This window comes from Rhinolophus ferrumequinum, chromosome 2 (genome assembly GCF_004115265.2).
Source record: "Rhinolophus ferrumequinum isolate MPI-CBG mRhiFer1 chromosome 2, mRhiFer1_v1.p, whole genome shotgun sequence".
Classification (NCBI taxonomy): Eukaryota; Metazoa; Chordata; class Mammalia; order Chiroptera; family Rhinolophidae; genus Rhinolophus; species Rhinolophus ferrumequinum.
In genome coordinates this window covers 1,247,488-2,400,920 of record NC_046285.1, presented here as the reverse complement: position 1 = coordinate 2,400,920, position 1,153,433 = coordinate 1,247,488, and the positions used below count along the sequence as shown (strand labels likewise).

The 1,153,433-nt window shown below is 39.4% G+C and overlaps 12 protein-coding genes, 1 long non-coding RNA gene, 2 other non-coding genes and 3 pseudogenes across 31 annotated transcripts; 11 read left to right on the top strand and 7 right to left on the bottom strand.

Annotated features, from left to right (window-relative positions):
• Nucleotides 1-7,795: 7,795 nt before the first annotated feature.
• CHST2 (carbohydrate sulfotransferase 2) lies at nt 7,796-10,320 on the bottom strand. The gene is made up of 2 exons (XM_033089096.1): nt 10,246-10,320; nt 7,796-10,140 (listed from the first exon to the last, which is right to left on the bottom strand). The coding sequence occupies exon 2, from the start codon at nt 9,956-9,958 to the stop codon at nt 8,366-8,368; it is 1,593 nt and encodes a 530-aa protein (XP_032944987.1). The 5' UTR covers nt 9,959-10,140; nt 10,246-10,320; the 3' UTR covers nt 7,796-8,365.
• Nucleotides 10,321-61,389: 51,069 nt separating this feature from the next.
• Nucleotides 61,390-62,056, bottom strand: LOC117031736 (UPF0690 protein C1orf52-like; annotated as a pseudogene).
• Nucleotides 62,057-75,150: 13,094 nt separating this feature from the next.
• U2SURP (U2 snRNP associated SURP domain containing) lies at nt 75,151-119,395 on the bottom strand. Its single transcript, XM_033129232.1, is given in 29 exon segments — nt 75,151-75,691; nt 76,877-77,053; nt 78,218-78,336; nt 80,642-80,752; nt 82,763-82,922; nt 87,082-87,148; nt 87,846-87,941; nt 88,724-88,880; nt 89,851-89,973; nt 91,542-91,629; nt 92,569-92,648; nt 93,020-93,182; nt 94,507-94,670; nt 94,747-94,813; nt 96,344-96,448; nt 99,562-99,605; nt 100,544-100,755; nt 100,918-101,083; nt 102,078-102,160; nt 102,247-102,282; nt 102,366-102,460; nt 103,016-103,083; nt 105,463-105,596; nt 106,069-106,108; nt 106,110-106,184; nt 108,223-108,321; nt 110,316-110,447; nt 111,716-111,760; nt 119,229-119,395. Coding segments are annotated over 29 exon segments (3,090 nt in total). The 5' UTR covers nt 119,274-119,395; the 3' UTR covers nt 75,151-75,552.
• A 47-nt stretch (nt 119,396-119,442) lies between these two features.
• LOC117035369 (uncharacterized) lies at nt 119,443-134,927 on the top strand. 3 transcript variants are annotated; one of them, XR_004425195.1, is made up of 3 exons: nt 119,443-119,776; nt 123,267-123,439; nt 133,627-134,927. It is a non-coding gene; the product is annotated as an uncharacterized LOC117035369 (long non-coding RNA). The 3 variants fall into 3 exon arrangements; XR_004425196.1 differs by lacking the exon at nt 133,627-134,927 and adding an exon at nt 125,058-127,815; XR_004425194.1 differs by lacking the exon at nt 133,627-134,927 and adding an exon at nt 123,971-124,220 and having other exon boundaries at nt 119,445-119,776.
• A 15,476-nt stretch (nt 134,928-150,403) lies between these two features.
• PAQR9 (progestin and adipoQ receptor family member 9) lies at nt 150,404-154,294 on the top strand. 3 transcript variants are annotated; one of them, XM_033129246.1, is made up of 3 exons: nt 150,404-150,689; nt 150,893-151,157; nt 152,041-154,294. In XM_033129246.1, the coding sequence occupies exons 2-3, from the start codon at nt 151,104-151,106 to the stop codon at nt 153,328-153,330; spliced, it is 1,344 nt and encodes a 447-aa protein (XP_032985137.1). In that variant the 5' UTR covers nt 150,404-150,689; nt 150,893-151,103; the 3' UTR covers nt 153,331-154,294. The 3 variants fall into 3 exon arrangements, with proteins under 3 accessions (XP_032985137.1, XP_032985133.1, XP_032985142.1); XM_033129242.1 differs by having other exon boundaries at nt 150,677-150,813; XM_033129251.1 differs by lacking the exons at nt 150,404-150,689; nt 150,893-151,157 and adding an exon at nt 151,525-151,680.
• Nucleotides 154,295-229,599: 75,305 nt separating this feature from the next.
• On the top strand, nt 229,600-301,690 carry PCOLCE2 (procollagen C-endopeptidase enhancer 2). The gene is made up of 9 exons (XM_033122058.1): nt 229,600-230,021; nt 231,055-231,163; nt 272,968-273,223; nt 277,584-277,708; nt 280,405-280,541; nt 289,005-289,159; nt 293,917-294,000; nt 298,915-299,082; nt 301,120-301,690. The coding sequence occupies exons 1-9, from the start codon at nt 229,936-229,938 to the stop codon at nt 301,248-301,250; spliced, it is 1,251 nt and encodes a 416-aa protein (XP_032977949.1). The 5' UTR covers nt 229,600-229,935; the 3' UTR covers nt 301,251-301,690.
• A 14,256-nt stretch (nt 301,691-315,946) lies between these two features.
• On the bottom strand, nt 315,947-380,810 carry TRPC1 (transient receptor potential cation channel subfamily C member 1). Of its 6 annotated transcripts, none has more exons than XM_033125469.1 (13): nt 380,373-380,810; nt 369,359-369,513; nt 362,662-362,763; nt 358,411-358,613; nt 345,881-346,012; nt 342,792-342,987; nt 340,119-340,455; nt 333,795-334,039; nt 332,332-332,475; nt 320,030-320,205; nt 318,331-318,532; nt 317,848-318,042; nt 315,947-316,889 (listed from the first exon to the last, which is right to left on the bottom strand). In XM_033125469.1, exons 1-13 carry the CDS (start codon nt 380,653-380,655, stop codon nt 316,662-316,664), a joined length of 2,598 nt encoding a protein of 865 aa, XP_032981360.1. In that variant the 5' UTR covers nt 380,656-380,810; the 3' UTR covers nt 315,947-316,661. The 6 variants fall into 6 exon arrangements, with proteins under 6 accessions (XP_032981360.1, XP_032981376.1, XP_032981385.1 ...); XM_033125485.1 differs by having other exon boundaries at nt 333,900-334,039; XM_033125494.1 differs by lacking the exon at nt 345,881-346,012.
• On the bottom strand, nt 340,575-340,681 carry LOC117014843 (U6 spliceosomal RNA). Its single transcript, XR_004421623.1, has one exon. It is a non-coding gene; the product is annotated as a U6 spliceosomal RNA (small nuclear RNA).
• A 4,447-nt stretch (nt 380,811-385,257) lies between the features above and the next one.
• PLS1 (plastin 1) lies at nt 385,258-484,293 on the bottom strand. 3 transcript variants are annotated; one of them, XM_033125535.1, is made up of 16 exons: nt 484,092-484,293; nt 425,049-425,154; nt 420,029-420,192; nt 418,088-418,217; nt 414,023-414,155; nt 412,665-412,746; nt 409,543-409,708; nt 409,320-409,462; nt 407,453-407,548; nt 403,562-403,757; nt 398,832-398,910; nt 395,597-395,711; nt 389,161-389,294; nt 388,576-388,699; nt 385,672-385,796; nt 385,258-385,439 (listed from the first exon to the last, which is right to left on the bottom strand). In XM_033125535.1, exons 2-16 carry the CDS (start codon nt 425,116-425,118, stop codon nt 385,304-385,306), a joined length of 1,893 nt encoding a protein of 630 aa, XP_032981426.1. In that variant the 5' UTR covers nt 425,119-425,154; nt 484,092-484,293; the 3' UTR covers nt 385,258-385,303. The 3 variants fall into 3 exon arrangements, with proteins under 3 accessions (XP_032981426.1, XP_032981436.1, XP_032981417.1); XM_033125545.1 differs by having other exon boundaries at nt 484,096-484,293; XM_033125526.1 differs by lacking the exon at nt 484,092-484,293 and adding an exon at nt 455,851-456,016.
• Nucleotides 484,294-499,210: 14,917 nt separating this feature from the next.
• Nucleotides 499,211-606,907, top strand: ATR (ATR serine/threonine kinase). 3 transcript variants are annotated; one of them, XM_033092241.1, is made up of 47 exons: nt 499,211-499,384; nt 504,193-504,284; nt 505,397-505,546; nt 506,968-507,845; nt 508,667-508,845; nt 509,453-509,644; nt 511,019-511,209; nt 511,693-511,845; nt 512,950-513,142; nt 513,369-513,631; nt 514,525-514,715; nt 514,799-514,899; nt 515,089-515,260; nt 515,900-516,070; nt 524,917-525,111; nt 526,803-526,988; nt 530,996-531,088; nt 532,550-532,680; nt 533,531-533,674; nt 535,654-535,747; nt 536,734-536,859; nt 550,328-550,534; nt 551,570-551,683; nt 557,358-557,473; nt 562,630-562,750; nt 564,936-565,073; nt 566,766-566,976; nt 569,109-569,287; nt 571,782-571,946; nt 572,979-573,070; nt 575,568-575,659; nt 575,888-576,065; nt 577,228-577,407; nt 577,859-578,018; nt 579,904-580,083; nt 583,938-584,080; nt 586,267-586,364; nt 588,777-589,009; nt 590,663-590,797; nt 592,807-593,007; nt 594,213-594,356; nt 596,631-596,781; nt 599,538-599,694; nt 599,806-599,959; nt 601,270-601,421; nt 605,561-605,666; nt 606,538-606,907. In XM_033092241.1, exons 1-47 carry the CDS (start codon nt 499,326-499,328, stop codon nt 606,709-606,711), a joined length of 7,935 nt encoding a protein of 2,644 aa, XP_032948132.1. In that variant the 5' UTR covers nt 499,211-499,325; the 3' UTR covers nt 606,712-606,907. The 3 variants fall into 3 exon arrangements, 2 of the variants coding, with proteins under 2 accessions (XP_032948132.1, XP_032948142.1); XM_033092251.1 differs by lacking the exon at nt 504,193-504,284 and having other exon boundaries at nt 499,277-499,384; nt 606,538-606,844; XR_004421517.1 differs by lacking the exons at nt 599,538-599,694; nt 599,806-599,959; nt 601,270-601,421; nt 605,561-605,666; nt 606,538-606,907 and having other exon boundaries at nt 592,943-593,007; nt 596,631-596,761.
• Nucleotides 523,958-524,031, top strand: TRNAI-GAU (transfer RNA isoleucine (anticodon GAU)). The gene has a single exon. It is a non-coding gene; the product is annotated as a tRNA-Ile (tRNA).
• LOC117014420 (60S ribosomal protein L26-like) lies at nt 586,595-587,076 on the top strand. The gene has a single exon (XM_033092270.1). It carries the CDS (start codon nt 586,624-586,626, stop codon nt 587,059-587,061), a length of 438 nt encoding a protein of 145 aa, XP_032948161.1. The 5' UTR covers nt 586,595-586,623; the 3' UTR covers nt 587,062-587,076.
• Nucleotides 606,908-608,062: 1,155 nt separating the features above from the next.
• On the top strand, nt 608,063-763,277 carry XRN1 (5'-3' exoribonuclease 1). The gene is made up of 41 exons (XM_033092286.1): nt 608,063-608,278; nt 618,529-618,761; nt 622,715-622,812; nt 624,174-624,283; nt 624,390-624,500; nt 625,956-626,038; nt 632,510-632,597; nt 632,681-632,849; nt 634,146-634,213; nt 634,538-634,675; nt 636,347-636,410; nt 636,598-636,703; nt 641,196-641,285; nt 643,005-643,161; nt 644,694-644,813; nt 654,995-655,164; nt 656,124-656,244; nt 656,342-656,440; nt 660,078-660,181; nt 662,752-662,883; nt 670,451-670,613; nt 671,383-671,496; nt 673,673-673,771; nt 675,652-675,767; nt 676,273-676,419; nt 680,822-680,911; nt 681,307-681,442; nt 697,992-698,048; nt 698,184-698,316; nt 700,926-700,995; nt 724,460-724,667; nt 725,770-725,865; nt 731,220-731,328; nt 749,616-749,674; nt 751,200-751,322; nt 751,784-751,943; nt 753,612-753,793; nt 755,422-755,535; nt 755,629-755,731; nt 761,099-761,259; nt 761,751-763,277. Exons 1-41 carry the CDS (start codon nt 608,204-608,206, stop codon nt 762,051-762,053), a joined length of 5,079 nt encoding a protein of 1,692 aa, XP_032948177.1. The 5' UTR covers nt 608,063-608,203; the 3' UTR covers nt 762,054-763,277.
• Nucleotides 763,278-811,911: 48,634 nt separating this feature from the next.
• GK5 (glycerol kinase 5) lies at nt 811,912-897,038 on the top strand. 4 transcript variants are annotated; one of them, XM_033135467.1, is made up of 17 exons: nt 812,054-812,178; nt 817,512-817,617; nt 822,859-822,952; nt 825,486-825,561; nt 842,266-842,359; nt 846,808-846,939; nt 851,561-851,636; nt 858,701-858,762; nt 858,844-858,917; nt 859,126-859,186; nt 860,518-860,644; nt 861,707-861,811; nt 877,599-877,693; nt 885,108-885,211; nt 885,861-885,920; nt 892,963-893,096; nt 896,533-897,038. In XM_033135467.1, exons 4-17 carry the CDS (start codon nt 825,500-825,502, stop codon nt 896,676-896,678), a joined length of 1,332 nt encoding a protein of 443 aa, XP_032991358.1. In that variant the 5' UTR covers nt 812,054-812,178; nt 817,512-817,617; nt 822,859-822,952; nt 825,486-825,499; the 3' UTR covers nt 896,679-897,038. The 4 variants fall into 4 exon arrangements, with proteins under 4 accessions (XP_032991351.1, XP_032991354.1, XP_032991358.1 ...); XM_033135460.1 differs by lacking the exon at nt 817,512-817,617 and having other exon boundaries at nt 811,912-812,178; XM_033135474.1 differs by lacking the exons at nt 812,054-812,178; nt 817,512-817,617 and adding an exon at nt 812,238-812,472.
• On the top strand, nt 816,168-816,428 carry LOC117038522 (cytochrome c oxidase subunit NDUFA4-like). Its single transcript, XM_033135480.1, has one exon. It carries the CDS (start codon nt 816,168-816,170, stop codon nt 816,426-816,428), a length of 261 nt encoding a protein of 86 aa, XP_032991371.1.
• LOC117034392 (60 kDa heat shock protein, mitochondrial-like) lies at nt 882,402-884,120 on the top strand (annotated as a pseudogene).
• Nucleotides 897,039-962,045: 65,007 nt separating the features above from the next.
• LOC117013923 (polyadenylate-binding protein-interacting protein 2-like) lies at nt 962,046-962,418 on the bottom strand (annotated as a pseudogene).
• A 73,499-nt stretch (nt 962,419-1,035,917) lies between these two features.
• Nucleotides 1,035,918-1,097,927, top strand: WNT7A (Wnt family member 7A). The gene is made up of 4 exons (XM_033132915.1): nt 1,035,918-1,036,182; nt 1,040,982-1,041,208; nt 1,059,503-1,059,774; nt 1,096,939-1,097,927. The coding sequence occupies exons 1-4, from the start codon at nt 1,036,112-1,036,114 to the stop codon at nt 1,097,416-1,097,418; spliced, it is 1,050 nt and encodes a 349-aa protein (XP_032988806.1). The 5' UTR covers nt 1,035,918-1,036,111; the 3' UTR covers nt 1,097,419-1,097,927.
• Nucleotides 1,097,928-1,153,433: the final 55,506 nt, after the last annotated feature.

The following is a 1,153,433-nucleotide window of genomic DNA, read 5'->3' as shown; positions in this document are numbered from 1 at the left end:
ACAGAAACCTGCCCCAACCTCAGCCAATGCAACTCTCTCTTCCAGGATTCTGAATTCAAGGAGGGTGAGGGGGGAGGCGAAGAAAAGGAAGAGGGAGAGGGAGGGGAAGGAAGGGAGGGAAGCAGAAGTGTCCAACCTTGCTCTTTAGCTGTTCTTCAATTCTGTGGGCTCCCCACATCTATTCCAGTTAATTTTCCGTTTTGCTCAATTTGGTTGAGTTGGTTTTGCAAACAAAGAATCTTGACTGATGCCGAATACCATCGCGCTTCCAGGCCCCCCAGACACTCAGCTGTCTGCTTTGGTTTCAACCGCACGTCCTACTAAAGACTGACCGCATTCCGAAAGGGCACTCCTCTGACCCCCGGATATTCTATGGAGACATTGAGAAATACTGGAGTGGCCCGAACATTGGCAGGAAGCAAGAATATAAAAAAGTCTTCAGAGGAGAATAGGCCAGAGAGCATGGATTGGGACTCGGAGCTGTGATTTCTAGTTTGTGGTTTTCCTCTAACTAGGGACACACAGGACCTCTTTCAGCCTTTCTGCACCTCAGTTTCCACACTTGTACATAGCTGAGCTGACTCTGTACATCAGCTTTTGTAACCTGCCAATATTTTCTAACTTTCCTAGGTCTCCAGCTGCCCACTGAATCCCTAGCTGCATAGCCTTAGAATTACCACCATCTATCAGCCTCCTGAACACCCCTACTCCCAGAGCTGTAGCCAGGCCATGTCTCCTTTAAAATTTAGGTGTTTGCCTAGAAGCCCCAGCAGTTGGAGAGAAACTTCCCCCCTCCCGAACCCCTCCAGGGACTCCTGGGGAAAGCTAGCCCTTCACAGAGCAGCTCCAGCTCCTGGTTCCTGCTTCCCATCTCTCCTCCTGTGGCCGCATGACACCCTGGTTGCTACAACTCTGATCGCTTCAGCCTGTAAACACCATCCACTCCAGGCGAAGCCGGTAGCAGCTTTTCCTGGAGGTTTAGGGAAACATGACACTCAGTAGGACAAAAAACTCCACGCTGTACCTCATCCTTCCTGTCACTGGCCATTCCCCTCTCTTCTGGGGAGCGTGACTGTGGTGCCGCCTCCTTGGGCTCCAGCACCCTGTCATGTTGCTTGTCCGTTACTCTTTCCTTTACCTCTTCACCTCTCTTTTCAAACTCTCTCCCAACCCCCAAATTTCCTGTCAGGTTTTACACAAAGCTTTTTCCCACCATCAAAATGGCCTAGTATAGGTTTTGCTAAACAAAGGTCATTCTAAGAGGAACTTTGACCAATAGCACTTACACCAATAATTACTTTTTTCTTTCTGCTGCAAAAAACAACAACAACAACAACAAAAAAAAAAAATGCACTTCTAAAGATACTGATAACTCCCTGGCTGGAAGCATAATGCCTCAAACATTCAGGATACATTTCTCAGAAAGCACTTGGCTGGGAAAAATGGATTTGCTATTTTGTCGGTATCCTTTAAGTGGAAACAGTGTGATCTCTGATGTGCCAAGCAAAAAGAAGGTGGCTTTATCACTTACTAGCTGTGTGATCTTAGGAAAATTACCCATCTAAACCTCTATTTACCTTCTGTAAAATGGGGAAAATAATACTTATTCCATCGAATTGTTATGAGAATCAAATAGAATCCTACACATAAAGTGCTTTGCACAGTGACTGGCACATAATGAATGTTCTAGAAAGGGTCAATGATAGTATGCTTATTATAATCACATCATCATTATTGCTACTTAGGGCACTTGAAAGTGAAATTAAAATGGTGATAGAAAGTGACAGAGAGCACAGCACATCGAGAAGTCGCTTGGGAAATGTGAGACTATAAATGAAAAACTATGTGTGCAAAGACTTAACCTAGAAAAACTGCACTCAGGACTCATGTCCTGGGAAGGATGCTGGTCTCACCAGCAAGTAGGCCTGGTTTAATAACAGGGCTAAAAACTATAAATGTGAATGCCGTTAAATATGTTTTATTCCTTTTTTTTTTTTTAAATAACATAATACCCCTTTTCGTCTAAAGGTACTGAGCAACAATATGAGAACATCAAATATTTTAATTCCTCCCAGGAACTAGTTCAGTCCTAGAGAGAATAAGAGTTTACCAGAGTAACTAGGACATCTGAAAATGGATATGTAATATTTAGACCTCCACATTGTTTCTTGAAAATTTTCCAGTCCCTCAAAAGGGTAAAAGAGGATCATAATGGCAGCGAGCTCCACATGTCAAAAACAAATACACATCACAGCCTCTGTTAGAGTAATACATTTTCCTACAGAGCCATTTAAACATTGTAACATTTCTATTTGACTGTAACTCAGTTGTTACCTTCCTTTTGGGGACCCTGATTGTTTCTGTGTTTCAAATATTAACATGGAAAGACCACACCCGAGGCCTTCCTCAGGCATTATTGCTATTCCTTTTCATCCATGTGAATTTGTCTTCTTTCTCAGTTTGTCTGCCACACACTTGAAGTTCAGGTTATGGCAGACTATTGCACACTAACCCTAAAGCCTCTTTGCTGACATGTCTGCTCATCAGTCCCTTCTGCTCTGGCTTCTTGGGCTACATCTCCTATTTAGCACTCAGAGCTACAGACAAGGCACTGCCTCGGTATTGGGGAGATGCACGCAAATAGAACCCAGTCCTTCCCCGCCTGAAGGGCCCAGCCTAAGAGAGGAAGTAGGCTATAAAAAAAGTCCCAGTGTGCAGTGACTGCCATCACTAGATCTATGCATGAGGCAGTAAGGGGAGCAAGGGACCCAAAGACCGTTCTGAGTCTTAGAGCGAGACTGATGCATAAAAGCTTCAAAAAGAGCCAGGATCTTCAATACTGAGTAGGAATTCACAAAGTAGAGAAATGGGAGGCAAGAGAGGGGTAGTGAGGGTGGAGAACTGTTAGCCAGGAGGAAATGGAGCTTATCACACCTATAATAACAATAAACCTAGCCGACTCCACTTAGCATGAAGGGGAGGCATGCTAGTTGGCTTGGCACATGCTGCCCCTTTCTCCCTTGAGTTTACTGTGGCTTGACCTTTTGCTTTTCAATACATAGACGTTTTCTCTATATCACACACAAAGTAAATAGAAAGTCCCACAGTAGCTCCAAAAGGGAGGGAACATTATCATTAGGGAAGCTGCCAGCCCCCACAGACTGAGGACAAGGTCACGCTCTCCATGCTCATGAAAGACGTCCGAGCTGGAAGTATCCCCACAAGCTGTCTATCCCGAACAGGATCAAGACCAACCGATGACTCAGTCACTTGCTGCAATCAGCAAGGGCCCTGGTCATGCGCACACATTTGTCTTCACATCCTTAGAATTCCATCACGCAAAGTGCACTTGTCCCACTAGGGTGTCTGCTTTACTTCCAGTCATACACAGTTACTCATACCTTTGCACCGATTCTCCTGGAACGTGTGGCCACCATCATTTACTCTCTCCTGTAGTTAGGCATTTCAGTCTCTGCATCTGGATGCTGGGCTGTCTTCATGGGGTACAGCCTGCGCAGTTTGTGGGCCCCACGCTCAGAAAGGCCCCCTGCTTGGGTTAATCTCTGCTGTTGCCCAATTGAAATGCTTAATGATTTTTTTAACAAGGGGTTCCACATTTCCATTTTGCACTGAGCCCCACAACTTAGGTAGATGGTTCTGTCTAGAGGACTAACTGCTTTAAGGTGAATTTCTACCAAGCCCTGTCTCTGCACCTGGGATGGGAGCCATTACTGAATGGTTCTGAGTTGCTTTTGGTTACAGGGATCATTTTCACTATCATTTACTTGGCAGGGTGACTGTCACAAACCTGAAAGTTCAAGCAGTCCAAAAACACTTTTGCAATCTGATTACAAACAACTGGTTCAACCAAAAGTTAAGCTGTGGCTTTGGCCACCCTTTGTCCTCCTGATAGGCTCCTGCCCCTTCCAGACTCCTTCAAGTTTATAAACAATACCACCCCAAGCACTGGTTCATAATGTTTCCTGCTCTGCAAACTTAATATTCACAATTTAACCATTTCCTTAGCATTATAGATTAATGGTGTGCAGAACTGCATCAGATGTGATAACAGTCAAGCCCTATCATTTCAATTATTAAAAACTTGTACCCGAGCAGCTCAGTGGCTCTTACCTGACCTGCAAAAGCAGCAGCTGGAGTCTCCAGAAAGGAGGGAAACTATATGAAGAAACTGTGTTCCCGGCCGGCGTATCAAAGAGAGTGACAAAGAGCATCTGTGAACTGTGCATTTACCCATCACATACCTCTAGCATTTCCTCACATTGCATTGCCATTTTCTACCTGTCCACACTGGATCCTGCCACACAACTGTCACAGGTTCTGAAAGAATAATTGGCCACTCACTCTCCGGAGGCCTGAGATCAAAAGTGTCCCTCGCCACGTACCTGTTAGCTGTCATTGACACGTCTCAGAACAACGCAGAAACGCAATTATACTCACATGTGCAGGCGTGTATGTTGTGTGGAGGGAGGGAAGAAAGTTGGGGAAAGTGGTAAAGTGACACCGCTTCCTCAGTCACGACCACAAATAACACATGCCTTTTTATTGCCCTCTTGGTCTTCCTGAAGTCATCTCTAAAGACTGGATTTCAAATATGAGCGTTATTTCATTGCGCAGATCCAGGTATATCAATTTAATGGCTTCTCTCAGATTCACAGTAATGTCACACCAACAGCCTAATCCAGCCACAACTGTCTTACGTGCAACAGAAATCCTGGACACAACTAGCCCCTGGCCAGGCAGGGGCTGCGTGGGAATAGGCAGCCGTTGTCTCCTTCAGCATCCACAAAAAGCACAGCTCCTCGGAGTAACCATTCCTGTGCCCGGGGAACCCACCTCACAGTCCCTCAAACTGTATTCACCACAGTCACTAAGAATCACATGGTTCCTGCAATAATGAACGACTTTCTGGCCCGCCTGCTCTTCAGCACCAGGGTGCCATTCTGATCCCTGCCTGTATCTGGTTAATGTGACAGGAAAAACAAATAATAAAAAGCACACTTCTCATCTGGAAACTTTTACCCCTCCACATTCAGAAATTCTGATCTTTTGTTTTTAATTCATCAGTGGGAAATATTGGTCTAGGCACATTCAGCCTGGAAACCCTGAAGCTATTTCTGTTGCCCACTCCTCACACCTAAAGAGAGCCTAACGCCCACTTCCTTCAGCAGGCTTTGCTGAATGGCCTGGCACTGTCTCCAAAGAGGTACCACATTCTTCCTCTTTCCCTTCTGAGCACTTTCAAAATCTGACAGTTACATATTTCATTCACTCGTTTCATAAATATGTACCAGATACTCTTACGTGGTAGACACTGAAGGGTACAGGATTTGCTGTCCCTGCCTGCCAGGTCCCTGGGGATCAGTCTGAATGGGGCCTTTGAGCACCTCTGAGCTAGCTCCCTGAAACTCGAGCACCTCACTCACCCATGTCGTCGTCTTGTTCCAAACGCGTATTTGTTGACTAAATGCAATGGGTAGGCTTCGTTTTATAAATAGAGCTTTCTAATTAACAAAGGCATTCCAGAGTCAAAGGGGTAGGTCAGGTGGACTATCAGTTGAGCAGAGTTTGAGAATAAAAATCACTCTGATGACCTGCTCTGAAGAATATTTCGTCCTGCTGATGGATATATTGCCAAGTTGGGAAATGTGAAAAGATCTCTTTCACCATTTTGCTGTCTCAGAAATGGTCACAGGCTCTGTTGCAATTTGTTGTGGCACAGGTACAGGTCTGTTTGCACCAAGGGCTGACAGAAGCTTATTAATGCCAAAAAATACTTCTCTCGTTCTCAAACTGTGGAAGCTGACTGTCATTGATATGATTATCTCGGCCATTGGTGGGAACTACACCTGTCTCACTTTCCTAGAATGCAACCAGGTACAAGTCTCCAGAGCAACAATTCACCTTTTCAAATTATGGAGCCCAGGAGTGGCAGAACGGAGAAAATGCAGCTGCTACAAAACAAGGGAATTACAGGCAAAAAGCCCCATTCGAACAAAGCCAGGGAGAACCGTTGGTGTTTAGCTTAAAATTTTACCTGAGCACAGGCCACAGCCGCTCTGCAGGCTGCAAGGTCTGAATGCAGCATCTAATGTATTTCTAAATACAAGGTCCCAAAACATCGTGATTCCATTTGAACGCAATCAAAGTCCTTCAATATACTGAAAAGAAAGCATTCAACTGCTTAAAAACCCTTCACTCAGAAACTAAGCATGGATTTTACTGTGATTAAGTGGTAAGAGCTGAGTCTAATGCCATATGAAATTTGTTTTTAAATGGTTATTTTATTCAGAGTGGCTGCTTCTTAATGATGCTGTCTTAATTTCCTCTTAAACCTGTTTCATCTATAGTCATCCAACATTAATATTTATTTTGTTCATTTAATTTTAAAGTATTCTTAAATTAAAGCTATTACAAATATTCTACTGAAGATAATCAGCATATAGGCGCTACCACAAAAATATCACAGAAAACAGGATCAATATATTATAGCTGTCATCTGGCTTAATACACACAATACTATAAATTATTTTAGTAAATTAAAAATTAACCATTCTAGAATGTGTTATGAAATCGACTGCTAAACACATCTTTGTTTTAACCTCTGTGCTTCTTTATCTTGGAATTCTTAAGTGTAGTTAGGTTTCACACTGTAATGAAAATTTACTTAAGAATCATCTTGTTAAAATATTTCCCATGTACATATTTTATCATACTTTACTTGAAATAAAATCTTCAGCACTTACCCTACAATAGATGGGCCTGAAGAGATCTCACAATATATTATAATAGTCATTATAATATTGAACATGTACCCTCTTCAATGTAATGTTAACTACACTGTCTCTTGTTCCTATTCAGGCTCCATAATTTCTTATTGTAACGTGACATCCTGCAGAATGTCCCCATACAAATGGGCTCCGGACAGCAACAACACCATTACCACTGCAGGAAAATTACAATGGGTTCTTCCCTGGAAAACACCAAATCTCAAAATCCAACACAGTAGCTCATAATTCATATTCATATCTAAAAGAAGCTCTTGGCTAAAGCTGTATACTATCTGCCTCCATGGGCATCACAAATAAATCAGTGTAACTTCACATTCTCTTTTGCACTAATACGGATGGGAAGCAAGGAGCAGAAAAGCCTGTGAGTGCCCTTAGATTTTCAGATCAAACTTCCCTTTTCATATGTCTCCGTATACTGTCAGAAGTAGGAAAACACTCCAGACACATACACTTCTGTCACTTTTCTAACCAAAGAAGTTGCAACCATTGCCAACAATACATTCACACTAATTGTTGAGGTTTGTGTTTAAATCATAAGTATTTTTTAATTACATACTTTTCTTTTTTAAAAAATCTTTTTTCTGAACTAACCTCAGGACCAAAACATTGTTCTCTGCTAAGACAAGGTTCCCCAGTCTTAACTCAGTAATCAAAACTGAATGCCTTCAGATTCTCAAGGGGTTGCCTCTTCCTTTCTGTGTTCCAAGCGGAACAGGAAAGCAGTGGGTGCTTTCTCCTCCACTGCCCGGACTACTTTTGCCTTTAGAATTTGAATATTTGTTCCCATTTTTGGGCACCTGACAGGCTGTGACTTACATGTGAGGAAACAACTCCCAGGTTCTTATCAGGGAGTCAGAAGCTGCTCCCACCCATCTAAGCTGTTCTCTAGGAAACAGACTGGAAAAGGGGGTTGTGGAGGGGAAGCAGATTCTGTCTAAAGCTACACAGATTAACACAGGTAAATCCAAAGTAATGGAGGCAAATATAAAAGAATATTATTTATTATCTTCTTTATTAATACTCACATAGAACCTTTGTTTTTTACAGAAAAGTCTACTTTAGAAGGATGCCTCCTTGGTTTATCACGCCCAATGGGGCTTTTTGCTCTGGGACCACTTCCCCTTTCTCTATTCAAACCCCCACATCCAAAGTACTCTTTTACATGTTCACAGATACCACAAAAAATTTGTAAACAAGATTTGAGTTACTGGATCTTGATTTAATCAACATCCCTGTGGAGGGCAGGTAGTGGAGAGGGTAAGACATGGGAGAAAAGGGAAGAGAGAAAAGGCAGGGGAGGGGACAGGAGGCTTGCTGGTCAGAACTTTCAAGTCTCGCTGTTTCTGAGATGTGTGTGTATTGTGACTGTTCCTTGGAATGCAATGACTCAGAACACTGACAGCAAGTGCCTGTGTGGTTACTTATATTATACCGGTATATCTATAACAGAATTATGTGGGCTTCCTCATTTTGGGTCTGGGCTGTTTTTGTTTGAACACACCACAATCCTCTTACGGGTGTCTCCCACACAGAGTCAAGTCTCCCGGGAAGCCCTCTCAGAGCCGGGGCTTGCGGAGCAGGGTCTTGCTGAGATCTTTGACCTCCTCCGGGCTATTGACGCGCTCATAGCCCAGCACGGCCATGGGTTGGTAGCAAAACTCCTCCACCTGTTTGATCTGCTGGAAGGTGAGGGCGGTCCGCCAGGCATTGGCGGCCTGCGTGGCGTTGCGTGCGGACACCACGAAAGGCTTAGAGGAGGAGCCCGAACCACTGGTCATGTTCAGGGCAAACTGCTCCATTTCGGGGCTCACCAGCAGTCCCACAAAGTCGTACACCCTCCGTAGGGTCTTCACGGGGTCTCCCACCAGGTCCTCGTACCGCACCACCAGGTAGTGACCTTGTAGCCAATCGGGGGGCTGCAGGGCCGTCTGCAGTGTCTTCGCCATGCTGTTGCAGATGACCTCCATAGCGCCAAGCGCGTGGTAGTCTGCAGGGCCACCCACACCCTCCTTCTTGGCGCCGAGCTTGTGGCCAGCGGCCTCCAGAAAGGGCATGCGATGGGCTCGTGGGTCGCGGCTGCGCACGACCTGCAGGCTCTCACGGATGAGACCATGGCGCGAGCGGATGCGTGAGCTGGCCACAGCTCGGGGATCTCGCACCAAGTGGATGACCTTGAGGTCCAAGGCAGGGTCGCGCAGCAGCGGCGCCAGCACGGCCACGTCGAAGACACGCACACCTTTGATGACCAACGTGCGGTACTTGCGGCACTCCTCCTCGAAGCGCGCCAGGCGCTGAGGTGGGCACTTCTTACACACGCGATCGTCCACCAACCCCACGACCTCTTTGCGATAGGCAGGGCAAAGCGGCGACGAGCACACTACCTTATTGGTGGCCGCACCGAAAATGCCCAGCGTGGTGAGGTTGCGCCCCCCGCTGCCAGCGGGGCTGTACAGCTGGAAGACCGAGAGATCGCAGCGATAGAGAGCGCTCAGCATGTCCCTCGCGGCCCCTTGCAGGGAAACGGCATCCCCTGGATACAGTTTTTGCCACACGTGCCACACTGGCTCATAGAGGAAGAATACCTCGGGGTTCTGGTTGAAGAGCTCGCCGAAGAAGGATGAGCCTGAGCGCCAGGTGGTGAACACGTACACCAACTGCCGCTTGTCTTCGCTGGCCCCGCTGCCCCCAGTGCCTCCGGTGCTATTGCGGGAAGGGGCGGCAGCCCCCGCGGCAGCGGCGGGCGCTGCCCCGACGGCTGCAGCGGGAGGACGGTACGGAGTGCGGGGGTCCAAGCGGGTGTGCGCACGGCGCGACACAGCTGGAGGGGGCCCCGGGCGCCCCCAGCTGCCGCCAGCCGCCCCCGCCGCGACACCAAGCGGCCCGTCGGGGCTGCACTGCTGCAGCGGCTCCTTGTGCCACTTGTAGTCCAGGAGGTTGAGCATCGTGAGCACAAGCAGCAGCGCGTACCCTGCGCACAGCACCAGCGCCTTCCTGCGGAACACCTTCATTCCGAGCGGAGACGCAGGCCAGCGGCGGCCCGGGCGCCGGGGCCACGGCGGGAGCAGGGCGCGGGCCGCGGCTGCAGGCGCGGCCGGGAGCAACCGGGGGGGCGCGCCCGGGGGCAGGGCTCGCAGCGGGCTGCGGCTCATCACAGGCACAGCCCCGGCCGGCGGCGCGGCGGAGGCGGCCCTGCAGCCCGGGAGTGGGACGCAGCGGGCCGGCTTCGGGCGCGGGGACTGGGTCCGCGGCTCCGAGGCGGGCGTGGCAGCAGCGGCGGCTGGTCCCCGGCGCCCAGGGCTGGCACTCCCATGGCAGCGGCTCGGAGAAGGACCTGCGAGGGTAAGCGGAGTAAGCCGATGCGCCCCATTCCGGCTCCCAGCCGCCTCCTCCGCCTAAGAAACGCCCACCCTCGGGTCTGCCTGGCTCCCCAGCTCACCTGGAGCCGCCGGCGCGACCCGGGTCAGTCCCGGATCGCGGCCCAGCGGTCTGTCCTGCTGTTACTCCTTCCCCGATTCCTCGCGCGCTGTCTTCTGCTGGGGGTCCCCGTGCCTCCGAGGGGGCCACGGGACTCGGCAGCCCAAGCCCTGAGCAGAGTTTCCGGGCAGCGGGAGCCCTGCGGCTCGGGAAGGGAAACTTTCACAGGGCCCGGAGCTCTGCTCCACGCTCTGCTGAACCCGGTGCGCCCGGCTCTGGCAGCGTCTCCTCCGCCTTCTCGGGATCGCAGCTTCCTTCCTCGCTTCTAGGGGCGAAGCCCGCTTGGGGGAGGGGAGGAGGGGGTTTATACGGGACCCAGCTCCAGGCAAAGCGGCTCCGCCTCTCTCGCTGTCGGCCTCCGCGCCCCGAATCTTCCCATCTCTCTGGCGGCGGTGGATGGGGCGCAGCGCGACCCTGCAGCAGCGGCAGCGGCGACAGCTGCTTCTTCCATCACCCAGAGGATGCCCCGGCGGGCACTGCCGGCAGTCCCCGACGCTCCGCAGCCTCGGACTGGCTCGGAAGGATCCTACACACACAGCTCTCGGCAAAGGAACCGGGGTCTGCAGCGCTCCTTTGCCCGCCTCGCCCCCGACACCAGCTGCTTCTGGCCAGGGAGGAATCCGGGCAGAGAAAGCCCCCGCCGCCGCGCGAAAGCGGCGCCCGGGAAGATGCTGCTACCCGACTCCCCCTACGCCGAGCCGCTGCAACGCGCTCGGGCCGGCCTCTGCGCGGCTCCTGCCAGGCGACGCCGGGTTGGTGCGCGTCGCCGTCTGTCGCTGCGGCTCCTCCCCTTTGCCGCGCTGCCCTCCTCCTCCGCGCGTCCCGCGCCCGCCCCCCTCGCAACGCCCGCTCCCGCCGCCGCTACCGAGGCCGCCGCCTTAGGGGCTGGAGATGCGGCGCTGGATTTACAGCGGCGCTACTTGGGCCGCCATTCGTGCGGCGGAAGGGATAGCAATCCGTGGGCAAAACGCCGGGGCGCGCACGCGGGGCTCGGAGCGCTTGGGCGCCCGGAGGTCTGGGAAACTTGGATTCTGCGTGGGGCTGCCGGGCTCAGCCGCAGATTTCGCTCTCGGAAAGAGTTGGTGATAAAGTTTGGGCAGAAATCCTCCAGCGGCCGCCCACTCCGCTCTTCCCCAGGGGTCAGCACAGCCTGGCTCCTCCGGGAACCGAGGACGCCCCGGCCGCGCCCCGGAGCGCTCCGAGGACGCCAGGCGCCACTCGCAGGCTTTCTACTCCCGGCTCACCCGTTTCAGCTGCCCTGAGGTTTCTCCCACACCGAGGAAGTAATAAATCTTTCTGACCCCAGGGTCAAAGAAGACGCCTCAGTTTTCCGGAGGGCCGTGGCAGCCGGGTGTCTTCTCCCGGCTTTACTCGGTCTATGGATGGGGCAGTTTCGGGCTTATTATGCCCCCAGCAGAAGCTCTCCCCAACTCGGCTCGGAATGTGGCGTCCGCTGTGACTGATGTCCTCAGGGACTGGGGGGGATGGGGAGTGACTCTTTGTTCTAATTTACAGTAAAATTCTTGTCTTCTTGCTTTTAGAGATGAGCTCAAACCATTCGGCCCTAAAGGAAACACCGTTGTTGGAAGTAGAAGGTCATTTTTGAGTTGGTTTAAATGCTTTCTTTAAAGATAATGAGGAAAAGCTTTCTGTCTCCCTATCTCCTGTCTCCTCTGTCGATTAAGTGAGCCAAAGCAGACTAAGCCATAACCTCAATTCCATCCCTAAAATGGGGACAATTATAATAGCCTTCCATAACTGAAGGTGATTGGGTGTTGGATGCCCAGATGATTAAGCCCCAGCGGAGGCCTTGGCTGAATCGCGACGAGTCTGACGCTCGCTAAATACCACTGATCTGGAGCGTTTGGTTTGCCTCTTTGTCCCCAGGGAGTTTTTGGAAGTTTGACAAACATAATGCAAATTTATTTTTGTACTGTTTTAGACAGCCTCTCTCAGCCAGAGGATCCTTCTAAATTTAAAATGTTGCTGTTTCCGTTGTTATTCTTCAGTGAGGCTTATAGAATCTTCTAAATTCTAGGACTCTAGAAAGTGACTTACCTCATGTGGGTTTTCAGGGTAGGAAAATGTTTAAAGAACTTTACTTAACCCCTTTTTCCAGAAAAATCCATAATGCCATGAGTAGAGTTCCTATAATTCCCCCCACCCCACCCCACCCCCACCCCCACCCCCGCGGTTCTGATAAAGTGTAAGGATGAGGCATTTCTAGGAGAGATTTTATGCAAATAGAGGGAGAGTAGCACTCAAATTTTACGTAACATAACTTCTGGGAGCAGGTCAGGACAAACAGACGTTTATAAGCCCTATTTACAAATGAAGGAGATAGAGTTTAACTGAAATAACTCCCATATCTTCATTTCTGGACTCACCTGCCTCCCTTCACATGCTGTCTCCAATGTCCCTTTCGCTTCTTTCCTTTACCCTTTCTCCACAAAAACTAAAGTTACATTGGCATATTAAAAGACTGATGGACAAAGGAGGTAGTTGGGGAGTGGTTGTTACTGTGTGAGGGATATAAATGATAAATGTCTAACTATTACATTGTTTTGTGCACCTGAAACTAATAAAAATAAATGTTAAAAAAAAATCTCGATCTGAGTATTCAGATCAAGTATGATTCCAAGAAAAATAGTATCTAATACTTTTAAGTTAGTCTCTGGCTTTGTGGTTACTCAGAAAGCTGTGAATGGCAGTTATTTGATGTAAGTACCTTTTTTAAACAAATTTTTTCATAGAAACAATTTTGTGGCAATTTTGTAACACTTACTATAGTTAGCAAAATAGTAAATCCATTTGCCAGACGCCCCCACAATGAGTGCTCAGCTGGCATAAATTTACTGTTTCCTGCATCTCCACCCTCTCCTTACTTGCAAATATTTTACCATTTTGCACCCTGTCATGATTAATTCCAAACTTTGTTACAACCAGTGACATCCAAAGACTCCTAATGCCTGCTGCATTTGTTCAGAGACTTCTTTCATTTTAACCCACTTATCCTTTTAGCACAGCAATGACCCAGACATATATATAATAAGTCACATAATAATTTCATTGGCAGGGGAGCCAATCATACCACAGGGCTGTCCTTAATTTCAGCTCTTTTCCTCCTTCAATCTCTCTCTTCTCTGCTGTGTGATATGGAAAGGAAACTGCTGTGGCCTTTACCTAATCCTGGACAAATAGGGGGCCTAACGTTCTGGGGAGCTGTAGACCCAGCCTGTGGAATACCACCAAGAGATCTTCCAGCACCTTCCTTCCACCATAGTCTGAATTGGGAAAAGATGGAAGGCTGGGTTTCCTGGACACTTCCAATCCAGGCTTGTCTGTGTCACTGGGGGCCTCCAAGTCTCCCCTTTGGGGAGAGTGTGCCCTTGAGCACCAAGATAGATTCCAGTCACTCATGTTCAGCAAATGTGCATTTTCAATGGAACTTGAGTACACGGAATTGGATTAATTGTAATCTTTGATTTAAAACACACTGTCATCGTCAGTCCAAGGGTGGCCATTTTATATGATTTTAAGTAATATAAGGAATACTGAACCTATTACAGAGCACAAAAACTCCAGAGGTAACCACTCTACTTAATTTTATTTAAAAATGTAAATGAAATGGTCAAGTTCCAAGAGGAGGAAGAACTTTCCTTAACTGTCAAAGAAAGAAACAGCCTGAATGGTTTTATGATTATTAAGGAAATGAAGCAGTCATTTAAAATCTTCCCATAAGAAAAACAACAGGCCCAGAGGGCTTTAAAGGAGGGATCTACCAGACTTTCAAGGACTAATTTCTATCTTATACAAAGTCTTCCAGACAATAGAAAACAAGGGAGTATTTCCTCAACTCAGAGAAAGAAATAGATCCTTTTCACTGATTAATATATACACAAAACTCCTTATTAAAATAGCAGCAAAACATATGTAATCGAGTATGGGAATACAGACAGTGCACTACAGCCAAGTTGGGTTTATCCCAGGCATATCAGGGTAATTTAATAGTAATAAATAGTTATAGAACACCTACAAGGTGCCAGGTGCTTGTCGGACTCTGTGGGAATCAGAAATGAAACAGACAAGCCTGGTCCCTATTCTCAAGGACTCTACACTCAAGCATAGGAGACATTCAGTGGACACACATTTAAACAGATAAAATTAATTTAGAGAATGATAAGTGCTATGGAAAAAATAGAATAGATCAGTGTTGCAGAGAGTGGCTGGAAGCCGCTACAGTGACTTGGGGAAGGTAACCTTTGCAAAGGGGAGGTGAGCCTTGCAAAGAATGAGGAAGTGGCCCTGTGAAAACTGATGGAGGAGCATTGTGAACAGATGATAACAGCAAGTGCAGAAGCCTTGAGGGGGGAATGAGTTTGATGTGTTCAAAGAGCAGCAAGAGGCCCGTGGGGCTGGAGCCGAGGGAGAGAGGTCTCAGGGGCCCCCTGGTAGGGGAACACCCTGCTTTGCAATACCTGAAGGGGTTTCCTTAACTTTAGACTTTAAAAAGCAGTTTGCTAAGAAGCACAAAAAGGATGTTATGGGAGAAATGTGCTCTGGGAACTGAGCTTCTCCAAGAACAGGAGCAGCTAAGTATTCGGTTGGTGCAAAAGTCATTGCGGTTTAAAAGGTTAAAAATAATTGCAAAAACCGCAATGATTTTTGCACCAACCAAATGCGTCACTCTGGTGTTGTCCTTGTTTGAGTACCACTGTCTCTTCCCCAGGCTCCATCTGGATATGGTCAACCTTTCAGCATCTTTACCTTTTAGACTCAGCCCAGCTGTCTACTTTCTGGGTTTCACCCCAGCCTTGAAGGTTGGCAACGAAGCCGTGGAATTTCTGTCCGCAGTTTTCCTTCCAGACATTAGTAGATAAGGACAAGCTAACTGGACCAGGAGATGTTCCCCTGCCACGACTAGAGACACCACCTTCTCTAGTCTGCCAGCCATATCTCTGCTGCCTGGAGTGGGCACGCTCTTGGGTTCTGCCTGACCCCCATCCATTCTCCCTTCCTTTGATAACAGTGTCTGAACCACCCCACCCTATTGTATGTGGCTTTGGTAGGAACTTTGGCCAAGATACTCCTCCTTTCCCTTCCTCCAAAGGGGCATACTAGCAAATTAGATGTTCTTTCCACGAAAGTTCCCTTCATTCCTCTATTCATTCAGTCCATATGTACTGAGCCCCTACTACATGCCAGGCAATCTGAATCTTCACTGGAGAGACCAAAAGAAGGAAAACAGTTGCTTCCCTCTCATCCCAACAGTACAGCCCTAGAGAGATGTCCCATTACCTCTCAGAAGGGCCCCTGTCCCTCGTAAGCCTGTTACTTGGTTCTTCCTTAGCTTCTGTGAGCTATTCCAAATGCATCCATAAATTCCTGCCTCTTCCCCATTAAGACCGTTAGAATCAGTTTCTGTTATTTACAACCAAAAATTCCTAGTGACATGGTGACTTACCACCCAATTACAGATTTGGTTTCATTCGTGCCTTGTCTTTGTGCCTTAGTCTCCATCTGCCCTTACAGCAGTGCTTTCTCTTTGAGTTCCCACCTTTAAATTCTAGTATCTAGCCAGCCAGTGACCCTAAGAACTCCAGCCCGGCGCACACATCAGCACCAGTGACCTCACCACTCACTCCTTTCCCTGGCCCTATTTATCACCAGCACTGGCTGGGCTGCTCACTTGTAACCCCGGACCCCTTAGCTACACAGCCAGGGCTGCTTGCACACTAATTAGGATTCCTTTTTAGTCAGATTTATTTCCAGAAACCACTCTAATCATCAGTATCTCCTGACTTCTGTTCCCAAGGACATGCTGGGCTCCTTTATTATTTAATTATAGACCCCACTCCATTTAAAAATATACGTACAAAGATGTGAAGTGGCCCACAAAGATAAATACAAGAAAACTAATCAAAGGGAAAATAACATGAAGCCAGGGATATGGTCTGTATAATGATTCATTCCATTAAGTCCAGCGCAGTTGGTAAAGATGCATCCAAAAAAATGGTTCTGAGCCTCCTAGTAGCAACAGTAAAGAAGTAAAGTTGCTCAGGAGATTGACAGCTTTGCCTACCATAGAGAAGTAGGAAAAAATGTTTTCTTCCTTCTATTATAAGGTTCAGTCATGTGATTCCTTTTTTTAACTACTTTATTCCCAATACTAGAATAGTATCTGGCATATGAATGCTTGGTAAATACTTGGCTGACTTACTATGGGTCCTTCTAAAAGAATTAGGTAGTATAGAAAGTGGGCTAGGTCCTTAAATATGTCTCTACCATCTGCAATGAAAATGACTAAAGAGTTGAGGCAGAAGGTGCTGGTTCTTATAAGCCCAGTAACTGCAACCTACTGGCATAATGTCGCTCCTCGGTTCACTAAGCACAGTTTTGTGTGAAGCACATCCACCATGCTGAGGTCCTGGCCTGCTGGTTCATCTCAGCAGGCTGCATGAAGCTATTTGTCATTCCAAAGTGTATAGGGCCGAGCAGGCTTCTTGGAGAAAGCATTGCCTGTAAATAAAAACCCAGCTCTGTCCTCTTTCCACATTTCCATGTGAAACATCTCCCAACGGTAGTAAAAGCTGTGTCTTGCACCATCCACAGCTGGAAAGTGATCTTGAAGTGTTTGAAAATCATTTCACTTCCCCAATCTTCCCCCTTGGTGTCCCAGGACTCATGAATTATAAACACACTAAAATAGGGTTGAAACTGGGAGCGTGCAGTGTGCCTTGCTCTAACCACTGCCCCTTGTCCCCAGTCTGCAGCTCCAGTTTCCAGGAATTCCTCTGTGGAGTAAACCTGTTCTCTCCATGGAGGGCCTGTCTCCTGACAGTCAGGTGCTTAGTGGCCAGCCAGCCCTGGATCTGCTGGGAGACGGCCATCCATCTCACTGTGGACCTTCTGGACCCATCTTGCACCTGGTCCTAAACAGTCATGAGGGATGACTCTCACTGTATTTTGAAACACAGCATTTAAAAATGTGGAGAAACTTTGATGCTGAGGTTTTAGTCCATGATCAGAAATGCTTTAAAAATAATCAACCAGTCACCAAAATCAACTGTCATGAAGAAACAGAGATAATATCACATTAGTAGGAACTCTATGGGACATCCACATGGCTCTGCAGTAATCAAATTCTGTTTAAAATAGATAAAAGATGCCTTCAGTGTGATTTCTACCTCAGTTACCTCAGTATCTGATAAAAGGCTGTAAACTGGAAAACCCTCTCTATATTGACAGCAGGAATTAAGTCCTTGAGATTTAGAAACAAGATGTAGTAGCTCATGTACAGAATTTGGAATCAGCCCTGGATTCAATTTCCTATAAGTTGACTACTGGTTCTATGTTCCTGGATGGGTATGTAATCCCTTGGGCCTCAGTTTTCCATCTGTAAAACAGGGGTCACGATAGCTGTCTCACAGAATGGCTAGGAAAAGCCAGGGAGAGTGCAGAAGTCAAGCACATAGCATGGCATGGAATGGTTAGTAAATAATTCAAAGTGTGATCAAACAATATGGTGAATGTTTAAATTTAAACATTATTATAGTAAAAACACATTGCCATTAATCCCCCTCAAAATACTCCCCCTCACTTCGAACACACTTATCCCATCGTTGTGGCCACTTTCTGAAGCAGTTCTGGAAGTCCTCTTTTGTGAGTGTCTTTAGTTGTGCTGTTGTGGCTGCCTCGATGTCCTGAATCATTTTGACTTTGGGGAAGAGCCAGAAGTCGCACGGTACCAGATCCAGTGAATAAGGTGGATGAGGACACACCATAATGTTTTTATTTGACAGAAATTGCTGTACCAGAAGTGATACGTGACATGGAACGTTGTCATGATGGAAGATGATTTACGGCACACTTTAAAACACACCTTCTCTTAACCATAATCACACCCGACTGACTGCACCAAACAAGTTGAAACTTGTCACACACTGTTACTAAGGTTCAACACTCCACTTCCCATATTGAAGATGCCTGCCTTTCCGTTGGATGGCACTCGGCAGCAGCATTCACCCAATTGTTTCATCACAACGGAAAGGCTCCGTGTCACACATTGCTTCTTGTATGGCAATTTCTGTCAAATAAAAACAGTACTATGTCTTCATCCACTTTATTCCCCGGGTCTGGCACCGTGTGACTTCTGGCTCTTCCCCAAAGTCAAAATGACCATGAAAGGTAAATGTTTTGAATCGATTCAGGACATCAAGGCAGCCACGACAGCCAACTAAAGACACTCATGAAAGGGGACTTCCAGAACTGCTTCAGAAAGTGTCAAGAATAAAGGGATAAGTGTGTTTGAAATGAGGGGGAGTATTTTGAGGGGAATTAATAACAATGTGTCTTTCAATGTAATACATTTTTTTTAACTTAAACATTCACCGTATTTTTCCATCATGCCTCATAATTGCTGCCCCTCTGGTGAAGGACCTCTTCTCCTTTGGGAGGAATGAAGCCAGTTAAAAGAACTCAGGGTTTACAAGAAAGAAGGATGCCCTACCACTTTCTTTACTTTATTGTCAGGGACATTCGGGGATTTGGTTTGGGGAGGGCTGTTTTCAAGGTGAGGAGGGTTCCGGTTGAGGTTTGCAGGAGCAGAAAGACAGAGAGAAGGGGTCATTGGCAGCAAAGAGAATGGGGCTTGTCGCGATGGGAAATTTGTTGGCCTTGACGTCCACTGGGCTTTGCTCCTCAAAATGTGGTCAGTGGATCAGGTGAATCGAGGTCACCTGGGAGCTTGTTAGACCTACAGAATGTCAGGCCCCCCGACCTCTTGCATCAGAATCTGCGTTTTATAAAGATCTAGTTAAATCAGCCACTATCCACACAGCTTTTTCCTTTTGCATAACTAGCCTGGTGTTATAGGAATAACAATAATAAAAGAAATTCAAGCCATAGATCCTGACCTCAGAGTGCTTACTTATGGAGGCAGAGAGAGAGTCGAAAATGATACAATGAAGTTAATCTTTTAACTCAAGACAATGATAGAAATACAACTTCAAGGCAGTACAATATTTACTCTAAAACTGACAAGGTCTTTAATGAAAGATGTAAGTCTACTTCTAAATATCATCTTTCTGCTTTCCAAGTGAGTTTCCAAAGATTGGACACTTGATAAAACAGAATCTATGCAGGAGACATAATGATAACCTAGGCCACTCATTAAAAAATAATAATAATAATGCCCAAGGAAGAATATGCCCCATTTAGAGCATGTGGATTCATTCAAGAAATGTTTACTATACACACACGCATACACACAGAGACATACATGCACCTACACACTCATACACACACGCATACACACAGAGACATACATACACCTACACACACATACACACACACATACACACAGAGACATACATGCACCTACACACACATACACACACACATACACACAGAGACATACATGCACCTACACACACATACACACACACATACACACAGAGACATACATGCACCTACACACACATACACACACACATACACACAGAGACATACATACACTTACACACACATACACACACACATACACACAGAGACATACATGCACCTACACACACATACACACACGCATACACACACGTACACCTGCACACATATATACACACACACAGAGACATACATGCACCTACACACACATACACACACGCATACACAGAGACATACATGCACCTACACACACATACACACACATACACACAGAGACATACATACACCTACACACACATACACACACACATACACACAGAGACATACATGCACCTACACACACATACACACACACATACACACAGAGACATGCATACACCTACACACACATACACACACGCATACACACAGACATACATACACCTACACACACATACACACATGCATACACACAGAGACATACATACACCTACACACACAGACACACACGCATACACACAGAGACATACATACACCTACATACACATACACACACATACACACAGAGACATACATACACCTACACACACCTACACACACATACACACACGCATACACACACGTACACCTACACACATATACACACAGAGACACACACACGTATACACACATACAAACACATACACGTACACACAACATACATACACACACATATACACACAAATACACACACACATACCTGCATTATAACAAGGTCCTTGAGTAGCTGCTCTGCACATTAGATTTAGAAGCACAGTAGCAGCCATTTTGGTGTTTCATGGTGGGTACACACCTACAATAAATAACTCGGGGTCACACAGGTGGGTAGACACTGGTTTTTCCCCACTCCTTTTTGTTGCATAAGGTTACAAGCTGCCTAGTAGAGGCTTCTCCTGGAGCAGCTTCTAGCCTATGCAGTGCAAATTTAAAAGAGTTGCCTCCCTCCCCACCCTTCCCTGCCCCAGCTACAGCACCATGCCAGGGTACACAGCTAGTGAGCAGGTGCTGGAGCTATTGTGCAGTACACAACCTACACGACCATATGAGGGCCTGTTCTTAGCACAAAAATAAGTAAATTCCCAGTACTAGTCCATCACTCTCAACTTTGGTATTTACCAAAAGCGATAGAATTAGCTGTTTGCTTGCATTAAACAGATTGAAAATTATGGCAGCACTTTATCACAGTAGCAATACATTGTGACATCAATTCTTTCTGAAGAAAGACAAGGGCTTAAGGCACATCACAAGTCTTGCAGTACATGTTGCCACACATAAAAGCAAATTCCATTCTAGGCAATGTTATCTCCATTCTTGTAAGTTATAGGAAAACTATATGCAGAAACATTGCAATTTTCCACAAGTGACTACTGTGCTCATGTATTTAATTTTTGCGGTGCATTGGTGAATTAAGTGGAATGGACAATTTTTTACCATGTTGTTTTGGCAGTCACAAGATAGAAAATCCAACAGGGGAAAAAAATTGGAGAAAGAAATTAGCTCTCAACCTAGAGTTTTATTCTGCATCTTCTCAGCTCTATAGTTAGTCTTTTCCTCTCTTTCATCTTCTATGAGTTCTGAATTCCCAAAGTTCTATGTCAACTCTTTATACTTTGGCTCAGATCTTGCCTAGTTACATGCTGAAAACTTGGATGCAATTTTGGCTCAAAATGTAACGCCTCATTAGTTTTCAGATGATATATCCTTGTCCTCTTACAGATTTCTCTTTTCTCAGTCACGACATAACATGTGGTTTTATTTACTTCAAAGAAGCGACCTTTCAGCTCTAGTGCAGCTCTGCCACAGACATTTCTAGAGCACAAAATGTTTTGTTGATTTGTTGAACTGTTTCTTTTTCTCTCCCTTGTTAGCTGTCTATTTTTATGCACGATTTCATTGTTAGGACACAACTTATTATACAGAAAAGTCTCTTCTACAAATCCGTGTTCCACTTACAGTTTTGGGGAATCTACATTTTAATGTCACAGGTCAAATTCCAATCCAATAAATATCTAAATTCCTAGCCTTCATATGAAAATATATTGTTTTCTTCATCTCCAGCCAATGTCCTATTTGTCATTTATTTCAGGATCTAATTGACTTGAAGTTTCAGTACAACATAAGAAATTAGGACTTTATTATACTGAGATATCTGTTTTGATTTTTATGACAAACACCTAGGTTCACCCAGATTTATCTTTACATCACTATTTTAATGATGGATAATTCGTTCCTTTTTCCCAAAAAATATTTTCTGCCCAGAATATAGAAGACTGGTGGGCTTTCGATCTACTGTTTCAGTTCAAGGCTTCATCCTCGTTGTGGAGAAGCAGTCATTGTTCAGTCACTGCCACCACCTGGACTCTGCCCAGAGAATGGAGACATGATGCCACAGCATCGTAGCATGTGGTGTTGTGTCTGACAGAATGGCAGTGTCAACAAAGTGAGAGTACCAGTCACTCATGACAGAAGAAAGCCCTCTCCCTCTGGTTCATATGCATGGCACTGCTCTGGACGCTTTTATATCCCTGGCCCATTTAATTCTGCCTGTTTAATAATGTGGAAGCCACAACATCTTCATGGATTTGCAGCACTTTTGCTGGTGTTACCAGATCAGAGCACCTGGATGTCCATCGCTCAAATTTTGCTCTTCTGCTTGGCCTGCCATATTGGAGAAGAACCCAAGAGCGAGGTGTTATTTGGTATGTTTTGGTTGAATGGCATTGTTTCTGTAAACAGCTGGATTTTTCCAACTATGATGACCATCAGCTGGATGTTCATGGTCCTTATAAAACTTCCATATCACATAGGCAGGCAATTGCTTACTTAGGTTCTGCTGGACACCCTTAGAAATATGTGCACAGTAACTGCAGATGTGCCCACAGTCCCAGCCTGAGTCAGCAATCTTTTATATCTTTTAAAAAACCCACACAGAAGATATGCCCTAACAGACTATTATCCATCTAGGAGTTCCAGGCATAGTGTTCAATATGCACTATGTGAAGTGGAGGCTCACACCTAGCCTAATTCCATGGTCCCACCTGATTCAAAGTATTTATTTACCTACAAGACTGCCCCATATCGCTGCTTCTTGCTGTCAATAGAAGGTAGATAATGTCATCTGCTTTCACAGTCATGGTTCACTTTCAAAACAATTGACCAAACTCATTTTTATACTCTCCCACCAGAGAAGGATAGAGATTTCAGGAAGACTGGAAATGAGGCACTAATTTTGCCCCTGAATAGGTAGGTCCAGTGGGATTTCAGCATCCTTATGTCATGATTTTCCCCAAGGACCACTGACTGCCTAACCCTGCACTAGGCTTATAGAAAGCACATACAGAACTCAGAAAGGAAGTTTTCTTTCCATTCTCCCACATCCAAGCATTCTCCTCCCGATCGCTCCCACAAGAATGCCACCTAACTGAAGCCTAAATGCCTGTCACGCTCATGGGCAATGTGAGAAATACATAAGTGCGCTGAGACTGAACTTAGCCACTGCCTGCAAAGAAGGGCTGAGGAGAGCAGAAGCAGCCGGTTGTACTGCACGTCCATGGTCACCAAAGGAATGCTCAGGGGTCTGACCTCCAGCTCTGTTTGTTCTCTAGATTCACAAGCTTTCTCAAACTGGGGTCTGAGGAACTTCTCAAAGTGAAGTTTAACCACACCCCTCACCCCACTCCCTGAATCATTGTCTCCAACGGTGAGTCCTAGAAAAGTCCTCCAGCTGATTCTAATGCACTTAAATGGGAAAACACTGTCAACTGCAGCACATGCCTTGACACTCAGGCTTTCACAGTCCTGTCTCCAGTTTGCAAGGCCCCTTGCTCCAATGCCAGTCTCTATCCATTGAAAGCCAAGCTAAAAAGCCTCCTCCAGGGGGCCTTCCGTAATTACTACAGGAAAAAGAGGTAACAAAAGAGGTAACAAATCTTTCTGTAGCTCATGCTGGAAACTCTAAGTTTGCAGAGCAGAGCTGTGTGTGCAGCTCTTTCTTCTCCTTGTGCTGAGTTTCTCAAAACTCATTCATTCCTCCACCACTTTCTTGCCATGTGCAGGTACCACTTGTTCTATGTCTATTTAATATTGTCTCTCATCTGACCCACTGTCCAAAACGTAACCTATGTTTATTTTAAATAGAAATTGTATATCACCACCACAAATGAAAAATCATTATCGTGTTTCAAAAATGAAAAGTAACCCAAAAAAAAGTAACAGAACAAAACAAAAAGGAAATTATTAAATTCTAGTTAGATTATAGCATACAACAGGCTTTAACAGGCTTGTTCTTTGTTTAAGAAGGAGCCCCCACAACATCTGGCTGTGAAAAACAGTGGGGATTCCAGCCGCCTGTGTGAGACAGAAGGCTTTGGAAAACCTATACATCCTTTTAAAGGGTCCATGCATGCACTCACCATGGGCTCTGGTGGAGGGATGGTGACTCTGGGGACATCAAGACATATGCGAAAAGACTGAGTTATGTAACTTTGGGGCGAGGACTGGAGGAACAGTCCCTATTTTCCCTGTGTGTGGCCTTCCTGCTGTGCAGCCGGCAGATGGGGACCATCTTTCCTGTGTTGAGCTCACCTTCATGGGATAAATCTGAACCTGATTGGCATGGTGAGCTCCAAAGATCAACCCTGTTGACCCATTGAGACCCTGTTTTTCCCAACGTGTGTACCACAGGAGGTTTTATCAGTGGCTGAATCTTCAGGGAACTGGCAGGCAGCAGCAAGTCTTGGAATGTACTAGCATTTTTCAGAACTACCCCAGACCCAGTACTGGTGGCAGCCATCCTTGGTTCACAGTGTGGCCTCTTCCACACGCCTCCAAGTACAGTACAGACAGGGAAAACAGTGGACCACTTTGTAGCTCCTACCAGGTAGTCCCCAGCTAGTCACAGGTGGTGGCTGACCTGGGTCCACACCAGAACCCCTTTCAAGAGGCCCCAGAACCAACACACTTAGAGATTGGCTTCAGACTACAGCAGAGCATCACCCAATTAGCCCCATAGATGGCACACCCAAAGGGTGGTCTCAGCAGGCACCAGAGTCTACTAGTGCAAATCCCACTCAATTGGGTAAGCCTCCTGCACAGCATCCCATAAGCAGTGGACATGGCCAAACCCCAAAGCCAGTCAGCCTGAGAGTCAGTCCCACCCATTGATATGTCAATAGCAATCAAGGCTCAACTATAACAGGAGGGCACACACAATACACACAAGGGACACTCCTGGAGCACCTTGTGCAGGTGACCAGGGAGACGGTGCCACTAGGCCCACAGGGCACCTACTACATAAAGCCACCAGGCCAAGACTGGGGAACATAGCAGATCTACCCAATACATAGAAACAAACACAGAGAGGCAGTCAAAATAAGAAAACAAAGAAATACATCCCAAATGAAAGAACAGGGAAAAAACTCCAGAAAAAGAGCTACACAAAATGGAGGCAAGAAACCTGCCAGAGACACAGTTCAATATACTGGCTATAAGGATGCTCAAGGAACTTAGTGAGAATTTCAACAGAGAGTGAGCAGTCATAAAAAAGGACATAGAAACCATAAAAAAGAACCAGTCAGAAGTGAAGAATACAATAACTGAAATGGAGAATGCCCTAGAAGGAATCACCAGCCGACTAGATGAAGCAGAAGATCAAATCAGCAATTTGGAAGACCAGGTAGCAGAGAACACCCAGTCAGAACAGCAAAAAGAAAAAAGAATTTAAAAAAAAGAAAATATAAGGATAGTTTAAGAGATCTCTGGGGGCAATATCAAGCATAACATTTGCCTTATAGGAGTACCAGAAGTAAAAGAGAGAAAGCCAGGAATTGAGAAACTATTTGAAGAAAACAATGACTGAAAACTTCCCTGACTTGGTGAAGGAAATAGACATACAAGCCCAGGAAGTGCAGAGAGTCCCAAACAAGATGAACCCAAACAGGCTCTCACACCAAGACACATTATAAATAAAATGGCAAAAGTTAAAGACAAAGAGAGAATCCTAAAAGCAGCAAGAGAAAAACAGTTACCTAGAAAGGAGCTCCCATCAGACTGTCAGCTAAATTCTCAATACAAACTTTGCAGGCCAGAGGGATGGGCACAAAATATTCAACATGATGAAAAGCAAGGACCTACAACCAAGACTACTCAACCCAGCAAAGCTATCATTTGAAATTGAAGGACAAATAAAGAGCTTCCCAGACAAGAAAAAGCTAAAGGAGTTCATCATCACCAAGCCAGTATTACAAGGAATCTTAGAGGGCCTTAAGTCAAAAAAAAAAAAAAAAAAGATCATAAATATGAATAACAAAATGTCAATAACTACATATCTATCAATAATTGCTTCCAATGTAAGTGGATTAAGTGCTCCAGCCAAAAACATAGGGTATCTGAATAGATAAGAAAACAAGGCCCTTAGACATGCTGCCTACAAGACACTCACTTCAGATTGAAAGACATACACAGACTGAAAGTAAAGGGATGGAAAAAGTTATTACATGAAAATGGAAACAAACGAACAAAAAACCTAGGGTAGCAATACTTATACCAGAAAAAGTAGACTTTAAATCAAAGGTATAACAAGAGACAAAGGAGGACCCAGTAATCACACTTCTGGGTATTTATCTGAAGAAGCCCCAAATGTTACTTCGAGGGGATGTGTGCATCCATGTGTTCGTTGCAGCATTGTTTGCAATGGCCAAGATGTGGCTGCAGCCTGGGTATCTGTCAATGGATAAAGTGGAGGTGGTACATATATACAGTGGAACATTGCTCAGCCATGGAAGGGAATGGATCCTTGCCATCTGCAGCAGCATGGCTGGTCCTGGAGGGTGTTGTGCTGAGTGGAGTATGTCAGACAGACAAAGACAGATGCAATGGGATTTGGCTTATATGTGGAATCTAAAGAACAAAATAAACAAACAAAACAGAAACAGACTCATAGATACAGAGAACATAATGATGTTTGTCAGATGAGAGGGGTATTGGGGCGGTGGGTGAAAAAGGGGAAGAGATTAAAAAGTACAAATTGGTTGTTACAAAGTAATCATGGGGATGTAGGATTAGCATAAAGAATATAGTCAATAATATTGTAATAACTATGTGTTGTGTCAGACGGGTACTAGATAGGAGGGGGTTGGGGAAGCAGGGGGATGGGAAAAGGTGAAGGGATTAAGGGATTAAGTACAAATTGGTAGTTGCAAAACAGTCATGGGGAATATGATCACTGATATGGTAATAACTATGTATATTACTAGGCTAGACCCTAGACTAGTCAGAGGGATCACTTCTTAAATTATATAAATGTCTAACCACTATGCTATACACCTGAAATTAATATAAAATAATATTGAATGTCAACTGTAACTGAAAAGTTAAAGGGGGGGGCAGTGAAGGAGAATAAGAGGTTCAAATTTCCAGGTATAAAACAAATATGTCTTGGCGATGTAATGTACAGCACGGGGAATATAGTCAATAATACTGTGATAGCGTGGTACAGTGTCAGATGGTTGCTGGACTTATGGTGATCATTTCTTTACGTATATAAATGTTGAATAACTATGGTGTACCCCTAAAACTAATATAATATTGTATGCTAACTATATTTTTAATTAAAAAAATCTTTAAAAAAAAAAACAAGACGGGAAAGATTAGCAAGAATTAAAAAGTGTTATAGACCAGCCCCAAACTAAAAGTGAAAATCATTCCTCATTCCTCAAAACTGTCTGACATACCATGACATACCATGGGTCCCTAGTCTTTAAGAAACACTGTCCCAGAAATTAAGTTTCTCAAAGACAAGGATATTATTTTATGAGAAATGTATCTATTCAAAGGTAGGTATATTGCCCCTTAGGAAGTCAATCTAAATGTTTTATAATAGCAGCATGTACATCTTTAAAACTGCTTTAGGACTTAGCACAAATGCTTTGCATATGGATTGCACTGAGCAAATATTTGTTGAGTGAATGAACGAAGGAATGTACAAACATCCTGGCCATAAAGCTGATTTTGCAAATTTCCTCAGTTTAACTGCTTCAGTGACGTGTAGTGTTTCCTTCTGTGTCTCCCTAACATAATACAAATTCTACCTTATGAATTTCTTCCTGGTGTGGTGTGTTCCAATTACACAATTCAAGTAAACAGCACTTGATTTGCGTGTGATTAGATTAGGGACAGAACATCCATTAACAGAGGCTGACGTGGGGGCAGGGGTTGTCTGTTTATTACATTTTCCCTTATGTGCCCCTTTCATGTATTGCTAGGTCATGAATCACACAGTTTTGTTATAAGAGCCACTGGTTGATTTTCTATGTTGGAGTTTTGGTTTAGGATTGTATGTCTAGCACTAACCCTCCGGTCACCAGCTTCTCTGTTGTGGAGGTTTATGTGTATGCCTATGAAACCTAAGGCGGTTTTTCTCAACCTGCAGCTCTGGCCCTAACTCACTGAACAGCTTCTTTATGCTCTTTTCTTATTAACATAAAGAGTAAATATTTCTATTCCTGGCTCATGAGTATTGCAAAAGATGTTAGCAAACTCCATGCACCCAAAATCTGATCATTCCTTTGAAATGCTTCTGTAAACTGCATATGTATGTGTATATATATATATATATATATATATATATATATATATATATATATATATATATATATATATACAGCTTGCTTTTCCTGTTAAGGTTTCCTGTTAAGAGCTTTTCAAAACACTCATTTTACTTTTGAGTGTATCTGGGCCCTCTTTTCAGAATTGTATATAATATTTGTTTTCAAATTTCAGGGCTCATAAAATAAAACCGGGTCTTATATTAATTTTTGCTCCAAAACACGCATTAATGCTGATTGTCCGGCTAGGTCTTATTTTCAGGAAAACACTGTAGGTAGCTCCATCACAGACTCATGCAAAAACAGACCTTGAGTTGTAACAGAATTGGCAGTGCAAAGAAGAGCACAGAGACAGTCTTTCAATAAATGATGCTTGGATAATTGGATGTCCATATGGAAAAAAAATGACATTGGACACCAACCTCATACTATACAGAAAGCTCAATTCCAGCTAAATTACAAACCTGAATGTAAAAGATAAAACACTAATACTTTTAGGACATAATAACGAAGAATAACTTAATGATCTTAATAGAAAAAAGAATATTTAACATTACACAAAAGCACTAACCATAAGAGAAAATATATATGTACTTAACTACATTAAAAATAAGAGCTTCTGTTCATCAAAAACAAAACAACAACAACAAACCAAAAGGAAAACAAATCATGGAACAGGAAAAGATATTGCAACACATGTGAGTGACAAAGGACTTCTATCCATATTACACAAAGAATTCCCACAAATCTGTAAGATAAAGACAGGTAACCTAATAAGAAAAAAAATGCAAAAGATTTGAATAGGCTCTTCAGAAAGGAATAAGTTTAAATTGTTAATATACGTTAAAAAGGTGCTCAATCTCGTTAATAATTAGGAGATGCAATTTAAAAACACAATGAGATATTACTATACTCCATCAAATTGCTCAAAACACAAAAACCTAGCAGTACTAGCTGTTGGTGAGGATGGGAATTCTCATTCACTAATTTATGCTATCCAAGGTAGCATAAATTATTGCTATCTTGGAAAAAAAGTTCAGGAATTATCTAGTAAATTTGAAAATGTTCATACCATATGACCCAGAAATTCTATTCATAGCATATATTGGCTAGAGAATTTGTGCACATGTGTACCAGGAGACAGGCAAGAATCTTCAAAACAACATCGTTTATAAAATCCAAAACAGCAAAATAAGTAAATTATGGAGTCGAAGAGTAGAATATAAAATGAGAAGGAATGAGATAGAGTATAAACAACAATATGATGAATCTTACAGACACAATTGAATAGAAGAAGCAAGACATACAGTATTACCTCATCTATATGATGCTCAAGAACAGGTGAAACTGCACAATATTCTTTTGGATTATATACATAGATGATAGAAATATATTTTTATAAGAATCAAGGAAATACTTTTTACAAAAGTTAGACAGTGGTTACCTCCATGGAGGAGAAAAAGATGTTGATTGAGAAGGCATATGAGGGTGCTTTGGGGGTGACTCACAATATTATATTTCTTGACTTAGATAGTGATACATGAGTGTTTACCTTACCACTATTAATTACAATGTACATTTTTATGTGCTTTTCTAATGTGTGGTGTATTTTATAAGATAAAATAAAATAAAAGGAGGAGGCAGGAAGGAAGGAAAGAAAGAGTAAGGGAGGAAATATGAGAAATAGAAGGATATAAAGAAGAAGCCACATCTGTGTGGCTGATAAGAGGGGTGTAGACATGAAACCGGCTGTCTAATAACTGTATGTGGTGGTTAAGAGTCAGGAGGGATAACTCAGCCATGGAGGTACCCCATGAGGGCAAAGGGTCTCAGCCCCACATTGGGCTCACCAGCCCAGGTCAGCAGTGTGGGGAAAAAGGAGTCCCCACAATATCACACTGTGAAAATCAGTGGAGATTCCCAAGGTGTTCCTCTTGCAGGGACCACAACAGGACTGATTCACTGACAGACTCCTCTGAGCTCCAGTGCTAGGGCAGCAGTTCAAAAGGCACCAGAGATATACAGGAAGGAACTGAATTGTCAGGCTTCTGGGCAAGAGCTGGAGGGACAGCTATCTCCCAGACAGAAGTACTGGCAAGAGCCATTGTTCCTTTGCTGAGCCCTCCCCACAGACCACATGCAGGTACAGGCTGGCACCAAATCTGGGTCTCCATCAAACTGACTAATACCACATGCCCCACCTGGGTGATGTCCTAAGACCCTACCCACCAACACACCTCTTTCAGTGGCTGTTCTTCACAAGCTGCCAGTTTCGGCCTGCATTGTGGACTTCCCTAAAATATCTGAAAGGTCTACAAACCATAAGTAAGCAGCAGCTGGCCTAAGCGAACCCTGAACCTCTTGAAAAATGGTCCCCCAGCCCAGCACTAGTGGCAGCTGTCCTCGGTTTAGAGCATAACCTCTCCCAGGCATCTCCAAGACCAGCATGGGGAGCTATCAACTGCAGATCACCTTGTAGCTCCTACCAGGTAGCCTTCGGCTGGGCACAGGCAGTGTCTGACCAGGGCCTACACCAGAGCCCCTACAAGAGGCCTTAGACCAACATACCCAGAGATCAGCCTCAGACCACACCAGAACACTGCCCAATTAGCTTCAAAGAGGATATACCCAAGGGTGGATACCAGAGCCCACTGATACCAGATACCAGAGCCCACTACAGTGAATCCCACTCCATAGGGTCAGCTCACACTCAACAGCTTATCCACTGTAGTCACGGTCAGTCCTCACAGCCAGTCAGCCTGAGGGTCAATTCCATCTACTGATGTGCCAATAGCAATCAACTACAACAGCAGGGCACACACAGCCTACACAAAGGACACCCATGGTGTACACGGCTCTGGTGACCAGAAAGACTGCCACTGGACACCTACTACATAAGCCCACCTGGCCATGACCAAGAGACATAGTAGATCTACCTAATACATAGAAACAAACACAGGGAGTCAACTAAAATGAGGAGACCAAAAAAAAAAAAATGTTCCCAATGAAAATACAGAACAAACTCCAGAAAAAGTACTAAATTACATGGAGGCAAGCAATCTACCAGATACAGATTTCAAAACACTGTAAGGATGCTCAATGAACTTAGGGAAAGAATAGGTGAATTCAATGAGAATGTACACAAAGAGATAGAAACCATTTTTAAAAATTCAGAAATGAAGAATACATTAGATGGAATCAATAGCAGATTAGATGAAGCAGAGAATGGAATCAGCGATTTAAAAGACAAGGTAGCAGAAAACACCCAATCAGAACAACAAAAAGGAAAAAGAATCAATTAAAAACTGAGGACAGGGGCCGGCCTGGTGGCTCAGGCGGTTAGAGCTCCATGCTCCTGACTCTGAAGGCTGCCAGTTCAATTCCCACATGGGCCAGTGGGCTCTGAACCACAAGGTTGCCAGTTCAATTCCTCAATTCCCGCAAGGGATGGTAGGCTCCGGCCCCTGCAACTAAGATTGAACACGGCACCTTGAGCTGAGCTGCCGCTGAGCTCCCGGATGGCTCAGTTGGTTGGAGCGTGCCCTCTCAACCACAAGGTTGCCAGTTTCAACTCCCGCAAGGGATGGTGGGCTATGCCCCCTGCAACTAGCAACAGAAACTGGACCCAGAGCTGAGCTGCACCCTCCACAACTAAGACTGAAAGGACAACTTGAAGCTGAATGGCACCTTCCACAACTAAGGTTGAAAGGACAACAACTTGACTTGGAAAAAAAATAAGTCCTGGAAGTACACACTGTTCCCCAATAAAGTCCTGTTCTCCTTCCCCAATAAAATCTTTAAAAAAAAAAAAAAAGAAAAGGAAAGGAAAAAAAAACAAAAACCTGAGGATAATTTAAGGGGCCTCTGGGACAACATCAAGCATAACAATATTAGCATCATAGGTGTACCAGAAGGAGAAGAGAGAGAGAACAAGGAATTGAAAACCCATTTGAAGAAATGATGACTGAAAAATTTCCAAACCTGGAAAAAGAAATAGACACACAAGTCCAGGAAACATAGAGAGTCCCAAATAAGTTGAACCTAATGAGGCCCACACCAAGACACATCATAATTAAAATGCCAAAAATAGATACAAAATACAAATAATAAAATGGCAATAACTACATACCTATCAATAATTACTTCAAATTTTAATGGATTAAACACTCAAAATCAAAAGACATAGAATGGTTGAATGGAAAAGAAAACAAGACCTATATATATGCTGCCTACAAGAAATCTACTTCAGATTGAAACACAAAAACTGAAAAAAAAGGGATAGAAAAAGATATTTCATTAAATGGAAACCAAAAAAAAAAATCTGGAGTAGCAATACTTATAACAGACAAAATACACTTTAAAACAAATGCTATAACAAGAAATAAAGAAAGACATTTCATAATGATATAGGGACCAATCAAACATTTATGTACCCAACATAGAGCACCTAAGTATGTAAAGCAAATATTGATGGACATAAAGGGAGAAATTGATAGTAATATAGTCATAGTAGGTGAATTTATCACCCTATTGACATCAATGGATAGATCACTGAGACAGAAAATCAACAAGAAAACAGTGGCCTTAAATGACAGATTAAACCAGATGGATTTAATTGGTAATTTTAGAACCTTTCACCCCAAAGCAGCAGAATATACATTCTTTTCAAGTACACATATTACATTTTCCAGGATAGAACACGTGCTAGACCACAAAAGAAATCTCAATATATTTAAGAAGATTTAAATCATATCAAGCATCTTCTTTGATCACAATGACATGAAACTAGAAATCAATTACAAGAAGAAAACTGAAAAACACACAAACATAAAGGCTAAATAACATGCTACTAAACAATAAATAGGTTAACAACGAGAGAAAGGAAGAAATCAAAGATACTTCGAGACAAATGAAAATAGAAAAAAAAAAAAAAAACTCCAAAATTTATGGGAGAAAACCAAAGAAGTTCTAAGAGGGCAATTTATAGCAATACAGGCCTACCTCAAGAAATGAGAAAAACCTCAAATAAACAATCGATACTTAACACCTAAAGGAACGAAGAGAAAAAGAGCCCAAAGTGAGTAAAATGAAGGAAATAACAAAGATCAGAGCAGAAATAAACAAAATTGAGTCTAAAAAAAATAATACAAATGATCAGTAAAACCAATAACTGGTTCTTTCTGAAAATAAACAAATTTTATAAACCTTAACCAGACTCATCAAGAAAAAAAAGAGAGAGGAGCCAAACAAATAAAATCAGAAATAAAAGAGGAGACATGACAACGAACACCCCAGAAATAAAAAAGATTATAAGAAAATACTATGAACAACTTTATGCCACAATTGGACAACTGGAAGAAATGGATAAATTTCTCAAAACATACAATCATCCAAGACTGAATCAAGAAGAAACAGAAAATCTGAACAGACTGGTAACTACTAAAGAAATCGAATCAGTAATCAAAAAATTCCACAAAAAAAAATAATAAATAAATAAATAAATAAATAAAATAATAATTTTTTTAAAAAATCCAAACAAACATAAATCCTGGACCAGATAGCTTCACAGTTGAATTTTACCAAACATTCAAAAAGTAATTAACACCTACCCTTCTCAAACTATTCCCAAAAATTGAAGAGGAGGGAAGTCTCCCAATCTCATTTTATGAGGCTAGCGTTACCTTGATTCCAAAATCAGACAAAAACATTACAAAAGAAAGAAAGAAAGAAAATTATAGGCAAATACCCTGATGAACATAGATGTAAAAATTCTATGTAAAAATTCAACAAATTTTTACATAGATGTAAAAATTCAACAAAATGTTAGCAATTTGGAGTCAGCAATACATTAAAAACATCATACACCACGATCAAGTGGAATTTATTCCTGGTATGCAAGGTTGGTTCAATACGTGCAGATCAATTAATGTGATGCACCACATAAACAAAATGAAAAATAAAAATCATATGGTCATATCAACAGATGCAGAAAAATCATTTCACAAAATCCAACAACGATTTATGATAAAAACTCTCAGCAAAATGAGAATACCTAAGCATAAAAAAGGCCCTATGTGACAAATGTACAGTTAACATCATACTCAATGGGGAAGAACTAAAATTGTTTTCCTTAAGATTAGGAACAAGGAAGGTGTCCACTTTCACAATTCTATTCAATAGTATTGGATGTCTTAGCCATAGCAATCAGACAAGAAAAAGAAATAAAAAGCATCCAAACTGGAAAGGAAGAAGTAAGACTGTCATTTGCAGATGACATATATATGTTGAGAACCTTAAATATCCCACCAAGAAAACTATTTCAACTGATAAATAAATTCAATAAAGTAGCAAGATACAAAATTAATATTCAGAAATCAGTTGCATTTGTATACACCAATAATAAATATCAGAAGGAGAAATCAAGAAAACAATCCCATTTACAATTGCATAAAAATTAAAAAATAAAGTACCTAGGAATAAATTTAACCAAGGAGGTATAAGATTTATACACAGAAAATTATAAGACATTGAAGAAAGAAATTGAAGAAGATACAAATAAATGGAAGCATATACTGTGGTCATTGATAGGATAGGAAGAATTAACATCATTAAAATGTCTATACTACCCAAAGCAATCTATAGATTCAATGCAATCCTATCAAAATATCAATGGCAATTTTCACAGTGCTAGAACAAATAATCTTAAAATTTATTTGAAACCATAAAAGACCTTGAATAGCTGAAGCAATTTTGAGAAAGAAGAACAAAATTAGAGGTATCACACTACCTGATATCAAACTATACCACAAGGTAGTAGTAATCAAAACAGCATGGTACTGGCATAAAAACAGACACATGGATCAATGGAACGTAGTAGAGAACATAGAAATAAGCCCACACCTATATAGTTAAGTAATCTATGAGAAAGGAGGCAAGAATATGCAATGGGGTAAAGACAGTCTCTTCAGTAAGTAGTGTTGGGAAAACTGGACAGACACATGCAAAAAATGCAATGATCACTTTCTTACATGTATACAAGAATAAACTCAAAATGGATTAAAGACTTAAATGTAAAATACAAAACCATAAAACTCCTAAAAGAGAACTTAGGCAGCAAACTCTTTGACATTGCTCTTAGTAATTTTTTTTTTTTTTGGCTTTATCTTCTGGGCAAGGGAAACAAAAGTTAAAAATTTAAAAATGAGACTACATCAAACTAGTTTTTGTACAGCAAGGCAACCATTAACAAAATGAAAAGACCACCTACTGAACGGGAGAAGATTTTCGCCAATGATACATTCAATAAGGGGTTAATATTCAAAATATATAAGGAACTCATACAACTTAACACCAAAAAGACAAACAATCCAATTTAAAAAAATGGGCACAGTTATCAAATATATGGTGATGGAAGGAGAACTGACTCTGGGTGGTGAACACACAGTGGGATTTATAGATGATGTAATACAGAATTGTACACCTGAAATCTATGTAATTTTACTAACAATTGTCACCCCAATAAATTGAAAAAAAAATGGGCAGAGGACCTGAATAAACATTTCTCTAAAGAGTACATACAGCTGGTCAATGGACATATGAAAAGATGCTCAATGTCACTAATCACCAGAAAAATGCAAATTTAGACCACAAGAAGACATGAACTTGCCCCTGTCAAAATGGCCATCATCAATATATCTACAAATAACAAGTGTCGGTAAGGATGTGGAGAAAAGGGAACCCTTGTATGCTTTTGGTGGGATTGCAAATTGGTGCATCCATTATTGAATATGGTTTGAAGATTTCTCAAAAAATTAAAAATAGAACTACCTTATGACCCCACAACGCCACTTGCAGATATTTATCCAAAGAAATCCAAAGCACTAATTTAAAAATACATAATGTATCCCTATGTTCATTGCAGCACCATTTACAATAGCCAAGATAGGGAAGCAACTGAAGTGTACATTGATACACTATTGGATAAAGAAGAGGTAGTACATATATACAATGGTGTATTACTCAGTCATTAAAAAAAAGAATGAAATCTTACCATTTGCGACATCGATGGATGTAGAAGATATTATGCTAAGTGAAATAAGTCAGACAGAGAAAGACAAATACTATGTGATTTCACTTATACGTGGAATCTGAAAACACAAAATAAATGAACAAACAAAACAGAAACAGACTCATAGATACAGAGAACTAACTGATGGTTGCCAGATGTGGGGGTTAGGTGGCTGGGTGAGAAAGGTGAAGGGATTAAGAAGTACAAACTGGCAGTTACAAAACAGAAACAGGGATGTAAAGTGCAACTTAGGGAATATAGTGAATAATATGGTAATCACTGTATGTGGTGTCAGGTGGGTGTAAGACTTATTGGAGGATCTCTTTGTAAGATATATAAATGTCTAACCACTATGCCGTACACCTGAAACTAATAAAACACTGAATGTCAACTGTAACTGACAAAAAAATTATTGTTTCTAATAGCAAATATGGGAAGCAATCTAAAAACCCCAGAATAAGGAAGCAGATAAGTATAGCCATATGATATGGTACGTTTATATTATTGAAGCCTATGTAACTATTATGTTAAAATGATGTTATAGAAATATGTTTATTGACATGATGGATCATATCACGTGGTAGACACAGAGATGCAAGGAAGGGGGTGGGCCTCCTCCAGCTGGCAGCTCCGCTGGGTTGGCCTCAGTTACAGAGAGCCGCTGGAACACATACAGGCCTGTGGCCCAGCTTTGATTATGCAGATAAGGACAACAACTTAAGGGATGACAGAGCAACAAGATGGCGGGAGCCTGGGCCTCTGGGTGACCACGTGGAGCACAGAGGATCCCCGTCCTGCCCTGCCTGGGCCACCCCCTTGGACAAATAAACTTCTATGTTCTTAAAGCCACTATATTTTGAAGTGTATTTGTTACAGCAGCCTTGCCTTTTACCACAACTAATATAGTTGTCTACATTGCAAATTAGATTTTGCATAAAAATTCAAATTTCTGATGAAAAATTTGATAATCTAACAACACTGTATTTTTGTAAGATAATCTTCAGAGGCAAGTGGTGGCTGACTCCTCAGAGGGGCCATGTGATGGGTAGCCCACCATAGCCCCACCTGGTGCATTTCATACTTGCACGGTACCTGCCTAGCTTCTGAGGAATTTGCAAACCCAGAACTAAATGCAATTTCATCAATCCATTCTCCCGATCCAAAGATTTCATTTGCTCCCCAGTGCCAAAAAGATTTTGCCCAACCTCCTCAGGCCAGTGTGAGAAGCAACACGTTGTCACCCCACTGGTGAGTCACCCCTCCACTCCTGTACTCTTAGGGGTCCCACCTCCATGCCTTTGCTCATGCTGGTCCCCCTGCCCAGAAAAACCAGCCCCCTCTCTGCTCAGGTGAAAGTACCCCTGTAAAGTTCCTCAGTGCCCGATGACCTTGCCATTCTCTAAACTGCTAGGACACAAATTAATTGTCTGGCTTCTCAAAGGGTCATAGAATTTCAGAGCTAGAAAGAACCATAAGGAAAGGAGATAGAGATGTAAAGAAAGGGGGGAAGGGGGCGAGAGATGAGGGTAAAAGGAATCAAATATATGGTGATGGAAGAAGAACTGACTCTGGGTGGTGAACACCCAATGGGATTTATAGATGATGTAATACAGAATTGTACACCTGAAATCTATGTAAGTTTACTAACAATTGTCACCCCAATAAACTTTAATTTAAAAAAAAAGAAAAGAAAAAAAAGAAAGTGTTTAAAATGACAAAACTAGTTCATGGTCAATTTCTAAAGGAAAAAACTTAGATTTTTCTAAAGGAAAGCCCTTCTCACTCCATCTTAATCATTAATTTCTCCAAACCAAAGTCTTATAGACTTTTTTTTTATCACAACACACAGTAGAAAGCCAGTTTTATATTACTACTCTGCACACACACACACACACACACACACACACACACACACACATATGCACACTTCACAAAACATGAAATATACTCTGATATTTTCCAGTCTGTTCTATTTATTTGTTGTCCTTGAATTCTTTTTATGACCCATTCATGGTTTACAACCCACAGTTTGAAAAACAGTCTGCTCTCCATGATCCCTCTTTGTCTGGCCAGGGAGCAAGGAGCTCTGCTTGTCTTCAGTCCGGGCTCAGCCACTTAAGGGGCTCTGAGGCCTTGGGGAATTACTTAACCTCTTTGAGTCTCAATGTTCTCGTCTATTATATGGGGCAATAATGTTTACTAGGTTGTTGTAAGGATTCAAGACAAAATATAAAGGATTTCTAGCACAGTGCCTCTTACATAACGAGTCGTCAATAAATGGAGGATTTTTTGTCAGTTTTTCTTTAGATTTTTGTGTCACATTCTTCAAGTGCGTGGCAATTTCTTCAGAATTCCATGGCATCTGGACAGCTGCTGTGCAGCGGCCAGGACCTCAGTATGTGCATCAGGGACTGTGCCCTGTCACCTCTCTTGGATTCCTGCCTAGTGGATTCAACTTCAGGACTCAACTGATGAGTCCAACTGGAGATGGGGGAGGCGGTGAGAGAGTGTGAGAAGGAAGGACAAGAGAGGAGGCCGAGTTTTCCCTCGTCTAAAGACTGTGAGCACCGACCATTCCATCCTTCTGAGGAAAGATTCAGAGGCTGTCAGAATTACCAAGAGTCTTTAGGGTGATCAGACAAAATTCCTAATGTGGGGTCCAAAGGGAGCATTCCACAGCAGCAGCCAGAAGGATGGGTTAGAACAGTGGTACTCAACTTGAAGACTGGTGAGTTTTTGGAGGGCAGCTTTTAAAAATTACACACACATACATACACACACGTGCGTGTGCACAAACACACACATGCACACACACATGCACACACTGGATTGGCTGGTGAGAATAATGGTATGATATGGTGCGACAGCCCCATTTCACAGGTGAGGAAGCTAAAGTCCACTGAATTGCGGGCTGAAGGTCTCAAGTCAACCTAGATCTGGGCCAGGAACCAAGTTCTCTTCCAGTGGGAAGAGATAGATGCCTCTGTCCCTGAGCAATGGCCAGCTGCATACTTCCAAAGTGTTCTCAGATACCCACTCGGCCTCACTCCCCTGGTACAGTCAGGTTGTGTATTAGCTTTGGAAAGCCATAGGCTTGAATGTTCTGTTCCTATTTTTCATAAGAACCAAAGTTGTTTTTAGATTAATTTTTGTTTTTTAAATCTGTGGGGAAAGTAACATTGACTACATGTGATGCTGCAAGTATAACCCGTCTACTGGCCTCTTCACAAGCAGCGCCCAGCCCTCAACAGTAGAGACGTCTCCATCAGTGACCTATTCTGAAGGCATGTCAGGGGCCATGTGAAAACCGTCTCTCTTCCCATCCTCACGTTTGCCTCCTTTGATTCTGGAAATCAGAAAATAAACACTGTGGCCAGCCGGTGGCTCAGGTGGTTGGAGCTCCGTGCTCCTAACTCCGAAGGCTGTAGTTTCGATTCCCACATGGGCCAGTGGGCTCTCAACCACAAGGTTGCCAGCTCAACTCCTAGAGTCCCTCAAGGGATCGTGGACAGCGCCCCCTGCAACTAAGATTGAGCACGGCACCTTGAGCTGAGCTGCCTCCAAGATGGCTCAGTTGGTTGGAGAGCATCCTCCCAACCACAAGGTTGTCAGTTCGATTCCTAGAGTCCTGCAAGGGATGGTGGGCTGCGTCCCCTGCAACTGGCAACGGCAACTGGACCTGGAGCTGAGCTGCACCCTCCACAACTAAGACTGAAAGGACAACAACCTGAAGCTGAACGGCACCCTCCACAGCTAAGACTGAAAGGACAACAACTTGAAGCTGAATGGCACCCTCCACAACTAAGATTGAAAGGACAACAACTTGACTTGGAAAAAAGTCCTGGAAGTACACACCGTTCCCCAATAAAGTCCTGTTCCCCTTCCCCAATTAAAAAAAAAAAAAAATCTAAAAAAAAAAAAAAGAAACTAAACACTGAACCATTAATATATTGTTGAATCACTGATGGATGAGAAACCAAGTAATTTCATTGGCAGCTTGCACTGCTGGCTCCCCATCCAGCCTGAGTAAATGCAGAATGTTAGGCCAAGAAGTGCTGGCCAGGCCCAATCCACAGAACAAAGGAACTTCCCATGTGCAAGAGACCAAAGAACAGCTTGGGCTCTACGTTTCTTAGCTTTGTCAGTTAAGTTAGTACTTTAACGCAATTGTAATAGGGAGTATTTTATTTTGTGTCTAATGAAATCAATGGAGCATGAACGTGGACATCAGAGTTTGGAAGATAATGAGTCTGCGCACTCTGCTGCCAGCACAGCCGAGCAAGGTGCAGTACTTAAGGTAAGAAACATGGACTGCTCCAAAAGAGGCTTTTATTAGCTTCATTAGAGTGGTCATCAAATGAATGATTTCATAGTAGATCTAATTAACCAAGGAATGTGCAGGAGTGCATCCTCTTCCTGCTAATTGGGCGTCTAGAAGCAAGGCATATTAGCTGTCTTCGAAATGTAGCATACAGATAAACTTGATAGATTCTTTTTGGGAAAGTGTTTCATGCAAGGGGATTTTATAGCAGAATTTCGAACAACACAAGAATAAAACTTTCCAGCCTCTGGCTTCTTTCTGATGATGGACCAAGCACATCTATCTATCTCATCTGTTTCCCCGGCACCAGAAAAGGCAGGATCAGAGACAGAAAGTATGAGAAATCTCTGAGAGAAAAAGAGTGGAGGAAAAGGCAGTGCCAAATAATAGACATAAGTGTAGGGTACAGATCTGCCTAAGGGAGCCCCATAGAAGCTGCAAGGTTACCAGAAACAAAGGTCTGGAGCAAATGCTTGGCTTGCAAAGAAGGCCCTGAGGACAGCCAGAGCTCTCGGCAGTGCCCACCAAACAGCCATGGTGAGCAGGTTACACTGAAGCACTCCACCCCAGAATGAAACCTCCTCCTGCTGCCCAATGTGGGTCCCCCAAGGCCACTGCCTGAATTTACTTGTCAGTGCACCTATAAGGTTGGCCTTTCAACATGCCCCACCCACTTACAGGAAAGCTCCAGGCTCCTGCTTCAGGAAAACTCAGATCTGCACCTCCACAAAGGAAACTCATGTCAACTACTGGGTGCTGTGGAAAATGGTCAGTGAGAAAAAAGAAGAGAGATCAATTAAAAATATGATCACCAATAGAAAAAAATAGAAGGGATAGCAGAAAATATTGAAAAACAAGAGGTTGATTTTAGTCAAAATCTCCCAGAATATATAAAGTAAAAATACAAAGAAGTAGAAAATATGACAGAAAAAAAGAAAAAGAAAATACATTCAGGCAGTTTGACATATATCTCATAGTAATTCCAGTAGGAATGTAGAGTCACACGTAAAGAGAAGAAATAATCAAAATGATAATAAAATAAAATGCACTTGAACTGAAGAAATATGTGAATTTTCAAACTGAAAGGGTCACCAAGTTCAAAACAAGATTAAAGAAAAAGACCCTTCTCTAGACACATTCTGCTGACATTTCCTTACTCCAAGGATAAAGAGAAAATCCTAAAAGCTTCCAAGAAAAAAAAAATCATTACTGAAAAGGACAGAAATTGGGCTTCTCTTAAGCAACAATGCATTCTAGAAGACAATCATGCAATATATTTAATAGTCTAATGAAAAGTTATTTTCTACCAAGAATTTTAAGCCCTGGCAAATTGAGTCAAATATCAGAATAAAATAAAAATATTTTCAGTCTAACAAGTACTAAAAATGTATCACCCACATACCCTATATGAAAGAACTAAACAAGCAAAATTTAATGAAACGGGCCGGCCCGGTGGCTCAGGCGGTTAGAGCTCCATGCTCCTGACTCCAAAGGCTGCCGGTTCGATTCCCACATGGGCCAGTGGGCTCTCAACCACAAGGTTGCCAGTTCAATTCCTCGACTCCCGCAAGGGATGGTGGGCTGTGTCCCCTGCAACTAGAAAACGGCAACTGGACCTGAAGCTGAGCTGCGCCCTCCACAACTAAGACTGAAAGGACAACAACTTGACTTGGAAAAAAGTCCTGGAAGTACACACTGTTCCCCAGTAAAGTCCTGTTCTCCTTCCCCAATAAAAGCTTAAAAAAAAAAAATTAATGAAACAAAATAAATCTACATTATGTCATAGAGTGGCCATTGAATATGATTTCAGAGAAGTGAAGAATAGTGGAAGAATTTAAGGGACAATCCATTAGGATGAGAGACTTGAAAAATTCTTTAATGAGCAAAGTGTTTTTAAAAAAAGATTACATTTTCTACTACGTGGCTCAGATCATAGCTGGCTTTACAGTGACCAACACCTCCCTAGTAATAACATTATTGTAAATGCTGCAAACAGGTTTTCAATTTTTGGAATTAACCTGAAGACAAGAGGGACAACTTAGTTATAGTTACTGAACAGAATGTAGTTGTGGAAAAGCGTGACATTGTAACTATAAGAACCATACACTGGGAGGTAGAGGAAGAGATGGAAGAAGAGATGGAAGGAAAACTAAATGGGGACTCTACAGGGATTCTGTCTGCGGTGAAGACAACACTTGAAGAATTAAGGAAAATTACAGGCAACAAGCAACCAGTGTGGAGAGTAAGGAGGGGAAAGTCATAAGAGTGAGCTAGAGGGAAGTTAAAAGATTCCATTTAAAGATGATAACTCAAGAAATAGAGGTACAAGCATATTACATAAAGGTATGAAGGTAAATCAGGACAGAAACTATTGATAGTATTTGTCTCTGGGGATCGGCTCTGATAGTTGAAGAAGGAGATTTTAAATTTCATTTTCCAGTCTTCTATGTGTTTGAAATCTATTATTAGGCATATGTTTTTAATGGAATCTTTAAAATAAAAGATGAATTTTCATATTGAAAACACTGTTGTTTTTCAAAAAACACCAATGTGTTTCAAAACCAGTTAGTAGAAACATACTAATTTAAATAGCTTCAGGGCTTTCAGTAGACTTAAAATCCACTTAACTTTAAAGAACTTTACTTAGCTGGGTGTTAAAGATCAAAATGAAATGCTTAGAAACAATTAGAAATTTTCTTTTTTTCTCTTAAAAGAAAAAATGAGTAGCTGTCTGTATGAGAACTATGAAAACACACACACAAATACACACTTTTAGACTAATTTATAAGTATATGGCTCCAAAACTATTACTGTAGGCCCAAAATACATATGTCATGACAACAGTAAAGAAAACATGTGCAGTTTTCTGAATGGTAAGCTCTTCAGGAGCTCAAAGACGATGATGTTATATATATATATATATATATATATATATATATATATATATATATATATATACACACACACACACACACACACACACACACACACACACACACACACAGAGGATGCCAAAACAATGTATGAACATTTTAAGAAATGAAAAAACTGTATTAATATATACCGACAACAAAAGATGAACACAAGTCACATTTGACTTCTGCAATTGCAAGAGGTGCTCAAAGTGGTTACCATCAATGTCCAGACACTTCTGATTACGGTCAGCTATGGCTTGAGCAACATTGACCAAAGTGTCCACTTGTATACATTTTTTGGCACCCCCGGTATATGGCACTCCCGATGTCTAACAATTAAGTTCGTGAATTCATCCTAGAAAGGTGCTCCATACCTCATTGCTGAATATCACTACGGTCACCTTCGAAGTACTCCCCTTGGGAAGCTATGCACCAACGCCAGTGCCTAGTCTACCCTTCAAAGTAATTTTGGAACTCTCTTTCTGGAATGACCATCAGAGCTGTCATCGTATTACCCTTGATGTCCTGAATGTCATTAAATGTCTCCCTTTCAATATTTCATTTATCTTCGAGTAAAGAAGTCACTCGGGGCCAGATCAGGTGAGTAGGGAGGGTGTTCCCATACAGTTATTTGTTTACTAGCTAAAAATTCCCTCACAGACAGTGCCATGTGAGCTGGTACATTGTCGCGCTGCAAGAGCCATGAATTGTTGGCGAAAATTTCAGGTCGTTTTCGTCTAACTTTTCACGCAGCATTTTCAGCACTTCCAAATAGTAAACTTGGTTAACTGTTTGTCCAGCTGGTACAAATTCATAATGAATAATCCCTCTAATATCAAAAACGGTTAGCAACATGGTTGGGACAAGTTCACGAACTTAATTGTCAGACCTCGCGTGTGTGTTTGTGTGTGTGTGTGTCCTGATTGGGGTTAGATGAAAGAGCTGGAGAGCAAAGAGAAGCCCTAAGGAAATCCTAAACCCCTGTGGATTTTAAGATCTTAGCAAACAATACTGGAAGACCCCTTTCCAGGTTTCTTTTGATGAAATCAGTGAAAACTGTTTCCCTCCTAGTGTCTCCACTACAACCCTAGAATCTTTGCGGAGCAGCAATAACAGCGGATTATCTTGCTATTACAAGCAAGGCTCTTTCTGTTCCTGATGTCAGACAGTCTGAAGGCCTTTAAAATCTCACCTGGAAGGTAACTGCTAGCTGGAAAGCTAAAGGCAACCTATTGCTGCCCACCCCAGATGTCTGGCATCACCAGGTAGCTGTAACTCCTAGTTGGGAAGAAACATTGTAGTTCAGATCATCTGCCTGAGAATTTGTTTAAATCTCAGTAACTCCCTTGATGGTACATATGCATGTGGAGAGAGAACCAATCCAATGCGAGAATTGTTTTAGGAAAATATGGTTTTGTCTTTCAGTTGGGAGTGAGGGAAGACATCTGAGTGTCTGTCCTCTGCAGTCATGGCAACGCAGTGTAATCCCGATGGTGGCTCAATTGTCGAAAACCCGCATGGACACTAAAGGTCTTCACAGGAAAGCCTAACACTTACAGCACATTTGTCCACACGCCGTCCATGAATGCGCGTTACTCAGTCTTCACATGTGCTGTGAAATCGGTGTCATCAGTGTCCCATCTTTTAGAAACGATAACTGAGAAACAAAGGGAAAGTAACTTACTTGAGGTTACACAGCCAGAAAGAAATGGAGTTGAGATCGGAACCAGGTAACTGTCTTCCCCCTTAAGCTATGCTTCCTTGAAAAGCAACGCTTTCATTCTCCCAATATTTTCAGGTGCAGCTGACTTTAAGGACCACAGTTTGTGACAGACGATTTCGCAGATTAGATAGATTTGTACAGTGATGCCCGCCCTCCACCCCGTGACCCACAGCCTCTGGGTCCACACCTCCCTGCAAAGTCAATTCGATTCTCCCATCTAGGGAAGGAGCCGTCTGTCCAATCTGTGTGTGTGGCTGAGCTTGTCTGTTGCTTTAACCAAGAGAGTGCGGTGAAAGTTAAGTGTGACTTCAGAGCAAAGCGTTAAGAGGTCTTGCAGCTTCCAGCACTGTCCTCTCTAAAGACCCTGTGATCAGCATGGCAAGAAGCCCAGGGTGAAAGATCACATGGGGAGGGAGGCTCGTGTCCCAGAGTTCCCAGCTGAGCACAGCCCCGCCCCACACCAGCTGAACGCTGTTCACAAGTGCGTATGGGTGAGATGGGCAAACAATGGCCCCATGAAACTATAGCACTGAGACACTGTCATTGTAGGCCACTGAGGTGTGGGGTGGTTTGTTAGCAGCCATAAATAATGGATATAGAGATCAGATATCACAGCCCTCTAATTTTACAGCTTAAACTAGAGGCAAAGTGATTTACCAGGTCCTTAATGGCAGAATGAAGACAGAGTCCCTATGACTTGCTGGCTGACCCACGGTCTCGCTATAGACAGAATGGTGCCTGTGCTTAGCAAGTCACAGGCGTTGTGGGGTTTGCATCCACCATGCCCTGGGAGGATGAGCAGCCAGCTGGGAGACCAGAACTGTGGGGGCGGAGAGTTCCAGGTTCAGCCTGCTGTGGTCAGACCACCCCCTTCCCTGACTTGGCAAAGTACCAGGAAACCTCAAGATTAGTATGTGGAGGTGGGCGGTGTGGAGGCTGGTGGGTCCCCCACACTGTACATGGAGCCTGAGCTTAAATGTTGGCAAACTGGAGAAACATCAGAAATGATCAAAGGGATCCCCTCCTGATGGCCTGAGCCTCAGCTGGAAAGCTGTCGAATTGGGGTTACACTTCACATTCATCCCCTTGCTGAGGACAAGGTGACCTCAGAAGGCCCATACTCATCACAGTCACTGTCCTGGCTGCTCAGCCAGCAATGCTGGGGTGGAGGTGGTCAGGGGATGCTGGATAGAAGGGGGAGGAAAAAAGAAGAGGAAGAGGGGAAAAGGAGAGAAAGATAAGAAGCCCAGGGAGGGGTCCCGAAAGCGCCCTTGCCCCACCCTGCCACAGTTGGTCCCTCTGCACCTGCAGGACAAAAAAGGGGGTGGGCAAAGGGTCACCTGGGGATCTCAGAGCAGTTCAGCACCTCCTTCCAGCCTGGACCTGGCCATTCTGAGGCATCTCATACTTCTGGCCCCCTTCAGCCTCTCCTCTCTCCAACCTGCCCCCACAGTGGCACAGAGGAAACTCCCTAAAATTCAAATCTGGGTTCCCTTTCCCTCCAAAAATGTGCCAGTCCTCCCTCGCCTCTCCACCAGTTTCACCACCTATTCACACACCACCTTCGACACTTTCTTCCCATAGCCAGAGAAGAAAGTGCTTCTTCTTATAGCACCTGTGATAGAGATGACACCTGTGCTATCATCACTTAGTGCTTTCCTTTAAAATGACTCGCTTTTTGACTTAAATAAATGTATTTTCATTCTAAGCAGTAATGCCATGACATTGCGGGTTTGATGTGCTGTTTATAGGTTTTCCCAATATGTGTTAAAATAATTGCATAACAAAAATTTAAATGCTCCGTATGTCACCTCAAATCATCCTACTGACTGTATTTCACTCTGAAGCCATATTGAGACTATGTTCAAATACTTGGGTTGCAAGAAACAGGAACTGAGTCTGACCCCTATAAATAAAAAGAGATTGTATTAGGAAGTTGGGAGCATGGGGGTGGGGTGGGGCAGTCTCGCAAGATAGAGAGGAAGGCAGAAGTTGCAGGCCCACACAGGACAGGGCCAGTAGGTCTGGTCAGGCGGTGGGGGTGCCCCACCCAGTGGGCTCCAGCCCCACCCAGGTACAGCCATTGCAGTAAATGACAGCCAAGCATTTTCTGACCCTAAGTCACTGTGATTCAAATTCTGAGTAGGAAATTCCCACCTGCTTGCTTGGGTTCCTTTCCTACCTCTGAGCTACCGGCTATGAGGTGCAATTATAGGTTTGATGCCTCAACATCAAAAAAAACCACTGTCCACTCTTGTTTCCTTCTTAACTGAAAACTGCCCTTGATGTTGGAGCTTTTTAGGAGGAAGGGTGGGCAACGAGGAGAATTAATAGCACTATAATTGCCTAGCTTTAAAAAATAAATCCTATTTAAATAGATTAAAAATACTCTAATCATAATAATCTCCTGATTACCTGGGCCCTGGGCTCCTCCTAGTTCAACTAGAAAGCTCAGAGCCCAATTTTGGCCCACTGATAGGAACTGTGTGTGGTTTTTAGCCTTATTCCATTTTCATACATCTATACTTGCTTTCTTTTTCCCATCACTCCTTCCTAAACTCCACCTACTTTCTTTTTTGTGATATTGTTTGTTTGTTTGTATCCTTGAAAGGAATGTTAAATTTGACACATAACTAGTTGGGAGACATAGATGAAGATGGTGACAGTGAAGGTTCACATACATACACACACAACAGGATGTTAAAATGGGCCTCTTTCAGTGTCAGTTCTGGCTAAAGCTCATGGCCAAGAAAAAAATCAATAAGTATCAAGTATCGCACATTTCCAGGTTGGTACTAGATCATTCATGCAAGACTGGCCAAGGAGGGGCTCAAAGATTGCAACCAATAGCCTGATACCACCTCGAGGACTGAGGCTGAGAGGTTCCAGAGAAAGCTATTAGTGAAGCGAGAAAATCCCCTCTTCCTCCGTCATAGGAGAACGTGAGTGTAGGGGATTGGGGACGACAGGGGAGAATAAGTGGTTCCTTATGAGTCCTCAGGACCTCTACTCTTTCAACACGCCAGTTCCACAAACTCACAGTCTTAACACAAACAGTTGAGAGCACAGGAATCAATTCTTCACATGGCATTCATTGGTTTCAGGGTTCTTGGATGCAAGTCCACATGATTGCCAGGAGAAAACCTATCACTGAACCAAATGAAAGCTCTCACTTGAGGTAAGGCCATAGAATTGTTCTAAGTCTAGCAGATGCCCTTCCACCCTGGTGCCTACACTCCACCGAGGGGTCTTTGCAGTTTGTTTTCTTGATCTGTGAGCTTTCCAAGTTTTCCCTCATTTTGCATTTGACCAGCACTGGTCTTTGGCGATTAAGAACGGGACAGCTGCTTCCCCATCCTCAGGAAATGTGCTGACAAGGCCGCTGCCCTGTGGCTGTCAGGGGTGTCAGAGGAGGGGATGGCTAATGCAGCCCCAGAATGGTGGTGGTGGTGGGCTCAGGCAGCAGGGGCCTCCCACGATCTAAACTGTAGGAGAGCCTGTGAAATATCTATCAGATTATCAAACCAGAAATCCAATGGTGAGGCCCTCATCTGGCTCCTCCACAGGATGGGAGGTTAAACAGCCCTGCTCCCTCATGAAATGTAATAGCTAAATGCAGTGCTCTCGAAGGGGACCCACCCACTTCACCTAATTGGTAAACCCTTGAAGATCAGGTCTTTCTATTGGTTGGTGTGAAAGTAATTGCGGTTTAAAAGGTTAAAAATAATTGCAAAACCCGCCATTACTTTTGCACTAACCTAATACGTATCCTTAATAATAGGTTGTATTGAATGTTCAATACACATTAATAGACATGGTAGGAAGAATGGATTGTACAGTTTAAAGCAAGTGGTATGAAATTCTAGCAGATCAATGCACTCTAGGTTAAGTGTTTTATTACAATTACAGAAAAACTTAGACTCAAGTGATGGGCTCAAAATAAATTGTTCCTTAGTTTTCTGAGGTTATGACTTTAGAACATTATCTTTTCTGAAAATCTAGAACACAGCAAATGACATTCTTTTTTCCTTCAATTGTTTATATTTCATTCACTTCTGGGATTGTGCCTGATAGCTAGTAAAATGAGAGATCAAGGCACCGCAGGGCGCCTTACTAATTCTTACCCCAAATATTTCCAAATAACCCTGTATAATACACTGCTGACAATAAATATTTTAGTCTGAGAAACAAATATATTTAATTTTGAATTGTATGGTTTGGGGATAAGCTGGCTCTCGACTTCTTATGCTTTTTATTGTTTCCCAGAAATTTCCCAAAGATAAATGTTGAAGGACTTTTCAGAAACAAATTTTTTAATGAGTTATGAACTCGATAAAGAAATGGGAAAAAGATGTGAACACGCACTTCACCAGCACCAAACCCCTTCCCCGTTTGACAGCATCCCCAACATGAGTCCGTTCCAGTAAAGGAACGGAAGGGGCTGACACTCCCAGTCCCAGACTCGGCATTAAGGGCCTGGCCTGTGACCTCAGCTGGGCTCATCAGCCATGCAGAGGCAGAAGAGACAAAAACCCAGTCTGACAGAGGCAGCTGCGGGTCTGTGGGGTCTGTGCCATCAGCACCTTCCTTCGCACCTGTTCTCTGAGCCTGACTCACCTGCCTTCTTGGTGATTCCGGGAGCTGCCCTGTAACTCTTTTTCTCCTCAATCAGCACTAGTCAGTTTCTGTTGCATTCAACTAAGAGCCCTGATCATTCAGTACTGAATCAGGAATGTGGGACACTGCTCTAACAAGATGTCAGACCTCAAATGTGCCTCTGTTTCCTGCCTGAAACATGGACCTGCTAACATCAGCTTCTGTTTCACTGAATTCTTGAAAAGAATAATTCATAAAAATGCAGAAGTTCTTCGAAATGATTTGACATGGACAAAACAAGTATGTATACCTGTTTCAGGTATTTTACTAAAAGGAATGCAGATTTCAAAGTCAGCAGAGAAGAAAAGACTCTATGCAGAAATGCTCTTCCACACCCACGTTCCAGTTCTTTCCGGCAGTAACTGAAAATCCAGCCCGCACAGCAGCCTGACTGGATTTCAGAATTTATGGAGCCACCTAGGAAAAGAGAAGTTTTTTTCACAGACCCAACAATGCCACCTAAAGCTTTGAAAAGCATTCCACCTAGCCATAATTCCATCTGTGTGTCACAGCTTCTGTGTGTCCCTGCCCTGTATCTTTTTTAAGCTACTGAGATAAGTACAGGACCTTGGTCACTTAAGAATTCATCTGTTCAAGCCTTTTACTTCTCACCAGCTATAAGCCGCAATCATAGCATCCGAGGTCCAGACAAGGGACGTAGTAATTATGTCACAGAGAATGAGCCCAAAAAGAGAAAAAGCAGCAAACATGAGGACACCCTGAATGAAAGAGGCCCCTTCTTAGAAGAAAAGTTCACTTAAAGGGGAACCTTTTTTATTCAAAGGAAATTGAATACAGTGCATCTGGAAAATATTCCTTTATTAAGACTTTCTTTTTAACCCTATAAGGTCCACGTGCCCCAACTTTTAGAGAATAGCACACACTTTCATTTGCAAATCCAGCAGCATGGTGTCCCCTCTTACTGCAAATGTGTTAGAGAAGATGAGCAGTGACACCTCGGGATCAACCCCACTGGGGAAAAACAGAGCCCCCAGAAACTCTGGGCGTTAGACCAGAACAAGATGCTTGGATGAGCTAACATTTTCCTTCCAGTGTCAATGACATGGAAAGTCAATTCCATTCTGCTGAGTCTTTTTCATCAGTTATGACACCCATTTTCTTTTCACACGTGCAGCTTAGAGAAAATCCCATGTATCAGTCTGCCTCCAGCCTGCCTCTGCCGTGTCTTCAGCAAGCACAGACGTGGATGTGGCCAGCCTATCTAAGGCAAACACAGAGATTCCTTTCAGGGGAAGGTGTTACCAAAAGAATGTCAAAGTCTGGGCACATGTAAGGGAAACCTGCAGACCTCCTGCTCTCCATGGAACCCAGAGGCAAGCAAGGACAGCTCTTCCCTGAAGGCTGAGGCCGAATTTTGTCATCTTTCCACATTTTTGGAGGGAGTGCCCAACATACAGACAAACTCACTAAACTTGTAGAATTAAGAGGAAGGAAGACAGAGAGTGAGGAGGGGCTATCCTCTCCCTGCAGCAAAGAAGTGACCAGTCAGATGAGGTTCTCCCAGTTTAGCCACAGGGCTGCACAGGGGGCTAAGTGTCACTGGCCCCAGGGAAGGGGGTATTGGATGCTCCAGGTTTTCCTTCAGCCTGTCTTGTCTCTCACCCAGGGCATAATGAAAAGCCTCCAGAGGTTACTGTCAATATTAAAGAGTAGGTAAACGCCATGCTCATCTCCTCTCATGTCCACATCAAAATTACAACTGAACTACAGAACAACTATCATTGAGAATCGCCTGAAATCTTGATTAACCTAAGTCCTACAAGTAAGAACACACAGAAGAAACCACCTTGAGACTGGTAAGAGGGGCAGAGATGTAGAATGGGCTGGTTCCACACCCGCTGGTGACCATTAAAACTTGGGAGGGATAACTCGCCTGTGGAGGTCTCTCCTAGAGGAGCAAGGGGTTCCAGCGCCACACCAGGCACCCCAACCCAGGATCTCAGTGCCAGAGAGAGAAGTCCCATAACTTCTGGCTGTGAAAACCAGCTAAGATTGTGACTGAGTGAGACATAGGGCAGCTGGAGTCCCAGGCACTCCTCTTAAAGGGACCATGAAAGGACTTACTTGCTGCCAGACTCACTTGCTCTGAGCTCCAGCACTGGGCCAGCAGCTGGAGCAGTAGCAGGGACAGATGGTGGAAAACCAAGTTGTCTGGCTTCAGAATGAGAGCTGGAGGGGCAGCTTTTTCCTGGACAGAGGAGCTGGCAGAAACCATTGTTTCTTTGTTTAACCCCACCCTTCCCTGCATGCAGACACATGCAGCCACCATATCTGAGTCTCCACCAAGATAACTAACGCTGTTCATTCTTCATGCTCTGGTGATTCGAGACCCCACCTCACCAAACTTTGGGGCACACCAAAACCACTTCCAGTGGCTTTTTCATACAAACCACCTGCCTTGGCTCATGCTGCAGACTTTCTTAGCATCTCTCAAAGGTTCCTGGAACCCAGAAAAGCAGCATCTGGCTTGAGTATGTCCTGTACCTCTAGCTGAGCAGCCCTAAGCCCAGCACTAGTGGCAGCCATCCTTGGTTTGTAGTTTGGCCTCTCAAGGCACTTCCAAGCATGTCACAGGCAGCAGCCACCTGCAGATTGCTTTATGGCTCCTGCCAGGTGGCCCTGAGTGGCGCAAGGGCTACAGCTGAACTTGACCTGTAGTAGGTCCCCTCCCAGGTGTTCCTGGGACTGGTACCCCCAATGGCCAGTTTTGAAATGATATGGAGCATCACCCAAGTGTCTCCAAGGATGACACACCAAAGGGGCAGATTGGGCAGGTACCAGAGTCCTGCTGAGGTGACCCTGCTCTGTAGAGTCAGTTCCTGCACCACCACTACTCTACTGTAGTCATGGCCAGTCCTCACAACCAATGAGCTCAAGGGACAATCCCTCCAATTGACATGCAAATAGCAACCAAGGCTCAACTACAAGAGAAGGGCACACACAACCCACACAAGGGACACACCTGGAGTACATGGCTCAGGTAATCAGAAAGACTGCACCACTGAACACCACAGCACACCTACTATGTTAAGGCCACTTTGCTTAGACCAGGAGACATAGCAGCCTTACCTAACACATAGAAACAATCATAAGGAAGCAGCCAAATGGGGACCAAAGAAACATATCTCAAATAAAAGAACAGAACAAAGCTCCAGATAAAGAACTAAACAAAATGGAGACAAGAAACCTGCCAGATGCAGAGTTTCAAACACTGGTTATAAAGATGCTCAATGATCGCAGTGAGAACTTCAACAAAAAGATAGGAAACATAAAAATGGAGATAAGAAACATGAAAAAGAACCAGTCAGTCAGAAATAAAGAATACAATAATGGAAATGAAGAATGCATCACAGGGAATCAACAAATTAGAATCAGAGGATAGAATCAGCAATGTAGAAGACAGGGTAACAGAAAACACCCAATCAGGGGGCCAGCCTGGTGGCTCAGGTGGTTGGAGCTCTGTGCTCCTAATGCCAAAGGCTGCCGGTTCGATTCCCACATGGGCCAATGGGCTCTCAACCACAAGGTTGCCAGCTCAACTCTGTGAGTCCCACAAGGGATGGTGGGCTCCGCCCCCTGCAACTAAGATTGAACACGGCACCTTGAGCTGAGCTGCTGCTGAGCTCCCGGATGGCTCAGTTGGTTGGAGTGCATCCTCTCAACCACAAGGTTTCTGGTTCGACTCCCACAAAGGATGGGAGGCTGCACCCCCTGCAACTAACAACGGCAACTGGACCTGGAACTGAGTTGCGCCCTCCACAACTACGATTGAAAGGACAAAAACTTCACTTGGAAAAAATCCGGGAAGTATACACTGTTCCTCAATAAAGTCCTGTAATAAAAAAATTAAAAAAGAAAAACACCCAATCAGAAGAGAAAAATACAGAAAGAATCCAAAACAACGAGAGTTTAAGGGTCCTCTGGGAAACAACAATGAGAGTTTAAGGGTCCTCTGGGAAACATCAAGCATAAAAACATTTGCATCATAAGGATACCAGAAGGAGAAGAGAGAAAGAGAGCAAGGAATTTAAAACCTATCTGAAGAAATAATGACTAAAAACTTACCTAACCTGGAAAAAGAAATATACAAGCCCAGAAAGCACAGAGAGTCCCAAACAAGATGAACCCAAAGAGGCCAACGCCGACACATCATAATTAAAATGCCAAAGGTTAAAGACAGAGAGAATCTTAAAAGCAGCAAGAGAAAAGCAGTTAGTTATCTACAAGGGAGCTCCCATCAGGCTGTCAGCTGATTTCTCAACATAAACTTAGCAGTCCAGAAGGGATTGGCAGGAAATATTCAAAGTGATGAAAAGTGAGGATCTACAACCAAGATTACTCTACCCAGCAAAACTATCATTTAGAATCAAAGGTGAGATAAAGAGCTTCCCAGACAAGAAAAAGCTAAAGGACTCCATCAACACTAAACCAGTAATACAAGGAATGTTAGAGGGACTACTTTAACATGAAAAAAACTAAAAATAAAAAAGATGAATAATAAAATGGCAGTAGCTACATACCTACCAACAATTACTTTCAATGTAAATAGATTAAATGTTCCGATCAAAACATAGGAGGGATGAATGGATAAGAAAACAAAACCCTATACATGATTTACAAGAGACTCACTTCAGATTGAAGGACACACAGACTGAAAGTAAAGGGATGGAAAAAGATATTTCATGAAAATGGAAACAAACAAAAAGAGTGAAATAGCAATACTTATATCAAACAAAACAGACTTTAAAACAAAGACTATGACAAGAGACAGAGAAGTACCCAGTAATCCCACTTCAGGATATTTATCCAAAAAAACCCAAAATGTTACTTAGAGGAAATATGTGCATCCATGTGTTCATTGCAGCATTGTTTACAATGGCCAAGATGTGGAGGCAGCCTGGGTGTCCCTGAATGAATTAATGGATAAAGAACAGGTGGTACATATATGCAATGGATATTATTCGGCCACAGTAAAAGAATGAAATCCTGCCTTCTGCAATAACAAGGATGGACATAGAGGGTATTGTACTGAGTGTAGTAAGTCAGACATCAAAGGACAAATGTCATATGATTTCACTTATAAATGGAATCTGAAGAACAAAATAAACAGACAAACAAAACAGAAACAAACTCATAGATACAGAGAACATTTTGATAGTTGCCAGATGGGAAGGGGGTTGGGGGGCAGGGTGAAAAATGGGAAGGGATTAAGAAGTACACATTGGTCGTTACACAGTGGTCATGGGGATGTAAGGTATAGCATAAGGAATATAGTCAATAATAATGTAATAACTAGGTATGGTGTCAGATGAATACTAGATTTATGAGGATGATGGATGGGATGGGGCTGTGGGGCAGGCTGAGAAAGGTGAAGGCCTTAAGAAGTGCAAACTGGTGGTTAAAGAATGGTCATGGGGTTGTGAAGCAAAGCATGGGGAATGTAATCAATAATATGGCGGTGGCTGTGTGTACTGCCAGGTGGGTACTAACTATTCAAAGGGATCACTTTGTAAGTTGTATGGATGTCTGACCACTGTGCTGTACACCTGAAATTAATATAAATAATATTGAATGTCAACTGTAATTTAAAAATTAAATGGGGTGGGGGGGAGAGAAGTGAAGGAGATTAAGAAATCCAAATTTCCAGGTATAAAACAAATAAGTCATGGGGATGTAATGTACAGCATGGGGAATATAGTCAATAATATTGTGATAGCGTGGTACGGTGTCAGATGGTTGCTGGAGTTATTATAGTGATTACTTCTTTAGCATAGGGAATTTAATCAATAATGTAGTGATAACTAGGTATAGTGCAAGGTGGGTACTGTTGAATAACTATGATGTACATCTGAAACTAATATAATATTGTATGTTAGCTATATTTTAATAAAAATCTAAAAAAAAAAAAAGAAAAGCCTCCACACAATCGGAGGTGGGCACTTCCTTTGCAGTCTCAAAATGTGTGCAACCCCCTGAGCTTCAGCCCCTGCAAGTCTAAATGGCTTCGCTGTCCCTGGCAGGGGGAGGCGGACCAGAGGCATACAGACCTGGACTCCATCACAGTGCCCAGCATGTCCCTGTGATTTCTGTTCTATACGGGGCGTCCACAACCAGTTCTACAGACCACCGCACAAAGAACTGACTCTTCAGAGAGTTTAAACAATCCGTGTTACCATTTTTCTGTGTTATTCTTAGATGAGATACAACTTTATTACCATCTCTAGCTGCTCTTTCCAATTCTAATATTCTCATATTCTGTGCACCCCAAGAGTTCCCTTTCCTGACAAAGATACTACCTTAGGTATGTGTAACTTCTGGAGTCTAAAATACAATCTTATGATTGTATTAGCAACATGGTGGTTTTGACTTCTCCATAGCAGAACTCACATGATTCATAAGTCTGTTTGGATATTCATTTTGTGTGGCTTTTCTTTGGCCCCTGTGAGGAGGACTTTTATAGGCTATATCTTGGATCCACCAGGGGACCACAGAAATGAGGTCTACATGGCATTTTATTAGCCCAGTAGATTATGTTCACGATGGAGAAGGAGACCGAACAAGGGAATGGGCCTAAGGCTTGGCCAGGGAAGGTTGGAGTCCTGAGGATGAGGACTCCCAGGAAGGCCAGGGGCCTGAGCAGCAGCTGGAGCCGGGCAATGGTCCTCAGGAGACGTGTAATGGTCCACAGCTTTTCCGTCCAACTGAAACAGGAAGGAGAAGCCCCAGCCTGGGCAAGAAAAGGTCAGGCTCCTGGGTGTCCTCTCACAGGCCGCACTTCTGCCCTCGAGATGCCTGAGGTTTGTGCTATTCGGGAAACCTACTCTGAGAGGTCGCCTATGGATTCAAAGTAGGTGTAAGCAGTGGCGCCCATACTTGAGCACTTATCAGAATCACGCGGAGGGCTAGCTGACACATAAATGGCTGGGTCCCACAGAATTTCTGGTCCTGTTGGTCTGGGGTGGGGACTGAAATTCTGCATTTCAAACCAGTTCCTAGGGATGCTGCTGCTGCTGGCCTGGGGACCACACTCTACAACAACTGTTTTAGGACACTCTAAGGGAGCCAGTGAACACAGGCTCTGACGGACACCCGCTCCTGCTCCCGCTCAGGCCCCTGGCCTTCCTGGGAGCCCCCATCCTCAGGACTCCAACCTTCCCTGGCCAAGCCTTAGGCCCATTCCTGCTGACCCCACGCCAAGTGCTGTCCATACAGCGACTCCCATGCCACAAGGTCAAGTGCCCGCTGGCTCTGGCCCTGCTTTTCTCACTGCGAGGATCAGCTACATAATTTGTGGGGCCTCTTGTGCAAAAATCATTAAGAATTTCAATACAGTGACAACAGAGCATTAACCCAAGCATAAACTTTTGTTCCCAGAGCTTGGTCTCTGGGCCCACACCAGTGAGTTCTGATTCTTTCTCTGCCCCACTTTCCTGTCTTCCTCACGTCTTCACACAAGAATCCATCCCCACCCCCTGCACCATGCCCCACTTCTTTGGCTCCACAACTTCTCCCCTCAAAAAGGAGGCCCTAGTATATTTTTGGAGGGAAATTTTAAAAACCATCAAAATTATAAAATGCAAAATTTTTTATTACAAAATTTTTGACACAGCAATTCCACTCCAAGGGACTTATTTGTCCTCCAGTGGGTAGATTCCTTGAAGGGCTCTCACAGTACTCAAAGGGTACCTACTGATACCGTATGCTGTTTGTAATAAGAAAAAAATGGATACAGCTTAAATGTCTGTCAATAGTAGTTAAAGAATGAGGCAGATTTACAGGTAATGACAAGAAAGTATATTCAAGATACAGCAAGTATAAAAGGTAACGTATATAGGTAATGACAAAAGGACTTTGCAGGTATGATTAGGTTAAGAAACTTGAGGTGATTGTCCTGGATTCTGTGGGTAGGCCCAATGTAAGCACAGTGTCCTAGTAAAAGAGAGGCAGGAGGGTCCACGTCAGAGGAAGGGGATGTGAAGATGGAGCAAATTGCAGTGATGGCTGGAAGGTGGAGGAAGGAGCCCAAGCCAAGGAATGCAGAGGCCTCTAGAAGACGAAAACAGCTAGGAAATGGATTCTCCTCAGAAGCCCCTAGAAGGAAGAAAGAAAGCCCTGCCAACACACTTCTGACTTCCAGAACTGTAAGAGAATAAAGTTGTGCTGTTTTAAGCCACTAAGTTTGTGGTGATTTGTTACAGCAGCCACAGTACTAACACGAGTGATCCAGCTATGTGCCAAGGAGGAACAGGCAACAGAATCTGGTAAATAATAGCAACATTTTCCTCGGCAGAGAAATCCATCCCACCCTTTCTGTTGCTGCCATTTCTGTTCAAGTCCCTGTGGCCTTCATCTGGCTGTGGCTTTGGCTGCCGTCCCACTGATTTTACCTCATGCCACTGTCTTTCCTACTCAGAGGCCAGAGGGGTTTCCCTAAATTATAGGTCTGATTGCATTACTTCCTCCTCGAAAACTCCTGTAGTTCCTGCAGAAGAAAGTGCAAAATTCTCAGCCTGGCATTCCAAGTCCTCTGTGCTGTGGCTCCTCTCTGCCTTTCCGTGATCACCCCTCATTAGGTCCTCTCCCGCCAAGTGGAAATGCTGGACAATGAGTGCCCAGGAGCAGAATCGGGAGAAGGGGGTGAGGGAAGCCCAGTTAGGTGCTGGCAGGGGTCTGGGCCTTTCCCTTCCTCAGTCTCCGTGTCCCCTCAGGCACCACTCCTGTCAAAAGAGAAAGCCAGGGAAGGACCTTCCAGATGTGAGGATCTGAGAAAAGATGCCTCACGTACCGATAACTACTACCCAAGGAGCTGGTTCTGAGTCTAAATAATGGAAAAAGCAAGCCCACGCAAATGTCATGGACTCCTCTGGTTACCTGGACACACTGGAGCCAGTCTCCTCAACATGCCGGCTGGAAGGTCATCACGCCATCAGGCCACGTCACTGGAGTCCTTGATGTGAAAACTGAGCCACGCTACTCCAGTGGTGAAACTCCTAAGGTGTGCAGCAGGAGAAAAGGAGACTTAAACACTCCACGCCCACCCTGAGTCTGTTGCTGAACTGCTTCTGAGCACAATGAAGACAAAGCTCAGATAAGCCTGAAGGGGGGTCATGTCCTCTGTCAACCCCACCGGCCCCTATCACCAGGGTGCCCATACCCTTTCCCCATTACTCCCTGGATAATGCCCCAAACTCCAGGCTGGGCCTTATTCTGTGTCCCTTATCCCTAACCCCTGTTGTTTCTAAATGACAAGGGACTGCAAGTCACTTAATCATAGAAGATCACAGACTTGCAGAATTTTAAAATATGTGTTTAAATAATTTCGGGAAAAAAATTTGGAAAAGGGGGAAGATAGAGAGAGATCACCCACAAATCTACTAACATACTGCTATCTTTTTGATATATTTCACTGAAAACATTTTAGTATGCATATCTTAACATAATGTCATAAATGCAATTTTGCATCTGGCTGCATCATCCTCACAGGCATCAGCTAATATTCCTTCCAGTAAATTCTGTGCAATCAACCAAACTGCTTCCCTATTTATGGATGTTTGAGCTATGTTTAATTTTTTACAATTTGCAGACAAAGCTTTGATGCATGCATCTTTTTCTAGTTTTTAAAATTATTTCCTCAGACCAGATTTCTAAAAGTGGGATTTCTGGGTCAAAGTCTATGAAAATATATAGGACATGATACATTTGGTCAAACTGAATTTTAAAAAGTTGTACTAACTTAAAGTGAACAAAGGAAAAGAATATCAGTTATTGAAATATATTTTTATTTCATATAAATATTCAAAATCATTTCAAATATATTTTTGCTACTCTAATTGGCAAGAAAAGAAACAGAATTTTGGAGTTGGAAGGAACGGTGGTTCCCAAACTTGGCTGCACATCAGAATTACCTAAGGAGTCTTTTCATAATTTGAGTTTTACTAGAGCTTGAGAAATGGCTGTTTTAGGTCTGGAGTAAAAAATGTTCAAAATGAGCCTGGAGAATTTGCCATTTCAGAAAAGGAGGAAGCTATGAAAGACCAATTGCATGTGTGCAAAGGCCTCAGGAGCCAACGTGAAGAAGCCCCCACTTGCCAAAGAGAAGAATTCTTTTTTTTTTTTTTTTAATTTCTCCTTTTTATTGTTAAAAATGTTAAAATATTGGCACTGAATTTTGGACTGTAGAAGTCAAATCAAAGATTATCTTCCTGACTGCAATACAACCTTGTTGATTTTTCTTATTATGTGCAAAGGATCTGGGTAGAGAAAACATACAGAAACAGGGTTGTCAGATAAAATACAAGGTGCTCAGGTAAATTTGAATTTCAGATAAACAAATTTTTAATATAAGTATATCCCACATATTTCATATACTCAAACATTATTTGTTATCTAAAATTCAAACTTAACTGTGTGTCCTGTATTTTTATTTGGCAACTCTTTGTAGAAGATCCTTATCTTCAGACAAACTTCTATTTAACAGGGAAATTAATGAATTTTCATAATTTAAGGCATATATGATAAGTGCAGCAATACAAATAATCCAGTGAGAGAGGCTCTCCTCTAAGTACCACAGAAGACTCCCTGGAAGGGATGCCAATTGTAGTGCCTAAATTTTGATTGGTGGATAGGGGTTCAGTGTGATGATTTTAGAGTTCAAGTGTCATGAATTAAATCCCAGATTCACTGCTCACCAGCGATGTAATCTTGGATAAATTAATCTCTTTATTATAAAATGAGGCTCCTAATATCTACTTTACTAGGCTTTCTGAGCATCAGAGATCATGTACGCACAAAGCACCTGGAAAACAGGAGGTGCTCCGTACACGGCAACACCTACTATTAAAACATCACATGGCAAAGAGGGTATTTGTCACAGGCAAATATTCAAATGTTACTGTTATGCTGCTAACAGTAATATTGAGTACGTAATTTTATTTCCATAATCTATTTTCACCGTACAAATACTGTTGAAAAGCACGCTACAAGTTCATAGGACGTTAACATATATTTACTTTAAAAGTATATTCCTTTATAAAAGGTTCATAGAACATTGGCATGTCAACATGTGACAAAATGCATGCCACGAATTCTGTGACAGCAAGAATGCTTCCACGTGTTATCAATTTCACCATCACAAGTCACCATTTGAGTTTTAAATACATACGAGTTTTAAATAAAAAGTGAGTTCTACAGTGGAAAGTTCCTGCAGCAATACTCATTAGTTAATTAACATGTATTTTCATGGAGATGCTGTTTCATAATAATTTACAATATCAACTTATCTGCCAAAAAAACCATTTCAATAAGTTTTGCAGTCCAAAAATTCTTGTGATTTGTTGTTTTCTACTTTTTCTTCTTTGTTGGTTCTCCGGGTTCTACTTCGCGCCTTTTAGAAGGAAGCTCATCGTTTTCATCCTCTGATTCCTCCCCTTCTGGGAGAAGCCTCCTTTCTTAACATTCTGTGGGGCACCGCCACCAGTGTCCTCATATAGTTAGACCACCTTATTGCCATATGCAGTTCTGGAGGGGGAGGTTTCTTCACAGTAGTGTAGGTTTCCGGAGGTGGGACATAGTTGGACTTCCATATTTTGAATTCCTCTGGAGGCTCCTCAGGCGCCTTGACAACGTGCCTCTCCCAGTCTCCCTGTTGGTTGAGCGGATTGTACAGAAAGGCGGGACGAGTCACGGTCCCAAACAGCCCAGCGTGTCCCGGCAGCCATTTCTCCGTCTTGTTCCCACAGCCTCTTCCCCATGTCTCGGGATCCAGAGCCCTGCGACTCCTGTTCTCCAGCTCGCTGTTACTCTCCTCTTCTGAGGACCCTGAGCTGCTGCTCCCCTGTGCTGCGAAACAGCTCAGGGGGTCCTTCTCCTGGGCTGCCATGACGGTTACCCAAAGAGAAGAATGCTAAGGAGAAGAACTGCAGTGGATTAAAGCACATCAAATATGCTACAATCCATGAGGTTATAATGATACTAAACATAATAGTAAAACTTCAGTAGTCATTTTGGAGGATGGTAGTAATCCCAGTCTCAAAATGAGTTTGGAAACTAAAGGTAGCATTTGGGCAGCATGGAATAAGCAAACAGTAGGTGAACGTGGTTTCTCTGTATTACACCAGCTAATAAGTGGAAAAGGAATGATAATTTGGGACAGCCCCACTGGCCATACTGGATTAATGGACACGGGCAGTGATCATCAGTGGCTGCTGAGGTCACAGAGACACAGCCACACGTCCTGTGCCCCTCATAGAAGAGCACACCACCTTTTATGAAGTATTCTTGTCAAAATTTTTGAACCTAAATCAGATCAAACCTCTAGATCAGATTACTGCTTCCCAGAAAACAAACGTGATGCGTGATGAGGTGTGCAGTCAGCAAAACCCAGATGATGGGAAAGTGTCCAGGACAAACAGTCCAATTTCTTCAACAAAAGATTTAAAGGAAAAAAATTAAATTGATGGATAGCAATGGATTAAAAGTTACTTAAGAGCTATATTAACCAATCACAATGCATGATCCTTACTTGGATTTCAATTTAAATTTAAAAAAAATCATTTTTATAAGATAATTGTGGATTTGTGAACACAGACAGGATTTTTTTATGATATTAAGGGATCACTGTTCATTTTTTCTGGTGTATAATGGTATTGTGGATATCTTTAAAGTCTGTATCTAGTAGACAAACATACTAAAATATGTACAATTGATAATGTCGGACTCATGCAGATTAAAGTGGCCATGAAGGGGTACTTGTTGAAGCTGGGTGACATATTTAACAGAGTTCATTGTATGAACTTTTGTATATGTTTGAATTTTCCATGATTAAAGCTAAATTCATATATTTCGTGTCCGAGGCCCCACCCCAGACCTGCTGAATTAAGATCTCAAAGGCGGGGACCTGAAATCTGAGTTCCAAGAGCTCCCATGTGATGTAGCCGGTCTGTGTACTGGGGTCTGGGAAACAGTGATCTGACTTACAAGGAAACTGAGGCACAAGAACAGTCCATTTCTTGCCCAAATTCACAGAGCTATTTCATGAAAGAACCCATGCTGCCTGAGTCTGGCCTGGGTTCTTTTCAAGATAATAGGCAGCTCTTGAATGCCAACGTCCTGGATCATGAATGCATTCCCCTCTTAGGCAATGTGATGCTTTAACCCATTTATATTCATGCGTCCAGAAGGCACCCTGGAAGTTGTCCAGGATCTCCATGTCTCTGAAATCACAGCCCCAAGGGGCTTCCTGATCTGGATACATAGATAACATCTATAGATAACTTTTTGAAGTTGAATTGAATTACAGTAGCAATGTGTAGTATGGCGTTTGCTCATAAGATGGTGTTAATCAAATGAATGCTAGCATCACCATGAGACAGGCAGGACAGTCAAGGAAAATGGCAGAAGCACAGTTATTGTTCGAGGAGCGCAAGACAATTTTGAAGTGGTATTTGAAATTCGAGAATGTTGTGGAAATACAACGACAATGGAGGCATGAATATGCAACAGAACCTCCGACACGCCTAACAATTGCACGCATTCGTGATTCTGGCGGTACTGCGGAAAGAAATTGAAATGGCATGCGCAGCGATTCAAGCGGTGGACACTTTGGTCAATGTTGCTCAAGCAGTAGTTCGCCTTAATCAGAAGTGTCTGGACTCTGATGGTAACCACTTTGAGCACAGCTTGTAATTGCAGAAGTCAAATGTGACTTGTATTCATCTTTTGTTATCGGTAAATATTGAGTATACAAATGTGTATAAATTTTTTTGGCACCTCCTGTAATATGGTAAAGGAGGGGACTTCTGAGCCACACCTGCACACAAGAACTCAAACTTAAGACCTCCAATATTATTTCCAAATGAGATTATATGTGAAGATCACAAACCTTCCCCAGCTATCGTCCCCCAGTATTCACAGTCCAACAGTAACAAAATCCCCTATAGCTTCAAATTCTTTTCTAAATGTTCCTCTTACCTTCTGTTTGAATGGAAAACAGAAGGCAAGAGAAACATTCAGAAAGGAGGTTGAGGACATAGGGGAGTTTGCTTCTGTTGGACTGTGAATCCTGGACAGAATAGGGGATATTCAGCATGTGAGGTATTAGAATGTTGGGGTGAAGGCTGGCATGGGAATCTGACATCACCTGGGGTAGCAGTCTTGGCGGACCAAAGAAAAATAATGGTAGGAGCAACTGTGGGAAGCTGTGAGGAAGAAGAGGGGCGGAGGGAGGGTTGGGTGTCTGTGGTTTTTCTCCTGACCACTGTTTAATGTGAGGACCTCTTCTTGACCTTTGGTGATGGGGTAGAATCTTAAGGGATGACGACTCCTAATCTGACCCCTGTTGTTAAAGGGCCAAACCCACCCCAGATGCACTGACTCCTCCCTGGTCCGGAACCTGGGGCATCTCCTCACCCATGATGAGGAGGGTAGGAAGCTTAGGGCAGGGATGGTCCACTCTCCAACTGTGCTACCACATTTCATGTACAGTATTGCTGTTCTGTAGATTAATCAAACACAAGATAAGATTTGGAGAATAAGAATCTTAAGGCCCAATGTTTTAAAAATTTGTTAATTCATTATTTGGTTCTTTAATATTTTTAAAAATTATGTTTCAGGTGTACATTATAATTTGACATCTGTATACCCTACAAAATGAACACCCCCAAAAGTCTATCATTATCCATCACCAGACACCCCTTTCACCGACGCCCAACCCCCTCCCCTCCAGTAACCACCGATCTGTTCTCTGTATCTGTGAGTTTGCTTTTGTTTGGTTTGTTCATGTTTTAGATTCCACATATAAATGAAATCATACGGTATTTGTCTTTCTCCTTCTGACATTTCACTTAGCATAATCAGGTCCATGTTTTATTAACTCTTAGTAGAGGAGGAACTCACAGTATTCCATCTCAAGAGTCATCCAGGGGGGAAAAGAAGGTTCCCCCAACCATATACCAGGATAGAGTAGAAAAATGGAAATCTGTCTAGTTGGTCCCTTGTCTGGGAAAGAAGACACAGCATTGCTTAGACTGATTTTTTAATGTCCCTCAAATGTCTTCCTTTCTATCTCTCTTAATCCTCATCCTGCAACACACAACCATACTTGTACACTTACACACATGAAAACCTAACCTGACAAAATTAACACATTAAAAACTGAAAACAGCAAAAGTCACCCAAAGACTTACATTTATTATATAATTTCTTTCTTCTGAAAACACTATAAAGTGATTAAAAAAAAAAAAACAACTGAGTTACAACAGATTTACATTGGAAGTCTTTGGCCTTTTGCCTCAGTTGTCAGAGGAAATCCATGTTGGATCCAGGGACACGGCTGCCACTCACCGTGGCTTCTGGAGTGGGGCCACCTTAGAACCACACATTTCTTCAGATAAGTAGACCGGTTACCTCACCCACCTATGTTGCCTGCCAGAATCACCTCTGCTGATAGATTCTAGAACCTTCCCAGCTGGGAGCCAATGGTTTCATCCATTTTGAATTACTTTTTAAAAGAGATTGTCACAGATTCCCAGTGCTGGCAAAAGTGTGGTGAAGTACTCATTCCCCAAGATCACAGTCTAGAATAGCACATTTTTGGAAAGAAAGTTGGCAACACGCATCACATGTGCTTTAAAATGTTTGTATTCTTTGACCCAATAATTCCATATCTAGGAATAATCCAAAACTTTTTAAGAAAATTAAAGCAAAAAATGTTATGCATAGTGATGTTCATAACAGCATTATTTAGAATAAAGTGGAAACAACCCGTTTCTAACAGGGTCTTGGCAAACTATATAAATGATTGTTTGTAGCCAATAAAGTTTTATTTTCTAAAAGCTTGTAACCTGCAAAGCTAGGTCCATCAGGTGCCCTTGTCCTGGAAACCAAACGTCCAGCAGAAGGCCAAAGGCTGAAGGAAGCTAAAGTCCTTCCTGGTCCTTCCTGGGGTCCTGGTCAGATAGCCCAGTGCTGGCCAAGCCTGGCTCCCAACGCCTACTGTCTCACGTCCTCTCGCGTCCTGCTGATTCCCACTCTTGCTTTCCAGGTGCACTGTCAGCTCCTGCGTCTCCATAGGCTTCCACTCAATTCCTTTTTGCTTCATTCAGCTATACATGGTGTCTGTTGTTTGTGCACAGAACCCTGACACACCTACACAATCCGTTAATCAGACAACCAGACTGAAAAGAAAGTTGTCCAATCACAATTTGAAAGAGGTTTCCAAAGTACGTTCAGTGAACGTTAGCCCTGGATCAGGTGAGTTTGGGAACTATGACATCATGACTCCTGCCAGGGGATACATAGTATATATTCAGGGTTCTGAGAAGCATTGGTGTGAAGAAGACTGCCTGTTTAGACCAGTGTTTCCCAACTTACTTGACCACACGACTCCTTTTTCCAAGCAACACCTATTAACAGTGCAGTAGGTAGGAGAGCAGTGGGTAGAAGTGAACTGAAGATACGAAAGAATGCTTATGTAGTTTACACAGTCTATCATTTCCTCAGATACCAGCCCAAGAGCCATAACAGTGTTACGGTGTTTCCCCAAAAATAAGATCTACTCCGAAAATAAGCCCCAGTTAAGATCTTAACCAGATGGACGTATTTAGTACATTATGATGATGTTCCAGAAGATGACATGACTGTATTTGAATAAATGTAGATTGTTGTACATGAAAAAAATAAGACCTCCCCTAAAAATAAGCCCTAATGGAGCAAAAATTAATATAAGACTCAGTCTTATTTTCAGGGAAACATGGTATGTCCCAATCTGGGTACATTTCTTTAAGCACCAAGTGAAGTGAATCTCAGGGTAAATACTTAGCTTCTCAGTGGGGAAGGGAATCCAAAGATCCAAGACCATGAGAGGAGAAGTTGAATCATTTAGGGAGCTGCTTTGTGCTTGGGGAAATGCAAGATACTTTCCTTATAGGATCGCATGTAATCTTCACAACCGAGAGCTTCCTAACTGGTTTCCTGCTTCTCCCTCCTCGCCCGTCCCCTTCTCTCTGCACAGTGGCCGATGATCTGGGAAACGACTCCACCTCCTTGCTTGAAACAGCCCAGTCCTAGCTGAGCGCATCCCATGCTACACCTTCCTCCCCACTCCTCAGCACACCAACTGTCCCCTAAAACACCCCTCCTGTCAGCTCTCTCGTGGAGCACACAAGTCCCTAGACTGCTCCCTCATTACTCGGGTCTCCGCTTAAACGAGACCGGTGTCGGGAGGCCTTGACTATCCTCTCTACAGAGGGAACCTCACCCACTCTCTGTCTCACCATCGTTGGGTGTTTCTGTCATTCTACCCTCGAAAACAGTCTTGTCTGGCTCCTCGGTTAGTACGTTAATTTCACGACAAAGGATCACCAGCTGTCCGAGTCATCGTCCTGGTCCGCAGCTGCTAGAACAGTGCCCAGCGCAGAGATGAACCATGGAAAGCAGGCAGTGCCCGTGTGCTGCCCACAAGGAAATGGGCTCAGCGCCTCCTTTGAGGCAACCTGACCCAGGCCACCCAGCTGGGAAGTGACTGGACTATGCTTTGCAGCAGAGGAAGGCTGAAGGGGGTCTTTGGGCCGTTGGGGTCCTGGTGTCACGTTGGATGGATGGCCAGGTCTGTGGGGCCACAAAATACAAGAGTTGGGGCTTCAGGGGGCTGCTCAGCTTTTGTGAGCTTTCTGCCTATCAAGCCATGTAGGAGCCAATCCAGGTTTATTCAAGACAATCATGGTCAGTTCTTCTTTAAAACTCACATCCCACCCAAAATATCCAAAGCTCTAAGGCACTGAGGTTCAACTGGACTCACTCATGCAGGAGACTGTGGAAGTGATGACAACTGATACTTCATGCCCCGCGCGTCTGTCTTATTGCACTGGGTGGGTGTCTTGGCCAAAGCAAGCTGTTAGAGAAACGTCATTTCAGCCAAGATCAGACAGCTCATCATATTTACCTCGTCTGCAACACATTCTACAAGGAAAGAGAAGCTTCAGAGAAAGTGGGGAGGAAAGAAGTACTGCCATGCCATCAGAAGGGGTAAGTGGGCAAGGCAAGTCCTCTTTTCTCCCAAAGTACATCATCTCCTCCTCCATCTTCATCGAAAAGGTCTGTTTCCAGAACTAAGCCATCTTCCACACAGGCGGAAGGTGCTTGCTCCACAGGTCCTCACAGGCCGCCGGGTCCCCAGGGAGGGCACGGAAGGACACATCAAGGTACACTGACAAAAGGCCAGTGTTTAGGTTACAGGGGGGCAGGTATTAGTCCACTCGCACTAAAACTAGGCTGCAGGCTGTTGGCCTCTCATCTGAATTACATAAGGACATCTGAGGCACAAGGGACACTGAGGAGGCCATCTGTGTAGCCAAGTACTTTGAGTCCCACCGTGATAGGCTGTGGCATCTGAAGACAATCATCAGATCTTTCATGGGGGAGGACAGCACCAGGGCATGCCAAGATCTTAATCATGAAGAATATTATCAAACAAGCTGTTCCAGAAACACTCAACAGATAGAGATGGTTGAATTCTGCAACTTATCATGAATGGTATTATAAACTCTGAAATACACAATAGGCAGAGTACTTCTTTATCTTAGCACCAAACCTTTCTCTCATTCTTCACACACTGTTGTGGTTTTATTACATAATTGTCAAAATAAAGACTACAGTTTCATTACAAAATACATGCAAACAAATCATATTCTGAGAGGCACTGATGAGTTCTATGTCAGTCAGGAGAGTAAACAAGTAAAAAATAATTCTCCACTCAGACTGTCTCTAACATATGCCTGCTGATTGAGATTCAGCATGTTTTTAGGGCAATCAGTCCAGAATGAAACCAGCATTTGTAGACGTGATGCCACTGGGGAGTCCTTAGTAAGTGTCCTCTGCCTTCCCGCACTCACACAGATAGTATTTGGCACAGAGCTGGAGGTGCACGTTTCTAGTGAGGAAACATTTTTTTTTTTGAGGAAACATTCTTAAAATAACAGAGAATGTATCAGAAGTTGAGGATAAGAACCCTAGGAAATAAACATGTGACCTTGAAATTTAGAGTTGAAATTCATGTTAGCTAAATGTTACTGTGACTGGAGGATAAAAAAAAAATCTACTTAGAACATCTGTTGGTTTTGCTGCCAGACACCCCAGTGGGAGGCCTAAATTAGGCCCAGGTATTTTCCCATAAAGAAATGAAGAGTTTGACAAATCCTTTATTAAAATGGTAGCATGGCCAAAAACCAACTGTAAAGCATTTTCCTAAATGTTCTTAATAAACTGCACACACCCAATAGCCATTGCAGTGCAATAAAACAAAATATGCTGAGTAAGAAAAATCATCTAATAGCACTTCACATAAATAGAACTATCTGGCTGCTTAGCTAGTGTCAATGTATAGCAAGGTGCTTATTCAATTTCAATGTTTTAGCTATATGGAGGACCAGTAATGTTTTCAATCAAAGTTTTGTTCTTCCAAATTTACATTGTGCAGTTTCTATGCCAAAGAGCTTTACAAATGTCCTGAAGACACTGCTACAAAGCCATTATTTCTGAATAGAATTTAAAGTGTAATTTCCTTTTCAAATTTTGTATTGTTTCAGCTCTCTGTCCTTACAGTAATTTTAGGGATACAGTTCTTATTTCTGTATAATCTGAAAATACAAACTATAATTTGCAAATACACACACGAGTTCAGTGACACCCTCATTGCCCCTCTTTTTATCTGCTCTCAGGATACCGTTCTGTGTCCATTTTGTGGAAACTACACATTGCTGCTCAGCTCTGGTAATTTGTATAGATTTTTTTTTTTTTTACTTTGAACTTGGACAAGAACTCCAGTGCTTCACTGTATTTCATAATGTTCTCCAGGCTTTCGCATATAACCTATTGCAGTTGTTTCCATTTCGATTTTACTTCAGCAACTTTGGTTAATGGAATCCTATAATGACAAGTAATAGAACGTTTTTAAATCCACTTAATAAAAATGTTTTTTTCTCAAATGAATTTAATGTCATCTAGAAGACTGGGACAGCAGATTATGAAGTGACATTCAGTGTGCAATAAACCAACATATCTAAGTGTGAGTCTGTAAACTCTGTTAACTAAATACAAATCGAGCACAAGAAAGTATCTTTTAAAGTTGTGCTATGGAATTGTAGTGTTACTCTTTTAGTTAAAAGATGTTTGTCTCTCTGGTTTTCAGGAATACTGGATGTTTACTGATTTCCAATACCTCTGTATGACAACTATTAATATGTGCCAGTGACTTATATGTGATTTCATCCTTACAATAAACACACAAGCTCAACACCCCATTTTACAGGCAGAAGAAAATTCTGAAAGATCACAGTGGGGAAGAGCTGGTATTTGAGTCCAAATATGACTCCACAGCAAAATGAGTATCTAATCCAAACACAGAGCTTACTAAATGCCAAAATTTGAGTTTCCTTTTCATGAGGCAATAATTAAAACTAAGCCAGCATCTGTGTATGGTCATTAATAGCACTACAATTTTCAAAATCACATAGGTTGCTTTGAAAGTATATTCTGTACCCCATGCTATTAAGTGTTGAGATTAAATTACACCACATACCCATTACAGAGAATACAGCATAAAAAGTGATAAAAAAAAATGGTAAAGAAAGTGGTGTGGGGTAGTTGGCATATATACTTGGTTATTACTGTGATTTCTTTTGAAGTTTTTACTCAAAATAGTAAATACTACCGTGCCATTTGGGGAAAATCCTTTTCAAATTCTATAAGGAAATACAGAAACTTTAAAGAAAAAGGAGGCTTTAAAGAATCAATGCACATGCCACCACATGGATGAACCTTGAAGACATTATGTTAAGTGAAATAAGCCAGTCACAAAAAGACAAGTACTACGTGATTCAAATAAGTACTAAGTACTTATTTGAGGTATCTGAAGTAGTCAAACTCACAGAAAATAAAATGGTAGTTGCTGGGGGTGGGAGAAAAGAGGAGTTGTTGTTTAATAGATAAAGTTTCAATTTTGTAAGATGAAAAGTTCTGGAGACTGGCTGCACAACAAGGTGAATACACTTAACACTAATGAACTGTACACCTGTTCAAAAATGGTTAAGATGGTACATTTTGTTACGAGTATTCTACCACAATTAACAACACTTTCAAAAGGAACCAATGTATTATTTTTTTTAATATGATGATACTGTGGTTATTACGCTTTAGAAACAAAACAGACACATACTACTAGGTTGATATTTGCAGGTTGATGGGTATTAACGACAATGTGTATTAACGACGAATGTTCATTCTACTATTGTATATGTTTGAAATTTTCCTCAACAAAACAGAACAAAATAACTTCAAAAAAGGGGGGAACCAATAAGGAAACAAAATTTCCTAATCAAGAAATTAATCTACCATGAAAACCTTTTATTGCAGTTTAAACATGTAAAATGTAGTAACATTTTAGCTACAACAGAGAAATGTGACATCACTTATTTCACTTGGGAGAAAGCTGCCCAAAACTAGATACGGTTTACTGGGCTTGCATTAGAAAAACTATATGGAGAAATTACATGAACAGTCTAAAGTTTGCTATGAAAACAACATATTTTATTAAAGAAATTAAAAGTCAAAAAAACAACAACAAAAGGGAAATTCCACAACCTTTGTTTGTAACTATATAATCTTTATGTAGAAAAACTATAAAGTGACAGTCTGGAAAGCAGCTCCACAATAAACTTGATCCTTACACAAAGAGTTAACTAAATTATGGAATCAGTTCACCCAAAGGAAATTGTCTTGCTGTAGAATATTTCAGCTGAGCTGATTTCAACTATATATTTTCATTTCTGAAAAATTTTCTTTCCTGATATTTCAAATCACCAGAGATAAAATGTACAAGAGCCTGTTGAAGTAAAAAGATATATCACAAATACTGCAAGCACAATTCCATGTGAGAGTGAGGACATTTTACCTATAGGTCTACAAAACTGTATAAATAACCGTTATACACACAGTCCATTTACACTGAAGCTCCACAAGGTGGTACTGAGTAAACACGAGGCACTGAATTGTCAACAATGGAACACGGTTCACTCTGCACAGCAGCACGTCCCCACCTCCTCAGCTCTCCTATGACACAGCACTTCCCCTCAGATTTGTATTTGTGCGTTATCTAAGTCCTGGGAAATTGATTAACAACAACAAAGAAAAAAGCCAACAGAATAATGAATTAAACACCCCTAAACACTATTCTGAAACATGCATGTGAAATATGAAGAAACCAAGCTGAATTTTTAGTCACTAGTGCTTTCCTTAGTATCCGCACTGAATTTTCTGTAATTAACTTTTCCATTAAAATATAATAGAAAACAACAAAGGAAAAAGGCTCTTATTTCTTCAATGTGCAGTCTTAGAAAATTTGTAGTATTTTTTTAAAACAACTTTCTCTGCTAAAGAAATCACATTGTGGTCACCTGAATAGGTTAAGTCACGGATTAATTTGCTTTCGTTTATAATAATCAAAATATTATCATGGCCATATAATTTTTCAGAACTTACACCACATGGAGTACATAATATTTCTAATAAACCTAAATTAGATCATGATTGGAATTTTTTACAAATATTTTTAAGTACTTAAGAATATTAAAGTTCAGGGGAAAAATACAGAAGTCATAACCAAGTATGTCCTCCCTGTAAAATTCTTTACTTAGGATAAGTCTCAGGGTAAACCCACAGGAATTGTCTGCAATAAAGAAAAATTAGGTCAGTGTATAATAATTTCTGCAATTTTAGTAGAAAAGCCAAGAACACTCTGAGCCAAATACAAGCATTCTTTTGGGTCAGGGCTTTTCGTTTAATTCTTTCATCTCTAACTTCTCCACACATCATAATTCAGAATGGCCCATACGCTTATTAATCGTCACAAAAAAAAATCACAAGCATGATTCTTTCAATCACAGGTCTCTCTCTCTTTGGTAAGAAACAGACCACCAATTTATTTACTTTCTTTCTCCCACCTACAGAAAAGAGGGAGATTAAATGGTATTAACCTGGTAAGGAATCCTGTTTAGTTTACGTCGTGTGCTGTTAAAAAAAGCAGACAACAGGACGTCCTCTTATACGCAGCTATGACAGAGGACAGTTAGCTGTCTATCACAGAGCTGGAACAGGACAGTTCCTGTAACTAGAATGCTCTGTGAACATTTTAGTCAACCTGCAGAAATTTTGCTATACAATTAAAAGCGTCCTTTAGGATAGGACACAGATGAATAATGTGCTATTTATAAAAATGTGGCAGAATATCTACCCCCTTACTATTCACCAATTTCTGATCTCATTAAACTTGCATAGACTCCATGGAGAATTAAACAGGCTTACTCTAGATATTTTCTCATTAAGTAAAATTTGAAATAACCTATCAAACACTATCATTTGCAATTCCAGGAAAAAAATCCAGTACAATCGAATACACACACTAACTTCCGAGAACATATTCTTCCTTGACACTCTGTCAAGCCTAAGCAATCCTCAGCCATCCACCCAAAAGGAAGCTAGTCTTACCCACCATAAGATAAGTGAAGCTCGCTCTTCCTGGTTCTAGATTAAAAGAACTGTTAAATTCCACAGCAGTAGAAAAAAATACTACAAACAAGCACCGAAAACTGACATTAATTTCTTCTCCGGGATATTTTTTCAAGAGAGAAATAAATATCCCTTGCAACTTTACTGGCAAAATCGTTAGCTGACTAATTATTTCTAAGTCTCGACTAGATACCAAATGAATGATGGAATGCCCAAATCACCAGCAGCTCAATATTATTATTTTTGCAAAGAAAGGTAATTATATAAAATTCCATTCTCCCAGGCAATGAATAGGGGAGAAAAACATGTAACTTTACAAATGGCTATATTTGTAGGTTTTTGAAAACCAGCACCAAATGTTCATGTTTATTCTGAGCAACATTTAGAAATTAACATTTCCTAATACGGACAAATTAGAGTGAACAATAAAATATTAACTTTCAAGCAATACTGCATATTGGTAAGAACCACGAAGTAAAAGAATCTGATTGGCTCATTTCTAAAGCTACTGTAGGTTTGCCCTGTTTGGAAATAGGAGGTCTCACTGCTCAGCTTATTAGCATCCAGATATATTTATCTAACTCCCCATATCATGGGCACAGCTTATTTAATATTTGACTAGGCAAGATCAAGTAAAACAACTCGAAAAGCAAGCTAACTGAAAATAACCTCTTATTAGAATACTCTTCCACTCTCCCTATTGAGGGGGCTAAACCCCGTCAAAGCAGAGTACAGTGCCTAAATGAAACCCTGAGAGCAGATTCACGAATAGCAGTGTCAGTTCAAGTCTCCATAACCTGTATTACATCACGTTTATAGCAATATTATGATACTGCAGCAATTTTTATTCCCACTGCATAAGTGATTTCAACTCTAACGGTTTACATCAACTTTTTCCACCTTAAATTTATAATCCACTGGATGTTAAGTTTCCTGAAAACTATTTTATTTTTAAATTTTAAACTTAAAGCTAAAACTATACTAAATTAAAAAAATAAAAAAAACTAAGGTGCTTTAAACAGAACCTTGTAGAAATACACTAATACCAGTGTTTAAAAGCCCAGAGGGCTATAAAAGGACAATTATCAAACAAAAAAATTGTTAGAAAACTTCTTTTATAAATAAACTTCTTTCATGATACAAGATGAAATCAAAGATGGATATTTAAGTTTTCCCTAATAGTAAGTAGTTGATCAGGACATACGTTGAGTGTATTAAAATCACATTGTTACTTTGAAAAAAGAAACACCATTTTAGCCAGGCATTCCATTAACAAAAGACCATGCTACATCCACCTAGTCTTTTGATCTCTGGGTACCAGTAGGACCCACGAGAACCTTCTCCAGGAAATCGGTTGGCAAACCTACCAAAGGTGAGTCTTGGGGTCCCTTAATTTGACAGTCATCTCACTCAATATAAAACTGCAGCGACTTGAAAAACGAAGCTTGTAAACGCATTAGGTATAGAAACACAACAGAAGTGCTCAACTCAGTAGGATTTTAAGAGACTTGATGTCACCAATAGGGCAAAAAAACAACATTACAGTTTTCTGTTCAGATTTTATTTGAAATCTAATTCAAATTGTCAAAGCTACAAAAGGGAGGAAGACATCTGTATCATTTTTGCTAAGTCACAACATCCTAAAACAAAATACTACTACTGCCAGCAGATCCATTATACACATTTCCGATGAAATTCATTAGCACAATAAAAACTTCATCTTGAGAAACAGCCACAACGAAAGTAATTTATACAATAAAAAACAATGACGGGTCTACAGATGCAGTTACTCATGAGTTTACACATGCATTCACAAACAAATAAACAAAAACCCCAGGAATGCTCTTTCATTTGATTTTTTGTTTTTTTGTTTTTTAAAAAAACAGACCGTTCAGGCACAAAACAAAATCGCATTTCCAATAAGTGACAGCATCTTAAAAATTTATGTCAGTGTTTGTTTTTCTTTGACTTTTTATGAGACCTGTGTGGAGAGCGGGACTGGGATCTGGATTTCTTCCCTGATTTTTTAGGAGATCTAGACCGTGAGCGCCTAGACCGTTTAGGTGTCCTTGAACCAGATGGTGACCTGAGGAAAACAAACAAAAACAATTTATCAAAGGACTCTCATGTGACTAAAACTAGTTATCTAAAATGAGCTTTAAGGGAACACAACAAAAGTCACTGAAATGAAAAAAGGTAGTAAACTTCCCAAATTTATGCTTTGCCTAGGTGTGTGTACATATGTACATATGCGCGCACGCAACACACACACACACACAGAGTCTGTATTTCCTGTGCGTTAGGGTGCACCGGTGGTGCACTTGCTTAAAAACAGTTTCCTGAGTTTTTAACTTGCTTAAAAACACAGTTACCACACTGCTCTACTGAATCAAAATCTCAAGAGGTAGGGACTGGGAATTTGTATTTTTAACAAGTTCCTCAAGTTACTGATAACCCCCAAAGTCTGAACCTCTAAATCTGCAATAGAAAGTTCAAAATCGCATCTAATATCATTCACAAAATTTAAAAACTATGGCAGCTTTTCCAGCCTATCTCCTTGAAAGAAAAAGCACCAACTACAGCAATATCATCCAAGGGAACAGGTTAAGACAGTGTAATTTTGGTAAGTGCTATTCATGAAGGCTACCAAAACAAATAAACACATTTATATATATATATATATATATATATATATATGCAAGTGCCATTTAGAAATGGAGAAAGGTACCGATTTTGTTAAGATTTTACTAAAAATGGATACAACAATAAAGTTTTAGACATAAAGCAGTGTTAGCTCTCAGGAAAATTCCTCTATAAAACATTTCTGAACCACTTTTCTGGAACTCCAAGGAAAAAAAGTACTTAACACACTAAATTATACACTGAAGAAATGGTATTTATTTCCACAAGTTTCTACCCAAGATTGCCGGAGGGTAGGGAGATGGATTTTTTTTTCAGCCTTAACAAAAATCAAAGAATATCCTACAGAAACTAAAGAACAGCATGAAAAGTAAAGCAGCTACTCATAGGAAACACTGGGTCTGAGGTTTCTAATTCTTGGCTAGTCTTACTGCTGGAAGCCTTCTTGGGCTTTAGTCATGAGGAGACTGGTAATGGGGAGGTGCGAAGGCATAATTTAAGATGAAAATATGTCTCTTTGGTTTTCAAAAATCCTTTAAAAAAATGGCTACCAACCAAATTATTTTCAAAAACTCGTGGAATGACAAGGAAATTGGTGTTTGAAATACTGCGAAACATGACTTGCATTTACCTTTTGGCCTTTTTGCTAACATCTCTGGGAGAGTCTTTGTGAGATGACCTGGACCGTGAGCTCTCTTTATGAGACCTTTCTGAACGCTCTGACCGCTCCGATTTTGGTGATGGGGATTTCACTCGTCTCCCACTGCTACTGCGAGACGGGCTGGGGGACGTACTGTGTCGCCTTTTCCTACGGAACAAAGCCCCAAAACATGCCAGAAGTGAGCAAAGGATCAGGTATTCATTTTCCTTCTACTGAATTAGCTATTAATTCCTATCAGTTTAAACAAACTTTATTTTCACTTACATTATTGATGTTATTTTCCAACAACATTCAATGCCCTTTACAAACCAAAACCGATTAAGTCTCAAAGACAGGTTGATCAAGACAAAAACTGAATTCAACTAAACTGGATTTTCTTTTGCTATAAGAGATTACTGGGACAATGAACAAAATTTCATTAAGCTCTCTGACAAGTTTTTTTAATGTTAATTTCCCAGTCTTGAAACTTTTATTGTCGTTATATAAGAAAATGGGGCATTGCGTTAACAAGTTACTCTTAAAATGGTTGGGGAGAGAAGAAGAAAATAAGGCAAAAGTAGAAATATTTTAATATTTGGGAAGGCTATCTGGAAATTCTTTACACTATTCTTGTAAATTCTGTAAATCTGAAATTATAGCCAAATAATATAAAAGCAAAAAAAGTGATAGATCTGTTATTTAACCACTTAGTATAACTATGTTATTTGTCTGTAAAGTGACTAAGCCAGAATTTTATTTGCAGTCACTTGGTTTTTCTTACGAAAACCTCAGTTCTATTAACTGAAGCAATTGTGTCTACTAAATCAGAGATTTGGGGACTGTGAAAGTAGGAAATAAAAGCTAAGCGAAAAGTGATGTTTATTAGAGTGAAGACAAAGTGAGGAGCAAGTCCTTACAGTCTATGCACACAATCTCCCCTCGAGAAAGGGCCGGGAGACTCAAGTTTACAAGCAGCAGGCTCCGCACAGTAAAAACGCTTACACTGGAGTCAACAAGAAAGGTCTAGCCAGCTGCTGAGTTATTTAAGTCTTCAGTGTGATACCTAATACGGTAACTGAATTCAGCTGAACTAAATAAGGCTCAGGTACCACATGAACCACGGAGAGGGGTGATGCCCCAGTTCACTAAGCCGAGTGCCAACTCACTGTCCCATTTCTCAGCTAATTCTACCTCCTGTAGGCAGGAGCCAAACATGTTTATCATGAAAAAATACTTGTCTAGTTTGCTGGAATCGGTGATGAAAACACAGTAAAACTGAACATCATTCTTAATCCTGAAACCAGCATGCGCAGCAAATGAGAAATGTTATACCTTTCTTTCCTTGTTGGAGTGCACTCGTCTTTTTCCTTCTTGTCTTTGGATCGAGATTCCAATTTTTCTTTATCCTTCTTATCTCTTTCTCGTTCTCTTTCTAATTCTTTCTCTTTCTCCTGTTTTGTTTTGTTTTTTTTAAAGAAAGAATATTTAGTCATTAAAATTACCAATCTGGGTTAATCTCATTTATAGACTAGTTTCTCTTCTAGTTAACTACTTTTTAAACCACTACTGAAGGTTTGAGATACCGTTTTTTAAAAAATACCAACTCTTCCGGGAAAGTTAGTCATTTCTTCTACTTATCCTAAACAGTGATACCAAACGACAGCGGCTTAACATTCACTGACTGCCTCCCACAGGCCAAGCAATTACTAAACAGCTTTCCACAGACCGTTTCAGGTAATCCTTCGAAACACCCATAGAATAGTAGTCATCCTCATTCTAGAGGTAACAAATGAAACTCAAAGGTCAGGTGCCATGCCCATGGTACCACAGGACACTGAAATCAGGATCTGATCCCAGCTCTAGAGCCAAGGCTCATACTTACCCTCGGTGCTGTACCCCCACAAAAAAAAAAAAAAAAGGGGGGGGAAAGCTTAAGCTAACAATACACTGACATTGCCATTTCAGACTATAATAGTCAGTAGTGATTTTAATTGCTCAGCAAGTTAGTTCATTTAACCAAAAGAGAGCTATTACCAAAGCAATAGGCTGAAAAGGAGAAATAGCTATTCACAATAATCGTTAAAATAAGAAAATCTTATCAGTGAGAAACAAGTACCAATTGTATTGGAAATTTTAAATCCTAATTTATGACAGTACAGACTGGCTACATGACTATACAATCATATAAACCAGAAAAATAACTTCTTTGCTTATCCCCAAGCTGCGACAATTGCCACTTCTCACTTAAATTATTATTTCTGTTGATTACATAACTAACGAGTGGCTGGGGACAATGAAGCCACAAAGGCAGATTAGCTCTTCACTAACAGGACTTTAATTTCTCTATGAGTTGTATGCATCGGAAAGCTATGACAACTGATAAAAAGCCTGTACTAGATGTTGGCAAACATTTTCTCAAAGGAGCCAGAGAGTAAACCGTTTCTGGTCCATGGGTCACACAGTGTCTGTGAAAAGTATGCCACTCTGCCACCGACTGTCCCCAAGTCCCCACAGACAGTCTGTAAGGGAAGGAGCCTGACTGTGTTCTGTAGATTTATTTACAAAATCGGGGTGATGACCAGTCTGCTGCCCCTGGTGTAGACCTTCAGGAAACACATCCTCCTTTCCCACTGAAATCATGGAAGGCAAGGGAAGTGAAATGGTAATACAAGCATCACTGCCCCCGGGACCCAGTGAGGTACAGCCAAGGGACAGTCTTCCATGAAGATCAAACACCTGCCTCCATCACCAAAGGCATCCATAGGGTACAAATACGAAACACCTTTTTACAAATATCATTTATCTTTTTCCAAAATAAAACATACCGAGTAAAAATTTTTAAAGTGATGCTGAGGAGACTTACTCTGGTGATCTGTAGGGTGTATATTCCTGATTGATAATTTTATAGGAATCAAACTACAGTTAAAATATTTTAAAGATTTTAATAATAAAGTGTAATAGTAGCAATTATCTAACCCCCAGTCCTGCACAATTGGGACTAACTGCCCAGTTTCACAGAGAATAAGCGGTTGCATTGGCCTGCCGTGACGTGCACAGCAGGGATGCCAGGAGTCCCAGGGCTGTGCAGTGACAGCCGCCAGTAAGTGCTGCCCGTCGCCAGCTCGCCACCCTAACAGCCTCCTAGTGATTACAATCTCCCTCTAGCTTTCCTATTTCCCTTTCTATATGATCTTCTATAATGACATTCAAGATACAGCAGTCCCAATAAAATCCTTGGAGTCTTTCAATTATCATGTGGGCCTGCTTGTTCTAAAATTCTCCGCATATACCTGTTTTTTATGTGCAAGAATGTCAGGACCCTCAAAAGCTTAGAATTCACGGACGAGGTATTCTACCACTTACTGTCCTTCCCTAAAAACAATGGAAAAAGAGTCCGAAATGAACTTCCTAACCTTAACTCCATCTTTTTGTCTCTGTGCCACTTCTCATGGTTGCTAGTGTCTCACTGTCACAAATATATAGGGTCTTCCAGATTGAAAGCATACTCTTAGCAGGATTTTCTAGTCCACAGGTAGTATTCAGAATAAAACAGAAAGCTGTGGCCCTAACCATTTTGCAAGTTGAAATAACTGCAAAACATCAAATTTCAAATGTTCTTAATTGTCTACCAGTACCCAGCATTTACACATCAAAGGTTATGATTTGAGGTATACTTTTCCTTCGTACCCCAAAATTCTAGGTAGTCTAACAAGTAACTTCAGAAAATGCATATCACTGAGTGTACTTATCCCTTACTCGTTGAAGAAGTTTATCTCTGTAGTGTTCTACTTGCTCTTGAAAGCTCTGGCCTGGTTTTTTAGGTCTTTTTCCAGATTCCAATTCATCCTGAAACTTCATAACTTTGAGCTGTGAAATAAGACATTTTTATAATAAATATTTTCATAAGACAGTCTTATAATAAATCTTTTCATCACTATAGCTTCTTAAGCAGCGCTGTGCTCCTCTTCTGAAAAATGCTTTTCTTCGAAACGTGTGTAAAAAGGAAAAACATAAATAGCAAAGTAGTAACTGATAAAACCTCAGTCAAAACACATCAACACAATACCCCCTTATCTGCTTGTTGAGCCGCTTGTCAGACAAGCCCAGTGATGCAGAACTCACGTTAGCAGGTGTGGCCCCACATGTTCTCTGCAAAGCCGTAACGCAACTCAAAAACCATGGGCTGTGGTTCATGCCCTTAATACAAATGATAACGAATTATCTAAACACAATGATAACGAATTCCACGTCTGGTTCCCCAGAGACCTACATTTGAAAATTAGAATTTGGTTCATAGCCCAAATCTCAAAAGATGTGAAAGAGGCATAATGAGAAAAAAAGAAACCATCACCGAGTATCTAGCAGAGAAAGGGGGTGCCAGCTCAGCAAAGAGCGCGTGACGTACGGGGATGTGCGTGCAACATGCGTATCACACATATACAGAGTAGAAATAAGAATGCTCATAGACACCACCCAAATTAACAGAAAGTTAAATTACTTCTCTTAGCTTTCTTCTCTTTAAGCCAACAAGGAAATAGAACATTTAAGAACGATTAGTCTGTTCTGGCCTTTTGCGGGTAACTTGAACTATTTTTACTGAGCCCAGTTTTTGTTTCTACTCCAATAGCCCCACTAGGTCAGTGAGGCAGAGCTCAGTAAACTGGAAGAAGTCCTGAGAGAAGGGGCATGAACAGGTGAGTGTCTTCATGACACACCTCACCTTACTTATTCCCCTAAAAACTTTATAAAGAAGAATGTAACAGAATACATTCAAGGAAAAATGAATCAATGTATTAACTCTGAAAATCCTTCCTCCCCCAAGTATAATTAACACCATATTGATTCTGTGTGAGGTTAAAACAAAATGCTTTCCGTTAACTTTTCGGCTTGGTAACGTCTGAGAAAGAAGTAGGCAAGAACTTGTAGTAGCCCAACAGTGAGTAGGTGGAGAAGTGGAAGTAAGGTAATGTGGTAAATATTAACAGTGAACAAGAGGAATAGTGCTAACGCACAGTAGGCATTCCAAAAAACTTACATGAATGGACAGTGTTAAAATTCACTCTCATGTACACTTTTGAGATTTGGGACTGACTGCTACACTACTGCTAACATTTACTGGGAATGTTTCATCATCCTGGGGCAAGAACAGGAAGGTTCCATCATAAAACCCTTCCTTCTCTAACACATCTGAGTACCTCTGGTAATAAAGAGAGGCACTGAGAAAGGAGAGGAGATAGAGGGACAATCTGTTTGAGATACTCTGGACTCTACCCTAAGTTGTTCCCCTTCTTTGTGTTGAGCCCCACTTAATGTCTACTCTGTCCCCATCTATCACTACAGGTGCAGACACTTAAAATTAGCCTATTGTAATAAAATGTACACACAGCCTGAACATGTCAGAAAATACCTCACGTGTCTTAGTTATATACCATGTGCACTCAACATGTAACGGATTGCATAATGCCAGCTACAAGCTACCCATGAGAATCACTGTCTTCAGAGGATCTCCTCTGTGCCGGCAGTAGAGATATAATGACAAACCGTTGATAGACACAGTCCTTTCCCTCCGTGGAAATCAGTCTGGTGGTGAATACAGACATTAAACAAACAAGCAAGCAAGAAAAAGAAAATATAATACACACATGACAATACATGTGTATCACAACAGAGATAAACAAGGAACAAATCCAGGTTAAGGAAATGACACCAGGAGAAAGGATGCTTGCACCACGACGCCTGAAGGAAGGCAGCTGGTGTGATGGTTTCCAGGCACAGAAGGAGCAGGAGGCACCAACCCTGATGTCAAGAGGGAGCCTAGTTCAGTGGGGAAAGTGAAAGGCCAGTCAAGTGTAGTTTCAACTTTTTTACAACACTCACCTCGATTTCACGAAGTTTAGCTCGTTTTTCCTCACTCATTTCAGAGTACTTAGAGAACTTGGACTCAGTCATTTCTTCTTTGATCGGATTAGAGTACAAATGATGTTCTTCGGACTTGGAACTTTGAGTATCTTCTTCATCTTCACTTTCTTCTTCTTGACTTTGGAAATAAGCAGAATATATTGTATGTCAAGGCAGTAAAAAAAAGTTACATTTTACAGTCTGGTTTAAACTGTCTTAAAGTTTAAATGTTAACAAAATGTAAAAGGGTAGTTCATCACTAAAACATTTTTTACAAAATATTTGATCAAGTAATATAGACAATTTTGCTTCCTCCATAGAAAAAGATTGAGTGTCAACACAGTTATACTTTTTCAAATTCTGCTTATGTTAATATCAGGTATGCCTTTCATTTTGCAACAAACTTTCTTTGCAGCAGTTAACTAAAATGAATAATCAATGATTTTTACAAACTTGACAATTCAGAGTAACTTCATGAAGTTTAATGTTTAAAAAGCCATGTTTACCCTTCCTCCAGCAGAACCTACAAACTAGAGAATACATGAACTCAAGGCACACAGAGCTGCTATAAGACAATCAATGCAGCATGTAAAGACCTTATTTGATTAGCACATAACCCTACGAATAAAGCATTGTATACATTTTAAATAGCAGTACACCCTCCTACCATGTTTCCCTGAAAATAAGACCTAGCTGGACCATTACCTCTAATGTGGCTTTTGGAGCAAAAATTAATACAAGACCCGGTATTATATTATATTGTATCGTATTGTGTTGTATTATATTATATTATTATATTATATTATACCCAGTCTTACATAAAACTCGATATTATATTATATATTATTTATATTATATTATATTATATTATATTATATATTATACATGGTCTTGTATTATATTAAAATAAGACCGGGCCTTATGTTAATTTTTGACACAGTAGAGCTAATGGTCCAGCTAGGTCTTATTTTCAGGGAAACTTGGTAGTCCTGTCATAGTTGACTCTGGAAGCTGACTGGTTCTATGTCAGATAAGAAGAAAATGAAAAACTAACTGACTACCACTGGTAGGTATACAAAGAAGAAAATTCCTTCTGCCCTTCCAGAAGCAATCTAGTGGAAACAGAAAGGTAGGCAACTATGTATAAAGCTGGTCATCACTGCTAGAACAGGATTAACAAAATGTTTTTGAAGCACAAAGAATGAAAGTGCTTACAAAGGAAAGCTGTGTGTTCTCAGACTGGGCTTTGTGTGTGTATATGTTGAATGTGGGCAAAACAGTCATCCAACAGTGTACAAACTCAAAATGTTTACATATATAAACAAAATTCCTTATAAACAATATTGATTGTGATACTAATATTACTGGCATGGCCTAGAAAATATGCCATTTCCCTTTAATATTTGAGCCTGATAAGCCCTTCTATGTTAGTATTTGGGTACTACATACCTTCTACCGTAAGTAGTCCTGTTAGTGTGTGTGTGTGTGTGTATATATATATATACACGTATATACGTGTATATATATATATAAAACTATTCATAATATGTAGAAAGTTATAACTTCTTTCCAAATAGAATTTTAGTTATTTTAGAATCTGATGATAAGACTCACACACTGAATGAGAAATATTTAAGCAAGGCAGATAAAAATAAAGTGCCAGCAACACAGAATCAGAAAAGACATAACACTAAGAGAAAACCATGCTACTAGCTTTTTAATTTCTCATCCAAAAACCAGGACATTATTAAAATGTTTTATAAACTTGATACTCTCTGAGCCCACAAATCATTAGTACCACCTTAAGGTACAACTCAATACAACATTTAGGTAAGGAAAAAAAGTCAAAACCAACCATTAAAAACAAGACAAACAAAAAAAAAAACTATCTTCTTTTTGGAAATAAACCTTTCACTTAATATTTCTCATTAATTGTCAGAAACTTCCAAAATGCAGTTTTTAGTAAATTTTTTAAAACACAAGAATTTCTTGTTTTAGGGTGCATGAAATTTTTACAAGTGTTTCAGATGCTTTTAAATGGTTAAAGGTTAAACTATGTGGTGTGTGTATGCATACGTATAAATGCAGATGTTTACTGAAGGATTATTCTGGAAAGGGTTGATGAATAATGACATGACAGTTAATTAAACTGTGGTATCCACGTAATGGAAATCACTTAACCAACTCCAGCCTGTTATTTATATATGTATTTTTTTTTTGCAATTTTCAATATTCCTTGATAAACATCTTTGTACACTTATCTGAATGCTTCCTTTCAACCATAGATGAATACATAACAGATAAATATGTTACATATTTGACTGACATGGAATAATACCCATGACACTAGAGTGAAAAAGGTGGGTCACAGAATAGTATGTATAGTGTTATATAACTTAGTTTACAATAGATACGCATGTGTTTATACATACAGAGAAGAGAGCTAGATGGCTAGATATTAAACTATATTAAGACTTTTTAAATGAGCTGTATTTTCATAACTTAAAATATATACATATTTTACAGTTGCTATTTTAATTATTCAAGGCCCGAGCAGTGTGTTCTAATTGGTTTTGACTTCAGCTCTTAGTTACCAATTCTAGGTTCAGATCTCATCACAGCTTCATCTTGCTCTTCTTTTAAGAAGTGGAAATTCAAGATTCTAAACCCATACAGAATTCATTACAAATGAAGCTAAATTACTATTTGGAACTTTTTCCCAAAGCCTTCATAGTGTTATCTACTTTTCAATCACATTTCTGCCACAAATACAATAATTAACTAGTTTCAAAAAGCAGCTCCTTAACAAAAAGACATTTTGGATTCAGCCACTAGAGAGCATTATTGAGACTCAGGAAAACTTCAAGGTTCAGAACGTTGTATGTGAAAGTATTTTTTCCTTGCTTTGTACTTTCATAAAATTATTTTATTATTATGATTTATTTGGAGCTCCTAGGAAAAATCAAAAATATAACTTACATTTTCAGTGACCCAAGCTTTACTATAGGAACATATTTATTCTACCATCAACACGAAAATGCGTTCACATTGCAAACATTAACACACCTATCAAATTTACGCAAAAAAAAAAAAATTAATACCTAGAAACAAAACCAACCAAACAATACTGGAGTTCTGCAATGGCTTTTTTACCCTTTCTTTCCCCTAAATTAAATATTGTATGAGTACACATACTCATTTTAAAGCAGTGATTCTACAATGGTGAGATGTTATTAGTGATGGGATTATAGATACAAAAAGGGTTCAGAAAACCAGTGTTTTAAAGCAAACTGAACTGCTCACATCCCTGTACTCCTAGCCGGCCTCAGACAGCTATTTCCATCAGCAAAGCAAATCTTTAATTTATTTTGTAAATATTTTGTCATAAACATTGCTGTCTTGTTCTGGTCACACCAATATTTCTGAAAAGGCATTGCTACTGCCAACTTTTCCTCATAGTATCAAATTGTTTCCAGGAGTGCTGATCAATCACATTTCCCTAACAATCTGCTACTAACATCCATTACTGAATCCATACAAATGAACAAACTATGCTGGGTCACAAAGGTCCCTCTGTTCACTCTTCCATTTGAGAACAATAAAAGAACAAAGATTAAAAAGCAAAACAAAACAGGAACCTCTGTGTTCTTGATGCCATCTCTTCTATTTAAAAAATTAACTTCCTTTGCAATGATTTGGAAAAGTATCACATGCTCCTACAAACTGGCAGAATTTGGGAGCAGGGATTCCTGTCATTCCGTTTGGCGTCAAATACAAAAACAATTTTGGTGTGATTACCCAAGCGCAAAATTCAAAATTATAATTTCTTTATATGTGAAAGGAAAGGTTTCTTTTCCTTTTAATCTTAGTTCTAAGGTTTTTACATTTAAAAAACAGAACAGTAATAATGCAATATATATTTTTTTAAGTGTACAATCCAAAAGAAAAAAAGCATAACCTTCCCATTCATATTTAATAATCACGTTTGTGAAGCCAAAACAATATCTGATGACAAAGATTTGGAATAAACGCAGGTGACTGTTTATCAACTACAAAGTAAGAATGTATAACCTAAGCATAGAAAAACAAACTCAAAAGCAAAGTGAAACCAAATGCAGAAAGACCAGAAACCAAAAGCTCTTTATTCACTGGATAAACAATGGAGAACTACAAATGATCCTCTTAAGTTTTTTCAACTGAAGTTTTCCTCTTCCCTATTATTGCAAGCATACCTCTTAATGAAAAAGGGAGCATATATGCAATAAGAAACTGAGTATATTCGAAACTTAGATTCTTACTTTTGATTTTCTTCTTCTTCTGATTCTTCATGCTGGTCAAATAACTCCCATTTAGAAGTTGTTACAGCTGAATGGAAGGAAAAAAGGATGTAATTCCATAAGGTAAATTAACATTTCTGCAGTAGCATAGTAGAAGTCCAGCTTTAGAATTGAAATTTTATATTACAGAAGTTATCTACGTTTATCTCTTCTTTCAATAGCCACTTGTATGTGCTAAATCTATTTCTTTCCTCACACCTACACTAAAATTGTATTCAAATTCATGAAGTGACAAATAATGTTATCCTTATTTCTGTGCTGGACAGTAAGATTTATTTCATTAGAACTTATAAATATTAACTATTACAGATGACAAGCACTAGGATATATGTCCAAGTATGTATAAAAGGCAGGTCTAAACTCCATTTAATGAGTCAAGAATTATGAGAGTCAAATCTTGGTTTCTCTGAAACTGACCTCTAAGTAGATTCCCAAACAGGTACAGTTTCCTGTCTACATTTTCTACTGCAATGCCTTAATCTGAAAGGTTTGTAGTGATTTCTGATTATTCTCAAAGCATCCAAACTAAAAGATCTAAGAAAATTAAATCAGCAACCACAATGAAAACTTAGCCACTAGACATAAAATATGGTTAACACTGGGTCTTAAGGTTGAAATGTTATAAAACATAAAAGGAAAACATACATACAAATACATACACACCAATGATTAATTTTCAGTAGTCAATTTTTTAAAGCTCAGTATTTATGGTACTTTATACTCACCCTGTGCTTCCAATTCAGATTCATCTACAGCTTCCCATTTTGATGGGGCGACTTTAAATATAGGCTCATTCTTCTTTGAGTCTTCAGTCGCATCTACTATTGAGGAAAGATAAGTCATTTAATCTTGACCTTAGGGGTTGACCTAAATTAAACAGTTCATGGGTATTCACTATATTATTAAAAGTAAAATAAAATAAGGCCACACATGGACAAATAATTCTAGTGTCAAGAACAAGGATTATAACTGATCCAATTCTCTGTATCTGAGGTCCGATTTTTAACTAGTGTATAAATCAATTCAGAACATGTAAGTTACTATTATTTCAAGCAAATGGAGAAGTTAAAAAAAATATTTAATACCTTTACTGAATTATTAAACCACAGAATTCATATACTGCTCAATACTTTAACATATAATTCAAATGTACTAAATACTGTGTATAATTCCTATTTCCAAAAATAATTTCAGGCAGCTAGGAAAAGTGAACCTATTAGTTAGGAAGACTAATAATAAAAACAACTGATAAAACTAGGTACCTGGGATTATGAATATACAATTGAGAACAAGATTTTGCCTACAGTTTCCTGATAACTAAGACAAAAAGAGAAACTTATAAAAGGCTGACTGTCCAAAGAAATGTGACCCCCCCCCCCAAAAAAAAAAAAAAAAAAACACCACAAAATAAACCTTTCTTTTGGCACAGTCAAATGTATTACTGGGTATTTGAATTTTGAAAAGGAAAAAAACCCAGAAGAAAGGTTCTGGTAATGACTGGCATCTTAATGAGAAATTGTAACTTTTTTCCACATCAGCTTGTGTGGAAATTCGCTCTGGAATCAAACTTACTAGATCTAATCAGTCTGAAACCTGAACTTACAAGGCACTCCATCGAGATCGTCATCGAAACTCTTAATAGGGACCCCATCGAGGTCGTCGATGGGAGCAGCATCAATAGGAATTCCATCCACGTCTTCTAGAGGTGCTCCGTCCAGCTCCTCCTCGATGGGGGCACCATCGAGGTCTTCTGGTACATCCTGGGGAAACACACACACTAGTCACACTTTCGTTCATTTGCTAAAGTCACACTGCTGAAGATTAATCTGTAACCCAATACAAACTACCCAAATGGATACCCACATTCCCAGGTACAGTGTGAGGACACAAGAAGAAGACATTTCATCATCCAGTCTGATAAAGCAGCGGTCATTCATGCGTCACTTATCAATTATCTACCAAGTGCTTACTGATGCCAGGTACCATGGGAGACACTGACGACGCAATGATGAGCAAAAACAAGCTTGGTCCCGTGGTCCCTTCTGTCACAGAGCTTAGTAAAATTTTACTGGGCCGGGGGGTGTTGAGGAAGGAGCCAGGCACTCAGACAATCAAAACAATTTACATATAACTGCAACTAGGCTGACTGCTACAAGGAGGTAGGTCACACTAGTGGGGTATATAATAAGTAGAAACATATGACAAGCATGGATAGGTAATAGGTAGGTTTCACTCAAAGAGGTCAAAGACTTTATGAAGTTATGCTTAAACTGTGGGCGGAAGGATCCCAGGTAAAGAGGAGACATTCTGGAAAGAGGGAAAAACATGGACAAAGGTCTATAGTACGAGGAAACATTGTACATTTAAGAAACCGAAACAAGGACCTGTGCTTGGAGAAGGGAGGCCAAAAGGGAGGCCCTTGTAACAGTGAAAGTGAAAATGTGATAGCTGGGTTAGGATTACAGAAATAAGGAAGGATTCAAGGACTCCTGAGGAGGTAAGAAGCAACAGAATGAACAGAATCCGTTCTCACATCTTTTTATGAACATGTTTACTTAGGTAGTTATCTTCAGTCCAACAAAATGAAATAATGCTATATATTGCTCTATTACTTGCTTTTAGTGGTAATGAGAAAGTCTTTTCCACAAAGTTACACCTGTAACATCACACCTCCACGGCATTCCCAGAAATAAATTTTAAAATAATCAGACAAATACACTGAGTGCCTACCTCTGTCTCCTTTTCTTCAATAATATTTACAAGTCCTAAGAAAATATTTTGTAGTTTGATCAAAAATGGTTCTGGATAAATTGCCCAATCTTCCCATGCTCTGAAGCAGGTCATTACCCGTTGCTAAATAAATAGCAAAAAAGACAACGAATTATAATTTAGGACAATATGTCTCAAACTTCATCTCATGAGAATGACCATCACAATTTGCTAAATTTTTCTTTAAACCAACATTCTTTCTAAAATGTAAAGAAAATAACTATCATTACCATGTGTTTTTTTTAAAAAAAAAATATCAGTGTTACCTGTTAATTAAAATGAAAAAGTCATATAACTGTATAATGAAAAAGACAGTCAATGTTTGTTCTGACAACCTAAGACCAATGTCCCACACCACTCACATGAGTTTCACGTTCTGGGAAACACTAGCGTAGAAATTTACGAAAGCTGGATATCAAAGTAGCGAAGTACTGACCCAACTTTCTTTATGGTCCAATGAAGAACTTCCTAATTCTTACTAACACTTTTCTCTGCCCTATCCCTAAACTTTTCTACATAAACTCTGACTTGTGGTCAAAACTTAAGGTAAAAAAAATTTTAAGTGTAGTTGTTTGTTTGAATCCCCTAAATTGCAGGGGTCACTGGGCATCTTCCCAAGCTAAAATATTTCTTCACAAAAATCTTCCCATGAAAGCGTATCTGTTTACTCATAAGGTATTTTATTTGGCTTTTCTTAACACTGGTTTAAAGCGTAGGAGGTTATAGAAATTAGTAACTGCTTATGCTTTGTAAACATGAATAACTAAATGTATGTTCCTAATCCAGCCAAATCATATGTCATGAGCTGCTTAACAACTGGGACCCATTCTGAGAAACGAACATCACAGAATGCACTTATATACACCTAGATGGTACAACCCACTGCACACCCAGGCATATAGTGTAGACTACTGCTCCTGGGATACAAGCCTGTACAGCATGGTACTGTACAAAACATGAGATTGAATCACACAAAAGAGATAAAAAATGACGCAATCAAGAGATTTCGGAGGCTGCTGCTATTTTACAGCAAACATTTTTAGTGGTAAGTAGAAAGAGAACACTCTAAAATCACGATAATAGTATAGTAAAACGTAAACCAGTAACATAATTGTTTATCATTATCAAGTACTATAAACTGTATGTAATTGTACGTGCTATACTTTAAGACGATTGGCAGCATAGGTTTGTTTACATATCACCACAGACCCGTGAGAATGTGTTTGTGGTGCAATCCCATGATGGCTGCGATGTTACTAGGCAATAGCATTTTTCAGCTCCATTATAATCTTACAGGACCACCGCCATGTATGCAGTCCATTGTTTACCAAAACGTGATTATGCAGTACATTACAAAACAAGTGATCTTCTGACTATGTTTTGTGAAAAAAGACTAATATTGAAAATATTTAAATAAAACACTTCAAAATAAAACAAACACCTGACAAAATAACACTAGGCAATATGTTGTAAAATTTCAGGAATTTTTTGATACTGAAGATAAAACTGCAGCAAATTTTAGAACAATAATTTATGAAAGATGAAAGTTATGTCTTACACTTGTATTACATACTTTTTTAGCCCTCCAAAGTGCTTCAAACCCCCACGCCTCATATACAACACAAAGGCAAAAGTAACAAAACAAAACATACCTTGAAGTTCTCAGACTGTAAATGGCCTTGAATTGTACGATACGTAGCATTGAGGTCTGAAAATATCTGACATAACTTTGTTTCAAAACTGAAATTCAAATAATATATTCTTTTACAATATAATGTTTAAAAATTACTATCCACTTCAGCATTGAAAACCCCTCCTGAACTTAAAAAAAAGACCTTATAATCAAATAATTCTTTAAAAATCAAGAACTAGGTGTTTAAACTCTAAAACTATAAATGAACTGCTTTAATTCCTATAATTCTGAATTTTTCACCAGCAAAATACCCAAGAGTCTTTAGGAGTTCCCTTGGTTAGCCAGGAACCTCGCATCTAGGATACTCAGCCATTTGGTCTGATCTCTTTGTTTTATGAAACAAGAAATGGAAAAGTTAAGTGACTTGTCCAAGGCAAAGAAAACTAATAGCAGACTAAGACTAGGACCCACACCTCCATATTTTCTTTCAGAGTCAGTTACTAGAGAAAAAGTGCCTTAATTCATAAAACAAACACCAAAAAGGAACTCTGGGGAACTAAGGAAAAGTTATATATTAATTACAGTAGAGCAGCATAATTTCCTATTACCTAGGAAAACATTAGCAATGAACTACAACTAATACAATGATGATTAGACAAGAACATAGATTCTACAGTTAATGCTCTGTCTTCAGTCTCTTCCTTTTTGTCATTATTTTTATTGTTTCAGCTTATTTATTATACAAGGGACAAAATATGCAGTAAAAAGTTATTTTTAACTCTTATTTGTCTTATTACCAAGTTAATCAAGAAACTGATATAAAAACTTTCAAAAAACTGTGATAATTTAGCTTACAGTGGTTTACTTCAACGAATGCAATCCAACTTTTTAAAAAAATTCTACAACTATGAAGAAATTCAAATTATTTCTTATTACTGGATCTCAGGTCAACGTTCACCAATGTTTCGGTAAATAATCCTCTTTTCTGAACTCCCTACCGTTAAATATTTTATTTCAGAAATATCAGTTTACATCATTATACTTACAATTTTCTATAATATGAAGCATTGGCAACTTTGGCTGAAGAGTTGTACAAAACATCAGAAACCAAATATAATCTGGCAATCTGGAATACCAAAAGATAACATAAAACCACTTAAAAGATAAGAACCATCAGCAAACAATGTATCTAGAAAAAATTCCATATTGAATTTGTTTGGAATCAGTTTGGCTATAATTTAATAATCACAACTAATTAAAATAGTTATAAGCAACTCAACATCACCACAATCATAACTTTGGCAGAGATAAAATTTGTAACTCACACTTCAACCTGCTGATAACTTGTGTGTCAATTAACATAGTAAGACTACATGGAAAGATTTCTTCAGTCAAGTTCTTCACGCAAATAGGAAACCAATTTCGATCTAAAAAAAGTCAACTCTCCTCTCTCTTTTACTTCGTTAAATGTTCCATACAGAAAAACCATTCCCATACCTTTTTGGGCAAGGGTGTCTTTAAGATGGACAGTGACTCAGTAATGCAATCCACTATTTCTTCTGCAGCTTCAGCATTATTGAGACAGAAAACCATCGCATCTCCAATATCATTTTTCCTTGGAGTTAAACCTCGCAGAATTTCTTCTAATTTGTCCCTCTGTCTGAATACAAATTTTGTAAACTTATAGATACAAATTTCAAATGCCATTATAGTGTCTGCTCAAAGTCATTTCTTTAAAACTAACTCAGATAAAATAATTCTGAAGACTAAATTGTGTTAAGTCAGATTCGTAATAATTTCCCCAAGTTACATTTTTTTAAGAAGTTATATGAGGAAGAATAATTTTCCTGGCCTGGAACTAATAAATGATTCCAGTAACTTTTAGCTTACAAATTAAGTAAATTTAAAATTATGGGCATTTTTTCAAGCGTCTTTGAGAGGATCCTAGTCCTAGGACCCCATTACGTAGGGAAAAAACCTTCATGTTCTTTACTCTCCTTTGAAGGACATCTGCCTATTATTTTAGCACTTCTCCATAGCATTAGGACAGGCAAAAGCAGGGACTGACAAACTTTTTCAGTAAAGGTTCAGAGTAAATATTTTACTCTTTGCAAGCCATACGGTCTTTGTTGTAGCTACTCGACTGCTATGATAACACCAAAGCAACCATAGACAGCATGTAAAGGAATGGGCATGACTGTATTCCAATAAAACTTTATTTATAAAAACAGAAGGCAGCCAAATTTACCTAGCCTGTGGGCTGAGTCTGTGGATCCTTGGGCAAAAATAATGATGAATACACATCTTCAGAAGCAAATACACTCTCAAATACAATGCATCCATGAATCAATGCATCTTAATCAAATTCTATATTAAGATTTATAGACTATGCAGTGAAGTACATAATCCTGCATGCTAAAAATTCTTTGAGCCAATTATTTCCATGAGGTATATAGAACTTCCTCTGAACATTAAATAGTTAAACTTGTTTCTGATTCTTAAACCAGGCTAACTGCACTGGACCAGTGCTGACTGAGCACCAATAGTAGCATATGCTTCCGTGGTGGCCACACACTGCAAACTGTGGAGAGGATTTGCCTAGTCAACCATCTGACCTCAAAAGCCATAAAATTAACAACTTGTCCTTGTTATGTTGCATTCGGAGGCAAGAATTCTAAGGGACTCAAGATAACTTCTGTAAGAATAAGAATCTGAAGCATTCTACTGCGAAGAGAATCATTGCTTAGTAGATCATCACTAATTTTATCAGTAGGAAGAGGTCAAGGTCAATAGGACACACACTCATCCTTGCTAAGATGTTTAAAATTACAAAGCATATGACAAGATATGTTACTATTTTAAACATTCACAAGTTAAAAAAAAAAGAAAATTTATTTTAAGGTTAACATCTTAATTAAGACTATTAATCAAGCAACCATTAAAGCAACTTTTCTGATGTGTAACAGAAAGGGAAAAAATCTTACTCTTCCTTAAGTGCTCCCTTTTTACTAGTCTCCTCTACAAAAGCTTCTGTTTCTTGCTCTTCTGACATCCCATGCAGGTATGGATTTAATGGGGGTGGCCTCCAAAAAGATCCATTTTTGAACATACGAAAATCTTCCGTCCGCCACTTAGTTGGAGAATCTCCCTAACAAACACCCAGAATGTTATTAGAAAGTTCTGATACCTCAGTCAAAATTAACCAAGTAACTGATTCTACTTGCCTGCAAAATAGAATAAAGCTTCCACCTATAGTAAACATGGGCTGGTGTCTGGTTTTCAAATAAGAATCTAAAGTAAAACAAACAAAAGACATTAAACATTACATTCTTTAACAAAGAACGATACTCAACTAAATATAAACAAATGAAAAATGTTATTTGCCTATTTCTAAATGAAACCAAAAGCAAAGATCCCTGAAGAGAAATCCTCACCCGCTGTCATGTACCACCGATTATCCCCTTCCTCACCCCAACCCCAGACTGCCTCCATGACTGACAGTAATACTCAAAGGTATGTACGCAGTTTGCTGAGCCTTACAATTTTACTGAACACTTGTGTGTCAGATACCTTGTCTGGCAATGAAGAGATTTTCCCCAAGATATAATTTCAAAAGCAGTGGTTTTTAAATTACTTAGTAAGGGCCGGCCCGGTGGCTCAGGTGGTTGGAGCGCCGTGCTCCTAACGCCGAGGTCGCTGGTTCGATTCCCACATGGGCCAGTGAGCTGAGCCCTCTACAGCTAAGATTGTGAACAACAGCTCTCCCTGGAGGTGAGTGGCCGTGTGCTGCCACGAGCGGCTGGTAGCCAAGCGTGAGGGGCTGGCAGCCAGGGTGAGTGGCCAGCAGCCAGCAAGAGCAGCCGGCAGCCATCGTTAGCGGCTGGCAGCTGGCGAGAGCTGCCATGCATGAGCTGCTGCGAGTGGCTGACCGGTGACCAGCAACCGACTGCCTCAGCCGCAGGAGCACAAGGCTCATAATACCAGCATGGGCCAGGGAGCTGTGTCCTACACAACTAGACCGAGAAACAACAGCTTGAACCAGACGGGGGGCGGGAGGGGGAGCGGAAGAAGAGGGTAAATAAATAAATATCTTAGATAAACATGAGTATCTTAGATACCATAGCTACTTAGAAGATAAACAATTTCCTGTAAACCTCATTTATTCTACTCATATATAATGGAAAGAATGCTAAAGAATGCTAAAAACATCTCCTAAAGAATGCTAAAAACAATGCTATTTAATTAACTAAATCAAAATCACATGGAAAATTGACCTAAGCACATTCTAGTCCAATTACTAAAACTGCTTTCTCATCCCATTGCAAAAATAACCTGATACTTTTAGAACTTTATTCTTGGAAATATTTTTAATTCCAAAAATGAATGAGAAGTATTTTTAAAATGCACATCTGATGATAAACGCAATGTGGTCCATATATCCAATGGAACATGTTTTAGCCTTAAAAAGTTAAAGTTCTGACACCTGCTACAACACAGATGAACCCTGAAGACATCAGACTAAGTGAAATAAGCCAGTCTCAAAAGTACAAACACTATGATTCCACTTATGACAGCCCAAGAGTAGTAAAATTCAGAGACAAAGTACAATGGTGGCAGCTGGGGCTGGGAGACCAAGGGAATGGGGAGTTGTGGTTTAAGTGGCACAAAGTTTCAGTTATAGAACATAAGAAAAGTTCTGTGAATGGATGGTGGTGAGGGTTGTACCAACAATGTGAACGTACTTAATGCCACTAAACTGTACACATAAAAATGGTAAATTTTATGTTAGGTGTATATTTTAACACAAAAAGAAAAGCACACCTGAACATGGGATTGTTGATTTCTCTGTTCATAATCATAGCTTCAAACATTGGCCCTTCACGTACAACAAACTCGATCATGCGATGTATCAGGGCGAGCAAATTCCTACAACAACAACACAGTTAAAGAAAATGGATTCAGACCCACCACTACATAAACTACACTTGACCTAAGTTACTACAGTGTGCAGAAAAAGTATTCTGCTGACTAATACAGAATTTTACACCAAACAAGTAACCTGGAGCACGTTAATGCCTTGTGCAGTAGGAGGGAGTGGGGCAGTGAGGATAGGGAAGTGGGAGGGGGAGGCAAAGTGAAGGGAGGGTGGGAAACCACAACACAGCTTCATAGCAATAAAGATTTAATTTTCTAAATGCCACTTAATTTTATTTTCCAAATGCAAAACATTAAATTATGAATTCACAACTAATTGGAAAGCTGCAAATATATAATATCAATAACTTAGAGCTTACATGTTATCATAGCCACCTAAAAACTTACACACTATTTTAGGCTTAAAATATTCCTAAACCAAGCACTTTTGTGGTGGTTTTGAAATGTTATATACATGACTGTAATTTATAAAAATGCAAAACTATTTAACAAATTGAAGGCCTGATTTAATAAAAAAATCCATCCAACTGCTGTGCTTTTCTGGTACACATATAGCAGATGGAGTTTTTATTGAATCTGACCTTTAATGAGGCAACATCCCTTTGGATCACACTTCAAACTAGGTCAAACAGCTCATGACATGTATAATTCTGCCTGTGTATTACGAATCAATGAAGCAATTACATTGCCAAAGCCTTAAATGAATGGAGTCCTCTTTCTAAAATATCCCAAAATAAGGGACATGGTGAGATGCCCTTCCCATTTTTCATAACAATTACTTTCCAATATTTAAGCCAAAAATAAACATATTTAACTTTTTAATATTCATTTTATTGATTGGGCTCAGAGAAAGTCGTCTTTTTTTTTTTTGAATCTGAATCTGAGTCCTAAAAGCATGTAACTTCTTAGACTCCAACAGAATTTTAGACACTGATTATGGTATCAGGCAAAAATGACTCAGCTTATTACAAGATGCTCTTGTGTTCTCATTTCACCAGTCCCCCAGCATATAGACTTGACAAATAACAATTGGGAAAAGCAAAAGGATATTGGCTCTTGGTACAAGGCACACATTAAATTACACCTTTAGCATTCCCAGCTCAAATTAAGTTCATAAAACTGCTAGAATATAAATAAATATATAGTTATAGAATAAGACAGATTATTTTGGCTCTGTAATGCCTGCTTCAGAATACATGAACAGTAAAATAATTAATCTCATGGTGATTATAATTATTTTCTCAGTTTTCAAACAAACCTACTTGAGTGGAAACTAATATCTCTACATAGTGAAAAAAGTGAATTTTTTTGACCTCCTAAAGGGTCCTAAAAGAGGTCAAAAAAATTATATGAAGGTTTAAATCTTTACAAAGGGCAAACTATATATTTAAAACTATTAATTCAACTTCAAATTGTTAAAAAGCCAAAAGCATTAATTTTTAAATCTAAAAATTATTTTTCTTTCACAGTATTGATCACTCTGCAAATTTGCAGTTCTTGATATCCAAATGAGAATGAATATGTTCTCAGATCCATAGTTAAGAACATTATTTTGAAGGAAGGGCGATAACGTGAAGTTATGATTCAGTTCCAAAACTCCTACTGGTATGTGTCAAATTAAGGGAAGGGAAATTTTATGTATCATAATATATGAAAATCAACTACTAGGTGGCAAACACTATATACATCCAGAAACTTGTATGAATTAAGTCAAAAGCAACTTGACTTGAATATCAAAGATAGATGAAAAAGTTTTAACAAGTTTAAAACGAAGAATTCACTGTAATGGTGAGTCAAGACTTTTATCAGCAAAATGTATACTCAAAACTTTACTTAGAAAGCAGCTGAGCCACATGGAAAGCTACTACTTAATATATACTTTTTGAATGCTACAAAAATACTTTCCCGTGAATGCTTTATCAGTGGAAGAAAAAAAACCACTATAGTTTTAAACAGGCTTGTAACTGATAAAATCTATTTTTAGAAAATTTAAAGTTTAAAAGTTTTAAAATGTTGCGTATGATTTAAAATCAAAATCTGACAATTAGCTGTTGCTAACTTAAATTCAAGATTATTAAAGAACTGTAATCACACTTTTTCCTTAAGGATTGTTTCTTATTTTAAAAAGGGTGACTTTTCTATCAGAATACAGCAGTGTAGTACAAAAAGATGATATATTTTAAGTGCATTATTTTATTTTAAAATGGTAATTATCTTATTCCGGGCAACAACAAAAACAAAAAAAAAAATGTTTCTCAGTTATAATAAAACCACATTTATTGGAGTCGATCGTACCAATGTCTGGTCAAAAACTGTATACTTTCCCAATCCATCCCATGATGTTTTCCTGGTCCCCCGCTGCCGCAGACAGTTCAGCTGGTGTTGCTCACCAAGGCCAATGTCAAAGAGAATTTGGTATTCTTTTGTGTTCATTTATTATTCAACCAGTGTTGTGTTCCTGTGTTTGGGAAAAGGCTTAGCTTGACTGAGCAAGAGCATACCTAGAGCATGAATTCTTCTGCTTTAACATTATGTTGGAAAAGAAAAAAAACAAGAAAGGGAAATAAAAGAATTCCAAATACCTTTACCATGAGAAAAAAAAGTTTCTAGTATGGTCAGTGTTCATGAAAATAATAGGAATTCCTTCTTAAAATCAATCAGAAAAAACAAAGCTATGCCTTCAATAAGGAGAACTCCAACTAAGGTTGCATATCAAACACACATATAATTCAGAAATGAAGAAAAAAGTAACAGATTGGGTCAAATTGTAACATCATCTAAAATTCAAGATACATTTAAAACAGCTATTTTCCCATCACAATAGTCTAACATTATTGGACTAACAACTCCAGATTATTAGACATATTCTAAATACTAAAGCTGTAAAATTGCCTACATTGGTAGCAATAAAAACAAGAAAGATAATGACATAAAATTACAAAGTACACTAAAGATAGTTAAATTTCACATATCCCCCCAAAAAGTACTGGGAAGGAACCATTGCTCAGTCAAGATATTACCTTTTCCTCAACACCATTTTTTTTAAAATTCAGAAGGGGATATTGTCTATATTTAGATCAGTAATAATAAAGAAAAACATGTACCTTTCTGTTGGGATAACCACTTTGACTATGGCTTGCGACAGAGTCTGTATATGAAGTCACATCAGATAATAAACATAGAATATGTGAGTATTGTTAACAAGTAACAAGCAAAAATATACATATGCATTGAAAATACTACATATCTAATCTAATCACAAGTTTTGCAGGCAATCACTGCATTTGAAGTAATTATACACTAAGCAATTACATAAAAGCAAATGGATGTGTTCAGTGAACAGTAAATGTTCACCAAATGCAAAGAATCAGAACATCCCTGTCAGAATGCACATCAATGCACTGAAATAGGTACTACACTGAGAATTATCAGATAAAGATTTTAATTTGTGAAATAATTAACCGTTTGTCTCTGACCATAATACAGTTTGCTACTTTGTTCCCAAGCCTTTAAAACCAGCCCTGTCATTTTAAGTGTAATTAATTCATAACAGAACCAACAAATTCTTATAACTTGAAATTAAGTTGGTTTTATGTTTAATAAAAAGAAAATACTCACCCTTCGCTTTTACTAGTAGTTAACTTTTTTTAAGAAAAACCACATATGCTCTCAAATATTCTAATACCTCAAATCTTGAGAACTAAGTTAACCTAGCTGCCATCCAAACAGTTTAACTATTTAGGTCTTTCTAATTGAAAAGTCACTTAACCAAATACAAAGTATAACTTTCTCAAAACAAAGTAAATTTAGATACTGTACTTAAACAAACCTGGGTATAAAAGTGGGCAAAGAGGGGAAAAAACTTAATAAGTGGTCAAAAAGGAATGGTAGCCACAAATAAAAATATGACCTAAGTATTTCAAACAGGGTCTCCTTGGGCTAAGGCAGGGAACACATCTACTTATTTCTTTAAGAGTTGCCAAACAGAATTACACACACATTTTCTATAAAATTGTTGAAAAGAAATACTACCACAGATTCAGTATTTACAAATAGATGCGGCCCTATGTACATTTTTAAAATTACCTTCTCAAAATCCTCCTTGTTTTTAGGTGGTGGTAACATGGGAGCATTGGGGTTTTTTAACCGCTCTCTAGGCTGCGCATTAAAAGGCAGTCCTGATGGAGGTGGGGGAAGCGTGTGTTCCATCATAGAAGGTGGGATGTATATTGGATGTGGAGGAATAGGCACAGCTTTACCCCAACCTAGCTTCATTTCAAAAGACATAATCATCTTTCCTACAAGAAAGAAAAGAAAGGTAGTAACTCTCAAAAGAAAATAAAAGATTTTGGTGATTAGAATTTTTAACTTTTCCATTTCTGGTCTATTTTCTCTCTAAAGTTCTTATACTTTTCAGAACCAATATAAAAGTCTGAATTAATGGACAATAAATACTTTACCATTTAAATTTTTTAAAGCTCTTTCAGCATCTCTTCTATTCATAAAGGCCACAAAGCCACAATTTCTCTCTCTTGCTCTTTCTTCATCAGTTCTAGGCCACATAATTTTTACACTAGCTAATGGTCCAAATCTTCCAAATTCTTGGCACAGCATTTCTTCATTCATCTATTAAAAGGCAGAAGGATTTTTTGGTATGCAGGAAAAAAAAAAGAAAAAAAGAATTCTATGCAACTGAAAGGAAAGTAATTTTTGCAAAATGAACAGAGATATTATTACTGCTACATTTTCCCATCAAGTACTAGGCCCTCCACACAAATCATATCCTGACCTCCTGGGACATTCACAAATCTTCAGACTAGAAACCTACTGTTTTATGTAAGTGCATGGCCAGGGTGAAGAGGCTGGTGGCTGGAGAAATCCAAGGCACACCGTTACCTCCCCTCTTCTTCCTTTGAAGGTCCTGCATCTACACACAAAGCTGTTTTGCAGTGATTGTTAGGCACTAAGAAATAGTTTTCAGGCAGCAGCTATTACCACATTTAAGAAGGAAATATTTGTTGGTGATGAAAGAAAAAAAAGGATCTGATCACTCTTTTTCTAACTACCAGAGGAATCAAGAAAAGAGAAAACAGAAAAAGGTAAGCATGCAGCGAGGTCCAGTATATAACTTTTTGAAAGAGTGCATTATGTGTAACAGTCACTACATTCCCCATAACACAATTAACAATGATGCAGGGAAAAGAATTAAAATATAAAAGACAAAAAGCGCAAATACTAGGTTTGCTATTATGACGATAAAACAAAAAGGAAATCCATAAGGAAGCAAGCTATGCCATCAGAAGGCGACAGACTCAGAAGAATACTGTCCACCACTGGTCATATCCTGATGTGGTAAATAGTAAGATCACCACCTAGTAAAACATTTCGAATTCAGCGTATATACAGTCCAGTTACAGGAAGAGGAGATAAACCCTAAAGAATTACAGCAAGACAATTCAGCCCTTACTAGAGAGATAATTTTAGAGTCTATCCAGTACCATCAAATCTGCCTACCTCATATTCTTGACTTTATCTTTTTTTTTTACTGATTGACACAACAGTTTTCTTCCAAAAGTATAAAGCATATAAGCCAACATTCATCTTACTTTTCTAATATTACCTGTGGATTAATGTTTCCAAGGTATAAATTAGTAGTGCTCGGATCTCCTACGTCATGTGATCCAGGTGCATAATCATCAAGAACTAGGGCAAAGAGAAAAAAATTATAACCTGAAAAATACAAAGTCTGGACAATTTCTGTTAATTAAAAAAGCAAAAAACTGTATTACCACCAGATGATCTATTTCTTCTTGAAGGCGCATCCACTTTAAAAGGGAGAAAAGAAAATAATTCTTAGTTTTTAGAATAGTTAATCACAAATATAAACATTAAAATAAACGTCACTTACTGGAACGACGCTGACCATCAGAATCTGACTGAGGCGGCTCAAATCGACTTAACCTGCCTTTTGTTTTATGCCTCTCATCACGCTCTTCTTGAATTCTGTTGAAAATATTCATAATTACTAATAATGAGCCAAAATTTGCTCAAATTTAATAAAAATAGAGCTTTTCCAAGTATCATCTTCAACTAACTTGAAATATTTATAATTAAATGCCAGTACTGACAACTAAGATTAGACAGTTCCTCAGCTGCAACAGTTATGGCAAAATTTCTGAAACAGCATACAAGCAATGAAATACAAAGCTCACTTCTAAGACGAGAAAGAAATTCAACATTAAAACCAAGAATTTGTTCTTTCTTGGCTAAGTTCAACCATTCCTCACCCCTACTTCAGTAACTGTATTGTTTCCACTGCAAACAGGACTCTGGCCATTAATCAACTGAATTGCACCCACATAATGCAAGCAACCTAGATGCTAGAAATGCTCATTCATTTTCAAACATACCCTACAATATATCACTGTGATATCTAAAACAACCTCATGGTAAGCCAGTTAGAAGTAATTAACTAGTACACTACATTCTTCATACCTGCATCTGTGAGTACCAACTCAATACACCTATGCTAACCATTCTTAGCACTAGAAAACTTACTGTTTCAATTCTTCTTTGAAGAGTTCCAAATTGCTTTTTTTCTTTTCTTTCTCCCCTTTCTTCAGTGGCTATGAAGGATACGACAAGTTATACTTCAACCAAAAGAAGGTTACACAAAACTAATACTTCAATAATCATTTTAAATAATTTATAGTTTAATGCCCACTCTGTTCTAATTATTTAAATTAAAAAGAATGATGTTTCTGTTATCATTGAATTTCCGTTCCTGTTCTCTCAAACTAAGAATTAAACAATTATTAAAACAAAAAACATGACAACCAGCAGTTTTGAAGTATAGGAGCCACTAACTTTATCCCCCAAAAGCCTGAGATACTTAGGCCTGAATACTGTTGGAGGGGAACAGGGGGCAAAATTAATGAGCATCAAGTAACTGAGCTAACATGTAAAGTAACTGCCAAGAACAGCTACCAAAATATGTACTGGACAAAACAATAACCTTAGGAGGATACGAATTACTGAAACAATCAACACATATGTAAAATTCCTTTTAAAATTACTTCCAGAACTGCTTTTGGAATAACTTCTTTAAAAGTACCAAAAGAATTCATGGGGAAAGAATATAGTCTTTTTAACAAATGGTACTAGGACAACTGAATATCCACATGCAAAAAGAATGAAGTTGGATCTCTGCTTCACACTATACACAAAAATTAACTCAAATGGTTCACAGACCTAAATGTTAAGAGCTAAAACTATAAAACTCTTAGAGAAAAACATAGAAGTGAATCTTCATGACCTTGAATTAGCTTAGTTTCTTAGACATAACACAAAAAGCACAAGTGACAAAAGAATAAAAAATTGATAAACTGAACTTCACCAAAATTAAACTTTTGTGCTTCAAAGAACACTATCAAGAAAGTGCAAGATAACCTACAGAATGGGAGAAAACATTTGCAAATCATACAGCTGATAAAAAAACTTAACTCCAGGAGGTGTAAAATATTCTTACAACTCAACAATAAAAAAGACAAATAAGCAAATTAAAAAATGGGCCAAGAATCTGAAAAGAAATTTCCACAGACGACAACAAATGAACAATAAACACATTAAAAAAAATGCTCAATATCATTAGGGAAGTTACAAGTCAAAACCACAATTAGGTACAACTTCACCTTCATTGAGATGACTAAAATAAATTTAAATACAGACAACTTTAACAGATGTTGATGAAGATATGGAAAAACTGGAACCTTCACACACTGCTGATGAGACTGTAACATGGTACAACTACTTTGGAAAACAGTTTGGCAGTTTCTCAAAGTTAAACAAATAGTTACCATATGACCCAGCAATTCCACTCCTAGGCACATAGTATAAAAGAACTGAAAACGTAGTTAAGCTGTTATACGTCAGTGGTTTATAGCAGCATTCTTCTATAATAATGGCCAAAAAGTGCAAAAACCCAAATGTCCACCAAATGATAAATGGATAAACAATGTGGTCTACCCATAATACGGAATTATTATCCACCATAAAAAGGAATGAAGTGCTGATATACACCACAAATGAACCTTAAAACAGTATGCTAAGTAAACAAGCCAGACCCAAATGACCACGTTATATGATTCCATCTGCATGAAATCTCTGGAATCGGCAAGTCCAAAGAGACAGAGAGTATATTAGCAGTTACCACGGATTGGCGATGACTAAAAATAGGTCTAAAGTTTCTTTCTGAAATATTAATAAAAATGTTCTAAAATTAGCAATTAGTGACAGTTACACAACTGTAAATATACTAAAGAAAAACCTACTCAATTGTATCTTTATAAGGATGAACTTTATGGTATGTAAATTATATCTCAATAAAGCTGGGTTTTTTCATTGCTTTCAGAGTTATTTTAAAAGTCACAAGAGAAAAATCAGTCTCACTATTCAATGTAATCATACTTCTTCGCCAAGTCTAATTATAAATGACACAACCCACATCTACCACCTTCCCCCATAAAAAAACCTCACCCTCAAAAATTAAAGTTCTTTAACATTAAGAATATTTAAAAGAAAGTGTTGCTAGTTCTGATAATAATTCTAAATAAACTCCAAAAACGTTCTAAGTAACAGACACATCGTTGGAGTATGTAGTCTTCCAAAGTTAACTGACACTACACACGCTGATATAATTTAAGTACCCCAGTTCAGAATTCTTTCAAAATACAATCCCATTATTTTACATTTACACCTAAAATACAGTCAACTTTTTACTTGCAATATGCTATGAGTATAGCAATAGCAAATGTCCATGGCTCAAAGAGCATAAAAATATTACCTACATGTCCTACTCTCCTAGGAAAATTACTCATCAAAACTCAACATCTACTCCCAAAGTAAATAAAAACAAGAAACCAAAGTCCTGTTTACAGTGCAAGTACTGAAAGTACCACTGGCAGTGTCACTTAACATAAATGCTCACTTACTGAAGTCTGACTTACAGGTTTTTTGGTTTCTATCACAAGAAGAGATGGCGGTCTTTCATTGGATGACTGGCTTGGAGGAGTTTTGGGATCTGCAAATCTTGAAGACGGCTTATAGATTTTGCCTCTTTTTTCATCTGTTTCATGTTCTTCTGAAATTTAAAATACTCAGTTTCAATGCAAACTTCACATCATTTTGATTTCATTTACTTGCTATTTTATTTAAAAATAAACAAAAATAAAATGCTTTTAGCACTAAGATATATCATTATTGACGAAATTCGATGTTAAATTCAAATATTGGTGCCCTCCTCCCCAAAATACTAATTTAATGATTTTATAGTAAAACTATGAAATATATTAAAATCTTTGCAAAGTTCTGTGCTGTCTTAAATCTTGGAAAGTAGTAAATATTTTTAAAACTCATCTGGCTCCAACTTATTAATCTACCTTTGGCCATTTATTTTGCTAATTAATGTCAACACTAGAGGGTGCTGATAGAAAGGAAAAGCAATCAAACTTCTTTCATAATCATCTGCAGTCATTCAACTAAGACTTTTTGGATTTACTATAATATTCACACTTACCTTACCTGCATTAACGAACTATAATATTCACACTTACCTTTAGCTGCATTAACGACACCTCCACGCACAAAGGTTTTTCACTTTATTACCATCACTTCCTTCAAAAGCAGCAAGAAATTCCTCATAAATCTCAGCAGCAGCCTTTTCATCCTCCTAAATACACATGATTATATTAACAGCACTTAATATAAAATTATTATTGTATATAGGGTGAAACTCATCAAGAAATAATGTAAATGAAACCTTTTCCTTCACTGGGGAAAGAAGGTTAAGCAGTCTTAACAGGTAATATCTAATCCATAGTAGATATTAGATGTTAACACTAAAACCAAGAGAGGCTTTGCTCTTCTACTGGCAATCTGTGTAACCAGCAAAGGACCCACTAAAAGTAATTCTGTTCAGAGACAATTCAGGGGTCAAACTGTATGACAACTGACTATATAAAATGTATTATTCTATTAATGTTTATGATGTTTCCAAGGCGTGATGATTTAATTCAGTGGACAAAAGATTTCCTTTACAAACCACCAAAGACATGTTTATTAAAAAGCAGGGGGTGGCCGGTTGGCCCAGTGGTTGGAGCACAGTGCTCATAACACCGAGGTTGCCAGTTCGATTCCCACATGGGTCAGTGAGCTGCACCCTCCACAACTAGATTGAAAACGACTTGACTTGGAACTGAGCTGCGCGCCCCCACAACTAGATGGAAAACAACGACATGACATGGAGTTGATGGGTTCTGGAAAAACACAGTGTTCCCCAACAAAAAACAAACAAAAACAAGGCTGAAGCAGCAGTATCTCCAGAGTTGGTATTTTTTTAAAAAGCTCAAAACCTTGATAATTTCCATTATAACTATTTTAAATGCCTCCAAAATGTATGAATAGGAAGGCCAATAGAGCAGAATAGAAAATACAGAAATAAATCCAATAGCATTTCGAAATTTAGTATTCAATAAAAGGGGCATCTCAAATCAGTGAAGAACAGATGGACTTGAATGGTGTTGGAGTAACTTAATAGCTATTTGAAAAAAAATTAAAATGAACCAATTATTCACATTATATACAAGTAGAAGTTGCAAATTAATCAAAAAAATTTAAAAATAAAACCCTATAAGTATTAGGAGAAAAAAAAATGTGGAAATTTATGAGCTGGGAGTGGGAAAAACTTGACTGAAAACCCAGAAACCATAAGGAAGGACTGATAAATCTGATTACATAATAATAATTTCTGCATGAAAAAAACACCAGAAGTAAAATAAAAGACAGTCAACAACTGGGACAAAACACTGCACCTTGTATTATAGACAAAGTGTTAGTCTACTTAATATACAGTTTCTAAAAATAAAGATAACTTACTTATAGAAAGATTGGTTTAGTTATGAGTAGACAGTTCACAGCAAGAAATTCCTCATAAATCTCAGCAACAGCTGTTCAACCTCTTATAAGCGAAATGCCCATTTACAACCACACTGAGATACTATTTTTCACCTAGCAGATTGGCCAAACTCCTTTGATAACATGCTCTGTCGGCAAGGCTCTGGGGAAACCACTTTTTATACATTACTGATATGAATGCAAAATTGCCCTGCCCTTAGAAGCAATTTGACAATAACTAGCAAAGCTACAGTTATATATTTACCATTCAGCCCTGTAATCCAATTTAGAGGAAGATATCCCAAAGGTACACTAGCAAAACAGCATATGCATAACACTATCAATATGAAATGGCAAAAAATGTCCGTAAGTATTTTAGTTGAATTACGTATTGCATACCTATACAGCAATTTAAAAAAAAGAACAAGGAGTATTTCAAAATACTTGCAGTAATCTGAGATACAATGTTATGAAAAAAGCAAGATGGAGAAAAGTGTACTTTATATAGCATGCTATGTTCCTCTTAGAAAGAAGAGTGGTACAATATATATGTATACACATCTGCTTATTAAAAAAAAATAGACCAGAAAATAACCCAAATTGTTCCACAGTAGAGAGAAAACGGTGAAGGGACAGGGATGGAAACTGAACTGCTCTGAGGATACCCTGGGTTAGATATCTGACTTGGAGTTGGCAGCTAGGATACCCTGGAGGTCAAAAACCTCTGAAAAACATCCCTCTACTGGCCATACACTTACTGCCCCCTGAAATACATTTATTTCCAAGGATAATTCAAAATACATTTTAAACATTACCTTTTTCTTCAATTCTTCTTGCTCCTTCTTACTTAAAGTTCGCTTAGCTGTACTCATTTTTCCAATACTGAATGCTTTAAGTTTGTTTTCTAGAAGAGGCTGTGAAAAGAAATAAAAGAAATAAAAAGGTATACCTTTAGCATTCTTAATGCTATCTATCACTTCAGTGATACTCCTCAACTGATAACCAAATATTCAGAATAGATGACTTTTGAAAAAATAATTCATTGTAAAGAAAAGCTGATAGTACTCTAAGTGTCAGGTGCCTGCCTACCCTAAGCTTAATTCTAAAGTAAATATTCACTGAAAAATATCATTTGCTAGCTGAAGGTCAGCAACATACAAAAGCCACTTAAAAAGAAAGTAAAAATAAAATAGACATGCCAAGGCTTAGAACTCATTCCACTTGCTTGGCAGCAACAAAAGCACCTGAGAAGGGAAAGCACAGATGTTTCTGGGTAAAACAAGCAATACAGAAAACAGACATTCAAATAGGGAGAAGGAGGCATACATTTCCAGGGCTCAATAGCAGGAATCTAAATACCATTTTTCACCGCCATTCCAGGTACTACAAATCGTTATCACTTCCTTTTATAATTCTGTAAATCACCTCATTCTTCATCAACAATACTGTTTATGAACATAACAACTTCATTTTCTTCATTTCAGAATACATCACATACAGTATTCGAAGTTTCCACACAAATAAACATTCATCAATGAATTTTGGATATGAGAAAATCATATTTTAATGAAGTCTTCATTTATGTAACTTAAAAGCAACTTTCTTCTGAAATACGGCTTGAATAAATTGTAGACCTTCAATTGTTCAATTAGTTATTCATCTGAATGTCAGATTTTGATTCATAAACTTGAGAGAAATGTTTATTAAACACAACCTAAAATATTAATCTGAAACTGAAATCTGAAGGTTTCTCTAGCCCCTACCAAAATGAGAAGCTAACCAATTGAAAAATGAAACTTTATCAATTCCCAGTTACTAAAAAGGCTTGTCCTTGAGATGTACAGAATGAAAGAGTAATTGTGCTGCGAACTACCTTAAAGTCACATTAAAATCCTTTGAAAAAATAAAGCAGTTTATAATCCAAAAGTCAGTATTGGGTTTCTGGAACATATTCAAAGTAAATTTTTTTTCTCCTCCAAAACAGAAAAATGTTTTGTATCATTCAACATCACCGGTTTCAACTTCAAAAATTTAAACAAACTAAAATCACATATAAATTCAATGAAAAACAATTATACAAAATGTTTGAGCTCAAATTTTATTTATAAACTAAGAGCTAAGCCCAAGAGGGAAATGGTTAAGGAAATTAAGGAATGTTCCCTAAAATACAATCTTCCATTAAAAAGTTTACTTACAGAACTTTTGCTAAAATAAAAAAAATTAGAACTCAAAACAGAATATTTTAAAATGTGTTCCTGTAAAATGAAGCTCAGCAAAGTAAAAACATATTTATGCTGAGAAATATTAAACAAGAAAAACAAAGAAAGTGTTATCAGTGTTAATACTGGCTGCTGATGACTATCTTCATTATATTTTCCAAATTTAATCACATGAAAACATGATTTAAAATACAAAAAAGAACACGAGAGCACTTTGCAGATACATGCAGTAAAGTGTTCTCTTATTGCCCTGGAAATGTACTCACCAGAGTGAACAGCACCCGCTGTTTGCCTCCCAGGGCAAGACTATAAGCACTCTGAAAGCAAGAGCTATTTTAATCGTCTGTGTATTTCCAGTGACTGGCATTTGGCACTTGGTTCAGTAATGTTTGGTAGAAGGGGGGAACAGTAAGTCCAACCATTAACCAGTTTACATCCAAAACGTTCCTTGTTGTTGTTTTTTTAATAAAATTTAAAATAAAGATATATCTCACATGAGCAAAAAAAAAAAAAAACCATTCCCTTAGATGAATTTGAGTTTATCATTAATCTGAATACAATGAAGAATATTATTTTCAAATAGTACAAGATGAAACAATAAGTACAAAACCAAGATATCCAACCACCAAATTCAATCAAGGACAGATTAAAATCATTAACTATACTTTCTTATCTTTATCAATACTTACTCTTGAAAGATTTTGATGAGGAGAATCACAAAGGCTTTCTCGGGCACTTTCATTCCTATAATTATGTTTCCTTGGGCTCTTAGGTCGTGCCCGACTTGGCATATCACTATCTGAGGGTCCGGATGCATCCATCTTCAGGAAAAGTAAAAAACATGTTTTTAAAAATCACATATATAATATTGAAAACTAGAAATAACCCAAATGTCCAAATTAACTGAATTATATACTATTAAAACTCTCATCTCTTAATATGAACACCTATTTAATTAAAAAAGTTCTTAAGTACAGGGAAAGTTTTCAGTAATTCTAACTTGCACTTGAAAGCTCGAATTTTACATAGGTAACAAATAGTTGTTTTCCTTGAAATAACAGGTTCATTTCCTTCATTTTCAAGAAAACATCTGCCAAACATCCAAGTCTGATTTACCACAGTTTATCTTGTCACTTGCCCCTTCAAATAAAAGTGGTATTCCATGAAAAACAGAAGCCAGTTTCACTTCTCAATTTAAACAATCCCACGAGTACTTTTCCTCACGACAATCATCACACTTTTGGTAAGCGGGAACGCCTTACATGTACTTCCCATTTCATCACACCTATCATTAAAAAGACCTGAACAAATGGACAAGATCAAGTATTGAAAAGTTTTATTGCTTCATCAGGAACATTCTTCAGTGACACTAGCATGTTTTCCTGTGCCCGGGGGGAAACACACTGAGGCCACACTGCCGCGATTCGTGCTCAGGTGCCCAGTTTACCCATCGATTGCTTTCTCACCATCAGTGCCAATGTCAACACAGAGAAAAAGGCAAATGTCTCAGTGTTATTACAAAACAGTCTGTAACTCACAGACCCCGTGCAAGTGACCCTCAGGGGTCTGAAGAGCACACTGAGTACTGCTGAAACAGCCTATGTAAAGGAATGTTTACTGCAGTACACCCAAAATGTCAAAAAGCTTTAAACTCAAGTATATGCCCATCAACAGAGAAACAGCTCACTAAATATTAAAATTAGTAACTGTACCTTCCACAGGGAATATTAGAGTTATCCCTGTTGACTCACAGGGATTTCCAATAGGTGTACTGTGCAGTGAGGAAAAAAATGAGTGTGCATAATGAATGCCATCGTCAATGTGTAAGTACACACTTATGTGTGTATAGGATTTTATACGCATGATTAAAAAAATAAGGAAATACACACACTAGTTTTCTAACATGGTTGAGGGGCCCGATTCATGCAAATAGAAGACAAAGAAAGGGGAGCACCTAACAAAAAAGGTGGAAAAAAAATAGGCACGTACAACCTAATTGTATTTATTTATCAAGTAAAACCATAAGTGTATGGATATAAACAAATTCAATTTCAAAGAAAAAAGACAAAGACTGCCTTTTAATACTCACGTGTGCATCTGAAGATCCAGATGAATGAACATCTGATGATCTGGTCTGCAAGTATTAAAAATAAAAGTTAATATTTAAACGATCAGAAAGTAGTCTTAGTATGCTAACAAAACAAGTGTTTCTCATACAGACTTGATCTTTCCAAACTTGTAGCAATTTCTTCTCAACTAATAAAATCAAACAAGGGCAATCTCTGACTAACAAAAATGTTATGATCCAAAATAAATGTGCAAGTCAATTCTTTAAAATTCAGAACAGCACATTTCCCAAGATTGATACAAATGATAGGATATATCTGAGGCATAGTTACCTTTTTATACTGCAGAGTAGAAACATAACCGCTATTTATACAACAGAAGTTTCAAGCAAAGGTTCTTCCCAAGTCATAAGATACACTGTTTACTGCTTCAACTCTGTCATAGCAGCAACTTCTCACTACACAGAAAAGAAACCTCCCCTCCTTTCTCTAACCGCCCAGTCATAGAAGTAGATTCTAATACCAAGAAAATCCACACATAAACCCTTGACATCTAGCAAAAGGTACAAATTCTACTACAGAAATAGTTCAAGAAAAACAAAATCCTATTATCAAATCTCCAAACGGCCTCTGTTTGCAACTTGTTTTAAGGGGGCTGTTTCTACTTCAGCATGTCACTGTTGCTGACTATTGCACAATGAAGAGTTCAGTCTTCAAATAGCGGCAATTTTCAACAATGTCAACTCTTAAAATGTCATCTTATTTTTCCTTAATTGATCTACATTTCTAGTTACATATAGCATACAATAATGTGCTGGTTTTTCACTACCCATTTAAGGACAAAGATGCCAAAGTGCAAGGCTATTTAAATAATAGGATTCACATGGATCCACACAGTATTGTTTTATTCATCTTTATTCATCTAAACATAAGGCTGGGAACAGCTAGTCAGATTTTCCTACTGAATCAATTTATTCCTCTGACCTCCACTGTACTGGGCCCTAGGTAAAATCAGCCCAAAACCACCAAGCACCGAGATACTGCCCACCTCCATTTTTTCTATCCATCATTTTTCTGTCCCCAACTTTTACTGTGTCCTTCCTCATTCACTTTCTTTTCCCAGCTAACCTTTCTTAAAAGGCAAGATAGTATGGAAGAAGAAATTTTTTGGTATTTAAATTAACTCTGTGAAATACTCTTTGAAACACACTTTGAAATGTGCCTCTTTGCAAAAACTTGGAAGTTAGAATATCCAAGAGAATTCCTCTTAGAAAAGAAAAAAGTTCCATAAAAGACTGAATGGTCTGAAGAAAAAAAAATCTGAAAAAAAAATAAATCAACTGCCTTCCAATATACTAGTATTAACCTGCTAGGTAACAAAAATAATATCCTAAACATAATAGTAATAAAAAATATAAAACATGTAGAAACCAACTAAAGAAATGTACACAACTTGTGTGAAGAAAACACAAACTTAAAGAAAGATTCAGTTATTCAAGTCTCGAGTCACTTTTGAAAAGACTCATCATATTCCTCCAGGGGAAAACTCATTAAGACAATGTCTACTATACCCAAATTTATTTACATATCTAATACAATTTCATTCAATAGCTCAAAATTCCAAAGGTAAATCTTTGCAAAGGGGCAAAGGGGATTACCAGGAATAACTCTCAAGTTCACCCAGAAGCAGCAGCACGCAAGAGTAGCTAAGAATGTGCTAGCCTTTCTTTAATCGTCTATGCCACCACATTCAAACCATCATTTCTAGCATTTAAAAATAACTGCATGGGTTAGGAAGATGCATCAGCTGATTTCAATTAACCTAAGATGGCACTGGTCATAGTTACTGCAAACCAGGCATTTTGCAAAGATATGCAGCTATAGCTGCACAACATCCAGAATGGGATTTTTTTTAGGCTTAAGGACAGTTAGGTATTCAAACAGTGGTTCATAAGATTTTAAAAGAACCAACTTCTAAAGCCAGTGGTCCAGGTAAGCAGTAACTTCAGAAGCTGAGCCTCCCCCTCTTCCCTACCTGGAACTGAACTGTATTATTCGTTTTGGGCTTGGGTTTTTATTTTCTTTAAAACTTAAGAACAAATTAATGATGTTTAAAGATCTTCTGAAGTCTGCAGGAGAATTCCTCATCCGGATGAAAAGACCCAAAAGAAAGAAAAGAAAGGGCAGAATAAAGGAGGTTTGAGGCGATACAGAAGCAGATACAGAGAAATTTCTCTGAGTATAGAGAGAGCAGACAGTACAGACATGGGGAAGGATGGTAAGAAAATCCAAAAGGAACAAGGATCACTCGGATGCTGCTGAGATAAAAGTGCAGCCAATGACACTTATGCCGTATGACCCTGTATCCTGGTGGCTGAGAAGAAAAACTTTTTTTTCCTGGCTGCTCCTACTTTACATCACGTGAAAGGCCTCCACACCTGAGTTTTAAAATGAGCAAGCTACCCACTGACATTCCTCCAACGCTGCCACTCTGCCTAGTCAGCTCTCCATTCCCACTTCCGTCTCCTGAATGTCCTCTTTCTCCTCTCATCCCCTAAAGCATCAACTTACATCTCCACACATTTAACCATTTCTCCCAGGGAAAGCAAATGCACACCTGTTTGCACTACAATGACTCCCAATCCTTGAACTGCAAACCTGGTCCCTGTCCGAGGTTCCAATCTGTTCCTAAACTACCTCCAGGACACCTTCCCTGAATGTCTGCAAGGAACTCAAATCCGAAATGTCTAAAACTCCTCACAAACCAGCCCGTCCTTGCGACCTTATTTCCCACACTGGGTCCTCACACTCTGGAAGCAGTAAATGTTAAGAGCGCCGATCCTGGAATCCGGGGTTAGCACTGAGCAGGGCTGTAACCTTGGGCCGAGCTCCTTCATTTGTAAGGCTGAAAAGCACGCACCTCAGGTACGTGGTGAATGAAGGCCAATACAGAGGAGCACTGAGCACAGAGTTTGTACACAGTGTTACTAAGTGCCAGCCAGCAGCAGCATTACAACAGGCTCGTCCTGGACACCATCCTTAGCCGGTAATCAACTGCGTCAGACTGTTATCCTACCTCTAACACAGCTCTTCTACTGGGAGCCCTTTTCCTTTGCAAAGACTCCATTGTGGTTCAGATCTTCCCTTTATTCAACCATTTACTGAGCACCCATTGGCTGGTATGATACGGTGTCTTGCATTAGAGATATAAAGGAAAATAAGACATAGCTCCTGTCATTAGGAGCTAATAAAAGAGACAAGTGAAAATGTGGCTATGCCACAATGGCACAGAGGGGAAGACATTAAGAAAAGCTTCCCAGAAAGGATCAGGTGAGATTTTTTGAAGCAACCCTCAGTATCAATGAGAAGCACTGCAATAATCTTCAAACTGGTACTCACTTCCAAACCCTTAACTAGGCTCCCAGAATGAATCAAATTTCCAAGGCTCTCTAATTTTATTCTGTAACATTCAAACCCCTCCACAGTTTAGCTAAAACTTACCTTTCCATCTCAGCTCCTCTTAAGTCATATGCAAGTTCCCTATGCACTAGCTAAACCAGAACACTTATCTCTTCTTCACCTCACCCATCTCTTTTTCATACTCCCTCTCTCTATCCTTCAAAGCTCTGCTCATTGTTTAAAAGGACTCAATCAATCAAATTGCTCTATGCTCCTGAAGCTTCCCCGCCTCACTTTCAGATACTTCAGATAGCTCTGCCTTGTACTCTCATGTGTTGACTCTGTTCTGCCAATAGACAGCGTGCTCCCCAAAATGGGTACGGTCTTATTCAATGTTTTCTTCCTCAAATCAGCACAAGATCTGGCAAGCGACAGATCCTCAATATACTTGTTGACTTAACCTGTGGGAACAAGTACCTACACAATGCAATTACTCTCCACACTGTCAATATACCATGCTGTCACTCAGTAACACGTTGCAGCTACCTAGCTTAATACTCTCCAAGCCAAACCAAGGACCACCTCTGAAAAAAATCTTTATACGACCACTGAGACAGGCACTACGTATAATAAAGTTAAATAACAAACCTGAAATGATCTTTAAAATTATACCCAAAACATTACCAATACATGAAAAGTTATAACTATAATACACTTTGAATGTCCTGTAGTTTATCTAAACTGAGGAAGGTCCTAGTGAAAAAACTTTTAACTCCTCAAAGAAGAGACATCAAGCAGTACTAAAAAGCACTGATCAAGAAAAGGGAAGTTCATAATTCCCCTCTCCACCCAAAAACACAACCTTCCACACATAAAACTAACCACTTTACATTTTCAGATAAGGTTACAACCCGTGTCATAATAAATATTCAGTTTAAACTAAAACTGGAAAACTATGAAGAGCCTGATTTTCAAGGTTTGTGTTTTGTTTGGAGTTTTTCATCATATTTAAATCTTATATTTAAATCTTCAGGTACCATAAAAAACATGTACATAGGCAGTAATATATACCTAAGAATCACAAGCCTTGAATGGATCCTCATTTCACTTATTTCTTACAAGTGAATACCTAATCAGCAATCAATCAAAATAGTTCCCAAACCAACTTGTCAAGGAAGCTAGAGGTATTTTCTACCTTATTTACCTATCTAACCCAATTTTTGACAATACGGCAAAAAAATAACCACTGTCAAGAGTAAAATAACAGAGCACACAACTCAGCATTACTATTACCAGCACATGAGATGCAGAAGAAAATACCACATTCTCTATATATCCTCATTTTGCTGAGCAAGCAAAAAAAAAAAAAAAAACTCTTAAAATCAAAATAATAATTAATTTTATAAATCAAATTCTAAGGAAGTATGCTTAACAATTTTCTAAGCAATTACAGTTTCTCTCTTTGTCTCTCCTCCCAAAATCAAAGCTACATCATGGCACCAACACCCTTCTCCCCCAAAGTGATATTTTAGTCTGGTGATAAACAAGAATAATGCATAGAAAAAATTTAGCTCATTCCTAAAACATTAACTAAATTTCTAGTTTGCTGGGCTTTAAAATGAAAAGTATAGCAAAATTACATAGAGAATAAAAGGGCACAGATCTCTGCATTGGAGACAACTATATATAAAAGTAAGTCATTTCACTACTCATGCATAATATGTAATTTTTAAAGCTAGAAGAAACTGTAGAGATTATCTAACTTTAACCTCTTTATTTTCTAATTAAGACATGTCAAATAATTTTGTCATTATCAATGGCAAAAATCCTGTCTATTGAAATTTTCCTCAATGTCTAGAAATGATTAACCAGCATCCCCTACCCATATCCATGGGAATTTAACTGCCAAAGAAGAATGAACATGAAACAGAACAATCTGTTTACTCCACATGTATTGTAGAATGTCACTCATCTGCTGTCCCCAAAGAAAGGAAAATCAAACCAGAGAGATCAAAGGCTAAAAATTCCACATACTGTAGTATTAGCCAAAATGATCTGCTACTCTCTCCAATAATTTCTGGGCTTGTGTTAGAAAAAGAAAGCAACAATCTGGGCAGTCATCATGATAGTTGATGATTTAAATTCTAAATCTCAGAATTAGAATTTATCCTGACATTTTTAAAAGTAAGTACTTTTTATTTCCTCTACAAACAAAAAGAAGAGGAGAAAGGAACTAATTTATTATGAGCTTTATGGACATTATCTCATTTAATCCTTACATCAACCCTGTTGGAAAAAAAAGGATTATATTCATATTACAAAAGAGAAAATTGTGAAGCTCAAGTTTAAGCAGTCTACCTTAATATCACAAATATAATTAATTGCCAAGTCAGTATTTGAATGCAAATCTAGTTTATCAAAATTCAAGATCTTTCCACTATCTCAAGCAGCCTCCATATTAATAGAGAAAATCTTGTCAATATCACCTGAGTCCTGAGATATCCTGACTCCTATTACAGTTGATGATAATCTAAAGCAATATAAACTAAAAAGATTACTGGAGGACCCAACAATTTACTTACAGGTAACACACACAACCATGAGAAGTACTATTATAGAAGGAAAACTGAACACAGATATTAAAATGTTTATAATGTATCCAAGGCCTCAAAATAGGAGATACTTAAAACATTACATGGAAAATAAACAAAAATCGTGACACTTATGCGTGTATGGAGTTGGCTAGCTTTAGTTCCCAAATAGTAAGCAAGGCTGTGTTTGTCATGAGTCTGTGTAGGGTAAGTGAGTAGGGTATGGTACCCAACTAGTCCCCTATTCCCCAAGGGGAAATGTACCTGGGAAGGGAGAAAACGACAAAGAGTAAATGCAGAATGTAAAGCAGCCAAAGCTGGCCCTCTACCATAGTTTCTACACAACTAAACGATGTCTGGTAAAGCCATTACTAATTACGAAGTAATTATGAACATCATTCACCAAATGGCATGAGGATTATGATTTATCAGAAACTGAGAAAGGAAGTACAAAACGGGTTATTATGTTTGTCAGAACAAACTGTGAACGCAAGGCTCGCCCGGGCTGCAGTAAATTTCCTAATAACCGACTTATAATCATACACACTTTAACATGTAGCATTCCCTAGAACACAGCTTCTTACCATCAAAAAGCTTAACAACTACTTCCCGCAGTACCTGGAACTTTTAATATTGTGTCCGAAATGAGAAACTCAAAGCAAAAAACTATGAAATGACCCGCTCAAGATGGCAACTAAGATGTGTGCTAACCACAGCCTAATACTGAACGACTTCCACAGATCAATGGTTTCACAGCGCGCGCACGGTTCCCCGTGAACTCAAAGCAATTTACTCATCTTTGGAGGCTTCCAGATCTACGGAAGTTCCCCTTTCAGTGGAACACACGCAGACACACACAGAGATGCAGGAGACCCCGAGTCCTCGAAAATGAGCCCTCGAACGAAGTGCTCATTTTGTACTTCCTCTTAAAAGAAATAAGACCACGTGCAGAGAGGAGCACTACGCTTGGCGATGCAGCACCGCAAAGGAGAGCGGCTCCCGCCTCTGCACTTCCCCCTCCCCCGCGTCCCTCCACTGTGGGTCCTCCCCTCACAACTTGCGGCCCTAGAGGTTATTTAATTCCCTGGAGGGCACGAAGGAAATTGAGATGCCCGAAGCGTGAGGTCCACAACCGAAGGACCGAGGGAACAGAGGCAGACACTTAAGCACCGGGAGGGATTCCCGCCTCCCCCGGGCGCTGCCCGGCGGCCTCAGAGCGCAACAAGGTGAGATACAGGGCGCGTTTTCACGGCTTCAGACCTCAGTCTCAACTCCCGATTTCACTCCAGTGCCAAACGCGGGCCGAAGTACTCACGCCACCCCACCCGACCCGCGGGCTCGCCGGTCTCGAGCCGAATCCAGGCTGGGGCTAAGGGGAGATACCAGGCCTCTCAACCTGCGCACCACGGTGCGCCCGTACCTCGGCCTACCGTCGCCACCAGTACCTGGCCTCCCACCCCAGGCTACTCCCGCTGGCCAGAAGCGTGTGTGGACCCCAGACGACAGGGATAGACTCACTGACTTACGAAGTCCTCTAAGAAATTACCTTTGAACTGGCCTTCTGAGATCCGCCTGGCGTTTTGTCCGCCATCTTGAGCTTTGCCCCTCCTTCGGCGGCGGCAGCAGCGCGGGCGAGTCGAGCGCCGAAAGAGTGGATCAGCGCGGAGCCCGCCGGAGCGCCTGCAAGGCTGAATACTCGACTGCCGAGATAGGGAATTCGAGCGCCGCCGCACCGCGTGACTTCCGGTGTCACTCAGCTCCCCGGCCCCGCCCACTACGCTGGTTTTGCTGGTTGTCTCGGTTGCTGGTGGTGTGGGACCCGGGAATTTCCAGAATCTTCTTGTCCCGGCTTTCAGAGCCAGCTGACACTTCACTCTTCTCAGCACCAACCCTTGATAGGTGCGAACCGGTTGTATTTCCTGGGCGAGGAGGGAACGGCTCCTTAAAGAAGAAATGCACTGGTCAGCTGGGGAGGAGCTTTTCAAATCAGAAAAGAGTCTGGAGCGGACCGGGAGTCCGCGCTCCGTGGACAAAGACCTGTTCGCGCCGCCTCCAGAGCTCACACCCTAGTGGGAAACTTGCAGTCTGCTCAAGGTACTTCAGTACAGAGTTGTGCCCAGAAAGCGAAGAAGTTGAGCGTTTGACCGACCCAACCTGAGATTCCGGCAATGGGGGTATCCGATAGACTTTGTTTAGAGCGTCTGCAAAATGGGTACCTGCGGAGAGAGGATTAATAAAAGAAAATCATAGTATTCTAAATCTAGCATACATGTAAATTGTGTGTTATTTAAGAATTACGTTTTACAATTTCGTATTGTTATTTTTAATCTCATGTGGAGGGGAACATCATGGCATTTTCTGTACTTAATGCTTTTTTAAAGTTCTTAATAGGATCTGTATTCAAAGAAGGAAAGCTTACTTGACAACGTCATGCCTGAACTGAGCCAGTCAAGGAAAATGGAAAGGGATGCCAGGCAGAGGGAGTAGTTGAAATAAAAGCCTGGTAGCATGAGTCAGTACAGGCCGCTGAGCAGTCACCATAAGCAGTCAAGTCGTGTTAGACCAGGCGAGAGACGGATGTGGCAGGAGAGGTGGACCGGAGCAGGTTCACCCAGGGCCCAGCAGCAGCCAGTGTGCTGAGGAATTAGAATTCTACTCTGAGGAGGAAGAGGGGCCTTTGACAGCAGTAAGTAGGGTTGTGATGTGATCAGATGATCAGTTTTAAAACATGGCTCCAGGGACTGGGGGAAGGGAAGAAGAAGAAGGGTTCATGACTTTCCTTAGTTTATGCAAAATATTTTTGAGGCCCCTTTTGTGTATAAAAGCCTGCCCAAAGTGTTGAGAGGCTTAGAGACACAAAAATACAGTACTTTCATATGATTGAAAACTTAGTGAGGAATGGGGAAGAGAAACAAGGGAACAGCAAACTAACACTATGCAGAATTAAATTGATGCTGCAAGGAAGGATCAATAGCTGTGGGAACTCTGAAAGAAGTAATTAATTCTGAGGGTAGAGGTGGAGTAGAAAAATGCGGGAGGTTTCACAGAGAAGGAAGCATTTGAAACAACTCTGAAGAAGTAGAGTTTTGTCTTTTGGATGGTGTTGGGGAGAGAGGGTGGGAAAGTTGGGGTAGTGGTGAGGGCACTCAGAACAGTATCTGACACATGGCAGACCCTCAGGAAAGGTTAGCAGTCCTGGGCCAGGTACAGAGGAATCAACAGGCCAGGGCTCCTGTTCCATGTGAGGGGATGGGGGTAGAAGAACAGACAATAAATAAGCAAACAAGAAATGAGTGGAAAGTGGCAAGTACTATACATTAAAATAGAATGACGTTTTGCATCCTCCAGTCCAATTGAATTTATTTTTTATCTCAGATCTTATCACACTTTCTCAATTCTGTGCGTCTTCCCCTACCCTCGTCCCAGCCTCTAATTAAAGGCTAATTCATTTTCTACTCTTATTGAAGATATTCCTTCCTCCTGGAAGCCTACAGACCTCCCTCCACCACCAAACCTAAGTTAGAGACTGCTTCTGATCCATAGGAACCTATACTTTCCCACTCAAGATGCTCATCACACTAGATCTTAATTACCTGTCTACAATCCAGGATTAGAAAGTGAAATCATCGGCAGAGATAAAGGGAGGAGTGGGATTGGCTGTGCCTAGTCACGTTCTGGCAATACTGCAGGCTGACTGTCTCCGTAAAGTGAATATTGCATGCTTTTCATTCAAATCCCTAAAGTTCTACTTCTCGTAAAAATAATCTTTACTAAATGTTTACTCTGAAAGAGTTAAAAAAAAAAATAGTTCATGCAGACTTCTTCCCCGTCTCTTCTTTTTCATACAGTAAAAACCCCAATGCAAGTCAGACAAATGTGATCTGACTAGTTATATGTAGGCCTTTACTAAAGCCTACTTACGTACACTTTTAAATAAGACTCACAATCATGGTTAAGAGCAAAGTTCTCCAGAATACATGTAAGTCATGAAATCTTGGCCCTGTTACTGAAACCACAAATTAAGGAGGATGAGATACATACTATTTATGTGAGATACACATAAATAGTAAGGAAGTCATACAATTTACTGCAATTATTACTTTTTCACAATCATGCTGAAACCAGGCCACTGTATACCTCCTGATGTGTTGGTTCTCTAGTCCCACACCTGTCGTCTCTTACACGTTCTCCCTGCAGCTGTGTTCCACAGAGATCACAGAGTAGAGCTAGATGCAGCCCATGGAGGTGTTTTGCTTGGCTCAAGCGGGGAGTTTTGTGATTGAAATTTGAGCTAACAGTTTAAAATTGGGAGATTTTACTTTGTTATACTCAGGATTTCCAGCTTTTCTTGAAAAATGGGAGTCTGGCAACAACCCCGGCGAGGTGCGCCACAGCGATCTCTACAGGAGTATGCACTCCCGTTCTCCTGGTCTTCCCCACACTTGGACAAATGCTCCACACCCGGACCGCCGGAAGGCATTCGAGTTTTCTACTTCTCAAGGACAATTTAAGTCTTAACCAAGGACCATGACCAAAACATTTAACAATCAGTCCCCCAGGCACCAAGGAGAACTGACATCCATTTGGCCAGACCCACAGATCTTTCAAGGGCCTCCCAAAATGTCTCAATTTCATTTAAAATAAGCAAAAAAAAAAGTGGAAAGACTGGGGGGGGAAGCAGCATTTAACAACAATGTACACAATAAATGAGAACTTAAAAGTGATTGTCCCCAAAGCTAAAATCTCCTGTATTGTGTCAATGGACTGCTCCTACTTGGTGGCATTTTCATTCAGAGTATTTTTAAGCAGCTTCTGCCTGCTCTGTAGGCTTCAGGACAGAGGTTGGTGAAAGCAAATCCATTTGTTCATTTGGCAGTTACCGAATTTCTAGCATGTGCCAGGCTCTAAAGAAGATAAAAAGGGAGGGAGGGACAGTTAAAAATGAGACTTAGCTCTATGGCTAAGGGATCCTCACAGCTTCTAGGAATCATGAGGAGGGAGCGGTCTGTGGATGGAAGAGTCTGAGGAGCGGGTTGCCTGCCCCACCTTATCCCACGGAGGTAGCCTGACAAGGTTTCAGTGGCAATAGCAGCTTCTCCCCTTTCTCCCCTCCCCTACCAAAAGAAAATACCCAACTTACTTATATCTAGAATTCCTTTGACAATAGTAATTAGCAGTGGCATTTTTTTTAAACTACAAATGCCTGGGGAATAAGAGATAAGTAAAAATGGTGTCAAAAGGCATATAGCCCAAGATGGGCTGGGGACATGTTGAAGATAATAAAAATTGCTATTTTAGCTATGATCCTGCTGGAAAGATTACCCTTACTGTGTAGTAATTGTATCAATAAGATATAAAGCCTACCATGGTTCAGATGGAATATTGTGGAAATGGGTGTTCCTGAGTGAGTGTGTGGTGTGTATGTGACAAAGGAGGACTGAAGGTGTCCATGGCAAGTCACGACAACTAGCAGAGGGCAACATCTCCTAGGGAGTTCTCACCATGGCCCAGCAGTCCGAAGTGGGGCTTGACTTGGACCCCCAGAGATCGCACCTCACTTAACCTGTGACCTGTCTTCTCCCAGTCAGGAGCCTACGTATCCCCATGAACTAGAACTCCGGAGGCAAGACCAGGTAACATAAAAGGCTAGGTGGAGAATGAAGTTACGAAGAGAAAATGAGCAAGATTTTTTCTCTTGCCAATTCCATTGGTTGCCAGTAACACAAGTCCAGCTGCTGTTTTAACATTCCTATCACGGTAAGTCTTTCTATCAAAGAACAGAGCATACCGTCTTTTTCAAGTTTTGTTTATTTTGTGTATTCTTCATTTTGACTTTGCATATTTCATGTTACCTTTTATCATTTCTGTTGTTACTGCAAATAGGTTAAGTTTGTCCATTATTTATATGTCCTGAGTAATTGTTTGTATACGATTACTATATGTTAATGTTGTGCCCAGCCACTTTGCTGAATTCTTTTATTATCTGTATAATTTTTTAGATTTTTCTCTTGGGCTTTCAGGCATACAGTCATATCATTTGCAAATAACTACAAGTTCACCTCCTCTTGTCCCATTTTTGTCTATCTTCTGTTTTTTTCTATGTAATAACATTAGCCAGTTCCTCCAGAGAAACATTAAGTAAGAGTGGGGCTAATGGATATCCTTGTCTTGTTACTGACTTGAATGAAAATGCTCTTAAGTGTTCATAGGAAAATGAGACTGACTTATAGTATTAGGAGGATGAGCTGGCATTCAGGTTTTAAGTTGAACTATTTGCTAATTTTTTAGCTAACCATGGAAATGAATATGCAGAATTTTAAATTCTCATGGACTCGGGGAACCTGAGGATATGCCAAAGAATGCCAATGGTTAAGACAACCCTATTAGAGAAACACAGTTACAGGCTTGTGTTAAGAAAAACCAGGGGCCGGCCCAGTGGCTCAGGCGGTTGGAGCTCCGTGCTTCTAATGCCGAAGGCTGCCGGTTCGATTCCCACATGGGCCAGTGGGCTCTCAACCACAAGGTTGCCAGTTTGATTCCTCGAGTCCTGCAAGGGATGGTGGGCTCCACCCCCTGCAACTAACAAGCAACTGGACCTGGAGCTGAGCTGTGCCCTCCACAACTAAGACTGAAAGGACAACAACTTGACTTGGAAAAATCCTGGAAGTACACACTGTTCCCCAATAAAGTCCTATTCCCCTTCCCCAATAAAATCTTTAAAAAAAGAAAAAGAAAAGAAAAACCAGGACAACTCCTTGAGTTAGGAAAATAAGGGAAGAGAAGAAATGTCCTGCTCTATGCAGCAGAGAGAATGGGCCGTGGGAGGAAGATTATGGGGGAGGACGGGTAACAGATAACCACCAAGTTAGTGGCTTAGAGCACAATATATCATATATACATAACATTTATGCATATAATATGTAATATATACACTACAAATTGATGATCTCAAAATTCTGGAGGTGCCTGCAGGCTGTTCGTTTTGGAGGCTCTCGAGGAGAATGCATGTCCACCTTCCAGAGTTTGCCTCCATTTCCTGTCTTTTCCTGGCCCCCTTTTTCATCTTCAAAGCCAGCAACGTAGCCTCTTCTCTCCTCTCTGACCTCAGCTTCCATCTTTTATCCGCTCTCTACCTAACTCCACTTCCTCTTTGTAAGGACTCTGATTGCACTGAGCCCACCACAACAACGCAGGTTCATCTCTCCATCTCAGCAGCCTTAACTTTTTCACACCCACAGAGGCCCTTTGCCCTATAAATTAAGATAGTAGAAAGGTTCCAGGCATTAGGATGTGGACATCTTTGGAGGGCTATGATTCACGTACCCCAGGTTCTAAAATTAACTTTCTGCTTCTGTACTTTGTCCCTGGCTGGCAGGTACAGCTTGGATCCCATCAGAAAACTGACATGGGAAGGATCCTAAGAAATAGTCATCTCGAATCAATGAAGTTCTGAAATTGTTACTGAGGAATTCAGTGCATAGCAGGTGTGATTCCAGTGAAGATGGGATGAGACAGATGTCTATTATTAGAGACTCATAGGGCATAAAGCAGACAGATGTGTCACAATAAACATGGATAGTAAGTAATCAGCAAAGACACCAATTTTTGTCCGATTTGTTTACTGCTGTATCTCCAGTAATGGAACAGTAAGCACCATGCAGGCACTCAGTGAATATTTGTCAGTGAATAGTCTACATCAGAGGTGCGTTGGGAGAGCACGGAAGAGTGGCACTGCATCAGAGGAGTCAGGGCAGGCCCGTGAATGCTGTGGCAGAACTTCCAGAGGATGTGTCCTGCTCCCTGAGTTCAGCACCAGGCTAGCTCCTGGGAGTTGTTAGCAGCGCTCAGAGAGCAGGATGGAGACCTCAGCACAATGCTGTCTCATTGTAAGAAAATGCAAATCTTGCTCATTTTAAACAGATTTAGAAGTCTCATGTACAAACTTTGAAAAAAATACGAATCTCATCCCCAATTAAAAATTTTTTTTCAAGAATTGTGTAATTTCGGGAGTGCCCTCTTAATTGCTAGATGGAATGCTGCGCAATTCATGATAAAGCCAAAGAGATCTTCAAATTAGAAAATAATAATTGTAATTTCTATGCAGGCAGACTCGAGGGACTGCACATGTCATTTACTACTCTGCCATGTGGCGGCGCTGCTGCCACTGTAAACAAACACCCACCATCCTTTGTAGGTGTCTGTTGGACACACTCAGAACTCCTGTGAGTGGTCTTGCTGCTCTTGTCAGCTTTGTTGTTACAGTTAAACATCATCCTAACATCCTGTCACTGTCAACCAATTTTTCAGTGTGCAATTGTGTTCGTGCTAGTGTTGAAAAATAACTTAGAAAGGGAAGTTAAACGTGGAAAAACCATAGCATGCTCTTGTTCATTTAAGAAGGAATAGTCCACAAAATACTAGATTAAAAATATTAGGTATAATGTTAGAGATAATACCTTTACAGTCAGGCTTGCTCTGCTTCTCCAGGAGGGCAGGGACAGGGCTAGTACAGTGCCTGGCACACAGTAGACAAACAATAAATATCTGTGAAATAAATAATAAAAGCATGGAAGATGGTGACCTTACAGCTCCCACCCATATATCCTCTCAGTTTTACCTCTACACAGTAACTAACAAAAAGCTCCTGAAACCAAACTCCAAAATCGCAGGGTTGAATTCCTGAGTAGGCCAGCGCAGGTCAGCTGCTCATTCTTGGTATAACCAGCTGTGCCCAGGGAAAAAAATGCCACAAGAGTACAAATGGCTCCCAGAGGCCTAGGTGGGATAAATGAAGGTTTTCAGGGGTGGGGGGAGGGAGGTGTGAGCCAAAACTAACTGGAATGTAAGAATAATACAATACACAATTATTTTTCAAATGTTTAGGGTTGTTGCTGTGATTTATAAGATACAATTTGTTTCATTGTGGTAAAATACACATAACATAAAAATTGCCATCTTAACCATTTTTAAATGTACGGTCTAGTGGCATTAAGTGCCTTCACATTGTTGTGTGAACCATCACCACCATCCAGCTCCAGAACTTTTTCATCTTCCCAAACTGAAACTCTGGACTCATTAAATAATAACTTCCCAATCACCCTTGCCCCCAACCCCAGCAAACCATCATTCTGAGTTTCTGTCTCTATAAATTTGACTATGTATCTCGTAGAAGTGAAATCATACAGTATTATGATTTTTGTGACAGGCTTATTTCACTTAGCATAACGTCCTCAAGGTTCATCTGGAATGTAGCATGTGTGAGATTCCTTCCTTTTCAAGGCTGGCTAATATTCCATTGCATGTCTGTGCCACATTTTATCTGCTCATCCGTGGATGGCATTTGGGCTGCTTCCAGCTCTTGGCGGTTGTAAATAGTGCTGCTATGAATATTGTCAAAGCATTCTTGAATTAAGCATACTCTCCATCAATGGTCCTAAAGGCACTTCTCCTATCATGTCGGGACCACCACTGGTTTCCTCATGCTTGGCACCTTTTTGAATCTTAGAATAGGAGTATGTGCCAAGGATTGAGATCAGTGTGGTGGTACATCTGGAAATAATTCCTGGGAAGAAAGAATGATACAAAATCAAGTTGTCAGCCTGGAGAAGAGCAGACTTGATGAAGCTATGGGAGCTGTTTGCAAGGAGTAAAAACTTGCCTTGTCGCTCCCCAAGGCAGATGAGGAAGCAGTAGATGGAGACACAGAGCAAGATTTTCTGATTTCAACTCAGTGTATAAGTTAATTTTTAACCTCTAGAACTGTTTAACAATGCAACAATCTCATTAAATAAGTATTTCCCTGTTGAAATACACAGACAGAAGCTGACTGATTGTAGGAATTATTCCAGAATTTGGAGGAGAGTTGTAAGAGCTATATTTGGGCTCTAGGATTTCTTTCACCCCGACGTTATTTGTCTTTCTAATGCTTGAAGCATCAGAAAAGACAAAAAACGGCCAGAGCTGTAGTTTCCTAAGTAATTATACAGTGTAAACTTAGTTTACACTGATATTTGTTAGTATTGCGTCCTCTAGATGAAGCTGGAATCTGAGAAGCTGTGGCATGCAGTGGTAAGGAAATGGCTTTCACAGTCACAGTCTTTCCCCCGTAGCCATCAATGCAGATTGCTGGTCCAGGGAACAGTTCTGGGTTCCCATAGACAAGACTGCAGTCTGCACCAGTGTCAACTAGGGCCAAAACCCTCTGCACATTAGAAGGGGACCAATGTATGGACAGTTCCACGTGGGGCCTCTGGTCCCTGCTTGTCCCCTCTGACCGGGTACCTTGGCCCCACCCCTAATCAAGCTGAAAGGAGCCGGCCTCAAGCGGCCGCATGAAGTCCTGGAGGGACACGGGTCGCGCTTTCCCAGACTTCTCCTTTAGGCTTCTCCGGAATTGCTGTTCCGGACGCAACTGTTTCCAAAGTTCCAACAAGAGTGCATTGGGTTGTCGGTCTATTTTTTCCCAATCGATCCCTGCTGCCACAAGATCATGCCACATTTGTACGTGTGTTACTCTCTGAGGCCCGCGACCTTGCCCCTTTACTTTTGATTTGGGCTTCCAGGTCTCAACTGTGCAGACCTCCTGTCTTAACTTCCTTTGCCGCTAGCTTTCAACATCCCCTAGGGTGGCCATGGCAGTTGTAACTTTATGGATCCGCCGCCCACATAGTGCGTAAGAATGGCAACCAAGGATCCAAAAGCACTCGCAGGTGCAGTATCCAAAACCAGATCTCTCATGCTGGCTTAAAAAGCTCATCATCTGGCCCCCTGCATATTAGGGTTGAAAATAGCATGTCTCATACCCATTTCATGGATGATTTGAGTAAGTTCCGTATATGACTGCCATTGACTCACGGTGTCTGGCAGCTCGCCAGCCTGTCCCCATACTGTGCGTACCGCAGCAGTGAGCCACTCCATTAAAAAATGGTTGCCCTGGTCGTGGGCCAACCTATGGCAGTTCTGTAACCTTTGTCGCAGGGACGGATGCACTGTCACAAAGGCTAGCTTTTCCATCTCGCCTGGGGAGCAGTGAATGTTGTCTGCTCCCTCATCCCATAAACGTAGTAGCCAAGCTGAGACTGGCTCTCCAGGGCGCTGTTGGTACCGCCTCCCCAGCTCCTGCAACTCAGTGGGAGTGTATGGGGTGTAGTTTGTGAGCTCAGTCACAGCTGGGTTGCCTGCAGCAACACCCCCGGGGCCCAAAGGTTGCTCAGGTTTTACCCTTTGCATCAAGATTGGCAGGGCTTGGGGGTTGGGAGCTACATTGTCTCCACTCGCTTCCTCCGCCTCTGCCTCCTCAGAGTCTCCACTGTGGGGCCCCTGTTCTAACAGGCGGACCTGAGCTTCCAGCGCTTCCAACTGGGACATCTGGTCCGGCACCTGGGCTCTTTCATTAGGCACATTTTCTGTGTTGAGATTCAACGCCCTGAGAAACATCCAGCCCACGCAGCCAGCTGTAGCCTTCTCCTCCTCCGCCAAATGCTCAGCCAGAGCCTGCAGGGCCCTCTCCACGCTGGCCGGAGAGCCGTCCATGTCCTCCCACCCCTCCTTGGGGGTCCAACTCCTGAGAACAGTGGCCACCGGACACCACACACTGTGTGGGGGCCACACGTCCTCCTGCCCAGAGTCAGACTCCATTCCCACCTGGCCGGGATCCTGCTCGCTGTGCCAGGCGTCCGATTGGGTGGAGGCCTCAGTGCAAGATGTCAGCAACCCTCGGAGCCTACAGCAGCAGCACATCACTAAGAGGAAGGTGACGCCTTCTATGGCCAGGAGGGAGGTGTACCATCTGGGGGCTCGAGTCTCCCAGGCAGACCGCGCCTCCCATTCCCGGCACAACTCCTCTCGGGCCTTCTGAAACTGCACTTTTACACGCACACACTGCTCCACCGGGCTTCGGTAGGGTTTGGCCGGCACCATACCCTGCTCGCTGCGCCATGTGTCGTGCGGGGCGGCCTGCGGGGCCTCTGGTCCCGCTCCCCACATCAGAACGCAGGACATGGCGAGGCCAAAAAGGAACACCCACGGAGCCACAGGTGGGGGAGTCAGACCAGTATATACTCGCTGGCCGCTAGGCGACACACACACAGTAGTAGCCACACGATCCGCAGTCCGCCATTCACTTCTCTGCCTGACAACCAACCAACCAATCAACGCAGCCCCACAGTTACATCAGTAGCCAATGGCCAACTGGTCACAGCTGATGGCCAACCAATCACAGTTGACAGTCATTCACTACTCGAGCCAGCACCTCCCCACATGAGGCCGAGAGCCTGGAAACTGCTCTCTGGGACTCTGTCCCCTCATGGGGCCTTTGGGAGGTGATTAGGTCATGAGAGTGGAGCCCTCATAGATGGGATCACTGCCCTTAGAAAAGAGGCCCCAGAGAATTCTCTCACCACTTCCACCATGGGAGGACACAGCAGGAAGACAGCCATTTATGAACCAGGAAGTGAGTCCTCACCAGACACCAAATCTGCTGGACTTGATCTTAGACTTCCCAGCATCCAGAACTATGAGAAATAAATGTTTGTTGTTTAAGTCACCCAGTCCATGGTGTTTTTGTTATAGCAGCCTGAATTGACTAAAATATCTATTATGTTTATGTTTCTCATGGCTTTTTGTTTTTTACTGAGTTTTCATTCAGATTTTAAAAACACAGAACTCCTTGATTTTTGAGAAAATGGGGGACTTTTGAAAAGAATAGTTTGAGAGTGTTTTCTTTAACCACTAGAGGGCACATTGCATTGGGTGTTTTGGGTGTTTTTCCACTTCTATATAATTTAAATGTATATTTCAAGAAAATGTTAAAGAATAAGAGAACTTTGATTTTTCAATGTAATTTTTTTTAACTTTCATAAACTTAATTGTAAATGGTTTAATTATGGAAAAAGGGGCAAAATGGAGGGAAAATCAAAATCCTTAAAACCCAAAAATTAGTAAATCCAGATACTGTACTTGACAATGAAATAAATAAATACAAAATATTTTCTCTTCACTAAGGGGAAACATGGTAAATAGAAAGAATTGCAGCACCAGGGAAAATATATTATACTGTGAAACGTTGGCAAAAGTAGCTCTATGGAATTGTGATATAGAGGAAACTCTATTTACATAGAAGTCATTAAATGTTCTGTTTAGTTCTATTGGATTGAAAAAATATGCATATCATAAAAATTTTAAAGGTACAAAATAGTGCACAGTGAAAGGTTAAGTCTCCTTTCTCCCACAATACACAGTTCCCCTCCTTGGAGGCCACCACTGTTGCTAATTTCTTATATATCCTTCAAGAAAATTCTATACATTTATAAACATTTAACTGAGCAAATACATTGAGTTTTTTCCCCCCACAGAAATGGCAGTGCTACGTGCACTGTTCTCACTTTGCTTCTTTTTGAAAAAGAAAAATTTAGTGATATATCTTATGTCGTGTCCAGCGCAAGACAGACAGTCAGCGAACGAGAAGGGGCAGCGAAGTGTTAAGAAAGTAAGAAACAGAAATCAAGAAAGTTATGAAACAGGGGCCAAGAGTCTCACAGCCTCAAAGGACTGAGAGCCCCAAAGGACTGAGAGCCCCAAACCGTCCCCCTTGTGGCTTTTATTTATGCACACACAAGAAAGCAACATTGTTTTCTCCAAGGTCTGTGAATTTCACACATTATACTAAGAAACTGATTTGAACTAATTACCCTTGCCTGCAAACAGCTGAACCGTCAATTTCAGGATGTACCTCCCCGAGAGACAAAACCTTTATGCCAAAACTTACTGAAATGGATAGATGGGGAACTAATGTTATTCCACCATTGAAACTCTTCCCAAGCAGGTTGTGCGAAGGAATACAGCCACAGAGGCAGAAGCTCTCCTTAACTGGGGGAAGGTGGGGGGTCTATGCCCACCTCTATCAACCCCGTGGGTTCTCCTGCTGTACCCCACTCGACTGTGCCTGGCTTGAGTTGTCCCCCAGTGGGGAATCTTACTCGTCATTGGCTGACCAGCCATCCTCCGGGGCCAAACAGGGAGACATAAGGTAAGCACAAAGGTGAAGCAAAGTCCCTGAAAGGATTAGTCTCACACTCTCCTTTCTTTATGGGCAGGTACGAGGGGACAGACGGGTAGGCTGCTGCGTGACAACAATCTTAGACAGCCTTCTCAGTATATATAGATCTGCCTTGTTATTTTAGCGACTGCTAGCAGGCGAAGTTACTTCAATAGCAGTTGAAGTTACGTTATCAGCATGTAATTCTATTGAAATTATACCCATCATTTATTTCATTACTCTATTAATGGACATTTAAGTTATTTTCAACTATTTTCTTTTATAAACACTGTTGTGATGAATACCCTTTCACATGTCATTTTGCACTGCGATTATCTGTAGGAAAAATACCAGGATTGAGTCAAAGAATAGACACCATTGAAGTTCTGATAGATACTGTCAGTTTGTCTTCTATAAAGTTTGTACTAACGAAATTCCCACCACCCTGTTTTCCTAAACCTTGCCCACAGTTTCTATATAATTGTTTTTATCTTGGCCAATCTGCCAGGTGAAAAATGGTATCTCCTTGCATTTTGCTTTGTGTTTCTCTAAATATAAATGAGGTGAGCATCTTTTCACATGTTTAAGAGAAGGACTGGTCTTAATCGGGGCAAACTCTACTATAAAAGAGGGGTAGAATATTGAGGTATTATGAGCCAAGTTAAGACCAGAGTGGGGTACATTTCCATGGGGAAAGGAGAATCTGAGGAAGTCCCAAACTGTCCCCATAAACATCTACCCATACTACCCACCATCTCTGCCAACACTACCGCTTTCTATGCTGGCCCCAGCCATAGCAAATCTTGTAGAATGCTCCATCAAACTGAGATAACACCACACATCACCTGAGACCAAAATGAGGCCATCATTTCCAAAACCCCTCAATCCTTAATCCTCAGCTCTGCTCTGACCTGATCCCCTCTCAACATTTCCCCTGTACTTTTCTTTTTTTTTAATTGGGTATCAGTGTGTTTTTTCCAAGACCCATCAGCTCCAAGTCAAGTCATTGTCCTTCAATCTAGTTGTGGAGGGCGAGCTCACTGGCCCATGTGGGAATCGAACTGGCGACCTTTTAGTTAAGAGCACATGCTCTAACCAACTGAGCCACCAGGCCACACCCGCCCCCTGCACTTTTTAGATCAACTCTGTCCAATAGAAATATAATGTAATCTACACATGCAATTTAAAATTTTCTAGGAGTTACATTGAAAAAAGTTGATGCAGTTGTAATTACTTTTAATAATATTTTTATATATCATAACATATCCAAAATACTATCATTTCAACATGCAATCAATACTAAAAATCATGAATAGTTTACTTTCTTCTATTTGAACTGAGTCTTTGGAATCTACTGTGTATTTACACTCATAGCACATCTCAAGCCACATTTCCAGGGCTCAGTAGTAACATGTGGCTAGACCAGCGCTGCCCAGGATAACTTTCTGCCATGATGGAAATGTCAGATCTTGGTTCCCATAAACACCCTCTACTCTCCGATATACCCAATCTTTCCCCAGAGCACCTGAGCAAAGCCAGCCCTCTCCTAAGGTCGCTGTATCGCCCTCAGGCATTTCCAGTGGAGGCCACTCACTCTTCTACAGACCAGAACTTCCAAGTATGTCTATAGGATGAATTTCCAAACAGGAAATTGCACAAATGGTATTTACATTGATAATTTTGATAGATGTAGTCAAATGACCTACGGGTGCTGTACCAATTCATACTTCCATCAGTGCATATCTCAGAGTTTTTAACTGCTTCGTAAGATTCTGAAATACAGATGATAAACACCCTTGTGTACAGGCCCCTCCTGGCACAGGATATTAAGTTGTTTTCAATTGTTGTATTACAAACAGTGCTGCAATAAACATCCTTGTATGTGCTTCCTTGTCCTGTATTTCTCTAGGACAACTAAAGAAAACAAAGAGAGCAAAGGAAGCGGCTGTGCAAAGGCTCCAAGGTGAACGGAGCTCAGGGTGATGAGAAATGGGGAGAGAGCTAGAGTGCCTGGAGCCCACAGGGAAGGCTGGAGACCTCAGGCAGCTGTGGCAAGGTCCCTAAGAGGGCCATGGAGGCCATCAATAAGGTTTTGGATTTGATTCTAAAGATCAAGGTCATCTGATCTGCATTTTAAAAGATCACTCTGCTGCATGGAAAACGCTCCCAGGGTAAGAATGGAAGCAGGACACCAAGAAAAGATGAATGTAAGAATGGACACCAGAAGCCTAGCTGAAATGCAAGGAAAAAGCCCTCAGCAGATGGCACCAAATGGAGAGTAAATGGAGTAGGGAGTACCCTGCTGCCAGCAGAGGACTCTGTGCAGTGCAATGAGGGACATGCACCCACAGGCAGACACAGCCACTGCCTGCAGGGCGCTTACTCTCCAGCAAGGAATACAGTCATGAAGCAAATGATTTCAGGTGTAGACAGCAGTACACACACACACACACACACACACACACGCACACACACACACACACACACACAGTGTGTTAGAGAATAGAGCACAGGCTTTGACACCCGATTTGCTACATTCAAAACTGCTCTTCCACTTACTAGCTGTTACATCAGTCAAATCTCTCTCTCTCTCTCTCTCTCTCTCTCTCTCTCTCTCTCTCTCTCTCTCTGTCTTTCTCTTTCTCACACACACACATTTGTAAGGGTTCATTAGAGGATTAAATTAGATAATTTTTGCAAAGCACCTAACACTGGTAAAAAGGAGCTAATTATATTGGGTGAATAAATGGGAAAAAATTCCCTTTTTCTGCCATTTGTTTTTTTGTGCCTCTGCTGGCCTTTCCAGGTAATCATTTTGCCTTAAATTCCTGCCACCCCCTCCAACTATAGAATGTGTTTGGTTACCCGTGGAGTCAACCCAGCTCATTAGCTCTGCATGTGGTTTTGCCAGAATCGTGTTGCCAAGTAATGCAAATTAATTGTTTACACTCCCTTGGGTCTTTTCTTTTTCCAACGTTATGCTTTTTAAAAATAAATAAAATATTTTTCCCTGTCTCCACCTTTTATTATCAGGGAATTTTAAATATACTAGAAACAGAGGTTTTAATTTATTTGATTAATGGATACCAAATTATTATGGTTCAGTTTATTATTTTAGACCACAGCTTCATGGTGACATTAATAAATGTGATTGCTTTTGCAAGAATATTCGCTAATCCTGTGGTTTAGTGCATTGACAATGGAACATGTTGTTCCACTGACTTTTAATGGGTGTACTCCGCTGACCAGCAGAAAATCAAGGAAAATTCTACAAAAGTATACATGTTAAGAAGACTAAGGTAGCTTGAAAATCTTATGCTCTCAGCATAAGTCACAAAAGTGTTATTAAATGTAATTTCCTTTCCTGTAAGTTTTTCTCTATAGATCTTTGTAATGTTTAAATGGAAATCTGAGGGGCAGTGCTCTTCAATTCTGAAACAATATGAGTTATTCCTAGCTATTGAGATTTTTAAAGACTTTCTCTGGTATGGAGGCCTTCATTAAGATGATTTGTTTTGGCAGTTATGGAACTGTGCCTTCTCTGTGAGTAAATAATTCAAAACTGACAAAGTAGTATGATGATAAAAGATATAGTAACTTGTTGGTTCAGGTCACATCCACAGTTGCAAGGTGAAGTAATGTTATTTACAAAATCACCGGATCTTTCCACTCAAGGACAGTGAATTGCTTAGGTGTCAAATCAAATGTTAACTCTTGTGGGGACCCTTTCATACCTTCCTCTGCCCTCATACAAATAGATAGTATATATAAGTCAATGCATCAATACGCAGGGTAGTTTTTCCCCTATTTCTGTTTAACAGCATGAAATTAAAGGCTTCTGGTTTAAGAGAGTGGACCAAACATACACATTCACCTGCTGCTGCTCCAGAGACCATCATTGTATAGATATTTTTTAAAGGGAAGGGGTGGATAAAATTAAAATACCAAAGGCAACAGGTGAAGACGTCACCAATGGACAACGGACTTCGGAGAGACAAGCCAGATAAAACAGAGCAGAGAAAGCCAAAATCCATAATAGCCCAGGAAGGGGAATGCAGGTGCCATGAGAGAACCCAGCAAGGCAAGGACGTTTAATGATGATATCACATTTAAAGGCTTAGCACGTAGTCAGTGCTCATAAATGTTAGCTATTATGTTATGGCTCAGAAACTTGCTGTTGTTCCTCCAGGTCAATACATATGCATGTAATTTATTCCTCTGTAGAAACACGTTATGTTCCATAACTTGTTCATCCATTTCCTTATTGAACAAACCTTCAGATTATTTTCAGGTTTTTTGTTTGTTTGTTTGTGTGTGTGTGTGTGTTTGTTTGAGGGAGTGGCCTACAATAAAAAAAAATGCTGCAGCAAATTTCCTCAAACACCTATCCTTTAATTATTGGCACTTTTATTTCTATAGTCTACATTTTCAAAAGTGGGATTGCTGGGTCAAAAGGTATGTGCAAGTTTAATTTTAATTGATTAGCCAACTGATTTAACATTTTCAAGAATTGACAGTCTGGCCAACAACGCTGAAGACTGCCCGCTTCTCCATACTCCAGCCAGAGCTGGATGTTACTAGTCTCATAAACTGGTAAATTTACAAACTGATGTCAGTCTGATGGATTAGAAAAAGCAGCTCACCACTATTGGCATTTGTATTTCCCTGGCCTAAGGTAATTGAGCATCTTTTAATACATTTATCAGCTATATGTTCTTCATTTGTGAACTGATTATTCACGTCTTTTGCCCACTTTTCTTTCTCTTTCGTTTTCTATTTTCTTATTAGACTGTAGGAATTCTTTGTTTTTTAAAGAAAATTTCTTGTCTGTCCTATACTGACTTTGAGGCCACTGTCTTCTAGGCAGAAGTTTCTAATTTTTATGTTGTTGAACTCATCAGATTTTTTTTTTTAAGTTTTATTGAGGAATATTGGGTGTTTTTCCAGGACCCATCAGCTCTAAGTCAAGTCGTTTTCAGTCTAGTTATGGAGGCACAGCTCACTGGCCCATGTGGGACTTGAACCGGCGACGTTGGTGTTATGAGCACTGCAGTCTAACCAACTAAGCCAACACACCGCCCCAGAATTTTCTTCTGTAGTTGCTGGGCTTCTTACCTTGCTATAGGCTAAATCTCCCCCAAACTGAGACTATACAAATACTCTCCTATATTTCCTTCTGTTCTTTTTATTGTTTTATGTTTTAAATTTAGCTCTTTAATCCATCTGGGACTAATTTTTATATAATGTGAAGAATTTAATAATAATAACAATAATAGCTAGCATTTGCTGAGCATTTCTATATGCCAGGCACTCTATAAGCACTTTATACACTTGAGGATTAGAGATAAGAAAATTAAGAAGGAGAGAATTTAAGGAACCAGCCAAGTTTACACAGCTAAGACACCAAACTGGGATTTGAACCCAAGTCATTTCCCTCAGGATCTTATCCTTCTAAATATCCAGATGAACAGCTAATTATGCCAAACTCATTGAATAAACATTCTTTCCCATTTAATTAAAATACAAATTTCATGATACACGTTCTTCCATGAAGTCGACCTACCTCTGGACTCTATTGCAGTTGTGTTGCAACTGTATTGTTTTCATTGTAGTAGTTTTATATAAGTTTTGTTCTCTCTCTCTCTCTGGTAAGAGCTTCTTCAGTACTCTTCTAAATTTATCCAATGAATTTGCAAACATTTTTATTCCATACAAACATTTAAATCATTGCCCAATTTCGAAGAAAATATATCTTCACGTTTTGATTTGCATTGTATTAAATGTGCCTATTAATTTGCTAAGAATTGACATTTATATATTAACTCTCTCTATCCATGAATCTGGTGGAGTGCTCCATTTATTTAGGTTCTTCAATAAAATGTTAGAGTTGGGTTTTTTTAGATTTATTGGGGAAGGGGAACAGGACTTTATTGGGGAACAGTGTGTACTTCCAGGGCTTTTTCCAAGTCAAGTTGTTGTCCTTTCAATCTTAGTTGTGGAGGGTGCAGCTCAGCTCCAGGCCCAGTTGCCGTTGTTAGTTGCCATAGTTAGTTGCAGGGGGCGCAGCCCACCATCCCTTGGGGGGAGTCGAACCGGCAACCTTGTGGTTGAGAGCCCATTGGCCCATGTGGGAATCGAACTGGCAGCCTTCGGCATTAGGAGCACAGAGCTCCAACCACCTGAGCCACCAGGCCGACCCTGTTAGAGTTTTTAAAAATATAATTCTTGGGGTGCCCGATTAGCTCAGTTGGTTAGAGTGTGGTGCTAATAATACCAAGACCAAGGTTGCCGGTTTGATCCCCGCATGGGCCACTGTGAGCTGCATTCTCCTTAAAAATATATATATATGATATATATATATATCACATATATACGTGTATATATATATTTTATATATATGTGTATATATACGTATATACATACACATATACGTATATACAAATATAATTCTTTATCATTGAATCTGTTCTAAATTATTTAACATCTTTTGTCACTATTGTGAATGGTGTATTTTTTCCGTATCTAATAGGCAATTGCTAATATAGAAGAAAGCTAATGATTTAGGGGTATTTATCTGGTATTCATCAATTGAGCTAAAATCTCTAATTGTTCTAATTGTTTTTTAATGGAATCTTTTGCATTTTCTAGACATACAGTCACACGACTGCAAAAAATGTTTCTCTTTGTTTTCAATATTTATACCACTTGTTAAATTTATGGAGTAGTCTTATTACATTAGTTAACTTTCAAAAACTATTGAATAGTGGTGACTATAAATATCCCAGTTTTATCACTGATTTTAATAGCAGTTGCTTTAATTTTTCACTGAATAATATGATGTTGCTGACCTTAACTCACAGTCTTTAGCAGCTGTAGGTTGTTTCCTTCTGTTTTTGTTATACTTCAACTTCTATTAGAAAACCTATAACTTTATCAAATTTTTTTCACTTATTGACATAATCACATAGTTTTTTACCTTTGAGTTGATAATATTCTAAATTATGTGGATGTGTTTCCTAATGTTATAAAAGATTACAATTCTGGAATAAGCACTATGTTATTAACCCTATGCTTCTCAAACCATCCCAGACCACGAAGAGGTAGAAAGCACTTTAGTTCACTGGATATGTTGCCTATCCTTAATACTCACACCTGCTATAAAACATATAATACAAAAATTATAAAACATATAACACAAAACATATAATACAACTATAAAACATATACATATAAATACTATACATATAGTATTAATACATATAATAGTATAATACATATAAATACTATAAAACAGTATAATACATATAAATACTATAAAACATAATACAAAAATTATATGTTAATAGCATAATACATATAAATACTATAAAATAATGTTAATAGTATAATACATATAAATACTATAAAATAGTATAATACATATAAATACTATAAAACATATAATACAAAAATTGTAGAAGAATCTGACTTATGAAGATAAACAATTCTAAATAAAATATTAGCAAATTAAATCTAGCAGTGTGTTAAAAGAATGATAGCGAATGATAGGAGAGTACAATTAGAAGACCTAAGATACTTAACAACGACAACAAAATACTAGAGTACAGGAATTTGAAACAATGGCAAGATATCAAAAATCAATAATATCGAAAATCAATAGTTTTTCTATACACTAACAAGAAGTTAGAATTAGAACTGGAAAAAATCCCATTCATATCATAATTTTCTTCTTTAACCAAATTTTTGGGTGAAAAAGTTATTTTCAGTGTTATTTGGGGATTTGTGAAACATAATTTTGAAAATGGAAAGTAAACATGGGTGGGGCCCTGAGTGTTGTCTAATGATTAATTCATGCAAGACCATTTGGAGATATAGCCTGATGCACCGCTGACTCATCAGATCTTCATGCTCTCAGCCAGAACAAGTGCACCAGCCAAATTCAAACAATCTTACAGTTTCCCTGAAAATTACTTATTAAATTGTGTTCACAAAAGAATTTCTGAAATTAATTTCCTTCTGTTTGGGCTGTTCTTTACATCAAGGGCGTGGCTGATGTTCACTTGAAGTCTACTAACTGTTAAAAAAAAAAAAGAGCTCCACATGTAGCTTGGATAGAAAGTCCCATGGAAAGAACTGGGTTGTCTCATTTATTGGAAGTTTCCTATTTCTAGGAATACACCCATTCATTTATGGATTCGACAACTATTTGTCGCACGCCAGTGCTGTACTGGGTGCTGGGGACAGAGCAGGCAGCACGACATGTCGAGTCCCTGCCTTCATGGTGCTCGCACACCGGGGGGCTGAGGATATGCAGAAATTGGGATAGTCTTATCGTGTTCCTTTGGAACAACAACATGGAGAGCACTTGGTGAATGAAGAATTAGTTATGTCCTCTCCTAATTGAATAAATAGAGTCTTTACCATGAAAAGACCTGACAACAGGACTGCAGTCAATTCTAATATTACATGTAGGAAAGCCCTTCTCAGCTCAGTTCTGTCTCCTTCTCCCCTCTACTGCACGAGGCGTGTGTTTCCTAAGCGTAAAGACAAGTAATGTGTCCTCTCTGCCTTCTCTCTGGGGCAAGGGTCAGCCTGCGGCCAAGGCCAGCATGAGTTGGCTTGCCCAGCACGAACTCTCACCTTGGCCTTGAGGCTGGCCTCGCTTAAACCTTGATTACCACATCTAGGGTGTGTATCCAGGATTCAGGACAAAGTGGAGGCACATGCCTGTGGAATATGGGGCATGAGACCTGTGTAGGCTCTGGGTTGACAGGGTAGTAAGGAGAAACATCTCCATTGTTGTTTTCCAAAATGAAATTTTTAAACATAATAGGAACCACCAAACTGTTCATATATTTGATCTCATAATTCCATTTTTGGGAACTTATGGCAAGGAAACAACCTAAAAGAAAAGAATCCAAAGACATTTTCATAAATTGTGCAATTGGTAATCATAATAAATTCTTAACATCTCAAGTACTGCCAGTGGAGAATCTGAATGTAACCTGGATGCAACATTACAGAGGTATTAAAAATGGAAAGGATGTATACTATGTTAATTCATAGAAATAACTACATTTAGAACAGGACTTAAGATGGAACTGACACATGGATTATAACGATATGAAACATCAGTTGGTATGAAGAAAGACTGGAAGAGAATTTAGAATTTTACTAACGGTTTAGAATTTAGTTTTTCCCTACAATTCTCTATTTAAAAAAAAAAACCCTCTTTTATGCAAATTAAAATAAATGGCAACTGTCATTGACATACACAACTTATTAAGGCCAGGCTAAAACGCAAGAGCAGAAGCAGTTGCAGGCATGTTGGGATTGATCAGCAGGCCCTACTCCCCGCTTTCCAGGTCCTGAGCAGAGATCAGGGCTGAGGCCCCACACCTCCTAATAGCCCGCCCTGATGTCAGCTACTCAGGCCCATAAGCATGTATCTCAGCTGCTCTGGGTTTCTGGCTCTGCACGCTGTCCATGGTCAGTCTGACTAGTCATGCTAACGGCTACCCCCTGAGGCTGGCTGCTTGCCTGGAACACCGCCATGTCTGTCTTCATGCCTTTCGTGTCCTCACACACTTCCTCCCAGCGCCTTCAAGTAGAGCTTGTCCCCCTTACACTTGACCCATCCCCACTGCATTTAGCTGAGTTATGCCCACATGTCCTCTCATGACTAAAGTTCATCCCTTTTAGCTCAATGTCTTTCCATTTTTAAGGATCTCTACTAAAAGATAAACATCTTTGAAAGTTGTACCATCTTAAGCCAGTATTTTGCAATATCATGCCTGGGTTTGCTATGCCTTGGGTAAACAGGGAAATAACAGCTACCTTTTATTGATATCTAGTCTGTGTCTAGCACTTTTTATACATCAATATCACAACTTTGCAAGAAAACATTATGGTTCCCCTTTACAGATCAGAGAGGTTAAACAACGTGCCCATAATCACATAGCTGGTATGTGACAAAGTCAGACTTTAAGCCCAGGACTACCTGACTTGAAAGCCAGGGCTCTTTTAATCACCCCACACTGTGTACCCCATGTAGTTTCACAGAAAGCACAGCGCTGGGAGTCAGAAACCCAGCTGTGTGGCCTCGCACACGACTTCACTTTTCTGGGCTCCTGTTTCCTCATCTATAAAGTGAGGGAAATGGACTTAAAAAGCAGTCCACTAGGAAGGAATAGAAGGGTCCAGGGAAATAGCCAAAAGAGTCCCCAGAGATACTTCTTTCCCATTTCACTTTAGGGACCACTGACAGGGCCTGTCATAGGTGCCCACATGGCATGTTATCCACTCACTGCAGAGAAAGAGAACGGGCCAAAGGTGGTCACCACAGTTGAATTTTTCCCAGTTGTCACTTGAAGAAACAAGCACAGGACCTCTTACATGCTTTCAAAGAGAATCCTTTCGGTCAAGGAGCTCTCAGCCGGCTGTTTTAAGCTCTGGAATACAAACACCTTCCCATAGGATGTGGGCAAGTCCTGGTGGAAATTTTACTGGCCGGCCATCATTGTGGGTGCAGGAATAACAGTGAGGAAGTTCTCTCAGAACAGGCTCCGAATTTGCAGAAAAGGCTAGAAGGAGGAAATACATCAGGATGTAGTTTTTGCACCTATGGCTAAGTAATGTCATCATAGGCTCTGTCATCAAAGAAAATATGCTGAACACGTTAAAGGAAGCATTACAATTGGACCAAAAGCCCGTGCAAACGCACCACTGTTCTTTCCGGGAACTAACACCAGGCACACGTTCCTGCGTCCGTCCTCGTGCACATACACAGTCACCGCTCCTAAAAATACAAAACTCCACTTTCCTAAGTTTCCGACTAAGCACACTAGATGAAAGGAAATCCAGCCTCAATCAAGCTGGAAGGCATTTAAAATACAGCTTCAACCCATCAGTTATTGACGCTGAACTCGCGTCTTCTTTCACCTCTAACGAACCCACGTTTCCAGGAGCTGTTTTCCCTCCGGAGTCTGCTGCCAGCGCTGGGCTGAACTCTGCCTTTAGCCTCGCTCTCAGAGGGGGGTTGTCAGGTCACTTGGCACCTGCAGCAGCTGCCATGTCCAGGAGAGGGCACGTGTCAACAAACCTGACAGCAGACCAGAGGCTAGGCTGCTCCTTCAGTTCTTCCCCAAAGGGGCTGGTTCTGGGGCTCTGTGTGTGCCAGCGGGGTGGGCCACCCAAGTGTTAGTGCCCCGCGTGGGGCTGGAGCCTCTTTGTAAACCTGAGCTGCCGCCCGCCCGCAGCTGCAGTCCGGCTGAGCTCTCACCGTTGTGCAGCGCTCTAAAAGCTCAGGACATTTGCAAGACCAAGCATTTTAAAACCAGACTTTAAATTGTAAAGTTCAAACCATAGGCAAAGAGGGTGTACATTTTTTCCACCTGCACGCACTAGATCAGCACTGACATTTGCCTCTCTGGATCTCAGTTAAGGTGAAACCATGGTGAGCCAGAACCCTGAACAGCGTCTGCTGAGCTGCAGGGGTGCTAAATGATGCTATTAATAGAAGAGATTTGAGGAATTCTCTGATACAAACTGTTGTTGTTAGAATTGACCTTTAAAATTCAACTCCAAGTATTGTTAAGTCTTGCCTATCTTAATAGTCCATGTAATACGTTGTTTCTTTCCAGATAAATTACAAGTTCACCGGGGAACATGACGCTTTCCAGCTACTTAGCCAAGAGGGCGTGGGGCAGTGGGCACGCACCATTTGGGGGTCTTGTTTTGTTGTTAGGATCCCCAGGTGATCAATTCTGAAGTACAGAAACCACTTCCCCAGTCACTGAGGTTCACAGCCCACAGCTTTTGTGTTTTCTATTTTTGGTTTATCTTTTCTGGGTTGTAGAGGTCAGGTCAGTTAATTAGAGAAGAGTGCCTAAACAGGGCCAATACAAATATTCTGCCTTGAGCCCAGCTCTAGGCTTAGAAAGCCTTGGAGATGGGTGTTCTTATACGTTTGCCACACCGTCTACTCAGGGCCTGCTGTTCCCGGGCACCAGGCAGGTGCTGGGAAGCCAAGGCCTCACAGAGCTTATATTTCAGCAGGGAAGACAGAATGAATAAACATACTAGTGTATGACACCATATGTTATATAATGTCGGATAGGGACATATGAAGAAAATAAAGCAGGGTGAGGAAGCAGAGAGTGATGCGGGCTATAATTCTAGATAAGGTAGGTAGCCGAGTTTTCAGAGAAGTGGTGATGTTAAGCAGAGAACTGAATGAAAGGAGAATGTCAAGGTAGAAAGCATTTGAGGCAGACGGAGGCAGAGAGAAAGAGCAAGTGCAAGGGCCCAGGGGCCGCTGTCAGCCCGCCAGCGAATCAGGAAAAGGCATGCCTTCCGGGCAGACAGCCCATGCCCGGGCTCATAATGGGCTGCTTATCAGACCTCCCTGCTCACTCAGCCAGGCCATTGTGCAGGGGGTAGCCTGGGCACAGCCACATGAAGTCTCTCCTACTTGGCACTTGCTTGGGACAGAGGAATGGCAGGAAGGCCTGTGCAGGTGGAAAGGAGAGAGGATAGAATGAGGGAGAGTGGTGACCAGCAACCTGAGTCTTAAAAGGTTAGTGATTTAGAATAAAAATTATTTTCTTATGTGAACTAACCACCAACCACATGAGACAGGATTTAGGAGCAGGCCTCCACTGGGCTCCCCTCTGTTCCCCACTGGGGCGATGATTTTCTGCCATCAACCATGAGGCTGAGGTGAAACTTAAGAACCACATCAGCCCTGATGAAAATAGCACTCCAATTTGGAAACTTAAGGTTGGCTATTTCCATGCCCGTCTCACACAGAGAAATTCTCCTCTTCCTCCCTCTTTTTATTCCTTTCTTTATAGTGTTTATACCATGTTTGTCTCTCCTGAGACAAGACATTCTGCACAGCAAAGTCCAAAGAAACTTGGCATAAGTGTAAATGACCAAAAAGAAACCCAAGTAAAATAGACTTTCTACACTCCTTCTTCCATCTCTGATCCCTTTTCTTTATGAGAGACTTTCATTTTCTACTTTATGAATCGTTTAAAATGTTTTGCAAATCTGTTGCTTTGACAAGCCCACATCCAATTACTCAATATTATTTTAATTTTAAAAAATAATCTGAGGAAACAGAGAGTTGTGTTGCCTTGTATTGACATCTACCAGGCCTGGATTAAACTATCTCCCCTCAGTGGTTTTTATAAAGGAGTTTCATGACAGTAGATAAAGTGTATGTACATTGCTGAAGGACCTTTAAAAATGTTAACTGAGGATTTCCAATGCAGTCTGAACCTGGGAATATGAGACAGAATTGTAGCCCAAAGAGCTGTTCCATTCCCACTCCCTTCCCCTCCCAACACAGCCCCAATTAATTCAGGTTAGTATAATCAGGAAGCTTCCAAAATACAGGAGTGGCCATTTGTGCAATTTAAAGTGGAAAACAAAGTTAGGTTCCATTCTTTGGCATTCAAATCTATTTGTTAATCAAAAGTAAGGGAGCGTAAGCCTTGTTATGGTAAAGGAGGAATCAGAGACAGTGAGACACAAGCTAAGGGACAGACAAATAATCCAGAATTGATGGTTCTCTTTGAGATAAACAAGCGTGGCTGACTCATGACCTTTAGTTGTATGTGGTTTGCAGGCCAGATGTCGCTAAATCCTCACCCCAGCCCTGACCTCTATGGGGTGGGGGTCAGGGATGGGGGCAGGTGTCTGACTAGCACATTACTTAGAAGGAAAAACATTGACAGCTTAATGGTGTTGGAAGCAGCATTGAAATGTTCCTTGTTTCAAAATGGCTACATTAAATAAGTAAGCACAAAGTGGTTGCATTAAAACACTGTGGGCCCCTTTCCCCTGAAACTAACCACTGGAATGATTCTGACTTCTCCTTGTACCCCCACTTGCTCCTTTGCCCATCTTTTCCCCAAGTACCTAGTCCAACTTTGTACCTCCGTGGTAGTGTGTATTACTGCTTGTTAAATGGAAAGCTGGGGCTCATCCCTGAATGCCTGCTATAGATTTATTCAATAATCCCTACCCGGGTTGGGAAACATCTCTAAACAGTGAGTTAAGTGTGTACAAGAATGAGGCATCTAGAGTTGAGATTGGTGGGAGGAAAAGAAAGGTTGGAGGAGCAGGGCAGGATCAAGACTAAAACAAAACTAACATATTTTGATTACAAAATTCTCAGAACACAGGCTCAAAGAAAATGTGCTGATGGGTGAAGAATAAGCATGTTCCTAGAAAAAACTGCTCCTTGATCATTGTGTAGAAATGAATTAAGTATGCTGACAAGACTCATTGGTAACCCCAAATTCTTGTGGTTTTTTTTCACTTGAATTGGGCACAAGATGAATGTAAGATCACTGAAATAACACTCTTAAAGTCAATATATATAAGATACCCTTCGATCAGTTTAGTGATTAGCACCTAGATAATTATGTTGATAAATATTTTCAACAAACAGATATTTCACCTCAAAGAAAAAAAGTCATTGCATTAAATAAATTTATAGGCACATGAAAAGATTCTCATCACTAATCATCAGGGAAATGCAAATCAAAACCACACTGAGATGTCACCTTGTACCTGTCAGAATGGCTATCCTCAAAGAGACAAGAAATAACAAGTGTTGGTGAGGATGTGGAAAAAAGGGAGCCCTTGTGCCCTGTTGGTGGGAATGTATATTTTTTCAGCCACTATGGACAACAGAAGGGAGGACCCTCAAAAAATTAATAATAGAACTACCATGTGATATAGCAATTCCACTTCCTGGTTTATTTGAAAAAAATAAAAACACTAATTTGGAAAGCTACATGGATCCCCATGTTCATTGCAGCATAAATTATGATAATAGCCAAGATATGGAAGTGTCTATCAATGGATGAATTGAGCAATCACTGTAATCAACAAAGCTGTGCTAAATGCAAGAATCATCTGTGAAATCTTGGAATCTGCTAGTTGACTCTTTGCAAAGACCTAGGGTATGGCAAGCCCCCCAGGAACAACATATGCAATTTGTTTACAGAAAAATGATTTTTATATGAAATGTACCTTCCAGTCATGCCTAGTTAATATTCAGCTGTCATATATTGCAAGAATACATGCTTTATCTGCCATCATGCTTTTCAGGGACGTTCTAACCAGACACAATTGGGGCCCACATTCAGTAACACTTATGGTTGAACACTGGGCGGAGATACAACAGCAGGTTTTTTTCTCTTCAGTTGTGCTCATTTAATTATTTACAAAGTTTTTGAACAATGACTTAAAAAGCTTAAAATGGAAGGAGAGGCAATGTGAAATAGTAAGTCCCTTTACTGGAGATAGTCAAGGCTGAGCCTCTGTTTTCTTGCCTGAAAATAGGAACAGTAGACTTATCTTGCAAAGAGTATTCTGAGAATTAGAGCTAATAAATGGAAAGTGCCTATCCCAGTACCTGAGTACAGTATTGAACACTAAATTGAAATAATTATCATAAATGGAAAAGAGAGCTGGACTAGATGACTTCAAGGATTAAGTGACATTTCTATTCTAAGATGCCAGGATTCCAAGTTCTAACGTTTTAAAGGCTTACAGTACTGAATAGAATTTCTCCAATCACAAATATGTGTTGCGTGCTTATTATGGGCAAAGCACTGTGTTTCAAGGAAAACTGTTAATAAATAGTGAGCAAGAACCCAGTAATCTAATTTATACACACTTGTACAACTGTTTCTAAAGTTAAATAAATGGAAACTATCTAAAAGGCCCTAACTAAAGCAAGCAACAGCCAGTGACAGTTTCCTCCCCAAAGGGTAACTGAATCAGGATGAATATACCCTGTAATTATGATGCCTTTGTCGTTTGAAGACAACAGACTTTAGCCAGGAAACAGGAAGGGCAGAATTGGAAGAATTCACTCCAGAGTGAAGACTGCCATCCTCACGCGGGGAAGCTGTGGCAGGGGCTGAAGGCTTGGGCATGGCTGCTCAGGGCATAGGGACTGGACTGTTGGCTGACAGATGGTGACCCCAAAACACCCTTTCCAGTGACCTGAGAAGCAGGACAGTGGAATCCATCCTGGATCCAGGAGAGAAGATGGAAGCAGGCTGGACAAACAAGACCAATGGACTGCAGGGCAGAAGTCCACAAAGTTTTGATGGCACATCTTTTATCCGCCAGCGTTTTGACACTCCCCCATGCCACAATATATTATTTATAAGTTACCTCCATGTACAACATATTAAGTGTATTATAAAAGCTTCATAGAGTGTAGACATTTAAAAGGATGAGATCAACTGAAACAGAAGTTTTAACATTGTATTCTTCAGCTTAATCAGTCTTCTGCACCTCACTTTGGAGAGAACAGGTGAACTGGTGGGAGAGAGGGGAGTTTGTTGTCACTCCCTGCATACAACCTCACAAGGCGAAAACATCCTTAATGTCTCCCTTAGCTCTTCTTCAAAAGAGAACCTGTTACCAGTTCAGTAAACACAGGAACAGTGCCAGGTAAGAATTCAATTTCCCACCACTCTCTCCTGCTTCCAGCCCTCTACCTTGCCTTTGGATGGCAGTTTTCCCTAAAGGTTGCCAGAGTTATACCCGGTGCCATGCCAGAAGGTTTTTCACCATTAGGAAGCTCAGACCTTACGATCTGGTAGTGACCACATCTGACCTGGAAGAATTTGAATGATAACATTATGGCTGTTTATAATTTGTGGGGAAGGAAAGCACTTTGTTTAGACTGTACGTTGGGAGGAGATGCACTAAACCTTATAGAGCTCTCTTTGTACAGAGTCTTGGGTGCATTAAAGCACTGGGTCCATAGTGGGTTTTGGTTGTTTAGTTGGTTGGTTGGTTTTGGCTAAAAATTAAACTAGGAAAAAAATTATTTCCTCTGAAAACAGGTGTTTCATCACATAGTACGTATGTTTTTCTTTTCTACAGCTTTTACGAATAGCTCATTGTCCCATTTAAAGAACATCAAATTTGCTGTGGAATTTTTATATATGCTTCATTTTATTACTGTAGAAACACAAATAAACCTATAGTTGGTCTATAAGAACACTGCCAAAGCAAACTATATGGGCAAAAGCATTTGTCCTGTTTGCTGCAGTTCCTACATAGGACTGTACTTGTTAGTCAGGACCCCTCAGCTCCCGAATGTACAGGGCTGCCACGGAACTACCCAACCCACATTTGGGTCTTGGTTTGACAAGCTTTCAATTGGGAGAATTCACTGGTTTCTGCCTCTGAATGCATGCACGGGCTTTCCAATGTAATACACGGTGACTCTTCTCTGCCAAGAACTTGGTAGTCAGTCCTGGTTACCTTAGAGATGCTTTATCTCCCAGTGCACCTTCACCGAATGGCTGCCTGCCTGGGGCTTCTATCTGTTTAGCCAAGCCCAGGGGGTATGAGTGTGGTGCTCACTGACAAGAGGCAGTTTACTGGAGTTAAACTACAAAACGTGCCTGTGTAGGGTTTAGGGTACACATTTTTATATCTCAAAAACTTAAGAAAAATTAATTCTATAGATTGGTAGTAATTAAGAAAAAGTCATATTGCTTTTTTTTTTTTTTTAAATGTTAGGTCAGTCTTTCTGTTTCCTTAGTTCTTTTTCACTTGGATTGTCAAGGAATAGCAAGGACAGCTGTCTGCATTGGCACCAGAGAGCTTTCATGAACACCACTTCATGGCATCAGATGATTTTTTGCCTCATGTAGGGTGGGAGATGTATGAGAAAAGAGAAAAGCAGAAACCACAAAGACTTCCTGAAAGACCTGTAAGAAGGTTACAACAGATTTTATAAATACTGAGTGTTTTAAAGAACACATTTTATTATAGCCCGTCTCACCACTCTTAGTCATAAAGATGTTATTTACATAACTAGAGTTTTTGCACATTCATTTACAGTCAATTCCATTATTTTACTTGATGTGAACTTTCTATTCTATTTCCCCTAATTATGTAAGTGAGCTGAATCTGCAACTAAGAGGTTGGTAAATATGGGAATTATTACAGAATCAACACTTTTTACAGGTCACACACAGCTCAGGCCACTTGTGGAGTAACAGAGAATATGAAAAGATTTCTTCTGGTCTGCCCTAGATTCAGGTTTATCATTCCTAGGCCTCATTTATAAATGGGTGAGTCTTAATCCCTTTTACAAATTAGCCCGGTCTTTAGTTCAGATGTGAAAGTAAATTAGATTTTGCTTTAAAACAACAAGTCTATAGACAATGGAAAAACAGAAAATACTAAAACAAAATACTAGTTCAATAACTACAGCAAAATATCATTAATTTAAAATCCATTAATCAGAAATTTGTGTTAGCTCAGAAAGGCATAAGATACAAGAATACCTTTGGCCTAATTGTGTAAGAGTTTGCTAAGCCAGTTGCTAGTGGAAAACATTTTTTGAGAGTGAAGGTTGAAACTTCTAAAGAGACTGTTTCTATTATTACCTTTTAGTAATTTGAGACATTTACAATACTGAATGATTTCTTAGTTATAAATAATTCTTACCCACAACTTAAGTCCTCCTTGAGAACACTACTCAGTAAATCTTTCTTGATCTACTTGTAAGATTTGCTGGAGTGATGAAGGTAGACTTTCATTTGTAAAATGAAAATGAAAGTCTTTTCCTAAATCAAACTGTCCTTTCTTACTAGTTTTCTTTGAGCAAAGCCGATTGCTGGATGTTCTGGTTTAGGTACATGAGATCTAGAAGCAGCTTGCCTAGGTTCATACCACCCCTTCTAGCAACTGGGCATTTTATTCATGGTTGTGGCGCTTCCGTTTCCTTGTCTGTAAAATGGGAAAAATACTCGTATCTAAAAGTTTTAAAAACTATAAAGCACTTAGAACAGTGCCTGGTCCCTACTAGTTAACGCCTGTTGCCATGACACTGTACTGTAAATAATGTCGATCCCTGATACGAGTTGGACTCAGTCACACCCTCAAGTCATCACTAGGAGAAACTTCTGTGAAATGGTAAACATTTTAGAGCAGACGGGGTTTTTTTAGCCCTCTTACAAGGTTCAAGGGCATATTTTTCAACCCTTTTTCGATTCTTCAGTCTTCTTTCTTCTGGCCTCCAGCCACCCAAGCCTGCCAGGTAGTCTGGTTAATTATGCGTGAGCTTTTTCCAAGCAACCCCTCCCAGTCTCTATGAATTGTCTCCGTTCTCTTTCCAGTTCGTGCTAGAATGCACCTGCTCCCTGAAGTCCTCCCGCATCAACGCCCTCTACTATGATCGGCCCAAGACTGGGCTACAGCTCTGCGTGGGAACCCTTTCTTAATCAATTCCGGAGATGGTCAGAGTCTTTCTGAATCGCCGGGTCCTAAGTTGTCGGCGGACTTTGGGCTCCAAACAAGATTCCTCGTTAAAAACGCAAGAACACGAGGATGGCGGAGCTGCCGCCCCCGAGGGCTACTGAGCGCGACCAGAGGCAAGTTATGGTATGGTTGGTTTGCACTGGTCAAGGACAAGGAGAGGGGAGGTTAGTGACGCACCTGAATAAGTCCGCTACACGAAAGGAGATAATGCTTCATGTGGTGCACACAACGAGAGTCGCGCGCGCTCGCGCGTGCACACACACAAAAAAGAGGGGCAGTCCCAGGTTTCTGACAGAGACACGGCCCTGATCCGGACATGGTCTCAAATCGCACCTCCAAGACCCCGCAGATTTCCGGAGCGTTTCTGCACCCGCCACCTCCAGAGATTACTGTAGGCGCATCTCTCCGCCCTGCCCCGCAGAGGCGCGCCCTCCCCTTCCTTCGCCCTTCCCCCGCCACAGCTCTCCGTCCCCCGCGAACGCGGCTTCCCACCGGCCTCTTGAACGCCCGCGTGGCTGTCGGGTTTCGAACCCCAGCGCCAACCCTCGCCCTCTGCACACGTAGCTGAGTCGCTGGCGCAGCCTTTGCCCCCGCATCAATCATTAACGGGCTAGCTAGGGCTGCTGCGGCCCGAGGAGGGGGGATGGTACGGAACTCGAGACTGGGGACAACTCTATCCCCCAAGGCGGCCGCGAAACACTAGCCGGGGAGGCCCCCGCCCTCCCTCGGTGCGCCCGTCCCTCCCTCCCTCCAGCGCCTCGGCTCCCACGTCCCCGCCTCCCGCGCCGGGGGCGGCGGCGGCTGCTCCCGCACCGCGCAATGCCCAGTCACCGCAGCAGCGCCGCCAACGCCGCAGTCCGCCGCGCCGCCGCCGCTACCGCAGCGCGGGCGGCCGCGAGCCGATAGCAGAAAGCCTGGCGAAGGGGCCGCCGAGTCACGCGCGCTCTTGCCAGTCGCTGCGCTGCTTACCAATTGATTATTTTTATTTTATTTTATTTATTTATAGGAACGGCTGCTCAGAGGCTCAGGTCTTCTCTTGAACCTGCAGCGACGCTCCAGGCGCGTGCACAAAGGCTCCGACGGCGGCCGGCGGGGACTGCAGAGCGCGCGGGGCCCGGCGCCAGAGGTCGCCTGTTCGCGTCCTAGCCAAGCCCCGAGCACCATGCCGCGGCGCCTGCAGCCCCGGGGCGCCGGCACAAAGGGCCTGCCCGCCACGACCGAGGCGGCTTTGGAGACCTCCTCGCGCCCCAAGCCTTCCGCCTCCGGGGACCCCCCTGCATCCGCCAAGCCGCTGCTGCGCTGGGATGAGGTGCCCGACGACTTCGTGGAGTGCTTCATACTGTCGGGCTACCGGCGGCTGCCCTGCACCGCGCAGGAATGCCTCGCCTCGGTGCTGAAGCCTACCAACGAGACGCTCAACTTCTGGACGCACTTCATCCCGCTGCTGCTGTTCCTGAGCAAGTTCTGCCGCCTGTTCTTCCTGAGTGGCCGCGATGTGCCCTTTCACCACCCGTGGCTGCTGCCGCTGTGGTGCTACGCGTCGGGCGTGCTGCTGACCTTCGCTATGAGCTGCACGGCGCACGTGTTCAGCTGCCTGTCACTGCGCCTGCGCGCCGCCTTCTTCTACCTGGACTACGCGTCCATTAGCTACTACGGCTTCGGCAGCACGGTGGCCTACTACTACTACCTGCTGCCGGGCCTGAGTTTGTTGGACGCCCGAGTGATGACCCCTTATGTGCAGCAGCGCCTGGGCTGGCACGTGGACTGCACGCGCCTCATCGCCACCTACCGCGCGCTGGTGCTGCCCGTGGCCTTTGTGCTGGCCGTGGCCTGCACCGTGGCCTGCTGCAAGAGCCGCACTGACTGGTGCTCTTACCCGTTCGCGCTGCGCACCTTTGTCTTCGTCATGCCGCTTAGCATGGCCTGTCCCATCATGCTCGAGAGCTGGCTCTTTGACCTGCGCGGCGAGAACCCCACGCTCTTCGTGCACTTCTACCGGCGCTACTTCTGGCTGGTGGTGGCCGCCTTCTTCAATGTGAGCAAGATCCCCGAGCGCATCCAGCCTGGCCTGTTCGACATTATCGGCCACAGCCACCAGCTGTTCCACATCTTCACTTTCCTCAGCATCTATGACCAGGTGTACTACGTGGAGGAGGGCCTGCGCCAATTCCTCAAGGCGCCGCCTGCCGCTCCCACCTTCTCGGGCACCGTGGGCTACATGCTGCTGTTGGTTGTCTGTCTGGGACTGGTCATCCGTAAGTTCCTAAACAACTCCGAATTCTACAGTAAAAAGTGAGCCCCCGCCTTGGAGGAGTCTGCTGGTTCGCCCACCTGTTTGTTTGGAATTTCTGTTGTTGCTGTTGGTTTGTTTTCAAGTTTTGTTGTATTTCCTTTGCGCAAGGAGGGTGCTGCAGAACCACAGGGAAAAAGTCCAACACGAAAAGGGGGTCTGAGTGCACTTGGGACTTGGAAGAGGGAGGTGGATCGCGCAGGAGGGAGCGGGCCACTGGGTTTTGCCCCCGGACAAAATTCAGCTGGTGTCTGTGACATCCAGGGATTTTTCAGGAGCAGAGAATAAAAATCCCAAATAAAACCCCAAACAGTTCGATTTTCCGATCGTCTTCTGTGCCAGTTGTAGTAACAAGTAGGCCTTTCGAGGTCAGATATGCAGTAAAGAGGGTAAGTAGACAAAATCCCTGAGTACTTCCATTTCAGTCTGAGGAATGCTTGGATTTGTCAAAAGAATGGAGCTTTGTAGGAAACGGGCACCAAGACATAAGCCCAGGGCTTAACCTGCTGGAAAATGCATGGAATGTGAACACAAGTTAATTATTTCAAAATGTTTCTCAGATGTTATTTAAATAGTAATATATACAATGATTTTTCATAATTTATGAAGCCTGTGCTATGCACTGAATTTTCTTTGTCGTGTAGTTTTGAATTTTGCAGCCCTTCTGCACTGCATACACTTGAACTGGACATCAGGGCAAGCAGCTCGAGAGTTCTCAACTACTTTTTTAAACAGTGTTTTCTGAAGGCCTATGTGTGTCATAATACAACTGTGAATTATTCTACCTTAGGGACTCTAGTTAAACTCTTGGTGAGGAGCTTGGTGGTTTGTATAGATCCCAGATTCCTATTTACTTTAATGTATTCCACAGAACCCGCCCTATTTTTTGGTTTATTTTTAATCTTATTATTTACTTCTCTATTTATTTAAATTGCCACTGGAATAAATGTGCCTTTGAAGCAATGCCCAAGCGACTGGTCCTCAAATATAGGGGAGAGCAGTTGGAGTAAGCTTTTCTTACTTTACTGCAAATCAAGGTTTAGCATTCCACCCAGGAGGGGAGGAAGATGGTGTGGGTTGCCAAGTTTTTGGTAGCACCGGAAGTAGCTCACCAGGACCTACAGAGCGTTGGCTTCTCTGCCAGAAGAAGGGGCCAACTCACTAATGTGCCTGTGGTTCCTAACGCAGCTGTCAAGGAAGGTGAGAGGACACTGTTCTAGATTGATGCTATCTATCCTTGCTTAAGATTAAAAATTTAATACTCAGGAATAAATGAGGCAGTTGTATTATAAAGTCAGGAGAATATTACTTGAATTGTAACTGAAATTTTTGAGTTCAATATGATTACCTTTGCCTAGTTAAACACTGAAGTCTCATTTGGATCCAGACTATGGTCATGAATGGCGGTCATCCTAAATCATGGAGAATGAGTGAACACACCTCTGAGATCCTTTCTGACAACCACATTGGCTGGTATTGAAGACACTTCTTATAAACGCTAACCTGTACTTGAGATGGCAACTCTAGATTAACACAAGCCACTGAGGCAGTTTATTTAAATACTTATCACGCTTCCTGATAAGTCTTTCTAGTTAACAGCCAAATAAGTCACTGATGGGAAGTCTTAACTTCATGGTACAATTTACATAAAGCACGTAGGCAGATGAGCACTTACCTCAGCACTGGTAGGCTGATGTTCCTAAAAAGATTGCTGTTTTTGTTGATGCTTTTATTCGATAGTATATTTATAAACAGAGAGGCTGGGCACAGTTCCCTGGAGGAACCAGGATCCTTGTGTGTGAATTTGCACAAACAAGTTTACTTTATATGTGTCTATATTTAATTTAGAGCTTTTTAATGGGATTGTAAATACACTTGCACGTTCACTGATGGATGTCAGTGTCTCATCTTTTGCAAAGTGCAAGGAAATTCCTATTAGGTTACAGGGGCTGAGAATTTGTGCCTACCACGGATGTTATTTCTCACCTGTAACTTAATTCAGTGCATGCATTCAAGGGCAATTGTGGAAATCAGGATATTTCCACATGCAAAATTATTTGCATGTCATTATTGTCTCTTCTAGAGCCCCAAAGAATGTTGGTTTGGAAGCTAGAAAAGCAGATTGATGAGTACTTTGTAGCTTCCTTGTAAAATGAGGCCTCCCCTTTCAGAAGGAACTTTCAAGAGACAGACTTCTAAAAAGGATTGATGAGTTTGACAACAAGAAATAAACCCTGTATTTGTCATTTAATATTTTTGTTGGAGATCTGAGTCTGCAAACAGAATTCTCTTCTTGCCCTATGTCTTTGTCCTTAAGTGCAGGCCACTTAAGTATAAAATTATACCCATATCATTTTCAAGTGATTATGATGCATGAGCCCAGTGAGATGACAGTTTACCCCCCAAAGATTTCAGCACCCACTATGTCCCTGAGAGAATGAGGACGCACTTTCCTCCCCTTTATCTTTCCTTCCTCCACTTTCCCTTTCTTGGTTTTTATACACCACATATGACATTGATAACAGGATATTCTAGTTGAAAACAGTGATTTCACTTTACGTCATGTTTGCAAATAGGTACCAAATACACTACACAAGACCAGGGATGTTTGTGGAACTATGTATGTTATTTGCTAAATGACACCAGATTTCTGTCAAGATAAATGATGACGAATCAGCAAATATTTAGTAAACCTCCACATTTGCATGGAACTATCCAGGTATATTCCATATTTCAGGGGTAATAAGGCCATCAGAATAAAATGGCTTTAAAAATATTTTTTCACACTCTCCATTTTGCCACATCTTCTAAAATTCAGTTTTACTTTATATTGTGTTCAGCTGTTTAAAATGTAGGACAAATGATAAATAAGAGTGCACTCCATTATCTCTGTATAATCTATTTGGCAGTGGAATTTTGCAGCATATTATGTAATGCATTTTATTTTTACCTGCTGGTCATAATCGAGATGACATCTGAAGGAGCAGCATCGTAGTGTCATGCCTGGGAAGTGAGGGTGTTGGACTTGGAGGCCTGTCACCTGTGGGTTGGTCTCTGGGGTGGACGCATGCTGGTTTAGTTGACTCAAGGGGATTCCTTTCTTCCCTGGCCTCCTTCAGCTGCAGAAGATGACCTTCCCAGAGAGAGGAAATGAATTCTTTGGTCATGTCATGACTGGCTTGTAAAAATAAATGTGATCTTTTCCACTGGCTGTACACTTTCTATAAATAGCCCAGGAAGAAAGTATGGGGCTTCAGAGCTGGCCAGAGTGGCTTTCACACATATCCATTCATAAATCCTGCCTGTAAGCACTTGCAGTCAAAAACCAGTTAGCCTCATTCATCATGCTACTTCAGGGGAATCGCTTCTAACAATGCAAAATTTGGGGATGGAGGTGATTTTTATAATTTTTTTCTGATTTGGTGCTGTATCTGAGAACTAACAGCAATAATTACAGGGATTTTTATCTTCAAATTTCTTCACAACTTTAGTTAGCCTGCACAAAGCGATAGCAGAAGACAGCTACAGTAGGAGTTATCTCCATTTTAAGGTTATACCGTTGGTCCAAGGCAACAGAATTAAGTTTTCAAACTGGCATTAGAATGTGGGGACGGTTGTGTGCTCAATTGTGAGTGTTTACGAGTTTGCATGGCTAATATATATACATATGTATATATATATGTGTATATATATATATATATATATCCTTTTAATTGACTGGCTATCTTTGAATTTAGATGATAAAATCTTTTACAAAATGTTATCAGCTACTTCAATAATTTTTATCATCTTGGATTGTTCTTCATGTGTTGAAGTCTGCCACAGCTGATTTCACTGTCAGTGTCCTTTCATTTATGTAATCCCTTTAGTGATCATTGAGCACCTACTGCATGTTAGAGATTGGGTAAGAATCTGTCCACATTATTATAAAGGTTACCTTTTTGTCTGCTGGTGGAACGGGTAGGAGCAGCAGAAAGGCCCTCGGGCCTCAGACCAAACTCTGATCTCAGCCATAAGCAGAATGTCTGAAGCCAGTGACATTGCTTCTTTTCTCTATTCTATTGGCATAAGATAAATTCATATAGAATCTTACTCCAATGAACGTGCTACTTACCTACAATCAATTTCTTTCATTTTTTTTCCCTGTTTGCCCCTAGGTCTTTGTGAATTTTGTGGTTAAAAATAACTAGAAAATTTAATGTGCAATCCGGGTGAAGGGATAGCAGGCATGTGTACATAGAAAGAGCTGAAAATGTTATCACTACTAGTTAACAAAGACACTAATAACAATCACTTTTGGAAGGTTTATAGTATTCATATCATTATGACGTAAGTTCATTCAAAGTGCCTAACCTATGATGTTGTGAAGTGTCTGAATTTCATAGATAGCATAATTAAGCTTGCATAATAAAAAAATGCAAGCTTAAATGGTCACATCTCTAAAGATTAATGTTCTTTAGCCTTTTTCCACTTTTAAGGTCTTTGAGTTGTAAAGACCTATGAAATATGTCTTAGAAAAAAAAATCTGGAGGAAATTATAAAGAAAAATATCAGATGTAAAAAAGATAGGAAGAAAGTATGAGAAGGGGAGAACAAGAAGGATTAGATTCAGTCATCCTGAATGGAACAGCAAGTTCAACTCTGTACAATTTCGCCTGAGTTTTGTCCCTAGAAAAGCACGCGAACTCCCTGGCGTTAGTGCTCAAGTAGGCAGGTGTGGGTCTCTTCGGCAGCCTAACACATCCTAGAGCAGGGGTGCCAAACTTTTTTCAACGGTTTTCACCAAGGGCCATATGCAGTAAAATACACAAACAGCCGGGCCACTTATTCGAGGTGAAGTACGGATTGCCTCACCTGGTTTATTTAAATAAACTAAATGTGTTTTTGGAATTTGCTGCGGGGCAATGAAAAATGGATTGCGGGCTGCAGTTGGCCCGCGGGCCGCAGTTTGGACACCCCTGTCCTAGAGCTTTTGATCTGAGCACTAATGCCCAGTGGTAAACTTACCCCTGGCTTACTGCCCTTAGTTTGTTTCCATCAAATAAGGGCATAAGGCAAAATAGGCAGTAGGGCATATCAGCAGCCAATTGTAAGTCACCTATTGAATCATTTTTTGAAAGATTGACAGTATTCTCTGTCACATATTTCCTGACAAAAAGCGAACAAGTCTAGACAAACTGAAAAAAGAGACATTCATTGGTTGAAGCTAAGAACTGCTGTATTCCTTTGTGAGAGGCCATACACCTTCCTATTGAAGATTTTATTTCTTAAACATTGTCAATAATTATTTCTTAAATGTGAAAATGGATGTCAGTTCTTAGTCATCATTCCAAAAACCGAATACAAACTTTTGTAGTTAAAAAAGGACAACGAAAAAAAAAGACAACGGTATTGCATTTCTGGTTTGCAGATTTCTAACCAGTTTGTAGGCTTTTTCATTTTAGAATAGCTTCTTAAGTGTCTGGGAGCAAGTTGCAGAATTAGAATGTTTATTTATTTATCAGGGACCAAGAATGCTCATTTGGCTGTTCATTTTGGCAAGATGTGACTTTTGAAAACTGAACACACACCTATACGCAACAAAATACTCACTTATTTACTGTTTAAGTCAATGGAAAAACAGCCTTTACTTTGAGCTTTTGAAAATACTCCCCCAGTGTACTGTGCTCTTAAAAGTAATGCAGGAACGTTAATACTTTTGGTCTTGAACAATCTCTGGAAGCCATTCCAAACATGACTTTTCTTAAGGAAAACTTCTTATGTGCTAAATCATTCTCAAATGCGTAAAAGTTGCAGACCACCTTTCTCTTGCCTTGCAGCCCCACCTAAAACCTGCAGTCAGCCCTCAAGCAGAATGGGGGGGTCTTCAGTGGGTTCTTGAACCACGCTGTAGAGACGGCCCTGCTCACGACTCATCACAACACTGAGAAAAGACTGTTTCTAGACGAAGTATGAGGACACATTCATTTCACTCTTCTTTTAGTCCCATCTCTAGTTAGGAAGTATAATCTGTTTTTAATATGCTGGATGCAAAAAAGAAAATAGAAAACATTTTTAAAGAAGTATTCTAATTTTATATTTTAAAAGTTTATAATAGCAATTTGTTTGTAAAAACAGGTCTTAGCACATAGATGAGAAGCAGCGCTTTTTGGAAAGCCTCATCTTTGTCCTGGAAGTTTAATTACCTTGAGCTCTTACCCAAAAGATAAAGACCTACCTAGCAGGTCTTTAAAAATGTAAATAATGTATAGTTTAAAGAAAGATTTAAAAAAAAAATTAAAAAAAAATTTTTAAAGAAAACTGTCAGATATGTTACAGGTGTGTAACAAGGCTACATCTAAAAGTCTTTTTAAAATTCCAGTTAGAAAACTCAGACAGGTTATAGGTGTGTAACTCTCCCAGCAAGGCTCAGCACCGAAGGTCTACTTTTCCACGAGGCTGGCTCTCTGTTACGGAGGCTCTGAGCAAAGTTATTCTAACTCAGCAACTGAATATCAAGGCAATAAGAGGATGAAGTCCAGTTCCCTTTGAGGAGGGTATAACCACGAGGAGGGTATAACCACCAGGAATAACATAGCCACAAAAATACACAGCCCTGGACACTCTGCTCCTTGTTTCCTTGGAGTGGGATGAAGAATAAAGTCCCATACATGGCTGCACAGATCAGGAAAAGGCTGTTGCAGGGCTGGGGGAGGGTCCTGTGGCCGCTCTGGTACTGCATGAACTCTTCATGTCATCCTCCTCCCAGACCATTGCCACCGCCCTTGAAGCCTTCACTTCCCACAAACTCAGCCTTGAAGACAAAAGGTTTCTAAAAGGATTCCACATCTATTTAGGCCTTCTCAAACCATCTGCCTTAGGAGGTTCATCCATTTCTAAACTAAGGTTTTAAAACCGATTACTCACATTGATCAGAATGTCCAACCAGCAGGTCCCCCTCTGCAGTCAAGGGCGTTAGTTGAAGGGCCATACTCATTTTTTTCCCCTCGGGTCAGAGGCAGAGGGCATATTTAACAGTGAGTGACCAAAGAGAGACCTCCTGTGTCAGTATTTTTTTTTTTTTTGGTTCATTTAATGGTGATAATGGAGGGAAAAGAGAGTAAAGGGTAATGCAAGCATGAAGGAAGAAACAATCATATTTTCCCACTACTTGCTAAATTAATTCTTCTGAGGCCACCCTGACTCCAGTCATCACCTACATCCTAAACAGCTTTACTTAGCCAGCCAGGGGGGCTTTCTCAGGATGGGGAACTTCCATACGGGGACTTACAATGTGGTTTTAAAGCATTAGCGTATCCTGCCACGAAGCAGTGTTTACTCATAATTCCACATTACTTGGTAAATTAAGCAAAATAGCCCATAGAAATAGATACCACTTTGTTCAGTTCGGTGCATGTAGCTGAACAAAATTGTGACTCATTTCTGTTGTGTAGTTTGCTATGATTTTGGCTTTCTGAGACATTTGTTCCCTATGGCCTTGAATATAAAATTCTGTATAACTATGCATTCTTTTTGCTGAAAAACAAATGTATGAAATAATAAATTATTTGTAAGCATAGTGTTTAGGACTGTATTTGTATGCCTCTGTGTATGTTTAGAAGATATCCTTCACCAAATAAATTATTCCTAAATTAATATTAAGTATGCATAACACTAATAAACATAAGAAAAACATTATCCTTTTTATAAAAATCAGCAGGCAGAAGAGTGTAAGTCTGTCCTGAAGAAGCACCCTTAGTATATTACTTTGTATTTTTTAGTTAAATGAAATAGAAAATTCATGAGTTACTTTGAAATCATATCTTCAAAGAAAATACTTATAAATCCAGGTTTTTCCTTATACCTCTCTATTTTTCAAGGGCACATGTGGCCCTTCGGTATAGTACAGCCTGTCCCAGAATTCTAGTGATGTGTGTGAATTTGCAGTACCTGTGTCCCAAACAACCCCAGCAAGGGAGATCTGACTTCAGTTCTTAAGCTCTGTGATGATTGCTAAATCTTTGTATCATATTGACTCTTGTTTCAGGCAGGGTGTTTTTGGTTGTTGGGAACAGAAAATCTCCTCTTGGTTAAGCACGAAAAGTTCTGTAGGAAGAATACTGGGGAGTTCACAGAGTGCACACACAGCTGACCCCCGAGCCTCAGGAAGAACAGGAGCAGGGCAGTGCTAGAAATTCCAGCTGGGAAGTCTTCAAGTATGCGGCTCTTCTACAAGAGTGAGCAACTTCAGCTGTTTCCTGGCCCTGTTATGTCTGTCCCCAATTCAGATTCCTGGGAGAGTATCTGATAGGCCTAGTTCAGGTCATATGGATTCTTCTGGCCTCGGTGGGAGCACCTGTGATTTGCAGCCCTTTCCAGAACTAGGCGGAGGGGAGAGGTTAGGTCCCCAAAGAAAGGAAGGATGGGCAGATAAAAGTAACACCTGTCGGGCAGGCCCAGTGGCTCAGGTAGTTGGAGAGCTGTGCTCCTAACAGCGAGCTCACCGGTTTGATTCCCACATCGGCCAGTGAGCTGCGCCCTCTCTCTCTCGAGCTGGGCTGCTATGAGCAGCCGGAGATCGGCGTGGGCTACCGTGGGCTACTGTGGGCTGCCATGCTGGTAGCCACTCATGATGGTAGCCAGCATGAGTGGCCGGCAGTCAGCGTGAGTGGCCGGCAGCCATCGCGAGCGGCCGGCAGCCGGCAAGGGCTGCCGTGAGCTGCTGTGAGCGGCCAACCAACAACCGGTGACCGACTGCCTCAGCCGGGGGAGCGCAAGGCTCATAATACCAGCATGGGCCAGGGAGCTGTGTCCTACACAACTAGACTGAGAAACAACAGCCTGCACTGGAGTGGGGTGGGGGGAGCAGAAGAAGGGGGAAAAGAACAAAAACAGCTGTGTACTCCTCATCCACCGTCTTGGCTGTATGGTACACAGGCCAGACCGCTGTAATCCCAAATCCTCAGAAGTGGGGACAAGGACAGTGAGACACTGAAGGTTTGGGTCCATGGATGCTACGTAAGCACTTGGCCAAACCAAGTGTCTTACCAATGTCGGGGCCCCATCCAAGCCCTGGAGCACCTGCTTACAGAAGGAGGGAGGAATTAAATGCCAGCAGCCCAAAACAATAGTAACCACAACCCAGCACCTGGCTGGCTAGCCCACACCCACATTTCTATATATTGAGGGTGCCAAAAAAATGTATACACAGGACTTGTATTCATCTTTTGTTATCGGTATATATTATTATAATTTTAATACAGTTTTTCCTATCTTAAAATGTGTATACATCTTTTTGGCACCCTCTGTATGTTTTCCTTAATATCATACAACTATTACTTGTGTAACAAGTGTTTTTTGCTGCCCTTTCCAAAGTCCACTGCAAATGCTGACATAGAACTGCAGCCAGCTCCCAGCACCCAGGGTCTCCATGCGATGTGAAGTCCTCCAATTCAGGTCAGAATGCGGCTAAATGAGACATTCAGCCACCTCCAACTCACTGTACAGTGGCAGAGAAGACCTGGGTGGCTGAGAGCCAAACTCCCACTCAGAATAGCATACCGCTTCTAATAGCACACTGCATCATCAATACACAGCAGCCACCTCTTCCTGGGAGAAATTCACTCTCTCCCCACTATGTCACGCTCTAACAACCATCTCCCTCTTTCTTCTTCATCACAGCTGGGCATTTTGCAAAGAGTGGCTTTGTTTTCATACCTCCCACTCACTCTTTCATCCACTGCATTATGGCTTGATTAATCTCACTAGAATGGTTCTTACAAGATTCCCCACACCTCGTTTCTGACTGATGGGCAATTCTTAGATCCTTTTTCCATTCCCTTCTCATGAGACTCTTCCTTTGGCTCATGTGACCCCCATACTTCCCTCCTACCTCTCAGCCTACTTTCTTACAATTTCCTCTGCTGACTCCTCTTCCCCTGTTCATGTCTGAAGTCAGTTTTCTCAAAGTGTGAGGACAGGCCATCCACATTACTACACTTTAAGAACTTAGCACCTTGATTCTGCCACTTCCTGTCAGCTCCCTGACTCACAGCAGAGACATTGTAATTCTTCTCCCAGAAGCTGAGCCTTGAGTCTACTATACTCCTCCAATCCTTCCAGTGGATTTGGAAGCCAACCAATGCTTGCTGATAAATCCCCTTCAGCCCCAACTAGCTTGAGTGGATTCTGTTGTCTGCAACTGAACCCCAATTGATACAACAGCTAAGCAGAAAAAGACGGTGGTTAGGAGCGCTGGAAATGGGAAGCCATAGCTCTTTATTCCCCAAACCAATCATTGGCAAGTAGTTTGCCAGGCTTCTGATTTTTTACCATCAGTTTTCCTCGGAAGGTTTTGGATCAGGCAGCTTCTTCAGAGTTTGGATCTATTTCAAAGTGAAAAACAAACATTAGGAAGAGAATTACTTAGACGTTCTTTTTTCCTTAACGTCGACTTAAAATAGATGAAGGGAGACACAACATGAATACTTGGCGTATATATCAAGTGAATCAATAAGTGGCATTCCCATGTATCACCATAGTTTATATAATTTTCATATAGAGATCTGGCCCAAAAGTGCATTAAATGTAGAGTATACAGAATTATGACATTGGATAGAAATTCCATTACTGTTCAACCTAAAATATCAATTGTGGTCCTCCATCTCAGGGGGAAGCATCAGAAGTGAGGCAGCCCTTCAGCTGCTTGGTTTCCACTTTCCCTGGACAAAGGTGCTGATTCCTGTGATGCAGCCCCTGCTTCTTCTAGGAGGACTCTAAATTTCCTGTAGGATGGGCTCCTCCACTGAACCCTGGTGAGACTGCTCCTCCTGGCTGTGGGTGGACATGTGACCCGTGGTAGGCCTGCAATTGCTGAGCTTCTCTGGTGCGGGGACAGAGTCCCAGAGAGCAGTTTCCAGGCTCTCGGCCTCACGTGGAAAGGTGCTGACTCGGGTAGTAGATGGCCGTCAGCTGTGGCTAATTGACCATCAGCTGTAACCAGTTAGCCAATTAGCCACTGATATAACTGCCATGGCTGCATTGGTTGGTCAGTCGGTGGGTTGGCAGGCAGAGAAGCCGACAGCAGGTTGCAGATGGTGTGGATCCAGCCTCCAGTGAGACTATAGTGCCACCAGCGAGACTATAGTGGTATGACTCCCCTATCTATGGCTCCGTGGGTGTTCCTTTTTGGCCTAGCCATATCCTGCGTTCTTATGTGGGGAGCGGGAGCAGAGACCCCGCAGGCAGCCTCGAATGACAAATGGCGCAGCGAGCAGGGTCTCCCGCACATCTGGATTCTGAATTTTCCATGACTTGCCTGCATATGTCTTCATGAAATTCTGTGAGCCACCCATAGCCTTTAATAAATTATTTTTTTCTTATTATTCCCTACTCCCCTTAAATTAGCCAGAAGTTTTCCATTTCTTGCAACTAAAGAATATAGACTGGGGACTTCCAATTTCTGGTCTGGCATGGAAGGAGCTTTGAAGTTGTCACTACATGCTAACAATTAAAAAGCTGAATAAACTGAAAAATCCACAACTCTTCTTAGATCCAGCAGAGAAGTGAGGTCACAGGGCAAACATCTATCCTCAAAACTGGAGAAACAAACAGGGTACAGAGAATTACAATTTACCACATTAGGAACCTATGAACAGAAACCTCTGCAGGAAACAGTGCTGGGTTCCTTTTGCCTGGTACATCATGCCTGGCTTTCAATAAAAATTACAAGGCTACTAAAAGGCAAAAAACATAGTTTGAAAAGACAAAGCAAGCATCAGAACCAGACTCAGATAAGGCATGGATGTTGGAATTATCAGACTGGGAATTTAAAACAACTATGCTAAGGGCTCTAATGGAAAAAATACACAACCTGAAAGAAAAGATGGTTAATTGTAAGCACAGAGGTGAAAATTCTAAGAAAGAATCAAAATGAATGCTAAAAGTAAAAAACATAACAGAAATAAAAAATGCCTTTAATGGGTTCATTAGACTAGACAGCTGAGGAAAGAATCAGTGAGCTTGAGGATATGTCAATAGAAAGGAGAGAGAGAGAGAGAGAGAGAGAGAGAGAGAGAGAGAGAGAGAGAGAGAGAGAGAGAGAGAGAGAGAGAGAGAGAGAGAGGCGCTGGGGGAAATAAATGAAACAATATCCAAGAACTGTAGGTAAATTACAAAAGGTATAGCATATGCATAATAGGAATACCAGAGGAAAAAAGAAAGGAACAGAGCATATCGACTGACAGAACACTCACTCAAAATTTGCAACTTGAAAGGAAAGGAAATTCTGCATATAGATATGACATGACTTCTGATGTCTGTCTCGGAAGATCACTATCAATTTCCAACCTCCAACTTTTTTTTTCTCAAGAGCCGAAGGAATTCCTAAAAGAAGGTGGAAATGTTTTAAAAATCTGATTACCGTTGCAATTTATAGGTACTTCCTAAAATCACACTATTAATAAAAGAGGTCCCATATTTTGTCTGCTCACATAACTTCCATCCCTCCTACCTTGAACCTAAATAACTGTAAAAATATATGTGAAAAACTGAGAGGTAGGGAGAAGGCATATGAACATTCATCAGTACAAAATATAATTCTCTAAGAGCTACATTATTAATTCAAGATGACTTGAGTGGGTTTTTTTTTTTTTTTGCTTCAGCATTTAATTCAATGGTTCACTGTATTAGTTCATCCTTAGCCACTATAAATCTGTTTTAAAGGTAATCTATAAATATCAATTTCGAGCTCTCTCATGTTCTTATTTTAGTTACACATAAATGTCATAAAATATAGAAAGAAATTAGTTTAAGGAAATAAACATTTTTACAGATAAACACTTATAATACACCAACTGTAAGATAATGATCTAAGGCAAGAAAAAGATGTGTGTCTTCCTTTCCTGTTGTTATTTTGGTATTCTTTTGTGTGTGTGTTTAGTGTTTTCTTTTTGTCTCCTTTAGCTACTAGAGAAAGGGTCAAATATAAAAGATGGCAGATGTGAAATCCTGCCAGAAGCCTCTAATTTTGATCTCTGGTGTTACCTGTATCTTGCCAAATGTCAAGTTTGTTAATTTACAGGTGCTGATCTATCACAGAAACACATAAGGGGATGCAGGGCAAGTGGTATAAAGCATGGCGCCTCCCTTCAATTTTATTATACAGGTGAATCTGGCCAAAGTGAATTTAAAGAGACGAGTTAAAAAGGAAAGGTTTGGGGCGTTTCTTAGCACCAGGTGACAATTCTGCGCTATCTCCCCACCTTACTGCTTCACAGAATGGTTTTAGCCCCAGGGCCATCATTTGCTGGTGTGGCAGAGGGACTGAACTGGAAGGATGAGTCACAGCTGTCCTGTGAGTCAGAGAGTCAGACTCAAGTCTGGTGAAGATGAGGTTCTTCTTTTCTTTCTGAGCAGAACAAACGGGACTCGTCATATGAATACCAGGGTACCTTCAAAAATAAATATTTTTCTCCCCACCCTTGCTGTCTAGTCCCATAAATAGTCCTGACAAGGTATCTGTCAAGCCACTGTGTCATTTGGCCCCCCCACAAGTGCTGATGACTATGAACAACCCCGCCTAGGAAATCCCAAAGAGGAAACAAGGGTGCTTCCGAAAAACGGGAGGCTGCGTCTGGAATGAGCTGCCCAGGTGTTGGGGCATCTTAGCAACCAGCTTGGTTTTTATGTTTGGCGCTTTGTCCCCACTGTCCACCCTGCGGCCACAGAGCTGGATGATTGCACCGCGGCCTTAAGTTCTTTACAACAGGGAACAAAAACCTGGTCCCCAAGTTGGGGGTGTGGGAGTGAGGAATCCTGCCCCTCCAGAGAGTAGTACCTAAAGAGCGGTGGACACACACACCGCGCCCCAAACTCAAACACCCTGCTCCCCACGAAGTGGTGAGATGACCGCCAAGCGGTAAAGGTCCCCAGAAAGGCCTCTTTCAGAATCCTGTTAGAGCGGAAGGGGGGCGGGGGAGAAGGAGGAGGAATATGGCTCTCCTTTGATTCCTGCAGGAATTCGGGCAGGACCCACGCGTGCTCGGGAGTACTTCGTGAGCAGCCACGTGGACGCGGGGTGTTTTCCGGGTGTGGGAGTGGAAGGGGTTAGCAAGGGGCAGGGGCTGGGCGGCAGGTGGGCCGATGTGGCTGCAGCAGTGCGGAGCCCTTTGACGCGGGTGGCGAGGATCCCGTCAGGGCGTGGGCGGCAGGTCGGCCGGAGTCTCGGGAGGTCAGCGACTTGGCCTTGGCCTGCAGAAGAGGCAGGCAGGCCGGCCTGGCCGGGGTGGTGGAGCCGAGGGGACGGGGCCCCTATGTCCCTGGCAGAGGCAAGAGAGAGCACAGAGTGGCCCCGACCCCACCGGTGTAAACCCCTGCCTCTTCCTTCTACTCGCCCCTTTCATCTTGCATCACCAGACATGGACTGGGTTTGACTTCCTGCGCCCTTGTTTCTTAGTCTTGTCATCTTAGGAAGTTACTTGGCCCCTTTGGACTTCCGTTTCTTCATCTGTAAAATGGAGTTGGAAATATTTCCTACTTCATAGTGTGAGGGTTCAGTGAGTGAATGTAAAGTAATTTCCCTCAGTGCCTGGCACCGTTCCATACATTTCAGCGATGTCACATTAGCTTTAACTCTTAAGAAGGAGGATCCGTGAGGATCTGGGGGCATGTATGCACTCTGGAAAAACAATGGGAATCGAATTAACTTTATTTCTACACCAGTGCTGTCAAATAGAAATATAATGCAAACCACATATGTAATTTTCCATTAGCCACATTAAAATGTATCAGATGAAATTAATTTTAGTGATATTATTTCATTTAGCCCACTATATCCAAAATATTATCATTTCAACATGTGACACTAGCTACATTTCAAGACCTCAATCTCCCATGTGCTGGACAGCATGGGCTCAGACTCCTTTTCACCATTTGGGTCTCAGCTCAAATGTCACCACCACCTCTGACTATCTAGGTAACCACTCCTGCCTCCCTTCCCCAGAAACACACGCATTCACCATGGCTTCACCCTGTTTTATTTCCTACGCATCATCTATCCCCCCGTGTGAAATTACCTTGTTTATTGTTTCTCTCTCTTCCCATTAGAATTTAAACTCTAAGACTGAAGAATTGGATCCTCAGCACCTAACACATTGCCCAGCATATTGTAGGCATTCATTTAATACTTGTTGAATATATGAATTAGCAAATGAATAAATGACTGGTGCGGTGGATCTACCTACTCTACAGGTAGAACTACCAAAGTTTGACTAAGAAGATCGATCAACATCGTGGAAGTAATAATATTACATTTGAAGAATTTAAAGGATGCACAATATTCACAGGGTTATGAAAACGTGCTTCTATAAATTTGGCGATTAATGAGTCAATGACAAGTGACTCAGCTACTACCTTTACAAGTAGGTTTACAGACTTACCCAACTGTGATGACATAAGTATCAGATGTTCTTCAACAGCCATTTATTCACTTTATAGATTATCTGAAAAGTATGCCAACTCAAAAGTGTAAGATTTTAGAAATAGTTTTTAAAATAAAAATTAATATATAAAAGTATTAAACTGAGTCCACCGGGTGAAGAGCCAGTTAACTATGGGTGGGTTAACCTTCATTAACAAGAGAATCAGATGACCTAGCACAAGAGTGTGTCTGTGTATATGCTCTGTCGAGACAATGTAAGGCTTTCTTTATAAGACTAAACATTTAGGCTATGGGTCAATAACAATAGTTAAAACTGATTTCTGGGCAGGCTACACAATTAAGGTGATACATGTTTTTGTGGTACCAGTTCTAATGGACTCATTAACTATTATAAAATGGTTAGCAAGATGATGCTTTCCAAACCTGACTGCATAGTAGAATTATCTAGGAAGCTTTACGAGACATTTGATCGCTAGGCTCTAACCTCAGAGCTCAATTCAGGCAATCTGTTGGGATCCTGGAACCTATCATTAGAAAAGCTCTCTTGGTGTCTCCAATAGTCAGCCAAGTCTGGGAACCTCTACAGCAGAATTTTCCAAGTATCACCAGAAGCAGATTGACCAGAAGACCAAAGAGCTCAATTTGCAAGGGCCTCTCATCTGCCTGGGTCCCTCCCAAAGCTCTCTGTCATTTTGTATTTGTAATTTTGTATTCTTTTTTTTTTTCAAAGAAGCCACCCCTCCCCCACCAAAAAAAAAAAAAAAAACACACACAAAAAACTGTAAAGCGTTCTTTCCCCACAAAACCTGGATCTGCTTCTGGCCATAAACTATACTGTAGTCAGAAAACTACAGCCACAGAGCAAATCTGGCCCTCTGCTTGGTTTTGTACAGCCCACAGCTAAGAATGGTTTTTACATTTTTTAATGGTTGAAAAAAATGAAAAGAAGAATAGTACTTTATGACATGTGAAAATTACATGAAATTCAAATTTCAATATCTATAGTTACAGTTACATTGGTTCATAGCCATGCTCCTACACTTATAAATTGTCTGTGACTGCTACAATGGCCGAGCTGAGTAGTTGCAACAGAGATTGTATGGCCTGCAAAGCTTAAAATATTGACTATCTGACCCTTTACAGAAAAGGTTTGCTAATTCTGACCTACCATCAAATGATAACATCATAGACACAACAGAAAATTGATTTGAAAGGGTTACATTATTTAATGTAAAAGGCATGATAGGGAACTGTTTAACATAAACAACTTATAAACACTGTCAATTGTAGAAGTGAGACATTTATTTTATGAAAATCTACAGATGGTTAAATTCAGATGTGAATATCAAAGACTTCATAGAACCATGGCATCTTATTCAATATTATTTGGAGTAAGCTATGCTTTGTGTATAGGTTAGAAGGAATGATTGGTAAGACCAAAGAGTTTGTGAGATGATTCAGGATAGGATGACCTTACCAAGCAGAAAACACAGGAAAAATCTTGGAGGATAGTTGCAAAAGATGTATGCAATTAGGTCAACCATTAAGCATAAAATACGATGTGCTCTACGTAGTGGAAAAGCATAGTACAATGTTGCTAAAGTGACACTCCAAAGTTTAGCTCTGAGGTGAGTTACTAAACTAGTTAACATTTTAAACAAAGCTAAAAACATTTGAAGAATAATGATTGGGCGAATTGGGCAAAGATTGTGAAAGAGCATTGAATTCTGGCAGCAAAGTAGATCCGAAATATTAATTTAGCTGTCCATAGTATGACAGAAACTTATGCAGGGCTGTGAGGGTCACTCTGAAATTCTGAGATGGAGGAGGAAATTCTGTTAAAGGACAGCCAACCTGAGTGGGTGTGAATGCTCCCTGGGCAGGTTATATAGAGAGAGCTGATTTCTCAGTCAGGCCAACAGCAGGTGGAAAATTAGACCAAAGGGCAAATCACCTGGGAAGATTAATCAGTGAAGATATTATTAGGTTGGGAGGTCGATGATCAAGGCAGAAACTTTTTTATTTGTCTGCTAACTTTACAGAACTAATGATTGGATTGTACAAAAGAAAACATTACCTTCTTTAACTGACTCAAGGGACCAGTACTTGGAAGAGCCAAGTGGTCTGCTACTCCAGCTTCTGATGGAGTCTTGGCTGTTTGAAGACAATTTATTGTGTCTTTTAGAGGGAGCACGGTTGTCTGTGTTCTAAAGACGACCTGGAAATATCCCAATCCTAGTCCAACTTTTCGATTTTCATGATAAGAGAAGGGTCTTGAGAGCTGGAAGGTAAGAGAATTGTGGAGTCAACCTTAAGGATGAGCGATGTACCAGGCAGACATAGAGAAAGAGGAAGAAAAGCAACATTTTGGAGCACCTACCATGTGCTAGATGCTTTGCGTATGGTGCTCCATGGCCGCCACCTCCCCCCCAGTATCGTTATCATTGATTCCACCTGACGTTTGAGGAAATGGAGAGGGTAGTTTCATGCTCACTATCATCCAGCCAGTAACTAAGAGGTGAAATATGAACACAGGTCTGTCTGTCTGCCGGGCCCTGTGTCTTTACTCTTCCAGTTCATCCTGCTCCAGGCAGGTCTCCAAGCAGAGAAAGCAACAGGCAGAAAAACACATCATACAGATTTTTTTGATGACTCACTTTTGATGACCAACAAGACATTTCTTTAAGTTTATCAGGGTTATAAAAATAAAACTAAACTAATACCCTTCATTAATTAGTAATACTGTTTCTAAGGTGGAAGGTCACATTACCCATCGTAGTCCTTAAAACAGACTGAGTGTCAAATTCTTAACCTAGGAAATGTCCTCTTTCAGGTCCCTTTGAGAGTTTACACATTTAAACACCAAACATGATTGTCAAAATTGTCTCATAGGCTGATGCAAAGCTTTGCTGACTACGGGTTGCCCCAGACATGCCAGCAGCCCTCCTGGCCCCTTATTCCAGGGGTGACACCATAGTTTCTTTTTCACCACACTCCAATTAGAAATGAGGTTGTGGCTCTAAGTGTCCCACCTCTGCCCCTCACCTAGGGTTTTCTTTATCCAGGCCCTTACAGTAATCAGTCACACGGTCTTCCCTTAGGTGATGGTCAATTGTAAAAACACATTCACTGCATCATTAGAGGAAGTATGATCAGCTTCTTTAAAAAGTGGTTCAAGAACATAGGCTGCCATTTAGAAGTCATTTAGTAAGTGATTTGATCAATTTGTAGATATTTCTATATCCCCCAAAACTGTCTTCAAATTTGTCAGAGCTTAAAGTATTTACATTTGTTCCTGAATCACAAACCACTCAGAAGAGGCTATAGGAAGAAACCACCATCAAGTAATGCTGTCTTAAAGAATCCTTTCCACTCTAAATTTAGATTTCTTTTGTAAACCTAGGCCTAATCTCAGATTAAACATAACAAATGGTAGCTAAATAGATGGCCTCTTTAAATCTGTTTGCTTTACCACAGATGAACAAGCCAAGACTTTCTTAATTTGCAGTTCAGAAAGCTCTCTTCCCAACTTAGAAGCAGAGGGAAAACGATGACCAAGCATCAACCTAAACAGACATTCCGTAATTATAGGATTTTAGGTTTGGAGCCACTTCATTTAATCTTTGCATGACCCAGAATTCAACCCAGAAGATTAAAAGAACAGCATTTCAATTCTATTCATGAAAATTCCTGGCTAGAGGAAAAAAAACATTAAGCTTTTAGTCAAAGCAACATAATTCTTACTCCAATGCAAAGTGAAAAAACAAATCTAGTCTTACATAAGTTCCATTATAACAGGTAATATTTTTGCTTATAGATTTATAAAAGAGGACATAAAAGAGGACATAGTATCCTGAAGGTGAATTGCTCCGTGTGGGAGAACCATACAAAGATTCCACTGTTGGAAGAACCTCAGAAGCTTATCAGATCTAAATAAAAGATTAATGGTGATTCTGAGTTTAAAATTTAATGTCCAGGCTAGCTACTAAATTTACATTACAAGAATCTTGATAGCACTGTAAATCAATAAAATCAATTACACTCTCTTATGGGATGGATTTTATAAGAGAAAAGTTATTACATATTGTTGTGCTTTTTCAGAAGGCATTATTTACTTATTTCACTGTCATTTGTCAAAGTTTTAATTTTGATGGATTTAATGGATAATATTTAATAATGATACATTAGAAATCATATTCTGCTTAAAATGCCTTTTTCCCCCTGTAAATTGCTGATAGACATCATTTCTACCTATAAATATAGTGAGCTGGATTTGCAGAAACAATCTAATAATCTGATATACCCAAATTCAGGAGACAATTCTGAACTTTTAATTGTGTTGAAACTGATCCTCTTCCTGGAAAAAGGAGCTTCAAGATAGCCATACTGTGCTGTGAAGAAACAATACGTATACTAACCATCGCTATGAGTCTTTATAAATGAATGGGAATGTTGTTTTTTCAACACCTTAGTTGCTCTGTAGTCTTTTCCAAAACCAGGTTACCAAGTCACGGGAGCTTTATCTGTGCCTAAGCCCATCTCTCAAGTGAGTTAAAAGCTGTGAGAGAAGGTAAGTGACCTTTTATGAGTTTAAATGGGCTGTGAGATTAAGGCCTGTGAAATGCCATTCAAAGGCAAGAGGTGGCAGCATTCCTCTCCCCCTTCGCTCTGTCCTGAATGTTCCCACTGATCTCCCTTCCCCGATCTCCAGGAGGCAAAAAACCAGCTTACTAAATAATGCAAACGTAAACACTGTAACAATGTATGCCTCCAAACTGTTTTTATGAAATTATGAGATGAAGATTTTTGATCTTTCAGCATGATCAGACACTTGGTTACAATTATAATGAAGCAATGAAAAATGCCAGTGTAGAAAGAAGTCTCAAGCATTGTCATAAATAATCATTTAAAACCTATTTCAAAATAATTTATGATAAGAACTCACTTTATTAACTCAGAATTAGAATTTGAGAAAAACAAATTTCCAGGCCAAAAGTGAAACAATTTATGATTTTGTTTTCTTAACATGGAGGTGTATATTTACTCAATAGGGAGAAATCCTGTTTCCTGTTCCTAAATATTTTGGATTAACGTTATATGTACATCAGTTTATCTAGGAAGAAGGCCATTTTAAAGACCGTTAATCATTTCTACTCAAAGATATAAAGAAAAATAATCAATTATATTTCAGTTCTGAAATCAAGAATTTTCTCAGAAAAGTTTTTCTAGATTTTCATTAGCTAATGTGATTATTTGTTTAAAAGTGTTTTTAGCATCAAATTTAAGTTTATTTTCTTTTCCAGGTATCATTTCCCCCTGTATAAAATCCCATAACTGGAAAAACAAAATATATGACATCTATTTTTAAAAATTTATAGGGTTTTAAAAATGACAAAAGATACACTTATATGCAAGTCAAACATTACAGAGATATATAAAGAAAAGTTACTAAATCCCCTTTACTTCTCTCTTCCAGTCCTATACCCTGAGAAACCCAATATTAACCTTTTAGTGTATACCTCCACACCAAACAAATATGTACATATGCACTTATCCAAACACAAATGGGTAATTATAAAGTCAGATTCAAATCATCCACATTATTCATTAATCAGGACTCTTTGGGTTGCTAGTAACAGAAAAACAAAGTAGTTTAAGTAAAAAAAGAGGTATTGGTTCATGAAACTGAGACGGCTTCAAGCATAGCTGGCTCCAGGGACTTACGTCAGCATCTGCTTTTTCTGTCTTGGCTGTTTTTCTCTACATTGGTCCATTCTTGGGCAAGTCTCCCGTATGGTGGCAAGATGGGTGCCACAGCTCCAGCCTTCCATCTCCACGGTTTCAAATCCAGGAGAAAAGAGAGTGCTTCTCTTTCAACAGATCAACAAAAGTGCTGAGATTTTGCACTCACTGCCTCGGATTGGATCAAATGCCCATCTCTGCATCAATCCCTGTGGCCAGAGGAACGTTCTGATTGTGTCATGGGCACACGTGGACTGAAAACAGGCTCCCTGTCTTAGTTTGGATTGTGGTAACAAAAATACCCTAAACTGTTTGGCTGAGACAACAAACATTTATTCTCACAGTTCTGGAGGCTGGAAAGTCCAGTATCAAGGCACTGGAATATCTGGTGTCTGGTGAAGACACTCTTGCTGGTTTCCAGATGGCTATCAGAAAGACAGGGAACACCAGCATGCGGTCCTGTCTCTTCTTATAAGGGCACCGTTTCTGAGAGCTCCACCCTCAAAGGCCCACCTCCTAATACCATCACATTGGGCATTATAACTTCAACATATGAATTGGGGTGGGACGGGGGGATGCAGACCACACTTCTAATCCATAATACTGTCAGAAGGAAAACTCAGGTTCTGTTTTACCACAAAGGTGAATGAATCCTGGAGCAGCAAAAACAACACGTTGTCTAATACATCCTATATCTTGCTTTCTTCACTTACAAGTATATTATGGACATCCCTCCAAATAAAGTAATCAAAGTAAGTATAATGTCAATAGTGGGGGGACAAACTTCATTTTTGTGAATCTCCACAGAATATACCATTTCATTACTGATGGATAGCTGTCTTCACTCCCCACAACTTTCCACGGAATTTTATACTATACACAGAGCTGCAAGAAACACCCTCAGATTGTCTAGTCCATTAATTCCTGCAATGTAGATTCCTCAAAGTGGGATTGCAAATTCATAAGATGAACATGTTTAATGTTTTAATAGTTGTTGCCTGATTACATTTCAAAATCTGTGTTTGTACTCTGATCAGCAACACGGGATGAGACTGCTGTTTCCTCACATTCTCGACAAAGCTGTTATGTATATTCTGTATATTAAAACCCATGTGTTATTATAACCTCTTCAGTTTTTGCAGATCTCAAGGGTGTAAAATGATATCAAACTCATAAAAAGAATGACAAACCTTTTAAGCTGGATGTCAATAAAAAGACAACTTTTAAAAAGGTGAAAGCCAGAATCAGATGAAAAAAGAACATTTGCTGCAAATATGATAAATGAAGGTTTAAGATTCCTAATTTGTGTTTTCTTGACAATTTAATTTGTCATATAAATATACTGGCCACTTGCTTTTCCTCTTCTGTAATTAACCTCTTCAGATCCTTTGTTTATTTTTTAATTGATTTGTGATTTTTTTCACCAAATTAAAAGTTCTCTATATATTAGGAATAGTTTCTGGATTTTATCAATTCCTCTTTTAGGGGCATATATTTGTTATAACATAGGATTATTTACTTTCAATTAAATTAATATAATATATTTAATGATTTTGATATATTTCCTAACATCCTTGAATGTGGCCACGAGGCATTATTCTCTGAATCCGCTTTTGGTTTATTTTTCAATTATTTTATTTTGAACCTCTATGTAAAAGGAAAGATATATTGTTTTCCTTTGTTTATACATTTTATTTTTAAGTTTTCTACATGTATACATTTACAAAAATTCCTAAATGAAATCATAAATGTGTGCATCATTTTTCTCTGGTTTTGCTTTCCTATTCTCCACCCTCACTCCCACATCACTCTCGCTCCACTCGCCTTTACCTCCATGCCCACGTGCCTGCTAGCGATGTATCGTGCATCCTTCTGTGTTTTTCCTTCAAGTAGACATAATCTTATAAACATAGATATGTGTATGTGCATATGTTTTTTTTTTAATTTGTCCTCCTAGGAATTTTTCTTTTGGGGGCAGGAATGAACGTGGGAGTACAGAAGGCTCTTTGAATCTATGGATTTTTTTTTTATCAGCTTTGGAAAGTCACACACACACACACACACACACACACACACACACACGATTTCCAAGGAACAAACAGCACTCAGGCAAAAACATTAAACATACTAGGAAACAAGGCACCATGAGCAAGATCCAGCAGAAAGAGTAGATATCAGTAAAAGACTCCAAAGACCTCAGATGTTGGGCATATCAGACACAAAATATAAAATAACTATGTTTAACAATTTTAGAGAAATACAAGACAAGCTTGATAATATGGGCAGGCAATAAGAAACCATTTTAAAATATCAAAGATACTTAAAGACTATTTAAAACTCATAAGAATGAAAAATATGATGAAATTTAAAACTCTCTGAAAGATTTTCATTTCTGACAATATGGTTACCAAGATATTTTGGACCACTCTCCCACTGAAAATAACTCAAAATTCTGGCTAATTAAGAAAAAAATATCTTAGAAGCATCAAAGAAATAACAAAATAGTAAAAACTAACCAAGCCAAAATCTAAGTGCAAGTGGAAACACAGAAAAATAAGCATAGTGATGAAGCCAGTATTTATCTATTCAAGACATTTTATATATATATAAATTTATATATATATATATAAACATATATATATATATATATATATATATATATATTTTTTTTTTTTTTTTAAGAAAGGCAGATTGCTACACACAGCACCTCATTTGCATGTGTCTGGAGTCTGGGAGACTTGACCATCTTCAGTTCTCCTACACATGGACTGAGAACTTGTTTAGAGGTTCTAGTGGCGGAGCGTAGCTACTCAAATACCCGTGACCAAAGAAAGTCCTCCTCTATGGAGAATGACATCTTCTCTGACCAAGCGTGCAGCTTCAGGAGGGATACACATGGAGAGGTGAGGAAGGAAGGGGTCACTGACAGATCAGCAGAATCAATCCTTGTTATCAACAGCGTGACAGATGTAGTCAGATCGTTCTCGCATCCCAGGATAATTTCTAAACATACTCTTACCTTGTGTGGGGGCATTGCCTCATAACCTCGCGAGTTGATGACCCTAGGATGGGCCTCAACACTGAATGACTAACCCCCATGCCCTGGGGCTTCTCAACAAGTAGGCTTGTCTAGATAGAGGCCGAATGGGGGCGGGAGGACTTTCCATGTGTCAGAATTCGATCTGTCCCTCGAAAGTCTAGACCACAGACCGCCATCGCTGCTGCACTAGCATAATGAAGTGTTTGCAAACCCTTCCTTACCTAACAACATCAAAGTAGGGTGGGGCTGGGTGAGGAGAGTAACAGTAATGGGAAAGGGTAAACCAGCGCGTCATTCTTCCTACCTGCTTTACCTACAACAAAGAGGGCAGTGGCTGGGAGCCAGGCTACAGAGCTAAGTCCAGACCGGCAGCGCTTTCTGCACGGCGGTCACCATGTGACTGTTCCCTGCCAGAATCTCCTTGCTTGTGCTGAGAAGATGCACGTGGCTGAGCTCACTTATACACATGCCCCGATCGACTAGCAAGCTGCAATTGCTCAGAGCCCTGATAATACTTCTGTCGGTGCTCCTGCATCAGTTAGGGTGCTTCTGGCTTCAAGTAACAGAATGTCCAGCTTATTTTATTGTCTAAATAAAAGGGGGTGTTCAGGCTAGACGGTTTGCAGTTTAAGCGCCAAAAAAATAAAAATAAAAAAGGATTCTGACTAAGGAAATAACAAATTTGTTGAAGGCATATTGGGTAACACAAAGGCTAGGGAGAAAGAACCACAGCAAAGTTAGCTTTCAGAAGCGGTCTAGTAAACACAGTGCCACTGGGAGCCCTACGCCCTGCCCGAGCACGCCAGGTACCACGTGCTACTCCTGAAACTGCGGCCATGGGACAGTGGATGTTGCTGCTGTCACCACAATTGCCACTACCCAAATGAATTCTCCACTGCCCCCGTTTCTGTAATGTCACCAGCTTGGGATTCACAAGCCTGTGCAGATAGATCAGATGACCAAGCGGAAAGAGAAGCCTGTGCCGTAGCCACGAAGCTGCCTGGCGCTGGGTGTCTCACTACTGGGAGCATCTCTGACAGGCATGTGGTGGGGATACCCTAGATGTGACAGCATGTTGGGAAACAGGCCCAGGCTTATTTAAAATTTTTTAAATCAGTTTTTCTGGGAATGACTTTGATTTACCTAATATATAAAAGCTGCCCTTAAAAATCAAGACTCCAGGTTCTGAGAACTGAGACTCTCTACAGTGAGTTCATAGACCTGTATTTCATCTCCCTTCAATGGAATAAAGTAGAAGTTCTTAAACCTTTTTTGGCCCAAAACGTTGTCTTAAAATTATTGAGAACCAAAGAGCTGTTTTTGGTAGGTTACATCTACTGTTATTTACTGTGTTAGAAATTAAAACTCAGAAATCTGAAAAATATTTATTAATTCATATCAAAGTAGCTGTAATAAACCTATTAAATATTAACATAAGTGACATATTTTTATGGAAAATAGCTATATTTTCCAGAACAACATCAACAAAAAAGATGTAGTGAGAAGGAAACACTATTTAACATTTTTACACACCTCTTTAATGGCTGGCCCAATAGGAGACAATCAGATTCACGTATTTGCTTCTGACTTTAATTTGTTGCAATATGTTATTTCGGTGGAGGTATATGAAAAATATTTGACCTCATATAGATATGAAGTTGGAAAATGGAAGAGTATTTTAATAGTCTTTTCAGATGATTGAAGATATTCTTTTGTGGTAGTACAGCAAAAGTTGACACGTGGGACTTACCCGAAGGTTAGTTGCAGTGTGGAAGTTGAAACCATACTGATGAACATTTTGTATTCTGTTACATTAAAACCGATTGGTCCATCCTGCATTTTGAACAGATCTTTTGTGTATGCATGATTATGACCCCATGAGCCTCCTGAAAGGGTCTTGGAAATGCCAGCAGTCTCCAGTCCACACTTTGAGAACAGCAGGGATGAAGTATCAAATATTCTTAGTCTATATTCCACTTCAGGGAACAGCCATCTCTTTGCAAACATGCCTCTCCCATAAAACACAATTGAATAAAGAACAGTAGCTACAGTCTCATTTATTTCATTAACAAGGGCACTACTTATATTTTTTGATCCTTGAACCTTATATAAAGGAAACCGAGGAGCACAATGAATCTTTCTTTCCAACTGTATTTCTGTACAAAACATGCCTACTTCTTATATCACTCTTAACCCCTGTGTGCTGGGCACTGAACTGAGGCTGGATATGTGGAGATAAATAAGACAGACCAGGTCCTGACTCATGATGCAAGTTTATAGTCTTAGAGTGAGGGCCACAGACAATAAACAAGTAAACAAATAAACAATGATGATAATTTCACGTCAGGATTTGCATCATGAAGAATATAAGGCCTCCCACAAAATCCAACTCTGGGGGCAGCCGGATGGCTCAGTTGGTTAGAGTGTGAGCTCTAAACAACAGGGTTGCCTGTTCAATTCCCACATGGGATGGTGGGCTGTGCCCCCTGCAACTAGAGATTGAAAACGGCAACTGGACTTGGAGCTGAGCTGCACCCTCCACAACTAGACTGAAGGACAATGACTTGGAGCTGATGGACCCTGGAGAAACACACTGTTCCCCAATATTCCCCAATAAAATTAAAAAAAAAATCCAACTGTGAGGTTGCCTCTGATGTTGCCTCAGAAGCAAGAGTATGAATCTTCAAACCTATGTAAATCTAGCTAGGAAACACAAGGAACTCTGGGCAGAGAGAAGGAGTGGCCATGACCTGCGGTAGGCAAATGATAGACGAAGCCGAGGAAGTCACTGTTAGGGTATGGTGGGGGCAGAATTGGGGGTTGGTTTCTCTCCACAGTCACTGCTGGCAAATCATTGCCTGGCCCGGTGCCACCATGAGGCAAAGTATCAGCTAGACAGAGGTGGCAGGATAACATCAGGGCAGTACCAGAGTTGGGCCAGGGTGAGCAACACCTATTCCATCCCTTCCACAGACTGAGGGCAGAGGGGATTCCCGACCAGGGAGGGCCAGTCTTGTAGAGGGAGGATACTGGTAGCCATCCCTTGAGGGACGTTTGTATATATATAGCATATGGAGATGGAGTGAGGGGTAGACATGACCCAGCAATCCCTCTCCTGGGTACATATCCAGATCAATTCTTATCAGGTCCATAAAGGGACAAAGTTGAGTACACTCACTGCAGAGCTGTAGATGGGATCCAGGACCTGGCTGCATCCTGAGGGGGAGGAACACTGTCTATAGAATGCCAGCATCAGTGGCCAGCAGTGGACAGAGGGACTCTGAACAAATACAGATGGACCTTTAAAACCTGCTGTTGAATGCAAAACATGAGAAATAGAACAAGATCTATTTCATGACACTATTAATAAAAATTCAAAATATACCAAACAGCAACTGACATTTTATAATATTGCACTTATATCAAAGGATAGATATCTAATGCATTATAGTGGATGCATACGTGAAAGGGGAGGAAGTGGACATGGAAACCAGGGATGAATGAGAGAAACATCTGTGAAAGAAGTGCAATAACTGTACCATGAATTGAGTATATGATTAACTCATTTTTCATCCAACGCATTTAAAAAAAAGTGCAGAAGCGAAGGAGAGGAATAAGATAATTTATTAGACAGTGTCTGGGATGCAAGTGGGGTAATCAACATTAACTAGGATGGTCAGGGAAGGCCTCTCTGGGGAGGTGACATTTGGGCTGAAGACGAAACAGCGTGAAGTCCGCCATCTGATGATCCAGGCAGAAAGCAGAGGGAAGAGTGTGTGCTAAGCCCCTGAAACAGAACTCTGACATATTTGAAGAAGAAGAAAAAAGACAAGCGTGGTTGGAGAACAGTTGGCAAATAGAAGATGAGCATTAATTTTAAAAGACAGTCTGCTGAAGGCCTTTCCTCATAGACTCAGTCTATATATATGGTTTAGGATAATTAGTTTACAGAATTGCTAATTCCTAGGAGGGGGAAGTCCTCACTGGGCTTAGCGTCACCTGGCTTGTGACAGGTAGGTGAGAGGTGAGCACCTGGCCATCCTGGCCACCCGACTGTGGCAGAACCAGACATTGCTCCCACAGGTGTAGAAGGAGCCAATTTCCAGCCCTGGGAAGACAGAAATTTTAGCTGGGGCAAGTCCTAGGGCCTGCGAACTAAGGCCTCCCCACTGAAAGCTGAATGGCCGGTAAGGAGCCTGGCTGGGCAGGGCCTCTGACAGCACTGTCTCTGCTGTGGTCCTGCTTACAGCCCATTCCCCCAACTCTTCACAGGCAATGGTGCCTCCCTGGGACCATGGACAGCACCTGTGCCTTCTGGCATTGCAACTCTAGTCTCCTTTTGTCCTCCTCCCACACCTTCCCAGACACCAGACATTTCTTGGTTTCTTTCAAAAGAGCACTTGGTGTTTCATAAATACAACACTCAGGTTTTCATTCTGTCCTGGGACGTTGGCCTCTTGTCACTGGCCAAGTGCTGAACTTCTTCTGAAACAGCAAATAAAAAAAAATAATAACAAGCTGTTTTTCATGAACAAGAAATCCTTGAGAACAGGGACCTGCTTTACCCTGACTTCCACTTATCCTCATACCTAGAAAACTGCTAGGCCTACGGTAGATGCTTAACGAAATGGGTTAAATGAGTTCACTCACACACACACTTAAGATGATGGTAAGACGCATATGCTGTTTCCATGGCAACATCTCCAAGTGGAAGTCATTTTTCTCAAGATAACAAGCATAAATAGCTTTGTTCAGAGACAATTTTTGCTCACGGAGAATTGATTTTCCTTATTGGAACTGGAATGGGTGATGATAATGTCTATTGAGTACTAGGTGCCAGACACTGAATTACCTCATTTAAAACCCATCTTTATCTAAAAGGCAAGAAAGCTGAAGCTTAAAGAGATGTAGTAACTTTTACATGATGGTTAGATCTGGGTTTTTAATTCTGAGTCACCTGACCCCAGAACTCTTGGGCGAACTTCTAAATCTCTGGTCAATTTTACAAGATAAAATATGTTAAAGTTGTACCTGAAGCAATGGCTACTCTTCTGAATATTGTTTTTTTTTCTAGACTAATCATTGGCAGCATTCATACATTTAAGCCTGCTTTAAGAAACCAAAAGCTTTTCACAATATTGTAATCATTTAAAGTTTAAGGTGTACAGGACAGCTTGCCAGCAAGTAGCAGAGAAAGAATAAAAGTGAAATCTTCTAAATCATGGGCTATTCTTTGCATGGTGAGTCCATGTTTGTTTTAATTTCACTTTCTAGCTTTGAAAATCCCTTTTATCTCTATTTTTCCTTCTTTTTTTTTTGTACTAATGGCTTAATTACTTTTTGTGATCATTAAACAATGTCTGGATATTATGACAATTTTACTGCAGTAAACATTCTTTGTTTGAGTCCAAGTTCCCTAGAAATGATAGCCTCAGGCAAAATTTGCACTCTGAATCTTTTCTGGAAAGATGCAAACCCAAGTAAGCAAAAGTAAAGAGGAACAGGGCAAAGACATGGGAAGGAATAGAGGCAAACAGAGTGGCGTGTTATTGAGCTGGCCTCCGCCTCACTGGAAAGCACCGCTGGTTGCTCGGTCATGTGGGAAATTTCCAGAGAGGCTGCATGGAAACCATCCTCAGAGGAGTCCTCTGGAGAAGAGGAAGAAGAATTTATCCATGGGTTCTCTCCGTCCTCTACCTCTCAGTGGTTAAAATTTGTTTTAACTTCCGGCACTTCCGGCATTGTGTCCCAGCTCCTCTTAGCAGCCATGAGGAAGCAGCAGAGCCTTCTGCCACCCCGTAAGCAGGCACAAGCCAGGAATATGCCCTGCAGCTTCCCGGGCCCTATCAAGCCACTGTGCCCCTAGTGGCCCAGAGTAGAGAGAAGAGGCCTGCAGTATGAGAAACAAAGAAAAGTGATAATTGGGCTGTGCCCTGGGGATCTTGGGGAGGGCACAGCCTTGCAGTGGCCCAGCTGTCTGAGCAGGAGGAATGATACAACAGCACAGCTTCCACAGAAATGGAGTTCCAGCAGCTTCTCTATAGCAACGATGCAAGCCACCTCTCTGTGACCCAATAGGAGGTGATCTTCCCAGTAGCGCTGAGTAACATGGCTGAGCCCAGTAAACTCAGTCTGTCAGAATACTATGAGACTGTCCCCATACATGTCTTCTTGAGCGCACACAGCACATCTCCGCAGGGCGCATATTTAGAAGTGGCATGGTTGGGTCGTTGAGAATGTCCATCTTTAACTCTACTGGATATTGTCATATGCTACTCCTAAACACAGCTTTACGTGGTTGCTTGTCATTGCTTTGGTCTGACCCTTTTCCTTTCCTATAGGTATGTCTGAAACTCATCTATTGGTTCATAAATTCATCTGGGGCTGGGGCGGGGTGGTGTACAATATCAGTGAATATCCCTATCACGATTTCCTGCTTATTAAACTGTTCATAGGCATCTCTTGCAAACTCAAAGAGAAAATGAAACTATGAACTAAATGCTGTCTGTTAGGTATTTTGAACTTCTACTATATCAGAGAGGCCATTTAAATCCACATTCATTTTAAAACCAAAATTTCCCACAGTTTCCAGAAGAGGGCACAACTTCATTTTATGTTTATTCTTAGTGCTCTTTACCACCCTCCCTAACCTCACACCACATGCTTACACGTGCGAGCACACACACACAGACACACCTTTTAACTCCAGTTTTGCACGCACCCAATAGATAATCAGCTTATGCTATCATTTCAGAACCTATGAAAACAGCTTATGCTATCATTTCAGGACCTCCAGCAGGTTCCTTACCTAGATGCAAGGTTCACAGCGTGTGGCCACGCAGCAGCCTACCCGTCTGTTTCCTTGTACTTGCCTATAAAGAAAGGAGAGTCTGTGAGACGGATCCTTTCAGGGACTTTGCTAAACCTTTGTGTTTGCACCTTATGTCTCCCTGTTTGGTCCCAAAAAGATGGCTGGTCAGCCAATGATGAGTAAGATTCCCCATAGGGGTGGGAGGGAAACTCAAGCCAGGTGCAGTCGAGTGGGCACCAGCAGGAGAACCCACGGGGTTCATAGAGGTGGGCACAGCCCCCCACCTTCCCCAGGCTAAGGAAAGCCTCTGCCTCTGTGGCTGCATTCCTTCCCACAACCTGCAAGGGATTCAATGGTGTGCCTCCGTCTATTCATATGCATAAAGGTTTTGTTCCTTGGAGAAGTACAGACATCCTGAGACTTTTGGTTCAGCTGCCTCAGGGAAGGGTGATTGGCTTGAATCAGTTTCCTATTATGATGTGTGGGATTCACAGATCTTGAGATTGACAAGCTTTATCTCCTTTACTTCCGGACCTAACTAATAAAAGCTAGAGTGTAGGCACAATTCAATTTGGGGTCCAGTCCTTGAGGCTGAAGTTCCCTTGGCCTGGCCCCGCTTAAACTCTATTCATAGCTACTGTCTTTTCTTAACCCTGCACCACCCTTCTCGATCCCCACAACCCTCGTCATGCAGGACACGACAACAGTGTCTGTGGGGCTTCATGAGATCCCGTGTAGGGCAGTGTTCACTGGGCCTGGATTGGGGGGAACAGAGGCTCTGACAAATTAAATCCATCTGGCTTTAAGTTATAGTTCCTATATTATTTTTCCTCATTTCCTGTGGCATGAGTGTCCCAAGAGTAGTGATAAGAGTAGTCCCAGGCAATAAGGGAGTGCATTGTATGCGAATAATTTTAAACCGATACTAAAACAGGCTAAAAGTTGATTTGCTTTTCCTATGGTCATACACTGGCAAATCTACACAATGTCAGGTACAATGTAAAAAATACTCTTCCTTCCCCAAGATCTTTTGTTGGTCTAAGCTTCAAAAAATGTTTATGGCTTCTATTCAATTTTGTAATAAATAAAATTAGCACATTTTATTGCTTATCCTTTAATAATCATTGTATTCTACGTGGCAGTTAACTCAGAGAAGCCCTGGCATAAATGGACTTATCTACATGTGTTTGTCTGAGAGTTAACTTCCTAATCGCTCAGAATAATTCCTGCTTGCTTTGGGATGTCTCCAACTCTCGTGGAACTGTCTGCTTCTGCATTTAAACACCAGCTTGGGAAAAAATAATGGCAGTAGTGACTGTCACAGTACTTGTGCTACTTCACCTCTCTTTCACTAAATTTAAATCTTTTATTCCATGTGACCTCTTAGAATTTTATTTATGATTAAAACTTAAAACAGTGAAACAGTGCAAACTGCAAGGTATAATATTTTTGTTTCGTAAGGGCAAGTTTTAGTTCATACATGAAAAATTTTACTGCATTTGGGCCGGCCCGGTGGCTCAGGCGGTTAGAGCTCCATGCTCCTAACTCCGAAGGCTGCCGGTTCGATTCCCACATGGGTCAGTGGGCTCTCAACCACAAGGTTGCCAGTTCAATTCCTCGAGTCCCGCAAGAGATGGTGGGCTCCGCCCCCTGCAACTAAGATTGAACACGGCACCTTGAGCTGAGCTGCCTCCCAGATGGCTCAGTTGGTTGGAGTGCATCCTCTCAACCACAAGATTGCCGGTTCAACCTCCCGCAAGGGATGGTGGGCTGTGCCCCCTGCAACTAGCAACGGCAACTGGACCTGGAGCTGAGCTGCGCCCGACACAACTAAGACTGAAAGGACAACAACTTGAAGCTGAACGGCACCCTCCACAACTAAGATCGAAAGGACAACAACTTGACTTGGAAAACAGGCCTAGAAGTACACACTGTTCCCAATAAAGTCCTGTTCCCCTTCCCCAAAAAAAAAAAAAAAATTTTACTGCATTTGAATAATATCATTAAAAATTGAAATTAATTCCTTTTGTTATTTTTCTTGTTATCTAATTACTATTAGCCTATTATGTTATTATTCATTTCTGTAGCAGACTAATATGTTGGTATATGATTTTTTTCCCTTTCATTTGAAAAAATAATGTAATTATGTATTAATCCATTACTTTTCCCTCTCTTTTGATTCTGTAATTGTTTATTTCATTACTTAGTTATTTTTATTGGCATGATGATATACGCAATGTTCAATAAAAGAAAAATCTATGTTTTTTGCTCTGTTATTATTCATTTCGTTTCATTATAGCTGCTGAAGTAATGTTGCATAGAGGAGCGTTTGTTAGACAATGATGTACTCTGTATGTCAGATACACGAAGTGACTGCTGCTTCCCAGAGTGGATCCACCTTGTAGATCCACAGAGCCTGGAAGGAAGACTGCCCGCTACTTGTTCTGGTGTGAGTCAGCCCTGACGCTTCTGGAGGGAGAGTAACCCTCACTTTACTTTCATCTTCTTTTATTCAGAGATGTATATTTAACTAAAATGTCAACTCTGCAAGGACTAGAATTTTTCGTTGTTCAGCACAGATCCCCAGGAACAGAGGGCAGTCAATACATTTTTGTTGAATGAAAGGAGTGTGGTGTTACTTTGCACATGCTGGAGTGCACACACGTTCATATTTCCGAGTGTTTGTGTGAGGGTTCCCAGCACAAGGAGGGAGGCTCATTAAGAGTGGACATCATGTATTTTGCTTCTTTTGTGCCCCAGCACCTTCACCTGGCCGTACCAGACTCCACAATTGCAGACTGACTAACCAGTTGACTACAGTTCAGGACTCAAAACACTATTCTGAAGAAATTAAGAATGACCAAGAAGTTAAAATTCAATAAAATGAAATAGCAGTTTTAATTATTTTCTTACCATCTTACTGGTTTCTTTGGGGGGGAGGGAAAGAGGGCTATGCATTAGAGAATAAAATACTCAACTATTAAAAGATACTGATCTTGGGGGCCGGCCCGATGGCTCAGGCGGTTGGAGGTCCATGCTCCTAACTCCGAAGGCTGCCGGTTGGATTCCCACATGGGCCAGTGGGCTTTCAACCACAAGGTTGCCGGTTCGATTCCTAGAGTCCCGCAAGAGATGGTGGGCAGCGCCCCCTGCAACTAAGATTGAACACGGCACCTTGAGCTGAGCTGCCTCCCAGATGGCTCAGTTGGTTGGAGCGCATCCTCTCAACCACAAGGTTGCCGGTTCGACTCCTCCGAGGGATGGTGGGCTGCGTCCCCTGCAACTAGCAATGGCAACGGCAATTGGACCTGGAGCTGAGCTGAGCCCTCCACTACTAAGACTGAAAGGACAACAACTTGAAGCTGAATGGCACCCTCCACAACAAAGATCGAAAGGACAACTTGACTTGGAAAACAGGCCTGAAAGTACACACTGTTCCCCAATAAAGTCCTGTTCCCCTTCCCCAATAAAAATCTTTTAAAAAAATAAATAAATAAATAAAATAAAAGATACTGATCATTGCCAAATTTTAATGATTTATTTCTCATTCATGTAACGGCTACCCAGGAATACATCTATGAGTCAAGGTAATATTACTAAAAGTTATACTCAAAGTAGGAAAGGAGGGAGAATGTAACTTTTGAGAGATCTGAGCAGCTCATACAAGATGTTCTTTCAAAGGTATGTAATATAGAAGGTTAGAGACCCTAAAGACTATATATATTATCCAGCCTCAGTCTGTAAAAGAAGCCAGAGCCCAGAGAACATGAGACTTTTGTCGGGCCTCACAGTGAAGGGGTGGAGCCAGGACCGGAAGCCAGCAACCTTGAGTTTTACCCCAGGATCTGTCCTGAACTACAGAACTTCTAAAGTACAAGAAAATGGCTCTACACTTGTTTATTGTACTAAATGGCTTAGGTATTTAAGATAAGCAGTCTGGAGTTACAGCTTTTTATCATGGCCATTGACTAAACAATGAAAAAGAAAGTTATAAAGACTCTGGCAGATAATGTACTTATTAACAAAGATTTGAAGTTACCTTTAATAACCACTTATTATAACATATACATTTATGAAGTAGAATTAGTACATACTAACCATCTATCATGTTCGTGACGTAGTTATTTCCTGTAGAGACTACTGAATGAATAAATAATAGTACATGTTTACATAATACTGACCATATGCCAGTCTCTGTTCTAAATGCTTTACATTCATTTACATGTTAAATCTTCACAACTACCTGCTATTATCATCATCCTCATTTTACAGATGAGGAAAATGAGGCATAGAGAATTTTACCAAGATCAGGCAGCTAATAAGTAGAACTCTTCTAATCTGATCATCCGACTCCATAGGCTGTACAACTATGATCTACTTCTCATTTTAAGGAACATAAACATAAGAAGAGGGGAACGGCAATGCAAATTTAAAGACAATGAAGGAAGACTATACTGTTCACAGATAGTACACAGAGCTGAGTGAATGGTAAGCCAGAGCTCTTTGGGTACAAATGGCAGAAACTAAATTAAAAATAGCTTAGGGTAGTTCAAAAGCTAACTGTTTGCTGTCCGTAGTAGTTGTTATGGGCTAAATTGTGTTCCCTCCAAATTTCGTATCTTGAATTCCTAACAGCCAGTACCTCAGAAGGAGACAGAGGTCTCCTTGCCTTTAAAGAGGTAACTGAGGTAAATTGAGATCTTTAGGGTTGCCCTAATCCAGCCTGACTGGTATTTGCATAAGAGGAGGAGGTCAGGACACAGACAGCACAGAGGCAAGACCATGTGAAGACTCGGGAGAAGAGGTCGTGTACAAACCAAGGCCTCAGAAAAAGCCAACTCTGCGACATCTGGATCTTGACCCTGAACCACGAGGAAATAAGCTTCTGTTGTGTAAGCCACCCAATCTGTGGTACTTTGTTGTGGCAGGCCTAGAAAACTAACACAGAAGTCTACTAGGTAGTTTACAGAATTGAAGGGAGAGTTACAGGAACCAGTCAGAGCCAGTTACTTCAAGGACTAGAGCAAGGGCTTCCACACGTCCAAGATACACACACACACACACACACACACACACACACACACACACCATCAATCTCTCTCTTTCTCTCTCATCTGTGTTTGATTTTATTCTTTTCTGTATCAGATGGGCTTTCTCTGTGTGGAGGGGAAACATGGCTTTCACCTGTGTTTCTCTTTCTCAGCCTCAGAATGTAAGAATGCTAAGGATGGACTCAGCTGGCCCATGTTCAACCCTGGTCCAGTCAGTTAGTCCTCCTCATTCAGTAAAGTGTCTCTGTGACCCGTGCTTGGCCTGTGTCCCTGAGTCTGGAGCCGCTACTGGTTCACTTTCCCCAGAGCATAAACCTGCTTTCTTCTGGGGTAAGAGAAACATAGTCATTTGCCTGCTGAGAGAAGGGGAAGAAACCTGGGAATCTGACTGCTCCTTCAAAAGACTTTCCACAGAACTGTTTGCAGCCCTGCCCCCTTACCGTCTCTTTCAGAAAAACCTGTGCCTCCAATCCCAGGGCTTTTCTGAGATGCTGTGCCATGAACTGGCTTCCTTCTTAACAGTTCTCCATCTGCAGACGCTCAGGTTTCAGTTTTCTTAGCTCTGTTGGGTTAGTCTCCCCTCATCTAGCCCCTGTCCATGTTCCAAAAATAAGTTAACATTGACTCTTCACCCATTCCCTCTGTCCTTGTGGACTTGGCCTTTTGGCTTCTTTGCTATCATTTTAGTGGTGTTTTGGAAGGGATCAAAGAAAAGTGCATGTTTTAAAACTGCAATGTTTAACCAGAAGTCGATTCTGGGCGTTTTTAAATAATCCCCTGTGAACATGCCACATGGCTGCCTTCTGGCTTGGTGGTGGTGATGGTGGAGGTGCAGGGGCTGAGAGAAGACAAGTGGAAGAGAGGTGTGGCAGACTCTGGCCCCTTCCTAATTCAAGCAGAAAATCTCTGTTTTTAAAATATATATGTTTTTTGGGCTTCTAAGATTTCATTTGAGCAAAAAGCCTTTAACTAAAAATAGAAAACCTTAAAAACCACTGCCTAATACCAGGCTGTCTCCTATGTATTTTATAAAGTTGTAATCATAATGTATCTACAATTTTGTATTCTGTTTTGTTTATTTATTTATGTGATCTCGGATTGCATTATAAACATGTTTCCATATTTCTGTAGCTTTTTCATAATCAGTTTCTTAATCCAATGTCTGGTACATGATTTGTCATTAGTAAATAGTGATTGAATGAGTTATAATATTTAATAGCTGTTATTTGTATTTTTTTGTTATTATAGTAATAACTTTTGTTGAATTCATGTATTCATTCACTCAACACATGTTTTTTGAATGGCTACCATGTGCCCCGCACTGGTTCATAGTGCCTGGAAAATGGCAATGAATAAGATAGATATAGTCCTTTCCATACAGAGTTCACAGCTTACATCAAAACAGAATCTGACAAGTGAGTTGACAATCACAATGCATGAGTATAAAAGCTATGGGAAACTAAAGGAGCCATGGAAGCACATCGCAGGGGCCCCTAACCTAGACTTGAAAGTCTGGGAAGGCTCCCTGGAGGAAGAAACCTTAACTGTAAAAAATAAACAGAAAATGGCGAGTGCAGAAGGGAAGACAAATGCTCCACTTAGGGAGAAGCAGGTGTACGGGCTGGGCACAGAAGAGACGCTGGCCCCTTCCAGGACCCAGGAGAGGCTCAGGAAAGTGGCAGGGCAGAGTGCACAGGGGTGAGAGTCCAGGGATGAGCTGGAGAGCAGGTAGCAGCCACGAGGGAAAGGTCTTACAGACCTCACATTTGGCATGTATCTTGAAGGGCAATGGGAAACCATGAAACAAACTTGGAATAAAATTCACTTGCCATTTCAGGGCCAGATCTCCAGATGTTATAGGGCTTGTGAGCTGTGATGAGTGTGACTCATCCCTAAGAGTAATGGAGACCATTGCAGGGTTTACATAAGGGGACAAGTACTTGCATTTCAAAACAAAACAAAACAAAACAAAACAGTCTGATTACAATGTGAACAATAGATGGAGGGAAAAGGCAAGACTGTACGAAGGACCATTTAGGACTAGCAGAAAATGTAAGACAATTCCAATGGGATGAAGAGAAGTAGATGCATTCAAGGAACAGGCAGGTAGAAGCAACAAGCTTTGGTGGCTGGATGTGGGGAGAGAAGGAGAAGAGAGATGGTCTGCTAACACTGGATTTCTGGCTTAGGCCATGTGTGTACTATGAAACCCTTCATTAGAACAGAGACAACAGGATGGGGGAAGCCAGTGAGTTGAGTTGGACTCACTGGTATTAAAGTGCCTGAGGGACCTCAAGGGGAGTTGTCTGTAAAATAAGAGGAAATGTAGTTCAGAAGCACAGGCAAGAAGTTTGGGCTTCGGATGAGGATCTGGGTGTCCTGAGCACAGAAGTGGTAAGTGATGTGGAACTGAAGACGAGTGTAAGATCACTCAGGGACAGATGTGGGAGAGAAGGGAGGAGGCATGCTGTCAGACCCCCAAGGCATACTGATAGTTACAGATGGGCAGAGGGGAATGAGGCTGCTTCCGAGAAGAGAGCTGGTGGATGAAATCCAGAAAAGTGCTGCGTGATGAAAGCCAAGAGAAGACCGTGAAGGAGGAATGGTCAGTGTATCAACGTGACATGCACTGCAAAGAGCAGCCAGAACATCACTTGTGAGCATGATAAGGCAGTTCCAATACTGCTGTCATGCACACAAGCCAGGTTGCAGCGGGTTTAGAAGCATCTGAATTTCACACAAACTATGTAGGCAAGACTTTTAAGAAGTACAGCAGAAAGGGAGTAGAGAGAGACAGGGCCTGACTGGAAGGAAGACAGCACAAGTCTTGAGCGCTTTGAATGCTACCAGTGGCTCCCTGATACCACCCATTTAAAAACAAAATAAAACAGACAAACAAAACTCCCTAGTACTTACAATTTGGGGTTCTCCAAAGTTTGGCTCAACCAGCTTTATTTCCTACTATTCTCCCACCATCACCCTGTGTTTTGGTCAAACAGAGTAGTCATTGTTCCCCAAATAAAACGCATAGCTCGCCACTTCCATTTCTTGGTTTTTATTGTTTCCTCTACCTGAAGTGACTCTGTTACCTCCCTGGGTACAGCCCCACCCATGAGTACTGCCCATCTCCATCGCGAGACGGGAACCCCATGGCCCTCCATCCTGAGACTCTCCAGAGTTCATTGCTTATCCCATTCTCATGTCCTCATCTTCCGTTCCTAAGTTATTTGGATATTTCTCTTATGACTCTACTTGACTGTAAATTCCTTGAAAACATGAGTTGTAGCTACTTCGCACTTTGTAAGTTCTCTTTATGCAGTAAAAGTTAAATAAACATGAATGAATAAAAGTTTCAGTGAACTTCACGGAAGTGATTCTTTATTATACCCAGTTGATGCCTTGTCAAGGGGCAACTGACTCTGATCCTGTTCTGGGCCTCTGTATTTTCATTAAATAGTAGTAACTCCCTGGGCTATGTCCCAGGTATATAATCTGTTTTATGCCTTGATCCCATGAGGTGGCTGCTATCATCATCTCGTTATATAGATGAGGAAATTAAAGCTCAGAGAGATTAAGAAATCCGCACAAGCTCACACAGCTAGTGAATGGCAGAACCAAGACTTTGAATTCAAATGTCTTTCTTGGCCATTAGAGCTTGTGATCTTATCCAGGACACAACCCTGATATTGCTGACTTCTTTCTGCTTTTGTTGCTGACTTGTAGAATGGAGAAAAATAATTGTAAGAAATGCTCTAACAGCGTTCTCAGTTAACAGTCATAGAAAACATTGAAAAATATACTACTTTAGGAAGCCCCTTCATAACAATAGAAAAGTCAATAGAGTCTGTCATTTTTCCTTCTTTAAAGTTCAGTAATGAGGAAACAGCATAAACCATAATGACTTTCAAGAGATAGCCAGTCAGTGAAAAAGTAAGTGTGGTTGAAAAAGGGGTACTGTAATAAATTCTAACTGGGCAGGTCCTGGTGGGTAGTCAGCCCCAGGCCTATCACTTCTTTAGTGAAAGGTTTTTAAGCCAGCACTGTCCATTGTTCTCGTGTATCTAGGTTAACACACCTTTGACATAAGCATAACCATCCTCAGCAGAATACATAATTCTAACTACCCTGTAATCCAATCCTTGCCTTGCTTTCTCCCACCTTCATGTAATCTTCCTTATGTTCCCTCCTTAATTTCAAATGCATAAAAGAAAGTGGAAAACTGTTATTCTCCAGAGCACTGGAGATCTTGCTTCCGGAAATTGTCAGTTTGGGCTCAAATAATCTTTTACAAAAATTCTCTACGGGTTTGGATGTTCTTACCTTGACACAAGGTATTGGAATATGAGAAATGAGAGAAGCAGCTAGATAGAAGAAATATTCACTTTTTATTTGGAAACAATGTTTAATAAATTCTGAACATTCAATTCCCTGGCGTAATTCTAAGAACCAATTTCTTAGAAAAATTATATTTGTCGGTGCGTTTCCTAGGAACATTCTTTCATGATGACACAGAATTAGGTGGCTTTAGTTCTTCAAAGTTGTAAAAATGACTCTTTGCTTACATGATGTAGTAGGGAAACGTCGAGAACATAACAGCTTAGCACTGCCTGGATGAGAAATCTGCAGTCATTCCTAGGAAACTCCGAGAGTTTGACTGCATTTTCTGTTTTCACAAACATGTTGCAGTAGACCTTTTTTCATTCATCTAATAACATTTCTCATTATTTATGGACAATGATTATTTAACAATTCACTTGTTTTTCATTGGGATTCCATTTCTAATTAGATATTCATTATCAAAGTAGAAGATAGCTCAATTTTTGCTAATGGACTGGTATTCTTCATGTTAGGAATAAATCTATCTGGCATTATAAAGACATCTATGTCCAGGAATATTCTGAACAAAGTCAGAAACATTCAGAAATAGCCCTACTTTGGCTGGATTCCCAGTAGTCATTGTGCTTTTTCCTCAAATAGTCTATTTTAGATGCTGGCTTCTCCTCTTTTAAAGATGAGCAGTCCATCTTGTGTGCTGTGAAAGATTTCTCTTTTGGCCTAACTCCCTTTCTTCTCCCTGACCACCTGTCTTCCATCAAAAAGTGCTTAATGAAACAATTTTTAAAATAAAAGTGAAATTAAAATAGCTGTGTTTTGAGGGTTCCCCCACCCATAGAATTCTGGGTCAGGCCTAAGAATCAGTTTCTGTCAGTGTAATTTTATAACCCTTCGCGAATCCTTTTAGATTCACTAGCATCTAAAAGTTTTATAACTGATTTACTATTTATTCCTTTTTACTTAATAAAAAATTCAGAAGTTGGTTAAAACAATTTTCCGAAATAGAGGATTTGGGAGAGGAACCTAGCTTTTTGAGATGCTCAATGTCACACGTTAGCCACGCAGCAGCTGTGCTTTGTCCTTAGTTCCTGGCCCCAGGGTGGTGGGTGGAGTGTATCTGGCCATGGGCTGGGTGGGTCCAAAGCAGGTATGAAGGTGTAAACGTGAAGTGGAACCTTCACGTTTGGAAGTGGAAGCAGCAAGCTTTGACTGAGCTGTGTTATGTAGTACATAGTACACAGCCGAGTCCTGGCCTCAGGGAGGCCTGGGTTCAAATCCCAGAAAACCATCTTGCGACTTTGGGAGATTCCTTAACCAACATGAACCCCTGTTTTTCTTCCACCTTGGAGTGGAAGCAGCAGATTCCTTAACCAACATGAACCCCTGTTTTCCTTCCACCTTGGAGTGGAAGCAGCAAGCTTTGACTGAGCTGTGTTATGTAGTACATAGTACACAGCCGAGTCCTGGCCTCAGGGAGGCCTGGGTTCAAATCCCAGAAAACCATCTTGCGACTTTGGGAGATTCCTTAACCAACATGAACCCTTGTTTTTTTTCCTTTTTAAGATGAAAAAACTGCTGTTATCATTAGGGTCGTGTCAAGAGACAGAAACCATACCAATTATCTGAGCGGTGAGAATTATATATGGGTAACTGTTAACTAGCTATAAAGTGGTTAACTAGGTGACTAAAAAGATAAAAGAGGACACCAAGGAGTTGCTGTGGTAACAACTACATCTTCCTTCCCCCCCAGGTGGGAAAGAGAGGAGGAACCCAGGATCTCTGAGAATTGGGTGCCAGTGGGCCAGTGCTGCTGTCTCTGAGCCGGTGCATGGAGGCTGGTCCTGCAAGTGAGCGGGAAACTGCAAACTAAATTCAGACTCCTCTCGGAAGCAGCTGCTTCTGCCAGGATAAATCAGCGTGGCTGATGTGACACTCACAGGAACAGCTAGTAAATGCAATCCAAAAGGGAGGAACAAGTCCCTTCTCCTCCCTCTAGCCTTGTAGCCTCCCTCTGGTCTACCCATTGGCAGAGCCCAACAGGGACAAGCTGGTAAAGCACAAGTGTATCCTGGAGGGTTCCAGACAGAGCCAGTACAAGAAGGGTGGGTTTAGAACCACAAAGACCTAGTAACTGACACAAATGCCATTTATTGAGCATCCACCCCAGGCTAGACAAAATGCCAAATGTTTTACAAGCATCACTTTATTTAATTATCTTAACTTAATGGAGTATCCCCATTCTATAGATGGGTAAGTAAGGAAGCCAGGTTTATCTGACTTCTTAACTCCTGTGCTATATATAACAAGACGTTGTTTGAATCATTTCTCTGTAAGCAGATGTTGTCCCTCCCACCTTCGCCGTCCCTCCTTGTTCCAACATATTCAATATTCTCAGAGCTTGGTGGTTCCTGAGGAGAGGCAAGGGGAGTGGAGAGTCAGGCAAATTTATAGAGGAGCCAAGAGGCAGAAGTAGACCCATTTTGTGGTTCAAAAGTACATAATATGGCCCTGACCAATAGGCAGATGGGAAGAAAGCTCAAGAGAGCTCCAAGGGAATTCACCTGGCAGGAAGACTGAACTAATGGCTGAGGTACCATTAGTTCCTGGGGGAACACTGGTGCTGGCACTGAAGCCTTGGCAGCTGGCACTACTCAAGAGGGTGACCGGAGTAGAGGGCACACAGGAAGGACTGTCAAGCTGAGGTAGAGCTTCTGAAAGAATCTCCAAGGGAAGGAGCATCCTTCTTTGTGTCTTGAGCCACCACTGTGACCTGGGCAGGGATCTGCACTGGGCACTCAGGCAACAGTACCGTCTCTGGACTTCAAGCCTGAACAAAGAGCTCCAGCGTTAGTGAGTACAACTATGATGTGAAGTGACATCCTCCTGAAATTTCAAGGTTTCAGTGAGGAAAGCAAAGACTTTTGCATCAGGAACAGCACATTTTGGAGCAACCAGTTGCCATGTCACCTCAAACACCTCCAGAGAAAGGACCAATCTATTGACAGAACTGTTAAGGCGAGAGCCCCAAGGCTCAGTGAATGACACAGCCCATCTGCCCTTGGTCAATTCCCTGGAAACAAAGTCTAAGGTGGAGACTTGTATGCAGGTGTTTCATGAGGGTTGTCATCAGTAACAACACCTATAAAAAAGTGAGGAAAGCAAGACTGTACAGAGGGAACAGTCAAACAGCAATACACATGCCACAGAGGCCTTGCCGATTCCATTCTTAGTGGGAACCAGGATGACGCTTCAGGACATTTCTAAGATGGGACTGATGTTTTAACTCCCACACAGACCAGCTACTGGGCACGAGGAGTTGTAACTTTGTCCTGTGGGAAATTCCTTGACGTGCCGGCTGGGAGCAAGACCAACACCCAGCAACTGTCCCAGCAACTGTGATATGGGCCAAATGAAAGGGCTTCTCACTATAGAAACTCTAAGTTTTCTTTTCCCTAGTGTCTTAGCTCCCTAGTTCCTGGTTGCAATCATTTTTCAAATCCGTTTCTTTTTTTATCCCCCCTTCTTCTGCCTTGCCCCCGCCCCATCCGGTTCAAGCCGTTGTTTCTCAGTCTAGTTGTGTAGGACACAGCTCCCTGGCCCATGCTGGTATTATGAGCCTTGCGCTCCCTCCCTACTCCAGGCAGTGGGTCAGTCGCTGGTAGGCCACTCACGGCAGCTCACAGCGGCACACAGCAGCCCGCTACAGCCCGCTGTTCACGATCTTAGCTGTAGAGGGCGCAGCTCACTGGTCCCTGTGCGAATCAACCAGCCGACCTTGGCATTAGGAGCACTGCGCTCCAACCACCTGAGCCACCAGGCTGGCCCCTCAAATCAGTTTCTTAATCACAAATAATAGTGTGTTTTTAAGCTAAATCATAGAAATTTTCTACCCACTGCTTTCGATAATTACCCTAAAGCTTGTGATTAATGTCTGTTGACTACAGTCATTGTGGCTCAGGGTTCTTTCCAGGCCTAGCTTCCGGGTGAACAATAACTGAATGACTGGTTAAACGAGAAGAAAAGCCAGACTCCATGGAGCTGAACAGATTTTTCATCACACAGTCACCCTGTGTCAATGGCTTTGAATCCTGCTTCTTGGGCCAACATTTTTAACTCCATTAACTAAAATCGATCTCTCCTCATCTAGGGGCCATTAGGATACAAGTGATGCTGCAAGAAGACTTCCAGTACATCCCAACCACAGAGGTCATCCTGGTCCTCCAGGCGGATCTCAAGACGCTTTCCCATCATCTAAGGTCAGACAGGTGAGAGTCCCGTGAATCCCCACTAGTCAGGGACAGTGGCCACATTCAGCAGGAAGCAGATAGAGAAAAGGAGATCTCCTGTCCCTCAACTTCCCATAGAGACTTATGGGGATCACGTCTCTCAAGGGGAACATAAGGCAGGCAGTTAGAGACAGGAATGGGGTCTCCAAGACGCCTCGCTATGTCAGATAACATTCCTGCACGTCCAACAGAGTCTATGGGAAATGAGCACCCAAAAGACCTCCACTCTCTGCCAAACTTTCCTTTGTTGACTGTAACCATTAGCCATCATCAATCACAATACCTGTGATTGATAGGCCCACAATTAGAGAGGAGTAGCCCATTCTAGAAGAGAAGGAAATAAAAACTCCAAGTCCTTGCCAGTCTGTGGTTTTTGAGCCACTCTGTGCTCGGGCCTGCTCCTTTTTCTTTGGCGTGTACTTTTGTTTCTAAGAAGCTGCTCTTACATGACTGTATTTCTGTGTCTTGTTCAATTCTTTGCTCAAGAGGCCAAGAACCTGGACAGCACTCTGAGAAGGGTCTGTTCTCCAGTAACAGCTGGGAGAATAATGCTTTGGTCCTGAATGAGAGACCAAAGAGATCCACTATTGCATCCACTGCACATCCATCAATTAAAAAACATTTACTGAATAATTGCTATAAATCAGGCAATGGAAACATATCAGTAATCAAGACAGATGAATTTCTAGCCTCCTGTTAGAGTTACATTTACTAAACCTTTCTTTGCCTCAATGATCTCATCTGTAAACTATGGATAATCGTAGTTCCTAACTCATAGAATTACTGTAAAGAGTGAATGAGGTAGCACATATAATGTCCTTAAAACTGCCTGACACATAGCAAGCTCTCAATTAGTATTAGATGTTGTTATTTATAATGTCCACTTTACAGTGTTTAAGGAATGCATGCAGTACCAGCAGGTCAGTCAGCTCCACTGCTACCATCCTTTCCAGGCATGGATTTGCATGAAGAAAAGAGCTCTAATGAAGAATTGGGACACTGGGCCTGGCCCAAGAGCAATAATAAGCTACTCCTACTGGAAAGACATGGTTCTCAGAAGTCTACTATGTGGATTGATGGCCAGCCCAGCCCCCAGGGACTCCTAGGTCACGCAGACTGCAAGAAAGAGTAAGTGATGACACACAATCTCCATGACCAAGTAAACATAGCTGCTCTCAGAATACCATGTCTGCCCAGCAGCTGCTCTGGAGCAGCAGCTGTGGGATACTCACCAGGCAATCAGTTCAAGCTCCAGTCCATCTCTTCACTTTGGTGCTCCTTAACTATCTTTTCCCCTGCCTCCCTGTGTTACTGGAGAGCAGGCCGATGCCCGGGCTTGGTTCCCACATGGGGTGGGGGGGCGGTCGAACCGGGCCTCCTAGAGGGAAACTGGGAATCCTAGCCACTACATTGCCAGAGGATGGGCCCTTCTCTGCACGATATCCAGGTTCTTGGCATCTCCAGCAAAGAATTGAATGATACACAGAGGTAAAGTGGTGAAAGAGAAGTTTATTAGAAGATATAGTACACTCCAAAGAATTAGGAGTGTACCAAGCACAAAGAAAAATGGCTCGAAAGGCTGCAACTCAAAGGCTCAAAGGCACAGACAGGCAAGGACTTGGAGTTTGTAGGCCTTTTTTCTTTAGAGTGGGCCGCTTCTCTCCGGGTGTGGAACCACTTGATTGACACCTGTGATTGACAAGAGGCTATTACCTCATTTTTTTAGACTGAGCATGTTTCTTTCCATAATCCAGTCTGTTATAATGATATTAATAAACTTCCAGGCATATGTATGATATTATAATGGTGGTATAATGAGGCCCAGGGGAAATGAAGGTCCTTGTGGCCTTTACTGTGCAGGTGCGAGTGACTGATCTAATCTAGTTGGGTATTTTGCACTCATAGGGGTAGATAATTACAATGAAAAGGGAAAGTTTGGGGCAGAGACGGGAGGTCCTTTGGGTGGTTGCATTCTCTGGGTTGTGTTGGAGGTGCAGGAATGCAGAGACCCCATGCCTGTCTCTAACTACCTGCCTTGTTTTCCTCTTGAGAGGCGTGATCCCCATAAAATCTCTATGGGAAGTTAAGGGACAGGAGGTTCTTTTCTTCTGTATCTGCTTCCTGCTGGGCAAGGGTGTAGAGCTATTAGTTACCTATTGGGGATTCACAGAACTCTCTCCCTATCTGATCTCAGATGAGAGGAAGGGGTCTCCAGATCCACCTGGAAGACCATGTTGGCTTCTTTGGTTGGGACTGGTAATCCTGCTGGGGTACCATCTGTATCCCCAAGGCCCCTGAATGAGGAAAAACAGGTTTTATTATGCAGCCTGTGACCATTTAACCGGTCATTCAGGTGGCATTAATTGTCCAGGAGATGGGCCCAGAACATGTTGGAAAGAAGATTAGGCTTCAATGATTACAATCTACAAATCATAAGTATACAATCAACAAAGTATAAATCATAAGTTTTAGAGTAATTATCTAAAGCAGGCGGTAGTAGATTTCTATGATTCAGGTTAAAAACAATCTATTGTTTATGGTTAATGTTAGGCATGGCTGGAGGAATGAGTTGTGGGAGACCAAAATTGGTCTATTAGAATTTATCTGCCGTGTTTGAGCTGCGGGAGGTCAGGCTAGAAAAGACCATAACCTCTCCAAGCAAAAAGGGGTATGGAGTTTTATAGGAGGGGGTAAACAAGGTTGTTTCTACTTCAGTGCTTCAGGGGGTTTTCACTGCATTGTCTCTAGCAACAAAGGGTTTTCGGGGCATGACCAAGCCCTCCAGCTCCACACCCTGGCCCCCAGGCCTATATCTGGACAGCTGAGGCCACCCAGGCCCACTCGGTGATCACAAGCCCCTAGGAGACAAATAAAGTACAAATCAAGACAGGGTAAGATGGTTTCTACATTCCAGGCAGCTCCTCCAGCCCTAAGGCAAACACAAGCCGACAGGTACAAGGTACAAAGCAAGACAAGATGGCTTATAAGACGAAAGTTTCCTGTCCCGGCCAAAATATGGCCTAACAATTAAGAAACCGATTTATAAAATAATTAAGAAGCAGGAGGATAAGAGCTAAGAAACTGAGGAAAAGGAAATTTAAAATCCCTATAAGAAAGAAAACTTAAAGTTTTTCAGTGGGGGAGCTACTCACTTGGCCCGTATCACCTACCCCTGGGCTCTGAACTTGGGCTTGAACAAGGCACTGCGTCCAGGAATTTCCCTTGGCTCCATGGCTCCAGCTCTACAACCACAAATAGTTGTGTCCCAGCCCCAGCCCCTGGCTTACCTGTTGGCTGGGCACTCATCGCCTAACGCCCGTAGGAAGAGACATTTTTTTAAAAGGGTTTGGTCCTTTTATTACCATAGGCAGAAAGAACAGGGCCATGGGAAGAGATGGGAAGAACAGGGAGGAAGGGAGGGAGGAGGTGAGAGGAGACAAAGGAGGGAAGAGATGAGATCAACCTTTAGAAAAAGGCATGCAATTTCATTCCAGTTCCACTTCTCTCCCTTCATTTAATCATTACAACTATGAGATGTAAGCAGGGATGATAGCTTTATTGTCCTATTGAAAAGGTGATAAAAAGTATACCCTTGATACCTAAATGATTGCCTAAGGTCTTCTATCTAATAGATGATAGATAGGGTTGGGAAATAGGAAAAGTGAACAAGATCAGTAACCAAAACAGGATAGTTAATCAGACCTCTTTACTGATATTATCTTGAGGATAGTTTTGGAAAATTATTTGATGTTTCAAACATTTTCTGTTTATATCTGCTAATGTCATTTTATGATATCGGTCATGTTTTACAACTCCACAGAGCTTCTCATATTAATATAGAGAGAAAAGTGCCTGTAAGAAACAAATTCAATTGATATATAAGCTTTCATTAAATGCTTAGAAACTTTTCCATTACATGCCCCCACCTCATTTCCTCAGCTTTTGTGCCCCTGGCTCTCCAGAGCTGCTCACTGGGCTTCCCACCTGAGAGGAGCTGGGCAGGAGCTGCCACAACAAGCCGTGCTGGGTATACGCATAGGTTGCATTTCAATAGCCCTGAATTCCTATTCCAAAGCATGAGTCACTCTCCCGGGTGGGGGGGGGGGGAGTTCCCGTTTTAAATGATGTCCAAGGACATTCAGGTGGACAGATAGACTGACTGACTCACTAAATGACTGACAGACAGATAGATTGCTTCTTTCCATTGTCCATCCCAAATTCTCCACAGCTCTACTCTGTCTACCTGCTGAGATGCAAATATCTCTATTGGAAAACTTGTCCTGTTCATTCTTTCGTTCGTTCATTCATTCATTCATTCATGCAATAAATACTAGTCATGTACCTACTATGCATCAGGCACTAGGCTAGACTCTGAGGATACAAAGGCCACAAATAGAGGGCTCCTGCCCTCAACACCTTCACAGCCTCATAGAAAGAGCCCCACCTATAAGGATAAGGATTCTAAGTAATGTAGGTGCTGTAATGAAAGTTTGCACAGAGTACAGTGGAGAAAATAAAGGAGGTGTCAGTTCCATCAGAGGCAAGGAAGGCAAGAAAAACTCGTAGATGATTGGTGCTCAAAGTGAGTCTTGGAAGAGAAGGAGGTATTTGCTGGTAGGCGGGGGTGGGGTGGGATAATCCCCAGCGGAGGAAACAGCAGCATGTTACAGAAAACCTGACCCCAGCTGGTTTAAGCAAAAAAGGAATTTATTGGGGAACTGAGTGAAAAAACAAAAAGTCCAAGGGTAGACTTGTCAGGCATAGCTGAGTTCAAGGCCTAAGCACTGTCTTTAAGATTTGATTTCTCTCCATCTTTCCCTGATTTCCTCTGAGATGACTCCAGCAGTATCAAGATGGTGACAACAGATGAACCCCGCATCCTCTCAGGTTTCAGCTTCAGAGGAAAAAGTACTAGCACATCCCACTCTTCTCAGAAATGTCTCATTCTCCAAAATTGGCTCTAAAAAGAGAGCAGTCGTGTGCTCATTCCTGAAGACGTCACTATGGCCAAAGGAGTGGGAAGCTCTAAGGATCTGTCCTGTGAGTCATGGCTCTCCCCCAGAGAGCTGGGTGGGGCCGTCCTCGCCAGGACCACTTGGACTCTGAGTGAGAAGGACAATTCAGGCACTATTATCACAGGCAAGGGGAGCTGACAGCAAACGTGCATTCAGCACTAGGCCGGCTGACACAGCTGCTCCATGTCACCTGACCAGGAATCTGGAGCCATGCAGTTCAACACCACAGAGCCCCTGGGGACTAGCACCACGCTGGATTCTCCTAAAGGACGGGATCCCGGTCATCTCACCTGTGAGCAGTCAGCTCCTCTGGAGTCCACACTCTGAGAAAGGTTTTCTCTTCACCTCCATTGCCACGGGAGAGCCCGAGCCTGTGGGGGAGCCAGCGAGCAGGCTGCAGTCAGAGGCGCCGAGAGTCTCTGGGGAGGCCGCCTGGCCCAGCACGGGACTCGGGCCTTCTCACCTGTTCTACCAGCAGCTCCTCTTCTCTCCCTACCCACGGCGACCAACGCCAGGCCACAGGGGGCGCCACCTCAGTTCTCCAGGAATTAGTAGGAGGACCTGGAAGCTTCATCTTGCAGGAGCTGAGCTTCATGTTTGTGCAGTGGCTTCACTCCTTTCAGAACGTATCTCAGAACCTATTTCTCCCTGCTCATTGCATATCAAAGCTAAGAAATATTCTCAGTTTCATCCTTTTCTGGAACTTTTTGACTTATATACAGTTCCTTATATCACCATAACCTATCTCTTATATAGCTGAGGGGAATTTTATATGCATACACACATATATATATATATACTTTATAGGTAAATACGTATTTTTAAAATTGTCTTTATTCACATATAAATTGCATACAATAAAACACATCCATTTTAAGTGTGTAGTTCAAAGGGTGTTGACAAAAACATACACCCATGTAACCACCACCACAATTAATATAGAGAACTTTTCCATCACCCCCAAAATTCCCTCATGCCCCTTTGCAGTCTACTATACTCACCCACCACCCAATTCCATTTCTGGCCCTAAACAACCACTGCTAAGCTTTGTGCCTCTCCGGATTAGATTTTGCCTGCTGTAAAGTTTCATATGAATAAAATCATATAGTACACTGTTATAGGTCTGGCTTCTTTGCTCAACATAATGTTTTTTGAGATTCATCCGTGTTCAGACGTATATCAGTAGTTTGTTCCTTTGGATTTCTGAGTAGTTTTCCATTGTATGCGTATATTACAGTTCACCTACTAGACTGGTTTAGCTTTGAGTTATTGTGAATTAAGCTACAATAAACATTCATGTATAAGTCTTTGTGTGGATTTACATTTTTATTTCTCTTGGACAAATAATTAGGGCTGGGATTGCTGAGACACAAGTGTATGTTTAACTTTATAAGAAACTAGACAAATGGATGTTTAGTAGAAGAATAGAACTCTCACATATTTGTTTTGTTGATGCTCCAGGCCTTAGTTTCCTCGTTAGTAAAATGAGAATACTATCTACCCTAATTCTAGCTACGATTGCCACCAGCAGAATGGATAATACATGTAACACATCATAAAGTGCTGAACTGTGCAGTATGAAAAAAGGGCTATGAGGATTCTGAGGGAAGGGAGAGAAAAGGGGGTTGAAGGAGTCAGAGAGGGCTGAATGGAGAAGGACCCTCACCCTTGGATGCTCAATTAAATCTGCCTAATATGTGGATGGATGGATGTGTAGATGGATGGATAGGATGACATAACTTCAAGGAATAGATAATTATTTAAAGAATGTAAGGAGAACATTAGATTTATTTAATTTGCAATAGAAGAAATCCTGACAATTAAGTTCAAGAACTTGTTGCAACAAAGTTGCTAACTTTTTTTGATATAAGAGGGATTATTCACTATGAATTTGTACCAACTGGACAAACAATTAACCAAGTTTACTGTTTGGAAGTGCTGAAAATGTTGCATGAAAAAGTTAGACGACCTGAACTTTTCGCCAACAATTCATGGCTCTTGCATCACGACAATGCACCAGCTCACAGCACTGTCTGTGGGGGAGTTTTTAGCAAGTAAACAAATAACTGTATTGGGACACCCTCCATACCACCTGATCTGTCCCCCAATGACTTCTTTCTTTACCTGAAGATAAAGGAAATATTGAAAGGAAGACATTTTGATGACATTCAGGACATCAACGGTAATACGACAACGGCTCTGATGGCCATTCCAGAAAAAGAGTTCCAAAATAGCTTTGAAGGGTGGACTAGGTGCTGGCGTCGGTGCATAGCTTCCCAAGGGGGGTACTTCAAAGGTGACCATAGTGATATTCAGCAATGAGATATGTAGCACTTTTTCTAGGATGAGTTTGCGAACTTAATTGTCAGAACTCATACGTTTTAAAATTACGTTGACATAAAGAATGTTCCTGACCACTTTGTCATATGTATTGTCTTGTTTAGAGGCTCAGCTGAGGCAAAAGTAGCAACTGACCGTTGTGGTCCTGCAAGAAAAATGATGCTCCTGCCAAAGAAAAAGGGTTATCTGGCCTCTTGTTTCAAATACTGTTCTATATAAAGCTCCAGACTTTCCTAGTACCATTTGTATTTTCTACTAAAAGCCAAAAATAAACAAGTCATGGCATATAAAATAAAAGAGAAGAAACACACAAGTTTATCAGAGAATTTTCACTCTTGTGTGATAGAAGTCTAAGATAATATTAAAGTTTCTCTTTCCTCAAATGTTCTAGTTGCCCAGCTCCCTCACTGACTGAGGCAGCCTCACACGTTGCTTTGGGTCAGGGATGTGGCACCCCCTTTGCCCGTACGGGAGACATGGAAGCCTTCAGAAGCTAGGAGCCAAGCTCATTGTCACCTTAGAGTCTGTTGTTCCCTTGTTCCTTCCTCAAGGCTGGTTCTTTCTTACTATTCAGCTCTCCGTCTAATTTGATCACAGTGAGGACTCCCTGCCCACCCAGGCCTCTATCACAACACACTGTTTCAGTTCTCTATAGAGCATTTAGCACTGCAAATATTTCTCATGTACTTATTTGTTTGCTTACTTACTGTCCACCTTCCCCACTGGGACATGTGCTTCTCGGGAGCAAAGCCTTCGTCTTATTTACCACCATGTCCTCAATTCCTAGCTCCTGGTACATAAGAGGAGTGCAGCAAATATTTGATGAATGTAATGAATGAATGAGTGAGTGAATGGGATCACCCCTTGGAGAAGGGGAAGAGAAGGGAAGTAATGATCACTGAGTTGCTGGAGTAATTATCCAAAATAAAATGAGAAGAATCTGAAAGTGACTGAGTTTAGAGTCAACAGGCAAGATGAAGCTTTCTGCCATCTAGGGCTTGAGAGACGGTTTCATTTCAGCTATAGAGGAATAAAGAAAGTTCCATTTTTGCGACACCTACTCTAGCACTTTAAGATTCATATATGCTGCAAAATTGATAAAATGAATAAATATTTTCACTCATGTAAAAATCACTCAATTCGAAATGAGCGTCTGGTTTGATGGGCAAGATTTTATTGACGATTTAAGCAATAGGACTAGTGTCCCTAATTGTGTACATGACATTTGACCAAACTAAATGTAAAAGTATTTCTGATTTCTTTAAAACACTGATAAGATTTGTACATATTGTAAAAAAATTTTAAAATATGTCTTTAGAAAATAGTCATTGACTTTTTAAAATCTCCTCTGAAAATATAATTAAGCTGGTTTTCTTAATTTTCAAATATATTTGTCATTTTTTGTAACTCTAAGCTATTTTACCTTTACTTGGATAAATAAAATACAGAATTAAGATAATATAATTTTGTTTAATTAAAAAAAATTAATTTAACCTACTCACAAAACTCATTTATAAAAGGAAGTGTATACATCTCCAATTGGTTGCTATTTTGAAGTTTTATCTTCTCCTTTGGGCTTTAAACACTAGAAGTGGGAGGGACAGGCTAACCCTCTTGAGAATGTTTAGGAGCATAACTCGTTTTCTCACCAGACAACAGAAGAATAAACAAAGGAAAGAAAAAAAGGATGAGGGAGGAAAGAAAGGCAGGAGGGGAGTTCTCACAGCAAAGAGAAGTTATAAGCAAAAAGTCAAATTAGTTATTAGCAAAAGTCAAATACATTTCTTTATTTAATCACTTGCTAGTGAGAGTTATTTGACTATCCTGTATACCAGGCCAATATAATTTAAAGTCTAATCAGTGGTCTAAATAGCTGTGGCTATTAGGTACTGGAAATGTGACTAGTACAATTGAGGTACTGAATTTTTAAACTTTATTTTAATTTAATTAATATAAATTAAATTTAAGTAGTCACATGCGGCTAGTGGCTGCCATACTGGGCAACACAGAGCTAGCTAATTTACTGTTTCTTAGAACAACACTAAAGTGATCATAGCTATGTTTCAAAACTGATTAACAGAATGAAGCCGGTATTTTGGAGACATGGAGATCAAACCCCAAAAGAAAGTTGAGAAGAAGCAACAATTAGAGAGGAGCTGCTGATCACCTTCTTTGCTACTCATTGTGTCTAATGTTCTCATATTTCCTTTTTTGAGAGCCAAGAAGCAAGTTTCTCCTGTTTCTCTAGTGTTTTTTTTGTAGAGACAATAAATTTTAAAAAGTTCAGCCATCTAGACCTTTTTTTCTTTTTTAGGGAGGGCACAGCTCACAGTGACCCATTCAGGGATCGAACCACCAACCTTAGTGTTATTAGCGCACACTTTATCTAACCAGCTGAGCTAACTGCCCTCCCCGACCAGCCCAACGATCAGATTTTGATCTGAAATACTACCTACCTGCACACTTACTGATTTGATTATTTATTTGTCTTTGCCCTGAAGAGTTCAGCTGACTGCTGTTTTGGTATTTCAAAATTTTCTTGGTGGTAATAAGTTTGAAGGTGGAGAGTTATTTAACTGATATGTTGTTGGTTAAAATACTTTAGGCTGCCTAAGCTTTCAGACCCACTAGAGCTATCTGATTAGAGGGTTATCTGGAGAAAGATTCAATCAAAGTGAAGTTGGGTTGTAATCATTCTGGATTGTGTAGTTTTTCTTTTTAATTTATTTTTTTTTTTTGCTTGGTCTTTCTTTTCCTCTGCTACAAGTCTATTGTTGGTGATGGTGACGTGGTCTTGGTTTTGTTTTGTTTTAAAGAGGAAGGGAAATGCAACCCAAAGATGTCCTAGATTTGTAGACCCAGGAAGGATTGTGACATGAGCCAATCTAGAAGAGGTAGGTGATGCTGGATACCTGCTGTGTGTAATTCTATACCTGTCTGCTGGTAGGTATCTGTTGTGGCACGAGAGTGAAAACAAAGGATTTGGAGCCTTGGGCATCCTAAGAAATGCATCATTACAATGTAAGTGGACTTCCAGTACTTTGCCCGCCCAGTGTAGTGACCTCTGATAGAACTGGGAAGTACATAGGTATGCACTCGTTTGAGTGTCACAAAATTAAATTCTTAACATCTGCGGCCTTTACATGGGGACAGCAGTGAAATGTTTCTCCCACTCCTACTCTACTCTCACCTATACCAAGAACTTGACAATAAAGTTGTTTTTGAGGTTAAAACCCCCAAATCCACCCAGGTGTCAGGTGGCATAGAGTGCACCTTATAGATCTCCCTTCAAGTGGGATCCTCTGTAAGGATCTGTAAACGAGATCCTCCTGCTGTCATAACTTCAGGATTTGCTGCTGCAGGATACATGCCAAGACTACCTCTACCCAAGTTGGCTCCCTGCAACGGCTGAGCAAGGCAGGAGTGCTAGAGCTAGGCCAGGCCTCCCCAGTGCAGGGCTCCGGAACAGGCTCCTCACCACAGCTGCTTATTGCCTCTGCCAAGGTTTTACCCAGGGCTGCACTGCGGTGAGGAACTCTTCCGACCCAACCCCCTTCTTTCTTTCACTCCTTTCACAGGTGTCAGGCCTGCATTGCTATCTGAGGCTCCCCACCTGCTCATGCTTCCTCTTCCCTTCATCCTCCAGGTGTTCCCCCCAATATATCTCCTGCACATTTAAGTCTCTGTTGGTGCCTGCCTCTCAGAGAACCCAAACCACACCATGCCAAATGAGAGAGATTAATTATTTGAAGAAATAGCCTTAAAGAGCATTCTTACTTGTGAGGATGCAGACCAGGTCTGTTCTGCTCAACATTGTAATCCAGGGCCCAGGGCAGGACTTGGCATAAAGGAGGCTCTGTAACCTGTGAAGGGGAGGGGGAGGGAAGAAAGATTAGCTGGGATTAAAAATCTAATCAGGCTCTAAGGATTGTTTTTTAAAAAACTGTAGCATTAAAAGGAAAAAAATGTAGACAAGAAGATGGTGAGTGTAGAATTTAGAAAAGGGAATTTCAAAGAGTGAAAACTTGTGAGTGTGTCTGCAGCACTGTCTGGGGAGGACATGTGTACACACAGATGTGTACTTACATTCACACCTGCTTCCACGTCTACATATGAATACCTGATAATATGGAAGAGATTGTATGTGTATTATACATATCTTTATATACCTGTTATTTTCCTCAGAATTCTCACTGTACACAAATAATACCCAAATATACCACACAGGTAAAAAGAAAATGAAAAAATCTCCCCCTAGACATTGCCAATGGAAACATTACCAATTGAGAAAACAGACAACTGCCAGCTCCAAGCACAGAGACAGTGCCTCTGTGGCTGCAGCTTCCCACGTGTGCCATCAGTCCTGCATAGGGGCCAGGACACTCCTGTCAATGGCGTCTGGAAAACGTCCCTCAGTTAGGGCTGGCAACTGTAGTGTCCCTGAGAAAAGGCTCTGGGTGCATCAAGAGCTGTAATCTTATTGAATCCCATCAAACGAGTCTCATGCTAAATTTCAAAATTAATAACCATTTAATACTCACAGTAAACATATGTTCAAGTATTTTGGCTTTATTTAGAATTTACAGACAGGGATGATTTTCCACATATATCTTCTTTTGCATTTACCTTAGTGGGGAAAAAAGTGTACTCAGAATTCTGCTTGTTTCTGGAAAAATGAAGTATTGGTTGGGATTATTTCAAAAGCATTCACAAGATTGTAAAAGGCTTTGAGAATTCTGAGGGCAGAGGACTCAGGGAACATACTTTAAACTAATTTTATTAATATAATAGATTTTGGACTTTGTTCATAGTTATAATTTTATATATATTATATATGTGTATATTTACATACTATATTACATATGCTCATATATAAATTCTTTATATAATTCTATATGTATATAAAAATTTTACATATATATAAGTTCTGAGAGAAATTCTTAAATTTTAATTTAATTTTAATTCTTTTATTCTTACATCTTAAATTCTTTAAATAAATACTTAAAAGAAAACAAACTTTTACATACATTAGTGGATTGTTGGTTTTCTTTTAAGCTCGAACTCTAAAGACTCTCTTAATGACTCAGTCTCATAGTTTTAACACATTTGCTTGCATGTAATTTTATTTGATTAATGCCTTTAAGGTAGTTGTCTTATTTTTTCAATAACTCTTAAGCAATTTTGCAATTCATAGCAAACCTGCCTCAAATTAAAAATTCAAACTCTTTTACTCCAAATGTTTAATGAGCAATGAATGTTAATCTTTTCCTTAAAGAACAAATCAAGGGTTATTTAAATTGAGTAGATTTATTAGCTCTGCCTGTGATTTGGACTGTTTTCTGCAAACAGCAGTTTAGAAGAGCAATGAGTAAACAGGAAGTTACTTATGAATGGAGTTAAAATAGAAAAAGATCCACTATTATTCCTCTCAGAAAGTCATTCTCAGTCAGTTTGTTATTACAGTAATGTTGACACTGTAAAATTGTTATCATTGATTTTCTTTATTAGTAACTTTTCCAAAAGTAAAGAAAGACTTGGAATTAAAACAAAGTCTTCAAATCCCTAAATATAATTTTATTGTAGAAGAGACACATTGGAAAGGAAGGGGAACTAAAGTGACACTAGTGCTGCCTTTGGGTGGAAAAGTTAATGGTGTTTTTCTTCTTTCTCTCTCTCTCTTTCTTTTTCCAGATTTTATATAATCACCATATATTTTCTTTATACTCAGGGAAATTTTTCCTTAAAAAAATAAAAAGAAGAGATGGTGACCAAAAATGGAAAGCTTAAGAGAGAGCTTCAGTTTTCATTCTTTGGTGTGGATGAGAATTCAGGTACTGAGACCAAACTCTTGCCCAGAACTTTGAGAATCAGTGAGGAGGGCACAGGAACCCCAGGGTCATCTGGGGCAGAGGGATTTGGGCTAATACCCTCTGGTACTTGGGCATTTCTTGTTCCAGACTCCTGATGTCTTGTTAGCGGCCAGTCATAGTGGCCTCCCTCTCAACTCTGCAGTCCCAGAACTTAACCAGGTGGCCATATTACATTGCTTTCCTTGCAGATAACTACCAGCTTGACAAGACTAATATTGAACCCTGGTGAGACAGCCAGATGAATTACGACAAAAAGCACCCAGTTGGCTAACTGGGTCAATCTATTAAATGAGGTTATTTAAATATGGGGATTATATCTAACAAATAAAAAGATATTTCTTACCTGCAGTTGATACTAATCATTCTTATAGACAGTGGTTCATCCCCAAAAGTCAACTTAATAATTCTGAGGTGTTTTGGTTTGATTTGGTGTTTTTGTCCATTATACTCCTCAGTTCATGGTCTTCGTGACCTACCATCAACAGCCCACACATTGAGGGTTTGGGGGGATCAAGTTAGTTTTTGATTAATACACTTTCGTATATCTTTTCTCGGCCCAAGTCTCTGTATTATGGGGTAGAATCCTGGGCTGTCAACAGAACCTTTTTCAAATTCTTGGAGGTCCATCTCCATGTGGAAGTCGGGTGTCCTGTTGCTCTGAAGCCTTCACCTCAGGCTTGATGCTCCTTTCCTAGGAAAACATTTGCTTACAAGATGCTTCCAGAGGAGTAAAGAGGGTGCAGAAAACTTTGTCTTTTCTTCATCTGCTTTTTTTTTTTAATTGGGGAATATTGGGGAACAGTGTGTTTCTCCAGGATGTCAAGTCGTTGTTTTTTCAATCTAGTTGTGGAGGGTGCAATTCACTGGCCCATGTGGGAATCAGACATGTGGGAATCTTTTTGTTAAGAGCTCATGCTCTAACCAACTGAGCCATCCGGCCACCCTCATCTGCTTTTTTTAAATAACGTTTTTATTTTTTAATTACAGTTCACATATAATATTATATTAGTTCCAGGTGTACAATATAATGATTAGACATTTGTATAACTTATGAAGTGTTTACCCTGAGAAGCCTACTGTCCTTTTGACACCACACATAGTCGTTACAACATTATTGACTATATTCCCTCTGCTGTACCTTACATACTTGTGACTGTTTTTACGACTGGCAATTTGTATAATTTAATCCTTTTTTCACCTTTTTCACTCATAGCCTAACCCCTCTCCGACCTGGCAACCATCAAACTGTTCTCTCTATCTATGAGTTTGTTTCTGTTTTGTTGTTTGTTTATTTTCTTTTTTCAGATTCCACATATAAGTGAAATCATATGGTATTTGTCTATTTTAATCTGACTTATTTCACTTGGCATAATACTCTTTAGGTCCATCCATGTTCTCACAAAAGGTGAGATTTCATTCTTTTTTATGGCTGAATAATATTCCATTGTATATCTGTACTACTTTTTTATCCATTTGTCTACTGATGAACACTTAGGTTGTTTCCATATCTTAGCTATTGTAAATAATGCTGCACTGAATATAGGGGTGCATATATTTTTTTGAATTAGTGTTTTGGGTTTCTTTGGATGAATGCACAAAAGTAGAATTGCTAGGTCATGTGGTAGTTCCGTTTTTCATTTTTTGATGCACCTCCAATACTGTTTTCCATAGTGGCTGCACCAGTTTGCAATCCCACCAACAGTGTACAAGGGTTTTATTTTCTCTACCTCCTCGCCAACACTTATTTGTTGATTTATTGATGATAGCCATTCTGACAGATGTGAGGTGATATTTGATGTGGTTTTAATCTGCATTTCTATGATGATTAGTGATGTTGAGCATTTTTTCATATATCTATTAGCCATCAGTATGTCCTCTTTGGAGAAATGTCTATGCAGGTCCTCTGCCCATTTTTAATACTATTGTCTGTTTTCTTGGTTAAAATATTTGAGATTTTTATATACTCATATTTTGGATATTAACCTCTTATTGGATGTATCCTTGGTGAATATCTTCTCCCATTCAGGAGGTTGTCTTTTCGTTTTGTTTATGGTTTCCTTCGTTATGCAAAAACACTTTAGTTTGATGTAGTCCCATTTGTTTATTTTTTTCTTTTGTTTCCCTTGCCAAAGAGGACATATCCAAAAATATATAACTAAGAGTGATGTCAAAGAGTTTACTGCCTGTGTTTTCTTCTAGGAGTTTTATGGTTTCTGGTCTTACACTTAAATCTTTAATCCATTTTGAGTTTATTTTTGTATATGTTGCTAGAAAGTGACCCAGTTTCATTCTTTTGCATCTGTGTGTCCAGTTTTTCCAACATCATTTATTGAAGAAACTGTCTTTACCCCATTGTATTTTCTTGCCTCCTTTGTCATAGATTAATTGACCACATAGGTGTGGGTTTATTTCTGGGCTCTCTATTCTGTTCCATTGATCTATGTGTCTATTTTTATGCCAGTACCATAATGTTTTGATTCCTATAGCCTTGTAGTATAGTTTGATATCAGGTAGCGTTATACCTCCAACTTTGTTCTTTCTCAAGACTACTTTGGCTATTCAGGGTCTTTTGTGCTCCCATGTATATTTTGGGATTATTTGTTCTAGTTAGGAGAAAAATGCCATTGGTGTTTGGATAGGGATTGCCTTGAATCTATAATTGCTTTGCGTAGTATGGACATTTTAATGATGTTAATTATTTCTATCCATGAGCATGGTACATGCTTCCATTTATTTGCATCTTCTTCAATTTCTTTCTTGAATGTCTTATAATTTTCCAAGTACAGGTCTTTTACCTGCTTGATTAAATTTATTGCTAGGTATTTTGCCTTTTTTAAATGCAATTGTAAGTGAGATTGTTTTCTTAATTTCTCTTTCTGATAGTTCATTATTGGTGTATAAAAATCAAACTGATTCCTGCACACAAATTTTTTATCCTGCTACTTTACTGAATTCATTTATCAGTTGTAATGGTTTTTTTGGTGGAGTCTTTAGGGTTCTCTCCATGTAGTATCATGTCATCTGTAAACAACAGTTTTACTTCTTCCTTTCTAATTTGGATGCCTTTTATTTCTTTTTTCTTGTTTGATTGCTGTGGCTAGGACTTCCAATACTATGTTAAATAAAAGTGGTGAGAGTGAACATCCTTGTCTTGTTTCTGATTTTAAGGAAAACACTTTTAACTTTTCCCCATTGAATATGATGTTAGCTGTGGGTTTGTCATATATGGCCTTCATTACACTGAGATATGTTTCCTCTATTTCCACATTGCTGAGAGTTTGTATCATAAATGGATGCTACACTTTGTCAAGTGCTTTTTCTGCATATATTGATATGATTTTCAACCTTCATTTTGTTTATGTGGTTTTTCACATTAATTGATTTGCAGGTATTGAACCAATCTTGCATACCAGGAATAAGTCCCACTTGATTATGGGGTATGATCTTTTTAATATATTGCAGAATTTGGTTTGCTAATATTTTGTTGAGGATTTTTTAATCTATGTTCATCAGGAATATTGGCCTATAATTTTCTTTTTTTTTTTTTTTGTAATGTATTTGTCTGGTATTAGACACAGGGTAATGCTGCCCTCATAAATGGGCTTGAGAGCCTTCTCTCCTCTTGAATTTTTTGGAATAGTTTGAGAAGGATAGATGTTGATTCTTATTTGAATGTTTGGCAAATTCACCTGTGAAGCCATCTGGTCCAGGATTTTTGTTTGTTCAGAGTTTTTTTATTACTGACTTGATTTCATTAGCAGTTATTGATTTGTTTGGGTTTTCTATTTCTTCTTAATTCAATACTGGAAGTCTTGATTCATTCCTATGTTTCTAGGAATTTATCTATTTCTTCCAAGTTGTCCAATTTGTTGGCATACAATTTTCATAGTATTTTCTTATAATCCTTTGTATTTCTGTGGTGTCAGTTGTCACTTCTCCTCTTTCATTTCTCATTTTATTTATTTGGGTCCTCTCTCTTTTTTTCTTGAGAAGTCTGGATAAAGGTTTACCAATTTTGTTTACCTTCTCAAAGAACCAGCTATTGGTTTCTTGATCTTTTGTATATTTTTAGACTCAATTTCATTTATTTCCACTTTGATCTTTATTATTCCCTTCCTTCTATTCACTCAGGGTTTTGTTTGCTTGTCTTTTTCTTTTTTTTTTTTATACTGTTTTTCTTGTGATTCTGGTTTTTTTTTAACGTTTATTGGAGTGACAATTGTTAGTAAAATTACATAGATTTCAGGTGTACAATTCTGTAATACATCATCTATAAATCCCATTGTGTGTTCACCACCCAGAGTCAGTTCTCCTTCCATCACCATATATTTGATCCCCCTTACCCTCATCTCCCACCCCCCTCCTCCCTTACCCTCTGGTAACCACTAAACTATTGTCTGTGTCTATGTGTTTTTGTTTCTCATTTGTTTGTCTTGTTCTTTTGTTGTTTTCGGTTTATGTACCACATATCAGTGAAATCATATGGTTCTCTACTTTTTCTGTCTGACATATTTCACTTAGCATGATACTCTCAGGATCCATCCATGTTGTCACAAATGTTCCTATTTCATGTTTTCTTACCGCCAAATAGTATTCCATTGTGTACATATACCACAACTTCTTTATCCATTCATCTATCGAAGGACATTTTGTTGTTTCCATGTTTTCGCCACCGTAAACAAAGCTGCAATGAACATTGGAGCACACGTGTCTTTATGTATAAATGTTTTCAGATTTTTTGGGTAGATACCCAGGAGAGGGATTGCTGGGTCATATGGTAATTCTATTCGTAATTTTTTGAGGAACCTCCACACTGCCTTCCATAACGGCTGCACCAGTCTGCATTCCCATCAACAGTGTATGAGGGTTCCTTTTTCTCCACAGCCTCTCAAGCACTTGTTACTATTTGTCTTGTTGATGATAGCCATTCTGACTGGGGTGAGGTGATATCTCATTGTGGTTTTTATTTGTATTTCTCTGATGATTAGCGATGTTGAGCATTTTTTCATATGTCTATTTGCCATTTGTATGTCCTCTTTGGAGAAATGTCTCTTCAGGTCCTCTGCCCATTTTTCAATTGGGTTGTTTGTTTTTCTGTTGTTGAGTTTCATGAGTTCCTTGCATATTTTGGATATTAGCCCCTTATCGGAGGTACTGTTTGCAAAAATCTTCTCTCATTCAGTTGGTTTCCTCTTTATTTTGTCGATGGTTTCTTTTGCTGTGCAGAAGCTTTTAAGTTTGATATAATCCCATTTGTTTATTTTAGATTTTACTTAAATTGCCTTTGGAGTCAAATTCATAAAATGCTCTTTGAACCCAAGGTCCATAAGTTTAGTACCTGTGTTTTCTTCTATGTAGTCTATTGTGCCAGGTCTTATGCTTAAGTCTTTGATCCATTTTGAATTAATTTTGGTACATGGTGACAGATAGCAGTCCAGTTTCATTCTTTTGCACGTGGCTATCCAATTCTCCCAGCAACATTTATTGAAGAGGCTGTCTTTCCTCCATTGTGTGTTTTTAGCTTCTTTGTCAAAAATTATCTGTCCATATTTATGTGGTTTTCTTTCTGGGTTCTCAATTCTATTCCATTGGTCTATGTGTCTGTTTTTCTGCCAATACCATGCTGTTTTGATTACTGTAGCCCTGTAGTACAAGCTAAAGTCAGGGAGAGTGATACCTCCAGTATTGTTCTTTTTTCTTAAAGTTGCTTTGGCTATTCGGGGTCTTTTGCGGTTCCAAACAAATCTGATGATTTTTTGTTCTATTTCTTTAAAAAATACCATTGGGATTTTGATGGGGATTGCATTAAATCTGTATATTGCTTTGGGTAATATGGCCTTTTTAACTATATCGTTTCTTCCAATCCATGAGCATGGAATGTCTTTCCATTTCTGTGTGTCTTCTTCAATTTCTTTCGAACATGGCTTACAGTTTTCAGCATGTAGGTCCTTCACATCCTTGGTTAAGTTTATTCCTAGGTATTTTATTCTTTTTGCTGCAATTGCAAAAGGAATTGTTTTTTGTATTTCTTTTTCTGAGATTTCATTGTTAGTATATAGGAATGCAATGGACTTTTGTACGTTGATTTTGTAGCCGGCAACTTGACTGTATTCGTTGATTGTTTCTAATAGCTTTTTGGTGGAGTCTTTAGGGTTTTCTATATATAGCATCATGTCATCTGCAAAGAGTGACAATTTAACTTCTTCATTCCCAATTTGGATGCCTTTTATTTCTTTCTCTTTCCTGATTGCTCTGGCAAGGACTTCCAACACTATGTTGAAAAGCAGAGGTGATAGGGGACAGCCCTATCGGGTTCCTGAACGTAGAGCAAAGGGCTTCAGTTTTTCACCATTAATTATGAGATTAGCTGAGGGTTTGTCATATATGGCCTTCATTATGTTAAGGTATTTTCCTTCTATACCTATTTTATTAAGTGTTTTAATCATAAATGGATGTTGTGTCTTGTCAAATGCTTTTTCTGCATCAATTGATATAATCATATTATTTTTGTCCTTTATTTTGTTTATGTGATGTATCACATTGATGGATTTGCATGTGTCGAACCATGCTTGTGTCCCGGGGATGAACCCCACTTGGTCGTGATGAATAATCTTTTTAACGCATTATTATATTGGTTTTGCTAGAATTTTGTTTAGGATTTTTGCATCTGTATTCATCAGAGATATTGTTCTGTAGTTTTCATTTTTTGTGTTGTCCTTACCAGGTTTTGGTATCAGGGTAATGTTGGCCTCATAAAATGAGTTACGACGTACTGTCTCTTCTTCAATTTTTTGGAAAAGTTTGAGCAGGATTGGTATTAGATCCTCTTTGAAGGTTTGGTAGAATTCACTAGTGAAGCCATCTGGTCCAGGACTTTTGCTTTTGGGAAGGTTTTGGATGACTGATTCAATTTCGTTACTGGTGATAGGTCTGTTTAGATTTTCCAGTTCTTCATGGTTCAGCCTAGGAAGGCTATATGTTTCTAAGAACTTGTCCATTTCTTCTAGATTATTGAATTTGGTGGCATATAGTCCTTCATAGTATTCTTGGATGATCCTTTGTATTTCTGTGGTGTCTGTGATAACTTCCCCGTTTTTATTTCTGATTTTGTTAGTGTCTTCTCTCTTTTTATCTTAGTGAGTCTAGCCAAGGGTTTGTCAATTTTGTTAATCTTTTCAAAGAACCACCTCTTTGTCACATTAATTTTTTCTATTGTCTTTTTGTTCTCTATTTCATTTAGTTCTGCTCTGATTTTTGTTATTTCCTTTCTTCTGCTGACCTTGGGTTTCATTTGTTCTTCTTTTAGTTCCTTAAGGTGTAACATGAGGTTATTTATTTGGGATTTTTCTTGTTTCTTGAGATAGGCCTGTAATGATAAAAATTTCTCTCTTAAAACTGCTTTCGCTGCATCCCAAAAATTTTGGGAGGATGTATTTTCATTGTCATTTGTTTCTACATATTTTTTGATCGCTCCTCTAATTTCTTCTTTGACCTGGTCGTTCTTTAAAAGTATGTTGTTTAATCTCCATGTATTTGTGTTTCTTCCTGCTTTCTTCTTGCAGTTGATATCCAATTTCAAAGCCTTGTGATCAGAGAATATGCTTGGTATGATTTCAATCTTCTTAAATTTGCTGAGGCTGATTTTAGGTCCCAATATATGGTCTATCCTTGAAAATGTTCCATGTACACTAGAAAAAAATGTATAGTCTGATGTTTTAGGATGAAGTGCTCTATGTATGTCAATTATGTCCATTTCATCTAATGTGTCATTTAGGGCTGCTATTTCGTTATTTATTTTCTGTTTGGATGATCTATCCATAGCTGTCAATGATGTATTTAAGTCCCCTAGTATAATTGTGTTTTGGTCAATCTCTCCCTTTAGTTCTGTTAGTAGTTGCTTGGTATACTTCGGTGCTCTCTGATTGGGGGCATAAATATTGATGACTGTTATGCCTTCTTGTTATATAGTCCTCTTTACCATTATGAAATGTCCATCTTTGTCTCTTGTTAACTCTTTCACCCTGAAGTCTGTTTCATCTGATATCAGTATGGATACACCTGATTTTCTCTGGATACCATTTGCTTGGAGTGTCAATTTCCACTCTTTCACTTTGAGTCTATGCTTGTCCTTGTAGCTGAGATGTGTCTCTTGGAGACAGCATATGATTGGGTTTAGTTTTTTGATCCAATCTGGTACTCTGTGCCCTTTTATTGGTGAGTTCAGTCCATTTACATTTAGGGTGAGTATTGATATGTGAGGATTTCCTGTCATTCTATCTTTAGTTTTTGTGTCTCCATTGTTTCTTTGTGTTTTTGTTGTTGTGTATTATTTCTGTGTGGTGGTATTCTATGATGTTTCCCTCTGTTTCTTCTTTTATTACAGTATATGTTTCAGTTCTGGATTTTTTTGAGTGGTTACCCTTAAGTTTATGTACAAGAAAGTTTGATATTTAGAGTATTCCATTTTCTTCAGCATGCTTACTTTCTCCATTCCCATATTCCGGTTCAGGCCTTTACTCTCCCCCTTGTTATGTTTTGGTTGCCACAAATTGTCCCTGTTGATGGTGGTTGAATAGCCTCCTTAAATATTTCTTGTACTGTAGGTCGTGTATTAGAAAATTCCCTCAGCTTCTGTATGTCTGGAAAGGTCTTTATTCCTCCTTTGTATCTAAAGGATATCTTTTTGGGTTGATTATTCTTGGCTCATCATTTCTCTCTTTCAATAGTTTGAATATTTGGTTCCACTCCCTCCATGCTTGTAGAGTTTCTGCTGAAAAATCTGATGATATTCTAATGGGCTTTCCTTTGTAGGTTACCGTCTTCTTTTCCCTGGCTGCCTTGAGGATTCTTTCTGTGTCGTTGATTTTAGACAGCTTCAATACAATGTGTCTTGGAGAAGGCCTGTTGGGATTGAGGTAATTAGGTGTTCTATGTGCTTCTTGGATTCGAGGATCCAGTTCTGTCCACAAGTTTGGGTAGTTCTCCTCGACAATTTGTTTGAATATATTCTCTACCCCCTTCTCTCTTTCTTCTCCTTCTGATATGACCATTATTCTTATATTGCTCTTTCTGATGGAGTCAGAAAGTTCTTGTAGAGTTCTTTCATTTCTTTTAAGTTTCAAGTCTCTTTTTTCTTCCATCCGTGTCATTTCCAGGTTTCTATCTTTGATGGCACTGATTCTTTCCTCCTTCTGGTCAATTCTACTACCTAAGCTGGTTATTTCATTCTTCATTTCTTCTATTGAGTTCTTAATCTCCAGAAATTCTATTTGGTTCTTTTTTAAAATTTCAATCTCTTTCGTAAAATGCTCATGTTGTTCCTTGATTGTGTTTCTGAGTTCATTAAACTGCCTTTCTGTGTTTTCTTGCATCTTGTTGAGTTTTTTCAGAACTGCAATCTTGAATTCTCTGTTGTTTAAGTCACATATTTCCATATCTTTAAGTTCCTTTTCTGGAGACTTTTCACATTCTTTCTGAGCTGTCTTGTTGCCTTGGTTATCATGGCAATTACTGATTTATTATTTCTCTTTCTAGACAGCTACAGGAGTGGCTTCCTCAACAGGTTGATAGGAAGAGGTCTTTCTTTTGTTTTCCAGTACTTGTTGGTAGAATATTTTATTTTCTCTACGATTGCAGACTTTTTTTTTCTCTCACACGGTAGTGCTATGTTTTCTCTGCACTATTCCAGCTTCTCACACAATGGGGGGATTCCCTGGGTGACGGGCTTCTCCTCTGTTAATAGTTCGCCTGGGTCACAGGGTGCAGTGTCCATGTGGGTATGCGGAGAGCTTTTGAAGCTCCAAAGCTCTTCCTGCACCAGATTTAGAGCCCGTGTGTTTCAGCAGTTCTGTTTACTCCTGCAGGGATCCACCCAGATAGGTGGGGCCAGGGGCAGGGTGAGTTGTGAGAGGTGGCCCAGAGCAATGGCGGCGACCACCACCACAGCCGGTCCTGCTTCCACAGCTCCCTCCCCTTTGCCGGAACTAGTTGGGCTGCGAATCTGTGTCTGTGGTCCACAGTTCTCAGAACAGCAAATATTCTGTTCTTTTGATCTGACACTGCTACTGTTCCGCTTCTAGCACCAGGTAGGTGGGGGCAGAGCGAGCTCTAGGAGAGTAGGGAGGGGACGGCTAGTCTCAGTGCCTACGGCTTTTATTCTCTGCTCGGTAGTGAGGGCTTAAACCACCGTTTTCAGCCTTCTTCCTTCGGTCTTTGCTCCGAGGTCTCTGCCGTGAGCATTGGGTTCAGCCGTGTTATATGCTGCCCCCTCAGCCCTGTGGGCTATAAGCGGAGCCCTAGCGTCCGAGTTCTTCTCCCACAGCTGTGGTAGCTCCGGAATGCAGCGAGCTCAGAGGACTGAGCTTGGTCTGCATCCTGTGCCCGCATGGCTTCGTCTCCGCACCTCTGCCTTCCCTCCTCCCCAGCTCGCGCGATTCGCCCACCTTTTGGTAAATTCAGTAGTGGGCCTCTTTGTCTTGTCTGTCTGCTGTACAGGGTGTCCTTTGTGGAGTTATAGTTGTTCGATTAGTTGTAAATTCCAGGGAAGATGTACAGAGGATCACCTCATGCCACCATTTTGATGACGTCTCTGCTTGTCTTTTTCCAGTTCCTTTAAGTGTAAAGTTAGATTAAGATTTTTCTCATTTGTTGAGGTAGCCCTGTATTGCTATGAATTTCTGTCTTAGGACTGCTTTTGCTGTGTACCATAGACTTGGGATTGTTGTGTTTTCATTTTCATTTGTCTCAAGGTATCTTTTGATTTCTTTTTCATCTTATTGTCAACCCATTCATTGTTTTGTAGCATGTTACTTAGCCTTCATGTGTTTGTGTTTTTTTTCAGTTTTCTTCTTGTACTAGATTTCTACTTTCATACCATTGTGGTTGAAGAAGATTCTTGACATGATTTCAATCTTCTTAAATTTGTTGAGACTTGTTTTGTGACCTAACATGTGGTCTATCTTTGAAAATGTTCCACGCACATTGAAAAGAATGTATATTTTGCTGCTTTGGGATAAAATGTTCTAAAATATCAATTAAATCCATCTGCTATAACGTGTCATTTATTGATTTCCTTTTTGGATGATGTATCCATTGATGTTAATGGGGTGTAAATTTCCCTACCATTACTGTATTACTGTAGACCTCTTTCTTTATGTCCATCAATATTTGCTTTATATATTTAGGTGCTCCTACATTGGATGTGTAAGGTTTACAAGGGTTATATTCTCTTGTTGGATTGATCTCTATCATTATGAAATGTCCTTCTTTGTCTCTTGTTATATAGCCTTTGTTTCAAAGTTAATTTACCTAATATAAGTATTGCTACTCTAGTTTTGTTTTCATTTATATTTGCATGAAATATCTTTTTCCATCCTTTTGCTTTCAGACTGTGTGTATCTTTCTATCTGAAGTTGTTCTCTTGTAGGCAGCATATGTATGGGTCTTATTTTTGTATTCATTTAGCCACCCTATATCTTTTGATTGGAGCATTTAATCTATTTACGTTAAAAGTAATTATTGGTAGGTATGTTGTTACTTCTTCTTTTTAAAGAAGTCCCTTTCAATTTTCTTGAATGCTGGTTTGGTGGTGATTAACTTCATTAGCTTTTTCTTCTCTGGGAACCTATCTCCCCTTTGAGTCTAAGTGATAGCCTTGCTAGGTACAGTAATCTTGGTTGTAGGTCCTTGCTTTTATCACTTTGAATATTTTGTGCCAATCTCTTCTGGCCTGCAAAACTTCTGTTGAGTATTCAGCTGACAGTCTAATGGGAGCTCCCTTTTAGATAACTAATTGTTTTTCCTCTTGCTGCTTTTTAAGATTTTCTCTTTGTCTTTAAACTTTGGCATTTTAATTATGATGTGTCTAGGTGTGGGCCGATTTGGGTTCGTCTTGTTTGTGATCTCTGTGCTTCCTGGGCTTGTATGTCTATTCCCTTCACCAAGTTAGGGAAATTTTCTGTCATTATTTCTTCAAATACTGTGTTTCCCCGAAAATAAGACCTAACTGGAAAATAAGTACTGGCATGATTTTTCAGGATGACATCCCCTGAACATAAGCCCTAATGCATCTTTTGGAGAAAAAAATAGTCATATAAGAGTAGGTCTTATTTTCGGGAAAACATGGTAGCTATTCAATTTCTTGCTCTCTGTCTTCTCCTTCTGGTACCCCTATGATGCAAATGTTGGTATGTTTGATGTTTTGCCAGAGACCCCTTAAACTATCCTCATTTTTTCGGATTCTTTTTTTCTTTTTGCTATTCTCTTTGGGTGTTTTCTACTGTCTTATCTTCCAACTCACTGATTTGATCATCTGCTTCATCTAATCTATTGTTGATTCCCTCTAATGTATTCTTTTTTTTTCCCCCCCGGAACCTAATGTATTCTTTATTTGTTATTTATTCTTTATTTCTGACTGGTTGTTTTATGTTTTCTTACTCCATTTTTATTTTTCTTTTATGTTTGCTAAAGTTCTCACTGAGTCATCCACTCCTTCCCTAAGCAAATTGAGCATACTTGCAACCAGTATTTTGAACTTTGCATCTGGTAGATTGCTTCTCTCCCTTTTATTTTGTTCTTTTTCTGGAATTTTGTCTTGTTCTTTTATTTGGGACATGTTTGTTTGTCTCTTCATTTTGGCTGCCTCTCTGTGTTTGTTTTTAGGTATTAGGTAGATCTTCAACCCAGCACCCCTTGTTCTCTCAATATAATTTTGTTTACTGATGTACTTTTATTTTTTATTTTTGTCAAGTGGTAGGAGATGACTCCAAGGTCACAGGAAAATTTATGATTTTGTTTTGCAGAAGGAATAAGTGCCTTTAAGAAAGTTGTGACCAGCTGCTGATACCCAAAAATCTAGTTGCACAAAATATTATCTGTGTCTAAAGAAACACAGACTATCCACTTGGTTCCCTGAAACACCCCCTTCTTTACTCCCTAACTGCATAAAAACTCCCTACTTTTGCTTTTTGAGGGAGACAGATTTGAGAGATCTTTCTTTCTCATCCTCTCACTTTGGCCAAGTCAAATAAACCTTTCTCTATCTCCAAGCACACTTTTCTTAGTGTTTGGCTTACTAGCACATCAATCAGGCTAGTAACTCATGAACATGAGTTTTGGGAAATGGTTCTGTAATAGTTCCTCGCTGTATGATCCTGGAGCTTTTTGAGCTGTGACCCAGCTCTAGAGCTGAGTGAGTTAGTCTGTCAGTGAGTATGTATGTACGTGGGCCTTTTAAGAGATATGCCTGGGAGTCCAGCAGCCCTCTATCTCACTCAGTGACGATCCCCACTGGTTTTCACATCCAGACATTATGGAGACTCATTCTTTCTATTCCTGGATCCCTGGGCTGGGGAGCCTGGTGTGCTGCTGGGACCCCTTGCTCTTCAGGGGGTCCTCCACAGCTGAGATATCCCTCCCGTTTATTAATCACCACACAATGGGTGTGGAGCCTGCTCATTCCATGTCTCCATCCATGCCACCAGTCTCAAGGTCTTTCTATCCTTTTTTATATTAATTCTGTTCTCAAAGGTGGTTGTTCTATAATTTAGTTGTAATTTTGATGTGGTCGTGGGAGGCAGCAAGCACAGTATTTACCCACTCTGCCATCTTGACCAAAACTACAGTGGAAGAAACGCTTCCCCAGTATCTCCAGTAGAAAAGTCCTGGGAGAGGTCTCGGAGCAGTCTTTAGTCACATAACCTACCTGGGTGCTAGAGGAACAATGAATGGATTCAGTGATCCTGGGTGGATAAATAGTATATGTCCGTTCACTTCAACTGCCATCTCCATGTGTATTGAGCATTCATGGGTCCCAAGGAGGCCCTGATGGATTGCCACGCGATATTGATTGGGAGCTTTAGCTTTCCATTCATCTTGGGTTCAAATCCCAGTATTTCATTTATGTATTGCAGGTTTTGGATTAGTGAGTAACCTCTATAAATCTGAGAATTTTTCAGCTGTAAAATGGTGATAATTGTTCTCACCTCACAGGTTTTTTGAGAGAATTAAATGAAACATTATTGTAAAGCACTTGTCGCTGTTCCTGGTGTATAATAAGTGCTCAGTAAAAGTTGGGGATAATGATGGTGATGATTCATTATGGAGTTCCTGCATTGCACACATTTTTTTATTCCAAACCAGTCGAAAGCAGCTGACTCCTCTGTACAGCACGGGCAGGTGTGCGCAGCTGGTTTCGTTCAACGTACACAACATTGCCTCAGCACCCTTATACATAAAGACCCGCTTGGGGTTGTTTTCCTCAGCACGAGGATGCAAGGAGACAGGCTAACTGAACTTTGTAGATCCCTGTCATGGACATTAATTTAGGGCAATTTCGACAGTACGTGCCATTATTCCCCACGAGGAGCTGAATTCCTAGTCTCCCTTGCAGCAAACTCAGCCATGTGACACAGACATTACACACTTGCATGAGATTTTGATTCAAGAGATCCACATGAGGAAAGAGGGTCTGTGATGAGCTCTTGTTCTCTAGGTGGCAGCAGAGCTGTCTGGTCTTTGGGGTAGGAGTGTTGCCAGGCTGTGCTTCACAGGGCAGAAATGTATCCGATGAGCCCAGCAGTCACAATTGCAGTCAGTTGGAACACTGGCATTTAGTGCTTACTCTTGGTGACAGCAATGGCAACAGAGTCTCAGTGGACCATTTCTGAAGTGAGGCTTTGGCCATTATTCTAGGGAAATTAGCCTTGAAACACTTTTTCCAATTCTCTTAATAGTAATGTGAACTATGTTTTATTTTTACATGTGTCTCTTTTACTGTTTGAACTAGCCAGAGTGGACTCAGTTGTTTGTACCTAAGCAGCCTACCCAACACGATTCTCCATCACACTTTTATTCCCGGAAGAAAGTGGGGAAAGTCTATATCTTCAAAAAATATTGAACTGTTAATTCTAAAAATCTTGTTCACAAGAGTATCTACTGATGGATCTGTGCATAAATATTCAAATATTACGGGGGGGGGAGGTTCTTAAATGTTGATAGTATCTTAAAAACTGAATTCAGAAAAGGCAGTTCCATCACTAAAATATTACTAATATAACTCTACACTATTATATTTTCCTAGATAAAAGAACCTGGGCAAATTCCAGTTTGGTAGTTCTGCAAGCTACAGATGTTATGGAAATATCATGAACATTGTATTGTCACAAACTTGGGCTGCATATAATAATTTCCACATGACAGTAATTGTTTTCCAGATACTTTCCATTCCTCGTATACACTTGTAGCACTTAGAAATTTAGAGACCCATGTGGTGCAGCTAGACCCGTGTAATGTTCAAGGAAGCATAGACCACACTGGAGGTCCAGATATGGCTCATGCCTCTAAAGAAAAAATGGGAGGGATCCGCAGATAGAGTCCAGCCTCCCCTTATGTCCTCTCCCACCCTTTACTCTCATTCTGATGCACTGCCCTGGCTTGTTTCTCAGACACCTTTCAAGATAATTGAAGATTGTCCATATCTGAGATTGATTTCATTGGAGAAATCCAGTTAAAATGTACTTAAAACAAGCTCCAAATTTTTATGGCAGATATTGTTTAGGATTTTATCTTCAAAAATGAAACTGGAAATTTAAAAATTAAATTTGTATTTAACAAAATATCTTTTATATTTACAACTAAGTGCCAATTCTCATAATGAACAAAGAATGAATCACACATGCATTTTTAAATGTAGTTTTTCTCACAAAAATGCATTCTAGAAAAACACAAACATCCTTCCCTTTACTTTTTACTTTCACAACATTGTAATGTAAAAGATTACTTTTTAAAAAATTATTATAGGTCCTCTTCATTTTTCTCACGGGCTTCTGTTTAATATTTTGGTATTAAAAATCATTATTTTTTTGAAGGGACTTTTGGTCAGCAACCTTCTTTAGTTTCTTTCCTTCAGTTCACTGGAGTAACTCATTTAGGTCTTCATTGGTCAAAAGAACCCACCATTTCCCATTTCTTTCAACATCACTTACATCCATTTTATGAAATTCTGGATCTTTTACAAGATGAGTACTGCACTATGGATTGAATGTGCATAGTATTTACATTGTATTTTCAGATGTTTAGAAGGTTGGTGAATTGACCAGAGACCAACAAACAAAGATGTTGACATATTGGGCCCAGTTAGATGCTAATACTATGCAACAAGGAATGTTTCGGTGAGGTATAATTTTATAAGTCATCAGTTCATTGAAGAATATTTTCAAATTTCATGACTGATACTCGGTGCAACCAGGTTAACTAGAGAGACTGGGTAATATATACTTTGGATGACAAAGGATCATTTTACCTACCACTCTGCTTTTCTTCCGACAATCTACCCACAGGGATTTTGTCCTCTCTACCTCTCCTCTTTCCTACTGCCTGGACTTCTGGGGCTCCCTGCCCATTATATCAATTCTGCTTTGCTAAAGTCCAGAAATGGGTCTCACAGAAGTGGACCTTATACACACCTTCAGAGTCCACTTGGGTCTGTCTCAGTTTTAACACATTAAGCTTCTCAGGACATTTAAGGTTTATAATTTTGGTCAGAACTGTAGTTCCAAGTCAAATATGTGTTTCTAAGACCAAATAATATGGGTTTTAGTAAACTCTTAATATCACATGGTAACATCAATGTCTTTCTGTGTGTCTCAACAACAACAGAAACATCAGTGTTGGAACCCTAACTCTTTAGTGAGGATATGAACTCAGTCATCAAAAAATTAAGAAAAGAAAATACTGTTGCATATTTTTAGTCAAATAGTTTTCTATCCATTTAGGCAAGTTTAATACTTTGTTTTTTAATCTTAAATGATGAAAACTGAGCTTAGTCTTAAGAATGAAGTAGTTTTTGGCTATGATGACTTCAAATCATTACCAGAAAGTGAATTGAGCAACAGTTTTACTTTATTATTTAAAATAGGACTTTTAAATAAAATATCATCTAAAATGCTAATGCTATTGGATAGCATATTCTTGAAGTGTGTGCAAAATAAACAATCATTTATTTTGCTCTTTGCTGTTTTAAAGTAATTTTATTGGGTTGAGGGTGTATGTTTTAGGATATGAAGTAGTTTGCCAAATTCTGTAATCCCTTTTTTTAATGTCATCAAGGGTGTGGTGTCTTTAGAAATTTTTTTTAAAGTTGCAGTTTTATTCCTTCTCTTTTTCAAAAATAGTAAATTAGTATACGAGTACATCCGCCAGGGAAGTTCTGGTTCCTACTATTGGCCCATGGGTTTCCCCACTATTAAAAGTCAGATTATTCCCTGTAGCTAGTTTTCATTTATTTCCTTGCCAGGAATGTTTATGTTCTTAACATTGTAAGCTCATTATTAGCAATGAAGTCTTGATAAGTATTAATTTAATGCTTAAGTATTTTGCTTAGAGAGTTGAACAACCCAAATGAGGCATCTAAATTCACCTATACCCCACTTGCCATGGTGTGGTTGTTGAAAATCTCAATGAATCCATTCTGTTCTTGTTTTTCTTTTATTAATCCCTAGTTATTGGGAAACACTGAGCAAAATAAAAGATTTAAAATCATTTTTCTGTAATGAAATAATGGAAAACCTTGATTCTACAAAGGTAGAATTATCTTAGAAAAACAAATTCTCTGAGTATCTTAACTCATCAATACCACAGAAAGAAATTGTTGGAAAAGATCTTTTAAGAACACAGAGATGCCAACACAGAAATACTGTTTTCAGAACGTAACATGAGATGTGATGATTCTGGTTCTGCCTTCATTATTTGACATAGTTAATGACAATTCATTCACAATTCGCATTGCTAAATCCCTGCACAGAAACCGTCTCGGTTTTCTCACACACCAGAAAAGAATCTCCAGATAGATAGACAGATAGATGATTGATAGATGATAGATAGATAGATAGATAGATAGATAGATAGATAGATAAATGATAGATATTAAAGTAAGAGAATAAGAGCAGGAATTAAAGTATAATAGAATCTCTCTTCTATTTTCCCTTTTCTTGCCTTAGATGTGGGTGTTTTAAGGAAAAAGAAATAAAGAAGAAACCCTACGTTTTCCGGCAACCAGCGAGCCTAACACTTTTTGTTTAAAAGCAACTAGGGACAAACACTCCCCAAAGCAAACCATGACCCCACCCTCACCCCGCAAATCGTCTGTTCACGGAGCCATGTCCTCTTGGGTACCACTTGACAGGGGGTTCCCCTTTCATCCTTCTCCCCACAGGCCCTGCAGGAGGGACGTGACCGGGCTGCAGTTCCCGGGGTGCCGGGGAGGAGACGCCCGCCCTCCCCAGGAAAGGAGGCGGCTCTGGCCCCGGAGCCAACCCCTCCCGCCACTGGAGAACAAACGGGATATTCAGCAGTGGCCTGTGGCTGCCAGGGCAACTCCTCAGGGGAAATTAAGCGTCGAGTCAGGCTGCACCGTAATCGCCTTTAAAAGCGCCCCCACCCTGCCTGCCGTGCACACCCAGATACCTGGGCTGCCCCTCACCCCGCGGTTGAGTGTGAATGTGAGTGTGTGTGTGTGTGTGTGTGAGAGAGAGAGAGAGAGAGAGAGAGAGAGAGAGAGAGAGAGAGAGAGAGAGAGAGAGAGAGAGAGAACCGGGGCGTGCGGGTGCGAGCCGCGTGTGCCGGGTAAGAGCCCAGCGAGTGCGAACCCGCGAGAGTCCGGGCGTGCGCGCCGGGCTGGGGGGCGCCCCCAGCGACCACACCGGCCATGAGGGGCGCAGGCACCTGGGCTGCGCTCTGCCTGCTGCTGGCCACCGCCGCCCAGCTCTCGCGGCAGCAGTCCCCGGAGAGGAGGTAACGCGACCCCCGCGCGGGCTCCCTCCCTCCTCCCTCCTTCTCTCCCTCGATCCCTGCAGCCTCGCCCGCTGCTTTACCCGATCCGCTTCCGGGCGCGGGGGGACCCAGCACGCGAGCCTGCGCTCTACGGGGCGCGGGCGCGGGCCGTTCCCTGCCCCCAGCAACGCGTCTGTCCTCGGACTCCCTGTGACGCCCCAATCCCGCCTGCGGGCTGGCCCCGCAACTGGCCGGGCTACCACGTGGCGGGGACATAATCTGGCCTGCGTCTTCCCTCCTGCAAGTTTATACAGGCGGAGGGAAGCGTCGGGCCCAGATATGTGGACTTTGGTTTACTTCTGTTTTCTTAACCTTGAGTGAGACGTCAGCCTAGGGAAAAACTCGAGTCGCGAAGCCATCAGCGAGCGGCTCCGGGAAAGTTAACTCTTCGCCAACCTCGGGGCTGCCTCACGACCTCAGCACCTGGGCTGCGGGACCGGCCCACGGCCAGTTTAGGCATCTCCTCTTCCACCTCTATCACTGTCAGCCTCCCTTTTCCGCGGGAGGCTCTGCCAATGGCCAACGATTTTCAGAAAAGGGGAGGAGAACTAGGCATCTCAGCAAATCTGGGAAATTAAAATTAGTTTATGTTAACCAATTGCTTGTCTATCTTTTAAACCATGCACTTCACACAGCCTAGTTCTCATCTCTCTCACTCCTGCCCGTTAAATTTTCCATTTACCATTTTTCTCCAAGATTTTACCAACCACGTGGAGCACTTGGTTGTATATGGATTGGATGGATGGATGGATGGATGGATGGATGGATGGATGGATGGATGACACACCAGTCTATGTTGTGTTATGATGGAGACAGATGGCAGCTGGACTGAACTTTGAATTAGTCTACAACTGAAATAATTCTAAGAGCTAGCAAACTTTCAAATCCCTTATGTGGTGCAGGCATTTATTAATCAACATTAACTTCACCCGTATTAATAGAACCTTTCTGAAACTGACATGTTTCAAATTCAATTTCCCCTTTTATTTCCCAGACCTGTTTTCACATGTGGCGGCGTTCTAACTGGAGAGTCTGGATTTATTGGCAGCGAAGGTTTTCCTGGAGTGTACCCTCCAAATAGCAAATGCACTTGGAAAATCACAGTAAGCATTTTTTAAAGGGGTATTCTCATCGAAGTGGGAATGGGAAACAGCGGAAGGCTGCTGCTTTTTCCCTCTGGTGTCAGGATTCGGGTTGGGGCAAATGCCTGAAATAGTGAAATGTTGGGTTTACCTCAACTATTTTGGAGATTTTTCTTAATAGAACCAGTGGTGTCCTGCGTTAGCGATTGGAAAGAGCACACGATAGTGCTTAAAGGAATAAATTCTTAAAGCAGGTGTGTTTCTGAAAACCCAGCCTGACTCAGTTGAGTTTCGTAGATTAAAAATTGAGGCCATTTTCTGTCAAAGGCCCGTTGTAATGATTTTTAAAAGCTATCTGTTGCCTGCTTCTTGCATAAATGATTCCCAGTGGGGAATAGAAGATCACTTACCCCTGACTTTACACCAATTACAAAAAAAGGGCGGGAGGGGTGTGGAAATCTCACTTAATGTTCTGACTTGAAAGCACAGCTCAAGACAATTTAAGAATAAGAATAAGAATAACTGGAGGAGGGGGACTAAATATCACACAAGGGCTAATATGGCATAGATTATGCGGAGTCAAGATAAGAGGTCAGATTTAGAGACAGCCAGCTTAAAAAAGGTCTGGATTTAGAGTCAGCTAGATCAAGTCATCTTTCCAGTCAGTGTAGCAGTGACTGTTTTCTTCTTCAGCCTTTGATTTTTGGGAAGTTGTTTGGTAATTGAAAATGCTGGTTCACTGAGAGCTTCATTCAGTCGGATTGTGCCACCTACACATTATGATTTTTAAAAATAGCTACCTCTTATTGAGTACTTACTGTATGCCAGGCACTGTGCCAAGGAATTAACAAGCGTAATCTCACTGAATCCTCAAAATCACCAAGAAAGTAACTATTATTATACCCATTTTATAGATAGGGAAGCTGAGGCCCAGAACAATTATATAACATGATATGATCAAACATTCGGTGAGTCCAACTTCATGTAAAGTGAAACCTGTTTTGCCGTGAAGCATTCCCACCAAGAAGGTCATTTGACAGGCAGATATGAGGGGTCTCCTCCATAACGTAAACCTTGGCCCTTATATGCACAAATGCCTTACCATAAAATATCAACTATTTGATAAACTGGTATAGATTTCATTATGTTATTGCAGCACATGGGGCCAGGAAAGAATGAGCCATAGAAAATAGCTTTGAAATATTGATATTAGCATAAATGTGAAATAAGGCTTTGAAACAAACATAAAAGTAACCTGGTTTTCATGTTATAGTTGTGTTCCAATTATAATTAAATATCTGTAAGGTAAAAATGATCCAAGAAAATTAACAACTGGAGGCACCATGTGCCTAACAAGGAGAAATTCATAGCTGGCCACTTGTTCTGGGTGTTCTGGGGAATTGTTGGTGTGACATCAAACTTTGATTGGGGACGGGGTGTCCAGGGAAGGTTTTCCTTGGTAAAGAAGTGGTGTGCCCCTGGAGAGGCCTGGATGCCTCATTCTTAAGTGTGGGGGCAAGGGAAGTGTAATGGATGCTCCATCTGGAAGCAATGTAAAGGTAAGTCACGTGGGCTCAGCAGTCACACGTCCCTAGATTCAAATTCTCATTCTGTCACTCAGGATTTATTTTCTTTAAACCTCAGGACTGTTGTGAAGATAAAACGAGACAATACGTGTGAAGCCCTTGGGCTCAGCGCCTGCTATATATAATAAGGGCTCAGTAAATGGTAGCCATCGCTGTTTGACTTTTCATTATCCTCATTATTGCTGGAATTGTGTTGCCCTTCTTTCTGCCCCACAGACAGTATGGCAGATCACTGCTACGCCCTCACCACAATGGCCAAGCTCAGCTTGGCATCAGCTCAAAACAACTCAGACTTTTACGGAACAATCTATATTGTCACGAATATCTAGGAAGACCTTATTTCTGTGCTTGGGTTCTCCTGTAATCTTACTGGAGCGATTCTGTGTGAGTTAGGGCAAAGTCAGCTCCCAGTAACAGAGACCCAAAATAACAATGGCTCAGATAGAAGTTTGGTTCTCTCATATAAAGGAATCTGGAAGCAGGCAATCCAGGCGTGGTGTGGCAGCCTCAAAGTCCTTAGGCACCCAGTATCTTTCTCTCTTCTTGCTCTGCCACCCTTAGCATGCCAGCTCATTGTCCAGAATTACTGATCAAATTCCAGCCATCATGTTCATGTTCCAGCCAACTGAAAGGAAGAGAAGAAGGGCATATGTCCGCCCTTTACATCCATTGTGCAGAATTACATGCAACTTGCTCCTTACATTTCATTGACTGGTTCTTAGTTACATGGCTGTTTCTAGCAGCAAGCAGGCTGAGAAATTCAGGTCTTCTATCACTGTGGATAGAAGGGAAAACAAGCAGACAACAAGCAGTCTCTGTAACATATTTATGTGTGGTTCAGGCTTCCTGAAATAATGTTTGTGAAATTGAGAAACAAATGCCAGGCTTTTTGAACAACAAGTTTTTAGAAATCATTAATGCAGAAGAAAGGACTGCACAATTTGCTTTTCTAGTTAAAAGCTTTATAGTTTTAACTCTTAGCCAATTGAGTTTATTCTGTTTCAAGGGGCTGCCTCTTTTATGTTTGCATATAAGTAGCTCCTGAGAACTTCCAGAGGAGCCCAGCACTTTCTCTTGGTTTTAATTACAGCCACAGCAGAAAGTTCACAAAGGGCCTGGTGCTCTCAAGGTCTCAGTGTGACAACATCTTTATTTCTTTGTATTTCACACGGAATAGCACTAATTCGCTTGTAAAAAAAAAAAAAAAAAAGTATTCATGGTCCTGTGGCTTTTCAGAGTAGCAGAGGGAGCTCCTGAGTTCCTGTAGACCCTGCGGGAGCTAAAAAGGAGAAGAACTGGTAGAGCTGAAGCTGGTAGCCCTGAGATCTTTCATTCATTCAACAAATGTGTGTTGAGTGCTGGATATTGTTGGGGTTAATGCAACACACAGTGCAGCCAAGCTCCTGACCTCATGCAGCTAGTTGGGGGAGACAGGCAAGTGCTGATAAATGCATCATAAGATAGAATAGCTATTACTTCATAGACATTAGGATGGCTATTATAAATAATAATGGTAATAATAAGTGTTGACCAAGATGTGGAGAAATTGGAACCCTTGTACATTGCTTGTGGGAATGTAAAATGGTACAACTCAAACACAGGATGGCAATGTCTTAAGAAATTAAACATAGAATTGCCATATTATATAGCAATTCCATTTCTGGGTATGTTGGGTATGTACCCACAAGAAGGGAAAGTGGTGACTTGAATATTATATATATATATCTCCATGCTCATAGCAACATTATTCACAACAGGTAAAAGGTGGAAGTAACCAAGTGTCTGTCCACAGATGAATGGATAAACAAAATGTAGGATAGACATACAAAGAACATTATTCAGCCTTAAAAAATAAGGAAATTCTAACACATGCTACAACATGAATGAAAACACTCTGCTCAATGAAAAAAGTCAGTCACAAAACAACAAATGTAGGATTCCACTTATATGAAGTCCCTAGAGTAGTCAAATCATAGAGACAGAAAGTAGAATGGTGGGTGCCAGGGGCTGGAAGGGGGACAAAGGGAGTGGTTGTTTAATGGGGACAGAGTTTCAGTTGGGAAGATGATAAAGTTCTAGAGATGGATGGTGGTGTACGACAGTAAGAGTGAACTTAATGCCCCTGAACTGTGCGCTTAAAAATGGTTACAATGATAAGCGTTATGTTGTGTATATTTTACCACAATAAAAATATATTAAAAATACAATAAAACAAAGTGGTGGAATATTGTATAATTCCATTTACATGGGATGTTCAGAAAAGGAAAATCTGTAGAGATGGGAAGTAGATTAGTGGTTGCCTAGGGCAGGGGATACACAGGTATGGGGATTAACAGTAAATGGTCATGAGGAGTTTATTTGAGAGGATGGAAATGTTTTCAAACTGACTTATAGTGATGGTTGTACAACGTGGCATACTTACTAAAAATCATTAAATTGTGCACTTGAAATGGGTGAGTTTTATAATATGTGAAATATGCCTCAAGGAAGTTGTCACACACACACACACACACACACACACACACACACACACACACACACCCCCCATAGTGGTGGGATAGAGAGTGGTTGTGGTGCTGGTTTAGATGTGATCATCAGGGAAGGCCATTCTGAGGAGGTGACATTTAAGCTAGGGCCGGAATGATGAGTCACTCACCATGTGAAAGTCTGGGGAGGAGCATTTTGGGTAGAGAGACTGGCAACTGCAATAGTCCTGAGGTGCACAGAAGCTTCATTTGTCTGAAGAACAGCTAGGAGGTCAGTGTGTCTGGCACAGAAGGAGCAAGGGGGACAGTGGGAGAAGGTAAAGAGGTGAGCAGAGCCCCACAGGCCGTAGTGAGGAGTTTGAATGTTGCTCTGACCAGGCATCCACTGGAGAATCTTAAGCAGAAGAATGAGTTTACAGCAGCCCCCCCTTATCCGTGAGGGACAGGATCCAAGGCCCCCAGTGGATGCCTAAAACCGCGGATAGTACCGAACCCAACATATGCTATGTTTTCTCCTATACATAGCTATGATAGTTTAATTTATAAGTTAGGCACAATAAGAGATTAACAACAATAGCTAACAACAAAATACAGCAATTATAACAATATACTGCAATAAAAGTTCTGTGAATGTGGTATTTCTCAAAATATCTTACTGTACTGTATGTATAGTGCAGTTAACTGGACAAAGGGATGACTCATATCCTGGGTGGAATGGAGTGAGATTTCATGACACTACTCAGAATGGCATGCAATTTAAAACTTATGAATTGTTCATTTCTGGAATTTTCCATTTAATATTTTCAGACCATGGTTGACTGTGGGTAACATGGACCATGGAAAGCATAACCATGGATAAGCAGGGAACTATTGTATCTGATTTTAAAAGATCTCTCTGGCTGCTGTGTGGAGGATGAATTGTAGGGAGTCCAGAATAGAAGCAGGGAGACCAATTCGGAAGCTACTGTGGTATCGGGAGAGAGAAGATGGTGGAGTGGAGGAAGACGTAACAAAAGAGATGAAAAAACATGGAGTCTTCCACCTACAGCAGTTGTCTCCACAGTCGTGAATGCAGTGAGTGTCACCAGCCAGGAGGCCAATGCACCAGGCTCTAGACCCCTGCTTGGCAGCTTCTCCAGACAGCGCTGGGTTCTGGTGTGGCCTCATTCGGGGCAGTCAGTTAAAAGCTTTCCTAAAGCCAGTGCATCCAGTCTGTTTTCCTGCTGCTGCAGTCAGTAAACCAAGAATAGAGTGCCTACTGGACAGTTCAATACCACTTTTATTAATACATCACAGCGACCCCTCCATTGGGCAGGGTCTCAGCGTAGCCCTCAAAGTCGAGTTCCTGTAGCTAGATAGAAATATCCTGCCGCTCACCACTCACCCGCCTCCCTTTCATTTCTTCCAGAGTGGAGATACGTCCCAGCAAGGTGTCTTTCACCACAGATTCTTTTTATTGACTCTATCTTGTTATTTTATTGACTCTATCTTGTCAGTGGGGGAATGGGAAAATCTGATTTTAGCATCTGTATGCTTTGAGAAAGATGAATGCTACTTATCACAACCAAACTTTCTAGCCAATTGTATTGGACTTTCTGGTGTGGAATTACAGGACGCAGATTGAAAATTTAGATTTGTCTTTAAATTATAGTACTTTAAAATTTTCCTAGTGATTTCTTATGTGCTATATAATACTATGTACAACGGGTATTTAAATGTAGATTAATTAAAGTTAAGTTAAAAATTCAGTTCCTTAGTTACACTAGCTACATTTCAAGTGCTCGGTAGCTACCTGTGGGTAATGGTTACCATACAGGATAGTTTATAATATGAATATTTCCATCATCACAAAAACCTTGCTTTGGACAGTGCTGTTCTAGAGAATTTCTGAGGTTAAGTTTTATTCATGTAAACATGTGTTGAAGACGAAGATGCCCCATGCTGCTTAGTTGTACTTCTGCTTTGCAAATGGGGAAGCTGATACTTCTTCATGGTTATTGGAGCCGTGACTGGAATCAAGCCTTTTGACTCAGCTGTATTTTTCTGGCCGCCAACTCTTGGTGACCTCACGTAGTCTTAGGTTTTACTGATTAATTTTGCTGAGTATGTTCTCAAAAATGTATGGCTAGAGATTAAATCAGAGTTTGAGGGTAAAAAACTGTTAAATATTTTGTAATCCATGATGGTGTTGAGGATTTCTTGGTTTCCTGTGGGTGTTTGGGACTGTAAGCCAAGGGGCATCTGCATAAAACACCTAGTCCATATGTGTGGTGGGCGGGGAGGAGGGAAATATGATTTGACAGCTAAGGTATGTATACTCCTTTGGAAAAGGGAGGCGGGTCTTCTCCTGAGCAGCTTGAAAGGATGATAGGATTGGATTGGGGCAAAAGTCACCCTAACTGATTTAAGGATGAGAACTAATAACTCAAGCAACATACCCAGCCCTGCGATATGAAATGAAATGCCAAGTACTGACACACAAACACCTGGATCCCTCTCTTGCAGTGGTTCTCCTGCTGGGTGCACATGCCCAGAGGGGCAAAGCTTTGTGCACTGTGTGCAGGAGACAGTGAGAGATCTCTGAGATCCCTGAAGGAGGCTGGGGAGAGTGGATCACTGTCAGCAGGAACACAGCCAGTGTGAGGTTGTTCACTGCTACACAGGCAAGACACCTTTAGGAAGAGCCCACCAGGCACTGTGCTGGGTGCTGGACACACACAGATGAACACAAAGCCGATGTGAGCTTGGGGGCTGTCCCCAGGGTCTGAGTGGGAAGTGAGATGAAGCCCAGCAGGCTCGCCTTCTGGGCTCCACAGGCGCTCGTGGCACAAAGATTACCATTCCATTAATGGTTTCACTATAAGTTCATGGCAAACTTAGCATATGACCAATATTTCTTCTATTCTTTGGTCTTTTCATCCATAACTTGTTCATTTTATAATCCCACAGTAGAATTAGAGATTCATATTGATAATTTGACAAAATTTTTTTTAAAAAAGGAAAAATAGCCACTAGTAGCAAACAGTAGATTGCAAAAGCAACTCTATTCAGAGTATGACTTGGGCTACAAATGGCGTGGCCCACTGAGGGGGACCAGCGGAACCTTTGTTTATAACAATTATGCAAACTGGAGGAAGCCAGAAGTCTAGAACCTCTGTGAACTCCCCTCCAATAGGTATGTATAAATTGCTGTTTCAAATAGGTCCCCCAAGTTGAAACTAAATATCACTTCTGAATGTGCTATGCACTTGCTGTTATTATCAGACAGAGACAGCAATTGTTACACAGAGATCTATGGAAATGATTTTGTTCTTAGATTTAAAGCTGGGCATAATTTACAAAACAATTTTTAAAATGAGGTAATCTATGTATGGGGTCCTATTGTTACAAATCATTATTGAAATTACAAGGTGTTTATTTATTATTTATATCTCTTTTTTTTCCCAAAAGAAATTTAAGGTACAGAAATTGGAAAGCCAATTATTGAAGGTTTCAGTTATTATTTTCAGCATTAACCGGGCTTGGGAAAAATCAGCAAACATTTGAGCAGTTTAAAATTTGCTATTTATTCAGGTCTTTTAACTCTGAAGTAAATAATGTGGAAGGGTCAGAAAGTCACAGACTTTTGCCAGAAATGGGAGGATAATTATAATAATGAATAGAATCTGCCATTTAAGCTTTTCAGCTTGTGGCAAATTTTTCCTTATTTAGCTAGTTCATGCAGAAGAAAAAAAGCACAAATTATCATATATAGATCTTTGGGTTCCCCAGGTAATGCACGTACTATCATTTTTTTTTTAAATAGATGCTTTTACTTTTTTTTTTTTTTAATATTTTATTGGGGAAGGGGAACAGGACTTTTTATTGGGGAACACTGTGTACTTCCAGAACTTTCTTCCAAGTCAAGTTGTTGTCCTTTCAATCTTAGTTGTTGAGGGTGCCGTTCAGCTTCAAGTTGTTGTCCTTTCAGTCTTAGTTGTGGAGGGTGCAGCTCAGCTCCAGGTCCAGTTGCCATTTTTCTAGTTGCAGCGGGCGGAGCCCACCATCCCTTGCGGGACTCGAGGAATCGAACCAGCAACCTTGTGGTTGAGAGCCCAGTGGCCCATGTGGGAATCGAACCGACAGCCTTCAGAGTTAGGAGCACGGAGCTCCAAACGCTTGAGCCACCAGGCCGGCCCCATGTACTATCATTTTGATGACTACCTATTTTTCCTATTCAGCTGCAATTAAATATACTAGTTAGTCTATAGATCCTGGATCTATATAATAATGTATGGTACCTTCAAATATATTGTATCATTTTATTCATTCACATCCCATTCTGTGAGGTTGGTGGGATACTTATTGCTATGCCTATTTCATAAGTGGGGAAACTGAGGTCTAAAGAACTTGTATTTTGCCAAATATTATCATGCTTGCAAATGGTATGAAAAGACTAGCATAAAATTTCTGAGTAGGTGATACAAATGCACTATTATGCATTTATTTAGCAAATAAATATTCACTCAACACTTATTGAGCACCTACTGTGTACTAAGCGTTATGTTGGGCCCGGGAGGGGGAGGGCAAGGGCAAAAAGACCAGGCATAGTTTCTGTCCTCAGGGAGTTTATAAACTGGTAAGGAGTAGTTAGACAAGCAAATCGGTAGCAGTTATGTGTGTCAATACATAATACACAAAGCTGTACGGAGTTTTAAGTATTGATAATTTGAAATAAAGGCTTATTTACATTTATTTAAATTATTAAAGATCTTAGAGTATTTAAGATGAAAATATTTATTGCCTCATGCAAAGAGTAAATGATGTTATGACCCCCTTTACATCTATGCTACTCTAAAACTTGAGAAATAGTTCCTATGTCCTATGTTTGATTTCACAGAGCTGTTTTACAGCACATACCTTGATATTTCCAAATTTCCCTGGTAAACAATTATGTGACAGCACTCCTGCACCATTCCTTGGGGTAACTTTGTTACTAATGTGTGTTAGAGTCATCATACTGAATCCATGTTCCAGAAGCCTGATGAAATTTAGAATACATGCTGCCAAAGCCAGCACAAGCATGATTAAATATAAATCACATTCACAATTAGTTTAAAGAAATACATTTAAAATATGATTGGGATTTATATTTTCACAATAACCTTCCTATGGCTTCATGAAAAGGAATTCATCAGTGATGTGGCATAGGTTTGTGTGAAAACTGAAACATATAGTGATGTTCTAGTAAGACAGTGCTAGGTATATAATTTGAGAAAATAGTGAATTTAGACAGGAGCTCAATATTTCAGTCACTTAATTATACCTAAGGGTATAGCAAGGGATTCTAAAATCACTGTAACTATTATTTGCTTGGCATAACCACAGCAGGAGAGATAGGGGAATGGAATTTTGGCATTAAATACATATTTCCTGGCTTTAAACTACATGTAGGATTTAGAATTATATAGAGATTTAAATCCCATCTTAACTATGGGTTTTTTTTTGTTAATGTACCTATGCATTGTGGTACGAAGCTGCATTATTTCAGCTGCCAGAATAGTAATTTAACTCAATGCTTGCGTTAATATTATTTACATCTGTTTCCTTAGGAAAGAGGAATATAATTAACAGAGAATGTCTGCATACCCAGGCTTGATGTCAGTAGAATAGGATAGGAGCAATAGAGCTGTTTTTTGTTTGTTTTGTTAATAGAGTATAATTAATAGTATAATTCAGAGACTTTGTGATTCTTATGACACTTAAGCTGTTCCCATTAAGTTTTGGTTAATAAGATACTGGAAGAATGAAACATTTTCCTTGCTGCCTTAAATCTTTCTGAGAATCAGGGATAATATAAATCCTAAATAAATAAACAAGTAGGTGACATTTTCCCACTGGGGCCTCTGTTGCTTGTTTTGTTCTGTTTTTCTTTGCTCTTTCACATGGAACTCAAATATGTTTTTATTGATTAAAAACACGATGTTTTATAAATGTGCTTATTTATACTGCATGTATTTTTAGGGTGATGCCTAAGAAATGGCTTAATGAGTAGAAAAGAAAATGAGAAAACATGAAAATGAAATCTTTATTGGGTATTTCTCTTTTCTGAAAGTCTCTTTAATAATATATTAATGACCAAAAAAGTTATTCTTTCTTGAAACATCACTATAATAATAGAACACAAAGATAACACATCTAAAATCTCTCTATTACTAAGCAACATAAATTAAGAAGGCATTTAACAGAAGTAAAACACCCAGAGATGATTTTTTAAGAATGCATTATTAAAAAGACTGATTTTTACCTTCACATCTCTTGCCCACATAAAGAGTGCAATTTATGATGTGAAATTATGGGCAGAGTTGAATTGTTCCATAAATTTGCAGCTTCCTTAAAATCTATCAGGTATTAACAGTGAGAGAGAGAGAGAGAGAGAGAGAGAGAGAGAGAGAGAGAGAGAGAGAGAGAGAGAGAGAGAAGAGGGGGAGATAGATATCTCATTTGTTGGTCGCTTTAAGCTGGAGGACAGAGAAGCATTTAGGGGATCCCTAATTCTAAGATTTCTCCTTTTTTTCACATTGTTCTGCTTAGAATAAGGAGAGTTTTCCTGTGGGTAGTCGCTGTCCCATATTCCTTGCACTTGGAAGTTTTATAAGTCTGGATTACTGTTCCTTGATCCTATGAAAAATGTAATCACTACTTTCAGCATACAGAGTTGCACCTAATAATTTAGCAGCTTTGTCAACAGTGGCAATAACGCTTTTAGATGCTCTTGAATTTCTTAGGCTAGGAACTTGGGAGAATAGAAGTGCTTTCTTCAGCTATATTATGTGTTAGATAATGAGAGTCAATATGGCAAATTTCTGGAAAATCAATATAAACATCCAAAAATAAATGGAACATACACAGAGAAGTGGGGAGTTGGAATGAAAGCTGTACAAGCGCTACCACTAAATAGCGCCTCTCTTTCACCACCTCACCCCTAGGACACCCCTGAGCACTGCATATAGTAAAATAGTGGTTCCCAAAATGTAGGAGGAGGGAGAAACCAGTCAGTCAAAGATGGGCTGTTCCATAGCCCAGGTGACAAGAAGGGCACAGGGAATCCACTGGTGATTCTGTTGCTACTTAATGCTCCCAGAAATGAATTGATAGGGATCTGACTGCTAGACACAGACTTTCTAAGAGACCTGGGCTACACCTGACCTTCTTTGAAGAAATGATAACTTATTAATTCATTAAAACTATGTTTAAAGTACCTACAAGAGATCAGGTGCTGGTTTGGGCACAGAGACTGCGATGACTGGCAGACCACATCCCTGGGCGGGTGGAGGAGGGCCGGAGGCTCGCAGCAGGCAGGGCGATGTCCCGGAAATGAATACCAATGGTCCAGGTGACAGGTGCATGGTGCAGGACTGTGCACGCGGCATGACTCAGCGACTAGAAGAACCGGCCTTGGAGAGTCATACTGCCATACTGCTCAGCCATGTACTAGTAAAGTGATGCCGTTTCCAAAACGTTCCGTAGTTGGCGTCATGGTCAGATCTGCCTTGTAAGGGTGAGGTGAGGCTTGCAGGAGGTGGTAGATGAAAGGCCCTTTAAGCAAGCACTCGGTAAGTGGTGATGACTTTTCACTTCTCTTCCAGGGCTGTAATAAGGCATAAAAGCATGGTGTTTGTGTACAACTTGTCTACAAGCCGACACATTTCAAGCTGGATGGTAATCCCTTTGGGGTACAGCTAGTTCCCATTGGAAACACCCATTCCTACTTAACAGGTCCTTTTTCATTTACAATATGATTTCATAAGACTTTGTCCACAGAAGTGCTTCAACACCTTCCCTGCTTCTCCTTGAGCCTTGTCCCCTGAACCAGCCACCTCCTACCCTCACACACACCCAATGGTGCCCCTTAACTTTTGAAGCTAAGGTGTTTAGAAGGACAGAAATGATTGCCAGGTAAACTGCAAATAATTTTCTGTCCTTAGAGATGGAATTTAATTCCTCTTTGTCTTTAATTCATTTTTGGAACCCCAAATCACCAGAATAGTCCCCTATAGTTACACAAATTACTGTATTTTACTGTGTATCACGTGCACTTTTTTTGCCCAAATTTGTGAGGGAAAAATAGGGATTCACGTTATACATGGGTAATACTAATTCTGTGTCTACATAAATGTTTTTAATTCTTTTACCTATGCTTATGAATTAAAAGTGTAACTGTAGAAAATCAATAACGATATCTGTACATAAAATAATACTCTGGAATACGATAATCAGTTTTGTTGAACTTGGAAAGAACTTGTAACGACGAAGAGTTCTTGGCCTTCCATGATGTGTAAATATTGTAAATTTGTTACCGGTACATAAAATTTCTTGTACCTTGTGTCTGTTCTTGTGTTTTGTAATTATTTGTTACATAAAATTTCTTGTACCATAATATGTTTAAAAGAATAAATGCTAAAATTCCTTTATAATACAAAAAACAAGTACCTAAATATAAACAAATACAAATTTGAATTAAAAAATTTAAATGAAAGATTTTTTTCCTCCTGAAATTTGGTCCAAAAATGTGGGTGTGCACATTATACATGGCAAAATATAAGTAGTGAATTGATTCATTTATTCCCAATACAGACACGCCCATGGTATAGTGGCTAAGAGTGTAGTTTCAGGAGCCAGGCTGCCTGGGTTCAAATACTAGCTCCACTCCTGTGGTGGTGAGTCTTCAAAAACGACCCTCCAGTAACCATATCGCCTGGTATTCACACCATTTTCTACTACCAAACACTGAATCTGGGCTGGCCCTGTGAAACAAACAGAATGGACACAAGTGACACTATATGATTTCTGGGGCTAGGGCATAAGACATTTTAATGTTTTTGCCTTAGTCTCTTAAAACGTGCACTCTGGGGGAAGCTAGCCCTGATATAAGGACCACTGTGCTGTGAGGAAGCCCGAGCTGCCTGCATAGAAAGGCTTTGTGGAGAGAGACAGAGATGCTCAGGCAGGCTCTAGCTCCCAACTGTTCCATGTTCGTCTTCCCAGATGTGGTATCAGACACGTGAGGGAAGAAGTCACCCTGGAGGACCAGCCCAGTTAAGCCTTCAGACTGGAACTCATAGTAACTGCATGAGAGAATTTAAGCTAGAACCACTCAGCTGAGACCCATGAACCCACAGAACCATAAGAAATAAGAGTACAGTGTTGTTTAAAGCCACTGCATTTTGGGGTGCTTTGTTATACAGCAATAGATTACTAGAACAATTATTTACTAGCGGCGTGACCTTGAGTTTGCTAGGTAAACTCTCTGTGCCCCAGTTTCCTCAAGTATAAAATGTGAATAATACTCCCTACTTCATGGGATCATTTGGGCATTAAATTAATTATTTCATGTGCGGTATTAAGAACAGTGCCTAGCACATGGCAAATACTCCAAAAAATAGTAAGTTTATTCACTTATTGAATACTGTATATTATGTGTCAGCTCCTGTTTATATTCTAGGAATATGACAGGGAGGGTTCCTGCACCAATGCTGTTTACATTCTCTAGGTGAAGAGAGACAATGCAATAGCTCACAAAGAGGCAGGGTGCGGAAAAGGACCGTGAAGACAATAAAACAAGGGGAGATACTGGAGTGACACTGATGATGTGCCATCTAAGCTTGAACATAGATGATGCAAATATCTCCTCCCTGATGGTTCCTGGAGCGATTGTGAGGTGACCACTGCTGTGCGTGGAGATGACTTAGCATGTGTGTTAAGCGAACTCTTTGAGGTTTCCTGCCCATTATTGGATGTTTATGAACAGAAAGGCCTTTTTCGTGGATTAAGGTTAGTTCCTGGATTTGGTTTGCGTATTTGCATCTTTGCGTATTTGGTTTGCATCTTTGCATATTTCTGTTCGGGTTTGACTTTTGAGAGGTCTTTTGGGGATGCAGAAAGGGGAGGAGCTGAAGAGTCTGTTCTTGTGAGTGGTGTTGCCTTGGGTCCCGCTGACGCAGTGTGATGCAGACTTGGGAGGAAGCTGTTTTCATCGTCCCCGCTCACAACTCTGCAGTCTTGCCAGGGAGCAGGATCTTAGGGGCATCAGGAAACGGCACCCCTGAAATAGTAGACACTTCCTCTTCTTGGGCCCCGTTCAGGGAACTTGGAGGGACATCCATCAGCAGGAACATTTCATCTATCTACTCATCTGATTATGGACACTTGGATGGTGGCTATTTTGAGTAAGGCTGCTGTGTCCATGGGCGTACCAGTGTCTGAGTGTCCGCTTTCAATTCCTCTGCGTATACACCGAGGAGCGAGTGGCTGGGCCACATGGGAATTCTGTGTTTAGCTTTCTGAGGAGCCACAACACTGTTCTCCAGGGGTAAGGGAGGAAAGACATGGTGGGGGATTCTGACACAGTCATCAAGCTGATAGGAACTTGAGTCATTGTTCTTTAGTGATTACAATTAAGCATGCATTGTTTGGGGTTACATAAAGCCAGGCAGTAACTCCAAGAGATGCACAAGGTACTTTTTTCAATTATTAGAGTTGTGAGTTATAATTTTCATGAACTTGTTTTATTATTCCTCATATATCTTATACATGCATATATATAATTTATCTCTATAAATCTTAACTATGCGTATATTGTTTCATTACTCTTTATAAGTTTCAGCTATATACATCTGAAAATAATGAAACTACATTTCTTAGAATAGAAATAAATCGTAGATTATTAAGTCAGAAAAGAATGACCACACAGCCTTCCCGTCTGCCTGTCTACCGTCCCATGCAGAATGGGTGTCCGCTTTCTCTGTGTCCCCATACCATCTGGGGAGTATCTGTATTGCAGCAAGCACTGATCACTGATTGTCTATTCACCAATGTCTCCTCTACCAAACTGTATAGCTCTGAGAACAAGGACCTTGTTATAATTGTCTATTCTCCAAGGAGCAAACATAGTGTTTGACACATGCAATAGTATTAATAGTTGAGTGAAGGAAAGAATATATGAATAAATGAATGAATAAACGAAAGAACAAATGAACGAACGAATGGGTCAATTACTCCATCCACCTGCCTTTGGGCAGAACAGCCCAGAAGCTATAGATCACTGCAGAAAAGTATCCATTTACTGCCAATGAGTTCTGGAGAAGGACTTATTCTGCACATTTCTGTGGTCTGTAGAACGCCACAGTTGAAACAGATGTTCTCTTCTGTGTCCTCTCCTTCTGTCTAGTTGTGTTCTGTGTGTGCTGTTTGCCCCATCCCCAGGTTTGTGCATTACCAGCCACCATGTGGTGACCACCAATCAGTCAGCATAACAACGTCAGTGACATAAACAAAGCAACTCACCATTTGGATGTAATGTCAATTTCTGCACATTTACTTTGCAGCGCAGGTGAACCTGCCATATGCTTCATGGAGTGAAGCTCTTCTTATGTGCTTTCTACCTTGACATTCCACTACTTCGTTGAAGTATAAATTATATTTCTTGTATATGCAAGAGTACAAAGCTGCAATATTAATGTTGGCTTGGGAAGCTATTAATTTTATGTATAACACTGCTTTGGATGGGAAATAGATAAACCAGATGAACTAAGAAAGTATATTATAGTAGCTAATTAACTTTAGGAAAAACATTAAATTTTATAGAACCAACAAATACATATAAAAATGTAAGTAATATAAGGCTGAATGATATAGATTAGATTATAATTATAACATTTGCAGAATTGTTTGGTGAACTAGCATTTATAATATAACATCACATTAAATATTATACTTTAGTTTTAGGTATTTCATTCCAGTTAGGCCATAAATCTTTTGAAGAAAAAAAACAGTCATTTTGAGAGGAGTTATTTACGTCTTGTGAGGATGAATTAATAATAAATTGTTATCCTGTTTATGATGACACTTGGCTCTGGCTGAGCAGTGGTTGTCACGCTTACCCAAGGTATGTATGCAGTGACTATGGAGTACATCGATGGGTGAAGCAGATGTGGGGAGAAGCTTGTGTTTTCCTTCCACTCAGTGTAATTTTGTGAGCTGTGATGAAGACAGAAGATGGATGCAACAGGGAAGGGTGCTGGTATGGGAAGTCATGAAATTAATAAGTTGAATTAATTTTATTTGACTTACGCAACAAGCAATACTGAGCACCTACCAGGTACCAGGCACCATTTAGGCACTTGGGGTACATCGGTGAACCAAGCAGACAGAGGCTCTTGCCCTCAAGGAGCTTTACATCCGCCTGTCCTGGGAACAGTGAAGACGTCTCTGGAGTGAGCAGGGGGAAGGCAGTAGAAGCTGAGGTCAGGCAGGGAAGAGGGAGCAGATACATATATACACACGTATACACATAAGTGCATACACACACACACACAAATACACACACACACATACACATATAAAGAGATTTATATATTGGCTTATGTGACCGTGGAGGCTGGCCAGTCCAGAATCTGCAGGGCAGGTCAGCAGGCTGGAATCTGTCCGTCAGGAACCAATGCTGACGTCTTGAGGCAGAACTCCTTCCTCAGGGAGAGCTCAGTTTTGCTCCTAAGACGTTCCGACTGATTGGGGGAGCTTCCCTCCCCCATTCTGGAGGATCATCCCTTTACTCAAGGTCAACGGGTGGGGATGTTAACTCTCCTACAAAATACCTTCCCAGCTGCACCTCGATTAGGGTGCTACAGCCCAGCCAAGGCGACACGTAAAACTCACCATCACAGAGCCACTGTAGGGTTTTGGGCAGAGGAGTGACATAATGTGACTTGTGTTTTTAATGGATCCCCTGCATATTGTGTGAGAATCCAATATGGGGTGCAGAGGAGGAAGCAGGGCGATCAGTAAGGAGGCTGTGACTTAGGTGAGAGGTGAAGATGGCATGGGCACCATGCAGGTGCTGAGGGATGGTCAGTTTCCAGATATTCTGTCAAATAGAGCTAATAAGAGTTATTGGTGGACAAAAATATAGGGTGGAAGAAAAAGAGAGGAGCCAAGGATGACTTCAAAGTGAATGGTCCTAACAAAATGGAAGGAGGATAGAGGTGCAACCGAGTATGACAGGAGAGACAAGAGGAGAAGATTTGGCCAGCAGGGCGTGAGGAGTGGGTGGGAGGGCCAGGGCCAGGGCGGGGTAGTGAGGGGGGCAGGGGTGGGGGGTGAGGTGGGGTGGGGGGCGGAGATCTGGGCTTCCGTTTGGACAGGTAAAGCTGAGGTGCACATCACACCCCACAGCCCAATGCCATTCCAAATACTAATTATCCATCAGAGAGAACAGGCAGCAGCTAACAGTTTGCTTCCTACACATATTTTTAAGTCAGTGTTGCAGAAAGTAACAAAAATTAGAGACGTGATCAAATGGCAGCCTGCGAGCCCATGTCTGTACAGCATGTAATTCAGGGGCCTGGGTGGTGCCCGCTACCGCTTCAGTGTACTGAGTCTTGAAGACAAAAGTGCTCATGCAAGATTTTGAAATGAAGAACGGAATATAGTGAAGACAAACAAAAACATCACCTCCCTTCACTGACAATGTCAATAAAGACATTTCTTCTATTCCAAATGAACTGCTCTGTGTATTACAGTAATAAATTCTAGTTGCTGCCTAGCCTGAACCTATTATTTAGAGCCCAAATGTCATGAATCTACCTTGAACATAAGGTATTGGAATCTTTTGAGGTTGAACTGTGTTGCTGAGAGTTTGAGATATTCCCAACACTTGATCTTTTTCACTTTTCAGAGAAATAAATCCATAACTTATTATGGGGCATACACAAACGCTACAGCAGTCTATGAACAATACTTTCTAGAGCTAAACGTTACCAAAGCCAGAATCAGGAATCCATTCACTGCTACTGCCCGAAGTAAAACAGTCAGCTTTCTAGGTCTTGAGTGTGATGCGTCTGTCAACCTAACATTTTACAGAGCACTGCAGTTCTCTGAGAAATCACTCCCTTGTTCTGGGTCCCAATTTTATTTGACTCTCCAGAATTATCTGATGAAGCCAGCAAACATTGCTGCCATTCTTGACATCTTATTTTTCTTAGTGAGGGTGTTCTAACTTGTAGGGATAAGACTAAAAAATTAAAATGACTGCCTTTGGGACTATCACCAAATGTGCGAGGACAGACAATTAAGTTCACGAACTTGTTGCAAAGATGTTGCTAACCTTTTTTAATGTAACAGGGATTATTCATTATGAATCTGTACCAACTGGACAAACAGTTAACCAAGTTTACTATTTGGAAGTGCTAAAAAGGCTGCGTGACAAAGTTAAGGTGACCTCAACTTTTCTCCAACAATTCATGGTTCTTGCATCACAACAATGCACCAGCTCACAGGGCACTGTCTGTGAGGGAGTTTTTAGCAAGTAAACAAATAACTGTATTGGAACACCCTCCCTAATCACCTAATCTGGCCCCCAATGATTTCTTTCTTTACCTGAAGATAAAGGAAATATTGAAAGGAAGACATTTTGATGACATTCAGGACATCAAGAGTAATGTGACAACAGCTCTGATGGCCATTCCAGAAAAAGAGTTCCAAAATTGCTTTGCAGGGTGGACTAGGTGCTGTCGTCAGTGCATAGCTTCCCAAGGGGAGTGCTTCACAGGTGACCATAGTGATATTCAGCAATGAGGTATGTGGCACTCGTTCTAGGATGAGTTTGTGAACTTAATTGTCCTACCTCGTATTGGCATACATTAGAATCATCCCTGTTGTTTATGTGAAAACTGTTCATTTTAAGGTAGTGAATTAATTTAATTTTAGCCTTTTAAAAATAGGCCTAAAATTTAAAAAGTGTGTATATTCCCAATATCTGTTAAATGGCCATTGGAGGCCAAAAATTTAAGAAACAGTATCTGAGACAATGTTCTTTTTAAGAGCAAAAGCCATACTTACTCTTGTACTTCCCTTAGTGCCCAGCACGTGACCTGACATATTTCTTGCCCCACCCTCTAGGATCTTATATTCTTTTGGGAAGAGTTTACAACTATTTATTTCATTTCTGAGTTTTACTGACAGGTTTTCCTGAACACATATTCTGCTTCAGTTTTCAGGTCTATATCACGAATCCCGGGTACTTTTCTGAGCAGAGAGGTAGAACCATAGTTCACAACTGCCCACAATTCTGCTTTAGCTTCTTTGGGAAACTAGCAAATTAACCACTGATATTGCTACATTTATTTATATCCAGAGTGACTGTTATTTCAAATTAAGGATATAGTTGTGTTAACAAGACAGGATAAATTGAATGTGGCATGTAATCAATTATGGAGTTTTTAATGATAGATCCCAGGTGACGGAATATGAGTGGATTTTACATTAATTTGTTATGCAGATTATTATCAATTTCAAACTTTTCCTAAATAGCAGGTTTCAAGTTTGCACAATGATGTGGTTGGCATTTAACTAGCGGCTTTGTTTTAGCCAACATTGAGCATTGTTCTACGCTCAGTAGACTGACAGATGTATGTTCCTACCAAGTGCATAGGAGTGTTTGCTCCTGCTTGTTTTGGTTTAGTTATTTGTTTTTAGGTATACATGAAATGCACAGATCTTAGATTTACGTCATTGAATGGGACAAACTGCATACACCTCGGTGACTGACACATTCATCAAGATAAACACTTCCAGCACTCAGAACCTTCCCTCTTGGTCCTTCCCAGCCAATTCCCTGGCCTTCCAAGGAGGAAGCACCATAGATTAGTTTTTCTTGTTCTAGAACTTCATAAAAATGGAACAATAATGGAATGTGCTCCTTTTTCTTCATCATTTACTCTGCATAATATTTTTGGATATATCAATGTTGTTGCATGTGTCAGCAGTTTGTTCCTTTTATTGCTAAGTATTCTACTGTCTGAACACACCACCATTTGTTTATCCATTCTCCTGTTGATAGACAGTAGTGCTTTTTCCAGATTCCAGGTATTATGGATACAGCTGCTATGAGCTTTCTTGTGCAAACCTTTTTATGCATATGTTTTCTTTTCTTTTGGGTAGATACCTAGGAGTGAAACTGCTGAGTCATGAGATAGGAATATATTTGAAACTTTTAAGAAACTGCCAGATCAGTTTCCAGAGTGGTTGACGGTTTTACACTCCCACCAGCAATGGTGGAAACTTCTGTTTGCTTCATGTTCTGGCATTCGGTATCACCAGTCTTTCTAATTTTAGCAGTTCTGGAAGGTGTGTAATAATGTTTCATTGTGATTTTAGTTTGCACTTCTCTCATGACTAATGAGGTTGAACTTTTTTCATGGGCATTTCATTTCTTTGTGAAGTATTTATTCAAGTCTTTTGTCCATGTTTCTCATTGTGTTATTTGTCTTTTGTCATTAAGTTGTAAGGGTTCTTTGTTTATTCTGAATATAAATTATTTGTCAGATATACACATTGTAAATATTTTCTTTCTATCTGTAGTTTATCCACTCATTTTATTAACAGTTTCTTTTGATGAGCAGAAATTTAAAAATTTCTGAAGTCCAATTTATCAGTTTTTACTCTAGCAGTCAGTGCTTTTGTGCTACCCAGGACTGTAAAGATATTCTTCTATGTTTTCTTCTAGAAGCTTTATATGTTTAGCTTTCACATTTGTGTCTATGATCCATCTCAAATTAATTTGTGTATGGTAATAGGTGGGGGTCAGTACTCATATTTTTCTCTGTGGATTTCCAGCTTTCCCAACATATTTTCTTGAAAGACGGTCCTTAACCCATTGAAATGTTTTGGCATCTTTGCCCAAAATCGATAGACCATATGACTGTGGGTCTATTTCTGGACTCTCTGTCTGTTCCACTGATCTATTTGCCTATCCTGACTATTTTTCTCTTGCTCACGGGAGTCTTTTAGACATAACTATTATGGGATGTGATACCAAACAACAAATTAAGCGAACCACATTTTTAGAAAGGGAAAAATAAAGCCTTAGATTAAAAGATCATAACGTATCCATATTTCCTTTCTTCCTTCCCAGTCACACAAATTATTCTAAGCTCGCCATACTTTGTTTGATTTTGTTGATGTACTTATGTCATGAGTGAACATATTAATTACCTAATATTTGTATTGTAGTTATCTCTGAAACATTCTTTCATATTGTCCTTGGAAAAGCAGTGAGAGGCCTTCCATCCTTCACGGGTGATTTTTTTTCTTTTTATACTCTGTAGAAATTGTTGCTGATTGAGAAAGTGAGAAACCACTGTTCCTAGCCAATTCATTCCTTAGGAGGTGCTGTTGTCAGCTTACTGTTATTTTGTGTAGAATGACTTCATCATATGAGCTTGTGAGGGCTGCCTGCCTGTCACTCCTGGCATATCACGGATATATGAAACCAGATTTTGCAGTGTGACTCAGATGACCATCTTTATTTCAAATTAAGTAATTTTTTTTACAAATTAAATTTCGATGCTTTTCTTTCTATTTGTATTTCAAAGTGTTTTAGGGTCAATGGTTAAAAAAACAGGCAAAAGATTTGAATAGATTTTCCCCAGAGAAGATATATGAATGGTCAATAAGCTCATGAAGAGATGGTCAGCATCATTAGTCACTAGGAAAATGAACCCCAAAGAACAGTGAGGTAGCACTTTACATTCACTAGGATGACTTCCACAATATATACAAATATCAAATTAGGTCGTACACTTGAAACTAATATAATATTACATATATTGATTATATCTAAATTTAAAAAAGCATAAGTGTTGAAGTTGTGAAGAACTTGGAACTCTCTTACACTCTTGGTAGCAATGTAAAATAGTGTGGCCACTTCAGAAAACATTCTTTTAAAGTTGAGATGTTGCCAGAGGCTACGGGGATGTCCAAGTGAGGACTCAGCCCAGAGCAGCAGTGACTGGGTTCTTGTCTCCAAGAATTCAAGAGTGAGCCAGATTCAGGAAAGTGAAAGTGATTTGTTGAGAATAAAAGTACACACTTGAGAGGAACATGGGGGCAAACTCAGAGAAGAGTGGAGCCCAGTAAGTTCTCACCAGGGGTGTTTATACCTCCTGGGGGCAGGTTTTGGTAACACACCATTATGTGGGTAACACCCACAATGCAAATGAGATTATAATGACATTATAATTAGCTAAAGATTAGGTCCTGGTCATAGGGCTTAGCCTTGCTGGAAGAGACTGGTTCTTGTTGTTCTCCAGCTGCAGCTGCTGGATACATTCAAGTTGTTACTGGTGTAACCAGTGAGGCACCTCACTCCTGAAGGGGTTGTCAATTTCCTAGGCTACATGTCCTGCCTCAAAACATTTACCATAGGACCCAACAATTGTACTCAGGTGTAGGAAAAATGAAAACAAACATCCAAATGAAGGTGTGCAGAAAGATGTTCATAGAAGCATTATTAATAATAGGCAAAAAGTTCATACATCTCAGATATCCATCAGCTGATGAATGGTAAATAGCATGTGGTGTTGGGTGATGTACTAATTCATGTTGTAACATGGATGAACTTCAAAGACACTGTGCTAAGTGAAAGAGGCCAGATGCAAAGACCACATGTTATTTGACTCCACTTAGAAAAAGCAAATCTGTAGAGACAGGAAGTAGATTAGTGGTTGTCTGAGGCCGGGAGTGGGAATGAAGAGTGACTGCCAGTGGACATGATGGATCTTTTGGGAGTGATGGAAGTGTTCTAAAATTGGATTGTGATGATGGGTAACCAACTCTAAAAAAAAATTACTAAAAATCATTTAAATGCAAAGTTAAAACGAGTGAGTTCTATGGTTTGTAAATTTTACCTCAGTGAAGTTTTGTAAAAGTGTTTTACGATTGACAAATGCTGGCCTGAATGAATAGAGTCTGAGATGTCAAGGAAACACTGTGGCCAAGAGGGGGGATTATAAAAGCAACTCCCCTGCACCTGGAATTATAGGAGTCTCAGTTTTAAGAATCATCTTCTCTTTGAACTGAAAACCCACAAGATAAAACTTCCCCTCAACATTAACCATCCCTTCAGGATGCTGAGAGCTCTGAGGAAAGGTGCTTGGTGAAACTTGGATTTTTTTCATTTTACCAATAATCCAAAGATTTGCATTTGAAGAAACAAGAATAGATGGGACACCATGGATGAAGTTCCTGGCATGTTTGAACCTCTGCCCTGCCATAACTTTCAAGCCGTCCATGCCAGTTACGTGAAAGCTGCACTGGTGACTTCATTCTGAGACTCTGACCACTAGTGTCTTCTTATGATTTTTCCTATATGTGTTGTCATGGAACATTTCATTTAAATGTCACATCATTTGAACAAAATGATTCACTGTCTTTTCTCCTGCTGTCTAAGGTCTCCTCTGGGAATCTGACATTTTTCTTAAATAGCATGTTAGTTTATCCACTTTTGTTTTTAATTCCATTTATACTTTTCAAAAATCATTTTCGGAGGAGCCATCTGAGTGGAAGAGAATTTATAAGCAAAGTTGTCAGTAGGCTTAGGAAGACATTCGTGGAAATAACAAGTTGCCTCCTTTGTCTGCCACCATCCCCAAGATGTGGCCTTTGGTGTATGGCTTCTGGTTCTTCTGAGCCCTTCACACACCTCTTTTCTCTCTGACCATCTCCTCATGGCCACACAATTGTGAGACATCTGGCCAGAGTAAGAGCCGTCTGTGCCCTCAGACTATATTTTCTTTTTTTAAAATTGTATTTATTTATTTAAAAAATTATTAAAATATAGCTAACATACAATATTATATTAGTTTCAGGAGTACACCATAGTTATTCAACATTTATATACCTAAAGAAGTGATCACCATATAAGTCCAGCAATCACCTGACACTGTTCCATGCTATCACGATATTATTCACTATATTCCCCGTGCTGTACATTATATCCCCATGACTAATCGGTTTTATACCTGGAATATTTGGACCTTTTAATCCCCTTCATCTTTTTCCTCTCTTTTTAAATTTTTCAATTACTGTTGATAGTCAATACTATTTTATATTAATTTCAGGTGGACAGCACAGTGGTTAGACATTTATATAATTTAAGAAGTGATCCCCCTGACTATTCTAGTACCCACCTGGCACTATACATATTTATTACCATATTATTGACTATATTCCCTATGTTTTACTTTACGTCCCCATGATTATTTTGTAACAATTTGTACTTCTTAATCCTTTCATCTTTTTCACCATGTCCCTCAACCCCCTCCCATCTACCACCCCAACAAATCTAGTACCCATCTGACTCTATACATAGTTATTACAATATTATTGACTATATTCTTTATGCTATACCCTACATCCCATGACTACATTGTAACAACCAATTTGTACTTCTTAATCCCTTTCCTGTTTTCACCCACCCCCAAACCCCCTCCTATCTGGCAACCATCAAAATGTTCTCTGTATCTATGACTTTTTTCCTGTTTTGTTTGTTTATTTTGTTCTTTAGATTCCACATATAAGTGAAATCACATTGCATCTGTCTTTCTCTGTCTGACATACGCCACTCAGCACAATTCCCTCCAAGTCCATTCATGCCACTGCACATGGCAAAAACCTATTCCCTTCCATGGCCAAGCAATATTCCATTGCATATATGTACCACCTCCTCTTTATCCATTCCTTCATCGACAGACACCTAGGCTGCCTCCAATCGTGACCATTGTAAACAACGCTGCAATTAACATATGGATGCACACATCCTCTTAAAGTAGCAATTTGGGTTTCTTTGAATAAATACCCAGAAGTGGGATTACTGGGTCCTTCTTTGTCTCTTGCTATAGTGTTTGTTTTAAAGTCCATTTTGTGTGGTGTAAATATTGCTACCACAGATTTTTTTTTTCCATTTTCCATTTACTTATAGTCTGTATGTGTCCTTCAATCTGAAGTGAATCTAAGGGTCTTTTTTCTTATCCATGCAGCCCTCCTATGTCTTTTGATTGGAACATTTAATCTATTTACACATAAAGTAATTGTTAATAGATAGGTAGCTATTGTTATTTTATTATTCATATTTTTATTTTTTTTCCAACTTAAAGAAGTCGCTAGCATTCTTTGTAATACGGGTTTGGTGGTGATGATTTACTGTGTTTCCCCAAAAATAAGACCTAGCCGGACCATCAGATCTAATGCGTCTTTTGGAGCAAAACTTAATACATAAGACCTGGCCTTATTTTACTATAAGACTGGGTATAATATAATATAATATAATATAATATAATATAATATAATATAATATAACACCGGGTCTTATTTTCAGGGAAACCGGGTAGCTTTTTCTTGTCTAGGAAGCTCTTTATCTGGCCGGCGATTCTAAATGATAGCTTAGTTGGGTAGAGTAATCTTGGTTGTAAGTCTTTGTTTTTCATCACGTTGAATATTTCCTGCCAGTCACTTCTGGCCTGCAAAGTTTGTGTTGAGAAATCAGCTGACAATCTTATGGGAGCTCCCTTGTAAGTAATTAGTTGCCTTTCACTTGTTACTTTTAGGGTTTTCTTTGTATTTAACCTTTGCCATTTTAATTATAATGTGTCTTGGTGTGGGCCTGTTTGGGTTCATCTTGTTTGGGACTCTGCGTTTTCTGGACTTGTACATCTATTTCCTTTGCCAGATTAGGGAAGTTTTCAGTCATTATATCTTCAAATGCATTCTCAATCCCTTGCTTTCTTTGTTCTCCTCCTGGTACTGCTATGATGTGAATGTTGTTACACTTGATGTTGTCTCTTACACTCTTCTCATTTTTTTTTTATTCCTTTTCTTTTTGCTGTTCCAAAAGGGTGTTTTCTGCTACCTTTTCTTCCAAATCACTGATTTAATCCTCTGTTTCATCTAGTCTGCTGGTGATTCCTTCGAATGCATTCTTCATTTCTGTTATTATATTCTTCACTTCTAATTGGCTTCTTTTTTAGGACTTCTGTGTCCTTTTTTATGGTTACTATTGCTTTGTTGAAGTTCTCACTAAGTTTGTTGAGTATCCTTATAACCATTGTTTGAACTCTATCTCTGGTAGGTTGCTTGCCTCCTTTTTGTTTAGTTCTTTTTCTCCTGAACAGAATTTTTCTCCTATTCTTTCATTTGGGACACATTTCTTTGTTTTCTCATTCTGCTTGCCTCTCTTTGTTTGTTTCTATGTATTAGGTAGATCTGCTACATCTCCCAGTCTTGGCCAAGTGACCTTATGTATTAGGTGACCTGTGGGGCCCTGTTACAATCTCCCTGATCACCTGCACCTGGTGCTCTAAGAGTTTCCCTTGCGTGGGTTGTGTGTAACCTCCTGTTATAGTTGAGCCTTGATTGCTACTGGCCCATCAGTGGGTGGGATTGATTGGTTGTGGAGTTTGGCCACGTCCACAGCTTATGGGCTGCTGTACTGGGGGCTTACCCCACTGATTGGGATTTGCTACAGTGGGCTCTGGTGCTGTTGAGACTGCTCTTTGTGTGTGCCACTTGTGGGACCCATTGGGTAGTATTCTGCTGTGGTCTGAAGTTAACCTCCAAGTATGTTAGTTTGGGGACCTCTTGGGAAGGGCTCTGGTGCAGGTCCAGGTCACCCACTGCCTGTGACTGGCTGGGGACTACATGGTAGTATCTACAAAACTATCCACAGTTTGTTCACTGCCTGTGCTAAACCTGGAAGCATGTGGGAGAGCCCATGCTGCAAACCGAGGATAGCTGCCACCAGTACCAGACCTGGAGTAGCTCTGCAAAAAGCCAGGGCACGCTGAGGCCTGCTGCCATCTGTTAACTCCCTTAAGGTTCAGGCGCTGATCAAGGTTCAGCCACTGATAAAGCAGTACACGAGTTGGGTGAGCCAGGGTCTCAGGGAGTCACTAGAGTGGGACGAGTTATATTCACCTGGCTAATCTAGATTCTGGTTTGGTGCCAGTGCTGAGCCTGGAGCTACTCAGCAAAAGTCTCAGAGCACATCAAGACCAGTAGCCACCCACCTGGGGCCCAAGGACCTCGATAGTTTTCAAGAAAGAGTGCAATGTGGGCAGGGCTGGCTGCTCTCTGAGAAAGTGCTTCCAGCATTGAGGGAGTTGGGTAGGGTGGATTCCCAAGGAGTCAGCAGGGTGGAGTGAGCAGAGCTCACCAGACCAATTCAGATTCAGATTTGGCCTGTGGGGGAGGGATCAACACAGGAAATGGTGCCCACCTGCCGGCTGCATGGGAGGAAGATCCCCACACAGGGACAATGGCAACTGTCTCTCTAGTCCTCTCCCTGAAGCCACACAACTAAGTCTCTCCTCCTGTATGTTTCCAGTGCCCCTGAGTCATTGTCCCTCCCCCAGAGCCCAGGGTTAGGGCCTGTGAGTGACTGAATCTATGCACAAGCCCTTTAAGAGGATGTCTGGGTTTCCCATAGCTTTCTGTCTAACCTGGATGGTCAGAATCCCCACTGTTTTTCACAGCCAGATTTTTGTGGGGGCTCCTCTTCCTGGCACCAGTATTCTGGGCTTGTGAACCTGGTATGGGGCTGGGGTAACCTTGCTCCTATGGGGGGAACCTTCATGGCTGAAATATCTCTCCTGATTTTCAACCACCACATGCAGGTGTGGGGCCTGTTCTGCATCTCTGGCCCTCCTACCAGTCTTAACATGGCTCATTCTTTATATCATTAGTTATAAAACTTCTGTTCAGCTAGACTTCAGATGGTTCTCCAGGTTGATTGTTCTAGAATTTAGTTGTAATTTTAATGTGGTCACCAGAGGAGGCAAGCACAGCATTTATCTACTCCACCATCTTAGATCTTTCTTATTTTCTCTTATAAGTTTTTCCATGTCCTCTTTCCTGAGACAATTACACCTTTTAAAATCTTTGTTTCAACATCAAAAGGCAGTTAGAAACCATCATTCTAACTGCCTTTTGATATTGAAACATATGCCTCTAATATCTTTAACTTGACATGTTAAAAATTGTTTATTATACCCCCTATCCTTCCACCTTACTTATCTCTAAAGCAAAACAAAATGAAACTTTTCTCTCTTTCTCCCTGTCTTTGTCATGTGGGTGGTATCTGTGGGCTTAAAACCTTTGAGGTCATCTTTGATGAAATTTCCTTTACCTGCCACCAGCCATCTTATCTCCACCACTTTAAGTGAACCTAGCTTTCCCACGCAAATGCCGACTGTGAAATTAAAATAAATGATGTGTAATTTTTTTGCCTACCTTATTGGTAAATATTGACAGCACTAGTGTAGCTGAGAGTGTGAAAAATAAGAATGTGAATTCAGCTTTTCTTGGGAGTATGCTGTAATAATCCAAAATGCCTATATTCCTTGACTTATCAAATCCATTTCTAGGAATTTATGCTACAAAAATATTCACTTAAACAAAAGAAGATTTATATAATTGTGTTCCTAATAGCATTATTTATATTAATGAAAAAATAGAAACATACTAAATACGGAAAAATATGGGATTGTTTCTATAAATTATGATACTGGCATACATTAGGATAGTATAAAGTCATTATAAATGGTAATATTATAGCTGTCTTCAGGTCTCTTGAGTCCTCCATAGCATCTAACATAATTCTTGGTACTTAATAGGTTCTTGATAGAATCTGGCATTTATTTTGAAATATACTCTTGCATATAATTTTATAATGTTATACATAACATATTTATACATAACCTAAGACTATAATGTCATATCATTCTTACTACTTCTTAAATAAAAATCGCCTTATTCTGGTTAAGCACATGTTCTTATTTCTGCTCCATCTCAAAATCCCACCAAAACTATAGTAAGGAAATTTAAAAGTTTAAACCCACAAGGATAAAGGGAACTGGAATGGAATTAATAGTAGATGAGTGATACCAACAACATTTTGTAAGATAAGAAAGCAGATTATCAGTGGTAACTGAATTAACAAAGTATAGAGAATGAAAATCAGTATGTCTATCAGAGGGGAGGGGACATGCCAATGAGAACCAAGTTGATTTGTGCCACAGAGTGCCTGAAAGGCTCGGGAACTGGAAATGTCAGGTTTCTTGAAAGGCAGCAGGGTAGGTGAAGTTAAAAACTGAAATTATGTTTGAAAGCCTTTTAAGAGCAGTTAACCACTCAGGTTTCCTCCTCTACTCCAAGCAGCAGGTGACTGTCTATCTCCTTTCCATGGTCACCCTCCATGAAGGCAGAGTTTGTTCTCTGGAAACCAGAGGCACTCTGGACTTGGAAACTGCAAGTACAGCAGAAAGACCAGGCTGAGGTGTGACACTGAAAATGGGATAATTAAATTAAAGTCTACAGACCGAATGGTGAGGACCTCCCAACCCCCTTTCCACCTGTTCCTCCTATGAAAACTGCAGTAAGGTCTTTACACCTCCTGCAAGTCATTGAAGGACCTTAGAGAAAATGAACAACCCCAGAGAAAGGACCTCCGGATACTAACATTTGGGAGACCCAGTGAAAAAGCCAGCCTTTTCTGTGTCACACTATGGTGACAAGCCCTGCCACAGAGTTTCCAGTCAGCCTCACCTCAGTTCTGAATATGAGTGGACAGTGGAACGTTACAAGACATTTGAGAAAAGCCTCTTACATGAACCAGTGGAGCTCCAAAGACACAGAAAACAAAAACTATAAGGAAATAGAGATAATGCAGAGAGTGGAATAAAACTTCAAAATGATAATATCCTCAGAGAGATAAGAAAAGATATTGTGCACATAAAATAATAATAGGATGCTAAAAAAATAAACAATAAATACAAAAAACACTCCTGGAAATTAATGACTTGATAGAAATAAAAAAATTATTAGAAGAGCTGGAAGATAAACTTGAAGAAGACACTCAGAAAAGTAGAACAGGAGAAGAGATAAAATATTTGAGAGAAAAGATGAGAAAATTAGAAGATTTATCCAGGAAGTCTTGATATGACTAATAAGAGTTCTAGAAAAAGAACAGAATATGGAGTGAAAGGGATTATTAAAGAAATAATACTCTATACGATGAATGGAAAAAGACAAACACTAAGCTGTATCTTTGTTCAGTTTAGAAGAGAAAATCCTACAAGCTTCTGGAGGTGGGAAGGGGGTGGGGATCGTATGGAAGCTAGAAGACCATGGAACAATGCCTTTAAAATTGTGATGACAATTATTTTAAAGCTACAATTCTGTACCCTGCCAAACTGGCAGACAAATGCGAGCACAGAATAAAGATGTTTTTAGATATGCAATATCTTAAACATTTTATCTCTGTTCACCCTTTTAAAGAAAACTACCAATGGATGAGCTCCAGCAAAATGAGGAAATAAAGCAAGCAAGAAAAACAACAAAGGAGCCCTGGGGGGATTTCCTGAGTTGATGATGAAGCCAGTCCCATCCCAACAGCTATGCAACAGCCTTGAGAGTAGCCAGTCCAGACTAGATAGAGAGAGAATGGGAGGATGGAGGGCTCCAGAATGGATGTTTCCAAGAAGAAAATGGAACTGATAGGATACCAGTGCCTGGTCATTTTTGAGAGGGGTTTTAGTGGCAGGTACTCAGAAAACAAGGCAGCCATGAGCCCTAGGAAAAACAAAAAATGGACCCCCAAAATGTAACAGCTTAGCTCAGCAGAGAGTAATATTTATGCAGTCATAGTAATGGAGATCCTGAATATTGACATAACCAAAAGTTTGATGGAGGAATGGGGCAACAGTAGTAAACAAAGAGATGAATTTTTAAAGGGATAAATCAAGAAATAGCAGCACAAGCATGTTAGTAAGAAACAAGGAGGTAAATTCCAGACAAAAATGTCAAAAGCATAAAACTGGTTGCCTCTGAGGAGTGGGAATCAGGGACAGGAATCAGGGAAGTCTATTTTTTTCCTAACCCGTTCCGGATACAACTACGTAACATCTTTCAAGGATAGTATTCAGGAACCACACTAGTCACAGGGGGGCCAAGGACAGTTATTTTCCATCACAGACTGATAGAGCTATTTTAGATTATAAACTATGGGCATTCATTTTTTTGGTATAAGAATTAGGTTTAAAAACAATTTTAGTTCTCTTGTAGCAACATCATCCTACCACATACACCCTGTTTCTCACTCAGGAGAACATTGGCTGCTCACATTTGCATCTGTTCTCTTTTAAATGTGTTTACTGCCTTATTGTGACTTCTCTCATCCCAGAAGGGAAGGGCTTTTTGTTTCATTCCTAGTGAAATAATATAATTTTGGGTTCCTGATCTATTACAGATTTCCCAGGTGAAATTACAGATTACAGAAGTATTTTCTTGAAAATATCTTCATATTTTTTTCTTAGATCATTGCATAGACATCAGCTCTATCTTATAAAAACTTTCCCCAAAAAATCATACGTGTCATTAAGAAGAAAACATGACACAGAGGGCACTAGCAAAAGTCTCTCCTGGCTTTTATGTCTGTTTTCCTCAAGCCTTGCTATCAGACAGTATGTCCCAGTGGCTTTTTCTCCAAGAATCTCCACCAATTGTGTTTATCCTGTGCTTGATTAACTCATGTTGACAAATCCTGAGAATTGTAGAAATATCCTAAAAGAATTTACGTCCTTTGTTCCAGTTTTTTGAAGGTGTGAAGAAATTGGCTAGCGTTAATTTCCACGACCTATCTGCAGTCTTCTATCATGAAACACAGCTAAGAAAAGGAAATGAATATCCTTACTTTTAAAAAATTATAATTCAATATATGCAGAGTTTACAACAAAGCCAATTGCTTGGGGTGGGGTTTTGTTTGTTTATTTGTTTTTACAAACTTTTAATGCTGTCTCTCACATGTCTTAGTGGGGCCGCAGCTTGTCCCAAGGAGGCGCTGCTGGGTTCTGGGTCATATGGACACTTGGAGTTTATGTTTGATCCTAGCTGGATATGTGCTGCTGTGTCCACAGCTGGTATTTAATGAATATTTGTTAATTTGCAGAACAAATAATCAAATGGCATAGGGAATCCCCAAAGTATTTAGAGATCCGAGACTAAAATATATGAAGTGAAGATAGATAACTTTCCCCCTCTCTATCCTCCCTTTCCTGGCACTTTTTTGATGCCTGGCCCCAGCTCCATGTATGTTCAGTTACTCAGACACAGAGGAACCAGAATGGAACAGTCCTGCCTGTGAAAGGTTCACAGTCCACTGTGAGGCAGAGGATACACCCCAGACCCTGAGACCCTGTGGGGCTCTATAGATGCTAAGAAGTCCACCAAAAGAGAGGGGAGAACAGTGGGCTCTGGCAGTTGAAAGAAGGAACTTAATGCCTCCTAGCGTCTGGTTACTCTCAATGAGATGTGCGAGGGTAGTGGGTTCCTAGAGAAGGTGCATTTGGCCCAGACTTTGAATTTAGGCAGTTGACAGTCTGATATCAGGATAAAGGGTTCCAGGCAGGGAACACGTTACCTCACAGAGGAGGGAAAGGAAAAGGGCTGGGTGTTTTTGAGCATGGGTAGATTGGTACCCTACATATGAAGAGCTGAGGGAAGGTGATACTAGACTGTCATAATGGGGTGGCCTTACATACCATTATTCTAAGGAGCTTGGACTTTATTCTACAGGTAACAGGAAACCATTTTGTTATACTATCATCCTTTGATTCTTTTAGCAGCTATTCATTTAGCCAACATATGGTTTTTAGGATACAGTGGGGCAGCTTCAAACTTCAGAGGAAATGACTACCCGAAGGCCAGGGTAGTCACATGTCCTCATTTTTCCTGGACATTTCCAACATGTGCCTGTCATTCTGGGCATCTCATATGGTTTATCGTTTGTCACGGATTTTTCGTTGTTCTAGAGAAATGTTACTCCTAATAGTTGCTGTAAAATAATCCAGGATGGATTTCGTAGAGCTTCACTTTGTACTTTCATCTTCTGCCATAGTCTTTTCTAGAAGTGTGTCATACATCAATGCAGTGCCGAGTTCTCTGTTCAACACATAGTTAAAAGTGAAAGACAACCAGTGAGAACTGTCTGTTTTTTCTTGACACAACTAACATCTTCCAAGCCTAGCACTCAGGACCCACGCTAGTCACAGAAGCAGCGTGGGCATCAGTCAGTAGGTCCAGTGACTTCTTCCAGTCTCTGGGTGTGAGGGGATGAGTATTTGCTGCTGCTGCTGTCAGACACATGCTACTAGTGCTGTGGTTGGTGCTGTGGCCAGTGAGGGGCACGAAGCCAGCAGGGTGCCAGCTGGCTGGTCCTGTGGGCCACATGGGAAGTGTAGATTCATTTACATGAAGGACACGCTGGGATATAGAGGCTGAGCTGTCCTGCTATAGAACAGTCTGGCTGCTCTTGCCAGAGTGGTTTTGTTATGTATTGCTAGGTATAAATCTACTGCTCTTTGTTTTATAAATCTTTGTTTTATTATTTGGTAGTGCTTTTTTATTTTGCAGTAAACCATTTCAGGAACAAAGAGCTAAAAAGAAAATGTAGCTCTCAAGGAAGTTGATGAAAGAATGACTTACTTAGAGGATTTGTCACCACTCACATCACAGTAGGGTCCTAATGACATTATTAGCCCCAGGGAAACCAGAAGACACACATAGGTGAAAGGGACACTCTCCAATGAAATTTACTTTACCTCCTGCCCAAAGCAAGACCGAGGCCTGCAGCTCTGCAGGATTGCCTGGCCCCTGCCCCGGCTGGAATCACCGCAGCAGAGTTCCTGCGGCTCCGGGTTCTGCTGTGGTGTTCCTTCACTGTTTTTCCACCTGTGCTTTCTCTTGGCAGACTTGAGTTCAGTAACTCCCGCGGTGCTGAATGGCCACCACAGCCATGATCTTCCCCTGACGTTTTCTCCTTCACCTCAGGCAGCATTTGCAAAAGGCAAAGGTCCCGAAGCCCAGCCTATTGTTCACTTCGTAGCCAAGCCGTCAGCAAAAGATCCATCTTCCTCCCAGCTCAAGCCGTACTCACGTACTCACGGCTGATCGCCTTCTCACCTCAGCTGACCAGCCCCAGATGGAAGACTCGGGGTCACAGTAATGGTGCTCGAGGGCCCGTTATACTTTAGCACTGGCCACAGAAGTTCCAGCGCGGACTTCGCGGATGCTGAGTTTTCTCGCTTCTGTGAGAATGTGTCACTACTTCAAATTGTCTGTCGCCTCCCTTGCTATTTACACAGCGTGAGATTGCATCCACTTTTTTGCTGGCCATATTACACTTTTGATTCATATAAAACTTATGAGCACCAAAAACAACGAAGGTGTCTCTACAGCTGCCTGTCACAACTGCTGGGTGACCACCGGTGAATGTCACTGTCCGTTTGTTGATCAGTGTAACTAGCACACAGTGGAAAGCTGCTGTACAGACAACCCCCCACATATCAGTGCCAACACAGAAAACGGTTGTTTCTTGCTCAGGTCCCAGTCCCATGCAGGTGGATGGCTGTCCTGGGCCACTGTCCTTTGGGCCTCAACTCCCGCATAGCGCTGTTGTCTCCTAGGACCTCCAGTTTCCTCCACCAAATCCCCTCCTCAGAGCAAAAAGAGAACTGCACAAGGATTGCATGGGACCTTTTATGGCGAGGCCTGGAGGAGAGTACTCACTTCCACCTACAGTCCACTGACCAGGACTTAGTCACGTGTCCCCAACCTGACTGCAAGGGAGTCTGGGTAAGGTCGACTTGCTGTGTGCCCAGGGAAAGAGGAAAGGAAATTGGTGAGCATTTCCTCAGTCTCTGCCTTAGTCAAGCCATGGAAAACACGGGGGGTTAGGAGTCAGGAGAGGAGAGGAGATGGGCTTTGCCATTATCACCATTCTGAGCCATTTCTAAGCCATTATCACCACTCTGAGTCATTTCTTCCTTCCCAGAGGGGTGCTAATGCTGCTTGTCTTGTACCTGTGAGTTTTTACTGATACACAAATGTATGTGTGGGCAATAGGAGTTGTGGCCTGCATTGTTTTCTAAAATCTAAGATTATAAGGCTCCTAGTCATTTATTCAATAACTAGTTTTTGGACTCTTGTAACAGCCAGGTGCTGGACTAGCTGTGGACAAGCTCTGGTCTTGGGAGCTTACATTCTGGTAGAAAGACAGATGAGAAATGATCTGTAGAGAAATCACATGGTTATGTGATGTAAAACAACGGAAGGGCTCAGGATAGGCCTCTCTCCAAAGGTGACACTTGAGCTGAGACCTAAATGATGAGGGAGAGGCAGACAGGTGAATATCAAGGAGAAGAGTGTGCCAAGCAGAGGGACCAGACTGGACAAAGGCCCTGAGGTGGAAAACCAGGTCAGAGGATTTCTTGAACAGCCAAATTGTTGTATGAGGCAGAAAAATGCGGTTTGACAGATATTCATAGGCCACACCATGCATGGCCTTAAGCTCCGTGTGCCTAGTTTCCTCGCCTATAAACTATAAAACTGGGCCAATAATATTAACTCCATAAGGTTGCTGTAGGGATAAAATGAAATCATATGTGTAAAGTGCTTACAAAAATACCTGGCACCTGATATACACCAACTAAGTGTGTGGCTCTAAGTAAAGTGAGGATTTTATTCCAAGCTCATGGGAGAGCTTTGGACAGTTTTCAGCAAGGGGTATAACCCAGTCTCCACTGGTGGTGCCTCTTGCTGGGCTTGAGGTGGTTGGAGGTTTCCTTCCTCCTTCCAGACATCGAGGGTATAAAGGGCTCTTTTTGGTGAAATCCCCAACCAAAAAAAACTACTCAAAACATAACATGCTATTTCCACTAATAAAAATATGTTTTATTTTCCAAACATTTATAAGCTTCCTTCTTTTGAAACAGGAGTATTTAAATATACACAGAATATACATTAATAAGATCTAACCTTCTGATTTATCCCTCTCTTGAAATATAGCCAAATATTTATACATAAATTTCTCTGGATTACATTTGGGGGGTATATGTGAGATGACACTGCACTGCCACACCCCCTGAACTTTATGTAAATAAAATCTGCCCTGCATTTTAGAGCAAGCTTGCTTTCACACGTATCTCTTTGTGGAAGAGGAAAGTCTTAGAAGATTAAAACAGTGGCTTTGAAAAACAAATCAAACAGGCTGGAACAACAGAGCTTGTCGCTCAAATTAGTAAGGGATGTGTTAGGGGAAGAGACTGCAGACAAAAGGAACGTTACCATTTCTACAGAAATCTACTCCTCCACACAAAAGAAGCTGGCCTCGTGTTTGCATTTTGCTCATAGTATCTTGAAAAGGCAAACGTCAGCTTAAAACACAGTTCTCTCCCCACTCGTTTTCTGGCAGCAGCCGGGCATTGGCACCGGCAACGAGACTTGTCTCGTCAGCCTGTGACAATCAGGACATCCCAGGGGCTGTGGGGTGAGCTAAGGTCAGTGTTGCAGCACTAGGTTTTGGCTCACACAGGACTTGGCTGTTGATAGGAAAAAACACAAATGTAGAATTGTTTTTCTACAGGCAAATAATGAATCCCCTGGTCAATATAATCTCACAAAACAGTCACTTTGTCTAATTGCCACCGAAAAAGCTTCTTGATTGAGTTTCTGCATTAAGTGTTAGCATTTACAGGAGATTTGAAATATAAAGTTTCCCCAAATATCTCCATTTTGTAACAAATGACTTAGAAAGGAGAGCAGCCTTCTGGAGCGCTGTTGCTGGACAGGGTAGCAGCTATGAGAACCACAGGAGGTGGAGCCACCAGGAGGTGCCTCGTCCACACTTTGTGCAAAAAAGCTGGAGCTCCACGTGGCTCCCAATTGACTCTGGCATTTAATAAATCTTGATGCATGTCCGCTTCGGGCCATGCATTGTCCCGAGGCTGGGGATGCAGCAGGGAATGAGGAAGAAGGGATCCCTGTTTTCTAGAGCTCTATCTTTTGGGGAAAACTTACTTGTTGCCGAAAAACAGATTATTGGTGGTCGTTACAGGAAAGAATTCAAGGACCTCACCTAATAAGCCAAGCAAGCAAATTTGTTTAAAAAAGGACAGTACGCTCTCAGGATGGTGAGAACCAGAGAAAAGCAGCTGCCCCGAAGAAAAGTGGGGCTTGGGAATTTATCACAGTTACCATGAAGGCCTGAAATATTCAACACTTAGGGCTGGCGTTGTAGGTGTTCCTAGGCGGGTCCTCGCTGACCACTCCTTCTGTCGGAAGGAGGGATTTTTGTCCTCATTTCGCTCTTATTAACTGCCATGGTAGGCCAGCCTGGTGGCTCAGGTGGTGTGGTTGGAGTGCGTGCTCCTAACGCCGAGGTCACTGGTTTGATTCCCACATGGGCCAGTGAGCTGCGCCCTCTACAGCTAAGATTGTGAACAACAGCTCTCCCTGGAGCTGGGCTGCCGTGAGCAGCCGGAGGAGGTCGGTGTGAGCTGCCCTGTGCTGCCATGAATGGCCCGTGGCCATTGTGAGTGGCCGGCAGCCATTGTGAGCAGCTGGCAGCCGGCGAGAGCTGCCGAGAGCTGCTGCGAGCAGCCGACCGACGACACCAGCATGGGCCAGGGAGCTGTGTCCTACACAACTAGACTGAGAAACAACGGCTAGTACCAGAGCGGGGAGGGAGGGGGAGACGGAAGAAAGGGGACAAAAAAAAGAACTGTCATGGTGACACAGGGGATACAGATTTTCCTAAACTGCAACGCTAATAATATTGTAATCCATATAATTAGTTGAAGTTTACCTAAAGTGAGAAGATGGCATCCTGGGTCCTCTCTTGGCCACTGAAATCATCTCCTCCCTCCTTAGTCTCCTGTCACCTCCTGCATTCCCTTCCTGCCCCTCTCTCCCTGTGGCCCTGTTCTTTCTGCCGACAGTAACAAACTTACCTTGAGTGGGTTGAGCCATCTCATGCTCAGAGCCAGGAGGGGCAGGCTGCTAACTGGGCAGAGCCCATCTTGGGAGGGGAGCTTGGGGGGCCTGGGAGTGCCTTCAGGGAGAGGTGACCTTGAAACTAAGACCCTAAGCATGAGTAGAGAAATGAAGAAGTGGGAAAGTGTTCTAGGCAGAAGGAATAGCTCATGAAGGCCCTGTGTGTTTTTGTTTTAATTTTTATTTCTCCCCTTTTCTACCTCATCCTGAAAATTCAGTGATGCCCAGATTGTACTGTGATGTGTATAGCATTAGCCCATTTTTATTAATTTTTAAAACAGACACAAAAACACAGCAATACATTTTGCATGGATACATATACATGTATATAAAAGTAGTTTGAATGATATAGAAGGAAACCCACTACATTTGGGACAGTGGTTGCTTCTGAGAAAGGAGGGAGAAGTGAGACCTGGAACGAAGACAAAGGAAACCTCATTTTGTGTGAAATTTTTAATTTCTTTTATGAAAGAAGACTTTAAAAAGATGCTGACAAATTGTTGGCAATAATAATTCTAAACAGTTGGCACCCAGGTGTTTGTTATATTTCTCCATGTATCTGTATATCTTTGTGTATTTTAAAAATATTCTTAACAAAGAAAAACCAAGAATACAAACTGTAGATTCTTGAAGTGGAAGGGCCATCTTCAGAGAATATGCTTTCCCAAGTCCGTTAGGATAATACGAGAACTCAGCAAAGTTTGCATCACAGCGCAGTAGACAGTCTTGATTATTTATATAAATATGACAAACAGCTGCTGCGTCACAGTGAAAGGGTTTGCTGCATATGTGTCACATCACATGCCATAGGATTTCTCAGGACAAGATGGTGTTTGTCTCTGGTCACTGTGGACCCACTACTGGTACAGGTTTCCTCTGCTTACTTTCTTCATAGAATTTGTGCCAGGGTTCTTGGGATCAACTTGTGTTCAAACTCGCAATGATGTAACCCAGTTTTTACTGCTGGACATACTGTGTCTCGTTCTCAGAGAAGCTTCAACTTTTCATTGCAATGGGACCCAGTAAAGAACTTTTGTGAAGGAATGATTTATCTCACTGGGGGTGAGTAGCCAAGGCCTGTGTCCATTTCAACAGCCTGACTACAGGAATGAATCAACAGAATTTTCTTAGTGTCAAAGAACTGAGAACTTAATGAAACAGGACCGTGCTGCCCAGTTCTTCCTTTTTGTTGTCATCTAAAAACCTCATTTTTGTAAATTTTAGCCCCTGGCTCCCTGTCACTGTCTTCAACATTCTTCCTTGTCATAATTCATAGTAATTTCAGTATCTTTGTCAATGATCCTTTTGGGTCTCTAACCTCCTCCATTCCAATGAGCTTATCCTCCATCATTCCTCAGCCGCCCCCTTCCATGGTCGTTATGCTTGCCTCCACTACAACCCAGGTTGTTACTGTCCTCACCCCACTGCAGCCTGATTTCTGTCCCTACCCAGCTTGGGGTCTACCATTATGCGCATTCCCTTGCTTACATCCTTAACTCTCTTGGCCCTCTCTTCTTCCATAGTCCTCACTTAGCAAACACCCACCCTCAGCCACCATCCTCCAACCCCCACCCACCACTGCTTAAATCCAACAGTCTGCCTGCTCTGCACCTCCACCCACCCAGGCCGCCTGCTACGTTTCCCTAGTGTAAATGCACACACCTTCCTGTTCTCAAACTACTAAAGCTGCTCTCGTATCAGCTCTTGCTGCTGACCACCTTGTTTCCTATTTCACTAAGAAAAGTAAAGCAATGAGAAGAAAACTTTCATGTGCTCTCACAAGCTCATCTGCTAACCTGCCTGCGTCTGCCTTCCCTCCTCTCACTGGACAGCCATCCACACTCCTATCTAAGGAAGCCTCCTCCATCTGACCCTTCGATCAAATCTCCCCTGGCTTGCTCAATGGCATTTCTCCAGCAATTCTCTCTCTCTCCTACTTCATCAGTTTTGCCCTCTCTGCAGAATTATTCCCATTGACATGCAAACATGGCTTAATGTAGCTCATTTGAAAGTCCTGTCTTGACCTCACATCCCCTTCCAGTAACCCTCATATTACTCTTTTCATCCTTCCAGACAAACTCCTTGAAAGGCTTGTCTATAATCATTATCACCAATTCCTCTCACTCCATTTTCTCTTCAGTTTTTCTCTTATCAGGCTTTGTCCCTACTGCTTCACAAAAACATTTGTCAGAGTCACCACTGACCTCTGGTTGCTACATCCAATGGGGATTTCTCAATCCTCATCTTCCTGTTAACTCAGCTGACCAGTTCTTCCTCCTGGACACACTCTCTTTACTTGGCTTCTGGGCACCACACCCTTCTGGTCGCCTTCTACTTACTGTTTCAGTTTCTATGGTGGTTTGACCTCATCTTGAAGATCTGATGACACTGCAGTGCTCCAGGGCTCTATTGTGAGGGCCTCATCCCTTTTTTTATCCTCACTCTGAAGATTAAGAGTCGTAGAGCTTTGAAGTACTCTCCATAATGTTTGTCAATACATTTACACAAATAGTTATTATTCATGCAAGGACAATCCAAATTAAATTAATTTAGTTCAAAATGTTTTCTTTGGCTGGGAATTATTCAATGATTCATAGAGAGCTTGCTTATATTTAAGATTACAGATGGCATCACATTATAACAATTTTCTGATCATGGATTAATAGAGATTGCATGCAACAAAACAAAACAGAAAACAAGGAAGTTCTATAACAGATATCTCAGTGAGAATGTTTAAAAATCAAATTGCATTTTCTGCTATCAGCTTCTTAGACTGTGGCTTTGGACCTTCTGAAATTCATACCATTAAGATAAGCTCCTAGCAACTAGAAGGCAACCATGGCAAAGCCAAAATATCTCCTTTCTTGTGTCTACTCCATTGGAGATTTTATGTTGGAGTGTGCATGTGTTTGACACAAAAGGCAAGTAGCTCTGAAACACTTCCTCTTATTGTAGGAAAAACAAAATCATGGCACTGAACTCACCAACATGGGGAAGCCATATTGTTAAAATATCTATTGACTCTTTAGTGTGAGATAGTTAATTAAGATGAATATAAACTAACCAGTGTGGCTTGTAGGTTGTTGTTGTTTTTTTAATCACTGACCTTTGTCATCTGTAAGTTTTTACAGAATAAAATTCTTATGCTATTCAGTGGGGACCTCGTGTAGTTGAAAATATGAAATAAATCTGATCGAAACTATATGACTAAGCAACTTGAATGAAGAAATTAAAAGATGCTGTGAACTGAGAAAGAAATGGAGCTTTTGTAAGAATTCTGCCAAATGTTTTTGCAGCCATTTTTTTTTCTAGGAAAAAGGAAACATCATAAGAATTATATGGAGTAAAACATCATAAGAATTATATGGAGGAAATTATGGTGAATAAAGTCTTAGGAGAAAGTGAAAACTCATGATTTTCATCAGTGCGTTGTGTTTCAAGTTTACCTAGTATATAAAGTTTTCACCTAAAAAACAAACAAAATCTCAGTGACTTGGAGAAGAGATGATGCAACAATTTCTCAGTTAATGTAATCAGTATTCATAGCTGATCTGGATTTTTCAGGACCCAAAGTGACTTATCTATAAATTAGCTGCACAACTGCCAGATAATCCCTTTAGTTTGAACTTGTTGGAAACATTCTATTTATTGAGATTGACCCATTGTATTTGTGAGAAATGACATTTCAAATGTTTCTTTGCCAAGCATATCTTTATATACCTTGATATTTTAGAATATGCAAATCTGTGCTAAGGTCCAATCAGGACTAGTATTCTTTGTATGAATAAGACTCACCCAATATTTAGAAGCTTTGTTGAGATGAACTCCCTAGGAATAACACTGTGTACGCTAGAGAATTGTGGATTTGTCAAAAAGAATAAACACTTAGATTTTATTAGGAATATCTTTTCTGGCTTAGTTCAGATTTGAGGGGTGGGGGAAGCATCATCTTGGATATTATACTTTTATCTGCTTACTTCAGTAATTGGTACATGAGAAGGCCTCAGACGTTGTTTTCATGGCAAAGTTTTCCAATTGGCCCTTTCCTCGGCAGGTTCCCAAGGGAAAAGTGGTCGTTCTCAATTTCCGATTCATCGATCTGGAGAGTGACAACCTGTGCCGCTACGATTTTGTGGACGTGTACAGTGGCCACACCAATGGTCAGCGCATTGGGCGCTTCTGTGGCACCTTCCGGCCGGGAGCCCTGGTGTCCAGTGGCAACAAGATGATGGTGCAGATGATTTCTGATGCCAACACAGCTGGGAATGGCTTCATGGCCATGTTCACGGCCGCTGAACCAAATGAAAGAGGTACTGTTTCTAAGGGCAGTAAGGGCGGCTCACAGTTACTGGGTACCCACTGTGTGTCAGGCACTGTTCTAGGTACTTTATATGGATTTACTATTTTCATGTCAAGTTTAAAAGAAGTTCTCCAACAGAGCACTAATAAATGCCACCAAGCTACCAAGAGATCATTAAAAAAATCAGTCTTTTTTTAAAAGCCCATATATATTCTTGTAAAAATTCAAATATAAAAATTCATGGAGTAAAAATGTGAAGTTTGCATACATATATACACATACAGATATAGAAACATACCCCTTCACCCCACTGTAATCCCTTCTTAGAAATAGCCATGTGTATTCTGGTGGTTCCCTTTCTATGTGCACTTAGAAAATGCACTGTGTGTGTGCACTTTTGCAGTAGCTTTTTAAAAATATAAGTAGGATCATGGATTCCTATTGTTTCAAAACTTTCTTTTCAAATAACACTATGTTTTGGGATATTTTCATATCAGTACCTGTGAGCTCCGAAGGATAGAAACCTCTGTCCTTGAAAGATAACGGCAGAGGGCAAGACCTGTTCAATTTGCAGCCTCTTGCCCGAGGGAGTGCTTTATCTGCTCTTGCTTTAGGCTATAGAACAACATTACTGGTTGACATATCAGAGGATAGAATCTGGGCATGATAGAGCAGCCAGAATATTTGGGAGGAAATCCTGGCTGGAAGCTATAGAGGAATTGAAGCACAAAGTCTGTCTATCTATCTATCCATCTATCTATCTATCTATCTATCTATGTATTTATCTATGTATCTATGTATGTATGTATGTATGTATCTATCTATGTATCTATTTATCATTTATCTATCTCGCCATCCATCCTAATCTTTGGCTGACAGCTAAATTCTACATATGTGCGGGAGAGCTTAGATGGCCTCACACCAAAGCCTCAGCTGGAAGATAAAAGAACTAACAGAAACTACAGCTGCTGCCCTCTGCCAGAGAGACATATTTTTGAGCTTGGATCGAGCCAAGTTAAATTCCTGCTAGAACAAAAATCATTCTTCATAGGGACACAACAGAATCTAGAGTCTCTATAATATATCATTCATAATGTCCAGTATCCAATCATATGATGAAACCAGAAAAGTATGTCTATATTCAAGAAAAAAAGCAGTCAATAAAAACCGACCCCAAGACAACTCAGATGTTGCAGTTAGCAGACAAGCTTTTTAAAGCAGGTATTATAAATATGTTTAAGGACTTAAGGGGAAGTATATGTATAATAAACAGATTGAGAATCTCAGAAGAGAAACAGAAACTATAAAAAAAAAAGGATAAAATAGTAATTCTAGAGCTGAAAGATACAGAATTTGAAATTTTTAAATTTACCTGATGGTCTTACAAGCAGATTAGAAATAGTGGAAGAAAGAGTCAGTGAATTTGAATAGAAATGATCTAATCTGAAGAAGCAAAGGGAAAAATATTAAAGAAAAAGAGCCCCCGAGGCCAGTGAGACAATATCAAGTAAGTGGTCTAACACGTGTAATTTGAGTTCCAGAAGAGTAAGAGTGATAATAATCCAGAAAAAAAAATCTGAAAAAAAAAACTGAAGAAATATTTCTGGCTTGAAGCCACCAAAATTTAGTGAGGAGCACCATTTGTAGACCAAGATCAACAAACTCCAAACAGGATAAATAAAAATGAAGCCACACCTAAGCACATCAAAATTAAATTACAAAAATCTAAAGATACAGAGAAAATCTTAAAATCAATCATATAAAAGCCATGTTACATACAAGGATAAGATGCTGTGAATGGCAGCTGTCTTCCCATCAGAAATGATGGAGACCAGAAGGCAGTGGACGGCATTTTTAAAATGCTGGAATAAAACTGTCAACCTAGAATTCTATGGCCAGTCTTCAGAAAGGAAAGTGAAATAAAGACATTTTCAGATAAACACTTGCATCACAAGAAATATTGAAGGAATTTCCTCAAGTTGAAGGGAAATGGCTCCACAGGGTAACACAAAGGTAATGGAAGGATTGAAGGCCACTGGAAGTGGTAAATAATAAAAGACTATGTATTATTTTCTTTTCTTCTCTTAATTTCTTTACATGTGTTTGTTTCAAACAAAACAAACTACATTATATTGTGGAATGTATAATGTATGATATATATATGTATAATATATGACATATGTACAGTATATATATGACATATATGACACACATATATGACATATATATCATATATGTAAATATGTAAATAGAACAAAGGATGGAGAAATAGATGGAACTATAGTGTTGCACATATACATACATATACGATACATGAAGAAATACAACCCTAACTCTAGGTAGATTGTGATAAGTTAAAGATGCATATTGTAATCCCTAGAATAACCACTAAAAATACAAGAATTGGAGCTAAAAGGCAAAAGATTAAAATAGAATACTAAAATTATTCAATTAACCCAAAGATGGCAGGAAAGGAAGAACAGATGGAACAAAAGAAAGGTGAGACAAAAAGAACAAAATAGTAAATGGCACTAAATTGAAGCATATCGATAAAAACATTAAATGCAAAGGATTAAATACTCCAATTAGAAGAGAGTGATTATTAGAATGGGTTAAAAAGCAAAGCCCAACACTGTGGTCTACAAGAAAACACTTGAAATACAAAGTCAAAATAGATTGAACATAAAAGGATGGAAAAATATGCGTGAAACAAACTTCACACAGGAAGATATATGAATAACTAATAAGTACATGAAGAACCACTCAGTATCATTAGTTAACAGCAAAATGCAAATTAAAAGCACATTGAGATACCATTACATACCCACCAGCTTGGCTAAAACATCAAATGGTTGCAAGCATGTAACGCAACCGAAGTGCTCATACCACTAGGGGAAATTTTCTCAGTACTTTTATATGAAGTTTAATATCTACATCTCCTCTTGGCCCAGGAATTGAATTCCTGTATATTTGTGCAAGAGAAATGAAAATACATTCCACAGAGAGATTTGTACAGAAATGTTCCTACCAGTTTTATTCACCCAATAAGGGAAACTGGAGACATCCAAGTGAATATCCACAGGAGAACGAGTACACAAATTATGGTGTTTCCATACACTGGAATACTACTCAGCAATGTAAAGGAACACATCACCAATACACACAGCAGCTTGTAGGAATCTCAGCTATTGTGCTAAGCAGAAGTGTACACACTATATGACTTCATTTTTATGAAGGTCTAGAGTAAAACTAATCTAAAGTGGAATTGTTCAGGAAAGTGGTGTGGAGAGTCAGCAGAATGACTGAGAAGGGATACAGAAATTTTGTGAGAAATGGATTATATATCATCATAGGAGTGTGGCTTACATGGGTATATTCATGTTTCACGATTTTACAGCTAAGATTTGTGCATTTCACAGTATATGAATTTACCTCCTCTAAAACGTGTAAGTCAATAATAATAAAAAAGCGGATGGTGGGGATTGGGTGGGGATTGAGCAATATTGAGAAAAAGAATAGTATATTGATGATAATTGTTGAAACTGGGTGATGGATACATAGAAGTTCATCATATTATTCTATTTACTTTGTATATGTTTGAAATTTTCCATGAATAAAAAGTTTTAGAAATTATGCCAGCCTCAATTTTTAAATGCAGTTTTCTTAAATTTAGAGATTTCTTTTAAGAATAATTATCATCTGTGTCAAAGAACTATTTCATTAAACTGTATTATTTCCTTTAGTTTCGATTAGTTTTTCTTTGTTAAATTCAAGTCAAATTAAATTTAGAACTTTGTATTAAAATATATTTCTAAATTTATTACTGTCAACCTAGCAACACATATGCATAGAAATGTCTGAAATGATATTTGTCAAATATTAACTGTGGTTAGATTTAGGTGGTGGTATTTGGGGTAATCTTTTAATTCTTTATGCTTTTCCGTATTGCTGAAATTTTATAATCATGTATTGTTTTTACAAACAAAAATTCTTAAAAGTTGTTAAAAATGTATGACATACCAAGTTTTCTGGTAATGAGTTTTCTGTACCAACTAATTCAAACTTTGTCCATGAGCATGGATTTTAATCCTATCTATAAGTATCCTTGCCTTGAGGGTTATTACAATCTATGAAATTTGTTGAGCCTGCAGAGAGAGAGAGAGAGAGAGAGAGAGAGAGAGAGAGAGAGAGAGAGAGAGAGAGAGAGAGAGATTAGAGGAGGCTCTGTGACGATTTTTAAGAGAGAATTTAAGAGCTTTTGCTATTGTCTTTATTTACTGTAGTATCACCTAATATTCCAAATTCCTAATCTCCTCATAACTTATTTGAGGGTATAAACTTGGATTTTTTTTCTTATTTAATAACTTCAGGGGATCAGTACTGTGGAGGACGACTTGAAAGACCTTCCGGCTCTTTTAAAACCCCCAACTGGCCAGACCGTGATTACCCTGCAGGAGTCACTTGTGTGTGGCACATTGTAGCCCCCAAGAATCAGGTGAGATTCCTGAAAATATGAAGAAAATATGCATGTGTGAATGGCCTAGAGGGTGTGAGGGGCCTGACTTCCAAGAGCTGCGGGTACCTGGCGAGGAGAGTGCTGCTGGATTCAGGCACGTCTTCCTGTGAAGACCTGGTGAACATTGCTTTGGCTCTATTTGATTGGCAGGGTTATGGATTCAATCTCCTATCATAATTGCAATTTTCACAACAGGCTTTGAAATACAAATGGTAAGCAAATCCCATGTGGAAGATGCTATAAGCAAGAGTGACTAACTGTGGGAAGATAAAAATCCCCAAGTACATACATGTTTCCGGTTACCATTTGCTCCCATAGCAAAGCCATCACGTCCTCATAATTCCCATCCTAGTCACCAAACCAAAACCAGTCTGACCGCTTCAATTTGAGAAAGCCAATGCTAGCAAGCCACAGCTTCTCTTCAAAGAACAAGTGCTCTGGTGTGAAAGCTAGTCTGCTTTGTGGGGTTTCTTTCTTGTTATTTAAAATAAAATTTGTGCAGATTCCCCATTAATGACTTTATTCATTGTTCTAAAACAATCAACAGAAGGTCTAGTTTTCCAGTGTTTATTAGTTGGTGGTTATGTGAATTTTTACCCTTGTTGGGAACCATTCTCAGATATTAATTGCAGGACAGAACTTAATATGGGAATAGACCAAGCCTATTTTGTGGACTTTTGAAAATAACTTTAAAAAATTATTATTACTACAAACACTACAGACTTTACTCAAAATGTGGTGAGCATTATATTACTGTTTTTTAAATTTCTAAACTGACCTTCTGTATCGCTTCCATGAATACTATTTGCCATGTATTCATTTTTTAATGGAAAGTTATTCATACCATGCTAGTTAGTGATCTGAACATACATGCACATGCACACACACACTTTGATCAGAATTCCAGAACTTTTATTTTTAAGAAAAAGAAAATGTCATTTATTTAGTAATGAAAGGTTCTATAAGTCTATTGAATGTTTCATAGTTTAAGATAACATTTAAAAATTACATTTCTCATACATTTAAACCATTCTGTAGTCCTTGAGATTGTATTGGTCTTTTTTTTCTCTGTGATGTTTGTATGTATATTAGACTAAATAATTTCAACTTAATTATACTTGCAGATTACAATTCAGCATCTTTTTTCCATTGTCCTTTTCTTTGATTATTTAGATTTAAATTTGGGTTTTATTTTATTAATGTGATTTTTGGCTTCAGCCAGTTGAGTTGTAGTCGTTGTTGCAGTGTGTGACATGACAGGAAGCCCTGTCCAAAGGAGAAAATATAATGGGAAAAACGTCCTAAATAATTGCTGTGTGAGTCTAAGGGCATTTTCTTCTGCTAAAGACTTACCTCCGTGTTTTTTATCGTAGCTTTCCCCTTTGTCCTCCTATTTACTTACTTATTTTTTATCTCTTCTGCAAAAGTTGTTATGTGACTAATTTCTAAGTAGAGAGAGTGCAACCAATTTTTTAATAATCTGGAAAGCCTTTTATTACTAACTGGTGAGAAATTACTGGATTCAAAGAGGAACTATTTTAATATAATTTAAAGCAATGCTCAGTATGAATAAGCCATTATTCACCCATCACTGGTGTTGACATTTTTAAAATGTGGGTAAACATGTAAGTCTGTGGTAGTTCTCTTCAAAGCCAAAATTTGCCTTTGGTCCTCTGATGCTGTTGCCGTTATCACCTTCACCCAGATTACTGTATCTGAATCTTCTTTAGCTACTAACTGTGTGCTGTCCTAACCGGAATTAGTGCCCATTGTCTTCCCTAAGTGGCAGGAAGGGTTGCCTGCTCGCCTACCACCCAGCTGTCTGGGAGTCATGGGTATTATGAACCCCATGAGATTTCCTTTGATTCACACATTGGCGGTGCTCCTGAAAAATCTGTTTTTAAGGGGAATGATCGTCTATTAAACCCAAACTTCCTATTAACTGAAATAATTTAGGACTCTTTCATTAGTTTTAGTGCAAAAATCATTAAGAAATACTTAGGAAATCTAACACCAACTTTGTGTATCAATGCTTTTATGCAACCTCTTTAAAAATCAATCACATTACTGAGTAGGCTGTGCTCGGTAGACACGTACTTCAAACATAATTCAAGAAGACATCCCAGGCCCTCTTCCCTGAGCCCCTGGTCCCAAGAATTTAGCTCCTTTACATGTGATGGGAACATCAGTCTCCTTCCCTCAAAAGGGCAACAACTCTACCTACCCAAACACACACTAATATAGGGTACATCTTAGATAATACTTCTAATTTCTATTAGTTTTCTTCTAGATACAAATGAACTTGGGATGTAACCCCCCTTTCCACTCCATTGCATACCCAATTACAGCCTTAATGTAGGTTGCTATGGTTACATAGTGTTTGCATACTTTCATAGCTGTAAGTGAACAAAGCTCCTAAGTTTAAGATCTTAACTAGGGCTGATCTGGGGTTGAGATGATTTTTTGGAATGATTTAAAATTAAATAAAAAGAATACCACAAGAAATGTGAATACCACAGAAGAAATATGAAAACAAGAGAAAGTAATTGGAACAGAATGAATACGTTTTACAAGGGAAATCATGGTACCCTACAAATCTGGGGAGAGGAAGAATGCCATTTGAGATTATTCAGCAATGCTATTTTGATACTTCTAATGTTTTGCTTTCACCAAAGCTTATAGAATTAAAGTTTGAGAAGTTTGATGTTGAGCGCGACAACTACTGTCGATATGATTACATGGCTGTATTTAATGGTGGCGAAGTCAACGACGCCAAAAGAATTGGAAAGTATTGTGGCGATAGTCCGCCTGCGTAAGTAGCACATATTTTATTTCATGAATATTTTAGTGAGCCTACGCTTGTTTCTTATTAAATTGCCCAATTACATTTTATTTTCTGGAAGACTTCATGTTCTTGCTGTTTTGTTCACAAATACTTGTGGTCTATGACCATGGAATAGCCAACCCAGAAAGTAAGGTAACATTAACAAATGTAGAGAGGCCTGGACAGCCAAATAGATAAGCAGAAGCAGGAGGGTGATGCCCAGGGACATATTCTGAGCCAGGTACCTGGGTACATCACTGCCCTACAAGGGTGAAGTCAAGCATCAGAGTGGCATTGGGAAAATTCTGAGAACCAAATGGGGTGAGTACTGGGGATGCAGACAAGAAAACCAGGAAGCTCACAAGAGATGCACCTGACTTTACAGGGTCGGAGTTCTGTCCTGGACCTTTTGGAGCCTTGTGGGGCCTCCTCACTCACACTGTTCCTCAGTTTTTTGTGGAGTGAGCCTGAAAGATTCCATGTATTTATCATCAAATGTTTATGGAGCTAAGAGCTCTGCCACTTCCCAGCTGTGTGACATGGGGCATGTTACTTTAATAATTAAGACTTTTTAATACATTTAAATTAGTTATCATTTAACATTACTGTCACCAAACTGGGCTTCAAAGGTGAATGTGTTGGAGAAAGGCTCATTTCTAATGTCCTAAGGATGTCCCTTGTATTCTTTTCCTATTGCTGCTATAAAATGAGTAGCTTAAAACAACATAGTTACTGTCTTATTTCTGCGGAGGTCAGAAGTGTGAAGTCAGTTTCACTGGGCTAATATCAAAGTGTCAGCAGGCCTGTTTCCTTCTGGAAGCTCTGAGGGGAGAATCAGTTTCCTTGCCTTTTCACAGCTTCTAGAGACTTTGTGTTCCTTGGCTGTGGCTCCTTCTTCCATCTCTTAAGAGTATCACTCCCATCTCTGCTTCTGTCATCATATTGCCTTCTCTTCTCTGGTAGTCAACCATTCCTCTTATGAGGACACTTGTGGTTACATGTAGGGCCCACCTAGATAATTCAGGACACTCTCTCCTTCTCAAAATCCTTAACTTAATCATTGCTGCAAGTCCCTTTGCATATAAGGTAAGACATTCATAGGTTCCAGGGATTAAAATATGGACGTTATTCAGCCTACCACACCCTCCTTTATTCAAAGCCAGTATTTTCATCTCTATCCTACTCTGACCTCCTCATTTTGTCTCTTGAAACTTTCCTCTACCCAGTACTCCTTGTTTTCTCCATCTTCAGCTCTGCTTCCTTTTTTAAATTTCTTCCTCATAACCTATAAACTTAAGTTTTCCAAATGAAAAACAAAAAACAACAACAAAAGAAACCACTCTCTCGACTCTCTATCCTGCTCTAGCTTTTTCTGCCATGTCTCTCCATCTCTTTATATCCAAATATTTAAAAAATAATTTCGAGTTTCACTTCCTAGCAATATGGAAAATAAGCTACCCTTTAAAACCATCCCAGAATAAACACCAAACAATGTTTTTAAAGTTAAAAAACAAAACAAAACAACCAAAAAAAAACCAAAAAACAATGCACTACTGAATTGGAAAAAATCATCAGAGGTCAAAAATGATTAGAAACCCAAATCCACAGAGATGAATCTGTACTCGAAGGTGACCTCTTCCTTCAGGACATGTGCCAGTTCTTGATAATCTAGAACTTCATTCTTAACAGACTGTGTTTGGGGACGGGAGACAAAGACCACAGCATAAAGAAGGGACTTATAGAAAGTGACACCAACGTGATTGAATTCTACCCCTCCCCAAGGTAGACAGTAAAGAGGATTGGCTGCTTTGGCCTCGGCTGTCAGTAAAGGGAAGAAGAAGTAGTCTCTGATGAGAATTCCTAACCAAAAGCTAGTCCACATGAGAGTCAGAGGTTACAATTTACACTACCTGACTGTTCTAAAAAACCGTAGTCAATAATTTAGTTTAAAGAGTTTCCAATTTGGTAGCACCCACAGAGGCTGACAAAAGAAAACACAAATTCTCTGGAAGGATGCTCAGGCTTTAAGGATGCCTATAAATAAAGTTGCAAGAAACATAAGTTTCCAATAAAAAAGAAATTGCAAAGGAAAAGCCAACATAAACAAGAGTCTACAGAAACAAACAGTATAATCAGACCCACAGAGGACATATATAGTAAAATAATGAGATACAGAATGTGAAACAAGTATGCTTAAAGAAATTCATGCAAAATATATTAATTGAGAGCCTACAAAATGCAGGCTATTGAAAATATGACTAAGAAACAAGAGACTTTCAGAAATGATCAAACAGATTTAACAAAGAGCCTAATAGAATTTCCAGAACTAGCCATAATAACTTAAACAAAAAACTTAATACATGTGTGAAATAGCTGAAGAGACATAGATCCAGAAAGAATTAGGGAACTGAGAAATAGATGTGAAATAATTGCCTGGAATATAGCACAAAGAGCCAATGGCTGGAAAACACAAAGGCAAGGTTAAAAGTCACAGAGCTAGAGTGAAAGGATGTCATACACATTTCTTCAGAGTTCCCTAATAAACTTTAGGGAATGCAGGAAATTCAATATTTGAAGAAATAATAGCTGAGACTTTTCCAATAGGATGAAAGATATCAATTATCAAATTCAAGAAGTCAATAAATCCTAAGCAACAAATATATTACTATATCCATTCCTACACGTATTATAGTAAAACCACATAACAGCAGAGAGAGGATGTTGAAAACAGCAAGAGAGAAAACATAAATTATCACAATGGAAGTTAGACGATCTTAGAAGAATATCTTCTAAGTGCTGAGGCAAAATAACTCAAGCTTGAATTATTTACCAAAAAAACCTCTCCTTTATGAATGTGGGTAAAATAAAGACCTTTTCAGTTAAACAAGAGCTGAGAGTGTTTACTACCAACAGACTTCATTATGAACTTCAGGCAGCAAGCTAATGATTACAGAATAAAGGATTGAGACGCAGGAAGAAACACTGAGCAAAGATATTGGTGGTAAGAGTTGAAGGATTCCATGGTCCTCATATTATTTGAGAATAGGGTGAAGATATTATAAAACTTGATAATATCAAATATGGATGTTAAACTTGGGGTAATTTCTAGGAAAAGTAGAAATAGAGTCTTTAACTTCCACAACAGTGAAGGAAAAACACAAAATGAGAAAAAAGTTTTATCCAAAAGAAAAGGGAATAAAGAGAAACATAAAAAAAGGCAGGCCAAATAAAAAGCACAAAATAAAATATCTCTGGATGTATCTGTAATCAAAGAAATGCAAGTGAATCATAAATGAATAATCATAAATGAAAAGACAAAGAGTGTTAGGCTGGGTAACAACGTAAAATCTAGTTGTATGCCGTTTATAAGACACATCTCCAAAAAAATAAGAACACAGAGCATTTGAGAATAAAATGATAAAAAAAGGTATTGGAAACAAATGCTGATTGAAAGAAAGCTGGCATAGCTTTATTGATATCAAGAAAAAGTAAATTTTATAGAAAGTATTACTATAAATAATTACTATATAATGATAAAAGGTGCAATTTAGCAGGGAGGTGTAACAATCATAAATTGTATGAACATCAAAAATATATAAATAAAAAAAGAAATGAATAAAAATTAAAAGACCATTATTATAGTAGGAGATTTTAAACACATCTCTTTTAATAACTGACAGATTAACTGTGGATTACAGAAAAAATGGAAAATCAGGATACAGAAGATTTAAAAAACAATTACCAGGCTTGTTCTAGAGGGTACAGAACACTGCATCCAACAACAGGAGAAAATACATTTTTGTCAAGTAGAAAAATGAACACAGGAAAAAGAAAAAGCCAGAATTGGCAAATGATGATTAAAGAAATTTGATCTATAAGTAGAAGTTATCAAGGGGGGAGATAAATAAGCCCAGATTGCTTTTCTCCATGACTTGTAACAAATGTTTGAGAAACAGAATAATTTCAACACTACACAGTTTGTTCCAGAGGAAAATGGACATTGTTCCACAACTAATTTTATAAGGCTTGTAAAAATTGACAGCAAAACAAGGTAAGGAAGTACAAGAAAAGAGTATTAAAGACCAGTTATGAATGTGATGAAAAGTAAATCCTAAAAGAAAAATATTAGCAAGTCAAATCTAACAATGGATAAAAATATACTCGCCGACCAGGAAGTTAAGGCTGGCTTGAATGTATTAAATCTATTCATTGTATACCTTACCAGATTAAAGTGTGACTTGTAGATTTATGTTTTTATTTGTTGAAAACATTAATTTATTCAAAAATATCTTTTCTTAAATTGCTTGAATTTAAAAGTTTGTATTTTTAAAGAGATTATTTTAATAGCAACAAAAATATAAAATAATAATAAATGTAAAAAATCATGTGCAAGGCATTAATAGAGAAAATTATAAAACCTTACTAAAAGATATTTTAAAAGGCCTAAATAAATGGAGCTGTATGCTATTCTCATTAGGAAGAATCAATATTGTTTAAAAAAATCAAAATTGGTTTTCCATTAAACCTGACAGTCTGATTCTAAAGTGTACGTGGAATAGCCAGGGGGTGGGACAGATGATATTCAGTTCTGAAGAAGAACCTGGAGGGAGGATTTGCTTCACCACAATGGAGCCATATCAGAAAACTGTTGTAATTAAGACAGTGTGGTTTCATCAGAGGAATAGACAGATTGAGTAATGAAAACACCAAAGAGAGGCCAGAAACGTCCATGTGTGTCTGAAGATTGGGCACGTCACAGAGACCCACAGGTCTGCAGGTAAAGGATGCCCTATTGCAAAGGAAGGTGAGAACAGTTTTTGTTCATGTGAGAAAAATTGATTGTATTCATATGTAATATCATACAAAAATCAATTATAGATGGATTGGGGACTTAACTGAGAAACTTGAATGAGAATTTCTGCTCATCAAAATACACTTTCAAGAGAGGGAAAAGAGAAGGTACAAAACAGAAGCAGATACTTGCAACAAATTTGTTTGACAAAGATCTAAGTGCCAGAATATATCAAGAAATCCTAAAAATTAATAAGGAAAAGACAACTCAATAGAAAAAAATGGGTAAAAGACATGAAAAGGCATTCCCAAAAGAAGAAAGCTACACAGTGAATAATCTTTGAAAAGAGTATAAATTGGTACAACCACTTTGGAAGTCAGTTTGGCATCATTTAATAAAGGGGAAAACGAGCATATACCTTGTGGCCTGGCATAGAGCACATACCCCACCCTCTTGGTGTGCCCACTACGGATACGTTTGCCCACGTGCACCACAAGACAGACCCAAGAATGTTCTCAGCAATATTGTTTGTAACTGGGCTGGGGGAGTAAATAGCCAGATGTTTATCAACAAGAGAATAGTTCAGTTGTGTTGTAGCACACACTACATAGCCGTGAAAATAGTGGATGACTCTCACCGTTATAATATTGAGGGTAAAAAAAATAACAGAAAACTACACGCGATACCCTTTCATTTATATAAAGTTTAAAAGCATGCAAACCTATAAAATATATTGTTCAGTGATGCATATGTGTTGGTAAATCTATAGATAAAAGAAAGAAAAGATTAAGCACAAAATTCAGAGCAGTGGTTGCCTTCATGCGGGTATGGGTGGGGTAGGTGCCGGAGGGGGTGATAAGCCCACTCACTTCTGAGGAGTTTGTCTGGAATAGCTTGACTGCCTGCCATCAGCTAACACTTTCACCAGAGGAATATTTTCCCATAGTCAGAGTATTTCTGGGGTGGGGCAGTGTAGAAAGTGAGAAAACCTGTTTGGGGAGGGTTCCCCATCAAAGGTATGACTAGAAGGAGGAGTGTCGTTGGGTGGTGGGACATCACCTCACCATCCCCGTGTCTGGTTCAGTGCCGTATCAACATCACTGAATTCAGTTCGCAAACATTTCCGACACCGCTGCCATGTGGTGGGCTGTGTTAGGTACCAGGAACAGAAAGATACATACAGACAAAGGTAAGGAGTGGGAGGGAGTGAAAAGAAACAAAGCAGATTGGTAAATTGGCAAAGGGCTGTCCTGGTTGAATTTCTGATGAGAAGTCCTTTGGGCCAGTCAGGGCAAGTGGTGCAGAGGTCAGAGAAGGTTTGTTGGAAGACACGGTGCTTCTTGAATCTGAGTCTTGAAGGAAGAGTTGGAGTCAGAGGCAGAAGGGAGGAGAGACTTATTCCACTCAAAGGGAGCTCCGTTCATACAGATGCACAGGAGCGATATATGCTATTCCTGAGCCTACACCTTGAGTTAAGGCCTAGAGAGAGAAGAGTCTGGAGGGTTGGGTCTGGTTCCACGTCCTGCAGACATTGGAGCCCTCCAAGAGTATTTAGGCAGGAAGTGACGGGACCAGTGCCCTTAGAACCCCCATCCTAGACACGATGAACGGGGAGGCAGGTTAGGAGGTTGTAGCAGTGGTCCAGGTAAAGTCAAGGAGGTAGGGAAGGGTGCAGAGGTGAAGAGAAGGATGTGGATCAGGACCTATTCAGGAGGCAACGTTGGCAGGACATGGTGGTTGAATGACCTAAGTGATTGAAGAAGAGGAAGAAGGATGACAAAGTAGAGACAGGTGACACTGCTGGCTGTACGATAAGAAACATCCCCAATCCATTCCCGGAACTCACCAGGGTGGAGTGGATCCGACTGAGATTTCCTCTCACCTTTCTAGTGATTTGTAACATTACTTTGTGGTGCCACACTTGGCCCTCAGTACATTATGGCACTGCTATTCTGTCACATTCACACTAAAGCTCAGCAGCAGCATAACAAAAATAGGACTGGGTTACGAAAATACTCTTCCTTGAGAAAATTCAGTTTCCAATATATGCTTCCAAGATTAGTTCATAGAAAAGGCAGTGAATGAACACTATAATTATAGCATCCTGGCTAGAAGGCTGGCCTTCTTGTGTCTTAAGGTTTCCTTTTGGGCTTGTAATAACTGCTTTTTGTAATTTTATCATTTAAACAAGAGTAACATTTTGTTTGTAATTGTAGTTGAAAATTGTGTTTCATGCACACTGTTGGTATTTAAGTATTTAATGGAATGTGTTTTCAAAAGCAAGGCGGACTATTTCTGTTAAAGGCTGGATTCTCAGAAGCATTATTTAAATGACTTTGGTCACTTTTGTGACCAGAATTCTATGTAGGTCACGAAGCTCACTCCGTGGTTTTCCCTATCCCTTGGCTCAGAAGGTAATAACCTTCAGGGCAGAAAACATCTTGCATTTTTCCTTACTGATTGGGTCAAGTACAGATCTGCCTTCCCTTCTACCCACTCCCACTCAAAGTAGCTGATGGGTGGGGAGGGGGAGGTAAGAGTTGCCTCATCATTTGCTGTCGGTGATGCCTAAGATGTGGTTCGGACCAGAGAAGATGCCTCAAAAGAGGGCTTTAGTCAAACCATCAATTAACTCAATTAAATAACTTGTTTAATTTTTCCACTTCTGAATTAGTTTTTAAATAGAATTAGCCAAACAGCATTTTTACCATTGTTTAAATAATAATAGCAAAAGCTTAAATGAAACTCCAGTCTTTAATATAGTTATCCCCTGAGACTTGGAAGAGCTTCTGAGCCTCAGTTATTATTGCCACTAAATTTTTAGTACCCACTAACCAGCAAACCCCTAAAACAGTTTTAACATTAAAATTTTTAATGATTTTGTTCATGACCACCAAAACAAAATAATCGCTTTCTCCTCCATAGCATTCTGCTACCCATATCATAAACAGAAATATTTCCATTTCAGGCATGCATAAAAAACTCTCATTAAAAATGGAATGGAAGTCCCCTTAAACTCTGCATGGCTTTCTTATCCCCGGGGGACCGGCCTGCTAAGATAAACCCATGGGGCTGTCTTCTCAAGGCCTGGGAATTTGCTTCTCAAATTTCTCCATCTGCTTCTGCATGGTCAGCGTCCCTAGCTCCCCAGGCCAGCAACGACCTAGAGTCTTCATTCAAAGAAGCTTATGGTTCCCAAGACTGGCCAAACCCTGAGGTACTTGTGAAGAACCAGCCACGGTTTCCATTTTTACATTGTTTCCAATGTTTGCCACAGTCTCTCTAGTCACTTGGTGCTGGGTTCAAATTCCGATTCTCCTGCATACTAGCTGTAGGGCCTTGAGCAAATCACTTGAACTCTCTGAACTTCAGTTGCCTAGTCCATGAAAAGGGGGTAGGAATAGGGTGGTTATGCAAAATTCGACAGTTTGCATAAAGCACAGTGCCTACCTGAACAAACACTAAGTAATGTTACATATTAGCATTAACATTGAGCAGATTTAGCCTTTCACCTTGTAAAAGTATTTTAGCTCTTAAGTTTAAACAAATAGTAATCTATTGTCAGAAGTTAATAGAAATCTATAAAATTCTACATTTCAGGGAGGTGCTGCTTAAACTTTAAAATGTATTTTTATTTAAACATGTTTTCCTTCTTTTAGGCCAATTTTATCTGAGAGAAATGAACTTCTCATTCAGTTTTTCTCAGACTTAAGTTTAACTGCAGATGGATTTATTGGTCACTACAAATTCAGGCCAAAAAAATTACCTACAACTACAGTACCACCTGTTACTACCACATTCCCTGTAACTACAGGTAAGTGTTTCTGTTTTGAAGTTTGTACACAAACTTAAGGAGTATAACAAAAATTCTTTTGAAGGAAAAAAATAATTAAGAGGAAGATACTTGAAACTAAAATAAGTTAAATAAGACGCAAACATATGTAAGAGAATAATGACTCCATTGAAAGAAAAATATAAGGTGTAAGAATAATAATAAGGTATTAATTTTTAAATGTCATCTAAGAAAATTATGACCACTTAAAAATTACTAGGAACCCTATTAGAGGCACAGATCATTACGAGTCTTATTTTTCTTTTCTGGCACTTATAAAATTAAGCTTTTCTTTTTATTACATAGAATTGTAGTATTTTAGGTCAAAGTTCTAGGACCTTGATACCCACCTGTTTTCACATCTGCCGGTTTGATTTGGGCTTTTTTTTTTTCTTTGCTCCAAAATGTGTCATACAAATATATTATTTTTTCAAATTGGAGTTAATCATACAAAAATATTCGACGTATTACAGAAGCCACTTTAAAAACTCTGATCTGGGGCATGATCTAAGAAATGGAGAGGTTGGAGTGGGTCCCTTTAGATCTAGTCTCTACATCCTGTCAGCTCCACCCACTGGGATTTCAGGCCACAGAGCTCAAAATCTAAATCCAGGGAGGAGAAAACAGATGGGAAGGAAGGAACTAGGGTTAAGATATGAAATAGGCTGAAATAAGCCCAACTTTATGGCCCACCGTTTTCTGTATGCACCAGTGGTAGGGCCGTCCTCAGTACCGGCACTTAAGAGAAGAGCTGATTTTTCTGAGCACTCCCCAAGTGTGCCACCTGGTGGCCTGGAAGTGTACTGCCTCATGCTAGGGCAGTATTTCTCCAGCTCGTCTCAGTGGACCCTGGTTGTCCTTATGCTTTACAGTGAATTATCTGGTCACACCCATGGTACTTACTGGTTCCCCAGCTTTTATCTCCAGTCCTAAACTTTCTCGGAAATTACAAACTTGGGTTTGTAATTATCTCCTAGAGTTTTGCAACTGCTAAACATGTCAATTAAAACACATGAAGCTCAACTTGTTTTTATCACACTATTTTCTGCCTCAAAGCTGCCTCAAACAGGTGGAGACCTGTTTGGCCCACAGCGTCAGTAGCCACACTTCCTCTCTCTTACCTCCCCGCTGCATGCCCCACCACACACACAGAGCAGACCATGTTGTTCTCCCCCGTAATTTCATCGTCTGCACCTGTGCCGTACAATACAGCAGCCACTATTGAACACTTGAAATGTGGCTAGTGGTACACTGGAACTGAAATTTTAATTTAATTTTAAAACCTTCTGTGGCTAGCGATTGCCATATTGGACAACACAGGAGCCTACCTCCTTCACATGGCATAGAAGACCCTTCACACTTCCTCCTTAGCCTCTTCACAGCTTCATCTTTTGTCCCTACCACCTCTCTCTTTATGCTTCAAGTATTTTGGATTTTATCCTAAGTGTGGAGGCAACTGTTGATGGATTTAAACAAAGCTCGGGGTTAGATTCACACTATGAAGATCGCTGTGGCCACTGGGAGGTGAATGGAGTGTAGGGGTCAAAAGGGTCAGCAGGTTCCCGTGGTTGTCCCAGTGACAGAAATACAGAGGCAGTCAAGAGACGCTGACCTCTGTGTAAGCCAAGGGCCTTGGGAGACACTGACAGGGCTTGGTGATGAATTGGACTAGGGAGATGAGGGAGGTATCAGGAATGCCTCCCAGGTGCCTGGCTGGCAAAACCCAGGGGATAATGTTACCACTCACTAAAGTTGAGAACTGGGTTTAGGTGTAGATTCGTAAGTTAAGCCATGACTTTGTTGAGTTTTAAGTGTCTGCGAGACAGAAGTGGAGATGTCGTGTGGAAAGTTGCATCTATGGACCTCCAGACCAGAAGAGGGATTTAATCAAGATATTTAAATCTGAGAGTCATCAACACATACATGGTAGATACCATGATCCAGAATGAGATTGCCTAGAGAGAGGTTAGGTTTAAAAAAAAAAGAGAAGGGCTGGAATTAAATCTTTATAACTACAACATTTTCAAAAGGAGGATATGCTGGCAAAGGAGGGGTAAGGAGGAAGGAAGAAAGCCAGGAGCAGGTGTCATGGAAGCCAGGGAAGAGAATATTTTAAGAAGGAAACGGTCAGTAGAGCCATGTTGATGAGACTTCAAATAGGGAAGGCTTAAATTGTTTCCATTTGATTTCATGACATGGAGGTTACTGGAGTCCCTAGCAACTTAGCATGAGTTGTGTAAGTGGAGTTGTGAAGCCAGATAGAATGGGCTGAAGGGTGTGTGGGAAAAGGTGAAGAAATTGAGACAGTTACTTCCAGCAACTCATTCCATAGGTTTGGCCCTAAAGAGGGAGAGAGGCCTTGAGTGTCTGGAACAAGTTAAAGCTGATGAGAAGTCGCCATCAAAGGAGGAAATATTAGCAGACAGAAGGAATAAACTGAGGAGGAAATTTCTACAAAGATGGAAAGGTGTGACCTCCAGAGGACTCACAGATGGACAGACATTAGACCAGATGTGGGGTATCTTCTTCTTTCAGAGGAGGAAACAAAGAGAGGGGGTACAGAAAAAGACAACTCAGAGATTTGGTGGTGATCTTGGGGACATTTTCTTCTATGATCTCTGTTCTCTCTAGAAAATAGGCAAGGTAATCTGCTAAGAAAAGGAGGATGGGGAACTGGGGGGTTAGAGAAAGAATGTGAAAACGGCTGTGGAAATCGGAGAGTGAGTTGATGCACTAAACAGCTTGTCACTTTGATGAAGTTCTGAGTGCAGGCACAGAGAAAATAAGCTACTACAGGACATAGACAGGGTTGAAGGACAGAGGGGAAAGGAGTGTAAGGTTTTGTCAAGAAAATTACTGAAATAATGGATTGTGGAAACTAAGTGGAATAGCCAAGGAAGTAAAGATGGGTCAGAGTTGATGGATGGGGGAAATGAGAGGGCAGTGTGCTGAACCTCTAAAGATGGGGCTGGGGAAGTAGTCATGGGAGTAAATAGATAAGTACGCTTGAAGGGGAGGAGGCTATACTGGATATGAGGATGTCTAAATGTGAGACATTGGTGACTAATGACTTTAGTAGGAGGACATGTGAGCCGCCCTCTGAGATGGAGCAGAGGGAAAGTCTCTGGGAAGGATGACTTCCCAACACTGAGAAAGATCATCCACAATCAGGGTGGACCCACCAAGATGGTCACAGGAGCATGCAGAGAGGAAGGCTGAGAACCAGATGCCACGCTGCGGAGTACAGGGCGGTAGAGAGATGACATAGGATGAGGAGGGTCAGGGTGGTATAGCTGATGACTGCAGGGCAGGGAGCAGGGATCTACCGCAGGGAGAGAGGGAACAGTGTCAGGCACCCATCCACCTTCCAGAGTGACGTTCTGAGGCTGAGAAGGAGCTGGTTTCCAGTGGTCCATGTAGAAGGGTGCCCTTTCATTGGACACGACAACCACTAATGCCACTACTTTTTGACTCAGTTAATTAGGTAGATTTGGGTTTCCAACTTCTGGTACAATGTTCCCTCTAAATGTTTGCTGAGCTCTTTCTCTTTAAAAAATAGAAAGTGTGTGTGTGTGTGTGTGTGTGTGTGTGTGTGTGTGTGTGTGTGTGTGTGTTTAAGCTATTATATATATATTAACATTAAATTGTATATATTTTAATATTGTAATCCACTTCAGACCATTTTTGGAGTTAAATAGGGGTACAAATTAAGAGTAAATAAATAAATAACAAATTTCCAGAAGAGTCAGTATTAGAAGGGCATATTAGAAGGGCAATATTACAATTGCAAATTCTTACCCAACAAGCACAATTCTGTTACAGTTGTTTTGTTTAGTTTGTCCTAGGATATGACCACATATAAGTGAATAATTAGCCATTATTTTTGAAACATTTTTAATGATGATAATGAGGATTAAATATTTTCATTTTGTTAACCCATGGTTTCTCAACCTTGGCACTGCTAACATTTTGGGCCAGATAATTCGTTGCTGTTGGGCACCGTCCTGTTCATTGTAGGATGTCTGGCAACATCCCTGGAATCTGCCCACTAGATACTCGTAGCACCTCCTCATGTGACAACCAAAACCATTTCCAGACATTGTCAAATGAGAACCACTACATTTATCTGTTTAGCTTTACTTTTCAGTCTGTCTACTTCTCAGTTCTTAATATCCTTATAGGCAGTGACACGCTCAACATAAATGGTTAGTAATTGGTTACATCTAATTACAGATATAGCACACTTTATACATGAGTGGTGTTTTTAAAAAACTACTCACATTTAGGCAACTGCACATTTTAAATGCACCACAAAAGCTCTCTCTATCCTCAGGGGGAACACCATAGGATGCCCTGCGTAAAGTGAAGAATTAACCTATATTTTCTGAGGTCATATTTGTTGTACTGGGTTTTTCTAAACAGGGCACATGGAGACTATGTCTATTTTTAGTTGTAGTGTTAGTTATATGTAAAGAAAGAAGAGAAGAGGGCTAAATTTGGGTTATCTTTGATCTCAGGTTTAAAATTCAGCAGAGGGTATTGAGTTACGCTGAGGAAATTGGAACAGTATTGGTAGTGTGAAGGATTTCTTTTGCATGCTTTTTAATTATTTCATTGCAATGATAGATTAGTGGCGCGGGGAAATAAATAGTAATTTTAAATTGATAGATTTATATCTAAGTATCAATTATACTTGAATTCATTTTCCTCAATCTTATGTCTTTCTTCTTTGAATTAAGGTTTAAAACCCACGGTAGCCCTGTGTCAACAAAAGTGTAGATGGACGGGGACTCTGGAGAGCAATTATTGTTCAAGTAACTTTGGTAAGAAATAAAACCCAGTCTTTTCTCTTTAATAAGAAACTTGAGACCGCATGCTTAGTCTCACAGGAATCGCCACGAATGTGATGGTAAAGGGTCACTTACACGCTTCATTTACCCAAGAAAATATTTTCCTACGCACTGAAGTATGTTGACTTGTACTGTTCAAAGTGTTAGATTTCACAACTGAGAAAAATATGCATACAGAAAATACATTATTTCCCCATACACTTAATTTGAATCCCGGTACTTGATACTGCTACTCTGTATTCTGGATGGTCCAGTATTCCTGAAAAAAACCTGTATACTTTTTTTCCTCACATATTTTTCATGTACTGAGTATTTTTTTACACATCTATAATTCAAGTTAAATAAATTAGGAACATATCCAAGCCTCTCTCACAAGAAATTCGAGTATTTCCTTTTTAGTGTCCTCCCAAGGCATTAAATTAAAACTTGGAAATCTGAAATCCACTTGGAAACTCTTATAAATTAGAACCTGAGGAGATATTACCTAATGACTTAGAATTTCTAAGAGCTTTTTCCCATAAAAATAATTACACTTTGTGTGGAAAGCACTCAAGAGCAAAAGATACCAAATTTAATTATGTTAGTTATTTTCAAAAGGAACATTTAAGAAAGGTTTTATCAGGGGGAGAGATCCAAGATGCTAGAGTAGATAAACTCAGTGCCTGCTTCCTTCCATGAACAAATTAAAATTACAACTAAATTATAGAACAATCAGCTGGGAGAACCATCTGAAGTCTGGCTGAACAGAAGTTTTATAACTAAGGATATAAAGAAGAAGTCACATCGAGACTGATAGGAGGGGCAGAGATGCGAAACAGGCTAGCCCCAAACCTCCATGTGGTGGTTGAGAATCAGGAGGGATATCTCAGCCATGGAAGTTCCCCCTGGAAGAACAAACGGCCCCAGCCTCACACCACGTTCCCCAGCCCAGAGTACTGGTGCGGGAAGAGGAGCCCCCACAACATCTGGCTGTGAAAAACAGTGAAGATTCTTACCATCCAGGTTAGACAGAAGGCTGCAGGAAACCCTCTTAAATGGCCCACGCACAGACTCACTCACTCCCAGGCATTCGTCATGGACTCCAGTGGGTGGGGGGGAATGGTGACTGGGGTGTGTTGGAGACATACGGGGAGCAGACTGAGGTGTGTAACTTTGGGGCAAGGGCTGAGGATGGTCACCATTTTCCCTGTGAGATATCCTCCTCCCAAGCAGCAAGAAGAAAGGCACCGTCTTTCCTGTGTTGACCCTCCTGCCCAGGCCAAATCTGAATCTGAGTTGGTCTGGAGAGCTCCACTGGGACCCCACCCTACCCAACTGCCCCAATGCTGGAGGCACTTTCTCTGCGAGCAGGCAACCCCACCCATGTTGCACTCATTCTCGGAAAACTATCAGAGCCCAGGGCCCCAGGGGGCAGCAACTGACCTCGGTGTGCTCTGAGACTTGCTGAGTTGCTCCAGGCTGAGCACTGGCACCAAACCAGAATCTACATTAACCTGGTGACCACGACTCTTCCCACTCTGGTGACTCCCTGAGATCCTGGCATACCGCACGAAGCTTTATCAGTGGCTGAACTGTAAGGGAGCTGGCAGGTGGCAGCTGGTCTCAGGGTATCTTATCTTTTGGCAGAGCTACCCCAGGCCCGGGATGGGTTGCAGCCATCCTCTGCTCACAGTGTGGCCTGTCCCATGTGTCTCCAACTTTAGCAGAGGCAGTAAACAACCGCGGATCACTCTGTAGCGCCTACCAGCTAGTCCTTGGCCAGTCACAGGCAGTGGGTGACCTGGGCCTGAGTCCCTCCCAAGAGGCCCCAGAACCAACATACTTGGAGGTTGGCTTCAGACAACAGCAGAAACACTGTCCAATTAGTCCCATAAGCGGTATACATAAAGGGTGGTCTCAGCATGCACCAGAGCCTGCTGGGGCAAATCCCACTCAGTGAGGTAAGCCTCCCACACAGCAGCCTATAGCTGTGGATGTGGACAAACCCCACAGCCAGTAAGCCTGAGGGCCAATACCACCCACTGACATGCCATTAGCGATTAAGGCTCAATTATAACAAAAGGGCACACACAACTCTCAGAAGGGACACTCTTGGAGCTCCCAGCACAGGTGGCCAGGGAGATTGTGCCAGGGCCCCACAAGGCACCTACTACATAAGGCCACCTGGCCAATACTGGGAGACATAGCAGATCTACCTCATACATAGAAACAAACACAGAGGCAGCCAAAATGAGGAAACAAAGAAATAGATCCCAAATGAAAGAACAGGAGAAAACTCCAAAAAAAGAACTAAACAAAATGGAAACCTACCAGGGACAGAGTTCGAAACCATGGTTATAAGGTTGCTCAAGGAACTTAGTGAGAACTTCAACAAAGTGATAGCAAGCATAAAAAAGGACATAGAAACCATAAAACAAAAAAAAGTAAGTTTACTTCTTTACAGAAGTAAAGAATATAATAACTGAAATGAAGAATGTACTAGAAGGATCACCAGCAGATTAGATGAAGCAGAGGATTGAATCAGCAATTTGGAAGACAAAGTAGCAGAAAACACCCAACTGGAATAGGAAAAAGAAAAAAGAATCCAAAAATAATGAGGTTAGTTTAAGAGACCTCTGGGACAACATCAAGCGTAACAACATTCACATCATAGGGATACCAGAAGGAGAAAAGAGAAAGCAAGGGATTGAGAACCTATTTAAAAAAATAATGACTGAAAACTTTCCTAACCTGGCAAAGAATATAAATATACAAGCCCAGGATGCTCAGAGAGTCCCAAACAAGATGACTCCAAACAGGCCCACACCAAGACACATGGCAAAGGTTAAAGACAAAGAGAGAATCCTAAAGTAGTAAGAGAAAGGCAACTAGTAACTTATAAGAGGGCTCTTGTAAGAGCCCTTACAATCTTAAAAGACTGTCAGTTGATTTCTCAACAGAAACTTTGCAGGCCAGAAGGGACTAGCAGGAAATATTCAAAGTAATGAAAAGCAAGGACCTAACAAGCAAGATTACTTACCCAGCAGAACTGTCATTCAGAATCAAAGTACAAATAAAGAGCTTCCCAGACAAGAAATGATTGCTGGATTTATCATGGCAGTCACTTCTTTAGGTATATAAATGTTTAATAACTAAATGTTGAATAATTAGTTTCATGTACCCATGAAACTAATATAATATTGTATGTTAGCTATATTTTTAATGAAAATCTTTTTAAAAAATAATCACGGGGATGTAAAGTACAGCATAGAGAATAGTCAGTAATGTTGCAACAACTATGTGTAGTGCCAGGTGGGTATTACAGGGGGACCACTGTATAAATTTTATAAATGTCTAATAAATTATATAAATGTTATACATCTGAAACTATTATAAAATAATACAGAATGTCAGCTATAACTGAAAAAATAATAATTAAAAAAAAAACAGTTTTATCAGGAAAAGAAAGTTACTCTAGTCTAAATAGGTTATCCCAAACCAAAGGGCCTCCCAGAGAGGCTTTGCTTCCTTTTTCTGAGCCTTGAAGTGGATCCTGTCTGCAGCCCAGACGAACTATGTTGCAGTGACATGAAGGCCCCAAATCCTACTGGAGTTTGCATGCTCAAATTCAAGTAACTAGCATAAAAATGAAAACAATAGCACCAGGTGTCATAGCCACCACCTCCAGTTCAGTCTTCTGTAGGAGGTGCTGAAGGAAATCTCCCTCCCTGTCCTTTGGAGCCGCCTGACTCCTCCTGGCTACAGACTGACATTTTGCAGGGAACACTCATCACCAGGAATCAAAGTAAGGTGATAAGAATTCTGATTTTAAGAGCTTTGCACACTACGGAAGCAATGAATTCTCACTTTACCCTGAAAAGGTCATTCAGCCAAGTCCAAAACTTTATTTATTCCACTGTGACTCATGTACATGGCAAAATGACCACATACTATCACCAGTGGCCTGTTGGTTCTCAGCTGGCATTGGTAACACTCGTTGAGAGGCAGTTTTTGGTTGTCACAATAACTAGGGAGAGCTACTTGTTTTTCTGGGCAGGCAGGCTCCTAAAAACGTCATTCAGTGCAAGTCCTGCACCACACAGAACTGTCCCATCAAAGTGCCAAAAGGACGCCTTGGAGAAACACAGCGTCTTTCCTTCTGCAGCTCAGAAATGAGACTCTTTTCTCTGAGTATCACAGTGGAGAAAAGAGAGAGTGACATAATGAAAAGCAATTGCATTTTACTAGAGGTTTTTGTTGTTGTTGTTTAAGCAAGAAAATGTTTTAAGTTATACCTCAGTTCTATTCTTGTTAAATGAGATACACAAGGTAGATAAGAAAGAGAATACCAAAGACCAGAAAAAGACAGATATTTACTGATAATTAGACACAGATAAGGACCCATGGGATGAACCAAAGTTTCAGGAGCGAGGACAGCTCAAGAGAGGGTAGGGGGAGACACAGAAGGCAGGCGCCCACCCACATGAACACAAAGACCCCGTGGCTCAGACCCCTCATGAATCCTCCTAGCATGGGGTTGCCTCTTAAGATTCAAGGTCTTGTTGCATATGTGCAGGTGAGGCTCCTAAGCCTGTACCTTAAGTGGTACTTGATCCGCAGGTTGGGTAAGACGTGATGAAGAAGCCCTGTCTCGGTAACAGGCTGCAATGTGGCAGCTACTTACGTTTCTCACCAAGATGTCAACAACCTGGGCAGCATCACACCTGCATGACTCCTTTGTTTAACCTCAGTTTTGGTGACAGAATCAAATTTGATAGCTCTGTTAGGGCCTTGTCTTTAACATTAAAATGTTTCCTATCTGAAACTTAGAAAAATGTCAAATGATTTTCAGTTCCACATCCATTTGCCTTTACTGTGACACTATTTCCAAAATATTTTCTTCTGCAGTCTTGGCCGGCACTGTCATTACCACCGTCACTCGAGGTGGGAGTCTGCACGCCACGGTCTCACTCATTAACATCTACAAAGAAGGAAATTTGGCGATTCAGCAGGCGGGCAAGAACATGAGTGCCAAGGTCGTCGTGGTCTGCAAGCAGTGCCCTCTCCTCAGAAGAGGTAAGTAGGGAGGGGACCTTTGGTCCTTCTTCTAGGGGAACTCAGGGACAGAGAAAGGAACAAGACAGCCCATCTGAGCAACTCACAGCTCTGTCCACGCCGTGGCTGGTCTGGGGAAGCTCACATATTGCCCATGTCTGGCACAGACTGGAGGCCTTGCGGTCTGGCAGAATTAGGCTCTAATTCCAGGTCTTGTCATTTGTGAAAGAAGATGAGGTAGTGGAAATGCATGAGTCCAAGAAACATTTGCACTTAGACCAGTAGGGAACGGACGTAGAGGAGCAGTCCCAGAGAAAGAGATGTCTAACCTCAGACGCCTTGAAGGTGTCTGAGGAAAATATTAAGCAAGGAAAAGGAAATTCATTCAGAGCTGAAGTTCAGAAGAGAGGACTAGAGGGCTAGAATGAACTATCTGGGGATCGTTTTCAGATATAGGACCATTAAATCCATAGCTGGGAATGAGTTTGTCACGAGAAATTATGGAAAAAGAAAAGTTACTTCAGAGCCAGAGACACATGATTATTGGTAACAAGTTCTCTAACTTATAAAGCAGTGTGTTTTCAAAAAAAAGTAATGTATGTTCTATGATTTTTAAAAAGTTTGAATAAATAGAGAAGGATATAAAATAAAATGTGAAGCCTTTTCCGTTTCAAGCCCAGTGGCACTATGAAAAGCTCTCCAGAAAGTTTGTCTCCACATGAAGCATGTACACACACTCTTACACAAATGGATCACGCTATACATACTCTACGGCAGTTTTCCCACACATGATATGTATGTAGAAGCTTTGCACAAACAGTACCTATGGGTAGGTCTCTCTCTTTGGAATGGTGGTAATGCTGGTACTCCACCGTGTGATGCGCCATGGTTTCCCTATCCAATCCCAGCTCATTCCTTTCCTCAGTCTTGTTACAAACCTCTCCCACAACCAAAACAAACACACACACACACACACACACACACACACACACACACACACACACACACAGAGAGGACTATAGAATATTCACTACAAGAAAGCTTTGAATTCATATTGTTCACAAAAGTCAAAAGCCAGCGGCCTCACGTTGGCTTTTCAGAGGGAACAGCCAAAGCTCTGTAAGAGATAACACTTCTTTCCAGGACTGCCAGGAACTGCCAATAATGCACATCTAGATGCGTATTTCAAGGTCGCATACTGTGCTAGCAGTCCAGCCTTGCGGTGGCATCCTCCTGCCCAGGGCACCAACCTTTCACAGGCTTGAGATCACCACGATGACCGTGTTAGCCCACAGCTGAAGGATTACGCAGGAGGAAAAGAAATACATATCTCTCTCATGACACACCAGGGAAGTGGGAGAACAAAGGAGGTAGTGGGAATATGCGCTTCACTTATGGATTTTTCTGAGGCACCGTGAATCTTCAGAGTTGAACCCAGCGTACCGCAGCTTCTGCCCCAGTCTAGGCCTCTTAGTCAGACACACTGATATATACAAAAATAGTATAACAGATATGAGTACTTTTTAGTACGTGGTTTTTTGCCAGTGACTGTAAGAATGCAAAGAAGCACATGATCCAGCCATGCCCTCCAGAAACTTCCATTGTATAGATACTTGAGATATTGGGGAAAGTTTAAGACGACAGAAGACAGTGGAATTATTAGCGGCCAAATGCCTGGGAAAGCCAGAAGCACTGCGGAACTTTGAGAGGCCATCTGAGGATGGTTTGTCAGGCGCCTCGGGGAAGGAGAGCCTCTCACGTGAACACAGTGCACGGTTCTTGGCAGACAGACACTCAGTAAACAGACCTACAGCACTGCAGAGCTGAGCACAGCGGGACCTAATCTTTCCAGCCAGTTCCCAGTGTTAGCAGAGCTGGACACTTACTCAGTTTCTAGATGTTTTCTGATGAGAGCCTGAAACCAGATCTTGTACTAGAGAGAATAAATGTATAAAATGGTAACATTACAGACCATTTACCTAGAGGTAAGTTATGGCCTAAGTTGTTTCCAACACACGCACACAGAGAAAAACTTAAGTTTATATTCTCTTGCTTTAGGTCAAAATTACATTATTATGGGCCAAGTGGGTGAAGATGGGCGAGGCAAAATCATGCCAAATAGCTTTATCATGATGTTCAAGACCAAGAACCAGAAGTTCCTGAATGCCTTGGAAAACAAGCAATGTTAACAGTGAGCTGTGTCAAGTTAAGCTTTCTTCTGTCATTGCCTCTGAAAGATCTATTTTTCTCAGTAGAAAAACAGTCTTATAAGATTAAATATTGAGCATTCTGAAAGATTTACTCTTCACATGATGTGGGTCGGAGACCTCCGACGTCGCTGGTGGAAGTTCTGTGCCTGCCCCGCAAGAGCAGACACGACGGGAAACCTGCAGACTTAGTGCCATGAGAGGAAACTAAGTGTATCAGAGCGTGACAGTTTGGAAGCAGTTTATTTATACATCTCTGGAAAAGGGTATTTTAAAAATGAGTTTGGTGAAGATGTAAAAAAGATTTTATAAGTGCAATATTTATAGTGGTATTTGTTTTACCTTCAAGCATTTGCTCCAAGGTGGTATATTCTTCTCTTGCATTTTTAAATCGATGCTTAATAAAATATTTTAAATGCTTATATAACAACCATCAAATTTGTTTTTATAGAAAATGGGACACTGTGACGTGAATATTCCCTGCTATGTACATGTAAGGTTGCCCTTGTAACAGTTTACACTTTGCAGAAAGAATTCTCATTCCAAGAACTTTGGGGCTAGATGGATCCAGGAACATACAGACTGTAATTCTCTGCTGCAGAACCAGGAAATGGTGGAGCTCGAATGGTGTCCCTCGGGAATCTAGTTCAGCTCCATTTTATAACAGAAATTGAAGCTCAGGTATATGTAGCAAGTTGTCCAAGCCCACGTGCCCCACGAGACCACAGGCGATCAAGCTTGCAAGTCCTAATTCCCAACCCAGCGCCGTCACCAACACGACAAGAGAGCCTGGCTGCCCCACAGGAAAGCCCTTCTCCTGACTTGGACAGTCCAATCCTTGTTTCCATAGCCTAAATCACGATTGGTCATCTTACAGGACTTAAAATTATAAGTGAACTGGTATACTGTCGCCCCAGGTAACAGGATCAGGCTGTCAGCGAGCATACGCTCTGTCCTCTGCCCTTGCCTTTGAAAAAAATTATTTTCCCTTGTAATGGAAGAACTGTGAAAGGACTCCCATCATTCACACACAGCTGCTTAAAATGCCGATGTTCCTGCCACGGGTGTGGCCACCAGCCCTCGGGAGGTGACGGCCAGGAACTCCAGGGGAGGGCACTACCATCCCTCCGGAGAAGGCAGAAAGAACATTAGGGATGGACAAATGCTTGGGTCCCAAGGCCTCCCATAGTAGAACCAAAGTTTTAGAAATAGGGGAAATATTCTTTGGGGTAAAAATCCAACTATGTGCTCTTTGAAAGAAATATCTAAAACATAAAGACACAGAACAGTTGAAAGAAAAAGGGGTAAAAAGATGAAGTGGACGAACTCCTACCTGGGGGAACTTATGAAGTCAGCCTCAAGTAGAAATAGAATACCTAAATAGTCTTATAACCGTTAAAGAAATTCAGTCAGTATATATTTATTTGAAATTCTTCAAATAAAACTTTAGGCCCAGAGAGTTTTACTTAGAACGTCTACCAAACATCTAAGGAACAAATACTGCCCACATGACATACACTCTTCCAGAGTATAAATGAAGAAGTAACACTCAGCAATACTGTCTATGAGATTCATATAACCTTAATAGCAAAACTTTAACAGACAATAGGATTTAGAAAAACCACCAGTCTGATTTCACTTAGGAATATAGGTGCAAAAACCCTAAGCAATATATTGTCAAACGAAATCCAACAAACAAAGTAGCTCGTGATCATGTTGGGTTTATCCCGGAAACACGATTGATTTAACATTGGAAAGTCAATGATCATACTTCACGGCACAAATAGCTTTGCAGTGCCAAGCAGGGGGTCTTATGTGCAGCTCAACATTCAGTCTCGTGAGGGGACCACAGGCCTCTCGGTACCAGTATCCTCAGAAAGATACGGCACAGGGACCACTGCTCAGCAGGACCGTGCCAAGTATTCTTCCTGGGAGTCTGCAGCACCCGGCAGCAGTTCACAGTCATCCATAAGCTGTCTTCTTTGGCCTCCCTAATGACATCTCAGATGCCAGGAGACAAGATTCATGTCAGGTGGGTGCAAACACTCCAGCTGAAAGTCCACATCTCCTCAGAAACCAGTATCTCTTGCAAGAATTCCATAGGCATAGGTTCCAGACTCTTCATAGACGAGAGGCCTAGTTACGGGTTACACACTCAGAAGAGCCCAACGCTGTGACTCCCCTAGAGCTCTTACAGTTCAATCACAGTCTCTCCAAAACCAGTGAAATTTACCAACCAGGGCTCATTTTCACCATGAGCCCGTTTGCCGAACAACATAGGTGACATGCTGTCTTATCAGATAACTAGGTGAGTTAAACAAAGGTCAACTCTTAATAGAACAGGGAAAGCTTCTGTTAAGCCCTGTTCATAATAGATTAAAGGAGAAAAATCATTTGATCTTTATAATGCATAAAAGCATTTGATATAATTCAACATTTATTCATGACAAAGTAAACCCTGAACAAACGATGAATAGAAGGGAACTTCCTGAAGCTGACAAGAACACCTGCAGCAAATCTCATATTTAATGGTGAAATATTGAAAGCATTTTCTTTAAGATCAGCGATAAGACAATAATGCTTGAAATCAATATTTCTATTAAAATTTGTACTGCAGAGTCTAGTCAGCGTAGCAAGGCAACAAAAACAAATAAATGATACTGAACAGGAAAAAATAAGACTATTATGATGCAAAGATGATACAATTATTCAAATAGAAAACCCAAAGTAGCCTGCAGGTAAGTGATTAGAATTAATAGTTTCACAAGTTTGTCCCTTAGATGTATATATAGCAGGGGTGCCAAAAAAAAAAAAATGTATACACATTTTAAGAAAGGAAAACTATTAAAATTGTAATACTCAATATACACCGATAACAAACGATGAATACAAGTCACATTTGACTTCTGCAATTACTAGAGGTGCTCAAAGTGGTTACCATCACCGTTCAGACACTTCGATTGCGGCGAACTACTGCTTGAGCCATGTTGACCAAAGTGTCCACTTGTATACATTTTTTGGCACCCCTGGTATACACTTGTATAAGCTCTAGCCCAAGGACAAACTATTGAATCTTATTTTGTCTTTTCTAGTTAATTAAGCATTTTGAATTAAATACATGAGGGTCATTATTCACACAGTCGCAACCTCTTCTTAGCACAGGATCTATAGATGTATATGTGTGGGAGTACCTGGATGTACAGAATTGGTGCTCAGACAGAGTAGCTCTGCGACACACACAGAAATGTGTTCTGAGGAATTTTAAAATTGTTATTTAAAATCCTAACTTTTGCTTTTTATCATTTGCTTCTTCCTCTTAAAAACAAAGTCAACAATTAGGTTAAAAAGGCTAAAATTTGATTAGATATAAATTTGAAACATTATTTTTTGCTTGAAGGGTGTCCCTGTGGTGTTTTGATACTAAAATTAGGTTAGATTGAAACAGTGAAGTGGAGCTTATAAGTATAGAAATTTATTAAGAAAATTTACAAGCTTAAAGACTGCATACAGCTAATTAATTTATCTCACAAACAAGAAATTAATATTAGCAGTTACATAATGCAATTAAGAGCTTCCCGGAGAAACACGCGGACTCCTTTGGTGTAGCACTGGGAGGACTTCAGTTCCCTTAACTGCAAAATGATAAATTTGTTTTGGATTCTTTCTGAGATCCCATCTAGGTCTTAAATTGTTTCTACGTCCTTGAATAACCAAACTGATCAGGATATAGTAGTAGAGAAATAAAATTAACCAGTTTCTCCATTCTATTCCCTTGTTTCCCCCATGGCCTGGTTTGTTATTTTTTGAGACTGACTCCTCCTCTATTTATGTTTACTACCCCACTGTTCATCCTTTCCCTCTGACTCTTACTTATCTCACTGGTCTCCATTTCTGTCCTTGGTTATAAATTCAAAGTCTTTAATAAATTAGTCATTTAGAAAAGCAGGGACTAGATGTCTTAAGTTCTGTTCTCCGAGCAAGATGAACTTACAATGAGAAATTGATTCAAAAGAGCAAAGCTTTTGGATATATCTTATCTGAGACAAGCAATAAATTGAGTACAGGATCTCCGACAACCTTGGACAAATTATTGAAAATGTCAGTTTCTTACCTATAAAATTAGAAGTTTGAAGTAGGTGATCTAAGTTTTCTTCTAATCCAATTTGATGAAATTGATTCTAGAGAACGCAATTGTTCAAGGGGGTACCTGATTGAATGTCAGTCCTAGGATATTTACACTAATAGATAAAGGTCAAATTTTCATTCAACAAATTTGTGCCATTCACCATCAGCACTGCCTAAGCTGAGGATACAGAGGAGAATAAGAGTTCCCAACTAGTTAAATAATTTAAAACAATCATTATAGAAAATACAGTGAGTGAGTTTGCTATTTCCACTGAAATAGAAAATGGGACAAATGAATTTTAAAATATTTAAAATATTTTAAAAAGTATAAAATTTGAAATATTTTATAATTACCTCACAGAATTATTTCAATTTTTGGATGAGTTACTGAGGTTGCTAGTATGTTTTCCTCCTCAAAATTCTTTTCAAATAGTACCTGACAAGTTTAATATCTTCCTTTTTTTTTAAATAGTTTTTTTGTTTCTTTGTTTTTTAATTAAAGTTTATTGGGTGACAATTGTTAGTAAAGTTACATAGATTTCAGGTGTACAATTCTGTATTACATCATCTATATATCACATTGTGTGTTCACCACCCAGTCACTTCTCTTTCCATCACCATATATTAGACCCCGTTTACCCTTTTACCCTCTGGTAACCACTAAACTATTGTCTGTGTCTATGAGTTTTTGTTCCTTCATTTGTTTGTCTTGTTCTTTTGTTGTTTTCAGTTTTATATACCACATATCAGTGAAATCATATGGTTCTTGACTTTTTCTGTCTGACTTATTTCGCTTAGCATTATAATCTTAGGATCCATCCATGTTGTCACAAATGGTCCTATTTCATCTTTTCTTACCGCCGAATAGTATTCTATTGTTTATATATACCACAACTTCTTTATCCATTCATCTATCGAAGGACATTTTCGTTGTTTCCATGTCTTGGCCACCGTAAATAAAGCTGCAATGAACATTGGAGCACATATGTCTTTGTGGATAAATGTTTTCAGATTTGGGGGTAGGTACCCAGGAGAGGGACGGCTGGGTAATACAGTAATTCTATTCTTAATTTTTTGAGGAACCTCCACACGCCTTCCATAGCGGCTGCACCAGTCTGCATTCCCACCAACAGTGTATGAGGGTTCCTTTTTCTCCACAGCCTCTCTAACACGTGTTACTATTTATCTTTTTGATGATAGCCATTCTAACAGGGGTAACATGATATCTCATTGTAGTTTTTATTTGCATTTCTCTGATGATTAGCGATGTTGAGCATTTTTTCTTATATCTATTTGCCATTTGTCCTCTTTGGAGAAATCTCTCTTCAGGTTCTCTGCCCATTTTTCAATTGGTTTGTTTGTTTTTTTGTTGTTGAGTTGTATGATTTCCTTGTATATTTTGGATATTAGCCCTTTATCAGAGGCTCTGTTTGCAAAACTCTTCTCCCATTCAGTTGGTTGCCTCTTTATTTTGTTGATGGTTTCTTTTGCTGTGCAGAAGCTTTTAAGTTTGATATAGTCCCATTCATTTATTTTAGCTTTTACTTCCCTTACCTTTGGAGTCAAATTCATACAATGCTCTTTGAACCAAGGTCCATAGTTTAGTACCTATGTTTTCTTCTATGCAATTTATTGTTTCAGGTCTTATGCTTAAGTCTTTGATCCATTTTGAATTAATTTTGGTACATGGTGACAGATAGCAGTCCAGTTTCATTCCTTTGCACTTGGCTTTTCAATCTCCCAGCACCATTTATTAAAGAGGCTGTCTTTTCCCCATTGTATGTTTTTTGCTTCTTTGTGAAAAATTATCTGTCCATATTTATGTGGTTTTATTTCTGGGTTCTCAATTGTATTCCATTGGTCTGTGTGTCTGTTTTTCTGCCAATACCATGCCGTTTTTATTATTGTTACCCTGTATAGTACAGGGAGTCAGGGAGTGTGATACCTTCAGCATTATTCTTTTTTCTTAGAATTGCTTTGGCTATTTGTGGTCTTTTGTGGTTCCATACAAATCTGATGATTGTTTTGTTCTATTTCTTTAAAAAATGCCACTGGGATTTTGATGGGGATTGCATTAAATCTGTAGATTGCTTGGGATAATACGGCCATTTTAACTATGTTGATTCTTCCAATCCATCAGCATGGAATGTCTTTCCATTTCTTTGTGTCTTCTTCAATTTCTCTTAAAAATGGCTTAAAATTTTCAGCATATAGGTCTTTCACATCCTTGGTTAACTTTATATTCCTAGATATTTTATTCTTTTTGTTGCAATTGCAAAAGGAATTTTTTAAAAAAATTTCTTTTTCTGAGATTTCATTGTTACTATATAGGAATGCAATGGGCTTTACACTGATTTTGTAGCCGGCAACTTTACTGTATTCGTTTATTTTTTCTAACAGCTTTTTGGTGGAGTCTTTGGGGTTTTCTATATATAGCATCATGTCATCTGCAGTGACAATTTAACTTCTTCATTCCCAGTTTGGATGCCTTTTATTCCTTTGTCTTGCCTGATTGTTCTGGCGAGGACTTCCAACACTATGTTGAAAAGCAGAGGTGATAGGGACAGCCCTGTCGTTTTCCTGAACGTAGAGCAAAGGGCTCCAGTTTTTCACCGTTAACTATGAGATTAGCTGAGGGCTTGTCATATATGGCCTTTATTATGTTAAGGTATTTTCCTTCTATACCTATTTTATTAAGCGTTTTAATCATAAACGGATGTTGTATCTTGTCAAACACTTTTTCTGCATCGATTGATATAGTAATATGATTCTTGTCCTTTATTTTGTTTATGTGATGTATCATATTGATGCATTTGCGTGTGTTGAACCATCTTTGTGCCCCTGGGATGAGCCCCACTTGGTCATGATGAATAATCTTTTTAATGCATTGTTGCATCGATTTGTTAGAACTTTGTTTAGGATTTTTGCATTTTTATTCATCAGAGATATTGGTGTGTAGTTTTCTTTTTGTGTATTATCCTTACCAGGTTTTGGTATCAGGCCTTATATTGGCCTCGTAAATGAGTTAGGGAGTATTGTCTCTTCTTCAATTTTTTGGAAGAGTTTGAGTAGGACAGGTATTAGGTCTTCTTTGAAGGTTTGGTAGAATTCACTAGTGAGCCATCTGGTCCCGGACTTTTGCTTTTGGGAAGATTTCAGATGACCGATTCAATTTTCTTACTGGTGATCGGTCTATTGATATTTTCCAATTCTTCGTGATTCAGCCTAGGAAGGCCATATGTTTCTAAGAACTTGTGCATTTCTTCTAGGTTATTGAATTTGGTGGCATGTAGTCCTTCATAGTATTCTTGGATGATTCTTTGTGTTTCTTTCGCATCCGTGGTAACTTCCCCTCTTTCATTGCTGATTCTGTTTATTAGTGTCTTTTCTCTTTTTATCTTAGTGAGTCTAGCCAAGGATTTCTCAATTTTATTAATCTTAAAGAACCAGCTCTTTGTCACATTAAATATTTCTATTGTATTTTTGTTCTCTATTTCATTTAGTTCTGCTTTGATTTTTTATTATTTCCTTTCTTTTGCTGACCTTGGGTTCATTAGTTCTTTTTCTAGTTCTTTAAGGTGTAATGTGAGGTTATTTATCTGGGATTTTTCTTGTTTGAGATAGGCCTGTAATGATATAATTTCCCTCTTAAAACTGCTTTTGCTGCATCCCAAAAAATTTTGGTGGGTTGTATTTTCATTCTCATTTGTTTCTATGTATCTTTTGATCTCTCTTTTTATTTCTGCTTTGACCCTTTAAAAGTATGTTCTTTAAAAGTATGTTGTTTAATCTCCACATATTTGTGGTTTTTCCTGCTTTCTTTTTGCAGTTGATATCCAATTTCAAAGCCTTGTGATCAGAGAATATGCTTGGTGTGATTTTAATCTTCTTAAATTTGCTGAGGCTAGTTTTATGTCCCAATATATGGTCTATCCTTGAGAATGTTCCATGTACACTAGAAAAAAAAATATATAGTCTGATGTTCGAGGATGAAGTGCTCTGTAAATGTCAGTTATGCCCATTTCATCTAATGTGTCATTTAGGGCTGCTATTTCATTTATTTTCTGATTGGATTATCTACCCATAGCTGTGAAGGATGTATTTAGGTCCCCTACTAAAATTGTGTTTTAGTCAATTTCTCCCTTTAGTTCTATTAGTAGTTGCTTAGTTCATATTTCAATGCTTCCTGACTGGGGGCATAAATATTGATGACTGTTATGTCTTCTTGTTGTATAGCCCCCTTTATCATTATGAAATGTCCATTTTTGTCTCTCGTTACCTTTCTCACTCTGAAGTCTGTTTCATCTGTTAACAGTATGGTTACACCTGATTTTCTCTGGATACCATTTGCTTGGAGTGTCAATTTCCACCCTTTCACTTTGAGTCTGTGTTTGTCCTTGTAGCTGAGATGTGTCTCCTGGAGGCAGCATATGGTTGAGTTTAGTTTTTTGATCCAATCTGCTACTCTGTGCCTTTTTATTGGTGAGTTCAGTCCATTACATTTAGGGTGATTATTGATATGTGAGGATTTCCTATCATTCTATCTTTGGTTTTCTGGTAAGACAGTGTCTCCACTGTTTCTTCGGCTTTTTGTTGTTGTCTGTTATTTCTGTGTGATGATACTCTGTGATTTTTCCCTCTTCTTTTATTACGTTATATATTTCAGTTCTGGATTTTTTTTTTGAGTGGTTACCATTAAGTTTATGCAAAAGAAAGTTTCATATTTAGAGTATTCCATTTTCTTCAGCATGCTTACTTTCTCCATTCTGGTTCAGGCCTTTACTCTCCCCCCTTTTATGTTTTGGTTGTCACAAATTATCCATTTTTGCAGGTCGAATAGCCTCCTTCAGTATTTCTTGTAGTGCATGTCATGTGTTAGAAAATTCCCTCAGCTTCTGTATATCTGGAAATGTCTTTATTCCTTCTTCATATCTAAAGGATATCTTTGCTGGATATATTATTCTTGGCTCATCATTTCTCTCTTTCAATAGTTTGAATATTTGATTCCACTCCCTCCTGGATTGTAGAGTTTCTGCTGAAAAATCTGATGATAATCTAATGAGCTTTCCTTTGTAGGTTACCGTCTTCTTTTCCCTGGCTGCCTTGAGGATCCTTTGTCATTTCTGACAGCTTCAATACAATGTGCATTGGAGAAGGCCTGTTGGGATTGAGGCAATTAGATGTTCTATTTGCTTCTTGGATTCAAAGATCCAGTTCTTTCTACAAGTTTGGGAAGTTCTCATTGACTATTTGTTTAAATATACTCTCTGTTCTCTTCTCTCTTTCTTCGCCTTCTGGTATGCCCATTGTTCTTATATTGGTCTTTCTGATGGAGTCAGAAAGTTCTTGTAGAGTTCTTTCATTTATTTTAAGTCTCAAGTCTCTTTCTTCTTCCATCTGTGTCATTTCCAGATTTCTATCTTCGATGTCACTGATTCTTTCCTCCATCTGGTCAACTCTACTACTTACGCTGGCTATTTCATTCTTCATTTCTTTTCTTGAGTTCTTAATCTTCAGAAATTCTATTTGGTTCTTTTTTAAAATGTCAATCTGTTTGGTAAAATGTTCGTTTGTTCTTTGATTGTGTTTCTGAGTTCATTAAACTGCCTGTCTGTGTTTTCTTGCATCTCGTTGAGTTTTGTAAGAACTGCAATGTTGAATTCTCTGTCATTTAAGTCAAATATTTCCATGCCTTTAAGTTCATTTTCTGGAGACTTTTCAGTTTTCCTGAGCTGTCTTGTTATCTTAGTTATTCATGGCAATTATTGATTTATTTTTTCTCTTCCTAGACATTTACAGGAGTGGGTTCTGCAACAGGTTGATAGAAAGAGGTCTTTCGTTTTCCAGTAGATGTTGGTAGAATGTTTTATTTTTGCTCCCACTGCAGCCTTTTATGCTCTCTCATACTGTAGTGTTATATTTTCTCTGCACTATTTTGGCTTCTCACACAACGGGGGGATTCCCTGGAAGGTGGGCTTCTCCTCTGTTAACAGTTCGCCTGGGTCATAGGGTGCCGCCTCCATCGGGGGATGTGGAGAGCTTCTGAAGTTCCAAAGCTCTTCCTGCACCAAATTCAGAGACTGCATGTTTCAGCAGCTCTGTTTCCTCCTGCAGGGATCTGCCCACAAGTGGAGACCGGGGAGGGATGGATTGTGAGAGGTGACCCAGCAATGGCGGCAACCACTACCGTAGCCAGTCCTGCTTCCAGCGCTCCCTCCCCTTTGCCAGACCTAGTTGGGCTGAGACTTTTGTGTCTGCAAAGCAGTTTTCACAACTGCAAATATTCTGTTCTTTTGATTTGACACTGCTACTGTTCCACTTCTAGCACTGGGCAGGTGGGGGCGGGGGGAGCTCTAGGAGGGTAGGAAGGGGGCAACTAGGCTCAGTGGCTAAGGCTTCCGTTCTCTGTGGCAGTGAGGACTTAAACCACCGTTTTCAGCCTGCTTCCCTCAGTCTTTGCTGCGAGGTCTCTGCTGTGAGTGTTGGGTTCAGCCATGTTATATGCTGCGCCCTCAGCCCTGTGGGCCGTAAGCGGAGCCCTAGCAGTCTGAGTTCTTCCCTGTCCCGCAGCTGTGGTAGTTCCGGGATGCAGCGAGCTCGGAGCACTGAGCTAGGTCTGCGTCCTGCGCCGGCGCGGCCCCGTCTCCGCACTTCTCCCTTCCCTCCTACTCTGCTTGCACAATTTGCCCACCTTTAGGTGAATCCAGTAGTGAGCTTCTTCATCTTGCCTGTCTGCTGTGCAGGGAGTCCTTTGTGGAGTTATAGCTGTTTAATTTGTTGTAAATTCCAGGGGAGATTTCCAGAGTCTCACCTCACACCGCCATTTTTATCAGTATCTTTCACTAAGAATAATTTTGCCTAAAATTAAAGAATAGATTAAATAGCCTTTTAATGAACAGTGAGTGATACAGAGACACAGAGAAAGAAAGAGGAATCTCCAGATTGCCGATAGCAGGGTGAAAAAAATGGAGCTTATCTGTCATTTATATGATTGGCTGAAACAGTTCTTTTTTTAAACATACATTTACCTCCTACATAAACCTGCTGTTTTTCTTCCTGTATTATTGTAACTTAATTTAATCAGAAATCATGTCTCTTAAAGATAGTTATTTTTAAATCATGTAATTAGCACATACAATTTTTCACTAATCTTGAGTTGCATATCTTATGTATTTATATCAAAATGGGAGCAAGAAAAGAAAAAACAATGTGAAATTATCAAATGAAGGGAAACAGTGTGATTGGCAATTCTTCTAAGTATATCTTCAAAAAGCACATGTTTACAAATGGGGTATCCATGCCAGAAAGCTAACAAATTAACTTACAGTTGAGAAATTCAGAGCAGCCATTATCTCAGGTACCATTAATATTTTCTTAGTGCAATTCTGAATTAGACCCAGCTGCTTTTCTCTCAGGGCCTATAACCTCAGCATATTCAGTATTTTATAAATGTATTTTCTGAAGAAAACAAAAATTTCAATTGCAATACAATTCCAATAAAATCCCAAGGTTTTTTGGTAAAAATTGATAGGCAGATTCCAAAATTTATGTGAGAAAGCAAAGAAGCTAAAATAGCCAAAATAATTTTTAAAAAAAGTAATACGAAATTTTTCACGCAAGCATTTGTTACTGTACTTCAACCCACTATGTTAATGATGGGTATCAGCTTGCATATTCAAGTAGTTTTCTTTTGAAGCGATAAATTACAAGATTCCACTGTTAGTTTCTTATTCCTTTTAGTATGTTGTAGCATTATGTATTTCTGTCAGACTTATTGAAGTGTAATTTCCATACATTAAAATTTACACGTAAGTGTACATTTTGATGAGTTGTGCAAACAATACTTTCCTCCTTGGTTACCAATGATCTAATTTTGGTTTCTATATTTTTGTCTTTTCTAGAATGTCATATGAATGAAATCATAGTTTGGAGCCTTTTGCGAAATCATAGTAGGGAGCTTAAGCTTCCTCACTTAGCATAATACTTTTACGATTCATTTACGTTTTTGCTTGTATCAGTGGTTTGTTCTTGTGTCAACTTGGCTAGGCTGAACTGTTTCCCAGAATTCTCTTCCTGGTAAGCTTCCAGGAAGGGTGGTTCACAATACCCATTTCAACGTGAGGTTTGGAGGGCAGACGGAAAGTAGCCGCCATTTTTTTTTCATGCAGGCAGCTCTGACATGTTGTAACTGACTGGCTGGCTCAACTTGTTGGTGTGGGGCAGCAGTCTGGCTTACAATGTGCCACTTTTCCTTGGATCCTCATTCAGCTTCTCTGATTCCTGGGACAAGGCATCAGAATTTAGAAATCTGGCAAAGGGCAACTTTTCCCCAGGATATCCACATCATCAAGGCTGGAGACTGAGAAGTGACATGGAGGTGTCAGTTCGTCCTACGGGTTCCAGCTTGTTCTTGTTTCTTTCATGTTACATCTGTTTTTGTTTCCCAACTGCAAACCCTGTGAACTCCAAGCTCTAGCACTAGATGCATAAACAAGCCTCACCGAGATGGCTTCACCAATTCCAATTGTGTAATGTCAACTCCCTGTAAACAAATCGCTATACAAACATACACATTGCCTACAGATATCCTAGCTGTTCTGCTTCTCTGATTGAACTCTGACTGACACATTTTTCCCTTTTTATTACTGAACAGATTTCCATTGGATAGAGGTATAATTTGTTTACCCATTCACTAGTTGACAGACATTTTGTTGTTCTCAGTTTGGGATAATGAATAATCATTCACATACAGGTCTTTGTGTCGATATATTATTCCAAAACATGGTATTTATAAATATAAGAAGCAATAGCTAAAAAAAAAAAATGTGATAGCCACTGAAGGTAGGAAAGGGACACAAAGGGCTCTGATGTTGATGGTTTAAGTTTTAGGTTTTTCTTACCATGATTTAAAAAAAAAAACACACAAACCACTTACTTGTATATTTTAAAAGAGTGAATTTTATGACGTGAATTATATCTTAAAAAATGTATAAAAATATACAACACAACAAACTGTCAATTTATAATCTAATTTCAAGTTTTATTCACTTTTTTTTTACAATATGCTATCATTCAAAATATACCTAAGTAATTCATGCATAAAGTAGGCACTCTATAAACATTTTGATTTAATAATTAGGTACTGAGTTTTTAGAATGACTAAAACTCCTGATGTAAAATCCCAACTGGGAAGTGCATAATTCCACTGTAGACAAAATATATAACTTTACAATAAACATTTTATAAGAATTTGCCCCAAAGAGGGAACACCCACAATTTGGAAATTAAAAAGTAAAAAGCAAGATGAAACACAATACTAATATAGTCAGACAATGATCCCTGCATTGGTGAGGCTTACAGACCACGCATGGGCTACCTGCACCCTGGGGGTGGGGGGCCTTAAGACTATCTGACATTCAGTTAAGAAGATAATTATATACCTAATAACCTCTTAACTGGAAATGTTACAGGAATATATAAGCAATAGTTTGTGAAAAATTTTTAAGTACATCTTTTGCACGAACACAGAAAAAAAATTTAATTTATATTCTCCAATTTAAAAAAATCAATACTTTTCATCATAAGCAGCAAGAATGATCCCAAAATAAGCTGAGTCACTTTCATAGAAGCTACGTTAAATTCTGTGAAAAATATAATACTTTGGGAGGCAAGCTTAAGAACCTTAGTCCAAGTGTATAACAAATCCTTGTGTTCAAGGGTCTTTCAGTGTTCACAAAAACAAAACAGGCTATGACCACACATGATAAAGAAATATCTTCTAAATACTTATTTTGTGTTACCTTTATAACTATGAACATTCATTCCAGCTTGAAAAAGAATTATAGCACTATTATGGTAAGGAAAACTAAAAGCTACCAAATGCCTAACCTTAGAGAAATACCTGTGCGAACCTATAAAGATAAATACTCTATAGCTACGAAACAAAAAGTCTACTAACTATATTTCTCAAAAACTATATAATTCTATAAATACTTAAACACATGGACAATATCAATACATGGGAATGTATATATAAATTCTATTAAGTGGAAAAAGCAAAATTCAAAATACAGTGATTACAATCACATAAAAATAAATGCAGAAAGTGCTAAAAAATGTATACACATTTTAAGAAAGGAAAATACTGTATTAAAATTGTAATACTCAATATATACCAATAACAAAAGATTAATACAAGTCACATTTGACTTCTGCAATCACAGGAGGTGCTCAAAGTGGTTACCATCAGTGTCCAGACACTTCTGATTACAGCAAACTACTGCTTGAGTAATGTTGACCAAATGTCCACCACTTGTACCACTGCACATGCTGTTTCAATTTCTTCCCTAATACCACTAGAGTACAACTGTTAGGCGTGTTGGAGGTTCTGTTGCATACTCACGCCTCCATTGTTGTTGTACTTCCACAACATTCTCGAATTTCAAATACCACTTCAAAATGGTCTTGCACTCCTCGAACAACAACTGTGCTTCTGCCATTTTCTTTGACTGTCCTGCCTGTCTCATGGTGATGCTAGCATTCATTTGATTAACGCCATCTTTTGAGCAAACATCATACTACACATTGCTACCACAATTCAATTCAACTTCGAAAAATAATACATAGGTAACATCTTTTAAAATGTGTATACATTTTTTTGGCACCCCCGGTATATTACAATAACAAAACTGAAGTGAATTTAAATTTACAGAGACATGAATAGATTCAAATATCCATTAAGGTTGTTTCTTTGTTGCTTAGGATTATAACAAGATAAGAAAAAAATAGATTATTATTTTAGACAAAACTATACTCCTAAACAATAAATACTGAATTATATGTGAAGTCCTAAAACAGAGATCTAAAAAACTATGACTTCTATGATTTAAAATTATCCTATATGGACAGAGATCAGCCCACATTTGCTGATCTTCATTATCGAACTTTGGCAATCTGTACAATTATAACTGCCCTTTTTAAATATAAAGAGAAAATATTTTAGTTCATTGCTCAAATAAGAAAACCAAGTAGCATGCTTACTCTGTCCTTAACCTGTTTTGCTCCTACAAAAAGCCACTAACAGAGGGTTTTTAAAAAACTAATTCTATATACATATTTTACATAACATATATTTATGCTTTATATTTTAAAGAATGGCTTTTACATAATTGTTTAGTTCAATATATATCTTATTGAATTGCAAGTTATGCAAACACAGTTTTTCATATTCATTATTGATAATTATTTTCTACATGATTTAGAAAATGGTTAATTTCTTGGATAAAACATAGCATATTTAGAAGTCCGAAAGCCAAGTAAATCTCTTATTTCATTTCGGAATTTTGACAGATCTTGGCGCAGTTCATTTAGATTTTCCACAGTTGCCTGATCTGTACTTTGCATCTTCTGCCTCATAGAAGTCAGGTAACGATGCACTAAGCAGCACATCACTTTTTGGTAGTTTTCATCTCTCTTTTGTTTCAAATTTCTCCATTCCTTCAAAACAAGCAATGATATGATACTAACAATGTGCATAAACAGTATTTAAATATGGTGGATTTTTTAAAATAAAATTCACAAATGCAAACACATATCTTCTAATGCTTTAATAGCCTATATCCTTGCCACCATGTTTTACAAAATAACATTCAACAATTGTTTAAAACAAATATAGCCTACATATTCATTTTATTCATTCACCTGTATGCTTATTTAGATTTAAAAAGAGACTTAGGAAGCCTGTTTATAGAAGAGATTAGCAAACTAAGGACCCACAGGCCAAATATGGCCCACTTCCTGTTTTTTATGGCTAGGGAGCTAAGAACGGTTTTTACAGATGAACATTTACAATTAATTTTATAATAGAAAACAGTAATTTTGAACCCCAATTAAACAAAATGGAATTCCATTATTAATAGATCTGTATTATAAAAAATTATTACTCACTTATATTAAACTTCATCAATAAAAATTTAGTGGAAATTTATGTTCTTTCTTGTTATATTACTACTCACATAAATCTTTGATTTTGTCTTGGCCTGCAAAGCCTAAATTATTTACTATCTGGCCCTTTATAGAAAAAGTTTTCCAACTTCTGGTTTATAGCAACATGTATTGAATGATTCATGTATTGAATAACTTTCAAGAAGAATCAGAAAAATATGAGCTGACTCTAATAGTCAATCTTTATCTACGCTGACAGAATAGGTATTCTGAATATTTTCCATGTTTTAAAACTGAGACAAGAATTCATGAAACAATCGCAGCTTTCTCTCTCATTCTCAATAGTTACTGAGTCCTTACTTTATGTTATATCTATGCTGTGCTTCAGGGATACGACAGTGAAAAAAAAAAAATCAGTGTCAGGCCTTAAGAAGCCTGCATGTTTATGTTTTAGGAAACATCTGAGATTAGGAACTGTTAAAATGTCCACGTCGCAGTTCTAATCTCCTACCTTTAAACTGTTTTGCCGTTTAACCTTGCCTTTGGATGTATGAGAGCAAATCCATTTGCTGAGGCTACTGATCATATAGCAAACTGTCTTTGGTGAGGGAACGATGTTGAAAGGGGGCGGTAAAGTACATTTGTCATCAAAGTAGCTAAGCCACAACTTGGCTCGAGCAAACTTCCATTCTTTGTCTTCGTGATTCTGTAAGAAGCAAATGAAAAAGTAGTATAGGATGTGAACACACACACACACACACACACACACACACACACACACACACACACGAGGGTGAGGGAGAAAAAGAAAGATTGTTTTAAACTGTCTAAATGTTTCCATACCTTGTTAAGTATAAATTTGGTTCAAGACTTGCAGTTAACATACATTATTTACATTTAAAAAATCTACTTTTTAAATGATACTAATACTTACAATCTTCTTACACTTGGTATGATCTGCAGAGACCATGCAGTTCTAAACCAATGAACTTACTGCTATCAGCTGAAAGCTTTTGTGCAGCATGGCCACCAGCAGCTTGGTGAGTACAATCACAACCACCACGTTGTAAGTCCCAACGATAACGGCTCCCACAAAGGACTGCAGCTCTTCTCCATAGCTGAATCTCGTGACAAAGATTGCCACGTGTGCTAAGGAGAAAATATACCAGAACAAAGCAAAGCAAGTGCCAATGAACCTGTAAAGACAATTACATTTCTGTTTAAGAGAAAATTAAAGAAATTAATTAGCAAAAATGAAGAATTCATTTATATCAACATCACTTAAAGAAAACATTGATAATCCAAGAGTACTTTATAAAATAAATGAAGTTGAACCCAGCAGTACAGACATGTCTTTACTTTTTTAAACAAAGAAATAGACTCAGAGGAAGATTAATGATCCCCATTTAATCTCTTATTGCCCTTCTGTCCACTCTCAGCACAGCGGCGTCTACAGCCCTATTAATGCCTAATTAGATTCTGTCATTCCTCTGCTCAAAAATTTCAAATGGTATCTCAATAGCCCAAAGTCCTTACAAAGGCCAAGCAGGTCCTGCGGGATCCCCGTCACCTTTCTGACCTCATGCCTTACACTTCTTCCTGGGATTCACTACCTGCCACCCACACCTGCCTTCTGACTCTTCCCTGAATATGCTAGCCATCCTCCATCTCGGGCATCTGCTTTGCTATCCCCTCTCTCTGCCAATGCTCTCCCTCCACTATCTCCTTAATTTCCTGATTCTTCACCAGCTTAATACCTTTACTTGAATGTCGTCTCTGGGGGGCCTTCCCTCATTTCCTATCTAAAACTGTACCCTCTCCCACATATATCCCCCCTGACCCAAGCTGTGTCTACTTCGCCCTTATCACGGTGTAATATATCATATATTTTATTTCTCCTTTTATCACCTATATTGCATCTCCAGAATATAAGCTCCATGATGTAGTTTTGCTTACTGATACTTCATTCAATCAGGTCTTAGAACAGTGTCTGGTATGTAGAAGGTGTTAGATGTATATTTATTAATCATTTAATCTTATTCCTTAAATAAGATGACATGACAGTAACTGAAGAATAGTTGCTACACAATAGGAACACAACAAATGTGTAATTCCACACCCCTTCTCCATTATTTTATTTAAGAATGAGGGGAGGTATTTTGTCTGCCTCAAAACCAGTTGTTCAATTCCTTATTGAACATAATTACAGTACACATGTGTTAGGATTAACAGTAAATTAGAGAAGAAAATTGTTCAAGAAGCTCTACTAATTCTCAGTTTGAATAACCTCCTAGCAAGTGGTCAGAATGTGAGAGTGTTGTAACAATGGTTGGTTGTAACAATGACTGAGAGTTGGAGTTGCTATTGACATTTAATTCTGGAGGAGCAGAGACGTTGAACGTTTTCCAATATATGGGACTGACAAAGGAGCGCCCTTCCCCAAATGTTAGCAGGACACAAAAAGCCAAGGGTCCATCTGTTGAGATGTGCTGTGGGAGGGGAGATGATGAAATAACTCGGGCCTACTAATCACTTAAGATTTTCTATATGAAGATAACTATCCAATGATTCATGAAAAATAAGTACTTATTAAAAAGGAATCTCTTAAAGAAAATTTGAAGTTCTATTTCTGTAGGTACTAATTCATACGTAACAACAGAAAAACAGTAGAAGCCATTGTAGGAGACACTCACGAGTGGAAGGTATCATTGCTTTGCTGTTCACAGAAGATGCCTACACAGTCCTTCTGTTCCTTTGGCGTATAGCCTTTATCATACAGTTGTGTCAATCCAATTGTGAAAGAAAACAAAACAAGAAGGAACATCCCAAGAAACTTTCCAAAATCTTGTAGCATCTGTCCCATTGAAATCTGTGGAATATATTACATAGGTAGTCATTATTAGGAAAACATAAATATTAAATATTAAACGACCAAGTAATAAAAGGAAGACAAACACGTGAGCCACGTCTACTACTTTTACTCCTCTGCTTGAGGTAGTTCAGCACATTTAAAACATCAGAACCCCAGCTGCCTAACAAAAAGCCATTCTGATCACACCAACACCACCTGTTGAATGGGTACATTACTTGTACCTGGACCAAGTCTGCAGAGGGCACTGTTCTATGAAGGTAAGAGGTAGAGACGCAGATTCAAGAAAGAGCCTAATTTGCAAGGGATAAAAGGAAAATGTCTCACTCAAATCTAAAGGAAATTAAATGCTTATATTTATAGTTTCTTAAAATTTATGTATATATAATCATTATGACATGAAGTATTTCATTTATTTGCAACCAATTCTAAGCCAATTCCCAAAGGACAGCATTTCCTCCTCTAGGACTGCCCTAATAGCTTCCGCTCAGGTGACTGAGTTTCCTTCATTTGGGGTCCATTCTAAGAAAATATTATGTGTGCAAGTCAAATGAGGGGTCTAGTATTAATATGACTATCTTTTGCAATGTAGACATCTGTAGTGCACCTGGGAGCTTTATCTAAGCCTAAATTTCATTCTTTTTCCATACTTCTTCAAAATCTGGGGAACAGGTACTTTTCATAAATTCTTGGTGTTTAAACTGGCATACAAATTTGGAGAATAATTTGACATTACCCTTTTGACCTAGCAATTCTCTCCCTACAACTTTAGCCAACAGATAGGAAGAACACAAAGGTGCATGTATATATACAAGGACTTTCATTGCAGTATTGTTACAGACAGCCAAAAATTCAGAACATCCTAAATGTTGTTTAAAAAAATGAAGTTGATCTATAAGTATGTACTGTACTTTCTATGCTGCCATAGAAAGATATCCATAAAATATTAAGTCAAAAAAGCAGGATGTAGAACAGTATTATAACAGCTCCCTTGTCCACTTTTTAAACTGGTATTTAAACATATCAGATACATATTTTCAGATAGATATGATTTAATATGCACAGGAAACTTCTGGAAGTTTACACAAGAAACTTGGGCTAGAGGTAGGGCTAGAGGTTGGAAGGAAGACTTTCTGACTTGGAATTTTCTTTACTATATACATTTATTACTTTTAAGATACAAAAAGTAGTGTTTAAACATAATGCTTCCTCAAATTTAACCAGGTCAAATTTATATAATTAATTAAATCCAGCTTAATATAAAATTCCCTGTTGCCTCAAGCCTGTCAAAATAACCTATGCCAGGCACCACTGATACAAAGTGGCAGCAGCAGGCAAGTGGTCAGGCCCGTGTAGACCGCCAGTGAGCAGCTGATTAAGGGGGAGAGGTACCCTCAAATGTCTTAGGCACGCCACAAGCCAGCAACCCGGCTCTGCAGCAGTGAGGTCCAGCATGCCTGCCCTGCACGTGTGACGAGGCCACATGGTGCTTTCCAAATCTCATGCTTACCTCACTTGGCCCCATGGCAAAATTCTGACAAAACAAACAGGGAGCTTTTAGAATCAGAAAGCTCAAAATGTATGGCTCACCTTGGAAAAGACATCATTTCCTCAGACTGTGAGTGCTTAGAATAAAGCTGTAACATATTAGTAGAAAACTTAGTAAGTTATGACAGTAAGAATATAGTAACTGCAGCAAAATAACTTCGGAAAAGATTGCCTTTGAAGAAAATTTAGATGCTGTAAGCTTATAGATAAATAAGCTTTTCCACAAGTGGCCATATATTTTAGTTTTAATTTTAAAAATTTAGTCCCAAAGTAGAAGCCTTAATTTAACATTACTAAGTTTTAAAGAGTAAGCATAACTCAATTTTAATATCAGGATGAGCAATATTTAGTCAGAAAACCACAAACTTCATGACTTGTTCTTTAAAAGCATGACATTAGTTCTTGTATAAGACGGAATAACCAAAAATAGTTACAGTGGTATCACTGAGGTGAAGATTAGCTCCAAGAGCATACTAACCATTCATATGAAAGGCAAACATTAAAAACACACATTTATTTTACTCTGAGAAAGATTATAAGGCTTAGTTATTTGTAAAAAACATAATGCTTTCTTAAATATTTACTTATTTAAAACCTAGCAGTTTTACTGGAGAAATATGAAGACATGAAAAGAGAAAAGTAATTCAAATGTCAATACTGAAATTTACACAGCAGTTAATACTAATACACAGAAAAAAATCTTTCCTAGTAATCAGAAAGTGGAAATTAAAAACTAGTAAGACAGTATAACAAAAAAAAGGCAGCACCAAATGCTACTGATGTGGTGAAAACAGTGTGCCTTTATACTGTTTATGTGAATGAAAATGAACACACCCTTTTATAAAGAAACAAACACCAAGGCCCTACAAGAATCATATCTTTTAACATGTTAATGCTACTAAAGACGTATCCCTAGGAAACAAATTAACAGAGGTGGAAAAAAAGCCTTCCCTAGCGCTGTATAGAACAGCAAAACCACACTGACAAAAGGAAGCAATAATAATGACCACACTTCTAGTCACTCTTCAAATCTTTCTCCAGAAATCCTGTAATTATCTAAAAATTCTACTGAGCCAAGTCATTCGTGCTCAAAACCAACTTCGCGTGTGTGATAATATTCAAATTCTTGGCACAGAGACCTTCAGGGCCCAGCCCAGTTTATCTCTTTCAGCCTCCTCTCCCCAACTGCAACCCACGGTCCAAGTCCAAGGACATCCCGTCTTCTCTAAGCATGCCATGCTTTTATGGCTCCATGTTTCTGTTCATGGTACTCTGCCTCTGTTCTTTGCCAAGCAAGCTTCTCACCCCTTCAAGGCCCAGATCAAATGCTTTTCTAACTCTCTCCGGCCACCTTCTTAGTCATGCTTCAAAGTACACTGTACATAATCTCTAAAACAGCATTTTTCACTTTATAGTAATATTTGTTTGTCTCTTCGAGTAGTCTATGTGAACTCCAGTACCTGGCATGTTAATTAAAATGATACACACATAACTACTTTTGATATGCCTTTTTATCAAACTGTTATTTTCCACAAGGCATCACATTATTTACCCTGCAAGGTAGGGAAGGCTAGTATGATTATCTCTATTTTTCCAAGTGACAAACTGAGGCTCAGGGAGATTTAGTGAACTACTTAGGGTGGTAACAGATGTAACCAGAAGTACAACTGAATTCTAGCTTTTCTAACTCCTGCAACAGCTTTTCTAAAATCACTTTGTGGTTTTTATCTTAGGTTCCTCATTAAAAATTTGGGGCTAGGTACAATTAAGAAGGATTTAGTCTCACATAACAGTTCCCCTACACAGCAGGGCTTCTTGAATTAATACATGAATAGATATACACAAAAGATGCAATGGTTAATTAACATTTTACACCAAGTCTTTTTTCTAACACTGTGTGAGCTGGACCTTAGTTTTCTGACCTATGAAAGGGATGGCCAAATGCTACATCAAACTCACTTACCTACATGCTGTTAAAGATTTGCCAGATTTAACCACAATCTATTTAATCAGAATCTGCAAGGACAGGACTCGAGAATGCAGGTTTCATTTGCTCCAGGTGATTCTGCAGCCTCACCAGTTTGGGAACCCCTAGACTACATGACCTCTAAATTGTCCTCTAGCTCTAATATTCTATGCTTAAAAGAAAATATCCTCCCCCAAATGCAAAACACCTGAAATCACTCTTTACTCATCACGAATGACAATATGCCGTTTATGTTATACAGGCCACCAAATTAAATCTAACAACTCCAGTAAAGCCAGGTAATCCACTAGGAATAAAGTATGCAGTCGTGTGTCGAAACTAGGTTCCCTCTCCAAGTTTTCTGGCATTATTTTTCAGGTCTGCCATAGTCAGCTCTAACTGTAAACGGAACGGAGGAATGGATCTCACCATTTATGTAAAGCCCATCGTGTGTCAGGCCCTCTGCTATGCATCTTATGTACACGGCCCAATTTAATCCTCACACAGACTCAGAACCCTAGACTCACAGAGATGGAGTCAGTCAGTCATGGGCAAGATTGTGACCCAAGCTGTGTGGTGATGTCTTTCTTTTCTGTCTAATCAGCTAACTACCAGTTTTCAAGGTTGTTTAATTCATTTGAAACACGTTAAATAAACCAGGAAAAAGTTTTAAAATCTATACATTATTAAAAACTGTCCACAGTATTGTACTACTCTAGCATAGAAAACAGAGGCAGCTAGCCGAGCAGTTAAGACCATTTGCTCTGGAGCCAGACCACCTGAGTTGGAATCCCAGTTCTACTACCTACCAGTTGTGTGACCTTGTTCAAGTTACTTAAAATCTCTCTACCTCAGTTTCCTCCTCTGTAAAATGGAAGTAAGAGTCTGCCTCTTAGATTGGTTGTGAGAATTACATGAGGTAATAAATGTAAATAAAGATCTCAGAACAGTAAGGACTCAAATGTTCAGTTATTACTGCCATCATTATTTATAGATTTCATTCCCATGCCTTTACCTGTTTAAATTCATAACTGATCTATACCCAACCACGACTCTACGTGTGCTGAGGTGTACTAGCTTCCTTCATAAAATCAGAGGAGTGCAAACGTCTCAGAGCAGGTTGGCCTCCAGCATCAGACAGACTCCAGTTCCACGCTTGAGTATCCCTTACTAGTTCTGTGAACTATTTGACTTCTCTAACTCCTTAGAGTCCACATTTGCAAAATGGAATTAAAAATAACAAGGGTTGTGCTAAGCTTAAATAAATGGAAAACATTCAACACAGTGCCTGGTCCCCACAAAATGTCCAATGTTAGTTGCTGTTATTATTTTGAATGAGGCAACTACAGCAAAAGCTCTATTTCTCCATCAGCTATTTTTTCCTCACACCATTCAGCACCAGTTTTACTTTCTTGTGTTTTTTAAATTTTTTGCATCGTTTTTATTATTTAATATTTTATTATTTAATATTTATTATAAATATTATTTATTATTATTTAATATTTATTAATTTTATTTTCAATACTTTTATTAAAAATTTTTCAATTACACTTCACATAATATTTTACTAGTTTTATGTGTATAACATAGTGATTAGACATTTATACAACTTACAAAGTGATCACCCCGATAAATCTAGCACCTATCAGACACCACACATAGTTATTACAATATTTATTATGGGCTATATTCCTTATCCTGTACTTTACATCCCCATGACTATTTTTTAACTACCAATTTGTAATTCTTAATGCCTTCCCTTTTTCACCATCTCCCCAAACCCCTCCCATCTGGCAACCATCATGTTCTCTGTATCTATGAGTTTGTTTTGTTTGTTCCTTTATATTGTTTTTTTTTTTTAATTCCACATAGAAATGAAATCATATGGTATTTGTCTTTCTCTGTCTGACTTACTCCACTCAGCATAGTACCCTCTAGGTCCATCTATGTTGTTGCAGATGGCAAGATGGTAATATTCCATTGTAAATATGTACACTTCTTTACCCATTCATCTATTGATGGACACTTAGGTTACTTCCATATCTTGGCTATAGTACATACTGCAGTGAACACATGGATGCACATGTCTTTTTTGAATTAGTGTTTTGGGATTCTTTGGATAATTACACAAAAGTGGAATTACTGGGTCCTTCCTTCCTTGCTTCTTGTTATAGCCTTTGTTTTAAAGTCTATTTTTCCTGGTATAATTATTGTTATCCCAGCTTTTTTTTTCTGTTTCCCTTTTCATGAAATACCTTTTTCCATCCCTTTACTTTCAGTCTGTGTGTTTTCGATCTGAAGTGAGTCTCCTGTAGGCAGCATATGTGAGGGTTTTGTTTTCATATCCATTCAGCCATCCTATGTCTTTTGGAGCATTTAATCCACTTACATTTAAAGTAACTGTTGATTGATATGTAGTTATTGCCATTTTACTACTCATAGTTTTGATCTTTTCTTCTTCTATTTCTTAAAGAAGTCCCTCTAAGATTCCTTGTATACTGGTTTAGTGGTGATTAAACTCCTTTAACTTTTTCATGTCTGGGAAGCTCTTTATCTGTCCTTTTATTCTAAATAATAGCTTTGCTGGGTAATCTTGGTTATAGGTTCTTGCTTTTCATCACTTTGAATATTTTCTGCCAATCCCTTCTGGCCTGCAAAGTTTCTGTTGAGAAATCAGCTGACAAGTCTTATGGGAGCTCCCTTGTAGGTAACTGCTTTTCTCTTGATGCTTTTAAGATTCCTTTTGTCTTTAATCTTTGGCATTTTAATTATGATGTGTATCGGTGTGGGCCTTTTTGGGTTCATCCTGTTTGGGACTCTGCACTTCCTGGGCTTGTATGTCTATTTCCTTCACCAGGTTAGGAAAGTTTTCAGTCATTATTTCTTCATACAGGTTTTCAATTCTTGCTCTCTTTTCTCCTTCTGGTGCCCCTGTGATGTGAATGCTGTTATGCTTGATGTTATCTTAGAGGCCCCTTAAACTATCCTCATTTTTTTAGATTCTTTTCTCTCTTTGCTGTTCTGATTGGGTGTTTCCTGCTATCTTACCTTCCAAATTGTTGATTTGATCCTCTGCTTCATGTAATCCACTGTTTGTTCCCTCAAATGTATTCTTCATTTTAGTTATTGTATTCATTTCTGACTGGTTCTTTTTATGTTTTCTAGTTCCATTTTTATGTTTCCCATCTTTTTGTTGAAGTCTCACTGACATCACTGAGTATCTCTATACAACCTGTGTTTTGAACTCTGCATCTGATAGATTACTTGTCTCCATTTTGTTTAGTTCTCCTTCTGGAGCTTTGTTCTGTTCTTTGATTTGGGACATGTTTCTTTGTCTCCCCATTTTGGCTGTCTCCATGTGTTGGTTTCTATGTATTAGGTAGAGCTATGTCTCCCAGTCTTAGTACAGTGGCCTTATATAGTAGGTGTCCTAGGGGGTCCACTTGAGCCAGGTGCTCCAGGTGTGTCCGTTGTGTGTGCCCTACTGTAATAGTTGAGCCTTAATTGCTGTTGGCACATCAGTGGGAGAGACTGACTCTCTGGCTGATTGGTTTCAGGATTGGCTGTGACTACAGTGGAGGAGCTGTTGTGCAGAAGCTGACTCTACAGAACAGGACTCACTTTAGTGGGGCTTTGGTGCCTGCCAAGTCTGCCCTTTGGGTGTATCTTTTGTGGAGGTGGTTGGGTGGTGCTCTGGTGTGGTATGAAGCTGGCCACTGGGTGTGTTGGTCTCTTGGGAGGGGCGCTGGTGCAGACTGCGGTCAGCCACTGCCTGTGCCCTGCCCAGCGCCACTTGGGAGCTATAAAATGATCTGCAGATGGTTGCCACTTGTGCTGAGTTTGGTGCCAGGCTTGGGGGCTGCTTAGCAAGATGTATGGGGCACACTGAGGCCAGATGCTGCTTGTTCAGGGTTTATGAACCTTTGAGAGGTTTTAGGAAAGTCCACAGCATGAGCCAAAGCAGGATGTTTGTATGGAAAAGCCACTTGAAGTAGCTTGGCTGGGCCCACAAGTTGGGTGGGGCAGAGTCTCAGAGAATCACCAAGGTGGGGTGAACAGCGTTATGTTAGCTAGGTTGACGGAGACTCAGATATGGTGCCTGCCTGTGCAGGCTAGGTGGTGGTGGTGGTGGGGGTGTCAACATAGGGACAATGGCTTCTGTCAGCACTTCTGTCTAGGAGAAAGCTGCCCCTCCAGCCCTTGCTCTGAAGTCAGAAGATTCAGTTCCTCCCTGTATGTCCCTAGTGCCTTTTGAGCTGCTGCCCCAGTGCTGGAGCCCAGAGCGAGTGAGTCTGTCAGAGAATAAGTCAGTATGCAGGCCCTGTAAGAGGATTGCCTGGGACTCCAGCAGCTCTCTGTCTCACTCATCTACAATCTCCACTGGTTTTCACAGCTAGAAGTTATGGGGATGTCTCCCCCAGCATAGGGTTGGGAAGCTTGGGACCCTGAAGTGGGACCCCTCGCTCCTCAGGGGGGACCTCCACAGCCAAGATACTACTAGTTTTTAACTGCCACAGCCCATTCCACATCTCCACCCTTCCTACCAGAATAGAGGTGGCTTCTCCTATATGTCCTTAGTTATAGAACTTTTATTCAGCTAGACTTCAGGCGATTCTCCATGATGGCTGTTCCGTAGTTTAGTTGTAATTTTGATGTAGTCGTGGGACAAGGCCAGCACAGCATTCACCTACTCCACCATCCTGACCAAAACTCAGCACCAGTTTTTCAGTTCAACAAAAATTCACTAAGTAACTACTATGGCAAGACAGTGAGTAAAGCACAAATGAGAAAATTCCCCATCATCAAGGAATTTTTAATTTAGTAGAAACAACATAACTTACAATGTAAGGCAAATTCAAATTAAATAGTCTTTACAATTAAAATAAGCTTTAGGAAGTAGTCATAGAGGTTCAAAGTATTGAGTTCATTGAATGAAGTTATTCATTCCCATGGGAGTAGAAGTGTAGGAATAGATTTTCAAGTGGAGGGGGCACTAAAACTGGCACATGTTCCCTTTCCCTGGAACGTCTAATACCCACTTCCCTGGGAAGCCTTCTCTGATGCCTTAGGCTAAAGTGAGTGTTCTTCCTCTGAGCTCCCTATAACAGCTTTTACCACTCTAAATGTCACTGGTTTGCTCATCACCCTCAGTGAACTATGAGTTCCTTAAAAAGATACTGCAGCTTATCCATTTTAGTATTCTCAGCATCCAGCACCTACCAGGCACTCAATAAATGCAAAAGCTTATGACGTATGTGAGATTAGCGACTGGTCTTGAACCAGATGGAGAACTATTTCAGGAAGAGATAAAGAGATGAGTATAGTGAGAGATGCCGAGAAAGCAAGTAGGGCCATATTGTAGAAGGCCACCTTTCAAAGTCTACCTACAACATAAGTCACAAATGTAATAAATACATTCATCCAATCGTAACAATGACAAGTGCTAGGATAAAGGATCCTGCTGAATGCAGGATCATTTTATATATTCCACCATGATGTGCTTAGGGCAGTACCAGTTTATACTAATTGTCCCAACTTAGTAGTTAATAGCATCCTTTTCATTCCCCAAAGTGTCTCCATTTGGATGACAAAACATGGTCATTCTACACAAAGCAGAGATTTGGTCATTCTACACAAAGCAGGACCCCTACAACAGGTTATATAACCAGTTAAAATAAAAATCTGTCAACTTCTAAATCTGCAAAGATTTGGAAGGAAAAAATGTTAGTACACAGGGATAAATTTGACAAACAACTGTAGCAATTACGTAAAACATTATCTGAAATAACAGGCTATGTACATAAAAGGGAGAAGTTGCACTTTCGCTAAAGTAGTTAACTTACTGTCAATTTTCTTTTCACGTCTTTTAGTTTTATATTTTTAACTGTATTCGTCTATTTTTATTTAGTTCCTTATTTATGATGAACAAAATGTAAAAAAGTATTATAAATTTTATACATAAAACTATTCTATAATACTTTGGCCCTGCTATGTAATACAAATTTATCATGTTAATACTACACTAGAAAACAAATGTCTTTATTTGAAAACGTCTTTAAGTAAAAGCCTGAAAATATGACTCTACAGATTCCTATTCAATGCCTATTTTCTGCCCTCTTCCTTTCAATGTGCTCAATTTAAAGTACTTATCTCCTCAGATTTTCTTGTAGCTACAAATAGCCATGTGACCAAATTCTGACCAATGAGATACAAGTGGAAGTATTTGGAAAATGATTGTTCTCTTGATAAAAAAGAAAGACAACTGGACCATGCTTTCTGCTTTTTGCCCTCTGCTTTTCTCCTTCCTCCTGCTGGATGCAGACTTGATATAATGACTTGCAGCAAAGAGTTTGCAACCACGAGAGCCAGTCACACTTTAAGGATGGCGACAACCTTTCATGAAAAGACTGCTTTGTAACACCATATTAATTCCACTTGTACTTCCAAATCCTTCAATTCTGAGATGAGCCTATACTAGACAATCACACGCAGATAATCAATGGTTGCCTGGGATGAGGTTGGGGTGAATATTAAATGCAAAAAGGTACCAAAAAAACTCTTTTGGGGGGTGCAAATGTTCTATACTTTAATTATGATGGCTTAAACAAGTTTATACATTTGCAAAACTCATCAGACTATATAGTTAAGATGGGTGCATTTCACCGTATGCAAATTATACCTGAAAGATAATTTTTTAAAAATCATTTGCTGCACTAGATCATGATATTTAAACATATATTATGATTAAGCTGCAGACATTTTTAAAAAATAGGAACACAAAAAATATTTGCTGGTCTGAAAAATTGTTAGTTCTATGGCTATTAGAACAATACAAATTATCCTACTGGAGGAGAAATACGCACACAACAGCTGAGATGACAAATGCAGTATCTGAATACACATCTATAGTTCTTTAGGGAAGTGACTAAGTCAGGAAGACCTGATGCAACAGTTTTAAGAAAAAGAAATAGATAATTCACTAATGAATAATAACATGCTTTATCCTTTTTAATTCTTTGTAAAAATTTATAAAGAAATTTACAATCTAGAAACTTAGTGATATCATCAGTTTTTAGCTTAAACACAATCAACATGCATGTAAAAATACTGCTGACTCTTGATTAAAACGTTCATAGAAGATATTAGTGGCAAAGTTAAATCAAAAGAAGAGATAGTCTAAACCAATGTTTCAGATACTGTGTTTCCCCAAAAGTAAGACCTAGCAGGACAATCAGCTCTAATGCATCATTTGGAGCAAAAATTAATATAAGACCTAGTATTTTATATTATATTATATTGTGTTGTGTTGTATTACATATTATATTATAGAATATTATAGTATTTATAGTATATTATATTATACCCGGTCTTATATTATAGTAAAATAAGACTGGGTCTTACATTAATTTTTGTTCCAAAAGACGCATTAGAGCTGATTGTCTGGCTAGGTCTTACTTTTGGGGAAACACCAGGTACTATGTTTTGGAGAAAAAAAGAGACGTGAGCATATGTCATGAAAAATGGGTATGACATTAAATTTACATAATGATAGTTTGAACAAGGTCAAAAAAGTTTCTTTATTTCTTCCTCACAGGCTTTAATGTGAGTGTGTCTTAAACTTATTTCAGTCAGAGCATCTCATAGGACTCGGTTAAGGGGGTCACACTTCAGGAAACACTGTCGCAGGATGACAGCATAAGCCAAATGAAATCAGGTTTTTCCTACATATTTTATTTACACATCTCTGGAGAAGTTAATTATGCCTTTTATTTAAAATATCCCCTTAAAAATATAAGAGAATCTAAATTGTTAGTAAAATTTTACTTATCAAGGAAAAACAAATACTGCTCAGATTTTCAGACTTCTAAGATAACTTAGTGTACATGTAGAGCCAGTCACCTAGCAGAGTTAATCTCACCTTCTAAAAACAACCAACTGCTTAATCTGTGGGGTAAATTCAACCAATTATGAGTCCTTTCTTTAGTGTAAAGAGACCTAAAATTTTGTTGTGCACTCTCATGCATGATAGTCATACTTTGAACAAATAACATACCATCTCAAAAGCTTGATTTCTTTAACTATAAAGTACTATAAAGCATAAAGCTAGACTATATAAACTGAAATTTTTTAGCTCTAAATATGCTATTTTCCAATTCGTTACATTTAATATTTATTAAACAACATGAAAGAGTATTTTTTACAATATAGCTTACATATTTTCGAAATCATCATGAAGTATGAGTTCTGTTTGCACAACACTCCCTTAATTCCCCCTTATATTTATCATTTAAAACTTTAAATGTGAGATTTGTTTTGGTAAAAGGCAGATTTTTACGTCTGAAGTGTAACTATACTTAAAATACATCTATGTCTGTGGACTGGGGGAGAGGGACAATGGACCACAGCTTAGTCAAGTGTGAACACCCGAAAGCAAAGGACTACCATTCAGTCAGATGCAAAGCATGAACACACTAAGTCCTTTCAATTGTTAAGTATTTTCCAAAGCAAAGTTTAGCTTTAACATAATGAGAACAATGTTCCAGTGGACAAGCAGAAAGACATAATAACAATGACATCTAATAAATGTTCTTTAAGAAATTTTAATTATTTACCTGTAATGGACCCAAGATAGAACTTGTTGTATACATAAAAAAAAGACGAAGATAACTCAGAACATTTGCAAATGCAAAAAGCCCTTCTGCCACCAGCGTAGGATGGAATGCATCCCAGTCCTTCCGATCAGCAAAGTCATGAAACTAAGGGTAGGAAGAAAAAGCCAAAAGTAAACAGCTCTCGATTTAGGAAAATAAAAACAAATATTTGATTGTTGAAAAAATTACTTTAATTATGTCTCCTAAGGGATCTCCATTTATGTTTCATAAAGTTCTCTTCTTTAAATACAAATAACATTTTTTTAACTAAATAAAAGATTCCTACATAGGTGAGGCAATATCAGTAACTCTATATGAGGTTTCAGCAGAAACTCTTAGGTTTTTAAAAAAATGTCATTAAATTTTTTATGAATGAAATGTTTACTGGTTTTTTTTAAATCCCATTAGACAAACTTTAAGTACCTTTGCGTGTCAATTACTGTATTGTGCCGTGTATAATGTGCTCCTGTGTATAATGTGCACCCATGTTTTTGGCCCAAACTTTCAGGAGAAAAAAATGTTTCATTTTAATTTTTTTATTTTCTTAGTAATTTTGCAACTCTGGTCATTGAACATACCAAACAACCATGTTCCATACTACCGATTACTTAAAGGAATAGATTTCTTAAATAAAGTAAAATGATGTAAGATAACCAGTTTGCTTTCTCTATAGTCTATACATTTGTCAAAAAGCAGAAAATATTGTATCTTTTATATCCTTGAATGTGACACCTCAGAAGAATTCTAAACTCAAGTTTTCAACAAAGATAGTTAACATAAAATCTATTACATTTTCTAGGCTTGGGGGAGTTTAAATCTTTATAAACGCAAAATTATGTCTGTAAGGCTAGATTTGTGCCCAATTCTAAATTCAAAAATACAGGCATCAGAAAAATAATTACATTTACATCACTTTTTAAGCTATGTAACATCATAATCATGATTTGGAATGTGTAAAACACTAATAATGAATTCCATTCAGATAAACTTGTTTTTGTGGCAGATGTAAGTATCATGAGAATCAATGTAAGTAACTTGGTGTTTCCATTGGAAGTATACACAGGTTAATCAGATACACAAGCCTAGCTCAGATCTAAGGATTCGGCATTTGGGAGAAAGAAAATGCCTAGACTGACCTGGATTTCAATCCAGTCTTGGTTTCTGACTGTGTGGTCTTGGACAAGTTATTTAATATTTCTGAGCTTCGTTTTCCTGATTTGCAAAATGGGGATAAGGACATCTGTCTCAGAGTCTCTTTGAGGATAAAATGAGATAAAGTATAGCAAGTGTCCGGGGGGCCTGGCACATAGTAGGTAACCGACACTGAACGACAGTCAGCTAACACCCTTCACACTACCAGAAGGGAAGGGAGGAAATAGTGTATGGTTCCCTCGTACAGGGACCAGTGGAAACGGAAAACACACCAGATACAGATTTGAGCCAAAACAAGTCTGAGTTCGGTTCCCAAACCTCAGGTTTTTCCTGAATAAACTCCATTTGTGCCTCCAACTGACATAGTTAACAGTCACCTTGTTGTGAGCAACCACTTTGAGGGCAAAGGTCGCCAAATACAGTGAAGTCATGACAAAACTGAGCTGATTACGAGATTCCTCTAGAAAGTTTTCCAGCCCTTCATACCAGAGTCTTTTAATGTCTGACCAAATCATCCCTAAAAAAAAGGAAGAAAAAAAATCAGATAGAGCTCTCTTCATTCAATAATAAACTAAAAAATACTTTAAGGCTCAAAGTATTAAATAAAACCCTTGCATCAGCCATAGGATCATTCAGAAGAAAGAAACAACTTCTTGGTAAAAACAAATTCTCAAAATTTGAAGGAAAATAACCTTAAGTTTCATATGATAGTATATTTCCCAGAGAGGGATTTTAATAAGTGAGGTCAAACGAGCCTAAGAAAACAAATAAATTGATGTCACACACACACACACACACACACACACACACACACCCCCCCAAAGGCTCAGTTCCTGATCCCTTTCTCTATCTACACTCACTCCTATGGTGCCCTCATCCAGTCTAGTCTAATGGCTTTAAGTATCATTAATGTGGCAATCTTTCAAATTAGTATCTCTAACCCTCTCTCTTAAATTCCACTTATGTAGGTACTTGCCACTCCACGTCTCCACGCGATGTCCTCACATGTCCAAGCTGGACTCCTAATCCCTGCCCCACAATTCGCTGCACTGGAAGACTTCCCCATCTCGTTTAATGGCAATGCCATCCTTCCGGTTGCTCAATCCAAACGTCCTTGAATCATCCTCGATTCACATTTCTTTAAAACCACACATTCAATGCAATAGCGAAACCTGTTGGCTCTACTTTCAAAATATATTTAGGAGCTAATCTTTCTCACTACCACTTCAGCTTCAAGCCACCATCCTTTCTTGCCTGGATTATTGAATATCCTACCTGGTCTCCATTCTTCTACCCTGATCTCCCTAAAATCCATCCTCCACACAGCAAGCAGAGTAATCCCTTTAAAATGCAAGTGTTATTGCTCTCCTCAAAACCCTGCAGTAACTCTCAGAGGGGAAAGGATGAACTGCAGGTAAAACCCTTTCTCCATGGGAACATAACCTCATGTTATCTATTACAGTGGTTTCCTTGGAAACACACTATGTTAAGAAAACCATGGAAGGACAGCAGTGTTGAATAGTATGAAAACAAGCACTGATTGGGAAACTGCATCTGGATTGGGCAGACTGGGAGGGAACTCACAGCCCCTGAGGTATGCACAGCTGGACGAGGTAGAAACAGGTTGGGAAACGCAGGCCTCAGCTTCTCTGTGTGATGCCCCTTACGAGTGTGCCTGTGGTGGTAGCTATATACTCTTGGACTTTGTAACACACAGTTCCTGCTACATCTGAGGTTTCTGTAGCTGGGGAAGCCCTCACCCACCCATACGACCTCATCCCATACAACTGAATATGCCCGCAAGGGGGCTGGGAAGTGGCCCCAAACTTCTGTAAGAAGTGCCAATAAAGATACATTTGAAGCTGTCAGGCTGTACTTCCAGTTTGTATCCTTGTGGTGCCAGGTTTGTACCTGGTGCTTCCTGTGAGGGTGGATGTCAGTGAGAACCCGAATCACTGCTGCTGATTGTAGGGGGCGGGCTCTGCACTGTCACATCTACCCCCCGCCCCTGCCTGTCACCCAGTCAAAACCACATGCCTCACAATGGCCTGCAAGGTCCTCCATTAGCTCTCCTCTCTGACCTAGTCTCTCATCAGCCTTTCCTTCAGCTGCTCCAGTCACACTGGCCCTCCTGGATTCCCAGCTGTTCTCGGAACACTCCAGACTCCTGCCTTCAGGCCTTTACACTGGCTCCTCCTCTGGATGGAAGCTCCTCCCAGGTACCCATTTGGCTAACTCGCTCCCTGCACATTGTTACCTGCGGCCTACTCTTACCACCTTTAAAACAGCAAACCCCATGCCCCCACGCCCAATCCCCCAACTCTGCTTCTTTCTTTCTTTTCTCTTAGTACTTATCACTTTCAAACATTCGGTATAGTTTACTTATTATGTCTATTATTAACTGTCTTCCCACCATTTTGGGGAAGCTCTTCAAAGGTAAGATTCTTTGTTTTACTAACCAATGTCCTAAATGTCACGAATAGTGCCTGATACATAATGGGTGTTCAAAAAATTTGCTAAGTGAATAAATATACACAAACAAAAAACAAACAAACAAAAAACCCCTCCCCCATTTTTTGGCCAGAGGTTCCTCCATAGTTATATATTCCTAGGAGTACCAGAGAACAGTAATATAATCCAAGATAGTTTTATGATACACTCCTTCATTAAGATATTTTTAAAAGATGATAAAGTAACAAAAGAATAGAGTATTGCAACATAACATGGATGGAGATCAAGTTAAGTCAATCAGAATCATTCTCTGCTTTACCAGACACAGAGTAATTCCCCTGAGAAACACATGGAGCATTCTTGAAAAACTGTTGATAACATCTTAATTACACAGCATCCACATTTTATGAAGAAAAACATTTAAAAGTATTTGCAGATCTGATAGGGAAAACTTCAAAAGATTCCACTTGGATGAGTTTCTATTTAAAATGAACAGATAAGGAGGGGTACTGGGAGGGGGGGATAAAAAATAATAAAAATAAGATAAACAGATTAAAAACTATCCAAAAATGTTAAACAAAATTGCCTACATTTTATTAACTTAAAACACTGTGACACTAAAACATTAAACCAAAAAAGATGCTTACAGAAATGTGTTTTATTTCTGTAAAACGAAAATTACATCTAAAGGGAACTCGGCAAAAATTACAACATTAATTGGAGAAGATTTCTGATCAAAAAAGGCAGACACACGAAAAGTAAGTTGCAGCATCTGTGCAATATCCCACACCAAAAATAAAGCTAATACAGTTGGCGTATTTCATATTTCTGAATTGCACTGGAAAAACAAAATAATTTGAAACTATTATAAGCAATGCAATCCTTACATAAACATGTACTATACCTTAGGGTCCTTTTTGTTTTTGTTTTTTAGAATTAGTAACTAACATTAGTGAGCCGTAATCCCATCATTTTGGGATTCCTCAAGGCTTGCTCCTAGGTCCTCTCCTCTTCTCATTTTATACTTTCTCAAGTGTCTCATCAATGCCCACAGTTTATTCATACATTGTCAACTCAAGCTTAGACTTCCTCTTGAGCCCCAACTATGATATCCAATTTGCCTGACTGACATCTCCTTCGGGTACCTTGAAGCCTTTTCAATTTCAGCAGATCCATAACCACTCAGGATCTATCCTCTCACAAATCCCCAAACCTATCACTCTTCCAATCTACCTATGTTGTTTAATAATCTCCCTCTCCTTCACCTCCCACATAATATGTATTTCCATGTCCTATGGGCTTTACTTTGTAACTATCTCTCGAATCTGTTCCCTTCTCTTTTTCTGTCACAACCACCCTAAGTCCGAGTCAGCATCACCTTTCTCTGGATTACGGCAACAGCCTCCTACGGCCTCCCTCCATTTACTCTTGCCACAGCCCTCTCTTTCTAACCCATTCTCCACACTATAGCCAGAATGAGCTTTCAAAAGGCAAATCTGATCATGTCACTCACCCAGAAACTTCAATGGTTTCCCACTGTTCTTAGTACAAAGCCAAAATCACTTAACGTAGCCTGCAGGCTGCCCGCCTGTTTTTACAGCTTCATCTTGCTCTCCTCGCTCCAGCCTTCACTCATGCCCCCTGGGTACCATGCTTCCTCTTGCCATGGGATCTCTTTTCTATCAGCTTGGAATCCTTCCCTCTTCCAACTCTGCTAGTTGATTCCTATTTATCCATCAGATCTTAGCTCATTTATCACTTCCTCAAGATAGCCTTTCCAGTCTCCTTGACTAGGTAAAATGACCTTATAAATATGCTTATTCTCCTAACTCCACGGCCTTTACTTACCAGCACTTAACGCATTTGAGATTTTAAACTTTATATGTGTGATTCTCAAGTTATTGTGTTGTTCCTTTTTTTTTTTTTTTTGCCTTAATTAGACCATAAGCTCTGTGAGTGTTGGGCCTTATATGTTTCTTCTTGTATGTGAACAAAGTAGGTATACAACATTTTTTAAAATATGTTTTTATAGTTGTTCTGTTATATTCTAATAGTAAAATATTAAGTCAAAGGATACCGTTAATATTCTGCGCAATTCATCAACACATTGCTTCCTTTTTCCTACCTTGCTTTTTATAATGTAGCCCTACTTTTTTCTGGAGGACTAAGGAAACAAACAAACGTATAGAAGTCAGTCATCATGAGTCAAAAGTCACTGTGCTCACTGCATGAAATAATAAGTTGAAGGAGTGCCTTTAAACAGCAGGCAAATGGTTCCTAAATGTTCACTGAGAGCACATTCAGATCTACACATTGAAGGATGCCAGAGTGATCCAATCACGTAACAGGCTTAGGAGATGTCCTTGGCAAGGATTATTCAGATCTAAGTGGTATAAAGCTGTGCTGAGAAAAGTAAAATTATTCCAGGAATTTTACTGGCTTAACTCACATTGCACTCTTCTACTGAGGCAGACTATGGTTAGAAAATCAATCATATCGTGTGTGTGTGTGTGTGTGTGTGTGTTCAATAATGTTTTTGAAAACACGGCCATCATAATGAAAAGGAATAGCCGTAGTTTTACCATTTTTGTGAAATTCAATGACAGCAGCATATTTATGCTGTCCAAAGAGTGGTTACGACTCTGAGTTCAATGAGTTCTTCCTCACTGCTAAGAAATATAACTTTAATTTGATTTCTATACAGACTTGGGTAAATTGAATTTTATTTGCAAAACAAAGAAAATATTATTTCTTCCTCACTAGCATTTAAACAATAGGTTATAAATAAACAATATAAAATTTCCTTTCTTTGTGACTAAGGTATACACAACAATCTTTCAGAAGTTTAAATAAATAGAGGGAAAGTGCTTCTTAGAGATTCCTTTCAGCCTAATATTTTTTAACCTATTCAAATAATAGTATAAACAATTTTCACATTGGGAACACCTACAACAATGCAATTTGCAACTATCTATGATAAAGTACAAATTATTTCCTAAACTATTAAATTTTAGATAAAATGGCAGAAACACAAGAAATGTTAACAAGAAGAAATTATTTAATTCTCTTTAAACTAGAGTTCAGATGTGTATCATTTTATGTAGATAGAGTTATCTACCTAATTTTAAACATTAATGCATCATGGATTGCAAACAGCTAAAAGTAAAACACATTAAAATCAAGTTACTTGAAATTAACTAATTCCCAAATAAAACTAAAAATCCCAAAATACACAAATTCTTTTTAAAGCTGAAGAACTAAAGGTGAACATTTTATATTAACTCATCTCAAATTATTTAATTGAAACAATCCAGAACATAGTAATCGATCAGTGCCTTATACCACTGAAGACTAAATTTCAATACCTTTTTACCCCATAGCAAATAGAAAGATAAGTGGGAAATGCTCAGGCTAAAAACAAGTTGAAGATCCAGAGGGAAACAAAGGAGCTGTCATTAAAAGCCCATCAAAAGACAATGCGATTATACCTGAACTCCTCACCTTCCCTGCCACCAAAAAAGGGCAAGGGCAGCAGAAGGTCATTTAAAATATTTATTATACAGCATAATACTTATAAAAAGCAATTTTCAGAAAGTAAGATGTCTTATGTATTTTTTAAAAACCTGTAATTTCTCAAGAGATCTAGCTATCATTACGAAGAACTGATTTAGAGTGAGTCACCAGGGAATATGTAGCTACAATAGTTCACTGGTTCTTAAAAGGAAAACTAATGATATAAGAAAGCAAAATAGTTAACTCTTAAAATGCAACTGAATATAAAATATATTACATTTCAAAGTATCTGAGAATAGGTTCAATCTCTTATATCAAAAAAGCATCCATGAGAAAAATTTGTTTTTCTAACAATCATGAACAATTTCAGAGACCGAGAATAAAACCACTGTACTTCCACATAATTAGGTAAAATAATAAATAAGGTCTCTGCTTCCTTATCATCGAGTTCAGGAACATTATCTTTACAAAAATGTTAGTTCAGTCTTCAATGATCATGGAAGTGTTCAAATTCCTGCTGTGTAAACAGTGTAAAATTACAAAGTGAACACAGATATTTATGACGCCACCAAGCAAGGGAGAATGAATAGGCCAAATAAAGGCAAAACCTTTCAAACGAACTTGATACTTACCAATAATCCACAGTATGAGAAGATAGTCTATTCTTTCGAGGGCTGGCCCCATTGTGTTTTTCTTATCCTCATTGTAGACAAGAGAGTATAGGTTTAGTAACAGCAGGAATGTGAAATATGATGCTCCATGGATAATAAATTTCATAAAAGGTGTATGAATGATTCTGCCAAACTGAGACTTGGGAGCTATCAAATAGCACAGTGACAACACTGGCCAAAAGATGCCAACTGTTAAAACAGTTATTATCTTCTTACAGGTGGGCTTCCGTCGGTAACCTGACATCTGTCCAAACCAAACAGTGTTCAGGAACTGCTGGCAGTTAGACTGGGAAACAAACTGAGAAGGAGCACACACAGACAGAGAAATGTAAAATAAAACCTGTGAATAGTATCTGATAATACCATTATTTAACTGATATTCACAGTTTTAATAACACTGTTTCTTTTATTTTTCTAAAAAATAGGGAATGCTTCACGCATTTGCGTATCATCTTCGTGCAGAGGCCAGGCTAATCCTCTCTGTATTGTACCAGTTTTAGCACATGTGCTGCCAAAGTGAGCACAATAATAGTTTAAAATCAATTTTAGACAGTCCACAGAGCTTTTTTTTCTTTCTTACATGTAATAAAGAGTATAAAGGTTAAGAGCATAGACTCTGGAGCTGGATTACCTAGACTCAAATCCAGGCTTTGCCACTAGTTAAATATCCTAAGTAAGTTTTTAAACTTCTCTAAGCCTCGAATTTCCTTTCTGTAAAATGGGAATAATAGTATCTACTTCATAAACTTGTTATAGGATTGAATGTAAAGCTGCTAGAACAGTGCCTGGTTCAGAGCAGGCACTACTGAGTATCAGTGACCATCACGAGCCTACTTTGCCATTTTTCAACATTCAATTTATAAAGACTCATAATAATGTTTGTGAAATTTCAAAGTTAACAAACACAGTCCACAAAAAAAGACTTTAGTCTACAAAACTAACGATCTCAGTTATAAGAAACCAAGATGCCAAGAGAGCAAAGCAATTATAGAAAAGCAATCAAAGTATGAACATCAGACATATTTGTGATGCATAAGAACACTGAGAATTTAAAATGCACTAAAGATACTCTTAAATCTGCTTACAACTGAATTCTGTGTGAGAAGAAAAGGAAAGATATTCCCAGAGAAGAAGGACATTCTAGTTCAAATACATAAATTAATTTACCAAAGTTTACAAAGCTGCTTGGTTTACAAATTCCAAGAAGCAGTATTTTCCCAATACGTATAGATGCTCACGCTGTGAAGTTAATGTAAGGATTCTGATAACTGGACATAATGATGTGATCAGGTATGAAACTGCAAAGTAAAGCGTAAGTGATCACAGTATCATTCAGGTATCTGAATAATATTTGATCACTCTTCTGTTTCCAAATGATTTATCCTGAAATCAATATAATTTGTAGAATGTAATTTGTAGAATACAACACTATAGTAAAAAACTATTGTTGTTTCTGTTGTTGTTTATTGTGCTTATCAAGAAATTTCTTAATATGCTATACTTTTTTCTGGCACTTCATTCTTTATTCTGCTCAAATTCAGGTGTTCTGAGGGAATCTTAATTTGTCCTTCAAGATGAAATAATGGAAAGAGAAATAGCCTTTCCTCCAATCAATTCCCCAGTGTAGTAGCGTCCCAAACTTAGTGGTTTTACCCCTCCCCCAAATATCCAAACAATCTCAGGACAGTTAGCTGTCTTTGCCATCCTTTATATAAAGATGATTCCATTAACATTAATGCTGAATGTGCAATTGGAAAATTTCTAAGTCTGTCGTGGATTTAAAACGTAGACACAATTTTTTGGATACTCTTTAAGAAGTGGACTATCAGTGTGCCCTGTGTTTCCATTCAATAAGCTTATGATTGCTTTAACCAGTAGGTTCTGGAAGAAGTGATGCTATGTAACTTCTAAAGGTCAGTCGTAAAAGGCCGTGCAGCTCCCACTCTGAGGACCACTTGCTGTAGGAGCCCTAGAGTGCCATGTGAGACGTCCTGCTCCCCTGAGGCCGCCTTGCTGTGAGGAAGCCCAGGTTTCATGCAGGCTCGGCTCAGCCTTCAAGGCTTCTCACTCTACAGACTGTATTTAGCTACAATATGATGACGCCAGGAGAGCCAGATTCGACTCCATTATCACGTCATGAGCCTCTCTGACTTGACATTACACAACAAGTGAACAAATAACAACAAGGAAACATAATATCGGATACTCTATTTTTAAACAAAAAGGTACTATTACTATAGACGGAGCTATTATTTCCAGATATAGAAAACAAACTATGATAGACAAAACGCAAGATGGAAACTTCATTATGAAGTTACTGATGACATCAGATCTTATCTGCATAGCCACTATTTTGTAAAAAGATTAAATTAATATCCCTATTACAATATTAATTGTTAAAAATAATAGCAACCACCACTGAACACTTGATGCTAGTACTCATTATACTAAACTCTTTAAATATATGTGTATCCTGATTTAATTCTTAAAATTAAGTCCAGACAAATTCAGTAACTTTCCCAGGGACACAGTTTTCCTGAAGCAGAACTAGAATCTCAAGCTAGATGTGCTGCTCCAAAGACATCAGACTACCGTGGAGGAAATAACTTAAAAATATCACAGAAAACCTCATACCTCCTTTTGGTTATATTTGATAGCAAGCTTGAGACGACTCAAATTCATTCTTTCTTCTAGTAATCCCCGTTTGTCCAGGGGCTCATCACTAGATGTATGGTTTAGAATGACTTCCAATTCACGTGAATTCCGGGCTTGTGCAAGCAAATCTTTAGCAAACATTTTACACTGCCGGGCTAGTTCCTCATAATCACTCCTGCAAAATGCAACGGTGGATTATTAGAAATGTCACTTCCATTTTCTATTTAAGCTATTTGCATTAGAAAATGCCTACTCAGCAATATTTTAGTTCCGACAGTGATACACAAAATCTGAAGTCATCCTGTGCTGACATCAAAAGAACCTACTGGTGCATTAATTCTCCACAGCTTTGGAGAAAACTGTAACACAATTATGTTCTGTGTTCACACCGATAATCTTATACGAGCACAGTATTTCCTTATATATACTGATTTCCTAGAAATTCTGATAATATTTATCAACCAGTTTTTCACTTAACTCCTTTGCCCTTATTCTCTATAAGTTTGGTAGAAAACTTCCTTTTATATTACTTATCTAAGCAATTGATGATAATATCTTAACGCTATCCAATAAATATTATTACATAGTTTTTAACTAAAAGTTTTTTTAATAATAGTCTTCAATATGTTTATGCTACTTCTAATCTTAAAATAGTATTTCGATTCACTTTTAAAGTGTTCATTTGAACAAAATACATCTTAGAAAAAAGATACTGTAACATGCCTAGTAAAGAATTCTCTTTCAGAATCACTGTTCTTTGAAACTTAAGATTTAATTCTTGTTAAAGGCAGGCCTAAATCAATTTGTGAGAAACAAAAAAGTTTTAGTGGATAACTCTTTTCAAAAATATCAATTACATAAAATATATGATTGAATGTAATAACAATAAAGTTAGAAATAATTATCAGTCAATTGGACCTCAGAAAATAATTTTTTATTGAATTTTTTTTAAAGGGAAAATAGGAAGATTTCCCATTAATTAATTTTCCTATACAATGGGGTTTTCCATGAACTGGCTGCATAAAAATATAACTCAAAGAATTAATAGCTCTTTCGTAGACGCTAACATTTTTCTCATCCATTCTTTGGTTTCCTACGTAACCAAAATACCTAAGAATAAATAGCTGTATTTCTTTAACAAATGAAGTGTTACCTGCTTCTTAGTCTAGGAACTAACTGCAGATGGGAACATTCTTCAAAAGTGTATATTATTACAAAGATATTTCATTTTCAGAAGATAAATACTGTAAGACCACTAGATTCAAAGGTAAAATTAATACATTTTATATTTGCTTAATCTCTAATAGATTACTGAAAAACTAATAAATAGCTGTACAGTTTCGATGGAAATGTAGCCGACTAGACACAAGGAATCCTGTGTTCCTTACTTTCTGCTCTTACTTCCTTACTTTCTGCTCTTACTTACTGCTCTTACTTTCAGTGTCCACTCTGTTCCTAGTTAGATGCTGGTGTAAGACATCTAACCTACGCGATCACATCCCTGCCTAAAAACAAGGGGTCCTAGAAATGGATTCTGTGGTAACTTCCAAATCTAACTTTATTATTCTATGATTACGATATAACCATAGCAGTTGCTTCAAATCCTTTTTGAAAGGCTTTGAATGAATTCTATTTTAGATGGTATTCTTGATAGCTGTGTTCTTGATAGCTGTGAGTTCTAGAAACTTTATTTTATATGGTAACTCAGAACTCCAATTATAAGATTATAATAGAAAATTCTTCATATTTAAAGGAATAATTTATTAACAGCCTCGTGTGCTAATAGTTAAAAGTAGCAACAAGTTACATTTTCACCATGTTCATCCAAGACTCTGTCATTTCAAGTTTAAAAAAATTTTAATTTGCCCAAATTAAAATACAGTGATTACAAACTGGAAAACTTATAAGTAGTTTAAAAAAGTTTCTAGAACTCACAGCTATCAAGAACACACTATGTACTGCTATAAAGGCAAAAGAAAATCACGGGCTTCTTTCTGCCCTCCCAGGGAGAAATATGAATTTTCCCAGTCTTAGCAAGGCACTGGAGGAGTGCAACATAAGACATGAGGCTCCCACATCAGCTGGACATGAAAGAAGAGGTAGGATCAGGTGTCCCCCAACCCTGAGACCGCACAGCTGGGACTGGCAGGAAATCTTTTTTTTTTAAGTTAAAGTTTATTGGGGTGATAATTGTTAGCAAAGTTACATAGGTTTCAAGTGTACAATTCTGTAACACATCATCTATATATCACATTGTGTGTTCACCACCCAGAGTCAGTTCTCTTTCCATCTTGATCACTTCCTCCTCCTTTGGAGGGCCCCAGGGTACTTTTATAAGGGAAAGTCTCAAAGCTTTTGCTCAAGTTGACCAAATGTAGTTTTCTAAGGATTTTTAATGTTTAAATCAATAGTTTAATACCTGCTTTTTCTAAAGTCTTTTTTCCCCTCCAGCTTACTTCTTTAAGGGAAGACGATAACAGTGATTCTTTGGGTATACAAAGTGCCAGAATTACACTTAACTGTTAGTTTCAGAAGAAAACTCAGACGCGGTATTCATCCCTCTTGACCAGTAGCATTTTATTCTTATGTCTACACGTTATGTTTCTCCTAATAGAAACTCTCACCGAACAGCGAAAAGGGAATGAGTCTGTGTGTGTGAAAGATCCCTGACATACATAAAGTATTCCATACACTTCTGAAAGTTATGAAGCATCACGCTCCAAGGATGATTATGGAATGTGGGAATGGGAGGGGGGTTGTACAGAGAGCAGTTATAATAAGTCTGCTCTTGCTCTAGGCCATCTCCCCCGCCCCAAACTAATCTTCACACTGCCCCAGCAGGGATTTAAGGGCAGAGGGCAGACAGGAAGGAGTGACCTAAGAAGAACCAGGGTCTATTCCACTGAGGGAGAAGGAAATCCCAAGTAGGTGGCAATAAGGTCTGGTCATCTTGGATCAAATGTAAATAAATATAAATTATAATTTGGCCTGTGAAAAAACTAAAGCTGAAAAGGTTTTATTTTTTTTTTAAAAAAAAGATATAATTCATAATTTCCATTCATTCCCACCTGAATTCCACCTCCACAAGGCTTAGTTCTTTTAAATCAGCACTAAGTTCAAATGCTCTCAGTATGGGATCCTCCTCTGTTAACATTATTAGAGCTGGACTGGCCAAACAACGATATATATCAAGACGAAACCTGTGATAAAATTTGATTCCACAATATGAAATAAAAGTATTATACACATATGATTAGTACTTGTAATCCACAATTTTCATAAATTTAAAATTATAGTATCATGAAATCAGAAGAAAATAAAGCCAATATAATATACTTATTACAAGATAACCTGAATAAAAAGACTTTAAAAATATTTTCAGAAAGCATTTGAGATCTCGCTCCCTGGCACATGTCATCAGTTTGACTCAAATAAACTCTTATAAAAAGTCTAAATAAATAAATAAATAAATAGATAAGAAAACAAATAAATTTGAGATATAAATATTGAAACATTTTATATCTATTGCTTCTGTTTTATTCTTTTCATATTCATAATTCATAACTGTTTTATTTCTTTTCATATTCAAAATTTTGTATTCTTCAATGCAATTTAAAATTTTTCTATTCCTGAATCCAATATTATTTTAAATGAAATATGTTCTTATGATGTGGATGATTATTAAATTTTTCTTCCCCCAGTGATAAGATCACTTTAATATGCTATAATGCCATGTACGTATACACACACACACACACACACACACACACACACACACACATATCACGTGACTCATTCAACCAGGTTATTTTATTTTAAAGATGTTTCAAATCTTAAGAATGAAACCATGCATTTATTCATTATCTCTAGCTACCAGAGTAGTCCCTTTATCTTCTGTAAACTAATTAATGTTCATATTAAATATCTGAACAGAAACCAAACCAGAAAAATTTTGCTATAATGCTTACATTTATAAATATATAATTCTTAATTTCTAAATTTGGTAGATATTACATAACGTATATTTTTCTTTCAAATATAAATTTAACACATGCTTGTTATTAAAAAAGGAAGCAGTTTAGAAACAGATGCTCCCCAATTCTCTTCCTTCCATTAATTCTACTCCTCAAAGATAGTTACATTTCAGAGAACTGTGAATATCCTTCCTGATATCTTCTATTCACACAGAAACATAATCAGACATACTATGTAAAGGGACAACTCTTTGTATGTCACTACATATAGAGTCATCTCATTATTTCTGAAAATTAGATGGTTTTCCATTTTATGGTGGTCCACCGGATCTCCATTAATGGAAATTTAAGCTGCCTCTAATGTTTTACTTCTATAAATAATGCAGCAATGAATATTGTTTAGTTCATATATCCTTTACACACTTAGAATTCCTAGATAAAAATGGCATGTGTATTTTAAATTTTGATGCCTATTTCCAAAGCACTAATAAGGAGAGCTTGCTTCCTCCCACATCTTCATTAACACTTTGCCATGCTAACAGATGAAAAATGGAATTTTAGAGTTATTTTACTTTGAATTTCTTTAGAAGCATAAGCATCCTTTCATGTTTACTATCTATTTATACTTCTTCTGTGAATTGCCTGCTCATTTTCATTAACCTATTTTTCTGGTGATTTTTAAATCTTTTTTAAAAATCAATTTGTAAAATCTTTTTTACATATCAAAGAAATTAGCCCTCTGTCTAGTCAAAAGTATCTTAAATACTTTTTCCCAGTTTATTGTTTGCCTTTTGTACTTTGTTTACAGTGAAGTTTTTCTATATGGAAGTTTAAAATTTTTATTTAAACAAGCTTATTGAAATAGTCCTTATTTACCTTACAAGTTTCATGTCTTACTTAATACAAAAGTAGAGATTATGTAAGCCAAAAAACAAAGAGAAGAACAAAGCGCTCAAAAAAATGAACAGAAATTCAGAGAAGTGGAATACTATTAAGTATAACAATATACTCGTAAGGGGAGTACCAAGAGAGAAGAGAATGGAAAAAAAAAATATTTTTGAAAAATGGCTAAAATCTTACCAAATTTATTGAAAAACAATAAACCTGCACATCCAAGAAACTCAACAAAGTCCAAATAGAGACCCACAAACATGGCAAGTATGCTAAAAGTAAAAGACAAGGAGAAAAACCTTAAAAGCAACAAGAGAAAAAAGATAAGTCACTTACAAGGGAACCTCATAAGACTAACAGCTAAATTCTCAGCAGAAACAATACGGGCCAGAAGGCAATGGGATAATATATTCAGAGCGCTCAAAAAAAAAAAAAAAAGCAAGAAAAAAAACCCAAAACCTGTCAACCCCAAATCCTATATCCAGCAAAGCTACTATTCAAAAATTAAGGCAAAATAAGAAATTTACCTAGTAAACAAAAACTGAAAGAATATGTTGTTAGCAGACCCGTCTTACAAGAAATACTAAAGGAAGTTCCTCAGGCTGAAAGCAAGTGATGGTAATTCAAGTCCACATGAACAAAGAACACAGTAAAATTAATTATGTAATTATAAAGGACACTATAAATGCATATTTTTTCCATTCATCTCTTCACTGATTTAAAAAGCAATTATTAAAAAAGGCAATTATATAATGATATATATCTATAGATATCTATATGTAATGTATTGTTTGGCCTATAACACAGAAAAATGTAATATACTTGCACATTTAATATATTTGCCAATAATAGTATAAAGTAGGTGAGTGGAATTAAAGCTGTAATAGGCTCAGGAAATGATGACAGACAGTAAAGTAATAAGTATAACAATACATTGTTGGGTTTGCAACATTAATAGATGTAATATTATAACAGTTATGTCATTAAAGAAAGGAAAAGAGAATACAGCTAGATGTACAGGAGTAACATTCTATATAATTTTAGAATTAAGCCAGTATAAATCTGAAGCTGATTCTGATAAGATGTATATGGTAAGCCCTGGGACAACCAGAAAAAAAAGAAACCCTAGAAAATTCATTAATGAAATTAAAATGCTACATTAGAAAATATATATTCAATGCGAAAGAAAGCACTAATAAAGGAATAGAGAAACAAGAGACATGAGACATATAGAAAACAAAAAGAAAAATGACATATGTGCATACAATTATATCAATACCATTAAATGTGAATGGCTTAAACAATCCAATCAAAAGGCAGAGGTTGTCAGACTAGATTAAACAAAACATAATCCAACTATATGTTGTCTGTAAGAGACACACTTTGGATTCAAAGACACAAACAGATTGAAAGTAAAAGTCTGGAAAAAGATCTATCACGCAAAGAGCAACCACAGGAAAGCTGGGGTAGCTATAATATCAGATTTAAAACAAAAAAAAGTTACTAGCAATAAAAAGGGACATTTTATAATGCTAAATGGGTCTATCCATCAGGAAAATATAACAATTATAAACATGTATGGAACTAAAAAGAGAGCACCAAAATACACGAAGAAAAATTGACAGAAATGGAGAAATTGATAACTGAACAATGAGAGTTAAAGACCTCAATACCCCACTTTCAATTATGGATAGAACAACTAGACAGAAGATCAACAAGGAAATGGAAGAACTGAACGACACCATTAACCAACCAACTAGGTGTAACAGATATCTATCTATAGGACACTCCATCTTACAAGGACACATTATACATTCTCATACATTCTGAGATCTAATATTCATCTCCAGGAACTGATAGAACACATAGACAGAAAACCAGTAGGGACAAGGATGACTCAAACACTATAAAACAATACACATATGATCAAACTGAAATTTCTGGCATACTCACCTTAAAACAACAGAATACATATTATTTCAAAAGTACATAGAATGTTCTCCACATTAGACCACATGTGAGGCCACAGAACTAGTCTTAATACATTAAAAAAAGAATGAAATCATACAAAGTACATTCTCCAAATAAAGCAATGTTTTCTTAGCTATGATACCAAAAAAGAGATAACTGGACTCCATCAAAATTTAAAACTTTTGTGCTTCAACGTACAATTTTAAAAATTGTTTAAAAACTAATAGGATGGGAAAAAAATATTTGCATATCATATACCTGATGAGAGACTTGTATCCAGAATATATAAATAACACCTACAATTCAGCAAAAAAACACATAACCAATTAAAAACTGCAAAAGAGATTTGAATAGACATTATCTCCAAAGAAGATATACAAATGACCAGTAAGAACCTGAAAGATACTAGTTATATGAAATATCTAGAACAGGCAAATCCGTAAGAACAGAAAGTAAATTTAGTGGATTCCTGGGGCTGGAAGAATGACTGCTAATGGGTATGCGGTTTCTTCATGAAGTGATAAAAATGTTCTGCAATTCATTAATGATGATCAGTGCATAACTTTGTGAATATCATAAAAGGATGAATTTTATGGCATGTGAATTATATCTCAATAAAGCTGTTATTTAAAAAATACAGTATATTCTTCAATCACAACAGAATTAAATTAGAATCACCAGTAGCAAAAAGTCTGGAAAATCCTCAAATGTGTGAAAGTACAACACACTTTAAAGTAAACCACAAATCAAAAAAATTGAGCAGACAAACCACAGGCTAGGAGAAAATGTTTGCAAAATACCTACCTGATAAAGTACTGTTACATAAAAATATACAAAGAACTCTTAAAACTCAACAATAAGAAAACAAACAACCCAGTTAAAAAACAGGCAACAACTATACACAATAGCCAAGACATGGAAACAATCGAAATGCCCATCGGTAGACAATTGGATTAAGAAACTGTGGTACATTTATAAAATGGAATGTTACGCAACCATAAAGAAGAAGGAAATCTTACCACTTGCAAAAATATGGATGGACCTAGAGAACATTATGTTAAGTGAAATACGTCAGACAGAGAAAGACAAATACCATATGATCTCACTTATATGTGGAATCTAAAGAAAAGAATAAGTGAATGAACTAATTAGAAACAGTCTCAGAGACATAGAGGAAAAACTGAGGGTTGCTAGATGGGGGTGGGAGTGGGGATAAGGAGGAATATGAGGGGATTAGAAAGCACAGCCAGTAACCACAAGATTGCCACAGGGATATGAAAGTCAATTTGGGGAATGTAATCAATAATGTTGTAAAGATTTTGCAGGGTATCCGATGGACACTTGTCCCATTAGGGAGACCACCTCAGGGATGATGTAGACGCCTGATCACTGCACTGTACACCTGAAGCTGAAGCTGAACAATAACGAATGTCAACTATAATTTTATACACACACACACACACACACACACACACACACACACACAGTTACAAGAAACAGAGTACAGCATTAGGAATAGAGACAGTGAATATGTAATGGCTGTGTGCGATGCCAGAGGGGTAATGGATGGGGGGAGGGGGTTGTCACAGTGTGAGGGATATAAATGATAAATGTCTAATTATTACGTTGTTTTGTGCACCTGAAACTAATAAAAACAATAAATAAATAAATGGGGGGGGAAACGAAAAAAAAAGAAAAAAATAACAAAAAAATACCTTACAAAGAAAGATATACATACAGCAAATAAGCATATGAAAAAAATGCACATCATATGTCACTGGCAAACTGCAATTAAAACAACGAGATACCACTACATACCTATTAAAGTGTCTAAAATCCAAAACACTTACAATACCAAATGCTGGTGAGGATGTAGAGCAATAGGAACTCTTACTCATTGTTGGTAGAAAAGCAAAATGGTGCAGGCACTTGGGGAGATAGTTTGCTGGTTTCTTACAAAACTAAAAATATTCTTACCATATGATCCAGCAATTACACTGCTTGGCATTTACCCAATGAGTTGAAAACTTATGTCCACACAAAAACCTGTACAAGAATGTTTATAACAGCTTTATTCACAATTACCAAAACTTGGAAGCAACCAAGATGTCTTTCAGTAGGCAAATGGATAAACTGTGGTACATTCATACAATGAAATATTATTCAGTGTTAAAAAGAAGTGAGTTATCAAGCCACAAAAACACTTGAAGGAAACTTAAATACATATTACTAAGTGAAAGATGCCAATGTGAAACGGTTACATATTATGACTCCAATTATAAGACATTATAGAAAAGGCAAAACCATGAGGAGAGTAAAAAAAAAAAAATCAGTGGTTGCCAAGGGCCTGGGGGGAGAGGGATAAGTAGGTACAATGTAGGGGACTTTTAGGACAGTAAAACTATAAATGGTGGCTACATATTCTTACACTTTTGTCAAAACCTTCAGAATGTAGAATACCAAGAGTGAACCCTAATCATTGGGTGATAATAATGTGGCAATGTTTGTTCATCTATTATAACAAACATACCACACTGGTGAGATGTTGATCAGCAGGGTGGCTGTGGGAGGGGGATAGGGAGTATGTGGAAACTCTCAGTACTTTCTGGTCAATTTTGTTGAACTTAAAACTGCTCTAAAAATATAGTCTACTAATAATAAAAATCCATCAAAGAAGAAATCACAAGAGAAATGAGAAAATACCTTGAACATATTTACATTAGAAAGGAAGCAAAATCTAAAATCAATAAGCTCAATTTCTAGCTTAAGAAGTTAGAAACAGAGCAAATCAAACCCCAAATGAATAGAAAGAAATAATAAAGATCCAAGCAGAAGCAATAAAATAGAAAACAGTAAAACATTAGAGAACATGACTAAAATTAATGTTGTGTTTTGGAAAAGGTCAGCAAAACTGACAAGCCTTTAGTTAGACTAGGGATCAGCAAATGTATTCTGCAAAGGCTCAGATAATAAATATGTAAGGCTTTTGAGGGCCCTAATATTTATATTGCAACTACTCAACTCTGCTGTTATGCAGTAATAGTAGCAACAGTTAATATATAAATGAATGGGTATGGCTGTATTTGAATGAAACTTTATTCATAAAAAATGTTGGTGGGCTGGATTTGGCCTGAGAACCATAGTTTGGCAAACTGAGCTAAAATGACCAAGAAAAAAAGAAAAGGCACAAATGTCAAGAATAAAAAGAGTGCAGGCAGGAAAAAGACTATAAAGGATTATGAACAACTTTATTCCAAATTATACAACACAGACAACATAGATGAAATGGAAAAATTCCTAGAACATCACAAATTATCAAAACAGATTCAAGAATAAGCAGCCCTATTATAAGAAAATTAACTTTATATAATAATTAAAAATCATCCTGCAAAGAAAAGTCTAGACGCAGATGACTTCACTGATGAATTCTATCAAACATTTAAGGAATAATGCTAATCCTAAACATGCTCTATTAGAAAACAGGAGGTGAGAACATTTCAAAACTCATTTTATGAGACCAGTATATCCTGATATAAAAGTGAGACAAAAACATCAAAGAAAAGAAAGCCATAGAACAGTATCCCTCATGAACATAGACACAAAAATATTTAATATGTTAGCAAACTGAATTCAGTAACACATAAGATGAATTATATAACACAACCAAGTGGGGTTTATTACAGGAATATACAAAGTTAGTCTGACATTGAAACATCAATTAACACAACATATTAATAAAAAGCAAATACCACATAATCATCTTAATAGATGCAAAAAAGCATTTGACAAAAATCCAAAATCAATTTATAATTAAACAGAAAACTCTCAAAAACTAGAAATAGAAAGGAATTTCCTCATTCTTACAAAGGATATCAATGAAAAACTTACAGCTAACATCATACTTAATGGCAAAAGACTTAATTCTTTCCTACTAAATCCAAAACAAGGCAAGGATATCAACTCTTTCTACTGATATTCAACATCACCCTGGAGGTTCTAGCCAATGCAGTAAAGAAAGAAAAATGAAGGCTTAAAGATTTGAAAAGTACTGTCTTTATTTACAGATAACAATCTTATATGTATAAAATCCTTAGGAATCTATAAAAAGAAACCTATTAGCACTAAAAAGTGAGTTTAGCAAGATCACAGGATACAAAACCAATATACAAAAAATATTTCATTTCTATATACTAGGAATGAATAATCTTCAAATTAAATTGAGAAAGCAATTCATGTCCATTATTATCAAAACAAATAAAATACTTAGGAATAAATTGTAAAAAGGAAATACAAAACCTATACACAGAAGACAATAAAACACTGCTGAGAGTAATTAGAAAGCTCTAATAAAATGGAGAGATATACCACGTTCATGGTTTGAGAGATTCAATACTATTAAAATGGCAGTTCTCCCCAAACTGATTCAATGCAATCCTTCTCAAAATCTAAGCAGGCATTTTTGTAATAATTGATAACTGATTTCTAAACTTTATTTGCAAATGCAAAGGACATAGTATAGCCAAAAGTTTATATATATATATATATATATATATATATATATATATATATATATATATATATATATATAAAATGCAGGGCTTATACTATCTGATTTTAAAGCTTACTATAAAATTATAGTAATCAGGACAGAGTGATATGGGTTTAAGGATAGACTTATAGATCAATGGAACAGAATAGAGTCTAGAAATAACATCACACACATATGCTCAAATAACTTTCAAATAAAGGTATAAAGATAATTCACTGGGGAAAACAACAGTCTTTTCAATAAATGGTGCTGGAACAAATAATTGGATACTGCAAGTAACAGAAAAAGTTTGCCAAACTATAGTCCTCAGGCCAAATCCAGCCCACCAACATTTTTTATGAATAAAGTTTCATTGAAAAACAGCCATACCCATTCATTTATGTATTATCTGTTGTTGCTATTACTGCATAACAGCAGAGTTGAGTAGTTGCAATATAAATATTAGGGCCCTTAAAGCCTAACATTTATTATCTGAGCCTTTGCAGAATACGTTTGCTGATCCCTAGTCTAACTAAAGGCTTGTGAGTTTTATCGACCTTTTCCAAAACACAACATTAATTTTAGTCATGCTCTTTAATGCAAGGCTTATATTATGTGATTTTAAAACTTACTATAAAATTACAGTAATCAGGACAGAGTGATATTGGTGTTAAGGGTAGACTTATAGATCAATGGAACAGAATAGTCTAGAAATAAAATGTTAATCCTTACAAGGATACTTACAAGAATACAACCCACCAATTAAAAGGAACAAACTACTGATATATGCAACAGTATGAATGACCCTCAAAAGATTATGCAAAGTGAAAGAAGCTAGAGACATAAGTCAACATATTGTATGATTCTATTTATATGAAATTTCTGGAAGAGAAAAAAACTACAGACAGGAAAAGATCTGTGGTTGCTTGGCGCTGGGAATGGGAGCAGGCGTTGACCGTAAATAGGAAACTTTTTCCAGTGATGGAAATGTTAGAACATTGGATTTTGGCCATGATATGTAACTATATACATTTAGTACAAGTCATCAATCTTAAATATTTTTTTTTTAAAGCACTGTTTTGAGGCCTGTGGCATTATGTGATTATATTCTACATAACTCTCTGGCGTTTTGGTTTCATCGACACGCAGAATAATACGAAAATGTGTAATTCCATATTGTCCAAAGTCCTTTTAAAACAGTGATTTCTTATGGTTCAACCTAAATATTTGTACAACCATAAGAAATGGAGATGAGGCAAGATCAACAACAGAGCAAAATTAATGAAATAGAAGAAGAAACTTGAATGCAACCTGAATAGGCAGAAATTGGCAGAGGAAATTTCTAACTTCAATATGTAGCTGATAGCCATTGATGAGAGTCAGTTTCCAACCTAACACTGCAGTTCAGAATCACATTTTGTAACCACTGCAGACCATCAAACTGATAATAGTGGGTAGCTCTATAGAGAGGAGGAGAATTAGGATTGCTTAAGGGACTTCCAATCAAAATTAAAATTAGAATTTTTTACAAGGACTTAAGCATTTATTCACACATTACTTGTATAACTAAAATAAATACTTCTTTTTTTTTTTTTTTACCTTTTATTTATTTTTTAAGTGTGTTTTTCTAGGACCCATTAGCTCCAAGTCAAGCAGTTGTTTCAATCTAGTTGTGGAGGGCGCAGCTCACAGTGGCCCATGTGGGGATCGAACCTGCAACCTTGTTAAGAGCACCACGCTCTAACCAACTGAGCTAACCAGCCATCCTAAAATAAATACGTTTTAATAAAAGAATTCCATATTCCTAAGATAACTCTAAGCCTCACAGTTCACTGATTCTCAATGCCAACACCCTAATCTCTTGGTAGATACCTAGCTACTGGGTTTCCCCGAAAATAAGACCTAGCCGGACCATCAGCTCTAATGCGTCTTTTGGAGCAAAAATTAATATAAGACCCGGTCTTATATTACAATAAGACCGGGCCTTATATTATATTACAATAAGACCGGGTCTTATATTATATTACAATAAGACCGGGTCTTGTATTATATTAAATAAGATCAGGTCTTATATTAATTTTTGCTCCAAAAGACGCATTAGAGCTGATGGTCCGGCTAGGTCTTATTTTCAGGGAAACACAGTAAGTTTTACAAATTGAATTGCTCTTAGGGGTGAAGTGGGTAATAATACAAGAGAAAAGGGGAGTGTACATGAAACTTACAGGCAGTCAAATTCAAAATTATAAAATTATGTACATTAAACAAAGCACTTCTGCAAATTAAACTGGCAGTCCTTTGCTCTCTCCCAATTTCAGTGTTTCTCAACTTTTCAAAAACTTTGTCTTCCTTTAATAGATAATAAAGATTCTGAATCTTAAAGTTACTTGAAATTTCACAACACATCTAATTTTTGAGACTAAAACCAATTATATTACTAAAAATGTTTTCCTAAACTCAATGTCCCACTACCTTTCCCTAGCCCATTTAAAATTACTGCCCCTAGACGTCACCATCCCCTGGAACTACACCATCTCTGAAATTGAAAAACCAGTATCTCATAAATACAAATTGCCTCACTTCCTTATTGCCAGTACACCAAAACCTTTACCCATACGTCTTTTTACTCATTTTGTTGGCCTGCTTTCTTTAGTCAGAGGCCTAAGACATTTGTTATAACTGTTTTCTCAAACATCGGTAACAAACTCTCAATCGCTTCTGCAAACATACCAAACCATTGGCAGTTCTGCAAATAGACCACAATCACATTCTGTACTTTCTGCATAAAATGACTTTCACCTTTTAATTCTTATTAAAACTTAAAAGACTGAACTCAAGCCACAACTCCTCCAAAGGCTTTCAAAACAAGTATTCTTCCCACCTCAAACCAAGCCAGGTAAAGAATTCTTTCCAGCCCCAAGCCCAACCCCAGCTGCTTCAACTATAAACGTATTTAACATGCTACTTGGAATATAGCTGGGTATTTGGAAAATATTTATATTTAATATTAATAAAGGATTTTAAAATGAGACGAAGCCTTAAAGATCATTTCTTCTTATCATTTATGAACTAGTCATTTTAAAATTATTAATAAAAGGGCAAGTTATATAGCCCTAGCTATCAACAGATCTTATCACAGAAAAATGCAGATCTCATTGTAAAATAGATCTGAAAATAGAAAAAATTTCCAGTTCAACCTCTGCAAATAAACATTACATTGATTCCCAGGAGATTTTCGACTTTATGGCTTTGTGACTGTCAATCCACCAAATCTTAAGGTGAGGACACCAATCTTAAGATGAGGAAGGAGTGAGGGTAGATGGTTTACAGCTTGAAAGCTAATTCATATATTGTACAACAACCTTTAACTAAGAAATAGGCTGCCTGGGACTTCCAGACCACATTTTCCATAGTAAGTATTATACTTGATACTATTTCAACCATATTTGATTTATATATATGTATATATATATGTGTGTATATGATTTATATATGTATATATGTATATATGTTTGTTTTCATATATATAAAATGACTATATAATATGGAGAGGGAGAACATGAGAGAACGCGATAGAGGAGAGAAAGAGAGAGAGACAGAGAGAGAGAGAGAGAGGAGAGAGAGAGAGAGGCTTCTGCTGAAAATCAGAACCCAAGTCTGCCCAGACCATGCAACTATACACCTTACACAAGGTATGGGGTCTTGTTCAGCCTATCTAAGATGGGGTACTTTCTTGTTTATTCACGCCTCAGATTTCTTACTATTTTCAACTGGGGAGAATAGGAAGAAAAATAGATTTAAATACTGTGTGAGAGAGGAAGTAAGAGGCTTAACAGGTTGAATATTTAGTGAGATAGAAAACAATTTTTATTTTCTTATAAATAGTAAGTGGTATCTCCACTCGTTTCATTATTTGGAAATTCTCTTAGATTAATAAACTCTGCTTCTAAAAAGCAAACAGTGCTCCCACCCCCCACCAGCAGGAGTATGGGATACATTGGAAGGATTTTCCTAATTATTCATCATTTAGTAAATATTTCTAAAAAATACAGGACTCATTGCATATCAAGCAAAAGAGGAAAGGAGGTAGAAGTTTGGCTTTTATAAATCATCCCTGTACCATATTTTTAAAAAGCTACATAGAAAGAACAACAATTAAAAAAAAAAAAAGCTTCACTGACAAATACCTTATACTGCTGCATCCCACATCTATTTATCAAAACCTTAATTTTCGAACCTGGAATGTCGGAGGCTGTCCTTTTTGTTTTTTGCAGAACATAGAGTGCACTCACAGCCAACCGCATGGGGCTTGGGCAGAGACACATCCTGTTTTAACAGCATGGTCAGAATTTCATAGTTGTTCCGGTGAGCAGCTAAAATGACAGGCGCAATGTCCATAGTTGTCGAATACTCAGGATTCTGAATTCGCTCCATTAGTTTCTGAAAAATATTTATACAAACATTCAAAAGTTGTTATTTGTGACTTCAAAAACACATATTTCTCTGAAGAATAAAATGAAAAAAATTAGAAGGCACGAAGACCTTAAGAATTATTTTAAGGAAAATGATAAACATTTTACTGAGATGAAATTTTTTTTGAAACTTCAAAACTTAACTTTAATTAATATATGCAATATAATCATGACAAACAAAATCTTCAATAGGAAACGTTCACACAACTAAAGTGCTATTTTCCTAACAAAGAAGTGAACATAAATTGCACACCTGAAATCTATGTAATTTTACTAACAATTGTCACCCCAATAAATAAATAAATAAATAAATAAATAAAAAAGAAGTGAACATATCCAGAGAAATATTAAACATTAGGAACAAGTGTTTAATATTCACAAGATTATGGAAACATGCATGACAAAGATAAAGAACAAGGATTTTAGAAACAGAATATGATGGAAACAGAAATGTTAAAAATCGGCAGAGCATAAATGTGTGAGAAATACTCTAAATATTCCTCCTCTCTGGCACACCTTGGCACACTGAGAGATATGAAGCTACTTGAAAGGGATAAGTAAGTAGGAAGCACTCATGATTCTGTATAATTAATTCTCTGCATATTCCCAACAGTTACCCATACTACTTTACAAATGCACAAAAACACTAACAATCGTAGCTCCTACTTAACAAAGTGCCTGGACTGTTAGGCACTTTACATTTATCATCTCATTTAATCCACATAATAGTCTGCAAAACAGCATTATGATCCCCATGGAGAAACTGAGGCTCAGAGAGGTTAATGTGCCGCAGTATGGAGCAGAGGGCAAGGTGCACATTGGCACCCCGATCTGTATTACACGGGGGCATGCTCTCGGGTTCCCACAGGGCCTGGTGATGGCCTGACATTGGGAAAACCATAAACAAATAAAGAATCAGGGTTAAATAAAAAGGTGGACTATTTTTTGACTATTGCATATTCTTTCCACTGCTTCTCACTGTTCCAAAGAGGTTTCCCTGTGAGTTGTTTGATTCCATAGGAAAAGCTGATCTAGTTCACAGTAATTTTATTAACATTATAAAAGTAGTGCACAAACATTATAAAATATCTGAAAAATATAGAAAAGCAGAAAGAAGACTAAAAATACCCATCTTCCTACTACCCCAAAACCATTTTACAGTATGTCTTGCCTGTCCTTACTCTATCACACCCCCTTTTAAGGACATCTTTGGCATAAATGATTTGGCACCAATGATCAAAAACAATAGTCCCTAATATTCTGAAGATCAAGGATACTTTTAATGATCTCATAAAGTGATAGTCCAGAATCTTCCCAAAAAAAAAAAATTTCATGTACAGAATTTGGCATGCAACTTAAGGAAGTTCATAGACCGTATGCTCAAGATATTTTATTTTGCTAATTTAAATAACACTACCACAAACATCTTTATGAAAACATCTGTTTTGAAATTTAGTATTATCTCATTAACATAGAATCCCTGAAGTGGAATTATAGATCAAAAGGCCATGAACTGTTTTGCTCTTGATACATAGTATCAAAGTCCTTCAATAGCTTATATTACCAATAATACAAGAATGTACCATCTCGCTCTTCAGGTTTACTCACCAGCACTAGGCATGATCATTCCCAATTTAGGAGTGAAAAAAACTATCATGAAATATTAATTTACTTTCCTTTGAGTACTGGTAAACTTTACTATTTTCAGACATACTTATCTTTTCCCCCCTCTTTTATGAATGGTTTATATACTTCCCATTTATTTATTGGGGATTTCAAATTAATGAATTCATTTTAAAATTACACAGAAATTTAAAAATTTAGAACTTTTCTCCCTTATTACTGGTTATAAATAGGAGAAAATTGTATTCAATTCCTTAAGAGAAAAATGGTCCTCATTTTTCCTATGAAACACACTTAACTGGATGAAAAACACTATTAAAGCTACAAAAAGTTTATAATTTCATTGTTCATACTATAATCTAAGTACTATCAAAAAACAGCCTGTATTTGAAAGTCAAAATTTATCTAAAGATAATTATGATAAGCCAAGAATACAAAATGAATTCACTGAAATGGTTTAAAAAAAAAAGTATATAAAATATCTGACATTGCTTATCTAGAAGTAATAGGGCTATTAATATGTGATCTTGCTGTCACTGGAAGTATGCAAAAGAAGGCTTTTTGTTAGAGATAAAGTCGAAGTGCTTTTTCACTGAGTAGATGAAGACTACTGCAGCCTTACAACCCAAGATTCAATTGGCAGAGATGTTTCAAATGGTGATGAAATATGAGTCAGTTGCTCAAATACCCTAGCCCACCCACCGTCCCTCCAAGGAAGGAAATGGGTTAAAAGGCTAGACGATGGACTAGGCAATACCAAAAATAATAGTAACCGCAGGACAGACGACAAAAAATTGAACAGGATTGTAGATATTTCTGATCATTTGGACAGGGGCTATATTCTTACCCCCTTTTTCTCTGCTCCTGTTGGTCTCTTACCATCACTTAAACTACTAGTTGGTACTATACTCTGAAGAAAGCCACGCTTACACAAACTTTTTCATAGTCTAAATTTGAGTAAAATATTGCAGTTAATTCATGATAAAGTATGCAATTTAGCGAAGTTATTGTCATTCTCAGATAATGGCAGATAATCTGCAATCAATTTATAATTCTTTCTTAAAACAATATTTTTCTTCTGAGTATAGCTGCCAGTTTATACTCCCAGAAATTATTTAAACTGCTTGTTTCACTAATCCTCATCAATAATGTTACAATTTAAAAATTTTTAATATACAAACACTTCATTGTACAATTTGTCTGATTATTGATGACAACCTTCTACTAACAAAAGGAAGAAAGAAAAATAAAAAGAGTAAAAACATATCCTTAATCTGGCAATGATGACTGCTGTTAGGTAACATTTTGCTACATTTCCATACAGTTTTTTTTCTATGCAATATTTTTAAGCTTAGATCATATTATATGTACAGTATACTGTTCTCATTTTTTTCACTTCCTATTATATTCTTCCATGTTCCTAAATACTCTTTAAAAAATACCACTTTAATATATATGTCATTTACATTTCCAATCTTCTATTTGGGGATGTTTAGATTGTTACATGGTTTTTTGCATTGCTACAAATGAGGTTACAATTAACATTTTTATCCACATTTCTGACCATTTCCTTGGTAAGTTCCTAGAGGAGGAAGCATAAGTTAAAGAATATGAACATGTTTCTTGTTTACGCCACATCCTGCCAAAGTGCTTTCCAAATCACCCTCGCAACCAATGGTGTAGGAAACTGTGTTATTCCCTTGCCAATAGTGATTATTATTATTTTTTTAAATCTCTGCTAATTTGATAAGCAAAAATTAGTACATTTGATTTTCAGTAAGGTTTAATAGTTTGTATTTTATTTTTCTGAGATTTTTTTTTCCATATCCTTTTCTGATTTTGGTGTTTTTCATTGGTTTGTCTAATAAAGAGTATGAATTTGTGATATATGCTGAAAATATCTTTTGCCAGTTATCCACCTGCTTTATAAATTTTGCCTGACGTCTGAATTCCAGAAATTTGAATCCTATACAGCCAAAGGCTGTGCCACTATGATTTTTCTCTATTGCTTTTATGCCTGGAAAGTCCTTCTACTCCCAATCAGTTAAAATATTCACCTACATTTTCTTACGGTTTCATTGTTTATATTTAATTCTTATATTAATGTGGGAACTAATTTGTATTTTCAACTTAACCTGCAGAATGTTCCAAACTCAAAATATTGGTCTACACTGACAAAATTATGGAAATACCACTAATTTCAAAAAGGTTTCCTAAAAGCAATATTCATTATTCTTACAAGTATCTACTTCCTTTAAAGCAATGTTTTTACAGATTAAAAAAAAAATTTCTTTAAGACAAAATAAATTTGGGGGGAGAAAAAAATGGCAAATGGGGCAAGAGATCTATTTTGGTTTAGAAATCCAAATTAATAAACATTTAAGAGTACTAACTACTATACTTGGTCTTGATGATCGTTTTGGTCGATGATTAAGTAGTATATCAACAGCTCCCACTACTTCAGAGTCGATTGCCACCAAAAGTGCATCTGTGGACTTCAAAAAAAAAAAAAAAGTTAAAAATGAAAATGGAGGATAAAAAGGTAAACTATTTTTACTAATTCATAAATAAAACTCTTTCTAAGACTGAAACTGTGTTATATATAATAACAGTGAATTTTCACAAATACAGACGCCCAACAGCACATCTGCTCGCCGTCGCAGTTCTGTGTGCACAACACGCATTTCTGAGCCGTCAGTAATGAGTGCTTGACAGAAGGCCTTGTTAATGGAACGCTGTGACCTACCCAATGTTTAAAGGGGAAAATTTTTTTCAAGATCTTTACTCTTGGACTTTGGACCAAAAAATTCTTAACATTCCAAGTCTATAAAAGAAATTGCCAAAAACTGTTACTACAGTAAAGGACTGTGTTCAGTTTCATAAAAAACGATCATCAATGCAAAAGTACCGATAGGGGACAATGGAAAAATCCGTAAGGGCGGCGGGGAGAGAAGGCTCTCTGCTCTCATCCTGAAAACGTACTCGGCTGACTGACATGGCACACGCCTGACATTAACATCAACAATCTTATCAAGTACGAACCACAAAGAACTAGGCTCCCAATGTCGTTCGGACAGGGCAGCAACGTGACTGAAAAGCTTTCCTCCCAAACTACAGCTCATTTTGAAGCTTCAACTTTGACAAAAGGAAAAAGTTCAATAGAAGCCGAGGAAATGGGGACTCTCAACTCTTGGTAACAAAGTCTACATACGGTTCTATTATGATCTTGAGCAACTCTGATATCAGGGTTTGGGGTTTCCTTTTGTTTATTGTTTTTGTTTTGTTTTGTTTTGTTTTTTAAGGAAAACCCTTAAAACAGAAGGGAAGATGGGGAGAAATAACGATTTAATCTAAGAAAATGCCGCAATTATTTTCAATCTGTACATTTTTAACTGTTATAATCTTTATCAACTATTTAAATCAATGTTCTCTCTCTTAAAAATGAAATGACATCGTATCTTTAATATTCTTTGTAGCTAAAAAGAATAAAAGTTTCATCTACTTTATCTGGATATCTAAAAATCGGATTAAGCATCCCCAAAAATGTGTTGGGGGCCACATTCAATCATTAGGAACCACCTATGCATTCTCACCCTTATAGGAAATTTAATTCATTATTTTATCCCTTAAAACTTTTAGGGTTCATTGGACTGCAGCCTATTCTTTAAAATTTAGCATTATTATTCTCTTGGCAAACATTTCTCTTAGGTTTTTACTGTACTTGGTCAGGTGAAGCAAACAAACCAAGAGAACCATGTGTTCATTACTACTTAACATTTCATTTTTTATTTAAAATTTTAACCTATAAAGCTTACTATAGAAATGCCACTGATCTCAAAGTCAATAACCAAGCAACTCCAACAACCTGAAATGTAGCCATGGGTCCAGCTGCAAATTTTTCCCCAAAAACCGTACTGAGCCATCACAAACTAACTTCAAGGGCGTTATCTCCCAGAAGGAACTGCCTCAACCACACAGACTTACAAGTATAGTTGTCTATAAATGTCGGATGTCTGGTTTCCCCAAGTACCCTTCAGGTCTTTACTGAACAAGAGAGCAGCAAGATTAAAACCAACAAAGTAGAGAACAGAATAAATGAGCAAATAAAACAGAAATAGACTCAGAGATGTAGGGGAAAAAAACCTGTTGGTTGCTAGATGGGAGAGAGGAGGGAATGGGGGAGAAGGTGAAGGGATTAGAAAGAATAAATTAGTAGACACAATATAGTCACGGGATGTGAAATACAGTCTGGGGAATATAATCAATGATGTTGTAATGGTCATGTAGGGTGCCAGGTGGGCACTGGACTTATCAGGGGGATCACTTCATAGACTGTGTAGATGCCTGACCATGGTGCTGTACACCTGAACCTGAAGTAGAATAGTACTGTATGTCAACTATAAGAAAGAAAAAAAAACAACACACACACACACGAGTATATATATATATATATATATATATATATATGTGTATATATATATATATATATATATATATATATATATATATATATATATATATACTCATGGGAGGTAGAGTACAGACAGCATAAGGAAGACAATCGTATTGTAACAGCTATATAAGATGTCAGAGGGTTAGCAGATTGGGGGAGGCGGGTTATCACTTTGTGAGGGGTATAAATGTCTAACTATTATGTTGCTTTGTACACCTGAAACTAGTAAAAAAGTTTTTTTAAAAAAACCACAGAGTAGGGAGAAAGGAAAAAAATTGCTAAAAGTTGACCATTGAAAAGAGAAGTACAGCAAAATCATTTATCAATACACAGCAGTCTAAGGCCATTTAATGTAGGAACAGTTTGTTTGTTGACTGTTTGTTAACAGAGTTAAGAGTTTGACTCTATGAAACAAAGTAAAATGATTGCATTCTCAAAGATTCCCACTTACGATGGTTAAGTTAAATTATATTCAGATACACTATTTAGTAAAAAACAAAGAAAGATTCATGTTAAATCTTTCAATTCTTAAAAGGATAAGCTTCAGGTATAAAGATATTTATATAAAAAAGTCAGATCATTTAGGAGTTAGTCTACATAATTGGCATGTTATTTGAGAAATCAAAGGCATTTCTGAAAAGAATGTTTTAAATTATTTAAAAATATCTATCGGTATACAAAATACCATTAGTTTGCTTCCCAATTTCTCAGATATTTGACCATTCCTTATTAAAATCTATTCAATTATATACTTACTATGTATTATTGAGGTTGCTATCTTCCTTCTTACCTCAGAATTTTTGACAATTCCCATGCTCTCTCTTCTAAGCTCAGAGTAAAAGCTACTTACTTCTTTTCTGACACTAAATATTTCACCTTGGTATTCTGTTTAATGCTCCTTTCTTCTATAGGACCTTGGTCCTTCATTTGCAGAGAGCCCAGTCCTAGCCCCCATCTCCCAAAACACGAACTACGTCCTTACCTTTGCTAACTTGACCTGATCCTATCCTTCTCTTACCACTCAAAAGTTTTCTTCCTCTCACTTTGTCAAAGTTCTAAAATCCATGCATATCAATATCATTTTCTCTAATTCTACTGATGTGAGTTTCAATATCCAGTGGCTTTCCGTACCTTCTCATTTTCTTTGATATCTAAGCAACATACTAAAACTGTGTCTGGTTTTTCACAACGCTGCACAATCCTAACTCCTTCAGTGAATTCCTTCCCTTCTGATGCCCTTTATTAATGGATATGCTCCCCAATAAAGAGCTGGCACCAGCCATGTGCTCTCCTCTTTGATTTCTCCCACTCACGATGTTGGTGATCCCCATGTCTGTGACTTGCGTATCTCTCCAGCCCGACCTCTCCCTAGAGATGCAATCTGCATCTGTAACTGTCCACTGGAGACTGCCTGACACCCAAATAGACAAGAAATTCACATTTCTCTGCCCCAAGCTTGACTATTCTTCCTCTTTTTCTTTCATCCTCAAGGTCACCCATGTTTAAAATTTCCAAATCATCCTTTTCAATTCTCCCCTTCAAATTTAAACACTCACTAAATTCTATCAATTCTTCCTTCATAACATCTCTCACACCTGCCACTTTCTTCCTATTCTTACACATTATTCCAGTTCAGGCTTTAACCTCTTCATGTCTGGATTACTATAAAAACTACTCACCCAAGCTACAGTCCTCCCCATTTTCCATTTTTTAATGTATGGTACTCAACACAGCCACTAAACACAACACAACACTACAATACCACTGGACATATCATATCTTCCTCAAAAATCACTTCATGACCCCATTATCTATCATATAAAACCCAACTTCCTTAATCTGCAATCAGATCATTTTCATCAGTTTTGGTTTAGTTATTTTTCCAAATATTTCCCGCTACTATCCAATCCAAATATTTTAATATAAGACTGGGTATAATATAATATAATATAATACTGGGTCTTATATTAATTTTTACTCCAAAAGACACATTAGAGCTGATGGGCCGGCTAGGGAAACACTGGTATAACAGGTTTTCTCAATACTGGCCCTGCTGACATTTGGAGCTAGATAATTCTTTTCTTTGGGGGGCTGTCGGATGTTCAGCAGCACCTGTAGCCTTTACCCACCAGATGCCAGTAGTAACTCACTCCCAGCTGTGAAACCAAGTATGTCTCCAGACATTGTCAAGTGTCCCCCGGGGGGGGGGGCAACACTGTCCAGTTGAGAACCACGAGTGTAACACAGGATAAAATACATGCAAACACTCAAAGCGATATACAAGGGTCAAGTATTAGCACCACTAAGCACTTATCAAATATACTTTTGTACTTTTTAATTGACTTGAAATTCGTATGTACCTTCCTTGTCCAATTAGTTTTAATATCCTTTAGTACAGAACTCATGTTTTACTTATTCATTTCCACAATCACACCCAATGGAAGGCCTTGGACATCTGCTGATTTATAGATAAGATACAGGTAACCTGAGACAGAACATGGGAAGCTGGAAAGAGCAAGGGATTTGCAGTCAGAAGATCAGGTTCAAATTTTAGGTTTACCTTATTTTAGAGCTTTGGGCAGTTCATTAAAGTCTATGAGCCTCAGTTTTCTGACCCATAAAAGGTAACATCTATATAGAATGGCCAAGAGGTTCATATGTAATCAGGTATGTGAAGAACCACGTATGCTGCAGAATTATTATATGCATAATCATATGTGTAAAAAGACAAAAATGGGGCCAGCCTGGTGGCTCAGGTGATTGGAGCGCCGTGCTCCTAAAGATGAGGTCGCTGGTTCTAGTCCACATGGACCAGTGAGCTGCGCCCTCTACAGTTAAGACTGTGAACAGTGGCTCTCCCTGGAGCTGGGCTGCCGTGAGCAGCCGGAAGTTGGCACATCGTGAGTGGCCACCAGCTGGCGAGAGCTGGGGAGAGCTGCCTGAGCTGCTGTTAACTGCCAATCTACAACCGGCTATCAACTGCCTCAGACTCATAACACCAGCATGGGCCAGGGAGCTGTGTGCTACACAGCTAGACTGACAAGCTAAAGACTACACAGCTAAACAACGGCTTGAACCGGGGTGGTGGGGGCAGGCGGAAGAAGGGGGGGAAAAAAAAGACAAAAATGATTATTATACCATAATACCTTTTTGTCCAGAATCATCCGGGACTTCCTTTATAACCTTATTTTCTAGGTAACTGAAGCTTATGCCTTTAAGTGTTTAGTTTAGAAGTTTAAACTATTTTGATGGAAGTTTTCTGCTTTTAGAAGTACTATATATATTCTTCTTTCTTCCAAAGTAGTAGGCACTGAATATAATTTAATTTTTTTTACTGACTCTGGGCCATCGTTATAGACATTAATTACCACTCTACCTTATAGCTCCCTCAGAGATGATCACAGAAGTAGTGCTGTTGACCTCTTTATTAAATAGTCGAGGTACAGTGCCTCATTTTGTTCCACTACAGCCCTCATACCCTTTTGTTGTCCCTCTAATCCTCTATGGATTAAAAAACTAAGTAATGAAGTTTGTTAAAGTGGACTCTAAAATGAGAAAAAAAGAGACCCTAAGGAGGGCCCCAGAAGTACTCCTCTGAATAAAGTTCATAAATAGGAAACGTCACGTCATCTACTCTGGTTGCTCAGGTATTTTGTACTTACTTTCTGCTTCTCACCGGTGCTCTGGATAACTGACATTGCTAGGAAAGCAATTTCTTTTTCTACTCTAAATATGTATATGTAGAGATATTACCATATGTTGCAATACATATATATAATAGAAATGTACATAGAACCAACCTACTTATATTTTTAAGTCTTCTGAGTGCTTCCTGATGTCTCTCTCTATATATATATATACACACACATATATATAATTACATTAAAGCTACAACAGAGCAAACAATAATACTATTTGAAAGAAAGAAAGAAAAAGAGCCAGAATTCATGTGCTAAGTCCCATCACAGGCAACTAAAAAGGAAAAAACATTACTGAATTTCCTTCAGAATCTCCTGACTAAATTCTTTCAAGACTTATACACATGCCTGCTTTTCTGCCAGAACTGATAAAGACAGGAAAGGTTAATATTTTCCAGTTTTAAAAACTTCATTCACCTTTTGTTATAAGCAAACATTACATTTCAGGCAGAAAGTAAAATTTAATAAAACTTAGAAAAAAATCAGCAAATTGAAAATTATTTTGAGTCAGGAGCATTTTGTTCTTAAGCTTGTAAATTATATAGGTCACAGAAAAACCTATTCCCCTGATACTTCCAGAACACTTGTACATTCTTAGATATATAATAATATAATAAAAACAAAATCATCTTTAATAAGTCATAATTCTACCTGTTAGATGTTGTAAAACATATAAGGGAGAAAAGTGAAAGTTGGGAGGAAAAAAATAAATCAAGTCAAAATATTATAGTTTTTAAAAATGACTTTTGGTGTATTTTTAAAACTCTTCGTGGCTCAAAACCAAATAAAAAGTGAAAGAGAAGAAAGAGAGAGAAAAAGGGAGGAATGAAAAGAAAAAAGATAAGGAAGGAGGGAGGGAGAGAGGAAACTAGAAAGAAGAAAACATGGCACATCCAACAGTACTTAGAAGCTACTGGATCAAATTTTCTAGCCTTGTACCTGACAACCGTAGTCCAAAAGAAGCTGCAGTATATCCAAGTTTTCGTTTTCAATAGTAATGGTGACAGCATTTCTCCCAAGCACATCTATGCAATTTATGTTCAAATCACCTGAATTGTTTTCCTCCAAAATCTTTTTAACCATATAATAGTCACCTAAATAACAATACACAAACATAATTTAATATTCATGACATATTAAATGACTATAAAGAAAACTTAGCCTGTTGATTTAAAAGATTAAAAAATATAAATTCATTTTTGTATATGGAAATGTGCAAAGAAAATGTGAACATTTCCTTGCTGAAAACTTATATCCTGATAAAAAAATATTTACAACGGCTGCAAACATAAAAAGTAGAAAAATTTTAATGTGCAGTTTGTATAAGTTATTAGTTTAAAATTCATAACTGAATGATTATAAGGAGGGAAACATTTAGAAGATATTTAAAGTAATAAAGAATTTCCAGAAGCACAGACTGGAAGCTAGAAAATTTAGAAGCTTAAAGGATTTAAGTTTTACATTTCAAAAACAAACATGCATTTACCCCCACATCATAATGGTTTAAAATGAGATCTAGTAAGTGGAGGATATTATGAAGAGGTTTTACATACTTTGGAAAGGCAGTGTGAATGTGTGCATGCTTGAGGAGAGTGCCTGAAATTCCTCCTCTCCTCCCCACTCTACGCGCGCGCGCGCGCGCGCGCACACACACACACACACACGCACGCACGCACGCACGCACGCAAGCACGCCCTATCTCATGAATGAAACTGTTTAAATGACCTAGGGAACATTCAATTCACAAAACTCTAAGCCAGGACTACGATTAATGCTGGTAGAGGCCAAAGTCAGAATATTTCAAAGTAAAATTTTGACCTGTCAGGAACACAGATTTCCTTCTTCCTAACTCTAGCCCACATTGAAACAGTTGACCCCTGGGGTAAAATGAGAATAATTAAGGAGGTAATCATTTTCATGGAGGGTCCACTGTATGTCTGCTGATCAGCTGATGCAGTAATAAGGGGAATAAATTAAAAGGGAAATGTTTAGGGAAAGAACAGCCGGGCTTTACCTTCCTAAAAACAAAATTAGGGCTCTATTGAAGAAAGACTTAACTTTTGTTTATATTAAGTAGTAAATAGATCCAGATTGATGGGAGGCATTTGCCAAATAAAACTAAATGAATAAATATCAATTTACCTCCATCTTTTTCTAATTTTATATTTCTTACGTACTATTTACGATATATGTAAATTGTATTGATTTGTATGTAAAATGCTAATATTGTACCTATCTATCTATGCATTGATACTTTAAAAAGCTTCCAAGATCATATTGTTTTAATTATCACAACAGCTCTGTGAGGACAGTATGGCAAGTTTTATTAACTTCATTTTAAAGATAAGGAAACAAAATAAAGATAAAATAAATATAGTCCTAATCCAAAAAAAAAGGGAAATGCTAATTAACTAGACTAAGTAAGCAAAGTGGGTTTTATTTCATTTTACTTTTGAATAAACTATTTTAAGTGACTTGAAAATATAGTTGTTCCTTAGACATCTATGAATAAGAAACAGGAAAAGAACAGAGTGGAAACCAGAAAGAAATGATTTCATGATAAAGAAAAATTGAATCCTAAAACATGACTAAATGAGTAAGAAGGTAAAAGATTTTTTTGTTAAAATTTCAAATAAATTTGCTATTACTTTAAACCAATGACTTTAAAAGTCACCATATTTTAGAAGGTAATGGTAATTTTTTTGATGGCGTATTTCCTTAGTTCCCTCAAGAAAACTAGTCACAAAAGGAAATATTTTCCTCAGACCAATACTAATTAAGACACTAATGCTCCACAGCAAAAACCTTCCAAATGCTTCACAAAATGAAGCTTAGTCACAAGTTGAACGAATATAGTGAAAATGTATCATTACTACTGGAAAACATTTAAAACCTTATTTCAGATGAATTTCAGTATCTTAGAATATTCTCCATTAAAAATGCTGTATTTTCTTGGATTTCACGATGTGTCTAAGTGAAGATTTTTAATTTATCCTGCTTTGAACTTTCTAAATCTAAGAACTGCCCTTCATTATGTAATATTTTCAACCATTATCACTTCAAATATTGCTTCATCCCCATCTTATTTTTTCTCCTATGAACTTCTATTAGATATTATGTCGGATTGTCTCATTCCAATTTCTGTGTCTCTATTATTTTCCTCTTTTTCCTGCATTCTGGGTTAATTTGTTCAGATGGCTCTTCTAGTCACTTACTCTTCCTTCAATTACCTGCTAATTAACTCATTCATTGATTTTTTAAAAATATTTTTAATGACTTTTTATTTCTGTAAGTTTTATTGTATTCCTTTCCAAATCTTTTGATTTACTTTCTCATGTTTTCCTTTCCTTATTTTAAGCTTTTTGTCATTTTAAACATACTTATTTTATCATCTCTATATGATAATTACCTGAAGGTCTTAGGGATTTAATCCTACTTGTTTTATCCACTGATTTATAATAATGGATGACGGTTTTCTGAATTTTTTAATTGAGTACTGCAAACTCATCTTCATGCAGCTTACCTGTGGGAATCCTGGCAGGCTAGTTTGAAAGCTTGTCCCTCCAAGGGTATTTTGTGTTTGCTTCTTCCAGATGACTTAGAGGTTTGGCTGCCCTGTGAATCTTTTTAATATTGATTTCTCAGTTTAGGTTTCCCCAGACCAAGGAGGCAGAACAGTTATAAATTCTTAGGGGAATCTTACCTACAAGCTTCTTGGTAGTCTTCCTGCGCTGGCAGATGCCTTCTTTTCCTCATGTAACCCTTGCTAAAGGTATAGTCCTTTAAGGATCCTGGTTTTATGCTTGGATGTTGTTCCAGTTCCCCACTTTGTAGAGACTCAAGGCCTTGTAACCAACTTCTATGTGAGCATTAAAAGTCAAATCCCTATGATGTCTGGAACAATAACTCTATCCCCACCCACGGAGCAGCCAAAAATGTCAGCTTAAACACTCCTCTGCTTTTCAATCTTTACTCCATTTTTGGATCCTGAGTGTTTCCCTTACTTTCTTGAAAGCTCAGATGTTCATTTAAATGGATGTTTGTTATATTTTAGCTAGCATTTCTAGGTGATTTGAAGCAGAAGGTGTTTCAGATTATTTAAGTCAGCCATATTGTTAGAGACAGAAAAGTATGAAGAACTGTATAAATATAATTCTTATAAAATTTTATAAATTTCAGGTATCGCAAATGGACAAAAACAACTGCGACCCATTTTAAAAGTGTAGATTGCTGTTTAAAAAGTAATTGTATTGTAAAGGTCAAATATTCCAGCCGTAAGGTTTCAAAGACTATTTCCATTACAGTCAGGATTATACAAGGAAAAAAAGAAAAAAAAAATCAAAAGCTAAATAAATAATTTTAACCTCTACAAATAAAAAGTTCCACCCAGCCACAGCTGACACACTCATGCAAATGAAAAATTACATGTTAGTCACAGGACCCACACGAAATCTAGATTGGTTTCTAAGCATTCCACCAAAGTTTGTATTTGTAAGCCATTTAAAACAATGTACTGTATTTGAAAACCCCAGAACAGTGTTAATATTTAGGATGTGTGTGTATGTAAAAAGAGGTTAGGTAATTTAAAATACATAGCAAGAAGCTAGTTATAGAACAAAGATTACAAAACAAAATGCTTTCTTACATCAGAAAAACAGACAAATGTTTTCCATTTTATACTGAAGTTGCTTTTAAGAGCTATGTACGTACATGTTTGTGTTTTAAAATATATTGAAGGAAATACAACATAATCGGTTTACTTTTTCGGCTAGATGGTTGTCTTTTTTCAAAGAAGGAAAAAGGATTTTTCTCAATAAATTCCACCAGTATACCAATTCCACAGCAAGTCTTCTCAGCCCAGATTACCTCCCACACTCATCCACCACAGCCCAAGCTACCACCGTCTCTCCTGGACTCTGCAGTAGCCTCCTTATTGAGATAGCTGCCTACAATCTAGTACACGGGTCAATAAATGTTCTCTGTAAAGGGCCAGATAGCAAATATTAGGCTTTGTGGGACATACTATCTCAGTCGCAAATGCTCAACTCTGCCCTTTATAGCACAAAAGTGCCCACAGGCTATATGTACACAAATGAGTTTTAAGGTGTTCCAATAAAACTTTATTTATGAGCAGTAAAGTTTACTTTCATATAATTTTCACGTTATAAAATATTCTTCTTCTGATTTATTCCCAACCATAAGAAATGTAAAAACCATTCTTGGCTTGCAGGCCTTACAAAAACAAGTGTTTCCTGGATTGAACTGATCAACATTAATGTGGGCCAGTTTGCCCACCTGGCTCTAGCCCCTCCCCTTCAATCCACTCACCACCCGGCAGCCAAAGTGAGCTTTTTAAATCTCAAATCATATCAAGCTTATAATCCTCAAGATTTTCTATTACAGTTAAAATAAATGCCAAAATCTATGTTGCGACTCACTAATCCCCGTGGGACCTTGGCCTTGCTACCATTCTGAATTTATCTGGAGCCACTCTCCAACTTACCAGTTTTCCAAACTGCCAGTTCTAACCCATTAACAGTCGTGAAACTAATGTAGTGAGTCCTAACCAACAATTAAAAAATGAAATAGTATATAAAATACCAGGGTAATTTCATAGATCCTTAGCAACAAATTCACTCTTGCCAACTGTGATAAACCCTTGAGAAATACAATGGAGAAATGTTACAATATCAATTAAAAACAGATAATTCCATCTTTTCTTCACTGGCATTTTGTTTTATTTTCTGGCATATATGGTAAATTTCAACATCACTGAAATGGGAGCATTAATGTTGATCAGTTTAACTTTATAATAACCAAATTTTCAGTTAGTTGTGAAGTATGGGAGAACTGATCTGTCAAAAAAATCTATAAAGCTTTTCAAACCAAGTTTCTATAACACACTCTTTGAGTTTGGCAACTACAACTTTCTAATTAAACTATTACTATAGACATTTAAAAGAGAAGATTTTATTATTAAGAGGAAAAAGAATGATGAAGTAAAAAAATACAAAAACATGATTAAATTCAATTGCTGGATCTAGAAATATAGTGACAATACTGATTAAAATGTTGACTCTACAGAAAACTTCAAATTAGTTTGAACCAAATTCTAAAAAGAAAAAAAAATATATGCAAGGCTTTTACAGTGGATATGATTTAAAATGTAGTTGTACCAAATGTATACAACCGAATATTTATCATAGGCTCCACTGTATTTGTAATCACATTGCTGTGAATGAAGCCTGCAAAATTAAAGATACTCAGGGTATGCTGAACTGTTCATAGCACTTGGAATATTTTTGAAAAAAGATAATTATTAACATAATTTCTTAGCCATTTATGACTGTTAATGAAGACTATTAATGATAATGAATATCATCTGGCAAAAGACCAAAGATTCACACTGCTGCAGGAAAAATTACACTCACATATATCAGGTACTGCTGATATTTTACAGTAAATCCATTAATAAATTAAAAATTAACAGCATAGTCTTGAATCCATTAGAGCGATTAGAAGCATTGTTTATTTTGTAATTAGAGTCTGACATTTGACTTGAGATTCAATTCATAGTGATGTTGCAAGTTCTATAAAACATTAGTTTATATCAGGGATGTAGTAATAGTTTCATAAAGGATGTACTGTGTTGCTTAAAGTTACCCTCACATACATTTGAATCATATATATTCATAGAACTGAAAAAGTATACTATTGGTCAACATAAACGAAGCTAAAAAAATTTAAAAGAATTACTGATGGAGCAACAAATATGACTAGAAAAGAAACACGAGTTTTTTTTTTAATTAACAGAAACTATTAATAACAGTGTTGATCACCACTTTATATATCACACAGTTCTGGCATCCAAAGAAATTCCACTGAATCTCTTAACTCTGTTGATCTGGTACTGGAATTCTTTTAGTCCTGATAATTCATTTAGGCTCTTACAAGTCACAACTTATCATCTCTTAGTGATAGCTTTTGAGCTGCTCGTTGCATATTAAACTACTAATCCTAGATTTTAAACTTCTCAGTATCACTAAATTTGGTGGAGTCAGTCATGAAGAAGTTACTTATAGAACTGGAAGCAGGGAAAAAGAGGAATTATTCTTGGGTGGCAATGATACCCACACCGTAAAATTTAATCCTTTAACATCTTTCCCCCTAGTCTACAACATACAAGATAAAGGGGCTTGGCTTGGGTTACATTTTTTTTTTAACTGCCTAGATAGAAGACTGAGTACTAAGAATATCTCATCCTCCAAGTCACAAATAGGCCATTTTAGTTAAACTGAACATTTGTTTCTTCCCATCAGACAGATTAGGCACAAACACATTTTTTTCTCTAACAGAGCCTCACAAAAGCACAGGGGAGCATGTCCATTACAAAAGAAGCTCCTAAAGCATAGGGCTGTGGTCAGTTCTTTCTTGATAAAGCACTTTTCCACAGCCTTAACACAATTAAGAACTTGATATATTGGGATGATGATTTATAGAAAAGAGCAGCAAATTAAAAATGAAATAAAGAACACTTGTGGAATCACTGCAAAGAAATGCCAATATTACAGTACTGTGAAGCAGCTAGCCGTTCAATGATTAGTCTGTTATAAACTATCCACCAAGAGTTTGGTGATTAAAGTATTTTTTGTTAAAATAGCAATGAACCATGTACTATATAGCAGCATCGGTGATTTAAAAAACTCTCCTGCACAAAATACTTAAATGCTATGCTTAATGACAGTTTGTGAAATGTTTGTTGAATTTTGTCTACAGTACGTTCCTTATCTCTCCTTTCTGCAAAGTTTTTTTCCCCTTGTCAACATAAAACTTCTTAGTACCCAGGAAGTACTCAACATAAACTACTCAGTACTCTGTATTTTTTATTCCCACTGCCATCTTCTCCAGCCCCTTCCTTCAAAATCTCTTCTCAAACAGCTTAATAAAAAAAATTCCCATTAAATAGTATATTAAGGTGTTATTAAAATAGCAGCTTACTATTACTTCTCCCAGAAATGTTGCCCACTTTAAAAGTATGCTTAATCCAAAAGTATGCCACGTTTATGTAGGAATTCAGGCATCAAAGCCTTAAAAGGTAGCAAATCATCCCACAAAGGTGACACCAGACTCCATAGACTAGACTGAACCCAACGATAAAGATGACATTCAGCTCTCTCCATCTCTTCCCTAACCCCAGGCTGAAATTTCTAAGATCCTCCTGACTCATTAACTGCAAATAACTTTCCTGAGAATACTGTTCATGGAGATTGGGCAAGGCCTGGATCCTGGACTGAATCCTTTCATCAATTCCTTTTGCTACACAGAACTGATTAGTGATTATCAGCAAATTCAGGGGTTTACATAGGTTTAGCTCATAAATACATACATACTGAAAGCTACCATCTCCTCAACAGGTACTTTAAAAGAGATGAATTAGCATGAGTTATACTTAGTTTAGATGTTGCCTAAATAAACATATTAAATAACCCTTTCTCCAGCCAGCACGCCTGAGGCACCACAGACTTCCACAAATAACGGTGGCTCATTACCACACCAACTCTTCATGGGAGAGGAAAAAGACATGGGCGGTAGGAATTACTGCTTAATATTTCAAAAAACCCATTTATGGACATCTCTTGTTTCAATTAACTTTTACCTCTGAATTGCAGCATTCTATGTCTAAAAGTGTGCTTTCTGAGAATTTTACTTGGGGGTGGGTCTAGACTTAACTTTATATCACTGGCACAGGAACTTTCAATTCATCTTTTCTTCCAAATTTTATACAAAGAAAGAAAACAGTGTTGAATTTGAGATGATTCTAACCCATTTTCAAAATCAGTAACAGCCACTACTCAGTCGCCACTTCCTCAATCAGCACTTAACCTAAATCTATTGAACTCACTTACATAAAAGCTATAGAAACTATAAAATGAAACTATAAAATCTTTTTCTTTCCTAGTTTTTTTCTTTATTCCTTAATCTGTACACATCTTTCAAAGGCCCACCCATCCACTAACATACACATAACCACCTCATCTCCACAATTTTTACTTTGGGAATTTTCCCTAAGAGTAATATACTATGAACATTTTGGATATGTAGAGTAAGATTGCTAAAGGAAAAGAATAAGAAACATGAGATTTTCCACAGCAGATTTGCTCTGGTGCTATTAAAGTTTTTACTTTTACTGGATAAATATAATCCACAGGAATCAAGGTTTATAAAACATTCATAGAGCAAGTTTAATCTCTAACTAGTAAGTCCAAGTGTGGATGTGTCTTTTCTAACACACATTATTTCCATTTATTTACCTAAAACTTGATCAATATAACATAGTGGTTAAGAGTGCAGGCTCAAGTTAGATCCGACTTCTACTACTTCCTAACTAATATAAAATGGGGGTAACAACAGAAATGGCACATGGGGTTGTGAGGATTAAATGAAATCATCTATGAAAAGCATATGCACTCTACTCCAAATAGCTGTTTTAGGAAGTATCTGCCATTTGGTTTGATGTAACCTCCAGTGTGTAACAGTGGAAGCTATAGCTACTTCAGGAAACTTTTCACGTTTAGATTTGGTTTAGGTAACACTAAAGAAGGTTTAACAATATTAGTGAATACAAACATGAAAAAATAACACTACTATAACTTATTTTTTCCATGTAAAAATAATTTCCACAAGTGTAAGAAATAAGTCATTTTTCCAAATCTAACCCAAGAGCTCATTTTAACATACCTGAAACAAAAAATACCTACTAATCTCTCATTAAAAATTTATATGGAAGGAAAAGCATGCACATTTACTTTCCACCCCCAAAAGCCAAATCTCTCCAAGGATCTTAATGTTATAAAATGGGAAACTGACAGACAATACCAAGCTATTTCAACTGGTATTAATAGACAGGCTACAAAACTGTCACATATTAAAACTATCTTTTGTTTGAGATACATCATGCAATAACCCTAAACATATCTACCATACAAGCACTTACTCCAACCATATGGCACGCCTGTCCTCCGTTTGACAGGAATGTGCAATTCCCTTTCTTGACATACTCCCTATTGGCTTTAAAATAACCACAGCTCAGTAAGCTGGGACAGTTGCAGCAGCCATTTGCTTATTCTAGTACATCATCTTCTCTCCTCCCCTCTCAGAGAATTTCTGAGGGAAAAGAACTCAGACAACCCAGTAATACTAAATAATTTTACATAATCCATAGACAATGATCTTTGTGAGGTTATAAACATATATTATTTCTTTACATTTTTAAGACTATTTAAAGTTGTGTCCATGGTCGACTTTAACAAATGCTTTATAATTTAATATTACATAAGTACATAAAAAGTGGCTGACAGCAGACATAGGGGGACTTTCCATGTCAAGGTGTTTTCAAAAGGTGTGTAAATAAAATCCTATTTCAAAAGCAGTAAGAGAGGTTAAAGAGGCTGTCATTTATTAAAAACACACTCACACATACAAAAAATCCTCTGTCGCTAATCTTTTCACAGTGTAAGTTGCCCTTTGGGTTTATGTTTTGTAAGTCTGTATAATCCTAAGCAGTTTTCCTAAGTGAGCATGGCCACTGTAAGATGTGAAAATTAAAGGGAAACTTCATTTGAAATGGTGTCAGGACAGAAGGGGGTGCTTACACACAGTACCTGGAGAGGTCAAATTACAGGAAGGACTGAGGGTCAATTACAGACCCCAACAGAAAATAGTGGACAGGAAAGAATTACCAATGGTAGGTCCCAAGGTAAAAGATACATATACATCCCGACTCCTAGAAGAAACCCACTACCTCAGCAACTCAGCCAATGTGAAACCAACATTGGTTTTCTCCAATCAACTTTTGTTCAAAACTACCCTTCCCAACTTCCTCCATTTTCTCCATAAAATAACTTTCCGAATCTCCTTTGTTGGTCTTGCCTATGGCTTTTGCTACAGCTTGCTCCTCTTGAATTGCAATTCTTTGTTTTTCCCAAATAAAACCATTTTTTGCTAGCAAAATAACTGCTTTATTTTTAAGGCAACAAAGGCAAACTGAAGAAATTTAGAATAAGAGCATTTACAGCACTTTTTTACACACAGGAAATAAAAGCCATCTTAAGGCAATCAATTTCCCATTCCTTTTATTATATGCAACAATAGAAAGCATGCTTCAGTGAAAAGACTTTATTATGACCATAAAAGTGATGGATTTCTAGTTGTTTTTTTAAACGAAAAACATTAAATGTATTCCACACTTTTGCCCTGTAATTATTTTGCACTACTTTTATTTCCCAAAGAAGGCTCAGGAGCAACAAACCTTTCTCTTCCATAAAAAGCACGAACAAAGTTGTTTTGTAAATTTGGAGAAAGTCTGGGACTAAGGCTGAATTTCTTCAGTCCTGTCTTTTTATCACCACCTACCATAATGACATACCTAATCCCATTCAACAGCCACAACACCAAGGCACCGGGTGGCTGAATCGAAATACTGTAACACAAGCAAGATTTTAAAGGAAAGGGAAACGAAAAGCCAGGTGAGAGCCCATAAACACGAGGAGCCGTAAGCAAGGTCATACAATTCTCTCACTGGAAGGTCTGAAACTAGAAAAACCCTTTGAGCTTCCAAAAAGGAAGAACCGAAGCCCTGAACGGGAGACCAGATCATTAAGGTGGTCAGCGGCAGAGATGGGGCTCATACCCAGTGGTCCGCGCCCCCACGACGCTACCTAAATACTGGACTCCACCAAAAGAGGCCAGGGCCAGAGCGTCGCCCAGGTGCGGCGCGGGAAGGGCGGCAGCCAGGCTGCTCCCCCGCCCGCCAGCTCCCCACTTGGAGCGCAGCGGGCTCGGCGGGACCGACGCTCGGCGCGAGGAGGGGGGCGCCCCAAATTGAGGCCGCGGAGAGGATGAGGGTATAGAGGGCAGGGGCGCCCAGAAGCGGAGAAAGGGGTCTAGCTCTCACCCTTGTCGCACGCCAGCAAGAAAAGCTTCTCATTTAGGGTGTTCTCCTCCTTCACCTCCCGCACATCCTTTAGCGCCATCACCTCGCTCCGCGGCGAAGACGAGGATGGGGAAGAAGGCAGGGAGGAAGAGGAGGCGCCCGAGAGGTCGCTGCCCGGGTACAAAGCTGCCATCATCGCGCCCCAGGAAAGGGGCAGGCCAGGAGGAGGGGGCGGGGGCCCCACCAGCCCCGACCCCGACCCCAGGCCCGCCCCAGGGCTGGAAAAGGGGTGAGTCGCTCCCATGGCTGCTTCGGCGCGCGGCCCGTTGGCCCCAAAGGGTGTGGCCTCCCCTGGGAGCCAGCACTCGCCCTCCACTGACAGCCCCAGGTTGGTGGCGGCGCACGCGCGGCCCCGGGGCCAGCGCCCCCTGCCCAGCCGCCTGCGCCCAGGCCGAGCCGGTCCGCGCCCGTCCGGGGACGGCAAGGTGGCGCGCGCCAGGGCGGCAGCCGAGCGCGGGGCCGTGCCAGGAGCCGCAGGGGCCGCGCAGGGGGGGCGGCCCGGCCCAGCAGGAGGACGGGAGATCGGCGGGTGAGGAGCTCCGAGAGGCGATTCTCCGTCCGTCGGACTCCAGGGTTGTGGGAACCGCGGCCGAGCTGCGCTGCGATGAGATGCTAGCGGCTCTCCTCACGTCATTTTCCGCTGTGAAAGCGACGACACCGGGGCGGGACCTGCTGCCGCGACCGGCTCGATGGCGGGCGGGGCCTGTCGAGGAGGCGAGGCCTGCGAGCGCCCCGCCCCCTGCTCCCAGCTAGCGGGCCGCCGCCTGGAGGGCTGCTGGCTGCTGGGGCGAGCCGCCGGGCGCACCCGCTCCGCACCGAGGTGGCCGGCTCGAGGTAATTTCCCCGCTGTCTCCTGCTGCGCATAAATAAATATGCAGCGGTATGGTTAATGGCGCCTCTGACGAGTTGGCGTTCTGTTGAAACCCCTTGTGGAATTGTCAGATTATTTCATATTCTTACGTACTCTGCCTAAAGCAGAGAGGGCCGTGCGCCAGACGTGTTTGTGTGTACTAACATTGGGCTAGCTACCCTCATTTCTAAAGACTATTCTTTTAACAACTCGTTTTATGATATAAAATTGGCATAACATTCTTGATGTTATGCATTCATTCGCATGTTAATTCAGATGTACTGACAGGTAACCATTGGATAAGCACATTTTTAGGATCTAGTCTACATCAGCCCTTCCAGTGTTTTCTTGTTCATCTTCACATGTCTAAATATGATTTTAAAAGATGAGTGTTATTTTAGGCAAAAGCTAACTGAAGCACGGTTAAGTGCTACTTGGTTGAATATGTTTTAATCAAGCTTTAAAAGCAGATTCTTGCACTTCAAAACCTGGAATGGGGGAAATTTTCTCTTCTTGAGTAATTATTGCTTCCCACAACCAACCATGAAAAAATCTAAATTGTGCTCTCAAGGCTTTACGTTTTTAAGGCAATACATAAATTTACTTCAAAATATCTTACATTTGAGAGAAGTATGTCCTGTTCTGTTCAGGTTGATTTGTACCATCTATGCTCCTGACACCACCAATTCCCAAGTTTCCTAAATATATCTTTCTCATCCAAGTCCTCTTTAGATCTTCTCTAAGAGGCCTTATTAGACAAGATTGCCCACCTTTCCAAACATTTTCATGTATTTACTTCCCAACAGTTGATTATCTATTGAATCATTTTAGCTTTTTTTTTTTTTAACTTCAGTCAATTATAACACTCCTTCATTCTATGATGTTGAATACAGTTCCAAGTTTGTGTATTTGGTGGAATGTCAAAATTGCTCATTGTAAAACTGTGGCCAGTGAACAGTGGTATATATTTGAGTTTATGTGTGTGTGCTCTTTGTAGCCCCGTAAAATTTTTCTCAGTAGCAGAACCACTCTAACCATGACACATCCAAAAGTTCCAGAGTGTTTGAGGGTAAAATTTCAGATGGCTCAGAACCATACATAACACTTTAAAATCTATTCAAGCTTCTGTGTTTAGGTGATTCCTTATCTGTAGGACTGGCACAGGGGGCTGGATTAATTCTTAGGTTCAGGGGAATTCCAACCTACTTTGGTAGACAATCCTAGGAGGCATTCCAGAGTATCAGAGGGCTTTTCCTCCTTAAAGTAAGCCATTGTTTCAACTGCATACTATCCCTCAGAAGTCTTTTTGAATCATTTCAGGTGCAGTATTCTCTCTTACCTCTCTGGTACATTGTTTATCTAGCATAAAGTGGGATATTTTATCCCCTATATGATCTGTTTATTTTGCATCTGTAATATGGAGACCAATGATGATTTATGATAATGGTATGCAAGATTCAGAAAGAACACATTACTCAAAGCAACTCACCAAACCACAGGTACAAAAGAGAAGAGCTGCCACAACTCAGTTGGGGAGGAGAAAATCAGATTCAGATCTAGTCCTGTAAGTAGAATCAACCCTCTCTACATATCCCTCACTACTCCTAGGTCACATTGGCCTATTTCTTTTCCTTAAATGCCTACAAGACTCTTTCTGCCTTAGAGCCTTTACCCTTGTACCCTCTGCTGAACGCTTATCACCTATATCTTCATAATTCATATCTCAGTCCAAATATCACATCCTTAGAACTTCCCTGGCCACACCAACTAAAAGAATCTTCCTCCCAGTTCCCAAGTCAGTCTCTATCACATTACCCTGTTTCATTTCTCCTACTGCATTTATCACTGTCTAAAATTCCCATCTGTTTATCATCTGTCTCTCTCCACTAGGATATAAGATTCTTGAGATCAGGAAATTTTGTCTGTATTTTTCTCGGCTAAATCTCAAGTGTCTGGCATCATACCTGGATCATAACAGACAAGTTTATGTTATTGAATTGACTGATTCACCAAATTATTTCAGCACAAACTAAATTTGTAGTCATCATACAGACGGTCTTTACTAAAATTCTTCATGTTAAAGGACCATAGAACCACTTTCACTCCCCTAAAAATAATTTAATAAAATTTTTGTTTTAATAATTAGTTTAGGAATTCGTTTTACTAATTAGGAATTAGGAATTTTGTTTTACTAACTATTTTCATTTCACTTTTCATTTTTTGGAAAATAAGCTTACGATAGATTAAGTTTCAAGATTGTTTACTTTTTTTAAAATGAAATTATTACTGACACATTTGTACATACACAGAATTTTTATTAAATATACTTTGTGAGAAAAAAACCCTCTAAAGTGCTAAATTTCATGTAAATCAGATAACTTAGTAAATATATGGTGAAAAAAATCAAAAGGGCAAACATGATTTAAATAATCTCACAAAAGAACAAGAACATATCTTAATCTTCAATAAGAAAACAATCATCAAAATATAAAAGGAAAGGAAATCTCTTTTGTAGAAGAATATATTTCATAGTTCCACCTGTTGATGATTTCAGTTTAAAAATTCTATTCTAAACACATGAACAGTCTCACTCTTACCAACATGTATATTTTAATCAATGGCAGAAGGGGGATTAGACTACTCATTCACACTGGTGTGAAGTGACAGCATTTATGTTCCACACCAGTATTGCTCACTGGCACTAACAGTGGAAGATAGACGAAGTAGATTTCTGAATTCATTTGTTAGCAGAAGAAGTGGTCTACTGCTAAAATTTCAGACAAAAATAGATTTCAGGTTTAGTTATTCCCAAGTAACACAAGCATTAACCAAACATTGCCAACTTGTAGGAGGCTGTGGGAAAAACATGTGAAAATATGTTGAATATTAGCTTTGTGTTATTTTCTACTGAAGATACTCAGTGGGCGTGTTCTAAATTATTTAGGGCTTTATTATAGATCAAAATTAGCATCTGTAGTATGAAGCTAACATTATAGTGTCAACATTTCTTGAGATCCTCTAGCCAATGTTTGACTATAAATATTTGGAAGAAATCAGTCAAAAAATAACTATATGCACATCCCAAATGAGGATTTCTAAAAGAAATCTTCATGTACCAGGTATCTACAAACTAAAAAGTACACACAGTGGGGGTACAACAAATACTTAATGGTTGGTTGACTGACCAATTATACACACTGTTTAAGAAAACTTGGGTAATTCAGATGCAAAATATATGTATATGTATATATATATTTACACATACATATATATATATATACACACACACACACACACATTTCTCTAATAACATCCTACCAACATATATATGCTGCCTGTCATAATTAAAGCTGTATTACCAAACTAGCATATGTAAAGTATAAGTGCAGTTAAAATTAAGTTTTAAGTAAAAAGCTCTGGCTTCTTACATATGAGAATGAACTCTGAGGTTTATTCAAGAGTTAGTTCTCATATATAAAAAAGTTAATGTTAATGGAACAATACTTGTCACTTAAAAATTTTAGACAGTATAGAAATTTACAGAAAAGTTAAAGTTTTAGACCACATAGTTGGAGGAAAAACAAAGGGATTAAACTGGATTATGACTTTGACATTTATGATCAAAATTCACACACACACACACACACACACACACACACAGACACACACACGCACACAAAATCAAAACACATTTCATAGCAGGACCTGCAAAAAATGTTTTGTATTGATCTTTTTTTTTAACTATGAAAAAGAATGAATGTCTTGTTTTAATGAGATTTTCAGGAAACGAAAATAATTTAATCATGAAATATCAGCTTGATGATGAACATATTCTGTTATGAGTATCTACTGGTAAATTAACTGTTATCCAAAAAGGTCGACAAATTCTATCTAGTATGAACAGGAAACTGAACTCATTAATGAATTATATAACTATTTTAAGCATACAAATAATCTGGTTTAATACCCACTGCATTTCAGAATTCTGTAAACTGGGAGGCATTCACTGTGTTTAATGTGGCAGAAAAATTATATTAAATGTTTATTTTAATCTGTTCAGTCCTTTTCCCATCAAGCATGCAAACACCGTCATAACCATCTTTGGTTTCACTTCTACGAGGTCATCAGGTAAGGCATATATCCGGGCACCAATCTTTCGAGCAACTGAAATGGCATATCTTGAAAAGACAAGAAAAATATCTTGGTATTTGTTATCTGCTGTGTTTTCACTTAATATATGTTAACAAAATAATGAAATATTTTGATAACAAAAATTGTTGAGTCTTTAAATCATATTCTCCATACAAGTTGTACTCAAAAATATGAATTTTAAGGACATTGTAACATTACTTGTAAGGATTTAAGAAGTTAAAGAGCCACTGCGTTCTAATATAAACTGTAAAGGCTTACTTAGCATTGTTCAGCTTGTCCTCATCAGAAAACTCTTCTCTCTTGATCATTTCTTGACGAACTGCATTAGGTGCAATGGCATCTATTAAATCTAGGACAGGTAAACTAGTGCTAATAGATTTGTCCTAGAAAATAAAAAGTAGGTGAATATTCATAAACACCTTTTAATTTTCATAAATATCAGACCAGAAGGTCATAACGACATAACTGAAAACAATTTATAAATTTTCTTTATACTTAACATTCAGCTTTTCTGCAACCATCACACATCACCAACCATTAAAAAAACTCTTTTTGTTCCATGTTTACAATGCTCAGTGTAGTGAGTTACCACCATACCTGAGGTCTGTGGATGTGACAATTCCTCAAGTATGCTAACTACAGTATCCATTCTGTGAAAAATAAACAACTTTTGAAAGGGAATAGATGAATTTTAAATTAATCGTTTTATAAATTCTAGCAGTAATGTATTTCTTAGACCATGGATTCCTAAGCCTTTACTTAATATTTTTCAGAAAGAAAAATGAAAATAATAGTGGAAAGGAACTAACATATTCAAAGGCATTATTCTTGTTGCATTTTACATGTTCAGCTTATGTAATCCTTCTAACAGGCTGATATGAAACAAATTATAATCTGTTTTAAAGATGGAGAGCATAAAGTTCATAGAGCGGAAGTGACTGGTTCACACAACCAGTAAGTATTTGAACCCATACTATCCCACTCTAACGCCCACGATGCCGTCCATTTTTGAAGTTACCTCCAAGGCAAACTAAAACTGAACAACTAAACTCTAGTGGATAGAGCATTGCAGTTGAAGTCGGAAATCCTGCTCTGAATTGATTTTACCACTTATCAGCACCTGAACAAATTATCTGTTCTGTCTCTTAGCTTGAATAGTGGCCACTGTGGCTTGCCTACCCAGGATCCACTCATTCCATACTACTTTCTCCATCCTAACAGAACTCGTTTTTGCTCTGTATCCATACCTCCCTCACATGGACATGTGCTTCAAGGAAAGTTGACCTTATCCACAGCCGCCAGGGGTGAACCTAAATTTTGTGAGTTATTTGCAATAGCAAGTAACTATTCATTCTTAACATTCTCAGTGCTCACCCCCAACTCCAGAGCCATATCACTTCATACCTTGAATTCAGCCTCAACTTCTCATGCACTACCCTTGGATCTACACCATTCTTCTTCCAATCCATCCTGCTCACCACATTCAGAATAGAATTACTAAAATACTTTTCTTACGTTACTCCCCTCACCAATATCCTTAAGGCCCGATTTCTCCACAATATTGACCCAGCCTACATCCTGCATGTCTTCCTTAGGAACCACCCTTAAGAGCCACACTACTTCTCCTAACCTTCTTGGATTTGCCTTTATACAAGATGGACCCCTTCTTGCTTGTTACTCCCCTCTTGTTCTCCACCAATTCAAGTCCCTCCTCTATCTATGATGCGCAAATTATTTCCAAATTTCTCCATCCACTCTTCACTGACCATTTAGTTGGAAATGATCAGTTAGGTTTATCCACAATATTAGTTGTATTAATTCTTTGGATTTTATCATTTATTGTGTATTCTTAACCATCTCAGTTACAAAAATTTTGTCTTTCAAATAAATGGTGAACACTCTGAGGGCCAAATTAATTTCTTATATTCTATATCTTTTTCTTTACCTAGAAATGTTACTTAATATTAAGAGCTCAACAAATACTTATTAACTTGTTTCTAAATATTTTCTCATTGTATTTGATTTAATTATACATATGCTTATTATTTTTCATAAATTAATGTACAAATGCATATAATTTCAGTATAACAATTTTAAATGACTGTCAATTATTGAATTGTATATGTCCCTGTTTTACATTTCTAAAATATACAAACACAAATCATGGACTGAAATTCTTTTTTTTTTAATAAGCATCATTAAAAACTCAAGATCATTACTTCCTTCCAAGATGGGGAAAAAAAAACAACCAAACACTTGCACTAGGGCTCAGGCAACATCTCTGCCAACATCCAGCTGTGCTGTTAAAACCACCTGCGGGCTCAGTTTTGGGTAAAGATGAGAAGACTAAATTTATCAATTTCTGACATTTCTTCTGCTCTATACTGTCGTCAAACATACAGAGCCAAGACAAAGAAGAGAATGAAGATGAGTAGATAACTCTTATGAAAATTTAGGGTTTCATCTGTTGACACTTATTTCACTAAAAAAATACAACTAGCTGATTTTCACTTAAAATCACAAACACAAGGCTCACTGAATGAATGTGTACAAGCAGACATGCTTATTGGTAGCTACCATCAGCTTTCATGCAAAAGCAAAACAATAGAAATGCATGAAAATTAGTGGGTATGTATGTACAAATCACATTGAGTGCTTTATGAATCATCCACAAATGCTTAGAAGTGAGTGGTAAGTGCCATTATGAAGCCACATGAGAAGATTATTTTTTCCTACCAGTTTTCTCATTTCCCACTTGAATCGGTTTGGCTGGCTCTGTTAGGCCTTGGAAATGATGTCAATACAATTCTGAGACTGCTGCTAGGGAGTACAAAACAGTACAGGTCCTATGTAAACAATGACTTTTTAGCTTTCTTTTTCATTGACAATTGGATGTTTCGGCTCTACTGTTGTTCTTTTTTAAGATTAGATTACCAGAGCCTGGTAATATTAACTTGCATTTATAGTCAATAGGACAACCAGTCAAAAACATAAGAAGTCAAACTATATTTTTGGTTTACACATGCCAAAAAGTTAGTATGCCTAAGCTCACAAATTGCGTTTCTGAGATATAACATTAATGTAATTCTGAACTTCCAATAAAAATTTCTTCCTAAACTTAATTTCTTACCAAAAGAAATTTGCTTAATGGTTTTTGATTACCTTGAAGCTGGAAATAGAAGTGTTTTTGTTTGCACTTTTAAGAGTCTGATTGACCCATTTAATAATAATTTCATCATTTACTTTTTCACCTTCTCCAAGATCTGATAACACATTCAGTGTGTACCTGTAACAGAAAAAAATGCATATTTGAGACTGAAGGGTGAAATTTGCTCTCCCATCATTTACATCAATATTTAGATAAGTATTTAAGAAATATTTCAGTTCTAATACATCTAATTTTAGTCTGGTATTTGCACTTAATTACACTCCAAAGTTACAAAGCTCAGTAATCAGAAACAAAAACTCCTTTAAAACTCCTTTAAAAAAGGAGATTTAAAAAAATTAAAACTCCTTACAAAGCAGTTTTTAGGAGACATTAGTAAAAGTGATTGTTTCTAGAGACTGACCCACTTTTAAAATATGGGATAATTTACAAAGAATATATTAGCAACAGTAAATCATTTAAAAATTAATATTTTACATTGTATACTTCTTGTTTGTTATTCTTCAAAATGAGCTAAAATTTTAGTTCAAATGATTTGTAAAGGAAACTGACAGTGTTGCTATAAATATGTCAGCCTTTACCTTCTCATCAGCTGCCACACCAATGCCAGAGTAAGCGTTGAATTCCCTTCATTTAGGTCCTGCCCAGCAATGCCAACCAAGGAAAATTTGGCGTCATTCTTCCCCAATTCTACTGCATAGTTACAGTTTTCAATCTATAAATAATGAGTCAAAGTTTTGGTATAAGAACACATTTTAAAAATATATCTCTTGAATATGCCAGCCTAGTTCAGTCATCTGAAAGATAACTATGATGACACCTTAAATTTATGGCAGAATTTCATTACATAATAACCCAGTGAAATTAAGGAAATAATCATTCCTATTTCATAACTGAAGATATCAAAAACATTGAGGGGTTCACCTAGATAAACAACTGGCTAGAAAGTTTTAAATCCTTTCTTACCCTAAAAGTCTTGACTATCCAGGATTACAGAGCTCCATTAGTGGCAAATCTGTAAAACTCTAGGTTTCCTGCATTCTGTTAATAAAGGCGATAAATATTGTCTAAACTTAAAATTGCGAGAAGAAATTATTTCATAGTCTATCTTCATCTCCAATGTTTTTAATGAAGGTCTTCCTCATCCTCTGAAATTCTTTTAGCCCACTTTTTTCAACAAAGGCTGATAACGATCTATCCTTGTTTGAACTCCTAATAATGCTTATTTTGTAATGCATACGCACCAACTTACACTTAACATTTTATGTACTTTCTTTTGCCAACCACAGCATTAACTTCTTTTAAAGACAAAAACTATAGGGGCGGCCAGATGGCTCAGTTGGTTAGAGCATTAGCTCTTAACAACAAGGTTGCCCATTACCTACATACGAGTATATAAATTCTTACGTATTTGAGTTTTTCTCCACTGAAATCGTAAGCTCTCACAATTTTGTAATATCCCCAGCAGTAAAAAGTACTTACTAAACACTAAACATTTAGTTAAGACAAACCGTGTATCAGGTTTCTCCTGATTTTCTTTCCCTAGTTAATTAAGGCCTCATTACAAAACAATTCCACCTAAGATGCTCCCGAGAAACATCTCCCTGCAGCAGGCTCTTTAGCACAGGCACTTTTCTACCCGGAGTGGTGGGAAGCCTCACTTTTGTACCACCTCAGCTCAGCACTCAGTGTCTCATCCAGCTGACTCACTGACCTAATGCTGCACTTGGGATTTCTTCAGGAAGACCTGGACTCAGGTCCCTGAGCAGCTAGACTGGCTGGAGCCACAGGGGTGGCTATGCCCACAATGAAAATGCACTGGTACGGGATTCGTGGGGCTGAAGCGGCCTGCAGTTTTAACTCAGAATCTGGGAAAACCAAGCCCCAAACCAACCTTGTCAGTTCTCACTTGGTAGGAAACTGACATCAGGCTCAACTCCTTGCGTGTTTGGCCTCATCCTATGGGTATTCTTTAAAAAAGAGAATCCAAATTCCCAAAGGTCGGTTTCTTACAAATAAAAATGCAAGATCTTTTGAACCTGCTGTAACATACACCTTGTTCCCTTAATAAGTTAAATAAAATCTTTGATATGTATTCATTTCTTTAAAATACAGGGAAATACATAATATTTCAATATTCTTTCTTTTTCCTAGTAGTCATGCTACATTATAAATTTAGTCTGCCTAACAGACAAATATATCCTATGGAAATGTACAGAATTGAAAAAATGGAATAGATTGCTAATTTATGGGAAACAGCATCAGAGCTCTGATTATATAACAGTGTGAACAGATGTTTTCTAAACATCTGTAGGAGAGAGAAAAAACCAGAATATTCTCCAATGACACTCATTTCATTGAGAGAATTTTCAAAGAAATTAGTATCACTTATGTATAAAATGTGTTTCAATGAAAGGCCACCTATTTTATAATTAGTTTGACCAAAATTCCTGAGGGGAATCATGGTGAGAGGAGCTCAGAGTTACCAGTCTAGAGTCCTAAGATGTGGATGTGACCAGCTATGAAAGGGAAACTGGAAATAGATGCTGGCATAAGGGAAAGGATGTGTTCTATTTTTTTGGTACCATTTGATTCCAAATTTGGCAAAACACTTCTAAGATCTGGAAAGGCACCAAACTAAAGGAAAAATAAGAAATTAGGTTCCTAGAGGAAAGCCATGTTTCTGGCAGTACTTAACACTCTAAAAATGGATCTGCTCCCTGAGGATGTAAGTATAGAATGTTAAGAGCCTAAGTATGGTAGGAACTGGGGCTTGAAAATTCCTAGAATTGACAGGCTAAAAGATGAAGACCCTGTGAAAGGTAAGAATGAACACAAAGCAAGGAAAAATTGGAGAGGGGAGTCTCACAGAATTAATGGAAGAAATGATTACCAAGCACTTCAAATGCTTTGGACAAAAGTGAAGCTTAGATCATTTGAAAAATGAGAAAATCACATAAAGGGACGCAGGTTCCAAGTGAAAAGAAACACTAAAGAAATAATGAAAAGACTATGTAAGTGGTGCGGCTTTACGGACTTGACGAATGAAGTAAAGGGATGTCTGCTGATGAATGTCCAAAGTCTGTCCAGTAAGTCCCTGTGACACTGTGTCATGAAAGTGCTGCTGCTTTGTTTTCTAAACATCTGTATTTATTTCAGGCCTTATGTTTCATTCTATAAACAGCTAGTACTTCTTAAAAGGAAGCACTCTATATATGATTCATTTGTGACATAATTAACATTTAAAAATTCCAGGTACAGGGGCGGCTGAATGGCTCAGTTGGTTAGAATGCAAGCTCTTAAAAAGGTTGCTGGATCAATCCCCGCATGGGATGGTGGGCTGCACCCATTGCAACTAAAGATTGAAAACAGAGACTGGACTTGGAGCTGAGCTGCGCCCTCCACAACTAGACTGAAGCACAACGACTTGGAGCTGATGGACCCTGGAGAGACACACTGTTCCCCAATATTCCCCAATTAAAAAAAAAAAATTCCAGGTACCATGACTGGTTCAATTTCTGTTTTCCTTTCCCCAATGTTCCCCAATAAAAAATTAAAAAAAAAAAATTTCAGGTATAATGACTGTTTTCCTGTTGTTACATTTTGCATCTGAAAATTTTTATTTAACAAATGTGAAATTAGTTAACAAAATTTTCTGAATGCTCGTCCATGGTTAGAATTATAGGCAAATCAAATAAAATCTAAAATGTAAGCAAGCCCAACCACTAGAAATACTGAAAAATATAAATGTAAACCTCTTATAATTACACTACCTATTTAAGTAATTTTAATACTATGATTTATTTCCTTTTTCTTTCTTTTAAAAAATATTTTTTTAAGTTATAGTCTATAAATACATATTCATTCTAGAGATCTGAAGAACAGAAGTTGCTTTTGAATGCATGTCTCTCTGTATGTGTATTTTAAACCAATTAGATTCATATGTATACGAGTATATGTGATTTTGTATCCTGCTCACTTCCATGTCACTACTAATAAAACACTAAAAATGCTATTTTTTAATGGTACATTCTTTTCCTTATGCGTGTATCCTAATTTATTAACCTGTTATAAAACAACTAAATTGTTTTCTTTTTTTTTTTTTTTTTTTGCTCTGTAAACATTGCTATAACTATTTTGGCACACAACTTCATTATTTCATCAGGATACATAAGTGAAAATATCAAGTCAAAGGACTTTTTGAAGACTATTGATATGTATTACCAAATAGAATCTAGAAAGGTTATGCAAATGAACACTTCCTCTAACACTGGATGCAATGCAATCCAATTGTTTCTTATTTTAAATTGCATTTCTTTGTGTGGAAAGAAAATTCATTATGTGTTTATTTCTTTTTCTGTGGATTGTTCATCATGTTGTTTGTTCACTGTTCCGTTTTGCTATTACAATTTTAGTCACAGCAATCATGTTTTAGAAATTGATTTGTATGAAGTATTCATATGTTAAGTGCACACAACCACTTGTCGTATTTGTTGCAAATATGTTTCCAAGTTTATTGTTTTTATAGTTTGCTTTTTAATTTTGCTTATGGTGTTTATTTTTGCATACAGAAGTTTTAAATTTATATGTAATCTATATCAATTTTTTTCTAATTTATCATTCCATCAGTAGATAATCTTCACCTTTTTAAAGTGTTATTTATTATGTTTAACCCTTTAAGTCTTTACCTTTAATCCGTCTGGAATTTATTTTGGTGGATGATATATGGTGAAGATCACTTTTATCCCTAACAAAATAGTTAACCAGTTGTTTTGGCATCATTTTTTGAATGATCCTTCCTTTCCATACTGAATTTAGCAAGCACCTTGTCATGTATTAAGTTCTCCTATTTAGGATAGATTTCTAGGTTACTGCATTCCGTTCTATTCCTTTATATGTATTAAACTACTTCATTACTTTCGCTTTATAATAAATTTTAAAATATTTTCTAACAGCTCCTCCCCTCAATATTCTTTAAAAATCTTAATGATTAGGCCTGTGTCTTCTTCAAATGGAACTTTAGAATCACTTTATAAATCCCATCCTCCAACATACACATATATATGCCCACATACACACAAAAGGAGACTTAGAATTCTAACTGAAATTATTTTCCACCTAAAAGTTAATTTGCCAAAATTTAGTATCTTTATAATATTTAGTCTTTCTATCCAGGAATATGGTTCTATTTCCATTTATTCAACTAGAGATAGTTTTTCAAGCATGAGAATGCATGAGAATGCAGGTCAATTTCATAATAGCCATATTGATAACCTATAGCAATTTGAGTCCATTAATTTGTATTATATATTTGGATTATTCACATCATTTTAAATGAAAGGATAAAGTTAACTGAAAGTATAAACATTTAAAAGTCTTAAAAGCAGGCGTGGCCGGTTAGCTCAGTTGGTAGGAGTGTGGTGCTGGTAGCACCAAGGGTGCTGGTTGGATCCCCATAAAAATTAAAAAAAAAAAAAAAGTGTTAAAAGCAAATGAGCCTAATACAGAGGATAGAAAGGAAAAGCAAAAACAGAACCAAAGCTGAATATTAAAGTGGCAACTTAACAGAACAAACACCAACACCAAGGACACCACAGATCCCCCATCTGAGGAAGAAGACTGGAGACGCGTACTTTTCTTTACCCTTCATCCACCAGATATTCTCCCATTAACTGTCATCAAGTCACTGCGCTGCTCAAAAATGTTTAATGGCTTCCCATTGCTTACAGTTTAAAACCCAAACTCTATTTTTATTAATTTTTATTAAATGTAATGGGGTGATATTTGTTAGTAAAGTTACATAGGTTTCAAGTATACAATTCTGTAATACATCATCTCTATATCATATTGTGTGCTCACCACCCAGAGTCAGTTCTCCTTCCATCACCATATATTTTACCCCTTTACCCTCTTCTGCCACCCCTCCCTCTCCTCCCTTACCCTCTGGTAACCATTAAACTATTGTCTGTGTCTATCAGTTTTGTTTCTTGTTCGTTTGTTGCTTTCAGTTTTATATCCCACATGTGAGTGTAGTCATATAGTTCTCGACTTTTTCTGACTTATTTTGCTTAGTGTGATAATCTCAAGATCCATCCATGTTGTCGCAAATGGCACTATTTCATCTTATGGCAGAGTAGTATTCCATTGTGTATATGTACCACATCTTCTTTGTCGACTAATTCTGCAGTGAACCATTATTAATAACCAATGCAGCATTACTCACGTGGCCAACACATGGAAACAACCAATGTGTCCTTGGACATTCAAGGCTCCCATTATCTAGCTCCAATCCAAACTGTCAGTGTTCAAATCCACTTCTTATCTACCCAAATCCTCTGCTACACACAAACCATTCTCCCCCATTCCCAGAAACACTTTATACTTTCCCATCTCTATCCTTTTTCCTAATCCTCAGCCCTTCTCCAGTCTCCTTCTGACAAAATTCTATCCATTTTTGAAGGACTAACTCAAAAACCTCCTCCTGCATGAACCCTCTCATGTGCAGCCTGTGGCCTTTTCTTCCTTACAAGTCTTAATATTCATGTTAGTGTATGCTGTGCCCTATTGTAGTTGTCTGTACACAAGTCTTGTCTCCCTAACTTCCTTAGGGCTTCCTGAGGACCAGCTCCATGCTTTGTACTATTCTGTTTCTTGCACTGCACTGTACAGGTAGTAGGTAATCAATAATATCAGTTAAAACATTAACGAATAACCAGTAAAGATCTGTCAAGTTCTGGTGATTAGAAAATAGTAGTGCATTAATGATGCATCTCAAAGAATACTAAGTACTACAACTTGCTAACGACCAAAACAGTGATATAAAGCGTCTGACTGGGGAAACTGCCTTCACCTTTCTAAACATTTCTTAAAGTACACTTGTAGACAGGCTAGTAAGCTGAACACATTTTGGGTGGAATCAGAACTGTGGGAACAGAGCACACTTTACTAAGCTTTGTAACTCTAACCCTCTGCTTTTTCTCAGGAAAGTGACACATCCATGGTCATTATTGCATTCACCTTCTTCATGTTCCCTCCAAGAGCAGGATAAGGAGGTTTGTTGACGTGGCTCCAGTTGACAGGCACACGGATCATTTCATAGAGCTGGAAGATCACCAAAGCATCTGCGAGATCACTGAAATAGGACGGAAAGAAGGTGAAGGAGGAGAAAATGCTGATGTGACCTAATTTTATTCAGCAAACTGGAAATGAACTTACGTCTAAAAATACAACAGGGTCATTTAATGACAGGACATATAATCTGACCCAGAACTTCTAAGCTAGGAATTTCTCCAAATTTTTTCATAAATGTTTATAAAGATATATGGACAAAGACATTCGCTGCCACAGTATTTATAAATTTGGAAACTTAATACCACGCAGAAGGCTTCTGAATAAACTGTCCATACCATGGACTCCTCGGCCAGCATAAGACATAACAAGGCACATCTCTATGTACTGACACGAGAAGCTTTACGAGACATATTATGTTAAAAAATGCCACTGGCGTGATACTACATAGAGTTTATTAAATTTACTTTCAAAATTAAGGATATTTAAATACCTGTATGTGCTATGGGCTGGTAATAGTGATTATCATTGGGCAGGTAAAAAAAAGAATATAGGAAGGGTAAGGGACGGATTCGCATGTGTAATTTTATTCTACATATTTACTTCCTGAAATGTGTACAGTAAGAATGGCGTCTAGGTATTGCTTATGTATTATGATTTTTAAAACTTTTAAAAAGTCCTCATAAAAATCACAATAGCTACTCAGTAGGCAGCTGTTCGTGTTAGATAATGAGGGTTAAGAGGAAGGAATTTATGAGCAAACTGAAGTGATTGCAGCAAGAACAGTACTACTTAGGATTCAGAAAACCATGTTCTCCTGAGGCTCAAAGTATACCTGTTGAGTCTGTTTTCAATTCTGTATACTAAGGACACAAGGAAACAGCAGTGGATTTTAAACGTGCTAGCTCTGTGATACATTATGCGGCTTTTTTCTCTTAACAGATTGTTCACTGAGTTATGTTTAGCTAAGAGTCATACGAAAATTCCTTTGCATCTCTGAGCACATACCATATGGCAGTAAAGGGGACCAGGCCTGGCCCTGTGCTGAGCAATGAAGGAAGCAAGTCTATTACCAAAATACTCAAGAGTTGACGAGCTTCTCTGTAAACACATGGAGAACTATGTATTTTAAAAATCATTGAAGTATTTGAATAGCTTCTGGAATCTCATCTATTTCATGTATTTTTCTTTTTACTTTAAATGAATTCATTCTTATTTCTTGTAGTATGGTATTATCATTCATGTTTTGCAAGTAGGGATACTGAGGCTCAGAGAGTTAAAATGATTTCCAGAGAATTCAAGATGCATTCCAGAACAATTTGTCATAGAAAAATCCTAGGACTAATAGTTTTTAAAATATATTTACTACTTATTTAGAGGAAAGAACTTTCGGTTAAAACTGATCTCCATTATCCTAAGGCTTTGGTTTGGTTTGCATTTGGTCGACTGTGGATGGGGAGCTAAAATCACTTAGTGGGTTTAGGAATATGATCCAGACACAAACGCATGGACACATGGTTTTGGTGCCAACTAAACTTCTGGCTACTGTTTTTCTACATACGGTTCTCTGTAAGGTTATGTTACTTTCGAGAATTTTCTAAATTCCCTTTCTGAAGACAAGTTCCATATGCCTAGAAGCCCTGTGCTAGCATTTCAGGATCTATATAACTACAAATAATCTTTAAAAAGTTTGGTCAATTCTCTTCGCCAACGAGAGAGAACTCTAGTGTTCTTCATATTTATGAAGAAGTTACCATGAGTTTCAACAAATCTTAATTCCCTAGTTTTAAATTTACTTTTTAATTAAAAAAGAAATACATGTTCATTGTAAAAAATACATACATATTTAAATTCCTAAGACTAAAAATAAGTCTCCTCACTACCCTTCATTGCTACTACTCAGGTTGTATACAGTTTGGTATTCATCCCTCCAGAATTTAAAAAAAATTCATATACAGATATGTATACACTCAATTTTAAAATAAAAATAGGATCATTTTTATTATTTTAGTATCATTTAGTATTATTTAGTATTATTTTAGTATCATTTTATTATTAGACCTACTATTCTTTTCTTTCAATTATATATTATAGACATTCTTTCAAATTTTTCCATAAAGATCCAATCCTTCCTCACCTCCAGGATCTGAGTCCTTTACTGCCCGGCACAACAATGGCAGTTCCAGTCTAAATGACATGTATCTCTTATATTTAGCTGGAATTTACACACCCTTAAGAGTTTATCAAATATGAGTCTTGATATCATATATCATATCAAAGCCAGTTAGTATAATAAGGCAATACTGGTTTTAGATTTTAAAGAATATTTTTAATATACACCAAGCAGAAATTACTCCATCATAAATCCTCAGTTAGCCAATAAACTTGGTCTTTTGTGGCAGTAATCTTCAGTTCATATTTAAATAATAATTTAGTTAATGCTCATTAAGGAATTTCTTGGGTGTGCAAATTATTAATAGGTTTAGTTAACTGAGCCTTTTTCCTGAAAAATATACAATTAGCTAAAGTTTAGTTCTTTCATATATTTTGAAGGCATGGTAGATCCTATAATAAAGAGAGAAGGCAGGTTTCCTTTTCAACCACACCTAGAAAAACATGTTATTAGTACCACCAGAGAGTACAGGAAATAATTAAGGAAAATATTTTCTTAGTTCTACCAATGTTAATAATGTGTTACCATTTTTAAGCAAGAAAGAATAAGATAAATTGTAACAATGACTCAGGGAAAACAAGTCACTTCTACAAATTAGAAAAAATATACGCAACAAATTATGGCATAATTGAGGGTTTGGGAAAAATAAATAGAATGTGAATTATAATGAAAAATATTGATATAATGATAATAACTATTTATAAAATATTACTATTCTTCTAATATGTTAAATGGAAATAATTTATTATTTTCCTGATCAATAATTATAAAAGAGTAAGATGGATTATCTTTACCAAATTGTTTATATTAACAAAAATTATAACTAATAACATATCATTTTTTAAAATAATACTTTTCTTTTAGAATCCTTTCTATTGCCAATTCCCAGCATTCTGAAACTCTAAATATTGGCTAAAATTCTTGTGATTTTTATAAAATGTTCTCATGAAAACATACCAATAGCTTGAAACTAGAAAAGTTGGATCCTAGCCATGAAGCTGAAATACTTACCTGTACAAATGATTAATGTATGGGTTGACCCCCAAGGAATTCATCCAGTTCCGAAATGTCCTCTCTTCCTTGCTCTCTCCTAGAGTAGACACAATTTTACACTGATGATTCAGGACAAAAGGAATCAACAACTACATTTTAAACCATTCAGGCAGGTAAAAACTGGCCATCATACTTTGACAAGGTTCCTATGATACCAACAAATTTTGGGGGGGAAGGGGAATCTCATTGCCAAAGTCACTTTTGTCCCCTTTTGTCTAGAAAGCTCTATTTGCTCTAAATTTCTCGATCTAGAGCTCCTTACTTGATGTCTGTGAACTACCGAGCCCTGGGTTTCTTTGTCCAGAAAAGTAACAAATAAGCTTATGTGGTTATATCTATATTTAGGATTACATGCCAAGGGCTTGGCTAAAAATGAATAAAAGAAAACCTTTTAGTAGTCAGAGTAACGTTAGCACCTTAATCTGAAATAGAAAGGCTGTACCTTTCCCAAAGCAGTGTTACTAATTCGTACTGACAGGGTTTATACAGGGAAGTTTCAGGGCACATAAACCTACATTTTAATTACACCAAACAGCAATGAAGGGGACAGGGGACTATAGGGAATATAAAAACAAGCAATGAGGGGATACAATTATTTTACAGGACTCTTATTTTAGATTGTCACTACTGAAAATATATAAGGGGCACAGCACCCACACAGGGTATTACAAGACACATTTTATGCTAGTAAGTCCCCAGACCTCAAAGATCACCCCAAGAACTCCTATAGGCGCTACTGTTTAACCTGTAATTACCTAAAGTCCCCAAGCATTCCCTTCACAGCAGTGCTTACATCACGAATAAGGAAAAGGCGGGCTGTGGTGTGACACAAAGTGAGCAGAGACAGATGTACGCTCTCCTTGCCATGTCTGCCTTCTCGTCATCCCCTGGATTGCAAATAGTCCTAAGTGACCATACTATTATAGCAAAGTCAGGGGACAATGAAATGGCCTAGCCTACATCTCTTCTCCAGACTCTGGGAAAAACTAAACATTTACGTACACCTCTTATCACTTGTAAACCACAGACAAGTTTGGGTCACTCTCCAGACTCTGGCTCACGGGAGACTCCCAGGACAGTCTGGCCTGTAAATCTATAAGCATCTGAGCTCCAGGGGTCCATTCCCATACAGGCAGTCCTGCAGTCATCTAAGTGTCACCGATAGCACAAACCTGCACACCCACAAGACAAACCCAAACCTTGTAAGATTCTGCTTTTCTGTGCCAACTGTTCAGGAAATAATCTGCCCACTGTACTTTCATGTGGTTTTCAATACCAACACCTAATAGCTTTCCCAGAATCTGCTTTACTTCTTACTCGATGATGTTATATAACCATGTAATTTCTTGCTTAAATTGTGTCCCCTCTTATTTGCATAAAATGTAACTGGTCAGTCTACTGTACATGCCACTATCACTTTATAATAAATAGCCTATGTGAGAACCTTTTTAAAAAGAACCAAGTGAAATTAAATACTCCTGGAAACCATGCTTGCAGTGCTTTATTCAACACATGCAAATTAAATATCTGAACTTCCCAAAGTGGCATAAATATGTCATATTATGATTACCAGTTTGATGCATGTGACTTGGATTTACCTTTTAGTTGTTTTTTTATTACACTCTGTTATTTGCTGTATATTTAAATTTTTTTCTAGTAATTAGAGAATTTTTACATTATTTCCATCTCTGAAAATCAAAATTATGTTCTAAAATTAGAAACATTGGTAGTGTAACAACAGTTTAATTTTTAATTAAACTAACATCCAAATTCTGCAGAACTTGATGAGATAGTGAATAATACTTTAAAAGACACTAAACTTGTATCTTGACTGAGTTCTGAAAGTATTATAAGCTTCAGAAGCTTGTATCTCGCCCTATTGTTCTCAATTAATTTTATCATTGTTATTTTAATTTTTGGTACCTGGAAAGTAAAATAGATCTTATAAGGGAATATTTATTTATCTAATGCCATTTCAAGTTGTCTTGGTAAATAAATGCTCAAAGCCAGAAGCACTGTGCATTTGTGCAAGAGTCATGGTAAAGCATTCCAAAAACATATGTATTCCAGATTGGAAATGTTGTCTGGATTGTAGACAACTACAGCAATTTTAGAAGTAAAATCTTAATCACTGATAGTTAAAAAAAAAAAAATCAGAAAAACTATAAAACACTCCTTTCATTTTCAGGACCAAACTGATATCTGCAATTGATAAACGTTTCAGGAAAAATAACAAATATATCAAAAATAGGCTACTAAAAGGAAAGAAAAGGACCTAACGTGGATTTAACACTCACTAAATGTGCTAAGGGATGTTTTAAGTGTTTTCCTCTTCTGACCGGACCATTATTGAGCACCTACTGTGTGCTAAACTCTTTCATTCATGAAAGGTCATTTTAACTTGCTCTATAACTCTTCAAAATAAGTATTATTCGTCTTGTTTTATATATGAGAAAACCGAGACTCACAGATGTCACTCAGATATTAAATGCTGGAACCATGATTTGACGAAGATTCTGTGGCCTATGTATTTTCTATCACCACAAATGAATTCTGACCTGGTCTCTCTATTGTAGCCCCCATATTTGGCTCAATTTAATATAAAGGTTTAATATGTAGTTGGGCTTTTAAGTTCTTTAATTCCACATAGATAAAATTCTTTGCCAGTGAGGACATACTAATATATGAATATGGGATGTGATAAGGTCAAGCTTCAAATTTCATAGGATCTATAAAAACAAATTTACAGAGGAAAAAATTCCAATGACAGTCAAAGTCAAATACATTTGTGGCAGATGTATCAGGACATACATATGTTCTAAATAAAGATGATTGATAAATATTTCCCACAGTATCTTCTAATATAAATATAGTAAATACTAATGGAAATATTTAGCAATCTGATTCACACTGAAAAATTCCAAAAGCATGCTGAACACTAGCAAAAGAATTCAAACGTGACAAATGGAGAGCGAGCGAGTTGGAAAAGATAACTAGCAAGAATTCAGTGACTAAAAAAAGCAGATCATTTTTAATATGCCACTCTAAACAATGCCTTCTAATGTAAGACACAGAGGGATTCTGAAATTTTCCAGACTCACAAAAACTTAGCCGTCTTCTTTTTTATTTGTTTTAAAGTTCTAATCTCTAACCCTAAATTTCTGTGCTGAAAAATCTACATTTTAATCTATATCCCCTCTCGGTTACATCTCTAAGTAGAGAAAATAGTCTTTATTTTACTTTACTGGACCTCAGGAAGAGTGAATTAAATTAATCATATTCCTCAAAGAACATATTAGTTAACTCTGAAACATCTTTCATTAATCAAAAAACTAATTATAAAGTGACAAGGACATTGGAACTTTGGTTGTGGCAGTCAAATAGAAAAAGATCCTGAAACTGACTTCTCATTCTGTCTCACTGGGGAAGAAGGGAATAACATGCGTGATGTGAGAAAGTGAATATTGCAGCATGAAATTCTCCCCACTGACAAGAATCCTTCTGTGAGGACCACCTTCTCCAAACCAGGGCACCTAGTGAGAATATTTCAGGATTGGTTCCCACCTTTGACAATTGCCGCCACTGTTTTCACTTTTAGTTCATACTAACATGGTTTTTGGTATGCATGTGAATGAGAATGGCAGAAGAAAAGGAGAGAGGCTGGGAAACAGATAAAGAGAAAGCACTAGATATTAATGTATTTGTCATTATGACAATTCATATATTGTAAACTTCAGTGACATTCAGTAAATGAAACATAGCTAAATAATACAAAATAACATGTTTTAGAACCTAAATAGAACCTTTCAAGGATTATTTGTGATAAAAGATAAATTTGTTTATTTACAAGAGAGGGATAAAGGCTTTACATCAAATCATAAAATCCAATTGTCAAAATTGACTTCTGTGTTTCCAATTACAATATCCCATCATTACAGAAGGCAAATTATATGGATAATTTACATAATCAAGCCTTGCTCTGTTATTCTAATTAAGTTTCATTTGTGTTCTTTGTCATCATTCATTCTTTAGGCATATTAAGACAGAAAAAACACAGCATGAACAATGCAAAAAATAAATATCAACTCAGATAGAAAGAATAAATGATACTAATAAAAAGAACATTCAGAATGAATATATTTATAGGGTATAGAAAAGTACTAAATACAGTACCTACATTAGGAGGGGTCAAATCTGCATTTCATGAAGCAAAATAGGAAAGTATTATAAATTATGAGACAGATAACAATAGCCCACACACAAGACAAGTAATGAATATTGTAAATTTTTTCATGTACACTAAAAACATTAAAAAGAGAACAATACTGGAATCAAACTGTAGCTTTCAAAGAAGAAAAAAAGCTACAAATTATTTTTTCCAATAGATAATTCATTGTCCATATTCGTGGTGGAGTTATGTTATGTGGTCATTTAAGAGTTTATTTTTAATGTATGACAGTTTTCACCAACGTCTTATGGAGAAATGACAGACAAGTAAGATTTACCCCAGCATTCTCTTTTAACCAAAACCAAAAACTACTTTCTTTAATTGGAACTTTTTAATGGATGCACAGACCTATACTCAGTAAACTACTTTCCCAGCACAACCCCCTACCTCCAACAGTGAAGTAGGACAATACCACAAGAAGGCACAAACAGTGAATCAATTAAAGGCAGAAGGAACATACCTTCCAATAAATTCATATCGATGTCGTTATTGTCAGGCTTGTGTAGGCATGGGTATGTGTTAAACAGATTAGCTACAAAAGCTAAATTAAGTTTGGGATTGCCCGAAACCACGTCTGCAGGAGTAACAAACTGCCTGCAGCCTAGTTTATCTGCTTCTTGAAGCATGAGTCCAGCACGCTTCAGGTCATTTTTCTCCTGGAAAATGAATAAATTAAAAATTGTCAAGATTAAACTTTCCATTGGCATAATTTTTATTGATATACATGTTTATAAGGAATTACTTTTCTGGAAATATATCTGATAATAGCTCAAAATAAGGTCAGAATGTGCAAGAATTCCAAATCAACTTCCCCATTTCTTTTAAATCGATAAGAATAAGTCTCTAAGTTTTCTTGCTGGGATCAGAGTAATATTTCACCCCCATTTATGCAGTACTCAACAAAACTCTCAAATATTGTATCTGTAAAGTACTGATCAAATTATAGATAACTTGATCAAGGCCACATATTTGAGTGACTTCTGGCGAAGAGGCTGAGTTGTCTCACCCATTCTACCCTGAATGATATTTCCAGTAGACTCTTTCCTCAATGAAAACAAATTGGAACACATACAAAAAATATTAAAATCAGAAGGAACAGCACTTTTCACAACCCTGGAAACAAACCAAATGATTATCAACAGGAGAGCAGATGGATAAACTATTGTATTCACACAATGACATGTAACAATGTGAATGACTTAGCAATACAATATGTTCAAAATAAGTACTAGAAATTTAAGTACAACATGATACACTTTTATGAAATTAAAAAGTAAAAAAATATTAATTTTGTAAGGAATATATTTGATTGAAAGAAAAATACATAAAAAGAAAAGCAAAAGATAGTAAGAAGCGAAAACTCATAGACACAGAGAGTAAGAAGTGAGGGTTTGGTAGATGAGGGTTAAAGGGATCAAATATACAGTGATGGAAAGAGAACTGACTCTGGGTGGTGAACACACAGTGTGGTAGATAGATGATGTGTTACAGAACTGTACACCTGAAACCTATGTAACTATACTAACCATTGTCACCCCAATAAAATTTAATTAAAAAAAAAAAGCAAAAGAACAATGAACATAAGATTCAAGATGGTTAGATAGGTAAGGCAGAGAAATGGGATACAGAAGAACTGCAGAGCTAAATGTATATCAGTGTCAAGGTCTTAGCTTTCTTGATGGATAGGGGCTTGTTACAATTTCAGAACAACCAACTATGAACAAAAATGAATGAATGAATGAATGAATGAATGAATGAACGAACAAATGAACAAGTGGATATGTATGAACCCATGATAGTATATCATGACCAAGGATAATGACTTATCTAATTCTGTGTGCCAGACTTGCAAAAAAGTAGAAATGTCAATGAAATCAGAGAAAGTGATAGGTTCAATGCTATGAAACAGCAATACAAAGTTATTAAGGTAGATGAGATATGTGGACCTTATTTAGATCTTAATGCAAATAAACTGAAAAAAGAAAATCTGACATTCAGGAGGCAATTGGAAGCATCAATGTTGACTACGTATTTCAATGATATTACAGATTATTGTTAATTTTTTTAGGTAAGATACTGTTATATGTTAAGTGACTATCTTTTAGAAATACATATTGAAATACTTATCGATGAAATGATATGATGTCTAGGATTTGCTTCAAAATAATACAGGAGAGGAAGGAAATAGGCAGGTTATAAGTGAAAAAAGAATGACCATGAGTAGATAGTTGTTGAACCTGGGGGATGAACACATGGTAGTTTACTATACTAAGTCTGTTCACTTTTGAATATGTTTGAAATTTTCCTTGTTTTTTTAAGTTCCTAATTTTTAAAAAGATATTTATTAAAATATAGCTAACATACAATAGAATATTAGTTTCAGGGGTACACCATAGTTATTCAACATTTATAGACCTAAGGAAGTGATCACCATGATAAATCCAGCAATCACCTGACACCGTACCACGCTATCACAATATTATTGACTATATTCCCCGTGCTGCACATTACATCCCTGTGACTTATTTGTTTTATACCTGGAAATTTGGACCTCTTATTGCCCTTTGCTTTTCCCTCCCTTTTTAAAATTTTTCAATTACAGTTGACATTCAATATTATTTGATATTAATTTCAGGTGTATAGCATTGTGGTTAGACATTTATGTAATTTAAGAAGTGATCATCCTGACTAGTCTAGTACCCACCTGGCACTATACATAGTTATTACCATATTATTATTTAAGTTCTTAATTTTTTGATTCAAACTCATTTTCAAATTTGCATAGTTTTGCAATACTAAGTTTCTTAGATGTTTCATTAGTAATGAAATATAAGAAATATAATAAGTAATGACTTGGGTTGTCTTTATCGTTTTTTAATCCTTATTAAATTTCTTGGGGTAACATTGGTTAGTAAAATTATATAGGTTTCAAGTATACATTTCTATAATACATCATCTATACATTGTGTGCTCACCACCGAGTCATTTCTCCTTCCATCACCATATATTTGACCCCCTTTACACTCTTCTAATAACCCTCTCCCCCCTTACCCTCTGGTAACCAATAAACTGCTGTCTGTGTCTATGAGTTTTTGTTTGTATGTTTGTCTTGTTCCTTTGTTACCTTCAGTTTTAAATTCACATATTCATAAAGTCATATGGTTCTCGACTGTTCCTATCTGACTTAGTTCGCTTAGCATAATATTACTCAGCCATAAGAAAAATGAAATACTGCCACTTGCGACAACATGAACAAATCAAGTTGCCTTTAAAATTTAACAGTGTCGGGGGGATAGCCCTGCAGCTCAGGTGGTTGGAGCGCCGTGCTGCTAACACCGAGGTCCCAGGTTCGATTCCCACGTGGGCCAGTGAGCTTTGCCCTCTACAGCTAAGACTGTGAACAACAGCTCTCCCTGGACCTGGGCTGCTGGGGGCTGCCGGGGCCTGCTGTGAGCTGGCCACCGACTGCTGGGGGTAGCGCAAGGCTCATGATACCAGCATGGGCCAGGGAGCTGTGTCCTACACAACTAGACTGAGAAATAACAGCTTAAATAGGAATGGGGGGGAGGCAGAAGAAAGGGGGGAGAACAAAACTTAACAGTGTGGATACCGCACTTTTAATGTTTAGATAGAACCATCCTTGGTATTTACAACGTATGCTAACATAATAGACTTCCTAGGAAATGTATTAAATGGCTCAGGATCTATACAGCCCTTCTAACACGATAAATACTAGGAACTGCCACTTTTATTTCATGTATTTCCGATTCTAAATTAGAGAACTGATCATCAATTGCTTAGCAATCTAATACTGGCTTGTTGCTGCCTTTCCTAGTACACAGTGACAGTCACAAAAACGCCCTGTCATTTCCAGTTATGTAGCACCAGGGAAAAGGAGATGGAGGGTTGATTCCACACATACTCAGGTTTAGAAACCTGCAGTTCCCTTTCTTCAGTCATGACAGCCAGATTACTTAGCATGGAGACCTGGAGCCTGGACCATGAAAAAACTACTGAAGAGCAGAAGGCAGAGCTTTACGGAAGGGCTGGGGATCCGCAAGGGAAGGCTGCCTGTAGAGAACTGCACTCTACATGTGACGGTACTCACTGGTCCAGTTCATAGAGACAGAACGTAGGACAGTGGTTCCCAGGGGCTGGGGCAGGGAGAATGGGGAGTTTGATGGGGACAGATTTCACTATGGGATGATGAAAAAGTTCTAGATATGGATAGTGATGACGGTTGCACATGAAGCGAATATACTTAATGCCACTGAACTGTACACGTAAAGATGGTTAAAATGGTAAATTTTATGTTATGTAAAAATTTTCTTTAATTAAAATTTCTACTCACATTAAATCCTGAAAGGTCAATGGCAATGGCAGGTCCATCATCCCGGTCTCCTTTAGGTGCAATTTGATTAAGCAGATGAAAATAAGCTCTTGAATCCTTCAGGCAAAAAAAAAAATGAAATAGAATTTTAAACATGAATAAAATCATCATTGGATTTAGGAAAAAAGTGCTCAAACTGAAGAAACTACTCTCATCTCAAAGAATGGGATAATAACAGTAACTTATTACTTCTGGACTCCTGAATGCACCATGCTATTTTGCACTTGAGAGTTCTAGCAATACTGCACTGGAATACCCTTCCCCATCTTTTCATTTGTTTACACTGGCAAGCATTAGCATCAGTTAAGGTCAGGGTCAAGTGCTATCTTTTGGAAGGCTTCCCTGATTCTCTAGCATGAATGACGGACCCTCCTCTTTACTGTGCAGCACCCCATGGCCACCTCTATAAATAACCTGTGACCACACTGTAATAAATCACCTACCGAAGTCCCACCCAAAGGTGGCTATCATAATTCTTCCCTGTACATCAAAAGGCACAATCTGTTCCCCTCCCCTTTAACTTACACTGGACTGTCATTTGCTTTGACCAATAAACACAGTTAAAGTGATGTTCTGGGGCTTCTAAGTGCAAGCCTTAAGACCTTCTGCTTCCATCCTCTTGAAATTAGCTTCCACATAAGAAGTCCAATTTTCTGAGACTATCCCGCTGCGTGGATGCCCAAGCTAGTCATGTGGAAAGGCCTCATTGGAGAAGCAGTGTCACCAGACCCTTGCACACATTCCGGACCAGCCCACTGACAGCCGTATGCAAAGAGTTAGTTATCCCAACCAAAACCACCTGAAGCAGAGTCACCCAGCCAAGCGTCATTAAGCCACAGCAGCATGACAAACAGCAAATCGTTACTTTCAGTTTTGAGTGCCTTATTATGCAATAACTGAAATATCCATCTATGGGATGTTTCTCTCCCTGTGCAATCGGGAAGCTTCTCAAGCGCTAGGTCTTTGCATGCCTCTTGCCCGGCATAATGCCCCACGGGAGGGTTTAATACATACCTGACGAACTGAATTTTAAAATAAGAGATTCCCCCAAAGTAAAACTTTAAATGAGCATTTAAATTAACAGACGAAAGCAAAGAAACATTACAATGTTACTTCAAAGAGAGAGATTGTCATCTGGGCCATTATGGCAGAAACATAACCTGACTGAAGGTTAATATCTAAAGAGAAAATATGAATTAATGCCAACACCGATTAGTCTGAAGCAAACAAAAGCACAGAGCAGAAAAAGTCCAGGCCGAGGCCATGAGAGTTATTAGGCAGACTGAATGCTACGGTTTCCCTGACAAGCCTCCCCCAGTAGGTAGGGAAGTGTTTCAGGTTGAGAGACATACCTGAAGACCTCCTTCCATCTATGGACCCCATGTGCCCTCAGATAATTTCGTTTCCCATTAGCTGGTTACTGCTAAAGTGGGAGTAAGAGTGAAGTGGGAGTAAGAGGGGTGAACTGGTCAGGCCCATAAGGGCTCTAGTCCAACGAGCAGGTGTAATTCTGTCCAAATTAACAGACTGACATCCTCATTACAATTTGGTCTATCTGTGGCATATAAAATGGGAATGAATGTTTTAATCTGCTAAAGCTAGCATCTCCTTCCTCTCACAGCAAGCTGTATTTCTTAGTAAAAACCAATAGACTAGTTTTTGTAAAATAACAGATACTGTGATTATAATTCACAGAAATGCAAAATTTCATTTTCTACACTGTGTTCCTGTGAATTAAACTTCGATTCAACTTTAAGTCTGAACGCGTTTTGTTTTTTACATTCTACATCCTTGCTGTATGTCCCAAATGTGAACATTAAAATCCAACCTTAATGTCTTGGCTGAAGTTGTTGATGGGATGCCATCCTGCGTTGGTCAGGTGGTAGTTCACCCATCGCAGCAGCAGCTCCTCTGGAGAAAGCTTCATCAGCTCTTCTAGTTCCTCACCTTCATGCAGCAACGCAATCAGAGCTGAGAGGAAAACACTGAAATATAACTTGTCCTGTAATAAGCGTATCTCAATGAAGAACAAGCCTTTTTGATGGCCTTACCTTCATTCCGGGAAATCTCAATATCAGCAAAAAGACCAACTTTGATGATCTGCCAGAGAAGTCCCAACACCAAGTGAGGTTTCCCTTCTTTCAGATCCTGTGCACCAATGTTGACCACTGTACAACCAATGGCTGAGGCAGAATTCAAGGCCAGGTTTAAATTTTCCTGAATTGCCACAAAGAAAAGCACCCATGAGGAGGGACTTTCTAAAGCTTATCAGCAAGTTGTGCAGGTAAATAAGAAAGAATGGATTGTGAAATTTCAGATCTTTAAACATAAGTAATATTTATACAAGCAGAACACCACTACTCAAAAAAAATCCCAGTTTTAACTATTACCTTTATATGCAGTGACTTTCAAATCCGTATCTCTGGCCCACACTTTCTTCCAGCCCCACTCTGAGCTCTCTGCCTATGAGTATATGCGCACTGGGCTAGGTCCACCGGGTACCCCACAAGAACCTCAAAACCAGCATGTCTAAACCTGCAGCAGTTCTTTCTACGCTTCCTTGGTCTTCCTCTTATGTCATTAAAAATGGCTTTTCTTTACTTATTTCCTGTCTTGGTTGATAGGACCTACCCTCATTCTTGCCCTCTTTCTTCCTAAGTCATAAATCTAAGCAGAATCCTTGTTCTTCCTTGCCTCCCACACCCAATCACCAATATCTGTCAGTTCTACCTTCGAAATACATCCGGAAACTATCAACTCCTTTATTCGGGTTCCTTAATTCCTTCCTGACCTCCATCCTCAGACTCTGTACAAGACGGCTTCCATAATACTCTGCAGTAGGGACCTTACTAAGATAGAGGTCTGAAGGTGTTCTATCAAATTGAGTCTGTCTCTCCCACTATGTCCTCTCACTCACTCTGCTCCAGTTACATAGAGCCTTTGAACGTGCTATTCCGTCTGCCTGGAACACGCTTTCCGAGTTCCTTTAAGATTGCTCAAATGCACTAATGACCCTCTCTGATTATCCTACACAAAAGAGTAAGCAACACTACGACGTCTTCCTGACTGTACCCCTTATCATTCTCAGACATACTATATACCGTGTTTCCCCCAAAATAAGACCTGGCCGGACCATTAGCTCTAATGCATCTTTTGGAGCAAAATTTAACATAAGACACAGTATTATATTATACTATATAACATATTATATAAAGATTATTATTAATCCTTGCTCCAAAAGACGCACTAGAGCATATAAAGTATATACACATATACTTTGGTATGTGAGAATATTAATTGCACTGGATTTTTTTTACATATTATAATGAACAGATTCAATTTCCTATACTCATTCTTATTAGTTTCCTGAATTTAAGATCCCTAAATCAATGATCTGCTTTTTCAGTCTTATATAATTTATTTTTCTTTTGATAATGATAAGTAAGCAAGAATATATAGCTCAGTAGTACACTGAGTAAAAGAAGAGAAATGAGAAAGTCTCCAAGATCAAAAATGATTCCTGCTATTGACTACTTGACCTATTCCTTTCCCCTGCTTTCATAGTTGCTGTATGCTCTCTTCATCCTTTTATAGTTATTTCTCTTCTTTCATACATCATGATACCACATAAACCCATCATCGTAAGGTGAAAAACTATGTTATCACTATCTTTACAATCTGTTACAAATGAATTAGGCTTCTTCAGGATCAAGTTTCATGGGAAACTGGTAGTTTGCTAGATCTATTCCCAGAGCTCTAAAATTACTGAATAAACAAGACAGATTTAATATCCACTGTAACACTTTGCCCCTTCCCAGAGGACTTCCTTTTCTCATTCTACATTAGTACACTCTTTCAAGCATCTTTGAGATGAAGACCGTTACCCCATACTCACATTGGAAGAATGCTATCTCTAAAAATAAAACCGTAAAAGACAGTCCCTCACACCTATCCTGTAGCTATTACAAAATAGTTACAGAATTTTTCTTTATTTTCTTTAATGCACTGCATACAATTATTAAAAGTAAAACCAAATAAATTTATACAATAGTAAAAAATGCTGCATTTCAGATTCAGCGCCATAAAAAAATTATGCAATGTATTCTAGAAATAAGACATATATAAATATTTTAAAGAATCCTAGATACTAGATGAAGCATCCTGACACAAGATGTGAAAAAAAATAATAACCTTCTGCCAATTGCCATTGGAAATGGGCTTCTTCAAGAATGGTAGTTTCTGCTAGGGACATGCAACATTATTGGCTTAATAGAGTGGGGGACAAAAAGCCATGTTAGTCAACATCTAATTCTACAGTTCTCAATGATAACAGGAAATGGGAGCCCCCCTTGGATAGTCCAAAACTAACCACGTGCCACTGCTCGAAGGTCACAGCTTCCTTATAGAAGAGACTTAACAACTTTAGCAAAATCAAGGATTGTACGAAATAGCTTAGCATTGGCTCCCTTTTAATAGCTACAGTTGTGACTAGAACATTAAACAGTTGCTGCCACACACTACCACCACAGAGAGCGGCAGTGTAGCACAGTGATTGAAAGGATGGGTTCTGGGGCTAGACCACTGGGATCCTATTCCGGCTCTGCCTCAGTTTCCTCATCTTTAAAATCACAGTATCTTATTTTAAGGCTGCTAGGATGAGTCAAAAGGGTAATTCACGTGATATGTTTAGAACAATGACTGGTACCTAGCAAGTACTTGGTAAATATTTGTATCTACCCATTGCTCTAGACATTTTGAGGGAAACAGTATGGTGACTATAAATTCCTGGGCTTTAACAAGATGTAAATGGACAGAACTATTTAGTATAAAGAATAGCTAAAAATGTTGTGAAATGGTAAAACTATGCACTATTCTTTTTTTCAACCAGCCCACAAAAACACTGGCATCAAGCTAATATTCATTAATAAAAATAACAATAATTACAATAATAAAACCTGAATACTATTATCTTAAGAAGTTCATCCAAAGCACTTTGGATCTTAATTTTATTCATGACAAAATGCAATTGAACTTTTCTTTAATAAAAACCTAGTTTTCACATGAGGCTGAAATTACATTAAATCAAAGGTTGTGTCTGGGCCTGAACATCCATTACGAAAGGCTACAATTCACAGCACTGTCGCATGAAGACTGGCAAAGGGCACACACTTACGGAAACAGTGAAAGGGGTGAGCTTCTTCTTATTAATGGCTCTTTCGTCAATTGTATCTGGTTCAGATAAGTTGATCATTTTGCTAAAAAGAAAATGGGAATAATTTAGTGCAAGACTCCCAGAACTGTTTTTCTAAGCAATCAGAATAGTTAACTTTTGAAAAGTAATAATAACCTATTTCTTTAAAATATTATACTGTAATTCACAGTAGGGACTTAATTTAAAAAATCTGAGAAATATTCCCTAACCTAAAACAAATCCATCACTCACTTCAACAGTAATCTTAACACTTCCTCCTAATTTTTAAAAACACTCCTGCATTTTCCTTACGTGACTCTGGTTTTTATTTCATTTAATGATCAACATTCAACAGCCTAAAATGTAAACAAAAAATTTCTCAAGAAGCCAAGTTTCATAAAGTGGTATCAACACTGTGAAATTACTGATGTTGCAGAAAAATAAGGAGCCAGAGACTTAGTCTTTCTAAAACTTCAGTAACTCAAACATTTTAAAAGAAATTGACATAAATTTTCTGTCTGTATGTTAGAATATATTTTATGCTTTAAAATAAAGATAGGTAAATACCCATTCAATTCATAACAGAAATTTCCTCTGAAGCAGAGGAAGAGACCAGAATTACAGGTAGAGCTCACAGTATATTTTATATGTAATATCCTAAAAACTATTACCCTGTATTCACGGGTAGGTTTTTCTTTTTCTTTTCAAGTAAAAACACTGAAGGAAATGTGCCAGAATGTTAATAACAGTTAGTTATGGGTGATAAGAATATTTGTGATGGTTAGTTTCTTCTTTGTATGTTTTCTGTATTTTTATAAACAACAAAATGGGGCACTTTCTTTGTACAAAGAAGTATGCTGGGACTATGGTGCATGCAACAAAGATAAGACATGCCCTTGAAGAGTTTACGAGGGAGTGAGCAGTAAGCGACTGCAAAGCGCCAAGGATGTGAGCATGCTAAATCCCAGCATTCGTGTCACTTCAGTCCCCACGTTCCTGTGCTAGTCAATAATCAACGCTCCCGTGCTGAGAAGTGAAAAAAGACACCCTGTGACCATATTCAAATACATTAGAGAAGTAACTCAGAAGTTGCCTGGCATTCTTAAGGAAATAGAGGAGAAAGGCACCAGAAAAATAAGAGATTATATTTGAAGGAAAATTCTAGAAAACATTATTAGTACTTAATTTTCTAGGTGACATAAATTCTTCAAGACTTATGTAGAGCTGCTTGTTAACTAATTCCAAAAGACAATAGATTTGCTGAATGGTAGTTTTCACTGAATGCTCATCAATGGAAACAGTAAAAGAACACAGCTCCCTGAACCCAGTGCTCAGCTCACCAGAGAAGGATGCCATCCGCAAGTGATTTGAAAAGGCTGCCATCGCTGGGGTTCATGGGTATGAGATGCTGGCAGTCAGGGTCATTCTCCAGGGCTTTGTTTATCCAGTTAACAAAGGCCACCTTTTCTTCCTCTGCAGACAGAAAATCTTAGTAGCAAACCCCATTTCACAAAATTCACTGCACTATAAAAATATCATTTTAATTTCTGTTCAAAGATTGCAAATGCCAATTATTAAAACTCTACTAAAACACTAAAGGGTTTAAGAAGAAAGAGGAATTTATTCCACTTTTTGGTCTGATATATTAGGGGAGAACAACGTATGTACTTTAAATGAGCACAATAAATATTCAGTTTGGTTCTAAAATCTTTCCAAATATATACTGCTTCTGAGAGCTAATGAATCAGAAGCCACACTTCAGAGGTCAGTCAGACACACACACACACACACACACACACAATCAGGGGGAAAATACAAGAAAGAAATATCCACAGCAATAAATTCCACTCCACTCCCACCCCTGAAAAATTTACAGACTTGTTATTTGGAGCTTAAACCAGAAATACTGATTTAAATCAGGATTTATTCAAATAAATAAAAGCAGTCCATTTCTGTGGAATTTCTGCTATAAAAAAACTGACACAAATCTAGATACCAGTACTACTCTCAGCCACCTTCATCCTCGGCTTTTCAATACATGGCTTCTAGCGTGGGTACCTTGACCTTCAGGCAGAAAGCGCTGTTGGGCTATGCAGTGGAGAAAATAGGAAGGAACTTAAAGAAAAAGTGTTGTAGTGCTTTATTACTATTATGTAGGTATAGGAATCATTTAACAATAGGAAACCTAAGAGATAATAACTCTCATTTCCATCACTGGGTAACAGACAGTAAACTGACCTCCCCCATTATTGCCGCAGTTCCTAGAATTAGGTGGTTTTCCTAAGGGTATATTTGGCAGATAACCACCTAAATTTAATCTCTCTCTCTCTCTCTCTCTCTCTCTCTCTCGAGAGAGAGAGAGAGAGAGAGAGAGAGAGAGAATCAAAAAGACACAAACATTTACTAAGCTTTCTCTTTTGTACATATCATAATCTGCCTTCTTCTCTCCTTGCCTCAACGTACCTCCTCAGGAACTTAGAATCTAGGGATTCAAAGATCACTAAGATATTGTAGCATAATGACAAAATACATACACACAAAAATGCAACATAAGGAAAAAAACACACCACAAGAGACATAAGCAATGTTTTGAAGAGTTTAAAGAAAGAAATAATCACTTGTGGTTTGGGTGGATCAAAAAACAAAAAAGGCTTTCTGGAGAAGGTACTATTTGAAACACAGATTTCTAACACGTGAAGACGAACAGGGAAAAGGAGGATGCTCCATGTGTAGGAACCAGGAATGAGGCAGGAACCACTTCACAACCACTAGAATGGCTGTAATAAACAAAATGGAAAGTGCTGGTGAGAATGTGAAGAAACTGGAACTTTCATACATTGTTCATGGGAATGTAAAATGGTGCAGATACTTTAGAAAACAGTTTGGCAGGTTTTGTTTTGTTTTAAATGATAAGCATAGAGTTACCATATTCCCTGGCAATTCTGCTCCTAGGTATATGCTTAAGAGAATACAAAGCATATGTCCACAGGGAAATGTGTACACAAATGTTCATACAGCATTATTCATAATAGCCAAAACGTAGAAAGTCAAATGTCTGTCACCTGATGCAAGGATAAACAAAATGTGATACCACACGACGGAGTAGTGTTCAGCAATAAAAAGGAATGAAGTACAAGATATGCTACAACACAGATGATCTCTGAAAATATTATGCCAGATAAGAGTGTCAAGTCATAAGGAGTACTGTATGACTCCTTATGTAAAATTTCCAGAATAGGCAAATCTACAGAAATTGAAGTCGACTCATGGTTGCCAGAGCCTGGGGAAGGGGCGGTGGGGAGTGACTGCTGATGAGGATAGGTTTTCTCCTGGGCAAACGAAAGCTCCAAGATTAGATAGTGGTGATGATTGTACAACTCCGTGAATATACGAAAAACTGCTGCACTGTACATTTTAAAAGGGTGACTTTCATGCCATCTCAATTATACCTCAATAAAGCTGTTCTTTTTTTAAAAAAAGCCATTAAATGTTCTATCTTACTCTAGATAATGGCTACATGGGTGTATTCCTATGTAAAAAAAATCATCAAACCATATACTTTAAAATAGTGCACTTGATGTACTTTAATATGGGTGTACCTTGATAAACAACTGAAAAAAAAAATATATGGTGATAGACATTAGAAAAGTGGTTACCTCTGGAAGGAAGAGTTATTGTTAGAAACCTGAGGGAGCCACTCTGGGTCATCTTGGGCTGGTTGGCAGCTATGTGGATGTAGCTACAGGATGTATACACAGGTAAAAATCCACTGATCTGTACACTCAAGATTACAGGAGTTTGCTAAAGGCATACATTACCTTAATAACAAGGTTTTATTTAAAAAGGAAGAAACCTTTTCATTAGAATGGACAGGCAGAAATGGAGTTAAAGAGTGAATACCTTGCAAAAAATGGATATAGAAATCACTTAACAGTAGTTGCTGTAGACCGTGGCCTTTACTACCCCACTTTCCCAGTGGTGTTGTCACACAACAGCCTACCCGTCTGTCCCCTCGTACCTGCCCCTAAAAAAAGGAGAGTCTGTGAGACTAATCCTTTCAGGGATTTTGCTTCACCTTTGTGCTTACACCTTATGTCTCCCTGTTTGGCCCCAGAGGATGGCTGGTCAGCCAATGACGAGTAAGATTCCCCACGGGGGGGGGGGGGGGACAACTCAAGCCAGGCACAGTCGAGTGGGGTCCAGCAGGAGAACCCACGGGGTTGATAGAGGTGGGCATAGACCCCCCACCTTCCCCCAGTTAAGGAGAGCTTCTGCCTCTGTGGCTGTATTCCTTCGCACAACCTGCTTGGGAAGAGTTTCAATGGTGGAATAACATTAGTTCCCCATCTATCCATTTCAGTAAGTTTTGGCATAAAGGTTTTGTCTCTTGGGGAGGTACATCCTGAAATTGACGGTTCAGCTGTTTGCAGGCAAAAGTAATTAGTTCAAATCAGTTTCTTAGTATAATGTGTGAAATTCACAGATCTTGGAGAAAACAATGTTGCTTTCTTCTGTGTGCATCAATAAAAGCCACAAGGGGGACGGTTTGGGGCTCTCAGTCCTTTGAGGCTGTGAGACTCTTGGCCCCTGTTTCATAACTTTCTTAATTTCTGTTTTACTTTCTTAACCCTTCGCCACCCCTTCTCGCTCGCTCACTGCCTGTGTTGCCCTGGACACGACACAGTGGGAAAAGGTTAGGGAAAAAAGTACAACGGGGAGAAATGCAAGTGCGCAAGGGGGAAAGTTACAGTGAGTTTTTGTGAAAAATCTTAAAAGCATAGTCCTAATTGTGTGATGTTATACAAACAAAAGGAACTTGGCCAAAGATTCTCAGACATTTCAACCCCGAATGCAAGCTTAACGGGAAAAGGCATCTCATCTTAAGAGTTAATGTGACTGGATTTCCCACTGGGCAACAGTCCAGTGCTTCTATCAGATCAAGCAATCAGGTGTGGTGCTCTCCAGTCACTTGGTTACCTGATAAAAGGTGAATCAGGAATCTCAGCTCCCAGAAAATGGAAGGGAAACGTCCTTACAATAAACCCTTCCACAAATTCCTGGATTCCGTCTAAAACTAAACTCACCAGTCAGAATGAAAAATCCATCCAAAGTTAATGGTTAAACCATTCAATGCTGAAAAACTAATTTATCTTTTGTTGTGCACTGTGCCTGACACATAGTAGGAACTCATTGTTTTCGATGATTCTAGGATTTTTCATTCTGACATCTCTGGAATTCAGATGTATTTCAAATCTGATGGAATGTTATCATTTAGTGTGACTTTCCCTCAATGGTACATAAAACAATGGTGTGAATTACAGTGAATGCCATCTTAGATTTGATGAACTATGAGACTTGTTGAATGAATCAATGGCTCAAAGCTCAAATCTGGAGTGGGAGGTTACCTGAATAAGAATGCTGGGTTCCCTCACTGGAAATGGATGAAGTGCCTCCAATAGCAGTAATCCCTTCCCTCTTGTTAATTATTTTTCGGAACGTTTTGCTGACGTCTTTGCTTTTTAACTCTTGCATTAGCTGGAATGGGATAAAAGTAAAATTGAGTCTTGATCAGATAATCATAGAAAAACTTGCAACACGAAGGAAAATTATTTAGACTTCTTTATTTATTTGGAATGACATCAATAAATACTAACCCAGTATTCTTACACTTACTGCTTATGTACACAGATAACTCTAATGTCATTTTACCAATAATACAAAGTGGACAAATGTTTGCACCCCAACCACTGGAAGACATTTTGTTGTAATTAAGCTTAAATTGAACGCATTGAAATGATTTTTCTAGACTTGCCATAATCTTTTTGTACTGAAACTAAAGAATAACTGATTACATGATAAAGAGTTTTCAAGGCCTTAATGAAAGTATTTTCCTGTCTGAATATCTCAAACGTATGCATGATAATGTAAGTAAGTCAGCTCTTGTAGGAATAACACAGGCTTAGAGAAACACCCTCTCCCAAGTACTCAGTGGACTCTTAGAGGTTGACTACACTGAATTCACTTGGTTCTCCAAGCAGCAGCCAGTGTGAGTTTTTAAAAATGCAAATCTGATGATGTCACTTCACATTCTTTTCCTCCCACATCACTGGCTTCCTATTGATCATAGGCTAAAAATGAAAATCCTACAAGACCCTGTATGACCTGACCTCAACTTAGTTCTCTAGCATGTTCCCTTGCCCTTGCATCTCAGCTCCAGCCACATGGACCTTTTCTCCCAAGTGCTTGAGAGTATCTACCATCCCAAGAGCCACAAGGCTCTACTCAGTCGGTCGCCGCTGCCTGCCTCAGACATTATTTCTTTCCCCTATCCACCCCTTTCGTCTGTTTAACATCTTCCTTCAGATGTCAGCTCAGTCTTCATAGCTTCCAGAAACCTTACCTGAGTCCCTGGGTTCTCTAGCCTACCCACCAAGTTCAACTCCATCTACTATAAACTCCCAAGAGGCCTGTACCGTGCTGTCACAGTTATCCTTCACCCATTTTGGGGATGCTGTCTTCCCGACCTCATTGCTCCTCCATGAAAGCAGGGGTCACATTTCTTTTTGTTCAGCAACTTTTTGTTGAGCTCCCGCAAGAATGGAGCTCAAATATTTGCTTATGAGTAAAGAACGCAAAACTAGACAATTTACATCTCATAAATATTTACTGGATTGCACTAATGCTTGTACATTCATACAAAAAATACAGTCACGGTGGTGTTGATGAAAGGAACTAACAGCCCTTGCTCAACCACCAGCTGGCATGGCAACCTAGCCAAGGCATCTCTCTTGGCCTGAGAGGTCTGAAACACATAATATTCAATACTCAGTTCTATAACCCATTTTTCTTTTCTTGGTTGAGTCATGTGTTATTTTCCATCTTGTTCAGTTCCCTGCACCTTGAGATAGTTTAATAAGGAAACAAAGCTATCATATCTGGCATGAAAATTTACCTGATGGCTCTCGCTGAAACTGAAGATACAATTCAGTTCCATATCAGCTTCCATATCTTAGCTGTTTCAGTTCAAAAAATATTCTATTTCTCAAAGCCAACTACGAAGATACTAAAATATTCCCTACACACAGATAGTCACTAAGCATTGAATTCAACTGTAGTGTTACTAGGGCGTGAACTATTATTATTCTCTAAACCAGACTTCCATTCCAACAATGTAAGAATGGTTTTTTCTTCTGTGAATTATTTGTGGACTGTTATTATCATCACCATCGATTTTAAAGTAGTACTTTTTCTGGGCTCTGTAGCCAGATTTAATCAAAGAGAACAGTGACATTAAAATTCTTCTCGAAGCAAAATGATCAGTAGCCATAGAGGATTAGATTACTTACTGACACAAATTCTTCAAAACTGATTTTGCCATCTTTGTTGTTGTCAGCAACGGCTAGAATTTTCTCCACGATCTCGCGTACTTTATAGCCAGGCAGGGGAAGGCTCGCTTCCTTGAACAGGTCCTGAAGCTCGTAGTCACTGACATATCCACTGTTGTCAATATCTGTAGGATAAATTAGGGGTTGTCAAGTGTCCACTGTACTCTGCTGCAGATGGGCGCTCAGAAGGCCATCTGGGAGAGTCACAGGCAAGTAGAAGCTTTCTGGTTTGTTCCACAAGGGGCGGTAACCTTTCCTCCTGCACCTGAACTGTACAAGGGATTGTCTACACTTTATCAAAAAAGTGATATTTAAATGGACTTTCTCCCCATAGGTTTAGGACTACCATGCGTATTTCAAGTGCATAGCAAAACATTCTCACAGATGAAAAACTCAAGTTTAGCACATGACGAGGTTTCAAAGAACTAAGCATGAAGAAGTCTCAGATATAAAAAATACAAATATAAGAAAGATGTAAGAAATACAGCAGCTATGGTCTTTAACTTTTTCATGGAATTTACAAAATGGTCCTGCTAGACACACAGTTCACATAAAATATGTACATGTAAAGTACACAGAAGGCATTTCTGTTCTATATTTCACCTTGCGGCAGTTCTATCTCATTCGTCAATAATTCATTGCTTCTTCATTATGTATTTATGATACCGTTATGTAGGCTGAATCATGTTTGATGTCATTTTGAGATTAAGTGTTCAAGAAATAATTTCACACCTATATTTGGACTTTGGGAAATTGGTTTCTGGGCATTTTCATGTCATCGCTGAGATGCCCTTCCCCGGGTTTTCCCTAGAGACTGGCTATCACTTCTTGACACAGAACAAAGGCGACACAAAACACTTCTGCCCAGAATTGGCAACAGAACTGAGGATTGTTTGGTGAGTTGCCGAGCTCCAGCTGCACAGGCTCGCTGGGCTCACCTGGAGAGTTTCTTTGTTTCCTACAGTTCTTTGTCCTCTCAGTAAAAGCGTTGCCATCACTACAATGGAGTTAATGATAAAGGACAGAAACTTTTCTTTTAAACTCTCATACACAAATTTTAGAATTAATACTGTTCAGAACAATGGAACATTTCTAAACTGGAATCTATAGTAACCAAAATATTACTATCTCAAAAGTCAGTTGGGAAGATAAATTGCTTGATACTGCAATAATTAATATGGCTTTCTTTGAATTTAGAGCAAAATCTCATTATTTAGCATATCACCAGTTCAGAATTGTTTCCTATAATTCTGAAATAGAGAAATAGACGAGGCTGGTTTATTTCTATACCAGCCCTGTGGTGGACAGTATTTAAAAATAAACAAGACTGAGGAAAAGTTATTTACCTGCTAGCCGACATGCTAAACTAATAAGAACAGGTAAGAGTTAGGGCTCTGAAGACAGACAAATCTACGTGCTTATATCCCAGCTCCATCCCTATGACTTCTGTGGTTTAGGTGTGATGTGACAAGAAATAATACCATGTTTCTCCGAAGATGAGACCTAGCCGGACCTTCAGCTCTAATGTGTCTCTTGGAGCAAAAATTAATATAAGTCCCGGTCTTATTTTAACATAAGACCGGGTATAATATATAATATAATATAATAATATAACATAATATAATATAAAATGATGTAATATAACATAATATTGTTATAATATTATAATGTAATATAGTATTATAATGGTATAATATAATATCGGGTCTTATATTAACTTTTGCTCCAAAAGATGCATGAGAGCTGATGGTCCAGCTAGGTCTTATTTTCGGGAAAACACGGTAGATACCATTTTACAAGCACATATTTGTGCCAAGTGATTTGTTAAGAACTTGACTTACCTTATCTCATGAAATCCTAACAGCCTTGACTTAGTTAATAATACTATTCTAATTTTAAAGATGAGGAAATCAAAGGTCAGGTTAAATAACCACAAAGATCATAGTTCAGAAAGAAGCAAGACTTTCCTACAACTAAACAATAAAAAAAAACGACCTGATTATAAAATGGGCAAAGGACTTGAATAGACAGTTCTCTAAAGAAGACATACAAATGGCCAATAAGCACACAGAAAGGTGCTCAAATCACTAATCATCAGGGAAATGCAAATAAAACCACAATGAGATACTACCTCACACTCGTGAGTGTGGCTGTTGTATTAAAACAACAACAACAACAACAACAACAACAACACAACACACAATCACAAATGTTGGCCAGGAATCGAAGAAACTGGATCCCTTGTGCACTGCTGGTGAGCATGTAAAATGGTACAGCCACATGGAAAACACTATGGCAGTTCCTCCTCAAAAACTTAAACATAAAACTACCATATGATCCAGCAATTCCATTTCTGAGTACATATCCAAAACAACTGAAAGCAGAGATCTGAACAGACACTTGCATACCCGTGTTCATAGCAACATTATTCACAGCAGCCAAGAGGCAGAAATGACTCAGTGTCCATCAAGAGACCACTGGATAGACAAAATGTGGTACAGACATACAATGGAATATTATTTAGCCTTAAAAAGTAAGAAAATTCTGACACACGCTACAACATGGGTGAACCTTGAAGACATTATGCCTAGTGAAATAAATAAGCCAGACACAAAAAAACAGATACTATATGATTCCACTTACATGTGGTACGTAGAGTAGCCAAATTCACAGAGACAGAAAGTAGAATGGTGGTAGCAGTGGTGGGGTGCGGGGAGGGGAGCCTGTATTTAATGGGTACAGAGACAGTTTGGGAAGATGAAGGCGTTCTAGAGATGGATGGTGGTGATGGTTGCAAAACAATGTGAATGTACTTAATGCCACTGAACTGTACACTCAAAAATTGTTAAAATGGTAAATTTTATGCCTACCTTACCACAGTTTATAAAAGAAAAAATAAATAAGACAAATATTTTAATCCTCCCTTCTCCCTAGGGACTCCAAAATATTCCATCTAGTAAGGCTGGAGGGCATGTCCCTCTGCCTCTGAGAAAAGCTGTGTGGTACAAATATGCAGAGGGATTACTGAGTTTATGAGTAGCAATTTATCTAGTAAATAAACAAGTACATATTCTGCTACTGTCAGCACTTCACACACAGAGCTAATTATCTTGCTGTCAGAATTGTTCCATCAGTAAATGATTTATTCAGAGCATCATTAAATAAATATTACAGAATTATATGTCCATGAGTCATAAAGGTTCAAGTTGGTGTGCTAAATAAAGAAAACAGATTACTAATTCATTCATTTTACTAAGATCTAGGTAGCACTTTTATTCAAGCTACCAAACTGCACGTAGAAAATAACAGAAATGCCAAACGAAGAGATAAACTTTTATTACTTCTTCTGTTTCAATGCTCAAAATGAGCAGAATATTCTAATACCATGTTTCCCCAAAAATAAGACCTAGCTGGACAATCAGCTCTAATGCATCTTTTGGAGCAAAAATTCATATAAGACCCGATATTTGTTATATTATATTATATTATATATTATATTACATTACATTATATTATATAAGACCCGGTCTTATATTATAGTAAAATAAGACCAGGTCTTGTATTAATTTTTGCTCCAAAAGACACATTAGAGCTGATTGTCCGGCTAGGTCTTATTTTCCGGGAAACACAGTAACTGCCCAATTTCTGTCTTGCAAAGAAGCTGGGCACTACATACAATACCCTACAAAATTTATTAATAACTATAATTTTTTGGAAATCAAACCATATTGCAATGATCGAATGACAAGTGCATCTTTCCCAAAATGAAGACATGACCAAGATTAAGGCATTCACTATGAGCCTAATTCATTCATCATGTAGAGCATGTAGACTGTATTCTGAAGGTCTGACTTACCCTGAAGATGGCCGTACAGTGATTTGAAGACGTCTCCAAAACAATATTATTTTATAGCAATAATTTGTAAGTCATGAGTTTTCTGAGAGATTTCATTGTTTTTTGTTGTTGGTGGTGGGTTTTTCTTTTGAGAACTTTATGTTTTAAACTTAAATCTTTTTCTTTGCATTGGTCTCTAAATTTTATTCTGCATTGCATTTCATCTACATTAACTTTCATCATTATTCACTAGGTTTGTGAGAAATCTAGGCACAAAACCAATAGGATAATTATATCCTCCCTGGTCCACCATCTGACTCTGGTTTTCATGGTCGGCTCTGCTGCGCTCGAGAAGGAGCAGGCTGAGGAAGGGGCTGGGTTGTTGCACCCCGAATGTTGAATGTCGACTGGCTGCGCTCACCTTTCACTCGGTTCATCTTTCACTTATGTGCACTTGCAAACTAGAGCAAAAGGTGGTATTTATTCTCCTGTTTTTCACAGTTTCCTAAGAACAAAATACAAAAGAACCGCGATCCAACAGAGTATAAGGGAATTTTTTTGGAAGAAATATCCAAAGCTGTCAAAATGATGTCGTAAAGACAAAACACTGAATGCCTTTAAAAAGTGACAAAAAAAATAAGACATATGACCTTTAAAAACAACACTAGGATTTTTTTAAATAATGCATGAGGGAAAAGGAAAATAAGACACACACAGCCTTTAAAAACAGTATTAAGGTTTTAAAACATTCTGCATGAAGTCAGAAAGTGTTATCCTTGATGACAAACACACGAAGGTCAGAGTTCAATTTACAGACAAGGAAGTGTTTCTATATTTTTTCTGTCTAATGAGGATATCATGTTAAGCATGTTCAATTACACTGCCGTTCATTAACCTGGATTATTCTCTGCAAAGAAATGATCAAAGCATGCAAAGTCCGTTTCTCCTAGAAATTCAAGCCAGTTTCAGTTTACCTTTCAGAAAGAAAGAAAGAAAGAATCCAGTGAAACCTAGATAGAAAAAGAAAAAGGAATAAATCTCGGGGTGAATGGGTGGTGGCAGAAGCAATAAAAGGAATTGTTCCATTACTGGAAGTCTGACATCAAGCAGAAGAGTAAGATAACATTTAGCTTTTTTCACGCATACCGATTTTATTAAACGCTTCTTGTAGTTCCTCCAGCTCCTCTCGCGAAATGGTTGTGGTGCTGTTTTCCATCTTTGAACAGGAAAGACTACCTTTGGGTCTTTATATCTAAAAAAGAGCAATGATACAGAAAGAGCATTAGCCCTTTAGAAATGTTTATCTAAGCAATCCAGAGTACACAGGCAGTAAAACATCTATTAGAGGTGGCCGGTTAGCTCAGTTGGTTAGAGCACGGTGCTCTTAACAACAACGTTGCCGGTGTAATTCCCACATGGGCCACTGTGAGCTGTGCCCTCCAGAACTAGATTGAAACAACTACACTTGACTTGGAGCTGATGGGTCCTGGAAAAACACACTTAAATAAATATAAGTTAAAAAAATAAAAATAAAAAACACCTAGAAGAAATCACCTGAGAGGTCTGGCTGACAAGGAACAAACAGAAATACATCCTCGGTAACTCTTTTCCAGCACAGGTCAGCCAGACAATAGCTGAGATTCGGTAAGGGGAAGAAACACCTGTTTTTTACACCCTGTGATTTTACAGGGATAGACATTTCTTAGTAGCCTGTGTCATTTTCCTTTGCATTTTACCCTACTATTTCAGTAAAATATGCTCTTGGAGTTTGAGAAAAGTATAGCATTTGTACATGTAAAGAAAGGTCAGAGGGTACAATTTTAAGACATAAACAATGCTCAAAAATAGAACCAAATGCATAGAGTCTGATCATCTAGAGATGGAGGCTGTGGCTTTACTGCCTTGCTTTATAATGTTCAGCCATGGTCATCAACTTTCCCTTTCCTTCTGAGGGGTTTCCCAGGTACGTGGGTCCCCTCATAGTCTGAATAAGCGATACAAACTGAAAGGAAAAACAATATATAAAGCTGGGTTGTAAGAAAGGCAAGCAGGTGGTCTCACTGCAGAAGGTAACTGGCAGCATTTACCCAAAACAGAAAATTAGCACTGGTGGTACAGTGGTGAGCACAGCTGCCGCCCAAAGCAGAAAATTACAATTACCTGTAATCCTACTATCCAGAAATATCAACTAGTACCATTTTGCTATCTACCGTGTTTCCCCGAAAATAAGACCTAGCCAGACCATCAGCTCTAATGCGTCTTTTGGAGCAAAAATTAATATAAGACCTGGTCTTATATAAAACCGTGTATAATATAATAAATATAATAATAATATAATACCGGGTCTTATATTAATTTTTGCTCCAAAAGACGCATTAGAGCTGATGGTCTGGCTAGGTCTTATTTTCAGGGAAACACGGTATATCCGTCTGTTCTACTTTTCAAGTACATGTGTACCTTTGGGGAGTGAAAAATGTGAGTACACTACATTGTAATTTTTTTGGACATACATGATATGCTTCCATGTTCTTTATTAATACAATATTTAATGGCCACATATTACTATGTCATAACTTATTTGGTAAATCCTTTGTTTCAGGGTATTTCCATTGCTTCCAATTTTTCATTATAAACAATGCTGCAATGAAGATGCTTGTAGATAAATATGTGTACATATCCATGTTTATTTCTGTAAGATAAATATCTCAAGGTGGAATTACTTACATTAAGTAGCAGGACAACTCAATTTTAAAATGACTTCAATGTAAAGCTATTCAATGCAAAGCTAAAGATGAATACAAATCATGTTGCATTCCTCTTACATACACCTAATTACACTCTAGAGTTAATATGTTATTTTAGAAAATAAGTGATCATGAGTGTTTCATAAGATAACAAGAACTGTAGCTAAACAGGGAATTCTCCTTTTTTATACGTTTACATTTATATAGTGGTACAACATCAACTCTGAACATTTCTAACTTTTAGGGAGTCGCACCATTTTTGAAATTATTTATTTATTAAAATTTTTCACTCATCATTTTAAAATCATATTAAATTATGTGAAGCCCTCTAAGAGTATAGCTCATTTGTCATTTGTAATCTGTATACCAACTTGTTTAGTGTTTTTGGAGTTCTTTCAAACTGATAGATTTCTATCTCTTACAGTTATTCTGGGGCCTGGCTCTAATTAAATGTGTAATTAAATATTTTGAGATATACATATACTTTTTTTTAATGCTAAAATGTAAGAAACTGCATCTGGGGAGTAAGATGAATTCCATCTATCCCTTTTTCCTACTCCACTGACTGAAGTTTTTCAGATTGTTTTTATAAACTCATCTTACTCCCCAGATGCAGTTTCTTACATTTTAGCATTAAACATCCACATTTTATTGAATTCTCTTTTAGAATGTTTTACTATGTTTAAAACTATTTACAGGCAAACTTATTTTCTGTTGAAAGAGATTAACAGTCCTTTCAGGATTTTTAAGCACAATCCCCCACTTCTGCAAAACGCTAATTCTGTCTTGACTGGCTTTGAATCCCTGTGATTTCTGGTCATCCTGCATACCTTGCCAATATTCAAAATGGTTTCTATCCCTTGCCTCAAGTTTTAAAAATAGTAGTCCAATTTTAGCATTTGCACTCCATAGAAAGACTGCAAATTAAAGGTTCTTGTGTTGACCTTGCATTTGAAGTGCTACATTCTATTCTTTGCTCGGGTTCTATTCTTTGCTCATGTCTACTCAAATTTACATCATTTGTTAATTACATAAAATACTTTTATTCTTCTATAATCAGGGAAAACCAGCATATAAACTCATTGAAAAAGAAAATTACCCATACAATATTATGTTTCTTAATTTTAACATTTTGTTTTTGTAAGTATATTTAAGTTGCTTCAAGTCCTTTGGTATTTAAATGAAATAAATAGAAAACTTAGAATGGTCTTCAAGATATATTCTTAAAAGAACAAAGCAAAGAGCAGAAGACTTAAGTATGGTGGTGAAAGTGAACCATGGAGTTGTATGCTTGTAAAACATTTTTGGAATGATACAAGAAAAAGGTAACACTGATTCACTTTCTAGGGAAAATGGGGGATTGGAGGTAGCATGGAAAAGGGGTTGACTTTTCGTTACATATGCTTTTATTCACTTGGGAATATAAGCCTACCGAAACTAAAACTAACTGAAAAACAATAGAGGCAGTTATGGTAAAACACCGAAAAAAATAAAATTAATACTAGTGGTCTGAAGGTACACATTACTGAATGCTGATAACGATATGCTTAAAATATATAAGTACCTATATATGTTGTAATTTTAAACAAGAGCACCTATATGTTATTACAAAGCAAAGTACTGATTAAAATAGTGAAGGCATGAAGATTTAGCAGTAGAGTAGTTAATGGAAACTATGTTGCCTCTTTTATTAATACAAGTATAGACTCATGTATAAATAAATAGTATCAATATTTTTCCAAGTTTTTATAAAATTATAATAATGTTACGATTCTTCAAAAACTAAGTACTATTTACACTATACCTAACAGACATTTTTACATAGCACAATAAACATACTGCAGCATATACTGTTGGCTAAGAAAATACAGTTATTTGATTTGGTGTACAAAAGACTTGTCTAGTTACGTGATCCCCAAATAAATTGCTTACTATGATATTTTTCAATGAAAAAAATGTTTTTGCTACAATAAAACAGCACTAACTTCTAAAAAATTTATGGAAGAGAATGTATTCCATCCACAAATTTTCAAAATCGGATGTAACATTTTAGAACAAAAGCCCAAAGACCCTAATAGTAACCCAGTATTTACTTTTCTAACTAGACCCACACTTAGATGATTAATGTGTTATGTACTTCCTAACTAAGTACTGTGTGTCCCTTCTCATTTAATCCTCACCACTCAGAGGCAGGTGCTGTTCTCACTTTGGTAACCGAGGAAGGGATGCTGCATGGGATGGAGCAACATTCTCATGGTCTCAAAGTAACTCACGTGATTAAGTCTCCTAGTTAACAGTGTCAGAACCCAACTCTGTCTCATTGCTTCCTCTAGGTCAGTATGGTCTGCAGTTTCTCAAATATATTCTGATATGAAGCCATAGAAACATATAAATATGTATTTGTATAATAATCATACAATAATTTACATAATATATAAGCATATATTATACAATTGTGAAATAAGAATTTGCATTTTAAGAGAAATCAGCCTCTGTAAACTTCTTTGTAAAGTTTTTGGGGAAAAAATTCTAGCTAGACCAACTCATATTTATCAAGCACAATACTTGTCAGTCCTGAAACATTCTAGAAAACAGTTACTAGAATGCATTTTGCAATTTCGGAAATGAAGAACTTACCCTTAACCAGTACACAAACACTGGCTTGGACTGAGGCATACAGCCCTGAATACCTGACACAGACAGATGCCTGAGACAGCTCAGCAGAGCGTAGTTTTCCAAAGTAATTCCTGAAAGATGCAGCCAGAGGCGGCCAGGGTCACTGACCAGAGATCCATCTACCAAAAGGGCAGGTTACGCTGAATTCTGTAAATAGATTTGTCTTCCCAGGGATTTTAACATGCACACTACATTTCTTCAGCAATTCCAACACTGCTTTCCTCCTCCACTTTTTTTTTTAAGCCCATATGATTGATTGTAAGTGAAACCTTTTTTCACCAATCAAAAAAGGTTTAATTCTCAAGTGTACCCTGTCACAACTGAATATATGTATTTGGAAAGTTAAAGAAGTAGATTCTAAAAATGAACTTCTCAATTTAGATGAAATTGGATCTGATCTTTCATCCTCCCTCAAATTTCAAATTTCCTGGAGACTTTAAAAAAAGCTTTCCCAAAATTAGTGTAGGCAATCCTTCGTGACTGGCAGGATCTAAAGCCCTTAGAATAGTTTCAGAGAAAACGGTGTTAGGAAAAGCCCTAAGACCAAGAAGATTTTGATGCCTTGCTACTAACCCTTAGCTCCCAACTGTGAGGGACCACAGCTGTTTTCACTGGCACCTTCTGACTCCTGGCTGTTCTGTTTTCCTTCCTCTCACTGGGGCCCTAGCGCGAGTCTCCTGAGATTCTGAGTTCCAGAGGTAGCCACTGGCCCTGGTCAGGCAGCCTTCCCTCTAGTAGATCCTCCGTATACAGTTATGGTAAATTACAAAAACACAAAATACTATATATGCTTTTATGTTGCCAAACATATACAGCAAAACTTAAAAACACATGGGAACGGCACAACAAATTCATAGTAGTGGCTGTCTATGGAGAGAGGCAAGGGGCACAGCTGGGGACTACAGCAGGATCTATTACTTTTTTAAAAAGATAGATTTATAGCAATCATAGCAAAATTTTAATATCTGTTCAATCTGAGTATAAGTATATGTATATCGGTTATAATTGTTATTGTACTTTTGAGTATCTTTGCCTTAAATAACTTATAATAAAAAATTTTAAACTAAGTAAAATTAATAAGTAAAATAATAAAGATAACACAAGAATAAGTTTTGAACAGGAAAAAAATTCCCAAAGCCCCTCAAGGCTTGGGGGAAATTCTTTGTTCATTACTTCAATCTTGAACAATCAAAACAGTTAATATTATTGTGGCAGAATAATTTACTGAAATATCAAGCTGTGTTTATTCTTTTCTCCTACTCCCCATCAGTTAAAACGGTAACTACCTTTTATCTTAGGAATTCTGGCAGCACAGGAAGAAAACCAGCCTGGCATGGGTCCGTCTGGGTTTGGGTAGAAGCATAAACCTTAGGGCTTACTTAGGCTGGTGTCATGGGAATGAGGTGGCAGGAGGAGGGCATCTCTGCAAAGCCAGAAGATGAGGGAGACAGAGAGAAGGGAGAGAGTATCCCCGTGGGGAGGGAACTCCGTGGATGCCAGCAAGGAAGATCACTGCCCTAGGGATGGCAGAGACAGACACAGACACCAGACAAAGTTAGAGAACCTCCAAGAAATCCACGGACTGAGCCAACGGGCATTTCCCAGGTAGCCACAGAGGACTGAAGACTGAGAATTGGTGACCAAGGCTAGAAGAGCTTTCTTCAAGCTTGGCTCTGTTTAAGATGCCAGGACAACAGACACTGAGGGGCAAATTCCAGGTGCCTGAGAAAGACTTGACAGCACCAGGGCAGAATGAGGCATCCAAGTCAACATAAAGCTGCCTTAAAGAACATAAATGTAAAAAAAAAAAAAAAAGAACCTAAGTACAATACTTCTTTCACACCTGACCTTTACAGAAAAACTTTGATAAGAGTTTCTCTGGAGAACTGACTAGGATCACAGGTTCCAAAGCATTTCAGTATCTTTGTTGAGTAAAGTAGCAGTTCTACCGTTGTCCTACTGTCTTTCCTCGAAAAGAAGACCCAGCCAGACAATCAGTTCTACTGTGTCTTTTGGAGCAAAAATTAATATAAGACCTGGTGTTATATTATATTATACCTGGTATTATATTATATTATACGAAGTATTATATTATATTATACGCAGTATTATATATTACACTCGGTATTATATATATATTATACACAGTATTGTATGTTATATTATATTACATTATATTATATGACATTACATTACATATATAAGACCAGGTCTTATATTAATTTGTGCTCCAAAAGATGCCTTAGAGCTGATTGTCCGGCTAGGTCTTATTTTCTGGGAAACACGGTATATCCTCCTCCCTTTCTTCACAAACTATCTCTCATCTCCCACCACAACCCTTCTCTTTTCCTGTTACGTCCTATTTTCAACTCTCCATTAGAAATTTAAAGGTGACAAGGTCACTGGATTAAATCACTATGTGAAGAAATAAACAAACAGCTAAGAAACATAAATTAATTGAAGAATTTACTTTCTAGTTTAAAGGAAACCTGGAAAGTATTATCCATATTTCCTGCAATCTCCTTTTTCAACCACATTTCACAAAAGGGAACTGCATTACTGATTTTGCAAAAAAGCAAACCTTCCTATTTCATATCAACCCTTTAATTTTTCTTTATTAAAATGTCTACTGATGCTGTAATATAAGTGTGAAGTGGGATGCCACTGGCTTTGTTAAATATTAGTCTCCTACTCTACATAGCAGCCAGGACTGCTCTTTGGACAGAGCAAGCTATTAAACAGCACACACACAATGTAATTCAGATTGCTCCTGAGCGTCCTTCTGCTCTGAAAGAACTGAGCTCCAGTTTTTCATTCACTCTACAAGAGACACCTATGCTAGGTCAACTTTCCTAAAAAATGATCAATTTAATTGCCAACAGCTTGGATTTGCCAAACCCCAATCTACTTTAAAAAGGTAGTTGCTAAAAGACTTTACTATCAAATAAGCAAAATAATTTTCTCAGTGCCTGCACAAGCCCAAAGGTCACAATTATGCACCATTATGAAGAATTAAGTCAGGTATAACATGCCTAGGATGAAGTGACACTTGATTCCAAACTGACTTACTTGTAACCTTTTAAAGGGAGGCCTGGCAATCTCCTACAAAAAAATAAAAATAAAAATAATAATAATAAACAATACAGTTGACCGTTCAACAACAGGAGTTTGAACTGAATGGGTCCACTTACACACTGATTTTTCTTCAATATACTAGGAAAAGCTTTTAAAGACATGCAACAATTTGAAATAAACCCAGAGATGAACTACATAGCCTAGAAATATCAAAAAAATTAAGAAAAAGTTAGGTATGTCATGAATGCATAAAATGTTACCATAAAATATACACAAATCTATTATTAAAAGTTAAAGTTTATCAAAACTTATGCACCCCAACACTTACAGAACATATGGCACCACTGGCAGCCAAGAGAAACGTAAACAAACATAAAGATGCAATATTGTCATTACTACATAAAACTAACTGTAGTACCTACTGAACTACTGTATTAATTCCATAGCTGCCTCCTGTGTGTTACCAAAAGTTATGTGCACATTTTTCTTTGTGAGGGGGTTGGCATCCCAGCCCTTGCGTTGTCCAGGTGTCAACAGTATACTCTCATCTTGCTGCTGGGGTGCTTTTCTGCTTCAGATTTTCCAAGTATGACCCATCTTGTTACTCCTATGCCACCTCACCAACATGCTCTCAATTCCACAGCTTGGACTCCCAGTCTTTGCATGTCCACTGGCCACTTCCTACATCCTTAACTCCTTCCACCGTTGTCAGACATGGTGGCCCCCCAGCAGGTGGCTAATGGATGTGCCATGCCTCCACTGGCACAGCCACAGCTAGCCAGCCTTTCTACAGGGCAAGAAATCTTTGCCCCTTGGTTAGCCAAGCCAAATTAGTAAATTTTTCAGTTGAGAAATAGGAAACCGCATTAAATGTACACATAAAAGATACAGAGTTTATTGATGAGTACTTAGGTGGAGAGCACCGCAGAAGACTCTCAGTGGAACCACTGAGGAGTGCGAGAGAAACAGGACGACTCAGTCCTCAGTACCTTCCTGAAGCCTCATGTTCTCGCTGAATTTTACCTCAAATGAATGTAGCTAATTTGTATAAGCTGAAGAGATGACCATCTATGAAATGGGAGTCAGTTCTTCTCAAGACCTGCTGATCAATGATGACCCATGGCTCTAAGCCCGGTAACACTGCCATTCCACAGCCCATGAAAATTCTCCCTGGTCCCTGAAGGCTTGGAGGAGCAAGGAAGCCTTCACACCTGACTCCCCGCCTTCACCCCTTTCCTGATGTGTCCACAATGCCAGTGGGGTCTCGGAAAGGGGAAGCCATGGCTGAGTTCCAATGGACTGTGGCTAAAGGTGGCCAAATCTTCTGACTTTTAAAGGGAAGTCAGAAATCAATTACTTTTATCTAAAATTTGATTTTTAAAGTTTGGCAAACACTTTGAATTATGATAAAGCTACATGTGTGTCACACTAGAACTCCAGCCTGTTAATTTTGCTTCCACACCTCCCTAATTCTAAACTACTTCACTGGGCCTCCCAAGAGGTCTTGGTGGAAATGCTGTGTGACTCTCTAGAAACACTCCCTTATGTTTGCTCCATCTAAGGGCCACAAGAAAACATTCTGTCTCTGTGTCAAAACGCAGCCTCAGTTATGTGCCACTCACCACATTCCTGATCCCAATTGCAGACATTTCCAAACGTCAGCTCCTCTGAGAGAAGAGGGGCCAGCAGGTCAGGAGCCCGTAATTACAGATTCCTAGCTCAGGTAACTGGATCTTTCCACCATCACAGGATCTTCTTCTTCTAGTTTATTATTTATATCCCATCTACTCTCTCCGACCCTCACTCCCCACTTCAGAACTTTTCTGGCTCTCCGGGAAAATTCAACACAGGAATACTACCCAAGTTCCTATGTTACAATATCATCAACACTTCAAGTATAATTTCCTTAACACGTTTTGTTTTCTTCTCCAGCAACTATTTCTCTTCTTCTACTAACAGCACCAGTTTTAGTTTGGGGGTTCCACTCATTCCCTATATTCCATCCATGCTATTTGAGTGAAGCTCCAGGTCCAAGCCCAGCAGCACATTATACTCTCTGGTCATTGATTTGGTTTAGGGACAGGCATATAACCCAGCTGGAGCCAATAAGATATAAGAAGGCTTTTGTGAAGCTTTCCATATGAGAGTCTCTTGGATCAATATTCCTGAAGAAATAGAGGCCGGAGCAGCTGCAGCCATATTGCGTCCACAGGGAGAGGTCCTGGGGCTGAGGAGGAGCCAAAACCAACACAGCAGGAAGCAGAACAAATGGGGAAGAGAAAACAGGCCCTGGCAGACCTGAGTCCACTGTGCTAAAACCTTTATACTTTTTTGGTTACTTGAAACAGTATTATTTTAAAAGCCAATTAAACTGGGTTTCTACTACTTGCAACAAAGAGTCCAAACTGATATACAAAAAGCAATAAACATATACAATTTACAAAAAGAAAATGGAAGGGGGGGTGTCAATTCCTCAAATAATAGAGAGTATTGGGACACTGCGAATTAGGAAAGAAAATTAACCATAATTATTCAGAGGGTGCCAAAAATATATATACACATTTTAGGAAAGGAAAGCTGTATTAAAATTTGTAATAGTCAATATATACCAATAACAAAAGATGAATACAAGTCACGTTTCATTTCTGCAATTATAAGAGGTGCTTGCTCAAAGTGGTTACCACCAGTGTCCAGATACTTCTGATTACAGCAAACTACTGCTTGAGCAACCTTGATAAAAGTGTCCACCTGTATACATTTTTTTGGCACCCACGGCGTTTCTGAATAAGTTTACATACAGATAAGGATTATTTCTGTCATAATTTGTACTTTACCACCACCACACCGAATCCCAGAAATTCAGTGTATGTTTATAGTTGCCCCCATAGCAATCATCAGGGAAGATTATATTCCTAGCCTAATGGCCTCCAGGCCTGTGGCTTCTTTTGTATCTTTTTTCCCTGTCCTTTATCCAGAAAGACTCTTCCCATTTCTGTGCTAATTCATCTCTAGCTAAAGATGACAAACTGATTGCTAATATACTATGAGAAATGGCAGGCTTCCTGGTGTGAGGTATGGCAGGGCAATCTAGCTACGATAATAAACATTCAAAGTCAACAAATCATCAAAATCAGGAAGTTACTAATACATTGCAGGTAGAGAGGGGGAAAAAGTCATTTACCCAATCCCAGAGAATAAAAATATGTACATCCAAGGTGTTTGCAGGTTTATCCCCAAGCATCACATCTCTGCACACTGGTTCAATTTCCAAAGGCGGACTTGATTCAGACCTCAGCAGGACCCATACCACCGTCACTGCGTGGCACAGCACTGTTCTCCCAAAGCACAAAGGGAACGAGAAAGACGCATGGCAGACAGGAGTTCAGGAATGAATGAGACTGAAAAAAATTAAACTCCAACTATTCTGTAATAGCATTTTTATACATGATCAGATATCTAATGTAGCTATGGCTTCTCAAAGAAATTGGCCTGAAATAAACTTTAAGTAGGAACATTAGAAATAGCAGGCTTCTTTGTCAAATCTATTTGCTGCTGTTTTTGTTGTTACAATAATTTCATGAGCTGTCACTATATCTCTGTTCCAAATTACACAAGCTGCCCAGTTATTCTCTACTTTTTAAATTCTAGAGGAGGAAAACCTTCCAAAAGCTGGCATCTCCCACAACTGAATTTTCTCTTCTCTTTTTTGTTGTTGTTCCTTTAAACTATACTTCAAACAACTTCCTTCATCAGATTTTGGCCTCAACAATTTCAGCTAAACCTATACCTGGAGACTCTAATCTTTCCCTGTTAACAACAGCCTGAGAAAGGCCTTCTCTTTCTCCTAAGGCCTCTTCCTGATGGTCCTGTAACGTTCCTTCTTGTCATTTCCTGACCCTAGAACTCTATTCTCCTGCACCCAAATCTTTACCTGCCCTCAAAGCACAGCTCAAATTTCCCCATAAATTTCTCCTCTGCCCTCATTTCATTTCAGCACAGGTTTACTGAGAACATCTAAGGTGCCAGGTATTGTACCAAGCGTTGAAGGCCATCAAATGGTGACTAACACAGGGACCAGGCTCTCGAAGAATCTGCAGTCTAGTGCCGGAGTCAATGAAGCACATACCAGCCGTGGCAAACACAGGAGGCTCCCTGCCCATGGCAGTTCTTTCCCACTGAGCCTTGAGTCACCTCAGGACCCCTTTCGACTTAGCCTCACCCCTCCCCCCAGCCGATACCTAACCGTCAGCCCTCAAAATGAACTAGTTTTCTACCTCCTGAACCATGCTACAAGCTACAATGGAAGAATCTTCTAAACAGGAAGAACATACCATTGCCCTTGAGAAATTTAAAAAAGTCAAAGTGGAAAAAAAAAAGAAAAAAAAAATCTAAGTGATAAGATGATGCAACATAATACAAATACTTGGCTAAAAACTCTACTTTTGGGGTGGCTGATTAGCTCAGTTGGTTAGAGCATGGTGCCAATAACACCAAGGTTGCTGGTTCGATCCCCACATGGGCCACTGTGAGCTGCGTCCTCCTTTAAAACAAACACACAAACTTTACTTTTAACCTCTTGGTGACAATGATGGTGAGTGATCCTATCAAAAGGTGTCACTCCTTTGAAAGCCTTAAATTTTTCTGTTAGTCTCGTTTTGCCTACTGGTAATTTCCATCTCTGACATGAAAAATAACACCCACTGTCTCCAAAGACTCCTGCATGTTACAACTTGTATTTGGAGCCAACCAGTACTAGCCAGCCAAAAGAGTCTTCCTTTTTCCATTCAACTTGGTAAATAATTCACTTTTTATATGCCACAAAAAACAAGTGATATTCTCACTCCAAGCCACATTTTCTAAGGAGGAGTTTCCTATAACTTCCAAGACTCTTGGGCTAATCTGTGTCCTTTTACCTACTGACAATGGAAACATTTAATCTACCTACTTGGTATTTGTGCCAGTTATTATATTTTGATTGTAAGCAACAAAAACTCACTCTGGCAAAATCTGCCCCCAAAAAGGAACACACAGGAAGGGCCCTGGGGATTGGCTCAGAGTCAAGACAGGACTGAATAAGCAGGTTCTGAAGGGCAGCTGCCAGGCAGCTCTCAGGAGCTCCACAGTGGAAACTGTAACATGTGACTTCACAGCACTGTCTCCAGGTGCCACAACCACCTCCCGTGCATGGCAGTCTACGTCCCAGGACGTTCGTCCGGTTAGCAGAGTTGAGGCCACATGCCCATCCCTGTAGTCCGGGGATACTTGGAGACCAGACCTACAGCTGGAGAGAATCTCTGTCCTGGGTTCAGTTGCCCTGTGCACAGTCTCTAAGTTTGCACAAAGCAAAGACAAAGGGTTACACCTGCCTCCCAGGTAAATGCAAGCATGCTACTCTAAGGCTTCTCCTGACCAAAACGCTTTTCCCTCAATCAAAAACACCTGAAACAAGACTCCTAAAATCTCCCCCAAACTCTCCACCCAAAACCCCACAAAACACAGCACTCATACAGAATGGCAGTCCAAGTGAGGAAAGGGAGATTTCCTCTAACCCTCCCTTTAATTACTGTTCTGTAAACATTTATGGGTGCACACCACAGGCCAAGCATTGTTCTCTATTGTCTCACTTAATCCTCACAGCAATATGAGGACGGTAATATTACAATTCATTTTACAGTTAAAGCAGTTGACGCCAAAAGCCTCAAACAGGTGGTAGTGCAAGTCCAGGGCGCTTGCCTTCATAGTGGTGGTCTCCATACACCCCTGCCATGCCTGTATCTCCAGTCACATACCCTGTGACCATGTCCTGTTAGAACCTGCCCTAGAACCTGAATTTCCAATATAAAACACTTAGGGCAATATGTGGACACAGTGTGATCTGTCTCACCAGAAACTCAAGGAAGGGATGGAAGGATTTAAATGAGCTTTGTGAGAATGATACGAATTATTTTATATCACACTTTTTTTGTTTTTGCCTGTGGAAAAGTACCTGGTTCCTATTTTCTAAGTATTATTTAGTCACAGGATATTATACACTGGGGAGATAATTGCCCAGATTGTAACCAGCTTTAATGTGAAATGCCTCATTCAGAATGAATGCGTCAATGCCAACACCCGAAAGGCTGTCAGGGAACAGGAAGCCGAGAGTCACTTCCAAGTGCTCTGGAATAACCCAGCATTACTTCCTGTTTATAATGTGCTTCCCCCATTTCCAGCCAAGAATTTCTATGTAAATGATTCACAGCAACTCAGACATTCCGGTCCAGCTTCTGTCCAAGTGAGCAGAAGAGTCCTCCACAGGATGTTTCCGTGTCAGGATCTGAAGTTTAACCTCCAAACACACGCTGGTTTCAGCTTGAAGTTTTTCACTTTTTACCCACATAAATTAAAACAGTGCTTTCAGGAGTTGAAACTCTGAAGTGCTTTATTTTACAACCTGCAGAACCCAACTCTGAACCTCTTTATTAATGGCAACAGATGGAATTGTCATATATGTGTGTGTGTTTGCAAGGATCCATAGAAATCCTTCCCCAAATCCTAAATTTCTATAAATTACAGATAAAAATCATTAGCACCAGGGCCGGCCCAGTGGCTCAGGCGGTTGGAGCTCCGTGCTCCTGACTCCGAGGGCTGCCGGTTCGATTCCCACTTGGGCCAGTGGGCTCTCAACCACAAGGTTGCCAGTTCAACTCCTCCAGTCCCGCAAGGGATGGTGGGCTCTGACCCCTGCAACTAAGATTGAACACGGCACCTTGAACTGAGCTGCCGCTGAGCTCCCAGATGGCTCAGTTGGTTGGAGTGCGCCCTCTCAACCACAAGGTTGCCGGTTCAACTCCCTCAAGGGATGGTGGGCTGCACCCCCTGCAACTGGGGGCGGCAACTGGACCTGGAGCTGAGCTGCACCCTCCACAACTAAGACTGAAAGGACAACTTGAAGCTGAATGGCACTCTCCACAACTAGGATTGAAAGGACAACAACTTGACTTGGAAAAAAGTCCTGGAAGTACACACTGTTCCCCAATAAAATCCTGCTTGCCTTCCCCAATAAAAAAAATCTTAAAACAAAACAAAACAAAAAAACTCTAGGGTAGGTAGTCTAGAGTAAATAATAAGAAAGTTTAAAAAAAATCTTAAAAAAAAAATCATTAGCACCAAAAATATTTTCAAACAATTGCAAAGAACGCCATATAACAAAGAATTAACAACTATTAAACGATTACCACAGTTTTCTTAAAGAGTACAGCTACTAGCTAACACAACTATAGTTTTATCATTCTTTTAACAATCTGCATGCTACCAGTGGAAGGATTCTACCAGCCAAACAAACATAACAGGTTGGAGTTTTTTCCTACTAACAAGAGATGGACACCCTCATCCTAACTAGATATTTGCCTAAGAACCTTTAGTTATTAAAGAATGGAAGGAAGCAAACCCACTACCAGCTCTGAGAATTCTCTCTCGCCAGAATCTTGGCATTCGAGAAGTCAATAACAGCACTTTATATTTATCAAACATTTTATACTTTTCAAAGCAGGCCCACATCCAGTACCTCATGATCAGACATAGGTATCCCAACAAGGAAACGGAAACTTAATGAAAATTACTGATTTATAACATTTATGAAATCCAGTCCACACTCTTCACTCCACAGATTAGAGAACTGGCATCTAAACTGAGGAGCAAAATGATGTGCTCAGAGTTCCAGAACAAGTCATTGGCAATGCTGGGTAAGAGTATTTACATCAAACTAGAATGCAAAGTAAAAACCACTAAAGAAAAATACAGTCAACATTAAGACACTAAGGCATCAATGTCTAGATACCATGGTTGTATATAACTTTAGAAATAAAAGAAGAAATTAATGAAAGCACAACCATGATAGGAGGTGTTACCCTGTTTCCCTGAAAATAAGACCTAGCCGGACAATCAGCTCTAATGTGTCTTTTGGAGCAAAAATTAATATAAGACCCAGTATTATATTATATTTATTATATAAGACCCGGTCTTCTAGCAAAATAAGACCGGGTCTTATATTAATTTTTGCTCCAAAAGACACTTTAGAGCTGATTGTCGGGCTAGGTCTTATTTTCAGGGAAAAACGGTAACTGTTGATAGTTTAATTAGTATAAAATAAATAAAGACATAGAAAATTTGAATAATAAAATTGGTAAGTTGTAAAGGTATAAAGTCTTCTACAACTCTCAGACTATATTCTGTATTTTCCTGAATTAAATCAAAGCTAGCACTAAGGCTTACTTTATACGGTCACTTGAGAAGACCAATGCTAGTTGTTGTATAGATCCCTCTCCTTTCTCTGAGCTGTAACAGGACCCTGGCACTTCTATGAGAACAGGAACAATGGGGAAGACCCCTTTTACCATCAGTGAGAAGAGAGACGCTTCCTGTCTGGGCCCTCGTCACCCATCCACAGTCACACTGACAAGCTTGCAAACCATGACTTTTCCTCCCAAGGTCAGTCCCGGTCATCTGGGACATCTCCTGTTCATAGTCTCCCCAGTTGTAAGCCTCGAAGTCATCCTGACTCCATCACCCTCTCACCTCCCAACACCATAACTTACCACCAAATCCTCTGAATTCCGGAATAACCCCCTCTTCTCTGTCGTTATTTGTCACTGCTTTAATCAGGTGTCTTATTAGCGCTACCTCAGGAGGTTCATTCCTGCTCTTCCCAGCTCTCCTCATCAAGTATTTGGCTCTTGCTCTGTGCCCATCAGCTTCAACATATACCCCCAAATAAAGCCAATGAGAAATATTTTACTTAAGATTTTGTGGAGAGGTAGAGAAGAACATCTACATTGCACACCATTGGGCAAAACTCTGCAAAATTGCCTTTAATTACTCCACCTTTCCTCAAATCTTCTCTCTGGGAGAGGGCCTCCTCCCCCGCCCAACTCCTGGGCTTCAGCCTGCCTTCTCTAAGGTCTTTTCTTCCTCAACTCCAGCCCAATCACTTTTCTTATGTTGAGCAATTCAATTCTTTCCTCAGCTTCTATAATACAACTTGCATCCTTTCACCCATCACGCGGTTACCAAACACAACTTCCACCTAAGATCCAACTTCGTTAGAAGGCAATAGGAGAAAAGCAAATAACAATAGGACATGTTAGTAGTCACACAAAGTCCATATGACTGTTTAAGAAAAAAAACTTAAAGTGAAAAACCACTGACCTACTCAAAATATCTTCTTTAAATGGTCATTAAACCAATGGAAATTAAAATCACAATGAAATACCATTGTTTTGCCCAGAAAATTAGCAGCCATATGTTTATAAAGATAAGAATCAGCAGTCATGAGGGTGGCAGGTTGGCTCAGTTGGTTAGAGCGTAGTGCTCATAACACCAACGTTACCGGTTTGAGTCCCACATGGGCCAGTGAGCTGCGCCCTCCACAACTAGACTGAAAGAAAAAAAAGAATCAGCAGTCACAAAATAGTCATGGGGATATAAAGTACAGCTCAGGGAGTATAGTCAATAATACTGTAATAACTATATAGTGTCACATGGGTGCAAGACTTATTGGATCATTTCATAAGTTCTATAAATGTCTAACCATCACGCTGTACACCTGAAACTAATATAATAGCAAACATCAACTGTAATCAAAAACAACAACAAAAAAAACATAAGAATCAGAGAAATGGTTCTAGGAAACATGGAGACCTGCTGTATGGGTTACAAACTGACTACCCCCACTTGTGAGGTGCCAACTGAAAAAAATTTTGTGTGGGATAATTTAGCAACAATATAATCAAAAGTCTCAAAAATGCTGATGAAAGAATTCAACTTGTAGGAATTCTTGTACAGAAACAATGTGAAATGAGCAGAGATATATTGTTATAATTATGTTCATTTCATCATTACAATAATAAAAAAACCAAAACAACCTAGACTTCTAACAACAGATTTGTTTAATAAAAATTGGTATAGTCTTATAAAAGAAGCATCAGTCATTAAAAATCATGTTCTCAAAAATAAGAGAAAAAAATTAACAATATATTATTAGGTTAAAAAAAGGAGATTATCTGTATGTGTAGTATATTCCCAACTTTCTTTAAAGTATATATCTATGCAAAGAAAAAAGAGTGGGTAGTCAAGATGGTAGAGGTAATAAGGTAAATTTACCCTCCTGCTTCAAACATATAGAAATGCTGGATAACATATAAACCTTTCAATTTTTTCAGTAGGTATCTGAACATCAGCAGCAAAAGAAATCTCCTGGTACCAGAAATGAAGATTCTGGTCCAGCAAGCGCAGGTCTACGTTCACATTTCAAAAGACGGAAGTTAAAACCCCAGCCCTAAACACAGCAGAAAGTTGGACGTGGGACAGAAAGCTGGAAACCAGGAAATGCCAGGCCTCTCTGTACGGAGGGATACTCGCCACGGACTCCAGATAGAAAACGGCACCCATGAGAAATCAGAACCCCATATCTGCCCTGGGTGTGAGTGCGGGGCCTGACCTCACATCACCTCACTGCAGAAACCAGTGAACCCACAGGAATCTGGCAGAGGCAGAGGCTTAAGTGCCCACGTCCATCATCTGGTGTATACGCTGAACTCCAGCAGAAGAAAATGCCCTAAAGATGCGCTCGCAGACAAAATGACAAATCCTTTAAGAACACATCACTTCCAAACTGAGAATCATGAAAGAGACTTTGAAACAAGTAGTAAGTCTGAAAGATACAAGAAGAATTTCAGTCACAAGTCACAAAAGGGCATTTTTTAAAGTATATTTTTAAAAATGAATGAGATATTATATATAAAATGGCTACTGGAGCTATTTGGGGGGTGAAGGTGGTGAGATTATGGACAATTTTTTCTATACAGATGTGTATTTCCCACAAAGACTATACGTTACTTTTATAACAGGAGATGAAGAAAAGGTTGGGAAAAAGTGAAGATTAACATTTAACCATTCCTACAAGACAGCTAAAAAGAATTTTGAAAAAAGAGAGACAAACCTTGAAGTCTTACTAGAATAAATCCAAACTGGTGTCTAGTAAGACGCCTTACAATCCTGCCACGTGGTCAGACACCAACACACCCTTTGCCAGATGCCCTTCATCCTTCCCTGCCCTGCCAATTCCTGATTAGCCCAGACCCAGGTTAAAAGCCATTGCCCTGTGGAGTCTTCCTCACCCTCAGACCAAGCAGCTGTGCCGCTGGGTACTGTCAGTCATTCAACACTCCAGTTCATCCCATCTATTCCTACTTTGATGAGAGTTTTTTCATCAGCAAAGTCAATTTTGTTGCATGCTTTTTCTCTGTCTCTGAAATGATTATAATTTTGTTTATTTAGTATGTCAACTTTAATGATTGATTTTCAAATGCTAAGCCAATCTTTATTTTCCTGGAATAAACCCTACTTGATAACGATGCGTTATTCTTTTTATATATTACTGGATTCAATTTGCTAACAATTTGTTTAGAATTTCTGCATTTTTGTTCATGAAAAATAATGATCTGTAGTTTTCTTGTAATTTTTGTATGGCTTTGGCATCAGAATAATTTTGGCCTCATCAGGGAGTTGGGACGCATTCCCTATTTAATTTTATGAAGGAGTTTATAAATAGGTATTATTTGTTCCTTAAATATTCATTAGAAGCCATCTAGATTTGGAGGTGTCTTTGTGGGAAAGTTTCTAACTACAAAGTCAATTTCTTTAATAAACAGAGGGCTATTCATGTTATCTATTTCTTCTTAAGTAAGCTTTGGAATTTCTCAGTTTTATCTAAGTTATCAAATGTATTGGCATAAAGTTGCTCAAAATATTTCCTTATTCTCCTTTTAATATCTGTAGAGTCTGTGGTAATGTCACCTCTCTCATTCCTTATATTGATTTGTTTCTTTTTTTTTTCTTGTTAGTCTGGCTAGATGTTCGTAAGTTTCATTGATCATCTCAAAAACCAGCTTTTGGTTTCATTGATTTTCCTCTATCGTTTTTCTGTTGTCTGTCCTGGGTTTCTGCTATGATCATTATTATTTTCTTTATTCTGCTTTTGGGTTTACTTTGCTCTTATTTTTCTAGTTTCTAGGGGAAGGTGAAGTCACCTTCTTCTTTTCAAACATGGTTGTTTAGTGCAATAAGTTCCCCGAGTATTGCTTTAGTGGCTTCTCACACATTTTGATATGTTGTGCTTTCATCTTCACTCAATTCAAAATACTAATTCCCCTTTTAATTTCTTCATTTATCTCTGGGTTATTAAGAAGTGTGTTAGTTTCCAAATATTTGTGGATTTCCCTAATTTCATTTCTAATTTAATTTCATTGTGGTAAGAACATGTTTTGACTTTTAACTTATATTGACTCTTGTTTTATGGCCCAGCATATGATCTAATTTAGTAAACATTCTGTGTATTTTAAGTGTATTCTGCTGCTATTGGGTGGAGTGTTGTAAAATATCAACAAGGCAAGTTAAATGATATGTTAAGTATTCTATATCCTTACTGAATTTATGTCTACTGCATCTATTCAATTGAAATCTTCAACTATAATTGTGGATCTATTTCTCACTGTAGTTCATCAAGTTTTGCTTCATTTATTTTGAAGGTCTGCTATTAGCTACATAAATATTTGAACTGTTCTTTCCTCTTGATGAATTGACCCGTTTATCATTTTGAAATAAACTTTTTTTATATACCTGGTAATAGTATTCTCTTTAACAATCTACTTTGCCTGATGTTAATATAGCCAGAGTCCAGCTTTCTTTTGATTAGTGCTACCATAATATATCTTTTTCAATCCCATTACTTTTAACCTATCTGTATCTTATATTTAAAGTGTATTTCTTTAAGATAACATATAGCTGGATCTTGAGTTGTTACCCAATCTGACTATCTCTGCTTTTTAACTTGGGTGTTTAGGCCATTAACCTTTAATGTGATTACTGGGTTGCTTCTACTGTGAATAATGCTGCAATGAATATGGATGTACAAATATCTCTTTGAGATCCTGCTTTGAATTCTGTTTGATATATACTCAGAGGTGGGATTGCTGGATTACATGGTATAACTCTATCTTTTTACTTTTTGAGGAATGATACTGTTTTCCATTATGGCTGCACCATTTTACCTTCCCACCAGCAGTGCACAGAGGTTCCAAGCTGCCCACATCTTTTGTCAACACTTGTTATTTTCTGTTCTTTTGAAATCAGCCATCCTAATGAATGTGAGGTGATTTCTTGCTGTGGTTTTAATGTGCATGTCTCTTATGATTAGTAATGTTGACCATCTTTTATATGCTTAGCCATTTGTATATCTTCTATAGAGAACTGCCTATTCAAGTCCTCTGCCCATTTTTTAATCAGGTTACTTGTTTTTGTTATTGTTGAGTTGAAGAACTTTCTTATATATTCTGGATATTAACTTATCAGCTGTATTATTTGCAAACATTTTCTCCCATTCTGTAGGATGTCTTTTCAACCTATGTAAGGCAAATTCTGTTCATTGTTTTCTTTGATGCCCAGAAGTTTTTAAGTTTGATAGAGTCCCATTCATTTACTTTGGCTTTTGTTGCTTGTTCTTTTGGTGGCATATCCATGAAATCATTGGCAAATGCAATATCCTGAAGCTTCCCCTTGTGTTTTCTGCTAAGAGTTTTACAGTTTTAGATCTTACATTTAGGTATTTGACCCATTTTGGGTTAATTTTTGTTTATGGTAAAGGTATGGTATACGGTAAGGGTCTAACTTACTTCTTTTGCATATAAATATCCAATTTTCCTAACACCATTTGTTGAAGAGACTGTCTTTTCCCCACTGTGTAGTCTTGGGACCCCTGTCGAAAATCATTTGGCCATACACACAAGGGTATATTTGTAGGTTCTCTATTCTGTTCCTTTGGTCTATATGCCAGTATCACACCATCTTGATTACTGTTGCTTTGTAGTATGTTTTGAAAAAAGGAAGTATGAAGCCTCCAACTTTGTCCTTCTTTTACAAGATTGTTTTGGCTACTTGGTAATCCTTGAGATTCCATATGCATTTTAAAAAATTTTTTTTCTATTTATGCAAAAAATACCCTATAACTATTCCTGATCTTTGTTCTCATATGTAAATTACTGAGAAAGACTTTGATCTTTCAGGTCTTGCTCTGAAGTTTTGTGAGGCAGGACCATAGCAGAATTTACTCTAGAGCTGTGGTTCCTAACAGGCGATGATTATATGCTCCACAGAGGACATTTGGCAATGTCTAGATACATTTGTGACTGTCACGACTGAGGAGGTATACTGGCATCTGGTATATTGAGGCCAGACCATCCTACAATACACAAGAGATCTCCTTACAACAAAGAATTATCCAGTCAACTTTCTACAATGCTGAGACTGAGAAACGATGCTCTAAGGGCTAAATATTTCCCACTACTGAGGCAAGATGGTTCTCAGTGCTCTACCCAATACCCTGTAAATTTCAGTCTGGCTGATGGGAACAGGTACTATTCTAGCCTGCTGTGAGTGCCAAGCATTCTTTTCAATCCTTTCAGGTGGTTCTTTCCCGGCCTCCAGGTAGTTTCCTCACACACATGCCCTGATCAGAACTCTGCTGCATACCGGAGAGGGACCCTCTGCGATCTGTGGAATTCTCTCTGTGTGGTGCTTTTCTCTAGTAATGTGCACAGTGAACTTTTGATGGCTTTGTCTTGCCACAGTCTCAGCACAGAAGCCCTTCTCTACTCAGTCACCTCCCTGCATTGGAGCCTGAAAACTCTCAAGACTGTAAATGACGCAGTTGGAGGGGTCACCTTGTTTATTTCCTGACTTTCAAAGATCACTGTCCTTGGTTGCCTGATTTCCACAGTTTTCTACAATTTGAAAACCACCATTTCATGTATTTTTTTCCATTTTGTCTTTTGTTTTTTTATTGGTGATTTCAAACATGGGAGTGAATTCAGTCCCTGGCACATCATCTTATCCAGAAGCCAAAGTTTAAGCTGTACATTTAAATTTTTTTGTTTGTAAATTAGAAAGCACTTCATGCTAGTATAAAAATCTAAAACTACTACAAAACTTGGGAGGTATCCTTCTGGACTATTTCAATTTACAAACATTCATGTATATATACATATTTAGATACATGTATAATTTTTTTAAATGGGGTTATGCCATAGATTTTAAACATTAATTTAACAGCTACACAAAATGGAAAAGGTAAATGAAAACAATGACCTAACATCTTACACCCATCAGGCTGCCCAAATTGAAATAGATGGCAACACCAAGAACTGGAAAGGATATAAAAAGCCAGAAGCTCTTGTTGCTCCGTTGGTCTCCAAAGTGGTATGTCTGCAAGAGGTGAAGGCATGCATATTGTATGGCCCACAATTTCACTTCTGGGAATTTATCCCAAAGAAACTCTTACACAAATATGCCAAAATATACTGTTTACAGGATCAAAAATTGTAAACAACCTGAATGTCCATTATCAGAAGACTAGGTAATTACATTCATTTAGTGAAATACTGCACAACAGTTAAAATGAAGTAGATATCTGTATTTACATGAGAAAATTTTGGAAATATATGCTAAATGAGAAAATGTATAGCAGATATCATCTGTGAAAATTGTAAACATTTAAAAGAGTACTCTATCTATACTACGAAAAGTAATCTATAGATTCAAAGCAATCCTTATAAAAATACCAAAGTCATATTTCACAGAACTAAAACAAATAATCCTAAAACTTATATGGAACATAAAAGACCCCGAATAGCCACGGCAACCCCAAGAAAGAACAACAAAACTGGAGGCATCAAGATACCTAATATCAAACTATACTATAGGCTATAGCAATCAAATCAAAACTGGCATAAAAACAGACACAGAGATCAATGGAACAGAATAGAGAGCCCAGGAATAAATCCACACCTATATGATCATTTAATATACACAGTGGAGTAAAGACAGTCTATTCAATAAATGGTGTTGGGAAAACTGGACAGATACATGCAAAAAAATGAAACTGGACCACCTTCTTACTCCACATACAAGTATACAAGTAAATTCAAAATGGATTAAAGACTTAAATATAAGACCCAAAATCATAAAACTCCTAAAAGAAAATATAGGCAGTAAACTCTCAGACATTATCCTTAGTAATATTTTTACTAATATATCTCTTTGAGCCACAAAAAGAAAAGAAAGGATAAACAAATGGGGCTACCTCAAACTAAAAAGTTCTTGTATAGCAAGGGAAACCAACAAAATAAAAAGGCAGCCTACTGAATGGGAGAAGATATTCACCAATAATATATCTGATAAAGGTTTACTATCCAAAATTTATAAAAACCTCATACAACTCAACACCAGAAAAACAGAAAGTCCATTTAACAAAATGGGCAGATGACCTGACTAGACATTTGTCCAAAGAGGACAGGTACTAAAGAGGACATACAGATGGCCAACAGACATATGAAAAGATGCTCAACATCACTAATCATCAAAGAAATGCAAATAAAAACCACAAGTCAACTGTAATTGAAAAAATTAAAAAGAGGGGGAGGTGAAAGAGAGTAAGTGATCCAAATTTCCAGGTATAAAACAAATACGTCTTGGGGATGTAATGTACAGCATGGGGAATATAGTCAATAATATTGTGATAGCGTGGTATGACGTCAGATGGTTGCTGGACTTAATAGTGATCACTTCTTTAGGTGTGTAAATGTGAATAATTATGGTGTACCCCTGGAACTAATATTATATTGTATGTTAGCTATATTTTTAATAAAAATCTTTTTTAAAAGCACAATGAGATGTCACCTCATAACTGTCAGAATGGCTTTCATCAATAAATCAATAAAGTGTTGGCGAGGATGTGGAGAAAAGGAACCCTCGTGCACTGTTGGGATTGTGAATTAATGCAGCCACTATGGAAAACAATATGGAGGTTTCTCAAAAAATTAAAAATAGAACTACCTTATGATGCAGCAATTCCATTTCTGGGTATTTATCCAAAGAAATCCAGAACACTAGTTCGAAAAAATATATGCACCCCTATGTTCATTGCAGCACTATTTACAATAGCCAAGAAGGAGATTCTGGTCCATTTATACAATGGAGTATTACTCTGCCATAAAAAAGAATGAAATCTTACCATTTACAACAACATGGATGGACCTAGAGGGTATTATGCTAAGTGAAGTGAGTCAGACTGAGAAAGACAAATACCATATGATCTCACTCATATGTGGAATCTAAAGAACAAACAAAATAGAAACATACCCAGAGATACAGAGAACAAACTGATGGTTACCAGATGGCAGGGGGGCTGGGAAGCTGGGTGAAAAAGGTGAAGGAATTAAGAAGTCCAAATTGGTAGTTACACAAGAGTCATAGGGATGTAAAGTACAATATGAGGAATATAATCAATAATATTATAAAAACTATGTATAGTGTCAAATGGGTACTAGACTTACCGGGGGCATCACTGCATAAATTATACAAATGTCTAACCACTACACTGTACACCTGAAACTAATATAAAATAATATTAAATGTCAACTATAATTTAAAAAAATAGTCATGGGGATATATAGTACAGCATAGGTAATACAGTCAGTAATATTCTAATAACTATGTAAAGTGTCAGTTGGGTAATAGACTTATTGGGGTTATTTGTGAGGTGTATAAATATCTAATCACTATGTTGTTTTGTACACCTAAAACTAATAAAATAAATAAATAAAACAAAATAGTACTTTATATTATTAATGGAAATGTTAATGGCAAATATAGAAAGCTGGATGAGAAGAATAACATGTGGCAACTTTAGGATTGTTGGCAAGGGGAAGGGATTAAAATGCATGTGGGGGGTGGACCAAAAAAACAAAGAAAAAAGGGGGAAAAAATGGCGGCCCTTCAATCATATCTCCAATGTTTTATTTCTTATAGAAAATAAAAAGCTGATATATAAAATAAATGACAATTGCTGATATTTCTTAAATCTGGGCAGAAAAAATATGAATATATATTATATTATTCTCATTATTCTTTCGCATGTTTCATTACTTTATGATTTAAAATATGACAAAAATTTAAAGAAAATCGTATCACATTAGGGCACATCCTACAACTGCATACAGTGGTCCTTCTTTCCATAATGCATTTTTCTTAACCATCCTCTTCATCTGGTTTTAAGAAAATATAGCAGGAAACCTATTTTTAAAGCAAATTATATAGCAACTCCTCTAAGTTAACATTTCAATTTTCGAATACAGAGGAAAGGCTTATGTGTGTCAGGATTTGTTCTTAGGCTGAAATAGAAAGCATCTGGAATGAAAGGCTAAATGACGAATGGGCCTAAACAGCAGACCTATCTGGACACAGAAATGTACAAACATGGAATTAACAGCATTTTTTTTTACTGTTGATACTATCTACTATATGAAGTGAATCTATGTGCCAGGCACTTTATATAATTACTTCTAATCTTTAAAACAAGCCCCATATGTAGCAGTTAAATCTCAAAAGAAACTCAAGCTCACTAAGGTTAAGGAACTTGTCTAATAACCTCTCAGCTAGGGTAAGCACTGGAGTGATATAATTCAAACGACGGTGTCAGGGTCCATGTTTCCACTACTCCATTATCAGGCTAGGTCTGGGAAGGTACTCTGGACCCGTCACAAGGGTATTTAATCATTCTACTCATAGAGTTAGTCTAACCCTACCCAACTTTTGCAATCTTAGAAAATTTTACTTTAGTTAATTTCAGAATCTTAAAATAACATTAATTGGCTGATCCAATGTTTTTTCTTTGTATGTTTTAACATGATGGATTTTTCCTTTAAGTCTGTTTATTCAGTTACTATAAGTCTCTCAAGGCAAATTCACTACAGATTTTATTCTTAGTTAATAATAACCTAAACTTTGTGAAAGAAAAACAGTTTCAAACTGATTCTTCATGGTAGCCCAAAATCCATGATATCGTAACACATGCCATTATCGAGAGAAGTAAGTGCCACACTTAAGTGCTTTCTAATTTGTAAAGCACTTTCACATATATTATTACACTTGACTCACATCAATTCAGTGCATTAAGCAGAACTGAAAATAAAAATTTTACACATATATAATAGCATTATCTGTTTCCTCATATTATTTTATTCCCATTTTACATATGAAGAGACAGAGGTAGAAAGGTCAATCGACATAGGTAGGTCATTCGCTGGTAAGTGGGAAAGCTGGTACTATTTTCAGTGTGCCTAAGAGTGTGCCCAGAATCTCATGTTCCTTTCGATAAACCACACTGACTCTTGAATGTCCAAGAGCAATGAAGACATGAAATAGGTCGTCAAGGAAACCAAGAAATCATCTTTCCGCACGATATTTGAAGAAAAGATATGAGCCCTTTTATATAGACAGTGAAATTACTGTTTCCCCAGAAATAAGACCCCGCCGGACAATCAGCTGTAATGCGTCTTTTGGAGCAAAAATTTATATAACACCCAGTCTTATTTTACTATAATATAAGAGCGGGTCTTATATAATATAATGTAAAACAGGGTCTTATATAATACAATACAATACAACATAATACAATATAATATAATATAGGATGGGATCTTATATTAATTTTTGCTTCAAAAGATGCATTAGAGCTCATTGTCCGGTAGGTCTTATTTTCAGGGAAACACAGATGACTAAAGGTTCACAAAAACAAGTCTGTACATGGTTTTTAACTTCCTCAATTCTAATTTAACCCCCAATTCTCCCTTTTTCTAAGAAGTAAAATTCTATTTATTTATTTATTACATTCAACAAGAATTATCACTCATAAGCAAGACGATATGAGTACAAAAGTTATTAAGCATAAAGCATGATGTTTTCAGAACACAGTACTAAGTAGTACTAATAATGCTACTGATTTTCATAATAAATAATAAATACTGTAGAAAGTTGAAAACATACAAAAGTGATGCAAATCAGGTTAGAAAGTAAGCATAAATTTAGATGAATAAGTTACATTTGAAATGCCTAGATTATCCCTATGGCATCGATCTTAAAGGTCTTCTGATTTTTTTAGCCTTTCTGATAAAAAGCGACAGGACCTCCACACAGGAAAACGCACCAGAGAGGAATTTTCATATTCAGGGAGCTGTGGATATACATCCCACCCCCAAGCTCACATGTGCCCCCTAGAGTTCTACAGGCTGCAGACTGTGAACTCCAGCCCAGGTTTTCCCAAAATGTTCCCTTGGGAAGAAAACATTTAAAAATGATTTCCTACAAAACAATCGGTTAACCAGCAAGACGAGCTGATGTAAACTGACCAATGAAACACTGCGTCTCAGGAAAGGCAAACATGCACACATACAACCATGAGTTACATCTGAAGAATGTACAAACAATTGTATGGGAGGAAAAAAGAGGAAGCAAATACTTCAACATGCGTCTGACCAAGATTTTTCTTAGGGGGTAATGTTTTAAGCTGGGTAACCCCTGAAGAGTAAGGAGACTTTTAAAGTTGTGGTGTGGGTGTAACAGATATTTCTAAAATCTTGAGTTAAAAAGCATATGCCAATGTCACTCATATTTCTGAAAATTATTCCTCATAGAAACAACTTCCAAGCAGTGAGAGTTACTTACTTATAAGGATGAGTTTATAGGCATGGGCCTGCACTAGTCAAAAACACAGATGGAAAACTAAATGGGGTCAAAATCCAGAAGAAAACCTTCAAGTCATCCACTCCACCCCCTCTATTTACCAACGAGAAAACAGGCCACACCCTTGTGAGGCCACACCTTTAGTCCTCAGAAGACAAAAGTCACCAGGAACTCTGGTGGTTTCCACCTGAGTGCAGGAAACATTAGGAAGAAATACTAGAAAATGAAACTAAATTTACAAACATTTAACATATGTATTTTCACTAGCATCCGTTTGACAGATGAGCCTATGTCACAAACACCTCAAGGCACACCCAGGAGAGGAGAGCACAGGTCACAAAGCCAAGGCTGGATAGTGGGCCGTCACTCCTTTGATCACTTCCAGCATTTCTGGCATCCTGCAGTTTATGCATACCTGGTGAGTAGATTCGTGGATTATATAATCTAGCTGATATCACAACTATCTTCACCAAATGGCCAAGGAGCTTTAAAAGATGCCTACAAAGAAACAGGGTACTGAACATACGCCACAAGCATTAAAAAATGGCAGGGCCGACTCCTCCATTCCTAATATGAGTCTACACCAGCTACATTAGAAAACGCGGCAAATGTGACTACAAGCTGGACAAACAATTCAAAATTATCAAGACTATATAAAATACAGCTTTACACAGTCATTGACAACAAACAGTGCCCTGTGTGCACATTGTCCCATGAGATACTAGTTAACAACAACACACTTTTACTGGTTAATATCAGCATCTCCTCTACCCTGCAAAACTGAGAACTGGGTTGGAAACATTTGGAAGAGAGAGAAAGAACACTAAAACCTCAATTCCAATAGAAGGATGTGGTCAGAAAAGGTTGGTAAACTTTTATAATTCTTAAGGCAATTCAAGCGCAGACACAATGAGCATTAGAGATTAAAATCGTCACTTAGAAGGAAGAACAGGCAGTCAGAAACTCAGTGGAATATATTCAGGAGTTCCAGATGTATGCACTTACAGTGCACACCTAAACCGAAGGCCGCACCATTCTCCACAGGCTCTCATTACTGGGGTCTCGGACAGCAGGGCCAGTTACAGCACGGACTGAAGTCAGCTGAACACGGACTTTTCTAATGGCTAGATAAAGCCATGCCATTAGTAACGTTTGTAGCTACGCAAAGGAACATAATAAGGGTAATCAAATATCATGCTTTGGGTGGTAAGCTGATCCAAACTGGGGATCATAAAGGAATGCTATCCCCCTCCGCAGAAATACAATTGAGCATTTGGCTGGCTGGCTCATTATGAGAAGGCTGGCACAAACAAGGGCACAGCCTTTGTCGGACTCTGAGTTATGCCAGTCCGAAAGGGAATTCTGGTTCCTAAGAAAGTCATAAAGGGTTTTTTAAAGAACTATGTGAGATTTGTCCATGGCACTCACTTTCCAGAGTTAATTGGTCATGATGTGTTCATTCATCCAAGAAGAGCCACAGAGTAATGCATACAAAATTAATTTCAACGGTTGCCTTCTTCACGGAGCTGAGCAGATAAGTCTTAACTTTCTACTTAGGTTTGAGAGCTCAGGTCACTGGAAAGGGGACCATACTTAGCTTTTCAAAAGCTGGCTTCTTTTAAGAAAACTCAATAGTATTTAATTCTTTGGCACTAAGACCTGTGCAAATTGCCAGCAGTATCAGTATCCAAGTTTCCTCGACATGCATCATTCAAGAGCGTCTCAGTTTTACATGGACTGAGAACTGCTCATTTTCTGCTTTACTAAGAAAAGAGCTAAAGTTAGGCAGATATAGCTTACAGCGGAAAGATACAGGTTCTCAGCAACTTCAGAAACCATTAAAAATGCTCCAAGTGAAAGACAGCACACTTATCTGGATACTATTTATAAGGAAACTGTCTTTATGAAAGCCATCAGCTTCTTCCCAAATTCAATAAAACCGTGAAAAAAAGCTTTGAAGCAAGAACACTGTCTCCAAACACATTCTGGACTTAAAAATGTAGAAGAGCAAAAAAAAGAATTATTTAGGCGTTTTCTTCAGAGTCCAGATGCTTGCATTGATTGCATAGTCTTACCACATCTCTAACTCTGATGATATTCTCCACCACCATTTGTTTTATGTGTCTCTGGAATCCCTTTAGAAGAAAGGGTTGTGCTTATCCATTACTAGAAAAGCTGTTTCATCAGGCTGAAAGAATCAGACTTTGAATCAATAATAATACTTGTACATTTGAGATGGCACAGAAAGAATATATTCAGTCACTTCAGCATTTTCCTAAAACTTTATATATATATTTCTAAAGGGAAAGTTAAAGCCAAATCAAAAATTATAAATTCCGGGGCGGCCGGTTAGCTCAGTTGGTTAGAGCGTGGTGCTCTTAACGACAGGGTTGCCCATTTGATCCCTACATGGGCCACTGTGAGCTGCGCCCTCCACAACTAGATTGAAACAACAACTTGACTTGGCGCTGATGGGCCCTGGAAAAACACACTTAAAATAAATAAAAGTTTTTTAAAAAATTACAAATTTAAACTTTTTTAGCCAACCCTGAATAAACGAAAACAGTCCTTTCTTACCTAACAAATACTGTTTAAGGAAGAAGTAGTTTTCAAAACAGAACAATTAAAAGAGAATTAAGAACTATGTGACCCTCACACTATGGTTAGTATTTGCATTGATTAGGCAAAGCCCAATCCCAAAAGCAAGAAATGCACTAAAAAGCAAACAAAAAACACAAAAAACCATGAGGGGCCTTATCTCAATTTACCAATCATATAAAAAGCAAGTCTAGAATCTGAGGCTAGATTACTGCTATTAACATAGGGAAAATTTTGCATACCTGCTTCTGTTGGTCTTGTCACCTGAGATTTGAAGATTTGAATTCAGAAGATTTAAAATTCAGTCTCTCTGATCTGTGTCTATTCTCAAATAATCCTCTGCCAAAATCAGTGTTTGACCAAAGAAAATAAGCAACTCTACACTGAAGTGTTCTGCCTACCACTACAGATTTTAATCTTGTAAGAACTTGGTCTCACGTAGAAAGGCCAATTTGCAACATGGGTGTGGTTTAGAACTATAAAAAAAAAAAAATCAAGAGGCAAAATACAGATGTCATCGCCGTTTCTGGCAGATTATGACTGTGGTGCTTAAAATATACCAGGATATACATTTTACCCTTTAACTTCCATTCAGGCAGGTCTTCTTCCTATGGAATGGGACTGCCCTATGAAGTCTTATGTTATTTTTACAAATATTCCTTTGCCATTTTAATTTTGAAACGGCAATTTGGTTTGCACCATGGGGAAAAAATCATCAAGCAATTAAGTATACATTGAGATTCCTGAAAAGAATTAGGAAATAGTGTTAAACTTATTAAAAAACAAAACACTACACCCTACTGAATTTTTTTTTTTTTACAGTGACTGTAAAATTCAAGCATATGTACAAATTTAACTTTCAATAGTAACTGGAAACATTATGCAGACTTATACAGTGTTAAAGCTAGAAAGTGCCTGGAGGGTTATAGTCCAATTCTACTTTTTAAATGAGGCAAGAACAGGTTCACTTATGAAATCTACAGTTGATGTTCACTGAGTGGTTTACTTGCTGAAGAGGAAGTCTAAAATACCTGTTATGATAGCTCCATAAAAGTAAAGAATGGCTGTTATAAAACTGCTTCACAAAAGTGAAAGAAAAAGTTAAGGGTTTGTATGTCACAAGCCAGTTTAAAAAGGAAAGTACAGGGGGCGGCTGGCTGGTTCAGTTGGTTAGAGTGCAGTGCTCATAACACCCAGGTCGCCAGTTCGATTCCCACATGAGCCAGTGAGCTGCAACCTCCACAAGTACACTGAAGATAACAACTTGACCTGGAGCTGATGGGTCCTGGAAAAACATATTGTTCCCCAATATTCCCCAATAAAAATGTAAAAAATAAAATTAAATTAAAAAGGAAGGTACACAATGTATAATTCCATTTATATGAAATTCTAGAAAATGCAAATTAACGTATGGTGACAGATGGATGGTTGCCTGGAACGGGGTGGGAGGTGGGATAGACTTCAAAGGGACATGAAGAAACTCTGGGAGGTAATGAAAACATTTTGCACCGCACCTTGCAGTGATGATCTTGTGGGTGTATACTCTATCAAAAAATATTGAACCATCCAATTTAAATGGGTACAGTCCATTATACTTAAAATATGCCTCAATGACTGTTCAAAGTACACAGAGATGAATTTAAATATTTAAAAGGCACCTGCACTGAAGAAGGCTTACTGTTGCTCTTTACAGCCACAGCATGGTAAAACTAGCACCATTAAGCAGAAATACCAGGAGAGAGACAAATTCTGTACCAATATAAGGAAACATATTCTGTCCACGTGGTCCAGACCCACACCTGAGTACCTCGAGAACACCGAGGTTCTCTTCACAGGGCCTGCTGCAGCGCAGGCTCAAAGTACATTTTGGGGGTGAAAATAATGTTGCCTTTGGAATTCCGACATAGAAAGTTGGATGGAGTGACCATCAATGTTTTGTGCATCGAAAATTCTATTATTTCAAGGAGAATCACTTAAGGATGTTTGTGACCCTGCTGCTCTGGTATGAAATTCTGCCAGCATCTTGACTAAAACATGTATTTGCCATGTCTTAAATTTCACTTTGTGGGAAAAATCAGTTATCTGCCCAATGCATCCCTTAAAAAAAAAAAAAATGGATCCTGTGTGGTTATTTTATGATTGTTAAAAAAGTAATATATAAAATGAAAACATTTGAAAAATAAGAAAATTTAAATCGATCTTAAGCACATTATTCAGAAACATTATTTTTACAATATGTGACGAATTTCTTATGCACATGTGCATGAATCCACATATTTTGTTTACAAAGTTGGTATCTTTCAATATACAGTCAGGTAAGAAATTTCCCACATCATTAAGCATTTTTTGAAAACGTGCCTTTTGTGCTTCGTAATAGTCCATGTTATGACTATACAGTACTTTATTTAAGTATTCATGCTGGTAAGTAAGGTGATTTACAATGTTTTACATTTAGAAATAATGCTTCAACATCCTTGAACAGAGATAAGCAATAGGGAGTAAGGGAATTTGTAGCCCTGAATCCAGCTTCTCTAATATTTTAACCACTTCATTTTGTCATAAGCAATTTCACTTTCCACTCTGCCAGGAAGAGTGGTACACAGTTAAAATTGCCAGTATGGTGGCTCCCACGTTTGCTGACAATAGTTTTTTTTTGTTGTTGTTTTTTGAGTGCCTACTTTGTTTAAGATGTTGCAGGGGCGTCTTTAACACTGTACAGATTTAGGGAGGAAGACATCATAGAGAAGAACTCAAAAACTGGCAGTTGACACGGATTTTTTCAAAATACTAATACCTCTACTAATCAAAATAAGTAGAGGCCATACTTTTTAACATCTTGGAAAATGTATCCTAGGATGAGTAGGTGTCAAAACTTGTCATGAATATGTATTATCATAGGTAGATGGGCAGAAAGACTTTTTAAAAAGATTTTTAAAAAGGGCAGGCCAGGTGATTGGAAGGGCATGCACAAAGCCACGGAAGAGCAGGAGCACGTGGTGATAGGGACATAAAAGCAGACACCCTGACTGAATGAGTGTGCCTATGTCCCATCATAATCATTTTCTCAGGATCTAAATTACCAGAGAAGCAGGCACAGCGTGAACCAGCTCCTTGGAGACACACAGAAGTAAGTGTTGTGCGGCTCTGCTGGACTACACTGGGTCCTAACATAGCCTTTCCAAAACTACTTGTTTTGGAATCTGGCCCTGAGATGATTTCAATTTAGAAGAATGTCTAGTTCAATCCCATTTTCTCATACACAGCAACATGAATGCCTGGGGCCCCGCTGGCAGTGATAACCACTGCTGTCTTATTTGTCAACAAAGGCAGACAAGGTGTCTGTGGCAGGCGGAAGAATTCCCCCAAATATGCCCGACACCCTAAACCCCAGGACCAGTCAGTATGTTATCTTACCTGGCAAGAGGACTTCGCAGATGTGGTTAAGGGTACGGGCCTTGGCCGGGTGGACCATCTTGGGTTATCTAGACTGGCCCAATCGAATCACATGACTCAAAGAGCAGAGATCCTTTCCTTGATGTGTGAGATGAACTAGGATGGGGAGGAGAGACTCAAACTGTGAAAGGGGCTGGACCCACCCTTACTGGATGTGAAGACAGAGGAACGAGGCCATGAGCCAAGAAATGCAGGTGACCTCTAGAAACTGGGAATGACATTTAGTTTACTTCCAGTAGGAAAATGGAGACCTCAGGCCTACCATCCCAAGAAACTGGATTCTGCCAACAACCCAAATGGGCCGTTAAAAAGGTCCTCCCCCAGAGACCTCCAGAGAGAAGCAGCCCTGCCAACACAATTTGAGCCCAGAGAGACCTGTGTTGGGACTTCTGACCGAAAAAACTGTAAGACAATAAATGTGTTGTTTAAATCACTACATCTGTGGCATTTTGTATGGGATCAAAGAAAACTTATATAGGCTCAGACAGTTTATTTAGAACAGGATGTTCCTATTACTTTGGCCTTGCATTGCCCACAAGTGAGAACAGCTATCATCTAGGAGAAGCAGAGGGGGAGGGAGAGTAGGTTTGGGTGGAGGGGACAATATCGGCTTTACAGCTCTCCGTAAATAAATTTTCCTCCTGATAGGAGATACACACATATTGGAAGTTAATCAAATATTCAGTTCAGCACCCTAAAAAACACACAGGTACTACAAAAATTAAAATATTTATGATTCTGCCAATAATGACGAGCAGGGGTTCCTCTGTCTTGCCCCACCTAACAGACTAGGGCCCAGAGATACAACAGACACTAAATGCTACCCGGCAACCAGGGGCAGTGGTTCTCATTAAGTCATAAGATCACCCTGTGAGCTTACTGTCAATGCAGATTCCTGGGCCTGGTCCCCAAAGATTCTCATTCAGAAGTTTTAGGATGGGACCCAGGAATCTAAATCAGATCAAAATTAAGAATATCTGAATTTTGTCCCTTAATGAACAACTAATATGCTGAAAGCATTCCCCACTTCTCCCACCAAGCACTTGACACCTCTCCCATTTTGATCAAGGCCCAAAATGCAGTTCTTGTCAGGAGTTAGCCTAGAAGATGTTCCATATAAGAGACTACATGGTTAAGGGTATAGATTTGATATAAACAAACTTGGGTTTGATTCCGCTGCTGCCTCTTACCGATGAGGTGTTTGGGCAAGTCACTTAACTTCTCTATTCCTCAGTTTCCTCATCTGTATAACAGGAATGGCAAGACCTACCTACCCAGAGGTTTGTTATTACGGATTCATAAGTTCTTGAAACACAGTAACTATTCATATGCTGTGATTATAAACACTAGCATAATTCCATTTTGGGATGAAGTCAAAGCAAAATATTTATAAGCAGAGGTAGTTTGAATTCTTCAGCATTTTTCATTCCTGTACAGTATCTGGAAAGATTAAATATTTAATAGAAACAAGCTTCCACTCTGGACTGCATGGAATTGAGTGTGTTTACAAGAGGTTGTGTTGTGGAAAATAAATAAAGGGAACCATAATATCCTTATCTCTCTGAGGTTACATATACCCAAGGAGGCCTAATTTTATACCACACCTACAAAAAGGTTGGCTGAAGTAAAAAGACTTTTTTCCCAGGCACAAGATTTAGGAAATATGTCTCTTTTTCCACCTTAGGATATGAAATGCCAAGGAGCTGGACTGCAGTGACTCACCAGGCCTCCATTCTGATTGGAAAACCGCTGAAGGGGAAAGTGAACAACCTGCTCAACATTACAAAGCAAGTTCACTAACCCCCACTGCTGGGGAAAACGAAGGACAAAGAGTCATGTCACTGAACAATATGTGCCATTCAAAACCATGGAAATGAACAGACACAAACAGGACGCACTCAGCACGGAAGTTTGGAGTCCCTGCTAATGACAGATGATCCTGTAGTTGGGTGACAGCAAGAAAAATAAATCAGAGACAACATTTCTAATTAATGAAATATGAAATAAACAATTAATTATAAAGAATGATGTTGGGAGGAATACAATACTTATTGCTATTTTCTATATCCTTTAGTGTTCTTCCTCTCTCTGCTTGCATTCATTCTTTCATCATTCCTTTTTCTCTCATTTATCCTTTTTAGGAAAGGTAGGAAACATTAACAGATGAGAAAAGGGGCATCTGAAGACAGTCTTCGTGTTGGCACCTGCTGATCCTTCACAGAGTGCAATCAGTCCTCTAGGAGGGGATGGTTATCTGTCGGGGGGACCATTCTCCTATCTTTATGTCTCAATGAGGCCTGCTCTGAAGCAGCACTTCGGGCCCCTTTCTCTGCTCCTTTATCACTTTCCCCAAAGACTCGGAACAGATTCATCTCACCAGGGCAACCAGAAGTGTCTGGGATCCGCTGAACCTCATTCCTGTATTGCACTGATTCTCAACCTTTCATTGCAACAGAATCACCAGGAAGGCTTTTAAACCATGGGCTCCTGGACCCCACTCCCAAGAGTATCCCATTGCAGTTTGTCTGGGTTGGAGACCACAGATCTGCATTTCTAACAAGTTTTAAGGCAATGCTGACACTGCCAGTCTGAAGCCCACACGTTGAGAACCACTGCTTTACTCAAAGGGGCGAAAGTGTTCAGGGGCATTATCCTCACATGGCTTGCCCCGTCCCTCTTCAGCAGTAGCTTGTCTTCAGAACACAAGAACTCTCCCTTTCCTCCATATAGTGAGCAATCCAGAGGCACCTGCCCAGCAGGTCTACCTGGGATGTGGTGGGAAGAAGTGAAAATTCCGGGAGGAAAGGTATGAGGAAGACCACTTGACCACACAGGCCCAGGCTGCATTCCCGGTTGGTTCAGCTCCCCCAGGAATAAAGCTGGTATTGTGAACTCTATCGAGAGGCCTCTGTTTCTTAATCAGTTCAGAGAATATAGAGAAGAAAATGAATTATCAGCATGATTGTGGGAATGACACGGCATCTGACTGGGATTCCAAAGGTAGGATTGTTCTGGAGGCACCTTAGATATGACCCTGTCTTATCTAAGCCACAATGCTGAAGCCGCATGTGATCAGCAGACGAACTAATGTCCCTGCTCCTGAACGTGCAGTTCTTTAAGTGGCGAGGAGAGGACATAGGGCCTCCAGGAAGTGCAGCCTAGGTTACCTATGTGGGTCAATCATCAACAACCCTCGGACCAGGTTAGCAGGCTCAGCAGCCCCACCCACCCTACCTCCCAGAGCGATATCAAGCCCTCAGGCAGTTCTTCAGGGCCTCGGGCACCTCCTGACCATCCCTTCCACCCCCACCTTCCATCTTTGGGTCTAGCAGCTCTGCTTCTGTGCCATGGTCTGCCCACCTACCCACATCCTATAATGACGCTTCTGATGGATCTCAGGTGACACCAGGCTTCAAACCCTGCAGCGTCGCCAGGCTTGTCCTCCCTCTGCTCTGCCCATTCAGCTCCTGAAGCCCACAACAGCGTTCAACATCCCAGCCCCAACTCTGGGAGGTTAATCTGGAGAGCAAAAGGTTTTCCTCAAAAAGAGCAGTAAAATTGAAACACAATCTCATCAGCCAAACCGAAAAAAAGTGAAAAGGGTGAAACCCACACCAGCTTTTGCATTCTATAGCCTCCACACTCCTGGGACCCCCATGTCAGGGCTCTTATAACTTCTTTACCACACTAAGAGATTCTCCAGACCGCCAAAGGGACAAAATGGCACCCAGGGCCCAAATCCGGCCTGAACACATAAACTCTGTGGCTCAGGAAGTGTTTTTTTAAATTGTGGAGCTAACGTAAAACTTAGGAGATAAACATAAAATTCAGATTTCTATTTTCACTTTTAGAATCAGAAGGTCTGGCAATACCAAGCCCACATTTCCACATGGTAACATCAGGCTAGGCCAGTGACAGTCACACCCTTTGGATAAGGTACAAACCAGTTTGCCACAATCCTTTGGAACCCTGCCCTCCCCCTTCTCCCACTGCCTTTCCTTCAGAGAGCAAACATGAACAAACAGTAGCTAAGCACAAGTCTACTTCCTGCCACTGTTAATTTCCTGACATACCCCCGAACTCAAATTACAGTATTGTGTGGTAGACAGAAAGAAACATATGTATTTTTCTTCTCCTCAGCTGGTGGTTGCTTCCATTATCAGTTATGAAGCCATAATTGTAGGACTCATGACGAATGGGCAAATGTCTATACCAAAGTGGCCTAGACTCCTGGAGGGTGAGGTGAGAGAGGGTAAAGTGGCTCAAAAGAAAAACCTAATGTTCTTTTCAACATCTCTCATTCCTTCAAAGATTAGGATTCATGAGAGAAAAAAAAAGCCATATCTTGTGTTGTTACAGGACAAAAATTCCATCATCCAAAGTTACCAAATGTGGACTTTTATGGTACACTTAATTTTTTTAATTACAGCACGGTGGCTCAGGTGGTTGGAGTGCTGTGCTCCTAACACCGAGGTCGCCGGTTCAATTCCCACATGGGCCAGTGAGCTGCGCCCTCTTCTGCTAAGATTGTGAACAACGGCTCTCCCTGGAGCTGGGCTGCTGTGAGCAGCCGGAGGTCGGTGTGTGCTGCCATGGGCTACCGTGTGCTGCCAGGAGCGGCTGGTGGCCAGCGTGAGTGGCCGGCAGCCAGCATGAGTGGCTGGCAGCCAGGGTGAGTGGCCGGCAGCCGGCAAGAGCGGCTGGCAGCTGGTGAGAGCTGCCATGAGCTTCTGTGAGCAGCCAAATACCAACATGGGCCAGGGAGCTGTGTCCTACACAACTAGACTGAGAAACAGTGGCTTGAACTGGAGTGGGGGGGGGGGGAGGCGGAAAAAAGGAGGGGAAGATAAAGCAAATAAAACTTTATTGTTTTTGGAAAGACCGTATCACCCGCTAGCACTTTTCTTTTGGCAATAAGTTAGATTATAGAAAAACTTTGAGAATTATTAATTAGAAAATGACCACTGTGCAATAAAATCGTACAAAGATCTTTTCTTGTCTCAAATCATGTTATTGGCATGTACAGTGAACTGGCTGAAAGTACTGCTAGGCCACCATCAAATGACTGCAGAGTCACAACCAGAGACTGGCTCCAGGGTACCTCTTGAATTTCCGGTCTTTGCCCATAAGATTAGATTAGTGAGTCAGTATCAAGGTAAATATATAATTTTCAAAATCCTTCCTTCTCTTTCTCACTTCCCTCTTTCCAAGACCAGCCCTGAAACGGGAAAATAAAATGTATTACATCTTCCCTTTCTTCTCAGAGACTTCCTAGGACAAGAATGGATTCTGTAGTCCTTTTCCTCTGGGTTCAATATAAAAAAACAGGTCCAAAAGTAAATTAGGGGAAATTTTAAATAGTCCACTCGGAATCTTTCACAGGTTGTTTTTACTTGAGATTTAACCTTTTCTACTGAGTCAACTGAAGGAACAATGAAAGTAGGGTGAAGGCTCTGTGTATAGTGAAACAGCCCACTGCAATGACTAACAATTACTTTGCAATATGATTTACAGGTTACAAACTGCTTTAGCATGATGTGTTACATGCAACAGAATACTCTGTAAACTCTATATACAAAGTATCTGTATTGTAATTTTTGAGCTGGACATGATGCATCATTCTTCTGCAAATCCAGCCCTGACCTGATTCTCAGTGTGAATTCAGGTAGTTCAGAAAAGGAAAATCTCAGCACACAGTTTCTCCCAAGCTAGTCTGAATTAATTATCTTTGCTCATAGACAAGATAAAATTAAATAATAAAAACTATTGGAACGCTTACTTCCTAATTGTTTCCTTTCCCAATTACATATTTGCTTCTCAGGAACAATATTCTTAATCTTTATTCACCATTTCTATTTTCCTACATTGCAACAAAAAGAAAACCCCAGTTTAACTGCTTTAATGTACATATTTCAGTACTTAGGAAGATGTAATAAATATATCTTTAGGAGCCCGGACTCTGGAATCAGAATTCTTGGGATCCGCTTCTTGTTAACTTCCTCACCTTGGTCTAGGCATTCAGTGGTTTCCACGGCCAAAAAAATGAAAGTGGTGATGGTAATATACAAATTTACATATTGTATATTATGCAAAATACGTAATTCGCAGAAATGACATTCATCAATAACTGATGGAAGAGTTCTTTATTGAATAAAGAGCTGGGTGAAGTTAATTATGTTTAAACACTGAACTTAAATAATTTAAGTAACCATTAAGGCAGTTCACTATCCATTTGTGAGAATAAAACCAGAGCTGGTTCTAGACCAGGGGTCAGCAAACTCAGCCTGCAAGCCAAATCTGGCCCACTACCTGCTTACTACAACCTGTGAACTAAGATTGGTTTGTGCATTTAAATAGTTGGAAAAAATTTCCAAAGAATGATAGTTGTGACATGCAAAAATTTTAAGAAATTAAAAAGTTAGTGCCCATAACTACAGCTTACTGGAACACAGCATGCCCCTTCACGTGCGTTTTGTCCATGGCAGCTTTCATGCTACAAGAGCAGACTGAGGCAGCTGAGAGAGAGACCGTATCAACCACAAAGCCGATAATACTTCTTACCTGGTCCTTTACAGAAAACGTTTGCCACCCCTTGATCTAGACTGTTGTTTCTCCGAGGGTGGTGACTGCTGGGGCACAGCTCAGGACCTGGCCCAACATCGTGTTCAGGGAATATTTGATCAATGAATATGGCACCCGCATAAAGAGCCTGAGGCAGGGCTCCTCTCATGTGCTAAAGACTATTGTTCTCAAACCACAGAGGGCCTTTTCAAACAGAACGAGAGAGGACTGCTCCAGTCTATGCAGCCCAACTAAGGTCTTTGTTATCCTATAACTCTAATGGAATTTTAGGCCACACTGAAGAGAATGGGGAAGGGCAGATCATAAGGACCAACTAAAGAGGAGTTCTACATTTTCCAGCAGTATTGTTTTAAGGAGAAAGAAATGGCATCACAAAAACACAACTGAAGAGAACTAGTTTGGAAAAAGCATTTATACAAATAAATTATACATACACACACACACACACACACACACACACACAGAGCAAGTGAGAGAGAGAGAGAGAGAGAGAGAGAGAGAGAGAACGCCAAAAAAGAGAGAGAGAGAATGCACATTTTAAGAAAGGAAAACTATATTAAAAGTGTAATATTCAATATACACCATAACAAAAAGTGAATACAAGTCATGTTTCACTTCTGTAATTACAAGAAGTGCTCAAAATAGTTACCATCAGTGTCCAGACCCTTCTGATTACAGCGAACTACTGCTTGAGCAACGTTGACCAAAGTGTCCACTTGTATACATTTTTTGGCACCCCCGGTATATACCCTATGGCTTTAGTTCACCACAAGCTTATTTCAATATATGGCTACTGAAAAAGTTTGCAAAGTCTTAAGTTGCATGTGTGTGTGTGTGTGTGTGTGAATGTGCACATGTGTGTGTGTCCAAATCACAGCAAATATTCAGTAAATATTAGGTCTCATTGTAATAATCTGTGCTAGTTAGACAACATCCAGAGTGTCACCTTCAACCTAATGAGCCTCATCTGTAAGGGAGGACAGTGACAAGCTTGTTTCTAGGAGAGCTATCAGCATGGTGATGGTTCCAACCTAGGCACCGCTTCAAATAAGGCAAATTGACAGAACTGGAGAATATTTCCATGGAAATTAAATCGCAGTCCTCTATCTGAATTAAATTAATTAATCACTAAATATTTAAGTGCACTTTTCTGTCTTTACTGGAGTTGTTTTTAGGTTTTGTTTTTTGAGGGTTTGTTTGTTTTGCAAACTAACCAATTATCTTGCCCCAATAAGGTGAGGCAGAGATTTATTGTTTATTGTTCAGTGAGTAGCCATATGTTCTCCCTCAGATCCAGCAGGGTCATGTGATTAGTTCTAGCCAATGGGCTGTGAGTAGACATGATTTGTGTCCCTCTAGGCCAAAACATTTCAGTATGTGATCCTCTAGCTCCCCATCCCTTGCTAAGACAATTTGTAAACCCTGATAAAATAACAAAATCACAAAACTCACAGCAGCTTATTTCTCTGAGACACTGCCCTGGAGAACAGCCAATACACACTGACATTTGTGTGAACAAGAAATCAATGGAGATTTCGGGTCAATTTGTTACTGCAGCATTGCCTACTCTATCCTGACTTCTACAGAAAGTCTGAGCAGAAAGAAACCTTGTTTCAGTCTGTGATCAACCAACTTGGGCCATTTACAAGGATTAGCTGAATAAACAGGGAAATTTGCCAAACTTTCCTCAGACAGGTATCTGTGCAACTGTATTATTTCATTTCAAGTGCGTTCACAGATTATTACCACACTTAATTCTATTCAAAGAAATATTAAAAACCAAATCCTCTATGCCATCCATGTATCAAAAAAAACTTAAGAGCTGACTGAGATATGCAATGAGTAATGTACACTGAGAGAGGTAAAACCTCTGACAAACCTTAGCTGAATATATTGTTCATCCATATAGTTCCTTTCCTGCTTTATGACCCCTGGGCTTCACTTTCAGGAGAAACACGTGGCAGTGGAGACAGACAGGATGGCACAGTGCCCTGGGCAAAGCTGGCTCAGTTTTCCTTTGTTAGCAGTCAACAAGTATGCTGTTAATTGGATGCCTGATTTTGGTGGGGGCTTCGACTCAGAGAGATGCTCTCTCTTCTGGCTGACAGTAAAAATATACAGTAAGATAAGGATGCAAGCCTGTGTCCTTCAGTACATTCCTGATTTAAAACCACCGGAAACTCTGGAGCCGGTCGGTGAGTAGGCTACAAACTCCCAGAGTCATGGACCTACGTTACATTCTCAGCTCCACTGCTGACAGCTGTGTGAGTCCGGCCACATGGCACAGTTTCTGAGCCTCAGTTCCCTCCCACTTTAGAAGGCATTTGGGAAGACTAATGGGATTGATGCAGGCAAAGTACTCACTACACCACGCTGGAACCATTGCTGCCTCAGAGCCATGGAATTCTTCTTAAAGTTAATCTGAATTTCTATTAACTTTATGTTTTATTACAAGCAAAACAATATTCTCAATTACTTTTAAAGCAGTGAAACATACACCTTTGGCTTTACCCTTAGAGTAGATGCTATGTAACTACAGTCTCAAAAATAAATTGTCGTGTCCAGCACACCACGGGCAGTGAGAGAATGAGAAGGGGCGGTGAAGGGTTAAGAAAGAAACAGAAGTCAAGAGATTTATGCACTAGGGGCCAAGGGTCTCACAGCCTCAAAGGACTGAGAGACCCTAATCGGACCACCTTGTGGCTTTTATTGATGCACACAGAAGAAAGCAACATTGTTTTCTCCAAGGTCTATGAATTTCATACATTATACTAAGAAACTGATTCAACCAATCAGGCTTGCCTGCAAGCAGCAGGACCATAAGTCTCAGGTTGTATGTACCTCCCCAAGGGACAAAACCTTTATGCTGAAACTTACTGAAATGGATAGATGGAGAAATGATATTATCACATCATTGAATATCTTCCCAAGCAGGTTGTGGGAAGGAATGCAGCCACAGAGGCAGCAGCTCTCCTTAGCGGGGGGAAGGTGGGGGTCTATGCCCACCTCTATCAACCCTGTGAGTTCTCCAGATGGCCCCTCTGTGACTGTGCCTGTCTTAGGTTGTTCCTTACTTGAGGACTCTTACCCGTCATTGACTAACCAGCTATCCTTTGGGGCCAAACAGGGAGACATAAGGTGTAAGCACAAAGGTGAAGCAAAGTCCCTGAAAGGATCAGTCTCACAGACTCTCCTTTCTTTAAGGGTAGGTACGAGGGGACAGACGGGTAAGCTGCTGCGTGACAACAAAATTCTACTACTTAATCTGATCATTCCCAATGTGATTAAGTCCTTGCTATGAAAATATATCTTGAGTTAAATTTCTGGTCATCTTCTAGAGGCAAGTGAATTTTTTAAATTCCTAAGAATTTCTTAACCATACTTCTGCTGATTTCCAGTTCTGATTATGTATTTTTATACTTCAAGTAAATTGCTCTGATTTTTTCATACTAAAAACCAATGTCACAACAGTCTGATCATTAAGAAAAGAAAAATGAGACGAATTCCAATAGAGGGGCCTCCTACAATATACCTACAAGAAAGACCACCACACCTCAGAACTCTCAAGGTCATCCATATGAAAAGATGCTCAAGGTCACTAATCATCAGAGAAATGCAAATAAAAACCATAATGAGATATTACCTCACACCTATCAGAATGGCCATCATCAATAAATCAACAAACAACATGTGCGGAGAAAAGGGAACCCTCGTGCACTGTTGGTGGGAATGCAAATTGGTGCAGCGACTACGGAAAACGGCTCAAAGTTTCCTCAAAAAATTAAAAATAGAACGACCATATGACCCAGCAATTCCACGTCTCGGTATTTATGTGAAGAAATCCAAAACACTAATTTGAAAAGATATATGCCCACCTATGTCCACTGCAGCATTATTTACAATACACAAGATGGAAGCAACCTAAGTGCTCATCAATAGACAACTGGATAAAGAATAAGTGATACATATATACAATGGAAAATTATTTGGCCATAAAAAAAATGAACTCTTACCATTTGTGATAACACGGATGGACCTAGAGAGTGTCATTCTAAATGAAATAAGTCATATAAAGACAAATACCATATGATCTCTATTATATGCAGAATCTAAAGAAAAAAATAAATGAACAAATAAAACAGAGAACAACGGATTGTTGCTAGGTGGAAGGAAGGGGTTGAGAGGCTGGGTGAGAAAGGTGAAGGGATTAAGAAGTACAAATTGGTAATTACAAAACAGTCACTGGGATGTAGGGTACAGCACAGAGAATATCATCAATAATGTTGCAAAAACTATTAGGATGCCAGGTGGCTACTAGACTAGTCAGGGAGATCACTGCATAAATTATATAAATATCTAACCACTAAGTTGTACACTTGAAACTAATATAAAATAATATTGAATGTCAACTATAACTGAAATAAATACTCTCAAGGTCATCAAAAAACAAGGAAAGTCTGAGAGCTGTCACTTAACCAAGAGGATCCTAAGGAGAAATGACAAGTAAACATAACGTGATATTGTAGATAGAATCCTCGCACAGAAAAAGGACTTGAGGTAAAATCTAAGAAAACATGAATAAACCATGCACTTTAGTTAGAATACTGTAACAGTACTGGTTCATGAATTCTAACAAATGTACCATACTAATGTAACATGCCAATAATAGGGTAAAATGCATGTTGTTATGGTAGTACAGTCTCTGTACTATCTGCTTAATTTCTCGGTAAATGTAAAACTGTTCTATAATGTAGAGTTTATTACAAAAAGAAATGTCACCGCAATCAGATACCAACTTCACACCCACTAAAATGGCCATAATCAAAAAGACAGGTGATAACAAGTGCTAATCAGGATGTGGAGAAACTGGAACTCGCACACACTGCTGGTGGGAATGTAAAATAGTGCAGCCGCTTTGGAAAACAGTCAGGTACTTCCTCAAAATGTTGGATGTTGACTTCCACATGACCCAGTAATTCCACCTCTAGGTATATGCCCAAGAGAAATGAAAACGTATGCTGCCCCCCCAAAAAACACCTGGTTCACAAATATTCATAGCGGCATTACTCATAATAGCCAAAAAGTGGGAACAACTCAAATGTCCATCAACTGATAAGAAAACTGAAAATAAAATGTGTTAGATCCATTATTCAGCCACAAAGAATGAGGTATTGATGCAATGGCATGAATGAACCTTGAAAACATCATGCTAAGTGAAATAAGCCAGACACAATATCCATATACATGACATTTCAAGAATATGCAAGTTTAGAGACAGAAAGTAAACTTGTCCTTGCCTAGGTGGGCTGGGGGAGGGGAGTGCCGTGAGAAATGAAGATTGAGCGCTAATGGTTACAAGGTTATGACAATATTCTAAAACTGACTGTACACTTCAAATGAATGAATTAGATCTCAATAAGGCTGTTATTTTTAAAAACAATAGAATCATGTGCACCAAGAACACTGATGGAACACCATTTACCACTGTTCAAGGCACAGATTCTGACAATGTCTGGTTGATATGAAACCTTTAATTTCCCTGAGAAGTCTGGCTACTTGACTTTGTAACACCCTTATTGTAGTGTCTAGTATATAACACAATGGAAAGAACCTGTGCACACAGAGGGTTTGAATGAGACATGGTATCCTTTTGAAATTAAAAATGAGCAACATCGGACAACATAAGCCCCCCACCCAAATTGTGCCCAAGATATGCAATATTCCCACTGATATTTAACAATAAATTAACTTGCGAAGAAGATGTGTATCATTGTGTACCCTTTCAGTACACTACCTCAGAATGTAGCCATTTTCTCTGAATTACTAGAAAATTACAATGTTTTCAGTTCTCCCATTATTTACTGTCCTAGTCCTATGAGAAATGTTAATACTAACCTTACAGAAATACTTCAATAAATGCATAGTCTCCCACAGCACAATACACATAAGTGGAATGCATCAGTAAAATTTTAGAAAGTTTAATCTTTTTTATCCTAAGTATTCCAGATGCACAGTAACAGGAAATATAATAATTTTAAAAACCAAACTAGTTTGTTCAAAATGAAAGAGATGAATTTTCCCATGTTAATTAAGTCTAATTTCATGAATCAAAAACTGAATTACTGGGGGGTGGGGGGGTTCCAGAAGAGGGTAAACGGAGTCGAATATATAGTGATGGAAGGAGAACTGACTCTGGGTGGTGAACACATAATGTGAAATATAGATTATGTATCACAGAATTGTACACCTGAAATCTATGTAACTTTACTAACAATTGTCACCCCAATAAACTTTAATTTAAAAAAAAACTGAATTACTGCTGGCATTAAAGAAACTGTAAAACCCAAGGTAAATAAAGTAATTTCCAGTTCTCGTTTATTATTTGCAGGAAAAGCAGGTATCCCCACTTCTAGATTAGTGTATAAATATGCACTTCTCTGAGCATTGCTATAAGTTACTCTCCTATTCACTTCTAAGCAGATTTTTCTTAAAACAATAAAAAATATTTCAAGAGGAATATAACCTCAATTTATATGCATCAGGTTATTTTAGAAGTGAAATCAGTTTTACATACAAGGATTCTCTACATGTAAAGCGTTATTATATATGATTTAATTAATTTCTGGAATTAGTTTAGAATGCATATGAATCTACAAAGATTTTTATACTTGGAACTCAAGCTATACAGCTGCGTTGAGTATCTCTCAAGATTCACTGTCAGTAAAACAAAGAAAGGGGTTAGTAGTCTAATAACAAGGACATTAAGTCTACAAGCAAGTAGAAGCTAGAAAATATTAGGTATGTGGGTGGGGAGGGGATAGGTATAGTTTCATACATTCATTCATCCCTGTTTCTCTTCCATTCATTCAACAACTTACCAAGTGCCTCGTATGCATCAGGCAACGGGGATACAAAGTGAAGAGACCTGACCCTGCCCTGCAGCACCTCACATTCCACATGGCTACAGGTGTGGACACAAGAATTTATAACAGAATAAATCTTAGTATTAGAAGATTTTGATCTAAAATGTGTATGGCATATTTCAATTCAGACATTTTATCTTATTTAACCCACACAGAATAAACAATAACAACTTAGGTTCAGACAGACTTGGAGATTCGCCCACCCACTGAACTTGAGCAAAACGGGTGCAGTTGAGTTGGTCAGCAGTCCCCTCACTCACTGAGCTGCCTCTTCTCTCAGTCAGCTAGCAAATGGCAGCACCAGGGTGACAACTTCTACTTACAAATCTACCTTTTTTGCTTTTCCCACCACAGTGCAGTTCTCAGCACAGAGTATTTTTTGGAGACACACATGGAAGATTCTCAAAATCCCCAATGAGACACAAATGTCTTTTCCACAAATGTCTGTGGACATGCCCCCAAAAGATGAACAGAAGGGCCCACCCTGGCCTTTTTGCCCTCTGATCCCCAGGCAAGGTCTTTCAGTACTACACCAGTAGGTATGTCTCAAGTTATAGCTAAAGCAGTTCTGAAGAGAGACCGCCATGCCATTCGCCCTCACTTTTGGGATCTCTCAGCCCGTGAAGTCAACTCGAGAGGATCTGCTTAGGACCCATATTTATATCCTTAGCTCTAACTTTTGAATCCCCTGCTTTGCAAAACAAGCCAGGACAAGTACAATAATCACTAGATCTAGTGATTCATTTAATTTTGTCTCATTTTTATAATTTGTCTCTCAGAATTTGAATTTGGTTATTCTTCTATATTTTACATATTTTGAAAGACAGAGCAGCCTTTAATGATGGATTCATTTTTGCAAGTCTATAAGATGCTTTAAAAACACATATTAAGATCAGAGCTAGGAAAAAGCATGTCTTTCCAAGACAGCATGAACCGGGATCGATGCGCAGTAAGAAGTGTAGTTCCTCCCCTTCTGGTGTGTTTGGGAGTTAGAAGGGAACTGACGGTCAGTCAAGGTCAGCCAAGATAAGCCCATGACTCAACACTTCCTACAGAGTGAGTCCAAATCCCCCAGACTCATGCTCAAAACGCCTCACACCCTTCCCTAAATGCCTTTCCAGTCTCACCTCCTGTATTTCCCAGACTGAAGCAGCGTACTCACCAGCACGCTGGCCGTTGCACCTGTTCTGGGGTTCAGTTGCCCTTTTGTCTGGAACGCCTCCCCACATGCTCCCTCTGTGTCCACTCTACCTGGGGAGCATCTGCCCATCCTTCAATGCCCAATTCCAACGCCCCCCTCCTCCACTATTTTCTTCACGTAGACATAAGCTTCCTCATTTCAGAGGGCTTACAAAGATGGATAAAACATCAGAAGACAGCATAAATCATCATCTCCTCAACTCTGCCCTAACTGTTACAATGGAAAGTGACCTCCCTTCTCAGGTCTATCACATTTGGTCTCTAGCACCCTTAGTGCACTCAGCACCAGCTGCCCTGTACTGGAGCCATGAATTCGTACCTCCTGCAAGACTACATATTTTCTAAGGGCAAGGAAGGAACGTTCTGCAACTGTGTGAGTTCCACCTCGTAGCTCAAAGATTGCAAACTATTCCAAACATACTTGTTGAAAAAGTTTAACATTATATCCAGATTAACAAAATAAAACCCCAATACAGAGTAAGGAACTTCCAGAGGGCAGCAGGGGGCACAAGGCAGTAACCACTTGGTAAATGAGACTAATAAACAAAATAACAACAACATGAACCCTCAATGTTGTGATAAGAGTCAAGTTTTAAAAGAAAACCATTTTTTTCTAGCTCATCTAACTCACACCCTACACTCCAGCCCAGTGCTTCCCAGATCAGCTTCAGCGTCACCCAGGAACTGAAATGGAATTCTCCGGCCCCCAGACCTAAAGATTGAGAGACTCTGGAGTTGGGACCCAGCAATCCGTGTAACATGCCTTCCCTGTGATTCATAGGGATGCTAAGCTTTTAGAACACAAGAGAGCACCTGCAGGCCAGCTCTCACCTGTCTCCACGCTTTCGCTCATGCTGTCCCTTCCCCCATGGAGTGATTTTCCTCTATCTATTCGCTATCAATTGAACTGGGATATTTTTTCAAGGCTCAGCTCAAAACACTTGACACCTTCCTCAACCCACTGAATATAATTAACTGCTCTCCATTTGTGCTCCCCCGAAGGTCATTCTGTACCCCCCTGGTGTCCACTCACATCATAGGCGAGTACAAGGACCGTGACTCACTCAGAGGCCCTGCCCCCAACCCAGCTCCCTTTATTCAGTTACATCCCTTTGATTTTGCAGAGGAGGAGAGAAGATATTCTTCTGGAACAAGCCTCTGATTAACAAAAGGGACGCTGAGAGACATCAAACCCCTCTCGACATAGCAGAGAATCATAAATATCCTGTCGAGTAAAACCTGAAGTTTAGGGGCAGTTGTTGAAGGCACTTCTGGCAACAGAGACATTACTTAAAGAGCCTTAAAACACATTTAGTATTTTACAAAAACCAGACATAAGTTTCAAAGAGAAATTAGTCCCTCTAGTCAGTAACAGAAAATATGGACTAATTGGAAGAGCAGCAGATTTGGGGCCTGTCATGGAGGGACTCAGCTCCCACTCCCCGCACAAGAACGAAGGACATGGTGAGGCCAAAAAGGAACACCCAAGGAGCCACAGATAGGGAGTCATACCACTATATTCTCGATGGCGGTTGGTCGAGACACAAAAAGCAAACACCCACCAGAACCCCAACCAGGGGTCTTCCTGCACCCCAGTCTCGCTGGCGGCCGGTGAGACACAGGAAGTGGGATCCACAATCCGCCATCCATGCTTGCTAACCCCACTTGCTGGCTGCAATACACTATCCACTTCTCTGCCAACCAACCAACCCCCTTGCCAGTGTAGGCACGGCAGTTATATCAGTGGCTAGTGGCTAACCGGTAACAACTGATGGCCAACTATTCACAGCGGATGGCCATCTGATTACAGCTGACGGCCATCTACCACCCGAGCCAGCAACTTTCCACATGAGGCTGAGAGCCTGGAAACTACTCTCTGGGACTCTGTCCCTACAGGACCATAGCGAAGCTCCATGAGGACACAGGCCCTATATCTGTCTTGGCTATCTCTAAGGTCCCAATGCTGTTCCCTGACGTTCCATTTCTGCCACTTCCAAGCCAAGTAACCTCAAACAGGCAAGTCAATGTCAAAGCCTCGGCCACTTATCAGTGAAAGGCAGCAAAGTCAGAAATTTATTGTAACTATAATAAATACCTTGCCTCCTTACCTTATAGTTTACTAACTGCTTTCACATTCAATGTCTAGTTTAATCATCAAACCTGTTAAATGAAGAAGGCCTCCCTTCTCATGGGGGAAAAAACAGTCATAGACTTTGACTTGCCTTCCACAACCCTGATCATAGGCCAACTGATTTCAACAACCTGAACATTAAATGACCTAAGGTCATTTTGACTGACCATAAACAGTCACAGATTCTCAGGTTACCTTTTTCCACTGACAATGATCCTGGGTTTAAGTTGGGGTGTTTAAGGATAAGAAAGAGGATGGAGCAAATTACTATTATTGTTTTTCCAAAATTAATTCACTTGCATGATAACTTTTGCCAAAAATCATCATTGGGTCTTTGAGAGCTGTTTCATGGCTGGCACCTCACTGATCTGATAATACTTACACTCAGCAAGAACTGGGCCACTCTCGGAAACATCCCCTGGACCAAAAGAGTGTCCCCAAGAACCTAACCCTAAGGAGAGAGGAAGGAAAAGGGAGACTTCACAAGAATGGAATGCTGCCTGAGTTTTCAGGTAAGAGTGCAGGAATCTGAGAGTGGTCGGTCTGTTTGCAAAGATTATAAATACTAACGTGGTATCGAGCTAAAGGTTCAATTATGCACTGATTTGATGTCGTTCCACCAAACTGTCGATGAATAGCATTAAAACCCTAAGAAAAGGCTCATTTATCTAACCTCAAAATTCTAGTTTGCATTCATTTTTATCTATAAAAGTACACAGTGAGGCCAGCCCAGCGGCTCAGGCAGTTAGGGCTCCATGCTCCTAACTCCGAAGGCTGCCGGTTCGATTCCCACATGGGCCAGTGGGCTCTCAACTACAAGGCTGCCAGTTCAATTCCTCGACTCTCACAAGGGATGGTGGGCAGCGCTCCCTGCAACTAAAAAGATTGAACATGGCACCTTGAGCTGAGCTGCCGCTGAGCTCCCAGATGGCTCAGTTGGTTGGAGAGTGTCCTCTCAACCACAAGGTTGCCGGTTCGACTCCCGCAAGAAATGGTGGGCTGCGCCCCCTGCAACTAGCAAGGCAACTGGACCTAGAGCTGAGCTGCGCCCTCCACAACTAAGACTGAAAGGACAACAACTTGAAGCTGAACGGCACCCTCCACAACTAAGATGGAAAGGACAACAACTTGACTTGGAAAAAAGGCCTGGAAGTGCACACTGTTCCCCAATAAAGTCCTGTTCCCCTTCCCCAATAAAATCTTAAAAAAAAAAAAAGTGCACAGTGAGAATATATCACTGAGGGAAAAGAACAAAAAACCCAAAACCCACACAGCTATAAAGGATGGCATTTAAGAGAACAGAGTGAAATGAGATAAAAAGTCCTTGTGCCTTTGATCATTACAATTTGATCATTGTAAATGAGTTGGTTCTGAACCTGCTTCTGTTTTATTTCAACAATTTAGTCTAGATTCTAAGCACCAGCTATGGGAACAAGTGTGAATGCAGCTGGTACTTCCTATCTAAGGCATTCAAATTGCTTGATCAACATCAGTCTTAGGCCACAGATTGTCTGTCATGCATCACTTTGGATTTTACAACCGTGATCCGTGAGGATAGGTTTACTCATTTATTCCCAGAGGACAGAAGGCCCCACAAGGGGATTCACTGTTGGGGAGGTTTAGACAAGCAGACCAGAGCCCAGGGCGTAATTACCATGACTGACCTCCTGTACACATTCACCAATGTTTTAAACTCAAATTCAATCCCAATTCCGTTTTGACAGCACTAGTATAATAAACTCTCTCGTTTTGTGGTTCTCCAACAAACTGAAGGGGTTTTTGTCATATTTTTATTAAAAATGTGTTTTTTCCTGGGACTGAGGCTTTAAACAATTTAATTTATTGAATTTCTCAATAATAAAGTAAATCTAGTTTCCTCTAATATTTTGAGTTGCTACTGTCAACTATTCCCCAAAACCTTTTATTTTTTATCACACAGACGGCCCCCACAAAACTTCTTTCACCTTACAGAGACCTTCATCCACCTTTCTATCAAAAAAGACAGTTCCTCATGTTTTCTTGGTGGTCAGCCTGGATTTTTTAAAGGTGGCATGTCTGTGTGCAGTGAGTCATGCAAATGTTCTTAGAGTCATAGCTCTGGATTGCTCCAAAGAGGAAATCATAAAAATGTAGTTTATTACAAAGTCTAAAGTTCCCTTCACAACTGGACTTTGTGAACAAACTTGCTGTAACTCTACTAGAAAATAAAATACATTCTGATGAAACAAGTTTTAAATAAAAGAAAAACTCTCCGAATCATCCCTCGAACTCTCGCCCGTTCTGTGCCCATAGTATTACTAAAAACAACTTGTTTTTACAGAATCCACTCTGTATGTTTCTCATCAAAAAGGCAAACAGGAACTTTCAGGCACAGCAGTACGGAGGAGAAATAAGATGATCAAAATTAACACAGCCTCACATCTCAAGCGACCTATGTCAGCGAAACTCGCAGCAATCAAGTTGTATAACCATTTCAGAACCAATAAACCTGTCTGCACCACAAAGGCCTCTTTCTCTTGCTCCCCGATTTTCATCATCATTCAGAATAAAATGCTGGTTCAGATCTTTGTTCAGGAAAGAGCTGAGTAATGTGAAGAGTTCCTGGATGTTGAGACAAGCAGTGGGTAGAGGCCAGAAACAGGTGGGCCTTTCCTTTCATCCCCAGCACAGGCCCTGAGAATGCACAGAACCAGCCTGGGAGGCGAAGCAGAAACAGGAAATGGAAAGAAGGCTCAGGCAGCACAGGGAGGGGGCAGAGGCTCTCAGCTGCATTCCATTTTGAAACTCCCATGAGAGAGAAATTAGGTTGACGTTGCAGACAGGGACGTTTTCTCACAGGCAACTCCACTGGTCAAACGTGGGGCCTGCCGGCCCTGCTTCTGTATTACTCGAGTCTGACCTGGAGCCTTCCCTGATGTGTCACACACACCTCCAACTGCAGCAAGTCCATGCTGACTTCAGAACTTCCTGACCTTGAGGACCCCGGGAGAACATGTTCAGATCTGGATTCTCCCTGGGGGTTTGACCACAATCAAAGGCCTGAGATCAGGGTAAGGTCAAGGCCTACAATTATTCCCCGGTGTCCAGCCATGGATCCCATTACCCCATGGGAGAAAATCCTTACCAACCTGGTCATCCTAGAGTCCTTCGCTCACACACAGTGTTCCCCAGCACCACTCCCCAATCCAGAGGCATCACTCCATCACCCCAACTCACCTCCATCACCCAGTTCCTCCTGAAAGAGGGTGGGAGCAAACAGAAATAGCTTTACGGAACAAACAACAAGAGCTGGCGAGGTTGTAGTGAAAAGGGATCCCTGGGGCACTGTTGCTGGGATTGCAGACTGGTGCACCCACTATGGAAATCAGTATGGAGGTATCACAAAAAACTGGAAATGGAACTACCTTATGACCCAGCAATTCCACTCTTAGGTATCTATCCAGAGAAATCCAAGACACTAATTCAAAAAAATATATGCACCCCTATGTTTATTTCAGCGTTATTTACAATAGCCAAGACTTGGAAACAACTGAAATGCTCATCGGTAGACGACTGGATTAAGAAACTGTGGTACATTTGTACAATGGAGTATTACTTGGCCATAAAGAAGAATGAAACATTACCATTTGCAACGGTATGGATGGACCTAGAGAACATTATGCTAAGAGAAATAATTCAGTTGGAGAAATACAAATACCATATGATCTCACGTATATGTGGAACCTAAAGAACTGAATAAATGAGCAAAGTAAATAGAAATAGTCTCAGAGAGATGGAGGAAAAACTGATGGTTGCTAGAAGGGAGTGGGTAAGGATGAAGGAGAAGTGGAGGGGATTAGAAAGCACAAATTGGTAACTACAATATTGCCACAGGGATATGAAAGACAGTTTGGGGAATATAATCAATAATGTTGTAAAGATTTTGTAGGGTGTCAGATGGACACTTGTCTTATTAGGGAGACCACTTCAGGGATGGTATAGATGCCTGATCACTGCGCTGTACACCTGAAGCTATAGCTGAGTAATATTGCATGTCAAATATAATTTAACATATATATGTGTGTGTGTATATATACATATAATATAGTCACGGGATATGGAGTGCAGCATAGGGAATAGAGTCAATGGAATTGCAATAGATATATATATACAATGTCAGAGGGGCAATAAGTTGGAGGAGGGGAGTTATCACTTTGTGAGGGGTGAAATGTCTAACTATTGCATTATTTTGTACACCTGAAACTAACTAAAAGAAAGAAAGAAAGAAAGAAAAAAAGAAAGAAATAGCTTTACAGTACATCCAGAGAAAGAGCTGCTGTCTCTGCCTCCAGGAATGCTTCAAGAATAAAAAGGAGGTGAGGACTGCGTGGAATAATTTAAAAACAAAACAAAAAGCAGAAAGATTTGTCACTGTTGTTTTTTTCTCAGATGAAAGTATGGTTCATAGAATGCTGGGTTTCACCAGCTAAAATCTGAAAGGGTACAGCCTAAGCATCCGTCAGGGTTACCAGAGGTAAAGTTTTGCATTAAAATATTTGATTGTTATGTAAGCTCTTAGTGCCTGAAATCAGGGAGGCTTGGGATCAAAGCTCAGCTCAGCCACTTGTCAACTGTGTGACCTCAGAAATGTGATTTGATCTAAGCCTTAGTTTTCTCATCTGTAAAATGGGAATAACCGCACCAATCTCATAGGACGGTTTGTAAAGATTAAATGACATATTTCTTGTAAAGTACAGTGTCCGGTCCATGGAAAGCATTCTATAATACTAGTTACTAATATTACTGTTATTATTTTGAAAAAGTTACATAATATAGTCATTTTATACAGGGTTGTGGTATATAACTCTAGATTTTAATATTTGGGCTTTTTTTTTCAAGTATATGAGACATTAACTTCAACATACCTCCTGATCTTACATTTGGCTGTCCAATCAATTTTTTTGAGTAATGTCATGATAAAAAAAATAAATAAGTAATCCTGCTATAGTTGGCCAACCCTATCCTTCCCTTCAGGAAGCTGTGTATCTCCGCTCAATTGCTCTCTCTTCTTAATCCTTGTATGAGAACAAGCATTACTGCCAGTTGAAGACAGTGATCAATTTGCATGTGAATGTCAATGGCAGGATGTGCCATCCAACAGCTCCCGCAGTCTGGGTGCAGCTCAATGGGAAGGCTGTGTTTTGATTTGTAAAACAGCTATTTGCAACGTCTGTTCCAAGTAAACAAATATTCCAAACCACCTCCTGAACTGGGATTTGTAGTTCTGACACACTGCCTTCGGTCTTGTTTTGCCAGGTAGAGTCTGATCACAATTCTATCTCTCTCTTAATCCTCTCTCTTAATCCCACTTACCTGGGTCATACCCACCACAGCCATCACTCACCACCTCCTGGTAGTATAGAATGTCTCTCCCAAATACATTCTCAGTCCAAGGACTCTGGGCCTACCTGTTTATGTCCACTGCCCCTGCTAAGCTACTGTGACCTTTCCAGACTCCTCCTCACTCCTTCATGTGCAGATTCCCCAAAACCGCAGCCTCACCCCTGCTCTCTTCCTATACTCAGACTTGAATGGGCCAGTCATCCCATGTCTCATCTTCTCCAGTGACACCGATATGTACATTGACCACCAAGTTCCCCCTTTTAGAGCGCTCTCTGAGGGCTTTAGATCCACAAACATCTTGAACCAGATTGTCTTGCTGCCAATTCAACTTCATCTTGGGACCAGCAGCCTTGAAAAGTAATAAAACCAGCTTGGGGCTAGTAGTGAGGAAACTTGAGTAGAGGCTCTGGCAACACCACTAACTAGCTTAGTTACGCATATCTCAGTTCTTCCTCTCTATAATGAGGGGATGGTCTGGATAAAGTGGTACCTTACAGCTCTAAGTTCTTAAATTCCCACCTTCCCCGTGTCAAAATACACTATTTATTCATGCAATAACTACTGCGTGTCTAATACTGCCAAGCTACAGTGCCTGACATTGGGAGGGGTTAAAAATAATCCCCCAGAGAGCTTATCATCTAGAATGAGAAATAAGACAATCACATCAATAACTGTAAGAAACAGAAAGAGATAATGTCCTCATTGGAGGTAGTTAGAAGATAAAACAACATTACAAGCCCATTACCAACATACCAAGCCTGAAACTAGGGTCATTTTCAACATGCCTTTCCTTCTCTGCATCTAGTCTTTCACTAAATGCTTTTTCCTTTACACCATCTCCTAAATCTGTGCTCTCCACTCTGCACTTATAGTGGCACGCTTAAATCCAGGCCTTGGGCAAAACTCCCCCATTACGATTTTACCCCTGACTCCAGCACTCCCCTAATTGGTGCATGATCGCTCATCAAAATATGAGAATCAGCCCATCAGGCTGGTTTGACTAGACAACTGTCCTGCTATGGCACGAAGGCGACCTCCTCCATAGGACATCCACATCAAAACTATCAAAACTATCCCTGCTTTACTTCCTCCCACACACAGTGACTAAGAACACACTCTGTGCTTCGTGCTGGGTGGGATATCTGAGGCATAGACTTTAACCTCCAAGACATTATACACCAGTCAGGAAGTTGAGACATGTGCTAAAACATAACAGCTCAGGACACTAAAGACGGGGATATTAGCCGCACAGACAGCTGTCATACATGCTAGAGGATTCAGAAGAGGGAGAGCAACTTCCTGCCACAGTGATCAAGGAAAGCTTCTAGGAAGAGGCCACACCTGAGCTACTTCTTGCAGCTCCAGCAGGACTTCAACAGGGAGGGAAGTAAACAGGTATTCTAGCCCAAGGGCCCGATGTGACTGAGCCAAGGAAGGAGGGCAGTTTCCAGACCAGCCAATTGTTAGGTGGTGCTTGAGTGAGAGGGTCATTTTTGAAAGGACTTTACCAGCTTAAGGAGCAGGAATAGCCATCTGCTCAAGCCAGTCTACACAGTATAAAGATGTAAAAGAGAAAACAAAAGTTTAATAATCTAACCAAACTGTGAGGAGAGTATCAGCAGGGGGATGGTAAAAAGAACCCTGGAAATCAGAAAACCTGGGTCCCTGGCGCCGCCTGGTCACGGAGGGGCTCCAGCGGCCACAGCAAGTCATTTAACCTCCTTGGTCTCAGTTTTCTCATTTGTAAACTGAAGCAACTGAACTGGGTGACCTCGAAGGTCTCTACAGTCCTGCACGAAACCAACTGTATATTATTTCTGCCATTAAAACATTCATCATGGGGGTGGAGGGAAAGGCAGGTATCTGTATTCCCTTTCCATATAGGTTTCTGTTCCTGAACTAATCATTTCTTTTTCCTATATTCATTACTTCTATGTATATGACTCCCACACCATAAGTTGAACACTTTACCTAAATAATATTCAGTCTGTGCCCCGTGGCCTAAAATTTTGCTTATGGCTCACAGGTTATCCAAGAAATTTGTGCAGCTCAGCCTTAGGCTCCTAGGACTGTAACCAATACTGCAGCCCCAGGGTAAAATATCTTTGTATGAGCCATGAGATGGGACATGGTAAATAAAGGGAGAAAAGTGAGAACTCTGTTACTCATCGAAAAGACTGCTTCCTTTTAATAGCACCAAATGAGGCCTGAAATAACAGTAATGCAGAAAAGTAAGGGGGGGTAGGTAATCTTAAATTTTAGAAAGTCACTACTTAACAATGCAGTGAAATGCATCAAGTTTTTGGCACTGAAATTCGCTGAAAGTTTACTTTTTAAATGCCGCATCCTGGGGCCCCGTGCTCCAGGAACGGCACCCAAACCAGAAACCACGGATGCGCTTTCACGCCAGCCTTATTGATCCTATGCACCAAAAGGCCAAAGGCAAATAAGCAGTCACAGACCTAAGCGAAACGGGCTGGATCAGACAGCCTCGGCAGCAGTTACCCAAAGTTTAAAAGAGAGGAAAACAGAAAAGTTAACAAAATGCCTAACTTCACGCAAGCAACCATAAAGCAGTTCTCAGGCTGCCTGTGTAAGCTGTGTAAACACACGATGTAACACCAGCCCGCACTCCAGCCTCCCCGCATGGGCAGGAGCGCGCCGGGAGCTCGGCGGGAGCCGCCTGGCCAGCGAGGGAAACCCAAAGAGACTCCCCCCGAGCGGCTCGCTGTGCGCCAGCGACAAAGTGAAGCCTTCTTTTCTGCCTATCTGCCCAGCCCCCCTCTGGGACCCCACTGCCGCGCCCCGGTACCTGCCGAGACTGTCCTGCCAGCGCCAGCAAGTCCGCTCTGCGGCTACCTCACCGTGCCTGCCTATGTGCTGCGCTCACGCCACTACGCATGCTCCGCCGGCACCCGGGCCAGCAAACTCTGAATCCACTGGCCGGGTTTTGGCTTCGGCTCCCAAGGGAAAGGACCCGAGTCCAAGAGCCTGGGTTCTGCGGGTGAGTGGGAGTTTACAGGTGCTGGGAGAGGCGAGGGGGAGAAAGGATGGGCGCTGCGGGAGAAAACACTGGGCGTTTTCCCTACTGCCCAGTTACCTAGGACTTAATGCTCCTCCCAGCCTAAAAGATGACCACATACGCCCATGGAATGAGCTTAGCACAGTGGTCCTCAGACTTGAGGGGGGTCAGAATCACCAGGAGAGCTTGTTAAAACACAGATCCCAGATGCAAAGTTTCAGATTCAGTAGGTCTAGAGCGAGGCCCAACAATTCACATTTCTAACATTTTCTCAGGGGAAACTACTGCTAACTAGTCCCAGTACCACCGTTTGCGAACCGCTGATCAAGAGAAAAGAGGCAAGTTTTCTCTCGCTTTCTCCTTTTGGGATTTCACAAAATATTTCCTCTTCATTTCACAGCCACACCTACTTTAAAAATAAGTAACTACAGCTCACACTCAAAGGTGGGATATTTCCTCCAGCATGTGAGTTAAATAAATGGAATGAAGCCCCAAGAGTTCTCACAGTTTGCAGTAGCAAAATCTGTCATTGTGGTCAGTCCAGCTCTGTCCAGGCAACAAGGAGGGGTCCCTATTTTGCTGTCCCTTTAACTCAAAGTCCTGTGTGTGTCCCCTCAGTGCCTAGCACAGTACTTGGTACAAAATAGATACCCAAGAAATACAGAGATGATATCAATATGATAGGAGAGATGGAGAAGAAAGATGTCAAAATTATTTTAGGAACCCAACGGAGTTGATAAGCAATTAAATATGGAAGCAGGTGGGGGAAAGTTGGGGAGGATAAGGCTTTCTCTCTCCCTTCCACCTAGAGAAATCAATGGATTTAGTATCCTTATCTGAGACCAGGTACACAGAAGGGGGTGAGTATATAAGTTCTCACAAAATGTTTCTTAAAAAGTTAAACACACATCTGCAATACAAGCCAGCCATTCCATTTATGGATTAAAAAGGGGTTCTGTAAAAAAAACTAACAAGTCCAGTGACAGAAACTAACCTCACAGGGTGACCTTATCATAAATTCCTAACTGGGCAGGTCATGGTGGGTAGTCACGCCCCAGGCCTATGACTTCTTTAGTAAAAGGTTTATCTTCACCTTAGGCCAGCCCTGTTTTCTTAGGCATCTAGTTTAACACACTTTTGAAATGCCCGCAAAATCCTCTTTTTGAGACTCCTCAGAGGAGTAACCACTTTCAAGGGAGCACAATCTTGTTAACCATTCTGTACCTTACTTTCTCCCACCTTCATATCATCTTCCTTACATTACCTCCTTAACTCTAAATGCATAAAAGAAATGGCAAAACTGTCACTCTGAAACAATTGAGGCAATTGTCCTTAGTTTGTATAAAACTCTTATAAAAAACTCTTATAAAAAAATTATCTACAGGTTTGGATGTTTCTTACATAAATATTACCCAAAAGAAATTAAAACATGTAGTCAAAAACTTGAACACAAATGTTCATAGCAGCTTTTTTTCAGAATAGCCCCAAACCAGAAGGAACCCAATGTCCACTAACAGATTAATGGATAAACAAATTGTGGTACATCTATGCAATGGAATATGACTCAGCAAAAAAGAAGAAAGAAAATAATTACTCATACAGGCTTCAACATGGATAAATCTCAAAATCATTATGCTGACTGGAAGATGGCAGAGACAAATGTATGATTCCATTTATATAAAGTCCAAAGTAACAGATAGTGACAAAAAGGAGATCAGTAATATTCTGGACGGAGGGATGGGCTGTAAAGGGGCGGTAAAAATATTTTGGGGATGATGGAAATCTTCTGTTGATTGTTGTAGAGATTTTACAGGAGTATACACTGTCAAAACTAAATTGTACACTTTAAATTTACTAAATTTATTTTACATAAATTATTCGCCAATAAAATTGATTTTAAAAATTAATCAAATACTCCTATTAGGTATTGGGGAATACTGACCAAGATAAGTTCATGGGGAAGTGTAGACTCTAAATATGGTTTAATCTGATTTGGAGGGGAGGCAAAAAAAAACTTAAAAAACACCCTCTGTAGAGGAAGCTGAAAATAAACAGTACAAAAAGTCTGGAACAACCCACCTCTAAAAGTAACCAACTCCAAGATGTGATTTATAAATTGCTGATAAAACTAACATATTTCTCAAAAGTACCTCTCAAATATAAAACAGTAATACAGTATATCGTTAGAAATGCACAACCAGTGCTTAACAATTATAAATAAAATTATCTGCTGAACTAATTATATCACTAACAAGAAATAAGACTTTCAAACTGAGTTTCCAGGACCCTGGGGTGTCATGGAGATGATAAATGAGCAGGCTCTGGGTCAAGGACCCCAATCCAGCCAGCACACTGCTACTTCCATACTGCACATCCTCTGAGATTTTATCTGATAAAAGGGTTCCACTGATAACTAAAAGAGCAATAGTTTAAACGCAATGGCATCAGGTGGGAAGAATTCACAGAGAAAATTGCTGTATTTGGTGGGGCACCAGCATTCTGGTCATCAAAAGCATACACTCTACTTATAAGGACCATATGTTCCAGTTTTTCCAGAATAGTCCCAATTTTAAATCTTTCTTTATCATATGAATTTATGTCCTATCATGCTCCAACTGTTGGTTGAAAAAAATAAAATCAACTTAAATTGAAATACAGATAATTTTCTGGCTCTTCTATAGCTTATATAAAATATTAATGATATAATAATAATAATAGTAAATATTAATAACATAACTAATAATTATTGGGCTCTTGCTATGTACAAATAACTGTTTTAAGCACTTTAGAATGTTTTCTCATTAAGTATCCATGGCAACCCTATTAAGTTATCCTCATTTTATAAATAAGTAAAGCGAGGCACAAAATATTATTTTTGTCATAATACAACTAAGTGAAGACTAAAAACTAAATAGAAAACTGTACTTTATATAAATACAATCTTTGCTGATTTCACACTTCCCAAGGAATGATCCTTCTGGATTATGAATTTATCTTCCCAGGCTCATTGAGAGTGGGAAGGGGACCATAAAGAGCAGAACTCCAGTGGTCACCACCATCACCATCTACTCCATCAGCTCTAATGTCTATTCCATATTTCCTGGGTGCTAGCTGCTGCGCCAAGGGCTTCATGTTCTTTATCTTGTTGAATGCTTACAAGGACAAAAGTGGAGATTCAGAAATATTAAGTAACAGAGAAAGTGAATGAATGGTGGAGCCAGGATTCCAACTCAAGTCCAACTCCCAATTTGTGCTATTTATCACATGCAGCCCCTACAAAGTTATGTGTATCCCATACTCGTAACAAACAAATGAAAAAGCATTCTGGGTTATAAAGAGCGTCTCTGTGAATGGTTAGTGATAGTTCCCCAGAGCCTTACAGTTTCTAAAATGCTTATACCACAACTCCCAATTGCCACCCAGCCCTCATCCTTATCCTAATTAGCTGCTACTCACCAAATTTACCTCCCATTTCAGGAAAAGTGGGTAAATTTTGAATGACACTGGGTAACCCAGGAAGTTATGATGGGAATTTATTTACTCTAGCCATTTCTCCAGAATACAGGGAATAGAGAAGGAAATATAGGTGAAAAAGGCTAAGATTTAGTTCAACTCTGACTTTATTTTATTTTATTTACATCATTTGGAAGAGAAAAGAATAATCTGAGAAATGAGAAAACAAAATAAGGCAAAATCTCCGCCTCTCTCTCTGTCTCTGTCTCTGTCTCTCTGTCTCTGTCTCTCGCTCTCTCTCTTTCTCTCTCTCTCTCACACACACACATACACACACACACACACACACACACAATTTAATAGATATTGGATCGAAATAGCTAACCAAGCACATAAACCTATACCCTATCTACCACATAAAATCCCATGAAATGATAGAGAAGATAACTTTTAAAAGTAAAAAAATATCCTAGGAAAACAAGCATAACCACCAACAAACCAGAAATACTGAGAAAAGACAGAATACAGATAGGATCACATCTCAGAAAAACAAAATGGAAGGAAAGTTCAGCTCAAATCACACAGTGGAGGTGGCTAAGGGAAAGGAAGGAGCATTTGGGGAAGGGTGTGCAAACTCACAGTTAACAGACCGAGAAGTGGGCAGCGGGCACTGAGGTGCTGGTCAGAGTACTTGGGGAAAGAGCTTTAGCGTGGCCGGGGCTAGCCAACAACTCTCTCCTTCCCAGCTGGTTCTAAACTGTGGCCCTTTCAAGAATGGCACCTTGAGGATGAGCCTCTAACACACCCTAGACTGTTGGGTGCTGTTACTTACCCCAAAGCGGCAGAGGATGGCTACAGTTAAAACGCAAAGTGAATAGAGATTCTAAAATACAAAATTGAACAGGTAACTAAACATTATCACACATTTGGGGAAAAAAATCACCACAAGAGAGGCACCGTTTCTACAAGTAATGTTAGTAGAGAAAACAGCTAGAGAACAATCAAAAGAAGACATTTAAAAAGTATACGTAATTAATACCTTCAGAGAAACATGGGAAGATATATGTACAGAAAATTTAACTAGATATTTGGGAACTTACAATTTTGATGACTGAGATAAAAAACTAAATGCATGGTCTAGATTTATGTCTGTTCTTAGAGAAAGATGGTGAGCCATTAGGAACTTGCTCACTATTAGGAACTTCATTCCCAGAATGAAGTCAGCCTAACAGGCACTGGGGAGAAAGTGGTCTATAGGGCATTGGAAGGATGATGTGGGGCAACTTACTATATCCTCCACCCTCCCCCTCCCACACCCTTCCCATCCTTATTTAAAAAAAGTAAAATGTGCAACATTAACTGAAACCAATGGGAAGTGGGAAAAGAACTGTAGAGTGAGGCAGAGGCTATTCATTGTCCCTGAATATCTTTTTGTCTATATTATTACAGGTATCCCCCCTTTTGAAAAGTTCACATTATCCCACTTTGCATTTATGGAAGACCTACATTAGTACCTGTTTTCGCTAACTAAAAGAAATCTGAAGAAGAATTTTGTTTTTAGGAAAAAAGATGAAAAGCAAAAGTAGTGTCCAGCGTTTGTTTGGCAGCGAGCCGTTGTACAGGCAATGCTGTTGTACAGGCAATGTACACGCTGAGCAGTGAGGGGCCCTGCCACACTCCTCCCCTGGAAGCACACTCAGCATCTCAGTATCAAGCCGCCAGAGCTCTGAACAACGTCCATGAGCATCTGTGCTTTATCTCAGTTTATTTTCTGCATGATTAGCAAAATTGTTCTAAAGTATCAGAAAAGCCTGAGAGTGTATAAAGGTGTTACATTTAGAGTAAAACTGGATGTAATTCATCATATTTGGTATGATTTGGAAGGTTATTTTTGGGATCTGGGAATGCTCAAAAACATTTTTCCTTATAAACTAGTGGTCTTTGCTTTATGCCATTTTAATTTATGAAAGGTTTCATGGGAAGCCTCTACTTTTGAATAGCAAGGGAAACCTGTATTTATGAAAAATGATGGCATATCCAAATAATGGGAAAATTATGGACTAGTCAGGAACAGATACTACCATGGATGGCCCCATCTCTCTCCTTGGATGCCTTCCTGGAAAGCCAGAAACCGCATTCCTGGATTCACTTGCAGTCATGGTTCCAGATGTGATCTAGGTCCACCAAGTCAGTAAAACTTGGGTGCAAATTGAATTGCATGAGGAAAGAGGCAAGGCATGATCGTCTCTTGGCAGTTTCCTGATTCTTTCAGAGTTAACAATTGCCTTGAGAGAGGTAATTTGGGGAATTCTTGGAAGATCATGATAAAGTCTGTGTCTCCCAATGAGTCTGTATATTATCTGTACCTCTTAAGAAACCTCTTTATTTTTAAACCAGCAAAAGGAACTTTAATCCTGACAAACGCACTATCCATCTGGGAAAGAAATCTCCTTACTCAAAAATGATCAGTAAATAAGAAAATGAATAGTAGCAAACTGCAGTACAAAATTCTTAGTAAAAAGTACAGAAGAACACTTTATTTACTTATTTGTTTTTAGTATGCAAGCATGGTTTATTAGTGATACCCACAGGGAAGAGAATGGGCCTAACCAAGGTGAGGGAGAGAGAGAGAGAGAGAGAGAGAGAGAGAGAGAGAGAGAGAGAGAGAGAGAGAGAGAGAGAGAGAGAGAGAGCCCTTGCCCTGAAGACTTACAGTTTGCTGGCTGGGGTGAGGGAGTTACACATTGATTTGGCAGGAAAAGTGGTGCATGCTCTTCCATGGGATGGTGGGACCTCCTAAGCTGGGTGGAAGTCTGTTGACTCAGATCCTTATCTTGCTCCAGACAACCTCTCAGTTAATCAAAGCTAGTCATGAGATTTTTCTGTAGGCACTATGGGCAACTTCCGGTCCCCCTCCCTCCTATATTTTCTAACTTTTACCTAACATTTTCCCCCTCAAGCATTAGTGAAACCGGGGGCCAAACATGTCTGGGGCCTGTGCTGCCTGCGCAGCTCAGTAAATAGACCGACACAGGAGCCGGGGGGTAGATTAAGTGTTAATTATCAGAGCACCGGTGGTTTGAGCAGGCAGCAGGTTAACACCTCCAATAACTGCCTTCACATTCTCAGACCGGCTTTGTTTTTGTTTTATTTTTTGAGGTTTCTTTCTTTCTTTCTTTTTTTTATTAGTTTCAGGTGTACAAAACAATGTACTAGTTAGACATTTCACCCCTCACAGTGATAACCCCTCTCCCCCAACCTATTGCCCCTCTGACATCGTATACATCTATTCCAAGTCCATTAACTCTATTCCCTATACTATACTCCATATCCTGTGACTATATGTATATTAAATTATAGTTGACATACAATATTATTCAGCTCCAGCTTCAGGTGTACAGCACAGTGGTCAGGCATCTACACCATCCTTGAAGTGATCTCCCTAATAAGATAAGTGCCCATCTGACACCCTACAAAATCTTTACATTATTGATTATATTCCCCAAACTGTCTTTCATATCCCAGGGGCAATCTTGTGATTACCAATTTGTGCTTTCTAATCCCTTCTCCTTCTCCCTCATCCCCACCCACCTCCCTTCTAGCAACCATCAGTTTTTCCTCCATCTCTCTGAGACTATTTCTATTTACTTTGCTCATGTATTCAGTTCTTTAGGTTCCACATATAAGTGAGATCATATGGTATTTGTCTTTCTCCAACTGAATTATTTTTCTTAGCATAACGTTCTCTAGGTCCATCCATACCGTTGCAAATGGTAATATTTCATTCTTCTTTATGGCCAAGTAATACTCCATTGTACAAATGTACCACAGTTTCTTAATCCAGTCGTCTACCGATGAGCATTTCAGTTGTTTCCAAGTCTTGGCTATTGTAAATAGCGCTGAAATAAACATAGGGGCGCATATATTTTTTCAAATTAGCGTCTTGGATTTCTCTGGATAGATACCTAAGAGTGGAATTGCTGGGTCATAAGTTTGGAAGTTCCATTTCCAGTTTTTTGAGATACCTCCATACTGATTTCCATAGTGGCTGCACCAATCTGCAGTCCCACCAACAGTGCACCAGGGATCCCTTTTTCCCACATCCTGGCCAGCACTTGTTGTTTGTTGATTTATTGATGATAGCCATTCTGATTGGGGTGAGGTGGTATCTCCTTGTGGTTTTTATTTGCATTAATCTAATGATTAGTGACAGCCTGGGGATTTTAAGGGAAAATCTGGGTGTTCCTCCGGAGGCTACGTGAGGGTTCCAGGGGTCTTCATGGAGCCTTCTCTGATTGTATGGTGGATTCTATGCCATGTGATTCTATGGAGTCAGCAACCCAGGAACAATGATGGGATTAGCGGTAGACCATTGAGAATATGATCAATAAGCCTAACAGCATTAGTCATAAATTTCAGGGTAATCTTCTAAAACAGGGAACTGGATGGGACGGGACATTTCAAGCTCAAGCCGCAGGGGGATGATCTATTGTTAAGCTATAGGAAGGTCAAGGAAAGATGAGGCCAGGGATGTGGAGAGTCCTCTACTATGGAAGTATCAACCAGGCCCTGTTTCATTAGGAACCCAAATCTTTAGGGATTTTGGGATGATGACCGCTCTGGCTGCTTCCTGCTGTAAAGGGACGTCGAAACATCTCTGGGTTCCATCTGCTTGCTAACTATTGGTTGGAGAAGGCAGAGGGAAGTGTCCATCCATTGGCCCATAAGTGTCTGGAGCTTGGGGTCCCAGGGGTCGATAGTCGTTCTTGACAATCATTTGTAGCTTTGTAGCCTTGTGTTACAAATGGCTGGAGACAAAAAGGGTACAATCCAAGTCATGGCACCAAAATGTTAGGGGAGTCTCGGTTCTTCTTGCGGACACAGTGAAGAATCAAAGGTCAGCAAGCTGATTAGTATGCAAGCAGGGTTTATTAGTGATACATTTTCAGGGAAGAGGTTGGGGAGAGGGAGAAAGAGAGAGAGAAGCCTAGGTCCCCAGTATTAGTGATATGTTCTCAGGGAAGAGAATGGGGACAGCTGAGGTGAGAGAGAGAGAGAGAGAGAAAGAGAGAGAGAGAGAGAGAGCGCGCCAGAAGAACACTTTATTTATTTATTATTAGTAAGCTGTTTTTGTTTTTTAATTGGGGAATAGTGGTGTGTTTTTTCCCAGGACTCTCATCAGCTCCATCCAAATCAAGTTGTTGTCCTTTCAGTCTTAGTTGTGGAGAGCGCAGCTCAGCTCCAGGTGTAGTTGCCGTTGTCAGTTTCAGGAGGCACGGTGGGAGTCGAAACGGCACCCTTAGTGGTTGAGAGTCCGTGCTCCAACCAACTGAGCCATCTGGCCACTCGGGAGCTCAGCGGCAGCTCATTGACTTCATTCTAGTTGCGGAGGGCGCAGCTCACTGGCCCATGTGGGAATCATACAAGCAGCCCTGTTGCCCAGAGCCTGCACTCTAACCAACTGAGCCACCAGTCGGCCCCAAAAGAACACTTTAGACCTTGGGGTTAACTTCCTAAGCAAGACTCAAAACCCAGAAGCCATAAGGAATAGATAGATGGATTTGATATAATAAAAATGAATATTTCTGTGGCACAAGAGCCAAGTGACAGACTAAAGAGAAAATATTCCGAGTATAAATATTCAGAATATAAATTAGAAAATGGTTTCTATCCAAAACATATTAAAATGTCCCTATAATTTAGTAAAAAGATAAAACCAAATTAAAACTGATAGAGTGCTGAATAGGTAGTTTACAGAAAAAGAAATCCAAATGATTAATACACGTATAAGTAGACACTTGAGCTTGTGGGTAAATAGAGAAATGCATATAAATATATATGTGCCTTACCCCCAAATCAATCAAATCAAAATCTCTGGGATTTAAAAGCTTCCCACCCACCTAATTTCAATGTGTAGCTAAGGTTAAGAACCGCTGTTCTAAAACATATTAACTCAAAGTGTGGTCCGTGGACAAGTAACATCAGCATTACTTAGGAACTGGTTAAAAATGCAAATCACTGAGTTCCCTTTCAGACCCATTAAATCAGAATCTCTGGGACAAGAAGCTCAGGAATCTATTTTACTAAGCCCTCCAGGTGATTATGACACACGGTCAAGTTTGAAAACTCAGAACCTCTCTTCCTGACCTTAATTTATATTACAGAGTTACTGGGAGGATAACAGCAGATGAAACAGATAAAAATATTTTCAGGAAAGGAAAAATAGTGATTGCTAATGCAAGTAGTCATTACTATTCAAACAAATTTGATGTACTCCTTGGGCCATATTCAGACCTTAGCAACATAAATGACAATAATTCATTACTGAGATAGATGACATTTCCTGAACATATGGGAAAGTAGTGCATGTCCTTATTTCTGATTCCTCTCCAAATACAGTGCAGTCCTAGTTCTGTAACAGCCTCAGTAGATGTGAAACTGCCCCAGGGATAGGAGGACAAATAGCTTTACTTTTAATTTCCTTAAATATTATGAGAACTAGATGATTTGCAATTTTTTTTTTTTTTTTTTAGTATTTCTACTAAATGGGACAAGTGCATTTGTGCAGTTTGTTTACACAGGATCATTGATTCTGCTTTAAGTTTCAGAATGTTGCCCTGTGGTTGTATTTGTCTCTTATGAGTCTTTATCCAATTGAAACGAACAAAAGATGTGTGCTTTTTTTTACCCATTAATCTGTCTGACAATATTCAATACATAGTCAAGTTACTAAGGCAGGGGAATGGCATAATAATCATATTTGGGTTTTGAAAAGGTCCTGTCTGCTGTATAGAACAATTCCAAAGAACATCAGCATTGCCTAGGAGCAAACTTTTTAAAATTATTAAAAATGCAAAAAAAATAAGTAATAATACTTTTAAAAATTGTTAAAATTATTAAAAATTATTTAAAATGCAAATCATTGAGTGTACCAACGAGGTGTATATTGAAGTCCATTCAAGTCTGGAAATGAACTTGTATGTAATATTGTATTTTTTATCTCATTTTTTAAAGCTATTTTAGTGTATACTTTATGATATTAATTATATAGTAAACTTTTGAAAGAATACCACAAATGGAGTAAGAAAAATCCAGTGCATTATGAAGGAAATTACACAATTAGGCAGCCAAGAGTTTGGGCATCTGAGAACCAGGTGATCTCATTTGAGTTGTAGTGCCACCTCGTGGTCATTCCAACCCTAGTTTAATTAACAGTGGGGACAATTCTATATACAGGCTATATGAAACTTCCAGGAGGACATAGGTTTATGCCCATTTGTCGATTTGATATGGGACACCTCAGTCTCTCTGCTTCCTGCCTCACTCTCCCCCCACACTTCAATCCCTTCCCCCCAAAAGATGAAACGGGGAGGTGAGAGGAAAACAGGAACAAATCAACAGTTGTGTTATGTCCAAATTTACATTATCATGACTTTTATGTTATTAGAATATAGTACTAAATATATGTGGTTAATAAATAAATATGCACATATTAGGGTACATATTTTTAAGATTTCAATATTGTTGAACAATCAAAAAAGTTAGGGGGCTGCCAGATAGCTCAGTTGGTCAGAGCATGAGCTCTGACCAACAGGGTTGCTGGTTCTAGTCCCACATGGGCCAGTGAGCTGCTCCCTCCACAACTAGATTGAAGACAATGAGCTGCCGCTGAGCTTCCGGAGGGGCGGCCGCATGGCTCAGTTGGTTAGAGCGCGAGCTCTCAACGACAGGGTTGCTTGTTCAATTCCAGCATGGGGTGGTGGGCTGCACCCCCTGCAACTAAAGATTGAAAACAGTGACTGGGCTTGGAGCTGAGCTGCACCGTCCGCAACTAGATTGAAGGACAACGACTTGGAGCTGATGGGACCTGGAGAAACACACTGTTCCCCAATAAAAGTTAAAAAAAAAAAAAAGTTGTGAGACTCCCAGTGTAGAGAATGGATTGGAGGGAAAACAAGCCTAAAGGAAGAAAGGCAAGCTAAAACACTACTGAAGTAATTTAGGCAAGAGACAGTGATGGTCTGAAACCAGAAAGATAGTAATGAGATTTGGAGGGAAGTGGATCGGTTTGATATTTAGAAGATAGAATTGAGTCCTTATCTTTAAGAGATACAAACTGAAATAAGTACAGATAAATTGATATGATGTCTGGGATTTTCTTTAAAACAATCCAATTAGGGAGAGGGGAAATGGGGGGGGTTATAGATGAAACAAACACTGGCCATGTGCTGATAACTGCTGAAGTTGGGTGATGGGCATAAGGGGATTCTTTATTCTATTTTCTCTTACTTTTGTGTATATTTGAAACTTTTCATAATAAAAAGTTAAACAAAATTAAAGTGCCTGGGAATAATTCAAGGGCAAAAATTCAATATGAAGGTAGACGTATGAAATATAAAGCTCAGAGAGAAATCTCAGCAAAGAATTTGGGAGTGGTCAGCAGGCAGAAAGTTAACTGAAGCCTTAAGAGTGAACGTGGTCACCTAGGAATAAAAAGAGAAAGGAAGCTAAGTTAGAACCCTGAGGAATACCAACAGTGAATGGGATGGCAAAGGAAGTGTTGCTAATAAGAGAGTAAGTCATGGAGGCCAAAAGAAGAAAGTGTTACAAGAAGCAGGCATTAGTCTATGTTGTCAAATGCTGCTGGGAGGTCAGGAAAAGAAGAGCTGATCAACAGTTTTTTTGGATTCAGCCATATGAAAACCATTGGTGCAACTGGTGAAATTGGTGAGAGGCATTTAAGAGGGCGCGGGCAGGACAAAGAGCATTGTATGTAGGATTGAGACTGAGTGGGAGATGAGGAAATAGAATCAGCTGTATGAAAAACTCAAAAAGTTTGGTGGAGTTGAGAAATATATAGGTACCTGGAGAAAGGATGTCTGCCTGGAATGACATCAACTGCTCCTTTATTGATATATTGCTAACAAGTTTTATTTCTTTAAATGACCTACTACCCCCCTTTTATTCTGTCCTGTACCCTCCTGCTAGATTTGAGTGTAGCTTTGACTGGGTCACTCTTTATATAAGATCTCCCAGTGCCTCTCCATCGCTTACTGAGGTCTTTATCAGTGTCTCAGGCTACTTTTCCTTGACATCAGCCAAAATGAATCACTCATCTCTCCTTCAGTATGCGTTTTGTTCAGATATTTGCCTCTAGCTAGAATATATGCCTCTTCTCCAATCTTTGTCTCTTAAAATCTTGCTCATCTTTCACATCTGGTCTAGCATATGGTGCCACATTCTCCTTGAGCCCTTTCCTGATATACCTCTTCTCCACTGGAGTAGATACGGTCTCTCCCTCCTCTATTTTTCCAATGCATGCTATTTATATCTCCTTATGGCATCCATCGGATTTTGCTTTGCATTTATTTTTCTGGGTTATTACATCGTTTTTACATCCACAGATTGTACATACTTGAAACTGACTTTATTTTCCTCATCTTTATGTCGCAGAAGTACCTAACACAGTATCTTGCACAAAATAACTTTTTGAATTAAATTGGATTCCCAAAGCTCTACTGTTTCTAATGCTTGGGGGTTTACACTGCCTTTTAGAATTACAATGCTATTCAGCTACTGCCTTCCATGTAACGTTGTAATTTTTATAATCTTTCTTCATATGATCCAAAAATAATACCCAACATTTGTTACTTGTTAGTTATAAACTGTTTTTCATATGGGTTATCTCATTTAATCTTTAAAAAGTATATGTATTTCTTTATACATTTTGAGATACAAATAGTTATATAACCTCCATCTAAATATAACAAATGTTTAATTTGTCATGATTAATCAGAACCTATTAAAAGAAAACCCTCAGAGATATGCTGAAGCCTTGTAATTTCATTTCCTTTTTACATTCTCCAGAGGTACAACTCTCCTGGAGTTGATGTATATCCCTCCCAACCATGTTTTTAATCTTTCATCATCTATGTATTTATACTTAACTCACACAAAGTGTTATTTTGTGGTTTAAAAATGGTATGTAAGTGATATAATATTATTATGTATTCCTTTGCGATTGCTTTTATCTCTTGACATCATTTTCGGGATTTATCTTTGTTAGCATGTGTTGCACACTTCATTTTGACTAAGAAATGGTATTCCAGTGAATGACTCTACCACCCCTTACTTAATCTTTACCTTAGTTTTGTGAGGTAGCTATTATTAATCTCATTTTATAGATGAAAAACTGAAGTACAGACAGGTTAAGTAACTTTAGGTAACACAGGTTCTAAAAGATGTAATGAGAACTTGTGCACAGCCTCTTAACTCCTGACACCATCTTCTTTCCACTTTATCATTCAACTATTTAACAAATATTCACAGAATACCAAGTATGTGCCAGGCCCTGTGTTAGGTCCTGGGCATCTAAGCAGTGAATAAAACAGACAGGATTCTGGTCTCAAGGAGCCCACGTTCTAATTGGAGGAGATAGTCAATAAAATAGTATGTAATGTATCGTTTGGTTTTAAGCGTTCTGAAGAAAACTAAAACAGGATGGAGGGGGAAAGAGTGTGAGTTTAAGTGTGTAGTCTATATGATGCTCTCTGGTGACGGTTCAGCAAATACTTGAGGGGTGATGAGAGAAGTGTGGTCCAGGTCAAGGCTAAGGGTACAGCAAATGCAAAATCCCTGAAGCAGGAACATATACGGCTGTCATTCCATCACTTTGATTTTTTAAAAAATACTGTATCAACCATTATCCTTAAGTGCTCAACAACAAATGAAAGCACACTGCATGGCTTTGCCTGATTAAACACCTAATTTTGACATGTTAAGTCTCTTATGATGGCCACCTTTCGAATAAACAAATTAGGTCGAGCCAGAAAATGTCTACAACCAGAATCCACTGATTTAAACATTAAGTCATATGTAGTAGATGCCCATAACAGTGACACACACAGTACTGCTGCTGCTTTGATGAGACACATATAAATACAATTCAGCCCCCTTTTTAAATACGAAAGGTTTAAAGGAAACCTAAGAAGACTTGAAGTTTAAAAAACCTGCTGAAACAGAAAGGAGAGAGAGAAGCCCACCTCTTGCACCGTATTTCTCAGAAAGGATGTCAAGAGTGGTAGGAAAAAGAGGACCTGAGGTCGTTACGCCGTGGGGAGACTTGGGGAGAGCTAGCCTTTACTCGCTGAAGTGCCTCAGTTTTCACATCTGCGATACGAGGCAGTCTGGCCTGGTGCCCTTCAGGCCCCTCTGCTCCTTAGATCCGGCGGTTTTACTTTGCTGAGCCTCCCAGGATAGGAGTAAGAACATGGCCGCTAAGCCCCGAAACTCTCCGCGAGTCTCGCACGGGGCCTTCCGGGCTCAGCGAGAACCCGCCGGGGGCGACTGGGCAGGCGCGGGCCCCGCCTTTTTGTCCCGCCCATTTTGGGCCTCCGGACCTCCCCCAGCCACTGCGCAGAACAGGAAGAAGGCCTAGCGCGCGGGGCAACCGCGGCTTCCGGGAGGAGTTTTGGGCGCCGTGAGGACCCGTCGGGCGCCGCGCGTTTCCAAAACTGTGGAGACGCCGGGAGCCCGCCTCTGCGGCGCCGACGAGCGCAGCGCATTCTCAGCATGGGTGAACATGGTTTGGAGCTGGCGTCTATGATTCCCGCCCTGCGAGAGCTGGGCAGGTAGGGCCAGGCCCGGCCGTCGTGGGCCCCGCGGCCTCCTCCGCTGAGTCCGGCTGGCGTCTCACGTGCTCTCCCCGACCGCACGCGCCCCGGCTTGGATCCCCTGAATCCCGGCCGCGGCTCTTTTGTGGTGGGCTCCGGGCCTGACCAGCGCTTCTCCCTCAGAGGGGCGGTTAGGGCGTCGCTGCAGACCTGAGGGAACAGTCCGAGAGGGAAACGTCTGCCGGCTCCGCTTTACCTCAGCGGTGCCCGGGAGCTCGTCCCCACTGGGTGTTCTCTGCAGCTGGAGGGAAGGGCCACTTCTCGTCACTTTCTTGCACTTATTTGCTTCTCGAAAACCTCTTGCCGTACATGGGAGACTTGACCCATGGACTTTCCCCCCTTTCAATTTATGATCGGTCGTGGACGAATTGGGTTTTTAGCTCCACGTTTTGATCCAGAACAGCTCATGGCAGAAAAATCACTAGTTCTGGTTTTGTGCAAGGAAGGCCAGTTATTAGAAAAGGCAGTTTCTATCTTCGAAGTGAAACCGTAGGCCACTCTGAAGATAGGACCTCTTGCAATCTTCAATCCGTTATTTAGTCAGAAATCCCAGGGATAGGCCACAACGTTCACAAAATATAAATATGCACAGAATGTTGCCAAAACATGAAGATAATATTGTTTTATTTGCAAAAGCTTGTTTTCTGAAAACTCGGGAGTAAAATCATGTAAACCAGTATCCTACCTATGAGAAGGGACAGATGTTGATGGGTGCCTCCTCCCTTCAACACATACGCAACCTTCCCACAACCAGGTCTAAAGACTAGAAGGCAGTGTTTATGTGTGTTTCCTTTTTTAAAAATTGTAACCCACTGCAGACAAGAAGTAAGTGGGCTTGTATACCACTACTGCAGTTGAACTGTCAGAATAATTACCTCCCAATTTCTTAAACTGTTTGACAATTTAGCACACAAAGTCAAAACTAACATTAAGCCCACCAGATATTTAATTTCCTTTTCTTTTTTGCTGTGCAATTGTGTTCATCTCCACTTGTTGGCCATACAAGGATGTTAGTCTTCCTTCATTACATAAATAAGAGGATAAATGAAGGGACCATATTTGTCTTAATCCTATTTTTGTGTGTGTTAATTGTTTTCACTTTGCATTAGGTGCAAACATTTTGTATTAATATTTTGTAAAGTAACATCTACTTTTCTAAAAAGCTGAATACAGGTGCTCATTTCAGGAAGTTGATGTACAGATTTCATCTTTCAGGCTCAGTATGCTTCCCCTATCTTGCTTTAATGGAGAATTAGCTTATTAATACTTTTCTTCCCTCTTTGCTCTTCCTCTATGAGACTTGTTAATAAAAATAGTATCTTAGATTTATTTATAGTCTCTTACATCAACAGAGCTTACTCCTATGTTATCTTTCATTTCATTCATTTGTAATTCTGAGAATGAGTTGAAAAACTGACCCACACAGAATTGTATAATGATAGTTTTTAATTGTCATGACTTTTTCATTGCACTTGCTTCATTCAAGCTTATTCAGTCTTACAGTATCTCTATGATATAGAACATGACAAATATCACTATTAAGAAACTGAGTCACAGAGGTTGAAGAAGCAAAGGCAAAGAGACAGCAGTTATCAGAGCTGTGTTTCAGATGAAGACATCAAGGCATTTTCTCCCATATTTGTTTTTCTTTAATTGTGGCAATTAGATTTGTGAGAAAAAAATGAGATGTCACAGTTCTAATGTGTGGGCTCCCGCTACCTCTATCTCTCAGGGATAAATTTTGTTCCACTTTTTTTTGTCGTTAGCATTCTTTACTTAGCATAGTCTTTCTGGGTGATCTCATTTACTCTCCTGCCTTCAGTTACTGTCTGCTATTTGATGACTCCAGATGTGTTTCACCAAATCGTATTTGTCTCCAATAGAAGTATATGTACTGGATAACAGCAGTTTTACCTGCGTTTCCCATATGCAGTTAAGACTTAACATATCCAATGCAAATTCTCTGCATATTCCAACCTGCTCAAGATTTTTTTTTTAAATTCCTCTCATTCACTGAGGTAGGGATATTTCAGTAAATGATGCCACGTTCACTCATTTTTCCAAACCAGAAATCTGGGAATCATTCCTGGCTCCCTGTGTTTTTGGCTATGTCCTTGGTTCTCTTTTCATCTTCACTCTCTTCCTAAGTTGCTTTATCTAGTCCCATGACTTTACATATTATCTATATGCTGATAACTCCCAAACTTTCTCTAGCGCAGAGATATAAATTAGGTTGCTTACTCAACATCTACACCCAGAAATGAAAATTAACATATCCAAAGCAGACCTTATAATTTACTGTCCTTTAACCTGTTCCTTTTCCAGGTTATTATAAATGTACCAACCAAAAGCCAGGGAGTTTTCCTTGATTTTTTTCCCCTTATCCCTTAATAATCCACCAGCAAGTCCTGTCACGACTGCCTTTGAAATACACTTCTCACCATCTCCACAGCTACCATCACAATTTCTTATCTAGACTATTACAGTAACCTCTCAGTTTATCTCCATTTCCGTTTTTACTCATTTACAATGGATTTCCCACTCAGCACTCAAAGTGACTTTTATAACTACAAATCATACTGTAGATTATATAGCATTACTTCCCTGCTTAAAATCTTCCTTTGGCTTTCTAGCACACTTAGAATAAAATCCAAACTCCTTACCAAGGCCTCTAAATTCCTGCATAATCTGCTCACTGTAGTCCAATAATATTGGTCTATTTTTCGTATACACCAAGGTCCTTCCTGCCTTCAGTCCTTTGCGCTCTTCTCTCTGAACACTGGTTGGTTCCATTAAGATGTCATTTCAGAGGAGCCTTTTCTGACCTTCCTTTTTAGAATTACTTTGTAATCACAAGATATTTTCAGATAGTGACAGTTGTTATTAAAATATTAAACGGGGAGGAAGATAAAGGGTCTGTGGAGCAGCAATAGTCGCCACTAGAGGAGATTTGGATGGTAAGAAGAAGCCAGTCATGTGAAAATGGGAGAAGTGTCTTAGATGGACTAGGATGTACAAAGGCCCCTACGTAGGAGTGATTCTAGTTGTTAAAGAATAGGAAGAAGGCTGGAACATAAGAGAGTAGAGGGGAGTGGTGTTAGTTAAGGATGGAAGAGCAGAAGGGCCAGATCCTTTAGAACCTTATAGGCCAGGATAAGGAGTTGGATTTTATTTTAAATTCAGTGGGAAGCCATTGGAATGTTTTAAACAGAGAATAACACAATTCATGTTTTAAAAACATGTTTAACCTTCATTCCTCTACATATAACACTTCAATGTCTCACTGCCTTCAGTACAAAATCCGAACTCCTTATTTCATCCTTTGACCTTATCTTCCCTCTTCAGCTTCATCTCCAGTTACTGTCTCTCTCTTCTTTAGCCATATAGAGCCTCTTAGAGTTTTTCAAGCAGCTTATGTTCTTGTTCCTGAGCCTTTGTTTCCGCCACTTGGAATACCCTCCTTCTTTCCCTTATTTTATCTGGCAAGCTCCTCAGGGCTCAGCTTTTTGTATCACCTCCTCCAGGGAGCCTTGACTCATAGGCCCTGTTCAGGGCTGAGTTTTTTTGTTTTCAGTCTTGGCTCTATTAATACTTAACCACGGTGTGTTAAAATGATTTGTCCTTTAATTTACAACTACTTTTCTGGCAGGTGCAGGGTATCTTGTTTGCTAAATGGATCAAAGTTTCATGTAATACTTAAATATCCACTCAAATATTACAGTATACTTTTCAAAAAGTACATCCTTTCAGTTCAGTTACAAAACTCAGAGGTTGCAAAATAAGAAATGCTCATTATCCCATGAGTTTATTTTGATAGTACATTCAATGAATGATAATCAATTCACCTTTTTTAAAAACTGATTTTAAAAAATTACACAAATAACACATAAATGCATTATCTTTATACAAAATTAAACTTTATGGGAAACTCTGACTACCACCCACAATCCTGGTTCCTCTCCCCACACACCTCTTCATTCACATTCTTACTGACACTTGCCAAATTACATTTGGTTTATGAAAAACATCTCTTGACTTTGTGTAAAACAATTCATGTTACCTTGTAATTTTAGACTTAAAAAACTTCTGTTTCAAGTTTCAAGTGTGTAATATGTCATCTGTATATTGCATTGTGTGCTCGTCAGCCAAAAGTTTAGTCAAATGAAATATGTGAAATTAATTTTTAATATTTTAACTAAATGATATACCCAGGTAACATTTCAACATGTAATTAACATAAAATAATGAGATACTTTTTGTACTGAATATTCAAAATCCAGTGTGTATTTTATATTTATAGTACTTTGTAATGTGGACTAACCACAGTTCAGGTGCTCAATACTTACTACATGTGGCTACTGGCTACCATATTGGTCAGGGCAGGTCTAGGTTTTGCAGATTGGATGCCTGTAGTATCATTTAGCATGTTCTTTCTTCCCTTTGTAAATTGGTAACACTGGTATTTAGATTTTCTTTTCATTTTTATTTATTTACCTATTTATTTACATTTATTTATTTATGTATTTATTTAAGAAGGGTACAGCTCACAGTAGCCCATGCCCAGATCGAACCGGCGACCTTGGTGCTATCAGCACCAAGCTCCAACCAACTTGAGCTAACCAGCCACCCCCTCTTTTCATGTTTAAGTAGAAAAATACTGTGAATGTTAAAACTAAAAACGTTTGATCATTCAACTTTAGCGAGTTTTTTTACAAATGAAATTGTGACTCCCTTTAAGGGTTAAAAACCTTTTATTTATATTTTAGTGCCAGTCCAGAGGAATATAATATAGTTGTACAGAAGCCAAGACAAATTCTGTGTCAGTTTATTGACCGAATACTTACAGATGTAAATGTTGGTAAGAAATAATTACTTCTTATATAAGCTTTATAAATTAAATTGTTTTCTTTTTCGTATATACCACATTATACAAGCATTTTTCTCCATGTAGTTTTTAGAGTTAGTTTTTATGACAGTTACGTTTTCAAGAAAGTTACTGAAAGTATTATTTGTTACACAATGTGCATTCGGCTTTTAAAGTAATTCTGTTTTCCTATTTGTTATGTAGATTTCTGCTGCTTACTATGAGTTCTTTGATATAAGGTATTATTGTAGATAAAAAATATTTGGCTATTTCCAATGATGTAGACTCTATTTTAGCTAGGTCTTGTGTCAGTGGTTGAGAAAAGGCAAATGCCATAAAAAACTCTTTAAATAAGAGTTGGTGACTTTGTGAGTTGTTGAATCAACTCCTGTTTGTGTTTTCCTTATGTAGCAATCTAAAAGAAATTACAAACTTGGCAAGATGATGTCCCATCTGTCTGGCTAACATATTGTTACCATACCTGTTAAAATTACATTGAAGGAGTAATACAGAGCCATGTGGCTCATGGTTTATAAATTTGATTCCAAATTTGGCACAGATGTTATGACTTGTGATATTTATTTATCCTCTTTTATCATTCAATAAAATTATGAGTTGCTGAAAAATAACAGCTATTGAATACTTGGAAGATGTGTTTTCATACGGTGCTCCTTCTGTTTAGACCGCTAGCCCTTCTCACTGCTTTACCAACTCTTCATCATCTAGGAATCAACTCCTTCACATCTTCCCACACACTTGTTTCCTCTATTCTGGATTAATGTAATTAACATTGTATTATAATTATTACTTTCTTTGTCTGACTCTCTCACCTGTTTGTGAGTTTTTGTTGTTGTTTTTTTTAATCCTCAGATTTAGCACAGTGCCAGGCATACTTTAGGCCTATAGTACATGTGTGGTGCATGTATGCGTAATAGATGAATGAGCATGATTATTAAACATTTAAAATTAGAAAGGTAGGATTGTAGTGTTTAGTCCCATCAATTTAGCATAAGCTAGACATAATTATGGTCACCAAAGTCTAGTTTTTTAACAAAAGAACCGTCTAATTTGGCACAACTCTTTAAAATGAATCTTTTATTTTTAAGTTGCTCTAGAACTTGTAAAGAAAACTGACTCTCAGCCAACCTCTGTGATGCTGCTTGATTTCATCCAGCATATCATGAAGTCCTCCCCACTTATGTTTGTAAATGTGAATGGAAGCCATGGGCAAAATGAAGCCAAAGGTAGTTGTATTGGTAAGTCCTGCTATTTGTACATTCATTTGCAATCTGTTTTATGAAATCTACCGCTTCTGAAATATAACATGTACATTAATAGACATTTTGGTCAAATTTGTTATAAATTGAGGGAGCAAAATGGTAATGGTAGTTTTATTTCATGTATTATTGTTTTCTTGTGTCATGAACTAGATACCCAAAGTGGAACAGAAGTTAATCAGATTTGTTTATTTTCCATTGAATACTTGAGCAACTTTCTTTTTTCTGGTTTTGGTAATCTTTTCCTTCTAGATCAGGCATCAGCAAACTATGGCCCACAGGCTGGCTGCCTGTTTTTGTAAGCAAAGTTTTATTGTAATACAGCTATGGTCATTCATTTACTTATTATTTGTAACCACTGCATAGGAAACATTGAGTAGTTGACGTAGAGACCGGATGGCCCTCAAACCTAAAATATTACCGATCTGGTCTTTTAAGAAGGAGTTCGCTGACTCCTGTTCTAGAGGTTGACTTTTTTCTAGGTTTTATGCTTATTGTTCCCACTACTTTTGTCCCTTTTTTGGCCTCCTCCTAAAGAGATGTAAAGCAAATATCTTTTTCTTCTTTTTATGTACAATTCACAGAGTATTTTGAACTTTTTTGCTTGACTTTCAAGACTCATTTTTGATAACATGTCCCCCAAAGTCTTATCACTACTCCTGACTACATGCCTTAGGACTGGCTTGATTGCTTCTTAATGTTCTGTTAGTACAGAGTGTTCTGCATTTTTTCTATCATAGTGGTTTTTAAACTCTTTTATAAAAAGTACCTGTTGGTCTGTATTCTTTAACACACTGTTTTTTAAACAATAAAATAGTCTAGAAAGTATCATAATACACTGCACATAAGAATAAATACTGTTTCATGAAACTTTTGTTTCGTATATTTGAATAAATATGTATATGTATACTGGGTCATGTTATAAAATATATCCTTAGTTTCTGTCAATAAGTTTAAGAAACTTGAATATAGGATTTATGAGAACAGGACTATGATTTGTTCTTGTGCACTTGGGACAAAGTTGCCACTCAATAAAATACTTGTTGAAGGGGTGGTGATAATAACTACCATTTATTGAGCATTTATTTAACTTCAGGCATTATGCTGACAATTTCACATATATTATCTTACTTGATCATCATGGTAACTGATAAAGTAGATATCATTATTCCCCTTTCATAGTTGAAGTTACAGAGGCTCAGAGAAACAAAAATTCACACAGCTAGTAAGTGGAAAGCTAGGACCTTGTCTGTTTAACTCCAAAATTGGTATTCTAAATTACTATATTTCCATTGTTATAGGGAATGTTTTAGACTATTTTGTTAGTGAACTTTATACTTTAAAAATAGATCATCAAGCATTTAGCAAATTAATTAGTACTTTTTATGTTTATTTCAAAGATTTCAGTAATTGGATCATAACAAGACTTCTGCGGATTGCAGCAACTCCATCCTGTCATATGTTGCACAAGAAAATTTGTGAAGTCATCTGCTCATTATTATTTCTCTTTAAAAGCAAAAGTCCTGCTATTTTTGGAGTACTGACAAAGGAGTTATTACATCTTTTTGAAGACTTGATTTCTTTCCACAGAAGAAATGCAGTGGGACATCTTGTGGAATGGCCCGTGGTAGTTAGCCGATTTTTAAGTCAATTAAATGAACATGTGGGATATTTACAACCAGCTCCTTTGCAGTTCATGAACATGCAAAATTTAGAATATATTGAAGTCACTTTATTAACAGTTCTTATTCGTATTATTGCAGTTGTGTTTTTTAGAAGGCAAGAACTCGTACTTTGGCGAATAGGTTGTGTTTTGTTGGAATATGGTAGTCCAAAAATTAAATCCTTAGCAATTAGCCTTTTAACTGAACTCTTTGAACTCGGAGGACTACCAGCACAACCAGCCAGCCCTTTCTTCAGGTCATTTTTGGAATTAATAGAACACCTTGTAGAAATGGATGCCGATGAACTGAAACTCTATGAAGAGCCATTGTCAAAGCTGATAAAGACACTCTTCCCCTTTGAGGCAGAAGCTTATAGAAATATTGAACCTGTCTATTTAAATATGCTGCTAGAAAAACTCTGTGTCATGTTTGAAGACAGTTTGCTCATGCGGCTTAAGTCTGATTTGCTAAAAGCAGCTTTGTGCCACTTACTGCAGTATTTCCTTAAATACGTGCCAGCTGGGTATGAATCTGCTTTACAAGTCAGGAAGGTTTATGTGAGAAATATTTGTAGAGCTCTTGTGGATGTGCTTGGAGTTCAGGTAAATGCAGAGGTAAGTCATTTTTAAGGTTACTTGTTAAGTATGTAGATTTCCCCCTAATTTAATTGTATGCAAGATGTAACAATGAGAAAATAGAGTATCTTTAATAATACTATACATTCAGAACAGGATGATTTTCATCATCTACTTTGGCTCCCTATAATGGATTTTTACTTTGATTTCAGAAGGATTTGTTCACTAAGGTAATGAACTGCCAATGGAGTAGAATGATTTACAGTAGAATTTGTGAAGTGTAAGCATGTTTGTTGCATTATTAATTAAAAGGGGGCCAGTTATCAACTTAATTGCAAAACCTTTGAACACTCACGTACATTTTATCTTTGACGGGTTATAATCAATCACTTAGAAAACCTATTGGTACATTGTACTAGTCATGCCAGTTATGCTTCTTTTCCTATTTGGACTGTGGGAGATGGGCAGTACAATGAAATAGTCAGATATGCAGCAACTTGATTAAATATTTCATTTTATCTATAAGACTTGCTGGATTTGTAGTGTGAAAGAAGTTAGTAATTCCCTTATAGAATTATTTTGTGGCATTTTGACAGAGGGAAAAACGGGTTATAGGGAGAAGGATTTGTTATATCTTCTAAGACTATAGAACCATAGTTCTAGATATAGAACTATATATATGTCTATAGATAGACTGTGAAATAATATAAATTAACTTAGGTTTTTGTTTTGCCTGATGAGACTCTGAAAATAGTTTACCTTATTAGAAAACTTACAACTAATACCTAATATATTTTTGCTGTCAATGAGTAATAAACATTTTCTAGAGATAGTTTTTGAAATTATTTTTGCTTTCTCAGTATTTGTTGGGCCCACTTTATGCAGCCTTAAAAATGGAAAGTGTGGAAATTATTGAGGAGGTTCAGTGCCAAATTAAACAGGAAAACCTCAGCAGTAATAGTGATGGAATATCACCCAAAAGGCCTCGACTCACCTCATCACTAAACTCTTCCGGAAGAGCACCAAAACAGGCCGATGGGTATGACCTTCATTCAGTTTTTGTTTAGTCATTTAGTAAAAGTTTATTTACTTAAAAAAAAAAAAATCACCTTTAGTTTAGTGCTTTGACTTAAATACACAAAGAACATTTGTTCTTTCTAAAAGTAGACAAAGGAATGCTTAAAATATTTTAATAGTTTTTATGTGAAAGATTTCATGGGTAAATATGGTTATTTAAAAAACTTTTTAAGGTCTTTACTTGCCTGTCTAATTTAACTTTTTAATATATGAAACATCTCAGGCTATATACATCTATCAGCAATTTAAAAAAAATGTGAGCAGGGTGGCAGGTTAGCTCAGTTGGTTAGAGTGTGATGGTAATAACACCAAAGCTGCTGGTTTGATCCCCGCACTGGCCACTGTGAGCTGCATCCTCCTTAAAAGAAAAATGTGAACAAATAAATATTTTTTTGGCATGTGGCCAAAGAATTCCCATATTTCAGTCATCCCTGCGAGTTGTTTTAAATCTTAAGATAAATTTCAGTAGTTGACATTACATGTTGTCTTTTGTTTTAAATACTTTAACATTTGAACCAAAGTTATATTAAGTATGAATATATTTATACTGTGATCGTAATTAATTACAGAATTAAGCATGTGGATATGAACAAAAAGAGCACATTATGGAGTGCACTGAAACAGAAAGCTGAATCCCTTCAGATTTTCCTTGAATACGGTCCTCTAAAGAATACTGTTACTGAGACTTTAGAAGGAGTCGCTGTTGTCCTGCAACTGATGGCTCTGTGTACTGTTCATTGTTCTCACCAAAACATGGACTGGTAAAGCAACTTGTATTTTCTGGGTGGGTTTCTTGCAATACATTTGGATTTATTGTTTAGGAGACCTCATTCAGTTCATTTGTGTGACCTTAGAACGCAAACTTTTTGGTGAAATAGAAATGTTTTTATTGAGCACCTGCTATAAAGGCTAGGAACTGTGATAAGTACTATCCATGACTTATTTAATTTGTACAATAATTCTGTGAGATAAGTGTTATTATGTCCAGTTTACAAATTAGAAATCAAGGATCAGAGAAATTGAGGTTCTTTTTTGTCTGAAACCTAAACTAACTTTCCTGCGCATACGTTTTTAGAAATAGCAGAACACAGCTTTATACAACTCAAAAGCCAATGTTCTTTTAGTTAAACATTTAATTAAAAGAACATTTCCCTTTCATTACAAGAGTAGGAATTTATAGTTTTTACCAGAGGGAACCGGGAGTGGGTAAGGGGGGGATGGAGGTAGAAAAGGGTAAAGGGGGTCAAATATATAGTGACGGACGGAGAACGACTGTGGGTGGTGAACACATCATGTGATGTATAGATGGTGTGTTATAGAATTGTACACTTGAAACCTGTGTAATTTTATTAACCAATATCACCCCAATAAATTTAATAAAAAAATAAAATAAAAAGCATTCTCTGATAAAAAAGATGGAGGAATTTAGTACTTGTTAGAGATATATTTTTGGTTCAGCATTCTTAGTGTAGGTTAAGTATTTTATCAGAAGACCCAAGTAGTGTGAGCACTCTCTAAAGATTTTGTCTTATTTTTAGTGCCACATTATAGACCAACACTCCTTGTTAATTTTTTATGTGAGCATTTGTTCTGTATTTGCTGATTGACTCTTTTAATTAGCCAAAACAAAGTTATGGAGGCGATTTTAAAGAAATTATATTAATTCACATTGCATTAAATTTGGAATTTGAGAAATTTGAAGGAATAACTAATTAGGCTGAGGTCTACCCATGTCCTATTAGTAAGAAAGTGTTTACTAAGCCAGTTAATAATTATGCAGGCATATCTTGTGACATTTTAAAGCCTGGTAATGCCACATTTAAATATTCTAGCTGGAGCATATGGCCAAATCCAACCGTTGATCGCCTGGCTGCAGCCCCAATAAACCTGTTTGCTCTTTGGGGCGACACAAACAAAAAAAATGAGATTAATTTGAATTATCAAGTCCTAAGGGTGATTTAGACAGACATAAAGAGATTTAAAATAATACTGGCATAATAATTTGCATATTTACTTTAAATTGGTTTAAAGTTATAGGTTAGTTTTGTACTCACAATTTCTTTTGCCTTACAATATTAGGTTTGACTAACAAAATTAATTTTAATTCTGTCTTTAAAAATATGTATTGACTGCAGCCATAATTTCAAGGACTGTCAACAGCCATGTAAGAAGAAACCTTCAGTAATGATAACTTGGATGTCTTTGGATTTTTACACAAGAGTGCTTACGAGCTGTAGGAGTTTGTTAGAATCTGTTCAGAAACCTTACCTGGAGGCAATTATTGATAAAGTGATGAAAATATATGATGCTTTGATTTATAGTCAAGGTGAGTATAAATAAGCAGTAGATCAAAATAACCTATAAAGATAGTCAGTATAGAAGTAGGCTTTCTCTTTTGCCTAAGGCCTTAATGAACAAGTGTTTGGAATATACAAAAATTTTCTTGCTTTCAGTTCTCTTATGCTTGTCAGTAATTTCCAAGTTACAAATTCATTTGTGTAACATTTTGATTTATTTTTTTTCAGTCAATAGAAATTATTTATAACTTTAAAATTTTTTGAGTTGAGAATCTAAAGAATGCTGTGATCCTTTTCCTTAAAAATGCATAGATGCATATTTTTATGAAGTAACATTTAAGTTTGGGGGGTTCACAGACCTCAGAACTTCATCTCTATGTTAAGAACACCTGTTATTGAATCTTAGTTCTAATTCCAGTTGATGTTTAGAACATCTGTTTTTATTGAAAAAAAAAAACAGGTAAATATGATTAAGGAAAAGAGAATTAATCGCCTGTTGTGTGTTTCGGTAGTAAAAACATCATTTGAAGATCACATTCTGGAAGATTTATGTGGAATGCTTTCACTTCCATGGATTTATTCCCATTCTGATGATGACTCTTTAAAGTTGACCACGTTTGCCACTAATCTTCTAACATTAAGCCAGAGGATTTCGGATAGCTTCTGTAAGTGGTCACAAAATTCTGTGTGTGTGGTTTGTTTTGTTTTAACACATCTCTAGATGGGACTTGAACACTTGTCATTTCTATTTTTTCAATAATTAGAAGAGGAGGTACATTTCTAATAATTCAAAAAAGAGTTAGACATGTAAAAAAGTTAAAAATTGTAGGATTTGCACATCCTGAACTCTGTTCTGCCACATTATTCTTCAAAAATGTCATTCCAGTTTACATTCCTGTTAGCAGAATATGGGAGTTCCCATTGTTTCACATCCTCACCAACACTTGGCATTGTCATAGTTTAAAAGTTTTGCTATCTAAAAAAACAAAAAGGAATGTCAAGGTAATTATCTAAAAACATTTTTTCTTGTTATCTGATGGGTGTGATTTTCAATTTGCATTTTCCTGATTATGTAATAATGTGCACCGACTTTTTTAAGTGCATATGCTTTATTTTTGAAAAGAGAACTTAAATGAAATATATATATATACAGCCAAAAAAATGTATATGCAGCCAAAAAAATGTATTATAAGAAAGGAAAACTGTATTAAAATTATAATATTCAATATATACCGATAACAAAAGATGAATACAAGTCGTGTTTGACTTCTGCAGTTACAAGAGGGGCTCAAAGTGGTTACCATCAGTGTCCAGACACTTCTGATTACTGCAAAGTATTGCTTGAGCAATGTTGACCAGTGTCCATTTGTAGGGTTTCCAGGCGGGAATTCCCACTTGTTCTCAGGGAAATTTTTTCACTTTCCCCTTCCCGAATCCCAAGTTATAAAGTGTTTTCTGTTCTCCATGATGAATCGTTTTCACAAAGTGATGGCCGATACTACCAACCAGCTGGGTTCAAGGAGCCCATTTTCCCGATTTCCCGACCAACTTTTCTTGGGATTCGGGAACAGGAAAAGGAAAAAAATTCCTGAGAAGGGGCGGGAATTCCCGCCTGGAAACCCTATCCACTTGTATACTTTTTTTTTTGGCACCATTGGTATATTTAGATGTTATTTGACTTTACAGCAAAGAATGAATGTGTGTGTATGTATGTATATGTATATAAAATTAACACTTAGAAACCTTATTTAATAGACTTACTTTTTCAGCACCACAGGCACAGTCACGGTGTGTGTTTCTTCTGACTCTGTTGCCAAGAAGAATATTTCTTGAGTGGAGAACTGCAGTTTACAGCTGGGCCCTGCAGAGTTCCCATGAAGTAATCCGAGCTAGTTGTGTTAATGGATTTTTTATCTTATTGCAGAAGCAGAATTCTTGTCACAGAGTTCCCAAGATTCTTATGTATGTATGACTATTTTAGTTTGAATATATAACCTGATTGGGAAGATCATATTTGTAAATTTTTGTTAAATGCTGGGTATATAGAACAAATATTGCTTTTAGTTTTACAATTTATATTTTTTTCCTCCTAGGCTTTGTCTTACCACTACTTTTGCCCCAAATTAACTAATACTATTAATATTTAGACCACAAAATTAAGCAAATTTTATTACCTTTTTTCCCCCAGAGATAAAGTCAAAGATGATTCTGATATTGTCAAGAAAGAATTTGCCTCTATAATTGGTCAACTTGTCTGTACACTTCATGGCATGTTTTATTTGACAAGTTCTTTAACAGAACCTTTTTCTGAACATGGACATACGGACCTTTTCTGTAAGAGCCTAAAAGTCACTTCTCAATATGAATGTTCATCTTCTCGACTAAAAGCTTCTGTTTGCAAGCCGTTTCTTTTCTTACTGAAAAAAAAAATACCTAGTCCAGTGAAACTTGGTGAGTGATTTATCATTTAATATTTTAAAACTTTCTTAAGCTCTGTTTTAAAAATCAGTGACAGAATTAGCCTGAAGCCTTAAAAAATTAGACTTGCTTGATAGATTCAATGTTCATGTAATTATTGATAAAAAGGAAGTCTGGTATTAGACTGTATCCCAGAACTAATAAGGGAAGTAATTTTTGGGTTTTTAAAATGCTCTTGTGGTTTGACAGCATAATGGGGCACACCTGATTTTTGATTCAATATTCTGAGGTTCAGTATCCTGTCTCGTGAAACCAGGGCCTTCCTAATGTGTCCCCTGTCACTGCCTCAGACCTTCAGAACTTCAAACAGTTAGATACTTGGCCCAGCTGAGTACTATGAATTGTATCTTCTTGACCACTTTCCAGTGGTTCGTTGGGACCATGACATTTTTGCACAATTACAAGGTTGTTTGGGTTCTAAGTTGTAACTTGTTCTCAAGTTTTCAAAACAGTATGTGATAGGTAGTTTCTAGGTCTTCCTAAGTCTTTTAATGTGAGATTAACAGTAAGGCTCAAATTGCCCTTAGTTCTTCGGATTAGTGAAATGTGCTTTTTAAGTCTATCTAGGTAACATACAAAATCTAAATGACTAGTCATTTTATGATTTAAAAATGTCTATAATTTATTTTAGATTTAAATTATTTATAACTTATTAAGTATAAAGTAAATTTAGAATTATAAGTGTTCATTTTAATCCTCCACAATTCTGTGTGCTCTACAAATACTAAATTTTGGAATTAAATACTAAATACTGCATTATAAGGAATCTTAGGATTCTATGTAGTACATTATTTATTGACTATTTTTACAGTAAAACTTTGACATTTAATGTGTTAAAGTGGGTATTATATGCTCTCTCCCTTTAGCTTTCATAGATAATCTATATCATCTTTGTAAGCATCTTGATTTTAGAGAAGATGAATCAGATGTAAAAACAGTTCTTGGAACTTTATTAAATTTAATGGAAGATCCAGACAAGGATGTTAGAGTGGCTTTTAGTGGAAATATCAAGCATATATTGGAATCCTTGGACTCTGAAGATGGATTTATAAAAGAGGTTGAGTTTTTATTTTTAAATATTTGTGTTTTTATAAACCTGGCTCGAAAAATTGAACTAATTAATTAATTTTATTGTTCTAGCTTTTTGTCTTAAGAATGAAGGAGGCGTATACACATGCTCAAATCTCAAGAAATAATGAGTTGAAGGATACTTTGATTCTTACAACAGGGGATATTGGAAGGTATGTTTTGTAGCATTTATATACTTTCTTATTTGTTTTGGCCATTGTCCTTTTTATTTGTCTCGTGTTAGAAATAGTGATATGAGAGATGTGATATTATAGAAAGAAATGTGATATCAGCATGGATTTATTTGTGGATTTCCATTTATTTCTGAGACACTGATGATAAATTTTCTGTTTTAATTTTAGGGCCGCAAAAGGAGATTTAGTACCTTTTGCACTCTTGCACTTACTGCATTGTTTACTATCCAAGTCAGCATCTGTTTCTGGAGCAGCATACACAGAAATTAGGGCTCTGGTTGCAGCTAAAAGTGTTAAGCTGCAAAACTTCTTTAGCCAGTACAAGAAGCCCATCTGTCAGGTGAGTCAGCATTGCCCTTGACTGTGGAAAATAGCAGTACCTTGTAATAGTTAAAAAAAGAACATATGTGTGTTTTATTTTTCTTGCCTTAAAAGATAAGTTTTTAGAAATGATGTATTTAGTTTATTTAAGAGAACCTAAATCTTGCCAGTTTTATATTTTAGCATCTTGGACTAAAGATGTAGATTGTAAATGGGAGATGGGAAAATTATCTTATAATACTATATTGGATAGTCATGCTCTATTGTTAATCTAAAAAGAGATACCTTTCCTTTTCAGCCATTCTTTTAGTGATGATAAACTCCTTTATGCCTTGATATTATGGCTAAGGCACTTTGTTTTAAAAAAGGTTGATTCAATTCATGGCTGAAAAGTTAGGATATACTAAAATACTGGCTTTGCCCTGTGTTGATAAATCCTAAGCAAGATATTCAAGTTTCTTAAGTAAGCCTGGTTAGTTTATCTGTAAAAGGGAGATTATGGATAACGCATTTCATTAAGGTTGTTGTAAAAATTAAATGAATGGTAATTCAGGTAATGTGTTTATAATACTGTCTGATACTGTTGTTTATGTTACCTTAAAAAGTATTAGTTAAATTTTCTTCCTTGTGTGAAAAGTAACAAATCATTTTGCTCCAGTTTTTGGTGGAATCCCTCCACTCCAGTCAGATGACAGCACTTCCTAGTACTCCAAGCCATAGTGCGGAGATGCGAAAACAAGATGTGGCTCACCAGAGAGAAATGGCTTTAAATACCTTGTCTGAAATTGCCAATGTTTTTGATTTTCCTGATCTCAATCGTTTCCTTACTGTAAGTGGCACAGCATAGTCGACTTAATTGAGATTTTTCAATTTAATATTATGTGTGTGTTCTACATTTTTTAAAAGAAAATGTGGCAGGTATATTGAGGAGTGTCTAGACTCTAGATTTTCAAATTCATGTTTTCTTTTGACTGATAGGATAATGTTACCTATGTTATAATATTTAATTTCATGTTGATTTGAGTCATTGCTCTGTATGGTTAGCTATTTTGAAAGGTTAATGCTAATTGGTTAACACTGATTTATTCAGTTGACTGGGCCCTTAAGTCTTTTTTTTTTTTTTTTTGCAGCTCACATTCAATATTATTTTATATTAGTTTTAGTTGTACAGCATAGTAGTTCGACATTTATATAATTTGTGAAGTGATCCCCCCAATAAGTCTACCTACCTGATACTATACATAGTTATTACAATATTATTGACTATATTCCCTTTGCTGTAGTTTACATCCCATGACTGTTTCATAACTACCAATCTGTACTTCTTAATTCCTTCACCTTTTTCACCCAGCTCTCCCACTGGCAACCATCAAAATGTTCTCTGTATCTATGAGTTTGTTTGTTCAGTTATTTTGTTCTTTAGATGCCACATGTAAATGAAATCATATGGTATTTGTGACTTTTTCATTTAATATGATTCCCTCTTTGTCCATCCATGTTATCGCAAATGGTTAAGAGTTCCTCATTTTTTATGGCCAAGTAATATTCCACCATATGTATATGTACCACCTCTTCTTTACCCAGTCTTGTATTGATGGACACTTCGGTTGCTTCCATATCGTGGCTATTACATATATTGCTGCAATGAATATCGGGCTGCATATATCTTTTTGAATTAGTATTTTGGATTTCTTAGCATAAATACCCAAAAGTGGAATTGCTGAGTCATAAGGTTGTTCTATTTTTAATTTTTTGAGGACCCTCCATACTGTTTCCATCGTGGTTGCACTAATTTGCAATCCTACCAACAGTGCACGAGGGATCCCTTTTCTCTACATACTTGCCAATACTTGTTTGTTGCTTTATTGATGATAGCCATTCTGACAGGAGTGAGGTGGTATCTCATTGTGGTTTTTATTTGCATTTCTCTGATGATTAGTGATGTTGAGCATCTATTCATATGTATATTGGCCATTTGTATGTCCTCTTTGGAGAAATGTCTATTCAGGCCCTTTGCCCATTTGTTAATTAGATTTTTTTTTTTTTTTTGGTGTTAAGTTGTATGAGTTCTTCATAAATTTTTCATATTAACCCCTTATCAGATGTATTATTGGTAAATATCTTCTCCCATTAAGTAGGTTATCTTTTTGTTTTGCTGATGGTTTCTTTCATTAGTTTGATTTAGTACTATTAGTACTATTAGTACTATTTAGTACTATTTAGTACTTTCATTAGTTTGATTTAGTAGTCCCATTTGTTTATTTTTTCTTTTGTTTCCCTTGGGTGAGGAGATATATCAGTAAAAATATTACTAAGAGTGATGTAACAGAGTTTACTGCCTATGTTTTCTTCTAGGAGTTTTATGGTTTCAGGTCTTACACTTAAGTCTTTAATTCATTTTGAGTTTATTATTGTATGTGGTATAAAAGGTCGTCTAGTTTCACATTTTTGCATGTATCTGTCCAGGTTTCCCAGCACCATTATTGAATAGACTGTCTTTACCCCATTGTAAATTCTTGCCTCCTTTGTCATAGATTAATTGACCATGTAGGGATGGGTTTATTTCTGGCCTCTCGATTCTATTCCATTGATCTAAGCGTCTGTTTTCAGGCCAGTACTGTGCTATTTTGATTCCTATAGCCTTGTAGTATAGTTTGACATTAGGTACCTTGATACCTCCAACTTTGTTCTTCTTTTCTCAGGATTGTTGTAGCTATTTGGGATCTTCCGTGGTTCCATACAGATTTTAGGGTTATTTATTCTAGTTCTGTGAAAAATGCCATTGGTATTAATCTTTTCATAGGGATTGTTTTGAATCTATAGATTGGGTAGTATGGATATTTTAACGGTGTTATTAATTTCAAATAATGACAGTTTTACTTGCCCTTTCCAGTTCAGATTCCTTTTATTTCTTTTTCTTCCCTGATTGCTGTGGCATGGACTTCCAGTACTATGTTGAATAAAAATGAAAGTAAAAATCCTTGTCTTGTTCCTGATCTTAAAGGAAAAGCTTTCAAGTTTTTACTGTTGAGTGTGATGTTAGCTGTGGGTTTGTCAGATACGGCCTTTATCATGTTGAGGTATGTTACCTCTATTTCCACTTTGCTGAGTTGGTTTTTTTTATTTTTTTTATTTCATTTTTTAAAAATCATAGATGCTAGATTTTGTCAGACATGTTTTCTGCATCTATTAATATGATCAGATGGTTTTTATACTTCATTTTGTTTATGTGGTGTATCACATTAATTAACTTGCAGGTATGGAACCTTGCATCCCAGGAATAAATCCCACTTGATCATGGTGTTTGATGTTTTTAATCTGTTACTGAATTCTGTGTTTCCCCGAAAATAAGACCTACCTGGACAATCAGCTCTAATGTGTCTTTTGGAGCAAAAATTGACATAAGACCCAGTCTTGTTTTACTATAAGACCGGGTCTTGTATAATATAATATAATATGAAACCAGGTCTTATATTAATTTTTGCTCCAAAAGATGCATTAGAGCTGATTGTCCAGCTAGGTCTTATTTTCGGGGAAACAGGGTAGGTTTGCTAAATATTTTATTGAGGATTAATCCCCCCCTTCTGCCGCCTCCCATCCTCCCCCCGACTCTGGTTCAAGCTGTTGTTTCTCAGTCTTGTTGTGTAGGATACAGCTCCCTGGCCCATGCTGGTATTTTGAGCCTTGCACTCCCCTAGCTGAGGCAGTTGGTCACCAGTCATTGGTCGGCCAATCACAGCAGCTCAGGGCAGCTCTCGAGGGCTGCCGGCCGCTCACGCTGGTTGCCAGCCACTCAACACTGGCTGCCTGCCACTCATGCTGGTTGCCGGCTGCTCATGACAGCACACAGTAGCCCATAGAAGCCCACAGCAGCACACTGCAGCCCACGGCAGCTCATGCTGGCTGCTGGCCAGTCATGCTGGCCGCTTATGGTGGCACACAGCAGCACACAGTAGCTATGGCAGCACTCAGCAGCCCACAGCAGCTCATGCCAACCTCCAGCTGCTCACAGCAGCCCAGCTCCAGGGAGAGCTGTTGTTCACAATCTTAGCTGTAGAGGGCGCAGCTCACTGGCCCATGTGGGAATCAAACCGGTGACCTCTGCATTAGCATGGCTCTCCAACCGCCTGAGCTACCAGGCCGGCTCTTGCTGAGGATTTTAGCATCTATGTTCACCTGGTTTTGGAATCGATAATGGTGACCTCATAAAATGAGCTTGGGAGACTTCCTTCCTCTGGAATTTTTTGCAGTAGTTTGAGAAGTATAGGTGTAATTCTTCTTTGAATGTTTGGTAAAATTCATCTGTGAGGCCGTCCAGTCCAGGACTTTTGTTTTTTGGGAGCTTGTTGATTACTGATTTGATTTTATTAGTAGTAATCAATCTGTTTAGATTTTCTGTTTCTTCTTTTTGTAATTTAGTCTTGGAGGATTGTATGTTTTTAGGAGTTTATCCATTTCTTCCAGATTGTCCACTTTTTTGGCATATAATTGTTTGTAGTATTTTATTATAATATTTTGTATTTCTGTGGTGTCATTTGTCACTTCTCTTTCATTTCTGATTTTGTTTATTTGGGTCCTCTTTTTTTTTTTGTTTCTTGATGAGTCTGATTAAAGGTTTACCAATTTTGTTTATCCTTTCAAAGAACCAGCTCTTGTTTTCATTGATCTTTTGTATTGTTATTTTAGACTGTTTCATTTATTTCTGCTCCGATCTTTATTCTTTCCTTCCTTCTACTCACATTGGGCTTTGTTGTCTTTTTCTAGTTCCTTTAGATGTAACATTAGAGTGTTTACTTGAGATTTTTCTTGTTTTTTGAGGTAGGCCTGTATTGCTATAAATTTCCCTCTTAGGACTGCTTTTGCTGTGTCCCATAGATTTTGGGCGTTCTGTTTTCATTTTCATTTGTCTCAGGGTATCTTTTGATTTCTTCCTCGATCTTATTGTTAACCCATTCACAGTTTACTAACTTGTTATAAATAACAAGTTTATAACTTCATGTGTTTATGTGTTTTTCAGTTTTTTTCTTGTAATTGATTTCTAGTTTTTTGCCATTGTGGTTAAAGAAGAATTGATATGATTTCAGTTTTCTTAAATTTGTTGAGACTTAACATATAGTCTTGTGACCTAACATATGGTCTGTCTTGGGAAATGTTCCGTGTGTACTTGAAAAGAGTGTATATTCTGCTGCTTTGGGATGAAATGCTCTAAAAATATCAAATCAATCTGGTCTTAATGTGTAATTTAAGGCTGCTTTTTCTGTGTTGATTTTCTGTCTGGAAGATCTATCCATTGATGTCAATGAGGTATTAAATTCCCCTATGACTGTTTCACTGTTGATCTCCCTTTATGTTCGTCAAAATCTGTTTTATATATTTAGGTGCTCCAATGTTGGGTGCATAAATATTTATAAGGATTATATCCTCTTGTTGGATTGATCTCTTGATCATTATGAAATATCCTAATTTTCTCTTTATTACAGCCTTTGTTTTAAAATTTCTTTTGTCTGATATAAGTATTGCTACCATAACTTTGTTTCCATTTGCATGAAATATCTTTTTCCATCCCTTTACTTGTAGTTTTTGTGTAGATTTGTAGTCTTTCGATCAGAAGTGGGTCTCTTGTAGGTAGCATATGTATGGGTCTTGTTTTCTTATCCATTCAGCCACCCTAAGTCTTTAGATTGGAGCATTTAATCTACGTACATTTAAAGTAGTTATTGATAGGTATGTAGTTATTATCATTTTATTGTTCATACTTTTTACCTTTGTTTTTTTTTCTTTTTAAACAAGTCCCTTTAACATTTCTTGTAATACTGGTTTGGTGGTGATTAACTCCTGTAGCGTGTTTTTTTCTTTTTGTTTGGGAAGCTCTTCATCTCTCCTTCATTTTTAAATGACAGCCTTGCTGGGTAGAGTACCCTTGGTTGTAGGTCCTAACTTTTCATCATGTTGAATATTTTGTGCCAATCCTTTCTGTCTTGCAAAGTTTCTGTTGAGAAATCAGCTGACAATCTTATGGGAGTTCCCTTGTTGGTGACAAACTCCCTTTCTCTTGCTGCTTTTAAGATTCTTTGTCTTTAACCTTTGTCATTATAATTATGATATGTCTTGATGGTGGGCCCCTTTGTTTGTGATTCTCTGTGCTACTTGGGCTTGTATGTCTGTTTCCTTCACTAGTTTAGGGAAGTTTTCAGTCCTTATTTCTTCAAATAGGTTTTCAATTCCTTGCTCTCTCCTCCTTCTAGTAACTCTGTGATGTGAATGTTGTTATGCTTGATGTTGTCTCAGAGGTCCTTTAAAGTATCCTTTTTTTTTCATTCTTTTTTGTTTTTTGTTTTTTTGTTCTGATTGGATGTTTTCTGCTACCTTGATTACTTCTAGTGTATCCCTCATTTCAATTATTGTATTCTTTATTTCTGACTGGTTCTTTTTCATGGTTTCTTTGCCCCTTTTTTTGCTTACTATCTCTTTGTTGAAGTTCTCACTAAGTTCCTTGAGCATCTTTATAATCAGTGTTTTGAACTCTGTATCTGGCAGATTGCTTGCCTGCATTTTGTTTAGCACTTTTCCCAGAGTTTTCTCCTGTTCTTTTCATGTGGGACATGTTTCTTTGTCTCCTCATTTTGACTGCTTCTCTGTGTTTATTTCTATGTATTAGGTAGATCTGATACATGTCCCTGACTTGGCAGGGTGGCCTTATGTAGTATGTGTCTGTGAGGCCCAGTGGTACGTCTTCCTGATCACCTGAGCTGGGTGCTCCAGGAGTGTCTTTTGTGTGGACTGTATGTGCCCTCCTGTTGCAGATGGGCCTTGATTGCTTTTGGTATGTCAGTGGGTGGGATTGACTATAGGCTGACTGGCTGTGAGGATTGGCCATGACGCTGCATATGAGTTGCTGTGTGGGGGCTGACCCCATAGAGCAAGAAAAGCCCCAGAAGGCTCTTGTGCTTGCTGAGACCATCCTTTGGGTGTGCTGCTTGAAGGGCTAGTCGGGTGGTGTTCTTCTGTGTTCTGAAGCTGGCCAGTGGGTATGTTGGTTCTAGGGACTCTTGTAGGGGGTGGTTCTGGTGCAGGCCAACTGCTGCCTATATCCAGCCTGAGACTACCTGGTCGGAGCTAAAAAGTGGTCTGTGTTTGGTAACTGCCTGTGCTGGAACTGGAAGCATATGGGAGAGGCTACACCACGAACCAAATCTGGATGCCACCAGTACCAGGCCTGTGGCAGTTCAGCAAAGGGCACAGGTCACCGTGAAGCCTGCCAATGCTAGCTGCCCATAAGGCTCAGCTGCTGAAAGAACCTTGGGTTGGGTGAGGCTTGGTCTGTCTCTAGGAGTCACCAGAGTGGGGCGAGTGATATTCATGAAGTTAATGCAGATTCAGATACGGTGCCAGTGCTGAGCTGGGTTCCACTCAGCCAAAGGCCCACGGCACACTGAGGACTGCCACCACCTGCCTGGGGCCTAAAGACCTCTGAGAGTTTTTTAAGAAAGACTGCAGCACATGCTAAGGCCTGCTGCCTACTGCTTCAAGTTGGGTGGGGTGGGGTTCCAGGGAGCCATCAGGGTGGAGTGAGCAGATTTCACCAGGCCAGTGCAGATTCAGATTTGGTAATGTCAGGGGAGAGCTCAACACAGTAAAGATGGCACCTGCCTGCTGGCTGCGTGGGAGGAGGGCTCAACACAGAGACAATGGCTACTGTCCCTTTAGCCCTTGTCTTGAAACCATACAACTCAGCTTTTTCCTTTCTGAACTGCTGTTCCTTTGCTGAAGCCCAGGGTGAGTGCCTGGGAGCGAGCGAGTCTGTGTTTGGGCAAGAGGACGCCTGGGCTTCCAGCAGCATTCTATCTCACCCAGTCGGACGGTCTCTCTGCTCATTATCATAACCAGATGTTGAGGCAGCAGCTCTTTTTGGCACTGGTGGTCTGGGTTGGGGAGTCCCTTGTGGGACTGGATCCCTTGCTCCTCGGGGGGTCCTCTGCAGCTGAGATATCACTCCCAATTCTCAAATACCACATGTGCGTGTGGGGCCAGCCTGTTTCACATCTCCACTTCTCTTAACATCCTTGATGTGGCTGCTTCTCTATATCCCTAGTGATAAGACTTCTGTTCAGGTAGTCTTCTGATGGTTCTCCAGGTTGTTACACAGTTTAGTTGTAATTTTGATGTGGTCATAGGAGGAGGCGAGCACAGTGTTTACCTTACTTTGCCATCTTGACTCCGACAGTGCTCGTGTCTTCAGTGCTATGTGCGGTTTTCATTGGTAATGCCAATTCTAATATAATTTCAATCCCTAAGGAGATGGGGTAATATAGTACAAAAGTCGTAGTATAGATAATCTGTAAATTCAAAGGACAGGTGGAAATGTGGAGTCGTTGGGGAAGCCTGTGAAAAGTCATTAGGGCTGAGATTTGAAAGATGATGGAGTAGATTATCTTCTTGTTACCTCTTCCCAAAGTCAAAGTTTATCATTACTCTTAGCTAATAAATTACAATAGTGATTCATACAGAATTTTTCCCTCCACTGTTACTATATTTTAACAAACTTAAACTTCTTGTATAATAAATTGGTCAAACTCTGGAAGGAAATATGACAGTGTATAGTAAGGACCATAAAGATATACTTACCTTTACATTCAGTAATTCCACTCTGGGAACCAAAAAGCAGAGGTGTTTATTGCAGTATTTTCCAAGTAGCAAAACTACACAAAACCGGGGTGGCCGGTTAGCTCAGTTGGTTAGAGCGTGGTGCTGATAACACCAAGGTTGCCGGTTCGATCCCCGCATGGGCCACTGTGAACTGCACCCTCCTTAAAAAAAAAAACACCCAAAAAACTAAACAAAATCTTGAGAAGAAACTAAATGTTTAGGTCATAGAATGTTATGTAAACATTCACATAATAATTACGAATACTTTGTAGAAACTACTTTATGGTGTTATAACAGTGTTATAGGATTAATATTAAACTGAAAGGCATAACACAAGAAGTGTGTAAGTGTCTCTGAGGGCAGGGCCTGAGTCTTGCTCACTGTCACATCTCACTGTCTAAGATAGCGACTGACATGTAGGAGGTGTTTATTAGATACATGTCGAATGAATAAATGAAAGGCAAACAATTTTATGTTGAGAAGTTTGTATACATTATGTGAATATGATCTTAAGGGAAATAGACCAAAATCAAAATAGATTTATTGCCATGGTGGGATGGTGGGTGTATTGAAAAGATTTACTTGAATGCTACAGCATCAACTTTTTAATTTAAAATCTTAAACTATTGTATCTATGATTACTCTTTCTTATTGTCTAAATCCAAGTTGGCTCAAATAATAAATCAGGCTTGGAACTACTGCCTTAGAGCATGAATATATTTTAACAAATACTCATGAAACATTATTTTCTTTACTTATACATTAGCTTATTTCTTGTCTGTCTCTCTCTCTCTACAATGTAAACTCTGTCACTAAAGACCTCGCCTTTTTTCACTACTGTATCTGTAGTGCCTGAATCATAGTAGATGCTCATTAAATATCTGTTGAATGAATAAATGGTAAATCTGAATTCAAGTATGTCATATGTGGGCTTCAGATTTGCGTGTTATTTGAAATTATTTTTGTGCACAGTTTATTTTATCATTTGGACAAATGTACTTTTTGGTAATTGTAGTGTTTCTTTTTCAGAGGACGTTACAAGTTCTGCTACCTGACCTTGCTGCCAAAGCAAGTCCTGCAGCTTCTGCTCTCATTCGGACTTTAGGAAAACAATTAAATGTCAATCGTAGAGAGATCTTAATAAATAACTTCAAATATATTTTTTCTCACTTGGTCTGTTCCTGTTCCAAGGATGAATTACAACGTGCCCTTCATTATCTGAAGGTAATTGAATATTTATATATATTTTTACTCTTGCTTAAATTAGCATTATTGGAAAGCTGTAGTAACATTCTTTAGGAAGAATGGGTAATTTATAGCCTATCCTAGAGTAATATAAGTTCAAATGGTATTATGTAAATAAGCTTTGCCCTGGGCCGAGAGGGATTTATTAAGTAGAATTATTATTTTGTTATTTTCTTGGATCAGTTCACCATAATGCCATGTGATAATCATCCATTCATGGATCAGGTTCTCAGCTAATTTCATTTTAGAATTTTTTAATTGATTAGAACTCTAAGTTGACTAGTGACATGTAAGTAATTATATCTATAGGGAGAGGTGATGTCCTTCAACTGTAGTACAATGTCAGTATTTGGTTTGGGTAATTAGTGCTCTGATTACAATTTGGCCTAGTTTCTCCCTATTTTTTTTTTTTTCTTTTAAGGAGGGCGCAGCTCAACAGTGGCCCATGAGGGGATCGAACTGGCAACTTTGGTGTTAGCACCACGCTCTAACCAACTGAACTAACCGGGCACCCCTCTCGCTAGTTTTTTAATTTTAAATTATAGCCTGCTGCTTCTTTGGTGTCATACTAGCAATATCTTTGAAGAATATGAAACTCTATGGAAACAGGAGACCCTGTCAGATATGCATATGTGACTTTACTATTAGTATTTTCTCTGATGTTAATTTATTTCGTGTGTTTCATGATATGACAGCAATAGATGTCTTTCCATATGAAAGTTACTGAATATTGAACATATTTATTCATTTTGAGAAAAGAAAATCTGTATTGTAGAGGTGGACTGATAATAATACCGTGTGTTTCTCCCAAAATAAGACCTAGCTGGACAATCAGCTCTAATGCATCTTTTGGAGGAATAATTAATATAAGACCCGGTCTTACTTTACTATAATATAAGACCGGGTCTTATATTATTATTATTATAATAATAATAATAATATAATATAATAAGACTGGGTCTTAAATAATACAGTATAAAACCGGGTCTTATATAAGACTGGGTATAATATAATATAATATAATACCAATACCAGGTAATGCAATATAATACTGGGTCTTAATATTAATTTTTGCTCCAAAAGATGCATTAGAGCTGCTTGTCTGGCTAGGTCTTATTTTCAGGGAAATACAGTAAGTTTTTATAGAGTGCTTACATGTCAGAAACTTTATATGGATCATTTCACTCATACTATTATTTTTCCATTTTAAGATGAGAAAACTAAGGCAGCGAGAGGTCAGATTAGATAACTTGTTCATGTCACAACACAACTAACAAGTGACAAAGCTGGAATTTAAATCTCAGCAGTTTGACTAGGAAGACCGTGCTCTAAGCCGCTGTACTATCTTTCTTCTCGGGTTATGGGTATTTGAATAATAAGTTGATGATATTTTAAGACCTCATAGAAAACTAGGACTTCCTTTTTAAATTTTTATTTCACAATAAAATCTAATCATTTCTCTTCGTTATCTATAGCCCATGGGAGACCTATCAGGAGATAACAAGATTAGAATCATTTTCCAATGCCTTTAAAAAATGTCATTAATAAATCTTGTCACCTGATCCAGAGCTTCTGATTTACTATTAGTGTGTCAAAATAAATATACTTATTTCCAGGATGTTGGTATGGAGAAAAAACTTTAATTTTTAAAAAATGTGTCTTTGGATTAGAATGAAACAGAAATTGAACTGGGGAGCCTGTTGAGACAAGATTTCCAAGGACTGCATAATGAGTTATTGCTACGGATTGGAGAACACTATCAACAGGTTTTCAATGGCCTGTCGATCCTTGCCTCGTTTGCATCTAGTGATGATCCATATCAGGGCCCAAGAGATATCATATCACCTGAACTAATGGTAAGGAATATGTTATGTAAGTTTTTTTTCCTTCTTTTTGTAGCTTAATTATGAAATTGGAGAAACAAATGTTTCGTGTATTTTTCAAATGCTAGACATTAGTTTAAATTTTAAATTGGGATTTTTTTTTTGAAAGGTTGATTTAAATTGTGTGGTCACAGCAAGGCATTAACAACGTATTAGCACTGAAAAATACATGTTTTCAAAGGATTTTAGATTTTGTTTTCTCACTGGGTAAAAATGTTTATTTACTTTCCTTCACTACTTTTGAACTGTAGATTGGAATACATTTGTAGGTTGTCACTACTACCCCCCAACTACCCCTTTCTTGGCATAATATACTAACCGTATCAGTTCTAACTATATTTAAATCCATTGTTGGATTTAAGGGAAATTAGAAAATATATTATCCCTTTTGATATTTTCCTATCTTAAATTTGTAATTGAAATCACTTTACTATTTTATTTTTTATCTGAAAAAATAATATAAATCCTCAGGCTTATTACTGTTTTTCCCTTTTGGTTGCCGTCATTCCTTCAAGAAACTCAAAGGACAGTCAGATAAAATATCTCTAGACGTTTCTGTCTTTGCTTTCCCATTTCCCATTCGTTCTTTAGTTTTTTGTACCCTGACTCTGTTCTCACTATTCTACTGAAATTCTTTTTGTCAAGGTCAAAAGTAGTCTTCCTGCTGTAAATCCAGTGGTTACTTCTCTTTCCTGTCTTATTCAACCTTTCAGTAGCGTTCAGTACCACTGACTATCCCGTCCTATTGTGGCTATTGTGGCACCTGTGAGATACCACATTTTTCTCGATTTCCATTTTTGCTTAACTTTGCACTCATTATAGTCTTTATTGGCTCTTTCCTTCTACTTTATCCTCTAAATGTTAGATTGATTTAGGACTATGTAATTGGGTATTTTCCTCTATCATCATTGTCTCCCTAAAGGAAAACAAATCTAGTCCTCTGCTTTAACATGATTTTACAATTTGACAATACACAGTTGAAATTCCAATCCAGACCTCTCCTGAGCTTTGGACTTGTGGCTTTATACAGGTAAGATCCTGGCAGGACCTAACACACAAATGCAGATGGCATACACACAAAAATGTTTAACTAAAAATAGTTTAATAAAGGGGCTATTTTCATTGTCATGGGCAAGGTTAAGAGAATGAGCATGGAATGTTAAGGAACCCAGGGACTAGGAACAGCAAAAAATGTATGCTCCTCTTAGTCCTGGGCAAGGAGGAAAAATGGTGTTACCAGAACCTAGCTGAGAGCTATAATCGTGATGAGGGGGGAGGACTCTCATTGTAAAGGAATGTGGCCATTGCCAGAACCACCTCAAAACCCAGAGGGAGCAGGAAATGTAAATACCATGCTCTTTCCTACTGCCCACTGTTCCCCATCAGTGTTCTCTGTTGACGCAATTCAGTGGGAAGTCAGAGGGTAAGGGCTCTTGAATGATCTCATCTGGTAAGCCCAGGCACAGAGCGGGTCAGAAAAGGGGAGAATGGATCTCAGGGTGAGAGAATGTGGCAGACACAGATCATCCAACTTTCTCTTTGTCATCTCTACTTGCCTGTCTAATAAGCTTCTCAAACAAGTCCAAATATAACATGTTCTTTAGAAATGTTGATTTTCCCTCCCCAACCTATTTACCTCCAAGTCTTCCCTATCTCAGGAAATAGTACCACTACCTACTTAGTTGCACAGATCAAAACCTGGGAGGTATTCATGAGCCCTCCATTTCCTTCATTCTTTATAATTAAGTATCGGTAAGTCCTATCAAATCTGTCTCCCAAATATATCTTTCCATCTCTGCTGCCACTACCATCATACAAATGACCGTCATCTTTCTCCGAGACAACTGCAGAAACCTCCTAACTGTTCTTTCCCTTCACTTTTCCCTCCCTACATCTTTACTCAGTTATTTACACAGCATTCGAAATGCTCTTCTTACAACTTAAACTCAGGTCATCGCTCTGCTGCAGTTCCTTCCATGGTTTTCATTGCTCTCATAATAAAACTTATAAGGCTACATATAACCTGCACACCTTTCCACCCTCATATTGCACAACTCTTTTCTTCGTTTCTCCCTATGTTTCAGCATTGTTTTATTTGTGTTTCTTAAACTTGTGAAACTTTTTCCTGTTTCAGAGCCTTTGCACTAGATAGTCTAGTGCAGGGGTGTCCAAACTTCTTTCAATGGTTTTCACCAAGGGCCATATGCGGTAAAATACACAAACAGCCGGGCCACTCACTCGAGGTGAAGTACGTATTGCCTCACCTGGTTTATTTAAGTAAACTAAACATATTTTTGGAATTTGCTGCAGGCCAAGTAACAATGGATCACTGGCCGCAGTTGGCCCACGGGCCGCAGTTTGGACACCCCTGGTCTAGTGGAATAATAATATTTGGAATAATCTCCTGGATCTTTCTCATTCTTTAGATCTCAAGAGTTTCCTGATTACTCTATGTAAACTCCCTCATCTGTTTTCCTCTATCATGTGATCATGTTTATTTCCTTATGGCACTTATCGCAACCTTATTTGTATATCTACTTATTAAATGTCTTCCACTCATATTAGTCTCCCAAACTAGTAGGGAGAAAGTGACTTTGCTTATCTTGTACACCTGCACCTGGCACAGTATTCTAGGCATAGATAATAAATACTTGGTCAGTGGCAGATGAATGAAATCTTTGTCTAAATGCAAGAGCTTTCAAATTAGGATGTTGACTTAGACTATGTGAATTGCATCTCTATCTGTTTTTATTTAAGAACCGTGGGCTGGAATCATGCAATTAATGAATTACAGATTATTAAACCTAATCTGAAGTTCACAAATGTATTTTTGGGCTAAAAAACACGATTTTCTATGCTCGGCTACGAAAAGTTTATATCAACATCTAATCTGGAGAGACGTGTTGAACACCTATAATAACTTCCTCCGTACGGTGTGTAGTACACACCCTCCTGCCCCACTCAGCCCCCGGCTGTGTGTGTAACCTGGAGATACCAACATCAGGTGCCTCAGCATCAGCAATGCAACTTTCTTCCAGAGTTAGAAAATACTTTAGATTGTTACTCCCCCCAGCTCTTTTTCTTTCGCCTTTCCATGCCTGTACATAAAAATTTTGACAGAGAGGAATATTCTTCATTATTCTTCAATATTCTTCATGCAGATTACTCGCATTCCCAGTGTGTAATGATATTAACAACTTAAATTTATTTAACACTTTATTATATTCTAAGTGCTTGGTGCATCTTATTTAACCTGTACAACAACTCTAGGTAATAGGTGCTTTTGTTGTTCCCATTTTACAGATTCAGAGGAGTTAAGTAATTTGTCCAATATCACACACTAGGAAGTGTCAAAACTGGGGTTCAAACCCAGGTCTGGCTGACTTAAAGCCCATACCTTCTCCTCTAGGACTCTCTTTCAAGAAAGAATTAACCTGAAGTGCCATGGTCAGTGGTACCTAGTCTATGACTGTTGATGTCTGGAGCCTTCCATCCCTCTGTCACTGTTAACTCAGGATGTTGATCCCGTGTCAGACTTTTGTTCTGAGGGTACCTTTTCTTTAATCAAGCGTGTTTTCCCAAGCTTAGCTCTGAATGCTCTAGAATGGCGGTCACTTGTCTTTTTCTATTCTTCTCCTTAATCTCCTTTCCACGCTGGATCCTGACAGGAGTCAGATCCTGAGGACCCCATTGCTGCCCCTTCCATAATCCAAAGCTCATGTTTTCTTATTATACAGGACTGTTTAATCATATTTGTCATAGTGATTAGAAATCAGCTTGACTAGTTTTTTAAAATACTAGATGTGAAAATATATGCATTTGGAGAAATTTAATTCACCACGTGTTTATTTCTGTTATTCTGATAGAGTTAGGTAAAAATAGAAACATTGTTAGTTAAATAATTAAATTGTTGGTTTATGAAATTTGATCTGTGTAAAATTTACGTAACATCTGTTTTATGTGTTTTTGTTTTTCCTTAGGCTGATTATTTGCAACCTAAGTTGTTGGGCATTTTAGCCTTTTTTAACATGCAGTTACTGAGCTCCAGTGTTGGCATTGAAGATAAGAAAATGGTAGGTAGTGATAGTTGAGTTGCAAAGTGCCGGAATAGAATTCGTATAGAATATGCAGATATGATTTCTGCTCCTACCTACAAACATTCAAAGATAAGAAATAATCAAACAGGATATTCTGCATTACTGAACAACTTGTATAAGCTTTTGGGGAGTCAAAAAAGAGAAATTATATCATTTACAGTTCTTTTTTTAGTAAGAAACAGAAAAGCCAACCAAAACTGGTTGAAAGGAATTTGTTGACTCTGTAACTAAAAGTATAACGATAACATAGTTTCAGGCATTGCTTGATTTTGGACACAGTACTCTCCAAATCAATTGCTTAGCTCAGAGTCCCTGGTGATGGTGCTAACAGTTTCAGGCTCACGTCTATCTCAGTGGGAAAAAAAGAGACCAGTAATCCCTGATCGCTCAAAAAAAAAGTTGCATAGTGGAATTCATTGGTCTGATGGGGTCACGGTCCATTGTGTTTTTGAATACCAGAAATGCTAGGTTATACATAGTGAGTAAAGTAACTTCAGTTATTTGTCAGTTTATGTTTAAATATATTTGGCACAGTGAAGTTTCATTATGACTACTGTTGGTCACCGTGGAAATTTTTGTCCATAGATTGGGATAGACGTTTAAATACTAATTTGCTTTCCACCTCTACAGACAGTAAAATTATAGTGAAAATGCATGAGTGGAATTTTATTTCAGTCTGTACTACCCTTCTCTTAATAACCTTAAGGAGCTAAGAAAGATATGATACAATATTAAACTTTACAAACTCATCAACAATACTTGTTGTTTTGGTGTTGACTGTAAATTTAATCCCCCAAACAACTTTTGGTCCATCTACATGGAATCTTTCTTATTGTTGTCCCAAGTGAGAGAATGACTTCAGATCTAAGAAAACTGTAGAGTTTGTCTTAAGTCATAAGGAACTTGCATGTTTTGGCATATAGTTAAAGTTGACTAGAGAGTTTCTTTACCCCTTCATTAGATCTGGAGCTGTTGATACAAGTCTGATTGGGTGTTCCACACACAATAAAATGTGTGTATTATTTCCTGGATATGTCATCAATCACTTGTTTGTTTTACTAAATTCAGAGTACCTTCAGTTTAGTACCATTGGGTTGAAAATGCATGTACTGCTTAGCAGTTTGGATGGATATGAAGAAAATTAAACAATAGATATTATATTCTTAATAAATTTGAAAATCACTGCCCAGAGAACCACCAGTACCAAAATAACAAATCACCTTCAAGGGGGAAAAAATACAAAACAGAACTTGTATTTTTCAAACTCATAATTCTTACGTAAGGTTGGACAAAATGAACTTGCTAGCATGTCTTAGATCTTGTGTTGCCAGAGCATAGATACTACTCTGAGATTCGGGTGGAATGTACTTGTCTTTAGGGCTCACCTCTTGTCAGCTTGCTTATAGGCTTTATTTTAAATCCTGAATTACTTTTTAGGCCTTGAACAGTTTGATGTCCTTGATGAAACTGATGGGACCCAAACATGTCAGTTCTGTGAGGGTGAAGATGATGACCACACTGAGAACAGGCCTTCGATTCAAGGATGAGTTTCCCGAATTGTGTTGCAGGTAAAAGACTGCCTGAGTTATTAGGTTTGTGCATTTCCCAGGAGCACTAACTTGAGTTCTTATCTCTTTGAGGGAAATTGGGTTCTAATGGTAAATAATTAAAATACAAAGCCTATTTGTATTGAAAAGGGATGTTTACTTCTTTCAAAATATTTTACTGTGAAATCTTTTAACAGAATCTTTAAACAGAAATCTTTTAATGGAATAATGTAGTGAACCCCTACATATCCATTTCCTAACCTCAGCAGTTGTCAACATTGCTAATCTTATTTAAATTGTTTGTCTCCACTTTTTTATTTTTTTAATTTTTTTCCCCTTTTCTCCCCCACCGGTACAAGTACAAGCCATTGTTTCTCAGTCTCAGTCTAGTCACCCCGGTTGGCCGCTCACAGGAGCTCACGGGAGCTCTCGGCTGCCGGCCACTCACTGGCTCCTGGCCACCAGCCACAGGCCACTCATGGCAGCGCACGGTAGCCCACAGCAGCACACAGCAGCCTGGCAGCTCATGCCAACCTCCAGCTGCTTCCAGCAGCCCAACTCCAGGGAGAGCTGTTGTTCACAGTCTTAGCTGTAGAAGGCGCAGCTCACTGGCCCATGTAGGAATCGAACCGGCGACCTCAGTGTTAGGAGCACGGCGCTCCAACCACCTGAGCCGGCCCCATTGACCTTGCTTTTTTGACTTAATATATTAAGTCTTTGAGTATACAGTACTGATCTTTATTCCATTTTTACAGCTACCTTGTAATTTTATTGTTTGTGTTATTGTTTATTTACCTAATAACTCATTGATGCGGCTTTACAAATAATAAAAATAATATGACTTTTAACTTTTATTTGTTTTTTCACACAGAGCTTGGGACTGCTTTGTTCGTTGCCTGGATCATGCTTATCTAGGCTCCCTTCTCAGTCACGTAATAGTAGCTTTGCTACCTCTCATACACATCCAACCTAAAGAAACTGCAGCTATATTTCACTACCTCATAATTGAAAACAGGTATTGTAACTGAAATTGAGAATAAAGATAGCAACTTTTTATTACTGTACTTTTATGTCTCAAGATATTAGGCTTACTGTTGGTAATATGGAACTCTTCATGTTCTGTTTAATTTTGAGTCCATCAATAAACAAAAGTAATTGACATGCTTAAATCAATACATATTGAACTGATGCTGTTTTACTTGTGACATGGTTTCCATTATAATTATATTTTAAATTAATTAGTAGGTCAGCAACTCAAAATAATTTTTCATCAGTTTTGAAAGGTTGAGGCTAAATTTGCCTTTCTTTTCACAGTTAAAAGATGGATAGTTGGATAACATGAGAAAGGTTAGGAGGGATATTCACCTACTTTCTATAGCTTACCTTAGTTGAAACATTTATTGTTTCATTAGATTAACCTTTAAACCAGTTTCCCTTTTTTAAAGATTTTATTACGTTTCTTCATACTGTTCATTTTTAAAAGCATTTCTTTAATTTGTATCATTCCAGGATACAGATATTCTGTGGTTGCCTATTTCCTAACTGACCAATTCCAAATATCTTATCTTGGCAAACAAGGCTTTTGAAAATGTAGCCACATCTTAGTTCTTAAAATCCTTTCCTAAGATTTTCCAAAACAGATACCAGGCTGTAACCAATCCAGATTGCTATTGCAAGAACATATATTATTCCTTTCCATTTTTAGTTTTCACTCAGGCTGCTTTTTAGCATGGAATATCTTGCTAGGCATTTTAAATTTTTTTCCATTTTTGCACTTACTGTTGTATTATCATAGTTCATCTGCTTCTCAAAAGTTAGGATTTAAGTACTAATTTATTTCTTGCTCATATGCTATTGCTGTTCCCATTAATTATTTTCAGTAACTTTCTAATCAGGGAGAAAGTATAGAAAAAAGGCTAATGTAGTTTTTTTTCCAATTAAAAAACTTTTATTTTTGATAATTTATACATGAGAGGACAACATAATCACTGATCTAGATCACTTCAAATACTTTTGGATTATCATACAAGTAGATATCTTTGCTGTTTTTTATAAAGCAGTCATTTCTCTACCTTTTTCATATCATTAAAAAATTCTCTTTCACTCTGCTTGAGAAAAGACCTTACGCTCCCTCAGTGAAGGAATTATTTCAGCTTTCTTTATTACATACTCATTGTCTAGCACATAGTAGTTACTTAGTGCATATTTTTTACATGAGTCAATGAAGTCTAGAATTTAGAAGCACTTTATTTGGATCCAGAAATATTACAATATTATATTTGAAGCAAATTAAAAATTGTTGCCTCAATAGGAATTATTTAAATATTTTTCTCTAAAGTACTTTTGAGAATTTGTGTTTTGGGGTTGGGTTGGCTATCTATTGCTGCATTACGTAACACTCCAACACATAGTGTCTTGAAACAATAAGCGTTTTTATTTACTCACAATTTTGCAATCTGGGCTGGGTTCAGCTGGTTGATTCTTTGGCTGGTCTTGCTAATGGTCATTGGTGTTTTTCTGTGTAGTCTCAGAGCCTCTCTTTCCATGTAGCCTGTCCTTGTTGGTGGCCAACCTTCTTATGTGGTGACTCAGGACTCATGAGCACAAATCCAGAAGCTGCCAGACCTTTTTAACAGTTAGGCCCCAAACTGGCTCAGCATCTCTTCTGCCATATTCTGTCTGTTGAAGCAGATCACACAAACTAGCCCAAATTGAAGTGGAAGTGACTGTACGTGGGTGTGTATACCAAGAAGTACACTTTATTCATGACCACCAGTGTAACAGAGTGCCTCAGGGTGATTTTCTTAGTTTTGACTATTTGCCATGTTAATCAGCTGAGCATCCTAGACGGGTAGGAAGAATACTTTGCATGGCAGTAATCACCTGGGACTTTCAGATGTGGATTAAGTTGGCTGTACTTTCAATCTCTGTTTTATATACTTTAAGTATTCGTACTCTTTGCAAATAATTATTTTTTTTCCATCTGACTGTTAGGGATGCTGTACAAGATTTTCTTCATGAAATATATTTTTTACCTGATCATCTAGAATTAAAAAAGATAAAAGCAGTTCTACAGGAATACAGAAAGGTATTTAATTTTTTGTTTATGGTTTAAGAGATCACTGATACAAAATTGTTTCAAAGTTCCAATACATTCAAAGAGATTCTTGAATCCCTACATTCTTCTAGGGATAATATAGTCATATTCTCATGGTTAATCCCTGGTGACTAGATAATCTTATCATGAATCCATGATTTTCAGAGGGAAGTTTTAGCATTTAGATAAAAAATACAATAGCATTTAATAGAACAGAGCAAAAAATACATTTCTTGTGCCTTTACTACCCAGGTCAGTATGCCCCTCAGTATAGTCCCCCCAAAGAAGCTACTATCATAGCTGCATGCCCTGAGTGAAGAAAGAAAAGCTTTGGTAGTATCCTAGTTGTTTTGTGCTACAAACTATGGTAGGGATATTCAGGTCTGACTGAGTCCTGAGCTTTAGAAGGGGAATACTCTGTAGTTCCATCATCTTGAAATCTAATGAACTCTCTGAAATTGTGAAAATATTAATGGTGATTTCATAGAATTTTAGGGCAGAAAGTGAGGTACCCGACCTTGGGTCAGAGTAACAGAGATGTTTACTACAGACCCCAAAATTGGTTCTGAAGACTTTATTTCTCCTTTACTGGGTAAATCATTCTAGTCATAAAAAGTGAATAGTCAAAGTAAGGTGTGAATTATCTGCATAATCTATAGACCTGGTTCAAAGCTGTTATGTAACCCTTTGTAAGTGAAGGGAATCTTGAATTTCTTACCAAGAAGGATTCATTTTAGATAAGTAAATTCTTATTTAGTTGGAAAAAAGTTTTCTCCAGGGCTAAAGATTTTAGAATGAAATCCCTTTCCCTGAGAATTACTAAAAATGACATGCTATATAACAGAAGAAATGGAAATTATTTTTTTAAACTGCTTTTAATAGGGGTCTAGTTTAATAACTCTACAGGGACTCCCAGACTTCCAAAGTGGGTCCTGAAGTGGTTAACTGATAAGTGTCTCTCTGTGCTCTTCACATAGGAAACCTCTGAGAGTACTGACCTTCAGACAACTCTTCAGCTATCCATGAAAGCAGTTCAACATGAAAATGTAGATGTTCGCATTCATGCTCTTACGAGCTTGAAGGAAACCTTGTATAAAAATCAGGTATGCTAAGATATAATTGAAAAGCTATAGAAAGGAGCGTTTGGTAGTTTAAAGAAAAGATGACAGATGACATGTTGACATATTTGCTTGAGATTCAGTAGATTCAATGAAAAAAGTGATTTTTATTTTATCTAGATTATCAGGTCTGCCTCAGAGTTATTAATCCATGACATCCCGTGGAGGCTGAGTATCAGTGATGTGCAGAGTTTTTTGTTGTTGTCTTTGAAGTTATGATTTGACAGTTACATTTTAGGTTACTCCATCTTCCTGAGTAAGGGCGTATGTGTTTGTACAGTAGCAGTTTATGTGAGTCTTATGTAATTTCTTATATATACTTGTCATACAACATTTTGGTAATTCTGTCATTTTACATTTTGACTGAATTTGTTACGATGAAGCTAAATTTTTAAGTTTACTTTTTCATGGGGCCAGTAAACATTATTCTTTACTTTGTTAATATAATGTAGATTGTCCCTAACCTTGATGACAGTGGGAACTGATATTTAAAATACCAGATCAGGGGGCTGGTCCAATGGCTCAGGTGGTTGGAAGCGCTGTGCTCCTAATGCCACGGTCACTGGTTCGATTCCCACATGGGCCAGTGAGCTGCGCCCTCTACAGCTAAGATTGTGAACAACAGCTCTCCCTGGAGCTGGGCTGCCGTGAGCTGCTGGAGTTTGGCTTCCACGTGCTGCTGTGTGCTGCCGTAGGCTTCTGTGTGCTGCCACGGGCTGCCATGGGCTACCGTGTGCTGCTGTGAGCGGCCAGTGTCCAGTGTAAGCTGCCGTGGGCTGCTGTATGCTGCCCTGTGCTGTCGTGAGCGGCCAGCAGCCAGCGAGAGCTGCTGTGAGTGGCCGGCCAACTGGAGACCGACTGCCTCACGGGGGGTGGACGGGTGTGGGGGTGTGCCAGGGAGCTGCGTCCTGCACAACTAGACTGAGAAACAATGGCTTGAACCGGAGTTGTGGGGGGGAGGCGGAAGAAAGGGGGGAAAAGTTTTAAGCCAAATAAAACGGACTAGAGGGGGAAAAACACAGTAATTATAATACATACATTGTTAAAATTAAAAATCAGACAGAATTGAGGCCAGAGAAATCAGTCATATTAGTAAATGTGAAAGACCTTAAAAGAAAAGATTTTACAAAGTGACTTACAAAGCAAGAGACAACTCTATGCTGTATGCAATGCACACATCTAAAAAAAGTGGTATAGAAAGGTTAAAAATAAAGGGATGAACAAATTTATAACAGATAAATTGAAATAATAAGAAAGCAGGAATTCTTATTCTGCCTCTAGACAAAATAGAGTTGAAACCAAAAGCATTAAATATGACCAAAGGGGGCACTTTATAATTAATTCCAAAAGCCATAATTCACAAAGAAGATACATTATGAATATATGTGCTCCTGAATGAGCAAATCCATAGAGACAGAAGGTAGATCAGTGGTTGTCTAGAGCTGGGAGGTTGGAGAAAAAGAGGGGTGACTGCTAATGTGGTATAGTTTCTTTTGGGGGGGTGATAAAAGTGTTCTGGAGTTAAATAGTAGTGGTTGCACTGGTAAATATAGTAAACCTTGCAAATATTCTGAAGATCATTGATTCGCATACTTCAAAAGAGTGAATTTCTAGTATGTGAATTATAATTCAATAAAGCTGTTTAAGGAAAATGGCACAGGAAGAAAGCAGAAAGTGATGTCGAAAACAGAAAAAGAGAACAGATTAATAAATAAAAATTCTGGTTCTCTGAAGAAAATTACCAAACTAGGTGAATCTCAAACCTGAAAAAGAACAAACAGCAGAAAGCACAAATATGCAAATAGAAAATGACAAGCCAGAAATCACCATTGAAACAGAAATTTTTTTTTTTTAATTAGAAACTATTTTGTACTCTTTTGTGCAAACAAATATGTAAACCTGGATATTTTCTCTGGAAAATCAAAATTGACTCCAGTAGAAACAGAAAACTTAAAAGACTAATTTCTGTAAAGAAGTAGAGAGTATTACAAAAGAACTGCCAGTAGAGAAAAGCAACAGGCCCAGTGGCTTGGTAAAGATTTTTACCAAATCTTCAAAAACCAAATAGTCCCAATGTTGTGTAAATTGTTCTGGAGCATAGAAAATGAAGGAAAACTGCCATTTCTTTTTTTTTTTTTTAATTTTATTTTTTATTGGGGAACAGTGTGTACTTCTAGGACTTTCTTCCAAGTCAAGTTGTTGTCCTTTCAGGCTTAGATTTGGAGGGTGCCGTTCAGCTTCAAGTTGTTGTCCTTTCAGTCTTAGTTGTGGAAGGTGCAGCTCTGCTCCAGGTCCAGTTGCCGTTGCAGGGGGCGTAGCCCACCATCCCTTGCGGGACTGGAGGAGTTGAACCGGCAACCTTGTGGTTGAGAGCCCACTGGCCCATTTGGGAATGGAACCGGCAGCTTTCGGAGTTAGGAGCACGGAGCTCCAAACGCCTGAGCCACCAGGCAGGCCCCTGCCAGTTTTTTTAAGGAGTAATATGTAACAGTGTTCACTAAGCTCCATGACGATAATAGCATCAAACAATAAAATTAAGATCATTATTACTTACAGACATCAAAGCAAAATATTTAAGTGAAACATTATCAAACAATTCAGTCTCACATTAAGAAATTAATACCCACAAACAGTTGTGATTTATTCCAGGATTGCATGAATGGTTTATATTTGGCGATCAATAAATGTAATTCACTTATTAATAGATCTAAAGAGAAAAATCATACTGTTATTTCATTATTCCTATTATTCCATAAATGCTGGAACAGCCTTTGACAAACTGTAATATCTACTTCAGATAAAAACACTCGAGAAAGTAGGAATTGATGGACATTGCCTTAATATATTATAAATGTATGTACATACTTAATGGGGAAATACGTGTTTCCACTAAAAGCAAGCTTGCTCATTAACTCCACTACAATTTAACATTCAGTTGGAAGTATTGGCCAATAAATTTAGACGACAGAGGAAAAAGCAGTCAGAAGCATAAGAATTGGAAAACATTTTAAAGTATTTGCAGGTGATATATTAATACATTAAAACTGTAGAGAAGTATCAATAAAACTTACACAACAAACTAAATAAGTAAGGTAGGAGGATATAAAAATCAATAATCATATAACAAGCAATAACCAGGTAGACTTGTTGGAAAATCTAACTTACAATAATAACTGAGAAAGATAATATACTTAGGTTAATTTATAAATTTAATGCCATCACAAAGAAATGCAAAGAAATGTTTCTTTTTTAAACCTTTCTAAAAAGTTCATACTAATGTTCATGTGGAAAAATAAACGTGAAAATAGCTAGGAAAACTCTGGGAAAAAAAAAAGCAACTTTGAGAGCTTAGTAGCCCTTTCAGACATTAACATACTCTATAGCCTCGGTAATTATAACATTGTGATACTAATGTGTGAATAAACAAACAAGTGGGAAAGAATAGAAAGTCCAGAAATAGACCCAAGTGTATATCAACATTTAGGATGATAAAAATAACATTTTCAATAATTGGATTTGTTTTGACAACTTGTTAGGCATTTGGAAAGTGATACAATGGGATCCATAAAAAACCAACTTAAAAAGCCTATTTAAATTGTAGATGCATTGAACATCTACTCACTTAAGTCTGTTGGAATTCAACATTGCTGAAAAATAAAACCCAGTTTAACTAACCCAGTAATGAAGTAAAATGAAAACATTTTTTTTTATTAGTTTCAGGTGCACAAAACAAAGTAATACTTAGACGTTTATCATTTATATCCCTCACACTGTGTCAACCCTCCTCCCCCATCCACTACCCCTCTGACATGGCACAGAGCCATTACATTTCCACTGTCTCTATTCCTAATGCTGTACTCCGCTTCTTGTAAGTGTATACATACATATATATATATGTATGAACTTGTAGTTGACATTCATTATTGTTCAGCTTCAGCTTCAGGTGTACAGTGCAGTGATCAGGCATCAGGCATCTACACCATCCCTGAGGTGGTCTCCCTAATGAGACAAGTGTCCATCGGATACCCTAAAAAATCTTTACAACATTATTGATTACATTCCCCAAATTAACTTTCGTAACCCCATGGCAATCTTGTGGTTACTGACTGTGCTTTCTCATCCCCTCACCCCCCTCCCATCTAGCAACCTTGTTTTTCTTCTTTGTCTCCGAAACTGTTTCTGATTAGTTCATTCACTTATTCTTTTCTTTAGATTCCACATATAAGTGAGATCATATGGTATTTGTCTTTCTCTGTCTGACTTATTTCACTTAACATAATGTTCTCTAGGTCCATCCACGTTGTTGCAAATGGTAAGATTTCATTCTTCTTTATGGCTGCGTAGTACTCCATTGCATAAATGTACCACAGTTTCTTAATCAAGTCGTCTACCGATGGGAATTTCGGTTGTTTCTATGTCTTGGCTATTGTGTATAGTGCTGCAGTAAGTATAGAGGTGCATAAATTTTGAAAACATTTTTAAGCACTCAGGAGGTAAGTATATGTGTATATATATATTTTCCCTCCCCTTTCTCCCACCTCCCCCCACCCCCTGGGTTCAAGCCGTTGTTTCTCAGTCTAGTTGTGTAGGACAAAGCTCCCTGGCCCATTCCAGTATTATGAGCCTTGCTTTCGCCCCGGCTCAGGCAATTGGTAGCCAGTCATGGGCGGCCGGTCACAGCAGCTCACGGCAGCTTTCGCTGGTTGCCAGCCACTCATGCTGGCTGCCAGCTGCTCATGGTGGCACATGGTAGCCCGCGGCAGCACTCAGCAGCCGGAGGCAGCACTCAGCAGCTGATGGCAGCTCACGCCTACCTCCGGCTGCTCATAGCAGCCCAGTTCCAGGGAGAGCTGTTGTTCACAATCTTAGCAGAAGAGGGCGCAGCTCACTGGCCCATGTGGAAATCAAACCTGTGACCTCTTTGTTGGGAGCATGGCGCTCCAATCACCTGAGCCACCAGTCCAGCCTGATAAGTATATTTTTAAATTACCTTTCATTTAGTGTTTTATTATTTGTATTGCCTTGATTTATGACCTACATTTATCTTTGCCAATTAAAGTGTCCTTTTCCTTACTGTTTTATAATTTTAGCAAGTGAATAAGTATGTAATATTTTGTATTAGTTTTGCTATTTATTAGTTACTAGTTTATCCTTTTAGATACTTACATCTGAATTAACCTGTAATTTTATTAAGTGATCGAATATCAAAGATTCTGGATGAGATAAAATGTCTTTATTTTTCTTTTGAAATGTATTACACTACTTTGAATCACAGTTTCTTTTTTTGACAGCATTTTTCCTTTTTTTATTATTTTTTTATTTTTCAATTATAGTTGACATGCAGTTTTTTCTTATATTAGTTTCAGTGTACAGTGTGGTGGTTAGACATTCTTAAACCTTACAATGTGATTACCCCATTAATTCTAGTCTGTAGCTGTAAACTTATCACAATATTATTGACTATATTCCCCTTCTCTTTTTTTAACCCGTCTTCCTACCTCCTCTTTTCTGGTAACCATTTCTTTGGTCTCTGTTTTCGTTTTGTTTTGCTTTTAGATTCCACATATACAGGAAACCATTTGGTATTTGTCTTTCTCTGACTTATTTCACTTAGCCTAATACCCTGTAAATCCATCCATGTTGTCGCAAATGGCAAGATTTCAATCTTTTTTATTGCTGCATAATATTCCATTGTATATACACCAGCCTTTATCCATTCATCTATTGGTGGTCACCTCAGTAAGTTGCTTCCATTATCTTGGCTATTGTAACTAATCCTGCAATGAATAGGAGTGCATATGTCTTTCCAAATTAGTGTTTTCATTTCTTTGCATAAATACCCAGAAGTGGACTTGTTGGCTCATGTTGTATATACATTTTTAGTTTTTTGAGGAACCTCCACGCTGTTTTCCATAGTGGCTGCACCAATTTGCAATCCCAACAGGGTACAAGAGTTCCCTTTTCTCCAACTCCTCACCAACATTTGTTGTTTGTTGATTTATCGATGATAGCCCTTCTGACAGGTGTGAAGTGGTATTTCATTGTGGTTTCAATTTGCAATTCTCTGATAATTAGTTATGTTGAGCATCTTTTCGTATGTGTTTTGGCCATCTGTATATCCTCTTGTGGGAAATGTCTTTTCATGTCCTCTGCCTGGTTTTCAATTGGATTGTTTATTTTTTTGTTACTTAGTTGTAGGAGTTTCTTAGTATTTTGGATATTAATTTCTGATTGCACATGTCATTTGCGGATATCTTCTCCCATTCAGTAGGTTGTCTTTTTGTTTTGTTGAAGGTTTTCTTTGTTGTGCAGAAGCTTTTTCGTTTGATGAAGTCCCATTTGTTTATTTTTGTTTTTGTTTCCCTTGCTTGAGGGAATGGATCCAAAAAGATACTACTCAGACTGATGTCAAATAGCTTACTTCCTGTTTTCTTCTAGGAGTTTTATGGTTTATGGTCTAACATTTAAGTTTTTAAAAACCATTTTGAATTTATTTTTGTATATAGTGTAAGATGGTGGTCCAGTTTAATTTCTTGCATATATCTGTCCAGTTTTCCCAACACCACTTGTTGAAAAGACTGTTGTTGCTCCAGTGTATATTTTTACCTCTTTTTTCATAGATTTGTTGATCATATAACTGAGGGTTTATTTCTGGGCTCTCTGTTCTGTCCCATTGATCTGTGTGTCTGTTTTTGTGGGCGTACCATACTGATTTGATTATTATAACCTTGTAGTATAGTTCAGGGAGCATGATACCTCCAAGTGTGTTGTTCTTTCTCAAGATTGCTTTCGTTGTTCAGGGCCTTTGGTGTTCCATATAAATTTTAGTAATATTTGTCTGGTTCTGAGAAGAGTGACATTGGTATTTTGATAGGAATTGAATTGAATCTGTAAATTGCTTTGGGCAGTATGGTCATTTTAACAATATTAATCCTTCCAATCCATGAGCATGGTATATCCTTCCATTTATTTGTGTCATCTTCAATTTCTTTATTCAGTGTCTTAAAGTTTTCAGAGTACAGGTCTTTCACCTTCTTGGTTAAGTATATTCCTAGGTATTTTATTCTTTTTGATGCAGTTATAAATGGGATTGTTTTCATTTCTCCGCCCAGTTGTTATTAGTGTAATGGAATGTGACATATTTTTGTATATTAATATTGTATCCTGCTACATTACTGAATTCTTTCATTAATTCTGTTAATTTTGGGGTGGATTCTTTAGGAGTTTCTATATATAATATTATGTCATCTGCAAATAGTGACAGTTTTACTTCTTCATTTCCAGCTTGGATGCCTTTTATTTCATTTTCTTGTCTGTTTTCTGTGGCTAGGACTTCCAGTACTGTATTGAATACTAGTGCTGAGAGAGGGCATTCTTGATTGTTCCTTATCTTAGAGGAAAAGCTTTCAGCTTTTCACCATTGTGTAGGATGTTAGCTGTGGTCTTGTCATATATAGCCTCTATCAAGTTGAGGTAGGTTCCTTCTATACCCACTTTATTGTGAGTTTTTATCGTATATCAATGTTGAATTTTGTCAAATGTTTTTTCTGCATCTGTTGAGATAATATGATTTTTACCCTTGGTTTTGTTGATGTGAATCACATTGTTTTGCAGATTTTGAACCATCCTTGGCTTGCATTCTTGGTATAAATTCCAGTTGATCATGGTATATAATTCTTTTAATGTACTGTTGAATTTGGTTTGCTAGTATTTCATTGAGAATTTTGCCATCTATGTTCATCAAGGATATTGGCCTGTAATTCTCTTTTTTTGGAGTGTCTGGTTTTGATATCAGGGTAATGCTAGCCTCATAGAATGAGTTTGGAAGTGTTCCTTATTCTTTTAATTATTTGGAATAGTTAGAGAAGGATAGTTACTACCTGTGAAGCTGTTTAGTCCTAGGCTTTTTGTTTGTTGGAGTCTTTTGATTTCTGCTGCGATTTCATTGCTAGTAATGGTCTGTTCAGATTCTCTGTTTCTATCTGGTTTAGTTTTAGAAGGTTGTATGTTTCTAAAAATTTATCCATTTCTTCTCAGTTATTGAATTTATTGGCATATAAATGTTGATAGTATTCTTTAATGATCTTTTGTATTCCTGTGGTATGGGTTGTAATCTCTCATTTCTGATTTTATTTGTGTTCTGTCTCTTTTCTGCTTGATGAGTCTTGTTAGAGGCTTGTCAGTTTTATTTATCCTTTGAAAGAACCAGCTCTTAGTTTCATTAATCTTTTTTAACTTTTAAAAATTTATTTTCAATTACCATACAATATGGTAGTAGTTTCAGGTGGAAGCTTCACTAATCTTTTCTATTATTTTTCTATTTTCTATTTCACTTATTTCCACTCTTTATTATTTCCTTTTTTCTACTTACTTTGGGGTTTGTTTCTTTGTCTTTTTCTAGTTTGTTAGGTGTAAACTTAGATTGTTTATTTGAGATTTTTCCTACTTCTTCAGATAGGCCTATGTAGCTATAAACTTCCCACTTAACAACTGTTTTTGCTACATCCCATAAATTTTGTAATTTTGAGTGTTTCAATTTTCATTTGTCTGAAGGTAGTTTTTAATGTTCTGTTTCATTTCCTCTATGATCCATTGGTTGTTTAGAAGCATGTTTTTTAATCTCCACAGATTTGTATTTTTTTTCTAGTTGTTTTCCTATAGTTGATTTCTAGTTTCATGTCGTTGTGGTCAGAAAATATGCTTGATATAATTTTAATCTTCTTGAATTTATTGAGGCTTTTTTTGTATGGTCTATCCGGGAAAATGTTCTTGTGCACTTGAGAAAAATGTGTAGCCTGCAGTTTTTGGATGAAATGCTCTTTGTGAAGTCAAACTGGTCAAATAATAGCATTTCAGGCCATTGATTTCCTTACTAAATTTCTGTCTGGGTGATCTATTCATTGAAGTAAGTGGCATATTAAAGTCCCCAATTATTGTAGTAGTATTGTGAATTTCTGCCTTTATGTCCATTAATATTTTGCTTTATACACGTGAGAGCTCTTAATGTTTGGTGTATAGATATTTACAATAGTTATATCCTCTTCTTGGATTGATCCCTTTAAAATTTTGTAATTTCCTTCTTTGTCTCTTTTTACATTCTTTGTTTTGAAGACTATTTTGTCTGATGTGAGTATGCTATTCTAGCTTTCTTTTCATTTCTGTTTCCATGTAATATCTTTTTCTGTCTAATCATTTTCAGTCTGGGTGTGTCTTTCAATCTGAAGTGGTCTCTTGTAAGCAGTTTATAGATGGCTCATGTTTTGTTTAATCGATTCTGCCACCCTGTGTCTTTTGATTGGAGCATTTAACGCATTTACATTTTGAGTAATTATTGGTAGGTATGTGCTCACTGCCATTTTGTTCATTGTTTTTGGTTGTTTTTGTTGTTCTTCTCTGTTCCTTCTCTTGATCTCTTTCCTTTTGGTTATTTGGTTTTCTTTACTGTTTTGATTGAATTCATTTCTCCATTTTTTTGTATATGTTTTGGTTTATGGTTACTATGAGGTTCATATATCCATCTATATCTTTAGTACTATTTTAAGCTGATAGGCATTTAAGTTCAATTTTATTCTAAAAGCACTACATTTTTACTCCTCTCTGTTTATGTCTTTTATATCATGTTTTATATCTTTTTGTTTTGTGTATCTCCTGATTTTTTCTCCCTGTCCCCCTACCTTTCCCTCCCGCGCCCCCAGCTGAGGCAGCTGGTCACCAGTCTTTGGTTGGCGGCTCACAGCAGCTCAGGGCAGCTCTCGTCAGCTGCAGGCCGCTCACAATGGCTGCCAACCACTCATGGCTGCCAGCCAGCGTGGCCAATGGCTGCTCATGGCAGCATACATCAGCACACCGTGGCCCTCGGCAGCACACAGCAGCCCATGGCAGCCCATGCTGACCTCCGGCTGCTCACGGCAGCTCAGCTCTAGGGAGAGCCACTGTTCACAGTCTTCCCTATAGAGGGTGCAGTTCACTGGCCCATGTGGGAATCGAACCGGGGCTTTTGGCTGTGGGAGCACAGCGCTCCAGCCTGAGCCACCGGGCTGGCCCATCTCCTGATTATTGTAGTTATAGATCATTTTGTTAATACTGTCTTTTAACCTTACTGTTGACCTTTTAATTAGTTGATTTACTGTGATTGTTGCATGTATGCTTTTACTAATGAGTTTTTTTTCCCTCTTCCCTTTCCTATTTCTGGTTATGGCCTTTTCTGCATAAAGAAGACCCATTAATATTTCTTATTAGGCTGGTTTAGTGGTGGTTAAGTCCTTTAGTTTTGTTTTAATTTTTATTGGGGAATGTTGGGGAACAGTGTGTTTTTCCCAGAGCCCATCAGCTCAAGTCAAGTCATTGTTCTTCAGTCTAGCTTTGGAGGGCGCAGCTCAGCCCCAAAACCAGTTGCCGTTTCCAATCTTTAGTTGCAGGGGGCACAGCCCACCATCCCATGTGGGAATCGAACTGGCAACCTTGTTGTTAAGAGCTCCCACTCTAACCAACTGAGCCATCCGGCAGCCCTCTTTCTAACATTTAAAAAAAAATTTTTTTTTTTTTCAAGGAGGGCACAGCTCACAGTGGCCCATACGGGGATAGAACCAGCAACCTTGGTGTTATCAGCATCAGGTTCTAACCAACTGTGCTAACCGGCCACCCCTCTTATTGGTTCTTTATTCCATTTTCTGTCTTTGTTGAAGTGTTCTCTGAGTCCTCTAAAGTTTGTTGAGCATCCTTATGACTTTCTTTGAATTCTTTATCAGGCAGATTACTTATCTCAGTTTCATTAGGGTTTTTTTCTCTGGAGTTTTTTCTTACTACTTCATTTGGGGTATAGTCTCTGTCTCCCCACCTTGTTTGACTTGCTGTGTTTATTCCTACCAGTTGGACAGGATAGCTCTCTCCCCTAGTCTTGAAAGAGTGATTTCTGAGTAGGCTGTGTGTTGAATAGTTTTGGCAGGCTTCTTGTAGTAGGAGCTGTGCCTGGTGTGTCACCTGGCCAGGAGTGGGTTCCATGGAGGGTGGCCTCGTGTGTGCGTGCTTCCTTGCACTTCTAGTCTAGGCTACTCTGTGCTTTGGGCTTGCTCTGTTGCTTTAACGCCCTGTGGCCAGAGCTGGGGCTGGGCAGGGTTGCTTTGCATTCTCAGCGCCCCACCTGCTCCTCCCCTTCTCTGTTTGGGGTGGGCCTGTGTGTGGCACCTCAGCACTTTGCTAGTTATGCTCCGGTTCCAGGCAGTACAGGGCCTTGGGCGCTCAGCCTTGCCCCTCCCTACACGCTAGTGCCCCGCTGCAGAAATTATCCTGTCACAGCAGGGTGTGGGCGGCTCCACTCTGCCTGCCTGTTCTCAACGTTCTGTTAGTGCGGCTCTTTCTCTGGTTAGGGCAGCCTTGCGTGCACGTGCACCTCTGTGCTTTGCTATTTCTGCTCCTCTCCCAGTGGAATCGCTCCGCCCCCCCTCCCGCGCCGGTGCCCAATGGAACCCCTCACCCCGGCCTGGCAGCCCTTCCTGTGTGTCCTGCTGCTTTGTCTGCAGTCAGGGTAGGCTCTGAGCGGGGCTCCTCTGTGTGTCTGTCCATCCCCACCCTTTGTGAGGGTGGGCAGCCTCACGTGCGTGCACAGCTGTACTTGGGTAATTCTCAACTCTCCAGGTGGGGCACAGCAGCACCCCATTCACTCCGTACAGGGCAGTCTGGCATGTGGGTGCTGCAGAGTTTTTCTGACTCCGCATTGGCCTTTTTCTGGGCAGCTCCACCTGCGCATGCAGCAGTGCCCCACTATCTCCGCACTTCCTCTGGACCCGCCCGTCCCGTGTGTGGGTACCGCAGTGTTTTGTTAGCTCCCCACTCTTTCTAAGAGGGAGAGTCCCACATGAGCACACAGTAGCACCCCACTGTCTGCACTTCTCTGGACAGGATAGCCCTGCAGGCGGATACTGCGGTGTTTTGTTGGCTCCGCACTCTCTTCAGGTGGCGGAGCCCCATGTGTGCGCAGCCCAGTGGGAGCGGGAAGCAACACCCTGCTGCACCTACTGGATCCGTCTCCAGGTGGAGGGGCCCTGTGTGCACACTCTCCTTTCTGCTGGGTCTGGCTCCAGTAGGGGCAGGTGGAGCAGGCTTCGCGCCCCTGCAGGTGGACCAGAGAACCTGGATGGGGCTCCTGCTCGGGTCCAGGGGCGGGGCAAGTGTAAACAATGGTGCTTACCCATTCCTCCCGTCCTGGGTTGTTCCCTCTGTTCCCGGAGAGCTCTCCTGGTTCCCCAGCCTTCTCTCTATGTGGCCGCTGTCTTGCTTGCTGTGCAGAGGCTGACCAGTTGGCTCAGTTGTCTCTCAGGAGGATTTGCTTTAAGTATAGATGTAGAGTGGATGTATTCTGTGAGGTGCTAGCTCAGCATCACCTGTGCTCCTATATGCTTTACTTTTACTAGAAAGGAAGTTACATAAATGAAGTAGTTCTAAAGTGGTCACACAAGTATAATATCTAAATCTTAACTGGCTTGAGAGTAGTCTTTTTTTTTTTTTTTTTAAAGATTTTATTGGGAAAGGGGAACAGGACTTTATTGGGGAACAGTGTGTACTTCCAGGACTTTTTTCCAAGTCAAGTTGTTGTCCTTTCAGTCTTAGTTGTGGAGGGCGCAGCTCAGCTCCAGGTCCAGTTGCCTTGCTAGTTGCAGGGGACGGAGCCCACCATCCCTTGTGGGAGTCGAACTGGCAACCTTGTGGTTCAGAGCCCACTGGCCCATGTGGGAATGGAAGTGGCAGCTTTCGGAGTTAGGAGCATGGAGCTCTAACTGCCTGAGCCGCCGAGCCAGCCCCAGTAGTCTCTTTCTTAACAGGTTTTCATTACAGCATCCTCAGGAGGCAGATAAAAAAAGATTATTTGAACCACTGTATTTTTCATTAAGGCTACCTCTTTCTTCTTACCTCTTTTATTTTTAAATAATTTCCCTTTCCCCTATCTTTTTCTCCTTCTCTAGTAGTTTTTTATATACTTTTCAGTCTTGTTTTAAGTGATAGCTGTTCCTCCTTGATATATTTACTAAAGTATCTGTTGACTATCCTCAGTTCTTTTTCATCTTCTTCATTGCTTCTTTACCTTGTAAATGTTTTTGTTATTGTACATATTATATGATAATTATTTGTTTACATGTGTATTTTCCCATTAGAATGTGAACTCGTTGGAGTAAGAATTATGTATTACTTCTTTTTGTATGCTGAAGTAATAATACTCTGTACCTGTAGCTGTTTGTTTAAAGAATTAATGATTAAAACTTTCAGACACACTTAAGGATTCTAAGACTATGGAACATTTTGTGAACTCATCAAAAACTAGGTGAACAGAGTGCAGATATGGGAATTTAATTTTGTCATTATTTATGTCAGATATTTCTTAACATTTTTGAGCTTTCTAATTAGGAAAATATACTAGTTTGTAGAAGTTATATATAAACTTTTTCTCTTTTTATTTTAGGAAAAACTGATAAAATATGCAACAGATAGTGAAACAGTGGAACCCATTATCTCACAGTTGGTGACAGTGCTTTTGAAAGGTTGCCAAGATGCAAACTCTCAAGCTCGGCTGCTCTGTGGGGAATGCTTAGGGGAGCTGGGGGCAATAGATCCAGGTCGACTAGATTTCTCAACAACTGAAACCCAAGGAAAAGATTTTACATTTGTGGTAAGTAATGGTAATTTGGAATGACGAGGAGAGTTCTCTGCCCTATTGGGGTTTCTGTTCCATTTATAAAGAGCTATTCAGCTTATCCTTAGTGGAACTTGATCTAAACTAGACAAGATAGGTAATTTCTGAGTTTATTTTTTAATCCTGTTGTAGATATTTTTAGCCTAAAACAGTGAAGTTTGAGCCCAGTCTAGTTTGCTGTGTTCTTTTAAATAAGCTTCCTAACCTATTTTTGACAAATATTTAAAACTTAATTATTTAAATATTACTATTTAAACACTATTGCTAAGTGTTTTCATGGGAAACTAATTTCCCAGGGTGTTTTAATAGTGTGTGTATAAAGTTTCTTTGATCAAATGAGTTTGGAAATCCTGTAAAACAAAATTAAACAGAACTTTTAATGACCGGAGATGCCAAAAAAATGTGTACGCATTTTAAGAGATGTTACTGTATCTATGCTCAAGCAGTAATCAAAAGTGGCTGGATGCTGATGGTAACCACTTGGAGCATCTCTTGTAATTGCAGAAATCAAATGTGACTTGTATTCATCTTTTGTTACCGGTATGCGTTGAGTATTACAATTAATCCAGTTTTTTCCTTTCTTAAAATGTGTATACATTTTTTTTGCATCCTCTGTACTGGTGCACATTATGAATCTCCAAGAGAAGGTTATGTTAAAATTATTTCTCAGAGCTTCTCAAGTGACCAGTGTTCCACAGAATGCTATTTAGGAAATGAGATATATATAATTTTCTAAGAGTTAAAAAACAAAAAATGAAAATTATTGGAGCTATACAAAAGTTGAATGATTCTAATATACTTTATAAATAGCCTTAAAAACCTTAGATTTGGCTTCTTAGCTACAGATTATACTTTAGCCTTGGTACCAAACTTAATTTGAATCTTACTGTCCTTTCCTTTTCTAAGTTAACTTCACTTAGGCAATTAAGTTAAATTCACAATGGAAGGCAGAGTATGGTTTAGAAAAATTTATACAAAGTATCCTTGAATTTTTTTCTTGTTTTTGTTGAGACTGGAGTAGAAGATTCAAGCTTTGCCTATGGATTATTGATGGAACTAACAAGAGCTTACCTTGCATATGCAGATAATAGCCGAGCTCAAGACTCAGCTGCTTATGCCATTCAGGTAAGAGTTCACAGTCATTACTGGCTTTATGTTATCGGGTTCTAGTACGAAAGCTGTAAATTCTATACTTTGGAAACTCTTAGTGTTTTAACTCTCATTTTCATTATCAAAGTAATACAAGTTCATGATAAAAATTTGAGACTTATTATAGGTACTTTGAACATTATTTATGTATATTTAAATATGTATGTTTTCTCCACCAAACAAGGGGATTATATTACTTATGATGTTCTGTAGCTTGATTTTCTTTTGTGTTTCATAGTCTATCTCGGGGAATTTTCCATGTCAGTACAATTCATTTTTTTCAGTAACTTAATATTCAATATAAATATACATTTTATTTAAGAAATTTATTTAACACATTTAGGTTGTGTTTAATTTTCTTTGCTTTTATTAAAAAATGAATTAGAGAACATACTTATATTTCTGAGCACTTGAGTAAATATCAATAGTATAAATACTCAGAAATTAAAATATGTCTCAGAGCACATCAGAGCATACTTTCTTTTTTTTAATTAACATTTATTGGGGTGACGATTGTTAGTAAAGTTACATAGATTTCAGGTGTACAATTCTATATTATGTCATCTATAAATCACATTGTGTGTTCTCCACCCAGAGTCAGTTCTCCTTCCATCACCATATATTTGATCCCCTTTACCCTCATCTCCCACCCCCCACCCCCCATACCCTCTGGTAACCACTGAGCTATTCTCTGTGTCTATGAGTTTTTGTTTCTCATGTTTGTCTTGTTCTTTTGTTGTTTTTGATTTATATACCACATATCAGTGAAATCATATGATTCTCTATTTTTTCTGTCTGGCTTATTTTGCTTAACAGTATAATCTCAAGATCCATCCATGTTGTCACAAATGTTCCTATATCATCTTTTCTTACCGCCGAATAATATTCCATTGTTTATATATACCACAACTTCTTTATCCATTCATCTATCGAAGGACATTTTAGTTGTTTCCATGTCTTGGCCACCGTAAACAAAGCTGCAATGAACATTGGAGCACACGTGTCTTTATCTGTAGATGTTTTCAGATTTTTTGGGTAGATACCCAGGAGAGGGATTGCTGGGTCATATGGTAATTCTATTCGTAATTTTTTGAGGAACCTTCACACTGCCTTCCATAACAGCTGCACCAGTCTGCATTCCCGCCAACAGCGTATGAGGCTTCCTTTTTCTCCACAGTCTCTCCAACACTTGTTACTATTTGTCTTGTTGATGATAGCCATTCTGACTGGGGTGAGGTGATATCTCATTGTGGTTTTTATTTGCATTTCTCTGATGATTAGTGATGTTGAGCATTTTTTCATATGTCTGTTTGCCATTTGTATGTTCTCTTTGGAGAAATGTCTCTTCAGGTTCTCTGCCCATTTTTCAAATGGGTTGCTTTTTTGTTGTTGAGTTGCATGAGTTCCTTGTATATTTTGGATATTAGCCACTTATCGGAGGCGCTGTTTGCAAAACTCTTCTCCCATTCAGTTGGTTGCCTCTTTATTTTGTCGATGGTTTCTTTTGCTGTGCAGAAGCTTTTAAGTTTGATATAGTCCCATTCACTTATTTTAGCTTTTACTTCCCTTGCCTTTGGAGTCAAATTCATAAAATGCTCTTTGAACCCAAGGTCCATAAGTTTAGTACTTATGTTTTCTTCTATGCAGTTTATTGTTTCAGGTCTTCTGCTTAGGTCTTTGATCCATTTTGAATTATTTTTGGTATGTGGTGACAGATAGCAGTCCAGTTTCATTCTTTTGCACGTGGCTTTCCAATTCTGCCAGCACCATTCATTGAAGAGGCTGTCTTTTCTCCATTGTATGTTTTTTGCTTCTTTGTGAAAAATTATCTGTCCATATTTATGTGGTTTTATTTTTGGGTTCTCAATTCTATTCCATTGGTCTATGTGTCTGTTTTTCTGCCAATACCATGCTGTTTTGATTATTGTTGCCCTGTAGTACAAGTAAAAGTCAGGGAGTGTGAAACCACCAGCGTTGTTCTTTTTTCTTAAGATTGCTTTGGCTATTCGGGGTCTTTTGTGGTTCTGTACAAATCTGATGATTTCATGTTCTATTTCTTTAAAAAATGCCGTTGGGATTTTGATGGGGATTGCATTAAATTTGTATATTTCTTTGGGTAATACAGCCATTTTAACTATGTTGATTCTTCCAATGCGTGAGCACGGAATGTCTTTCCATTTCTTTGTGTCTTCAATTTCTTTTAAAAATGTCTTATAGTTTTCAGCATATAGGTCTTTCACATTCTTGGTTAAGTTTATTCCTAGGTATTTTATTCTTTTTGTTGCAATTGCAAAAGGAATTAGTTTTTAAATTTCTTTTTCTGAGATTTCATTGTTAGTATATAGGAATGCAATGGACTTTTGTACGTTGATTTTGTAGCCAGCAACTTTACTGTATTTGTTGATTGTTTCTAATAGTTTTTTAGTGCAGTTTTTAGGGTTTTCTATATATAGCATCATGTCATCTGCAAAGAGTGACAATTTAACTTCTTCATTCCCAATTTGGATTTCTTTGTCTTGCCTGATTGCTCTGGCAAGGACTTCCAACACTATGTTGAAAAGCAGAGGTGATAGGGGACAACCCTGTCGTGTTCCTGAACGTAGAGCAAAGGGCTTCAGTTTTTCACCGTTAATTATGAGATTAGCTGAGGGTTTGTCATATGTGGCCTTTATTATGTTAAGGTATTTTCCTTGTATACCTATTTTATTAAGTGTTTTAATCATAAATGGGTGTTGTATCTTGTCAAACGCCTTTTCTGCATCAATTGATATAATCATATGATTTTTGTCCTTTATTTTGTCTATGTGATGTATCACATTGATGGATTTGCATATGTTGAACCATCCTTGTGCCCCTAGGATGAACCCCACTTGGTCGTGATGAATAATCTTTTTAATGCATTGTTGCATTTGATTTGCTAGAATTTTGTTTAGGATTTTTGCATCTGTATTCATCAGAGATCCACAGCTCCTTCCCCTTTGCTGGAACTAGTTGGGTTGCGAATCTGTGTCTGCAGTCCACAGTTCTCAGAACAGTAAATATTCTGTTCTTTTGATCTGACACTGCAACTGTTCCGCTTCTAGCACCCGGCAGGTGGGGGCGGGGCGAGCTCTGGTAAGGTAGGGAGGGGTCGGCTAGTCTCAGTGCCTAAGGCTTCTTTCTGTTCTCTGCTCTACAGTGAGGGCTTAAATCACTGTTTTCAGCCTTCTTCCCTCAGTCTTTGCTCCGAGGTCTCTGCCGTGAGCGTTGGGTTCAGCCGTGTTATATGCTGTCCCCTCAGCCCTGTGGGCCATAAACAGAGCCCTAGCAGTCCAAGTTCTTCCCTCTCCTGCAGCTGCGGCAGTTCCAGGATGCAGCGAGCTCGGAGCACTGAGCTAGGTTTGTGTCCTGCGCCTGCGCGGGCCCCGTCTTCGCACTTCTCCCTTCACTCCTCCCCCGCTTGTGGAATTTGCCCACCTTTAGGTGAATTCAGTAGTGAACCTCTTCGTCTTGCCTGTCTGCTGCACAGGGAGTCCTTTGTGGAGTTATAGCTGTTCAATTTGTTATAAATTCCAGGGTAGATTTCAAGAGGCTCACCTCACGCCGCCATTGGTGACATCCCAGAGTATACATTTAATAAAAACAAGTTTCACCAGTTTATATGCCCTTAACAAATCTTTCTTTAATCAAAATTTTAAATCTTTGCCAATGTGACAGATGAAAATGGTATTTTATTTTAATGTGCATTTAATTATGAGAGAGGTATAACATCTTTTACATATTTATTGCTTTTTGGTGTGACTTTTCTCTAGATCTTTTCCCATTTTTCTCTTGGTAATGGTCTATTTTTTGTTGCTATTTAAGACCTATTTAGGTATAATGGAAATTAACTCTGTCTATCATGCATGTAATAAATATTTTTCCAGTTTCTCTTTCATCGCTTTCCTTCATGTTGTGGGTTTTTTTTTTGTTTTGTTTTGTTTTTTCATTTAAAAGTTTCTTTGTTTTGTTAGTTGTTCAGGTCTGGCATTCATGGTGATAGGTCTGGGTTACAGATAAATATTTGTAGATTTTTGTTGTTGAGGTGGTGCTTAAAACTTAGTCTGGATGAGACAATCAAGAGAGGGAAGGGAGTATAGGTAAACAGGTTCTAGTAGTTAAGACCTGGACAATGAGCGGTCAGTGGGAAGAGGGAATAAGTAATAAGTATAATAAGTTAAGGGTTGAGAATTGACCATTGGCTGTGGTAATATAAAAGTCCTTGGTGACTTGGACAAGAGCGGTTTCAGTGGCGTATAGGAAGCCTATTAGAATATCTGTAAGAACACATGGGAAGAGAGGAATTAGAAAAATTACAGAAACTCTTGAGGCGTGTTGCCGAAGAATAGAAATGGTAGCTATGGAATAAGGAATAAAGATGGGAAATAAAATGTTGTTTTGGAACAATTCAGCAGAAAGGAGAAAAGTGATGATGTAGGAGAGAAATGATGTAATACTATTTTAAGTTGTAAAGAGATGTAGAATATAGTGTAGAAGTGGAAGGGGTAACCTTAATTAATGGCAAAAAGAATTCATCTGTAGTAACAAGTGAGAAAGCAGAGCATGTGGCCCTGATACCAGTATTGCTGAGCTGGGTAGATAGGAGAATGGAAGCGGTAGAGGTCTCTTCTGATTGCTTCTGTTTTCTCAATGAAATATGAAGCAAGGTCCACATTTGTGAATGTATTAGTGTTTTTAAGAGTGTAAGTGGTCCCGAAACAAAAGTTAGGGAATTGCTGATCAACTGAGTCCGTCTGGAGGTTGATGCAGAGGGCTCCTGTTAAGCGAGAGCAACTTTGCCAAACACCAGACAAGGCTGGCTTCAAGTAACATTTTAATAAGACTTCAAAGTTAATGAGGATGAGTTTGGGATACTTCTGTATTTGAACGTATGATATGCTACCTTACTTTTATTTAAAAATATGAAATACAAGTATGAAGTACATGTTTTGCTAGACAGTGCTTGTATTTTGTAAGTAGGTATCTATTGCATATAGACATTTTCAGTGGAATTGGAAAGAACGATAATAAGTGATGGAATGTGTAACACCCTAACAGGTTATCTTGTTTTGAAAATTAATGTTAAAAACAAACATTTTTTTCTTCATTTATAAAACCCCATTTGTTTTATTTTCAGGAAAGTAAAATAATCATTTAATTCTTGGTCTTGAGTAGTAAATTGGTCTTTAACATTTGCATCTTATTTTCAAAATTTTAAGCTCAGTATCTTATATCTAGAATTGGAGATATCTTGAATTATTGAGCTATTTTGGATTTGTAGTTGCTTTCATTAAAATTCAAAAAAGATCAACTTCTAAGAATTATGCTTCTGCAAATACAGAAAATTTCAATTTTTCTTCCAAATAGCTCTTAATCTTATATTTCGATACATATTACATATAGAACACAAACTGCGTGTTTAGGTACTACGACAGCTTTGTGACCTTGTCACCTAAATGATTCTAAGCATTGAAATAAATGTCCTAAACAAGTTCACAACCCCCAAATTTTAGAATTCTGTTTATTTTTCTATGTATTTTTATAACTATAATGTGTAGAATGTTGATGAATGTTGATGAAAGCTTTACCTACTTCATTGTGGATTTACAAATATGAAATAATGTGTTTGTAGGAATTACTTTCTATTTATGACTGTAGAGAGATGCAGACCGGCAGCCCAGGTCACCAGTTGTGGAGGAGATTCCCTGAGCATGTTCGGGAAATATTGGAACCTCATCTAAATACCAGGTCGGTAGACTTATTAAAACTAGTTTCATAAAATTGTTTTAGCTTTACAAAATTTATTTTATTAAATTTTCTAGCATTCAAAGTATTTTTAGTATGTTCTAATATGTATTTTCCCTGTGATTTATGCTTATAATTTTGTCAAAATGAGAGGTACAGTTTACTCATTGGTTAAATTCTGTAAGTATTTAGACAAATTTATTTGAGGCTAAAAGGATTGACTTTTTTAATTGAACTGTCACTACTTTGAAAGAATCTCCTTTGAGTATGAATTGAAGCTTTTGATAAATGTAATTAACATAGAAATTTAACAATTTCAGGCTAGTTTCAAAGCCTTTAGTAACCCCAGTTGGAGATAAGAGATTTTCAACCTTAGCCAATTTTTCCTCCTGAAGAGATTTTCTTCCTCTACTTCTAAAAAAATATTTTGTAATATTTTTTTCCATTTTGATAACTTAGGACTGATTGAAATACATAAATTATAAAGGATTTCTATTGAGAAACTGTAATTTTAGGTACTCTAGGTCACATGCTGATTAGATATGTGACCTTGGATAAATTTACTTCTTTGAGCCTTAGTACCATGCCTAGACTAGTAGTAACATTCTTTATAAAAGCCCTTAAGTATGCATACTTATTTGTTATCTACCTTTTTATATTTGGAAACCTTTTAAACATCATTTTATTTCTTATGAACAGCATTATTTAAAGACATAATTTATTAATATAAAGTAAAAGTCTATAATTAAAATTTGGTTTTTCTTTTTTGAGGATCCCACTCTTCTTCATTTATTTATATTTTATAGCACCTATGGATTGATGATTAAGAGTTTCTGTGACCTCGTGGAAAGTTCATAGCCTTTGGAGTCACATAGACCTAAATTTGAATCTTGGCTCTGCATTTGCTTGCTCTAAAGACTTGGGCAAGTTACTTAACATTTCCAAGTCTCAAGTTTCTCATCCGGAAAATGTGGATAGCCTTACTTCCCTTGAATGATCATTGTTAGGAATAAAGAAGATAACATTAAAACATACCTAGTAGAGTGCTTACCATTTAATTAATACTCAATAGTAAATAATTATTCAGTTTCAGCTGGTTAAATACATTCTTTGCTTTTTTTTTTTTTATGAGGGGTAGGGTGGCTATTGCCTACTTCATATGAAGTAGAAGCCCACATTTTGGCCTACTTGCTATTCAATTTAACTTTTCATAAGAAGCCAGCATTGTTTGCCTACTTGTTATTCTTTCATAAGAAGCGATATTTAAGTGGTGATTTATTAGAGTAGTCTTAGCAAAGAAATGAGAATTCTTTTTTTTTGTGATTAAAGTTTATTGGGGTGACAGTGGTTAATAAAGTTACATAGGTTTCAGGTGTACAGTTCTGTAATACATCATTTGTATATCACATTGTGTGTTCACCACCCAGAGTCAGTTCTTTCCATCACCATATATTGAATCCTCTTTACTCTCGTCTACCACCCTCCTCCCCTCTTATCCTCTGGTAACCACTGAACTATTGTCTGTGTCTATGAGTTTTTGTTTCTTCATTTTTTTATCTTGTTCTTTTGTTGTTTTCAGTTTTATATACCACATATGAGTGAAATCATATGATTCTCTACTTTTTCTGTCTGACTTATTTCGCTTAGCATTATAATCTCAAGATCCATCCATGTTGTCACAAATGGTACTATTTCATCTTTTGTTATGGCAGAATAGTATTCCATTGTGTATATATACCACAACTTCTTTATCCAGTCGTCTATCGAAGAACACTTTGGTGGTTTCCATGTCTTGGCCACCGTAAATAAAGCTGCAGTGAACATTGGAGCACATACATCTTTATGGATAAATGTTGTCAGATTTTTTTGGTAGATACCCAGAAGAGGGATTGCTGGGTCATAGGTAATTCTATTCGTAATTTTTTGAGGCACCTCCACACTGCCTTCCATAGCGGCTGCACCAATCTGCGTTCCCACCAACAGTGTATGAGGGTTCCTTTTTCTCCACAGCCTCTCCAACACTTGTTACTATTTGTCTTGTTGATGATAGCTTTCCTAACTGGGGTGAGGTGATATGTCACAATGAGAATTCTTATGATTCTTCCACTTTTATATTTGAGAACTTAAAGGAACCTCTCAGATGGTCCCTCAGTGGTGGAAGTTACGAGCTTTATGTGGCTGGGATCTGCTCACTGAAATTGTCGCCTCATAAAAATAAGAGGTCAGGGCCGGTCTGGTGGCTCAGGCGGTTAGAGCTCCGTGCTCCTAACTCCGAAGGCCGCCGGTTCGATCCCCATATGGGCCAGTGGGCTCTCAACCACAAGGTTGCCAGTTGAACTTCTCAAGTCCCACAAGGGATGGTGGGCAGCGCCCCCTGCAACTAGCAATGGCAGCTGGACGTGGAGCTGAGCTGCACCCTCCACAACTAAGACTGAAAGGACAACAACTTGAAGCTGAATGGCACCCTTTACAACTAGGATTGAAAGGACAACAACTTGACTTGGGAAAAAAAAAAAGTCCTGGAAGTACACACTGTTCCCCAGTAAAGTCCTGGTCCCCTTCCCCCCCCCAAAAAAAAACCTTAAAAATAAATAAATAAATAAATAAAAAGAAGAGGTCAATAGATAATATTAATGGAGTTGATGCACTTTTGTTTGAAAGCTTCTGTACGAAACACCAGGATAGCAGGTTAGCCAATAGGTCGGTTTTATAGCTTGGACTGCTTGATATTTGCTTCAGAGGTCCTGGGGGAAATAAAGAATTTTCTAAAAGTATATCTCTGTTTTTGTTGCCTATACTCACCTTTATTTATTTTTTTTCAGTTGGGCTGTTTATATACAATCACAAACTTGGATTAAAGGATGGCTGTGTTTGGGAGATTTGATTTTTAGAACTAGAAAAATTAACTACAATTCAAAGTTGCCATAGAAATAATTTTAGGAAAAAACATTAGGTTGCAGCTAGAAACTGGGTTGTACCATAATATCAACAGTTTTTTAGCTAAGTTCACCATAACACTTGGTAAAATCATCTAGAGAATTATGTTTATAATGATTCAAAAGAGTGATGGTTAGTTGAGAGATTCTTGGGCTTTTCAATTTTTAGAAATTTAGAATGTGGTGAAATACATAATGTTTGCTGAGGTCTCTACTCAGGGCATTTGTTATGTTTGTCATTTTCTAACCTTAATTGGTGATTGACAGGGAACCCACTACCCTCAAAAAAAAAACAACACCGCTACAGACATGTAGTTGTAAAATGAGAGTGATTTGAACATGTTTAAATGTTAGTGCTGAGGAGCAAATGGAAAGGATCATGTTGAAGTTAAGGAAGAGAGAATTGGTGGGTGATGCAGTAGGACCCTGAGGAGCATCCCGAATGGTTGCCATACCCCTAATGGGAGACCCAGAGGGAGTATAGTCCTTTTCTTTGTAGTCGGGGAAGATAAAATGATGAACATAACTCTCAGCTAAGTTTACAGATGTGATTATGGCAAGCAATGGTTTTTGTTTTTTCCCAGGAAATGTGAAATATGGAAAATGAGATTATTGGTGGAAGTGACAATGGAGTTGGGATAGGTGATAGGAGGAAAGTGATGATTTGGAATAGCTGCTGTGGAAACCTGAAGGGAGAAGTAATAAGGAAAGGTCCAGTGGGGTTAAAGACTAAGAATATGTAGTACTGATCTCATAAGCAATTAAGTGATTTTCTGTTGTCAGTGCAATGGCCTGGATATCATTTCAGTGAAGGCAAACTTTTTTTTTTTTTACTTAAAATTTATTGGGGTGACAATTGTTAGTAGTTACATAGATTTCAGGTGTACAATTCTGTATTACATCATCTACATATCACATCGTGTGTTCGCCAGCCAGAGTCAGTTCTCTTTCCATCACCATATATTTATTTATTTATTTATTTATTTATTTATTTATTTATTTATTTATTTATTTATTTATTTTTTACACCAACTTTTTTTGTATTTCAATGTTGTTTATTGAGGAGTGAATGAGACTACTGCCAGACATGCCAACGACATTTCACATTCACATTCACATTCAAGAGACTACTGCCAGACATGCCAACGACATTTCACATTCAAGGGCTGGAAGCTGAAAAGCTTTCCAAACTAAGTCACCACATAAGCCTTCTGGGTAAAAGAACCGAAAGTGACATCAAATATGACATCATGCTTGTATTTTTGTCTTCAGCTTTTTTTCAATTTTTGGATCTACTAGTTTGCTGGGTAGGCTTCCTTCTACCCTACAAAAAAACTCACACTCCAATGGAATTAACACTAGGTCCATCACCATATATTTAGAAGGCAGACTTTTCAGATGAATCCAAGGTGGGGAGGTTGGCACATTGGTACAGCTGGTAAAGACAGTGGCAATGGAATGGGTAGAGGATATCACCAAGAGAGTGATTAAAGTGAAGGACCGTGGAGACCAAGCTGGTTAGGGAAAGAGCTAATGAAAGGAAGGTATTATAAATCGGGAGAGTTTAGCAGGGTCAAAAGATGAGAGAGAACAGATGCGTTAGAGTAACTGGGAGAAAGAAATATAAATTTGGGAAACTACGGATGGCCCTATATAGAGTAAGTTTTCTAAATAGTTCACTTTGGAAGTGACAAAGTTTCTTTGTATTGTCAAGGGGAGTCCTGGTAAAGAAGTAGAAGAGAAAGTCATTGAGAAGTTTTGAATTAGATTAGATGGTCCAGCCAGACATTGAAGTCACTCAAGATGATAAGACTCAGGGAAGAAAGAAAACACTGGGTCATATACTAAAGTTATAAATGAGTTTGGTAATCAGTGAGTTTGATAGATGCCAATAATGAGGAGTAGAGAACACTATACATGGGTGGCTTGAAGCACAAAGGAAAGTTCGAAGAAGGGAGTTTGAAGGATCTGAAAGGAGCGTTGAGGAGGCAGCAGATGCAGATCCTTGGAAGTACTTGGCACGTGTAAGAATGACCTCTCACCCTGCCATTAAGAAGGATATAGGAAAAGTAGTATCTTTAACCAGATTTCAGTAAAGGCAAACCAGTAGTGGGGTAGTCAGTGAAAGAGTTGATACTGTTTCTTAAATTTTCTTTGCTAAAGTTCTTAACAGATAGACATATTTTTATATATTTTTTAATACACACATTTTCAAAATTACAGGTACAAGAGTTCTCAGAAGTCAACAGATTGGTCTGGAGTAAAGAAGCCAATTTACTTAAGTAAATTAGGTAATAACTTTGCAGAATGGTCAGCATCTTGGGCTGGTTATCTTATAACAAAGGTGAGAGAATTCTGTTGAGAATTTGTTAACTGAACAGAAATTCTAAAGGAAATAACATTTATTTGAATGCATAGCACGCTCAGCAGGGATTGAAATATTTGTGCTGATAATGATAGAAATTTTTGTAGAAAATGTTTACTAATAGAGAGTAACAATTCCTCTATTGATACTAGTATGTTTCTTAGTAAGAAGGTAATTGTTTTGTCAAGCAAATTACTATTGTTTTAATGTGTTTGTAAAATGTCCATTACATTATTTCCGTTCGTTTTACGTTTTTAAGTAACACTGTTTAAAAGGAAGTAAATGCTTTATCAGAGTTTATTACATAATAAAAAGATTTATTAAGTAATTAAAAGATATATTATGCTTTAGTAACTACTTCTAAAAAAGGGTACATCATCTGAGCTTACTCTAGAATAAAAATATTTTTTTAAAAATAAAATTTCATGGTAAAATAGAGGTGTATTTCTGATATTTTTCTAATATGAAATTTTTATATGCCTGGCAAACAAAAAGATACTTTGTGTTCCAAGAAAATGTTTAAGGCGTATTTAAAATTCACAGCCTTTGCTTTTAACTCATATTTCTGTTAATTAGTATTTAAAAATAAAATAATTTATATCTGATAATTTTAAGAAAGTTTATCTCAGTTTTTATAAATATATTAAAAATGTATTATGTGAAATGTAGACTGTTAATTACTTCCAGCTCTGGAATTTTTTGTTTGTTTTCTTATTTTTTCAGTTAGTGTGATATAATTGACATATAACATTGTGCAAGTTTCAGTTGTCCAACATAGTGTTTTGATATGTGTATGTATTGCAAAATGATTACCGCAGTAAGTTTGGATAACATCGGTCACCTCACATACATTTTTTCCCTTCTGATGAGAACTTTAAGAACTAATCTTAGCCAGTTTCTTTCTTTTTGTATTTTGAATTTAAGTACAGAAGTATAGGTGGTATACAATCTTACACTGTTTATATTAGTGTCAGGTGTACACTATAGTGATTCAACATTCTGATATGATCACCCCACTAATTCTAGTAATCATCTGTCACTGTAAACTTATCACAATATTATTGACTATATTCATCTTCCCCTTTTCTCCCATCCCTACACCCCCTCCCTTCTGGTAACTGTCTCTTTGGTCTCTGTTTCTGAGTCTGTTTTTGTTTTTTTGCTTTTAGATTCACATATAAGCGAAACCATTCTCTATTTCTCTTTCTCTGTCTGACTTATTTTACTTAGCATAATACCATGTTGTCACAAATGACAAAATTTCATTCTTTTTTTATTGTTGCATAATATTCCATTCTATATACAAAGATGAATGGATAGATCTTTATCCATTCATCTATTGATGGACACCTAGGTTGCTTCCATATCTTGGCTATTGTAACTAATCCTGCAATGAACAAAGGGGTGCATATATCTTTTCGAACTAGTGTTTTCATTTTCTCGGATAACTACCTGGAAGTGGAATTGCTGGGTCATAATGTAGTTCCATTTTTAGTTTTTTGAGGGATCTCCATACTGTTTTCCATAGCGGCTGCACCAGATTGCAGGCCCACCAACAGTGCACGAGGGTTCCCTTTTTTCCACATTCTCACCAACTCGTGTTTGTTGACTTTTTGATAATAACCATTCTGACTGGAGTGAGGTGGTATCTCATTGTGGTTTTTTATTTGCATTTCTCTGATGATTAGTGACACTGACCATCTTTTCATATGTCTATTGGCCATCTGTATGTCCTCTTTGGAGAAATGTCTATTCAGGTCCTCTGCCCATTTTTCAATTGGATTGTTTATTTTTTTTGTATTGAGTTGTTAAAACACTATATTTAATGTTAGCTAAGTAAAATATACTGTAATTAGGGAAATTAATCTGTAACAAAGCATGATGCATTTAAAAATGAACTGCAAGAGAGGAAGCGAATTTAAGCTGAGGTAGTTGGCAGCCCAGGTAACTGTTTTGCCTGTAGAGGTCTCAGCCGTCGAGGAAGCTTGGTGATACTGAGTTACCAGAGAGGCAGCGATCTGAAACCTTCCTGCTGTGTGCACATGCCTCTGTAACAGAGTGCCCACTGCAGCGGTAAATTAGCTCATGTGTTGTTCTTTGGTATTAATCAATAGAATAAAATGTATAAAACTGCTTACTCTCCCTAAACCATTTGAGTTTACAGGTTCGGCATGATCTTGCCAGTAAAATCTTCACCTGCTGTAGCATTATGATGAAGCATGACTTCAAGGTGACCATCTATCTTCTTCCGCATATTCTAGTGTATGTCCTGTTGGGTTGTAATCAGGAAGATCAGCAGGAGGTGAGAAGAGCATTTTACTTGATATTAGTGGGAAATGTGGACCAGTGTATGCTATGTATGTGCATGTCTAAGTGCTTACAATATCCTCTTTAACTTTTTATTTACCAAAAAATGATACAATGCTTAGTGTAGAAAGTTAGAAAACGCGTATTATATATGCCCAAATATGCACTTTTGAGAAAGATATATAAGAACTTTTGAGAAAGATATATAAGTAAGTGTTGATAGGGGTTTTTCCTGGGGAATGGTACTGTGGATTAAGGTAGGAGAATATTTTTATTATTCATTTTATAGTATTTCGTAGGTTTAATTTTGTAACCACATACATATAACACTTTAAAATGATTATTTTAATAGCATAATAGCATATTACTATGTTCTTAATGTAAAAATGCAAATTATACAAGTAAATCAAAGTGTACCCTTTGACTTCCATTTCTAATCTCATATCCTCAGAGGTCATCACTCTTACTAATTTGATGTATATTTTTCCAGACCTTTTTTTAAATGCACTTGGTTCTGTTTTATTCTATGTGATGATATCCTGTTGTAGGTATTGTTCTGCAACTTGCTTTCTTTAATTAATTAATAGAGAGAGAGAGACAGTGTACCACAGTTTTATTAATGCGGCATAATATAATCCTTGCATTTTATAGTTGTACCATATTTTATGTAACTATTGCCATAATAATGATTATTTCCAATGTTTTGCTTTTACAAATCATGGTAAGCATCATGGCAGTTCTTACTTATGATAGTGTGTATGTGTATCTAGAGTAAATTCCAAAAAGCAAAACTGTTGGGTTATATGGTATATAATTTAAAATCAATGACTGCAAAATTGGCTATACTGATTTATAGTCCTACCAGCAGTTCACAAGTGTATCCATTTCCCATACACTTGCCAGCACTTGATATTTTAAAACATTTAAATTTTAGGCAACTTGGTGGATTAAAAAAAAAAAAAAGGACATTTTATTTTTAATTTTCATCTTCATTATTACTAGTAATGTTCATTGGCCATTTTGATTAGTTTTCTGTAAATCATCTGTTCACATCGTCTACTTATTTAGTATGTGTGTGTGTGTGTGTGTGGGGGGGGTGTCCCTTTTAATTATTTGGTAGCATTTCTGCATATATTCTGAATACCAGTTTGTGCCAGTTATATCTTGCAAAAATCTTTCCTAGTTAGTAGTTTTCTTTTTAACTTTTGTTTATGCCTTTTACCATGGAGAGATTCTAAATGTAAATTCCAAATTTATAAATCTTTTATAACTTGGGAATTTTAAGCATTTTTGTTTTGCCTTCTCTTAATCCTATGTCATGAACATACTTCCTACATTTTCTTTTAATCCTTTTGATTTTTCATTTAGCCCTTCAATTATTCTGAAATTGATTTCTTTGGATAGTGTGAGATATTGTTTTAAGTTGTTTTACTAGTAGTTAACAATAGTTTCATTTTCATTTATTGAATAATCGAGAAGAATTTTAAAATATTTTTGTACTTCCTTTTATGACTTTTCTTTTTTAGGGTAACCTTTTATTGGCTTAATAAGAAAGATAATTTATTATTAATCCATTGTGGGTTTTTTCTTTTCAAAATTGTTGCCTAAGAATGGTTAGTCTTATATGTTAGATAGTAGTAAAATGACATTATATAGACATATTACTAACCATAAAATGAATTCTTAGGTTTATGCAGAAATTATGGCAGTTCTAAAGCATGATGATCAACATACCATAAGTACCCAAGACAGTGCATCTGATCTCTGTCAACTCAGCACACAGACTGTGTTCTCCATGCTTGACCATCTCACACAGTGGGCGAGGCACAAATTTCAGGCACTGAATGCTGAGAAATTTCCACAGAGCAAATCAAACAGAGATAAGGTAGACTCATTGGGTGAGTCATAACTTCTCTCTATTTTCTTAATTATTAACCAATTAACTCCTTTCTGTATCAATTCTATAATTTAAGGTTTAGCTTTTAAAAGACCTGTTTTCTTGTATACCATTCTTTTTCTTAAGGTGGCCGTTTCACTGAGAAAAAGCAGTGATTTATAGATAGAAAACCTCTCTAAATTCTCGGTCTCATTCATTGCTTTAGGCAAGACACAACCTAATTTTTCTTCTCTCTTAGAAGATTGAGTATTAAAGAAGATGATGAATATATGAATTGTAAAGTGTGAAATAAATGCGCTGTTACTATTGTTACTAACCTACCCCTAACTGTTGATATTTACTTTGTGTCACCTCAGTGTATTGTGTGCATTTACTCTATGTCCCCTCAGTATGTGTGTGTGTGTGTGTGTACATGTACATACTCATACATATACATGTAGTGAACTGTTCCTTATCCTTTTTCACTTGTGAAATACTCTGCAATCTTTTTCACATTTAAGTTTTAAATTTCAAAGATTTTAATTTCATGGCCTCCTCCTCCTCCCGGCTCCCCACATACATTTTTTATTCATTTTCTGACCTGTTTCGGGTAGTTTTTTTTTATCCAGTAGCTCTCCAGAAAATGCCTAATACGTGTTACTACACTATACCCTGCTGCACCTACTGTTGTGCTCTTTTTCCCTGTGATATCACAATTCCCACTAAGGTGATTAAAAGGGAAATCTTATTAGCCGTTAAAAATGACATCTGCCCCTATGGTATAAGTATTTGGTGAGAAGAATAAAAATAGTAATGGATTCTCTTTAACATTTTTGAAACTTTTTTTTTTTTTTCATTCTTGCAGCAAGTAGATGAAGTATATTATCTGTCTGCTTCTGTATACCTCAGCCATTTTAATGGACATTATATGTTTTCCCCCCAAGGCTTTGAGGTTAATTGAAAAAATTGACTAACAGTTCTTAAAGAGGTCTCCACTTACACAGTTCTCAGTTTCTGAGCATCTCTCTCTTGTTCTTATACCTGTGAAAGCACATACTTTCCTCTTGGTAAGCACAATAGTTTATTTTTCTAAAAAATTTTGAGCTTGCACTAATTATCTGTTTGGGGAATGTTTTTTTTCCTGGAATATGGCTAATATATTTTTCCATTAATTTAACATTTAAATGTTTGTTCCTGTTTCTGCAAGTGAAAATGTTATTATAAAACCAAGTATGAACTCTGTTATCACCATTTCTACTAACATTGCAATGAAAATTCTAGCATTTAAGAATGTTTGCTATGGTTCAAAAGTACAAACCTTTAACATTCCTCAATATAATTTGAAATGGTCTACAAATTTTGATGGAAGTAAGGGACTTATTTTAAATATAATTTATTTTAAATTTACTATCTTGATTGTTTAAATTTTGGAGAAATTTATATTTCCTGTTTGCTACATACTGTTATGAATCATTATTAAAATTAATATGCTTTAAATAAGAATTCACAAATTGGACTGTCCTCATTTAGAAGTTTCCAAATTACGTCTTTTCTTAGACTCTTGAAAAAAATTACCCTTTTAAAATATTTGTGATTTTACCTCAAAGGTACTTTTACTTTCAGTTTCCATTGTAATAGTTGATATTGTATATGTGGCAATGCAGCAAAAACATAGATTGTTAAAGAATTCTAAACTTTAAAATGAAAAAGAAGTCTATTTCCATAATTCTGTTTTTTTTCCTACCAAAAGCTGTACTCTATCGGTGTTTTTTATGGTTATCAATATAATTAACTAATCTTTATATCTATTCTATCATGTTTCTGTCTTTTCAATATTTGCTAAAATTTACATTTAATCCTCACTACAACATTGTAGGGAAGGCCAGGCAGATACTAACACTTCCCTTTTATTTATGAGGAAACAGAAACTCAAATGAATGTCCGAGATAAGTAATAATGGTGAAGTTGGAGCAAGAATCCTCTGATCAAGCAGCTTGTTGATAGCTACATTCTAAATATGATACCCTAAAACGTTTAGATTAATTCAGCTAGTGAAATCAATTGAATTGAAAATAAATATGTTGAAATTAAAACCGACACTTCAAATTTCATCCTCTAAGTCTTTAATTACTGAATTATCTTTTTATAACCTAGTGTCCAGTGTGGATTATGAAGACTATCAGAGTGTAAGCCGTTTTCTAGACCTCATACCTCAAGACACTCTGGCCGTGGCTTCCTTTCGCTCCAAAGCCTACACACGAGCTGTCATGCACTTTGAATCATTTATTACAGAAAAGAGACAAGATATTCAAGAGCACCTCGGATTTTTACAGGTTTGAAATTAATATAGTGAACTTAATAATGGTATTTATCGCCAGTGTAATACGTTTTTATTGTTCATTTTACCAAGTGTTTTAGATGCTGTGCTAGGCACTAGATATTTTTGTAATAGAAGCTTATAGATTGGTGGAGAGAGATAAGCATCAGTTGGGTGTAATGTCTTAAGTACAGGGACGTAGATATGCCCTGAGGAAGGCCAGTTCACTCATCTTATATGTGGGGTGTGGTGAGAGATGGGAGTGGGGAGCAGGGGTCAGTAAGGGCTTCTTGAAGATGCTGTCTGAGCTGGATCTTCAAAAATGAATGAATGATAGGCAGGTAAAAGGAGGATAAAAGGTATCCCACTCAGAGGCATCCCTGTGGATTTGGGAGAGAGTGGATATGTGCTAAAGAGGAAAGTGTTAGTTTTGGAGTGGCAGAGGAAAGATAGAGCTTCCGGCAGAGTATAGGGAAATCACAGAGGACTTTTAAGTTGCCCAAGATTCTTAGAGGATTTGAATCAGGGAAGTGCTTTAGTCAGATGACACTTCAGCTGACTGCCTGTGGCAGTCATGGAGGAAGGGTTTGAAAGGGCTGTGCTTTAAGGCAAGCAGGCCATTACTAGTGTCATGAGAAATGGGGGCCTGCATTTGGGGGTAGGTGAATAGAGGGATGGACTCGTTAGAACAGGAGTCAACCATGACAACGCTGGTGAAGTAACGGTTTAGGTGATAATATTGTGACTGTGGGGAAGACAGGAAACTAGGGGTAGGTGGGGCTAATACACTGGGATTAAATAAGAGGTCAAAATTGGTGGGCTTTTTTCGGGTCAAAAAGCAAAGTGTAGTGGGAAAATGGAAAAATGAGTACTTGTATTCTGGATAAATATTAGCCTTTTCCTGTTTTGGCTTTCCTCCTTATCCAGTTGTGAGTCTGTTTGTTCATTGTTCAATCATTCCCTTTACAAGGACATTCAAGTCCCTTGTCGTTCTCCCTCTGTTGTAACTCACTTTGTAAAACTCGAGCCCTGGCTACACTCACCTTCTTTCTTCCTAGTGTCTGCATGTAAGCAGCTGAACATTCTAGAGAAAAATCACACAATCACAGATGGGGTTTTTAAGTGCTTTTCAGTTCATAATCTCAGACATCAGCAGGACTCTAACATGCCTTCAGTCCTTCTAGGTTTCTCTAGTAAGCCCCTCGCCCACTCTTCAAGATGGCTCTTACCTTACCTTAGAACATTTCTCACCTCCACCTCACTGACTCTCAACTGATGGTCTTACTCCATTGGTCGTTAGGAAAATAGAAGCCAAATGTCTGCCAAATCTGAAAACACACTGGCTTCTACGCCGTATTCTTTTTCTTCTCTTCTGTTGTTCCTAAGGAAGTATCCCTTCCTGTCAAAAAGTCCTACTTGTATATTCAATTTCAAGGATTTCACTCCTTGAAATATTCCTGCTTTCTTTAGTACCATTAATTTCTCTTTCTTAACCAGAGTATACAGAGTACACAGACATGCTCTGGTATCTCTTTTTTAAATTTTTAAAATTTCATTGATCTTAGGTTTTCCTTCGGGTACTTCCCACCTCTCTGTTTCCCTTCACAGCAGTTTTTAAAAGAATTGTCTGTCTTCCCTATTTTCACTTCCCATTTACTCTTCCCATTCCAACAAGCCTTCTTTCTCCATTCCACTGACACTGCTCTTGCCAAAAAAGTCAGCTGCCTCATGTTATCAGATCCACACAGTGTTTCCCAGTCCTTATTTTCTTAACCTCACAGCACCATCTGACCACTCCTTTCTTAGTAAGACATTTGCTTTTCTCCCACGGCTCCTGTGATACCACGTTCTCCAGGTTTCTTCAGACTAGTCTGGTTTCTCCTCTCACTCCTTTGTTAGTTCTTCCTTATCTATAAATACAGAGTAAAAACACTCTGCTTTCCCTCCCTCTCTGGCCTCTCTCTCTCTCTCTCTCTCTCTCCCCCCCCTTCCCCCTTCCCCCCCCCCCGTCCCTCCCTCTTCTCATTTCCTAAATCATGCCAGCCTTTCCCCTGTCATCTTTGAAGTTTTTGTCTTAAGCCTGAATATTTCCTTTGAATCCAAATTTGATGTCTTGGGTTTTTTGAAGGCATCTAAATATCAATATATTAAAATGGTTGTTTAATTTTTTTTTTGTTTTAAAATTTAGTGAAACACTTATAAATTACACTTAACAGAATTTTTTATAAATTGGGTTTGAAGAGAGTTCAGAACCTTGAGATTCTTTATTGCTCTTATTATCAATAACAGTTACTAATGTAGGTTTGTATTTAAGTGGAATAAGTGTTGTGGTAATGGAATGGCTGGGAATAAAGTTGTAATTTTATTGTGAGTCTGCCTTGAAAGAAAAACTTATTATTGCTTTGAGAAAAATATTATCATGTGCCCTTTTCACATAAACTGGTGGTTTTATAGTTTTATTTCAGTTGTATTTTTCCCTTCATGTGATTGTTTTTTAATGGTGAACAAAGAAATTATATGCTGCTATGCATGAACCCGATGGAGTGGCTGGAGTGAGTGCAATTCGAAAAGCAGAACCATCTCTGAAAGAACAGATCCTTGAACATGAAAGCATTGGCTTACTGAGGGATGCCACTGCTTGTTATGACAGGGCTATTCAGCTAGAACCAGACCAGGTAAGATAATAAATAAAGGCAATGTAATGAAGAGCCCTAAACTAGGAACTCTGGAAAACTTCATTTCAATACCGTCTCTCCCAGTGTCCCAGTGTGTCCGGAAAATACTGAACTGTGTCTGAGCTGGAGTTTCCTGATTGATAAAATAAAAGACTTGTGCTAGATGATCTCAAAGATCCTTTCCACTGCCAAATTTCTGTGACCTTAGAAATCCCCCAAGTGAATAAGATTTATTGTGGAGTATGTTTGTAGTAAACTGTGTGTCCAATTACTCTAAACTTTATATAATTTTAGTTTGCTAGTAGAAGTATAAGACATACATGAATTTTTAATAATAATAATGATTCTCTATAGTCTAAGAAACTTCTTCAGATTTCACATGCCTCCTACCAACATATGGGAATATATATCTGAAATAATCCCATAGAATCAGTGAGTTACAGTTACCAGTGGGGTTATGTTACATATCTTATGTTTATTGGGACAGGAAAGGGGCTTAGAATCATCCATTCATAATTGTTGGTTTAGATTCTCTCTAATCTTGGGGTGGTGCTTTTTGTCATATTTGACATGTTCATTTCTCAGAAGCTCAGTGTCCAGGGCCTTTATTTTTCACAATCTTGTTTTCAATTTTAAAGAATACTGCTAAATAATCCTATTTAACTTTTTAGTTTCTAAAGCTCCAAATCCACACTAACATTGTAACCTTGAGTATTCCTTTTTAATGTGACAAATAATCTTTAAATAAAATATATTTGATCTGAACGAAAAATTAGACCAAATCTAGAAAAAAATACAATTAATCTGCGATTTTTAAGGTTGTCTGTATTTAAAAAAAAAAAAAAAAACTCAGATGTGTGGTACGGGTCTCTGTTATCTAGCCAAGGAAATCTATTGGCCAAACTAAGAAGGGCAGGCTCAGTGAGATAAATTGTTTTGGTTTTTTTAAAAATAAATATTGGTTAAGCTGTTACTGGTTCCCAAGATATATTTGAGTGACAATTGTTATTTTAAATATTTTTAAAACTTTAGATCATTCATTATCATGGTGTAGTGAAGTCCATGTTGGGTCTTGGTCAGCTGTCTACTGTAATCACCCAGGTTAATGGAGTTCATGCTAACAGGTAATATTTTTTAAAAGAACGATTTTCTTTTGTTATTGTATCTTAATGGGGAATTTATAAATTAATGAATTGGGTTGACATAATGTTTACTGAAGTAATGAAATTTTTTTTATGTTTTCAAGCATTGGAGATAAGCACCAAAAAATAGTTTTTCCTATTTTCTTGTAAGTTGATCTGACACTTAAAAACTTACCTTCTGTCCAAAGAGTCATCCTTGAATTAGATCTGCTTTAAGACCAAAGCTCACTTACTCTTGATGAGGCTCACAGAGGCACTTCCAAAGGGGATCTAAGCTCTAATGATGCCTAGGTTATCAGCATTAGTTATTTTCTGTTTTGGGGAGGGAGAAACTTTGTGACTCCATATGGAATATCACCAGATTCTGTGTTTTTTATTTTTCCCTAATGAAAGCAGTCTTCCTTTAATAAAGAAAATGGGTTTGTTATAGCAAACCAAATGATACCCCCCGACCCCTGCCCCCAGATAGCACTTACATGTGGCAAATATTAAGGCCACACGTTTCTAATTTGGAAACTGATTGTGGAGGTTGGCTCTGCTCTTGAAATGCCTTGCTCTGAGAACTGAAAGCCGTATTGCTTAATGTATTTACCAGACCCCAACTGACGTTTCTGGCCAGTGAGAGCTGGTCGAAAGGGATGGGATCTTAGTTAACCACAGAGCACACAGGCCACTGTTTTCAGTTAGATGACTCTGAGAAAGCTCTTTTAAGTATAGCTAGTTTCTATCAATTCCAAACTGTGATTTCTAAAGACCACCATTCTGGAATGTCTCAGAGCAGAAGAGCTCACTGTTGGCTAGATGGTTTCGTAGTAGTGGAATTTATGAAACGATGGAGGAAACTTTATAGAAGCAGGGAAAGAATGGTTATATGTTTTAACTATGTTTCTCCAGAACATATTAGTTGAGAGGCCTTATGAATAAAGGGATTGCAGGGAATGGGACTGTTTCTCTTGGCTGAAGCCAAGGTGTCAGATTTCCTGATGATGCTCACTGGACAGTCAGACTCCTCTTGTCTTCCCTTTGCATTTGGGATGCCTACAACCTCCTGATCTGTGTGAAAAGGCAAGTGTCAGTATTCAAGGAATGCCGCTGTACCACATGGGAGCAAATGGTCATTGAGGGGGCATGTTTTCCTTGGGCAGGTATTTGCATTTAAACAAATATTTTCCCAAAATTATTGACTGTGCTTGACCTAGACAGTCATTCTTTTTAATGCTCCCATTTATGGGGCCAAGTCCTCACAGCCTGGTCCCCTTTGCCACTTCGTACTTTTTGGTATAATGCTTGGTATGACACATTCCTCTGGATAGCAAATCCTGCTAATGCTACTCAAAGATTTTTATCCTAAAACCTTGATATTCTGGCATCTGGTGATAAACTTGTAAAGTTATTAAAAATTGTACTTTTGAAAATTATATTTCTATTGAATTTCTTTTAGCCTTGTTCTAAATTGTTTTTAGTGGTATTTCATGTTTAGGAATTAGGTAATATTAAATATTTATGATATTTTAGATTTTTTAAAATAAAAATTGACTAATTTATTACATTGTCTTTATGTATTTTTACTACAGAAGAGCAAGGTGGGCATTTATCCCAGCCTCTCTGAGTCTGTTATTTATAATATGGGGATATGTGTGCCTTTCATTGTTATTAGTTAATTAAATGGCAAAATGTGCCTAGCCCAGGGTGTAGCGTATATAGCAGGTACTCATTGAAATGGTATAATTAATAAAGAGGAAACATGGGGAAAATCTAGCTGCTTTTATGCAGTCATGATCCAAAATGTCACTAGCCATCTTAGTGTCTTAGAAGTAGAATACTTAGGAAAAATAATTACTTATGTCATTTTGGTTTTACAAACCCAAATTTTAAAGTAACTGAAGATGGTTTCAGAGTAGGTATATATTTTAGGTAGCTAATTTTGTATCCTTTGTTATGCCATTGACACATCATTTGTGTTTCTTATGCCCTTATTATTGAGTGTTCTATGCACTCCCTAACTGCCTCTGACCACCCCAACAGCTCTTATATTTTTATCTTACATTTAATTCAAAATCCAAAGTTACTGGAATTGCTTACTTCTGAATGCTTGTATGGTCAGTTCGCTATTTTCCTCCTTTCCCTTTGTTCAAGTTAAGCATAGCGCTGATCTTAACAACTACACTTCGTAATTGTCCAGGCATTAGTTTTGCTCTAATATGTGGCACAATTTAATTCATCAAGGAATGGCATTTTTAAATAGCTCTATCAGAAGTAGTTATTGAAGAAATGTTTTCAGGAAATGCAAAGATTAAAATTTGAGAGGTTCTTTTGGATAGAGATAATTATTTTGTATCTGTGTACAAAATACAATACAAATACAATAAATAGAGCAATAAATAAATACATTAAATAGAGTATTTAAACCAATGAAAAAAATCTTTAAATGCCACTTTAAATAAAAAGAAGATTGCTTGATATGGGTTTCTTTTAATAGGTCTGAATGGACAGATGAATTAAACACATACAGAGTAGAAGCAGCTTGGAAATTGTCACAGTGGGATTTGGTGGAAAACTATTTGGCAGCAGGTAAAATTACTTCTTGAAATATAAGCAGTTTTAATATGCCATATATATTCAGACTTAAGTATCTAAGGAACAGTCATAAACTTAGCCTGTTTTATGATAACCTTGTTTAGTTGTTCCAAGTAGAATGAAACCATCTGTTCACTATTTCTCCTGACCATTTTACCAAATGAAATGAAGCTTGTTCTTGGACCAGCTACCGTGGTCCTTGACTCTTCATTTGTTTTTCAGATGGGAAATCTACAACATGGAGTGTCAGACTGGGTCAGCTATTGCTCTCAGCCAAAAAGAGAGATGTCATAGCTTTTTATGACACACTGAAACTAGTGAGAGCAGAACAAATTGTACCTCTTTCAGCTGCAAGCTTTGAAAGAGGCTCTTACCAACGAGGATATGAGTATATTGTGAGGTATTTTGAAGTTTCTATTTTTATATTTCTGGTCTATAAGTGTCATTTGACAGGCTTAGAATTTTTTGATTTGTGAATAACTGACAGTATGTTTGGTATCATGCATAGCTAGACAAAATGGCTCTCATTCTTTAACTCACAATCACCCTATAGTTTTTTAAAAAATGTTCTAACATATGTCCTGTTAGTTAGAAAGGCAATTATGAGACTTCTAAAAAATAACAAAAAAAGATTTGACTTGGTGTAATCCATAGTTTATTTTCTATACAACTAATCTAAATAATCTAGATATCTATTGTACTCAGCACAGCGGTTCTTGGTGGTGGTGGTTCCTTTCCCTCTTCTCATTTAGAAATACATTACATTACTAGAAAGGAATATTAAATTTTAGGGGTAAGAAAGAACATGATGGAAAACATTTTAGATCTGTTAATTCATTCTCTGAAGAAAATAAACAAATGTTTTAATGAACTATAATAAATTAAAAAGATAAGTATGCAATATTTTTAGAAGAATTTACTATATTTTGTATCAGCTTATTTGGTAACAGCTTAATGAAACCAGAGATTGAACGACAGAGATTAATTCTGTTCTGTAGCTACTCAGCTGCATTCTTGAACATTGAGTGATGTTGGTGATTATACATGGAAAAAGCTAGTATGAATGTATCACGAGTGTTTCCATCACTCTTAGAGAAAAAAGCAATTAAAATTGCATTCAAAAAAAAATTGCATTCATTTCACAATTTTTTACTGGCATCTACTATGCCAGGTCTTCTTACAGTAGTACCAGCAATATATGCAAATATTTATGTTGATTTATAATGGATCCATATTTTTTTATCTTCATATAGGTGGTAAAGTTTGATTTTCATACAATTGAATTTAGTTGTATATACCCTTCTCTAATTTAATTAATACAATTTGGGGGCCATAGCAAAGCACTAAATATTTAAATCAACGTAAATTGGTATTTATACCCAATTTGAAAAGATATAAATGTTACTGTTTATATATACCATGAATATATATTGGTTAAAGGTCTTCCAAAGAAAACTGCACATTTCAGATTGTTCATGGCTAATTTAAAGTACATGCTTTATATGTGAGATTAACAAGGCTAAAAATTATAATATTTTAACATAGTCTCTATCTATCTTCAGACTGCACATGTTATGTGAATTGGAGCACAGCATCAAACCACTTTTTCACCAGTCTCCAGGTGACAGTTTTCAAGAAGATTCTCTAAACTGGGTGGCTCGACTAGAAATGACCCAGAATTCCTACAGAGCCAAAGAGCCTATTCTGGCTCTCAGGAGAGCTTTGTTAAGCCTCAACAAAAGGTTATTCCACTTGTTTTTAAAATGTCAATTATCGTGAATTTTGTATTATATTTACATATTATTTGGGAGCATTTATTTTTCCTGATTTTCTTCCTGAATCTATTTTCCTATTTTCAATTGTCAAGGCTACTCTATATAGTTGAAATGAACTTAGAACTTAAGGATTACGTGTATATGCAGTATATCTTTTCTAAATGTTAAAAAACTATCTGGGGGAGGTACAGATACAAGCCAATAATAAGGTCTTCATAGACTCATAATAAAAATGGAGCACTCTAAGAAAGTTAAAATTAGTTTTGAACAAATTAGTCTTTGATTCCTTTGAACTGGTATATTGAGAGTTCCGTGTTGGGAAGAGATATTTTAATTAATTAATTTTTTTGGAGATAGTTTAATTGTTGTTAAATACACTTAAAATGCTCTTTCGCCCCGTTTTGTCACATTTCTTCAGACCAGATTACAATGAAATGGTTGGAGAATGCTGGCTACAGAGTGCCAGAGTAGCTAGAAAGGCTGGTCATCACCAGACAGCCTACAATGCTCTGCTTAATGCTGGAGACTCACGTCTTGCTGAGCTGTGTGTGGAAAGGGCGAAGTGGCTGTGGTCCAAGGTAAGGGCCAAGGGGAGGTCTCACAGGTATGTACTGTGTTACAGGTGGTGTGCTTCCTACAGAGGCCTGAGTGAGAGACCACTGGTAATCTAAATTCAGAACCTCCCTTTTTCTGTCACCCTTCTCCTTCATTTATCTACCATAACTGGGAAGAAACTGTTCCTTCTATCCTGAAGTTCCCAAATATTTTTCCATTTCAAGATTGAAAGTGTAGTTCATTCAATTTTCATCTGTTTTTCATTTTTTCCTTGAGGGAAGTGATCAATTTTTGCTTTGTTTTTATCTTGTATACATATAAAGGGTTCATGTAGTAAGCAATCAAAAAATATCTGTTAAATGAACACAAAACTATCCTTACCTACATCGTTGGCAATAATTAGTTTTGTGTGAACTTGCCAGTAGAACTGTCAAGATTCACTTCCAATTAATCCAGTCTGCTAGGAAGGGCTTAGTTTTGGAACACAAGTGCCCAGCAATCCTCAGATTAAAGCCACAGTGATGATAAAAGGGCTTTTTAAATATCTAAACTATTTGCAAACCTTATGCCTCAGATTTAAATGGCTGTTACTTTAATATCTCATGCTTGGCATCAGTCTAGAATTGGTAGGCATAGCGTGTTCTGAAATTGACCTTTACCAACTTTATAGGTGGCTGGAAAAGGACAGGAGGAGATGTTTCCTGGACAGGAAGTGAAAGTAATAATTCAGCCTACCTGAGTCACTATCTCCTCCTTTTTTGAGCTCGTACTAATCTATATATTGTAATACATACCTTAAACTCAGTATGTTAAAAATGGAATTCATCATCTAATACTCAATACCTATTTCTCCTCCCATATTCTTTATTTTTCTAAGTAGGGCTCTATTGCCTTCTCTCATCCAAAACAGAAATCTGGGCATCATCCTGAACTTCTTCCTCTCCCTCACTTTCCACATCCAGTTGGAGACTAACTCTACCTTAGAAAAGTCTTTTGACTCTTCACCCTTTATTTATCTCTGCTGCTTTCATTCATGGCCTTAGAATTTACAGCCTATAATAATACTGACAGCCTTTTTGGGGGTCTCACCATTTTTCTGTATACATGACTGCAGTCTGTGGTCTTTCTGGAATGTACGTTAAATCATGTTGTTGCCCTTATTAAAATCCTTCAAAGTATTCTTTATGAGTTTCGGATTAAGTCTGAACTTTAGGAAGTACACAAGGCCCTTTGTGATTGAGTCCCAGTCTGCCTCTTCAGTTTCATTTGTCACTATCTCACAAAACCTTAGGCTTCAACTAAAACTAGATTACTTTCTCCCAATTAAAATAACTTCTTCTACCAAGAATGTCTTTCACTGAATTCTCTGCCACGAAAATTTATACTCCTTCTTTCAGACCTAAGTCAGATTTTTTTCATTTGGTAACTTTCCTGACTGCTGCTCTTCCATTTTCCCATTTTTTTCAGGTAGACATAGGGGACTCTCTTTTCTTTCCCCTTTATACCAATGTGTATTCCTCTATTACTAGCACTTAGCACTTTGTGTTGTTAATTTATATAGTCTATTTTCTCAGTTGACTGTGAGCTTTTTTAAGCCAGAGATTTTGATTTATTCATGTTTGTTTATCCCCAGTCATAACACATATCTTCAGTTCCCTGCACTTTGATTAACTATAAAATGAATGAGTAAATGAATGAATAAATATAAGAGTTCTACAGGAAATGCAGCAATGCTTTCTTTTTAGGATTTTCCTTTCATAGGATTGAAATAAGAGTTAAACATGAAATTACAATTGGACTTATACATAAAATGTCTAATGAACTTTAAATCCTAGCAATTTTATTTGTCTTTCAGAAAATGGTAATATGTTCTTAAATTAAAAAACTTGTTGTTGCTTTTTTTTTCAGGGTGATGTTCACCAGGCACTAATTGTTCTTCAAAAGGGTGTTGAGTTATGTTTTCCTGAAAATAAAACCCCAGCTGAGAGTAAGAACAAGTTAATCCATGGTCGAGCTATGCTACTAGTTGGCCGATTTATGGAAGAAACAGCTAACTTTGAAAGCAATGCCATTATGAAAAAATATAAGGCAAGTGTATATGTGTAATGCAAATTTCAGTTAGAAACTCTTTTTTTTTTTTTGAAAATGGATAAAGTGATTTTAAAGTCCATATGGAAGAATGTATGTATAAAAATAGCCAGGAAACTTTTTTGACTTTTTTGACTTTTTAGTAAGTATATAGCATAAGTATATAGCTGAAGGAATTTTTATAAAGTAAATACATTCATGAAACCACCACCCAGGTCAAGAAGTAGAATATTATTAGTACTTCACAACCCACCCTTCACCCTCACTCCACAAAGTTAACTGCACTCTAGCCTGAAATTTTTTTTTTAGCCTGAAAATTTTTGAACAAACACAATATATATCTTCCTTACTAGTTATTAAGCTTTATATAGATGGTATTATAAGACAGATACTTCTCAGTAACCTTGGGTCAAATTAAAAATTGCAGTGGGAATTTAAAAATACTTTGAACTGAATGATAATAAAAATAAGACAAATCAAAACGTGGAATGCAGCTAAAGCCATTCTTTAAATGAATTTTATTTTCTCTGCATATATTAGAAGAAAATAAAGGCTCCAAAGTTAATGAGCTAAGTATCCACCTCAAAAAGTTAGAAAAGGAACTGAAAAAAAAAAAGAATGTAAAAGATAGGAAATAATAAAGTAAGAGCTGGGGCTAGAATTTGTGAGGCAGATTGATTTAGAGAAATTAAACAGGCCAAAAGTTCTAGATCTGTGTAGGAACCCTCTGAGGCTTTGACATGCTAACTCAACTGAGACCCCACTGCAAACAATTGCTGAGGAAAGAACAGTATTCAGAGGGCAGATAGGTCCATTGATGTGTCCATCAGTGTCAATCTTTTGGGAAAGAGCAGGATAGAAAAAAGTAAAATGTGACAAGTATATCTGGAGCGGCAAACTGAAAATAACAAACATACGTATCAAAATTTATTGTAAAGGTATAGTAATTAAGATGATTTTGTATTTATGTAAGATTAGACAAATAAGCTAATCAAACGGAACAGAGATACTGGAAAAGCATTCCCAATAATACTGTAGAATAGCGAGGAACAGTCTTTTCAATAAATGGTGTTGTGTCATTTGGATATCTTATAGGGGGAAAAGATCAAACTTGAGCCCTTCTTCACTTCGTAAACAAAAATAAACTTCAGGTAGATTGTAGCTCTAATTGTGAAAAACAAAACTATTAAAGCTTCCAAAATACAAAAGAGTATCTTCAAACCTAGAGGTAAGTAAGGACTTCTTCAGCAGACCAAAAAGAACTGTAAAAGAAACAATAAAAGAAACTGTAAAAGAAACAATAAAAGAAACTGTAAAAGAAACAATTAATAAATTTGACTAAATTAAAATTATGAATTTCTGCTCGTCAAAAGATACTATTAAGAATGTATAGGCAAGCCATAGATTACAAGTGTTTATAATACGTGAGTTATAGGGGGCTCATGTCCAGAATATAATAAGAACTCTTAAAAGTCAATAAGAAAAATACAGATAACTCAGTTTTAAAGTAGGATAGAAGACTTCACAGAAATATGTAAATGACCCCCAAAAAGAAAAAAACATGTTGAATGTAGTAGACAGGAATAGATGCAAATGAACAGTTTTATGAGATAATGCTATATACCTACCAGAATGGCTAAAATTTAAAAGATTGACAATTCCAAATGTTAGAAAGGCTATAGAGCATTTAGACTCTCATAAAATGCTGCTGGAAGTATAAATTGGTACAGTCATTTTGGAAAACAGTTTGGCATTTTATACTAAAGGTGATAATCCTATGATCCAGCCACTGTACCAGTACTCAACATGTCTCCATTGGACATGTACAAAAATGTTTTTACTAACATTATTTATAGTTTTAAACTGGAAGTAACTCAAATGTCAACTGGTTATAGAATGGATAAATTAATTGTAGTACATTCTTACACTGTAGTAATATACATATATGGCAATGAAAACCAACAAACCAAAGTTACATGTAACAACGTGGATTGAGCTCACATACATAATGTCGAATGAAAAAAGCCAGATACAAAATACTACATGTAGTATGATTCCATTTTTAAAGTTGGGCAAAACAAAATTATAGTATTAGAAATAGAGACAGTGGTTGTCTTAGTCCACTTGGGCTGTTGTAACAAACATACTGGGTGGCTTAAACAACAAAGATTTATTTCTCACAGTTCTGGAGACTGGGAAGTCCAAGATCAAGGCACTGGTCAGTTTGGTGCCTGGTGAGGGGCTGCTTCCTGAGTCATAGACTACCATCTTCTCATTATAACCTAACATGGCGGAAGGGGCAAGGGAGCTCTCTGGGGCCTCTTTTCTAAGGGCACAGTGGGCCATCACCAGGCTCCACCCTCATGACCTAATCACCTCCCAAAGGCCCCACCTCCTAAGACCATCACATTAGAGATTAAGCGTCAGCATATGAATTGGAACACAACATTCAAATAATAGTGGTTATTTTTGGAGGGAAAAAGGAAAGAGGGAGGGAATGGGGAGACTCATGTTTCTTGAGTTCTTGTATGGGTGTCATCAATTTGTGATAATTGATCCAGTTTACATGTAATATTTATGTGTTTTTCTGTATGTAAATTTTATTTTCCAAAATATAATAAATTTTGAAAACTTAAACCGAAAGAAAGGAGGGAAAGAAGAAGAGAGGAAAGAAGATGGAAAGATGATAAAACTAGATTGAAATATACCTTTTTTGAAGAAATCTTAATTAGTATTTTCCTTCGTTCCCTTTGCTACTCTGTGGCGAAATGGGAGAGGCGCAATGGCTGCCTTGTCTCTGTGGCTAGTTAGGCACCTGAATCCAGCCTCTGTTCCATACATCTGGTCGTGCATTCCTCTCCACAGGCAGCTTTGCATCTGTATGTTTTCATGATTAGAGTCAGGAAACTCAAGATCTCATTTAAGGTTCCTTGTCTAAACTATGTTCCCAAACTTGCTTGGATTAAGAGTGGAAATTGATTTTTAAAAAATTGTTTTTAGTCAGCCATTCTATGTATTTTCCATCATATTTCACATATTACTAAAAAATTAATAAACCCCACAAACATTTAAAGGGCAAGGAAACAGAGAGGAAATGACAAAGGAGACTGAGTAGGAGTGGCCAGTAAAGTAGGAGAAAATTTGGAAGGTTATGACCTCACAGAAGCCCAGGTAATAAAGTATTTCAAAGAGAAAATTGGGGGTAGGTCGGGGTGGGAGAGACAACAGAAACAAGTGCCAAAGAGAGTTCAAATGAGACCAGAATGGGAAAATATCTCTTGGAATTAAGGATCTGCTTTAGTGCAGTGGTGAAAACTAAAGCCCAAAAGAAATAGTTTGAGGAATGAATGTAAGATGGAGAATTCTTTTTAGAAGCCTGATTACGAGGGAGTTAAGAGAGAGCAATAGGTGAGAGATCTTGAAGAAAAGATATGTGATGTTTTTAAAATGACATTTTTATGCTTTTAAAGTCCTATCCTTTTCAGAGGTTTGATATTACCTCTCCTTCCTTTGAGGGTTTTTTTCCTTAACTGTAAATATATACATATACACACATACATAAAATAGTCCACCTGGAAATTATTTTGATATATCATATAAAGTGGCAATGTAAATGGAGTGTTCTTCTCCTGTGTAGCAAATTATCACGAGATATTGCACAGTGGGCCATCACCAGAACCAACCAGCTATCCCGAGAAAACTTTGTAAGAAATTAGCTGTTCCTTCTCCACATCAGAGTCAGCCAGCTTTGACTTTGCTCTGCCGAGATGTGACCCCTAGTCATCTATTCATATTTTCCTTCCCAGCATAGTGTGAGGTTTTCTTAAGTGAGCACCCTATATTCTCTCTTACAGGACGTGACCTTGTTCCTGCCGGAGTGGGAAGATGGGCATTTCTACCTCGCCAAGTACTACGACAAATTGATGCCCATGGTCACAGACAACAAGATGGAAAAGCAAGGTGACCTCATTCGGTACATAGTCCTTCATTTCGGAAGGTGAGTGGGAGTATGCAGGTTTACTGACTCAATGTATCAGGTGACTGTTGATAGGAACTGTTATCACAGACCGTAGCATATTTAGTGTTCTCTGCTTTACCACTGATCCAACCTATCACCTTAGATGAGACGATTTTTTCTTTATACAGTTTTTTTCCCTTTTAAAAATAACTTCTAATGGAATAAGTAATGTGTACATATTTTTAAAAAATTCAGTAGTGTCCAGAATAGACAATGAAAATTAAGTGTCCTTCCCATTTCAGACTCTCATTCCCTGAGCCACCCTCCCTAGAATTCCAGAAGACCCTGAATCTAATATAATTAAGGGTTGTATTTAATTTCTGGTGAAATCTTTCCTTCCAGCCCATTCTGCTAAGTAGTATGTATGAAAATGACTTTAACATTACACTTGTGGAAGGAACTTATCTCTTAAACTAGATAACGGTTGAAATATAACTTAATTTCATATGTTAGTGTATTATCGTCAAATAATATATTGGCTGTGCCTACTGTTAATATTGTCACAAATTATTAATTCCTAAGAAATACTAGTGACATTCCACTCATTCTTATCATACTCACATACTATTGCTTTACATTGAAAAGGAACTTACTTCATCAGTGATGGTAGGATTGCAAGATTTGCCCAAGCCTTTCTTCCTGCAATGGAATTCAAGTTTTACAAAATCCAAACGTAATTTTATTAATTAATGATTGTTAGTTGTTTATTGTTGAGGCAAAATTCCTGGCATGTTGATGTTCTGAAATGGCAGCAGAGGCAGAGAACAGTTATTAAATGCATTTTCTTTTCTAAAACTAGTGATAGCTTTCATTTGCTCTTTAGTGTTAGCATATATCATGTGAGTTAGTATACAGAATTGATTTAATACATTTCTTCTAAAATGGAGTTACTTAGAGTCTTTAACGTACATAGTACTGTTAGGTATAGTGTGAGATTTTTAAAAGTACTGCTTAAAGTGAGACTATTTTAGAACATTTTATCCAGTAGTTAAAGTAAAGCATTTTCATACTTAAAGGAGTAAACTCACCTGGCTAGTAAACTCTCGAGACTTATCTCCTGAGTGATTGAATGACTGTGTTATTACTAATAAAGCATCAGTATTAGCTGTCAAAGACCTACAATCCAATTATTAGGTTGGTGCAAAAGTAATTTCGGTTTTTGCAATTATTTTTAACCTTTTAAACCACAATTAGTTTTGCACCAACCTAATAGAGAAGCCTTAAGCTCATAAAACATTTAAATAATGGTACATAATAGAATGTATGATCAGATATCGAAATAAATGGTATAAATATCAGAAATATCTTTTTGATATTAGCAAGATACTAAAAATGAGCCAAACAAGTCCAGAAGTCAGTGATTTTGGGCAAATCTGAAGTCAAAACGCAAGCCACTGGCTTTATGATTTCCAAAGCATACCTCTTTGCACTGCGTTGCTACAGAAGTCCAGTAGGCCTCATGAAGAAGGTAGGATTTGAAAGATGATTCAATTCAAGAAGGAGAGGACATTACACTAAGTTTTCACAGGTTTGGCAGAGAAACAGGGTTAGACTGGTTTGTTCAGAGGATGGTGAGGAAATTAGCCTTGATGGAGGATGTATACTGGTGAGTAGTGAGTGACTAAAATTGGCAAGTTATAAAGAAACAAGATTGTAAATATTTGAATCCCAGGCAGAGCCATTCATGTAGTCTTAATATATAGGTAGTTGATTCTTATTTTTGAATGGAGGGAGAGCATGATAAAACTAGAATTTAAGGAATATTAGTCTGGAATTTATTGAAGGGAAGTAATGTAGAATTAGGGAGACTAAGTTATTGTAATTTCCCAGAAATTGAGTGATTGGGCCTGACCTAGGCTTATGGTTGTAGAATGCAAATGAAGGCACAGATCCTAAGGGTTATTTGAAAGAAGTATTGACAGGACTTGAATAGGTCATAACTTGTATTAATTTTGGAGCAGGCAATATAGGGCTTAGTGAGGAATATATGTAGTAAGAAAAAAAGAAGAGAGGAGTCAAAGTAAACCTCTGCTAGGAAGAAATACTGATACCATAATTTTTGTCAGAGGGCTATATATTACTCAAGTAGCAGTTTAAATCTTAAAATTTTAATTTATATAACATAAACAAAGAACACTATTAATAATATCTTTGTATAATTGCAGATCTCTACAGTATGGAAATCAATTCATATATCAGTCAATGCCACGGATGTTATCACTATGGCTTGATTTTGGTGCTAAGGCCTATGAATGGGAAAAAGGTATATTAATTTTGTGTGTAAGAATTTAAGGAACTGAGAAGAATTATAATTTTGGTATGAAGTCAGATTTGGCTTGACAGTCTAACTTGTTAAAAGCTAGGAATGAATTTGATAATTAAGATTTTATAAATTTAAAAAAATCAGCTGTAATTGAAAAATAAATTTAAAAGATTTTATATAAGTGAGCCTGAAACTAAATATTAAAAAGGGGAAAGAGCTCTTCCCTTTTGCGGCCATCGCTGAAGCGCCAGCGGCCAAAATGAAGTTCAACCCCTTTGTGAATTCTGACCGGAGCAAGAACTGTAAAAGACATTTCAATGCACCTTCCCACATTCGCAGGAAGATTATGTCTTCTCCTCTTTCCAAAGAGCTGAGACAGAAGTACAATGTTCAATCCATGCCCATCCGAAAGGATGATGAAGTTCAGGTTGTCCGAGGACACTACAAAGGGCAGCAAATTGGCAAAGTAGTCCAGGTTTACAGAAAGAAGTATGTCATCTACATTGAACGAGTGCAGCGGGAGAAGGCTAATGGCACGACAGTTCATGTGGGCATTCACCCCAGCAAGGTGGTTATCACTAGACTAAAGCTGGACAAAGACTGCAAAAAGATCCTTGAACGGAAAGCCAAATCTCGCCAAGTAGGAAAGGAAAAGGGCAAATATGAGGAAGAAACAATTGAGAAGATGCAGGAATAAAGTAATCTTATATGCAGCTTTCATTAAAAACTGTTAAAACGAAAAAATAAATAAATAAATAAAAAGGGGAAAGACTAAACAGACTTTTTAATTAAAGTACAGTTAATGTATATTAGTTTCAGGTGTATTATGTTTAGTTTCAGGTGTACAGCATAGTTATTCAATATTTACATACCTCACAAAGTGATCACAGTAAGTCTAGTAACTGTCACGGTACAAAGTTATTACTATGTTATTGACTATATTCCCCATTCTGTACAGTACATCACCATGACTTATTTATTTTATAATTGGAAATTTGGACCTCTTATTATTCCCTTTCCCCCTTTTCAGCCTTCTTCCACTTCCTTCCCTTCCAGCGGCCATCAGTTTGTTGTCTGTATCTGAGTTGGTTTCTGTGTGGTTTGTTGGTTTATTTTGTTTTTTAGATACCAAACATAGACTTTTTAAGTAGTTGTAGTTCAGGGCCTGCAAATGAAAATCTGCTCATTCCTTGATGAACCTAACACATACTGAGAAATATTAGTTTAAGCCAAATAATTTATTATAAAATTACAAGGTATTGTGGCTTGTTCTGTTTGTTTCTAGTGAAAATTAATGGCCCTTGAATTTTTCAATGGCTCTACATATTTTGTCTTACTTGGACAGAAAAAACTATCTTTTCACAAATTGGCAAGTGATCTGGCTTTGTACACAGGAATAACATACAGTAGTCCCCCCTTGTCCACAGGGGACATGTTGCAAGACCCCCAGTGGATGCCTGAATCTGTAGATAGTTTCAGACCCTAATAAGCTTCTTCAACTCTGATGGAAATGTGGCAGAAGGTTCTTCATCAGCAGGTGTAGCCTCTCCAGTAACATTTATATTTTTTAGTCCAAACCTATTCCTGAATCTGTGTAACTGTTCCCTTACTTGAGTCAATGGCTTGGCGTCACTTGTTTCAGGGGATCCCTTGCTGAAGTCTTCCTATAAGCTCAGTGCTTGCTGGCGCGTTGCTGTCAATTGGAACACGTTTTCTGTTTATGTCTGCCACCCACTAATGTAATGCCTTTTCCATCTTAAATAAGCATACTGTGGCTGTAACTTTTGCAGCTTGAGGTGCAACAGCAAAACTACCACGAATTTCTATTTCCTTCACGGATTTCACGGATAGAAGTCGTTCTTACTGTAGATCTTAGCAACCTCAGCATATGATTTTTTTTCTTTCCATATTGTTGAGAACTTGCACCTTTTCACTGAAAGGAAGCACTTTATCGCTTCTCTTTGGCATATCTGAATTGCCAGCATCACTATTCTAGCATTTTGGGACCATTACTGAATAAAATAAAGGTTACTTGAACACAAACAGTGTGATAACCTCCAAAAGTGGATCTGATAGACAAGGTGGCTACTAAGTGACTAACAGGTGGGGAGCATGTACAGCGTGGAGACACTGGACAAAGGGATGATTCAGCGGGGCCAGCTTGAGGTTTCGTCATGCTACTCAGAATGGCGCGTAATTTAAAACTTATGAATTGTTTATTTCTGAAATTTTTCATGTAATGTTTTCAGACAACAGTTGATTGCAGGTAACTGAAACTGGAAAGCAAAACTGGGGATGGGGAGACTACTCTATATCTTAAAGCTATTTTTAAAACAAAATTTTTCTTCTGTGAAATGAACTGATATACTGTTTTATTCTTTACTATTTTTCTAACTTTGATTTTTCTTCCAGCTGCCCGCTGTGATCGTGTACAAATGAGAAATGATTTAGCTAAAATAAACAAAGTTATCACAGAGCACAAAAATCACTTAGCTCCATATCAGTTTTTGACTGCTTTTTCACAATTGATCTCCCGAATTTGTCATTCTCATGATGAAGTTTTTGTTGTCTTAATGGAAATTATAGCCAAAGTGTTTCTGGCTTATCCTCAGCAAGCAATGTGGATGATGACAGCTGTGTCAAAGGTAATATATTAGTCACAACAGTGTTTTTATCCATTTTATATGGCATTGATTATTTAATGCTGATATGATGATGAAAGTTTTAGGGTTTCTCTCTACAAATCTCATTAGATTTGTAGCAAAACATAAATTTTAAATACTTTAAAAAGAGGTATAGCATTCTGTCTCATTTTAAAATTTAGAAAATTTACCATATCAAATGAAGTGACTACCATGTTTAAGATAAAAAAATTCAACATGCCTTTTCTTTATGAAGTCTGTAAACTGTTAGTGTTTGCTATAAAATGGCAACCTATATTTTTTTCAAGTGTTTTAATCCAAAGTACTTGAATTATTAATACTAGAAAAATTTTGTTGCATTATTAATGGAACTTTACAAGTTTGTAGTACATATTTAATTAATAAATAGTTTTGAGAATTTCAAAAATACACAGATACAATAAAGAAAAAATTCACTCTACTATTCATTAATATTTTGGTGTGTATATATATATATATATATATATATTTAAATTTATTGGGGTGACAATTGTTAGTAAAATTACATAGATTTCAGGTGTACAATTCTGTATTACATCATCTATAAATTACATTGTGTGTTCATCACCCAGAGTCAGTTCTCCTTCCATCACCATATATTTGATCCCCTTTACCCTCATCTCCTACCCCCCACCCCCCTTACCCTCTGGTAACCACTAAACTATTGTCTGTGTCTATGAGTTTTTTTTTGTTTTTTTTTTTACTTAGACGTTTATCATTTATATCCCTCACACTGTGGACCCCCCTCCCCCATCCACTATCTCTCTAACATCACACCGAGCCATCCCATTTCCACTATCTCCACTCCCAATGCTGTACTCTGCCTCTTGTAAATATATACATACCTATATATACGTGTATATATATATATATATATATATATATATATACACATATATATATATAATATTATAGTTGGCATTCATTATTGTTCAGCTTCAGGTGTACAGTGCAGTGATCAGGCATCTACATCTTCCCTGAGATGGTCTCCCAAATGGGACACGTGTCTATTGGATACCCTACAAAATCTTTACAACATTATTGATTACGTTCCCCAGATTAATTTTCAAAACCCCGTGGCCATCTTGTGGTTACTGATTGTTTTCTAATCCCCTCACCTTCCCCCTTATGGTGTATTTTTGTATGTTTATTTTCTATGTGTATTTTAGCCCTAATTGGATCACATAGATATATAATTTCATATTTTTTACTTTAGCTTGTTACTATAAGCATGTTCCCATGTTATTAAATATTCTTTGAAGACACAATTTTAATAACTACATAAAATTCTATAGTAGTTAGCCTTCTATAATTTATATACTGTTGTTAATCATTAAGGTTGTTTACAGTTTTTTTGCTGTTGTAATACATGTAGACACATCTATATTTATTCTCATTTCTAATTATTTCTTCCAGGTAGAGCCTAAGAAGGGAATTCATCAGGTCATAAGATAGCAGCATTTTTATGGCTATTGATAGTGTTGCCAAATTGATTTCTAGAAAATTTGTATCAGTATAAACTCTCATCATAAATACTTTTTAAGTTGATTTTTGTTAAAAGTTCTGTTGTTACCTTTTTAAAATCTTGTATAAAGTTATGTGTTTTTTTTTTGACAGTCTTCTTATCCCATGCGTGTGAACAGATGCAAGGAAATCCTAAATAAAGCTATTCATATGAAAAACTCATTAGAAAAGTTTGTTGGAGATGCGACTCGCCTAACAGATAAGCTTCTAGAATTGTGCAATAAACCGGTATTGTCATAAATCTTACTACTTATAAATCAATGTTGGATAGTCTTGTACAAAACTTCTATATGATTTTAGCTGGTTTTCTTTCATTTAATTAAAATTCTAACACACATGGGTGTATACATATATCAAAAGTTATCACATGGTATACTTTAAATGTGCAGTTTAATAAAGCTCTTTAAAATTTCTAACATGGCCCTCTCTCAGCTATCCTCCAAATTTCTAAAAGTTCCTCTTAATGTAAACTTTTCAGAGAATAAATTATATTTATTAAAAAAATAATTTTAAGTAGAGGATATGAAATAAGACATAAAAATATAAGTATGTAAAATACTCAGTTAATTCAACTTTTCTCTATGATTGTTTTCTGTAATATCTTTAAACTTTCAAAACTTATACACATTAATCTACATTCATGAGAAGAAAGACGATTGGAGTTTTGGTTTTCATTCATTCAGTACACATTTCAGTATCTACCAGGAGACAAGCACTTTGCTAAGGGAAACACAGATGAATAAGATATGTTCTCCTGCCCTTAAGTGCTCATAGTGTCGTAGGAAACTAAGCAGATGGTTATTATCTAGTAAAATAACTACTTTTTTTCAGTAGACTTGTGACTAGAATATGGACATGGTTATTGGAGTGACCCCTATTCTACCTAAGGAATTAGAAGGGGAAAAAAAGCCCTGAAGAATGTCTAGGAAAGGTAAAGGTGGGGCTAGGGTAGGTGTAAGGAGGGAGAGACTCTTTATAAGATAAATAGTTAGATTTCACTTTGCAAATATTCATTCTATTAACTGTTGGTGAGAAAATACAGACCATTCTATTTCTCACTTTTCCTTCATCAGTAAACATCTTGAAAGAGTGATCTGTTTCTTGCTGTCTGCATTACCGTATTTTGCTGTGTATAATGCACACTTTTTTGCCCAAATTTGTGAGGGAAAAATAAAGATGCACATTATACATGGGTAGTACTAATTCTGTATCTATATGCATGTTATTAATTCTTTTATTTATGCTTATATGAGTTAAAAGTGTAACTCTAGAAATCAATAACGGTATCCATATGAAAAATAATACCCTGGAATGTGATGTGGTTTTGTTGACCTTACCACGAACTTGAAACAACGAGTTCTAGGCCTTCTGTGATGTGTAAATATGGTAAATTTGTTACCGGTACATAAACTTTTTTATACCTTGTATCTGTTCTTGTGTTTTATAATTACTTGTTACATAAAATTTCCTGTACCATAATATGTTAGAAAGTAAAAGCTAAAATTCCTTTATAATACAAAAAATAAGTACCTAAATGTAAATAAATATTAAGATTTGAATTAAAAAAATAAAACGAAAGAGTTTTTTCCCCTGAAAGTTTGAGCCAAAAACGTGGGTGCGCATTATACACAGGAGCACATTATACACAGCAAAATACGGTAATTCTATTTGACTTCTAATGCACTTAGCATTGTAAAAAACAATGTTCTGATAATGGTCAACATTTATTAAACACTGGCACTTTTCTAAGTGCTTTACATGACAAGTTTCCAATTCTTTATCTGTTTCCAAAGTTTCCAAAACTTTGTGGTCAGCTACATTTAGGAATTCAGAATTTTGCAGATTTTTAAAGGTAATATAGTACATATACTTTATATTGAGTTTTGTAATCCGATATCTAAGTATTTCTGTAGTGAAACCTATTAATCTTTGCACTGAGAAATTTAGATATCATTTTGCTGCCAAATGAGATGGGGTACCAAACAAAGTTTGATTTACAGAGCTCTTTGGGTTTTGTAATGTCTGATGGATTATAGGTTCTGTTATCTCCTTAGTCATTTAACAATACTATGATGTAGGTATTATTATTGATAAGGTGAAAGACTACCGAGAGGTTAAAATGAGATGGTGTGTAAAAATTACTTAGAAAACTAAGGGTTCTGTAATTCAACATTTGGGTGAAACTAAGGGTTCTATAACAGAAATTAAAATGTACTTTCCTCCCTCCCCTCCCCCAGGTGAACGGAAGTAGTTCCACATTAAGCATGAGCACTCATTTTAAAATGCTTAAAAAGCTGGTAGAAGAAGCAACATTTAGTGAAATCCTCATTCCGTTACAATCAGTCATGATACCTACTCTTCCATCAATTCCAGGTGCCCATGCTAACCATGATCCATTTCCGGGGCATTGGGCCTATATTTCAAGCTTTGATGATACGGTAAACTTCAGTTTTATATAACCGTTGTTTTTTTTTAAATTATTATTAAGTTAAAATTTTCAGATTAAGTTTAGAAGTGTTTTTCTCAGAGACTAAATGAATTTTATTGCAAAGGAAAAAACGATTGTAAGTTCAGAAAAGTAAAACTAGTACTGGTGAAGCAAAATTAAGTGATAAAAAATCCCATGTTGATTTTCATATGCTCATATTTGTTTTAGTCCTAAAAACTTTTTTTCACAATTTTTTCATACTCTTCGTTTGTCTTAAATAGGGAGAACAGAAAGAGAACAAAATACAGTCTTTTCTTGGTATTTTGGAACGAGGTGAAATTCATCTAGAAAGAACTTGATTCTGTTTTTGAAGTATGATATGTAACTATTTTAAAGAAATGGTACTAGAGCACTTCTAAGTAAACACTTTTAAAAACTATATTCTAATACTTCTGTGACTCAAAACATTTGTTTAACTGCTTCAGAGCCAGCTACTAAACCACATAATGAAATCAGTCTTATCACTTAGTCATGCTTTGTTTTTTTTTGTTTTTTTTATTTCATTGGGGTGACAATTGTTAGTAAAATTACATAGATTTCAGGTGTACAATTCTGTATTACATCATCTATAAATCCCATTGTGTGTTCACCACCCAGAGTCAGTTCTCCTTCCATCACCATATATTTGATCCCCCTTACCCTCATTTGATCCCCCTTACCCCCTCATGCTTTGTTTTTAATGTGATATTATTCAGCTTATTTACTCACCTCATTAGGTAGACTTGATTTTAGAGGAATTTCTTTTTTCAAAAATCAAGTTACTTTCAATTGATAAACATTTCTTACTATTAAAGACATTTAAAAATAGTGTCTCAGGCTTTGAAGAAAGGTCCTAAAAATACTTCAAAAATCTCTTTAACATTGTGACTGTTTTAAGAAGTTGCCTGAATTTGGATGTGTACGTACTTACAGTGCTGCTAAAATAATCCTTTTACTTCATAGCCATTCTTTGTGGGTGAAAATGTGTCTCTACTCATGGGCAACTATTATTTTCATAGATCATAGATAATTAAAAGAAATTGTTAAAATAGTAAATTTACTGCATAAGTTATTGTATTCTCCTTTTTATTATATTAGGTAACACAATATTTATAATACATATAGAAATTTAAACAAAGAATTTTGACCTTAATTTATGTATAACTCATCTTTTAGGTGGAAATTCTTGCTTCTCTTCAGAAACCAAAGAAGATCTCTTTAAAAGGATCAGATGGGAAGTTCTACATCATGATGTGTAAGCCAAAAGATGACCTGAGAAAGGACTGTAGACTAATGGAATTCAATTCCTTGATTAATAAGGTTTGGGATAGTTTGCTTTTTAGAATTACCATAATTACTATCAATGTGATATGGGCTTTCCAGGATGCAAATAGATCAGTCTTAGAATGAAATGTACTGCCTTTCATTTTCGATTAATTTTTTTAATTGGGATAAATTCCACATAACAAAATTGAACATCTTAACCATTTTTAACTGTCCAGTCCAGTTTAGTGGCATTAAGGACCTTCACATTGTTGTACAACAGTCACCACCATCTCACTCCAGAAATTTTTTCATCTTCTCAAACTGCAACTCTGTATCCATTAAACACTAACTCCCTATTCCCCTTCCACCCAGGGTCTGGTAATCACCATTCTACTTTCTGTCTCTATGAATTTTAGTACTCTAGATACCTCATATTGGTGGAATCATACAGTATTTGTCCTTTTTTACTGGCTTATTTCACTTAGCATTATGTCTTCAAGGTTCATCCATGGTATAGTATCTGTCAGAATTTCTTTCCTTTATAAAACTGAATAGTATACCACTGTATGTGTAGACCACATTTTGTTTATCTGTTCACCCCAGTGGACACTTGGGTTGCTTCCACCTTTTGGCTATTGTGCATAGTACTGCTATGAACATGGGTGTACAAATATTTGTTTGAGTCCCTGCTTTCAATCTTTTGAGTATGTACCCAGAAGTAGAATTGCTGGTTTTACTTAATTTTTTAAAAATAAAATACTATTATTATATTGAGAAAAATGTATAAGACATATTAATGAGGGAAAATATTTTCTATTTAATGTTTAAATTATCTATAATACATTTTTTTCTATCAGATTTATTTATATTTTATGTTTCAGTGCTAGAAAGATAGTGCTAGGTTCTATTTTAATCAACACATTGTTTTAAGGTGATTATTAGTATTTTTGGGGGTTCTGTTGGTAAGTACTTGATTTCTATCTCGGAAATGATGTAAGAAATCCCATTAAAGGGTTATTATAAATGTGTGGTCTTGGATATTTTGAGTTATTCTGTAGCCAGGTATTTATAAATGCATAGCACCTGTTTTTCTATTTGTAAAAATAAATCATACTGTAAATCATACTGTTAAAAACCTTATTGTTTTTCTGTTAGCTTTTTGTCCCTCCTTTCCATCCCTTCCCTCATTTTACCAGTACCTCTTTTGTTAGCAGGAAAAGCTTTTGACCTTTAACAAAGAAAAGATATAGCAGCAAATGAGTTCATTTTTAAAAACAGACAATTATGGTTTGTGCTTAGTTTAACCAAAAGTAATTAAAAATTAATACCACATTAAAAATCCATTTCAAAGGCATTATGAAGGAAAGGAATATATTTTATTTAAAATGTTGTTTGGTAATTTGGCAACTTAATTTACTGACTATTAAACTATTAGTATGTTGATCCCAAGCTCCCTGAGTGTCTTTCTGGTTGGAAGTATCAAGGGGCCTCGCTTTAGTTTATAAATGTATCTTAATTAGCTTTGTTACTGATTAAATTATTGCATTACTATTCCCCCACATTAGCATGGTCAAATTAAGTAGCCTGATTATGGAAAACCAGAGTCTCTCTATGTTGGTCTAGGAGGCCACATACTGATCTTTACATGTGATTCTCATGCCATACTGTCTTGCTGACATTTGTGTAGTCTACTTATTCTTAAAGTGTAAAGTGTGTTTTTGGATTGGACAGGATACAATTACAGATGTGTGCATAGTATATTTCATGCAGTTAAAGAATTAAACAAAATACTGTTTATTCTTACGTAATATATACCAGGATTAATCAGAAGAGATGTGAAAAGCTTTCTTATGCTAGAAGAGAATTTTTCAAATGAAGCTGTAATATTAAACTGCAAGAGTGAGAAATATATTTTGGGGATATCATAAAATTCATACTTTTTTGTTCATGCATTTTTGAGATAATCAAAATTAATCAGCAGTCTCTGTACCTAAGTACCTAATGTTTGAGTAATATTTTTGAAGGAATAAAATATAAGAGTATTTTGTCATTGTTTAATGTACAGCTATCATATTTTTAAACACAATATTGTTGTCACATTAATAGTTTATAATTAAAAGGAAGGACTTACCCAAGGCATTTTTAATGATTTGGAACTAGATTAGGGATACTGTTTCTAGCCTTTCATTCTGAAGAATTATTCATCTACATTGCATAGTAAGCTTTCATTGACCTTCTTTTGTTATGAAATGAACAATCGTTAGATATATTTGGCATAACATTTAGAAAATTTAAATTTTTAATTTTTTGTGTTTTTTTTCTTAATAGTGCTTAAGAAAAGATGCAGAATCTCGTAGAAGAGAACTTCACATCCGAACATATGCAGTTATTCCACTGAATGATGAATGTGGGATTATTGAATGGGTTAACAACACTGCTGGCTTGAGACCAATTCTGACCAAACTATATAAGGAAAAGGGTACCAAAATTAATTCTTACAATATAAATATAATATGGCAATAATAGCTGCTAACATATAATATGTATATAATTCTTATTAACGTATGTCATTATACATATTTTTGGTATAAGCCATGATGAAATATCCAGTCAAATGAGAACCAATACACAGAAGTACTGAAGTATTTTCTTTCCTTGTATCTTAATTCCTTCTCTATCTTCATCTCAAAAGGATTGAGGTAGTTTACAAAAATGTATATGAAAATTTGTTTTTCACAAACTTACTGGTTAGCCATCCTGAAACTACTTCATGTGCTTACTAGACTTTAGCAAATAAGTAAATATATCATGGCTAAATGAGAGCTGGGTTTTCACTGTCCAAGGAAGAAAAGGAAAGGAAAGACTAGTATGAAGGTGAAAGTATTAGATTAGAAGTAGAGCTGCCCACTGGCCAAACCTGGGATGATTTGAGCACCAGAATAAATAATGATAGTGTTGAATTATAACCCACGGAATAAAATGATAATAATAAATACACATGAGTCCACACTGATGTAAACAAATATGTGAATAAATAAGTAAATAGGGAAGTAGGAGCAGTTCTTCCGTACAGTAAATTGAAATGAATAAATGTAGAAGAAATGATGGAAATAGAATATCAATAGTTAACAAATACCATAGTAATAATTGTTGCAGGCAATGAATATCAGTGGATGCTTAAATTAGTAGGAAAAGTATGATAGGAAACAGGTTATTTACAGAGTCTCAAAATATATCCTTACACAATAACTTATTAATTACAGACAGAAAAAATAGTAACTTTACAATGGAGAAACAAAAACATAACTGCTCAGAACTCTTAAAAAATGTCAGCATAATGAAAGACAAAGACAAATTTCCCAGATTTGAGGACATTATGGAGACATGATAGTTGTATGCAATACGGGATCCTGGATTGGATCCTCACCTTGAAAAAAGGCAATAGTGTGGGACGTTTGGTGAAATTTGGATAAGATCTGAATGTTAGTTAATAATATAACAAAATTTCCTAGTTTAGATAATTACACTACTGTTATAAAAAAGATGAACAGTAAGAAAATCTGGGTGATGAATATATGGGAATTCTTTGTATCATTTATGTAATTTGCAGTACATTACAAATATATGAAGTTATTAGAGTGAAGTAGAAAATAGTGTATTAATTTCCTAGGGCTGCTGTAACAAAAATACCACAAACTGGTTACAAACAATGGAAATGTAATCTCTCACAGTTCTGGAGGCTAGGAGTCCAAAATCATGGTGTCAGTAAGGCCACGGTATCTCTGAAGGCGCCAGGGGAGAATCAGTTCCAGTCTTTTCTTTTTTAAACTTTTTTTTTTTTAATTTATTTTATTTTAAGTGTGTTTTTTCCAGGACCCATCAGTTGCAAGTCAAGTAGTTGTTTCAATCTGGTTGTGGAGGGCGCAGCTCACAGTGACCCATGCGGGGATCGAACCAGCAACCTTGTTGTTAAGAGCATCTTGCTCTAAGCAACTGAGCTAACTGGCCGCCCCAGTTCCAGTCTTTTCTCTTAGCTCTGGTGTTGCCAGCCATCCTTGACATTTCTGGGCTTATAGATGCATCACTCCATTCTCTGTCTCAATCGTCACATAGTATTCTCCCTAAGGCTGTGTCTCTGTTTTCTTAAAAGGACACCAGTCATATTATATGAAGGGCCCACCCTAATGACTTCATCTTAACCTGATTCCTATTTCCAAATAAGGTCACATTCATAGGTACCAGGCAATAGGACTTCAGCAAATTTTTTGCAGGATATAATTCAACTTATAAAACATTAAGTAATATTGATGAATTACTGTATTATGGGTATTGTGGTATTTACATACATTTTTTTATTTATTGTTAACAAGCCTATTTATCCCTATTTTATGAACAGTGCCAAGAGGTTCAGTAACTTGTCCAAGTTCACATAGCTAATGTATTGCAGAGCTGAAACTCAGACACATTAGAATCTGACTGTAAGGAACTTGCTGTTGACTATTTTATTTAGAAAGATGAAATATTATATAAGTTTTAGTCATTGCTATTGGATTTTTAAAAATACATATTTTCTACCTTGTCATGAGCACAGTTGAACTATACAACATTTGAGTCTAAAAATCTCAAATTGCAAACTTGTCCATAAAACTTGCAGCTTGCTTTTGGTCCAAAAAGCACCAAACCAAGGTGGGCCTAAAAGCCACTCTATAGACCGGAGTCATACCAACCATCTAATATGGGATCAGAAATATATCAGAAGGGAAAGTTCTGCTTCTCCAGATGATTTGCATTGTACAGGATTAGTTACAAATCAGATATACTATCAGTCTTCCAGGCTGGCCTTCACACAGAGTAGATTATTTCAGAGTTCTATAGTAGGTTTCTTAGTAATGAATGGTTCAGTGTGGACCATTACTACATGCTAATTAACAGAGAGATCACTGTAATTTCAGTGAGGGCTGCAGCAGTTTTACAATTTCAGGGGCACTATTCGCATTCTGAGTGGTATCTTCTGGTATTATTTGATTCCACAACATTGGTTTTAGTTGACATTAATTATCATCAACAAGAAAATAAATTTACCTATGCGTAGTTGAAAATTTTCCATTCATGCTTTTGAATAACAATTTGAATACGGGTTGATATTCAAAACCCTGTCCTATTTTAACAACAACAACAAAAATGCCCCTTTTCTCGTTTGGCTTATGTGTTAATGGAGATCACTCGACCTTGCAGGAGTTTATATGACGGGGAAGGAACTTCGCCAGTGTATGCTACCGAAAGCAGCAGCTCTGTCTGAGAAACTCAAAGTATTCCGAGAATTTCTCCTTCCCAGGCATCCTCCTGTTTTTCATGAGTGGTTTCTGAGAACATTCCCTGATCCTACATCATGGTAAGTTACCAAGAATATATATTATCATGGCTGGATTTTTAAAACTATTTTAGATTTATGCTGCCTCACATGCCTGAGGAGATTTGGTAGGCATCTGTGTGTTTTCTGTAGGTACAGCAGCAGGTCGGCATATTGCCGCTCCACAGCCGTCATGTCAATGGTTGGGTACATCCTGGGCCTTGGAGACCGTCATGGTGAAAACATTCTCTTTGATTCTCTAACTGGTGAATGTGTCCATGTGGATTTCAACTGTCTCTTTAATAAGGTATGTGATGTGATTTACTCTAGTTAATTGTATGTTTTCTTCTAATTTTCTTTCCTCAACAACTGTTCTTCCTAGACATACTCTTTGGTAGCAGTTACAATCAGCAGTTGAATCACATTGAGAGTTTGTTGACTCGTTTTGATCAGTGAGTCCTGTAGCCCTCAGTAAAGCAACTCAGAATGCAGAGAACTCAAAGGAGTGATGTAATAAAGCTAGCACTGTACCTGAAGTCCAAAAGCATAGTTTCAAGTTCTGACTCAGTTCTTAGTTATATGGACAAGTTCATTTTCCTGAGACTCACTTTTGGAGAAACAGAGTAATTTAATGTTTGGATATTTCCAAACCTGTCAGCATATCAGAATCATCTAAGAGTTTAGTTTGTTTGTTTTAATGTAGACACCTAGGAAATATCCCAGGAGGTTCAGATTCTGTAGGCCCAGAGTGGGGCCTGGGAGTAAATTAAGGTGTTAGACTCTCGCTGAGGCCTCCTCCAATTTTCCAGTGTTATGATCCTGGAAGGCAGACTTGTAGGTAGACCCACTTTTTCTTCATCCCCATTCTCTGTGGGTTGCCTTTTGTTGTCACAGGAAACCAAGAAAGATCACAGACCAAACTGAGAACAAATCAGAGATAAAGTACTTGTATAAGTTCAATCATACCAGAGAGGAATTGAGGGAAGCTGATTGGAGGGATTAAAAAGCCCTAAGAAAGGCAGGTTAGAGAATGACAAAAAATAAATGCATTGGACTTCATTATATTAGTAAGTTGGTGCAAAAGTTATTGCGGTTTAAAAGGTTAAAAATAATTGCAAAAACCGCGATTACTTTTGCACCAACCTAATACATGTTACATTTCCTGTCTGAGGGATATGAGCATCTAACACTTAGCATATCTTTTTCCCTCCTGTTTTAAAGTAAAAGTCTTAAAGAAAAGAAGAAAGATATGAGACTATTTGTATGTACTTTATATTATTCAAGAAGGACATTAAGGAAGTTAATATAAGACTAAATATTGAATGCATAAAAATTTCTGTATGCTATTTATCATAGTAATTCAGCAAAAGGTGAGTACATCATCCATCCTCTAGATTTTATCCATGGGGTTGCATTCAAGTCCCAAAAGGCAAAGGTAGAGCCATATGGATGTTTTATGATATAGCTTCTAATGGTTTTTATTAGTAGTTACAGACATAAGTATTTTGAGGGTATGTTTGCTCTTTGCCAAGAGAGAGTAGATATGAAGTTCTAAATTTTTGGCATTAAGATTTTAAAATTCTAACATTGCTTTTTGATAAAATGCATTTTTTTAAGGGAGAAACCTTTGAAGTTCCAGAAATTGTTCCATTTCGCCTGACACATAATATGGTTAATGGAATGGGTCCTATGGGAACAGAAGGTCTTTTTCGAAGAGCTTGTGAAGTTACAATGAGGCTGATGCGAGATCAGAGAGAGCCTTTAATGAGGTAATCATCTATATTTTGTAAATAATTTAACAGTAACTTTGAATACAATTATTGGTTTCTGAGTATGTTTTCTTTATATAGAATCTACTTTGCGTTGGTTGAAGTAGATTTTTTTAAATAATAGCTTTATTAACATATAATTTACATACCATAAAATTCACTCTTAAAGTATACACTACAGTGGTTTTTAGTATATTCACAAGATTGTGCAACCATCACCGTTGTCTAATTATAAAACATTTTCATCACTCCCAAAAGAAATTAACAGCTACTCCCCATCCCTACTCCCCATGCTTACTCCCCCACCATCCCCTAGTAACCGCTAATCTACTTGATGTCTCTATGGATTTGCCTATTCTGAACATTTCATGTATAGATGGGATCATACAACATGTGGCTGTTTGTGTCTGTCTTCTTTCACTTATTATAATGTTTTTGAGGTTTATCCAGGCTGTAGCATGTATCAATACTTTATTCTTTTTTATTGCCAAATAATATTCCATTGTATGGATACCAAATTTTGTTTATCAATTAATGGACACTTGGATTTTTTCCACCTTTTGGTTATTGTGACTAGTGTGGCTGTGAACTTTGCGTATAAGTTTTATGTGGATACGTGTTTTCAGTTCTTTGGGGGTATACCTAGGAGGAGAATTGCTGGCTCATACCTTAACTCTAAGCTTAACATTTTGAGGAATTTTTAAGCTGTTTTCCAAAGCAGTTGTGATACTTTACAATCCCATTAGTAATGTGTAAGGGCTCCAATTCCTCCACATCCTTATCAACACTTGTGATTGTATATCTTTGTAATTTTACCCATCCTATTGAGTGTCAAGTGGTATCTCGTGGTTTTAATTTGCATTTCCTTAATGACCAATGATGTGAACATCTTTTCATGTGTTTATTGGTCAGTTGTATATCTTCTTTGAACAAATGTCTATTCAAATCCCATTTTTAAATTGGAGTATTTGTCATTTTTGTTGACTTGTAAGAGTTCTTTACATAATCTGGATATTAGACCCTTATGAGATATGATTCGCAAATATTTTTCTCTCATATATGTAGGTTGTCTTTTCCCTTTCTTGATGATGCTCTTTGAAGCACAAAAGTTTTTACTTTTGATAAATTCCAGTTTATCTATTTTTGTTGTTATTTATGCTTTTGGTGTCATTATTTAAAAACTATTGCATAATCCTAAGTCATGAATAGTTACACCTGTGTTTTCTTCTAAGTGTTTTATAGTTTTAACTCCCATATTTAGATCTTTGATCATTTTCAGTTATTTTTTGTATCTAGTGTGAGGTGTAGGGATCCATATTTATTCTTTTGAATATGCATATTCAAATGTCCCAGCACCATTTTTAAAAGGATTATTTTTCTCCATTTAATTGTCGTGGCACTTTTTTTTTTTAAACATTTTTTAAATTAGTTTCAGGTGCACCAAACAATGTAATAGTTAGACATTTATCATTTATATCCTTCACACAGTCACAACCCCTTCCCCCCATCCACTACCCTTCTCACATCGCACACAGCCATTACATTTCCACTGTCACTATTCCTAATTCTGTACTCCACTTCTTGTAACTATGTATATATATATAAACTTGTAGTTGACATTCATTATTGTTTAGCTTCAGCTTCAGGTGTACAGTGCAGTGATCAGGCATCTACATCATCCCTGAGGTGGTCTCCCTAATGAGACAAGTGTCCATCGAATACCCTACAAAATCTTTACAACAGTATTGATTAGATTCCCCAAATTGACTTTCGTATCCCCATGGCAATCTTATGGTTACTGACTGCTTTCTAATCCCCTCATCTACCCCCTTATTCCCCCCCCCCCTCCCATCTAGCAACCCTCAGTTTTTCCTCTATGTCTCCGAGACTGTTTCTGATTAGTTTATTTGTCTTGGCACTTTTGTTGAAATCAATTTACCATATACATAAGGGTTTATTTCTGTGCTCTCAGTTTTATTCCATTGATCTTTATTTCTAACGAATGCCAAGAACACACACTGGATCACTGTAGCTTTGTAGTCAGTTTTTAAATCAGGAAGTGTGAGTGCTCAACATTTTCATCTTTTGCAAGATTGTTTGGCTGTTACGGGTCCCTTGCATTTCCATCTGAATTTTAAGATCAACTTGTCAATCTCTGCAAAAAGACAGCCTGGATTTGATAGGAATGACATTGAATCTAAATCAATTTGAGAAGTATTGCAGTCTTACCAGTATTAAGTCTTGTGATCTGTGCATGTGAGATTGCTTTCTATTTAAGTCTTCTTTAATTTCTTTCAACATTTTGTAGTTTTTGGTTTGCAAGTTTTTAAGTATTTTATTCCTTTTAATGCTATTCTAGTGGGATATTCTTAGTTTCATTTTTGAATTGTTGATTGCTAGTATATAGAAATATAACTGATATTTGTAGATTGATCTTGTATCCTGCAACCTCACTGAACTTGTTTATTACTTCTTATAGTTATTTTTGTAGACACGTTAAATTTTTCTCTCTACAACAGCACATCATCTGCAGATACAGTTTTACTCCTTCCTTTCTAATCTCAATGCCTTTTCTTTTTCTTGCCCAATTGCCCTAGCTAGATCAATGTTAAGTAGACATGGAGAGAATCTACATTCTTGTCTTGTCCTGATTTCAGTGGTAAAGAAGTCCATCTTTCACTATTAAATATTATGTTAGCTGTTGGAGGTACAGTTGACCCTTGAACATTATGGGGATTAGGGGCACTGACCCCCTGCACAGTTGAAAATCTGCATGTAACTCCCCAAAAACATAACTACTAATAGCCTACAGTTGTCTGGAAGTCTTACTCGTAAACAGTTGATTAACACATAATTTGTATGTTTCGTGTTTTTTATGTACTGTATTCTTACAATAAAAAGTAAACCAGAAAAAAGCTAATGTTATTAAGAAAATTGTAATTATAGTACGGTACATATTTATTGAAAAAATCTACATATAAGTGGACCTGCACAGTTCAAACCTGTATCGTTCAAAGCTCAACAGTAGTTTTTTTTAAGGACAGATGAGCAGAGCTAGATTCTGAAAAGTCCACATGAGGCCAGTTTACACATTCAAACTTTGCCCTGAGAACAACCAGAAATCATTGGAGGATACTAAGAAGAAAATAAAAAAAGAAGAGAAAATGAGATCATCAGATTTGTACTGTAGAAAAATTATAGTTCCAGTTTGCACTAGAGTCCAGAAAGCTAGTTAAAGGACTGTTGCATTAACCCAAGAAAAAAATGATGGTGCACTGAATGAGGTAGTGACAGTAAAGATGGAGATAAGTAGAGAGACTCTAAAGAGATTTAGGAGGTAGAATTGAGGAAGCCAGGATGATTCCTAGATTTTTGTTTAGGGCCAATGGGTGAATAATGTCGTTCTTTACTGATTTGAGGAATACAGGAGATATAGTTTGGGAAAGAGTCATGAGTTTTGTTTTGAAAACATTGAATTTGATGTGCCTACAAGATACCCATTTGGTTTTCCCACAGGGAATTGGATTTGACTTTTAGAGCATAGTAGAAGAATCTGGGTAGGTCTGTATCACGGGTGTCCAAACTGCGGCCCGCGGGCCAACTGTGGTCCGCAATCCATTTTTAATTGGCCCGCAGCAAATTCCAAAAATATATTTAGTTTACTTAAATAAACCCGGTGAGGCAGTATGTACTTCACCTCGAGTGAGTGGCCCGGCTGTTTGTGTATTTTACTGCATATGGCCCTTGGTGAAAACCGTTGAAAAAAGTTTGGACACCCCTGGTCTACATGGAAAGCTATAGATGTTTTATGGTCATTGTGGAGACATGGCAGGGGATGAAATTCACTCATTTAATAAATATTCGTTAACCAGTTTACATGATGCATTTAGAGACAGCACACAGAACTCATCTTTCTTTACTCTCTAAGAATACCTCTGACCCTGTCTTTTGTCTTCCCCTTCCCTCCATACCCCAAAAGAATAATTTCATATATTTTACTGAAACAGTAATTGTGTAAGAGCATTACCATTAGCTTTTCATCCTTCACTTATTTTTCACCTAAGTATTGACTTTATCAAGATTTCTTTTTGCAAAGATAACACTGTATTATTACCATAATATTTTTGTTTCCATTTCAGTGTCTTAAAGACTTTTCTACATGATCCTCTTGTGGAATGGAGTAAACCGGTGAAAGGCCATTCCAAAGCGCCACCAAATGAAACTGGGGAAGTCGTCAATGAAAAGGTTTGTAGAAGGTGTAGCTTGATTTGATATTGTGTATCTCTACAAACGCAAGCTGATTCTAAATACTGTCAGTGACTGACCATGGAGTACTCTGAAATCCAGTTCTGTAGTATGTCAATACCCTAAGTTTTCTTTATTGTCATTACTAATGTTAACATTATCTTTGTATAATAAAAGCAGAGTTCAGGTCACACTTGTTTAGCCATAGACAATTCACAATTATGAGATAGAGTGGGAAAAACTTGAAGACAAATTGCGTGGACTTACACAGTAACAGGTCTCAGCTTTAATATGTAGAATTCACTCCTTACTAATATTAGTTGAAGCATCCAAGTTTGCAGATAGTTATTTTTATAAGTTAGAATAGATGGAAGATTGTTTTTCTAACATCATTCTCACTTTTGCATTCTGATATGCTTTTTCGATTGAGAGAAATGTGTAAATTCTAACTAGCTCACTTAGCACTTCTATTTGCATATACTAACATAATCTAAATATTAGGCATTAAAGTATTGTTGTTATTATTAGAATATTCATCCAAATATTTAAGTCCTAAACAGATTCAGGATAGATTTTTTAAAGTTACTATTTTTCTAGAATTATAATGTGGAAGAGATATCCCTGGTTTTCACATACTACAGAAAAATGTCTAAGCAGTTGATGTTGGATCAACATTGCAAGCCTTAAAGTCAGTTATTGTAGGTTGTCGTTCTTGTTTCATTTCTTCTCTCTTTTGTATTTGCTCTTACATAAGGGGTAAAATGGCATTAACATTTGTTAAATAACAGAAAGGTAGTAATTCCAAAATCAACATGCACATGTCATTGAGTTTTTATTTTAGCCTTTATGATTTTCAATTTCTTCCTTTTAGGCCAAGACTCATGTTCTTGACATTGAGCAGAGACTGCAAGGTGTAATCAAGACCCGAAATAGAGTGACTGGGCTGCCATTATCTATTGAAGGACATGTGCATTACCTTATACAAGAAGCTACTGATGAAAATTTACTATGCCAAATGTACCTTGGTTGGACCCCATATATGTGAAATGAAATTACTTCAAAGAATATGTTAATAACCTAAAATTAATGCACTTGGTATTAATTTGTGGTTGTATTTGTTCAATTCCAAAGTTCAACATAAGCTGCTTTATGTTCTCAGAGCAACTGGTATTATTTCTCCTTGATTGTTAATAATATTTAAAATAATATATGTTATTAAGAAATAAATTGCTTTCTTAATATATAGTGTGTATTATAACCAGAGAAATGGAACATCCTATGTTTTGATGCTCTAAAAATATGTATTTGCAAGAAAAAATCTAGCCTAATTTCATTTTACAACTTTTATTTTTAAGTACTCAATAGCATAAGGATTCATTTGAACACAAAAATATGTTAATAAATTCTGTGCACCAAGCACGGTGCTAGATTTGTGCTCAGAGCTTATGTATTCTGCCCTCTAGAAACTGACAGTCTAGTAAATCAGAGATACAAACATAAATAGCACATCACATAAGTTCACTTAATAAACTCTTTTTTGTGTATGGCTGAAAATGTGATAGAGAAAAAAAACAAGCCACGAAGCACGAATATGAAAACTATAGAAACATTCTGTAATTTTGAAGATGCTGCCATACTGAAACACCCAAATACAGAATCCAGTGGTCTTGGAAGGCAGCAACACTTGAAATTTCATGAGATTTTAAAACTACAAAAAAAATTTTTTAATTTTTTCAGGTTTTCCTGCAGAAGACCTAACATAATTCATAATAATTACAAAGCAGTGAGGTTATTACATTAAAATAAATGGAAAACTTTGTAACATGATTTCACGTAAGTTCACTTGAGAGAATTCTGCATTTTTTTGCATGGTTGAAAGTGAGATGGGGAAAACACTATAAGCCAGGAGGTATGAATGTGAAAACTAAACACAGAATTTCGTATCTAAGGCCTAATATTAATAGTTGAGGAGGAAGCTGGGCGGGGATGGGAGGTGGAGGGAGTTAGGACATTTTTTTCCAACAAATAACTTGTTAAAGAATGTTTTTAAAAGAAACTTTGCCGAAAAAAACTCCCCCTCACCAAACAAAACTAAACCAAATAAATCACCAGACCTTTCCAAATCTGTGTTGAAAATACCGAGATGAGCATCACGGGCGACTCAAGCAGCCAGGACAAAAATCAGTGTTCAGTATTCTCTCTCCAGCAATCAGGTGAGTGTTTCGCAGCACTTGCAAATCCCCTTATGGCCTGTAAACAGGCATTTTCAGAACTGAGTTGAACACTCACCTCGCAAACGCCTCGGGCTCTTAGACGTGCCCTGCAGCGAGCACACGCGGTGAGCTGGGGCCGGGATCGGAGCCCCGCCCCGGGGATGTGGCCTCGAAGCCGGCCGCTCTAGGCCCGGCGGCGCTCTCTATGATCCGGCGGGCGGTGTGTTGTCATCGGCGGAGCGACGGCCGGAGGCCCCGGAGTGTAGGCCCCGGCGGGGCGTTTGGTTTCGGTTTGTCCCTGGTGAGTTAGTGTTGACAGTCGAAATGGGAGTCCCCAAGTTCTACCGATGGATCTCGGAGCGGTATCCCTGCCTCAGCGAAGTGGTGAAAGAGCATCAGGTGGGTGAGCGAGGGGCAGCGGCTCCGCAGGCCGAGGACCCGGGGCCCCGCGGCCCGCTCCCCCCGGGGACGGGGGCTCTCCAGTCCCCCTTTCTGCTCGTCGTCTGCCGGCTGGGTGGCGAGGCGAGGGCAGCAGAAGGGCTGCGGACGCCCGGATGACCCGAATGGGGCGACGACAGGCTGCGTTTCTGTGCGCGCAGCCTCGGGGGCGCCGCAGTTCTGACAGCTCCCTGCCTGGCAGGCCCTTCCGCGATTCCGAAAGCGGGTGCTGGGCCAGTGCGCCGTACTGAGCGCCTCTTCCCTGTGCTCCCCGGAGCTGCAGGGTGCGTTTCCCAGCGCAGAGCCGAGGGCGTCCGCCCGGGACCTCCCGGCCCCGCCCAAGGCCACGGACCCACGGACCCACGGACGGGCGATTCCTGCCGCCTCCGCGACGCAATCCCCTTGTTTACTCTCCTCTAGAGGAGGCTGCGTCCCGCCCCACCCGGCGCCGAGGCTCCCCGCATGCCCATTCCCCCCCAAAACAAAACACACTTGGACGGGGAAGGGGCATCATGCGGAGGTGTGTGTGTCAGGGAGAGACACTACTTACAGCAATATTTGGTATATAACGAGCCCAGGGTGACGTTTATGTGTACATTCCAAAAATGAAGTGTATATATCGCAACTGTGAAGGAATAGAAAGCAGTCATTTAGACTGCTAGACTTTCGGTGATACGTGTTTGTCACATTTAATGATTTTAGTAGACCTCTTGTCTGCTTTACAGAAAAAAAATAGTTTTGAAATGTGTATAGGTAATTGAATTGATTGTGATAGGTAGCATTGTATTCGTAGTCGGGGGTGTTCATCCATCCAACACCAACCATCATGCTGTTAAATTATGGTTTAATCTTTTTTAAAAATACACCATAGCATGAAGGTAGGGCTAAATTTCCAGAAAGGATTCCTTGTTGTTGGATCACCATCAGATTTGGTAAATGAGGAAAAGCTTACAAAAAATTCCAAAATGGTAGTCTGCCTTTAATTTGTTTGAAACATGGGTTGAGTTAGATTTAGGCAGACATTTCTTTCCAGAGAAGAGGGTAAAAAAGGTTACCAGTATATTGCAGAAATAGAGACGACAAACTGACTTTTCCTGGTCCTTCATTCAAAAAAGGTTTGAGTATCTGTAATACATCATTCATTTTCTCTCTCTCAAGTGGAAAAAAATGTGATTGTTATTGAAGCTGACTTGATAATACATAGTTTGTTCAGTGATATTTTTGCTCTGTACTCTTTGGCACAGAATTTGGTTTGGAGAGAATAAGTATCCCTTATTCTCTCCATGCTGAGGAGTTTGTTACTGAAGAACAAAAACAGTCTCTTCAAGGCAGTTTTATGACGTGAACACTAAGGGTAGATTTAAACTGGGTTCATCAAAATGATGTGTTTCAAAAATTTTTGATTCTGGTTGTTAACAACAACCACAAAAGCAAATGTTAGAAAGGGTTACCATGCTACTCTCTCAAGCAGTACATAAAAGATGCGAATGCCTGAATCACAATGGTTCAAAAGCTAGTTCTGGGGGGAGGGGGTTGGAAAAAGGTTGGGAGGAGGGGTGGGTTCTGGAAAGAGGATGGGTGGTGGTGGTGATACTAGCATAGGTTTTGGTCTCTGAATCCTTACATAAAAACAGAAAGAGCAATTAGATAGCAAAACTTAAAATCCATAGAACAATTACAACAAAACCACATAACAGGGTATCCCCACGAATATAAGGAGTTGAGGACAAATTACCAATAGCTTCTAGACCCAATCAGTATTGGCATTTCTGCAAGAGAAAGGAAGAAGCAATGGGGAAATATCTGTGGACCTGAGAACAAGAGAACTCCAGAATATTCCCTAAAAGACTCTGAGGGCCAGTTAGATAACTAGCTGTAAATAAGGCGTTTTAAAGGGCAGGAGCAGTCTACCTCCTGTGGACTCTCCAAACTGACTTACCAAGGCCCCATTCTAAGGCAGAGCCCACACTAAGGAGAAACTGCTGGAAGTAAAATGAAATTTTATCAGAAAAGGGACAATAGAGAAAAGAGAAGAGGAAGGTCCAGATAAAAGTGGGGGGAGGTTACAAAGTCAAGAAATCTTAGAAAACAACCACCAACCAAACCACCCAATTTTTAACACTACCCCAAAACAGCAGAAGAGGGAGCTTGTGAAGTTATGGCTTTCCTGAACCCTTCCTCATTCTAAAAGTTCAGGAAAATTAAATTTACATAAAAATGAGCAACAGAAAAGTATCAAGGTGAAAATAACATGCAAAGTTATTACAGGGAAAAAAAGGAACAAAATAGTACACCCCCAGACAATAAAAGCTTGCGATAAAAATATGCACACAAAACAGACCACAACTATAACTTACTATTTCAGAATGAGCTAAAAGACACTAAGAAAATGATATAAGACGTGAAAGAACATTTATCAATTATGGAAATTCAGAAGTAAGGGACAGAACCTAGGGAAAATTAAACATACATGAAAAAATCATTTCAGAAATGGAACCTAAAGTAGTAGCAAGGCAAAAGCAAATGATGCCACGAGGTAAAAAAAAAGGTGAGGAAAAAAAGGTAGAAGAGGAAATTTTAAAAGATAAAGGTTTAAGAGAAAGTAACTAAAAAGATAGGCAAAGAAAACAAATAATGGGTTCCTGAAAAACGAAATCAAAGCAATTAAAACAAATACTAGAATTAAAGAAAATTTTCCTGAAATTAAAAAAATATATATTTGAAATTGCACGTTGAAAGAATATACCATGTACCTAAAAATATTGATTCAGGTGACCAACACCAAGACCTAGTCTAGTAAACTTACCGGACTTCAAAGAAAAAGAAAAAGACAAAAAGCTTTGGTTATTTAGAAGAAAGAACACATGCCTTATAAGGAAAAGAAAATTAGGTTCCCATCACAGTTTTTGATACCAGTGCGTTATGTCAGAAAAAAATGGAGTAACATAAGATACTCAGCAAACTGACTTTTGAGTATAAAGGGTAAACTGATAAACTACTTTTAGTGTACAGGAATTGAGGAAATACTGTTCCTTTCAGCACTTCCTCGAGGAATCACTAGAGAATGAACTTCAGGCAATCGAAATGACTAGGGAGAGAACATTATATATAGTTACCTGTAGAATGAAAACAAAACGAGTTAAGTGAAAGATTAGTGTACAGTGGCTAATCTGGCAATGTATAGATAGCACAACTATAAAATAAATGGGGAGAATTTATTTGTGTTACCAGTACTCAATATTGGTGATAATACTGTTTTTCTGCAATCCATGGGTGTGATGTGATAAATGCCTACCTAATATAGGGTATTTTAATTCTGTCATCTCTTGTATCCTTCAGTACCCAGATTCTTGTTGTGTAAAAAAAGGAGTTACATATGTAATAGAGAAAATGTTCAGTAAAAGCTCTATACTCTTGAATTTGAATTGGAAGTATCAATACAAGCTTATGAGACACACACAGGTCCATAAATTTCCTAGTTATGAAAAAAAAAATTTTTCCTAGCTCTGTCCTTTTCTCCACGAAACAGGCCTAGAAACAATGATCAGTCCAGGAGCAAGATGTATCCTTATTGCCCAGGTTATGGTCTTACTCACTAAAAGAAGTCAGGATTTCTTGGAGAAATGACAAAATACCAGGTTGGTCAGGCAGTATCTAGCCTGGAAACTTCAATCATAACACCATAAACCGTGTTTCCCCGAAAATAATACCTAGCTGAACAGTCAGCTCTAATGTATCTTTTGGAGCAAAAATTAATATAAGATCCAGTATTATATTAAAGACCCGGTCTTATTTTACTGTAAGACTGGGCCTTATATTAATTTTTCCTCCAAAAAACGCATTAGGGCTGATGGTCTGGCTAGGTCTTATTTTCGGGGAAACATGGTAGCAAGGAAACTACTGAAGACTACTAGGGATATGTCAAAGGATTTGAAGAGACATCTGGAAAAGGCTTGCAGTAGCCCCAAATTGGACAGTTTGAGCCTCGGGAATAATATACAGTGGATTCAAACTCATCAAATACGCGTAAGTCCTTGAGTTCATCATGGCACTTAAATAAAGGGTCCCCTTCCAAAGATGGTAGGGATGCTTCCTAATCTTGAAAACTGGTAAGTAAAAGGAAAAAATTAAGCATTTTGTTCTACTTTCTTGTTCCACTGGATAACTAAATGATAAAATGGTCTCTATAAAAGCATTCCAACTGATAAAAAAAGATAAAATATCACCATTTTGCAACCTCACATGAATTCCTAGAAATAGTCTTTGCTGTGTGCAAAAGGATTGTATTGCTGCTGTGGACTTCCCCGTCTGCCTTCCTCACTTTATTGTACCTCAGAACAGGAACTGGCCGTTTCTTGTGTGTTTATTTCTTGCACAGTGTCTGGCACATAGCAGTTGTTCGGTTAATGTTTGCTGACTTAATGAATAAGTAATATAGATAAAGAAAAAGTAGAGATTAAGTTCTAATGAGGACCATGTATCTCTGATGTAAACTTAACCTTTACAAAACAAAGGTCGTATAAGTTCGATTATAAACATTTAGAGCATACTCACTCTTCTTTGTGATTATAATCCAGGACAGTGCCATTGTAATAGCTAAGATTTGTTAAGCACTTGCCATGTACTAAACACTGTTTTAAGTGTTTTATATGCATTCACTTATTTAATCATAGCAGTCCTAGAATTATTTATTGTCTCCCTTTTGTGGCTGAGAAAACTGAGTCACGGAAAGACTGAGTTACTCACCCTAAGTAAAGTAAGTGTTGGAGCTGAATTTGAAACTAAGCAGAATTGCTCTAAGTAGTGTTCCTTAACCTTTCTTTCTTCATTGCCCCTCCTCCAGGTGGCTCTTTAGACTTGCTTTTTTCCAGCACGCTCCTCATGGAAGTTTAATACCACAGCTATAGCTAGCTATCTGTCTGTTTATGTACCGGGCACTTAATTATGTACCCCACCCCACAACAATTTCGGGCCCTCAGGAGCCCTGTTGTCCCTGTTGATAAGGTATATTCTAGAGCCTGCACTTAAAAAAAAACTGTGGCAAAATACACATAACATTTGCCATCCCAGCCTTTTTAAGTGTACAGTTCAGTAGTGACCAGTGCATTCACATTCTGTGCTAGAGCCTGCACTTTTAAAACCAATCTTCTATGCTTTATGCTAAAAATTGCTCCTTGACTCTGCAATCCTAAATTTTCAAGTTATCGGGAACACAAGCTGCAATTTCTATTTTAACGTGTTTGCTCTTGTGTAGGGAGTTATCTGTCTTACCCTTCACTGTATTCACTGTACTGCTGTATTGACTGTATTTTCCAGCTCCTAGCATAATGTGCAGCGCATAGTAGGTCTTCAGTAAATATGTATTGAGTGAATTAATTTGTAAACCATAACATGTTACATAGTCTTTAAAACATGCATAGTATATAAAAATGTATATCAAAATAGTTTATTAATATATGTATAATATATATCGGTATGTTTTAAAACAGAATATTCAAAACTGAATTGGAAAAATAAAACTGGGATTAAGATCTAGAGAAAAATAATTGACAGCTCTCTTAACCAGTCAAATAGATACTGTCTTTATGTAAAAGGCATTTTGCAACAACACTGAGTCGGATACAAAGTTGTACTAACAAAAAGAAACTAGTGTTTTGAGAAAATTAGGTACTAGCATGTCAATACGTAACCACATTTTAAAGCAGTATGAATGGGTATTCCAAGTGAGGGGAGTCGGCTACAGATGCCATTCAACAAAGGGCAAGCTTTATTTGTTCATTAATTTATTTATTAAATGTTTTTGATTTGCTCCTTCGTGTCAGGCAGTGTGCCAAGAGTTCTAAACGTGACCAAAGCAGAGACCTTGCTTTGAAGAGTTTGCAGTTCAGCAGGAAAGAACAGACATTACACTTAAGCATTCAACAAAAATGTGTGGGGCACCTAATATGTGCCTGGCATTCTTGTATTTATTGAGAATACAAAACCAAATAAGATATGCCATAAAAAAAGGAGCATCCTTTCCTCTTGTGTGAGGAAGGGAAAGCTTCCAGACAAGATACCTGAGCTGGATTTTGAAAGCTCAGTCAGAATCTACAAGATCAGTGAAGGGAGGAGCAAGAAGGAAAGAAAAGCATTTCTGAAAGTCGGAACAAGATCTGTCAAGTCACAGAGGTTTGAAATAGTCCAACACATGTAGGGCTCTGTGAGTAATTTACTGTAGTTAGCTTGTAGACATATGTGGAAGCGGGAAGAAAATGGGATTGGTGGGAAAGATAGCAGCCAAATCATACAGTACCTTTTATGGTAGTAAGGGCTTGTAATAGTCTATGGGTTTAAAGAAGGAAGCAACATGGTCACATTGTGTTTTAGAAAATTGCCTGATCCGTGGTGAGAAAGAAACCTGGAAGCCAGCAGTGTAGTCAGAAAACTAAGGTGGGCAATCATGATGGAAAAAAAAGATGAGGTTGCCTAAAACGGTGGGAATGGATAAGATTCTGTAAACATGTTGGATGTTAAATTATAAAAAAAACACCACCACCGCAGTGACTAATTAGATAGGGAGAGGAGGAAGTGTAAGTTAACGTTGAAATTTCTATTCTAATTTCTAGTTGTTGATGAAATAACTCAGTATTATTATACTTCTTTTTGAAGGAACATGATTCTACCGCATGTTCTCATTCTCTACTGCATTGGCTGTTGATTACTTAATCATTCTGTATCTTTCTTACTAATCTGAAATCTAAGAATTTAAAAAACTTTTCTAAAAGGAAAATTGTAGTTTTTCTTCAGGTTATAAAGGTTACATGTGCTCATTATATGAAAATTCATATACAGAAAGATGTAAAAGCTGTTATATAGTCTAGAGGAAAGTAAAAAGCAACTGAAATTCTTTATTTAATTAAATGTATTGGGGTGACAATGGTTAGTAACATTACATAGATTTCAGGTGTACAATTCTGTATCACATCATCTATATATCACATTGTGTGCTCACCACCCAGAGTCAGTTCTCCTTCCATCACCATATATTTGATCCCCCTTACCCTCATCTCCCACCCCCCTCCCCCCTTACCCTCTGGTAACCACTAAACTATTGTCTGTATCTATGAGTTTTTGCTTCTTTTTAAGGTTTGTCTTGTTCCTTTATTGCTTTCAGTTTTATATCCCACATATGAGTGAAATCACATGGTTCTTGACTCTTTCTGTCTGACTTATTTCACTTAGCATAATAATCTCAGGATCCTTCCATGTTGTCGCAAATGGCAGTATTTCATCTTTTCTTATGGCCGAGTAGTATTCCATTGTATATTATACCACAACTTCTTTATCCATTCATCTATTGAAGGACACTTTGGTTGTTTCCATGTCTTGGCCACCGTAAATAATGCTGCAGTGAACATCGGGGTACATACATCTTTACGGATAAATGTTTTCAGATTTTTTGGGTAGATACCCAGGAGAGGGATTGCTGGGTCATATATGGTAATTCTATTCTTAATTTTTTGAGGAACCTCCATACTGTTTTCCATAGCAGCTGCACCAATCTGCATTCCCACCAACAGTGTATGAGGGTTCCTTTTTCTCCACAGCCTCTCCAACACTTGTTATTACTTGTCTTGTTGGTGATAGCCATTCTAACAGCTGTGAGGTGATATCTCCTTGTGGTTTTGATTTGCATTTCCCTAATAGCTAGTGAAGCTTAGCATTTTTTCTTATATCTGTTGGCCGTTTGTATGTCTTCTTAGGAGAAGTGTCTGTTCAGATCTTCTGCCCATTTTTAATTGGATTGTTTTGTCTTTTTGTTGTTGAGTTATACAAGTTAAAAGGCACTGAAATTATATCATCCAGGTTTAACTACTTGTAACATCTTGTTTCTGTATACTCCTGATTTCTCTGTGCAAATGCTATGTAGATAAATATTTTCTACAAATGGGATAATATAGCTGCCATTTTATAACCTACTTTTGTCACTTTACCATATGTATTATACACATTATCCCATACCAAATATGAATGTATATTATAATTGGTAATTCTGGAGTATTCCATTGTATGGATGTACCATGATCAATTTTCTATTAGGCATTTCAATACTTTTCTTTTTTCATCTTTTCTGAATAATACTGCCATGAATATTCTTGTACTTATATCTTTGTGCACATTTACGGTTATTTCCCAGGATAAGTTTCCAACAGTAGAAATCTTGGGTCAAACATGTGCACACTTCAAAATTTTATATATACTTTCATATTAGTTATACCAATTTATTATTCCCATTCCAGACTACTGGGTGTAAATAAATCCCATCTCTCTTTTCTATTTCTGGATTTTCCTCTTCTATAAAATGGGGACTCTAAATGTTTCTCTTTTAATGTTGTTATAATTAAGTGAGAGAATGACTATAAATGTTTAGCCCAATGTTTGGCACCAATAAGTGCTTAATAAGTGGCAGCTATTGTTTTTAATAGCATATGAAATATACATTTCCCTACATTTTGTCATATTCAGGTGAACTTGTTTATAGTACTTTTTTTAACCCTATAGATTTAAAAAATACATTTCTGGTAGCCAACTGCACTGTGTGTTTCCTGTATGATTTATGGCTTTCCTCACCGTAATATTACCAAAACGTTTGTATATGATTTTAAACTCTCATTTCTCACATTAAAATTTCTAATCCTTCTGGAATTGATTTTGTTATAAAATAAGACAGCTTTGGTTTTGTTTCCTGATAGTTAGCTAGATGCCCTATTCCTTTCTTTCACTGATTTGAAATGCCCCTTATATACTAAATTTCTATATCCACTTAGAGTACTTCTGGACTATTTGGTTCAATCAAAGTGTTTTCTAATTTTTAATATGATATAGGGCAGATTTTTCTTCTTTACTCTTCTTTTTATATTCTTTGTATGTTTATTCTCCTAGGGAAACTTTGTAATCATTTTTTTTTTAATTTATTGGGGTGACAATTGTTAGTAAAATTACATAGATTTCAGGTGTACAATTCTGCATTTACTTCGTAATCATTTTGTAAAGTGCCTCCACCTCCTCAAAAAATCACGTTTAGATTTTGATTGAAGTTTTCAGAATTCTTGAAACAGTAAATCTCGAATGTACTTCTAAAACCTCATGATCACAATTGTCATTTCAGTTGAGTTTATTATTCGATAACAGCATTTAAATGTGATACTTAGTACTTATGGGTATTTTATAAAAATGTTTTTATAGTGTTCATTGATTCAGAGGCCAAAACTTTTCACTCCCGAAACTCAAAGACATTCCATTTTCTCAATAATAGGAAAGTATATTATTACCTGTACATTAGGAAGAACTTGAATAATTGTTTCAGAGATGGTTTTCATTAAGTTTATACAAGTATGTTTTTATGTTTAAAAATTCAGAATAATTAGCATATAAGGAAGACTACTCTAAAATTCTTTAATTCACTAGATATTATAGCTAATAAGTTGTGTCCATTTTAGTTCCTTGTTAATGTATATTAGTTTCAGTATTGTTTTCCTTACTTGCTCACAGACATTTAAACAGAAGAAAAATAAATGAGACCCAGAGCCATGAAGGTCTTTTTATAAAAGTACACACCTATTATCCAAGTTTAGAAATTATTTAATTCACATATCAAAAATAAGAAATCAGTTTTCAAAGTTTCCTACATTACTTGGCATAATCTAAGCTTTTAAAATTAACATAACCAAATTAATGACTCTGTTTCAGTGAAACCAAATATACAATAAGGCTTTAAAATCATTTGTAAAACCTTTTAATGACTATGTAAAAACATCCTTTTAATATCAATGGATATTATGTTACCCATTTATAGAGAAAATAGAGGCTTTGAGAGATATTGTCAAATGGTGGGAAGAAAGGAAACTAATATTTTGAGTACCAAATGAAGCAAGCACTTTATTTGGTGTTTTCCTGATTATTTTAAATAAGTAAATAATTTCCTGACCATAAGTTTGATGAAGCTATTGATTGGTACCTCATGTAACCATGTAATACTCGTATGGTCCCATCTTACCAATTTTTCCTGGTTTTTTTCCTTTAATTTCTTTATTCAACTGTGATTGTTCACTCAGTTTTTATATAAGAATGCCCTGACAACCTGCTTTTAATCAGCTGCTTTGCCCAGCTGCTTAGGTATCCATGGTTGATTATAATAATGACCTTAATCATCTCTCTTTGTTTCTTAGATTCCTGAATTTGACAACTTGTACTTGGATATGAATGGGATTATACATCAGTGTTCCCATCCTAATGATGATGATGTTCACTTCAGAATTTCAGATGACAAAATCTTTACTGATATTTTTCACTACTTGGAGGTATTGTTTCGCATTATTAAACCTAGGAAAGTGTTCTTTATGGCTGTGGATGGTGTGGCTCCTCGAGCAAAGATGAACCAGCAGCGTGGAAGGCGGTTTAGGTAATGAAACATTTATGGTTTATTTTAGAATACTATTTAGATGAATAAAACACATTATTTTAACAATAGTTGACTTAATGCAATGCATCTTCTTTCTGTTCATGTTTCTTTTCTGCTTAAATTCCCCCAGAATTAGAACTGTCTCATACTTATAATGTCACATTTTATCAATCAAGTAAACAAATTAGTAATTCAAGTGACATTTCATTTCTCAAAGTATATGTTGGGCTGTGTAAAGTTACTCTGTTGTTCTCTGTGACAAATTTTTCAGTCATCTCATTGGTAATTCGGAAATGGCAGTAATGGAGAGAGCTCCCACAGTAGTCTGCCCTGGCTAAGAAACTGCAGAGTGAACTGAGAGATTGTTTTGATGAGAACATCACTGACGTAATTTAGTTCAGCAAACATTTGTTGAGTGCTCAGACTCTGGGCTAGATGCTGACTCTGGTTGAACATGGACACAGGGCAAGTGAGACAAGGAGGCATCGGTTTGAGGGAGTAGGAGAAGAGAGCTGAGTTAGGATCCTGGATGCGGTTATCAGCCGTGTGAGTTGGGTACTAGAAGTAAGAGGATGAGAAAAGGTTGTACACGGAGAGGGGGTTTTAAATACAAATCCTGGGCATGTGGGGGTATTTCTGAGTAACAGTGAGTGTGCTGTGTCCTTGTTTATGGGTAGCAGAAATAAAGTTAGGAGGGTTGTTGAAGTTGAAGGAAAGAAACCCTGAGTCCAGCATGTTTGAGGGGTCTTTAGCATAATAAACCCTTTCACCACAATGGCAGGTAAAGTAATGGAAAGTACACCAGTGAATCAAACGTGGAAATCATCAAGGAAAGTGGGAGAGAGCCTTGGAGAAGGCTAGCAGTGAGACTGGGAGGAGGGTGGTCTAAAGTACTGATTTAAATATCAAAAGAGAAGAGAGTCTGAAGGTATCGGAACCTCTGTTGGAAATTGGAAATTGGGAATTGGAAATCCTTGAAGACGCAGACCAATCTCTTACTAAAATTTAGATTCTCAAGTACCACCCAAGACTTACTTAACCTGAATCACTAAAAATTGGGCCCTGGAAGCTATTTTTACCAGACTCCCCTAGTATTTGATAAACTGGTTTTTGGGAGCTACTGGGCTAGAAAATCTGGTGTTGAGAAAGGATTATATAAGCCCACTGTGTCAGTATTCAGTTGCAGGTCATATAAACCTAGCTATTTTAAGCAGAAAGGAATATAACAGAGAGAATAGGTGCATGTAAAAATTGTTGTAAGAGCCGAAACAGTGGGAATCTAGGTGAGCCTTCAAAAATGACTTCCAGAACGTACCATTCAACTGATCCACCGGTAGATGGCACTGTTACTACCACATTTAAGAAGTTGGTGGGTTCAGACGCCCCACCAGGACAGGTGGTTCCAGGAATTTACTCCTTTAGCTGTGGTTCAGGGATTAACAAACCACTCCCTGAACTGTTGGCTCCCAGAATACATCCCTTTAGGTAAAATTCAGTCGTCAGGAAGCTACTACTGTGTCTGTCAGCTCTAGAGCTCCTGTGTGCCTGCTCCATCTGTACCAGCAAAAACGATGCCTTGCGCCTTACATCTCAGCATCTAGAAAGCTGCTGAATATTGAGGTCTCCTCTACACACACCCCACAGCCCCAGTGCCTCTACTGTCGTGAAGATTTTACCACACTTCTACCTTCCAAACCTTTTATGGAGGCATCTAACTGACAAAATCGAAGTCATATCCAGAAACCTAGTTGCAGGAAACCTTGAGAATTTTAAGTTTTTTAGCTTTCCAACCTCTCCAGTATCAGAAGACAAACTAGGGGTGGATATCAGGTCCAGTTCACCATAACCATCCCAAGGATTTACTGAGTACTGTGCTCGCCTCGAGTGCCAATCAGCTCATTCTCCACAGCGACTGTTTTCTCCATTCATAATCTTTAATCATTATCTTTCCACATCTCTTACTCATCTTAAAATCTGCCATCTGTCTTTCATCTGCAACATTACACAGAAACTTCCTTACAAGATTCAAATAGACTCCTTATGGCTAAATTTAAAGAATAATTCTGTCTTTATATTACTTCATTTATCTACGGTATTTTAACCATGTTGACCATTCTTTGTTTCTTGAACATTCTTTCCTTGACCTTCATGCAACCACACTCTTACTGCACCTTCTTAGTCTCTTTGTTACCCTGTTTCCCCGAAAATAAGACCTAGCTGGACTATCAGCTCTATGCGTCTTTTGGAGCAAAAATTAATATAAGACCCAGTATTATATTACATTATATTATTATACTATATCCGGTCTTATAGTAAAATTAGACCTGGTCTTATATTAATTTTTGCTCCAAAAGACACATTAGAGCTGCTTGTTGGCTAGGTCTTATTTTCGGGGAAACATGATATCCTCTGCTTTTTCTTAAATATATTGATATTTCTTAAGTTTCTGTCCAGGGTCCTGAGTGATCTTATCCACTGACTTCAATTACTGTATCTTATCTTTCCAGTAGCTTGCTCTCTCTCTCCAGAGCTCCTATATATTTAAATGCCTGCTAAACACCTCTGGGATACCATAAATACATTTCAGATTTAACATGTTCAGAACTGAACTCATCTTTGCCTCAAAATTGCCTTCCTTCTGTTTCCTGTTTCAGTGAATTACAGCACCATGCAAATAGCTGCTCAACCGAAAATCCAAGAATAGTTTGGACTTCTTCCTCTTCCTCATTCCTCACATCTGTGTCCTAGTTATCCAGTCTCTTAAATTTGTCCTATCTACTTACTTCTTTTCATCTTTACTGCTAGTATCGCAGCCGAGGCCACCAGAATCTTTGACCTAGATCACTTTAACAGTCTTAACTTTGTCCGTCCCAAACGTTCTCAACACTGTAGCCACAGTAAACATTATGGCTGTTTCATTTTCTGTCTCCCATTAGAGTTTCTCTTTTGTTATACCCAAGAACTTGTCACATAGTAACATTAATCTTTTGTTCAATCAAAGAAATAGAGGAGAAAAGGAAAGAATGGCTCTCATTGGAAAGATTACAAATGAATTGATATCTTCAGAGTTTTTGTTACATTGAAGAGGTTGGTAAGAGAGAGGGGTTAAATTTGAAGAAAGGTTTGTTTATCACAGAAATAAGAGTTCCACAGGGAGCAGTGGATCGAGCTAGTGACAAGGCTGCAGAAAATGTATGTAAAGCAGAGCTTCCTAACTTGTATGCCATGTGGCATGCTGCTGTGCCAAAGTGAATTACAGGACAAATCGGACAGTACTTAGGGCGCCTGTGTACAAACCTACACCCATCTGACTCTGAAACTTAGGTTCTTCCTAGTAAATCCTATTGCTGCAAAAAAGATGGTTTTACCAATTGATGCCATTAATATCAATAAGCTTTCATTTTGCATTTTTCTGAGGAAACCCAAAGATATATGTTACAATTTTATAATTTAATATTCTTAGAGATCATTTTAATATACTTGTTTGATGTTATTAAGTGTATATATAATGAATGTTTAATGCTATACTTTTAGCTTGTTTCTAGAATCAATTTGCTGTATTGTGATAAGAAAGGAATTACTTTATAATATGTATTTGTAATGTTCTGTCAATTGTATGCTGTGATAATGTTCTATTTCTATAGTCCTTTTCTGAAAAAACTCAATTCTTTAAATAAAAACAAACAATTCTGAGGCTCATCTTTACCAATTATAATTATTTGAAAACTTATATTATGTTTTGAACCTTTGCAACTTTTCTGGAAATTTAAAACTATCCTAAATAAAAAAATGTATTAAAATACCATTTACAGAATATCTCAAAATGTAAAAAAAAGAAAAAATTGATGAATTAGTGTTTTAGTTATAAAAACATCTAAATAACAGTTTAGTTTATGTAAAGATCTCTACTTTTTTCCAGAAACTTTAAGATATTCTTTCCCTTAACATTTAAGGTCAGCAAAGGAGGCAGAAGACAAAATAAAAAAGGCAATAGAAAAAGGAGAAATTCTTCCTACAGAGGCCAGATTTGATTCCAACTGTATTACACCAGGTAAATTCTGAGAGTTTTAAAATGTAAATATTTTAAAATGTATTTTTCTTTTTTAGCCTCTATTTATTTTGTTCCTAGGATTCCATTTGCTTTATTTTTCCAATTGTGTCTCCTCATGAGATGGTTTGGTCATCTTGGTCATAAGTGCTCCTATGAAGACCTGCTGTAGGGATTTACAGATGTTGATGAGAGGAGCCATAGACAGAACTCTCCTACATGCACAGAATTCCAAGCCTGAAATGAGCTTACAAGATCTGTTCTACTCCTGCCACTATTTGTATGAAATCTGACTCAGTGAGCTTGTGGCTCACCCAAATGCATGTAGCTATTATAACTTACTGTATTCTCCTAGTCCACAGTGCTTACTGCTCTACGTCTCAAAGGCAGTTAAGATTCCTGTGACTTTACGGATAAATGGACTTATCAATATTATAAGTTTAATTTTATATGCAGCACATACTTTGTATGTCCTAGAGCTTTATCTAACATTATTATAACATTTGGAAAAAAATGTTAAAATCTGGCTTTTTTTTGAATTCCTTACTAACTTGGATAATTTTCTTTTTCATTAAGTGCCCTGATCACACAGTGCTTGGTTTAATAAGCAGTTTTAGTCTGATTGTGTTCTAAGACTGCATTTCCTTGACTGTTGACCATGTGGGCTTTTCATAAACATAATTAGTTTCCAGATTAGTAATAATTTTTCCAGGTTAACAGTAATAATAATGATAGTTGCCTTTGTTGTTGTTGTTATGGGCAATCTGATTGAAATTGCATGCCTAAAAAAAAAACCTTCAGAATCCAGCAGAGAAAATAGAAAATTGAGGTTTATTAAATAGTTGTAACTCTGCCTTGTATGAAAATATTTGAAGCAGGCGGCTGGTTGGCTCAATTGGTTAGAGTGCGGTGCTCATAAAACCAAGGTTGCCGATTCGATTCCCACATGGCAATGAATGCTGCACCTTCCACAACTAGATTGAAAACAATGACATGACTTGGAGCTAATGGGTCCTGGAAAAACACACTGTTTCCCCAATAAAAAAATGAAAAAAAAAAAAAAAGAAAGAAAGAAAAAAGAAAATATTTGAAGCATAGTCCTGTGGCAATAGTAGTATTCCCTGAATTTCCCTATGTGACATAAATTTCATTTTAGGGTAACCAGTGAAATTAGAAATAGTTGTGATATGTGCTAGGGAAAGGTACAACATTTACCTGCTTTTCTAGAGAAGCACGAGAGCTTCTGACCTGTGATCTTACACCTAGGTAACCCTGGGCACCCAGATCCAATTGCATGTTGTCATTGGGAACTCACTACTTTTATATCTCTCACAGATTAACTTTGTAAAACTTTTTATTTATAGGGACTGAATTCATGGCCAGGTTACATGAACATCTGAAGTATTTTGTAAATATGAAAATTTCTACAGACAAGTCGTGGCAAGGAGTTACCATCTACTTCTCAGGCCATGAGGTTATTATCTTTTTTTATTTAAAGGTTTTTTTAAATTTAGTATTCTGATGCATATCATATTAACGTATATATATATACATATATATATTTTAAACATTGTATTTAGACTCCTGGAGAAGGAGAGCATAAAATCATGGAATTTATCAGATCTGAGAAAGCAAAACCAGATCATGATCCCAACACCAGACACTGTCTTTATGGTTTAGATGCTGATTTGGTAAGTGTAATATTTGTTGTTATTATAACCTTATGCTGTTGTAGTTAAATATTTAAGATAGTTAACTTTGTATAAGAAGCTTTCTGGCTGTGGAAACAAATATTGGAGACGTAATAATGATTGCTACTTCTGCCATTTCCAAAACAATTGGAAAATGAGCTATTTGGCCATATGTTATGATCACTAGGTCTCTGTGATTACTGTTCATACCTGACTGGCCCTAATACTATAAATGATCTGCCGAGGGTAAGGTAGAGGGCCCTTTTTACCCTCATGTTTAATACATGACTTTGAATACCAGTTGATTTAATAACTCCATGACCAAAATAACTTCACTAGATTTGGTTTAATTTTTTATTATGAAAAATTTCAAACATAAACAAAAGTAATGAACCAACTCATGTCCTTCATACACCTTGAATAATTTTCACCTCTATCCCTAACCATCTGTCTCCTTTCTCCTACTTCTCTAGATTCTTGAAACATATCCCAGACATTGTGTCATTTAACCTATAAATATTTTATGTTTTTCTAAAGGAGAGTGTTATTAAAAAAACAAACAAACACAACTCCGTTATTCCACATAAAACGAAAATTAACAGTCACTGTTTAATATATAACCATTTAGTATTCTCATTTCCCTGAATGCTTCATAAATGTTTCAATTTGTTTTGTTTGAATCGGTACTGAAATAAAATAAACAATATACATTGCAATTGGTTGATATATCTTACTAGATTAACTTACTTTGGGTATTAGAATACCAAGTGAGAAGATTAACTGAAAATGCCCTTTTCCAGCTTTTTCTGAGTTTTTACATATTAGAGGTATCCTGGCCTCCAGAAGAGTCCTACTTTCTTCTACCGTGTTTCCCCGAAAATAAGACCTAGCCAAACAATCAGCTCTAATGCATCTTTTGGAGCAAAAATTAATATAAGACCCAGTATTATAGATTATGTGTTATATATTATATTAATATTATATTATATTATACCTGATCTTATAGTAAAGTAAGACCGCGTCTTATATTAATTTTTGCTCCAAAAGACGCATTAGAGCTGGTTATCTGGCTAGGTCTTATTTTCGGGGAAACACGGTATTGGATAAGTTGCTGCCTTTAATTTCTTACCCATTCACCCATGGCAGGTAGAAAGGTGTGAAAACCAAGAGACGGTTTTCTGGAATTTTTTGTTGGGGGGCAGAGTGATGGTTGTAAAAGTTATGTGAGTGTCTAAGGTAAACATTTTTTTTCCTAGCAAAGTGCATCCACTTAACCCCATTCATACGTATAAATGGATCCTATTTTGATATCTGTATATTTACTGTGCCAATAAATTGCTGCCTTTTCCTTAAATAATCATATTCTTAATATAGAAATGAATTTTATTTGATTGCTTTTGTGAACCTGATACTATAAAATGAGAATAGAAACATTTCTTAATCATTTTTCAACAGATTATGCTTGGATTAACAAGTCACGAGGCACATTTCTCTCTTTTAAGAGAAGAGGTTCGGTTTGGTGGCAAAAAGACACAAAGGTAAATCATACTGCATATATGTTGAAGAAAAAACAGAAATTAAATTAAAAATAGTAATCCCTAAACAAATATATGATCTGTAAATATTTTCTTCCATTCTGTGGGTTGCTCTTTCACTGCTGATAATATCATTTCATGCACAAAATTTTTAATTGTGGTGAAGTCCGATCTATTTTTTCTTTTGTTTCCTGTAATTTTAGTGTAATGTTCATGAAATCATTGCCAAATCCACTGTCATAAAGCTTTTTCCCATTTTATTCTAACAGTTTTATAGCTTTAGCTCTTACATTTAAGTGTTTGATCCATGTTGAGTTACTTTTTGTATATAGTATGAGGTAAGGGTCCAACTTCATTCTTTTGCACGTGGATATCCAGTTTTCCCACCATTTGTTGAAAAGATTATCTTTTCTCTATTGAATGGTCTTGACACCCTGGTTGAAAATTAGTTGACCACATATGCAAGGGTTTATTTCTGGGCTCTGTAGTCTATTCTGTTGGTCTGTATGTCTGTCATTATGTAAGTTCCACAGTATTTTCATTATTGTAGCTTTATAGTACAATGTGTGATCAAGCAATATGCTGCGTGTTTAAATTTAAAACAAAATTATAGCCATAAAAGACACATTGCCATTTACTCCCCTCAAAATACTCTCCCTTGCTTCAAACGCACTTATCCCATTGTTCTTCCCACTTTCTGAAGCAGTTCTGGAAGTCCTCTTTCCTGAGTGCCTTTAGTTGCTCTGTCGTGTTTGCCTCAATGTCCTAAATCATTTTGACTTTGGGAAAAAGCCAGAAGTCGCACAGTACCAGGTCCGGTGAATAAGGTGGATGAGGACACACCGTAATGTTTTTATTTGACAGAAATTGCTGTACCAGAAGCAATGTGTGACATGGAGCGTTGTCATGATGGACAATGATTTATGGCACACTTTAAAACACATCTTCTCGCTGCCATAGCTCACACCTGACTGACTGCACCAAACAAGTTGAAACTTGTCACATACTATTACTAAGTTTCGTCACGCCGCTTCCTGTATTAGAGATCCCTGCCTTTCCATTGGATAGCACTAGGCAGCAGCATTCACTGTATTATGTAATCACAACGGAAAAGCTCCGTGTCACACATCGCTTCTGGTATGGCAATTTCTGTCAAATAAAAACATTATGGTGTGTCCTGATCCATCTTACTCACTGCATCTGGCACAGTGCGACTTCTGGCTCTTTTCCAAAGTCAAAATGATTCAAGACATCAAGGCAGCCACAACAGCGTGACTAAAGATACTCATGAAAGAGGACTTCCAGAACTGCTTCAGAAAGTGGCAAGAACGATGGGATAAGTGTACTCAAAGTGAGGAGGAGTATTTTGAAGGGGATTAATGGCAATGTGTCCTTTACTGTAATAATTACTTTTTTTATTTAAACATTCACTGTGTTATTTGATCGTATCTCGTAAGTTTTGAAATCAGGAAGGGCGAGACCTCCTGATTCTTCTTTTTGAGGATTATTTGGCTGTTAAGGGTCTCCTGAGATTAACGTTTTTAGGATAGATTTCTTTTTATTTTTGTAAAAAAATATCCTTGGGATTTTGATAGAGATGACAGATCCCTTTGTATAGTATTTACATTTTGAAATTAAGTCTTCTAATCCATTAACACAGGATGTCTTCTTTAATTCTTTCAACAGTGTTTTATAATTTTAATGTACAAGTCTTTTGCCACCTTTTTTTCTTTCCCTTTTATTTAAAAACTGAAAAAATTGTATAGTCACCATGCTGTTCATTACATCCCCAGGACTTATTTATAACTTATAACTGGAGTTTGTACCTTTTGACCACCTTCACCCATTTTACGGACCCTCTACCCCCACCCCTGGGAACCATCAATCTGTTCTCTCTATATATGAGTTTGGTTTCTTGCCTCTTTTTTATTTTTTTTTGCCTCCTTGGTCAAGTTTATTACTAAGTGTTCTATTCTTTTGGGTGGTATTATAAATAGAATTGTTTCTTCATTTTATCTTTATGTTCTTTGTTGCTAGTGTATAAAACACAATTGATTTTTGTGTGTTGATCTATGGCTATGCTGAATTCATTTTTTTAGCTTTAGTAGCTTTATTGTAGATTCTGTGGAATTATATATATATAATTATATATGTGTGTGTGTGTGTGTGTGTGTGTGTGTGTGTGTGTGTGTGGAATCATGCCATCTGTAAATAGAGATACTTTTACTTCTTTTCCAATTTGGTTGCTTTTTCTTTAAAATAATTTTTTTTTATTTTTCAATTACAGTTGACATGCAATATTATATCAGTTTTAGGTATACAATATAATGATTAGCCATTTATGTAACTAATGAAGTGATCCTCCCCATAAGTCTAGTACCCACCTGACACCATACATATTACAATATTATTGACTATATTCCTAATGCTATACTTCACATCCCCATGACTATTTTGTGACTACCAATTTGTACTTTTTAATCCCTTTCTCTTATTCAACCGTCCCACCAACCCTCCTCCCATCTGGCAATCATCAGTGTGTTCTCTGTATCAATGAGCTTGTTTCTGTTTATTTTGTTCTTCGGTTTCCACAGATAAGTGAAATCACATGGCATTTGTCTTTCTCTGTCTGACTTACTCCAGTCAACACAGTACCTTATAGATCCATCCATGTTGTTGCAGATGGCAAGAGTTCATTCTTTTTATGACTGAATAATATTCCATTGTATATATATGCCACCTCTTCCTGATCCATTCTTCCACTGATGGGCACCCAGGCTGCCTCCATACCTTGGTTATTGTAAACAATGCTACCATGAACATATAGATGCACATGTCCCTCTAAAGTAGTGTATTGGGTTTCTTTGGATAAATACCCAGAAGTGGGATTGTGGGGTCCTTCTTTGTCTCTTGTTATAGCCTTTGTTTTAAAGTTTGTTTTATCTCGTATAAGTATTGCTACCCCATGTGTTTTGTTGTTTTTTTCCATTTTCCTGAAATATCTTTTTCCAGCACTTTACTTTCAGTCTCTGTGTCTTTCGATCTGAAGTGAGTCTCTTGTAGGCAGCATGAATAAGGATTTTTGTTTTCTTATCTTTTAGCCACCTTATGTCTTTTGATTGGAGCATCTAATCCATTTACATTTAAAGTAATTGTTGATAGATATGTAGTTATTGCCATTTAGTTATTCATATTTATTTATTTTTTTCTTCTTCTTAAAGAAGTCCCTTTAACATTTCTTGTAATACTGGTTTGGTTCTTATCTGAGAAGCTCTTTATCTGTCTTTTAATTCTAAATGATAGCTTTGCTGGGTAGAGTAGTCTTGATTGTAGGTCGTCACTTATCCACTTTGAATATTTCAGGCCAATCCCTTCTGGCCTGCAAAGTTTCTGTTGAGAAATCAGCTGATAGTCTTATGGGAGCTCCCTTGTAGGTAATTAACTGCTTTTCTCTTGCTGCTTTTAAGATTCTCTTTGTCTTTAAGCTTTGGTATTTTAATTATAATGTATCTTGTTGTGGGCCTCTTTGAGTTCATCTTGTTTGGACTCTCTTGATTCCTGGACTTGTATGTCTATTTCCTTCACCAGGGTAGGGAAGTTTTCTGTCATCATTTCTTCAAATAGTTTCTCAATCTCTTCCTCTCTCTCTCTTCTTGTACTGGTACGCTTATTATGTGAATGTTGGTATACTTGATGTTGTCCCAGATGCCCCTTAAACTACCCTAATTTTTTTGGATTCTCTTTTCTTTTTGTTGTTCTGTTTGGGTGTCTACTACCTTATCTCCCAAATCACTGATTCAATCCTCTGCATCTTCTGATCTACTGTTGATTCCCTCTAATGTATTCTTCATTTCAGTTATTCTAGTCTTTATTTCTGACTGATTCTTTTTTATGTTTTCTGTCTCCATTTTTATGTTTCCTAACTCTTTGTTGAAGTTCTCCCTGAGATCATTGAGCATCCTTATATCCCGTATTTGGAACTCTGCATCTAGGAGATTGCTTGTCTCTATTTTGTTTTTAGTTCATTTTCTGGAGCTTTGTTCTGTTCTTTCATTTGAGACATGTTTCTTTTTGACCCCATTTTGGCTGCCTCCGTGTATTTGTTTTTATGTATTAAGTGGGGCTGCTAAGTCTTCCAGTCTTAGTAGAGTGACTTTATGTTGTTACTTTATGTTGTTAGTGTCCTGGGGCTCAGTGGCACAGTCTCCCTCATCACCTGAGCCAGGTGCTCCAGGTTTGTCTGTTGTGTGGGTTATGTTTGTCTTCCTGTTGTAATTGAGCCTTGGTTGCTGTTTGCATGTTAATGGGAGGGATTGACCCTCAGGCTGATTGGTTGTGAGGACTGATGTTGACTACAGTGGAGGAGCTGTTGTGCAGGGACTGACGCTAAAGATCTGGATTCACTTTAGCAGGGCTCTGGTGCCTGTTTTGTCTGCCTGTGAGTGTGTTGTTTATAGAGCTGGTTGGGTGGTGCTCTGGTGTGGTCTGAAATTGGCCACTGGATGTGTTGGTTCTGGGGCCTCTTGGGAGGCGCTCTCGTGCAGGCCAAGGTCAGCTACTGCCTGTGCCCTGCCCCAGGCCACTTGGTATGAGCTACAAAGTAATCTGCAGATGGTTGCCACTTGTGCTGGGTTTAGAGGTGCTTGGGAGAGGCTAAGCAGTGAAATTAGGGCAGCTGCTGCTAGTTAGGGCTTGGAGCTGCTGAGCAAGAGGTAAGGGGCACACCAAAGGCCAGATGCTGCTTGTTTGGGTTTTGTGAATCTTTGAGAGATTTTAGGAAAGACCACAACATGACCCAAGACAGGCCGTTTGTATGGAAAAGCCACGGCAAGTGGCTTGCAGGTGAGCCAGCAAGTTGGGTGGGGTGGGGTGGGGTCTCGGAATCATTAGGGCAGGGTGAAGTGGGGGTAGTTAAGAAAATGGAGACTCAGACACGGTGCCCACCTGCACGTGCAGGCTGGGTGCTGGGAGGGCTCAACAAAGGAACAATGGCCTCTGCCAGCATTTCTGTCTGGGAGAAAGCTGTCTCTCCAGCCCTCACTCTGAAGCCAGACTATTCAGTTTCTCCCTGTATGACCCTGGTGCCTTTTGAGCTCTTTTTCCACTGTTGCAGCACAGGGTGAGTGAGTCCACCAGCAAGTAATTCCATACCTGGGTCCTTTAAGAGGACCACCTGAGGTTTCTGCAGCCCTCCATCTCACTCAGCCATAATCTTCCCTGGTTTTCACAGCCAGAAGTTTTAGGGATTTCTCTTCCTGGCACTGGAACCCTGGGCTGGGGAACCTGGTCTGGGGCTAGGACCCTTCACTTCTTAGACAGGACCTCCGCAGCCAAGTTATCCCTCCCTGTTCTCACTTGCCACATATGGGTGTGGGACCAACCCATTCCGGGTCTCTGCCCCTCTAACCAGTCTCGAGGTGGCTTCTCATTATATATCCTTAGCTGTAGGACTTCTGTTTAGCTGCACTTCAGGTGATTCTCGACAATGGTTCTGTAGTTTAGTTGTAATTTTAATGCAGTTATTAGAGGAGGCAAGTACAGTGTTTACCTACTCCACCATCCTGACTGGAAGCACAATTTGGATGCTTTTTATTTGTTTTCTTGTTTAAGTGCCCTGGTTAGGACTTCTGGTATAATGTTGAATAGCTGAAGTGACAGTGGGCATCCTTGTCTTGTTCGCAATCTTAGAAAGCTTTCATTCTTTCACCATTAAGTAAAATGTTTGCTCAGAGTGTTTGATAAATTTCCTTTATCATATTAAGGGAGATCCCCTCTATTCCTACTTTGCTCAGTGTTTTTATCATGAAATGGTGTTGAATTTTGACATGCTTTTTCTGCTAAATAATTGTGATGTTTTTTCCTTTGTTTACTAATTTGGTGTATTACACCAATTTTTTCTTATGTTGAACCATCCTTGTATTCTTGGGATAAATCCCACTTGCTCATGTTGTATAATCCTTTGAATATGCTGTTGTTAGCTTACATTCTTACTTGTAGTTAAACTTGGAGTACAGGCTAACAGCCAGAAATATAAACCCCTCTACCATGCCAGGGAAAGAGAAGAGGAATTAGTGATAGTACCTCACCATTGAAATCTTGGACTATACTGCAGTAGATATAAAAGTGTAGACTCAGTTATCTCTATGCTTTCTGCTAGTGGACAGCCTTAAGTTGGGCCAGATCCCACTGGTTTCTTATATCTGTCATGTATTACTCAGGCTTTTTTACTTCTGAGAATCCTTCCAAAGAAAGCGTGATGCAAACCAATTATTTTTACATTTATGTTATATGAATTATAATTGCAGTTATATTTTTATTTTTACATTACCCTGCAGCTTTCATATAAATTACATGCCTTGATTACAAGAATTAATTATCTCCTAATGATAAGTTTTATTTTAAGCTTTGCTACAGTTTTAAACTTAAACCATAAAAATATAATTAACTCTCTGTTGATCGTCTGACTAATTACAGGGTATGTGCACCAGAAGAAACCACATTTCACCTCCTACACTTATCTTTAATGAGAGAGTATATTGACTATGAGTTTTCAGTATTAAAAGTGAGTATTAATACGGCTGTGGACCAAAGATGTGTATGCAGAAATTTCCACAGGACTTGACTTTTTCCTCCATTTTACTGCAGGACAAGATCACATTTAAATATGATATTGAAAGGATAATAGATGATTGGATTTTGATGGGATTTCTTGTTGGCAATGATTTTATCCCTCATCTACCTCATTTACACATTAACCATGATGCACTGCCTCTTCTTTATGGAACATATATTACCATCCTGCCAGAACTTGGGGGTAAGAAGAGTTTAATATTCATTTGAGGCTACTTTAACTTAGCAGTCAACTAACTCTAAAAATGGCACTCAGTTTATTAGATTATTGCATGCACAACTAAAGTAGGAAAAAACTGGTGGCTTCTTTTAGACTAAGGCAGAAGCTCTGAGGTTATAATTTTCAATAATTCACAAGCAAAGAAAATGACCAGAATTATACAGTCTCATATACTGATAGCTAAATAATCTTTGCCTTTAATTATTTAAAAAAGTCAGTAGAAGTTGTTAGTTTCATTTAGCTCCTTTCATATTTAAGCATAGAAATTTAATTTTTCTGAATGGGTAGTTATTATAGTATTTAACATGAAGGAAATTTTTTTCAATTAAAATAGGAAATTGACAAACAGTGGTGATGCTGAGTAACACAACAGAGTAGGAGCATATTAGTCCTTTTCTTTTCAAGGTAACATATCAAAGGAATGATCCTAATAGATTCTAGAACATATTTAATTTAATTAATTGTTATCAGATGTTGGAAATTGTGGGAGGATTATTATTATGTGAACCTGGAGTTTCTTATATTTTGCTTCAGTTTTTACTTATTGTATGTTATAGTAACATCAAGTTCATAGAAACTAGGGCCAGTTATATAGTCTAACACTGAGTGTTTTTCTTTGATTAGTAGAATGTCAACATTCAACTTTTTTTCCCCCCGTCTTCCGCCTCCCCCTCCCCAACCCTCCAACTCCGGTTCAAGCCGTTGTTTCTCAGTCTAGTTGTGTAGGACACAACTCCCTGGCCCATGCTGGTATTATGAGCCTTGCACTCCCACCGGCTGAGGCAGTTGGTCGCCGGTCATCGGTCAGCTGGTTACAGCAGCTCACAGCAGCTCTTGCAGACTGCTGGCCACTCATGCCGCCTGCCGGCCACTCACTCTGGCCACTGGCCGCTCAGGCGTCACACAATAGCCATGGCAGCACACAGCAGCCCGCGGCTGCTCACGCTGGCAGCCAGCCACTCACGCTGGCCACCAGCCGCTCCTGGCGGCACATGGCAGCACAGCAGCTCACGCCGACCTCCGGCTGCTCTCAGCAGCCCAGCTCTAGGGAGAGCCGTTGTTCACAATCTTAGCTGTAGAGGACGCAGCTCACTGGCCCATGTGGGAATCAAACCAGCGACCTCGGCGTTAGGAGCACGGCGCTCCAACCACCTGAGCCACCGGTCCGGCCTTCAACATTTTATAAAAAGAATTTTGTAGAATTGTTTAGAAAAAAATAATGTCAGCTTTTAGTACAAATGGAGATTTTGTTCCTTTTAGGTTATATTAATGAAAGTGGGCATCTCAACTTACCTCGATTTGAGAGATACCTTGTGAAGTTATCAAATGTAAGTAACCAAAAGTTTGTGTTTTCCTGTCCCAGAGTAGCTATAAATGGTCAGTAACCAATTACATAATACGAGAAGAAAATTTTTTTGTAATTCTAATCCTATTGGTCATTCTGTATAAATAATTTGACCTAAATTTTTATTTTTATTTGCTTTTTATTTTTAATTTTCAGAGTAGTAGATGAGGTCCCCATATGCCTAAAAAGAGTTACGTTCTCTGACTGACTTCCTGTGCCCCAGAAGTAGTCCCTGTTAAAAGTTTGGTTTGTATTCTTTTAGACATACTTAAATTATTTTTAAATGAATTTAAACTTTTCTGTACAGTTTGATCGGGAGCACTTCAGTGAAGTTTTTGTGGACCTAAAGTGGTTTGAAAGCAAAGTTGGTAACAAGTACCTGAATGAAGCAGCAGGTGTTGCAGCAGAAGAGGCCAAGAACTACAGGGAAAAGAAAAAATCAAAGGTGTCCATTTTTTTTGGCGTCCTTTCATTTTTTTTAGCTGTAAAGACAAAACTGATATTCCTTTTTCTCATTTTCTTTCTCATGATTTTGGGGCTGCCTCATTTCATTTTCATTTCTTCTTCTCTATGAACATTTAAAAAGTTGTTTTGGTTTCTTTTTCTCTTTTAGAGCCTATCATTAAAATCTAATCTTTAACAATCAATTTCTTACTTTTACCCTGAAGAAGAACATTGTGGTGTTTTTGCTCTTCCATTCTATTAATAAGCGTAGAAAACATTTCTAAATATGAGTCCAGGAAATTAGTTATCTTTTAAGAATGTGGATATTTATAGCATTTAATGTTATGAGACATTAACTAGAAAAAAATCAGTGATTTTTCTCTAGAAATAATTTGTCTATAAAACCATATATATGTATGTTTATATATTTGTATATAAAACCATATACATATATATGTATATATATAGCAATGATAAGCCAGGTTAAGAGTTGATTAATAGCATCATATCTAGTAAATTTTAAGAGCTCAATAAGTGAATAATAGAACATCTCTAATAAACTCTAAAGAATGTCTTATGTGTGTTACCTTGGAAAGTTAACCTCTTCTGAAATTTTCTTCAGCTTATCTGTAATTATTGGATTCTGATGAAATCCATGAGTTTCCTGTACTGGTTCTATTTAGGACTCTTACTCCAGGAAGGGCGACTATCTTGATTTTCTCTAGTAAGCTCATTTTAATTGCTTAGCTTTTTCTCAGTGGAACTTAGCAGCGATCAGTCTGCATTCCACTCTTAAGAAAACAGCCCCTGCAACTTTTTGGGAACCCATACTCACAAAACTTACATTTCAGTAATTCCTGGCTCTGCTCACCTCACCTCAGTCTTTAAGCTTCACCAGCCTTCCAGGCATATGTGGTTAACATTAGAGACACTGGTAAATCAGAGGAGCTGGACGAATAGCCCAGACACAGGAAGTTGGCAGAGGCCCTAGGTTGGATGATGAAAAGGAAGTAATGGGGATAAAGGAGTAGGAAGAACTAATGAGAGTCACTAGTCTGAAAACAGAGGAGAGAAAAGATGAAATCATAAGGGAGAAAATCATGGGCAGTAGGAAGGATGGATGAAATCGAAGACCTATAGAAGAGGAAATGAGTTACATGGAAGAAAAATTTAGAAATGGAGAGTAGATAGCAGAGTCATAAGAATGATGGGGTTCAGAGTTACAGAAAATACGTAATATTTGTAACCATTGGATTCCATCATAAACAAATATGCTAACAGCAGCCCAGAATTCAATACAGATCATTACAAAAGGAATTGATATTGATTGTGTCCTTTTCTCCAAGTAAATGAAATACTCTTGAAGTGTTGTTTCTTGGAACACGTATATAATTAAATATAATTTGCTTTTATATTGATGAGAATTACTTATTACCTGTTTTTGAGAGGCAAGAATATTAAGTTCTATATATAAAGATTTATAGCTTTAGGAAAAAAGTGATATAAAACCAAAGACATTTACGCATATTGGAGGATTATTCTTAAAGTAAACTTTTACAGTGTGTCACTTAGGATCATTCACTTATTTTTAGTATTTTTAACATCTCCATTAAATGTCTTACTTTGACATGTATCTTGCCATTAATTTTATATTGATTTATAATTTTTATAGGGCCAGGAAAACTCCATATATTGGGCTGCATTAGATAAAAATGTACAAGTGGTAACTTCTAAGGGTGAGTACAAACTGTATTTTAATATGGTGTTTTTTGGATAGAATAGTTCTAATTCAATAACATTGGATGGAACATATTTCTATGATAGCTTATAAGCATCTGCTTTGATATGTATTTATTAAAGCTTTAGGTGGAAAAACAGAATATTCATAATTGTCAGCCACTGTCTTTCTGATTTTTTTTCCAGACAATTTAGAAGATGAAACTGAAGATGATGACCTATTTGAAACCGAGTTTAGACAATATAAAAGAACATACTACATGACGAAGATGGGAGTTGACGTAGTGTCTGAGTATGTTTTTGCCAAAGCTTATACTTTAAATTAGAAAAAATTAGATTTTGCAGTTTTCATAAAATAGCATACTTTTGATAGTTAAGGTGGTGGGAAAGAAGGATTTTTTTTAGTTTCATAAATTATTCTAGATCTTTGAACTACCCTGGTTTTAGAGAAGGCAATATTAGCTGACATATTTTCAATTCCTGTGATAAAAATTGCCAAATAGAACATAGTTAGCTTTTTTCAAATTAAATTTATTGGAGTGCCATTGGTTAGTGACATTATATAGGTTTCAAGTGTACATTTCTACAATATACCAACTATATATCACATTGTCTGCTTACCACCCAGAGTCAGTTCTCCTTCCATTACCATGTATTTGATCCCCTTCCCTTCTTCTACTCTTCCCCACCCCCTTACCCTCTAGTAGCCTCTGAACCGTTTAAACTGTTGTCTGTGTCTATGCATTTTTGTTTCTTTGTTTGTCTTGTTCTTTTGTTGTTTTCGGTTTATATACCACATATCAGTGAAATCATATGATTCTCTACTTTTTCCGTCTGACTTATTTTGCTTATCATGATAATCTCAAGATCCATCCATGTTGTTGCAAATGGCAATATTTCATCTTTTCTTGTGGCAGAATAGCATTCCATTGTGTATATATACCACACCTTCTTTATCCGGTCATCTATTGAAGGACACTTTGGTTGTTTCCGTGTTGTGGTCACTGTGAATAATCCTGCAGTGAACACAGGGGTACATACATCTTTATAGATAAATGTTTTCAGATTTTTTTGGTAGATACTCAGAAGAGGGATTGCTGGGTCATATCGTAATTCTATTAGTAATTTTTTGTTGAGGAACCTCCATACTGTTTCTCCATAGTGGCTGTACCAATTTACATTCCCTCCAGCAGTGTATAAAGGTTCCTTTCTCTCCACAACCTGTCCTATACTTGTCTTTACGTTTTTACTTGTCTTGTTGATGATAGCCATTCTAACAGGTATAAGGTGGTATCTCATTGTGGTTTTGATTTGCATTTCCCTACTGGCTAGTGAAGTTTAGCATTTTTTCATATATCTGTTTGTCTGTATGTCTTTTTGGGGGAAGTTTCTGTTCATGTTCTCTGCACATTTTTTAATTGGATTGTTTTGTTGTTGTTGTTGAGTTGTATGAGTTCCTTATATATTTTGGATATTATTAGCCCCTTATCGGTGGCATTGTTTTCAAAAATCTCTCATTTGGTAGGTTGCTTCTTTGTTTTGCCGATGATTTCTTTTGCTGTGCAGAAGCCTTTTAGTTTAATATAGTCCCATTCATTTATTTTAGCTTTTATTTTCCTTGCCTTTGAGGTCAAATTCATAAAATCCTCTTTGAACCCAAGGTCCATAAGTTTAGAACTTATATTTTCTTCTACTTCTATGCAGTTTATTGTTTCAGGTCTTATGTTTAGATCTTTAATGCATTTTGAGTTAATTTTGGTACACGGTGACAGCAGTCTAGTTTCATTCTTTTGCACGTGGCTTTCCAATTTTTCCAACACCCTTTATTGAAGAGGCTCTTTTCTCTGTTGTATGTTTTTGGCTCCTTTGTCAAAAATTTGAGATATGTATATATGTATCTACCTATCTAGATATAGATTGTTATTATATCTAGATAGATAGATAGATATTTGTTATTAGATAGATATACAATTGTTATTATATCTAGATATATATATATATATATATATATATATATATATATATATTTTTTTTATGGAGGGCACAGCTCACAGTGGCCCATGCAGAGATCGAACTGGCAACCTTGGTGTTACTAGCACTATCCTCTAACCAACTGAGCTAACCGGCCACCCCAATCTTTCAGTATTTATATGGGTTTATTTCTGGGTTTTCAGTTCTACTCCTTTGGTTTGTATGTCTATTTTTCTGCCCATACCATGCTGTTTTGATTATTGTCACTTTGTAGTATAAATTGAAGTCAGGGAGTGTGATATCTCCAGCCTTGTTCTTTTATTCTTAGGAGTGCTTTGGCTATTAGGGATCTTTTGTGATTCCATATAAATCTGATGATTTTTTACTATTTTTCTTTTAAAAATGCTGTTGGTATTTTGATTTGAATTGCACTGAATCTGTGTATTGGTTTGGGTAATATTGCCAAAAATGGTTAGTTTTTTGCTTCTTCTAAAGCTCACATCACACTTACCTCAAAAGCCATGTGGCTCAACCCCAGGCTAATAGCTAGTCCAAAAGTTTCTTAAGAACTGGATCTCTATAATGGTGGCTTTCACACTTTTAAATTGCATCCTACAGTATGAATTATATATGTTTGTATTCTATTTATTTTAATTAACAAACACAAAGTGCTTACCAAGTGCCAAGCACTATTCTAAGCATTTAAAACATATTTATTCATTTAATTCTCACATCAATTCTTTAAGATAAGTACATTTGTTATTATTGTACAATAGAGGAAATTAAAGAATAGAGAGATTTGAGAGATTGGTTCACGGTGACATAGTGAGTGGCAGAGCCAGAATTTGAACACAGGCATTCTGGCTCTAGATCTTATGCTCTTAACCAGTACATGAGGCTGCTTCTCTGTAAGTAAAATAAGCGTTTCGTGAAATTCTATGTACCCTGATTGTATGCAGCCTACTTAGTATTTTCTATGCTATTATTTTTACTTCTTTTTTAAAAATATGATAAAACATGAAGTATTAGATCTTGTCTAGAGTCTGCCTAGGGATAGACCCATGCTTTCAGACATTGCTCTATATACTCTCAGATTGTCTTTTAGTCTAGATATAGTCTTTCTGAAGCGTCTATATTCATATTGACCTCCAGTAACTAGAGGTATAGGCATTCTAGTACAATTCTCTAGCTCATTTGAAGCTTTGTCAGGTGGCATTAGCATGTAGGACTTTTGAGACTTGAGAAATAAAATATTTAAAACAGTTATGCTTTTGCTCCTTTATTCTTTACTTCTTAGATTTCATTGATTACAGTTATATAGAACTATAGCACGAGCAGTTGGCTCTAAATTCTTAATTTGACAGGCAACTAGTCTTCTGTTTTATTTCCCTTCCTTTCATATATTAAAACATAGCCGTATGAAAATGAGATACCATTTGTTTGCCTAAAAAATAAGCAAATCTTTTTCAATTGTTATTATATTCAGTGTCGGTCCAGGGTAGTGGTACAGTTCCTTCCTTAATTACTGGTGGGAATGTAAATTGGTAAAATTATTTTGGAAAGCACATATGCAAAAGCCTTTAAAATATTTATTCCTTTGTCCCAATAATTCTAATTGTTAATCTGTCTTAAAAATATAAACTCAAACACAGAAGGTCCTTAAACACAAGGATTTTTATTACAAAGTTTTTTATAATAGTAAAAACTGACAAATCAAATCGTCTCCGCCGCCTCCTCACAAAGTCACCATGTCTGCCACATGCACCAGAATCTGCAGAACTGCTGAACCTGTACTGACAGAAAGACAATCTGAGAGTATATAGAGCAATGTCTGAAAGCATGGGTCTATCCCTAGGCAGACTCTAGACAAGATCTAATACTTAATGTTTTATCATATTTTTAAAAAAGAAGTAAAAAGAAAGTCTAATACAACTTAGAAAGATACTTATATTATTAAGTACGAGTTTTAAAAGCATGAAACAAAATCATATTTATATATTGTGTACTCTCATTTGAAAAAACCAACCTGGGCAAGTAAAAAAGACTGAAAAGAAACATACCAATATGTAATAGTGATTGCTATAAGGTAACAGAAATGCTTTTCTTCATTATCTAGATTTTCAATAATGAAGAGCTATTTCTTTTAAAATGAAAAAGTAAAACATTTAATTTTCAAAAGTGTGCCTTCCGGAAAGATGACGGTCTGGTCTGGAATATATAAGTGCATCTCTACCTGAATTTTGGTTTATAGCCACTTTTGGCTTTAGCCTTAGGGCTCTTTCCCTCCCTCTTCCTGTCAAGATTTAACAGTTTTTGAGAAAGGCAATTCGAAGGAAAATTGTTGGTGGATATAGCACTTTTCAAAGTGTGTTCAAGCTGCTATAACCAGATTTTAAGATAGTCCTGATTTCCTCCTGTGATTCTCTCAGGCATCCTCCCAGATAAAGAACATCCCATCCCTCCCTGTCTCTCCAAGCACCCGACTGTTTAGGGGAGTGGTAGTGCCGCTTTACAGAAAGCTTCATTGGCCAGAACCTCAAGCAGAGTAGACTTACTGAATGAATATTCATAGCACATTGAAATATTCTGGTAGTTAGTTTAGGAAAACTATAAGGCAAGTCTTTAATCTGACAGGATGGAATTTTTTAAAATAACATTTTGGAGTTTTTCTGATTATAATTATTTAGCTTATTCATTGATTAAAAAAAAACAAATTGAGGCAGAGTGTGGTATCAGCAGATATCATGCTCTAAAGACAGTGGCCTTTCTTCAAAAAATAATCTTATAATGAAAGTATTCTTTTCTGTTTTCAGTGACTTTCTGGCTGATCAAGCTGCATGTTATGTTCAGGCGATACAGTGGATTTTGCACTATTACTATCATGGAGTTCAGTCCTGGAGCTGGTGAGGGAATAAACACAAAAATAAATGTTTTGTTTTTTATAATGGTTCATTCTACTGTAATCTCATTTGAGGATATCTTTTCCTTTTATTTCTATTTTTGGTGGTATTTTTTAAAAAGATACATACAGCCAAGTTTAAATGAAATAGAGGCCATCCGTTCTTATATGAAAAAAGAACTTTGCATAACAAAGACACTTCCAGCCCTAGAAAATGACCCATAATAAAAGCTGTTTGGTAATCTACGGATTTAACATTTTCTATCATGACGAATCAAGTGTGGCAAACTCTTTATAATAATTGGGTCAGAGTGATTGTTATATGGGGTTGTTCATTATATTCTTTTCTACATTTTGTGTGTTTGAAAAAATTTTTCTGTCAGGAGTAATTATTGAAGAATCGGTTATTTGAATGTTAGACTGGGAAGGGTAAAGAAGAAAAGAGAAAGAACTTGTTTGCTTTTCGTGAAAATAGTAATAACTTTTAATTTCTCTCAGGTTTCCTATTCCAGCAAGTTCCGTCTGCGTTTCTAAACCATCCACCAAAATAGAAAAATAACAAACCAAAATACCTCTGCTAGTCTTTATTTTAAAGCATCACACAGCAAAACAAACCAGTGCGAGATAATATGGCAGAATTGTGATTTCACTTACTAATAGCCTTTAAAAAGTCTTTGCAATAACTAACCTGATTCTCAGGACCTCTCTGAAGAGTGTGCTAATAATAAAAATCTTTGATTTGCCACTTTTTTAAGAGGATGAGTGTAAGTTATTCCTATTATACTACCAGACAGTAAGTCCAGGCACTTAAAAAATATGTTTTCATATAATCCTCACAACTATTTAAAGCAGGTCTTCTCTGCCTTTTACAGATGATGCTCAGAGAGGTTAAGTAATATTTCCAAGGTCATATACACTCAAGAATCAAGTCCGAGTCTGTCTGATTGCAGCGTCTCTACATTTTCCATTATTCCACATGTCTTCTACCTCCTAAACTTTTCTATTTTTTTGAAATGTGCCATAATTGTGAAATATGAAAATATTTCTTCATTTTTTTGGCATCCTTAGTCAAACATTAGGAACATTGAAATTTTGTAAAAATTGTATGTATGAACCTTCATAAAAATAAGTAAAAATATTTATACCTGTAGTTAAAGATGGGAAGGTATTAATAACAAAAATAGTGTGTATGATTGAAAAAATGGTTTAATCCTTATCACAAATATAATTTTATATATATATATATTCAAATTCAATTATAAAAGTTATTAGAGCTGACTAGTAAGAGCCATATGAGTTCAGATTCTCTGTTCTCTCTGTCCTCATGGGAGAGGCCCAGGCCCACGTGAGCTTGTGAGTCTTCTGACTACCTCAATACTTCATTCTAAGAATCTATTGATTGGAAGATTCACACTCAACATTTTGAGAACTAAAAGAACCATTATGTTATACCTTCAATTAGAACCATTATGTTACAGCCTTCAATTACATTACCTGTCCCAATTTTGGAAATGTGAAACTACTTTAAAAATTAAGGAAATATAACATCCGTTGCCATCACATGGCTAAATTTTCCAACACTGCTGATTTCTTATATTCAAGTGATGGAAGTATGGGTGATTATTGTTATGTGTTATTAAAACAAAATATGGAAGCATAAATACTAAATATTGACCTGTTTTATGACATTGCCAATTGTTTAAAACTCAGTTTTGTTTTATAGGTATTATCCCTACCATTATGCACCTTTCCTATCTGATATCCGCAACATCAGTACACTCAGAATCCATTTTGAACTAGGAAAACCTTTTAAGCCATTTGAACAGCTTCTTGCTGTACTTCCAGCAGCTAGCAAAAATTTACTTCCTACGTGCTACCAGGTGGGTTTTTGAATTAAATATTTTTATGTTGTTTTTGATATTTGGGTGCTCCTCCTCCAAACCTAGAAATGTAGTACCTAAATTTCTTTAATAGCTGAATATATTTTTTATTTCAAATGCAGTAGTTCTTAAACAAGTCCCTTGAAAAGTAATTCCTTGATTTAAATTAACTTTAAAAATACAAACACACCGGAAACATTCAGAGCATGCTTCATTTTCAACACCTTTATGTACTTCTTCAGTTTGTCTCTACACTGATGAAAGTAAACAGAGACAGGCAAAATCTACTCTGTCCAGACATTTACTGTTCTGTTACCCCCTACCTGTTAGAATAGGGATGGTTCTAATACGTCATTTATCTCAATAGAAGCACTACCTCAGTTTATATTGGGATGTTCAGCATTTCATTTATCAAATTGTAGAATGAAAGCCTTTTCTCTGGTTGACATATTTCGCATAACAGGAAGAAAATATTTCAGGGGTGATTGGGTCACCGAAATCACACTAAGCCTACTAAGCTGATTCTGAGGGTAAAATTCATTTAGTTCTTCTAGAGTATCAATCTGTTCTTCTAATTCCATGATCTGGTCTGAGGAATAGGAACACACACACACACACACACACACCCCATCCCACAACCCCCCTTTGCTGCTTCAACAGTGTCAGGCTCCGTTTGGCATCTTTCTGAAATTTAACCTGACTTCTGTCCTGGTCCCTCTGGATTCCCTTTCTTCTTGTTTCTTCGATGCCTTTTTCCTACCTTCAGATATGTTAAAGACTGGTAATCACTCTGAAGTGATACAACCATGCAGGTGTTTTACAGCCACATCTGTTTTGATCGTTCTGTGCCATACTGGTTATTAAATATTTTGAGTATTACCCTGAGACACATGCTGTATTATTTCTTTAAAAAATTTTTATATTATATATAATCTTTCATACATATTCATTTCTTAGACAACATCCTTATGCTTTCATCATCTACCTCTGTTATAAAATTTCAAATAAAAGCATGTCTTATTGGACTTTTATCTTTGCTATTACTGGTGAAGAGATTCTTGGATGTTAGGTTTTATTTTTAAATATTCTTATATGACAGTTTTTATTATATCTCAATAGACTCAGTTGATTGGGGTATCAAAGTAAATTGTTAAGATTAAAATTGGAGGACTATTAGAAGCCTGTGAAATGATCTGAAGCCTGAGTGGGAAAACACAGAAGTTAGGTGGGCCTTGTAGACTGAAAAAACAATAAAAGAAAAGATGAAATTAAAGTTCAGAGTACAGGTGGTGTTGCTACATAACTAGGTCGGTGGAATGGGAAAGTGATGAGTAGCAGTGAAATTATAAGTGTCATAGTTGAAAATCAACATATAGCAAGTATGTTATAAGATATTTAAGATGTAAACATTTAGGTTTGCTTTGCTTAGAAATTTTAAGCTAACATTTGAGGAAATATTATAAATATATTAGCAAAAAGATATATTAACATTACTTCTTATATTTCTATTACACTATTTTGTATTTTCACAGCATTTGATGACCAGTGAGGACTCACCAATTATAGAATATTATCCACCTGATTTTAAAACTGACCTAAATGGGAAACAACAGGAATGGGAAGCTGTGGTACTAATACCTTTTATTGATGAGGTTAGTGCATGAAATAGTCATATATACATACATATTCTTCATCAGTGGTTATTTCACATAGGTTAATGAGCAATGGGTTTAAATCACCATTTATGTCTTGTTAGTGAGATTTGACTACTCTCTTCTTCATTGTATGCATTAAAACTTCTAAGTATACTAGTTATAAGACAGCTGGAATGGCTTTACTAGTATTAGACCAAGCAGACTTCAGAACAAAGAGTTTTACCAGCGACCAAGAGGGATATTTCATACTGATTGAAAGTCAAGTTAGTTCGTCACGAAGACATTAAACTCCTAAATGTATGTACACCTAATAACAGAGCTTCAAATATACAAAGCAAAAACTGTCAGAAATGAAAGGACAGCTAGGCAAATCAACAATTATAGTTGAAATTTCAACACTTCTCTCTAAAGAATTGATATGGCCAGAAGACAGAAATCAGGGAGGATAAAAACTTAAATAACACTGTAAATCAACTTAATCTTATTAATATTTATAGAACACTACACCCAATAACTGCAGAATGCTCGTACACATTCTTTTTAAGTGAATAAGGAACATTCACCAAGATTATTTGCTGAGGTGTAAAACATGTCTCAGTAAATTTAGAAGTGTGGAAATCATTGAGATAATGATCTCTGACTACATGGAATTAAATTTAAAATCAATAACAAATAGCTGGAAGATCTGCAAACCATTTGAAATTAAATAACACACTTCGAAATAATCCATGAATGAAAAAATGGGCAGAGGACCTGAATAGACACTTCTCCCAAGAAGACAAATGGACAACAGATATATGAAAAAATTCTCAACTTCATTAGCTGTTAGGGAAATGCAAATGAAAACCACAATGAGATATCACCTCACACCTGTTATAATGGCTAGCATCAACCAGACAAGTAAAAACGTAAAGACAAGTGTTGGAGAGTCTGTGGAGAACAAGGAACCCTCATACACTGCTGGAGAGAATGTAAATTGATACAGGTGCTATGGAAAACAGTATGAAGATTCCTCAAAAAGTTAAAGAATAGAATTTCTATATGACCCAGCAATCCCTTTTCTGGGTATCTACCCCCAAAATCTGAAAACATTTATCCATAAAGATATATGTACCCCTGTGTTCATTGCAGCATTATTCACAGTGGCCAAGACATGGAAACAACCAGTGTCCTTCAATAGATAATTGGATAAAGAAGATGTGGTATATATACACAATGGAATACTATTCTGCCATAAGAAAAGATGAAATATTGTCATTTGCGACAACATGGATGGATCTTGAGATTATCATGCTAAGCAAAATAAGTCAGACAGAAAAAATTGAGAACCATATGACTACACTCATATATGTGATATAAAACTGAAAGCAACAAAGAAAGAAAGAAAAACTCATAGACACAGACAATAGGTTAGTGGTTGCCGGAGGGTGAGGGAAAAGGGGATCAAATATATGGTGATGGAAGGAGAACTGACTCTGGCTGGTGAACACACAATGCAATATATAGATGATATATTATAGAATTGTACACTTGAAACCTATATAATTTTACTAATCAGTGTCACCCGTATAAAGTTAATAAATTTTTTTAAATGAAATTAAAAAAATAACCCATGGTTGAAAGAAGAAATTGAAGGGAAATTTGAAAATATTTTGATCTGAATGATAATGAAAACACACCATATCATAATCTATGTGATGAAACTAAAGGAAGACTTAAAGGGAAATTTAAGTTCCAAGTGCTTATCTAAACAATAAAAAATTTTTAAATAAATTATGTAAGTTTCCTACCATAAGAAGCTAGAAAAACAAGATTAAATTAATCTCACACTAAACAGAATGAAGGAAATAATAAAGATCAGAGCAGAAATCCATGGAAAATGAATGAACAACAGAGAAAAATTGAGTCCGAAAGTTGGTTCTTTGAAAAGATTGATAAAATTGATAAATCCTAGCTATAGTGATCAAGAAAGGGGCAAGGAGGAAAGAGAGGGAGAGAGAAAACACATAAATTGCCAATATTAGGAATGAAAGAGGAGACGTCCTATATATTCTTCTGATAGTAAAAAGATAATTAAGGAATATTGTAAACAATTTTATGCCAACAAATTCAACAATGTAGATGAAATGAACACTTTTTGTAAAGACACAAGTAAGCAAAACCAACAGGAAAATGTGTAAAAATGTGAATAGGCCTTTACTGTTTAAAGACATTTAATTCATACTTAAAAATCTTTGCACAGAGAAAATTCTAGGCTCAAGTGTTTTCACTTGTGAATTCTAGCAAACATTTAAGGAAGAAATAATACCAATTTTATACAAACTCAGAAAACCGAAGAGGGAGAATAACTTCCCAATATATTTTATTAAACCAGCATAATCCAGATACTCAAACTAGAAAAGGAAGGCATTTCAAGAAGATTTACCAATATCTTTCCTAAAAATTAGATGCAAAATTCTTAACAAAATAAAACCAGATGGGATACAGTAACATATTAGAAGGATAATACTCATGACCAAATAAGATTTATCTTAGAAATACAAAGTTGTTTACAATGTGATTTATTATCAATATTTAACATCCAATTTTAATAGAACCGTTCAACAAACTGGAAATAAGAAAAAATTTCCCCAGCCAGATAAAGGGCATCTAAAAAAAAACCTGCTAACAACATACTTAATAAAAAACTTGAATGTTTTCTCTCTAAAGTTAAGACTAGGACAAAGATGCGCTTTCTACACATCTCTCTCCCCTGTTGTACTGGAAGTCCAGTGTATGAAGTCCAGGAAAGGAAAGAAAGGCATGCGGATTGGAGAGGAAGAAGTAAAATTGTCTTTATTTGCATGTAACATTATCACATATGTAGAAAATCTTAAGGAATCTTCAAAAAAGATACTATAACCCACAAGTCAATTTACCAAGGTCACAGGATATAAAACCTGTACAAAATTCTATTGTATTTCTATATATTGGCAAAAAAAAATGGGAAAATATAAAATTTTTAAAATAAAAAGTTTTAAATTCTTAACAGCATTAAAAAATATAAACACACAGCTGTAAATTTAACATATGCAAGCCCTCTACACTGAAAATAGTGTTGACATGTAGAAACCTAAGTAAATGGAAGGATACATATATCATGTTCAAGGAATAGAAGACTTAATATTGTTTAGATGTATCTGCTTCCCAATTGATCTTTGGATTCAGCGTGTCCCAGTGAATATTCCAGCAGATTTTTGTGTAGAAATTGGAAACCTGATTCTGAATTTTTAGTGAAATTGCAAAGGATCTGGAATAACCAAAGCAATCTGTAGGAAGAACAGTGTTAGAGGACTTTAATTATCTGATTTCATGACTTGCCATGAAGTTGTAATTAAGGTAGTATGTTACTTGGCATGGCAATAGACAAATAGATCAGTGGAACAGAATAGTGTCTAAACATACTTGCCCAGTTAATTAATTTTTAATTAAGTCACCAAAGCTATTCAATGGGTTAAAAAAAAAAAAAAAAAGCTTTTCAACAGTTGGTGCTGGAATGCTCTCTATGTATGTGGAAAAAAATAAATCTTGATCCATACCTCATACCATACACAAAACTTAATTCAAAATGTATCATAGCTCTAAATGTAGAAGCTACAACTGTAAAATTTCTTGAAGTATATGTAGGAGAAAATTTTACTCAAGACCCAGAACACACTAACCATAAAGAAGAGAAAATAAAATTTCATCAAAATATGAAATTTGCTTTTCAAAAGATACTTTTCAAATTTTGCTTTTCAAAATTTGCTTTTAAAAAATGAATAGGTAAGCCTCTCATTGGGAGAAAGTATTTGCAAAACATGCTTGTGCATGGGACTGGTATCCAAAGTATATAAACAACTCTTCCAATTCGATAGTAAGAAGACAAGCCAATTTTTAAAGTGGGCAAAATATTTGAAGGGCCATTTCACAAGTCAAGATGTACAAGTAGCCAATAAGCACATGAAAAAGTGTTCAGCATCATTAGTAATCAGGGAAATATAAATTAAGGCCACAATGAGATAACGCCACACTACACTTTCAATAGAATGGAGAAAAATTAAAAGATTGAAACACAATACCAAATACTGGCAAGAATGGGGAGCAATTGGAATTTTTATACATTGGTGATGGGAATATAAAATAGTACAAGTAATTTGTATAACTGTCTGGTAGTTTCTCATAAAGTTAGGCATAAAGCTACCCTAGAACTCAGCATTTCCATTCTTAGGTTTTTAACAAGAGGGGAAATGAAAAAAAGAATGTTTACAAAGTCTTGTATAGAATATTCATAGTAACTGAAAACTGGAAAAAACCCAATACCCATTAACAGAACAATGGCAAAGTATGGTGAATCCAAACAATAAAATGCTACTCAGCCGGAAAAGAAGAATGGACTGCTGATACATACAAGACCACGGAAGAACTCAGAAACATGCTGAGCGAAAGAAGTGGAGCTATAGGGAGGATGTCACCTGCCAGCCAAGGAACACCTGAGAGCACCAGAACCTGGGAAACAAGCACAGAACTGATTCTCCCTCACAATCCCTCACAACCCTCTAAAGGAACCAACCCTGAGGGGACCTGAATTTCAGTCTCTAGCCTCTAGAACTCTGAGACAATACATTTCTGTTAAGCAAAAAAAAAAGGGGGGCAGAAGAAGAAGAAGAATCCACCTGCAGACACAAAAGAGTACAAACTATCAAAGAAAGCATAATACTGGTTGCAGTGAGTTGGGGAGGGGGAAAGGATGAACGGGAAAGGGGCATGCTGGATCTTTCTGAGATGACAAAAGTGTTCTATATCTTGATTCACTCGGGAGTATGCAGTTGTCAAAATTCACCAAACTGGAGGCTTTGGATCTGTGTATTTCATTGAATGTAAATTATGCCTCAATAAAATAAGTGCTCTCAAAAAAAAAAAAAAACAACCCAAAAACATCAACAATAAAAAACCCTACATTGTTATAGAGTGGCGGATAAAAATGTTTATTCACCTTATTAATTGTAATCAAGGATGTTTGTTATATGTGAAAAGACACTTCCCAGCCACCAGACAGAGAATTAGGTTGTGAGATAGTCATTATATCCTGCAAGGATGCAAATTTAGTGTCAGGTAGACAGTTGCTACTGTTCATCCAGTTATCACTTTAGTTCATTGTTATTGAATTTTAACTTAGCTTTGGACATCTCAGTGAAATTTTAAATGTTTTCAACAAGGTTGCATAATGATGTACCACTGAAACAAGCCTTGTAACCAGCAGAATTACCACATTCATTCATATATATACATATAGATATAGATAGGTAGGTAGGTAGGTAGGTAGGTAGGTAGTTAGGTAGATTTTTTTTTTTGGAAGGAAAAGCTCAAAACTTAACACAAGAAGATACCAAGAAGATACCAGGATAACAAAGTAAGCATGTAAAATGTGAAAAGAAAAATTCTTGTTACAGGATAATCAATGAAAATAATGGTGGTGGCAATTACCAAACTGGAAGGCATGATAGAATTTTCACAACTAACTGAGAGACTGATTTGTGCCTCAGGGAGGATTATTCCAGACTCTGGTGCTAGGAACAGGAAGTTTACCTGCAGACTGGAGCTGCTTGGCTCACGTGTGAGCGTGTGCACGCGCTCTGTCGCTATCTGTGTCTCTCCCCCCCCCACCCCTTTCACTTCTCTCCCTTTTTATCAGAATGTTCTAGCTGATTTGTATATGTGTGCAGGGCTGGGGGGATTGGAAGGAGTGGGAGGTGGGTGTGGTTCAAAGCCATTTTATTTGCTCACAATTCTGAGTCAACACTCTGAGTTGGACTCAGCCAGGTGTCTCTTGCTGATCACACCCTGAGATCAGTTCAGCATTTTCGTCCCCTTGTGGGTGAAGTGGAGCTTCTTGTCTGAGATAGCCTCTCTCCTAGGATTGGTGGTTGGTGTTAGTTGTGAGCTGAGGCCCTATGTGATCCCACCCTCAAGGATCACACGGACTCAGCTCACAACCCAGGTTGATTCCCACAGTGGTCTTGGGCTCCAGAAAGGCAAGAACAGAAGATACGAGGTCTCTTGAGCTTTGGAATTTGTATATCACTACATTGTTTTGAATAAAGCAAGTTATAAAACCAATCAGATTTAAGAAATGAGGAGATAGACTCCACCTTCTCACATTTAAAGGAGCTTACATATGGGGATAGGAGGAATTACTGTGGCCATCTTTGCAAACCATCTCCTACACCTGCCCTTTAGCCAAAATAATTCATATCCCATCCAAAGACAAAACACACGGAACTCCCACAAAAATCTCGTATCATTACATATGAGGTTCAAAGTCCAGAATCTCATCTCTAAATCAGGTCCATGTGTGGAGGAAGCTCTTCAAATGCATCTCCTCAGGAACAGCTCCCTTGATTCAGAGACCTGTGGATTTAAACACGTGTTATTTACCCTCTCCAACATTCCTAGTTTTGTAATGAAGAGATAAGGACAGGAAAACCATAATAAGGCATCACAAAGGGCAGGAAAAGGAGGCACATGACAGTCACTGGTGCCTAACAATTCTGAAATCCAGCTAAGGAGCAAACAGCCAACTTCCTGTTCTCTGGGACAGAGATTGCTCCTTGATGAGGGCCTAAATCTGGTCTCTGGGAGTGGCTCCGCTGTCTGTTCTCAGGGCTTCCCACTCGGGGTTCTTGTGGCTACCTTAGAAGGTGCTGGGAGGAGAGAAACAGGATTAGCTGGGCTACAGTGCTGTCTCAACAAAGCGTTCGGCTGACCCCACCCGTCACTCTGAAGCTGGAATGGCCCCTAAGAGTTCTTCTAAGTTGCTGTAGGGCCTGAGACTTTACTCTCTCATCTCTCAGTCTTGGATGCAGGCTTCATTTTGGAAAGAATGTGTTACCTTGTGTGAGATGACTTGTCACATAAGGATACTTTCCAGAGAAAGCTGACAGCTGAGGTTGCCAGCACCTGGGCACATAAGACCTTTAGCACTCATGGGAGACCACAGCGGCCCATCACCACATCGTTGCATTGCTATTCCTCAGTCTGATGCTGTCTGTCCTAACGACGCTCAAGTGTTCAAGGTTAAAAGGATGAGATGCTGTGCGTACATTTACAGGCCAAATGTTCTAGAGACTCAAACTTTGAATGTGATATTGGAGAAGAAAATAGGATATAAGTAAATACTACTGTCATTAAAAACTCAATTTAGTGTTTATTTCCTGAAAGATTGTGACTAATTTTATGTATAACTTACAATTAATGGTATTTTAGAATCAAGAAATTATGGTACACTGTTATCTGTTTTACTCCATGATCTTTTCCAGATTTTGCTACATCCTGCCTCTTTCTACAACTTTTTCTGTAAATGCTTTGAAAGTGGCATAGATGATTATTAAAATAAAAATCTAGGACGCCACTCTGAAAAACAGTTCAACAGTTTCTTATAAAGTTAGGTATAGATTTACTATCCAACCCAGCAATCACCCTCCTGCAGTGTGATTTTTAAAATTTATCCTAGAAAGATGGAAAAACGTGTCCACACAAAACCTGCATGTGAATGTTCAGAGCCAGTTTGTAATAGCCCCAAACTGGAAAAAATTCAAGTGTCCTTCAATGAGTAGGAGGACAAGCAAACTAGTACATCCATGTGAGGGAATGCTGCTCAGCAGTAACTATTGATATAAACAACTTGCACGAAAAAAGTTTGCTCAGAAGGTATGTATTATGTGAATCCATTTATGTAATATACTTGAAATGACATAACTATTATAATATAAAACACATTAGCGGTTGTTAGGGGTTCAGGCTGGGGATAGGATGTGATTATAAAGGAATAACATGAGAGATTATAAAGGGATAACATGATAGTGTAATACTTCTGTATTTTAATTTTAGTGGTGGTTACGTGACTCTATGTATACGAGGCCTGACAATTAAGTTCACAAACTTGTTGCAGTGATGTTGCTAACCTTTTTTTGATATCAGAGGGATATTTCATTGTGAATTTGTACCAACTGGACAGTTAACCAAGTTTACTATTTAGAAGTGTTGAAAAGTCTGCATTAAAAAGATGACCTGAACTTTTCGCCAACAATTCATGGTCTTGCAACACGACAATGCACCAGCTCATGCAGCACTGTCTGTGAGGGAGTTTTTAGCCAGTAAATAAATACCTGTACTGGGACACCCTCCGTACTCACCTGACCTGGCCCCAATGACTTCTTTCTTTACCGGAAGATAAAGGAAATATTGAAAGGGAGACATTTTGATGACATTCAGGACATCAAGGATAAAAAATATGACGGCAGCGCTGAAGGCCATTCCAGGGAAACAGTTCCAAAATTGCTTTGAAGGGTGGACTGGATGCTGGCATCAGTGCTTAGCTTCCCAAGGGGAGGACTTGAAAGGTGACCATAATGATACTCAGCAGTGAGGTATTGTGAGGTATGTAGCACTTTTTCTAGGATGAGTTCACTAACTGAATTGACCTCGTATGATAATTCCACAGTACACACACAAAAAAATCACATATGAAAACTAGTGAAATATGAATGTAGTTAATAGCGTCGTACCAATGTTGAATCCCTGGTTTTGCTAATGTACTGTGGCCGTGTGTAAGGTTGAGTAAGATTGTGTAAGATGTGTAAGCCCATATAAGACTGTGTCAGATGTATGAGATGTGTAAGTACGTAAGATTGTGTAAGATGAGTAAGATGTTGTCGTTGGGGAAAGCTGGGTGAGAGGTTAATGGGAATGCGCTGTGTGAATTTTGTAACTTGTGACTCTGTTTTCTACACTGTACACAATGTTGTGATAAAAGTACTGGTGTATTTAGGTATTCTGTTTGTTTATGCATTCTTACATGTTAAAATTTTTATTTTTATAATTAGGTTTCCAAAAGTGGATTGCTTGGTCAATGGGAATATTACAGATTCTTTCTCAAGAAGACTGGTCTAGTTCACACCAGCAATATTTAGCACCCACTTTGGCTCCTCTAGTCCTGGGATTATTGTTCCATTTAATTCTGGCCAATCTGTTGATGAGAATGCCATTTCATTATGATTATTTGAAATTTTTGCCCTGATCCCCAATTTGAATATATTTTTATGTATGTGTGCCCTTTGCATGTTCTATGTTGCATTTTGTATATTGCCTGTTTATTTCCTTTCCCTCATTTTCTGTTTTTGATTTTTAGCAACTCTTTGTATATTAGGAAAACTCTCTTCCAATGTGGCATTCGTCTCTTGTTTGTGACATCTCTGTCACATAAATTTTCTTTTACTTAAAAATGTCTTTTCCCTTAAGGTTGTTAGGATTTTTTCCTGTCTTAAATAAGAGTTTATCACTCCAAATTATGGACACTCTCCTAGATTTTCTTCTAATACTTATATTGTTTTACTACCATGATACTTCTTTTTTTATATGGTATGAAGTTGGGAAGTGTATATACCTTTCCCCCTCCAGCTGGATAGCTAGCTATGACAACACCATTATTTAAATACCTGAATACTATGTTTTTGACCCAGATTTGGATTTGTTTTTGAACACTTTACTTTGTTCTTCTGGACTGTTGGTGTCTTGTGGTATCAATACTAAAATGTTGTGGTTACAGTAGCTTTATGAAAAAATGATAGGCTCTGCTAAGACAAGTCTCCAGTTACTTTTGCAATTTATACCTTCTACCATACGAACATTCACACATTTGGTCCTTTAAAAATATTTTAAACAATTGCAGTTGTGAAGGGAATAATGTTAAAAGTAAGGTAATTTGGAAAGATGAACATTTCTATACCATTGTAGAATTTGTAAAGTAAGAGATTAATGCTTGGTGAATTATGATAAACTATAATAATTATGATAAATTCACACTTAAAATTCAATTCTCTGCTGTTCTTATCTACACTTTAGTGACTACTGCTGGTGTAATAGGTTCAGAAGAATTTGCAGTGGCAAGCAATATTCTAGCAATATTCAAATCCTTTGAAACAATGAATAATAGTATATCAGTTTTTCATATAATAAAGTGGAAAAAAGTTCCATTAGTTAAGATTTTTGTTTTTCAAGAACACAAATAGTTCTGTATACTAAGGGAAAAGATGTACTCTGTATGTTAAAATTACAGAATTTTTATAATTTTAACCCCTCTCTTCAATCTTTACATTCAGAGGCGATTGTTGGAAGCCATGGAGGCATGTAACCACGCGCTTAGAAAAGAAGAAAGGAAAAGAAACCAACACAGTGAGTGCTTAATGTGCTGGTATGATAGAGATACAGAGTTCACCTACCCCTCTCCATGGCCAGAAAAGTTCCCTGCCATAGGACGGTGTTGCACAAGGTAATGTTATTTGGTCATTTTTCAACAACCACAAAGAGTACCGCCCCCCCCCCCCAATCAATAAATAAATAAAAAGCTTTTGAATATCTATTTGGAGAATTCACAAATAATTTATGACAGTTATAGTCAACTTATAATGAGTTACATCCCACTTGCCAAAGACCATAACATCTCTCTTACAATTGTTTCTATAGTTTTCTGCTTTGGTCAGATTCTACCTCTCTCTTTCCATCTTCTGTTAATGTTTTCCTCTTTGATGCATATCTATACCATCCCTTAAAAAGTTGCGTGCCTTTATTTCCATTGCCAGTGTTTGCTCCCAGCATTATTTGACATGCTATAACTTTTTGCCTGTTACACTCCCCAGCCACCCAACTAGAAAGAAGAAAAAAATAATGAAAGAGTTCCTCTATTTTCTTGCCTTAAACCCATTTCTTCTTTATCTTCCTCATTAAAATGTCTTCCATGCTTTTTCTCTTCTCTTGTCTTCCCTGCAAATAATATATTCAGATGGCAACATCTGATCATGACATTTCAGATAAAGTGAACATCTCTCAGTTATTATTTTGCCTTTTGTAAAGCAAAGTTAAAGATAAAATAAGACATTATAAAATGTTTATTTTCCATTCTGGGTTTTGAAACATGGAGGATATGGCGATTTATAATATACTTTATGCATTCCTTTATTTTTAAAATTAATTATGTATATATTTGTCACTCTGTTTTAAATAAATGAGGAAAACTTCCATTCAATAACCTACAGGCATGGTTGTGTCTGGACCAATAAAAACAGAGAATCTGGTTGTTCTGTTCTACATTTTCTTTGTCTTTAAGGATGAATTGTCATTGTCTTGTTTAGAAGCAAAGATGACTCTTGCAAATTATTCAAGAGAATGCTGAAAAACTGTGATTGCTTGTAATGTGTGAATTTTAAATTAAATGCTTGATTTATTTTTCAGGTATAAAATAATATCATTAGATGCTTGGCGTGTAGACATAAGTAAGAACAAGATAACCAGGGTGGATCAGAAGGCATTATATTTCTGTGGATTTCCTACTCTGAAACACATCAAGCACAAAGTCAGTGGCTATTTAGTTCAGAATTTTTTTACTTTATTGATTATGAAGTGATTATGAAGAAAAAAATTAAAGCTAAATGCTCTGAATTCTTTTAAAGTTTTTTTTGAAGAAAAGTGGGGTTCAAGTATTCCAGCAAAGCAGTCGTGGAGAAAACATGATGTTGGAAATCTTAGTGAATACAGAATCAGATGAACTTGTAAGTATTTTCTTTATTATATATTTATTTGGTGCTTCTTATGCATAAAACTGTCCTAGTGCAACCTGTCTACCAAAGAGGTATAACATAAGTCTAAAAGTTCACAGTAAATAAGGATGAAGTAAAGAAACATTTACACAAATTAAAGGACATATATAATTGTGACATAATGAGCAAAAAATGCTCCAGGAATTTTGAAAAGGAAATGAGCTATGTGAGCTAAGTACAGACCTATAGAAGAGAATAAGCTTGAGCTGGATGCCAAAAAAAATAGATTGTCACGAAGAGGAGGAAAGGAGGGAAAGGTATTCTAGTTGAAAGGAATAACATGAGCTGGCAATTGTGGTCAAAAATAAATGTGATTTATTATCTTATTCTTTTTAACCTTTTTGTATGTCTTGAGTTTTTTTTAACACTTTGTTGTTGTTGTTGTTGTTGTTTTTAATAATGTGTTGTATTTCAGAAGGAATAGACAAACCTGATTCAAGCAGAGGGCTAGTGTTGGGAAATAGTGGGAGATAAGGTTGAAAAAAACAGAGGCCAGGTTATGGAGGATCTTCCGTACCAGGCTAAGGAATTTGGACTTTTCTTTTCCATGACTTATTCTGGAGCCTGTATTTTCATAAAGACTAATTTGGTAGCTGTACTAGACTAATAGACTAATAAAAGAAAAATGGAAGAAAATAGAAAAACCTGCCAAGTCCAGAGGTTGTGGTTGTAGAAGCCTTAGGTAATAAGGACCTAAACCGGAAGTGGTAATAGAGCTAGATGAACAGACTAAATATAATTGACATTTCCTCAGTTGTTCAAATCTAGGAGATGAAAAGAAGAAGAAAGTATTAAATATGACTTTCAGGTGTCCAGGCTAATTAGCTAGAACATAATTGCTGTTTCCTGGAATAAAGAAGTTAAAATGGGAGAGTCCCTGGCTTGAGGGGATTCATGATAAATAATGATGGCATTTTAAGTGTTGCTAGGACTTTCAACTGGTACTCCCTGCCAGCCTTTCTCAACAAAGGTTCCACAGAGATTTGGGTCCTAGTGCGCTACGTCATCCATTTGTATATACTGGATTAACTTACCTTCTGTGCGTTTAAATGGTACTTCTTATGTACCAGCATTGGGAGGATTGAGAAAGTAGTCAAATTGTTTTTAGTGTTCTGTGCTTTAGATGAAAAACCTCAGTTGCGATACACTGCTTATATATAATTTAATATCTGGAGCTAGAGCTGAGAGGGAAACAGGTATATACAAGTCATCAGCAAGGAGGTGATAGCTGAGGCCTTGAGGGCTCATTTCCCTGAAGAAAAACAACTCTGAGATTCAAGATCTTAGCATGAAGAAGTACCCACAGTTAGAAAGGGTGGGAAAAGAATAGTAAAGTAACATAGTGTTCAGAGAGGTGAAAGAGAATGATTCCCAAGTTCAGTAGTATCACAGAAGCATGGAGTAGATGCTGCCTACAGTTCAAGAAGAACAAAAACTGAAAGTTTGAGGATTTGTCCTTTAGGCTGCCATCAGTATTGGCCTTTGCCAAGTCCATTCCAATGGGTTGGTGGAGGCTGAAGTCCAATTCCTAAGGATTAGTCTGGGACCATGTGGGTGGAAAGTGGAGGTAGCAGATATTAAGTCACTGGGTAAGAAGCTGATCATTTTAAAGAAGCCTGGTAACAAAACTGTAGGTAGAGAAGAAGCAGCTCATCAAACAAAATCCCTAACGAGGAAGAGAACTAGGGCTACTGGAGAAAGGACGTCTTAAAGGCACTGCCAAGGAAAGGCAGGTTTATGATAACAAGACCCCATGTGACGTAATGAGGGGTTCATCTAGGGCTTAAATGAAAGGATTAATCTGGAAAAAAGGACAACTTTTCCTTTAAAAACTAAAGAAAATATTGGGAGAATGAAATTAGAAATAGATGTATGGATAGAAGGGAAAAGGATAATTAATGAGGCTAGTTCTAATGTTGAAACTTGTTTTATCAGAATAGTCATTGTTTGGTTTTGTATGTTTGCATTAATAAATGTATAAATATAATAAATAAAATAAAATCTAATGCCCCCAAAGTCTAAAAGCAATAATCTCTAATTGTTAAAGAAATATTTGCTAATAATAATTAAACATAATAAACAGAAAAAATGTGAGTGAAAATTTGTATTTAAACTTCAATTTCTACCACAAAGTTGTTGTCTAACTGATAGTAATAAGAATAATGTTTCCTTTTAAAACTAGGATTTTACTTAAATGTTATTTCGTATGAATATTTCTACAGCATTTTATAGTTTACAAAAGCTTTTGTGTATGTTATTTTATTTTATTCTCAAACATTGTGACGTGGATGTTATTCCTTCTTCTCATAAAAGAAAACTGAGACTCAGTGGGATTAAAGGATTTGCCTAAGATTCTGTAGCTGGAAAGGGTAGAACCCAAACTTGGACCCATGATTCTTGACTTTAAAAGCTAGTGTTCCTACATGATTATAGCAACCACAAAGTGAAAAGAAATCAGATTTCTTAGATTCTGTTTTATACTATCTGACTATTTGACATGAAAAGATGAATAATAGCCCTTTTCTAGTCATTTCTGCTGTTCTTTTTACTCAATTTCCGTAAGAAAAATAAGCAAGATAATCATGAGAATAATGGGATCATAGAATTTTACAACTGGGTAGAATTCTGTAAAACAACTAATCCAACTCATTAATTTTACAAATTAAAAAACTTAAATGGAGATTGAAAAAGGGACGTTTACTCAGCTAGTTAGCAGCAGAACTAAGAACTTAAGTTTCTTGCTAAACATTATTTCTGCTAATGTTGGCTGTTGTGGATGGTAACACATTATAGGTCAATGCTCTCTCTTCTGTTTGATTTTATGAAACTTATTTTCTTACCAAGTAATTTCATTCAGAATTAAAATCAATTATTAGTAAATCCTTTACTAATCACTGCCAGTGCTGTTGAATAAAAAGAGAAGACAAGCCTCCTAGTGTCATGATGTTTATACTGCAAAAAAGCACTGTACGTTGGTCATACTGCCTCTCTAATAAGAAGAGCCTGGCAGAGAGGGAGGTAAACTTGGTTAACTTTCACAGATTTGTATTAAATTAAAGGGTGAAGAAAGGCATATAGGTAAAGCAACTGAAAAATATTTTCTTTAAAAAAAGGAAAGGAAAAATATTAAACCTCAAAAAAAAAAAGAAATCCTAGAAAATGTACTAGAAAGAAAAAGAGTAGTTAGCAATTAGGGTACAAGTTAGAGAAGAGAAATTAAGACAACACACTAAACTTGAGTGGGTGGAATGATTAAATTGGAGTAAAGTTGAGAAGAACAGCAGAACTAAAAACTATAGGGAATTATTATAATATTATAGAAAATTATAGAAGTATTATTATAGAAGTATAATTATAGAAGTATATATATGTATATAATTATAGAAGTATAATTATAGAAGTATTATAGAGAATAATTGGCTCGAGTGAGCAAATGATATACCTGTTTTAATTACTAATGTGGCTTTTTTATACATTTTAAACACATAGTTATAAACACAAGCCAGTTTTTAATTATTTAATTTTGCCTCTGAAATTTTCTCTTGGGCCTACCTGAAACATGAATGAACTTGTCTGCTTTTACTTTAAGAGTATAGAACATGTAGCTTCATCAGTGCTTGGAAAGTCTGTCTTTGTTAATTGGCCTCATCTTGAAGAAGCTAGAGTTATTGGTGTATCAGATGGAGAAACCAAGTAAGGTTTGATTTATAATTTTTTAAAATTTATGTTTGCTTTGCTATTTGATGGCTTTGATTGATACCTTTTTAACTGATCTAATTATTGTAAAAATATTTCAACACGATAGTGAAAATGAAAGTCCTCCAATCATACCAGTTGAAGTTCAATCACTATTGACAGTTTATTGTATATATCCTTTGAGATATTTTAGATGCATATATTATTTTTTTCCCTTTTGCCTTCTTTTCATTTAAATAGCTTGGAAATTCTATATCCTAATTCTTTTGTACCAGTTATCATTGTATTATTTAGCAAGCATATTTCTCTTAATGATCAGAATAAATAGCATACATATATAACCTTACCTTTAGCATGCCCTTCCCAGACTTCGTTTGAATAATAAATTAATTTTTAAAACATCCATTTTAAAAATAATTTTTTAACATTTTATTCAAGTTCATAATCAGTGATTTATCAGTGATTATTTAGACAAGTTATTCTTTGTCATCTTTTGTCTTTATTTCATGTAAACTTGGTCAGATTTCTTGTATTTTTATTTTCATGTGTCTAGAATTTTCTAAAGTAATTTTTTTCAGAGAAAATGAGGGGATGTTATATTTTCTGAGTTATTACATGTCCGAAAGATTTTTGTTATGTTTTCCTCACACATGTATTTTGAATTTTAGAGGCCCAATTATTTTTCCTCACAGATCTCTGCAAACATATGTTTTTTAAAAATTATATAATATTTTGAAATATTTATTAAGTGACCAACAAATTGGTTTTATTTTACTGGAGAATTTGTAAATTATTCTATTAAAAATTATTTTAAAAAGTAAAATTCTCTTTTTATTATGTTGACCAGCAATTTATTATATTGACCAGCACTTAAAGTAACATTCTTTTGCTCACTATTCATATTTCCAGTTTCCAAATGCGCATAAGAAAGTCTTTAAGCATTTTTTTTCAGGTTACTTTAGATTTTATTTTTTTATTAACTGTATTAGGGTGACATTGGTTAGTAACATTACATCATAGGTTTCAAGTGTGATATACATCATCTGTATATCACATTGTGTACTCACTACCCAGAGTCAGTCCTCCTTCCGTCACCATATATTTTCAGGGGGTCAAATATCAGCAAATGTATGTTACTTGTGTTCTGTCATGTAATTCTCTTGATAAGAAGTCGATGCCAGCATGAAATTTTTTCCTTTTCATGTGGATATCTGCTTTTCTGTATGAAATCGTCAAGATTCTTTTTTAATCATCAGAATTCAGTCCCTCTATCTTTTTGATGAATTCCATTTTATCAGTTTTTTCTTTTATGAATCATACTTTTGGTCTATGACCTCTTCACCTAGCCCAAGGTCCCTAAGATTTTCTCCTATGTTCTCTTCAAAAAGTTTTATAGTTTTACCTCCTCCTTTTACATTTAAGGCCATGATCCATTGTGAATTAAATTTTGGATGAGTATGAAGTTTAGATCAAGGTTCATATATTTGCCTATGAATATTCAGTTGCTCCAGCACCATTTGTTGAAAAGGTGATCCTTCCTTCCTTAGCTTGCTTTTGCATCTTTGTCAGAAATTGGTTGAGCACGTGTGTGGGTTTACTTCTGAGCTCTGCACTGTGTTCCTTTGATCTGTGTGTCTCTCTTTATGCCAGCACCACACTGTCTTGTTACTATAGCGATGTGGTACGTCTGACGGTTAGGCAGTGATTCCTTCCACCTTACTTTTATTTTTCAAAATTACTTTAGCTATTTTTGGTTCTTTGCCTTTGTATATAAATGTTAGGATAAATTGTTCTGTATCTACAAAAATCATGGACAGATTTTGATAGGAATTGTATTAAACCTGTAGAGTAATTTGTGGAGATTTGACATCTTTACTGTGCTGAATCTTATGATTCAAATGGCTCTATTCATCATTTTGTGTTTTTAGCATACAGATCCTGTACATGTTTTGTTAGGTTTATACCTAAGTATTTAAATTATTTTGGAGCAATTACAGATGGTATAATGTTTTAAATTTCAGTTTCCCCAGCTAGTATATAGAAATACAGTAGATTTCTGCATGTAGATTTTATATCCTAGGTCCTGGCTGAACTTATTTCCCTGCCTGTTTTCTTGAAGCGTCCAAACCAGTTATTTTGTAGAATTCTGGATTTACCTGTGTTATTTAAGCTGCTGTCAGTTTCCTCTTAGTATCATTTAAGTTGGTCCTCCATCCCACGTATTTCCTGGGGTTAGGTATAGTGGCTTGTAGAATCAAGTTAAACTTTTTTAGCAAAAATACTTTATTGCATTTGAGAGTATTTTTTAATCTTTATAGTTATTGTTATGTATTTTGTTATGTATTTAATTTCTTACAAGAGAAAGAATAGTAATTTGTTTTTTAAATTTTGATTGAAATATTTTATAAGATTTCATTTTGAAATTTATATTAGTTTTTAAAAAGGAGGCTTTTTTTTTTTTTTTTTTTTTTTGCTATTATACCATGTAGAAACCTTTTCACTCTGAAGACTTACACTGCTAGAACTCTATATTAAACCACAAATTTGGGGGTAATATAATTTTTAAGGTTTTACTTGGAAGAACCTCCAGGAACACAGAAGCTTTATCTGGGAAGAACGGTTCCGCCAACTAAAGTGGTTCGTCTTGGAGATAAAGAACAATCTAACTGGACAAAAGAAGTACAAGGAATTTCAGAATAGTGAGTGTCATACAAAGTATTTAATATCATAGAACTGAAATGTGATTTAATGTACTTGTCCTCTCTGACTTATTTTCTGCTTAATATAGTAATTTCTCTGAACACTGACTACATCTTCATTTTATGTTCTAAAGAAAGTAATGAGTTCTAGTTTAAAATAATATTCTGGTTAGCAGCAGTTATAGCCTTTCCCAATTTATCGCTAAACTGTTAATACTTAATGATGTACCGAAAAAAAGAAAGAAAAGAAACAACACGATTACTTAATACTGGGAGTAACAGTTAATAGGTTGTTTCCTGAATTTGAGAGTTATTTTTACTAACCATAAAGCCATTGAATTTCTTGGCCACATGTAAGTAATGAAAATAGGAAGAAAGACTGTCCTCTGTTCTTCCCCCTTCTCCTTCCCTTTGTATATCCAAGCCCAAATGCCCCTGAATTAAAAAATGCAAGGTCTATCAACCAAATAACTAAGAAGCTAACCCTCCTTGGAATACTGATTTTCAGGGTCACCAGAGTGCTTTGAGTCCCATGATCCTACCCTAATAGCACCTCTCCTTCTTCATCCAAACGCTAGATTTCCTAAACCAAAACAGAATAATAGAGGCTGGCAGTAGCACATGAAATGGTGTTATAAATGTATATCCATCAAACTTCCTGTTTAAACTGTAATAGCATCCATTGAGAAATGGGAAATTCAAGGAGACACCTCTTCTACAATTTTGAAGCTAATACCAGGCTATAATATCCTTACTCAAACATGAGTAAACAGGGAAAATCTAAAAAGACCATAAAAAACCATCTGCCATCATATAAGGAGGTGAATATACCTCTCAGTAGGTAAAGGCTAGCATATTTTTCCTCCCAACAGTGTAAGTCAGATGCCCCGTTATAGCTCAGATCATTCTGAACTTTCTTCTAAGTACGTTATTAAAACCATCATAATAAATTTATGTGTTTGATTACCTTAATAACTCTTTCCTTAGATAGTGAGCACATCCTTGAGGATAGGGAGCACATCTGTTTTTGTTACCACTCTCTTCTCATTTTTGTCTGGTGCCTCGGCACTGAGCAAATATTTGTTTGAATGAAATAGAAATTGTTTTAGTTAAGACTCTTTTTTTTTTTTTTTTTTTAATATTTTTTTATTTTTTTAATTTATTGGGGTGACAATTGTTAGTAGAATTACATAGATTTCAGTTGTGCAATTCTGAATCACATCATCCATAAATCACACTGTGTGTTCACCACCCAGAGACAGCTCCCCTTCCATCACCGTACATTTGATCCCCCTCACCCTCATCCCCCAAGACTCTTTTAATTGAAAAAAAAAACACGTTCGAAATACTATGAGTTTAGTCGTTTGTACATATATTAAACAATTACTGATACCTGTTAGGTACAGTAGTTGGCACTTAGATACCATAGTGAATAAAAACCCACAGTCCCTCCACTCATGAAACTTACAGCTGGTCGATGGGAGATGAACGTTGATGTCTTGTGTGATTTTTTTTTGGTCAAACTGCAACTATGATAATTGCTCTGAAGGAGTAGTGCTCTGAGACCATATAGTAGAGAAGTTTAACCTAGCTACAGAGGAATTTGCTTTAGTCAGAGAAAACTTGCCTGAGGAAATGTTGACTAACCTGGTACCTGAGTGTGGAATAAAAGTTAGGCAAAGAATAAAAAGGAGGCGTGTTTCAGGATGAGGGAAGAGGTAGTTAAGTACATGCAAAGTCCCGGGGCACGAGTAAAATCAGTGTGTACAGTGCTGATGCGTGGCCACTGGGGGTGGGCTGTTGGAATCCAGAAGAAACCTGTGGAGGAAGATGAGGCAACCAAGGAAAAAGAAAGAGGCAAGCTGAGAGGTAAAAGGAAAGCCGGGAGATTTACATGTTACGTCATGTAAATCAAAGAAAAAGTATTTCGGGAATAAGGGAATGAGTCATATAAAATGTCATGAAGCGGTTAAGCAAGAGCCATTTGAATTGAGCAAAGGGCCTGAAAGCCAGCCAGCATAGTGTGGGCAGAACAGAAATGGAGACACAGTAGGAACAGACTTCTTGAGAAGCTTAGCTGTGAAGGAGGCTGAAAGCTTTTGATCCCATGTCCTGCATGTTCTTTCCCATCTGAATGCGCTTGGTCTGTGATGGCAGCAAAGTGCAGAGAGAATGGTCAAGGCAGCACCCTGTTGGAGCTGATAGCAATGTTTGCTATTCTTACAGAAAATGGTTTCTGGCTCCTGCTATTCAGGGTCCCTTGTTTAATCTTGTCAACCAAGAAGAGTAGACTCATGAGCACTCGGGTTTATTTATTCCATTCACCATTCTCTTTACCACCATATTCCTTCCTTATGCCATCTCACATTTTGTTCCCTCTTCCTACTCCTCCCAAGCTCTTCTGAAATCTGTCTTCCAAGGTGAAATTCACAGGACCTCTGCTGCTCTGCCCTCGAAGATTTACTCACCTGTCTGAGATTTTGCGCATTGTCAGTAGAATGAGGTGACAACCCCATGGCTCTAATGAATAGGAGTAATGCTTGTGCAGACCATTCTCAGGGCTAAGACTTCTACAGCAAGAATGTGGAATCGAGTACTTACCTCATATCCCTGTATCTTATTAACCAGACATGTTCTCCTAAATTCAGTATATGCTTTTGCTGTGAACATAACACATGAAATACGAGTATATGAGTACCAAAACCTCTAACTGTGCACATATGATATGCCTGATATATTTCTGTATTCCTGTGTAACACATTTCCTTTCTGATGAAAACTACCATTAAGAGATAGCTGACTAAGGACATAGAATTGAGTGGAGTTGATTTTTGGTGTATTCAGGGAGATTTAATCTGTGTAAAAACAAATAAGAAAAGGTGCAATATTCTAAAGAGAGAGAACAATACACTTTTAGATGGAATGAGATGGATTCTTAAAGAAGATTAAGGATGGCTCCCCTATTTTAACAGGATGGGATGCAGCTGTAGGCTGACTTATGTTTTTGGCATGGGGAAGATGAGGAGCTCTCATCCAATGCCCTCTGTTTTCTTTCTAAAGTAGTTGTTGAATTAAGCTATTGAGGATGGTGTGGGGGAAAGAGAAGTTGGTCTTCAATTTGAGTAGAGTGGAGGAGCTTTGAAAATAGTCCTTGGGGAAAATGGAAGAGTATCAATTTATCAAAAAAACATGGTAGAATTATAGGCAGTATTGAAGACCCTTTTTGAAGTTGGGGGTGATGAATTTATAATGTAACAAGTGCTCTGTCTTTTGACAGAGCTTAGCTGATCACTCACAGGCCTAGAAAAAAGCAAAAGCAAATAGTCAGACTTAACCAGCACTGGATTTTGCCAGATGGGTACAATGAAAAAACAAAGAGACAAAGAAGTTTAGGAATGTTACTGAAATGATGAACAATGGAATCTAAGTGAGATGGAAAGAGAAGTAATGAATGTAGAGGGTTAAGAGTTTGGGAGAAAGTAGAAAGATCAGTGGACTGGAAATCCCAAATTAAGTTGAATAAGTGTAATAAACAAAGTGATTGGACAAGCAAGTTGGATGGAGAAGTTTTTAGACAGTAAGATGTTTGAGTTAGTGATGTTGGAAGTGAAACCATTATGGGTGATACTCTAGCTGAGGGAATAGGTGACTGAAGTGGAATGGAGAAAAAGGTTATTAGAGATTGGGAGGTTGTGGAACTACTGTGGTCTTGGATAGATCATATATGTAAACTCTGATGTCATCGAAGAGTGTAGTTTACTGTTAGGGGTTTGGATATCACACTGGTGGTAAGGAGAACACCAACACCATTTCAGCCCCAAAGTACACAGTATGAAAACCAAAATGCTAGGTTTCCACAGGTAAGTGGTGGGACCTTCACTGAAGAAGGTGGACTTCGAGGGCACAATAAGGTGAAAAGATTAGCAATTGAAGAACGGAAAACAGGAAGAAGGAAGCAAGGAAATATTTTATCAGATGTTATAGAAAAGATGATGCACTTAAAGGATAATTTGGAGGAGAGTGCCAAACCCTGTACCTCAAACAAGAAAATAAAAAATAGGGTTATCAAAGGATTGGTGATAAACGCTGAAACTATTAAAATATAGAATTAATTTTCAAATACTAATTCTCATTTTAGATATGATAAAGTTACAAGATTGTTTATAATTTAGAAATTCAGAGAAGTATGAGGTGTTTTTAAAAATTTAATTCAAACGTAATCGTTGATAGAAATTGTAAAGGAATATTTCTAACTTACAAATGACTGGCAAGAAAAAAATGAAATGAAAGAAAGAGGATAGAAGATAGAAAAGCTAAATAAAACATAGATTAGGAAGCCTAAAAAGATAAATAAAATAAGATGACAGAAACATGACCAAACTAAGAATTGTGTCATTAAATCTAAGTGGCTATAGCTCCTTAATTAAAATTATAGATTACTTAGATTATATCACTAGCATCATTATCCAGCTGTAGACCAGCTACAAGAAGTACACCAAAAACCAAGGTTAGTGAGGTCTAAAGTACGGTAATCTGTCTCTTTGTAATTTTCAGAAAGTACAGTTTTACGTTTACATTCCAACCATTAAAAAAAATACATGTTTGGTTCTGCTCATTCATTTTCACTAGTGATAGTATTACACTGTATGAATACAGCACAATGTATTCTATTGTAAATGGACATTTGAGTTGTTCCTAATTTGGGGTTTTTGGTGAATATATCCATTTCTGTTAAGTACATATGTAAGAATGGAATTACTGCTTCATAGGATATGCTTAAACTCAGCTTTAGTAGATACCACCAAAAAGATTTGCGAAGTGATCACATCAATTTACATTCTAACAGCAGTTTATAAGAATTATTGTTATCCCTACTCTTATCAATACATAGTATCATTGTCTCTTCCGCTCTTCCATTTTAGCAATTCTGATATAGTGGTATCTCATTTTGGTTTAATTTGCATTTCCCTCATGACTAATGAAGTTGAACATCCTTTCATGTTTGTTGGCCATTTGAATATGCTCTTTTGTGAAATGTGTCTTCAATTGTTTTGCCCTTTTTGATTGAGTTGATTGCCTTTTTCTTATCTGTAACTTTTCTTAGTGATTTGTGGTGTCATTCTCAATTTCAGGAAAAATCCTTGAATGATTCACCATTAAATATCATGATTGATGTAGAGTTTTGTTTGGTTTCTTTTTTTTGTGTTCTTTATTAGATTAAGGAATTTTCCTTCCATTCCTAGTTGGTTAAAAGTTTTAAATCATTAATTGGTGTTGGTTTTAGAAATTTGTTTTTCTGCACCTGTGAAAATGGTCGTATGATTTTCTTCCATTTTTTTGCTGTTAATCTAGTGAATTACATTGATTGAATTTCAAATATTGATCTACCCCTGAATTCCTGGAATAAATCCCATTTGACTGTGATGTATTATCCTTTTTATATATAGTTGGATTCAGTTTATTAAATTTTTTTTAGGATTTTTGCATTGATTTTAATGAGAGAGATTAGCCTGTAATTTCCCTTTTTTTGGAATGTCCTTGTCAGCTATTGATAGCAAGATTACTGACTTAATAACTTTTGAGTGATAGTAGTAGAATCAAATCCCGTTGAATTTTTAGAAAATGGTACCAGAATGCTGCATTTCAAAAATTTGTGGGAAAACTTCTGTTTCTGGCTCAGATAATATGGCTTATTTCAGACCAACCGTATTATCAAGAACTATTCTATATAAGATGTATGAAAAAAATTTATATATATTTGATGTTACTTGATATATACAATATATAACTATAACATACATATATAAAAACACATATACACAAATTAAAATTATGATTGTTACTAAGTGCTCAATATATAGTCTGAATAATAATATGGGCGTACTAAAAATTGAATCAGTGAGCTAAAAGGTCAAGCTGAAGGATTCCTTCAGCACATAAAAGCACAGTGAGATGAAAAGAATACAGCCAGAATTTCTAATATCTATCTGATAAGAGTTCTAGGAAGAAAAAATGGAAAGGAGATAAACTACCCCTCAGATGAAAAATGATTGTATCTTTATCTCAGGGATCAGCAAACTTTTTCTGTAAAGGCCAGACATTAAATATGTTAGGCGTTGCAGATCTTACAGTGTTTGTCACAACTACTCAACTCTTTTGTTGTTACACAGAAGCACCCATAGACAGTAAATAAATGAATGACTGTGTTCCAGTAAAATTTTGTCTATAAGAACAGGAGGCCGTCTGGATTTGGCCCAGGGACACAGTTTGCTGACCCCAACTTTAGATTGAAAGGACCCACTGATTGCCCTGTCAGTATTTTTCTGTCTCTGTGGAACAGAAACAGAATGGATGTTACCTATCCTATCCTGGATGTTTCATATAATATGTGACCTTTAGTGTCTGGCTTCTTTCACTTACCATGTTTTTGAAGTTCATATACATTGTAGTGTGTATCATTACTTATCTCTTTTTTTTGTTTGTTTCAGGTGCACAAAACAAAGTAATACTTAGACGTTTATCATTTATATCCCTCACACTGTGTGAACCCCCTCCCCCATCCACTACCCCTCTGACATCGCACACAGCCATTACATTTCCACTGTCTCTATTCCTAATGCTGTACTCCGCTTCTTGTAAGTGTATACATATGAACTTGTAGTTGACATTCATTATTGTTCAGCTTCAGCTTCAGGTGTACAGTGCAGTGATCAGGCATCTACATCATCCCTGAGGTTGTCTCCCTAATGGGACAAGTGTCCATCGGATACCCTACAAAATCTTTACAACATTATTGATTACATTCCCCAAATTAGCTTTTGTAACCCCGTGGCCATCTTGTGGTTACTGACTGTTTTCTAATCCCCTCACCTTCTCCCCTATCCCCACCCCCCCTTCCCATCTAGCAAACCTCAGTTTTTCCTCTATATCTCCAAAACTGTTTCTGATTAGTTCATTCACTTATTCTCTTCTTATTTCTTTTTATGGCTGGATATTACATTGTATGGATAGACCATCTTTTGTTTATCCATTTGTCTGTTGGTGGACATTTGGGTTGTTTCCACATTTTTGCTATCTGAGTAGTGCTTCTATGACTGTTCATCTATAAATATTTGAGTATCTCTAGTTCTTTGGGTACATACATAGAAAGGGAATTTCTGGACTATGTGGCAATTCTGTGTTTAACTTTTTGAAGAACTGCCAAACTGTTGCCACAGTGGCTGCACCATTTTATGTTACCACCAGCAACGTACAAACGTTCCAATTTCTCCATGTCTTTTCCAACATTGTTATTTTCACTGTTTTGTTATAGCCTTCCTACTGGGTAAGAAACAGGAGTTTCTTATAGCTCTATGAGTTCTTGTTTAATCTCATGGACATTGGGAGCGGTATCCACAGAGTAAAAAAAACTAATGCAAAAAGTCTTAAGTTAGATACTCAGAACTGTTAGCATGTTTACTTACGGTTTGTTTAAGCATTTGATTATGAGTTGGTAGTTTAGAGGATGATTATCATCTTAGAATATATACACACTCATACATATCTACATTTTTTTTAAATTCTTTTAGCTACCTGAGAAGAAAAGGAATAATAATAAATGAAACATCTGTTGTTGTATATGCTCAGTTACTCACAGGTCGTAAATATCAAATAAATCAAAATGGTGAAGTTCGTCTAGAGAAACAGTGGTCAAAACAAGTTCTTCCTTTTGTTTATCAAACTATTGTCAAGGTAAGTATCAGGTCTCAATTCTATCTTAATGAACACTTTTTAAAACTGTAAAGAAAAGACTATATATCATGTTAATATTTATTTATAAAGAGAAGACTAATTCAGCAATGTATAATGGAGATTATTATGTAATATATTTTGCAAAACACTGTAGTCTTTAAAAGTAGTATTACATGCTCAGACACTTACTCTGGGGTTAGGAACTTGTCTTTTTAATTTGTTTTTTTAACCTAGTCTCTAAAAGAAAAATCCCACTATTAACTTGCACCCTTGCATTTTTAGATTTTTATTCTCCAAAAATGTTTGCGTTAAATAAATTAGTGAATACAAAATGCTGTTGTGTTTTTAATCTAGACGTGGTATGAGGACAAAATTTTTAAAGCATGCAGTGATCCTGTAAGTTGGGGAAAACATTATAGTACAGTGATTAAGAGCACAGATGCCTAAGTTGACTTCTTAGCTCTATGACGTAGGGCAAGGTTCACCCCAATTCTGTGCCTTAGTTTCCTCATCTGGAAAGTGGGGCTAATAATGGTCTCTGCCACAGAGGGTTGTCTTCAGGATTAAATGAACTCATAAATGTGTGAAGTACCTGGAAGAGTATCTGGCATATAAAAAGTCAATAAATTTAGGTAGTAGTACTGTTATGTAGAAAATCTTTACATGTGACATTTGCAGATAGCATTCATAATCCCATAGGAAAAAACTTGCTTGCAATCTATAGCAGTTTTGACTATGATGATTGACTTTTATATTTCATTCTATATAGGACATTCGAGCTTTTGACTCCCGTTTCTCCAATATCAAAACATTGGATGACTTGTTTCCTCCTAGAAGTCTGGTCTTTATGCTGGGAACCCCCTATTATGGCTGTACTGGAGAAGTTAGTTCCTGTTACTGTTTCTAATTAAATTTCTATTTGGTTTGAATTTATAATAATATAATTCTTTAACTCCCCTTCATATAGATGCAAAATAAAATGTAATACTAAAAGGGAAAAATAAGAAAAAATCCACTCACTAACTAATGAACGTAGTATTTGGCTATATATCTTTAGTCTTGAGCAGGTTGGGGTCAAGAGGTGAGGGAAAAATAATTGAAATCCTGATCTGTTTTTTAGTAGTTTGTTTATTGTGGTGTGTGGATGAAGCAATTTTATAATTGTTTTAGATGTAGTATTGGGTTGATTAATTTGTAAATGTGTTGATGTTTTGGGGAACTCCAGTTCTTACATAGAAAAAGGTACATTGAAATATGGAATGGGAGAATGCAAGAAAGAACCTGTGGGTTCACATTAGAATTTGCAGGTATTAATGTGAACTCATGATTTCTAAAATGCCCATGTATGTGTGTATATGTATGTATGGGGGGTGTGTATGTGTGTGCGCGTATATATATACGCGCACACACATACATATACGCACACACACACACACACCTGCACACACACACACATATGAATGCATATATGTTGATACATACACGTATTTTCTAGCTGTATTTGTGAAAAGGATAAGAAGCAAAGATGCCCTGCTGGCACTGAACACATGTAGTGCCCAGATCTTGACCTCTAATAGCATACCTCACTAAAGAGAACAGGGCTTCTCAGAGAAATGGCTTATTACAGGGCTGGGGCAAGGTAGGTACCAGATGAGCATGGAACCTCTTGTTATGCCAGAAAGTAAGGAAGTACTCAAAAGAATGATGGGAGCATTTTCCACAAACATAGGAACTGGGATGAAGGGGCTCCTACTGGTCAAATCTGGGACAGTTTGAGTATGAAAATAAGTACAGTAATGAATTATAAACCATTGGGGGGTGAGATAGGAATTTATGATTCTATAGTGATAATAAATAGACAAATAAATAGGGCAGGGGTGGGCTCTTATGGTATTATTTCAAGGGTAAATTTGCAGAGCGCTGCAGGTGGAAAACCCATCATTTTACAACTATTATGATAAAAGATTGACTCAGACTACAATCATCAGTGGAAGCAAATCGAGGGGGAATTTTGGATTAGGAGCAGGATATTTTCATGGTCTTAGAAAATGTTTCCCCACAAGCTGTTTATTAGTTATAAGGGAAACAAATAACTGTAATTGTACAGTGTAGAAATTGAGCAGCATTTTGATGGTATGATCAAAATTAGTATTACAGTGAAGGACAAATGAACACCACACACCTACAGATGTGATGCCCTAAGAAGCACATGTCACCTACGTGCTATTCTGGCTCAGAATATATAACCTTAACCTAATCACAAGCAAACATCAGATAAATCCAAAATGAATAACTCTATTTTTTAAGGCAGGGTGGAGAGGGAAGAATGAACTGTATTCTTAAAAATGTCAATGTTATGAAAGACAAAGAAAAGCTCTGGATAGACTCTAGGTTAAAGGAGGCTAAGGAGACATGACAACTAAATGCAGTGTCTGATCACAGCCTAGGTCCCTTAGTAGAGGGACAGAAGAGTTGGCTATAATGACACTTTTTAGGTCAACTGACAATATGGATAGTAGTTTAGATGAAAGTATTTTATCAATGTAAATTTTGTACTTAACCTGTACTGTGATTATATACTAAAATATCCTTCTTCTTAGGAAATACACATTGAAATATTTAGGGGTAAGGGACATGATATATGTAATATGCCCTCACAGAAAAATTATGTATATGTAAATACACATACAGAGCCCAAATGTTAAAGCAATGGAGTGAAATGTTAACATTTTTACACGCAATTCTGGGTAAATGTTTTTCAAGTGTTCCTTGGCTTGTTTTTAGTTTTAAAACTTTTTTGGTTATTTAAAATTATTTGCAAATAATAGAAAGTTATTATTTTTTTAAAAGGCTGGTTAATAGCTATTAAAGCAAGGTACAATATCTCCAATTTATAATATAATCACATTAACTTACAAATTCCCAGAGAATTTCCACAATCCAACTTTGTCTTACTGTATTTCGGAAATAATAAACAATATTCAAATAATTACAAAAATAAGTAAATAAATGTAGTGAAAGAGATTAAAACATGCTGTGATTTCTTTTTTCCCTCTGAGGTTCAGGATTCAGGGGACGTGATTGCAGAAGGTAGGATCCGTGTGGTTTTCAGCATTCCGTGTGAGCCCAATCTCGACGTTTTAATACAGAACCAGCATGTGAGTACTACAGCCCGTAGCGTTTAACTTAGGATTGATGAACTTTAAGAATATTGGAAGGATATTTTTGCCACCTCCTTTGAATTTATTGCAAATGTTTTATTTAATACTGATTACATTCACTCACAGTTGCATCAAATATTATTTAAAAATAAGTGTGGAATCTGCTCAAAACTTCATGCAGATCTTTGGAGGGGAGAAATCACTGAAATCCCATTATCAGTAATGATTATTATGGGTTATTATGTACAAGCTTACAAGTGGCAGTTGATTACCTTCTGGGAATAGACTTAGATTTTTTTAATCTTTCATAATTAATCAAAGCCTGAATTTTTAGTTACAAGTGACAGATGACCTTCCTGCACAGGTTATATGTCTCTACCCAGCTAAAGATAAACAATTTCTAGAGAAAATTGGGAAACTGCATTTAAGGTCATAGCATTGTTTTTCGGGATGTTTTTCTCCAAAGATGTTCACTGACCACCTTTTATTTTTCCCTGTTAAAATAGGGAGAGGATCCTGATATCTGTTATTTGTTCTTATTGATGGATTGGATAATTAACTTGACTAAAATTAATTCCCAAGCACCCAGCAATTGCTACTTAACACTTTTATTTTTTCTAATGATAAAATCTAAAGGTTTATATCCTGTGAAATGAATTTAAGGCGTTTGGCGTCAGCATACTCATGAGGAAACTTGATGGAAGGCAGACAAGTCCCTAGAATCTTACCATCAGGTTTCTTTTGGAGGAAGAATTCAGAAAGCAGTCGGGAAACCAGGAGAGGGGCCCATTCGATAAAGAGGTTGGAGCTCTGTTCTGGGAGTCAGTGGAGGTAGAAGCACTTGGATTTTTTCTAGATCCCTGGCTTTTTCTAGATCTGAAAGAGCCTGTGTTCTAGTGGACAGTGTTGCTGGGCGTGCCTTCTCCGGGGTACTTATTTTCTCTTTACATACCTTCTTTAACTTTTACTCAAGCCTTCTTTCTTTACCTCAACATTCTCAGCTGTTTATTTTACATTTTCTAGGGTATTTGTGATTTTAATTAACTTTTAATTATACCACAACCCAAGATTTCTCAAAAGGAGTACTCTATAATTTACATAAATATAGTGTATTTATATATTCATTCATATGAAATAGTATATGAAATCCATATAAAATAAGTATGTGTTATTATTAGGTACATTATGTTAGAAGTATATTGTAGTTTACCCTGGTTGGTACTGAATTTGTGAGTAATTTGCTTCCTGGTTAAAAATTATATTTTTAAATAAAAAAAAATTTGACAGTCTTCATAGTTTCTTCCCTTAAGTATACAAATTAAGGTTACATTTCATTGACTGTATTAAATACAAGATTATATGTACTTGTTACTTTCATGTGATAGTAAATATTAGGGGAGACGAGTATTACTTATATCCATATATGAAGGATACTTTTAATTTTCCTCAGAAGCAACTATTTTGATGATATACTCATGTTTTAATTCAATGTAATAATTATCAAGGCCTCCTTTTGTCCCAGGTACTTCACCCTACTTAGAGTATGAAAATTAATTTTAAAAAATATAGTGTTGCCTGCAGAGTTTGCTATTTAGTACTTACAATACAGTTCGTTTCTTAAGACAGTTTCACAAACTGTGTATTTCTTCCTCCCTTCACCCTTCCTTGGGAATTCTGTCCTTTAAGGAGGGGAAGGAACAGAAAAATTCTGCCTACAGAGCCTTTAAAAAAAAAGTGAGAATGGATCACTTACTTTTGAGAATTCTTATATTGCCACAATCCAGTGGTTAGTCATGTTGGTTATCTCCAGATTTTACAGAAATAACATTTAATGCTTCATATTTCCATAATTGATCTTTTTGTTTTTATATTTAAAGAAATATTCTATAAAGTACAACCCAGGATATGTGTTGGCCAGTCGCCTTGGAGTGAGTGGATACCTTGTTTCAAGGTTTACAGGAAGTATTTTTATTGGAAGAGGATCTAGGAGAAAGTAAGTTTATGTTAAAGAAATTTACTTAAAGTGTCGGAAAAAATTAAGTGATACAGATAAAATGGTCAATATTTCAGTATTTATTTGCTCTTATTAATTGCTCTGACTTTTCCTTAAGTATTATGCATAAATTCCTCTGATGGTGATCTGTCATCTAAATGGCATATGTTTTAGGTGGTTGGAAAGACAGTTCTTATTTTTAGCAGCTAACAAATTGAACCTTGAAAAAAGGTATCAAGGTGTGTGTGAATCTCAATAATATATTTCTCTGCATTTTCTTATTTCATTCTCCTGTCTCATTACATAACCTACATTAACTCTGTTAAGCTTCATTAACTTGGGTTTTGAAGCCTTTCCTCTAGTTTCTCAATTACTGCTACTTTGGAAATAACTATGATAACTAAAATAGAAGAACAATCAAAACTAAGCTTTCCTAAGAATTGAAAGCAAACCTTCTTATTCTTTGAACAAAATTTTAAAACTTTTGTGTGTGGTTTAAATTCAGCCCTCATGGAGACCATAAAGCAAATGTGGGTTTGAATCTCAAATTCAACAAAAAAAACGAGGAAGTACCTGGATACACTAAGAAGGTTGGAAGTGAGTGGATGTACTCATCTGCCGCGGAACAGCTTCTTGCAGAGTACCTAGAGAGGTGAGTGTCAAATAAGACCCCGCTGGGCATCCCAAAACTTAGGAATATAACATTAATTCTGCCTTGCTGATCTCTGTGTTAGAGAAAAACAATGTTTCCTTTAGTAAAACATGACCTGTGTTACATATAAACTTAATTTAGTGTCATGGAGCCTCATAGCCATTAGCTCAAAGAGAGTGGAAAAATACTGTCCTCACATTATTTAAAATGAAAAAGGATGATGAGAATTGGCCTCGTTTTAATTAAAATTTTCCTAAGCTTGCTGTCATAAGTTATTCACTACTCTACATGTCTGTGTCAGCAGTAAGAGGATTGGTTTGGGTAAACAAAACAACTGTTGGCACGATAGGTTTTCCTGAGTCTTAAAATTCCAGCCAGATGGTAGATTACTATCCTAGAATTGAATTTTATTGCTGAGATGGTCTGAGAAATCACAAATCTCAACTCCTCATTATGAAAATAAGAAAAGTGAGTACCAAGGGTAACTGAGTTACTCAGTGACCAAGATTTATAGGAAAGATCTTTACTTCTGATTCAGTTGTATATTCTTTCCATTGTTCCACTGATTTCTAACCTTCTCATATTTGAGTATCCCTGTATTAGTTTATTAGGGCTGCCATAACAGAGTACCACAAACTGGGGGCTTAAAAGACAGAAATTTGTTATCTCACAGTTCTGGAAACCAGAAAATCCAAAATCAAGGTGTTGGCAGGGCCATGCTGCCAGTAAAGGTGCTAGGCAGGGAACTGTTACAGCTCTCGTTCCTTGCTTCGTAGAGCCTCCTGCATTCATTCCTTTACTTGTAGATACACCACCCCAGTCCTCCATCTTCACCTGATGTGTGTCTTTCCTCTGTGTGTCTGTCTCCACGTCCAAGTTTCCCCTTTGTATAAAGACTCCAGTCATACTGGATTAGGGCTCACCCTGAATACCTCATTTTAATTTGATTACTTCTATAAAAACCCCTGTTTCCAAATAAAGTCACCTTCTGAGGTACTAGGAGTTAGGACTTCAGTGTGTTTTTGGGAGAGGAACACAATTCAGTCCCATACTACTATCTGAAAATTTAGATTATTTTTTCCATTCACTTCCATATTTCTTTAAAATGCCATATTTAGACTCCTTTTTCTTGATTTTTCAACTTTACGTGTGTATTGATTTCTTACCATGAAAGATGAAGTTTTAGCTCCCTTCTACTACCCCCACTCCCTATTCCTTCACCTCCCTATACACGTATTTCCCCCCACTATAGTTTTATCACAATATGTAATTTTTAATTAAATATGTGTTTAAGAGGTTTACTTGATTAAGATAATGTAAATGGTCACAGGTGGACCTTGTAGGGTATTGTAAGTCCATTTCCTTTCTTGTACACATTTTTGTTTTCCCTCTCTTGTTTATTCATTTGTTCACATAACTAATTCAGCTGTAAACTCTGCCATAGGTGGAAAACTTAATATGGTCAAACAGATCAGGTGATCTCAGTTCCATTTTCTTCTTGTAGACGTCCCCGTGAAACTATATGTTTTCCTGCTTCAGTGTGAACTAATTGCTCTTCAGGGCTGTTGAACAACTCTCATTCTAGAGTTTCCCTTTATTACCATCCCAGGAATTCCCTTCACTATTCTCCTATGTGGGATTCCTTTACTTCCTGGCTTACATGCCTTACTCTCTCTGGTTTATGTCCCTATCTTGATGGAGTATTTAAACTCCAGTAGCTTCCTGAGAAAGCTTGCATGTCTGAAATATTCTTCCCTAATATTTGATTGATAGCTTGTATGGGTGTAGATTGGAGATTATTTTCCTTGCTCTAGTCTCTTGTTTCCTTTCCTGGTGAGAAGTTCTGTGCCATTCTGATTCTGAATTTTGAATGTGATTTACTTTCATTTTCTGAAATGTTTCTAGAATTTTCCCTTTACCAGTGCTGTTTAATAATGTGTGCCTTCGTATGGATCTTTTTCCTTTTGCTCTTCAGCCCTTTCAGACTTGAAACTGATAAACTTTCATTCTGAGAAACTTTCTTGTGTTATTTCTTTGATAATTTCCTCCTCACCATTGTTTCTGTTTCCTTTTTCTGGGATTCTAGATGTTCGATGTTAGACCTTCTGGTTTAATCCTCTTAATTGTCTTACCTCTTCTCATCCACTTTCTATATTGTTATTCTTCTGGTCTCTGTGGGAGATTTCTTCAACTTCATCTTACCGTGTTTCACCGAAAATAAGACCTAGCCGGACAATCAGCTCTAATGCGTCTTTAGGAGCAAAAATTAATATACGACCTGGTCTTATTTTACTATAAGACCCGGTTTTAACTGGGTCTTATATCAATTTTTGCCGCAAAAAACGCATTAGAGTTGATTGTCCGGCTAGGTCTTATTTTCAAGGAAACACGGTACATGACTTTTAAATTTCTATTTAATTTAATCATTTTAATTTAAAAGTGTGTCTTTATTCTCTGGAATTCCTTTTTTATAGCATCTTATTCTTTTAATGAGTGGAATATCTTTTTATTTTTCTGAAGATAGTAATTCTAGATTTTTTTCTTTCTCTATATTTTCTGTTTTCTCCAAATTGTTCTTTTTTATCTGTTTGATTTGCTCTCCCTTTTCATGTTAAGTATTTTTTTTACCTGTTTGGTGATTCTTTTGTGTCCAATCATATTTAAGAGTGAGGCATTAAAAAGCTGATTAGAAATTTAGTGGGGTTTATCAAGTGGGACTTGGCTATTTCTGCAGAGGACCTCCAAATAGCACTACCTGTATGTATATCTTTCCCTTGAGGCTGGCTAATTTTCCAAGAGAGGTATCCTCCAGCTTTTTCTGTGGAGGACAGATGTGGAGAACAAAACTGACTTCCAGTGTTCTGTAAATTAACCAGGTAAAAGGGGTCTCATTACGTGGTGGACACTGTGATACCACCCCCAGATCTCCCTTCGGGCCTGAAGGACCGTGTTCCCTTGGCAGCAGGAATGTTGTCAGGAGTTCAGCTGTGAACTCTCTTCAGGATTTGTCTAGCAGAAGAGAACTGCCTCACTAAAGTTATAGCCCGTCCCACAACAGCCACAGGTCCAATACCTGATCAACAAAGAAGTGCAAAGGCCACCAGCCGACATTGCTCCAGTTCAGGACAAGCCTGAAGGGCCATCCCAGTTTGAGATCTCTATGGGACAGGCCAAGCCGTTCATTAAGAATAAATCACAGCCCAACTTCTCCCTGTGTGCATTTCTGCTTCCTTCCTTTTTCCCTTTCCTTCCACGGGTGTTGATTGCAAAGAACTCACTAACAGACTTCCTGTGTGCTTATCTCCATCTCAGAGTCTTCTTCCTATACTTCCTAGCCTGCTTCCTAGTGGCACATTGTGTAGTTGTTACAATAGTTACAATTGCCTTAATCCCCTGTTTGCAGTATGGCTCCCTCCTCACATTCCACCCACAAACCCAGCTAGCTGTGCCTGCTGTACCCAAGGCTAGAGCATCCCTGTTAACCTGCCCAAAAAAGTAAACTAAAGCTCTTATGCTGGGGGGTAAGATGAGTATTCACATGACTGTCTAACTGCTTATGACACAGAATTTTCAACTGAAAAACCTACTAAACCTCACCCCATGCTATAGCATGAAAATGACCTGGAACCCGTAATTCCTGAGCTTTTGCGGACTTCCACAGTTCAAATCTACTTGCTTCTTGTTAGCTTCCCACACTAGTGGCTTAGGGTGCAGCTTGTTTCTATCTGTCAAATAGTTAATACTTATCCATCCAGTTTCCAGTTTCTAAAATTTTGTTAACAACTCATATATGCTATCAGATTTTCTGTTTCTCTCCTCATCTGTCTTTCTAGGTCTATGCTCTTTTTCATGCTTTACTGTTCTTTTAGTGGGTTGAAAAGGGAATAAAACTAGAAAATATATTCAATCTGCTATGTGTATGTGCAAGTCCTGCTCTATAAAGGAAGCAAGGGAGTTTTGAAGAATATCAGAAGAAACTGTAATTTGCTTTATTGTGGAGTGCTCCAGCTTTGTTGTGAAAATTAGAAAATTAACCTGTAGGTACTATTTTTGTCCATTTATCACCTTTCGTTATGGTCTAAGAGGGATAGAGTCAGTAAATGAAGTTTATAAGTAATTAAAGTTTATTATAGTTTATAAATGGAATCATTTCTCCCTCAGCTACTGAGAGTTTTTTGAGGGCCTGTGAATACTTCCAAGTATTTTAGTCTCTATCCCTTATGAATATTCTGTGTATAATAATCAGTCCTTAATATATTTTATGTTCCCTTAGGATACAAAATTATTTGATAGGAAGTTTATATGAACTTCCTATCATTTATATTTTTTTCCTAATATTTATATTTATATTCCTAACATTTATATTTTTCAAATTAATATTTTTGTTTGTTTGTTTGGCTAGAGCTCCAGAACTATTTTGTTATATAGCCAAAAATAGCCAAGAGGATGTGTTCTATGAAGATGACATTTGGCCTGGAGAAAATGAGAATGGGTAAGAAAAATCTGTGGCATTGGTAGCCTCATAGCTCATCTAGTGGTTCCAATGAAAGGTATAGTAGTTTATCAAGAGTTTATTTTACTTTTTGGGGGAGGGTTTTATATTGTTTTGTTTTTGCTTTAAGACTTTAATACAATTTTTAAATTTCATTTATATTAGTAAAGCTCTTTTAAACTAATTTTTGTGATTTTAAAAAAAATACTGAGAAGAAACATGTACATGTTTATATTAAATTTAGAATTAGTCCCAATTAAGTATAGTGATTAATTATTAATTATATACTTAATGTCTTTTATACTTTGTAGCCCTCAGAAAATTTATATCAGGCCTTTTATATAAGCCCACAGAAAGTTTTAATCAATGTTAAAAAATTATTGTTTTTAATGTAGTGCTGAGAAAGTTCAAGAAATTATTACTTGGCTAAAGGGACATCCTGTCAGTACTTTGTCTCGTTCTTCTTGTGATTTACAAATTCTGGATGCAGCTATTGTTGAGAAAATTGAGGAAGAAGTCGAAAAGTGCAAGGTACTAATTTTTAATAATCAAGATTATAGATGAGATTTAAGTTAAATGAACTGTATATTATTCTACAAATAACTTATTTGTTTCAACCAAATAAAACATATACTCAATGATTTCTAATTTATGTAAAATTATTCTATAATTTAAAAAAATTCCAGCCATTTCCAGTGGCCATTAGTAAGTTTTTCTGAATAAATGTAAATGCACTTCAGTGTACAAAAGCCGTAGCATATAAGTTTTATGTCTTGTAGTGTATCTGCTCTTAAGTCTCTTCTCCCATCTGCATCATCTCTGGATTTCTATTTTCGATACCACTAATTCTTTCCTCCATCTGGTCAGCTCTATTTCCTAAGCTTGCTCATTCATTCATTTCTCTTTGATTTGTATTTAAGTTTCAGTCTCTTTGTAAAGTCCTCCTTTGTTTGTTGCTTTTATTTTTGAGTTCATTAAACTGAGCTTTTTGAGAACTGCAATCTTGAATTCTCTGTCATTTAAATCACATATTTCCATGTCTTTAACTTTATTTTCTGGAGAGTTTTCATTTTTCTTCTGAGCTGCCTTGTTACCTTGGTTATTCGTGATATTTGGTGGATTATTCCTTTGCCTAGGCATTTATGGGAATGAACTCCACTTTTTTTTAGAGTGATATTTCTCTAGTGATTTGAAAAAGGTCTTTCTTTTGTTTTCCAGTAGGTAGCACTAAAGCACAAGTTTTTTGTTTTCTCTTGCACTGCTTTGGCTTCTCAGATCCCTGCGGGGCAGTGAAAAATGCCCTGTATTACTTGAAGAGATGGGCATCTCCTCTGTGACCAGGTCACCTTGGTCTCAGGGCATGATCCTCGTGGGGGAATGTGGTAGACGACGGGGTTCTGAGCCTGTGAAATCCCAGAGATGCTGCCAGTAGCGCTGCACTGCCCCTGAGATCAGCTGGGATGGGTGAGCTGGGTGGCATGCGAGCTGGCTTTTGTGGTTGTGGCTTTGTTCTCCTCTCAGTAATGGTGACTCCCAGACCTCAGCTGTCACTGGGATTAGTCACAGGGGAGAAATGCTACTGCCTCTCCAGTTCACAGAGCTGTAGATAGTGTGCTCTATAAACCCTGCACCCACTGCTACAGCTTCTTTGGGGCACTGCTAGCTCTGGGAGAGTGAGGGAGGCAGCCAGGTGCTGTGGCTTTGTTTTTCTGCTGGCAGTCGTGGCCACCAGAACACCGCTGTCACACCTCTGTGCTCTGTCTCTGCGGCTGGGCTCAGCCACAGTCTGCTGACCGCTAAGGCAGAAACGCTCCTCTGCATCTCTGCTCCTGGGGCTGCAGAGAGCGCTCTTTGCAAGGAGATCCCTCCCCTCCCAAGTCCCGCAGTGAGCTCCAGGCTGTGTCTGCAGCCCCGTCTCCGCATTCCCCCCCTTCCCTACTCTCCCACCTTCACATGTTTCATTGTGTGGATCTCTCAGATGTGTCTGTGTGTTGAGCAGGGAGTCCTTCATTGAATTCTAGCCGTTCAACTTATTGTAACTTCAAGGGGAGAAACCAAGGGACCTCTCACGCTGCCATGCTGCTGACTTCATTCCTTGTAGTGTTACTAATTTTAGGAATTAATATTTTGTGATTCTACTCAAAATAGAAAGTTTTTGATTGAGAAATACGGTTAATCCCTATTCTTTGCTATTCTAAGTTCTTCAGAGACACAGTTCATGTTTTTATAGAACATAAAAATTTTATTAACTTTTACAGAATTACTTCTAAAATGTACTTTCCCATTCAGAAACTCATTTAGCTACTAAATATCTTTGAAACCCCACTTAATCTTTCCTATTTTTTTATATCTTGATTTTTAAAAGCACTAACTTTCTGTGTAGGTATAACTATTTTATCTATTTTTGATCTCCACCTTGATGTAATAGAAAATGGATTGACTGTAATTCTTTTTTTAACTCTTGATTTCATTTTCCACACATTTGCCTTCTTATCAAAATGATGTTGCTTTTTTAACTCAGTGCTCTAATAGCAGAGTAAGTGAAGACTGGGTGCTAAAGCTGTCTTCCCCCATCCCTCTTTGTAACGTTAGGCGAGATAACTTAACCTCTATGACTTTGTTTCCTCATTGGTAAAACGATAATAAAATAGTACCTCCCTCAGGTCATCAAAAGGATTAACTGAGCTGATAAATGTAAATTCCTTCAAATAATGCCTAGCTTTTATTAATGCCTAATGATACATGGCTATTACTATTATTATTTGAATTATCTTCTTACATACTCAAGAGCTGTGAATACAGTCTGGGAAATCACCAGTAGCTCTCTGTCTCTATAGGAAATAACATAAGGCTCAGAGCCAAGAGTTTCATCTTTTGAAAGGTCACTGATAGTCGGCTGAGGATAGAAAGCCTGCATTTATTTTTAATTGTCTTTCGGTCTAGAATAAAATCTTACGTTCAGCATTTGTTTTTGAACTGAGTTTTCTACGTACCAAAAGTTTATAACTTTAAGCCCCCCACTTTTATTTTAATCCATTTGGATGCAGAGCTTTCTAAAAATTTTTTTTTTTTACTTTACAATTTTTTTTACTTTACATTTTCCCCTTTACAAACAGAAGATACATGTACAGAGTTGTAGTCTAATGATTTGATTAAAACATTTTTAAAATGTATGTGCATGTAAATAAGACAAATTTTTAAAAAACTTGTTAATGTATGTCAAGGAGGTAGTTGTGAGTAATTGCCTTACCTTTTAGTATTATAATGTTGTTAGGGTAATAAAGAAAAGGAGAAAAAAACTTAAAGCAAACAACATTCTGAACATAATTTAAACTTTTCTTTATAATGCAGGGTCATCATTAAAAGTATCAGTACTTTTATTAGAAGGTGATTCCCAAACTAAGCTACTGGAGGAGCTTTGTAAAAAACAAACACAACATTCTAGATTCCATTCCTACACCATTACTTCTCAGACTTTAATGTGCAAACATATCACTGGAGGATCTTGTTAAAATACAGATTCTGATTCAGTACCTTTGGGAGTAGGCTTGAGATTTTTACATTTCTAACAAGCTTGCAGGTGATCATATTTTGAATAGCCGGCCCCAGGATTTCTCATTTAATAATTGTGGGTTGGGTCTGTTGTGAAAATTCCATGATGTATTAACTTGCCTTATGAATCAGGTTTAGGTGCCACGTCTTGCGACCCATTCTATAATGCCTAGAAATATATTAGATCATATGAGTTTTTTTGTTTTTTAATTTTTTATTGGGGAACAGTGTGTTTTTCCAGGACCCCTCAGCTCCATGACAAGTTGTTGTTTTCAATCTAGTTGTGGAGGGCACAGCTCACTGGCCCATGTTGGAATTGAACCGACAACCTTGGTGGTATGAGCACTGTGCTCTAACTACTGAGCAAACCGGCCACCCACCAGCAGCTCAGCTCCAAGCTTAAGCCGTTGTTTTTCTGTGGTCCATGTGGGAATCGAACTGGCGACCTTGGTGTTATGAGCACCATGCTCTAACCACTGAGCAAACTGCCACCCCTGAGTTCTTTTTTTCTTTTTCTTTTTTTGTATGGAATTCTTCAGGCAGTTCTTGGTTCTTGGGTCAGTTTTTTTAAAATTAAAAAAATTTTTTCAACTGCACTTGACATTCAATATTACATTAGTTTCAGTTGTACAATACAGTGGTTAGACATTCATATAACTTACAAAGTGATTCCCCCCAAAAAGTCTAGTATGTACCTGGCACCATATACATTAATTATATTATTGGCTATATTCCCTATGCTCTACTTAGCATCCTCATGACTGTTTTGTAATTGCCAATTTGTACTTCTTAATCCCTCCACCTTTTCACACACATACCCCAACACCCCTCCCATCTGACAATTATCAGTTTGTTTTCTGTATCTACAAGTTTTAATGTTTTCATTGTGCAGTTATTTTGTTTTTTAAGTTCTCTTATAAATGACATCATATGGAATTTATATTTCTCAGTCTGACTTATTTCACTTAGCATAATGCCCTCTAGGTCCATCCATGTTGTCACAACTGGCAAGATTTCATTCTATTTTATGGCAGAGTAATATTCCATTGCATATATGTATCACATTTTCTTTATTCAATCGTCTATTGAAGGGCACTGGGGTAGCTTCCATATCTTGGCTATTGTAGATCAAATGTCCTTCTTTGTCTCTTGTTATAACCTTTGTTTTAAAGTATATTTTGTCTGGTATAAGTGTATCTACCCCAGTTTTTTGAAAATTTCCATTTGCAGAAAATTTCTTTTTCCATCCCTTTACTTTCAGTCTGAGTGTGTCTTTCAATCTGAAGTGAGTCTCTTGTAGGCAGCATATGTAAGGGTTTTGTTTTCTTCTCCATTCAGCCATCCTACATCTTCTTGATTGGACCATTTAATCCATTTACATTTAAAGTAATTATCACTAGGTATATAATTATTGCCATTTTATTATTCATATTTTTTATCATGTTTTCTTCTATTTAAAGAAGACCCTCTGAGATTCCTTGTAATACTGGTTTGGTGATTATGAATTCTTACAGCTTTTTCTTGTCTGGGAAGCTCTTTATCTTCCCTTTCATCCCTTTGATCTAAATGATCTACCTTGCTGGGTAGAGTAATCTTGCAATTACTTGCTTTATTTATTTATTTACTTTTAATTAAAGTTTATTATTAGGGTGACAATTGTTAGCAAAGTTGCATAGGTTTCATGTGTACAATTCTGTATTACGTCATCTATAAATCACATTACGTGTTCACCACCCAGTCAGTTCTCTTTCCATCACCATATATTTGATCCCCTTTACCCTCATCTACCACCCCTTTCCACCCTTACTCTCTAGTAACCACTAAACTATTATCTGTACCTGAGTCTTTGTTTCTTCATTTGCTTGTCTTGTTCTTTTGTTTTCAGTTTTATATACCACATTTCAGTGAAATCATATGATACTTTCCTTTTTCTGTCTGACTTATTTCTCTTAGCATTAAAATCTCAAGATCCATCCGTGTTGTCACAAATGGTATTATTTCATCTTTTCTTACCGCTGAATAGTATTCCATTGTGTATATATACCACAACTTCTTTATCCATTCATCTATCAAAGGACACTTTCTTTGTTTCCATGTCTTGGCCACTGTAAATAAAGCTGCAATGAACATTGGAGCACATATGTCTTTATGGATAAATGTTTTCAGATTTTGGTAGTAAATACCCTGGAGAGGGATTGCTGGGTCATATGCTGGGTATAATTACTGCTGGATAATTCTGTTCTGAATTTTTTGAGGAACCTCCACTCTGCCTTCCATAGCGGCTGAACCAGTCTGCATTCCCACCAACAGTGTATGAGGGTTCCTTTTTCTCCACAGCCTCTCCAATACTTGTTATTACTTGTCTTGTTGGTGATAGCCATTCTAACTGGGGTGAGGTGATATCTCATTGTGGTTTTTATTTGCATTTCTCTGCTGATTAGTGATGTTGAGCATTTTTTCATATGTCTATTTGCCATTTGTATGTCCTCTTTGGAGAAATGTCACTTCAGGTCCTCTGCCCATTTTTTAATTGGACTGTCTGTTTTTTTTGTTGTTGAGTTGTATGAGTTCCTTATATATTTTGGATATTAGCCCCTTATTGGAGACATTGTTTACAAAAATCTTTTCCCATTCGATTGATTGCCTCTTTATTTTGTTAATGGTTTCTTTTGCTGAGCAGAAGCTTTTTAGTTTGATATAGTCCCATTCATTTATTTTAGCTTTCACTTTCCTTGCCTTTGAGGTAAATTCATAAAATGCTCTTTGAACCCAAGGTCCATAACTTTAGTACCTATATTTTCTTCTATGCAGTTTATTGTTTCAGGTCTTCTGTTTAGGTCTTTGATCCAATTTGAGCTAATTTTGGTACACAGTGACAGATCTTTTTTTTTTTTTTTAATTTATTGGGGTGACAATTGTTAGTAAAATTACATAGATTTCAGGTGTACAATTCTGTATTACATCATCTATAAATCCCATTATGTGTTAACCACCCGGAGTCAGTTCTCCTTCCATCACCATATATTTGATCCCCCTTACCCTCATCTCCCACCCCCCACCCCCTTACCCTCTGGTAACCACTAAACTATTATCTGTGTCTATGAGTTCTTGTTTCTCATTTGTTTGTCTTGTTCTTTTGTTGTTTTTGTTTTATATACCACTATATCAGTGAAATCATATGGTTCTCTGCCTTTTCTGTCTGACTTATTTCGCTTAGCATTATACTCTCAAGATCCATCCATGTTGTCACAAATGTTCCTATATCATCTTTTCTGACCACCGAACAATATTCCATTGTGTATATATACAACTTCTTTATCCATTCATCTATCGAAGGACATTTTGGTTGTTTCCATGTCTTGGCCACCGTAAACAAAGCTGCAATGAACATTGGAACACACGTGTCTTTATCTGTAGATGTTTTCAGATTTTTTGGGTAGATACCCAGGAGAGGGATTGCTGGGTCATATGGTAATTCTATTCGTAATTTTTTGAGGAACCTCCACGCTGCCTTCCATAACGGCTGCACCAGTCTGCATTCCCACCAACAGTGTATGAGGGTTCCTTTTTCTCCACAGCCTCTCCAGCACTTGTTACTATTTGTCTTGTTGATGATAGCCATTCTGACTGGGGTGAGGTGATATCTCGTTGTGGTTTTTATTTGCATTTCTCTGATTATTAGTGATGTTGAGCATTTTTTCATATGTCTATTTGCCATTTGTATGTCCTCTTTGGAGAAATGTCTCTTCAGGTCCTCTGTTCATTTTTCAATTGGGTTGTTTGTTTTTTTGTTGTTGAGTTTCATGAGTTCCTTGTATATTTTGGGTATTAGCCCCTTATCGGAGGCGCTGTTTGCAAAAATCTTCTCCCATTCAGTTGGTTGCCTCTTTATTTTGTTGATGGTTTCTTTTGCTATGCAGAAGCTTTTAAGTTTCATATAGTCCCATTTGTTTATTGTAGCTTTTACTTCCATTGCCTTTGGAGTCAAATTCATAAAATGCTCTTTGAACCCAAGGTCCATAACTTTAGTACCTATGTTTTCTTCTATGCAGTTTATTGTGTCAGGTCTTATGCGCAACTCTTTGATCCATTTTGAATTAATTTTGGTACATGGTGACAGATAGCAGTCCAGTTTCATTCTTTTGCATGTGGCTTTCCAATTCTCCCAGCACCATTTATTGAAGAGGCTGTCTTTTCTCCATTGTATGTTTTTAGCTTCTTTGTCAAAAATTATCTGTCTATATGTATGTGGTTTTATTTCTGGGTTCTCAGTTCTATCCCGTTGTTCTATGTGTCTGTTTTTCTGCCAATACCATGCTGTTTTGATTATAGCCCTGTAGTACAAGCTAAAGTCAGGGAGTGTGATACCTCCAGTATTGTTCTTTTTTCTTAAGATTGCTTTGGCTATTCGGGGTTTTTTGTGGTTTCAAACAAATCTGATGATTTTTTTTCCTATTTCTTTAAAAAATGCCATTGGGATTTTGATGGGGCTTGCATTATATCTGTATATTGCTTTGGGTAATATGACCATTTTAACTATGTTGATTCTTCCAATCCATGAGCACGGAATGTCTTTCCATTTCTTTGTGTCATCTTCAATTTCTTTCAAAAATGTCCTACAGTTGTCAGCATATAGGTCCTTCACATCCTTGGTTAAGTTTATTCCTAAGTATTCTTTTTGCTGCACAGTGACAGATTCTTGCACGGGGCTTTCCAGTTCTGCCAGCATCATTTATTGAAGAGGCTGTCCTTTCCCATTGTATGATTTTTGCGTCTTTGTCAAAACTTATCTGTCTATGTTTATGTGGGTTTAGTTCTGGTTTCTCAATTCTATTCCATTGGTCTATCAGTTTTTCTGCCAATACCATACTGTTTCAATTATTGTTGCTCTGTAGTACAAGCTGAAGTCAGGGAGTGTGGTACCTCCAGCATTGTTCTTTTTTCTAAGGATTTGCTTTGGTTATTTGGGGGTCTTTTGTGGTTCCGTACAAATCTGATGATTTTTTTTGTTCTATTTTTTTTAAAAATGCTATTGGGATTTTGATGGAATTGCATTAAAGCTGTATATTTGTTTTGAGTAATACGGCCATTTTAACTATGTTGATTCTTCCAATCCATGAACATGGAATGTCTTTCCACTTCTTTGTATCTTCTTCAATTTTTTTCAAAAATGTGTTATAGTTTTCAGTATGTAGGTCTTTCACATCTTCAGTTAAGTTTATTCCTAGGTATTTTATTATTTTTGCTACAATTGCAAAAGGAATTGTTTTTGTTTTGTTTTTTTCTTTTTCTGAGAGTTCATTGTTAGTATATAGGAATGCAGTGGACTTTTGTGCGTTGATTTTGTAGCCAGCAACTTTACTGCATTTGTTTATTGTTTCTAGTAGCTTTTTGGTGGAATCTTTAGGGTTTTCTATATATAGCATCATGTCATCTGCAAAAAGTGACAGTTTAACTTCTTCATTCCCAATTTGGATGCCTTTTATTTCTTTCTCTTGCCTAATTGCTCTGGCGAGGACTTCCAACACTATGTTGAAAAGCAGAGGTGATAGGGGACAGCCCTGTCATGTTCCTGAGTGTAGAGCAAAGGGCTTCAGTTTTTCACCGTTAATTATGGTATTAGCTGAGGGTTTGTCATATATGACCTGTATTATGTTAAGGTATTTTCCTTCTACACCTATTTTATTAAGTGTATTAATCATAAATGGATATTGTATCTTGTCAAATACTTTTTCTTCATCAATTGATATAATCATATGATTTTTGTCCTTTATTTTGATCGATTTGCGAATGTTGAACCATCCTTGTGCCACTGGGGTGAACCCCACTTGGTCGTGATGTATAATCTTTTTAATGCATTGTTGCTTTCAATTTGCTAGAATTTTGTTTAGGATTTTTGCATTTGTATTCATCCGAGATACTCGTCTGTAATTTTCTTTTTGTGTGTTATCCTTACCAGATTTTGGTGTCAGGGTAACATCGGCCTCATAAAATGAGTTAGGGAGTATTGTGTCTTATTTAGTTTTTTTGGAAGAGGTTGATTGGGACAGGTATTAGATCCTATTTGAAGGTTTGGGAGAATTCATTAGTGAAGCCATCTGGTCCCGGACTTTTGCTTTTGGGAAGGTTTCAGATGACTGATTCAATTTCCTTACTGGTGATCAATCTATTTAGATTTTCCAGTTCTTTGTGATTCTGCCTAGGAAGGCTATATGACTCTTAAGAACATGTCCATTTCTTCCAGGTTATTGAATTTGGTGGCTTATAGTCCTTCATAGTATTCTTGGATGATCCTTTGTATTTCTTGGCATCCATGAAAACTTCCCCCCTTTCATTTCTGATTTTGTTTATTTGTGTCTTTTCTCTTTTTATCTTAGTGAGTCTAGCCAAGGGTTTGTCAGTTTTATTAATCTTTTCAAAGACCAGCTCTTCGTCGCATTAATTCTTTTCTTTTGTTTTTTTGTTCTCTATTTCATTTAGTTCTGCTCTGATTTTTATTATTTCCTTTCTTCTGCTGACTTTGGGTTTTATTTGTTCTTCTTTTTCTAGTTCTTTAAGGTGTAACGTGATGTTATTTATCTGGGATTTTTCTTGTTTCTTGAGATAGGCCTGTAATGATATAAATTTCCCTCTTAAAACTGCTTTCACTGCATCCCCAAAATTTTGGTAGAATGTATTTTCATTCTCATTTGTTTCTATGTATCTTTTCATCTCTCCTCTTATTTCTTCTTTGATCCTGTTCTTTAAAAATATGTTATTTAATCTCCTTTTTTTTTTGGCGATTTTCGTGCTTTTTTTTTTTTTTGCCATTGATATCCAGTTTCAAAGCCTTGTGATCAGAGAATATCCTTGATATGATTTTGAGCTTTTTAAATTTGCTGAGGATAGTGTTATGTCCCTATATATGGTCTGTCTTTGAGACTGTTTCATGTACACTAGAAAAACATGTATAGTCTGATATTTTAGGATGAAGTGCTCTATAAATGTCAATTATGTCCATATCATCTAATGTGTCATTTAGGGCTGCTATTTCATTATTTATTTTCTTCTTGGATGATCTATCCATAACTGTCAATGATGTATTTTGGTCCCCTACTATAATTGTGCTTTGGTCAGTTTCTCCGTTTAGTTCTGTTAGTAGTTGTTTGGTATATTTCGTTTCTCCTGATTGGGGGCATAAATATTGATGACTGTTATGTCTTCTTGTTGTATAGTCCCCTTTATCATTATGAAATGTCCATCTTTGTCTCTTGTTACCTTTTTTATTCTGAAGTCTGTTTCATCTGATATCAGTATGGATACATCTGCTCTTATCTGTATACCATTTGTTTGGAGTGTCAATTTCCACCCTTTCACTTTGAGTCTATGCTTGGCCTTGTAGCTGAGATGTGTCTCTTGGAGACAGCATATGGTTGGGTTTATTTTTTTTGATCCAATCTGCTACTCTGTCCCTTTTTATTAGTGTGCAGTCCATTTACATTTAGGGTGATCTTTGATATATGAGGATTTCCTCTGATTCTATCTTTAGTTTTCTGGTAAGAGTGTGTCTCCATTGTTTCTTTGCCTTTTTGTTCCTGTCTTTTATTTCAATGGGGTGGTATTCTATCATTTTTCCCTCTGTTTCTTCTTTTATTGTGGTACATATTTCAGATCTATATTTTTTTGTGTGGTTACCATTAAGTTTATGTAAAAGAAAGTTTCACATTTAGAGTGTTCCATTTTCTTCAGCATGCTTCCTTTCTCCACTTCCTTATGCTGGTTCAGACTTTTACTCTCCCCCCTTTTATGTTTTTGTTGTCACAAATTATCCCTACTTATGCTGTGAGTTGATTCCTGCGCTGCTGTAGCATTCTGTCTTTTTTCTCTTTTTCTTTAAGTGTTTTTTTTTTCTTCTTTACCCTGTATGTTATGTTTAAGTGTATAGTGTCTTATTTGGTGTAGGGGTTGTCATTTCCTGCTTTTATCTGTCTGTTCGTAATACTACTCTTCGTTTTGTATTCTTTTGCTTTTTTGTTTCAGGTCGAATAGCCTCCTTCACTATTTCTTGTAGTGCAGGTCGTGTGTTAGAAAATTCCTTCAGGTTCTGTATGTCTGGAAAGGTCTTTATTCCTCCTTCATATCTAAAGGATATCTTTGCTGGATATATTATTCTTGGCTCATAATTTCTCTCTTTCAGTAGTTTTAATAATTGAGTCCACTCCTCCTGGCTTGTGGAGTTTCCGCTGAAAAATTTGACAATAGCCTAATGGGTTTTCCTTTTGTAGATTACCATCTTCTTTTCCCTGGTTGCCTCGAGGATTCTTTCTTTGTCGTTGATTTTTGACAGCTTTAATACAATGTGCCTTGGAGAAGGCCTGTTGGGGTTGAGGTAATTAGGTGTTCTATTTGTTTCTTGGATTCAAGGATCCGGTTCTTTCCACAAGTTTGGGAAGTTCTTGTCGACTATTTGTTTGAATATACTCACTGTTCCCTTCTCTCTTTCTTTTCCTTCTGTTATGCTATTCTTATATTGGTCTTTCTGATGGAGTCAGAAAGTTCTTTCATTTCTTTTAACTCTCAAGTCTCTCTCTTCTTCTATCTGTGTCATTTCCAGATTTCTATCTTCAATGTCACTGATTAGTTCTTCCATCTGGTCAGCTTTGTTATCTAAGTTGGCTATTTCATTCTTTATTTCTTTTATTGAGTTTTTAATCTCCAGAAATTCTATTTGGTTCTTTTTTAAAGTTTCAGTCTCTTTGGTGAAATACTCGTTTTGTTCTTTGATTGTGTTTCTGAGTTCATTAAATTGCCTATGTGTGTTTTCTTGCATCTCATTGAGTTTTTTCAGAACTGCAGTCTTGAATTCTCTGTCATTTAACTCTCATTTTTCCATGTCTTTAAGTTCATTTTCTGGAGACTTTTCATTTTCTTTCTGAGCTGCCTTGTTACTTTGGTTATTCATAGCAATTAGTAAATTATTATTTCTCTTCCTAGGATCTCCAGGAGTGGGTTCTGCAACAGGTTGGTAGAAAGAGGTCTTTCCTTTGCTTTCCAGTAGGTATTGGTAGAATGCTTCATATTCTTTTCAACTGCAGTGTTTAATTCGCTCTCACATTGTAATGTTGTATTTTCTCTGCACTATTCCAGCTTCGCACAAAATGGGCAGATTTTCTAGAAGGCAGGCTTCTCCTCTGTGAACAGTTCGCCTGGGTCATAGGGCACTGCCTCCGTGGGGAGATGTGGAGCGCTTCTGATGTTGCGAAGCTCTTCCTGCACCAGATTCACGACCTGAGTGTTTTAGCAGCTTTGTTTACCCCTGCAGGGATCTTCCCAGATAGGTGGGGGCAGGGTGGGTTGTAAGTGAAGGCTGTGAGCTATGGCGGCGACCACCAGCACAGCCAGTGTTGCACCCAGGGCTCCCTCTTCTTCTCCAAAACTAGTTGGGCTGTGAGTCCATAGCTGCGAGCCACAGTTCTCAGAATTGCAAATATTCTGACACTGCTACTGTTCCGCTTCTAGCACTAGGAAGATGGGGTTGCGGCGAGCTTTGGGAGGGTAGAAGGGGGTCGGCTAGGCTCAGTTCCTAATTCTTCTATCCGCTGCTTGGCAGTGAGGGCTTAAACTGCCATTTCACCCTTCTTCTCTCAGTCTTTGCTCCAAAGTCTCTGTCGTGAGCTTTGGATTCAGCTGTATAATATGCTGATCCCTCAGGCAGGATCGTGGGCCACAAGGGGAGAGCTAGCAGTCCGAATTCTTTTCTCTTCCTTGGCTGAGGTAGGTCCAGGTCTGCTCCTGCACCCGTGCTGCCCGCGTCTCTGCACTTCCCGCTTTCCTCCTTCCCCTCTCGCCCAATTTGCCCACCTTTAGATGACTACAGTTGCACGTCTCTTAATCTTGCCTGTCTGCTGTGCAGGGATTCCTTTGTGGAGTTATAGTTGTTCAATTTGTTGTAAATTCCAGGGGAGATTTTGGGGTTCACTTCACGCCACCATTTCTATGACGTCGACAGTGTTTAAGTCCTTGCTTTCCATCATTTTGAATATTTCTTGCCAATCCCTTCTGGCTTGCGAAGGTTTTTGTTGAGAAATCAGGTGACAGTCTTATGAGTGCTCCCTTGTACATAACTGCTTTTGTCTTGCTGCTTTTAAGATTCTCTCTTTGTCTTTAACCTTTGGCATTTTAATATGATGTGTTTTGGTGTGAGACTCTTTGGGTTCATCTTTTTTGGGACTCTTTGCACTATCTGGACTTGTATGTCTATTTCCTACTCCAGTTGAAGGAAGTTTTCAGTCATGATTTCTTCAAATAAGTTTTAAATCCTTTGCTCTCTGTTTTCTCCTTTTCGTACCCCTACGATGTGAATGTTGTTTGGCTTGAAGTTGTCTCAGCAGTCTGTTAAACTTTTAAACTAGCCTCTTTTTTTTTCTTTTTCTTTTTTTTTTTTTTTTCTGTTCTGTTTGGCTGTTTTCTGATACCATGTCTTCCAAATTGCTGATTGGATTCTGTGCTTTGTCTAGTCTGCTGTTCTTGATTTCAGATATTTTTTATTTCTGACTGATTCTTTTTTTGTGTGGTTTCTTTCTCTTTGTGTAAGTTCTCATTGATTTCATCTATTCTTCCTTTAAGTTCATTGAACATTTTTGTAACCAGTATTTTGAACTCTCTATCTCGTAGATTACTTGTCTTCATTTCATTTAATTCTTTTTCTGGAGTTTTGTCCTGTTCTTTCATTTGGGATATTTTTTTTTGTTTCCTCATTTTGGCTGCCTCACTGTGTGTGTTTCTATGTATGAGGTAGATCTGCTACATCTTTCAGTCTGGGAAGTGTGGCCTTAATTTGTAGGTGTCCTATGGGGTCCAGTGACACAGTCTCCCTAGTCACCTGAACCAGGTGCTCCAAGTGTGTCCCTTGTGTGTGTTGTGTGTGCCTTCCTGCTGTAGTTGAGCCTTGATATCTGTTGGCATATCAGTGAGTGTGGTTGACCTTCAAGCCAATTGCTTGTGAACACTAACTGTGACTGCAGCAGACAAGCTGTAGTGTGGGGACTTATTCCACAGAGTAGAATTCACTGTAGCCCAGCTCTGGTGCCTGCTGAGTCCACCCTTTGGCTGTGTCAGTTGTGGAGCTAATTGGGCGGTGCTCTCTTGTGGTCTGGAGCCAGTCACCAGGTGTGCTGGGTCTGGGACCTCTTGGGAGGGGCCCCAGTGCAGGCCCCTGCGTGTGCAGCCCTGGGCTGCCTGATAGGAGCTAAAGAGTAATCTGTGGTTGGTAGCTGCCTATGCTGGAATTGGAGGCACCTGGGAAAGGCTACATTGTGAACTGAGGCCAACTGCTGCTAGTGCCAGGAGCTGCTGAGCAAGAGGTATGGGCATGCTGTGGCTAGCTTTTGCTTGTTTGGGGTTTATGGACCTTTGAGAGACTTTAAGAAAGTCTGCAGTGTGGACTGAAGCCAGCAGCTTATGACAAACAGCCCCTGAAAGACATTAGGACTGGTGTTCAGGTTGGGTAGCGAAGGAAGGCTCTCAGGGAATCACCAGGGTGGGGTGAGTTTGATGGAGACTCAGATTTGGTATCAACCTGCATTTGCAGGCTGGGTGGGAGAAGGGCTCTGCAAAAGAACAGTGGTGCCTGCCAGCAGTTTGTTCCCAGAGAGAGCTGCCCCTCCAGCCCTCACCCTGAACCAGATAATTTAGTTCCTCCTCATATCTCCCTGGCACTTTTTGAGCTGCTGCCTCACAGGTAGAGCTCAGAACGAGTGAGTCTGCCAGTGAGTAAGTCCTTGTTCAGGCCCTTTAAGAGGAGTGCCTAGGATTCCAGCAGCCCTTCATCTCACCATTACAGAATCCCCACTGATTTTCACAGCCAGATGTTGTGGGGTCTCCCCTTCCCAGCACTGGTATTCTGGGCTGGCAGTCACAGTATGGGGCTGGGACCCCTCACTCCTCCAGGGGACTTCTAGCCAAAGTGTCCCTCCTAGTTTTTAACTGCCAAACGTGGGTGTGGGCCCAGTGCATTTCATATCTCCAGCTCTTCTACCAGTCTCAATGTGGCATCTTCTTTATATCCTTAGTTATAGGAGTTCTGTTCAGTTAGCCTTCATATGGTTCTCCAGGATGGCTGTTCCATAATTTAGCTGTAATTTTGTTGTGGTCGAGGGAGGAGGTGAGCACAGCATTTACCTACTCTGCCATCTTGACCAGAAGTTTTGGGTCTGTTTTTTAATATAGTTTAAATTTCTTTATTCTTTCTGCTTTCTGCTGTTGTCAGTAGGGACCAATTGTACTCTGTTAGTTCTTGTAGTCTGGAAACATAAACACCTTGTCAGAAAGGCCTTCAGTTTTCACCCTATTTACAATTGCAGTGTCTCCCCACATTGTTGGTCTCCCTTACCTGCTTTATTTTTCACTATGCTTTTTACCTTCACACGTGCTATATATTTTTCTTATTTTGTTTCTATTATGTTTCCCTCAACTAGAATAAAAGAACAGGTCACTGTTTTATCCCCAACAGAAAAATAGAATTCAGTAAATATTGTTGAAAGAATAAATGAAATGTTTCTATAATAAAGTAAAATAGACTCTGTTTAGAGGCTTGAACATTTTACAGTGCATAAATACGTGAACGCTGTGGTAGTGGTCGCTTTAGGTTAGGGATGTTTTATGTCCTTTGGTACTTATTTCCGTAAGCTATGTTCTAAAAATAGGTGGCTGCTATATAAATAAACTGTTTCCACTTTTCTCATTAAGAATTCAGTTTTTTAGAAAATTTTATATCAATGGTAGTTATGGATTGTAATGGGTAAAATTTCTCTCATTTTCATTAGATAGAACAGGTAATAATACTTCCATCTTAAGATAGAAGGAAGTTGATGCTCAAGTTAAGTGTGAGTTCACAGAACTAACAAATAGCAAAGATAGGACAAAGCTCTTCTTTTGGCATTTTTTAGATTATCAGAAACTTCAAACATCAAAGCCAGTTTCACAATAGCTTACAAAAGCAAGGACTATTAAATGAATGCCACCTTAGTATTTATAAGTAGGCACAAAACCCAGTGTTGTCATACTTTATACCTTTTTTTAAAAAATGTAAGTCTTTCTTGACCATTGTATACAATTCTTTGTAGAGGGAAAAGAGCATTTGAATCGGATAGCATTTACATAAAGTTTAAAACAGATAAATCTAATCTTTTGTGTTAGAAGTAAGGTTACTTTTGGGAAGGGTAATAACTGGGAGGGAATACAGGGGGTTTTTATGTTGTGCTTAGTAGTGTTCTGTCTCTCTTGAACTAGGTGTGGTGAGGCTCATACTGTAAAAATTCATCAGTCTGTATACTTATAATTTTGCATTTTTCTATGTCTTATACTTTAAACTTTTTACTTTAAAGTACTTTAAGAATTTATTATTCCTCCTTACTACATCTGAAGAATTTCAGATATTTTTAAAATTGCTCATTTCATTTGCCTTTTTGAAAATTAGACAAGTCCAAGTACTGAATTATAATTTTATAATTTAATTTTTTAAAATATTTAATTTTTTTTCTATCCTCAGCAAAGAAAGAATAATAAGAAGGTGCGAGTGACGGTGAAGCCCCATTTACTGTACAGAGTAAGTTTCCTGTTAAAGAATTCAAAGTTGTTTTTACTTCAGAAATATAGAAAAGACAAAATGTTTTCAATTTATTATTTAAAAATTTTTAAAAATTAGAGTTCACGATTATAATTAAAGCTTTTTTCTCTTCAGCCTTTAGAACAGCAACATGGAGTCATTCCTGATCGGGATGCAGAATTTCGTCTCTTTGACCGTGTTGTAAATGTGAGAGAGAACTTTTCGGTTCCAGTTGGCCTTCGGGGCACCATCATAGGAATTAAAGGGGGTAATATCTCAGTACTTGACGTGTCTTCAACTGCTTTTATATTGTAAAGAAAAACACAAATTTCTTTGTCACATTTAACAGAGAATGACTATAAATCAGTACAAAACCTAAATCCTCATGTTTTACTTAATTTTTCGGGGGGGAAGTTTCAGTTTTCAGAGAAAATTCTCCTTTTCTGTCTTGTTTAATCATCTAGGAAGTGACTGAAAGAACAGGAAGTTGAGTAAGGGCTGCTGAGAATTTGGTAGCTTATATATATATAGCACATTAAAATTACATAAGACTGGCGGGTAGACATGTGTTTTCATGAAACCAAGAGAAAAGTTTCATACTTCTCCTAGATAGACTTTCATCTAATCTTGCTCAGAGCTTTATCTTAATTGTCATTGTACTCTCTTGATTTCTGTGGAGAAGTAAACATGAAGTATGAGCTTATTTACAGTCAAAAGATTTGAATTAAATGTGCATATAAATTTGAATTTTATGAATACAGCTAGATTACGTACACAAAACAGACCTATCAACCTGTTGCACAACAATGTGCATAGTTAACATTACTGTACTATACACGTAAAAATGGTTAAGATAGTATATTTTATGTCATGTTTTTTACAAAAAAGAAAAATGAGAGTGGAGAGAAAAGGGAAGAAGCACTGAGGATCTGAATGTGCCTCAAAGGGAAGCCTAGAGTGGGCAGCTTTGCAGCATAGATTCCAAAGAAAGTCAGCCTGGTAACAAATGGGTGCCCAGGGCTCTGGTTGCTGGCAGCACTCCCCCCCACCCCCCGCCCCCTCGTCCTAGCTCAGTCTTGTTCTCACTGTCCGGGAAGGATGACGGCGTGAGGCCCTGAGCCTAAGAGAACTGCTTATTGAGTGCCAGCAGTGAGCTGGGCACCTTTTTGTTCTGCATTTAACCCACACTACCCCCTGAGAAGCAGTTGTTATTTCCTCACCTGAAGGGCTAAGTAACTCATCCACCTTTACAGAAGTAAGTGCAGAGCTGGGTTTGAACTCTTACCTGATTCTTACCTAACTTTGAGCAATGGTTCTCCTCATTTTCCATCTGCACATCCTCTTGGGGTCTTCCCTGCTTACTTGACTCTAAGAGAATTGTCTTCTCTAATTTTTATTTTTAATTTTTTGGATATATTTCTGGCTTCTGGAAACGGAGAAAGGAGGGTCTGGAGCAGGTGTGGTAAGGGTCCAATGGGTGTATGAAGCATCCCGCCTGCTGCTATAGCTCGACCCCCACATCATCTGTTCAGATATTGAGTGTATTGCATTGTACTGGTTACGTTGTCCTGTAAGGCCTTAGGACTCTGATAACAGAAGTTTCCTTTCTTCTGACAGCTCCTATCGTAATAGTGACCACTTGGCATTTTGTCATAAGGGTTTTAAAGCTACACCTACCCTGAGTGAAAAAGAGCTCTGTCGTTGATTAGCTTTGTCTGCCATGGCCATGGACTAGAAAAGGGAATATTTGTCAGTACCGCACCCAGCTAAGTCCTCACGTGCACAGTGATCTCCACTAAAGGGTGAACAGATGTCCATGATCTTCTTAGGAAGTGGGCCCTCCCTCAGGCAGGAAATGGGAACTGAGGAGGTGAGCCTTATCAATCCGTCAGAGGAGACTCTCCTGTCTCTCCTTTGAGCCTCACTTTTTTGGGTTTAGATTTAGGTAAAAGTGTCAGGTTGAAAGGTACAGCTGGACAGTGGAGAATGGGTGATTTCCACAGGCTTGGTTTCAGCTGGGCAATGAGGGACTGGGGAGGGGGAATCATCCCCCACCCATACCAGGAGCTAGCATAGTACCAGAAATTCTATTCGTCAGGGTTCTCTAGAGAAACAGAACTAGTATAATGCAAAGGTGGCAGCGTGGGAAGTGGGGAGAGAAAGAGAGAAGTCAATTCTGAGGTTATGTGATAAACTGTATTATCAATTTGGGCTTAGAATTCAAAACGTTATAGCTAATTACTTCACTTTGTTGTAGCTAATTACAGCAAAACGTTATAGCTAATTACTACACTTGGTGTTACGGGTAAATTTAATCTTTCCAGGTATATCACATCATGCTCTCTGACAAACTTCTCTGCTCCTAAATCTTGCACCACAGAGTTTCTCCTGAATTTTACATCAGTTACTACCATCCGTAATCTACCATCATCTCAGCCAGAATCTTGTAGTCATCCTTGGTATCTCCACCTGTTTATCTGCACAGGTCATTGGCTCCTGCAACTTCTGTCTAATAGTATATCCGTCTTTCCAATCTGGTTCCCTCATTGCTGCCATGCTTTCAAATCTTCATTGTCTTCTGTCTTATTGGAAGACCTTCTAAACTGCAAACTCTAAAGTTATCTCTTATTAACTCTCTTATTATGAATAATTTCAAACATATACGAAAAGTGTAATTAATCCCCCAGAGCATCCGATTTCAATGTTATTTTACTTTAAATTAATACCAGTAAGATATTCTGTGAGCTTATTTACTTTTCATTTACTGTCTGTGTTCCCCCATACCATTTTTTGATAGTTGTAATGCTTCTTACATTCCAAAAACTCATGATGATTTTTCATTATATGATTTTTTTAAATCTCTCTGTCTCTTAACAGCTAATAGAGAAGCTGATGTACTATTTGAAGTATTATTTGATGAGGAATTTCCTGGAGGCTTAACAATCAGGTATGTACTTCCAGATGATAATTATACTTTTTATGTCCTTGTGGCCAGTGCCTTTTCATTACTTGTTGATTTGTCCACGATTTGACTTCCAATTATACGCAAGTATACGCAAGACGTCATACTTCCTACTAGGGATGTAACAGTAAGACAAACTGTTAAGACAAACATGTTTGTTTTAAGAGTAAGACAAACATGTTTTCTACCTTCATGGACCTTTCCTTTTAGTGTGGGAAATAATCAACTGATTACAGTATTAATTATTTCATTACATTGGGACAAGTGCTGGGAAGGAGAAGTTCAGTTTTCTCTAATAACAGGACCTATCCTGACAGTTCCAGAAAGGCTTTCTTTAGGAAGTGATATTTAAGATGGTTCTTGAAAAATGAATATTAGTTAAATGGGGAAAGAGGGAGGACGAGTGGCGAGTCGTCAAGAAGAAGGAATAGCATATGGAACAAAGAACATTTTTACTCAAAAAACTAAAAGAATGCAGGTGTTTCTGAACTTCAGTAACTAAGATGAGAGTAAGAGAGAAAAGCGAGTGCCACACTGTGCAGAATCTTGTAAGCCATGTTTCAGGACATATTAAGATCTTGGTAGCTTGGTGTTCATCCTTGAAGCAATGCGAAGCCATCAAAATCAGAGATGTGGCATTATCGTATTTGCATCTTTAATGGTCAAATAACTTGAGGAATAGAAACATTCTTTGAATTTAGTGACATGTTAAGTCATGATCATCTGTTTTAGTGGAGTTCTGGGTACTCAAACTAGGGTGTGGTGGTTTGTGTATGAATGACAGGTGTAACGATGGAGGCAAGAGATTGAGCTGACCCTTGAGAAGTTTGACTATGAGGTTAGGAGATAGAGAGGAAAAGGATTGGAATGTTTTTTGTTTTTCATTTTACTTCTAAATTTTTTTAATTTAATTTTTACTTTTATTAAACTCATTGGGTAGCAGTGGGTAATACCATTGTTTCAGGTGCACAACTTTATAATACAATATATATTCCACTGTGTGCTCACCACCCTAAGTCTAGTCTGCTTCTCTCACCATATATTTGACCCCCTTTAACCAATTCGTCCTCCCCCTGCTCCCTTTCCCCTCTGTTAACCACCATTCTATTGTCTGTATCTATGAATTTGTTTAGTTTGTTCTTTTGTTGCTTTTTCTTTTATATTCCACATGTGAGTGAAAAGAAATCATGTGGTTCTTCTGCTTTTCCATCAAAATTATTTCACTTAGCATGCCACTCTCAAGATCCATCCACGTTGTCACAGATGGCAGTATTTTATCTTTTCTTATGGCTTTATAGTATTATACCATATATATGTCCACATCTTCTTTATCCAGTCATCCATCGAAGGACACTTGGGTTGTTCCCATGTCTTGGCTACTGTGTATTATGCTGCAGTGAACATATGGGTACCTCATCTGTCTTTATGAATAAGTATTTTTAAATTTTCCAAGTATATATCCAGAAGAGGAATTGCTACCGTGTTTCTCCGAAACTAAGACCTAGCCAGACCATCAGCTCTAATGTATCTTTTGGAGCAAAAATTAATATAAGACTTTGTCTTATTTGAATATAAGACCAGGTCTTTAATATAATATAACATAATATAATGTAATATAGTATAATACTGGGTATATAATATAAAATAATATAATACTGGGTCTTGTAAGACTGTGTCTTATATTAATTTTTGCTCCAAAAGACACATTAGAGCTGATGGTTCGGCTAGGTCTTATTTTCGGGGAAACACTGTAGGTCATATGATAGCTCTATTCTTAATTTTTTTGATAAACCTCTATACTGTTTTCCATAATGGCTGCACGAATTTACATTCCCACCAGCAGTGCACAAGGGTTCCCTTTTCTCCACATCCACTTGTTATGTCTTATCTTACTGATAACAGCTATTGAGCAGTTGTGAGGTGGTATCTCATTGTGGTTTTGATTTCCATTTCCCTAATAACTAGTGATATTGAGCATCTTTTCCATGTCTGTTGGCCGTCTGTTTGTCTTACTTGGGAAAGTGACTATTCAGGGTCTCTACCCATCTTTTAATAGAATTGTTTGTTTTATTATTATTGTTGAGTTGTGTGAGTTCTTTATGTATTTTGCATATTAACTCCTTATCAGAAGCATCGTTTGCAGGTATCTTCTCTCATGCAGTTGGTTGCCTGTTTGTTTTGTTGATGGTTTCTTTTGCTATGCATAAGCTTTTCTTTTTTCCTTTAATTCTTTTTTTTAATTAAAGTTTATTGGGGTGACAATCGTTACTAAAGTTACATAGGTTTCAACTGTACAGTTCTGTAATACATCATCTATATAGCACATGTGTGTTCACCACCCAGAGTCAGTTCTCCTTCCATCGCCATGTATTTGATCCCCTTTACCCTCATCTACCACCCCCCTCACAGTCCCGTTTGTTTATTTTAGCTTTTACTTCCCTTGCCGTTGGGGTCAAGTTCACAAAAACCCCTCTGAGACCAACGTCCACAAATTTAGTACCTATCTTTTCTTCTATGTATTTTATTGTTCCAGGTCTTATAATCAAGTCTTTAATCCATTTTGAGTTAATTTTTGTGTATGGTGTCATATAGCAGCTTAGTTACATTCTTTTGTATGTGGCTTTCCAGTATTCCCAACAACATTTATTGAAGAAGCCATCCTTTCAACATTGTATGATTTTGGCTCATTGTCAAAAATTAGTTGCCCATATATATGTGGGTTTATTTCTGGACTCTCAGTTCTGTTCCATTGACCTGTATGTCTGTTTATTCTGCCAGTAGCATACTGTTCTAATTATTGTAACATTGTAGTATGCTTTGAAGTCAGGGAGGGTGATGACTCCAGCTTTATTGTTTTTTCTCAGAATTGCTTTGGTTATTTGGGGTCTTTTGTGGTTCCATTCAAATGTGAGGGTTTTTTCTTCTACTTTTGGGAGAAAGGCCTTGGGATTTTGATGGGGATTACATTAAATCTGTATGTTGCTTTAGGCAATATGACCATTTTAACAATGTTAATTCTTCCAACCTATGAACATGGAATACATTTCCATTTCTTTATGTCTTCAATTTCTTTCAACCATGTCTTGAAGTTTTCAATGTACAGGTCCTTCACTTTCTTTGTCAAGTTTATTCCTAGGTATTTTATCCTTTTTTGTTGCAGTTGTAACTGGGATGGTATTTTTCATTACTTTTTCTATTTCATTGCAACACATTTTTCTGTGTGGATTTTGTGTCCTGCAACTTTACTGTATTTGTTTATGGTTTCTAATAGTCTTTTGGTGGTCTTTAGAGTTTTCTGTATATAGAAACATGTTATCTGAAATAGTAACAGTTTTGCTTCTTCATTCCCAGTTTGGATGCCTTTTATTTCTTTCACTTGCCTGATTGCTTGGGCTAGGACTTCCAATACTGTGTTGAATAACAGGGGTGAGAATGGGCACTCTTGTCTTGTTTCTGCTTGTCATATATAGCCTTTATTATATTGAGGTATTTTTCTTCCATATCCAGTTTATTGAAAGTTTTTATCATAAATGGATGCTGGATTTTGTCAAATGCTTTTTCTGCACCTATTGATATGATCATATGATTCTTTTGTTAATGTGGTATCTATTGGTTGGCATATGTTGAATCATCTTTGTGTCACTGGAATGAACCCCACTGAATTGTGATATATAATCATTTTAATATATTGTATTTAATTTGCTAGTATTTTGTTTAGGAGTTTTGAATCTATGTTCATCAGAGATACTGACCTGTAATTTTCCTTTTTGTGTTTTGCTTGTCAGGTTTTGGTATCAGGGTAATGTTGGCCTTGTAAAATGAGTTAGGAAGTATTTCCTCTTCTTCAACATTTTTTGGAAGACTTTGAAAAGGATAGGTATTAAACCTTTGAATGTTTCGTAGAATCCACTAGTGAAGCCATCTATTCCTGGACTTTTATTTTTTGGAAGGTTTTTGATTACTCTTTCAATTTCTTTACTAGTCACTGGTCTGTTTAGGTTTTCCAGTTCTTAATCGTTCTGCCTAGGAAGGTTATATACTTCTAAAAATTTGTCCATTTCTTCTAGGTTATCAAATTTGGAGTCATATAGCCTTTCATATTAATTATTCTTGTATAATTCTTTGTATTTCTTTGATGTGCATTATATCCTCTCCTCTTTTATTTCTGATTTTTAAATTTCCGTTCTTTCTCTTGTTTCTTTTTTTTCCCCATCCATCACCATATATTTGACCCCCTTTTCCCTCTTCTACCATCCCCCCTTCCCCACCACTTACCCTCTGGTAACCACTAAACTATTGTCTGTGTCTATGAGTTCTTGTTAGTCTTGTTCATTTATTGCTTTCAGTTTTGTATTCCACATATGAGTAAAGTTATATGATTCTCGACTTTTTCTGTCTGACTTATTTCACTTAGCATGATAATTTCATGATCCATCCATGTTGTCACAAAGAGTAGTATTTCATCTTTTCTTATGGCAGGGTAGTATTCCATTGTGTATGTAAACCACATCTTTATCCAACCATCTGTCGAAGGACACTGGTTGTTTCTGTGTCTTGGCCACCATGTATAATGCTGCAATGAACATAAAGGTGCATATATTTTTACAGATAAATGTTTTCAGATTTTTCAGGTAGATATGCAGAAGAGAGATTGCTGGGTCATATGGTAATGCTATTCTTAATTTTTTGAGGACCTCCGTACTGTTTCCATTGTGGCTATACCAATTTACATTCCCACCAATAGTGTATGAGGGTTCCTTTTTCTCCATAGACTCTCCAACATTTGTTATTACTTGTCTAGTTGATAATAATCACTCTAACAGGTATAAGGTGGTATCTCATTGTAGTTTTATTTTTGTTTTTGTGTTTTTGAAGGGGAATAGGACTTTATTGGGGAACAGTGTGTACTTCCGGGACTTTTTTCCAAGTCAAGTTGTAGTTCTTAGTTGTGGAGGGTGCAGTTCAGCTCCAGGTCCAGTTACTGTTGTTAGTTGCAGGGGGTGCAGCCCACTATCCCTTGCAGGAGTCGAACAGCAACCTTGTGGTTGAGAGCCTGTGCTCCAACCAACTGAGCCATCTGGCCAACCGGGAGCTGAGCGGCAGCTCATTGACCTCATTCTAGATGCAGAGGGCACAGCTCGCTGGCCCATGTGGGAATCGAACCAGCAGTCCCGTTGCCCAGAGCTTGTGCTCTAACCAACTGAGCCACCTGTCCGCCCCTCTCATTGTGTATTTGATTTGCATTTCTCTAATAGCCAGTGAAGTTGAGCATTTTTTCATATATCTGTTGTCTGTTTGTATGTCCTCTTGGGAGAAAGGTCCGTTCAGGTCCTCTGCCCATTTTTCAATTGGATTGTTTGGTTTTTCGTTGTTGAGTTGTATGAGTTCCTTATATATACACAAATATATATGTGTATTTTGGATATTAGCCCCTTATTGGAGGCGTTGTTTGCAAATATCTTCTCCTATTCGGTTGGTTATCTGTTTGTTTTGTGAATGGTTTTTTTTTTGCTGTGCAGAGCTTTTTAGTTTGATATAGTGCCATTCATTTAGTTTAGCTTTTACTTCCCTTGCCTTTGAGGTCAAATTGATAAAATTCTCTTTGAACCCAAGGTGCATAAGTTTAGTACCTATGCTTTCTTCTATGCAATTTATTGTTTCAGGTCTTATGTCTAGGTCTTTGATCTATTTTGAGTTAGTTTTGGTATATGGTGATAGATAGTAATAGATAGTAATCTCGTTTCTTTTTTTCTTTTTCTTTTTCTTTGCATGTGGCTTTCCAAATTTCCCAGCAACTATTTATTGAAGAGGCTTTCTTTTCTCCATTGTACGTTTTGGGCTCCTTTGTGGAAATTTCTGTGTCCATATATGTGTGGGTTTATTTCTGGGTTCTCAATTTTATTACATTGGTCTCCATCTGTTTTTCTGCCAATACCATGTTGTTTTGATTATCGTCATTTAGTAGTATAAACTGAGGTCAGGGAGTGTGATACCTCTGACCTTGATCTTTTTTCTCAGGATTGCTTTGGCTATTTGGGGTCTTTTTGTGATTCCATACAAGTCTGATGATTTTTTGTTCTATTTCTTTAAAAAATGCCATTGTGATTTTGATGGGGATTACATTAAATCTGTATATTGCTTTGGTAATATGGCCATTTTTTTTTTAATTTATTGGGGTGACAATTGTTAGTAAAATTACATAGATTTCAGATGTACAATTCTGTATTACATCATCTATAAATCCCATTGTGTGTTCACCACCCGGAGTCAGTTCTCCTTCCATCACCATATATTTGATCCCCCTTACCCTCATCTCCCACCCCCCAACCCCCTTACCCTCTGGTAACCACTAAACTATTATCTGTGTCTATGAGTTCTTGTTTCTCATTTGTTTGTCTTGTTCTTTTGTTGTTTTTGTTTTATATACCACTATATCAGTGAAATCATATGGTTCTCTGCCTTTTCTGTCTGACTTATTTCGCTTAGCATTATACTCTCAAGATCCATCCATGTTGTCACAAATGTTCCTATATCATCTTTTCTGACCACCGAACAATATTCCATTGTGTATATATACAACTTCTTTATCCATTCATCTATCGAAGGACATTTTGGTTGTTTCCATGTCTTGGCCACCGTAAACAAAGCTGCAATGAACATTGGAACACACGTGTCTTTATCTGTAGATGTTTTCAGATTTTTTGGGTAGATACCCAGGAGAGGGATTGCTGGGTCATATGGTAATTCTATTCGCAATTTTTTGAGGAACCTCCACGCTGCCTTCCATAACGGCTGCACCAGTCTGCATTCCCACCAACAGTGTATGAGAGTTCCTTTTTCTCCACAGCCTCTCCAGCACTTGTTACTATTTGTCTTGTTGATGATAGCCATTCTGACTGGGGTGAGGTGATATCTCGTTGTGGTTTTTATTTGCATTTCTCTGATGATTAGTGATGTTGAGCATTTTTTCATATGTCTATTTGCCATTTGTATGTTCTCTTTGGAGAAATGTCTCTTCAGGTCCTCTGCCCATTTTTCAATTGGGTTGTTTATTTTTTTGTTGTTGAGTTGCATGAGTTCCTTGTATATTTTGGATATTAGCCCTTTATCGGAGGCACAGTTTGCAAAAATCTTCTCCCATTCATTTGGTTGCCTCTTTATTTTGTTGATGGTTTCTTTTGCTATGCAGAAGCTTTTAAGTTTCATATAGTCCCATTCGTTTATTTTAGCTTTTACTTCCATTGCCTTTGGAGTCAAATTCATAAAATGCTCTTTGAACCCAAGGTCCATAAGTTTAGTACCTATGTTTTCTTCTATGCAGTTTATTGTGTCAGATCTTATGCTTAAGTCTTTGATTCATTTTGAATTAATTTTGGTACATGGTGACAGATAGCAGTCCAGTTTCATTCTTTTCCACATGGCTTTCCAATTCTCCCAGCACCATTTATTGAAGAGGCTGTCTTTTCTCCATTGTATGTTTTTAGCTTCTTTGTCAAAAATTATCTGTCCATATGTATGTGGTTTTATTTCTGGGTTCTCAATTCTATCCCATTGTTCTATGTGTCTGTTTTTCTGCCAATACGATGCTGTTTTGATTATTGTAGCCCTGTAGTACAAGCTAAAGTCAGGGAGTGTGATACCTCCAGTATTGTTCATTTTTCTTAAGATTGCTTTGGCTATTCGGGGTTTTTTGTGGTTTCAAACAAATCTGATGATTTTTTTTCCTATTTCTTTAAAAAATGCCATTGGGATTTTGATGGGGATTGTATTAAATCTGTATATTGCTTTGGGTAATATGACCATTTTAACTATGTTGATTCTTCCAATCCATGAGCACAGAATGTCTTTCCAGTTTTTTGTATCTTCTTCAATTTCTTTCAAAAATGTCTTACAGTTGTCAGCATATAGGTCCTTCACATCCTTGGTTAAGTTTATTCCTAGGTATTTTATTCTTTTTGCTGCGATTGTTTTTTTATATTTCTTTTTCTGAGATTTCATTGTTAGTATATAGGAATACAATGGACTTTTGTACGTTGATTTTGTAGCCGGCAACTTGACTGTATTCGTTGATTGTTTGTAATAGCTTTTTGGTGGAGTCTTTAGGGTTTTCTATATATAGCATCATGTCATCTGCAAAGAGTGATAATTTAACTTCTTCATTCCCAATTTGGATGCCTTTTATTTCTTTCTCTTGCCTGATTGCTCTGGCAAGGACTTCCAACACTGTGTTGAAAAGCAGAGGTGATAGCGGACAGCCCTGTCGTTTTCCTGAACGTAGAGCAAAGGGCTTCAGTTTTTCACCATTAATTATGGTATTAGCTGAGGGCTTGTCATATATGGCCTTTATTATGTTAAGGTATTTCCCTTCTATACCTATTTTATTAAGTGTTTTAATCATAAATGGATGTTGTATCTTGTCAAATGCTTTTTCTGCATCAATTGATATAATCATATGATTTTTGTCCTTTATTTTGTTTATATGATGTATCACATTGATGGATTTGCGGATGTTGAACCATCCTTGTGCCCCGGGGATGTACCCCACTTGGTCGTGATGAATCATCTTTTTAATGCATTGTTGTATTCGATTTGCTAGAATTTTGTTTAGGATTTTTGCATCTTTATTCATCAGAGATATTGGTCTGTAGTTTTCTTTTTTTGTCTTGTCCTTACCAGGTTTTGGTATCAGGGTAATGTTGGCCTCATAAAATTAGTTAGGGAGTACTGTCTCTTCTTCAATTTTTTGGAAGAGTTTGAGCAGGATTGGTATTAGATCATCTTTGAAGGTTTGGTAGAATTCACTAGTGAAGCCATCTGTTTCCGGAGTTTTGCTTTTGAGAAGGTTTTGGATGACTGATTCAATTTCATTACTGGTGATCAGTCTGTTTAGATTTTCCAGTTCTTCACGGTTCAGCCTTGGAAGGCTATATGTTTCTAAGAACTTTCCATTTCTTCTAGGTTATTGAATTTGGTGACATACAGTCCTTCATAGTATTCTTGGATGATCCTTTGTATTTCTGTGGTGTCTGTGATAACTTCCCCTTTTTCATTTCTGATTTTGTTAATTAGTGTCTTCTCTCTTTTTATCTTAGTGAGTCTAGCCAACGGTTTCTCAATTTTGTTAATCTTTTCAAAGAACCAGCTCTTTGTCACATTAATTTTTTCTATTGTCTTTTTGTTTTCTATTTCATTTAGCTCTGCTCTGATTTTTGTTATTTCCTTTCTTCTGCTGACCTGGGTTTCACTTGTTCTTCTTTTTCTGGTTCTTTAAGGTGTAACATGAGGTTATTTATTTTGGATTTTTCTTGTTTCTTGAGATAGGCCTGTAATGATATAAATTTCCCTCTTAAAACTGCTTTTGCTGCATCCCAAAAATTTTGGTAGGATGTATTTTCATTGTCATTTGTTTCTATGTACCTTTTGATCTCTCCTCTAATTTCTTCTTTGACCCGGTCGTTCTTTAAAAGTATGTTGTGTAATCTCCATGTATTTGTGTTTTTTCCTGCTTTCTTTTTGCAGTTGATATCCAATTTCAAAGCCTTGTGATCAGAGAATATGCTTGGTATGATTTCAATCTTCTTAAATTTGCTGAGGCTGATTTTATGTCCCAATATATGGTCTATTCTTGAAAATGTTCCATGTACACTAGAAAAGAATGTATAGTCTGATGTTTTAGGATGAAGTGCTCTATATATGTCAGTTATGTCCATTGCATCTAATGTGTCATTTAGGGCTGCTATTTCGTTATTTGTTTTCTGTTTGGATGATCTATCCATAGCTGTCAGTGATGTATTTAGGTCCCCTAGTATAATTGTGTTTTGGTCAATTTCTTTCTTTAGTTCTGTTAGTAGATGCTTGGTATATTTCGGTGCTCCCTGATTGGGGGCATAGATATTGATGACTGTCATGTCTTCTTGTTGTATAGTCCCCTTTACCATTATGAAATGTCCATCTTTGTCCCTTGTTACCTTTTTCACCCTGAACTCTGTTTCATCTGATATCAGTATGGCTACACCTGATTTTCTCTGGGTACCATTTGCTTGGAGTGTCAATTTCCACCCTTTCACTTTGAGTCTATGTTTGTCCTTGTAGCTGTGATGTGTCTCTTGGAGACAGCATACAGTTGGGTTTAGTTTTTTGATCCAATCTGCTACTCTGTGCCTTTTTATTGGTGAGTTCACTGCCTTTACATTTAAGGTGATTATTGATATGGGAGGATTTCCTGTCATTCTATCTTTAGTTTTCTGATAAGGCTGTGTCTCCATGGTTTCTTTGCCTTTTTGTTGTTGTCTGTTATTTCTGTGTGGTGGTATTCTATGATGTTTCCCTCTGTTTCTTCTTTTATTACGGTGTATATTTCAGTTCTGGATTTTTCTTGAGTGGTTACCCTTAAGTTTAAGTAAACGAAAGTTTGATATTTAGAGTATTCCATTTTCTTTAGCACGCTTACTTTCTCCATTGCCATATTCCGGTTCAGGCCTTTACTCTCCCCCTTTTTATGTTTTGGTTGCCACAAATTGTCCCTGTTGATAGTGGTCGAATAGCCTCCTTTAGTATTTCTTGTAGTGCAGGTCGTGTATTAGAAAATTCCCTCAGCTTCTGTATGTCTGGAAAGGTCTTTATTCCTCCTTCATATCTAAAGGATATCTTTGCTGGATACGTTATTCTTGGCTCATAATTTCTCTCTTTCAATAGTTTGAATATTTGGTTCCGCTCCCTCCTGGCTTGTAGAGTTTCTGCTGAAAAATCTGATGAGAATCTAATGGGCTTTCCTTTGTAGGTTACCGTCTTCTTTTTCCTGGTTGCCTTGAGGATTCTTTTTTTGTTGTTGATTTTAGACAGCTTATACAATTTGCCTTGGAGAAGGCCTATTGGGATTGAGGTAATTAGGTGTTCTATTTGCTTCTTGGATTCGAGGATCCAATTCTGTCCACAAGTTTGGGACGTTCTCATCAACAATTTGTTTGAATATATTCTCTGTTCCCTTCTCTCTTTCTTCTCCTTCTGGTATGCCCATTATTCTTATATTGCTCTTTCTGATGGAGTCAGAAAGTTCTTGTAGAGTTCTTTCATTTCTTTTAAGTCTCAAGTCTCTCTTTCTTCTTCCATCTGTGTAAACTCCAGGTTTCTATCTTCGATGTCACTGATTCTTTCCTCCATCTGGTCAACTCTACTACCTAAGCTGGTTATTTCATTCTTAATTTCTTCTATTGAGTTCTTAATCTTCAGAAATTCTATTTGGTTCTTTTTTAAAATTTCAATCTCTTCCGTAAAATGCTCATCTTGTTCTTTGATTGCGGTTCTGAGTTCATTAAACTGCCTTTCTGTGTTTTCTTGCGTCTCGTTGAGTTTTTTCAGAAGTGCAATCTTGAATTCTCTGTCGTTTAAGTCACATATTTCCATATCTTTAAGTTCCTTTTCTGGAGACTTTTCACATTCTTTCTGAGCTGTGTTGTTGCCTTGGTTATTCATGGCAATTGCTGATTTATTATTTCTCTTCCTAGACATCTACAGGAGTGGCTTCTGCAACAGGTTGATAGGAAGAGGTCTTTCTTTTGTTTTCCAGTACTTGTTGGTAGAATGTTTTATTTTCTCTCTGACTCCTGCCTTTTTTCCTCTCTCACACGGTAGTGCTATGTTTTCTCTGCACTATCCCAGCTTCTCACACAATGGGGGATTCCCTGGGAGACAGCCTTCTCCTCTGTTAATAGTTCGCTTGGGTCACAGGGCGCAGTGTTCGTGTGGGTATGCGGAGAGCTTTTGAAGTTCCAATGCTTTTCCTGCACCAGATTTAGAGCCCGTATGTTTCAGCAGTTCTGTTTACTCCTGCAGGGATCCGCCCAGATAGGTGGGGCCAGGGCTGGGGTGAGTTGTGAGAGGTGGCCCAGAGCAATTTCGGCGACCACCACCACAGCTGGTCCTGCTTCCACAGCTCCCTCCCCTGTGCTGGAACTAGTTGGGCTGCGAATCTGTATCTGCGGTCCGCAGTTCTCTTAACAGCAAATATTCTGTTCTTTTGATCTGGCACTGCTACTGTTCCGCTTCTAGCACCGGGCAGGTGGGGGTAGGGCGAGCTCTGGGAGGGTGGGAGGGGACAGCTAGTCTCACTGTCTACGTCTTCCGTTCTCTGCTTGGTAGTGAGGGCTTAAATCACCGTTTTCAGCCTTCTTCCCTCAGTCTTTGCTCCGCAGTCTCTGCCGTGAGCGTTGGGTTCAGCCGTGTTATATGCTGCCCCCTCAGCCCTGTGGGCCATAAGCGGAGCCCTAGCAGTCCGAGTTCTTCCCTCTCCCACAGCTGTGGTAGTTCCGGGATGCAGCAAGCTCGGAGGACTGAGCCAGGTCTGCGCCCTGCGCCCGCCTGCGCGGCTCCTTATCCGCACTGCTCCCTTCCCTCCTCCCCCGCTTGGGTGATTCGCCCACCTTTCGGTGAATTCAGTAGTGGGCCTCTTCGTCTTGCCTGTCTGCTGTGCAGGGAGTCCTTTGTGGAGTTATTGTTCTTCGATTAGTTGTAAATTCCAAGGGAGCTTTACATAGCCTCACCTTACGCTGCCATTTTGATGACATCACTGGCATTTTAAGAATGTTAATTCTTCCAATCCATGAACACAGAACATCTTTCCATTTTTGTATCTTCTTCAATTTCTTTTAATGTCTTATAGTTTTCAGTGTATATATTTTTCACATCCTGTGCTGTTATTCCTAAGATTTTATTATTTTTGTTGCAATTGCAAAAGTAATTGTTTTTTTCAGTTTTCTGAAATTTTGTTGTTAATATATAGGAACATAATGGATTTTTGTACATTGATTTTGTATCCTGCAACTTTACTATGTTTGTTTATTGTGTCTAATAGTTTTTTGTTGGAGTCTCTAAGGTTTTCTATATAAAGAATCATGACATCTCCAAAAAGTGACGATTAGATATCTTGATTTCCAATTTGGATGTCTTTTGTTTCGTTCTCTTGCTTGATTGCTCTGGCTAGGATTTCCAGTACTATGTTGAATAAGAGAGGGGGCATCCCTGTCTTGTTCCTGATCACAGAAGGAAAGCTTTCAGTTTTTTTACCATAGAGTATGATATTAGCTGAGGGTTTGTCATATATGGCCTTTATTATATTGAGATACTTTCCTTCAGTACCCATTTTAAGTGTTTTAATCATAAATGGATGTTGTATCCTGTCAAGTGCTTTTTATGCATCTATTGTTATGATCATATGATTTTTATCTTTTATTTTGTTTGTATGTTATATCACATTGATTTACATGTGTTGAACCATCCTTATGCCCCTGGAATGAACCCCATTCAATTGTGTTGTATAATCTTTTTAATGTATTGTTGTATTGGATTTGCTAGTATTTTGTTTAGGATTTTTGCGTCTATATTCATCAGAGATATTGTTCTGTAGTTTTCTTTTGTTATTCTTATCAGGTTTGGTATCAGGGTACGGTTGTCCTCATACAATGAGTTAGGAAGTATTGCCTTGTCTTCAGTTTTTTGGAGGAGTTTGAGGAGAACCGGTATTAAGTCATCTTTGAATGTTTGGTAAAATTCACTAGTGAAGCTGTCTAGCTGATCCTGGACTTTTGCTTTTCGGGAGATTTTGGGTGACTGTTTCGATTTCCGTACTGTTGATCAGTCTATTTAGATTTTACAGTTTTTTGTGATTCACTCTAGGAAGGTTATGTATTTCTAAGAACTTGTCAATTTCTTCTAGGTTATTGACTTTGGTGACATATATCCTTTGTAGTATTCTCATATGATCCTCTCTATTCTGTGGTATCCTTCGTAACTTCTTCTCTTTCATTTCCGATTTTATTTCTGTCATTTCTCTTTTTTCCTTAATGAGTCTAGCCTAGGGTTTGCCAATCTTACTAATCTTTTCAAGGAACCAGCTGTTTCTTGCATTTATTTTTTGTATTGTCTTTTCTCTATTTCATTTAATTCTGCTCTACTTTCTATTATTTCCTTTTATCCGCTGACTGGGTTTCATTTGTCCTTTTTTCAGTTATTTAACATACAACGTTAAGTTTTTTATTTGGGATTTTTCTTATTTCTTGACATAGGCCTGTAATTATATAAATTTCTCTTTTATTACTGCTTTTGCAGTATTGCAATAATTTTGATATGTTGTATTTTCCCTCACATTTGTTTCTATGTATCTTTTGATCTCTCCTTTTATTTCTTCTTTGACCCAATCTTTTTGTAGTAGCATGTTGTTTAATATCCACATATTTGTGGTTTTTCCAACTTTCATTTTGCAGTTTATCTCCAATTTCAAAGCATTGCAGTGAGAGAATATGGTTGGAATGATTTCAGTCTTCTTAAATTTGCTGAGGCTAGTTTTGTGTCCCAGCATGTGGTCTATCCTTGAGAATGTTCCATGTGCACTAAAGAAGAATGTATAATCTGGTCTTCTGGGATAAAAGATTCTGTAAAGATCAATGATGTCCATTTGGTCTAACGTGTCATTGAAGGCTGATATTTCCTTATTGATTTTCTGTTTGGATGATCTGTCTGTGTCATGTATAGGATAGCCTACTATAATCATGTCTTGGTCAGTTTCTCCCTTTAATTCTGTTAACAGTTGCTTTATATAGTTTGGTGCTCCCCAATTAAAAGCATATATTTTGATAAGTGCCATGTCTTCTTGTTGTATTGTCCCCTTTACCATTATGAAATGTCTATCTTTGATATTTGTTACCTTTGTATCATGAAGTCACATATATTTTGTCAGATATAAGCATGGCCACTTCTGATTTTCTCTGGATGTAAGTTGCTTAGAGTATCTAGTTCCACCCTTTTACTTTGAGTCTATATTTGTTCTTGCTGCTGACATATGTCTCGAAGGTAGCATATGGTTGGGTTTTGTTTTTTGATTCAATGTGCCTTTTTATTGGTTAGTTCAGTTCATTTATTATTAATATATGAGGATTTCCTATCATTCTATTGTTTTGGTGTCTCCATTGTTTCTTTGCTTTGTGTTTCTCTCTGTTATTTGAGTTTAGTGGTATTCTATTTTTTTTTTTCTCTGTTTCCTTTTTTCTATGTTAGGTGTCTCAGTTCTGGATTTTTTTGAGTGGTTACCATTAAGTTTATGTAAAAAAAAAAATTCATATATACAGTAGTCTTTTTTCTCTTGCAACTTATCCCAAGAGAAGTTCCCCTTTGCAGTTTCAAACCTTTACTCCTGCCCCTTTTTTGTTTTCTCACAAATTATCCCTATTTATGTTGTGAGTTCATGTCTTAGTTTCCGTATCTCTTAATTGTGTACTTTCCTGTTTTTTGTTTGTTTGTTTGTTATTTCCTTTACCTTTTATGCTATATTTAAGTTATAGTGCCCTGTTCTGAGTAGGGGTTGCCATTTCCTGCCTCTGTCTGTTTGCTAGTCATCTTACTCATAGTTTTGTATCCTTCTGTCTTTTTGTTTCAGGTAGAATAACCCCCTTCAGTATTTCCTTTAATGCAGGCCTAGTGGTGAAAAATTCCCTCAGGTTCTGGATGTCTAAAAAAGTCTTTATAATTACTTTATATCTAAAGGATAACTTTGCTGGATATATTATTCTTGGCTGGTAATTTCTCTCTTTCAATAGTTTGAATACTCTCTCCTAGCTTGTAGAGTTTCTACTGAGAAATCTAATGATAATCTAATGGGCTTTCCTTTGTAGGTTACCATCCTCTTTTCCCTGGCTGCCTTGAGAATTCTTTTTTGTCATTAATTTTTGACAGTTTTAATATAATGTGCCTTGGAGAAGGCGTTTTAGGATTGAGATAATTAGGTGTTCTGTTTGCTTCTTAGATTCGAGGATCCAGTTATTTCCATAGGTTTGGGAAGTTTTCATCGACTGTTTGTTTGAATAGGCTTTCAATACCCCTCTCCCTCCCCTCTCATGCTGGTATACCCATTATTCTTATATTGTTCTCTCTGATGGAGTCAGATTGTTCTTGTAGAGTTCTTTCATTTCTTTTAACTCTTAAGTCTCTCTTCTTACATCTGCTTCATTTCCAGATTTCTATCTTCAATATCACTAATTCTTTCCTCCATGTGGTCAGCTCTATTAACTAAGCTGCTTATTTCATTCTTCATCTCTTATTGAGTTCTTCAGCTTCGGAATTTCTATTTGGTTCTTTTTTAAACTTTCAGTCTCTTTGATAAAGTATTCATTTTATTCATAGATTTTATTTCTGAGATCATTAAACTGCCTATCTGAGTTTTCTTGCATCTCATTGATTTTTTTTTCAGAACTGCAGCCTTGAATTCTCTGTCATTTAAGTCACATATTTCCATGTCTTCATGTTAATTTTTTGTAGATTTTTCATTTTCTTTCTGAGCTGCCTACCTTGTTACCCTGGTTATTCATGGTAATTAATGGATTATTCCGTTGCTAGGTGTCTATGGGAATAAATTTTGCAGCAAGTTGATTATGAAGTGGTTTTACTTTTGCTTTCCAGTAGGTAGCATGGGAGCTTTTTATTTTCTCTTGCTCCATTCCAGCTTCTTGTGGTGGAAGATTCCCTGGGATTGTGGGCTTCTCCTCTGTGACCAGGTTGTCAGTCTCAGGACACCACCCCTGTGGGAGAATGTGGTTGGCGATGGGGTTCTGAGTCCCTGAAATCCCCATGCTGCCCCTGCAGCTAGTTGCAGAGCTGCAGTGCACAGCCCTGGTTGCTCCCGCTGCAATTAGCCTCAAAAGGTGGGGACTGTGTGGGCTGAGAGAGGCCACTGGTGTGTTTGTGGCTTTGCTCTCCTTCGAGTAATGGCGACTGCAAGACCACAGCTGCCTCACCACTGTATCTCCATGCTTGTCGCAGGGATTGGCAGCAGTGTTTACCTGCTGCTCAGGGACTGTCTCTCAAGTTCTGAGGGCTATAGATGCTCTGCTCTTTAACCCAACACTGCTATAGTGTTTTCTGGGGCCTGCTGTTAGCTCTGGGAGGGTACAGGAGGGCAGCTCTGTGAGGCTGGAGGAGGCAGCCAGGCTCCATGGCTTTGTTTTCTGCCTGGCGGTGAGGGCTGCTAGACCATAGCTGTCACACTTACGTATACAGCTCTGCCCCGAGGTCTCTGCGCTGATCCCTGGGTTCAGCAGTATTATATGCTGATTCCCTCAGGCAGGAATGCTCGGGGCCACAGAGAGTACTCCTGCATGCACCTTGGGTGCTCCTCTCTCCCGGGACCGCAGTGAGCTCAGAGCTGTATCTGCAACAGTGAGTTCTGCCATTCAGGAAGTGTCTCTACAGTTGTCAGGGCTGTAGATATTCTGCTCTTTAACCCAACACTACTACAGTGTTATTATGGGACCTGCTGCTAGCTCTGAGAGGGTAGGGGAAGGTGGCTATGGTCTGTGGCTTTGTTTTCTGCCTGGCGATGGTGGCTGGTAGACCACAGCTGTCGTACTTCTGTATTTGGTCTCTTCCCCAATCACTGGGTTCAGCTGTATTATATGCTGATCACTCAGGCAGGAATGCTCAGGGCCACAGAGAGTTCTCCTGCCACCAGGATCTTCTTCTCTCGTGAGCTGCAGGCTGTGTCTGTGCTCTCAGTCTCTGCTCTTCTCCCGTCCCTCCCTTGTTCACTCTGATTCACCCACCTTCAGATGTTTCGATGTGCAGATCTCTCAGACGTATTTGTGTGTTTCACAGGGAATCCTTTATTGAATTATAGCCATTCAACTTGTTGTAACTTCAAGGGGAGAGATCAAGGGGGACCCCTCATGTTGCCGTGTTTCTGGTGTCACTCTTTTCTCCTTTTTTTTTAGTGAATCTAGCCAGAGCTTTATCAATTTTATTTATCTTTCCATGGGACCAGCTCTTTGTTTCATTAATTTTTTTTCTATTCTCTTTTTGTTCTCTATTTAGTTTATTTCTACTCTCATTTTTTTTCTTCTACTGAGTTTGAGCTTCATTTCTCCTCCTTCTCTAGTTCTTTGATGTGTAATGTTAGATTGTTTACTTAAGGTTTTTTTTTGTTTTTCTGAGGTAGGCTTGTAATGCTATAAACTTCTCGCTTACTGCTGCTTTTGCTTCATCCCCAAATTTTTGGTATGTCATATTGTCATTTTCATTTGTCTCTGTGTGTCTTTTGATTTCGCCTTTTATTTCTTCTTTACCCAATAGTTGTTCAGTAGCATGTTGTTTTAAAATCTCTACTATTTGTGGTTTTTACGGTTGGGTGGTTTGTTTTTAATTTAAATGGGTGAGACTCATTCATATCCATTTTGGGGTGCACTAATACAAAGAAAGTTTAACGTTTCAGGAAAAGAATCATGACAGAATGAGAAGCACAAGGGAATATTTGAAAGTGTGCGCTCTCTCACTTAACCTTTGTGTTACCTTGAGTATGTTAGTTAAAAGCAATATAATCCTCAGTTTCCTCATCTATAATGAAGATATATACTTCACTAGGTTTTTATGAAGACTAAGTGAAATCTTTTCCTGTTCTCCTTTCTTCCTTTTAAATACTGGTTAGACCTTCTGGTTAAGATAGCAGAGTAGGAAAATGCTGTGCTTGCCTCCTCCCATGATCACCTCAAAATTACAACTAAACTACGAATAACCATCATAGAGAATCATTTAAAGTCTAGATGAACAGAAGTCCTATAACTAAGAATATACAGAGGGGTTAATCATGAGACTGGTGGAGGGGTGATGACTCAGAATGGGCTGGTCCCACACCCATGTGTGGCAGTTAAAAATCAGGAGGGATGTTCCATCTGTGAAAGTGCCCCCTGAGGAGTGAGGAGTGAGCCTCACATCTGGCTCCCCATCCCAGGATTCCAGAGCCAGGGAGAGAAGTCCCACACTTCTGTGGCTGTGACAACCAGCGGGGATTGTGGCTGAATGAGACGGAGGGCTGTTGGGGGTCCCAGGAGCTCCTATTACAGGACTCATGCACAGACTTAGTCAGTGAAGGACTTAGTCACTCTGAGCTCCGTTCTGAGCTCCAGCAGCTTAAAAGATGTCAGGGACATATGGGGAGAAACTGAATTGTCTGGCTTCACAGCAAGGGCTGGGGAGACGACTTTCTTTCAGACAGAAGTGCTGGCAGAAACCATTGTTCCTTTGTTGAGCCCCACCACCACCCAGCTTGCATGTGCAGACAGGCACCATAGTGGAGTCTCCACCAACCGAGCTAACACCATTTTCCCCATCCTGGTCGTTCCCTAAGACCGTACCACACCCAACTTGCAGGCCGATCCAAGCAGCTTCCAGTGACTTTTCCATACAAATGGCCCATCTTGCTTGGCTCATGCTTCAGACTTTCCTAAAATCTCCCAAAGGTTCACAAACCCCAAACAAGCAGTATCTAGCCTCGGCGTGCCCTGTGTCTCTTGCAACACAGCCCCAAACTCAGCACTAGCAGCAGCTGACCTCAGTTTGCAGTTAACTCTCCCAAGCACCTCCAAGCCCAGCACAAGTGGCAACACACTGCACTTGTGCAACACACTGCAGATCACTTTGTAGGTCATACCAAGTGGCAGTTGGTGGGATAGACAAAGGGGCCTACACCTGAGCCCCTCCCAAGAAGCCCCAGTATGAACACACCCAGTGGCCAGCTTCAGACCACACCAGAGCACCACCCAACCAGCTCCACAAATAACACATCCAAAGGGCGGACTTGCCAAGCACCAGAGCTGCACTAAGGTGATTCTTGCTCCATAGCGTCAGCCCCCCTACAGCTCCACTATAATCATGGCCAGTCCTCATAACCAATCAGCCTGAGGACTAGTCCCTCCCATTGATGTGCCAACAGCAGTCATGACTCAACTACAACAGGAGGGCACACACAACCTACGCAAGGGACACACATGGAGCACCTGGCTCAGGTGACCAGGGGACTGTGTCATTGATCTCCACAGGACACCTACTACACAAGACCCCTCTGCCAAGACTGGGAGACACAGCAGCTCTACCTGTTACATAGAAATAAACACAGGGAGGCAGCCAAAATAAGGAGACAAAGAAACATGTCCCAAATGAAAGTTCAAAACAAAGCTCCAGAAAAAGAGCTAAACAAAATGTAGACAAGTAATCCATGAAAGGCAGAGTTTAAAACACTAGTTATAAGGATGCTTAACGATCTCAGTGAGAACTTCAGCAAAGAGATAGGAAGTATAAAAATGGAGATAAGAAATAAAAAAAGATCCAGTCAGAAATAAAGAATACAGTAACTCAAATGAAGAATATATTATAGGGAATCAGTAGATTAGATGAAGCAGAGGATTGAATCAGTGATTTGGAAGATATCAGAGAACACCCAATTAGAACAGCAAAAAGAAAAGAGAATCCAAAAGAATTGGGATAGTTTAAGGGGCCTCTGGGACAACATCAAGCACACCAACATTCGCATCATAGGGGTAGCAGAAGGAAAAGAGAGTAAGGAATTGAAAACCTATTTGAAGAAATAATGATGGAAAACTTCCCTAACCTGGTGAAGGAAATAGACGTACAAGCCCAGGAAGCACAGAATCCCAAACTAGATGAACCCAAATAGGCCCACACCAAGACACATCATAATTAAAATGCCAAAGGCTAAAGACAGAGAGAATCTTTAAAGCAGCAGGAAAAAACCAGTTAGTTACCTACAAGGGAGCTCCCATAAGACTGTCAGTTGCTTTCTCAACAGAAGCTTTGCAGGCCAGAAGGGATTGGCATGAACTATTCAACGTGATAAAAAACAAGGATCTACAACCAAGATTACACTACCCTACAAAGCTATCATTCAGAAGCAAAGGACAGATAAAGAGCTTCCCAGACAAAAAGCTAAAGGAGTTCGTTATCACCAAAGCAGTATTACAAAAAATGTGAAAGGGACTACTTTAAGAAAGGAAGAAAAAAATAATAAAGATTTTAAAAAGTGAATAATAAAATGGCAATAACTACATTATCTGTCAACCTAATCAAAAGACATAGTGTGATTGAATGGATAACAAAACAAACCCTTAAGTGTGCTGCCTGCAAGAGATTCACTTCAGATCGAAAGACACAGACTGAAAGTAAATGGATGAGAAAAAGATGTTTCATGAAAATGGAAATGAATAAAATAAAGCTGGGGTAGTAATACTTGTATCAGACAAAATAAACTTTAAAACAAAGGCTATAACAAGAGACAAAGACCCAATATTTGCACTTCTGGATATTTATCTGAAGAAACCTAAAACACCAATTTTAAAAGATAAATGCATCTATATGTTTGTTGCAGCATTATTTATAATAGACAAGATATAGAAGTGTCCATCAGTAGATAAATAGGTAAAAAGATGATGTGGAGGCCGGCTCAGTGGCTCAGGCAGTTGGAGCTCCGTGCTCCTAACACCAAAGGCTGCCGGTTCAATTCCCACGTGGGCCAGTGGGCTCTCAACCACAAGGTTGCCTGTTTGACTCCTCAACTCCTGCAAGGAATGGTGGGCTCCACGCCCTGCAACTAAGATTGACCACAGCACCGTAAGCTGAGCTGCTGTTGAGCTCCAGGATGGCTCAGTTGATTGGAGCCCGGGCTCTCAACCACAAGGTTGCCGTTTTGACTCCTCGACTCCCACAAGGGATGGTGGGCTGCGCCCCCTGCAACTAACAATGGCAACTGGACCTGGAGCTGAGTTGCGCCCTCCACAACTAAGATCGAAAGGACAACGACGACTTGGAAAAAATCCTGGAAGTACACACTGTTCCCCAATAAAGTCCTGTTTCCCTTCCCCAATAAAAAATCTTAAAAAAAAAAAAATGATGTGGTACATATATACAGTGGAATATTACTCAACCATAAAATAGAGTGAGATCTTGTCATTTGCAACAACCTGAATGGTCCTAGAGGATATTATGCTGAGTGAAATAAGTCAGACAGAGAAAAACAAATACCGTATGATTTTACTTATTGTGGAATCTATAAAATGAACAAATAAAACACAAACTAACTCATACAGGGAACATTTTGAGATTGCCAGATGGGAGGGGTTTGGGGGCATAGGTGAAAAGGGGAAGGGATTAAGAAATACAATTTGATAGTTACACAATAGTGTTGGGAATACAAAGCATATCATAGGGAATAGAGCCAATAATATTGTAATAATTTTATATAGTGTCAGATGGGTATTAGATTTATTGGGTCGATTGCTTCATAAGTTATATAAATATCTAATCACTATGATGTACATTTGAAACTAATATAATATTTGTAAGTCAACTGTAATTGAAAAATAAAAAATTAGCACAGCAAAAGTTTTTTTAAAAATTTTTAAATAGAAACTGGCTGGAAAACTTAACTAAATTTAGCCAAGTTTTTCTTTTTCTCCTCTGTTGTGATTAGTAGGTAATTAAAATAAACAATTGATTAGTCTCTTCTTTGCATAAAATCACCATTTTTAGTTCTTATAGCAAGTGATCACCCTCAGAATGCTGTTATTGTGGTTTTGCAATTTGAATGTGCCTCTTACCCAAAGACTTTACTGTTTGTACTCTTCAAATGCAGCAGCAGAGTCCGGATCCCATATGTGATTTTATTTTTCACAGAAATATTTGGTTACCAATAACCTTAACCCAATAACCGAAAATTTATTTTTGTGGTCATTAACTTTTTTCTCAGTGTCTGTTTTTCCCCTTCTAGGTAGAAGCAGTGGATTTCTTGACTGATAGAGAGCTGTAAAAAATTACTTGTCTATAGTACATTCATTTCTATAATGCAGCATCTATAGTTATCATTCTCACAAAAATATTTTCTGGAAATTTTACAAAGATTTCTCATTAAATAATGCTACTTCTCCATGATCTTGCAACATAAGAAAATTATATTCTCAGAGAGAAAAAATGTAGGTGATAGCGTTCAAAACTTTTGACAAGAGAAGGCTTATTTTAACATCTAACACTTCTATCTGGGCCAGGAAGGAAGGAAATCACAAATATTTATGTCTTAAGCCTTTCCACGTCCAGAACTTTAAGATGGGAAGATGAGGATTGAAAAAAGGCTGGACTCAACAATATACCTGGAGACAAATGTGATCAAAGCTAACATTTGCCCTGTCACGGAGATAGAGCCATACTTAAAGCCATACTGAGAATGGCTCCACACTTGGATAGCTCCTGGGCTTTCATAACCCAGACTGTACAAACCACAGTCTTTTAACGAATTTGACATTTAATTCATAAACTTTTAGTCATTCTCAGCTATTAAGTTGTAGGCTGCCTGATGGCAAACTAACCCACGTGCATACGAACACCTACACATAGAGCTACACCTCTAGAACAGTTTTTTCCCCATGTGGTAGCACTGACTAGTCTATTTAGAAACTTCTGAAATGCATCATCTTATAACCTGAGATTTTTCTATGATTTCAAGTTCCTCTACTGAATTTGAAAGTAGTATTTATTAATGTGGATTATGGACTGTCCACCCCAAAATTATCTCATTCTTCTCCATAGCACGTTTAGTATTATTTCCCTCTGACCCTGATTTTGTTTTTAGATGCTCGCCTGGTAGGGGTTATCGGCTACCAACGAGTGCCTTGGTGAACCTTTCTCATGGGAGTCGTGCTGAAACTGGAAATCAGAAGTTGACAGCCATTGTGAAACCACAGCCAGCTGTGAATCACTATAGCTCAAATCCATCAGTTTCGTGTGGGCATTTGGGAGGCCTGAACCATTCCCCTCAATCACTTTTTGTTCCTACACAAGTAAGACTCTTAGTCTTTAATTTCTCTCTACCCGCTTTAGACATCACAGGCTGACTATAAATGGAAACCTGATTTGACTTAGTTTTTAGAAAAGTTTTGGTTCGAGTCAATTCCAGATTTGTTTTAAACTAATAGGCTAGTAAAGAATGCTATTGATAAAATTCTACGAGTACCTAGTTATAAAATTAGTTATATTAAAGAAGAAAGATATTTATTTATATAATAATTAGCTTGAGAATCTTTTTTCTCTTTATACATTTGCTTTGAAATTAACATTTAAACTTTTTTTTATATAAGTCAAATGTCCTATGCTATCTGCTATAAAATAACATTAATTTGAAAGATAAAAGAGGACTATATCATGTTTATCAGAAGCAATTTCTAAGTTCCCACCATGCAACTCGTGGGTGATTTCCTTTATTTCATCTTCCCGGTGACAAAAATCAAATTGTTTTGTGTGAGACACTTAACTTTATTTAATTCCATGGCCACAAATCTTAACCACACTTTTTAATCCAAATAATGTTTGGATTATGACTAATTAGAAAACACAGATCAGTAGATAATAACAAACGAAACGGAAGCAAAAATCCTCTCAAGTCTCATAGGTAGCCACTGTTAAATTTTGGTGCATATTTTTTCCAGAGTTTTAAACTGTATGAGAACAATTCCCCATAAGTAATAGCTCCTTTTTAATCTATTAGATTGCTTTTGTGTAAGATGGAGATTTTTAAAATAAAATCATTAGATGTTAGTGTAAATGGGATAATATATCAGCACATTGAAAGACAAAAAGAGTCTGTTGGTGGGGATATTGATTCAGTATAATCTTTTACAGTATTTGTTATGCTTTAAATGCTTTTCAATAAAACCATTCAAAACCAATTACAGTTGGAGTGAAGAAAGCCATTTTCACTCCAATAGAGTATCTTTATGGTGACTATACTGAGCTCCAGAAAAAAAGAAATGAGATTTCATATAGTGAAAATTAAACATCCTCTTTACTGCTAAATAATTTTGATGAATAAATTATTTGATTTTTCATATGAAGCTTTATTTTTTAATGTTTCTGTTCCTTAAGAAATTTATTTTGTTTTGCCAGGTACTTACTAAAGATGATGATGAATTTTGCAACATTTGGCAGTCCTTACAGGGATCTGGAAAGGTTCCACACTTTCAGCCAACTCTACAAGAAAAGGTTAGTATGTCTTGTTTGATGGACATTTAATTTTGTATTTCTTTTTCAGGTATGTAATGATTTTTTTTTCTCCTGAAATCTCACAGAGAAATAACAGTTTCGATCATGAATTTGCATAATTCTGTTCAGCCATATATAAGTTTTTTGACCAGTGAGTGAAAATATAGACAATTTTTCTTTTAAGTCAGTTTTGGATTTTTTTCAGTTGTTTACACAATCATAATAACTATATTTTAAACTCAACAAAGGCCTAAATGGCGCTCATTAACTTACTCATTTCCACTTGAATGTGTAGCTTTATGCTGGCAGTTGGTATTTTAAAAGATGAATGAGCAAATTCACATTCCCTGGTAGCGATCGAGAAGAGGAAAGAAATTCTGCGAAAAAGGTAGACTCAGACAAAGAAAACAAAAGAGAACAGGAATGAATTTCTACTACATTTTTTGCAGGTTACTGACCTTTCTTCTTAGCTTAGGTCAAGAGGGAATATTCTGTCAAGTTTATAAACCAGTAGCCTGCACCCTGAGGGACGCCAGTGATGGTGGTGTTGTCAGAGCTAGAAAGGGGAAAATAGCAAAGGGAATGACTAAAATAAATATAAAAAGTGAGAGTGACAAAGTGCACAGGTCTTTCTGCCAATGTGCTATTATAAAGTTTCCTTTTATCATCCATAAATCGTTTCTACCTAAATATAGTCCGTGTCCAGATTTTCAAACCCTCTTTTCCTCCTTAATTTATTTGGTACTGCTAACCACTCATTCTTCAGGAGGGCTTTATTATCATTCATCCAACACATATTTATTGAATGCACCAGGCATTGTTCTATGCAGTGAGAATACAGCTGTAAACAAAAATCCTGGCCTCATACAATTAATGTTCTTGGAGGAGAGGACAATAAGTAAGATAAGTAAATTACATGCTATCTTAGACCAAAATATACACGTTTGAGAAAAATTGCAGAGAAGAAGACAGGAAATGTTGAGGGCATGAAGGGGAGGTTTTGCAGTTTTAAATGGAATTGTCAGGTGAAATTTGAGCAAAGATTTGAATGAAATGAAGAATGAGGCATATAGATATCTGAGAGGAGAATATTCCAGACAAATTCAATGGCCCTGTTAGAGGGACGATCCTGGCATACTCAAGGAAGAGAAAGACCATTATGGATGAATTAGTAGGGTGGGTTGTAGGAAATGTAATAGAGAAGTGACATGTTGATATCAAGGCAGGACCTTCTGGGCTATTATAAAGACGTTGACTTTTACGCAGTGAGGGATCACTCTGCCTGCTATTTTGAGAACAGAATGTAGAGGAACCAGGTAGGAAGCAGATTAGTTAGGAGACTACTGAAATCAACCAGGTGGAGTTGATATGGATCTAGACCAGGGTAATAGGAGCCTGTGAGAAGTAGTCCAATTCTAGACATATTTGGAAGGGATTGTCAGCTGATGGTGAATTCAATATGGCGGTAAAAGAGAAAGAATGGACTAAAGGATGTGACTCTTAAGGTCTGAGTAACTAATAGGATAGAATGGCTATTAACTGAGATGGGGAGGATTGCAGGTCAAGCAGGTTTGTGGAGGAAGATCAAGAGTTCAGTTTTGAATATGGTAAGTTTGAGATGTATATTAAACATTTAAGGGAAGATGTGGAGTTGGCCATTGAGTATGTAGGTCATGGAAGATGTCCAAACTGGACATAGAATTTGAGAATATGTATATGTATATGTATATATGGCCCAAAAAAGTATACTCGTGACTTGTATTCACCTTTTATTATCGGTATATATTGTATAAAAGATGACTTGTATTCATCTTTTATTATCGGTATTTATTATCGGTATATATTGCAATTTTAATACAGTTTTTTCCTTTCAAATGTATATACATTTTTTTGGCATCCTCTGAGTGTGTGTGTGTGTGTATTTTTACTCTTTCTCTGTAATATTTTTTTACAATGAGACCCCAAACCGTTTACTCAGTTCCCACAAATTGACCTTAGATTGTCATCCCAGGCCTAGATTAACCTCCTGTCTCTGTCTTCTGTTTCTTCTCTTTCCTTTCTAGTTCTTCTTAGATAATACTGTCTGATAAATCTTTCCTAAAGACCCTTTAATTTGTCTTAGCTCTGTGGAATAATTAGATAAAGAATAATTAATTAGAGCTCCTGAGTTTGAACTCAGTTTGTGCCTTGAGGCAGTGTGGTTTGATAAATCTCCTATTGGACTCAGAATCAGGAAATCAGGTTTTGTGACTCAAATAGAGCAAATCTGATTTCCCTGGTCCTCTTTGGCTTATGTATAAAAGTAAGTTATTGGACTTAGATCATCTCAGAAGTCTTCTCTAGCCCTAAAAGAGTGTTATTCAAATGGGGTTCCCTGTTTAGTACTGCTGGAATTCAGCCTCAACTCAAACTAATATTTAGACCTTTTATAATTTAACCTTACCTAATTCTTATATAAAGTATGTCCAATTATTTGGTAAAATGGTCTCTTCCAGTCAGATTGGTCTCTTTACTTTCCCTTTCCCACAGATAATTTTCATTTCAGGTTATCTGTTCTTGTTCCTTCCACTTAGGATGCCTTTCCTCTCTCACTACCAAAATTTCCCTAAGGGTCAGTTAAAATCTACTAGTCATGTTACCACCTGTTTCCTTGGGATGGAACTCAACTTTTGATACTATATTTCCTAAGAATCTTCTGCATGCATCTCTTGTTATTGGTTGCTATTTCCTTATTTATATCAGTTGAATACTCCAGTGTTTCGTCTCCTATATGTTGCAAGAATTAGGAGCCACCACACATAACACTTATATCCATGAGACATTAAAAAGCAGCCTGATACTCATCCGATGAACAAATTCTAGAAAACTCAACATGATAAAAAAAAAAAAAAATTGAAGCTTCTGGAAAAGACAAAACTATGGAACCAGTAAAAAGGTCAGGGGTTCCCAGAGGTTAGGGAGAGAAAGAGGGATGAACTGGCAGAGCACAGAATACTTTTAGGATACTGAGAAATACTCTACATGATACTATTCTCAACATAAGAAATGTCCAAACCTGTAAAGAATTTTTCTAAGAGTTTATTTGAGCCAAACTGACAACATGCCAGGAAGCAAGATCCGAGATGCTCCCCAGAATGACAGTTTGCAATTTCTTTTATGCATTTGAAAGTAGGGAGGGAATGTAAGGAAACTTACATGAAAGTGGGAGAAAGCAAGACCGGGAAATATTTATGATTAGATTACAGGTTAAGATTATATGCTTTCTTGAGGGTGGTTACCCTTCTGAGGGATCTGAAAAAGAGGCATTTCAAAGATGTGTTAACCTAGATGCACAGAAACAATGGACAGGGCTTAGCTTAAGGCAAAAATAACCTTTTATTAGGAAAGTTCCAGGCCTGAAGCATACTACCCACCATAAGCTGCCCAGTTAGGAATTTATAATCAGATCACCCTGTGAGGTTACTTTCAGTTAGATTTATTACAAAGCCTCTTTTTCATTCTTGCTATAATTATAATGGTGGATATACATCATTTTACGTTTGTCCAAACCCATAGATGGTACAGCACCAAGAATGAACGCAGTGTAAACTGTGGACTTCGGGTGATAGTCATGTGTCAGTGTAGGTTCATCAATTGTAAAAAACATACCACTCTTGTGAGGGAGGCTGCGTGTGTGGGCACCGGGGTACCTGGGACATCTCTGGACCTTCCTCTCAATTTTGTTATGAAACTAAAATGGCTCTAAAAAAAAATCTTCAAAAAAAATTTAAGCCTTTATTGGCAAAATATGACAACATGACTGACACAAATAGCTTTATTTAGATATCAAATAAAACAACCTAAAAAACTATACTCAAAACTAGAATATTTTCTTTCTAATTGAACTTATGGCACACGTTTTCTCTGGAATGACACTGTAAACATGGATTTTAGAATTAGAACTGAAATGCCAGCTCTCCTGTTATTTAATGCTATAACCAAATTATCACTTTGAACCTCAGTTTACTCATCTACATAATGGAATAAAAATCTGCCATAGCATTTTTATGATTATAGCATTGTTATAATGACATTAAGATAATGGATGCAAAGTACATCTTACCATCCCTGGCACATAATAGACACTTACGCACAATATTTGTTCATGCCAGTCTATTAATCCTGATGTTCTAATTCCCTTCCTTAGAGTCACAGTCCCCATAATGTACCTCTGTGGCCCAAATTCCACCAGCTGTTTGCTATGCAGACAGAAAGGTCTTCTTGACCCTTCAGGGTGGAAGAACCCTTGGTGTTCTGTGCATCTGTGCCCCTTTGACCCACCTTCCCACTGGGGTGTGTCACAGCTGTTTTCAAACGTGCCCACTGTCAACAAGGACACAATATGCCTTTGTATCCAGTGTCCATTTGTGCTCAGAAGAAAATAAATAGGGCCCACCAAAAGCAAGATTATGAAATAATACATTTGTATTTAACATCTACAGCCTCTGCTTTTGTTTCTTCCGCGTTAACTGTGGAAAGTTAGCTATACCTTTTTAACTTCAGGCCTCTTCTATCAGAAAACAATGGGATATGATATGATCTTAGATGAAACTTACTCATATCATTTTGCTAATTCTGCACTGTCTCAATTACTGGAACTTTATAATCAGTTTTGCTGTCCGATAACAGTCTTCCATCATTTGAAAACCTTGACAATCTAAATGCTAGTTAATAAAAATCACGTATTGAGAGGATTGAAGAAGGACTAATATACTCAACTTTGATATCAGAGGCAGAAATGATGAATTTTCAAAAACTTTTTAGTGGAAATTTAAAAAATAATGATGTCAAGAAAATAGTATAATGAGCCCATAGGCACTCCTCCCTTACCTTGCACATGTCTTCTACAACACCTACTCATTTCCCAGCCCCGCCTACTCCAACGGTAGGATTATTTTGAAGCAAATCTAGAGGAATCTTTAGAAGCTGGTATTTCTGTTATGAAGAAACATGTACCTAAAGTTTAATCTGTTCTTTAGTTTCTGTATTAACTTCAAGGAAAATTAGATTTAACGTTTTCTATAGAAAGTAACATTTTTGTAAAATGATAATTTTCTATGTATATTGCTATCTAAGTGATGCAGAGAGAAATATCTAATAGAGTGATGATCATTTAGTTAATGATGGTTATTTCTGGGTGGTAGAATTTGAGTGTTATTTTAAAATTCTCTATACTTTTTTTCATTCCTTTTTTTTTCCTAATGAGTTACCTCCTTTTTATAAAAATAATAAAATATTTATTAAACATTGAAGAAAAGGTCTAATTACAATATTAAGAGTTTGTTTAAATCATTTGTAAAAATTTTAACTTTCAGGTTGCAGTTCTACCTCAAGAAATAAGTCAAGTAGCTCTACATCATAAATCTGGCTTACGTGACAATGATGTTAAATATCAGCAAAGAAAACATGAGCCTCACAGAAAATGTAAGTTTTAGGTTAGAAAATTATATTTGTGGTTTTAACTGCTGCTTTTTATTTCTATGAATTAACAACTTTACTGAGTTATAATTCACATAGCATAAAATTCATCCTTTTAAAGTATACGTCCTTTTAAAGTGACGTTTCTTGTATTTTCACAAAGTTGTACAACTAATACCACTATGTAAATTGAGAACATTTTCATCACCCCAAAAAGAAAAATCATACCTATTAGAAGTCATTCCTCCAGCCTCTGGCAACCACTAATTTACTTTCTGCCTCTATGGATTGGCCTGTTCTGGACATTTCATATAAATGGAAACATAAAATATGTGACCTTTTATGACTGGATTCTTTCACTAGGCATAATGTTTTCAAGGTTTATTCATGTGGCAGCATGTATCAATACTTCATTACTTTTTATAGCTGAATAACATTCCATTGAATGAATACTACATTATGTTGATCCATTCATCTATTGATGGACATTTGGGTTGTTCCACTTGGGGGCTGTAATGAATAATGCTGCTGTGAATATCTGTGTACAAGTTTTCGTGTGAACATATGTTTAGGTAACACCCGTATAACATGGTTGTTAGGTTACTTAAAAATGCCGTGTTATATGAAACAAAGAATTAGTGCAAAAAAGGGTGTTAGGTTCTAAAAATTAAAAAAAACATACTATTATATTTTTATAATTAAGAGAAATATTTTTATTAAAGCAATTTTCACCAAAAGTATAGCATATTAATATGTATTAAATAATGTTTTCTTTGTCATCACTACTAAGCTTTTATTGCATTCTGTGTTGTTCAGGGATTTCCCTAATTTCGAATGAGATATCTTTTGCTCTTAAAAGCTCTTATTAAGCTCCGTGTTGTTTGGGGATTTCTCTAATTCTCAAACGTGTTAGAGCGAAACCCTGTTATAGAAGTGCTGTGTTATAAGGGGGTTTCCTGTATTGTTCTCTTGGATATATATGAATTAGTAGAATTACTGAGTCATATGTTAACTCTATGTTTAACTTTTTGTGGAATTATCAGACTTTTCCAAAATAGTTACACCATTTTATATTTCTACCAGCAACGTATAAGCTTCTAATTTCTTCGCATCCTCCATAACACTTGTTATTGTCTGTCTTTTAAGCTTTTTAATTTATTTAAAAAAAGATTTTTTTCAGTTACAGTTGACATTCAATATTATTTTACATTAGTTTCAGGTGTATAGCATAGTTGTTAGACATTTATAATTTATATAGTGATCCCCCCGATTAGTCTAGTACCCACCTGGTACTATACATAGTTGTTGCAACATTATTGACTATATTCCCTATGCTGTACTTTACATCCCCATGACTATTTTGTAACTGCCAATTTGTACTTCTTAATCCCTTTCCCATTGTTTCCCAGATCCCCAAACCCCTCCCTTCTAGCAACTATCAGTTTGTTCCCTGTGTCTGTGAGTCTGTTTCTGTTTTGTTTGTTTATTTTATTTTTTAGATTTCACATATAAGTGAGATTATGCGGTATTTGTTTTTCTGTCTGTCTTGTTTCACTGACAGCAATACACTCTCAGCCCATCCATGTTGTCGCAGAAGATAAGATTTCATTCTTTTTTATGGCTGAGTAATAGTCCATTGTATATACTATGTACCACCTCTTCTTTAATCATCTATTGATGGACACCCAGATTGCCTCCATATTTTGGCTATTGTAAATAGTTCTGCAGTGAACATAGGGGTGTGTATAACTTTCCGAATTAGTGTTTTGGATTTCTTCTAATAAATACCCAGAAGCGAAATTACTTGGTTATAAGGTAGTACAATTTTTTGTACTACCTTTTATTTTTTGAGGAATCTCCAAACCGTTTTCCATAGTGGCTGCAGTAGTTTGCAGTCTCACTAACAGTGCACAAGGGTTCCCTTTTCTCCACATTGGCTTTCTGATACTAATATTAATTTTGTTATCCTGCTACTTTACTGAATTCACTTATCAGTTCAATAGTTTTTGTGTGGAATCTTTAGGGTTCTCTGTGTGTAGTATCATGTCATCTGCAACTAATGGCAGTTACTTCTTCCATTACAATTTGGATGCCTTTTATTTCTTTTTCTTGTCTGAATGCTGTGGCTAAGACTTCCAATACTATGTTGAATAAAAGTGGTGAAAGTGGGCATCCTTGTCTTTTTCCTGATCTTAAGGGGAATGCTTTTAGCTTTTCCCCATTGAGTATGATGTTAGCAGTGATTTTGTCATATTTGGGCTTTATTATGTTGAGGGATGTTCCCTCTATTCTCACTTTGCTGAAAGTATTTATTATAAATGGACGCTGGATTTTTTTCAAACACTTTTGATGCATCTATTGATAGGATCATATGATTTTTACCTTTCATTTTGTTTATGTGGTGTATCACATTAATTGATTTGTGGATATTGAACTACTCTTGCGTCTTAAGACTAAATCCCACTTGATCATGGTGTATGATCTTTTAAATGTATTGCTGGATTCAGTTTGCTAATATTTTGTTCATGATTTTTACATCTATGTTCATCATGGATATCAACCTATAATTTTCTTTTCTTGTATTGTCTTTGGTTTTGGAATCAGGGTAATGGTAGCCTCATAAAAAGACCTTGGGAACTTTACCTCCTCTTGCATTTTTTGGAATAATTCGAGAAAGATAGATGCTAATTCTTCTTTGAATATTTGGTAAAATTCAGCTGTGAAGACATCGAGTCCTGGACTTGTTTGTTGGGAGTTTTTTGATTACTGATTAGATTTCATTAGTAGTAATCAGTCTGTTCAGATTTTTGTTTCTTCTCTTTTTTTGTTTGAATAATACTACTTTATTTAATCTTTATAAAACCCCCATGTAGGGCACGTTTTGAGTATTGCCATTTTAGAAATGAATTTTCTGTGTATAGGAATACATAATAATAACCTGACTGGCTTTTTTTCTTCTTTTTTTTTTTTTCGTCTCCTTAGTTTTTTGGGTTTTTAAAAATTTTTATTTATTTTTTTTATTATTAGTTTCAAGTGTACAAAGCAATGAAACAGGCATTTCACCCCTCACAAAGTATGCACCCCTATGTTTATTGCAGTGCTATTTACAATAGCCAAAACTTGGAAACAACCAAAATGCCCATTGGTAGACGACTGGATTAAGAAACTGCAGTACACTTATACAATGAAGTATTACGCAGCCATAAAGAAGAATGAAATCTTGCCATTTGCAATGATATGGATGGGCCTAGAGAACATTATGTTAATGAAGTAAGTCAGTCAGATAAAGACAAATACTATATGATCTCACTTATATGTGGAATCTAAACATCTGATAAATGAGCAGAGATATAGAAGAAAAATTGATGGTTGCTAGAAGGGAGGGTGGTGGGGATGAGGAAGAAAGGGAAGGGATTAGACAGCATAAACTGGTATTACAATATTCTGTTTCTTCTTGATTCAGTCTATTTTATCTAATTTTTTTTTATTCGTTTAAGGTGTACAAAACAATGTAATAGTTAGACATTTGTCATTTATATCCCTCACACAGTGATAACCTCCCTCCCCCGGTCTATTACCCTTCTGACATCACCTACAGCTGTTACATTTTCACTATCTCCATTCCCTAATGCTGTACTCCTCTTCTTGTGACTGTGTGTGTGTGTATATGTGTGTGTGTGTGTGTGTGTATTTATATACATATAATGTATATACATATTAAATTATAGTTGACATTAATTATTATTCAGCTTCAGCTTCAGGTGTACAGTGCAGTGATCAGGCATCTACACCATCCATGTAGTGGTCTCCCTAATAAGTGCCCATCGGATACCCTACAAAATCTTTACATTATTGATTATATTCCCCAAGCTGATTTTCGTATCCCCATGGCCATCTTGTGGTTACCAATCGTGCTTTCTAACGCCCTCACCTTCTCCTTCATCCCCACCCTCCCGCATCTAGCAACCCTCAGTTTTTCCTCTATATCTCTGAGGCTGTTTCTGATTAGTTCGTTCATTTACTGTTTTCTTTAGATTCCACATATAAGTAAGATCATACGATATTTGTCTTTGTCTGACTTATTTCACTTAACATAATATTCTCTAGGTCCATCCATATTGTTGCAAATGGTAAGATTTCATTGTTCTTTATGGCTGTGTAATACTCCATTGTATAAATCCGCAGTTTCTTAATCCAGTCATCTACCCAATGGACATTTCGGTTGTTTCCATGTCATGGCTATTGTGTATAGTGCTGCAATAAACATAGAGGTGCATAAATTTTTTCGAATTAGAGTTTTGTATTTCTCTGAATAGATACCCAGGAGTGGAATTGCTGGGTGTAAGGTAGTTCTATTTTTAATTTTTTGAGGAGCCTCCATACTATTTTCCATAGTGGCTGCACCAATTTGCAATCCTACCAACAGTGCACAAGGGCTCCCTTTTCTCCACAGCCTTGCCAAATCTTGTTGTTGGTTGATTTATTGATGATAGCCATTTTTACGGGAGTGAGGTGGTATCTCATTGTGGTTTTTATTTGCATTTCTCTAATGATTAATGAGGTTGAGCATTTTTTCATGTGTCTGTTTGCCATCTGTATGTCCTCTTTAGAAAAGTGTCTCTTCATGTCCTCTGCCCATTTTTTAAAAGGGTTGTTTGTTATTTTGGAGTTGAGTTGAGTAAGTTTTTAAATAAATTTTGGATATTAATCCCATATCAGATATATCATTGACAAATACCTTCTTCCAATCAGTAGGATCCTTTTTTCTTCTACTGATGGTTGCCTTTGCTGTGAAAAAACTTTTTAGTTTGATGTAATCCCACATGTTTATTTTTTCTCTTAGTTCCCTGCCTGAGGAGATATATCAGTAAAAATCTTACTCTGGGTAATGTCTGTAAACTTTCTTCCTATGTTTTTTTTCTAGGAGTTCTATGGTTTCAGGTCTTACATTTAAGTCTTTAATCCATTTTGAATTTATTCTTGTATATGGTGTAAGGAGGTGGTCCAGTTTCATTTTTTGCATGTATCTGTCCAGGTTTCCCAGCACCATTTGTTGAATAGACTATCTTTACCCCACCATAAATTATTGCTTCCATTGTCGTAGATTAAATGACCATATAGACTTTTTTTCCTCATGGGCTGTCTATTCTGTTCCATTGATCTATGTGTCTTGTTTTTATGCCAGTACCATGCTGTTTTGATTACTGTAGCCTTGTTGTATAATTTTATGTCAGGTATCGTGATGCCTCCCACTTTGTTCTTATTTCTCAAGATTGCCCAGGCTATCCGGGGTCTTTTATGATTCCATTTAAATTTTAGTATTGTATGTTGTATTTCTGTGAAAAATGTCCTTGATAGTTTGATAGGAATTGCTTTGAATCTGTATATTGCTTTAGGCAGTATGGACATTTTAACAATACTAATTCTTTCTATCCATGAGCATGGTATGTGTTTCCATCTATTTTTATCTTCTTTAATTTCTCTCTTCAGTGTCTGATAGTTTTCTGAGTACAGATCTTTTACTTCTTTGGTTAAATTTATTCCCAGGTATTTTATAGTATTTGAAGCAATTGTAAATGGGAGTGTTTTCTTAAATTTCTCCTGATATTTTATTATTGGTAGATATAAATGCAACTGATTTCTGAATATTTATTTTGTATCCTGCTACTTTACTAAGTTCATTTGTCAGTTCTTATAGTTTTTTGGTGGAGTCTTTAGGGTTCTCTATATGTGGTATCATGTCATCTGCATATAATGACAATTTTACTTCCTCTTTACCAATTTAGATGCCCTTTATTTCTTTTTCTTGTCTGATTGCTGTGGCTAGAACTTCCAGAACTATGTTGAATAGAAGTGGAGAAAGTGGGCAACCTTGCCTTGTTCCTGATCTTAAGGGGAGTGGTTTTAGCTTTTCCCCATTGAGTATGATGTTAGCTGTGGTTTATCATATATGGCCCTTTTTATGTTAAGATATGGTCCCTCTATTCCCACTTTCTTAAGAGTTTTTGTTATAAATGGCCTCTGGATTTTGTCAGATGCTTTTTCTGCATCTATTAATATGATCATATGATTTTTATTTTTCATTTTGTTAATGTGGTGTATCACATTAATTGATTTGTGGATGTTGAACCACCCTTGCATATCAGGAATGAATCCCACTTGATCATGGTGTATGATCTTTTTAATGTATTGCTGAATTCTGTTGTCTAATATTTTGTTGAGGATTTTTGCATCTATGTTCATTAGAAATATCGGCCTGTGGTTTTCTTTTTTTGTAATGTCTTTGTCTGATTTTGGAATCAGGGTGATAGTGGCCTTGTAAAAAGTGTTTGGGAGCCTTCCCTCATTCTGGATTTTTTGGAATAGTTTGAGGAGAATAGGTGATAATTTTTTTTTTTTGAATGTTTTGTAAAATTCTTGTAAAGCCGTCTGGTAGTAATTCCCTGGTAGTAATCAGTCTATTCAGGTTTTCTGTTTCTTCTTGAATTAGCTTTGGAAGGTTGTATGCTTCTAGAAAATTCTCCATTTCTCCCAGATTGTCTAATTTGTTAGCATATAGTTGCTCATAGTAATTTCTTAATTTTTTTTGTATTTCTGTGGTATCTGTTGTCACGTCTCCTATTTCATTTCTGATTTTATTAATTTGGGTCCTCTCTCTTTTTTTTGATGAGTCTGGCTAAAGGTTTGTCGATTTTATCTTCTCTAAAAACCAGCTCTTGGATTCTTTGACCTTTTGTATTGTGTTTTTGGTCTCTATTTCATTTATTTCCGCTCTGATCTTTATTATCTCCTTCCTTGTACTTTCTTTGGACTTATTTTGCTTTTTCCAGATCCCTTAAGTGTAACGAAAAACTGCTGATTTGTGATTTTTCTTGTTTCTTTAGGTAGTCCTGCAGTGCTGTGCATTTCCCTCTTAGGACTGCTTTCGCTGCATTCCATAGATTCTAGGTCGTTGAATTTTCATTTTCATTTGTCTCGAGATATCTTTTGAGTTCTTTCTTGATCTCATGGTTGACCCATTCATTATTTAAGAACGTGTTATTCAGCCTCCATGTATTTGTGTGTCCTCCAGTTTTTTCCTGTAGTTGATTTCTAATTTGTTAGCACTGTGGTCAGAGAAGACAACTGGTATGATTTCAGTTTTCTTAAATTTATCAAGACTTGTTCTGTGGCCTAACATGTGGTCTATCTTGGAAAATGTTCCATATGCGCTTGAGAAGAACATGTATTCTGCAGCTTTGGGGTCAAATGCTCTGAAAATATTGATTAAATCCAACCTGTCCAATGTGTCATTTAAGGCCTCTGTTTCCATATTTATTTTCTGTCTGGAAGACCTGTCCCTTGTTGTCGGAGGTGTGTTGAAGTCCCCTACTATGATAGCGTTACTGTTGATATCTGTCTTTATGTCAGTCAATATCTGTTATATATATTTAGGTGCTCCTATGTTGGGTGCATTGATTCAATCTTGAAAGATTGTATATTTCTAGGAATTTATCTGTTTCTTCCATATTGTCCAATTTATTTAGATCATAATATTTTCTCATAATTCTTTGTATTTCTGTGGTGTCAGTTGTCATTTCTCCTCTTCCATTTCTGAATGTATTGAAATTTATCTCTCTCTGTTTATTTTATGAGTCTGTTTAAAGGTTTATCAATTTTGTTTGTTTATTTTTTCAAGAGAACCAGCTCTTAATTTCATTAATCTTTCGTATTTTTTTTTTAGACTATTTTCATTCTGATCTTTATTATTTCCTGTTTTCTACTCATTTTGGGCTTTGTTTGCTGTTCTTTTTCTTGTTTCTTTAAGTGTAAGTTTAGATTGTTTGAGGGTTTTTTTGTTATTGAGGTAGGCCTGTTTTGCTATGAATTTTCCTCTTAGGACTGCTTTTTACTGTGTCCCATAGATTTTTGAGTCGTGTTTTCATTTTTATTTGTCTCAAGATATCTTTTTATTTTTTCCTATATCTCATTGTCGAGCCATTCATTATTTAGTAGTGTGTTTTAGCCTCCATGTGTTTGTGTGTTTTTCAGTGTTTTTTCTTATAAATGATTTCTAGTTTCCTATCATTGTGGTCAGAGAAGACACATGGTATGATTTCAGTCTTCTTAAATTTAGTGAGACTTATTTTGTGGCCTAATATGGGGTCTATTTTGGTGTTCCATGTGCTCTTGAAAAGAATGTATATTCTGTTGCTTTGGGGTGAAATGCTCTCAAAATATCAATTAAATCCATCTGATCTATTGTGTCATTTAAGGTCTCTGTTTCCTTCTTGATTTTTCTGTCTGAAAGATCTACTCATTGGTGTCAATGCGCTGTCAATGTCCACTACTTTGATTATATTACTGTCAATCTCTTCCTTTAGGTCTATAAATATTTCCTTTCTATATTTAGGTGCTCCTATGTCCGATACATAATTTATAAATCCTCTTGTTGGATTGATCCCTTTATCATTATATAATGTCCCTCTTTGTTTCTTGTTATAGCCTTTGTTATGAAGTCTATTTTGTTTGATAGAAATATTGCTACCCCAACTTTTTCTCTAATGATTAGTGACATTGATCATCTTTTCATATGTCTATTTGCCATCTCTATATGTCTTCTTTGGAAAAATGTCTATTCAGATTCTCTGCGCATTTTTTAATTGGATTGGTTGGGATTTTTTTTTTTTTTTGGTGTTGAGTTGTATGAGATTTTTATACATTTTGGATATTCACCCCTTATCACATGTACCATTGTTAAATATCTTTCCCATTCATTAGGATGTCTTTTTGTTTTGTTGATGGTTTCCTTTGCTGTGAAGAAACTTCTTAGTTTGATGTACTCCCTTTGTTTATTTTTTCTTTTGTTTCACTTGCCTGAGGAGATATATCAGTAAAAGTATCACTGAGAGTAATGTCTGAGAGTTTATTTCCCATATTTTCTTCTAGGAGTTTTATGTTTTGGGTCTTACATTTAGGTCTTTAATGTTGAGTTTATTCTTCTATATGGCAGAAGAAGGTGGTCCAAGTTTTATTTTATTTTTGCGTGTATCTGTCCAGTTTTCCCAGCACCACTATTTAAAAAAGGTCTTTACACCAGTGTAAATCCTTATTTCCTTTGTCATAGATTAAAAGACCATATAGGCATGGATGTATTTGTGGGGTTTCTATTCTGTTCCATTGATCTATGTGTCTGCTTCTATGGCAGTACCGTGCTGTTTTGATTACTAGAACCTTCTAGAATAATTTGTTATCAAATAGTGTGATACTTCCAGCTTTGTTCTTATTTTTCAGGGTTGCTGTGGCTATTCGGGGTCTTTTATGGTTCCATATAAATGTTAGGATTACTTGTTCTGGTTTAGTGAAAAATGCCATTGCTATTTTGATAGGGACTGCGTTGAATCTATAGATTGCTTTGGGTCATATGAACATTTCAACTATATGAATTCTACCTATTCATGAGCATGATATATATTTCCATTTATTTGTATCTTCTTTAATTTTTCTCTTCACTGTTTTATAGTTTTCTGAGTACAGATCTTTTACTTTCTTAGTTAAATTTATTCCTAAGTATTTTTTTGATGTTATTTTAAATAGGATTGTTTTCTTAATTTCTCTTTCTGATAATTCATTATTGGTGAATAAAAATGCACTGATTTCTGAATATTAATTTTGTATTCTGCTACTTTACTTAATTCATGTATAAGTTCTAATAGTTTTTTGATGGAATATTTGGGGTTCTCTATATACTGTCATATCATCTATAATGGCAGTTTTACTTCTTTTCCCATTTGTTTGCCTTTTATTTCTTTTTCTTGTCTGATTGCTGTGGCTATAACTTTCAGTACTATGTTGAATAAAAGTGGTGAAAGTTGGCATCCTTGTCTAGTTCCTGATCTTAAAGAGAATGCTTTTAGCTTTTCCCCATTGAGTATGATATTAGCAGTGGGGTTGTCATATGTGGTCTTTATTATGTTGCGATATGTTTTCTCTGTTCCCACTTTGCTGAGAGTTTTTATCATAAATGGATGCTGAATTTTGTCAATTTTTTTGTGTGTGTCTGTTGATATGATCATATGATTTTTATTTTTAATTTTGTTTATGCAGTGTATCACGTTATTTGATTTGCAGATATTGAACCAACCTTGCACACCAGGAATGAATCCTACTTGATCATCGTTTATGATCTTTTTAATGTATTTCTGAATTTAGTGTGTTAATATTTTGTTCAGGATTTTTGCATCTATGTTCATCAGGGATATTGGCCTATAGTTTCCCTTTGTTGTATGCCTTTTTCTTGTTTTGGAATCAGGGTAATGGTGACCTCATAAAATGAGTTTGGGAGGCTTCCCTCCTTTTGGATTTTGGAATAGTTTGTGGAGAATAGGTGTTAATTCTTTTTTGAATGTTTGTTAAAATTCATCTGTAAAACCATCTGATCCAGGACTTTTGTTTTTTAGGTGCTTATTGATTACTGATTCAATTTCATTTGTCATAATCAGTCTGTTCAGTGTCTGTTTCTTTTTTTATTATTATTTTTATTGGGGGATATTGGGGAACAGTGTAGTTTTCCAGGACCCATCAGCTCCATGTCAAGTCGTTTCCAATCTAGTTGTGGAGGGCACAGCTCACTGGCCCATGTGGGAATTGAACCAGTGACTTTGGTGTTATGAGCACTGTGCTCTAACTACTGAGCCAACTGGCTGCCTGTTTTTATTTCTTCTTGATTCAGCCCTGGAAGAGTGTATACTTCTAGGAACTATACATTTCTTCCAGATTGTTGAATTTTGTTGGTATATAGTTGCTCATAGTATTTTTTAAAAATTTTTTTCTATTTCTGTGGTGTCAATTGTCACTTCTCTTTTATTTCTGATTTTATTTAGGTCCTCTCTCTTTTTTTCTTGATGAGTTTCATTAAAGGTTTGTCAGTTTTGTTTATCTTTTCAAAAACCAGCTCTTGGTTTCATTGATCTTTTTTATTGGTGTGTGTGTGTGTGTGTGTGTGTCTATTTCACTCATTTCTGTTCTGATCTTTATTATTTCCTTTCTTGTACTCACTTTGGGCTTTGTTTGCTGTTCTAGTTCCAGTTCCATTAGGTGTAAAGATAGACTGCTGATTTGAGCTTTTTCTTTAGATAGGCCTGCATTGCTATGAATTTCCCTCTTAGGACTGCCTTCATTGTGTCCCATAGATTTTGGATCATTGCGTTTTCATTGTCATTTGTCTCAAGGTAATTTTTTGTTTGATTTATTCCTTGATCTCATTGTTGACCCATTTATTATTTAATAGCATGTTATTTAGTCTCCATGTATTTGTGTGTTTTTCAGTTTTATTTCTGTTGTAGTTGATTTCTAGTTTTATAGCACTGTGGTCAGAAAAGACACTTGATATGATTTCAGTCTTCTTAAATTTATTGAGACTTGTTTTTTGGCCTAACATATAGTCTATCTTGGAAAATGTTCCATTTGCACTTGAGAAGAATGTATATTCTGCTGCTTTGGGGTGAAATGCTCTAAAAATATCAATTTTAAATATCAAAAATAAACACAGCTGGTCTAGTGTGTCATTTTCTTTTTGCTGTTCTGATTGGGTAGTTTCTGCTGCCTTAACTACTAATTTGCTGATTCAGTCCTCTGCTTTGTCTAACCTACTGTTGATTCCCTCTAATGTCTTCTTTATTTCAGTTATTGAATTCTTCATTTTCAACTGATTCTTTTTTATTTTCTGTCTCCCCTTTTATGTTTCCTATCTCTTTATTGAAGTTCTCACTGAGATCACTGAACATCCGTATAACCAGTGTTTTGAACTCTGCATCTTAGTGTGTGAATGGGACCCCTAACTCTTCAGGGGGACCTCCACAGCCGAGATATCCCTCCCAATTTTGAAACACCATACCTGCTATGGGAAGAGCTGAGTCTCTGCCTCTCCTACAAGTCTTCACGTAGCTTCTTCTGCATATCCTTAGATGTAGGACTTCTGTTCAGCTAGACTTCAGGCAATTCTTACTTATGGTTTTCCTGTAGTTTAGTTGTAATTTTGATGTGGTCCTGGGAGGAGGCATCACAGCATTTACATACTCTGCCATCTTGACCAGAAATCTTGTCTTTATTCTTGATTTGTAAAAGTTCTTTCTGTACTCTGTATTCTACATGTTTAGCCAACATTTGATTTACAGATGTGTGCTCTCATTCTATGGATTGTCTTTTAACTTTCTTTCTGAAGTCCTTGAGGCACAAAAGTTTTTAATTTTGATCAGGTCCAATTTATCTCTTTTTTGTTCCTCCTCCTCCTTCCCCTTATTTTCCTCCTCCTCCTCCTCCTCCCTCCATCTTCCTGTTTCTCTTCTTCTTCACCTTTTTTTTTTTTTTTTGGTTGCATGTGCTTTAGGCGTCAAACCCAAGAAACCATTTCCTGATCCAAAGTCACAAAGATTTATACCTATATTCTTCTAACAGTTTTAGCTCTTACATTTAGTTCTTTTTTCCATTTTTGAATGTTGGTGTAGGTATGAAGGAGGGGTCTATATTCATTCTTCTGCATGTGGATATCCAGCTGTCCATGCACCATTTGCCAAAAGACTTTTCTTTCCCCATTGAATTCTCTTGGCATGTCATTGAAGAATCTTGGCATCCTTGTCAAAAATCAATTGACCATACATGTATGGGTTTATTTCTGGCCTCTCAATTGTATTCCATTGCTCTGTATGCCATCTTCTTGGGAACAACACACCATTATAATTACTGTTCCTTTGTTGTAAGTTTTGAAATTGGGAAGTTTGATTCCCTCAACTTTGTTTTCTTTTTCCAGATTGTTTTGTCTGTTCTGATCCCTTGCATTTTCACATGAATTTTATGATCAGTTTATCTATTTCTGCAAAAGTTGGCAACTAGAATTTTTATAGGGATTGCCTTGAATCTGTAGATCACTTTGGGTGGTATTATCATCGTATCAATAGTCAGTATTCCTATCCATGAACACATCTTTCCGTTTATTTAGATCTTCTTTGATTTCTTTCAATGTCGTCTTATACTTTTCAGTGTACAAGTCTTACACTTTTTTGTTAAATTTATTTCTAAGTATTGTATTCTTTTTTATTTCTATTGTCAGTGGAACTGTTTTCTTAAAAAATATTTTTGATTGTTCATGGCTATATATAGAAATAAAACTGACTTTTGTGTACTGATCTTATATCCTTCCATCTTGCCGAACTTATTTATTAGCCCAATTTTTTGTGGCCCCTGCAAATAGAGATAGTTTTACTTTTTATTGTAAAATCCAGATTTCTTTTATTTCTTTGTCTTGCCTGTGGCTGGAACCACCAATATGATGTTGAATATAAGTGGTGAAAATGAACATCATTATCTTGTCTTGGTCTTAGGAATAAGCTTTTCTTTATTTTTTTAAATTAAAGTTTATTGGGGTGACAATGGTTAGTAAAGTTACATAGGTTTCAAGTGTACAATTCTGTAATACATCATATCCCATTGTGTGTTCACCACCCAGAATCAGTTCTCCTTCCGTCACCATATATTTGATCCCCTTTACCCTCATCTACCACCTCCCTCCCCCCTTAACCTCTGGTAACCACTGAACTATTATCTATGTCTATGAATTTTTGTTTATTTGTCTTGTTCCTTTGCTGCTTTCAGTTTTATATCCCACATATCAGTGAAATCAGATGGTTTTCGACTTTTTCTGTCTGATTTAGCATAATAGTCTCAAGATCTATCCATGTTGTCACAAATGGCACTGTTGCATCTTTTCTTATCACAGAGTGGTATTTCATTGTGTATATATACCACATCTTTTTTATCCAATCATCTATCGAAGGACACTTTGGTTGTTTCCATGTCTTGGCCACCATAAAAAAAGCTGCAGTGAACATCGGAGCACATATGTCTTTATGGATAAATGTTTTCAGAATTTATTGGGTAGATCCCCTGGAGAGGGATTTCTGGGTCATATGGTAACTCTATTCTTAATTTTTTTGAGGAACCTCCCTACTGCCTTCCACAGCGTCTGTACCAATCTGCATTCCCACCAACAGTGTATGAGGGTTCCTTTTTCTCCACAGCCTCCACAACACTTGTTATTATTTGTCTTCTTGATGATAACAATTCTAACTGGTGCGAGGTGATATCTCATTGTGGTTTTCATTTGCATTTCTTAGATGAGTAGTAATGTTGAGCATCTTTTCATATTGTTTATTGGCCATCTGATGTCCTCTTTGGAGAAATGTCTATTCAGGTCCTCTGCCCATATTTTAATTAGATTGTTTGTTTTTCTGTTGTTGAGTTGTATAAATCCCTTATATATTTTGGATATTAGCCCCTTATCGGAGGTATTCTTTGCAAATATCTTCTCCCATTCAGTTGTTGGCCTCTTTATTTTGTCGATGGTTTCTTTTGCTGTGCAGAAGCTTTTTAGTTTGACATAATCCCATTAACTTATTTTAGCTTTTACTTCCCTTGCCTTTGATATCAAATTCATAAAATCCTCTTTGAACCCAAGATCCATAAGTTTAGTACCTATGTTTTCTTCTAGAACAATAATAATCAAAACAGTATGGTATTGGCAGAAAAATAGACACACAGACCAGTGGAATAGAATTGAAAACCCAGAAATTAACCCACATAAATATGGACAGATAATTTTCAACAAAGGAGCCAAAAACATACAATGGAGAAGACAGCCTCTTCAATAAATGGTGCTGGGAGAATTGGAAAACCACATGCAAAAGAATTAAACTAGACTGTTATCCGTCACCGTGTACCAAAATTAATTGGAAACGGATCAAAGACCTAAACAGATGACCTGAAATAATAAGCTTTCAATCTTTCAACATTAAGTGTAATATTAGCTGTGGGGTTTGGGTGGATGCTCTGTATTAAGTGAGAACATTCCCTTCTATTCCTAGGTATTTTGTTTTGTTATTTTATAGGTATGTTAGATTTTGTCAAATTCTGTTTCTGTGTCTATTGAGATGATCATTGGTTTATGTCCTTTATTCATTATTATGGTACATTCCATTGATTGGTTTTCATATGTTGAAATAACTTGTCATTCCTGGGATTAACTCCACTAGATCATGGAGTATAATCTTTTTCATATGCTGCAAGAGTTACTAATATTTTTTTTGAGAATTTTTGCATCTATATTTATAAGGGATATTTTTAATTTTCTTGTTTCGTGATGTCTTTGATTTTGATATCATGGTAATACCGACCTCATAGAATGTTGGGAATAACACTTTGAAAGAGTTCCCACCTTATTCTTATCTCTCTGGTTATTGGTTTTCACCAAAAATTCTTGCTGGTATTTTTCAAGGCTACTGGTGCTGGAGACTGAAAATGAGACTAGGGCAAGTTAAAATGCCAGAAAGCTCACTCTTCTTACTGAGATTTAGTCTTTTTTTCTTGAATAAACATTCCCCGGATTGTAGCAAGCCTTTGATTAACGTCCGTAGTCCTGAAAATTTGGATTCTAGTAATTTATGTCTATTTTCTTATTGCTTTTATGGAGGAGAGAATTTTTAGAGATCCTTACTCTGACAATTTGTGCTGATGTCTCCTCACTGACTACTTTTTGAGATAAATTTTATTTAAAGTAATCTAATTACTTTTGTGTGTAAACACTTACTAATTAAATTACTCCAAACTGTATTACAGATTTTTGTTAAAAATAGGTACAAATATTTTGTTGTTAATATTTTCTTACTTAGCTTGTCTATTTTTACTCTTTTCCTTCCTGTAGTAGTACCGTGTTTCCCCAAAAATAAGACCGGGTCTTACACCATTTTTCCCTGAAAATAAGACCGGGTCTTATATTAATTTTTGCTCCAAAAGATGCATTAGGGCATATTTTCAGGGGAGGTCTTATTTTTTCATGCACAACAATCTACATTTATTCATATACAGTCATGTCAGCTTCTTCTGGAACATCATCATAATGTACTAAATGCGTCCGTCTGGCTGACAATCTTAACTGGGGCTTATTTTTGGGGTAGATCTTATTTTCGGGAAACATGGTATCTACTGTGTTCCAAGCACAGTAAGGACTGAGAATCTTCACCTTGCACTTACTTTTTCTCTTCTCTTAATTGAAGTATCCCCAAATTGCAGCAAATTACTCTTTATGTTCAAAATATGACTCATTTGTTATTCATTTATTCAACCGCTATTTATTGAACAATTATGTGCCTAGTACTATTCTAGGTGCTGGAAATACATGAGTGAATAAGACAATTTTTTCTGCCTAATGAATTTCACATTCTAAAGTGGAATCTGATAATAGGCAAATAAACAGTAAATTTCATAATCTGTAGTAATGATAAGTGTTCTGATTAAAAATAAAGCAGATTATGAGAACAGAGTGATAGGGGTCCTACTTTAAATAGGATGGTCAAGGAATAGAGACCCAATAAAAGGAGAGTGGAATGGGATAAGCTATGCAGAAAGCTTGCTGAAGAGCTTTCCAGCAGAAGAAACATCAAGTGCATAGTCCTAATTCTATTTCATTATATATTATATATGCATTGGTATTTTATGTATTTAGTACATGCGGTATTAAAATAGTTTTTAAAAATATTTTTCTAAAAAGCTATTTTAAAACACATTTTGGTCATTTTATAACTTCAGTTTGGTTAAGTGCTAAACTATTTTTTTGCACCAATATCTGCTGTATTTTCCTTTGTATAATGTGCTTCTCTGTATAATGCGCACCCACGTTTTTGGCCCAAACTTTCAGGGGGAAAAAATCTTTTAATTTTTTAATTCAAATTTTTATTTCTTTACATTTAGGTACTTGCTTTTTGTATTATAAAGGAATTTTAGCACTTATTTTTTAACATATGGTACAAGAAATTTTATTTAACACATAATTACAAGACACAAGAACAGATATAAAGTACAAGAAATTTTATGTACCAGTAACAAATTTAGGATATTTACACATCACAAAAGGCCAAGAGCTCTCTGTTGTTATAAGTTTATTGTAAGTTCAACAAAACCAATTATTGTATTCCAGGGTATTATTTTGTATATGGGTATCATTATTGATTTCTAGAGTTACACTTTTAACTCATAAGCATAAATTAAAGAATTAAAAACATTTATGTAGATACGGAATTAGCACTACCCGTGTATAATGCACATCCTTATTTTTCCTCACAAATTTGGGCAAAAAAGTGTCCATTGTACATGGCAAAATATGTTATATTTTCTTTTATATTTTAAGTTAAATATAGATTAATATCCCTATAAATCTGATAAATATAGCTTAAAGGTTTTATATTTCGTTTCTATAAATGGTGATTTCTCTTCAAATTCTTGTTTACATAAATGTATGTAAACTATTTGCATTACATGGAATTCCAATTAGTTTTCTTGTTTGTGTGTCTCCATACAGGTTTAATGTCAATATCCATCAACTCACTTTTTCTTTGTTCCCTTTTTGTAAAGTTACTCCTTCCCTTCCTCTCTTTCTCCCCTCCCACTTTCTTCCCCTCTCTCTGTTCCTACGCTTCCCTTTCTTTTCCAGCTTTGTCCCTTCCTTTCCTCCTTTCTCATCCCACCCCTTACCTCCCTCCTATTCCCTTCTCTCAGTCCTTCCTTACCTTCTCCTTTTTCCTTTGTCCCTTCCTTCCTTCCCTCCTTCCTTCCTTCCTTGTTCCTTCCATCCTCTTCTAAGTCATCCTTTTTATTTCCTCTACCATTCCCCTAGTTTCTCCTTAACATTCATACTAAAATAGCTTCCTAATCGGTCTCTTAATCTCCTATTTATTCAATAAGCCACTGTGGTATTTCGGCCTTCCTAAGGCATGGTTGTGATCAGATCACTAGGTGCTCAAAACCCTTCTGTGATTGATGGCCACTGCCTACCCCTTTTATTCCAGAGTCTTCAGTACTTCATAGATTAAGGCTCCAACCTGCTTGTGCAGTTCAGTTAAGCTCCATTGTACTCCTTAACCTCCAGTGGGACGGGTCTGTTTAGAGTTTTATAAACACATTCCTTGCTCTCTGTTTCCATGTCTTTTCTCCTATTATTTCCTTTGCCTGGAATACATAGCCTCCTACTGTGCCCTTTAGAAACCTGTTATCCTTCAAGGCTCAATGAGATGCCACCTTTACTTTCCGGTATTATTATCTGTGGGTATCTCTTCTCCCCCTTGTCCAGATTATAAGTTCCTCAAGATCAGGGCCTTTGTCTTCTTGGAATTCTGAGAATTGTAAACACAGTCCCTTGCAGTAGTAAATACTTGGTAAATTTAATTGGTGTGCAAAATTTACCAAAATTTCTATTTTCTTGCCTCTAGTTAAAGAAGAGTGTAAGAGTAAAACTGAGAGTGGGACACACAAAATGTCAAATAAGCAGGTGAGCTTTTGGTTTTTAAAATCTTTCTTTAAATGTTTTATTATGGTAAGCTTTCTTAAAAATTAAATTTCTAGTAGCCAACTTTTTATTGTAATTCTGGCTCTGTGGCATCTGACTGAATATTGCAGCCCTTTTAATCAGATCCCTAGGTGTGTGGCAAGAGGGTGCTAAAGTGTAGCCTAACAGTCGCGTGGCTGGGAAGGTGCATAGCTGGAGTCCAGGATCTGGAACTAGAAGTAGCTGAAGCCCTGGTTCTGCTCTTTAATAGTTGGGTGGCCTTGAGCGGTTCATGCATCTGTCAGCCTCAATTTCTTCATCTTTAAAATGGAGATAAAAATAGATCACTTATTTCTCTCAATATACAGTTTATACATACATACATACAAACATACCTACATACATAAATGTATATATGTATACATATATGAAATATATGGAAATATGTTTATATATACAATCAAACTATACGGATCAACATAGCAAAGTTAACAGTTAATTCTGTGGAGTTAGGTTGGTAGGGGAAGCTGAGATTTCTGTTTTATATAGTCTCTACTATTTGATATGAAATATGTATACATTTTATAAACAAAGTATAGCAAATTTTAATCTAAAATATTCAACGTGTACGCTTATGATGTGTGCATTTTCTGTATGTATATTATATTTTAATATAGAATTTGAAAAAATTACTTCTTGTAAGCTAGTAATATGTTAAATTTATAAAAAGAGATCTTGGCTGAATATTTGGCACATAGCAGGCTCTCAGTAAATGGAACCCATTAATATTTAGATATCAGTAAAATGGTTGAATTGCATGACTTTTAGCGCTCTCTCCTTCTGAAACTCTTATGCTGTAATTTCCTTTCTTCTAGAAAAAGGGTTTATACACTTTTCATGCCATGGACCTCTTTGGTGAAGCCTATGCACTCTTTCCCAGAATAATGTTTTGATGCTAAAATAAAATACATAAGATTTGAGAGAAAATAAATTAAATTGAAATAGAATTAGAATCATCCCTATTGTGGTTTATTGCCTACATTCATAATTAAAGGAAATGCTGAATCTTATTTAAAAGTTAATGAAGGTAAAGATGTAATTTTTTTCGTCATCCAAGCTTACAGGCCCCCCCCTACATTTTTTTCTTATGATATAAATAAGAGACTATCACATTAAAAAGTTTACAGCAATTTATTTAGAACACTATTAAGTAGTAACTATAAGTTTTATTTGCACAAAAAGCTCATTCCTACTCTTTTATAGACATTTGGAGGGGCTGCCAAATGTAATATTAAGCTATTGAAGAGACATGAAAGTACAGAAGTCTCAGAAAACCAAAAGGTTGTGACTGGTTATCCAAATGCTATTAATAAGGTAAAAGCCCATTTATTCAATTTATCTTCCCAAACTTTAACACCTGGGAAGATGATGGGTGAAAGTTTAATCATCATTTTTGTACATAAAACTCTTAGTTTTTCCTGTGTTCTTGTACTTTCGTCTTCATGCACAAAATGTTCGTTTTTTTTAGCCTAACACTGGAATTGAGAACTTTTTAGCATCCTTGAATATCTCCAAAGAAAACGAAGTACAGTCATCTCGTAATGAAGAGGCCCCAAGTGAAGCACATTTGTCACCACAGTCTTTTGCTATGGTTTGTATTCTGTGGGAGCTTTTGTACTGTTGTAATTTCACTATCGTTGGCCATGCATCCGTACCCCATGCAACCGTTAAAACACTTTCTCTCATGTAGACGGGTGTGTTGCATCGCTGCTGTCATCCTGTGAGCAAAACCAGGCTGCCCTGGGCAACTAAGCCATTGTTTTCTTTTATTCCCTTTAGATTATACGTAGCTCCCTGGCTTTTCAAACATTGCTAATAGGCAATTTTATCAAAAGTTAAGCAGAAGGAAAAGTATTATTTCTATGCCAGGAAATGAGAGTTGTTTTTGTTTTAACTCAAAGCTATTGATTTTCCTTATTCTCAATCTAAATGTAGTTATTATTTTAATTTTTAACAAAGTAACTCCATTAAAAGAAGGAACATTAAGGTCTGTAACTGTTAACTTTTCTCTCCCTACTCCCACCATCTACATACCAATCATTTTCAAAACAGAAGGGCACGAAGATGCTTAAAGAAATTTTAAAAATCGATGGCTCTGACACTGCGGAACATAAGAACGAAAAGACCCAGTTTGGTAATGAAGGTGCTGTTTCCTCTAACAGAAGAGATGAATGTGGGCCTCCCTCACAGCCTGAACAAAGTAAGAAATTACGTAAGTGAGCTACACACAATTACCGATAACCGATATCATTTCCAAAATTCAGGTTATGTTTTATCATATGCTTTTAAAGATAAAAGTACTTTCTTTTTAAAGCAATATGATGAAAAGTAACAAATAAGTGTAATTGTGCTTGTATCGTTTATACAATAATATAACTTATGTAACCCCTAGCTGTATAGTCCCTAAATGGCATCTTGTACTATACAGGTACTCATTCTGCAGACCTCAAACCTGGAAAGGTTTTCACATTCTAGCTCTTTTTCCTCAGTAATTTAAAAATGATTATATAACTTAAATACATCACTTTTCTAAAATTCTCTTTTCCTATTTATAAAATGAGAATAGCATTGTGATAATTCAATGACCTGTATAAGGCAGTTAGCACTATGTCTGGTACAGCATCGCTGCCAATAATTGATAATAGTATTATGTTAAAATAACTTGACCAACATATGAATGGAAGAAGCTATAAAATAAATTTAAAATAATTAATGGAGAGACATTGGAGAGTGGGCACTTGCCCTAAATCTGTGAAGCCTATAACATAACAGCTGGCACAGAGCTAGATTTCGTCGAACGTCCATCATTGCCCCGACCCTCTATGCCCCCTATACTTTAGGATTTTGTCTATGTAATATCTGCAAAAGGCTACCAGGAAGAATCACTAATGCAAAAGTAGGTGGGGACAGAAGTTTCTCAGAGAGGTGAAAAACATTTTGAAATAAGCAGATCTGAGTTTATTAAGTATCAAAATCTGGAACAAAATCAGAGCCTAGCTCCATTTATACTCCAGTGAATACTGGGATAAATACTTAATTAAAAATTCCAATAACTATTAGGAAACTATTTATCGTAGTAACATTTCTTGAAATAGAGCAAAATAAAATTTTAAAACTCAGAATTGGATAACAATGGTCCCACAGTCAGAAACAAGTAAATTTTACTTTATTTCAGTATAGTGAAAAAAGCATACACTTGAGAGTCAAGAGCTCAGAATCCAGCCCATGTTACAGAACTGACATCTGTGACTTTGGGCAAGCCACTTAACCTTTTTAAAATCTATGCTAGTAAGAGGTTTAGATTCATACTTCACAGGAGTATGCTGTTGTTCTATTAGTGAGTTTGTTGATCATAAAAAATTGAACTTTCAGAATTTTTAAATCATTTTCTGTATAAAAGCACTTAAAACACTTAATTTCAGGAAAAATTTTAGAAGCATCATTTGGAGTACAAAAGCACTCATCTATGTGTCTCAGAATATAAAATGGATTATGAGAAGTAAGACTAAAGCCAAGGCCTCAAAACTTACCAATTAATTGTAAATCAGTTCAAGAAAGCCATTTGCTTGTTTAAATTTTACCTGTAAAATAACTGTGTAGTCATTAATCTCTCAAGATGTTCATTTTTGGCAGTCAGCAACTTACCATATTTTAAAATCTTTTCTAAATCATGTATCATTAATCAATCACAATCACCTAAAAATCTGTCTTGAATTCTTAGTAATTTTAGTCAGTGCCAAATTGATCTTATATTTGCTTCCTGGGAGATTCCTCTTTTCACCTTTTAACAATTTCCTTCGTGTATTCTATGAAACCCTGCAGTACTACGTAGTTTCAGATATCATTTAATATAGCTGTGTCCTTTTCTCCTTTTTGGTAGCGTCTTATGTGAACCGGCCTCACAGCGCTGGTGAGTACCACAGTGCCCAGCCTCTGGACAGCGTGTGCTGGCCTGCTCCCAGCCACGCCCCTCCCATGTCCACACCAGGGACCGAACTTTCTCGAATTTGTTCCCTTGTTGGAATGCCACAGCCAGATTTCTCCTTTCTTAGAACCCCACAGGTATAGTATACTACTGTTCCATTTATAGAAGTTGTTTAATACTGAGCTTCAATAAATTGACTGAAAATCTTTGGCTAAAAAAAAAAAAAATCTAATAGTGCTGACTTTTTAGAGCATCATGAACTCATACTTTACACTCTGGCTCTTCCATTTATGTGGAACCAGAGCCCTCAAAGAGGCTGACAGAGGAACCTCAGCAGCAGGGAGCCTAACTGCATTCTTTAGACGGATAGCATCTCGGTTTAAAGGAGCAGTTTTCAAACGTTTTGGTCTCAGTAGCTCCCACTTTTTTTTGAGGACCCCAAAGAATTTTGTTTACTTGTGTTATATCCATAGTTACCGTATTACAGATTAAAACGGAAAAAAATTTTAAATATTTATTGTTTATTTTAAATAAGTTTTCCAAAATACTTGGTGAGAAGAGTGGCATTGCTTTACAGTTTTGCAAATCTTTTCCATCTCTAGCTTAATAGAAGCAACTAGATTCTCGTATTTGCTTCTTACTCTCAGTCTCTTATGATATGTTGTTTTGGTTGAAATATATGAAGAAAATTCAGCCACAGATAAATAGTTGGAAAAAGGGAGAGAATTTTAATAGTGGATATAATTGTGGATATTTTTTTATACTACATTAAAATGTGGTATTTTCTTTAAAGTTAGTTGCATTGTAGAATCTGAAACTATTCCAATGAACTTTTTGTCCTCTGTATATTTATGGGAAAATGAGCAAAAAGGCAAATAGCATCTTAATACTATTATTGAAATAGTTTGATCTCAAGGACCCCTGGAAAGGGTCACAGGGACCCCCAGGGTACCCAGACTGCACCTTGAGAACCACTGGCTACAACAAGGAAGGTTGATTTATTCTTTTTACATTCGAGATCTTGATACAGTCTCACCCAAAACAGAAAGCAGAATTAAATTCTGGCTACCTTTTGGAAAAGTAGAATTTTTTTTAAATATCCCTTTTGCAAAAGAAAAAAAAGTATAATGTAAAGAGTTATAATTTAAATGTGAATACAGAATCAGTCAACACCTCTGAGTCGTTTAGATTTTGGCAGTTAATTCACATTAGTAAAATAGCTGCTGTTTGGAGGATGGTATAATGTAGGGGTCAGCAAATTGTTTCTGTAAATGTCCAGATAATAAATGTTTTAGACTTTGCAGGCTGTGTTGTCTCTGTCACAACTACTCAGCTCTGCAAACAGCCACAGACAATACATAAAAGAATGAACTCAGGCTGTGTTCCAATAAAACTTTATTTACAAAAACAAGTGGAAGGTCTCATTTCCCAACCCTTGATGTAAAGAAAAGTTTTGCTGGTCCTCATGTGCATTAGGGTGCTTGACCCTGCAGCTAACTTTAAAAGCATTTTATTTTGTAAACACTGAACATTGAGGCAACAGTTCTAAACTTTATGCATGGCAACCCTAAGCTTAAACTAATAGTCCTTTATTGAACTCTTGATGTCTTGATTTCTTTCTTTCTTTCTTTCTTTTTTTTTTTTTTTTTTACAAAATGTCAGATGAAATTATTCTACTTGTTTAAAAACTAAGTTCTAAGTTTTGGGGGAGGAGGTCGATCTCCTAGACAGATCACCTCACAGACATTCACATACTCTTTTTCAGACAATGACTGTTTGCCAGGTAAAATTATCTAACAGCTTGTTGGTCCACGGGCCACAGTGCCATTCCAAAAATGAAGCCAAGGAAAAAGCCTCACTTTTTGCTCTACTACAATTAGTGAGAACTGCTCATGACTCCTCTACTACATTTTAATTAATCTCTGTAGATGTGTTTGTCACACTGTCTTATAACTTTTCAATTCTTCCATAGGGCTCCTTAGGAGTGAATTTTCCTTTGCCTCCACCAATATTTCCAAATTATCCTCCTCCTATACCACCTGGAACTATTCCACCGGTTTTTCCCCAACCCACTGGTAAGATATTTTGGTCTTCTAAATACCCTATTGAGTTATTATTTTTAGAAAGTTCTTTTAAGATGCATCATTTTGAAGAAACCAAGAAACTTGTCTAAGTGTCTAGGGACTATAGGAAAGAACTGTGAGAAGTAAGCCTGAAACCAGAGCCTGCAGAATCATCTACAAATACCACTCCCCTCCTATAGCCTCTAGTGTGCCAGAGTAGGATGGTTCCTTGTTCTGGGCAGCGCCTCTGCCCCAGGAGCTGCCAACAGATGAATCTGAGTGTGAGGCAGACATTAAAACTTAGTGAGGGAGCCGGCCCAGTGGCTCAGGCGGTTGGAGCTCCGTGCTCCTAACTCCGAAGGCTGTCGGTTCGATTCCCACATGGGCCAGTGGGCTCTCAACCACAAGGTTGCTGGTTCAACTCCTCAAGTCCCACAAGGGATGGTGGGCAGCACCCCCAGCAACTAAGATTGAACATGACACCTTGAGCTGAGCTGCTGCTGAGCTCCCAGATGGCTCAGTTGTTTGGAGTGCATCCTCTCCATCACAAGGTTGCCGGTTCGACTCCCGCAAGGGATGGTGAGCTGCGCCCCCTGCAACTAGCATCGGCAACTGGACCTGGAGCTGAGCTGCGCCCTCCACAGCTAAGACTGAAAGCTGTGGCAACTGAAGCTGACCGGCAACTAAGATTGAACTAAGATTGAAAGGACAACAACTTGACTTGGAAAAAAAGTCCTGGAAGTACACACTGTTCCCCAATAAAAGTCCTGTTCCCCTTCCCCAACAAAATCTCTAAAAAAAAAAAAAAAAACTTAAGGAAAAATAGAGATAAAGGGAATAAAAAACAGGTAAAGTTTTGGAGCTGTGGATGTGAAAGAAACTGTTCTTGATGATGAGGGAAATGAAAAGGGAAGGGGTTTTTAAGCTTCCTGGGTGTTTCCTAATATTCTCTCATAATTGCCTTCTTCCATCAAACATAGTGCCTGAGTTAGTCAGCAGGTTGCTCATGCTTCCTGCAGCCAGTTGGTGACATCCCAAAGTGCTGGGAGGTTGGACAGGTCACTGTTGAGTCAGGGCTCCTTTTGTGCTGTTGGTTGGCGTTGAGAAAAATCATCAACCTCTTTAGGACTCCATTTTCTTGTTTATGTTAAATGTGTGTAGGATCTCTTTGAGACTAACATTTTGTAATTTTCTGATCCTAAATCTGAAGTTCATTAAACGTTTCCTTTATTACCCCCTTTTCCTGATGACAGTTGGCTTCTTCATGTCCTAATCATTATCATTTTAAAACCAATAATTTTTTTTATTTCAAATTTAGAAAATTACCTTTCTGAGTCTACTATATGCCAGGTAGTTTTCTAAGAGCTCTACATATCTAATCCTCTCTATAAACATTAGAGACATTAATAATGCTGATTAAACAAGTAATCCCTTCTCTTTGCCTAAACTCCATTAAACTGAGAATAAGTTATTTTAAAAGTGTAAATTTATAAAGACAAAGAGATGAGAGAAGAAATATCATCAAATTAGGGATTTAAAAAAATTTTGTGATGAGAAAAGCAGTTGAAGAAATGATAACCAATTTAGCAGAGCAGGGTTAGGCTACAAACTAAAGTGTCTATAGAAGACACTGATGAGGAGATTGTCCCTCACAATTCCCAAGAGACTCAGAACTCGAAAGTATCGGAAGCTACCAGAGCTTCAGAGGAGGCATGGGTGGAGAAGACGGGGATTGGTTCAAGTCCATGTGGAATGGTGGGACCTCTCCCCATATTCTTCCCTACACAGCCAGGTAGCTGCCTCTTCAACCTCTTCCGGCAAAAGACTGAAGGTGTGCTCTCCAGAGGGCTGCCTGACCCGAGGACACCAGGCACAGAGTGGGGAATGGGGTATTATGCTGGAAACTGACACGAAGATGAATTTTGTTTTCCCCGTCCTATTCCCCAACTATAAGCAGCCATAGCCCAGAAAGGAAGTTGGAGGATGATTCTTCTGAGAAATTCACTGAACCCCACAAAAGACCTACTGACTTTTGGGGTGTCAACCAAAACGCTGGCTCACTACCCAGTCATCCTAGACAGAAGCCCTCAGCCATCTAGCCCAGCCCCCTCCACACACACACATGCACTGCTTCTAATCACTGTTTCAGTGTCTTGCTCTTTAATATGAATAGGTACTAGACTATGAGAGATCCTGAACATTTTAGGAAAAGAAAATCTCTAAAATTAAGAGAGTCCAAAGCAAAGAGAAATGAAAGGGACCTGGAAACAACGATAACGTAGGAAATAAGACTTCAAAAACAGCCATTGTTAATATTATTAATGAAGTAAAACAGTATGGCAACCAAAAAATAAGAACAAGAATGTATGGAAAAAAAGAATTGGAGAACAAGAATTAAATGTTGAGTCCAATTTTTAAAACTCCGTAGATAAAGCCCTAGCCAAGCCATGGAAATCTCAGAAAGAAGAACAAGAGAAAAGGTGGAAATAAGAAAGAAGGGAGATTTAGAGGAACAGTGCACAGATCCAACACCCATCTAATTGGAGTTCCAGAAAAAAGAGACCAGAGATAGTGGAAAGGAGGAAAAGTATCAAAGAAATAGATAAGAAAGTTTCTTGGACTAAAGGATATGCATCTCTAAACGGAAAGGACCACTAAATGATTACCACAGTGAAGAAAAAGAGACACAATTGTCTTGAAATTCAGAAGACGAGTGATGGTCTGAAGAGGTCAGAGAGGAGGCGAAAATACATTTGAAAGATGAGTCAGAATAGTATTTTACTGTTTAACAGAGGGTAGAAGCTAGAAAGCAGCTGAGCATTGAATACCTCAAAATCCTAAGGCAGAATTAGTTTCATCTTAGGTTTCTCTGTATAGCCAAACTGAGAATCTAGTGCAAGGGTAGAATACAGATATTTTCAGACATGCAAATCGACTTCTTATACACCCTTTTAAGATGCTACTGGATTATAAGCTCCAACAAAACAAAGTATTTTTTTTAAAAAAAGGGGGGGGGGAGAAATCGATGAGACTAAATGACAAGAGACCCAGTATACTTACACAATAAATGGAAATCCCAGGATGCCAGCTGCTCCACAGGTCTACACAGTAACTCATCCTAATTGGAAAAGCAGGGGGAGGACTTGCCAGGTAGATAGTTATCTGATAGATGGGAAGAATTTGGGAAAACACTAAGGATAGGTACACAGAAGACTAAGGAGTTTTTAAAAGATAATTACTTTTAAAAGGGTTAAAAAAAAAGTCTTATAAGAAAAAAACATAATCAGAGTACCCTACTTGGCTCTGCAGTGACAGTTTTACATAATCACATATCATAAACACTGCTTATATATTTAAACAAAGATTGTGATACACTTACATTGGGAGGACAGGACAAGTAGTAATGGGTGTAAAATATCTGAATTTTGATCAATCTTAATAGGAAGTCAATAGATCTAAAAATGCCTAAAATTGAAAAATCACTAGTAGTGTAAGCAAATTATTGAAGAGTGTGGAAATAAACAGCTAAAACAGTTAAATCTGGGATGAAACAGGTGACTACTGTATTATGTTGAAAATCTTTTTTTATTACAATGTGTATGTAGTACCTTTATTTAAAAAAAAAACACGTAATTTGTCTAAGTAGCAGAACTGGCATTGAAACCTGTGTCTGATTGCAAAGCCCGTGCTGCACTAGACTGGCATTCCTTTGCCTGGATAAGCAATGTTTTAGTCATAAAACTTCTATGACATAAGGGATCTGATATTTTCATATAGCTCAGGGTAGTATGTTCTCTCTAACTTGCAAAATCTAATTTGATTGCTTCTTCACTTTCAAAAATGAATCCAGTAACTATATATAAATTAATTTTAAGTAACTAGTACGTGTAGGTTACCTAAAGGTGTACCTACAAGCTTCTCTAAAAAAAGAATTAGTGTTATGGGACTGTGTTATCCGAAAGGAATGTTTTCCCCATTGATATTTTACAGCTTGATATTTTTACCTTTCTCATCTTGATTATTATGTTTATGCTCATTATTCTATCGTGTTTATATAGTGTATTCATACCTAGCAAGACTTTTGAGATTGGAATTGGAATCCCTTTAGTCTTGTAATAGGTGCCCTTCAATGTTCCAGTTGAAATCTGTGCTATACATAAAAGCAAAGAAGTGTGAGTGTTAATCAGGAGGAAAACTTAATCATCAGATTAACATTTTAAAGTTATTGTGTAGACTTCTGTGGTGTGAAAAAGTCCCAAAGGAAAAAGTGGAGGAAAATGTATTTTATGTTGAGAACAGTGATTTATCGGGGAGATTGTGGGGCTGACCTATGTGTAAGATTAACATAGCGTCTTTTAAATAGACCTGCTTAACGTTATGACTGCCACCAAAGTTGCTTATAGGTATTATCAAGAACACTTTTCTAAGTCCTAGTAGTGTTTTTCTACTTGTTCTCTTCATCCTGGAATTTGTGCATGTACAAGTCATAACACTAAGCTATATTATGATCCTTTCTCCTAAAGTTTCTTAAGTGGCTGGATTTTAGTTAAGCTATACTATATGACGGTTCAGGCTGCCTTTATATCTCTCTGAAAAGAAAGTTTGAACACAGCACGTCTTCTTCAGTTGAAGTGTGCGGGTGTCTCAGTTGTCACTGTTTAATGCACTTGCCCCAGATGCCACACTGATACGACAGCATACGAGTCACCGACCAGCTTGTTTACAACACAGATGCCCGAGCCCCTCCGCCACAGATTTATTGAGTCTGAGGCTTTGCCCATGAATCTGTATTTCACAAGCTCTACAGGTGATTCAGGTGCACAAATCAGATTTGGGAACTGCTGGTTCAGTGTACTTTTAATAAGGAACAGAATGTAAATTTTAAAAAGTCCTGGAATTACAAATATTAGACTAGGGAAAAGAAAGATTCTGCATGTCATGAAAGTGATCAGATTTGAAGACTTGAGCTTTTTTGATTTTTTGTAGGCTGGGATCACTATGGGAGCAACTTAGCATTGCGGGCAGGTGAGATCCTTAAGATTTCTCTCTTTGTGCCCTGGATGTTCTCCCCCAAAGGGACGGTCTCATGACCCTTTTGTCACTTTTTAAAACAGTGTCACAAATATTCCTACAGCTCCTATCAGTGTACGTTACTCTTGGCCTCCATAGGCCACCCAGCATAATAACAAGCTGACTTCTGTAGGTCGTTCGCAGTCCTAGGCTTCTGAGGTTGAATGTTGTAAGCAAGGTTAATCATAAGTTACGTGTATGACTCTCTGCCAAAGCAAACAAAGCCAAGAAGGGCAACACAAGGAGGTCTGAAATTTCAGGGCTTCAATGGTACTATTTTACCAAAAAATGTTCCGTGATTTTTAACAGCTAATATGATGCCTCCATCATCTCATCTCTTTGGCTCAATGCCATGGGGACCGTCAGTGCCAGTTCCTGGAAAGCCCTTCCATCACACTTCGTATTCCGGGACTGTGCCCGTGGCTGGAGGGATGGCAGCTGGTGTGCACAACCAGTTCATACCTCTACAGGTGAGACCTGGAAATAGAATTCTTAGTTTTGTAACAGAATTAATTGTTTAATGTTCAAAGACTGTTGATAAAACTGTGTTTATTCAATAATTACTTATCCAGTGCCAACCAGAAGCCCAGTACTGCTCTGGGTGCTGAGATTATATATTATGACCCGTGGGGACCAGTCTGACCTGGTCCCTGCTGTCTGAGTTTGTGTTCTAATAGATAATAATAATTGGAGCAAGCAATAATATCCTTTACTAGCACAAAGCAATTTAAAATCAGGAATGTACATTTTCTTTATATTTAAGTTGTGGGGAATTTTTAAATATTTTATTTTTAACTAAATTCCTTTAATTTCTAAAGTCTGGTTTGGAGATTATAAGTGGAAATCATAAGTCAGTAGTGATTGACAAATATATACAATGTGGTTTGTGATATTTAATGGCACTAGCTGTTGTTGTTTTTTTGTCTACACTGTTAATTAATGATTCTCTTATTCCGTAAAGGTTACTAAAAAAAGGGTCGCAAACAAAAAGAACTTGGAGAATAAGGAGGCCCTGAGATCTCTATCCACCGCTCTTCAGACTAGCCAGCCAGGGTCTTCCGATGTCACCAAAGGGACTCCGCAGGAGTGTTCATCATCTTCCTTGAAGTCCTGTCAGATGACGCAGCCTGTGTCTTCTTCTCAAGTTGAAGCTGCCTCCCAGGCTCATAGTACGCCTCATCAGAAGTCAACACCAAGCTTTTCTTCAAGAAGAAAATCAAGAAAACTGGCTGTCAATTTTGGCATTTCAAAACCTTCTGAATAAATTTGGTACTTGGAATTAATTTCTTTCCACCCACCTTTTTATCAGTCCATATCTGTGCCATTAATTAGAATGTGCTGTTTTAAAATAATGTGTTTCAATTGAAAATTTTTAATTTTTAAGTTGTCAGGCACTTTTCATGCTGTTAAATAACTATCTATCAAATTGTGCATCTCAAATATGTACAGTTTGTTTCATGTCAATTATCCCTCAATAAAGCTGTTTTAAAAAGACTAAATTAAATCTACTGTTAAAATAATGCCAGTAAACCGAGCTTTAAATGTACCACTCTTACCACTGGCCTCACCTTTAGAAGCATCCTGAACTATGAATTAGACATCAGATTATAATAATAAACATTTTTTACACTGTCATTGGGGGATAATTAAATGGAGCATGAAAATTGGGCCTCAAGTATAATTGACTGAATATGGATTTTATTTTTCTCTTTAATTATGTCACAGAATTGTCAGGATAATGCCTCTTATTTATAGTAGTTTTCTTAGGTTCCGTTGTCGGTGAGGGTCCTTTAGACCTGCTCTGAAATGATCACACCTGTCGTGGTGCTGCCAGTTTTGCTTTATTCTAAATTTTCTACCAAAGCAACTTTAGAAAACTGATCAGAATATTTCATTTAACCACTTAGAATTATAAGTAGCAATCTAGGTTTGAGTAATTAATTACATTTTTTTAGATTATTCAAGAACCAGCATTGGTAATTTCTAATGAAATTAAGTTTCAAAATCTACAGGGTACAATGATTACAAATTAATCTCTTAACAGAGTAAAGTACAAAATAGTAATCATGTTGTTAATTAAAATAAAGTGCGTTATTTTTCTGTACAGCTTTTTACCTGCTTACTTAAACACACATGAGAGCTCCATTGTTGGTCCGTGTGTCGTGCTTCCTGGGATTGATGAAATTCTGATTTTTATAAAATTCCAAAGTGTGCTATATTATGGGCACAATCACTTTGTGATATACATTATTTACATGACAAAAGCCTCTCATTTTATTTCCATATTTTGAGCTTTATACTGGACTCTTCAGTGACTGGCATTCTGTGTTTGCATGTCATGTGTGGGTGTGTATTGTACAAGCTGTGGCTGTTGAAATTATTTTAGAATTTATGAAAATTTATCAGTGGTACCAGGGCCTGAGTATATATGTGTGTGTGTGTGTGTGTGTGTGTGTGTGTGTGTGTGTGTGTGTGTGTGTATATACATATATATAAAGGATATATATATATATATCCTTTAGTTTTTGTGATATGCTTATATTTTTAAGTAAGTAAGTTATCGTACTTTTTAAAACCACAATTTTTATATGGAGCTGCTGCTTCTTATATCTAATTTCATTTAGCTCATTGAAAACTCTGCCATGAGTCTTAGTCTCTTTGTTTTTTTAAATGCTGGTATTGAACTGAATGGGTTCCTTTAACTGCTGTTGTGAGAATGTTGATGGGATATTTGTATATTAGTGGTTCCTTTAGTGTCAGAGATAAATGTTCATTATCTGTCATTTATTATAGTCATGTGAGTTTCTGTGATTTTATTTTTTGTTGATTTCCTAGATTCAGATGTTCATTGGTTTCCAGCATTTCCTTGTTGGGAATGTTTATTTATCTGTAGTGGGATCTTGAGTAATGAGGCTCAGGTAATTCTCAGTGTTTGTCCTTATAGCCTCACAAACTATTTGTTTTAAAAGGAAATATCTATTATGGGAATACAATAGAAAAAAGTTAAATTGTGACAGTAATATTCTGTTAACCTCTTACCCCTTTAAGGCGTGTAATATTTTTCACCTTACGTAACTATACAAACGCAGGCATTCAAGAATTGCCTCACTCACCACTCCGGTGTGATTCCTCTGTAAAGAGTGTACAGCCCACATCTCTTTCGTCGCAGAGGAAGGACACCTGCCATCTTTTGAAAACTCCACGAGAAATCTCAGTAAGCCGAGTACCACTGAACCCATAGGGTATGTCATCAGTGTTTCAGCAAAGCAAGGTGACAGTTCAACATGGCTAGGCAGTAAAAGTGTTTTCTTTTCATTCCTTCTTCTCTTTTTTTAAAACCTATTATTCTAAAGGTCAAGCTTGAAGAGAGGTGAAAACAGGAGACAGCTCTATAATGACCAGCTAGTGGTCAGGCGTCCCTGTAGACTCTTCTCGTGGACCGAGGCCACACGTGGGTGTGGGGTCAGTAGGAGGCAGAGGCTGTTTCCATCTCGTGGCACCGTGATCTCCAGGAGGCTAGACAGCGATATTTGGGGGAACTTACCATAGTTCCTTTCCGGATGGGGCAGACTCAACCACCCCAAAGTTTAGAAACATGTCTATGCAACTGTGGAGTCTGCTGTGGGCTGTTTGTGAAAACGGGGCATGTGTAGGCACGGAAAAGCAGATCCCCAAACTGCTGCTTGTTTCCACGTGACCAGCTGTTCAGTCCTTGTTCTGTCAATTTTTTTCTTTTTTTTTTGAGCACATTAATGAGTTTTGAAGATTGATCCTTCTAGTTTCATTGTTTCTTTTCACAATTTCCTACATTACCTGAGGTTTATAATGTGATAGATAGAGCATATTAATTGATTTAAACATCGGGCAGACCAAAGTCTTAAACATCTGAGACTCAGTTACATGAAAAATTAATTTCACCTCTCTGTGTACCTTGGTTTCAATTTAAGGCTTTTCTTGTTTTTCAGAGGGAAAAGTAGTTCTTTGAGAACTAACAAGATAAAGAGATTTTTTTTTCTCTATTGGTGGGAGGGATGAAAAATTCGTGATGGAGGGTTTTTGTTGTTTATTTCCTTTTCTCTGATCAGGTATTTGGTTTTAGACTGATATTTTCAAACTAATCTAGATTCTTGATTTTAAGGGGAGGGAGCAGAAGAAGGTAGTTGGAAGAAAGAAACCAGTTAAATACCAATCACTGCATTTCAGACTACAACGTATTTTTCTAGCTTAAGGAAATAGATTAAGCTTCAGGGTCTAATTTATTCACTCACTTTTTAATCATCTTTTCTATTGTATTAATAAACCATCCATCTTCATAGTGATTGTCTAATTTTTACCTTAAGATAGATAGAACTGCCCAGCTCTCCATTGAAGGTTGTGCTAACATGCTTCATTCATCTCATTGTTCAGAGCAATTTTTTGAAACAACTGTGTACAAGATCGTAGCTTTTTGAGCTTGCTGTATTAGTACCATCTTGCTTCCAAATTTTGTTTTTATTGTGGAAGAGAATTAATTTATTTGAGAGAAAGGACCGTGACACGCATTCTCTGCCTTTAAAAGAAATGAATCAGTGAAGTTCCTTTATCATTTTTCTAGATACAGTAATAGTACTGAAATGGGCAGTGTTCTTTATGTACATTTTGTAAGCTTTGCCAATGAAACAGTCTTTTTTGCAAGAACTTCTTTTCCAAGTCAGTATAAAGCTTAAAATTCTGGAAATGAATGTCTTTCAGACTCATCTGGTTCATATTTCTGTCAGACCTCATGGTGTTGAAACAGACAACCCACAGGATGAAGCGACAGGCAGGTGGAAATTTCACTGTTCATACTGAGTTAACAGCTTGGACATCATAGACCCTCCTTTTGGAGAGAGAGAAAAAAAATGTATGAAATAGTTTTAGTAGTTAAGAACATCAGCAATCCAGAGCTGCGTGTGTGTGTGTGTGTGTATGTGTGTGTGTGTGTGTGTATGTCAGGGACCCAGTACTAACTGCCTTGCTCAGTCAGTGCGTTCGGCCATCTCAAGTGCAATTCATGATGGAGACTCTGTTTCCAGCAGATAAAGTTTTACACAGTTCAGCATGTAAAAATTAATTTTTCCCACAGTACATTCATTGCTATTGATTATTTCAGCAATTGGTATACTATTAAATTGCCCCAGCCAAATAATTAAGTTTGTAGGTATTTTACTAATTCAAAGCCAAATTCTTCTACTGTTTCTAATGAAATCATAGGAGTAGGAATTTGGTCCACAGTGTGCTTTAAGTTCTTTTAATCCTTTTTTCCCCTTGAAGTTAAGGGACTTCTTTTGTTTGGTTTGGGCCTTTCTTTCTTTTTTCTTTTTCTTTTTTTGCTTCAAGTCTCTTACACTTTTTTTTGCCCAGTTGCTTCTTTGAGTGTTTTTCCATTATTTTGATGCATGAGTAGTAGATAGTGTGCTGTATCATTAAAGTATTCAACATTTTGTTCATTTAGACAATACAATTAAGTATAATTCATGCATATATATCTTAATTCATTTCTTTTCTCACATAACTATTTTATAAGTAACTAGAATTTTTCATTAGATCTTATACAGAACAGTATTTTATTAAAAATTCAAAAGGGAAGACTTTTGTGCTCATTTTGTAGTTTTTGTTTTTTAAATATCTTTACATTATCTGCAATTAAAGTGTTTTAAACTTGCATTGGAATGGAATTCGAATGTATTTTTGTGTTAAGTTGTTCATTTGTAGATTTCTAGCATGAAGTTAACCTCAAAATGTTGTGCAAAAGGATTTTAAAATATGAGTCACTGAAAGAGTTTAAACATTGTACATGTTAAATGCTATATGGATTTTAATTAAACACTTGAGAATGATTTCATAAGCTGTTTGTTCTTGTATGTTTGCGTTGATATCAAAAGTGGAAACATTACGATATTCACTTAAATCGCATATTGTTTTATATCTGTATTTTCAATCATTGTCATTTAGCATAAACTAGACAGCATGGTTGGTAGAAACAGTCTGAATTGTAGATGCAGGTGGCCGCTGTTCTGATCCTAGCCCTACTGCTTGCTGGTTGTAAACAGGTCATTGTCATATTAACATCGGCAGGTTATGTAAGACTCTAAGTCCCAGTTTCTTCATCTCCTAAAGAAAAAAACAACACCCCTTGTCTTGATAGTACGTATAAAACACTAGGCGCATAGGTGTATTGCAAATGTTAGTAAATGAGGGTTTGTCACTTGTATATGCACATCTATTACCTGGGTCCCAAACACGGACGACTGGATGGTGGCAAATACCTCTATGCTTTTCCACTGAGTCGCTCTCCAGCATCCAGTTCATAGGGGTCCCCATGTTTCCTTTGTGCATGTGGGAGTCTCTTCTGTTTCTGTTCTTCCTTTTCCGTGCCATGATCCCCTCTATCTTTTCTGCTATGCAGGGAAAGCTTCTTACAGAGCCACATAAGAAGACGCTTTAATGCCTACTTATAAGACTGGGGAATCTACAAGACTGATGTCTGCCTAATATTGGCCATGTCTCACAATATAACTCTGATGCGTAATTTTACCAAAATCTCTATGGTAGGAGTTGGAAAGGAGGGGTTAAGGTGGTAAGAAAATCTGTTTCCAGCTCTGCCCCATAAACCTGAGACTGTCTCTACTATTGTACTTGACTCAAAACCCCAAGGAGTCACAGTCCATGTGGTGTTTGGCCACCTTGATCCAGCACGAGGCGTGCGGTCCAGGTACCAGTGGAGTCTTAGCTGCTTTCCTACCTTATTCCCCAGACGGTGCACTCCCCACACGGAGGTCCTCCATAACTACTCCTCTCCACTCTAACTCTGGCATCAGTGGGTTCCTCCAATCTTGCTGCCAGTATTTTTTTTACTTAAGAATCAAAACTAAAACCTAAACCCACGCAAGCTAACTTAAGAAAAGGAAATTTGTTGTAAGAATATGGGGCAATCTCAGAGAATCCGATCAGGAAATACAATCAGACTTCTAAGAAACAGAACTGTAGGGTGTTACCTTCCAGTTCCCTCTCTGTCTCCCCCAGTGGGGCCGTGGGGTCTGTGGTGTCTGTGAGTCTCTGTAGAGCAGATCTCTGCTCACTTATGTGTAGTATGGGCAGGCGGGCAGGTCCCCTTGAGGCGCTGCCCCTGCTGGGCTATGGGTGGATAAGGAAATGCTGACCTGTTAAAGGCAGACTCTAAGCAGCTATCACATCCTGGGCCAACAGTCGGTCATTATAGTTTTACATAAATGAAGGCCTGAGAAACAGTTTTGCCCTAATGGTAACCAGAGCTCACTGTCTGTGATGTGCCTGCAAACAGCTCTCATAAAAGAGGAACCCCGGTTACTCCTTCACCTTGGAAAATGGTTGTCTTCAGAATTTTCTAGTGCTGTACGGAGTCACTGACTCCCACAATGGTAGGAGTCTTACCCATGTCTCACCGAGTTCCTAAATACAGGACCAATAGATAAGTCCATCTACAATTAATGAAGTGCTTATTGTTGAGTATCCCAGGCCAATATTCTAGATGGTTGGCATAGATTATCTCCTTCAATCCTCATAACCCTATCGTGTACTCAGGTTTCAGCTATGCAGTCATCTGACTCTAAATCCTACACTCTTAACTACTTTGCTATACTATACGGTTTAGGTTTTATAATCTAATTTTTACATCAGCCCTGTGCAGTTAGTTTTATTATGAATAGATTTTCATTCAATTTGCTATTTATTGCTTTCTTTTAAGGGCATAACACAAGCATAGAGGTTACAAATATGAGTCAGACCTAGTTTTGACGTGCATAAAATCTAGTAGAGGAGGGATGAGTGAACCACGAGGCACAGCACCAGTAAAACATGCCCACAGGAAAGGGGTACCTCACAGGCTGGGAAGGTATCAGGGTCTCTTTTCTGGAGGAGCTGAAACTTTAAAGAACCCAAGTGAGGGAAGGCAGTTCAGCAGAGCCGAACTACTTATGGTGCAGATTAAGAGAGGTCAGAGGTATAATGGAGGTGATGGTCGGCTCCAGGTCATAGAGAACATTTACCTACCTGAAAAATTTGAAAACACATATTCATAAAGATATACGTACCACTATGTTCATTGCAGCATTATTTATGATGGCCAAGACACGGAAACAACTGAACTGTCCTTTGATGAATGATTAAAGAAGATGTGGTCCATATATACAATGGAATACTATTCTGCCATAAGAGAAGATGAAATAGTGCCATTCGCGACAACGTGGATGGATCCTGAAATTATCATGCTAAGCAAAATAAGTGAGACAGAAAAGGACAAGAACCATATGAATTCACTCATATGTGGGATATAAAACAAAACAACAAACCAACCAACCAAAAAGAACTCACACACAGACTGCAGTCTAGTGGTTACCAGAGGGAAGGAGGATGAGGGAGGAGATTGAAGAGGGTAAAGGAGGTCAAATACATGGTGGCCAAAGGAGACTTGGCATGGGGTGGTGAGCACACAGTGCAATATACAGATGACATATTACAGACCTGTACACTTGAAACTTATATAATCTTATTAACAAATGATGTCAATAAATTTAACAAAATAAAAGAACATTGCAGACCATTCAAAAGTGTTTTTTGAATTTCATAATTTCATCTTAAAGCCTGTCTTCCTCAAAGCTTTTTTTTTTTTTTTTTGGATGTAACAAAATCCCACTTAAATTAGCTCAAGAAAAAATAAAAGGAGAGTGGGGGAGGGTAGAAGATGTATCATACAGATACAGGAAAATTGCCTGGAATCCAAGAGCAGGAACACAGCTAGGCCTCAAAGGGGCCTGGACCAAGAACAAGAAAGCTATTGGAAACACAGATATCTCCTTCTCTGGTCTCACCTCTGCCTTTCTACTTAACACTCATGATTTCCATATTCCAGTTGTACATTGCTTCAGTTCTGCAACCAGCCTAGCACTAGCATTTGTCCGTCTCAACTCCAAATGGGTTAAGTTTGTGTCAGACGTCCAGCTCTGCTAGGCAAGTAAGGTCAGCTGATACAAACATGGCTGCTGTAGCCCGTTCATGTGGAGTGGTGTTTAGAGCAAGAAGGCCAGGATGTGAAGACATCCTCAAAATGCTCTTCTAAGTAGGAATTAGTGCATGACTTGAAGAAGAGAGTTATTTGCTTTCACAATGAAAACTGGTGGCATTGCTGAGAACAGATTAGAGAAAGGAAATCATAGACAAACAGAAAGCTGTCTTAGTAATCCAAGTAAGAATGATGCAGCTGCACTAAATCTTAGAAGCTCTGATATGCTGGATATCAAAGTGAAACAGAAAACGGAATCAGGGTTTCCAGGATCACCTTCTCAGGCTGACCCATTAACATTTTATCAGAGATCCTCTCTGCTTATTGTGTTTCATGGTGTGTTTGATCTGGAAACAGCACAAGAGTTCCAAGCCTTCCTGAAGAGAATCATATTCTCCCACATTCTCCCATATATGACAATTAAGTTCGCGAACTCCCCACTGCACGCTTACCTTGGCAGCACCGTACAAACAGCTCGATAAGGTTTCATAACCTTGGTATATTAGTGTCTCACAGCTGTGTTCGTGTCGCCATATGGTGGTGTCTTGCTGAGTGGCGTTCATTATTGTTGTTGCATGGTTTTGTGTGCCATCGAGAGACTGAGCTTAAATTAGATCAATGAACAAACATTAAATTTCTTGTTAAACTTGGCAAGAATGGGAATGAAATCAGTGACATATTAGTCCAAGTTTATGGGGATAATGCCATGAAGAAAACAGCAGTGTACAGATGTATTAAATTTTTTTCTGAGGGGAGAGAACACGCCACTGATGAAGAGAGGTCAGGGCAGCCAGTAATGAATAGAACTGACAATAGCATTCTAAAAATTCATGGAATTGTGCGTCAAAATCATCGGCTGACTGTGAGAAGCATAGTGGACCAAGTAGACATCCATAGAGAAACAGGAAAATCTGAACTGAAAATACTGGCATGAGAAAGGTGTGTGCAAAAATGGTCCCGAAAGAGCTCACCAATGAACAAAAACAAAGGAGAGTTGAAATTTGCCAAGACCTTTTGGAGAGGCAAGACGATGTTTTGGACTGTGTTATCACTGCTGACGAAATATGCGTGTACCAATACGACCCTGAAACAAAGCGTCAAGTGCACAATGGAAGTCACCCAATTCTCCATGACCAAAAAAGTTCCGTCAGTCCAAATCAAGAGTCAAAATGATGTTGCTAACCTTTTTTGCTATCAGAGGGATTACTCATTATGAATTTACTAACGTGTTTCCCCCAAAATAAGACCTAGCTGGACCATCAGCTCTCATGTGTCTTTTGGAGCAAAAATTAATATAAGACCTGGTATTATATTATATTTACATTACATTACATTACAGTATATTATATTATATTATATTATATTAAAGACCTGGTCTAACATTATATTAAAATAAGACCGCATCGCATATTAATTTTTGCTCCAAAAGATGCATTAGAGCTGATGGTCCAGCTAGGTCTTATTTTCAGGGAAATATGGTATTTGGAAGTGCTGAAAAGGCTACATGAAAATGTTAGGTGGGGCCGGCCTGGTGGCTCAAGCCATTGGAGCTCCATGCTCCTAACTCCGGAGGCTGCCAGTTCGATTCCCACATGGGCCAGTGGGCTCTCAACCACAAGGTTGCCAGTTAGATTCCTTGAGTCCCGCAAGGGATGGTGGGCTCCGCCCCCTGCAACTAAGATTGAACAGGGCACCTTGAGCTGAGCTGCTGCTGAGCTCCCAGATGCCTCAATTGGTTTGAGCGCAGGCTCTCAAAGGTTGCCGGTTGGACTCCCACAAGGGATGCTGGGCAGCGCCCCCTGCAACTAGCAACAGCAACTGGACCTGGAGCTGAGCTGCGCCCTCCACAACTAAGACTGAAAGGACAACAACTTGAAGCTGAAGAGCACCCTCCACAACTAAGATTGAAAGGACAACCACTTGACTTGGAAAAAAGTCCTGGAAGTACACACTGTTCCCCAATAAAAGTCCTGTTCCCCTTCCCCAATAAAAATCTTTAAAAAAAAAAAAAAAGGCGACCTGAACTTTTAGCCAACAATTCATGGCTTTTGCATCTCGACGATGCACCAGGTCACACACAGTGTCTGTGAGGGAGTCTTTAGCCAGTAAACAAATAACTGTATTGGAACACCCTCCCTACTCACCTGATCTGGCCCCCAACGACTTCTTTCTTTACCTGAAGATAAAGGAAATACTGAAAGGAAGACATTTTGATGACATTCAGGACATCAAGGGTAATACGACAACAGCTCTGCTGGCCATTCCAGAAAAAGAGTTCCAAGATTGCTTTGAAGGGTCGACGGGGCTCTGGCACCAGTGCATAGCTTCCCAAGGGGAGTACTTTGAAGGTGACCATAGTGATATTCAGCAGTGAGGTATGTGGCACTTTTTCTAGGATGAGTTCGCAAATTTGCTTGTCAGAACTGCTTTGTCTCTTTATTGTCTAAGAAATATGAGTTCTTTTCAAAAAGTCTTTTCAGACAGGTGACACTTTCTAGAATGTCAAACACATACTGACTCTGCAACTGTATTGATGGATTGTCAGGAGCATAAACCCCTATTTCTTACCAAGAATGTGTCACCTAATGGAATCAGAGCTGTTCTCAAACCACAAAATCCTGGATGGCATTGGTGCTCTTTGATTATTACAGCACCACACCGTGTTCTCCAAAAAACAACTGGACACAGACTGATGGAGAAATCCCTCATGTGCTGGCCAGGACTCAGTGTGTCTGCTCTGTGTCAGCTGCAGGGCTTGACAACCTGCATGGCTCCCAGGCAAAAGTCACATCGTTAACTATCTCTCCAGGAACCCAGCCCTGAAGTTTTGTGCTCAAGGCCCAGTGATAGGCAGTTAGTACTTAACGAGCTATCCACCAGATACCAGTCACTTTTCATATATAACACCTTCAATCCTCAGAACATTAATAATAATATAAAAATATTATTAACTCACTTCACAATGTGGAAATTAAAACACAAAGAGGTTAACTTGCCCAAAGATATAGTATGTGGCTGACCCATAGTAATTTGAAAACGGTCTGTTGGACCCCCAAACCCATGATCTAGCTTAATTTCTCTTTCTGAATTAATTTTAATTATGTAAGTAATACATGGCTATATGTTAATTTTAATTATGTAAGTAATACGCGGCTATATGATCCACAAATTCTTAAAGCAGGGAAGACTACAATTCCTTGACCTCCTTCTTGAGGTCATTGCATGAGCTGTGTGTCCGTCCAGCCTTTTGTGACTCTGCACACACTGTCTGCAGATATAATTACTTGCAATTCTTTTTGTTGTTTTTTTACATAAATGACATCATGCTTTCTACATCATTCTGAAACATGCCTTTCCCCCCGACACAGTGTTTGAGGCGGGCCATGCTCCACCACTCACTTCTCTGCCCCTTCCATGGTCTGCTGGCTTCTCTAAACTCCTGGTAGAACAAGAGCTAAAACTGAAGGTCTCAGCTGATCACTGCTGGCACCAGACACCTTTAAGAGATTTGTTTTCTTTCCTTGAACAGTTCATTATGAAAATTTTCTAATAGATACACTTTAAAATATTACACAGTGAACATCCATATACTCCCCACCTAGATGCTACCATTAACATTTTACTGTACTTGCTTTATTACATGTCTATCCCTCTATCCATCCACAGGGATTTAATGTCAGAAGAGTTCCCTAAAGCACCTCATTCATCACAGTAGAGTCATCACCTCTACTTAGGTTGTCAAATGACCAACTTATGCACAGTTGGATGAGTGGGAAGCAGGAGTAAAACTACCTGCAGAATCCAGTTTGTCAGGATCAGCAAAGGTCTCTGTCCTGGGAAGGATGCCTGTTGTGAAAAGGCCATGTAGGTCATCCTGGATTATGAGACTGAAGCAATTACTGACAATGGCCAAGAATCATACCCAAGATTGAAAAAAAATCGTAAGACAATGGAATACATGTCAAGCTAACAAAGCCAACTGCCCTGAGTTCTTGCTTTTCTAGAGGGAGGCACCAAGAGCGCTCCATCAAGAATCCAGATTTATTCCAAAGAAGGAAACTTCAAAGAAGACATCATGGCAGATAGCTTCCTGAAATAGATCAATGTCTTTTTTTTAAAAGATTATTATTAAAATATATCTAACATACAATATTATATTATTCAACATTTATATACCTGAAGAAGTGATCACAAGTCCAGCAACCATTTGACACTGTACCACGCTATCACAGTATTATTGACTGTATTCCCCATGCTGTACATTACATCCCCATGACTTACGTGTTTTATACCTGGAAATTTGAACCTCCCTATTTCCTTTCACCTTCTCCCGTTTTTAATTTTTCAATTACAGTTGACATTCATTATTACTTATTAATTTCAGGTGTACAGCACAGTGCTTAGACATTTATATAATTTAAGAAGTGATCCCCCTGACTAGTCTAGTACCCACCTGGCACTATACATACTTATTACCATAGTTATTGACTATATTCCCTATGCTTTACGTCCCCATGACTAATTTTGTAACTACAGCTATACTTCTTAATCCCTTCCCCTTCTTTCACCCATACACCCCCACACTCCTCCCATCTGGCAAGCATCAAAATGTTCTTTGTATCTATAAGTGTGTTTCTGTTTTATTTGTTTATTTGTTCTTTAGATTCCACATATAACTGAAATCACATTACATTTGTCTTTGTCTGACATACTCCACTCGGCACAACACCTTCCAGGTCCATCCATGCTGCTGCAGGTGGCGAGAACGTATTCCCATCCATGGCCGAGCAATGTTCCATTGTACATATGTACCACCTGCTCTTTATCTATTCATCCGTCAACGGACACCCAGGCTGCCTCTACATCTTGGCCATTGTAAACAGTGCTGCAATGAACATGGATGCACACGTCCGCTCTAAGTAGCATTTGGGTTTCTTCAGGTAAATACCCAGAGTTGGATTATTGAGTCCTTCTTTGTCTCTTGTTATAGCTTTTGTTTTAAAGTCTGTTTTGCTTGGCATAAGTGTTGCTACCCCAGCTTTTGTTGTTTGTTTGTTTCCTTCCATTTTCATGAAATATCTTTTTCCATCTATTTGCTTTCCCACTGTGTGTGTCTTTCAATCTTCAGATTGAAAGAAGTGAGGCAGCATATATAAGGGTATTGTTTTCTTATCCATTCAGCCACCATATGTTATTTTAGTGGAGCATTTAATCCAGTTACATTGAAAGTAATTGTTGATAGATATGTATGTAGCTATTGCCATTTTATTATTCATAATTTTGGTCTTTTTTTTCTCTGTCTTAAAGAGTCCCTCTAATGTTTCTTGTAATACTGGTTTGGTGGTGATGAACTCCTTTAGCTTTTTCTTGTCTGGGAAACTCTTTATCTGTCCTTCAATTCTAAATGACAGACTTGCTGAGTAGAACAATTTTGATTGTAGGTCCTTGCTTTTCACCATGGTGAATATTTTGTGCCAACCCCTTCTGGCCTGCAAAGTTTCCGTTGAGAAATCAGCTAACAACTTTATGGGAGCTCCCTTATAATTACTGGTTACCTTTCTCTTGCTGCTTTTAGGATTCTTTCTTGGTCTTTGACCTTTGCTATTTTAATTATAATGTGTCTTAGTATGGGCCTGTTTGGGTGCATCCTGTTTGGGACTCTCTGCACTTCCTGGCCTTGTATGTCTATTTCCTTTGCCAAGGTAGGAAAGTTTTCAGTCATTATTTCTTCAAATAGGTTCTCAATCCGTTTCTTTCTTTCTTTTCCTTTTGGTATCCCTATGATGTGAATGTTGTTACGCTTGATGTTTTTCCAGAGATCTCTTAAACTATCCTCATTTTTTTTGGATTCTCTTTTCTTTTTGCTGTTCTGTTTGGGTGTTTTCTCCTATGTTGTCTTCCAAATCGTTGCTTCGATCCTCTGCTTCATCTAGTCTGCAGGTGATCCTTTTAGTGCAGTCTTCATTTCAGTTATTTGTTATGGTTTCTATGTCCTTTCTTATGCTTGCTATCTCTTGTTTGAAGTTCCTTGCACATCCCTGTGACAAGTGTTTTGAACTCTGCTTGCCTCCATTTTGTTTAGTTCTTTTTCTGGACTTTCCTCCTGTTCTTTCATTTGGGACGTATTTCTTTGTCTCCTCCTTCCGGTAGCCTCTGTGTTTGTTTCTATGTATTTGATAGAGCTGCTATATCCCCCAGTCTTGGCTGGTTGGCCTTATGGGGTAGGTGCCCTGTGGGGCCCAGTGACACAATCTCCCTGGTCACCTGTGCTCCAGGAATGTCCCTTATGTGGGCTGTATGTGCCTCCTGTTATAGTTGTTCCTTGGTTGCTATTGGCATATTAGTGGGTGGGACTGACCCTCAGGCTGACTGGCTATGGGCTTTAACCACATCCACAGCTTATAGGCTACTGTGTGGTGCACTTACCCCACTGAGTGGGATTTGCCCCAGTGGACTCTGGTGCCTGTTGAGACCACTCTTAGGGTGTGCCACCTTTGGGGCTAAGAGGACAGTGCTCTGCTGTGGTCTGAAGCCAACCTCCAAGTATATTGGTTCTGGGGCCTCTGGGGCAGTGGGGTCACCCACTGCCTGTGACCGACAAGGGACTACCTGGTAAGAGCTACAAAATGATCTGCACTTGTTCGCTGCCTATGCTAAACCTGGAAGCATGTGGGAGGAGCCACCCTGTGAACCAAGGATGTTTGCCAACAGTACCAGGCCTGGGGTAACTCCACAAAATTCCAGGACACCCTGATTCCTGCTGCCTCTTGCCAGTTCCCTTAAGGTGCAGCCACTGATAAAGCCTTGTGCAGTATGCACGTTGGGTGAGCCAGGGTCTCAGGGAGTCACTAGAGTGGGTAGAGTTGTGGTCACCAGGTTAATATAGACTCCGGTTTGATGCCAGTGCTGAACCTGAAGCTACTCAGCAAAAGTCTCAGAGCACACTGAGGCCAGTTATTGCCCACCTAGGGTTTTTAGACTCTGATAGTTTTCCAAGAAAGAACGCAATTCTGGCAGAGCTGGCTGCTCGGGAGAAAGTGCCTCCAGTGTTGGGTGAGTTGGGTAGGGCGAGGTCTCAGTGAGTCAGCAGGGTAGAGCTGTGGAGCTCACCAAACCAATCAGATTCAGATTTGGCCATAAGTGTAAGGGGAGGACTCAACCCAGGAAAGATGGTGTCCACCTGATGGCTGCATGGGAGAAGGAACCCACACAGGGAAAATGCCGACTGTTTTCCAGTCCTGGTCCTAAAGCTACACAACTCAGTCTGCCTCCCATATGTCTCCGACACCTCTCCCCCAAGTTACTGTCCCTTCACTGGGGCACAAGGTAAGTGCCGAGGAGTGAAACAGTCTGTATGCGGGCTCTTTAAGAGGACGTCTGGGTTTCCCACTGCCTTCTATCCCACCTGTATGGTCAGAATCCCCACTGTTTTCCACAGCCAGATATTGTGGGGGCTCCTTTTCCTGGCAACATCTGGGCTGGAGAGGCCAGTGTGGGACTGGGGCCCCTGGATTTTTTGGGGGAAACTCTGCGGCTGATATCCCTCCCAGTTCTCAACCACCACATGGAGGTTTGGCATTAGTCAGTTCCACATCTCTGCCCCTCCTACCAGTCTTGACGTGGCTTCTTCTTTATATCCTTAGTTATAAAAATTCTGTTCATCCAGACTTCAGATGGTTCACCAGGTTGATTTTTGTATAATTCAGCTATAATTGTAATTTGTTCATGGAAGGAAGGTACAGTGTTTATATACTCTGCCATCTTGGATTTGATCCTAGATCAATGTCTTTCCCTATCCAACTCACACCTTGGGAGCAACAGGCCTGAGACAGTTGTTTGCAGCACCAAGATAACAAGTACCATCATTTATGACAATTAGTCTATTTTTATTTCATTTGAAATGGAGGAATTTGGGGGCAAGATCTTTATTATGCCTAACTCTACAGCTAAACAGGCTGAAAAGACAGTACCTACCTCTAGGTACAAACTTGTCAGGTTTTGTATCCTTTCATGTTTGACATTTTTAAAAGAACTGTGTCCGGGAGTGAATGAATGAATCAATATTTTTAAAAACAGTGCATTATCTCAAAACTGGCTTTGACTATTTACAGCAAGACTTAACGGGTATACAGCATTCTGGTTGTAGTTTTGTCTGTAAGGATTCTTCAGTTAGATTTATTCCAGGGGTATATTTCCAAGTCTATGACTCAGGTAATTGGGCCTGTGACATGTAAGAGCTGACAGGCTAATGTGACATCTCTTTCTTTGCTGCAAAATAATGTATTTTCTCTTCTGGAGGATGAGTATACAGACACTTGCTTAAAAACAATAGACATTAATCACTGCAAATTGATTTCATCTATTCCTCTCTGGAAAGAAAAAAATCATGACCAGGTAATATCAAAGTGTCCTCATAAGGAGACTTAACTGAGAATAGGATGCAGAGCCCAAATTTCCAGTACTAGACAATGGTGGTGCCCATTGCAAGGATACCAGGAGCTTAAACCCTAAGATATGCACGCATTGTAGCATAAGCTGTGAGACAAATGAACAATTTTTTTGATCTTTGTATTTTTGTTGTTGTTGTTGTTATTGTTGTTGTTAGGCTTTGTTACCATTTGGTTCCATTTTGTTATCATTGTGAGATAAATCTTTCCTGAATTGAACGTGCACAAACCACTTCCACCACCTCAATAGCTGAATCAAATACTAGGAGAGTCTTAACCAGTATATCTGGGGTTATCGGGTGATGATCTCCTAATTACACTTTTCTAGAGCCAATAAGTGAAGGAAGTCATAATTTTTTGCTAAAAAGTCATCATGTGGTATTTCTACAGTTATCACTAGGAAATAATATGGGCCACAATCACATGAGTCATCTTTGATTCCTCCTTTCCTTCACCCCACCTGCGGCTGGTTCACAAGTCCTGGTGCATTGTCATTTCTTGTCACTGCCCTCATTTCTCCATCCTCATGGTCATTGCCTTTATACAGGTCCTCCTCATCTCATAGTTGGCCCATTGCTATGGTCTTCAGTCTTTCCTGCTTCCAGTCTTGGTCCACTCCAGTCCATAAAAATAACAGTAGTAAATGCTGTACAGACCAAGTGCTTCAGAGCATTCTTTTATTTAGCTCTTCATCACACTAAGGCATTTAAATTTTTTCAAATTTTATTATAGTAAGAACACAACATGAGATGTACACCCTTTACACGTTTTTAAGTGTACAACACAGTATTGTTGACTCTAGGTACAATATTGTACAGCAGATCTCTAGAACTTATTCATCTTACTTAACTGAAACTTTAGGCTCATTGATTAGCAACTCCCTATTTCTCCCTCCTTCCAACCCTGGGCAAACATCTCAGATTTCCTCAGACTGAAGTTTACCTCAAGTACCCAGCAATGAATGAAAATATGCTGGGGTCCAGCATTGTGATATTTTAGAATACTGAGACCAAGAAGCTATTGAAAATTTCTAAGAAGAAAAATCACATACAAAGGATCAAGAATAATAATGACTTAACCAGTCATAATAATGACTTCTCAAAGGTAGTACCAGAAGATAGAGAATAATGGAGCAATGCCTTCAAACAGTAAAAGGAAATAATTTCTAACATAAAATTCCATACCCAGCCAAAGAACGAATAAAATGTTAGGATAAAATAAAAACATTTAGTAACATAAAAAAATTACCTTCTAAGAATCCTTTCTCAGGAAACTACTTGAAGATATGACTAGCACAGTTAGAATGTAAGCCAAATAAGAAGATTTAAACCAAATAGAAGGAAAGATTCCAATTCACAAGAGAAAATAATTTCCACATTGATAGTAAAGGGAGAGCCCAATATGAAAGCTGTCCCTCAGGCCTAGAGGCTGACCAGCATAAACTGGAAAAAGTTAGAGAACTCCAGAAGAGATGGCTTCAAGAAAATGAAATTGAGGGGGCGGCCGAATGGCTCAGTTGGTTAGAGCGTGAGCTCTCAACAACAAGGTTGCTGATTCAATTCCCACATGGGATGGTGGGCTGTGCCCCTTACAACTAAAAATTGAAAACGGCGACTGGACTTGGAGCTAAGCTGTGCCCACCCAACTAGATTGAAGGACAACGACTTGGAGCCAATGGGCCTTGGAGAAACACACCCCAATGTTCCCCAATAAAATTTATGAAAAAAGAAAAAGAAAATGAAATTGAGAAAATTCTAAATGTTTATGAACATCTTAAAGGGTAATTTAGAAAACCATAAAAGGTATTTGGGTTAAATCAATAATAAGTTCATAGAAAAACAGAAAAATAAAATCAAATGTTAACTCAAAAAAATAGAAAAGTTTTGCAGAGAAAGAAATTAATCATAATGCATGTCCAGCAGAAGATAGATCAGGAGAGTTTAATAAAAAGACTAATAATTTTACTAACCACTGTCACCTCAATAAATTTAATTTTAAAAAAGATAAATAATTTTTAAATGTTTAAGCAGATTAAGAAAATTAAAAAGACTAATAACAGCATAGTGACTGTTACCACTGCAGGCCTGATGGGGCACAAAGAGACTATCATATAGAGAGTGTTGCCTGACATAAGCTGTGGCTTTTTGTAGAACTAAGCAATTAACCTGTGGCAACCTAGTAGGGAGAGAGCTGGAAAAAATACTATGACCTCAATTTTTCTTCCCTTCAATATCCTGCTGGTGCTGTCTATTGGTCAAACCCCCAGTAACCATACGGCAAAAGAGCCGCTTGATGGAGTCCGTGCAGATTAGCCTCCTGAGACACAGAGCAGAATGGAAAAGGATGGAGAGTGAATCAGAAAGTATAAACAGAAGATATACAGCAGAGTGTTGATATTTAATTGGATAAACTGTGGATTTATATATGGACATAATAATGGAAACAGCAAATAGTGGTCTAAACAAAATAATGTTATAACTGGAAGATGGAAAGGTGGTGGCTAAAATTATGTACTTTTCCATGGTGAAAATCAATACATCACGTCCAAAACTGAAAAAAAAAATATGTTATTTATGAAAGGAAATGCAAAATGATTTAATGTGACTGCCTGAAATAAAAAGAAATAAAACAATAAAGAAATTGACCAAAAAGATCTCTCAGTTCTAACACCGTTATCTCATGGTCTATAGATGGGAAATGGTACATTTGACTAGTGAAACCTCTATCTCAAGAATAATTCAGAGTTAAAAATCTATAAAGTAGATGTTCTCACATTCTCAAAATATCATTCCATGATTACTTATTAAGTACAGAGGGGAGAATATACCTTCATAGTGTGGAGATTTGGTGGTCACTGTCTTTAGCAAATGGTCACACTTGACAATAATTGCAAAGAGTAGTAGAGAAACACTGACATTATATGCCTCTTGATGTGATGCAGGGGGAAGAACACAACATCTCCAATATGTTATTCTTGCTTAAAATACTTGTCCTGACTCTGATAAAGGAAAACAGTTTGATAAATGTGAGATTTGTGGCTTGAACCCAGGCTGGACAACTGGCCTGGAATCTTCAAAAGAGGGTTGGAGGTCAGAGGAACTGGAAGAGATTCAAGAAACCAAACACTCAAATACAATGTGTGAACTTTGATTGGATCTGTGTTATGAAAAAAAAAATTATAAGACATTTTATGGAACAATGGGCATCTTTGTGTATGGATGATGTTATTGAATTAGTGTCAGTTTTCTCAGGTGTGGCAATGATATTGTAGTTATGTAGTAGTTGTTCTTATTCTTGGAAGATGCATGCTGAAGTATTTAGGAGTGAAGGGTCATGTATCTTCTGCCCATTCTTAGATGGTCTGGCATAAAGGAAGTATAGAGAAAAATGGAGTTTGTGTGATAAGATGTCAACAATAGCCTTTTAGATGAGGACTATTTGTATATGAGTACCTGATACTGTTCTTTCAAATTTTCTGCAGGTTCAAAAACAAATTTTTGTAAGTGCCTCTGAGGAGGGACAAATGTGGGGCTGGGTGGGCTGCTGTTTTTCATAATAAGCCTGGTTGAGTAATTGACTCTATAAACTACAAATATGTTATGAATGAAAATTGCCACAATAAAGTCATTTATGTCAAGGAACTGAAATGGAGCCCAGAGGTCACAAAGAGTTTGCCTTATACCCGTCCTACTTATAAACTTTTTTAAAAAATTAATTAAATTTTTTAAAATTTTCAGTTACAGTTGATATTCAATATTATATTAGTTTCAGGGGATTTTCCCAATCAACATGGTGGAGTAGGTAAATGCAGTGCTCCTCTCATGACCACATCAAAATTACAACTAAACTACAGAACAACCATCATTGAGAATTGTCTGAAGTCCAGCTGAACTGGACATACAGAAGAAATCACCTTGAGACTGGTAGGAGGGGCAGAGAGGCAGAACTGGCTAGTCCCACACCCGCATGTGACCATTAAAAATAAGGAAAGGTAATTTGGCTGCGGAGGTCCCTCCAGAGGAACGAGGGGTCCCAGCCCCAAACCAGGCTCCCCAGCCCAGGGTTCCAGTGCCAGGGAGAGAAGTCCCATAACTTCTGGCTGTGAAAACCAGCGGAGATTGTGGCTGAGTGAGATGAAGGCAACTGGAGTCCCACGTGCTCCTCTTAAAGGGACTGTGCACAGACTTACTCACTGATGGGCTCACTGGCTCTGAGCTTCAGTGCTGGGGCAGCAGGTCGAAAGATGCCAGGGGCACACAGGGAGGAACTGAGTTGGCTGGCTGTAGGATGAGGGTTGGAGGGGCAGCACTCTCCCAGATAGAGGAGCCATTTTTACTATGTTGAACCCTCTCAGCATGCAGACACAGGTGACTGCATATCTGAGATCCAACAAACTGGCTATCACCTATCATTCACCATGCCCTGGTGATTTGAGACAATGCCTACCCAACTTTTTGGCCCACCCAAGCCATTTTGGATGGCTTCCCTGTATAAACAGCTTGTTTTGACTCATGTTGAAGATTTTTCTAAAATCTCTCAAAGGTTCATAAAACCCAAACCAGCAGCATCTGGCTCAGCATTCTTAAGCCTGGCACTGGTGGCAGACAGCCATGGTTCACGGCTTGACCTCTTGAGGCACCTCCAAACCCAGGGAGGGTTGGGGCCATCTATGGGTTGCTTTGGGGCACAAGCTGTGGCTGCACTTGGCCTGCAGTGGGTCCCCTCCCAGGAGGTCCTGGGGCTGTCATGCTGTGGCCAGCTTTGGACCAAGCTGGAGCATCACCAGGCCACCTTCAAGGACAACATACCCAAACGGAAGACTGAGAAGGCACCAGAACCCTGCTAAAGCAAACCCTGCTCTGCAGGGCCAGCTCCTGCACAACAGCTTCTCCACTGTAGTCACACCCAATCCTCACAACCAATCAGCCTGAAGGTCAACACCTCCCACTGACATGCAAACAGCAACCAAGGCTCAGCTACAACAGGAGGGCACACACAACCCACACAAGGGACACACCTGGAACACTCAGCTCTGGTGACCAGGAAGACTGTGTCATTGGGCTCCACAGGATACCTACTACATAAGGCCACTCTACTAAAATTGGGAGGCATCACAGTCCTATCTAATACATAAAAACAAACACAGGGAGGCAACCAAAATGGGGAGACAAAGAAACATGTCTTTTATTTGGGACATGTTTCTTTGTCTCCCCATTTTGGAAAAGACCAGAACAAAGCTCAAGAAAGAGAACTACACAAAACGGAGACAAGCAATCTACCAGATGCGGAGTTCAAAACACTGGTTATAAGGATGCTGAATGATCTCAGGGAGAACTTCAACAAACATATAGGAAACAAAAATGGAGATTAAAAAAACAAAAAAGAACCAGTCAGAAATGAAGAATACATTTACTGAAATGAAGAGTACATTAAAGGGAATCAACCACAGATTAGATGAAGCAGAGGACCAAATCAGCAATTTGGAAAATAAGGTAGCAGAAAACACCCAATCAGAATAGCAAAAAGAAAAAAGAATCCAAAAATATGAGGATAATGTAAGGCGCCTCTAGGACATCAAAGTTACCAATTTTTGCATCAGAGGGCTACCAGAAGGAAAAAAGAGAGCAAGGAATTGAAAACTTATTTGAAGAAAAAAATGACAGAAAACTTCCCTAACCTGGTGAAGGAAATAGATATACGAGGTCAGACAATTAAGTTCATGAACTCATCCTAGAAAAAGTGCTACATACCTCATTGCTGAATATCACTACAGTCACCTTCGAAGTACTCCCCTTGGGAAGCTATGCACCGACACCAGAGCCTAGTCCACCCTTCAAAGCAATTGTGGAACTCTTTTTCTGGAATGGCCATCAGAGCTGTCGTCATATTACCCTTGATGTCCTGAATGCCATCAAAATGTCTTCCTTTCAATATCTCCTTTATCTTTGGGTAAAGAAAGAAGTCACTGGGGGCTAGATCAGGTGAGTAGGGAGGGAGTTCCAATACAGTTATTTGTTTACTGGCTAAAAACTCCCTCACAGACAGTGCCGTGTGAGCTGGTGCATTGTCGTGATGCAAGAGCCATGAATTGTTGGCAAAAAGTTCAGTTTGTTTTCATCTAACTTTTTCACACAGCCTTTTCAGAACTTCCAAATAGTAAACTTGGTTAACTGTTTGTCCAGTTGGTACAAATTCATAAATAATAATCTCTCTGATACCAAAAAATAGTTAGCCACATTGATGCGACAAATTCGCAAACTTAATTGTCAGCCCTTGTACAAGCCCAGGACATGCAGAGCGTCCCAAACAAGATAAACCAAAAGAACCCAACACCAAGACACATTAAAATGCCAAAGGTTAAAGACAGAAAACAATCTTAAATGCAGAAAAAAAGAAAAGCAGTTACTTACAAGGGATCTTCCATCAGACTGTCAGCTGATTTCTCCACACACACTTTGCAGGCCAGAAGGGATTGGCATGAAATATTCAAAGTGATGAAAAGCAAGGACCTACAGCCAAAATTACTCTACCCAGCAAAGCTATCATTTAGAATCAAAGGACAAATAAAGAGCTTCCAGGACAAGAAAAAACTAAAGGAGTTCATCACCACCAAACCAAAATTAGAAGGAATCTTAGAGGGCCTTCTTTGAGACAAAGAAAAAAAAAGATAAAAAATATGAATAATAAAATGGCAATAGCTACATATCTATCAACAATGACTTTAAATGTAAATATATTAAATGCTCCAATCAAAAGATAAGGTGGCTGAATGGAAAAGAAAACAAGACCCTTAGGTATGCTGCCTACAAGAGACTCACTTCAGATCAAAAGACACACACAGGCTGAAAGTAAATGAATGGAAAAAGACATGTCATGAAAATGGGGGGGTGAGGGAAGCTGGAGTATCAATACTTATACCAGACAAAACAGACTTTAAAACAAAGGCTATAACAAGAGACAAAGAAGGACCCAGTAATCCCACTTCTGGGTATTTACCTGAAGAAAATGAAAACACTAATAGAGGGGACGTGTGCATCCATATGTTCATTGCAGCATTGTTTACAATGGCCAAGATGTGGAGGCAGCCTGGGTGTCCATTGATGGATGAATGGATGAATGGATAAAGAGCAGGTGGTACATATGTACAATGGAACATGGCTCGGCCATGGATGGGAATAGGTTCTCGCCACCTGCAGCAGCGTGGCTGGACCTGGGAGGTGTTGTGCTGAGTGGAGTATGTCAGACAAAGACAAATGTAATGTGATTTCAGTTACATGAGTAATCTAAAGAACAAAATAAACAAACAAAACAGAAGCATACTTACAGATACAGAGAACATTTTGATGGTTGCCAGATGGGAAGGGGTTGGAGGCAGGGTAAAAAGAGGGAAGAGATTAAGAAGTACAAATTGGTTGTTACAAAGTAGTCCTGGGGATGTAAAATAAAGCATAGGGAATATGGTCAATAATATGGTAATAACTATGTATAGTGCCAGGTGGGTACTGGACTAATTGGGTGATCACTTCTTAAATTGTACATATGTCTAACCCCAAAGCTGTACATCTAAATTAATATAAAATAATACTGAATGTCAACTGTAATTAAAAAATAAAAAAAGGGGGGTAAAAGATGAAGAGGAATAAGAGGTCCAAATTTCCAGGTATAAAACAAATAAGTCAGGGGATGTAATGTACAGCACGGGGAATATAGTCAATAATATTGTGATAGCGTGGTACAGTGTCAGATGGTTGCTGGACTTATCATGGTGATCACTTCTTTAGGTGTATAAATGTGAATAACTATGGTGTATACCTGAAGGTAACATAATATTGTATGTTAGCTATATTTTAATAAAAATATTTTTCTTTAAAAAAAGAAAGAAGCAGGTTAGTGTTAGAAGGGCCCAGAAACAATGTGTATATTTTAACATATTTCTACACCAGAGAAATTTTGAGCAGGTATTCACATCATCCAACCTGTTATTTTATGTGTAGAAAAGGAAGTTAAAGGATTGGTTTACTTTCTCCAAGATCAGCTAGTTAGATCTGGAATAGAGTAAGGACTAAAATCCAGATCTTTTGTTTAGTAGTCAAGTCATCTTTGCAGTAAATTTCTCTCTTTCAAATACTCCTTGCTCTCTCGCCTAACTTTTAAAGTTTTGCTACTAAGTATTCAGTAACTTACTGTTTGAACCCCAGTGATGTACAACATATGCAATATTAACCACCTATCTCGTTATGGGTTAGAACCACACACAATAATCTTTCCATAAAAATTCCCAGTGGTGTTCCAGGCACCCCCCAGCATTCCCCTCCACCTTTTATAGCCCCCGGACAGGAACATATCTAAGCAAATAGCCAGGCCTCAGTATGTGTTTTGTCATTTAAAATAAGTCTTGAAAAACCACCATTTTAAATGTTTTATTTCTAATATTAAGTTACACATTAAGTTTTTCAACGTAGAAAATTAAGAATAGAAAAGTGACCCATTATCTCACTGCTCAGCTAACTTTGTTGACTTGTTTTTAAATGACATACAAATACATCATAAGACAATTTAAATATCTATCGTAAGACAATTTAAATGTGGAAAGATAAACAGTATAAATAATAAGTAGGAATTCTCTTTTCTTTGCTGCCACGTCTTTCCCCAAATGTATACATCACCAGCAAATTCTTGTCTGTCTTTCCAGAAAAGTAAAAATTGTGTATAATTGTAAAAAAAAATTATATTAGTCTCAGGTGAACAGCATAGTGGTTGGACACTTATGTAACCTGTGTAGTTTTGAACCAGTTGTGAAACTACAACCTGAACTTTGCTTTCTCCTCACCATGGCAAACCAAACCATCTATACCTTTTATCTTGAAAGGAACCAGTCCAGTTCACCACCCAGTGTCCTTTATTTGTATAAAAACCTAGATGAGTTTTGAACTTTTGGACTTCGGGTGCTTGCCCTGGAAGCACGTCCTGGGACTGCTTCCCCCACTGTCTCACCAGCGGACCTTGACCAATCCTTGGACTGCTCATCACCCGACGTTACACAGCCAACGGGAGAAGTTTCTTTTGTTACAAACTTTATGGGGTTTGCCTTTATAAACCCTGCCTTTCTTCATTCTCTCCAGAGCACAGTTTGGGTTGCCACCTGAATCTGCGTCTCTCAGATTCCAATCCTTTAAGACCCACTTTAATCTTCTAATTTGTTTTACAGCCTCAAATCTTTATTGGTTGACAATGTTTAACTTTGATAAGAATAAAAACTGATAAAATAAAATAAGTAAAGGTTAATAGCAGAAACTACAATTTTGAGAAATGTATGATAATAAAATCAGTTATTTGGAAATTAGTACCTTTTTAATTTGGCAGTTGAGTCTTAGCGCTGGAATTTCTGGAGAACTTCTCAGCCTGCTTCATTCACTGTAGAGATGAATAAAATGAGGTTCAGGGCAATTAAGTGACTTGCCCAAGGTCACACACTTATGTAGCAGCAGAGCCAAGGCTAGAAGCACATCTCTGCACTTCTGTTCCAATAATATTTCTTTTATGTGCTATGCATTGTACATCTTTTAATGTATAACCTACTGCACAGTGAGTGAAGAACTGCTCAGTGATCTGTGCTCTTTCTTAAGAAAGATAACAACAGTCGATCAAAAGGTAGGAAGAAAGAAAAACAAAGCTAAAAAGATCATGGTTAGATATTGGCTGGGAAGGGAAATTGAGACTGACGTTGCAGAGTGATCACACTCACGCAATAAGGAATTCATTCCACCAAATGAGAGAGTTTCGTCTGTTCACACTGTAATCACTATTAAAGCTTAGTAATTCATACTAAGAAGCTGTCAGCCTTTGGCTCCAACATTTGGCCCAGCTGTCAAAAACTCATCACAGTCAGGACCAACAAAGAAGTTTTGTTACTTCTTGTGGTGATCATTGAGATTTTTAGACTAAGAAAAGCAGTTCTCAGAACTTGGGGAACTTGGCTTGTTTTAAAAAAAATGTCCAATTTCCCTGCCAAGTTTAAAGACTCCAAACAATAAGAAGGGTGAGTCTGATAATGTGTATTTTTTAATTAATTAATTAATTTCCCTATATTTTATTATAAAAAAATTTCAGAGGTGGCCAACTGGCTCAGTTGGTTAGAGTGCAAGCTCTGAACAACAGGGTCACCGGTTTGATTCCCACATGGGCCAGTGAGCTGTGCCCTCCACAACTAGGTTGAAGACAACAAGCTGCGGCTGAGCTTCCTGAGGGGTGGTCAGATGGCTCAGTTGGTTAGAGTGTGAGCTCTTAGCAACAAGGTTGCTGGTTCGATTCCTGCATGGGATGGTGGGCTGCGGCCCCTGCAACTAAAGATTGAAAACGGCGACTGAACTTGGAGCTGAGCTGCACCATCTACAACTACATTGAAGGAAAACGACTTGGAGCTGATGGGTCCTGGAGAAACACATTGTTCCCCAATATTCCCCAATAAAATTGTTTAAAGTAATTTTTAAACACACATAAAAGGTAAAAGAAATTTCAGTGAATATCCATGTACACACCACCTAAATTCAACCATCAATATTTTGCTATTCTTACTTTATCATATACCTATCACTCTATGCATTTCCCTTTCTATTTAATCATCCAACTTATTTTTGTGTGCATTTCAAAGTCAGTTGCAGACATCAGTGTACCCAAATACTTCAGCATGCATATCATTAAATAGAATTCAATATTTTTATAGCTTTTTTTTTGTTTCTTTAGAGGTAAAATTTACATAAGGTGAAATGCACAGATCTTAAGTATACCATTCCATGAGGTCTGGCAAATATATACACATATGCCACCTCAATCATTACCAAGACCCAGAATATGAACATCATATGCAGAAAATTTCCTCTGACCTTCTCCCAATAACTCTCTACCCCCAACTGCACAGAGGCAATCATTATTCTAAAACTTTTTCACCAAAAATTAATTTGCCACTTCTAGAACTTCACATGAATGGAAAAATACAGTATGTACTCCTTAAGCAAGGTTTTTTTTTGCCCTCAGTATAATGTTTTGGGACTTGTCCATGTTCTTGTGTGTCTCTCTATTTCTGAATAGTGGCCCATTGTGTGAGGAACATAGCTTGTGTATTATTCTCCAAATGATGGACAGCAAGACTCTGTCCTGTTTGGTGCTTTCAGGAATAATGCTGCTATGAACGCTCTTGTGCAAATATTTCGGTGGGCATCTGTTTTCATTTATCTTGGGTAAATACCTAGGATTGGAATTTGAGGGTCACAGTATATGCGGGTGTTTAGTTTCATAAGAAATTGACTGACATTTTTTCTTTTTTATTTCATTTTAATTTGTTTTAATTTTTATTGTGGAATATTCGGGAGCCATGTGTTTTTCCAGGATCCATCAGCTCCAAGTCAAATCATTGTTTTCAGTCTAGTTGTGGAGGGCGCAGCTCACTGGCCCATGTGGGAATCGAACTGGGGACCTTGGTTTTATGAGCGCCGTGCTCTAACCAACTGATCCAACCGGCCACTCCCTGACTGTCCTTTTTCAAGTGGCTGTGCCATCTCCCACTCCCATCAAGTCCAGTGTGAGCACTCAGGTTACTCCACACGTCCACTTGTCTCATTAGTCTTTAATGGTAGCCCTCCTGCGGATGTGTAGAGTATCATGTTTTTTTTTTTGTTTTTTTTTTTGGGGCCGTGACTCGGATACGAACTATCATGTATTTTTTGAGAAATGCATTTAATGCCATCAAAGGCAATCTATGTTTAGAAAATACAGGGCACACACACTTAGAACAGCTGTTTTATTGGCAAAGGAAATTAGGATATTTTCAAACACATACATGCAGTCTGTTTTTTTTAGAGCCTGCCTTATTTTATTTTTTGCTTTGTGTTTTTGTTTTGTGGTAAATTACACATAACAATATGTACCATTTTAATAACTTTAAAGTGTACAATCCAATGGTATTAAGTACATTCCTGAGGTTGTGCAGTCATTAACTCCTCTCTAGTTGCAGAACATTATTACCCTAAACAGAAACCTCACTTGTCAGTCCCTCCCCTCCCTCCTCCCAGCCCCCAGCAACCTCAAATCTGATTTGTGTCTCTATGGATTTTGTTATCCTGGATATTTTATGTAAAAGGAATAATACAATATATGGCTAGTTTATGATTCTGTGATATTAATTATTATTATAGATGCTTTGGATGACAGGACACTGCAGAAAGACAGTCTGGATGAATGAAAAGCAGATCTTTTGTTACTTGTAGCTTCAAATGACAGAGGTCGCCTTGCAGGGCCACAGGGGGACAGGGGAACAACAAGCGGTCGTGGGAACTGGAGGAGACAGCAGATGTCTGATAGGCAGGGTGGGATTAGCTAGATTTTGTGGGCTTCCTGGGTATTGGGTATTTTGAATAATTCTGTGGGTCCAGGGAAGAAGAGGCCACCCTTGGGTGTTAGGTATCCTGGGGCCTCTGGCAGTTAGGAGTGTGTTTGTTATAACCCAGGATTGTCAGAGCCTGAAAGGCAAGCAGTTGGGGTGGAGGCCTAGCAAACTGCCCAAAAGGGGCAAAGGAGACATGAGAATTTAACCATGACTTCAAAACTGGGTCAGGAGAGCACTTGTGACATGTTATACAATAGTAGTCTTTTTTGTCAGGCTACTCCATTTAGTATAGTGTTTTCAAGTTTCATGCATGTTGCAGCATGTGTCAGTGTTTCATTCTTTGTCATTGCTGAATAATATTCCCTTGTGTGGATAGACCACTTTTTGTTTATTCATCCATCCATTTATTGGACTTTTGGGTTGTTTCCATCTTTTGGCTACCATGAGTAGCATCATTATGAGCATTCATGTGCAAGTTTCATTTGAACACCTGTTTTCAATTCTTTAGAGTCTATACCTAGAAATGGAATTGCTGGGTGATATGGTTTTGCTTACTGAGGGTCACCAAACTGTTTCTCACAGTGGCCGTACCAATATATTTCCACCAGCACAAAGGGTAAAGTTTCTAATTTATCTGCATCCTCACCAACATTTGCTATTTTCCATTTTTTTAAATTACAACCATATTAGTGTGTATAAAGTAGTTCACTGTTGTTTTGATTTGCATTTCCCAAATTACTAATGACATTGAACCTTTTCATATGCTTATTGGCCATTTGTATATCTTCTTTTGAGATATGTCTATTCAAGTTCTTTGTCCATTCTTAAATTGAGTTGTTTGTCTTTTTGCATGAAGTCTACCTTGACTCCGAAAAGCAAACTTCTTTTTCCAAATTATCTTCCTTTACTTTCAATATTTGTAATTTTAATAGCAGATTAAATTTTGCTTATTACAACGTGATATTTTTAAAAACATGATTAAACAAAATGTGCATTGTTTACATGAAAGGGTCAACTTTTCAGATGACACTATTCCAGTTTTCAGAAAAGAACTGAATATCCCGATTAGGAAGCATTAAATTAAGCTGAAATTCAAGTCTTAAAATCCTATTATCAGAACAGGTGACAAAACATTATTTTTGTAACCAGATATGTTAAATACAATGGAGAATAAGGAGTCTTCAATTAAACCTCATTAATCCTCCAAAATATTATTGCAAATGTGGGCAAAAGTTCATAAAACTATAGTAAGAAATACTAAATTTTACTGTTAAAAATTAATCAAAAAGAGGCCTTGGCCACTATAATTCTAGGCAGCATTTTTTTTTTCTTTTTGCCTACATCAGGCAAACTGTATTATAACCAGGAAAAGCATACCAATTGAAGGATTTAACTTTTCTCATATATACCAAATTGTAAACACCCAAGAATCAGGTAACACACAAAATATAACTCTTAGTAAATACTAATTACCTTTGACCCAGTTAGGAAATACAGTTTCTCTAAATGGAAAAACAGGTCAAAGCAGTCCAATGAACTTTTGTCAAGTGCTAAATAAGTGAACAGAAAACACATAAACAAGGATGAAATTTACTTAGTCTAAAAAAATGTACCCATTTTTTTTTTTTGACAAGGCTTTACACCAAAATCTCTTAAAAAAAAAAAATAGGTGCCTTGGCCTTCAGAAAAATTTATGTGAAGAACACCTTAGAAATAAGAAACAGGGCAAGCATCAGTGGACCCCTCTCACCCTTAAGATTGCCATCTCAGGACTCAAGGCGCACAGTTCTTTCATTTAACATTTTGGTAACCAACCTGAGAGAGAAATTTAGGTTGTGACATATTTAGGTTGTCTGATGAACCTAAACTGTTGAGTTATAAAAATGTCAACTCTGCTAACAGCTCATGGTAGGAGGTCCACTCTGAGAGATCGCTGTCCAACAGGTCCAAAAATGTGAATGGGTTAGCTAATCTCAGATATTTGTTGCTTCTTCCTTTGGCCTATTCAACAATGATTTCACTGCTGCTATATGGTTGGGGTGGTAATATGAAGATAAAGTAGACTAAATCCCTGCCCTAAGGAGGGCCTCTATCCAGGGGAAAAAAGTGGGTACATTGGTTAATTGAATACGTACCACAATGGAAGTTTCTATAGGGCCATGTGGGACACAGCAAAGAAAGTATTCCAGTCTCTCAGAAAAGGCTTCATAACAAATGTGCAAATGTGTTGAGCATTTTCAGCCCCCAGATCCTCATTTTAAAAATTTCCAAACCTAGGTAAAGCAAGAAAAAGAAACTGTAAGGCAAGAATAATGTATAGTAGTAGTAGTAGTAATAATAATAATAATAATAATAATAATAATAAACAATAATAATAATAATAATAATAATAATAATAATAATAATGGGACTGCCGGTCAAGATGGTAGAGTAGGTGAACCCTGTGCTCACATGCTCCCACAACCACATCAAAATTACAACTAAATTATAGAACAACCATCGAGAACCACTGGAAGACTCGATGAACAGAATTCCTATAACTGAGGATATAAAAAGAAGCCACTATGAGTCTGGTAGGGGGATGGAGAGGCAGAATAGGCTGGTCCCACACCCACACTGTGGAGGTTAAGAATCGGGGGGGACATGTTAGCCACAGAGTCCCCCCACTGCGGAGCAAGGTGTCTCAACCTCACGCCAGGCACCCTAGCCTGGGGGACCAGTGCTGGGAAGAGGAGTCCTCATGATATCTGGCTGTGACAAACAGTTAGGATTATGTGCCAGAAAGACATAGGGTTGCTACAGATTGAGGCGCTGCTCTTGAAGGGACTGCAGAGAGGTTCACTTACTCACAAATTCTATCACTCTGAGCTCCAGCACAGGGGCAGCAGCTTGAAAATAGCCAGGAATGTATGGGGAGGAACTAATTTGACTAGTTTCAGGGTGAGGGATGCAGGGGCAGGGGTCTGGGCAACTCTCTCCAAGGACAGAAGCATTGGCAGGTGCCATTGTTCCTTTGTTGAACTCTCCTCCCACCCAGCTGGTCTGGCACAGGCAGGAGCCAAATCTGAGATCTCCATTAACCTAGCTAACACCGTTGACACTGATCTGGTGATTCCCTGAGATCCTGCCACACCCAACTCATTCACTCTGCCAGAGTCTCTTCCAGTGACTCCTCCACAGGAGCAGCCTGCTTTGGCTCATGTTGCAGAATTTCCCAAAATCTTTTAAAGATGCACAAACTCCAAACAAGCAGAAGTGGGCCTTGCAGCTCTTGCTAAGCAGCCTCAAGCCCAGCACAAGTAGCAACTGACCTCAACTTGCATTGTAATTTCCATCAGGTGACCCAAAGCCTGGAATAAGCAGTGGCCAGTTTTGGCCTGAAACATAGCTTCAACTAAGTGGCTACAAGCCTGGCACAAATGGCAACTGCCCTCAGATCACAGTGTCACCTCTCCCAAGCACCTCCAAGCCCAGCATAAGTAGCGCCCAACTGCAAATCACTTTGAAACTCTCACCAGGTGGCCCCAAGTTGGGCACAAGCAGCACCTGACCTTGGCCTGCATTGGCAATGCACCCAAGAGGGTCCAGGCCTAACACACCCAGGGGCCAGCTTCAGACCACACGAGAGTACCACCTAATCAGCTCCACAAAAAACGCACTCAGAAGACAGGCCTGGCTGGTACCAGAGCTCTGCTAAAGTGTCTCCTGCTCCATGGGGTCAGGTACCACAAAACAGCTCATCCACTGTAGTCATGGCCAACCCTCACAGCTAAGAAACCTGAGGGCCAAACCCACCTACTGGCATGCCAACAACAATCAAGGACTACCAACAACAACACACAAGCCACACAAGGGGAAACCCCTGGACCACCCAGCTCAGTGACCAAAAAGACTGTGCCATTGGGTTCCACAGGACACTTTCTACACAAGACCACTTTGTCAAGATGGGGAGATGTGGCAGATCTACATGAAACAGAAACAAACACAGGGAGACAGCTAAAATGAGGAGACAAAGAAACATGTCAAAAATGAAAAAACTTTAAAATTTTTCAAAAAAAAAAGAACTAAATGAAATGGAGACAAGCAATCTCCCAGACACAGACTTCAAAACACTGGTTATAAGGGTGCTCAAGAAACTTGGGAGAAGGTGCAATGAACCTCAGTGAGAACTTCAACAAAGAGCTAGCAATCATAAAACGAGACAGAAAACATAGAAAAGAATCAGTCAGAATGGATGAGTACAACAAATAAAACAAAAATCAACAGATTAGATGAAACAGAGGATAGAATAAGCAGACTCTAAGATAAGTTAGCAGAAAACACTCAATTGGAACAGCAAAAAGAAAAAAATGAATTAAAAAAATGAGGATAGTTTAAGGGACCTCTGGGACAACTTCAAGCATAACAACATTAGCATCATTGGGGTACCAGAAGGAGAAGAGAGAGAACAAAGGATTGAAAACCTATTTGAAGAAATAATGACAGAAAACTTCCCTAACCTGGTGAAGGAAATAGACATACAAGTATAGGAAATGCAGAGTCCCAAACAAGATGAACCCCAAAAGCCCCATAGCATGATACATCATAATTAAAATGCTAAAAGTTAAAAACAAAGACAGAATTTTACAAATAGAAAATGAAAAGCAGTTAGTTATGTACAAGGAGACTACCATAAGACTATCAGTTGATTTCTCAAAAGAAACTTTGTAGCCCAGAAGAGATTTGCACAAAATATTCAAAGTGATGAAAAGCAAAGACTTACGACCGAGATTAATTTGCCCAGCAAGTCTGTCATTGAGAATTGAAGGAAAGATAAAGTTTCCCAGACAAGAGAAAGCTAAAGAGGTTCACCATCACTAAACCACTACTGCAAGAAATATTAATGGAACTTCTTAAAATAAAAAAAGAACAGATCAAAAATGCAATTAAGAAAATATAGAACTGAAAAAATATCTCTGACAAAGGCAAAATCTTAGAAAAAGCAGAAATCTATTAATAAAGCTAGTACAAAGGTTAAAAGAAAAAGTAGGAAGATCACGTGTAATTACAACAATAAATTAAGGGATACAAGCAAGCACAAAAGGTGTAAAAAACAATGTAAATGTGGAGGGGATGAGTAAAAATTGTAGTGAATTTAGAATGTGTACAAACTTACGTGACCATCAAATTAAAATAAGCTTGGTATATACGAAGCACATGGTAACCGTGAACCCAAAATCTATGAGATAGACAAGAAATAAAGAGAAAGAATCCAAACATAGCACTATAGAAAGTCATCAACATACAACAGAAGAGAGCAAGAGAATAAGAGAGAAAAACTACAAATGTAATGAGAAGAAAAAAATTAAAAATATGAATAATAAAATGACAACAAGTACATGCCTATAAATCATTATTTTAACCGTAAATAAATTAAATGTTCCAATCAAAAGACATAGGGTGAAGGAAGTAGATAATAAAGATCAGAGCGGAAATAAATTAAATAAAAACCAGAAAAACAATACAAAAGATCAATGAATCCAAGGGTTGGTTCTTAGAGAAGATAAACAAAATCGACAAACCTTTAGCCAGACTCATTAAAAAAAGAGAGAGAGGACCCAAATTAATAAAATCAGAAATGAAAGAGGAGAAGTGACAACAGACACCGCAGAAATACAAAAAATCTTAAGAAATTACTATGAGCAACTATACGCCAACAAATTTGACAATCTGGAAGAAATGGACAATTTTCTAGAGGCATACAACCTTCCAAGGCTAACTCAAGAAGAAACAGAAAACCTGAATAGACTGATTACCACCAGGGAAATTGAATCAGTAATCAACAATCTCCCAACAAACAAAAGCCCTGGACCAGATGGCTTTACAGGTGAATTTTACAAAACGTTCAAAAAAGAATTATCACCTATTCTCCTCAAACTATTCCAAAAAATACAGAAGGAGGGAAGACTCCCAAACACTTTTTATGAAGCCACTATCACCCTGATCCCCAAATCAGACAAAGACAACACAAAGAAAGAAAACTACAGGCCGATTTCGCTAATGAACATAGATGCAAAAATCCTCAACAAAATATTAGCGAACAGAATTCAGCAATACATTAAAAAGATCATACACCATGATCAAGTGGGATTCATCCCTGGTATGCAAGGGTGGTTCAACGTCCGCAAATCAATTAATGTGATACACCACATTAACAAAATGAAAAATAAAAATCACATGATCATATCAATAGATGCAGAAAAAGCATTTGATAAAATCCAGCAGCCATTTATGATAAAAACCCTTCAGAAAGTGGGAATAGAGGGATCATATCTCAACATAATAAAGGTTATTTATGATAAACCCACAGCTAACATCATACTCAATGGGGAAAAGCTAAAACCATTCCCCCTAAGATCAGGAACAAGGCTAGTTTGCCAACTTACTCCACTTCTATTCAACATAGTGCTGGAAGTTCTAGCTACAGCAATCAAACAAGAAAAAGAAATAAAAGGCATCCAAATTGGTAAGGAGGAAGTAAAATTGTCATTATATGCAGATGATATGATACTATATATAGAGAACCCTAAAGACTCCACCAAGAAACTATTAGAGCTGATAGATGAATTTAGTAAAGTAGCAGGATACAAAATTAATATTCAGAAATCAGTTGCATTTATATATACCAACTATAAAACACCAGAAGGAGAAATTTAAAAACCAATCCCATTTACAATTGCTCCAAAGACTATAAAATACCTGGGAATAAATTTAACCAAAGAAGTAAAAGATCTGTACTCAGAAAATTATAAGACAGTGAAGAAGGAAATGAAGGAAGATACAAATAGATGGAAACACATACCATGTTCATGGATAGGAAGAATTAATATAGTTAAAATGTCCATACTGCCTAAGGCAATATACGTATTCAACACAATTCCTATCAAACTACCAATGACGTTTTTCACAGAAATAGAACATATAATCCTAAAATTTATATGGGACCATGAAAGACCCCGGATAGCCTCAGCAATCTTGAGAAATAAGAACAAAGAAGGAGGTATAACAATACCTGACATCAAATTATACTACAAGGCTACAGTAATCAAAACAGCATGGTACTGTCATAAAAACAGACACATAGATCAATGGAACAGAATAGAGAGTCCAGAAATAAATCCATGCCTATATGGCCATTTAATCTACGACAATGGAAGCAAGAATGTACGGTGGGGTAAAGACAGTCTATTCAATAAATGGTGCTGGGAAACCTGGACAGACACATGCAAAACAATGAAGCTGGACCACCTCCTTACACCATATACAAAAATAAATTCAAAATGGCTAAAGACTTAAATGTAAGATCTGAAACCATAAAATTCCTAGAAGAAAATATAGGAAGAAACTTTACAGACATTACTCGGATTAAGATTTTTACTGATATATCCCCTCGCACGAGGGAAGTACGAGAAAAAATAAACATGTGGGATTACATCAAACTAAAAAGTTTTTTCACAGCAAAGGAAACCATCAATAAGACAAAAAGGGATCCTACTGAATGGGAAAAGATATTTGCCAATGATATATCTGATAAGGGGTTAATATCACAAATTTATAAAAAACTCACTCAACTCAACTCCAAAAAACAAACAACCCAATTAAAAAATGGGCAGAGGACATGAAGAGACATTTTTCTAAAAAGGACATACAGATGGCAAACAGACATATGAAGAAATGCTCAACCTCACTAACCATCAGAGAAATGCAAATAAAAACCACAATGAGATACCACCTCACCCCGGTCAAAAAAGCTATCATCAACAAATCAACAAACAACAAGTGCTGGCGCAGATGTGGAGAAAAGGGAACCCTTGTGCACTGTTGGTGGGATTGCAGATTGGTGCAGCCACTATGGAAAACAGTATGGCGGTATCTCAAAAATCTGAAAATAGAACTACCTTATGATCCAGCAATTCCACTCTTAGGTATCTATCCGGAGAAATCCAAAACTCCAATTCAAAAATCTTTATGCAATCCTATGTTTATTGCAGCACTATACACAATAGCTAAGACATGCCCATCGGTAGATGACTGGATTAAGAAACTGTGGTACATTTATACAATGGAGTATTACGCAGCCATAAAGAAGAAAGAAATCTTATCATTTGCAACAACATGGATGGACCTAGAGAACATTATGTTAAGTGAAATAAGTCAGACAGAGAAAGACAAATACCATATGATCTCACTTATATGCAGAATCTAAAGAAAAGAATAAGTGAATGAACTAATCAGAAACAGTTTTGGAGACATAGAGGAAAAACTGAGGGTTGCTAGATAGGCGGGGGGGTGGGGATAAAGGGGAAGGTGAGGGGATTAGAAAACAGTCGGTAACCACAAGATTGCCACGGGGTCTTGAAAATTAATTTGGGGAACGTAATCAATAATATTGTAAAGATTTTGTAGGGTGTCCGATGGACACGTGTCCCATTTGGGAGACCACCTCAGGGATGATGTAGATGCCTGATCACTGCACTGTACACCTGAAGCTGAATAATAATGAATGCCAACTATAATTTTATATATATATATATATGTGTATATATGTATGTATATACTTACAAGAAGTGAAGTACAGAATTAGGAATAGAGACAGTAGAAAAGTAATGGCTGTGTGTGATGTCAGAGGGATAGTGGATGGGGGGAGGAGGATTCACACAGTGTGAGGGTAATAAATGATAAACGTCTAAGTATTACTTTGTCTTGTGCACTTGAAACTAATAAAACAGTAAAATAAAAATAAATAAATAATTTTAAAAAAGACATAGGGTGACTGAATGGATAAAGAAACAAAACCTGTACATACAAGGTCTGACAATTAAGTTCGCTAACTTGCCACCGTGCACTTTCATTGGCAGCACTGTACAAAGAGCTTGGTAAGGTTTCATAACCTTGGTACATCAGTATCTTACATCTGTGTTCGTGTCAACGTGTGGCGGTGTCTTGCTGAGTGGCATTCATCATTGTTGTTACGTGTTTCTGTGTGCCATCACAAAAATGTCTGAGCTTGAATTAGAGCAATGAACAAACATTAAATTTCTTATTAAATTTGACAAGAGTGGAAGTGAAATCAAGGATATGTTAGTCCAAGTTTACGGGGATAATGCCATGAAGAAAACGGCAGTGTACAAATGGATTAAATGTTTTTCTGAGGGGAGAGAACATGCCACTGATGATGAGAGGGCAGCCAATAATGAACAGAACTGTAGAAAGCATTGCAATAATTCATCGAATTGTACGTCAAAATCATAAGCTGACTGTGCAAAGCATAGCAGGCCAAATAAACATTGATAGAGAAAAGTTAGAAAAATGCGAACTGAAAATCTTGACATGAGAAAGGTGTGTGCAGAAATGGTCCTTAAGGAACTCACGAATGAACAAAAGCAGAGTTGAAGTTTGTCAAGATCTTTTGGAGAGGCAAGACGCAGTTTTGGGTCATGTTGTCACTGCTGATGAAACATAGGTGTACCGATACAACCCTGAAACAAAGTGTCAAACTGCACAATGGAAGTCAGCCAATTCTCCATGACCATAAAATTCCGACAGTTCAAATCAAGAGTCAAGATTATGTTGCTAACCTTTTTTGATGTCAGAGGGATTATTCTCTATGAATTTGTACCAACTGGACAAACAGTTAACCAAGTTTACTATTTGGAAGTGCTGAAAAAGGCTGCATGAAAAAGTTAGATAAAAACGACCTGAAATTTTCACCAACAATTCATGGCTCTTGCATCATGACAATGCACCAGCTCATACAGCACTGTCTGGAGGGAGTTTTTAGCCAGTAAACAAATAACTGTATTGGAACACCCTCCCTACTCATCTGATCTGGCCCCCAGTGACTTCTTTCTTTACCCGAAGATAAAGGAGATATTGAAAGGAAGACATTTTGATGACATTCAGGACTTCAAGGGTAATATGACAACAGTTCTGATGGCCATTCCAGAAAAAAAGTTCCCACATTGCTTTGAAGGGTGGACTAGGCAATAGTGTTGGTGTATAGCTTCCCAAGGGGAATGCTTTGAAGGTGACCATAGTGATATTCAGCAATTAGATATGTAGCATTTTTTCTAGGATTAGGTCACAAACTTAATTGTCAGACCTTTGTATGTTGCCCATCAGAGACCCAATTCAGATCAAAATTCACACATTAACTAAAATTTAAGAATTTGAAAAAGGTTGTCATGCAAATGGAAATGGAAAAAAAAGCTGGGGTAGCAATACTTATATGAGACAAAATAGACTTTAAGACAAAGGCTGTAACAAGGGACAAAGAAGGGCATTTCATAGTGATAATGGGACTATCCAACAAAAGTACATAACTTTGGAAACGTTTATGCACCCAACATAGGAGCATCTAAATATATAAAGAAAATATTGATGGACATAAAGGGAGAGATCAACAGTCATACAGTCATAATAGGGGACTTTAACACCCTACTGATATTAATGGATTGATCATCCAGACAGAAAATCAAGTAAACAGTGCCCTTAAATGAAACATTAGATCATATAGATCTAATCTATATTTTTAGAATAATTCACCCAAAGCAGCAGAATATATATTCTTTTCAAGTGCACGTGGAATGTGTTCCAGGATACACCACATGGTAGGCCACAAAACAGGTCTCAATAAATTTAAGAAGATTGAAATTATACCAAGCCTCTTCTCTGATCACAATGGTATGAAACTAGAAATCAATTACAAGAAGAAAACTGAAAAACACGAATCATATGAAGGCCAAATAACATGTTATGAAGCAATGAATGAGTTATCAATGAGATCAAGGAAGAAGTCAAAAGATACCTTAAGAGAAATGAAAATGAAAACACAATGACCCCAAAATCTATGGGTCACAGCCAAAGCTGTTCTAAAAGGGAAATTGTTAGCAATATAGGGCTACTTCAAGAAATAAAAAAAATCTCAAATAAATACTCTAACCTTACATCTAAAGGAATTCAGAAAAGAACAAACACAGCCCAAAGTGAGTAGAAGGAAGGAAATAATATAGATCAGAGCGGAAATAAATGAAATAGAGACCCCCCCCACCCAATTTTTTTTTTTAAATCACTGAAACCAAGACCTCATTCTTTGAAAAGAGAAACAAAATTGATAATCCTTTTAGCCAGCATCATCAAGATAAATTGAGAGTGGCCTCAAATCAGTAAAATTACAAATGAAAGAGGAGAAATGACAATAAACACTACAAAACTGTAAAGAATTATAAGGTAATATTATGAACAATTATATGCCAATAAATTGGACAACCTGGAAGAAATGGATAAATTTCTAGGAACATAAAATCTTCCAAGACTGAAACAGGAAGAAAAAAATATCTGAAACAGACCAGTAACTACTAACAAAATCAAATCAGTGATCAAAAGACTTCTGGATCAGATAGCTTCACAGGTGCATTTTACCAAACATTCAAAGAAGAATTAATATCTATCTTTGTCAAACTATTCCAAAAAAAAATGAGGAGGAGGGAAGGCTCTCAAACTCATTTTACAAGGCCAGCATTACCCTGACAGCAAACCCAGACAAATACACTACAAAGAAATAAAATTATAGGCCAATGTCCCTGATGAACATACGAGATCAGACAATTAAGCTCGCGAACTCATCCTAGAAAAAGCGCTATATACCTCATTGCTGAATATCACTATGGTCACCTTTAAAGTACTGCCTTTGGGAAGTTATACACAGACGCCAGTGCCTAGTCCAAACAATTTGGGAACTTCAAAACAATTTGGGAACTCTTTTTCTGGAATGGCCATCAGAGCTATGGTGGTATTACCCTTGATGTCCTGAGTGTCATCAAAATGTCTTCCTTTCAATATTTCCTTTATCTTCGGGTAAAGAAAGAAGTCATTGGGGGTCAGATCAGGTGAGTAGGGAGGGTGTTCCAATACAGTTATTTATTTATTGGCTAAAAACTCCCTCACAGATAGTAATGCAAGAGCCATGAATTGTTGGTGAAAAGTTTAGGTTGTCTTTGTCTAACTTTTTCACGCAGCCTTTTTCAGCGCTTCCAAATAGTAAACTTGGTTAACTGTTTGTCCAGTTGGTACAAATTCACAATGAAGAATCCCTCAGACATCAAAAAAAGTTTAGCAACACTGTTGCAACAAGTTCACATACTTAGTTGTCAGACCTCATAGATACAAAAATCCTCAACAAAATATTCACGAACCAAATCCAGCAATACATTAAAAACTTCATACACCATGATCAAGTGGAATTTATTCCTGGGATGCAAAGCTGGTTCAATATCTGCAAATCAATTAACGTGCTACAACACATAAACAAAATAGTGAATAAAAATCATATGATCACATCAATAAATGCAGAAAAAGCATTTGACAAAATCCAGCGTCCATTTATGATTAAAAACTCTCAGCAGGGTGGGGATAGAGTGAACATATCTCAACATACTATGGACCACATATGACAAATCCACAGCTAATATCATACTCAACTGTGAAAAGCTAAAAGTGTTTTCCTTAAGATTAGGACTAAAATAAGGATGTGTGCTTTCACTACTTCTACTCAACATAGTATTGAAAGTATTTGCCACAGTAATCAGTCAAGAAAATGAAATAAAAAGCATCCAAATTGGAAAGGAAGAAGTAAAACTGTCATTTGCTGATGACACAATACTATATGTAAAGAACAATAAATAGTCTCCTCCCAAATTATATGAACTAATAAATGAATTCAGTAAAATAGCAGGATACAAAATTAATATTCTGAAATTGGTTGCATTTTTATACATCAGTAGCAAATTATCAGAAAGAGAAATTTAAAAAAAAAAAACAATCCCAGTTACAATTGTATCAAAAAGAATAAAATACCTAGGATTAAATTTAACCAAGGAAGTAAAAGAATTGTACTTGGAAAACTATGAGACACTGTAGAAAGAAACTGAAAAAGATACAATAAATGAAAATATTATTTGTGATCATAGGTAGGAAAAATTAACATCGTCAAAATGTTCATACTACCCAAAGCAATCTACACATTCAATGCAATCTGTATCAAAATACCAATGATATTTTTTACAGAACCAGAACAAATAAGCCTCAAATTTATTTGAAACCACAGAATACCTCGAATAGCCAAAGCAATCTTGAGAAAGAAGTATAAAGTTAGAGATAACATGCTACCTGATATCAAGCTATACTACAAGGCTATGGTAATCAAAACAAGATACTGGCATAAAAAGAGACACATAGGTCAATGGAACCAAATAGACAGTACAGAAATAAACCCACATCTATATGGTCAATTAATCCGTAACAAAGGAGGCAAGAATATAACAGTGGGGGTAAAGACAGTCTCTTCAATAAATGGTGTTGGGAAAACTAGACAGATACATGCAAAATAATGAAACTAGACCTCTTTTTACACCATATACAAAAATAAACTCAAAATGGATTAAAGACTTAAATGTAAGACCTGAAACCATAAAACTCTTTGACATCACTCTTAACAACATTTTTTTGGCTATGTCTCCTTCGGCAAGGAAAACAAATGAAAAAATAAAGAGGAATACCTGAAAGTAAAAAAAATTTGCACAGCAAAGAAAACCATCAAGGAAACAAAAAAACAACCTACTGAATGGCAAAAATATTCACCAATGATACATCTGATAAGGGATTATATCCAAAAACTATACGGAATTCATACAGCTTAACACCAACAAAACCGAACAGTCTCATAAAAAAATGGGCAGAGGACCTAAATAGACATTTCTCCAAAGAGGACATACAGATGGCCAATAGACATATGAAATGATGCTCAATATCACTTATTATCAGGAAAATGCAAATAAAAACCACAATGATATATCACCTCACACCTGTCAGAATGGTTATCATCAATGAATCAACAAACAACAAGTGTTGGTGAGGATGTGGAGAAAAGGGAACCCTCATGCACTGTTGGTGGGATTGCAAATTGGTGCAACCACTATGGAAAACAGCATAGAGGTTCCTCAAAAAATTAAAAATAGAACTACCTTATGACCCAGCAATGACACTTCTGGGTATTTATCTGAAGAAATCCAAAATACTAATTGAAAAGATATATACAACCCTATGTTCATTGAAGCATTATTTACAATAGCCAAGATATAGAGGCAACCTAAGTCTATCAATAGACAAACGGATAAAGAAGAAATGATAAATATATACAACCAAATATTACTCTGCCATAAAAAAAAAAAAAAGAATGAAATCTTACCATTTGTGACAACATGGATGGACCTAGAGGGTATTATGCTAAGTGAAGTAAGTCAGAGAAAAGACAACTATTAGGTTGGTGCAAAATTAATTGCGGTTTCTGAAATTATTTTTAACCTTTTAAACCTCAATTACCTGGCACCAACCTAATACCACATGAATTCACTGATGCATGGAATCTAAAAAACAAACAAATAAATGAAACAGAAACAAACTCATCGATACAAATGTTGTCGGAAAAAAAATCTAACTTATCAGGGAAAGCTTATAAGAATTTATTTGAGCCAAACTGATGACAATTGCCAGGAAGCAAAATCTCAATGGATTGAGAAAATGCTTCGGAAAATGGTGGTTTTGCAACTTATTTTATACATTAGAATCAAAGGAGAAGGGTCACATGAAATCTATTGTTGTAGATTAAGGGGGTGGGAGAAAGCAAAGCGGGGAAATCTATGGGATTGGATAAAAAGTAAAATGGAGAGACAGGTACTTCTTTTACATAGGTGTGTGCAGGATAGTTAATAGTTCACTTTTTACAGCACAGAGAGATTGAGGGATAACAATGAGGGATTCTGTAGTTTCCTGCTCTGGTGCGGTGAGTTGTGCCTCCTGGGGGTTCTGGAAAAAGGGATTACTCTGACATTCCAAGGGTATGTTATCTAAGATGCAAAAAGGACAATGGGCAGGCTCACTTAAGGTGAAGACTGATCTTTGTCAAGGAAGCTACAGACTAAAGGTGTGACTTCCCATCATGGCCCACTTTAGTTAGGAATTTTTATGTTCACGCCATCGTATGTGGTTAATTTCAGGCTCTTAAGCTTGACAAGTTTAACCTGTGGCACCCTTTCTGTCCTCACAGAGGACAAACTGAGGGTTGCTAAATGGGAATGGGGTTGGGGAGCTGAGTGAAAAAAGTGAAGGGATTAAGAAGGACAAACTGGCAGTTAAAAGATAGTTATGGGGATGTAAAGTACAGTATAAGGACTATAGTCAATAATATTGTAATAATTATGTATGGCATCGGATGGGTACTAAACTTATAGGGGTGATCACATCATAAGGTATATAAATGTCTAATCACTATATTACTATGTTGTACACCTGAAACTAATATAATGTTGTATGTTACCTATAATGAAAAATAAATTTTTAAAAAACACCTCCAAAAATCATCATCATCATCAACAACAGATAGGTTAAAAAACAAATAGAAATTCTAGAAAATGAAAAAACACAATCAATTAAAAAACTTAATGGTTAGTCCAAAGAGACATAACTCAAGAGAGAATAATTAGATTTGAAAACAGCTGAGAAAGTTACCCATGATGCATCACAAAGTGATAAATAAATGGAAAATATAAAAAAAGAGCTGTTAAAAGAATAGAATGAAAAAATAAAACATACCTAAAAGGTAAGTAAGAAAAGATACATTGGTTCAGTTACATATGCAAAAAGAAAAAGGATAAACCAGAGATTAATGAGATGGATTACCTGCGGGGGTGAATGGTACTGTTACAGAAAAAGTAGGAGTGGGACAGGGAGAATGACACTCTCTCAATATACCTTTTCATTTTGGAAACATGTCAATGTTTTACATCTCGAAAGAAAGAAGGAAAGAAAGAAAGAGAGAGAGAGAGAGAGAGAGACAGAGAGAGAGAGAGAGAGAGAGAGAGAGAGAGAAGGAGGAAGGGAGGGAGGGAGGGAGGGAGGAAGAGAAAGAAAGAAAATCAATAAGCCTGGGGTAAAAACCAAAAATGAGATGCAAGCAGAAAAAAATAGAATCTTATTTCAAATGAATAATGCAACCACACTTAAAGGGGAAATAAAAAGAATTATTTCAAGAAATATTTTACTGTGTGCTCTCAGTCTAAGCAAATATTGACTTCTAGATAGTAGACTTCTTTTTCATACAAGCATGTGTTAACAATTCTAAAACTAATTTATTTATATTCTAGGATTGATTGAATTAGTAAATATATATGATAAAGGGAACAAGGTTTCTCACTGGCAGACAAGAAGGGAGTTACAAATGCAGAAAGGGGAAATACTGAACGAATCCTGTGCTATTGGAATTAATTGGAAGTATAGGTATAAACTTGTGGTTTTATAGATAGGTAGATGGACGGAAATACAAGGAGATGTAAAAATATATACATATGTGAGTATGATAGCACTTGAGCAATGATACACTAGCACACAGATTTTGGTTTCTAAATTTCCCCTCTTAAAGGAACCAGAGCCTCGTGGAGAAATGGCTAATTCCAGAACTGAGGTAGGGTAGATATAAGATGGGCCTAAAACATCTGCTGTGTTTGAAAGTAAGAAAGTCCACACATAATAACAGGGGCAAACAGAAAGGACACAAGCGCCAGATTGAAGAGGCTCTCACCAGCCAAATCTAGGACAAATCTGATCATCAAAACAAAGAAGATAATGAATTATATGTAACCATTGACTATAATAAGAATCCATGGGTCTACATTTATATAAATAAACAAATGAGAATAAGAGAAATTTTTCCTTACCATAGACAAAGCAACTAATAAATGTAGAAAGAATGACGGAATGAAAAAATAAAATCACCATTTGGACAACCATCTTAATAATCGATTAAGACAAGAACTATAACTATCAAATTGTTTTGTACACCTGAAACTAATAAAAAAAATTATGGATGCTAAAATTATCGGGTGAAAGTTTGAAGTGTAAGAGGATTATTTACATAGTCCCAATATAGATATGTCCTTATAAGAAGTTATTAATTATAAAAGGAATTATAGCAAATGTACAATGAAGAAATCTAGCTGACATACCTTGACATCACCTTGACCAACTGACATCACGTATGGGACAAATAGATACCACATACCTCCTAATATGATGTACTGAGGAAGAAGGGTGGGACTAGTGTGAAGCAAGCTAGGCACCTAGGGTTAACTTTGTATTTTCGTTAAGCTGAGAAAGAATATCTCCTTAAAGTTTGTATACTAGTTGCCTTCTTTATCTTACCCTAGTCTCAGCCTTGTTGAAAAGAGCACACCATTACTTTTGTGCTATTCTGGCCAAAATGCATAACCTGAATCTAATCATGAGGACACATCAGATAAACACAATATAGAGGACATTCTACAAAATAAATGGTCTGTACTCCTCACAAATGTCAATGTCACTAAAGAGAAAGACTGAGTAATGGCCTCAAATACAAAGAAGACTGAAAAGAAAAACATGACAACTGAATGCAACACATGACCCAGGATTTTCTGTAAGGGACACTATTATGACAATTGGTGAAATCTGAATAAGATCCCTAGATTAGCTAATAATATTGCGTATGATGATTTTGTAAAAAAATATACTTGTTTTTAGGAAATTCTGACTTATGTGTTTAGGAGCAAATGGGCATCATGCCTGAGACTTTCAAATAGTTCAGAAAACAGTATGGTAAATAGATAAACAGGAAAAGATAAACTACAAATGTGCTAAATGTTAATGTTTGGAAAATCTGGGTAGAGGGGATATAGGAATTCTTTGTGCTATCTTTCAACTCTTCTGTAAGTCTGCAGTTGAATCAAAATATTTTTTTAAATTAAATATTGGCCAAGAGTTCCCTAAGGAGAGAATATGAACGATGGGAAGAGGCAACGTTTACAAAAGAACATTTTCCAGAGTTGAAGACCCAGGTCCTCACACTAAAGAATCACAGTGGGATGTCCCCAGTAGGATAAATTAAAATAAGACCACACCTAGGAAGACCAGAACACTGAATGTGAACAGAAACTTAAAGTCACCAGAGAGACAAGACAGAGTACCACAAGTTAATGAGAACTTGACTGGCAGCAGACTTCTCATTAGAAGTAACAGCTAGAAGCCAATGTAACAATATTTTCAAAGTGCAGAGAGAAAACAACTGTCAAACATCTAAAAAACAAGAATTCTGTGGTATTTGGGAAGAAAAGAATGCCAACAGAAGCTAAGCAATATGTGGGGAGGGGTTTCTTTTTTTAATGTGGTTTATTCTTAGCCAAAAGGCTGAAATCTTTATTATTGAAAACTCAGTAGTAGTAATGGCCAATTTCCTTCTGAAGTGCCATTGTTTACTTTGGATTTTTAATTGCCTTATACAATAATTCTAAATTTTCCTCTAAAAACAAAGTTTTATTTGTATCCACAAATTAAAAAATGTTTTTCAGCCATTCTCTAATGTAGTTTAAGTCTTAACTTACAAAACTCATTCATTTGAGATTTTACAAGGTATAACATCCATAGTTGAATAAAAAAGGCTTCTGATCATGAGTGAAATAGGATGACTGAGATGAGAAAGGGAAGTAGAATGCTCTTCTTAAACAGTGGCCTCTCTTTAGAACTTCCCCGCCTCTGGGTGTTCATAAACATAAAAGCTAGGTTAACAAAACTGTGCGTTTTGTGGTTCCTTCCCCTCCCACATTTACAGATAAGTGAGTGAATGAAAAGATTTCCTGTTACTTAATACACTTCAGGAGGAGAGAATTAAGAGGTGGAGTACTGAGCCTGCTCAAGTTTCTGACACTGGATGCCCCTTAAGGACATGGAGATGGGGCAGATACCTGGGCTGGTGTGGCAGGTGTGACTCTGGTTTCCCTTAGATTAGATGGTAACTCTTTCTAAGACTGCCAGCATCTCAGCTAGGAAGAGGCCACGATTTCTGCCGGGGGCCCCTCAGGGTTTAGAAGGGCCTTGTACCTATTCAGCACCCTCCTTGCTAAGGCTGGAAGAAGCCTTCCACACATGCTGGCAACAATGCTGTGGGGTTTGTGAAGAGTAATCTGTGGCAGGATAAGTTCTTGTTTATCTCTAGACAACGTTGATGTTTCAGGCACTCTAAAGAACCACTGAGTAGAGGAAGACTTGTGCTTTCATCATGTGCTAGCCATACAACCTTGAGCGAGCTGTTATTCCCTCCTGTGAAAACACTTTCTTTGGGTTCTGGAGAGAATTAAGTGAGAGAACATACAGGATTGTACATGTAAGTACAATTGCCGTGACTGGCATAGCAGTTATTCATATGACTTCCTTCTTTCTGACAGATATAAATTTCTTATTTCCCTTTATGCTTTATTTGCTAGGAAGCATGTAACTAAGTTTTTGTTTATTTGTTTTGAGTTATGAAGTAAGTACTCTAGTCTGGGTTTTCTAGTATAGTTATTCTACCTTTCAATTTCCAGTTTTCCCCTTGATTTTGGTCTGACCCAAAGTTCTCTTTTATTTTCAGATCTGGGGTGTCAGGCCTGAGAATTTGAAGTTCTTGGTTTTCATTCCTTCTGGTTTGACTGCTTCAGGGAGTAAATGGGCTTAATAGCAAACCCAGGCAAGGACCTCAATGGAACACTGGTGAAGAATAAGCAGGGGCTGGACCTTAAGTTGGCTCAGATGAGAGAAGTCAGTGCTTGAAACCATTACAACTCAGAGTTGTGTAGGGAGGACTGACATGATCCCAGCTGATGTCAGTATTCACCCGGTTCAGAGAAGTGAGTTGGGGTGTATAGAACTCAGAGTGGGTGCAAGGCAGCATTCCAGAGTACCACTGGGGGGTGGAGGGGAGCGTAGAAGAGGGAGTCCAGGCCTTGAGAAAGAAGGAATTTCTGAGGACTATATAAGGGTGGGAAGGACTATGGTTTTATGAGATCTGAAGCTTATATAATTTTGGGGCCCACTTTCAGGAAAAAAAATACAAAATTTATTCACTTTTGCAAATACTATAAAGCACAGCACTCTGAACAGTTTGCCAAGGTTCTTCTCAGGACCTTGGCAGGGGCCCATGCAAGTGAGGGACAGGAAGTGTAAGCTTCATTAAGTTCATGGTATGTCCACCTCCATCTCATTGTGGTATTCAGGCTAGAGCACCAGGCACAGTCAGGAGTGGAGGTACAGATCAGGAAACTGAGGCAGGAGCCCAGTCCAAATCAGGCTAGGCTCATAAACAAGGGTTGAAGTGAAAAGAGGTAGCTTGACGTGCATGTGGCTATCCAGGGCTCAGCTGTGGTATTCCAGATACCAAGCGCAGCCAGCACAACTCCACACCTCCCTTACACATTGGAAGGTCTGCCTTGGTGGTCACATGACAACATGCCCAAATCGCAGAGATTAGGAAGGGCTCATTACCCTCTGTGTCTTGTGGCCAAGTCAGGCAGAAGATGAGTCTGACAGAGACTTGCACATATTAATGTTTATTGAGTAGGTATTTTGTGTCTTGGAGGAAAAAAGACCAAGGTCCCATCTCTGTCCTCAAGGAGCTCACTGTCTAAAAGATGGCTGACATCTGAACAGGCTATACCAGTGTCCCAAAGGAAATCACCTGTGGACACCAAGAGCCTCTGAGCATTAGAGGACTGTCCTGGTTTCAGCATAGAAAAATCCTTTGTTTCAAAAAACTCCTCAGGGCAAACCGGGACAGTTGCTTACTCTAGGTGGGAAAGGTAGTGGCTAGTTTTCGTAGAGGTAGAAGGGCACCTGAGGGCTGTCTCCCTCATTGTGCTATCTCATTTAGCAAGTATTTATTGATGTATATTATAGGTGCAAATTTTACCAACTTTTCTGGGGAGGGAAGTCTTGCGGGGAAACTCAGTTTATTAATAAATACTCTCTGCCGAATTTTCAATTTTTCAGGTCACTTTACTTTTCTTAATAGATTCATAAAATCTAACTAGGGTTAAAAGAAACTCACGCACTGTTCCCAGGAGCTTATGAGGGAAATAATTAAAACTAAGGGTTAGGTCAACGCTAAAAGGGGCCAGCCTTTGGAAAACCAGGCCAGGTCTCTCTGCTAGGACCCCAGGGCTCGACCTCCAAACGCCTCACGCGGCCGCCCCACCCGAGCGCGCGCCTCGAAAAGCTCACTGCGCAGCCGTGACGTCACGGCGCCGGGGCGGGGCCCGAGGCAGGGGCGGGGCCGCCTCCCGGATCTGGCGGAGGGGGCGGGCCGGGGGCGGCGGCCCGGCGGGGCGCTCTTGGCCGCAGAAGCGCTGGGGTTTGTAACGCGCCGGCTGGAGAGGCGGCTGTGTGGAGAGGCTTGCGGGGCGGAATGCCTGGGCTGCCCACCGTCCCGGAACGGGGGCCCGCGGAGCAGTGCGCACCGGAGACCTCGCGCCCAGGCTTCGTGCTGGGGCTGGACGTGGGCAGCTCAGTGATCCGCTGCCACGTCTATGACCGCGCGGGGCGGATCCGTGGCTCCAGCGCCCAGAAGGTGACAGGGAGCGGGCGTCGGGGCCGTGGGTCAGGGTCGCACAGATTCCCGGGATCGGGTCGCGCGCGGCAGAGGAGCGGGCGGGTCCGTCTCATCCGGCCTGGTCGCGGCCACCTGCAGCACCCCGGGGCCTGAGCGGCGCGCCGGGACTGGCCAGATCTCATTCCCGCCCTGGGCAGGGCTGGAACTCGCGCGCCCTTCCTGCCCAGGCTGAGGACAGGAGGGGCCCGGTTTGTGAGCCAGGGCCATGCACTGTCACTCCTGTCACCTGGAGATTCGCCTCTCTGGCCTTAGGTGGGTGCGACTGCGGCGACTCGCCGAGCAGAGCGGGCTGCAATTATCCAGCCAAAGGGTGCTTTGTGACTTGCTTGGTTTTTCCTGCACTTCCTTGATAGACATCCAACCTATTTTCATTTACATTTTAATTTTTCACATGTTGATAGATTGTACCTTCATTGTCCATTCTTCAGTTATTAACATTATAAACTACTTCTCCAACTGCTGGTTTCTCATGTGAGCAACTGACTTCCATGCATAGTGGAGGCTTGGACACATTTTGAAGGCGGTAGTGCCACTACTTTGCTCCTTTGCGTTTTTGAGAATTCGTAAAAATCTTTTTCTGATTTGAGGAGCTTAGCAAGTCATAGATTGTTGTTATTAGTAAATTCATGTTAATAGTAAAGCAGCCAACCAACTGGTATTATCCTGTTCCCATTTTAATGAAGTGCAGATTTCTACACAATTTCCTGAGTACCAAAAATGTTGATTGGATATGGTGTTCCCGTTTACTCTTCTTTCCAATATCAGCATCTTTTCATGTTAGCAGGGTCAGGACAGTAGACCATTCCCGCAGTACTGGACTCTCCCGTTTGCTCCATTTCCACCCTTCTTCCAATCCGCCTAGAAACACATTTCAACCACGGAGGTTGCCCAGGATCAGGTCTACCCACATGACTGCTTTGAGCATTTCTTCTTGAGGAAATACCGGATTTCCATTCTGGTTTGGGGACTAGGAGAGTGAGCTGGCACTACAGCCGCTCCCTGGTCCCTGCTCTGGCTCCCTGTGCAGGAGCACTGCCCACCCACCCACATGCCTCATGTCTACACCAACTGGAAGGGACAGATGAAAGGCCCACACTGTCCCTCAGCATCTATCTGTGTGCTTATCTTTTTATGAGTCTTTATCACAACACAATGATACTTTTCACAGTCTCCCTTATCATTCTAAACACAAAGTACTTCTGTTTTAAGCAGTGATTTTTAAAAAAAAAGGAATTGAAGTATTTGGAACCAAAGGGAGACAAATTGTTAGAGTAAGACACAAGGTTTCATAGTTGCTATATTATCTGAGGCGAATCGTTAGTTCTTAAGAACTGAAGAATCTTAAAGATGAATCAAGATTGCTGTAGCAGGAAACTAGGATGGTTTGTTTGCTCAGATTCTAAACTGTGGGGAAGGTATCTGGAAAGATATGTGAGTAAAATAGAAAAAGTATTTTATAAAAAATAAAAATACAAATAAATAAAATGTTTAAATAAAAATACAAAAAGTCCCTGTTCTCAAAGGAGGAAGCACTATCTTAGGTTAAGGAGTTTATTCCAATGCCTCTCAAACTGTAGCAGGAATTTTACAGCGACACTTCTTAAAGTGTAGTTCCTGGGCTGCTGAGGTTGAGATAAGGAATATATGAAATAGAAACTGGTGTAGCAATTTGGCAGAGTAATTTTATGTTTATTGACCTTAATAATAAAATATTTTGGATTTTATTTTGTATATCATTTTTTTCCTAGAAGGTTGTTTTAATTGTCTTACATTTTTTTTCAACTGCAATTGACATTCAATATTCGTTTCTGGTGTACAGCGTAGTAGTTAGACATTTATAAAACTTATGAAGTGATTACCCCCGATAAGCCTAGTACACACGTGGCACTATATATAGTTATTACAATATTATGACTATATTCCCTGTGCTCTACTTTACATCCCCGTGACTATTTTGTAACTGCCAATTTGTATTTCTTAATCCCTGCACCTTTTTCACCCAGCCACCCAACCTCCCTCCCTCCTGGCAACCATCAGTTTGTCCTCTGTATCTATGAGTTTGTTCATTTGTTTTGTTTTTCAGAATCGACATATAAATAAAATCATATTTTCACCATTGAGTATGATGTTAGCTGTGGGTTTGTCATGTATGACCTTTATTATGTTGAGGTATATTCCCTCTGTTCCCACTTTGCTGAGAGTTTTTACCATAAATTGGTGCTGGATTTTGTCAAATGCTTTTTCTGTGTCTATTGATATGATCATATGATTTTTATCCTCCATTTTGTTTATGTGGTGTATCACATGAATTGATTTGTGGGTATTGAACCAAACTTGCATCCAAGGAATAAATCCCACTTGATCATGGTATATGATCTTTTTAATATATTGCTGAATTTGATTTGCTAATATTTTGTTCAGGATTTTTGCATCTATGTTCATCAGGGATATTGGCATATAATTTTCTTTTTTTGTAATGTTTTGGTCTAGTTTTGGAATCAGAGTAATGTTGGCCTTGTAAAATGAACTTGGGAGCCTTCCCTTCTCTTGAAGTTTTTGGAATAGTTTGTAAAGGATAAGTGTTAATTCTTCTTTGAATGTTTGGTACAATTCACCTGTGAAGCCATCCGCTCCAGGACTTTTGTTGTTGGGAGTTTTTTGATTACTGATTCAATTTCATTAGTGGTTATTGGTCTGTTTAGATTCTGTTTCTTCTTGATTCAGTCTTGAAAGATTGTATTTTTCTGAGAATTTATCCATTTCTTCCAGGTTGTCCAATTTGTTGGCATATAATTGTTCATAGTATTTTCTTATTATCCTTTATATTTAGGTGGTGTTAGTTTTCAGTTCTGTTTCATTTCTGATTTTACTTATTACGGTTCTCTCTCTCTCTCTCTTTGTTTTTGTTGTTAAGTCTGGTTAAAGATTTATCGATTTTGTTTATCTTTTCAAAGAACCAGCTCTTGGTCATTAATCTTTTGTAATTTTTTTACTTTATTTTGTTTATTTCTGCTTTGATCTTTATTATTTCTTTCCTTTTTACTCACTTGGGCTTTGTTTTCTGTTCTTTTTCTAGTTCCTTTAGGTGTAAGTTTAAATTGTTTATTTGAGATTTTTCTTATTTCTTAAAGTAGGTGTATTTTGCTATGAATTTCCCTCTTAAAACTGCATTGGTTGTGTTCCATAGATTTTTGAGTTGTTGTGTTTTCATTTTCATTTGTCTGAATTTATCTTTTCATTTTTTCTTTGATCTTATTATTAACCCATGCACTGCTTAGTAGCATGTTATTTAGCCTCCATGTATTTGTGTGTTTTTCAGTTTTCTTGTTGTTGATTTCTAGTTTTATACCAGTGTGCTGTCCCTTCACTGGAGCTTAGGGCAGTTGTTTGAGAGTAAGTCTGTGCTTGGGCTCTTTAAGAGGACACCTGAGTCTACAGCAGTCCTCCGTCTCAGCTGGATGGAATACCTGCTGATTTCCACAGCCAGATGTCATAGGGATTCCTCAGCAGGTGCCTTGGGCTGGGGAGCCTGGTGTGAGACTGTGGTCTATCGCTCCTTGGGGTACTTCTGTATATTGAATGGCCACACATGTATGTGGGACCACCTTCTTTTGAATCTCTGTCCCTCCTACCAGTCTTGACATAGCTGCTTCTTTGTATCCTTAGTTAATAGGAATTCTGTTCGGCTAGTCTTCACTTGATTCTCAAGGGTGGTTGTTCTATAATTTAGTTGTAACTTTTTGTGTGGTAGTAGGAGGAGGTGAGTACAATGTTTGCCTACTCTGTCATCTTGACTAGCTGCCCATTTAAATTCTGTCTTAAGAACTGTTGGTCCACAATTAATTAGAAATTAGGGGAAAAAGGCAGAGATTACCTAGTCCTGGGCCTTGCAGTTTTGTTTTTCTGTGCTAATCTTGAGCCCACTGCTTGAGCCCACTGCTGCAACCATGCTGCACCAAATCCTCAGGAAAGAGAAGAAGCATCCAGGCTTGACCCGCCGCACCCCCCCACTCCTTGTATCTATTGGAGCTGGAGGTACTGGAACCATGCTCTATGTCTTGCCCCTGGCATCGTTCAATCCAGATGTCTGTTGGGACAAAAAGAATAACACAGAATCCTGGAACAAACTGGGTCTCAGTGATCAATACAAGTTCTATTCAATGAATGTAGATTACAGCAAACTGAAGATAGAAGGTCCAGATTTCTAAATAAAATGTTTCACTACAAAGCTGCTTAAAATGAAGGTCTTTCAGAAGCTATTCACACAATTTTCCACTTAACCAGGAAATATTTTCCCTCCAAATGCACGAAATCATGTTGGTGTATTATGTTAGGGTTTACACTGATTAATAAATATCTGAAACTCAGAAAAAAAAAAGAAATTAGAAAAAACAAACAACTGGTCCTTTACTTCAGATAGCTAGCGTTCTTTGGGAAATAACTCTAAGAACCTATATTTCTACTTAGTATCTGGTTTATTACATCATGGGTATAAAATAAATAATTGGGTTGTATTTAATTAAAGTACGAGAAATTCAGTTTGCTCCATGGGATTTTAATGGATTAGACACAGAACTTGTAGTTTTCTCAATCAAAAATTATACCTCTACTAATATTTTGATAGAGAGACTTTATAATAGAAACCTCAAACCTTTTAGTATAGAATTTGATTGATATGGCTAAATCAATAGCTCAAAAAAGAAAGAGAAAGAACAACTGAAAGGCTTACCCTTTAGAAACAACAATAGGCTGTAGAACAAAATAGGCTGTATTAGTCTTTTAGTTAAAATTGAAATCCTAAACTTGAACCCTTAATCAGCAGGCCAGTACTAGGCCTCTCAGAAAACTTCAATTTTATTTCTGTGGCATTCATTTTTTAATAGCAGAGATACACTTTTAGCCTTTTCCTATTATTTGTATTTAAAAAAATCTTTCCATGGACTTTTAAATATAGGTTTTATATATTAAAATATTATTTAGAGTTGAAAATGCTACATGTGAATATTTGATAATTTTAGTTTTTAAAATTGGAAAAAATTTATCATGTTCCCTGTTGTGAAGAACATCATGCCATTTTGAAGAAACCATGGAAGATAATATCTTGGTTGAAAGAATAGGACAGAAAGGCCACTCCAAAGAAAAAAAAAAGTGGATTCGCTAATTCTACATATTCTCTGTACACTCTTGAAAAAATTTGGTTGTTGTCTTTCGTTTTTAATCAACAAAACAATTTTTCTTCTTAGCTTTGATTATATTCTTGACCTAATTTTGGTATGGTTTTGCTTTGGTAGGGGAGCAGATTTGATTTCACTACTGTGACATGTTTGGGGACAGTGAGCTCTCCAGGTTGATGGAGTTGAGGGAAGTGACCCTGGAGTGCTACCATCAAGTCTGGAGGTTTGTAGACTTGAAATGATGATATTGATACTGAGTTTTTTTGGAGTGAGGAAGTGTTTATCGCATTTGAGTCATTACAGGCTGTGGTCATGAAAATCTTACACAGAACAGAGACATTTGATAGAAGGGGAATAGATTTTGTCAGATCTAGTTATTTCTGATGAGCCCTGTGGATTCTTCTCGTATCACCCTCATGCTCCCCACATAATCACTGTTTCCGCAGTTTCTTTTTACTCTTGTTTTGAACTCTTCTTACATGTTAGAGATTTTCCTTAAATGGTGACCTATGGTTGCTTATCTGTTCATATTTTCAGTAGCATGTCTTACCCTACTCAGCTATCTCTGAGCAATATTTGCAAGAAAAGAACTTCTCTGGTTCAATCCCCACAGAGAGTAAACCTCTTACCTTCTGCCCGGTTCAGGAGGGGCAGTAATCTGTCTGGAGGAGGGGAATTGGGTATGCTTATAAAGACTTTGAACCAGTCCTTTGTTCAGCCCCATCTGGCATCCCAGCCTGTGGAGGTACCTGGGATTTTCAGGGTTCTACCCTAGAATCTCTGCCAGAGGTTGAGCAGAGATGTAGTGTAATCTGAGCAGGGAGTGAGGTATCAGTTTTCTCCTCTGTGCTTGGCCATGTACCACCCACCTACTCACTGTTGATATTAAAAACATTTGTTAAAACCTGGTCTGACCCTGTTTTCTCTCTTCTCATTGTCCTTCTGTGTAAGTCTTCTTAATGGTTCTATTTTAGTTGAGTCTTGAGGGGAATTGGAGATCAAACGTATGTTCAAGCCGTCATTTTATCCTGAAGCCATAGGTTCTTTTTATTTTATTTTTAAAATTAATATACAGTACAATTGACTTTGGTGAATACGTTCTGTGAGTTTTAGCACATGTATAGGAATAACCTAAAACACTCCCTTGTGCTAGCCCTTTGTAGTTATACCCTCTTCCTATATCTAACCTCTGATAACCACTGATCTGTTTTCCATGACTATAGTTTTTTTTTTTCTTTTTGAGAATGTCATCTAAGTGAAACAATACAGTAAATAGCCTTTGCACACTGTTGTGTTTTCTTTTCATCATAATTCCTTTGAGATTTGTCTGTATTTCTGTGTGTATCAGTAGTTCATTTGTTTTACTTCTGAGTAGTAACCCATTATAGATGTACCAGATTCATTCACCCATTGAAGTACATGTGGGTTAGTTCTAGTTTCTGGTGATTTTTAATAGAGCTTCTATTAACATTTTTGTAGATTTTTGATGTGTATGTAAGTTTTTATTTCTTTGGGATAAATACGTAGGAGTGAGATTGTTGGATTATATAGTGAGTAAATGTTTAATTTAACAAGGAATTGCCAAACTTTTCCAGAGTAGTTATACCATTTTGCATTCCCACCAGCAATGTGTAAAATTTCCATTTGTTCTTCACCAACACTTGATATTATTGGTGTTTTTTTTATTTCATACAATCTAATAGATGTAGTGGTGTCTCATTTGGTTTTGACTTGCATTTCCCTAATGCCTGTGATGTTGAATATTTCCATGTGCATATTTGATGTCCATATATCTTCTTTGTTGAAGTGCCTCTTCAAGTTTTCTGCCCATTTTTAATTAGGTTCATTTTCTTATTGTTGAGTTTTGAGATTTCTTTATATATTCTGGATATAATTCCTGTATTGGATGTGTGATTTGCAGATATTTTCAACCAGTCTGTACTTTGTCTTTTCATTTTCTTAACAGTATCTTTTGCAGAGCAGGTGTTTTTAATTTTGATGAAGTCCAGTTTATCATTTTTTTGTTTTATGAATCATACTTTTGGTGTCATGTCTAAGAACTCTTTACCTAGCTCCAAGTCACACTTTTTTTTGCATTTAGAGCTATGATCCCTTTTGAGTTAATTTTTGTATAAATTATGAGGTTTAGGTTAAAGTTAGTTTTTTTTGCATATGAATATGTAAATTTTTCCAACTCTGTTGAAAAGCTATCTTTTCTCCATTGAATTGCCTTGTACGTTTGTCAAAAACTCAATTAGTCATATTTGTGTAGGTCTATTTCCGCATTCTATTTTGTTCCATTGACCTTTTTGTCTATTTTTATGCTAGTATCATACCTTTTTGATTACTATAGCTTTAGAGTAAGTATTGAAATTGGGTGTGATTCCTCCAATTTTATTCTTTTCAGCATTTGTTTGGCTATTTCAGTTCTTTTGACTTTCCAAGTAAATTTTAGAATCATCATGTCTATATCTACAAAAAGTCCTACTGGGATTTTGATAAGAAATTATGGGTGACAGTTCTTTTAAAATGTTTTAAACTTTAAAAATGTTGAGCTACTTTCTCCTAGCCTTCGTGGTTCTGATGACAAATCTAGTCATTCAGATCATTGTTTGTATACATAGTGAGTCTGGCTGCTTTCAAATTTTTTTCTTTGTTTTTGGTTTTCGTCATTTTAACTATGCTGAATCTGGATGTGTAAGGCTTTGGATTTATCCTGTTAGGAGTTTTCTGACTTTCTAGAATATGTGGATTTTAAATCTTTCACTGAACTTGGGAAATTTTTAGCACTATTACTACTATGAAGTAATTTTTGTCTGCATAGAATTCTTTCTTTTCTTCTTTGGGGACTCTGATGACATAAATATTAGATCTTTTGCTCTTTTTCCACAGATCCCTCAGGTTTTACTCATTTTCTCCAACATTTTTTCTCTCTGTTGTTCAGATTAGATAATCTCCATTCATCTATCTTCAGGTTTATTGACAGTCTCCTGCTGTGTCCATTCTATTGAGCCCATGCAGTATGTTTTTTATTTTTTTATTTATTTTTATTTATTTTATATTTTTTAAAGATTTTATTGAGGAAGGGGAACAGGATTTTACTGGGGAACAGTGTGTACTTCCAGGACTTTCTTCCAAGTCAAGTTGTTGTCCTTTCAATCTTAGTTGTGGAGGGTGCCATTCAGCTTCAAGTTGTTGTCCTTTCAGTCTTAGTTGTGGAGGGCGCAGCTCAGCTCCAGGTCCAGTTGCCACCCCCAGTTGCAGGGGGCACAGCCCACCATCTCTTGTGGGAGTCGAACTGGCAACCTTGTGGTTGAGAGGACGCGCTCCAACCAACTGAGCCATCCGGGAGCTCAGCGGCAGCTCAGCTCAAGGTGCCGTGTTCAATCTTAGTTGCAGGGGGCGGAGCTCACCATCCCTTGGGGGACTCAAGGAGTTGAACCAGCAACCTTGTGGTTGAGAGTCCACTGGCCCATGTGGGAATGGAACCGGCAGCCCTCAGAGTTAGGAGCATGGAGCTCTAACCGCCTGAGCCACCGGGCCGGCCCCTGTTTTTTATTTTAATGGTTATATATTTTTTAATTGATTGACCAGTAAAAGTTGTATATATTTAAGGTGTACTACATGATGTTTAGTATACGTACACATTGTGAAATGATTACTACAGTCAAGCTGATTAACATACCTATCACCTCACAAGATTACTGTGTGTGTGAGTGTGTGTGTGTGTGTGTGTGTGTGTTCAGAACACTTGAGAATTACTCTCTTAGCAAATTTCAAGTGTACGATACGTTATTAACTACTATATTCACCATGCTGTACATTAGGTCTTCATCATTTATTCATCTTGTAACTGAAAGTTTGTACCCTTTGACCAGCATCTCTCTCCATTTCTCCCACTCCCCTAATTTTTGTATTTTTTAATTCTAAAAATTTCATTTTGTTTTTCTTCATGCTTTTTGTATCTTTGCTGAGACTTTCTATCTTTCCATTTGTTTCAAAAGAATTCGCCCTACTTAAAGCACTTTTATAATAGCTGCTTTAAAACCTTTGTCAGGTATCTGTGTCATCTTGGCAGTGGTGTCTATTGATTATCTTTTCCCATGTGAGTTGAGATTTTTCTGGTTCTTCATATACTTTGTAATTTTGGATCGTGTCCTGGACACTTTGAATATCATGGTATAAGACTCTGGGTCTTGTATAAATCCTATGATGAATGGTGATATTTTTCTTTTAGCAGGCAACTAATGCAGTTGGATTCAGGCTACAAATTCTGATCAGCCTTCTGTGGACTTGGGTTTCAATGTCAGTTCTGTTTTCAAGACCTTGGCAGTACTATTTGAATATGCCCTGTGTATGTGCTATCAAGTGGTCAGTCTGGGACTTGGGCTATGATCTCTCTCATAGTTCTGTTCTTTACATCTGTGCTCTGCTATTTAGGTTACACTGACACATGTGCAACTTCTAGGTGAGTCTAGGGATTCATATACAACCTTCTAGGGTAGCTTTCTCAAGCCCCTCCCTCTCTGAGATCTTCCTAGTACTCCTTGGGTCCTCTTGCCAGAAAGCTGGAGCTTTCATTACCTGTTCTGCCGGGCACTTTGTACGCCCACAGTGGGCTAGGTATCAGGAGCACAGAGAGAGGAAAAAGTGATGGGGGTTCACCTTATCCTCTTGGACCCATAGCTCCTCTGATTGCAGAGGAAGTTTTGCCTCCCTCAGTATTTTAGGTGCTATGGTTACTGCTGCAGCCACCACTACCAGATAGGCTGGGTACAAAAGTATCAAAGCAAGGGAGAAAAAAGAAACAAAAAGTGGAAGATTTCTCCCACTCCCTCTGAATGTTAGCCAAAAGAAGAGAGCTTCTCCTGGGGTTTCTACTGCAGCCTGCTACCCACTTCTGGTTTTCAGGCTTCCTTGAGTCCAGGCCAGGGGATACCAGAAGAAAAGTGGGAATCTTACCACCAGCTCAGTAGTACTTGAATTCTTCTAACCCACTCTGTGTGCCTTTATATACCTTTTTGAGTCCGCAAGTAGCTGCCCCATGCATTCTGTCTGGGTTTTGTATCTGCATTCAGTGGGGGAGACAGGGTGGCCTGAACCAGAACTTGCTGTTTTATTTGTTAATATTTGTATTTCAAAATTCTGACTTTTTTCTTATTACAAAAATAATACATCTCCATTGTAGAAAACTTGGAAAATAAAGATAAATTTGGGAAATAAAGATAAAGATTAAATAAAGAAAGTTAAAATCGTCTGTGTAAACTCATGAACTAAAGAAAACTACTGGTATTTTGGTATCTCCTTTTTTATTTCATGTATGTATTTTTTTCCATTTTAACAATAAAAACGAATTAGATAATAAATGGAATCATGTTGTTAATGATTTTAATGAGTAATCTTAAGATCCACATACCATTAATTTGACTAATGTTATTTTTACTAAATCTTCTCTTTTCCATAGGTAGAAAGTCTTTATCCTCAAATTGGCTGGGTTGAAATTGATCCTGATATTCTCTGGCTTCAGTTTGTTTCTGTAATAAAAGAATCTGTCAAAGGTAATTGGATTTACAAAAATAAAAATAGTAAAGTATATTTTGTTTGTAACAAGAGTTTTCCTCAGGCATTGATAGAATTTGGTGGGTTTCCTAAGTTATAATTATACATACTCTATTTTATTGGGGTCACAGTGTCAATCCGTTTTGACCAAGAATGGCAAGGCAAACAAAAGCTTTATTTGGTGGTCTTTTAAGAATTGCAATTCAGAAACATAGGTTTCGTTAGAAACCCCAACTGTATTCTGAGTGGGAAAGGAACAGAGTTTATAAAAACAGAAAAGGGGTCCTTCCAAAGGGGTTACACAAGTTGCTTTGAAAGAACTGAGATGAGTGCTGTCAGGCAGACTTACACTGTGCTAGATACATGACTAATTGCTTATGTCTATTCCTAGGTGGACATTTTTTTTTTAATTTTTATTGGGGCATATTGGGGAACAGTGTGTTCTTCCGGTACCCATCAGTTCCATGTCAAGTCATTGTTTTCAATCTAGTTGTGCGTGGCGCAGCTCCTTGGCCCATGCTGGTATTATGAGCCTTGTGCTCCCCCTGGCTGAGATAGTGGGTCGCCATTTGGTCGGTGGCTTACGGCAGCCCAGCTGCAGGGAGAGCCATTGTTCACAATATTAGCTTAGAGGGTGCACCTCACTGGCCCATGTGGGGAGCAGAACCAGTGAACTCGGCTTTAGGAAGACAGCGCTCCAACTACCTGAGTCACCTGCCTGGCCCAACATTTTATTTTTTAATAGAGAGTTCAGTGATGCAGAGCCAGTTCCAGGAAGTAAGCGTATATCAGGATGTAGCCATTTGTTTTAGGCCAGTTCAAAAGTTCAGTTTCACTTGGAAGGAGTGAGTTAGCTCAGCTTCCTGGAGGCCTTCCGGCTCCATTTTAGATTGCTCTCTTGACAATATCAACTCCATTTTGCTGTTTTTTCTTTCACAATATTTTCCCAGTATTTTTTAGGGGACATTTGCCGTTTACAATGAACCACTTTGTCCAGGAGAGGTAACAGCAATTCTGTCCTCTGGTTTAAGATTTTTTCAGCCACAGTACAAAGGCTCACCTTCCTCCTTCATTCTAGGTTGTAGCTAGTGACTATTTGATTTCCTGTTGTGTACAAAATACTAGCGGGTTATAAACAAAGTTACAACACACAGTTCCTGTTGGCAGAAGTTACAACTGAGTAACCTTTATTGTAAAATAAATTTTTGTTTTGTCTTTTTCTGTGTGGTCTCTTGATGCATAGTGCTTCCCTGGCTGTAGCTGTGGTCTGAAATCTTAGCTCTTTGAGAACATTTTCAATGCAGCCTTCTTTAAGAATACAATGAAAGATGACCTGTAGATGTAAATTCTAAATGGTCTTTTACTTCATTTTTCTGGCTGAATTGCTTCTCCTTCTCACCTTTTTGGTTTGAAATATTTGAAAACCTATACAAAAATTTGCAAGAATTGTACATTGAACACTTGTATACCTTTCTCTGAGATTCAGACATGTTTTACAATGTTTACTGTACCATCCTCTGTAAACTTCTTTTGGCTGATCTATTTGAGGATTGGTTGGATAACAAAATAATAATCTGTTATCCCTAGATACTTCAGCATTATTTCCAAAGAAAAAGAGTATTCTCCTATATTACCACAATGCAATTATCACACAGGAAATTTAACATTAATATGGTAATATTTTCTAATACTTAGTCTTCGATATCCCCTACTATCTTAGTCATTAATAACTTTTTATTCAATCCAGAATCTAACCAAAGATGAGGCATTGCATTTAGCAGTGTCTGCAGAGTCTTTCAACGACAGCGTGTTCTTCATGACATTGACAGCTTTCAAAATTGCAGACCAATTTAGTAGACTTTTCCTGCATTTTGAGGTTGTCTGATTATTTCCACATGATTAGATTCAAGTGAAGTATTTTTGGAAGGAGTACAGAATAGGGGTGATTTGTCTTCCTCAGTGCTCATATTTAAAGTTGTCCCTAATTTGCCCAGAGGGATAAAGTGCTTTTTAAAAATAATATCACAAAAATCACTCAGTTGCTATAATTTAAGAAATTTGGATTTAAAAAAACTATGTTTTTATTTGCCTCCTAGCATCTGTTTGTGTGGAAAATAGATCTGAGCTTCAATAATTATGTTACTTTCCCGAGGGATTTTTCTTTTTTACCATCTCCCAGCTTCTATTATGGTTGATCATTGCTTAAATTAAGATCCTATCTTGTAGTATAATATTATCAAGAAGAAAATACAATCTGACTGACTTTAAGTAGTGTTTTTTTAATAACATTTAAAGCAAAAAAACCATTTTTTAAATTATGAGAATATGACCTTTTATCCCTTTAAGTAAAAAAAAATACTACAAAATCATCTTAATAATGTTTTTTTATTAGCTCAAATTGTGTTATTAAAATGCTAAACCCAGATATTTTTTCTAAAGATTATACTCAGTGATTTCTTTTCCATGCTATAAAATTATAAAGAAAAACTTCACTGGCTTTTAAACATGTGTTTTGTCTATCTTTATTTTTAGCTGCAGGAATAGAGATGAATCAAATCATTGGTCTTGGCATTTCAACACAGAGAGCAACTTTTATTACGTGGAACAAGTGAGTACATTGTGTAATAAGCACTCTTTTGCTGGGTTCATATCACAATGAATGTACTGCTGTGAAATCTGTTTGGGGAATTTTAAATTTGTGAATTAAGAACAGTTTTGCTTTGTTAAGAGGGATGAAAGTAGACCTACCTTTTGGTTTATTAAAATATGTTCCATGCATGTTATCTAGGCTTGACTTACATAAAATAATAGCAAAAAGACTGTTGCTGTTATTAAAATCCTCCATTCCTTTCTTTTCCATTTTATTTTCTTCATGTCACTTATCATTATGTAAAATTTTTATGTACTTATTTGCATATTTATTTATTAAACCTCTCCCATAGAAGTGAGAAGTTCCATGAGTGTTGGGATTTTTGTCTGCCCTGTTCACACTGGGTCCTTTAAACCTATAACAATACCTGGCACATAGTAGGCACTGCAATCTTTGAGTGATTGAGATGAACCTGGAGAGGAAGGCAGGGTTGCAGACTAGGAAAGGTTATTTGTTGTAGTAAGGAGTTTGCCTCTCATAAGCAGTGGGAAATTATCAAAATCTGTTAAGCAGAAGAGTAATGTGACCAAATTTAAATTTTTCAAAGAATATTCTTGAAGCAGGAATTCTAGATAGTGGATTTGAAGGGAATGAGACTAAGACTGGGAAGTCTCTTTGAAGGCTATTGCTTATTCAGGTCTCTCATCTTATGTCTAAAAAGACAACCCACCTCCAGCTACTCTATTCCTTTTCATAGCATAATCATTATATGAAATGATGTATTTTTTTGCTCATTTTGTTTCTCAATCCCCATAAGCTCCAGGGATGTTAATAACCCCCAGCTCCCAAGTTTTTGGCCAAAGCAGCTGAAGGATATTATTAACTCACTGTGGCACACTAGAAGAAGAGGAGCTACAGGTTTTGGGTGAACATGTTGCATTTTGAGATGACGTGGGCAGTCTATTTATGAGGGGCTGGAACTTAAGTGAGAGACTGGTCCTAGAGATGTAGATTGGTGAGTGGTTCCGTGATGATTACGTTCATGAGTGTGGGTTAGATTTTTCAGAGAGAGCAGCTAGTTAAAAAGAGATGGTGACCAAGGATGCAACCCCTGGCAAACATCATCATTTAACTGGCAGTCAAAGAAGGAAAAATCAGCAAAGGAAACTAAGAAGATGTACTTAGAGAGGTAGGAGGAGAAACAGTACAGTGACATCATGGCAGCTTAGAAAAGTGACAGTTTTAGAACAAAGGAAGTTATTGTCTGGAGCCACTATTGTAGAAAGGTCAAGTCAAATTGAAAAGGATCCTATAAATCTGGGAACATTGAGGACCATAGTGAATATAATTTTCATGAGTGATTGGGAATCTAAATTGCATTTGAATTGTATGTGGTTGAGGTCCTGGGGGGTGATGAGGAAACATTGAAGGAGCTTGGCTAGGTGACGGGCATCAAGAGAGATATTTCTGGTTCTTCTTCAAAGAGGGGGAGATTAAGTGTGTTTAGAGAAAGGATATTTGATTAAATGAAATGATGAAAGAGATAGGAAGTCATGGATATAGAGAGTACTGGTAGAGATGCCAACCTTAGACTTGGAGAGGGAAAGCTTTTCCTCTGAACCAAGACAGAGATGCATGATGGCTGTAGGTGTAGCTGGTGGAGAAGTGGGAAGTTGAAAAAGGTCATTCCTTGCATTCTTATTTCCTTTGAGAAATAGGAGGCCAGTGGTGCCATAAGGTTTGAGAAATGTGAAAATTTGGATGTGCCATTTGTGGGGAACGGAGAGGAAACTAATGAAGGACAAGAGAAAGACTTTTATCATTTTAAGTGACTTTGAGAGCATGGACATGGTTGAGTTCCATAGATGTAGATTCGTACAAATTTACAAGGCTATGTGACTTTTCCCCAACCTTTCTCAAGGGTTCTGGCATTGAAAGTGGAGACAGAAGAAAGTTAGATTGATCCCACGTTGAAAAGGTAGATAGTTAACTCAAAAGTCAAGGGGTAGAGAGGAACATCATGCAAAATAGTGGAGTAGGAAGCTGTTTTCCCTCCACAAAAACAGCCATTGAGTTGGAAAGAGAGAATGGAATAAACTATTTAAGAACTCTAGAAACTCATTAGCCCTTATAACAAGTAGGAAAGTGCTGGATGAAGGTAGAGGCTTCTGTTCTTAATTATGAGAGGGCATGTGCAAACCAGCCACCATCCTCCATTCCCAGGCTCTGCTGTGGATGTTGGGAAAGCAACCCACATTCCTGGAGCAAGTGGCTCTTGTCAGGGAAGGCAGTGGGGACCTTGTCCTACAAAATTTTGACTTATATACTTTGGTGGATTTGACAGTGCCCTGCAGGACTGGTACAGATACTTACCTAAGGTCTGGTTCTCTGGGCATTCTTAGCTGCAGTGCCTTCCTAGACAGCATCTGTTGGAAGATTTAAAGAGCCATTACCTTTCTGGGTTGCTTTGGAGCCAGACATTTAACAAAATCTTTGTCAGGAGAGGCCCATACCAAGAAACATCATAATCAAAATGCCAAAGCTTAAAGACAAAGAGAGAATCTTAAAAGCAGCAAGAGAAAAGCAGTTAGTTAACTACAAGGGAGTGCCCATAAGACTATCAGCTGATTTCTCAACAGAAACTGCAGGCCAGAGGGAGTGGCAGGAAATACTCAAAGTGATGAAAAGCAAAGACTACAACCAAGATTACTCTACCCAGCAAAATTATCATTTAGAATCGAAGGACAAATAAAGAGTTTCCCAGATAAGAAAAAGCTAAAGGAGTTCATTACCACCAAACAAGAAATATTAGAGGGACTTCTTTACAAAGAAGAAGGGGAAAAAAAGACAAGTAGGGTAATAAAAAGGCAATAACTATATGCCTATCAATAATAATTTTAAATGTAAATGGATTAAATGCTCCAGTCAAAAGACATTTGGTAGCTGAATGGATAAGAAAAAAACACCCATACATACGCAGTCTACAAAGATGTACTCCAGATTGAAAGAAACACACAGATTGAAAGTAAAGGAATGGAAAAAATATATTTTATGCGAATGGGGTAGCAATATTTATATGAGACAAAATAGACTTTAAAACAAAGTCTATAACAAGAAACAAAGAAGGGCATTTAATAATGATAAAGGGATCAATTCAACAAAAGGATATAATTCTTATAAATGTTTATACAGCCAATGGAGGAGCACCAAAATATATAAAGCAAATATTGATGGACGTAAAGGGAGAGATGTATAGTAACACAGTAATAGTAGGAGACTTTGACACCGCATTGACATCAGTGGATAGGTCATCCAGATAGAAAATCAATAAGGAAAAAGTGGCCTTAAATGGCACATTAGACCAGATGGATTTAATTGATATTTTTAGGGCATTCCACCCCAAAGTAGCAGAATATACACTCTTTTCAAGCACCCATCAAAAATTTTTCAGGGTAGACCACATGTTAGGCCACAAAACAAGCCTTGATAAATTTAAGAAGATTGAAATAATACCAAGCATCTTCTCCAATCTTAATGGTATGAAACTAGAAATCAACCACAAGAAGAAAACTGAAAAACACACAAACACATGGAGGCCAAATAAAATGCTACTAAACAGTGAATGGGTTAACAATGAGATCAAGGAAGAAATCAAAAGATAACTTCAGACAAATGAAAATGAAAACACAACAATACAAAAATCTATGGAACATGCTCAATGCAGTTTTAAGAGGAAAACACATAGCAATATACAACTACCTCAAGAAATAAGAAAAATCTGAAATAAATGCTCTAAACTTACATGTAAGGAATTTAGAAAAAGAAGAACAAACACAGCTCAAAGTGAGTAGCAGCAATGAAATAATAAAGATTTGAGTGGAAATAAATGAAATAGAATCTAAAAAAAAAAGAATACATAGCCAAGAGCTGGTTTTTGAAAAGATAAACAAATTTGATAAACCTTTAACCGGACTCATCAAGAAAATAAGAGAGGACTCAAATGAATAAAATCAGAAATGAAAGAGGAATACTAAGGATTATAAGACAATATTACAAATAATTATGTGCCAACAAATTGGATAATGTGGAAGAAATGGGTAAATTCCTAGAAACATACAGTCTTTCAAGACTGAATCAAGAAGAAACAGAAAATTTGAACTGACTGATTACTACAAGTGAAATCAAGTCTGTAATTAAAGAACTGCCAACAAACAAAAGCCTGGACCAGATGGCTTCACAGGTGAATTTTACCAAACATTCAAAGAAGAATTCGCACCTATCCTTTGCAGACTATTCCAAAAAACTTCAAGAGGAAGAAAGGCTTCCAAGCTCATTTTACAGGATGATCATTACCAATTCAAAGGACACTATCAAAAAAAAAAATTAAAAAAAAAGAAGAAAGAAAGGAAAATATAGGCTGATATCTCTGATGAACATAGATGCAAAAATCCTGAACAAAATATTAGCAAACTGAATTCAGTAATACATTAAAAAGAACGTATACCACGATCAAATGGGTTTTATTCCTTGGATGCAAGTTTGGTTCAATATTTGCAAATCAAGTCACGTGGTACACAAAATGGATGATAAAAATTGTGTCATATCAATAGATTCAGAAAAAACATTTCATAAAATCCAGCACCATGTATGATAACAACTCTCCCCAAAATGGGAATAGAGTGAACATACCTCAACATAATGAAGGCCCCATATGGCAAACGCATTATATTCAACAGTGACAATCTAAAAGCATTTTCCTTAAAGTCAGGAATAAGACCACTTCTATTCAACATAGTATTGGAAGTCCTAGCCACAGCAGTCAGACAAGAAAAATAAATAAAAGGCATCCAAATTGGAAAGGAAGAAGTAAAACTGCCATTACTATTTTTAATTTTTTTTATTAGTTTCAGGTGTACAAAACAATGTAATAGACATTTATCATTTATATCCCTCACACATTGATAACCCCCCTTCGCCCTCTGACATCGCATACAGCCATTACATTTCCACTGTCTCTATTCCTAATGCTAAACTCCACTTCTTGTAAATATATATATATATAGATATATCTATCTATATATATAATTGTAGTTGATATTCATTATTGTTCAGCTTCAGCTTCACGTAAACAGTGCAGTGATCAGGCATCTACATCATCCCTGAAGTGGCCTCTCTAACGGGACAAGTGTCCATCGAATACCCTACAAAATCTTTACAACATTATTGATTACGTTCCCCAAATTGACTTTCATATCCCCATCGCAATCTTTTGGTTACTGATGGTGCTTTCTAATCCTCTCACCTTCCCCCTTATCCCCAACGTCCCTCCCGTCTAGCAACCCTCAGTTTTTCCTCTATGTCTCTGAGACTGTTTCTGATTGGTTCATTCATTTATTCTTTTCTTTAGATTCCAAATAGAAGTGAGATCATATGGTGTTTGTCTTTATCTGACTTATTTCACTTAGCATAATGTTCTGTAGGTCCATCCATATTGTTGTAAATGGTAAGATTTCATTCTTCTTTATGGCTGTGTAATACTCCACTGTATGTGAAAATATAGGAAGAAACTTTACAGACATTACCTGCAGTAAGATTTTTACTGATATATCCCCTTGGGCAAGGGAAGTAAGAGAAAACATAAACATGTGGGATTACATCAAAATAAAAAGTTTTTTTGCAGCAAAGAAAACCATCAATAAAACTCCTACTGAATGGGAGAAGATATTTGCCAATGATATATCCGATAAGGTGTTAATATCCAAAATTTATAAAAAACTCATTCAACTCCAAAAAAATAAACAACCCAATTAAAAAATGGGCAGAGGACATGAAGAGACATTTTTCTAAAGAGGACAGACAGATGGCAAACAGACATATGCAAAAATGCTCAACCTCACTTTCTCACTAACTTAGAGAAAGGCAAATAAAAACCACAATGAGATACCACCTCACCCCAGTCAAAATGGCTATCATCAGTAAATCAAACAACAAGTGCTGGCGAGGAGGTGGAGAAAAGGGAACTCTTGTGCATTGTTGGTGGGATTGCAGATTGGTGCAGCACTATGGAAAACAGTATCGAGGTATCTCAAAAACCTGAAAATGGAACTACTTTATGACCCAGCAATTCCACTCTTAGCTATCTATCCAGAGAAATCCAAAACTCTAATTCAAAAAATTTGTGCACCCCGATGTTTGTTGCAGCACTATACACAAAAGTGCCATTATTAAAGGATGACATGATGCTGTATGTACAGAACCCTAAAGAGTCCACCAAAAAAATAGAAGAACTGATAAATGAATTCAGTAAAGTAGCTGGATACAAAATTAATATTCAGAAATTGGTTGCATTTTTATACACCAATAATGAACCAACAGAAAGAGAAATTAAGAAAAAAATCCCATTTTCATTTGCATCAAAATAAGTAACTAAGAATAAATTTAGCCAACGAGGTAAAAGACCTGTACTTGGAAAAATTATAAGATGTTGAAGAAAGAAACTGAAGGAGAAACAAATAAATGGGTAGGGAGAATCAACATTGCTAACATGTCCACACTACCCAAAGCAATCTACAGATTCGGTGCAACCCCTATCAAAATACCAATGGCATTTTTCACAGAACTAGAACAAATAATTCTAAAATTTATATAGAACTATAAAAGACCTTGAATATCCACGGCAATCTTGAAAAAGAAGAACAAAGCTGGAGGTATCACGCTACCTGATATGAAATTATACACTTTGTGAAGGGTGTAAATGTCTAACTATTATGTTGCTTTGTACACCTGAAACTAATTTAAAAAATTACACTACAAGGCTATGTAGTAATCAAAATAGCATAGTATTGGCATAAAAACCGACACATAGTTCAATGGAATAGAATAGAGAGGCCAGAAATAAACCAACAGCTGCTATATGGTCAATTAGTGTATGACAAAGGAGGCAAGAATATACAATGGGGTAAAGACAGTCTCTTCAATAAATGGTGTTGGGAAAACTAAACAGATACATACAAAATAATTAAATTAGACCACTGTATAAGACCCAAAACCATAAATCTTGTAGAAGAAAACATTGGCAGTAAACTCTCTGACATTGCTCGTATGTATATATTCCCATTTGTTTGTTTTTCATTTGTTTCCCTCCCCTGAGGCAAGGGAAACAAATGAAAAAATAAACAAATGGATGGGACTACATCAAACTAAAAAGAGAAGGAAACCATCAGCAAAACAAAACTACAACCTACTGATTGGGAGAAGATATCATCAATGACACATCCAATAATGGATTAATATCTAAAATATATAAAAAAAGTCATACAACTCAACACCAAAAAATAAACAACATGATTAAAAACTGGCAGAGGACCTGAATAGACAATTCTCCAAAGAGGACATACAGATGGCCCATAGACATGTGAATGATGCTCAATATCCCTAATCGTCAGAGAAATTCACATAAAAACCACAATGAGATATCACCTCACACGTGTGAGAATGGCTATCATCAATAAATCAGCAAACAACAAGTGTTGGCAAAGATGTAGAGAAAACCCTTGTGCACCAATCCTTGTGCACTGTTGGTGAGATTTCAAATTGGTGCAGCCACTGTGGAAAACAGTATGGAGTTTCCTCAAAAATTAAAAATAGAACTACCTTATGACCCAGCAGTTCCACTTCTGGATATTTATCTAAAGAAATCCAAAACGCTGATTTGAAAAAATACACATCTCCATGTTCAACGAAACATTATTTACAATAGCCAGGATATGAAAGCAACCTGTGTGTATTGATAGTTGAATGGATAATGATGAGGTGGTATATATGTACAATGGAACATTATTCAGCCATAAAAGGAAGGGAATCTTACATTTATGACAACATGGATGGACCTACAGGGTATTATGCCACCTGGAATAAGTCAGAGAAAGACAAATACCGTATGATCTCACTTATATGTGGAATCGGAAGAACAAAATAAACAAATGAAACAGAAACAGACTCCTAGATACAGAGAACACACTGAAGACTGCCATATGGGAAGGAGATGGGGGGCTGGGTGAAAAGGGTGAAAGGATTAAGAAGTATAAACTGATAGTTACAAAATAGTCGCGGGGATGTAAAGTGCAGCATAGAGAATATAGTCAATAATATTGTGATAACTATGTATGGTGTGAGATGGGTACTAGACTTACTGGGGAGATCACTTTGTAAGTTATGTAAATGTCTAATCACTATACTGTACACCTGAAACTAATATAATATTGAATGTCAACTGCAATTGAAAAATAAAACACACACACACACACACCCCCACACACACAGAAAATCTGTCAGGTTGCTAGCTGATCACAGAGATGACAGAAGTTTCAGAAACTTCAGTGACCACACAACAAGGAATACACACTTTGCAAACATAGCTTGGAAAAGGCACAAAATGACAGTCCAGCCCTCATCAGGAAAAATCAGCCGTTTTTGAGGAATGCAAAAATCAGATGTCTAGAAGTACCTCATTAATTTTCAAAGGAATAGAAGTTTTAAATATCTCACTGGCTGACTTAAGGAATTAGTCGTGATTTAAGGAATGTTTGTACATTGACCTATTAAAAACTAAAATTAGACATTAAAGTAAAAAAAATACACATTATAAACAGCATAATTTAAAACTGTCCCATTCAGGATTCATGACTTTTCCTTACACCCATTTTCCACTCCCTTAACTGCTGTCTTTCCGGGAAACAGCACCTCTCAGCATTCAGCCTCACACGTTATTAAAACAAGGTGCATTTTTACATATTGAACGGAAAAGAAAATCAGTGTGTGTGAAATTATGGCAAAAGTGTTTCACTCATGCACTGCTGTCATATTCTGTAATATATTCATGTTTGTTTTTATATACAATTATTATCTCCAAATACTTATCAAGTAAAACTGATGCCCCCAACTCTGCCCCATGCACCGACTGTACGTGTGCCCGAGCTGAGAAGGCATTCAACTGTGTGACATTAGAAGTATTCAAACAAGCAATATGCAGTATTGATAGTAACATCACATACTGCAGGTTTCGCCAGCTGAGGAGCTGGGAAATTGTCTTTGACTCAATAATCTCAAATTTAGGAGTAAGGGAGATTTAAGGAAATTAACCCAATAGAAAAAAGCAATACCTCAAAACATGACCTTTGGAAATAGGGTCATTGCAGATGTAATTAGTTAAGGTGACTTATAATGTTGTAGGGTGACTTCCTAATCCAGTATGATTGGTGTTCTCATGCGAAGACAGCCATGTGAATACAGATGCGAAAAGAATGCCACGTGATGAAGTAATGGAGTGATGCATCTATAAGCCAAGGAATGCCAAAGTTTGCTGCAAACCACCGGAAGTTAGGCAGAGGCAAGGAAGGATTCCTTTACAGGTTTCAGAGGGAGTATGGTCTTGTCAACACCTTGAATTTTAGCCTCCAGAACTGTGTGGACGAATTGCTATTGTTTTAGGCCACTCAGTTTGTGATACTTTGTTATGGTCACCCAAACAAACTAATACAATGGTCAATTAATTTTAGGTAAGGGTGCCAGGAGCAAGCATTAGGGAAAGAACAGTTTTTTCAACAAATGATGCGAGAAAACTGGATATCCACATGCAAAGAAATGAAGTTGGACCCTTTACACAATATACAAAAATTACCTCACATAATGAGTCAGACTAAATTTAAAAGGTAAAACTATTAAACACTTAAAAGAAAACAGAAGAAAGTCTTCATGACCATGGATTTAGCAGTGATTTTTAAAATGGCTCAAAAGCACAGCTTACAAAAGAAAAAATAGATAAATTGGATTTCATCAAAATTAAAAACTTTTGTGTATTAAAGAATACTATTAATATAGTTTCATGTATTAATGATGACTAATTTTTCTCTAATTTTCTTAATCATTAGAACTTTCCAAAGTAGAAAAATTGCCCTAAATTTAATCATAAATAATAAGAAATAAAACCATGTTGGAATTATTTTGAGATAATGTGCAATTTGCATATTAAAAATGTCTGAGAAAATTTACAGTCATTGATATCTCACATCTGCAGTTAGATTTCTAAAAACTGACTGCAACATGTATTATGGAATGTGTTTGTCTTAGAATGTTTGGTTTGTAATTGGTTGAGGACTAAAACAATAGGAAATTCACTTCTCTGATTTGTATTAATTCCAGTGGTGACTGGATCACTAAAGCAAAAGGAAGTGACATGTTTATGATGAATGATGTGATTCACATTAATAAAGATGAAAAACGAAAAAGACACAATTAAGAGAGTAAAAAGAAAACTCATAAAATGGGAAAAAATATTTGCAAATCATGTATTTGATAAAGAGTTAATATCCACAATATACAAAGAACTACAACTCAACAAAAAGCCCAAATAACCCAATTCCTACATGGACAAAGGACTTGATAATATACAAACAGTCTATAAACATATGAAAAATGCTCACTATCATTAGTCTTTGGGGAATAACAAATCAAAACCACAATGAGGTAAAAACCACTTCATACCCACTAGGATTGCTATAACTTAAAAAATGGAAATTAATGTTGGTGAGGGTGTGGAAAAATTAGAGCTTTCATATTTTGTTGTGGCAATGTGGGAATGTTTGTTGTGGAAATGTAAAATGGTCTAGCTGCTCTGAAAAACAGTTTGGCAGTTCCACAAAAACTAAACATAGAATTACCATATAACCGAGAAATTCTAACCGTGTTCATATCCAAAGGAACTGGAAACAGATACTGTACAGCAATGTTTACAATGTCATTGTTCATAATAGCGAGAAGGTGGAAACAACCCAAGTGTCTGGAAATAGTATTAATAGTTACACAGCATTGTGAAATGTACTGCATGCCATTGAGTTGTGCACTTACAAATGGCTAAAATGGTATTTTGTGTTATGTATATTTTACCACAATTACAAAAATAGAGAGAGAGAGAGAGAGAGAGAGAGAGAGAGAGAGAGAGAAGGCAAATTCTTAATAAAAATGATAGACCATGGGAAATTGAGTAAGCCTAGAAGGGGTTGGTAAACAGAAAAGTGTGTGTTTGAGGGATTAAAAGTTGCGGTGTCTTTGAAGGGAAGATATTTAGGGAGTAAAATTGAGAGAACTGAAATAGAGTCATGCGCCACATAATGACATTTTGATCAACAATGGACTGCGTATATGATGGTGGTCCTATGAGATTATAATAAAGGTGAAAAATTCCTATCGCCTGGTGATGTGATGTCATCGCCATCATTAACATCTTAGCAAAACATGGTACTCTGGAGTTTGTGGTGATGCTGGTGTAAACGTATTGTGCTACCAGTTGTATAAATGTATAGTGCATACAATTAGGTACAGTACATAATACTTGATAATGGTAATAAATGATGGGTACTGGTTTATATACTTACTGTACTTTTAATCATTTTTTAGAGTGTACTCTTTCTCCTTGTAAAAAACAGTTCACTGTAAAACAGTATGCTGTGTCAGCCCGCAGCAGCCTCATACACTCCTATTTACCGCGTCTCTTGATCGCATCATTTTTTTATCTCTTGTGCTTGCTTTAATCTCATATTGTTTTGTACAGTACCATGCTGTACAGGCTTGTAGCCCAGGAGCAGTAGTCTATACCATATGCCTGGGTGTGCAATGGGCTGCACCATCGAGGTGTGTGTAAGTGCACTCTGTGATGTCCACACAATGATGAAACCTAATGACACATTTCCCAGAACAAATCCCTGTTGTCAAGCAACCCATGACTGTAATTGCTAGATGGGTTGACTGATATATTCGACTGTTAGAATTTCAGTGGTAGAATGTTTCCAGTTAATAAAGTGAAGGATGTGACCATGGGTGTGAACTGCTTAATAAGAGTGGGAAGTGACAGTCTTGGGACTTGAACATGGTTAAATTCACACACAAGATGGGGTAGAAAACAAGCCTCAGTTGGATGTTGAAAATTAATAGATATCAGTGGTTGATTTGCGGGACTCAAAGGAAAAAATCATTTATTTCTACTGTATTTCTTAGTTCTGTACTTTTATTGTAGTATTGGCCTAGAGTTTGTTGAATTTCTTTTTATTGGACCAATTTTGGTAAGCCTGGTAGGTTGCCAATGGCTGAGAGATGTAGAAATGGCAATACTTCAGCTCTCCTATAGGCACAGAGGCTTTCATCTGATTGTGTACATCAAGGTAAATACAACCAAGGGGGAAAGCACTGGCCTCTTTATCTTGCTTTAAAAGTGTATAGGCAAGTCATTAAAGGTCTTTTCATTAGTTTTTGTTTTTATTAGTTTCAGGTGTACAAAACAATGTAATAGTTAGACATTTACACCCCTCACAAAGTGATGACCCCCCATTCCCCAATCTCCTATCCCTCTGACATTGTATGTATCTGTTACAATTCCATTGACTCTATTCCCTATGCTGTACTCCACATCCTGTGACTATTTATGTTTATATTTATAGTTAACATTCACTATTATTCAGCTTCAGATTCAGGTGTACAGTGCAGTGTCAGGTGTCTACACCATCCCTGAAGTGATCTCCCTAATAAGACGTGTGCCCATCTCACACCTACAAAATCTTTACAACATTATTGATTATATTCCCCAAACTGTATTTCATATCCCTGTAGCAATCTTGTGGCTACTAATTTGTACTTTCTATTCCCCTCACCTTCCTTCCCATCCCCACCCCCTTCCCATCTAGCAACCATCAGTTTCTTCACCATATCACTGAGTCTGTTTCTGTTTAGTTTGCTCATTTATTCTATTCTTTAGATTCCCTATATAAGGGAGATCATATAGTATTTGTCTTTCTCTGTCTGACTTATTTCAGTTAGCACAATGTTTTCTAGGTCCATCCACATCATTGCAAATGGTAAGATTTCATTCTTCTTTATGGCTGTACCACAGTTTCTTAATCCAGTCATCGACCGATGGGCATTTTGGTTGTTTCTATGTCTTGGCTATTGTGAATAGTGCTGCAGTAAACATAGGGGTGCATAAATTTTTTTGAATTAGCTATTTGGATTTCTCTGGATCCAAGAGTGGAATTGCTGGGTCATAAGGTAGTTTCATTTGCAATTGTTTGAGATACCTGCATCCTGATTTCCATAGTGGCTGCACGAATCTGCAATCCCACCAACAGTGCACGAGGGTTCCCCTTTCTTCACATCCTTGTCAGCACTTGTTGTTTGTTGATTTATTGATGATAGCCATTTTGACTGGGGTGAGGTGGTATCTCAATGTGGTTTTTATTTGCATTTTTCTAATGATTAGTGAGGCTGAGCATTTTTTCATGACTGTTGGCCATCTGTATGTCCTCTTTAGAGCAATGTCTCTTCATGTCCTCTGCCCATTTTTTAATTGGTTTGTTTGCTTTTTTTTGTTGTTGAGTTGTATGAGTTTTTATAAATTTTAGATATTAACTCCTTGTCAGATGTGTCATTGGCAAATATCTTTTCCCATTCAGTAAGATGCCTTTTTGTTTTATTGATGGTTTTCTTTGCTGTGAAAAAACTTTTTAGTTTGATGTAATCTCATATATTTATGTTTTCTTTTACTTCCCTTGTCTGAGAGGATGTATCAGTAAAAATACAACTAAGAGTAATGTCTGCAAATTTACTTCCTACATTTTCTTCTTGGAGTTTTATGGTTTCAGATCTTACATTTAAGTCTTTAAGCCATTTTGAATTTATTCTTGTTTATGGTGTAAGGAGGTGGTCCAGCTTCATTTTTTTGCATGTTTCTGTCCAGGTTTCCCAGCACCATTTATTGAATAAACTGTCTTGACCCCAATGTAAATTCTTGCTTCTATTATCATAGGTTAGATGACCATATAGGCATGGATTTATTTCTGGGCTCTCTATTCTATTCCATTGATCTCTGTGTCTGTTTTCATGCCAATACCAAGCTGTTTTGATTACTATGGCCTTGTAGTATGTTTTGATGTCATGTAGCATGATACCTCCCATTTTGTTCTTATTTCTCAAGATTGCCATCGCTATTCAGGGTCTTTTCTGGTTCCATATGAATTTTAGGATTATATGTTCTAGTTCTGTGAAAAATGCCACTTGTAATTTAATAGGGATTGTGTTGAATCTATATATTGCCTTAGGTAGTATGGACATTTTAACTATATTCTTCCTATCTATGAGCACGGTATGTGTTTCCATCTATTTGTATCTTCTTTAATTTCTCTCTTCAGTAATATTTTTTCTGAGTAGAGGTCTTTTACTTCTCTGGTTAAATTTATTTCTAGTATTTTATTGTAAAAGGGACTGTTTTCTTAATTTCTTATTCTGAGAATTTGTTACTGGTGTATACAAATGCAACTAATTTCTGAATATTAATTTTGTATCCTGCTACTTTACTAAATTCATTTATCAGTTCTAATAATTTCTTGGTTCAGTCTTTGGGGTTCTCTCTATATAGTATCATGTCATCTGCATATAATGACAATTTTACTTCCTCCTTTCCAATTTGGATGCCTTTTCTTTCTGTCTTATCTTTTTTTTATTGTGAAATATTGGGGAACAGTATGTGTTTCCAGGACCCATCAGCTCCATGTCAAGTCATTGTTTTCAATCTAGTTGTGCGGGGTCGCAGCTCAGCTCCAGGTCAAGCCAGTGTCTTCATTCTAGTTGTGGAGGGCTCAGCTCACTGGCTGCGCCCTCCACAACTAGAATCGAACCAGCAACCTTGGTGTTACGAGCATTGCGCTCTAACCACTGAGCAAATTGGCTTCTGACTGGCGGCTCAGCTCCAAGTTCAGCCGTTGTCTCTCCCTGGTCCATGTGGAAACCGAACCAGCAATTTGGAGTTATGAGCACTGCGCTCCAACCACTGAGCCAACCAGCCCCCCTGCCTTTTATTTCTTTTTCTGATTGCTGTGGCTAGAATGTCCATAACTATGTTGAACAAAAGTGGTGAAAGGGGGCAACCTTGTCTTGTTCCTGATCTTAAGGGGAGTGGTTTCAGCTTTTCCCCATTGAGTATGATGTTAGCTGTGGGTTTGTCATATATGGCCTTTATTATGTTGAGATATGTTACCTCTATTCCCACTTTGCTGAGAGTGTTTATCATAAATTGCTGCTGGATTTTTCTGCATCTTTTGATATGATCTTATGATTTTTATCCTCCATTTTGTTAATGGTGTGTATCACGTTAATTGATTTGTGGATAGTGAACCACCCTTGCATACCAGGAATGAATCCCACTTGATCGTGGTATATGATCTTTTTAATGTATTGCTGAATTTGGCTTGCTGATATTTTGTTGAGGATTTTTACATCGGCCTAATGGTTAGGGATATCGGCCTAATGGTTTTCTTTTTTTGGTAATGTTTTTGTCTAGTTTTGGGATCAGGGTGATAGTGGCCTCACATAAAGAGTTTGGGAGCCTTCCCTCCTTCTGGATTTTTTGGAATAGTTTGAGGAGAATAGTTGATAATTCTTTTTTGAACGTTTGGTAAAATTCACCATTTGATAAAGCCATCCGTAGGGACGGAGTCCCAGGGAGCAGTTTCCAGGCCCTTGGCCCCATGTGGAAAGGTGCTGGCTCAGTTATTATATGGCCATCAGCTGTAATCAGATGGTCATCCGCTGTGGCTGGATCATCATCAGCTGTTAATGGTTAGCCATTAGCTACTAATATAACTGCTGTGGCTACGCCGGCAAGGGGGTTAGTTGATTGGCAGAGAAGCAGAAGGCAGATCGCAGATCGTGTGGATCCTACTTCCTATAACTCCAACCCAGCCGCCAGTGAGAATATAGTGGTATGAACCCCCTATCCATGGCTCAGTGGGTGTTCCTTTTTGGCCTCACCATATCCTGCGTTCTAGTTTGGGGAGCGGGAGCTGAGTACCTGCATGACACCATCTGGTCCAAGGCTTTTGTTTGTTGGGAGCTTGTTGATTACTGATTCAATTTCCCTGGTAGTAATCAGTCTATTCAGATTTTCCATTTCTTCTTGATTCAGCCTTGGAAGTTTGTATGCTTCCAGAAAATTATCCGTTTCTTCCAGATTGTCTAATTTGTTGGCATATAGCTGCTCGTAGTATTTCTTAAATTTTTTTGTATTTCTGTGGTGTCTGTTATCACTTCTCTTTTATTTCTTTTTTTTCAAGTTTTTTTCTTTTTAAATTAAAGTTTATTGGGGTGACAATAGTTAGTAAAGTTACATAGGTTTCCGGTGTACAATTCTGTAATACATTATCTATATATCACATTGTGTGTTCACCACCCAGAGTTAATTCTCCTTCCATCTGATTTCATTAATTTGAGTTCTCTCTTTTTTTCTTGATGAGTCTGGCTGAAGGTTTGTCGATTATGTTTATCTTTTAAAAAAACCAGCTCTTGGTTTCATGGATCTTTTGTATTGTTTTATTGGTCTCTATTTCATTAGCTTTTTTTTTTTTTTTTTTTTTTTTTTAAAGAATACCCATTGTAGTGCTTCAAAAAGAGTATCTTTTTGGATAAAATCTGATCTAAAATTTCATACTCGATATCACATAATAATCATTATAAAGTGTGTTCAATTTATAAAATCAAAGAGAAGGAAGGCATTTGGAAAGCCCCATAAAATTAAACCATATTTTGAAGTTACAGTTTGCCCTCTAATATTGCTTGTAGCAGCTATTTTATGTATTATAGTCTTTGATATATTGCATTTCAAAATGTTTTCATCTTTCTTAGGAAAACAGGCAAGCATTTTCACAACTTCATTACTTGGCAAGACCTAAGAGCTATTGAACTTGTAAAATCATGGAATACTTCTCTTATAATGAAGGTAATCTTTTTCTTTTCTGCAATTTGGATATTACTGTTTTCCTGTAAATGTCCCTTAACTAGAGACTCAATTGTATAATCACCTACTTAGGCTGTTTTTGGGCATTAAGAAGAGAATACACACATGAACACTCCCACATGAGTGAAATTTAGTAGTAGGTACCCAAAAGCATATGTGATAGACTGAAGTACTTAACCACTACACTTCAGGAAGTCCTGAGGTTTGGGGTAGACCAGAGATTCACGTGTTAGTGAGAATTCATATTTCCATTCATGGGGAAATAGAAAAAATACAGACTATGCCCAGAAAAGGTACAACAGTATCCGCATTTCATCAATTTTGTTATAAAAGTGGAGAATATATATTGACATAGATAACTAGCTCACCTCCACATGCTCTTAATGTGATGCTTGCCAACTGTGACGACGACAGTGACACAGCTGCTTCATCTCGCTGCTAAGTGGGGGATTATTGAGTCAAAGACAATTTCCCAGCTCCTCAGCTGGCGAAACCTGCAGTATGTGATGTTACTATCAATACTGCATATTGCTTGTTTGAATACTTCTAATGTCACACAGTTGAATGCCTTCTCAGCTCGGGCACACGTACAGTCGGTGCATGGGGCAGAGTTGGGGGCATCAGTTTTACTTGATAAGTATTTGGAGATAATAATTGTATATAAAAACAAACATGAATATATTACAGAATATGACAGCAGTGCATGAATGAAACACTTTTGCCATAATCTCACACACACTGATTTTTCTTTTCCGTTCAATATGTAAAAATGCACCTTGTTTTAATAACGTGTGAGGCTGAATGCTGAGAGGTGCTGTTTCCCGGAAAGACAGCAGTTAAGGGAGTGGAAAGTGGGTGTAAGGAAAAGTCATGAATCCTGAATGGGACAGTTTTAAATTATGCTGTTTATAATGTGTATTTTTTTACCTTAATGTCTATTTTTAGTTTTTAATAGGTCAATATATCAAATGTTCCTTAAGTCACGACTAATTCCTTAAGTCAGCCAATGAGATATTTTATTCCTTTGAAAATAAATTGTGACCATGAAAATACCTCTGTAGTACAAGCCCCAAATCTCAAGTCATGACACAAAACTGTGACTTCAAGCACAAGGCTGAGTGTTTCAAGCACTTTGTTTCAAGCACATGGGTGTGACATATGTTTTGGCTTCTCTTAGCATAAAATGCACACAGACTCTTCAAGTTGAGCACACACAGTCCCGGGGCCCGTCCTGCCAGTGAAGGAAGCCTACCCTGCAGTCCTCCCTGCCCAGGTGCTTGCACCGCGTCTCCCCAAAAGTAAGACCCAGCTGGACAGTCAGCTCTAAGGCGTCTTTTGGAGCAAAAGTTAATATAAGACCCGGTATTATATTTATATTATATTATATTATATTATATTATATTATATTATATTATATTATATTATATTATATTCCCGGTGTTGTAGTAAAATAAGACCAGGTCTTATATTAATTTTTGCTCCAAAAGACTCATTAGACTAACAGTCCAGCTATGTCTTATTTTGGGGGTAGTTTATTTATTGAGGCTCTCGGAAATGTTTAGGGTGTGTGTTCCTGAGCTGTCACCAAGGTCATTACTTTAGCCAAGACTGGCCACAAGCAGAATGGTGAAATAATCGGCCACCATTGTTCTCCTCCTGTCCCCAGGCACCCATGCTTCCTTTCCCTGTGGTTCTGCTTCTTGCCTACTGGTTGCTAAGTCTTCTTTTTGCTTTTAGCATAAAAACCTCTACTCATGACCATGGTTTGGCTCTGTCTGCAGCCCTGACCACCTCCCAGACCCCTTCCTTCTCCCTGAAGCTGCTAAGGATTAAGCTCCAGCTCAGCCAGCCTCCTCTTATTCTTGTAACACCCAAGCCCTTTGCCACCTTAGGCCCTCATGCCTGTAAGAGGCTCCCTCTGCTATCATGGCTGGGTCTTTGTCATTTTTCATGTCACCTCCTCTGGGAGCCCTTACCTGCCATCCTATTTAAAGTAGACCCCCAACCCCCATCCAGTCTCAGTCTCACTGTCCTTTATTTCTATCAAATGTCAAAGATTCTGAGACACATCTTTTAAATTGAAATTTTAATCAATGTAATTGTAGAGTCGCCTGCAGTTCCAAGAAAGAATGCTGAGATCCCTTATACACTTTGTAGTTTCTCTCAATGGTAATGTTTTATAACACGACAGTGTAATGTTACAGCCAACATACTGACATGAACACAATCCATAGATCTTACCCAGATTCCCCCAGTTTTACTTGTTCTGTGTGTGTATATTCGTTTCTATGCAGCTTTTCATGTGTTCCTGTATCCAGCACCACAGTTAAGACACTCAACAGTTCCATCACTCAAGGACCCCTCGTGCTGCTCTTTATAACCAAGCACATCTCTCTCCTGTGTGTCTCCCCACCTGCTTCCATCCCCAGCTCCTTGCAACCACTAATCTGTCCTCCATTCAAAATTTTTCTCATTTAAAAGATGTGATATACATAGAAGAATGCAGTGTAAGATCTTTGGGGATTTGCTTCCTTCACATAGTGTAGTTTTCTGGAGAATCGAAGTTGTTCCATGTATCAATAGCGTGTTCCTTTTTATTGCTGAGTTGTTCAGTGGTATAGATATCCTACCTGTTAGAGGACATCTGTGCTGATTCCAGTTTTTGGCTGTTACAGATAAAGTTGTTATAAACAGAATTTTGTGTGAACATAAAATTTCATTTATCTGGGATAAATACCCCAAGAATATAATTGCTAGGTCTTATGGTAATTGCATGGCTTGTAAGAAATTGCCAAACTGTTTTCCAGAATGGCTGTACCACATACATTCTAGCCAGCAATGTATGAGTTATAAGACAAACATTTTTCTTACTTTAACATCTTTGAAATCAGGATGCATTTTGAACCATTAATTACATCTTAGCATTATATCATAATTTAACTGGCAGGATTTTTTTCTTTTTTGGTGGTACATTCAATAGCGATTCCTTTTATAATTATTGCCTTCTTAGATGATCTCATCTGTTGATTTGATTACTTATTTGTCAGTCTCTTTCCACTAGAATGTAAATTTAAGGAAGGCAGGGATTCTGCCTGTAGTATTCAGTTTTCTCAAGGGCTAGCACAGTCCTTGGTACATAGAAGGAACTCAATAAATATGTTAAATTTGTGAACAACAGGGCGAATTGTGTGTATGTTGACTAAAAGTGCCAGTGTTAGAAGGCTTAATCTTTTTGTGTAACCAATGTCCCACCACCCAAGGTGTATACATTTTAACAGAAGATCCCTGAAGGATCCTCAGTCTAATTTTTACAGAGAAAAGTATGGTGTGTTGTAGGGAGGAAGAACGCATTTCAGTTTGAGGCTTTTGTTAACATATAATCAGAAGGATTATGGGTGGCCACTTTAAATACTTTTAAAAAGTCTTATGTTTTAATAAATAATGTAAAATATAAAGAAATGCAGAAGGTTTGAGCTCTGAACAGGTGAAATGAACTTAAAAGGGTACAAACTTCCAGTTATAGAATGAATAAGGTCAGAGGATTTCATGTATAACATAATGGCTATAGTTGATAACACTGTATTGTATAATTGAAATTTGCTAATAGAGTGGAACTTTAAATGTTCTCACCAAAAAAAGGTTAAAAAATTAAAATAAGGCTCATTGTTCAAAAGAAATGACTGAACTATAAAGAGAACTAAGTCTGCACATTTTCTTGATTAACATGTTATACTAAAAATGAAAGTAAAGTAAATTCATATTACTGTTTTTAACAAATAAACCAAAATCTTTAAATTTCTTTTTGGGAGCAGGAGGGGGAAGAATAGAAAAATGCAAGAAGTGGGTAAATTCTCCCTAAGTGAATATTTTGTAAAACATCAGTTTCAGAAGTCGTATTGTCCCTCTGAATCCTTGTAGTAGGTAGCAGGATAAGCCTTCTTTTTTTTTTTTTTAGTGTGTCTTGCAAACTTTAAAATTCAAAGCTGGTTTTCTGTGTAAGCCTTTTTTAAATTAAAGATATTGCTTATTAAGGAGTAAATTTTAAATTGTGTATGATTTCTCTTTGATCATTTAATAAGTATAAATAGTATTAAAATCATACATCCAAAATTTTAAGTACTTAAAATGTAGGGGAAATTTTTTCCTGGATTAATACTAATTTATTAAAAATATGTTTCTAATAGAAATATAGCTTTTTCCCTTGACTCTCTCCCTTCATTTCCATAGTTAAAAATAGGTAAAGAGATAGAAAATATTTTAAAAAGACTTTTATAAATACCTGAGCCTACTTTATTTTCTTAAGTCTTGAGAACACTTTATAAGTAGTTAAATAACTTGTTTGTTATTGGGTTTGCTTGCATGTGTATAGAATTAATATAGGAACATCAAACACCATTAAATGCATTTTCCTTAAATATTTTTTTAAATAGCTAATACACAGTTCCTGCCGAATGCTTCACTTTTTCACTAGAAGTAAACGATTTTTAGCAGCCAGTTTGTTCACTTTCACAACCCAGCATGTTTCTTTGAGATTGGCCTGGATTTTACAGAACCTGGTTGAGGTAAGAAAAGACTGTGTGTGTACGTGTGTTTGCGCGCGTGTGTGCATGCATGCACACAAAAAAACTATGGGGAAGATCCCAGGAATAAGGATAGTAATTCGATTATTTGAAGGAAAATTAAGTACCACCACATATTGGGCTGGAAGACAAGGAATCCTTACCTAGTTTATTATTTTAAACCTTTTTATTGTGAATCAGGGCACATACAGAAAAATGAACAGTAAAAATGTACCACTCAGTAATATATTGTGGAGCAATCATCTGTGTAAGTCTACTTGAATGAAGAACTAGAACACTGATACTGTATATCACATTTTCTTTCTACTTTTACAATTTATATATTTCTTCTTCAGCACTATATTTTAGTTTTGCCTGGATGTTTTTGAACTTTGTATAAACGGAATCATACAGTGTTTATTCTTTTGTATTTGACTCTTCTTGCTTGACATATGTGTGAAAAATACGTATCTTGTGTATAAAAATGTCCTCATATTTTCATTGCTATTTAGTGTGCAATATATGATTTTACCATAGTTTATTCATCCATTTATCCATTCTGTTCATCTACATTTGAGTTACTTCTAGTTTGGGGCTATGCATTCTTCTAAAGTGCGTATGGAACATTCTCTAAGATAAACTATATGCTACACCGTAATACAAGCTTCAATAAATTTAAAAGGACTAAAATCATACAAAATATTTCTTTGACCACAAAAGAATGAAATTAGAAATAAGTAACAGAAAGAAGTTTGGGAAGTTCAAAACTATGTGGAAATTAAAAAATGCATTTTTAAATCACCAATGGGTAAAAGAAGAAATTCCAAGAGAAATTAGAAAATACTTTCAGTTGAGTTAAAGTGAAAACAAAACATACCAAAATGTGATGCAGCTAAAGAGGTAAGGGAAATTTATAGCAAGATTTTATTGCATATAGAGACTATATTTTTTTTAAAAATCTAAAATTCTACCTTAAGACACTGGGAAAAGATGAGCAAACTAAAACCAAAGCAAGTACAGGAAAGAAATATAAAGAGTAGAGTGAAAATTAATGAAATAAAGAATAGGAAAACAATTGACAAAATTAACACAACCAAAAATTGGTTTAGAAAGATTAGCTATACTGACAAAGATAAAATAGAAAGACCCAAATAACTAAAATTATGAATGAAAGGGAGAACATTAATTCCAACATCACAAATAAAAGGCATAATAAGGAAATAATATGAACAAGTATATGCCAACAAATTACATAACTTAGATAAAATAGAAATTTCCCTAGAAATACAGAAACTACTGATACTGTGTCAAGTTATAGACAACATGTATAAATCGTTTGTCCAGTAAAAAATTAGATTTTAATCTTTAGAGCATTTTTAGGTTTACAGAAACATTGAGCTGAAAGTACAGAGTTCCCATCTACCTACCTCCAGCAGTTTCTCCTATTGTTAACATCTTGCATGAATGTGGCACATTTGTTCCAGTTGCTGAACCAAGAGTGACACGTTATTGTTAAGTATTACTAATGTAGTGTATTTACCATCACGGTATCATACACAATAGTTTCACTGCCCTAAAAATCCTCTGTGCTTCACTTACTCATCTCTCTCCCCTTACTCTTGAACCCCTGGCAATAGTTGATGTTTTTCTGTCTCTCTAGTTTTACCTTTTCCAGAATGTCATATTTTGGAATTATACAGTATATACCTTTTTAGACTGGCTTCTTTCACTTCTCTGTGTCTAATTGTGGCTTGATAGCTCATTTCTTTTTATCACTGATTAGTGTTTCATTGTCTGGATGTGTCACAGGTTTATACAGTCGCCTATTGAAGGGTAGGGTATCTTGTTGCTTCCCATTTTTGGCAATTATGAATAAAGCTGCTATAAACATTTGTGTACAGATTTTGTTTGTATGGACATAAATTTTCAACTCATTTAGGTAAATACCTAGGAGTGTAATTGCTAGATCATATGGTAATAGTATGGTTAGTTTTGTAAGAAATTGCAAAACTATCTTCCAAAGTGGCTGCATTCCTACTAACAATGAATGAGAGTTCCTGTTGCTAACATGTGATGTCAGTGTTTTGGATTTTAGCTATTCTAATAGGTGTGAAGTAGTATCTCATTGGTTTAATTTGTAATTCCTAATAACATGATGTGGAAATATGACTTTACTTTTATTTCTCTTCTTTGCATTGACAAGGACCACTAGGATATATTGACTAGAAGGGATGAACACAAACATCCTTTTCTCATTCCTTATCTTGGAAAAAAGCTTTCTACATTTCACAAGTTAGTATGACTTTGTAGTCAGTTTTCTTTAGATATCCTTCATCAAATTAAGGAAATTCTCCACTTTTCCTAGTTTGCTAAGACTTTTTATTATGAATGGGTGCTGAACTTATCAAACACATTTTCTACACCTGTAGTCTAGCTGTGGCCACTACTTGGGGTTTGTAGGGCATCTTGAATTCATTTGTTGATGTCTTTTGTTGATTTTGAAAATTTCTCAGCCATTATCTTCAAATGTAATTTCTGCTCCATTCTCCTTATCTTCTTTCCTTCTGAAAATCTAATTACATGTATATTACACCTTGCTAAATTTTCTTTAATCTCTCACTCTATTTTACATATTTTCCATTCTTTTGTCTGTATGTACTTTATTCTGGATATTTTCTTCTAACCTGTCTTCCAGATCTGTTATTCTCTCTTCAGTTGTTTCTAATGCCTTGTTAAAACCTAGCTATTAAGTTTTTAATTTTTTAGTTCTAGAATTTTTTTCATGTTATAATCATGGTATTTTAAAGCCCATTAATTCCAATATCTGTAATCTTCACAGACTTTCTCCCTTTTTTCCCCCATGTTCTCTTGTTTCCTTATATGCCTGGTGACTTAATTGGTTTTTAAAAATTTTAGACCAATTTATTGAGGTATGATTGACATACAAAAAGCTGTACATATTTAATGTATGCAACTTGATAAGTTTGGTTCGCCTGGTTACTTATTTATATGTATGTATGTATATATGAACTAGACATTGTATTTTTAAAATTGTCTACAGAAATTATGAGTGCCTTAACATAATACTGTGTTGCTCTGGATAGGATTTATGTTTGTTTCTTCTGTTCTTTTAGGTTTCAGGATTATCTCAATCCAATTTAATGATTGAGATGATTCAAAGCTGAGTTGCAGTTCCTGTGAGAGCCTGCTTTCTAGTTTACCCTTACTGCTAGGGTAGAGCCATTTGGAGTCTTAACCCAATGCAAGAAGGATTGACCTTGGTCCTCCTATTTTAGGAAGCTCTGATATCTACTGTATGTCTTCCTAGTCTTACAGGGGCCTACTACTTATCAGAGGGCCTGACTCTGAAATATTTTTTGTGAACAAATGAACTTACTACCAGGCAGGCATTGTGCTACTCACTGAAATACAGATTAACCTTTGTCTAATGTGGAACAAATTTTAGAATCATAATTTCTAAATTTAAGAAGAGTTTGAATATAATAACATGACTTTAAGTGCTCCATTATTTAAGTGGTATAACACTTGAATGGAGTCTTCAAAATACTTGTTATAAATAATCTGCAAATGACTTCTTTTTTTTTTAACCCATGTCATGCATTTTCATTTTATTGATGCTTTCTACTGTTAAAATATAATGATTCCTTAAATGTCTTCATTTGCTGTTCTTTTTATCTCAGTTATATATTTATTAAGCATTTTTATTAACATCTACTATAAGCCAGGAATCCTCCTCGGTGTTGGGTTATAAAAATGAATGCCCTTAAAGAGCTTAGGGTCTAGTAGGGAAGTAATGATCCTGTGAGATAATGGCTTTGTGGAAGATATACACAGAGTGCTGGGTTGGACAAAGCCAGGAAATGTTAGTGTTGAAGTATAAATAAGAGTTGGAGAGGTGATAAAGTATGACTTAGGGAATTATTTTCCAGTATGTTAATAATATCCTAACAAGCATTTCAGTTTCTCTATTAGCTAATTTAAAGAGGTTTTGATACTTTTCATGCTTTACACCAAGGATTGGTAAATTTTTCTGTAGATTTTAGGCTTTGAAAGCCATAAGGTTTCTATCAAAACTACTCTGCCACTGTAGTGTGAAAGCAGGTATAACTAATACATAAACAAATAAGCATGGCTGTGTTCCAGTAAAACTTTATTTATGGACACTGAAATTTGAATGTCATATACTTTTCATGTGTCACAAAGTATTCTTGTTCCTTTTCTTTTCAACCAATAAAAAATTTAAAAACCATTCTTAACTTGCTGTACAGAGACAATGGGCTAGATTTGACTTATGGGCCATTGTGTGTCATCTCCTGTTTTAGGCTATTTATATTTAGACATATTTGTAACTCTGAACTAAAAAAATGTATATACTTTGTTTTTCATCACAAAAGTAACACATGTTTGGTTTAAACAGAAGCATTTCATATCCTATAGTAATTGCTTAGACCCATTTGGGATATATTCTACACATTGTTAGTTTATGTACATATATATTAATTTTATCATACATGGCATTATATTGTATTTACTGATAAGCACTTAATAGTGCACTTAATAATTTAGCCTTTTTGAACTTATTCTGTGTTGTTGTGTTTTCAAGGTGCAAAAGGCAATTGAAGAAGAAAATTGCTGCTTTGGGACTGTTGATACGTGGTTGTTACATAAGCTTACAAAAGGTAAACATGATCTGATAGGTCTGTCTCAAGTAACAAATTTGACTGATAGAAATGATTTACCTAAAAATAGTAGAAATTACTTTTTTGTTCCTTCCCAAATTCCAGACATACTGCCATTTGGTACCCTAGGAACCACACATTATACCGTATTTCCCCGAAAATAAGACCTAGCCCCGGACCATCAGCTCTAATGCGTCTTTTAGAGCAAAAATTAATAGAAGACCCCGTCTTGTTTTACTATAAGACTCGGTATAATATAATATAATATAATATAATATAATATAATATAATATAATATAATATAATATACTGGGTCTTATATTAATTTTTGCTCTAAAAGATGCATTAGAGCTGATGGTCCGGGGCTAGGTCTTTTATAGGGGAAACACGGTAGTAAACCTAGATTAACTTCAGTTTTTTTGGAAGGGAGGGTAATTTTTAAATTGTGATGAAACCTCAAATATAAGACAAAGAAACTGGCTTAATTTCAAGACTACTAAAATTTGAGTTCAATACCAAATCTTTCACTTTTCAGCTGGGTATAACATTGCATCTCTGGGAAGGAAGAGAGTCAAGGTGGTGGAATAGGTAAACACTGTCTGCTGCCTCCCGTGACCACATTAAAATTACAACTAAATTATAGAACAGTGAACCTCAAGAACCGTCTGAAGACTTATCTGAACAGAACCCCTATAACTAAGGATATAAAGAAGAGGCCAAAGGGGTAGCTGGTTAGCTCAGTTGGTTAGAGCGTGGTGCTAATAACACCAAAGTTGCTGGTTCGAGTCCCACATGGGCCACTGTGAGCTGCGCCCTCCTTAAAAAAAAAAAAAAAAGGCCACGTTGAGACTGGTAGGAAGGGTGGAGACGTGAAACGGGCTGACCCCAAGCTTATAGGTAGTGGTTGAGCACCAAGATAGACACCTTGGCGGCAGAGGTCCCTCCTGAAGAGTGAAGTGTCCCTGCCCCACACCCGACTCCCCAGCTCAGGAGTCTGGAAGAGGAGTCTGCATAACATCTGGCAGTGGGGATTCTGTCCTTCTTGGTGAGATGGAAAGTGGCTGGAAACCCAGACATCCTCTTAAAGGGCCTGTGCACGGACTCACTCTCTTGCAAGCACTTACCTGGGCTCTGGCGGAGAGGCAGCAACTTGATAGGTGGCAGAGACATACAGGGAAAGACAATTGTGTGGTTTCATGGTGAGGGCTAGAGGGACAGCTGCCATTATTCCTGTGTGGAGCTTGTCTTCACATGTAGCCTACAGGTGGGCACCATCATTGCTATGTTGAACCCTCCCCCACAGGGCCAAATCTGAGACCACATTGGCCTGGCGAACTCTGTGTGTGCCCCATCCTGGTGACTCCTTGGGATCCCACCCACCTGGTACAGCATAGCTAGGGACACTCTCAGCTCCTTGGTGGCCAGCCTTGCCTCAAAAGGTACAGGACACTTTTACAGCAGCGGATGGCCACGGTGGCCTGGGAAACTTTCACTAGCTGGCACTCAGGCCCAGCTTATTCTGCAGCCTTTCTTGGGTGGCTCTTGGGGATCTGTGGGCCCAAAAGCTTCCCGAACAAGGAAAAGCTAAAGGAATTCAGTACCAATAGGCCATTATTACAAGAAATACTAAAGGGAGTTCTTTAAGAAGAAGGGGGAAAACAAACAAACAAAAAAAGATAAAAAATACGAATAATAAAATGGCAATAGTTATGTACCTATCAACAATCACTTTCAATGTAAATGCATTAAATATTCCAATCAGAAGACAGGGTAGTTGGATGGATAAAAAACAAGAACCATACATATGCTGCCTACAAAAGGCCCACCTCAGATTGCAAGACACACATAGACTGAAAGTAAAGGGATGGAAAAAGATATTTTATGCAAATGGAAATGGAAAAAAGCTGGAGTAGCAATACTTATATCAGACAAAACAGACTAAAACAAGGACTATAATAAGAGACACAGAAGAACATTACATAATGATAAAGGGATCAATCCAACAAGAGGACATAACCCTAGCAAATATCTATGCATCCAACATAGGAGCACTGAAATATATAAAGCAAATATTGACTGACATAAAGGGAGAATTCGACAGTAATACAATAATAGGGGACTTTAACACCCGATTGACATCAATGAATACATCAGTCAGACAAAAACTCAACAAGGAAACAGTGGCCTTAAGTGACACACTAGACCAGGTGGATTTAATTGATGTTTTTACAGCATTCTACCCCAAAGGAGCAGAATATACATTCTTTTCAAGTGCACATGGAACATTTTCCAAGGTACACCACATGTTAGGCCACAAAGCAAGTCTCGATAAATTCAAGAAGATTGAAATCATATAAAGTATCCTCTTTGATTATAATTGTATGAAACTAGAAATCAATTACAAAAAAAAATCCTTAAAAATACACGTGAACACATGTGGCTAAATAACGTGCTACTCAACAAAGAATGGATTAACACTGAGATCAAGGAAGACATCAAAAGCTACCTTCAGACAAATGAAAATGAAACCACAGCGACCAAAAATCAGTGAGACACCATGGAAGCATTCCTAAGAGGGTAATTCATAGCAATACAGACCAACCTCAAGAAACGTTACCAGAGGGTAAGGAGGCAGGGGATAGTAGATGAGGATAAATGGGATCAAATATATGGTGATGAAAGGAGAACTGATTCTGGGTGGTGAATACACAATGTGATATGTAGATGATGTGTTACAGAATTGTACACTTGAAACCTATATAACTAACGATTATCACCCCAATAAATTGGAAATAAAAAAATCTAAAATAAGCAATCTAACTTTACACTTAAGGAACCTGGAAAAAGAAACAGCAGACAAAGCCCAAAGTGAGTAGAAAGAAGGAAGTAATAAAGACCAGAGTGGAAATAAAATAGAGGTTAAAAAACAATACAAAAGATCAAGGAAACCAAGAGCTGGTTCTTTGAAAAGATAAAATTGATAAACCTTTAACCAGACTCATCAAGAAAAGGAGAGGACCCAAATAAAATCAGAAATGAAGGAGGAAAAATGACAATGGACACCATCGAAATACAAACAATTTTAAGAAAATACTATGAGCAATTCTATTCCAACAAATTGGATAATCTGGAAGAAATGGATAAATTCCTAGAAACATAGATCTTCTGAGGCTGAATCAAAAAGAAAATCTGAACAAATCAATTACAACTAATGAAATCGAATCAGTAATCAATAGGCTTCTGACAAACAAAAGTCCTGTACCCGATGGCTTCACAGGTGAGTTTTGCCAAACATTCAAAGAAGAATTAACACGTATTCTTCTCAAACTACTCATATTCCAAAAAATTCAAGAGGAGGGAAGTCTCCCAAGCTGATTTTATGAAGCCACCATTACCCTGATTCTAAAACCAGACAAAGACATTACCAAAAAAACACAAAACTATAGGCAATATCCCTGATGAACACAGATGCAAAAATCCTGAACAAAACATTAGCAAACTGAATTCAGCAATACATTAAAATGATTACACACCACAATCAAGTGTGATTTATTCCTGGTATGCAAGGTTGGTTCACTCTCTGCAAATCATTTCACTAGCTACATCACATAAACAAAATTGAGGATAAAAATCATATATCAATAGATGCAGAAAAAGTATTTGACAAAATTCAGCATCCAGTTATGATAAAAACCCTCAGCAAAGTGGGAATAGAGGGAACATGGCTTAATATAATAAAAGCCATATATGACAAATCCACAGCTAACATAATGCTAAGTGGAGTAATGTTAAAAGCATTCTCCATATGATTAGGAACAAGACAAGGATGTCCACCTTTGTCATAGTACTTTATGCAGTATAGTACTGGAATAGCCACAACAATCAGACACAAAAAACAATTGAACAGCATCCAGATGGGAAAGAAGTAAAACTGTCATTATTTACAGATGACATGATACATATAGAGAACCCCAAAGATCCCACCAAAATACTATTAGAATTGATAAATGAATTCAGTAAAGTAGCTGGATACAAAATTAATATTCAGAAATTGGTTACATTTTTAAACATCGATAACAAAGATATTAAGAAAAAAATCCCTTTTACAATTGCATTAAAAAAATGCCTGGTAATAATTTTAACCAAGGAAGCAAAAGACCTGTTGTCGCAAAACTATAAGACACTGCAGAAAGAAATTGAAGAAGATACAAAAAAATAGAAGCCAATACTATGCTTATGAATAGGAAGAATTAATATAATTAAAATGTCCATATTACCTACAGCAATCTATAGATTCAGTGCAATCCTGATGAAAATACCGATGGTGTTTTTCACAGAACTAGAACAAATAATCCTAAAATTTATGCGGAACCGTAAAAGACCCTGAATAGCCATGGTAATCTTGAAAAAGAAGAACAAATTTGGAGGTATCTGATATCAAACTATACTACAAGGCTGTAGAAATTAAAACAGCATGGTACTGGCATAAAATCAGACACATAGGTCAATGGAAAAGAATACAGACCCCAGAAATACACATCTATTTGGTCATTTAATCTATGACAAAGGAGGCAAGAATATACATTGGTGTAAAGACAGTCTATTCAATAAATGGGGCTGGAAAAACTGGACAGATACAAGAAAAAAATGAAACTGAACCACCTTCTTACTCATTTGAGAATAAACTCAAAATGAATTAAAGACTGAAATGTAGGACCTGAAACCATGAAACTCCTTGAAGAAAACATAGACAGTAAACTCTCAGACTTTTACCCTTAGAGTATTTTTACTGATATATCTTCTCGAACAAGGGAAATAAAAGAAAAATTAATCAGATGGGACTACATCAAACTAAAAAGTTTGCATAGCAAAGGAAACAATCAACAAAACAGAAAGACAACCTACTGAATGGGAGAAGATATTTGCCAGTGATATATCTGATAAGGGGTTAATATCCAAAATCTGTAAAAAACACATACAACTCAACAGCAGAAAAACAAACAATTTAATTAACAAATGGGCAGAGGACCTGAATAGACATTTCTCCAAAGAGGACATATAGATGGCCAACAGACATATGAAAAGATGCTCAACATCACTAATAATCAGAAAAATGCAAATTAAAACCACAACGAGATATCACCTCACCTGTCAGTATGTCTATGATCAATAAACCAACAAACATCAAGTGCTGACAAAGATGTGGAGAAAAGGAAACCCTGTGCACTGTTGGTGGGATTGTGAATTGGTGCAGCCACTATGGAAAACAGTATGGAGTTTCCTCAAAAATTACAAATAGAACTACCTTATACTCCAGCACTCCACTTCTGGGTATTTATCCAAAGAAATCCAGAATGCTAATTTGAAATGATATCCAGAACACTAATTCAAAAAAAGATCTGACAATTAAGTTCACAAACTCGTCTTAGAAAAAGTGCTACATACCTCATTGCTGAATATCACTATGGTCACCTTCGAAGTATTCCCCTTGGGAAGCTATGCACCGATGCCAGTGCCAGCCCACCGTTCAAATTAATTTCAGAACTTTATTTCTGGAATGGCCATCAGAGCTGTTGTTATATTACCCTTGATGTCCTGAATGTCATCAAAATGTCTTCCTTTCAATATTTCTTTTATCTTCGGATAAAGAAAGAAGTCATTGGGGGCCAGATCAGGTGAGTAGGGAGGGTGTTCCAATACAGTTATTTGTTTACTGGCTAAAAACTCCCTCACAGACAGTGCCGTTCATTGTCACGAGGCAAGAGCCATGAATTGTTGGTGAAAAGTTCAGGTCGTCTAACTTTTTCGTGCAGCCTTTTCAAAACTTCCAAATAGTAAACTTGGTTAACTGTTTGTCAAGTGGTACAACTTAATAATGAATAATCCCTCTAATATCAAAAAAAGTTAGCAACATCATTGCAACAAAGTTCACAAACTTAATTTTAAGGCCTATATTCATTGCAGCGCTATTTACAATAGCCAATATATGGAAGCAAAGGAAATGCCCATCAATAGACAATTGCGTAAATAAATTTTGGTACATATATACAATGGAGTGTTACTCTGCCATAAAAAAGAATGAAATATTAACCATTTGTAATAACCCGAATGGACCTAGATAGTATTATGCTAAGTGAAATAAGTCAGACTGAGAAAGACAAATACCATATGATCTCATTTATATGTGGAATGTAAAGAACAAAAACAGAAACAGACTCATAGATACAGAGAACAAACTGATGGTTGCTAGATGGGAGAGGAGTTGGGTGGCCTCGTGAGAAGGATGAAGGGATTCAGAAGCACAAATTAGTAGTTATAAAATAGTAAATTACAGTATGGGGAATATAGTCAACGATATGATAATAACTATATATAGTGTCAGATGGGTACTAGATTTTTCAGGGGGATCACATTATAAATTACATAAATGTGTAACCACCCTGCTGTACACCAGAAAATAATATAAAATAATATTGAATGCCAACTATAATTGAAAAAAAATAGTCGTGGAGATGTAAAGTACAGCACAGGGAATATAGTCAATAGTATTGTGATAACTATGTACAATGTCAGATGTTTAATAGACTTATTGAGATTATCACCTTGTGAGGTAGATAAATGTCTAAGCACTATGTTGCTTTGTACACCTGAAACTAATATATTCTATGTCAATGTTAATTGAAAATAAATTTTTTAAAATTAACTGGTTCTTATCTGCATGCATAGCTCATTTTTACAGTTGTAATCAAAGCATATATTTAAATTAATATTTCTGTGCTGTTATTTATATATAAATCTTTAATATCTCCATTGAAAAATTGCATCTCTGAACCCTTTTCCTCATCTTTAAACTGGCAATCATGATGTGACAATGTATATGAAAATGCTTTTGTAAATTATAACAGTCATAAAGATTAAGTGAGAAATTGCTTTGGAGACTTTGTATTGGGAATATACATTTTGGAATGAATTTGCAGGCCAGAAGAGTTCTAGATTATAAACTAGGGATACGTCTTTATTTATACTACCTGATAATAAATACATAATTTCCAATGTAAATTTAGGTTCTGAATTTGCCACGGACTTTTCAAATGCCAGTACAACTGGACTTTTTGACCCATATGAGGTAAAATTTCTTTCCTCCATTTTGAATCATCAATTTTTGTGTAATTTAATTGAGATTCTGATGACATATTTCTATGCTCAGATGTGTTGGAGCAGGCTCGTTACCTCTCTGCTTTCGATACCACTCTCTCTCCTGCCTCCTGTGAGGGATACCAGGTAATAACAAACACTGGACACGAAACCAGCAAAAAAGTGCCCCTGAATTCCTTTACTTTGGTGGGGAAAAGGCATTTTATTAGATGTTGAGGTAACTTTATGAACCTACGTTATGTAACTTTTTGGTCTATGCTAAAAACAATTTGCTGAATTTTAGAATTAAGATTTCTAGAGCTATAACTTACTTTTCAATCAATTTTATTTGAAGCTACAATTTTGGATCAGTGGATGAGGAGATATTTGGTACACCTATACCAATAATGGCCTTGGTAAGTAGAAAATTGGAGAGTTTTTCCTTGTATAGTATAAAGTAAATGAGTATATATAAATATTTGGAGTTAGATATAAGAGACACAAAATGTCCTTGTAGAATAAAATTAAAGTGTCTTTTTTTCTTTTTAAGTTAAAGCACCCTGGATATAATCAGAAGCATTCTCTGTATTCTGGAAAGGGGATCTGCTGGGCTAGTCTTCCATCATGGAAGCACTTTACAACCTTTTCTGACTACTCTATGTATTGTTTTTCAGAAAACTGTTAACTTTTTTTAAAAATGTTGTATTCTGAGTAATGTTTTTTTATATTTGATAGTCTGAGATAAAAAGTCTGAGTAATAGGGCCAATGCTTAGTTTAAATTTGATAAAATGTAACCACAAACAATGATAGGGCAGATAAAGAAGCAAATTGTATTTACATTTTATAAATCCTTAGCCAGTATCTACCAGTAGAGAGGCTCGTGGAAGAGTGAAAAATTAGCTGTTTCTGGTTTATGAGTGTTCTTTGATTACACACTTTCACTTTGGCTGGATGAGACAGGCAGAACTTGGAGAATCCCAAAGATTTACCACCTGATTGAGAGGATGTGTAGACCTTGCCTTCAACTTCCTGTAACAGCGTAATCAGGAGATATCCACCAATCTGTCCCTAGATGGACAGTCGCCACAGTAGGTGGAGGAACAAGATGAGGGAAGGGGAGTTTAATTCCCAAGTTAACAAATTCTTGGTCATTTAGAGAGGACCAGTTTTATTCAATCTACGGGTAGGCTCAGGTTTAGATTAAAGTATGGCTGGAAGAATTATAGATTACTGAGGAAGGTTTCTTCAGATGAGTTTTGGTCCTTAAAATATTGCTGAATGTGTATCTACACTTAAATATATTAGCAAAGTGTTACTATTTTTCTTTTTACAGAAATGTATAGTTGGGAGATGTATGGTTTTGAATTACATCTATTTATGATTAAGCGTACACCTGTCACTCTTATTAAAAGAGAAATTTGTGAGGTCAGTTATTTTGACTACTGAATGAAACCACTTGTAAGATGTAAACAAAAAATCTTGGTTTATTTTCTGCATAATTTCTATTCTGACCTTTATTTCTCAGATTAATTCTATGATACTTAATACTTAGGAAGTAGGTTAGTCTTAGAGAGACTCTTATCCTATAGTTGTTGTTCCCTGTTCTCTCCCAAGATTCTTTTTAAGGAAAATGAAAAAGGAAAGAAAATGTTGAACCATGAGAATTAAGTGAGACAGTGGGATACAGTGAAATGGGCCACTCACTGCTCAGGGCCCAAAGATCTTACCTGTGAACATGATTGGCAGGTCGCGGACCAGCAGTCAGCCATGTTTGGAGAGTGCTGCTTCCAGACAGGAGATGTGAAATTAACCATGGGAACTGGGACATTTTTGGATATTAATACTGGAAATAACCCTCAACAGAGTGTTGGAGGTAAATAGTTATCCTGTGTATTAATAACATACCACCTTTTGCATATTTAACTTTCATGACACTATTTTCCCATTTTACATTAAGGATGTTCTCTGACATATTTTTCATTATTCTTAGAGACAATCCCTATTTCCCTTTTATCTTTACATTAAAACCATAAACAATGAGAGAGATGTTAATGGAAAAATTCAGAAGGATTAGGGTATATTGGTTAGCTTTTCAAAAATGCACCTATAATACATATTATATGTGTTTAAAACATCTTTCTAGACCTCTAAAATTTCTTTTATGTGTTAGAAATTTTTCCTCTTTTTGTGAATTATTTTGAGGTGGTAGTTATCAACTAGTGATGCATGTGTATTTAGGGTTTAATGACAATTGCTAAAATTTTGTTCTCCCTAGGGGGAGAAATCCTGGGACGTACAAACCAAGAAATCCAGACGATGTAACTACGCCCAGGATGGCTGGGGCCTCTTAGTCTGGTCCCTAATATGGTTTCTAAGAGGTGTATTTGAAAATCGTTTTCCTACCTACCGTCACTGCTAAAGCTTTTTCTTTTCCCCTAACTGGGAAAATGGAAGCTAGAAAATGTTGATCATTGCATTAGGTTGCTTCTGCTTAGGAGCCTTTTTGAGAAATCACAGATAAATGTAATATATATATAAGACAGTCCTCAAGCAAAACAATCTCATGATAACCTTTTGTTTCTTATTTAAAATACTGTTGTTTTTTTTTGTTTCTAGAGATATAGGTATGCCTATGGCTAATAAAAGCTAATGTTTAAGTTCATATTATATACCAGGCACTGTGCTAGATTCTTTCTATGTACTAACTCAGTTTATTCTCACAAGAGCTCTCTGAGGTAGACCATTTTACAGTTGAGGAAACTGAGGCTAAGAGGTTAGAAACTTGTAAGACCACAGCTACTAAATGAGAGAAGACTGGGATTTGACCCCATTTTGACTTCCGAGCCACTTTCTTCATTTTTTTAGTTAATCAGATTGTTTCGTTGTAGACACCTCTGCATTGAATTATGTTATATGACTTACATTTTTTTTAAAGGCTTTTATCCATTAATTGGGTGGAAGATTGGACAAGAGGTTGTATGCTTAGCTGAAAGCAATGCAGGAGACACCGGCACTGCCATAAAATGGGCCCAACAGTTAGGTAAGTCATCTTTGACCAGATTTCAAAGGCCAGACTTAAAGAATTCAAGAATGCCACAGGGTTGCAGATCAGTAAGGAATGAATGGATTGTTCAAATGAAACATAAAATGACATGTGCCAGAAGAAAATGTAGAATGTTATTTTTATGATATTGGGATGTTGTAAAAGGCTAGGTGTTAAGGCCAGATACCATAAAGAATAATAGACTTAAGTATATAAACTATTAGAATGACTAGGAAGAGAGATTCTATAAGCAAAGTTAAAAGACAAACTGGTAAGAACCATTTGTAGCATGTCAGAAAAATTAATAAAGATGACAAAAAATGGACAAAGGTTTTTCATAAATCAAATGACTTTAAAAATGCTGTTCACATTAAAAAATCAAAGAAATACACGTATAAAATTTATGTCACCTATCATTGTCAGAGCTTAATTAGTTCGATATGCTCAACATTGGTGAGAATGTAGGGAAAAAAACATTGTTTTCCAGGGGGATGAATGTTAATCAGTAAGGCCTTTCTAGAGGAAGACCAGGCAATATGTGTGATTTTATAGAGTGCAGACTCTTTGCCCACAGTTCAATTTTTTGTTTCCTAAGAAAGCAATCAGGCAGGTGTACAAAGATGTGTATACATAGGGTTGTTTAATACAGCAATTGGAAATAAGGTCCTACCTAATAATAAAGCATTAAATAAGTGACTGTCTGTGTATCTATGGAGTGGAACATTGTACAGCCACAAATAGCACTGTAGTTGCATATCTTATTGACATGGAGTATTGTCTATTATACATTAAAGACGGGATGAAGCATTTGCCTGTGTAAATATTTTGTGCTTTTTAAAAACATAGCTTTATTGAGATACAATTTACATACTGTGGGATTCATCTATTTAAAGTGTATAATCAATTTTTTAAAGTATTTTCACAGGATTGTGCAACCATCACCACAGTCTCATTTGAGAACATTTTTGTTCCCCCAAAAGAAACTCACATACCTATTGTTAGTGACTCCCTTTTCCACCCACCAGCCCTAAGCTACCATTAATCTACTTCCTGTTTTTGTGGATTTGCCTGTTCTGGACATTTCATATGGTTGGAATCATAAAATATGTAGTGTTTTGTAACTGGCTTCTTTCAACATAATCTTTTCAAAATTCATCCATGTTGTAGCAGGAGTCAGTATTTCATTTCTTTTCAGGGCTGAGGAATAGCCGATTGTATGGACAGACCATGATTTCTTTACCCAGTCATCAGTTGATGGACATTTGGGTTGTTTCCTCCTTTTGGCTACAGTAAATAATGTGCAGCCTGTATATTATATAACCATGTTTTCTGCGTAAAGTGTGAAAGGTTACATACCAAAGTATTCACAGTCGTTATCTCTGGTGAGTTAATTGTGGAGCAAGCTCTGACTTCCTACTTTGCTGATTTCAACTAAGCTAGTATGTTTAAAGACAAAGCTAATTCCATTGGCAGAAGACATACACTCTAGGATGAATATGTCAATTCATTTCTTTCTTTCTTCCTTTCACTCTCTTTGTCTATAAGCCTTCACCTGCATGATAAGCATAAGATTACTTATTAACAAAAAAATGTTTATCTCAAAGCTTTTTATCACTTAAAAGACTTCTCCTAAATGTACTTCTTTTAATTTTTTGGACATGTGTTCCTGATTATCAGAAATAGAAACTTATAGGTTATATAAGTATTTCTTATATAACTTATTTCTTCCCTCTTAGTTATACCTATCATTAATTTTGCACCTTCCCAGAAGATGCAAAGAAAGAGTGGAATAATTTCACATTCATCATTAAGAAAAAAATCATCCCCGAGTTGCATGTGCATATGTCAGTGAGAATCATTTTCACTGTCCAGCTGGGTTGAGGCTCATCCATTGTGATTTTTAACTGATGAAAACTCTTTCCTGGGAGATGGAGCTAAGGGACCCTGACCTAAAAAAGTGATGTGATTTCCGGGAGAGACACAAGCCCCTCCTGAAGATCTGCCCCATCTCTGGCAGGAAAACAGGACTGTTGGTCCAACTGGAGGGAGAGAGAATTCAGAGTTGAATTATTTGCTTTGAAATTTCAATGATCGGCTTAGGCAAACGTTATTGGTATGTGTCTGTCTGAAATTCATACAGAAAGTTGACACTTACTTGAATGTGTCTCTATTCTGAGAATTCACTTTAATGGGTGTATCGGAAAAATAACTACATCATTCAGTAAGAGCCTGAGTAACCCTGTCATTTCCTTGAGGGTGTGTAATCTGAGCCTTTATATCTTTGTATGACTTGCTAGACTTGGTCCATTCTGAATGGTGATTTCCTTCCGTGTCTCTACTGAGTTGTACAACTCAGGATCAGACATAAAAGCTGTTTTAAGCCAGTTTCATCTTGATTTTTAGATTTATTTTCTTAATCTTTTTCACACAGGCTAGTTCTCTCTCACTTTTTTTTTTTTAGCCTCCTATGTTAACGGCCACATATGGGTCCCTACATAATCATCTCTTTTCTTTTTAATTTGGTCCATTTCTGCTTCCCTTCACTTCTTTGTTCTATTTTGCTAGCTCAATCTTACAACTATTTTTATCTCTTCCAGCTTGTATTCAGTTAACAAGTAATTGTGTGCTTAGTATGTGCCTGGAACAGTATGTGCCTGGAACTGTACATGCTAGGAGGACACCATGAATAAGACAGATACTCCCTGCCCTCCTGGAGGTCACAGTCTAGCAGGAAAGACATATATTAAATGAACAATTGAAAAAAATTACTGTCTTGTACAAGGAAGGACAAGTAGTTGTGGGATCAATGATCTCTTTAAAGGGAGAGCTTTGTCTAACTGGAGAACCTGAATGTTTCTTTAAAGAAGTAATCTTTCAGCTGAGCCCAGGAGGAAGAATAAGAGCCCAGGAGGAAGAAAAAGAGTGGTGGGCAGGTGGGAGAGGCAGCTGGTCATGGAACAGTCCACACAGAGAGGACCAGAGAAGAAGACCCTAGTGTGACCTGTGTAAGGCACTGAACGAATGCCCCATTTCTTCTCTCTAAATGAGGGAGTTCCCATCGCTGCCATCCTTCAGTAACATGAGTCAAGGGACATCTTTTCCATAGTAGTGCCACTTTTAATTGCTACATGTCACATCTGCCTACTCCAGGCAATCCCCATAAGACACATTTAAAATTACCCAGGACTCTTGTTTACTAGAAATAAAGGAAACTGGTTCCTTCTCGCTGGGTATTTTCCCAAGAGAGTTATAGCATCCCTCATTAGAGGAGAGGAGATAAACATTTTCTCAAATATGAACTAATTCTAGGTGGTGGTGAATAGTTGCATTACTGCTAGTGAGTAGGGCTTAGTTCATGGCCCTGCCTCCCTCTTGCTTCTGCTGGGATGACAAACAGCAAGATGAGTAAGGCTCTCTGCTGAAGCTGGAGTGGAGTCCAAACAGGAGTTAAGCCTTGAGTTCTCGGGTACACTGCACAGATCTGGGGTCTGTAGATGGCGCCACCTAGTGTTAGTGATGGAAATACTTGAGTCTCTAAGGACCCTCAGGATGTGCACTGTGCATCTACATAGCCTCCCGAACCGAGAGAGAAACCCCTCAGCATGTGAAGAGGAAGGAGCTGGCCTGGCCCATCCGTGGGAGAGCCGTTAACAGCGGACCTCACTACTGTTCGGTCTAAACTGCGCCTCTTCCAGGCTGATGGGCGAGGTCTAATCTTTCTCATACTTCGAGAAACCCGAGGGCGTTCTCGGCCTTACCTCTCACTGCCTGCCAACCCCATACGCCTGACCTGAAAGAGCACAGAGTATTTAAAAGCATAGAGCACCCTGAAGGAGGGGGACCAAGTTCAGTGAAACACAGCAGGTGGCTCCTGCAGAGGCAGATGTAATGGAACAAACGGAAGATTAAAATAACACCAACTAAACCAAAACATAAAGGAACAAAAGAAAATATTGCAAAGAAATGTTTGAGAAACATAAGAATTTCAAAGAACAAAAACCATGATATATAAAATGTAAAAAAAATTAATAAAACATAAAATTGACAGTGCTGAAAACCCAAATAGGAATCAGGGAGAATTTAAAAAGGAAAAGAAAACCCTGAAGGATAAGAGATATAGAGGAAAGATCAAAGAAAAAACTGTATGCATAATAGTCTCTTTACTGGAATATGAAAATATAGTTATGGAACTGGAATTATGAGAATGTGAAAATTAAAGAAATAATTGAAAATAAACTTCCCTAACCTGAAGAAAGACCTGAATTTCCAGACTGAAATGGCTTACCAAGTTTAAAAAAAAAAAAAAAGAGAGACAAACTAAGGCAGTGATATGTAGATGAATTGTCAGAATCCCGAAAATAAAGAAAAGCTTCAAGACAAAAAGAACAATTTATTTGTAAACACTCAGACTGGCGTGGAAGTTAGTTGTAAACTTTGGAAAATGGAACAACATCTCCACATTACAGAAAAAAAACAATGAGCCAATATCCCTGCATCTTTCTAAGATATCTTTATTATGTTAGTTTCAGGTGAATACCACAGTTATTCAACATTTATATATCTAAAGAAGTGATCACCATGATATACCAGCAACTATCTGACACTGTATCACGCTATCACAATATTATTGACTATATTCCCCATGCTGTACGTTACATCCCCATGACATTTGTTTTATACCTGGAAATTTGGACCTCTTATTCCCCTTCACATTTTCCCCCCTTTAAAAATTTTTCAGTTACCGTTGACACTCAATATTATTAGGTTGGTGCAAAAGTAATTGTTTTTTGCAATTATTTTTAACTTTTTAAACAGCAATTACTTTTGCACCAACCTAAGATTTTTATATTAATTTCAGGTGTACAGCATAGTGGTTAGACATTTATATAATTTAAGAACTGATCTTGAAACCTATGTAACTTTACTAACCATTGTCACCCCAATAAACTTTAATTAAAAAAAAAAGAGAAAGTGATCCCCCTGACTAATCTAGTACCCACCTGGCACTATACTTAGTTATTACCATATTATTGATTATATTCTTTATACTTTACATCCCCATGACTATTTTGTAACTACCAATTTGTACTTGTAATCTCTTTCCCTTTTTTCACTCACCACCCCCCAACCCTCTTCCCATCTGGCAACCATCAAAATGTTTTCTGTATCTATTAATTTGTTATCTTATTTTTTCCTTTAGATTCCACATATAAGTGAAATCACATTGCATCTGTCTTTCTCTGTCTGGCACTCCACTCAGCACAGTACCCTCCAGGTCCATCTATGCTGCCTCAGGTGGCAAGAACCCATTCCCTTCCCTGGACAAACAAAATTCCATGGTATATATGTACCATCTCCTCTTTATCCATTCTTCCATCATTGCCAGGCTGCCCCCATAAGATTGTCAGCTGATTTCTCAACAGAAACTTTGCAGGCAGGAAGAGATTGGCACAAAATATTCAATGTGATGAAAAGCAAGGACCTACAACCATGGGTACTCTGCCCAGCAAGGCTATTATTTAAAATCGAAGGACAGATAGCGCTTCCCAAACAAGAAAAAGCTAAAGGAGTTCATCACCACCAAACCAGTACTACAAGGAATGTTAGAGGGACTTCTTTAATGGAGGGGGAAAATTATGAATAATAAAATAGCAATAGCTACATATCTATCAACAATTAATTTCAATGTAAATGGATTAAATGCTCCAATCAAAAGACATAGGGTAGCTGAATAGATAAGAAAACAAGGCACTTACATATGCTGCCTACAAGACACTCATTTCAAATTGAAAGACTCACACAGACAGAAAGTAAAGGGGTGGAAAAAGATATTCAAATGGAAACAAACAAAAAACCATGGGATAAGATATCATTCTTCTTACGTACAAAACAGACATTTCCTGGACGGGTAGTGTATACTTTCTGAGGAAATTACCTGAGGAAATACTCCAGCCAAAGGGAAATAGAACAAAGATCTCAACAAGGAAAAAGCAAAGTATACAAATAGGTTATTTTTCAAATAAAACATTGGCCTGTTATATATGTATATATGCAGGGCACTTCTCGTTGTTCTATTTTACTTGAACTGCTCTTATATCAAACTAATTTAAGTTTTCTCATTGCAGTGTTAAACACTTTATTTACATGAATTAAGAACATAATTTTGGATATCCCTTTCAGAGATTGAAATGATACTTCTTTTTTTTAATTAAAGTTTATTGAGGTGACAATTGTTAGTAAAGTTACATAGATTTCAGGTGTACAATTCTGTATTACGTCATCTATAAATCACATTGTGTGTTCACCACCCAGAGTCAGTTCTCCTTCCATCACCATATATTTGATCCCCTTTACCTTAATCTACCACCCCCCGCCCCCCATACCCTCTGGTTACCACTAAACTATTGTCTGTGTCTATGAGTTTTTGTTTCTCATTTGTTTGTCTTGTTCTTTTGTTGTTTTTGGTTCATATGCCACATATCAGTGAAATCATACGGTTCTCTGCTTTTTCTGTCTGACTTATTTCGCTTAGCATTATAATCTCGAGATCCATCCATGTTGTCACAAATGGTCCTATGTCATCTTTTCTTACCGCCGAATAGTATTCCATTGTGTATATATACCACAACTTCTTTATCCATTCATCTATCGAAGGACATTTTGGTTGTTTCCATGTCTTGGCCACCGTAAATAAAGCTGCAATGAACATTGGAGCACCCGTGTCTTTATGTATAAATGTTTTCAGATTTTTTTGGTAAATACCCAGGAGAGGGATTGCTGGGTCACACGGTAATTCTATTCGTAATTTTTTGAGGAACCTCCACACTGCCTTCTATAGCAGCTGCACCAGTCTGCATTCCCACCAACAGTGTATGAGGGTTCCTTTTTCTCCAAAGCCTCTCCAACACTAGTTACTGTTTGTCTTGTTGACGATAGCCATTCTGACTGGGGTGAGGAGATATCTCATTGTGGTTTTTATTTGCATTTCTCTGATGATTAGTGATGTTGAGCATTTTTTCATATGTCTGTTTGCCATTTGTATGTCCTCTTTGGAGAAATGTCTCTTCACGTCCTCTGCCCATTTTTCAATGGGGTTTGTTCTTTTATTGTTGAGTTGAATGAGTTCCTTGTACATTTTGGATATTAGCCCCTTATCCGAGGCACTGTTTGCACAAATCTTCTCCCATTCAGTTGGTTGCCTCTTTATTTTGTCGATGGTTTCTTTTGCTGTGCAGAAGCTTTTAAGTTTGATATAGTCCCATTCATTTAGTTTAGCTTTTACTTCCCTTGCCTTTGGAGTCAAATTCATAAAATGCTCCTTGAACCCAAGGTCCATAAGTTTAGTACCTATAGTTTCTTCTACGCAGTTTATTGTTTCAGGTCTTATGCTTAAGTCTTTGATCCATTTTGAATTAATTTTGGTACATGGTGACAGATAGCAGTGCAGTTTCATTCTTTTGCACGTGGCTTTCCAACTCTGCCAGCACTATTTATTTAAGAAGGCTGTCTTTTCTCCATTATATGTTTTTTGCTTTTTTGTCAAAAATTATCTGTCCGTATTTATGTGGTTTTATTTCTGAGTTCTCAGTTCTATTCCATTGGTCTGTGTGTCTGTTTCTGCCAATACCGTACTGTTTTGATTACTGTTGCCGTGTAATAGAAGCTAAAGTCAGGGAGTGTGATACCTCCAGTACTGTTCTTTTTTCTTAAGATTGCTTTGGCTACTCGGGGTCTTTGTGGTTGCAAACAAATCTGATGATTTTTTCTTCTATTTCTTTAAAACATGCCATTGGGATTTTGATGGGGATTGCATTAAATCTGTATATTCCTTTGGGTAATATGGCCATTTTAACTATGTTGATTCTTCCAATCCATGAGCATGGAATGTCTTTCCATTTCTTTGTGTCTTCTTCAATTTCTTTTAAAAATGTCATAGTTTTCGGCATATAGGTCTTTCACATCCTTGGCTAAGTTTATTCCTAGGTATTTTATTCTTTTTGCTACAATTGCAAAAGGAATTTTTTTTTATTTCTTTTTCTGAGATTTCATTGTTAGTAATAGGAATGCAATGGACTTTTGTACATTGATTTTGTAGCTGGCAACTTTACTGTATTCGTTTATTGTTTCTAATAGCTTTTTCGTGGAGTCTTTAGGGTTTTCTATATATAGCATCATGTCATCTGCAAAGAGTGACAATCTAACGTCTTCATTCCCAATTTGGGTGCCTTTTATTTCTTTCTCTTGCCTGATTGCTCTGGCAAGGACTTCCAACACTGTGTTGACAAGCAGAGGTGATAGGGGACAGCCCTGTCGTGTTTCTGAACGTAGAGCAAAGGGCTTCAGTTTTTCACCGTTAATTATGAGATTAGCTGAGGGTTTGTCATATATGGCCTTTATTATGTTAAGGTATTTTCCTTCTATACCTATTTTAATAAGTGTTTTAATCATAAATGGATGTTGTATCTTGTCAAATGCTTTTTCTGCATCAATGGATATAATCATATGGTTTTTGTCCTATGTTTTGTTTATGTGATGTATCACATTGATGGATTTGCGCATGTTGAACCATCCTTGTGCCCCTGGGATGAACCCCACCTGGTCGTGATGAATAATCTTTTTAATGCATTGTTGCATTTGATTTGCTAGAATTTTTTTTAGGATTTTTGCATCTGTGTTCGTCAGAGATATTGGTCTGTAGTTCTCTTTTTTTGTGTTGCCCTTACCAGGTTTTGGAATCACGGTAATGTTGGCCTCATAAAATGAGTTAGGGAGTACTGTCTCTTCTTCCCTTTTTTGGAAGAGTTTGAGCAGGACTGGTATTAGATCCTCTTTGAAGGTTTTGAAATGATCTTAATATGTAGTAAAATGACCCCCTAATAAAACTAGGCTTAAAGTTTCTATGTGTGTGTATGGTTGTTATATAAAAGAAAGTATGTTATTGTGAAATGTTTCTAAACAGTATTTCTTTTTTTTTTCTTTCCATAAGTGCTTTTAATTCCATGATGTGTAACAGGGAGCAAATTGCTGGTCAAGAATAGACCAGAAAAATGTACATTTCTTCTGTTCTTCATTCTTCTTTCTGTTCATTTATGTCTTCATTTCAAGGTCATATAAATCCCTTTCTAAACACACACACACACACACACACACACCTTCTCAGTGCCATACTTAGAAAAGCAAGAGTGGAATATCTCAGCATGTTCTGTAATAATATAGTTAGAGATGAATGGTAAAAACAGTATTTGAATGGTACTTATCTGCATGGAAATTTGAAATGTCTTTTCTTACGTAGCACAGGGCCAAGGAAAACATTTGAAACACAATTTAATAGTGTCCAAAAAATAAGGAAAATTACTATAATCTTGTAAAAACAGCACTTAGGGGAAATGATGAACGCTTACTAATAAGGAAAAACAGAGAGAAACATAATAAAATTCCAAGCCAAGATATATAAAGATATACAAATCATAAAATTGAGAAATAATAAGTAAAATTGGTAAACTAAATCTCTTTTTAAAATCCCCAAAAATTAGTACCCTATATATGTTACAGTGGGTATGCGTATATATACGTATATAGTGGGAAGCCAAAATGAGAACTGTTTTATCTTTTTATTTTGAAATAATTTCAAACTTGAATTTGTAAAAATAGATAGAACAGAACTCTTGTATATCCTTTACCTCAGATTTGCCAATTTTTAACATTTTGCCTTATTGCTCTCTCTATGTACTTACCTATCCATTCATCCATCCATCTGTCCTATTTGTTATAGGTTGAATATATAATTTTCTGAGCTCCTTGAGAATAGAGTGCATATATCATGCTCCTTTTTCTGTGTATTTCCTAAGAACAAGAATATTCTCTTACATACCTAAGGTATGGTTATTAACTTCAGAAAGTTTAACATTGGATATAATACCTTTATCAAGTCTATATAGTCCATATTCCAATTTTTTTCAGATGTCCCAGTAATGTCCCTCATGACACTTTTTTTCAATACAAGATCCAGTCCAGGATTGCTTATTGTATAATTTCCTTTAATCTGGAGTAGTTTCCTCAGCTTTTGTTTTGTTTTTCATGCCGTTGATACTTTTGAAGAATATAGACTAGTTATTTTATAAAATGTCTTTCAATTTGGGTTTCTCATGATTAGATCCAGGTTATGTAGTTTTGGCTGGAACCCTACCTAAGTGATACTGTGTCCTTCTCAGAATATATGCGTGGAGATACAAGGTATCCATTGGCTTTGGTTCTGTTAAGTTTTGTTCATGGGTACAAGATGTTTTCTGATTTCTCCACTGTATAATTACTGTTTTTCCTTTTGTGATAAATATGTGGGGAGATACTTTGAGACTAGCTAGATATCCCATTTCTCATCAAACTACCCCCATCTCCTAAATTTAGCCTTCATTGATAATTCTTGGCTTGGGTCAGTCTTCACCCTGTTGGTTACAAAATGATATTTTGTAACTTCATCATTGCCTCTAAATTTATTAGTTAGCATTCTAGTGTATAAGGAAGGAGAGCTTCCCTTCTCCCTTGCTTATATATTATTAGTATAAAATCATAGTTTCTTATTTCATTGAACAGGTTATAATTTGTATAGTTCTTAATTTATTTTCATGCTCAAATTGTCCCAGATTTGGCTGGTGAGAATCCTCTCATACTGGCTTCTGTCTTTTAAATGTCTATGTCTGTTATTTTTTGAGCACTTTCTTAGTTTGGGGCACAGATGTTTTAAGATGATCTTGTATTTTTCCTACCTTTGCCCTGCAATTAGTCACTTTTCCGATGAGACCTTTCTCCTTTTTTTTTTTAATTAAAATTTAGAAATGGTATTTTAAAACAATGACTGTGGTATCATTGGTTCTAGGCTCTTGTGGCAGAGCTGGGGTGGGGGAGAGGAAAAGAGAGGGGGAGAGGGAGACGCACTCTTGCGCATGAGAGTGCACATGTGTGAAAAACCCTTGAGTTTACATTGTACCTCCACTGCCCCTAAGGGTCCTTGCTCACCTTTTCTTTTTCTATATTTATGTCTTCCTTTATCTACATCGAGGACCTGGGCTCCCAACAACATTAATATTATATACTCATTTGCTGAATCTTGAAGTATACACAGAAGAGTTTCAGAATTACTAGACCATTCCAGTACAACAAGCAACATTAGTTCACGATTGTTTGCAGGGATTGTTTTCTTTATCTCCAGAATGTATAGTCAAAGCATGCTATTCATTGTGTATATACCACATCTTCTTTATCCATTCATCTGTCGAAAGACACTTTGATTGTTTCCGTGTCTTGACCACCATAAATAAAGCTGCAGTGAACATTGGAGCACATACATCTTTATGGATAAATGTTTTCAAATACTATTCTGCCATAAGAAAAGATGAAATAGTGCCATTTGCGACAAGATGGATGGATCTTGAGATTATTATGCTAAGCGAAATAAGTCAGACAAAAAAAGTCGAGAACCATATGATTTCACTGATATGTGGGATATAAAACTGAAAGCAACAAAGAAACAAAAACTCATAGACATAGACAATAGTTTAGTGGTTACCAGAGGGTAAGGAAAGAGGAGGGTGGTAGATGAGGGTAAACGGCATCAAATACATGGTGCTGGAAGGAGAACTGACTCTGGATGGTGAACACACAATGGGATATGTAGATGATGTTTTACAGAATTGAAACCTATGTAACTTTACTAACCATTGTCACCCCAATAAACTTCAATTAAAAAAAAACGGCAAAAAACATGCTATTCAAAAGTTACTTGGATTAGTTCTTTTTCTTCTCCTGTCAGTGATTTTATTAATTTGAAATAGAATTAGATTCATTTGTTTCTGTTATCTTTCGATCTTAATTTTACCCCTCTCTGCATCCTTTTTAAAAATGTCATTTATCTTTTTAAATTTGGAATTTTAACACCCCCAAAGTCAAAACCGTAAAAGAAGGCAGCATGCTCAGAGAAGTTGGCTCTCTCCCATGTCTCTTCATCCTGTCTCCCTGCCTCTTTAGATAACTAACCTCTTCTCCATCCTTACATTTCTAGTTTTGCCATTTTATATATACATATAGTAAATGGAATCACAGAGTACATAATCAGTCAAGATTGTTTCTTTTACTCCGCTTAATGCCTTTGAGATTCATCCATGTTTTTGTGTGTATCAATAGTTCATTCATTTTGCAGTGATTTTCTACTATCTGTATAAATCAGTTTGTTTATCCCTTCTCCCACTGATGGACATGGGGGCTGTTATTTCCAGTTTTGGATGATTATTAATAAAGCCACTATGAACATTAATGTACAAGATTTTGTGTGAGCATAAGATTTAGTTTTCTAGGGGAAATATCTAAGAGTGGGATTGCTGGCTCATGTAAACACAGTTTTATATGTGTCATATAAACACATACACACAAATAAGTATGGGTTTATCTTTGTTAAAAAAAAAAAACAAAACCCTGCCAAACTGTTTTCCAGAATGACTATACCATTTTATGTACTCACCAGCAAAGTGTGTGTTCATGTTACTCCAGTGCTTCGTGTTGTTGTTTTTGAAATTTTAGCCATTCTAATGGGTGTGTAATGTTATTTTATTGTGTCTTTAATTTGCATTTCCCTAATGGCTGATGATGTCACACACCTTTTCATGAGTTTATTTGCCATCTATATATCTTCTTTAGTGAAGTATCTGTTCAAATCTTTTGTGTATTTTTTATTGGATTGTTTTCTTACTGTTGAGTTTGAAGAGTTCTTTTTAGATTCTGAACACAAGTCCTCATTGGAATATGGGATTTGCAGGTATTTCCCCTTGATTGTACCTTACCTTTTCATTTTAACGGTGTCCTTTGCAGAACAAAAGTTGGTGAAGTTTAATTTATCGATTTTTTTGTTTTATGGATTTGCTTTGGGTGTCAAGTCTAAGAAGTATTTGTCAAAACAAAGTCACACAGATTTTTCTCCTATGTTTTCTGATAAGTTTTAGAGTTTATGTTCTACATTTAGATGTAGAACACATTTTGAATTAATGTTTGTGTAAAGTGTGAGGTTTAGGTTGTGGTTCTTTTTTACTTCTTTATTTTTTTGCATATAGATGCCCTTTAGCATTTCTGTTATAGAATGTCTGTTGGCAAGAAATTATCTTAATTTTCCATTATCAAATACTGTCTTATTCCTGAAGGCCATTTTTGTTAGCTGTAGGAACAACCCAGAATTCTTTTCCTTTAGTACTTAAAAGATGTTGTTTAGACCTTCATAGTTTTCAGGAGAAACATAATCATTGGAATGTTTGCTCCCCAAGATATAATCTGGCTGCTTTCAGAACTTTTTCTTTGACTTTAGTTTTTAGTTTTCAGTTTTATTATGATGTGTCTGGGAATGAATTTGTTTGTGTTTAACCTATTTGGAATTTGCTGAGCTTCTTGAATTTATAGATTTATATATTTCATCCACTGTGGAAAGTTTATGGACATTTTTTTCTTCAAATAGTTTTTCTGCAGTGCATTCTTTGTCCTCTCCTTCTGGAATTTAAATGACAGAAATGTTAGGCTTTTTCTTTTTTTTGTTTCTTTTTTATTTTTTATTGTCCCGCAGATCCCTAAAGATCCCTGAAGCTCTGTTCTCATTTTCTTCCTCCCCCCTTACCTCCCTTCTTCCCTCTTTCTCTCCTCTCTTGTTCAGGTAGAATGAAAAAAATTCAAAAAGCATGCAACAGGGTGATTTCCCCATTCTCTGTTCCACAGAGACCCCTGACTCCTGCTCCTCAGACCAGAAAGCAGAGGCTTCTTTAGAAGCTCTTCATATTTGCACCCAGTGTATAGACCCAAGTTTCCAGTTTCAGGCTGTCCCTGAGGCTAGGCCAGAAGATATCAGAGAAAATAAAAACAAAACAAAATAAAAAACAAAACAAGAAACTCGCTGCCAGTGTGGTGATCCTTACAGTTCTCCTGTCCACCTGCTGGCTTTTTCTTCTGGTTCCTCAGATAGCTTGTCCATGCATTCCATCCAGGCTTCTTAGTTGCATCAATGGGAGAGCCAAACTGAAGTCTACTTACTCCAAAAGACTCCATCAGTAGGGTCATTTGAGAACAGTTTAAGTGGAAGATGAGACAAATTCTTCAAACAAGAATGGGCCAACCAGTGACGAATGTGAATAAACTAGATTTCTCCCCCGCCGTTTCTTCATGTGTTTACCAAAAACGTTCCTCAAACCAACCCTCTAAAATCCACATCTGATTTTAAAGTGTTGACATTTGGACATGATTTTTAGTTAGTATAGATTTCAAAACCAATATTTTCTTTTTAATATTAGTTTTTGAAGTGCTAGAGACATCTTGATGTGTTATCTAGACACTGACGTAATTAATGTTCCTTATGGATGTGATTACTCATTTTGAGTAAAATTTACAATTATTATTGAATTATCATTAACTTGAGTTTTAATATAGGTGTTTCTTAAAGTCCTTGTCTTTAATCAATTCTTTATTATAATAATAACATGACCAACTTAATTAAGGCTGTATAAATCCAGCAATATTTATTATGACCGATTCCTGCGCTTTTGTCTCAGATCTGTGCTGTCAGTACCCCATGCACATTCAGTCCCACTTCACAAACAAGGATATCGAAATGGCCAATGAAAAAGACTGAAGCTTCATTAGTCAACAGAGAAATACAAAATCAAACCATCATGCAATAGCACCAAAATAGCTAAAATGGAAAACATAGGCAGTATCAATTATTGGCAAGAATATGAGGTATCTGGAACTTTCATACTGCTGACAGGAGCCTTAAATTGGTAGAACCACTTTGGAAAACGATTTGGCAGTATCTGCTAAAACTAGTCCTAAAACTAGTCCTAAATGTGAAGAGCCTAGGACTAGCAGTTTAATCCCTTGGTATACAACTAACATAAATGTATACATGTGTTCACCAAAAAGAAGGTACACGAGTGTTGAAAGTGGCACGTTTATATTATCCAAAACCTGGAAACTACCCGTATGCATATCAGCTGTAGAACAGTGTAATAAATCGTGTATAGTCACACAATGGCATACGACGCAGGGGTGAGAATGAAATAAGTACAACTACTTGTAACAAAATGAATGCATCTCACGAGCATGATGCTGAACAAAAAAGATCCGGGTGCTGTTACCTGGATGTATTCACACTGAAAATTCACCCACTTAGTACTGGTGCATTTTCCTGTATGTGTATTATATGCTTAAATGAAGAAAGCTAAATGAAGAATACTAAATGAATTGGATTTTGACTTTCTTGTTTGTTTTTTAAAGATTGATCTTCAATGTGCCTGTTTGTTATTGCCCCTCATTGAACCCATTAGATGGAGTAGTATTTCAGTTGATTCTCTTCGTTACTATAGGTAGATGATCTTTTCATCACAAAACTGGAATGGGTGTTATCTTTAGGAGAATACAGTTTTTAATGCCAAAAACACACGGAATTGATTTTTTAAACAGTCCGAATATCGTTAAAGGAAAAAGTGAGGCTTGCTGCATCCCCAGCCTATGTAAGAGGGCTGTCTGTGTCCCTTGCCCCTTCATGGGCTTGGAAACCTGTGCAGTGTGAGAGGCCAGATAGCATGAGAGCCAACTGAGCTTTGTGTTGACGCTTTTAAGTGAGTGAGCTTCATATTATAGTCATAATAAATGTGGATGTAGATAAATACTCGTCGTTTAACATAATTCTGTTTGTCCCTCCCCAAACCTTCATTTTGTTTTAGAGTTTTTTGTTGTTTTTTTTGTGTGTGTGTGTTTGCAGATCTTTTCACAGATGCTGCTGAGACTGAAACAATGGCCAAAAGTTTGGAAGATTCTGAAGGAGTTTATTTTGTTCCATCTTTTAATGGATTGCAGGTATTGTTTGTTTTTTAAAGTTAATGGCAATTAAACATTTCTTTCATCATACCCATACCCAAAATTATGTATTTGCCACCCTCTTACCTGAAAATTTGGGCATTGAACACAACTAAGGTGAAAGGTACATTTTAGGGCTGAGAAACTGCTTTGACATATATGGATTTTATGAGAAAGCAGAACAGATTCAACTGGCTTCTGCTTAGAACTCCATCCCTGTGGAAACCAAAAGTTTGGCAGGCTTATCACAGAACTTTTACATAAGACCTAGGATTACCTTATTATGACCAAAAATAGCCATTTCCCAGTGGAGGGAAAATATATCAGTACTTAGAGGAAGCATTAAGAATTAGAAAAACACACACACAAGCACACGCGCACACACACTTTGCAGTTCTTTATAAATTACATTAACTTTTTAAAAAAAATTTAAATTTCTTATTGTGGTAGATTATTAGTAACTTTGCTTAATGAAAAAGTAAACCCAGTAAAAGCCTTGATTTTATAATATTTAACTTTGTTTTTAATTAAAAGGTCTGTGCTATTGACTTTAACATTAGCATATTGTAAAAAAGATTTTTAAAAAACTCTTTGCAGGTATATTATTATGAACAAATTTCCTTATTATTATTATTTTTTTAGAAAGCTTATATCCATCCTTTTAATCCTCCTCTAAATACTTTTTCCTTTCAAAAAATAAAAATTTCTGTTCCTTCTAGTCTATTCCACACGCTGGCAATCAGTTACAAAAAGTACAAAATCTGAAAGTTTGGGTAATAGAATTTAGAAGCTAGTGAAAAAGAATTAGATCACGATACTTTAAGTGTATAAAAATACAATATTTCCAGACTAGATTTTTCAGTGAGCATTATTTTAATATCTGTAATAATTTTATTCTACATACTGCATCCTGAAGTTTGTAAACTACATATAGAGATGGCATTGTGTCCTCTTCAGGATGCTGTGAGGTAACTGAATAGCATCCCTAATGGACAGGGAGAGAACATTTTTGTGACTGAGTCTTAAGGAGGAAGGTCAGATGAACAGTTGTTTAGCTGGAAACACGATTTAGCGGGGTCATGACGGTTTCTTCCTATTTCAAAAACTGCTGGTGACTGTATCTGGGCAACTCTGTGTGTCACTCCCCATCTTCATCAATTCATATACCTGTAAAAATAATACAAAATTTATAATAAAAAAACATAGTGTTGCTGAATCCCAAAAGATTAGAGACAACCATCACAGATGTGGCTTTAAATTTCATGTGGGTAAGAAAATGTCCCTGTCCCACCATCATCACAGCCTGGAAATATGTTGGGGTCAGGAGGGGTGAGGGAGGGCTGCTGACCCAATATTTCCCAATGTAAAATGAAAGTGGAAACGAAAAGTTAATTCAGACGACTATAGTGTGTTGATGCTAAGCTGTTTGGAGAATAGTGGGGTGATCACCTGTAAATTGCCTATGTGACAACTAGAGAAAATGAAGACTAGGGGAAGGGAAGGAGAGAAGGAACAGGTATCTGCAATACCGTCTTTAATGTTAGGACATTGGGACAGCCATAGACAAAGGGGGCCGGGATAGTAAAGGCTCCTAACAGCCTCCGTTTCTCAAGGGCGTCTGCTGAGACGGGCCATTGGAGAAACTAGAGGCGAGTGAGGACGTCTCAGGCAGCCCGTTCAGGAGATGGCAGAAGGGGTGGGTGGAGGCATCGGGCAGTTCACGAGGTAGCATCCATTGATGCAGCCGGACCTGTGGTATGAGGCGGGGGGCACTGAGGTGTCCATGACAGCAGTCAGAGCAAGAATCAGTGGTTGTCTGCCGATGCTCACGTCACTGATGGTGGCAGTGATGGGGCGGGCAGGACCGTGCACCACGTGCCGGTCATCAGAGGGTGAGGGCCATGACCTGTGTAAGAAAACAGCTTGCCAAGCTGCCCGAGGGGTGCTGCGTGTTCACGGACACGGGCGGACTGGGACGGGAATGAGAAGACCCCACGCGTTTTTGGTGAGCTTTGCGGCTCTGCCTTCCCCTCGTCATCCCCAGTTTGCTCGGTGTTGTTCTTCCTCATAACCTCCACTTACTGTTTGTCGTGTTTCCCTTACACTTTCTGCTTCTTCACAATTTGGACATACACACAACCTTCTTCCACCTTATGCATCCCTTTACTTTGATCCTTTTGTTCCTGTTGGTGGTTTTTTCCTCAGTGTTTCCTAGTTCAGATTTACAGGGGAGGGAATTCGACTGGACTGCCTTGTTTTTTGAAGCTTTGGATAGACTTTGAGCCAGTTGTGCTCACTCCTCACAGTTGTGGCGGTGGCCGTGGGACTAGGACACGAGACATGGCTGCTTTAGAAGCAGGGCCCGTGGACTCAAGCAGTTTCCTTAGAAGGGGATGTGGCTGGCAAGCACTGTGCATGCCATCTCTGGTGCTGCGCATGGCGGCGATATCTGAGCACTGGGTCGGGGAAGGGACAGCAGCATGATGAGGGCGTGAGGGAGGGAGGTGTCTGCCAGCAGGAGCTGCACAGTGGCCTAGGGGCCACTACAAGGTCCTCTGGCCCCTGTGGTGAGGAAGCCTCAGGAACCTCCACTGACCAGCTACAGCTGAAGCCCTTCTCCCAGCACAGAGCCAGCTTTCTTCTAACAACTACAAATAAATGGAGGGAACTTCTCAGAATTGATTAAGGGTCAGATGAATTTATTTACAATAGAAGGAAGCATTCAGAAGGCGCAATGAAAGGGTTATGAAAAAGTCAGTAGCAGTGGGAAGGGTTTTGGTAAGAAATGATAACAAAATAAAATCTGTAGTGGTAGCTAACCTGTGAGTTCTTACTGTGTGTCAGGCACTGTCCTAGATTCTTCACATGTATTACCACATTTACTCCTCAGTGACTTGCTAAGACAGAAGATACTCTTACCCATTCCGCAGGTGAGGAAACGTGAGACTTAGAGCTGTATCCCTTGCCCACCTCACACAGCCAGTGGCAGCTGACTTTAGGACCCAGGAGTCCTGACTCCAGAGTCCGAGTTATAATTACTCTGCCATATTATTTCATGGAGAAGTGTAAAATAGTATGATGACAGAAATGGGCAGTAGGTGCCCGAGGAATGTGCTTCTAGGGTCTAGACAAGAGGCATGTTCACAGTAACCATCCTGCAAGTCCCTATCCAGTTAGACTGAGATCCCAGTGGTGACAGAGGCTGGCTGGGGCACATGGAGTAGTCTGCGCATGGGCAGGAGTCTGCTGGTTCTGCTCAGGATGCCAAACAGCTTTGCTGGGGCCGGCTGTCCCAGGTGGCTGGTGGTCTGGGAGGCTCCCTGATGGGATTGGCAGTGATAGACTGGAAGTGTGCCTGGGGCTGTCTGCCCTGGCAAGGTGTGACCAGGCCCTGAAAGGGACCTTCCCAGAGCTTTTCCTACCACATCACCCCAAAGAGAGACTCCCTTGGACTACTTAGTGCAGGGATGTTGTAACCTATCGATACTTTTAGGTTTCTATGGAATTTATTGCCCCTCCAATTGGCCTATTACTAATAGTAAATTGTGTTCATAGCTATTCGTAGAAAAGTGATTTCAGGTCATTCATACTAGGATTTTATGTGGTATATTAGAAGAAGTAATTTTTACATACACAAAAAATAGCGTACTAGGGACTAAATGAACTGTCAGAATCTGACCAATCTTTGTTTTATAGTATTATACCACCTGATATAGACCAGCTTTACTGTATAAGTCAGCTTTTACTGAGTGAATCACCAAAAGGTATTAATGAATTTGAAAATTATCAGGATAAATTCAGAATAGGAGGAAAATCATAGCTATAGTAAAGATGAGATGCAATGTAGAATTTCTTCTGTTAAGTAATTAGGAAGAGTATTGTTTGTTCATTGATTCAATAAATGTGTATTGATCAATAAATGTGTATTGATCTCCTGTGAGGGGCCATGTACAGTGCCAAGGGGAGTTTCAACAATCACACAAACATACACGATTATGAACTGTGCACATGATATGATGGGAAGCTTGAGGGCTCCCTAAAAACATAGAATGGGGAACCTGACCTACCGTGTTTCCCCGAAAATAAGACCTAACCAGAAAAGAAGCCCTAGCATGATTTTTCAGGATGACATCCCCTGAACATAAGCCCTAATGCATCTTTTGGAGCAGCCCTTAATGTAAGACCCGGTCTTATTTTCAGGGAAACACGGTAGTCTCTGGGGTCAGAAGCTTTCCCAAAGCTGAGCCAAGATTTGAAGGGGGAATAGGATTAACTAGAAAAAGAGGTGGTAGAAAGTTTTCCAGGTAAAGAGATGATGTATCCAGGCCCCAAAGCTAGAAGGTGCTTTTCTTGAGGACCATCATTTCCTGACAGCACTGGCATGTCCCCCTGTCACAGTCCTAGGTGTGTTGAAACTGTTCTGTCTGCTTCTCCATGAGACTGCCGTCTCTGGCAGGAATCTTTGTTTTCTCATCTTTGTGTCTCAGAATTGTCTTGCATTTCTGGGGATGCAAAGATGAATACAGATTTCGTCTAATGAATACATACCTCCAGCTCAAGATTTTGGCTTTTTTGAAAAAACAGATGTTAGGTCGGGTCATTTCTCATATTAGGCAATAAGACTATTAAGTTAAGAAATAGAAGAGCCTGGTACTCTGTCCCTCACTCACCGCCGACGGCTTGCCTTGCCCCTCGCACAGCCTGCTGCTGCCCCGCTGAAATGCTTCGATTACACGAAGTCCTTCGCCAGATTAGGCCAGCGTCCAGGGCACTGGCACCTCATCTCACTCGGGCATATGCCAAGGATGTAAAGTTTGCTGCAGGTGCCCAAGCTTCAAGGTGTACAGCTTTTAGCCGATGCTGTAGCCGTTACTCTGGGGCCAAAGGGAAGAACAGTGATTATTGAACAGAGTTGGGGGAGTCCCAAAGTTACAAAAGATGTTGTGACCGTTGCAAAGTCAATTGACTTAGAAGATAAATATAAAAATGGCGCTAAACTGGTTCAGGATGTTGCCAGTAATACAGCTGAAGAGGCTGGGGATGGCATCACAGCTGCTCCTTTACTGGCACGCTCTCTTGCCAAAGAAGGCTTTGAGAAGGTTAGTAAAGGTGCTAATCCAGTGGAAATCAGGACAGGTGTGATGTTAGCTGTTGATGTTGTAATTGCTGAACTTAAGAAGCAGTCTAAACTGGTGACAACCCCTGAAGAAATTGCTCGGGTTACTACGATTTCTGCAAATGGAGACAAAGAAATTGGCAATATCATTTCTGATGCAATGAAAATGTTTGGAAGAAAGGATGTCGTCACAGTAAAGGATGGAAAAACACTGAATGATGAATTAGAAATTATCGAAGGCATGGAGTTTGATCGAGGTTACATTTCTCCATACTTTATTAACAAAATGAGAGGTCAGCAGTGTGAATCCCAAGATGCCTATGTTCTATTGAGTGAAAAGAACATTTCTAGTGTCCAGTGCATTGTATCTGCTCCTGAAATTGCCAGTGTTCAACCGTAAGCGCTTGGTCATAACTGGGGGAGATGTTAATGGCAGGTGGCTAGTGCGCTCGTTTTGAACAGGCCACAAGTTGGCCTTCAGGTTGTAGCAGTCAAAGGTCCAGGTTTGGGTGACAATAGAAAGAACCAGCGTAAAGACATGGCTATCGCTGCTGGTGGTGCATGCAGTGTTTGGAGAAGGATTGACTAAATCTTGAAGATGTTCAGCCTCATGACTTAGGAGAAGTTGGAGAGGTCGTTGTGACCAAAGATGATGCCATGTTCTTGAAGGGAAAAGGTGACAAGGCTCAGACTGAAAAACGTATTCAAGAAATCATTGAGCAGTTAGATATCACAACTAGTGAATATGAAAAGGGAAAACTAAATGAACGTCTGGCGAAACTCTCAGAAGGAATAGCTGTGCTGAAGGTTGGTGGGACTAGTGATGCTGAAGTGAATGAAAAGAAAGACAGAGTCACAGATGCCCTCAGTGCCACACGAGCTGCTGCTGAGGAAGGTGTTGTTCTCGGAGGGGGTCGTGCCCTGCTTCAGTGCATTCCAGCCTCGGGCTCGTTAACTCCAGCTAATGAAGATCAAAAAATTGGTATAGAAATTATTTTAAAAGACACTCGAAATTCCTGCAATGACCATTGCTAAGAATGCAGGCGTTGAGGGATCATTGATAGTTGAGAAAATTATGCAAAGTTCCTCAGAAGTTGGTTATGATGCTATGCTTGGAGATTTTGTGAATATGGGGGAAGGAATCATTGATTCAACTAAGTTGTGAGAACTGCTTTATTGAATGCTGCTGGAGTGGCCTCTCTGTTAACTACAGCAGAAGTTGTAGTCACAGAAATTCCTAAAGAAGAGAAAGACCCTGGAATGGGCAGAATGGGAGGAGTGGGAGACGTAACTGGAGGTGGCGTGTCCTAATTCCTAGAGCAGTGCTTTACCATTACTAATGGGAGCTGTGAGTCGAGGCTTCGAGGCGGCGCTCCTCACCTATAACTTTAGAGGAGTCAGCTGAAGGAAATGACGGGAGGACAGGCTGGCTGGTGTTAGGAAAATCACTATAACCATCAGTTACTGGTTTCAGTCGACAACCTGTAAGGGTTTACTGCTGTCATTGTCCATGCCTACAGATAATTTATTTTGTATTTTTGAATAAAAAGACATTTGTACATTCCTGATGACTTAAGTGCAAGAGCCATGTACCAACATAGTGCTTTCAACTTAAATCACTGCGGCATTTATACTATTATTCTGTTAAAATCAGGATTCAGTGCTTGCCATCACCTGATGAGAAATTAAGAAGCAGCCTTTCTGTGGAGAGTAAGAATAATTGTGTACAAAGTAGAAAAATATCCAATTATGTGACAACCTTTGTATAATAAAAATTTGTTTTATAGTTAAAAAAAAAGAAATAGAAGAGCTTAGCTTAAATGTCTGACAGTGTATTGGGTGTAAGTTATGACACTGAAAAACACATTTTTTTGCATTATTGTTCTTTATCTTACGTCTAACTTGCTCGTATATCCTTAAAAAGCCACTCTACTTAGTAAACAACTTTAGTGTAAAAACTTTACAGTTGGAGAAAGGGAGGAATAGTAGGATTGCTTTTCATTTTCCTCATTTATAAAGCTAGACCTTTAATAATTTGTTACTCTGTGTTCAGGCCCTTTTCTTGGTATGAGTTCAAACAGGAGGTCCAGCTAAGTCCAACACCAGTGACTCAACCTTGCTAAGTCCTATTAAAAAGTCATTGTAATAGTTAACATAATTTGTGGGCTATCGTTTATTTTAAAACTACTTTAATAGGCATTTTTCCTAACATGGTCATGTTTTTTGTACAATATGACTTCAAGTCTATAGGTATAATTTAGAACAGTAACAACATGTTCTTACTTTCTCCTACTTTAGGCTCCATTAAATGACCCCTATGCATGTGCCTCTTTTATGGGTTTGAAGCCTTCCACCAGTAAATACCACCTTGTGCGAGCAATTTTGGAGTCAATAGCTTTCAGGTACCAAAGTATGCCCTAAAACCCTCCCTCCCTGTACAGTTTTGCCGTTTCCTTTTATTAATTTTTACTAAACTGGAAATTTCTTAATTTTAACCGAGGGTTTATACCTTTAGTTTAGTTCATATTGTATATGACATAATCTGTTCTTATTGCTAATTTTTTTAGCATTTCTTTTTTGATATCTGAAAATTGAATGACTTTTTTAAATATCCAATTTCCTAAGCATAAAAAATTCAAAATTTGGACTTTCAAGGGTTTTTGTATTCTTATTCATGAAGGAGAATCCTAACTAGTAATGCTTTTGTTCTATTAAAAGATTGAATCATCAAAATTATTTTTACGTATATTTTCCTGTGTTTTTTGTTATGGTGCAGGCATATCTTATTAAAATTAAGAATGTGGCTCTCATGACGATGGAACATTTTATGATTAAAATAAAGTTTTCCATTTGTTTCAAGGTGAAAATCACAAGGCCCTGAGCCTCTTGTTATTTGAGCATCTATTATCAACTTCCAGTTAGCATCACAAATGTCTTTAATATTGTTTGCATAGTTTATAAATATGTAAATAAATTCTTCTAGGTAGGGAAAAACAGAGAATTACTATGATTTCAATTTCCTTTAAATAGTTATCTTCTTCTTTAAACTAGAAACAAACAGTTATATGAGGTGATGCAGAAGGAAATCCATATTCCTATAACAAAAATCCGGTATGTAAACTTTGTTTCTAATGGATTTAGTAAGAAATTAGAAGTTAAGTGGTAGCTGCTATTAGGATTTTCTTTTCTTTCTCTCTCTTTGAATTAAAGTTTATTGGGGCAACAATTGTTAGTAAAGTTACATAGATTTCAGGTGCACAATTCTGTAATACATTATTTATATCTCACATTGTGTGTTCACCACTCAGAGTCAGTTCTCCTTCCATCACCATATATTTGACCCCATTTACCCTCTTCTAGAGCCCCGATCCCCTGTCCCCCTTACCCTCTGGTAACCCCTAAACTATTGTCGATGTCTATGAGTTTTTGTTCTTTCAGTTGTGTGTCTTGTTCTTTTGTTGTTTTCAAGTTATATAGCACATATCAGAGAAATCATGTGGTTCTCTACTTTTTCTGTCTGACTTATTTCGCTTAGCGTTATAATATCAAGATCCATCCATGTTGTCACAAATAGTCCTATTTCATATTTTCTTACCACTGAATAGTATTCCATTGTGTATATATACCACAACTTCTTTACCCATTCATCTATTGAAGGACACTTTGCTGGTTTCCATGTCTTGGCCACCGTAAATAAAGCTGCAGTGAACATTGGAGCGCACTTATCTTTATGTATAACTGTTTTCAGATTTTTGGGGTAGATACACAGAAGAGGGATTGTTGGGCCATATGGTAATTCTATTCGTAATTTTTTGAGGAACCTCCACACTGCCTTCCATTTGAGCATCAATCTGCATTCCCACCAACAGTGTTTGAGGGTTCCTTTTTCTCCAAAGCCTCTCCAACACTAGTTACTGTTTGTCTTGATGATGATAGCCATTCTAATTGGGGTGAGATGATAGCTCACTGTGGTTTTTATTTGCATTTCTCTGATGATTAGTGATGTTGAGCATTTTTTCGTATGTCTATTTGCCATTTGTATGTCCTCTTTGGAAAAATGTCTCATCAGGGCCTCGGCCCATTTTTCAATTGGGTTTTTTGTTTTTGTTGTTGTGTTGTATGAGTTCCTTGTATATTTTGGATATTAGCCCCTTATTGGAGGCACTGTTTGCAAAAATCTTCTCCCATTTAGTTGGTTGCCTCTGATGGTTTCTTTTGCTGTGTAGAAGATTTTAAGTTTGATATACTCCCATTCATTTATTTTAGCTTTTACTTTCCTTGCCTTTGGAGTTAAATTCATAAAATGCTCTTTGAATCCAAGGTCCATAAGTTTAGTACCTGTATTTTCTTCTGTGCAGTTTATTGTTTCAGGTCTTATGCTTAAGTCCTTGATCCATTTTGAATTAATTTTGGTACATGGTGACAGATAGCAGTCGTTTCATTCTTTTGCACGGGGCTTTCCAATTCTCCCAGCACCATTTATTGAAGAAGCTGTCTTTTCTCCATTGTATGTTTTTTGCTTCTTTGTCAAAAATTATCTGTCCATATTTATGTGGTTTTATTTCTGGGTTATCAATTCTATTGCACTGGTCTGTGTGTCTGTTTTTCTGCCAATACCATGCTGTTTTGATTATTGTTGCCCTGTAGTACCAGCTAAGGTCAGGGAGTGTGATACCCCCAGCATTGTTCTTTTTTCTTAAAATTGCTTTGGCTATTTGGGGTCTTTTGTGGTTCCAAATTTTTGATGATTTTTTTGTTGTATTTTTTTTAAAAATGCCATTGGGATTTTGATGGGGATTGCATTAAATCTGTATATTGCTTTGGGTAATAGGGCCATTTTAATTATGTTGATTCTTCCAATGCATGAGCACGGAATGTCTTTCCATTTCTTTGTGTTTTCTTCAATTTCTTTTAAAAATGTCATAGTTTTCAGCATATAGGTCTTTCACATCCTTGGTTAAGTTTATTCGTAGGTATTTTATTCTTTCTGCTGCAATTGCAAAAGGAATTGGTTATTTTATTTCCTTGTCTGAGATTTTGTTGTTAGTATATAGGAATGCAATGGACTTTTGTACGTTGATTTTGTAGCCGGCAACTTTACTGTATTCGTTTATTGTTTCTAATAGCTTTTTGGTGGAGTCTTTAGTGTTTTCTATATATGGCATCATGTCATCTGCAAAGAGTGACAATTTAACTTCTTCATTCCCAATTTGGATGCCTTTTATTTCTTTCTCTTGCCTGATTGCTCTGGCAAGGACTTCCAACACTGTGTTGAAAAGCAGAGGTGATCGGGGACAGCCGTGTTGTGTTCCTGAACGTAGAGCAAAGGGCTTCAGTTTTTCACCGTTAATTATGAGATTAGCTGAGGGTTTATCATATATGGCCTGTATTATGTTAAGGTATTTTCCTTCTATACCTATTTTATTAAGTGTTTTAATCATAAATGAATGTTGTATCTTGTCAAACACTTTTTCTGCATCAATTGATATAATCATTGATTTTTGTCCTTTACTTTGTTTATGTGATATATCACAATGATGGATTTGTGTATGTTGAACCATCCTTGTGCCCCTGGGATGAACCCCACTTGGTCGTGATGAATAATCTTTTTAATGTATTGTTGAATTCGATTTGTTAGAATTTTGTTTAGGATTTTTGCATCTGTATTCATCAGAGATATTGGTCTGTAGTTTTCTTTTTTTGTGTTATCCTTACCAGGTTTTGGTATCATGGTAATGTTGGCCTCATAAAATGAGTTAGGGAGTATTATCCCTTCTTGAATTTTTTTGGAAGAGTTTGAGTAGGATATGTATTAGATCGTCTTTGAAGTTTTGGTAGAATTCACTAGTGAAGCCATCTGGTCCTGGATTTTTGCTTTTGGGAAGGTTTTGGATGACTGATAGAATTTTCTTACTGGTGGTCTATTTAGATTTTCCAATTCTTCATGATTCAGCCTAGGAAGGCTATATATTTCTAAGAACTTGTCCATTTCTTCTAGGTTATTGAATTTGGTGGCATATAGTCTAGTCCTTCGTAGTATGCCTGGATGATCCTTTGTATTTCTGTGGCATCTGTGATAACTTCCCCTCTTTCATTTCTGATTTTGTTTATTAGTGTCTTTTCTCTTTTTATCTTAGTGAGTCTAGCCAAGGGTTTGTCAATTTTGTTAATCTTTTCAAAGAACCAGTTCTTCGTCACTTTAATTTTGTTCTATTGTCTTTTTGTTCTCTATTTCATTTAGTTCTGCCTTGATTTTTATTATTTCCTTTCTTCTGCTGACATTGTGTTTCATTTGTTCTTCTTTTTCTAGTTCTTTAAGGTGTAACATGAGGTTATTTATTTGGGATTTTTCTTGTTTCTTGAGATAGGGCTGTAATGATATAAATTTCCCTTTTGAAACTGCTTTCGCTGCATCCCAAAAATTTTGTTAGGATGTATTTTCTTTCTCATTTGTTTCTATGTATCTTTTGATCTCTCCTCTTCTTTCTTCTCTGACCCGGCCGTTCTTTAAAAGTATATTTACTCTTCCACATATTTGTGTTTTTTCTGCTTTATTTTGTAGTTGATATCCAATTTCAAAGCCTTGTGATCAAAGAAAATGCTTGGTATGATTTCAGTCTTCTAAAGTTTGCTGAGACTAGTTTTATGTCCCAATATATGGTCTATCCTTGAGAATGTTCCATGTACACTAGAAAAAAACTCTATAGTCTGAGGTTTTAGGATGAAGTGCTCTATAAATGCTAATTATGTCCATTTCATCTAGTGTGTCAGCTGCCATTTCTTTATTTATTTTCTGTTTGTATGATCTATCCATAGCTGTCAATGATGTATTTAGATCCCCTAGTATAAATGTGTTTTGGTCAATTTCTCCCTTTAGTTCTGTTAGTAGTTGCTTGGTATATTTCAGAGCTCCCTGATTGGGGGCATAAATATTGATGACTCTTATGTTTTCTTATTGTATAGTCCCCTTTATCATTATGAAATGTCCATCTTTGTCTCTTGTTACCTTTTTTATCCTGAAGTCTGTTTCATCTGATACCATATGGTTACACCTGATTTTCTCTGGATACTATTTCTTGAAGTGTCAATTTCCACTGTTTCACTTTGAGTCTATGTTTGTCCTTGTAGCTGAGATGTGTCTCTTGGAGGCAGCATATGGTTGATCCAATTTGCTACTCTGTGCCTTTTTATTGGTGAGTTCAGTCCATTTACATTTAGGGTGATCATTGATATGTAAGGATTTCCTATCATTCTATCTTTAGTTTTCTGGTAAGCCTGTGTCTCCATTGTTTGGTTGCCTTTTTGTTGTTGTCTTTTATTTCTGTGTGGTGGTATTCTATGATGTTTCCCTCTGTTTCTTCTTTTTTTACGTTATATATTTCAGTTCTGGGTTTTTCGTTTGTTTGTTTTTTTTGAGTAGTTACCATTAAGTTTATGTAAAAGAAAGTTAGATATTTAGAGTATTCCATTTTCTTCAGCATGCTTACTTTCTATTCCCATATTCCGGTTCACGCCTGTACTCTTCCCCCTTTTTATGTTTTGCTTGCCACAAATTATCCCTATTGATGCTGGTCGCATAGATTCCTTCAGTATTTCTTGTAGTTCAGGTCGTATGTTAGGAAATTCCCTCAGCTTCTGTATGTCTGGAAAGGTCTTTGTTCCTCCTTCATATCTAAAGGATATCTTTGCTGGATATATTATTCTTGGCTCATCATTTCCCTCTTTCGATAGTTTGAATATTTGGTTCCACTCCCTCTTGGCTTGTAGAGTTTCTGCTGAGAAATCTGATGATATTCTAATAGGTTTTCCATTGTAGGTTACCATCTTCTTTTCCCTGGGTGCCTTGAGGATTGTTTCTTTATTGTTGATTTTTGAGAGCTTCAATACAATGTGCCTTAGAGAAGGTCTGTTGGGGTTGAGGTAATTTGGTGTTCTATTTGCTTCTTGGATTCGAGGATCCAGTTCTTTCCACAAGTTTGGGAAGTGCTCATTGACTATTTGTTTGAATATACTCTCTGTTCCCTTCTCTCTTTCTTCTCCTTCTGGTATGCCTATTATTCTTATATTGCTTTTTCTGATGGAGTCAGAGAGTTCTTGTAGAGTCCTTTCATTTAAGTCTCAAGTCTCTTTCTTCTTCCATTCGTGTCATTTTCAGATTTCTATCTTTGATGTCACTGATTCTTTCCTCCACTTGGTCAACTCTACTATCTAAGCTGTGTCTCATTGATTCTTCATTCTTCATTTTTTTTTATTGAGTTCTTAATCTCCAGAAATTCTATTTGGTTCTTTTTAAAATTTCAGTCTCTTTTATTAAATGTTCATTTTGTTCTTTGATTGTTTTTCTGAGTTCATTAAACTGCCTTTCTGTGTTTTCTAGCAATGTATTTCATTGAGTTTTTTTAAAAACTGCAATCTTGAATTCTGTCATTTAATTCACATATTTCCATATCTTTAAGTTCATTTTCTGGAGACTTTTGTTTCTGAGCTGTCTTCTTGCCTTGGTTATTCATGGCAATTAATGATTTATTATTTCTCTTCCTAGACCCTACAGGAGTGGGTTCTGCAACAGGTTGATAGAAAAAGGTCTTTCTTCTGTTTTCCAGTAGATGTTGGTAGAATGTTTTATTTTATTTCCAACTGCAGCCTTTTATTCTCTCTCACACTGTGGTGTTATGTTTTCTCTGCACTATTCAGTCTTCTCACACAATGGGGCAATTCCCTGGAATGTAGGCTTCTCCTCTGTTAGCAGTTCTTCTGGGTCATACGGCGCCACCTCCGTGTTGGGATGTGGAGAGCTTCTGAAGTTCCAAAACTCTTTCTGCACCAGATTCAGAGCCTGTGTGTTTCAGCAGCTCTGTTTCCTCCTGCAGGGATCCGCCCAGATAGTTGGGGACAGGGGCATGGTTGGTTGTGAGAGGTGGCCCAGAGCAATGGCGGCAACCACCACCACAGCCAGTCCTCCTTCCACAGCTCCCTCCCCTTTGCTGGAACTAGTTGGGCTGCGAATCTGTGTCTGCAGTCCACAGTTCTCAGAACTGCAAATGTTCTTTTCTTTTGATCTGACACTGCTACTGTTCCGCTTCTAGCACCGGGCAGGTGGGGGCACGAGCTCTGGGAGGGTAGGGAGGGGGCGGCTAGTCTCAGTGCCTAAGGCTTCTGTTCTCGGCTCAGCAATGAGGGCTTAAACCACCATTTTCAGCCATCTTCCGTCAGTCTTTGCTCCGAGGTCTCTGCAATGAGTGTTGTGTTCAGCCGTGTTATAAGCTGTCCCCTCTGCCCTGTGGGCCATAAGTGGAGCCCTAGCAGTCTGAGTTCTTCCCTGTCCCACAGCTGCGGTAGTTCCGGGATGCCGTGAGCTCTGAGCACCAAGCTAGGTCTGCTTGGTGCTCAGAGTGGCCTGCATCCTGTGGCCCTGTCTCCACACTTCTCCCTTCCCTCCTCCCACACTCTCACAATTTGCCCACCTGTAGGTGAATTCAGTAGTGGGCTCTTAGTCTTGCCTATCTGCTGTGCAGGGAGTCCTTTGTGGAGTTACAGTTGTTCAATTTTTTGTAAATTCCATCTAGATTTCTAGATGCTCACCTCATGCTGCCATTTTGTGATGTCCAGGATTTTCATCATTATGGTTATTTAGGATTTCAAAAGGAACTTAAACGTAGCTGCTTTGCAGCAAAATTCTCAGTCAGGAATTTTGAGAGCGAAGGAAAGCTGATTTTAGACTTATGGAGAATAGAATAAATTGGGAATTTGGGAGGATCTTAGTACCCATGTGTGTACTAAGATTTAAAATCTTGTGTTTGGCTGTGTGGCTGTCTATCCTCTTGGCATTAGAGCATGCACTTTTCTTTGCTAGAATGTCCAAATGAATTTTTGTGTTGGCTTAGTTCTCTTGGCCTATTTTGAACTAGTCCCAGGACAAACTGGGCAGGTGGGAAATCTGATGGCAGGAATCAGGAAAAATGTTTCAAGATTATCTAGTAAGATCCTCTATCTTCAGGTCAATGCTAAGTGATACAATCTTGGAATTAAAAAATTAAACTTAAAAAATAAAATCAAGGATCTGAAATGTATGTGTCTATTTTAAAAAGAATTATTAAAATTTTTAGGCTTTTGTTGCTGTACTTTATCTTAAATATCTTGCTCCTCCCCACAGGGCAGATGGAGGAGTTTGTAAGAACAGTTTTGTCATGCAGATGACTTCAGACCTGATTAACGAGACTATAGACAGACCCGTCCACCTTGACATGTCATGCCTAGGTGCAGCTTCTCTAGCTGGTCTTGCTGTTGGTATGTATGGATTTGATAAAAATGACCTGTCTGTCTTGCAACCTATTTCTCTTTTCTTTTTTTTTTTAAAAAGATTTTGTTGGGGAAAGGGGACAGGACTTTATTGGGGAACAGTGTGTACTTCCGGGACTTTTCCAAGTCAAGTTGTTGTCCTTTCAATCTTAGTTGTGGAAGGCACGCAACTCAGCTCCAGGTCCAGTTGCTATTGTTATTGCAGGGGATGCAGCCCCGCATTCCTTGCGGGAGTTGAACCTGCAACCTGTGATTGAGAGCCCGCGCTCCAACCAAATGAGCCATCTGGGAGCTCAGCGGCAGCTCAGTTCAAGGTGCCGTGTTCAATTTTAGTTGCAGGGGTGCAGCCCACCATCCCTTGAGGGAGTCGAGGAGTCAAACCAGCAACCTTGTGGCTGAGAGCCCGCGCTCCAACCAACTGATGGCCACCCAGGAGCTGCACTTCATTCTAGTTGCAGAGGGTGCAGCTCGCTGGCCCATGTAGGAATCGAACCGGCAGCCCCATTGCCCAGAGCTCGTGCTCTAACCAACTGAGCCACCCATCCGCCCTGCAAACTATTTGTTATAGATAGCATTTCTCCTCCCAAATTGCAAAACCCTGGAGAGGGTTTGGAAAGCCTTGGTGTCCGTTAAGCTCCATACATATATGCACATTACTCACAAAATAACTCCTGGGAGTGCCTTCGTGGGTGGGTCTTACTGTACCTCTCTCATCCTTACTTCACTCCTACAGTCAGAAGTATGAGGTGAGGACAGTTAATTCTCAACTGCTTTGGTCTTTAGCAAAGCAAGGAATCTGGATAAAGTTTCTGAGTAGATAGGCTTATCTTTGGCATTAGAAACAATTCCATTCTTTTATTTATTGAACATTTGTGGAGCACCCTGCTACATGATGGTCACTGCTGGGAATAAAGAGTTTAAAAGATAGTCTCTGCTCTGGGAGTCTCTGATGGGAGCCATTAGACAAGTCAACCAATTATTAAACTTGGTGTGAAAAACCAGGAAAGAGCTATAGTATTATGCTAATGGTGTAGGCTTCCCAGAGGAGACAAAGTAAAGCTCAGTTCTGAAGGGGTTAGCAGACAGCTAGATAAGGAGAGGATAATAGGTGAGTTGTCCAACCAAGAAAGCAGCTCCTGCAAAGAAACTGGCCCATTATGGTGAGAGCTGATGCCATGAGAGCAAGAGGGGAGGCTGGACAGGTACACAGATGTCCAGGTGTGGTGGATTCCTCATACCTGGGAGTTTGGACTTGATTGTCAAGGCTTTGGAGAGCCATTGAAGAATTTTAAGCAGGGGAAGGACATGGACACATCTACATTTGGACAGATCACTTTGGCAATTAGTGAAAGGATAATTGGGAGGGGTAAAGAATGAATGTGCGGAGGCCACTTGGGGCCTCCCTAAGAAGCAGGTGGCACCTTGGACACTGCGAGTATTTTAACGTGTTCCTTTATGGAAAGGAGGAGTGTTTGTGCAAAACAAGATATTTTATAATAAAGTTACAAATCCCAAAACAATGAAATCTTGGTAAGTTCAACTTTATTCTAAAAATCTGTTAATTTTGAATAAAATTAATACAGTCACTTTCATTTGTTCATTGATTGATGTTTGAATAATTCAAGTTGAAGAAAATAACTTTCCCTTAAATAATCATTCCCTTTTACAAATTTAAATTCTTTACGTATTTAAAATTTAAAAATTTAATATGGAGCTCCCGGATGGCTGGGTTGGTTGGAGCGCGTCCTCTCAACCAACAGGTTGCCACAAGGTTGCCGGTTTGACTCCCGCAAGGGATGGTGGGCTGCGCCCCCTGTGGCTGGCTACAGCAACTGGACCTGGAGCTGAGGTGCGCCCTCCACAACTGGGATTGAAAGGACAACACCTTGACTTGGAAAAAAAGTACTGGAAGTACACACTGTTTCCCAATAAAGTCCTGTTCCTCTTCCCCAAGAAAATCTTTAAAAAAAAAAAATTTAATATGGTTGATTTTTAAAAATAATTTCACATGCCTGACTGAGTAAACTTAGACCTGTAACAAGGAAAATCTTCTCAAGTACTTAAACAACTCTTGCAAATTGAATAAATTATGCTTATAATTATGGTAAATCAAATTTTCATAAAAAGTCTAATATTATTTATAAGGTTAATCAAATTCTTCTTCACTTTTTACCTCATAAGACTAAAATGTCAGATTCCTTTGAACTTTGAAAATATTTTAAATAACAAACACATGCAGATTATTCACACACATAACATAGTGGCTAGAGTTTTATCTACTTCATTATATCTATATTTAATTTCAAATCTTTTTAATACAGAGATACTTTACCAACTACGGGGCAGCAGTTTTACCATCTCAGGAAAGCTGAGATTTCTGGTTGGACCCCTTCTCTTTCAAAAATTTGGGGCCTGAAGTCTATGCATATCCTCTGTATTTTCAAAATTCACTCAGAAACTGTGTCTATTCAATGTATATTTAATAAAATGACTTTTAAAAATATGTATGCCTTATTGTAAATAATAAATTCTGGAAATAAGGATTTTAAGAACGTGTTTAAATTTATGACTAGATTTTTCTAACTATAGTATACTAATTAAAACTAGTTTTAGTCTCTTTAAAACTTCTATAAATTATCTTTAAATATAAAAAGTCTAAAATGCGACTTTGTAAATAGAAAGAATGTGACCCGACAGAAAATTTCAGAAGAGAGAATTTTATGTGTCAGCTTTATTGGTAAGAGAAAATGTACTTCCTGAAGGTTTGTCAACTGTGTTAGCATTTCAGAGTCGGTGAGGTGTACCAAGTTTGTTCACAAGACACCTCTACCATTTCAGGCTGCTTGAGATCATAGTCATGCATGTGTTTTCTTGCTGCTTATTATTATAAATCACATGATCCTCTTTGTAAAGAACAATCAATATGTGCCAGAACTCTAATATTTTCTTGAACAGGAATTTAACTTGTATGAAATGGAATAGTTCGAAAAAGAAACTATGTAATACATTAATTCCCTACTTTGAATTTTAGGCATATCCTAGGAAGTTGCCTCTTATGTCAAGATACATGACAACAATCTTAATTTATCTTTGTTTTTTTAATTGTAGAAAAGCAAATAATACTATTTCTTACTTTTTTTTCTTAATAACAAGTCATGAAATTAGATGATGACTCGGTGTGGTTGTTCTAGAAATGATCTGGTGCCCTGCTACACATAAATAAAGCTGATAGTTAGAAACCAAAAGATTTAAAAATCCTGGTGTATTTATTCCTAGGGATAGTCAAAACTGAAAAACAACAAAATATTTTGGATTGTGTTTTAAAATAATAATTGTTTACCTTTGTACCAATTCACATAGGTTTGTAGATAAACTTTATGGACTCATTTGCCTTAAAATTTGAGAATAATGTTTTCATCTCTAGGGTTTTGGACTGACAAAGAGGAACTAAAGAAACTGAGGCAAAGTGAAACAGTTTTCAAGCCACAGAAGAAATGGCATGAGTATGAAATGAGTATGGAAAACTGGGTCAAAGCAGTGAAACGCTCCATGAATTGGTACAAGACGTAGCACTGAATGGAAAGACCGAGACCACAGATGGCTGGCTGATGTGACGGGCAGATGGGACAAAGCTAAGGGATACTGATATGACTACCATTGAGAGAAGAAGATTTAAAATGAGCTTTGCAACCTGAGAGGAAAAGCATTGCTTTTTCGAAAAAACAAACAATTTTTAAACCCTCATTTATGTTTACCCAAACCTTGGTAAGGTTGTCAGGCTGCAACACCTCAAAACTTTATATCTTTTGTAGCAAATTCCAAAGGGCGTTAGCAACCATATTTTGACAGTTATAGGTCTTCCTTTTTTTTAATCCCTGGTCAATTGTACATGTGAACATAATTGTTTACTATCCAAATCGACAGTTCTGGGCCTAGCACCCTTCACGTGCTGTTCCAAAATCATGTGAAATTATTTGTTTAATTATTTAAAACTAAGTGGACTATTCAAAGTCCATACAGCTAAAAAGGAAGAATAACTGAGGAAATGTGGAATTCTGAAACATTAGTATTTTATATTTAAAGCCATAATTGTTCAATGTTACATCCACGTATGAGCTCCATGTCCCTCTCAGATAGGCTAATTAGTTAGTCAGTTCTTTCCTTTATTGGGCTTAAAGACACTGCCTTAATTTTTCTTCACTCCACCCAAATCTAAGCATTACTTATGTACTGAAAAATACTGAAAAAAATAATTTTAGTTAATGAAACTAAAAAGGGTATTGATTTATAAGGAACGAGAAAATATTGTATTTTCCTTCTCAAATACCATTTCTTTCAAAAACCTTTGGCTACGGTATAACATCCCATTTTTTACAAAATGTAGGTAGTAAATATATATCTTGCCTTTCTTCTGTTCTTATCTTTCTTAGTTGTTGAGGTGCTTGCATAAATGTCATTTGTTTTTATTAAGTGCCTAATTGACAGAGCTTAATTTGAAGAAAGTTCCCTCATTTACCAGTGACTTAAGAATTGTCTTCATTGGTGTATTTTAACTTGTCCAGGTATCTTTTTAATTTTCATCCAATCTATTCATCCATATGAGATACGTGCAGTGGGTACCTGACAGAGCTCAGGGGACGGTATCCATGCTACTGATTGCTGGAGAGCTGCTGAGCCATAGAGCCACAGACTGGGGTAGGGACAGTCTCCCTTCTCAAACTTGCTCCGTAGAAACAGTGTAGAGGAGTAAGAGTTGTGAGTAGCTTTAGGCCACCACTTAAATCTAGGTGTAAAATTGCCACCTTCCAACCTGTTCTCAGGTTATTTGCCCCTTCTCACATTTGGGTTAGATTCCTTTTACATTTGCAGCAATAATGAATTTACTTCCTTCTGGGTCAGGTTTTACCACATAAAGTCCTGTTACAGAGGTAGCTGTTAAATAATATAATGAAAGAAATGACTGTCACAGGGAATTTTGTTGTTGCTGTCACATATGTCTGTTTCAGAGACAGTCAGATTTGATAGAATTAGGGGTCAAATTGCATTTCTACTAATTCCATCTCTTTGAACTTTGTCTTCTTAAAATGATTAAATTTTTTGATGGCATCATTATAGAAATGTATATAGTATCATTAATTCCATTAATTTTTTTAATTTTAATTTTTCAGTTACAGTTGACATTCAATAGTATATTAGTTTCAGCTGTACAGCATAGTGGTTAGACATTTACATAACTTACAAAGTGATCCCCCTGAAAAGTCTAGGACCCACATGACACCAGACATATATTAACTCCATTAATTAAGATTTGGAAATATTTTGGTTATGTCGAAGTGTTTTGTTTACTGTAATAAGTCAAATCCCATTATGTAGATAATATCTTATTCTTCTTTTCATTCTTTGTGTTTTTTATGTCCTTTTACAAAGCTTAGTGGCCGGTTAAAAGCTCTATTACCAAAATCATTTGAAAGCTGCTCTTTTCGTTTTTCTGTTTCTTATAAGATCTGTTCCTCAGTGGCTATGTGTTATAGGAAATAATTCTGTCTTTTTGTATTAGGATATACTGAATTATAATATTATTAATACCTAAAAGTTTATTAGTTCATCTCTTTTCACATTTTTCTTTCTCATCATAAAACCACAAAATAAAGGCTTTCAGATCTTTTAGATAATGTGGGAAAGTAACTTTGAATACCTCTTATTGGAATTGAGCATCTCAAAAATCAGTGGCTAACTTTTTTGTTAGTCTAGAAGTTACTCTTTTATTTTTAATATTTCAGGCTGTTTTTATTGATATAGTTTAGTAAATCTTTTGTCAGATTTAACCTAAATCAGAAAGGTGACCACATTTGCTTTTGTGGTTGTAGAAACAGTTGATAATCAAAATCGATTGAGCAAAAAAATTGTCCATCTGTCAAATTCAATTTTCGTTTGTATGCTAATATTTAAAGTGTTTTTTTAAAATTCCGTGCTAATCTTTCTCATCATGTCTTATTTTTCCCATTATGGATCTACCTTACATTTTAAGGAAGTCTGTAGCTGTCTTACCAAGGAGGAGAATGCTCCTCCATAGTCCTGGAAGTGGCACGAAGTGCTTTTATGCTATAGACTTGTGCAGTTCTTTTTTCCATATCCAACCAAGACGTGGTTTCTCAGTCTCAGCTTTATTGACATCTGGGGACACATAATTCTTTGTTTTAGGGTGTTATTCTGTGCATTATAGGATATTTAGCAATCCCTACTTCTGCCTGTAGCTGCCGTCAGCATCCCCTGAGTTGTAATAGTCAAAAATGTCTCCAAACATTGCCACATGTCCCCTGGGAGGCAAAATCACCCCCCACGTGAGAACTCCTGATACAGACTGTTAGGAGAAAACTGAAGACTCAGTGAATGTAGTATCTGTCGTACTCACTTTCTTTCTGGCTCATTTTACCTTAGGAAATGGTTACTAGCAAAAGGAGGTGGTTGTATATTAAAATAAATAGGGTTTTTACTTTGCTGGTTAATGAGGTAAAAAAAAAAAAAGTCACATTATAATTGTCTTCTGCTGTTTTTATCTACCCCGCACCATCCCTACATCTGCATCCCCTGTGGTGTTACTGAGGGGCTCATGACTTCATTACAGGGTTAATGTAATCTGCAGACCATCTGTGATTTTACCTGCCTTTTGCTTCCTTTTCATCTCTGAATGAAGGAGGTGATCCCTTTCTTACATGCCTCTGTTCAAGCCTCCACCAAACTGGAAGATCCCTGAAAGGAGAAACCATGTCTACTTCCACAGAACTTAACTCTGTGCCTTCATTTGTGGGATGAATTCTTACTTTATGTTTACAATGGTAACTTTTTGCACATACATTTTTTCCTTGTTGATGGGAGCAGCTTATATTTGTTGCAAGTAAAATATGTTTTGTTGGATTAAGAAGGACCATTTACTTATGATAGCTAGAATCTGTTTATTTAAAATTTCTAAATATGACATGTATATGTGTAGAGATACACATCCATCAATATACATAGTTATATTAACTTTCTAAGCTAAAATTGAAGTCTTCCTTTTCACAACGTTTGTGTATTTGAATGCAGATGACTAACATTAAATTTTCAGAACATCAGACACTCTAGTGTTAGAGGAAAGAAACTTAAGAAACAGCCCCTTCTGCAAGGCACTTTTATACTGGAGACAAGTCTTTAATTAAAAATAATCTAGCTCACAAGTTTGGCAAGAACTTTAAATTTTTTGAGGGGAGACATAGCTGGACCCTCAGGTTCTTTGACTTGAAGTGGTTCTAGAGTCACCACAGAGATAGCCTGGAAGGCTAGAATCTACCCCCAAGGGATTCTGAATCCCTTGGGATATATAAATCATGGTTCTGAATTAGAATTAAAACCCCAGATACACCCTAGACCGATCTAGTAATAGTCTCAGAAGCATCTTTCTTATACAAAGCCAGTTCATCTGATTCAAATCAATCAAAATGGATAACCCCAAAGTGGTCAAATACATGATCCAGAATTACATTGTTTTATATATAAATTTTGGACTCTCATAGCCATAAGTATTTGGGCACCAGCTTCTATTATAAGTCACTATCGTGTCACTATTCCCATGGGACCCTTGCACCTAGAGGAATGATCTTGGACGTGGGAACAATAGAAGCAGGAACCTATAGAATCAGATATTTCTGAAATTCTCTGTTACTTTATTTCTGCTATCTTTCCCCCCTTTACTATAAATTTGGCTTATTAAAATAAAAATGGCTATGTCTGTACAGATACCTATATTATTTACAAAATAAATCATATGAAAATTCCAATTTAAATGAACCATATTGTTATAAGAAACTGCCAAAATTTTCCAGAGCAGCTATACCACTTCGCATTCCCACCAGCAATGTATGAGTGATCCAGTTTCTCTACATCCTAACCAGTATCTGACGTGTAAATATAACCCTAAAAGTAACCCTAACACTAACCCAAACCTTAAACCTATCTGTAACATTAAATTTAACATAGCTGTAATCCTAACTCTAACCCTTACCCTAATTAACCCTAAATTTAACCCTAACCCACACCCTAATTCAAAACCTAATCTTAACATTAACCCTAACCATAAACAAAACTTGAAACATAACCCTAACCTTATGTTTAATACTACCCCTAACACAATTCCCAACCCTAAATTCTAACCATAACTTTAACCTTAAAACTAATCAAAACATTTAACCTAACCCTAAATCTAACCCTGAACTTAAACCCTAATTCTTAACACTAAACCTAATCCTAAAACTAAACTTGTCCCTAAACCTAACTAAAATCCTAACCCTAACTCTAAACTTAAATTTAAGCCAACCTCCTAATCCTAATTCTTACTCTCACCCTAAACCTAAACCGAGCTGTAACCCTGCCTAACTATAAAAAATCCTAAAACTAAAAACTTAACCGTAATCCTAAATTTACCTCTAAAACTAATCCTAACTGTAACCACAAACCTATCCTACCGTAAATCCTAACCATAACCCTAATTCCAAGCCTATACTAACACTAACCCTAATCTCTTAACATAAAATCCAACTCCAATTCTAAACCAAATCACAATACTAACCATAACCCTGTTATGAATGCTAACCTAACCCTATGGTGTTTCTCCGAAAATAAGACCGGGTCTTATATTAATTTTTGCTCCAAAAGATGCATTAGGGTTTATGTTCAGGAGATGTCATCCTGAAAAATCATGCTAGGGCTTATTTTCCGGTTGTCGCGTCCCGCATGACGAGGGTTGTGGGGAGCGAGGAGGGCGGTGCAGGGTTAAGAAAGACAGTTGCCATGAATAGAGTGTAAGCGGGGCCAAGGGACCTGCAGCCTCAAGAACTGGGCGCCTAATCGGTCGTAAGCATTACCTTTTATTAGTTAGGTGAGGAAGTAAAGGAGATAAAGCTTGTCAATCTCAAGATCTGTGAGTCCCATACATTATAGTAGGAAACTGATTCAAGACAATCATCCTTCCCTGAGGCAGCTGAACCATAAGTCTCAGGATGTCTGTACTTCCCCAAGGGACAAAACCTATATGCATATGAATAGATGGAGAGCACATCACTGAATCTCTTCCCTTGCAGGTTGTGGGAAGGAATGCAGCCACAGAGGCAGAGGCTTTTCTTAGCCTGGGGAAGATGGGGGGCTGTGCCCACCTCTGTGAACCCCGTAGGTTCTCCTGTTGGTCCCCACTCGACTGCACCTGGCTTGAGTTGGCCCCCCACCCCTTGTGGGGAATCTTACTCGTTATTGGCTGACCAGCCATCTTTCTGGAGCCAAATGGAGACATAAGGTGCAAACACAAGGTGTAGCAAAGTCCCTGAAAGAATCCAGCTCATAAACTCGCCTTTCTTTGGGGGCAGGTACAAGGAGACAGACAGGTCCGCTGCTGCGTGGCAACAACAGTTAGGTCTTATTTTGGGGGAAACACGGTAATACTAAACCTAAACTCTAATTGTAATGTTAACCCTGATACTAACCCTAACTTCAAAATTAACACTAAAGCATAACCCTAAATCCTAACCCTAATACAAAATCTAAACCTAACACTCAAACTTACACTAACTCTAACCCTACCACTAACACTAAACCAAACCCCAAATCTAGCCATAACCCTAAACCTAATAGTAAATCTGAACACAGCCTAAACTATAAACTTAATCCTTACACTAACACTTATCTAAAACTTAACCTTAGCCCTAAACCCTAACCATAACCTTAACCCTAACCCTAACTGTAAACCTAACACTAAAACTTAACCCTAACCCTAACATTACCACTAACAACCCTAAATCTGGGGCTACATAGGCATCACGATGGAGTGAGAAAGCCCCTTGGTGCCTCCCCTTGAAGTTTGACAATTATAATTCAACAAAGGATTCCCTGCTCAACACACAAACACATCTGAGAGATCCACGCGTCAAGGTGGGCATATCAGAAGGAGCAGGAGAGGCAGGGGTGAAGGACAGAAACGGGACCCACAGACACAGTCTAGGGCCCACTGCAGTCCCAGCAGACATGATAGCAGGGAAGGAGTTGAATTGCAGCTCTCAGATGGCACAGTAGAGGGCCAGTGGGGCAGAAGCAACATTCCAGCCTGAGTAGCCAGCACCAATTGCTGCTGAGCTAGGTAGAGAAGTGGCACAGCAGGGTGGTAGCAGTGGACTAGCACCATTACTAGCAAGAAGGCAAATCAGCAGACTACGAACCCACCTCCTGGCCTCCCTCACCCATGATGGTGAACTGATAGAGGCTGTCCACCTCAAATAGCCTCAAATAGCACAGTGTGGCTGACAGCCTCTGGTCACAAGGAGGCAGTGCAGGGAACTCAGGCCTGGAGCCACATCATCTGTCACGTTCCACATTGGGGGTGGTACCTTGAAAGGGAAGTGACCTAGAAACGGGATGCCCACCTATTCAGGAATATGGCGCATTTTCCACTACCGAGGTGATACTGCCCCACCAAGATCCCGGAAGTGCTAGGAGTGCAACTAAGAGAAAACCAAAACTTCCATGATAGGACCATCTACTGGAAAACAAAAGAAATAATTCTACTTATCAACTTGCTGAATTGTTAAGAACAAAACAGTACTGAAAAATAAAGAGTTCACTACCTCAACAGCCCAGGCAAAGAAACAATCCATCAAGTATCAAGGTAACAAGGTAACTCAGAAAGAAAATGAAAACTCTCCAGAAACAGAAGACTGTAATATAAATGACAGAGAATTGAAGATTGTAATTATGAAAAGAAAGAAAGAAAGAAAAAGAAACAAAATACTGGAGAACTCAGAAAGGCAGTTTGATGAACTCATGAATAAAGTCAATGAACGAAAGGAGTACTTTACCAAAGAGATTATAAAAAAGAACCAAGCTGGAATTCTGGGGCTAAAGAACTCAATAAATGAGATGAAGAAAGCATTCGAGAGCATTGGAAACAGAACAGACCAGATGGAAGAGAATTAGGAAGCTCGAAGACAGAAATCTAGAAATGACTCAGGTGACAGAAGAGAGAACTGAGTTAAAAAAAAGAGAAAAAAAGGAAGAACTCTATGAGAATTATCTGACTCCATTAGAAAGAGCAATATAAGAATAACGGGTATACCAGAAGGAGAGGAGAAAGAGAAGGAAACAGAGAAGCCTCTGAAACAAACAATTGACGAGAGTTTTCCAAACCTATGGAAAGAGCTGGACTATTGAAATCAAGACACTAACAGAACACCTAATCATCTCAATGCAAAAAAGACTTTTCCAAACCACATTTAACTGCAATCGTCAAAGTTAATGACAAAGAAAGAATTCTCAAGGCAGCCAGGAAAAAAAAGACTGTAACTTACAAAGGAAACCCCATTTGGTTATCATCAGATTTTTCAGCAGAAACCTTCTCAAGGGTAGACCATATATTGGTGCACAAAACTAGTCTCTCTCCTTACCAGCCAGGAGAGAGTGAAATGAAAAATTGAAAATATTGAAAGAGAGAAATCACCAGTCAAGAATAATATATCCAGCAATGGTATCCTTTGGATATACAGGAGAAATAAAGGCTTTTCCACACAAACAAAATCTGAGGCAATTTACCACCATAAGACCTGCCTCACAAGAGATGTTGAAAGTAGCTTTTCAACCTGAAAAGGTAAAAGTATACAAAACTTTGAGTAAGATGGCAAAAATACAGACAGAAGCAAGAAATTACAACCTTCTTTCAGAATAGGATATTAAACAATTAAAATATAATGGTTAAAAAGTGAAAAAAGCATTTTCAAGACTATAACTTCTGCAATTTAGAAACAATGCACAGGATAAAAAGGGATAATTTGTGACAACAAGAACATAAAAGGTAAGGAAGTAAAGAACTGAACTTGCACAGATGAGTGAAGCTAAGATGCAATCGAAAGAAAAAGAACTATTGTATGTATGAGATATTTTATACAAACATAAAGGTAACCACCAAATAAAAACCCAAAGCTAAGAAAAAAGGAAATGGCGGGGAAAAAAATCATAGAATACCACACATACACAAAAACTCACTGAAACACAAGGGAAAAGAAATAATGGAGATCCAGAGTAACCAAAAAGCAAAAGATAAAATGACTGTAGTATGTCCTTTTATCAATTATCACCCAAAATGTAAGTGGATTGAATTTACTATCTGAAAGGCAGAGAATAGCGGGATGGATGAAAACACAAGACCCAATTTTGTTTCCTTCAGGAATCACATCTCAGCTCTAAGGAGAAACATAGGCTTAAAGCGAAGGGGTGGAGGATGATATTCCAAAAAATGGCATCCAGAGAAATGTGGGTATAGCTGTACTTATATCTGACAAAATAGATTTCAAGACAAAAAAAGTTAACATGAGAAAAAGACAGACTTTTTATAATGATAAAGTGGACAATTAATCAAGAAGACATAACAATTATCTTTATATATTTACCCAACTTGGGAGCACCAAACTATATAAAACAACTGCTAACAGACTCAAAGGGACAAAATTATAATTATATTAGGGGGCCTGAATACCCCATTGAGAGAAATGGATTATCCAAACAGAAAGTCAGTAAGGAAATATCGGCCTTAAATGACACATTAGGCCAAATGGACATAACCAATATTAATAGTACTTTCCATCCCCAAACAACAGAATATACATTCTTCTTAAGTGCACATGGAACATTCTCAAGGGTAGACCACATATTGGTGCACAAAACTAGTCTCAATTACTTTAAGAATATTGATGTCATACCAAGCATATTTTCTGACCACAGTGGTATGATACTGAAAATTAACTATAAAAAGAAAGCTGGAAAAAAACACAAATATGTGAATATTAAACAGCCTGCTACTGAACAACTATTGGGTCAAAGATGAAATAAGAGATCAAAATATACATAGAGACAAATGAAGATGACAATATAACATACCAAAAATTTGGGAATCCAGCAAAAGCAGTACTAAAAGGGAGGTTTATAGCATTACAGGCCTACCTCAGAAACAAGAAAAATCTCAAATTAAAAAAAAAAAAATCTAACATTAAACCTCAAAAAACTAGAAAAATAAGAACAAACAAGTCCCAAAGTCAATAGAAGGAAGGAAATCATAAAAATCAGAGCAGAAATAAATAGAGAACAAAAGACAATAGAAAAAAAATTAATGTGACAAAGAACTGGTTCTTTGAAAAGATAAATAAAACTGACAACCTCTGGCTAAGGAAAAGAAAGAGAATACTCAAATAAAATCAGAAATGAAAGAAGAGATGTTACAATGGACACCACAGAAATACTAAGGATTATACAAGAATACTATGAAAGGTTATACAACACCAAATTTGATAACCTAGAAGAAATGGACAAATTCTTAGAAATATATAACCTTCCCAGACTGAACTATGGAGAACTGGAAAACCTACGTAGACCAATCACTAATAAGGAAATTGAAATAATAATCAAAAACCTCCCAAAAAGGAAAATCCAGGACCAGATGCTTCACTGGTGAATTTTACCAAACATTGAAAGAAGATTTACTACCAACCCTCAAAGTCTTCGAAAATATTGAAGAAGGAATAATACTTTATAACTCATTTTATGAGGGCAATATTACCCTGATACCAAAACCAGGCAAGGACAACACAGAAAAAGAAAATTGCATTATCTCTGATGAACATAGATGCAAAAATTCTAAACAAAATACTAGCAAAATGAATATGACAATATATTAAAAGCATAATACATCACGATCAAGTGGGGTTTATTACAGGGATGCAAGGATGGTTTAACATACACAAATCAATCAATGTCATACACATTAGTAAAATAAAAGATAAAAATCATATGATGATAGTAATAGATGCAGGTAAAGCATTTGACAAGATACTTCCATGATTAAAACTCTCAATAAAATGGGTATAGAAGGAAGTACTTCAACATAATCAAGGCCATATATGACAAACCTTCAGCTAATACTATACTCAATGGTCAAAAACTAAAGGCATTTACTCAACGATCAGGAACAATGAAGGATACTCACTCTCACTACTGTTATTCAACATAGTGTTGGAAGACCTAGCCAGAGCAATCAGGCAAGAGAAAGAAATAAAAGGTAAATAATAAAAGGTAAATAAAATAAATTGGGAATGAAGAAGTAACTCTGTCACTATTTATAGATGACATGATTCTATATACATATAGAAAGCCGGACAGACTACATTAAAAGATTATTAGAAACCATAAACAAATACAGCAAAGTTTCAGGATACAAAAATCAATATACAAAAATCCATTGCATTCCTATATACTAACAGTTAAATATTGGAAAAAGAAATGAAGAAAACAATACCATTTACAATTACTACAAAAAATATACAATAGCCAGGAATAAACTTAACAAAGGAAATGAAGCACCTACACACTGAAAACTACAAGACATTGTTGAAAGAAATTGAAGACACTAAGAAATTCAAAGATATTCCGTGTTCACAGATTGAAAGAATTAACATTGTTAAAATGGCCATACTACCTAAAGCAATATACAAATTTAATGCAATCTCTATTGACATCCCAATAACATTTTTCACAGAAATAGAACAAAAAACCCAAATTTGTCTGGAACAACAAAAGACTCCAAATAGCCAAAGCAATCATGAGAAAAAAGAACAAAGCTGAAAGAATCACAGTCCCTGACTTCAAATTATACAACAAAGGTATGGTAATCAAAACAGCATAGTAATGGCAGAAAAAAAATGACATACAGAACAATGGTGGAGAATTAAGATCCCAGAAATAAACCCACACATATATGGGCAACTAATATTCAACAAACAAACTAAAAACATACAATGCAGAAAGGAAATTTTCTTCAATAAATGTTGGAAAAACTGGAAAGCCACATGCAAAAGAAAAAAAAGAAACTAGACAGCTATCTGACACCACACACAAAAATTAATTCAAAATGGATTAAAGTCTTGATTATAAGACCTGGAACAATAAATTACATAGAAGAAAACATAGGCACTGAACTTTGGACCTTGGTCTCAGAGGGGTTTTTGTGAACTTGACCCCAAAGCAAGAGAAGTGAAAGCAAAAATAAATGAATGGGACTACATCAAACTTAAAAGCTTCTGAACAGCAAAATAAACCATCAACAAAAACAAAAATGCAATCAGATGAATGGGAGAAGTTATTAACAAACAATACCTCTGATAAATGGCTAATATTAAAACTATATAAAGTTCTTGCACATTTCCAAAAGATTTTTATTAAAAATATAGCTAACAGACATATTATATTAGTTTCAGGTGTATACCATATATTCAACATTTATATACCTAAAGGAGTGATCACCATGATAAGTCTAGCAACCACCTGACACTGTACCACGCTATCACAATATTATTGACTATATTACCCATGCTGTACATTACATCCCCATGACTTATTTGTTTTATACCTGGAAATTTGGACCTCTTATTCCCCTTCATCTTCCCCCCACCCCTACTTTTTAAATTAATCAATTACAGTTGACATTCAGTATTATTTTATATTAATTTCTGGTGTACAGCATAGTGGTTAGACATTTCTATAATTCAAAAATGATCCCGCTGATTAGTCTAGTACCCACCTGGCACTTTACATAGTTATTACCTTATTATTGATTATATTCCTTATGCTTTAATTTACATCCCCAAGATTTTTTCTAACTATAAGTTTACACTTCTTAATCCCTTCACCTTTTCACCCTGTGCCCCAAACCCCTATCACCACAACAAATCTAGTACCCATCTGACACCACACATAGTTATTACAATACTATTGACTATGTTCCTTATGCTATCCCATAGCTACTGTGTAACAATCAATTTGTACTTTTTAATCTCTTCCCCTTTTTTTCACCCATACCTACAAACCCCTTCCCATCTGGCAATCATCAAAATATTTTCTGGGTCATAGGAATGGCGGCAGCAGGGTGCACTTTCTGAGTTCTCCTCCGGATCTTATTACAAACGGGACATATAACCCATCAAAGAACTCTTTGCTCATCACACAGAACAGCTAAGAGACTCGTGGATTACTTGAAGCTAAGGATTACTTGAAGGTGCGCTAATTGGGCGAGCAGGGGAAGAAGGAAGGGAGCGGAGTGAAAACGCCCGGCCGGCGGCGGCGGGAAATCCCAGCCCGCAGTGGACTCTCAGCCGGCGACGGCGAAAACCGAAAACCGCGGTGGCACCCGCAGTTCCGGGCATGCACGGGATGCCAGGGCGGAACAGAGAGCACAGAGACCAGGAGGTGGGCTCTTTCCCTGCGTCCCACGGCTGATTTCTCCTGCTGGGAGGGCGGCCAGTGGGCCCTAGGGCGGACAAAGAACACAGACTCCATACCTGGGCCCTTCCCCCCCCTTCCAATCCTACCCCAGCCCTTCCAGAGACTTAAACTGGCCCCTGAACTGAGGAGTAGTGTCAGATTACAGAGGAGCCGTAGTAGTGATCAGGCTCTGGGAAGCCTGACAGGCAGCCCTGACCCAGGGAGACTGGGAAGTGTGTGATTTTGACTGGGCTAGGAGAGAAGAGACTCTTCCACCCCTAGCCACCACCTTTTCTGGCCTGTGGGAAGAGGGTGACGCGCGGCTGGGCTGGGAGAGAGAAGACCCCTCCATCCCCAGCCCCTACCCTTTCTGGCCTGCCTAGGGCGGGGCAAGTGCAACTGCAGAGACACACCCAGAGATCAGCAGTCAGGCAGGCGCAGCTCTGGGCTTTCAGCAGCTCAGAAATCTCCCACCCGCACCCCGCATACACACACACACTGAAGAAGTGCCCTAAGACTCAGGAGTACTGGACACGGGGCTGGTGGTGCTACTCTCAGTGTGCATATGTGCAGGCATGGGCAGAAACTGCACTGCCTTTGTAAAAACTATCATCCAGACCCCTCAGGCCCACGCATTTAAGTCTGCAGTCCCAAAGTCACTCTGGGCACCAGGTGACCGGCTCTGCCTGCACAATAAGCAGGGGGCTCTTTGGTACAGCAGAGGACAACCTGGACATTGCTTGGTGGGCTTAGGCCTAGACGGTAGCTGCTTTTAGTTTTGCTTTGTTTTGTTTTGTTTTGCTTTGTCTTTATATCTTTGATATCTTTGCCTGTGTCGAGTGGGGGTTATCGGGTGATTTTGCATGTGAATGTATTTGATTTTTTTCTTTGTTGTTGTTGTTGCTGTTGTGATTAGTGACTTGCTTTGTTCTGAACCTGCCCTGCCGGGGCCCAGCTTGAGAGGCACGGGATTCAGCATATCCAGGAGCCAACTCCAGACCAAACCGGAGTGCTGCTGGGTTTGACCTGCAGGTCACACACCCAGAGGGGGTTCTCTGCAGGCACTGGAGCCCACAGAGGCCAAACCACATTTGGGTGGTCAACCCTCACGCAGCAGAGCGCCCTGCGGGGGGCAGAGCCAAGTTTCACAACGGGTCAGCCCAGGAGTTAACCCCACCTACTCACAAGCAAAAAGCAATTAAAGATCTTCTTGAACGGGACAGTGTGCACAACACAAGAGTCACCTTTGGAGCACACGTAGAGGAGAAGGACGACGTGGTGCGAGTCAAATATAAAGGACACATACTACATAAGATAACCTAGCAAGAACTAAGAACTCTAGGGGATCTACCTAAAATATCAAAATAAACACAGAGAGTCAGCCAGAATGGGGAAACAAAGATACACGTCCCAAATAAAAGAACAGAAGAAACCTCCACAACTGGAACCAAATGAAGCAGAGGTAACCAACCTTTCAGAGACAGAGTTCAGAACACTGGTGATAAGAATGTTTAAGGAGCTTAGAGAAGACATAAAGAAGGATGTAGAAATCATAACGAACAACCAGTTAGAACTAAAGAACACAATTACAGAAATTAAGAACTCACTTGAAGGAATTACCAGCAGGTTAGATGAAGCAGAGGATCGAATCAGCGACTTAGAACACAAGGTAGCAGAGATCACCCAAACGGAACAACAGAAAGAAAAAAGAATAAAAAACCATGAGGATGGCTTAAGAGAACTCTGGGATAACATCAAGTGCAACAACATGCGCATCATAGGAATACCAGAAGGTGAAGAGAGTAAGCAAGGGATTGAGAACATATTTGAAGTAATAATGTCCGAAAACTTCCCCAGCCTGATGAAGGAAACCAACATAGAAACCCAGGAAGTGCAGAGAGTTCCAACCAGGATAAACCCAAGCAGGTCCACACCAAGACACATTATAGTTAAAATGGCAAAGCTTAAAGACAAAGAGAGAAACCTAAAAGCAGCAAGAGAAAGACAGAGGGTTACATACAAGGGAACTCCCATAAGACTATCAAATGATTTTTCTACAGAAACATTGAAGGCCAGGAGGGAGTGGCAGGAGATACTCAAAGTGATGGAAAACAAAGGCCTACAACCTAGATTGCTTTATCCAGCAAGGCTATCATTTAAAGTTGATGCAGAGATAAAGAGCTTTCCAGAAAAAAATAAGCTAAAGGAATTTATTACCACCAAGCCAGCATTGCAAGAAATACTAAAAGGACTTCTGTAAATAGAAGAAAGATCAAAGCAACCTAACTACAAATTTAAAAATGGCAATAACTATGTACCTATCAATAATCACTTTAAATGTAAACGGATTAAATGCTCCAATCAAGAGACATAGGGTGGCTGAGTGGATAAGAAAGCAAGACCCTTGTATATGCTGTATACAAGAGACTCACCTCAGATCAAAAGATACACACAGGCTGAAAGTGAAGGGTTGGAGTAAGATATTTCATGCAAATGGAAATGAGAAAAAAGCTGGAGTTGCAATACTTATATCTGACAAAACAGACTTTAAAATGAAGAACATACTAGAAGATAAAGATGGGCCCTATATAATAATAAAGGGATCGATCCGACAAGAGGACATAACCCTAGTAAACATTTATGCACCCAACATAGGAGCACCAAAATATATAAAACAGGTCCTGACTGACATAAAGACAGAGATCAACAGTAACACTATCATAGTAGGGGACTTCAACACACCTCTGACAACAAGGGACAGGTCTTCCAGACAGAAAATCAATATGGAAACAACAGCCTTAAATGATACATTGGACCACTTGTATCTAATCGATATTTTCAGAACATTTCACCCCAATGCTGCAAAATACACGTTTTTCTGAAGCGCACATGGAACATTTTCCAAGATAGACCACACGTTAGGCCACAAAACAAGTCTTGATAAATTTAAGAAAATTGAAATCATACCAATTGTCTACTCTGATCACAATGCTATGAAATTAGAATTGAACTACAGGAAAAAAACTGGAAGACACACCAATTCATGGAGGCTGAATAACTTATTACTAAATAATGAATGGGTCAAGCAGGAGATCAAGGAAGAAATCAAAAGATATCTCGAGACAAACGAAAATGAAAACACGACAACCCAAAATCTATGGGATGCCGTGAAAGCAGTCCTAAGAGGGAAAGTCATAGCTTTGCAGGCCTACCTAAAGAAACAAGAAACATCACTAATCAACAGTTTATCTTCACACTTAAGGGATTTGGAAAAAGAACAGCAAAATAAGCCCAAAGGGAGCACAAGGAAGGAGATAATAAAGATCAGAGCAGAAATAAATGAAATAGAAACCAGAAAAACAATACAAAAGATCAATGAATCCAAGAGTTGGTTCTTAGAGAAGATAAACAAAATCGACAAACCTTTAGCCAGACTCATTAAAAAAAAGAGAGAGAGGACCCAAATTAATAAAATCAGAAATGAAAGAGGAGAAGTGACAACGGACACCGTAGAAATACAAAAAGTTTTAAGAAGTTACTATGAGTTTTATGCCAACAAATTTGACAATTTGGAAGAAATGGACAATTTTCTAGAGGCGTACAACCTTCCAAGGCTAACTCAAGAAGAAACAGAAAACCTGAATAGACTGATTACCACCACGGAAATTGAATCAGTAATCAACAATCTCCCAACAACAAAAGCCCTGGACCAGATGGCTTTACAGGTGAATTTTACAAAACGTTCAAAAAAGAATTATCACCTATTCTCCTCAAGCTCTTCCAAAAAATCCAGAAGGAAGGTAGACTCCCAAACACTTTTTACGAAACCACTATCACTCTGATCCCAAAATCAGACAAAGACACCACAAAAAGAAAACTACAGGCCGATATCTCTAATGAACATAGATGCAAAAATCCTCAACAAAATATTAGCGAACAGAATTCAGCAATACATTAAAAAGATCATACACCATGATCAAGTGGGATTCATCCCTGGTATGCAAGGGTGGTTCAACATCCGCAAATCAATTAATGTGATACACCACATTAACAAAATGAAAAATAAAAATCACATGATCATATCAATAGATGCAGAAAAAGCATTTGATAAAATACAACAGCCATTTATGATAAAAACCCTTAAGAAAGTGGGAATAGAGGGATCATATCTCAACATAATAAAGGCCATATATGACAAACCCACAGCTAACATCATACTCAAAGGGGAAAAGCTAAAACCATTCCCCCTAAGATCAGGAACAAGGCAAGTTTGCCCACTATCTCTGCTTCTATTCAACATAGTGCTTGAAGTTCTAGCCACAGCAATCAGACAAGAAAAAGAAATAAAAGGCATCCAAATTGGTAAGGAGGAAGTAAAATTATCATTGTATGCAGATGATATGATACTATATATAGAGAACCCTAAAGACTCCACCAAGAAGCTGTTAGAGCTGATAGATGAATTTAGTAAAGTAGCAGGATACAAAATTAATATTCAGAAATCAGTTGCATTTGTATATACCAATAATAAAACATCAGAAGGAGAAATTAAAAAAACAATCCCATTTACAATTGCTCCAAAGACTATAAAATACCTGGGAATAAATTTAACCAAAGAAGTAAAAGATCTGTATTCAGAAAATTATAAGACATTGAAGAAAGAAATGAAAGAAGATATAAATAGATGGAAACATACACCATGTTCGTGGATAGGAAGAATTAATATAGTTAAAATGTCTATACTGCCTAAGGCAATATACATATTCAACGCAATTCCTATCAAACTACCAACGTCGTTTTTCACAGAAATAGAACATATAATCTTAAAATTTATATGGGACCATAAAAGACCCCGGATAGCCTCAGCAATCTTGAGAAATAAGAACGAAGTGGGAGGTATAACAATACCTGACTTCAAATTATACTACAAGGCTACAGTAATCAAAACAGCATGGTACTGGCATAAAAACAGACACATAGATCAATGGAACAGAATAGAGTCCAGAAATAAATCCATGCCTATATGGCCTTTTAATCTACGACCTTGGACGCAAGAATGTATGATGGAGTAAAGACAGTCTATTCAATAAATGGTGCTGGGAAACCTGGACAGACACATGCAAAAAAATGTCGCTGGACCACCTCCTTACACCATATACAAAAATAAATTCAAAATGGCTTAAAGACTTAAATGTAAGATCTGAAACCATAAAATACCTAGAAGAAAATATAGGAAGAAACTTCTCAAACATTACCCGGAGTAAGATTTTTACTGATATATCCCCTCGCTCTAGGGAAGTAAGAGAAAAAATAAACATGTGGGATTATATCAAACTAAAAAGTTTTTTCACAGCAAAGAAAACCATCAATAAAACAAAAAGGGATCCTACTGAATGGGAAAAGATATTTGCCAATGATATATCTGATAAGTGATTAATATCACAATTCTATGAAAAACTCAACTCAACTCCAAACAAACAAACGACCCAATTAAAAAATGGGCAGAGGACTTGAAGAGACATTTTTCTAAAAAGGACATACAGATGGCAAACAGACATATGAAGAAATGCTCAACCTCACTAACCATCAGAGAAATGCAAATAAAAATCACAATGAGATACCACCTCACCCCAGTCAAAATGGCTATCATCAATAAATCAACAAACAACAAGTGCTGGCGCGGATGTGGAGAAAAGGGAACGCTTGTGCACTGTTGGTGGGATTGCAGATTGGTGCAGCCACTATGGAAAACAGTATGGAGGTATCTCAAAAATCTGAAAATGGAACTACCCTATGATCCAGTAATTCCACTCCCAGGTATCTATCCGGGGAAATCCAAAACTTCAATTCAAAAATCTTTATGCACTCCTATGTTTATTGCAGCACTATACACAATAGCTAAGACATGGAAACAACCGAAATGCCCATCGGTAGATGACTGGATTAAGAAACTGTGGTACATTTATACAATGGAGTATTATGCAGCCATAAAGAAGAAAGAAATCTTACCATTTGCAACAACATGGATGGACCTAGAGAACATTATGTTAAGTGAAATAAGTCAGACAGAGAAAGATAAGTACCATATGATCTCACTTATTTGCAGATTCTAAAGAAAAGAATAAGTGAATGAACTAATCAGAAACAGTTTTGGAGACAAAGAGGAAAAACTGAGGGTTGCTAGATGGGCGGGGGGGTGGGGATGGGGGGGAGGGTGAGGGGATTGGAGGGCAGTCGGTGACCACAGGATGGCCACGGGGTTTGAAAATTAATCTGGGGAACGTAATTTAGTGGTTACCAGAGGGTAAGGGGGTTGGGGGGTTGGAGATGAGGGTAAGGGGGATCAAATATATGGTGATGGAAGGAGAACTGACTCTGGGTGGTGAACACACAATATAATTTATAGATGATGTGATACAGAATTGCACACCTGAAATCTATGTAATTTTACTAACAATTGTCACCCCAATAAATTAAAAAAAAAAAAAGTTTTCTGTATCTATGAGTTTGTTTCTGTTTCATTTATTTTGTTCTTTAGATACCACATATAAGTGAAATCACATTGCATCTGTCTTTGTCTGATACACTCCACTCAGCACAACACCCTCCAGGTCCATCCATGGTGCCACAGATGGCAAGAACCCATGCCCTTTCATGGCCAAGGACTAGTCCACTGTATATATGTACCACCTCCTCTTTATCCATTCATCAATTGACAGATACCCAGGCTGCCTCCACATCTTGGCCTTTGTAAACAATGCTGCAATGAACATATAGACGTATATGTCCCTTGAAGTAGCATTTTGTGTTTCTTCAGATAAATACCCTAAAGTGGGATTAGTGGGTCCTTCTTTGTCTCTTCTCACAGTCTTTGTCTTAAAGTTTATTTTATCTAAGATTTGCTACTCCAGCTTTTCTTGTTATTTTTATTTTCATTTTCATGAAATATATTTTTTCCATCCCTTTACTTTTTGTCTGTGTGTGTCTTTCAATCTGATGTGAGTCTCTTGTAAGCAGCTTTTACTTCTTTTGTCCATTCATTCCTCCTATGTCTTTTGATTGGAGTATTTAATCCAATTACACTGAAAGTAATTGTTGATAGATATGTAGCTATTGCCATTTTATTACTCATAATTTTGATTTTTTTGTTTATCTTCTCTAAAAACCAACTCTTGGATTCATTGATCTTTTACATTGTTTTTCTGGTTTCTATTTCATTTATTTCCACTCTGATTTTTATTATCTCCTTCCTTGCACTCCCTTTGGGCTTTTTTTGTTGTTGTTGTTCTTTTTCCAGATCCCTTAAGTGTGAAGATAAACGTTTGATTAGTGATTTTTCTTGTTTCTTTAGGTAGCCCTGCAATGCTATGAATTTCCCTCTTAGGTCTGCTTTCACTGCATCCCATAGATTCTGGGTCTTCATTTTCGTTTGTCTCGAGATATGTTTTGATTTCATCCTTGATCTCATGGTTGACCCATTCATTATTTAGTAACATGTTATTCAGCCTCCATGAATTTGTGTGTCTTCCAGTTTTTTTCCTGTAGTTCATTTCTAATTTCATAGCACTGTGGTCAGAGAAGACAATTGGTATGATTTCAATTTTCTTAAATTTATCAAGACTTGTTTTGTGGCCTAACGTGTGGTCTATCTTGGAAAATGTTCCATGTGCACTAGAGAAGAACATGTATTCTGCAGCTTTGGGGTGAAATGCTCTGAAAATATCAATTAAATCCAACTGGTCCAATGTATCATTTAAGGCTGTTGTTTCCATATTGATTTTCTGTCTGGAAGACCTGTCCCTTGTTGTCAGATCTGTGTTGAAATCGCCTACTATGGCAGTGTTACTGTTGATCTCTCTCTTTATGTCAGTCAACATCTGTTTTATATATTTAGGTGCTCCTATGTTGGGTGCATAGATATTTACTAGGGTTATGTCCTCTTGTTGGATTGATCCCTTTATTAATATACAGTGCCCATCTTTGTCTTTTAATATATTCTTCATTTTAAAGTCTATTTTGTCAGATATAAGTATTGCAACTCCAGCTTTTTTCTCATTTCCATTTGCATGAAATATCTTACTCCAACCCTTCACTTTCAGCCTGTGTGTGTCTTTTGATCTGAGTCTCTTGTATACAGCATACACAAGGGTCTTGCTGTCTTATCCACTCAGCCACCCTATGTCTCTTGATTGGAGCATTTAATCCATTTACATTTAAGGTGATTATTGATAGGTACATAGTTATTGCCATTTTTTAAATTTCTAGTTAGATTGTTCTCATCTTTCTTCTGTTTACAGAAGCCCTTTTAATACTTCCTGCAATGCTGGCTTGGTGGTAATAAATTCCTTTAGCTTATTCTTTTCTGGGAAGCTCTTTACCTTTCCTTCAACTTTAAATGATAGCCTTGCTGGATAAAGCAATCTAGGTGGTAGGCCTTTGTTTTTCCATCTCCTGCCACTCCCTCCTGGCCTTAAATGTTTCTGTAGAAAAGTCATTTGATAGTCTTATGGGAGTTCCCTTGTATGTAACCCTCTGTCTTTCTCTTGCTGCTTTTAGGATTCTCTCTTTGTCTTTAACCTTTGCCATTTTAACTATAATGTGTCTTGGTGTGGACCTATTTGGGTTTATCCTGGTTGGAACTCTCTGCACTTCCTGGGCTTGTATGTTGGTTTTCTTCATCAGGTTGGGGAAGTTTTCGGACATTATTACTTCAAATATGTTCTCGATCCCTTGCTTCCTCTCTTCACCTTCTGGGATTTCTATGATGTGCATGTTGCTGCACTTGATGTTATCCCAGAGTTCTCTTAAACCATCTTCATTGTTTTTTATTCTTTTTTTTTCTTTTTGTTGTTTTGTTTGGGTAATCTCTGCTAACTTGTCTTCTAAGTCTCTGATTCGATCCTCTGCTTTATCTAACCTGCTGGTAATTCCTTCAAGTGTGTTCTTTATTTCAATTATTGTATTCTTTAGTTCTAACTGGTTGTTCATTATGAGTTCTCTCTTTCTTTATGTTGTCACTAAGCTCCTTAAACATTCTTATCATCAGTGTTCTGAACTCTGTCACTGATATGTTGGTTACTTCTATTTCATTTGGTTCCAATTCTGGAAGTTTCTTCTGTTCTTTTATTTGGGACATGTTTCTTTGTTTCCCCTTTCTGGCTAACTCTCTGTGTTTGCTTCGATGTATTAGGTAGATCTCCCAGAGTTCTTGATTTTTGCTGGTTTATCTGATGTAGTATGTGTCTTTTATATTTGACTTGCACCACTTCCTTCTTCTCCTGTGTGTGTGCTCCAAAGGTGACTCTTGTGTTGTGTATATTGTCCTGTTAAAGTTGATCTTTAATTTCTTTTGGTTTGTCAGTAGGTGGGATTGACTCCTAGACTGACTAGTTGTGAGACTTGGCTCTGCCCACAGTGGATATTCTGCTGTGTGAGGGTTGATCACTTAAATGAGGCTTGGCCCCTATGGGGTCTTATGCCTGTAGAGAATTCCCTCTGGGTGTGTCACTTGTAGGTCAAACCCGGTAATACTCTGGGTTGGTCTGGAGTTGGCCTCTGGGTGTATTGAATCTTGTGCCTCTTGAGCTGGGCCTTGGTGTAGGGCAAATTCAGAACAAAGCAAATCACCAAGCACAACAACAAAACAACAAAGAAAAAACCAAATACACTCACATGTAAAAACAACCGATAACCCACACTCAACACAGGCAAAAATATCAAAAATAGAAAAACAAGACAAAACTAAAAAGCAGCGCCAGTCTTGGCTTAAGCCCACCAAGTAATCTCCAGGTTGTCCTCTACTGTACCAAAGAGTCCTCTGCGTATTGTGCAGGCAGAGCCGGTCACCTGGTGCCCAGAGTGACCCTGGGACTGCAGTTTTAGATGAGTGGGGCTATGGAGTCTGGATGGTAGTTTTTACAAAGTCAGTGCAGTTTCTGCTCTTGCTTGCACATATGCGCACTGAGAGTAAAGCAGCCAGCCCTGTGCCCAGGTCTCCTGAGTCTTAGGGCACTTCTTCCGTGTTTGTGTGTATGTGTGTGTGTGTGTGTGTGTGTGTGTGGAGGGTGGGAGATTTCTGAGCTGCCGAAAGCCCAGAGCTGCGTCTGCCACCTACTGCTGATCCCTGGGAGTGTCTCTGCAGTTGTAATTGCCCTGCCCTAGGCAGGTCAGAAAAGGAGGGGGCTGGGGATGGAGGAGTCTTCTCTCTCCCAGCCCAGCAGTGTCACACTCTTCCCAGCCTCTTCCCTGGGTCAGAGCTGCAAGCCGGGTCTTCCCAGATCCTGATCTCTATGGCTCCTCTGTAATCTGACACTACTCCTCAGTTCAGGGGCCAGCTTGAGTCTCTGGAAGGGCAGGGGTAGGATTGGGAGAGTGGGGGGAGGGGCACAGGTATGGAGTTTATGTCCTTTGTCCTACCTAGGGCCCAGCTGGAGATCTCAGCTGAGGTAACTGCCTCAAATGCTGGATAGCTGCTCTCTCGGCAGGAGAGATCAGCTGTGGGAGGCAGGGAAAGATCCACCTTCTGGCTCTTGTGGTCTCAGTTCTATCCTGGGACTCCCTGCGTCTCTGCAGCCACAGATGAGGGCCAGGTCTCCACTCCACTCCCTTCCCTTTTCCCCTGCTTGCCCAATTTGCCCACCTTCAAGTAATCATCGTACTAGTCTCTTAGCTGTTCTGTGTGATGAGCAGAGTCCTTTGATGAGTTATAGATGTTCAATTTGTGGTAAGTTCCAGAGGAGAACCCAAGAAGACCACCTCACTGCCGCCATTCCTATGATGTCACCCCCAGATTGTTTATTTTGAATTTTTCTTATTTCTTGAGATAAGCCTGTAATGATATAAATTTCTCTTATTATTGCTTTCACAGTATCCCAATAAGTTTGATATATTGTATTTTCCTTCTCATTTACTTCTATGTCTTTTGATCTCTCCTTTTATTTCTTTGATCCAGTCAGTTTTTAGTATCATGTTGTTTAATACCCACATTTTCTGGTTTTCCCACTTTCTTTTTGTAGTTTATCTCCAATTTCAACACATTGTGGTTAGAGAATATGGTTGGAATGATTTCAATCTTCTTAAATTTGCTGAGGCTAATTTTGTGTTCCAATGTATGTTCTATCGCTGAGAATGTTCCATGTGCACTAGAGAAGAATGTATAATCTGGTCTTCTGGGATGGAAGGCTCTGTAAATGTCAACTATGTTTATTTGGCCTAATGTGTCACTTAGAGCTGAAATATATATATTTTAATTAAAATTTATTGGGGTGACAAATGTTAGCAAAGTTACATAGATTTCAGGTGCACAACTCTACACCACATCATCTATAAATCCCATTGTGTGTTCAACACCCAGAGTCAGCCCTCCCTCCATCACCATATATTTGATCCCCTTACCCTCATCTACCAACCACTTCCCCCCTTACTCTCTGGTAACCACCAAACTATTGTCTATGTCTATGAGTTTTTGTTTCTCATTTGTTTGTCTTGTTCTTTTGTTGTTTTTGGTTCATATACCACATATCAGTGAAATCACATGGTTCTTTGCTTTTTCTGTCTGACTTATTTCGCTTAGCATTATAATCTCAAGATCCATCCATTTTATCACAAATGGTACTATTTCATCTTTTCTTACCGCCCAATAGTATTCCATTGTGTATATACACCACAACTTCTTTATCCATTCATCTATTGAAGGACATTTTGGTTGTTTCCATATCTTGCCCACCGTAAATAAAGCTGCAATGCACATTGGAGCACATGTGTCTTTATGTATAAATGTTTTCAGATTTTTTGGTAGATACCTAGGAGTGGGATTGTTTGGTCATATGGTAATTCCATTTTTAATTTTTCTGAGGAACCTCCACACTGCCTTCCATAGTGGCTGCACCAGTCTGCATTCCCACCAACAGTCTATAAGGGTTCCTTTTTCTCCACAGCCTCTCCAACACTTGTTACTATTTGTCTTGTTGATGATAGCCATTCTAACAGGGGTGAGGTGATATCTCATTGTGGTTTTTATTTGCATTTCTCTGATGATTAGTGATGTTGAACATTTTGTCATATGTCTATTTGCCATTTGTATGTCCTCTTTGGAGAAATGTCTCTTCAGGTCCTCTGCTCATTTTTCAATTGAGTTGTTTGTTTTTTTGTTGTTGAGTTGCATGAGTTCCTTGTATATATTGGATATTAGCCCCTTATTGGAGGCACTGTTTGCAAAAATCTTCTCCCATTCAGTTGGTTGCCTCTTTATTTTGTTGATGGTTTCTTTTGCTGTGCAGAAGATTTTAAGTTTGATATAGTCCCATTCATTTATTTTAGCTTTCACTTCCCTTGCCTTTGGGGTCAAATTCATTAAATGTTCTTTGAACCCAAGATCCATAAGTTTAGTACTTATGTTTTCTTCTATGTCGTTTATTGTTTCAGGTCTTATGCTTAAGTCTTTGATCCATTTTGAATTAATTTTGGTCAGGGTGACAGATACCAGTCCAGTTTCATTCTTTTGCACGTGGCTTTCCAATTCTCCCAGCACCATTTATTGAAGAGGCTGTCTTTTCTCCATTGTATGTTTTTTGGCTTCTTTGTCAAAAATTATCTGTCCATATTTATGGGGGTTTATTTCTGCGTTCTCAATTCTATTCCATTGGTCTATGTGTCTGTTTTTCTGCCAATACCATGCTGTTTTGATTATTGTTGCCCTGTAGTACAAGCTAAAGTCAGGGAGTGTGATACCTCCAGCATTGTTCTTTTTCCTTAATATTGCTTTGGCTATTCGGAGTCTTTTGTGATTCCAAACAAAGCTGATTTTTTTGTTCTATTTCTTTAAAAAATGCCATTGGGATTTTGATGGGGATTGAATTAAATCTGTATATGGCTTTGGGTAATATGGCCATTTTAACTATGTTGATTCTTCCAACCCATGAGCATGGAATATTTTTCCATTTCTTTGTGTTTTCTTCAATTTCTTTAAAAAATGTCTTGTAGTTTTCAGCATATAGGTCTTTCAGATCCTTGGTTAAGTTTATTCCTAGGTATTTTATTCTTTTTGCTGCAATTGCAAAAGGAATTTTTTTTTTAATTTCTTTTTCTGAGATTTCATTGTTAGTATATAGGAATGCAATGGACTTTTGTACATTGATTTTGTAGCCAGCAACTTTACTGTATTCGTTTATTGTTTCTAATAGCTTTTTGGTGGAGTCTTTAGTGTTTTCTATATATAGCATCATGTCATCTGCAAAGAGTGACAATTTAACTTCTTCATTCCCAATTTGGATGCCTTTTATTTCTTTCTCTTGCCTGATTGCTCTGGCAAGGACTTCCAACACTATGTTGAAAAACAGAGGTGATAGGGGACAGCCCTGCAGTGTTCCTGAATGTAGAGCAAAGGGCTTCAGTGTTTCACCGTTAATTATGAGATTAGCTGAGGGTTTGTCATATATGGCCTTTATTATGTTAAGGTATTTTCCTTCTATACCTATTTTATTAAGTGTTTTAATCGTGAATGGATGTTGTATCTTGTCAAATGCTTTTTCTGCATCGATTGATATAATCATATGATTTTTGTCCTTTATTTTGTTTATGTCATGTATCACATTGATGGATTTGCGTATGTTAAACCATCCTTGTGCCCCTGGGATGAACCCCACTTGGTCATGATGAATAATCTTTTTAATGCATTGTTGCATTCGATTTGCTAGAATTTTGTTTAGGAGTTTTGCATCTGTATTCATCAGAGATATTGGTCTATAGTTCTCTTTTTTTGTGTTGTCCTTACCAGGTTTTGTAATCAGGGTAATGTTGGCCTCATAAAATGATTTAGAGAGTATTGTCTCTTCTTCAACTTTTTGGAAGAGTTTGAGCAGGATTGGTATTAGATCCTCTTTGAAGGTTTGGTAGAATTCACCAGTGAAGCCATCTGGTCCTGGACTTTTGCTCTTGGGAAGGTTTTGGATGACTGATTCAATTTCGTTACTGGTGATCGGTCTGTTTAGATTTTCCAGTTCTTCGTGATTCAGCCTAGGAAGTCTATATGTTTCTAGGAAGTTGTACATTTCTTCTAGGTTATTGACTTTTGTGGCATATAGTCCTTCATAGTATTCTTGGGTGATCCTTTGTATTTCTGTGTCATCCGTGATAACTTCCCCTTTTTCATTTCTGATTTTGTTTATTAGTGTCTTCTTTTTATCTTAGTGAGTATAGCCAAGGGTTTGTCAATTTTGTTAGTCTTTTCAAAGAACCAGCTCTTTGTCACATGAATTTTTTCTTTGTCTTTTTGTTCTCTATTTCATTTAGTTCTGCTCTGATTTTTATTGCCTTTCTGCTGCTGACTTTGTGTTTCATTTGTTCTTCTTTTTCTAGTTCTTTCAAGGTGTAATGTGAGGTTATTTATCTGGGATTTTTCCTGTTCCTTGAGATAGGCCTGTAATGATATAAATTTCCCTCTTAAAACTGCTTTCATTGAATCCCAAAAATTTTGTTAGGATGTATTTTCATTATCATTTGTTTCTATGTATCTTTGGATCTCTCCTCTAATTTCTTCTTTGACCCGGTTGTTCTTTAAAAGGATGTTGTTTAATCTCCATGTATTTGGTTTTTTTTCTGCTTTCTTTTTGCAGTTGATATCCAATTTCAAAGCCTTGTGATCAGAGAATATGCTTGGTATGATTTCAATCTTCTTAAATTTGCTGAGGTTAGTTTTATGTCCCAATGTATGGTCTATCCTTGAGAATGTTCCATGTACACTAGAAAAAAATATGTAGTCTGATGTTTTAGGATGAAGTGCTCTATAAATGTCACTTATATCCATTTCATCTAATGTGTCATTTAGGGCTGCTATTTCATTATTTATTTTCTGTTTGGATGATCTATCCATAGCTGTCAATGATTATTTAGGTCCCCTAGTATAATTGTGCTTTGCTCAATTTCTTCCTTTAGTTCTGTTAGTAGTTGTTTGGTATATTTCGTTGCTCCCTGATTGGGGGCATAAATATTGATGACTATTATGTCTTCTTGTTGAATATTCCGCTTTACCATTATGAAATATCCATTTTTGTCTCTTGTTACCTTTTTCACCCTGAAATCTGTTTCATCTGATATCAGTATAGCTACACCTGACTTTCTCTGGATACCATTTGTTTGGAGTGTCAATTTCCACCCTTTTTTTTACTTTGAGTCTATGCTTGTCCTTGTAGCTGAGATGCATCTCTTGGAGACAGCATATGGTTGGGTTTAGTTTTTTGATCCAATCTGCTACTCTATGGCTTTTTATTGGTGAGTTCAGTCCTTTAGGGTGATTGTTAATATGTGAGGATTTCCGATCATTCTATGTTTAGTTTTCTGGTAAGCCTGTGTCTCCATTGTTTCTTTGCCCTTTTGTTGTTGTCTGTTATTTCTGTGTGGTGGTATTTTATGATGTTTCCCTCTGTTTCTTCTTTTGTTACAGTATATATTTCAGTTCTGGATTTTTTTATGAGTGGTTACCCTTAAGTTTATGTAAAAGAAAGTTTGATACTTAGAGTATTCCATTTTCTTCTGCATGCTTACTTTCTCCATTCCCATATTCCGGTTCAGGCCTTTACACTCCCCTTTTTATATTTTGATTGCCACAAAATGTCCCTGTTGATGGTGGTCGAATAGCCTCCTTTAGTATTTCTTGTAGTGCAGGTCGTGTTTAGAAAATTTTCTCAGCTTCTGTATGTCTGTAAAGGTGTTTATTCCTCCTTCATATCTAAAGGATATCTTTGCTTCATATCTAAAGGATATCTTTGGATATATTATTCTTGGCTCATAATTTCTCTCTTTCAATAGTTTGAAAATATGGTTCCACTCCCTCCTGGCTTGTAGAATTTCTGCCGAGAAATCTGATGATAATCTAATGGGCTTTCCTTTGTAGGTTACCGTCTTCTTTTCCTTGGCTGCCTTGAGGATTCCTTCTTTGTTGTTGATTTTTGACAGCTTCAATACAATGTGCCTTGGAGAAGGCCTGTTGGGATTGAGATAATGAGGTGTTCTATTTTTTTCTTGGATTTGAAGATCCAGTTCTTTCCACACGTTTGGGAAGTTCTCATCAACTATTTGTTTGAATATACTCTGTGTTCCCTTCTCTCTTTCTTCTCCTTCTAGTATGCCCATTATTCTTATATTGCTCTTTCTGATGGAGTCAGAAAGTTCTTGTAGAGTTCTTTCATTTCTTTTAAGTCTCTAGTCGTTTTCTTCTTCCATCCGTGTCATTTCCAGGTTTCTATCTTCGATGTCACGGATTCTTTCCTCCATCTGGTCAACTCTACTACCTAAGCTGGGTATTTCATTCTTAATTTCTTCTATTGAGTTATTAATCTTCAGAAATTCTATTTGGTTCTTTTTTAAAATTTCAATCTCTTTGGTAAAATGTTCATGTTGTTGTTTGATTGTGTTTCTGAGTTCATTAAACCTCCTTTCTGTGTTTTCTTGCATCTCGTTGAGTTTTTTCAGAACTGCAATCTTGAATTCTCTCTCATTTAAGTCACATATTTCCATATCTTTAAGTTCCTTTTCTGGAGACTCTTCACTTTCTTCCTGAGTTGTCTTGTTGCCTTGGTTATTCATGGCAATTAATGATTTATTATTTCTCTTCCTAGACATCTACAGGAGTGGGTTCTGTAACAGGTTGATAGGAAGAGGTCTTTCTTTTCTTTTCCAGTACGTGTTTGTAGAATGCTTTATTTTCTCTCCGACTGCAGCCTTTTTTTCTCTCTCACAGTGTAGTGTTATGTTTTCGCTGCATTATTCCAGTTTCTCACACAATGCGGGGATTCCCGGGAAGGGGGACTTCTCCTCTGTTAACAGTTTGCCTGGGTCATAGGGCACCGTGTCTCTGTGGGGATGAGGAGAGTTTTAGAAGTTCCAAAGCTCTTCCTGCACCAGATTCAGAGCCCGTTTGTTTCAGCAGTTCTGTTTACTCCTGCAGGGATCCACCCAGATAGGTGGGAACAGGGGCATGTTTGGTTGTGAGAGGTGGCCCAGAGCAATGACGGTGACCACCCCCACAGCCGGTCCTGCTTCCACAGCTCCCTCCCCTTTGCTGGAACTAGTTGGGCTGTGAATCTGTTTCTGCGGAACACAGTTCTCAGAACTGCAAATATTCTGTTATTTTGATCTTACACTGCTACTGTTCTGCTTCTAGCACGGGGCAGGTGGGGGCGGGGTGAGCTCTGGGAGGGTAGGGAGGGGGTGGCTAGTTTCAGTGCCTAAGGCTTCTGTTCTCTGCTCAGCAGTGAGGGCTTAAATCACCATTTTCAGCCTTCTTCTCTCAGTTTTTTCTCCGAGGTCTCTGCCGTGAGCGTTGGGTTCAGCCGTGTTATATGCTCTCCCCTCAGCCCTGTGGGCTATAAACGTCGCCCTAGCATTTCGAGTTCTTCCCTCTCCCGCAGCTGTGGTAGTTCCGGGATGCAGCGAGCTCGGAGCACTGAGGTAGGTCTGCGTCCTGTGCCCGCGTCTCCGCACTTCTCCTTTCCCTCCTCCCCTGCTCGCGCAATTTGCCCACATTTAGGTGAATTCAGTATTGAGACTCTTCATCTTGCCTGTCTGCTGTGCAGGGAGACCTTTGTGGAGTTATAGTTGTTCAATTTGTTGTAAATTCCAGGGAAGATTTCCAGAGACTCACCTCACACTGCCATTTTGATGACGTCTCAATTGACTATTTTTCTTCCTGAGCATTTACAGGAGTGGATTCTGTAGCAGGTTGATATGAAAAGGTTTTTCTTTTGCTTTCCAGTAGGTGGCACTGGAACATTTTAATTTTCTCTCTTGAGCTGCAGTGTTGTATTTTCTCTTGTGCTATTCCTGCTTCTTGCATGGTGGGAGATTTCCTGGAAGGTGGGCTTCTCCTCTGTGACCAGGTTGCTTTGCTCCCAGGGCACCACTATTGTGGGAGGATGTGGTAGGCGATGGGGATCTGAGCCTCTAAAACCCCAGTGCCGCCCCTGCAGCCTGATGCAGAGCTTGTGTGTCTCAGCAGCCCTGGGTGCCCCTATAGGCATCAGCTGGGAAAGGCAGGGGCAAGGTGGACTGAGAGAGGTAGGAGGTGTCTTTGTGTTTCCTAGCAATGGTGACTTCCAGTCCACAGCTGTCTCATATCTACAGCTCTTGCCCTGTCACCAGAATTAGCCACAGTGTGTGTCTGCCACTCAGGAACTGTCTCTCCATTTCTTAGGACTACAGATATTCTGCCATTTAATCTGACACTGTTACAGTTTTTTCTGGGGCTTGTTGCTAACACTGGGAAGTGTGGGGAAGGCAAGCTCTGAGAAGGTGGTGGAATGAAGCCAGGCTCCATGGCTTTGTTTTCTGTCTGGCAGTGAGGGCAGTGAGGGTTATTGTCTTTCTGTATTCAGTCTCTTCCCCGAGGTCTCTGCCCTGATCACTGAGTTCAGCCGTATCATATGCTGATACCTGAGGCATGATTGCGGGCCACAGAAAATACACCTGCAATCTCAATCCTTCCCTTTCATGGACCACAGTGAGCTCCTGTGTCCTGTGGCTCACATCTCTGCAATTCCCCTTCCCACCTTCCCTGTTCTCTCAAATTTTCCCACCTTCAGATGTTTCGATATAGGGAGCTCTCAGACATGTTTGTGTGTTGCATAGGGAATCCTTCGTTAAATTACATTTGTTCAATTTGTTATAACTTCCAGGAGAGATTTCAGGGAACATCCCTCATGCTGCCATGTTTCTCACATTACTCATGGTTTCCATTTTCATGAAATATCTTTTTCCATCCCTTTACTTTCACCCTATGTGTGTCTTTTGATCTGAAGTCAGTCTCTTGTAGGCAGAGTATGTAAGGGTCTTATTTTCTTATCCGTTCAGCCACACTGTCTTTTGATTAGAGCATTTTAATCCATTTCATCAATAGGAATTGTGGATAGATATGTAGTTATTGCCATTTTGTCATTTTTTTTCTTTTTGGTCTTCTTCTTCTTCTCCTCCTCCTCCTTCTTCTTCTTCTCCTCCTTCTTCTTCTTGAAATCCCTCTCACATGTCTCCTAATTTTGGTTTGGTGTTGATGAACTCCTTTAACTTTAACTTTTTCTTATCTGGGAAGCTCTTTATCTGTCCTTCAATTCTAAATGATAGCTTTGCTGGGTAAAGTAATCTTGGTTGTAGGTCCTTGCTTTTCATCTCTTTAAATATTTTGTGCCAATCCCTTCTGTCCTGCAAAGTTTCTGTAATAAATAGTAAAAAAAAAAAGTAAATATGTTTAATCTGTATATTTTGATTAACACAGAATATTTTATACTCCATGTTTAATCATTTTGAAACCAGGGCACTGATTTATTTTAAGAGAAGTTACTGTATAATTATTGAATATTTATTTACTGAAATACTGAATAATTAAGCATTCACTGTCTCTCCCCCACATGGATTTTAAAACCTTGATTATTCATTTTGCAGTACTGATTGGCACTAAAGAACTGATAAAAGCATAGCCACTGCCCACAAGCATGTCGATACACAAATAAACTGGGTCATTATTCCCCAGCATTTCTGGGGAGAAGAAGATAATGCAGTCTAAAAATTAAATGACCACAAAGAAACTCATGAGGAAAAAAATGGTCTTGCTGGTCCTTTCTTCTGGAGTGCTTTTGTAGAAATGTTGGTGCTGTGAAGATCCTGGGTCTGCCTGTTATGCTTGGACAAGAGAATCATGATGTATCTACTTGAGAGGGCTATAAGCCCTATAAGGGAGACATCCCAGGTTATCAGTGTAGAAAAAAATAAGTGCTGAAATAAATAACTCAGGGGTGAAAGTGAGCAGGATTCAGTGACAATGAGAAGATGGGTCCAGGTCACATTAGAGATAACAGTGGAGGTTAATAAGCAACCACTATTGAACATATTGAAGACCCATAGGAGAAAAGAAAAGGAATACAGGTTCGAGTTGAGGATTTGTGTTTGAACTTTGCCCAACAGAATCTTCTGAGGCTACGGGTACTCAGTAGGCAGGTGGTACAAATGGAGAGGCACCATTAACCTGTGCATGTAGAGAGCTGGTTTACATTTGACATCATTCCCAAAATCCTAAGACTCAGAAATGTCTGTAGTTAGGAACCCATGATTAGCAGCATCGCTACATCGATTAGGGCCAAGTGGCCAGTGGTTAGGTTGGTGGGCTTGGACCTGTGCTCAGGAAGGAATGTGAGGATATGGAAGAGGTAATGTTGGCTTAAATCCTAATGCCAACTTCTGAGAAAGAGGCATTTCTTATGGCAATGAAATGGTATGGTTTGATGTTTTATTCATTTTTGTGGGGGAGAAAAGCATGTAGTAAATATCTGAGGCGACAAGCAAGAAAAGTTGTCTTTATCAATGACATTACCACCTCCATCAATTTCAACCAACACTACTGCCACCATCAAAATAAAGGAATGGATTAATTCCGAAGCATAATTTTTCCCCTTCAATATTTAAGTCCACGTCCCACCCTGTGGGGACAGAGCCAGGAGTGCAGTTTCCAGGCTCTCGCCCTCACGTGGAAAGGTGCAGGCTCAGGTAGTAAATGGCCATCAACTGTGATTGGATGGCTATCAGTTGTGGCCGGTTGGCCGTCAGCTGTAACCAGTCAGCCATTGGCCACTAATATAACTGCTGTGGCTATGTTAGCAGCAAAAGGGGGCTAGAAGGAAGATGGTGGCTGAGCTAGCAAGTGCGGATTGCAGTTAGCACGGCGGATTGCAGCTAGCAAGTGAGGTTGGTTGGCAGACAGAGACGTGGACGGCAGGTTGTGGATAGTGTGGCTCCTGCTTCCTGTGTCTCCAACCCTGCCACCAGAGAGACTATAATGGTATGACTCCCCCGTCTATGGCTCTGTGGGTGTTTCTTTTTGGCCTCACCATATCCTGTGTTCTTATGTGGGGAGCGGGACCAGAGACCATGCATGCCACCATGCAAGACATACCCCCACCCCCACCCCCAAGCCATCACTACTCTCTCTCTATTCCACCAATGCCCAATTACTGCTGGATTATGTATATCATCAATAGGCTCCCATAGTACCTGAGTTTTTCTCTACAATAAATATTGCTCTATTTTATATGAGGTAGTTTTTTATTTTATCTTATTTCTGAGGTTTTAAAAGGCAGGAGTTATGTCTTATTTGCATTTGCATCCTGATAAAATGCTGGGTACAAAGTAAGACCTGTATAATTTTTATTGAATTAGAGCAATAAGAATTGAGTGAGGAGAATTGCATAAAAATAGAAATAAGACCTTCCCAATGAAGGAGTGTCAGTGGATACCCATGCAGTTATATTATCTCAGTGTTATCTTTTCTTTTCTGGTTTATTTATTTATTTCCAGACTGAATATCCTTAATATACAAAAGAGCAAATGTTGATAAATATGGACTCTGAAATCAGACTACTTGAATTTAAATTGATTATCTGCCATTTACTAAGTGTGATTTTGAGCAGTAACTTAACACATGTGAGCCCCAGTTAGCTCATCTGTAAAACACAGTTTTATTCCTTTTAGAGATACAAGAGTGTGAAAAGTTAAGTAAACTTACCAAATATAGAAGAGTGCCTGGAAAATAATGGTGTCTATAGAAATATCAGCTATGAATTTTATTATAAGTCCATATATATGTGACTTGGGAGAGTTAATGCAGATTTCTTAAGAATTATCCAGTGCTGAGACTGTGAGGTGACATCATAAAAATGGTGGTGTGAGGTAAGCCTCTTGAAATCTCCCCTGGAATTTACAACAAATTGAGCAACTATAACTTCACAAAGGACTCCCTGCACAGCAGACAGGCAAGACTAAGAGACGCGAAACTGAAATCATCTAAAGGTGGGCAAATAACACGGGGGTCGGGGGGTAGGGGGGAGGAGGGAAGGGAGAAGTGCGTAGATGGTGCCACGCAGGTGCAGGATGCAGACCTAGCTCAGTGCTCCGAGCTCGCTGCATTCCGGAACTACTGCAGCAGCGGGACAGGGAAGAACTTGAACTGCTAGGGCTACGTTTATAGCCCATAGGGTTGAGGGGAAAGCATATAACATGGATGAACCCAATGCTCACAGCAGAGACCTTGGAGCAAAGACTGAGGGAAGAAGGCTGAAAATGGTGGTTTAAGCCCTCACTACTGAGCAGAGAACAGAAGCCTTAGGCACTGAGACTAGCCGCCCCCTCCCTACCCATCCAGAGCTTGCCCCGCCCCCACCTGCCCCGTGCTAGAAGCAGAACAGTAGCAGTGTAAGATCAAAAGAACAGAATATTTGCAGTTCTGAGAACTGTGTTTCGCAGACACAGATTCGCAGCCCAACTAGTTCCAGCAAAGGGGAGGGAGCTGTGGAAGCAGGACCGGCTGTGGTGGTGGTCACCGTCATTCCTCTGGTCCACCTCTCACAACCAAACATGCCCCTGTCCCCATCTATCTGGGTGGATCCCTGCAGGAGTAAACAGAACTGCTGAAACACACGGGCTCTGAATCTGGTGCAGGAAGAGCTTTGGAACTTCTAAAGCTCTCCCCCTCCCCACAGGGACGCGGTGCCCTATGACCCAGGCGAACTGTTAACAGAGGAGAAGTCCCCCTTCCAGGGAATCCCCGCATTGTGTGAGAAGCTGGAATAGTGCAGCGAAAACATAACACTACACTGTGAGAGAGAAAACAAGGCTGCAGTCGGAGAGAAAATTAAACATTCTACAAACACGTACTGGAAAAGAAAAGAAATACCTCTTCCTATCAACCTGTTACAGAACCCACTCCTGTAGATGTCTAGGAAGAGAAATAATAAATCATTAATTGCCATGAATAACCAAGGCAACAAGACAACTTAGGAAGAAAGTGAAGAGTCTCCAGAAAAGGAACTTAAAGATATGGAAATATGTGACTTAAATGAGAGAGAATTCAAGATTGCAGTTCTGAAAAAACTCAACGAGATGCAAGAAAACACAGAAAGGAGGTTTAATGAACTCAGAAACACAATCAAACAACAACATGAACATTTTACCAAAGAGATTGAAATTTTAAAAAAGAACCAAATAGAATTTCTGAAGATTAAAAACTCAACAGAAGAAATGAAGTATGAAATAGCCAGTTTAGGTAGTAGAGTTGACCAGATGGAGGAAAGAATCCGTGACATCGAAGATAGAAACCTGGAAATGACACGGATGGAAGAAGAAAACGACTAGAGACTTAAAAGAAATGAAAGAACTCTACAAGAACTTTCTGACTCCATCAGAAAGAGCAATATAAGAATAATGGGCATACTAGAAGGAGAAGAAAGAGAGAAGGGAACAGAGAGTATATTCAAATAAATAGTTGATGAGAACTTCCCAAACGTGTGGAAAGAACTGGATTTTCGAATCCAAGAAGCAAACAGAACACCTAATTACCTCAATCCTAACAGGACTTCTTCAAGGTACATTGTATTGAAGCTGTCAAAAATCAATGACAAAGAAAGAATCCTCAAGGCATCCAGGGAAAAGAAGATGGTAACCTACAAAAGAAAGCCCATTAGAATATCATCAGATTTTTCAGCAGAAACTCTACAAGCCAGGAGGGAGTGGAACGAAATATTCAAACTATTGAAAGAGAGAAATTATGAGCCAAAAATAATATACCCAGCAAAGATATTCTTTAGATAAGAAGGTGACATCCAGAAGCTTTCCAGACATCCAGAAGCTGAAGCATTTTCTAACACACGATCTGCACTACAAGAAATACTAAAGGAGGCTATTCTACCACCATCAACAGGGACAATTCCTGGCAAACAAAACATAAAAAGGGGGATAATACAGGCCTGAACCAGAATATGGGAATGGAGAAAGTAAGCATGCTGAAGAAAATGGAATACTCTAAATATCAAACTTTCTTTTACATACACTTAATGGTAACCACTCAAAAAAAAAAAAAATCCAGAATTGAAATATATACTGTAATAAAAGAAGAAACAGATGGAAAAATCATAGAATACCACCACGCAGAAATAATAGACAACAACAAAAAGGCAAAGAAACAATGGAGACAAAGGCTTACCAGAAAACTAAAGATAGAATGATAGGAAATCCTCAACTATCACTAATCACCCATAATGTAAATGGACTGAACTCACCAATAAATAGGCACAGAGTAGAAGATTGGATCAAAAAACTAAACCCAACCATATGCTGCCTCCTAGAGACACATCTTAGCTATAAGGACAAATGTAGACTCAAAGTGAAAGGGTGGAAATTGACACTCCAAGCAAATGGTATTCAGAGAAAAGCAAATGTAGCATACTGATATAAGATGAAAGAGACTTCAGGATTAAAAAGGTAACAAGAGACAAAAATGGATATTTCATAATGGTAAAGGGGACTATACAACAAGAAGACATAGCAGTCATCAATATTTATGCCCCCAATCAGGGAGCACCGAAATATACCAAGCAACTACTAATAGACTAAAGGGAGAAACTGACCAAAACACAATTGTACTGGGGGACCTAAGTACATCATTGACGGCTATGTACAGATCATCCAAACAGAAAATAAATAAAGAAATAGAAGCCCTAAATGACACATTAGATGAAGTAGACATAATTGACATTTATAGAGCACTTCATCCTAAAACAGCAGACTATACATTTTTTCTAGAGTGCATGGAACATTCTCAAGGATAGACCATATATTGGGACATAAAACCATCCTCAGCAAATTTAAGAAGATTGAAATCACCCAAAGCATAATCTCTGATCACAAGGCTTTGAAATTGGATATCAACTGCAAAAAGAAAGCAGGAACACCCACAAATACATGGAGATTACACAACATACTTTTAAAGAATGGCCGGTCAAAGAAGAAATAAGAGGAGAGATCAAAAGATACATAGAAAGAAATGAGAATGAAAAAACATCCTACCAAAATTGTTGGGATGCAGCAAAAGCAGTTTTAAGAGGGAAATTTATATCATTACAGGCCTATCTCAAGAAACAAGAAAAATCCCAAATAAATAACCTCACGTTACACCTTAAAGAATTAGAAAAAAGAAGAACAAATGAAACCCAAGGTCAGCAGAAGAAAAGAAATAATAAAAATCAGGCAGAACTAAATGAAATAGAGAACAAAAAGACAATAGAAAAAAATTAACGTGACAAGGAGCTTGTCCTTTGAAAAGATTAACAAAATTGAGAAACCCTTGGCTAGACTCACTAAGATAAAAAGAGAAAGACAATAATAAACAAAATCAGAAATGAAAGAGGAGAAGTTATCACGGATGCCACAGAAATACAAAGGATCATCAAAGAATATTATGAAGGACTGTATGTCACCAAAATCAACAACCTAGAAGAAATGGACAAGTTCTTAGAAATATATAGCCTTCCTAGGCTGAACCATGAAGAATTGGAAAATCTACATAGACTGATCACCAGAAAAGAAATTGAATCAGTCATCCAAAACCTTCCCAAAAGCAAAAATCCGGGACCAGATGGCTTCACTAGTGAATTCTACCAACCTTCAAAGAGGATCTAATACCAATCCTGCTCAAACTCTTCCAAAAAATGGAAGAAGAGACAGTACTCCCTAACTCATTTTATGAGGCCAACATTACCCTGATACCAAAACCTGGTAAGGATAACACAAAAAAAGAGAACTGCAGACCAATATCTCTGATGAATACAGATGCAAAAATCCTAAACAAAATTCTAGCAAATAGAATTCAACAATGCATTAAAAAGATTATTCATCACGACCAAGTGGGGTTTATCCCAGGGGCACAAGGATGGCTCAACATACACAAATCCATCAATCTGATACATCACATAAACAAAATAAAGGACTGAAATCACATGATTACATCAATTGATGCAGGAAAAGCATTTGACAAGACACAGCATCCATTTATGATTAAAACACTTAATAAAATAGGTATAGAAGGAAAATACCTTCAAACAATAAAGGCCATATATGACAAGCCCTCTGCTAATCTCATAATTAACAGTGAAAAACTGAAGCCCTTTGCTCTACGTTCAGGAAAATGACAGGGCTGTCCCCTATCACCTCTGCTTTTCAACATAGTGTTGGAAGTCCTCACCAGAGCAATCAGGAAAGAGAAAGAAATAGATGACGTCATAGGAATGGCGGCAGCGGGGTGCACTTTCTGAGTTCTCCTCCTGATCTTATTACAAACGGGAACTATAACCCATCAAAGAACTCTTTGCTCATCACTCAGAATAGCTAAGAGACTCGTGGAAGGATTACTTGAAGGTGCGCTAATTGGGCGAGCAGGGGAAGGAAGGAAGGGAACGGAGTGAAAACGCGCGGGCCCGTGGCGGGGTCTCGGCTGGTGGCGGCGGCGGCAGCAGCAAAAACTGCGGTGGCACCCGCAGTTCCGGAAACACACGGGATCCCAGGGCGGAACGGAGAGCACAGAGACCAGGAGGTGGGCTCTTCCCCTGCGTCCCACGGCTGATTTCTCCCGCCGGGAGGGTGGCCAGTGGGCCCTAGGGCGGACAAAGAACACAGACTCCATACCTGGGCCCCTCCCCTGCCCCTCTCTTCCAATCCTACCGCGCCCTTCCAGAGACTTACACTGGCCCCTGAACTGAGGAGTGGTGTCAGATTGCAGAGGAGCCGTAGTAGTGCTCAGGCTCTGGGAAGCCTGACAGGCAGCCCTGACCCAGGGAAGAGGCTGGGAAGAGTGTGATTTTGGCTGGTCTAGGAGAGAAGAGACTTTTCCACACCTAGCCACCACCTTTTCTGGCCTGCAGGAAGAGGGTGACGCGCGGCTGGGCTGGGAGAGAGAAGACCCCTCCATCCCCAGCCCCCACCCTTTCTGGCCTGCCTAGGGCGGGGCAAGTGCTACTGCCGAGACACTCCCAGGGATCAGCAGTAAGCGGCAGACGCAGCTCTGGGCTTTCAGCAGCTCAGAAATCTCCTGCCCGCACCCCCCCATACACACACACACAGTGAAGAAGTGCACTAAGACTCAGGAGTACTGGACACGGGGCTGGTGGGGATACTCTCAGTGTGCATATGTGCAGGCAAGGGCAGAAACTGCACTGACGTTGTAAAAACTATCATCCAGACCCCTCAGGCCCACGCATTTATCTACAGTCCCAAAGTCACTCTGGGCACCAGGTGACCGGCTCTGCCTGCGCAATAAGCAGGGGGCTCTTTGGTACAGCAGAGGACAACCTGGACATTACTTGGTGGGCTTAAGCCAAGACTGGCGCTGCTTTTTGTTTTGCTTTGTTTTGTTTTGTTTTGCTTTGTCTTTATATCTTTGATATCTTTGCCTGTGTCGAGTGGGGGTTATCGGATGTTTTTACATGTGAATGTATGTGATTTTTTTCTTTGTTGTTGTTGTTGTTGTTATTGTACTTGGTGATTTGCTTTGTTCTGAAACTGCCCTACCAGGGCCCACCTTAAGAGGCACAAGATTCAACATATCCAGAGGCCAACTCCAGACCAAACCAGAGTACTACTGGGTTTGACCTACAAGTCACACACCGAGAGGGAATTCTCTGCAGGCACTAGAGCCCATAGAGGCCAAACCACATTTAAGTGGTCAACCCTCATGCAGCAGAACGCCCTGAGGTGGGCAGAGCCAAGTCTCACAACGAGTCAGCCTAGGAGTTAACCCCACCTACTCATAAGCAAAAAGCAATTAAAGATCTTCTTGAACAGGACAATATACAACACAAGAGTCACCTTTGGAGCACACGCAGAGGAGAAGAACGAAGTAGTGCAAGTCAAATATAAAGGACACATACTACATAAGATAACCTATCAAGAACTAAGAACCGTAGGGGATCTACCTAATACATCAAAGCAAACACAGAGAGTCAGCCAGAATGGGGAAACAAAGATACATGTCCCAAATAAAAGAACAGAAGAAACCTCCACAACTGGAACCAAATGAAGCAGACGTAACCAACCTTTCAGAGACAGAGTTCAGAACACTGGTGATAAGAATGTTTAAGGAGCTTAGAGAAGACATAAAGAAGGATGTAGAAATCATAACGAACAACCAGTTAGAACTAAAGAACACAATTACAGAAATTAAGAACTCACTTGAAGGAATTACCAGCAGGTTAGATGAAGCAGAGGATCGAATCAGCGACTTAGAACACAAGGTAGCAGAGATCACCCAAACGGAACAACAGAAAGAAAAAAGAATAAAAAACCATGAGGATGGCTTAAGAAACCTCTGGGCTAACATCAAGCGCAACAACATGCGCATCATAGGAATACCAGAAGGTGAAGAGAGGAAGCAAGGGATTGAGAACATATTTGAAGTAATAATGTCCGAAAACTTCCCAGCCTGATGAAGGAAACCAACATACAAGCCCAGGAAGTGCAGAGAGTTCCAACCAGGATAAACCCAAACAGGTCCACACCAAGACACATTACAGTTAAAATGGCAAAGGTTAAAGACAAAGAGAGAATCCTAAAAGCACCAAGAGAAAGACAGAGGGTTACATACAAGGGAACTCCCTTAAGACTATCAAATGACTTCTACAGAAACGTTGAAGGCCAGGAGGGAGTGACAGGAGATACTCAAAGTGATGGAAAACAAAGGCCTACAACCTAGATTGCTTTATCCAGCAAGGCTATCATTTAAAGTTGATGCAGAGATAAAGAGCTTTCCAGAAAAAAATAAGCTAAAGGAATTTATTACCACCAAGCCAGCATTGCAAGAAATACTAAAAGGACTTCTGTAAATAGAAGAAAGATCAAAACAACCTAACTACAAATTTGAAAATGGCAATAACTATGTACCTATCAATAATCACTTTAAATGTAAATGGATTAAATGCTCCAATCAAGAGACATAGGGTGGCTGAGTGGATAAGAAAGCAAGACCCTTGTATATGCTGTATACAAGAGACTCACCTCAGATCAAAAGACACACATAGGCTGAAAGTGAAGGGTTGGAGTAAGATATTTCATGCAAATGGAAATGAGAAAAAAGCTGGAGTTGCAATACTTATATCTGACAAAATAGACTTTAAAATGAAGAACATACTAAAAGATAAAGATGGGCACTATATAATAATAAAGGGATCGATCCGAGAAGAGGACATTACCCTAGTAAACATCTATGCACCCAACACAGGAGCACCTAAATATATAAAACAGGTACTGACTGACATAAAGACAGAGATCAACAGTAACACTATCATAGTAGGGGACTTCAACACACCTCTGACAACAAGGGACAGGTCTTCCAGACAGAAAATCAATATGGAAACAACAGCCTTAAATGATACATTGGACCACTTGTATCTAATCGATATTTTCAGAACATTTCACCCCAATGCTGCAAAATACACGTTTTTCTGAAGCGCACATGGAACATTTTCCAAGATAGACCATATGTTAGGCCACAAAACAAGTCTTGATAAATTTAAGAAAATTGAAATCATACCAATTGTCTTCTCTGATCATAATGCTATGAAATTAGAAATGAACTACAGGAAAAAAACTGGAAGACACACCAATTCATAGAGGCTGAATAACTTATTACTAAATAATGAATGGGTCAAGCAGGAGATCAAGGAAGAAATCAAAAGATATCTCGAGACAAACGAAAATGAAAACACGACGACCCAAAATCTATGGGATGCCGCGAAAGCAGTCCTAAGAGGGAAATTCATAGCTTTGCAGGCCTACCTAAAGAAACAAGAAACATCACTAATCAACAGTTTATCTTCACACTTAAGGGATCTGGAAAAAGAACAGCAAAATAAGTCCAAAGGGAGCACAAGGAAGAAGATAATAAAGATCAGAGCAGAAATAAATGAAATAGAAACCAGAAAAACAATACAAAAGATCAATGAATCCAAGAGTTGGTTCTTAGAGAAGATAAACAAAATCGACAAACCTTTAGCCAGACTCATTAAAAAAAAGAGAGAGAGGACCCAAATTAATAAAATCAGAAATGAAAGAGGAGAAGTGACAATGGACACCGCAGAAATACAAAAAGTTTTAAGAAATTACTATGAGCAACTATATGCCAACAAATTTGACAATCTGGAAGAAATGGACAATTTTCTAGAGGCGTACAATCTTCCAAGTCTAACTCAAGAAGAAACAGAAAACCTGAATAGACTGATTACCACCAGGGAAATTGAATCAGTAATCAACAATCTCCCAACAAACAAAAGCCCTGGACCAGGTGGCTTTACAGGTGAATTTTACAAAACGTTCAAAAAAGAATTATCACCTATTCTCCTCAAACTCTTCCAAAAAATCCAGAAGGAAGGTAGACTCCCAAACACTTTTTACGAAACCACTATCACTCTGATCCCAAAATCAGACAAAGACACCACAAAAAAAGAAAACTACAGGCCGATATCTCTAATGAACATAGATGCAAAAATCCTCAACAAAATATTAGCGAACAGAATTCAGCAATACATTAAAAAGATCATACACCATGATCAAGTGGGATTCATCCCTGGTATGCAAGGGTGGTTCAACATCCGCAAATCAATTAATGTGATACACCACATTAACAAAATGAAAAATAAAAATCACATGATCATATCAATAGATGCAGAAAAAGCATTTGATAAAATCCAACAGCCATTTATGATAAAAACCCTTAAGAAAGTGGGAATAGAGGGATCATATCTCAACATAATAAAGGCCATATATGACAAACCCACAGCTAACATCATACTCAATGGAGAAAGCTAAAACCATTCCCCCTAAGATCAGGAACAAGGCAAGGTTGCCCACTATCTCTGCTTCTATTCAACATAATACTGGAAGTTCTAGCCACAGCAAACAGACAAGAAAAAGAAATAAAAGGCATCCAAATTGGTAAGGAGGAAGTAAAATTATCATTGTATGCAGATGATATGATACTATATATAGAGAACCCTAAAGACTCCACCAAGAAACTATTAGAGCTGATAGATGAATTTAGTAAAGTAGCAGGATACAAAATTAATATTCAGAAATCAGTTGCATTTGTATATACCAATAATAAAACATCAGAAGGAGAAATTAAAAAAACAATCCCATTTACAATTGCTCCAAAGACTATAAAATACCTGGGAATAAATTTAACCAAAGAATAAAAGATCTGTACTCAGAAAATCATAAGACACTGAAGAAAGGAATAAAAGAAGATATAAATAGATGGAAACACATATCATGTTCATCGATAGGAAGAATTAATATAGTTAAAATGTCCATACTGCCTAAGGCAATATACATATTCAACGCAATTCCTATCAAATTATCAACGACGTTTTTCACAGAAATAGAACATATAGTCCTAAAATTTATATGGGACCATAAAAGACCCCGGATAGCCTCAGCAATCTTGAGAAATAAGATCAAAGTGGGAGGTATAACAATACCTGACTTCAAATTATACTACAAGGCTACAGTAATCAAAACAGCATGGTACTGGCATAAAAACAGACACATAGATCAATGGAACAGAATAGAGTCCAGAAATAAATCCATGCCTATATGGCCATTTAATCTACGACAATGGAAGCAAGAATGTACGATGGGGTAAAGACAGTCTATTCAATAAAGGGTGCTGGGAAACCTGGACAGACACATGCAAAAAAATGAAGCTGGACCACCTCCTTACACCATATACAAAAATAAATTCAAAATGGCTTAAAGACTTAAATGTAAGATCTGAAACCATAAAATACCTGGAAGAAAATATAGGAAGAAACTTCACAGACATTACCCGGAGTAAGATTTTTACTGATATACACCCTCGCGCGAGGGAAGTAAGAGAAAAAATAAACATGTGGGATTATATCAAACTAAAAAGCTTTCTCACAGCAAAGGAAACCATCAATAAAACAAAAAGGGATCCTACTGAATGGGAAAAGATATTTGCCAATGATATATCTGATAACGGATTAATATCACAAATCTATAAAAAACTCACTCAACTCCAAAAAAACAAACGACCCAATTAAAAAATGGGCAGAGGACTTGAAGAGACATTTTTCTAAAAAGGACATACAGATGGCAAACAGACATATGAAGAAATGCTCAACCTCACTAACCATCAGAGAAATGCAAATAAAAACCACAATGAGATACCACCTCACCCCAGTCAAAATGGCTATCATCAATAAATCAACAAACAACAAGTGCTGGCGCGGATGTGGAGAAAAGGGAACGCTTGTGCACTCTTGGTGGGATTGCAGATTGGTGCAGCCACTATGGAAAACAGTAAGGAGGTATCTCAAAAATCTGAAAATGGAACTACCCTATGAACCAGTAATTCCACTCCTAGGTATCTATCCGGAGAAATGCAAAACTCCAATTCAAAAATCTTTATGCACTCCTATGTTTATTGCAGCACTATACACAATAGCTAAGACATGGAAACAACCGAAATGCCCATCGGTAGATGACTGGATTAAGAAACTGTGGTACATTTATACCATGGAGTATTATGCAGCCATAAAGAAGAAAGAAATCTTACCATTTGCAACAACATGGATGGACCTAGAGAACATTATGTTAAGTGAAATAAATCAGACAGAGAAAGATAAGTACCATATGATCTCACTTATATGTGGAATCTAAAGAAAAGAATAAGTGAATGAACTAATCAGAAACAGTTTTGGAGACAAAGAGGAAAAACTGAGGGTTGCTAGATGGGAGGGGGGTGGGGGTAAGGAGGCAGGTGAGGGGATTAGAAAACAATCAGTAACCACAAGATGGCCACGGGGTTTTGAAAATTAATCTGGGGAACGTAATTTAGTGGTTACCAGAGGGTAAGGGGGATGGGAGGTGGGAGATGAGGGTAAAGGGGATCAAATATATGGTGATGGAAGGAGAACTGACTCTGGGTGGTGAACACACAATGTAATTTATAGACGATGTGATACAGAATTGTACACCTGAAATCTATGTAATTTTACTAACAATTGTCACCCCTAGAAATTAAAAATAATAATAATAATAAAAAGAGAAAAAAAAAGAGAAAGAAATAAAAGGCATCCAAATTGGGAATGATGAAGTTAAATTGTCACTCTTTGCAGATGACATGATGCTATGTATAGAGAACCCTAAAGACTCCACCAAAAAGCTATTGGAAACAATCAACGAATACAATAAAGTTGCTGGCTACAAAATCAACATACAAAAGTCCATTGCATATACTAACAATGAAATCTCAGGAAAAGAAATTAGAAAAGCCAATTCCTTTTGCAATTGCAGCAAAAAGAATAAAATACCTAGGAATAAACTTAACCAAGGATGTGAAAGACCTAAATGCTGAAAAATATAAGACATTTTTAAAAGAAATTAAAGAAGACACAAAGAAATGGAATGACATTCCGTGTTCATGGATTGGAGGAATCAACATAGTTAAAATGGACATAATACCTAAAGCAATATACAGATTTAATTCAATCCCCATCAAAATCCCAATGGCATTTTTCAAAGAAATAGAAGAAAATATCATCAGATTTGTTTGGAACCACAAAAGACCCCGAATAGCCAAAGCATTCTTAAGAAAAAAGAAAAATACTGGAGGTATCACATTACCTGACTTTAGCTTGTACTACAGGGCTACAATAATCAAAACAGCATGGTATTGGCAGAAAAACAGACACATAGACCAATGGAATAGAATTTAGAACCCAGAAATAAACCCACATAAATATGGACAGATAATTTTTGAAAAAGAAGCAAAAAACATACAATGGAAAAAAGACAGCCTCTTCAATAAATGGTGCTGGGAGAATTGGATAGCCACATTCAAAAGAATGAAACTAGACTGCTATCTGTCACCGTGTACCAAAATTAACTCAAAATGGATCAAAGACTTACGCATAAGACCTGAAACAATAAACTACAAAGAAGAAAACATAGGTAATAAACTTATAGACCTTGGGTTCAAGGAGTATATTATGAATTTGACTCCAAAGGCAAAGGAAGTAAAAGCTGAAATAAATGAATGGGACTATATCAAACTTAAAAGTTTCTGCACAGCAAAAGAAACCATCAACAAAATAAAGAGGCAACAAACTGAATGTGAGAAGAGTTTTGCAAACAGTGGCTTCGAGAAGGGGCTAATTAATATCCAAAATATACAAGGAACTCATGCAACTCAACAACAAAAATACAAACAACCCAATTGAAAAATGGGCAGAGGACCTGATGAGACATTTCTCCAAAGAGGACATACAAATGGCAAATAGACATATGAAAAAATGCTCAATATCACTAATCATCAGAGAAATGCAAATAAAAACCACAATTAGATATCAACTCACCCCAGTTAGAATGGCTGTCATCAACAAGACAAATAGTAACAAGTGTTGGAGAGGCTGTGGAGAAAAAGGAACCCTCATACACTGTTGGTGGGAATGCAGGCTGGTGCAGCCACTATGGAAGGCAGTGTGGAGGTTCCTCAAAAAATTACGAATAGAATTACCATATGACCCAGCAGTCCCTCTCCTGGGTATCTACCCAAAAAATCTGCAAACAGTTATACAGAAAGACAAGTATGCTCCAATGTTCATTGCAGCTTTGTTTACGGTGGCCAAGTCATGGAAACAACCAAAGTGTCCTTCGATAGATGAATGGATAAAGAAGTTGTGGGATATATACACAATGGAATACTATTCGGCGGTAAGAAAAGATGAAATAGGACCATTTGTGACAACATGGATGGATCTTGAGGTTGTAATGCTAAGTGAAATAAGTCAGAAAGAAAAAGTGGAGAACGATATGATTTCACTGATATATGGTATATAAACCAAAAACAACAAAAGAACAAGACAAACAAATGAGAAACAAAAACTCATAGACACAGACAGTAGTTTAGTGGTTACCAGAGGGTAAGGGGGTGGGGGGTGGGAAATGAGGGTAAAGGGGATCAAATATGTGTTGATGGAAGGAGAACTGACTCTCGGTGGTGAACACGCAATGTGATTTATAGATGATGCAATACAGAATTTTACACGGGAAATCTAGATTTACTAACAATTGTCACCCCAGTGAACTCTAATTAATATATATATATATATATATATATATATATATATACATATATATATATATATATATATATATATTTATCAAAAAAAAGAAACTAGACTGCTGTCTGTCACTGTGTACCAAAATTAACTCAAAATAGATCAATGACCCAAACATGAGACCTGAAACAGTAAAGTTCATAGAAGAAAACTTAGGTACTAAACTTATGGATCTTGCATTCAAAGAGCATTTTATGAATTTGTCTTCACAGGCATGGGAAGTAAAAGCTGAAATAAATGAATGGGACTCTATCAAACTAAAGAGCTTCTGCACAGCAAAAGAAACCATCGACAAAATAAAGAGGCCACCAACGAATGGGAGGTTTTTGCAAAGAATGCCTCCGATAAGGGGCTACTATCCAAAATATATAAGGAACTCATACCACTCAACAACAACAACAAAACACAAACAATCCAATTAAGAAATGGGAGGAGGACCTGAATAGACATTCCTCCAATAAGGACATACAAATGGCCAATAGACATATGAAAAAATGCTCAACATCACTAATCATCAGAGAAATGCAAATAAAAACCACAATGAGATATCACCTCACCCCAGTCAGAATGGCTATCATCAACAAGACAAATAGTAACAAGTGTTGGAGAGGCTGTGGAGAAAAAGGAAGCCTCATACGCTGTTGGTGGGAATGCAGACTGGTGCAGCCGCTATGGAAGGCAGTGTGGAGGTTCCTCAAAAAATTACGAATTAGAATTACCATATGACCCAGCAGTCCCTCTCCTGGGTATCTACCAAAAAATCTGAAAACATTTATACATAAAGACACCTGTGCTCCAATGTTCATTGCAGCTTTATTTACGGTGGCCAAGACATGGAAACAACCAAAATGTCCTTCGATAGACGAATGGATAAAGAAGTTGTGGTATATATACACAATGGAATACTATTCTGCCATAAGAAAAGATGAAATAGTGTCATTTGTGGCAACATGGATGGATCTTGAGATTATAATGCTAAGCGAAATAAGTCAGACAGCAAAAGTTGAGAAACATACGAAATCACTGATATGTGGTATATGAAACAGAAAACAAGAAAAGAAGAAGACATATAATGAAGAAACAAAAACTGAGAGACACAGATAATAGTTTAGTAGTTACCAGAGGGTAAGGGGTGTGAGGGTGGTAGATGAGGGCAAAAAGGATCAAATATATGGTGATGGAAAGAGAATTGACTCTCGGTGGTGAACACACAATGTGATTTATAGATGATGTATTACAAAATTTACACTTGAAACCTATGTTACTTTACTAACAATTTTCACCCCAATAAACTTTAATAAAATAAAAAAAAGAATTATCCAGTGCTGTCCTAAAAGACTGGGCAAATGACTGCAAAAGTAGTTGACCCTTTTCACACTCTATCCATAAGACTCTGATGGAATTCTAGGTCTTTTTTCTGACTCCCCCAAGATGACTACACATCTTACCTATTTTTAGGTAAAATAAAACCAGTAGAACCTAGTCTAAGGACACAGAGTTCTATTATCAATTATTAACTGAACTATATTCCATATTTTCCCTATTCTTAAGCATGCAGAATTATGGTGGTACATTTAACCACAATTAAAATAGATTCTGGGTCATTCCTTTTTAAATTATTAATTAGAAGACAGGTATCCACCCTCAATCGGAAAGTGGTTCTAGGTAGAAGTCCAAGCTTCCATCTCTCACTCAAGTAAGCAGTGATATATCTCCAGAGTCATAGGACCCAAGGGTAAAAGTTGTAATAGAGAATTTGGTGATTCACTATTTATGGAATAATTCCCTATGGAATAAAGGCATTTGCTTTAATTCAAGGCTTATAAATAGCACGATAAAACATTTCCAGTGACATAATCTCAAAGATTTATCGTCTGAAAATCAAGGGTATAAGGCTTAGTTGCTTTCACAGCTTTTTAGACCACATAGTTCTATAACATAAGTTACTAAGGGTAAATAGAAAAGCTAAAGGTCCACAAACAGGAGATGCCATTTAAGAATTCAGAGCTGATGTGGATAAATGGTATAAAGCTTTTGGAAAATTTAGACACTGAATGGTATTCTATGCCTGCCATGTAGTTACAAATAATGCATAGCTATTTCTGTACATCTATTTCATGTAAATTATAAAATATATAGTGATAGCTTATTTTAAAACAATGACATTAAATAGGCATATAGAAACACTTAAAAGAAAGCATTTAAAAATAATGAGATAAAGTAAAAATTCTAAAGTTGACTTCCTTCATGTTATGTCTCTAAAATACAGACTTTGTAAAATTTTCCTTTTTAAAATTTGAGTCTTACAAATACAGAGCATTATAAACCAGTCAAGTAGCATGTTTTAATCATCTGTAAATCAAGGGCAGAAGACTACATTGTTGTCAGTGTTACTTAGGGTACGGCATTCCTAAAAACATGAATATTAAAGTGAAGACAGAAATGTGCAGCGGCTATGAATTTGTTACAAATCCAGGTTATTATGGCTTGTATGGATTATTGCCTCAAAACCACTAGAAAATTCTTCTTTGTCTAGGGGAGAACATCCACATTATAAACAGAAAAGTTGATCTTTCTGTTGAAGTATTAACCAAGGAGTGACGCAATTTAAGGAATTCATAAGCACCCACTTTTATCGTTCCAATAGAATGCCAGGAGAGACAACAGAAATTATGATCCTAATCAGGAGATGTCTCCAAACATTGTGGATCACACACAGTGTCGGTGATACACACAACCCACACATATGTTTTAAATTTGTATGGAAGTGTTATAAAGAAAAGTATATAGTTATTTCTGTACTAATATATTTTTTTATTAGAAAACATTCTGGAGACATAACATTTCATAAAAACAAGGTAAAAATAAATCCTCTTAGTGCTTCATCACACTCAGCACCTGAATTGTACACTGGGTGATGGAATTTAAACTTTTTCCCATCAGCAAGATGATCTAGGTGGAGCTTCTTCAAATAAGGCTTTTCGGAATGGTGGATGCTGAGATGATACCTAGCTTGGACAATGTACCAAGTACCAAAATCTCATCTTTCGTGTTGTAGAAAACAAAATGCTGACAGAGTGATGAAATTCTGAATAGAATGACATAAATCACAGGAGAAAATAACATAGGAGAAAGTTTGGCGTAGGTCACAATTGTAGAGGCCACATTGTGAAAGAGGGAGGAAAGACTGGAAAGCTTAGGGAAAAATAGACATACATGGAGTAAGAAATATTAATAGAAATATGAGCATTCATTTTGAAAAGTTACCAACTACTATATGATCCAGCAAACCCATGTCTGGGTATATACCCAAAGGAAATGAAGACAGGATCTCTAAGAGATGTCTGCACTTCCACGTTCATTGCATTATTTACAATGGGCGAGATATGAAAACAACTTAAGTGTCCATCAACAGATGAATGGGTAAAGAAGATGTGATATGTATGTATGTGTGTATTCCATACACAATGGAATATTATTCAGGCATAGAAAAGAAGAAAATCCTGCCATTTGCAACAACATGGATGAATCTTGAGGGCATTGTGCTGAAAGAGATAAACTAAACAGGGAAAGACAAATACTGCATGGTGTCACTTGTATATGGAACCTAAAATAGACAAACTTCTAGAAACAGAGAGTAGATTTGTAGTTAGCAGGGGTTGGAGGGTGAAGGAAATCGGTGAAATTTGGTAAAAGGGTATAAATTTTCAACTGTAAGATGACTAAGGTTTGAGCAGCTAGTGTATAACATGGTGACTATAGTTCATAATACTGTACCATGGGCACTCTCAGGAGAAAGGTAACACAGTTAAGATTCCCTTTAATATCCTGCTTATGGAAGGATCTCTTTAGACATGTGTCATTCTGCAGTACCCACACATCCATAATCTTATGATACATACTGTCATCAAATGATCCACGAACTAGTGAAGACTGCTAAGGTTAATGGACTCAATCCAGTGGTCAGAAGAGAAGAGGAGAATGTAATGGAAGAAGGAAACCTCTTAGTAGACCCCCAAGCGAGTTTGAGAGTTATGACCTTGTGGGGCTAGACAGATTTCAAGGCAAAGGGAAGGAAAGGAGGGTACTTCTGTGTTCTCAAATGCAACATAAGCATACTCATGTACATTTCTTAGGATGGAGGTGATGTATAAATAACATGATTTTTGTTCAGCACCTAGCAATGTGCCTTAGATACCTAAAAGAGCATACTTTCGTTTATTATTATCATATAAGTCATATTCACCATATTTGTCATCATTAACATCCTCTTCTATAAATTAAAATGAAAAGGGTAAAAACAAGTCTTGGAGTTGAGGTTGACATCATCATGAGAGTTAGTTTGGGGCTGTGTGTATACCTCGTGTGTATACCTCTGCCTCATGGCACAATTCTAGCTGGAGAACTAGGAAGCCACCACTTAGGGAAGGCAAAATCATCACCAACCGGATGTCAGTGCTGTGTGAAAGTACCAACTCCAGGAGAAGGAAGAAAATACTGAGGAACATTTGGCTAATAGATGGCATGTCTTCCTGCCCCCTTCGCCCCATACCACAAAAGTGCGAGAACTCTCCATTGTTTTTGAAAATTGAAAGGATTGTAAAGTACATCTCAGGATGCTCCTTTGCCCCTGGTTTTATTTATAGAACCAAAACATTGATATCTCTTTGGAGAAAAACCAGAAGAAGAAAAAGGATAAATTCCAAAGGAAAGACAGGAAAACCCCAGAGTTACTTCATCACAAACACTGAGCTGTCATTATTGGGGAAACTACAGTCATGCATAAAAAATCTGTTTTCTGGATCAACCCAATAATGACATAAGAGTAGTTTAGCTTTCTAGTTAAATAGCTTTCACTCTTTTCATCATATTCTTTGTGTCTTGGTAATAATAAAAAGAGATTAGTTCACATTTATCTTTTCATTTTGAATGTATGATAAAATACAGCTTGGAAAGAAATCTAAAACCCAATCTGACCCAGCATGGTCAGATGAGGTTCAACTTGTCCTAAACTTTCCTCCTAACTAACTGCGTTGGCGTATCCATTATCAATGAAGGAGTGAGGGGTACTTTTATAATAAATAATATATGGGGAAAATGGATACACATACTCTTTTCCTCATCCAGTTCTGAGAGATTATATTCTTATGCTTTTTGGAACTAGGCAATGGAAATAACCATTGTTATCACTTTGTTATATTTTCAATGTATTATACTTGCAGCCTCATTTCACTTTTCTCTGATTTGAAATTTCCTAACTGTTAAAGCTCTGGCTGAAGTGCTAACACTATTAATTTGAAATTTGTGAAATTAAAACTGGGACAAAAAAGGTCTTGAGAAAACACTGGTAGGTATTTTGAAGGAAGATGAGATTAAATTTCTTTATAAGACATTGTTTTGAGCAAAGAATTTCACTTTTTTTCTAAAGAATTTTAAATTGTTTTTCAATTATCCAAGTTACTAGATATCACTTACTAAATAATAGTTCTGATAGATTTATGAAGATGAGAGAAGTAAAAGGGTACATTTCATGAAAATCTAAAGTTAAAAACTTATCCCTTCCTGATGACTATGAATATGAATTAGAACATTTTAATATAAAATGAGTAGGTAATATAATAATATTTACTTGAGAACTGATACATCAAGTAAATGAAAGTCATTTTATTCAAAGAAACAAGTGGGAATCTATAATTATTTCATGCAAAAGAGTACTGATTTTTATGAATCACCAACTTAAAGGATAAATGCACTAACAAAAACACATCCCCATTGCATTCTAGAGATAACAATCCTGATGATTGTTAAAGCCAGATGGCTAATCTCAGGGTATGAAAAGCCCACTTATTAGACCCATTTTTGCCTCCCTGGAAGACCTGCTTAGGAGTCCCACCCACACATTGATTCTAAGTCTGCAATAAAGAGGCACTTGCCCAGATGGATGTGTGGGGTGATCTGTGAATGTGAGAAGAACCTGCATAGTTTAAAGGAAGGACGTCATTAATTCATCTCTCTTCAGGCCTGTAATTTTAGTGTCTGTAGAAAGGTGACAAGATCTGGCTGGGGAGGAGGACAAAACCATGGCATCACATGCCCCATGGAGCATTTTAACTATTTCTTACAATCTGGGAAGAGCTGTGCTCAAAACTTGCCTATAAATTCCCTTGCCACATCTGTGTAGAAGGACAGAAGGGTCACAATCATGGTGGACAATACCAGTTCTCTCATTTTGATCCTAACATCAATTTAATACAAACCCATTTCATACCTTGTATGCTACTACTCTGGGATGGAGATTGCTGGCACTTCACAAGTTCACGGTGGCTCTGAGCATCCTGTCCCCACCATGTGTGACAGGCATTCTCATCCCTAGGTCAATTCTCAGCTAGAACACATGCTTTCCAGGTGTTCTTGGTTTTGTGTGCCATGACTTCCCAGCTCACAGGTTCTAGTTGTCTCAAGTTAAATAAGATATAAAAATATTGCTATGGCCATTGATAAAAGAAGAAAAATTCCTTTGGAACTAATTTCTTAGGAATCCCTTAAGTATCCCCAAATGTGATATAAATATTCATCTTCTATTTGTGGATGACCCCAAGCCCTTTTTGAGACGGAATACAAATATCTGCAAAGAGCTGGAAACCTTTTGCATTTAGTGACTGAGGTACTGTGAAATCTAATCCTTGAGACCTCTAGAGCAACAAATGAGAAGTACGTTAGGATGGACCAGTGTGGTGCTGACCAAAAAGATTTCTGGCAGCAGAGGAACCTCAGGATTCAAATTTAGAATAAAAATGAAAATCTTACATAATTTGATCTTGTGCAACTTTAAACTTTTTTCAATTAAGTTTAGTTTGAAGGGAATCAGGAGACAAAAGTTTCTGCGTGTTAAATAGATTGAAAAAGAGAACATAAAATGCTTAGAAAAAATTAATTATTGCATACCTACCTAGGCTAAATGAAGACCAAGGACACTATTGCTTTAATGAAAAGTGCCATAAACCATCACGTGTGTATCAAGAGTGTAGGATAACCCAGTCCATGACAGAGGGATCCACTGCCCAGGCTTGCCCTTGCTGCCCCTGATCAGGAATACGGAAACTTTATCTGTGTTTGCTAATCAGATGTACTGAGCAAAAGTAGAAAGTTCTGTGGGGGTGGTAACCATACGTGCCTATAGCAAAATTCTGTCCTCCAACAGAAGCAGGTGGTGGGCAGCATCTCAGCAGCCAGCTGCGTTTGGCTTCTTTCCAAGCAGAAACCTCTAAGCATATAATTAAGCCATTAAATCACCTACTTATGCCTATACCTTCAAGTTTGAACAAATGTTCCTTTTCAGTCTCTATTTTTCACCAAAACAAATGGGGGTGGGTGTCTTGCCCATGAGAAAGATCTTACTTATTCTTTTTTTTTTTTTTAAGATTTTGTTGGGGAAGGGGAACAGGACTTTATTGGGGAACAGTGTGTACTCCCAGGACTTTTTTCCAAGTCAAGTTGTTGTCCTTTCAATCTTAGTTGTGGAGGGCACAGCTCAGCTCCAGGTCCAGTTGCTGTTGCTAGTCGCAGGGGGCGCTGCCCACCATCCCTTGAGGGAGTCGAACTGGCAACCTTGTGGTTGAGAGGATGCGCTCCGACGAACTGAGCCATCTGGGAGCTCAGCGGCAGCTCAGCTCAAGGTGCCGTGTTCAATCTTAGTTGCAGGGGGCGCTGCCCACCATCCCTTGAGGGACTTGACGAATCGAACCGGCAACCTTGTGGTTGAGAGTCCACTGGCCCATGTGGGAATCAAACGGCAGCCTTCGGAGTTAGGAGCACGGAGCTCCAACCACCGGAACCACCAGGCCGGCACAATCTTACTTATGCTTATTTTAAGAGGACTAATTAAGGTTGTTGCTTAATCAAGCATGCTTGAGATTACCATCATGATAGAATCCACACAAGAGCTAAGTGTATTCTAGACAAACAAAATTATGATAATTAGTATAATAATAATGAATTATGTGTATTGTCAACCAGTGGTCATTGGCACTAATTTAATGCCAACAGGAATCCCTAGTTTGGAGTGCGGTGAAGAAGGAAACTTTATTTAGTGCAAACAGCTCGAATGTCATACAACACATCTGTGAAAACAGCACAGCTGTGGAACAGCTTAACAATGTTAGAGCGCAATTGTGAAGCAGCACGGCTGTGGAACAGCACAGCTGTGAGAAGGCCTTTGGGCGAGGCACCTCTCTGGCTGGACAGTTCTGCTCTCATCCACTCCACTCTGTCCTGCACCCATCTGCTCTGCTCTGGTGAGACATCTTCAGTGTTTCAGCTCCAGCAAGGGTCTTCCTTGGAAAGGGAAAATGCACTCCCAAGCCAGAGGGGAGCTGGCTTATATAGAGAGAAGTCCCTGCCCCTGGTCTTTGATTGGTTTGTCCTCATGTAAATGAGGACTCCAAATCATCACAGTTTTGTCCAAAAACCACTGTCCTGATTGGTCAGAATGGAGCTGCTCTGATTGGTCAGTGAAGATGCTGATGGTGACACAGCTGCACAGCTCCGATTGGACAGGCAAAGCCTCAGTCCTGTTGGTTGAAACACACTTCCAGGAACTCCTTTACAAGGGCTGGCTCAGATGGCAGGACCACAGTGCAGGCAGGCAGTTCAGTGCCGGCTGCTCCCTGAAGTGCGGTTTGTGTGACAGTCCCTGTTTAGAAATGGCTCCTAGGCTCTGCTTTTAAACTTGAGCCCGGATAGCAGCCAGTCCTTCTTAGTAGGTACTTTCTTTCTAAGGGTCCATGATATATATGACTTTATACTCCATTTCTCTAAGGAAAGAATTTTTAGATAAAATCTTAAGACAAATCAGTTCAAGTAGTTATTTTTTGCATTCTATTGACCTGAGTCTTTTTTTTTAAATTAAAGTTTATTGGGGTAACAATTGTTAGTAAAGTTACATAGATTTCAGGTGTACAATTCTGTATTACATCATCTATAAATCCCATTGTGTGTTCACCACCCAGAGTCAGTTCTCCTTCCATCACCATATATTTGATCCCCCTTACCCTCATCTCCCACCCCTCTCCCCCCTACCCTCTGGTAACCACTAAACTATTGTCTGTATCTATGAGTTTTTGTTTCTTCATTTGTTTGTCTTGTTCTTTTGTTTTCAGTTTTGTATACCACATATCAGTGAAATCATATGGTTCTCGACTTTTTCTGTCTCACTTATTTCATTTAGCATTATAATCTCAAGATCCATCCATGTTGTCACAAATGGTACTATTTCATGTTTTCTTATGGCAGAATAGTATTCCATTGTATATTATACCACAGCTTCTTTATCCAATCATCTATCGAAGGACACTTTAATTGTTTCTATGTCTTGGCCACGATAAATAAAGCTGTAATGAACATTGGAACACATATATCTTTAAGGATAAATGTTTTCAGATTTTTTGGGTAGATACCCAGGAGAGGGATTGCTGGGTCATACGGTAATTCTATTTTTAATTTTTTGAGGAACCTCCACACTGCCTTCCGTAGCGGCTGCACCAGTCTGCATTCCCACCAAGTGTATGAGGGTTCCTTTTTCTCCACAGCCTCTCCAACACTTGTTACTATTTGTCTTGTTGATGATAGCCATTCTAACTGGGGTGAGGTGATATCTCATTATGGCTTTTATTTGCATTTCTCTGATGATTAGTGATGTTGAGCATTGTTTCGTATGTCTATGTGTGTGTCCTCTTTGGAGAATGTTTCTTCAGGTCGTCGGTCCATTTTTCAATTGGGTTGTTTGGTTTTTTTGTTGTTCAGTTACATGAGTTCCTTGTATATTTTGGATATTCGCCCCTCATCGGAGGCACTGTTTGCAAAAATCTTCTCCCATTCAGTTGGTTGCCTCTGATGGTTTCTTTTGCTGTGCAGAAGCTTTTAAGTTTGATATAGTCCCATTCATTTATTTTAGCTTTTACTTCTCTTGCCTTTGGGGTAAAATTCATAAAATGCTCTTTGCACCCAAGATCCATAAGTTTAGTACCTATGTTTTCTTAGATGCATTTTATTGTTTCAGGTCTTATGTTTAGGTCTTTGATCCATTTTGAGTTAATTTTGGTACATGGTGACAGATAGCAGTCCAGTTTCATTATTTTGCATGTGGCTTTCCAATTCTTCCAGCCATTCAATCATTTATTGAAGAGGCTGTCTTTTCTCCATTATATTTTTGGCTTCTTTGTTTAAAATTATCTGTCCATATTTATGTGGGTTTATTTCTGGGTTCTCAATTCTATTCCATTGGTCTGTGTGTTTGTTTTTCTGCCAATACCATATTGTTTTGATTATTGTTGCCCTGTGGTACAATCTGAGTATGATACCTCCAGCATTGTTCTTTTGTCTTATGATTACTTTGGCTATTCGGGGTCTTTTGCAGTTCCGTACAAATCTGATGATTTTATGTTCTATTTCTTTAAAACATGCCACTGGGATTTTGATGGGGATTTCATTAAATCTGCTTTAGGTAATATGGCCATTTTAACTATGTGATTTTTCCAATCCATGAACATGGAATGTCTTTCCATTTGTTTGTGCCTTTTTCAATTTTTTAAAAAATGTCTCATAGTTTTCAGTATATAGGTCTTTCACATCCTGGGTTAAGTTTATTCCTAGGTATTTTATTCTTTTTGTTGCAATTGCAAAAGGAATTATTATTTTTTTATTTCTTTTTCTGAGATTTTCATTGTCAGTATATAGGAATGCAATGGACTTTTGTACATTGATTTTTTAGAAGGCAACTTTACTATATTCGTTGATTGTTTCTGATAGCTTTTTGGTGGAGTCTTTGGGGTTTTCTATATATAGCATCATGTCATCTGCAAAGAGTGACAATTTAACTTCTTCATCCCCAATTTGGATGCCTTTTATTTCTTTTTCTTGCCTGATTGCTCTGGCGAGGACTTCCAACATATGTTGAAAAGCAGAGGTGATAGGGGACAGCCCTACGTGTTCTTAAACATAGAGCAAGGGGCTTCAGTTTTTCACCAGTAATTATGATAGTAGCTGAGGGTTTGTTATATATGGTCTTTATTATGTTGAGGTATTTTCCTTCTATACTCATTTTATTAAGTGTTTTATCATAAATGTATGTTGTATCTTGTCAAACGCTTTTTCTGCATCTATTGATATAATGATAGTCATATGATTTTTATCCTTTAATTTTTTATGTGATGTATCACAATGATTGATTTGCATATGTTGAACCATCCTTGTGCCCCTGGAATGAACCCCACTTGGTTGTAATGTATAATCTTTTTAATGCATTGTTGCATTCGATTTGCTAAAATTTTGTTTAGGATTTTTGCATCTGTCTTCATTAGAGATATTGGTCTGTAATTTTCTTACTTGTGTTATCCTTATCAGGTTTTAGTATCATGGTAATGTTGGCCTCATAAAATGAGTTAGGGAGCATTGTGTCTTCTTCAATTTTTGAAGAGTGTGAGCGGGACAGGTATTAGATCCTTTTTGAGTGTTTGGTAGAATTCAGTAGTGAAGCCGTCTGGTCCCAGACTTTTGCTTTTGTGAAGGTTTTGGATGACAGATTCAATTTCCTTACTGGTGATCGGTCTATTTAGATTTTCCTGTTCTTCGTGATTCAGCCCAGGAAGGCTATGTTTCTCAGAACATGTCCATTTCTTGTAGGTTATTGAATTTGGTGGCACATAGTCCTTCATAGTATTCTTGGATGATCCTTTGTATTTCTGTTGTATCCGTGGTAACTCCACCTCTTCCATTTCTGATTTTGTTAATTGTGTCTTTTCTCTTTTTATCTTAGTAAGTGTAGCCAAAGATTTGTCAATTTTGTTAATTTTTTCAAAGAACCAGCTGTTTCTCGCATTAATTTTTTTCTGTCTTTTTGTTCTCTATTTCATTTAGTTCTGCTCTGATTTTTTTTTTATTTCCTTCCTTCTGCTGACTTTGAGCTTCATTTGTTCTTCTTTTTCTAGTTCTTTAAGGTGTAACGTTAGGTTATTTATTTGGGATTTTTCTTGTTTCTTGAGATAGGCCTGTAATGATATAAATTTCCCCCTTAAAACTGCTTTCGCTGCATCCCAAATATTTTGGTAGGATATATTTTCATTTTCATTTGTTTCTATGTATCTTTGGATCTCTCCTCTTATTTCTTCTTTGACCCGGTCGTTCTTTAAGAGTATGTTGTTTAATCTCCATGTATTTGTGGGTTTTCCTGCTTTCTTTTTGCAGTTGATATCCAATTTCAAAGCTTTGTGATCAGAGAATATGCTTGGAATGATTTCAATCTTCTTAAATTTGCTGAGGCTAGTTTATGTCCCAATATATGGTCTATCCTTGAGAATATTCCATGTACACTAGAAAAGAATGTATAGTCTTATGTTCTAGGATGAAGTGCTCTCTATATTTCAATTATGTCCATTTCATCTAATGTGTCATTTAGGGCTTCTATTTCATTATTTATTTTCTGTTTGTATGATCTATCCATAGCTGTCAATGATGTATTTAAGTCCCCTACTATAATTGTGTTTTGGTCAATTTCTCCGTTTAGTTCTCTTTGTAGTTGCTTAGTAAATTTCGGTGCTCCCTGATTGGAGGCATTAATATTGACGACTCTTATGTCTTCTTGTTGTATAGTCCCCTTTATCATTATGAAATTTCCATCTTTGTCTCTTGTTACCTTTTTAATCCTGAAGTCTCTTTCATCTTATATCAGTATGCTACACCTGCTTTTCTCTGAATACCATTTGCTTGGAATGTCAGTTTCCACCCTTTCACTTTGAGTCTATATTTGTCCTTGTAGCTGAGATGTGTCTCTTGGAGGCAGCATATGGTGGGGTTTAGTTTTTTGATCAAATCTTCTACTCTGTGCCTTTTTATTGGTGAGTTCATTGCATTTCCATTTAGTGTGATTATTAATATGTGAGAATTTTCCATCATTCTATCTCTGGTTTTCTGGTAGGATGGTGTCTCCCTTGTTTCTTTGCCTTTTTGTTGCTGTCTATTATTTCAGTGTGGTGGTATTCTATTATTTTTCCTTCTATTTCTTCTTTTATATATATATATATATGTATTTCAGTTCTGGATATTTTTTTGAGTGGTTACCATTACGTTAAAAGATAGTTTCATATTTAGAGTGTTCCATTTTCTTCAGTATGCTTTCTTTCTCCATCCCTTGAGCCAGTTCAGACAGTTACTCTCTCCACTTTTATGTTTTTGTTTTCACAAATTATCCCTATTTATGCTGTGAGTTGGTTTCTGTGCTGCAAAAGTAAGCTGTCCTTTTCCTCTTTTTTTAAGTGGTTTTTTTTCCTTCTGTACCCTGCATGTTATGTTTAAGTGTACAGTGTCCTATTTGGTGTAGGGGTTGCCATTTTCTGCTTCTCTCTGTTCATAATACTACTCATGGTTTTGTATTCTTTTGCTTTTTTGTTTCAGGTCAAATAATCTCCTTCAGTATTTCTTGTAGTGCAGGTCATGTGTTAGAAAATTCCCTCAGCTTCTGTTAGTCTGGACAAGTCTTTATTCCTCCTTCATATCTAAAGGATATCTTTGCTGGATATATTATTCTTGGTTCCTAATTTCTCTCTTTCAGTAGTTTGTATATTCGAGTTCACTCCCTCTTGGCTTATAGAGATTCTGCTTAAAAATCTGATGATAATCTAATCGTCTTTCCTTTGTACATTGCCATCTTCTTTTTCCTGGCTGCCTTGAGGATTTGTTGTTTGTCATTAATTTTTGACATCTTCAATACAATGTTCCTTGGAGAAGGCCTATTGGGGTTGAGGTGATTAGGTGTCCTATTTGCTTCTTGGATTCAAGGATCCAGTTCTTTTCACAAGTTTGAGAAGTTCTCATTGACTATTTGTTTGAATATACTCTCTGTTCCCTTCTCCCTTTCTTCTCCTTCTCATATGCCCATTATTCTTATATTGGTCTTTCTGATGGAGTCAGAAAGTTCTTGTAGAGTTCTTTCATTTCTTTTAACTCTCAAGTCTCTCTCTTCTTCGATCTGTGTCATTTCCAGATTTCTATCTTCGATGTCACTGATTCTTTCCTCCATCTGGTCATCTCTTTACCTAAGCTGGCTATTTCATTCTTCATTTCTTCTGCTGAGCTTTTAATCTCCAGAAATTCTACTGGGTTCTTTTTTAAAATTTCAGTCTCTTTGGTCAACTGTTCATTTTGCTCTTTGATTGTGTTTCTGAGTTCATTAAACTGCCTGTCTGTGTTTTCTTGCATCTTTTTGAAGTTGTTCAGAACTGCAATCTTGAATTCTCTTTCATTTAAGTCACATATTTCCAAATCTTTAAGTTCCTTTTCTGGAGACTCTTCACTTTCTTTCTGAGCTGTCTTGTTGCCTTGGTTATTCATGGCAATTAATGAATTATTATTTCTCTTCTTAGGCATCTATAGAAGTGGGTTCTGCAACAGGTTGATAGGAAGATGTCTTTCTTTTTATTTCCAGTAGGTGTTGGTAGAATGTTTTATTTTCTCTCTGAGTGCTGCTTTTCATTCTCTCTCATGCTGTAGTGTTACATTTTCTCTGCACTATTCCAGCTTCTCACACAAAGTGGGGATTCCCTGGAAGGCAGTCTTCTCCTCTGTGAACAGGTTGCCTTGGTCACTAGGCACCATCTCCGTGGGGGCATGTGGAGAGCTCATGAAGTTTCAAAGCTCTTCTTGTAGCAGTTTCAGAGCCTGTGTTTTTCAGTGGCTCTGTTTACTCCTGTAGGGATCTGCCAAGATAGGTGGGGACAGGGGCCAGGTGGGTTGTGAGAGGTGGCCCAGAGCAATGGCTGCAACAACCACCACAGCCAGTCCTGCACCCGTGGCTCTCTGCCCTTCACCAGAACTAGTTGGGTTGCGACTCCATGGCTGCAGGCCACAGTTCTCAGAACTGCAAATATTCTGCTCTTTGGTCTGACACTGCTACTGTTCTGCTTCTAGCACCGGGCAGGTGGGGCTGAGGCTTGTTAGTTCTGGGAGGGTGTGGAGGGGGTGGCTAGGCTCCATGCCTGAGCCTGCCATCTCTGCTTGGCAGTTAGGGCTGAAACCTCCGTTTTCACCCATGTTCCCAATCTTTGATCCCAGGTCTCTGAAATGAGCATTGGCTTCAGCTGTGTTATATGCTGATCCCTTAGGCAGGACTGTGGGCCATAAGTGGAGCACTAGTAGGTGGAATTCTTCTCTCTCCAGTGGCTGCAGTAGCTCCAGAATGCAGTGAGCTCAGAGCTCCAAGCAAGATCTGCATCCTTCGCCCACGCGGTCCACATCTGCACACTTCCCCCTTCCCCGCTCGCCCTATTTGCCTACCTTTAGATGAATTCAGTTGCAAGTCTCTTAGCTGTTCAATTTGTTGTGAATTCCATCAGAGATTTCAAGAGGCTCACCTCATGCCACCATTTTTGACATAATCTGACCTGAGTTTTGTACTGTACATTTTGTTCTACTTGTCCTGATTTTTGTGTATTAGCAAAGAAAAGCAAAGTTGTTAAAGACCTCTGTGTTTTAAGATCTATATATTAAAATTCATGAAGTGCTGGGTGGGTCCAGACAGTTTGGAGAGAACTAAATAACACCATAATATTGTTTCTTTGTTTTTCCTTTTTTCAGTTTTTTTGTTTTGTTACTTTCAGTATCCAGAGTCCTTTTATATCAGTTCTACTATAACTTATTTTTAAATATTTTCAAAAAAGATTAAAGTTTTTACAATATTTTCAACTTAAACACTATTCACACTGAACACATATTACCAAATGTGAAGTTTAAGAAGCCCAAACTGTTTTAGCTTTGTTAAAAGAACAGTTGTTCCCAGTCAAAATGGCTATCATCAATAAATCAACAAACAACAAGTGCTGGTGAGGATGTGGAGAAAAGGGAACCCTTGTACACTGTTGGTGGATTGCAGATTGGTGCAGTCACTATGGAAAACAGTATGGAGGTATCTCAAAAATCTGAAAATGGAACTCCTTTATGATCCAGCAATTCCACTCCTAGGTATCTAATCCAAAACTCTAATTCAAAAAAATTTATGCACTCCTATGTTTGTTGCAGCACTATACACAGCAGCTAAGACATGGAAACAACCGAAATGCCCATCGGTAGATGACTGGATTAAGAAACTGTGGTACATTTATACAATGGAGTATTACGCAGCCATAAAGAAGAAAGAAATCTTACCATTTGCAACAACATGGATGGACCTAAAGAACATTATGTTAAGTGAAATAAGTCAGACAGAGAAAGATAAGTACCATATGATCTCACTTATATGTGGAATCTAAAGAAAAGAATAAACGAATGAACTAATCAGAAACAGTTTCAGAGACATAGAGGAAAAACTGAGGGTTGCTAGGTGGGAGGCAGGGTGGGGATAAGGAGGAAGGTGAGGGGATTAGAAAGCACAGTCAGTAACCAGAAGATGCCATGGGGGTTACAAAAGTTAATCTGGGGACTATAATCAATAATGTTGTAAAGATTTTGTAGGTTATCCGATGGACACTTGTCTCGTTAGGGAGACCACCTCAGGGATGATGTAGATGCCTGATCACTGCACTGTACACCTGAAGCTGAAGCTGAACAATAATGAATGTCAACTACAAGTTTATATATGTATATAGTTACAAGAAGCGGAGTACAGCATTAGGAATAGAGACAGTGGAAATGTAATGGCTGTGTGCGGTGTCAGAGGGTTAGTGGATGGGGGAGGGGGGTTGACAGTGTGAGGGATATAAATGATAAACGTCTAACTATTACTTTGCTTTGTGCACCTGAAACTAATAAAAAAAAAGATAAGGAAAAAAAGAACAGTTGTGTTACATACTATTATAGTGATGTGTAACAAAGCAAGGAAAAGCACCACTCAAATCAAATGTTACAATGTCCTTGTTCTATTGTATTATGGGTTGGTCAATTGTTAGATTTCACACAGGCATAGCTATGACTTCTTAGAAGATGCGATTCTCAAATCACATAGTTCCTCAGATGTTAATATCAGAAGTCAGTATTTCTTACATGATAACCGTAAGAGCCAGGACTAGTTCTAGTCTAATCACTACATTGTGACCTCAGTAATCAAAGACATACTTATCTACAATGTATTATTTCAAATTAACTAGCAGGTCTTCCTCAGAAGATTCTTTTCACTGGGACAAATGCATCTGAATTGAAAAATTTGCTTAACAAGCTGAACTTAATTTAAACTTACTAATTTAAAAAAGTTTAGACATTACAAGTGTTCATTAACCCTAAGGGACCAGTTTGGCCTCAAAAGAGAAAATTCACTAAGATTTAGAGGTAATTTGGTGCTTTGTCATATTTGATGGTGCTTCTTTCCGTACTGTCTTCAAATAAAGCCATGGGGCCAATTCTATTTTCAGATTTTTGTTTAATAACAAAATGACAGATTTTGTTTGACAGATTTTTATTTAATAACAGTCCCAGCACTTTTATTAAACATGCAAGACTAACAAAAGACTAACAAATTTGGCAATGCATAAGTGTAACACAGTGACAAGAGAGAGATTTTACAATTATTTTCTAACACTGCCTTCACGGTGTGGAAATTCTGCTACGTCCACCAAAAGAGGGCCCTGTCTACTCAAATAGTTTAGTACTTCACCCCAGGAACAAACTCCTGTGCACTTGGATTCAGACTTCTTTTGACCACAGGGTCTTCCAGAGAAGAGTCATCCCTGGTAACATGGTCATTAAATTGGTCTTGGATTTGGCCATAGTTTGTGGGAGCTCTTGAGGGGGAATCAACCACTCATGTTCTTCTTCCTTTTCCTGTATTTCTTGGAAACAGCATTCAATAAATTCTTCTTCCGATAACTCCTCTTTATTTGCCTGTTGAATTCCTCTTCATTTTCCATGCACACGTACTCTGCAAATGGACTGTCATCTCCATGAGAATGACCGTTAATAACCACATCTTCATTGATGATGCTTGGGCTAGTATTGCTGCGACTTGGCTCTTTCATGGTTGGCATTTGTTGTCATTTTTAACCCAGGGCACAGCTGCCAGGACTGCAGGTAAGGAATCCGGTGGGCCTCAGCAGATCTCCACAGGCAGTGCTGCTCCCCTGCTGGATATGCCCTTGGTCTGCCACGGAAGCAATTCGTATCCTCTATTTCTCACCTATAATACCTATTACTGGGGTAGTCAAGGTCCTCTAGGGGCTCTGGACTTCACCACGATTCCTTGCAGCAGGAAGTGCCTTTCTTGTGTGGAAGGCCACAGAGTAGAGATCAAAGCAATTACTGGAGAAATTTGCAAGCATTCATTCCTATTATTAAATGTAGTATTGGTATCTCAATGTTGGGGTTGTGGTACTTGATGAGATCAGATTTTTTAAATTTAACATTTAATTTTGAGATAATTGTAACTTTGAGATAATTTAACATACACTTGTGGGAAATCAAGAGAGGTCAAATTTAACCAAATTCCCCCCAACGGTAATAGCTTGCAAAGATAGGACAACATCACAAACAGGTAATTGACATTGACACTATCAAGAAAAGAAGCATTTCCATCACCACAAAGATGACTTGTGTTACCATTTTATACCTACATCTACTCTCCTCCTGTCCCTATCACTCCTTGACAATCACTAATCTGTTCTCCATGCCTATAATTTTATCATTTTAACAATACTATGTAAAGGAATCATACAATCTGTAAACTTTTGAGATTAGGCTTTTGTTTGTTTGCTTTTTTCACTAAGCATAATTTTCTGGAGATTTATCCAGGTTATTTTGTGTATTGATAGCTTTTTTTTTTTTTTTTTTTTTTTTTTTTTTTTTTTTTTTTAATAGCTGGGTAGCATTCCATAGTATGGATGGGCCACAGTTTGTTTAACCATTCACACATTGAAAGACATCTGGGTTGTTTCCAATTTTTCACTATTACAAATAAAGCTGCAACAGACCTTTGTGTTTCACAGGTTTTGCATGAACCTAAGTATTCATTATACTGCATAAATGCGAGGAGCACAATTTCTGGGTCTATGGTAGTCTTTTAGTTGCATGTTTTGTTTTGTAAGAAACTATAAAACTGTTTTCCACACTGGCTGTGTCATTTTACATTATCATCACCAATATATGAATGATCCAGTTTTTCTGCAACCTTACCAGCATTTGGTATTGTCACTATTTTTTAGCTTAGCCATTCTGATAGGTAGGCAATAATATCTAATAATATTTTTAATATTAAAATTTTTAATATTAATTTTAATATTTAATTTTAACTATAATATTAAAATAGTTTTAATTTGTAATCCTTGGTCATTTAAAAAGTGGATTGTTTGTCTTTTTGTTATTGAGTTGTAGGATTTCTTTATATATCTTAGATATTAAACTGTCACCAGATATATGAGTTGCAAACATTTCCTCCCATTCTGTGGGTTACCTTTTTGCTCTCTTTATTGTAGCTTTTTGATGCACAAAGGCTTTTACTTTTAAACAAACCCAATTTATTTTTTTTCATGACATCGTTGCTAAATCCAAAGTCATGAATATTTGGGAGTGATGTCAGCAGGATGGCAGCATAAGACATCCCTACTTTTTGTCCCCCTTTATAAACAACTAAAATTTGGTATCCACCCATGAACAAAGGTAGCACTGTGAGAGCTGTGGGATCCAGCACCATATGCCAAGGGATTCGAGAGGGGTCTTGCCCACCTGTGCATTGGGTAATAGGAAGACAGATCTTGCTATGAGTTATGGAACCAGCAGGAGCCTGTGAACCAGCTCTAGCTCCTCTTGGCCCCAGTTGGGGAAAACCCAAAGCGTGCAGACGTAGGCAGACACCCATAAGTGAGAGCCTTTGTAGAAATGCAGGATTCCTAGCAGAGATTCTAGTACTCCATTGAAGAAAAACAAAAGAGTTTGGGGACAGTGGAGAAAATATGAGGAATATTGCCAGTGCGGTCCCTTGCCCAAGGAAGTGAGTGTGGCACTGAAGTCAACAGCAGCAACCTCTCCCACAGGGGAAAGGGAGAGTTGTGAGTGGGTGCCCAGCTTCCCCACCTGTGCAGGCTGCTGTTGGAGAATCCCATTCTCTCCCACTGTGCCTAGAGTGACATGCGGTCTCCATGACTAGAGGGAGAGAGGAGATAACAAAAGAGAGATAAGAATAGCAAAGGGCATTAAAAGGATGCAGGTCCTGCTGACTGCATTCAGGACTCTAGCAGGAAGTCTACCCACTAACAGCTGGATTCCCATCATCGATTCCCCACCTGGCCCATGGACAACCTCAATGCCCCAAAAGCTAAACCCATACCCCCACCCCCATCCCTGCAGCCAGCTCCTTACATGTGCTCCTGAGTACATCGGTGAGAGAAAGCTCTGGAGACAGAGGATGTACTCAGAAAACAGGTCACGGTCTTTGTGCAACTGAGAGACCACAGACTTGAGCTATACTTTCATTTTCAAAAAGCAAGAGTTTTCCAGCAGCGAGTCTAGTAAGTAGCAAGAACAAGAGAAGACAAACAAGCTTAAGAATTCTGTCACAGAAGAAGCAAGAAGTATGGAGCAGGTGTATCCATATAGGGTTGGAGAAATTCCCAGATATAACCAGGACCAACAAAAACATCTCCCACCTGAAGATAACTAGTACATATTGTAGGTATTGACTGCCTCTTCAAATGCAAAACACAGCAAAGCAAAATCCCAAGGAACAAGAAGAATCAGAGAAAAATGTCATTACCAAAATAACACAATAATCCCCCAGTAACCAAAATTAGAGACCCAAATTTTGCAATTTCCCTGATAAGAATTCAAAATAGCTGTTTTGAGGAAACTCAGTGGGCTACAAGAAAACATGGAAAGTTCAACAGAATCATGAAAATAATACATTAACAAAATGAGAAATTTAATACATAGATTGAAATAATAAAAAAGAACTAAACAGATATTCTGGAGATGAAGAAGTCAATGAATGAAATGAAAAATGCAATAGACAGCATAAATAGCAGAACAGACCAAGCAGAGGATAGAATCAGTGGTACAGAGGATAAGAATGAAGAAAAAGAATGAAAAAGAGCAAAGAATGCCGATGTGATCTATGGGACAACATCCAACAAACACATACCAGAGTCATTGGAATTCCAGAAGAAAAAGAGAGGGATAAGGGAGCAGAAATTTTATTTAAAGAAATAATAGCTGAGAACTTCTCAAACCTGGGAAGTGACATAGCCATTTCACTTCATGAAGCTAATAGATCATCCTATTATCTCAATTAAAAACAACCTTCTCCAAGGCACATTATAATGAAATTTTCAAAAATCAAAGACAAAAAGAAAGCCCTAAAAGCCACAAGAAAAAAAAGACTGTAGCCTACAAAGGAACCCCCATCAGACTATGAGGGGATTTCTCAGCAAAACCCCACAGGCCAGGAAAAGTGGAATGATATAGTCAAAATGTTGGGAAAAAAATTGCCAGCCAAGTATATGTATCTGTCAAAGTTATCCTTCCAAAGTAAAGAATAAATACAGACATTCCCAGGCAAACAAAAGCTGAGGGAATTCATCAACATTAGACCTCCCTCACAAAAAAATGCTAAAGTCATTTAGCTGAAATTAAGACACTAATTAGTAATATGAATATATACAACACCCTGGTAAAGGTAAATGTACAGTCAGATTTAAAAACTCTAATTTTGTAATATGATGGTGTATCGACCAATTAACTATAGTAGAAAAGTTAAAGGAAAAAGTATTAAAAATAAATATAGCCACTACAGTATTTTAATAAATACACAATACACACACAGGTAAAGTGTGATATCAAAAACATAAAAGGTGGCAATAACCTGGTAGAGCCTTTGTATATGATCAAAGTTAAGCAGACCTCAACTTAAAATGGAATGTTTTACCTATAAGATGTTTTATGTGAACCTAATGATAGCCACAAAGCAATAAGCAGTTAGATTTACAAAAATGAAAAGAAGGAAATCAGAACATACTACCACAGAAAAGCACCGATTCACACAGGCAGGCAAAACAGAAAAAAGGAACAATGGAACTACAAAGCAGACAGACGATATTTAATAAGATGGCATTAGTAAGTCCTTTCACATCAATAATTACTCTAATTGTAAATGCGTAGAATTCTTCAATCAAAAGGCACAGAGTGGCTGGATGGATTTTTTAAAAAAAGACCCAACCATATGTTTCCTGCAAAAGACTCACTTCAGCTTTAAAGACACACATAGGCTCAAAGTAAAGGGATTAGAGAGAGAGAGAGAGAGAGAGAGAGAGAGAGAGAGAGAGAGAGAGAGAGAGAGATTCCATGCATGTGGAAAACAAAAGAAATCAAGAGTAGCTATACTTATGTGGATGAAAAAGGGGCCACATACTAAACCTAACAAGCTCAGGGGGAGGCCTGCATGGTGAGCCTTACAAATTCGGAGACCAAAAATAACCACATAGGATGGTCTGAACATAAAAAGTAGCTACTCGCGTCCTAGGCCTGTAGCTTCCCTGACAAAGGTCAATGTTTACCTTAAGTGAGTCTGTTTATTGTCTTTTTGCATCTAAGATAACATACCTTTGAAATGTCAGAGTCATCTTTTCCAGACCCCTCCGGGCACAGACTCCCACCAAAGCACGGACTATGGAGCCCCTCCTTGCTATCTGGTTGCCTACACATCATTCTACGCGCTGTAAATGTTAATTAGTAACTGTCCTGCACCCACCAATGTCAAAGAAGTCTGTGTCTTTCCATTCTACTTTTTATCCAATCCCAGAGATTTCCCCTCTGCTTTCTCCCACCCCCTTAACCTACCACCAATAGTATTCATGTAACCGCCCCCCTTACATCTCTTCCTTTGATTCTAATGTATAAAATAAACTGTAAAATTGTCATTTTCCAGAGCATTTTCTCAATCCATTGAGATTTAGCCTCCCAGCAATTATTGTCAGTTTGGCTCAGATAAACTCTTATAAGACTTTTTCTTAGGCTGGATATGCTTCCATTGGCATTCACTTGGTGAAGTTGGCAGGATTCCAAAGAAGCCCACCCAGGACCAGCCTGTGGACTTGGACCTGGTGCTAGGCACCAGTAGGGGCCGGCTGAGCCTTACCAGCTCCACTTTGCATCGGGTGAACCTGAGTGAGTTATCGTTTGGCATCGAGGACCTTCCCCCTGCTGGTGGTAGAGAGTATGACTTTATTTGAGCTGTTCTTAGAAAAGCCTCGAGGTGGCACTAAAGGATGGGAGTTGAGATCGGTGGCTGGTTTGAATTTTGGCTTTTCAATTGGAACTGAAGTGTTGTCAACAAAACCTTTTGCTAGTTGAATGAGAGTCTGAACTCATCCAGCTCCAAAGATAAGGAGCATTTACTCCCTCCAGCTCAAATTTCGGGTATTCTTAGGTGACTAAGAATCTAAACGGAGGTGTATGAGGGTACTCCTCAAAATGTGCAGTGGCCCCATAGGGAATTCCAACACAACTGTAATTAAATAATTGACTCATTTGGGGACGCGCACATAAAGGCTGGTTGCCTAGCGCTCCGAGTCCTCACGGATGTACTAGACAGCCGGGGAGAGAAACCGAGGCACGTAAGAGGGTTGAAGAGACCCGGGAGGTGACAGTCCCTCGGTGCTCAACCCATAAGCAGTACACGTCAACCTGCTACACAATATCCCTACAAGTGTGTTCAGACTCTGCAGAAATCTAAGGAAAACTAAAACTAACCTGGGAAATCGTGCCTCTAAGGTCAGTAAACCCCAGGAACCACAGACTCCCATTAATACTCCTGCAAGACGCATGTACAATTTGTACAGAATTTCAACTTACAAGTACCTACAGAAATGGAAACTTTTAACAAAAAATTATATCAGCTTGAGATGGCCAAAATGGGGAAGTTTTGACACCTGCAAATTGGTTTTTCTGTGTGTTCAATTAGAAAAAGCCGATTCTAAAATTAAACTGAATGAATGGGAAGCTTATCTTGACTGCAAATTCGAAACCTTCTAGGAGAAGCACAAATGAATTCTCTTCTCTACAGGAAGTTAATAAGAAAATTTTGGAAACTGTCTCTGAACTATAGAAGGCTTCTGAAGCTGATAAATGCCAACCCCCCATTTCTTCCCCTCTCCAGCTGCCCCACTATATCCTTTGCTTTCTGAGCTCCCTCGTCCAGACTTGCCCTCTCCCTCCCTTCTTCCTCCCCATTCTATCTCCTCCACCACCACCCAGGGGAAACTGAGAATAGAAATGCAGACCACGGTAGACCAGAAAAACCAGAAATTCTGGCAGCTCCTTTCAGGGAACAGCCGGTCTCGGGCAGAGGGAAACAAGTGATTGTGTATATGTTCCTTGGACTAGAACTGAATTAGAGAATCCAACTGACAATTTCCCTGACCCTCTCCAGGACCCTGGTGGGTTTGCAAAAGAATTTGAATTAACTGTTGGACTATATGATCCTGGCTATTCTGACCTATTCCAATTAATATACCTACTGGTTTCTGAAAGGAAAGCACCAGAATGGATGAATTAGGTTCTCTGGGAGGACTTTTTAAAACAGAGAGAGACAGTCAGAGGAAAATGCATGGAATTAGCCTGCCAGCTTTGCCAAGCCATACTTGATAATTTTTCCTAGAAAATGGACTGGACCAAAATCAAGTGAGGTAAAAAGAAAGCCTGATGAAACAGTGCTTGATTTCTTTGAACGTTTCAAAAAGCTTTCAAACAGTACTCAGTTTTATCTCCAGACAGTTTTAAGGATCATCAAAATGATCCCTTACCAAATTTGGCATTTTGGGAAGGACTAGATGAGGAGTTTGTAACTCTTATTTAATATAAATTAAACTGGCTGACCACCTTTACTGATGACCTGGCAATTGTGGCTGATCAACTACCTAAAACGATTGAAAAGAGAGAAAGAGATAACGCTGCCAAAATCATGAACTTACAGCTTCAGCAATTAAGCCGTCAGGTCAGGCCTCCCAGAGGTCACTTAGACAAGGGGACAGAGGAGTCTGTTTTTATTGTCGAAAGTCAGGTCACCTCAAGGATTGTAGAAAACTGAAACGGGATTTAGAAAAAGAAAGGAACAGAAGCAAGCACAGGTTTGCTGAGGACTATGAGAGGATATTTCCCCTTCTCCTTACAAATACTTTAGGAGAAATCGAAATTATCACAAAAGGGGAAATTACTAAGGCCCTTGTAGATACTGGGGCTACTTTGTCTGTTCTTAATGCTACCCAACTAAGTTGCCCTCTCCCCTGGAGTAAAGCTTCTCTACAAACGGTAGGGATATTAATCAACCAATGGCTGTTCTCTTACAACTAGGAAATGTTACAGGGCAATATATATTTTACTAGTCAAATCTGCCCCAATTCACCTGATAGGGAGAGATTTTCTTGAAACCCGTGATGCCCATGTATCCTTGCCCAGAAGAGTGACATGTATTTAGAACTAAATGAATCAGATACTGAACCAATTGGGAAAGTAATGATTGTAAAGGAAACTCCAAAAAAGGAAACTCATCTTGAGACTGACTGAATGTTTGTTATAGGACATTCCAATGCAATTTTGGGCACTTTCTTATAAGATATTGGCAAAGTTAAGTCAGCCACTCCTATTAAGATATAAACTGACAATTCCTTTGTTTCTACCTAATATTCACCAATATCCTTTAAGATCCGATGCACTAACTGGAATTAAACCTATTATACAGGATTATTTAAATAGGGGCCTTACAATTCCTTGTATGGGCCCCTGTAATTCTGCTATTCTTCCAGTAAAGAAGCCAAATGGAAAAGGATGGAGCTTTGTACAGGATCTCAGAACAATAAATAAAATAGTTATTCCCAGACATGCTGTAGTTCCAAATGCACATACCCTATTATCAGCCATTTCTGTGGACTGCCAATATTTTCCAGTAAGAGATTTATGTAGTGCTTTTTTCAGCATTCCTGTTAAAAAGGACACTCAATATCTCTTTGCTTTCACCTGGGAAGATCACCAATTTACTTGGATGGCAATGCCCCAGGGGTATACGGAGAGTCTAACCCATTTCTCTCAGATACTAAAGGCTGATTTACATGATGTTGATTCAGAGATTCCACTCTAATCCAATATGTGGATGATTTACTTTTATGCACTAAGACACTACTAGACCCCCAAAAGCACACAATTTACCTATTACAACAGCTAGCTACTAAAGGACATAAAGTCTCAAAGGACAAGCTTCAGTTTGGTTTGCCCCAAGTAAAATACCTTGGCCATCTCGTATCTAAAGGTGGGCTACTACTGATTTAACCCTGAATGACTCAGAGGAATCCTAACCTTTCCTCTTCTACAAACAAGAAAACAGCTTAAAGTATTCCTGGGTCTGACTGGATACTGTTGCAATTCGGTTCCAAATTTTTCATTAATGGCCCAACCTCTGTATGTCTTATTAAAATCAGATCAACCTGATCCAATTCAATAGAATCCAGAAGGGAAACAAACTATAAAAGCTCTAAAGGAAGAATTATCTAGAGCTCCCGCTATGGGACATCCTAATTATAAACTGCCTTTCTTCCTTTTCATGAAAACAAAGGAAATGCTTTGGGAGTTCTAACTCAGAAACGTGGAGACCATCATAGACCTACAGGATATTACAGTCAGTAACTGGACTCAGTAGCCAAAGGGCTCCCTCCTTGCATGAGGGCCATCTCTGCTATAGCCACGTTGTGCAAGCAAACAGAAGAGATAGCCATGGGCTCTCCTTTGACTATGTATGTTCGTCATTCTGTTGAATCCTTACTGAACGCCCATCACATTCAACACTTCTGTCAGTTGACTGGCTTTTTATAAAATATTCTTGCTCTCTGTGCCTAATATCACTTTAACTCAATGTAACAGTCGTAGCCCATCAACTTTTTTACCCTCTTTACAGGATGAAGGCACCTACGATTGTGTCTTGCTTGCTGACCACCTTCTTGTTCCCAGAAATGATTTACAGGAAACTCCTACTGATAATGCTGACTTAATTTGGTTTGCAGATGGCTCTTATTTGAAAGATGAACAGGGACATCACTGAGCTGGATATGCAGTAACTCCCATGGTGGATAATTGAAAGTTCTTATTTACCTGAAATAAGATCTGCCCAGCAAGCCGAATAATGGCTCTAACTCGGGACTGTCAATTGGCCAAAGATCAAGTAGCCAATATTTACACTGACAATCGCTGTGCCTTTGGTGTAGCTCATGACTTCAGAATGTTATGGAAGTAGTGACGTTTCTTAGCTTCCTCAGGGCAGCCCATAAAGAATGGAAAGTAGGTTGTAGAATCATTAGATGCCATACAGCAACTGAAAAAACTGGTAATTACCAAAATTCCAGAACATTCTAAGGCTGCCACCATGGAAGCAAAAGGAAATCACTTAGCTGACACTGCAGCTAGCCAAGCAGCATTAAACAGCCAAATTATCCAAACCCGAGAACTCTCCTTTCTTTCTGTTAAATCAGTAAAAGCCTCTTTTATGTTTCCAAAGGACAGCCACAGAAAAAGAGAAGAGGATATGGTAACAAAAAGGGGGAAACTTTTACACAGGCAAACACATAAGTCTTGTACCCAATCAAAAGCCAATCTTACCTAAAGGGGTTCAACTGCCTATGTTTCAACATGTGCATGAGCTAACACATTGGGGCCCTGAAAAGATGATTTCATGGAGTAAACAATATTACTGGAAACTTTCTCCAACTGTCTCTCATAAAATGCATGGCAGAATTTCTATCTGCCCAAAAAGAACCCAGGAAAAACATCCCATGGGTCCCAAGGACATTTCCTACTTCCTTTAGGCCCATTTGAGGTATGGCAATTGGATTTTATCCAAATGCCACCATCTCAGGAATACAAATATATATTAATTATAATTTGTATGATTTCTCACTGGGTTGAGACATTCCTTTGCAGGAAAGCAACAGCCTTGGGATGGGTAAATTGTTGTAAGAAAAAAATAATTCCCAACTGGGGAATTTCGTTTGAGTTACATAGTGACTGAGGAACTCATTTGACTGGGCAAATAATGTAGTCCATCTGTAACATTTGGCCTGTTCTACAGCATTTTCATTGTGCTTATCAACCCCTGTCCTCTGGATTGGTGGAACATACCAATGGTAAATCAAAATTTAACTAGCCAGGGCCGGCCCAGTAGCTCAGGCGGTTGGAGCTCCGTGCTCCTAACTCCGAAGGCTGCCAGTTCGATTCCCACATGGGCCAGTGGGCTCTCAAACACAAGGTTGCCAGTTCGATTCCTCGAGTCCCGCAAGGGATGGTGGGCAGCGCCCCCTGCAACTAAAAAAGATTGAACACGGCACCTTGAGCTGAGCTGCCACTGAGCTCCCAGATGACTCAGTTGGTTGGAGCACATCCTCTCAACCACAAGGTTGCCGGTTTGACTCCTGCAACGGATGGTGGGCTGCGCCCCCTGCAACTAGCAATGGCAACTAGACCTGAAGCTGAGCTGTGCCCTCCACAACTAAGATTGAAAGGACAATAATTTGACTTGGAAAAAAGTCCTGGGAGTACACACTGTTCCCCAATAAAGTCCTGTTCACCTTCCCCAAATAAATTAAAAAAAAAAGAGTTCTTAGTTCCATTAAAAAAAAAAAAATTAACTAGCCAAAATTTCAGAAGTTTTTAATCTCCCCTGGCCAAAAGCTCTTGCTATAGTGCTCCTCAATCTGAGATCTACTCTTTTTGGTAACATAGGCTTTCTCCTTATGAAATAGTCACCCTATGTATCTGGATGAAGGGAAATATGAATGAAATATGAAAAGGAGACATTCTACATTATTGTCTAGGGCTTATTAACTAGCTTAAAGGGATTGATAAATTAGTTACTGATTCATTTCAGAGTGCGCTCCCGGGAGATGAAGATTTCAAAAAGCATGGCTTACAACCAAGAGATTTGGTCTACTGGAAAAGACATCAAATAAAAGACTCTTCAACCTTGTTGAAAGGGACATTATGAGGTATTACTAACTTATCCATGTGTAGCCAAACTTAAAGAAGTTAATTCTGGATGCACATTTCTCATTTAAAAAAGGTGCCTAACTGCAAATGGACATCTACTCCTGTCTCTGACACTTACCTCTGCCTATAGCAGACATCAAAAACTCTCCAAGGATGAGAAGCCATCAATACTGAAAGCAGACAGCTATCCCAAGACATCAACAAGTCCTATATGCCCACAAATTGATGTTGAACTCAATGACATTTGTATAATCTTTTTCTCCCCTGCTAATAATAATAGCTAAATTTGTTCTTCGAACTTCTCACAAACCTTACTCATGTATCACCTAATTGTTAATGATCAATGAAGATATATAAAATGATTCTTATGTTGTTGTTATCCTTCTTATGGTTTCCTAACGGAAACAATATCTGTCTCCTGCTCCCTTATTGAATATAAAAAATGCTTCACTTGGGTACCTGCTAATCTTCCCTATCTACTAGACAATGATATTTTGATTATCAGTTATGATGGAGTTAATGTTATGCATTTGTCCTCTCCTACTATTAATATAACCTTTGGTACATTTCTTCCCCCCCTGGATATATCTATTATAAAGGACCATCTTGAGCAAATACCTTCAAGAGCACCTTGATCATTTCCCTGGTAGAATTACATATGGATCTAATTTAGATGATCATTGTATAGCTATAAGAATGGATGATAAAGAATTAAGAAAAATACCCAAGTATGATGGGAAAAGGCTTGCATCAGCCTGCCCTATCTGTCATAGTATATCTTGTCCTCAGACTCACCAGTTATGCCCTTGTGGCTGGATGTTTATCAAACATGAGGGAAAAAATCAATGGGTCCCCATTTCAGAAACTATTTGGATTACTTGGTGGGTAGATATGTCTGTAACTACCCCACCTTCCTTACGTCCTGGATGTTTGTGAGAAACCCGATGGAATACTCAAACTTTAGCTCATTTAGGGGTTACCTCTACTCATTTAATTATGGAATGGGAAACTCGACATTTCGAGTCCATTCACTGTACCCCAATTGCTCCCAGGCCATAGACACTCAATGGCAACAACATTTCTGCTGGGTCCAACAAAATTGACCCTCTATAAGAAATAAAAGGGAGATACTTGGAGGATTAGGGGCTGGCCTTGGTATTCTGGGACAAGCTGAATTTGAAGTTAATGAAGAATGTCATTCATTAGAAAAAGACTTTTTATCTAAAATAGATCATATAGAGAGAATGTTATTTCAAGAAGGAAAAGGATGGGAAGCAGCATGGAAAGACAATGAGTACTTAGCTCAATGAATAGAATGGACTTGACAGACTATAAAAGCTCATGAACAAACACAACAGTGGGAACATGCCTGTACACTAACTCAACAGGGCCTATTATCTACGCTAATGCAAATGGAATCTGAAGTAGCTATGAAACAATGGCCAGCTATAATGGAGGAGAAGCCCAGGCTGGATACTTATGGGACTCTTATGGTCCCCCTGGAATTTGGAAAATTTTAGATGGAAAAATGTTTAGATGGAAAAATCCTGGTGTATCATATCTACCCTAACAAATACCAATATATGGTATACGAGAAAGGGATATTTTTATTGGAAAGGGTTAGAAAATTCTCCTGAAAATTCTTCACACTAAGTGATTCCTATTGTAATGACACCAATTTACTTTAAATGCTATAGGAATATGGTGTAATACTGAAGTTATAAGCAAAATAACTTTGCTTGAGGTTAATGAGATCTATGATAATATTGACTGAAAATCCAATGTATTGGGAAATTGAACTTAATCCTCCCCGTGAAGTCATTTCAATGGAACCTAATCAGCAAGAAGAAAAATTAGAGCTTCTAGGTCATGAAAGAGTAGAGTCTTCATTCATCTGGCCACACTTATCATAAGATACATATGGCAGTAGACAAGGGAGGAAAACATATTAGCTTAATTTAAAAAATATGATGATACGCCTAAAGGATTATTTGTTTGGCTGGGATGTTTGTTCTCCTCAGACTCATCCTTGTCTAGTATTGAACATTTTCCGTTCCTAATCAGTGTTATTGGAATACTATAGCTCTTCTTCCTAGAATGTAAAGGTACTACTAGATGCTAAAAAACAAAACTTAAGATAAATAGCAAAAAACTCAGATCATGATAGCTCAAAGGTTAGAGATGATCCAGAATATTTTAAATGAAGACATATAGGATCTGACTACCTCCCATTCACTTGCCTTTACTTTTGAAAATTTTGGCCTTGACAGCCATCTAATGTTATGGTCTTGCTCCATCACCAGTGATCTACCATTCAGCAAGACAAATGCTGACACTAAGACTTTCTAGGAATGAGCCTTTGTAGCACTATGGGACCGCATTATCCAACCAAAAGGCTGGTCATCAACACATCCTTCGGATTTTTTATGATGAAAGCGTAAACTGTGGGCAAAAAAGGGGCAACATATTAAATCTGACAAACTCAGGGGAGGCCTACACCATGAGCCTTACAAACTCGGATACTGAAAATAGCCATATAAAATGGTCTGAAAATAAAAATTCTAACTAAAAGCGAGTAATGGCGATTAATGGTGAGTAGTCACATCCTAGGCCTGTAGCTTCCCTGACAAAGGTCAATGTTTACCTTAAGTGAGTCTGTTTATTGTCTTTTTGCATCTAAGATAACATACATTTGAAATGTCAGAGTAATTTTTTCCTGACCTCTCAGGACACAAACTCCCACCAGAGCATGAGACTATGGAACCCCTTACTATATTGTTGCTTACATATCATTCTATGTGCTGTAAATGTTAACTATCCTGTACCCAGCAATGTAAAAGAAGTATGTGTCTCTGTTTTACTTTTTATCCAATCCCAGAGATTTCCCCAATTTCTTTATCTCACCTCCTTAATCTACTGCCAATGAATTTCATGTAACCCCCCTTATATCTCTTCCTTTGATTCTAATGTATAAAATAAGCTGTAAACTTGCCATTCCCCAGAGCATTTCCTCAATCCATTTAGATTTTGCTTCCCAGCAATTGTCATCAGTTTGACTCAAATTCTTTTTCTTAGGCTGGATATTCTTTCACTGACAACTAGATCAGACAAAATAAATGTTAAAACAATGGCGATAACAAGAGACAAAGAAGGACCCAGCAATTCAATTCTGCATATTTATCTAAAGCAACCCAAAACTTTAATTAAAAAAGACATATGCATCCCCGTTTTCATTGCAGCATTATTTACAATAGCCAAGATATGGAAGCAACCTAAGTGTCCATCGATAGACGATTAGATATAGAAGATGTGGTAAATGGTCAGACAATTAAGTTTGCGAACTCATCCTAGAAAAAGTGCTACATATCTCATGGCTGAATATCACTATGGTCACCTTCGAAGCACTCCCCTTGGGAAACTATGCACCGATGCCAGCGCCTAGTCTACCCTTCAAAGCAATTTTGGAATTCTTTCTGGAATGGCCATCAGAGTTGTCATTGTATTACCCTTGATGTCCTGAATGTCATCAAAATGCCTTTCTTTCACTATTTCCTTTATCTTCAGGCAAAAAAAAGAAGTCATTGAGAGCCAGATCAGGTGAGTAGGGAGGGTGTTCCAATACAGTTATTTGTTTACTGGCTAAAAACTCCCTCACAGACAGTGCTGTGTGAGCTGGTGCATTGTCGTGATGCAAGAGCCATGAATGCTGGCAAAAAGTTCAGGTCGTTTTTGTCTAATTTTTCATGTAGACTTTTCAGCACTTCCAACCTGATTAACTGTTTGTCCAGTTGGTACAAGTTCATAATGAATAATCCCTCTGATATCAAAAAAGGTTAGCAACATCATTGCAACAAGTTCATGTAGAATGGAATATTACTCATTCATAAAAAAGTGTGAAATCTTGCCATTTGCAGCAACATGGGTGGGCCTAAAGGATATTATGCTAAGTGAAATAAGTCAGACAGAGAAAGACAAATACCATATGATTTTACTTATCTGTGGAATCTTAAAAACAAAATAAATGAACAAACAAAAGAGAAACAAACTCATAGATACAGAGAACATTTTGGTGGTTGCCAAATGAGAGAAGAGTTGGGGGATGCGTGAAAAAGATGAAGGCATTAAGAAGTACAAATTGGTAGTTACAATATAGTCCTGGAGATATAAAGTACAGCTTAGGAATATAGTCAATGATATTGTAATATCTATGCATGACGTCAGATGTATGCCAGACTTATCAGGGTGATTACTTTGTAAGTTATATAAATGTCTAATCACTATGTTGTACACCTGAAAATAATACAATATTGTATGTCAACCGTAGTTGAAAAATAAAAATGATTAAAACAACCAAACATCTGAAAAAAATAACGAAAACTATCTCATTCACAATAGCATCAAAAGCTATAAAATATTTAGGAATAAATTTAACCAAGGAAGTAAAAAACCTATACAATGAAAATTATATGACTTTGTTGAAAGCAATTGAAGAAGACACAAACAAACAGAAAAATATCTTGTGTTCATGGATGGCAGAAATTAATATTGCTAAAATATCAATACTATCCATACTGCCCAAAGTCATAAATAGATTCAGTGTAATCCCTACCAAAATTCCAATGCCATTTTTCACAGAAATAGAAAAAACAATCCTAAAATTTGTATGGAACTACAGGAGGTCCTGAATATCCAAAGCAATCTGACGGAAAAAAAAAAATACAGCCAGAGACATCACACTTCTTGATTTCAAACTATACTACCAAGCAAGAGTAATTTAAAAAGTTGAACTGGCATAAAAATAGAAAGACAATGGAATGGAATGGTATTGGTATTAGGCAACTTGGGTAATTACATGCAGAAAAATAAAGTTGGATCCCATATCTTATACCACTCACAAAAATTAACTTGAAATGGATTAAAGAGTTAAATTTAAGACCTGAAACTAAAACTTCTAGGAGATAATATAAGGAAGAATCTCCTTGATATTGGTCTTGGCAATGTCTTTTTGGCCATGACACCAAAAGCACAAATAGAAAAAACAAAATCAACAAACATGACTACATAAAATTAAAAGGCATCTCTCAGCAAAAGAAACAATCAATAAAATGAAAAGGCAACCTAAAGAACGGGAGAAAATATTTGCAAAGCTTACAACAGGTATGGAATTAATATCCAAATATATAAAGAAGTCGTACAACTCAATAAAAAAAATCCAATTAAGAAATACCATTTGCAACAACATGGATGGATCTAGAGAACATTATGTTAAGTGAAATAAGTCAGACAGAGAAAGATAAGTACCATATGATCTCACTTATTTGCGGATTCTAAAGAAAAGAATAAGTGAATGAACTAATCAGAAACAGTTTGGGAGACAATGAGGAAAAACTGAGGGTTGCTAGATGGGCGTGAGGGGTGGGGGGTGGGGGGGAGGGTGAGGGGATTGGAGGGCAGTCGGTGACCACAGGATGGCCACAGGGCTTGAAAATTAATCTGGGGAACGTAATTTGGTGGTTACCAGAGCGTAAGGGGGTTGGGGGGTGGGGGATGAAGGTGAGGGGGATCAAATGTATGGTGATGGAAGGGGAGTTGACTCTGGGTGGTGAACACACAGTGTGATTTATGGATGATGTGATACAGAATTGCACAACTGAAATCTATGTAATTCTACTAACAATTGTCACCCCAATAAATTAAAAATAAATTTAAAAAAAAAAAAGAAAAAAAAAGAAATAGAGAAACTAAATAGACATTTTTCCAAAGTTGACATTAAAATGACCAATAGGTACGTGAAAAGATGCTCACCATCACTAATCATCAGAGAAATGCAAATAAAACCCACAATGTGATATCACTTCACATCTGTTAGTATGGTTGTCATCAAGACAAGAGATAAAAAGTGTTGGCAAGGGTGTGGAGGAAAGGGAACCCTTGTGCACTGTTGATGGTAATGGAAATGGTTCATCCACTATGAAAAACAGTATGGAGGTTCCTCAAAAAGTTAAAAATTGAACTACCATATAATCCAGTAATCCTATTTCTGAGTATATATACAAAGGAAATAAAAACAGGATATTGAAAAGATATTTGCAGTCCCACATTTATTGAAACATTATTCACAGTAACCAAGATATAGAAACAACCTGTTTATATACTGTCCAAGATATAGTGTCCACTGATGGATGAATAAAGAAAAAAATTGTATATATATATATTTTCCCCCAGCCATAGAAAGAAAGAAATACTGTCATTTGTGACAACATGGATGGATCTTGACAGTAATATGCTAAGATAAGTCAGATGGAATAAGACAAAAACAATATGATATCACATATGTAGAATCTAAAAATGCCAAACTTGTAGAAATAGAGTAGAATGGTGATTACCAGGTACTCAGGGGTTGAAAGAATTGGGAATATATTGGTCAAAGGGTATAAACTTGCAACCAGGAAATGACTAAGTTTTGGAATCAAATGTGCAGCGTAGAAATTGTAATCAACGTTACTGTACTATATACATCAAAGTTGCTAAGAGGTTAGATCTTAAACATTTTCACCATAAAAAGGAAATCATAACTAGATGGCATGATAGAAGTGCTAGCTAACTAGCTTGGTAATCATATTGTAATATATAAATTTATCAAATTAAAAAACAGTGCTAATCAGATTAAATTGCAAAACATTCATATAGCACAATGTCAAGAACTAAACTTGTAAGGTTGATGACTGATGTGTTTTCTTTCTGAAGTATCTATAGTCTCAGACTTTTTAGGATGACATGGCTTAATTTGTCATATACTTGACTCTTAAGGAAAGAACATGGTAGACTCCTAAAAATTATGCTTTTAATCCAGAAAGTCTTCTATTTATTTCTCCAACAAGGAGAATTCCTTAAGTCATTTCCAGGTTCCAACAGAGCCAAAAGATAGATAACAACATATTCTGTAAGCATGCACAGACATTCCTGTGCATTTTCATAGTAAGTTTTGTATCCTATATATTCTGATTACAGGGGAACAAATTACCCCAAAACCTAGTGGCTTACATTGTACTATGCCTACTACTTTTGGGGTCAAGAATTCAGACAGAGCACAGTGGGAGCCATTTGTCTCTGCTAACCAGGTGTGGGACTTCAGCTGGGAAGACACAATGATTGGGGTGACTCAAAAGCTGGGGGCTGGAATCATATGGAGGCAGCTCCATTCACATGTCTTCCTGTTCATTCTGGCTGTTGGCTGGGATCTCAGCTGGGGGTGTTGACCAGAACTCCTCTGGGTGACCTTTTCATATGACCTGGACTGTTTTACAGCTAGGTGGTCTCAGAATAATCAGACTTTTTACATGGTGAGTCAGGGCCTGAAAGTTAGTGTCCTAGAGAGCAAGGCAGAAGCTGAATTGCCCCTTCTAACTTAGCTTTGGAAGTCAGGCAACATCAATTTTGCCTCATTCTCTGTGAGTTATAAGTTACTCACAGTCCTACTTCAGCTCAAAGAAAGGGGACAAAGGAGAGTAACGTAAACAACATGGCAGAGTACAAGACTCCTTTGTTTCTCCTTAAATGTACAAGTCATACAACTATAACTCAACAAAGGATCTCCTGCTCAACACACAAACATGCCTAAGAGATCTACGCATTGGTACATCTGAACGTGGACATATTTGAATGAGTACAGGAAGTGGCATAGGGTAGGACAGTGGCCGCAGATGCAGTTTGGCACCTACTGTGGTCCCAGAGAGCACGGTAGCAATGGAGAAATCAAGCTGAAGCCATCACATGACAGCCTGGAGCATAGGAGGGGCAGAAGCAGTGTCCTTCTCTAAGAAGTCTATCCCTTCCCCCTCCTTGTCACAGCAGAGCCCAGTAGAGACAGCTGAGATGCCTTGTAGAGCACAGTGGCACTGGCAGCCATCGCTGGCAAGGAGGTGAGCCACAAACTCACAATATTGCTTCCCTCACCTCACCTTCCCTGCAGAGTCCAGTAAAAGAAGCTGAGATGCCTTAAACAACACACCAGTGTCAACAGCCATTACTGGCTAGGGGGCAAAGCTATTATATCACAAACTTGCTTCACTTGAACCACCCACCTGCAAGAGCCTCGTAGAGGCAGCCAAGATGCCTCCAACAACACAGTGAGGCCAACAGCCATTAGTAAGAAGGAGGCAGCAATGGGAGTTCACAAAATGGGTTCTACACCACCGGCCACATTCCCCCACCATGGTGCTGGTTCCCCATTATTGCAGAAAGCCAGTCATAAAGGGGGAAACCACCACACCAGTAAGTACATGGCATTTTCCTCAACCAAAGTGATGCTGCTACACTGAAATCACAGAGTTGTAAATAGTGCAGGCAAGTAAGAGAAAACAAAAACTTCTGTTATATCATCATCTATTGCAAAACAAAGTAAAGAATCCTACTTACAAACCTGCTGAACTGTGAAGAGCACAACAGTATCTGAACTCTTTTGAGTTCACTATCTCAAATGAGCAGGCAGAAAACAATCCACCAAATAACCATGAACAACCAAGGTAACCTGGGAGAACAAAAAAAAAGAAGAAAGAAAGAAAGGAAGAAAGGAAGAAAAAGAAAGTCTCCTTGAGGTTATTATGCTAAGCAAAATAAGTCAGACAGTAAAAGTCAAAAACCATATGACTTCACTCATATGCAGGATATAAAACTGAAAGTAACAAAAGAACAACATAAACAAATAAAGAAACAAAAACTCATACACACAGACAACAGTTTAGTGGTTACCAGAGGGTAAGGGAGGAGGGGGGTGGTAGAGGAGGGTAAAGGGGATCAAATACATGGTGATGGAAGGAGAACTGACTCTGGGTGGTAAGCACACAATGTGATATACAGATGATGCATTATAGAATTGTACACTTGAAACTTATGTAACTTTGTAAATGAGAGAGAATTCAAGATTGCAGTTCTGAAAAAAAACTCAACAAGATGCAAGAAAACACAGAACGGCAGTTTAATGAACTCAGAAACAAAATCAAAGAACAACATGAACATTTTACGAAAGAGATTAAAATTTTAAAAAAGAATCAAATAGAATTTCTGGAGATTAAGAACTCAGTTGAAGAAATGAAGAATGAAATAGCCAGCTTAGGTAGTAGAGTTGACCGGATGGAGGAAAGAATCAGTGACATTGAAGACAGACACCTGGAAATGACACAGATGGAAGAAGAAAGAGACTTGAGACTTAAAAGAAATGAAAGAACTCTACAAAACTTTCTGACTCCATCAGAAAGAGCAATATAAGAATAATGGGCATACTAGAAGGAGAAGAAAGAGAGAAGGGAACAGAGAGTATATTCAAACAAACAGTTGATGAGAACTTCCCAAACTCGTGGAAAGAACTGGATCCTCAAATCCAAGAAGCGAATAGAACACCTAATTACCTCAACCCCAACAGGCCTTCTCCAAGGCACATTGTATTGAAGCTGTCAAAAATCAACGACAAAGAAAGAATCCTCAGGCAGCCAGGGAAAGAAGACGGTAACCTACAAAGGAAAGCCCATTAGATTATCATCAGATTTCTCAACAGAAACTCTACAAGCCAGGAGGGAGTGGAACCAAATATTCAAACTACTGAAAGAGAGAAATTATGAGCAAAGAATAATATACCCAGCAAAGATATCCTTTAGATATGAAGGAGAAATAAAGACCTTTACAGACATACAGAAGCTGATGGAATTTTCTAGTACACGACCTGAACTACAAGAAATACTGAAGGAGGCTATTCGACCAGCATCAATAGAGATAATTTGTAGCAACCAAAACATAAAAGGGGGAGAGTACACGCCTGAACAGGAATATGGGAATGGAGAAAGTAAGCGTGCTGAAGAAAATGGAATACTCTAAATATCATATTTTCTTTTACATAAACTTAAGGGTAAACACTCAAAAAAAAATCCAGAAATGAAATATATACTGTAATAAAAGAAGAAACAAAGGGAAACATCATAGAATACCACCACACAGAAATAATAGACAACAACAAAAAGACAAAGAAACAATGGAGACAAAGGCTTACCAGAAAACCAAAGATAGAATGATAGGAAATTCTCACATATCAATAATCACCTATAATATAAATGGACTGAACTCACCAATAAAAAGGGACAGAGTAGCAGATTGGATCAAAAAACTAAACCCAACCATATGCTATCTCCAAGAGATGCATCTCAGCTACTAGGACAAGCATAGATTCAAAGAGAAAGCGTGGAAATTGACACTCCAAGCAAATGGTATCCAGAGAAAATCAGATGTAGCTATATGATATCAGGTAAACAGACTTCAGTGTGAAATAGGTAAAAAGAGATAAAGATGGCCATTTCATAATGGTAAAGGGGAATATAAACAGGAAGACATAACAGTCATCAATATTTATGTCCACAATCAAGGAGCACTGAAATATACGAAACAACTACTAACAGAACTAAAGGGAGAAATTGAGCAAAACACAATTATACTAGGGGACCTAAGTACATCATTGATGGCTATGTACAGATCATCCAAACAGAAAATAAATAAAGAAATGGCAGCCCTAAATGACACATTAGATGAAATGGATATAAGTGACATTTATAGAGCACTTCATCCTAAAACATCAGACTACACATTTTTTTCTAGTGTACATGGAACATTCTCAAGGATAGACCATACATTGGGACATAAAACTAACCTCAGCAAATTTAAGAAGATTGAAATCATACCAAGCATATTCTCTGATCACAAGGCTTTGAAATTGGATATCAACTGCAAAAAGAAAGCAGGAAGAACCACAAATACATGGAGATTAAACAACATCCTTTTAATAAACGACCAGACCAAAGAAGAAATTAGAGGAGAGATCCAAAGATACATAGAAACAAATGACAATGAAAATACATCCTAACAAAATTTTGGGGATGCAGTGAAAGCAGTTTTAAGAGGGAAATTTATATCATTACAGGCCTATCTCAAGAAACAAGAAAATCCCAAATAAATAACCTCACATTACACCTTAAAGAACTAGAAAAAGAAGAACAAACGAAACCCAAGGTCAGCAGAAGAAAGGCAATAAAAATCAGAGCAGAACTAAATGAAATAGAGAACAAAAAGACAATAGAAAAAATTCATGTGACAAAGAGCTGGTTCTTTGAAAAGATTAACACAATAGACAAACCCTTGGCGAGGCTCACTAAGATAAAAAGAGAGAAGACACTAATAAACAAATCAGAAATGAAAAAGGGGAAGTTATCACGCACGCCACAGAAATACAAAGGATCATCCAAGAATACTAAGAAGGAGTATATGCCACCAAAATCAATAACCTAGAAGAAATGGACAAGTTCTTAGAAACGTATAGCCTTGCTAGACTGAACCATGAAGAACTGGAAAATCAAAACAGACCGATCACCAGTAACGAAATTGAATCAGTCATCCAAAACCTTCCCAAAAGCAAAAATTCGGGACCAAATGGCTTCATTAGTGAATTCTACCAAACCTTCAAAGAGGATCTAATACCAAGCCTGCTCAAATTCTTCCAAAAAATTGAAAAAGTGACAGTACTCCCTAACTCATTTTATGAGGCCAACACTACCCTGATTACAAAACCTGGTAAGGACAACACAAAAAAAGAGAACTACAGACCAATATCTCTGATGAATACAGATGCAAAACTCCTAACCAAAATTCTAGCAAATCGAATGCAACAATGCATTAAAAAGATTATTCATCATGTCCAAGTGGGGTTCACCCCAGGGGCATAAGGATGATTCAACACACGCACATCCATCAATGTGATACATCACATAAACAAAATAAATGACAAAAATCACATGATTATATCAATTGATGCAGAAAAAGCATTTGACAAGATACAACATCCATTTATGATTAAAATAGTTAATAAAATAGGTATATAAGGAAAATACCTTAACATAATAAAGGCCATACATGACAAACCCTCAGCTAATCTCATAATTAATGGTGAAACACTGAAGCCCTTTGCTGTACATTCAGGAACACGACAGGTCTGACCCCTAGCACCTCTGCTTTTCAACATAGTGTTGGAAGTCTTCGCCAGAGCAATCAGGCAAGAAAAGGAAATAAAAGGCATCCAAATTGGGAATGAAGAAGTTAAATTGTCACTTTTTGCAGATGACATGATGCTATATATAGAAAACCCTAAAGATTCTACCAAAAAGCTATTAGAAACAATCAACGAACACAGTAAACTGCTGGCTACAAAATCAATGTACAAAAGTCCATTGCATTCCTATTACTAACAATAAAATCTCAGAAAAAGAAATACAAAAAACAGTTCTTTTTGCAATTGCAGCAAAAAGAATATAATACCTAGGAATAAACTTAACCAAGGATGTGAAAGACCTATATGCTAAAAATTACAAGACATTTTTAAAAGAAATTGAGGAAGACACAAAGAAATGGAAAGATATTTTGTGTTCATCGATTGGAAGAATCAACATAGTTAAAATGGCCATATTAACCAAAGCAATATTCAGATTTAATGCAATCCCCATCAAAATCCCAGTGGCATTTTTTAAAGAAATAGAACAAAAAATCATCAAATTTCTTTGAAACCACAAAAGACCCCGATAGCCAAAGCAATCTTAAGAAAAAAGAACAATGCTGCTGGTATCACACTCCCTGACTTTAGTTTGTACTACAGAGCTACAATAATCAAAACAGCATGGTATTGGCAGAAAAACAGACACATAGACCAATGGAAAAGAATTGAGAACCCAGAAATAAAACCACGCAAATATGGACAGATAATTTTTGACAAAGAAGCTAAAAACATACAATGGAGAAAAGACAGCCTCTTCAATAAATGGTGCTGGGAGAACTGGATAGCCATGTGCAAAAGAATGAAACTGGACTGCTATCTGTCACCATGTACCAAAATTAATTCAAAATGGATCAAAGACTTAAGCATAATACCTGACACAATAAACTGCACAGAAGAAAACATAGTTACTAAACTTATGGACCTTGCGTTCAAAGAGCATTTTATGAATTTGACTCCAAAGGCAAGGGAAATAAAAGCTAAAATAAACGAATGGGACTATATGAAACTTAAAAGCTTCTGCACAGCAAAAGAAACCATCGACAAAATAAAGAGGCAACCAACTGAATGGGAGAAGATTTTTGCAAACAGGGCCTCTGATAAGGGGGGAATATCCAAAATATACAAGGAACTCATGAAACTCAACAACAAAAAAACAAACAACCCAATTGAAAAATAGGCCAACAACCTGAAGAGACATTTCTTCAAAAAGGACATATGATAAAATGCTCATCACTAATCATCAGAGAAATGCAAATAAAAACCACAATGAGATATCACCTCACACCACAGAATGGCTATCATCAACAAGACAAATAGTAACAAGTGTTGGAGAGGCTATGGAGAAAAAGGAACACTCATACACTGTTGGTGGGAATGCAGACTGGTACAGCCGTTATGGAAGGCAGTGTGGAGGTTCCTCAAAAAATTACAAATAGAATTACCATATGACCCAGCAATCCCTCTCCTGGGTGTCTACCCAAAAAATCTGAAAACATTTATACATAAAGACAATTGTTCTCCAATGTTCATTGCAGCTTTGTTTACGATGGCCAAGACATGGAAACAACCAAAATGTCCATTGATAGATGAATGGATAAAGAAGTTGTGGTATATATACACAATGGAATACTATTCGATGGCAAGAAAAGATGAAATAGGACCATTTGTGACAACATGGATGGATCTTGAGACTATAATGCTAAGCGAAATAAGTAAGACAGAAAAAGCAGAGAACTATATGATTTCACTGACATGTGGCATATGAACCAAAAACAACAAAAGAACAAGACAAACAAATGAGAAACAAAAACTCATAGACACAGACAATAGTTTAGTGGTTATATAGGGTAAGGGGGGGTGAGGGGTGGGAGATGAGGGTAAAGGGCATCAAATATATGGTGATGGAAGGAGAACTGACTCTGGGTGTTGAACACACAATGGGATTTATAGATGATGTAATACAGAATTGTACACCTGAAACCTATGTAACTGTACCAACAATTGTCACCCCAATAAACTTTAATTAAAAAAAAAATGAATTAGGAAGAGAATGCAGACAGGAAGAGGTAAGAGTCATAGCAAATGCTTCCATGAGAGTCTTGGGCTATTGGCTATGGTTCCCAACACACTTTGGAGAGAAAGATGGAATTGACGGACATCCTGCAACAGGACACATTGTTATACTAGCCCATGGCGGGCACCATGTAAAAGGTGACACTCACAAAAATGTCTTTCCCATCCTTATATATTTTATCCTATCCATCTCATTTTCATCATTAAAAATTTAGAATAGTTAAAATAAAAAACAAAAAACCATCACCCATGTATACTATAGCCATCGAAGTTATCCTTTAGATATGAAGGAGAAATAAAGGCCTTCCTAAACAAAGGCTGAAGAAAGAGTTTACCACCAGAAAACCTGCATTACAACAAATGTTGAAAGCAACACTTTTATCAGAAACAAAAAAGACAAAAGTATACAAAACTTTCAGTTAACTGACAGGAGACAGACAATTAACTGACAGGAGAAGAATATTGCAACTCTATTTCAAAATAGGATATTAAACACTTAATCATAACATAGAGGTTAGAGGAGGAAAAGAGGCCTTAAAAACGACTACAATTACTGAAATTTGGTAATTAATGCACTGCATAAAAAGGGATAATTTGTGGAAAAAAACACACAAGGGGATGAGGAAAATAACTGAAAAAGTACAGATGAATTAAGATATAATAAGATGCAATCAAAAGAAAAAACTATTGTATGTATGATACATTTTACACAAACTTAATGGTAACCACAAAACAAAAATCCAAAGCTAAGGAACAAAAAAGAAAAGAAAGAAACGGAGAAAAAAGGTTATAGAAAACCACAGAACTAAAATCGCACACAGAAACACAAGGGAAGAAAAACAAAAACAATGCAGATACAGTATAACCAGAAAGTAAAAGATAAAATGGCTGTAGTATGTCCTCATACATCAATAATTACCACGAAAGTAAATAGATTGAATTTACCAACCAAAAGGCAGAGAGTAGAAGGATGGATTTAAAAACCAGACCCAACTATATGTTGCCTTCAGGAGACCTATCTCAGCTCCACAAAGAAATATAGGCTCAAAACAAAGGGTGGAAAATGATACTTCAAGCAAATGGCATCCAGAGAAATGTAGATGTAACAGTACTTATATAAGACAAAATAGATTTCAAAACATAAAAGATAATAAGAGAAAAAGATGAATATTTTATAATGATAAAGTGGAAAATTAACCAGGAAGACATAACACTTATCGTTATATATTTACCCAACCTGAAGCACCAAACTATACAAAGCACTTAATAACAGACCTAAAGGGAGAAAATGAAAAAAATACATTTATAATAGGGGACCTGAATACTGACTGTTAGCAATGGATAGATCATCCAGAAACAATGTCAATAAAGGAAATATTGGCTTTAAACGACACAGTAGATCAAAAGAATTTAATTGATATTTATTGAACTTTCTACCCCAAAAATACAATATACACTTTCTCTAGTGCACATGGAACATTCCCAAAGATAGACCATATATTGGGGCACAAAACTAGTCTCAATAACTTTTGGAAGATTCAATGCCTACCAAATATGTTTTTTGACCCCAACGGTATGAAACTGAAAATTAACTACAAGAAGAAAGTCTGAAAAACCACAAATGTGTAGAGATTAAACAGCATGTTCCTGAACAACTGTTGGGTCAGAAAGGAAATAAAAGAAAATGAAAATGACAACACGACACACCAAAATTTGGGAGATGCGGGAATGTAATACTAAGAGGTAAGTTTATAGCATTACAGGCTTATCTACAGAAACAAGAAAACTCTCAAATTAAAAAAGAATCTAACATTTCACCTTAAAGAACTAGAAAAAGAAAAACAAACAAATCCCAAAGTCAGTAGAAGGAAGTAATAAAAACCAGAGCAGAAATAAATGAAATAGAAAACAAATAAACAATAGAAAAAAATTTAAAAAGCAAAGAGCTGTGTTTATGTTTTTTTTTTTAAGATAAACAAAATTGGCAAACCTTTGGCTAGGCTCACTAAAGAAAAAAAAGAGAATACTCAAAATCAGAAATGAAAAAGGAGGCATTACAATGGACACCACAGAAATACAAAGGATTATACAAGAATAGTATGAAAGGCTATACAACACCAAATTTGATAACCTAGAAGAAATGGACAAATTCTTAGAAATATATAACTTTCCCAGACTGAACCACAAAGAACTGAGAAACCTAAATAGAGTGATCAACAGTAACGAAATTTAAACAGTAGTCAAAAACCTCTCCCAAAACAAAAGTCCAGGACCAGATGGCTTCAGTGGTATATTCTACCAAACATTCATAGAAGATGTAATAACAATCCTTGTCAAACTCTTCTAAAAAAATGAAAAAAGAGGGAATACTTCCTACTTTGTTTTTTTTTTAACAATAGTACCCTGATACAAAAACCAGGCAAGAACAACACAAAGAAATAAAATTGTAGGCCGATATCTCTGATGAACATAGATGAAAAAATCATAAATAAAATACTAGCATATGAAATACAACAATAAATTAAAAGGATCATACATCACAGTCAAGCGGGATTTATTCCAGGGATATAGGAATGGTTCAACATCCCCCAAATCAATCAATGTGATATACCACATAACAAAATAAAGGATAAAAATCATACAATCAGATCAATAGATGCAGAAAAAGCATTTGACAAGATATAGTAAATGAATGGGATTACATCAAACTAAAAAGCTTCTTCATAGCAGAAGAAACCATCAACAAAACAAAAGGCAACCAACCGAATGAGAGAAAATATTTGCAAATAATATCTCTGGTGGGGGCTATTATCCAAAATATATAAAGACCTCATACAACTCAACAACAATCACAAACAATCAAATTAATAGATGAGTAGAGAATCTGAACAGACACTTTTCTGAAGAAGACATACAAATGGTCAACAGATATATTAAAAAATGCTCAATTTATTAGCTACAAGGGAAATGCAAATTAAAACCACAATGAGATACCGTATTACAACTGTTAGAATGGTTATCATCGACAAGACAAGAAATATGTGTTGAAGAAGATGTGGAGAAAAAGGAACCTTCATACAATGGTCGGAATGTAAATTAGCACAGCCACTATGGTAAACAGTATGGAGGTTCCTCAAAATATTAAGAATAGAGCTACCATATGATCCAGCATTCCCTCTTCTGGGTATTTACCTGGAATTTTTGAAAATATTTACTTGTAGAGACATATGTACCTGTATGAATTATTCTGCAGAACTATTCATTGGTAGCCAAGACAAGGAAACAACCTAAGCATCTTTTGATGGATGACTGGATAAAGAAGTTGTGGTAGATATACACAATGGAATACTGCTCCGTCATAAAAAGGATAAAATATTGCCATTTGCAACAACATGGATGGAACTTGAGAGTAAAATAAGTCAGATGGAAAAGGACAAGAACCATATGATTTCATTCATATTTGGGATATAAAACAGAAAGTAACAAATGAACAAATAAAACAAACAAACTCAGACACATACAACAGTATGGTGGTTACCAGAAGGGAAGAGGGGTGGGGGGACGATGAAGATGGTAAAAAGAAAGTCAAATATATGGTGATGGAAGGAGACTAGACTTTGGGTGTGAGCACACAATGCAATATACAGATAATGTATTATAGAATTTTACACTCGATGTTATTAACCAATGTTACCCCAATGAATTTAATTAAAAATAAAACTGTACTGGGGCGGCCGGATGGCTCAGTTGGTTAGAACACTAGCTCTGAACAACAAGGTTGCTGGTTCAAGTCCCACATGGGATGGTAGGCTGCGCCCCTGTAACTAAAGATTGAAAATGGTGACTGGACTTGGAGCTGAGCTGCATTCCATAACTAGATTGAAGGACAACGACTTGGAGCTGATGGGCCCTGGAGAAACACACTGTTCCTCAATGTTCCCCAGTAAAAATAAATAAATAAATAAATAAATAAATAAATAAATAAATAAATCTATACTGATTACATAAAAAATAAAATATTTTGGTATAAAAACTTGCTATACTGGAAATTAAAACTGAGTAATTCTAAAAATATTTCATATTAATTCACTTAACAATTAAAAATTTTAGAAAACATATTAATTAAAAAGTATTTCATGAAAATAGTTCTATTTTTCTAAACAGAAACAAACCAACTGAGAAGACAGCATTGTTTTACATTTTTGTCAATCTCTTTAATGTCTAACAAGAGAAAAGATCTAGATTCCTATTTATAATCCTAAATGCAATCTTCTACGTAATATATCATGGCTAAAATACATGGAGAAAATTGATGTCACACAGATATGTAATTGAGAAATGGAGTATTTTTCATGGCCTTTTCAGCACAGTGTATATTGTTTTTGAAACGGCACCAAAACTCAACCAGTGGTAGTCCCTTAAATATTGGCTGCTAGATGGAAAAGAGACACCTTACAAATAATAAGCATAATATACCATGCTTCCCCGAAAACAAGACCTAATTGGAAAATAAGACCTAGCATGATTTTTCAGGATGCTCATAATATAAAATAAGCCCTACCATATATCCCCGAAAATAAGACCGGGTCTTACACTAATTTTTGCTCCAAAAAATGCATTAGGGTTTATTTTATATTATGAGCATCCTGAACAATCATGCTAGGGCTTATTTTCCATTTAGGTCTTATTTTCAGGGAAACACGGTATCTGTGATATCTATTCTGATAGCAGATAAAAGGGGGCCTTTCATATGATAAAAGGGTTTAAATTATTGAAGAAGACAGTAATACTAATTGTATATACAACTCTAGAACTCTAAATAAAAAAGAAACAATGACAACACAAAGGGAAGAAATTCATGAATCCACAATCACAGATTTTAAAAGTTCTCAACCAACAATTTATAGAATAAACAGGAAAAAAAAATCAGTAAGAAGACCAAAATTTTGAATGACACATTAATTACCTTGACTCGACTGATACTTATAAAACTCCGAGAAGACATAGCAATCTTTAATGTGTATGTGCCTAACAACAGAGCATCAATATACATGATCCCAAATTGATAGAACTACAAGGAGAAACAGATGAATCCACTATTGTAGTTGGAGACTTCAATACCCTTCAATCATTAATGAAGAAATCCTGCAGGCAGCAAATAAGTAAGGACTTAGTTGATTTGAACTCACCAGCACTCTCAATCAACTGGATCTAATTGATATCTATAGACTAGTTTATCCAAAAAGAGCAGAATATGCATTTTTTTTCAAGTTCACATGGAACATTCACCAAGATAGACCATATCCTGGGCCATTAAACATATCTTAACCAATTATCAACAAGAGAAATCATCCAATATATACTCAGAACTCTAATGAATTAAACAAAAACCAATAGCACAAAGATAGTGGGAAAATACCCAAATATTTGAAGATTAAACTACATACTTCTAACATACTTCTAAGTAACACACGAGGAAAATAGAAATCTCAAGAAAATTAAAAGAATTTTGAACTAAAAGGAAATGAAAATACAACTTGTCAAAAATTGTAGTATGCGTGAAGTCATAGGAATGGCGGCAGCGGGGCGCACTTTTTGAGTTCTCCTCTGGATCTTATCACAAACGGGACATCTATAACCCATCAAAGGACTCTCTGCTCACACATCACGCAGAACAACTAAGAGACTCGTGCAAAGATTACTTGAAGGTGGACAAATTGGGCGAGCAGGGGAAGAGGGAAGGGAGCGGAGTGGAGACGCGGCCTGCACCTGCAGCAGTGGAAACACGGCCGGCATCCACAGCTGCAGAGATGCAGGGGATCCCAGGACGGAAAAAAGAACACAAAAGCCAGTAGGTGGGCTCTTTTCCTGCATCTCACAGCTGATCTCTCCCGCCGATGGGGCAGCAAGTTGGGCCCTAGGTCAGACAAAGGACACAAACTCCATAGCTGGGCTCCTCCCCCCACCCTTCCAGAGATTTAAACTGGCCCCTGAACTGAGGAGTAGTGTCAGATTACAGAGGAGCCTTAGTGCTCAGGCTCTGGGAAGACCAGCGTGCAGCTCTGACCCAGGGAAGAGGCTGGGAAGAGTGTGATTTTTGCTTGGCTAGGAGAAAAGAGACTTCTCCACCCCCAGCCCCCACCCTTTCTGGCCTGCCTAGGGCAAGGCAATTACAACTGCAGAGGCACACCCAGGGATCAGCAGTAGGTGGCAGATGCAGCTATGGGCTTTCCACAGCTCAGAAATCTCCCACCCGCCACACACACACACACACACACACACACACACACACACACACGGAAGAAGTGCCCTAAGACTCAGGAGAACTGGACACGGGGCTAGTGGTGCTACTCTCAGTGAGCATAGGTGCAGGCAAGGGCAGAAACTGCACTGACTTTGTAGAAACCATCACCCAGACCCCTCAGCCCCATGCATGTAAATCTGCAGTCCCAACGTCACTCTGGGCACCAAGTGACCGGCTCTGCCTGCACAATACACAAAGGACTCATTGGTACAGCAGAGGACAACCTGGACATTACTTGGTGGGCTTAAGCCAAGAGTGGCGCTGCTTTTTTTCTTGTTTGTTTTTTGTTTTGTTTTGTCTTTATATCTTTGATATCTTTGCCTGTGTTGAGTGTAGGTTGTCGGTTGTTTTTCATGTGAATATATTTGATGTTTTCTTTGTTGTTGTTGTTGTTGTTGTGCTTGGTGATTTGCTTTGTTCTGAAATTGCCCTACCGGGGCCCAGCTTAAGAGGCATAAGATTCAACACACCCAGAGGCCAACTCCAGACCAAACCAGAGTACTACTGGGTTTGACCTACAAGTGACACACCGAGAGGGAATTCTCTACAGGCACAAGAGCCCATAGAGGCCAAACCACATTTAAGTGCTCAACCCTCATGCAGCAGAACACCCTGCGGTGGGGAGAGCCAAGTCTCACAACCAATAAACCTAGGAGTTAACCACACCTACTCACAAGTGAAAAGCAATTAAATATCTTCTTTAATAGGACAATATACACAATGCAAGAGTCACCTTTGGAGCACACGCAGAGGAGAAGAACAAAGTAGTGCAAGTCAAATATAAAGGACACATACTACATAAGATAACCCAGCAAGAACTAAGAACTCTAGGGGATCTACCTAATACATCGAAGCAACCACAGAGAGTCAGCCAGAATGGGGAAACAAAGAAACATGTCCCAAATAAAAGAACAGAAGAAACCTCCAGAAATGGAACCAAATGAAACAGAGGTATCCAACCTATCAGAGACAGAGTTCAGAAAACTGATGATAAGAAAGTTTAAGGAGCTTAGAGATGACATAAAGAAGGATAGAGAAATCATAATGAACAACCAGTTAGAAATAAAGAACACAATTACTGAAATAAAGAACTCACTTGAAGGAATTAACAGCAGGTTAGATGAAGCAGAGGATCGAATCAGCGACTTAGAAGACAAGTTAGCAGAGATCACCCAAACAGAACAACAGAAAGAAAAAAGAATAAAAAACAATGAAGATGGTTTAAGAGACCTCTGGGATAACATCAAGCACAACAACATGCGCATCATAGGAATACCAGAAGGTGAAGAGAGGAAGCAAGGGATTGAGAATATATTTGAAGTAATAATGTCCGAAAACTTCCCCAACCTGATGAAGGAAACCAACATACAAGCCCAGGAAGTGCAGAGAGTTCCAACCAGGATAAACCCAAACAGGTCCACACCAAGACACATTATAGTTAAAATGGCAAAGGTTAAAGACAAAGAGAGAATCCTAAAAGCAGCAAGAGAAAGACAGAGGGTTACATACAAGGGAACTCCCGTAAGACTATTAAATGACTTTTCTACAGAAACATTGAAGGCCAAGAGGGAGTGGCAGGAGATATTTAAAGTAATGGAAAACAAAGACCTACAACCTAGATTGATTTATCCAGCAAGGCTATCATTTAAAGTTGATGGAGAGATAAAGAGCTTCCCAGAAAGGAATAAACTAAAGGAATGTATTACCACCAAGCCAGTATTGCAAGAAATACTAAAAGGACTTCTGTAAATAGAAGAAAGATGAAAACAATCTAACTACAAATTTAAAAATGGCAATAACTATGTACCTATCAATAATCACTTTAAATGTAAACGGACTAAATGCTCCAATCAAGAGACATAGGGTAGCTGAGTGGATAAGAAAGCAAGACCCTTGTGTATGCTGTATACAAGAGACTCACCTCAGATCAAAACACACACACAGGCTGAAAGTGAAGGGTTGGAGTAAGATATTTCATGCAAATGGAAATGAGAAAAAAGCTGGAGTTGCAATACTTATATCTGACAAAATAGACTTTAAAATGAAGAACATATTAAAAGATAAAGATGGGCACTATATATATATAAAGGGATCGATCCGACAAGAGGACATAACCCTAGTAAACATCTATGTACCCAACATAGGAGCACCTAAATATATAAAACAGATATTGACTGACATAAAGACAGAGATCAACAGTAACACTATCATAGTAGGGGACTTCAACACAGCTCTGACAACAAGGGACAGGTCTTCCAGACAGAAAATCAATATGGAAACAATGGCCTTAAATGACACATTGAACAACTTGGATTTTTAATCGATATTTTCAGAGCATTTCACCCCAAGGCTACACAATACACGTTCTTCTCAAGCACACTTGGAACATTTTCCAAGATAGACCATATGTTAGCCCACAAAACAAGTCTTGATGAATTTAAGAAAATTGAAATCATACCAATTGTCTTCTCTGACCACAGAGCTATGAAATTAGAAATGAACTACAGGGAAAAAACTGGAAGACCCACCAATTCATAGAGGCTGAATAACATGTTACTAAATAATGAATGGGTCAAGCAGGAGATCAAGGAAGAAATCAAAAGATATCTTGAGACAAACAAAAATGAAAACACGACGACCCAAAATCTATGGGATGCTGCGAAAGCAGTCCTCAGAGGGAAATTCATAGCATTGCAGGGCTACCTAAAGAAACAAGAAAAATCACTAATCAACAGTTTATCTTCACACTTAAGGGATCTGGAAAAAGAACAGCAAAATAAGCCCAAAGGGAGTACAAGGAAGGAGATAATAAAGATCAGAGCGGAAATAAATGAAATAAAAACCAGAAAAACAATACAAAAGATCAATGAAGCCAAGAGTTGGTTCTTAGAGAACATAAACAAAATCGACAAACCTTTAGCCAGACTCATTTAAAAAAGAGAGGACCCAAATTAATAAAATCAGAAATGAAAGAGAAATGACAACAGACACCGCAGAAATACAAAAAATTTTAAGAAACTACTATGAGCTATTATAGGCCAACAAATTTGACAATCTGGAAGAAATGGACAATTTTCTAGAGGCATACAACCTTCCAAGGCTAACTCAAGAAGAAACAGAAAACCTGAATAGACTGATTACCACCAGGGAAATTGAATCAGTAATCAACAAACTCCCAACAAACAAAAGCCCTGGACCAGATGGCTTTACAGGTGAATTTTACAAAACGTTCAAAAAAGAATTATCACCTATTCTCCTCAAGCTCTTCCAAAAAATTCAGAAAGAGGGAAGACTCCCAAACACTTTTTACGAAGCCACTATCACCCTGATCCAAAAATCAGACAATGACACCACAAAAAAAGAAAACTACAGGTCGATATCTCTAATGAACGTAGATGCAAAAATCCTCACAAAATATTAGTGAGCAGAATTCAGCAACACATTAAACAGATCATACACCATGATCAAGTGGGATTCATCCCTGGTATGCAAGGGTGGTTCAACATCTGCAAATCAATTAATGTGATACACCACATTAACAAAATGAAAAATAAAAATCACATGATCATATCGATAGATGCAGAAAAAGCATTTGATAAAATCCAGCAGCCATTTATGATAAAAAACCTTAAGAAAGTGAGAATAGATGGATCATATCTCAACATAATAAAGGCCATATATGATAAACCCACAGCTAACATCATACTCAATGGGGAAAAGCTAAAACCATTCCCCCTAAGATCAGGAACAAGGCAAGGTTGCCGACTTTCGCCACTTCTATTCAACATAGTGATGGAAGTTCTAGCCACAGCAATCAGACAAGAAAAAGAAATAAAAGGCATCCAAATTGGTAAGGAGGAAGTAAAATTTTCATTATATGCAGATGACATGATAACTATATATAGAGGACTCTAAAGACTCCACCAAGAAACTATTAGAGCTGATAGATGAATTTAGTAAAGTAGCAGGATACAAAATTAATATTCAGAAATCAGTTGCATTTGTATATACCAATAATAAAACATCAGAAGGAGAAATTAAAAAAACAATCCCATTTACAATTGCTCCAAAGACTTTAAAATACCTGGGAATAAATTTAACCAAAGAAGTAAAAGATGTGTACTCAGAAAATTATAAGACATTGAAGAAAGAAATGAAAGAAGATATAAATAGATGGAAACATACACCATGTTCGTGGATAGGAAGAATTAATATAGTTAAAATGTCTATACTGCCTAAGGCAATATACATATTCAACGCAATTCCTATCAAATTATCAACGACGTTTTTCACAGAAATAGAACATATAGTCCTAAAATTTATATGGGACCATAAAAGACCCCGTATAGCCTCAGCAATCTTGAGAAATAAGATCAAAGTGGGAGGTATAACAATACCTGACTTCAAATTATACTACAAGGCTACAGTAATCAAAACAGCATGGTACTGGCATAAAAACAGACACATAGATCAATGGAACAGAATAGAGAGTCCAGAAATCAATCCATGCCTATATGGCCATTTAATCTATGACAATGGAAGCAGGAATGTACGGTGGGGTAAAGACAGTCTATTCAATAAATGGTGCTGGGAAACCTGGACAGACACATGCAAAAAAATGAAGCTGGACCACCTCCTTACACCATATACAAAAATAAATTCAAAATGGCTTAAAGACTTAAATGTAAGATCTGAAACCATAAAATTCGTAGAAGAAAATATAGGAAGAAACTTCACAGACATTACCCGGAGTAAGATTTTTACTGATGTATCGCCTCGCGCAAGGGAAGTAAGAGAAAAAAATAAACATGTGGGATTACATCAAACTAAAAAGTTTTTTTCACAGCAAAGAAAACCATCAATAAAACAAAAAGGGACCCTACTGAATGGGAAAAGATATTTGCCAATGATATATCTGATAAGGGGTTAATATCACAAATTTATAAAAAACTCAACTCAACTCCAAAAAAACAAACAACACAATTGAAAAATGGGCAGAGAACATGAAGAGACATTTTTCTAAAAAGGACATACAGATGGCAAACAGACATATGAAAAAATGTTCAAACTCACTAACCATCAGAGAAATGTAAATAAAAACCACAATGAGGTACCACCTCACCCCAGTCAAAATGGCTATCATCAATAAATCAACAAACAACAAGTGTTGGCGCGGATGTGGAGAAAAGGGAATGCTTGTGCACTGTTGGTGGGATTGCAGATTGGTGTAGCCACTATGGAAAACAGAATGGCGGTATCTCAAAAATCTGAAAATGGAACTCCTTTATGATCCAGCAATTCCACTCCTAGGTACCTATCTGGAGAAATCCAAAACTCTGATTCAAAAAACTTTATGCACTCCTATGTTTATTGCAGCACTATACACAATAGCCAAGACATGGAAACAACCAAAATGCCCATCTGTAGATAACTGGATTAAGAAACTGTGGTACATTTATACAATGGAGTATTACATGGCCATAAAGAAGAAAGAAATCTTACCATTTGCAACAACATGGATGGACCTAGAGATCATTATGTTAATTGAAATAAGTCAGAGAGAGAAAGACAAATACCACATGATCTCACGTATATGTGGAATCTAAAGAAAAGAATAAGTGAATGAACTAATCAGAACCTGTTTTGGAGATATAGAGGAAAAACTGAGGGTTGCTAGATGGGAGGGGGTTGGGGATATGGGGGAAGGTGAGGGAATTAGAAAACAGTCAGTAACCACAAGATGGCCACGGGGTTCTGAAAATTAATTTGGGGAATGTAATCAATAATGTTGTAAAGATTTTGTAGAGTATCCGATGGACACTTGTCTCATTAGGGAGACCACCACAGAAATGATGTAGATGCCTGATCACTGCACTGTACACCTGAAGCTGAAGCTGAACAATAATGAATGTCAACTACAAGTTTGTACGTATATGTATGTGTATATACATATATATATATATACATATATATATATATGTATATATATATATATATATATATATATACTTTATATACTTACAAGAAGCGGAGTACAGCATTAGGAATAGAGACAGTGGAAATGTAATGGCTCTGTACGATGTCAGAGGGTGAGTGGATGGGGGGAGGAGGGTTCACATAATGTGAGGGATATAAAAGATAAACATCTAAGTATTACTTTGTCTTGTGCACCTGAAACTAAAAAAAAAAAAAAAAAAAAAAAAAAAAACAGAAAAAAATACACCCTGAGACCATGTCCCAGGAAAACATACTAAGATCTTAGGTTTTTATCCTTTTCTGGATCTTGACAATTCTGTTTTCCCTTTGATTATGTGGGCTAAAAAACTTATTTTGCTGAAGTTCGACAGAGCTGGTTTCTTTGCTTTTTTTCAAAAAGTACTCTCACAAACTAAGTTCAATATTATCATCATATTGTATGTAATTGCTGTTCCCCCCAAAAAAAATTCAATAAGAAAAAGAAACTCCTAAATCTATACTGATAAATATATAATATTTGCTTTTCTGTAATTGTAATAATTTGCACTTCACCAAGGTTAGTCAGAATGTATGCAATAAATGTGTCTGCCTGAAAAAAAAAAAGTAGTATGCAGTGGAATCAGTGCCTATAGGGAAACTTGTAGCATTGAGTGCATGTAAGTATATTGGAAAAAAATAAAGATCTGAAATCAATAATCTAAGCTTCCATTTTAGGAAATTACAAAAAAGAGCCAATTAAATCAAAAGAAAGAGTAAATGCATAATAAAAATTAGAGTATAAAGCAATGAAATCGAAAAGAGAAAATCTGGTTCTTTGAAAAGATTAAAAAAAAAAAAAAAAAGTATATCTCTAACCAGAAATGAAAAAGGAGTCATCACTACTGATCCTACAGGCATGAAAAAGGTAATAAAAAGAACATTATAAGCAACTCTAAACACATAAATTTGATAACTTAGATGAAATAGACCAATTTCTCAAAAGACACAAACTACCAAAACTCACACAAGGAGAAACAGATCATGCGAATGGGCCTACACTGATTAAAGAAATTGAATCAATATCTAAAATGTTTCACAAAGAAGAAAACAACAGGCCCAGATGATTTCACTGGTGAATGCTACCAAATATTTTTGGAAGAAATTATATGAATATATACCAATTCTTTACAATATTTTCCAGAAATCAGAAGCAAAGGGAAGACTTTCTAACTCATTCTATGAGGCAGAATTACCCTAATGCTAAAACCAAATGCCAACATTATAAGAAAAAAAAAAACCAAACTACAATATAACATGTTATAAATATACATGCAAAATTTTAGCAAATCAAATCCAACAATGTATAAAAAGAGTTACACACTATGACCAAGTACCTCATTTGAGGTGTGCAAGAGTGGTTCAACATTTAAAAATCAATGAACATATATCAATCCATCACATCAACAGGCTAAAGAAAACATCATATAAATATATCAATAGATTCAGACAAAATCCAACACCCATTCATAGTAAAAACTTAAACAAACCAGTGACCAAGAGGTACTTCCTCATCCTGATAAGGAACAGCTACAAAACACATAGGGCTAACATCATGTTTAATGGAGAGAAACTAGATGTCTTCCCCCTAAGCTCTCTTGTGGGAAATACCAGCGACCTGGAGCTGGTCAGGGGGAGAGCACTAAGACACCACCTGCGCCTACCTCCTTAGGAGTGTTCCACAGGGCACTAGATGAGAGCTGATTCTGAAGCCTGCCCCTTAGGCCAAAACTCCAGGACGAGTGAAGAGGCCACTTTCACAAAAAGACTGGGAAGTGTGCCCCAGTATGCTGTCTGTGCAGCGCCCTAAGGGTGGTAGCCTGCCAAGAACCACCTCTCTGACTGCCATAACCCCATGGAACCCTGGGACACGAGCCTCCTGGACACTAGAGTCAGTCTACGAAGGGGAGTCTTTGGGGCAGCAACTGCAAAACCCAGAGCACCAGACATAAAAACCAGGGCTCCAGACACATGTCAAGCTTCTCTTCAGGAGACACTGGTGTTCTGGAGCATGGCAGAGGGGGAGCACAGCGATCCGTCCCCATCCTCTGAGAGCTCTGGAAAGAATGAGTCAGGACCTAGATGCATGGCCCTCAGGCTGAAGTCATGATAATTAGCTAATAATAGGTCTCTTTCACAGAAAGACTGAGCTCTTGGGTCTACTGCCTTTTGCTGTGACCTGGGGGTAGCAGGTGTTTAAGAACTTTTTCTCTATTGGTTACAGTTTTGTGGGCCCTGTGAGCAAAAGCCCCACTGGCCACTAGACCCAGGCAATGTAGAGGTGACTCCCCGAAGTGGCTGCAAACACTGGGGAAAAGACAGGAGTATGAGCCCCGTTCTGGGCGACAGATTATTACTGAGCCACAGGACTCCCCTGGCCACCAGACCCAGGCAATCAAAATTCACTCCCTGGGCAGCAGCTGTGTAAATCAGGTCACCAGATGCATATAACAGCTCCCTCAGGGAGAGCACTGCAAAGGAAGAGCATGAAGATGGCATCTGCTAGTCTCCATCCCCAGGAAGTGTCCCAGTGGGCTCCTAGACGTGTGTGTTAAGTTAGCTGCCTCTCCCTGAGGCCAGCACTTTAATAAGAGCAGGTGAGCCTCCTTCACTCTAAGAGTAGCTGCAATCAGCTGCCTCTAAGCTGGGCTCCGAAATGAATTAGTCTGAGCACATGAGCCCCTAAAGAGCTGTTTCTCAGACTGCCACAGTCTTGTGGGTCTTGAAAAGCAAGCCTTATTGGTTTTCAAAATTAGATGTTTTAGGGGCTCATCTATCAAGTGCATGTCTTGAATGTTGGGGTACCTCGTATGGAGTTTGAACCTTTTTTGGGGAGAACCTCCAGGTTTTGAGTTCCCTCCCAGCATCAGTTGCTATACCGTCGGATGGGTTTATGGCAAGATTCTGTCCTAGCCTCTCCCACTCAATTTGATGTGATTTTCTTCTTGTTCGCCTAATGTGTAGTCATCACTCAGCCAGTATGTAGGGTTTCTGAACAAGAAAACTGTTCTGTGTGTACTTGTAGACTCAATGTGTTTATGGGAGGAGGACGTGAGTTCAGGATCTTCCTATACCACCATCTTGAAACAGAACCCCATGCGAATTCGACATGCAAGTTAAATGTTCTTCTCTTTGCATTTCAGACTAGCATTACCCAATTAAGAATCCATGGTAAAAATTCATTTAAAAAAATGTAAATTTGTCTTTATTTAGAGTGACACTAAATAGTAAATAAAAGAACCATAACAAGTAAGAGACCATAGAAGAAGGTAAATAGATTTGTATTTTAGTTTTGTTTTGTTTTTAAGGGAGAAAGGTTTTTACAGATTATAACCCACAGGTACTAGGGATTCACTGACTTTTTTTTTTTTTTATAAAATACTTTTTAAAAAAATTTTATAGGGGAATATTGGGGAACAGTGTGTTTCTCCAGGGCCCATCAGCTCCAAGTCGTTGTCCTTCAATCTAGTTGTGGAGGGCACAGCTCAGCTCCAAGTCCAGTTGCGTTTTCAATGTTTAGTTGCAGGGGGCGCAGCCCACCATCCCATACAGGAATTGAATCGGCAACCTTGTTGTTCAGAGCATGCGCTCTAACCAACGGAGCCATCGGGCTGCCCCTCCGGCAACTCAGCAGCAGCTCGTCTCCAATCTAGCTGTGGAGGGCACAACTCACTGGCCCACGTGGGGATCAAACTAGCAACCCTGTTGTTCAGAGCTCGCGCTCTAAGCAACTGAGCCACCCAGCTGCCCCTTTAGTATTTTTAATGGCACTTTTTTGTGATATTAAAACAAGGGTCCTTCATTTTCATGTCATACTGAGCTCCACAAATTAAGAAGTCAGCTATGCTAAACACAGATCTCCAATACAAGGAACTGAGTTTCTTGGGGAAATGGGTGATTCACAGACCTGGATAGGAATAATACAATATGATAATGGAGCACATTGAATCAGAAAGAGAAGAAATTATCAAAAACAAAAGGTTTACATGAACTAAGCTGAAAAATCTCCCAAAAACTGCACCTGGAACTTCTTATTCAAGAAGTAGAATAAATCACTCAGGAGTAGATATACCTCAAATATGAAATAAATATATGACTATTTGTTGATATAAGTAAATGATTGAATAATTTTTTTTAAAAAATGGAGAAGAGACAAATCTTTCTTAAGGAATTCAAAATAATATGTCCAGGAAGTGGAGCTCACTCCTCTTCCCTCTGTGCTTGGGCTAAAATTAGTGACTCTATTCCAAAGCGTGGAAAAGGGAAACATAGTAACTTTACAGTGGATAACCTTCAATACTACTTTCACCAAATGATGAGAGTTAACATCACCAGTGATATCATGTGGATATCATATAACCCCTGCTGTGATATGATGAGAAGAGTGCTCCACCTATATTGTATTCTTCCCCAAAGTCTATAACTACAGTCTAATCACATACACACACACACACACACACACACACACGCACACCAGAAAACCTAACTTAGGGGACATCCTACCAATTCTACAGTATTCCTCATGATTGTTAAGATTATGAAAAACAAGAAAAGACTGAGAAACTGTTATAAACTAGAGGAGAGTGGGGAGATGTGACAATGAAATGCAATGTGCTACCTTGGACTGGATCCAAAAACATAAAGAGGATATTAATGAAAAAACTGGAGAAATCCAAATGAATTCTGAAGTTTAGTTAATACTATGTAACAATCTCAGCTTCTAAGGTACCATGGTAATGTAAAATGTTAAAAAAAAAAAGGGATGGGGGATGGATAAAGTACATATAAAAAATCCCTTACTACCTTTGATAATTTTTTATAAATCTAAATTTACTACAAAGTATAACATATATTTAAAAACTTGAAGAAATTCTCAATGATCAAATCTGGGATGATTCCAGAAACAAAATATATATAATAAACTAATATATAGTAATACAGTTGTAATTGTATTATAATCCATAGAATGAAAAAAAATCTCGTCTATACTGATATAAATAAATAATTTAATAAATTAATAAATGGGAGGACAGCTCTTTCTTACAATAGAACTCCAATTAATTAATGTAGGAAGAATTAAGGAAATGTAAAATCACCATTACACAGCAATAATTGCTGTAGGAAAACAACAACTGATGGATGCTAAAATTAGTGATACCATGATGAGAAACAGGATATTTTCTAACCTTAAGAATGCTTTTTACAATATGCAATGGAGAAAAGACAGCCTCTTCAATAATTGGTGCTGGGGGAATTGGAAAGCCACATGCAAAAGAATGAAACTGGACTGCTATCTGTCACCATGTACCAAAATTAATTAAAAATGGATCAAAGACTTAAGCATAAGACCTGACACAATAAACTGCATAGAAGAAAACATAGGTGTTAAACTTATGGAGCTTGGGTTCAAGAGAATTTTATGAGTTTGACTGCAAAAGCAAGGGAAATAAAAGCTAAAATAAATGAATGGGATTATATCAAACTTAAAAGTTTCTGCACAGCAAAAGAAACCATCGACAAAATAAAGAGTCAACCAACTGAATGGGAGAAGATTTTTGCATACAGCGCCTCCGATAAGGGGCTAATTCCAAAATATACAAGGAACTCATGCAACTCAACAACAAAATAAACAAACAATCCAATTGAAAAGTGGGCAGAGGATCTGAAGAGACAGTTCTCCAAAGAGGACATACAAATGGCAAATAGACATATGAAAAAATGTTCAACGTCACTAATCATCAGAGAAATGCAAATAAAAACCACAATGAGATATCACCTCACCCCAGTTAGAATGGCTATCATCAACAAGACAAATAGTAGCAAGTGTTGGAGAGGCTGTGGAGAAAAAGGAACCCTCATAACACTGTTGGTGGGAATGCAGACTGGTGCAGCCACTATGGAAGGCAGTGTGGAGGTTGCTCAAAAAATTACAAATAGAATTACCGTATGACCCAGCAATCCCACTCCTAGGTATCTACCCAAAAAATCTGAAAACATTTATACATAAAGACAAGTGTGCTCCAATGTTCATTGCAGCTTTATTTATGGTGGCCAAGACATGGAAACAACCAGAATGTCCTTCGATAGATGAATGGATAAAGAAGTTGTGGAATATATACACAATGGAATACTATTCGACGGTAAGAAAAGATGAAATAGGACCATTTGTGACAACATGGATGGATCTTGAGAATATAATGCTAAGTGAAATAAATCAGACAGAAAAAGCAGAGAACCATATGATTTCACTGATATGTGGTATATGAACCAAAAATAACAAAAGAACAAGACAAACAAATGAAAAACAAAAACTCATAGACACAGACAATAGTTTAGTGGTTACCAGAGGGTAAGGGGGGAGGGGGGTGGGAGGTGAGGGTAAGGGGGATCAAATATATGGTGATGAAAGGAGAACTGACTCTGGGTGGTGAACACACAATGTGATTTATAGATGATGTAATACAGAATTGTACACCTGAAATCCATGTAACTTTACTAACAATTGTCACTCCAATAAACTTTAATTAAAAAAAGAATGCTTTTTTATAAGCTGCTTTTTAATTACAGAGAAAAAAACACTAGCTTTACAATGGAAAATCCTGTTAGGTGAATCATTAATCATAGGAAAGAAGGCAATACCACCAGTAACAAGACATATAACTATTAATATGATGCACCAAGAAAAGCAAATCATCATTTTTGTGGGATTCTTGCCAAAATTGCATAACCTCTATCTAATCATTAGAAACATCAGCCAAACCCAAATTGAGGGCAATTCCATAAAATAACTGAAGATAACTTTAAAAGTGCCAAGAACATGAAAGATAAAGAAAGACTGAGGAAATGTCACTGAGTAGACTAAGGAAAAGACTAAGGAGATTTGATAGCTAAATGCAATGTATGTTGGATTCTGGAATAGAAAAATGATTTAGTTGGAAAAACTGATGAAACTTGAATAAGGCCTGTAGATTTTTAATTAGTATTGTATCATTAATTTCTTGGTTTTGATAATTAGGCAATAGTTATGTGAGATGTTAACTTTAGGAGAAGCTGGGTGAGCAGTATGTGGGAACTCTATGCCACATTTCCCATTTTTCTGTATGCCAAAATCTGCAAATCTGAATGTCAAAATAAAAAACTCTAAGAGGGTCAATATCACACTTCTGGAGATGAAAAGTACAATATTTGAAATTAAAAAAATATGGAACAGAATGGACATCAGATTAGACACTACAGTAGGAAACATGTTCCAAAAGATACAGCAGGAGAAACTCTACAAAATAGAGTACACAAAGTAAAAAAGACTTTTAAAAAATTATCAAGAAATTGTTGGACTACATCGTAGGCTCTAACAAAGGTTCAATTGGGGAGGCAAGAAAAAGAAGACAGAAAAAATACTTAAGGAGATAATGGCTGAAATTTTTTCCAAATTTGATATAAACTGTTAAACCAAATATTTAACAACTTGAATTTGCCCCAACAGAATTAACATGAAGAAAATCTACTTCAAGACACATCATAATCAAATTGTTGCAAATAAGTTATAAAACAAAAATCTTAGAAGAAACCAGTGGAACCAAAAGAATTACTTACACAGGAACAAAGATAAGAATGACAGTCAGTCAATTCTTATCAGAAACAATACAAGCCAGAACACAATGAAGAGACATTTTTAAAGTACTAAAAGAGAAAAATGAACCTGGAATCTACAACCAGGAAAAACGTGTTTCAAATGGAAAGTGAGAGACTTCCAGTTTCTCGTCCTATATAAGGACTTTGGAAGTTATCACTCCCATCAGCACAAGAAAAAAGCCACACAAACTGAAAATAACCAACTCTTCATAGATAAATTAGAGAAATTAGATCACAGGGTAAACCACTACCCACAAAATTGAAGAGACAGATAAGTAGATACAGTGGTACCTAGGTTTTCGAACATAATCCGTTCCGGAAGACCATTGGAGTTCTGAAATGTTCGAAAACTGAGGCACGGTTTCCCCACAGAAAGTAATGCAAAATGGATTATTTCTCTCCAGACCTTTAATATTCAGAATATATAAAGAACTCATACAACTTATCATCGAAAAAAAACCCAAAAATCCAATTAAAAATGGGCAGAGAACTTGAATAGAGATTTCTTCAACAGACACATGAAAACATGCTCAACATCACTAATCCTCAGGGAAATGTAAATCATAACCACAATGAGGTATCATCTCACAACTGTCAGAATGATTATTATCAATAAATCAACAAAAAATAAGTGCTGGTGAGGATGTGGATATAAGGGAATCTTCATGTACTGTTGGTGGAAATGTAAATTGGTGCAGCCACTATGGAAAACAGTATGGAGGTTCCTCAAAATATTAAAAATAGAACCACCTTATGACATAGCAATTACACTTCTGGGCATTTTCCCGAAGAAATCCATAACACTGATTTGAAAAGATATATGCACCCCTATGTGCACTGCATCCGTTTTTACAACAGCCAGGGTATGGAAGTGTCCATTGATAGATGAATGACTAACAAAGATTGGTACATATATTCAATGGAATATTACTCAGCCATAAAAAATGAAATCTTGCCACGTGTGACAACATGGATTGACCTAGAGGGTATTAGGCTAACTGAAATGAGACAGACAGAGAAAGACAGATACTGTATGAGTTCACTTATATGTAGAGTCTAAAAAACAAAATAAATGAACAAACAAACTCATAGATACATGGAAAAAATTGATGGTCATCAGATGAGAGGTGAGCTGGAGGATGGGTGAAAAAGGTGAAACGGATTAAGAACTACAAATTTCAAGTTATAAAAATAGTTGCAGGGATATAAAGGACAGCATAGGAAATATAAATATTATAATAACTATGTATGGTGTGAAATTGGTACTAGACTTATCAAGGTGATCTCAAGTTATACAAATGTCTAACTATTTTGTACACGTGAAACTAATATAATACCGTATGTCAACTGTAATAGAAAAATAAATTTAAAAATAAGACCCTGCTGGTTACAGAGACTCACTCAATTGAGAACTAATTTTTGCTCATTTTCTCATTGCCACATGGGCCTTGCTTAAAGTATCTCCTGCCAATTTGGGGGGCTCTGTACCATCACTATTCGGAAAAAAAAAAAAGGTTTGTATAGTCCCTAATTTAGTCTTCTAGGTTATGTGGATTAACTTCAAAATGAGACGATTGATGCTTACCAAAAGGAGTAGATCTTCAACAAGTTTTACCAATTGAGTCTTAATTATCCCATTCATCTGTTCTATAGAGCCAGAAGATCAGAGATGGTAAGCCCAATAAAGACATTGTAATATTGCCCAAGTATCACATACGTGGTGTAGAATTTACCCTATAAAGTGGGCTCCTCAATCGTTATGAAGTTCAGTGGGAATTCTCCAAGCAGGAAAATCTTTTCTAGAAATATTTTATTCATGGCAGTGGCTATAGCCCTTTGACATGGAAATGATTCTATTCAATGAAAACACATACAAATCATCATTAATACATTTTTATGCTTGAGAAAGGGACAATTGGATTAAAATACACTTTCCGAACCTCAAAATTCTAGCATATCAAATAGACCTAATTAGTCTAGTATTCTCTCTTTTATATAGAAAAATGTCCTTTGACATGCTGTAGGTATCCTTATGAAGAATTCCAATGCTATTTTCAGGCTAAGAAAAAGACTAATTTTTGAATTTTAGGAATTTTGTCAAATATATCAGTTTTTAAAAAACATTTGGACCAATTGAATCATAAATAAATGTGAAACAATATGCATTTAATCATCAAAGGCAAATAAAAAAACTTAAATGGTTGGAAGCAAAATTTAACTCTTTAATATTGAGAAGATTTGGTTTACCTAAGTAATAAAAGACCTGATGATATAGAAACAGGAAATAATTTTAATAAAACATAAAACCTTTGTTTTTCCTTTATATTTTTTTAATATTAAGATCATACTAATAGTATAGAAAAACTTTGTCCTTTTTAACATGGAGAAAAAAACAAATTCTAATTCTGTACCAGTGTTTTTTGATATTGAAAAAAATTAACTTAAATCCATGCTAATCTTAGTTAGTTTGACCATACATACATAGATTTCTTTTTCAAAATTTCTTTTCCATAAATCTTTTATTACTTTCACAACTCTTTTACAACTTTCATAAAACTTTCAGCTTTTGACCTATGTTTTCCTTTCTTATTCTGGCATCATCATTTTAACTTAGGACAAAATTACTTTCATTTCCTTCAACAAAATACATTTCCATTCTGCATGCCTTCCTTCAGCAAACCAAATATCTTACTTTCCATATGCAATCATCTTCAAACTCCGTAACATCTTTATCTTCATTCTCATCACCTTCCCAGAGATTTCACCTTTTAGCATCCAAATCAGGTTTTGTCAAAAGAGTCTGGATCTTAATCTGAGGTATCTTAATCCCTTCTAGCCTTGCAAAATGTTACACCAAGGTCTCCAGCTTATTATTCTGCTTTCCCGCCTTGCCTGTTTGTCCCAAAGCCAGGGCAGTAGTGGACAACTGCTAATCTAAACTCTGTTTTAAGGTTTTATTTTTTTATTTATTTATTTATTTATTTATTTATTTATTTATTTATTTATTTATTTATAATTCTTTTTAAAAAGTTTTTATTAAAAATATGAGGTTTGACAATTAAGTTTGCGAACTCATCCTAGAAAAAGTGCTACATACCTCATTGCTGAATATCACTATGGTCACCTTCAAAGTACTCTCCTTGGGAAGCTCTGCACCTATGCTGGTGCCTAGTCCACCCTTCAAAGCAATTCTGGAACTCTCTTTCTGGAATGGCCATCAGAGCCTTCGTCATATTACCCTTGATGTCCTGAATATCATCAAAATGTCTTCCTTTCAATATTTCCTTTATCTTCAGGTAAAGAAAGAAGCCACTGGGGCCAGATCAGGTGAGTATGGAGAGTGTTCCAATACAGTTATTTGTTTACTGGCTAAAAACTCCCTCACAGACAGTGCTGTGTGAGCTGGTGCATTGTCGTGATGCAAGAGCCATGAATTGTTGGCGAAAAGTTCAGGTCGTTTTTGTGTAACTTTTTCATGCAGGCTTTTCAGCACTTCCAAATAGTAAACTTGGTTAACTGTTTGTCCAGTTGTTACAAATTCATAATAAATGATCCCTCTGAAATCAAATAGGTTAGCAACATTATTTTGACTCTTGATTTGGTCTGTCGGAACTCTTTTGGTTGTGGAGAATTAGCTGACTCCCATTGTGCACTTTAACACTTTGTTTCAGGGTCGTATTGGTACACCCATTGTTTCATCACCAGTGAGAACATGGCCCAAAACACTGTCTTGCTTCTCCGAAAGGTCTTGGCAAACTTTGACTCTCCTTTGCTTTTGTTCATTAGTGAGCTCTTTTGGGACCATTTTTGTACACACCTTTCTCATGTCAAGATTTTCAGTTAAGATTTTCCTAACTGTTTTTCTATCAGTATTTACTTGGTCTCCTATGCTCCTCACAGTCAGCCAATGGTTTGACACACAATTTGATGAATTTTTGCAATGTTTACATCAGGTCTCATTACTGGCTGCCCTGACCTCTCTTCATCAATGACACGTTCTCTCTCCTCAGAAAAAAACATTTAATCTATTTGTACACTGCTGTTTTCTTCATGGCATTATCCATATAAGCTTGGAATAACATGTCCCTGATTTCACTTCCACTCTTGCCAGGTTTAACAAGAAATTTGATGTTTGTTCATGGTTCTAATTCAAGCTCAGATGTTCTTGCGACAGCACACAAAAACACGCAACAATAATGAACACCACTCAGCAAGACACCGCCACACATCAACACGAACACAGCTGTGAGACACTGATATACCAAGGTTATGAAACCTTACTGAGCTGTTTGTACAGTGCTGCCAATGAAAGTGCACGGTAGCAAGTTCACAACCTTGTCAGACCTAGTATACTACCATACAATATTATATTAGTTTCAGGTATTCATCATAGTTACTCAACATTTATACACCTAAGAAAGTGATCACCATGCAACCATCTGACACCATAACATGCTATTTCAACATTATTGACTATATTTCCTAAGGTGTACATGACTTACTTGTTTTATGCCAAGAAGTTTGGACCTCTTATTCCCCTTGACTATTCCCCTTTTTTAATTTTTTTATTACAGTTGACATTCAATATTATTTTATATTAATTTCAGGTGTATTGCATAGTGGTTAGACATTTATATAATTTAAGAAGGGATTCCCCTAACTAGTACCCACCTGGCACTATGGATAGTTATTACCATATTATTGACTATATTCCCTATGCTTTACTTTACATCCCCAGACTATTTTGTAACTACCAATTTGTACTTCTTAAGGCATTCACCTTTTTCACCCTGCCCACAACCGCCTCCCATCTATCACTCTGATAAATCTAGTACCCGTGTGATACCATGCATAGTTATTACTATATGTTGACTATATTCCTTGTGCTATAACCTATCCTCATGACTACTTTGTAACAATCAATTTGTCCTTTTTAATCCCTTCCCTTTTTTCACCAACCCCTCCAATTTCCCTCCCATCTGGCAACCATCGAAATGTTCCCTGTATCTATGAGTTTGTTTCTGCTTTGTTTATTTTGTTCTTTAGATTCCACATATAAGCGAAATCACATTGCATCTGTCTTACTCTGTCTGACATACTCCACTCAGCACAACACCCTCCAGGTCCATCCATGCCACTGCAGATGGCAAGAACCCATTCCCTTCCATGGTGAAGCAATATTCCATTGTATTCATGTACCAACTCCTCTTTATCCATTCTTTCATCGGTGGACACCCAGGCTGCCTTCATATCTATTGTAAACAATGCTGCAATGAACATATGGATGCACACACACATCCTCTTGAAGTAGTATTTTGGGTTTCTCCAGGCTAAATACCCAGAAGTGGGATTACTAGGTCCTACTTTGTCTCTTGTTATAGCCTTTGTTTTAAAGTCTATTTTGTCTGGTATAAGTATTGCTACCCCAACATTTTTTTTTCATTTCCATATTCATGAAACATCTTTTTCCATCTATTTACTTTCAATCAGTGTATACCTTTCAATATGAAGTGAGTCTCTTGTAGGCAGCATATATGAGTTTTGTTTTCTTATCTATTTAGCCCTTCTATGTCTTTTGATTGGAGCTTTAATCCATTTACACTGAATGTTTGTTGATAGACATGTAGCTATTGTCATTTTATTATTCATATTTTTTATCTTTTTTATTTTTCATCTTAAAAAAGTATTTTTTATAATACTGGTTTGATGGTGATTAACTTTTTTAGCTTTTTCTTATCTGGGAAGCTCCTTATCTCTCCTTTCATTTTAAATGACAGACTTGCTGGGTAGAGTACTCTTGGTTGTACATCCTTGCTTTTCATCACTTTCAATATTTCCTGCCAAATACTTGTGGCCTGCAAAGTTTCTGTTGAGAAATCAGCTGACAGTCTTATGGGAGCTCCCTTATAAGTTACTAGTTGACTTTCTGTTGCTGCTTTTAGGATTCTCTCTTTGGCATTTTAATTATGATGTGTCTTGGGGTGGGCTTGTTCGGGTTCATCTTGTTTGCAACTCTCTGTGCTTCCTAGGCTTGTATATCTATTTCCTTTTCCAGGTTAAAGAAGTTTTCAGTCACTGTTTCTTCAAATAGGTTCTCAATCCTTTGCTTTCTCTCTTTCCCTTCTGGTACTCCTATGATGTAAATGTTGTTACACTTGATGTTGTTCCAGAGGCCTCTTAAACTATTCAGTTTTTTTATTCTTGTTTCTTTTTACTGTTCCAATTGGACGTTTTCTGTTACCTTGCCTTCCAAATTGCTGATTCGACCTTCGGCTTTATCTAGTCTGCTGGTGATTCCTTTTAGTGCATTCTTCATTTCAGTTATTCTATTCTTCACTTCTGACTGGTTCTTTTTTATGGTTTCTCTGTCCTTTTTTAAGCTTGTAATCTCTTTGTTGAAGTGTTCACTAAGTTCCTTGGGCATTTTTGTAACTATTGTTTTCAACTCTGTCTCTTGTAGTTGCTTGCCTCCATTTCTCTTAGTTCTTTTCCTGGAGCTTTTTCCTATTCTTTCATTTGGAATGTGTCCTCCTTTTGTCTGCCTCCCTGTGCTTGTTTCCATGTATGAGGTGGTTCTGCTATGTCCCCAGTCTGGGCCGGGTGGCCTGATGCAGCAGTAGGTGCCCTGGGGGCCCTGGCAGCGTTGCTAGTCACTTGCACTGGGTGCTCCAGGTGTGTCCCTTATGTGTGTCCTCCTCTTATAGTTGAGCCTTGATTGTTATTGGCACTTCACTGGGTGGAATTGATCCTCAAGTTGAATAGATGTGGGGTTTTGCCATGACCACAGCTTATAGGCTACTGTGTGGGGGGCTTACTCCATGGAGTATGATTTGCCCTAAGGGGTTTGCGTGCCTATTGATACAGCCCTATGTGTATGCTCCTTGTGGGGCTAATTGGGTGGTGCTCTGCTGTTGTCAGTTACCAAGTGTGTTGGTGCTGGGGCCTCCTGGGAAGGGCTCTGATACAGGCCAACGTCAGCCACTGCCTGTGACTGGCCAGGGACTACCTGGTAGGCAATACCAAGTGATCCATTGTTGGTTGCTGCCTGTGCTAAACGTGGAGGCATTTGAGAGATGCCACACTGAGAACTGAGGGTGGCTGTCACCAGTACCAGGTCTGAGGGAGCTCTGCAAAAAGCCTGGACACCCTGAGGCCTGCTGTCACCTGCCAGCTCCCTGAAGGTTCAATTGCTGATAAAGCCTTGAGGGGTACACGAGTTGGGTTAAGTGGGTTCTCAGGAAATCACCAGAGTGGGACAGGTAGTGTTCACCAGATTAATGTAGATTCCGGTTTGGTGCCAGCGCTGAGCCTGGAGCTCCTCAAGAAAAGTATCAGAGTACACTGAGGCCAGTTGCCACCCACCTGGGGCCCACAGAATGCCCATAGTTGTGCAAGAAAGTGGGCAATGCAGGCTGGGCTGTCTGCTGCCTGAGAAAGTGCCTCTAGTGTTGGGTGAGTTGTGTGGAGCAGGGTCCCAGGGAGTCACCAGAGTGGAGTGAGGAGAGCTCACCAGACCAATTCAGATTTGGCCATTGAGCATGGGGGGAAGGCTCAACACAGGATAGATGGTACCTGCCTGTTGACTGCATGGGAGAAAGATACCACACAGGGAAAATGGTGACTGTCCCTCCAGGCCTTGCCCTGAAGCCATACAACTCAGTTTCTCCCCATACATCTCTGACACTTCCTGAGTCACTGTCCCTCCGCTGGAGCCCAGGGTGAGTGCCTGTGAGCAAATGAGTCTGTGCATGGGCCCTTTAAGGGGACATCTGAGTTTTCTGCAGCCTTGTGTCTAACCCAGATGGTGAGAATCCCCACTGTTTTCCACAGCCAGATGTTGTGGGGTTCCTCTTCTTGGTACCAGCATTCTGGGCTGGGAGAATGGTGTGGGGCTGGGGTCCCTCACTCCTCTGCAGCTGAGATATCTCTCCCAATTCTCAAGTACCACATTGAGGTTTGGGGCCCACTCGCTCTTTGTTTCTGCCCTTCTTACCAGTCTTGATGTGGATTCTTCTTTATAATCCTCATTATAAAACGTCATCACCTAGACTTCAGATGGTTTTCCAGGTTGACTGTTTTATAATTTAGTCGCAATTTTAATGTGAGCATGGGAGGAGGCAAGCATAGTGTTTATTTACTCCTCCAGGTTGGATCTCACTATAAAGTTTAATTTATTTAATCATTTAACTTAGACTTTCAGTACCTGAGTAACCAAAGGATTTTGGAAAACTATTTACTGAAAAATTCACTCAGAAAGCCGTATCCCATTTACTTCTAGCTAAATCATTTGTTTTTAACAATCAATTTGAGTACTCCCCAAAGATTTAATGTGACTTGCATGATTAACCATTATCTTATTTTTTATTTTTTGCTGACAACTTTGTATCAAAAATAATATGAGCACTTTTGACTAATAAACCCAAGTAGCATGACAGTGGTATGTTTGCATTATGTTACAATTCTGATACTCTAAAGACATGTCTGTTTTAATTAAATCAACAGCCTCAAGCTAGCTTTTATTTGTTTTATTTACTTAATCCTAGATTGTGTGCACTTGAAGAGCAGTTGGATTAGTTTCCACTATATTTCTTTAATTCACATAAGTGCTTGTTTGTTTTTAAGCAACTTGAATAGGGCTCCTTTACAACCTAATTTTGAGTCTGCAAATTAATCCTGGCCATGCCATAGAGAGGTAGATAAATACCATATCTATAACATACGTATATAGACATACATAAACAGACAGAGACAGAGATCTCATAGCTTATATTTTATAACCATTACCTTTTGTGTCTCAGGCACAAAACTTACATGAATAATTGGATCCAAATTATGTTTCCGGATGATGGACCAAATTAAGGTTATTTGTTCAGATGGGTTAATTTTTTGCATGCTGTAAGAATTTCTTTAAAACTGTTTTTAAAGTTAATTAATCTTCTACAATTTCCTCAATCAATCAAAGAATGCACTCCATTGTCTCTGAGAGTTTCGGGATCCTCTCTTTTAAGGGTGCCCCTTAAGGTGGACTTGTGTCCACCATAATGTTGGAGCGTTCAGAATGAATTTTAAAAGGGGCAGATTTTCCTAGAGGGGGATAGAAGAAGATGGCATTGGAGGGGGAGCCTGAGCACAAGATGGCTGTCATACCCCTGGAGACAAAGAAGATGGAGAAGGGGAAGAGGAGGCCTCCCAAGTCATTTCACTTCTTTCAATTGTTTGTTCAATTTGGTTAATTTAGAGTCCTAAATACATTTGGAAGCCTCAAGGTACCATTTAGAATAGGTATACCATTCACTTTGTTTTATTTTAGAGCCGTAGTTCTCTAATTTAGTTTTGAGGAAACTAAGCTTTGGGAGGTCAAAAGTTCCCCATGATGACCAATTTAGCTATTAATCATTCTGGGTAATCATAAAAGGGTGGCTGACCAGTAGGGAAGGCTTAGAACATGGGTTCCCCACATGCCCACATCTGATGAAGGCATCCCCATGAGTGCCCTTAGCGTTAGTGTCCTCATAAATCTTATGAACACGGTCTGAAGAACCATGTGGACTGAGTCCAAGCTTTATGGATGAGGTCTGAAGAGCTGTACGGACTAAGCTTTCCTGAGCTACTCCATGTAGACAAGTGGAGACAGAAAAATAAAAACCCAAACCTCTGACTTGAAGAAAAAAGGTGACAGAAGCTGGCAGACAGAAAAGGAAAAAGAAAAAAAGAAAGAAAGAAAGAAAGAAAAGAATGCTCAAATAAAGTCCAGAACCCTGCCTAAGGAATGAGGTTCAGATCCAGGAGGATTTATCACCAAAAGCAGGACCGCCTGATGAGACAGTAGAGAGCAATGGTCTCTTGCAGGTACTTTCGTGAATCGATGGCAACAGCAAGAATCAGACGTTGGTCACTCTGAATCCTACCACTACCACCATTACTATAAACCAAAAGTAATTGTAGACTGTAATAAATAATAAAAAGCATTTGTTTGAGCGAAAGTTGCTGCAGCCCAGGAGACAGATTCAGGTAGGCATCTAAATAGTGCTCCAGGAGAACAAAGAAAGCCGGAGCTTATAAAGGCAAAAACCACAAGCTGGAACAAAGGAAACCTTTCATATTAGCTAGTGTTATGGGTAATTAAAAAAGAATTAATCAAGTCCAGATGATGAAACTCTGAGATAAGTGTTGGCATGGAAACAAGAGGGACCAAGCTCCAGGATGTACGTTTATGGCAAGCACTAAAATCCAAAAGTCCAAACCTCACCTGGGTTGAACTTGCGTAAGCCTGACTTCCTTCATGACCTCCTGACTCCATTTTGGGGTCCCCTGATATTCGTGACTCCGTTTTGGATATTTCAGTTCCCAGAAGGAAGTAGCATGTGCTGCCTCCAGCCTAGCCCCTAAAATGTCCCCCTCACTCCTCCTCTCAGAGGCTGGAAGCAGGGATCAGGAAGTGAGCAGCGTCACAAATTCTCCCAGCCCAGAACACCTTCTGGGCTTGCTGCCCAGGGTCACCTCCCAGCCACAGCACCGTGCAGTGAGTGAGAAAGAAACTTTTTTATGTTAGCAACTGATATTTGGGAGCTTCTTTGGCACTGCAGCTAGAATGTACTCTTCTAAACACATGAAAAATACACATAGAGATGGAACCATTTAGAACAGCAGTTGCCTCTGTAAGGGTGACTGAACTGGGTACGTCAGGCAAGGTGAACTTCAGCCTAGTCTACAATGATTTTCTTTTCACAAGGATAAGGAATATATGGATTTCAGGTGTGGACAACAGTTAAATGTAAAAGATAATCCCTGTAGTCCCCTCCTCTTGTTCCTGGAAAACCCTGTCTATCCTCCAAAATACCTTCCCGCATTCACCTCCATGGTTCCCTGGTCTCCATGGCCAAGGTTCAGCTAGGGCAGGAGAGGAACTATGAGATACAGTCAGCGAGTCAGTCAACAAATAACAGGACAAAGCACTTGGGCTCTGGGCTGGTAAGAGCCAGGCACGAGGAGGAAAATGAGTCATGTTCCCTGGCGTTGAGCAGAGTGACCACTCTGTGCTGCATTAACTGAGCTCACATGCTGAAGACGGACTTGCCTGGGAAGCAAGGGAGTCCATTCTCTGGGTCTCAGTCTCTTCATGTTTGCCCAAAGCTAGCAGAAGAGACAGAACAGAATAGATAAGTGCATCAGGACTAGCCTAGCACAGGGGTGTGTGCTTAGATGGAGGGGAGGGGCCATAAAGGTAGAAGTGATCAAATCAGGAAACCTTAAAGACTTGCTTAAGGTGTGTCATCATGAAGGAGCAGGAGACAGCAGGAGTAAGGGGAGGGGCATGCAAGTCAGTGGGACCCATACGTGCAAGGGTATAGAGGGATGAGATGGGCCTCTACTTTCAAGGCACTGATGGCTTCAGTTTGGTACAAACAGGGTATGTGCATGGGAGAGGCACTCAGGGAAGGCCCTTCTACATGAATTTAGACTTGATCCACAGGGCTGCCACCACCATGGTGTAGACTGTGTCCTTGGATGCCTGGCCAGGAGGGCAAATGGGGTAGAAATCCAATCAGGCTCACTCACCATGCCATCTACCCTGGCACAGGTTTGGGTCTACCAGGAGAAAAATGCCTTTTTCTAATCTGCCTAAATATGCTAGTGTTCTAACAGCAGCCTTGTATATCCTGCCCTCAAAACCACAACTTTCAAAGCCTTTTCACATGCAGGATCTTACTAAATTCTCACAACTCCATGTAATAGGGATTATGAGAACAATTTCAGAAATGAACAAATGAGGCTGAGAGGTAGAGAAAAACAAAACTCTCCAAGGGACACTACTCAAGTTCCAGTGATTCCGGTCGGGCCAGAAGATCATGGGATGACCCGAGAAGACTCCTGGCCATTTGCTCTGTGCAAAACACAAGCTTGATGAATACAACTGAGATTTATTATGGACATTACACAACATGACCAAAAAATAGAAAATTTTAAAGGTAAAGTAAATAATAACTTTTTATCATCTTTATATTTTCCCCACTCTATTAGACTTTCTTTGGTGAAAACTCATCTGTAAAAGGATGGTATGTCCTCTAATGACCTGGCAGCAAAGACCAGGTCATGACCACTTTTTGACACCAGATGAAAATCCATTTTGTGGTCCCTTTGAACATGTGGAGCGGCCTACAATTGCACACATTTGAAGTGGAAGAAGTTTTACTGGGAAACGAATGCAAGTAATATCTGATTATTACCTAATACTACTTGGGTGGAAAACAAATAGTACTTTGAGGGAAAGATCCTTCTGATTGAATTCTGTTTCTGGCTTATGAAAAACAGAGCTTGAAAATGAGAAGAGAATGTCCCAGACCTTGGCCAAGGTCCCTAAAGCATCCAGGCAACAAAGGTTGTAGGAACAGACTGTGAGTGAATTCGGACCCTGAAGCAGTTTCTGAGTACATGTGGCTTGCTGTCTGAGGACTAGGTGATGGTACAGAAACACTGGGTACTCATACTACTACCTACTACTAAATTTCATACTACTACATTCCTGCTTATATCTGGAAACTTAATTAGATACATAAAAATCATTGAGAGTTGTACTAAAAATATATAGGCTGCTTGTAAAACAAATTGTAAGGGTCTTTCTAAAAGGTCAATAAGCAAGCCAGTTTACAGATAGCCAATACTCCCTGGCCACTAGAGAAAGCCGTGAGTACAGTTCTGGCGCCATCTCGTGTCTAACATTGAGATCAACACTTCTAAACAAGAACAAAATATGTGGAGCACAACGATGAAGGAGATGACATACTCTGGGAGGGGTGAGTAGTCAAGAGTTCCTGAAAATATGGGGAAGGAAGGGAGCTGCAACTGGAGAAGTAGGCTGGGAGGCCCGTATCTCAGAGGCACAGAAGGGCTGTCAGCACTTCAGGGACGTGACCAGATGTGTGTTTTAGAACAGTTCAGCTGTAGGCATGGACTGGGTGAGGCTGGCAGAAGGTACCAGATGCCCGCAGGGTCAGCATGTCCAACACTGTGCTTGCTGCCTGGATTCTTGGGCCAGACCACTGCAACAGCCGCCGCCTACTAGAATATAAGCAGAGTATTGCTTACTTGTTCAGGTCAATATCTAGAACTGTGCCTGGTACATGATACTTTTTATTAAACATCAAAAGAGGCATATTTTACTATGTCAAAGACTCCATGATAATACTGTCAAAATAAAGATCCCCTACCCCATCCATCCCCAAACAGCCTTTTTGAGAATAAAGAATAAGCTCTGGGCTTCAGAGCTTCACATCACCCTGAGAGGCAGTCCTCAGGCTCCTCGTCTTACAGACGAAGACAAACAGGCTCAGTGAGGTAGTCCTCCACCCCATTTATGGGCCCTTGTAAGGGGCAATTACAGTTCCAGAAACACAGAGTCTTTCAAGGGACATTCCCCAGGCCCTCTGCCAGGGTAATGGGACCCGAGGAACTGCAAAGAAAGAGGTAACATGCAATCCCACTAGAAAATATGACAACTCTGTATCATCTTACAAGGGGGAGAGCTTCAGAAAGGCTGCACACACCAGAGTCTTCTGCTTCCCGCCATTACCTTAAATTTATTAATACCAATGGGGAAACCAAGGCCCCCAAAGGAAAAGATTCTCTCTGAGGTTACTTCGCAGGCTCGGGAAACCATAGTGCCCTGCTTTCTGTTGGTCCTTGAACGGTGGGGTCACAGGTGATGGGTTTCAAGAGCAGCCTCACCTCTACACACTCACATCGCCTCCACTAGGCCCGACCTTCTCGGCCTCCTTCCCGTCACCAGCTCCGCGCAGCCCTCGGGGGCTGCCCACCCACTCGGCTGCACGCGGCCCCCATCGGCTCCAGTCGCCCCTCTTAGCCCACCTCCGCCCACCTGCTTGGTCTCTTTCAGCTGGTGGAACTACGAGGACGCACTCGTTCGCTTCGGCTCGCTGGATGGAGTCCTTTGCTGGTCCAGCCAAGCCCCAGGCCTGCCTCCTGCCACCTTGGGTTGTGTCCGGCACAGCTCGGCTCCACCTGGCCCGTCTCGCTCCCTTCTTCAGTTCCCTAAGAAGCACTTCTGTACCTGCCGACCCCTCAGCGACCCGGCCGCTCTGGGGGAGTCCGTCCCACACGACACCGCAGGGTCTCCCAGGGTTTGGTCGTCACCGAGGCCAAGGGGGGCTGAGGGAGGAACCTGAGTTCTGGAGCATCGTGGACTTGGCATCGCGTCCAGGCGTCCCACATTGCAACTGGATGGGCTTGGGGCAGGCCTCTCACCTCTGAATCCATCTCTCCGTCTGCAAACCGAAGCGGCTGAGAACCCCACTTTCCTGGGGCTAGTGGGAGGACGAAGGAGCGTGTTGAGCGCCTCGGTGTGCTAAGCCGAGAGTGGACAGAGGGGAGAGTTAGTTGAGTGACAAGATGATGAACGCACTGCCCCTAAATCCTCCAGGGGCACACAGAAGACGAACCGGAGGGCGGCTTGTAGAATACCTGGCCCTCTGCTTTCCCTAGCTGTGTGGCTTTCAGCAGGTTGCTTAGAAGCAGGGAGCCCAGTTTCCTGAACCTGAAATGGCACAGCACCTTGGCCAGCAAGAACTCTATGTTCTGGACCTGCCCTCCAGCCTGTTACCTCAGAGTGAGGCTGCAGAAGTGTCGGTCCCATTCCCCGTCCGTCAGAAGGTGGGGTTAGGGGAAATAATGGCCTCTTATGATGACCTCCGTTCATTCCATAAACCTTGAATAGCTTAGAACTCAAGACTGGGCAAGCAGCAAAAACTGAATTTTCTGATTCAAATAACAATTGTTGAAAGGACATAGTGGAATAAGAGAAACCTGAAGACAAGGGAAGCAGGAGCTGGGCTGTCTCTGGTGGCCTTGGTACTAAAACTTCTGAACAGCCACCCCAGGACACTGCTGCTGTATAAAGGCACCCCAACCCTTTCTGTTGTGCCTGCTTAGACTGTATGTGTGCAGAGACAGGATCTGATTAATGGTGTGTAGGTGTTAGGAAATTCTTCACGTTGGAGTAGATTTTGAAGGATGAATATAAGTTTGCCAAATGGAGAGGGAAGGACCATCCAGGTAGGAGCTGCATGTACAGGGCATGAAATCTTGGGGCAATCTCAGAAGTCTGATTGCCACACTATGCCAGGTGCTTTCCTGGTCATCTTATTCAGTGCTCACGAAATCCTACAAAAATAAGTGTTATCAATTTTTTGGAAAGTGATTTTTATTTTCTTTATAAAAATAGTAAGTGCTTTTATAAAGAATTGAAGCTACACACCAAAATGCTGCAAAAATGAATGGGTGAGGGAATCACCGCAAATTCTAGTACCTTAAAAATCTAGTGTTAATATTAGGCAACAGCACTGCAGATCTCTTTCTAGGCATATATACATATATATGGCAGGAGGCAAGAAGGAGGGAAGATTGAGGGGGAGGAAGGGAGGGAAGGTAAAAGGAAGGAAGAAAGGAAAAGGAAGACCATTTTATAAAGTGGGATCACACTCTATATTCTAAATTTTAAAATACATGGAGTTTATTTAAAATTTTAAAATATATGGAGTTTATTAATACTTAAATTTAACAAAAGGAAAAGAATTTAAGTGAAATAAAAGCAGTTCTAACTTTACCTATTGTTTTATTACTACAACAGGTATTATTTCCTACAATACCCCCACCCCCAAGTTTATGAGGTTGGGGGCATTTGTTTTCTTAAATTACATGTTTCACCCTTAGCTCTATTTTTCCCTGTTATTAACGATGAGAAAAAAAATAAGTTCCTCACACTCTCTTCCATGCCCACACTCAACATTCTGCTGTTGGGCTATTGTTCCTATAATGCCAAACTCTATAATATTCACTGTGAATGCAAAAGGGGTTCTATGGAAAGTCACCTCACAGGGTGATCTGATCATAAATTCCTAACTGGGCAGGTCATGGTGGGTAGTCACACCCCAGGCATCCACGAGGTCTGATAATTAAGTTCGAGAACTTGTTAGAACGATGTTGCTAACCTTTTCTTATATCAGAGGGATTATTCATTATGAATTTGTACCAACTGGATAAACAGTTAACCAAGTTTACTATTTGGAAGTGCTGAAAAGGCTGCGTGAAAAAGTTAGACGACCTGAACTTTTCGCCAACAATTCATGGTTCTTGCATCACGACAATGCACCAGCTCACACAGCACTGTCTGTGAGGGAGTTTTTAGCCAGTAAACAAATAACTGTATTGGAACACCCTCCCTACTCACCTGATCTGGCCCCCAATGACTTCTTTCTTTACCCAAAGACAAAGGAAATGTTGAAAGGGAGACGTTTTGATGACATTCAGGACATCAAGAGTAATACGATGACAGCTCTGATGGCCATTCCAGGAAAAGAGTTCCAAAATTGCTTTGAAGGGTGGACTAGGTGCTGGCATCAGTGCATAGCTTCCCAAGGGGAGTATTTCAGAGGTGACTGTAGCACCTCTGATATTTAGCAATGAGGTAGGTTGCACTTTTTGTAGGATGAGTTTGGGATCTTAATTGTCAGACCTTGTATCTTCTTTAGTAAATGGTTTATCTTTGCCTTAAGAAAGCCTTGCCCATTGTTCTTGGGAATCTAAGTTAATACATCTTTGGAATGCCATAATAATCTTCTTTTTCAGACCCTTTTGAGGCACAACTACCCTCAAGGGAGCACATAATCTTGTTAACTATCCTATAATCCACTCCCACATTACTTTCTCCCATCTTCATTTAATCTTCCTTAAGTTCCCTCCTTAAATCATAAAAGAAGCTGCAAACTGTCATTTCTAGGAAAGATTTTTCTCAGTCATTTGAGATCTTGCTTCCATGTGTATTCTCTGTTTGGTTCAAATACATTTTTATAAAAATCCTTTACAGATTTGGATGCTCTTAGTTACCCTTCCTTTGGGTGTTTAGTCCTAGTTCTGGGTTTATTTGAACTATTGTTCACGTCTAATCCTGTTACCTTGGCTTTTCCCTCTCTGAGTTTCTTGTTCAGATTCATCACTTGGTTGGCATAGCCCCACTTTACAAATGTGAACATGAGGCTTGTTCAAAGACACTTTGCCCATGGGATATCAGTGCAGGAGTCAAGATTCTGATCTATATTTGCTGACTCCAGAGACAATACTCAGGAGCCATGAGCTCTTGGACTTGGGGGTTAGCATCTGGGGAAGAAGGGAGTCATCTCTCTTCTGGAAACTTCTGGGGAGGCCAGAGCAGCCTGGAGAGGACACAGGGCTAACTGTACCTCAAGGGATCAGATTCAGGGCCGGGCAGATTTTCTGTGGTGCCTCTAACCCAGCCCCAGAGGTCTGAGGAGGGAATTAATGACAGGCTGCTTGGTCCTCTTGCTCTAGATTTATCTGGAGCCTGAGGACTGCGGACAGAAAGTAGGACGATGACATCTGCTTCCCTTCTACTAGAAACAAAAATTCCCAGCCAGAGGCCTAAACCATAAGAAGTTTATTTTTCTTTCACTTGGGAAGAAAAAAAAAAAAGCCCAGAGGTGGGCTGTCTCGGCTGCAATTGCAGCTCACCCATGCCAGCATGTCCCGGGATCCTTTTTGTTTTCCATTCTGTCATCCCTTCTCAAAATGGTGACCAGAGAACAGGAAAGAAGGGAAACCTAAGAGACTAAAAACCCAGTGACTTCCACCTATGTCTCATGACCCAGAAGAGAGTCATGGCCACTCCTAACTGCATACGATGCTGGGAAATGTAGTTGTTTTAAGTCTGTCAAAAGACAGACTTCACTTTATCTTCATGATAAGTGATATTTCTTCATCAACTTTTAATCTCCAAAACGGTAATAGCTGCACTTGTTCATTTACAGATATTTATTTGTTCAAAGTGCCACTTGGGGTGCTCATTATGTGCAAAGCACCTAATATCTATTGCTCCTTTTAATTCTCATACAGCACTGAGAAATGTGTATGATTACCCCATCTTATAGACAACAAAATGGAGGCTCTGAGCGGCTGATAATCCATTCAAGCCTCTGTAATCATGTAACAGAGGCAGAATCCAAACCCATGTTGGTCTACTCCAAAGCTTTAGCTCTTAACAGTCTTTTCCACACTGGTGGTTTCTATCCCTGGCTGCACCTATGCTTGGGGCCTACCCCTCAGAGATCCTGATTTCGTTGGTTGGAGATAAAGCCCAGGTATCGGTATACCCTATTTAATCCTCACAACAACTGGAGTTGGAGGTGTTTTTCTATTTAAAATCAGGAAACTAAGATCCAGAGGAGTAGACCCACTTGCCCCAAATCATACAGCAAGTCCACAGTGGAGATGGATGTGCACCCACACTTCTTTACCTTCTCCAAAGATCTGTCCTTGGCTCCAGAAAAAAGGTGGCTTCTGTACATTTGTGTGTGTGTCTGTGTGTGGCGGCGGGTGGGTATGACGGCCAACCCTTCTGCCCCAGCCGCTAGCCCAGAAGCCTCCCTTGGAATGTGTGTGCCCGAGGGACAGAGCACCACGTGGCAGCTGGGTGATGGGCGGGCCCGGCCATGCCAGGAGGTGCACTGGAAGCCCAGCCTGCTGAGCACAGAAGTGTGGCTGAGCACAGGGTGGGGACTGGATGTGGGGACGCACTTTTTCCCCAGCACAACAAGTGTGGACTTCCTCCTTCCCAGCTGAGTCCTGCCTGATATGTCAGGCCCAGAATGGGTCGCCCAGGGGCTGAAGGGCTGGTAGGCAGGCAGGGTTCCAGGGCCAGTCCCGGAGGAAGTCACATGGTGAGGGGTCACAGGCCTGACCCAGGAATGGTGGAGGGAGGGAGATATTTCAGGCCTGAGAGGAAGGGCCCAGCCCACAAGATGAATCACCCGGGACAGAGTATCCTGAGGAAGACCTTGGGGGTGGAACTGTGATAAGCACCCTCCTCCCAAGGTGACTAGGAGCTCACGGTCAGCTGGCCAGTGATCAGCAAGTCCAAGTATGGCTGGACCACTCTCAGATGTATCTAAGAGCACCCACTAACTAACTCCAGGTGCTTTCCACAAGTGACTTCTCAGCGACGTTACAACATGATGGTGAGCACATCCATTTGAAAGGTAAGAAAACGGAGACTTGCAGATAAGTCACTTGCTCAAAGTCACACGGTCAGACATGGGATTTGAAATGGGGGTGTGCCTTTCTGTTGTTGCCGGCTTTTCTCCCCAAAGCAGGGAACTAAGGCTGCTACCTCCCTCTCCTTCAACGTGCTCCCAGCGTGGACATGAAGTCTCGCACATAAAATAACCAGGCTCTAGATTCATAATGCAAACCAGGCATCAGGTGTCTTGCTGGCTTCAGGATGAGTCACTAGACTTGTTCAAACTCTTCATTGTTCAAAGGACGGAGTCCAGAGAGAGTGAAAGTCTTATCCAAGTTTCCATAGTAAGTCTGGCAGAGGCCCACTCAAACTGACTCCTGCCTCCCATCTCATGGGTCTGTGCACTGCTCTATTTGGGGTTAAAGGTAGTACTGTGGAACATTTTCTGGATCTCTAAGTGTGGTCCTGGACCATCAGCACAACCTGGGGACTTGTTTGACGTGCACATTCTTGGGCCCTACCCCGGGTATACATGTCAGAGCCTGGGGTGGGCAACCCTGTGTGTTAACAAGCTCTCCAGGGGATTCTGATGCCACCAAACAGCAAGTACACACACACACACACACACACACACACACACACACACACACACTAAAGTTATTTAATGTAAAATGGCCTCATCTTAACTCCAAGTTCAGTAAAAAAAAAAAAAATCCCATTCACCTGATGGACTCATAAGCCATTAGAGTGCACAGGCCCTTGAAAAATCAACGGACGGCATTTCTCACACTTGAGGAACATGCAGGCTCCTTGAAAGGGGGAGCTGTTTGTGTGCTACTTCCTGTGCACAAAAGGGCGGTTTGACTAATTTTTATTGTGCCATTGCTTAAGTGTGTGCTATCATAAAACTAAGTTTAGACCCTTATGCAATTCTAAAATCAGCAGGTTCTAGACTAAATAGACAACTACAATCAACATTACAAAGCCTAACTTTTAACTTAATGATATTGACAGTATGGCAGAGAATGATGATTTGCTGAGGCCAAATGGCAACCTGACTGAAGAACCCTTTAAATTTGACACCATGAATTACCTGTGTGGTGTGAAGAACCAACCTCCCGCCCTTTCCTCTATTCCAGCGCCTCCTAACCCTTCCTTCACACAACGAAGGGGCATCAATGCATCACCTACATGCCCTCACCTTCTGTGTTCTCAGATGCTCCAAATCATGAAGGTGGCTTCCGATGGCAACCTCACGACCGTAAACACAAAGGCAAACTCAAGCAGGGAACTCAGCTGGGAGGGAGCTCTCAGCTATGAAGTTATCATCTCGATAGTCCAAATAGGGGGGTATCCGATTCATGTTCAAATGAAACACGACAATTTAAAATTTTTCACTCTTGGAGGCTTGAGCCCATCGCTGGGAAACTAAGGGGCTGCAGGAATCCCTTTTGGAGAGATCCTAATGTAGAGCTGCCATGCCTGACTCCATTTCTGAGCTGGAAAAATCAAGGCCCACAGAAATGTGGGGACCTGCTCTTCTCTTCTCTGATCCCTTTAATGTCCACCAGCTGATACCACACTGATTTGAAAAGCTGTGTCCCAACCACAGTTGTCCACAAATGCAAGGGGCTCCCCTAAAATGAAGTGAGCTGCCCTTCCTGAGAGGGGTTTGTGCACAGCTAGCCACCCCTCAGTGGGGAGGGCACGGAGAGTGTGTGGACACTGGGCACAGCAGGGGTCTCCAAAGGCCTCTGCTCAGTAAGCTGGACATGGTCAGCACCTAAGGAGCTGCTTATAAGTAGAGCAACTACTCCCACCTCTGCCAGCAAGTCCTTTAACATTCCTTTGGGTCCTAAAGGGCTGGATTCTAATATACATCATTCATCATCACCTTCTTCATCTTCATTATCACCATCACCACCAAATAGTTATCATATGCTGAAGACATGACGTAATGCCAGACATTCTGCTAAATGCTTTATATATATGATTGCATGTCATCCAAGTAGTAGCATTATTGCTATCATTCCCATTTTACAGGCAATGTAACTGAGACTGAGGGAGGTCAGTCATTTTCCTAAGATCACACAGCAAGTGGCTGAGCCAAAACTCAAGGATGGTTGTGCTGCCACAATGCTCTCAACAGCATTTCACATCTGACTCTGCCCAGCTGGCCATGTGTCAGGAGCTTCTCATACCTGCTTTGGGATTCAGCCTCCTCATCTGTGGGACACACCCTTCTGCTCCACTCTCTGCCCAAGTTTGCAAATAGGCCTTTGGGGTTTGCCGCCCAGCCCACTGGTCCACAGGACTTTCGCAGAGGGAGTAAGAAGCTGCTTTTCCAGCCCTGATGCCCACGTTCCAGCTCCTCCCTGTCAGGATGCTTCAAGCATCCCTGTCCTGGCTCTCCTGGGCTAAGCACTGAATCACCGGCCTGGAGTGAGCAGACCTCACCGTAGCAGTGGGAGAGCTGTAGAAGAGGCCATGTGGGTGAAATCGGCGTGGAGGCCCCCCTACTCAGCCGGGGTGGGGAGATGTGGGGAAGACAGAAAGGGGGCTGAATGCTGGGCAGCCACAAAATGATGGAGGCTCACCTTGCTGGGGAAAAGCCACATGGGACTGTGTCACCGTCCTTCTCAGACAGAGGTGACATGAACAGCTTCCCACATCTATGGAATGAAGTCTGCAGACTTTTGCTATCAACTCCTGAACAGCTTCTGCAAACTTCTCTCCATCTCCCCCTCTTCCTAACTCTGCTTGGCACGGGCTGGTTACCCTGGGACCCTGTGAGCCTCAGCTGGGGTCCCAGCCACAAGTGCTCCTCTGGAGCTGCTCACATCAGGCAAGGGGGGCAGACCAACACACAGTGCGATGGTGGCGTGACAGGTCAGCACAGGACTGTGGAGATGGATATTCCAGGTGGAGGAGTTGGCCAGGGACGGCTTCGGGGAGAACTGAATCTTAAAGTGTGTTTTCGTTATTTAGTGCTTGGCCCCCCTGGCCGAGACTCCTCACCAATTCACTCTCTGACAGCTGCTTAGGTGTGATGGGGAAAGGACACTGTGCCAGCCCCTGACATCATGGAGCTCCCCTTCCTGTGCAGGGAGACAGATAAGAAACAGTGGCGCAGAAGTAAGGCAGGGTTCCCCGGAGTGGCCAGCGCTCTGAAGGGATTAAAATGGATGAAGGGAGAGAGGGTGGCTGGAGATGAGGCTACTGTAGATTGAGTGGCCTGGAAGGCGGCTCTGAGAAGTGACATTTCAGGGACTTTCTCAAAGCCATACAGAGTAGTGACAAAGCTGAGAGAAGAAGCTCATTCTCTTGGCTTCCACACAGGAGCCTCTGCCCTGTGTCCCATGTCCCCAGTGTTCCCCGATGCTGGAAAAGCCTACACTTTTTCAACTGCCTTCCCAGGTGCAAATCACTGGGAACCTGGCTTGTGGGAATCTCCACTCCTCCCAGCTGCTCCCAGCAGCTCCAAATACTTTAGTAAAAGAAGCTTTTTCTCTGGTTTGCATTGCTGAAGTTTTCTTATAAGTACACATGAAGAAAAAAAACCCCTACAATAAAAACCTCTGCAATCTCAGCCCCAGGAATCCATCCACGGAAACTGTCTTAAGCAGGGATGTCCTTTCCTGATGGGTAGTGACACCAAGTGGTGGCTGTGGTTTCCCCATTAATGTTACAAATGCGTTCACAGCAATTACTCCTTTCCAGGTAGCGTTCTAAGCACTTTACCTGTAGCATCCAAACCTCACAACCCTTAGTGATAGAAACTTGTTATCGCCAGTTTATACAGGAGGAAACTGAGGCAAGGAGACATTTAAGTAACTTTCCTAAAGTCACAGAAGTAACAAATAGTGGAACTGAAATCTGAATCCTTTTAGAGCTCTCATTTGCAGCAGTTTCTGATAACTAGCAGGACTCAGTGCATGTTGCAAATTATTCTTAATGCAATCCTTGGGACCCAAGCCGCTTCTCCTTCTGTATTCAGCAGAGGGAGCCAAAGCCCCTGGCTCGCGAGACTAAAAGTGGAACAGCCCTACTGAGTTGCAGGCCCTTCTTCTCCCTTGATCCAGGCTCTTGAGAGGGAGCCAAAGGGAAGGAAGACTGCGTTAGCATGGCTCTGTGAAGGAAGAACTTCCAGCAGTGCGCCCCACTGAGTCATGAAACAGTTATTTACACCTGGTTCCTGCCTTGGAACAGATCTGACAGTTGCCCCGTCGGGGAGCTGTCAATTGAGTGAGAGATGAAGTGACCTGGAAATTATTAGCCCCAGGGATAGCCCAAAACTTTCAAAAATCAACCTGTCCTGGATCATGCAGCTCTTAAGTGGCAGAGCTGGGATTCAGACCCAGGCTTATTGGACCCCAAAGTCTGTGGTCTTTTTATCAAGCTACGGTCCTCAGTCGATGCTGGGTGCTGGGATACAGAGATGCAGGACACAGGGTCCTGTAGGACAGGAGCTCACGTTGTGCAGGAGGAGGGAGAGGCGTGAATCCAGACACCATTTGGGTGGGAAGGGCTTTGCCAGGATCAGCTCAGGGGTCATGAAGCACAAAGGAAGAAATGTATTACAATGTGCTTTCCTCAAAGGAGGGGGTGCGTCTGTTGTGTGTTCTGCTGTATCCCATACGCAGCACAGGGTCTGGCACACCTTAGTCTTCAGTAAAGTTTTGATAAATGTATGAACGAGAAGAGACCAAATGCCTAGCACAGAAGCAAGGTTCATTAAGAAAGGCTTTTCCGATGAATTCCTATGTGGGTGGGCCTTGAAGGATGAGTTAGGAGTTTGCCAGGTGGAAAAGAGGGGGAAAGACATTCCAGGTGCATGCGAAGGAATAACAGGTGGAACAAAAAGTCTCTCCCTGACTCTGGGTCGTGAGCACATGATGCCATGGATAGATGATGCAGTATAGAACTGTACACTTGAAAACTATGTACTTTTGTTGACCATTGTCACCCCAACAAATCCTAACAAAAAAAGGTAAAAAAAAAAGTCTCAACATTTTTTTAAATCACAACTCACAACACACACTATATATTAATATATATACTTGATATACACATGATATATATGTACACACACAATTAAAACTTTATTATATACATGCCCTCTGTTATTTTCTGCTCTATTTCCATTTTGTAAATGTTAGTGACAACCCACTAATTTGTTGAGATATGGGTACAGGGCAATTGGGAAAAGTGGAGGCTGGATGGGGAATTTGGAGCCAGAATGTAAAGACCTTCGGAAGCTACGGTGATGGTTTGGGCCCTTTCAGTCTTTGCCTCCCCTGCAAGGTTCGACCCTGCAAACCCTTTGCTCCTTCAGTAGCTCTAGCAGTAACTTCCTGCAGTTCTAGCTAGCCTTCTTCAGGCGCCTCTAGCAGCTCCTTTCCCCGGCTGGTTCTTTAGATCATGCTGAGTTCCTGGGGTTCTGCCCTGGGCTCCCCGACTAGGCCTCCCGCAGCATCCCATCCATGCTTGAGTCTGAAAGACTGCCACTTCTAGCTGTGGAGATCCGTCACCTTGAAAGCTCACACCCTTCCTCGTGAGTGCCCCACACACACTTTGGCTGCCCCTCCAGTGCCCTACAGATACCTTAGACTTGGCACCTCTGAAACCAAGCTCATCAGCCTCTGACTGGCTCCTCCCCCATCCAGCTCCATGTTGCCCTCACCAGCCAGTGTCTCACAGGACAGAGTCCTGCCCTTGCGGCCTGTCCTCCTGTCTATTCTGCTTTCAAATCCAGCTACTTTTCTCCCTGCCACTGCCACTAGCCTTGGCCGGGCTGGGCCTTTTCTCCCCAGATAACAGTTTAACCTCATGCCCTCATCTCCTGCTCCCTTCTGCCCCATAGCAGCTGCCACGAGCCTTCTGAAACATAGATTGGATCCTGTGACACCTCTGCTTCCCATTATGATAAAGCCCAAACTTATTAATATTCCCTAAATATTAGGTTGGTGCAAAAGTAATTGTGGTTTAAAAGGTTAAAAAAAAATTACAAAAACTGCAATTACTTTTGTACCAACCTAACACCTCCCCAGACTCCCTGTTGGGTTCATTCTCTGCACCCTTCTCCCACCCCCACTGCCTGTAACACTCCGTTCTCCAGACCCTCAGACCTTCATGGTCCCTGCTTCCTCCAGCTTCAAACCTCTACCTGGTTACCGCCAGCTCATCCCTCAGATCCCAGTTTAGGCACACCTCCTCCAGGAAACCTGCCCTGACCCACCCACGCTGGCTTGGGAGCCCCTCTCTCTGTGTTCCCATAGTCCCCTGTGCACCCCCAGCTCGACGCCTAACACCTTTTTATTGCAGTGGCCCAAGTCTCTCTTCTCCATTAGAGAGCCGGCATAATCGAGGGGTTCAGGGCCGGTGTCAAAGCCAAAACTCTGCAGGTTAAAATCCCAGCTTGGCCATGTACTGGCTGTGGCAGATTGGAACTTCATTTAACCCCCCCCATGATTTGCTTTCCCCATACTGTAAAATGATGATAATTATGCTGGTAATAATATCAACCAGAACAGTAACACCTACCTCCCAGTACTGGTCAGTGAGTTAATACGCTGAAGTTCTTAATGACAGTGCCTGGTACACAGTAAGGACTGTCTATGTATTTGACAATTAAATCAGCCTTCAAACTAGTTACTCCAGGGCAGCAGACACTGGATTTATTTGATCCACTGCTGTGTCCCCAGCACCTGCCCAACGTCCGGGTCATGAGTACGACATGAATGAGTCTTTGCTCTAAGAGAGTGATGATACATATAGAAAAGAAAGTAGGCATTTGAGCACTGCTTTGTAGGTAGACAGCGGAGGGTTCGGTGCAGACTTCATTAGGGTGAGTCGGGCGGGGAAGAGGAGGAGTGCAGGAGGGAGAGCATGGCCAAGACAGACCTTGGGACTTTCCTCCCATACCTTTGGCTGTTTCAATTCTAAACCCCCACCCCCATCGTTCAGTGGCATCTCCATCCATTCAAGGACTCCAGCTGGCGTGAGTCACTGTTTACTCCTCTCTTCTCTCTCTCCCCCTCCACCTCTCCACTGGATCGTTCCAAGTTCTATCAGTGCTGCTTGTGCCCTATGCCCAGAGTCCTCCATCTTTCCTGCACTCCACTTCTACTTTAGTTGTTTCTGTTTGACTGCTGTGTAACAAGGTGACCCCCGAACATAGTGGCATAAAACAAGCATTTCATTATACTCACAGTTATGGGGCCCAGGAATTTGGACGGGGCACATGAGGATGACTGCAAAAGCCACTGTCCACAGTGCCTCAGCTAGGAAGACTCAAAGACAGGGACGGCTGGGTGGTTGGGGGCTGGGACTATCTGGTGGCTCCTTAGCCCACTTGTCTGGCACCTGGGCCCAGGTAACTCCAATGCTGAACTCAACTGGGACTGTGAACTAGAACACTTACATGTGACCTCTAAATAGTCCTGAGCTTCCTCACAGCATGGCAGCCTCCAGACTGCTTCCAGCGTGGCTCAGGGACCCAACAGGAGTGTTCCAGCCAAGGCAGAAGCTGCATTGCCTCTTATCACATAGCCTTGGAAGTCTTGCAGCATCACTACGGTCATACCTTATTGGTTGAAGCCCTCACAAACCCATCCAGATTCAAACAGAAAGAGCCCTGGAGGCATGTCAAATAATTTTGTGGCCATGTTTTAGAACTGCCACGTGAACCGAAATCCCCAGTCTCATACCTGGACTGGTGGGTGGTCTGCTCACTGGTCTGCCTGGCTCCACTTTGTTCAGCCCTACCTATCTGCTAGTGGATTCGCCACCGAACACCCAAGTCAGATGAATCACCCTTTCTTCCTCTCCCTCCAATGTCTTCCCACCAAAGTTTTCACTGAAATCTAAGCTCCTTGACATGCCCACACAGCTCTTTGGGACCTGTGTACCTCCTTCCGCCCACCTCCACAGTCTTCCTTCTTTTCCTTCAACACAGGCCCATATCCCTTTGTGGGACATTTCACTGCTGCCTTTCCTGAAATGCCAGCCCCCCCAAATCCAGTGTCCTTCAGATCTCTGCTGGAATGTCACCTCCTTGGAATAAACCCTCCAGCACCCAATGTTGTCTTGCCCATAACTCTCTTTTATCATCTTCATTTGCCCCTGGGATGTCTGGAATTATGCATGTGTTTATTTCTGGACTGTCTCCCTCACAAGCTCCAAGAGAGAAAGGACACTTGTCTTTCTTGTTCCTTGTTGTAGCCATGGTTCCCCACCATGGTGCCACCCCCCGCCCCCCACAGACATGTGTGGAATGTGAATGAAATGCATGAACGGTAGGTAGCTTTCAGGAAACGAGTGCATGGTTTAAAACAGCAATTCTGAAGGACAGGCAGGCTTGGCCTGGGAGGGTGGGGGGGCGAACGAGAGTCAGGCACGCCTTGTTTCCAATCTAGCTCTGCCACTCACTAGCTGGTGACTTTGGGAAAACACTTTCGCGTCCCAGAGCCTTAATTTCTTCAGCTAAAACTTGAGTCTAACAGCCCCTAAGTCACTGGACTGGGGTGTATGTCATAGGAAGGGTTCAGCACCTATAGCTAGCCAGGGCGCTGTCCCCTGTAGAGAGAGGCCGAGCTGCACCACCCAGTGCGCCCGCCAGGTGTCGCCGTAAGCGCGCGCGGAGTGGTCCGCTGCACCCTGCGCTCTTGGCTGGCTCCGCAACTCCACGTCTTGGATCCTTGTGGGGCATCCAGGCCTCAACCTTACTCCGACTGTCCGCTAGGAGCCGGATTCGTGGCTGCCCCACCTGGGCAATCACCTACTGTCCCCACTTGAATAGAACGGGTGAGGGAGGAATATTGCTGAGCCAGTTATCCCCGCTCTGCCAGTAGACCTAAGGAAGGGGGCGCTGTCCTCCAGAGCGGGTCTCGGAAGCCGGGGGAAGGCGAAACCAGGGTACGACCTAACACCCCTCCGCCAGTTCCAAGCCCGGCCACTCGAAGGAGATGGGAAAGCAAGGCCAGGGCGCAGCGGTTCTTGGCCGAGCTCTGATTCCCTCCAACTCGAGGGCAGTCCTTGGGCGTCCACTCTCCCCGAAACTTGCGCGTTAGCGACGGGTCCCCTCACTCGGTTCCGCGCCCCGGAGCCGGGAGGGGGCGCCGCGGGAGCGCGTGGGGCAAGGCGCGAGCGCGCGCCGGGAGCAGGCGGCCGGGTCCCGCGGGCGCGGGGGCGCGGGGCGGGCGCTCTGGGGAGGCGGGCGGGGGAGGGACAGGAGAAAGGAGGGAGGGAGGGGCGGGGGCGGGTGGCTACAGCGCCCCCGCACTCCCCGCACCTTGCACATTTGCACCGGCAGCTAGCGCGGAGCCCGGCGTCGCCCCGCGAGGCGCTCGCTCCTCCCTCCCTCCTCCCGCTCCTTGGCTCCCGCGCTCCCGGCGAGGCTCAGGCACCTAGCGCGCGGACGGGCGCACAGACAGACGGCCCTGGGGACGCCTCGGCCCGCGCCTCCCGGGCAGGCTATGTTGATTGCCCTACCGGGGCCGGCCCGCGGGATCAGCACAGCTCGGCCCGCGACCCCGGCGGCCAGCGGGGACTATGAACCGGAAAGCGCGGCGCTGCCTAGGCCACCTCTTTCTCAGCCTGGGCATGGTCTACCTCCGGATCGGGTAAGGGCCGCTCGCAGCCCCTGCACGCGTGGCCCGGCAAAGTTGGCGTGGCCCGGGGAAAGGTTGTGCCGTTCGCGAGCCGCCGTAGGCCACCAACTTCCGTGGCCCCTCAGAGAAGCCGGGTGGGCACCATGCGGGAGCGGTGGGCGCACAAAGGCTCCTCACAGGCGGGCATCCCAGGGCCGCGCACAGCTCGAGAGGTATGGGCAAGGGGACCGGCCACCCTGAAACGTAGGAGTCTGGAAGCCCCCAGAACCGGAGACAGCCCGTGGGGACGCTCCACCTTGGGGGACTCAGAAGAGGGCTAGCTGCTGCAAAGGGTCAGCTAATCCCAGGAGCCCTTCAGACCCGGGCAGCGGAACAACAGGTCCAGCAGGAAAACCGAACCCGAAGGCGGTCCCACACCGCTCCCAGGGAGCGTAGCCCCCAGAACCCGAGAGGAACTATGTACACAGAGGCGCGGGCACAGCCGCTTCTAGAGAGACAGGGCAATCCCGGGGTGGCAGGCGGGGCCGGTCAGTGCAACAGGGAACAGGTACCCAGAGGGAAGGACGTGCGCTGGCAAAAAGCACAAACTGCTCCTCTGAGCCCTGGCACCACCCGATTTCCAAGGACCCTCAGGCTCCCAGAGCCCTTTCGTAGGCCGAGGGGACAGCGCCTACCAGCCGCAACAAATACACACAAAGGTAGGACGAGAGCTGGTTTGAGACACCCAGGGAGACTAGCTCGCAGAGCCAGTGCCGGAGAGAGGCGGGACACCACGCCCCCTAAAACTGGGCGCCGGAGTCCGCCGACTCGCGGGTAGAGCAGCCCTCACCGCTTCAGCAGTGCGTTTCTGCGGAGGTGGGGCCTGGGGCGGTGCTCTGGCTGGAAGGTGGGAGGGGGTGACTCGGGACGCGTCTTGGAGTTGCATTTGCACCACCAGTCACCCTTTGTACTTAGGAGATAATGCGTGTGAAGCAAGGAGGGATGGGGGTGAGGGGGCTTTAGGGATTGAGAGAGGTTCTGGCACTAATGGGCCACCTTGGCAGGTTGCATACAACCTGCTCCCCCACCCCCAGCAGGGAACCTCCCCACCGCTCTCCTTGGGGAGGGGGCGGGATGCGGGAGCTGCAGCGAGAGGGTGTGTGTGGCAGGTCCTTTGTGTTTTGTCACCGCCACTCCTCCCCTTTGCCTACCCCGCGTCTCTAGAGCGGGGATTTCGCACGTTGACCCGCAGTAGCAGCAAGCAGGTGCGCACAGAGCGAACTAGGAGGCCCGCCAGCCCGGACCGCGGGCGGAGAGGCGGCTGCGCGGCTAGCGTGCTGCCTGCCGGTGTGTTTTAAGTGTTATTGATTCGTCCGTGTCTGGATGGTTTTTCTTTATTCCCTTGCTTTAATCTTCACCTTGGCTCGCGCCCCCTCCGCCCTGCGCTCATCCAGCATCCAGGAAGCCTGTCGGGCCGATTGGCGCTGGCCGCTTGCGGCTTTATCTCCTTTTTAATTAGAAACGGGGCGGAGGGACCTGGGAGGGGAGAGAAAGGGAAAACAACAGAAAATAACCTCCCCGGGCTGCCCCGCCCGCTCGACCTCCCGCCGGCGCCAAGACCTCATTGGCCCCGCGGGGGCCCAGCTGCCCAGAGGGAGGGCGCCAGGGAGGGCGCCGTCCTGCGATCCAGCGGCTGCCCTTTGGGGCGGGGCGAGATCCAGGTCGGAAGGATTTTCGGGACGGTTTGGGGCCAGGCCCTAATGCCCCCTGAGCCTCAGGTTGTCCATCTGTAAAATGGGCATGAGGGGTAAAGTTCCCAAGAGGCCTTCTAGTTCTCCAGATGTGACTGGTTCCTCCATGCGCAGGACTGATGTAAGGGCATGTGTGGCATTCTTATTTTATTTGGATAGTTCAAGTGATGCAAGCACCAGCACCTTGTTACAATCAGATCCAATAACAACAACAACAACAACAACAACAATAATATCAACAACAGTGCCTCCTAAGCACTTTCCATGTTTTAACACGTTTAATTTTCACAGCAAGCCTATGAGGTGAGGAGTAATTACCAATATCCTGATTTTAGCGATGAGAAAAACTGAAGTACAGAGAGGAAATGTAACTTGCCGGAGGTCACACAGCTAGTAGATGAAGGAAACTTAGTTGGCACTCTAGGCCTGCTGACCTATTAGATGCTAGACTATTGTTCCTATAAATTTTTGACCCTAATATAGCGTTATACTGTCTGCAGGTTTAGGAGTTTCCTGGTGGTCAGATAGGGGTTCAATGTTCTTCCTGACTTGTGACCAGAACCTCCACTTGACTTAATCTTTCTATGCCATCTGTTCCTCAAACATTTCAAATATTCTAGCTCTATGCTAGACTCTCTTTTAATGGCTGGGATGAATGACCGACAGCTCTCCCCAGGCTCCTGTTTCAAATCTATCACCTGCTAGCCTCCATGTGTCAATCTCTGTGAGCCTCAGTTTTCAGATATGTGAAATGGATATGGTAGAAAGTACTCATGGGCTGTTTGTTACAGGCCCCGCCATATTGCCTTGGTACATAGAAGGGATGCTGTAGAAGTTCACTGATGCAGTCAATGCATATGTCGGGGGCAGGTGCTCACTCTAAGTGACATTTTTGAAGCTCTACAGTCCATTCATTCAGTAGCCATTTAGTGAACCAGTAGACAGCCTTCCTGCCCTCAAAGAGCTCTAATGAGAAAGGCAATAAGTAAGTGAGCACACAAATTAAAGACAAAACATACAGTAAGATATTTCAGAGGACCGTGAGTAATCAAGAGTATAAGTAAATAAAACAGATTGTAATGGAAAGTTAGCAGGAGTGGGGTGGGGAGACAGGTAGCCCTTGAGGTCGCATGAATGATGACAAGAAGCCAAGCGTGTGAAGCTCAGGAGGTGAGAGAGCTTCCAGGAAGAGGGACCAGCAAGAACAAAGGGCCTGAGGCAGGAAGAGGGCTGATGTGAGGCAGGAACAGAGTGAAAGAGAACAGGAATGGTCAGTTGTGTGCTTGGAAAGGCATAGCATCACCTCATCTCTGGTGCTATTGACACAGGGGAGGGAACGTCACTTTAAAAAAAAATCCCAATTTCAGAACAATTTCCCAGCCCTGAGTCCAGGATGGAAAGCATGAGGCACACAGCCCAGTGGCTGACCGTGGTCCTTGATAAGGGGAAGCTCTTCTTATAACCAAAGTGAGACATCTGGGGTTAGGTCTTCTCTTTCAAAGTACTCTTGATGACGGTTAAAGGAAGCTCCTGACAAGTGGGCCGTCTTCGTGGAAAGGAACGGCTACCCGCATCATCCTGGTTCCCGCATCATCCTGGTTCCCGTGGGAGACTGTCTGGTGTTACCTTGATAGTAGGAGATGGCTCCACCCTCAGGCCAGACACCCTGTCCTTACCTTGTACCTCCCCCATCTCCTCCCCTCAGCCCCACCCCATCCATCAGTCCATCAGCAAGTTTGGTCCGCTCCATCTGCAGCTACCCCATCACTGCCGCCAAGGCCAAGCCACCACCACCTTTTGCCTGCCCACCCTCCCTGTTCCTGTCCTGATATCCCCAGTCCTCTCCCATGGGACTGGAGAATGGGATCCTGTCAGTATTGTGCTTACAGCCCTTCAGTGCTTCCTGACCACCTGAGACAATTCCAGCCCTGAACCATCCCCTCTCCCCAGACTGTCCTCCTTCCCAGACTCTGGTTCTGCTTCAGCTTCTGTGGGTTCTTTCTGTTCCTTGGCAACCCCAAGCTGGTTACCTTCCCAGGGCTTTGCATTTTCTGTTCCCTCTGCCCAGAATACTCTTCCCCAGACCTTTCCACTGTTGGTTCTTGACCAATCAGGTCTCTGCTTCACTGTCACGTCCTCAGGGAGGCCCTCCTTGACCACCCCAGCTAGTTGCCATCACAGCAGCCTTCTTTACTCTTTTCACAGTGTGCATCACTGTCTGAAATGGCCTACTGTATTCCTCTGTGACATGTGCATTGTCCCCTTGCTAGCCTTCCTCACCTGCTAGCTTCCATGTCTCAATCTCCATGAGCCTCAGTTTTCAGATATGCAAAATGGTTATGGTGAGTCCTGCCCAACAGGGCTGTTTAGCTCCTTGAGGACAGGGCCCATCATAGTGCCTGGCAACTGATAGGTGTCCAGTGTGTGTCTACGCAGTGAGTAACTCTTGCCAGGATAGTCGTGAGTGTCCTCTAGGCCAGTCGTGTCCAGAGAGGGATACACATACTCCATCGGCATGCAGGGAGAGAATACTTAGAGCTTCTATCAACAATTTCCGTTTAAAGATTTTGGGGGAATCACTCATACATACATACCTGAGCATATATAACAGGTGCGAACAGTTGTGTTTTAATGGACATCTTTCCAAGATAACTGTTTCATGAAACTTCGAAGTTTCCCTTGCTTGCCTTTGTGGTTTTACCACATAGAGATGATTCTAAACAATACCGGGTTTCATTTTGCATGATTTTAAACTTCATCTCAATGGAATCCGACTATCACTACAACGGCAACTTGCTTAGTCCACTCAACATTGATGTTTGTGACAAACATCTTTTTTTGTATCTAAAAAGGAAACCCAGCCTCACTAAGGCCTTACTATTGTATATACACACTGCACAAATACCAATGTAAAATCACGAATGAATAAGCAGGGGTTGGGGGTGCAGTATCAGAAAAGTTGGGAGACCCCTGCTGGGAGATTCTGGGTGAGGTGGCCAGGCTGCATACCCAGCAGGGCCTGGAGGCCGTGCCCCCAGCTCGCTGGCCTAATGCTCGGTCTCTCTGTGTCCCCTGCTCCAGCGGCTTCTCCTCGGTGGTAGCTCTGGGCGCGAGCATCATCTGTAACAAGATCCCAGGCCTGGCTCCCAGACAGCGGGCGATCTGCCAGAGCCGGCCGGACGCCATCATCGCCATAGGAGAAGGCTCGCAAATGGGCCTGGACGAGTGTCAGTTTCAGTTCCGCAATGGCCGCTGGAACTGCTCGGCGCTGGGGGAGCGCACCGTCTTCGGGAAGGAGCTCAAAGTGGGTATGTGCTCACCCAGACACTGCAGAAAGGGTCTGACAGGCTGTGGGGAGACCAGAATACCCTGAGGAGCCCTCTGGGACAGCCTTCCTGCCCCATGGTAGAATGCCTCCCCACATGGGAACCTGAAGGTGCCACAACTTGAATTCAGATCTCCTAATGAGGGTCGGTTCTCTGGTTTGAATCCAGACCACCCCGACGATTTATGGCAAAGTTGAAAACCAGTGGCCAAAATATTAAGTGGCTGATACAGCACTTATGTTGTTTTTTCAACTGAAGCCCCAGATTTAAAATTAGCTGTTTTACCTAACAATATGAATTTCTGGCTCCTTTTGAAAAATTGCCTTACACATGGACCCACATAATTATAATGGGCTCGAGCTGAGAACACAGCTTCCGTTAGGTGGAGCAGCTCTATCATGGCCACTGTCCCCACCACTCCCTGTTACCCACCCTATATCCACCCTTGTATGACTTGCCTGGCTACCACGGGCATTTGAATTTCCAACACCTGTTTTGTAGGAATTGTGTGTTGCTCGGACATGCATGCACACACGTACACAGACATGCACAGAGTGTCGGGCCACACACTTGGTTTTCAAAGCAATTATGAGAAAAGCCTGGTGGAAGGGGTTGGTCGCTGGGAGGCCCTGATCAGGATGGGGAAGGCTGGGGTGTGTGTCTTGCTTGTGTGTGTCTGGACTGGGGGGCCAGGAACACTGCAGGCTTGCCTTGAGCTGTGAACAGCCCTGAAAGTCAGATTGGCCTCAGGTTTCTTTACGCTGGAGTGGCTCACCTGGCCTGCTCACCTGCTCAAAGGGCACCCCCGAGTTCTCTCTCTCCTTCAGCCCCAACATCAGCAAATCCAATGGTAGTGGAAAAGATCCACCTAAAACCCAGTCACAGCTTCGTGCCCTCACTTCCTCCGCCTTGGGTCACACAGCTAGCATATATGGGCTCCCCATCGCCCTGCTGCCTCATGGCCTTCCTGCAGACCTCCAGCAGGCAGGGTCATCCTTTGTAAATGGAAATCATACCATGTCACTTCCCTACTTGAAACCTTGGGGTCAGAATGAAATCCCAGGTGTGGATCAGGCACTGTTGACCTCTGCCCCCATCTGCTCTCGTCTTCCCCTCCCCATTGCCCACCCAGCCTCATCCTGTTTCCCAAACACAGCACGACGGGTCCTGCTCTTGGGCTACAGCACCAAGAGTTTCTTCCACCTCAGATCCTTTCCCACAGCCCATACCCCAAGCCTCTGTGCACGTGGCTCCCTCCCAGCGTCCAGGTGTCCCACAGCCTCCCAGCCTCCCTGCTCACCTGTCTGAAGTCCCCCTGGCCACAAAGCCCTATCCCCTCAGCCATGCACGTGGCACTGTCTGCATCTGTTTCTCACCCGTGGAGAATGCCGACTCCGTGGGGCCAGAGCTCTCCTGCCACATTCACCCTTGAATGGTTTCTTCCCCCTTCGTCTTGGAAGGAGGAACAGCATCCTCTCGGTCCTGCAGCAGTCTTGTTTTCCCACCATCTTCTGTAGCCGCCATCTTACCCCTGAGGGGACCCTGAGGATCGGGGTTTGGGGTGAGGCTGGCGGGGGGCATGGTGGCCTCCTCCTGCAGGGCCCCTCTCCACACGCACACCCTTTCTGGCATCTTTGTGGTGTAGGTTTTGCCTTGTACCCCCTGCCCTTCTTCCCACTCTTTCCAACATCAGGGCTTGCTTTTCAGGTGGAGAACCAAGGCCTAGAAAGACGGGGACTGCCCCAGCTCACACTCCGAGGTGGCACTCTCATTTAGGTCACTGAAATCACCATCTTGTGAGCCTTCCCTTGTCATCACCTGTGGTTTTTCTGCCTTCTCTAGCTCACATCCTGCTCCCCATTTCTGAGGGCCAGGCCTGGGCTCTGGCGTTATTTCCATGATGAGGAAATTGAGGCTCAAAAGGGACCCACCCAAGGTCAACAGAAGTAAGTGGCAGGGTCTTCCAGCACAGCTTGCAGTCTTGGGACAGCCAGCCCATTGGTGGCACCGTGACAGGGCCTGCCGGGATGCAGTGGAAGGCCATGGTGCAGGGCCTCTGCTGTCCAGCAGAACCACCGCCTCACTTCCCCAGGACAGCCACAGCTGTACAACTGAGGGATCCATGGCAGGCCAAGGTGGGGGAATGCTGTCAGGATGCACTGCCAGTACGTATATATGGGAGGAGCAGAGGCCTGAGGCAAGGAGCACTCTTCAAGAGGAGGGCTTGGGGAGGCAGGGTGGCCTCAGAGGGTTCAAACAAAGAGAGGAGTCCTAGAAAACCCATGGGACAGTGACACCGGGGCCTGGAAGAGAAGGGGAACCACAGTGTGGTCAATCTGAACAGTCTGGATTTCTAGGTGGTGGGAGCAACTGGAGAATTTTGAGCATAGGCATGACTGCCAAAGTAAGGTCGCATTTTATAAAAGAGCCACGATTCAATTACTTTTGGCCCACAAAAATGACAACATCGTATGAGTCAACCAAATAGGAATTCTGGAAGAGTCCTGGTACAGAATTCATTCGTTCATTATGCCATGCATTGATTCACTCATGCATATACCAAATACTTAGTATGTGCCCACTGTGGCTGGAGGTGGCTGCTGCAAACTGTTGTCAGGGAAGACCTTTGGATTGATGAGGGCGGTGAGCCCCAGGTATACCTGGGGGAAGAGCATGCCAGGCAAAGGGAACGGCACATGCAAAGGCCTTGAGGCAGGAACATATTTGTTGTTTTGAGGAACAGTGAGGAGGCTGGGTTAGCTGGAGAACAGCAAAAGAGGGGAAAGAGGAAGTCTGAGAGGTCAGAGAAGGAACCAGGAGCTAGACACTGCAATGTCTGTGAAGCCAAGTCAGGGGGATGGGTTTTCCTTCAGTGAATGGAAAACAAGGGAGTGACAGGATCCAACTTCAGACTTAGTAGCATTGCTCTGGCTGCTGAGAATGGAATGAACTGCAGAGGGGCAAGGGTGGGAGTTAGGAGTCTGGTACCGTTCTCTAGGTAGGAGGTGACATTGGCTGTGGACACATGAGTGGAGATCTGCTTTGGAAGTGAGCTGCCAGGATGGAGGGAGACGAAGTCCTAAAGGCCACTTAGGAAGGAGTTATCCTTCTAAGGTGGTGGTAGTGGGAGCAGAGGAAGATGAGGTCAAGATGGGAACGGCATCCCCACAAGTCTGAGAAGTCACTTCCCTTCTGAGCCTTGGTTTCGTCGTGTACAAATAGGTATCCTGCTCAAGGATACCAAGAAGCAAGTCTCAAATTTAGAGTTTCTGGGCTCTTCATCAGTGATCTCACTCCATGGGGTTGCTTCTTTCTGGGAATGACCAGCCAACAAGGGCTGCTTTGTAGCGTGAGGGATCAGGAGTGTAGTCTTTGACTTTGGGAGCTCTGGCCATCAAATTCACACTTGGACAGCAGGACACATCATTTGCCTTTGAAGAGACTTCCCAGAAGCTCCACCCCATGCTTCTGTTTATATCTCATTGGCTAGAACTTAGTCACATGACCATACCTAGCTGCAAGGGAAGCTGGGAAGGATAGTCTTTTATTCAGAGCAGCTATGAGACCAGCTAAGGATCTGTGACTGAGGAGGAAGAGGAGCACTGGTATGGGGTGGGCTGTATTCCCTGGCAGAGGCTCTCCATCCTATGGTGAGACCTGAAGACTCGCCTTCCACCACTTCCACAACCTCCACTCCAGTCCACCATTCTGCCTTTGTTTCATGGTTCTGTCCCCCCTTCTGAGTGTTCCTGATTCTATTGCATAGATCTGAGGAGGAGGCCGTGGGCAGGCCCTCTTAGATGCTAGAAACGGAAGCCCAGTTAAAGCCACCCCAGGAGAAAAGACTTTCCCTGGCAGCAACTGCGGAAGGTTCACTCTGACCGGATCAGCTGACAGGGCTTGACTTCTGGTTGTGTGTCCATCCCAACCCAATCTCAGAGGCCAAGGGCAGCAGTGCTTTTGTGGGCCAAGCCTGGGAGCCCCACCCAGACAATTTCTCATGGGAGAGGGACTGCTCAGGACTCTGTTAGCGAGCTCAGGCTGCTGTAATAAAGTGCCACAGGCTGCGCAGCTTAGACATTCATCCTCTCGCAGTTCCGAAGGCGGCAAGGCCAAGGCCAAGGGGCTGGCAGCTTTGGTTTCTTCTGAGGTCTCTTTCCTTGGCTTGCAGATGGTCGCCTTCTTACTGTGTCCTCACAAGGTCTTTCCTCTGTGCACATGCCTTTAATATCTCTGTGTCCTAATTGCCTCTCCTTATAAGGACACTAGGCTGCATTAGGGTCGCCCTAATGGTCTCATTTTAACTTAATCACCCCTTTAAAGGTCAAACATCCAGATACACTCACATTCTGAGTTCCACATGAATTGTGTGGGGAAGGGGATACAATTCGATCCCTAACAATGAGCCACCAGATTGCAGCCTGGGGAAGGCGTATGGGGCGTGGTGGGTGCTCAGGGCTGAGACTCCAATGTGGGAGGAGTGGACTGGACAGTGAGATGGCCCTTGACCTGGGTCTTGAAGAGTGGGAAGAATTTCGTTGGTCAGTGAATGGGACCCCAGGCAGAGGGAACAGTGGCAAAGACATGGATGTTTGATGGCTAAGGGGGTGGTGAAGAGGAGTCTGCAGCCTCAGGGGACAGGGGTGAGTGGCCTCAGGTGAAATGACAGGCTGGCTATTCAAAGGTCTTAAAATGCCAGGGATTATTTGGGCGTGGTGTGTGGCCCCTATCAGCTTTATCAATTGCTACCCAGTGTGGCCCTTGGGGACTTAAGAAGGCCTTCAGCCCCCTCCAGGTTTTTCCTTTTCTTAAATAGTACACTGAACCCTGCCTTGAATCTACCACCTTACAGAGCGAGGGTGGGTAATTTACACCCACCCCTGTGAGGGTCCCTTGTGCTCCCCTTGCCTCTCCCTCCCAGGCCACACTTTCTCTCTCCTGGTTCTTGGGGTTCCCATTCTTTGCTTGTTTATGTTTAATTTATCATATAAATACATTCCTTGGAAGTCAAATATTTGTATTTAATTTTATGAAGAAAGGCTTCACACTATATGAAATCTTTTGTGGTTTACTTTTTCACTCACTGGTAATAAAGCTTATTTATGCTCCTTGTAGCTGTTGTTGATTCACTTTGGCTGTAGTGAGTAGATGCCAGTCTGTGCACCCATGCTTTGGGTTGCGGGGTCCGCGTTGTCTCTGACATCTGCCATCCCTAACAGCGCCACCACCGTCCTGGCACACGTCTCCGGCGCCCCTGTGCATGCATTCCCCTGGGGTATGTACAGAGGAGTGGAATTGCTGGTCACAGGGTGTGAATGTCACCTGATTGCCAAGCACCGCTCCACCAGCAAGCAGAGTTGATACACGGCTTCTCCGGCACTTGGGATTGCCCAGACTTCTTCATTTTTGCCTCGGGGATGGCTGTGAAGTACTTTTTTTCTGTCATCTTGATTTGCACTTCCCTGAAAAGTGATGCAGTTGAAAATTTTTTTCTACATGTACTGGCTGTGCATGTTTACTCTTCTGTGAGCTGCCCGTTCACACTTTTGCCCATTTTTCCGTGAGGTTGTGTGTTCGCCCCTCAGTTTTGGCCATCGTGGTGGTATTGTGTCCTGGCGCAGGGAGCGGAGTGAGGGAGGCTGGGCTGTGAGGGGCTTCCCTCTCCTGTCCTTCACATTTACACTGAGGACCAGTAGGGGCCAGTGGCTGAGAGAGCTCTCCCTCATATATCACCTTGTTTGGTCTCGAACCCCCCTGAAAGGAGGCCTGTCTGCCTCCATCTCAGGCTCAGAGCAAGGTGGAGGCTGACCAAAGTCACGTGGCTGTTTTGTGGCAGGACTGAGATCAGTAGTAGTTCACTGTTGCTGGGAGATTCTTCTGTGTGTGTGAGCCTGCCAGGTTTGAGATTTTCAAGGCTGCTGTGAACTTGAGAACCTTGCCTTGTTGCTGGGTTGTGGGGCAGCCAAGCGAGCACTGGCATCAAAGTCACAGAGCCAGGATTCCATCCCAGCCCCACCCCTACCTTGCTGGTGACTCTGAGTAGTACTGCACCTTTCTGAGTTCAGTCTGGCCATCTGCAGAATGGGGGCGCCACACGGACCACCTTGCCAGGTGGCAGCAGTGTTCTTCAGGGTGTAAGACCTTGGCGTCAGAGGATGTCCCTTTGCCCCTCCCTGGAGGCCTGCATGCTCATCTCAGATGAAGATGAGCTTCAGAAATTGGAGATGCATGCTCTAGATTTTATTCTTGTTGCAACAGAATGCGGAGATGGAGAGTAGAATGGGGAGAAGCTATTGGTCCAATTACTAATCTAAGCTCACCTTTTGGACTCTACCTATAAAATCTATCCCCCAGCCTGTCCACATCTCACGACCTACACCACCCCATCCTGGTTCAAACCTCCATCTTGAGAGAGTCGTTGCCCAGACAGCTAAGTCAGCCTCCTAATGCACCTCTTCCCCACAACCCGCACAGCCATCCAGCAAAACATCTTCTCCGTGTTGCTCTGATCGTGGCGGCCCCCGTGTAAAACCTTACTGAGATTTCCTATTGCTCTGGGAACAAAATACTGACAGGCCCCTTACAGCCTCAGTGACCTGCCTGCCAACCCCATCTCCACCCCAGCTTCTCTGGCCTTCTTCCGACCCTCAAGCATTCAAAAGTCTTTCCCACCTCAGCGCCTTTCCCCTGGCTGTTCCCTCTCCTTCTGTTGTTCCCTTCTGGGCTCCCGTGTCACCCCACCCTAGAGACGCCTTCATGACGCCCACAGAGTGTAGACTGCCCGTACGTATTCACCCCTCACCTTGCTGTGCTTTCTTCGTGTCACTTTACTACTCCAGGGCCTATTCCCAATTTATTTGCTTATAGCGCTGTGTAACGGTTCAGCCCTGAAGCCACCTGCTCAGTTCTTTTCCCAGCCAAGGACTTTGACCAAAAGGCAATAATATCAGTGCCTATCTCATAAGTGTGGAAGGAGGAGATTACGTATTCCCCGTGAGACACTCAAAGCCATGCCTGGCAGACAGCACATGCTCCACAAATCATAGTTGTGCTGTTGTTATCGTCTGTCTCCTGAGCCAGAAGGCAGCTTCATGAGGAAGCAGTGCCTGGCACATGAGGGCATGGTCACCATGGGCTCAGTGGATGTGACGACAGGCCCTGGCTACATTCTTTCTGGACCAGGAGGAAGAGCAGAAGGGTGACAGGGAGAAGCTGCTAACAGCAGGTAACCTGCCCACGCCCACACTATGCAGTCTCTGCTCAAACACCCCTCCTCCAGAGGCCTTCCTTGGCCTCGTGGCCTGAGACAGCCGCCCAGCAGGTCCCTCTGCGCATACTTGCCACTTGCACAAGTGACTTCGCTGACTTTTGTAATGGTGTGTCCAACAGCAATCTTCTTCCTCAGCACGGGGAAGTCCTTGGAGCCCGGGCCTGTCTATCATGTTCTCCCAACACCCCCAACTCCTGGCACATAGTAGGTGCTCAGGAAACACATGGAGAAATGCATGATTCCCAGGCAGGCCAGCAACTCTCTGCCCCAATATGCCAACCGTTGTTCTGAGCCCGTGAGGACCAGGCCCATATCTTGTTTACCTTTTGACTCCCAGGTCTGGGTGGCACTTCATACACAGGAAACACTCTTTCCTCTCTGTTGTGTGAGCAAATGCTTTTCATTTCTGACTCGAAATACAAGATTGAACATTCGTTCCTGCACGTTTTCACGTTTATACATTTTCGCCCAGCATTCTGTTAGCTCTCTGCATTGGCTTCAGAAGGGATAAAAATGGTGACTAAGTCGAGGCCTGGGGCAGACCCCTCCCCACAGCATGACTCCGAGGACTGTCCCCAGGCCCTGTGCAGCAGAAGGCTAGTCTCTACTTCTGTCCCATCCCCACCAGCTTCTCTGTGGAAAATGGAGGGAAGGGGCATTCCTGGGGTGATAAATTTTAGAACTCAGAACACTGTACTCCCTGTTCAAGACACCCAGAATCCCCACACGCATAGTAAAGGTTCTTACAAGTCCTGCAGATGACAGAAGTTTGAGCAGGCTTCCGCTGGACAGTCCGCTGTTCTCTCCCCTTAGACTTGGCGACCTTCTGGTGGAGCTGCTCTTCAGAGGCATCCACACCAGGAAGCACTGCTCTGTAGACCCTCACAGGTTGACTGTGCACGCGGCGTGGGTTTTGTACTAACCAGGAATCCTCCAAAGTACGTTCACTCACACCCACGTCCAGCATCTTCCTGCAAGGGCACAGCACAGGCACTGCGGAGCTTCTGATGTTGATGTGGATGGTGAGATGTAATTCTAGTGAACGTTACCTTTGAAAGTCCCTTAGGTCAGACACAGAATTCAGAATACCTGGTTTTCTATACAAGTACAGTATAGATGTTATACCTGTGGACTCACGTGTATAATGACATACAGTAATGCACAGTATACAATGAGGAGTACCTATCCAAAATACACGTGTGGTATTTTTTGAGTTCTTTTCTTTCTTTTTTATACTCTACATATAACTGAGATATATATGGTATTTGTCTTTCTCTGTCTGATTTATTTCACTTAGCATAATGTTCTCTAGGTCCATCTGTGTTGTAGCAGATGGCAGGATTTCATTCTTTTTTTATGACTGAGTGATATTCCATTGCACATATACACCACAATTTCTTTATTCATTCATCCTTCAATGGACACTTAGGTTGTTTCCATGTCTTGGCTATTGTAAATAATGCTCCACTGAACATAGGGCTGCATACCTCTTTGAGATAGTGATTTTGTTTTCTCAGATAAATACCCAGAAGTGGAATTACTGAATCATAAGGTAGTTCTATTTTAATTTTTTGAGGACTCCCCATACTCTTTTCCATAGTGGCTGCACCAATTTACATCCCCACATATACAGTATTTTAATCTATTTTTCCCTTGGTTCATTTTCTTGAATTCATATAAATTAAATGTTCATGGGATCACATACTATGTCCCCCACCCCATGTGTCCACCATTTATTCATTTATCTGTCCCGCAAATATTTACTAGAATCTTCTGAGTGGCAAACAGCTGATGAATGGGCCACAGGCTCTGCCCTCAAGGAACTCACTGGCAGGGACAGACAGCCAAGTCGGGGCTGAAATGTGCTCCGGGGGTCTCGTAGAGGCCCTGAGTAGATGAGCAGGTGGACTATAGCATGGAAGGCAGGGGTCACCTGAGAGGGGCTGGCCACACCTGGGAGAGGAAGGGTGTGGCAGGGAGGAGCAGCCAAGAACAGCTTTCAGGTGTGATCCAACTGGGGGGCAGGGATTCCGAGATGGAGGCACCCCGGACTGCAGGGCAGGGTGTGGGGTAGGGAAGGACGAAATCCTCAGGGTTTTATGTTCCCGACTCATGGGTTGCCTAGGAGCAGAACTAGTAGAAGAGTTTCTCACCTGTCTCAGGGGAGAGATAGGACATGGGAAGATAATCAAATTCTTAGCACATATAGAAATCTGCTATGTCTCCAGCATTATTGTCAACAAAGAAATGGTGATTTCCTGACGTGTGCTCCTGGGGACAGCTGCATTCTTTTCCAAATACTCATGACCTCCTGTTTGGTACTTCCCTGCCAGAATTTTTCCAGGGATGGGCACAGATGACCTAGGATTCAGGCCCTGGGCCCCACCTCCTCTGCCTACAGACTGGGTAACTTTGGTGCATTTCTGGGCTTCTGCTCCTGACACATTTGTCAGCACTTCTCCTCCTGAATAGTCACTTCAGCAGCCCCCTTCTCTCTCCCTGGGGTGACCAGCTGGGCCGAGGGGCCCTCATCTGGGAATCCATGCGCCTTGCACAAATGGCACAGCACCTTCTGCGGCTGTGAGAGTGGATGTAACAAACACACGTCTGGTGAGCTAATGACTTCTTGGAGGGATGTGTTGGAAGACCTTTCCAATGAGAGAGACAGACGCAAGGGGTGGCCAGCTCCACTTTCTCGCTGCCATTTCCTAACAAGACGCCATCTTGCCTGAGCAAAGACCTTTTCTTTCCCTATTCTTCTCTAGAACACAGCTAACAAAGAACTTTTTGTCTCATTTGCATTTTTTGCCAACACTCAATTCATCCTGGGTTTTATCTCTCCTGACACTATTTTTGAGATGAGTCTTTTGTTGCAATGTTTTCGTTCTAGCTTTCGTATGGTAGACAAATAGACATACACACACACACACACACACACACGCTTTCACACCCATCATCATTCATTCATTCAAATGTTGAGGCTTCCTAGATAAATAATCCAGGTCACCACAGCATAGTGGGAAGAGACTGATAATTCAATTCCACACAAATTAAGGATGGCTAAGGTGCTGGGCCACAAGCAGAGGAAGGGACTATCACCAAGTCCCTTCAGCAGGACACTGGAGCTGCGTGCATCTTGACGGGTGTGGTTAACCAATAATGCCTCTAATCGGAGCTACTGCTCGTGGATCCCCTAGCAGGTGTTGTGTGGGCCTGTCATGTGCCTTGGGCAGAGACTGATAATTCAGTTTGACACAAAATAAGAATGGGAGGAGAAGGCATTTCCAGGCCAAGGGAACACAGTGTGCAGAGGTATGGAGACAGGAGGGAGCAGGTGCCAGGAGGTCAGCAGTGTGCTCCGCCCAGCAGTGTGGTGGCGAGAGAGACCCTTGGATGGAACCGAGACAGGAGAGAAGGGTGGAGGCGGGGGCCTGCACAGGTCCCGTCTCTGTGTGCCTGCTGCCTTAGCCAGGCTCAGCCCAAACACCTACTCTCTGCTCCCTCCGTTCTTCCAATTGTTCATGGAGAGGCCCCCTGGTTTCCCTGGATGGAGACAGCCAAGCGTGGCATTCTGAGCCCAGGAGGGCTGTGAACTGCCATGCTACAAGGCTGGCAAAAGCAGCCTTTTTCCATCTGTATGTTTTCCAAATCATCATATATTTCAGCTTGTGTCACTGCAGATTGCTCACTCTCTGACCCATTGGCTTTAAATAGAAAAAGAAAAAAAATACAATGCACTTTGTGGTTTCCAGTAAGATACCGTAAATACACCCAGATAATATTCCGGTGCAGACCATTTACAGTGGCCGCACAGGGCGGTGGAATGGAATCTTTCGGGCAGGCTTGGCCACCAGTGTATTTCCTCTGTACCCGCTGGGATCGTTATACAGCTGGAATGTGTGGAGGGCGTCAGCCAGGCTCCCCATTTGCATCTCAGTGATAACACCATGCTTTACTGGGCACCTTCTAGAAGCCTGGGGGTTTCTGAATCTTCATGGTAACATGGAGGGGCCCTCCTGGCAGTTCCCATTTTACAGATGGGGAAGCTGAGGCTTCCACGGGGTTCCATGCTGGAGACCCTAGTTCATATGCCCCTGGTCTCTCTGAGTCACTAGAGACTTTGGGCAAATCTCCTGGCCTCTGTGAACCTGTCATTCCAGGAACTATGGGCTTCAGTCTGTGGCTCTGCGAGTCCATTCTCTGATTCCAGGGACATTTGGTGGGGGTTGGTAGGGCCTGCCACTGCCCTGTATAGCTTCAGCTCCCCATTTCTCCTGGCTCGCCTGTTCCCAGCACCCGCTACACCCATGTCAGGGCCATCACACAGCCCTCGCCCCCTACAGAGAGCCTCATGGCTGGCTTCTCTCGCCCCCTGCTCTCGTCACCGTCCTGTTCTACGTTTTACAGAGTCCTCAGCTGCCACTGAGTGATTTGACCTCACCATCTGTCCCCCATAAAGGCAAGGCCTGTCTAAATCCCTCCTGTCAGTTTCCCCAGCCCCCAGCATGGTGCCTGGCACATAGTAGGTGCTTAAGAAATACCTGTAGAGTGAAGGAAGAGGGCACATGGCTCAGCCAAGGGGAGGGCTGGGTTTCATGGAGGTTCTTCCTCTGCTCGTTAGCAGGAGGGAGAGGTGGATGGTCAGGGCAGAGGTGGGGTGAGCCTGTTCCTGGAGGGTGCATGGTTAGCAATGGCCAAGCCCAGTGTCCGCTGCTCACTGGCCCCACGTGGATGACCCAGGAAAGAGCCTGGGCCGGGGTCTGTAGGACTGGAGTATGTATCATGGCCCTGAGGCAAAGAGTAGCTCAGATGCTGGAGCCAGGCTAAACAGGTTTGAATCCTTGGCAGCTTACATCACCTATCTAGGGCTCAATTTCCACATCTGTAAAATGGATATAATAACAGTCCACACCTCATAGGATTGTTGCAGGATTGAATTGATCCATACTGAGATTTGAGAACAGAGCCTGGCAAGTAGTAAGCAAATTTCTGACTTTGTTATGCTTATTGTGAACTATGTGCCATTGGGTATATCATCTCACTCACCCATTTCTGCAGCAATTGAACGTCTTAGAACCATCTTTGCAGATATCTCATCAGAGACAAATGAGATGGCATTCAGGAAATCACCCAACTGGAGGGGCATCCCCAGGCTAAGGAAGGGGTCCTTTTTGAAGCACTGAGCATGACCAGGGTCCGGGGGAGTCCCCTGGAGCTGTTGACAGCATGTGACCTCCAAGTCTGCATCCTGACTGCCTGGGCGAGCCACATCTCTGAGCCTCAGTTTCCCCACTGACAAAAGAAGGAATTGTTAGTCATTGGGGTGGGTGAAGGAGTCATAGATGGCTGGGATTCAGTGTGGCCTCCCACCATGAGAGTCTGAGATTTTAAGATTACGGGATCATTTTCCACTTTCTTTTTGCCATCAAACCATGTTCTCAGTTTAACAAGCGTAGCTCATCTGAGTTGAATGGGTCTTATAAATTATTTATTGACAAGTCTGAACTGATAACTGAGTGGCATCTCTTGACAGAAATAAAGGTATTTTGATAAGAGTCGATGCCTTAGGCAAAGGAAGAGTGAGCTTTCAGACACAGCAAGGAGCCAGGAAAAGAGGTAGGGTGGGACTTAGGAAGGATGCTGCCGCTTGGGCCTAGAATCCCATTCTGGCCCGTTTCTAAGTGGGTCGCCTCAGTAAATCCCATTACTTCCCAGGGCTTCAGTTTTCTCACCTGTCAAATTGTGAAGGATGGTGTCTAACCAATGGAGCTGTTGTGAAATGCCACACAGATAGCCAAATGTGGGTCTGGTTCATCAGAGGTGCTCGACAAGGGTTATTTTCTTTCCACCCTTCTCCCCACTCAAAAACAAAAACAAAACCCTAAGTGCCTGCCTAACTCTGTGCTGACTCCCTGGGGGAAGTTGTGCTGAGGGCTGGAGTTCATCACAGCTCCTCTCGGACCTCAACTGGTTGTTCTCTTTAGGAACAGGTGAGCGTACTTTCCAAAGCGCCAGCACAGAAGCACCACATAAAAGTCACATGGTTCTTGGCCACTGTTGGGAGCTTGCATTCATTCATTCATTCATTCAAAAAATATTTACTGAGTGCCCACTACTTGCCAGGCCCTGGGGACACAACAGGAAACATGACAAAGTGCTCGCCTTCAAGGCAATTATTTTCTAGAGGGGCAATGGAGGTGTGGGTGTGGTGGGCGGAGCCGATGATAAACAAATAAGTCTAACCTAGCAGGAAGGCTATGGAGAAAACTAAAGCAAGGGGCAGTCTCTTTCTGTACCTCCCAATAGTGCCTATAATTTAATCAGTTTAATCATTATAATTCTATTTTTAATTTAAGGACTGGTATGTGACAGGTGATATCGACTTTTTTCTATATGGCAGGAATATTAAGAGTTATGGAAATGGAGGTTGAGAGGTTATGTGACTTGCTCTGGTAGGGTTGAAATTGAACTCAGGTCTGCTCATTCATTCATCCCTCACACATTATGGTGGGAGTTGTAAACAGGGGGAGCAAGACAGACACAGCCCCTGTCCCCTTGTGAACTGTTTTGGGCGGCATACAGATGTTGGGTCAGCCCCATACACTTGCCTCAGCATGAGACTGTCTTGTCCTGCAAGGTATCGTGGAGCATGAGCAGGTGACATGGAACACAGCAGGAATGACAATAACAAAAACAACAACAGCGGGTATTAACTGAGCACTCACTACCTATGAGGCACTGTAGCCAGCACCTCCCCTCCATTCTGTGACGCAGTCCGCTCAGTCCCAGTCCCATGACGTATAGATGCTGCTCTGCCCATTTCACAGAGGGAGCAAAAGAGGCTTAGAGGCTAACAGGCCTCCTGACATTAGTTACACAGCCAGCCTGATGTGCAGCGCAGTCCCCTCAGTGGTCAGCGTTGGGGGGGGGAGGTTGGACTGGGTAGTGCTAGCCTAAGTTGGTGGGCAAGGTCAATGTCAAGGTCAACGGCAGGGGTCAACAGTGACCCTTTATCATCTGGAAGCATTAGACTTTAGCAGCCAGTCCCTGGGTCCCTGGGAGCTCTGAAGCCCAGAATGACTGCCCCTCAGTGTCTCCCGGACTCTAGGGCACTGCCTTCACTTCTCAGGGGCAGTAAGTACTGAGGTGAGGGCCAGCTACTGTGTTTTCCCGAAAATAAGACCTAGCCAGACCATCAGCTGTAATACGTCTTTTGGAGAAAAATTAATATAGGACCCAGTCTTATTTTAATATAATATAAGACTGGGGCTTATAACGTAACATAACATAACATAACATAACATAACACCAGGTCTTATATTCATTTTTGCTCCAAAGGACGCATTCGAGCTGATGGTCCGACTGGGTCGTATTTTCAGGGAAACACGGCAGGGGGGAGTGGAATGCCGTGGCCCGTGATGACACGTCAGTCTGGTCTGGAGATTCATCTGAAACTCACAGGAGTCAGACGTGTTGGGTGCAGCTGCCCTTCTCCCACCTCAGGGGATCTGACGGGGGCTTGCGTGGGAACAGAAGCCGTCACCATTGTGTCTAGTTAGTTGTCTGTCCCTCATCATCTGCCGAATCCTGGCGCTCAGGGAGACCTCAGGGACTGTCAGCACTTGGTGGTAGAGCAGCTGCACGTGAAATTACCAGGAAGGGTGTTGAGGGGCAGCCCCGACCCTATCCCTGGCCCTACCCACAGGGAGGAGCCTGGGAGAGGCAAGTCTCAGATGGTCCAGGCCCCTCCCCTCCCAATTGGCATACTCCCTTCTTGGTCTGATTAAGGGGACTCGGTCTCCTTTCTTGGAGTCATTTCATCCCTGGGGACAGTTCTTGGTCTGTATGGGGTGTCCTGAAGCTGAGTCTGCAGCTCAGCTCTGTAGCCCACCAGTTAGTTGGGTGGCCTGGGCAAGCCAGACCTTTCTCTTGGCCTCACTGTAAGTGAAGATAAATGAAGACTTGTACTCCTTACCTCACAGTTCTCTTATAAGGGACTGTTACTGTTGTCATCAATAGACATTGTTATAAGTCTAGTATTTAGAGCCACTCTCTTATGCCATTCTCTGTGTAAATACTTTACCTTTGTTATTTTTTTTTCCTAGTCCTCAATAAAGTCGGTGGTTAGCATCCCTATTTTATAATGGAGGAACTGGAACACAGAGAGCTTAATGACTCAGCTAAGGTCACACAGCTAGAAAGTGGTAGACAAGGATTCCCCACCACCCACCCTGTTCTGTTTTTACTCTCCGTCTGATTATTCTTTCCTCTGATGTCCACAAGGGTCTAATCTCACTGTTGGCTGTCTCCTCTAGTATATTGTTATCTGTGCACTTGATACTCTGTAGCAGTTTGAGCTGGTGCCCGGGGGTGGGAGAGTGGTTATCCTTGCTCCTCCGGAGGTTTTGGGAAATCACTGGCCTGGGACCAGTCTGCCCCCTTAGCTTGGGAGACCTTGGAATATGCAGGGGAATAAGTGTAAGCCTTAAATCTGTGCAGAGGCGGGAGTGAGGCTCCAGTTCCCAGGAGATCCTGGTTGCCTACCCCTCGCTCCCCCATCTCCTGTTCTGGATAAGTCAGACCCACTTGCTTGCCGTCCAGCTTTGTTGGAGGTGGGGGAATTTTTCCAGTCTACCCTCTCCCTGGGAGTCTATCCGTCAAGTGCTCTTTTCAAATGTCCTGCCTCAGTGGGACCTGAGGCCTGGTCTCTTGCCCTTCCAAAGCTCCCTATTTTGCAGAGCCCAGCAACATGAGATGGCCACATTCTGCCCCTGTCTGCCCTGCTGGTGGTCAGTTCTGTCTTCAACACGTGGCCCCCAGGTTCCCTGCCTTCCTGTGAGCCCAGCCAAGCATGGGTGGGTCTTAGGCATCATTTCTTAATTTCACATAACGAAAGCATTGTCGGGTGTTACCCAGCCTTCCAAATCACCACACTAGAAGTCAAGCCTGTGTGTACGTCCCCCTGTAGCTACTTCCGTTGATGCAGCTCTGTCAGGCACGTGTTACACACATATGGCTTCCAATACCAACAAGATAAGGTGTGCAGAGTCAGGAACCTGGTAGGTGTGTGGTAAAGCTGGCATTTGAGCCCCTGGGCTAACCAGGATGCCATGAATGTCACGACAATGTGGCCCTGGCAACGGAAGCCAGCAGTCCAGCAGATGGACAGGCCTATGTGTCTGCAGGTGGAGAGTGACAGTCAGGGCTGGGGGTGGGGAGGTGCAGGTTGCTTGTGTCTCAGCAGCCCCGATGAGGGAGGCCACGAGGTAGGTGACGGGTGGGTGGGAGAAGGGTGTGTCTGAGTGTGGGTCAGAGTGACCTGGGGCTTGAAGCCACTTGGAGGTGGCCTCACCCACCTCCTCCCCTATTGCTTAAGCCATCTCCATTCCAACATCCTGAAACACTTCTCCCCACCCCATCACGTCTGGTCAGCTCCGCTTCATCAGTGTGCTCTGGGCTCAGGGGTCTTCTCCTCCAGGGTGCCTTCCCTGCACCCTACCCCACCCTGGCACGGAGAGTGTACTTGCTGACCACCCACCTGGGGCTCGTGCTGCACACAGGGCTTCCCACAGAGTGCCTTGGTTCACCTTCATCCTGTACAGTAGATGCTGCTCAACGCCCATTTTTCAGGTGCAGACACTGAGGCCCAAAGAGGCTAAGAGTGTTGGTGGCAGCTCTCCTGCAGCCTGGCTACTCAGGACCCTCCCACCCCGGCCCCATCTGGCTGGGCCATGTTCAAAGAGATCGGAAGACCTGTGGGAAAGTGACTTCTCAGCAGCTCCCCAGACTCTCCACTGCACCTTCTTGTTGGTGTATTATACCCGCCCCTTTCCACCATAACCTTGGGCAGACCTCTCTCCGTTTCCCCAGCCTCTGCCTTCTGTGTTGGACCAAGCCCTGAGGATGCAGACATGAAGGGGGCCAGGTCCCAGTCTTCTCGGGAGATGCTCACAGTCTAGTAAGAGGAGCACAAAGAAGAAGAGGAGATGGGCCTATAAGTGGCAAGTGGCACACAGCAGTAATTATAGGGGCCAATAGAGAACAAGAGCTGCTGTGACAGGCAGCTGCCAGGAGCCAGGCAGAGCTGAGAGTGGTAAATTGTTTTTTAACTTCTAATTTTTATTTTTTGAACATTTAATAAGAAAAACATTCAACCACATTTTAAAGGTAGGATGGATTAATTTACAATAAAATAATCAACTTAAAATAGCAGCCCTTTTATTTAGGGCCAAGGAGGCCAATAGTTCCCATTTAAACAGAGAATTTCAAAATTCATATTTTAACCTATATCTGATGGCACAGAAATATGAAAGTCATACAACTTCCACTGAGACCTTCCTTTCCCCAGAGTAGAATTCGTATAATTGCTCCTTAGGTCAGGATTCAGGCTTTAAAAAAACACTAGTTCTGTTTTGAAATACCTACACTCCCCTGATAAGAAGAACACTTTTAAAACAATTCTTATAGGGCAAAGTCTTACTGTTCTCTGTCGTCACCGTGAGAAAAGTACTACTGCAAAGTTCCCATTTTATAGCTGAGCACACTGAGGCACAGGGAGGGGGTGTCCCTGGCTAACATTCCTGGCACGGACGCCCAGGCCTCTGGCTCCAGAGCCTGTGCACACTGTAGGTGTCCAGGAAACGCTGCAGTGTGGCTTGTTCCCCAAGCTGTGAGCCCTGCACACATGTACAGTTTACACGGCTATGCTGAGTATGGTGGGGAGGGGTAGTAATTGACAGAGGGGTCTCTGCTGGAGGCTGGGCACCCTGGTGCCCAGTCAACCGCCTAAGGGTATGTTGTGACTGGAGGCTAGTGGGTGTGTGCATGACAGGGGTGCTCAGGCATTGTCACAACCCCAAGACGGAGTTTCCCTGGAGGGAAGGAATGAGTGCTCAGTGGGTCTTTGTGGAGCTGTGACAGTGAGCTCAGCTTCCCTTCCTATCCGCCCGGTCTTCTCCCAGGATGCCCTGGACCTGACCCCCGTCCTTCCTCTCTTTTCCTTGCAGGGAGTCGGGAGGCTGCCTTCACCTATGCCATCATTGCTGCCGGGGTGGCCCATGCCATCACAGCTGCCTGTACCCAGGGCAACCTGAGTGACTGTGGCTGCGACAAGCAGAAGCAAGGCCAGTACCACCGGGACGAGGGCTGGAAATGGGGCGGCTGCTCTGCCGACATCCGCTATGGTATCGGCTTCGCCAAGGTCTTTGTGGACGCCCGGGAGATCAAGCAGAATGCCCGGACACTCATGAACTTACACAACAACGAAGCCGGCCGAAAGGTAGGCAGCCAGGGCGGCCGGGGCTGGTGGCTCCCACAGAAATGCATCGTACAGCTTGTTCACAGGGGCTGCTCTGGGGTCCCTGGTGATGGGCCACAGGGCACTAGCCTCCGCCTCATTCTCTTGACTCTGTCGTCAGTTTGCTTCTGCTCAGGATCTGTGTGTGGCATGAAGCTTGTCAGCTACTAGAGAGGTCGAATAACTGAATCCTTGTTAAAACAAATTGGATGTAACTCAGCAAGATGGGAAGAGGGATGCATGTAAACTCCTCCCCTTGGGTCCACAGAATCATCTGTACAAAGCTCTGATTGTGGGCAGGGGTTGGGGTGAGTTCAGTAGGAGTCACCACGGTGGGGCAGGGCCACTAACATAACACTGGTCACCTCAACCCAAGTCTAGAGCTCAAAATAAAGGAGGTGACCGTCCCCTCTTTATTGCCTCCTCAGATCCTCCTGGATTCTGGGCTCAGCTTAGAAGAGAGTAGGGATGTTCCAGGATGTTTCTAGTGGAGATGGCTGGGATCGAAAGGGGCCCCATCCCGGGAGAAGCTGGCTGTCCCAAGGCAACGGAACAGATGGTGTACAGGTCCAGAGTACAGAGGAAGGCCATGGGGTTGAGGGGTGGAGTGGGCATGTCACACACAAAGAGACAGGCCCTGGGGAGGACACGCCTCGGCCCGTAGGCATGGAGTGTTCCCGAGAAAGGAGTGAGATCTTTATCCCAGGAAGTATTTGGCAGAGGCAGCCTAACCAGGCATCTCGGGGTACCCAACTCAGTGCTGCCTGGCTCAAGCAGTGCCTGGGCTGTGGCCTGGGGTTGGGAGTGGGCTCTGAAGTTCCTTTGAAAGCTGAGGTACTCACAACCCACCCTGGAGGCCCAGACCCAGGACATGCTGGGAGAGGACAAGCTTTGATGTGGGGTTGGAGGTCCACAGAGAATTGTGAGCCAGGGCAGAGGGCGCGGGAGGGCTCGGTGCTGCCTGGGTGGGGGACAGACCACTGCACTGACAGGACTTGTGCTGACACCCCTGGGGGTAACAGACAGGGGTGCCCAGTGGGATCTAGGTGACCAAGGAATGCAGACCCCATCTATAGGGACCCCAGCTCGGCTCCAGCCCATTGTGACTGCAGGAATGCCAGCCCTCGGTGCCCAGACCCTCTTTGGACTCAGATTTTTATGTACAATTACTGTATTTTTAAGTGTTGGCATTTAAAACTGATAATCACTAGTAACACTTAAAAATATAAAAAAGGTGAAAAAGGCTTACACACACAAACCTACTGGTTAAGTGTGGGCTGAGTGGCCCCATTCAGGTGACAGATGTACAGATCTGTTCTGCTAGAGCACGAGCGTGGGCCAGGCAGTCCTCCAGCACTGGATGCATCAGCTTCCTTAATTCTCAAGGCATCCCTAAAAACAGTGGCAGCATCATGCCCATTTTACAGGTGAAGAAACTGAAGCACAGAGTGTTAAGGAATGTGCTGAGGGCCCCATGGCTAATAAGCAATGCCAGAGTTCAAAGCCAGCGTATCTGGCTCTCCAGTTGACATTGTTTGTACACCACATGCTTGGTTGCAGGGTGGTCAGAGGTTTGCCTGTGGGCTGGCAGTGGACTGCCTGGGTTCAGATCCCAGCTGGGTCACTCATTCCATGCCAGGAAGGAAGCAGAGCTGTCAGGAGTGTCCTCTGGGCTGAGGTGAGGAGGGAAGGAGACAAGGCAAGAGAGCACTTAGCACAGGGCCTGGCACACAGTTAGGTCTCAGCACAGGGTGGGCATGATTACAAGTTGTGCAAACATGTGTCAGGCAGGAGGGAGTCTGTCTGGTAAGTGGTGTTGGGGGGTAGCCTGCACACCCTGCAGGTGAATGGGAGGGGACAAGCTGGCACTCCCGCCAGCCCTCAATACGCCTCCCTCCCTCTTCCACTCCAGCCTCTGTCCACATCCTGTGTGTCAGAGCCGCCCAGGTGGCCATGGGGAGCCAAGTGGCAGAGGCGCTCACCTGGCCTGCTCCAGGGTGATGTCCAGGGGTAAACGGCAAGGCCCTGCCTGGCCCTACCTGTTCAGTCCTGTGGCTGGGACCTCCTGCCTGGGGCCAGCACATCCCTCTGGGCTTCTCAGCTGTTCATTCCTCCTGGTTTCTGTGGTCAGATCACTCCTTAGGACACAGGTCACAGATCACAGCCTCCCTCCTAGCCTTGAAGCTCTCACTCCCTGGGGGCAGATGAAGGAAAACAACTGCCATGCCTTCCCTCTTCCAACCACAGTTTCCTCACCTGTGGCTTCCTGGTTGGGCCACGGGGAGAACTAAAGAAGAGAATTCCCAGTGTGGAGTAAGAACGATTCAGTGCATATCAAATGGGAGAGGGTTTGATAAGCCACACAGCTCCAGCTGGCGTGAGGACTGTGGTTGCTATTCAGGGCAGCTCTTGGGTGGTGCAGACTGTAGAAGCCGTCAGACGTCGTATGACCAATTTCAGCGGGCTTCCTGGAGGAGGTGGACCCCAAAAGAGGAGTGAGGTTTGGCTAAGTAGGGAAGAGAGGGGAAGGCAATCCAGATCTGGTGTGGGGAGGTAGTGGGGACTTGGGGCAAGTTCAGGGGACCAGACTGGCTGATCTGTGGATCCCTGATGGGATAACAGCAGTAACAGCAGCCGGGGAGCCTGCACGGTCACCTGCCAGGCCGAGTGAGGACCTTGCTCTCTCCCCCCAGACCTTTCTGTGGCTGCTGTTCAGGTTTCAGCTGAGAAGTCCCTTCCTCAAACAAGCTTCCCTTTCAATTCCTTCGTAGCCTTTTCTTGGATATCACCTTGCTCCTGGGCTTTCTCCCCACCCCCAGACCATAAACTTCAGGGGGCAGAGATCCCATGTATCTCATTCACAGCTGCACCCCCCAGGCTGGCATACAGAGTTGATCTATATCAGAGTGAATGGCTGAGAACCTTGGGTCGTCGGGGAGCCACTGATGGTTCTGGAAGGGGAAGGGGCAGAAGTCACAGACACTGACCCCGGGGAGGCACAGTGAGGCCACTGGCGGGACCAGGGAGGGGTCTGGACTAGAGCCGTCTGGGCCCTTCCAGCTCAGGGAAACCAGCCGAAGGGCTCTCCTTCCACCGATCTGCCTCCACTCTGGTTTGTGAGGACCGTTGTAGATGGAACGGCATTCCAACCTGGCGCTACGTGTTTTCCAGAGCTAAGATGTGGAATTTGGGACTCTCTAACGTATACAGGAAAAAGGCCTGGCCAACTACCTTTGTGGTGTGGGGGTGCAAACAGAGGTCCAGTGAAAGTCGCAACTGGCCCTTGGACACCCAGGGCAGTGGCTACAGTGCTCAACCAGAGCACAGCAGGAAGCTGGTCTCCCACCCTAGCCCTGGGGTGGCCAGACCCTCAATCTCTGCCACAGGGCACCCAAAGAGCCCAGACACATATCCAAATGGTCAGGAACAGGACAACCACCTGGGCTGGGGTAAATAAGGCTTAGTGTATATCAGCTCTGAGTTCCCCACTTGGGGTCTCAGTTTCCCCATCTGTCAAATGGGACTATGATACTTGATTTGTTCTGGATCCCCAGGTGCTGGTCAGGGCCAGGTGAGGGCACACACGGAAGATGCCCCAGGATCTTGCTATGTGCCATTTATTCTCCACCCCAGAACCTCCCCCTAGGTAGGCTTCTGTGGGCCCCACACACGCACAGCAGAGGTGGGGAACCAACAGGAGAGAAAGGGCCAGCCGGCAGCCGCTCCTGCCTGAGTGTCTTGGAAAGGATCACAGATGTGTTTATCACTGGCTCCCTCACTCCTGCTGTGAGGAGACAAGACTCAACCTGACCACAGGCTCTGGGGCTTGTTGGCAGCTGGTGTGCAGAAAGGAGGAGGCAGGGGAAGTCAGGGAGGGGTGCGTGTCCCAAGGGCCAGAGGTGGTAGCAGGCCCAATGAGGGGGATCCAGGGCAGCCCACTGACTCATCTGGCAGAATAAACACCGTGGAAGCATCCTGCCCTCACAGGTCTCCAGTCTGGGTCCAAGCCCCAAGCAGAGCCAGGTGTAGTCCTGTGGATGTGGGCTGCAGGGCTGAGGCGGTGGGGGCACTGCTGGCTGGGCTGGCTGGCCTTCCCCTCATCATCTCACGCAATGCTGTGGTCTGCAGGCTCAAATCAGAATGACCAGGTGAGAAGACAGAAATTGCAGTCTTTCCCTATTGGAATTTTAGGGCTATGATTCAGGCTTGAATTGTAGAATATTAGGTTCACATCCTTACGCATGGGTTTGGAATCATAGAATCTTTGGTCGGGACGGAGAGAGAGGCATCAGAAGTGTTGGGCTGGAATCTTCAGATGGTAGGATCTTTGCGTCTCTGAGTAATTTCTTTCCAGTCTTCTGGACAGTGAGGAGATGAACTAACCATGATTCTTGCCCTCAAGATATTCAGTCTAGTGAAAGAGTCAGATAAGAGGAGCAAAAATTACAATTCCGGGCTCACACCATGGGGCAAATGCCACACAGAAGGCTCAGAAAGGAGCCCAGAGGACTGCATGGTTTCCTGTCAGAGAAGTCTGGAGGCCTCTTGGGGGAAAAGAAGGGACAATTAGTGGGGCTTTGAAGGATTAGTAGGAGTCCTCCAGGTGGACAAGGCAGGTGGGAAGGGCAGTTCAGACAGAAGTAACAGAATATATAAAAGCATGAAGTCGGGCTGTGGGTGGAGCGGGCTCCGTGTGTTTGGGGAGAGAGGGGTAATGGACCACAAGGCTGCAGAGGGGGTCAGGCCAAACGCAGGATTTCGAATGCTGGGCCAAGGAGCGGGACTTTGCCCCCATGTGAAGATTCCTGAGGACACTCTGGCTGGGCAGTGCAGTGGGCAGGTCTCTGTCCTCTCCGGGACAGAGTGGAGAACCGAGTGAAGGGGCATAGAGAGGCAGCTGCTGTCCAAACCCAGCACGGGCCTTAGGGTGGGTGGGGAAAACCGCTGTTTGGGAAGCAGAATAGACAGGACCTGCCTTGGGTTGCATTGGGGATGGATGGGTGCGCACCAGCCCTCACTGGGGTCAGGAACTGGGGCAGGGGGAAACCTATCTGGGCAGAGATGATTGGGGTACCTTTGGATGATGGGGTGGGAGATCCTGCAGTCAGCAAGTGGGGATGCCCCGGGGGCCACTGCAGAGAGGTCTTGGTTAGAGCCACTTCCTGGCAGCTGCCAGCAGGAGGTGGTAACAGAAGCCCTGGTGTTTGGTAGGATTGTCCAGCCGTTGGATTCAAGTGGGAAAGCCAAAGAGCTTCCGGGAAGGGAGCACTGGGGCAGGAGGGCTATGAAAGCAGACCAGTCATGGAGGTGGGAGGAGTCAGGAGTGGGCCCTTCAGATGCATTCCTGAGCATGTCAAACGCCCCATCGGGTGCAGAGAAGGCCAGACTGAGCTTTGAGCTTCTGCTATGTCCTAGTTCTGGAACCCCAGCCAAGAACTAGCCTTTTGGAGCCTCCGTGATGACACTACCTGGCCCGTGCTGTGAAGGCCCTGCTGTATGCTGGGAGTAAATGGTGCAGGGAGCTCTGGGGGCCTCAGGGGAGGGAGGGGCCCTCAGCCATCCCTTCCTGGGGATGGGGGCCCAGCTGGGACAGGGCTGGCCCCCGCAGGAATGTGCTGCTTGCTCCCAGGGAGGTGAGCTCAGGAGGATGGAATTCCACCTGAGTGAGAAGTCACCTCCTAGGCCCTGCCCAGCCTCTTCTCACAGAGGGTGCCGGTCTTGTCCCTTCCTGCCCTGCCCCGTCTGGTCTGGGTGCTCCTGGGAGCTGGATTACCACCCTGCCCTGGCTACAGGCAGGCCTGTGAGTCAGGGGCCATCAGGGACCCGGCTAGGCCGCTGGGGTGGGGCCCAGATAAGGCTTGCTCAGCTATGCTTCTCTTCACTGTCCTGAGGGCCACTTGCATATTTCACCAGATAGAGTGGTCAGTGGTGGTACGTTGAGTGCCTGGGAGCCAGGCCCTGCCAGGCCTGAAGCTGGCTGACCAGGCCGGGCTGTGAAGAGGCCTCCTCAGGCCACCGTGCCCTCCATTCCTGCCCCAGATCCAGGAGCCAATGTGTGTTCTCACCTTCCCAGATGGAAAGGCCTTTAGCCAGAACTTGAGGGACTTGGACCAGGGACATCCTTGAGCAAATCTCGTCCATTTAGGGCATTGGTTTTTTCCATGGTGGGAGAAACTAATGCCCACCATGGAAGGGTGGTCTCAGAAGGGTCTTCCAGGTCTGACATGTGCGGGTGGAAGACACAGGGTACTTAGGACCAATGGACGCCAGCCTTGTCTGCACCCACACACTCCTGGGGTCCAGCAAGCTTGTTCCTGTCTCAGGGCCTTTGCACATGCTGTTTCCACTGTCAGGAATGCTCTTCTCTCAAATCTTTGCATAGCAAACTCCTTCTATTCTTTCATGTTTCTGCTTAGATGTCCCCTTTTCAGGGAGGCCCTCCCTGACTCCCCTCCTCCCCTATGTCCACGTCACCTCTCTCTGTCTACTACCCTGCATTATTTTCTATGTGACGCTTATCACCGTGTGAAGTTATCTTATTTACACAGCTCTTTATGTGCTTATGGCCTGTCTTTTCCCACTACAATGTTAGCACCACGAGGTTAGGGACGGCTGAGTAAACAGCTGCTTCCCTCTGTGCCTAGAACAGTGCCTGGCATATTTGCTGAGTGAATGAATGAAATGACAAATGTTTGCTCTGACCTTGGGGAATTTCTCAGGAGTACAGTTGCCAGATTTAAAAAAACAAAACAATAGTTCTAGTTAAATTTGTATTTGAGATAAAACAAATAGTTTTTAGTATAAATATATTCCAAATATTGTGTGGGACATATGTATACTAAAAAATTATTTGTTGCTTATCTCAAATTCAAATTTTACTGGGTTTCTTGTATTTTAAAATAAAACTTCTTATGTTGAGATATTGTAACTTGACATGTAGTTATGAGAATATGGAAATGTGCTGTGTGCTCTTTGCCCAGTTTCCCCAACAGCTTGTAACACTTGAGTGTAGTGTCACAGTCAGGATGCCACACCCTCAAGACACAGAACGTGTCCTCCACGAAGGCCTCTGCGCGGTTCTGTGGAGCCACATCGACTGCTCGCCCTCCCTCTCCCCGCTCCTAATCCCTGGCAGCCACTGATCTGTTGTCCATTTCTATTATTTTACATTTCAAAAATGTCATATAAATGGAACCATACAGTCTGTAACCTTTGGGGATTGGCTTTTTTCACTCAGCACACTTCTCTGGAGATTCATTCATGTTGCCGTGGGTGTCACTAGTTCCTTCCTTCTTACTACTGGGTGGTACTCCATGTATGGATGGACCACAGTTTGTTTAGCCTTTCACCTATTGAAGGACACCTGGGTTGTGTCCAGTTTTTTCTCTATCACAAATAAAGCTGCTATGAACATTTGTGTACAGGTTTTGATGTGAACATAAAGTTCCTGGTATTACTCTCTGGGATAAATGCCCCAAAGTACAAAATCTGGATCATATAGTAGTTTTGTATTTAGCTTTGTAAGAAAGTGTTAAACTATTTTCCAGAGTGGCTGTGCCATTTTACACTTCCACCAGCAATGTAGGAATGATCCAGTTTCTCTTCACCCTCACCAGCATTTGGTGGTGTCACTGTTTTTCATGTTTGCCATTCTGATAGGTGTGTGTGGTATCTCACTGTGTTTTAAGTAGCATTTCCCTAAGGGCTAATGACGTTGACCATTTCTCCACGCGCTTCTTTGCCATCTGTGTACCCTCTTCAGTGCAATGTCTATTTATGTCTTATGCCCATTTTCTAATTAGACTCTTTATGTTCTTACCGTTCAGTTTTGAGATTTCTTTATATGTTCTAGATGGTAGTCTTGTCATACATAGAGTTTGCAAATATTTTTCCCCCAGTCTATCACTTCTCTTTTCATCTACCTTCATGGGGTTTTGGCAGAGCAAAAGTCTTTAACTTTGATAAGGTCCAGTTTATCAGCTTTTCCTTTTATGAATAGTGCTTTTGGTGTTGCCTACAACTCTTTGCTCAGCCCTAGTTCCCAAAGATTTTTCCCCATACTTTTTTCTAAAAGTTTTGTAGTTTTACATTTAAATCTGTGATCTGTTTTTAAGTTAATTAATTAATTAACTATAAATCAACAAAGGTTTATACCTTTCAAAAATTTATTTATTAAAATTTATTTTTAATTGTAGTAAAATATACACAACATAAAATTTATGCTTCTAACATTTTTCATTGCACAGTTCAGTGGCATTAAGTTAACTCTTACTGTTGTGCAACCATCACCACCATCCATCTCCAGAACATTTTATCTTCCCAAGTGAAACTCCGTACCCGTCAAACACTAACTCCCTATTCCCCTTCCTCCAGCCCTTGGCACCCACCATTCTACCTTCTGTCTCTATGAACTTGACTACTCCAGGGCCCTCATCTAAGTCTCACATAAGTAGAATCACATGGTACCGGTCCTATGTGACTGCCTTATTTCACTGAGCGTAATGTCCTTAATGTTCCACGATCCGTATTGAGTTAACTCTTGTATAAGGTGCACATCTGAGGCCAAGGTTTATTTTTTTGTCTTGTTATGTGCTCAGTCTGGTGACTCTCCTCAGCCCTACAACCTCTGGAGGAGAACGGCCTCCAGACAGTGCTGAGGAGAACTGTAGAGAACTTTTAGAACCAGGAACTCTTCCTTCCTTGGGCCCATTTAATAGATGAGAGGCTGACACCAGACATGGAGGGCCCTTGGCAAGATCGCACACACCCAGTGAGTGGAAGAGCAGGATTCGCAGCCAGGGCCCAGCTCCCAGCCCGGCCTCCTTCCTGCTCCCTGTGTCTGGCCAAGGCAGCTGGTGCCGGGCTGTGTGAGGGGCTGATGTGGGGTCTGGGAGGTCCATCAGGGACAACCCACCAGGATGACTAGGCCATGGTAAGCGTGACCAAAGCAAAAAGCCAGGAAAAGTCCAGGGCAGAAGCTGCTGAGGAGGCAGCAGACAGGAGCTGGCGCAGGCCCAGGTGGAGAACGCCCAGAAGGCCTGAGGTTTTTCCAGTTTTCTCTGATGACACAGCAAGGGCAGGGCCCAGCCAGGTCCGGTCAGTGATGCCACGGAGATATCAGTGGATAGTGCCCGGGAAGGGAGGGGACAAGATAAGGTATCCATGGTGGTGGGAGCAGCAGCAGGGCAGGAACAGACCTTCCCATGGAGAAGAGAAACATCTGTGGGCCCCCAACGTCATGGAGCCTGGTCCTCAGGATCCCACTTTGCTCTGGATGGGCTCCTCAGACCACTTCTCCACCCCCTACCCCACCCCAGGAAGCTCAGCCTGGGGTGGGGTAGCCTCAGTCACTGAACAGCAGAGGGAGCAGGCAGGACTGGGACCCAAGAACTAGAGGGATGAGGGATGATGCGAGTTTTAGCTCCAGTGAGAGAGAAAATGCTACCAGAATGTGAGAAACGGGAAGGCAGATATACTTCTGCTGGAAGAATAAAGACACGCTTCTGACGTTAGCACTTGAAATGCACGTACTAATTTAATCCCACAACAGTCCAACAAGCTTGTTATTTGCTGTTCTCTCCATTTTTGCAAATGGAAAAATGGAGAAACAGAGAGGTTAAGAAACTTGCCCAAGGCCCACACAGGTGGCAGGTGCCGCCTTGGATCTGAACCCAAGCAGTCTGGCTCCAGACTCAGCTCTTAACCACTAAACTGTCTCACTGGTCCCGGGGATTCCTGGACTTGAGTGAGTTTATCCCCACCCCCAGTTCTGACATGCTATGATTCTAAGATGTTATCCTAAGACTCTCAGATCCACTGTTTTGGGGAACTTGGAGACTGCAGTGCTCAGCCACCCGCCCCTCAGAAAAAAAGCCCTGATATCTAGTAGTTTGGGGATTGTGGATTACTGTGAGCTAGCTTCTCCCACTCTGGTCACTGTGGCCCTGGGACAGTCCTTAGGCCTCTGTCATCTGCCTGGGAGAGGGCACTTCTGGGCCAGGAGGGGACTCAGCTGTAAGGAGAGGAGAATTCTGCATGTTGCCCCTCCCCAGCAGGAAGGGGATCTGGGCTGTTGTGGGGGGGCGGTTTCAAGGTGACACTGGGCAAGGAATTGCCCTGACTAGGGCATGCCCAGGAGTGCCTGTGCCTGTGCAGAGACCTGCGGCACCTCCTGTTTTAAGGGAGTTTCTGGGCGTGCTTGGCGGTGAAGGCAGTTTGGGGAGCCACATCCTCTTCCCCTGCAGAAGAATCCTCCTGGGCGGTTACCAGAACTCAGCCTGGGTGCCCTCAGCGCAGTGGGCACTTTTACCTGTGCTGTCTGGTATAGTGGGCACAGGCCGCCTGTCGCTATTTCCATTAATGGCATACACAAGACTCCACCTTCAGGTCCCCAGTCCCCGCGTTGGTGGCTCCTGGCTACCATATTAGACAGCTCCATTCCCATCGCAGGAAGGTGTGTTGGACAGCGCCCGCAGGCGTAGAGCTCACAACTTCCTGTGCTCAGTAAGGTCTAGGCTGGGGTAGAGCCAATCATTTCACTTCCCTGTCTTCCCCCTCCCGCCGGCCCAAGGGGGAACGTCTCAAAGAGTGGCCATCTGATTTCTCTTGGAAGAAATTCCCAGTGTGGCTGCTGGCCCTTCAGCCCGTAGCTCATTTGAAACCCACCTGAGGTGGGGAGGGGCGTGTGGGGGGGCCCGGGTGGGCCTCCCAGTGAGGTGAAGCCGAGGGGGCTCGGTTACACCATGGTGAGAGCAAGTCAAAAGGCGCCCACAGGGACAATTGCTGCCTTTGTCCTCAGGAGGGGACTGGGACTCCTGGGTGTTATCAAATCTGCTGGGACGAGGGGAGGGGAAGCCAAGCGGTGGTGAGGAAGGCAGGCGAGGGGCGGGGCAGGGCCGTCCTAGAGGGAAGGAGCGAGGAAGGGGCGGCGGTGCGGAGGAAGTGGGCGGAGCAGGCTGCTGTCACTTTCCCTAATTCTGAACACTTGTGTGTTCTTTGTGCTGGTAATCCAGGTTCTCTTCTGTTCTGAGAAAGGACTCTGCCTCACAAAGGGGCTTCTTTTAATTGTCACCTGGCAGTGTGCATTTAAGATGCAAATAATAGTCACTGCTCACAGTGCTGAGCACTTGCTCTGTCCCAGCGCTCTGTCTACATGGGTTAATCCATTTCACTGGCCCAACAACCTGGGGGGTCCTTGTTAACTGCATGCTGCAGATGGGCCGCTGGAGATCCAGGCAGTGATTGAGCAGTGTACCAGGCTCCTGAGCAGTCCCAGCTGCAGCAGAGTAAGGGCTCATCTGATCTCAGGGCTTCCCAAAGATATTGGGGAAGGGGGACAAGCCCTGGGCCAGTGGGGCATAGGCAGTATGAGACCAGCACTCAGCAGCTCTGTGTGCCCCTATCAAGACCTGAAAGAACATGTGTCCACCCCATTCCAAGTGCTCTCAATAAATGATCTCACAGGGAAGGCCCTATTTTTGTTACTCCCATTTTACAGATGAGGAAAACCAAGGCACAGAGCAGTTAAGTAGTGTATTGAGGTTGCCCAGGTAGAAAACATCTGAGCAGGATTCCCTCCCAGCCATCCTGCCTCAGGCAACCCATGCTCTATGCGGCCTCTTCTTAGCCCTCAATAGTGCAATAGCGTGTGTATGTGTGTGTGTGTGTGTGTGTGTGTGTGTGTGTGTCTGTGTGTGTGTGTATTTGGGAGAGGCCTGGAAGGATTGGTAGTATTTTGAAACAATAATGATTCTAACAATATTTGTAAAACATTTTATAATTTACAGAACTTTCCTTTAACACTTCTATGGCCTAGCCTCACAACTCTACTCCAAACGAGTGGCAAGTGGTGGTATAACTGTGTCCATTTTGCAGACACGGCATCTGAAGCTCTGGTTGGGTGCTACTCAGTCTGCTGGGAGGTGGCTCTGCAGGGACTGTTCTCCTGGGCTTTGAGAGCTCTGGGTGTGGAGGCAGGTCAGGGAGCACCTCGCCACGTCGAGCCCTTGCCTCATGAGTAGGTGCTGGGCTTGTGTTTCAGGTGGGGAGAGGGGAATGCCATGGCTGTGGAAAGAGCTGAATAAGAAGCCCAACTTTGCAAGTTGTTTGCCACATGACCTTGATTAGTCCCCCTACTGCAGGCCTCAGTTTCCTCCTTGGGGACAGGGCAATGACAATTTGTGCCTGTCAGAACTGTTGTGCAGGTTGAGTGCAGTGACGCCCAGGAAGTGCTGAGTGCCGTGCTGCCTTGCGTGATACATGCTCAGGAAACAGTAGCTCTGTTAGGATTGTTGCTATTACTATTGGTATTTGTAGTAGTAATTTTAAAGCCACGTGAGGTTTTAATCCCTAAATTCTATTCCTAAAGTTCTTTCTAGGTCTAAAACTCCGCTTTCTTCATGTACCTGCCACATAGTGTGCTAGGAGGACTTGGGGAGGAGATGTCCAAGAGGTCACTGACATTTTCATTTTACTGAACAGAGAGGGTCACAAGAGGACCAAGCCAGTGTGATCCCACGTTGGTTGTCCCCTCTCCAAGACAGGTGAGGCCCATCTGGGTATCTCAGTCATGTCTGAGCAGCCACCTCCCGAGAGGGCCCTGCCCTTGTTCTTTGCAGCCCCATGCCACAGCTACTCAAGCACAGTTGCCCATAAAACCCAAGCCTGGTGTACCGAGCCGCACCCCTCCTGCTCCCTGCTGTCCCAGACCTCCTCCTGCTCTTTCTCCTACCAATGTGCTCCTGCCTTTGCCCCGCCCTCCCGGTTCATCCTGGCCACTCAGTTCAGGAAATAGCAGCTCTATCCTTCCAGTTGTCTAGGCCAAAAACCTTGGCTTTGTTCTTGACTCTGTCAACCATATTGGTTCTACCTACCACATCTATCCAGAGTCTTCCCCTTTCTAAGAACCTGCACTCCTGACCCCGGGGTCCAAGCCATCATCATCTCCTACCTGGCGCAGTATACAATAGCCTCCTAACTTGTCTCTTTGCTTCCACATTAGCACCCTGAAGTCTTTTCAAATGTAAGTTAATCATCCTCCCTCCACCCGTAATCTCACAATGGCTCCCAACTCACTCAGAGTACAAACTGATGTCTTCACACGAATGGCCAGTAAGGCTCTTCATGATTTATGACCCTCTGACCTCATTTCCTTCTACTTCCCCTTTGCTCACTCTGTTCCACCTATTCTGTGCCGCCTACACTGTTCTTCAAACACACTGGGTACTTCCCTACCTCGGGGCCTTTGTACATGCTGTTCCCTTTGCATGGAGTGCTCACCCTCCAGATACTCGCCTTCTCACCTCTTCAAGTCTTTGCTCAAATATCACCTTCTTCAGGAGGCCTTTCCTCACCACGCTATTTGAAATTGCCAGCCCTCCCCCATCTGCGTCACCACTTCCTGTCCCCTTCCATGTTTCCTTTTTCTACAGAGCACTAATGACCACCTGACGTAATATTCATAGTTGGCCAAATGATCCCAGTTTGGCTGGGAAAATTAGTGTTTACTGTAGGAAGCCTCCTGTGGGAACAGCTCAGGCTCAGACAGAAGCTTTCTTCTTGCCCTTTAAACTCAGGAGTCTGCCTTCAATATTTGTTCCTATGGGCCAGCTTTAAATGTGGGTTTTATTTTTAACCACTTATGTAGCTCTTCTGTTACTCCAGGCACTATTATAGGTACCATATATATAAACTCATCCAAGTCTCATAAGAACCCGTTTAAGTAAGTACTATTATTATCTCCCTGTTACAAATGAGGACACTTTTGCACAGAGAGGGTCACTGACTCACCCAACGTCACACGATAATATAGAGCCATGATCTGAATCAGACAGTCCTGCTCCAAAGTCTATACTTTTGCTATATAGTTCCTCTCTTTTGGGCACTCATTCACTCACTCATTCATTAAATACTTATAACATATCTTCTTTGTGTCAGGTGCGAGATTTTAGAGACCACCAGATGACTAAAATACGGTCCCTGCCATCAGGGAGCTCACAGTGTAGTAGGAAACGCAGAATAAGTAAATAAGGGGAAAGAAAAAAGAAATTCATTTAGCAAACATTCACTGACATCTACTAAGTGTCAGCCCTGTTTTTTTTAGGCACAGGAAATCAGAGATAAATAAGAAACAAGGGAGCTGGTTTGGATGGGTAGATGGTGGGTGGATGGATGGATGGATGGATGGATGGATGGATGGATGGATGGATGAATATTTGGAAGGAAGTAAGAATAGATAGGTGATAGATAGATAGATAGATAGATAGATAGATAGATAGATAGATACTAGTATTTATAAGAATGGTTGGATGGGTTGTTATATGGATGGACAGATGGATGAAGGGGTGGCGAGATGGATGAATGCATAGTTATTTGGATGGATGGATGGGTGAATGGATGGGTGAAAAGCTGAGCTCACTGCTGGTAAGTTGGATGTTTTCCCAATGAGATCACCAGACCAGCGAAAGAAATGATGGAAATCCATGCACTCATTCATTCAATAAATGTTTATTAAGCACCAAAGTATGTGTCTGGGATTGTTTAAGGCTCTAGGATTAGATAGTACTTGCCTTTATGGAGCTGAAATTCCAGAGGGAAAACAGAGGACAAACAAATAATCAAATATATCTACTGTCAGAGCGTAATACATGCTATGATGAAAAATTAAATCAGGGTGAGGGGACACAGATGACAGGAGGGGGGAATTTATATCAGTTGGTCAGGAAAAGTCTGAGAAGGTGAGTTCTGAACAGGAAGTGAGGAAGTGAGCCTTCTGGGGATAGCGGTTGAGATAGAGGGAACCACAAATACAAGAGCCTGGAGCAAAGAGGCTCAGTGAGCAGAGTAAGAGAGGAGATGAGATGACAGGCGGGTGCGTTTGGGGTGGGAAGGATTCGGGACAGGGGAGATAGAAAATTTCCTGGACCCTGTGAGGAGTGCGGGTTTGGTTGTGTGTCCTGGAAAGCCTATGGTGGACTTTGAACTTCAGCTGATTTGTGTTTGGAAAGACACCACCCTCCCTGCTCCCCCCTTAGGGTTCCCAGCCCTGTTCCCTCCTGGCATGTTCACCGCTGGGAGGCTGTCAGCATTTAATTGCAGCTCCCAGTGCTCAATGGTTTACAACTCAACCATAAAAGAGGCCCTGGGCAACAAGTGGCACCTCTGAGTGATTTACTTGCTCACCATTTCCATATTTAGTGCCATTTAATGCCTGTGGGCCAAGTTTTCTGAGAGAAAAAGAAGGAGGAATTTAAGGGGAGTTAGTTAAAAAAAATTTTTTTTAACACATATATCTATTTTTCTGTTGTTTCCTGAGATTACTTCCCACCCTTTAAAAAGTTACAGGATGCCAACTAATGGTGTATTCCATATTGTTCATTTGTTGTTATGCTGCCCTTTTCTCTTGAAAGTACGTGTTTGCTTCCTGGCAAGAGAAAGCTGGTTTAAAGGACACCATGCACTCAGTGGGTGACTCAGGGGAAAAGGCATTGATTACCTAATATTGCACATATGCAGGGCTGGACTCCAGGTCACTGGCTCCCATTCCCTCCGGAAACAGGGATCCCACTGACCTCCAGCCAACGCATCTGCAAGTTGTCTCAGTTTTCAATGTGCACACGAATCACCTGGGAAATGTGTGAAAATTCACCTTCTGATTCTGTAAGTCTGGGATGGGGCCTGAGAATCTGCATTTCCAACAAGCTCCCAGAGGATGCCCTGGGGCCACACTTTGAGCAGCAAGGATTTTGACCATCTTAGTCCCACAGAAATTTAATTTAATTTAAATTTAAAAATTTTGAATATTTCTAGTGGCCACATCAAAAAGTTAAAAAAGGGTAACATTAAATTTAATAACATATTTTATTTAATCTAATATGTCCCAAATATTGTCATTTCAATATGTAATCAATATGAAAATACTGAGATATTGTAGGTTCTTTTTGGGTTTTTGTGGGTTTTTTTTTTTGTAGTAAGTCTCAAAGCTGACATTTGCTTTACACTTACAGCACATCTCAATCCAGATGAGCCATAGTTCAGATGAACCACAGTATAAGCTGTCATATGGCTGGTGGCTCCCGTTTTAGATGGTGCAGATCTCAGTCTGGCTTGAATATCTCTGGTGACAGGGAGCTCACTCTCTTATGGTAGGCCCATTCCATCCCTGCAGGCTCTCACCTGGGAGTTGCCTCCTAGCACAACTAGGAAGAGTTTCATTCCCTGGGTCTCACGCAGGTTGGCACCCTCTGCAGAGAACAGTCCTGAAAAAATATGAGGCTCCGACGTCTTGAAACCCTCTCCTCCAGCTCCCTCCTGTGAGATGGGCACTCACATACTTTGCCTCAGTGAGCAGCCCTGAGGTGGTTTCTGTTGTTGTTGTAAGTCCCAGTTTTCTTGTGGAAGAGCCAGGCTCAGAGAGGTTAAGTGCTATTCCAATGGTCACCCAGCTAAAAGCTGGCCCAGCTGGGACTCCAAGTCAGCATGCTGAAACCTCTTCTCCCCCTACTGTGAAAGGCTCCATTTCCTTCAGCATGACCTTGTTTCAGAGGACCTCCCAGACCCCTTCACCCTCAACCAGACATAGGACCAGCCTGCGTGGCACTGACAGAGCCTCAGAGATGGCCAGGAGGCTGAGCATCAGGAGCCACAGCACTCTTGGTGTCAGGGTGGAACGAAAACCCAAGTCCCTCTGAGCTCCGGCTCTCAGATCAGCTGCTGCAGCCCCTTGTAGCTTCAGAGCAGTAACAAATCGGTTATTCCTCAGCCCTGCCCACCCCCTCCACCCATGGGAGAGGCCCACACCACCTCAGCTGGAAACTGCCCTGGGATAGAGATAACCCAAGGTGTTTTCCCAGTTGCCTGGCTGGAAAAATCCTGACTTCATCAGGGACAGGAAAACAGCTATCAGTGGAGGTGTCCCTGTGCCCATGTCCTATGGACTGGTTGTGGGACAGCATGGAATCTCGGGACAGGCCAGCCCGCCCTCCCAGACACTGACACAAAGGGAACTCCTGTTCTGGGGTGGACTCTTCAAAGAGCATCACTGATACCTGGTCAGCCAGACAGGGCCTAGCTGGGGTCAGGCATTTCATTTGGGGGTGGCCAGGGGCACAGAGGATGTTCTGCCAACATGACCTGGCTCCTGGGTCCTTCCTCTGTGCTCTGCAGCATCCCCTTCGGTCCCAAATCCCTTCCTTGGGGGCTTCAGCCTTGGTCTTCTGTGCACTAAGTCAAGGCTTCTTCTGTCAGACCCCACAGTGAAGGAAATGGCTGCTGAGCCAAGGTGAATTCATGCTTTCGTCCATTCACTCACTTAGTCATTCACTCATTCAAATGCTTGCTGAACATCTTCTCTGAGACCGGCCTCTTCTCGATGCCTCCTGAACAAGACAGAGGAGAGAGATGCATTTCTGGGGGTGGAATTTAGGCAGGGAGGGGAGAGGCAAGCGAGCCATCCTCAGATGCCCTGAGTGCTCAGGACTATAAATCAGTGTGACATGAGGGAGAATTGGTGGGGGCACCATGGAGAGGGGCGCCAGCGAGGTTGCTTTCAGGAGCAGAGGTGTCACATGCGGAGGAAAGAGCAGCCGTAGAGGCAGACATGGGCATGGTCTGGGTCAGAAAGAGCTGTCATTAGTGACCGCTGAGGGGATTCAGAGTTGTGCAACATCTCCACAACCACTTTGAGAACTTTTCATCACCCCAAAGAAATTACATACCGATTAGCATCGCTCCCCGCTCCCCTTTTGCCCCAGCCACAGGGAACCACTAATCTGCTTCCTGCCTCTGTGGATTTGCCACATCCAGACATTTCATATAAGTGGAACTCTACAACTTGTGATCGTTCGTGACTGGCTTCTGTCACTCAGCGTAGTGTTTTCAGGGCTCCTCCGTGTTGTAGAGTGTGTCAATACTTCATTCTCTTTCATGGCTGACCAATATTCCATTGTCTGAACGTGCCACAGTTTGTTTATTCATTCATCAGTTGATGGACATTTGGGCTGTTTCACTTTTTAGCTGTTGTGACTAGTGCTGCTGTGAACATCCATGTCCAGGTTTTGTGTGGACGCATGTTTCTGGTCTGACTGTTGCAACATCCGGTGTGGGTAGGTACCCTATATCTTTAAAGTCCACCATCTTCAGGGTGCCGCCGAGACAGCCCAGGCCTCTGGGTCAAGAGGGAGGGAGGGTCGGGCAGATGCAGGCGCTGGCCTGTGGGCAGCAGGGACCAGCTTTGCCTAGTCCTCTGGCTCTGCAGTGCCACAGGCTGGCCAGGGCCATGCGGGTCAGGTGCTGTGGACGCCGGCTCAGCCCTCATCGGCTGGCCAGTCTGTAGCTGATTTGTCACCAAAGCAGGCCTTTCCCTGGAAAATGGCCAAGTGATCCCTTGGCTTCTGCTGCTTCCTTGCTCTTCATCTGCAGTTCCACCTGGCCCAGCCTCTATCTTACATCTTTCTGCCCTGGCTCAAGCCTCTGGTCTGTCCTCCACGTGGCTGCCTGAGGGAGCTTCTCACATGCCATGCACCCTTCTGTCCCATGCCGAGGCCCGGCCGGCCCTCCAGCCTGACCCACTGGCTTCCTTCCCATCTCCTGGCTGTTACCTGCTCCATCTGCATTGGGCCTCTACTCATGCCCTTCCCTCGGCACAGCCTGCTCTTTCCACCTGTTTTGTCTCGCCAAGCCCTCCTAAACGCCCCGTTCTCAGCTCACGGGGCTATTTCCTCACTTCCTCATTCCAGTTGATCCCACTGTTGCTGCCCTCAGTCATTCATTCAGCAAGTATTTTCTGAGTGCAAACTATGTTCCAGGCACCAGTCTGGGTGCTGGGGACACGGCAGGGAGCAGATAGGCTGACTGCCTGCCCTTGGGCAGTTTACATTCCAGTGGGAGACAAGAGAAACCAAACAAGGAAAATGTGTACTACGAGTATGTCAGATATTGGTATCTGTGAAGGAGCAAAATGAACCAGGGAAGGGGTCAAAAAAACATGTCCGTGGAAAGGTGAGATTTGAGCAAAGGCCCCAATGAAATGGGGGTGGGAGCCATATAGGGAGTGGGGACAGCCAGTGCAATGGCCCTGAGGCAGAAGCATGCCTGGTGTGTTAGAGGAACAGAAGGAAAAATTGACACTGGAGTGGAGGGAACAGAGGCATAGGAGGTGAGGTCAAAGTGGCAGCAGAGAATGATTCGGGGTAGATGGAAAGAGAACAGTGTTGTGACCCCTGTACCCAACCTCCAGCTGCAGACGTGAACACCCTCTCAGTCGCTGCATTGGGACAGTTCAGGGCAAATCCCAGAAGAATTGTTGTGTATACATCTCTAATCAATAAGGATTTTTAAAAAACATAACAATAATCCGTTATTACTCAGAACAACATGAACAATTCTTCAGTGCCATATAATACCTCATATCAGATTCCTCCATTGTCTTAAAAACACTTTCCAGCCACTTTGTGGAAGGGGAACCACTGTGAGCACAGGAGAGGCAGGTCTGCACAGTTGGTAGGAGTTGGTGTCGGCCTCATGCTCATATGACATTTGGATGCACACCCGCCTTTCCCTCCAGAGCATAAACTTCAAGAAAGCAGGGGACTTGCCTCTTTTTTGCCTACCTGGCCACCAACCTCAGGGCCTAGCCCAGGGCAGGGATTAAATTAACATATGGTAGAAAGATGAATTAGTGAGTGTATGATGAAAAATGAATGAATGAATGAACGAACAAATGAATGCCAAGGCCAATTCTCTGATGCTCCAGAAGTGGGGAGGAGCATGTGGGTTTGTTAGCTCTAGCTGCCCCCTGCCAGCCTCCCTGCCCCTCATGCTACTGTTGGGGTCACATGACTGCCTTACTCTAGGCTGCAGGCCACTTTCCACACCTGAACCCCATCTCTAGGCTGGACCCCATCAGAGGCAGCCCCTGCCCCTTAGTCAACCCAGCTCCCTCCAGATGAGTCAGTTCATGAGAGGCAGGCGCTGGCACGTGTTTGGGAGACAGGCCGGAGTCGGGAGGCTGCTCCCTGAGCAGCCACTGGAGCTCATCTGTTCCACTTCTGAAATGGGCTTTGTACTTTACATGCCTACGACAACCCCCTAAAAGGGCTGTGTCAGCCCCAGCTTACAGGTGAGCAAAGCTGCGGCCTGGCCCAGGGCCCCTGGCTGGCAAGCACTGTGGAACCCACCTGTTGACCTCCACTGCCTGGGCTCCCGCGTGTTTGAGGCCATGTGTATGACGGCGAGCTCGTGTGTGTGTGTGTGTGTGTGTGTGTGTGTGTATGTGTGCATGTGTGAGCATAGGAGGGTGTGACTGTGAATGAAGGGCTGTCTGAGCATGTGTCACGCAGGAGCAAATGGTGTGCAGTGGGAGGATACACGTGTGTGTGAGCATGTGGGGGAAGGGGGACGTGTGCAGGGGTTTGTGTATGAGCATGTGGGTCCTGTGTGTGACCGTGACGGAGGGAGCGGGTATGTGTGGACAAGTGTGGGGGTCATGCATATGGGGAGGACGTGTGTATAGCACATGGGGGTGTGTTTGGGCATGCGTGTGACTACGTGAAGGGCATATGGGTGTACTGAGGGGAAGTGGGAACCTAGAAAGAGACAAGTCTGGAAGTGAGGGAGTACCTGGCCTCCAGAGCCAGGCAACGATCTCTGGGCTCTCACCCCAGGACAACAGGGTGTCACGGATGGTGTCTGAGCAGCTGTAACCTGGCCGACACTGAATTTCAGAAGGCCCCCGTCGAGACCAGGAAACTTCCTCTCTGGTTTGGGTGGACGCTGCTCTTCCTGAGGCCCTGGCCGTCAAGGCTACCCCAGTGGCATTCCGGTGGCCCTGTTCTATGGAACGCAGCGTTCCCCCTGCCAGCCCACCCGAGGCAGCAGGAATATTTTCTTGAAGTCAGTGCATCCAGTGTGACTTAAAGAATGTGACCAAGAAGAAAATACTCCAAATGTTTACAAAAAAAAAAAAAAGCTGTCTTTTCCACTCTTTCATCTGAGTTGCCCAGAGGAATACAGCTGCAGCTGAGTGAAATGCAGCTTTCTGCTCATGATGGATTGACAAGCAGGAGGAGGGCAGGTGGAGGAGGAGGGCAGGTGGAGGAGGAGGGCAGGTAGAGAAGCAGGAGGAGGGCAGGTGGAGGCGCAGGAGGAGGAGGGAGAGCAGCAGGAGGAGGAGGGAGAGCAGCAGGAGGAGGAGGGAGAGCAGCAGGAGGAGGAGGGAGAGCAGCAGGAGGAGGAGGGAGAGCAGCAGGAGGAGGAGGGAGAGCAGCAGGAGCAGGAGAGGCCGTGTAGGCTCTGGGCTTGCAGCCTGTCACCTCCCTCCCGGAGGTGTTCACACCTGGGCAGGGTCCACGAAGGGCTCTGGGAGGACACACCTGTAAGGACGTGAGGGACAGAAGTTGGGCTGAAAGAGCAGCAGCAGAGGCTTCAGCTGGTCCCATCAGAAGCTCTGGGGCTGGAATGGACCTTTAGAGTTGTCCCCTGTTAAGGCAGGGAGACCAAGTCTTTGTCACCAGCATCAGCCCGTCGCTGGCTGGGGCTGCCGTAAGGAGGCGGCTCCCATGATGACAAGGCTATTCCTCAGAAGAAGAATTTGGCTGCTGGGCCAAAGCGTCAGCAGCCACATGCCAGGCAGCGGGGGGCGAGCGCTGGTCCTGGTGAAGGACCTGGTGAGCACGGCAATGCCCACTACATGAAGCCACCCAAGAACCGTGGCCTGAGGGGCCATCCCAGCCCTCCACCTTCCATGTGTTCAGTGGCATCCCAAGCTCTAGCCAGGCGGCCGTGGTTTGAATGCCAGCTCCAACACTTCCTAACAGTGACCCCCTTGGTGCCTCAGCTTCCTCATCTGTAAAATAAAAATGATAGTAATAAATCTGCCTGATGGGATTTCTGTGCCAATTCAGTGAGTTGCTTTATGTCAAGTACCTGAACAACAGCTGATGCAGCCAGCAGCTTTTATTGGGGTTGGACTTGGTTCCTGCTCTCACGGCCTGGAGAGAGGGACAGGTGGACAAATAGGAAGTTATGACAGAGCAGCGTGGGCCTGAAGCCAGCGTGGAGCGCTGTTCTGAGAATTTGTCCCTGCTCTTCTCCAAGACCAACCCAAGCATTTCACACAGCGCCGTAAAGAATTTAGCAGCCATGACAGCACAGCTGAATTTCCTATGAGCCTCCCTGGCCCCGCGCTGTGCCTTGAGTCATTCAGTCCTGACACTGCCACCCCTGGGTGACAAAATGGAGGCTCGCGGAGGAGGTGTAATCGACCCCGTGTCCCAGCCAGGGTCTGGCAGACAGCACAGTCGGGATAACAGAAAAAAATTTAATGAAGGGATTGCTGACAGGAGTGTGTGTGGGTGGTGGCAAGGGACTCCTTCTGTCACTTGGAAGCAAATGCATCTTCAGCAGTTTGCTTCTTGTTGTACAGTAGGAGCAAGTCTTCCTCAGACGGAGCAGTGTGTCACATCACAGGCCCCCTACCTGTGTGACTTTTCCTGCTTTCCTTCAGTGAAAGCTGGGCTGAGCCAGCACAGTCTGGGAGGGCCGGGGCCAGGGAGCAGGGTTAGGGGGTAGAAGAGCAACCTGCGGACGGGTCCCTTGGCAGAAGCCACGGTTGTAGGTGACGGACGTGGTAGCAGCCGCCATGTGGCCCTACAGAGAGGGAGTCCGGGCATGAATGTCTTAGCCTCTCTCTCGGCCGGCTCTTCAGTCTCCTGTGGTGTTTTCCTGCTGGCTGGACCCGACTGGAGGCCTGAGGGCAGGGAGCCCATGGGTGGAGTTGTATATAGGTGGCCCCCAGGGACAGGGAAGGGGCCCACAGAGACTGCCCAGCACCCCGGCTCTCATGGAGCCACCCATGACTGCAGCAGGCCTTCTGTGTTGTTGGGCCCATGAGGTGCCCAGCACAGGAAGTGGCCCGTGTGCGGCACATGGGCAGTAAGGGGGACAGGTGCTGCAGAGATGAGAAACAGGTAGAGCTGAGGCCTGGAGACCTGGGAGAAGCAGCCAGCCAGACTTGGTGACCATCCTCCAGTCTCAAGTTCCCTCGGGTCTGACCTAGGTAGGGCCTTCTGTGGGAACCTTCTGTGGGAACCGGACATCAGCCTAGGAAGAGGAAGACGCCATGCCCAGCAGACCTGCCACCTGCTTTCTGTGCCTCTCCTTGGCTGGTGCCCAACATTCCCAGGTGATCCATCTGACTCAGGTTTATTCTGAGGAGGGTCAGGAACCAAGTGCTGAGGAGAAGGTGGCTGGAGAAAACACCAATGGTGACATGCTTGGGAAAGGAGGCTGCAGGGACCCAGAGCAGATGGTCTGGGAGAAGATGGTGGTGGCCACCTTAGGGCCTTCTGAGCCAGGAAGCAGCAGCACAGGTGAGCTTTAGGAGCTGGGCTGGGTGTTCACAACAGGATGGGTTTCTGGGACGAGTTGGCCTGGAGCTGGGAAGGAAGATGAAAGGCCAGAACTTCTTTAGCGGGGTTCACTCCACACTCGATGACCTCTGGGGGAAATGGGCATTTCCTCATGTCTTTGCTGCTACTGCGCCACCCTGAAATTGATTCCTACCTAGGGAACATGTGGGAGAACGTAGCAGACTTTAGCCTAGCTGCTCCTTTCCTCACGCTTACCCTCCTTATCCCTCTGTGTCCCTATCTTCTCTCTTCGAGATTCCCCTCTGACCCCTTCATTGTACAGGAGGGGGAAACTGGGACCCAGGGAAAGAAAGGGACTTGCCTGCAGCCACGTAGGTGTGGAGAGGCAGAACCAGGGCCGTCCGCAGGTTGCTCTTCTACCCCCTAACCCTGCTCCCTGGCCCCGGCCCTCCCAGACTGTGCTGGCTCAGCCCAGCTTTCACTGAAGGAAAGCAGGAAAAGTCACACAGGTAGGGGGCCTGTGATGTGACACACTGCTTCGTCTGAGGAAGACTTGCTCCTACTGTACAACAAGAAGCAAACTGCTGAAGATGCGTTTGCTTCCAAGTGACAGAATACGTACTACGTATGGCTTTATTGGTAGGAGTTTGCTTTTTCTTGCAAAATGGAAGTATGGATGTAGTTTCTTTCAGGGGCTCAACAATCTCTTCAAGGGCCCAGGCTGTTTCCATCCTTCCAGTCTGCCATTGTCACCTTTTTAGCTCCTGGGTCTCTTGCCTTTTGGTCATAAGATGGCTGCCTAAGCTCCAGGAATCATATCTCACACCACAATTTCCAAAGATAAAAAACCGAGAAGTCCCTCTCTCAGGTCTGTCTTTTTATCAGGCCTCATGTTTTCAGCCTCCATTGTCAGAGGCAGGTAGGCTGTGATGGGAAAATGGAGATCCCTGTCCCCTTTGGCCATTTCCATCATCACCCATCTGGTGGCCAGAGGTAGGATTTGAACCAGGTTCTCGGGCTCTCTGGCCCTGATGCTGGGCTTGTCCACTGCTTCCGGCCGCTTTTCGTCACAATCTGCTACTATTTCAAGACTGATTCGGATTGTCTGGATCACTGCTCATCACTTGGGGTGCAAACGGTCCAGAACTGACCCCTCCCTGCCGAGGAGCCAGGTGGCCAACGGCAGAAAGGACCAAAGGGAAGGAAGCATCAGATGCCCAGCTGCCCCAGAGCCTCAGTGTCCAGCCCTCAAAGCCCTGGCCTCCCCGAGGCCCGCAGGCAAAGCAGTTCTCAGCTCCCAAGTCTGCTCTGCGCTGTGGCTTAAAGCCCACGACTGAGCACTGGCTACTGGCCTCACAGAAGGCATCTCCGCTGCACAGGCGGAAGGAGCCCAGGGCTCATTAGGGTGCTCCAAGCTGCATGGGGCAGAAACCCCACCCGAGCTGGCTTGAAGACAAAGGGAATTCATTAGAACTGAATAGTCTTGGGGTAATAAAATCAGGTCCGGTGTGATCCATGGTACAAACGATATTCCCAGGAACCCACTACACACACGCCCCTGGTCCCCCTCCCCCGCCCCCAGCTCTGCTTCCTTAGTGACCTGCATTCTCAGACCCACCCGGTTGCAAGATGCCTGTCCACAGCTGTGGTCCCTGCATTCTCTCCTCATCGTACCTGGAGAGAAAGAACCAACAGTTCTCATCTACTAGTCCTACCAGGTCCCCAGGACTCTAATAGGCCCTGACTGGCCTGAGTCAGCAGGCTGTCCTTCGCAGCGACCAGTGGGAGCTGAGAGAGATGCCGGGCAAGATCTTGGAGTGATGACCGTGTGGGAACCGGGAACGGTGGCAGGTGGGGCTGCTTTAGTTTCGCTGGCTCGGGAAAGCCTCAAGGAAGATTCGTGTTTGCAGAGTTCCAAAGGCCACGCTGGGCTTTCTGTAAAACAAGGCGCAAGGAAGGGCCTCCAGAGCAGGATAGATGGGGTTGGGGGAGTCCCGCTGGGGTTGGTTTGGGCAGGGACAGGACTGAACAGCTCTGGGGACAGGTGGCATTTGCAGAGGCCCTTGGAAGGTAGGACTGGGCCAGGCCATGCGGGGATGAGTGGAGCCACATTCCTGGAGGAGGGCATGGCAGGAATGACTGGTCCCCATGAGGTGGGAAAACCCTGGACTATGTCGGGGACATCAGGTTCTTCCTGGGGGCTGCAGCGTGGGAGGGGAGGTGACAGGGCACAGTGGACTTCAATGCTGGGAAACAGCTTTTGGTTTCTAAAACTCAGGTGTCCTTCAGAACGCTGTGGAGGGTGACAGAAACTCCAGTCACAGGAACATCATGTGGCATGGACCACGGGGGAGGTCACTGTGTGACCCCTGTCCCCTCAGAGCACTTTCCTCCTCCAGGAAGTTCACCGTCTGGACCCTCTGGGCAGCCCGAGAGTCTGGGAGGCACCGTCAACAACACCTATTTGGTGTTACGGATCGAGGAATTTTCTGGAACCACGTTCCCCCAGCGCCCCTCCCACACCTAAGAACCCCACCCTGGGTAATTCTGGGTTCTGGGCAGCACCTGGTACATTGTTGGCACTTCCTGGGGGACCTGTCAGAAAGAGATTGATTTTCTCCCTCCAGCAGTGTGGAAAATCCTTCCTGCTGATCCAGACAGGTTTGGGGCTGGGCTGGGGGACAGAGAAGCAGAGTGAGAACAGCCACCCCCACCCAGTGCAGGAATCTCCATTGCAGACCCTAACTGTTTCTCTCACACACTCCCAGGACAGAGATCTCTTCAGCCCCACAGCCCCCTCCAGCTCTGGCTGGCTTGGTGTGGAGGGCTGGCCCCTCGATGAACTGGTATCTGCTGCCCTGTGACTACTCCCGCAACTAGGGTTCCAGTCCTGCCCTCTGGACACAAAGTCCCTCCCCCACCCCTTCCTCCTGCCCTGAGATAGGCCTGGGGCAGTAACCAGGGCAGAAACTGCCTTCTCTACACTGAGCAGCTATGGCTCCTTCAGTCTTCATCCCTGTCTTCTACACATGTTCTGTTTCTGTCCATCTGCTGGGGTATAACCCAGTTCTAAAATATCACATCTCCTCCCTCATTGTGGATACTAGACCTCAGTTAATATGGCCTCAGATGGTTGACTTTCTCAGTCTCTCCCATCTTGTGCTTTTGCAGTCAGTTTTTTTAAAAAATTGTAGGTGTTTACCCCACTTCTGGCTGGTTTCAACTACATGTTTTAATCTGTGGAAGTGACTGAATCCTGACTTGGGTACCCCTGTGGGTACCCAAGCTGACAGGAGCCAGATTTGCACGGTACCAACACATGCTTCTGCTCCCCAGATGTCATTCTTCCTGGTCACTCACCGTATTTGAAATGTGCACAGTATGCCCACAACGCATCCTCTTTCCCAGGCCTAGTCCTGCTTCCCGTCCCTTGGTCGGTGCATAGCCTCTGTGGCCATCAAAGGCCTGTGAGTCACCTGGCCCCCCGCCGCCCACCACCCCTCATTCACCACCAAGTATTGCTGAGATTGCCCCTCCTCTCCCCTCCACTGCCAGCACCCTTGTCAGAACCACCCTTGTCTTTGGCCTGGGTGATGGGGATACCTTCCTGCCAGGTCTCCCTCCGACTTTCTCTAACCTAGCTGCCACTCCATGTGGAATGATCTTTAAAGTTGTCAGCCGGACCTCATCACTCTCTTGCACGAAAACCCCTCAGTGGCACCCCTGGGCTTATGGAGAATCCAGATGCTTCCTACCCTGAGCGGCCAGCCCCACCGCCTCCCAGCTCCACGTCCCTCTCACCTTGCCCAGCCACGCCTGCGCCATCCCACTATGTCTGGCCGGTCCTAACTTAGCCTTCCTGTTATCTAGCTGCCAGCTTGCCTTTCGCGGAGGGGGCTGCCTAGAGCTGCACAAGAGCAGCTCCTCCTGACTCAAGTTTTCTTTGCCCTCTGGTCCATTCCTACACAGCACTTACCGATTTATAATTACATTTGGAAGTTATCAATGCCATGGCTTGGCTCTACAGGCTCAGAGAAGGCAAGGATAGTATCTGCTTGTGTCATGTTCCTCCCAGGGCCTCCAGGACAGGGGTGATGCCAAACAGCACACAGTAAGTGCTCAATGCAAAATGAGAGCAAGTGAAAGAATGTTCCACACAAGAATAAACACACACTCGGTCCTTTTTTCACCTTGCACATAGTCAGCACCTTTTCCATGCCAGGCGAGTCTTTGCCAGAGGCTGGAGAGATGGAGATGCATGTCCTGGCCCCGGCCTTTTAGGGGTATCACAGGTGGGGTTCTCCAGCGGCAGAGGCTGAGATGGAGTTCCAGGTCCAAGCTGTTCATTAGGGATCAGTGAAGGGAAAGCATAGGAGAGGACTGGGCAGAAGTGGAGCTGTGACACTGGCCGGGCGATGCTTCAGTGGGGACTCCGGGGCAGGTACTGCACATCACAGTGGCCACAGCTTGAGACCCCCGCCTGTCTCTGTCCCCAGCTGCAAACCACCAGAAAAGGTTGCAGTTCTCTGCAACTGGGACAGACCCTGAAGGATGTGATTGACATCTGGACAATGTATGCTAATCTCACTCCTGGTCCATGCTGTGCTTCAGCTGGCTCCCAAGGGCTGGCAAGACCCAGTGTTAGATATTCAGGGATTGCTGATACATTAGTGGCTTAAAATTGGCCATGGTGGTAGCATTTATCCCACACTACAAAACAGGGCTTTTTGGGCAGGGGGCAGAACTGAATTAGAAGCACACCACTACCTGTAGCTATGAAGCAGGACCTCCCTTGAAGGGAGACCTGGGTAGTATATCTCCATGTTCACCACAAAGAGCTGTTGGTTTGATGGGGAATGCTGACCGGTAGACAATCATCACAGGGCCAAGGCAACAAGTACTCAAAAGCCCAGGACAGCTATGGAAGCCATTGAGGGAGTCACTGACTGCCCTGGTAATCACGGAAGGCTTTGTGGAGGAGGTGACTTTTTTTTCTGCCATGGTAGAATATTCAAAAGGTACAAAAGGCAATCCCATGAAAAGTAAGGATCTTGTCTACCCGGTCTTCCTGTCCACTCCAGGTGCCTGCCCCAGAGGCAGCCACTCTCACCAACTTCTCACCTATTTTCCAGAGATTTATGAACACAGTTGCACAAATCTTTTCTTCCTCACACAAACGAGCTTGTGCTCTGCATACTTGCTCTGCACCTTGCTTTCTTCTCTTAACCATGTATCTTGCAGATCGGCCCTCATTAGTAAGTACAGGCTTCCTCGTTCTTTCGACCAGCTGTAAGACATTCCACTTTATAAATGCACCATCATTTGCATAACCAGTCCCTATTGGTGGAGCTGTAGAACCTTTTGGCCTTTTTTTTCATCTTTTGTTATCAGTATGTATTGAGTATTACAATTTTAATACAGCTTTTTCTTTTCTTTTATATATATATATATATATTTATTAGTTTCAGGTGTGTAAAACAATGTACTAGTTAGACATTTACACCCCTCACAAAGTGAAAACCCCCCACCCCCAATCTACTACCCCTCTGACATCCTATATGTAGCTGTTAGAATTCCATTGACTCTATTCCTTCTGCTGTACTCCATGTACTTTACATATTTCAGGGACTTCCTCTGTGAAGCTCTTTGTCATTTCGCACATGCATGAGCCTCCCCGGAGGGCACATATTCAGTAGTGGAATTGTTGGGCCAGCATCTGTGACAGCAGTAAAGATTGGCCTTCCAGATAAGGAGCAGCAGGTGCAGAACCAAGCGTGGCACAGGACTGGGAGTCTCGAGGATAAGGTTACCGCTGGGCTCTCCCACAGAACAGTGGGGTGTAGCTGTGGGGGTTGCGTTCAATGCAACGGACACACTCAGACTGGGAAATTAAGAGGAGTTTAAAAAGAGTGCTGTCTAACAACTTATGAATGGGTGGATAGACTGTGACATATCCATACAATGGACCATTATTTAGCCATGAAAAGGAATGTAGTCCGGATACATGCCACAACATGGACGAACTGGGAACACAATACACCGAGTAAAGGAAACTAGATACACAGATACACATACTGTATTTCCCCGAAAATAAGACCTAGCCGGACAATCAGCTCTAATGTGTCTTTTGGAGCAAAAATTAATGTAAGACCCGGTATTATATTATATTATATTATATTATTTGACCTGGTCTTATGTTATAGTAAAATAAGACTGGGTCTTATATTAATTTTTGCTCCAAAAGACACATTAGAGCTGATGGTCTGGCTAGGTCTTATTTTTGGGGAAATATAGTAAATATTGTATGATTCCATTTGTATGAAATGTCTAGAATAGATGAATAAATAAAGACAGAAGGTAGATTAGTGGTTGCCTGGGACTGAGAGGGAGGGAGAAATGGGGACTGACTACTAATGGGTATGGAGTTTCTTCTAGGGGGATGAAAATGTTCTAAAATTAGATGGTGGTGATGGTCACACAATTCGGAATATACTAAAAACCATTGAATTGTGTATTTGAAGACAGTGAATTGTATGGTATGTGATGTATATTGCAAGAAAGGTGCTTTAAAGAGAGATTGCTAATAAATAAAGGACAAAGTTAAAGGAACAGAAAGGGATGGTACAGTACCCGGGGCTGCAACAGTGAAGGGCCGTCACTCCTGAGGCCTAAAGGCCCCAGAGGCTGGACTGCCAGAATCCTGGGGGACAGTACTGAGAGGACTGGCGAGCAGGAGATGTGACCTTTGGTGGGGAACACACCATTGTGTGGTGCCCGCGGGAGGAGTAACTCCAGGACATTCCTCCTGCCTCTCAGCTCTCTCCAGTGCCTTCTGCTGGCCAGACCCACTTGGTCCTCATATGGCTGTATTCAAACCACCCCACAATCCATACGGCCTGGGCCTGATCATCCACCAGTAAATGGCCAGGGTCCTAGAACAAGCAAGCGCATTGCTACAGCCCTGCAGTGTAGCCTCCTGGGGCTTGGAGCAGGAGGCAGAAGTGTGGGAGTGGTCTGGAGAGACGTATGGAGGACACCTTGCACACTCTATGACTTTAAGTCCCTTCCTGTCTCTGAGCCTCAGTTTCCTTACCTGTGAAATGGGAGGTGTAGGAAAATCCTGCTCTGTCAGCACTCTGAAAACACTTTGTATAGTTTAAAGAGGAGCATGAATACAAGGCTAAGATTCTCAGAGTAAGAAGCAGACTTAGAAATCATCTAGTTCAAACTCTTGTGTTCAAAATGGGGAAACTGAGGCCCAGGGAAGGCACCCAGGCAATCAGCTGCAGAGACAGCCAAGTCTCAACCCCAGAGACAGTCCCTACATACAGCTTCTCCCCAAATCTTTTCTCTAACAGACTTCGTTTTTCAGGGCAGTTTTAGGTTATAGCAAAATTGAGCAGAAAGCACAGAGTTCCCACATACCCCATTGCCCCACATACACACGACCTCCCTGCCCAAAAGTGTACATTTGTTACAACCAACATGAGATCTTTTTAGAATCATCAGTCCTGCTCCTGCTCCACTGGCCTTCCTGTCGCTCCCCATAAAATCTCATCTCCTAGCCTAAGGAGACAGGCCAACAAATGTCATGTGTGGCCTAGACGGGGTCCTGGAGCAGAAAAGAGACATTAGGTATAAACCAAGAAAATCTGCATAAAGCATAGACTTCGGTTACTAATGCCATATTGATATTAACTCATTAATTTTAGCACTTACCGGACTAATGTAAGATGCTTAGTCATGGGGAACTGGGTGCAGGGTGATGGGAACTCGCTACACTATTGTCATGATTTTTCTGTAAATATAAAAATGTTTTTAAAAATAAAGTCCATTTAAAAAAAAACTGAATAAGAAAAAATATCCCACTCCCTCAGCCTGGTCCATGGAGCCTGTGGGGTGGGACCCCCTCCCCGTGCCACCCCAGCACCTGGCCACCCCAGCACCTGTACCTGTTGCCCCAGCCACCACGCTCTAGCCTCACGGGCTTGGCCTGCTGTTCTTCGAATGGAAATGAAACGAGAGATTTGCGCTGCGGCGTGCTGGGCTCCTCTTGAATTTGTCCTCTGCTCGAGTATCATCTCCTCAGAGAGATTGTCCTCTGCCATCAAGGTCATGTAGCCTCCCCCACCCCTGCCCTCACTCTTCAGCTCCTAATCCTGTCCCACTTTCTTTTTCTCACTTGTTTTACTACTTGAACCAGTTACTTGTTCTCTGCCCCATAGAATGAATGTGCTCTTTATAAGGGCGGCAGCTCTGTTCTCCTTTTCTTTGCTGAGTACCCAGTCCTTGCATGTTGCCAGCACATAGTAGATGCTCACTTCGTCCCCTCAGTTCCTGTGAAGGCCAGTCCCCACGCCTGACTGACTGACCAGCAGCGACAGCTGGAAGTGAGCGGGGTCTGTGGGTGGAGCTGGAGGTGAGAAGGGACCACAGCCCCCTCATCCTGTCACCGGAGGCCCTCGGTGGTTTTCAGACCCCAGGTGAGAGACAGAAGGGGAACTGCACATGCTCAGGGCCTGCTAAGACCAGACACCAGGCTCTGGGCCTCACGGATCTATTTTCCTCATTTCTTCCTTTTGCAGAGATACCTCCAAGCACTGAGGTATCTCTGCAACACAGGATGGTAAAATGGCAGACCTCAAACAGTCTTCTGTCACTGGTCTTTAAGCTGGGACCCCACACTGCAGAGAGGGACACACGACATTGATGTTGATCCATGCCAGCAGTTCCAAGCCCTCTCCTCCCCCATCATGGCCCCTCTCCAGGTCCTCCCAACCCTCCCTCCATCCTCGATGTAGGGTCAATGCTCAGGGTGGTAGCTGGGGCCTGGGCATACTACTTGTGGGATAGTTTAAATGCACCCTGTTGATGAATTTACCTTTGGACATTTCCTGAGAGTATCTGCTGTGTGCAGGAACTGGGAAGGTGCATGGAGTCATGTCATTTAGAGCCTGCAAACCCTCCAACTGCCTAATACTGAATGACAATCTGGACTCTTCAAGCATAAAGGAAACCCATGAAGTCCCCAGGGGCAGCTCACAAGCTGGTAGCCAGCCTGGCCTCATGGGTGGGAACAGAGTGAGTCCTGCACACACTTCTTCTGCTGTTGTCCCCTGCCTCAGGCAGAAAGTGTGGTGTTTAACGGGATGCCCCTCTGGGTGATCAGTCCTGGCCAGGAGGGCTGAGACCGTGTTTCCCCGAAAATAAGGCCTAGGCAGACCATCAGCTTTAATGCGTCTTTTGGAGCAAAAATTAATATAAGACCCGGTCTTATTTTACTATAAGACTGGGTATAATATGATATAACGTGACATAACGTGACATAACGTGACATAACATGACACGACATGACACGACATGACACGACATGACACGACATGACACGACATGACACGACACGACACGACACGACACGACATAACATGACATAACATGACATAACATGACATAACATGGCATAACATGACATAACATGACATAACATGATATAACATGATACCGGGTCTTATATTAATTTTTGCTCCATAAAACGCATTAGAGCTGATTGCCCGGTTTACGCGCAGCTTGATGTAGACATAAAGCGATCACTGACACTCACAAAATGCAGAGTTGGCAGGGTTAACAGGCTGGTGTCACGTGATTCGGGGCCCACACAAACAGCGCCACGGCCTCAGGCCACGGGAGACCACAGAGGAAGAGGAGGCAGTGTGCAGGAGGCAGCATGCAGCAGTGGCAGCCGCCCCTCCCCAGCCCAGGAGCCCCGCCTTCGGCACTGGGGTCCATCCCCAGGGTCCACCACACCGGAAACATCTGGTTACGTGCTTGCAAATACAACCCATGGATTTCTCTAAACTTTCTGGGGACTTTGTTTTAAAAAGCAACTTTATTGAGATATAATTCACATGTTATACAGTGCCCTCAAAGTGTTTAGTTCAACATTTTAAAAAGTATTCGCAGATATGCACAACAATCACCACAATCGATTTGAGATATTTTCAGTACCTCAGAAAGAAACCTGTACCCTTTGGAAGTCACTCCCCATTTCCCAGACCTCCTCCCAGTCCACTAATCTTCCTTCTCTCTATATAGATTTGTCTATCTGGACATAACATATAAATGCAATCATACAATATGTGACCTTTTCCAACTGGCTCTGTCACTTAGCTTAATGTTTTCCAGGTCCATCCATGTTGTTGCGTGGATCAGCACGTCCTTCCGTTTTGTGGTTGAGCAATATTCCATTGTATGGATAGATCACATTTTATCCACTCATTAGTTGATGGACATTTGGGTTGTTTCCACTTGATAGCTATAATGAAGGATGCTACAAGAATATTGTTTTGTAAGTTTTCGTATGGACACATGTTTTCATTCTCGGGTATACACCTAGAAGTGAAATTGCTGGTGTCTCAGTCTGTTCTGGCTGCTATAACATCCTATACCAGGTAGCGTGTAAACAACAGAAGTTTATTTCTCACAGTTCTGGAAGCTAGAAGTCCAAGATCAGGGTGCTAACGTGTTTGGGTGCTAGCTCCAAGCCTCTTCCTGGTTCATAGCCAGTGTGCTTTCACCACGCCTGCCCATGGTGGGAGGGGCTGGCGTCTCTTTGGAGCCCTTTTTTATAAGGGCTCGAATCCCATCCATGAGGGTTCCACCCTCATGATTCAGGAAACTTCCCAAGGCTCCAAGTACTAAAATCATCACCTTCCTTCAAGGTTAGGATTTCCACATAAGAATTTAATGGTGTGTGGGACTGGAGGGGAGGACACAAAGATTCAGAGCATAACACTGGGTCATATGATAACCCAAGATTATGGAAATCTTGATTGCTTCTTTACGTCCCTGCTGTATTTCTGAGGTCAACCTCTGTGAGTGTGGCTTGCTGTAGCTGTTCATTGTCACTGTCCTATAGTGTCCTGTTGAGCACATACTCCTCAGTTTATCCATTCTATCATGATGAATGGATGTCTGGGCTGTGCCCAGTTTGGAGCTATGATAAATGTTGCTGCTGTGAATATCTTTGAGCCTGCTTCCTGGGCATGCTCATATGTTTCTCTAGGCCACACATTTGGAAGTGCAATTTCTGAGTCATGGGTCTCTGTATCTTCAGCTTCCTTACACACTGCTGTTTGCACCACCACCAGCAGTGTGTGAGAGTCCCAGGCGCTCCTCCTCCTCCTCGCCAACGCTCAGTAGTGTCAGATTCGCTCTGCAAGTCCCCCAAGCACCTCTGCGTTGAAGTCTCTGACAGCAGTAAAATCTCAGTCAGCCAGCCCATCGAGCCTCAGTACCAGCTGTTAAGTGTGTGTAGGTCATGTGAGAGTGCCAGACACACACTTAAGAGCTGGTACTGATGATTAGCCACCCAAATAACACAAATGTCCCTTTTGGTTGTCAAATGTCTAGCCCACCTTTTTTCTTTGGCCTAAAACGCTTGGGAAAGAGAAAGGCTCAGAGGTGATGCCTGTTGGGGGCAGAGTTAGGCAGGTGTTTCTGAGGTGCAATGGGCTGGCTGACTGAGATTTTAGTGCCATCAGAGACAGCACACCAGGTGTCCTGATACTAGAGCAGTCAACCAACCGGAATCTCTGTCTGAGCATTCTGGATGCTTGTGGCATCACTGGCTCATTTGATTGCAGCTACTGTGGTTGAAACATAGGGTCCCTCCCTTCCTGTTGAGTATATTGACCAAGCCCTGGTCATCTCCTCCTGGAAGCAGAGCATTTGGGGCTGAGAGGATCCTGAATACAGACCCATCCTTGGAGGCAGAGACCTTATCTTGTCACCTCTGTGTCCCCAGCACCCATACAGACCCAGACCCAGAGGCAGAACTAACGGCTATTTTTGAATGTCTGATTCCGTTCTAGAACTCTGACTTTTGTCAGAAAAGATAAAATTGCCTTCACTCTATGTTTCAGTGAAAATGACTGAGGCCCACAAATGGGGTGTGACAACCCAAGGGCACAAAGCCAGTGGACAGCCACCAAGCACTTGATTTACACACCCCGGCAATAAGACCCTTGCCTCTGAATGCCTCACCCAAAAGGCCACCTGCTCTAGGAGTTAGCTGAGCCGGAGCTTTTTCCCCTCAAATGGAATCATACTAACCTCATGGAGTTAAATAAGATGCCATATAGAAAAGCATGGGCCCAGTGTGTGTACAGGCAATTAATACATGTTCAGTCATCTATTCATTCATTCATTTATTCTTTCACTGTGCAATAGGCAAAGGCAATTTGACAATCCAGATGGAGGACCATGGAGATGCTCGTGAGCTATGACTCAGAAACTGTGCTCATTAATACACCCCCCGCCCAGTGCCGGGTACTAGGAGCTTAATAAATGTCTATGAAGATGAAATCAGGTTGAAGATGGTGAGGAAGGAAGAGAACCTTCAGTTACAAATATACTTGCTTCCGTATTACATATAGTTTAAAAGAAAAACAGAAAGAAAGGAGGAGAGAAAGAAAAAGAAAGAAGGGAGGGAGGAAGGGGAAGAAAAGATTTAAAAAAAACCACTTAAATATCCTATACTATGAGGGGTTTGGTAAACATTGCCTTCTTTTATTGCTGGGATATTTCAAAGCCGGGTCAGCAAAATATGGCCATGGGCCATCTCTGGCCCACTGCCTATATACGTAAAAAAGAGTAAATGAAAATTAGTCATTAGTTGTGCCTGTGCTTGAACTTTATTATCAATGGAACCATACAGTATGTTCTCTTTTGTGTCTAATTTTTTTCACTCAGCATTACATTCCAGAGTTCTGTTCTTGTATGTATTAGTAGTTCATTCTTTTTCATTGTTGTCTAGTATTTCATTGTATGATTATAATTAATTACTATGTATTATTATCCCCATTCTGCGTATAGGGAAACTGCAGCACAGAGGGCTAAAGTAGTTGCCCAAGAACACAGCAGGTTCACGTTAGATCTGGGATTTAAGCCCAGGGTCCAGAATCTGTACTTTTTCCTCCTGTACAATGCTGCCTCTCATGCTATGTTGATGGAAGCCCAAGGGGTATTGGGAACTCAGAAGAAGGGGCATAGCACTGGCCTGGGAGTCAGGGAAAGCTGCCAGGGAAGTTTAAATCAGAGCCATGGTTCCCAGACTTAGATGTCCACAGGGTCTGGCAGGTGTCCTACGTGATGAAAGCAGATGACCTCTGAAAAACCAGAGCTTAAGATCAGGGAGGCAATAGGGAGCAGTGAGGACTATGGGTAATTGAAGGACACCAAGCTTGAAGAAGACAGATGCTGGCACAGCTCCATGTGACAGTGCCGGCAGAGACCGTGAGGAGCCAGAACGCAGCAGGACTCCTGGGCTGGCACTGGTGGGCAGCTTCCATGCCAGGAGGTCAGCGCCCAGCTGCACCAGTTACTAAATCATTTGACCATCACCCCAGAATTGCCACATGCCCTTTGCCAAAAGTAAAACATGAAAGTCTACCTGTTAAAGTCTCCTGGTTTTTAAATGTTGGTTCAGAAATTATTTTAAAACTGTGCAGGCCAAAGAAAACCTGTGTGTGGTCTGGACTGGCGTGAGTTCATCTGAGAATCCGTCTGAGGGCGGCATAGGAGTGGGAGACAAAGACGGCAAGTTAGCTCAGGTGGAATGCACAGCACAAGGGCTAGACACGAGAAGGATGCGAATCCAGGCCCGGGTTTCCTGCACCAAAAAGAAAAAACCAAAGCCCGCTGGGTGGGGCGGGAGGGTGGGCCAGGCCCAGGGCTGCGTGTGCATGCCGTGACTGCGCTGAGCTCTTTCCCACCCCCACAGATCCTGGAGGAGAACATGAAGCTGGAGTGTAAGTGCCACGGCGTGTCGGGCTCGTGCACCACCAAGACGTGCTGGACCACGCTGCCACAGTTCCGGGAGCTGGGCTACGTGCTCAAGGACAAGTACAACGAGGCCGTTCACGTGGAGCCCGTGCGTGCCAGCCGCAACAAGCGGCCCACCTTCCTGAAGATCAAGAAGCCACTGTCGTACCGCAAGCCCATGGACACGGACCTGGTGTACATCGAGAAGTCACCCAACTACTGCGAAGAGGACCCAGTGACGGGCAGCGTGGGCACACAGGGCCGCGCCTGCAACAAGACAGCCCCCCAGGCCAGCGGCTGTGACCTCATGTGCTGCGGCCGCGGCTACAACACCCACCAGTATGCCCGCGTGTGGCAGTGCAACTGCAAATTCCACTGGTGCTGCTATGTCAAGTGCAACACCTGCAGCGAGCGCACGGAGGTGTACACGTGCAAGTGAGCCTGCCACTGCACTCATGCTGCTTTGGGTCCATCCGGGACCGCCTCCAGCTGTGAGCTAGACTGGGGAGGACCAGTTTCCAAGCTGCAGTCACCCAGCCAGGTCACTTCCCAGATCCCAGGGGACTGCAGGCAGGAATGCTGAGGTTGTCTTTTCCGCGATGGGGCCGCCTCTTCTGGGTGTCCTGCGCACCTGTGTGAAGGAGCCCTCCAGAGCCCTGAGGGTTCTATCCCCTGCAGTGCTGCTCTACCCTCCCCCAGACACCGCCTCCGACTCGCCCTCCTGGGCTGCAGCAGAGCCTCAGACAGCAGGAACCCTGGATCCGAGGGCCTCACATAGCAATATTTAACAATTTATTCTGATAAAAATAATATTAATTTATTTAATTAAAAAGAATCCTTCCACCTCATCGGGATCCGTTTTCTGCAATCAAAGTGGACTGTTTGCTTTCCTTGCAGGATAATTTTGTTGCTAGGACAAGGAGCCAAGTAGAACTGTACATAATTATTCTTTATGCAGGTATTTCTACTAGTTGATTTTGCAAGTACCCCTTGCTGCACTAGACGTCTAAGTACAAGAGTAGATTATATATATTATATATATGTATATAATATATATAATATATATATAACATATATATATTTCACACATGCCCCCCACACACACACACTGTTATTTTTTGTTTTTGTTTTCTGTTTGCTGCTACTTATGCAGAAATTTAAGCTGATCCAGAATTGGAGACATTTTTCAGAATACGTTTCACATCCTTTAGTCCTCCCCCTCTCAAACCAGAAAAATCCAGTTTGAAATATATAGAAAGAGGAAAGACAATAATAAAACTCCCAGCAGTTTCCGTCTTTTGGAAAGTGAGCCGCTGGATAAGAGAATATTTTGTAAGAGACTATTTTTATATGAATATTTTATTTATACTGAGTTTGGCTGTGTCATTCCATGACCTGTGCTTCTTAGTTCTGGTACTTGCTTTGGGATAAGGAGGGGCAAGTCCTGGGGGTGTAGTCAGGCACCGCCAGGACCCTCACACAGCTGGAATTTGGAGTCCTGTTGGCCCAGTGGGAAAGGCGGCCCCTGGACACCTGGGCTGCCATGTCAACGGTGTTACCTGGGTCAGGAACTGGCTTCCCAGCCTCCGCCTGTTCAGCTCAGGCCTTGGGTGCAAGGTCACTGAGTGGTGTGACCTCGTGAGCAGCCATGTGCTGAGCAGGTCTGTGCCCTCAGCAGTGCACGACTATCACAGGGACTCAGTCAGCGCGACTCTGCAGAGTCCAGCTCAGGGAGCCTACTCCTCACCGGAACGCCCCTGCCATTGCTGTGTGGCACCCCACCCCCACCCCGGGGGGGTGTGAGGTACGTCCTCAGTTATAGGGCACGAAAGCAGGAGTGAGGGGTCCAGTCAGCAGCAGGGCCCAGCAGGGCTTCCTAGATGTCACTGTCCCAGGGCAGACTGTCAGAGAGAGGTGGACGAGGACTCTGTTCTGGGTCCACCTACACCCAATGCCTCTCAACCTGCAAAGCTTTCCTCCAAGAGGCTGTGGGTGTTCTGTGTCTGCCTGCATTCCTGTGTGTGTGTGTGTGTGTGTGTGTGTGTGTGTGTGTGTGACTTTAAGAATTCTTTGGGTAGTTATGTGACTTTGCACCTTTAGGTACCTCTGGGGTGCTGATGTGTGTATGTCTTGTGTGTTCCTTTGTGTATCCAGCTCTCTCTGTATCTCTCTCCATCTGTGTGCCTGAGAGATCTGGGGTGGTGTGTGCATATAGGTGTCTGTCTGTGTATCTGCTGATCTCCAAGTCTCTGTTTGCAAGGGAGGGCTGTGGTGTGAGGCAGATTGCAGAGACCTTTGGCAATTGTGTTGAGCCACCAAGCGATGGCACATCTGAACTCTAGGCCCATAGACACTGGTGAAACTCAGATACCTCTGAGACCACAGCCCCAAGGCCCCATTCACTGGGAACCCCCTTAGTGCCTAGGCTGTGCCGGACACCCAGTGTCAGCAGTGGGCCTGGATCACAGCATGGACAAATAAAATGGCTGGACAGTTTGTTGATTTTTTCCCTTGGACCATTTTTTTCTTCTTGGTTGTCAGGATGGGTAGGCATGTGAAGGAATGAGTGGATGGGTGGATGGGTGGATGGATGGATGGATGAGTGGATGGGTGGGTGGGTGAATGGGTGAGTGAGGAGAAAACATACAGAAGTGTCTTGACGCCCCCCATGTCACAATCTATCTCTGCCTTGGCAAACCTACTGTGTCTATCATGAACAAAGAGGGCTCCCAAGCCTGCCCCTGGCCTCAGGGCCCCTGAGAATGGAGGAGGTTCTGCCCAGCCTCCTTGGCTGACCATTTAATGTTAATCACATATACATGATATTAGAAGTCACCCTCATGTCCGACCTTACTATCCAGGTGAGGAGTGTACCTGGCATGAGGGCAGCTGGACTTGTGAGAAGAATAAGCACATCAGCTGGCAACCTTCCACCTGGCCCCTTAGCACACTCTTAGTTCTCAACCCTGGAGCCTGCCCTCTCTCTGAGGTGCCCAGTTCAGCTGTGCTCAGCCTCAGTTTCTCCATCTGTAAAAGTGGGATAAAAATACCTACCTCCCAGGACTGTTGTGAGGGTCCTCCCAGTAATGATTGTATGGCACTATGAGTTTCAAAGCAATAGATGAATGCTAAATATTATTAATATTAAATGTTAACTATGATTATTACTATTCTCTCCATAATGATAAGATCCTTCAAACACAGCTTGTGCTGATAAATATTTGGGTCTGTGTTAGGCAAATATATTCCTCCTGCCTTTGCTTTAATCCTAAAGTGGCTTTTCAATAAAACTGACATTAAAACGGCAAAAATTGAAAGAGGCTGAATCAAACCACCAGGTGGTCCAGGATGCTAGTGCTGGAAGCTCGTGTCCAGGTGGATGACAACCGTGGGAAGAGAGCAGCTCAGCACAGCCCATTAGAGCCACATGGGAACGTCAGGCCCTCTGACTTCTCAAGAAGGGCTGAACATTCGGGTTTTTAAAGGAAGAACTCTTATTTTCTTGGTATGTTGACAAAACACCATGAGGATGGAGCAAAACATGACTGCAAGCTGAACGTGGCCTTTGTGCCACCAGTGTGCAGCCTCTGACTTGACAGAATCTCTTGTTTTAAAGAGAGAAAAACTGAGGCCCAGAGAGGGACAGAGTTTTATGCAAGGCCACACAGCAAGCACAGCAGACAGAAGACCAAGGACAGGACTTGTGCCTCCTGGAAAGGCCTTTCACCAACACTGAGGCAGCAAAATAATGTGGAGGGATGGGGTTGGAAGGGATAAAGTTCCTATGGCACTTTGTTCAGATATATGGATGTGTTCTTAAGTGTGTGTTCATGTGCACTGACACACCCTCTGAACCTAAGTTCAGAACTAGCTCAAGGCTCCACAGAGCTATGGGCCTATGCCCTGAACCACTGTAGGGGGTGCCCTGGCAGCCAGCCAGAGGAACCCCAAGTCCTCCCATTCCCCCACCCACACCTTCCAATCAAGGAATCCCTCCACAAGACTCAGGTCAGGAGAGTCCTGGGTAAGGTTTTCACCACCTACGATGGAGCTGTTCCCTGCAATCTTCACAGCATGTTTGTGACGTGTTTTCTGAGCCCCTACGAAGCCTCCCATTCCCACTTACAGATGAGGACGAGGCTCAGGGAAGAGAAGTGACTTCTTCAAGACCCTATCTCCAGGAAGTGAGAAAACAAAGGCTGTAGTCCGGCTGTCCCACATCAGCCCGTGGCACTTGGCCCCGAGCCTTCTTCACCTCTAACAGAAGCTTTAGGAAGATAGGAAGGCCTGTGGAACACACAGGGCATCCAAGCCTGACACAGATCGTCATTGTCAGCTCCTTCCTCCACCTTACTGAATGCATCCGACAGGTCACCAAGCTCTGGCACTTCTTCCCAGGGTATCGCACAGCCCACCCACCTTCCTCACTTACTCTGGCCACCGTCATTTCTCACCTAGAAGAATGCCACCATCTCCTCCCAGGTCTCCCTGCCTCCACTCATGCCCTATCCAGCCAGCCTTCCAAGCTCTGGCTAAACCAGTCCACTCCCTCTACAACCAGCCGTGGCCCTCCCATTGTCATGCAGATATAGACCAAGTTCCTCAGCCCCCCATGACCCGGCACTTGCCATGCTGGCAGCCTGGCCTCTGCCTCTTCTGCACAGCAGTAACAAGGATGCCATTTGTGAAGTAATTGCTCTGTGCCAAGCAAGGTTCTAGCAATTTTCATGTCTTCTCTCTTATCTTCACACCACCCTGTATATCTTGTACTTTGACAGACACCCAGGGGGATGTGGGGCGTGAGTCGTGGAGCCACACAAGGAAGACCTCTGGGTCCCTTAGTGGCCACTTGAAGAAGAGCCACTTGATCATCAGCAACACCCATGGGCAAGAAATGTGTTGTGGGAAGACCCTGAGGTTTGGCGCTCGTCTGTTATAGCCCAGAGCCCCTCCCTCATTAGCCTCCAGCCACAATGACCTCCCTTCTGTTTTCCAACATGCGAGGCTCCAGCCTGCCCCTGGGCCTTTGCACGTGCTGTTCCCTCTGATTTTTTGCGTAGATGGATTGTCTGGTTAATAAGACTTGACTCAAATGCACTTAAGTATATACCTCCAACCACCCTTGCTTCCAGCAACTTTCATCCACTATTTTCATTTCTTTGTGGCTTTTACCACTATCTGAATGATATTTCTCATTTATTAGAGGCTGTACATTACAGTGGTTAAGAGCGTTGACTCTGGAGCCAGATGCCATGTGTTCAAAGCTGGCCCTTCTATTACTGGCTGTGTGGTTTAGGGCAAGTAATTTAACCTTTCTGTGCCTGTGTTTCACTCTGTGTAAAATGGGGACAGGAAGAGAATTATCACAGTGATTCAATGAGCTAACACATGTAAATTGCAAACTATCGTGCCTGGAACACTCCAGGGCCGTGGAAACGTGCGGTTTGGGTGTTGCTGTGCTGATTAAGTCCCATGAGTGCAGGCCTCCAGCGGTCGATGTTGCCACTGGGTCCCCAGTGCACAGCACATAGTTAGGCGTAATAAATGTTTGCTGAATAAGAAGGACTAAAGAGCTGGAGCCTGTTTCCCAACTTACCAGGCCCCTGCCTAGCCCCACGCTGGGGGGCGGCAGGCTCAGGCAGGCGTCTGAAACTGAGAGCTGGGGGAAGAGACGGGGGCTGGGTGGGGGCCGCTGAGACAGAGCAGACCCCCTTGATGTGGTCACAGGCGCATCTGCTCCATTGACAAGGTGGCTGTCGGTTGCCCCAACAACACTCCTGGCCCCAGAAGAATGTGCTGGAGACAACGGGAGAGCTCTGCAGCCACCCCCCAGCTTAGCCTCTAGGGTGGCAAGCTGCCTCTGACCCAGAGAAAGTGTCATACCATACGCTTGTGCACGCACACACAGACCCATGGTTGCACATGGACAAGGAGCAAAAGACTCAGAGGGACCCTCATGCACCCAGAGGGCCACACATGACTGAGGGAGGGACCACATCCTCACAAAGGAGGTGTAGACACACACAACCGCTATGGCCAGAGCACCAGACAGACCCCCACAAAAGGCCCCAGGAGACATACACAGACCACTGCAAGGAGTCCAGGGTCACACTCACAAGATGCCACCTATCCAGACGCTGGCCACAGGCTGGGCAACTTGTCTCACCTGGGAGGCCATGGTGTGACCTTCAATATTCACCTGTGGTCCCTGGTACCTGCAGGCCCCAGTGTGCGTGCGTGCGTGCGTGCGTGCATGTGTGTGTGTGTGTGGTGTGGTGGCAGGTGAGAGTCAAGGAAGTACAGGTTGGAGGGAGGCCCAGCGCCACCTCCCTCAGGAGGGAGGCCACACCCAGACTGGAGATAGTTGAGGAAGAGGAGAGACAACCTCAAGGCCTGAGAGAGCAGCTGCTGAGGCTCCAGTCCTGCTCACTCACAGAGCCGTGTGCCCCCCCAAAGCCCCGCTCTCAGCCCCAAACGCTGGGTTCCAACCACAGCTCTGCCGCCTGCTACTGTGGAGAGATTGGGCCTGGCCTCCCTCCCGCTGAGCCTCAGTGCTCTCGCTGCAAAGGGCAGAGGGTGATTTAGGGTGGAGGTCCCCAGTGCTGCCAAGAGCAGACAGCAGCTATGAATACCCAGTGTCGACGAGACAGCACCCTGCACTGCCTGGATTCAGTCCCCACTGCCATCGGGTGCCAGGACTATGGGCCTCTGCCTGAAACAGGCCTCAGACAGGGATTCTGAAAGCGCAGGCCCAGACCTCGTTCGGGATCAGGAGATCAACAGGGCAAAACTATTTTCATGGTAATACTAAGAAATGTGCCTTTTCCACACTCGTTCTCTCACGAGTGTGCAGCGGAGTTTCCATGAGGCTACAGTGGCTGCCGGGTGGTATCCTGAGCTCCTGAATGCAGGGGCAGATATGAGACTCCAGCTGACTTCTACTAAAGCCCCACATGAAAGAAATTAGAACAAATGTCAAATAATGCCACTCTTCTCACTGAGGTTTATTTTATTGGTTTCAAAACAAAAAGCTATTTTTCATTAAAAATGTGTTATTTATGTAAACATAGTGGGTTCATTATAATTTTAAATAAATGAATACATAAACATTTATATTTTTGTCAGCTTTAATTTCTGTTACTGTAAATATCGATAGATATAAAATATACAACAGCTCTGTGTCTGCAATAATCTTTTTAAATGTTAAGGGGTCTTGAGACCCCAATGACAGAGGCCTGTTGCCTGAGACACACGGCTAGCGATTGATAAGAGTTCCTCTGCTCACCCAAAGTCAGTAAATAATAAAAATAGGGAGCATATCCGGAGTCCTTACTGTGTGCCAGGCCCCATTTTAAGGGGCTGTAGAGGGATCATTGGATGGACTCCCCACACCAGGCTTATGAAGTAGGTGTTGCTGAAGCAGAGGAGGAAACCAAGGCTGTTTCCGGTCACCTGACGAGGTTGTGGGACCAGGAAGTGGCAGAGTCAGGACTGGAATCCAGGCCGCCTGACCTGAGAGCAGCCCCGCCCCAAACCCTGCCTCTCTGTGCTTCCTAGGCCTAGGGTTGCCAGATAAAATACAAGGTGCCCATTTCAGTTTGAGTTTCAGATAAGCAACAACAGCAAAAAAATGTGGTACAAGTATGTACCGGACATTGCATGGGGCATACTTGTACTATACTAAGAATAGCTTGTTTATCTGAAATTCAAATTGCACTAGCATCCTATATTTTTATTTGCTAAATCAGTCAACCCTAACTGTGCCAGGCCAGCTCTGGGAGCTGACGACCCTCACCTCGCAGGCATGTGCCCCGGGCAGCATGGCCCAGCCGCTGTGTGCCTGGGTCCAACACCCCCACCTCTCTGAGGGGGGAGGCAGCAGGGCAGCTGAGTTTCTGTGGCGGTCAATGGGCAGTTTCTCTCTTGTGACATTTCCCCTCAGATCCAGAACTTGGGGGTGTCTCCACAACCACCCATCTGTCCCCCACCCTCCACCCTGGGCCCCACAGCTACTCAGGCTTACTCTGACAGGTTGTGCCAGAACTGGGCAGTCTACTTACCCCACCCACACCCTCTGCCATCCACGAAGGCAGTCTTTCTTCCTTCTGCCTCAGCACCCCACTGCACCCCATCCCAGACCTGCCCGGTAACAGGGGAGGACTGGGTTCTCTGGAGTCTCCCTCGGACCCTCTGGCCTCCAGCAGGGCATAGCTGGGCAGTGGCCGTTCAGCTACAGGAGCTGTACATCTGTAGGTCCTGGGTCTCCCCCGTCACGGTGACACCCATTCAACCTACAAAGAAGCTGAGGCTCAGCTCCCAGCACCTGTCATTTAGCACTTAATTAAACACCAGGCTGTGCATCCTGAAATCCAGACCCTCCTCTTTGCAGGAACGTCTGTCTTCTGCCCAGAACAGCCTCCAGGCCACCGGCCGACCAGCACACCTGGGATGGGGCAGAGAGGAGACTCATTGCAGACACTCTGATGCTGCTCTCGCCACTGGAAGGCAGCCAGAGCCACACATCCACCAGGGACACGGCGGGGCTGACTCAGTGAGCACACTGGTACTCTTTGACTTAACACAGAATTACTTCCCTGAGTAAGTTCCTTTCTCCGCCAAGCATGTCCTCTTCTCGGCTGTTTCATTCTTTGTGTGACCTCTGAGATGATCAGTTCATGTAGTTAAGCACCGCTGCAGGCAAAGAAGTCACCACGTGTCAGGAGCCCCAGCAAAGTGCACTCAGGAGAGAACTTAAGACTGGAGTTCCGACGGGGGTGTAGGATTTGGGTTCAGACACTGTGCTCTGTGTGATCCTGGGCAAGTTGCTTAACCTCTCTGGGCCTCAGCTTCCTCATCTGTTATTGAGTGTTAGTGTGTGCCAGGCCCTTTCTAAGCACTTTTACAGATCCTTTCATGTAATCCTCACAAAATAAGTATAGTTATCAGCTTCAGTATAGGAGTTGGCTTGGACACTGTGACATAGTACTACAATCTGGGCGGCTTACACAACAGAAATGTATTTCCTCACAGTTCTGGAGGCTAGAAGTCCAAAACCAAGGCACCGGCAGGGTTGGCTCCTTCTGAGGCCGTGAGGGAGAAAGTACTCCACGCCTCTTCACTTGGCTCATAGGTGGTCATCTTCTCCCTGAGAATCCATACTGTCTTCCTTCAGGGGGTGTCTCTGTGTCCAAATTCCCCCTTTTCATAAGGACATTGGATGAGCGTCACCCTAATGACCTCATTTTAACTTGATCTCCTCTTTAAACATCTTATCTTTAAACAAGGTCATATTCTGAGGTACTGGGGGTTAGGACTCCAACGTACAAATTTAGGGGGGCACAATTCAACCTATAATACCTGGTTACAGGTGAGGCAAAGAGTTTAAGTGACTGGCCCAAGATCACACATGCTTTAAATGCTAGAAGCAGGACTCAAATCCAGGTTCTAGAACCCCCACGGCTGTCCACCCCTCAGCAGTGTTGCCCGTTCAGCCTGAGCCAGTCCTCCCAACCTGAGAGCGCTATGCCAGGGATGAATGCATAAGCCATGTAACACGTTTACAACAGTGCCTGGCACAGAATCAGTACTGGACAAGTGTCAGCTGATAATATAATGGTTCAAATGGTGCCCTGACCTCTCATGTTGTGTGACTTCCGGAGGGGTTTCACCTCTCTGGGCCTCAGTTTCCTCATCTATGAAAGGTGGGGTGGATAAGAGTTGTCCCCCAGATGTCTGCAGTGAGGCTCTCTGAGGCTCCCCAATGTCCTCCAAGCACATCCGCCAGCACCAGGAGAGACCCCACCCCCTCCACCTTCTCTCCAGGTGCTGGGGCTGCTGCAGGTCTGAGGGGCTCCCGAGCCCACCTCCATGTGGCCTCCCGCAGGGTATGGCAGAATCACTAGGATGTCTGCTTCAGGCCCAAATGGAGTCACAGGGACCGGTTTGCCCTCCTGCCTGGAACAAACCAACAAAATAGACAAAATAAGATGAAAGAGTGATTATCGAGACACTGAATTTCAGACCACCAAGGGCAACAAAGCCCGCAATACGGAAACAAACAAGGTGAGCTCCATGCTTGCCCAGCTTGCTGCCTTGTGAGTTTCTAGGCTGGGCCACGGGAAGAGCGGGCTGCACAGGGCCCAGGGGGCTCCACAGCTACACGGAGATCGAAGCAGCCGCAGTCTGCAGAACAGAGCACCTGCAAGGACACAGTGCTCAAAGAGAAGCCTGCAGACTCACAAGGTGCCCCCCTGAGTACCCAGCAGGGTAATCGGTGTATTTGAAAGGTCACCTGGTGTCACACAGACCTGGGACTAGTACCTGCCCCTGCCAGCCAGACTGAAAAGCCTCCCAGATCACAGGGCAGTGAGTGGAGCACTCGGGAAGGCCTTGCCTCAGGGCTGAGGAATGGCGCCCCTGGACTAAGCCCTGCCCCAGACCCACCAGACAGCAAAGCCAGCTTCCAGGTGACTTGCCTGCCTCTCTGAAGGAGATTTAGAAGAGTACAAAGACCTCCAGTACCCGACCAAGTAAAAGTCAAATGGCTGGTATCCAATGGGAGATGGACAGGCACACAAAGGGCAGGAAAACACACCCATGGTGAAGAGAAAAGTCAGCCAATCACAACCAACCCAGAACTGTCACAACACTAGCATTAGTAGAGAAGGACGGTAAAAGAGTTACTGTGACTATATGCCACATGTTCAAACGTTGAGAAGTGGAGCACAGAAAGAAGGCCTTGTAGAGATGAAGGCTACGAGGTCTGAGACGAATATGCTGGACAAGGAAACAGCAGATTACACACTGCAGAAGAAAAGAAAACTTAGGCTCAGCTAGAGAAACTATCCAGCATGAAACACACAGAGGAAAAATAATCGTTTTTTAAAATGGAAAGTGCATTTGTGAGCTGTGAGGCAACTTCAAGCAGCCTTACATACAAGTAGCTGGAGATTGGGAAGGAGAAGTGGGGAGGAGGGCAGCAAAAAAAATTTGAAGAAATAACTATTGAAATCTTTCCAAATGTCATGAAAAATAATAGACCCCAAAACTCAACAAACTCCAAACACAAGAAACATGAAGAAAATCACACGAAAGCACATCATATCAAAATGCTCAAAGCCAGTTGTAAAGAGAAAAATCCTAAAAGAAGCCAGAGGGGGGTAAAAACATTACTTTTTCAGGCACAAAAGTTGAAAGAATTCATCAACAGCAAACAAACACTCCAAGAAATGCTGAAGGAAGCCCTTGAGGAAGACAGAAAACGACCCAGATGGAAACCTAGGTATACACGAAGGAATGGAGAGCATTGGAAATGGTAACTCCATGGGAAAATGTAAGATGATTTTCCATATTATTGTCATAACTTTCAAAACTAATTGACTGTTTAAACAATGAACTATCTATTGTGGGGGTTATAATTTTGATGAGAAGAATGTGGCAGAGAAGAGTTATGTCACCTGTCTACCAGGGTAAAGGCAGGTGTGAATTCAAGTCTGTAAGCTCTGCTTGAAGTTGAAGAATTTGGTTTTCTTTCTGGTCGAAATAAAAATATTACAGTTACAAATACTTGGAGATATATGCACATAGATATATAGATATATGAATCTACACCTATATAATGAATATATTCACATGGGATTTGCCTGTGAACCTATTCACTGCAGTTACACCAGTGGGAAATTTACGCATTTTGTGTTCTTTTTGGTTATCTGTATTTTGTAATTTTACTTTATTCTGATTTGGTGCAGAAATTTTTAATTCCTTTGGGAAGAATAAAGCCTTTGGTTACATGAAGGTGTGGGAACTGTTTTGAGAATCCATTTCTTTTCCTATTCACGTATTAAAGTTGGTCCCCCCACAGGGCCCCTTTCTCAAGAAGGCCCAAGGCAGTGTGACCCCCACTTGGAAATGTTCTGCCCTGCGTGGCCAGAGGCAGGGCTCTGCAGTGCCTACAGGATCTCCGCCAGTGGAACAGTGATCCCCGACTTGGCTGCACATGGGCAGTACCCCCCAAGCTTTGAAGAGCCGATGTCTTGACCCCATCTCAGAACTGCGGTTGGATGGGGTGGGGGTCAGACTGGGTCTGGGGACCTCTCGAAGCTCCCTGCTTTCTCTTGAGGAGCTGAGGCTGGGGACCATCGAGGTGGTACTTAGGTGACATCAGTTAACTGTCCCCTGCCGCAGAACTTTGCAAGGTACATAATGTTTATTCCCAGGTTACAAGTAACAAAATAAGGCTCAGAGAGGGCTGCACTTCTGGTTTGTCCCAGACCAGAAGCCAGGCAAGGGCAGACCCAGGCTTGATGCCCGGGGTCCCACTATTAGGCTGCACACTGTCCCACCAAACACTTCACTCTCCATGTGGCCAAGTCTAGATTTATTTTTTTCTGCATCCCACATTCTTAATCTCAGAAAACAGCTCCTTGAACAGCTTCCCAATTACCAATCACTCAAAGTCACCCACGGTTCCCCCTTCTCCTCCCCGCCCTCAAATCCAATCAGTCACCAGATGCTGCTGGGTCCACCACCTGACTCTCTCCTCTCCAGCCCACCATCACTGTCTACTCAGGCCTTGTCCTTCCCCAGGACTACGGCCCTGCTCTCCTAGCTCTCTGAGCTCAGGCACCTCTCTGGGCACCCCTGGTACTGTGCTGCTTTCTCTCACACTGGATAGAGGCTGCGTTCCCTACCAGACTGGGATCACCTCAAGGACGGGGACCATATCTGATCCTGACCAAGACCGCAGACAGGGCAGGGTGCTCTAATGGGCTCTAAGTAAATGCTTAGTGGATAGATGAATGAATGAATGAATGAATGAATGAATGAATGATTGCCAGACCTTTCCTTTCTTCGCCACTGGGCTCTGAGGTCTTCAGAGTTAGGCATTATTTCATTGTGCTCTGTGTGCCAAGCTCTCAGCACCTGACCAACCTGAGAAAGCCCCAAGAAATGTTTGTTAATTGAATAATGGAAAGGGCCTTTGATGCTGCCTCTATCTGTAATGCACTTCCTCCAGACATCCACCAAGGGAACCACAGTGTTTTTACCCTAATGCTGTCTTTTGGGATATCGCTTTTAAACTGGTTATTAGGAAACAAGACTCACAAAGAACCTTTGACCTTCCCTTTTCCCTGCCTAAGAGATTCGGAGGTAAAGACGCACTCCAGGAAGAAAATCTTAGGTTGTTCACCTTAGCAGCCTAATGTGAACTGAGCATGGCAGTTAGGAGGGTGTCGCACAGGCCCTGTTCATTAGATCATTCCCTGCGTGTAACCCAGTGTTTCTGGGTTGCCCAGCAAGAATATTCCTGCCATGTATGTCCACTCTTCCTCAATTCCCTGTAAATCACCCATCCTCATGTTTGAAATCTAAGACCCCTCCCTTTCTCCTTTGTCTAAAACATCGTATGTACCCAATGTTGCCTCACTGCCTTTGGAATTTTCATGCTTATGTGAATTACCCGTGTGCATATATTAAGATTTGTTTTTCTCTTGTTACTCTGTCTCTGTTAATTGGATTATTAGTCCAGTTAGAGGTTTGAAAGTGGGAGAAAAAGCATTATTTTTTTAGCCTCTGCATCCCGATGGTTCACTCGCTCACCTCCTTCAGACTTTGCTCAAATGTCACTGATGAGACCTGATCTCCCTACTTAAAACTCAGTCTTTTTCCTCCCAGAACTCAGATCTCCCTTCCTTTGCACTACTGTCCACCTCCTCACATATGAAATCATTCACTTATTTATTATGTTGACTGGTTATTTTCTGTTTTACCAACCACCATCACCAGAAAAAGAAAAGTTTTTTTATACACAGAGCTTTTTGACTCTCTATTTTGCATAATTTTGCCAGTGCTTAAAACAGTGTCTGGCACATAATAGCTGCTCAATAAACACTTGTTGAATAAAGAAATGTTTTTTGTTCTGCCAGTGACTGTTTTGTGGACTGGGGCTGACTCCTTAATCCCTCTGAAACTCATATTTAAAAAAATAATAGCAAAAACAATAATAGTAATAAAGAAGGTTGTGTGGTATGGCAGTCGTTGGCACTGCTTGCAAATATTCTGTGCTGCATCCCCCGAGCACATAGTAGACCTGTGCTCCTCGCCTTTTGGGGCTGGCCATGTGACTGCCAGTTTGAATGGAAAGGGAACTGATGTGTCTCACTTCCAGGCAGACACTTTAAGAGCCAGTAGCAACTCCCTATTCCGTCCTCCCCTCTGCCACAGTGACTGGCAGTGTTCCTGATGTGGCCACTGCATCAGCCTGACTCAGTGATACAAGCAAAGCCACAGCTGACCCATTCTGGACATGTCGCATGAGTGAAAATCAACTTTTGTTGTATTAAGCCACCAGGATTTGGGACTTTTGGGAATAACTCAGCCTCTCCTGACTGATCAGATTCTGTAGTTCCTGGGTACCCTGAGGGCTCATGCCCCTTTGCACCGGAAGATGGAAGACGGGGGAAGGTGTAGACCTGCCACAATAACAATGACAGTGACTCATCAGTGCCCCTAGATTGCCACGTGGTATGGTCACAACAAACCAGATGAGGCACTGCTTTTTTCCCCTTGGATGTACAGAAAGGTGAGACACTTGCCCAGGGAACTGTGAGGTGGCAGGGTCAGCACCTGAACCCAGGCAGTCTAGCTCCAGAGCCTGGGCTCCTCACAGTAAGCCACACCAGAGGGGTCCCTTGTTTCCACCTCTGTCATTCTTCAGGTTCCTGCCACCCTCATCCCAGCTGCCAGCTTGAGCAAGGCTTGCAGCTCAATGCCTGGCCTCTCTGCTACCCTTGGGCCCAGGTGATGCCGAGTCCAAGTGTCTTTGCTAAGACAGTCACGAGGATGGGTGTCTGTTGGTCACAGAAGGGCACCAGGTCTGGCAGGCATCTGAACACAGACTGTGGCTGCTGGGAACCCTGTGGGCCTTACATGTCAGTGTGCAGATTCATCCACACTCCTTTGGAGATCTCTCTGTCCTTCATAAAAAGCACCAAGAGCTCCTGGCCCCCATCCGGTAGCGTTGCTCGGGTCAGAGAGTGACCATCTGGTTTAACAACGCAGGAGACAGAGGCTCTGAGAGGGACACGCACTTAGTGAGGGCCACACAGCTGGGATGAGGCCTCAGTTTGCCTGGATTTAACTTTTGAGAAGCCAGTTTTCATGATTAGACACACCCCTCCTTGAGAAGTCTTCCTTATTTAAATTTGGGGTGCATGATGAGAGACTTCCACCCATGGACCTGAGGAATGGAGATAAGGGAAAGAGGCATTTGTTGTGCCAGGAGCTTGACATGAGAAACCTCACCAAAGCCTCTGAGATGGGTCTCATTGTGCCCATTTCACAGGTGAGAAGACTGAGGATGCCAAGCAAAGGGGCCACTTGTCTGAAGTCACAGGGATGCTGAGTGGCCAAGCCAGGACTCACACCCCTGCTCCTGACGATAACCAGGGCTCATCCTGCAAGACCACAGACCGCCAGCTTCGTGGCCACCACCTCTGCAAGAGCTGCCCCTTTGGTGGGGAACTGAGTAGGAAGCTGAAAGCATCTAGGACAACTGATTTTGGGGGAGGCAGAGTCACACAGACTTTAGTTCCTGGCTCTGTGACTTGGGCCAGGGCTTCACCTGCTGAGCCTCAGCCACCTCGGCAGTACAATGGGCATAATACGGGATCGTTTCGGCAATGAAATAATGAGGTCAAGTGCACCGCACAGCACGTGCTGGTAGTAGGTGCTCCGTACATGTCCACCCGAGCACTCCCCGAGTGGCAGGCACCCAGGTGCCTGCAGTGCCCGCTGGCCCAAATAGCCCTGCAGGGCATCTCCTCGTGGCCTTGTATTGCATGTCGCCTACGGAATCTGTGATAATGTCTTGGGAGAGGCATCCAGGAGCAGAATTGTTGAGTCACAGGTAAGTGTCACTTCATTGGCATGAGCCCTGGGAGATGGCTTTCTTGACTGGCAGCACAAATTGCTGTTCCCACTCAGGGCACCAGGGGACCTCTATGCCCATGTCCATGCCAGCACTTGGCAGTACCCAGCTTTCCAATTCTTGCCAGTCTAATGGAGACGTAAAGTGATGCATTGGGCTTCTCTGGTCCTAAAGCATCTGCCTAATGCACTCTTCATGTGCTTCCGGGCCTTTTCTGTCTCCTCTCCTGTAACTGGCTTGCTTACACCTTTTGGCTCAGTTTCCCACGGGGCCACTACCTGAGAAACCTTTTCTGAGGATCCTATGTGGGCCGCCTCCCTGCTCCCCAGGAGGGTATCCTTAGGAAGACTGCATTGGACACACATCTGCAGGGCTCCCCAGACTCCTGCAGGGGCTGTGCTTCGCCTCCCCTGCCAGAGGCAGACCGTGCTGCATTCTCTGCAGCATTTATTCTTCTGCAGCGTCCCTTCATCCATTGGTTTCCCATCACAACTGGAATAAAATTCAACTAGTTCACCATGGCTGGAGGGACCATGTGCTCCGACTTCTGCTGGTGTCTACCTGTCCTGAAGGGCTGCCTCGCTTGCTGAAGTCAGGGCTTCCAGACAGGGTTTGACCTCCCATGCTCATACCCCCCCCCCCGGGGACTCCACAGGGCTCCCTCCCTCCAGACAGGTGCCTGTTCAGGTGTCACGTCCTCACAGAGTCCCACCCAGACTGCCCTACCTCAAATATCAGCGTGAGGCTGTATGCTGCCTCCTGCCCTGAACTCAGCTTTCTCTCTCTTCTGGCACTACCAATACTGGTCATTACGTCCTACATGTTTTTGTTTAGTGGTGTTTAGAGGGGAGGAAGCGAGGAATGCCACAGCCACAGCAACCACAGTGTAGTCCCTGACAGGGCGGGAGCAGACCCCGGGGGCCTTCCCCAGCACCTGAAGTAGTTCCTGGGGCAGTTTTAACTCAAGTCTACCTGAATAGTTTGCAGAGTCCACCTCACTTCTTTTCCGAGCCCCACCCACTGCCTGTTTCTAAGTCATGGTGGCTTACTCAGCACAGGAGAAGACGTGGGTAGTGGAGGCAGAGAGGCCCAGGCTACTGTGCTCACTTTCTCGGAGCACAGCCACTTCTGCAAGTCCCAGCCTCTCCCGCATCTCTGCCATGCTTCCTGGGACTGCTTCTCCTCTGGGAAGCAGGAGCAGGAGCCAGTATGCATCACGTCCAGACCTACCTGGGGAGGAAGCAAGTGGGCCTTGCCCACCTCTCCTCCCCCACAGCCCCCTTCACAGAGGAGCCCAGGTGGCAGGAGCGCAGGACGGCGCCCTCTGTGGGAACCGCCTGCCACACGCCCATTCCAGACTGCTGGAGTGCATGGAGCTAACCTCAGTTGCATCCAGCCACAGAGATGCCAGGTTTCACCAGAGCAACTGGAATCGCCAACGAGAGCAGCAGGAGTGGGGCCATGTCCATCTCCTTAGTGAGAGCAACTGCTTGACCCAGTCTCAGTGAAATAACCCAGAGATTCAGCGAGCCAGGCTTCTCGCTCTGTGCTCCCTCCAAGTAGATTGTCTAAGTGTAAGGAAGGATGTTCTCTTTCTTTATATTTTCTATATATTTATATATTTTAATAACGAAATACATGCTGTCTAGCTTAAAAATATATACGGAAGATCTAAACTAAAAGATGATGAAAATATGCACGTCACTTCCAAAACCTTCTTCCCCAGAGGAAAGCACTAGGACCAGACTTTGTCTGTGTGAATACAAATATATACCTACATAGCCCACTCTGTGCCTGCTTGGCAAGTTGTTTTCTGAAATTCACAATGCACATAGTAGACCTGCCTCATTCTTTGGAACAGTCATGGAGTATTTCATAACGTGGAGTACCAAATTTATTTCCTCAGCCTCCTGTTGGTGGACATTGAAAAGCTTTCCACTTGTTTTTCCACTATCACACACAGCATTGTAACAAAGATGCTTGAACATCCATCTTTCTGCACGGGTGTGAGTCTTGCTCCCAGACCTTGCCTTAGAGGCGGGGTTTGCAGGTCACACAGTGGTGGCTTTCACACTGTGATAGATCCCCCAGGGAAGAGGGTTGATTCTCCCATGGGGCGACCCTGGATAAAAACCCTGGAGGGAGCTTTCCTTTGCTAGAGTAATTCAAAGGGCTTTAAACAACCACCCACCAGAGTGCCACAAGTTCTGGGTTGCCCTGGACAACCTTGCATTTGATCCCACTGGCCGATTTTATTTTTGTACAGACCTTTTTTGGGGATGATCCTGGTTGAGATCTGCATACGGTTCCTTCACAGCCCCTATCTGAAGTTCCCTCTCCTGGGGGCCTGCTGGGGGAACTAGAGCAGCCTCCAGCCCAACACCCAGCTTGAGGACGAAACTCCCCATGCTCCCCTGAGATGGCCCTGTGACGTCCACACAAGACATGCACAGACTTGTAGAATCAGTGCCACTCTTTGTGGCCAGATGTTCAGAGGTGGGGGTGCTAATTTATGCAGGCAAGTCGGAAGGGGAAGAGGGGAGGGAAGCTGCTAGGAGGACGGGCAGGCTGGGGGGCGGCAGGGAGCCCCACACTGGGGGTGTGCATGGGAGTACATCCATAGGAGAAGAGAGTGGGACAGCAGGGGTGGTGGCGGGGAGGCAGCACAGAACCTTTAAGGGTCTCCTGGCAATGACATATAATAAGCCTGAGCATAAGGATCTCTGGTTTTATTACAAGATCCTCTAACACTGTTGAGAATTTCTACCATCAGGGTCCTGGATTCTATACTCTGTTTTAAAATGCTCTGATCTTGTGATTTTGAGCCTCTGATTCTATGTTAAAACTCCAGGGGACCCACATAGGGCAGGCAGCTTGGAGATAAAAATCCAACTCATATGGGTGTTGAGAACGTGGGCACACTCCTGCCAGCTCCATTCCTCAGTTTCTTGGCTGGTAAACACGAATAGAATGACATTGGCTCGTTCGCCCCTGGGAGGGTGCGAACATTCATGGCTGAGAGAAGGAAGCCTGGCATCCAGTGGACACACAGAAAAGGCTGGATTTGATTGCTCTTCAATTAGTTTCAACGGCCAGGAGTCCAAGATTTGATTCTGAGAGCTGAGGCCAGGGATTGAGCTATTGTTCTAAGCTGCCTTCCTAGTCTGGAAGCATCCGGGGCCCTGGGGCTTGGGTCCTTCAGCCCGGGCGGCTAGCCCTGCACAGCAGGCAGCTGTTGGAAGCAAAGCAAACATAGAGGAAAGGAAGCTCCTGGGGCTGCGGGAAAGCAAACAAGGGCCACTTCCTCCAGGCTTGAGCTGCAGAGGACAACCTTTCCCAGGGTCTTCCTTGGGAGTCCTTGTTGGGCGCCCGGCCCCTGTTTGTACAGCTTGAGTGGTATGGGGGCAGAGAAAGCAGAAATGCAGGGAGCCAGGCCTGGTCAGGCCAGTTTGGGGTCCAGCCTGCCTGTCCCCTCCACAGGGCACTGCCACGCAGGCCCAGCCCAGCCAGAATGGAGTGCTGGGGCTGGGAGTACCATCACATCAATGATAACAGTTTGTAGTGACTAAATACTTACCTGGAGGGAACCAGGCACTATTCTTAGTGCTTTATGCAGAATATTTCATTTAGTCCTCATAACAATAACAGGGGGCTATTATTACCATAACTTTGCAGGTAAACAAACTGAGGCAGGACTAATTTTACAGCCCAGATAGAATGGCTCTGGACTACGCTTGATAAACCACATATTGTCTTTCAAAAGATAATGCTAATGTTGCCAAATATAATGTTGCCAATAACGAGTCTTTTCTGAATAATCTGCTTGCATGATCTCGCTCAAGTCCTTTAATATGACACCCCAGTAGGTAGATACCATTGTAAGCCCCATTTTTCAGCTACGGTAAACTGGGGCACAGAGAAATGGAGCCACTTGCCCAAGATTATCCAGTTAGAAAAGGTAATAGCTGGGATTCAAACCAGCAATTTCAAGTGCCAAAACCGGTAATATAAACTAATATGCTACTGTATTAGTTTCCTCTCGCTGCTGTAACAAATTATCACAAACTTGTGGCATAAAACAACACAGATGTATTCTCTTATAGTTCTGGAGGCCGGAAATCAGTTTTCTGGAGCTAAGGTGTCGGCAGGGCTGGTTCCTTTTGGAGCCTCTGAGAGGAGAATCCATTTCCTTGCCTGTTTCAGCTTCCAGCGGCCATCTGTTTTCCTTGGCCCCCAACCCCTTCCTTCCTCCTTCTTCAAAGCACATCACTCCAATCTCTGCTTCCATCATCATATCCTCTTCCTACTTCTTCTAAGACCTTTACGATGACATCAGGCCCACCTGCATAACCTCCAGTCCAGGATCATCTCCCCATCTCAGGACCCTTAATGTACTCCCACACCCAAAGTCCTTTGGCCACATATGAGGTAACATCCAGTCAAGTTCCAGGGATTAGGACAGGGGCCTGCTGGAGGGCCGTTGTCCTGTCCACCCCAGGGAGGCTACGTTGTGTCCTGCTGAAGTGGAGGTAATAAGTCCTCATTCCTTAGTGTGAAGAACATTTGGGGCCCACTCAGGACCCCTGTGGTGGGAGTCAGGGGGCTTACCTCGGGACTTGAAGACCTCAGGCTCTCTGTGAGCCCGTCTTGCCCGTTTCCGGGTGGAGAAACGGAAGTGGCCCTTACTCCTGTGTGTAGAGCATATAAAATATACTATAAACAAGGTTGTTGTTGGATTGAGGTTTGCATAACAAGTTGTTTACTAGTAGACTGATAAGAGTGAAGTGAAAGTAAGCATATTTATGTGTAGAGCATGAAAGTAAACGTGTTTATATTTATGTGTGAAATTGAGAGTAACAAAATTGACTGGTAAACACACTCACCAAAACAACTTCTGGTTATCACCTCAGAGGTAAACAACTCCTGGCAAACCGCTTCTGGTTATCACCTAACAAGTAAACACGTCCAAGCAAAAGAGGATAAAAGCAGAGCTCCAGAGCAATCCCACGAGTGCTCCGACTGGGCGCTCCAGCTGAGACTCCCTGCGAGGTATAAGCCGCGATACTCTGATACTCCGGGACTCTCCGAAGCTCTACCCGTCGTGGGCCCTGTCGTCTCTCCCAGACCAGGGACCTTCACCACCGCAATTGACTCTGGGACTTGGTTCCTTATTAAATTCTACTCTATTCTGTATAACCTTCTGCGCTTACCAGGACACTGGCCTCGGGAGGGACATTGGCTCCCAAATAAAGCTGTGTTACGCACTCTATCTGAACCTGTGTGCCGGGACTTTGTTCCCCACTCGTGTCACGAGTGCCACACAGGGACATAGGGCCCTGCTGAGGGGTTAATGTCCCCTTGACTTTCAGGAAGAGACTGAAACATGGTGACTGCTCTCCCACGCACGCTCAACACAGTGGCTGACTTCTCCAGCAGACCCCAGCGCCCCAGGCTGCACAGTTCTCTGGGGACTTAGACACCCAGGTTTGTGTCACTGTGATGTGCAGCACAGCCTTCACTCCACTGCCTGCTGCAAGCTTGCAGACAGCAGAGCTCAGATGCCCTCCCTCTAGCCCAGTACACAGTACCTGCCTGGGAAGCGTGTGTGCAAAGAGCAGGCAGTGTGAGCGGAGCCCAGCACATTGTAGTGCTCTGTAGTGCGTGTCCCACAACCAGCCCGTACTTCCAAGAGAACTTTCTGCAATGATAGACACGTCTGATAGCTGTACCGCCCAGGGTGGTAGCCAGTGGCCACAGGCGGCCACTGAGCTCTTGAAATATGGCCAGTGCTACTGAGGAATTACATGTTAAAGTTTATTTTTCGTTAATATAAATAGCCACCTGTGGCCAGTGGCTACTGTGCTGGGCAGAGCAACAATGAGGTGTGCCCAGGACCTGGGCTCTGCCACAGACTCAGACCCTTTTTCAGGGCCAGGCCATTGCTCAGGCTGAATCCTCTCAAGGACCCAGTGCCCCGGTCTAAAGTCATCCCTCTGCAGTGCCCCCCACCCCCACTTCTCTGACTGGTACAGGTACACTCAGAGATTCTCAGGCTTGGCCCCAGACCCCACAATGAAGCGCATATGGAAGTAAAGTGAGTCACACGAATTTTTTTATTTTCCCGGTGCGTATAAAAGTTATGTTTCCACTATACTGTAGACTATGACATGTGCAATAACACTATGTTTTTAAAAAGTACATACTTTAATTAAAAATACTTTATTGTTAAAAAATGTTAGCTGTCATTTGAGTCTGTTGGAAAACGGTGTTGATAGACTTGCTGGATGTAGGGTGGCCACAAACCTTCACTTTGAAAATAATCTCTGCAAAGCGCAGTACAGCGAAGCACAATGAAACAAGGCATGCTTGTATCGTCGTGAAGGGCTCAGCCTCAGTTTTTGGAGCGGTGCCTGGTCCTTCTCATGGCCCTCAGGGAAAAACTCTCTCCCCTGATGTTCCTACTCTCATTCCAGCGCTGACAGAGCTGCCCCCACCTTTTCAGCATTAACTGAGGACCTACTATGGTCCTGGCAACAATGCAGGAGGTAGGTATCATTATCTCCATCTTTCAGATAAGGAAGAGAAGGTTCAGCAAGGGCCAGCGTCTTACCCAGTTCACCCAGGAAAGCAAGACAGCCCGAGACCACAAACCCAGGCCGCCCACATGCTGCTGCCGAGAAATTTCTAAAGCAAAGGAGCTCAGCCTCTTGGGGCAGGAAACAGACAAAATAAGGGCCATCCTGGGGCACAGGCAGCAAGCCCTCACCCCATCCCCCACTCTCAGTCTGCTTTCTGGCCTGGAGCTGGTGTCCTGCCCGGGGCGGTCAGGGGCCCGAGGGGCTGCCCACAGGCAGATGGCTACATTGGCAATGGCAGGGCCGACCCTCATCGCGCCAGGCCTAGTTTCGTCCCGGGCTGAGGAACAAAGGCCTTTCATGGGGTGTAATCCAGGCCGAGGGGAGAAGAATGGTCAGGTGTATGGAGAAGCAGGTTCACATGGAGGGAGAGAGAGAGCGGCACAGGCCTGGCTGGCACGGGGGCCCGGGTTCCGGCCGCTCTCCCAGGGCGGCAGACGGTCGCTGGCAGCCAGTGAAGGCCCCGTTTGTGCGATATGTCAGCAGGGAGGGCAGGCCTTTTAAGGGGCGAGATCGTGTGGCCCGATAGCATGCTTGGGCCTCTCCCTGGGGGGGCCCAGGCCCCCTGTGAGGACTGTCAGCCATTGTTAACTGCACCTCATGTGAAGGAAAACGGGACACAGGCGGTCAGCTGATACCTGTGCGATCTGGCCACGGGGACCAGCTCCACCGGCTGCAGCTCCAGTTACACAGCCGGACGGGCGAGGGGGGTGCGCCAGCCCTGGGAAGGCCCGTGGAGCTGCTGGCCCAGCTGTAGACCCCTTGGCATGTCCACAGCAGGAGGGATGCGGTGACCCAGCCCAGCCCAGAGTAAAGGGTGAGAAGCACGAGACCACAGGTGTGCTGGTGCTGGGTACAGGTATGGCATGCCACGGTGGGCTTTCTCCACCTCTCCCAGGGGCCACAAAGCCCCCACACAGGAGAAAGGAGAGAACATGAACACATTCTCCAGGACTGTTTGACACGTCTGCCCAACTGTCAACAACACAGAAGAGGAAGTCAAGGGGAGAGAGCAGTGGGGATGAAGTAGTATTTGCCAATTCCCATGGTGGCAACGCCTGTAGGCCCGCGGCAGCGTCGCCACTGACACTGAACTTCTAACCACATACACGCAGGTTCTGTGGCCACTAGGTAATGCGTAGAAGTTCATGTGTTTAGTCCTCATGTGACAGGTGTTGTAATAACTAACATCCCCATTTTACAAGTGAGGCACAGAGAGCCCAAGTAACATGCCCAAGGTCACACAGCTGTGATATGGTAGAGCTGGGATTTGAACCCACACTATCTGGTTCCAGAGTCCATTCTATTACCCACTGCCCTACCTGTCTCCCTTCCCCCCAAGCATGGTTAAATCACAGCCATTTACTGAGCATGAGTGGCGAGCTGCCATGCTGCTAGGTGAATTCTCTCATTTAACCTGTTCAACCCCCCATAATGTGGTTACTATTATCACTACTATTATTTTACAGAAACCAAAACTCAACTTCAGTAAGTGACATGCCTGGTGAGTCAGGCAGGGAGCCCTGGCAGAAAACAGACAGCATAGTCAAATGGGTAACTTACAAATGGGCTAGTTGCAGAAGCATAAGCCAGGGTCGGCAAGGGACGTTAAGGCACCCAGGGGCTGGCCACAGTGGAGAGCTGTCCTCCCCTGAGGACTGGGCCACGGAGAGCCTTTCCTGGAACCTGCCCAGGGGCCGAGGGCAGCTGTAGCTGGAGGAGTGGGCTGCCCAGCAGGAACCACGGGCATTGGTGGACAGCTACAGCCAAACTGCCACCCTGCAGGAGAGGCCAGGGAGCTCCGCTCACCCTCTGACCTCCTTTCAGGTCAATAGAAGCTGTAGGGCTGGGAGGCCATGGAGGTAACTGCAGGGTCAGGCCCCAGGGCACCGAGCAGGGCTGAGAGTGAGTGGAGGGGCTGATGCAGAACAGCCAGCTCACTGTCTTCACAAAGCGCTGGGTGCCAGCGCCTGGGCGCCATAGAGCACGTGCTTCCCATCGGCCCACTAGCTCACCTTGCTGCCCAGGGACCAGGCATTGGCCACAGAGGTGACACAAAGTCCCAAGTGTGCTCACAGACCAGAGTGTTGTACAAGCTGCAGTGAGGCTGCCAATGTGTGGGACCAGGTCACCTCCATGTAACCTGGGGACAAAATAGCAAGTGGAACCTGGATGTTAGATCCAATCGGCTGAGGTAATGATGACAGAATTTCAGGGCCATGTGCCTAGTGGAAAGGGGGGGAAATTTGGTGAGGACCCCTCAGGTCTTACATGACACTCTGGATACCTGGGTGGCAACAAGCCATTGCTACCAACCTGAACACCCGCAGGAGAGGCTGCACTACCCGCCCCCACCCAGCCGCCACCCTTCTCCTGGTCTTTGCCTTAAACCAGTGTCAGCCGGTTTTATTTCCTAGAGCCTACGACCGAGATGGGGACCCACTACCACCACCCCAGCAGTGTGCTCTTGCAGCAGGTCGCTCCCTCTCCAAGCCTCTTTCTCCTCCCCTGTCAAGTAGGAACGCTAACAGAAAGCACATCGTGGGGTTTCGTCAGAATGAGCCGCCGAGCTTTGTTCACGCAGACAAATAGCAATTGTCACTGCTATTCCATGCTCGCAAAAGTTAGTTTAATGCCATTTCCAACAGAAATATAATGGGAGCCATGTAGGTCATTTAAAACTTCCTAAAAAGTAAAAAAGAAACAGGTGCAATTAATTTTAATAATATATGTTATTTAACCCAATACATCCCAAATATTATTTCAACACATGTGGCTCCAGCCACATTTCAAGGGCTCAGCAGCCACAGTGGCTGGTGGCTACATTGGACAGCGCAGGTTAATGGATGCATGTAAACATAACCGAATGACTGAGTTTGCTGCAGCCAGAGGAAATCAAGAGACTCCCTGCGGAAGGAGGTGTTGGCATTGGGTATCCAAGGGTGAGCAGAATTCAGACATATGGGGACGGGAGGGTCTGCATTTATGTTCTACAGATGGGGAAACTGAGCAGAGAACTGTGAGTAAGAGTTACAAGGAGAAGGTGAGTAGGGAGCATGTATGATCCCTAATGCCAAGTAGAGGCCGAGTGAGAGGGAGCAATGGAAGAAGGGACAGATGGAGGGACGGAGGCGGGACAGTGTTAAGGGTGGGTAAGAGGAGAGGGGAGGAGAGGAGGTAGAGACGGGAGGTGAAGAACCTTGGAGGGACACCATCTATGGCTTTGAAAGATTCGGCTGCATCCTGCTGCTGCTTGATTCTCAGCCTGCTGTCACCCTGGTAACGGGAGAAAACTCACAGAGCAATTTGTAATCCACTGGAGGAGGTGGGGGGAGGGCTCCTGGCTTAGGCTGCTGAGAGGGTCCGCGGGCACCTCTGGACCAAAAGAAGGGCCTCAGACTTTACAGTTCACTTATTGTGTGACCTTAGACAAACCCCTTCCCTCCCCCAGGTCTCAGTCTCCAATTCTGGAAAATGGAGCTGCCAAGCCAACCTGGGAGGGCTTGAGTGAAGCTCAGAAGAGAACGGGGCATGATGGGGTAAGACAAGAGACATGCCACAACTTAGCTGGACGGGGCCCAGCAGCCCAGCCCAGCCCGCATTGCCACCGAGGTCGCCTCTCATGGCTCCATAACTCACTCTGTGGTCCATTACCGCCTGTCCCAACTCCGGCCCTGGAAGTTGTCCAGTCGCAAATGGAAAGGAGCATGGGGAAGTGGGGCTGGCAGAGCAGGGAGCCTGTGGTTCTGAGGAAGGGAGCCTCCTCCTTCAATCAATGGGGTCTGGGGAGGTGGGTGTGGGAGAGAGCAGAACCTATGTCCACATCTGCTTTCTTTAACCTCCCACCCGTGACCTGGGAACTGCCCTTTAGTTTGCAAATGTTGACCTCCTTGTCCTTGATATAGAGAGCCAGGACTTACCTGTGAGGAGACCAGGTGAGAGGGCAGGTGATTTCCCTGAAGTTGCTCATCACATAGAGCCAGCCGGAGCTGCGGTTAGGTCGCCCCAGTTCCTGTTCACAGCTCCTGCAGCTTCTTCTCCCCAGGTTTTCACCCTGGGGAGTGGCATTTTCATTTGTAAGTGAAGGAGGCTTATAGATCCTTGAAATTGGAGCAGGAAGGACTCTCCTAGCTAAGCTTCTACAAGAGTTAGGTGAAACGGCAGCTCAGCCACTCCCTCCCTATGTGTCTTTGGGTGGGTGGGCCTTTGTTTCCACATCTTCAAAATGGGTTCAGCATGGGGAGGTTTAGCAAAGGAAGCAATCTTGGGACTCCTCCCTGGCCTAGGAGATACCTGTCTAGTTCAACCTCCACCTGCTATTACACACCCCTCACCCCAGCACTCCACAGGGCTGGTGTGCAGAGGTTATGAGGGCTCCGCTGTGCATGTAGAGAGAAGGGGATGCCCTAACAGGGCCTGGGGGCAAGGCCCCTGAAGGAGGGTGTCTGCAACACCATCCCAGGGTGCCTACACCTGAGCAGCCATGAGCCAGGGCTCCAGCATCACTTTGTTCCTCTTCATCCCCAGGCCATGAAGGGAGGTGCAGAGAAAACACTGATCCCCAGAGAGACAAGTGGCCTGCCCAGAGTCCCGGAGCCGGTCAACAGCCCAGGCAGAGTGTGAGTACACCCACTGGTCCCCTTTAGGGCTGTGCCATCTAGCACCACAACCACCAGCCATGTGTGGCCCTGAGCACTTGCAATGTCGAGTTTCTAATACCCACCAGATTTTAAAACCTTAATAGGAGAAAAAGTAATTCAAAATGTCTCCTTAATATTATTTCAAATATAGATTACAAGCTGAAATTAAATTTTGGGGAGAGCTACATAAATTATACTATTCAAGTTCGTATCACCTGTTTCTTTTTCCATTGTTTTAATGTGGCTACCGAAAGCTGTGCTCGGTTCCTACCGGCCAGCGCGCTCCTTGGTTGTGTCCCATCGCCTGGCCCCGCCCCCACACCATGGCGTGCCCTTCCTTGCCGGGCCCTGCACTTATGGTGCGTGCTCCCTAAGCTGCCCCACCTGAAGGCTACTGTGAGACTCCTTAGAGGGAGTGCACGCCCAGTCCTCCTGGCAAACTCTCTGAAATACTCGCTCTCGGGGCGATTATTACTATCGACACTACTGTTATTACCACTGAGGTCCAGACAGGGAACTCCCCAAGATGGGGGCCTGGGGGTCCCTGCACCCACACCCTGGACGTACAGGCCTCGATGGCAGGAGGGAAGGAGGGAGGGAGGGAGGGAGAGAAGGAGGGAGGGAGGCCGCTTGGGGACCTTTGGAATTGCTGGGATCCAAGCGCCTGACACAATGGAATTACTGAGCAGGCGATGCTGGGTGGCCTGAGGTGGGCCTGGCCTCTGCCTGCTTAGCATGCGAGGCGGAGGCCCCGCCCCTTCCCAGAGAGGGTTCCAGGAGCAATCATAATGTCCTGATTGTCGGACAATGCTGTGATGGAGGGCCTTGTCACATTTTTGTCCCCAGTTACTGGGATCCCCATTCACGGCCACTGTCACTGTGCTCAGAACAAGCCAGGCCTGGCAACCTCCTTTGCATTAAAATTGGATGAGAAATAAGCCTTGTCCGAAGTTCAGCAAGGCAGAAAACGAGATTAGGCCAAGGGACAGGGCTGAAGGCCCCTGCTGGGGGCCGACCCTGCAAAGGGAAGTGTCACCCACTGCCCGCCCCAGCCTGAGCAGGGCCTCACACCTGGAAGCACCTCTGCTGGGCCTCAGTTCCCCTGGATCTAAAATATGGACGTGGAAGGAGGTCCCTGAGTAAGTGAGTGCCTTTGGACATGGCGCTGTAGCTCAGAAACTCCACATTTACAGTAAGGAACTCCATATAAAACGGGACACAACAGAGTTGCCCGGCTGGTTGGTGGTGATGAGGGACAGAGCGGGCAGAGATGTGCCTATCTATCCTTCTTCTCACCCTCCAGGGTATTTCCCATCAAAACCTTGGAGCTTCCTATGGCAGAAGCCACAGAAATAAAGCTATTTCTAAAGCAATGTAGACTTAGCTGAAAGACAAGAAAGCTAAAAGACATGAAAAACGCCAAAGAACTGAAAGCAGCCAAAGACCCAGCAGTGGAGGCCTGGCCCAAACAGTCAGGGGACCTCACAGCCGCTGAGTATGTCACCACCAGCAGGTACATATGCCAAGGTGTGTGTACGAAGATGCTCATGCAGGCTGGCGGGGTGGCGGGACTCCAAAACAGCCCCGATGTCTATAAATAGATGGCCAGCTAAATAAATCATGACAATCCACACCTTGGAACTCCGTGGCCCACTAACACGAATGGGGGAGGTTTGTGAATCTGAAATAGAAGGATGTTCAAGAAATTAGGAAATGGCAAAAAAAACAAACACAAAAAACAATAAAATAAAATAAAAGAGATGCAGACAAGAGTGTTTAGAGGGGTCCTTTGGTAGAGAAATATATACTGTGTGTAGATGCATAGAAAATGTGCAGTGAAACTATGAACATTCTAAAAATTCAGGAGGTTGACAAGGAAAATTTACTTTTAGTCTATGTCCTTCATTACTGTTATATCTTTTTTTCTTATCAACATGTATTTTCTTTAAATTTTTAATTAAAAAGCACAAAAGTCCTCTGAGGGTCTTCCTTGCTTGTTAATTCAATAGAATCAGTTCAACCAAAATTTGGCAAGTTCTTCTGAGGGCCATGCCCACTGTGATTATGATGCCGGCCACCAAAACAACCCCAACACCCCCACTTGGAGACAGAGAAAAGCCAGTGAGCTCCGGAGCTGGGTGCCACAAGAGCAGCCAGCACCCAGCAGATACTGCCCGAGAGGAGGAAAGGGGATGGCAAAGACCGCACAGAGGAGAAACTAGCTGGGTTTTGAGGGTGAATAAAAGTTCTCCAGACAGACCCGCAAGGGAGGTTTCAAGGAGGAGAGGAGCAGGAGTGTGACGCGCCTTGTGGGCATATGTGCAGGAGCTGGGGCTGTCCCGTCCCCTGCCCTCTCCACAGCTCCCAGCACAGGGCAAGCAGGCACTCACAGCTCAAATGTCCTGAGCACTACAGGCCAGGCACTGTCCCAGGCCCCCAGGATGTTCACGAACTCATTGCATGAACTCTGAGGTACATAGCATTCTGTACAATTATCCCATTTTACAGATGGAAAAACGAGGACTTCAAGAGAGGAAGCAGCATATGCAAGTTCAGGAAGCTCACAGGTTCCAGGGCTGGGATAGGAACCTGAGCAGTTGACACCAGAGCCCACACTCACAACCACGATGCCACGCTGCCTCTTGCAGCTGGAGAATGTGTTGGCAAACCCTGAGAGCTGGGCATTTTATACACATGCTTAGTCTTCCTCACACACAGGGACTGAGGACCCCTTCCTTTGCCCAAGGCCACTCAGCTGGTAAGGAACAGAGTGTAAATTTCAACCATTGGGTACCAGGCCCCAAAGCCCATATTCCACTTACCAGGGGCACCGCCTCTGGGAAGGGGCAGGTCATTCAGTGCCCACAGGGCCTGGGTGTGAAGGTGAAAGTGAAAGTGAAAGAAAGTGGACTGCAGGGGAGACAACAGGGTCACCAGAGGGCACCTGCCCTTCCTGAGGCTCTTTAGATTCATTATTTCAGAGCAGCCCAAATAGAAGACATCGGGGCCACCTGTTTGCATCTTCTAATTTGGTCCGGCCCCTACCAGTACAAAGGAAGCCGACACAGTTTCGTCTGTGGGCTCGTCTCTGGGCCCCAAGCCACCTAGGACTCCAGACTTCCTCTTCCACCCCCAGACCCTTCCACATCCAGTCTGGGTGTGACTGCAGTCCCCCTTCCTGCAGTTTAAACTGGAACTTCTGAGGAGTCCATGCTTCATGGAGAGGGAAGTATTAAAAATCCATGGCGGCTGGCGTTTTCAGCCCAGTGTCATGCTAGTCACCTTGTTGTGGCATTACAAGCCACATGGAGGATGTCCCCCATACTCTGCCCTTTTCTGAGCCCCAGAGACACTGGCTAGGGAGCTCCACATTCAGCTAACTGGCATTTACAGCAGCTGTAAGCACGTTTGAGGTGATTACCCTATAATTTGTATGCAGTTGCGGGTCATTACCAAAATTACAATTAAACACTGGCACCCTGTAATTAGATGTTTTATGAATTAGGTCCCGAGGTATTAACGTCAAATTTCTAAGTTCTGCCCCTCACCCAACTCCAATGCCCTTCCCCTGCCAGCTGGGGACGCAAGGCACATTTGGGCGCCTCAGAGGCCCGGGGCTGACTTCAGCCAGAGACTTTGCCACTTCCCAAATGGTGGTCACCAGTGTCAGTATCTACTGTCACCCACAAGAATGTCAGCTCCTTGAGGACAGAGAAGGCTTCTCACATAGCACTGCAAGAACACAGCCTTGTCTATTCCACACGTGTTTGCTGAGCACCATCTATGCGTAAGGCGCTCGCCAGGTGCTAAGGTGACCGCCGTGAATGTATTAGAGAAAACCCCAGCCTGGCGGAGCTGATAGTCAGATACCAGCAACCACAAAAATGAGTAATACATTTGGTGTGCTAGAGCACAAGAGAGGTTAAAACAAAATAATGAAGCTGGGAAGGAAGATGTAACATGTTGTATGGAAGAGGGTGTTGAAACTTCAGACATGGTAATCAGAGAAGGTCCCTGAGAAATTAAAGGTCTTCAGAAATGAGGGAGTGAGCCAAGGGAAGAGCTTTCCTGGAAAGAGAGCAGCCGTGCACATGCCCTAGGGCAAGAGTGTGCCAGGGAAGGGCAAGGAGGAGCTGATCCGAGTGGCCAGAGTGCAATAACCAGCGGGTGATGAAGGCGACGAAGGGTGATGAAGACAGGTCATAGCATCCAGACCACAGAGGCCTGCAGGCTGGGGGAGACTTAGGCAGGTGTTTGAAAAATATTGGTTGAAGGGATGAATGGATGAACTGGAGGGAAACTGAGAGGCAGTTTAACTCCAGGTAGGATCCAAAAAGGCTTCTTAAACATTTCTCTTTTTCTTTCATTATAAACTCTCATTCCGTGAGTGTTCCCTCTGTGCTGTGAGGTCAGCCAAGGGCTGGGTGGACCTTGTCGGCACTGCATGGGGAAGATACTATTATCCCCAAACCACAGTGAGGAAAGCAAGTCTCACAGGGGACCAGCCTGACCCAGCATCATTGTTGGGTGTCTGGAGGCAGAACGGTTTTGGGGTGAAGAACATGGACCCAAACAAGTCTGCTGGGGTTCCAATCCCAGCTTGTGCAGCTTAAGCAGGTTACTAAGCCATCCTGTGCCTGTTTCCTCGCCCATAAAGAGGGGATAAAATAGCACCTATCTCGGAGGGTTGTTGTAAGAGACTCAGCCCAATTCCTGGCACACGGCAAACAATTAAAAAGTGCATGTTAGCTTTATCATCAGCTCCGCCCTCCTCTGGCCATGTGACTTTGGTAAGTGTGTGTCTCCAAGCCTAGTTTACCAAAGTGGCGGTTAAGGGACATTCCCGAGATACCAGTAGGAAAAGGAGGTGTTGGTGTCGGTTATTGCGGTGGGGCCATTAGAAGTAGGCCCCCCAAAGATGCCCTCCTGATACCCTTGAACATGATGGGGCTGTGAAGAGGCAAAAGTAAAATTCTCAAAACTTGGAAGTCATAATTACGTCAGGTGAAAAGGATTTTAAGGCCTACTTGAAAATTAATTGGAATCAACAGTGGGATAGCGTCTCTAAAGAAGGATGTGCCTAGTTCAGATCATATTAACTAAGATCTCTACCCAGCATTAGGGAGGTGATTCCTCAATTCTGTACTGTACTATGCAGAGTTCCCCTGGAAGGACGTGAGTCCTACGCTGAGGAGAAGCAGGGACATCCTAGAGTATGTTCAGAAAAGGGGAGGATATGAGCTGGTGACCCCATCCTGGGAGGAGCAAGGAATGTAAGGGAAGTCACAGAAGAGCAGACTCTATCTACTTGCAAAAAGAGCATCCTCACTTTTAGAGCAAGGTAGGTACTGAATGGGCTGCCTAATGGGTGTGTGTGTTGGGAGGAGGAGGGAAGCAAGCAGGGCTAGAAGGCAGCTTGCATGGGGTCTGGGGGAGCAAATTCCAGCTCAGGGTTGGGGTTCGGGCCCTTGATGCATGAGTACCCATGCCTCCATGAGATCTAAACCTGTGGAGATCTGGGTAGCAGACAACACAGCAGGTTGGTCAGGCCAACTTCACGGGTTTAAATCCTGGCTTCTCTGGGCCTCAGTTTCTATATCTCTAATACCCTGTTTCCCTGAAATAAGACCTAGCCGGACAATCAGCTCTAATGCGTCTTTTGAAGCAAAAATTAATATAAGACCCGGTCTTATTTTACTATAAGACTGGGTCTTTATAATATGATATAATATAATATAATATAATATAATATAATATAATATAATACCAGGTCTTATATTAATTTTTGCTCCAAAAGACGCATTAGAGCTGATTGTCCGGCTAGGTCTTATTTTCGGGGAAACACAGTAGTTCCCATCTCATCAGGTTGTGAAGAGTCAAGGACTAAATGAAGCTAAGGTGTTGAGAGTAGTGCAGGCACTGTTACCTGGGTAGGGGCCTAGGCTGCAGGTTCTGTGTGAGAGTCCTGGAGGGAGAGTTTGCCTGAGTCTCACCACACCCCGAGATGCCATGCCACACGGCATGGAGCTGTCTCCTGAGAACTGGCTTCCCTTCACCCCAGGCTGCTGAGGGATTCCCCTGGGAGTCGCCACTGCCCTGGGAGACAGTGAATGGGCGCTTTGTGTCTCCACAACAGCCTGTTGCTGCATGCCTGGGCCCCTGCATGGCTCGCAGCCTGAGCCCTGGCTCCTTTCCGACTCCATGCTGCATGCCTCCTTCATCCTCAAGAGACAGAGCACCTCTGGCGGGCCCTGCCAGGCTGCCCACACACACACACTCCAGCCCCAGAATTGGCTTGACTTCCTGCATGGCAGATGGGCAAGGCTGAGGGGCAGGATAGGATAAAAGAGGCCCATGTGAGTCCCCAGAGAGGCCAGCTCAATTCCCCACCCCTGGAGCAGCTGGGGGTCTGCTGGGCTGCTGCTCAGTACCCGTGAGAAAACGCCCTGTCTTCTGCCCCACTCTCAGCTCCTTCCAGTCGAGCTGGTCCCTGCACTGGGCTGAGCAGGACGGCAGCTTGGGACCTCTAAAGCAGAAGTTTCTGAGGGACTTCCTGGGGTGCTGCCAGCAGAATCACAGTGCAGGCACCTGGACTGAAGGATTCTCTGGGGCACATTCGGGGACACCCGTATCCTGCGGTTAACAGAAAACTGCAGCAGCCCAGAATAGGCAGAACCACTAATGGCATAGTCCCCTCAGGAATGCAGCTAGGAGCCTAAGAAGCAAGCTCAGGTGAGGGCGAGGGGAGGTGGGATGGGGAGGGGAGGAAGGAAGTTATGTCACATGACTAGTGCAGAAATAAAGACTGTAGGATTTATCTGTACTTTTTCTTGCTTTCAGATGGACATCCTTGTATATATTAACCCATTGTTTTTCTCTTCCCTTTGTTCCATTTTCATCCTGTCAAGATATAAGGCACACTAACTGTGGCAACCTGTCTCTCAGCATTTCAGTCACAGACATCAAAGGGGCATCTGGCTCAGCAGAAGAGACTAAGTGCCATGGGAGACTTTTGCACCTTAGAGAAGAGGCGTAGCATGCTTTCAGCTGGTCAAAGGGTGGTTGCATCAGTGTAGGTATAAGTGCAGTGTTGTCGTGGTCTTTATTCAGAAGTGAATATTAAGGTCACGCTGTGTCTTACAATGGCAGCTTCCACAGATAATCTGCACGAGGTCACATTTCACGGTTTACTTTTGGGAGCCAGGCCCCATAGTTTCTCAGATTTCTCTGCTTTTCTTATATGGAAATTTACATATCAGCTGAAGTGTAGTAAACACCTCTCCAAGATGCTGAAGGGACAGGAAAATTTCAGCATGGGTGAGGATCTCATCTGTGGGTGGGGACTTGATAAAGTGGCAGAGTCCAGGGCCAAAGCTACTAAATAGGCCAAGATTTCATGGTGCCAAGAAATCTGTATTCTTAAGAAGCCACGACCCTTTGGGCAATTGGAAAGCCAAAGAATGCTGAGATGGGGGACTCGCACCTCATCTTCTAAAAGTTCTCAGCTACTGAATCTAAGAGGGATTAAACAGGTGAGCAATTCTGGTGGCTCTGATGACTCTTTCAAAATAATAAAATGAACCAATCAACATTGCGTAGTTCCCAATATCCTACACAATCTAAAGCAACTTTAATCAAAAGTGGTTCACATAGCCTTGAAGGTAATCAAGATGATTTTAGGTGATACAAGGAAAAACATTTTCCTTTTGATAGCTATAGCACATCACACCCATCACAATTTGGGGGATAGTATTTCTTTTTTCTTATTAGTTTCAAGTGTACAGAACAAGATAATGATTATACATTTATACCTCTCACAAAATGATAACCCCATCCCCCAAGTCCACTACTCCTCTGACATCGTACCGAGATATTACAATACCATTGACTATATTCCCTATGCTGTACTTTATATCTTGTGAATATATATGAATATGTGTGTGTGTGTGTGTGTATATATACACATAACATACCAGGGTGCTGAAAAATGTGTACAAGTGGACAGTTTGGTCAGCATTGCTCAAGCAGTAGTTCGTCGTAATCAGAAGTGTCTGGACACTGATAGTAACCACTTTGAGCCCCTCTTGTAATTGCAGAAGTCAAACGTGACTTATACTCATCTTTTGTTATTGGTATATATTGAGTATTACAGTTTTAATGCAGTTTTTTTCTGTTCTTAAAATGTGTATACTTTTTTTGGCACTATACATATATATATATTTGACATTCAATATCATTTTATATTAGTTTCAGGTATAGAGTTCAGTGGTCAGGCATCTACACAGTCTATGAACTGACACCCCTGATAAGTCCAGTACCCATCTGACACCCTACATAGTCTCTACAACATTATTGATTATATTCCCCACACTGTATTTCTCATCCCCGTGACTATTTTGTGACTATCAATTTGTACTTCCTAATCCCTTCACCTTTCTCACCCAGCCCCCCACACCCCTCCCATCTAGCAGCCATCAGTTTGTTCTCTGTATCTATGAGTCTATTTCTGTTTTATTTGTTCATTTATTCTGTTTTTTAGATTCCACATATAAGTGAGATAATGTAGTATTTGTCTTTCTTCATCTGACTTATTTCACTTAACATGATGGCCTCTAGATCCATCCACATTGTTGCAAATGGTAAGATTTCATTCTTTATTATGGCAGAGTAATACTCCATTGTATAAATGTACCACAGTTTCTGTCTCCATTCATCTATTGATGGGCATTTCAGTTGTTTTCATGTCTTGGCTATTGTGAATAGTCCTGCAGTAAGCATAGGGGTGCATATATTTTTTTCAAATTAGTGTTTTGGATTTCTTTGGATAAATACCCAGGAGTGGAATTGCTGGTTCATAAGGTAGTTCTATTTTTAATTTTTTGAGACACCTCCATGGTGTTTTCTATGGTGGCTGCACTAATTCACCATCCCGCTAACAGGGCACGAGGGCTCCCTTTTCTCCACGTCCTCGCCAGCACTTTTTTGTTGATTTACTGATGATGGCCATTCTGACAGGTGTGAGGTGGTATCTCATTGTGGTTTTTATTTGCATTTCTCTGATGATTAGTGATGTTGAGCATCTTTTCACATGTCTGTTGGCCATCTGTACGTCCTTTTTAGAGAAATGTCTGTTCAGGTCCTCTGCCCATTTTTGAATTGGATTTCTTGTTTTTTAGGTGTTGAGTTGTATGAGTTTTTTGTAAATTTTGGATGTTAACTCCTTGTCAGATGTATCATTAGCAAATATCTTCTCCCATTCAGTAGGATGCCTTTTCATTTTGTTGATGGTTTCCTTTGCTGTTAAAAAAGCTTTTTAGTTTGATATAGTCCCATTTGATTATTCTTTCTTTTGCTTCCCTTGCCCGAGGGGATGTATCAGTAAATTTTGAGTTTATTCTTGTATACAGCATAAGAAGGTGGTCCAGTTTCATTTTTTTGCATGTATCTGTCCAGTTTGCCCAGCACCATTTATTGAATAGACTGTCTTTACCCCAGTATAAATTTTTGCTTCCATTGTCATAGATTAAATGACCACATAGGTGTGGATTTATTTCTGTTCTGTTCCATTGATTTTATGTGTGTTTTTATATCAATACCATGCTCTTTTGATTACTATGGCCTTGTAGTGTAATTTGATATCAGGAAAACCTCCAGTTTTGTTCTTCTTTCTCAGGATTGCCGTGGCTATTCTAGGTCTTTTATGGTTCCATATAAATTTTAGGATTATTTGTTTTAGTCCTGTGAAAAATGCCATTGGTATTTTGATAGGGATTGCGTTGAATCTGTAGATTGCTTTGGGTAATATGGACATTTTAAGTATATTAATTCTTCCTATCCACAAGCATGGTATATGTTTCCATTTATTTGTATCTTCTTTAATTCCTTACTTTAATGTCTTATAATGTTCTGAGTACAGGTCTTTTACTTCCTTGGTTAAATTTATTCCTAAGTATTTTATTGGGGGTAGTGTTTCTATGGCTAAATTAAGTCAGGCATTAAGCTATAAAAGGGGGATCAATTTAGATAAAAATATAAATGATAGCAGAGGTGGATAGTGAAAAAACATCTCACATACCCCCTGGTAACATGTCCACAGAAGCACTTCTGGGACATTCTTGCCAAAAATGCGTAACCTCATTCTAATCATGAGACAACACCAGACAGATCCAAACTAAGGACATTCTACAAAATAACTGAGCAGCATTCTTTCAAAATATGAAACAAAATATAAATGACAAAACAAGACTAAAGAACTGTCCCAAATTGGTAGAGACGAAGGACACATGACCGCTAATGGCAATATTGGGTTCTGGGTGAGATTCCGGGCCAGGAAAGCGACATTGTTGTGAAAATTGGCAAAATTCACATAAGGTCTTCTGATTGGTTAGTGGCGTTTCATCCTTGATAATTTCCCAGCTTCAGTAATTGCACTTATGTTGTTCCAAATACCAACATTAGGGGAAGCCGGGTGAGGGCTATGCAAGAAATCTTTGTACTATCTCAGTAAATCTAAAGCTAGTCCAAAATAAGTTTTACAGAAAGATAAGTGGTATCTTACTGAATAAAAAAAGAAAAAAAAATAGTAAGGTCGACATGGGATGGGCAGAAGTTTTGCAGGACATGTAGGAGCGTCTGACATTTGACAAACCCTGCTCTAAAGCATCTGAACATTCTACAGTTTGAACGCTTCTTTAAAAAACTCTTGGAAGTTGTAACAATTTTTAATGTTCTCCCTTCCCCTAAAATCAGAATATTAGAGAATTCTACAGATTTTAAACAGTCCAAAGAATCTGACTTTTGTAAAATACTCAAACTGATAAAGACTGCCATGCAAAATATAGCAGTGATCTTCAAACTTTAGGATTTATATGAGTCATTGGGTCACTTGTAGTAGGAAGTTAAAAATAAGGATTGTTTAAAATGAAGGTTCATGGACTTTGCCCTGGGCTTTGGATTGGGTAGGTCTGGGGTCTGGACTGTGAACATGCTCTGAGTTATTCTGCTGTCGGCACCCCAGGAGCCCCTCAGAAACCCCATACCTCCTCTGAGACACACTTGGATGTGCGCGTGTTCTCTCTCTCTCTCTCTCTCTCTCTCTCTCTCTCTCTCTCTCCCAGGAACAGGGCAGGAACTCCATTGCCTTCCATAGGGCTTCCACCTTTCCCCAGAGCAGCTGGACATCCTCTCGCAGTGGCCAAGCAAACCCTAGGGCTATGACAGTGACAGTGAAGGTCCATAACCCTTGGTGCCCAGCAGCTTTTTGCTGTCCCCTTCCCAGGCTCTCCTGCTCCCTCTCTCACTTTATTTGGAAGCAAATCAAAGATTAAGATACAAATAATTCCCAAAAGGTGGATCACCTGGTAATTATGTGAGGTGGTAAATCACTGCTGGCTCTCCAGCTGCCCCCCACTCCACCTCCTTGTCCCCCAATACACAGCAGAAGATGATAATTTCAAAGCAACCACCTCCCAACCCCTGCGATAGGCCAGGCCTGCTTGCCCACCCAACTGCTTGGCGGCACATGCTCCACACTCAGAATCTATCTCCCCAGGAAAGAAGAGAACACACCACATAAGTCATTACTGGGACCAGGCCTCACTATTACCCTGCTTTGTGATTCATACCCACTTTCCAAAGGAGGAAACAGAGGCTGAGATAAGGGCCTCACATGTCCAAATTTACCGACAACTCAAGGGACACACACATCTGGCTTACAGGGCAAGAATTCATCCTTCCTCTGTATCTCCCAGTACTAGGTGCAGAGACAGGTTGGGAGTCACCTGGGAAGAGGCCAGGATGGAGATGGGGTTGGGAGGAGCAGCCAAGAATTCAGGGTGGTCCTGCTTGGAGAGGAGCAGCCCCTGGGTCCCTGTCACTGTCCCCAGTCTCTGCAGGGCTGGATGCTCCAGGAGGTTCAAAGTAGGCGTATTTATGTCCCTGAGGATATAACCCAGACTGAGGGTGTGGGGTGGTCACAGGCGGGCACACTCGGCTCAGCCTGAGGAGAACGTTTATCCACCATGAGCTGCCCTGGACACAGTGGGTGTCCTATGCTGGGAGGTGTGCATGCTGTGGCTACACAGACACCTGGAGTACCAGAGATGAACTGGAGGCTGGCTGACTTCCTAGCACCCTTTCAGGAGGGATGCCTTGAGTCCTCTGGTCCCATTCTGAGAAGATATGGAGCCGCAGCCACCACATTCACAATGGCCTCAGAGCCCCAGGGCCGGCCAGAGTCCTCTCCAGTGCAGGTAAGCCCCCTCACAACCTCTGTGGCCCAGCACCCACTCCCACCAGGGCCCCCATCGCTCCAGCTTCACTGCCTCCTTACCCACCCCTAGCCCTCCATGCTTGTGCACAGCAGCCCTCAGGCCCCACTCAGCCTTCCCTCCCAGGGGAAATGTCACTTCCCCTGGGAACCCTTCTCTGACCAGCTGAGGCAAAGGTCACTCTCACCCCTGGACTGCCCAAGCCCTGCCATTTACCTCGCTTCACTGGAGTTCTCTAAGATCCTGCTCAGGGACATGGAGCAGTCCATGGCCACTCGTGTATCCTCAGGCCCCTCTGGCCCCAGGCCCAACCCAGAAGGCACCTCTTGCCCAAGCCTGGCCCAGCTGCTCCGTTTGCACCACCTCCCGTCGGGCCATGCTAAAGGAAGTGGTCCCTATCTAAGGTACAGTTCATTCACTTATGCTGCCCAGCTCAGGTGTGGGTCACCCCAGTGACAGCTTCCGGAGCCTCTCCCACCCACTGCAGCTCCCAAGACACCCTGGGAGCCCATCCGAACCTCTGGCGGAGAGATGACAGACAGTAAGATGCTGAAAGACAAAGAGTTTGGACTTGAATCCCAATCTCGCTCTTCCCGTAGTGCTCTGTGCTCTTCCCCACCCTCGTGGGCCCCCGCCCTCCTCCCCTGCCAGCCCACCCTCTGTGGGAAAGCAGCCCAATCCCTGTTCTCCTCCTGGGGGTGCCCAGGTAATAGGCAGACAGACAAATGAACCTGGAAAGGCGGCAGGTGGGTGAGTGCGAGAAAGAGAAGGAGATCCGGGTGAAGGTGCTGCACGTGCAATCCTACATTTTGGGGGGCCATTTTGAAACATGTAAAGAGAATCAAATAAAATTAATATTAATAATATATTTAATTTAATCCAACAGATCCAAATATTATCATGGCAACATGGAATCAATATTAAAAAATTACTAATGAGGTATTTCACATTTTTAGTGTTGGGTCTTGGGAATCTGGTGCATATTTGACACTCACAGAGCATCTGGATTCTTACTCGCCATATTTCAAGTGCTCAACACCGCATGACGCTGGTGGCTGCTGCATCAGACAGAGCAGGTCTAGAGGGTGCAGGTCATACAAGGGTGGTCAGCGAAGGCCTCATGGAGGAGGTGATTTCCAAGCAAGGATCTGGAGACGAGGGAGTGAGTGAAGCAGCTAAGTAGGGGGAGGCATCCCGGCTTCAGGACTAGGAGTGCCAAGGTCGTCAGGCTGCAGAGTCTGCAGCTGGGGCGTGAGGTGAGCAGGAGGCGAGGCCATCGAGGACTGGCTCACTTGGGCCTGCGGCCACTGTGAGGACTGGCTCTTCCTCTGAGGAGGTGGGAGCTATGCAGGGTGTTGGGCAGACAGCAGGGCCCAGCCGGCGTGGGTTCTCACAGGAGCACTCTACATCAGGGCACAAGTCCTAGTCCCAGACTGCTGGGCATGAATCCTGGCTCTGCAGGTCCCCAGCGGTGTGACCTTGGGGATTATAGCAGCACCTAGCACCATGTGGGGCACAACAGCACCTGGCACACAACGGACATCCCCTAAAAGCCAATGTCACCCACTCAGTGGTCTGTGAATGTGAGTCTTCAGCAACACTCACACCTTCCCAGGTACCAAGGGTCTGGGTTCTCCGCTTCTTGGAGAAAGGTGGGGCACCTCCCCCCAACCCCTCTCCTCTGATTTTGGCCCCTCTATCTCCGAATTCCTGGAATTGCTGCAGGTGATAAATAGCTCCCAAGTAAGGCTGTCTTCAGGCAGTCTGACATGGTAGTACTTCCTGTACTTCCTCTGCCTAATGGGCAGGTGGCTGGACACGGACTCCTGACCCAGCCAGGAAGCCCCTCCACCCCATCCTGGCGCCAGGGCTCCCCTCTCTGACCCTGTGGGGACAGCCCAGCCTCTGCACACCACACACGACACTCCTTCGTTCATTCCACAAACATGAGCGCCTGCTCTGGGCCAGGCACTGCTGTAGGCCATGGGGACACTGGAGTGAACAAGACAGACAGACACCTGCCCATGTAGAGCTGGCCTTCTGGGTTGTCGGGGTTACTTCGTGCACCCCAGCCTCATTTGATGGGGTACCCAGAGCCCCTGGCCCCTCTGCCCAGACTCCAATGAAGACTCTCTTTCTTGCCCACCTTTGCAACTCATGGTGGCAGCTTCTCAGGGGATCCGCCACTTTGAAAGGAATGGCCCATGATGGACCCTATAAAAGGAATTTAGGCTAGATCCCCTGGGGAATGGGCCCCAAAATAAGAAAAGAAAAGATGGGACCTCCCATTGCCTGTAGAAGTTTTAAAAAATGCTTTGAAACTATGCATGACTAGAAAAAAGAGAAAAGGCCTGCTGACCAAACCCCACGTACATTAACCGCAGTGGTCTCTTGGGGCGGGGTCCAGGATTCTACGAGGCTTTGTGTGCCTTCTGCTTTCTGTTTTCCAGATTTTCTATAATACACACATACCTACCGAACATTCAAGGGTTTAACATGAAAAAACAAAAATGTGATAAAACAATCACAGTATTAAAACCTAGCACCTCTTAGAACTTGCTGGAGTGACTGTATCTGGCTGGCAGGGCCAGGAGCTTGCCACCTGGGGAGGGACAGGTGACTGCTCACTCTAGCCTGGGGAGCCCTCGCAGCATGGGAGCTGGGCAGTCGGAGGCCAGGGGCTGTGCGCGTGGAAAGGGAGGGAAGGAATGGGCCGAGAGAGCCGTGTGAGGGAAAGCGAGGAGTCGGGGAAGATCAGGCAGCACACGGAGAGGCTAGCCGTGCAGGCTGAAGGACACAGGGGGCCGGGGTCCTGGGCCCCGCATTGGTCCTGTGGGCACTGGGGCCACTGATGGTGTATGAACAGGAGAAGGCTGTGGCTGCAGAAGAACCATGGGGCATCTCCCCGGTTCCTCTCCCTCCTCCTTTATGACATCGATCCGATACTTCTTTGTAGTATAAAGATCCTCAGCATTCTCTGAATGATCAGTGGTTATAAGAAGTGGCTTTAGAGCCTGACAGCCTGGGTTCGGCTCCTCGATCTGCCGCTTTCTAGCTATGGATTTTGTCCTCAGGCTATGACTCAACCTCTCTGTGCTTCAGCTTTTCACCCCCAAACTGAGAATGGCCATAAAATACCAGCCTCCTGGGATGCTGTGGTACAGGGCATCAGATGAGTTAAAACAGGCTGGCACATCGTGAATGCTCAGTAACTAAATCTCCTGTGTCACTCTGAGACTTTCTCAAGGTCAAAGACCTACTCAGAATCTGTCAGCAGGTAGACACCAACGACAGCTGTCCTGTTGTCCTCGGGCTGGCGTGCTCAAGGTCATTCTCCTCTGATTCCCTGTGCCTTGCTCAAGAAGGGAGCACCCTGATTCAGCTATTTCTCTATCTCATTTAATCTCCTCAGCAACCCTGTTGGGGTGGGGGGCATTCTTAATCCATTTTACAGAAGAGGAAACTGAGGCTGAGAGAGGTGAGGGATCTGCTCTGTACCAAGCCCACAAACACCACCATTCTATCAAGGAACCCCTGCCATGCCTTTTGCAGGACTGGCACTTACTGGGCAATTATAATACATCTTTCAAGGCAGAGGGGACCCAGTTGGAGAGGGTGGGGGTTTGTGTGGGGAGTGGAATAGAGAGAAGCTTTGATTTCCCACAATGCTCTCAGGTCCCGGAGCTCCAGGTGATAGAGCTGGCTGGGTGCGGGGCCCCAGGTAGGGAGGAGTTTAGATGGGAGTGCACCTCTGGCCTTTCATCTGGAGCCCGAGACCCCCTCCTTCCACTCCTTAGTGGGGGGCCCAGAATCACTCACCTGGAGCCATAAATGAGCTGGTTCTGAGGCCCACCTGTTGCCTGGCAGGTATGCCAGGACCTGAGAGAGGGAGGGGTCCCCAAGAAGGAAGCGTCACCCACCTCGTGCTGAACCACACCAAACTTTTGAAGCCCCATAAAAGCTCACAGACCTTCACTCTGCCAAACCTCACCCACCTGCCTGCCTGTCAGCCATCCCCTCCCCCAGCCCAGCTGGGGTGTGAAGATGGGAAGCCCAGTTGGGTGTCCATTAACCAGAGACTGGACCCCACTGAGCCTCAGTTTCCATTTCAGGAAAGGGCAGGGGGAACGTTCCAGTGCATCTCAAGGAGATGACCCCAGTCTGAGGAGGTGGCGGCAAAAGTCCACTATGCTACCCACCCCTGGCCTGGCATGGCCCTTCCGACTGTGGGGAGGAAGCTGGCATCCTGGCAGCTGTCAGCTGTTTCTGCGGTTCTGAGCTGGAGTCTGCCCTGTAGCGGGCAGGCTGGCTGGGTGGTCCCTGGGGAGGTACCTGCAAAACCAAACCAGACAACAGGCCCAGCCTTGACCTGGCGGCCGTGCGGGCTCTGTCTGCTCTGTCCTAAGACAGTCAGTACAGGCTGGAGCTCTGTTTCTCGAGCACCTGTTGTATTCCAGTACCTGAGGGAAGCATTACTGTCCTCATTCTGCAGAAATACAGAGGCTCAGAGAGGCTATGCTCCAGCCAGGAGTTACCAGGCTCAGAATCCTAAGCCAAGTCTGGCCCTAGATCCCGGTAGCAATGGGGAAGCAGTTTTCAGCAGTGAGGGCCCCATCCAGAGAGGACCCACACACACCTTCCCTCACACCAGCCACAGAAGTGCCTGGGTTTCAGAAGTTGGCTTTTCTAGAAAAACAGGTATGGAGTGGAATGGGGACAGACTCTGCCCTCGCAGAAGGGAGAGGTGGGGCTCAAGGTGATAGTCGTCTGATAAGGAACTAACGCGTGTATTTTCTTTTTCTTAATCTTCAAAGTGATTTGGGGAACCCAGGCTAACTACTTTTCCCCAGAGCAACAAGGACTGTCACCTGTCTTACTGCCCAGAGTCGCACCCTGGCCCCCAAGCACACCTGAAGGAGGGGGTGTTGATCCAGGAGTCTGGGAGATGGCAGAGAGGATAACTCAGCTGGCAGAGACCTGGAGGAGAAACGAGGGTGGGACTGCCCCCTGGGAGGCTGCCCTCCTGAGCTGCAGGGAGAAAAGCAGAGATTAGAGGAAGTGGGAGGCCTGGGAGCAGGCAGGTCTCCACCTGCTCGTTGAGCAGCAGGGCTGCCTGGTCTACCCGCACTGGCTGTAACCGGCACTGTGCGGGGGGTGTGGAAGGAAGCAGGTAACGCGTTTCCCGAAGGAGGATGTGGAGCCAGGGCTTTGTACATATAAGTGAGTCAAAGGCACGTCTCTTGTGATTTCAGCATTGACTGAACCGCATTTTACATTTGTATTATACGTTCTTTGTAAAAATGCCATTAGAAATATATATGCATTTGTATATCACACAAGCTGGAATCACTATTGTTTAGGACTCCCTCGGGTGCCTAACCAAGCTGGCTTAAGCATAAAGGGATTTTTTTCTTCTTCTCACTAATCAAAAAGGCAAAGAATAGGTTTACCTTGGCGAAGCTTAAGGCAGGAGTCAAATTATGTCACCGGTGCTGATTTCTCTCACTTCCTCTATGGGACCTACCGCCTCTGCACTGGCTCTATTCTCAGGAAGACTCCCCTATTAGGGTGAAGGGGACGCTGCAGAGGGGTCGACATTCCACTTTTCCAGCATTAGGTCCCTGGGGGCAAGAGAGCTCAAAAATCTAGAATTGAGTCTTGTTATTTCTGATTGGCCAAACCTAAGTCACATGATCATTCTGAACCCAATCACTGTGACAGGGAAGCGCTGCACAGATTGGAATGGGCGGGGCTCAGGGGCTAGAGCGGAGCCCGTGGGGACCGTGGGGGCTAACCTCTGGAGAGGAGTGAGTTCACAAGTTAAATGGGGCGCGCACCAGACCAGGGGCAATGAGTGAGTGTGCTGTAGAAACAAACGAACGTGTCCACTGTACAGACACAAATTCATTTAACTCGCGAACACGTTTCAAATTATGGAGAAGGCCTCAGTGAGGATAGTAATGATGATAATAACAGCTCGAACCTGATCTTTTTTAAGGATCTACCATGTGCTAGTTAGTCTTCTAGGAATTTTCACTTTCCTTGTGTCCTTTAATCTTCTCAATCAGAGTTGGCGGCAGGTACTATTGATACCATCTCCGTTTCACAAATGGAGAGACTGAGGCACAGATGTGGTAAATAACTCTTCAGTATCCCACAACTATATAAGTGGTTCAAAGTTAAAACCCCCCACCCAGATATGTGGACACTCTAAGGAGATGGGTCTTTACTGAAGGTTATTATGTAGGCAGGGAGATGAATCCAGACACAAGTAACTGATACAAAGTGACCAAAGAACAGGCAAGCCAGTAACACAGAGCCAAGTGGCAAGTGGCTTGGGGCATGCAGGGTGTTCAGAGGAGGAAGGAGAGGCTTCTAAAGGAGGTGATATGTGAGCCTCAGTTTCCTCACCCGTAAAACATTCAGGTTGGACTAGGTTAGCTGACAAACCTTCCATGTGCTGGCCGTCTCGTTGCTCATGCTTTTCCACTGCTGAAGGTGGAGGGTTCTGGTTTCCAACTTTCCTGCTTCTGACTATAAACCTCAAGTGTCAGGGAGCTCCGTGCTGCCCCAGGCAATCCATCCTGGTAAGAGGCAGGCGGGCGGGGGTGGGGAACAGGGGGCAGGGGGACAGCATTGCAGCTGAACCCTCAGGTTTGAATCTTGGCTCCTCCATAAATTAGCTGTTGGGGGTTGAACAAGATATCTCAGGGCCCTCTCAGGTTTGACATTCCATCATCCATGACCAACTGTTTCCTGTGACATGAAGCTGTGACGTGTCTACTTCTGGCAAAGTCGGCACTTTGCCCCTAAACTACCCGGCCCCAGCTTTCTGTGACTTGAGTTCTTACATCTGATTTTCAGTGTTTTCCTGAATCCTTCTACACCATCACTGTCACCAGTGTGTCTTACTCAGCTAATCTGTTCACTGAAAAAGCATTTCCCTGGGCCAGACCTAGGGGTGCAGAGAGGATTGAGGCAGACCGACTGCCCTCAGGGAGCTCTGAGAGGGGGAATAGCAAGCAGCTCACCGCCCTGGTCACCAGGGGGCAGTGGGGGTGAGGCTGTCCCTGCCTGTGCTTACCTCACACAAGCTTGGTCATGGCTGCTCATTTGTCATCGCTCTGTGGAGGTCTGTGCATTGTTGGAATGACACACGTTACATTTAATTGCCACTATAAAATATCGCCAACAAGATTACATTATGATTTAGCACTGAAGTGAAACATTATTTTGTATGCAAAAAGACCTGGGAACAGAGCATACACTTGACATTAGTAAAGCAAATGTTTGGCATGGGAGGAATAACCATATTTTCTTGCAAAGCAAACACCAAATGCTCTACCAGTTCCAAAAAGAGAAGATCTGCACACATAGATGAAGCTGTCACTTTCTGTTACTGACACATGCATGATGGTTGGCCATCACATGCCAAGCAAGAAAACACCAGCATCAAAACTTGCAGAATGTATGTCAGAGATTTGCAGGAAAGCCCCAGAGGTAATCAGTGGAGCACTCTTTTTAGAAATGCTGCAACCTCGACCATCTTTATGACACAGAGGACAATACTATGTGGAAAAGCAGACACCAACAACCGGATCAAAAATTATTCAAAACAGCCAGACTTTAAATGTCAACAAGTTTTAGGAGTAATGTAAGCAACTTATGTTTTTATGCACAAGAGTAACACATGATTAACTCTATGTCTAAAGAACTCTTTCAATGAGAACGAAATAAAAATTCCAAGTGATAGCAAAACATTATGTCAAAGTTTATTTGGCAGAAATTCCTTTCTCAAGTGTGCATAAGATAAAGGTGCATCTTACAATCAGTGACGTTTTCAATTCAATGGACTACACCAGATTTTGAAGTGGATTTCCCAGCCAGACAAATGTGGATGAATATTTCCAAGGGAACAGCATCACAAGAGGGATGGACAACAAAGGACTTGGAGAGGGTCCACCCAAAGAAGCTCACTTAGGTCAGGGCGGCAGAGCAGGGCCTGGAGCAATTCGACTGGGGTGGGGGAGATGGAGAGGCGAGAGCGGCAACGAGCTGAACTCTCCTCACTGGGGATGTCAAAGGAGAGGCTGGTTGACCCTGTTAAAGAGGAAGAGGAAGATTCAGGTAACATACAGTATGCCCTACCATATGTGCCCATATGTAGAGGCTGAGAGTCAGGTGTGGATCCAACTGTCCAAGTTCAATTCTGGCTCACCCCCCACTTGCTATGGCTGATAACTCCGGCAAGGACAGAACCTGGCCTCCTCCTCTGTACAGTGGAAATCATAATGTACCTGGCTCACAGTGTTGTGGTGAAGATTGAATGGCTTATTGCATTTTAAGTACTAGTTGTCCCTGACCAGTAGTCAACTTTCAATAAATGTGAGCTGCTTTTACCGCAGAAGTCTCCCTGTGAAAATTGGTAATTCATCCTTCAATAAATATTGTCAACCTCTACCACATACTAAGCCCTGCACAGGATTACAAAGATAGGGAAGAATTCCACCCTGACCTTAAGCTCACATGTATACCATCTTGACCAAGGTCAGAGAAGCTCCTTTAAGACAGCCTAAGCAAAAAAAGAAAAAGAAAGAATTTTTAAATATAATTTAAAGTGACTTATTGAAAGGATTGATAAGAAAAAGGGTAAGTAAAAAGAGCCAATACCTGATTCTGAGGGAATATGGGCAAATTCTCTCTTTCTTCTCTCTGGAGCGTGTACTGCTCCATGTTCTCTGTTCCAGGCTGGGAAGGCACAGACAACCTAGCAGTTCAGAGCCAAGGCCCTGAGACATTTGCTCTGCCACCTACCAGCTGGTGATTTTGACCCTCTCTAAGCTTCCATCTCTCTAAGCTTTAGTTTCCTCATCACACAAACAGGGGTAATAAGAATGTGCAGAATTGTGGGGAGGAGTAAAAAACTCTTGGAGGACAGTATTAGAATAGTGCAGGGCTGAGAGTAAGAACCTAGTAAATGGTAATTCTGGAATGCCACGTGGATGCTGTGTCTTGGAGTGAGGCAAGGCAGGGCCCTGCCCCCACACACACACACTTCCTCCTTCCAGGCCCTGATTCCCGATTCAGGTGTTCTGAGTCTTGGCTTGAAGAACGGACGATGAAGGCTTCTCGCTCAGAATCACCCATGGCTGTGGTCCATGGTCCCTGAAATCTCTGCACGAAGACAGGCATCTTCAACAGCTTTGAGGAGGGATCTTGTCCTGCTTGAATGCAAGCAGAAAATGAATCCCCTGTTACATTGCACCACGAAACTTCCTGTCTAACACCATTTACTGTCCCCCTGCAACTTTAACAGGCAGAAGCTCAGGGACACTAACACTTCACTTTTCCCTATCCATGCCTCTGTGGGCTCCATCTCCACCCATGGTAAAGATAAGCCTTTGTACCCATTAAATTATGTCCAAGCCTGTGATGAATAAAAGAACCAACAGAGATGAAAGCTTCAATAGCATGGACCATGTCATTGCACAGCTTACTGTGTTTAAAGTTCAATGTGATACCATCAGCAAACAAACAACATTTTACTTAAATTGGCATCAGCTTTGGCTCTTTCCCTTCTTTTAGCCCTCAAATGACTAGAATTGGACTAATTTTAATCTTTGATTAATAGGAACTCAAAGAACTTATAGAAAAATTACTAAACACAATGGGAAGATTTAGCAAGGTGACTGACTATAAGATCAATAAATGAAAGGCAATTGTATTTCATATACTAACAAAAAATATTTCAAAGCATTATTTTTTAAAGATGCATTTGAAATATCAAGAAGAAAATACAAACTACATAGGAAGAAATCCAAGCATAGATGTGCAAGACTTGTACACAGAAAATTAAAATTGATCTGAAAAGCACTAAGAATGGACTAAATAAATGGAAAGATAATGGATAAGAAAATTTTAATATTGCAAAGATGTCAATTCAACTCCAAATTGTCAGTAGAGTCAATCGATTCCTATCAAAATCTCAACAGGGGACCTTCACAAAATGATGATAAATTTTATACCGTCCACAAAATAAAACCAATTAGAACTAATAAATGAATTCAGCAAGATTAATGGAAACAAAAATCAATGTACAAAAATAGGTTGTACTTCTATACAATAGCAATAAACAATCCAAAGAGGAAATAAAGAAAACAATTCAATTTACAATAGCATCAAAAAGAATAAAATACTTAGGAAGGAATAAGTTTAACAAAAGAAGTGCAAGGCTTATATGTTGAAAGCTAAAAAACTTTACTGAAAGAAAGGAGATCTAAATAAATGGAAAATGACCCCATATTCATAGGTAGGAAGACTTAGTGATCGTAAGATGACAATACTTCCCAACATTTCAAGCTACAAATTCAGGGAAATCCCAACCAAAATTTCTACTGCTGTGTTTATAGAAATTTACAAGCTGATCCCAAAATCTACGTGGAAATGCAAGAGGCTAAGAATAGCCAAAACAATCATACAAAAACAAGGTTGGAGGATTCATACTTCCTGATTTCAAAACTTACTACAAAACTACAATAATCAAGACAGTGTAGTACTGGCGTAAGAATAGAGATATGGATCAATGGAAAAGAATGGAGAGTCTAAAAATAAACCCATGTATCTATGACCAGTTATTTTGACAAGGGTGCCAAGACCATTCAATTGAGAAATAATAGTCTTTTCAACAAATAGTACTGGACAACATGATAACCACAGCAAATGAATAAATTTGGACCCTAACCTCCTGCTATATACAAAAAGTAACTCAAAATGGATCAAAGATCTAAATGTGAGTTGAAACCGTGAAATGCTGAGAAGAAAACAGGTGTAAATTTTCATGACTTTAGATTAGGCAACAGCTTCTTAATGACACCTAAAGTACAAGCCACCAAAAAGAAAAACAGATAAATTGGACATCATCAATCAAAATTAAACACCTTTGTGCTTCAAAAACAACTCACAAAATGGGATAAAATATTTGCAAATCATGTATCTGATAAGGGTCTAATATTTAGAATATATAAAGAACTCTTTCAATAAAAAGACAAATAACCCAGTTAAAATGTGCAAAGGATTTGAAGAGACATTTCTCCAAAGAAGACGTACAAATGGTCAATAAGCTCACGGAAAGGTGCTCAACATCATTTGTCATAAGGTAAAGTAACTCAAAACCACGATAAAATTCCACTTCATACCCATTGGAAAAGTTTTAATTTAAAAAATAATAATGAGTGTTAGAGAGGATGTGGAGAAATTATAAAACTCATATATTACTAGTAGCAATGCAAAATGGTGCAGCTCCTGTGGAAACAGTTTGGAGGGTCCTCACAAAATTAAATGTAAGTTATCAAACGACCCAGAAATTCCACTCCTAGGTGAATTTCCCAAGAGAAATGAAAACCTACGTCCACACAAAGACTTGTACACAAATGTTCATCACAGCACTATTCATGGTCGCCAACAGGTGGAAATGACCCAAATTTCCATAAACTGATGAGTGGATAAACAAAGTATGATATATCTATACAACGGAATATTATTTAGTCATAAAAAGGAATGAAGTGCTTACACATGCTATAACAGGAATGAACCTTGAAAACATTATGCTAAGTGAAAGAAGCCAGTCACAAAGGCCGTATATTGCATAATTCCACTTATATGCAATATCCAGAATAACTCTGTAGAGATTAAAAGGAGATAGTGGTGGCCTGGAGGAAAAGGCAATGGGAAGCAACTGCTAAAGAATGCAGGCTTTATTTTGGGGATGATGATTTTCTGGAAGTGGATAGTGGTGAATAGTGGTGCACAACCCTGTGAATGTACTAAACAAACCTGAATTGTACACTTTACAATGATGAATTTTGTCCTATGGGAATTATATATCAACTTAAAAGAAGAACAAATAACACGAAACAATTACGCAAGAAGAGCCAGGACGTGCCTAACGAGGAAGGCTTGCCTTATCAGATACCAGAATGTGCTTTAAAACTCCAAGAATCAAGACAGGAATGCCCAGGTTTTCATAAAATCTGGTGGTAGGGTTACCAGACTAGTGTGCATATTTTCATTCTGTGATGGGCCTCCATGAAAACACCATTGATGACATTCCAAAAATGTCTGTGTGCATCTCATTCCAGTGACCCACAAAGTAATAAATCGTCCTGTCGGTGGTGTACCTAGCACTGGAGGAAAATAGACAGGAGCTGCAGAGAGATGTTTACCAAAGTGTGCTCCATGGGCCTCCTGCATTGGAACTACCAGAGTGCTGGGAAAAGTGGCAGACTCCTGGGGCCCCCTCCATGCCTCCTGCACCAAAAGCATAACTGGCTCACCACGTGATTCTCCTACTGGGTGAGGTTTAAAGCGGTTACAACAATGGGTATTGCACTGGTCAAGTTCACCCTACTTAGTCCTGAGTTTGAACTCCTTTGAAGATTATTCGAAAAGAGAGTAGCTCGCCTGAAATTCTTTAAGACGCAAAGATTTGGGATATGTATTTCTTCAGCATGTTGAAGGCCTAAAGGGTTTAGAGCCCTTTTAAAATATTGGAAAAAACAAAGTGACTCAGATGTTGACAGCAATTCCACAAAACATTTGGCTGAAAGGATGGACAGGACTGTTGAATCGTGGGTCGACACCAATATCGAGAACAATATCATTGCCTTTCTAAGATACCTTTTTAAATTCATATTTTCCACACCACAAATTCCCTTGGACAAAATTTTGACGGGCTCTGATTTTGTCACAGAAATTTCTTGCATCATCTAACTCTGCCCATTAACCTGGGAAAAGCCTGGATGCCAAATCCCTGGTCTTTGGCTGATTTTCCAAGGCCAATTTTCAAAGAATGTTTGATTTTGTACTAATTACTCGTAGAACAAGATTTCAAAGGCTGAGTATTCTTTTGCAATTTTACTCCAATCATATTAGCTGTAGAAGCACCAGAAAATTTTCAAATGAACTGTCAGGATCATTACAAATACAATGACTGCTTTTCATGAAACATTTTAAAAATCATATGGAAAAACTTCAAACCATCCTTGAGTTTGCTTAGAGTATTCTTATGGTACTAAATCGTGCATTACAATTTTTCTTAATGCGTTCTTATTTAATTATTGACAACTCCCATCACATTACCTAGCACAGGATGTTTTTTGACCTAATTATAAATTGTGTATGACATGCTAATGAGGGCCAAAACAAGGTACAAGATCAGACTCCTCAGCTGAGAGACTCTAGGTAATTTAAAAACCTAAATTCTTAAGATTTCCTATAAGTATCAATCAGTGGCTTTGTTGATATCAAATGAAGGCAAAGCCTAGCTGGCATTGAAGTATGATTTTAGCTGAATATCTTTACAACCATCTTGAGTACATCTTCTAATATGCATGAGATTTAATACAAAGATAAGGCTGGAAAAATGTAATTTTAAAATTCTTGTTTGATATTTTCTCCACTTACCCTCCAGATATTGTTAGTGCAAAAGGCATCATTAACAACTTGGTAGTACGAATGTGGTAGTCATTGCCACCCTTCAATAGATTTGTTTTCAGTAAATACTTATTAGAGGTTTTTAAATTGTTTTTGATATTATTTAAAATATGGAACATTGCTGTCTTTTGTATTAAAGTGATTAAAGAAAATTTTAATGTGAAAAATTTTAAATGTGTTTGCATTAAAGTGCCATATTACTTTTTTAGCTTCCTATTTTGTTTATACAGTCAACCTTTTATTGAACAGAAAGACGAGTGATGAGTTGGCGAGGTGTGGCACCTACGCACAGCACGATATCCTTTCAGAGGTGTGTGAAGACGAGGAGGGGCTCGAGTTTTCTTCCAGGCCCTTTTGAACATGATGAGCAAGTTTTGCTCTGATCTTGTGGAGCAGGCATCTCTTTTGTGACATTTCAGCACCTATTTTTATTAACTTAAATTCCTGGGAAAATATTTTATATGTAATATAATAATAACAACCACTAATAATTATTATTAATTATTGTTAATATGATAGAATAATCATGCTTCCCACTTATTGAGCACTTATCGAGCCAGCCTCTATGAGAGGATTTAGACTTCATTTTTGAGGAAAAAGGTGCTCTTACTATCTCTGTTTACAGGTGAGAAAACTGAGGCTCAGCAATAAAGCAAATCCAAAGTACCGCGGCTGGTCAGTTTGAACCCCAACCCTGTTGGATACTTACCACTGGTGCATAACCTCTCACAGAGACAGGCTCTGAGTCCCTTAAAAATTATAAAGCAGGCAATATGGATTATGTAACACAACCGTTCCCAAAACAGCCAGGATGTAGAATCCTGGGGAACTTGTTACAAATACAGATTTCTGAGTTCCATCCCCTGCGATTCCAATGGGACCAAACTGAGCTAGGACCAGGGATTCTTTTATCTATCTATCTATCTATCTATCTATCTATCTATCTATCTATCTATCTATCTATCTATCTATATATATATTTCTGTGCTGTGTAATGACGGGGATACAGTCCAAGAAACGCATCATTAGGCACTAGTGTCGTTGTGGGAACGCCATGGCGCACTTACGCAAACCCAGGCAGCACAGCTTTCTACACACCCAGGCTATATGGTATGGCCTCGTGCTCACAGGCTACAAGCCTATGCTGCAAGGAATAAGCCTGTACCGTCAGCATGTTGCAACATGAGATTAAACCAAGCACAAGAGAAAATGATGCAATCAAGAGACGAGGGAAACACGAGCTGTATGCAGCTCTGCCAGCATAACACTGCATAGCATTTGAGAGCAAACATTTTATAAGTAAAAAGAGCACATTCTAAACTAACAATAAAAGTGTAGTATCGTAACTGTATTAAGCAGTAACTTAGTCATTTATTATCATTAACAAGTATGTACTGTACCTAATTATATGCATATACTTTTATACCACTGGCAGCGCAGTAGGTTTGTTTACACCAGCATCACCACCAACACGGGAGTCATGTGTTGCACCATGACTTTACCATGGCCACACATCAGTAGGCGATAGGAATTTTTCAGCTCCATTTTGTCTTACAGGACAACCATCTCACATATGCGGTGACCAGAGCATCGTTATGTGACACACAATTATATATATATATATCTATATATCTATATAGATATATATATATATATATATATATATATATATATATATATATATATATGTCTTTTCAGGAGATTCTGATGTAGTGTGTCCACAGATCAGTTGGGGAAAAATCGTGCTTGTAAGATAGGGCTTGAGGCTGCCAGTTTGGGCAGAAGATGAATGAATTATGACCCCCTGACCAGTAACATCTTGGTCAAAAGCGTCTCAGGTTTGCAGCTCTGGTTCCTGGAGCTCTGAGCCTCTTCCTCCCCAAGCAGGCAAGGCATGTCATCTCCCACCAAGTCATCTAAGCCCCGGAGCCCGACCCTGTGCCCTGAGCCCAATCCTACCCCATTGTCCAGACAGGGAACCCAGTCTGCTCACACACAAGGCAGAGGCAGCACGCATACTGCCCAGTCTCTACCCACTCTTGTCACCTGCTGCCTGTGTGGGGTTTCAGCTCTAAGCCATGTCAGCGCTGACAGAGAGCAGAGGGGAGAGGATGACAAGCTTTCTCTCCTGAGGCTTCACACTTTGACTTTCTGACCCCAGCCACTTTTTTAGCCTTATTTCCAGGAACAGCTAGCAAGGTACCAGGCCCTGTTGTAAGCACTTTCTGGAGATGATTTCATTTACTCCTCACCACAACCCTGTGAAGCTGAGAGTGTTTCCATCTCCACTTCACGAAGGAGGAAACTGTGGCTCAGAGAGGTCAAGCAACTTGCCCGAGTTAGAAAGTGAGCTTGGCCAGCTAATAAGGGTGGAAGGCAACAAAACAAGATGGTTCCAAAGCCCCTGCTCGGGAACACTGTGATCCATGACCATTTCCTCATTCATTGCTTCCCTTCCCTGCGGCATGCTGGATTCCAGCGGGTGAGCAGCCCCAGACGTTGTGTAAAATCCATTGTGGAAAGGGAGGAACAGAAAAACGTCTCTTTACCTCCATCGATCTCTAATATTTCTATGCTTGTGCACATTTGTGTGTATTATCAGTACACATATGTATAATTTATAAATGAGTAGATGGTAGAACATGGGGATTTTTACCCAAATTGTTTTTTACCAATAAGGGTGTGCTACCAAAACAGTTTGGATCCCATTGTTTATCAAAACCTCTGTATTTGGTAAAATGGGCGTGATGATAACAATACCGGCTTCACAGGGTTATTACGAGATGGAGTAAGAGGGTGCAGGCAGGGCACACAGCATGGCACCTGGCCATGGGACACTCCTACGTTAATTTTAGTGGCTGTTACTCTTTGCTATCCCTTCTTACCTGCCGGTACCTCCCCAGTTATTTGCCCCCTTCATGCCTACATTTCTTCAGAAACATGTATGTATTCAGCATCTGTTAGGATCCAGGGCCACAGCCAGTCCCTAGGGACTCAGAGGACACTCAACCTTGGGCCTGGCCCCAGGGGAGTCCACAGCGACAGTTTTAGGAACAGCGGGTAAATGAGTGGAGGGAGGTCAAGTGTCTTCAACAGGCCTTGACAGGGAAGGATGTGACCCACAGGAAATTCCAGGGAGCCTTCCTGGAGGAGGGGGCCTCAGTGTGGAGCCTTGGTGATGACCAGAACTTCACATGAACATAGGAACGTGACATGCAGGCTGCAAGTCAAAGCAGCTGTGTGGCATCACTCAGCACTTACTGACAGACACTTGTTTTAGCCATTAAAGGTACAGCTGTGCACCAGCCAAACACTTCTGACCTCATAAAGCAGACAGCATTGTGGGGAAAACAGAGATTAATGAGTAAAATATAAGGAGAGTTAGAAGGCAATAAGTCAAGAAGAAAAACAAAGTAAGGTAGAATAGGAAGTGCTGGTGGCCCTGGAGTGGCTGTTCTTGAGAAGGACAGGAAGGAGGGAGGGAGAGAGCA

Coding starts and splice junctions, on each gene's coding strand:
- XRN1 (XM_033092286.1), top strand. CDS start 608,204: ATGGGAGTCCCCAAGTTCTACCGATGGATCTCGGAGCGGTATCCCTGC. Junction 626,039..632,509: donor GGTGGCAAAAAGACACAAAG/GTAAATCATACT, acceptor GACTAATTACAG/GGTATGTGCACCAGAAGAAA. Junction 655,165..656,123: donor ATAGGACGGTGTTGCACAAG/GTAATGTTATTT, acceptor TTTATTTTTCAG/GTATAAAATAATATCATTAG.
- LOC117014420 (XM_033092270.1), top strand. CDS start 586,624: ATGAAGTTCAACCCCTTTGTGAATTCTGACCGGAGCAAGAACTGTAAA.
- ATR (XM_033092241.1), top strand. CDS start 499,326: ATGGGTGAACATGGTTTGGAGCTGGCGTCTATGATTCCCGCCCTGCGA. Junction 576,066..577,227: donor GGATATGAGTATATTGTGAG/GTATTTTGAAGT, acceptor ATCTATCTTCAG/ACTGCACATGTTATGTGAAT. Junction 596,782..599,537: donor CAAACTATATAAGGAAAAGG/GTACCAAAATTA, acceptor TCGACCTTGCAG/GAGTTTATATGACGGGGAAG.
- WNT7A (XM_033132915.1), top strand. CDS start 1,036,112: ATGAACCGGAAAGCGCGGCGCTGCCTAGGCCACCTCTTTCTCAGCCTG. Junction 1,036,183..1,040,981: donor ATGGTCTACCTCCGGATCGG/GTAAGGGCCGCT, acceptor CCCCTGCTCCAG/CGGCTTCTCCTCGGTGGTAG. Junction 1,059,775..1,096,938: donor ACAACGAAGCCGGCCGAAAG/GTAGGCAGCCAG, acceptor CCACCCCCACAG/ATCCTGGAGGAGAACATGAA.
- PCOLCE2 (XM_033122058.1), top strand. CDS start 229,936: ATGAGGGGCGCAGGCACCTGGGCTGCGCTCTGCCTGCTGCTGGCCACC. Junction 273,224..277,583: donor CGCTGAACCAAATGAAAGAG/GTACTGTTTCTA, acceptor TAATAACTTCAG/GGGATCAGTACTGTGGAGGA. Junction 277,709..280,404: donor TTGTAGCCCCCAAGAATCAG/GTGAGATTCCTG, acceptor CTTTCACCAAAG/CTTATAGAATTAAAGTTTGA.
- GK5 (XM_033135460.1), top strand. CDS start 812,017: ATGCCTGGGCTGCCCACCGTCCCGGAACGGGGGCCCGCGGAGCAGTGC. Junction 842,360..846,807: donor ATACTTCTCTTATAATGAAG/GTAATCTTTTTC, acceptor TTTTTTAAATAG/CTAATACACAGTTCCTGCCG. Junction 851,637..858,700: donor GTTACATAAGCTTACAAAAG/GTAAACATGATC, acceptor ATGTAAATTTAG/GTTCTGAATTTGCCACGGAC.
- PLS1 (XM_033125535.1), bottom strand. CDS start 425,118: ATGGAAAACAGCACCACAACCATTTCGCGAGAGGAGCTGGAGGAACTA. Junction 409,709..412,664: donor TCACCCCTTTCACTGTTTCC/GTAAGTGTGTGC, acceptor GTGGCAATTCAG/GAAAATTTAAACCTGGCCTT. Junction 388,700..389,160: donor GTGTGGCAGCTGATGAGAAG/GTAAAGGCTGAC, acceptor TTTCTGTTACAG/GTACACACTGAATGTGTTAT.
- LOC117038522 (XM_033135480.1), top strand. CDS start 816,168: ATGCTGCACCAAATCCTCAGGAAAGAGAAGAAGCATCCAGGCTTGACC.
- PAQR9 (XM_033129246.1), top strand. CDS start 151,104: ATGGCGGAGCTGCCGCCCCCGAGGGCTACTGAGCGCGACCAGAGGCAA. Junction 151,158..152,040: donor GCGACCAGAGGCAAGTTATG/GTATGGTTGGTT, acceptor ATTTATTTATAG/GAACGGCTGCTCAGAGGCTC.
- TRPC1 (XM_033125469.1), bottom strand. CDS start 380,655: ATGGGAGCGACTCACCCCTTTTCCAGCCCTGGGGCGGGCCTGGGGTCG. Junction 346,013..358,410: donor GACAGCCTCCGACATTCCAG/GTTCGAAAATTA, acceptor ATTTTATCACAG/GTTTCGTCTTGATATATATC. Junction 318,043..318,330: donor AAAGCTTTCAGCTGATAGCA/GTAAGTTCATTG, acceptor TGCTTCTTACAG/AATCACGAAGACAAAGAATG.
- CHST2 (XM_033089096.1), bottom strand. CDS start 9,958: ATGAGCCGCAGCCCGCTGCGAGCCCTGCCCCCGGGCGCGCCCCCCCGG.